Genomic DNA, 1,111,290 nt, shown 5'->3' on the forward strand with positions numbered 1-1,111,290 from the left:
AAAATGCTGGTTTATATTTGTTGCACTTTTTGCTTGGGCAGAGGATGTAGGAAAGAAATGGACCAACAGCTCTGTCAGGGAGTTGCAAGAGTATCCTACCTTGACCTATAATGAGTAACACTTCTTTGATGTGATTTTCCTTTATATTACTTGGTAGAAAAAGAGAAAAAGGCTTATGATTTCCCACTGGATGATGTTTTTCAGATTTTTGTGAATTCCATAGCAAAATATTGCTGCAATAAAATTAGCTTGAGGTTGACATGTTTGATAGCAAAGGCTGCAGAAATACAAGGTGTGTGCCATGCTATTGATCCAAAGGAATTCCTTTGGGGTGCAGAGCAGGATGTGGCCCTTCATCATCAGATGCTGGGGAAAGCTGTGTTTGAAATCATGCAGTTTACCTAAAGTTTGAGAATATAACCATATCTTACTCTCAGTGTTAAAAGCTGTATATTCTGCTGCTTAAGCTTTCAAAGAGTAAATGATCTGGAAAGATCTGGAGTTGAATTTCAATACTTAGAAGTGATACTTTTATGAAGTCTCCAGGTAATCCTGCAGTGTCCCCCATGCAGGTTTCTCCCTTTTAGTCACTTGCAATATTCCCAGAGCGAAATTCCTCTCCAGACAAACTCAACTACAAAACTCCATTGACTTTAATGAAGGCAGGATTTCACCCTTGATATGTTCTGGTAGCTGAGCAGTGGAGATAATTGATTCTTTGTCAGACTCACTCATTTGCTTAGCAGTGTTTTCATGTCCTTAAAATCTCAGTTTCTTTGTTTTTTCTTTTTTTATTACTGAAAGTAAACCAAAACAAAATCTACCTCCTTCAACATAAAGAACTCTGAGACAAAACCACTACTGGTATTATCAAAGTCAGAATTTATGGCTTATTGATAAACCAAGAATGAGAAAAGGAATAAGCAATACTGAGGAAGAAAATGATGCTGTGTCTGCAGAGAAAACGAGAATGATTTTCTGTGACATTACTGCAATAGTTAATTTGGGGGTTAAGGACAAAGGGGTGGCCGAACGATTCTTGTTCTGTTTCCAAGGCAGTTTGAAATAGCAATGCCAGAAATGTTTTTTTTTTTTTTTGGCCAGATAAGGAGTCTTGTAAAAAGGCCAGAATGCTGGTGACTTTAATTACTAGGTTATTGATTGGGATAACATTTATGCAAGTGCTAGGGGGAGCATATTCCTCAAGGAAGGTGCAGCAGCGCAGCATTGCTGTTATTTTACAATTTGCTGAATCGCTAATAGCGAGCCAGAATGGGGCTGCATGAATGCAAAGCAGAAGAGTGGGCAATATTTTATGTGCTGTGATAAGGTTTTGCCTGAAATTTGCCTTCGTGCTACACAGAGAAAGTTATCTGATATCCATTGTAAGGAAACCTTCAACAGTATTCAAAAGACTGGAAATATGAAGCATCTCACTGATTAGTTGCAGTCTCGTGGCTGGTATTTCTTTAATTTGCCTTTATTTTTTGAAGAACAGTGTTAATAGGAAATAAAAAAAAAAGAGAGAAGAATTTATAAGAAGGCAATTTGGAAAAGCTATACCTATGAAAAGAGCAAGTTATTTAGAGGATAACAAAAGAAACAAATCTAAATTAGCAGAGCAGAATGTTTCTGTTCACAGCCAAGAAACCTTCCAAATGTATTTCCATTAAATAGGAAGTATAACACAAAATTGTTCACTTGTTAAAAAAACCCCACCAAACATTTAGAGACGAAAACGCCTTTAAAAAGAAGTACTTGAATGTTTGTTGCCTCATTCTGCACCTGCAGGTCACATTGACTTCCGTGAGACACTCATTTATTCAAGAGCAGAAATATGGCATTACCTATGGACAATCTTTTTTTTTCCCCAATTGTTCATATTTCTCTGCCTCACACCATGGTGCTTCTTGCCACATGCCGAGTTTTTGGAAGGATTTTACTGTTTGTCTTCTCTGTCAAAGCAATTACACACACACATGTGTTTTTATTTCTGTATACAATATTGTTCACATGTATGAGAAGATGTGTCTGTGTTGCAGGCAGAAGCAGCACAGATCTCATACAGATATCCAAACCACTGTTATTAACTGTTTTATTAACCAGGATACTTCTACAGTGCTTACCTGATGAAGCAGATCCATGCTATATTTCAATCACATTTGACAGGTTCAATGGAGAGTCCAGCTCTAACAAAGAGAAACAAATACAGGATGTTGATGGCTGGAAATGTCCACAGAGCTGAAAATAATATATTTGACAAAATGTTATCCATTATGTGTCTGTCTCGGACTTTGGCTGGCTGTGACAACTACTTCTGTCCTTCATAAACCTGGGTGATGGAGTTGTCATTTTTATTGCAATTTTTAATAAATGTGACTGCCATAAAATACCTGTTGGTTGAAGAATCTTTCAAATGGTGTTTTATCCTATACAGGCTCCGTGAGAGAGAAAAGATTGAGGAGTAGTCAAAATACGGAATGGTACAAGAGAATTTTTTGGAGGAGGACTTACACAGAGCATGTTAAATGAGGAAAGGTTAATCTAGAGGTGGATTTAAGGCTTCATGTGTTAAAATGTGGTCAGGTGGGATGGTGAACCTTCCAGATTGTAATAAATATCCTGCACACATTTTGAACTCAGTCTGCTACTGCAGTGCAAGTTCCCAGGCAGGGGAGGAGCAGGAGCAGCTCTGCCCTGCACTGCTGGTAGTTGATTAATGTGGGATCTAACAAGTCCCTTCTTGATATTCCAGCCAGCCAGATTTAGCATGACACTTATCTCTTCACTTGCAATCTCTTCACTTACAATCTCTGTTCTTCATCTGAATTGATCTGTGCCATGATTCTCCGGTGTTTTAATGAGTTTTCTGTGTGGTGCAGTGCTTGAAGCATTGTTAAACTCCAGGGACATCCTGCCTACTGCATTTTATATATACACCCACTCTGTTACTCTTGACAAAAAGAAGCTGAGTTGTTTATCTATAAATTTTTGACAAAAAATTTGTCTTACAGTAATTTTCTCTCCTCTGGCTGCCCACAGAGGCAAATCCAAAAATATCATTCACCTGCTATTTCAAAACCATTTAAACTTGCCAAATCTAAGTGGTGTTTTACAGGATTCTGCTGATACTCTCAAAGTTGTTATTAACTGCCTCAGAAGTAATTTTTGATTTGGGTTGCATTCAGCAGAAAGATGACAAGGCATGTTCTTTTCACTGTCAGGCTGAAGCGATATAAGGACAATATGCCTGCCCTTGGAAACAAAATGTTTTGGAAGCAGTGTTTCTGCAGAGTCTGTTTTGTTCATTAAAGCTGCCAGAGTTCTCCCTTGCCTGCTGCCTTATTTCACTGCTTTTTAAATCCATCCTAACCGAGCTTGGTTGGTGTTTGGGAACATGTTGTCTAGAATATTGGGGGCTGAGATAATTCACAAATGCATTTGGAAATCCCTGTGTTGGTGGGAAACCAGAGCTCAGGTGAAAGCTGTGGTTGCTCATCCCTCTGTGTAGCTAGCTGGCTGGCTGGCTGGCTAGGAGGGACTCTCCTACTCTCCTGTCCTTTGCCACATGAATCCATGCCTCAAACATACACTGCAGAAGTGTGTTCAGCTGGGTTTTATAGGGAAAAGGGACTGGAAACACCATCCAACAAGGTGTCGTGCTCTTCAAACTCATCTCATGACAAAGCACCAGCAGCTTGTGCTCTCTGTCCACTTCCAGAAATTGTCTGTGATGGTTAGTCTGTGTGAAATCTTACTACCCCACATCCCATGGTTTTCCTTCTTCAGAGACTAGGGGTTGCTGGGTCTGTTTTGCAATATCTCATGATCCAGGCTTACCGGTTTGGATCACTGATGCAAATCCAGCTTTCTTGGAATTTTCTAGATCACTGAGAAGTAGAAGTGTAGAATGTATAGTGTTAAGTAGGCATTGAATTTTCACACAGACCTGTGTTTGGGTGTTTTTTTTCTCTTTTTTTAATAAAGGTGGAAGGGTGCTGTAGAAATGCAACTGAATTTTAGTTATAAAAAATGTACTGTAATACTGAAGTTACTGTAATAATGAAAAGGAACATGAGATTTAGAATCATCCACTTGTGTGGAACAACTATTGCAGACACTTCAAAATGCTTATTGCAATTTGATTTGTTCCATCTTCTCCTCCCAGTCATAGCTAGGTCTGCTGAAAAAAGCTTTCCCCCATACTTGTAGTTTTACAATATCCTTTCATGAAGAGCACTATACTACAAAAGATTTTGTGGGTACTTTAAAGAATGAATTTCCAACAATATCTTTAAAGAGCTTAGAGCTGACAAATTCAAAGATATCCCAAAGCCCATGGAAGAAATATAATTGACTGTATAATTGCCATAGCTTCTGCAATATCACTGCAGCTGAAGTTGTTTGTATGGTTTCTGTCTCTCTTCTCAGCTTCTAGAGTCTCCTCCTATGAAGATACTCAAAATCTGACATTCTTTAGGTACTTCACTTTGTTCTTAGTGCATCAATTCCACACGAGCATTTCTGTTAGCAAAGACATCTCTGATCATGGTTCCATAGTTCAAATAAAATTAAAGGACAGGTTAAATTTGAGTCACCCAGGTTCACATCAGAACTGACTCCATTGCCACCAGTTGAATTAATCTGTCCCTGCACCAGTATGGCTTGTGGCATAATCAGAACAATAATCAGTTTTAAGCTGCTGTTGGAAATACTATATTGATATCAGAGGCTGCATGAAGGTAAATTCCTTTATAGTCTCAATTTTTGCCAGAGAAGTTGAAGTGGGATATATGTATGTGTGTGTATATATAAAAAACACAAAGCTATTTCAGTTTCAGATGTGTGTTGTAAGGAAGACAGCCAGCTTTTCAGGGCCATGTGATCCTACAGTTTATAATAAAATTTTCTCATCCCTGACCTTTTGCTCATATTTGAGGCAGTGGGAGTACAAACTTTTATCTTCAGATAAGGATGTGGAAAGTTTTCTAAAAAGTTCCTTTAATTAATCACTAATTAAACCTGCAAGTTTTAATGTGATAATTTCACAAGTTGGAGTAAATAAAACCAAACCAATGATCTACTTAAAATAGAATTTACTCTAAAATACTGTAATTGGAAAGAATGCTTTGGAAACCTAAATCCGCAGCTGTTGGTGAAGATGTATTCAGTGGCTCTTTGGAGCTGAACTAATACAGTTTAATAAATAATAGGTGAATTATAACAAACAAACAGTTTACAGTCTGAAAGCTTAAAAGAGTATTCTGTAATGCCAAACAAACATGGAATGATGCCAGTATTATGCTTTTGGAATGAATTTCTAGCTCTATCAGAGTAGATAGTACCATGTAAAATAAGTCTGACTAAGCCGGTTAGATTAGGGATCTGTGCACACCATAACAATCTCATGTGCATTGCAAGTATAAGAATTAATTTTTTTTTTGTGATTTTATACCTATATAGAATCTTTTTATTGATTCTCTTATATTGTAAGTCTTTTACATATATTAAAGACTGCACACCAAAGATCAAACTCAGACACAGAAAACCCTCTACAAAGATTATTTGACCTTTCCTGGGGTGCCTATGGAGATACAACTTGGAAAAGATAAGAAATTCTCATTAAGATTCTGGTGGTCCTGCAGGACACAAGTGCAGGTCTCACATCCTGAGTCTTTAAAGATTATTCGGGTATGAAGTAGCTCATTGGTGCTCTGAATTAAACCAAACTCTTTGTTTGAGTTTCAACAAGAGCTGTTTGCCTTGTGTTTTCTGAATCTGCCCTGCTGCCTCCTTAAATGTGCACAGTTTTCTCTCGACCTTGCAGCACATTTTTGAGTCTGGTAGAACTCCTCTTTCGTGCTTCTCTTTATTTTCAAATGACCAAAGTTTCCAAGCTGTCTTGTGGGGTCCCATTAGGTCGGAACGGCTCATTGCCCACTGTCCAAACCAGTTCTCTTCCCTCACAGTGCTGCTGCTGAATCTTTCTCAGAGATATAAATCCTTTCCATGCTAAGAAATACTGATCAGTGTCACAGGTTGTCCTTTGTCACTTCAGACTGTTGCTAACTGCTCTCTGCCCAAGATTCCTGCTTCACTCTGGGCCAGCACACACTGCCAAGGTGTTTCAAACACTGACCCAGAACTACAGCTTGTGTGTGATCTCAGCTTTCATGGGAACAGTGAAAATGCAGATAATGTAGTAGTGAAGGACACTTGAATTCCTGAATTGAGTGTACCTGCTGGAGAGCTGCCTGGATTCACAAATGCACTGGCACCACACCTCTGTTATGTGCAAAGTAAGCCCTGCATCTTCATTAAAAGCTGTCTAGTTAAGTGATTAAAGTTATGGCTTTACTAAAGCTCTTCCTGAATGGAGATTTAAAATTTTTTAAATCCTTTTGAAATGAATGACATTTAAATTAATTTGTTGCTTTTGTCAATCCTATCGAAACCTCCACTGCAATCATTGGTGTTACTTACAGGGACACAGAACAGTAAGCCCAGTAAGCCAACATCTGTGTTTGTATGGGTAGAGTGTATAGAATTTCTTAGTGTGTCTACTGTCAGTTTTCATTTTTCCAGCTGTACTTGCCTGTTCTTTTGGACACTTTGCTCTCTGTAGTAACCCTCTGCCAAATCTTATAAAACAACATTTCCTTTTATATCAAGAATACTACCAGAACCCTGCAAAAAGGAATTCTGTTCTTGTGTCTTGCATTAAGGAAGTGTGGTTAAAAAAACTGCAGTTTGACATATCCATCAACTATACTGAAAATTATTTCATACAGGAAATAATGGCTTTCTGCTGAGATCATTAAAATGAAATTCTTGACTTGTCTTGGGATCTTTGAAGGTGTGGAGAGGCAGACTTGCACAGTTCTGTGCCTGTTAGGTATATCTGCATGCTGACCTGCCTTCCAGGCAGACCTGAATGAGTTGCTTGCCTGAAAGGTGCTGTACAAAGGCTCATAACTCACTTTGCAGGCAGACAAGAACAGGTACCTGTCTGGGAGACAGCCCTTTGTTGATAACCTGCCTCCAAGGCAGACCTGTCTAGTTATCTTTGCTGGCTTTGAAGCAGCTGCACACAGAGTTGTGTGTCCGTAGCAGGCTCACTGCTGCCTGCCTGGGAGGTACTCGGGCTGATCATCTTCCTTCTAGAAAATCCTGAGCAATTAGTTGCTCCAAACATCAGCTCTCCAAAAGGGACATTTAGAATATGAACTTGCAAATGTGTTCATTTCTGACTGATCATCATGTCTGGTATTTTCTATTAACCTCCTGTGTATAAGAACTGTAACAAACATCTCTCTGCCACATTTAGAAGAATAAAGAACTTGTCAAAAATTTCTGCTAATATAGCACAGAGCTTGCACATGCTTGTTTCTGTGGCAGTAATCAGGCTGCCAGACTTGCTGAAGGGAAGGAAGGGAGAAGGAAGGAAGTAGGGAGATTTTTTTTTTTAAAATTCAAAATTGCTATTCTGTGTTAAAGGGAAGGTGGGCACTGTATATTTCAATGCTCAGTCTTAAAAATGGCATCTAATTATTATGAGTCAGGGAACCAGTTCTCAGTCATTTATACAACATCATAAGTGGCACATACTCATTTTTAATCAAAGAAAATTTTACTTGAAAAAAAGAGTTACTAGTTAACAGTAAAATACAGTTTAGTTTCTTTTCCTTACTTAGAGAAATTGAGATTGCGAGTCAGATGTTAGACTTGAGAAAAAAGATTCATATACCTCAAGGCCATAAACCAGCAGCAGTTAAGTCACCTGATAAAGGATAGATCAGATATTAAGCATTTTTATGTTTGGTGCAATATTGTTGTGTAAGTATATCAGTGTAATTCTGCAGTAGATTGGATGCAGTCAGTTATAATCACTCTGGCAGGCCTAGAACGAGCCCAGAATTAGGCTCTTATTTTAGCTCTGCTTGTGTTTTGTGGAGGAAGCAGGAGCTTTGCTTTAGATATGTTAGTCCTCGACACAGTGTGACACATCCCATGTGTTTGGAAAACATTATGTTAACTCAGGAAGTGCAGCAGTTCACAGTAGGTACTGCAGTACCTGTTGGTCCTACTCTGTTTCTTCCTATAGTCTGACCCACTTCAGTTCTGGACTAATATCTGCTATCAGGGAGAATTGCTCCTCTTTCAGTGCCCCTAAATCTCTCAGCTGGGGCATTCTGCATGAAAAGCACTGAGGGGTGATGCCCTTTGTCCCTCAGCCAGAATGCAGGAGCACTTTGGGAGACACATGTCCACTGCAGGCTGTTCCCAGCTTGTGGCTGGCCCAGTGTGATTTGAATCATACCCTGGATGCATGGAATGTGTGATTTCTGCTGCACAATTCTGCCTGTGGGCTGGAGAATAAGGAGTATTTCCCCCCTCTTCTTACAGGCACTCTGGTGCCTCTGTATCATAGAAGAAACATGATTAAAAAGACAATCTTGTACTTGGAAAGGAAAGCAGGGAATTTTATATTGGTGCTTTAATTCTGATCTAGGCTAGTTTCCTAGCATGGAAAGGCTTTTTTCTGCCTCTTCTGCCCAAATTAATTTCATTCATTGAGCATGAGGAATAGAAATTAGGAGCCTGAAATCATGCTGTGATATCCAGAAATGCAGGTATGATCCCCTTTGTTTTTTTCCCTCATCTTTCTTTCCCTCAACCTCTTTCACCTCATCTTTATTCCAGCAGATTTTGACTAATGATTGTGGCTGAAGAAATTGAAATCTGCTCATGGGTATTTCTCAAGCAGACTAAGTTTGTCAGCTAAATTATTCATTGTGAAATAGCTCCTCAGAGGCAAGGACTATACTTAGTGTGATGGTGACCGGACTGGACCTTTGGGGACTGCCACGACAGTCAGATGCAGTGTTGACAACATTCACAGTTCCAAAGGAGCACAAATGACAACACAGATCTCTCCATCACACACGGGCGGTGCGGAGCTGAAAGGCAGGACCTGCTCAGGAGAGGAGAGTTGGGTGCTGACAGGGAGCAAATGCCCAGTTACAAATAAAAAGTTGCAAGTGCTAAAATGTAATGAAACTGGGTATAATATTCTGTTGTAGGGTATTTATTAAAATTGTGCCTTCGTGGGACATGGCTGTGTCCAATCATTTCCCCAATTAATCAGGGTTAATTTGTTGTTCATAAACCAGACCAAGATTCTTGCAAGTCACCAGATGTCCTGGTGCTATATGTCACTAACTGGGGTAGCTTTTGACCTGCAGGACTGAAACCATACTTACTTGAGTCCATGTTTTGCTTTCTGCAAGGCCTGGAAATGTTTATAATAAAATTATGTACTTTTACATATGTATCAGTTGATAACAGATGGCAAGTTACTGGTCCAAATATATTGAAATAATTTTTGCAGAAGAGATTTGAATAGTGCATATGAAAAATCAAAGTTTGATGGAAACCTCATGTTTTCATCAAAAACTTTGTAGGGATTTATAGGAAGAAATTACTTAGGAAGAAATTCTTCCCTGTGACAGTGGGCAGGCCCTGGCACAGGTTGCCCAGAGAAGCTGTGGAAGTGTCCAAGGCCAGATTGGATGGGGCTTGGAGCAGCCTGGGACAGTGGAAGTTGTCCCTGCCTATGGCAGGAGGTTGGAACTGGGTGATCTTTAAGGTCTTTTCTAACCCAAACCATTCTATGATTCCATGATTTTGTCCAGTGGTGCAGTGTCCTTTTCCAATCTCAGCATTGTGAAGTTTGCCAAATGTGCTGCAGAAAAATCCTCTGTTGCTCAATCCACGTGTATATTGAGAAACATCAAGCATTACAGAGAAGACTTTAGCTGATATGGACAGAAGAAAAGAAGTACTGAAATCCAGTGACTGTGTTAGAGAACTGAATCTACAGAAGACATGGCTAACCAAACCCTCTGAGCTTTAGTGAATTCAATAAAGGGTAACAGATCTGAGCTCTCCATAGATATTAGTTTGAGTTTTGTGATGCTGAAGTCCCTTAGCAGGCTTTTGCTGACACTGTCCATGTTCTTCATCTCTATCCTGCATAACAAAATATCTCCTCACACAGTGTGCCATGGTCTCCTATGTACAGTAAGAATGATGAGTGCAATTACCAGCTGGGAGTGAAGTGGAAAAACCTCAGCTTGTCCTCAGTTCATAACCCTTCACTGGATTGAATCAGACACTAAGGGCATTTTAGAAAATCATGCCAGCTTCTTATGCACAGCATTTTTTACACCTTGGTCAAGGTTACTTTGTGGGGTGTGAATACCCATTCTGATGCACTGGGTAGAGAGTAAATTGCCTGGAAGTGCTATTTTAGACATGAATGGAGAATATTTACTTCCACCCTTTACTTGGGCCAGACTTTTTCTCAGACATTATGTTTTCACGGTGAGCTATGACCTGTTTTTCATTTTCTCCTGGCTGTTTCTCTCAAAAAATGGGTCTATCTCTGTGCTCCTTTCCAGATGAAATCCCACTGCTCGTCCTGTTTTTAAATCAAATCAGCATTCCACCCCATCTCCTTTTTGCCACCTGAGATGTAATAATTTAAATGCTTAGGGAAGGAAAAACAGCCACTAAATTTAGTGATGGAGAGAAATGTGTTAGAGTAAGAGTTAGTCCTACAAAATGCAGAAATGGATTCTGGATTCTTAAGATTTTGTGCCTGTTTTGGATGTTGGGTTATGACTGAGGTCTGATTCATGCTCCAGATTTTTACTTGATGGGGGTGTGAAGTTAATTATTGCTGTCTATATAGTGTTGGTATTGACAAACTGTGGTAGGAATACAGAACCTTTGAGTCTGCTACTTCTCTGCTGAGTTTGGTTAAACTAGTCCAGAGATTTAAAAACCACTGAGTGCACTCCCAGACACAGGCACACAAGCAAGGTGCTTACAGTGTTTTTTTACCCCTGCAAATCCAAGCAAACAGCCTAATGCATCTCACCCTTCCCTGAACTGTACACTTTCCATAGGCTCTGTTTGTCCCCAACATCACTTTAAAGCTGGAGCTAAGCTTGCTCTGCCTTTGCTCCATCGATCTGACTGATATCAGACATCAGTCTGACTTTTATCTACACAGCCTTTGCCTGTTCTGGGGCCTTGAAACTGCTCCCAGCTGCTTTCCATACCTTCAGCAGGGCACTGGTTTTGGCCTTGCAGCACCTTCTCTCTGCTGCATCTTTTTCTTAAGAGTGAACCATCCTGGTACAATGTGTGGTTACATTCTTCCTATTCCTCTGCCTGTTGGCCTCTGCTGGATTTAAGTTCATCAGAAACACACAACACAATAGCAGGCAAACAAATAAGACGTATTTTTCTGCAAAATAATTAAAGTCTTTCCTGCTTCCAACACAGCATGTAAGAGACATATTTTCCACTTCCATGTGCTGAGTTTGTCTCTCATCATTACAGCATCTCCGAATTACAGGCTCTCTTCTCTTGGTGCACGTCCAGGAGTGCACCTTGCCCAAAGGCAAGATGGCAGCTTTTGCTCACTCTGAGTTTACTTGTAGATTGGAGAGCATGAAAAAAAATGTGCTACCGGCATGGCCAGCAGCTAAATGTCAAAATTTGGCTCTAAGACAATACTACTTAAACTATTTCTCTAAGTAAGTGCTCCTTACACAAGGAGGGATTGAAGGATCAGACTCATAGCATTGTAAAATCACTCTCTTAGGAATATTCAGAATTGCCTAGAACATTTTGAATCTAATTCTCCAAACCCTCAGGCAGCTTTGAATATCTCAGCTCTAATACATTGAAATAACAGACACTGATAAAAAAAAAATGAGAGGGTGATACTCTGTTCTACCCAGGCGATTTCCCGCAGGGATGGCCAGATAACTGCGGGCAGTGCTGCGGAGCTCTGCCAGCGCTTCTCCCCCGGGCAGGGCTGCACAGGGGTCACTCAGCGGGCATCCCTGTGCCCACAGGGCCACCCATCTGCCCCAAACCCGTGCTCTGCTGTTCCAAGGGGTTATTTGGTGGCAGCTGTTGCTGCCACATCAGCAGCCAGACCAGCTTTCCCTGCCCCAGCTGCCTCCATGCCGCCGCTGGTTTCTGCAGGGGGCTGGAAAACCTCCCAGTGCACAGGCAGCCTAGAGGCAGCGCAGCGCAGAATTTCACCCTGATCTCTGCATTTTTAAAGATCTTTTATCTTACTCGGTCAGTTGTATTTCTTTAGGGGAATTTAGATAGCTTCCAAAGCTGCAGGGAGTTTCTTTTCCCGCTGTCTGTGTGCAGAGGAAGACGATGGCCGGGATGCGCTTCATCCCCAGCTGCGGCTGCTCCCAGCCTGGGCACCACGAGATGGCACTGCGTTCCTGCTCTTCGCAGCAGCTTCAACTTCAGTTTAACCTTGCTCCAAGTTAAGTATTTCATCAGAAGGATTTCTTCTGAGCAAAGATTGTATTTTCCCTCAAAAAACGGAACGGTGAAGATTGTTTTTATTGTCTTTTTTTTTTTGAAAAATATAGAGGCTGTGAAAGAAGCTGGCGGAAACTTCAGGGTTTAAAGGGGCAACTTGAAGGGATGTTTTTCTTAGTGTGTCACCTAGTTCACCACCTCAGGTGACCCCGCAGCTGCAAATATTGCAGTTGTGCAAGGGGACTGCTGTGGAAATGTCACAGAAGCATCAGAATCTGGTCACCTGGTTGTATGCCAAATTCACATTCTTGTAATTGTGATGGGTTGTTTCCTTTTGAAGTAAAGTTTTTCACCTAATATCTTTTCCTGTTTCTTTTTTCTTACCTTTTTCTTTCTTTTTCTTTAATTCCAGAATCTCTGAGGGGTACAGTCAAGTCACTAACTGAGAACAGGGATGGGGTGGGTAGTGGGGACAGGATAAAGAGTCATTTTTGCTCTTGTGCTATTGACTGAAGAACACCTTGGAATGCTTGAAATCAGCTTATTTTATTATATTGTATTATAAGACTATAAACACTAAAAAAAAATCACTTTGTAAATACTTGTTTGTAAGAATCATGTGTTTAATTCCTTCATCTGAGTCTGAGGACAACACAGGAATAAAAATTCAGTGAAAGTAGGATAAATTACCTATGCCATCAGTTTTCTCCAGTAGTTAAACATTTAAACTGATAATGACAGAAATTACTTTTGAATAAAGTGCAATTTGAGATATTTATACTTTTAAAATTACATTTTAATGTGTTCTTGGCTGTCTTATGTGAGCTAACATTATGCGTGCTGTTGTAACAAGAAAAGTGAAAGAGGAGAAAAAACTCCTTGAAAACAATTTCTCTAAGGTCGACAGGTAGGAAAAAATCTTAATTTACATTGCAGACATTGCTTGGGACTCAGAAGGGAATAAATACATGGAGACAGCCCTTTCAGTGCTCCACAGTACAGTCGAGAGCTGCAACTCCTGGCCTTTCAGTCATCGCCGGTGTAGTTCTGTACACAGATGAGTAGGAAATGCTTCTTTATTTCCAAAATGAATTTCAGTCAGAGGTAGGCTAAAAGCACCATTCATTTAGATTAAAGATCCTGAAACTATCATGTTTGCAACCATTTGTCACAGTTTAAGTAGCAGTGCATAAATGTCGTGCTGTTGGTATACAATTTAATCTCTGCTGACAACAGCTCCATTTCTAAAGTTTCCTCAGCATCTTTTTTTAATGGCTTACATTTCTTATAAACAACCTCTGCTGCTTATGCAGAAATGGGACAGCTCTGTAGGTTGCCAGGCCTGAATCTCCTCCACATGGGGAAAAAATGGTGAAGCATCCAGGGCAGTGTATGTGGGAGCATCAGGCAAAAAGAATCTTTGGATCTGATGGCAGGTGCATCCAGCTCGGTGCCTGAGGTTCCATTCTGCAAGAGATTTTGATGGCTTTTGTTGTTTCAGGTCACAACATATGGGGTAGGGTTTTTTGTGCCTTTTCTTCACTGTCCAAACCTGGGGAAAGATAATTTACAGGATGAGAGTTTAATTTTTTCTCCATGATCTTTCCAGTACCTAAAGCAAGACTAAGAGAAACATGGAAAGAGTCAATTTGCAAGTGCATGTAGTGACAGGACAAGGGGTTGATGACTCCAAACTGAAAGAGAGTAGATTTAGATTAGCTATTAAAAGAATAATTCCTTACTGTGATGTTGGTGATATGGTGGATGGGTTGGCCAGAGAAGCTCCATCTCTGGAAATATTCAAGGCCAAGAGTTGGGGGCTTTCTGGGTGAACAGGTTTAGTGGAAGTCCCTGCCCACAGCAGGGGATTTGGAACCACATGATCTTTAAGGTCCCTTCCAAATCAGATCATTCTATTGTTCTGTGATATTTGGAATTATTCTGTTAAAATATACAAACAATGATTATTTTATCAAACACAAGTGCTTAACTACTAGTGGATGTCACTCTTATTGTACTGTTGGCAGAATGTTTATAGCTGTAAGCCTTTACTTGCATTAAAGCATTGGCCCAGAGAGAATAGGTTATAAATCCCAGTGTCTCTTTCAAGGGATAATGTCCTTTATAGACCTTCTATAGATCTTGTGATTCTGTCTGTGCTTGAGACTATGCCCAGCCTGGAGCAGGTGGAGGAAAAGGTTGTGAATTATGTGCCACTAAGAAACTTTGCTGAGCTGTGTCATTGCAACTCGCAGGAGTTTTATGGGAATATATCTTCAATAGAGAAAATTAAGGTGTTGGTACATGGAAGGCTACACTGATAGAAACATAAATTGCAGAAGTCTCATTGCTTCACACTTGCAAACAGAGATGCAAAAAAGTTATTTACAGTCTAAGCACGTTTTTACTAACCCAGAGTGATAAGAGGGTACAACTGAGTTGAGAATACCCTGAAGGAGCTGGAGGTCTGTTTTAGTGGGATACTTTTGATACTGCTGAAGGTGACTCCTAAAGATCAGGGTTAATATGCTTCTCACAAAGTCACTGATGAGAGTGGTTCATATCAGTAGCTCAGAAAAACTCTCCAGTTAGTGCTGCCAGGCTTTTGTAGTTATCATCCACAGCTTTTGAAAGGCTTGCAATTGTTCTGCATAGGAAAAGAGCAGAAATGCTTTAATATTAAAGTATAACCTTTATATCCACAGAACCATTATAACCATTATAACCAGAGGATCCATTATATCCACAGAAGAAGTTTCAAGCATATGGAAACAGAATCAGTCCCAGCTGACACATTTAAGCTGTGCCAGTGCTGAAAAACATTAGAGCCTCCTGAGCCTGCAGAAGAGCCATCTCTTGACCACAGGTCAGTTTAGCTGGAAGTGTCTGTGAATAAGTAGCAGCATCACATTCAGGTAAAGGAACAGGACTGACAGAAAGTATGGGTTGAGACTGGAGTTGGTAGTAGGAATTAGGAACCAGGAGCCAGGCAGCAATAAAGATCAAATAGATCAGCGGTTATTATATGGAAATACCTTATCCGAAATGCTATGAATTTTAATTTGCAGAGGCAAATACTACATGAAAGTCCAGAGGATGGAAAGACAGTGCTGCATCTGAGTTCAGTTTTCAGCCTGCTAAAACACACCTCATGGAAGGGAGTTGTCCATTTTGTGGGATCACAAGGAGCCCATGGCTCACAGTGGTGCTCTGCACCCTATCTGGCCCATTTGGCAGCTCAGTCACTTTGCAGCACTGGTTTTCATGGTGCTGCAATGCTTTTACTGCACCTTTTCTCACACATGACTACAAACGTTGGACCATCTCAACGCTGTTGCATAAAGAATGTTTTTCTGTTTTCCATTCTCCATTTCCATGATGGATCTTGTTTCCCTGGCACTACAGTAACTCCTCTTTGCCCTTTGCCCTTGTGCAGCTGGCAGCCACACTGGCCAATTTCCCCACCCTAGCCTTCTGGGGAAACTCTTACCACCTCCTGCTCAACCCCACCAATACTGGCATAAGTTCTCTTCCACATCTTTTTTTTCCCTCTCCAAAAACTTCCCTTTTTTGAATTTGAAACTTTTATTTCTTCAAGGTCACTTCAGATTTAATTTACCAATCTGATACATTCAAAGAGTTAATTTAATAATCTAATATGGCATTTTTAAAAATTGCTGTACAAATATATTGTAAGTATGATCACATCTCTCTGAAATGAAAATCAAGACCACTCAATGTCCTTTTGTCAAACTGATTGTATCTAATTAAAAAAGAAAGAAATCCCAGCGATGCAGCTTTTCTTCCCATTAACATGCACCTCACAGGTTACTACCTAATTTAATACAGAATGTTGTCTTGCTTTGCTCCATGCCTGATGAAACTGCTCTGTTTAGATGAAGTTAGGGGAAATTCTGAGTTAGCAAAAGAAACAGCAAACCCTAATACACAAAGATACATCATTTGACCATTTATTTCCTTTCCTTAGCAAGTGCATCCAAATATGGAAGCAGATGGACTCTGGCCCTTGGCCTCACACCACTGCTAGCCTGGCACTCTGATTTCTTGGTAAATAGATAAACATGCCTATAAGATTAAGTGACAAATTCACATCAGCGCCCAAAGCTTTGATCAATACCACTAATCCATTAAGGATTACAACAAAGCATCTTATGTTTCTCTCCCTTTATTCTGGAATTAAATGGGAACCAAAAAATAACAGAATAAAATATTTTTAAAATTAGACGAAAGAAGAAAATTGCCCTTTGCACATTTTAAAGATAAAGAACCCTCATTAGTGTATCTGCTGGCCTGGACAGACTGCCTTTGAAAGCAATTTAAGTATAACAAAGTAATTTGCAAATTAAAACAGGGGCGGCAGGTGTATAAAATGAAAATATAACAGGGGCAGCCACACAGCCAGATCCAAAATCCCATCTATCTCCTGAATCTGACTACAGTTAATTTGACCAAATGGCAACTGCACCTGAAGGAGAGGGGACAACAGCTGAAGTAAAGCCAAGGCAAACACCTGTTGAGAACTTCAGCAGAGGATTCAAAGTCCATTGAAGTAAGTGGGAATTTTTCTGTTGACTTCAATTGCCCAAATCAGGCCCTCATTGCTTTGAATAAATAAGAGTTTATGATTCAGTGTATCCTGTTTCCCAATGGAAAGAGCCACTGCAAGAAGCTTCACAAGACTGACCGAATTACAGGGCAACAGGACTTTGCTGTAATTTATTTAAAGTTATTTTCATGCCTGAGAGTGTGCTTGAGAGTCAGGTTTTGCAGTGATGGAATTGGATAGGATGCTTGCTAACACAGTGCTAAGGTGACCCAAGTAAGTGTCCCCTGCTATCTGTGACCTGTAAAATAGTTCTGAAAACACACCTGACTAAAGACAGAGGTTTGTTTATTGCTCGTGTTTCACTTGCTTCTGATTTCCTTCTGTGTTCTTGCGTCTATTTTCCCTCTGTCCTCTGCCATAGTCTTTCGCTTGTTATAATTAAAAACTGGTAAGAGAAATGTAACATTCTGTAAACATTCTCCATGATATAACATTTAAAAATGTAGTGCTCAATGAGCCATCTCCTGGGGTTGTTATATCAGGGTTGTAATGAGTTGGTGCGTTTGCTTACTACAATATATAGGAGCCTAATGGCAGCTGCAATCATTTACTTTCTCTCCCTGGCTCTTTGAGAGTTATTTGCTTGCTTACATGAGGTGTCAACATTAATGCAGATGGGGATGAAACCTGGAGAAATTAACATAAATTGTGTCAACGTGCTGTCTTCTGATGTAGTGCCACTTTCTTTGGAATTTCGTTTTATTGCTATCAATATTTTCCTCTGATCGTCACTGCGGCAACATAATTTCAACACTGAAATTTAATTTCATTCAAATGTGCTGTCCTGTTCAATCAGCGATGGAGGGCTCATCCAGTCACCCCCTCCTCCCCACTTTTTCCCACCTACTGTGCGATTTTGCTGTTTATGGCTCGTTCTCTGGACTTTCACACCCCCAGCATTTGAGAAAGACGGAAAAAATGCCATGGCATTTCATTTAGTCGGTGTTAACTCCACTCCCTTGGGTTGTGAGAAAGTGAAAATTACTTTGTAAGATAAGCCTTGGCTAGCATAGGAGCAAATATCACTAAATGCTGAATCTGAAAATCCAAGTGTAGACAAGGTGTAGGCATTAAAGTAATTCTGTTCATGATCTTTAGCCATGTCATTTCATGACCAGTAGCTCTTGAATGCTGCTGTGTGTCTTGGGCATCTGTTGCTTTCCTTTTCCACCCCTCTGTTGAATATTTACAACACAGTTACAGGTTTCCGTGGGAGAGAAAATGGCATTTCCATAGGGTTCCTAAGGAGGTTTGTGGTAGGGTGAACACCACAGAGGAAGGATAAGATTGATGTCTTTTCTTAAAGGGTACATTTAAATCTAGTTTCTGAGTGGAATTCTGTATCCTGGAGGAAGAGGGAGAAGAAGTGGGTAATTAGGTTCATAACTTCCAGCTCTGGGGTCAGGAGGGATGGAAATAACCCTGGGCTGAATGCAGGGGCTTTTCACTGGCAGGGATTTGCTTTTGACCCTTTTGTGGGAGGCAGGTATAAATTCAAGGTCTTCCCTTTCTCCTCAGTGCTTCCATTCCTCTATCTCAGAACTATGATTATCGGGTCTGTCAGGCTCTGAGGAGTGAGTTCCATCCTGTGAAGTGAAATATGTGAGGGAGATAGGGGAACAGAGAAGAAGAAAAAAAGCCAGGCAAGAAAAGCAAAATAAGGAGCTAAAAAAGAGCACTTCAGAAATACTTGAACGGAGTGGTCATATTTATATCCATGAGCTGCAGCTGCAGAGTTTGAATAGCAGCAGCAGGGCTGTCTTGCTGAGAAAGAGCAGAAGGAGGCAAGAAGACCCTGATGTGGAACAAGGCAGGAGTGTTGTAACCTGGTGGGGAGAGGAGCAGGCAGCTGCCACAGGCTGCTGGAGGTGATTGAGAGCCAAGGGCTGGGGCAGCTGTGACAAGGTACCTGAGGGAGCAGTGGACATCGAGGTTAAATCACATCTCCCCAGAGGCTGACGGTGATGCCAAGCAGTAACACTATTGCCTCGGGCTCTGCCATTTCAACTCCATTTGTCTGAGTGCTGAACACCTTTTGACAAAATAAATCATACTTTGTTTTGAAGAATTTGTTTTCTGCATCACAGCCTTTTGGTAGTGCTTCTTGTCTTCCACCAGAAAAAGCTCCATTGGAGGGAAGTCTGGCAGGCTGCAGCAGCAATTACCAGCCAAGGGGATGTGATTTAGAGACCAATATCAGAGAGGTCCTGGGAGCTGATATCAAACACAAACAACCTCAGGGAGGTGCCTGGGGGATGCACTCAAGGGTCTGCTGGAGAATCTGAAAAGGGGCAGATACCTGTTACTGCAAACACAGGAGTTTCCTTCTCCTCCTCTTGGCACCCAGCAGAACAGGGAAGATTCACCTGTGTTATCATTAGTCTGTATTATCATGAACAAACTGATTCCCTGAGCCACCCCAGAAAGATGATTTGGGCACCTAAAATGGGACATAGGGAGACTTGCAATTTTCTCTTCAAGAAATTAAATGCTCAGGTTTCTGTCTGAACAAACCCTGCAAGATGACTAAATCCATTTGGATTCCATGCTTTGAATGGCAGCTGCTGTCTGTTCTTCAGCTGGACATACTCTGCAGTCTCCCCTTGTGTATGGTAGGAGATGCTCAGAGAAATGTTACCCACCAAGGAAACAACACACTTTTGTACAGATTTTTCATCCTGAAAGATAGATTCTGAATTTTTGACTCTTTCCAGAAGTGGCAACATTCTTATTATTTCTGAGGGATAATGATACTTAGACCACTGTTTGCTGGTAGAACAGAGATCACCAAAAAATGGAGATATTAAATGCATATATGGTTGTCTTTCTTACTCTTTTGCCTACATGGGCAGGTGACTTTGACATTATGGGTCTGAGCATTTCTCTGCCAGGAATGACTCATTACCAGGGAGGTCATTATGCTCCCTACAGACAGATTTTCTTCTGTATCAATTTAGCTCACCTTTAATTACAACAAGGAACCCTTTAAATTTCATCTGTGTTGTAGAGGGTTTTCTACATTCTAGTCTGAATTCCACCCAGTATCATTAAATTAGTCCAATTTACATACAACTGACCTTGCCCAAACCAGTACTAATATTAAGGGGGGAAAAAAGGCTCAAAGTCAAGTAAGTCAAGTACTTAGAAGTCCCAGGATCAAAGTCACCTATGAAACTTTAAGTCACCCCTTTCCTAGTTCCAGATAAGCTTTACCTTGCTCAGCATACAGAGTTCCTACTGAATAAGTAGTGAGTCAGTATTTGTTCTAGTCTTTTTTCTTTGGTTATTTACTGAGTGCTACTGAAGCCTTGCATCAACAGATCAAATAGTCCTCTAGTGCTTTTGCATCGTGCTTTCAGTGTTGTAACTTGATGATTTGCAATTTTTTGTAAATTAATTAGCATGACACCCCTGCAAGGTGAGGCAGTGTTGGCCCCTGTGGGACTATGACTTAGAACACAGATTAAAAATGAGTGCTAATATTGTAAATCCAGTTTGAAATTACTCACACTCAGTTTTTGCAAAGTAATGTGTCTTCTGTAGCATGCTATATGTTCAAACTGCATTTTCTGCTGGTCTCAGTTACAGAGGTGAGTGTTTGCTTGTTTGCAAATCAAACCCCAGGTGTCTCTGCTTGAATTCACAGCCTTATCTTCTGAACGAGGTGGAGCTCCTCTTTAAAAATTAATACAGTCATGTACATAGGAGTTGTATCAGGAGCTCTATGTCTATGGGAGCTAAAGAAATGTCCAAGTGCAGTTCTCATTTTGACATTTTTATTTTTGGAGAAATCAATTTTTACAACCCTAATAATTTTTTTTGACACAGTGTCTTGTAATAGAGCTCTCAAAGGTATATATATATATATGTCTGTATAGTGTATGTTAAATGCATATATTAAAGATCATTTGTATACATACATTTAACACACAGACCTCTACAATTCCACTCTGCATCCCAGCCCAGATTGGCTTTGACCCTTTTCCCCTTGGACAGGGTGGAAGCACTAATTGTGGAGAAGAGGTGAACTGACTGCTTTCCATCCAGCTGTGCAATGGCTGTTGACAGGAGAATTTGTCTTCTCCAAGGCACAGCTGCATGGAAGAACACACTGAGGATTGCTCAGGGCTTGCTCAGGCGTGGGCAAGAGGCTCTGCAGGCAATGGCCACTCAGACTGAAGGAGCTGTGAGGTTATAGGGCACTGAGCTGAGAAATTAGCTATGAGATTCTAGTGGGTTTGTAATGGAGCAAATATTTTCAGACACTGAAAATATGGCCAGATTTGAATAGTTTAATGATATGGCAACAGGATTTTCCTTCTGTGCTGTTTGTCCCTCTGCTAAAAATTCAGTGTCTGCTTCTGAGCAGGAAAGTATTAGATAAGACTGTCCCAAATGTTAACATGCAGAAAGCATGGTTTCACCAGACCTCTTTCCAATAAGGCAGCTCAGCTGCTTTTCTTAAGATGGAATAAAAAAAATCAACCAAGATCCAAAACTAATGTCCCATTTGGAAATTTTCTGTTGTTACTCTGAGATAGAGTTAGGTGCAAGGGAAAACTGGATGTTTAATAGAAAGTGCTAAATATGCTTAACTCCAGACATCAATAATTATGAAGCCAATGTAAAGACCTTCCTCTGGGTAAGATACAAATTTTTAGGTCACATTTGAATACCCCAGTAACATGCAAAAATTGCAAATGGGCCAGATTTCCTCCTACATTTTTCAGCAAAAAGCCCTTCCAGTTATCTCCCCTGTAAGGCTTCTGAGAAATTCCATTTCTTCTTGAATTTAACTTGGATTAAAGCTTCGCAGCACAGTCATGGATCGTGCCAGGAGACAGCCTGGATTTCTTCCTGGTGTGCTGGACTTCTAGCAGCAAATCCAGAATTCTGCTGGCCTCAGGCTGCTCAGGCCACCATTTCCCACTTTAGCTTTTCCAAATGCTCTCTAAACATGGATGAATTGAAACATGATCTTTTCCTCACCTTTTTTTTCCTCTCATCTTCCACAGCTCTTCCCCAGCCAACCAAAATCTTCTTCCTTTGTAAGTGGTACTTAAGATGATTTGCTTTCATGGCATACCTACACCTCCAGAGAAAAATGTAAATTAACATTAATTAATTAATTGACTTCTCATTCTCCCCCTATGTTAATCTTTGGTATTTCCTCCCTTTTAACTGGGAATCAGGTATCAAGGACTAATCCTGAAAAATCTTGCATTTCCCAGTTCTCTTTTATTTCAGGGGTTGTATAACTCTTGCAGGACCTTGACTCAGTTCTGGATTCAGTCATTGGATTACTGAATATTCTTCAAAAGCTAACTGTGAAAATCTCATTACTTCAAACTCTTATGAATGAGACATTAGGAAATACACCACAAGAAGCAATTGCACATTATTATTTAAATGGCCTAGAGATAGATCCTCTTTTTCTTTAATAGCATCTTTGACCTCCCTTCTTCCTGTAGTCAAGCCACCCAAAAATTACATTTTGCAGCACACATTTGTACATGGAGCTGTCAATTGGTTATTTCTTTTCCAAGTGAAAACTACTTTCCTCCTCTTTTTTCCCCCCATCAGTGAATAGAAAATTGAGCTTCCAGGAACGTAATGTGCAAACTTCACTGTTACATCCTGCAAACTTGAGATTGCTTAATGGAACCAGTAAAGAAAGATTTTTTTATTATGATCAAACTTAAGCAATTTTAGATAGTCTTTTGTGGTCTAGTGAATGCAGGGAACTAAATCCAGAGTGAACGCCAGAAGCAACAATTACAGTTCTTTCTTTCCTAATTGAATTCTTTGATGATTTTCCCAATTGACTTCAGAAGCCCAAGTACTCAGTCTTCAAAATTCAGGTACTTGGGACATTAAAACTGTGAACTTGTAGGAATATTACAAGTATATTTATGATATTCATGGCAACTGAATAGTGTGACATGCCATGTAGTTGATTTTCTTCCCTTAGAAAAATAAGGAAATAATAGAGCAAGGATTTTAAATTTTATTCCTACTTTTTTTCACCCTCAAACTGGTAAATGGTAATCAAAATTATATACATTATCCTTACAGGAAAGAATGGCAAATTTCTGTAATTTTGGTGGATTTTTGAAAAATTATTTGTGAATGAAAAATTACCCACTTCATCGGAAAATATTTCTGCAAGCTTACCCATACTGGCTGTTTCCATCTGCACTCAGTACAAAATAATCAGTTCACAGACAAATTCAGCGGGAATTTTTTTTAAAAAACTAGATGATTGGTGTTTGGCACCAAACAGCAAATGAAACTTCAGTAGCTCATGGAAAGCTGCTGCTTGTGCTGCAGAGGTTTGAGGGAGCAGTGCTATGTGTGCAGCAGAACTGGATGGTGCTTTTCAGCTGATTTGTACCAGGAGACTGCAGGGTGCAAACACCCAGCTCAGATGGAAATGCACTCTGTGTTCCCAGAATAAAGAACGTTTTGAGTGAAGGCAAGCAACCTGCCTGCTGTACTGGATACAGGAACGTGGGGTGTCTGAGACCAGCATGAGCAAACAGCCCAGGCACTGCATTTGCTTGGTAGCTTTAATTAGCCATTCTCTTCTCTCTGTTCTCAGGCAGGATTCTCATCCTTCAAACACGTTTTAAAAATTCATAATGTTTACTGCTTGTTCTCATTGCCAGCCATTTGATTTTTTTTTTAGCTGAAATTTTTATAGTCTTGCTGGAAAAAAATTATGTTTTGTCTTAAATCCCCTTCTGCCTGGTGTTTCTTAGTCCAAGTTTCTTGGTCATTTGTTATATATGGCACAGAAAGTCACATATCCTTTGTAGCATTTTCCTTCTCTCCTTCCTTTAGAACATTTTTATGCCTCAAAGAGTTTGATTCTTTATTTCTTCCTAAAGAATCTCAACCTTATGTCTCTACTAAATCACTAGTGCACTCACTCTACTGAATAACTTGCTTTCCCTGTGTTATGCCTTCCTTATTTGTGTACATCATTTGTATAAAAATGTGGCAGTTCAGATTTGTTAACATGAAAAAATAAGGATTGTTCTGCTAAAATTATTTTAAGAAGGGAAATTGTGCCACATATCCTGAAATTTTTCTTTCACATTTGAAAGCTCTGTCTATACTCTTTATGAAATAGCACTGGGATTTGTGCTTTTAGCTTGTGTTCCCTGGAGATGAAGGGGTTTTAAAGTAGAATTTTATCTAATATTTTTTGTGAAGTTCCACATTTAATGAAATATTGTCCTTTTTTTTTTTTTTTTGGAATGAGAGGAACTGAAGCATTCAGACAAGTGGGTGACTTGCCCAAGGTCAGAACAGAAACTGGAGCTGCTGCCACTTCTCCCCAGCTGCAGTTTCAGTGACTTAAATGCTTGCTCATCCTTCATGTGAGTTCTCAAGCGTGGTTCTTTGGTGCTTCAGGCACTTTTCTTAAATAAGGAATTTTTTGGAATATTTAGTTTTTGGTTGGTTTTTTTCCCCCCCAGTTTGTTCTAGAGAAGTAAATAGACAGTAAAATTAAAGAAAGAGATGCAATGAAAATGATTTTCCATAAGATGAGAGTGTAGTAGAAGCAGATGGAAATATAAAAACATTCTGGCTTTGATTGCATGATAATCTATAACCTCTTCCTTTAAGAGTTTTGTGAGATTATGAAGCTGAAGCATAGAAAAAAGAATATCAAAATCTGCAGTTAGAAAGGAGTGATGTTTTAGCTAGTTTCAGAAGAACTTTCTAGGTGTAGACCCAGTTTTGCAAAAGAAGAATGTGTGAGTATATCTTTTCAAAGTGGACTTCTACTGCCCAAAACTTCTCTTTTCCTGATCATATGATACAGATGAGATAGCAAGGCCCCTGTCTGTTGTAACATTTCCATGCCAATGGATGGTGTGAATCCTTTTCTATCTTCCCTCACCCATTTTCTTACTTTTAAAAAATTTTTTTAGTATAGTAAAAGAACAACCTGTTGGAATTTTAAGTTTCAGACTATGATCTGCTATAATATAAATGTAAGCAATTATCCATACAACAGAGCTATCAGTAAATTAATCATCAAATAGGCTATTAACTAACTATATTTATTTTTCCAGATTAATGTTATTTATTTCCAAACCACAAGATCATAATGGGAACCATCAGTCCCTGTGGAAAGGCAGAGTAAGATCCAGCTGGTGTGATTACACTGCAGCTGATGTATTCCTGCAGCATGTGAGACACAGGACACTTCCTAACTAAGCTTCTTAATTGCTCCTGGAGGTTTATTAAATCTTGTAATTTTATTTGTTTGTGGAGGGGTGTCTGAAAAAGGAGGTGCTGGTGGTGCAGAATAAAAAATGCAGAACAGAATAAAGTGTGTGGAGGAGGATCATGGTGATTCCTTGTGTTTCACTGATGCCTGGGACTGAGCAAAGCAGGATAGCCAGGATAGCCTTGCTGATGGCCTGATCCCTGGGAATAATCTGTGCTGATTTCCAGCAGACTCCTCGAGTCCTGGGCCAGTAAAGAGCACTATTTCTTGCATTAAATCTCCTAATCACAAGCAAAACTCCAGCAAGCTGTGAAGTGCTCCCTGTGATCAAGGCCCTTTGCTCCCAGGAGCCCTGAGTTATCCTGTGGGATTGAGGTGTGTGTGGCCATGGCCAGGAGCCCTTTTTCCATCTGTGCCATGCTCCAGCTTCAGCCAGGATCCCTTGTTAGCAACAATTCAGTCTACAAACTGCTTCTTTTTATCTTGTTTATTTTTTCTCTGTCCCAATTAGTTTGTAAATTGAAGTCTCTTGTTGCTGCTAATGTGTCCATTTCAATGTTTTAATTTCTGTTCTCATTTCTACAGATTTTGAGGGAATCAGTCAGTTTATAGTATTTCCTGTTAGCAACATGGGCGACTTTCTCACCCCAAAAATTCAGCCTTAAAATAATTTACCTCTCTAAAAGTTATTTAAAAGTGTAGCTGAGCTAGGTGCTTAATTCTGATTCAGTTACATTCAATAAACAGCTACTTATGCAAATTCAGTCACCCTCAGAGTTCAAACATTCAATTAACCACGAGACTGATATGTGAAATATTCACTTGCATAATCACTGGATTTCAAAGCGCCTTACAGAGGGGGCTGTAACATATTTCCTGTTTATAGATGGGGAAGCAAGGGTTGCAGGAGTGAGGTGATTTACTGATTAAATCAACCTGTGAGCCACTGGCAGAACTGGGAGCAGACTGAGCCTTGCCAAGCCCCATCTGTTGCTCTGATAGTGACAAGGAGCTCATTTCAGCTGAAGCCTGACCTCAAATAATTACTTATGCAATGCGAGGAATACTGCAGGCAATTATATGTAATGAATATAATACATGTATAATATTTAAAGATATATGGATTTAATTATATATGTAATGATTATTTAAGAATTACTCATGCATATGCTATGAAATTTTATATATCACATGGGTTCTAAATAAGGGTATTTTTTGAAAATAGGATATGAGGATTTTTATGCATTTACTCTAATAATTTATCTAATTTGCTTTTATTTGTTTAAAATCTTTAAAATAGTTTCTTGAGGGTCTACGTCCCTTGTAGGAAAAATAATGTTTAAAACTAAGAGTTCTTTATCTCAAAACTCTTGGCAGAGTCAGGGGACTTCATTAGCTTGTGGAGCTCATTTTGGTGTCAGAGGAATGGTGTCAAACTGCAACTTCCATTGAATTATAGAGAACTTGTAAGTGTGGTATAAATGGAATTAGAACTGGGTGAGAAAATATGACTTCATCATAAATCAAGTGATATTTCAGGTGAAACAAAAAATACATGTACAGGCAGAATTATGTAACTGAGTCACATTCAGAAATATTAAAAAGCTTCAAAGTGAATAATTGTTTCCTCTGGTGAGCTCCTTTCCAGCTTTAAAGAATGTGTAATATTGATGTATTGCCCCAGTCACCTGGAAGATTCCTTATTGCTGGAGTAAACAAAGTCACTTTAATATTTTTGAAGGTTTCTTTACGTTATAAGGAGCATCATGGGAGCTTATTAAGTTCATTAGAATACTGAAGAAATGTTAACAGCCATTCTAAGGGCTTCTTTACTCCAAAACAAGTTTTTTTATTTATTTTGAGTGGAAAAATACAAGCAGTGAGCAGTGGAAAGAGACTCAAACTGGATGAAATGAGCAGAAAAAAATATAGCCACTGTTGCTGTTAGGAGTTGTGGAACCTTTTGGGAAGCTTTTGAGTTTAGGGAAACTGTGTTTTCACTCTTAAAGCTTCATTTCTTTTCTTTTTTGCATCATGTGAAGAAATATCTAGCAAGAGATAAAACACCAAAACAAAGTTTTGGTAACAACATGAAGCTTTGAAACATCTCAGCAGAGAGATCCTTGGGGTGTCTGGGGCATCTGTTGATCTGACAAGCTGTATTATATACAAACAAAATGTATACCTTAAAAGACTGTGCATCACTGCTCCACCAAGAGTAGTGCCTGCAGCTGATGCTTCAGACAATGAGACTGCAAAAAAGTTATACTGGTGCAGAGCCCCTTCTGATTTTGTTCTGCACTGGGATCCCAGATGAAAGCCTGAGCGTGTGGATGAACAAGAAAGGCTTCAGATAAGAGAAAGGACCTCCTGGAATCTGCCTGGATGTGAGAAGCAAGGGATGAGGTTTGAGTCAAAGATGATGCACGTGGGCTGTGCATGTGAGGGCACTGCTTGGATCTGTGTTGGATGTAAGGCTCCTCTGGGACTGAACTGAAAACTTCCTGGCCTTTGGATGACTTCTTGGCGTGTGCAGGATGCCAGAAAGAGAGTGCCTGGGTAGATCTGTCTGAGCTGAGAAGCAGTTCTGTGAAGCATTAGCCTGAAGGCAGTAACAGAGTTTGTGGTTTTGATGGCATTGTCCAAATAAATAGTGAGATAGGAGCAAAAAGGGTGAGAATGGATGCAGCTCCGTGGAACCACCTAGGAAGCTGGGAAAAGGGTAGAAATGTTCATTAAAAAAAGTAAAGAAGGAGAAGGGATGAGAAATAGGAAGTGACAGGGTCACAAGAGTCAAAGGAAGACGAGAATTCAAGTGAAAGGCTGGTTGCAGGATGGAGACATTCGCAAATGAAGAATGGAAGCTAATTCAGGTTTTTAGACTACATTAAGGCTAAGATAATGGCAGCTAAGAGCTAGATTGAACTGGGTCTGGTTTGAGACATGAAAATAACAACTCTAATAAACTGTTATTGTACGCAAGAAGTTCAACAAACTTAGAAAAATGATCAACTGAGAAGCAATGGGACTGAAAATGAAGTGAAAGTGAAAATCTCACAGGTTTTCACAGGGTGACACAACTGCTCCACAGCAATGGCCAGAGGAAGAGAGAGGGATGTGCTGACAGAGGGAGTGCAATAGCTGGGATGGGCAAGCAGATGGGTTAGAAGAGAAGATTAACAGAGTAACTCATGCACCTCTGGCATGGAAAAAGGAGAGGCTTGAGCCTGGCTCTGCAAAATGGAATATGGTGCCAGCAGAGCTGTAAGAATTCCTCCTTTGCCCAACTCCTTCTGTCTGCTAAAGGATATTTTGAAATATTTTAGTTTATAGGGAAGCCCAAAGGCGAGAACTTTGGTTTAAACAAAGAAGGGTCAGTGTAATGCACTGAATATAGAGTAATACAGTAGGAGAACACTCCAGCAGGAGCAGTATAAGAGCAGACCACAGTCAGGTGAGGCAGAGGTTGGTTGGTTCATGTAGAAACCTATGTATTGTGGTCACTTACAACAGCAGAGGGCAAGATTTGACATGGTGATATTTTCTTTAGTGCATCCTCAATTTCTGAACTGCTGGTGTGACTCTTAATGGTGGAACCCAGAAGTGGCTGGGCTCAGGATCCTCCTGAATCCTCATTTTCTCCTTGTGCACCCAGTATTTCCACTCCCTGCAGGGGATTTCAAGGTAGCTAATTACACCAGCTTTCTTTCTCTTCCTTTTATTTTGTTTGCTTGGATTTTTTTGGCTCTGTGCCTGTTGTGAGGAGATAGGAAGCAGACTAAGATCAGCCCTGTTGTGCCTAACTAGAAAGGAAATCTTTCTCATCCAGTCATCCTTATGTAAGTGTTTTGAGTCCTTGTCGAAATGATGTATTCCCAAATGGCACCGGTGCTAATGTGGATATTGAATTATGAATAGATTTTTATGACACATATATCAGAGCTTTGAAGATCACTAGGGAAAAAATTTCTACTGACTGCAATTTGATGAAAAGCACACAAAGCCCAAAATAGCTGTTGATTTCAGACGCTGTTGCAGTTACAGGTATTAGAAAAAACCAAAGAGGTAAAAGCAATATTTTTCCTTCATTTCATGTGTATATACTAGTTCCACTGTGAGATTCAAACAGCAGTGATAAACCCTCAAAATAAATAGTTTTCAAAATTAAAAAAACAATCAACAAATTCCTTTAGAAACCTGTAATAAGATAATTGATTTTGGCTGACCGTAGGAGAAATTTTGGACCAGTTCTGGCAGTAGATTTACAAGTCTGTGATGCAGAGTTTAAACAAAGCCCTATTGATGGTGCAGAGGCTTTTATTTCTTTGTCTGCAAAATGGCACAGAACAAATGGAAGGGTGCCTTCATAGTAAGACATTTTGCTCTTTGATTTCAGCTTTGATTCTCTTCAAACATGCAGCATTAGCACCTTTATTTAGATGCTCTCCGTATGAACAGAAAATAGGTGAATTCAGAGGGGTCCTATGAAAGAAGACAGTGCATATGGGAGAAGGATGTTTTCATTATTTATTCTCAGTTTGGCTTCCTGAACATTAAAATGCTAGTGTTCTTGAAAGACATGTTTTTCTAGCTCAAGCTAGTGTAAAAATGACATGATGTAGTAGTTTCTAATGGAACATGGTCTTGGGATGTATTAATGGAAGTTTCTGTTGGTAAAAGGCAGTAAGTTTTCTGGGTGCTCATCTTCTTTATTGTCTCCTTGCCTCAGTTTTCTTAGCTGTAAGATGGGGATCCCATACCTCAAATGTTTTTGGGATTCTTGAGTAATGCGCTATAAAAATGCATGTTTTTATATTTCTCTTTCAATTACAGGCTTAAATTTCCTTAAAACAGTCAGAAAGAGAACCATTTAAATTTCCCTTTGGCTTTTGATTAAAAGCAAAATAGTTGTTCAAAAGATGGTAGCATATGTGGTCAGCTAAGTTCCCTCTGCTCTGCATAATTCATTTCTAGAACAGCTGAATCAACCATTTATAACAGTCTTTAAAGTTCTTGGTAATAAGCCAGGAAGTCAGTCTTCAGAAAGGTCAAGAAGACCAAAACATGATCTTTCTCTGAGTAGTTGCAGCTCTTGATAAATCTCTTTTCATTTGCAATTTACTGTTTGCACTCTTTGTGCTTCTCCAATGCCAAGGCTTCTGTGTGGCTGGGATAAGTTGTTTTTTCTTAAGCTGAGGCTGCAAACTCAAGTGCCAGTGGTATGTTTGAGTAATAAAGGAATTGGGACAAGTTGGTTTGATCTCATGAATTCCCTGAATGTCTGCAGAACAAATCAACTGCCACCAGCAGATGTGTCTGTAGTGGGTGATAAATGGTGCAGAATCTCTTACCTGTGATTGCAGAAATGGTGCCTGCAATGGTTCACTCTCAAAGCTGACCTGTGCCCTGGGTTGCCATGCAGAGATTTCAGAAATCAGAACCTGTATGGTGCCTCAACACTCTACTGCATAAAATACTGCTGTCGATCTCCTGTCCTTGCAGCATTTTTATTTGATTTTATATTTCCTAACACACTGACAGCACATAACGAATAACAGCCAAGTAATACCTGTGGAGGTATTATTTCTTATTAGTATAAATACATACATTCAATCAGGTATAATAGTTTCATTTATTTGAGAGACGAAGATTTATTGCTTTATTTTTTGGTCATTTAAGTAAATGAATAATATTCTGTGTGGCTTATAATCTTCTATGAATCATTTCTTTATTTTGTTGCATTCTAGCAATTCATAAACACATTAAGTATAATTCCATATTTAAATAACATTAAAATGGTGGCACAAGCTAAAGCCACAACAGCGTAAAAGAAGCACAGGCTGCCAAGATAAATGTGAATGTCCTAATTCCGATTATTTATGTCGCAGTCTAAATGCTGAACATATTTTTGTAATGAATATGTTTGTAAATTTCCAGTGGGATTTAAATTTCTTCAAATACAAATTTACTGGGGAAAAGAAAATACGTGATGACTATAATTTGCTCGCTCCTCTGCTGACACAAACAGCTACACAAACTTTAAAAGCATGTTATTTTCTCAGGACACATTTAAGTAGTACAGCACAATGGGTGGTGTTGTTATGGTAAGATAATCACCCCCCGAGGTGTACTGAGGCACAGTGTGGCTGATTACCCCCAATCCTATTGGGATGTAATTATTTCATGGTAACGATATTCTTGGAAGTGCCTTATTGCTGTTATCAAATTTCTTTTAGCTTTGTATCTAAACACATTAAACAATGACTTTGTCAACTTGGAGGTCCGTTGAGATTAAATTGTCTTTTCACAACGTTTAATTGGCAGTTGAAATATTTTTTTCAAGTCTGGTTTCGATTTCCTTGCAAGACTCCAGCAGAATTGTAAGCAGAAGGGTAGAAGATTCTGATCCATCTGAATAGAGCTGCAAAGCACAAAGAGTTTTAGAAATTAGAAAAGCAGACCTGTTGACTAGCAGGGATTTCAAGAAACTTAAGAATTTTAAGAATTTAAATAATATCAAGTTATATTTGAATTATTTTAAAATTTTATTCCAATTTTATTTCAATAATGTAAAGTTAAGAAAGCACTGAAGTCACATCAGCTCTGCAAACCTATTTTCAGTGCAAGGGTAAGATATTTGAGTGAGTCTGAACTATGGGTGCTCCCCAGGAGGAGCAGCCTGGAGGTACATTCCTCTTTTTATCTTCAGTCTTCATCTATCATCAAATCAAGACATTATATATATATTATATATATTAAATATTCAAGGAATATTTGATGTTTTATCTGATTTATGTGTTCAGAGGTTATACTTAGACCACAGGGCAAAGGTTTCACAGCTGAGTTCTTTTGTTGGAATGATGCAAGAGTATTCCATGACTCTTCTCCAGCATCCTCCTGGATGCTGTCCTTCCAGAGATTCCAGAGAAATCAAGATATGAGAAGAGGAGACCTCCTAAGCCCAATGATGAACCAAAAAATTGGGTTGAGGAGTAAGAAATGTTCCGTCTTACATTTCAGCCAAAGACACTGCAACTCAGGAATCTCTCTTGGTAATTTGTAGAACTGAAAAGTGAATCTAGGAGTTAAAACGGATTTCAGCTGAATTCTCTGTTTCAGTGTAGGAGAAGAAGAAATGCAAGAAATTTGTCAGTGGATAAAGGTGTATTGTTAAGTCATCACATTTTGAAACTGTTGAGCCCTTCCTGGAGATGAAGAATTATTCTGCCAAATCCTCAGAGCCTTATTAACTTGAGCAAGGATAAAGAGTTGGAGGGTCCCTTTGGGGCAGGAGAGATTATAGAATGGAACAGGAAGATCCCAAAGCAAAAACCCCTAGAAACAGTTTGGGGGAAAGGCTTATAGTAAGATTCATGCCTTTTTGTTGCATAAATTTATGAAAGAAAGGCTCCAGAAAACTGCAGAAATTGGGCCACTGTTTATATGCTGTGTTCAAAACAGAGTTAGGATCTTTTTACAGCATGATAGCAAAGATTCCAGTGGCTTGTTTTTATTTATAATTAGTGTATATGTGGATGTTGGCTCTTGGGGATGATCTTATTATAAAGAAAAGAGGAAAGGACCAGCAAGATGTAATGTTTTCTGGACCTCTGCCCATTCCACAAATCACATTCTCCTCCAGGCTTTCTCAGCAGATCATCTTTGTTTTCTACTGAATGGAGTACTCAAAGATGAGTAACATTCATTTATTTTCTAAAGTAGGGCTTGTTTGCACTCTATTTGAAATAGATTTCTGTCTGATTACACTAATGCACGTTCAGCCTTAATCTAATAATCTGATCTAGATTACTGAGTGCTAACAGAGCTGTTATCTATCAGAGGTGAGTTTATCTCAGTGAAGGTGATGATTTCCAAAGGGAATAAACAAGACTTCAGAGTATGTGTGTGAATTATAAATGAAGATACAGGTAGCACTTTTTGGTAATGAGGAGGTAAAATGATAATTGAGTGGATCAAAACTGCTGTCATCTAAAGCAGATTTTAATTGATAGAGATTTGCAAGGTGTATGACCTTTGTGCAAGTTAATGATGTTGTCTTAAGAGGACAGATACTTGTAAAAATCTTTTTTTTACAACAGAGCTGGTTCCAGTTTAAATGAATTCAACTCAATGCCACCTGGTATGGTTACATTCTGCCTGTCTGAATTCTCTTTGGGGTGTGACTCTAATATTTTTTTTAATTCTTAAACACAATTTTTGCATAAAGTAATTGAATTTCTTGTCTGGTCGTAGCAAATGTTTCTTAGAGCATATTCTAACCTCAATAAAAGCAATTTTCATGATAAAGTCAATTACTAACTTTTCAAAGAAGCTTATATCAAGTCCAAAATCACAACTCTTGATGGCAATGGTATCACTTCTACAAAGTAAAATGTTAACCTTTTGTTTTGGGTACAGGATTTTTTTCTGTGTCACTAAGGTAGTGAGCCTTCTGTGACCTAAATTAGGAGTTCAGCTTTGATCTGTGAAAGTTTTTTTGAGATATGAGACCTTGATCTCATATTTGAGTTTTGCTTCAGTCAGTTTGCTCAGTTGCTGAAAGAAGACACTGATCATGTTTAAATGCTGCAACAACAAATATTTGAGTAATAAAAGTAAAGTAGTTAATAGGAATATTTCCACTAGGAGTTTAAGTTCCTGTAAGTGCATTTTTTGGTGTCAATGATAAGGAAGGAGAAAGAATGAACAGTTATTTTGGCCTCTACATGACATCTACTGCCTGTCTCGAAGGAAGAGAAGACTTTGTTTGCCTGAAATGTAAGTTTGTACTTCTGATGGAGAAGATGGCTTGTGATCCTGGCAAATAGGTGTCTCTGCTTGCAAGCACCAAGGCTATTGAGGATTTCTTGTATCCAAAGATGTCATCCATATAAAAGCAGGTCATACAGAAGAGGGTGGAGGAATGGAATCAAGGAGAGAAATAAATCAGGAGGGGAGAAAAGGAAATGTGACTACTAAAAATGTATCAGTTTCAGAAGTAGAACAATCTGGAGGCTGCCTTCAGAGCTGAAAATGTCACACTGCACCAGGGCTCAGAAAAGAGGGTGAGAGCTCTGCAGGCTGCAGAAAGTAAGCACATAAATTATGGGCAAGGAACGGGGTGAAGGACAAACAAATAAGACAAGGCGGCAGAAAACACTTTCAGTAGGGATTTCGCCTGTTGAAAATTGCACTTCACCAAACACACTTGCAGGGATCTGGGGAGAGAATAGAGGGAAACACCTGTCTGTTCTTAAACATTTTTATTTATTTTCAAATCCTTTCTGTCCCTTCAATAGAAGGGGAAAGACAGAAGAAACCACTGAAAGTGAATGATGCTGAACTGGGCCTGCTGCCTGTTTTGGTTGTGCTTTGGATCAGATCTTGTACAAGATTTCCGGGGTAAATTTTTGTCTTTTGATGTGACACACCAAGAAAACAAATTTCCTTATGAGGATGAATTGCAATAATAAAGAAACCCTTTGCAGACATTCTTCAACTCGAGTTTCAGTGTGGGGAAATTGTAGTGGTAAGGCAGCTTCTTGTCCTCCTTTGTAGTAAGTATGGAACATTTTTGTTGGGAGAACTCAGAATTCCAGCCCTCCCACTGTCTCTCTCTTGACCATGAACAGCAGTGCCACAGGGCTCAGAGGAATACTCACAATATCTATGAGTTTTAAAAAGCTGAAAAGTCTTAAAAAAATCTTTAAAGGTCTGTACCTCTTGCAAATAAAGAGAAAACAAAAGTGAGTTGTCAAACCCAATATCTCTGTTCTCCAGATATGGCTGCAGATGTTTAAAGGCACAAGATAGAGTTACTCTTCCCTTGGGTTTCCAGCACCAGAGTCTGGGATTTGGCTGGAGACTCTGACGATTGCTTTTTAGGCCAATACCTCACTTGACCTAACTGAAAAGCAAAAGCTTTTCATTTCTAACTGTTATTCATGATGGAGGTTCAAACTGAAGCCTCAGTCCAGGTAGGCTAAAATGCTTTTAATTTTCATTCAAAAATGCAATTTGTCTTACAAAATGGGCAAAATTTAAGGTCTGAATGATTTAGTATAGATTTTTAATAACTGTTTTCTTAGTACTGGATAATCTCTGGGATGTGCAGAGTATTATTCTTAATGCAGGAAGGCATAGTGCCTTCTTTGGAGAGCTTATTACCTTTGAGCAAGAAGTAATAATGGTTTAAATCCTATCAGGGCCTGGAGGAATCCCTCATCAAACCCTGCCTCTACCAACTTCCTATTAAACTTGTTCCTCAGAGCTGTTTCTTAAAAATAAAAAGAATTCTGTGTTTTACAAAGGAGTTGAGCAGGTGCATATTTATGAAGGACATTGGTGCTGCAGAGGCCCTGAAGAGCAATGGGTGTTTTGTTGTGGGAGCTGTGCTGGAGATGCCTGGGGAGGATGTTCCATGACAGCTGCAGGAAGGTGATGGTGTGGTGGCTCCTGGTCATCAGCTGAGGAAGGAGGAGTGCTGGCAGGAGCTGCTGGGCTTGGCATCCCTGGCTCCCTTGGACGAGTCTCCTTGTGGCCCAGCCAGCAGTGGAGTAATAGGTCTCTTGGAGAATTCTTGTCATCTCCTGTCTGCAGTTCATTAGCATTTCCTTTTTTCTCCCCTTTGGCATTCTGATCCCTGTGGCTGGCATGTTGTTCTCATTCTATGATAATTTCAGTGCTCCCAGGGAGATGAGTGCTCTTATTTTGAGAGTATGAGCTGGAGAGAAAGGGTGAGTTAGAAAGGCACAATTTTACCTGTGCCTTGCATACTTTTTCACCAAGTTACTGCAATTATTATTAGCCAGCCTGCAGTAACCTGTTTGACACAACTTCTGTGTGTGCAGTACCTCACATTCAGAACCTCAGCTCTGCAGTCTGGGCCTTTACATCTGTATCTCAACGAGCAGCTCTCAAATCATCAACCATCTTGCTGATGGTTAAACAGGGTACTGCTGGTGGTGGATGAAATGCCTGTGGACTATGTGCACTGCAGAGAGAAGGGAATCCTGCTGGCCTTAGCAGCAGCTGCTGGAGAGCCTGCAGGTGGAGGGCAGTGTAAGTGCTCATGTCAAGGTGGTCTGCTGCATAGATGGAGAGTCAAGGCAAGGGTAATAAAGAATTTGGTAACTGAAATATAAGTCCCAAATGTCCCTTACTCATTTTTACAGTAGCCTTGTAGAGGATCCCAACTGAATTCTGAGTTGTTTAGCTGGGTTTTGGATTGCCTTTAATTTATGAGTAAATTATATGTGGACTCATTATTTACCTCTTCTTACTCTTAATCTCTTTCTCTCTCTTCAAAATCAGACTCTCCCAAATTAAAGTGAGACTGCGAACTTTAAAAATGGGCTCCTTTTCCAATCTCTAATGCCCTTTAATTCTTTTCAAGGTAATTTTCATCCTCGTAGCTCACCTGACTCATCACTGTCTTTGCCCTTTTACATCTTTGCCTGCTATTTTCACACTTCATTTTCTATTCTTTCATTCCTTTTTTTTTCCCCTCAAGCTTCTGACATCTTTTGCCCAATTTCTCCCTTAAGTGTTTCTCATAAGACCAGCAGTCAGGATCCTTAATCAGCCCTGCTGCACGAGGCTGGCCCTGTGTCCTGCCTTGAGCTGCAGAGGTTCAGGAGGCTGCAGCACAGATCAACAGACCAAGCAGAGGATGCTCCTCTTTCCCCCCACGCTCTGTCCTTGGACTCAGTGGATATTTAGGAAACTCAATCTAGCAGCACAAACCAAATGAGATTGTTTTCATTAGCCCAAGCAGATCTCAGCAGTGAGACTTTTTATCAGATATGAACTGAGGACCAGAGTCAGGCAGAGTTGACCAAAATGCTGCTGTGATGGGAGGGAGTGAGATGGCTCTGATTCCCCACGGCAGCAGATGTGGAATGCCACAGTTCAGCTTTGGCTGTGTTCTTTCCAGGCACCTCACAATGCCAGTGTTTTATTATTTAAAGATAGAACACCAGCAAAGAATATAAAAAACCCTCTACCACCACACTGAATATTAAGCTTATGAGGCCAATATGAGGAAAAGAGTAGCAGAGCAAAAAGGGTGGCAAAAAGATATCCAATGACATTCCAAAGAGGAACCAAATCAAGAAACGAACATCTGTACCTCAAAAAGTAAATGCAAAAGCATTTTTGATCACTGACAATAGTTACAGCAAATTGCTACATTCCTGTAGCACATATAAGAGACAAAAATTATTTCATTTCTGTTCCATTTTGGATTGGGTAGAAACATAAACTGGAAATCTTGACCTGCTTTACATTCTTTAGAGACTAAGCTGACTGCTTGTTTCAGGCACTGTCTGGTTCTGTCCAAATGGTGGAAACAAAGAAAATATCTTTCTTTTATGTGTAATATTCGTAGCTGAATTCCTTGGATTTTTCCTTTGAAATCTTTATTCTTCTTCTACTGCAGTTATTTGAAAGTTATTTCTTCCTGAGGAAAATGTAATGGAGCAGCTGGCTAGGCTGTCTTTGGAGATTAACTCTTTGCAGGTCAGGTTCTGACTGCATCTCACCTTTTTTCTTTATATTACTTTGAATGACTTTCTCCTAGAGATAAAACAGTTGCAAAGGTATTGCAAGTAGTGGAATCTTCAATAATTAGGAACCCAAGGAAGGAAATGCCCATTTTGAATTGGTTTTTATGGGTGTGTGTGGGTTTGGGTGCTGGCAAGGGAGCAAAGCACCCTTTGCAGCCATGGTATTTTGCTGTGCTGGTGTATCCCTGAGAAGGTGGAGGTGGTAGAACAGACTGTGGATCTTCAGCCCCTGGAGTTGCCATTTCCTTGTTTCAGAGTATTATTGTGATCAAAACAGGACAAAGAGTTGACTGCCAGAAAGTCAGGATTCAAGTATGGCATCGAATTTTCTCAGGTAAAGGAAATTGTGCCCCAAATATCTGGGATGATTCTAAAAATGTCTTCTTTGAACAAATGCTCTGGGGTCACGAGCCGTCGCAGGTATGTTAGCTGGCAATATATATTTTGTTGCCTTTTACAATAATGATAACTGAAAATGTCACTGCCATTATACAGTACATTTTATGCTCTTTGTTGAATGCCCTTAAGCTTCCTGTCCAGCTAAACAAAACTGCAAATTACTGGTCCTGGGTAATCTTCCCTCAGTGGTTTGATATTTGTGTTTTTAATTGTCAAACCAATTACCGGGGCTTTCTGCTGGAGATGCTAATATTGCTTTGTGCTTAGCTAGGGGAAAAAATAATAACCATCTCCTAGGAAGTCATGTTTTGAAATATAGGAATCTAAAAATAAGTATTTAAAACTCAGGAAAAAAAAGTGGAAATATTGGTTTTATTTGGCAACTCTTGTGTACTTTAATCATAGCAGAATTAATATTGTTTTTCATTTCTGGGAATCTCAGTGCAGTAGTGGAATGTTCTGAAGGAACTTGTAAAAGCTTTGTAAATGTAACAGGCTGTGTTGAAAATCATTCTTGAGTTTCTTATGAACAGGGTCAGCGTAGGTTTACAATGTGTCAATGGGATCTATTTTGTGCTGGCTGTGAGGTCTGTTAGCAGACTTTCCCTTGCACTTAAACCCTGATTCTAAAGGCCATGGGCTGTTTTACAGACCCACAGTAAATGTGAGTATTTACACTGATTGCAAAGAAGTTCCTCTGATCACAAACCTCACCTCTGCAGATGAGGTTCCCCCCTCTCAGGGGCCTGGAAAGGCAGGAGCTTGAGGAATGTGAGCCAGTTCTTTAAATCAGAGCTACATGGTGTTGGGTTGGGGTTTTTTTGTGTGTTTTTTTGGTTTTGGTTGGTTGGTTGGTTTGATTTTTTGTTTTTCTTCTCTCATAAGGTTTACATGACATTAACGACCAGAAACTTCCCTGGGAAACTTGTATCTGAAAAGGAAATCTGTGTTCTTCATGCATTAGAGTGCTGCTTTTCTGTTAAAATATGCAGAAACATTTTCTTTATCACTCAGTGTTTTCAGTCAGGAGGTACGGAGGGGAAGTAATGGGCTTGGCTCACTTGGAATAAACTGCTTGGTGTGAATGAATAATTTCTGTCTAATCATGTGTATTCTGACCAGAGAATCAAAAATGATGTCTATAGTGACAAGAAGGATTCAAATGGAGCACAGTTAGGGGATTGTTTGTGGGTGAGCCACAATACTCTGTGGTACAGACATGTTCTCTCATTTTCTTACACATTTCACTCTCAACTTTTAAATAGAGTGACCTAGGCATAAAATAAATCTTTTTTAATGATTAATACTTACATGTCCTTTGTCTTCCAGCCCACTGAGGTCTTTCTCAGGGTGGCTCTCCCTTCTGAAATGTCCACTTCCCCACTCAGTTTGGTGTCCTCAGCAAACTCTGTCAGGCTACACTTGATCCCACCCTCCATATCACTTATGGAGATATTAAACCACATATTGTCTGTAAATAATGATAAAATGTTGACTATGTAGATACCTTACCCAAGTATTTCAAATGGACAATATCATTGTACATTTATTGATAAATCACTGTTTTCCTGCTGATAGCTCTCTCCTGAGCTGCTTTATCTGGAGGGCTCTTTATCAGCTCTTTGCCAGCTGAAATCTTGGCAGAGATACTGACTGACCACAGCACAGGTGACCTCAGGGCTGCAGTTCCCTCAGAGCCACTTGGGTTTGGAGCTGCTGTGGGCATCCAACCTGGCAGACTGGTCCCATTGCTCTTTCACAGAATCTGCTTCTTCAAGGGTTTTGCCATCTGGGAGCTGTGGCCTGCTGGAGAAACTGGTTCAAGTGCCACTGAGGGCGCTGGAGTGTTTTGTTTTTTTTAAATCAATGCTTTACCCATGACAAAGAGGAAATTCAGGTCTCTAAGCCTGGAAAAGATAGAGTTTGAATGAGATCAACCTCATGACTCTATTGCTGAAACAAACAAACAGAGTGTTTGTTCTGGGTGAGAGGTACCAGGAGACAGAGCCACATTTGGTTCTGTGTGAGCTCAGCAAACAGGGGGCACAAGCTCAAAGAAAGCACTGCAGGCAGGCAAAGCAGTGGAAATTTCAGGTTATTGCTCTGTTTGTATCCTGGTTTTTCTGAGAAAGAGAAGGATAACTGCCTTCTAACAGGAGATAGTTTTTCTCCTTTACAACAGAAAATGTAGGTTTTAATTTTTCTTATTTTTTTGTCTCTTTTCCAAAAAATGGATTTTTTTCTCAAGCCACAGCAATAATAATTGCAATTAGATGAAAACTTTCACCCCTCATTTGGTGCTTTTTTATTGGTAAATGTATTTTTTTTCCAAATACCTTTTTTTTCTTTTTTTAATTGGAAAAATCCAAAGACAGGGACTTGTTACAGTTTGATTTGGATCAGTTTTGTATAAACTCACCACATGGGAGAGGGAGAAGATCAAGTAATTGGTAGAATGCTCCTGGAAAGAAGCGTGGAGGAATTGTTCACACACTGGGCTGGCATGAATGCCCATGCAATTAAAAATAAACATCAGTACACAAGAAACTTTAATGCTAAGTGATTCTGAATATTGAGATGACAGTTTTGCCCACCTTTGGTGTGTTAAAGGAGGATGTCTTCCTCTTTTATGCCCTTGTGGTGAAATGTAATTAGAGAATGATATGATATAGATAGAGAATGTATGGCTGAACATTATTTTTAGACTCATAGTGCTGTAGATGTTTAAGGACAGCTTGCAAACTGATTAGTTTTAAATCCCATCGTGTGGATAGTTTCTGTATTAAAAAAGGAACCCACCAGGTGGAAAAGATATTGCTGGAGAAATCCGCCAGCAACAGAATATTGCTTCTCTATAGGAATGTTTTTGTGGTCAGATCATTTTTAATACTGTCCTGCAAAAGTATTTTGTAGTTTTAAGAAATAGTCAGCAAAAGTTTTCCTATTTTTTATTTGAAAAATTTAATTTATTATTTTTTTTTCATTGCATAGCCTACTAAGTGAAACTTTTGAAATTCAGTGCATGCATTGATTGAGCTGAGAGACGAGTTTCAGCCTGCCTGTGGCAACAAGGGGAAGATTCCTTCCTGGTCCCAGAAATTTCTGGAAAGACAGTGGTTCAAATTGATCCATGATGGAATTCTGCTGTCACTGGTGAATGTGCAGCAGGAACAGGTTTGGCTCGGTGTGTTAGAAACCATCACACCCCAAATCCCAGTGCCTTTGGCATGAGGAACAACATCCTGTTCTCACATGCAGCACCACAGCCCCTCCTGTGCTGCTGCTCCTCACCCAGTTGGTGACAAAGATTTGGCAAAACCAGTGCACTGCCCAGTCCTGTGTTGTTCCCTCTGCTTTTGTGTTCCAGGAATCCAGTATGAGGCTTTTGGGGACAACCCTGTCGGGACATTATCGCCAGTAAGAGTTTTTTATTTAGTACATCCCTGACTGAAAAGAATGTCCCTGTGGCTGTGTCTGTTCTTGCCCCTCTCTTTTCTTGCTCAGGCCATACTAATTTGCCCACAATGGTGGTGTGGGTAATGCTGTTTCTCTCACCTTCCTCCCCACATATATATTTTGACATTTTCTTATTTTCAAAATCTTAAGTGAGATTTTCACTTTTTTCATTACATTTCAGACATGAAAGGATTTGTTCATCTGGGGTCCCAGAAACTGATGCTCTGAAATCTGAGAGAACCAACAATCAATCTTCATCTTTTTACATTTTCTCCTTTATTCTTTTTTTCTCTCTCACCCCCTTTATTTCTTTTTTTTTTCCCCTGTTTTCCAGCCTTCTTCCTCCTCTGCTCACTCTGAATGCTAATATCTTGTTTCTTCTAACTAATGTCTTCTTTTCTGATAGTGGCACACAGTGTGTCAGGTCATCAACTTAGTCCATCAGAGAATGATAATTTATTTAACTATACATTACTAGGAAAAGCTTTTTTCCCTAGAATCTCTCCTGTGGAGAAAACTGCACAAGTGAAGATTATTTTAAGTGATGAACTATGTCCTCATATTTATTTTGGCAGATGCCTTAGAATTTATTTATCATCTTTTGAGCACAGGAGTCTAATGAAATGCCAAACCTCTCCAAATATTTATTCAAATTGTATTTGGCTCTTTATTTTTACGATTGTGTCCTTTCCATGAGCCAACTTCCTCAAGGTTCTGCACCCTTCCTGCATCAAAACACCTTTTAGTGAGTTATATCCCTCTTGTTGTTCACTGGCCAGTGGCAATATCTGCCCTTTGGTTCTTGCTCTCCCATTTTCACTTGCAAGGATCTACAGGGTGAGAAATCCTTGCTCCTCCATTCAAAGTTCTTTTTCACATATCATAAACAGTTTAAAGTTTGTCCATTCTTTTTCTCTCTGGATCACTCATGAAAATTATATCAAATTTTCATGGAATGCAAATATGCAATCCTACCTGTAAGCTTCAGTGAGGGTTAAACCATCACTTTGGGAGGTGGCAGGTGCTTGTGCTATATATAATCTGTCCCCCCAGAAATTCCTACACTTTCAGCTTTTTGCCATATCTACTACTCACCTTAATCCTAATGGTGCATGTGATAATAATAGCATGATCTTTATGGCTTTTCTCCATTTTCATTGCTATCAGGTGTCACGAGCTTGAAATTTATTCAACCACTTATAGAGCTGGAGCAAAAAGGGATCTTTCCTACTTTTTATTCCATTTTCCTTGTTCCTTGGCTGGAGCAAAGCCAGCTCATCTTACTGTGGCCCCTCAGCTTTACCTGTGTCGAAGGAGGGGGTTTAAATCTCATTACATATTTAATTTCCTTGCACAATACTAAAACACAAAAAAAAAAAAAAAACAAACCAAAAAAACCAAAACAAACCAGGAGTCAGGACAGACACCTGAACTTCACCTGTCACATACCACTGAGATTAAAGAAGCTCATGCCTTAAAATACCTATATAAAATACAGTCTTGCTTAGACATAGCAAGTGGGAGTTCTCCCATCCGTGTGAGAGATGTTTTAATGATGATTTTGATATAATTTAGGAATTACCACTCAAACAATAGGACAGAAGTGCATTGCTGTGACTGCCCAGGGAGGCTGGGGCTCAGAGCAGAGAACCAATGGCCTTGAAATGGCAGAGCAGTGTAACTCAGCCTCCAGCCCAAGCCCCGAAGGATGGATCTGTAAATCAACCCAGGAACATGATCAGCACAGGTTAATTAGACAAAAAGCCATTTTTTTACACAATGAACTTTATCTTGCCTGTGTAACCTGCCTCTAGATAATCCTCTTTGCTGAATAGTCATCTCCAGAGCAATTTAGCCACAACCCTGTTCACATTACTCACTGTCTTGAGGATCTCTGTGCACGGAGAGGGGAAGGATGGGGTTGGGATGTGTTGCTGCCTCTTGTCCTCCAGCCATGCCAGAGACAGAAAACAAATGCACAGCATTTTTTGTTCAGGGGATGCAGAAATAAAGTAAAAACAAAGGGATAAACTGCATTTCTACGTGTCTGAAAATCTATGTTTCTACCTGAAAATTTACATTTCTACATTCCTACCTGGAAATCTATGTGAATAATGCAAAATGTTCTTGAGAATCAAAACACACTTACATTTACAAATTTGATCAGAGGCATAAGGTAAGTATATCCACAGGCATGAAGAGCTGAAAAATTAGCTTTTCTCCCATATAATGTGCTTCCAATTATACTTTTGGCAAAATACTAGGAGACAATAATTCATATATAACATCTTGCAATATTTAACTCTCAGATATGTCTTTCTAATTAGGAATTCAGAAGGCATTAAAAATCATTAGAGGAATAGATAGGTGAATGTAAGTGACCTGTTGTAGTTCTTTTTTTTTTTTGCCATGGATGTCATCTTGAATTTGCAAATGAATTCACTTTGAAAATACTTCTACTTAGAGTTTTAAATGCTGGAAACATCTGAACAACTGGATTTTGGTATTATGATCAACAGTAGGAAATAAACCTCAGTGTTTAAACCAGCATGGATATATTTTGGGTAAAATATGACAGCTTGTTTGAGGACAGGGCGTAGAAACTCCATGTCCAGCATTCTGCCACAGACATTAAAATGAGCCAGATATGGATTTTGTCACATATGTTGCAACCTGTGCTTAAAATCAAATGAATATTGAGGAATAAATTCAAACTTGTGGCTACTGGATCTCATTTGGGATCTGAGCTTTGCAGGACATTGTTGCATATCTGCAAGTGTAATCCTCACTGCACATCCCAAAACCTGATTCCATATATGCAAGCGTAATCCTCACTGCACATCCCAAAACCATCTGATTCCCTGCAACACTCTTTCAGTGTATCAGAGCAGGTTTTGGGGATGCTGCTTCTCTCAAAGGGGAGCTTTAGTTAATAGGAGAAAAACTCACAGGATTTCAAGTCCCAGCATGATTCTGCTGTTCTAATACTTGGCAACCAAACTTTTGTCTCTGCTTGCAAATGTCTGAATGTCTCCAGGTCTGGTTTGGCTTCTTCTTCAAGAGGAACCTCACCTAATGCTCTGGTTACATTTTGGATTAATTGACCACCTGTCTTTGTGGCCTGAATTGCTGTTTCTGTTTGCAGAAGGCAATTTTCAAAATAAACAAGTAGTTTCCAGTTCCAATTTTATCGTAATGATATCTTGAGTTCAGGAGATAATTGTTGCCCTTCCTGCCATGTGGAAAAATACTGTGAATTCCAATAAATTAAATCTGTATTTTCCCTGCCTGGAGTTCAAATACTGGAAGTTCCTTTATTAGAGCCTAAGGGAAAAAGTGTATAATGAAAACAGAAAAAAAAAACTCCAACCCTAAAAATCTGCTCAAGCAGGTGACGCAGTAAAATTATAGCACCATTTACTTCTCCAGAATGTGACTCACCAGACTCTGTGTTTTTGCTTTATATCTTCACAAATCTCCTTTCTGCATTATCAGTGCTCCCAGATAGAGGTGTTTCCATCCTTCCAGCTAAGAGCTTAACCCTCTGTGTTTGCAGTGTGACATTTCTAAAGAAGGGAAAGCTGTCCCTGAAATCTTTTATTAATATGTAGTCGTGGTAACAGATCTCTGAGAAAACAGCATGTGTTGCATCCTCTTCTAATGTTGCAGGATATTGTGATGTAGAAAGAGAGTCATGTCAATAGGAAAGGGTTTTTTATCTGTACAGAAAAAGGGCATTTTGCTTGCAAGGTAAGATTAGAATGCTACATGCCTACAACTGCCAACACAGTTGTTAGCATTCAATGGAATCATAGTAATAAAAATGGAATTTAAATATGGACTTTTAAAGGAAAATTGAAACTGTTTGGGAAAAAGCCCCATGACTGCAGCTAGATAATCCCCTAGAAAAATCTCTGCTGTAAATTTAGAGCAATAAAAATTGTATAGAAACAGATTGAAAATTAAACTAATTGGAGATTTCTTACAGTGGTTGGCTCAAAGTAAAAATGAGTGGAAGAAATAGCACAAGATGTGCCCCAGTGCCAGCAGGGATGTCATTTATTCCCTGGTGGAGTGCAACATCTTGCTCCTGATATGGTCAAACTGCATCACTGTCCTGAGGGAATGGTTAATGATTTTTGAGAAAGGATCTTCTCCCTGGACATAACTGCTCTTCAGTCTGGTAGATTTTCGGCATTTCTGCAGAAGCTGAGAAGTTTGATCTTCAGTTAAATGTAGTTTGAATTTATGGATATGCTATAAGTGGATTTAATAGGTCTAACTTACATTGAACCTGAACACAGGCAAATGGGATCTCATGCTGGTTTTAGGACAGAGAATGATAGGAATTTCACAGGTTATGACACCTCTTTTCATCAACTGCTCTGCAGCTCTTGTCTTAAGGGCCAGCGGCCTGAAGTGAGCATGTGATGAATTGTTGGTGAAGATAGGTAGAGGAAGGACTGAAATTCATCTTCCCTGCCATAACTCAGACAGGTGGCATCATACAGGGTCCATCTAATTGCAATGATCCCTTCTGGAGACAGTGCTCAATCTCTATTTGAAGGGTTCCTACAGCTCTGCAGAGGTGTGTCTGTGCCTGATGCTTTTGTGTCTCTGAAGAACTCAAGCCACAAAGGTTTCCAGTGGATTGACTCAGACAAACGCAGCAAGCCTGAGGGCATCTGAGCACCTCAAACAGCAGGAACAAAGCTGCAGGGGTGGCAGAGAAGTGTGAAGGTTACAATCACAACGTGGATGCTCCTCAGGAGGATTTGGGATGGATAGCTCGTTGTGCTACTGCAGCCAATAAGTCATGTGAACATAACCAATTCCACCCTGAATTATTCCAGGCCTGACAAAGGGCAGTGCTTGTTCATTCAGTTTAAAAGTTCTAATGAGCTTTTTGTGCATCAATATTCTTGGAAAACACCCAAAACAGTCTTGTCAAAGTGAAAATGGTATTTTATCTTTGAAATTAGGGTTAGAGAATTTCGTTGCCATGAATATTCAGCACTTTTCTCATCCCAGCTCTGCTCATTGATCATGCATGTAAAACATTAGTGGCATGCTGGGTACTGAATTAAATTCACTCCTTGCCATTTGCATTTCTACTCACTTTGGAGGTCACTGAAAGTGGCAAGGCTGCCTTTTAGTTTTAAAAGCCGTGTAAACATCTCCCTAGCCTGCTGCTACCTATCAGCCCAGGGAGCACCGCTGGGTGTCCGCTAGGAATGACGTTCAGGCCACGGCAAATTAGCTGGCTTGAAAAAAACCTCTGTAAATCCTTTGAACTTGATGTGCCAGTTGGATTAGCAACAGGAAACTGCAGTATAAACTATCCAGGTGGCTGCCACAGGGACCAGGGCATGAGGAATAACAGGGCTTTCCAAAATGGGACCCTTCCCTTCCCTTCCCTTCCCTTCCCTTCCCTTCCCTTCCCTTCCCTTCCCTTCCCTTCCCTTCCCTTCCCTTCCCTTCCCTTCCCTTCCCTTCCCTTCCCTTCCCTTCCCATCTTTCTTGCTTCCAGATTTACCTCACCAGTGTTTTTCTTCTTTTTTCCCTTTCAACCCCAGTTCTACTTGTCTTTATTGTGGCAAAATTAACCAGCACAAAAGCATTTCCTGGAGATGATTATCTTATAGACTTTGAAAATGTTAAAGTCAATTTATGATTGTTATAAATAGCAATTGGTATTAATGAGTAGTTGCATACATATCTGAAATGTATACAGTATATATGTGTATACACATATAACATTGCAAGATAACAAAAGACTCAATTAAAACGATGAAGTTGGGATCTGTGAAGTTAAATATCCTCCCACTTAGCCTATGCTGGGTATACCTTTGCCTAAAGACATATTCTCTCCCGGTTATTTTTGGTTATTTCTTTGGATCTTCATGGAAAAAAAAAAGTGACAATGACAGCCAAACCCTTGCAATGTTTCTTAATGATTCAGTAAATGTCATAAATTCCCCATACTTCCATATTTGTATGACACTGCATTTCCTCTAAACTGTCTCAATCTTGGTGCCAACCACAAAAATCCTTTTTTTTCTAAGTAAAACCTTCCACTGAAGCTGAATAGAATACCATAAAATTAATTGGAGATCTTCCTAGGAAAAGGACTACAGGCCCAATGATCCAGACAAATCAGCCATGCAAGTACTGCAGTTTCAAATTGTATCAATATTTGTCCTGTTCACAATAAAGTAAAGCATAATTGCAGATAAAATTTTGGAAAGCAAAATTCCGTGGGCATGTGGCAATAGGCACAGACAATACATTTTATATGGTACCAACTGTGCATTTAATTGACAGCACAAGGTAATGCAGGCATGGAGTGACATGTTTCTTAGAGGATTTCAGCTTCCTCAGAATATTTCACAATGCTTTGCCACCATAGTATTTTACAGAACTATTATTTTTTCTTCTTCCCAGACCAAATATAAAATTAACCTCCTTGTGGCTCGAACCCCAAATCCCACAGCAGGTGAAATATATGCTTTGTTTTAATCAGATTTAAATCTCACTGAGGTCAAAGAGGGATTCTCAAGTGCTCAAAACTAAGCAGGAGTTAAGTGTTTTGCTGGAGTGAGTCAGATTGAGCAGCACTTAGCTGGATCATGGCCTTACAGATTCACAGTGGGATTAGTTGTCTGATTACAAGTAGCTCTTTGTGTTTTATTAAGTTAGAATCCAGGGAAAATGTTGCCGAAGCTCTCCAAAAAGAGCTTTGGATATTTCTCTCTACAGATTTATGATTTTCTTCTTATTTTACTTTTTTAAAATCGTTCTGAGGTTTATGTATTCCTTCCATGTAGGTTCTCATTGCGCTCTTTGCCCTTTGTGAGTGTTTATTGTTGCCTTTCTCCCTTTATGCATCCTAGAAAGTTAAATAGTAAAACAGGATAAACAAGCAGGAATTATGTGCTAATTGAACCCGTAATGTCAGTGTTATGATGCAAGTAATGCAACTCAAGGTCTCTTATCCTTCAGTAGCTAGGCTGTAATTGCCTGATGATAATCATGATAACTGCACTCCCTGGAGTTACTTTACTGCTGTAGTGAAATATCTTCTGGATCTCTTGCACGATCATGATGAAAACCCCCACATTCAATTATTCTACTGAAAGTTGAATGATTATGATGCATGTTCCCTGACACGGTGATTTACACAAATAGAAGTTTTACTCTACAAGGAGGGATAATATTTTAAAGTAGAAGTAATTAAATCCAATGTGGAAACTTCATTCACTGCTGAATGCAGGGACTGCTTGTTTGCAGAGCAAGCATTTTATTACCTGCACGTTACCCACATTACACCCCTCAGCAAGTGGGGATGGAGCAATGATTGATTACATCAAGTGGCTATTTTTGAAAAATATGGCTGTGAGGAATAATCAGTTCAGGTCTGGCACGAGGGATGAAGGGAGATTACATCCTGTTAATTGTTTTGGCAAGTTTGTCACGGAGTGAATGATGGTGCCTTGTTACCCAGCACAGCTACAGCCAGGGTATAGCTCACCCACACAGCCCAAGGGGTGCTGCATTTGTCCATCACAGCCCAGTTTCACCTAAACCAGGGACAGATATTGCTGTGTTCTGAATATGAGTTTACTATGAAAAATAACATTTTTGCAATGGATATCACAGTGGGCTGTGGATATTAAGATTTGGTTTCTTTTGCAAATGATCAGAAACCTCTAAATCTTGGAAATGGGCAGAAATATGCCAAAGTATTTTTTGTTGCTTCCTTGGGGAGGTGAGGAGTGTTGAAACACTGATGGTGGAACATGTGGATGTCTTTTGCAGGACCATGAGACTTTTGTGGCTCTTGCACATCTCTTAGTGTAATTTTTGGTGTGTTCTTTGGGGATGATGTGCTGGATGTGGTGATGGCAGTGGCTGAAGGCCACAGAGGTGATCAAGGACTACAGCACCTCTGCCATGGAGACAGGCTGAGAGACCTGGGGGTGCTCAGCCTGGGAAGACCTTGGAACACCTTCCAGTGGCTAAAGAGGCTACCTGAGAGCTGGAGAGGGGCTTTGAACAAGAGCCTGGAGTGACAGAACACGGGTTAATGGCTCAAACTGCTGACAACAGGTTTAAATTGGCTATTAGGAAGAAATCCTTCCCTGTGAATGTGATGCTCTGGCACAGGGTGCCCAGAGAAGCTGTGGCTGCCCCTGGATCCCTGGAAGTGTCCAAGGCCATGTTGGACAGGGCTTGGAGAAGACTGGTCTGGTGGAAAATGTCCCTGCTAGAAAAGAGTCCCTAGATGATCTTTAAGGTCCCTTCCATTCTATGAGTCCATGATTTTTTGATGTAGACCATGGGTTACTGAAGAATGCACAGCCAGCTCCTTGGGAAGGCCTCTTCTTCTCTGAAGATAGTGGTTCCAAGGACAATTGGTCAGACTCCCTTCTGAAAGGTTCACATTTTTGGAAATCTAAGCCAGCCTCAAAGATTTCAGACCACATATTTCTTATTCCATTTCTATAATGGAAAATGCATTTTTGAGGCATGACAATAAGTATGTCCTACAGCTGGATTTGAAAAATAACTCCTGCAAATCACCCTGTTTTCTCCTTCCCTCTGTTGCTTTTTTAAAACCATTCATATAGAACTATGCAAATTATTTTAAATAAACCCCAGGCTGATGCCACTGTTTTAAATGTGTAGCAACACCGTGAAAGATGTCAGCACGCTGATTAATTTATTTGCAACACAAGATCAGCATTTCTCATATTTTCTTCTATTTTTTTTTAAAAAAAAAGGAAAGATTGAATCCATGAGGGAGCAGCAGACCTTGCATTCTGCTCAAGGATCCATGTCCCCCTCCTGCGTGGGGAGCACTGGGAGGATGAGTGATACACTAATAATATTTTTCTACCGTAACCACCTCCATTTTCTTCTTCAGATGCTTTGTTTCCTGCACTAATATTCTAGTTCTCTCAACATAATGAATGAGCTTAGGGACTTGCAGGAGTTTCAGTACCATTTGTTTTTTATCCTAAAGGAAAATACAAACCCCTCTGTCAGATAGAACTCTGCATAAAAATAAGTGCTTTCTGTAATACAGAAGTTGAAGGTGACCTACGGTAATGACTGACACAAACTTTTTTAAGATGAAAGCATTCCTCCCTTGGTTTTATTTGTTCTAGATAACGTTTCCTCTCATGATTTAGGGACTGTGTAGTATTCAAAGCATACGCATTTAAACGGTAATAGATAATTGAGCATCTTAATGGACTGTCTTTTAGCTATCAAAATATTGTTTACTGATTTGCTTGGTGGGAAAATGAAATTGAACTTGGATAAAAATAGATTTCTTCATTTGACTTTTAAAATCTGAGAGTGAAAGCAAGTGCTTTTCCAAATCAAAAGCGGTTAAAATCTTTTCTCCAGTCAAAAAAGATGTTTACGTTTCCACCCTATTAAAGAAAAGCTCTGCAAAGGATCTATGAAAGGAATAATTTTAAATGAGAACAGAATCAAGAGATTCTATTTCAAAGGTAAGAAGCTTGTGTGTTTCTCCCATTTGTTGCTTTTTTTATCTTCTATTTCTTAATTCCATGTTATCAACAGTAATTTTTATTTAAAATTTGGGTGCAAATTTCTTTGTGTAGCTTTACCTCCCTATGAGAAAGAACATTTATTTTAATATTACTCAGTGCTATTGATCAATATTTATGCCATTAACCAAGCAGTTTTATAACAACCTGTCTGTTCCAATACTGAACTAAAATACTTCTTTCTCCTTTCTATAAATTGCTCCTTTGCATCTCCAGTTTATTGAGAGAATAAGTTGCTGTATTTCTTCAGCAATAAAAGTCAGCCTCCCACAACTGGAAATCTTTGGGGAGTCGATAGCAGTTGGGGCTTGGAAAAGTGACAGAAATGCCCTGAGCAAAGACAAGAAAGGAAGATATTATTCTCCTTCCTATCCAGAGATGTCACAGTTGGATTAAGAGCTGCCTGGTCCCTTGAATTGGAATTTTCCCTCAGTTTCTGTAAAGGCAGGACCGAGGCCAACAGAGGCACAAAGCTCTTAACAAGCTAATTAATATTCACAAAAGTGAGTCAGGAAGTTGAAAGATGAACTAATGAGAAATGATTAAGAGTTAAATATGCATGGCATGGCTTAACAACTACTAAAGCAAAGGACACAGTAGTTGCCTGCAAATACAGAATGTAAATAGAAGGGGCAGAGGAGTTAGTGAGGTTGGTTCTGGAACTAATGAAATAATATGCAGTAAAGTTGTTGTCTTTTTGCTTATTAAACTTTCCCTTAAGCTCTAGTGAAATAGGGGTTACTGCAAAGAAAAGTGAGAAGGAAATTTCAGAATATTAGCATAAGAAAAATATCAGAAAAATATTAGGTTTTAATGGCACTTTCTGCATCTGAAATAAAAAATGCAAGAAGGGGGACCTAGGGAGTCAGAGGGGTGCCTGAGGATCCCTCCTAGAGGGATCTGAACAGACTGGAAAGACTGGCCAGTGGAGTCTTTCACACAGAGCCGAGCCAAGGCCAGTCTGAAATTCAGACAGGAGCCCAGAGAGGCTGAGAAGGTTTTGTAAACTCAAGTGAATTCATCTCTGGGCACACTGACCTCACTGGGAAGCTGGCCCTGCTTCTAGCAGGAGGCTGGGTGGGTGAGTTCCAGCCTTTTCCTGATTTTTGCAGTGGCCTGAGGATGTGATTGCAGCTGGGCCTCTGCTGAAGGAGGGAGTTCAGAGAGACAGGGTGAGCAGGGAGAGGGGGAGCCATGCAATGGATTAATTCTATATAAGGAGGATTTCTGAGGGGAGTTGAGAAGCAGGTTGTGGTCAAGGACTGCATGTATTGTAGCCAAACTCCAGTGTAGCCCAGCAGAGGTTGGAGGGACTCCATGGAAAGCTGGCAGCTAACTGGGATGTCCCTGTGAGGAGCCCAGAGCTCTCTCTGGATGTGGAAGAGCCATATAATGCAACTCTGCATTGTCATGAGAAGCCATTTATGAGAGACTTTGTGCTGGTAATTGTTTTCCATATTGTTTTAACCAGATTAAAAAATGCAGGTCTTCAGCAAGATTTGTTTTATATTTATTGTTCTAGTTTAGTTGACAAATTGATGCTACTATAAAGTCAATGTTCTGTTAAATCTGGTTTGCTTGAAACAATACAGGTGAGACAGCAGAATAATTGAAGTGTGTTGCCTATTATGCTGTTTAAAGTGATTCACCTGCCTTTGCACGCATCCAGCAAGATTTACCTTAATACCCAGTGTCATAGAATAGAACAGAACATTTCAGAGCAACCCGCAGCTTTAAAATGCTGTGACTCTGTTTGGCAAGTCAAGCAAGCAAAGCTCAGGCTCACAGAGTGACAGGGGGTGTGCTCCCCGAGCCTGAATGATGTCTGTAAAACTGTTCTGGGGCTCAGTTGGTTGGTGGGGTGATGGCACAGCCAGGGCCTGGTGAGGTTCAGAGGTGCCAAGGTGAGCCCTGAAATTTGATTTCTGAAAGCATTTTAAAAAATATACCAAATTAGAAATATAATTAGATCTATACTAAAAAAACTGATTCAGGTTTGCTGACATAGTAGACTTCTGTCATCTCTAGAATATATTTTATTTAGAAATTGAACTGTGTATCCCAAATAGCTTCACTTGTGAGGATGTGAAAGAAACACAGGGTGAAAAATTGAAGGTTTCAGTCCAGCCATAAATTGAATATTGTTGATTTATATTGGCAGTGGTGATTTCAGTGCTTTGAAGTTCAACAGTTCCTTTAAATCTGTATCTTACTGTAACAATATTGGGTCAGAAAGCATCAACCTCATCTAGGATAAAAAAACACTCTTTGCCTTTCTTACAAGAAATAGTATTATTGCAAACTTGAGGTATGGAAAAAAAGCCATTATTGCCTCCAAGGTGGTATGCCATCTTAATAAGACTTATCTTCAAGACAGGAAAAAATGTACTTTTCAAATCCCACACGCATTATAAACCACCACTTACAAAACCTTTGTTCTAAAGTGCTGGCAATTTTACCTGGGGCAGACATTTTACTGCATATAAAAGGTCTCCACAGGATACTAGTAAATCTAAGGTGAACCATAAAGGCCTATGGATACAATGAAATTTAAAGTTTCTGTTTTTCCAAGTTTGTTGGTTTTATTTTTTACAAAAAAAAAAGTGACTTCCATCCTGCCAATATTATCTTAGTTTATATTTAGTGTCATATTTTAAGAGAGGAGTAGCTAGTGAAACGAATAAATTGATGCTTTTTCAAGAAATACCATTAGAAAACATAGCACTGTGGCAATTAAAGCAAACAGACATTTGAAGTAAACTAACAACATAACCAGCAATCTATCTGGGTCATGAGCCAGAAAAGGCCATCTGGCATTCCCAGGGATGGCATGAACAAGAGCTGCCACTTTTTATTGTGTATTGATAAGGTCTGGTAGCTACTGGATTGTTTCACCTGAATGCAAAATTACAGACATTGAGGGTAACATTACTGGGCACACTGCCTTTCCAGTTGGAATCTGCCTGCTTTGTTCCAAAGACCCAGAAATATAAATTCTCCAACCAAAATGCTTGTTTGAGATAAAAACCTCAAACAACTAAGGCACTGTTTATGCACAGATAGATCCAGTTCCTGGGGTGTCTGACTGTCAGACCTGGCCCAACACTGCAGCTCTGCAGCAGCGTGGCAAGGGTGGGGCATTGTCAGCAGCTCCACGGGTTTAATCATGGAATGGTTTGGGTTGGAAGGAACCTTAAAGATCATCTCATTCTGACTCATCTTCCATGGGCAGGGACACATTTCACTAGACCCCATCCAGCCTGGCCTTGGACACTTCCAGGGATGGGACATCCACAGCTTCTCTGGGTAACCTATGCCAGGGTCTCACCACCCTCAGAGGGAAGAATTTCTTCCTGATATCCAATCTAACCATCCCTCTGTCAAATTTAATCCATTCCTCCTTGTCCTGTCACTCCAGGCCCTTGAAAAAAGGCAGTCAAATGCTACTGGAAGCAGGATGAGATGGCAGACTGAGCACAAGTGGGTTTTCATTGCACCCCCAACAAATTCAGCCTGGGAGGAGTTTGCCAGCTGCATCCTACACCTCCAGCAACCTGGATTTTAAATAGCACAAAGCTTGAGTGAGAGGATTTTTTATGAACTTGTGGACAGGTGAAGATAATGCTTGGAGATGAAGTTTTATGATTAGATTCTTCTTGAACTGAGTCAAAAAACTCGTGTTAGGATGATGCTAATTTTGCTTTTACTAGAATTTTATATGTAATTGGAAAATACAAAAATGTTTTGCATGTGAAAACATGGCCTAACTCCTTAATTAAAATCCCACAATTAACGTTGCACTGGTCACTCTTTAAAACATTAGAAATATTCCTATAACTTTGTTATGGCTGAGAGCTTTCAGTGCAGCAACTGGAAGATCCATTTTTCATAGCAGCATTGAAAAAGAAGAAAATGATGGTGTTAGGAAGGTTTCCTATTCTTCCTTAGCAGTCATTTTCCTGGCATGTATTTGGATGTCTCTCAGCTTTTTATACCTGGGAGCAGAGGTTATAATAATGGCTTTAAATGTGTAATCATGTGCAATAAAACCCCTGCCATTAATGCAAGGTTAAGTACCTGATTTTTAAACCTATGAAGGTCAGGAAAGAAAGGGGATAAAATTACCAATGCAATTTAGCTTGGAAGCCTAATGTATTAAACAGAGTTTACAACTGCACACTGCAGTGGAGGAACATCTGTCCCAATAGAATGAAAAACATGTTTATAATGACTTAACTGCTTCTCTGACTGATCAGGAAGCACAGAAATCAATACCAAGCTGAGGCAGGACCACACAGCAGGGAAGCTGCTGTTCCTTGCGGCCAGGGAATCGTCAATCCTGCTCCCTCTCCACTCAACTTCCCAGGAGCAGGAGTTTATGAGGCTCCCCTGCACAATGGAATACATGGCTGGGCTGGCTCAATTATCTGGACAGAGAAGAAAGAGACCTCTTCCATCAATTAATCAGGTTTTAACCTTGGGCTTTAGATCACTGTTTTCTGGTGGGATCCTTGCACCGTCCTGGGCAGAAGTCTGAAATAGCAACTGGGGAATGGTTACACAATACAGACCAGTTGTTTTTGGAGGGTGACAGTCTGTTTTATCCAATTTCTTTACAGACTCTATAAAAACAGCAGGAAGAAAATTGCCTTCTTTTAACTTTCCTCGTTTGGACCTTTATGAAGCCCAGTTAAAACCTTCTGTCTCAAAATCCTCCCTGACAGTTTAGCCATATTGAATTTAATGTCTTTTTGAACTTGATCTTGGTCAGCAGCATGGTTCCTGCCTGATGCTCTTTACTTATGTGATGCATTTTGCCTGTTATTGGCTGTGAAATGTTATGCCAGAATTCCATACAAAGGAAGTTTCCAAAAAGTTTTATAGCTCCTTTGCTTGCAGTGTGTCCTGCTGCAACAGTATTTAAAACCAGAGAACTACATGAAAATCTCCCGAAGGATTTAGTGCAATGATTTCAGTTTGCTTTTAATTAAGTTTTCTTCTTTCTCCCTTGAAGCTGAGTCTCCTCTGAGGCTTAGCACATACTTTGGAAATAGTCACCACAATTCTCATCAGCCCAGTGAAAACTGCAGCAAGGCTCAAATCACAGCTGAGCTTTCAGAGACTCAGGACTCATCTCCAATGGAAGCCAACTGTTTGAAATGAATCAAAATGCAGCATGAATTTAGTCTCAATCAGACCGAATTTGAGTTCTGTGGACCTAATATCCCTAAAAAAGCATGGGTAATGATGTGCTAATTTGATGGGCATTGATTGGATGTGAGCTTTTGAGGAAACTCACCCAAGGACTCAGCTTAGCAGAGGAGAGAAGCTGCAATTAAATAGAAGTAATTTCACGTCCCTTGGGTCATCTTTGCAATTGCTACTTTCCCTTTATTTTTGTTTTTTCTTCTTCCTTTCCATCCTGTCATCACCAGAAACAACTTGTCCTTACCCATCTCCTTGCTCAGCCTCTTCACTTCCCTTCCCTTCTCACACCTCTGGTTTTGTGTGTTCACCTCCTCCATCCTCACCCCTGTGAATGATGGACAGGAAGGCTGAAGCAATAAGGAAGGATCTCTCCTTTTCTGGGTTCTTGCACACATTATATTCATGCCAGAGCATCTTTTTGCCAATTACCTCATGGCAGCTCACATATTGGTAAACAATAATTTGGACAATCTCACAAAAATTATTCCAGGCTACAGATGTTATTTGTTTTGCTGGACGACTATCAAAAATAAGAGGGAGGAGAGCTGTTGCCAGACTGGATTATCGTGTGCCAAGAATGAATCTCACCTCATGGCATAGCTCAATTTGAGCTCAAAATCAAGATTGTGCTACTTACAGGGTCTGAGGGCACAGGGGGTTCACAGGGGTTTCATTGGTGAGGTTTGAGACAGGATTGGTGGACCTTAAGGGATTTATTTCTGATTAATCCTTTTCGTGAAGTTATCCTTTTAAGGTGGAGATTTTCAAAACAAGGGGAGCTCTTTATACATCTTCATAATGGAAGTTACTGAAGTATAGAACATTTTAATGTCTTTGCTGAAGGTCTGTGGTAAATTTGTGGCAGACTTGGGATTAAAATTGATGTTTTCTCTCCTGCTAGTCCTAAATTCAGTCTCACATAGACCTAACAGTCGTTCTGACTCAGTCCTGTCTGGCAGGATCTTCTAAAAACTATGAACTGTTAACTGATTCCTATAATATATTCTGCTCTCTCCTGTGGTAAACAAAACCTAACCATAAATATTTGGGAATGGAAGAATGGATGATAATTGTAAAATAGCAAGAAAAACCTGGAGGAGATCCACCAATTACTTGCTGCCCCTTGGTGCAAGCAAGATGTTGTCAGAAGGTTACTACTTCATAAAAGTCTCTTACAGAAGGCCAAGTAGAAGTATGCTCCCACTTAAAGAGTATTTTCTGCTAGGTAGGTTCCTTCCTCTCAGCCTTGAGCCTGATCTCTCAAAAATATATAAATATTCCGCTACATGGACTATTACTTAGCTTATTGCATAAATAGGCTGAAAAGATATTATTGGTAAAGTTGGTGATGGCAGTAAGAAGGAAATCAGTATAATAGCTGGGAAGAGATGATAGTTTATGGAAAATCTGTTTATAACCTCAAGGGCCTTGTTCATAATTGTTACTGCTTTCCCCAGAATGGTTGGAGATAATGTCATAGCCTACATTTTTTTAAAGTGCAATAGCTAGAGCACATTTTCATGGTCTATTTATAAAAGCCTTAAGATTCATAGCAAAATAAACCAACCTTACTAAAGTTTAGTTACATTTGTTTATTTATTTATCTGAGGTCAGAGCATTTCTATTAAAATACAGGTATATGTAGGAAAGCATCTAATAGCTGTGATGTATGTTAATAACAGAAATGCCAGCAGATTTCAGAATGCTTTTAGCACATTTTTGCCTGAATTGTTTGTCATAAGCCTGTACCTGTGTTCAATGTGTGTCTCTTCTGTGTGTGCAACACGTAATTTGAGAATTGAGTGATAGATATTTAAGTCCATTATGGTAATGGACAGAGAGCTTCAGAAGGGGTGAAATTGAACATTATGCATTTTATTGGAGCTTTGTGAAGTTGCAGACTTCAATTTGCTGCAAACCAGTGGAGCTAAACCAATGTTCACAAAGATGAGAAATGTTAGAGGAATAAACCTATAGCTTTTTTTCTGTCTTAGAGGTTAAAATTCTCTAATACTTTGAGATAAGAGTAAGCTTCATTACATGTATTTTGTGATATTTCAGGCTATTGCTGCATTATAATATTTTATTTTAGTATTGATGCTAGATGCCAACTTCCATGTGAAAAAGTTCTGAAGGATTACTGAATTTTATACCTCAGTGGAATCTTCTCTTTCGGTTAATAGGTTGTATGAGACATAAAACCACACTAAGCTACAATGAACCCAAGGTTTATTGATACTTCTTTTCTTCAGCTCAGGTAGAAAGCAAGTGTGCATACCACTTGAGAAGTTAAAAGATGTGTGAACTCATTATCTATGTAAATGTCATCTAAAGTAGAATTAAAACTGTTTTTCCCGAATTTGAAACACAGTAGAATTAATGGGAGAAAAAATAAACAATAATACAGTTTGGTAAGCCACCACCAGAAATACAATTTATTTAAACCTCTCTCCCTAACATTAAATTCTTGCTTTTATTCTTAAAAGTATTAATTTGTTACAGATCAACTTTTCATTTATTAATGATAAAAATTGTGGAATAGATTGTTCAGCCTATAACAAATGATTGAGAAATAAAAGGAGGTATTTTAATGTGAATGTAATCAGTAAATTGAACAGCTGTTCATTATTGTGACATGCATATCCTCTGAGATGAACACTGAATTCTATTCTACCATGGTGACAGTGACAATAGTATTTACCTTCAACACAATCTTTTACTTTTAAAATAATGAGGTTGTCCAACTACTGGAAAATAATCAGATTCTAACCAGCATAGCTCTAGAACTTAAAATTGATGAGTTTTCTATCTGTCTATCTGTGTTTGACTGTTTTCTGTCACATAACATAATAGATGAAGTTCAGTTAATGAAAATGATGTACTAAACTGCTAAAGGGCCATCTTGCTTTTAAAGCTTTTCTTGCTTGTAAAATTGACTTTATTTTTAAGGGGAAAACCTTCCATCAAATATCCCAGCTAATTGGAAAACTTTACTTGTGATTTAATGGGATAGAAAGCAGTCAAGACAGCTGAAGGTCTCTAGGGGACGTTAAAAGGTAACAAGTCCTGCTTGTGTGGAGCCGACAGCTGCACTTAAAATTCAAAAGATTAGTAGATAACACTTTATTATTCCAGCCTGATTATCATAACTCTATATTTTATTTATATATTTCTAAGTGAAGCCTGAAGGCACCGAAGTTTGTAATGTTCCTCACCTCTCCCTTATTTGCTTTATCTACATCTCTCTCTCATCCTCCAGTATCTCCAGCAACAGAGGTTATTTCTGCAATCTTTTCTCATCTTGCTGATAGAGTTAGGGCCTATTTTTTTATTTATTTATCTGTATTTAATCAGGCAAGGGTCTGAGTAAAGAAAAGGAAATCTGCTCTGTGCTGAGAGGTAAGAAATGCCAGATTTGTGGCACTGTGTGCAATCTGAGTCTGACCCCTTCCTATGTCCTCATAGCACACTGGGTGAAGTAGGATCCTACAGAAAAGTGTGTTCTTGCAATTAAAGCCCATATCACTGCATTTATGAGGGTTTTTTCAAGGTTTATGGGATAAGGATCGCTTTGGCATTATCTGACAGCAACAGCCTGACACAGAGACTTTTAAAAGATAAATGGCCTATTTTTAAGAGAGAAACAACCTTTGAGCATGGTCACAGATGTTGGCAGAGAACGTTGTGCTTGCAATCCTGAATCTCCTGGTGCCACTGCAGAAGCAAGGACATTATCTGGCAGTCCCATGGCATGGGTGCCTGGGGTGGGGAATAAAGGGTTTATGGGACCTGCTGCCTGCAGGGCTCTTCCCTGGCATCCACAGTGGCTTTGCAGACAAAAAATTACTCTTGTGAGGTTTTTCCTGCCATGCAGCAGTGCTCCTGCATGATGCTACAGCCATCCCCTGTCCCAACCTTTGCCAGGCACGATTTGCCCTCATAGCTCCTGCAGCTGTGTTCCAGGACCTTGAGGGATTCCAGCTCCGGGAAGTTGGAGACAAACCTAAAGACATTTTGCTCCCTCAAGCTGTGGTCCTGGCAGCTTAGGGCTCACAGGGCACACTGAGGCACTTCTCCCTCTGCTCCCACTAAATGCATTAGACTTCTCTGATTAGACCTCCTGTAGAACTGTGTTAACACAAACCAGAGTTTCCATGGAAAATAATGTCCCACAGCCAAATTAAGTTGTGCTGCAATGACTTAATGAACCTGGGTTACTGAATGCTCCCTGCCTCTTTCTTTTTTCTCAGAATGCCTTCTGCTGTATGAAATCACCAGCCAAACAGGCTGCTTTGCTCAAAATAAGGCTTGGCAGGTTTAAGAATGTCAGTGTTATGGATAATGCGTGTAAGATAGCAAAAAATTCCCAATGCAGCTCATCAACAGCTGGGTTTTGTGTGAACGTTTCTGTCCACGGCGCTTGCTACCCATGAAAATGAGACTACTCAGTCTCTTCATAAATATCCAATGAGCTGTAATGTCATCAGTCTTCCTAAAAATAAAATATTAAACACTGTAAATGGTATTTGACCTCTATTACAGTGTCTGGAGGATTAAAAACGCTCCAATTTCAGGCTGTGTGTTTTCCCACATGCCTGCAGCCTGTGCTGTGTGTGTGCAGTGGCAGGGGATGTGGGGAAGGAGAGCAGCCTGAGCCAGCACTGCCTTTTCCCAGCTCTTTCTGTGCTCTCACTTGTGTTTTATACATTTTGTTAGAAATATGGGCAATGTGCTGCTGGGACAGCACAGCAGACCAGGCTGCTCACAGCACTGAGCTGTGTGGTGCAGGCAGCTGGCAGGAAGGCAGGGATGCCATCCAGAGGGACCTTGACAGGCTTGAGAGTGAGTCAGTGTCAGCATCATGAAGTGCAACGAGGCCAAGTTCAAGGTCCTGCACCTCTGTCAGGGCAATCCCAAGCACAAAGAATGGCTAGGAGGAGGATGGGTTGAGAGCAGCCCTGAGGAGAAGGGACAAGGCAGAATGGGTTTAAACTGAAACAGGGTGGGTTTGGATTAGACATCACAAAGAAATTCTCTGCTGTGAGCATGGTGAGGCCCTGGCACAGAGTGCCCAGAGAAGCTGTGGCTGCTCCTGGATCCCTGGAAGTGTCCAAGGCTGGGTTGGACAGGGTTTGGAGCAAGCTGGGATAGTGGAAGGTGCTTCTTCATTCACCAGTCTATGATGCTGTGATTCTATGACTCCCTGACTATCAATATGGGATCGAACTGAATTCCATCAGTTTTGCCTTCAATTTTTCAAAGGTAATGTCTTTGCTGGACTATTTTAAAACCTGTGCTTACAGCTCCCTTCTGAGCAGTGATAACGTATGTTTAAAAATGAGGATGAATTTGCCATCAAGAGCTACCATATTTTTCTTTAACAGCCAATAAATAATATTTTGTGTTGCTGAATGAGTGAAGCTGAACTAGTGCCTTAAGTTATTTGAGAACACAGGATTATTATGGCCTAATGTCTATTCTCATTTCTGTCAGAATATCCATCATACTTCCATTTTGAAACCAAAGATAAGGAGAAAAAAATATCATCTGACTGTAGGGCTTTGAGTTACAATGAGAACTGCTTAGAGAAAGGAAGGGAAAAGAGAGGAGCAGGTTGATGGTGAGGTTTTGTCTCTATATGTACAGAGGGCACTCTAACAAGAAAATGAATAATAGTCAAAATGAATTTATTAAGAAGAATTCATGTCAAACCAGTTGTTTCCTGTGGAAAGCTGTGTGTGCCTGAACTTCAATGCCTTTAGCAGCTGTGTCAGGATTTTTTACTTGAGTCAGCTGAGCAAACCTGGTCCAGGTCTGTTTGCTGTGGGGAGAGGAGGAGCAAATCTGAGGAACTTCTGGTGTTTCACAGCACCTATGTGGATCCATTCTGCCAGTGAGGCCCACTGCCCTGGGCCTGGTGACAACCTAAAAATTTTTTTGGGATATAATTCATCACGTGGTTATGAAATGCTGGTAAATTCAAATTTTAACTGTTAATTGTTTCTCCAGCTCAAAACTAGACTTTTAGCTATTTTCTACTTATATAAGCAGTTTATAAAAGGGTGGAGATAGCAACGGAGGTGCATTTAGTCATAATAAAAGTACAAAAATAGGAAAGGAGTCATTTCATCCATATATCAGGTAAGACTTTACATTTTGAGATCCCATATTGGCTGAAAAAATTAATTTTTTTTCCTCCTCATTTTGATGACAGATTATGCAATATTTTTTCCCTTTTTCATTATATATTTTGATCTATGTCCATTCAAATTTTTGGTGCTCTGAGCAGGAAATTTTCTTCACTAGAAATTGTTTACCTGATTAGAAAAATAAAATGTAAATATTTTCATTGTCTTGGTGGTAATTTTATAAAACAATGATAAGGCACAGGAATATTAAATTAATTTTTGGAAAATCTAACAGCCAAACTTGATCTGATTCTGTCTCTTTGAGTTATACATTATTTTACCTATAAACTACTAATTAAAAACTAAGTGCATTGTGCTCAATAAATGTCCACTTGGATTTGTGTTCCCTAGTAGTTCTATCAAAGAGAAGCAAACAATCACTTTATAATTTTTAATGGGAGTGTATTATTTAATAATGCTTCAGCTTTTGTCTTTGGTAACTCTTGCTGTAATTTTGTTAACATAAAGTAATCTCTGATTAGTTCGTATGGCTTGTTAAACAATGACAATATGCTTTTCAATAAAGACACACTGAGGACTGCATTCAAATCCCAGTGCCTACTAGACATCTTTTTAATTTGCAAATAATCTCAGGCTTTTTTGTTGTTACAGCCTAGAACTTAGTTACAAGCTCTTTTCTCCAAACTTCAGTTCAGTGGCTTTTGAATTCTTTGTATATAACCTTCTGAAATCAAAGTAATTCTCTTTTTTGCTTGTTAGTTCACTGCAGCTCTTGAGCTGAGACATGGGATAGCTCCTGTTCCGTACCTGCTTCTGAGGGAGCCTGAGGAGCAAACACAGATGGTTTTGGGGTAGGTCAGTGGATGCACAATGGATGTTTGCTTGATGTGATCCACCTTGGCTGAGGGAGAAAGAGAGAATCCCATAGATTCTTCCTGGGCCAAGAGAAGCTGTAGCTGGAAATCCAGCACAGGTAAAGTGGTGTTGGAAAGCATGTGGAGGGACCGTGGAAAGCTTTGTTTGTATAAGGGCTGTGAGCTTGACCTCAAAATTAACCAGAAAACTTTCTAAACCCCTGCCTAATTTGTTTTGCTGCTGTTTTAAATCCTCCCCTCCTCAATTCTGTTATTAATTTTGTACAAATTTTGATCAGATTAGAGCTACGTCAGCAGCACACCACAAATCCTTGAGCCCCTTGACTTGCATAAAATTGAATGTATTGCAGGTGCCCTCTCTCAACCTGGAAAATTTAAAGCTACTGACTACAAATCCAAGCATGAAATGATCCCAGTTGAACTCCATCTCATGTGGCCTTTTCTCCTTCATCTAAATTTAGCCCTCAAGTACACAGATGCATTTTGCTGTGCCCTTGCACCCAAGGACAGGACTTAGCCTAGAGCATCCAGGCAAAGCACTCTCCAGCGCTCAGGCAGTAACAGATTGCAGTACTCCACTGTCAGTACAGCATTAAAATTGCAGACTAAGAGCTCTTTTCATGGGCAAAAAGCACCACATAAGCTTTGGAAGCACTTTGTGGTGTCAGGCTTCTGGCACAAAAATTTTCTTTTGAAGCACAGGGACAATTTCTTCCCTGTCCATGGAATATTTATTAGTTGGCAGATTGCTAATCAACTGGGATGAGTGTACAAGTGCTTTTAAGTTCATACTATAATTTAGGTATTAAAATGTGTTTAAAATAGCTTGAAATTTTCTTTCTAAAGTTTTTTGCAGCTGAACTGTGAACTAAACTGTGGCAGCATGGCCTTGGAAACATTTGCCTTGATTTTGATTTGTCTGAGTTTTAGCTGATCTTCGTGGTGCTCTGTGACCTTAAACCAGTCATGGACTTTGAAAGAGTTATGACTTTTGAGTAGGGTTCCATATAATGTGAGGCACCATGTCCAGCTGAATCTCAAAATTGTCCAACATTAGGGAATCCACCACTTCCCTGGGGAGATTATTCAAACACCTGATTGTTTTCATTGTGAAAAATTTCCCTCTTGTCTCTAATCAGAATTCCCCAGGATTAACTTGTACCCATCACCTCCCATCTTTTCCACAGAACTCCTTGTATAAAGGGAGTCTCCATCTTCTTTATAAGCCACACTTTAAACACTCTTCACATGTAAATGTTCTTCTTGTTTAGACTATAATCCTGGAATATTTTCCTACTCTTTTATGTAAACATCCTTTAATTTTCTTTTCTAATCCAGGGACTCTCTAATGTAATCATTTCTAATTCAGATCCTATCTGCCCCTACCTCCAGCTTTTTTAAAATGCTGCTGTAACCTTTCTAATTTTCTTTTGTTTATTGGGGTTTTTTTTCTCCCCAGACCTTGTGATCTGAAAATTCACCTTCAATTTTTGCTACCTTGAGATTAAGCCTCAGTTTATTTTGGATTCTTTCCTCTATTCCTCTCCTTCTATTCCACTTGTTGGTTTGGTTTTTTTTTTTTTTTAGGAAAGGCTAAGCAGTATTCTAGGATTAATTTTTAATATCTGCGTATCCTTATGATATTGTTAATCCCTGTGCTTTTGCCTTGTTCAGATACCACTCTACTTATTTAATTGTTTTATTTTATAATGGTCTGAACCTTGCATAATTTAAATAACTGATGGTTTTCCTTCTTGATCTTCCCAGGCATTTTTTAAAACAATTTTGTTTAGCTCATTGCTTAAGTCTTGACTTGTATCTTTATTCTCAGATGTTTCCAAGTAGAAGTTGCATAAATAGTTTTTGTTCTGTATGGATAGAGCCAAGTTTTGATTTCTTCTTGTGTGTGAATAGAACTTTGGTCGTTTTTATCTCCTGAAGGCAATCTCTGCCACTTTCCTTCATGAACCTCCAATCTTCCTCAGCAATTTGGTCTGGTAAAGTGATGGCAGGGTGAGGCTGTCGAGGGGAAAATGATTGCTTGGTTTATAAGGGCATAAGCTTTTAAAAGTGTTTTAATAGCAGGAGAAAGATTTTGAAATGGTCTCTGTATTAAAGGGCAAATGAACGTATAAAGTTGATAGTGGCTCTTGTGGTATTAAACAGATAAGCTGCTTCATCTTGTGCACGTTGAAATTCCATTTCAGCACAGCAGACTTAGTTAAAATGTGAAATAAACAGGCTTGATAATCACAAAGGTTTGGATCTTCATTCTCTGAGACATCCACGTTGGTGACAAAGCCTTTGTTGACTCTCAGAAGCTTGACACAGAGTCTAGGGAAGGCAAGCAGCTTTTGAACAGAGTAATGTGGGTTTGCTGCACCCTTATGACAAATCTGTCGTACACCTGACATGGACTCTAACAGCACTGACAATCTAATAAATCAGTCATGGGTAATGCATGCTGAAAGCTGCTTCAGGGAAAAAATAGACAGGAAGAAGGCAGGGACTTGAGAGCAAATCAGGAGTAGGTTTCTTTCTTTCTTTCCATGGCTGTAAGGCAAACTGATTAAAGGTCTCTGTATTCTCTTGGTAAACTCATCGCAAGTTATTCTCATCTTCCTGATGTAGTACAAACAGCACCAAGTTACATTTCTAGATTGAAATTATTTCTAAAGAAAGGGAAAAAAAAATCATAGCCAGGTGCCAAAGAAATCATCTGGGAAATTGGCTGATTCCACCCAAAACACTGTCATGACAGAAGAATAAAATTTCAAGAGCAAAGTTAGTACAAAAGAAATTTGACCAAATTATGATCATCAGGATAACAAGTCTTTCTGGTTCAGACTGAGAATTTGTCCAAGTAGGGTTTTTCCTTGGAGTCACTTTCCAGTTTTAATAGAGACTTCTCTAAGCCAAGTTAGCTGCAGAGTTTGGGAAGGTGTGGAGTTACCTGTCAAATGGGAAGGTAATAACAGAACTGGATCTGACACAGAGGAGAGAGAGAAGGATGTAATTCTTTGAACTCTGAAGAGGTCAGCTAGGATGTCAATTTGGAACTGGGTTGCCTGAGACTGAGGCAGAGGCAGAAAAGAAAGGCACCAGTGTGCAATTTGTGTCTTAGTGTAGCAGCAGAGACAGAGCACATCCTCTTGGATATGGCAGCAGGCACAGAGAGAAGACAGGCACAGGCTCTGCCTCAGGAGCTGAACTTCACCTCTGCAGGAGGAGCTCCTGCTACAGGGCCTGGGGCTTCTATAAAAGAACTGCACAGAGCAGCTGTGTGTTCCTCTGCCTGGGAGAAACTGGCTGAAATCTCCCAAACCTCAGCAGGTAGAGATGAGAGGCAACATAGAGGACAGAGGAATGTCTGTGTCCTTCCTGTCCAAACCTGCCTCTGAGCTCCTGTTCTCAAGCACAGTGACAACCTGTTCTGAATAATGATTATCAATTTTGGATGTGGCAGCTCTTACCTAGAGCTCCTGAGCATGGATTAGTTTGCCCAAGTATAAACAGTAATCTTAGAAGTACATATTGTTATGCATATTTTGTATATTCTGGCATGTCCTGCTCCTTCCCCAAATGATATTAACATTAAAAAATTAATTGAGCAAAAACATATCATATAAGGTCCACAGAGCATATCATTAACTACAGCTTTCTAAGTTAAATAATTAAAAAGGAAAATAATTTTATGCATAGTCCCATGTTCCTTTATTTATGTGTATGGAGCATTGCAAAGTCTTTCTCATTTGGGATGTGATATATGAGTGGGCAGATCCTCTCAATTTGCCATCAGCTTGAAATGAGCCCCAGACTTTCCTCATTTCAATCCACCACTGGCAGTTTTATCTGTGATCCCTGTGGAACAGAGTTTTCTGGCAGGAAGTCTGAGTGTTTAACACACACAGATCATGCTTCTCTCCCTTATGGGTGGCCTCCCTAGGTCAAAATTAGTGGCTTCTGCTGTTGTACTTATTCATGGCCAAAGCAAGGAATGGCACCTGCAGGCCCTCAAAAGTGTGACATTTCTGGTGCAAATCTGCTCATTTTAAAAGGAGTTAAGATGTTCTATCTAACTGTCTATTCTACAGGGAGAACATGCACTTCTTTAAACTTAAATTGCACTTCATAACATGAGAGGAAAAAAAAACCTTTTAAAATTAAATTGTACTTTCCCTTATGGAATGCTGAATAACATGGCTATTTTTCCATTAAAAATTTTGGGTTTTTTTTTTGCTTCAAAGCAATTCCAACGAGGTCTTGAGCTAATGTATTCTGGTAATGCACATATGTACACACATACCTGTGTTCAATGGTGCTTGTAACCTGTCCCATCTTTCTGACAAAGGTCAATAGTGGTGGAGTAGGCACAAAAAATAAGTCCTTTTTACTTTGTGCTGTCTCCTGCTTTCTAGGCAGAAAAAGCGTAGGTGACACCTTTTTTCTTGAAAACAACACAAACCCTATGAAAATCCTGAAATAGAGACAGTGACTTAAAGTTTAAATGTCCACATGAATGAATATTATAAGCCAGGGATGAGTTAAATCTGCCAATTATTGTGCTCTTAAAAAGGTTTATATTAAGTGAAAACCCCAAAAGGTCCCTCTTCTGCCTAATGGTTCTCTTTGCTATTCCTGTAAGAAGAGCTCATGATTTATGGTACCCTATTTATTCTGGTTTTAATGGGATTTTGAAATAAGTCTTTAGCAAACAAAGAAAATTGGAAGTCATAATGACAATTAGAAGTTAGAACTAAGTAACTCATAACTTAAAGTAACTGTACTGAGCTGCTACAATTTTTTTGGTAGAATGCAGTTACTCAGACTTCTGCCTTAAGCTCCTTGCTGTATTTTTGACATAAAGCATAAGAAATGGCTTATAAAGTTTAGAAAAATAAGATTTTTTTTTTGTTTTGTTTTGGCAAGAAAATGTCTTAATTAGATAGTTTTCAACAAGGTGTAAAACACTTATGGAATGCTAAAGAATAATTTTTCTCTTACATTATCCTCTATCTTGTTTAAAAAGCAGCTGGGGAATAATTGCCACATTTAGTGAGTATTTAGCAAAGTATATTGAACAATCAAGGGAAGAAAATCAGTCAAGTGCTGAAGTGACTGTGAGAAAAGGCAGAGTGTCAAATTCATCCTTCAGGCAGAAGAGTTACACTGACATGGCCTGTGAGCCCAAGTAACCCTAAGTTATCCATAGTTTGGTATCAGACACTGAATCTTGAGTATTGCTATTTATTAGCAATTGTTTCTGGTTTATAACCACACATGAATAACCCTCAGTGATGTAAACCAGCTTTTGAATTGTCTAAAAATAGATGGGGATAAAGGTTGTCTCAAATAGTTCCTTCTAGAAATGCAGTGAGAAACTGCAAGGCTTGGAAAGCTGTTTTAGATTTTCAAATCCAATCTTGGCAAGTCGTTTTGATCATTAGCTTTGTCTCTGGTAGGCAGGGAGGCAAAGTAATAGAAATCTTTTTTATTGATTGGGACTGTACTTGAAGAAAGGTGTAATTGCCACCCTAAATTTCATCTTGTAGATACACATTGGGTGCCAATGTTCTGTTTTAGTATTAATGTCTTCCTGGAACTGATAAAAAACTTCACTTCTAATTAACATTGCTGACTGTGGTCTAGATCAGTGTGTATGAGTAAAACATAGGAAGGATTTTTGAAGGCTGATCCTTTGTCTAAGTGTTTGTAGGAAACTTTCAAGGACCATCCACGTAATTTGCTTTCTTAATATTTTGCATTTGAGACACTGTTTACACTGGAGCAGTTGGTAACATAAAATGAAACCCCAGAAATAAAGAACAGAGAATCATCTTTTAGAGAACGGAATAGATTTAAAAACAATTTGCTCTAATAGTTAAATGTGGGGAGAAAAAAATGCTACTATTAGGAGCAGGGTGAAAGGAAGGAGGAGGGTTTCAGTGAATTATAGTAGCCACAGTTTTTTCAAGTTTTTTTTTTTTTGAAGACCTAATTTTCTGTATTGAAGCATGTCACTGTCAGGTTTGTTTTATTCTTACAAACTGACAGCAAGAGTCAGACCAAATATTACACTTAGTTACTGTTACAGTCCCGAAGGTTCCATCAAAAAATCCTGGCTTGTATCATTGTTCTCCTGAATTTCTTCAGGAAGAATGAGGGAATATCAAAACTTCTGTATTCCTCAATCAAGACACCCAAGATTTCAGTCTATATTTGCTCTGGATCTTCCAGTGAGACAAATAAAAGGAAAGGGTGAATGCCCAGAGAGCCATTTAGGATTTTCCTCACCAAACCTTTAGTTGTCCAAGGTGACAATTGAGGACTCTTTTTTTCCAATTGAACTTATACTTGGTTTTTTTTATTCTCTTCTTCACACTCCTTTCTCCTCTCCCTCATTTTTCCACATCAGTACCTCTGCTTAAGATGAAACACATGGCCACTGGTAGGTGAGACAATGGCAGATTTCTGTAAATATGAATTTTGTAGATGAAGGTGCAAATTTCTGAGAGCATCTACATTTTCCAGTATTTCTCTAAGACCCCACAGTATGTTTAGAAATATGGTTTTCTAAAGTGCTTCCAGGGATTTAGGCTGTTTGGCCATGTGAGGCTTTGTGTGTCCTTAACATATCAATGGTTGACTGACCTGGGAAGAGCCTTAGTTTCACCAGGTAGCTCCCCAAATAAATGCTGACACATTAACAACTCGGAAAATGAAAGCATTTGGCTCTAGTAGTTATTTGCAGAAAGACACTGAGCTCGTGTTGGTTAAATGTGTTTGAGGTATTTCCATTGGTCGTCACTGAAATATCTCAGTAAAAATCAGGATCTTGTTTATTCATTTTTCTCTAGACTGTGGGCAAACATACATGTTTATTAAAAAATTCCCAAAAATGAGGAAATTCATCTGCACCATCAAATTTTAATGAAAGCAGAATAACATGGCGCTAAATTTTGATTATAAAATGGTCTGCACCATTGTAAAATCTTGTTGTCAAGAGCAGTTGTGATGGTGTCACTACAGCCATGGATCATAAATTTGAGTCTTGCCATAGAGAGATTTGAAAATAAATGTTGGTTTATTGACATATGAGAAAGAATTTTGGATCTTTTCTTTATTCTTCTGTGTGATTATATAAGGACAAAAGGGAGAGAACTAGCAATTTCTTCACACTGCACCTTCCCAAAAGAAAAACATGCTCAGTGCCAGATTATCAATACCCAAATGATTGTCTTCATTGTCCTGCTGTTCTCTTCATCCTATTGGGAGCTGCAAAGAAGAAATGAGAATTCAGCTCTTTATGGGACTGCAGAAGGAACAGCCTCATGCACGGCGTGTCACATAAGAAATATTACACACAAGCACTCCAATGATTTATTGCAGTTGCAGTATTTTCTTCGGAATTTATGTAATTCTGGCAAAATCACAATCCACTCCTTTTTCCCCCCCCCCACAATTCTGACTTAGGTAACCAAAGGTTTTATTAACCTGGGAACGAAGAACATGTTTTTGAGAGGGCTTAAGCAGTGGGATGATGAATGGAAGTGTTCCCAAGGCATGCACGTAAAGTGCTATCACCGAGCTGAGCCTGCTTTCTGCTCCATCGCCCCAACAGGAAAATAGCAATATTGCTGGAATGATTCCGCTTAGGCTCTATTATTTGCCGTGGCGCTTGACAGTTATGGAGTTGGAATTCAATTTCTTTCATCTAAAGCAGGTGTGCCTTTAAAAAAAAAAAAAATCACTCTGCCACTTCTGTATAACGCATGGAGATTGTTGGCTTCTTGCCTGAAAGCATTCTGGGGCACTTATCCCATTTTCATACAGCAGAAGTTGTCCATGAATATCATCCCAGTTTAAATACATGAGTGAATTTGCTCTATCCCAAAACAAGATAATAGATGATATGAAAAGCTTTATTTTATGCTAGCATATACATTTAAGAACCCGTTCTGAAGGGCATTTTTATAGAAATCTATATTACAAAGCACATAAAGTGGTTTATATTATTTTATTATTCAGGACAAGAAAAAAGGTGTTTCTGAATCTTGATATATCTGTATTTGATATGACAGGTTAACCTTGATATTAGCATCATGTACCCCAATTTTTCTTCCCAATTTGACTCGAAAATACCCTACCTTACTTTCAGCTAGTCAGGTATCCAGGCACTATTTGTGAATAGTGCATGGCACATTTATTTTATAGGAAAAGAGTCCTACAAGTGTCTGCTGGGATTTAGACAGGTTTAGTTAGAATAGGATTTGAGTTTACATGGAAAAAAGGGGTGTAATATCTGGAAGAGTGAGAGATGTTTAATGAGGTTAAATAAGAATATATGGGAATTTCTGTGTCATATTCCATATTTTCATGCATGTATATATACACATTTATACAGAAATATCTATCTGGATTTTAGATGTGCATATTTTTATATATAAATTTATATACGTGTATATGAATTTATGTATATATATAGCCCAAATAGTCTGACAGCAGACATGTACATCTCAATGCTGCCTGTATTTGACTTTCCCTTTCTAATCTCATATTACTTCTATTTACTTGTCAAATAATTTACAGAGAGACAAGCTGTATTTTCAGAAAACTCCACAGATGACTGACTTGTCCATTGACTGATGCTGAATGCAGCTTACATAACTTGAGCACCCTTGATTTGTAGTTTAATGTCTCTTAATGTATAAATGAACTAAGTAATGGTGATGTGAAGGTCACTAGCTGCAGCAAAGGATTGCCTAATATGAGGAATTGTTTCTTAAAGATGCTCTGTATTTTCAGGCTGTACAGAAATCAATAGGATGTTTAATCTTTGGGATTTAATCCCTGGGTTCATTCCTAGGGAATGGATGGCCAGTTACTGTTCCATTCAAGGGTAAATTCCAGAGCTAAAAATATTTATAGCTATAAGATTTACCTTTTCTTAATTATTGTTTTCTGCAACAGGCTACACTTCTCAGTGCCTTTATGCTTTAGAATAAATATTCAATGGACAGACAAGTTTAGGACATTAATATTTAAACTCTTCTTGGCAAAATACACCATCAGGATAGCTTGTAGTGTAATATGTACCATTTATATCTAACCAGATAACATTGTTTAGATTAAATTAATTCTGTTGGCTTAATTAATGCTATTACTTTAATCCATTTAGGAAGGCAAAAACAACAAGGAAAGCGTGATGGTATCAGTTAGGACAACAGATCCAATAGCAGTTTCAACTTCCCACAAAATTCCCTGTTGTACAAATGATGCAGGGATTGTCTCAGTCTCTGTTGGGATTAATGCCAAAGTTTTTAACTCTGCTTTCCATTGGAAAGGAGGTTTGTTTAGCCTGTTTTGTTTGGGTCACCCCTTGCAGCCCTGAACAAATGTGCTCTAATGGCAGGTTTGAATGTGAAAGTCAGCACCAGCATTTGTCTTCATGTCTGCCATGCAACTTGCTAAATTATCTGGATCTCTCAGAGTCAATACAAATTAAAAATACACACAAGGTTTCTAAGAGAGTGATTGCTATTCTAGCAAGTTCATTAGCCTTCTGAGGAATGCTGTTGGCAGGCTTTGTTTAGCAGAAGTCCAAAACAAAGTAAACCAAAAATGTCAGAAAATGAATTGCAAATCAATTGGCAATATAAATGTGAGAAATAGGATGTAGATGATGAATAATTTAGGGAAATGTATATTCTTCCTCCAGGAATCTTAACTGCACAAATGGGAGCAATGCTAAAGATTACAGCAGAGAAAGGGGAATAACTTGATTAAACAAATATGGGCCATCCAGCTTTTCCAAATACACTGGCAAAACCAGACTCCAGGCACTATTTAGTTTGTGGAGGAAAAAAAGTCCTTTAGTGAGGCCTTTGTTTTTTTTCTTCCCAGCTCTCTGCTTATATTCACATCAGGCAGTTTGACTGGATTTGTGACTTTTTCAGTATTTCCACAGTAAATAATTCTTGCCCTGCAGATGACTGGTTTAAAAAAAAACAGACAGAGATGGTACTAGAATATCTTTAAGGTGCCTTCCAATCCAAACCATTCTGCAAATCTATGATTCTATTTCCTTAGTGTTTTCAGTCTGAAAAAGAAAAAAGCTAAAAATTAATATTTCACTCCAATTTTATGAGAATAAGTTGAAGGCCAAAAATTAAATTTAAAGGAGGAAATCAGTCTCCTCAACTGGATAAGAGGCAATTACCTTGCATTCCTTCCCCAGGAAACTTCAGGTGCAGCCACCTAGAGCATCCCTTGTCAGCTGCTGCTGAAGGGAGGGAAGAGGCTGCTCCTCTCCAATTTCATCCAGATTTTTTGACAAATTTTACATGTCACTGCTGCTGTATTGTTCCCATTATTTGAAGATTTGAAACAAAACCAGAATGAAGCATGAGTTTTAACTCCCATAGCAAAATGTGGTGGTAAATCCAGCAGGGAGGAGAGAAGGTTGTGGATGACACAGGCAAGGCTGATGTGCTCAGTGCCTCTTCTTCACTCTTCACAGAAAGGTTAAATGTGACAAAAGGTTTGACATGATCAGAATTAGCAAGGGAACATGAATGCAATGGAGAATAGGGAAAGAAGTGAGTATTTAGATTCAGAAAACTCAGATTTGAGGTCTGTTTACAAGGTTAAATGGCTGGCCAATAAACTAGGATTTGCATTTATGGCACACTATCTGCTGTGTATTAACTCCCCATATGGAACATCTTAGCAAATAAGAAGGTCTTTACATGAAGCAGCTTTTCCAGGTCAAGAGATCCTCAGAGTTACCCCAGCATGTTTAAAGATGCAGTTTCTAAACCAGCAGTGATTTGCTTTGAGAACTCCCAAAGGATATAAATAGTCCCAATAAGCACAGTACATGTCTTTAGATGAGGAAAAAAAAAAAGGAAAAGCAAGGGAATGACAGCCAAAGATTCAGACTAAGTTGGTATCTGGGGAGATGCTAACATAAATTATTAAACAATCAATTTATAACCTCCTCAAGCTTGGTGAGGGAAGCAGTCACTCTGTCCACAAAGAACAGATGTTTTTCACTTTAGGGAGATTTCTGATACGACTCAGACAGTCATGCCAGTAAGTATGATTCATAATAAATCAGTAAGGAGCAAGGCCTGTTTCAGAAACCATTATCAAGGAATACTTTATCAATAGTCTGTAGGTCCTGATTTTTCTACTATTCCCCACTTTCCTTAATGTCTCAGGCAATGAGGTGTCACATTTTTGAGCAATGTAACACTTGGAGGCAGTGCAAGCAGGCTTAGAATTAAAAATCTTTTAGATAAATGGGTGAAACAGCTTAAAATCCATAAGATAAAATTAAGTAAAGACAATCAAGATGGTGCTTTCAGAGGAAAAGTCAACTGCAGCAATGCCAAATGGGAAATGAGAGATAAGGTGTCAGGACTGTGGGAAAGACAGAGCTTGTGCAGTGCTGTGGCAGAAAAATGTAAATCTCTTTCTTTAAATCTATTAATCAGAGACAAGAGCCACTCTGAGAGGGAGCTGCTGGGGGCTGGAGCTCAGTCACAGCATGCCAGGAAGGATGTGGGAAACTGGAGTTTAGGCTTGGAAAATGGGATAGAATCAGGCAGCAGAGACTCCAGTTTTCTCCAGACATGTAAATATTTCCACTGAGAGAACTGAGCTAACTTTTCCCTGAGCCCACCAAGGTTTCCCCAAGAGGTATCAATTTTACTCATATCAGATTGGGTTTACATTCAATGTTAGGGAAATCTAAGCTGCTCTAATAATGTAGTTAAATACTTCAACTTGAACTTTGATAAACTGAGATTTCCATGACTGATAGGCTTGGAGAAGAAGTTGATGAAAGCCTTTACAGATTGTTTACTTACACTCAATCCAGTCTGACAAATGAACTCTAGGGAGGTGTATCATCCCAAGTTTTTACAGAAATGTGGGTCTGTGTACAGTTTACTATAATCCATGCCAGTAAATTAGCTTTTTTTTTTTTTTTTTAATAGCTCTCATAATTTAGAGTTTTTTGAGAAGTAGCTCATTTGCTTTCATATAACATAAACCATGTAATTTATATTAGAAACCATGAAATCCATAATTTTAATTACTAACTGAATTTAGCTTTCAACAAGGCTCATGGATTGAAGGAAACCTAAGTCCCTTTTGTTCAGAACATTTCCTTCTTCACATCAAAGCAATGCACGTCCATATCAGTGTGGCTAATCAGGATTTCTGCAGAATAAGCCCTGAAATTGAAGAGTGCTTCAAGCAGTCTTAAAAACTGTGAGATGAATCATTGCTAGAGGGACACACGTGTCTGAATGTGTCATTGGTGACTTGGCATTTTGGACATACATAATTTGTGAAGTTTTTTTCTTCTTTCTTTTTCTGTCAGGACTGATTTAGTGTGTTATAGTTTATTCATGTGAAAAAGGAAGCCTGGTTTTTTTTTTTTAATTTTATTTAATATTTTCTGCTAAGTGCAATAGACTTCCACTTCATTTGTGAAATGAAAAATATCCTAATTTGCACATTCACAACTAGAATAATGGTTTAAAGCAAACTGGTAGTCTTGATCTGATAAATCCAAAAGGGCAACTCTTGACCTGCCAAGGGAAGTCTCCTGAATGGAAGCACCTGCAGAAAATAATTCCAATTGATCTTGTCACATCCCTGCTTCCATTTAGACTCCTTCTGTTAATTATTTGAGAAAATGTGCACCTCACTATCCTAGGCTATGGCCAACCTGGTTAATGGAATTTTCTTTGTATAGATTATATCACTTATCTTATCTACATCAGCTGATTTCAGTATTGATGTAGGAGTCATAGTTGAATATGAGAATGTATTTGTTAAAAAAATCTATACAGAACTTTAATTGTGATATTAAAATCTAATTATCATTAACAAAATTAAGTGACTATCTGAACAGAACTTCATGCCTTCTCTTAATATGTTATATAATTGAAATGAAAATACATTGATTTTTGCCCCTAGCCTTTCAGTACAGGCAGATGACAGGGCAACCTGCCTGTTTTGATAGCTGGACGTTGGGACTGCCAGGACATCTGACTGGAACAGTGTTTGTGGTATGGGCAGAGACTGTGGTTTAAAAAAACCTGAATAGTTTTGTCTTGGTGATGCAGGGGATGAGCTGGACTTGAAGACCTACACTGGTGTGATGGTGAGGTCAAGCCCAGCTGCCAGATGTGCTCTAGCTTAGCAAACCATTCTAGCAATCAGACATGTCATACTGAGGGTGAGGGAAAAAAAGGATGAAAAATTATCTAGAATTGGCTACAGGGCTAAGTAGCAGTTAAGCAGTCATTAAACATCCTTTAAAATATTTTGTAACTTTGTTTACATCTTCCATAAGGATAACAAGGCTTTACTCCATTTACCTGTAAACTATTTTAGTTACCTCTGGTTATTTTTGCCATTACCCTAATTATCAGTGGGTTTGGTCTTACCTTTTTTTCACATGCTGAACCAGTGTAGCCACTTCTGCAAGCACAGACATTTGGTCTGATGCATCTGCTTCCAAACAGACAGTTTTGCTCACAAAGCGCTACAAATGAAAGATAAAGCTCTTTAGAAATATATTTATTCTAAGTCTTGTGATTAGGAAGTTAATATTTAGAAATACTGAAAATTAGGAGTGGTTTGTCATAGGCTTCTTATGCCTCTGTTTCTGTATGTTTACAATTTTTATTTTTTCCTTTTTTTTCCGATGATAGAGAAAGAGAAGACTGTGACAAAGTAATCACCTTGGCTCAGCTGGAAATAGATCAGTACAAAGCCTACTTTTGAAAGCCAGGATACATTCTGGGCTTTGATGGTAGGGCAAGATTTGTGCCAAAATTGATTTTCTTTTGTTCCAATTAAAATAAATAACAGCTGCTAAAAGAGCTGACCTCAAGCTGAGATGAAAGGAAATGTTAAATATTTACTCCCAAAGCTGATGCTACCACAACAAACAAATAAATGGGAGAATTTGGTGAACTTCACACTTTACACCTCTGGCAACCAAATAAGAACATGTGAATTCATGGTCATAGAGAATCAGCAATGAGCTACTTATCCCAGGGAAAAAGAAATCAGAAAAACGTTTTTATCTTATCTAGAGTGCCACTGCATTTATAAAGGCAGGCCCATCAATTTGAAGATATTCTGTTAATAAAAGAATCAGTGTTCTATTATTTTTTAAGAGAATGAAAAGCAATTAGTTGAATTTCAGCCAGTCTCTCATCCTCATTAGCAGTTTCTATTGTTATGACATTGTTTTGGCATAAAGGAAAAAGAACAGCCAATTCATAGGGCACTAATTCAACAAGAACACACATGTCACAGTATTTTAATTAGATCTCCTGAGTTAAACCTCCTATAAATATTGCCAGAATATTGTATCCTAGTTACAGGCAGTCAAACTGAATGCCTTCAAAACTGGTCAGATGTGACTCAACAAGTGGTTTCTTATATTTTCTTGTGTGGCAGAGGCATATAGGAAGCTGCCAACCATGCACCATTAAGACAGAGCTGAAATAAAATAGACACATGTCTGTGACCAATCTCCTTCATGATGGAGCAGAATGTTCCATCAGACTGCAATCAAGTTGCTGTATTCCTATGAGGATTTTTTTTTTTTTCTAGAGAAAATCAACTTTAACAAATTCAAGGGTTGAAGGATCAAACTCCACAATTTCAGTTTGTTGCACTTAGATTCTGATTCTGACACAGATTTAAATTCATGCAAAATCTTTGTGTTGAGATCTGAAGCCTCAGAGACAGACCAGGTCAAACTTCTTTAGGAAACATTGTGGGATCCCAAACCATCCAAAATTGATTCTCAGAGTTATAATAATTGTTATAATGACCTTGGAAGGCCAATGGCATCATGTTTCACAACACCTGGAATTTTTGTTGGATTTATTCTATCAGGTTGTTATGCCAGTGAGGAGGCTGAGATTTTGACAGAGTAGGGAATATTAAAATCAAAATATCTATAACTAACTTCACAGCTATGAGGCAGAGGAGCAAAGAACCAGACTTACTGCCACTCTACACATCTTGAAGGGGAGAGGCTGTAACCAGATGCCAAAAGAGTATTCCTGTAGTCAGCTAGTGAGAGCTCCTGCTGCGTCCAAACCACTGACCCAGACCATGGCCAGAACAAGAACACACACAGACCTGCACGGGCTGGTGACCTTCAGGTGCTCCTTTTGGAAAAGCCAGCTGGCTATTTGCTGTAGGACTCCAGTGACCTGGAGCCAGGAACTTGCCTTCCTGGTGTATGAGCTTGTTGATGTACTCCTGTCACTTTGAAAAGGTAAAAATGTTGTTTTCTTGAAACAAATTTTAAAGAGGAAACTTGGTTTTCTTAGGTGTGTGCTGCAAAATTCTCCTTAAGATATAGAATCGTGAACTGCAAACTTCTGAATTTCTTCTTCTGAGAAGGCAACTTTGAATTCTAGGTGTGGATGAGGCAGAGGAGGAATGAAATTACACTCAAGCTGGAACAGGGAATTTATCATCTCTGGAGTGCTACTCCAGTTCCTCCATGAACCTTGAAAGGACAGATTTATAATTGGAAAATTCTTAGAGTTTCACTCACTGGAACAAAAACATTTCCCAACAGGGATTGCATTGTCAGCAGAAAAGGCTCCTTGTGCCCAAGCAAGTTTTGTTCCAGTGTATGGTAAGCAAGAAGAGAGAGAACTGTGTATGATAATATTATTAAAGAAAGAACTGTGTATATTTATCTCCTTTGTTTGATGTGAACACAGGCAGGGGAAAATGGAAGCTGATTTCTCTTTCAGCTTGGCAGTGGTTAAAATAGGATCAGGTAATGCAAAGAGAAGTGGATTTTTCTGCAGATCCCTATAACATCTGGGGGTGCTCTAGTACACATGGGCATTAGATAAAATACTAGGCTTTTTTTTCTCTCTGTGGTTTTCCTGATTCTTAGTGGATGCAAATAAATTAAAAAAAGGAAAATATTTCCTCCTTTTTTTTTTTCATCCTTTTCTTCCTGTCTGTCTCTCCCTGCTCACCCCCCAGCTTACTCCTGTAGTTCTCAGAAAAACAAGAGCTCAGTTAGGAGGAAAGTTGAAAACATTTTGGAGGAAAATTGGAATTGACATCACAGAGGATAATAACAGAGCTGAAGTTCAAATGAATATTTCATAAACGTATTTACAAGGGATGCTAAGCCACTAAACACTAAAAATGACACCAGCTATGTATGCATTATCCTGTACAGATTCAGCAAAGTCATTTAACAAGCTAAGCTTATGTTAAAATTATAATCAATAAATGCCAATTACAGAAAGAGTTTTATCCCTGCATGTTTAAAGAACAGAGCTATAATTTGCATGCGAACTACATTCTTTTAAAAATTATTTGCTTTTTTTTAAGGTTTGGAAGGGTTACAGAGGAAAGCTTGAAGAAATCCTGCCTAAGATGTTTTTCAAGGCAGAGAGAGAGAACAGGGAAGAATATTGAGGAAATTATAAGGCCATAAGCTTGACACTTATAACATGCAAATAAAGAGAAGTTATTCTGAAGGGCAATGAGGAGCCAGTATGGGTTCAATAATATTAGAACAGAAGACAGCAGCATGAATTTTAATGATGAACATCCTTCACAACTATAACCTTCTTATACTTTATAATTAATTGTTAGAATTATACCTCGATCCTGCATTCAGAGCCTTAAACAATAGACTTGTACCCTCAACCAGAAGCCTTCTGACTTTACTGGGTTGTGTTTTGGGTGTATCTGTCAGGGTGATCAGATTCTACTGCCAGGTGATCATTGCTTTGGCCTAATGTTTCTTTCTGAGCTCAAGAGAAAGAGAGATGTGAGTTACCACTGCGGGAGGCAAGGGGAAGCCACAGGCTGGGAGCTTTAGGCTGGGTGTCTAATATGGAATAGGAAGGAAATCACTGATGGGAAAACATGGAGACCCTGGGATTTTCGCAGTCATGAAAGCTAAAAACAGAGTCAGACAAAAAAGCTTCTAATGGAAGAGCCTTCATCTATAAATCTGCTGTTTTCTGTAGTTGAGACATGTAGAATATTTCAAATCACTTTTTTAAACCTGTTCTTCCAAATGGTTATTTCCCTACATTTGCAGTAAAGTCTGAAAATTGACCATTATTCCTTCAACTGTGCCCCTCAAAGTCATAGGTATTTATCAAGGATAACGTGTGTATTCCACCATACACCTTATTTGTTGGGACAAATGACCTATTTTATCGATTCTCTTTCAGAAGCCATTCTGTTCAGTTACAGATGAGTGGGGAAGAAAACTACTCTTTTGACTGACCTCTTTATTTACAGTCTGATAAAGGAGGACTATTGTGTTTTATCCATTATCAATGTCCACTGAAAGTCTCTTTTGCTCTTGCCAAGTTCTTTAGCTGCAGCCAGAGACCAGTGAAACTGTAAATAAACTTTCCTGCACAGATGTCTCTGCAATGTCATTGTGAGTTTGATTGCAGCATTAAGAAATCATAATTCACTGCGTGACATGGACATGCAATTCCATTGTGCATCACTGCAAAAGAGGCAGAGTTTTTGCTTGTATGATTGCATCTCCAAAATGTAGCAGTGCTGTTCCAAATTAGATATAAGCTCCCTAATGTACAGTGGATACCTCTGACATTACAGCCCATTCTAGCTCTCTGAGGCATTTTCAAAATATTTTAGAAATAAAATTGTTCTGACTTAGACACTGCCAATCTTCGTTGCAGTAGAATGGAAAATCTATTCTAGGATAGTGTCAATGGGTTTGTCTGCTGGAAGGTTGAAGCATTTTGGGTTATCACTTGCTGATAAAGATGTCCTTTGTTCCTGGTGCAAGGTGACAAGAAAATTTGAGACACGAGTATTTGCAGTTGTAAATATTTAAATTATTAGAGACCTAAAAGTAGAGGGCATTTTGCCTTTTCTGGCTTAGTAGAAGCCTGAAGAAAGAAAATATTTAGAGAGGAATTATTGTGGCAGCTGCTGCCTCCAAACATCTTCTTGAACTGTCCTTGCAGGCTCAGGCCTTTGTGAGGTAGAAACTGCACAGATGGAGGTGATCTGTGACATCTTATTAAAGAGAAATCAAAAAGCAAATGTCCAAGATGAATTATTGGTATTTGTCCATTGTTCCTTCCATTGGTTTAAGGACCTATTCTGGCTATCTCGGTATGAAGGACTGAAGAAATACATTCGACCTGAGAAATGTCCAGAAAATAGAAGCAGAAGTCTTTCTGTATCCTGTGGTTTAGTCATCCTCCTGAATGTGTTAGGAAATTAATGGGGAAAAAATGAGGTACAGGGTGCAGATGAAACCTGTATCTGCATTTCCATCCCCACCATCCCCATAAGGGGAGTCGAGTGAATTCACAGGCTGAAAACAAAGAATGAAGTTGGGATTGTCAAATCTTCTCCTACCTTTGAAAAAGCCCCTGAGAAACAATCCAGCCCTAATGGATTCTGGATTACAGAGAAGACACAGTGATTGTTAAAAAAACCTATCCTCTGGATTGTTACTTGTAGAGTGAGATGGAATATTTGCATTATGAAATGGAAACTATTGAGATTAATACTACAAAATATAGAATTAGTATATAATATGAATTAATATATTCAAATATAGTATGACAAACTATTTATTGTTTAATCTGTGATAGATCAAATGAATGTAAATATGAAATAATATTTTGATATAATGAAAAATATGTGGCTACTACTTTCTTACCTTACAATGTAAATATTTTGCTCTGTTGTTGAGTTTAATACCCAAAGTCTGTAGTTAAAGTGGTGCAAACCTAGGTTGAATTCAGCCTTGTTGATATTACAGTGGAGCACAGAATTTGGGAATACACATCCAAGCAAGACAGGGATGCTGAGCTCAGGGAAACCTCGGGAGCTGAGATGTCACAAAGCAGTTTTGCACAGGGGAGAGGAGGGAGGAACAAAAATTCTCCTTCCTGAAGCTCATGGGTGCTGTGCTGGCAGAGCCTGTGGGTTTGGCCACTGTCCCTGTGCTGCTGGGACATGGGACAGAGGCCAGAGCAAGGCAAGGGCAACAAAAGGAGTCACCTGGAGTTGGCTTCAGCCCTCTGTGCTGCTGCAGCCTGAGCAGCTCTGCTGGAGCTGAGCAGAAGGTGAGCAAGGGAAGCACCCAGGAGACTTCACGTTCAGACAGATAAATACATTTGTTTCACTGAGTTCTGGGTTTGAGGGAATAGCCTCCCATTAAAACGTGAAGCACGACTTCCTTTCAGGGTTACACTTCCACGCAAATCTTTATACCTAACATCTGTGAGGATGAAGGCTTTGCTCTTCCCCTGCTTCACCCTTGCCTCGCTGTGAATACCCTGGGGCAACATTGTGAGACCTCACCATCTGCTTCTTGACAATAGACTTCTCTTTTTCTCTTTAAAAAACCAGAAGTTTGGGGTTGCTCTGGGACCTGGGAGTTTCAGCCAGATCCTTTTGGACAAAAAAAAAAAAAAGTGATTTAACCTCCCACTATGGGGAGAAATAGTAAAACCAGAATGACTAGTAAATGAAGGGATTTGGAGCAAAGTTTCAAAGTTTAGATAAATCCATAAAAAATTACCTGGGCTTGTGTGCCTGCATAGGAACAGCAGAAATTGTTAATGTTAGTCTTACTTGCCTTTCACAGGAACAAGCACGATTTGTTTATTTATTTTATAAACTGAGTCAAGAATATGCCATCAATAACTTTAAACATTCCCATGTTTGAACTAGAAGACAGCTGGCACAAAGAAACAATTACACAGCCATTGGGAGTTAGCTGACAGAAGATTTCCATAAGTAATTATGCTCTGTGAGTGTGAGGGGAAAGGAAGATAAAGGAGATAATGCCCTTTAAAATCAAATGCCTTGATATTTCCCTTATACCCTTTTGCTGTAAAGCTAATAGCAGACACAAACTGAAGTGACCCTGCATGTAATTGGCAACAACAGGTCTCTTCTTGTTCCAGGTCTTCCAATCCCCCCAAATGCAAATATTTCCAGCCACCTTGGTGGTGAATCTGACCAAGCAGAATTTACAGGGTTAGGCTCTAAGGTTGGCAGACACACAGAATTTTTTCTGTGCTTAGTGCATCCTGGGTATGTGGAATGGGTACTGCATTTCCTTTTCTCCTTGATCTCTTTTTTTACCTTGTATGTCAAATTATTTAATTTAGGAAGTATTTATTTTGTCTGACTGGTTGATCTCAGCATCCATGTAAGGCAAAGATGAGTCAGGCCTCTTTCTTCTGTTGAGTCTAGAAATGTCTTTGAAAGTAACAGTTTTACTGGCAGCATAGAACAGTTCTGACAAATAAGAGGCAGAATTTAGGTGCTAATCATGTTATGGTTGACTTTTACACCTAATAGAATCATGGAATCTTTCAGGTTGGAAAAGACCTTTAAGATGATCGAGTGCAAGCATAAATCTAACACAATATACACACAGCAGAAAATTTAAGGCATAAAACTCTCTGGTGGTTACAAAGCTGCAGTAATTAAGGGAGCACTTACGGGTCTGGCACAGCATTCCTGCCCATCCTCCAGAGCACTCGCAGATGTTGGGAGCCACACACTCCCCACCATGGAGACATTTCTGCAGGCAAACAGCTGAACAGGTTGACAAGAAACAAGTGAGAAGATGTACGTGATGTATCTGTGTGCTCAAGAGCTGTCTGAGAGGTGACCTGCTAGGCTTTATTCCATATGGCTGACTTCCAAAGGAAGGGATGTGTTCTGGTAGTCACATCATCAGTATGCAGGATTCTTTGATATTTTCTTCTCGAGAAATTTATCTTTGATAACTGTCTACTGGGAGACTTGACATTTCTAATGCTTAGCTCATCATCAGCTAAAAATAATCTCTGTGTGATACATCCATGCGTGTTATATGCCTACCACATGTTCCATGTAAAAAACAAATATTTTTATAGTAAAGTTTGATATGTTTTATAGCATTTATTATTTGTTCAGAGATCCTGAAAGAGTGGGTGCATGATCTGGTGTATATGTATGAGAGACAATTCCTTCCTTCAGCATGTCTGAATAAATTATTAATATTATAAATTCAAACCACTGCTTCTGAAATCATATTTACTAGCAGGACCCAAAGGGTAAAAAGCCAATATTTTAATCTGGTTTACATACAGTATGTCATCTTGATTATAAATTTATTCAGTTTATCTGTCAACTTCATGGTAATATATAGCCATGTATGGAAAAATATTCCTTGAAAATATTTTAGGGTGAAAGGGTTTTTTTTTAATTACATTTTTATGTAACTGTAGTCAGTTACAGAGTAAGAACACGTCATTCTCCAAATTATGCATCGATGACCTTGAGAGTACATCAGTTTGGAAGGCTTTATAGCAGGCTTTAGATAGTTCTGTACTTTGAAATATATGACATTTCTCTGCGAAATATAACAAAATATGTGAAGCTGTTAAAACATAAAATCAATGCTTCAAGTTTAATACCATAAAAATGAATTTCCATAACAAGATGTATAACAGAGCTGCATGAAGCAGAACCAGGATTCCCCTGCACAGCTTTTTCTCCTTTGCAAGCACCAAGTGTTTATAGCATTTTGTATTACCTGTGCTTAAAACAGTTTTTCCTTCAAACTGCTGAAGTAGCAAAACAGATTCCATGTTGGTTTTTAGTATAATTGATGTCTACTGGACTAATTAATGTAATCTGTTTGATGAGAGTAGAGGTGCTTACGTTTGTTGCAGTGCTTTCCCCTCCAGCCAGACGGGCAGTCACAGACATTGGGGTGAACACATTTCCCCCCATTCATGCACGTGGGATCACAGAGACCTGCAGGAGCACAGCAAAGGGAGAACATGGCAGCTGGGAAATGAGGGAAGGCTTTACTAGAGGCTTCCTTGCTTAAGTTCAGTTTGCTTGTAATTAAAAACCAGAAAAGTAATTTGGATTTGAGAAAGTGAAACACAGAGGCTTTATAGTTCCCATAAATCCTTATGGGAAATGCTTTGCCTTGTGTGGGAACTCTTTGGGGGAAGCTCCAGTGAGAGCTGCCTCACCAGAAAGAGCAGAGAGGCATGGATTACAAAGATTCTCAGAAAAGAAAGGGGACAGGCAATAGATTGTTAGAGATTTCACTTCCCCATGGGAAAATTCCTCCTTCATGTTTTCAGATGTTCATTTGGATAAAAAAGACTTGAAGAGAATGGATTGTTTTCACACAGTTTTGGGTATGATTTTGCATTCAGCCAAACATAAATACTAAACATCTATTCCTCCATTGCCTTTTTGAACCATTATTTATCGAAGTACTTACCTTTTTACTTTATTCTTTTGTACAAATAAGACGTGAGAGCTGAGTTGTTCTTTCAAACACAAGAAGTCAGATGTTTGGGTTTTTTTGTTGACTTTGTTAAAAATCTAATAGCTAGTTCTTGTGTCTCAGATTAAGCTGTATTTATCAGCGTTGATTTAGAACACCCAGCATTAAAATCTCCCATTTCTGGCAAGTCAAATATCTGCAATCCCAACCTGCTCTGATGCAGGGAGATGCCATAGTCAGGTACCTGAATTCCTCCTGTCCTGTCTCTCCTTGCCTGTTAAGGTAAGTGTAGGAAGCACCCATCACAAGCAGGGTAATTCAGAAACATGGCAGTGCTGGCATGATGGGAGTGGGAATGATTTGCATTTTACATGGAAGGAGACATTGGATAATTGGGTGGAGTACAAAAAGCTGTGTAACACAGCAAGTGGCTGGGCTGGGGCAGGAGAGCCAAGTCAGGAGGAGTTTGGCACGGAAGGTGTGAGAACACATTTATGGCCAAAGGCTCATGCCATGTTCAGAGCTCTGTGTGCACACTGGAGCTGCCAATGACTGGTTTTCCCATCCCTGGTTGTCTGTGCCAATCCTCCCTGCCTGCAGGGATGGCTGGCTGAGGGACACCCAGCTCCTCCTCAGCAGGACTCGAGGGGTGACAGCTAAAAACACAGCAGTGCCTTCCTTAGCCTCGAGGCTGTGCTGCCTTTTAGTGCAGCAGCAGCAAGAACAGAACTGGAATGCTAATGCTGCTGCAATCCTGATTGTCGAGTTGGCACTGCATGCAGGACTGAATGACCACAGCCCTCCCTCAGACCTTGGCTGCAGCAGGTGAAATCCCGAAAAGAGCTGCAAAATGGGGATGATTACTGAAAGATAGCATGCAAAAATGCGGCAACTTTTATTTGATGGGAGAATAACCTTCTGTTCCTCTCTCAGGGATGATCAGGCATTTTTAGGTAGGTAGATTTAGGTTCCTAATTATTCCTCTGATGTAGTGAAATATTGCTTTGGTGGCACTTTGTGTGCTGATCTCTCCCTTCAGCCCAGATGCTGCTGCACTGACAGCTTTCAGAGCTGTGCTGCTGCTCTGGCTTGGCTGCTCCATTTGCATTTTGTTCTGTGCCAAGCCTCCTGGATCCCTTAGCATCCTGACCTGCCCTCAGGCAGAGCAGACATGGCCATGATTATCGGGGCCCCTTGGATTCCAGCCCTTAAGCTGTCATCCTCCATTTCCTTCTTTCTCCACCTCTCCTGATCCATGCTGTAATCTTGGCCTCTGCTTACCAAGGCTAACAGGGATCTACATTTCTTGCTGAGCTATTAAAAAAATGTTGCAACTACTGGTTAAAAGCTAGATGAGTTCAAAGAGTCGTGGCATCCGTAACTCTGAAATATATCTAATTTAATCTCTTGTTTTCCCTCTTCCTTTTTCTCTCCCCTTTGATCTCACTTCTCCCATAAGAAATTTTTGATCCACAATCTTATTTTGTGTTGTATTTGACTTCACATTTCCATTATAAAACAGCTTAAACTTTCAGAATTTAGAAAAGATGAATCCAAACCATGAAGTTTGGTTCTAGATTAAAATCACTTTATGCTTTTCAATATTCATGAACCATAGTGTCCCCAGTGCTAACCTGCTCTCCGAAAATCATTTGAAAATCTATAGATTTAGTTTTGAAATCATATGAAACTTGGACAATGTCTTCCCACCACCTCTTAAAAAGTAAAGTTGAGAAAAAGTAATGAGGACAGTAGCACTTTTCAAATGGATATTTCTCCTTTTTTCTTTCTTTTGTTCCTTATATTTTCTGTATATTTTAAATCTCATGCAAACAAACACATTCCTGGTTGGGTTTTCTTTTGTTTGATTGGTTTTTGGGTTTTTTTGTTTGTTTGTTTTTTGGTGGTTTTTTTTTGTTTTGTTTTTTGGGTTTTTTGTACTGACAGCAGACTCTTTCTTCAGCTTCAGGGAGTCAAATTAATAATTCAGCAAAGGTTTAAGCAACAGGTAAGGTCCAGTCTTGATCTGAATAAAACATAAGTTCAAACGGACTTTCAACTTTCTATTTCTCCCTTTCTTCGTTCAGCTGCCTTACAAATGACCAAATAGCTATGAAAATATAGTATGAACTGCCTTCACTACTTATGGCATCTCTGGCTTCAGTGAGAAATCCAAAGGAGTTCAATTCAAAGTGAACTAAGGGTTCAAGGAAGGCACTTCTGCTTGCCTGCCCTCTGGGGAAAAAACTCTCTTTTTTCCAAGGAATTCACAAGCACCTTTAGGTAAATGAATGCAGTGTTATCTCTCCCTTTTCCTGCCTGACATCTCCACCTTGTCCTCCCTTTCTTTAACTTTCTTAAATACAACTCCATCTCAATACCCATCAGGCAGACTTCAACATTTGTTAATGATAACTAGTTCGGATCCTTTCTAGTCCCAATCCTTGGCCTCTGTGGAGGAGTTCCAATTTCAAAATAGCAAACAAAAATGTTAGAGCCTCTCCCAGGAAAACTAAATAAATTATCAGACACTAGGAGAGCAAATCAAATTATTGCAATCCTCCCAGGCACTGGCATGACTTTGAAAAGACTCACTTTTTTTTTTTTTTTTGGCCTTCCTCTTAAAAAATACCTGGCATCTTGACCTAGAGAAGCAGTGGTTTGATAAGTTTTCCATAAGTTTGGGGACAAGTCCTAATGATAAGGATATAAACACATTTGTGTCTTCCCTTTGCTGCAGTTAGGTAGAATATACACATGGGAGTAGGGAGAGTCCTGTACTATCCACAAATCCTGGGGGCAAATTTTCTGGCAGGCAGGGAGTATCACTAAAGCCTTAATCATTCTCTTGCTGCTAATGTCGACATTTCCATGCTCTTCAGCAAGAACCAAATTACAGAATTTCACATGCAATGGTGTTTCTTGAGTCTGTAATGCACCAGAGCTCTGCAAGGCCACCACTTACAACAAGGAGCCACTTCCATGATCTTCTGTTTCCTGAGCTGGTGAGTTAGATAAGCTGAGCCTATGCTGAGGGTGATAATGCAGATTGAAGATGCAGCTCTGTGCTGTATTTCAGAGGAGGGGTGATTTTGATAAGGTAACAAGCAGCTGCAGGTGTGAAGATAAAACACAGGTGTTGCACAGAACATCACACAGAGCGAGCACAGCTCTCCCACGCGCTGAAAAGGCATTCACAGCTTGCTGAGTTTTCTGTTTTATGCAGCAGCTATTTCTCTTGGATGGCTTTAATGCATTTTGACCTTACAATCCCTTAAAATTTCCTGTGACCCTTTTCATAGCTTATCCCCTCTAGGCTCACTTGACCCAGTGAAGTGCTTCTTGCAACTCTTTTTATAACCTCCATGAAGCTCCATACTGAACTCTTCAGCCCTAACATCTTTAAGGCTGTCAAACCCTTTGCTTCGTCGGCCAAAGAGAAGAATTTTCCTGCAAAATAAATATTTCTGGAGATTACTAAAGCCACCCAACACCTGAAACGTTGTGTGTAAAATGAAGCCAGTCCTCCTGGTGTAAGTAGCACTAGCAATGGACACCCACAATTTCAGTGACTTCTGCTGCCTGCCTTTGTTCCCATTGATCCACAGTAACATTCCTACTGCAATATACAGTGTTAAGCAAAATATTCCTGTTATGCAAAGCCAGAAGGGACTGGGGGAAAGTTAAGCAGTGGACATGCTTTGCTGGACTGCAGATACTGGAACTGGCTCTGTCAAAGAGTCACACTGTTAGCCAGCAGTATCTGCTGACCAGATACAATGATTAGAAAAAGCCAGACACGTCCTCCAGACTTCCACTGCGTCTGTGGATTATCAGACAGAAACTTTTCTAGTTTAACCTAAGCCACCTTTAGACACAAGGACCTCATTATACCTTTTCTCACTAGAAGGAGATAATAATAAGTAGTGAAAGTCTTTTAATTGTGTTGAAATAAGACAGTCTTTTTCACCACCCTCATAAAGTTGAAAGAGGAGAATATTACACCAGGGCTCTGAAATTTTAGAAGAAAGAGATCCACTAGAATGTTTCAGGAGCTGAAACATCCATGTCCTTTCCTGGCCATGAGACTGCAGAGACTATTTCTTTCTGAATCAAAAATTACCTGTCATCACGTATCCTGAGCCATGGTTCTGATGAGGAGACAGTGCATCATGCTGCAGTGCTGATTAGAAGATGTAGTTTTCAAGACAGCTTGTCTTTTCCTTTCTTTCTTTTTTATTTTTTTTCAATTTGCCCTGTGGAAGTCGAGTAAATTGACCTGCTTCTGGGTGCATCCTGCCTTTGGATGGGAGAGAGAAAATAGCCTGGAGCAGTAACATCTGTGTGGGCCAGCTAAGGCAATGCATCAGGCTGTATCTTGCTGACAAAGAACACAGAAATGCAGCCAAAAGAGCACCTACTGCTAGATACATACTTCAACTTATCCCTTAAGTCATCATCCCTGTGCTGACATTTCTGGGTGATTCACAGGCACTGCTTTTATTTCTGCCTGGTGTTGGTTTTGAACTGATGACTTCTCTGTGGGTCTAGTGCATATTTCAAGTTGTTCTATTGCTCTTTTGAGGAGCAGGGGGCTTGATCAGCCTCACTTTTGGTTTTTCTATGGGTACATGTTGTTTTAGTGTTTGTTTCCTCCTGCTGCTTAGTGGTTACCTTGATTTGGTGTGGCATTCTCAAAAGCAAAGAGCTGTAGGTGGGGAGATACAACACAGTATGGACACAGAGCACGGGGCAGATTTAAAAATATCCCTGACTGGTCTTGTCAGGAAAATAAAGCTGAAAGAAGTCGAGCTGTGGACAAAAATGAAACCAGTAAATGCAAAAGCAGTGGCTTTTGTGTTAAAACTGGCACTTTTCTGGCCCTTTTCGGGTGTTTGTAAGTAAAATATATCACCTATTGATAAAACAAACAAATAAAAAAACCCTTGGAGAAGCTCCATGTCAGGAATGGCACAATGATGATACTGCAGCCTTAAGGTGTAGGGATGTTAGTTATGATTTTCACTGAACAAGAACTGGAAGGTCAGACTGGCAGTTTCACACAACAGCACAGCTCAATTGATCGACTGCAAGAAGGTTTCCCATCTCTGGGTGCATTATGCACCCAAGCAGCACTGCCCAGATGAAACATTATCCTGACTGCAGAAAGGAAACAATTGCTTGGATGCCTCTAGCCTAAAAATAAAAATTTGATCTTGCTGAATGATCTTCAATCCTTTAAAAAAATTTTAAAAATTAAAAAAAAAAAAAATTAAAAATCCCAAAATGGGTATGTTCTGGCCAAAAAAGATGTTTCTAACGAAGGGCACCATTGTTTGGATTCTACTGGCAGAAACTAGTGGAGGTAAAAAAATGTCATTCACCCCTACAGAGGGTACAAGGGATGCTCAACAGATCATTAGCGAGATGGATGTACCAATATATCTGCTGCTGTGAAGGTCCCAAATGCACACAGCTCTGAAAAACACGTTATGGATTCGGGACACTAGCAATTCCTAGTCCCCTTTCTTCTGCTTCCAAGGGCAGTGAGGAAATAGTTTTGCCCATGCTGAGCTTTAGGTGCATATGTTTTTCCGTAGTTTGATTTTATCTGAAATTCCTCGTCTGTGTTGGTTTGGGTTTGTAAATTAAGAAATAACTTTCTCTCCAAGCTCTATCAGAGTAACCTCAGATGTGTGATCCACTGAATGTCAGTAATTATAGCCACAGATTAAATTTTAGGGAGAAAGAATACTTGTCATGTAACAAAATTGCAAATTTTGTGCAATGGTCTAAAATTTGGATCCTTATCCATATCAAACTACCAATCATTCTGAGGTTTGCTCATCCCTATTTCTCGCTTCACGTACCTCTGACAGAGATGCAAAGCACTTCTTCAATAAATTACCTTTCTGAATAGTAAAAAATAATCTGGCAGAAACCTCTGAGGGATGCAGTGCGGGAGAACAAATTACTACAAGACACAGAGGGAGCTGTAAATGTAATTGTGATGGTTGTGGTGACAGTTTGCATTTCTAATATATTCACTTTACCACAGAGCTCTAGCAATAAGAGTTAGTTTGCATGACCTAGCACACATTTCAGAAGAAAAAAATGGTCAGAAGAATTGTAAACCATGTAGATAGCAGAGCAATGTCAGTGCTTTGCCTAATTATGTCTGGGTCTTCATTCTGATATGTACTCTGATATACTTATGGGACCTTTTAGAGATATTAAAGCAGAAAATAAATCTAATTTAGTTATTAGTTCAGTGAAAATGAGAAAAATAATTACTACTATATGGAAAAACTACTGAGCTGCTAGACTGCACTCCTAGAGTCAGTGTGTAATGCACTGCATTCCTGTTTGCTGTCGCATCCCTCACAGCAGCTGATAACATTTTCTATCAGCTAAGGAGGATTCTGATCTCTCCATCTGCACCTCCAAAAGATTCCCTGGCAGTGAGTGGTAGGCAAGACTACTAAACCTCAGGAAACCTCAGAAAGGGGGATTGTCATTCCAATACAGGCAGGGGACTCCCCACTCTCCTTGGACTGAAATGTCTCTCCCTCTTGGTGTCATGATCTTCATTTTGCCTCTTTTCTGTTGCCAGATGAAGTTCTTGGTATGCAATGGTGTGATTTTGAGATAGCTGCAAAATACTTCAGCATCTCTCAGAATGAAACCACTATAAGCAAAATAAGCACGTTGTAGGTGCACATTTGGATGTTTGGGGAATATTGTGTGAACTGTTAGATTTTGAGATCATTAGTAAATCCTTTTTCTCATTTACCAACTGGTTTTAGTCTGATTGCAACACTATTAATTTGAAAGAGAATATAGCTCTGCTTGATTCTCGTCTTTGCAACTGTTAGTGTATAATTAATGTGGGGAATTGCAAAGTAGACTCTGAGCACAGCTCATATTCCCAACTTGTTAGGGGCTTGAGTTTGGAAACAATTTCTCTCCATTGAAGAATGCTCTGTGTTTTATTAGGTCAGTGAACCATTCCAGCGTTTGTATAAATTGTTCTGTTGAGCTGCTTTCTTGTCATGCCTGAATGAGAAGTGGAGTCTCATACACACTTGTTGCCTTCTGTTGATTGTTTTTGCAGCTCTGTGCTTGAGGATGACCTGAAATTTAGGCCATTTGGGCACATTCTGCTTGCCCTGAGTGGGATAAGCCACTGCCTGTGCTTGGTACAATTCAGTTTATTTTTCATGAAATAAAAAGGGAGATTCAAGACAAGGAGAGCAGCCACAGGCAGCAGTGGGCTGGCTGATAACTCAGCCAAAAAGTAAGGACCTGGTCAGGAAGTTTGGAATAGAGCTGCTGCCTGCACTGGCACTGCACTAATCTGCTCCTCACCCTGGTATTATCTGCCTTAGAAAGTAAGCTTGAGCTTACATGGAAAGCAGTGCTGGAGAGGATTGTCTTGCCTGTGTCTTTTTGTGGATAAACAGACAACACTAATCTCCATGACCCTCTGTCCTCTGGGTTTTTTCAAGATACATTGCTCCTTTTCTTAAGAGATGTTTAAAAAATATTTTGGTCAGAAATAGATCCCCAAAATGTTGTTTCTTAAATCAATTAGTGGGCAAAAAGCACTTATTCTCACACAGAATCCCACTGCAAAGAGAGATGCAGTAATTCAGGAATCTCTGTTCTTTCCCTTTAGGCATGCTTTTACACACAGCAGCAGGTCTGGCACATTTCTTCAGTGCCTTTAAGATACAGGTAGAGAAATACTATATCAAAATTTAGATTTTCTACTCTAGTAAAGCTCATGCTGTAGTCTGGGAATGTTCTGCTTATGGAATGAATAAAAAATTTAATAAGGCTTTTGGGCTTATTTAGGAAATATATTCAGTTCTTACCCAGATGTATTCTTGTTCCCTTCCTGAAAAATAAATTTAGACAGATGCTTGTGCTCAAATCCTCTATTAAAATAAATGCATCAGCTGCATATATATGAAAAAGAATTTAGTTTTTAAGAAAGGCCAACTAATGGTTTTGTCACAAATCCTTAGTAAGAGTGAGCAGAGAGGAGCACTGCTCTGAGAACAGACAAAAAACCAGGTTGTGCTTTGAGTCTCTGTCTCCTGTTGGGCTCTGTCCCTTCCTCTGGGAAGTCAGAGCTCTCCCTGTTCCCCCCAGGCAAGATGCACGGATCATGTTTTGTTCAGCTCAGTGGGAAAGACAGCACTAGCCTGATTTTTTTTTTTGTTGTTCATCTTCTGTTGTATTTCCTGCCCGGGGAAGAAAGATGACATCTAATACGAACCTGTTCTGTGGCACAGACTGGAAAATCAAGGAAGGACTGAGACCAGTGTTTCCTTTTCCTGTGTCTCCACACTGGGCACCAACCAGTGGACAAGCCAGCCTGCAAATCTTTGTATTTTGTTGCATAGATAATGCTTTGAACACTCAGTAACAAGTCTCTCTGCTATAAGCAGCTGTTCATTTACTTCCAAACACCCACAGCTCAAGGATATTTGCCATCCAGGAATCTTAGACAAATACTTGTTGCTATTAAGCACATGCTTGCCATATGAAAAGCAAGTCTGATGAAACGATTCCACCATCCATTTGGGTGAGATATGTGGTTTGTTCCCTGCTGGGTTGTGTGGGAGGACTTGCTGGACCTCTGGCTTGCAAACTGGCTGATTTTAGATAGCTTAAGCCAATCTGGCTACTCAGTGAAGACATTCCAAAGAATATATCACACAGTGTCAAGCTGACAACTCGGTGGGAGTCTGATTTGTTGAGCAGTAAAACTTCCTGCTTATGCAGCTGGCAAGGCAGTAATGTACAGAAACATTACATGGGAAGGCTGGAATACGGGAAATCAGTGACTTTCACAATATGACATTGCTTAGCAAAAAGCTGCCTTTGAAACCCAGCGTTCACATTTCCAATTAGTTTGCCTCCAGCTCTCATGCAAGGAAAGTCCTCATGCTACTGGGAAGGGAAAAGAAAGGAGGAGGGAAGAGGAACAAGCAGAGCTGGAGAAATGAGCGTGAGTTATATTGCACGCTGTGAATTGGCTATAAATCCTGGCTGCAGGAATTACTGAAATGGAGAAATAGTTATCTCCTAACTTCGAGATCCAATCTGCAAAGTCCCAATGCCAGTGGGATGATTTATGTGATGCGAGGTTGTCAGGATTGAGCCTGACACGATAAAACAGATGCACACAGAAAAATGTTCATGGTTTAAGTAGTGAGTAAAGCCCAGGTCTCTGCTGTGCTGCATGGCCACGAGGCAGTGCTGAAAGAGGGTGAGGCCAGGCTCCAGGTGTGCTTGGTGCGCTGGAAAAGGGAGGAGGAGGATGCTCAGCACTGTTCTCCCGTGACCTCTGCTTGCTGATGAGCTCCAGAGGGAGCTGTGGCTCACCTTTTCTCGCTCAGAGAAGCACTCACAAGAAGCAGATAGCAGAGGAAAGGATAAACGTGTGGTCCTACTAATCCCTCTTTTTCTCCCCTTCTCTTCATCCCAACCTTTCCTAAGAAAACTCAGCTTTTAAGTGCTTTCATTTTTAAACGTTGTTCGCAGAGCAGTCCTATGAACATACATGTAGCAAATAAAGAAAACCCAGTCTGTTTATAATTTTTGTAAGGATGCAGTAGAAATCAGTCAGAACCCTGCTTTAAAGCCTCCTGAAAAGCTGTGACATCCCAGGATTGTTAAAGCTGTGTGTTTTTCAAAAGGGAATTCAAACCACTGCACAAACAGTTTTTCTTTAGTGTTAACGCCCGAGTGTGTTTGTTGGATGCAAAGTTGATCCAGAAATATATTTTATTTTGAGGTGCTGCCAGCATTTGACTCTCCCCACTCAACAAGACTGATTATCCTGGAAACAATCCTTCTCAAGTGAGGATACAAGGTTGTAGATTGCTGAGGCACAACACACATTTCCCTGTCAGCTCTGTGGTGTGGGTGTCTGCTTTGCATAATCACCGGGCTCTGCCTGCAGCTGGCAGCCAATCAGTGATTTACACTTTTTGGGGTTTTGAAGTGATGTTTATTTAGCTAGAAAACACAAACTTTCAGGCTGAGTGCTTTTCTCCACACACTCAGGATGCACAAGAGAGCAAGCCCGAATAAAGATGTGGTGCCACCACTGTCCTGTTTTTCGCTGTCATACAGGCAGTATTACAAATTCCAAACTACACAGGGATGAAACAAAAAATCCTAAGGCAGAAATTCCAAACTCTATGGGGATGAATGTGAAAATCCTAAGGCATCTTTCTGTGTACTTAAAATAAACCAATAACCTATTTGTGTTCAGTTAAAAAATAATCTGTCTTTGACAGGTTGCCTGGCTTTTAGTTTTAATTATCTCCTTCAGCTGAGAATCTGAAGCTGCCAAAATTAAATAGATGCTTTTCATTCTCTGTCCATGTAAGTGAGATATTACAAAGGAAAGAGAAATGTCTAAAAGCAGTGGAAACAATATCAAAGTATCCAAGAATGACAAAATTGAGTAAACTGCCAATTTGTCTGCCATAGTATTAAGTTTACGCACTCTATCTTGATAGGCTTTATTAGGCAGGTAATAAATCCACCCCAAATTTCTAAGATTATAGACTCAGTGTAAGTACATAGTACTGACAAACACCTCTGACTGAACAAACACCTCTGATTTGCTTTCAGAGGTGTTTGAAATGGTACTAGAAGTGTAAAAGTACATAAGGACGCTGCAATTTCATATTCCAAGTGCAAAGAGCAATTAAAGTAATGATAATTGCCACATTCCTCATGGTGGCTAAGCCACCTGTCCTTTTCTCATCTTGGGGTCACCTGGCAGCACCAGGGGACACCACTGAGCTGTGATTTGGGCCACAGGTTCACCTTCAGCAGTCTCTGACATTGTCCTGGTGATCTGGAAGTGGGAGCTGATGCAATGTTAAACTTCCTGTGAACTTGGTATCTGATCACAGCTTTGCTATCCTGATGTCTGCATTTATTTTCCTCACTCTGTGTGGATATTACAACTCTGAGCAAGCTGTAATATCATGTGCAACTCAGGGCTCAGCTACCTCACGTGGAGTCCAGACAGAAAAGATGCTCAAATAAATAAAAAAAACATTTCTGCAAAGTAGAAATCTATTGGTTTTTTGGTTTTTTTTCCTGGTTCCTTCTTGCTATACCCTTCCCCAGAATTTCAGCAGAAGCACAAATAGTCTCCCAACTGGATTTCTGAGCACTCAGGCACACAGCCCATAGGCTGTCTCACCTCTGCACAGTAAACTTCCCCAGAATTATCAAGATTAACTTGATAGATGTATAAATACAGATATGTTTACTGCTAGTGACACTGCAGAATGAACCAAACAATATATCAGCTCTTTCTAGAATGTCAAATGGACATTATGGTAGTCTATACATGTTTTATTTAAGAAAAAAGGGGTTGGGTAGTGGAACTTCTTCATGCTAGAGATTTATTCCTCACATTTTAATTTGTCTGTGTGTAAGTGAGTCAGGAACATGTGTCTGTGTTTACACTTTGAGCCTTTCAGTGTAAGCCACCCATGTCAGCTGATCCCCCAATCTGGTCTGTGCCCGATGGAAAATGAGATAAAATCATGCCTAAAAAAGGGCTGATGTGTTTTTCATTTGAACTCTGAGAGATGTATGGGGCACAGAGCAGTCTCCCACTGCTGGGAACACTGTTTTTTCTCCACTTTGTGTGTGGAGGAAAGTTTGCAGAGGTCAGCTGAGCCTGACTTCTGCTGTGCCCTGCAGTCCTCTGCTCCAGAGGAGCAGCAAAACCTGGAACCTCTGCCAGAGGAGAGAGAGGTAATTCTGTATAACAACAATAAGAAGACATACAACTCTAAGAGAAACTGCTTGTTGTAAAAAACTTGTGAATAAACTGCTTTTGATGGATCTTGATTACTTGTCCCATGTGCTGTTGATTTTAGACAAGAAAAAAGAAACATTATTCAACATTTTTCAATGATTAGCAGTGGCCAGTTAGAGCGAAAAATAGTATTTTTTTTTGTATTTAATTATGTGTCTCTTCATTCATCACATCCACAGGCCCTTTATTCAAGTTTTTGTAACACTAGGCTAAATAAACTAGACTAAATAGCAGTTATTGAAGTAGAGTGGAGGCTTGGATCAGACATAACAAAAACATTTTTGTCATCTCAAAAAACATTTTTGCAAAAGATTACACCAAGATGCACAACAAAACCTCACAAACTTTTGGAAAGTGGCAAGAAACCCTCTGTGAGTTTGGAGGATTCCAGGGAGTGCTTTGCTAGGCTGCAATCATCATCAGTGCTCTTCCCTTTGATCTGCCTGGAGATGTGGCAGGGTGTTTAAAGCTGGAAACAGCACTTTTCTAATGTTCTCTAACCTCAAAAACAAGATGCCAAACATAAGGTTTTTTCCTCCTTTTTTCTCCCTCCAGCACATTCCTGCCAGAACAGACTATTCAATTGTGCACTGTGCATCACGACTCTCCCTGCTGAAGGAGGGGAGAGCTGCAGTGTGGGCAATGAGAGGGCTTTTGTTGCTGCAGGGAATTTTTTACTGGCTTTTTTTCCTCTGTGTGTGAGAGACATAAAATGCTCTGGAAATGTACAGATTCTTCCTGCCAAGAATGGTTGTTTTCACAGCTCCCCTCTTGCCAATTTCAAACTGATTAAGAAATAATATAAAAAAGAAAAAAAAAAAAGTTTTCACATACATATCCTAAACTCCCTGGCTGACAGATATTGTTGAGCAATTGAGTCTGTAAAAGTGCCAAAATAACCTATTTCCCCAGAAGAATAGAAGAATCAAATATTAATACTGATGGTAACGTGAAAAGGGATTTTTCAGTGACAGGAACAAATTCAAGGCCGAAGTGCTATTAACCAATTACCTTAATTAAGCTGGAACTATGATGTTCTAATATTTTTAAGGATCTTAGTCAGCTTCTCAGCCTTTGGCTTTAATTTTATCCCCCAAAAATCTTTAATGCAGAATAATTATTTCATCTCCAAATACGAATGTTACTCATTTTGAACGCATGAAATATTTAGAGAGGATTCCAGCAAAATGTTCTCCTCCCAGCTTTGACTTGACTTTATGTTATTCTAATTAACAAGTTGGTTTGGGGTATAACCCCAATATGTTATATTTGGGTATAACTAATATATGGGTTCTGATAGAAATATAGGTGATCACAGCATAAATACAGGATAAACATTCACAAAATATGCACAAAAAGGAGAAAAGCTGCATAGGAGTCAGAGAACTGTTGGAAAAAAAAGGGAAATCTGTAACTCACTTTTCTGGCACCTTCCTCCAGTGTAGCCCTCTGCACAGGAGCACACATTGGTTCGGATGCAGTGACCTCCATTCTTACAGGGGGGAATGCAAACAGCTGGGGAGAGGAAAGGAAAAGTCCTGTGCACCACAATCACACAGGGGATCACCATCACCAAAACACAGCTCCTTGTTTAGGTGTCTGTGTTGGGAGAGCAGCTCACAGAGGGGATTTTGTAGCTGGGTAGGGAAGGTGCCTCCCCAGTGGGATATTTGAGCAGATGACTGGATAGAGGCTCCAGTTCTTTGGTGTTTGTGCAAAGAATGATTCCTAGCACTCAAAGGTCTCTTAGATACTTGCAGTGAAGTGGTTAAAATATTCCCAAGAGTCTCAGGTTTTTCAGTCTCTGTCAAAGGCCTTCCTCGAGGGCTTTTGCCCTTGAAATATAGCTCAGTGTTTGACATTTGCTAACTTGGCCTCGGTGCTGTTTCTTCCCCCTTTCTCAAAGAAGCAGAAGGGCTTTGCTGTTCTTCAGCATCCATCCACTATATCCTCATATCCATTCCAGATCCCACAAATTACTTACTTATTTTCAAGTTTTAGCTCTGTCTAAACCATAACACTCAAGGGCAAAGATTTCAAATCACCTAGATGTTGAAAATTGCCTTCTGCATTCAACTCAAAAGAAAGATCATCAAGTTACAGTCTGTATAATTTTCACTCTCTCCTTCACCCCCCAATGTCAGAGAAACAGTTTCCAGCAAGCTCCATTTGCAATTAGTTTTCTGTGTGTGAATCATTCACTTGCAAAAATATGCATCAGGACCACATTCATCTAGGAGCTCCAGGGAAACAAAAGAGAGAGTAAGAGCAAAGAACTTTTAATATTGAAGTAGCTTTGGCAATAAGGGTGCATTTATATTCCCAGATTCAGGAGAAGTTACTAGAGCCGTACTCAGAAAAAAAAGAAAAGTGAATGGTGTTAGCACAGGGGTCTTCCAGCTGCTTGAACCCTAAATTCTCTTTCCTGTATGTTCTGCCTGAGATTCTGGATCATTAAAGAATTCATTAATTTGACTTCTTCAGCACAGAGCGAGCAAGAAGCCCAGGATACTGTAAGCCTCAGTTTAGAGCTCTCAGCCTAGGACAGGGATTCAAAATCAGGTCCTGCTCAATCAGAGCCATATTTGATTAGATTTTTAAGCAGGGATCTGATGAAGTCCTACAGAAGTCTCCCATCCACACAGCCTTGCTTTAACATTTAATTGAATAGTTGCTAATTAGTGATATCACTGACTCAGATGGTTTTGGAGTAATTATTTAGTTACCATTAATGGCATCACAAATAAATGCCTACTCCTTCCCAAGACCATCAGGAACAATAAAATGTGGATTTATGACAGACTATAATAACAAAGGAGAACACGGAGTTATGACAAGGAGAGTCTCTGGATATATTTCATGTGGGGGCAGGCAATGTTGTAGGTGCTGTTTATATTTTCAGCCTGGGTCCTTTATCAAGATGATAAATAGAACTTTCTTACCTCTCTGGCACTGTGGCCCATAGAAACCAGAAGGACATGAGCACACATTTGGCCGTACACAAACTCCTCCATTCAGGCACACAGGATTGCACACAGCTGGATGGGAATACAAGGTAACTTTATGAATCTCTGATAAGGTTATTTTTTTTTTGAGTAGGCACTCTTTCCCTGCTGCACATGTCATTGGAATTAGTATTTCTAGTAACACTGTGAAAAGTTTCATGCAATCTTTGCTGGTCAGTTGTGCTGCAGCATTTATTCATGGTTGACACAGTGGGAGCTTTTCTGTGGTGTTTTAGCATAGCTTGGGGGATGAAATACACTATAATTTAATGTAATAATTTAATTTATTTCTGATGTATTCCTTTGATTCTCACAGTTCATCTATTTCCATTCCAGTATTCTCACCAAGCACGATCCCAAGGTAGTAAATGTAGCCAAATGAAATACACCCTGGATAACCTGGAGATGAGACATTAATTGTTTGCTGCTTTGCCTGCATTCAGCAGAGCATCGTGGCATTTCCACAGACTTGAATAGGTGTGCACCAAAAAACCTGTTTGTTCTGCCTCATTTAAATGCCAGTTCCCACAACACATTGGCTCATTCATCACCAACAAAGCCACTGGCTGAGCTCTCTTTGCCTCTTTATGTATCTGTTATTACTGTAGATGATACAACTGGCATTAGGAATTAAAAGCTGTCTTGCATATTTCTATGTGGCAAGTACTAGACTGTTAAAAAAAAGCTATTAGAATTGCAAATTGATTTAGATGGGAAGTCAGTATGTGAAGAATAAGGAATCTGATAAAGTTTTCATTGTAAAGCTGAGTGACACTTTAAACCAACCTTTTTCCTTCTATTCTCTTTGTCTTCCAGTATCTTACAGAGCAGCCCATTAAATAAATTAAATGCTGTTAAGCTTAAATAAATTAAGGGTCACTAAAATGTTTCAGATGAACTAAAGAAGAAATAAAACGTCAATTTGAAAAGAGAAAAAAAAAGTGGAATTGTGGTCTAGATGAGAAGCTTTTCTGCCTAAGGAGCAGTCACTTATGAAGTCAAAATGGAATTCATTCATTGCTCAAGGGGAATTTGGTTTAGTCACCTCATTGTCCTGGCTAGTTCAAGGATGTCCATATTCTTGTCACTCTGTCAGTGTTTACATTTCCAGTGGTAAAGTCCCCTTTTTTTCATTTTTATACCTGTATCCTTCTCAAGATTCCTATCATATCACTTGAGGTGGGAAACAGCAGCAGTGTCCAAAAAACGCTCTGTGAAGTGCACACAAAACAGTGCTGGAGAGCTGAGTCTGGTAGCCTTTCACCAAAGCTGTCAGCAGACAAAAAATCCTGCTGCTGTTATTCTGGTGTGGAAGTTACTGCTGCTGCTGCTTGTTTCCTGTCCTTCTCTTGGAATGATCCTGTTTAAAGCCTCGCCAAAATAAAACTGCAGAACTCCTTGAGAAGAAAAAGCAGAGGTAGTGGCAACCAGAATAGCAGTGACGATCCCAGTCATTTTCTGTGGCTCATAGCTGGGCTAATTTATGTGTCCTCAGTAGGTCTGTCATTTTAACACTTACAGGAAGAGCAATCTCCAGGAGATGGAGGTTAAAATGACATCTCTCACCTTCCAGGAAAGGTAATGTAGGCTGAAGGTGTCTCAGTCGTTTAATATTCACCGTGGCAGAGGCAGACTGCCTCTGGAGCCTTGAGGTCTGGCACTGATTAAGGTAGTGCTCATCTTTTAATATTTCACTATTTTGCATGCCTTGTCCCAGGTGAGTGCTGTAGTTCCTGTGCCTTTGGAGGAAAATATCTACTCCAGCTTTTAGGACTTTTGATCCTGAGGGTCTGAGTTGTGTCTGCTCAAAACTTTGAGTCCTGAGTAGAAATAGGTAGCTAGCTCCAGTCCTCACCTTGTCATTTGGTACTGATGAGTGGAGGTGGTTTTTCCCTGAGCTCCCACACTCCTGAGGATGCTTTTCCTAGGTGCTCTGCAAGGATGAGATGCAGGCAGGAGGAGCAGTGTGGATTCTGGCAGCAGTGCATGCTAAGAATCAACTCCAGAATCACACAAGCTTAAAAAGCTGCAGAAAGGTTTTGTTTGTGGGTTCCCTCTAGATAACCCTGAGATTTAGGTAAAACTCTAAACTTAGGAATACTTACATAAACATCTAAACTTATGAATAGTTACATAAACCCATTGCCTTCAGAGATTTTGTCATGTACTTGGTCTCCTCTTATGCTTTAATTCTTGAAGCAGCAATTCCCACTCTGAGCACTGAAATGTGGGAAAACCACAGGGATTTCAGGCAGCAAAGGGAATAATCAGTCATTTCCAACCACTCACCTGTCTCACAAGAGGGGCTGCTCCACCCATGCCTGCATTTGCACTCATCTGGTGACACACAGACCCCCCCGTTGTGACAGTGCCTGTTGCACACCACTGGAAAACACACAAAAAAGCAAAATCTTGTATCACCAACACCAGTGCAGATCCTCAAGTTGATCTATTATAGCCAATAATTAATAGTATTAGTCCAAGAGGTAAACTGAGGGTGGAATCTGTCCCTTTCCTTGGTTTTCTTTCTCTTTTAGAAGCCATACTCCTAGTGTTATTTGCTTTTTAACTATTCCAGCTACTTGGGTTCACAGATAAAGTTATATTCCTCTCAAGGGCAAGCTGATGTTTAAATAAGCAGCGAGGACTGTAATGATGGAAGTGCACATGTTTTGCTGATATAGAAGAGTTTGAAGGCTGATTTTTCAATAGTCTCTCTATTAAACCTCTTTTTAAACTTGTATTGCAGAGTAACATGACCCTTAACAGGTATGGCTGGTATTTTGTGTTCTCAAAATTAGCATTACTACATTCACTCACAATCTTAAATTTCATAAATATTACTATAAAGAACACGAGTGTATTTGCTTGTTTGTTTTTCCAGAAGCATTTTTAGGTAGAAAACGTTGATTTAGATGTGCATATTTTTACATAATACAGTGATGCTGCTGGTAAATAAATATGTGCTCTGAAATAGCTACTGTGTAACTTCAACATGTTATCCTCTGCATTCAATAATCATTTGAAGGGGAAATATAGGAGGGGAAAAAAAAAGAAAAAGTTGGTTTTTTTGTTTTTTTTTTTTTTTAATCTGGTGATTTTCTGCTAATTGAAACATGTAATGGAGAAAGGCTGGGCGAGTTCATACATACTTGTTTCACATCGAGGCCCCACGAATCCATAAGCACAAGAACAAGTGTTCTGAGGCAGGCAAGTTCCTCCATGCTCACAGGGTGGCTCACACTGCGCTGCAAGAGGGAGACAGGAGGGAAAAAACACACTTCAAATATTACATTCTCCGTGGTTATGAGAGCAGCGCAGGTTACTTCTTTCCCCATCCCATTTTATTAATCCAGCAAGTAATTTGGCTGAGGAAAACACTGCAGGATAGCAGTGGGTATCACATTAGCAATACAGCACTAATGAGCAGCTATATAAAGTCTGCAAGGGAATGGTTTTAACATAATCATATTTAACTTCTGAGCATGCACATTTTTAAGTACATATTTTTGAAGGCTAGGGCTGGATGAAGTAAAAATGCAGTTAATACTCAAGACTTTACCCATCCCTCTCGACAAATTTGCCTTGTGGATGGTCAGTAAACCTTAACAGGTGTCAGAACTTAAAAAGGGCAGAGATCATGTTTCTTCCTTATAGAAGAGAGTTGTATGTGAATTTTTCAGCAAAATGGCAAACATTTAAGCAAAAAATTTAATATTTAATGAGTAGTATGAGCTCTGCAGACAAAGCAGCAAATTAGATAAAGATTTCCTGACTTATTGCAGTATGCAATGTGATTCTGTGGAAGAAAGAGGATGTGCAGGTGTGTGGAAAGGACTGCAGCTCCTCAAACAGACCATTTGCTGAAGGCATGCTTGTTTTTTGAATGTTGATCATTATGAATCTAAAAGTTTTTTTGTACAGGCAACCTGGAAGTTTTGGCCCCTTAAAGCTAAGGCAGGTAGCTGACACTTCTATTTGTAACTCTCTAATAAGAGGTAATTTTGTATGGCAAACTCAAGAGAGGGGGAGGAAGATCACTGAAGGGACAAGAGGATCACTGAAGGGACAAGAAGATCACTGAAGGGACAAGGGGACCACTGAAGGGACAAGAAGATCACTGAAGAGACAAGAAGATCAGTAACACTCAAAGGAGAAGCTCTGCAGCAGGAGCCAAGCAAGAAGTGTGTCAGGGAGCTTTCAAGCCTCTGGAAAAAAAAAAAGGCACCTCACATACCAGAATGAAAAATATCTTCCCTTGTGTGTGGGACATGAATACAGAGAAAAATGTTGTACTTTGGCTCAGTTCACTGGCAGAGTTTTGTCTTTTATGAAGGATATGAAGCTGAGCAAGGTTATTCCAAGGAAAATGCGAAATGAAGCTAACGAGACCTGAAACAAAGCATCTTTCATTTTAAGTATTGTTACAAGGGAAGAGAGCCTTAATGCACCACATTTTGTTCTTAAAGCTGGAAAATGGGCTGTGTAAATGGAAAGCTAGATGAAGGACAAATTCTTGGGGAACCACATAATTTAAATGCAGTTATTTGTTGAAGATCTCCTCACCTCTAATGATTGTCACCAAGCCATGGAATATGAACTTTGCCACCCAAAAAAATAATGAAAGCCCAGTTGCAGTAAAAAAGAGAAGCTCCAAGAAGGTGCTTTTAAATATTGACAGAAATATCATTGAAGAAATATACTTTGTATTTAACTGTGAAATTTTCAATGCTGCATTATGTAACTTTAGGATTTGACCTGCCTGAGAACAGAAAAATTATGAGGTGTATTTTAGATCCATACTGTATATGCTGAGAATATTAGCTAAATTCAGTTTTGATTGGATGTGCTATAAGGTTCAGACATTTGCAAATCAACATGTGCTTAGCTGAAAATCCAAGTGTACATCTGTGGAAAATAAAAAAAAAAGGATAAACGCAAATTGCCTTTGTCTGGACAATTAAATAGATTTAGGTAAGTTTAGATTAGATATTAGGAAGAAATTATTGTGTGTGAAGATGGTGAGGCATTGGCACATGTTGCTGAGAGAAGCTGTAGCAGATCCATCCTTGGAAGTGTCCAAGGCCAGGCTGGATGGGGCTTGGAGCAACCTGGGATAGTGATTTCCTTGCAATTAGGAATTAAAAGCAGGCAGAATTGGCTAATAATGTCTGTGTGGAGATAAGGGGAGTACAAAACCTGGGGAAAAATGTGCCACTCTTTTTAAAGTACATTAAATGTGATTGCCTTTCCTGTAGGATGATGGTTGCATAAAGCCTCCAGGTGCCTGAGTGCTGTGCCAAGCACGGTGACATTCAAGCATATTATGCTTTATTTCAGCGTGGTTTGTGTGTAGCACTTAAAGCAAGTGTGTCCGTGTGAATAGAACACTTTCCATCTGGCCTTTGCACATTCCAAGATGCATCTGAACTGTCAGAAAAGAACATGGTATTTGGGATATTAAAACATTTAGCTCTTATGGTGACATTTAATAGTAAAATGTTTAAAACTCTTCTATTACCGGTGAATAGCAAAAGATAAAAACTGAACGCTGGCTGCTCTGTGAGAGTGAGAGTAATATTCACTTAAAAGACATTTCCCACTGTAACAGAAATATACTGCTTATGTCAAATTCTTTTCCCAAACTTCTATCTTTCATCTTCTGGAATGAATATTTTTTTTTTTCCATGAGCATTTGCTAAATTGTAGAAAGGTATTGCAGTGTTTTTATACGAAGCGGTTTTGGATAGGAAAAAAAAACCAGCAAAGAGAAAAAGGTTGCTGCCAATGGTCAATCTTGCTGTCAAGTGCACGTATGTTTATGTTTACAATTTAAAATCTGGAGGTGAAAATGGAGAAGTGCATTATTGTTTTCTTTGAAAAGGCTTTTTGGGAAATATCCCCAAACTTCTATTTTCCATTAAAATGAGATCATGCACTTTTTATAAGTTTCTCTGCAATAACTTTGGGGGCACTCAGGAATACCAGATGTTGTGTTCTCTCCCTCATTTCCCATAGCCTAATCAGCAAATGTCTTCCAGGACAGAGTTATTGCTTAGCCTCTCATCAGCCCTGGGTCTGTGCAAGTAAAGCCAGGCTTGGAGCTGTAAGAGCATTTCCTGCTTCAAAGTTTGAATAAGTGTCAGATCAGGACAGGCTTCACTGAAGGGAGAAAAGTCTACCTTGTTTCATTGTACATTATTTATTTCCTTTCAAAAGATACATTAACCTAACTTCCTAAATGTGCAGATGAAGTTTTAATATGCTCAGCACAAGGAGGGAGGGGGGATAGAAAAAGGGAAGAGAAAGATACTAGTTTATTGTTTTTCCTTTTGAAAAGTTGAGGACTGAAGCGTTTCTTTTGCATGTAAGATACACAATAAATGAAATGAAGCATAGTGTTACTGCAATTAAATTAAGTCATTTCATGTTTAAATAGTCCAGCAGTCTGGAGCCCAGTTGTGAGACAAATGTCCATCATAGCAACTAGAATATTAACAAGAGAAACTTGACTGATTAAATTGGGAATAGAGATGCAGACACCAGTGCTGGTTAGGTTGTGCTAATGGATTTTGTTTCGTGAAATGTCAGCTGAATGCTCATCTGCAGTCAAAAAACCCAAATAAAAAGTTAGGAATTGTTACGAAAGTGCAGAGCACAAAATGCCAGGCTTCATTATGGTCTGTATCCATGGTGAGAAACATCTCAAATATCATGGGTAAGTCTGATCCCCCAGCTCAGAAAAGTCCTCCTCTTCCCTTAGAAAACACTGTGCAAAGCCAATAAAATACACCAGACTTTTACTGACTTCACCCTTATAAGAATATTTTTGTAAAATAGTATAACTTTATCTTCAATAGGAATGCTGAGGTTCTTTTATGACTGCTAAAATACCAGAAAGATAGCAGTCCTTAACTGTCAACCTAATCCAAAATGGTTTTAAATAATTGTCTTTATTCTATGAAATGGAGACTGACTTTTTAATGGTACAGTTTTAGTGGCCAGACACTCCTTATCAAAGGAGCTTGGAGATAGGGAAACCAAAAAAAACTGAATAACCAGAAATTTGGCTTAGATTTTTATGTTTCATCAGTTTTCAGGTCTAGGTCTCTCAGAAAAAAGCACAACAATGATCCCCAAAGCAGAATTTTTCCTTCAGTTCAATCCTGTTATCAAATGGAAAGGAAGTGTTCCACCTCAGGGCACCCTAAGGAGCTCCAGGAGTACACCAGCTGCTCTCAGGCAGTGTTGGATGCACAGACCCTGGTGAATGAACTGAGCCCAGGGAAATGACAGAATTTTTTCCCTTCTCCTTGTCCAGTGGATGCAGCATCTTTGCAAGTGACAGCCTGTGCAGCTGTGGTGGAGTGGGGAATAGAGGCAGGATGATGAGGAACTACTCTGGGGTGACTAACAACACTAATGGACATTTCAGAGCATTAGCCCCAAATGTTACAAATCGCTGCAGAACATATTCTACTTGTAACACACCAGAAAAAAAGTCAGAAACGCTCTGTCTGGGCTTGTTCTGCATTATTACAGTGCTAGGTTTTTATTCCACTGGCACAGGGAGCTGAAATGGGTTCTGTTCTCAGTTTGTGCTCTGATGCTCCTGCAGTGCTCTTTGGCAGGTGATTCTTGCTGTCCTGAAAACTGCTAGAAGGAGACTATAACAATGCATTGGTTTTTACTGCATATATCCTTGGAAACGGCACTCAGAGCGGAAATTAGGTGTTTAGCAACCTCCCTCATCACCAGAGGAATGCTTGGCTGAGTTTACTCCAGAAATGCCAGGGAGCATCTTCTGCAAAAGAGAAAATGTGGGAGAATCTGATGGACTGCAGCAGACCTTATTTCCCTACTTATGTTTTATTTTTGTGTAGGTGATGCTGCCTGTCTCCAAAACACTGCTCTGAAATGAAGCTTTTAAAGCTGCTCTGTTTGGCTGTGAAGTCTGAGCATTAGGTCACTAATTAATGCTCATATTGCCTTTGTGCAGGAAGGGAAAGAGCTGTAGAGTCTTGAGGGACTGCTTCCTCCCCTCACCGGCAGAGACTGTAGCTGCTAACAGAATTAAAACTATTAATAATATGTAATTCTCACTAAACCAAATCAAGATCAAAATCAGGGTTCTACTTCTTACAGACAACACTGATGTCAATAGTGAAGGGAGTGATCCAAATGGAAATTGCTAAAATCATCTGAAAAGATCTGTTTAGATGCCTGAATATAAGCCAAACACACAGATATTTAGCTCTCTTCCAAAAAAAGGTAGGAGGTTCCACCTGATGGTCCCCAGGGGTCTCTTCTATCTGTGGTCCTGTGAGTCTGTGACCCCCAGTGCAGGATAACAAAGCTGAGGGAGAGAACTTCCAAATTAACCATGACAGGGAGACTGAGGGGCTTGTCCAAAGGGATAATACTATTAAAGATATAAAAAGTGTTATGATGTACTTTAGAAAATAAATTAATTCTCAGAATGCTGCTTGTGGTTTTTTTCCTACTAGTCCTTCAAGCCTGATTTTGTACCTGCACATTTGGAAAAAAACCTGCATTCTATCACAAAATAAATACCACTTGGTACAGCACTTCTTATTTTAGATTATTTTCAGACATTCTTATTAAACAAAGGTCACATCTCCTCAAGATCCAAAGGTATTAAAACTTGCCATCATTCGGCTGGTTCTTTTATCTTGTTGAATTTTGATATGAAATAAGATGGTGACGACTGTCAATAGTGTCTGAGTCTCTTGACATTTTTGCTCTCTTGCCAAGGATGTTGCGTTGAAGTCTGGAGATTTTGCAAATGTTGGTCTCATCCAAGCTTTGATTTTTTGCCCAATATTTCTGCCTCCTGTTCCTAGAGGGCCTTGAGGGGAGTTGGTGTAGCTGTGTGGGCATTGCGAGGCGCTGATAGCTGAGGTTATGACAGCCCTTAATCCAAGAAATTACACTCATTTTTCAACCTCATCTGTCACGAAGAATCAGCTGCATCTGGCAGGAGAAGAGACATCCATGGCTGGAGGTACAATGGGTGCTCTTCACAGCACTGGCTGTGCTCCAGGAGTGCAGGGGAGCTCGGGATGGAGCAGAGGAGGGAAGGGATTTTATTATTGGCTAATTATTGAGTCATGGCCAGTGACAAGAGACAAAAAAATGTGTTTGTGTATTGTGTCATCAAGCCCCAAGAATCAGAATAATGGTAATAAATTATTTCATCCTAAGGACTCTTCAGGGAGATTTTTAGTAATACCAGTAATGAAGAAAACATCTTGCAAGTAAAAGGAAGAGGTAGATTTATGTTTTAAGGTAGATTTATGTTGTAAGGACTATAGTGATGGCATATTAAACATACACACAGCAGCCTTATGTCCATATCTGTAAATAATCATATGCACTTGGGGCTGGTATTTGAGTGGAAGCCTTTTTGTGGTCAGATTTGCTTTGAGCTTCCCAGCAGCAGGAACTGTTTGGTACTTTTCCATCTCCAGGTACAAAACAGAGGTCAAAGACAGATTCCTTTGTGCCAAGTAACCTTAAATCCTCTAGGAGGGGCAATTCAGAAATGTGCAAATAGGCAAAAAATTATGGTGCCCAAGACTATAGTAACCTTTCCCTGTACTTTTTGTACTTTATCTCCAGCCCTGCTCTGAGCTCAGAGCTTCACACTCCCACAAATCCTGCCTTACAGCAGGGAATCCCTGCAAGGTCCTCCACAGCCTGGCTGAGACCCTCCTGCTCTGTGCATGAAGGATGAGAGACCAGATGAGAAAGAGAGGGAATAAATGACACAAATACTTTGTGGGGTGGAAGGCCAGTTAAGATATCAACTTATCAGAGGGATGTCAGCAAAAGGTGTGATTAATGATAGCAAAGTCAGGGAATTCATTGCTTCAACAAAGGGCATAATCCTATTGTTTTACAGAGGGATTCTCAGGTGCCTAATAAATAGCTCAATTTATTGTGAAAACCCTTCTGGTGTTACACATTTCAGATGACAAGTTCAGTTTCATATTTAAGGTATTAGATAGATACTTACAAGTAATTTTTAACGTATTAGAAAAATTAGGTTTTTTCCTAGAATATGTATTTTTAGAGAAGTAGAATCAATTTTACTCTTTGTCACAGAAGTTTTATATGGTTTTCAGTGTGATGACTTTAGTAGAATGAATCAGGCTTTTAGCAAGATCACAATCTGTCCCTGTTTTTAGTAGATTAGATGGTATCAAATAAATATGTCATTTTTGTAAGCAGAAAGAGCTGTTTCAAAGTTATAGATTTTATTTATTATTTTGAAATATAATTGGTTCTGAAAACAGAATGGTCCCAGCCACAAAAATCTCCAAATTTATAATAAAAATAATTTTTACTTCAGAGAATTATTAGACTTGGTGGTATAAGAGCACTTTAAAGAGTATTTTCTCCCTTACCTTCACACGTAATTCCATCACCGCTGTGCCCAGGGGGACAAGGACCACATTTAAACTCTCCATCTCCAGCTGGCTCACACTGCACTCCAGTGAAACACATCAGATCAGCACACAGCACTTGGTGATGCACCCCAGTGCTGCCTTTCAGCAGTTCCACACCATCCATCGCCCTGCTGAACAACTTCCTGGCTGCTGTGGTCAGGGCAGGAAGCCTTGCTCTGGGAGCAGAACCTGCTGGGATGCTCTGGAAAGCTCCATCCAGGGAAGAACCGAAGGCATGGTGAGGGGAGGGGAGGTGTGCTGGCAAAGGAGATGCTCTGGGCTGCTCTGTTGGGAAACCCTGGGGTGCTTTATTCCTCCAGACTGGGACTCTACCAGGCCATTTCCTGGGAGAATAACCATACCTGGGCCGAGTCTGCTGAGCAGTGTGTGACCTTGCAGAGAATGAGGCTGGATTTGTGTTGGGATGAGGAGGAACAGCCTGTGCCGGGGCTGGTTTGTGCTGCTGGAAATGCAGAGGGGTGTGGGAGGTCACACTGGCACCTGGGGCTCTGGACTCTGGCTCCTCGTGGAGAAAGGGGGTGTGTGTGTCACTTCTCTCAAGAAAAAATTGTTTCTCCAGTGCTGGGAACTCCAAATTGGGTTGTTCTGCTGGTGATGTCTGAGCTTGGGAAGTCTTCCTCTGCATTTTAAGGGATGGAGTGTGGATGACTGTGGGGTTTTTTTCCAAAAAGAATGTAATATCTTGTCTTGGAATTTGGGGTTGAGAAAGAAGGGAAAATACATTTCTTGATATCTTTGATACATCTTCCTGGTGAAAACCTCTAGCATCTTCAATATTTCTTCCAGGAAAATCCACATGGCTTTGAGAAGATCCTGAAATTAGGGCAGAAGGAAGACATTTATTAGTTAATTTGCTGAGAGTCTAGAGTTTAAAGAAACCACAGGGAATATATAGGTTTGGAGGAAACAACAGAACATCAATTCTAGAAGTAAAAGAGTTAATTATCAAATATGCCAAGGGCAGGTTTATACCAAGTGGCTTAGAAGTGACATGGGGAATCTGCTGTGGGTGACACCAGCACCCATGCATGGGGAACTGCAGGGAGCAAACTCCAAGGCTGGCTGTTCATGAGCCACATGAAATATGTTTTTGGAGGCTTAACACCTGAGGTAGGAAGTCTCAGGGAAGATCAAGCATTATTTGAGGTGCAGCACTGAGCTGACATGCAGGGATTAAATTGCAGCCAAGTAAAAACATTTGCCATGCTAGATTACTAATTTTGGCTTGTGCTAGTCCATGAGGTTTGGGTACTGTGCACTTTTTTTTGTGGTGAATCTTCCAGTTCCTGACCTCCTGAGCCAAGGTTTGCTTCTTATTACCTTATACTGCAGTGCTGTGCTGGGAAATGCTCTGCAGGACATAACTCAGAGAGTTTGCTTTCCAGCTCTTTAGGTCAAGGAGACAGGACATTGCAGTTTGGCACAGACGGATATTGGGGATGGAGAGACACACAGTGTTAACGTGGCCCTTGGCAAGATATGCCCTAGAGAGACTCCGGTGCCATCACACCAGTGACTCTGGAATGCTTCTGCAGCCCAAGGGAAGTTTTAGGGAAGCATCCAAAGGAGACAAATGGAAAAGCTCTGTAGGTGCTGTGTGTCTCCAGACGCGAGGGGCAGCGTGAGAGGGAGGTGGCAGCTTTGTTCCTGTCACCCACTCGGCCCACAGCCAGCCACCTTTTCAGCTGCATAAGGAGGGATGATAGATGGCCAGAGGGGACTCTGTGAAGGGCCTTGAAAGTGGAGACGAGTAGTTTGAATCAATACTTTCAGGAAGATTAATGGCCATCTGCTGACGCTAATGAATGGAAGAGGCTATTTTTATCCGGTTCTGGCATACTCACTCCATAGGATATGGAATATGTTGGATCCTGAACAAAAACCCTCACTCGGTTCTGGGGTTAACCCCATGCAGGATGCACCTCTTTCTTTGAAATATAAATAATAATCACTTTCTAAAAACTCCCATTGATGGAGATCTTAACCACAGTTAGCAAGGAAAGAGATTGGGATGCTTGGCAAGGGTCAAATGAAAGTTAGGGCATTGACTGGACCAAAACAAATCCTGGCAGCCAAAGCTGTGTTTATTTGGCTGATAAACAGTGTCGTTCTGCTGGCAGATGATGAGTTTCTTTTGCCCTGAAGCACAAAGTTTTGGAGATTTACAATGGTACTGGATCAAACCATGGCCATCAGTAGGTAAATAAATGGTATTTAGTGGAGCAGCAGGCAAATACATGGATTTCAGTGTCCAGGGTAAGGCTGGTGAATGATGAGCGACACAGACTGGGAGAAAAGGGATGATGAAGCAGGGAGGACACCAGCAAAAGGAGCATGTGAGGACAGGAGAAGTCAAAGGATTTTTAAAAGTGAATGAATGAGAGAAATATGTAAGAAATATCTCCACAGAAAATTATCAGTAATAGATGATCATTAAAGCCCTTAGAAAATTTGACTCAGGGACCAGAAATCAACAGGAATGACAGTGAAGGGCTGGATGACCTCTCTGACAAATTTCCAAAATGAGCCCAGATTATAGCTTTGAGCTCCTTCCTCTATGTCATAATTAAATGGGTTTTCCTCCTAATTAAATTTGAGTAACTAGTAAAGGGATCAGAGTGACTACCTGAGAAGGGGAAATCCTTTATTTCTTTAGCAGATGATAGAGGTGAGATACCCATCCTTCAAATAAGCTTCATCTTTCCATGTAAGGGGGAGCACATTCTTGGAGTGTTTCTGTGACAATGTAATTTTTACATCTCAAATAGTACCAATGAAGAGTAGGGATACATTTTTGTTGGTTATTCATTATGATAGATACTGATCACAGTCCCTCAGCCACTCTGCAGAGGTGACTAAGCTTCACAAGATGTTGGTGTCATTCAGTTGTGGTGACCAGAGTGTCCTCTCAGCTTTCACTGTTTCAGATTTTTGCTTATGATGATAGTGTGCAAATTTAGTTTGGATAAGGACACAATAGATTTTTTCTGGAATACATGAAAATTTCTTTCTGCAGTCTTCCAGATATCTAAATAAGCTAAAACAAAGAAAGCAAACCAAAAGAATGCAGAGCCAGTTGTCTGTCATGAGCAGCTTTCTCAAATCCTGCATTACTTCAATTTATTTTCCTTGCTGTTGATCAATATCTTCAAATGTACAACCCATTATCAATGCAAACTGTGAGTGTGTGAGTCTCTTTTTCCCTGCTATGCCAGCATATGATTACATATTGGACTGGATGAAATCACCAAAAAACCCAACAAGACAAAGGGCTCAAGGTTATATGATGGAACAAAACCTCATTTTCACTGCCTGTCAGTATTTCTGCCTCTACTAACAGGGAACTGTGCAGCAGTGGAATAACAGAGTTTATTTTTCACAGAGGTAAATGAGACCAAGGCCCTGGTGCTCTGCTCCAGCTGTGCATGGCAGAACCTCTGCTTGTGTTGATGGACTACCCCACTGTAAGCAGAGCATCATTCCCAGATGGATCAGTCCCAAGAAAATAGATTCTTCTGTCTTTCCTTATCTGGGCAAGATTAGAGCAAGGGTGACAGAGGGTAAATTGCTGAGACACAGGTTTGACATCCCTCATCCAACTCCACACCAGGACACTTTCCATCTCTGGGTGCAGGAATCCCCCAGCCTGTGATCCTCCAGCCTCTGCTTCTCCCAGGCTTTCACACTGAGCTCACAGATCAGAGCTGCCAGAACAGCCCCTGCTTCTCCAATGCCATCACAGCGTGGCTAAGGCACAGCAAATTCTGATTTCTTGTCTCACTTGAATTCCATTTTATTGTGAACTACTAAATATCTGGAATTGAAGAGGATTGTGTTCATTCCAAAGGAAATAAACTGACTACTTAAGCTGGTGAAAACAGCCATTCACAAACAGAGAAGGTACTCGACATCTCTTAAACCCAGGGTGAGATATCAACATTCAGAAACAGACAAGAAATCCCATATATTTTTTCTCTTCTGAGTTTGTGGTTTGTTTGTTTTGTTTTTGGGGGTTTTTTGTTGGTTTTTTTTTTTTTTTACATTTACATTCTTTCAGAAAAAGACCAGATCCAGACTTGAGTTAGGAAAAGTCAAGTCCCCTTCTGCCCTCAGCTATTTCTGTTCCCAGTAAAGCAGCACACATTTCCCACCCTGCCTAGAGCAGGGTGCACCAGGCTGGTTACCAAATTCCTTGGTGCCATTCCCCCACATCTTTGCTGGGCTTAGACTTACACAGCTTCACACTGTTCTTCTCAAGCCACATGCCTTGGAAACATCCTGACCAAAACTGGCAGCTGACACCTCAAACACCTGCTTAAGCTTCCTGCAGATATCAGGATTTATCACCTTTCCATTGCCACAGTTCTCTTTGCAGCTATTAGAGTAAGAAATTTACCTTTTGGGTTTTAAATGAGAGTGTAACTTTTTATTTATGTGATGACTTGAGAGAGACACTGCAAGCACCACCATGCAATCTCAAGTGCTTCTCTCTCTTTTAATTTGATAAATTGCCCTAAACCAGTCTAATCTTCAGGTGGAGGCTTGCTCCTTCTCCTTAACAAACTCCTCTGACTGTGGCCACTTCTGCCTGTCACTTCAGAGGATTATGGGCACCTTTAATTCTGCTCAAGTTACAACTCTTTCAGAATTCTGTGAGCAGTTTAAGAATTCATTATTAACACAATTCAATAAATTTACAATTTGTGTAGTTTTAGAGCTATTAACATTTAGTAGTACCTGCTGTCCAGCCCATTTCTCATTCAGAGGAGTGTTGGCAGAGAAATGCTCTTTTGACATATTACACTATGTGGGTCATCATTTAAAATTTGAAACATCTACCAGCACATAAATCTTATTTAAAATGTCAAGAGAGACCAGAAAAATTACACTGGTCTAAGAAGTCTTGTTACCAGAGTGCTGAGGATATTCCCATTTCCCTCTGTATGTTTTCATGTTAATATTTTCTTCCATATTTACTTGGTGAGAAAAGGGAAACAGGAGCAGCTGTCAACAGGATGCTCCAGGGAAATTCTGTTTTTTCATCAATTCTTAGTCTCCTCTTTTATATTATTATGTTCTGGCATTACTTTCTTTTCTAGTAAGAGCCTGTTTAATTCCTAAATCTCTTGTTTTGCCATCCAGGCATAGCCTAATGTCTTCCCTCTCCTAAATATTCAGTAATATAGTTTTGATTCTCCCTTCTTTCCTCTTAAGCATCCAGAAGTTCCCCACATTAGATGCTGGTTGGAATTCCCAATCAGTAAATCCCTTCTACAATCACAAACAGTAACTCCCAGAATAAATTCCTCACCACCTTTAAGTGAAATACAGCTTCAACTTCCCCAAGTTCACTTTACAAAGTATTTCCAGGATTATTTTTGTAGCAACAAAAGCATTTCAAAGGCTTGTTTGGATTGGGATATTAGTACAAATTTAGATAACAACTTAAGTTTGTGCCTACAGATCCTTTACCTATTTTTAGAGGCAAAAAAATTGAACAATCAAATGTGTTGTAAAGGAGTTTAGGGGCACACTGGAAGTAGACACAGGCAAAAGTTAATCCCCTCTTTAAAAGATGTGGAAATAGAGGATCTGAGCAATAAGATTCATGCAAGAGCTGCCCAAATCTGTAACTCACAAAACACAAAGCAATATGGAGCTGTGTGTGAGGCTCTGGCAGTGCCTGGGCTGACAGAATGGACCTGCCAGGAAATTCAGCTTGTGCTGGGCTGGCAGAGCAGAGCCCCTGGTGTGCCTCACAGCCACCCAGCTCAGCACACAGCAAAGCAGCCCCACGATTCTATCCATCTGTACCAGCTATTCAGTCCTTGTGCTCTCAAACCACCACTTCTGCAACGGGTAAATTTACTCACTTGATGCTTTAATGATGAAATTAAAAGGTGAACATCTAGTTCACTGTCCCTGAGCTCTTTCAGCCTGATAGAAAATGAGATTGTGTCACTGATGTTGCTATCTGAGCAATTTTCTTCCTCTTCACCTTCCAAAATCATGAGCAACAGGGAATAGTCTGTGGACTCTGCATCACTCATCCACTTCTGATTATAACAACTCCTCTGCTTCAGACTCTGTTTGTCAATGTGGCTGCAGCTGCACACACACAATTCTCTAACACCATTCATCATTTGCAAAGCAAATTTGTCTTTTGTCAATGAAATACAAAGTCATTCTGCTCTAACACAACACATCTGTGGAGGAGAAGCCTGGGATCTTCAGTCAGCTCACCCACTAAAGCTTGCTGATGAGGCTCTCTGTGTTCAGAGGAAATGATTCCCACAAATGGAATGGGCTCTAGACTTTGCCATCAAGGAAGTCTTTTTCCAGTTCTGGGATGTTGGAAACCCATATGAGTATACAAGAAAATATTACCTCAGTATGGGATGGTGAACTTGCTTATGTCACATTAAAGGTCATTTGTATTTTTTGCATCACTGTGCAGTTCATTTCCTTCAAGGTTTTCAGAACAATATAATTGACTTCTCAATTCATTAACTGAAGAATTTTAAAAAAATGTGGATTCTGAGGTGATAGGTCAGGAAAGAAACTCTTCATGAACATAAAAACGACATTATTGACTACATGACAAAGTTTTCAGTCTTATCTAAGCTATGTCAAGGAATACATAAGATCATCCCTTTCATACTGAACAAATACAAAACACTTATTAGAAAGATTTTGCTGAGGCATAGCTCTTTTTTTAGTAAATACTTTTCTATTTGAAAAACTTTTTCAAGAGAAAGTGTTATGACTTACAGTTTGAGAAAAAAAACCCTTTTGTGAAGTCTAAGAGATTGTGAAGATTAATTGATTATGAAGATTAATTGATTGTGAAGATTACAGGAAAGAAAAAGTTAAGAGGAACAAAGAGTTGGGGCACTAATACTGCCTTAGTTTATATTCACTTAAGCCAAATTTCTCATAGACTTTAAATGATCAGCTCCTTTTCAGGTGTCCTGAGTAGATAACAGTAACATTAGGCCATGAGCTGGAGTCCTAGAAGGACACTCAATTCTGAAACTAATAAAACAGCTTTAAATATGAAATTTACCCTAATATATGATATTTTCACCTACTATATGTGGATCTGCTTTCCAAGTAGGATTCTGGGGACAAGACAGCATATACAGGCAGAGTGCAGGACAGTGATGAACACAATGGCAGCTGTACAGAAAAATGGGCCTTGGAGGAAAATGTATTTTGTGCACTTTGTTTTCAGACTCTGTTTGCTGGGGGGTTTTCTTTATTCATTTTGTGACTTTTTTCTGTAAGTTTTTGATGGAAATTTTAACATCAGGGTCACCAGAGACAGTGCTTTTAAAAAGGCTCTAAAAATTACTGATTGCAAAGATATGAGCATGCTCCCCAAAGAGAGATTTTTTTTTCCTTCTCTATCAATAATTTTCTTTATCAGTATCTTTCTTTTGGATTGCATAGGGAGGTTGACAAACCTGCTATGTTTTTACAAACAAATAACATTTTCCCAAACACCTCTCCTACCTTCCCGTTTATTTCAAGGTTTAATTGAAAAGTTCCCTCCTGGGGGTTGGAAAAAACTCAAAATGTTTTATGTGCTCCTCTCACTGCTTTGTTGCCAGATGTCCTTCCGTGCTCCTTACATTCCTTGGGTCTAACCCCTTCTCTCTGCTGTTTTCAGAACTGTTCTTCCTGTGTTTTTCTCAGAATACTAAGTTAAGAAAGCAGGAAGCAAACGAGAAGTGTGGTTGTGCTTCAAAAAAACCTGGTTCACCCCCGTAATCCCCTGGTAACTGTTTTCTCACCCTTCCTTTCATTATCCCTTCTCCATCTTTCAGGGCTGAACTTTTACCTCTCCTCTTTTGTGCTCTGCCTCCTCCAATTATTGGAGCCTGAAACTGTATTATTTCAGCAGCTACAAAGGTGGTGTTAAGATAGAGTTCATGGAACTAAATTATATTTTCTATTCAAGAATTGACAGTATATTTTACTTCTCTGTACTGAGATAGATGGAAAAATTAATAGAAACGGTGTTCTTATCTGATGATGCCTCATGGGCCTTCAGACTCTCTCATGGCACAAAAAGGTTGATAGATATACACAAAATAGGCTAAATTAAGGCAGATGGTTTCTGAAGCATCCCTGTCTAATTCTCAGAAATATCTGTGTAGAATCCCTTAGAACAGTAATAATAGGTTATAAAGAAAGTTCATTTCTTCAAAAGAAAAGGCATAATATTTCTTCAAAGGAAAAAATAGCTTATATTTGAATATTTTACTGAAATTCATCTTTTATTCAATTCAGGAAATAATCGGTCTAAATAATTATGTTGTTTTGGGCTGTAAACACATAAAAATTGAATTATTTTACATATGAAAGCCCAAATGCAAAATGCACTCTGGCCTTACTGGGAACCAGTAATGAATCTATTTTGATATCATCTAAGCACATACAAATACTCTCAGTGAAATCGTGCTTTTATGGAATTCTCCACAATTTCAACCAATTAGGTTGACAACTACCTATAGTTCTTTCTAATTTAGAAAACAAAAGGCAAGGAATTTCAGTGATAGTATTTCAGATGGTGTGTCACAGAAGATTTAGCTAGTTCTCTTCGAGAAAAAAGTTGACCAGATATCTCTTGAGGTTTCTTCCAAAATTGTTATTCTGATTCTCTGAAATTCTAAACCTAACATGTTATCAGCATGGGCGATGATTTTCTGCTCCATCCCAGAGGATCAGTTGCCTTGTGTTAGCTATAGGCTGTTGCTGTATCCCTTCAGGAGTGAACCAACCCTATTTAAGTGTTGTGTAATATTTGGGGAAAAATTCCCATGATTTGGCAGTGAATATCCCCTGTGAAGTGGCTGCTACTATGCCTTTATGTGCCTGTTCAAAACCAGCAAGACATTACAGGCCTGGTCCTAAATTTGTCCTGAAAAAGTCCCTATTTGACACCTATTTTTACCCCCTTGCACTGTGCAGTGCTTTTGTTGCTTATGAGTCCTTTCTCTTCAAATCCTGCTTTGCTTTATCCCTTGGTGGCAAAGCTGTTGTGTTGCTTTAATGGGGCCAGGATATTGGTCCAGTCTGAGTTACTTCCAGTTCTAAAGGGACCTTTAAGTGCCTTTAACAAAACAGCAATCTTGTCAAATTTGTGCAAACAGGGTTGGCTCCCTTTAAAAGCTGTGTGCTATTATAGCTGGATGATTAAATGAGCCTGGAAATTCTAAGAGAAGACAATCTTGCTCTCTGCTCTGTCAATGTAAAAAAACTACTGAGCCTGTATCCTATGTAGATTATTTGTTGGAGACTGAGTTGTTATTATCACTTAAAAGTCATGATGGCCCAGTGATTGCTTAAGCAAAAGGTGGCACATTCTTGGTAGGAGAGAAATGTAATCTGTACTTGATATTCTGATTGAATGTAAATATTATTCATGGCATATAGCTGAGTCCTCTTCCCTAGTGGTTTTATGGCTTGGGCTTCATTGGTCTTCTATTGCTGAGCTACATCATTTCCTAAATATATCATCTGTATTGGAAGCACTTAACAAGTTCTGGATTGACAGAGTGTATGGATCAGTGAAGCTGGAGACCATTTATCTTTTAAATTATCTAAACATATTCTTCCCACTGTGCCTACTTTGGTTGTTATGTTTGGGTCATAGCATATACTGTACAGGTCTCTTGATATTTTTCTGAAAATACTTAATATTTTATGAGGAATCCTTAAGGAGGAGAAAGACATCAGAAAGACTCTCTGGTTGCCTTTCCGTCCTGACAAGCACAGGAGTGGATTTCCAGTGGCAATTACAGACTCAGAGGGCAGGGAAGGGTCAGAGCTTAAGTCCAAAATGCCAGGCTGATCCTGGCCTCATGTGAAGATTACTGGTATGCCATTTGCAAAACTGATTCTTTCATAACACCAAATTTATATGGAATGTCTTTGTGTGGCATTTCTAACCCCACTTCAGTTGCCATTTCATCACATATCCCTTGCAGGAGACATCATTGCATCACAGCTGCTCCATCCGAAAAAAATATACATTTAGTCCTGAAATACACGAGCTAGAAACACTGAAACACAGCTTATGAAAGGGATCAGAAACTTCCACCATGAATTCCAAAGATGAGCTGTGGACAGAGTTTCTGTGGCCTGAGTCAGAGGTAGGAGCTGGAAGTTACTGAGATGCAATGCTTCCCAGTTTTGGAGCCCACGAGCAGAGCTGAGAGCTATTACCACACAGAGGCAAATCAGAGCATCCTTTACTATTTGTTTAGCATTTCTGTTATGTCTTTGCAAGGATCTCAGGCAACTTCACAGCTAATGGCTGCAGCATCTACATGCCTGCCTTCATGTAAGCCTTGTAACTCGCTGCATAAACCATGTCAGGATGGGTTAGTTACTCTTTGCAAAGCACTCTTTGAATGCTGAACAGTGTTTGCCTTTTATCTACACCTGTTGGTATGCACAGATCTCGTATTTAAAACCCTGTGTGTGATGTGCCTGCCTAACCAGCTTTTAAGAGGTGTCTTCCAGGAACTGTGCTCAGCTCAGTCTATTAGGGTAATGCTACTCGTTCAGTGGAGTCACTGATGATTTACACTGGTGTAAGTGAGACTGGAATCTGAGCCTTGATCTTTTTAATGCAAATTCATCAATTCTGTTAGATAAAAGATGAAAAGAATCTATTACATTCTTCAGTCATCTCTTGAAGCAAAAATCGTTTTATTGGTTCCAGGCAGTAAGAGGTCCTTACTCCTGCAGTTAGCTCCAGACAAGTAACCTTGGGTTAGTGACCAAAGCTCTTACTGGAGTTAGTTATTTTTCATAGATAGTGACCAATGAGGAGTGCTAAAAATGACAGAAGTGATTTCCAAGCTAAAATTTAAGAATGCAAAACGTAAGGTTAATATGTTCCTCTGGTGTTTGACTGAGCAGCATGTGTTTAAAGACACACACGTTCTTTTACTTCAAAACATTTTATTCTCCTTTTAAATCCACACCTTGATGTTGATCTGACAGTGGTGCAAATGAGAAGGTGACAGAGGTCTCTCTGATGTAAAATCAAAGTGAATTCAGATGCAAGGTGCAGATACTGGAGAAGTGTGAAGCACAGAGCACGTAAACATAACAAATAGCTGCACATGCAAAAGTATAGCAAGTGCCAAATGTCTCCAATACTGCAAATTAACTGCTATGACAGGAGATCTTGCAGTGGTGTTCAGAATGGAAAAGCAGAACTCGATTACAGAGATCATAAAATCACCCTCTCCCTTGATCTTCAGCTCCCTAAAACAGGAGAAGAAGGAAGAGCTGGCTCTGAGCAATCTTTTATCCGTGATGGATGTGGCACTGCTTTGTCCAGTAAAATTGCTGATTTACTAACAGTTAAAAAATAAATCCTTTGTGATGACACCAACCTCTCTAACCTGCTAAAGAAAGTGCAAACAGATGGGTATCTGTGTGACTGTGAGTGATGAAACCAGTCTGCAGAAATACCCACAGCGCCTGACGAGAACTAATATTGCAGCGTGCAGGAGCATCACCAGCATCCCCCATTAGGATATATTCATTTTCTTTGTGCCAAGAATATGACCAATGATACTGGATGGTTTGATTTAATAGATCTGCCTCTTCTAGCAAAAAGGCAACAGATATTTTACACAAAAGTGAAATGTGCCCAGGGAAGCCTGGACAGATTTAAATTCCTTAGGCTTTCCTCTTTATTGCGATGCCAGCAGACTTAAGGGACTTTTGACCCTACTAGTAAATTTTTAAATAAATGTAGGATACTTGCTTTATGGGTCTGAAAGGGAAAGGAAGAGCTTTTTGTTTCTGATAGGCGAATCTGTTTAAAAAAAAAAAAAATCCCTTTATATGTGAAATTCCATGCTGGCTTTTCCTCAAGAATGTCCTGATATACTTAAAGAAAAATTGCTACCACGTCTGGTGGATTTAAAGTGGTACAAACTACAGATATAAGCCAGGTAAAATATGTAAGTGAGAACAGAATGAGGCCCTGCATTGTTGTTAGAGCAGATAAATGTAGCTCAGAAACTTATTTTTAGAATTTCATAGTTTGCAGTAAGTCAAGCACTTCAAGAGATGAATACCCACCACATATCAATGCTGAGGAAATGGTTCTTTGTTGATTATAAATCAAAATTGAAGGACTTTTTGGGTGCAGCTCATCAAACACTGACTTAGGAAACAATTTTCTTCTGGAATATTTTCCTCCTCAGCAGCCTACAAAGGCAGTTGGGTAATTTTTGTGGTTTCAGTATGAAGAAATATTTATCCTTTAATCCTTAAATCGCTGCAATTGAGTATAATTTCATGTCAAAAGCAGCCAATAAAAGTACAAAATAGGGATTAGCAGGAGTGTTTTTAGATTAAAATTACTAGAGTTGGAAAAAAGTGGCACATAATCTCAGTAACTTCACATGCACTGCAGCAAGCTGGAGAGCATTTCTTCTGTTTCATTTGAAGACTGATGACATAAGTTACAAGGGAGAGAAGCTATTATTCTAACAGGGAGGATTTCACAATAATCATAATCCACAACTGTACATAAATTTAATTGAAAGCTAATTCTTTTTTGTCTGATATCTTCTAATCATCAATGCTATACAACACTTCTGCTTCTCCTGGCAAAGGACATGGGAAAGAAAGTTAAACCCATAATTTTGACCATAAATTAGGACACTCATAGAGCTGCAACCACTGCTTTAATTTGTAAGTATTAAAACAAATGTCTACTCTCATTTAACCTTGAGGCACAAGATTCTCATTGTCTAGGTTGTGATATAACTTGCAGGAGGGAATGAAAGGTTCTATCCAAAAAGAAAAAAATAATTAAAATTAAAAATCCTCTTCGTTCCCTTCCCAAAGTGTTCAAGCTGGCATCATTTGCAGCATGAAGTTCTGACCCAGTTTACATATTGAAGAGAAAAACATAAGACAATCCCTCTGCCTCTGCTATACAGCTCACTTCTGAAAGCATCATGCACTTGTTTCAGATCCTGATACCTGGGATATTTCTTAAATCTTGCCTGGAGTTGTATATAACAGGTATGAATCACAGTAAATGGCAGCTCCTCTCTGCATTCCCCTTTCAAGAACACAGACAAATTTATTGGTTAGTGTTATATAAGCACAGTGTAAGTGTGGCTGATTTACTGTACCAATACCTACAGCTGTAGAATGTCTGTTCGACTCAACAGCATTTAAAGGACCTTTGGGGTGCACAATGTGTATCCCATTATCCCATTAATGACAAGGCTCAGCTTTAGGCAATAACAGGAAAGTTATTTATATGCACAATGATTTTTTTCTCTTCCTCAACCACTTTTACAGCTTCCCCAAGTTATAGAAGAGTCAATAGCTGGCTCAGTGATGCTGGCAGACAAAGTAATACTTTGTACATACTCATTGCTAGGGAGAGAAAAATGTTGAGTTTATTTTTGTGACCTTTAGATTCTGAGAACTGGCTAAAATCAATTTATAGTTCAAAGAGATGGGATGATACCTACACTAAGCAGTAAAATTGCTTCCACTTTGATAGAGTGTGTTAAAATATAACACCAAGGTAACAATCATTGATTTGGATACAGAGCAGGAAGTGAAGGTGGGTTAGTCAAGTGTAGGAGGTCAGGGAACATTCTGACAGGTTTCAAGCCACTCTGTCTTGAATACTTAGGAAAAAGATTTAGAATAAACCCAAGGAATCTGACTTAGCAACTAGTGTTATGAAGGAATAAACATGAGTACTCCTGGCAGATCACTCTGGGCAGTAAAAAGGGAACAATCATCCCCACTGTCCCTACAGAACCATACACTGAATTATGGGAATATCTTTGAGACAGAGCAGGATCAGATGGCAGTGGTTGCTATGCCATTGCCACTTTCTGCCTGAGGTCAGGATTCAGCTTTTCTTCCACCACAGCAGCAGAACTCTTCTAATGATCAGTCCTCAGAGATTAATGGGAGCAGCTGAGTTTAGGAGCTCCCTAAGGAAGATTATTGCTCAGGCTATCAAGAATACTATAGAAATTCTTTAATTATCTGTTGCCTTCAGTTGTCAGTACAGTTGTTCTTGCATGACACTTTGTTTATTATTGCCTTCACAGGTCACCTTGCAGAACAGATGCCTTGCAGCAGAAGGGTTAGGAGAGAAGGAAGGCTGAGTGATACTGGCATGTGTCATGTTCTGATCTTACTGAGGAGGAAACATGTTCTGCACCCCTGTGCCAGTGCTGTGGCAGAAATACAGATGTGGTGATTCATACCATTGAGCAAGGTCTGTCGTGAAGAATTCCCCCTAGCAGCAAATCAGGTGGTTAATCTATTGGATTTCAACTCATGGAGCCAGGTATTCCTGAAATAAATCCTGCCAGCTGCTCCTTAGGTGAGTGACAGACCACAGCCATCAGGATTTGATTACAGAGCCCAATGTGCTGGAATGCCAACCTAGCTCACACTTTCTCCCAGCCTTTCTATGCAAAACCTTTTTAAAATTCTAAAGAAACAGAAAGTACCTGGTCTGGGGACTTTGGTACAGGTTCGACCATTTCCAAAAAACCCTGCTGGGCACCTGCCACAGACATACCCAACGTAAGGAGGTTTCTTGTCAAAGCACAGCACTCCAGGGAAACATGGCCTGTTGGCACAGCTGGGGATGTGTGACACACCTGGGCATGGTCAGAGAAAAAGGAGTTTAACCATGTTATTCAGAATTACACCTATAAAATTCATATCTAAAATTTAGCAGTGACTGCCTGAGCCCAGCTAAAGCTTTGTAACTGCTTTTATTCTTTTAAAGTCTAATTAATGCAAAATGTTCCCAAACCTTGAGCCAAACATGGGAATGTCCTGTAGGCACAGTGTAACGGAACAGCTGTTTCTCATTAAAGCAAGATTTATTAGTCCTCTAATTGCATGTTTTCAAGTTTATTACTCAAAGTTGTTTGGCATTTATCATGCACAATATAGAAACTGTAATTTTCAGCATAAGTGAAAGATTAACGGAGTGAGAAAAGGTATTATTTGACATCTTTTTGGTCTTTTATAATTGGAAAGTCATTATCAAACCTTCCAGCACCTATACCCCACTTTTGAAATTATACTGAGAAGTACATATGTTTCTGATCTGGAAATCATCCTTAATATGTCAAACCTTGTATTACAGGAAAATGCTTTAATTATCTTAGGACTATGTGCAAAATTTAACACTCTGGTAGTATATAATATTTTATCACTTATGATGTCACTGAATAGCAAATGTATATGAACTGCCTGTGAAGTATTTAATCGTGTCAAGACAGAGAATAGATGACGAATACAATCTTTATCAAGGTTGTAGATCTTTTTTAATTGCCTCCAGTGAGGTCTCCATCATAATTCTCAAGTATTTTCTGCATTATTCTTGCACCTTACCTACAGCTTTATGATATAGGATAGCTGCAGGAGGCAAGTTCTGCTTAGAGGTTGGCTGGCCTTGTAGAGATATTTAAAAAAGAGGGTGAGGAAAAAAGACCCTTTTAATTGACATGTCTCTACACAATAGATATGACCAATCTCAATTTTTTTGCTGCCAGCTTTCACTAGAAAATCAATTAAACATGCAACATTCATTAGAGCAGGACCAACATAAGCATCATGCAGGTGCACACCACGTCAGAAAGTGCTGTAGTGCTGCACCTCTGGGGAAAGCTACTGCCACAGGCAAGTTCATTCCTCGAGTTGATCTTCACTTATGCTTAAAACTCAGTATTAATTCAGTGGCTGCCCATTAAATACTGCAATAAAACCCCAGCATCACTTGGCTATGGACAGCTGGCATAAGCTGCCACTCTGAACATCTTGCTTTCCATTGATCACTAAAACTTGGAGTGATTTTGTCCTGCCTCAGAAGTGATGTGGTTTCTAATTAAGCCTGACCACCCTGCTATGGCTGCAATGCCTCCCTTCCATCTCAAATTGTTTAGCAGCAATCCACAGTCTGATGTATCAAGAGGGTTTTTTATTTCTAACTCAAATTTTCTTGCATTATAAACAGTAAGTTCGTATTTACTGCTAAGATGTTAAAATTAATGATTTCTGAGTACATAAACTGCCCCAAATGAGAAAGATTTCATATCCATGTACACCTACCGTGTCTATCACTAATGTTAAAATTCTTGATTACAGGAGAATCCTTTGCCTCTAAGGATTGCAGTGGCTGCTTAACCTCAGTCCCGTTCAATTCACCTTTGCCATCGCTTAAAGCTTCTGTAACATCAGCAGCAAGCACAGCTGTGGAAAATATCACAGAGACAAGAAACAAGGGGTTAGAGCTTAGCAGTGATTGATGATGAAAAGCCACAGCAACAGCAAATCAGGTAACCTGGCACGAGTTTACTCTGGAAGCCAAAAAGGGACTAAAGGCAGATCAGGTGAGTCCAGCTGCTGACACACAGCAAAGCTTCAAACAAATGTAGGAAAGATTATTATGCCCAAGCTTTCTGAACTTTGCTTATCTGGGAGTCTTAATATGCACCATGGTCTTTCACTGGGCTCAGGGAACTTGGAAAGCCTCAGGTTTGACAGCAGAGCTCCTTGGATGGAGACGCTGCACCTCACCCTGGAGCTGTGCTCTGTCTGGGTCTTGCCTCTCCTTGAAAGCTTCTCTCTGAAACTGTGGTGAATGTGTTTGTTGGCATCAGTCAGCTCAGCTGCCAGCTTTGTATGTGTCAAAATAGCTGTACAGAGTGTATGTGGCTGCAGTGAGGAAAAATGATGGGTGGAGATGCTGAAAAATGTGATTTTCTGCATAATTTTGAGGTAATGAATTAAAAGATTATTTAAGGTAATGAATTAAGGACAATGCTGAAAGTTAAATTGTTGCCCTGGGTTTCTTGAATATTCTCTACTAAAGCCTCAGACTCTGTTTCTTTATATATATTAAACAATGCAATGAGCTGTTGCTCACTTTAGAAGCTGTAAAATTCCTTCCCTCCTTCTTTCCTTCCCTCCCTCCTTCCTTTCCTTTCTTTCCTTCCCTCCCTCCTTCCTTTCCTTCCTTTACTTCCCTCCCTCCCTCCCTCCCTCCCTGTGTATCCAAACTACAAACAATGATTTCTATCCTATTTTGGGTGGACAAGGAAGCCCTCAGGTATATTCCTTCTAATAAATGTGCATTTCAGAAATGGAAATTTTTTTCTGTAATTAAAAAAAAAAGAAAGAAAGAAATGCTGTTGCTTTCAAAAGCATGTTATTTGGTATATCCTTCCTTTGTGGGTCAAATTAACCAGTAAAATATGCATTAGTGAAACAGATGCAAAATCACTTTGAAATAACCAATGTGGCCAAATGATACAGCACAGAAAACTTCATATACAGGTGTTTGAAGGGATATTTGGTAAATCTGGCAAAGGTAGCCCTGCTGGTGCCAGGGTCCTGCAGTTACCACTCAGTGCATTTACAATGGATATTTTTTTCCTTTCTATAGTGAATATGAGGAAATATTAACATCCGTACAGTAAATATCTGTCTCTTTCACTTCTTGGATTTCTTTGGAAATACCAACAAATGAACAAATAAAAAAGTCTTCAAGTGGTGATTTATCTCCTTCTGGTCAAAGAAAAAATTGTTTTGGAGAAGGCTTGTGTCTATGTGACTGAAACAAGCAGAGTGGGTGTGAGTCACATCAAGTGCAGTGGGAAGATCTCAAAGTCACTGTAGGCTCCCCAGTAAAGAGTCTGTTGCTCCAAAAGCAAATACAGGGCAGATCTAAAACTGTTCATGGCCATTTTCTTCACTAGTTGTGATCTGTGGAATGACTTCATGCCAAACATCTGTGTCCTCTAAGGAAAACACCTTGGAAAGAGGTGAAAAGGTGGGAAGGATTGGCACAGGGAACTTCTGTCTCTAACTCTCCCTGCAGCACTCACCCAAAGCAAAATCAGGTTCTGATTTTGGGGGTTCTCTCCAGGGACTCTCTCATGGATGGTAACCTTAGGAGTGAAACAGTGGAGAATGTGCATAATGTCCTTGGCAAGTTATCTAGCTGGAAAGTACTTTTTTTTTTTTTTTGCATGCTGTGGTGTGCGTTCTGTACTGAAACGCAAAATAGCAGAGCAATTTGCAAATAGCCACATTAATATAACTTGGCAATAGCCTGATTTGTGCATTTAAGGGTTTCTACTTGAAATGAGTGGCAAAGTACTCGATTAAGGATAATAGTAGTAGAATTGAACCCATTTTTTTCCCCCCATCTATTTAAATAAATCATGTAAAACACTTACATTTGCAAGTTTTACCATTTCCCTCCATCCCACTGGGGCAAATTCCACATGCATAAGATCCAAAGGTATTCATACAAGACACTCCAGGAAAACAAAGACTCTCTTCGCATTCATTCTTGTCTTCCTGACAAGTAAGCCCTGTGGCAAAGCAAAGGGGAAGTTAATAATCAGGAAAGATTCCCTGTTTATACTTCAGCTCAAATGTTGAAGCAGACAAAGGCTCACTTCTCAGCTGCAGACTCATTACAAGGTATGTCACTCATGTTCCAGCCAAATTCCCCACTGTCTCACTTAAACCTGCTTTTATCACACCGTTTATTACTGTCGTTATTGGCACCAGAAGTGCTGGACTTGAGACTGCTGCTCATGGAAAGCTGGGCATGTTAAATAAAAATGCACATAAATGGAATTAATATTTCCCCTGCATTTCACATCTTTGCTGCTGCTTTTGTTGCCTTGTGAATGTGAGATCTTTGTTGTTTACTGAAGAAGCCAATGAATTTCAGTATTATGGCTACAGGATATGAGGAGCCATATACTGACCTATTGTGCTTTCCATTTCTGTGTGAACCTCACATAAATGTGAACCAGCCTGACAGAGTCTGGATGAAGGCAAACCTTACAAAATGATCAAATGGGAAAAAAAAAAAAAAAAGAAAAGCCCAACTTTTTCTATTTAAAATCAAAATTTGAAGACACTTTCTGAAAGTGTCACTGAGTCACAGTACTGGTGTTCAGAAGGTAGACTACTACAGGATCTGAGTGGAAAAACAATATCTCTTGACTATTGCTGATTTTGGAAAGAAGCTTTTAAAACTCCCTCGAAGCAACTGATATTCAAATTCACAACTTTGAGTGCTTTAGCAAATACCTCCAGGGGAGTGCGACCCAAAAGTTAAAATGACTGTCTGAACAGCTGTCTCTCTGCACTTGGGCAAACTTGCTTGGCTACTGCTGGTCACAGCCCTGAGGGCAGATCACAAACTGCCTCACATCATTTCTATTAAGGAGTCCCCTTTGTCCCTGTAGGACTATGCAAATAAATTGGGACAATTTCTGGAGGATCCAGGTAGCTGCCTCAAGACACCACCAGGTACAGAAGGGTTTGCTCCATATCAGATAGCCAGCTTTGTCATGAGAAAAGGCCTAAGGATAAAGGAATCTTTTTTTTCCTTCGAAAAAGGAATTTGTCACAGTGGAATGAATTGCAGGATAATAAAAACAGAGCATTATTATCCATCTCCTGTAACGTAATCTCTCATTGCTTCAGCATTGCAGACAGCTACCACTACTCCTTTCAGGTTAAAATAGCATCTCAATGTAGAAAACTCAAATTGAAGTCTCTTTATTGATTGAGCTACCTAAAAAGGCAGTGACATCACCTTCCCATGCCTGCTTCTTCTTGAGGAAAAAAAGAACAGCAGCACAAAAGCCACATCCCTTTCCCTGTGCCATCTCAAGCTAGTTTTTTCTGGTTTTCATGCTTCACTTATTGAAACTGGACAACACACAGTGTTGCAGGGCAAGGCTTACATTTTTCCTTCCCTTTCCCCCTGTTATGTTTTGGATGACTGTTTATATTTCATTGCTTAATTATCACTTTCCTGGCATCAGGCTGCTTTTCTCTGATGCTGATTTCTGGTGATGCATTGGGAAATTATTAGACATCATATTATGGAAGATATTGAATGAGTTACCCTCTGATTAGATTAGTAATTACTTTCTTTCTCTGAGTATCATATAAAGACTAAACATGATAACATAAACAATGAGAGTAGCAACAAAGTTCCCAGTTTCAGTAACAACAGACACTTCTCCCTTCATCCCTATCATTCTCTCCTTGCCTTTAAATATCCTAATTTCACTGCTAAGGGCTCTCTTTCAAACCTCAAAGATGAGGGAATTGCAAAAATCAAAGGACACATTTAAGTATCAAGATAAATTTTAAAATTCAGCCTTTTGGCTAATTTTTGTGGTGTAAAGGTGAAACTATGCAAGCACTGCTCTTCATACAGAGAGACTTGATTCTAAACAGTGTCTAACCAATTTGGGCATAATGATAATCCAGATGAGTTCAAGGACAAGTGTTTGCAAAGACTGAAACTTGGCTGAACGACATTGAAGAAGCAGCAGAAATGGACAGAAAACTATCTGCACCAAGAAGTGCCAATTATTCTGTTTGCATGACCTCCAGTGCTCTGTAGCTCAGGGGAGTCTCAACTGTCTTGGTACAGCTATAGTACAAATAAAAATAAGAGGAATAGAATTTCTTCAAGTTCCAAGGTTGAACCATCTGTTTGTATGCCAGCTATATTTCTCCATCCCTGCATGGGAAGTTGTCTGAGAAAATAAAGTCCTTTCATGCCTCGATAGGAGCTGACCACCTACAGATGCAAAGAAAGATTTTTTTGACTGTGTGTACATTAAGTTGATTCTAAAGGAACAAGAAATCTGCTTTAGGGGCTCTATGGTTATTAGAAACCATTAACAAATCCTGGGAGTTTCTTCAGATTCTTGAAATGTAAAATGAAATTTTTGTTCCATCTTGCTCCCCATCCCACCCCCAACCTTTGTACTCATCAATAGTATATGGGGAAAGAAATAATGATTTTGTTACTAGGATAGTTTTCAAGGATGAGCTCTGTTCTCAGGTGGGTGATGTTCTTGCTTTCTGTGGCCAAAAGGATAAACAGCAGGGATCCTTGTTATCTTGTTGACAATGCAGATGAAAAATGAATGAGCTTTGAACACTCAGAGATCCAGCAACAATTCTGGAGTCAGCCTGCTCTCAGATTTTCTGCTGGCTTTGCTCCCTGCCTTGTTCCTCACATTTTCCCCTCACACTGATGCACCTGAGTTGCTGCTTCCCTTGCAGGGGTGTTTGGGAAGCTCTCACAAGTTTGCTTCTTGTTTCTACTGCCTGTTTGCTGTCATTTGTAAAGATTTGATGGTGAAGTGGTGCTGTCACTTGAGCTGCATAGCATTGCCTTCTCATTAGATTATTGATGGTTTTCTGGGGAATTGAGGCATAAACACAGCATCAAGGATGAGCTTTTATTGTTGTCACAGAACCTGCCCTGAAGTAAAATCATCTGCTTCCCAGCTGGCTTTCAGCTCCACTTGCTGATAATTTTTCACCTGCTATTAAAACTTTGAGATGTATTCCTTTTTCACTCAATCATATCTTTTTTTTTTTTTTCTTTTGTTGTTTGTGTTTTAGCATTTTGGGAAAAACAGGGAAGAACAACAAAACCATTGCACTGTTATTTAAATTGAAAGAACTAAAGGTGCTGGAAAACCTGGTGTTTCTCTGGCCATCAAGGTGTCATGTGCCCTTGTCTCTCCAGTCAGCAGGTCCACTGAATTTATTAACTCATGGAATTATATTTTTTATTCATTTAATCCAACTCCTTATAGGCAATCCATACTTGTTCTCATTTTATATCTCCAGTGTTTAACCAAATACACTGTAAAAATTTTCCAATTTTCCCTGTGCTCATAGGAATGTTCTTTCCAGGGGATTCAAGACATTCTGCACAAGTTTGGTTGACTTAGGAATTTCTATATTTTGATCAAACTTCCATGTTACAACTTTATTCTCCATGCTTAGGCTGTGTGTTCTCGCCTCAGTAGAGTCTCTGGTGGTGTAAAGACTTTGGACAGCAGCAGGCTTTGGTCAGGCTTTGGAAGCATTACCTGGAGTCAGTATAGATTAGGTGTCACATCTTTTTCTGGACTTCGACTTCTGAATGATTTTTACTTTTCATTTCTGCTGGAATTTTATAAAAATGAAATCTGGGCTTGCAGTCCCACATGACCAAAACAGTGAAGGTTCACAAGCTGCTGACAGGCAGGAATGGTACCTTGCCCACTGGGTAAAATCTGTTCACAGCTTTTGTTTAAAAATGAGGTGTTTGCTGTATATAAGCACTGCAAGCAGTAATAACTATGTGCATTTGATGTAACTTCTACTTTATTTTTCAAACCTATAATACTGACAGCATCTCTCTTCCCTTCATGGCTTAAAATCACATTTTGGGCAGCTGTTCTGGTTTTGGCTGGGATAGAGTCCCAAAACCAGAGCACCAGCCCTGAAGAGTTTCAAGGGTTAGATTTTGTTTCAGCATCATGTCTGACAACTCAGTGGGCTTGTGATTTCCTAATGCTTAAATTTAATGAAGCTTCAAGCGGGACTAAAGGACAATTTATTTTTGCATGGTTTCCATATCTACGTCTCCTTCCTAGACCTAAAAAAACCCATTAAATCCTAGTTCCTTCCTCAGCTTAATTAAGTGAAATCCTGTCAAGTGCAAAAGCACCCTGAATCTTTGCCTTTTCTCTCTTTCACTCAGCCTTCTCCCAGCTCATCTCATGGATGGACAAATCCATGGGAAATGAGCAGGAAGCAACAGAGATCAGAGAGGTTCACAGCTTCCTTGAGTGATCCTTTCAGGATGACAGAGCTTTAGGTCATTTTCCTTATCATTAGATAGCAGCTTTTGCAGGTTTTTCTCTTTCTAAAGCTAAGGCATGGGAGCAGAAGAGCAGGATTCTGTATGAAGTCCATTTGGCAGCTGTTGTGGCCATGCTACACTCAAAAATCCCATATCAGTATATCTGTAGTGAAAGCAGAGATGCAAACAGTGAGGTGTTACCTCCCAAACCAGGGGGACATTTACAGAAGTAGCTGTCCACACTGTCCACACAGGTTCCACTGCCACAGGGGTTGGATTTGCAGTCCCTAATGTCTTCCTGGCAGAATTCTCCATCAAATCCATTTGGACACAAGCAGAGGTATTCACCGAGGCCTGGAGGGTATTTAATGTTGGTCACACATGTCCCACCATTGAGGCAGCTGCAGGGCTTTACTCCAACCTGGGAAGGCAAAGGGAATTGTGGTAATAATTCTCTGTATAATCACAGCTGGGAGGTGTATTGTTACCCTTTAGGAAGGGAGAGGTTTGCACTGCAAACATGTTATCCAGTATTATGAAAACTTATTTCTAACCAATTTCCTTTGTCTAGCTAGATGGTCTTATACTCAGAATACTTATTTATTTGACTGAGAGCTCAACTTCAAAGGGATTTCTTTTTTCCTCATTTAGGGGCACATTCTAACTTCTTATAAGGAAAAAAACCCCAACCTTATTTGCTGTAACAGCAGCTTTCACATCGTATCTGAGGGCAGAATTTGTTCCCTATTCTTCAAAGAAGAAAGGAAAAATCTTTTCTCTTTGCCTGCCTGCCCACCTTACTCTTTCACATTACAAATGGCTCCCAGGCAGGAACATGACTGTGGCATTCCTTATCTGGTCTCTCTCTTCAGGGAAGGGAGATCCATGGTTGTATTTTACGTATGTACAAGAACTGCATTTCAACAGACTCAAAGCTCTGCATTATCTCCCCGAGATAACACGGGTCTAGTTTGAAATATTTCCATTAAAACTATATCTAGGCTCCCATTTCCCCTCTGCTGTGTGGGTTCTGCAGATTGGTATTTTGTGGTTTGAATGAGTAAAAATAGGAATCTCTAAGAATAAAAATCTTTTCTTCACAAAACTGTTCTTATGTCAAGAGTCTGCATCCTGCTTTATTAGCTCATCCGATCAGAGGATTAATGTTAGCCTATACAATAAAGACAAAGCAATGCACAAGCTCTGCCAAGAAACTTAGAGTGTGGAGTAATGACATAAGAGCAAGACATCCTCTAAAAATATCATTGAGAATGAGTTATAATCTCCCTTTTATAGCTAAAGCCTGGTCTTTTATGTTATATGCTTTTTTTGTGCAATCCAGATGCAGAATGTGAATTTTAAAGCAGATTAATGAACCATTAAAAGGCTCTGCAAGAATGTTCTTTCAAACAGCAATCAATAGCACTCTTTCTTGTTCCCTGTATATATAGTTTCTATGTTCTCAGAGATATTTATTCCATTAATTGATCATTATTGCTGTGCTGGATATTATACCCTTATGAGGAAATAGCTGAAGCCTTGTTTTTCATGACAGAAACAAAGGATTAGCTCTGATGACAATTGCACAATAGCGTTGACATGACAAACAGGTTTGTTTTGTTTATCCTTTAAAGTGTTTTTTCCCTTACCTCAATAGAGTCTCTGCTCTGTGCATTGCATTCATCTGAGATGGTGAATTCAAAGGTTTGTGTTTCTTCTGAATCAACTTTCCAGATGAGAAGGCCAGCAGGAGAGAGCCTGGCATCCCGTGGCCCAGCCTCCAAGATGAATAGCACAGCTGACCCTTCTGGGTCCACTGCTATTAGCTGGTAAACAAAATTCTCACCAATAAATGTCAGCAGCTGGCTGGAGGGGGCCTGGAGCACAGGAGGCAGGTTGTCTAAACAGCAAAAACGAAACCATGATTACACAAACTCCAGTTTGTCCCACGTGAAGATTCTCAGAGTGAGTCTTTGAAGGAATGCTCTCAAAGAAAACCTACAGAACATACCCAGAGGCTGTGGAGGAAGTGATATGGGTGTTAGAGGCAGCAAATGGCTTTACCAAAAGGAACACCTTTTTCCTCCCCCTTTTTTTTGATGCCGTGTATGGAATTTTCCCATCCTGCACTTTGATTAATTTTGATGTGCTCTCTGGTATATGGAGTGAATAATATATAATGTCTATAGCCTCCCCCTGATCCCAGTTCTTGCTGAATGACAAATGAATGGGGCGGGCACATCAGAGGGAAAAATAAATTGTAACTCTTCTGTTGAGTAGACTCTCCTGCCTTTACCCATGAGGAGTAATTAAGCCCGAGCAGTCTGACTGAATCCAGTTGGACATTTCATCAGGAACAAAGGTCTTTTCAGTGCCAGCAGAGATCCATCAGTGATGCTGAGACTCTCTATCCCCAGTGACAGTGGTGTGTATCATGTCACCACTGGCACTGCTATTTGTGGTGTTGCTGTTGACATTCAGTATTTCCCTAATGAAGATAAAGCCCCCTCATTTTACCAGGCTATTTAACAGCAAAAGACAAATGCTACCTGAAGATACTTCCAATGTGCATAGGTAAGGAGGACAAGGTTGAGAAAATTATTACATTTTATCATTAGAAACCAAGGAAAAGTAAGATCAGATGAGTAGCCTGAGGTGACAGCAGCTCTTTTCGGGGCCAGGAATTTCATCTGCATGTCCTAAGCCTCCTCAGTCTCAAGGCATCTTCCCTCTTTAACCAGCAGTGCAAATTGACAGGTATTGATATTTAAAGGAATCTTCTCACAATGTAATTTGACCATAGTTATGTTTAACTTACAGCACATTTCTAATACTGAGGATTAATTTCAAGCCACTCTAAACTATACATGAACACTATGAACTAAATACATTTTCTCATAAGGACTCCTTGCATTATGCTCATGGGAAATCATCATTAGGGTTGTTTTTTTTTTTTGTGGTGCATATAATTTTTATCCAACTTTGCTTTCCATAGCACAGCTTATATTATGCAATTATTTAAATATGTGTCTCCTTTATTGCTGCTGTGCTATGAGAGCTTTCTAAAATGCTTGTCCAGCAGATTGTCCTGGCATAACTGTTGAAAGCTTCCATCTATTCATTTGCCTTTTATTTCCCAAACACTAAAGCCATGGAGCCCATAAAAGTTGTGCCCAAAGTAATCAATGAAATATTGATGCTGGGTATGCATTTATGGGTAAACACAAAGGTGTTAACTGAATGGATGGGAAGTGGAAATGGTAGGCACAAAATAACATAAAATCAGATGTTCTGAAAGGAGTTTGTGGAGGAGTGTTTCTAATTCTACAGAGATCTGCTTGCCATCCAGTAAATATATATACACACTCCCTATAACTGCAGAACTTTTAAAGAAGTTTTCACACTTTTGAAAACAGCTCTGACAAACCCTTTCTTCTAAATATTTTTAAATTTTGACATCATTAAAAAGTGAATCATAGTGTGTTTCAGAGTTCCCAAATCACTTCTGCTTACACAAATTTCCAAACAAATGCAGTTTTTACTTTTAAAACCATTTCCTGAATTTTAAAATCGAGATGTCTTGGTATTATTCATGAGTCTGTGTAACACTCAGGATCAGCTCATCCCAAGGGGTGCTGCTGTTCTGGCTAACACAAAGGAAGGCCAGGTGGGATCTTTAAGGTCCTTTTCAAACCCTTCAAACCTTTCTATCATTCTGTGATTCTATGACAGAAAGGAGGCAAGGTTTGTGAGTCACAGATAATATCCCTCATTGGACTTAAATATTTTCCTGGGGGAAAACACAACTTTCAAGTGTACAAGCTCTTCTTCAGGTCTGACTTACCCTTGGGCATTTTAACTACTCATCCAAGTGACATCCAGAGAGATTTTTAGTTGGCCAGCACTTGGGACATTGTAAAACTGCAAACAAACAAAGCAGACTGGTCCTGTGACTCACATACCTTCCTGTAATTTGTGTTTACAAAATCTAAAAGTGCAGAGAAACTCTTCCTAGAAGCACCATGTGGATCTACATAAAAGTAGTAATATCAGCTTTATATTGAGCAGATGCAAGTGTGCTCATGTGAGGGAGGAGCTGGGCAGTGAGGATAATGCTGCTGGAAACAGGAATTGTCTGTAAAGCTGGGGCAAGAGGTGATTGTTGTTTACACTGGGCATGAAGCCATGAAAAAACTATGATTAAGTCTTCAGCTTCAGGAGATGCTTCAAAAGGCAGTTTTCTCCACACCCCCTGCCTGGGGGGCTGCAGAATGAGCCTGTGGGTTCTGTGGCAGGGAGGTAATGAGTGGCTGATCCCTGTCACTTGGACTCCCTGCCAAGCCAGGCTCTGATATGTGGCATTTTGTAGGATTTGGCTCAGCGAAAGGAAGCAATTCTTCCAGACACCAAAAGTATACACTAGTGTTTTAAAAACAGTATTTTCTCCAAATTGCTTCTTTAAAGATTTGTACCTGTGAGATGCTGACTGAGATATTTAGGGTTCATCACCTTTAGCTGACAGGCATGGGGCACTGGCATATCAAAATTTAATTTTCAGGGATTTTTTTTCATTTATTAATTTGAGGTTTATCAAAGGTTTTTCAGACAGAACAAGATGCACAGTGAATGCAGTGGAGTCTGCATTTCTGGTGCACCCAATTATTTCCACTGCAAACAGTCCTTGTGCACTACACAGGATAGATTCAGGTTACATAAATGGAGGAATGATATATTTAATAAAATGAGTCATAAATTCCCAGATAAGTGCTTCTAAATTTTAGAAAAGAAACTCCTGTCTTACTTTCATTAACAGACCAGGTGAACTTGGAAATATCAGGTTCACAGAGAAGACAAGGACTGGTAGGGCTTGACTCTCCTCCTCCATAGCAAAGTCCATCTATATTGCAAGTATTTTCCTGCCAAAAAAAAAAAAAAAGGGGAAATAAAAATGGGTCAGAGGAGAAGGCAATGAAAAAAAAGGAATAGAAAAGATAAGAAATTAGCAATCAATAATTTCTGGATATAAGCACAAATCCACTTGTTTCTTGAAACAATGAAAAGGTAGCAATTTAAATGTTGGTGCTTTCTGCTTACAGTGAGGAAACAAGCCGTGGAAGTTTTCCAGTTTCAGCTTGAGATCCTTGTATCTTTAAATGTTTTAGCTTAGGCAATGTGGGGTTGCTTTGTCACAGATGGATGGTGGATGCAACAAAATGTGACTCTTTTCCCATTTCCACACTCATGAGGTGTTTGTGGTCATTATTCCCAGCTGTGACTGTTACTATGATATCAGGTATCTGTAGAAGTTGAGCTCCACGAGACTCACAAAAACCAAGACTAGACAAAAGCTCTATTTGAAATATTGGAACCCTGGAGTTCTTCATAAATATATGCAAAAGCAATGCTATAAAAGCAGAATAAAGGAGCACATTAGGGTTCAGTCTCCCATGAGACAGCTGTAGATAACAGCTAAGCCCATCCATGGTGCCTCAGAGGAGCAGAACATCCCAAAAGACATTTTGTGATGCTGCACTGTGGGCATAGCAGCCTCTGGCTGACCTGCTCCTCTCCCAGCTGGGGAGCTCACCAGGGCCAGAGAGGCTGTGTGGGTTCCACGTGGGCTGAAGACACTTGGGCTGTCTGAGCATGAGCACAGGGACAGAATTCACAGATGTAGTTAAAGATCCAACCCATGAGAAGGTCCTTGGGCAGAGTTCATCCTGGTAGGCAGTGTTGAGCTACAAGGGCAGGTGGGACTTTATCTGACCATGCATATTCCCAGAAAAACATGGAGTCCTTCTGGGAATGAGGAGGATGTCCTTGCCACAGGAGGGAGAAGCTACCAAGACCAAACACATTTTTCCTTTCCCTTCCTTTGCTTTCCTGAGACTGGCATGTGTCCTTTCACTGGCCTTGTGGTTTCTCTCTACTGCTTTACTGGTATCTCAAACTTCTTTGCAAACTGCATTGGTCAGTATTTTAAATAATGCCACTTTGAGAGTAATGGATGAGGTAGAGAAACAAAAAACATTCTCATGATGGCCCCAACATGATAGAACATGACAGATGTCCAACACTGAAACCTGGATGTTAATTAGATTTTATTACAGTGTTGCTTTCAAGGGCTTGATGCTCTGATGAAAAAAAGATGCTTTTTTTTTTTTTTTCTGATGTGATAGTGTGGTACAGAATGGGCTCCATAAAAAAACACAGAATGTGAAATGGCCTGATAGAAAATGTCCCCTAATTGAAACACCTTTTTCTGAAAGCAATTTAGGTGTTGCAGAGTAATGTAGAAGGGGTAATTAGACTGTGGTCTGATGCAATTGGAAGCCTGGTGCAAATATTCCCTTGAAGCCTCTTAGAACAGAAATTACTATAATCCCTAGGGAACACCATATTGAGAGACCATAGATATTTCTGAGTTTCAAAAACATAAGAATAAGAAAAACTTTTGACAAAACCCCCTCATATTAGTTTTAAAAGAAATGATTCTGACACAATTATTTTAATCTGAAACTAAAGTGGTTTTGCCCTCAGTTGGGCTGTATTGGGTTTCCCTGCCCTTATCTTTCCCCATGAGCCTTCCATTACATTCTGTCCTCTGCCCTACTGAGGAGGGCAGTGACAGAGGGACGTTGGGACATCCAGTCAGGGTCAAACTGCCACATTTATTATTATTTTATTATTATTTTGGTAACTGACATGCACTTGCAATCAGCGCAGGTTTTAAAATTGTATTTTCTCATTAGCATTAATGAGAACAGTGAGGCAAATGAGTTAAGATGTACCTGATTAATCTTCATTTTATAGAAACGCAGACTGGTGGCCTCCTATTAATTCAAACTTGCCTCAGGGCAGGAAAGCAGGATCAGCACGTTCAAATAGCCCACCTAATACCCTTCAAAAAACTTTTGAAGCCCCACTGCAAACCAGATAATTTGCTTAATGCTAGTCCCTGGAAAAAAGAGCAGGGAAGCTCTTTTTAAGGGATGTTACACCAATGAGTCCACAGGAAAACAGAAGGTTATAGTGCTCTTCAGGCAGTTTCTAACATGTTGGCAGTTTAAAACGTAGCTCTAGCCTTTTGATTACAGTTTTGAAACTGTCAAAATACTATATGTTTATACTTAGCAGTGTTTAATGCAAGCAAGAATGGTTTATGGTCTCTCAAGAGTGTTCTCACATGACAAAAGCTGTATAACATGGATCCTTGTGTGCCTCTTGCTAAGGCAGAAAATGGGAATAGAAATGATATACCCTCACCAAACAGGCTGGGAGAGGGAAAATAGCAGAGACACTTCAGAAGTGAAGTTAAGCCTTTCAGGGCAGGCTCCTCACTCTTATTTACTCCCCCTAACAGCTGCAAAGGATAAATATTGCCAGCCATGAGCTTTCCTGAGGTGTTTGTGTGAGGAAGGGCCATCGTAAAGCATGCTCTATCAGGTGTTCATACCCCACGTAAATGAAAGAAAGAAATAAACTATTGCAGACGTGAGACTGTGAAAGAGAAAAGCAAAGAGTTAGGCTGTGCAGCTGATCTGTGAAATGGGTTTTCCTCTTCCAGAGCAGTTATTACACACAGTACATCAGAGGGAGGGAGAGGGCTAAGGAAGAGATGAACGATCCGTATTAAACCTTTATGATCTTTAAATTACCTTTAATTCACAAAGTCCGGTCGGATGGAATTGGCAGAGCTGGCAGACCGCGTCGTACAGGGTCAGCACTCTGGAATTACTGTACTGGAAGCCATCGTTAGTGATCTAAACGATACAAAAATCATCTTTATAAGTAATAATGTTCCATATGGAGACTGTCTGCTCGTTGTGGAGCACATACCACTGCCCCTTGAACTGGATGGGTGCCAGCAAGATAAATTAAACCACTTGTGAGTGGCTCTGCGAGCTAACAAATTGCTTAATGCTCCAAACTGGAAACTCTTCATTAATAACCAAAAGATCTTTTGGCTCAGCTGGCATTCAGCTTTTCTGATTGCTGTTAGGTTTTATCCTGAGGGGTTTTTTCCAATACCCTTATGGAAGCTGTACTGAAGTACTACAAGGGGAATTTCAAGGAGCTGTGAAACACAATTAAGATTTTTGGCTGGAGCTCAGGACCACTTTCTTACTAATAGCAAATCAGTAAGTAAAATCCTTGGGCTGAAAGAGAAAAAAAAAAAGGAAAAGAATGTGTATCATATAGGTTTGTTTGAAATTAGCTTTATAAAATATGCAATGGTGGACCATATGAGAGAGCAACATTCTCATTTCTATAGGAAAGTACATTAGAGCAGTCATCTGTCCCACTCATAATGGGCACTTGTGGGTAATTCAGAACCCTTGAATATGGGCTTTTTAATGTAAGGATATAAAATCTTACACAATACAGAAGAGTTGATTAAATTTATATTTTAATTTTTCCACAATAGAAATGAAATTATACCAGGGAGGTGTGGAAAGGGTTAGCTTTGGAGAAAGCTTTGTGAGATCTCTTGAGAGGTGTGAACTTAAAGAGCGCTCCAAGACCCTGGGGAAAGCCAGGCTCTGGATGACAACCAGCAGGAAAGCAAAAGCCTTTTGCCAGGTATTTTTCAGGTTTTGTCTGCTCACAATCAAAATAAAGCTGCTGTTTAGCAGATCTAACAGGGTCTTTGCTTTGGATCCATCAGGTACCCCTGTGTCTTCTTGCTGAGAAAAAAACACCCAGCCCTCCTCCATCTCTCCTGTGACCCCAAAGTTGAAACATCCTAAATCCATTTACAAGGGATTTTTACAAGATCAAAGCCATAAAGTTTTTGCTCAATCAATAAACTCTTTCAGTTCACAGAAAGAACATTATGTTAAATTGAACAAAGATAAACAGAAGTATAGAGAGCAAAAAATACTTAGTAAGTTTCATAAAAAGTACCAATTATCATAAATTCACTAAGAATGATTGAAAGTTCATGAAAGATAATAGAGCAGATTCTCCCACAGTATCACATAGGATGGTTCTCAGCTCAAAATGCACTGTGAGCTAAGAGAAACCACCACAAGGAGAGGAACAGGCAGTATTTGTGTATATTCACAATTTTGAGTTGTGGAGGTGAAATAACTGCTTTGGACTGAAATGAATTGGTCCAAAAATTCAGTAAAATTCATTGGTCTAGTAAAATTCATTGGTTTAAGGAAAATATTAGATTATTGACATATTAGACTATAGTGTGTTGTACAACAGGTAGAAATGCTTTTGAAAGAAGTAAAGAGTTTCTCCTGCAGTTTGAGAAAAAAATGAAACAGGCAACCCCCCTCTAGACCTGCTCTTCACTGAAAGACTGTGGCAGCAAGAGTTCCATTAAGAATTTATTATTCCTAATGCAATTTACATTACATTTAATTTTATTCTTTTACCAGAATATCCAGTGTTGTCTCAATACCAGTGCACTAATGATGGGTGAAGAAATGGCTAAACAGGGAAAAATATAAAAACTGTAAAATTGCACTAATTGTTCTGTCTGAAGTGAGCATTGGGAATGAAATATAACAGCTGCAATTTGATTTTTTTAGTCTATATTTTTTTCCTACATTCTACTATAAACATCCATTTAGGTCCCTAGAATTGGGCTGGTTTATAGCTATTTTAATTGTTTTTCCATTAGTCACCTTAGTGATGTGGAACAAACGTTTCAATGAGAACTAAGCTGAGCAAACCTTTCCCTAAATTTTTTTGGTCCTTAAGAGCCAAAACCCCACTTAGATTTGGGCTTTGTTTGCTTGAGCACAGGTATCACCTGGAAAGGAGCTGCTTTTGGATAAATGGAAAGGATGATCAGGAATTCTATTGCTTCTGCCTCAGGAATTTCAACCATCATGAAATTACCTTGGCTATTGGCATCACTCTACATAGAATTTGTATGAAAGTTTCTAAAAGAAATATGAAAGCTATAGAATGTGCTGAAATCAAATTCAGTTTTTGCCTCAATGTCTTTTTATCAATTTTTTTTTTCTATTCTAGACAAATGAGTGCAACAACTTAATGAAAAGGAAGAGAGCTGCTTTCCAAATTAGAAAAGTGCTTGCCAAGCTCTTTCACCTCTTCACCCAGGCATCTGTCTGGACAGCTCAAGTCATCTGCTGCCCAAGCAGGGGTTTGTATGTTGATATCTCAATTAATTACGCCAAACATTCTGGTGTAGCCACATGTACTTTCTTATCTGCATTCGGCAGCATGTCATGGAAACAATGGGCAAATTCTGAGACATGAATACAAGAGGAGAGAAAATGAAAGAGAGCTGAGAAGAGCTCCTGTTCACCCAATGCTGGTAGTGAAAAAAGCTTTAGTGAAATTTTGCTGATTCCTTTGAAATTTGATTTGGGAGGGGGGAGAGATTCTGAAAATATTGAACAGTGACATTTCCAGAAAGAATTGTGTTGATTTTTGGTTCTGAAAAGTCTTTTAGCTACATTTTGAAAAGTAGATACATAGATACATAACCCAGATCACCAATGCTGCAATAAGTCTTGTGAGAAACTTTCTGGAGCACCAATTTTTGAACACCTGTGGAATTAATTGAAAGTAATTTTTTATCTTGAAAAGCTCCACGATTTTGCTCTCTGTGCTGCCGTGTAAGGCCAGCTGCCTTTGAAACTGAGCACTGGGCTCTGCCTTCCCAATTTGTTCATCAAAAGATCCACAGGAGTGCCAGGATTCACGTGCAGACCGAGATGATTTAATTGAGCATTCTCTGCATAGCTGTCAGCCTGGTTCCTCTGCAGGGTTTGAAGGAGAGGGAAAGGGCACAAGGCTTACAGGTGCAGAGGTTTTCTTCAGCTTTAGTGCATGGAAAGAGAGTTTTTGTATCTGTTTTTGTGGGGAAAAAATGAGAAAAATGGTATAGATCTCCTCAGGGCTGGAAGGCAGCAGTTGAACACAAACAGAATTGCAATAGCCCTGTGCTGTGAGGAAGCTGTCCTGGGAACACTGGAGAGGAATTCCTGTGTGCATACAAGGATGTTAGCTGTCCTCTTGGGCCAGGAATGCCCAGGGTGTCTCTCTCTCTCTCTCAGATCCTTCCACCATGAGGCAGCATTTTATCTCACAGCTGGCAGAGTTCAATACCTTTTTTGAGAAATTTTGGAGCCCTGAGCAGAGGAACTTCCCTCCTGGCTCAGGCTGGATGTGTGGCACAGGGAAGACCCAAGGCCCACTCCAGCAGCAAACAGCCAGGCTCTGCTCCCACAGAGGTTTCACCCTAATGTCCTAAACCCCCAAATCCCTATCTTTTTAAAACAAATGACTGACTAGAAGATGTGATCTCTCTGTTTCCCCCAGGCCATGTGGCAGCACATGTCCCCAGCTGGGGTGCAGGACAGGCAGGAATACCGTGGAGAAGGGAGTGTTTTACATGTTTCATTTTGCATGCTGCAATTTTCAGAGCACATCTGCCGTCTCACTTCAATGGCAATATATTCTTCTCAGCTATAGAGCCTTTAAAAGATCTCAGTCTTGTAAAAAAAAAAACTGATCTGCAGAGAAAAGCCATCCAGACTGAGAGTGAGACCAAGAGCAGCAGGAGTGTAGAGTCGGGAGGGAACTGGTTTCCTGAGGATATTTAGAAAGTAGGTACAATTTTGTGACCAAAAGGGGCTAAAACTGCAGCAGAGCACCCAGAACAAGCAGGTGCTGCAAATGCTTCTTCCTGCAGCCTTTCAGGCCATGGCTGTGACTGTGACATCCCAGCTCAAGCCTGCCCAGGAGCCAGCAGTGCCCTGCTCCTGCACTGCTCCTGCATCCAGGGATTCATAGCTCTCTGACACTTGCTGCCTAATCAGGAGTTTGAGCTGGGCTTTTCAGAAATGGAATCCTGGTGATTAACAATTGATTAGTACAACTGCATCAATCTCAGGTGATTACCTCTAGAAGTGGCTGTAATTTGCACTCTTGGATTGCCTAAAGAGACACCAGGGTTTAGCTCATTGTTTTGGTTGGTGGGGTGTTTTTTCTTTCCTCTGCATGACATTAGTGTGGGTATTTCTACAGGCATTTTCATTTCTGAAAGGAAGCAAATTGTGCTTTGCATTTTAATTTGCCATGACAACTGATATACTCCTTCTAAAATGTTTCTTAGAAACAATAAAATTCCTACTTTCACTTGCCATCTTGCGAACGGCTCATCACCAGCCACGAAGTGCACAGCCTCGGTGATGTTCAGGAGTGGGATCTGGCAGTCAACAGCCTCAGAGCTCAGAAAATCTGCTTTGGTGCTTTCTTGTTCTCTTGATATCCATTCACCATCAAGATGCTACAGTAAAAAGGAGGAAGAGTGCAGAAACTGAAGGCTCTTATAAAGAAATTCCAGCTGTCAATATGTGTTTATATTTCTAATCAATAACATCAGGCATTCCTAGGTGGTTTATTTAAAAGAAATCATGCTGTTACTATAGCTACAGTAAAGGGGAAGACATGCTTAGCCACACATGCAGGTGGTCTATTGATTTAGGAAGTGCTGTGGTCTGCACTTGGGATAAGCAGCTGGGATGAGATTGGGTGATAAAAGAGACAAACTTTGTGTTTGCTCCTGGAGCTCAGCAGCCAGCTCGTGGCTCCTTGAAGGTGGTGTCAGCTCCTCCTCTAGATCAGCTGCACAAAACATTCCAACTTGGTAAGAGCCTGCAGAGCCCTAAGCAGGCACAGCAAATCTCAGCTGTGCCTTGTGAGCATGCCAGCACTGCCTGGGAGTCAGGCTGAGTGTCTATTCTGAGGTGGATTTATGACTTTAATCAAACATTTCATATCTGAGGATGCTGATCCACCAAATAACTCAGTTGCAGCATTGCCTGTGTATAGATGTTTATGATAAAATTACAGTGCTAGCATAAGAGATGGGTTTGATGCTCATCAAAACTTCTGATTTGGTGTTGAACTATGACTAAGAAAATTCAAATTAGAGCCTCTGTAACTGTGTTGAGGAAACCTTATATTCAACCATAAAACTTAGCATTTAAATGTGTTTAGAAAAACAACCAAGTGTACTATTTCCAGATGTACAAAATGAGAAATAATATTGTGATTTCAAGCTTCAATGGACTACAGCGCAGCTGAACCAAACAGGAGTCAAACAAAACTCCACAGAGAAAACGAGCAAGAACTCATAGCTTTGCATTTCTGGGGAATCAGTCCTGGAAAGGTCTGAGCCTCTTCAGCTCCCCTCACTCACATCACACACACTGGAAATGAGCTTGGAAGGTGTTTGTAACCCACTGCGGCACTGAGAGAAGACAGCACTGATCAGAGTAAAAAAAAATTTACATAAACATGCCAAAGTTTGACTGTATCATCTATTTTAGGGGCTGACAGGAGGCTGCTTACAATTAGCCTGGTGACCTGGCAGTGCAGGTGGGGAGACTCTTGGAACCCAAGGCCAAACACACGGATCCTGGTGCAGTCCGAGGCTCGGACATCGCAGAGCCCACCGTTCTCCAAGGCTGTGATCTCCAAGGCTTGCTCTGCAAGGGTGAGATAGACACAAAGCTTTAGAGAGCAACACTTACATGCTGTTCTGCTCTGCTTTATCAGAGATTTTGTTGTAGTCCTTCCTGGTTGTTGTGGTTTCATCTTTTCCCTAAGGGTCTTCCTTGCCTCCCTGTGGATTTCTCTTGACCAGAGAAACAGGAGTTGTCAGAAGAGGAAGCAGCAAAGCTCCATTAAATATTGTCCTGTGCACCCAGTGCTGCAAGATGTATTAGTGAGTGTCAGGGCTCCTGAATCAATTCACTGAAGCTGGGGCTTTGGGTTTAAAGGTCTCTAGGGGTAAAACTTCTGCTCAGCCAGGCAGTGGGATGGGAACAATGCTGAGAGGACAAGACCTCATGCCATAGAGCAGAGAACCGTGGGAACAATAAGAGAAAATATCTGAAGATGACCATGCCACCAGGCTCCTTGTAGTTTTAAAAAGCAGGGTAAAAGGCAGCCCTATGGGGTTTTTTTTGTTTTTTGGATTTTTTTCAGAGCTTTGGAGACAGTAAAAAGAAGCTCAAAGGAAAGCTTGTAAGGGTTAAATCATTAATGGTAGCACTCAGCTCTGCACTCAGCACAAAGGTCATGCACCTGCTAAATTTCACTTAAATTTTTGAGGCCTTAAGTAGAGCTTAAGTGATGTACAGACTGTGCTGCCCCCCTTACAAGGCTGACTTTCACCCATTACTGTTTTTAAAATGTTTTATGATTCTCAGGCAAAGTTTCATTTGGGTTCTGTTGCACTTTAGGTATTCACTGTTTAAAATTGCTCATTGCTTTTACATTGGGGTTATTTCTACAGAGGAAAAATGCAAGTCCATTGGATGTCAGCATTCACATATTTAATTAAGAAAAAATATAATTTTATAGATATTTGCATTAGCTCTTGGGAAGCAGAACACTCAGAATGTCTCCAAAATCATACATCAATAATAGCAGCTGGTTAGGATCATGGCTACGTATTTTTGTTTATACTATTTGTAGTTCTAGTGGTCAGGAGAAGCCACTATGATAAGTAACACAAAGCAGAACATTTTCTTCTTGTCTCCTGAACAACATTTAATAGCAGGAGCATGACCAGGAGCCCTGGGAGGGATGTTCCTCACCATCAGAGTGGAGTTCCACCTGTTATCCCTGCTTAGCTTCCTCTCCCCTGCCCCATCCCTGCTGCTCTGGCAAAGCACTATTGCCCATCCATTTTCTCTGAGCTGCAGCTTAGCTGAAACAGGAGCTCTCTGTCGCCTAATATTTTAATGGTACATTAGTTCAGCTCTGATTTGAGGGGCAAAATGCCCTAAGATGAGTTGATACCTTCCCCAGCACCTCACTGTTGCTTTAGGGCTGTGCCATTTGGGCTGTAATTAGGAAAAATGCTGTTTAAACCCTGCCATCCCACCAGACTGCAGCCTGTGACAACAGAGCTGCATGGCTCTTGTTTTTTCGGAGAAAGGAAGGAAAGCAACATAAACATGAAAAATAGTGGAAAGACTTTTTTTGCCCCCTGTGCTTCTGAAATGCTTTTAGCTTTTCCCTCATTTTTTAAAAAATTGATTTTATTGCAGCAGTGTTACCAACACTGCTGGACACTTTGCAATATTTACAAGAAGAGAAATCGTTTACAGCTTATCAGCTTTCATCAGTTACTAGTGGATTCCTGTAATGTACAAAACTATTAGTCAGATGTGGTGACTGGTTTTGATAAATTGCCTTCTTCTGTGGTTAGTGCATAAAAATTAAAAAAAAAAAAAAGCTTCATTATGTTTTTCATGAGATTTTAATAGTTAGCCCCACCAGTACTGAGGTGGCTCAGATTACATCAATGTTTTCATTATTGCTGCAGATTTTCAGGCTTCTGTGGGTGAAGTAGAAGCTCAGAAACTGGGAAGGAGTGAGGCACAGGAATTTGCTCCTGCAGCATTTCCTGTTCCATGAAAGCATCTCAGGTCAGTTGCTTGTTGATAAGACCCTGCAGTTCCCAAGAGTTTCCTTACATCTTCATGGCCACACTTCTGTGTCAGGGTCAGGGCAACATTACCCAGCCTCACTGCTTTTCCCAGTGACTTACAGGATCAGCTCAGCATTTTGTATTTATTCCTCTCAAACCATTCTGCACACACTTGTCAGGGTTTAACCCCAGCCAGGAACTGAGTATCTCACAGGCACTTGCCCACTGCCCCTCCTGGCAGGATCAGGATGATAATCAAAAGGGAGAGAGAGAAAATGCATGAGCTGAGGTAAGGGCAATTTAATAGGCGAGAAAAGAAAGAAAATTACAATAATGGTAATAATAATAATGATAAAATATTTAGAATATACAAGTGATGTGCAATGCAAATGCTCACTGCTTGCCAACAGATGCCCAGCCAGTACCTGAGCAGTGGCCCCTGGCTGGTTTTTTCCCTAGTTTATATACTGAGAGTGATGCCATAAGGAATGGGATATCCCTTTGGTCCATGGGGGTCAGCTGGCTTGTCTGTGTCCCCTCCCAGCTCTCTGTGCACCCCCAGACTACTCACTGGCAGGGCATGAGAACCTGGAAAGTCCTTTCCTTAATATAAGCACTACCTGGTTACAACTAAAACCATCAATGTCTTATCAACTTTAAGTCTGATGGAAAATAACAGTAATTATAATGTATTTTTTTTTTTTAAGTAGGTACTAGAGTTCAGCCTTTAGGCCTCAGTACAGGCAGTACATAGATATGGCAATGGTTATTTTTATTTGTTTTTTAAAATGAGACACCACATGTAATGGGTGCAGGAATTTTAGGCATTTGGTTTTAATGGGGGTTTTTGTCTGTCTTCCCCTCTGCCTCCCATTGTTGGTGCATATTGCCAGTTTCAGCCAAACAAGGGAGGGGAATTCTCCACTGCATTGGCTTTGGAAAAGTCTCCTGTCAGTCATCAGCTGGGCACTCAACATGCAGATCCTGCTCTTGCTGGCGGTACCAGGATCAAGGTGTGGTTGTTCATTGCTCTGTGTTAGCGGAGGTGTAGTTGATAAGTTCAGAGAGGTGATGACAACAGAAGGAAATACTGGAGAGCCTAAAAAACCCCAGCAAAAGAGCTGCAAGTAGTTCAGTTGAAGACAGGAGCAATAAAATGAGCTGGGAAACATCACAAAGGTGAGAGTGAGGGCAAAAGTGCAGATATCCAGAGAAAGTGGAGGTTGTGGAGACCTGGGATGGATGTCTGATGTCTGCAGAAGGGCAAGTTAGAGGCAGGAGAGAAATCTGTATGTAATCAGGCAGATCCTGGAACAAGCTTGTAAAATGTATGATATATTTGAACATTAATAATTCATGTTTAGGGAGTGTGAATGTCAAAATACAACAAAATCCAGGGCAGAACATCCTCCTTCTTTTCTCTGTGTGCCTTACAGGCCAAAAATGTGCTTTGCCTTTTACTAGCAGATTAAAAACTGAAGCTCAGGGTGGCACCTGGGGCTCAGATGTGTGACAGGGTGCAGCAGTGGTGGAGGAGGATTTAAGGAGCTGTGTGTTCACATCTGCTGGCTCAGGCATGAGCATCCTGCTGCATTCCCAGTGCCTGGGCTGCACACACAGCAAGCAAACACACACCAAATGCATCTGTCACCTGGCAGAGCATCACACTGGGACACCGAAGAACAGCAGGAAATCTTGGGGGAAAAGTGAAAAAATATCCTGAGTTTTAATGAATCTGCCTTGAGATAAAAAGGAGAGAGGAGTCTCGAGTTGAAGGTGGAAATGTCAAGGGACTCCAGAGCTCAGGTGACAGAAAAAGGGATTTGTCCTGTTTGGTTTGCAATTCTTGTGCTGTGCCCCCATCATGGCACAACACCTTCCCTTCCTTCTCCTCCCATCTCCAGTAGGAATTCCCAGAAAAGAACAGTAATTTCAGAGTTGCTGACAGTGCGGTTTCATTCTGTAATCATTTAGATGAATCAAACCTGACAAGGAGCACAGGCTACATAATAGACTCACCCCCTTCAGCCCCCCAATAAATACGTGGTTGGTTTTATAGGTATTTTTTGGAGTGTGTTATGTAAATAATATGCACAAATATAGAAGTAAAATGAGGACAGTTGACACAAAATCAAGAATATTGCAAAAACTACACTTATTGAAGTCTTACTGATGGATAGATATGGTTCATGTTGGATTTACACTTTTGATTAGAAAAGGATCCCAGCACAAATAAACTTTCTTCTGCAATGTTTGAAAACTACACAGGAGGCTTTGGGCTGGAGCAGCAGGCCTGAAATTGAATCCACAAAGATTTTTGTTTGAGTAAAGAGAAGGAAAAGAACTGCCCAGCTTTTCTTAAAGGGGATGATAAATAAGCAATCTAACCACAAAGAGCAAATCAAGAGCCAGATCATAAGTGCTGGGTTGGGTCAAAGCTTTGCTGAAGTGCAAAACTAAATGGCCCATGATGCCCAGTTGCCCTTTCCTTGGAATCAGGTAGCTGATTGAGCAATTTGCCATGATTGAGCTTTCTGGTGTGGATGTGGACCTCCAGCTACCATAGCTATGAGGGTTCTGTAGCAGAGCAAATTGATGCTTAATTGTCTTACAGCTTGGATAGAGCAAGCCTGAGTCTGTCTCCATTCAAATGCTTGCACAAACACTGTATTTCTTTTGTGTATTGGGTTATTTCTGTAATCACAGGCACAACCATCAAATGCATTATCCTGGAACTTGTGCTATCCGTGACCCAAAGCTCATGTGATAATCCTCCCTAAAAAAATCCATATGCCATTTGCCAGGAGTTTTGCACATCAGTGACCTCTCTGGCTTCTTACACTGGAACTCGATGACCTTAGGGATTTTTTCCAACCAAAACAGCTCTGTTTCCATCCTACCAAACTCTAGACCTATAACCTTTTGCTGGCATGGAGTGAATTCTGCTTTGAGGTTCTCTGGTACCCAGTATGGATTGCAGAAATGAACCCTGGGGGAGTGTGGGGAAAAAGCATTTTGCAAGAGCTCCCTGCATGTGAGAAATGGCCTGGCTCAATTTCACACTGAAAGCATCCATGTGCTGCAACAATATGGCAGATTATTTTTTGCTTTAGAAATTTCACTATGACATTTCAGGTTTATTTAATCCTTCTATTTTTAAAAGCCTTGCTAGCAATGTACTTCAGCAATAGAAAGGAAGAGGATTGTGCTGTTGATGACAGAATATTTCTTCATTTCCAGATGGCCTGGAGAGGTGGCATCATGTAAGGTTCTTGTGAATTCATGGTGCTAACTGGCACACCAAAGCAGGTCTCAGTTTTGGTCCCTCAAAAACACTTCAGGGCAGAGCCCTTGGCAGCATCTTGAGGCTTCCAATGAGTGAGTGCAGTGATGCCACTCAAAGGGATTTGGGTCATGGTGGGTGTCATCTTGGTTCTTCCACTCTAGTAATTTTAGTTTTAGTAATTTTAGTTTTAGTAATTTTAGTTTTAGTAATTTTCCCATGTTTAAAGTTACTGAATTAGATTAAATCTGGTTATTACCTTCAGAGTTTTGTTCACAATTGGTTGAATGCTCTATATCTGGCAGACTGTGGGCTCTCTAAACCACATGACATCAAGGTGTTACAGGTTTGCTCTGACTTTTTGGCTTTGGTCAGTTAAAATCAGACCTTCAAATGGTTTGCAGGTTTGAATTCTATCTTAATAAGTGTTATGCATTCGTTATTTACCTTGTGTGTGTGTGAGTATTTGGAGAAGGAGGTTGTTTGTTCAGGGCTTTTTGTTTTCTTGTGGATTTAACAGGATTTCAGGCTGAAATTTCCCGTGGTACCTGTAAACAGCCTGATGTAAAGAAGTTACAGGCATGCTTCTGGGGTGTCTGGCTTTGGTCAGGTTGAATCAGACCTGTAATTTTCCAAGCTTTTCTAGCAATTTAATTCCATGTACTTCGGAAAATGGTTTTGTTTAGCTACATGTTCCACTGGACTGTTTTCAGTGCTTTGCATTAAAGCAAATAAACTATTCTCCAGAAAAGGCTAATCTCCCCGATCTGGTTTGCAGGGAATAGTATGGATCACTGAGCATGCAACCTTCCATGTCCCTTATCACCAGGATTTGCTATCCTTTTAAAATTCGGTCTCTATTGACTTTGTAACTACCAAGCTAATAGCCCTCTTCCTGCTCAGCCAGGTCTGTGCCTCGAATGGAAAGAACTGGGACTTAAAACAGTAGATTAAAGCTGCTATTGATGTTTGCCTTTTCAGATGCTTGTTTATTGCCTCTGCACCAGCAAAAACTAAAGTAAAACTGCAAGGAAAAGAAGAAAGGCTTGAAAACTAGCATGAAGTTTCCAAACCCTGAAAATTGCCCACAAATATATTTGATGTGACTGAGAAAAACGTGTCTCCAAGCAGAGTATGTGGTGTCAGTGGGGATGTATCAGTGGTAGGTTAAGTTCACAGTTTTCTTCTCTTTTTGATTCTAAACTATTTTTCTTTTGTAAATTTTGTAGTTCTTACTAAAACTTTTGTGGTTGGAGGTGTTCATTCCTCTAAAAGAAGAAGAGTTCTGTTTTCAAAAGTTCATAAGTCCTGTGTCCAAAAATTTATGTTTTGACAAGTAATCTCAAGGCTTGATATTTAATCATTATAACTTTTGTATGAATGCAAATACTGGCTCTGGTTTTAGCCTGACAAGAATGTATCTGTGTAAGATTTTATGGCCCAGACCTGAAGATACTATAGAAGAATAATTTTTTTTATATCAGATGCTCCAAGTGCCATCCAGCCAGGGCCTCAGTGATGATGAGGACCACTCCCCTGGACATGGCTGGGAGAAGGAAAATGTGTTTTGTAAATAAACATTTACAAAATGTTTGTTTCCAGTATTAAATCATAAATTGGTTTAACTAGGAAAAAGCTGAATAACTGAACCCAATGCAATCTTGAATTGTATAATATATATCTTCATATTTATTCTTTATCTACTTGCCAATATTATTCAGTAAGCTGAGGGGAAAAATTGATATTAGTGGAGATAGCAGGTCTCAAAAGAAAAGTTTTCATTTTCAAGTTATATAGAACCTCTTTTATGGAGTATTGATATCTTAGTGAGACTTCTTTAATATCAGCTTAAAGGAAATAAGAATATATCCTTAATATCTTAAAGCCCAGTGTAAAGAACTCAGTCCCAGTGGGATGGGAGTTGAGTATTAAAGTGTGGTTTATGCTGCAATGGTACATAGAGACCTGCCTGGAGTGTTCCCTGCTTTACAGAATCCTTTACTGAACAAAAATGTATTTGATAGAAAGAGAGCTCAAGCTTCTAAGCTTTAGCACAAGAACACTGCCTCACTGCCCATCAGCTGTCGAGTGCCCACACGAGAGGGGAAGTGGAGGCTACAGGCAGGGGGAAGTTTCAAACCTCCCTCAGCAGGATGGATAGGAAAAGTCAACATTGTGGAATGTAAAAGGCAAAAATTAGCATGAGAAATACAGGAAAAATGAAAGAACAGTTGTGGAAAAGAGACCTGATTTTTGTCTTGACACTGTGACTTCATCAAAGTGATAGTAACTGTGACTTTGTTAATATTATGTCTATCAAATTCAATGGAATTGTTATAATGAAGAGTAGAATTAAGCCCAATGACTTACTGTTTGAAAAGAAGGAGGGCTTTTTAAGGAATAATGTCATTCATTATTTTTTTTTATAGCAATAGCACTCTGCTTGGTGAAGAAAGTTTAAAAGCAGTAAGCATGGTGTTTGCTGTTCTCACAAGCACGTTTGATTCCTCTTATGAAATCCAATTTTGAAAAATCAATAGAATTGCTAAAGTGCTTCATCCTCACTGCCACAGAACATGTTTTGCCATATTAGCAAAAAGCTTGGTTGTTTTTTGTTTACTAACCCAAAAAGTTTGAAAAATGGATCAGTTCCTGTGGAGAGGGTCACAGTTTCTGGTAACTCTGTTTCTGGGGCCCTTGTGGTGCTAGAAAAGGGAATTCTCCCTTGAAGGTCTGGTCACAGCAGCACCTCAGGCTGTTCCCAGCCACAGAGGACACCAGCCTCACACACAGTGATTAATATTTTTCATTGGAAATATCCTGGGGATTTATTAAATTTATTGTATTTTCTTGGAAAAATCTAATATATATTTTAGTTTGTATAGTCTAATTTATGCAAGGAGAGCATCTATTGACCCAGTGCACCCTCATGGCTCCCTCTGCATCACATCAGCAAAACTCATATTGCAAATGCCAAAAAATATTCACTTTCTTGACATATTAACAGCCCTTAAATAATCATTATGATCTGGAATTTAAAGATCACTGAATTGATAGAAGTGGGAGAAAAGTATTTATTTCAGTCAGTATGCTCCCAGGCAAAGTCTCCAAAGCAGATTGGAGTTTGACGTAGACAACGGAAATACTCTGTCCCCTTTCACCTTGGGATCTTGAAAAAGTTTTTTTTCAACTGTCTTCCTGGTGTTTTGCCTGCAAAAATGAGAATTAAGCTCAAAAGTAAAGCACAATTACATAAACAGTAAGATTTCTATAATATGTACCTGACCTTGCATTTCTGGTCTGATCTAAGCTCTGAGCTTATTCCAAGCAGGAGAGACATTTTCCATTGGAAGACCCAGCCTGAGGAGCTGTAATAGCTGACCTCCTACTTTTGCTCATTATATATATATGTGTGTATATATATATATTCTTTTTTAATATTGTGTGCTTTAATTCATATCATTTAATTACAGCACATGAACAAGACCCAAAGCAGACTGTTAAACTCAGAAAGGTCTATATAACCACTCTAAAAATAACAGGGTGTAATTGAAGTAGCTGCTGTGGCAGATGGGTCTGAGGGACCTGTGTGGTTGTGGTTCACAGCTCTGAAAATGCAGTTGGGTTCACAGCCCCTCTTAATGACACCAATGAAATGTATTGATACAAAATTGGGATATCTATAAGGGTGGTAGGTGAGTGTTCACTTCTCACCATCTTTTTTTGCTTGCTTAGATTTCTTTGCTGGCTAAGTTTTTTTCTCCCCAGAACTTTCCACATAGAAATTTAAACTTCAAGTGTCATTACTTCACTGAAGCTAATTTGTCCTTATTATTCCTCATTACCTTTTATCTTCTAATTGCTCTTTAGAGCTTCATACAATCTGCATAGTACATTGCTCTATATGTGCTTTACTAGTCCTGATTTTTTTTTTATAAGCAGCATGGTCAATATATACAAATGGTAAGCACCAACCTGATTTGCTATCTGCTGTAATTGGATTCTGCCTTTAATTACAGGTGGTAATGACATTTTAAGCACCTCATACAGGTGTTGGGGGGGGCTGGGGGTTATGAAATGTTAAGCAACATTAAGAAATTCTAAGCTTCTGGAGTGCTGCCAAATTTCAGAGGTGCCTTTCAACTCCAAATAGTGATTTCCATGTGAGGATAATTATAGCTCTGGCCACCTGGACTGCTCCTGTTGGAGTCAGGCAGAGCAGAGTAAGCCTGTCTGCAAGCCACACTTCACATCTTCTCTCTTTATACGTGTTTTCATTTAAAATTACTCCAAATATATTATGGCCTGTGTTCCAAACCCTAAAAATACTACAGGGCCATTTTTTGTGTGTGTTTGCTGGCCAAAACCAGTGGCAGAATATACTGTTATGTATTGTCAGTGTAGCTGAGGTTGGGTGACCTTGGAAAAGATATTTGAATTATGTTGATGGCCTCCTTGATCTTGGGGGAGTTTTAATTCACATCTATAATTCCAGCCCGAGAAAATTAGACAGAGATTTGTTTTGGAACTGATGGGAAAATACATAGCCAGCAAAAAGGAGTTGCCTTCTCCTTCATTACTCATGTAGCTTCCCCTGGAAAATAACTTTTCCCTGGCAATGGCACTTAAATCTCAGCTTTTCTCAGATCAATGTGTATTCTCCTGTTTCTTCAGCCCTGACTTTTTGAAAAGAAAGTGGAAGAGGCAGCACTTTTATATGCCCTGCAGAAAAAACCTAATTCAAGTCTTAATTTCTCCTCCTTTCTTTCCCTTCCTACAGAGCCTCTGCTTATTAGTTACAAAGCCCAGGGGTTTATCCTGCCTGTTCTCTCACAGTGCTGCTTTCCTGTGCTCTGCCAGCTGGGCCAGCATTCCTGAACTCCCAGACAGGGCTCAAGCTGTTCTGGTCAGAGCACTCAGCTTTATTTCTGAGATTGATCTGAATTCTTCATCTCTAATAACCTTTTCTGCTGTGAAATCCTGGCCTTAGTGACGTCAGGAGGACTTTGTTTCTGAGCAATTCCAGTCCTTTGAACTCATATTTGAGAGGTTCATTGTTGCTGTGTGCTGCTGTGCTTTTCCCTGTGCTTTTCCCTGGAAAGAGGTGTCCCACCTCATGGGTACCTTGGGATATGTAGGGGAACAGCCCTAGGATTGTTTAACCTGGAGAAAAGGAGGCTCAGGAGGGATCTTGGTTTCTATCACTCCCTGAAAGATTGCATCCAGGTGGGGATTGGTCTCTTCTCTCCAGTAAAAAGTAATAGGACAAGAGGATCTTGTTGCTGTCATCACCAAGAGGTGTTTAAATTGGATATTAGGGAAAATTTCTTCACTGGAAGGATGTTCAGGCTTTGGAACAGGCAGCCCAGGGAAATGGTGGAGTCACCATCCCTGTAAGTGTTCAGAAAACCACCCAGATGTGGCACCTGGGGACATGGTTTAGTGGTGAGGATGGCAGAGCTGGGTTAAGGGTTGAACTCCATGATCTCCCATGTCTTTTCCAATCAAAATGATTCTGTGCTGTCAGTGTGGAACATTTCTGCCTATGAACTGTGAAAATGAGCAGATATCTTTGGATGTATTGTGAATGAAACTCAAAAATCAAGAACAGCTAAAGGTGAAGCTCACACGAAGGCTTATCTTGATTGACTGTACCAACCAAATTATCTAGATGACCTTTACTAAATATTATAAAGTCAGGGTGATTGGCATGCCAGAACTAAGATTTTATTTCTCCTTCTAGGGGATCTGACCTCTGGCTGTATGCATAGATCTGCTTTACATTGCGTTCACAAGATTAGGTTATATATATATATAATATATCTTCTCTATTTTTGTATATAAAGAAAAAATATTTTAATTCACTAACACATGAATTAATAAATAGTCTGTAATAAAGAAGTCCTTTGGAGTCCATACCATTGATTCACTCTAGAGTGTGGCAGTATTTTTCCCTCCCCATAGTTAATGCTGAAACAAGCTTCTTGTGTGAAGTTTTCTCTTAACTTCTCTGTATTAATACCAAAGGCATGGGAGAATATCCTGAAAATTAAGCATGCCAGTTGCTACCTTGGTTTTGTTTTAATTTTTCTGGGTTTTTTATTCTTAATTTTGCTCAAAGTCAGCTTGAGCTTCAGATGCTTTTCCATCTCTGTGCCAGTATTACAAGGATGGACTATTCCAGTGGCCAGATCCTGCTCTCTGCTGGGCTTTGGTCAGGAGCTGTCTGAGCTCTCACCCTCCCAGCATGTACTGGTGGTTCACCAGTCCAGTGTTTGTGTCAGGAGAACTGCTGAAGCTGTCAATGTTAATTTTTTCATGACACTGACATACTCACCCCCAGTAAACAAAACAGTATGAAGGCTATAAAGTACAAATTAAGGGAAATTTCTACTTCCCTAATTGCAGCAGTGTATCTCCTCTGCAGGTCCAACACCAAGCTCCCTTCCCCCAGGGACCAGACCAAGCAGGAGGATGCTCACAGTAAAAACAGCCCCTCTGAGCAGCTCTCCCCCAGTGGAGACCCTGTGGAAGCCCAGGAGCAGTGGAGCAAATTTCCACATCTGTGGCATTGGAAGGAGGAGGAAACTTGAGATGCTTGTGACTGGAAAACTGGAAGGATTAATTCCATATACTGGGAGCTCTAATAAACCAGACTGCCAAAAGAGAAATGTCTGAAGCAAAGACCAGCTACCACATTTGCCTCTACTGGAGAAAAGTGAATCACGGGATCATGGAGTGCCAGGTTGGAGGGAAGCCCAAGGCTCATCTGGTCCATCCCCTGTTGGAAAAAGCATTGTCCAGACAAGATGGCCCAGCAGCCTGTCCAGCTGAACCTCAAGTGTACAGAGTAAAGGCAGCAAGAGACAGACAAAGCAGGCAGGGCAGAGGAAGGTAATGACTTTGGGGATATTTGCCACAGCTGATGTGTGTTTGTTTTCCAGTTCTCACCTCCCTGTGCAATCTCAGGCTGTGCTCTGTTCTCTGTCCTTGTTTGTATTTGATGTCACAGCAAGAAGACAAGGTGCCATTAGCTTTTACTTGAAAGGTCATATTGAAGCTATTTTCCTGTAATCTGAGAGATTTCAGCCATAGCAAAGTAAAATTTTTAAATCTGGCCTGAGCAGACCCCCTAACCCCTCCATATCACAGAGAAATTAAGTTAAACGTTGACTTGTGTGTTGGACAATTGCTTCAATACTGCTCAAGTCACTTTTTAGTCCAGTCATACTCTGTCTGAAAGAGAAATAATTCCTTCATATTTAGGAAGTTATTCTGCAAATTTTAGCCTGCCATTAAAAAAACCAAAAAAACAAAAAAACAAATTTCAGGCTATATTTCAACTGCTTTAAACCCATGCCCTGAAGATGTGTTTCTTGTGAAGAATGTGGGTAATTCCATTCCTGATAGCAGTAGGGTATCCCTGTTAGCATTGGGGTATCAGATGTGCCACTGGGCTCCCAGGGCTGGCTGGAGATTGGGATGTCTCAACTAAGCCGTGGTGACTGACCCTGGGTGTGAGCTCTACCTGTCCTAAACACACACCAGTGTCCTACACATTGCAGAGAAAGGTTTTGCCCCACATTTGGGATGGGCTAAGAGAGCACACCTTATCATTTCAGTTCAGCTGAAACACTGTGTCTCCTAAAGCTGCAGAAACTCAGCTGTATGGCTGAGCCTGAAGTGCCTCTCTGACACTTCAAGCATGAGCTTATGTGGTTTGCTGAGGCAGAATTCACATTTTGAAATCACCGTTAACATTCCATGTGCTTAGTTTAAATCACTCTCAGCACTCATATCTGACATGGATTCAGCCTTTGAGAGGCTGAGCTGTAAAGAAGAAACACACCCAGTGGGACAGTCTTCTGTGTAAATGTAATTCATGAATATTTGCAGAATAAGGTCTGTAGGTTCGAGTATGTCCTGTAGCTATTTGATGGTTTTGGCAGGGTTACTTGCTCATTTTGTCACTTTTAATTTTGTTTTGTTACTAGTACACTATTTGAAATTAATGCTCAAACTTTATTCTCTGTTGACCAGGAAAAAAAAAGAAAGAAGTGTCTATATACTGTTTACATGAATATTGACCACAAGGTGAGCAGGACACTCTTCTTTTTTTGTGAGAAGCCTGCTTGTCAGCATGCCAGTGATAGATCAGATGTAAAGAAAATCACTTCTGCAAAACCAATTTGCTAAGGGGCTTGTAAAATCCATTTTTAAAAAGTTACTGAGGCAAAAAAGTGAAGGACCAGCCAACCAGATATTTTGATCGGCTCTTCAAGGTCAAACCCTGATTACTAATTCATCAAATACCTTACTGGTAGCACTGCTCGAAGAGCAAACAACTTGGTGCAGATGCTCTACCTAATAATTCCAATATGGAAAGAGTTCTTTACTTACTTTTGGCAATGCTGCAGTCGTAGGAGCTGTGGCCTGGGAAGCACTGGCAGCCCAGCTCTGTGCAGTGTCCGTGGGCATTGCAGAGCTCAGGACACCGCAGAGCAGTGAGGATTTGCTCCCGGGCAGCAGATGGATGCTTTCCAGCAGGGAACACTCCGTTTCTGTTCCCTAGCACTCTCCTTTCACATTCGTTTTCCAAAAGGGCTGTCAGTGCCCTCACCCAAGCCACGTTGTCTTTGAGCTGCAGGTCCAAAAGGCAAATATCGATTGCCTCGTCCAGGTGTTTTCCCAGGAGGCCTTTACACACCAAGCCAATGGTGGAATTTGCGAGAATTTGGTGGCAAATCTCCCGAGCTTTGGTGGCAGTCAGGCCATTGGGAGTGGGCCATGACAGTGGAATTTTTCTCCGAACCCCTTCAAAGTAGTCCTCAGGGAAAAAATAGGCAAAGCTCGCTGAGTCTCTCTGTGTTGGGCCATGCAGGGCGTGAAATGATGAATATTCATAGTACTTGTCTTGCCTTTTTGCTTTCCTTAGGTCTCCTGTTGGTTTGGTAGAGTCAACAGAGCTGTTGCTATTCATGGAAACATGGTGTGTGAGGGGCTTTAGCTGGACTTCGGAGCTGCCTCGCCTTTGGACTGACTTAGACAAATATCTTTGACCAAAAGACTTGGTCGGGGGTTTCTCACTTTTTCTTGAGGTCAGCTCTGTTTGTGAGTGAGTGACAAACTCAGCTGTGACATCCAGATATGGGATTGCAGAGCTGTGATCCACAGGGTCATGATGGCAACCAGAGGAGTCAGGGGAAGGAGTCTGAAAGGCATTTTTTGTGTTGAGCACAGGTGTAGGCTTGGTGTTCCCCTTCTGGCACCTGCAGAAACTCTGCCTTTGCTTCCTCTCAGAAGGTGCTGGAGTCTTGTCAAATAAACTCTTCCCTGGAGGTATTCTGATTTAAAAATAGGAAGAGATTAAGAGGGAGAAAACATTCAACAAATTAGTCTATCACAAAAATAAACTTTCTTTCCCTGAGGCTGGAGTAAGCATAAATTCCCAATCTACAAAAGTATTTAAGAAAATGCTTAAATTTAATCTCTGTTTTCTTCAGTCACTTTTGCACTGCCCTTCTTGAGTTGTCCTGTGTGTTTTCCAGCTCTACATGGGGATGCTTTAGTACCAAACATTTAAGTGCTTTGCTGGAGCATTGCCTAGCGGCTTGACTGCTCTTTGCACAACTTTCTCTGAGGTGCAGGTTACCCTTTGTGTATCACACATGAAAGAAGGCCTTGGATTTGTCCCTGGGTGACCCAGATAATTCTTGGAGAATGACAAAAAAAGTCATATTTGTTTCAAATTCTGTATTATGAAAATCATCTTTATCTGTGTGCCTGTTTTCTCCCTACCGTGTGTTTCCTCTAAGATGTGGATTGCTAACTTTTTTTTTTTATTAAGTACTTCATTTTATTCTTCACTTCTACTGGAGTTTTCTTTGATTCTTTTTCTTCCAATGCAAAGCAGTTTTCCATCGATCATAGGGCTAGGCTATCACATAAACAGATATGATTCTCTCCCCCCTTTAAAATTTAATCTTTAATATGGTTGAACTTCTAGAGAGTTCAGTTTGAATAATCAGCCTTGATTCAAGTTTCTTCAGAAATTTCATATCTCTTACTGATCTTATTTGTGTAGCCCAAGAAGAATGCTAGAGCTTCATAGAAAAGGATATGTTTCTTGTCCCAATATTTGGCAGCATGTCATTACCAGACAAATTTGAAATAGCACCAAAAATTTAAATTATTTTGGCATTAATTTTGTCTTGCAGCCAGAATGCTGAGGTTTCAGGAAAGCGAAAGCATTCGCCAACACATTGGAGCCAAACACTAGGTACTGTTGTTGGAAACTGTAATTGCCTTTATCCAGTTTTTAAAAAATATATTTTAAATGGCATATCTGATATTACTATTTTGATCATTGCCACAATCATAACTTCTAAATAGAACACTGGCAAAAGGAACCTTTTTCTCCTCCTGAAACATGGGCACAAACATTTATGAAACCGTTTTGCCCAAATGTGGGCTCAGCAGGATACACTATGAGACAAAAGGATGGTTTCCATGCTCATGGAAATGCACAAGCTGTTCTGCACTTTCCTGCAGTCTAGGAAAATTAAACATTTTTGATGATTGAGAGAGTTGTCCTTTGGACAACACATTTTGGTGTGTGAATGAGTGTCCTTCATGCACCATTCCCCTGGCTCTAACAGAGGGGATATCTGCCCCTGAAGCTTCCCTGACTCATCATCAATAAGATTAAACCTAGACTAAGGCAGCAGAAGTAGCTCCTCCTCTGATATAACACTACCTAAACAAGAGGCTAGTGTAAATATAATTTATTTATAAACAAATAACTGAACCACGTAAACTGGTCCAAAATCAGGACTGAAACTTAACACACCAGTGAAAATTTCAATAAAATGAAACTCTTTTGCCTTGATATTTTATTAAAACAAAATCCTCTGTTAATCCTACGTGAAACCATTACTTTCTTTTGGTCAGCCCCTGCCAAGAGAACAGGGATGGAAAGAATGGAAGCTCCATCCTTCCTCACAGCCATGCACATACCAACAGCTCCTCATTGAGCTCAGTTGTGTCCTCTGCCCCCTGCATGAGATGACCAGACTATCATTCCTCTGAGCTACCCATGATAATCCAGGAAGAATATGAAGAGTTTTTCAAACTGAGTTTGAAGCTATTATAGAGAAAGTGTCCAAAATTAACAGCCTTTCTGCTGGTTTCTTAATATATTTTTAAATGCTTTGAAAATTTTATTTTGCCTGCTTGAATCACATGTTTTAAAATTCATCCCCTCTCTGTTTGCTATTTAGTGGCTGGGCAGCTCTGATGTTGTTTTATTGTTGAAGAGTTGTGTTGGAAAGGCGATGTGTAAAACTGAGCTGTGCGTGCAGAGCCCTGCAGCTGCTTGAGAGAGGTGGGAGCCAGGGAAAGCTCAGAACTGCCAGATGGTGGGCACTCAGACTAGCTTCAGGTGCTGGAGAAAGGCTAGCAAGCTTTCAGGGTTATTTAAAATGAAATTAAAAAACAGCAGCAGAAAAATCACCCTCTAGCTTTTGGTTTTTACTGCGCTGTTTCTCCGTGAGTGGATCAGAGAAGGATCCAGTCTCCTCTGTAGGTTTGTTTTTCAAACCACATTCTGAAGGGTTCTTGAGAATCCATCCTTGGGAGTACTGCAAGATGAAACTCATCATCCCTCTTGCCCCTTTCACTTAACAGGAGCTTCTCCTGCCTTCCCTGAAGTTTCTCCATCATATGGAGCTGAGCCCTAGACAGCTCCTCAGTGTTTTATAAGTCAATTCCTTTGTACTGTGCTTTGGCTTCAGCTCTTTCAACAAACTTGCTTTGAACAGGTCTTGCTAAGGATCTTTTTAGCCCTTTTTTGGATAGTAAGCTCTTGGTTGGTTCTTGCAGCTAGCTATTTCTCTACCTGCCTTCCCAGAAGCAATCTCTGACTGATTGTCATATTATTAGGATGTTAATGATGACTGTTGAATTCTAAATAGTAAAATTTGTAATGACAGGTCAAAATAGATATCAGATAGCCATTAGTTAGGCCCATTGAATAGAACTAAAATATTATGGAGGTGTTTCTTTTATTTTCTGAAGTGCAAGAGGTCTAAAAATTCATTGTTCCTATAGGATTGTGCTGAGTTCCCACGTACAGATTAAGTGGCATGTTACGGTGTTTTACCTTCTTTTTCCTATTTGCAAAACAGACTTGGCAAACAAGACAACACAAACAAACCCATTTTGGTTTTAGGAACACCCATTAGTCATGTTTGAAATTCAGCAACAGGAACTGAAATGTGGGACAGGGATAGAGATAGGGACAGGGACATGTCAGAGAGCTCTGTTTCCAGGCCATCTGTCCCAGAAAGTACAAATTTGCAGAGCTCACTCTCGTCATTAGTGGAGTTGATATTAAATTTTAGCATGGTACATATATTACCACACTTTGTCAAAATGTAACATTTAATCTATACTCACATATTGTAATTAGTGTTCAGGAATAAAAGAACAAGGGAAATACAAAACCCTTAATTAATCCCTATTGTCAGCTATCTACATTTTCAAGTGTGGGTGAGAACTGCATTTTTTTTAACAGCTGAGAGGGATCTTAACACAGCTGTTAACGTGACATCACTTATGAGTATAAAACTCCTCTCTGGGTAGCTGCTGCTGTGTTTTGTGCTGACTGGAAATTAAGCCCCTGTGCTGCTGGGATGGAAACTGGTCTCCAGGCTTGCCCCTTAGGTTAAGCACATCTCTCTGCCAGGTCATTAGGGGAGCCTGTGCTGAAATAAACCCATCAAGAGCGTTTGAAACACTGCTAAGAGCATCTCCTGGGTGGGATGGCTCTGGCTTTGTACCTCCACTGCTCTATGAAGTCCTCCTGGGGCACGTTGCTGAGGTCGTTGTGAGGGATGCCATCAAAGAGGCCACACAAGCCCCGGGTGCTGTTGAAGTCCCTGCCCGGTGTCCTCACTGTCACACCCATTCCCCACTTGCTCACATCCACTCGAACAAATGCTCCTGAAGGGAACAGGATCTGGAGAGGCAGGGGAAAAAAAACAACCAAACAGTGAATCGAAGCTCTTACCAAGCTTTTGGTGCAATAAAAAATGTCTCTTTCCATAAATGAAAATATCAAAGCAGGATGTTAGTGATGGTGGAGGTAATTTAAGATCACTTAGAAACACTATAAATATTTATTTGTGCTATTATTTAGCTTGCTTTCAGATTCCATGGCATTAATATCTGATAGCATTACATAAATATGTAACTGCATGAGTACTTTCATTTTAAATTAATAATTGCATCCATTGAAGTTTTCCCAGTGGTAAGTTACCAGCTAATTTTTGAAGTGACTTCCATGACAATAAGGCCACCCGTGTGTCTTTGCCTGGGAAATAATTCCTTTTAGATAAACTGCCAAGTTTGAAAAACAGCTTTCTTCCTTCTGAGGAATCGTTTTCATTTTCCAAGGTTGGATTACCCAGAAAATGATTGTGTTTTAAAGTGGATTAAGCAATTTTCTCATTAAAGAACTAGTGGTAGGCTTACACTGACCTTTAAAAGAAAAAAAACTGGCAGGGTTCAAAACAAGAAGTAACTGTGTGGATAATGGATTTTTCAGATTGGTTTACTAACCAAATAATAAAACTAAAAAAACAAAAAAAAAGCAAAAAGAAAATATCTGTTCAACTGGATTGTATTTTTTGTTTTCTTTATTTTTACAGGTAAAAAGAAAATTATTTGAAAACTATCCAGGCCAGGAGAGGGAGCAGGAACATACTATCCTGATACATAACCTTAATATTTTCTTTCTATTCAAAATTAAACATTTTCAGTTAATCTTATAAAGTATATTAAAGAGTTGAAAACATCTCATTATAATAATTTCAAAATAATTATTTTCCTTTTTTAAGTGGCCCCTGCCTGAATATAATTTATTCATCCAAATGATGTCCTTAGCTTTCCTTTATTTTGGTGGGGATTTTTTGGTCCCTTTGAAGTTCCTCTCCATCAAATCTACTCATATCTGTGAAGGAGTAACACAGTTACTCCAAATATATAAATACTAAAAATTTGAGTAACCAGCTCATATTTTTATTCTTGTGCTGGAATCTAGAATTTGCATACTGGCCTCACTACATATTAAGCCTGCCCATTTTAGTTCCCCATTACTTCAGGCATGGGAATACTTTTGGAGGAGCCCTCCATGAGCACAGCAGCAAAATGCCACTGACTGCAGTGACAGCTGGGAACACTGTTTGGAACTCAGGCCCCCTCTGTTCTGATTTAAAGCATTGTTTCCCAGAAATAATTGGCCCTGGGGAATAATGAAAATTGTCATATATAAAACCAGAACTTTGAACACCTCGGAAGTTCTTGGCTGTCCTTCCACTTTGCTGCACCTACATTTCACTTGCCAAGGTGGGTTTAAAAAACCCCATGATTATCCAGTGTAAAGCTCAGCTGGCCTGATGAGGTGACTTTTCCTCGTGCTTTACTAGGAGCAGCAGGAGAACTGCAGTTGACAGCCCTGGGTAGGATTTGATCTCCTTCCTCACATAAGCAGCCCCTTCTAATCATATTATTTACTGCAGGGTGGAGCATTCAATGCAAGGCTGCATGCAAAGCCCTTGCAGTCAGAACTGCATGAGCTGTTCAGTCTGCTGTGCTGTCCAGAGGTGTGGATTTATTTCAGGAATTTGGAGGGCTCCAACCTTTTCCTTACCTGCTGCTCTGAGTAAAGCATCCCACCTGGATTTAATGCTGCTAATTGAGGTTTCAAAGAAGCTTTCTTGAGATCTCAGTTTGCAGAGATATTTAGTGACTGGCTGCTGGAATCTGCCACTTTGCATGACCTAATCCCATTCCAAATCCCCTTGAACACTGTGGGACCTGGGTGAACCAGGTCCTGAGCTGCATGAGGATAATGATGGACAACTGCTGGGAGAACTGGGATGAACCACACTCCACGGTGTGCTCAGGGATCCTGTTCACTGCTTCCCACTAATTCCCACTCAGATCAGAGCAGGAATCACATTTGTGTCCCCAGCCTGCCCTGATTTGTTTCCCCGAGTCTTACCTCAGGTGTAAATGAGAATAGGGATTCCTTGCTAAGATTATTCTAGTAATAAAACAGTAATTATATTGCATTCAGTTGCAAAATGAAATGACAGCTTGATTCCTTCTTTTTCTCTATTCTATAATTAACAGACTTTCAATTACTACCTTCCTGAGATCTATTCCAAGCGAGATCACAAGGAGAGCCAAGCCCAGGCTCTTCCTGCATCATTCTGGCTCTGCTGTGGACCGATCTTCATCCAAAAGCTTTCATGGCAATAAATCTTGATGATACAACTCTAGGATAAAATTATCTTCTTGGCCATAATTTGTGGCTCTTTTCCTTACCAAAACCCCTGGTGCAGCCTGCTCTTATTTTACCAGTGATTTCAGTGGATTAGTGTGGATAAGCAATACTTACACAAAATAAATTGTGGCCATATATTTTTTAGGCAAATGCTTTACGTTACACCAAATGCTGCACATTTACAGCCCATTTTCATAGCTTTTGGGGGCTTTCTGGATCTGACTAATAGTGTCTTACTGCTCCACTCTAAAACTCCATTACCCTGCTACCTGCAATCTTCCCTTGAATATTTATATCTTGAGCTCTGCAAAGAAATTTGCTTTATGGGATGTGGTTGGGTAGTGCCTGGCATAAGCAAGCAGGGAGTGGGGCTGCCGTGCTGCAGAGAGTAAATAGCACTATCAGAGCTCCTCTGCGTCGCCAAGAAATTTCCAGAGATATTTGTTTTGTTTTGTTTTACAGTTTGTTAAACCAACACTTATAACCAGCTACTTCCCTGCCTCGCGTTTTGCGGTACATTTGGCTGCAGGCGCTCTGATGGCTTCAGATATTTCTGTAGCAACTTCATTAATAATTCAGACATATTAAACGCGTGTTTTTAAAGCACAACCGCCACAAGAGTGCTCAACCGTCCGCGCACGTACTGTTATTTTCCTTCCTCCGTAGGAATTCAGGATTTTGACTCGTGGCGATGCCTCGGTGCTTTTGATGGTCAGCTGGGGTGTGCTGTCCCGAAAGTGGCCGTTGCAGGTGTCCAGCGCCACGATGTCACCCCCTTCTAGCGCAGCCACGCCGCAATTGCAGGCGGTGGCGGAGCGGTGACCGCCGCAGTCCCACTGCCGCACGTGCACCTCGAACGCCCGCGACTCGCTGCGGCACAGCAGGAACGTCCCGATTTTGTAGTTGTCATAGCGCCTAAACAGCCACAAAGGAACAAAACCACAGAGGTTTGGAGACCCTGAGCATCCACCTGTGCTGGTTGTTTGGTGGTACTTGTCCAGCAGTGCTCCTTAATTAGACCAGTGTGGTGGTTGGCCTTGAAGGAGGGAAAATCCACACATGGGGAGGTGTTTCTCTGTCTCTGCATCCAAGAGAAAGCCACCACAATTATTAGCTGGAAGTGCCTAAGAATTCCTGTGAAAAGTGGGCGTTATGTCCCAGCTGCTGCCATGGCAATGGGCATGGATAAAAAGGATAAACATTTGATAGAAAGCAAATGGGAAGAAGTTCCTGCCCCCGGGTCTTAATAAACATGCTTTGGTTCTAACCGGATGCTTTTAGAGTATGAAGTTCTTCAAAGGGAAATCAGTGCTCAAATAACCTCTTCTGTGACTAATCACCAAATTTTACGAGCCTGGCTGTGGCTAGGTAAAGGTTTCCTGTGAAAATCTGGGATTCTGCTGAGAGCCTGCTCAAACGAAGTTTGTTCCTCCCCCTCAACAACTTTCCTGTAAGCACAACTTTCATGCTCAATGGATTGGCAATCAGCACAATCCAGCATGGAAAACAATTTAGAACTTTCATTCTTTTCTGTGAGGAACATTCCTGCTCCATTTGAGTGAGGCCAGGAGCAGGACAACTTTAATAACTTTGTAAGTGTTTGTCCTCTGCATGAACCATCTGGAGCCTCTGGGGTTTCAACAACAGAAGCCTGTGAGAGGATCTTCTTCTGCCTGTTCTTTGTGCTCTCACTCCATAAACTTGTCTCATTCTCACTCTATTTTATTCTAATATCTTATATAAAAGAAAACAGTAGCCATATACTTTATATATGTTGTTGAAATTTTCTCCCTATAAGACAACAGCTCCCATCTTTAAAAACAATGGATTTTTCTGCTTTCTTTTAAGGCACTGTGATTACTTTCTAAACATGATTTTTATGAAATTAAGTAATATGGAAACTAAACTATAAGCTTATAATAATAAGCTTTATTATTCTCTACAACAATAAAAAGCATAAAAAGGAATGTATAAAATTCTTCTGCTAAATAACAGGATTATTTTTTAAATGGCACCACACAAACATCAATATTTTTTCAGGCCATTAATGTTTCTTATGCAGAGGAACAAATGGCTTGAGAACTGTGACTTTTTCACATGTATATTTCTACTTTTTATTTCTCTTCACAATAAAAGATATAGATAATTTTGTAGCTTGAAACACAGTAAAAATTTAAACTCCAGCTGCTTTTCTCTGACACAAAACACATCCCACTTTATCTTTCATCTTGAAAAACTTAGTCAGGTTTGCCATAAAGTGATAAGATTTTGAATGGTCCTGTCTCCTCATATTTTCTAATCAGGTACATAAATCCTGCAGTACACTGCTTGGATGGTGCTGCTAAGATTGATCAGAACTAAGGACAGCACTGAGAGATAGATAATCTCTTAAAACGTCAAGTGCTTTCTCCATTAGGACATCTTTGTGGGGGAGAAAGGGGAGTTTTCCTGTTTCCTTCTACAGCATCAGCCTAGAAGGAGAGGGGTTTAGGGAGGCTGATGGAAAACAAGGCATCAGATTGGCTGTACCCAGACTAATCACCTCCACCTGGTAAAGAAGGCTGTATTTGCATATGCATATAAATGCCATTGCAGTCAGGGGAGCTATTTATTGCTTAATAATCATTGACAGTGGACCCAATCCAACCCTCCTGGAAGTCGCTCCGAGTCCTTCAATTAAGTCATGGCATAGATTGCAGAGCACATAACGAACCTGCGCCGTGCCTAAATTAAAGCTTTCAGACGCCTTCGGATCCGTTGAATGGATAATTGAACACAGTCAGGTAAACTTTGGTGGTGTTTATACAGCTGTAATTGTGATAATGATTCTTTGGACAACACTGAAGAAGGTGCCTGTGGTGCTGAATAGTCACTCTATGCACTTCCTCTTCACCAAGCTACACTTCACCTGTGTGTTAATTTGGTGTTTATTGTGGCCATTCCTGAAGGTTTTCTACCACAGTTTTACCACCAAAAAATTTGATTTGTCCCTCTGGGCTCCTTCTTCCCTTGCTGCTGAGAGGTATTTCATGGCAGGTTTGATCATACAAAGGGCTGGGTGATGCTGAAGGACGTTCTCTGCTTTCTGAGCATTCATCACATCCTGTTGCTCTCAGAGCAGATGTTGGGTTACATTCAGCAGTCACTGCATGCCTGGGGACAGCTAAACTGCTGCAGACTATCAAAAACCAGCACCTGGCAGGGCTACTCATGGCCAGGACTGAGCTGTGGGCTCCTATGATAAAAGCCATTAAAGCCAACCAGCAAATGGTGCCATTGCCTTGGTGATAATATTGATGGGAAAATATGGATTAGCGTAAATGTTTGAGAAATCTGAAAAATCTTTTAACTTTTTTTTTCTTTTCCGGGTGAGGTAAAATGCAAAATAACATAAATGATGTATATAGTTCCCCAATCAAAAAATATTCCCCTTTTTACTTGCCCTAAAAGGATTTTCTGCATATTTAGTTTTAAGCAAGTACTTCATATTTAAGAATCTGCAATTTATGGCATGAAAAGCTTTTATATTTATAATGTGCCATAACCAGTAATGAGGGCTATACTTTTGCTTTACCAGGCTCTCACATTTGTTTAATTTAGAAGGTACTTTGCTATAAAAGGAAGTGCTCTCTCTGGATTTTAGCTGGTATAATTAACGTTATTTCACATCTACGCTCCAATATACACAAATTGATTGTGCTTACACTGTAAAATATGACACATTCTTCTTTGATTTTCAGTCACTGCCTTTGGTGAAAAGAATGAAAAGATTACAAGATAAATATTCCTAGAGACATATATTAGCAGGAGGCACAGCAAAGGGGAGTGTTATTAAGGAGTGGGAGTTGGGTATTTCAGTTGGCTAATGAAAAGCTAACAACCTCAGATGTAATGCAAGCTCACTATGTCAGATTAAAAACATTGGCAAATCACAATAGAAGTTAAAAAATACATAATAAAATGGAAATGGCCATTTCTGTAAGAAAATTTTACTGCCAAGAAGAAAAACCCTTTTGATTTTTATACCATTTTTCAATTTGCCAAATTTATTCAAATAAATCTGTTTATTTAGGTTAAATTCTAAATTTTTAATGATTTTAATTTAAATTTTGAAACCAAAAAAAAAAAAAAAGAGGTTTTCATTTCAAACACATGTTCCCACCACATTTCCTTCCTTGGAAAGAGGGGAATGCTTCACTTCCAGACCTCTGTGTCAGTCTTTGCCTTCAGATTATTGTTTTTTACCAGGACAGAAGCAGGAATTGAATTCCTCACTCCCTAAATACAGAGCTTTAAAATCATTTGTTAACATGTTAACATTTTTTTTGGATAGGCAGTCAGAGAAGTTGCTTAACTGATGTGTAATAACGTAGCACAATCATTATAATAATTGAAAGAGAAATTATTTACAATAATAAATGGGAATATAAGTAGGAGTAATGGGACTGGGAAATCATGGGTAAGAAACTTGGCTGAATATCAAGAAGTGATACATCTTAGTGAAATAACCTAGTTATTGAGATGGACAAAGTCCCATCAACGTGGCTCATTTAAAGCTGCACTGGACAGAGCAGTAATGAATGTCTGTCCAAAAGGAAAAACATGTGGTTTTTGAGGGGCAAAGCTAATTCTGAGATTTTTCTCTTTCGAGGCCGTGTGACTCTGAGGCAGGATGACACAGAAGGATAGTTTTTTCCAAAGTCCCTCTGCTAAAATAGAACATAAATTGCTTAGAAACATTTCTGTGTGCTATCAATAATAGGATTTAAAAATGAGTTATTCAAATAAAATTGCTTTATTTCATTTTAGGCCTTTTTTTTTCCATGGAAGCAATGTAGAAATGTGCTACATGGCTGGAAGGGTGTCTCCATTCCAAGAGGCACTTTTCAGCTATTTATTACTCCCTAAACACAACAATCTGATGGATTATTGTCCATTCTCAGCCCTAAATCAAAAGGGAATATTTTAGAATATAAATGCGTAGAGAGATTTGAAATAATACTCTGATCTAGTTTAATATCCCAGAGTTGAAATAATTGCAGCTATATGAGGCATGGGAATATCTTTGAAACTCTTGCAGCTCTAATGAAGCTTCCAAAGCAAGAAAAGCACTCAAACTTGTATGAAACCACTTCCTGACCACATTTAAATGCTGTTAGCAAAGCAGAACAGGGACTGGGAAGCTGTAGATGAGCAGAACTTATCTCCTATCTCAGACTACCCAATTTAGGTAACACCTTTGTTAGAGGCAGATGTGTAACCTTTAATGGGGTTGCTGCCTTTCTTACTCTCATTTCATCAGCAGATTTCTCCAGCTTTGACATAATTTCAGATGCCATCTCCAGAGCATGCTGGACTGGAATTGGGACATCAGGATGATATCAGGATATCAGAAATTCACACCTGCTGAGCCCCTGTGGATGCTGAGCACCCAAAGTCATTGTCTGTGCCATCAGGAGGGTAATGGCAGAATGAAAAACTTGAAATGTCATCTGAAGTATTTGCAACAGTGGATAAAACGTGACAGATGCAAATTTTAAAAACTGTGAGTGATGTCAATTAGCTGGGATAAATAGATTCATGAATGATTAGGGAAGTTAAATGAGGAAAAGTTCTGTACAGTTCAGGCAGTCAAACAAAAAGCTACCACCTTGGCTTGCTAAGTCTTTAAGCAGCTTATTGCTGGGTAATACAGAAGGACATTTGGACACTACAGGAGAACATGCAACTTTATTTTTGCACTCTTCTGATATTCAATACTTATACTTTCTGCACTTTTTCACCTGAGACATTTTAGCCATCTTCATAATTGTTTTTGGTTGTGGTTATGATTGTCAGCTCCAGCTGTGCATAAACCACCTCTGGAAGTAGAGGAAATCAAGAGCATCCCTCTGATGAGTGACTTTGTGTCAGGTGTTGCTAAACTGTCCCTGTGTGCTGTGCTGCTCTGGTGACATAATGTGTCACTTGGGTGGCACTGGTGTGTCACCAGCACAATGACACGTGGTGTAGACACCCCCTCAAAGCCACTACTGATGGTTTTCTTTGAAGAACATTTTGGAATCTGACCTCTACCTTGTAAAAATTATTCATACTCAAACCCACTGCTTCTTCCATTAGATTAATCCATTAGAATAATCCATTTCTAGTCCTTTTTTTTAAAGGGAGTACAAACAGCTGGAAGGAAACCACATGTGCTGTTGAAGCAATACTTTCCTTATTGTAAGGAAACTTGTTTAACCTTTTTTTGATATTCTAATGTAAACCCAAATGCATGCCACATCTAGAAACTGATAACTGCAGTAATTGAGCCAAATTATTTCAAAGTAAAATACTCACCATCCATCAAATGTGATAATGTGTGGATCAGTGAAAGAGTAGCAGTTCCCTGTTGGGAGGTCTCGCACTGTGACCTAGTTAAAATGAAATGTGTAATGAATACAGTCTACACAGCAGTTTTTCTTCATTACTGCTCCTCACAAAACATGAGGGGCAGGATTCAGGGGTTAAGTACAAACTACAATCTGACTTCTGAAATACGATTGTGGATGGGTAAAAAATGGGCTTTGCTTTCAAACAACAGAGTTTCATCATAGGCAATAGGGGAGTTCAAAGTGTTCCTGTTCATCTGATGTAATGTCTTCCTTTAGCTGGTAAAAGATGAAGTTTTAATAAAAAACTTTTTCCTAAGGAGTAGATCATTCATTGAAATTATCAGGAGGATAGAGTGCTCATTAAATTGTGCTAATTTTAATGCCTGAAGTATGGTAAAAAGGTATGCTGTAATTAAGTGGCATTAGCATGCTTTAGCAGTAGCTGCCTGTCCCCTAATTTGACCTCAGATTTCCTGTTACAGCATCTGAATGGCTGATTTATCTATTTGATGGGGATATTGATCAGATATTGATGATGAGGCTCCAAACCAGACTGCTTTAGGCACATGGATTAAAAGGAAAGGATCTGCTACAGCTAGAGAGGTCTTCATCTGCATCAGCTCCTGGTTCCTTGGGCACCAGCTGGGGCACAGAGGAGCTGTGGTGCCCTACAGGGAGCAGATGAGGAGGGCTCTGAACTGTCACATCTAGATCATGGGCAGTGCTGCACCCACATTGCCAGGGCTGCTCAGGAGGGTGTTTTTCATGGCTGAGAGCTCTGCTGTGCAGCTCCCAAAAATGTAGGATTGCGTTGTGTGGAGATTTGCGACGTGAAGAGCTCCCAGTCATACTGGGGGGAGTGATGGAGTGTTATGGCTTTCCATTATCTGTCCTGACAGACTGATATCTTGGCCAGGGCTGTTAATTCTTTGCTCCCTCCTTGCCCATGAGGAGTCCAGAGGTGCACTTGAGTTAGTTCTACCAGGATCCATGGAGCAGGGAAGAAGGATGGCTGCTATATCTCTGTGCAGCCATTCAGCAGCAAAGCAGAACTTGGCTTTTGGGAGCAGGGGGGAAATTAAATAAATGAGTTAGAGGGTGAAGATAGAACCTGAGTTCCTGACAGCATTCCTCACCTGCAGCAATACATCATCTGTATTTGAGAATGTCCCTTAACCATGGCAGAGACATTTCTTAGATGCCCACCAGTGTCTGTCACACCAAACTTTTAGAGTGATGTTCTTGAGGACTGAAAAAATGAACTCCTTGAACAACTTTTTGATCTGGGGTCAGTTGCATCCTTTGGATTTACAGTATGGTATGAAGTGTCTCAGAATTTTTCCATTTTTTCCACAGCCTCACACTTTCTAAGAAAAAATTTAGCACAAACAAATCCATGTAGCTTTTCCTGCTCTGCTCTTTCTTGCAGGATGCCAGCAGAAGACACAAGTCCTGGTTGCAGGCAGGAGTAGTTTGCTGAGGAAATCCTCTTTATTAGGTGTCTAGGTAAGTCAGGATATTCTGCCCACCATTTCTGTTCACTTTTCAGATAAATAAATGTTTGAACAAGTCAGAAGGATTAAAGTTTATGTGGATTTTAATACATGGACTTTTTCTTGCTATGTTGCAGGAACTCTGTTACAGTAAGGCCTCTAATTAACTGTAAATCAGCAATGGGAAAATGGGGGGAAGAGAAGGTAATGCCTATTATGTTTCCCTAGATCAAGTTTTAACTGAGATAAATGGAATTTATTATTGAAATTGATTAATCCAATTTCACACTTGATACATCTTCATATTTTAATGAAAGCATTTGTAATTTCAAGAAAAAATGAGTGTGTGAGTGCACTATGCTGAATTAGCTGTAATTTCTGGTTTAAATATCTTAAAAAGTTTAAAAGAAGCCAATTCTGGAGACAAAAGGTTATAGTCCCATGCTAGGCATTTTACCTTTGAAGACAAAAACTCTTTTGGTCCGGTTTAATCTCATTCTCTCGTGAGCAAATCCACAAAAATCGGGACAGGGAAATTGTGGATTTCATTGGGGAATTGTTTGCAGTTACTCAAGATATGCCAGCTTGGATGTGCCCCTGCTCTGAGAAATTTAGCTTAGTCATATCTGTGCTTGGGTGATTCTCTGGGGCAGTGGGATTTCAGCTCTCAGACCTCCCAGCTGAAGCCCTGAAACAACTTCACAGGCAAAGGGCTGCTCCCTGCTCACCACACTCCTTTGGCCAGGCTTTCTGCAGGGGAAGTGTGGCTTGCTTCCCTGATTGCTTCATATTATTTTTATTTTGGACATTTTGCACAGGGGCAAATGAAGAGCTGGAGGAGCCACGTGTGTTGTCGAAGTGTCCCAGTGATTCCTGGCACAGTCACAAATCAGACACAGCACTGCTGAGCCTTCTTCTCCTCTCTCATTCCTGAGGCACTGCCTTACCTCTGATTTTTCAGAAAGTGTTCTCCAAACCCTCGGTTTTCCCCCTCCTTGCTTCTCAAAAAGCTGCTCATTCCCTAACCCTTGTTCTCCCTCTCCCCTTTTCCAGAGTACTGAGGCACTCCTGGTTATCTCTGTATTCCACCTCTTGGCCTTATTGATGTGCTAACAATCAACCCTAAACCTGCCAAAGCACAAGGAACTACATGTTAATTTTCTTGGCGTATAAAGTGACTGTTTTGCTTTACTCTGCTGGCAGAGGGCAGGGTTAGATCAGATATTAGGAAGAAGTTCTTCATTGTGAGGGTGGGGAGGCCCTGGCACAGATTTTCCAGAGAAGCTGTGGCTGCCCCTGTATCCCTGGAAGTGTCCAAGGACAGGGCTTGGAACAACCTGGGATAGTGGAAGGTGTCCCTGTCCATGGCAGGGGGTGCAACTGGATGGGCTTTAAGGTCCCTTCCAACCCAAACCGTTCTGACAGCCATCCCAAAGAATTTATTTTTTGGGGGGAAAAAAAAGAAAAAATAAATAAAGAAAAGAAGGAAAAAAACAAGAAAAAAAGAAAAAAAAAAGAAAAAAAAAGAAAAAAAAAAAAAGAAAAGAGAAGGCTCTCATTTAAATGTGACGCATTTTGCAAGTTATTTTAGGAGCTAACCTTCACATCCCTGGGTGTGTAAGCCCTCCAGAGCCCATCCCTTGGCGCGGCTGGCTGGGCGCTGATGCGGCTGACGCGCCTCCCGTCCTGCACAAAGTCTGTCACGGCTGTCACTGTCACCGTGGCTGCTGCACAGCTGCTCCCCGAGCAGGGCTCCTGCAGCAGATGCACCTGGCAGGCTGAGAGGGCAATGTCTGGGGGCCCTGGAGCCTGGCTGTCTGGAGAGAACACCAGCACAGAGTCTGACAAGAGTTAGCCAAAATGTTTCCCATTCCCTGTTTGCTGTTCAACACAAACACTCCTCATTCCAGGACACACATGCCTTGAAACCAGATGGGCTTTGCATGAAGGCAGTTGTGACTGACTGAATCTGGCATCCCTCTGCACACTTCCCTGTGTTGGTTTTTTCCCCCCCAAAGTTTACTTGAAACTCAGTGGTGCCTATTTTTCCACAGGTGCTAATATTTCTGGAGTGACAGTGTTATCTTTATGGGTCCATGCCCAGCAAATGAAGACAAGTAGTTCTCATGACAAAGAAAGAGATGAATCTGTGTTTCTGGAAAACATTTCTCTTTCACTGTCTGGAGTGCAAGGAGGTACCTGCTGGGAGTTGTTTAATTTAAAACCAACAGATGTTTTGATGTGGAAACTGAGGGTTCTCGAGTCAGTTTTTGGTGAACTATGGATCCACAGCAGGAAGGCAAAGGCAGAAGGTCTGTATTTATATTTTTGGCTATTTAGGTTATGGTGTTTTGCTTCCTAAAAAGCAAAACAATGATAGTTTTATTCATATCCTTCACAGACGTATTGTGCAGATAAATTCACTAAAAAATTAGGAAAAATAATGAGCTATGGAGATACTGGCTATGTCAGCATCTGTGGTGGATAAGGAAATGATGGATGGTGACAAAATCGGTGTGACAATGACACTACACATCATACCTTTTCTAAAGGGACCTCTGCATGCAGCCAGAATGGCAGTGCCCACTTTTCTCGGGTCCCTGACCCCTCCTGCTGAGGTCTCAGGTAAAGGGCAAACCTGAATTTTTTATTTCTACAGATGTGTTTTCCCTTACATAGTCTGTATTTGCTCCTCAAGGAGCCACTCAATCTTTCCTGAATCCTTTGGTTGATAAAAAATGAAATTATGGTCCTGTTGGAGCTTCACTGCTGATTTCAGGACTTACAGCATTTCTTGAGGAACATTTAGTTTTCTGTCCCAGACCACTAATTATCATCTGATAAAAATAAAGGTCTAGAAATGGTGGGAATAAAACTAATCTGAGATGAAAATAAGTGATTTTCTGATAATAAAATAAGTGATTTTCATATCATTCCCATTTGTAGAATTGCTTAATAATTTATTGAGATGGCATTAAAGTATTTTCAAATGGCATTTTTAACACAATCAAATAATCAGTGTCTTATTCCTCGGGGAAAAATTCCATGAAATATAATTTAAATTAACCCTGTACAGTACTATGGGAACTGAACTAAAATCTATAGATATTAATGACATAATATATCTCATATCAAATCCTTAAAGGCTACCTCACCTCACATCTTCTAGAAAAGTCCTGGTTCATTTTTAAGGTTCTTGATTCAATTAAATTGGAGGTTTCCACTAGGAATAGTTATTGCCATTAGAGCCCCATGAGCTGTGCTTACAACCCAGAACAAAAGTTTAAAATCAAAGAAAATCGTTTTGTCAAAATAGTAACGATAAACTTAACAGAAGCCGAACTCTGGTGGCTCTGCTGTGCCTCGGCATTCATTATGATATTGTCTGAACTTGGAGAGATATTTCTGTGCTTGTAATTAGCTTTCTTATCACTTATTCCCTCCATAATTAGCACAACAGTGTACTTATATGGATTCAGTCAGACAAGGAGCTTGTCAGTTAATTTATTCGGTATAAACGAATCTCAGCTAAGATGGTTTTTATTTTTAATTTACAGCGCTGTGGCCAGCACACATTTTCCAGGAGTGTTCCTTCAGATAAACTAATGGACCCTAAAGACAATAAAGGCTCAGAGCAAACGTGGCTGTGCAGACACCCAGCAGCAGACACTCAGCCTTAAGTGTATATAGATAGCTCAGTTGATAACAGCCCGAGTGTCATCTGAGCAAATAGCCTCAGGATGGAGCAACCAGGGCCAGAGCTGGGTTTAGTTTGAGCTGCAGGAATGAGTTGATCGAAACTAACAGGAATTTTCCACTTCAGCGACAACTTCCTTCAAATATGAGTTAATTGGAGGAGTTGTGCTTTCCTCCTGGCACCTCTTGGAACCAACACATCAAGCCTATTGACAGCTCGGGAACAGAGCTGCTTCTGCAAGTCTTGCATCCTCTCTTTCTTCCACTCAAATGATCACTGTGGGACTGGAGAAGATCCTGATAAGGGGTCAGGCTGAGTCTGAAGTGCTGAGCTCAGCCTCCCCCACTTGAGAGCTCCCAGCTCTCCGTCAGAGATTCTGAAAGCCTTGATCGACCCTTAAGAAAATGTGAATTAAACAAATGACCTTGACTGGGGCTAATTCCTATCTGATCCTCAGAGCAGTCTGAGTTGCTGGGAGTCTGTGGGGATGTCCCACCACACAGCAGCCCCAACATCCTCCACCAGGAAGCCTCTTCTCTCCCTCACCATCCAAGGAACTCTGTTCCCATGAGCTCGGGGGATGTTTTCCTGATGGAGCAGCACAGACTCCAAGCCAAGAGCAAAGTGTAGAACAGAGCAGCACTGAGCCATGGAGAAATGCAAAGCACTCCACATACGAGAGCCAACACAGCTGCTGGAACCATAAGGTGCTGCTCAGTTTAAGATCATTGTGTTATGATACCATTTAATTTTTTTTTTTTCTTCTGCCTAAGCACTTGGCTGATGGTGAGGAGAGCAAGGAAAGGGATTTAAAAAGAGAAAAGGATCAGGAGCTATATGGGTTTGGCAACATTTTTTAGAGCTGGCTTTTTGTGGGTAGAGAAACCGCAGCTGTAATCCTATCTCTAAATGTTTCTCTCATTGAGTCACTTATGGAAGAGAAATAAGTGCCTTGTTAGGAAAAGTTTTATTTATTATTGGGTGTTTTATTTAGTGCAAATGGAAAGCAAATACATAAATGCCCCCTTTAAGCAGGAAGGCTATTCCACCTAATTGACCTGAAGACTGCATTTACTGAATAAAAGGGCAAGAGTTTTCTCAGTGACATTGTCAATGTTTTTAAAATAATAAAATTTTAAAGACCAAACAAGCTATAAACAGTTAGAAAGAAAATTATATATAAGCACAAGAATGATTTTTTCCTTCTGTATGAAGTTAGACAAAAACTATAAGCCAGCAAAAGGAAGAGAAAAGGCTTCACTATGCATTTACTGAGTAATAAATCTGCAGGGGAGCTCTTTATTGATAATTAATGAAATTATTCTACCTAAAAACATTCCCGCTACAAAAAACCTTAAAATAGAATTCTATACTCCTGGAATTTAAAATAAGTTCCTCTACTCACAGTTATTTCATCCATAAATCTTGACAGACTGCTGTTCAGGTTATTGCTAGTCAGATTTATGGGTTTGTGTTTGGTTGTTCTTCCTCAAAAACCTGTCTGACATTATCAGCTGTTTTATTTAGCAGATAAAAATATGGCCTAGTTTGCTGATTTTATGGCTTCTGCCCTTTGGCATTATTTATATATTATTTTTTCCCTTAGAATTCATTGCAACTTAAATACTGGAAAAAGCAATCACATTGGTTTGGTGTCAATATGTAAAACTCTTACCCAAGTCCTCAATACTTAGTTGCAAAGTAATTTTACAGGAATCATCCTGCCCAGGACAGGCAATGGGCACTGTGCTCAGGACAGTCAAAATGTGCTCTTTGCCATCCTCTGCAATTTCTAGTGACTCTGGTAAAAACTGGAAATAAGAAAACAATTTTTAGATGATTTTGACAAGCAAGACAGATGACAGATTAATCAAGCAACACTGACGTCTATGAAATTTTAAGTGGTGTTAATCAATTATGAAGACATATAATTACTTGCAAAATAATAATAATCTTTGTCATAATCTTCTTAATAACAATAAATTTTGCAATAATCTTCAGCTTTATAAGGTAAAATTGCTGTTAACATACTTTAACACTTCTGGCAATTAAGGAAATGTTTGCAGTTTCCATATATAGTGTGTAATTGCTTCTCATCTCCAAAGCTCAGAGCAGGCTTCTATTAAGCCTGAGAATAATACTGTAGAATTTATTAATTTTTAATATCCCTGGTTTAAAAAAGCTCCTATCCCAATGCAGTAGGAGAAATGCCATGGCATACAGTGTGGCATAACCTCATGGCTGTGGGCTCTATGTTTTTAGACTGCACAGATACAAAACAAGGGGAATTTTGGAGCAATTCCCCTTCCCCACTGTGCAGGAAGAAGGATTGCTCTGCAAATAAAATATTACAGCTTTGGGGTGCCCTGCCCCAGGAAAAGAGCTCAGGTTGTGCCTTTTCTGTGTCTGTTCTCCCAGGAAAAGAGCAGAAACAGCACTCAGGGCTAGGCAGAAATGGGAATTCCCATTCCCTGGAAAATTCTGACATTTCAAAAAAATTCCTGAGGAACTGTTCTTCCTTCAGATATCACACAGAACGGGCTGCCAGATTTTCAAACCCCATTTATGAAGGCATGAAACTTGGATACACAGAGCTCACAATCTCCTGTGAAATCTGTGGAGTGGAATCCTCGAGTGGAATTAGACCTGGTCCTTGTGCTCAGTGTGAATTTATCCTCAGCAACTTCTGGTTTCTAGTGCCTGACCAGGGGAGGATGATGGATAAAAATTCATATTTTGCCTTCACTTTGTTCTGGTTTAGTTACAACACCATTGTGCATCTTTGCAGTTTTGTAGGTGTGTCCTCCCTTCACACATAACCCACAGATCTCTTCAGGGCACATTTACTAGGACTTGCATTTTGCCCATAATTTGTGGTACATCAGAGCCCACAGTGGGTGTTTTAGGTGTTTTACAGACAAACTGAAAGATATTTCCCCTAAATGAACATCAAAGCAGCACTGCTTATGACAATCAGGACTTCTGTTTCTTCATCAGGATTTTCCAGTATTCCCTAATCAGTAAATCAGGGCCATGAGTGTTACCTTAATGCCAGCGTAGAAACCTTTGCTGTCCTCAGACAGTGCCTGCTGCTCAGTGTCCCTCCTGAAAGCTGTGACAGTGCAAAAAACCTGTAAGAAGTAAATAAAAACATGTGCTATAGCATTTTCTTGAATAGCAGTCATGTAATTATGCATCTTCCTGTTGCTCAGCGTTTTTGAAGCTTTCATTCTACTGTTGAAATATATTTTGGGTATTTAGGCTTTAAGAGTATTTATGCCTAAATTTTGAGATTTGGAAGAATTTTTGTTTGATTTAATAAGTAAAGAACCATGGCTCTTGTCTTGACAATAATAACACTGAATGCTTCTGATGAGCTTTCTTCTGCAGTTCTTCCAGCACTCTGGTTTGCGATTTTAACTCATTTTACTTAGGGAGAATTACATTGTTCATAGATATTACTGTCAGAATTCAGACATTTGCTCTCGGGATCCCAGACTCCAGTCTGTCCCCTGGATCAAGTATCCTCTCTCTGTATCACATTTGTAAGCAGTTTCTTTTAAAATTTAAATTAGTTTGACAGTCATCCAGTCTCAGAAACTGTGTCAGCAATATGAGAAACTCCTTTTTTTCCCTTATTGCGTTATAAAAGATGATGCAGATGTGCCTACAGGGTTTATATTGTATTGAAAAAAAAAATAAAAAGAAAAAAGAAAATTCACCCAAACAAAAAAGTCCCCCAAACACAATGTACCAGGACATTTCTGTTGTATTCCTAGCACAGCCACACAACCCTTATCTCTGCTGAGCCCGCACACCATCTGCCAACTTAATGTTTCATTGGTTTCAGAAAAACCAAATTGCTAAAATCATTTCTTGGATCATAAGATTAAAACACTGAAATTTTCCTTAAAGCAAATGACAATAGACTCTGGAGCTGTAGTTCTGAATATTTTTTTTTTAATCTTCTTGGAAATGGAGTAACAGATTGTGACATATTAAATCAGATTCCAAATACTCTGATGACGTATTTATAGCTGCTGCCTTTTTTAAGCCTCAATCAACCCACGAGGAAGAACTGGACCAATCCAATTTATTTTCCATTGTGACAAACACCTTTGGATGGATTTTTCAGCAGCACTCACCAGCCATGCTGATGCTGGTAGCTCTCACATGCTGGCTCAGGCATGACTCCCGTGACCACTGCCTGCAAAACCAGGTTCTAAACCTGATTCTAAACCAGGATATTCTCAGATTCTTGCGTTCCTATGAGAATGAGTTGCATAGCAGCCTGGAATATTTCTTTTACCATCCTGAAAATCCCTCTTTGTTACCCTCAAGTCATGAGTCTCCTCCAAACTGAAGGATCTTCTTTCGTATCTCATTTGTGCACAGTGGAAATTCCCCACCAGCAATACAGGGTCGTTTGTAGGGCTGTGGGGAAAAACAAGTGTTTTCTGTGCTCTACAAGTGGATTATTTCCAGTTCAGCTCAGTCCCAGGCTTATGTGTCTTTTGGGATGTTTTTACCTTCACAATTTTTCTCACTCTTTTGCAGACAGCTCCAGACAGTTTGGCCCAGTGAAAATGGTGCCATTTGTTACATTAACAAGATAGAAGCCTTGAGGTCATACTGGGTGTACTGGGGGAAAAACAGACACAGATCTCACCTCACAGAGACACTTCACAGTTAAAATTCCTCAGATATTTCATAGTTATCCAGTTTGCCTCCAAAGGAGAGCAAGCTGTTGTCTCCACAAGGTAATAAGCCCCTGTTAGCATCAGATATTTATTATCTCCAATCCTTCCCTAAAGGCTCGTGTTCAGTTTACAGACTTTTCAAAACAGTTCTTCTGCTGGGAAGGCAGAGTGCAAGTGCTGATCATCCTCCTGCAGCTCCTCCTGCAGCTGCCACAGGGAGAGTCTGCAAAATCAGGATCTGACAAGGCCGTGACAACAGAGTTCAGATAATGCACATTCCCCTACAAAAAACAAGTAGCACTGCCCCCTTGTAGAGCTCATGGAGCAGATCATGTGCACCTGCATTGCAGATGATGGATTTGCCCTACTGGGCTGTTTGCACTTTGGGCTTCAGTGCTTTTAGCCAAAACCATTCCCACTGAGATTCCCTGAGCACAGCATGAGGGGTGCCAGGGAGGAGCTGCAGGGAGAGACAGCAGGACATGCTCAGGGCTCTGGCAGAGGCACTGCTTGACCTTCCCCAGAGTGACATTCTGGGAGACAGCAGAGCCCAGCCTCCTTGTGTTTCCTCTCATTTATATTTTAGAGGTATATTTTATTTATAAAGCACCAAACACTCAAGAATTTACTCCCTAATGATACACTGAGATATCTGTAGCCTATCAGTCCACTCCTGCTCAATCTTCAGTGCTTTTGGAGATTAGCACAAACTTTATGAATTCAAAATGCACGGACAGCCACCACGATATACATTTTATTTCTGTCTTTTATATCATTCCTCCCCTTGAAATGCCTCTTCCTCATTAGGTGCACACTTCACAATCAGCAGATATGTTCGTGAGCTGCTGAGCTACAGGTTGACAGTTTGTCACATAATTATGATAGTCATTCCGAGGAGGTTTTTTTTTTTTTTGGTTTTTTTTTGCCTTCAGCTAAATACTAACTCTTTTTTCTCCACTTCAGTAATCAATTTTTTCTTTCTCTTTTTCTCTTTCCCCCCTACACCCATCTCAGGACGCAGTCTTTTTAAAGCAAAGAGATAAAAGCACCACTGACAGCAGTATGCTGATGGCCGTGACAAGTTAGGCAGTATTTTTCCACAGACTCATTGGATCTGTTAAAAAAAGTCAAATTATATTTTTCCCTCATCTCTGTTAAAGGGACAGGAATGCAAGGATGCCCTCAGACAGGATGACTGGATTGCTTCTCAACATGGGCTGCTCCCCTTTTCCAGCTAGTAAAACTTCCCATAGGGCAGAAAACTACTTCTAGGCACAAAACTTTTATCAAAAAAAAGCTCTTTTAGCTAAGAAGTGACTCCTTTCCTCTGTGTTGGAGCAGATTTCCCCCATTCCTTGGAATCCAACAGAGTTGTACCCATTTTGACATGAATCTCATGAGAAGCTTCTTTAGCTAAAAGCAGAATTCAGTCATCAGTTTGGTGAGGGTCAGATAGTTCTGGGAAACTATTTAGAAGAATATTTTAATCCTAGGACCTGTCACCATCCCCAGAAAATTTCTCCCCAGCGACTTGCACTTTAAAATGTTGGCATTTTTCCCCATAGCTTTCAGAATTCAAGTCTCCTCCAAACCAGTTGTTTGCACTTATTTTGATCATAAGAATGTCTTCAGTGTGGAAGGTGGGGAGGGAATCCTCTTCTCACCTCACCTCAGGGGAAAGGTGTCCCCTTTGGCTGTCAGGGCACCAGAGCTGCCATTGCCTGCTCCATTAACCACTAATGGGCTGGGGTTAGAAAATCCTGGAGTCACCACTCTGCTGGAGCTGGGAGGGTGTGTGGGAGGGAGCTGTGGTTTACAGCCTTGATGAAAAGAGCAAAGGATGAGCAGAACTGAAGGGTGACATTTCTAGGGAAGCCGGAAGAAAAGAAAAATAGTTCTCATTAGCTCGAGAAAATGATCCGGCTGTGGGTATTTGCAGAAAGGGGTCGGAACAAAGTCTCTGGGAAGGGTTAGCAGGAAGGGGAAAGTTGGGAGAATCTGACTTTGATTTAATTAATGAACTAGCCCTTAAAGCCCTGGAACACAAATCTCCAGCTGTGAGGGGCTGCTGGCTGTGGCAGGGAGGGAGCAGGGGCAGCAGTGTGACCTGGAACTGCGGGAATTCCAGCTCCACTCGCTCTGCTCCTCGCTGTACAGAAGGAAAGGAGCTCTTCCCAGCTGTCAGACAGCCAAGCAGTGTGTGGAAGCTGACTCCAGGTCATTATTCTGCCAAGGAAGGAAATTTTACAGGGTAGTAGTAAGGTGTTTTGTCATCTGCAGAGTTTTTGCTCATCAACTCTCTGACCCTTTCTGCTTTAAACTCTCTGTTGAGTTCACCCAGAGTTCTGTTTCTGTGGGGATGCTTCTCATTTTTTACCTGAAGGTTGAGAAAGAAGTTGTAAACTCAGGTGTGACCTACAAACAGGCAGGTCTTCCTATTCCTGCTGTTGATTTTGGCAAGTCCAGTGGCTGGGAGGGGATTAGCACTGAAGCAGGGGAAATTCCACTTTGTCACTTTGTCATCCAGATGCTGGAGCAGACCTCTGAACTGGGAAGTGACAGAGCCTGAGCCAGACAGAGCTGTGCTGAGGGCAGGAAGTGACCCCAAAGGGGAGATGCTGAGGGTCAGTGATGACTGAGGATCTGTAAGCTTAGACCTCACTGGTTTTGGAAGAGGAGGAGGAGCAAATCCTCAAGATGGCCTTCTAAGTGCTTGAGTACATACTCAAGGTACAGAGTTAATTTGGTTTAACATTTATGAGCCCATATGCCCTGGATTTTCCATCTAAGTGCAATAAATGTGCTGGATCCACCATCTGCTATGAGCTTCTCTCCCCTGAGCTGAACTGGGATATCTCTCAGAAGTGCTGGCAATAAGACAAAAATCCTATTTCCTTGAGAGATGAGGAGTAAGTGCTCTGCAAGGTCTGGTTTTCTTTAGCACCAAGAACAACAGAACAGTTAAGATATTATCCCTCATCACTGGAGGTGTTTAAGGCCAGCTTGGCTGGGGCTTGGAGCAACCTGGTCAAGTAGAAGGCATCCTTGCCCATGGAGAGGGGGTTGAAACTGGATGATTTTTGGTGTCTCTTCCATCCCAAACCACTCTATGAAATTTCACGCTTTTTCTCTTGCGATGGAAAAATAGTTATTTTATATATTGAGGCAATAATTTGCAATCTTTTTGGCTGGGGCACAATATTCTTCTGTTGCAGAGTGCCTTGCAAAGCAGCCACTTCCATCACAGCTCTCAGAGAGGCTGGTTTTGCTTGAACATTCTTATTTTACAACGAGCACCGTGGTTTATGTAGGGCGACAATTGCTCCTCGTCGTGTGAACTTTTGGATTGCTGTGCTGAGCAAAATCTGCACAGTTTTCTTCTAAACACCTTTCTTTCTTAGCATAACTCATTACTCACAGTGTGCTGCTATAATTTATAGATGGCTGTGCCTCGAGGAATGAAATGACCTCTGTCACTATCACATAAATAAGGCTTAGGAATGCCAGGATTTTCATATCTGATGGAGTAGGCTTCTTTCAGAGCTTATAGAGAAATAGTGTCATGTTATAGATTTATTTAAGACTGAAATAGTTTCATGAACATTATGCTGCCAGCATTACTGTCTGAAATAACAAAATTGGAGCCCAAAGATGGGGGGAAGAAAGGACACATGATGGCTATTAAAAAATAACTGGCTGTTTAGTCAATACAAGTTCAGGAATGTTGGCTGGAAAATCTCAACTCTTCTCTAAGGCTTGACTGCGTATTAAAATATATCAATAGCTATTCCATTATGTGACTGACCTATTACCTGGAGACTTTTTTACAGACAAAGAACAGCATCGACATCAACCACCCAAAAATTGATGTGAAAAAAAAATCTTCTTGCTTGGCTGTAGTTTTTGTTCAAGAAATGAACAGAGAAGATGCTGATTTCAGGCCATGAATGTGTCGAGACCAAATGTGGGTTATTGTGCAGGTAGAGATAATGAGTTTTAAAGGTTAAAAAGGCATGCAGTTTTCAAAATGCTGCAAATTCTGTGACCTGGGGGACAAATTCTGCCCCAAATGCATATTGTGCACCCAGGCAGTGCTCTGCATGGAGAAGGGGAAAAGTACTGGCTAGTGCTCCTGATTTATTTTCTCCTCTCTCATTTAACTTTTATCAGGGTGAATCTGGCCTCCCTTTAATGCTGCCTGAGAGAATTTTCTTCCACCTGCATCTTTCTTGGGTGGGTGAGAGTTACCCATCACTTGTGTGGCAGAGTTTGGTGTCCAGGGTTTGATTCTCCTTTCAGTGGCATCACCTTTCCCCTGGGGTAGCCCTAAAAATGCTAAATTTCTTCAGGTTTACACCACCGGAGGTGAGAGCCTTCTCCTCTTTGGCTCCTGTTAGACACCCAGACTGGGATGGCAAATGCAGTGAAGTGTCTTTTTTAATCTTTATTCTGTAAAACGGAATTCTCAGTTACAGCTGAAGCTTCATCGCTTGGTTTTCACCCGTGATGATTTATGGATAATTATAATTAGTCAAATAGGCCATGAAGACCTTTAAAGAAATATAACAAGGAAGAGAACATTTTTGTCTCACTAAACTCACTAAATTAAACACGTAGTTTCAGCAGAGGACAAAGAAGGGCTTACTGAAAACTTAATATAATAAAAATAGTCTTAGAAAGATTTGGGAATGCTGCTTGTTAACAGAACCATATTTCCTCTGAATCCCTCAGGATTGTTAAAACTACATTTGAAGTGATTGCAAGTGAAATTATTTTGATGAGACTATCTCTTCATAATGCAAGCTTGTCTCAGTATTATCTGCCTCGTTATGACATGTGAGGGCATCATCAGTCAGATTCTGAGCTCAGCTAGAGGAATTGCTGTCTCACTCAGCATTTCTCAGGCCACATCTGGAATACTGTGCTCAGTTTGGATCAGCACCACACAAAAAGATGTGGGCAGCTGGAGAGGGTCCTGAGAAGAGCCACAAAGGTGATCCAAGGCCTGGGAAGCTGCCACGTGAGGAAAGGCTGAGAGAACTGGGAGGAGACCTCACCATGTTCCAGATTTTAGAGTGGATACAAAGAAGATGGAGGTTCCCTTTATACAAAGAGTAACATGGAAAAGATGAGGGAAAATTCTGATTAGACAATTTTTTTTTTTCACAATGAAAACTGTCATCCATTGGAATAATCTCAGCAGTGGTGGGTTCCCCAACACTGGACACTTCAGGCTCAGCAGGAAAGGTTGCTGGGCTGTCTTGTCTACACTGTGCTTTTGCCAAGAAAGCTGAGACCAGATGAACCTTGAACCCTGTTTGGTCTGGTAGTCTATGATTCCATGATCTCAAAGAAGAGCTGCAAAATGCCAAGAGCATTTCCAATCTACTTTTAACACCAGGCTGCTATCCCTGTTTATTCTTTCAGCATCACTAATGGTCCTGTGCCTATAAAAGTGATGAACCTAATTTAACTTTAAAAGTCTTGTTTCTGTACCACAAAAGGCTGGGAATTCATACACAAGTCGATTTATTTCACATCTGTATTGGTTTCTGTTTTGTTGTTGTTGTTGAGAGTAGATCATTGTTGTTCTGTAAGCCATCAAATACACTTCTTAAAGATTGTTTTGTAATGAACTCTATCTTTCAGTATGCTATTGAACCAAGAATTTGGAATCAGAGAGGCAGAACAACGTGAAAAAAACCATAAAATAAATCTCATTCTGTTTTAAAATGTACTATTTTTTTCTGTGAAAAGGTGTTATTGTATCTCTGGTCCATGGATATAAAAATTACTGAGTGCATGCAGCCAAGCCTGCCTCTGCTGCAAAATCTCACTGACTCAAGATACAAACAGTACTGAGCAAAAATTGGCCCAGGCTCATGTACCCACCACTTATACAGACCTCACAGCATCCAAAGTGTAATGTAACTGCAAATATTCAATTTGCCTTCAGAATGGGGTAAAATACCTTCCAAGAACTTGCTGCAATTTAAAGAAATATTACAGGTCCTGAACTGGGTTAATGTTATTTAATAATCTTGTTGTGAAACAGCTTCAGTTCTTTTCTGGGCAGTAGCTCCAAGCAGAAGGAGTGCAGAGCAACACAAATAAAATAAATAAGTAAATATTTAGAAAAAGGGTTTTGTCCCCTCTGCTCTTTCCCTGTGTCACTGCAACGGGGTGGCATTACCGTGTCTCCCAGGCGGACATTGGCGCCATCCATCTCCAGGTGGGAAAACTCCTGCTGGGTGATCTCCTGGTGGATCTGCTCCCTCTTGCCAGGGCTGGAGAGGCGAGTCCAGAGCACCCTGTAGTGCCTGGGGGGCTCAGAGGGGCTGTAGCTGCACTTGAGGTGCACTCGGCCTTGAATGAGCTCTGCACTTACCACCGGGTGCAAAGCCAGCCGCAGCAGTTTGGCTGCAAGTGGAAAACAAAAGAGGGATGTAGCACAAAATGTTGTTTTGACATTACAGTTGTTCACCTGACAAGAAGATGTCAGTGTAATTAAGCATGGGAGATACACTGTGTTTTATGTTCCTGCGATTTAATTAGTAGCCATGCAAGCAGGGAAGTGTATTTGATATGAAATGGAAAAATTGCTAATTGTGTACTGACTACCTGTGCTGTTATACGATCTGACCTGCTTTTTTTTATGTGTGGTTTTTTTGGTTTTTTTATTTTGCAGTCAGAGAAACATTATTGAAATGAAGCACTCAGATTAATACAAATTAATTACTCTGGCAAAGGCCATCAGCTTTGCATTTCCCTGAAGCACAGCCTTTTGATCCAAGTTTTGCAATAAGCACAGGAGAGATATGAGAAATCATTATGTTGCAGAGGCAAACTGACTCTCAGAAAGCAGCCAGCTCCTATTGCCATACTGTGAAGATCCTTTCCAGGCTGTTTTGGGATGTATCTAGGCTAGGTCTGCTCAATATAGTCTCCCTCTGCCCGGAATAATGCCACTGCTCTAAAAATACAGCTTGCTTCCTGTAGGCTTCAACAAGCAATGGAGTCTGAAACCTCTCTTCCTGTTAAACTCACCTAGAAAATAGAAACAAAAAGGTGTAAAATAGTGTAGGGGAATGTTTTTCATCTCTAGAGACCCAGGCTCAAACAAAACATGAAGCTGGTGCAGATTCTCTGAAAGGATAAATTAAGTAACTTTTTTGGAGGAGTGTAGAAAATATAATACATGGGAGCCCAGGAGAATAAAGTATGAAGCTGTTCCAGCAGAACAGAGAACCAATGTGTTAACATCTGTCCAGGGCATATAGCAAGAGGTAAGGAAAAGAAACAAGTTACTTAAAATATGAATAAGCACCAGTTCTTTATTCCCTTTTTTATTTCGTTTCTGAGAGAAGCTGCCTCAAACTGTGGCTCACATCATGGCTGTGTGCAGGAAATTATCCCAGAAGGACAAAGTTAGGTGATCAGCTCACGGGAGGATGTGAGTGGAATTGCAAGCACGAATGCTGCTGTTCCCAGCTGTGTCCTTTCTGTCAAGTTATGGAGTTTTAAATTCATTTTGTTTTTGCAGCTCGGAAGTGCTGACCAGTGTCCTGCTCCTGAACCTCCAGCAGAAGGGGCTGGGGAATTGACCCCAACAAAAAGCCATGACCATGCCAGCTGGACACAGCTGAGCCTCCTGTGCTGCAATATTTACAGCTGAATTTAAGCCAGTGAGGTAAAAACCCCCAGTAAAAAAACCTTAAGCTTTGGGTGTTTTGCATCCAATACATGGCACTGCAAAAACATCCTAAAGACAAGAAGTTAAAGACTCGGGAGGACTGGACCTCACTGAAAATGAGCTTGGGATAGATGGGAAGGGATGAGCTTCCTTTTTTGAAAAATGCAGGCAGATTTGCATCACTAAACAGGTATGAATTATCAAATAGAACAACATTAATCACCCACAATGTATCGGCAAAAAAGTTCATTGAACAAGGCTAGTGGAAATATTATAGTTTATTAAAAAAGTCAAGCTTAAACTGAAAAGTTACCCTATTCAGTTAAAAAGTAATTTCTGAGAAAGAATCGGTTTCATTTATTTTAATGGATTTTTTTTTATTTCAAATAATGAATTAATCTCATGCTCTTTGAGCCTTCCTTCATCCCTCTTCTTCACGTGGGAATGTTAAAATATTGATAAAGATAAGAAAATAGTTATCTTTCTCTTTAAAATTTATGTAAGCTTGGATTTTGCCCGATTGAAAAGCTGATAACCCTAGTTCCTCAGTGTGCCATGTTTCTGTCTAAAAACACTGAAAGTATAAAGGTAATTTTTTTCATTTTAAAAAAGAAGCATGTTTTCTGATGAAATCTATATGCACCTGACCATGCTCTGGAGTTCAGGAGGTTTAACTGAATGAGCAATTGCTTTCTGCTTTCCCTTTGTTTCCTAGCTACCGAACAGGGGTTACATCTCTCGTAGTAGGCTGAAAATTATTTCTGACGAGAGCAATTATATAAATGTCATGAAAAAGATGTTATCAATTTAGTTTGGGTTTTCTTTCCGTGGAGAGTTTCAGAATTACCTTTTTTGAGGGGGGATACTGGATTGTTAAAGATAAGAAGAGGCCTTAGAGACAGTATCCAGGCTACGGCCAAGATGCCTCTGCTCACTGCCTCTGCAACTTCAAGCCAAAGTGGAGCCAAAGACAGAGGGAAAGGTTACATGTGAGCTGCAACCAAGCAAAGAACGCTTCAGTAATACACCCCAGATTACATTTTGCACTGGTAATAAGAGCTATTCTTCAGGAACACCTTGGACTGCCACTGATTTATTTTCTCCACACTCCGCGCCTTAGCGGGAGTGACGCTTGACTCGCAAGGTCACTGAGATGTACTTTGCAACACCAGGGCCTTTGAACACCCAGCCTGAGAGGCAAAAGTAATCTTATTGATAAATCCTTCACAGGTCCTCACCTTCTGCACAGTAGCCCATGCATCCTGGCGTGGGCTGCAGGAGATACACGAGGAAAGCACCGCAGTTCCTGACGGTGATGGGAATGCGGAACAGGCAGCAGTCCCTGGTGCCCCCAGAGCCCTGCCAGGTAGCACAGCCCGTGAGCCTCTTGCTCTCCCCTGGAGCTGGAAGGGATTCAGACTTCAGTGACAGCCACACTGGAGCTTGTGTCCCACATTTGTTCATCTGTGGGGAACACAAAAGGAAATGCTTACAGCAAGTGTGGTAAGACGTCATGGAGAATCACTAAAACCCAAGAACATGAGTGTGGTGAACCTGGAGGGTCAGGGAAAAGCTGTGTAGGTGGGGATGGAAATGTCTTGCTCAGTTTTGAGAGTTGGCTTTACACAGATAAAAGTCCTAAAGAACACAATAACAGGATTCCAAGGTATTTCCCTCTGGTTTTGGTTGGCTTGTGTGAAGAAGATGAAAGCATGTGAGCAGGCTGGATCATCCGCCTGCAGAGCAGCTACCCTGCTGCTGACACCTCCTGCCCTTCCTGCACACACTGGACATGTTTGTGGGGCCTGAACCTCTCCCTCATTCTTGAAAGAGACACATGTGAAGGATGTACAAAACATATGTGCAGGATGACTTAATCACATTTTGAATTTTTTGTTTGTTTGTTTATTTTTACTTTCAGGCTTTTATCTATTAACAAATACCCCGAATGCAGAAAATCCCAAAGCAGAAGGCATTGGTTCTCAGTGGTTTAAATGCCAGCATGTCGAGTCGTGGCCAGGAGAGACTGATTTCCATTTCCCAACTTTCAGGTGCATGTCAGTAGTCTCAGATCTGAGCTGTCCTCTGTACCTGTCAGGCTCTCTCCACTGACTAAAGGAACATGGTTCTTTAAAGCTGTCTTTAATTTAAGTACCTCGGCGAGGAGATTAGGTGTAATCAGGGCCTTATTAAATATACAAAGCCAATTACAGTGGTGACTCATTATTCTGCACCATTACCTAGCATTTGCCAATGTGCAAAGCACACAGATATTTGAGCTAAAGTTTGGAAATTATTACCAAATGCTGACAATAATTTGCTCCTAGGTATCAGTCATATTCAGCTGAGCGTGACTGCTGCTGTCGCTTTGCATTTCTTCAGCCAGTGATAGTGAACCATCTCTACTAGTCCAGCCTGGGGAACGTGATTCTTCCCACTGTGAGTGTTTGGCTATAAATCACGTTGGAAACAAACAAAAAAAAAACCTAAAAACCCCACCATTTTTTCCCATTGGCCAAGGTTTGCTCCTTCACTTTCAAGATCAAAAGTTGTTTGTGACAGCGGTGAAAGTCAAAGGATAAATTCATTAAGTCATGCACCAGTGCCCGCCTGCAGTTTGAGCTGTACCTGGGAGATATTCAAGCCAGAGAGCAAGGGCAGGGAGAAGGGGTGCACACCCAGGAAAAGGAGGGTATTTGAAAAAAAAAAAATCAAGAATATGACATGACAAAGTCTGATTTCCATTTGGAGATAGTTATTCTCAGGCTTCTGAAAACAAGAATTCCAGAGAGACACACCACTGAAATTGTCCAAGGGTTCTTTTTTTCCCTGCAATGTGGGAGCAGCTGAGCAGAGGCTAACCCTGCCCTTCTGTTTGGTATCCTGGTGGTCTTGCAGAAGGCACTGGAGCTCACACAGTGCAGCAGGTCCAGGTCCTGTTCCAGCTTTGTGCTGGCAAAGGGCAGGGCAAGAGGGGATCAGCATGAAAATGCCTCTAGGAGGAATTTCAGTCCCTTCCCTTCCTTTCTTTAAATGCCCCATTGTGTTTAACTTTTTCAAGAGGTTTGTTCTGTTTATATTTTTACAACTTTAAGGCATACAGGTGTTTTCTGTGATGGGAAAAGTACAGATGATGGGAATTTGTTGCCTCCTGATGAACTTCTGACCTAGAGAGCAAGATGTGGTGTGAAGTTGCATGTTTCCAAAGTGTCTTTTTGAGCATACACTTGTAATGACCCAGAAGAGTGGGAAAAACAACATCCAGACAAGCAGCATGGGAGAAGATAAAAGGATGGAAACTGGAGCTCAGTGGTCTCTGCTTCATACTCATCTTCTTGATGAGATACCTGCACCTTGAACTTCCTTCTGCTCAAGGAAACTGCAGACTTCAGTGTCTTTGCACATGTGGGCAAAGATTGCTGGACAGGAACATTATTTTTGAAATTACGCTAAAATGCAGGTATTAGTGAGTGCACCTTGGTGGTGTTTGGAACCACATGAGCTGGGGAGAACCACAGTTGTGGGGAGCAGAGCAGCAGGGATGAGTGAGCATTGGATATCAAAGGGTGTGCAACCTCACAGAGCCTGGAAGGAAATGCTTTGGTGAGGAAACAGAGCACAGCCTGCTCAGCCCAACTGAAAAAATACTCTTTCAATTTCCTGTAAAAGAACTTTTGCTGCTGAAAATGAGCTATTGCATCCATCAGATGCTGCCTTTATGAGTGTAGCTGGTGCCAACACGTCAGTGCTGCTCCATTGGGAGTGCAACTGCTGTGCTGCCTCTGGCCAGGCACATGCTGTGCCTCAGTTTCTCTGGCTGCTGCCTGACCTTGGGCAAAAAACAAATCCCTTACTCTGTGTGCACCTCACTTCCTTATCTCTCAACCAGAGGTGGAGGTGGCTGAGATGGTAACAGCACTTGGGTGCCTTGCAGCAGTGCTGGGAAGATAATTCATTAATGAGACAAACATCTCTCTGCTGTGCTGGGGACATGGAGATAAATGGACAGATGGGAGAGCATTCTGGCTGTGAAAAAAGACAGAGAGTGATCCATGCATAAAAGTGGGCCTGGATCCCTTGTTCACACAGAGATGAAAAGAATGAAATGCTGGAATAAGAGGAGAGTGATTTTCTGCCTCTGTATTTATCCTCAGCAGAAATCCGTGAGCCATTTCCGTGCTGGAGAAAGTGTGGATTAGCATCCCTGACGTCAGTGTGCAGCTTTTGATAACTCCCTGCTGGGATCTCCTGCTTTTCCTGGCCAATCTTGCACTGAAACCACTCGAGCCAGACAGTTTGTTATGTAATGTGCACAAATTACCAGCAATGACCAACCCTTATGAGGGGTTTTGCACCCAGGAAAACTCAGACTGGGAGACAGAAAGTTATCCTAACAAACTGTAATACAGGATTACAGGCTGGACAGGAAAGGATTTTGGTACAAATCAAGAGTTTTTGTTTTCCTGGCAGCTCTGTGACACACATGAGTTTAATTTCTGCTATGAGCTGCATGTCGTCCTTCTGAATCAGGCAGGTTGCCCCACACTAGCCAAAAGGATTTGCTGCATGAGGCCTCTGTGAATTAGAAGACAGACCTGGGAGGGCAAAGGCAAATGTATATTCATGTGTTCAACCAGCAGTAGAGATAAGAACAGAAAAAAACCCCAAAAAAACAAAACAAGAGCCCAAAGGAACTTGGACAAGAGACTTCAGAGAGCCAAAATTTTCAAGTCCCCACTGTGGCATAATTTGCATTGAATTTTGTAGCTGACATTGGGAGAGTAACGAGAACATTGAATACAGAGGTAGCAAATGATTGGCATTTTAGAGCATTTACCTGCAATACCTACAGTCACTGAGGGCATTGTAAAGACATGGGAATCTCACACTATCACTCAGCTGCATTTCCAAAAGGAAGAAGAGGAAAACTCCAACACCAAAGGGACACTTTAGGCTGTTGCCAGTCTTCTTTTGTATCCTTCCATACTCTAGCCAATCATAATTAAGTGGTGCTTTCAATCTTCAAAGCATTTTATAAACCTTACCTAATTAATCTTTTCAGCACCTCTATGTGGCAGGTAAGCATTCATTAAGAATTTTTGATTCCTAATTAGGCACTAGATAATCATTTAAATAACCCAATTTAGGAAACCCAAATTAAAAATCAAAACTGTTCCCCCTTTGCCAAAACAAGGGAACAGACCATAATTGTTTAATCCAATGATGTCTCCTTCCATTTGCTTGGGGTTTGTAGTAGCAACCAGTTTGATTGACTGAACGCTGTGGTTCTTCATAGCTGCACAAAGAAATCAAGCTCGATTGTTCCTGTCACTTGGGTATTGCTGAAATTATGCTGTTAAAAATAAGTAGCACCATATGTGAGGAATGCATTGTTTTAGCTGGATGGAGATGGAAGGCTTTTTGGTGTGCTGCTGGTTGGCAGTTAAAGCACTGTGATTTTGCATCTGTTATCCACTCAAAACTTTACTTTAGCTGATTTTTATTTTTTAATTTCTTTGTAGTTAGTTAAAGTAAATAAATTCGTTTTTTTCTTTTTATTTCAGTCTGGGGTCAAACTCCACAGAAATCAGTTTACTTCAGGAATATCTGTAGGAGCAATTAAACTGGTGCCTGTCTTGTTTTTCTCTTAAGCACACACCTCTGAACAATAGAGGCTGTAATTGTAATTTCTACAGAAGGGTTCCTGTCTGAAAAACAAACAAGAAAAACAAAAGCTCTTCATACCTACCATTATGATTTGGAATATTCATGTATGTGTGCGAGAAAGAATTACAGATGAAATAACACCTTGCTTTTACATTCATAGAACAATTGCAAATCAAAGTAGGGCTGGATTCAGAGCAAAATAAAAATTGAAGCAAAATAATAAATTAATAGTCTGCAGCTGAGGTAATGTGTTTTGATTGTGTGCATAAAATGATCTACAAGAGGTTAAAGAGGAGGGAATGAAGCCGAGTATGGAAAAAAGTAAATCTTCTTCGCCAGAGGCTGAAATATTAAGCATCATAGGCAGGTTAGGTTTGACACGCTTTTACATGACCTTGTTTTATACACCAAAGATTAGCATTTAAGCCTATCTTTGATCCTAGTATATATGTAAAAAAGTAAACTCATATTGCTAGAAATGAAACCACTGAGAAAACACCAGCCATTACTGCATTACTTGTCCTTCTGCCTGCACATTTACAGTTGTACATGAATTTAGAGCACACACAGATCTGGAGAGGGTTTTGCTCGTTTAGAGGATGAAATTTCTGAAGAAGGGTATTGGGGGTAATCTTGATACACAATCACAGGCAGGTATTGCTGGGCATTTCCCAAGCAGAGACTCATATCCATAACTAGCCTGTAGAAAAGCTTGCTACAGAATTGCATATGCCAAAAATATTGCAGTTACAGGGCTGGCTCATGGGAGAGAAACACATTTAAATCAGAGTCACAGAATATGTGGAGTTGGAAGGACCCACGAGGATCATCAAGTCCAAATCCTATCCCTGCACAGGACAACCCCAGAGTCACACCCTGGGCTGAGAGTTTTGTCCAAATCCTCCCTGAGCTCTGTCAGGTTTAGTGCTGTGACCATTCCTGGGGAGGCTGTTCAGTGCCCAACCACCCTCTGGGGGAAGAACCTTTTCCTGATATCCAACCTAAACCTCCCCTGACTTCAGGCCATTCCCTGGGGTCCTGTCACTGTCACCACAGAGCAGAGATCAGTGCCTGCCCCTCCTCTTGCCCTCACAAGGAAATTGTACAACCCTTGTCTGACCCCAGAAGTCCCTGAACCAGGGGTTGCCAGAGATTGTTAATGTGCAAAAATGAAATTATTCCCTTTCCTGACATTCCCTCCAGAAAAACACATTCGGCTGCTGGTGAGGACAAACCCCTGGGGCCAGTGGTGCTTCTCCATGGGAAGGAACACATTTTCAGCCCATTTCTGGCTTTGCTGCGAGCAATTTGAATTTGGTGTAGCATTAGAATTTGCATTACAGGCAGCAGCGTGCACTGCTCTGCTGTAATCCACAGATTGATCTTTTATCTCACTGTGGAGCAGATCTTCAATAACATTAGTGTGTGATGTTCCCTCACATTTCTTTTTAGTGTTTATGCCTCCCATGGGGCTTGCCCATATGTACATGGATCCAGATGTATGCCTATACCCTGTATTATTTTAATTCAGAAGGTTCTCTAATTGATGTATGTTTTCCCCATATTGGCTGTTAAGTACTTCTCTGTATTTTTAATAGATTTTCTGTTGAGCTTTAATTTTTCTCTCTTTTGCTCTTCCTCTGAAGGTCATTTTACTATGGTATGGCCATGTCTGGATTGTTCCTTGCTTCTTAGTACACTGCCTTAATCTTAGTAAAAGCTTCTTTCCTTTAGTGTTTTTGCCATTTACTGAAAATTTGGCAATTCTTGAAGAACAAAGCATGATCTGTAGCAGGACCCTCAGTACCTAAGGATCCGAAATTTACAGATCTGTGCTGCTTTTCGAATAGGATACATTTTTGGATGGGGGGGTGGTTGTGGCCAGGAGTGCATGTCCAGGATCTGGTAATTGCTGTGCATCCTGGGGGAGCACAGGGGGAAAGGCAAGGAAGAAATAGAGGGAGGAAGGTCAGGATCATTTGTTACCCACCCTGAGAAATGCAGCAGGCAAAGCCTAAATTGGAAAGCTGTTCAATCAAAAACATTTTGCCACATGGGGAATAAGTTTATGGACAGCAGTTGGATTCAAGGGATGGCAAATTCAGGAATGCAATTAATATTTTCACTTTCTTTGACATAAAAACTTTCAGGTTTTACTTCTGTCTTTTTTCCCCCTTTTTAACTTTTGGGTTTTTCTCCTGTCTTTTCTCCTTTTTTATTGAATTAGTGGATGAGAGGCAGCTCCTTAAGAGCTGTTCCTCATTTTTCATTGCAGTTTGCTGTGCCTCTCAGCTGAGGCATGGCTGCAGCCTGGGGCTCTCCCAGCCCTGGGTGTGACTTGGTTCTCCTCTCTGCTGAACACAAAACTCCCTGTGGTTATGAAACAATGTGCAGACAGGGCCATACTTTCACTGTGGAGGTTTTTTCTTTGACAAGGTTCAGAGCACAGGCATGCAGAGGCTGTCTGGAGGAGTCAGCCAGCCCTGCCAGGCTCTGCCAGCTCCCCTCCCTCATGTCACTTTGGGCCATTTGTCCTCCCACAGTTCTCCCCCACGCCGGGCAGGACCTCTAAATCTCCATTATGGCTTAAACCCCTCCTGAGCTCAATTGGGTGACAAGAATCCTGAGCTACCAGCGCTTTGAATTAAGCAGTTAATCTCATCCATCGATAAGCAGCTAATTGTATCTGGCCAGTATCAACACAGCGGATATTTTACAAGGTGCTGGAGTAATGTACTTTTTAATTCTGTAGCCGTATTGTTAGGCTTTATTTGGTCTCTTTTCTCTTCTATCTGTTCAGGGTTTTGTCTTTGACTTTTTTAATTAAAATCAGCTCGCTCCAGCCGGACTGGAATGTCCAATAATAACTGCTTATTAAGGAGTGGAAGCTGCGCAGTTATTAATTTAAATTATTTTGTTCCAGAGGTTTTGCTGAAATTAAATGGAAAACCAAATCAAACAATGATTTAATTAAGTGGAAGAGATAGAATGTAGAGGCAGATTCAGAAGGTGAAGATCTAAAAGAAGTGTATTCTTCCAGTTGTGACATCTAACAGATGTAATCCTTCATCAGCATGGCGAAGCAGAGATTTACTGTCATTCAGAGGATAATGAAGAAACCAATGGCAAGAATTATGTTACAAGATAAGAAACTAAATTAATGAATATACCTTCACAAACCTGAGTGAAAAACTCCAGAGAAGAGATTAAAAGAAACAAAGCATGTATTGTTAGAAAGCAATCTCGTAGAGCTGAGCATTGCTACACAGTCAAAATTGCTGAACTATAATGAGAAATTAAATAACATTATAGAATATATATACACACACATATAGAGAAACCTGTAAAACTTTATCATTAATTGGGATATTCAAGGATGACTTGCCATGAAATTAATATTTCAATAATAATCCTGCCAATTTATTCATGTTAATAAGATTTATAGTTTATATATGCAAAGTGTTAGAAATTCTACAGAAATAACAACTATCTCTTAACATTTCATGAAATGTTAGGTTATTAAGATATACTTCAGTTGTGATGAGTTCACAGGTCCAATTTGAATGGATATAAAATATTTTTGCTAATTTTGAGAAGGTTCTCCAGCTATGGCAGAATCACCTCATACCAAACATCATGGCACTCTAGGTTGAATATTTCATCTTTTAAGTAATTTATGGTAATTAGTTTCTTATTTTCTGAATAATTTTGTTTCACTTTATGTTTGAAATTATTCTAACCTCCTGCAGTTGGGATATTTGAGGTGGCAATGACTTTAGTTAGGGGCTCAAGTTGCTCTGGCAACAATGATTGCAAGTTAAACATTATTGTCATACATATTAAACACACATAAACCCAGATAATTATTGTTTTGTCTCTTTTATAGAGTAGTCTTATGTGGTGGAGGGTTTTTTGCTCCAGAAAGCCATTAGCATACTTATGATACTAAAGAATACAAGAAATTATAATAGCAGAAAAATATTCAGATTTAGCTTTTCCTTCAGTTTCCCCAAAGATTGCTTTAAATATTAATTTTTCTGATTTTTCCCTTCTGATTTCATGAGGAGAATATATCCCTAACTCATAATAATTTTTGTGGAAAAAGAATCACTTTGCAAAATCAGTTCTTAAAGTTGCTTGGAAAAAGTATAGCTTGAAGTGGCATATATGGATTGCTAGAGATCTCTTTGTAGAGTTGGCAAACACCTGGTTTTATTTTGGAATAATGGTTAGTCTGGCTATAATATTGGCTATTTGCTATAAGAATATAATATATATAATATAATTATATGGCTATAATAATAATATTATTGGGTATAATAACATAATATTGGCAATTCCATAGGGATCCTAATCTCTGACTAATCTGGATGTGACAGTTTTGTTGGTTTTGATATGTTTGTTGGTTTTTTGATATGTTGGTTTTGATGCTGGTGATTTTGTTGCTGTTGGTTTTGTCACTCTTGGTTTTGTTGTTGTTGCTGTTATTGTTGTAATTGTCATTATTATTATTATTATCATCTTTAAAGTGGTTTTCCCATGACCACCCACTTATCCCCACTGGAAACACAGCCTAGGGGAGCTCAGAGATGGATGGGGAGGAGAACTCCCCAAAAAGGTTCATCCCACCTCCCCAGGGCGAGCGCTCAGGCTCTGCTGACCTCCACACAGCGCGTGGGCATCTCGGCGGGTTGGTGTCCCAGCAGCAGGCGATACCATGCTGGGGACAAGGAGTGGTCACACACCAGGGCCTGGCTGTCCCCTCGCTGCAGCTGCAGGGAGTCAAAGCTGGTGCTCCTGCGGGGATCGTGGAGGATGCGATGTCCCCCTGGTCGGCATTCAGGAGCTGGGGAGGCTGGAAAAGGGTAATCATCAATCAGTTCATCAGTTTAATTAAACTGGACGCTGCTAATAGCTGCTTAAATCTGATATCCTTTTACGTTCCCAGTCATTTCATCATTGGGTTAATTTTCAATGTAAATCCAGAATTAAATATATAGAAGCGCAAGCTTAGTAACAAAAATATTTTAGTTATCTAGGTTTTCCTCATAGCTGAATCAGAACCAAAACCCTTCACCTTTTAACGTGGTTTCAGCCTAATTTTAGGGATTAACATCTGAGTCACTCCCCCTCAGAAATCAAGTAGTGTTTTGAGGTTCCAAAGCCTTGTGACCTTTGAAAATACGTGGGGTTTTAATTTAGTTTACGACATGCACAAGCATTTTAATCATGATATAAATTGATGCTAGAGTATAAAGTGCACTTCACATGCTTTTAAATATGTGCTGAGAAGAATTAGAACAAGAAATGTTAAAAGGACAAAAAAAAAAAAAAGAAATTATGTAAAAACAACAGTAGAGGGTTTTGAGAAATCATCTCAAGTTAGGCTTGCAAATATTCAAGCCACAGGTCAGACTCAGTGGAGGCATAAAGTCAAATAATCAGAGTTTCTGCATGTGCATCTCAAATTCTGAATCCAACCTGCTGCCCCTTGATGTGTGTTTGTTTGCTCGCCTGCCCTGTTTATATTCATACATCTCTTGACTTTTTTACAGAATATTCCATTCTTTTCTTCTCACCTAATAAAAGGAAGCCTCGTGGTGATTCTGTTAGAAGTTGTTTATCTCCAAAGAGCTGATCATGTAGGAAAAAACGGCCTTTTTTTGGTTATCTGAGGCATTTCTTGCTGAGGTCAAGTCCCTTTTCCCCACGTCAGCACTGCAGGTTGGTCACAGGAGGCACCAAGGTGGAGCTGCTCTGCTCTGTACCAGCAGCACAGAGCTCAGCTAATTCCTTGCTGCAGTAATCTTTAATTGCTAATGATGATGTAAGAGGCAGAGGCCACATCACAGGAATTGCACAACCTGGCAGTTAACAAAATCACCTCTTTTGCCACATAAATAGTCCTTATTTATGTGGCTCTGTTGAGAGACCCCTCCCCACAGAATAATTTTTCAAATGTCACTTTTCAGATCGTGACTCTGCTTTAATATTACGCCAGTGGCACTCTGAAGCACATTTATCATTTTTATTTTATTGACAAGATACTCAGAAGGTCAAAGTCAATCCATTTATGGCAATATTTTTAAAGATTATTTTGATTGTGCCAAAGGCAAGGCAATGGTATACAAGACAAATGGGGACAAAATGTAGCGTAACGAAGCCTTTATTGCAATTTTCAGGGAACTAAACTCTCAAAGCCATTGCAATTCCAATGGAAAATTCAGCTGAATTAATACAACTGCCTTTTTAAATAAAAAAGAAGTGCCCTAAGCTTTTCTTTTCTATAGGTAAGAGACATTTCAGAGAGGGAGCACTTGGAAATATTGCACCTCTAATTAAATCTGGGATGAAATCCCTTCCTTCAGAAATCCTTTCTGGAGACCACATGGAGACTGTCCTTTGCTAATTCCCAGCCCAAGGGAAGAAGTGACATTTCAGCAGACCAACTATTTTACACAAATGAAAAGTTTACCCTATATTTAAAACCTCCTAAAAAAATGCAGACCCTTGCTGACCCCTCCAGTACCACTCAGTGTGTTAATGGGAACAGAATCTTGGCTCCTGATGCTTTTTGCTTGCCTGGATTAGCTCCTTTAGGAACAAAAGAAAAAGGAATCTAAAAGCAAAAATGGTATTGCCACAGGAATCCTGCAAGCACCTTGTGATATAATTAATTGCACTCACTTCCTCCACAATAATAATATCAAATAGAGCCTTTAGATGTAACTAATAGCCTTCTGCTCGGTACGTATTAGTTATAATCCAAATTCACACCACATGTTGTGGTCTTACCAGTGATTAACTGCTCTGTCTAAACAATGCAAATACATTAGACACTGACACATGGCTAATTATTTTTCATCCCTTGCATGGCTTTGTTTGCAGCAGTTTAGAAAAGGCTTTCTCATGTGAACACCAGAGGAGCTGAATGCTGCAGATGGGCCTGGAAAAGGGCAGGGATTGGAAGAGGACATGGGGAGACATGCAAGGTCCCTAAGGAATGGTGTGTTCATCCAGTAAATTTAACAGCATTTGGGACAAAAGCCATGTGTTCAGTCCCAAAGGAGCCCTGGCTCAAACAGCCACCTCTGAAGGTGTATTTTACCCTGAATTCGCTGTCAGAGTCTGTTTATATACCTGTGCCTGGGTTTAAGTTGTGCTTGCAGGCTGTCACTGGGAGTCAGGATGGCAAATTGATCCTCTGTCAGCTCCCCTGGAGCCATCCTGACGGATTCTGTTCCCTCCTGACGCAGATCAGACCGAGGAGTCGATGGCACAGAACACCTCACCCAGGTTTTGCAGCAAGCCATGAGCAAAACAAGCCCTCAGTTACTGAGTTCCCTTCGTAAAATGATGCTTATTATGGCCCTGCGACAGGATGATTGTAAACTTTAACATGCAAATTGCAGGTTGTGGTGGAAGTTAATTACCACTGGCTTTCCCGCAGAAATAAATGAATAAAGGCATCACTGTAATCAGACTTTATTATAAAAATGTTATTTAAAAAAAAACCAAAACAACAAGAAGGCACAGCTGAGCCCTGCTGCTTCTCCATTTGAGAGATGCTCCCTTTTATCCTGTGGTGGCTGCAGCTACATTCAAATCAGATTAAACCTTCCTGTTTGTTTTTATTTCAGGTGCAGATGTCAAGGTTCTGGACAGTTATGAAGTGCCCAATATCCCAGTTGTCCCCTTCATGTCCCCATCCATGTCTAGTATGGAGCCACTGCTACTCTGGGCTAGGTTGCCTTTAAAAGGAAATACTTATTTTCTTACGTAAGATAAACTTACAAATGTAATTTAATACAGCCTTATTTCTATTATTTCATTAAAGGGGCTTATGAAAAAAAAAGCTTGCTTCTCGGGGAGCTGGTCATTATGAGCATCCAGGTTTCCTTCAGAAAGGAGTTAAACTGTGCAGTGAGATTTTGTGGATCTCAGTCCAGAGTTGTTGGAATTGAGTTCTGCATGTAGCTGGTGCTTTAGTCTCCTGCAAAGAGCTGCTTCTTGAACCACCACCAAACTCAATATAGGCAAGGAGCTGTTGCTAAGACTAAAAACTTTTTTTGTTTTATTTTAGATGCAACAATTTTTTGGCAGCAAGTTGTGGCAAAGAGACACTGAGAAGCTCCTTTTTGACACTATAAGCAAACAAATAATAATTCCTGCTGTATCTGCTAAGTGAAAATGACATCTGAGTAACTCTGGAGGCATGACAGAGCAAGTTCCTTGGGGAAAAGCCTGTTGGTGGAAAAAATGCTGCTTTGGGACCACCAGGCATTTGCTGAGGGTCTGTCTCTCCTGGTTGGTGCTCCTGGCCATGGGAAGAAGCTTCAGCCATATCAGGGAGAAAGCCAGGAAACTTAAGAGTGTCAGGCTGAAAAATCGTAAAGAAATAATTTGCTAAACCTTTCCTTTCATTTCTAAAGACAGGTGAGTAGCAGTGTAATAGAGCTTTACCTGTCCCTCCTGCTCCCAGTAAATATCAGTGGCTTACTCAGAGGAAGGTTTAAGAAGTTGTGAGATTTTGTTTGTTTGCTTTCAGTAGCGGCTGCAAATCAAATAATATCAATAGGTGATGGCAGCCAGGAAACCCTGAAAGAAATATAGTCCACAAGCCTGAGGTGCGTGTTTGCTTTTGGCAAAGCCACACAATATATCTAAAGGGCATTCTAAAGCCCTGGGAAATAGCTGGCAAATTGTAAAATAACTTTTGTGTGGAGGCAGAATGAAAACCCAGTGAGTGATGCAGGCAATGCTAACCACCAGCCTGGCTGGGATGGTTCTGGGATGAGGAAAGGTATTCCAACATGGAAATTTCCCTCTTGCCATCATCTCCCTCATTGTGGGAACACTTCTGGAGTTCTCCCCAGAGCTGCAGTGACTGCTGGGGCTGGAGAAGGAGGGTTGTGTGACACCTTTTGCTTGTCTTTGCCCTAAGGCCCAGAGAGGAGGTGCTGGGGAAGTTGTGAGGCTGATATTTGACAGCAAACACATGTAGGTATATGTATGTATGCATACATCTATATGAAAAAAAATACATATTTCAGATTATATATGACTACTCGTATTTTTGACACTTGTATGACATACAGTAACTTTTTGAAGTCACTTCCTCCCTGGCAGATTTTCATGTTTCCTTAGTGGAAACAACACCTTTTCTGGCATGTTTGACTCTCTCTTAGCAGAAAACTTATGAAAGACTTTCATTTGGAAAAATCAGTCCAAAATGCTGAAGGTAATAAACCATAACTCCAAATTAGTTGCAGGCAAAGGATGTGTTCCCTTTCTTCTCTTTCTGCTTTAGAAACAGAAGGAAATTTTTCAATCCCCAGCCACTTCCATGCTCAGGGACCACCTTTCAGTAATGTGGAAAAGCTCAGGTAAGAGTTTCTAAAGCCTTCAGTGTGTCAGTGCCATCACTTCCCCATATTATGATTTACCACACATTGAAAGAGAATTGATGTAGAGAAGGAAAGGCAGATGTTGGGAAAGGAAAATTCTTTCCAAGTTCTTAATGGATGTGTTCAAAATAACAGTAGAATCCAACTGATCTGGCAACATTTAAAAATTCCTTGTGGTAGATGCAGGTTCCAGGTCAACAAACATCTATTAATGGATAAGATATTTGTAGCTAAGGAGCATCTGACAGTTTACTAGAGATAAAAGTTGCTGCCTTATTTCACCAGTAATTACCAAGATTTTACTTCAAATATTCTTCCTTCTGATGACAAAAACATTCATTCTTAATAATATTCAGAGGCAGAAATTTGTTGTAAATATGACAGTGATCACTACATTAAAATTCTTGAACTCTGAGTGTTCTTCTGGTAGATAAGACATAATAATTGCATTAAAAAACCTTGATAGCTAATAAATAAAACTACTTTCAGAGATTTGAGAAGCAGAAGAACTTCCTACTGAAGTGAAATGATAGGGAAGTCCATTGTACAAACACCATGTACTCATAATGGCCAGGTCTTGAAGAAGTCACAAAGCATTCATAAAGCAAAATTGATAGGGATAAATGAACCATTGTGCAAAATGAATGTAATTATAGAAATTTTGTCCCAGGAAGAGGCAAGAGGCTGAGCACCTGCTGAAAAGAATATGACATTTAATACATGTTATTTGCACTGAATAACAGGCAGATTTGAGAATAAAACCCTCCCACAACCTGAAGGTGTTGTCTTTGTGATGCATCTGAATTCCATTTGTCTGGAAACAAGGTCACATATCATCCTGGTCTTCTGTGGAGTAAAGCAATAAACTATTGACAAACCAAGGGGCAACACTCAGTTCCAGAGCAAACAATTATTTATTCATGCTGGTATCTCTCATCTTGCCTTGCATTTCTATTTTTAACTCACGGTTTAGAAAGGAGGAATTGATTATGAGAGGCTTTTCTTCTATCTGTGTATCCCCTGAATAATCTGCAGAATAATGAGCTGCATGCATCTCACCCAGGAGGATGCAGAGACAGACAGAGAACCATTTCCTGTGGGGCCAGAAGAGGTGTCAGGAGGGGCTGACAAAACAGGTGACAACAAGGGGTCTCAGTCAGGAGTGTGAGCAAAGCCTGAGGAACTTGCTGGCAGCTTACAGTGGAGTTTGGAGAACTGTCACAGGAGATGGGATGAAAAGCACTATCTTCAGTGCTCCGTAAATCGAGAAGATGAAGGAAATTTTTATTTTCAGGGACAATGTAGCCAACTGTTTTGAATGAGCAAAGAAGTGTCCAGCAGTAGTGTGGTCCTTTAAAGTGTTTCAATCTCCAGGAATCCCTGTCTGGCATCTCTCATCAATGTGAAAATTCCTCATGGATAACGTGGTGGACATGAAAAGGATGAGACACATCACACAGATAAAAAGCAATGTGAAGTTGTGCAGGCAAGGTGAAGTCAGTAGATATCCTGCTTTGCAAAATGCAGCCTCCTCTACTGAATGGGCCAGTTAGCCAAAACAGCAAAGCCCAATCGTTTCAATAGCTCTATTATATTTTACCAAGTCTCCTCCTCACTCATTTGGCTGAGCCTTAGAGCCAGGCAGGCTGAGAATCTGAATATAGAAATCACTTACTATTGCTCTGTCACAACAGAATTCAAAACCTCATAAATTTCCTCAAGTTATCTCTAAGTTAATGATGAAGCCTTTAAGGGCTTCTGAGCAATCAATAAAAAGAAAATTATAATTATTGTTATTGATTGGTCTATTTTGCTCTCATCCCTCAGAATGAAAAAGTGAAATCAAATGAAAAGGTTCTTTCTTACCTCCTAATCTCAGCTGAACATACAGTCACAAATGTAGCTTTCCTAAACAGAAGCAGCAAAAACAAACTCACAGGTTTTGATTTTAGAACCCACTGGGCTCTATTCAGATGGAAATTTGATTTCCATGGTTTAGACCTCTGAGAGCTGGAGCTGTTTCTATGCCTCAGCCACAACACTGGCTAATTACCCTCTGCAAGCCACACGTTTTTCCAGAGTGCTCCCATGGATAATGCTGAATTCTGGCCACATTTTCCTGCACTTCCTCGATGCAGTGCTGTGTGTGGATGATATTGTGCTGGGGAAGGCATCACCCCTCTCTGGCTGTCAGTGCTTGCAGGCTGCAGCAGAGCCTGGTGAGCAGATAAGGGCACTGGGAGAGCAGGAGGCTCAGCGCTGCCAAATGCCAGCTCCGCGTGTGTCCTGGGTGTGATTTAGCTTCCAACACATGCAGGGTGACCAGGCAATTTTTCCTGCTATTGTTTTGCTATTATTCATTGCTGTTATTCATCCCATTCACTGGCACAACGGTGGCTTGGGCAGCCTCACACTCCTCACGTGTTTTTAATGGGCTTTTCTGTCAGGGCTCTGACATTTAGGATGAATGGCTGAGTTCCCTCTTGCCTTTGGAGCAAGGCTGTATTCCTTACAGTTCTGCAATAGCACACACAGACATGCACAAACCTCAGAGCTTCTCACCACCATCCTAGCAAAATCTGGGTTTTCTTTGACCCTGTCCTCCATCCCCTTGTGGGCTGTCCACTCTTTGGAACTCAGAGAGTTGGTATGAAACAGGCTCGAGCACATTGCAGCTCCTGCTGCGGATGCAAAAAGTTCTTCTCATGCATTATAGCACTCTGGATGGATTGAAAAAATATTGAAATAAAAGGTCATGAGCTAGAAATAGCCGGCAGCCTGCCTGGCCAGTGTGATAAGATAAAGCTGTGTACTCCCAACCGTGGAATTGCGACATTAAGCCTAATAGATTTCTAAAATCCAAATTTATCAGCAATCCTCACTGTTTGTTTCTTCAACTTTCGAAAGGCATGGCTTCTGTACATACAGTCATGGTATCTTCAAAACGAAAATAAATCATTGACTTCCTCCCATAGAAAGAGGATTGCTTCAGCTCCAGCTAGCAGTTTCCCTCAGCTGTGGTGGTTTTCCAGGGAACCTCACACACCTGGCTGTGTGTATTCTCGCACCTGACAGAGGTCTGGTGATGCTTTTCATGCCACAAAAGAGCAAGATTTTCACTTCCTATAAATAAAAACTCCAGATAAACTAATTTGCTATTTTTATTTAGCTGAATTCAGTTCCAAATTCCCAGTTCTAGCAGGCACTGATTTTCCTTTTTGTTCAGGGTCATCTCTGCTTTGGTTGCTCCACAGATATCTGCTTATTTACCAGGAGTAGTAGGAGAATCTATAACAATAGCAAGGTTTCAGGAACCTGTAAGGCCTTCAGCTATAAGCTGCTTTTTGATGTAAAAGAAAATGCAGCTCAGCTGGTATCAGCTGAGTCTTCTCCACATTCACAGCTGCTACCTGTGCAACCTTTTAGGATGTAATAAGAAAAAAACCCATCTCCATAATTATGTGTATGTAAAGGCAAAAGCCTTTCTGTGTCCATCCAGCCAGAGCTGCAGGTACAGATCTGCACGTTTGGGGGATTAGGGAGGCACAGGAACAAACAGGAGACAATTGCTGCCCCATATGGTGCACATCATAGGCAGATGTGCTTTGATCAGGATCAGCCGTGCAGAAGGCAAACCTACTGATTTCTTCTCATTTACACTGAATTAACTTTGATCACAGTGCAGGTTTGTGTGTTTTAAAGCTTCTGCTGGCTTAAAGATGTGCTGGGGAGATCTGTGTCCTCAGAAGGTGCTCTGAGGCAAAGATGAGCTCTGTCCCTTAGGGGCTGATGGGGCTGTGGGAGGGTTTTCCATACAGGGAGGGTTGGAATGGGATGGGGATTTCTTCACCATGGTCAATGTAGTGTCAGTGCTTTTTACAGCAGGTATAGCACTGGCACTTTCTAGCTCTTTAGAAAGAAAAGAAAAGAAAATCAGATTGCCATATGGAGTCTTCTCAATGGGAACCACTCTCCTCCTCAGACACTGACAATACAGTTCAGTTTCTTCTCACCAGATTAGATGAATCCTAGCAATTTCTTATTTCCATGGAGCCATTTCCATGCTGAGCTTTCATTTCTATTCCTCCACCTCCTTCTTGCCTGATAACAGCAAGAGTATACTTTTAGATTATAAAATAAAGTCATACCTTTTAGTGAAAAGCGTGGTTTAAAAAATAACATTGCTGAACTGAAGGAGGAAGCAACCAGATCTCAATTCTTTTGCTAGGGAATAATTCAACTGAAAATGTTATATGTGTATCTGCATCCATAGGTAAAACAAGGTGATTATAGGGAGACAAGCAGTATTTCAGCTTTTCTTCCATCTTTCTGCTATAAAACAAGACTCAGCTTTGCATTCTCAGTTGGTAATTGGCTAATAACTGTAATTTTCATCCAAAGAAGATAGGCCAGAAACCATTGTTCAGGAAAACCCTACAATATGACAATTGATCAATTCTTCATTAGACTTGATGCATTCAGTTTACCACAGTCATTTCATTTGCAATTTGAGCTAAAAATAAAAACAATCGGCAAAAATCTAGTCAAGCGATTTCAGATTGGAAAGCCATAACACAAATTAGTGCACAAAGAAACAGCAGGCAATCAATTTATCATTTGCTACTTTATTCTTTAGCAATTTGCAGTCATTGCTGAGTTGCTTTTGAAACTTGTAAAATTTGATTATGTGAAACCTGGTGAGTGTCAGACTTTGGTAATATCTGTGTTGTGTTTTATGAGTTGTTTTATGAGAAAAGGACATAACCTCGAGCTGTGCATGGGAGGTTCAGGCTGGACATCAGAAAATTTATTCACTGAAAGGGTTGTTAAGCACTGGGATGGACTTCCCAGGGAAGTGGTGGAGTCACCATCCCTGGAGGTGCTCAAGAATGGACTGGATGTGGCACTTGGTGCTCTGGTCTGGTGGAAGAGGTGGTGTTTGGCCAATGGTTGGACTCGATCGTCTTAGACCTTTTTTCCCAATCTAAATGATTCTGTGATTCTGTGATTCCATTCTAGGAGCTGGCTGGAGAACAGAGAGTTTATAGGTAGATCTGTCTGGCATCTGCTGACATCCTGCACAAGCATACACAACTAAAAGAGTGTGGAAGCCCTGGCAGCTCTATTTTTGTTGTTTCCACAGTTAACCCAGTTCAGAGAAGGTTTAGTTGCCTCTAAAACTTCAAATGTCATTTTTAAAAGCCACAGTGTGGACCCACAGCTCCAAAGAGTGCAGGTAGTAGTGAGATAGAAAATACCTACAGCTCTCTGTAATGATCTCTCAACCCTTCCTCAGTGATCCTTGTGGGTCCCTTCCAAATCAGGATCCTCTAGGATTCTGTTTTTAACCCACAAATACTTTACAATGTGGTGTGAAAGAAAAGCCAGGGTGCAAATCTACTGTGAAGATCTCTGCTAGATATTCCTCAGCCTCTCATTCCCCCTCTGTCCTGCCACTGTAGGCTAAAGTCAAGTTGTTTCATACTTTCTATTATTTGCTGCAATAAGTGTCTGGTGCAAAGCAAGGCACTCAAATCTAGGTTATTCCCTTGCAGAACATGTAGATTCAGCAGCATGGCTTGATATTAATAACATCTGAATGGCTAAATCCCTGCAAAGTGGGGTAAAAGTTTGCTCCTAGGGATCCAGCAAACACACTTAAACCACTGAATTTTCTTAATTCTAATATAGCCTTCCAGCAGCACCACAGGGCCAGGACACACTCATGGGTTATTTTGCTGTATCTGGAATTTTGAGGCTATTCCAGGGACACGAAGTCACAATGAAAAGCAGAGTTGGACAAACATATGAAGGCTTGAGGTACAAAAGGATTAACAGATGCTAATGTTCTGCATTTTTCTGCTGCAATAATGTGAGCACATACAGCACCCAGAGCAAAGCAGAAAGCGAAATACTGCGTGTAGGAGGGACAGAAAGATGTGGCTATCGTGGTGTGCTGCTGTAAATTTTGACAAAAGCCAACTGTTGAACAGATGTTACCAGCACATGGAAGATTTAGTGTGTAGATGATTTGCAATTCACTGGTCCGCTGAGGAAAAGTTATTTATTTCAATCTAGAGTAAAATCTTTCCATTTTCCTGGAGAAATAAAATCTTTAAAATCGCAAGGAATGATTGATAATATTGAAATTCAAGCTAAACTCCTCTTCAACATAAAATTAAATATCTCAGAAGCAGGAGGCATCGAGGCATTTCATTTGCAAAGACATTGAAAGGAAAAAAGAATTAAACTTTAAGAAAAATATGCCTCTTTTTCTCTGGGCTAAATAGCTTGTCCAATTCAAAATGAAATTATGGTAGATGTTGCTGACGTGGAGAAAAGTGTGGCCAATGCCATTTTAACCCCCTGTTAACCCAAAACCCTCCCAAGGGTGCTCACAACATTGGGTTTGCTCTAAGGAGCTCTGTTCCTATGCTTTTGTTTTCCTTATCTCCATTTCCTTCATTCACATCAACTGCTCTCTGGGGAGAGCTCTTTTTCTGTTTGCTTGGGTTTTGTGGGTTTGGTTTTGTTGGGTTTTTTTTCATTACTCTGGCTGTGGGACAGACAGGTCCAAAATGCAAACCACCCCAAACAAGGATGTCTAATTCTAATTTATCTCCCATACTGTAGTGCTTCACCCCATAAATGAATACCTCCCCTCGAAACTCCTGCAAGATTTTTACATATTTCTTCAGCAGCAAGGCATAGTCTTCATCCACCCTGAGAGAGCTGCCCTTACTACAGTTTTGCACCTTTTGGGTTGCAATTCTTCATGGTCACAGTGAGAATTTGTTCATTGCCAGCCAATCTGATTTGCCATCAGGGTCTCTGAGATGGATAATGCAGGTAGGTCTGGCTCTAGGTGGCCATGTGAGCCAGTTAATTTCTGTATTTCTCTCAAGCTCATTTCTTGGTATTTGTTGCTTTTTCATTATGACTCCTGACTGCAGAGAGCACATCAAAGTGGAATTTTTCTCTTTAATCAGGGACCAAAACCACTATCGCTCTGATCATAGGATTGCAGTTTTCATGTTTTCTTCTCTGACCTATTCTTGGAATGTGTCCCATCATTTAAAATCCTCTTCTAAGGTAGGAAAAATTACCTTTTCTCTTTCAAGGCAAACCTTTTCTTAGGATGCAAACTTAATGGGTATATGCCAAGAATGACACAGATTTTTGTACAGATTAAATCTTATTTGCAATAATAATTTGCAGTGTTTTCTCATCACCAAAGTCCTTTCCAAGATTTCTTACAACAGCAGTTATTTTGGCTGTGATTCCATGAGAAATGACAGTCCAGCTCGTTGCAAAAGCCTCTGCAAATAGTCATTAAGCTAAATCTCCTTTCCCCTCAGAGTGGGATGTAAAGAACTGACATGTGATCATGTGTGTGAATGGGAAATATGCAGAAGGGTCTGTTTTTCAGCCTTGTTGAAAGACAGGTGTATATATATATATAATAACTAAAATAAGAGTTGGTGTTTTTCTGCCAGATCAAGCAGAAGTTGGACCTGTTCACAAACAGTGTCAAGATTAAAGAGAATAAACAGACCAATTAATCACTTCTTGTGGCCCAAGTGAAATTAGCACTAGAGCTGAGTTAGCACCTTTTACACTGACAGGGGGGAAAATCCCTGTGTGGAAGGCAAAACCTTCAAGAAGGAGGAAGAGAGGGATGCCTTGGGGAAATCAGACTGCCTGTCCCTGCTGTCCTGAGATCTGAGCCAGGAGCAAGGGACTACAGGACTCTTGGGCAGTGCAATGAAAGTCAAAGCAAAGAGGAGAGGAAAGGACAGGGGAAGGTCATTTAATCCACCTGCATCCAACAACACACCCCACAGCTGCACAGTCCCATTTTTGTTATCCCATGGGATGACATTTGGGAAATTTAGGGATGCTAAATTTCCTGCACTGTGCTCTTAGCAGAGCGCCTTGCTTTGACACAGATCTCCCTGAGCAGCTCCCAGAAATTCCCTAAAAAACTTTGCAAATTCATTTGCTCCAGGCCTCCAGTGCTGCCCTGGGGAATTTCTGCAGGTCCCTCTGAGGAGAAGACCCCAAGCAGGCCCCTGATGATGCCCAACAGGGGGGGTTTGTTCAAACCCTTGTCTGTTCAGGGCTTGGCATGGATTTTCCATGCCGCTTTCACTCTCTTCCTGCTAACAACTTGCCCCTGAGTATTTGGATTCAGTGGAAAGTAAGTAGAGTGAGATACCATGTGTTAATTCCAGTATGCTTTTTGGCTGATAAAAGTGAAAAGTATAAGCTCTTTGGGAGATTATTGCATATAAATAGGCTAAGGCAATGGCATGGAGAACCTAGCCAGGCAGAAGCTTCACCATTAAGATTTTATCTACGTGATCCAATGTTATGAAGGAAGAAAAAAGCAGTAGAAGGCTGGGTACCAAGATCAAACATCCTCAAAATCTGATTTCTGGTCATGCAGAGGTTTTGAATGCTGAGCTTTTTATTATGTCTAAGAGATGCTCAGGCTGTGGTGGTGCAGCAGAACAGTTAATCTCTTGCTGGGGTGAATGTGTACATTTTGCTCAAGCAAACATATATAAGTGGCAGGGAAAAGGATGCTGTTCCTTGATGCAGTTGTTCTCCTGACACTTCACACTATGAAATACACTCCAATTTCCCCACAGAAAGAAACCGAAATTATGAAGAATCAGATCGACTGAAATGGATGACAGTGTTTAAAACAATGTTAGCTAGAATTGAGGTTTTGGAGGAAAAAAAGACTTCAGGACTGCTGCCCCGAGGAGGTGATGGATGGGGCTGCCAGGAGGGGCTTGTCATGCTGGATAAGTCACTCCAGCCATGTCAGAGGTGATCATCACTCCTGTGCTCCTTGTTTTCTGGGTGCCTGACTGACGACCCTGATATGCAGAAATATGAGGCACTTAAAGCTTAGCTGCCTCCAAAATCTTGATGGTGGAGCTGGCTGTGAGCTTTCTGATAATTTTTTTCTTTTTTTTCCTCTTGGAAAATGTTGACTCGCCACAGCTGAGATTTGCACAGAGGGTGTTTTTCCATTGAAGTTTTTGTTGTGTGATTTTTAATACAGAATTGCTGAAGGGGAAGAAAGGAGAAAAGAAAAGGGAGAAAGCTCTGCACTTTGCATAATCAAAGCACATGAGAAACCACAAAATGGGAGGCCTGGGCTCTGTTCTGGGTCTGGCTGAGCAAAACTTCCCAAATTAATGTCACTATCTCTGGGGCTGATAGTTTTGAGGGGAGTGTGGGAGTGGGGAAAGGGGAGGAGAACAGGATCCTACTCCCTTTCCCTCTCTTTCATGCTTTACTAAACATTTCAAAGGAATTTTGTTTCATTTCAGTGCGAAGGAGTGAAAAAAAGAAGTCTCTGTGTCTTCCATGAAGGGGAAGAGCAGCTCTGTGCCTGTCTCTGCTTTGGGCAGCTCTGGGTTCAGGGATGAGACATTCAGCAGATGGGACACATTCAGCCTCATTTCCCTGTCTCTGCAGCCACTAACTTCTTGTCCTGGAGATGCTGGTGAAGGCAGGACACCCCACACCTCATGTCCCACACCCCACACCTCACACCCCACACCTCATGTCCCACACCTCACACCTGCCTCTTACTACACCAGGAATGCTGTAAGAGAAGAGAATTGGCTCCTCTGGTGCAATTGGCTCTTAATGATCCACACCAGCTTTTCCCAACCACCTCATTTCCCTGTTTTCTGCAGGAGGATTTAACATTGCCAAGCCCTGCACCCCTGGGGTTTGCCTGTGCCCCTCTAGCTCCAGGTGAAGGGACTTCTGTGGCTGAGCATTGATCTCCCAGACAAGGTGCCTCACTGAAATCATTCCTCAGGCTGCTCCAGCCCTGCTCAGGCTGCTCTCCCTCTTTCTCCACCATCTGTAGAGATGAGGAATAGCCAACTGTTCCCTCTCTGCTTTGTATATTAGAGGAACAAACACAGCCCTTTTCAGTGCTCCCTTCTCACAGGTAAGCCTATTTCTTTTCCACTTTCTTTCCAGGTCACATTTCCAGGTCCCTTGTTAGCATTGCAGTTCCCTTTCAGAGTTGTCTCTAATTTGTCCATCTTTATTTCAGTAGGATGATCAGGGTTAGTCACAGTAGTCCAGCTGTGGCCTCTCAAATCCACGTGCAGAGGTCTAATGAGTTGCTGTGTTTTACGTTCATTAACAAATTCCACTCTTAATTTTTCCTAATAACCCTGCAAGTTGCAAGTCATTAGGAACCTGCATGGGAGACAGTCTGGCTGGTTTGTAGCTTCTCAAACCATCCTTTTTTTTTCACTTTTTGTCATTAAGCATTGAATTTTTGCCTCAGTTTTTGCCCTTTGGATATCAGAAGTTCTGAGTTCATTTTTGAAGGCAACTTTTGATTCAAATAATGAGTTGTTTTTTATTCAAGGTGGTATATCCATTTTTAGCTTTTTCTCTCTTTTTCCATGCCTTGTGTTCTTATTAACATCTTGAAATAAACTGCTTAATATCTTACTGAAATGAAATGTCTCTGGGAAAAATGAAGCAAAAAAGATTTTGAATGCATTTATATCCCCTGTGTTATCTTACCTGCTCTTCTTCCCTGTTAATGGATCTGCACTACTTTCTCTTAATAATATTAATACCTTTAGCATTAATATTATTTGGCCTTCAACCCACAAAGGCTATGAAAGTAAATTAATGGCTGCAAATTAAGCACCCATTTAGTACAATAAGGAAGGGGAAAGCCTCTCAGGTAGTGAATGGCATTTCCAAGATGGATTTTGCTACTTTGAGCAATCCATGCACTAAACCATGTGCTCACAAGTGGGAGTGCCATGAAATCCTGGCTGGCTGCTCTGCAGTGGAGTCTCTTCCATGCTGGGCACTGCAGGAATTACCAGCCCAGAGGAAATCAGGGTGTGGTGATGCCACAGAGCCTGGAGCACAATTTACAGGCACCAGAGCCAATAGCAGGGGTGCAAACAGCTGTAGCTTTGGGGTTTCCTGGTCTGTGGGTGATTCCCACCATGAATTTGTGTGTTGGTAGGTGGAAGGGGAAATATTTGCTCAACCCCAGTGCTGGGGAGTGTCCTGTCAGGCTCTTCAAGGCACAGAGTGCTTCCTTGCCTTGGAAGGAGTTGGGTCTTTCCCTCCTGCCTGGGATTGTAGCTTGCATCTGTTACTGTTCTGGGCTTTTGCAGTTCCTTACCCACTGAAAAAGGACAGAATAATACACTCTTAGTGAATACAGACAGTTCTAGAAATTCCCAGTGCTGCAGTGTCTGATGAGTGTGTGATTTACCAGGCAGTGCTGGTACCCTGCTTGGCCCATGACCATGGGAACCTCTGCTTTGTGATGTATCTACATCCTTCTTCTCAGGAAGAACAATTAAAGTAGTCTATATTGTCTCTGAAATGACCAAGATCTCCTGCAATGAGGCTATTCTTACCTGGTGACCTGCAGCCAAATTAAGACCTTATTTTCTGCTGGAGAGGTGTGAACAATCACCAGAGCGAGTCCAGACTTGACCTTGCTTTTCTCCCTATGACTTTTCTTTTTTTTTTTTTTCCCTTGTATTTTTTTTTTCTTCTCTTGTCCAATCTGGCTGCTGGTGATTTAACTCACAGGCTGTCATCTGACCTTTCTGCCCATGACTGTAAAATTAATTAGACATGCCTCTCTCCATGCATGTTCACTAAACAGACTGTCCATTCCAGCACTAGTTGGTACAGAGTTCCCATCAATATTAACAGGAAATATCTGAATACAGGGCATGACAATTTTGCACTCTGCCTGCTGTACAAATCAGCTCGCTGTACATCCTCTCCATGTCCTATATGTGTAGCCTTTTGTCTCCTGTGTCCTTTTGACTTAATTTTAGTTTGCCCTCTACTTTCCCCTCCATTACTGTGTTGTACATGGGCAGTTGGCTCTGTGACTTAATCATATTGGTCTCCTCCTGCTGTTTTACCTCAATCATCTCCAACCTTTCTCCACTGAACTGACAAAGGTACTTTCTCCTGTGCCACGGAAAACATGATCTAAAACAATATGACAGCATTGGAGTTCTGCATGCATAATTTCAATAACGTCCCATGTAACCAGTCCCAGGGCTGAGCTCTTTTTAATGAAATCACCCTTGTTATCAGCCTGTTTTCATTCAGCTCTCACAGAAGGATTGCTCACAGCATGAGTCATGCCAGACATTTCAGTGTCTCTCTCAGGAAAGCAGAAAAGATAATAAAGAGGGGTGAAGGCATAAAAACACTTGGAAATACAACACTTAGGAGCAGTGATGCTGTTGATAACTTTCAGCCATTTTGCAGAACATTGAGGGGAAAAAAAAACAATCAAGCACCAAAACTGACATTTTATTCATTCACACATTTGTATTTATTTCTGGGTTTACGCGCGTCATTGCGTAACTCTAAAGTTCCTTATTTTTTTTTCATTTTAAGGTCTTCTGCTCTCAGAACTTTCTCCTCCCAAGAATAACAGAAAGCTCAGCAGCGCAAGCAAAGCAAAGACACTGTTTAATCACTCAAGGCTGGGGCTGAGCCCCCTGCCATGGCTGCAGTGAGGTGGTGCTCAGGGGTGAGGAGAAATGTGTCCTCCTGCTGCCATCCTTGGGGACCAGGTGGGCTCTGTCCCTCTGTCTCAGGAGGTGCTTTCTGATCTCAGTCCCATCCCATCTGACCAGAGAGGGATGACCACACACACAAAGTGTACACTGAGATCATCTGTTGGGTTTCTGCATACGTTTCCCTCCTTAAAACTATATTTCTGGTTTTTTTGCAAAGTCAGTCGGCGATATCTACATCATTATGAAGCTTTCCTGGCACTGCATCTGCTGATTGATGGCTGTGAAAATGCAACATATTTCATTTTCTTTTCCTAGACGTGGAGCCAGCTGCTAATGGTTTTCCCAGGGTGAAGCTGGCAGCTGCAGGATCAGGTCTGGAGGCTCTGAAATGTACATTTGCAGGAGAGCCACCTGGGCTTCTGGCTGTTTCATTAGTGGTCATTACAGCTGGTAAAAAAGGATCTGAGCAAAGTGGGTGCTGAGCCTGGCTGTAAATTCTGGGTTTTGATTTGGGAAACCACAGTCATTAGTGTTGGATGGGAGTGATCCCAACGATCTCCAAATCTTTCTGTCTGCAATTAAAACTCCCATTGCCTGTTTCCAAAACCATATTGAGCCCCGTGGTCTAACAGTTCACATTTATCTAGTTTTATTCATCTGCTTCTTCGAGTCAAATACAGAAACTAATGCATAAGTAGCACCCTTTTTATGCTAATTGTGAGTTCTTGCTGAGGACTGAAGTGTGAATGCCAGAGCATCATTAAGATGAAACTGCAGCTCTCTGCAGACACCACACAGCAATAAGTAATCTTCTCCCGCAGGTCTTGGGTAAAATTATTATCTAATTCACTCTAGAAAAAGGTGCTTTTATTTCAACATGTCTATATTTTGTCTGACTTTCCTGTGTTTTATACACAGCAAGGGACAAGGGGCTGTGGTGGCCTCCAAGGCCATCCTGGCTATTATGGGATGGATTCCCCATCAGTTTTGGGAGCTGCTGTCAGGCAGGAAGCAGGAGGATCTGCATTTGCATTTACATTTTGTGGAGTGTTTCACAGCAACTTAAATGGGAAAGAACAAAGCAGGAATGATTGCTTGTGCTGCAGTTTCTGAGAGCAGCAAGAGGGTTTCATAATCACACAAAATCACAGGAGCACAAATTTTGCATTGTTGGCCCCTGACAGAAAATTGACCTTGATGTACACTTGAGCAATCTTAAAGGGGAGAAATACATTCTATAAGCAAAAATAATGTAAATCAGAACCTTCCCTCCAGGTAGCAAAGTCCTGTTTGCTTGATTTCTAATCTAAATGATCAACAAAAAGCATTCATAATTGTTAAGTGGTTGAAAAGTGGGCCCAGAGTGTACATCCCTGTCTCCTGTGTGCCCTGTGGGTTGAGTTCTCTCTCCTCAGTGAGTGCCAGAGAGGCTTCAGATAAGGAACCTGTGAAGAATAGCTGAACAGTGAAAGCTATTATCCCTAAAGACTGATATTTACTCGATTCCTGCTTTTTACCTTTCTAGCTGAGTCACAGAATTTCCTTTGTTGCTGCACATTCATTTTCCTCCTTCCCCTAGCAAACACCATTGAACTGAGCAGGCACATGGCTTATATATGGCTATCTAGAATCATCTCCAAAAACCCTTTTAAAATCCTGTTCACATACAAATGAGACTTGAGACTTCCAGGGCAGAGCAGTACATTAACAAGCCTGAGAATTAACAACAAAATCGGGTCAATAAAAGAAAGATCTACTATCTGATCACAAGGTGACTGTTTGCACTGCAATGGCAAAAGCTGCTTTCAGTGCTGGAAATACAGTAGAGCAACAGTTAAATTAGTGCCACTGTACAGAGCTCATTTGGATCTCTGCCTGCTTGTTCTGATTTGCACAAGCAGTGGGAAAGGCTATTAGGATAATCAGGAGGATGAAGAGCTTGCTTTGAAAGTATAGGTTGGAATTAATTTGCTTAGCCTAGCAAAAGGGAAAGTGAGGATGCATTTTGTGTTGCTGATGTGTGCATGGCAGGGAGGAGAACTCTGGGCTCAGGGAGAACCTGGTGAAAACATCTGCTTCGAGAGCAACATCTGTGAACATACCTGAGGTGGAAAATGGGGAATTTCTACCTTTTGGAAGGTAAAGATCAAGGTGATTGGAGCAAAATATCCTTTTTACAAGATGGATTTGTCCCTTCTGTCTATAGCAAGGAATGTGGACTGAGCAAGAGCAATGGCATGGTTTGTACAGGAGGGGCTTTTGTCACCTAGGGGGCTCTGTGTGGTGGCATTTGCCAAATCCTCTCTCCTCAGAGCATGAGTGTGACCAAAACAAGGCTCCTCTGTGTGGCAGGCAAAAACCAGAGATATCCCCAGCCCCCCTGACTGCACAGAGAGGTTTCTCCCAGCACCTCCTTTCTCTTGTGGATACAATGCCTGAAAAGCTTTCTGCAGACCAAAAATGAGCATGATGTGTAGAACCTCCCCACACCCCCTGCTTACTTGGGTATATTTGATGAAAAGGAAATGCATATTACTGCAGACACTGAAGCAGTGAAGCTGGGAGATTCTGGATCAGGGGATCAGAGAGCTCTGAAAGTTCTGAAATTGTATTCTTGCCCTCACCCACTGCAGATTTGATTGAATGCTTACAAGCCGTGTTATTGTTTATAATATTTCACTCTTCCGATGCAAGGATTTTGAAACCTGTTATCTATTTTGTTATTTTATCATCAATTATTGAATTATTGTTAGGGGAGGTTTATACAGTCACCATCTTATCATAAATATCCTGGAATATAAAAATATCTGATTTTTACACTCTTACTATGAATAAATTAGGTTGGATTTATGAGACTTTTGGCCTGTTCTGCCTCTGTTCTTTGGAGGGCTTTGTGAATGTGCAATGAGAGCTCTTATTTCTTATTATGGAATTTTATAGCCACCATGTAACTGGGTTAATATAGGAAGTATAAATAAGGATATGCATTTGCCTGTGAGATGTTTTAATATGGAGAAGAGCATCTGAAGTTCAAAAAATATGAACTGAAGCACAGACTGTATATCTTCCTCTGTAAATAGGAAGAGAAACTGTTTCAAGTGCTGAAAAAAGAATGCAGTGTGTGGGAATTGTCCCCCAGGAAAGGTAAAAAAGCCATTGGATTTATTTTTTTAAGCTATCGTGCTCTACTCTCCAACTACATTTTAGCAAACATCCTGAGATGCTGCAGTTGCTCCCTCTCACCTGCTGGTTTCCTGCACAGACTTTCACAAAGTGAAAGAAAAGGTACTGAAAGCAAGAGGTGCTGGAAAAGCCTAAAAACCACAACCTCATTGCCTTCGGATAGTTCCTCTTCTTTTTGGTCTACAGGAACTTGGGTGACATTAGTTCATGCAGGCTGAGACCCAGACAATGACTGCATCCTACTTTTAAAAGAAAAAAATAACTGGAGACACACAAAATACTCTTTATTAAGGAGTACAGGCTAAATCCTCTGATTCTCTCTCCTGTGCATGAGCAAAAATAATCCTCATTCATCCCTGTGCTGTGCTCTTATCCTCTCCCTAGTTAAATGCTACTTTAACAGCATCTTATAAATATCCTGGAATATAAAAATATCTGATTTTTACACTTGCAGGGGGGTGCAGGAGATGTCTGTGCACAAAGGGAGGGAAGGCAGGAGGCTGCTGCCAGCAGGAGGGGAAGGAGCCAGCACAGCTGTGCCCAAAGGGATAGCAGCTGGAAAGGACTGAGGTGGCCACCAAAAGGGAGAACAGCTGGAAAACCTAAAAAAAAATATTTTAAAGGAGGCACAGGCAAGCTGGCTTAACTGAGAGAAGCAGATGTTGGGTCTGGAGAGGAGAGATTGCCTCTCAGGCTGCTGGAATCCCTGACTGGGGGATCCTGGGAAAGGAGCAGCAGTGGGAGATGGGAAGGAGAAAAGAGAGTTTGTTCTTCACACAGGTTGGGGGAAAGGTCATTCTGGCAGCTCTGCAGTAAAAGGGCTTGGGGAAGGGGTTTGGCACAGGAGACTTTTTTTTGTTTCCTTTCAAAGCAGAAAGGCTGAAAACCAGCGTGAGGCTGCTGCTCCCAAAGGGCTGCTGCTGCTGCTCCAGCCCTCCTGGGCAGATTTCCCTCTGCTGCCAAAGGATTTTCTGTGGTTTTCTGCAGGAATGGGATGGTGATAGCTCATGGATAGGCTGACTAAATACTGTAGAGATCAGTATTTTGGGGTAGGGGTTCATGCTCTTTGTGCAGCACTGTTGATGAGAACCTTTTTTTCTATCTTTCACAGTTCAAAGACACATTTTCCTTTGGCCCTAAATGTAAGAGAGCAACAGCTATTCCAAACATGATGGGAATTTTATTTAAAAGGTTAAAAATCACTCCTCTTTAAAGCAAAATGGTGTTTTCCCTCTGTTCCTCATGGCTGTACCCATCTTAGCTGCTCTGGGCTATCAGAGGGAGAGCCACTCCATTGTGCTGAATTCTGCTTTGCTGTGAGATCCAGTTAGATTAATGAATTTGGGGTCCCTAGAGATTTACATAATTTATATCAATGACTTGCTGTTTAAAGTGTTTTACAAAATCAGGAAATAAATTGTAGGTTTTATGAAAATATCATAATTAAAAATTGACTTGTACTAACTGTTGGCTCCAGGAACGTGGATGAAGTTCAAGTATGATGGATTGTTTTGCTCACTGAAAACTATAAAAAACTAGGAGAGACTTATGATGATAAAAAGTACTTTTTTTTAGGTGGTTACATTATCAATCTTTATATTGAGCCAAATGCTGCTTGCATTTCTTCTGTGCATATTTTATTGACTTCATTGTGACCCATTGGGGAAGGACAGCAATATTTGTATTGCAGTCAAGAAATATTGTCATATTCGAAATCAAAACATGTTCTTTAACCAAATATAAAACTTCAGAAGACAGAAATGTCTTTAATATGACTTAATCACTCCAGATCCTAGCAAGCTGCAATAAATATTCTGCTATAAAAACAGAAGGGAAATTTTCTTGCCTTCCTTTGCGTTAGTAATACAAATATTAAGATGATGAATGTTATTTTTTCAAGAGTTTGATTTAGGAGAAAAAAATGTAGAACTATGCAAAGGGGGATCTGTGCCATGTAAGGCTGGTCTCAATGTTTTTTTAATGAAAATAAGTTTGAGGGCAGCTGTTACAATGCAGAAATGAGCCAAACTCTGCTCACTGCATGCCTGTTCTGTTCCCAGTGAAAATCAGGGCAGTTGGACCAACAGCCTGGAATTTAATGTGGATTTACAGGGTTCACAACAGGATTTAAAAATTAGCCACACTCTTCCATTTTATTTGGTACCAAACCAAGACTCACTTGTTTGAGCAGGATACTGAGACTTGTAAAAGAGCTGCTAAAAATATAAAGTTCTACCTTGTTGCTATGATTACAGCAAGAGAAATACTGTTGTGCTGCTTGGTGTTGTCCATCTCTGCCAGCTCACCTTTCCCCACAGCTTCACTTGGGTTTGCAATCAACAATCACTCTGATAAGTTTTCTGGGCCTTTATTTTCCAGTTCCCTGAATTATGGGCTAGTGGCAAAATCACACAGATAAAATCTTCCAGATCTTATCTGGGTTTCAAAAAAAACTTGTTGGGTTTGCTCTTGAACTCTCTCACAAAATGCATCACTAGGGGTCACCAGAAAGAAGCAAAACTTTGTTATTTAACCTGGGATGCTTATGAATTTATACAGTGTTTTTCAGCTAATCTTGTAGAGAGGGTAATTTAGTTTTCAAAAAGCAAGACAAATTATTTTTCTACAGACAACAGGTATTTCCTACTAATGAAAATGCCATTATAGAAGGCCTGTATTTAAAAAAAGAGGAGGGAAAGGGAAAAGAAATAAAAAGGCTTGTGTGCAATTCTTCACTCCCATAATTGCTTGCTGATACTGAATAGACACTGTGATTTGAAATTTTGCTCTAAGCTAAAATAAGATGCTTGCCTTTCTGGTTTGGTAACCTGTGTCAGAATATTGGCTAATATACCTTCTGAATTTTAATTTTTCAGCTGGGCTTTAACAAAGTAGCAATGATTTGGTTCTGATAAAAACTTACGGCAATATCTCTAAGTTCGTAATTGTAGAAATACAGATGACAGATTTTCAGAATTTGTTCCATCTCTTTGCTTGCAAATCTTAGAAAATATATCCTGTGAGGTGGTGAGGACTTTATCCAAAGATGTTTAAAAGGATGGTCTGCTAGGTAAGCAAAAAAATATTTTGGGAGAGAAGAGCAAAGATAGAGTAGGTGAAGTTCAGAGGGGCTTTGAGGAAGAATTTGTCCCAGCACTATTTTATTTTTCTTTTATTCATTCTCAGTGCTGAGTAAAGTCAAAGTCTACCTGTGAATATACCCAGCAGGGAACATTTATGCAACTTCTCCCATGCTTTGTCTTGTCCTCCTTCAGTTTGGGTAGAAATGACATTCTTTCCCCCTCCCTCCTGGAATGTATGTATTTTATAGCTAATGAAAAAGCTCAGGAAATATAACTGTCCCTCGTATTGATTTTGCTTTTATGTAGTGCCTTTTCCCCAAATGGATGCCAGAAGGCACTCTTAAAATCAAACTATATAGAACAATAATTCCTACCAGAATGGAAAAACATGGCAGCAGCTTAACAGAGCACTTTAGTGCTAGGCAACACTTTAGGAAATGAAGGTGGCTTTAAAGAGCAGGAATAAGCTCGTGGCCTTGAAGGAGTTATTGGATATGAATATAGAGCAAGATCAAGAGCAGCCTTTGTAATCCACAGCTGCCTGCCCTGGGTGCAGGAATATATTGCCAGTCCCTTGCTAGACCCTCTGATATTAGGGAATGGGTGTTCCCAAGCAGATCTTACAGGCTGAAATATTATTTAAGTGATGAGGGCTCTTAGGATGTCAGATTTCAGTTTATGTAACAAATTGCCCAAGAACCCCCAACCCTTCACCCAGCATTTACTCCAATCTATCCCTGCTGCCCCAGCTCCAGGGCCCTCACAGAACCTCCCAAATTAAATAGTCCTGTGCATTTAGCAAAATCATGCTCTTTGTAAGGCAGAAATTGAGTTCACTTCATCCCTTTTATTTCATGCAAAATATCTAGTTGCCTTATCCCTTAACCATAAAACAAGAGGGGATACAGGATACTCTGTGGCTTTCTTTTGGCAGAAAAGAACCTTTGATTTAAAAAAAAAAAAAGTTGAAAATTGGTGTGTTAAAGCATTGCTTCCCAAGCACAAATGAACATAAATCACTCCAGATTGCTGGGGACTCACAAACAGGTATCATTACTAACATTGAAATCTATTGCCCCTTTTATTCAGCTTGTTTGTTTTTCTTAAAAAAAAAAAAAAAAAAGTATTCCTGGGTTAGAGCTGGTCAGGAATTTTAAGTGTTGTTTATTTTATAAGATATTAATGAAACTTTTCATAGAAATTTGAATTCAAATTTGTTGGTGCAGGTTTTGAATCAGGAGGGGAGAAATTTGGAGGCTCATGCACTTTGTCACAAAGTTTTGACCAAAAGAACATGTATTGACCAATTGATGATTAGTCTAGCTACTCATCTAACTGTACAGGAGCTGCTTTATTATTATTTTTATAAATAGCATATATACATTACACCACAGAATGATTGAAGCTGCTGCCCATCACAGGTATTTTTACCTTCACTGAACACATGGGAGATGACACCAAAGCCCTCATTTCAGGATGTATTTAATTACTAATAGAAAGTGAAACAGTTCAGATAAGATATTCTGCCTGGCATAATCGATGGAGCAGTTCTGAGGTCACCTGGCTGTGACAGAAGAGATTGATCCAGTTCCTGTATCCTAAAACAAAGCATCCTTCCTGTCAGTGGTGATTAACAAAACTTTAGAACATCAGTTAACACTTTGGGATTTTCCTGGTTATGTCCCAGTGGAAAAGTAATTTTTAAATGTTTTCAGTTGTTAAAACAATCAGATGGAAGAAAATGTTTCTGTGTGGAGCAGCACCAGTTACTCAAGCTGAAGCTGGATATTTTTGGGGAAGTCATAGAGTCTGTAAGGTGTTATGCAGATAATCACAGTGAGGAGCTGGACTCTAACAGCAGTGATGGAACTCAGAGGCAAAAATTCCCCTTAATGTGTGGTGTATTTTTGGTGACCATCATCATTTTTCTCACTGCATTTCTGCAGCCCTAATGGCTGTGATAATTACATGAATCAGGGATAACTGTGGTGGCCAAAGTGATGTTTCCTGTGCTTCTGTCCCCACGTGGCCACCTGTGCTACCTTTCACAGGGTCACAGTGATTTCATTTTATACTCAGTTTAGCCCCATTGAAAACAACATTAAGTTGCCTGCTAAGGGTCTTAAAAAAATAAAACCTGATACTACCAGAAAACCCAGATTTCTTCTTTCCAGAACTGCTTGTTTTCCACCTAATCATTGTGTATACAAGTGGTATTTAGAGTCTCTGCCACCAGCTTTTCTGAGTGGTGAAGAAGCTTCTGCCTTTTTCCAGCACAGTTTTTTGTGAATTTTCTGTGCCAGGGTCCTTGGGAGCAGTGTGGGGCTGACCAAGGGCAGCTCTCCAGGTCCCCTCACATCTTTCCATCCCCTATTGGGCATTCTCAGGAGAATTCCCAATTCCTTGGTATTCTCAGGAGGAAAGCTGTGAGCTCAGATCCAAGCCAGAAGATGAAGATATTTGGAAACAGCAGATGAATAGCATTGTAAGAGGTGTATTAATGAGGGAAAGTGTCTCCACACCCATGCAGAGTAGAGGTAATAGCAAACAGAACAAGAAATCTGAGTGGATAACACACATCAGGAAGCAGCAGGAATAACTGTGGGGGATTTTTGTGATTAAGATATCAGTTATTGGGGAAACGTGAAGAAGCAGCGAAGGACTGGGGTGGGTGGTAGATTTATGATTTATGGCAGAGCTGTTTGTACTGCAAGGCAGCAATCATGTCAAGAGGAGCAGAGAGTTGTAAAATTCCTCTGGGAGGTGTCTGGGTTGTGCTGGGATTGTCTGCAACCCCAGCCCAGCTGTCCTGAAGTGCATCAGCACATCTCTGCTCCACACCGGGAATGCTGCGAGGCACTTCCCTGGGAATTTCTGTTCAATGACCAACTGGAACAGCTAAACCTGGCAAAAGGCTGAAAACTATCTGAGACTGGAGGGTTTGTGTATTTAACAGTTATGAGTGGGGCTGTTAAAGGACATTATAGGAGAAGAGAAGCCCAAATGCTTCAGGGAAGTTATGGGATGTGGGTGTCTCAGTCCACTGGCACTCACAAGACTCTGTTGAAAGCAAAACCTTCTGGGATGGCTCTGGGCTAGCTAAGGGAAAAAGATCCATTTCTTTGACCTTTATTTTTATTCTGCTTTATGCCCATCCAGAAAATCAAATGTCCATGTATTTTAGCTCTTGAAGAGTGAGTTGCAGGTACAGTGAGGTAGGAAATAGCCTCCTCTTCATTTCCCTTGTATTTCTTGTGAAAGAGAACCAAGGAATTAATTAGATTTCTCCCTGTTTATGCTTTTGTTGTTAGCTTTAATCTCAACATCTAATAGAAAATCAGAGCAAATGGCTCTGTGAATTTTCTTTTTTTTTTTTTTTTTCCATAGTCCATTAAGGATAGAACAGAGTTGATGATGAGGTAGCCTGAGTGAATCAAAGTATCTGTGCTGTACTGTTGAGGGAGGCTGAGTCACAGATTGCTAGTTTTATAGCATGCCCATGATTGATTATAGAACAAATAATTGGAGGAAAGGGACAAAGAAGATTAGAGTAACCTCTGAAACATGTTTGTGAATTGGTCAGCTCTAGTACCTGGACCAGATAAACAAATAATAATTTATCTAATGAATGCAGCAAACTCTAACAATGCTAATTATAAAGGAATTTTTAATTACTAAGTTATTAATAACAAAGTATTAGCTTAGGTGTTAAATAAGCCACTGACTGAATTTTACTTTCCTTGGCTCTTCATATAGAACTGTGGAAAATCAGTGAGATAAAATTCCATGAAAAGTTTCCATGAGGGTCAAACATCAGCAAAATACAATTTAAAATGGAGCTGAGCAGGAAGAAAGTGTTAGCATAAGACAGGCTCCTTTCTGTAAAGGAATTGTCTAGTTCAGATCCCAACTAATTTTTCACATTTACAGTTAAACTCATTACAGAGCTATTCAGGAACTTCTGAGAGCCCTCTTGTCTTTGCATCATCTTCTAGATTTATTTTTTTTCCAGAGACTTTTGCCTTCTGAGACCGACTGAACATGAGTTGATCAGCCATTTAAAAAATAGAGAGAAACTGAGGCTGGGGGATGTTATACCTTTTCCTATTAGCATAAGGAGGAGGAAAATTGGGGTATCCACTAGTCTGGGGGCAGTGCAGGAGGTACTGAAGGGATGAGGCTTTAGCAAATACTGCAGGAGGAGCATTGACTGAAACACTCAGCACACTGCCAAGGGACAGCTGAGTTGTAAAACACTTCATCTACCACAGGAGATGCATTACATTACTGTGGTATGCAGATAATTTGCTATCTAGCTCGTGGAAGCTGCTTTGTGGGGGAAAAAAAAAATTAAAAATAGGGGAATAAACAAGCTTGTTCTCAATCGATGAATTAATATAAAACCAGCAAAAGGAGCAGAGCAGACTACTACAATCCCTCAGCTATATTAGGCAATCAATTTTTTTTTCCCCCTTTCAATATGTAGAATATTCCCTGGTGGCTCCCCGTGGATGCCATGCAGTGTGAACACAGCAATCAAAGTAATAGACGTCAGAACAATCAAAATAAGATGTGTCAGAAAGAAGCAAATGAGTACATACTCTCATTAAGTAAATCTCCTAAGAGCTTAACGTGCAAAACTCTTCCCAGCAAAGCTGTACAAACAATTGCATGCACTAATACGTGGTTTTATTGGTGTTTCAAAGGCAGATAAAAATATTCTTCAGTCTAATCCACGTTTTTCAGATTTCACCATAAATAATCTCTACCTAAGGCGAAACACACAATGTAGCTGCCACAGTGACATTAATAAAGATCATAACTGAAGGTAAAATATACTACTTTAGAGAAAACTTAAAAATCATTAAACAAGAAATATATGCTGCAAATCATGTTAAAGACAATATCCATTTCGGCAGTGCACAGGCAATGTCCAACACTAAACTTCCCTCTGTTAGGTGACAAGACACTTCATCCAAGAAGAAAGTAGCAAAAAAATCAGTACAAATCTTCCAGAGAAATAAATTTGCAGACATAATCAGTAATCTGGCTGCCTTGAGGATTTTTCCCAGAAAACTATTCAAACAGGTGCTGTATGAACCCAATGAAAAATCAGCTAAATGGTACTTCCACTATATTCCCAGCATTTTGGGGCAGCAAGATTATGGGGCACAAAAAAAAGGAAGTAAATACAGAAAAGAAAGAGCCCTTCCCAAAGCCATAATTATTTTTTTAGGCTACAGAAGTGGTCTAGGAAGAAGGAAAAACAATCAGAAAAGAAGTGCTGTCTCTAATGAATCTAATTCAGGATTGACTTTCCTTCCATTCTTCTACTACATTGTTATGATAAAGCACTTATATAATTTTGGAAGGTGAATGGATCATTTCCCATTGAAAACAAAGGGAATTTGGGGGAAATTTCGAGTGTTGTCCACCTAAAACACATTAAGCAGCCTAACCCTACCAGAAATACTTTGTGTCCCCTTGAGCTTGCGTGTGACCATCGGAGTTTACGGGAGGCCAGCGAGAGGCTGAGCGTTTTTATTGCTCTCCAATTCACAATATTGCCTTTCGTGCCAGTTCTGAGCTGTCCAGAGCTAACAGGGCTGGGCTGTGACTCCCGAGCCTCGGCACAGATCTCAGCCTCAGCAGAGGATTTTCTTCATGACCTTGAGGCACTTCACGTCGCTGTCCCGTCGGGGAAGCAGAGTGATGATGCTCCCTCTCCTCAGCGATCTGTCTTGTCACTTTAGGAGCAAACACTGATTTGTCTTGACTCCTCGCAGCTCCTATCGATTGCCAGGGAAGTTGGATGTGCACAATACTTCTTCAGATTTGGCATTTGGAGACAAAATAACTTTGAGGAACTGGACCATTAGAGGAAACATTTTGGCCGTGAATGTCCTGTGCTGTTATGAGCGCCGGCTAATCAATTGATTCTCAATTTTAGCACGGTGCAGAGTGGTAAATAGCTCTTAAGAGGTTTAAACAGCTTACACATTTGGCAGGTTAGTGGGAAATAGGCAAAAGCTGGAGAGATGCAGCTGAAAGGCAGCCCTCTCACACCAAACATATATTTAAGCCTGTGTAACTTTGGAAAGAAATAATTAAATTTCATCAGAGGATTAAAAGGCAAATGTACGAGCAAAAAATTATTTTCCTGGAAATTCCAAAGTCCTAAAATCCAATAGTGACATACCAAGCTCAGGAGAGTCAAAAACTGAGGTGAAAGAGGTTCTCTCAGCCCTAGCCTTCAACAGTGCCTGATTTTGCCTTCCTTATGAATTAACTTTCCCTGCAGTGGCACAGGCCTTGTGTTTCAGGTAAAAAGTAATGGAACAAAGAAGTTATCAGGGAACAGAAATCATTGTACAACCTCTGTGTGGCTCTGACAGCACAAAATCAGATAAATTCAGATTTCAGACTATGTTTAAAAAATACAAACTGGCTTAATTGGGCCAGTTACCTGCTCTGGTGGATGACATCCCTGCCCATGGCAGGGGAGTTGGAACTAGGTGACCTTTAAAGTCCCTTCCAACCCAAACTCTTCTATGATTCTGTGATAATTCCAGACAGTGAGACTACTGGGGTACTTGATAATGACAAAACTTAATAAGAGGGAAGTAAAATACTAACCTGTAAATGACTTTTGATAATTAAAAATAATGCTGAGAGAGAAGCATGCTGTAAAGGTTGTTCCTCTCCCCTTAGGAGTTGTTACTATTTCTTTGCCACAGCCAGCAGCCTTGGCTTTGCTTCCACAGGAGAACATTCAGTGAGTTATTCTTTGTTTGCAAATGTCTGTTGTGCTTTCCACAGAGCAGAGACACAGAGCCAGACTAATCCCAGTGTTATCTCCAAAGGCATGGGAATGCTCTCACCAAACCCACTCATGAGCTGAGCCCTGCAAGCTGTTTCCAGCCTGGGATTCCAGATCCTGGGGATTCCCCAGGGTGGTCAAACCCCTCTTTGCTTGGGTGGAAGAAGCCCTGGGGCTCCTGGGGTTGTTGGGGACATGTGTGGAATGTTTGAGGTCTGACCAAGGGATGGGAGAGTTTGTCACCTGGGGCAGATTCTTGAAACAAACAGGAAAAGTCCTGAAGTTTGAATAACTCCTTTTGAAATACTCAGGGGAAATGTGTTCCCAGCCCCAGCAGATTGTTGCTTCTGTCATGGACACACCTCAGGACTCAGGTTTCACAGCAGAAGCTCACAGTGAGATCATGGGTTGCTTGTGGGTGGAACACAAAGCAAATCAGAGACTCTGATTTTAATTTAATTCTTCTGTGGAAAGCAATACCAGCATTCCTCATATAATTGCAAGATACACGGAGTGATTTTTGCCATGCTAGACTATTCCCATTTACTCTCTTAAATCAAATTACACCATTGGAGAACACACCATCTTTCCAGGCTGGCTGTAGGCACCTCACCTTCCCCTGACACCAACCTCTCTCCTCTCTTTCTGCACCTCTGGATATGCTCAAATTTCTTCTTATGTGTTTCAGAGATGAGGGAAACCCACAGGAGTGAACTTGCAAACAATTAATTGTATCTGAGTTTGCTACATGTGTAACACCTTGCAGTGAAGCCCCGGTGGATTTCCTGAGCTTCAAGGGTGCCTTTGCAGGAAACTCATAACCAGATTAAAAACTTTCCCAGCTGTACATCATGAAAAGGCTCCAGAGGGGATGGGGAGAAATTCCATCTTGTGATGTTACAAGCAACTATCTATTTTAAGGTGAATGTTTATCTGTAAAATACACTGTAAAAAATCTATTGTCTTGTTCTTTTGATTGGCTTTTTTACAGACTTTCTTCTGAGAAAAGTCTGACAAGCTCTGGGTTGTGTCAGCCCTCCCACACCTATGATTCAGTGAGTTGCTTTTGTCCTTGATGCTTTATTTAGTCTTGTACCAGAGAGCAGATACAAGTGTTGGTAGCCTTTTTGTGCTTCTCAGTCCTGGGAAATGATGTAAAAACCCCGAATATTGAGAACACCCTCAGTCACTGGGAGCTTCATTACCTAAAATGAGACTGCAGATGATTAAGCTCTTCCTTGGTCTTTAAAGGACTTTTTCATCTTCTCTCTTTAGCAAGGCATCTGCAAAGAGCTCTTTGGTCAGATCTTCCCTACTCACCATTAAATTCTTATGGGATTAGTAGGTTTGTTAGAGTATAAAAGTAAACAGCATATGGCTCTGTTAATATCCCTATACTGTCACAACACAATCTGTCAGAATGTAAACTTTTTTGAGCAGCTTCATTTACTTCAAGTTTGCTCTATGAAAAAAAACCCACAACAAGCCTTATGAATCCTTCTGCCTCACCTAAGAGACAGCACAGCACTTAATTCTTGTTTTGTGCTCCCAGTTTAATAAGGATGTCTATACATATTACCTTCAGTAAGAAAAACACAGTGGCAAATACAGTTACTTATTTACCAGGAGTTGAAAGGTTTCCCCCGATGAAAAGCTTGTTCTATCAGATAAGTAGCTGCTACACTCCATAAAACTGGCAACCCTTCAAAAGGTTTCAGAAATTAGAGGCATTGTTTGAAGGTAAAGGCGATAAGGTCCTTTGCTTTGTGTTTAGTCCTGCAAAACTTTCTGGGTGACCCTTTGATATTCAAGTGAATTGTTTTATCTTCATAGAACTACTGAATGCTGGCTGATAGTCACTGTTAAGACCAGTTGGAACCCCACTAGAATTAAATTTTGTAAAATATTACAAAATATTTCCTTTAAGGGGGGGGCCTCTGTGGAGTTTGCCAAAGCTGAATCCATAATCACTCACAGCACATGTCTGGCTGCTTTTCTCAGTTTCTTTTATTAACTCAGTTTTCACTAGCTGAATAATGCCTAACATGATTCTCAATGTATTTCTGTGTTCAATTAATAAAGCTGTATAAACAAGCCACATATGTAAAATCTATGTCCCCTTCGAACTCTCTGCTAGAGGGAAACAAGACTTACATTTAATGTGTACAGTAGTAGAGAAATTACTCAAGAACTTTTTATTGCCAGAGGCTGTATAGCTGTGTATGATTATTATATGTGTAATTAACTAATCTACAATGTTTCTCTGATATATGGTGTATATAATTCTTTCCTAGAGGAATAGAATGTTATTTTAAAGCCTTTTTTTTTCTTTTATGGTTAGTTTCATATATTCTGTTTACGGGAAAATGTTATGTGTATGCTTTAAATCATTTGATTTTTTCTAGTAGGAAGTAGGAATTTGAACAGGTTTTTAATTTCTTCATTTAAAAAAAATGTAAAAAAGGAATGTCCTGTAATGATCAATATACATCATGTCCTGTGAGTGTGCTTAGCTATCACTGTGACCTTCTTCATTACCTTAGTTGTTCATTTTAACCTTACTTCCATCCTATTTTGGAGCCTCTCTAATAATAGCCCTCTGCCACTCTAACCCACATTCATAACTAAACACAAACAAGATCATCTCAGTTTCAAACACACATGAACTCCATCCCCGAACGACCATCAAGTAATGAAAAAGCACAAAATCCTTACCTAGTGCCGCTGACTCAGCACTGATGGCCAGCAAGGGAATCCAGCAGAGGTAGGCAACAAGTTGGAGATGCTGCTGGGGAGGAAAGAGCTGCTGCATAGTGCACAGGACAGCTTTTATCCATGCATCTGCAGCTGCTTACAAGTTAACTTTTGAAGTCCTAAACTTTGCAGGGAAAGCCATCAGCCTGCCTGTTTGCTTTTTTTTTTTTCCCCTTTCTTTCATTCTTTTCAATCCACTCTCTCAGAGAGGGCTTGATGTGTCATTAATGCCAGAATTTCCAGGAGGGAAGCCCTGCAGCCACACACAGCCCACATTCCCCCTCCCACACACACACGGAGCTCACTCATCCCTGCAGCTACTGCAGCTGCTGGGATTTGCACCCCTGGTGACATCCCTGAGCCCAGGAGTGCCAGGACAGCCTGTGCCTCACTGCTGGGAGGGATCCTGCAGGAATTTGGGGCTGAGAACATCCCTGCCCATCGGGATTTGGAGCAGGCAGCACTCACTGCAGATCCTCACAGTCATATCTGGTGTTGTGGTTAGATCTGAGGGGTCTGAAGGGTGAGAGAGGCACTTTTCAGAGTGTTTTCTTACCAGCCAGAATAGCAGAATAGAACAGAAAAACAAGGAATTCCACCACTCAGGTTGCACACTCACATTTACTGAAGTTTGGTCTCTCAAAGCGCCCTGTTGCTCCCACAGGGTTCCTATTTTTACTCAGTGTGAACAGTTAATTGTATGACAGTGCATGCTGCCTGCATTTTGCATGCTGCTGAATGCAAAACAAGAAGAATTTGCTATTGAACCACATCTGATATTCTGATATTCATGGTGTTTTGTTTAGAAAATATTGCATCCCCACCCACAGCTCTGTGTTTTCCATACCTGCCAGCACTCCTTTTCTTTGACTTTTCAAGTTTGATTATCTTGTGTCTGCTTGTTTAAGTGAGTATAATGTGAATTATCTGATAAGAGAGTATTGTGCAAGACTGTAAACATTCCACACAAATCACTCTGAGGAACATTTCATGGAAAAGCATACACCCAGCCATTAAAAATATTTTGCAGTGTAGCTAAGGAGTTTCAAAAGTTGTTCATTTGGCTTAACTGTATCACTCAAGGAGTTTTACCACTGGATTCCTTGAGGGAAATTGAGGTTATTTAAGAAGAAATTTCTGAATCTTTGTTCTAAATTTGGATTTTGTATTTAGATGTTGCAAAATCACTTTTACCACTCTCATTGGATTAGCCATCTCATAGGCCTGACTTGTAGCCCTTTGGGAGACTTTAGAAGTCCTTCCACTAATTTCACTGATGTTTAAATTATATTCTTTAAAGATTATTATGACTCCAAGTCCAGTATTTCTGATATTTTTATATAAGAGATCTCTGTCCATTTCTTGAGTATAAAGATATTACAAATGAAAAAATCAATTTGTTTTTCAGAGTACACAATTTTTGTTTTTATATGTCTTTCTCAGCTACTGTTTGAATTTACTTGTGGCACTTCCTCTGCACTGGCAGGGGTCCAGTGTGGACTTTGGCCCTAAATTTTGGCCTAAAAGGCATAGTTGTGAAATCTGCTGAGGGTTCAGATTTCTCCTTGCCAAAATATTGGTAATCAAAACCAATTTCCAACAAAGCAAGAGAGTTTTCCACAATCAACCCAGCCTGTTTTAGTCTTCTGTTGACAGAAAACAAAAGTAACCAAGTTTAAAAAAATATAAGTGTAATATAAGTTATTCAGGGCAACAAGAGAAAAGGGAAATTTTTGGGGACTTGCTTATCCCCTTAGCTGTGTTCTCCCTAAGCAGTTTTTAGTCAAGGGGAGGCTTGGAGGGTGGTTAAGATGAAATGAAGCTCGAGTAGGAAGTTTTCCTATTTCTCCCTTCATTTTGGGAAGACAAAATACAGCAGGTCAGACATTGAGGGATTTCCCATTCTCCCACTGCAGGACAACACCTCACAGAATTAAGAAAAAAAGAATGACACTGCCTTCTCCCTCCCCCAAAAATGTCATTCTAAAAAAAATGTGAAACTAAAACCATGGAGAACCTACATAAAATTATTGGAAAACATTTTCACAGTTTCCACAGTTATTAACCTGAATAAGAGGAGAACATGAAACTCCACAGAAAGTTAGTGTAGTCAAGTGTGGTCAAGTGAATGCTTGAAAGAATTCTCTTCGCTGTGAACAACACAACACTGACTCCCTGACACCAGCCCTTCTAGTATTAAATTAATTTTCAATGGTAGGCTTGCATACAGGGAGATAAAACCAGCCAAAAGCCACAGCTGGAAGCTGGCAGCAGCATTTCAGGCTCGGCCAAAAATTGTCTGATGGATCTGCACGTTGGGCATTCAGATGTCTTCACTTCATGAGAAAGAGACAGTGTTTGCTGAGCACCCCCTGGGCTGTCAGAGCTGGGCAGAGGCTGCAGGAGAGGAGGGAGCAGCCCAGGGGGATCAGCAGAGGGAGGGGAATGCTGTAGGAAGAGTATTAGGGATAACAATCTTTGCCTTTTGCTTCAGATGCAGAGCTGAGGGTCAGGATGCAACTGAATGATAACATTATGGTGAAAATACAGATGGATAAATGCCTCTGAAGATGTGCCTTTTTGACACTTTGTTCCAAGTGTGAAATGCTCAGGCTCCAGAGTCAGTCAGAGGTTTGAGAGGTGCCTGCAGAAGGCCTGGGTTAGAGTGGAACTGGGAGGAATGAATCCCATCTCTAATGTGTTCTGAAGGTCAGGTAGGAGTGTCCTTCTGCTTGGGTACCCCAGGATGGAAGGAGAGAGCTGTTTCATGTTCTGCTCCTCAAAAATCGAGTGTGGCCTTTTGCAGTTTCCTTTTGCAGGTTTTCCTTTCCTTGAGCCAGCAGGGAGCTGTACAATCCTTTATTTCCTTCTGCTTCCTATGAGGAACACCTTGCCATGAGGCTGTCCCCTGGGGTGGCTTTCTAGGCAGAGAGGAGATTTGTTATCCACAGGTGACACAGAGAGCATGACCCTGCCTGTACACACCTTTCCTGGCAGGACAGTGTCCTTCAGAGGGAAAAGATGTCTTCACTACCAGGTTTTTTTTGCAAGTATGAATTTACACATTTTCACATGATAAAACACTCCTCTATCTATTTCTGTTTGCTTTTTTTTAATCTGACTGAAAATACCTGCCAAGTCCAGTGACAAGGAATAAACTCACTGTGCTCCCAGGGCAGTTCCCTCTGTTGGAATGGGCTGGCTGTGTCCTCTGACTCCTCCAGTCCTTCCTGCAGCTTCTGAGCAGCAGGAAAGTTTGGAAAAAAGGATTTTAACTGAGCCCCAGCAGTGTCCAGTAAGCAGTCCTCCCACCAAAGCATTTTTCTAAGAGGGATGAGAAGGGGTTCAGGTCTGGGATTCCCTCACCTTATTCCTCTCAGTCATCTCTGTACATATATTTTAGAGAGGAGCCAGAGAACAGTTAGTACAACCAAAGTAGAGTATTCACAGACATTGTTAGCCCAAACAACTGCTGCTTATCTCTTATTTCAAGACTGCACAGCTGACATTGAATGGGAAGAGCCTCACTTCAGCCTATGCCTGCTTTGGGGAAATAAAAAGTGAGTATAGAGTGCTCAGAGCTTGTGTTTTCCTGTTTTGTGCTCTTGTGTGCAGAACACAGCATTGCTGGTTCTTCAGAAAATAATACAACAAGTTCTAGGTGTAATTTACAGGACCAAGCTCTTAATTTAAGTGAGAACTAGTTGTAATTTTTATATTATGCATAAGCATATCCCCCTTTTCAGAGCTCTGGGATTATACAGAATGATTTCTACATTAGATCATTTGATGTGTTTATCTTCCACCTTCTAATTCCCTTTTGAGAGGGAGAACTCTGGTGCCTTTCAGAGCATCCCTCCTCATTAGCCAGTGAGCCAAAATATGTGACTTCAGACTCTAAAGCAGAGATAAAATGAAGAAATCTAATGATTATCTCCAGGTTTTTTAAGGTCAGCAAGAGCATGAGTGCCTGGTCTCTGAGACAGGGTAAGTGAACCTATTAGAGGCTATAAATCAGTTCCTTGTAGCTGCAGTGGCCCTTGGCATGGATCAAGGTGGGATGTGATCCCTGACCTGGCTGGGAGCTCTCACAGGGCAGGGCCAGGAACCTCTGCTTTGCTCTCTTCACTGCTTGCTCTGTGTCTCCCTCTGACCACCTGAACTCTGGCTGGGCACAGTGTGCCCTTATTAAATCTGCAGAGTGCACCCTCAGTGCCCCTCTGGGATGGAACCTCTGCCAGGTGCCAGGGCACAGTCTGACCGACCTGTGAATTATTCACATGAGCTCCTCGTTTAACTGAAAACCCCAAATTGTTGCAGGGATGTCAAAATAAATCACATTGCAATTCAACTCTGCTGCAGAGTGCCCCAAGACATGTCTGAGAATGGCTGCTGTTGCTCAGCAGCTCAAACCCAAAAATAATTATTCTATGTGAAGAGATGGGCAATTACCAAATATTCCTAAAAAGAGGACACTCCTGTATTAAGTGTGTGTATTGGAACTAGCTGGTGATTTCCCATCAGAATCCATTTTTGGAGAAGTATATGATTTTCACAAAATCAGTAAGAAAGAGATACATGTTTTATAAATCTTTTTTTTTTTTTCCTTCTTCCTAGATCAGCTCTGTATTTATTCCAATTTTGTGAGATTCCATGGCTGCCTGAATTCCTTCTACAAGGAATCCTTCCTTCAGCCTCTGCAAACACCATATATTGTGCAACTTAAGTGAAATGGATATATGATTAAAAAACCAAACAAACTGCATTTTGCTCTTTCTTCTGCAAAATTAATATTAAAAACTATGGAAATATTTTGGAAATACTTCTTTGGCTGTCCTCCCTAAGTCTTGACTTATTTGTCTTGATAGTAAGAGAAAGAGTAAGAGAAATGGTTACTCATAGCCTTCATGCAGTCACTATTACTCAGGAAATTTTCAGACTGAATTTTCCCATTGAGTGAACTTTCCATTTAGGAAAGAATTCCCTCTGCAAAGGCAGCAGAAAGGCATTCCACAGGAGGTTTTCATCAATACTAGCAGCAGAAAAGCATGAAGTGGAAAGGTGTTGCCCAGGCCTTGAACCATTTCATTCAGACTTTTCCTGGAACCATTTTTTCTGAAGAAATCAAGACTCTAAAGGCACCAGCACAGAGCCAATCCTCTCTGAGGTGTTCCAGCCAGGAGGAATAACAGATAGAGGCAGAGCAGAACCACCAGGCTGAGTAACCAAAGGTGGGAATTTGGCTTGGATTGAAAACAGACTACAACCAGCAGCTGTCCATATATCTGTCATCTCTTCTTTCATCCTCCTTGCCCATCCTGGCTGCTAAATTTTCATCTTGTGAGAGAGGCTGTGCAGGCAGATGTTGTGCTCAGAGAGAGCTCAATTCCTGCCCTGGCAGAGCTCCTCTCAGGCAAGCCTGGTGGTTGTTTCCACTTCTTCCACACACATGTTGGCTCTTCTAGGTTTTGTAAATGCCAAACAGGCCAGTGATGCTAAGAGTAAATAAAAAAAAAACATCCTAGCTGTACTGAAAATATTATATAAATGGTATGAGATGTAAAATATGGCAAAGCTATTGAGTGAATGAAAATAAGTGGCAGAGAAATGTGAGTATTGCAGTGTACTGCAATCCCCTAATTTGATTCAACTGCCTTTCTGCCTTCATTCAAGAAAGAAAAATGCTGCAAATATAATTTATTTTCAGAGATGATGGGTTAATACAAGTATTAATGGGAGTATTCATCACTCTCAGATTAACTCTAAAGCCCTAAGAGACAGGCATCCCAGCAGATTTAGGAGGACACTTAGATTCCTCCCTAGGATGCTCACCATAATATATTGTTTCAGGATCTCTGAGAAATCCCCTGGAGAATCCTCACTGCATCACTGTAGAGGCATCAAAGTGTGCTTTTAAAACTCCTCCTCTCCTTCCAGTCTGTGTCATACACAAACAGGAAATGAGGTTTAACAATCCTGTTAAAACATTTGCAATTACAAATATGAATTTTATGTCAAGCTCCCAGTGACATATGTTTCACTCTGTAACCTTATCACAGAGCAGATTGCTATGGGAAAGACAGAGATTTATTCTGGAACATTTTTCTTTCATCTCTTTATAGTTCTGTTGATGATTTTAAATGTTTGTGCTATTGGTACTTACATACAGTAAATGATAAATGATATATTATAACAACAACTCCATGAAGCTGAATTGCTTTTTTTACTGAATTTTGTGAATTTACTGCCTTGAAAGGTAGCAGATTGATAGCACTAGTGAATTAAATCCTCTCTTTATCCCCAGAACAAGTGTAATATGGGCATTGCAAATATTTTCCAGGCCTATAAATCAGCCATGGCACCTCAACTATCATCCACAAGGACCTGCTGCTCCCTGCTTTTCTCTTGTTTGTTTTTTTTCAAAAGCTTTTTTAGGGATTTTACAGAATACATCAATTTTAGGAAGAAAAAGGTGGTGGAATACCACATAAACCTCTGTTTTCTTTATTAAACAAAAATTATTAAATTATAAATTATGAGAATTATTAAGGAATATAAGAGTTGGTGGTTAATGTTGCCTTGGAAGGTGGAAGAGGAGTTGCTAAATAAACACCTAATCCAGCCATGGATGGGAGAGTCTCCTCCACCTCAGACACTTCAAATTGTCTTCTTTTTTACTGCTAATACTGTCATAAACCTCCAAGTGGCCACCTAGAACACACCAGAAACCAGAGAAATGCTGGATATACTGTGCTGTATTCTCTCAGATATATTTACTTCATTGCTCTCGCTGAAGTTAATCTGATTTATACACATCACCCCACAGGAAAAGCAAGTTTCCAACAGAGCTCAGAAAGACCTCATGGGAGCTAAGGGTCAATTTCTAACCAGCCCAATAATTTATTTTCCACCAGGCTTCCTCCATTCAGTATTCTCAGCCACACATTTCGCAAAATCCAGATTTTCATCTTTCGAGATGGGCAAAAATCAATTCATTACTGAATTTTTCTGAAGAAAATTGTGTGCAGGGAAAAGCAGGTGTTAAATAAAAACAGAAGCACTCCAAACACATTATTTCAGCTCTTATAAAAAAAACAGTTGTCTCTTAAATTCATCTCTTGTAAAGAGAACTCATCTAATTCACCTGCCCTTGAAAACCCAGTAATATAAAACTAATGGAATAATATTTATTGTTATAGACCAATAGCATTTTAAAGGGAATGAAGGCTCTAGAATAGGTTTTGCTTCATGAGGGTTTTTTTTCACCAAGGTAAAGCATTCACTCCAAATATCACATAAATTGGAATCATAACTCTGTGTTACAAACCTGGGTGGCTTTTTGGGCAGCAGATAATGGGCTGCTCTTAAATAATTGCCTTGCTGTCTCACACTCCCCACAGACCTCCCTCAGGCTAGTTTTGGGATGATTTCTTCCTTTCTGCCCAACTTTTTTGTTGTTGTCCATGTCACCATTTTCATGGCCTCATTTTGGGTTAGCTGTTTCAGCCACCTTTTTAAGGGACATTTCACCTCCAGTGCAATGGCCCTTGGCTTCTAATATTCATAAAATTCAAATTTGCCTGCGGCCAGCTATTCCTATTGTTCCCTTCTCCAGCTGCTTCCCTACCCTTTCAGTTTTACTGGCAACGTGAGATTTGCTATGAACCACCCAAAAATCCTGCAGTTGCTGCTTCTGAATGTTGATGAAAACAATACAAATGCAGCAGAGATAATGTTTATGTTTTCAGGCTTATTTTTTCATTGTGGCTCCAACCAATGCAATGCAGATACATGAACTGAATGGTGTATCACAGCAAATCTCGTGAAAGAATTCTGGTATTTATTTATATAAACCCAAGAAAAAAAACCCAAAATATTTTTACTTCATTAGGAACTTTAATAACATTTACCTGTTTGGATTTTACAGCCTCAGTGCCACATGATGGGTTTTACACAGCTGACTGCTTGTTAATTGAATACTCTAATTCAGCCTCTAATTCTGCCTTTTAATGGGTAAAAGGCCATTAAAGCAGCTATTTCTCTAATAGCTGTGTGGAAAAGGTGATGTTTGTTGTTTCATCCCACCCAACTCTTCCCCCCACCTTTGGCTCAGTGGTCTGCTGGGTCTGACCAAACACTTCTGGTTCAAGTTTGGTGCCAGAGCAGCTCAAAGCAGATTTTATTAATTACCTCACAATGCAAATAGGACAGACCTGCTCTGTGTGTTTTATCCACTCAGATCAGTGTTTGCTGTTAGCACATGTTATTAGACTAATATTATTTATTAGCCTAAATAATAATAACATTTATTAGCCTAAATTAATGGTCTGCAGATCTCTTTTAAGCATTCACAATGCTTTCAAAAATTTGGCCATACACTTTACCCATCCAGCTAGAAAACCTAAAAAAGTCCTCAGAAAATTGCACAGGAGGAAGGAAAACTTGGATTTTTCCCCCAGGATGCCTAGAGCCTTATAAAATTCTGGTCCAAGCTGAAGCACGCTGGCTGACAGGACACTTCTCTGCAGCTCTAAAAGAAGAAGCAGATGTTTGCACCTGCCAGATTTGCTTCTGACTTCCATGCTGTGAGCATGTAATCGCTGCAGGTAATGGCATCTTGCTGAAGAGTTAACTCAGTAAGTTGCATTAAGGGACATGGAGCTTGTGATTCATTTTGTTACAGCATTTTGTTACACACTTAGTAGAACCGACTCAATATCAATGGCTAAATTATGACTAAATACCAGCTTATCAAGGTATCTGATTTTGTAACTCTATCTAAATGTGCTTTGCTATTTTTTGGGCTTGCTAATGTATTGCAAATTGTCAATTTTTTAAATATTCTAGAAAATGTCAACTCACATCGGTGCTTGGCCTAAAGTCAAATGTAGCAAATGCTTTGTTAAATAATTGGTCTAAGACTAGAGAACAAAGTCATCCATCACCAAGTCACAGGTTTTGTTTGGTTTCCAATGAGTTCCTTCAGTGCAATTTCCTTTGGTAATAAATCTTAAATCTGTGATATTCAATAGCATTACACAGCACTGAATTTTCTGTGTGTGTTTAATGTAGGCTAAACACCACTGTGGAAACCAAGAGCTTCCACAGACCTTCTGCAGCATTTTTTAGTGTATAATGGACATAAAATATTTAAGAAATGAGCCAACTACTGCTCAGCTGAAGACAAAACTTCTGTTATTCCCCCAGTGCTCATTATCAAGTTTGCTGAACTTTCCTCAGGAGCAGCTGGTGCTGGGCAATGCCTGATAAAATGAGCAGTCTGCCTTGTCACATCACAAATACTCCTCGAGTTTGGGTTGGGTCACAGAGCAGAAATTGGCTGTTCCATGGAGAAGGAACTGTTGATCAGCCCCATTTTCAGCCTTTGGATAAACCCCACCTCATTGCCCCTGAGCAAGGATGCTCCTGGCCCTGGAGAAACTGGCATTGGGTGCTGGGATGGGAATTTGGGCAATAAGGCACATCAGTGATGCAAAGGAATGTCCACAGCCAGAGGGAAAGGGATGATCCCTTTTGCAGTGTGAATCCGTAAATCTAAGAATCTCATTCCCATTGTATTAACCTTCTCTATTCTTGTTGGTTTGGGGGTTTTTTTGTTTCCTTTTTTTGTTGTTTTGTTTTGTTTTTAAATTTATTTTTGCTGTTTGTTTTAATTAATTTAAATTATTTGGAGGGCAAATCAAATCAGTAAAAGATTCAGTTGCACAAACTTGCAGAGACATTAGGGTCTAAGTGGTTTGTTAAATCAAAGGATAAAGAGAAATATATTTGGGTAAGGTCTGGCTTCCTCTGTGTTTTAGAATCTTGGCCAGAATGGTACCAATAGAAAATATAATTTAGTCCTTTTTTTTTTTTTTTGGTTGAAATTATTGAGAATTTTACTGATTCTCTGAGATTTTCAGATGAATTATGAAGACCATTTTATCACAAGTTTTTCTGACATTGTCTTACCAAAACCAAGCCCAGGTTTAGCTGGAAAAAACCTGAGATTTTTTCCCCTAAAATAGCAGTATGGACCCATTTTCTGTTGCCAAGATTCCACTACCTGTTCCACCAGGCTGTGCTAAAGCAGACATTAAGCTCCAGAGAAATAAATACATGACCACCAGATCCACGGATGAGTACAGCCAGCTTCACATCTCTCATGAGATTTGCTATTCTTTTGTGAGGTGAACACAAGATTTAGGTGGAATTTGATACATTTGTACAATATCCAGCAGCACAATATCCATCCAAGGGCAGTGGATGAAAGCTTTGGCCTCTCAAAAAAGACTTGTGAGGAATTTCTGGAATACCTGCAGCATTTCAGCAGTGCTTACAAATTGCTAATGTCATCTTGTGGCAGACTGCAAATAATTAAAAATGGCTAAATATGCTGCTTGTAGATGGGCTTGTTGAAAACTTTGATCACAGACAGAAAGGAATTATTTTAAAAACCCACTGTTAACAGTAGGTAAAAAGTTAATGAGAAACATGTAAATAATTAATTCTTCCTCTAGAGCCAGAAAAGATTTGTTGTTGCTGTTAATGGACTCACAATATATGTTGTATTGTCTTTTCTGAAGTAAGCACTGAATTACTTGATCTCCATACAAAGGAAAATAATTTATTGCACCAATGGCTTTATTAGTGTTTGCATTCCCAGAAAACAGTGTTTTCCTGGGTTAACTAAAGCAGCGTGCCTTGATGATAATACAAAGCATGACACAGCTAAATTGACACTTCAAAATAAACAGGGTACTTTAAATCAAAAAACTGGAGAAGGAAAAGATGGAAAAAAAATTCTGGCATTTGATATTTGCAGGAGAGCTATTGCAAAGCACACAGAACTGTTTCAGGTGACCCAAGTGTAATACTGCATTTAAAAATATTTCCTTCCTCCACGTGGTGTTCTCTGAAGCAGTTGCACCAGGAGAAGCAACACCCTGACTTTAGTGGCAAATATAATATGCAGAGTCTGAAGGTCACAGCCTGAAGGTCATTCAGGTCCAAAATGCTCCCAGGATTGTTCAGATGAGGTCATTCCTCAGCTGAACTGGAAATATCCTCTCCCTACTTTATTTGCTAGATATTTTGTCAATGTTACAATAATCTCTCTCACAATTTGACATTACTATATTAAGTAATGCAATTGCTCTCAGTTGCCTTATTGAAAATAATTCCTTGATAGTGGTGATGAACTCTTAATTTTCATGCAACCTTTCTGACCTCATTATAATTAGAAACTGTGCTAAGCAGTTGAATACCTTGGCATGAGCCAGAGGATAGCTGGGGACAGGTACCAGGTTTAAAAAAAAATGCATAAAAAATTGTCAGCCAGGTCCTTTCTGGATAAGAGAGTCAGCTCCTGGTACAGCTTCATTCATGTGTGACAGACACCAGTGGTATTTAATCACTGTAAATGCACAGGACCTACTGATGCTCCTGCTACTGATGAAAAAGTTGCACCTTGGCTATCTGATGCTATTAATTCTCATTTATAAGTAAATATATGTGAATAAATCTATTAGAAAGAAGGAGGTTTTTTTAATTTTTTTTTATTTTTAATGAGAGGCAAAGTAAGCTCCTGAGGCTAGGGATTTACCAACAGCTGCAAAGATATACATGAGCACTAAACAGAATCTAATTTAAAAGCCACACAGAAAAAAAAAAAAAAGAAAAAAGAAAAAAAAAAGCAATTTAAATATCCTCAGGGAGTCTTTATTTTTTTCCTGATCATCACAGGAGGAAGCCCTGGCAAGGCCCTCATCAGGGCTGCTGCAGCCACACTACTGCAGGACCTGGCCTGAGCTTGTGCCTTCCCTCAGCCTTTGTAGCACCCCATATTCCATAACTCTCCATGTATTCCATAAAAAAAGGGCCAGGCTCTCCATCCAGCCTCCCCATCCTCACCCAGCAGTGTTTCATGGCATGTGGCACTGTCCTGCCTCCAGGCAAACCTCTGCAGCTCAGATTTGTGAGATTGTGTCACAGGCTGTGTGTCCTCTGGGCATCTCTTTCCAAAAAAAGGGAAACATTTTAAATTTCAGTCGCACCCAGCAGGAGTTTCAGGAGGTTGAATTACTTCATCCTATTTTTCTTTCCCCCCATGGGGCTTTGAAATAGCTGGAGGTGTCACAGCTTTTATAACTTGGTAAAAAATCAAAGGGCTGGTGGGTTGGGGACAGGACTTGGGTAACTCCAGCCATTCTTCCCCTGCAGAAGGAACAAATCTCACTGTCTTTTCACACCAGGGCTGTCACTCATCTCCATTCCAGGGACCCCAGCAGATTGTCTCCCCACACTGACACGTTTTAGCCTTTTTTCTGGCTCCTGTGAAAGCTTTTCTCCACTCATCCAACTGTTAGCAAGGCTTTGGTCATTTGGCTGGGAGGAGGGAAACATCATGCAGTCACAGCCACGTCGTCCTTGTTTGTGCCTCGGGCTACAGAAAATGATGTTCCTGTGCCACGTTAGCTGAGCTGGCAGGCTGGTGGCTCCTCAGCTCATTTCTGCAGAATGCCACCTATGGATCACAGGCACCTAAGGCATCACTGCAAAATCCTCGTGGCAGAAATGAGCCTGAGTGGAGGCTGCAGGGATTGTGATCCATCCCACAGCTAGTGATGCTGCAGCATTCATATTGCTGCAAGAATAATTCCTGCAAGGGTCTTTGTGACGTGCTGTTCCCCACATCTGGCCGTGGCAAGCACCTCAACTTGTCAGTGGATGTTGCTATTTCTGGGTTTCTGCTTCACAGGGCTGATGTGAGCAGCTGCATGTGACCTAGCAGCAGATCTGGGAGAGCAAATGATATCAGCCCTGATGGGAGTTAAATTAATATATATTTTGCAGGGCACAGCTGCTCTAGGGGTGTTGCTCCCCACACAAAAACACTATGAAAAATGTTCCCCAATTCCCTCCTTGTGCCATACAAGACAGACACGTTTTGTTATGGATCTATTTATCTGTGTCTGACGTAGCAAGCAGCCTGGAAAAGCATCAGTCAGCATTAATAACAGAAATAATTAAGAATTACGTGATCAGGGCTTAGCAGGCATGTTCTAGTGTGTACCAGAGGAGCAGTGGCTGGGAATCACACACTTTCGTCTCCAAAGGAGATCTCCACTCCCTGAACTATCCAGCTGCCCAGCAGATGGTGGTATTATTTCAACTACTTTGCTCTGAGCTCCCTGGGAAGCAGCCAGGCTGCACCGAGCAGCTACGGGAAAAGTTGCTTCAGGATTTCACAGCTCACAGTGTTGCGTTTCCAGGTTATTTCCTGCAGCATCCTGATATTCCTTCTTGTAGAAATAAATGTTACTGATATAGATCAGCCTGCTGGTACCCAAAGGGGACTCACAAGAAGGCTGGAGAGAGAGGGTTTTCAAGGGCAGGGAGTGACAGGACAAAGGGGAATGGCTTCAAACTCACAGAGGGCAGGGTTAGATTGGATATCAGGAAGAAATTCTTCCCTGTGAGGGTGGGGGGGGCACTGGCAGAGGTTTCTCAGAGAAGCAGTGGCTGCCCCATCACTGGAAGTGTTCAAGGCCAGGCTGGATGAGGTTTTCAGCAGCCTGAGATAGTAGAAGGTATCCCTGCCCGTGGCAGAGGGATTGGAACAAGATTCTATGATATATTAAATTAAGCATTCTTACAATTATCTTGAATAAAATACCAGTGACTGGGAGAAGATCCCCTTCTAACAATCAGGAAGAAATAGTTCTTTGAAAAATCTCTTTTCCAGAAATTTCAGTCAGCTACAAGCTGCATTCCAGCCATGGTCTCAAGGTGTCATTTCCTCCTGGGGTTTCCAGTCTTCTCCACAGCTTATGTGGGATAACCTGGTTACTCATCCTCTTTACCAGCAACAAGCTGTTCCTCTCTTTTGCAGTTCTTGTAACATTTTATTCTGCTCTGTTCCTGCTGCTCCTAAGCAGATACTTCATTAGATTTGCTGACTCTCTTCCATCTCTTTTTTTGCTATCTGTGTTGTGCCCTTTTCCCTCTTAAACTGCAAACCTCAGCTCACCTCCTGGCTGTTTGGCTGCCACGGAGTGACATCCTCCTCACAGATATTTTGGTGTTTGTGCCTTTGGATGGGAGCTAGAGAGGGGAAACAGCATTTTTAGGGTGGGGTTTCTCTCTACAAGCACTAGAACTTTAAAAACCGTTATAAGCCATTGAAGCATGGCAGGGTCAGTCACCAGCTGGGAAGGATCATCCAAAGGCAGTTGGAAAAATTTGTTTGCTGAATTGATCATATTCAGTCAGTTGTGGCCTGACACAATATCTGGAGGCTTTCCAGGTATGTTGGGAATGTTTCAGTGCAGACTTTTCTAAATAAGACTGCTGCACTTATTTAGTTAGCTGGCGTGTATCTTCATGAATACTTTATACAAACTCAAAGTCGTAAAAAACAAGATGCAGGTAATTTTTCTGGTGCCAGCAGGAGCAGAAATTTGTCATACCTGTTTAGGTCTCAGGGATTCTGTATTAGAGTGTTAAGAAAGCAATAACTGATCACAAATATTGAATCTGATGTACAAATGTTTAGGACCAAACCTGTTCCTTTGCAAGCTGCACAGAGCTGGCAGAACATTGTAGCCTCTGGGCATTCTGGCCATGGTGGAAACTCTCAGAAATATCAGGATTTTGGGGCACCCACAGTGCAGAGACAGCTGAAATTGGAGGGCAGGAGCCAAAATTCTGTTTCAAGTGTGTTTCCTCAAGCAGCACAGCCCGTGCCAGAGCAAGGCTGGTGCTGCAGAGCTGGAGCCTGGGTTATCCCAAGCCTGCAGTTATCCCAAGCACACAGAATTCCCACCCACTCAGCCATGCAGAGTAAGGTGTCAAAATGTAAGAGACGTGAGAATGAGACTGCTCATGAGAACTACAGAGTGTACTTTTTGTAATGGAAGGCAATTTATATGTAAAATATCTGCAATCAGAAAAAAAAAGTGCCTTAAATACAATATTCAAAATTCAGCAATAAAAGTCCTTCATCTGACAATGATAAATCAGCACATTAAAAACATGTCACTCAGAGAGGAGCTGCTCTTTATGGGGCAAACAAGGTTTGTAATGTGGAGTTAAAATAGTGGTGGCATGAGCAGGATCAGTCATGGCCAGCTGATCCCTGTCCCCAGCAGTGCCAGGATGAGAGATGGGGATGTGCAGAAATCCCTCACACTGCAGAGTGTTGCTGTGGGCAGCAGAACTCTTCCCTGGGGCTGCCAGGACTGTGGGTTTGTAGGGTTGGACCCCATACTGCCCCTATAGCAATAGGAACTACCTGCTGGTCAAGTGGGAAATTCTTCTCAATTGGTGCAAATGAGAATAGTCTAGCAATTTCTTTCTTCTTTGTGTTTCAGGACCCAAAACACCTAATTTTCAAATAGTCAAAAATTATTAATAAACTAATTATTAATAAAATAATTAATAAACTAAAAAAAATTTTACCTAACCATCCTTGCCTAACCACCAGTATGAAAATTACCTCTGAATCTTACATGTCCCTGGTCTTTTAGATGACCTTTCACTGCACTTGGTCTCTACAAAGATGATCAGAAGCAGCTTTTCTTGTAACCCAAGGAGAGATAAACTAAGGAGATCTTTCAAAGAAAAAAGTATAATCAGTTCCCTTGCTTAGAGAAAAAGCACCCAAAAAAATTCACCAAAGAGAGTGGAATAATGCATCCCCTACATCCCTGGAATAAACTTTAGACAGCTGCAGAGGAACTGGGACATTTCAGCTGTACAGTACCAAGAATGGGGTCACAAGCTAACTTCCACGGGAATTAGACCTTTATAAATCTTACCTGTGCTTGATTAGAGCAGTGTAAGGATGAAGTGCAAGGGTTTTTCTAATATTTTCTCTTCTCTCTCTCTCTTCTTTTCTTTTTTCCCTGTTAAATCTATTTCCAAAGCACTGAGATGTAAAGTTTAGGTGCTGGAAACCAACAATGCCATCAAGCAGTCTCAGCCACAGAAGACATAAATATGTAACACAGTGTGCAATTTAACAGGATTATCAGAAAGTAATACTCAAGGTTTTGTTCAACTAAATGTTCACCAATCCTTTGTCAAGTATTTCTAATAACCAGGATTTTTCCAGGATTTTAATGGTAATGTTTGACAGCCCCTGAACTCTTTTAATATCTGCCACAACTGGGTTTTCAATTATCATAATTCTGTCCTTAATTTCTGTCATCATCATTATCCTTCATTGCAGCAACATTCTTAAATCTGACTCATCAAAGCAAAAATTTTCCTTGTTTAACTTGCAACTCAAACTGGGATTTAACCTCTCAAACTGTCATTGCACTCTATAGTTTCAATAAATGGAAAAAAAAAAAACCAAAAAACCACTTTTCTGGTTTTCCACATGCAGCTGTTGTTGTGTCAAGTGTAGGGGACACACCATGCTTTTTGACAAAACTAAGAGTCAAGGGTTGAGTATTTATACAATTCTTATAATGATAACAGGGACAGCAAAAGATAGAACTCTCTGATATTTGCAACAGTCACTCACATCACAGCATGGCTGACCTTCAGAAAACCCAGCACGTAACAAAAAAGCATTTGTAGTAGATAACAGCCATCTCTCTGATCATTCACCTATCTTAGGAGAGCAATCTATTTGTTATGCTATTAATTACCTTTAAAAATGCTGGAATACCAGGAAGCTACTGATCTTAATTTATTTAAATTTCTCATATGCAATTCATTTCCAAAGTGCCTCAATGTTTGCATTTGAAAAATGTGATCAGCCTACAAAGGAATTGAGATTTTCTCAGTGTCAGATCTCCCAGCCTCCACCAGCTCTGTCTGACCTCAGTTTGATGGCAAAGCAGGATGGAGTTTGTCTGCCTCCAAAAGTGGCTTTCAAGCCCACAGAAACAGGTCACTGGAGCCAGTGGTGCACTGCTGCATCGAGTCATTCCCAACCTCACCCTGAGCCCATTGAAGTCAATTTTATTGCTGATTTTGTGGGAACAGACTCCAGCTCTCCATCTCTTTGTCAGTGTGCTTTCAAAATCCCTTCTGCAGTGCTTCATCCAGGAACTCAATTTCACTAATTCAGATCAGGAAGACTGCAAAACAAATGCAGCTGTGGCAAGCAGGTCATGATGAAGGGTTGGGTGCTGTTTATTGCTTTGAGTACTGCTGTGGTATTTCCTCTCTTAAGCCTGTGTAGCAGTCTCAGCTTAGAAGGTTTCTAAATTAAAACTAGAATATGAGGAATACTACATCACGGAGAGAAATAACTGGAATAATTATATTTGGTGGAGAAAAGAAACTGGCAATCTCATTATCCTCTTCTGCCATTGGCCTGTGGGATATTGTGTGGTGTAAGCAAGCCCTGGTACCCAGCTGAGCCTTGGAGTGCCTGTGGAATTCTGGATCAGTCACTTCACCTTCTTCTGTTTCATTCAGGCAAACTGGAAAATTAGAGGCAACACAGACCCAGAGTGAAAACTGGACATTGCTTGCAGCAGTATTTCCTGGAAGGGTGAATTGCAAAGCATAATTTTGTAACAGCAGTTTGGTTCAGCACTGTAATGTGTGTGGTACATGCAAGGAGCAATTCTGTATATACACAGAGAGCAATATAAATTTATGAGATTTATAGATGCATGTCTGCTTTTTGGCTGTGTGCTGTGCACTAAAGAGATCTCCTTGCAACTGCCTAAAATCTACAGATAATAAAAGTGTAGCCCATAGTCAATTGCTAATTAATCTAAGATCTTCTCTTTACATTTTTATTAATTTTAATGCAGCTGATTAGTGGGCAAAGGACATGATTTATATAAAGGCTGCACTTAGCTCATTGCAAGGAGCTTAAACTCCCAGCTGTAACATAACAGGGAAAGAGGCTGGAAACACTTTCTTTCTCTCTCTTCTGCATTCTTGATCCTGGCAATCCAGCACTGACTGCATAGTCTGACAGGACATAGAGACATTCCTGTTCTTGGCCATTCCTGATCTTGGTGGTCATCCTGGCCATTCCTGCCATTCCTGATCTTGGTGATCATCCTTCTCCTAGCAGGCTGGACTAGATGACCTCCAGATGTGCCTCCAACAGACTCCAATTTCTGGATTCCCCTGGTCCTGCTGCCCAGGGGTACAAAATCAGCTCAGGCACAATGGCCTCATCTCTGAGCAGGGGCAGCAGCAGGGCCTGAGGTGCCTTATTACACCTTTTAAGAGGTTATTTTGGGACTCTTGAAATCCTCAACGGTTCACTTTGGTTCACATTTGCCTGGAAACTCTTCTGAGGGTGCAAATCTACATCTGGGTTTCACTTATATCCCCCCTCTAAGGGCCTTTGATCCAAAACCTGCATGTGATGTAAATGGAAGATGGTAGAAGATGCTTATTAAAAAACAAACAAACAAACAAACAAAAACACTATAAAAAAATTTAAGATGATAGCTATCTTTTTAACAAAAATTTTCTTGAGTTTTGTTCTTCCTCTTTGGTAAAATTCTTTCAGTTGCTACAAATGCAGCAGTGAGATAATATTAGCACTGAACTCTGCCTGTGTCAGACCAACATGAGTTGATTTGTAGCCTATGTGTAGCTACTTAATTCATAGCTGTATAAATAAATATTTTTTTAAAAATCAAGTACAGCAAATAAATATGTCAGAGTGGGAGTAACTAAGGTAGTTTATGGAAATATCAATAATGCCACGTGTATGTGTGTGACACCAAAAAAAATAAACAATTACAAGGCATGGCTTAAATGCCACTACTGTAGTAGGAAAGCAGTCTGAAGAAAGGATGAGGATCTTTATTTCCTGATGATATTTTTAGAATCAGCCCCCACAAAAGCTGGTGATCCTTAATGCTGCTAGAAACTGTCAAGATTAAAGGAAATTTATGCACATGTGCTTGATCTTACCTGCTTGTTTTCATACAGTCCCAGTGTGATTCCTCCTTACACCCATGAAGTCAAGCAGATCAAGACTTGACTGTTGCCCATTTAAAATTTTCAGAAATTATTGGCTGGCTTAAATAATGGGAGGAGGAAATGTCATTTGCTACTGGCTGGTCTTTGGATCAGCTTTGTGCTGCAACACTTGCAATGTAGAGGAATTATAATAAAAAATTATTTACTGTGCTTTAAAAATATTTACTGAAAACACTTTTACAATGTTACCCATTCCTCTCCAATGTGGGTTTCTAGTGAAAACATGATGAACTTCAGGGGTGATCAAGAGAAGCAGCACTGTCCCAAGCTCGAGTAAATTCATAAACCACTTTTATCTGTCCTGGATGCATTTCCAGCTCTTGCTAAGCATTGCAACACACAGCTCTGGGCATGGAGCATCTGCCAGTTTAGCACATTCCACCCAACATCTTCTGCAGGATGGAAGCAAAAAAAATGTCATTATTTGCTCAACCTCTACTGGAAGCAGAATTTGTGTTTAATAAAACGTTGGGCTCTGTGTGGAGAAAGCATTGAGCTCCCACTCAGGCAGCTGTGCTGGGAGCTGGTTGCATTGCAGGATCCTTCCCAGCTGGAATTCCCATTTCATCTGCTGGGGCTGAATCAGTGCATTTCATCCAAGCAGTAATCCAAGCTCCCAGAGGAGGCAGGCAGGCAAATTCTACCAGAAAAATCAGAATTTGGCTGCATGTGGAGGGTTGACTCTGGCTTGAGTTACCTTGACGAACACAAGTGTGTATTTCAAACTCTGCAAGCACATATGGAATTGGTTGGCAATTAGGCATTGCCTGACAAGGTTATTTGTCTTCAAAGTCAACAAATTCAGTATGATCAACCTTTGTCTAGGTGAAAACCAAAAATATTAAAATTCCTTATTTTAAATATTTACATTGTTTATTATTCATAGAAGTCTAATCCCACCATCATTTAATAAAATAATATTGAAAGAGCCAGCAAAATCTCAACAAGAAATTTTATCTGTCCTTTGATTACCACAACTTACAGGCCAAGCAAAAAACCGCTAAGGAAAATGGAAAACATTAATTCTGTTCACTTTTCTATCAGCACAGGACTGGTTTGCCTTTTGTTTTGTCAGTGTCTTGTCTGGTCTAGTCTCCAGTGTTCCTGACTATGAGACTTCTGAAATAATTTAGCAATAAAACAGATCGTGCTGTTAAAATTTTCCCTTTAATGTATATTTGTGTTTTTCAGACATTTGACTCTTTTCTGATTAACAAGAAGTGAATAAATTCAAAGCTTAACCAATTTTTTTATCTTTTTGCAAGGCTTTCTTTATTAAATACAATGAAAACAAAGATTTTGGTTTATATACAGTCATACTAAAGGATTTGTTTATGATCACGATTGATAAAATTTAAGAAGTTGCATTTACAATCTTTGAGTTAATGTCCTGTCTAATGAGTCCTATTTTTGTGTCCTTTTTATCCCACTTTTGTCATTGATAAGAAGTAGATGCCCTATAGAGCTTGCAATCAAATCTGTTATTCATAGACATGTTTTCAGATGAAGCTGTAATAAAAAAATACTTTCAATGGAGATCTCTTTAACAAAATATTAAATGCATTTTTGCAAATTAAATGAAATATAAAGGAAATCATGATAAAGGCAAATATGTCAACACAGTCACAGGCTATCCAGTCCTGCCCTTGACTGACTGAGGGAAAGCTTTTCTGCTTTTGTAAATATTAAGAGTAGAATTTGAAAAACACTAATTAATGTGCACAAGCCCTTATTGACTCTCAGAAAGGCATGACTTTCAAGGTCACATCCATTTTCAATTATTCCATCTTTAGGCTTTAACAGGAGACTCACATCACCCTGGTGTTTAAGAAAAAATCATGTGTCATGTATTAGGAGCTACTCTGGGAGAAAAATCTAAATCCATTTCATTTAACTATTTAAAACCTTCCATGAGAGGAGACTTGCCTGGAGTTTGGACAGGGGGATCAAAAATTCCTTGGATGGTGTGGAGAAAAAAGTGTAGTAGCTCCCTCTGATAATGAATGCAGAACCACTAATATCCCTCTGAGTCCAAAATGCTTTTTCCTGGGCCCAAAGTGAACTGTCATTGGAAAAAAAAAATATCATAAATAAAATATTATTTTACTCTACACAGCAAATAACATATATAATGCCTTAGTAGCAAGAGCAGAGTGAATGCTCATGGAGGAGAAGTGCTATTGTTATGATCTACATCAGAGTGAAAATGAATGTTCCAGAATGGATTCCTTATTGGGTGTGAAAAACACTACCTGTCCTTGCCTGGGGAACAGCAGATGGTTTGTTTGTTTTCAAGGGAAAAAGCCAAAAGACAATAAGGGCAATAAAGAGGAATCATACAATCTGCCAGCAGGGCAAACAGAGAAACTGGACAAGTGCATCCCATAATGCCTCAGAGAGCTGATACTGAGAAATACCACCAGACTGTACCTCTGTCCTCCCCCTGCTCATCCTAATCTTGCCTTAAAAAAAAATATGGACTCTAGTCATAAGAATACAGGGATTCCTGTCCTGAAGCAGTGGGGAGTCAGCAATGGAGGGAAACACTGAGATAAACCTTGGATTTCATAAAGAAGGAATATTTCTATTGTAATTAGCATAAGAAAAACAGGCTGTGTGAGTAGCAGGAGGCATATTTTGTCCTGTGATATCCAAATTTCAATTCACCTCTGTGATAGACACTTACAAAATCCTGAGATGGAAATATCTGTTGAAACTAACAGGTCCTTTTCTGGCGCCACTGTGACACAGGATGAGCCACCCTCTCCTGCTCAGGCCCAGCTTCCTTTTTCCCTGAAAAACAAGTCAATAACACCTATCTCACAGAGAAGTCGTGAGCTTGCATTTTCCAGCCAGATTGGAGAAAACACGCTGAGGTAATTGACTGATAGTTGCAAACCACTTTGAATGCAAATATCCAGTAGCCTGACTTTAGTTGGGATTTCTTATCTTTAATTTCCCATTTACAAACATGTGGCAAGCTTTTTTAGTTGCAAAAGACATTTTTTAGGGGAGCTTACAAGTGGCAGCGTATCAGAAGATCTGAGCAGGGTGGATTTGTTGTGCTTCTTTCAGGTTAACTGTTTGCAGCTTTTCCAAGGAAGTTTTAAATGTGCAAGAGAACAAATAGAAACACCTACTTGGCTTTAAAAGCATTTGGAAGAGCAATAGCATGATTGTCTTCTTCCCAATATTTTGGGTTTTTTTTTTCTTTTTTCCATTTCTGTCTTAATCTTGTGCTTTTATACCTTTTAGGTTTTTTACCTCGTGTTTGATTTCTTCCAGGCACCTCCCAAGAGAGAGCCAAAGGGGTCCCAGAAAATCTGCAGGCACCAATGGTGGCTCCTCCACACTGAAATGCTCCCAGGGAACTTCTGCTCTTCCTCATAGATTTACATGAGTTCCTCCTCTTCTTCCTCCCCTTCCTTTAGTTGAATACTGATCCAGGTGCTGTTTTTCTTGGACAGACATCATAAAGTTGTGATTATACAAGACTAAGATGTGTGGATCAAGTCCATTTCCTTTCTAGAGGCTGATGTGTTTTTTGAAGGGTGAAACAGTTTCTTTGGATGATCCAGGACAAACTTTTAAGGGTTTAATGAAGAGGCCATGAAGGCTTTAACAGGATCAAGGACCATTTAAAATACCACACACTTTTGTGACCCTGATTCACACATGTGAGGAAAGACCAATCAGCTGTAATAATATGCTTTGCCACACTGAAGAGTATTGACTCTTCATCAAAGCTCCCATTTTCCACTGTAGTTCCAAGCTCCTGAAATCTGAAGTTCTGTCAATAGGCAGCACAAGTATTTAGCCTTTGATTCTAAACTGTGATGCTCCTTTTGCTAAATGGGAGTATTTTTGAGACAATTGGGTTCCTGCTCCAATAATCTCTGTAGCTGCTTGTTTCCATCAAGCCTTTCCTCTGTGCTGGAATGATTGCAGTTTCTTCCAGTCCAGGAGCACTGTTACAGGCAGACTGATCAGATCTAGCTCTGGCATGCAGGAAATTCTGACTCCTGCTTCTGCATGTCACTAATCATCTTATTTGGGCTGTAAGATGAGGGGTCATTGTGCAGTGTGGTTCCAGAAGGCTTCAAAGTCATTGATCGAGGAACACAAATCCATCACTGTGTGTAATTGGGTGTGAACTGTCATCATCCCACAACTGGCACTTTGGCAACATCAGAAGGGATGCACTTTCACTTAAACAGGCATCATAGCAGGAGTCTGTGTCTCCTCATGCAGCTTTTACTGACTGAGAATGCAGAAGAGGATTTGACATCACTGCTCAAAGCAGCTGGGAGCAACATTTGAGCCTTGCAGGGGCTCTCATGGTACTGCAAGTCTTCTCTGCCATTAAAATAAATGAATTTATGGTCCTAGTGCTGAGTAGCCAAGTCCTCCCCAATTCAAAATCACTGCACAGTGATATCCAGAGCTGTCAACAGGAGAGTTTTCAAAAGGGTCCCAGTGAAGCCCTGGATGTTTTTAGTCCCATCACAGTGGGTGAATAAATATTTGAGCTGACCAACTGCTGGGAGGAAGAGGGGTGTATTAGTTTGAAAACAAACCAGTGGGAGATCGCAATTCAGGATTATAATTTAATAGGAAAATTTAAAATAAGTGCTATAATACAAGAAAAAACACTGCCCGAGTTGGATACAACCTGACACCCTGTTGGTCAGGGTGGTGGCAGCAGTCCAAGTGCAGTAGTTAGGTTGAAGCAGTGATCCTGTAGAAGGTCTGGTCTCCACCTGAAGGTCCAGTGCTAGCTCTTGTCCTCTGGGAATCCAGCAGACAGGAGCTGCTTGTGCAGTTCAAAGCCAGGTTATATCCAGGTGGGAATGCTTGGCTCCTCCCTCCTGGGTGGAGCATCTCACAACAGGATGAGATAATTCCAGGAGTCATTAACAGTTATCAGGGGTGAGTCAGAGCAGGAGATAACAACCTGTGCCCCATAGCTGGTGGTAATAGGATACTAAATATATCTATTGCAACCCAGGGCTAGGGGCTGCTGTGGCAGGGACATTAGGTAGGAATTTGAAGTGGCTTCTCGAGCAGGAAATGTTCCTGGTTTTCTGAGAAATCCTGATACACTCTTTTTTCTGCTATACAGATTTTAATCTATTGTTTGACCTTCTTAGACACCCACTAGAAGTTCAGATGCTTGTCTCACACTCAACTCCCTCTCGTGTGCTCTATTCTGCTGTGCTGTCTGCAGAGAATGAAGGTAATCAGTGTATAAACTCATATTATTCCCACTCTTTATTCTCCTTCTTTATCCCTCTTTGCCTGTGAGAGTTGCAGAGGAGGGATTGTATTTCTGAAGTACGCAGAGATCTTCACACTCTTGGTAGTGCTACTAAAAAAAAATCAAAGAGAGTAAAAATGGAACAGAGAATGTTTTCAAGTCACCTCATTGTACTTTATTGGCTCCCATCAGTCAACAGATGTACATGAGGAAATCATGCCCACAGATGACATCAGAAACAGGAACATACTTTTGCTTTCAAGCCCAAGAGCTCTTATCAGTATTTGACATAACTTTCACCTGGCCCATGTCTTTTTAAATGTACCTTGAAATCTTTTGTAATGTGAATTCAGTCAAAGAAGTGTAGACACTGCTCCTTTCTCTGTATTTCTCGTTGCTTAGGACAAAATATTTCCAGAAAAGCTCTGGCAGTGCATGGCAGGCTTCATATAATAGAGGTTTGCAATGGATTTGCTGACAGGCTCTTAGTTGGTGCAGCACTAGCCACCAGAGCTGTGATAAAGAGCTTTATCTGGGATTAAAGCTTCTGGAATTACTCATTAATTGGATTAATGAACTGTAATTCATCATGCATGTCAATCCTACTTTACTCTAGTTTCTTCTTCCACCCTCCTTGTAACATTCATCCAAAGGAAGACCTCTGTTCTGGGAAAGTTCAAGAACAATGTTAAGACTTCCATGATTTATTTTAAATCCCTAATGTGATCAAAAATCCTTTTATTCCTTCCCTGAGCACCTCTATAACTTTTCATTATATAATACTTAGAGCATTCCTTTAAAACCCCTCATTTCAGAGCTTAGGTCTGTCTCAGACTTTTTTTTTTGCTTTCAAGGCTATAGAAGCATCTTCACTGCTTTTTAAATTTTTTTTATTTTTGGAAATTAAAATACTTCAAATACTTCACTTAGATTTGTGTGTGTGTATATGTGTGTGTTATAACGCATTCTATTAAAATATTTACTTAAGTAGAGTCAGAAAGAAACACAGCTTAAAACTTCCAGTCGATTGTGATTAAAAAATCTTTGGAAAAATGTGGTCCACCTTTCTTTCCTCACATTCTATTTTTTTATAAATTATCTCAAATATTAGCATGGGGATTTTTTTTAGCTTTTTGCCTCAGAAAAGCTATTTCATTTGCACCTTCAAAGGACACTTCATTGAATATACAGAACATACATTGCTTCAGAGATGACACTCTGAAACAGTAACATTAGCCCCGCTCAGCTGTCAAAAGCTGAAAAACAGATCCTGCAGATATCACTCCTCCAGAGCTGTTAATAAATTGCCTCGGAGTCTGCTTGCAGAAGAATGTGTGCATGGCAGGAAGTCAGAATTTGAAATGAAAATGTTTCTGAAGTTTGGGAGTTACCTAATCACACATCCTGCCGTTTGCTCTGTGTGTGTCAAAACCCCTTGGCCTGAACCTCAGACAGGTAAGGAGCTCTCTGCTTTCATACCTTGGTGGTGTTTCATCTGCATATCCCAGCAACTCTCAATTTTCTCCTGAGGGAAAGGAGCTATCTACTGCCATTTATTTGCAGAGTGAAAGTCAAGCATGGTCACAGGAATGGTTTAATGCACATGTACTTTCTGCACAGAGCGTTCGCAGTAAAGCGGCAGGACTCGCCCTGCCTGAAAGAAGTCAGAATAGACTGAGCAGTGGAGTAAAAGGAGATTCTGCTATTTCATATCAAGGAGCTTTTTCTCTGCTCCTGGCCCCTCTGTTTGGTGGAAGGATGCTTTGGTGGACACCTGCATCTCACTGAGGTTCAGAGTCAAGCCCTGGTGCAGCAGAGCAGAGATGAGCCAACTACAGAGAGATCTCCCCAGCTCCACCTCAGAATGTGAGCTGGATCAGGGATCTCCAGAGAGGGCCAGGCTTGGCAAGTGGAGCTGAAATCAGGTCAGGCTGATTGCACCCAAACTCTGATGGTAAAATATTCCCTGGCACCAAAGCAGGGACCTAGCTCAGCCAAGAGTGGGGGAAGTGATATTGAAATGACATTTTTCCACGTGCCCTTCTCTTAGTCTGGGGGAATTGAGCTAATGAAACACTGACAATGTTTGTGTGAGTGAAGGCATTACTTAATATTATAAGAGAAATATCTTTTATATGGGAAGGTAATATCCCTCATTAAACCAACTAATATAATTAGAAAACAGAGAGACTTTCAAGCCAGAGTCTCTTTGTCAGTCTGACGAGAAGAACAGAATTCAGCCTAATGTAGGCCAGACACAAGAGCTCCTAATTCAACCTAATTGTGTTAATCACTTTGTGGCAGAGAAGGGAGCTGGCACATCGGAGCAGGGAGGGCTGATAATGGGGGACAAGGGACCATGACCTTGGTTTTGGAGAAATATGAAAGTACTCAGCGTTGCAGAGTGGGTGAGAGGAAGATTGTAAGGTACTGTAAAACCAGAGCTTTTACAGATTTGCATTAACCAGTCACCTTCTAAGCTTTTAGTTCCTGACTTGTCTTTTGAAGGAATTTTTCTGGTATTTTCCTTTCCTGAGGATCAGCTCTGAGAAATTAAAGATGGAACACCTGCTTGGGGGAAATGCTCTTCCACTGGCAGAATAGAACTGTTATTCATATAGCATCTCTGTCTTCCTAACAGGACTGTTCACTCTCCTCCACCCCTAGAAGTTTCCCTTGTTTTGTTCACAGACTCAGGGTGGGATTTACATCCCTGAAATGTAGCTGTCTTGCACAGGAGAGCCATCACCCTGTCACTTAAGGAGAAAAACACTCCTCCAGAGAAAAATTCACATCACCCACCTTCAGGAGAGGCTGCTACTGGATTAACATAATGTATTTGACAGAAAACTCTGGTAAGCCAATAGCTGTCAACAGCATCCTACAAAGGGGCAGTGACTGAGGGAAACCCCAGTGGGAATGGAAACCATAGAGGTTTTCCATGCTAAAATATTCCTGATGTTTCAGATATATTTTTAAGATGGGCTGGATCAGCTTTTACAGGTGGTGAAACCGAGAACTCCAAGGTTAGAAGTTTTAACCATCTGCTTTAATCGTGTAGCCATCCCAAGTTTAGTGTGATTATTTCACTATTTTAAAACAGGGCTTGCCAAAATATTATTAGTCCCAGGAATTCACAGAGGCTGCACGAGACAGAAGCAGTTTTCTTTAAAGGGATCAGCTTGTTATTAGAATCTGGCCCTTGCTTCTGACAGTAGGATTTGAAAGACTAAATCTAAAGGTAAGTAGGCATGGAAGACGTTTGCAATAAAAATTATGGGTTTTTTATATATATAATTTGAATAATAAAAGAGAATTGGCTTGAGTGGCCAGCTGATCCTTCTGCTTTCAGGACACCTGGAAAACTTACCACTACTCTGAGGTTTCTCAACAAGACAGAAATTAACTCAGTGAGCCAGTAGGATCTCTTAAATATGAGAGACTGCTCCAATAGTTACAACCAGAGAGATTTTATCTTGTTTATTCCACTGCAGATATAAACTGGGTTGGCGACATGTAGACACTCCAGTGTCATGGACAATGAAGGCAAAAGAGAGAACCCAGGAAAATGGGAAAATCAACCTCATGCTATGAAGGTTCCATGAAGGTGACTCCTCCCATGCCAGCAGTGACTTTGAGTGTCTGTGGAGCTGCTGACTCGAGGCTTCAGTTGCTCAAGGCAAAACCTTCTCCCTTGACCTCCAAATTGGAGCAATTTGGCTGAAGTTTAACAGACAGAGTTCAGGCCCTGGAGGACAACGACAAGCAAGCACTGCAGAGATGCCACTGCTGAGATTAACATGCCAGGGGAGCGTGATGCTGAATGGAAATTGCATTTCTGGCTGTAATTTCCTTAGGTGAGAAACAGGGTTTTAAACTACATGTCTTGAACCACAATGCTGGCACATCTCCACTTGGGAGTGTCCTCACCACTGAAACCCTCATACAGCCTAAATGACACCCTGACTATATTGAAATAAATCTCCATAGATTGTCTTCTTTTTCTTTATCCAAGGCAGACTGTGGGGGTTTTTGCTGTTTTTTTTTTTTTTTTTCCCCTTAATACTAAATATACATGCAATATACTGTGCATCTATTGTGATCACTCTGAGTGGTTTTACCCTCCAAAGCAGTTAAACATTGATCTCCTCCTCCCCCTGGATCTACTCTGGGTTTTGTTCCATGCTTCACAGAGCCATGATTCCCATTCCCAGGCATTGCTCCAAGCAGATGATAACACTTTACTTGTATTTTAGGATGTAGATTGAGGCAAAAGACTGCTTTTCTGAAAAAAATCCCACATCTTGCACCATTATGGAGCTTTTCTTCAACAAAGCTGACACCACTTCAAATCGAACAGTTTTAGATAGCTGTCACAAAAAACATCAGACTCTTCTGTTGAGTGTAACAGTCAATGCCTGAACCCCAGGAAACATTGCTCAAATTATCATTTCAAATGTCAGCACTGGCTATAATGAAAACTGAATTCCTAACCACTCCAAGAACCTAACTTACAAAGTGATTTTTCTGGAGTTTTGAAAGTTCCGTGGTGTATGAGGGAGAAAACAATGTTATATGTATATAAATTAATTTCCAGAAGGACAGATTATGTTGCATTATTATTTTATTAGCACTTAATGACTGGATCACCCTGCCAGGAAGATGACAGTTTCAGCACAATTGCAAAAAATATGTGAGCCTAGCAAATAAAATCTAATACAGCACAAAATAAAGTATGATATGTACTTTTACCAAAACATGAATGCCACAATATTAAAGAAAAAGTTTATTACAGATAATTGCTTGCTCTGTTTATGCTGTTTCTGTAGAACTTGGATAAGCAATTTAAGTTACAGAGATTTATAACTCTTTCCCTGAAGATGTATGAAACTAAAAAAATCACAAGCCTTTTTAATCCACCTATAAATCATTTTATACATTTAATTTCTTCTGTATACATTTCATAGGTTCATATATAAAGTATAACTGAAAATTGCTACATGCTTTCAGATGAACCAGCTTTTGCATTTCTTTTCCCCTCTTTATCATTACCTTCTATATTCACTGAGAGTAGAATATATTAAAACTCCCACAGGTTACTTTAATATTAAATATTTAATGGCCATATAATTCCGCATTTAAAAATATTTTTCTAGGGCTGTCGGTGGTGAGTACTGCATATGTTTCTTCTCAACAGGACTAGGAATGTGCTGATTACTTTGGAAATCTGAGTATTGATGAGGAGCCCCAGGCTAGGCAAGGTTGGCTCTGAGGCAATCACCAAACACTGGAGAAGGAAAGGCTCTGGGGAGACCTAAGAGATTTTCCAGTGCCTAAAGAGGCTCCAAGTGAGCAGGAGAGGGACTTGGAACAAGGGATGGAGTGACAGGATGAGGGGGAATAGCCTTAAGCTGCCAGAGGGCAGGGTTGGATGGGATATTAGGAAGGAATTCTCCCCTGTGAGGATGGTGAGGTACTGGCACAGGTTTCCAGAGAAGCTGTGGCTGCCCCATCCCTGGAAGTGTCCAAGGCCAGGCTGGACATGACACCCTGGGATAGAGGAAGGTGTCCCTGCCCATGGCAGAGTGGCTGGAATTGGATGATCTATAAGAAGATCTCTTCTGACACAAAGCATTCCATGATTCCATGATCCAAGGGGAAGCCCCAGTGAGACCTGGCGCTCTTGGGTCCAGCCAAAGTCTTCTACATTGTCCCACATCTTATCCCTGCCCTGAAGGCAGCTCCTGGGCAGCTGGGGATGTTGGATGCACCACTCAAAGGCTCTCCTGTTCCAACCCATTTTCCCTCTGCTCAAGGTGCAGCAATTCCCTCGTTTGCTATCAAAGATCAATGGATTTAATTGAAAACAAGTGGCAGCACCAAGTCTCTGTCTCCTCCCCTCTCCTTGTCAGACCCACTCGGCAGATGGCATAAGGTTTTCTGCAAAGTTAACGTAGGTTTTGCTGTAATTTCAGTGGAAACAGGACCTTAAATTCTGAAATCCCCTGAAGAGTCTCCTGAAATGTGTTAGTCTGCAGTGTGACTCTGTCACTTCTAAAGTAACAACATGACATTGTTCACTCCTAATTGTTTTGACTGCTTATTCATAAGAGTGGATTATTGTGCACATTTGTGCTTTGTGAGAACTGATCTAAAAAAAAAACAAAACCCCAAACAAACAAAAAAAAAACCCCACCACTGAGAAAAATGGATTGAAAAGGTCCTTTTACCATTACATTCTGAAGAAAGGCCAAATGCTTATGGAAAAAATTTAGGTCTATTTTATTTGCATTTTATCTAATTACAGAAGAAGAATTCTGACTTCAGAAATGTGGAGATCTGATCATTAAGGTTCCTTAAGCATAATTAGAATTTGAAAAAGAATGAGAGACAGAGTAGAGACAAAGGAACAAAGTGTCCATTTTCCCTAAATCTTCCATAGAGGAAATTCAAAGAGAAAATAACAGCTAGGAAAACCTTAGCACAGCTTCTACATGAGAAAACAGGTAGGGACATCATTGCCTTTATTTATAAAGAACTCCTCTATTCATCCAACAAGGCAAAAATGAATCTTACTGTGAAAAGGCCTAGGATTGTGTCATGGCACTGAGGAAAAGAGCATGGCTTGTCCTCTGCCACTTGACTTGCAGTTCAAGTTCCATGGAGTGTCTGAGCACCTCTTTCACATTGTACCTTCTCTCACCATTGTCTTGCTCCTTTTGTAATTTTCCTTCTCTTTCCATTGTGTGTCTGCATGTGGTTTGGGTGGTGTGTGCAGCATTCAAGGCTAATAAAAAAAGATATTCTTAATTTCTGCCCACCAACTCCCCATAGTTTGCTCCAGCACACCATATTCCAACGGGTCCACCAGGATTTCCATTTTCTTCTACCCTCTGGTGAACTCAGAGTCTTTGCAGGCTGTTTAATGATTTTTCAGAAGGCTTAACAAAGTTGTTGCCACTAAAGTGCTTATATCCCACAGGACTGAGAAAAATAAATATGCAGTTTAAGCCATGGAACTTTACAAAATGGTTTTGGAGAAGAAGCTTCCAAATTTTGTATTTAGGTATCTGGGACATATACTTTGATGAAATGCAGCTACTCTCAGGGTGCTGCTACATATATTTCAAACACAACAGGGCTTCAGTTATAGATTACTTACTGGTGTTTTAAATGGTAGTTGAGAAGTTCAAAGCCATTTCTTTACTACTGAGAAATTTATCTGTAGGGACATTAGAATAAAAAGTTCTTATTTCTTTGTGACTAAAATTGCACTGTTGTGGGGTATCAGTTTCCATTTTAAAGCTGTAAATTCACAAAACCACATTATGTTTATAGTTTTCATCAAAATATGAAAAGGAACATTAATCTTTTCAAATTTAATTTTGTCTGGATTTTAATTTCTTTGCTCATTACCAGAGGGATTTATAGATTTTTTTTCTTAATATCTCTGACTTCACAAAGTTTATGTTTGGGGAAAAAAAAAAAAGCCACAGTACTAAAAAGATTTTCTAGTTGATTATTTTTCCATCTCTTTTCATAGGCAAATATTTTATTGAACAGATGGGACTCTGATAGCCCAGTATGAGAGAACATATGTAAAATATAATATCCCTGGCTGCCTTGTTCACAGTGGTATGAGAGAAGTCCATTTTTTCCTGCAGTTTTGAAGCCTGGATTGATATGCAAGATGAGAAATGTGTAACATGGTAGATGCAGATTTGTTTGTCTCATGGCTAAAGGTGGGAAGAACAGCTGAAGTAAGAAGATGCTGCAAGGAAAAGAACTTCTGCCTAGATCTCCAAATGATTTGTTTAACAGTTTAGGCTTGTTCTGTTTCTTAACAAAATGTAAAGAATAAGCTGAGAAATGGTGAAAAATTATCTCCACAGCTTGTTGCTTCTGTGTGTCACTGGGGGAGTCCCTGTGAGATCCACTGCACACTTAGGGTGAGTTTCTCATGGTGGAAATCACCACCCAGATCCAAGTTCAGGAAGAAATCTCTCTTTTCCCTCTAAATCAGGCACTTTTCATTCCTGCCTCCCCCATTCTTTTGTTGCCTGAATTTTTATGGGCTGTATTTTAGCTCTGTCAGGAGAACAGCAGCTCCTCCACCATGAAACATTTTCACACATGGCAGCTTAGCCCTTCGTGTATTTCCTCATGGATTTTACTTCTTTCCATTTGGTGGTACAAAAGCAGGCAGCAGACCCAGTTTCCCAAAGGAATGGTTTGTTGTGTTTACTAACCTTCAGAGAGTGAAACAGTTAATTTGGAAATGCTCATTTAGATGATCTTTTTACCAGTCCTTGTGGGAAGACAGAGAATTACTTGCAGATATTAAAATCTCAAAAATGCGACTGAGATGCTACCCCAATAGAAGTCAGACCTTATAAATATTCCATGTGCCTGAGATTGTATATTACATTTCTGCAATTTTCATTCTGCTATTATCTATTTTTATTATGAGCTTTATTCCATCAGCAGTTCTGATAACTTCAGTATAAAGTTTATTTAGGAAAACAAATCCAGAAAGGTTTTCATTGTAGACTGCTAGGGAATTTTTGGACTGCCAGTCATTCTTATTTCTAGTTGGGATTTACTGCCTGTTTGTCACTTGTACTCTACAGATTACACTTATCAGTAAACAAAGACCTGTTTTTTTTATTACAGCTTATGCATGTCAAGGATGATTTTTCACTCACCTGCATCATGAGACAAGTCAATTTCTGAATATCCAACACCTCTAGTTTGTCAGCTTGTGGGATGACATGACACCCCTGCTGCCATTCCTGAGGGGATTTTTATATTAAGTATTTTGTTGGTGTCTAACTCATGGATCTGTGACTGAAGGTACAAATGTGAACAAGCTGTGAAGGGTGGGTCTGCTCTCACAAGTTCCTTAGGATTAAGATGGCTTGGAGTCCAACTTAAAATGAAGAAAAATGTGGTTGATTTCGGAGCTTCAAGAGCTCTTTATCCATGGCCAATCTGCTAGACTCGGTTCCAGGGAGGGAAGCTAAACAGAGAAATAATTTACCTCTCTTGTAAAAGCTGCTGCAGGACCTTTCTGCTTACCTGCCTGCATGGGTTAGAGCAGTCACACAGCAAGGAGGAGGCATTTGCACAGGGCCACATCCTCCGTATGGGGTTCAGACACACTAAATAAATAATACATCCCTCACTAATGTCTCAGCAGGGTGATCTTTCACCCTCTGGCTCTGGTCTCCAGGAAGCCATTGCAGTTCCAGTTACAGTCATGCTCTTCTAATTTTTGAAAAGGTTAACAGAGTTTTATCTTTAATAGCTGCTTGATCATTGCAGAAGCTAACAAGTCATGTTGGAAGCATTAGTCAGGGAGACAGGGGAATATATCTGGATGTCTCACACAATTACAAGGAGAGTTATTCTCCTGCTGTTATCACTGCATTATTATGGCTGGTATTGAAATGACATATTTATTAGGGGAGAGTACATGAGGTTCAAGAAGCTTTGGGTGCTTGCCAGCAAGTGGAGTGTTTGCCTCTCCTCTCCTCCATCTGGTCATCTGCTTGTCCAAACCATCTTGTGAAAATGGTCAGGCTATTGCTGCTACTCTCATGTTCAAGGATTTCCTGCTGGCACTTCCACTGAAGGGCATCACCATGTTCTCTGCCACAGTAATTTGATTAAATGGCTGAGTGCTGGGCTGGGTAGAGAGTCAAATTAAACAGTTTCCTTTTTTTTAATGTTCTTAATTAAGCATATGCAGCTTTGTGTCAATTGTCTTTGAAAAATGAATTGTAATACAATTTTATTGTTAATTTAAAAACACAGTCTTGACATTCTCCCCATGTCTTCTCTCTGACCAGATCCAGCTGAGCTCCCTGTTTGACAGGAATAAGTAAAGTCCCTGAATATTTGGTGTTCCATCTTGGGAGAGACTGACATCAGGAGCAGGAGTCACACCAAAACTGGAGTCACACTAAAACTGGAGTCACATTAAAACTGGAGTCATAGGACAGGTCAAGAAAAATCAGTGGGCTCTCATGTGTTTTCAGCCACAAATCCACTCTCTTTCCAACAGTCTAGACTAAGAAATATTATAATTCTTTCTGTGTTTTAAGTAACTATGTGCTCTGGGAAAAGGTAGATGGTTGCAAATATGTTTAAGTTGCTTTTTCACTGGAAAATAAAAACTGTATTAACTTGGGGATCAGCACACAGATGTAATGTTATTTGGCAGTAGTCCATGACTATGGCATATTTCTAGCATTGTGATGTATTTCTTTGTTTATTTTTCATAAAATACTTTACAAAGAAATACTACAGAAAACACTATATTCCTTTTATTGCAAAATATGAGATTATTATACTTTTTGTATATTACATATGAATACATATATAATGATATCTGTTACTAATATATCTCCATCAGTATCTACATTTGTAGACAGAAATTGGTATGGACATTGATATAATTATAGATATAAATGGCCATATGGATATTCTTAAAAGCACTTTGTGTTTAAGAAATAAGTAGTCTAACTCAAATATAACTAGCAACAGCTGCAGCTCTTAACAAGGTGGCTCAGGTAATTTTTAATAAAAAAGTAGTGAAAAACTGTGAAATTCACTGGTTTAATGAAAGTATGTATTGCATGTAGGGCACAAAGAAATACTGTAAGAAGACTGACATTTACCCACACCTAACTATATTTTATCTGAATATAGGCTAATATTGCAGCACCTTTCATACCAAATTTTAACTAAATGTAATGTTTTAAGGCAATGTTTGTTGCTAATTTCACACTGAACTACTATCAGATTACATTTAAGCCTTTTTAAGTTTTAAAGTTGTGGCTGCCCCACCCCTGGCAGTGTCCAAGGCCAGGCTGGACAGGGCTTGGAGCAACCTGGGATAGTGGAAGGTGTCCCTTTGCAGGGAAGTTGGAATGAGATGAACTTTAAGTTCACTTCCACCCCAAACCATTCTATGATTCCATGGTTTTAATGGCTTAGTGTTACTACTGAATGCTAATTATTTGTTGTAATTGCCTACAGATTCCATATTACATTTAAGTGGGGAAAAGAAAAACTAATGAGGTTGTACAATTAGAGTAATCATAGCTAATAATTAAATAAGGCTTCTTATTTAATTGCATCTATGAAGCTGTTCTGAGTTTTTTGCTGTCCTAGTTTTAATGACTTTGCTAAATCTTAAGTGCAGGAGCTTAAGAGACATTGAATGTTCTCTATGTAGAGCTGATGAGCAGAGTGGGCAACAGCCTAAAAAATATTCTAACTGAAAGCCCAGCCCACATTCACCCTAATGCAATAACACTTTGATGCAGTTACTGCAATAACATTCTCATTTTTGCTGCATCATGTGAAAGTATTCTGGAATTAGAGAAATTTCTACAGAAGATGCAAAAGAGGCAGAAACAGAGTCTTTGGGCTTGCAGAGTTTCAGGAGAGGTTTCTCACCTGTGCTGTGGAGGTGCATTTGGGGCAAACCCTGACTCCTTTCTTGTGGTCACCTCCTGATGAGCAGAGAGGGCACTTGGGACATTGAGAGCATTGGAGAGAGAAGAAATGTCTTCACTAAAACTTGTCAGTTCAATGCCATGAGTTGGGAGGGAAATGCTTTGACTGATAACTGTGGGCAAGCCTGTAATGATTCTGGGCACTAGAACACCAGTCTGGCCACACCAGAGGGCAGAAAAAAGAAGATATAAGTGATTTTTTTAACCTTTTGAATTAAAGCTTATTTTTATGGGTTTGGGTTATTTCCTACCCAGAGCACTCTCTCAATTTTCTTTATTTAGACTGTTTGCACACACATATTTTCCAGTGTTGTATTTCTCTGCTGCTTAATGTAAACACTGGGCAACATCTCAGTTATTTTATCAAGAGTGTTGCACTAAGCATGAATGTGTCAACACATGAATAAACCTAGAAAAATTCAAAATAATTGGACAAGTAGCTTCTATTGCAGCCTCCAGTTGACTAAACTAATAGCAAATAATGCCATGATGGAAATATTGAGACATACAGTGCAGGAAACATATAAAATCCTAAACGAATCAAGGAAACCCTGACATCAAATTACAGCAGTGAGGCAAAACCTGACTCCAGGAGAAAGAAAATGGAATGATGCTGTCTGAAACTGCTGCTAAAATTGTGACAGGCTTTGGCCATAATGCACCATCTAAACCTGTGTGCATGTTCATTGAGTTTAACCTCAGTGTGACCAAAAAAAACCCAGCCTGCAGAATCCAGAACAGCTGGGGTAAGTTAAATAAAGTGTTCTGCTTCTGCCTTTTTCCCCCATGAAAGTGCAAAGTTCTAGAGTCACCTGGAACTTTTACCAAAGAACAAAACCAGTGTGGAACAGCTCACAGGCTGGGGAGAGCATCTCAAAAACTCTCTGAGTCTTGCAAGACTGTCATTAAAAAGGCTCCTTCAACCTGTCACATTTAAAAAAAAAACAACAACAACAAAAAAAAACCCAACAAAACCAACTAAACAGAAGATAGGAACAAACTTCCAACAGATGTAGCTGTCATTTAAGATTAAAGCAAAAAGCTGTGGTACGAAACTTTACGATGTGTGCAATCACCCTTGTTCCTAGCAAAGCAAAAGTAGCACCGTCTCCCAAAATATAGCAGTTAAAAATAAAACAAAGTGCACCAACAGTAATTAAATCAAGGCACTGAGTAGAAGAGCTCCACAATCTGTCCACGCTTTCATCCTGTAAGCACCTCAAAGCCCTGTCCTCAAGGACCAGTAATCCCTGCAAGAAATGATTTACTTTCCTTTCCACAGAGCACGCTGAAGCATGCAGCCATGAATCCTCCTGCTGAAAAGAGGAAAACATACCTGTGCTGGAAGTGAGAGGAATAGGGCAGAGGAATGGTTAACAAAACCCGTGGAATTGTGCCTTGCTGAGCCTGGGCAGGGGAACACTGCTGGCATCCTTGGCTTGGGATCAAGTGCTTAGGAAAGAAGCAGGGAAGCTGGTTGTTTCAGGAAAATAAGCCCATTTCAAATTAAGCAGCATCCTATCTAACACAAACTAGTAGTGCTTCCCAAAAAAAAGCCTCCTGCTAACCTGGAAATAAAGTAATCTTCCCATGCTCATCTGTGCCATGTCCAAACACCCCACATGTCCCCTGGGCTGAGGGAGTGAATGGGACAGAAAACACCTCATGTCTCCAGAGCCTTTTTCAGCTTGTGGGATCAGAGAGGATTGAGGGAAGAGGCTATTGCATACCCCAAGTGGGGATAATTGCATTCAGGTGAAAGAAGCTTACTGTCACAGCCCAAATCCACTTTTACTGAAGTAGCAGCAAGCTGTCTGTGTATACAGGTAAAAAAAGAAAAAAAAAAGCACCATGGAAATGTATCTAAACTCTTGTGTATTGAAAAAATGGCATCATGGAAATGTGTCTTAACACTTGTATATTTGTTTGACTAATAAAGCAAAAAATCACAAACTTTTGGTTGCATTTCTATTTCTGAAGTTGTCTCTTTCCTGGCTTTAAACCGTCCTTCTGTGTTGTTTCACCTAATACTTTAACACTTGCATACAAGCAAATGTCATTTTCAGATTACTGCCTCTGCCACACACATTAGAATTCCTTCCCAAGGGAGTGAAAGCCTAATTTTTAAGAGCCAATCCAATTATTTGCATTTTAAACATCGTCTTGATTAATCACTGACAAGCTGCACAGTACAAGACACCAGTAGAGCGAATATATTTTAAAAGTACTATATAATCAAGCCATTTAACCAAGCATTTTATATGTCTCAGGACAAAACAAACCTCTGTCAATAAAATTACAAGGCATATCACAATCTACAACAGATGCTTTATTGAATTCTTTAAATATATTACTCCATTAGCATCAGTTCATGTCAGTGTGGCACGTCAGGTGAAAGCTTCTTAAATGAGCAGCAGATAAAGGATGGACCTGTTGCAGAAATAGATTTACTGTTATGGATTTAAGAGGTCTCCACTGTATCCACATTACTTTATTACCATTTAGCACATTCTAATTAAAAATAAAAAGACTTCTTCCCTTCGCCTCCTTCCCTTGTGCATTGAGAAGTGATTTAATTCTACAGAGAAAGAGCAAACGACAGATCAAAAGAAAATGTTAGACTATAAATTACCTGCTTCTCTGGACATATGGACTATTCATTAAGTATGAGGTTGAATGCTGGTTAAATTGCTTGGCTGTCAGATATGCTAATTCACCCAAGGTGTTTTCTACATCGTGTACCACATTCCCGTGCTGTGATTTAGGGAATTGCTTCTCAACTGGAAGATCTGGTTCCCAGAGACTCTCCACACACCTCTTTGCTGGTGTGACAAGGACTGGCACTGCTCACAAGGCCAGGCAGGTGTCTGCTCCACCACCACCACCAAAAACCTGATATTCTCTTAATTAACATTGGGTCACACCCTGACAAGGTAAGCAATCTCAGCGGGTAAATAGCAAAACAACAAAAAAAACAAATTGCTGGGAATAGAAATGAGAGCAGTACAGATTGGTCCTTCTTGGAAAAGCTCAAGTTTGCCTTCATGGAAATGGAATGCTGGGCTCCCCATCTTTCAAAGTGTCCACATCCTTAAAGACAGCCTGTGACCAGCAGGGCAAGGCAGGCAAATTGCACTCAAACCAGAAATGGAGCTGCAGAAAAAAAATGCTTTGTTGACAGCCTAAAAGTGTGTTAATGGGAGAGTGGGTAGCTCGTGCCTTTTAAAATACCTACATTAGCACTAATTTTATTATTTAATTAAAAACCTCCATAGACTTTTTTTAATGCAAAATTTTCAGAGTGGTAAAATTGTTGTTATTATGAATGAAAGTCTTGAATTCTCACTGCTGTATTTTTATTTTAAATGTTGATGGATGTTAACATTCATAAAAATAATAAGATAGTTTGGACTGGACAGATCCTGGCAAAACCCTCCCAGAATCAGCTCAGCCTTTTCAGCAGAGCTGAGTGGATGCAATTTAGCATTCTCCAGCAACCCTCCTCTCTTCCCAGGCTTCTTTTCATCAGAGACTTACCAAAGTGTTTTGAACTGCTTAGTTATTTCTGACTTAGATAAACACCCTGTAGGAAATTAGATTAATACTGGTTCACAATGGGAAACCCTCCTGACCCTGTTTCATTATTACCACTCGTATCATCATTCACACCATGAATAAAGATGTGGGGCATTGCTCCTGGAAATACATTATGCTGCTAAAAGGCTGCATTTTTTTAAGTTACCTTTGCCTTGCTGGAAGGGAAGAGCTGATGTCAAGGCAGGCTGGCTGGAGGAGTTTCACATGTGCCAAGGTGAGCTGATAGAGTGACCCTCCAAAAAGCAAGGCTAAGAAATAGCAGATATTGCTTTAGACTAGAGATTTGTTTTCTTTAGGGTCATTTATAGCTTATCCAGTCTCAGGTTAATATTTTTCCCAGCCATTAGATAGGGACAGACTAAGGAAGCTGAAATTTTATCACAGGCTGATATTGCACTTCAACATGGGTTTTGCTGGATGGGTTTCCAACCCGAAGAGCACATGGTTAAAATTTATTTGGGACATTTCCCTACACAGTAAAATTACCAAAAGAAAATTCAGTTCTGTGAGAGGAGAGAAATCTGTGCCTGTCAAACTACTTCAGTCATTTGGGCTGTAATGAAGAACAGGTTATCCAGCTTTAACTGGATATTCATGTCAGGGAGAAGATTTCAACTACTTAGCAGGAATTTGGTTATAGAAATCAGGGTTCTCACTGTCATTTCTGTGAAAAAGCAGTGCTGATTAATCCTGTTGTGGCAGGAGTCACCAGGCAATTTTGTTAACAACAGCCTTGGAGTTATTTTATTCTGAGGGAAGGCAAAGCAGAATTTTTGTCTGGAAAAGCACAGTATTGTTCTCTGTTCTCCTAAAAATTGGTCCTTTGAGAGAAGTTGTCAGATAGTGGAGAACTTGTTTTTGCATTTTAATCTCCATCTTTCAAGGAAGTTTCCATGACAGAGTAGCTTTCTGGGAACTGAACTGTGGTTCATGGGCTAAAGTTTTTGGAAGACTGTACTATGGTTTGCCTGAATATGACCTTTTCCTCTGATGAGATTGGTGTGGATATGCACAAATTACATGAAACTCAGACTTTGGCCAGGCTCTGCTTCACTGATTTCTCCTCCCTGAGCTACTCTCTAAGGGCAATGCTGAGCACTCAAATGTACATAACTTACTAGAATGATGTTGAAAGTCTGGTCAGTTACAGAGAGCATAAATCTGAATTAAAATGTCCACTTTTGAAGAATTTTGCTTACTGACACTGATTGCAATGGCTTTGCAATCATAACCCAACAATGCAACTTTACAGGTGTTTGTATGATTTTATTTGTATTTATTTACAATATTTATTAATATTGTGTCTCACTGGCAGTGGGTGTTGGAGATTTGCAGAGGTTGGGAAGATGAGGGGAGGAGCTGGCAGTTCCCACTTCAGTACTCAGAGCTGCCAAACTTAAAATTCAACCTACATTTCCGTAAACATGAAATATGAGGATGAGAATTTATTTCAATTTATGAATGGGGAATTAAGTTCTCCTGCTCTAAAAGTCTCTTACCATTTCCTGTAGCTAATGATGGAATGGTTTGTGAATTTACTTTTTGACTAAACTGCAGATTGAGCCAATTCTGAGCTTTCAGAACACCAGAGTTAGATGACACACAGTGCTATGTAATTGTCAATGATCACAATATATCCATAAAGAAAAAGTCATTAAACGGCAGTGAAACTGAAGAGGATTTGAAAAGTATCTAAATGTTTCTAAATTCAGCCCAATTAAAATAATAGGCTAGTGTGAAAAATAGTGCTTAAGGAGTCTGAGGGGGGAAGAAATTAGATTAGTGATCTAGTAGTCTGTGCTCTGTATAAACAAAGCTCTAAAGATTCAGGGACAAGATACTGTAATTGAAGTCCATTAAAATCAATAGAGGAATAAAAAGCAGATGGAAATAGCACAGGAAGGAAAACATGCCAAGGGAGATTCAGGGCACTGATTGTACCAAGGGAGCTTCAAAATATCGAGTGCTCACCTGCAATTTCCACTGAATTAACGAAAGCTATTGATGATCAAGAGCTGAGGAAGCCTTGGAAATCTGTCTGCTGCCAAATTTTGGCGTGAGGCTCTAAGGACATTATCCTGCTGACCTCACTCAGCCTGTGATTCCACCCCTGTCCCTCTGTTCTTCCTTTTTACAAGGTGTGGGCTATAAATAAGTCATGATGCTGAATCACACTCTCTTTTGCAGTGCAACATTCTCTGAATTTCTGCATTTGCTTCCTCTGAAAGGGCAAAGAAAAGTATTTATGTCTATCCTTAGGCTTGCAACGAATTACTTAGTGAGGAACCAATATCTCTACAAATATATCTGTCATTCAGAGAATTCTTGTTCCCATCCCATCCTCTTCTCCCTCACAGCCATGAGGATCCTGAGGAGCCTCACCAGGTTTGGGGACTGTACACCAGCAGTGACAATTTCATGTTCTGAATTCATGAGCCTGGCTTCAGCAGCAAAAGGTTTTACTTCTATTTGTGTTTTCCATCTGCTTTTTCATCTTCAACTGTCATTTTCATGGTTTTCTTCGTGTCCCTGAAGAATGTCATTTTTCATATTCGGGGAAATACAGTTTTAAAGAATGTGATTGTCATTTTTCCCATTCAGGGAAATGCAGTTTTTAAAAAAGTGATTCTAAGTGTTGATGCCTTAGAAAAACATAAACTAGCATGAGATTTATAAGGTATAATTAAATGAGGTTTTATTGGTATACCTTAGAGGAAATTTCCCCTTATTTTCCTGACTCTTCTCTCTATTAAAACAACACAAAAGCTAGGAAAAATCTACAGCATCCCCATATAGTCATCATTTGAATTTACTGTGCTTGGGTACCCAGTAGACCCATCAGTGAGTATCATTACATACAGAGAGTGCTTATTTCAGGGAGAGCATCATATTTGATTATAAACTGTGGAACACATATAATTTTAATATGCTGTATTGGCCAGATTAATCGGTCCTTCCTCTTACATTCTAAGTGCTCTCATTTATTTCAGTGCAGCACAAAATTAAGTTAAGGAACAAATAAAAGCGACAATGGGTCAATTTAATAGTCAGGAGGTTGCACAGCCTGCACCACTTTTTCTGCTTCGACTCAAGACAGGCTGCTGTGATAATTTTAGCTCTGCCTGGTTAATGATGATGTGAAATGCAGGCCAAATATTGTACACCTTGCTCATGCCAGCAATCCCACAGAACCCTGGTGTTTATAGCAGTTTCTGTACTCCATCACCCGGGTGCCATGAAATGAAGTAGGATAGTCCATTAATTTCTTTTAGTGCACCAATTGATGTGCTGAATAGGGGGTTGGGAGGTTGGAAGTGTACCTGATACTGAATTTTTACACACAGCTCAAGTAAAAATAATCATTAATCAATAAACAGCAAAATGGATTTTTCAGAGGAATTTTTTTCCAATAAGAAATCAGCAGCTAAAATGGCTGCCATAGGAAACTTTTCCCCTTTCAAGAGAGATATTTGTGTAAACTAGCAAATAAACAGAAGAAACAATATTATTTGGCAGCCACCCTTAAAACTAATTTTAGGCCCATCAAGCAAAGAGATGATGTGTTACTGTGCCGATAAGTGCATCCTTGCCTCAGAATTTCCTTTGCCTTCATTTGGTGGGCTAATTAATTCCCATTTCTGTTTAAGTAAATGATTCTTCACAACATTCACTGACTTAGTCCTTATCGAATAAACATAAACAAAATTTATGGATAACTCTAAACTAAAGTCCTTGAACTGCTGAGAGGACTGTCTTGAGATTTCAGCCTTCAATTCCTAACTTCTTAAAAAGTCCACAGTAAGTAATGATGCTCAGTATATCAGCCTGATACTGCCTGGGCACATTAACATTGGTTGGATGGTGTCCATAACTCTCAGAATGCTGAAGCCCACAGTAAAAACAAGTGCCATCATGAGGCTTTTCTCCCTCAATAAAAATGCTTCCTTGCATGGGGACCGATAAGTCTGTACCAAACAACTTGTCTGACTAAATAGCCGTTTGCTCAACGGATTTGGGGAGCAGAAAGGAGCAGAAAAGTACATAACAGTTTCAGTGGGCTAAGCTAGTTGTCTGGCTTTATTTCCTCTGCCATCTAAAAAATCACAAGTCCAAAGGTGAGACACATTGGCTTAATTAACATGGGAAGCTCTTCCTCTTCCTCTTCCTCTTCCTCTTCCTCTTCCTCTTCCTCCGCTTCTTCTTCCTATTATTTTCTTCTCAGCTCTGGGGAGACCACATTGTGGCCTTTCAGTACTTAGAGAAGGCTTATAAAAAAGGACAAGGACATTAACAAATGGGGACTGGACAAGAAGGAATACTTTTAAACCAAAAGAGGAGAGATTTAGATTAGGTTAGGTATTAGGAAGAAATTCTTGGCTGTGGGGCTGGTGAGGCACAGGTTGCCCAGAGAAGCTGTGGCTGCCCCTGGATCTCTGGAAGTGTCCAAAACCAGGCTGGACAGGGTTTGGAGCAACCTGGGATAGTGGGAGGTGTCCCTGTCCATGGCAGGGGGTGAGACTGTGTGAGCTTTAAGGTCCCTTTCAACCCAAACTATTCTCCAATTCTCTGCCTATCGAGCAAAGCAATCTGGCATTTCAGAAATACCAACAGGAGTAAAATTTACTAACATCTCTCTAAGTCCTTCTTTTCAGATCTTTAGGCAGAAGCATAAAAACAGTATTTTTAAAATAAAAAAAATGACTGTTTAATTTTGCTTTGCTAGTATCTGCTAATCACATACTTCCCTCACCTTTGGTTAAAAATAGGCAAGAAAAGTGACTGTGGACTTGACTCATGGGCTCTTGCTGATGTAAGAAATCTGCGTAAGAAACAAAAGCAGGCAGGTCTTTAAAAGAAACAAGCAGACAAACAAAACTACATTTTCCCTTAGAAAAAGAATTTTAAAAAGAAAATGGGAAACAGACACTGTAAGAACATTTGTTCTTAGCAGATAGGCAGCATTTTTAGAGTGTATTCAGTCTACAAGGGCACTAAAATAAAAATGGAGCAACTCAATGAAAAGAACAAAAGATTCCAAGAGCACTGGAGTGCATGTTTTACATAATGGAGAATTCAAAGGAAAAGGAGGAAAATAATGAATTTTAAACACTGTTTTCAGTAGTACCTGTCTCTAAGTCTCTAATCAAAACCAGAAGTCTTTATACAGAACACAGCAATTACAGTTATCAAATACACTCTGCAGTTTATTTCTTTGGATTCTTTCTTGTTTCTTCTTTTTTTTTTTGTTCTTTCTTTATTACTCTGTTCTTTCTTTTTCTTCCCTCCTTTCTTCTCCCTCACATGTGCATTCTACCCCTTTTTCACAAATGTTTCAGTGCTTTTTCTTATTTTCATTAGGTTATTTCTAGAAAACCTGAAGATGACATACTGAAAATGTTTGGAATGCACTTGTTGATTTCCGTAATACAACCACTTTCTAAAAGTGATTCTGAGCTATGACTGTAAATATTTATATTTAGGTTCCAAGTAGGTAACATGACCCCAATGGAACAGCATGGCTTGTTGAATTGTATTTTATAAACACAAGGATGGCTCCCAGGGGGATTAGGCATCAAATTCATTTGGCATCAGAGTTCTGAGAACAAGATAAAGTCAGAAATCAGGCAGGTGAAAGTCAGTTATTTGTAGCTGGGTTCCATTTGCTGAGAGTGAAGACCCCTAAACAGAGTTTACATTGATGTCACCCTCAACACCAATGGCATCACACAGGAAATGTCTGATAATATGAACTAGACCATGCTCAGCCCCTTACCAGCTTTGATCACACCAATCATTTCAACATCAAACATACATCATACATCCCTACAGCAAAACTCTGGGTAGTTTTAAATAATTTTTTCTTTAGAGTACTTTAGCTAGTTTTTCTCTCACTGTCATTATATCTCTATTTTTTTTTTTCAGACTTACATAACATATCATCAGAAACAGTTGGGAATGAAATTACCTACAGTAAAAAAAATTGATAAAACAAGTAAGGCAAGTAAGGCAAGTAAAGCAGAAATAATTGGTTTATTTTATCCCCAGATCTTACCAAAACCATGAAAAGAAAAAGAACTTTAGAATCTGTATCACTGCCCAGTTTGGTTCAGCAAAACACAAGAAAACTGTGGATAGAAGCAGAAAAGCTGCTGTTGAATAATTTACAGTGTAAAGGAACACATGCACATCTCGCCTTTCTCACTTTTCCAACTGATACCAAGCTTTGCGAAATAACACGTCTTGCCAGACATATCTGAGTGTCATCCCAACCACAAGATTTGCTATAGAAGAAAACCTAGAATGCTACAGCAATCATACACAAAATAGCTTTTGTTTTCTGCCATTATCAGGGCAGAGGAGTTTTTTGATATGCACTGACTTGTTCCTCACAACATTGCTGATCTTGTTAACACAAAAAATGTCAGTATGGCAATATGAAGCTTCCAAAATTATTAATGTCCATGGACAAAATTTCCATTTCAAGTGAAACCTTAAAGGTATTTTAAGAGGCTGATACACAGAGCTTTTAAAAGCCACTGCTGAAGAGTAATTGTCCTCTATTGTGTCTGCTGCACCTAAGTCTTTTCAAGTTGTTCATTTTCAGGGAAATATAAATTAGAGAGAAAATCAAAGAGTTTACATTGAGCATGAAGATTGTTAGTTACAAATAATAAACCAAACGTGAGTGGCTGAATAAACAAAATTATTGAGATTTTCAGGCTCACCTACAAGACTGTTTCTTTTATTACTAGTTCCAGCACTCATAATTCAAGGTTTAACTGGAAAGAAAATAAATCCATTCCTTCAAAACAAACTTATTAAAGAATTAACATAAAATGGAGCCCAAATGTTTGTTTTTCAGCAAGATGTTACATTTTAACCAGAAAAGCATAACTCTGTATTTCCTCCACTAGGGAAAGACTTAGGAAAAAATTTAAGTTATATTGCTTTAGCATTTCCTCGGGAGGCCTCCTCTTTTCCACTTCTTTTATGATTTCTAAAGTCCCCAAAAGAGAATCACTTATGACAGAAAGGAAGAAAAGAAACAGAAACCATTTTCTTTCCACTTCTGCAGACTACATCATAAATAGCAGTTGCCTCTTTTTCACCCAGGAATCATTGTCACTCAGTTATCAATACTGACAATTTTACCTGTTTAGGAAAGACATGATTGGTTTTGACAGGTCATAGTGAAGGAGGCACCCAGTTGTGTGCAGCTCTCAGGCTCTCTGCTCTGATCCCTGTCCCAGAACATTAAATCTCTTTTTTCCACCAGGTTGGGCACTGTTGCCTTCTCCTGAGGAGATCAATTTCCTCGAGGCCAGCAAATGAACAGATGAAGATGCTGCTGCTTCAAAAATCGTTGTTGGGCACTGGTAGTTCACACTAACAAGGGAAAAAAGCCAGTGAGTGATTCCTACAGTTAACCTTCACACACACGGAAGGGCCTGAGCAAGAGAAAATGCCACGGAGAGCAGAGCAGTAAAGGCTCATCAGAAAGACAAACTCCTGATGGAAACCATCTTTCACCATCAGGTCGTTGGTTCAAACCCATTCAAAACCATGAGATCAGGCAAGGTTAAAGGATTGGAGTTACTGAGAGCCCAAGGCTTTAAGAGTTTCCTTGTCCTCTCTGTGTACTTAAAAGGAAAAGATGAATACATTGCAAAACAGGCTAAAAATCTCAATGAAACATGAATGTCCTTTGAAAACTACGGAAAAATAGCACTAATATATCTCAGGTATACTCCTACTTCCAGTGGTAAATAGGGCCACATTGTCACAGAAGCTAGGGGAGATAAAAGTTGAGTGGGAAAATGAACACTTCTCGTAATAACAAAATGTAGAAACTGGTGATATTGATAAATAAAAAAAAAAAAGCGATATTTATACATGTTTCTGAAGCTGATCTGAAAAGTGAATAGATAGCTAAATTTATATCAAATAAAAATTGGTGATATAAACAAAATACATACTGCAGGGTCATCTCCCAGATCACCAATTGTGCCTCACACTTATGCACACACTCACCAAAACTTTTGGACCCCATTGGCACTTAATATGAAGTAGGGATGACTAATAGATTTTCTATCAAAAATGCTAAGAAATATTAGCACCTTCCAGATATGCCACTGAGCATACAGATGAAAAACACATGTATAAGTACCCTCTTAAATTGTTTTCTTCACAGAAAATGCTAGGAAATTTAATTATGAGCTCTTTCTCTTCTATTCAGTCAAAGTTTACATTATCTGAAACTTTCAAAACACCTTTAGTTGTGGAGCAGGTAATAATATTGTCTTTTCAAGAGACTGGAATTGCTACATTTTCTGTATTGCTATGATTGACTTTTACTGAAATTATTACTGAAGAATCTTTGTTATCTCAGAGAAATTTTCAGTGTGTCCTTGACTTGCATCACCTGGATAATGTCTGTGAATCACCTCAGTGTGGGCAGTGCAGGTCATGGCACATTTCTTAAGAAAGAAACAAGGACCCTGGTTATAGTTAAATATCTGACTCTACATGACGTGGGAACAGGGATTGTACTGACCTCTATTTTGGTGCTTTTGGAAGTTCTGCCTCTTATGGCATTTATTATTGTTGCCACTTAATTCTTTGGGATAGGAATGAGAAAAAATAAAGTTCACATGTCAGAGGTTTGTTAATTGATTAATGCACTTCTGAAAGACATGGAGTTGATAGAAAATTGAGCTGATACAGGGACCTGTGCACAACAAGACTTCTGAAGCTCTTTTCTCTCCCTGAAGTGAAATAATATTCACTCCCCACATGCAACAATCAATTTCACAATCCACCATGTTGAAAAATATTTAATTTACAAATCTTTTTTTTTTTTCCCCCACTAGCGTGAGGTTTTAATGTTGAATCCCGAGTTTTGATGCATGGCTTATTGGATAGATGACAAAACCCAGCATGGCAATTAGCACAGGCAAGTATGAGGGAGCAGAATCAAGCTTTCTTGGCAGCACAGTGAGTGCTATGCCCCAATGGATCCATTTTCTCGTTTGCTTGCAAAAACAACTGCACCGTTTCCTCATGCTGAGTCTCAGTTAGAATTCGGGAGCAAATGGGGAGAAGTCATTGACAAGTTTTTTCCAGCACAGAAAGTTAACTTAATTTGCTAGGAGATTGGTTTTTTTGTGCAACGTGATATCTGACACAAGGCACTTTCTTCTGAAACCTAAATTGTTTTCACCAATTCTTACACCACCATTTGCTTCTCTCTCCTTAATGGTTCAGTTACCAAGTCAGATAGAGGAAAATACTCTCATATCCTTTAAAAATTCCGGGAATAATTAACCTCTAAAGCAAACTTTTGTTCTACTTTTGGAGGAATCATTAAGCAATAATGGAAACAATAGACTTTTTAATTAAACTTCACTGGAGAGGCAATTCTGGTATTTGCTGAGCTTGTCAGATGCTTTGATAGCATTTCCCAGTTTTGCTGGCATTTTGCTGCTTTTTCTCCCCGACCCTCCCTGAACTCTAGCTTTATTTTGGGAATCTTGATGTTGACAAAGAAGTTCCCAGCAAACTGAGTTTTCATCTTGCTTGCAGACATTTCCTGGCTGCCAGTGTCACCTTGTGCACTCCGAGTGTGTGCTGCAAGCTGCTTTTCCCAGCTCAGTGGAGGGTCAGGCTGCAGGGAAGGAAACATCCATCCTTTACTCTTGGTCATTCACTCTCTGCTCGTATTTTCTCATGAACCACCTGAAGTTCTGAGTTCTCCAGGAGCAAGCCAGATTTCTGAAGGTGTTTCCACTCTCTTTAAAAGGGATTGTCCCTTGCCATTTGAAGCACCATTGCTGACCCCTTAACCCCTGCTCAGGGACTTGTAGGTGCAAAACCTGCTTCGAGGGAATCAACCTGAGAATGATCTGCTGGGGAAAGGACAAGGAGAAGACACACCAATGTGAGAAACTCTAGATTTTATCTCCTTTTGAATACTCTGCACAAGAGCAAAGAGACAGCACAGAGGAAGAAGTGGGTGAAAGAGACAGAGCAGTAAATGAAGATGTCAGAAGCAGTGGAGTGTGATGAGTTTGGGAAGTCTGTGCTAGACATGTCATGCTTGAAATGTGTGAAAGAAAGTTGCCAGACAAGGACACCCTCAGCAGAGTGGCCAGAGATGGGCCAATATTTAGGTGGTTAGACATTAATGGGTTATCAAATCTCAGAGCAAAATGAGTATCAGGAGCAGAAACGAGAGCAGCTCATCCATCCTCTCCAGAGGGAAAATAAGAGAGCTCACCTTCCACAGTGCCTGGGGATGCAACAGAAACAAAACCTGCTGCAAACCATGTCGTGCTCCCAACATCTGCACACACACCATGATGAAGACACTAATACAAGTCTCTGTTAGAGGCACAGCTCTCCCATAAAAAAAGATCACAGGAAAATACTAAAAATTGTACTAGGAGATTATTGTGAAAAGGGAGTTATAAGTAATCAATAATTCTCTGGATGTGAAGAAAGCCTTGGCTATGAAAAATCATCCAAAGGAAAAAACTATTTACTGTATTATAAAAATGAGTCCTTTAAGATCAATGTCTATTTTAGCTCTCATAAATTCTGTGTGCAGTTGTCCAAAAATTTCAGTTACAACTTGTCTTTGCACCTATGGTAAAAATGAAAAATAAACTTTTTTTATCCTCTTCTACCACCTGTTTAAAGAATGGCATTCACTTATCATATAATAAATGCAAAATATATAAATAATATGTTTGGGGTTTTTTTTTTTTCACTAAAGAAAAAAATAATATGTTACTTGAAAATTACAGTTTTCAAGCAGCAGGAGCTTAAATTTCTGACCAGGTGGTTTTAATGGGAGTCACACTGGATTACTGCCAGGCATGGCATGAAAAATATCCTCTTAAGTGTCTTCATTATAATTATGAAAACAGTGCAGTTCAGCTAAATCTAAAAAACTTATCCCTAAGTACTCTTGCCATGACTTTTCATTATGGTGCATTAGTTTAAAGCACACATTGAACCCAGGCCAAATCAATACTTGATTTAAAGAGGAAGAATGGAAACTTTTGTAAAAGTCTAGAGGTGTCAGCATCTGTTACACGTCTTTTTTTTCCAATAAACACGCATTGCAATAACAGAATTTCTATCTGAGAAAACATTTCCTTGGCATGTTCTAAAGGCACAAAACCCAAACATGACACAGAATGCCTTATAGAAAGTCTGGGAATCCAGCTGAGCCCCACAGCTGCAGGAGGGACATTTGAATAACAGAATAAATAGGGGACCATTTTGTGACTGACCAGCTCATTTCTCAACTCGTGTAATTTGAGAAGTGCCAAGTTTTCCCTTCCAAATCTTCCATCACCCAGAGCACACCGAGCAGACTCTGATCTAATCCTTCCAGGAGTTAATTTCCTTTGAGTTCAGCAGAATCTCCAAGACTCCCTATTTAATCTTTTGTCTGTTCTATGAGCTTTTAGAATGGGTTCAGAGGGTATAGCAGAAGTTTTTACAATATGTGTTTTTACTGTTTATTCTGATCTATGTGAAATCTCCGTCAAATATTTTACTTTATTTTAAAATCCTATTTTTATGTCTTTTCCAGTAATGTTAACAAATATTAACTTTGTGTTAGTGCATAGCTAAAATATTGACATTAATACATGTTAAATACCTGAATGATTTCTAGTCTGATCTGCACCTTCAGCTGTTGCTGTTTAACAGTCATCAATCCCTGGGAACTGGAGGAGAGTTCTATTTTTCTTCCTAATTTCTCCCTTCCACATTTTCTGCTTTCAGACTCTGTGGCCTTTTGGGGGAATATTCTCCTTTCTGGACATGTCTGCTACAGTGCTGTGGCCATGGAAACTGCAGTCCCAAACAAGAAAGAAAAGCAGAACAGGAGTTTTTGCCTCCTCCAAGACCCAGCACTAAGTCCCAAATCATCTTCTGCACTTCCCTTCTCTTCCAGATAATTGTTTGCTTCAAACTATTTATTTTTCTCTTGGAATGGTTTAGTTTTCATCTCAGTTTTCAACTATTTTTAAAGGTATAAAGATTGATTACATTCTCTCTCTTTCTTTTTAGCTGCCATTTGTCACTGTTGTGAAAAACATCAGCATGAAGGCTACTTCTATTAAATGGGAAACACTATAATTCCCATGCAATTTGTCCTTGTATAAGGAATAAAAAAAAAAAGGAAAAAAAAAAGAAGAAATAGCCTTTCCTCCATGGCTAGATTTGATTTCTCCACATAAATCCACACCTTCACACATCCCACCCACACATCATTTCATACATGCTGCCGAGTTAGTGAAATGCCACCGACTGCAAGCAAATATTTTAGAAACAATTGCATTTATCTTGTGACTGGCACCCTCTGATTAGCTCCCTGATAATCAATCACACTGATATCTGATTCACAAAAGCCCAATTATGCCTCTGTAAGAGCAATTAGATGGAGACCTTAAAAGAACAGATTAAAAGGTTTGAATACTTGGAGAGAGTAATTTAAAAATATTAAAAGGAAATTACTTTTTAATTTTATGTATTCATCTATTTGTAAGTTAATGAAATTAATGAGGCAAGAAATGAAATGGAAATTCCACAACTTTGCATTTCTATAGTTAGTTTGTTTGCCACGAGCAAGCACAGAAAACCATATTTACTACCATTCTGCAGCTAAAAATAATAAACAGTCTAATTGAAAGAGTAAGTCTATTACAAATTTTACCTCTTTTCTCTCATATAATCTACAAATATCCTAAATATCTCCCTGGAGGAGTCTCTGCTGACCAGCACGAGGCTGAAACTCTACTGTAAATGTGTATAAAGTGACCCTGGAAAAATCAAGCGTTTCTATTAAGATTGGTTTTTTTCCCTTCTGCAAACAATATCTGCTCAGCTTTCCGTGTCAACCTCACTTTGAAATGAATCATTTGAGCAACTGAAAGCTGTGGCCTAAGAACTGTGAAAAAAGCAGTTTTCAGAAGATATGTGTGTACTTGAAGTGTTTTCTTCCTGCTACAGATGGGGAGAGATTTGCTCGTTTCTTCTGCCTTAGCTTGGAAAAATCAACACAATCCAAATAAATACAAGAAATGGGCTGAAACTCAGCCTGCAGTTCCTTTGCAATCACTGAACAGCTGTAAGTTTTGATCAAGCACCCGAGCTAAGGGTGAATTCCAGTGATTGATTAGCCCAGGTACTCTGAGGAAATAGCTGGGCAGCATCTCCTCCTGCTGACTTCTAGGGCTGGTTCTCGGTGGGCTGCCATCCTTAATCCTTTTCCTTATAAAAAAATCATAATTCACCATCTTTGGAACACATTAATACACACAAGGAATTAACATTTAGGGTCTTGGGTTGGATCTTGTTGTTTGGGGGTGGTTTTGCTGTGGGCAAGATCACACTTCTGGGTTAGGATGGGCTATGAGAGGAGATAGGAGACTCCAGACAGTGAATTACTTTTTTTTTGTTGTTTAGGCCTGAAAATCCATCAGCAGTGGGTGCAGACAGAGAACAAGGGAATAAAAACTGACTCTGCTGAAATGAGGCAGGAGCAGGAGCCACTGCTCCTGACAATTCTCCACAGAAATGTTAGGAAAGTCATTAAATAAAGCCTTACTCAAGCAGGTGCTAATATTTGATACAGATCTGAACCTCAGGATCTGCCATTATTGCTCATGGAACTGGTGGGAGTCACTTGGCTGGAACCCAAGCTCCTTTTGGGAATATCCTGAGAAGGATCAGCAAAGGGAACAAGCAGAACATCAACATCTGAATGATTACATCTAAATAAAAGGGAGTCACTACAAATATTGGCAGTAAGTGACATCAGTAGCCTTAAGGTCTTGTGAGGAACAAAATGATAACTTTTGAGAAAACTAGGAAAAAGTACATCGGCTGGGTGGATGTCCCAGGATAATATAACACCAACTTAGAACATATTTTACTTTTACTAGAAGCCATGAAACAATTAAAAAGATCATGTTGGCAAGAAGACTTTTTATTTGTTATATCTAATTACAAGAAATTGCTGTAGTATTAAACAGGTAATATACCAAAAATGTCATTTATTGTTATGAGATTCTGTGCAGTTTAAAGCTCTGTTTAGTAATAACAACAACACTGATGATTACATTAATTGGCAAAGCATTAGCAGGAAGCTTATGAGGTCACTGTCCCTCTTGTCCTGCCCAGCAGGAACTCTCCTGGCAATTTTTGGTCTCTGATTGGACCTATAGGACTCAAACAAATGGTCACTAAGTTGTAGCATTTGTGTCTCAGCCTATCAAATATGAATGTTTTAGATCTTCTCTGTATCTCTTCCTCTTGATCCCTCATCCTTGGAGACCAGGATGCAGCGTGGCACCATCTCTGGGATCCAAGCCTACTCTTTACATTGTATTATTTCCTTTAAGAGGATTGTTTAAACCAGATTTTTTAAAATAAAATAACTCCTCTAAAATTCATGGCTTGACACACAGCACTTCAAAAGCAGCAGACATCTGGCTTTAGATGCTCATCAGTTGTTCATTGCTTTGGCTGCAGTAATAGAGGCATCAATCTGGATTTGACAGGAAAATCCTGTGGGTGTTTATTTATTTTCCTAACTTCCCCATTACCTTTACACATAGACCTTGACCATAATTTCCCTCCTGTACCCCATTTCTCTCCCACCAAGCAGGGATCCACAATCTCACCTGAGTTTCCTTCTCCTTTCCCTGGTCTCATGTCCCACTGCAGTGCTGTCCAGAGTGGAGGTCCCCATGCCTGGATGGTCATCAAGCTTCAACAACTTCCCTTCATTTCTAGACAAAATTATGCTAATAGCAAACTGCACAGAACTCAGAGATGTCAAAGCATCAAATTAAGGAGCCATTTTAGATTTTTACCCAAAATTCATAAATTCTGCATAAACAGATTCCTGGAGCCTTCCCAGCTGAGTCAACTGTGACTATCTGTGGGTAAGTGTAATTGCTTATGTAAGGAAAACAAATTCTTCTACTCAAAGAAATCTATTCTTGTGTATTTGATTCTAGATTTGAAGGTAAAACCCTTTTAAAGTTTAAATCCAGTGAAATTTTTACTTTCTTCATGAACTTTATATTATTTTTACAGAGAGAGATTTTGATTTCTATGCCTGTATACCAATACAAGATCTTGATATTCTCACCTACCCAAATTGTTGTACATAAAGTCATGTTGTCTTCTTTGTTGCTTTCTCACTGAAAACATCAAGCATCATTTTAACATCTTTGATGTTAAATATATTGACATCTACATGATTTTAGGTGCATCAGTGCATCCTTAGGCATTTATTATTTTTGTATTTCTCATTGCTATGTTGTTTTTCTTGGCAGCAGCTTTCTCACCTCTGCTCACATCATTGTCTGATACAATTAATCAGCAGGAAGTGCTGGTCTCTACAGTCACTGAGTCACAAATATTATAAACACTGCTTCATTGCACCCAAAGAATGTAAAAATAACAATATCAAAGTGTATTTCTATGAGTCATGCAGTTACTTCTATGGAACCACAAATACATCCTTTTTTCATGGAAAAAAACTGGATCTTTTTGTCAGAATTTGATTTCCAGAGAAAGAATTCACTGCATCTCTGCAATCCTGCTTGTTCTTCATTTGCTTAATGGATGATTATATTCAGATTATGGATATTGTAATGACTGAATCTTTATTTCAATGACAGTTTGAGAATGAACTATCTGAATTTGCTCAACAGAAAATAAATTCACGGTAAATAACAAAGTGCCTTTGTCTTACGAAGCGAACTAAATAATGGATTCAAACTTCATTGAGAAGAAGTATGGAATGTTTTCAAAATGTTAATTTAGAGAATTGGATGCTCACATTTGTTTCCTGCCTTTCAGGCTGATCTGCAAGTGGAATCACTTCTCAACCAAAGCAGGAATGAGAAAGTATAAATTTTGCAGAAATACATACAGGAAACTTAAACAACAAATATTTCTTTTTCATTTTGAAAATAATTAATAATAGTGAGATAAACTATTGTGAGATATACAATAGTGAGATAAACCCATGTGAGTTCCTGCTTTTGTGTTTTCCAATATATTGGCATCTTTTGCAACGTGATCTTAGCCTCACTGAAACCGAATATTAAAAAATAAAAAACCCTCAGTGGATAAATTCCTGTACATTTTGAAAAATGAAGACCTTGAAAACACAACAAACTTTTTCTTTTGTCCTACTTTAGCATTTTTACCTTTGTGAGCACTCAGAAACCTTCAGCTTATTTTTCATGGAAATTATGAACACATTTCTGTCTCCTTTTAATAACTCACCAGTGCAGAAAACAACTCTTCCTATTTGAAAAACAGAGTTTTAGAGCTATTATTTCTACCCCCCAAAACCCCATAATATAGGCAGCAGCAGCCAATACCTGTCGTGATCTTCACATTTTGCTCCAAAACACTGCAATCTTTGAAATGAATGCTGGAGCTGGAGAAATCCTACATTCACAATCCCTTCAATAGGGCTAAGATTCCTTTATTGGTCCCTGCCAGTAAGACATGACATTTATTTTGGCCAGGATTCCTGTGTGTTGACAAGGGAATGAGCAAAGTCCTAACCCACTTTACACAGGCCATGAAATATTCCTATCAAAGGGCTGCACTGCTAAACTAAGACTGACTTGAAGAGGTGAAGAATGCTGTATAAGCATCATTCCTTGGAGCAATTATATCCTTCAAAAGGCAACCGTATAACAGGATTTCATCTAGAACAAGAAATAAAAGACCTACATTCTTGGGTCACATATGAGATAAAGCTCAAATGCTGCATTTTTAATTTTTCTCCCCAGAAATGATTTGAAGAATATCCACTTTATTCGACTGCCAGACCTAAAGCTTTCCAAGCTAATACACTGCTTCCTTTGATCCTGCTTTGGCGCAGGCACAATGTGCCTCATTGTAATCTGAATCCTCTCTTTTGTTTTCTGTTTAACATCAGACATTTTAAGAGAAGAATAAAAGTCCCTGTTCCATCCAGGTCCCAAAAACCACTACTCTGCATCTTTTGGCTTTACCTCTGAAGCTGGCAGATCTCACAAGTATAAGACTCCAACTACAATTTTCCTGAGGCTTTTTAAAGTTTCCCTGTCCCATAGCTCTTGTATTCACAAGCCTGCAGTTTGCACCCATAAAATACCATCTGTCCTTACCTTGTGGAAAACACTAAATATATGCAAGCATTAAATGCTTGCAGTTCTGCATCACATCAGGATGGTTGAGCTGAGGTTGCTGCCATGAACTCAGGCCCTGAGATTGTTCACCCTGCCTACCAAGAAGTCAAGATCCAGCTTTGAGTCTGAGCTTGCTGTCATTGACTACAGTTAGGATTTGTGGCTGTGCTTCTCCATATCAAGGAATGATTATTGCTTTTCTGAGACAAGCTGGGCTTTGCAAGATCACATTCACTTTCACATTTTCAAAATTTTTCATAGATTTCCTTCATAGTCATTAAATATTGCCCAGGGTCTTGACCCACAGATCAAGTTCTGCACACAGAGCAATGCCACAGTCCCAGGGAGGACTGTTTTCAGAAAACAAATCCCACAACAAACAAGTCCATCCCTACAAAATGACCACTTCAGTGGCACAAGAGGAGTTTTGTGATTCTGAATCCTTGAGACCATCTGTTGCTAGAGCAGAATCACAGAAGAGTTTGGGTTGCAAAGGACTTTAAAGGTCACCTGGTTCCAAGCCCTGCCATGGGCAGGAAGACCTTCCACTAGCCCAGGCTGCTCCAAGTGCCATTACATCCTTCATTGCATCTTGTCAGAAAATCTGCATCTTGCTCCTCACAAAGTTTTAATTACGCTTTTACATATGATGGACTCAGGTTTTCCTGACTACCTTGAAAGAAAACTCTGCAGTTTTTAATTTGTTCTTGTTTACATTTCCCTGTCACAATCTCAAGGAGGGTGGGCATGCCTGTATTGTGGAGGAATCCTTGCATGGCTGAGAATTTAACAGTTTGACTGTGCAAATCAAATATTTTCTGAGTGCAAAAGCACTGCTCATTCTTGCCTCACTCGTTCAGAGGAATATAAATGAGTGGGTCAGCTGGGAGTCTTTATTCTTTCGTTTTTAAATATCTACTAATGAAGCAATTGTCAGAAGGCTGAGTCATAATGTAAATGTGTTTCTGACCAAAGGTCTGACTACTGCAGCACACTTCAAAGTATCCGGAGGAGTACATCTAATCTGCCTCCACTCTAGTTATTCATCAGACTCCTGCAATTATCTCAAGAGTGTTGGAAGGAAACAAGCAGACATGGGGAAATTCTCGGAGTCAGTTTTGATCTCACTGAACTGAGGCTGCTGCTTCTACTACAAGGAGAAAGATTCTTTACAGAAGCCTAAAACAATTACAGTAAGATATGTTATAGTCTATCCTGGCATCAGAATCCTGGTACATGAATATTCATTTTCAACACGAAGACTGTCTTAGAATCACAGAATAGTTTGGCTTGGAAAGAACCTTTAAAGGTCACCTAGCCCTACCCCCTGCAATGAGCAGGGACATCTGCAATCAGATCTGGTTGCTCAGAGCCCTGTCTTCTGAAAATATACATAAATCCATCCCTTTTGATGAGCAGGAGAGGGAAAAGAGCCACTAAAGAGGGGAGGGGAAAAAAATGAAGGAGGGTATAATAGCATTAATACAAAGAGGAACCAGTGCATCTCGTTCAAATACTTCAATATGAAGTAAACTGAAATTGAGCTGCACATTATATTTGATATTAATACAAAGTGAAATCATAGCATATGGTGAGAAGATTTAGAATTGGTCGTATAAGAATACCTATACTGTCCTTTCCCCTCAAGATATGGATCATTCATAGCTCTTACTCTGATTTAAAGGCTTCTGAACACTTTTCAAACACCTTTTCTAGATGGTGGATGTAAGAAGGTCAGAGGTTTTGTAAGTATATAGGAAAAGAAGGGACAGTTAGCAAACAGAAGGAGCAGACAGTGAGAAAGAGATGCTAAACTGGTAAAGAGAGAGAGACTGAGATATTTGGTAGCTTTTCCTGCAAGTACTGGAATTGTTTCTGAAGAACATAAAGACCTTCTATAAAAGGCTTTTTCAGAGCAAAGATATATTTGCAGTTTGGTCAAATCCTAAAATCAACCTGTGCTTTCCTGTAAATCTACACATCTTCACCTCCTCCCTCCACAATTTCAAAAAATATATTACCAAAATACGTAACCTCTGTGTTCATTTTCTTGATGTTAATTGTTGTCAAAGGCCATGACCTGTTTTGACAGCCAGGCTACATTTCTATGTGACCTCTCAGCTGGAAAGGAGCTGAAGCAGAAGGAAGGATTTTTCTGGACTATCCTGCTAGGACACGAGTTTTTGGCTGTACAAACAGGCTCTGACTCTCAAGTAGGTATGTGCATGTGCTTGCTCAGTGTTTCAAATATTTTCAACATTGGATTGCCACCAACTAGTAAACTTTCTGTGTGCCTGTGCACATTAATTCTTTTCCTCACTCTAAACTTCCTGACCTTCAGGGGAAAAATGGCTTGAGATTATGTTAGGAAAATAAACACACTTGGCCCTAGGTCTAGGTCAGACATTGACTTGAAGAAACAATGATTGTGTCAGTAAATTATTTCTGGCACAATATCTGTCACCTGTTTCAAAAGAGTTGAAGGCAAACATGCCCATTCCTCAGCTTAAACAAATCTGGCCTCCATGCTGCTGAGCTGGCAAGAGATGCTTATGTTCCTTTTCTCCCTCTTTTTTTAATCAAGTTTTAAAAGGTCCTTGTTGCCAGGTTTCTAAACAAGCCATTTTAAGCCAACTTCTAATCTCTTCTTTGTTTTCTGAGGGGGAATTTGAGGGTGTCACAGTCATTTTCCTGTGCTTGTGTCTCACCTTCTGCTGGAGGGTAAATATCTGGGGAGGACAAAATTTGGGGAGTTGGTAGGGAGTAGCACTCAAAGTACTCAATGCAAGTATTTGTGTAAATATTAGGAAATCAAAATCCTACATAATGTTAACACTTATTGTATGGGAGAATAGTAATATTGAATAGATGGAGCCACACACCTGCTCTGGAGAGCTCCTTTTAAATAGACTGCTCAGGACCCACCAAATGCAGCAACTTCTCCTGTTGATGCTTGTCTTAGTTTGAAGCTGAAGTGCAATGTTATTATTAGTTGCTTCTCAGTTTGTTTCTCACTTTACCCGTTTCTGAAGGATTTTAGACCAATCTTGTTATTTTTCATACTAAATGAGGAAAACCAGATGGACAAGATGGATCACAGACAGCCTTGAAATTATGCTTGTTCTCCAAGGAAGGGATGAAATCCTGCAGTTATATCATTTATGAGTGGCTGTTTACTTTTACTGCCTCATAACTAGACCTTGGGATTCATTAATGACTAGAAATCACAGACCCTGTAGCAAGCATTTATGCCAACTTTAGTGAGCAAAAAAAAGAGTCATCCGTATCTTTCATGTTATGCTATAGGAGAATAATAATACCAAATAACCCAGAATATGCTGCAATGTAAAAGTATCAGCTGCAGGTCTGCATACAAAAAAGAAGACACATAAAACTTTATAGTCGATGTCTTTTTAATATTCTGAATTAACACATAAGTGTAAAAAACTACTTTGCCTGTGTCCCGTTAGCCAAGGAGGGCAGAGGTCTGATGTTTCATCCTATAAATTTATTTTAAGAAATAAAGAAACCTGTCTTTGAGAGGTATGCCAATGCAAAAATAATTATTCCATCCAAACCCCTCAGCATAAAATGAAATTAGACAAGAAATAAGGGAAATGAAACAATACTATCTGAATGATTAAATCAATTTTGGCTGGGGTCATGTTGCATTAAGGGAAGACATTATACAAGCAGGACTATATTTTCCCTTCCTGTCAGGAGGACTGCAGTTCATTTGACTCCAGCACCTCAGCAATGCACATGCCACAGAGAAATGTTATCTTTCACTGCCATTTTAGTAGGAAATGAAAGCTCTTCCTCTTCAGTGCAAACCTTGTCACTGTGACCCAGGTATTGTCGAGTTTGGATTGTTTGAAAAGGCTATACCAGTAATGACCTCAGCAAATTCAATTATCAAGGGCAATAATATCTCCCCCTCTCAATGTTTTACCAGGAAAAAGTCTGATTTTGTAAACAAGTTCTCGTCATCTGCTGATCCTTTATCCCTTCCTGTAGCTATTTTGGTGTGGATTCACCAAATCTGAAGGGGGATAACACTCAAGGTTCACGGCAATGCATTTCAGAGTCTTATTCATTAAGACACCTAAATATTTAATTATCTTAACTGGAAAGAGCCTGCAATTGCAGCCCTACAGAGCACTTTGTCAGCAATATGCAGCTGAATATTAGATGTTATATTTTCTCAGGTGTCCAACTGATGACTTCATCATCAGCTTCTCTACCTGAACAAATAATTTTCCATCTCACAACATCCCAGATGTGCTGCTGAAACTCAACTCCCAAAATATTAACTTACTTTTCATTTTCTTCGTTTTTTTCCCAGAAACTTATCATGTCTTTAAAAAATCACGACGATTTAGAGATAGTAAATTTATAGAGCATTTTGCTTTATTTCCTCATACACATTCTTTTCACTCTGAGTGCAGGTGGAGGTGAGCCCAGCAGATGTACAGCAGTACATCTTGCCTCAAACCTTGCCTCACATCTTGCCTCAAACCCTTTTTTTTTTCTCAAGGCTTCCTTCTAGGAGCCATAAAGGCTACAGCAAAACGTCTAGACAGTGTTTGTGTGAAGTCATGTGTCAATAGATTATTTAAGATCCTAAAGGCTCTAAGTTATTATTTGGTTACATCAAACAACTAGGCTAATGAGAGGCCTGGATTTTAGACCACACATTTGCAATTTGTTGAGCTGATTGCTGTCAGATGTAACCCAGGGAAGGAGTTTGGAAGGATTCAAATGAATGATCAGCCATTGGCGTGGATGGAGAGAACGTTGACTGAACATCAAATAAGGACATAATGAAGGGCTAAGAGCCCTTTGCTTCAGGCCATAACAACCAACTGCAGTGCTTAGGAGGAAAACAGTGCTATGACTGGGACTTTCCATCACCACCAGGATTATTGGATTTTCTTATTCTTATCAAGCAGTGCCTAAAGAGCAAAGGATGCTGCAGTAGATGGACCATAGGACAGTTGTGATATTCCAAGGAGCAAACTCGGAAGATCAACACTCATCAGTTTAAACCTCTTAATCTGTTCTATCATTTATTCTGCCTATTCTGTTTGTAAATGCCATTAAAGTGCATTAACAAACTATAATACTGAAGGCAGACAAGAAATCTAATTATCTTTTGTCGCAGAGCACCATATGCTTCTTTTAACTTCAAATAATAGGCTGAAAAACATTAGTATTTTAAATGAATCTTTGATGAAGTTGAACAAGAGACAGGGGGAAAAAAAAGAAAGTTAACCAATCTTTTCCAGTTATATTGTTTTTTGCTAGATGGGTTTACCTTTTTCACATGCTTATTTTACAGCATACCAAAGGGCAAATGAAAACAGGTGACAGGGTTAGTCCCTTTTATGTCAGACATCATTTTGCTTCCAGCTGTGGCCCTGAGGAAGGTTTTGTTCCTGGGATTTTTATTATTACTGTATTTTTGGCATGCTCGCCTAGTTGCAAAAGCACCAGATGTCTCCATTGACTTTTTGAATAAACAAGCAAACTAGAAAATTATAATAATTTTAAATCCCTTCATATGTTGCACACATAAAGGAGGGTCCTGTTCTTTGGGATTTTTTTTTTTTTTAACTCCAAAATGTTATACTGCAAAAAATAAAAAGCAAGCAACACCCCAGCCCACCAAAACAAAACAACCCCCTGAAGCAGTACCTTCTCAAGGCTGATGGCAAGTGTAGATCCACTCAGCTGGAGATCACTGAAAAGAAGGGAAAGCAAGGCATTGCCTCTCCATCCTGCTGAGTTTTTGTGAGCACTGAGGAAAGCAAAGCTGTGTGGGTGCAGAGCCACCCCAAGCCATGATCTTCACCCAGGAATTTTGGGAGTGTCAAAGGAGGTGTCCCACTCCCCAGGGGTGTCTGCAAGGAGGAGAAACATGTGGTCAAATGGCAACCCTTCTGGTGATTAGCAAGAAAAATACTTAAAAATATTTCTATTGCTTACCTCTGAATTTTTCTTTTCCCTCTTCCTTTTTAGCAGGTTTTTCATGAGTTTTTCTGAGGCAACAGTGTGTCTGTACAGCCCTTTCTATCAGCAGCAGCCACCAGAATTTTTTTAAATGCATTATTAATCTTTTATAGAATAATCCACAAATAAACTTAGGAGATATAAAAATCGCTCTTTACAATACTGAAGATAGAACAAAAAAAAATATTTTAGATACTTGGCAAGACTCCTTTTTGCTTTGTCTCTAGCTAGGGGGAAAACAGGAACCATTTGGTATGTGTGTGATGGAAATGAAGACATACACATGGACTACCACGAGCTCTGCTTCTTGAAGCCTTTCTGTGCTCTTCAGGTGATTAATAAAAGGTTTTATGGCTGAGATTTAAGGAAGAGAAGAGAAAGGTTTTCATACATTTGCTCTGGTTTTCTTTTAAAGGATTACTCACATTCTTTCCAAAAGAAGCTGGCAATACTTTTTCTCGGAAAGGAAATTAATTATAACAGCAACTTCTGGTTTCCTTAAATATATTAGTACTTTAATATTTCATATTTGGTTAAGATCTGAAAAGAGAAATAAAAGCCGTTAAATCTTTAGCACATCACTTCAATTTCCTCAGAAAGTCTGGGGAAGCAATTCCATCTACTCTATTCATTACATAAAGGAAAAGAGGATTATTTCAAATGTATTCAGAGACCCTAACTATGCAATACCCTGGTGAAATTTGCATGTAATGAAGATTTTAGACCAAAATTCTTCTTTCAGATAAAGTCACAGTAGGATCTTTGATTTCAGAACTCGTTCAAATGAAATCAGATCTTGCCCACATTGAGCTCTGGCAGTTTTTTGGGCAACGCTTCCTTCCCTGCTCAAAGAGCTGTTCCTGTGGGTCAATCCTGCTCTGAATGCAGTCTCAGGGACCATCAGCCACCTGCAATGTCCTCTAATTCTGAGTACAAAGTGAAAGGGTATGGAATCTAGACAAAGAAATGCAATATTGCTTAGCTAAAGACTTTTACTCAAAGCAATAATCCACAAATAAACGTGCCTTTAACGAGTCCTAAGAACGCCCTTTTCCAGTTTCCCCTGCAGGATAGGCACAACTGGCTAATACAAGTTCCAGACTGAAAAGAAATATTTTTCTTTCTAAGCATTTCATTTGGATCCTGACAGTTGTTTCAGTATCCTCTGGGTTTTCATCTCTCTGCTTCAAATATATTATTCCAGGTAATAACTACAGTATTTACCTTTTTTATCTCCTCCTCTCAGTGGTGCTATGACAGTACTTTTTGCAGGAATTGGTCTAAAGTGTTTCTTGCAGATCTCCTGAGTGCACTGAGGGGCACTCCAGCCCCTCTCAGCTGACTGAAGTGTATGTTTAAGACACTTCTGACCTTTTTACCCTTTTATCAGCGAGACTTTTATATATTCACTTTACAATTAGATCATCCATACCAGCCTTAGCTGTGTTTCTTTATAAAGTCTCTTTGCAGTGATTGCTTTGCAGCTGGCCTTGCTTTTTGGGCTGCATGCTCTATTTTCCTAGAATGAATCTTATATTACTTCTGAAATGTGCAATTCACTCAAAGGGAGGGATATTGACTGCATCCTCACCTAAAACTGCTGAGAAAGAGACACAAAATTGATCTCACCCCTGACTGGGGAGGCCTTTCAGCCCTGTTCCAAGACTGTGATACCAACCTCATTCTCCTAATAAACTGTACCAAAGTACCCACCTTTTAGGAGTACAAAACTACTCCTTTTAGGAGTTCTACTCCACTTTTAGCCAGGGAAGTTGTCCTTAAGTGAGCCTTCATCAGCTGCTCAAAAGCAAGCACTTTTCTTCATCCGGTCCTTTCAAGTGAGCTGCACGTGGATGATCCATGTCTACAAAACAGTGAGAAACCTGTGCTGCAGTGGGGACAGCATGTAAAGGACTTTCCTCTTTAATATCTCACACATACTTCTTTTAAGTGGATGTATCCTAAATTGCACAGTTAAGGACCCTAATTGTTGAGGGTGTCTACTCAATGCACAGTTTTGTGTTCCAGATATTTAGGAGAAAGGCTAGAATGCAAATAACTGAAATCTACTTTTTTAAAAAAAAAATAGTGCTTGGTGTTTATTTTCCTTTCAGTTGGACTACATTATCATTTTACATCTCTTTTAAGTGAAAATAATCTATTCTGTTCCTTTTAACGAGTTCAGCCTTAAGCAGCATTTGCACTAGCAGCCCCTCATCCTGTCTTTGGGTAACAGCCTGTCTTCACTGCAGAGGGATACTCTGACCAACAGGCAAGAACAGAGAAATGGACAGTTTCCCCTAAGCCATCATAAATATTTCCTGCCAGGACTCTCGTGATAAGATGGAGCTGCTGATTTCATATTGCAGCTGCATGCCAGAATGGCAAAAAGGAATTGCACGGTGCTGCTGCTTAGGGAGCTCATAAAGTCCTAGAGAGATCTCTGTCCCCACATGCCCACACTGAAGAAAGGATATGATAAAGCTTGGATGTCATCCAAACCCTGCTCTCTGTCTCCAGCTTTCTGTTTTCAGCAGCCGAGCCTTTCAAATTTATACGGGAATAATGTGACCTCGGGAGATCTTTATTTAAACAAATAGAATTAGGTTGTATAGCTATGTGCTTAATGACAGTTCCTGAAACACATTCTGCAGCTATTTGATGTTATTATTACAGCTAAGTAGTTTTCATAAGGTCTCAGTTAAATATTTCCCCACTAACTCATCAAGACAAAGAGTTGACCTCAGCTTTCTTTCGGAGTCCATCAATACAGCTCCTTGTGAAGCAGAGGGGCTGTTTAAAACAAAAATAAATCCAAGGACTTCCACCTCCTCCTGCTCTGTATTAGCTAAACACACTGAGTCGGCAGGGCTGCCCATCCCCTGATGGCTCATAAGAGCTGTTTTCATTCTGTTTTTAAGGGTAAAGTTCTTCGTAAAGGTGGGCTGCCTGCTGGGCTCCTGATGGATTTAAGGACTTGGTATTGAGATTAGGGCAGAAGTAGCTAAGAAGGAAGGAAAATATGTTCTTGTCTTGCTGTTGTGTTCAATGAAAGTCTTCTAACATTGGGTATTTTTTTTCAAATTAGCATTATTTGTGTTTAGCCTTCATTAGTGCAGTTTAGATGGAGCAGTTGGTTACAGTAAACCCTACAGAAACAGGGATGTGCTTAAGCTGCTCTGCAAAGGGACCTGGGGGTTTTATATTTATAGAGATCCATGGAAAAGATTACAAATAAAAAACACAGATGCTTTTGTGTGAATTTAATTCATATTAGTAATATAAAGCTGTTAACATTAAGGAAAAAGATTCTGATAATAAGGAAGCATCTCTGCATTTGTCAGCATGACAGAAAAGTTCTATAGATGGATATTTTCTTTCAAATGTGCATATTGTAAAGCTCACCACACCTGACATTGCCCCAGTCTGGGTTCAGTGGTTCTTCACATTCAGGGGCACATGTAGGACGGTTTGGGTGGAAAGAAACCTCTAAAGACATCTTTCCAACTCTCAGCCATGGGCAGGGACACCTTCCACTATCCCAGGTTGCTCCAAGCCCTGTCCAACCTGGCCTTGGACACCTCTAGGGATGGAGCAGCCATAACTTCTCTGGACAACCTGTGCCAGAGTCTCACCACCCTCACAGGGAAGAGCCAGAAACACAGATATTTGTTTCCCTCAAAGCACAGCTAAATGAGACCTGCATGGATTTTTGAGGGTGGCACGGTGATTATTTGCTGCCTGACCTCTCTGGCCTTTGAAAGCTCTCCTGGGCCCAGAGAAAGGTGTGGCTGCCAGGCAGATCTGGTGCCCCAGAGGTGCCCAGCACTCTCTCAGAAAAGTTACTTGAGAAAGAGTTTCCTGAGCTTTCTCTTCAGCCTGCAAAAGTTCTTATGTCAACCTGTGAAGTTGTCCTGTTATCCCAAATGTCCTTGTCCATGCCTTCTATTTGCCCTCTATACTTTTAAGCCTGAACTAATGTAAATCCACATTCTCCAAAACGTCAAGGCCCATTTCCTTCAATCTTCCTTTCATGAGCATTAACTCCTAAGCAGTGTGGGATACATGCAATTTCCTGACTGGCACACAGCTCTCTCCTCCAATTCCAGATAAATTAACAGCCTGAGCTGCTCTTCCCTCTATTCAAGGTTGTAGTTTTGCCCAGCCCCTTGAAATCTGGGGACTAAAAAGTCATCAGACACCTCTGGATGCAGAGCTTGGCTCCTGGAGGTCCAGAGACCATGCCAAAGTGCCACAGACCCGTGAGGATATGAGCATCCCTTGGAAAGCAGAGGTGATGGCACTGCAGGATGAGTTAGCCCAGCACTGGAGAGGCAGGACAGCTCTGTGGGATTCTCCACTTGTTCTCCATGATTTAAAAAACTAACTGCAGAAAAACAAACAACACTTTGCTGATGAACAGAAGGAGATTGAAACCCCTCTGTGGAGAGTTTTAAAGCAACCAAGGGAGCTCTCTCTGAGTTTGTAATCAGGCCATGCTGTACTGTCAGAGACTGAGTCCTTTCAGCAGCCGCGGCAACAACGTGCGCGTGTCGGAAAGTGACAAAACAACTTTATGTTTTTCCCTGTGGGGGAAAACACTGAAAGCCTTTTTTCCTTTTTAATACACTAAGAGGTGTAAAAGATTTCATGCTATCTTCAGATGTCAGCGTTAGATTAGGATGTGATGACAGAGGACATAAGGTATTGCTGGACAGTAAAATGCCTCTGGCCACAAGCAAGCCTGTCCTCGTTAATTTTGTCTCAACCTCATCTCTCTGATTTGTCACTGGCTCTGAATTCTTCAATCCCCTCTCTCCATAAAAATGTCTAGCTGTCTCTTAAATTCATTTGTGTCATTGCCTTTTATGACCTTTCTTGATAACTTACTCTTTGTATTTTCTATCCTGAGTAAAAAGCTCTGCCTGAATGAATTTTCTCATTGATCCTAATTTCCTAATTTTGAGGTTTTGTGGCTGTCTGTCTCAGTTATTCAATTTCTCACAAATATGAACATTGTATTTATGGATATTTCATTTCTTCACTAGGTAAAAAGCTTGGGATTTTTTTTTTTTTAATGGAAGTTCATTTACCAAAACACCCCTGGGCAGCCTTTTTGGTATTTTCTTCCACATGTAAGTTTGGAAAGAGTTTTAAAACTATAAATACATATATTATGCCTGCAGCAGGGACTTTTACCAGGGTGTGACCCAAATAAACACAGCTCTGAGTCAAGTTGCTGCTTTTGGCAAGTTTCTTCCCAACATACTGTTCTTGTCCCCTATTCTATGGACTGTATGTTTTAAACCATCATCCTCTACTATGCCAACTATCAATGCAGCTTCTGCAAAAATGTTCCTCTTCACTGTCTTGATAATTTTTGCAGTACTTGGAATATTAAAAAACTTTGAGAAACAGTAATAAGAATACAATGTTCACATGTATCTCTATTCATATGCAGCTCTATTCTTTACACCTCAGCTTGGGCTACCTATAAAAGTCTCTCATATGCATTTTCCATTTCAAGACTTTGTGCTCCAGACCAGCTCAAAAGGCTTTATTATTAAGACTTTGCCCATTTCATTTCTGTGCAGATTTCATTGTCTGTCATGGCCAATATATCTTCCCTTAATTTTCGCAAAGTCCAGCCAGGTAGGTCATGACCAGATTCTTCTATAATCTTTTTATATATTTAGACACTGTAATGAGATCATCATCCAGTGTGCTTTTTCTTTCAGGCTAAATATGCTACAATTCTTGAGTCCTTTTCTCATCCATGGCATGAATTTAACTCCTTACCTTTACCACACACTACTCTAAAAACTGACTGAAGTGTCAGAGCTGTAGGTGGCTTTTCAATTTTTTGAGTTGGTACATGATTTTAAAATTTGGTGCGTCCAGCTCTGGTGCAGTTCTTACCCTTTTTTTTTTTTTTTTCCTTTCTTTTGTTCCTTCCTTTATTCTTTCTTAGAAATAACTGCCTCTATGACACTGCTGAATGTTGAAGAAGCTGCCATTCAGGAGCACAAGTCAAAAAAACCCAAAAGGTGATTGCTATTTCCTAAATACTGGCTGTTCCATGAAGTTATTCTTACCAGCATCCTGCCCATGGCTTGGAAAGAAGGATGAAGGCTCAAGACTTTCTTGTGCCTTTATTATAAACCATAGAGGTCACAGGTAGGACATTGAGTAAATTCTGAGCAAAACAACTCAAGGTCTGCTCTGGAACATGCATAATGACCTCTCATGAAGGCAATTTTATCTTATGGACTTATTAATGAGAAGAAACTGTGAAATACTGAACCTGTGGATTGTGTTGCAGCATTAAATAATTACAGGCAGTTCTTCTAGTTCTGAATGTAATGACTATGTTCTTCCTCTCAGTGTTTAGCAATATTATTTCCTATGTCCCTGAGTTATTTGGCAAGAGTAAAGTGAGAATCCAGAGGAAATGCTGTGTTTATTTTTCAGTAGTCTTCAGTCTTGTGGGGCCAGCATGGTTTGTACCTAGGAAAAACGTGGTGGATGTACTGCAAACAGAACAGAAGAACTTGTTCAGCTTGCAAGGAAGGAAAAAAGGGATTGGGGGATTGAGTTTACCATTATTGTACAAACAAGAACATTTTGATGTTGAATCTGGAGGTAGGTGCGATAGGAATTGTCAGACACATAAAAGAGTGATGGAGCTGATGCTGAGCAGTCAGGACAGGGAGCATCAGGGACAAGGTTAGACATGTACAAGAAAGATGATGGGCTAATGCCTGCATTGCCATCATTCCTTGCAAGATTAGCTCATAGACATGCACTGTGTATCACTTTAAAACATTTGTTTCTAGCTGCAATTCCATGTATGAACTGCAGCTGCTTTGCTCAGCTGCTGTACATCCCACTTGGGTGTTTCTACAAAGATAGGAAAGTTTCTCAGCAGAAAAGGGCCATGTAACAGATAAAGCACCACAACAAAATTTTTGTCATCTTATCAGGCTGGAACTAGGTTGAATTATAATTATCAGGGGGGAAAAAAAATTCCTTCATCCCTTGATTTGCTTGAGTCTGGCTGATCATATGAGCACAGAGATGCACTTCCCTCCAAAGTACGCCTGAGTTCTATTCCTGAAACTGCATCCAAGTGATATTCATTAACAGCTCCACCATGCACATTTACTTTGCACTGCACATGATAATGTGTGAACAACAAAAGGGATAATGTCATTATGGAGGCACAAGTAGCAGCTCTGTAGGTCTATGTTCTTGTCCTCTCATTTTCTGCTCCAAAGATCTGTCTGCATGATGTGTTTGGTTAAAATAGCAGACCAAAAAAAAAAAAAGTTCCAGCGAGTTTAAATCCAGATTAAACACTTTTCTATGCTGATTATTAAAGCACCACTTGAGTATCATCTTGTGCTGTGCTTTTCACACAGATCTCCCACACCAATGGAAGTTGCCAGGGCAGAGATGGACTTCCAGCCTCTCCTTGCTTCAGGAACAAAAACGAGAGATGCAGTTTAGGCAGCCCACCCTGGAGATGGCAGCACTGGCCAGATTTCCTGAGATGATGTGTGTTTTGTCCTCTCATGCTTTTCTTGAGCAAAGCTTTGGCACAAACCCTGGTGCCAGGATTTATTTCCAGTGTGGAAAGCCTGCAGGGCTCTGAGGAGCTCCCTTCTGCAGCACAGGTCTGTCCATGAGCTCCACGGCTTTAGGAGCTCACAACTGCATGGAGACAGATGTGATTTTTGAAGGAAATAAAAGTCACACCCAGGAAAACAAGATTTAAAATAACTCTGAGGATAATGTAAGAATAAGAAGAAATGGGAAAATGTTAATATCTCAGCCCAGGATGGCTCTGAAACTGATGTTGAAGGAAACCAACAGCCAAAGAAAGTTACAGGGGAGTTTTATAAAGGTATTTCTGTGAAAAAGCAGGCTGTCCCTGTATTTGTGGCACATGAGAAGGATGCAGGAGCCTCGTGCATGCCCTTGGTCACAGCAGGGGCTGTGCTGTCCCTCCTGGAGCAGAGTGATTCTTGTCACCCAGCCCCGAGCAGACTGCACACACAAACAAACAAACAAACTGCTTGTACCCTCCACACAGGGAATTCTTCTGATGAATTGCCATCAGCGCAGAATAATTTATCATCGCTGAACCATTTTTGGTAGAAAACACTGTCTGGGTGATGAAATTTGTCAGGAAACACTTTTTAGCTGGAGGTTCTGTTCAGGATGAAAAATGCCTTCCCTGGAGTAACCAGCAGGCTGATACCCAGGACAGGAAACAGGGATGGACAAGGAAAAGTCCTTTTTCCCAGGAGAAAACTCTAAGGCTCAAACAATAGATCTTGTCTGCACAATGATCAAAACCCCATGCTGAAGGATGCTCTTGGAAGATGGAAGAATGGCAGCACAAGGACATGAGTGTCCTACACCTCCAAAGAGAAGACATCACCTCTGCCCAGGAAAATTATTCAAATCTCAATACTTCCTAGGAAGGGGAAATTCTTCTCATGAGGGAAATGCTTCTATTTTAGGAAGGATGTGCTTGTTCTGGAACAACAGCCAGACAGTACTGCATTTCCACCTTTCACCAGAGCCTGTTTTCAGGAGCCATTGACTCTAATTGCTAATTTCTAGTGCCATGTGCATTTGCAGACTTTCCTTACCCTGAAGTTAGTTTGTAGTGTCCTAGAAAACCTGGGCACCAAGAAAAATAAATGCCAGTTGTAATTTAAATTTTCTTCTTTTTAAATTTTTTTTTTTTTTTAGATTTAGGAAATATTGCCACCTTCCCTAGTGATATAATAAACAAAGCACCTATTGAAAAAAATTGATGGCTTTAATTTTTGTCTCCTCTTTTCAATAAATAGCAGCTTATTTGAAAGAAGCAGGAATTAGCTGGAACAAAGTGAAACAACTACCCATGATAAAGGCTTGTGACAATCAGGCAAGAAATAATTTTCTGGTCTCAGCCAAATTTTTTCAGTCTGGGACATTTGTGGCTGCCTGAAACGGGTGAGGGCTGAGATCTCAGCCTACATTGCAAAAGAGCTGTGAGGCTGATGGAGTTCTCATGGGTCCACCACAACTTTTTCTCAGGTTTCATCTCAGTTTTGATTTTCTTATGTTTACTCTGCAGTCAGGGAGAGCAAAGTATGAAAACAAAACTCATTTCCAGCCTTCAGAAAACGTGTAAGTGGCTTTAGAAAAGCTTGGAATGAAATACTTCAAATAACATGCGAGCCTTCCTCTCTGAAGAATTTCTCATCAATATCTTTGTGGAAACAAACATTTTCCTGATTTCAACAGGCCAGTGCTTCTCCTTAAAATACTTTTCAAGGCTCTCACCTAATTCAGACAATTACACAGACAGCACTCCAGAAATCCTATGACTTTCTTTAGGCTTTTTGAACTTTCCTAAAACAAAAGTACCAGTTTCTATTCAATTTCCTGACACAGAAAGAGCCATGGAAAATTGTAATTGTTTAACATTCACTGGGCTTTTGTAGCAGGGCATGAAAGACAAACATTTATTCTCAGGTTCTCCAAACCCCTACACTTTACAGAAGCCCAGAAGAGAGCATGAGGCATTTCCTCAGTGTCCCCACTGGTGATGGGCACAGGCAAAAAGCTCCATGAAACTGGAATCATGCTTTGAAAATCCTGACTCTTTCTGGGAAGATGAACATATGTTGCTCAAGCTTCACCAGCAGAAGGAGGGCAACCTGTGTGAGCCAACTGCCTCCTCATTTCCCTCCCAGTGCACTCCTGAGAACCCCAGTGGGTAATGGAAATCTTGTTTTATTATAACCCCTCTATGCATGGATTAATGCACTCACTGCAGCCTTCTAGCACTCCACTGCTCAAGTAATAGACTGTAATATCCCTGACATGCAGGATGAAAAAACCAGAATACAATTAAAAACAGAATACATAATATTCACTGAAATAAAACAGATTTTCAATCAATTAAAACAGACTCTCCTTCCACTAGCGCCAGACAAATAATACATTTACAAAACTAATCGGTTCTACACAAGCTGAGCTAATGAGTGTCATTTGGGTCACATCCTCAAATTGCAAATAAATGTTATCATTTATCAGCCTAACACATTACTCAATAAATCTTCTGCACCACTGTTCATACTTATCAGCTGTGTCATTTAATATTCCTTTCTGGTTTAGAAAACTATTTCCTCTGGTGCCTGACCCTTTGTAATGGAAAACTACTGAAAACAGACAGTAGCTAATTCGAGAATCATATAATTTGGAGCTAAACAGAGCTGTGGCTGGTCTTGAAATGCTCTAATATTAATTTTTCAATGGGTCTCCTCCCAGGTTGGAAATATTACAAGCTGTTGAAATGAAATTTTCATTTAAGGAAGGTCAGACTGCAGTCACTGCCATAAGAGGTTTTACAGTATATAAAAGCATTAAAATTATTACCTTCTGTCCAGACAAGGAGACCTGCTTGCTCGTTTATGCAAGAGCAATTTGGACACTCCCAGTTCCAGGCAGAAATGCTCCCCATCTCAGCCACCTGGAGCACAGCACACCTCCTCGTGTGCAGATTGGTGATCCTGGTGATTTCAGCATCTCCCAGACCCTGCAGGGATGGGAATGAGAGAGGGGGAAGCTTCCAAACACTGTTCACCAACACCCTGCTCCCTTTTCTGACAGCCAGGGGTGAAACAGGTCTTGTTTCCCCCCGGGTGACCCCTGGAGGGTCCTTCCCTGTGTCCCAGCCTGCTGTCCCTGCAGTACCATCCTGTCCAGGCTCACTGCAGCCTCAGCACAGCGAGGCTCCTCTTCCCCACACATCCATTCCAGAACGGAATTACTCACATTCATCTTCATTGCAAGCACATGAAAGCACAGCTCACAGCCTCTGGGACACATCTGAGAGGGACATCCTGTGACTGCCCTCCTCCAGGAGTGTGCCTGTGTGTCTCCAGAGTATGTTCAGAGTGACTGCTAACCACTGAAGGGGTTATGAACTGCAGTGTCCTCTTTGTGCACTTGCTTTACAACCACTGCACAGCTGGACACGATCTACAGGCACAGAGCCACATTTTACCAGAAGAGCCCTCATGTGCAGTGCCTGGAATAGTGAAAATGATCCTGGGTGTGCTGGTGGTCAGCTGGCTCAGGTTATTGTGTGCATCTAACTCACTCCTCATTTTCAGCTCTCTTTCCCCTAACTCCTCCCTGTTATTTTCTGTATCTCCTGCCCCACTGCTGCTCAGAGAAGTGCCCTTGCATTGATCCAAATCCCCCCTTAGCACCATCATTGCTCTGTCCCTTCATCTTTATGGATCCTAATATTCTCATCAGCCTCCTTACTTTTAATTTCAGCTCATATCCCACCCATTTCCTATCCCCTCATTTGGTCCTGCTCCTTCATTTCCCTCTTTTTCATCCTTCTCAGTCCTTACATTTCATCATTTAAGCCAGATATGTTTTCTGATCCCCTGCCTGCCTCTGGCACCAGCACAGCTTAAAAACAAGGATGAGACAGCATTTTGTTGTCAGCTTGAGCCTTGTTGTGACAGAAACCCCCAAATGCAAAGAGATATGACTGCTCCAGCAGCTGGAGACCCAAACAGAATCATTGAATGGTTTGGGTGGAAAGGACCTTAAAGATCATCTTGTTCCAAACCCTGCCAGGGGCAGTGACACCTTCCACCAGAAATCTGAGCAGTCTGTCACCCCTCAGCAGGGGCAGTGGAAGGATGGACCATGCATGCCTCATGCAAAGCTCTACAACAACTCTCTGCAAAGCTGGGGACACACACAGAGCTTTGCAAAGATTTCCCCCTTAGGGGAGTTTTGATTGCATAGTCAGAAAAAGCATCCCTGGTACAAGAGGATCTGTTGACAAATAACATGCTCTCGTAGCAAGAGATTAAATCAAAGTAATGTGGCTTAAATTATGTAGCCAGAAGCAAACATAAGTGTGGAGAGTTATAAGAAATTGAAAATTGTAGGTTGGTTATGGGAACTGTTAGACAACTTTAGCTTTAACATAGATTTCTTCCTATAGATGTGGCTCTCATATTGCTTATAAACAGTCTTAGATCTACTGAAATGCCCCAGAACAAGGAGTTTTTCATCCTTCAAAAACTGGCCTTAGCACATTGAAGTTCTACCTTATCTGATTTCACTGAGAATGTATGGAAACGAGCAAATCTGCCTTTCTGCATTTCCATATCCACAGAACTCAGATAAACATGCCAACACCTCAACTGCTCGTTTGAACTGTGGTTTTGATCTTTCTGCTTTCAGTGAGAGCCCTGGAAACTTTACAGCATCAGAATATCCAAACTGGGATCTTCTCTACAGATCTGAGAGAGAGCTTTACACTTGACTGTTGCGTTTATTCTAATGTTTGTTTATATAATTTAATAAACACAGCAGTACTATAGATGGAATGTAGCAATGTGTAAATACCTCAAAAATAGTATGCACAACATTTATGGCCCAACATAGTCATAAGACATCAACCACTATTAAAAACCCATTTACTTGAATTTTAGGGTTGCACTTCACACTGCTAAATGTCTTAGATAAGTTTATCCAGCCATTTCTAATGTAACATGCAACATTAAAGGGAATGCATTTGCAGTGCCTGTTGACCACTTTAACCAGTTTAATAAGCCATGAATAATAAGGTACATGCACAGAAGTGTCGAATAAGTATTGGGTAAATCTCCATTATTAAAATATTCACCTCCCCAACAAAAAGAAACACCTTTTCTTTGACTGACAATATGCTGAACTCATGGGAGTTACAGTGTCTCTGTGCTTTCAGTAAATATTTTCCTTTGTCAGCCTGGCCTGTGTGCATTGTGTGTGTGTGGGTGCTTCAGATGAGTGTTTTCTGGCAGTATTTACATTTCTATCTGCACATCACCTGGAGTGACAACGAGCAATAGTTAAGCATCTTGCAGAGCTTTGTCTTGCTCCAAACTACTTCTTTCCTCTTGCGCATAAAGAGACTGCTGATTCCACAACTCGCTGTGTTTCAGCATTTAGAGCAAACTTCAGCTTTATAATCTGGAAATATCTTGACTCAGCCACCTTTAGGTAGTGTCACATGGGGTGGGAATGCATTGTGTGAGGGCACAGAGGTGAGGCTTGAGAGCATTCACAAAGCACATTCTGCTCTCTGCTGTCTCACTCTAGCGCATATTGCTGCGCAGAAGTAACAAGTAGATGTTCCCAGGGATGTGAACTTTATGCAAATTCCTTGCCTGTTTGTTCTGGGAGGATACATTCTATGCCTTTATTCTTTCACTAAACATTCATTTAACTACCTCTTTGTGGCACATAATCATTACACCCATGCACAACCAAATTCCCGTCTCTGTGTTTTCTCTCTGTCCTTCTCCCACTCAGCAGTGTGCAAAGCCCCAGCCCTTCCCTGCACTTATCATTCTCCTCCCTGCTGCAGCTGCTGCAGAATCTGGCTTGCATGCTGAGGAACAGCCAGAAAAAACCACCACCCAACCATTTAACAAGCCTTTGAGCACCAGTCATCTGGATTTACTCTGTGGGTCTTGAAGCTGGTATTGATCACAAGGAATAACACTGAAATAGTACATTCTGGGAAAATAAATTGAATTAGCCACCAGGGTTTTTTTTACCCATGCTCCAAAGTATCGAATGTTCCATTATGAAAGCCATTCTGGTTATAATTCTTCCCTTATACCAACTTCTTTCTGCTGCTTGCTATTTTCAGTAAAACCTAATAAATAGTTTCTCTAGGGTTTTGTATTCAAGGATACAGCATAATGGTTGTAACTTGCCTCAGGTGCCTGTTCACCATGGTTACCACGTTGAGTTTCAGAGAGCTGCCCATCTGAGCCTTGGGCTGCAGGGAGATGGGCTGAGGTGTGAGCCCCTGGCAGGACAGGGAAGCAGCTTGGAGTCTCCTAAGGTGGCAGAATAAATTACAGATTAATTGCCACTGTCTAAGCCGTGACAATCATAATTTATTTTTCAACAAGATATGACATCAGAAGTCTTAAAAAACCCGGACCACCCTTTTAAAGCCAGGCAAATTAACACAGGTATATAATATGTCTCATCCTGTGGTTATTTGTTATTGCAAAACTTCCTTGATCTTCCCCTGAGATGTCAAATTTTTACTCTCAGATCTGTCATTCCTTAGTTTTGCCCTTCTTCAACAGTTTGCTAAGATTTTAAAAAGATTTGTCCATAGCACTAAGTAGAAATCAAAGGATGATGAATTTTAGACTTTGATTGCATGTAAAGTGGAGAGTCAAGAATGCATCAATATGCTACTGCTCTGAGAAACGACTGAAGCCTGTTCTCTCCCCAGCTTTATGGTTGTGGGAGTCTGACTAGTAGGAAGGTATTTTATTTAGTTGTATCACAGAGCAGGTTGTCCTCTATATAGTGCAATGTCTGCTGACTGAGTCTTCGAGACTAGGAATTATTCTCTAAAGCTGAGATTCTGAAGAACATCACCTAATCAGTGTGCTCTCTTCATTGCACACGTTAGTTGACATTAGCAGGCTGTTTTACTCCAGGCTCTGCAGCATTTTGGACATCTTTTTGCAGCTACTTCAATAAAGTTTTTGGTAGAGAGCTCAGGGTGTTAAGCACATGTTCACCATTAACAATAATGGCAGCCATGCACATATTGCTATCAGGACTTCATTTACTAATTACCTCCAAGGCTTTCTATTCTAAACCAAATACATTAAGTGTAGCATTTGCCAGAATGCACTCGAGTTTCTTTCATTCATACTTCTGTTCCAGGCTCCAGACAGACCAAATATTCTGATCGTGTCACTCTTTGATGCTAAATTGGATACAAATGTACTTGGATAATTAATCACTCTCAGTGTTTATTGTGCATCCTTCTTATTATTATGCAAGCAGATTTTTCACAGCTTGTAGTTCATTATCAGAGTGCATGAAAACAGCTGATTACCTTTCTTCTGATATAATTACATTAACAGCAAGGCCAACTTCCTTTTTTCCATGTATCTTTGACCATGTGAAGTATTTCAGGAAAGACTCGTTAGGGGAAAAAAGCAATATTTCACATTATCCAGGTTTCAATTACCACTGACAAACACTATGTCCAGAAATACCCAGTGTTCCCATCCCCACAGAAAGCAGATGTAAAAGAAAAAAGTGCCATCTGCTGTCCCTCAAGCCCAGTGGAGATAAACCCTCCGGTGAGCTGCACCTTTCTGCCTCTGGGCAGGATTATGCCCAAGGAAAGACTCAGCCATGGCAGTTACACACATGGAGTACCTTTTTCTGTTACAGCTACTATCATTCAGATTTTCTCCATTTAAAAGCAATCAATATTCTATATTCTCTGGGTGAACTTTTTAATAAGCTCATACCATCCTTTTTAAACAGAACTTTGCTGAAAGCTGGTTTAATGTGGTTTGGGAGCACCCAGAGAGAAAATATAGTAGAAAATATAGTACTGACATGGACAGAGAAACACACTGACCAACCTATTTATCCTTTATGCTGATGTCAATGAGTGTGCACAGGGTAAAACTTGCTGAGTGCCATCACCACCTTTCCCAGGATGAGTCACGCTCTGGAAAATGTCACTGGACAGTCTTCTTTCCTTGGCAGCAGCACTCCTGAAGTAAATGAAGGCTTAATATTAAAAGAGTGCTTTAACACCCTAACAGTCGCAGAAAAGAAAAAAGCACACACACAAAAAAATTGGAGTGCAGGAAAAAAAATAGACTGTAGAAGAAGTCTAGGTTTAGGTGAATTTGGCTGAAGAAACGTTTTCCATGGATCTGTATTTTCATTGTTAAATTATTAAAAACTTCAGAAATTGCCATGACCCAAGTTGCATCAATTCACTGACTTTTATTCATCAACCCTCTGGGTCACTGGAGTTGAGATTTTTTACTTTATCCAGGTTTTGCTTTACTCTGTGTCTCTAGCCCCAAAAAAAAGATGTTTTGGGACCCTTCTTTGGAAATGGGTGCTCACTTTCCAGCCACCCCTTTTACCATTCCCACCTCGGGATTTGGATTGAATTTCAGCCTTTTAATTATTGGTAGCACCTAAATAACTTCACCTCAGCTTATGCTGATGATGTATATTTTTAAAACAAAGTAAAACTGTTACTTGGCTAACATTATTTTTATTCCATCTTGACAGGATGTGCAAGTTTTTAGTTTCATTAAATTGCAAGAAAGTGCGTTATGAGATTTTCGCTTCCTTTTTGAGTTCCCATAGTAGATATTTTGCTTTGTATTGAATCTGCACTGTATTATTATTCATAATTGCCCCTTTTTGTCTGATAAATTACAGGGAAATGAAGAAGAGGGACTTAAAGTCTATAAGGAAATTAGGAAATTTGCTGTCAAAAGATTAACACTATATTGACTCACCTTAGTGTTTTTTTAAAGACTAATATTAGAGGAGAATTCATCATCTAAGTTTCCCCTAAAATATATCAATTATCAGCCCATCTCTGATACATAAAAATACTACTCTCATGAAAAGTTGTGGTAAACATAAACCAGAGAAACCATTTATTCCTGATGCTCTGATTGGCCTCATCCACTGAAAATAAACACAGAGCTGCTGTGTCCCAGAGCAGGGGATAAAACCAGCCTCGTTCTCCCTGTGCAGCTCTGGTGAGTTGTACAGACAGGTGAGAGATAGATTTTCCTCACTCAATACATCGATGGGAAGGGCTGCCAATCTAGCAGTGTTTCCAGGAGATGGATGAGTCCATCCTGGTGAGAGCTGTTTGCCATCCAGGGCTCCTTGTGCTTGTGAGGACACTCCTCAGCCCAGCTCTGTCCCTCAGTGCAATTACAATCCTCATTTCTTGCCATATTTCTTCTTTTGTGGGAAAAACAGAATGCTTGAGCAGTTACTGTGCTTATTTGCATAAGGGCATTTTGCAGCACTTTTCATCAGCCCAGCTTTTTCCTAGGGCTTTCTTCTCCTTCTCATTATGCCTTCACCAGCACCAAAGTTCTCTGTGCTTGCCTCTAAATTATCTTCTGGGCCAAATCAATGTTTAGAGCTTTAATCAAACTGGATTCAGACTCTGCATCCTTTCACATTAGTTTACAGTTAAAAAACTGGTTACAGTTAAAAAACTGTGGAGATAAGCAGCACTCATTTCTATTATGCTTTGGAATCACTTCTGGGATCAAATGATCTTTCAAATCTGGATGAAGCTATTGACTTCACTAGGATTACATCTGTAGATATGAAAACAAAGTACAACCAGACCAATGGGTGCTAAATTAATTAATGCTGTCAGAAAATTAGCTCTTCTCTCTGATGGGATAAAGCACACAGAAGTGGCACAAAATCAACTATAAACACATACTTACAACACAGAGTCCTCAATTATTTTCCTAAAGGTTAATTTTATTGTCTGTAAATTTACTAGGAGGGTAATTCCCTCTGGTAGACCTTATGAAATTTCATAAACCTGTTATTTTTTTTCATAATGACTTCCCTCTAGAATTAAAAAAATAAAAGGAAGGGTAGCTCATGCACTGTACTGCTCTGGTGTGTCATTTGCATGTTTAAACACTCACTACTTACACATGTGCATCTCTCTACAAGAGCAAGTAGGGGAGAGAAACTTTCAATCAGCTTCCACAGTTCCAGGTTTTCTCTCATCACTGCTTTTAGACTTTTATGTTAGAGGGACTAAAAATGATCTTCACTGTTAATTTCACATATTAAGCAGAGTAGCCTTTGAAATTTCTGTATGATTCTTGTACATATTTCCTATGAACTTGAATAAGTACCATATTTTCACTGCTAAAATATTGAAAATTTTTCAGATGACAAATTGTCCATGAGATTTATTCCTGCAAACAAGAGCACCATTAGTTTATTCTTTAATTTCTTTTCAAAAATTAGTATATGAAAACAAAGAGAACTCTGCCCTCAGATAATAACTCGAGTAAACTGGTTTCATCTTATATCAAAAACTATGGTGCAACAAAAGACATAAACTAGCATAAATAAAAGGGGGTTTAATTACTCCTATGATTACATGGGATGAAGGTAAAATCACAGGTCTCTGAGGTGCAAAAGCTATACTTCATCATTTGTGGAAATCCAGAATGTTTCTAGTCATGCTGTTGTGGGCCACTGAATCTAAAGATTTCAATTTTTCCCCCCTTTTGCCTCCTCCCATTTTTATTTCTATTTTACCAAGAGCCAGAATGTCATTTCTTTAGAAGGACAACTCAGAGCAGCTCACTCCTGTGTTTGAGTTCATTACTGTGGGGCACTTGGAAAACATGACATGAAATCCTACTGCTCTCTCCTGATATTCCCTGGGACTTGAACATGCTCTGACAAATACATTCTCAGTCCCAAATTATCCTGTTTGGATTAGCAGAGCTTGCTGATCCCAGGAGGAATGGAGGAAGCACAGACCTGCCCTCCTCTTCTTGCTGTGCAGGAATGAAACTCTGGATCAAACATCCTCAAAATCCCCACCCTTGTGAAGGAAGAACAGATGGACAACCACAATTTAGAGTCTCTCTGGAATTCCACTGGAATACTTAGCAGTTTTTCTTTTGTTGCTGTTGTTGTTGCTGTTGATTTATGGAACAGAGCAAGATTAAAAAGTATCATCTCGCTGAAGGAACTGGAAATTGTAATGAGTTTTGTGGTCAGCAGTGATCATATTAGCTTTCCCTAAAACAGGATATATCCAAATTCTCATCTAATTACATTTTCAAAATGAAGCAGGGAGAGAAAGGTCACAGCATTACAGCCAGCATATTTTGTTTTCCTCTGGAAAGAGTACAAGAATAGTTTCAATGGAAGCAGTTTGCGATTATGCTTGATAATTTGTAATTAACTCTCCAGGGTGCTGTGAGGCCTAATTAATTACTTATTGGAAAACATTTGGAGATCTTTGGATCAACACTGCTATAATAATGCCAAGAATTGTTGTTATTGTTATCATTAGGTATTTTCCATCCCCAAATGCAGTTAGGTGGAAAATGTACCTTTATTACCTTATGATGTCTTACAGGCAGGACTAATCTGCTGAAAAGCAGTATTTAAAAGCTGAGAATAATTTTCTCTGCAGTGGGGAGCCGGAGATGTTTATTCTAAACCTGTGAATATAATTTATGAGTAAAGCAAACACATAAATTGCATTCAGAAGTTTCACAGTAATAACACACTTTATATTCTCCATCTGCAGATAAGCAGGTGCATCTATTTGTAGAATTTAAGTTATGAAACTGTCTACAGTGCTGTGAAACTAGTGTATCACCAATGCCTCTGTGTGTTTAGCACCCAGCATTCATTCTCAGGCCTGTCAACAGGAACATGCCACCTGTGCAATTAACCCAAATTAATACAGAGATGGAGGGTCACGAGGAGATGAGGATCTCCAGTCAATATCCTTTGCTGCAAAACCAGTCCATCTAATACTTGTTTTTCAAAGCACCTGGGTTTGCAGGGTGGAACAGACTCACGTGTGAAAAGGAGGACAGATGTTAGCTTTTCTCCCAAAATTTGGAGCAGAAAAGGACAGCTTCAAAAAAACCAAACCATCAACTTGCAGGAGGGAGGAAGTGGCTTTTGCAATCTCTGCTGTTCAGAGGAGCTCTGAGCTGCGGAGGAGGAAAACTGTGAGCAATGGAGTGAAAGCTGTGTGTGAGGATTCAAGAGCCTTTCAGTGTCTCCAGACAGAACTGCAAAAATGTTCAGACTTCATACAGAAACTGAGAAATCTGTAGAGGATTTTCTCAGAATTATAGACATTTTTCTTCCCCCCAACTCTCCCCAGATCTTACTGTTTTATGGTAGGTAAATCTAAAATAAATGGTTAAATTATGCTCTGTAACTCCTAAGCATAGCTGCATATTTATCTTCAGTATCAAAGCCCCTTGAAAATACCCGCTGTGGAAAAAAAATATAATTGTGTTACACCGAAGAGTCCAAGAGATAGGAAATATTCCTGAGGTTTCCTCACTGTGCAGAGCTAACAACCTGGGAGTCTAAATCAGGATGCTTTGCTAAACACTGTTCAAACAAAGAAAGGCTGAAGTTTGAAGATAGTGAGTCTTTCAAGTACAGATTGACCCTGGAGGAACCCTGCCAGTGCTGTGAAAGTGTGGGCAAAAATAGACACAAATATGCATATGATCTATGGAACTCATAATAATTACCTAGAGAAATATGGTTTACTAGTAGAACCTACTTGTGCTTCTTTTGGAAGAAGAAAGATCTCAAAATGTATTGCTTTCAATATTGTTTCCTGTGTAGTAATACATTTATGAATAAATCTCAAGATAACTATATAACAGTCTTTTTTTAATTTATTTATTTTATGGTGTTGAATATGTAGTTCCCCCAAGCATTAGCTGTCTCTAACAAGCAGGTTGTGGTGGCTCTCTGTTTACCTTGTCAACAGTACTCATTTCTGTTATCACTCTTCTGGAAGAACAAAGTTTCTAGATATGCCTCAAAGGTGAACATAATTATGCTGTTTACATTGTTATTCCTACAGGGATCATAAAATAGTACTTAGAATGATGTTTACAGTCATCAGCGAGGCAGAAATCACTCTGTACATAGGAGAAAGGCAGGAAACAATACCCTGTCACTGCCTAATTACAAATGGGACTGTGCTGTGCAAAGATCCCTTGCCTCACACGTGGTCTAGGTGCTGAGTACATCAGTAGCCTGAAGCATTCAGCAATTACTCTGTCCATCAAAACAAAATTTCTCTGAGGTGTTTTCATTGGAGGCCTGCAGACAGCATGGCTTACCAGTTCCTAACTTGATATTTAAAGCAACAAAATAAATAAACTAAATATAATGATGTATGCTTTAATGTACCAAAAAAACCCATCCTTCCTCCATGCCAAACTTTCCTGTTTTTTTGCTAGGGTCAGCAGCAATGTAAAGTGAAGCCCACAGAGTAATTTCCTTTAACTTCAGAGTGGTTTGGGTCAGAAGTTTGCAGTGGGGCTCATGAAAAGCAGCAGTGAAGTGGAAATTCTGCTGCAGGGGTGTTCACACCAAGGGAGCACAGCTGCTCCTCCTGCCCTCCACCCCGTGAGCTGCCTGGGAGAACACAGACACAGCCACACTTTTCAAGTTAGTTCTCTAAAATATACAAGAAATACCTATTTAAGACAGCTTAGCAATGATAATTTGAGCTTTGCTTTAGATTACAACTTGGATTTTTGCACTAAACAAAGTGTTATCCTTATTTCCCGATTGCTAGTCACCAGTAAGCCTGTTCCATTCAGGATAAGGTAGCTGTGATGTGATCTTACACTCACAATCTTCCTGCTGGAATATGAAGTTTATCCTGGATGACACTTTCCTCTCCTCTTTTGGTGGCCTGCTAGTCAAACATGGTTGCTGTTTGTGGAGGAAGAGCAGGGGGAGGCATCAGCTCCATTGCACATCCATGGCAACATCAGCCACACGAGTTCAACCTAATCAGCCTGCATCATCAAATATGTATCACAAAACCCCAAAAGCTATCATTTCGGAGAGAAGGAAAATAATAAAAGTACTGCAGCATAGGAAATGCATCGAGGATACAGCAAAACCAATTTTTGTGGGAATCCTTGGACCTTGTCGACACAGAGCTGTTGTTTATGGAGGCAATTATGTTGGGGTGAACACACTGCTGAGAGAAAAGTGCAGCTCCTGGAGCTAAGCAGATGGAGGATGTACCTTTGCCCTGGTTAACCTGCACAGTGTGAAGGTCTGGGACAGTCATGTCCTGCTGCTGGTCACCTGTGGGTCACACCAGAACCTCAGCACTCGCCTGGGATGCAGTGCAAGAAGGACACTGGGGAATGTCTTAGAAACAGAAACTATAGAATCCTGGAATGGTTTGGGTTGGAAGAGACCTTTTGAAGGTCAGCCAGTCCAACCCCTGCCATGTGCAGGGACACCTCCCACTAGCCTGGGTTGCTCCCATCCAGCCTGTCCTTGAATCCAATAGAGCATTGGGAATTCAAGTCCAGAGACCACAAGGACTTTTGAGAGGTTTTCAGTAATTTACCTTATTTTTCTGTCTCAGAGTGAGAGCTGGTGAAGTCTCTGAGCACATAACTGTGGTTGACAGTGAGGTCAGGGCTTCCACCAAGCTGTGAAGCTTGTTCCTAGCACAGCACTTCCAGCTGCAAAACACAGGCCAAACTCAGGGTTATTGCTGTCACATATATTTAAGAGGTGACAGTCATGAAAGCAAGGGCACAGAGTGCACCAGAGGTACAGCTCATACATTACCAATTTCACAACACATCTGTTCAATTCTTATCTCTTTAGATTTATTTCCAGCTTGACAAAATAAAGCTCTAAGAAGACAGGCATCTTCTAATCACTCAGAAGGCTGAAATAAAACATATCCATGCCACGGTTTGCTGTATCTCTTTTGTCATTTGTACAGCAAGTTACAGCCTCAGTTACTCATTGAGTGTTTAAACTATTCAAAGTGAAAGTGGAAACAGCATTGTCTGCTTTTCTCTTACAGAGTTTCAAACTAGAGGTCTCAAATAATTCAATTTGAACTTGAGTTCACATTAGAACAAAGAAGAAGTTTTGGTGTTCTTGTCTTTCCAGAACACTGTTCATACTCTTCTCTGCAAATGGGGAAATTCAGAAGCCTGTATTACCTCTAAAGCATTAACAAGTTTTCTGAATTGGTTGACATGTATGTTTTTCTTAATTATTTCTTATTTCATCATGGACCAAACTCTGTGAGGTCAACAGCCATTCTTACATAAGGAGTCTCATTGATTGTGATGAAATTTTTTCTGCATTTCAGTAATGATGGATAAATGTTCCAATTAATTATATAATTAACTATCCTTAATATCATTACGTGCTTACTCTTTTTTAACCCTACACATTACCATGATTTAGCAATTACAATTTCTGTAATGAAAAAAGTATTAAAAAATTATAAAAAATGGACAGGATTTGCTCACAAACTCTCGGACACATGAAGAAAACAGCTAGAAGCTGGGATAGCACAGACAGAAGACTTTATCATGGTGCTTTCACAACTTGTCCCCCTCCTCTGGACAGACATTCTGTTTAGGAAAAACCCCTTTGTTATGGCCCCGACCATAAGTTAAAATAAAATTTGCTATTTTACATTGCTGATTGAAATCCTCACTACCTTAATTTTCTGACTAACACCCAAAATTTGTTTATTGCAATAATATTTTAATTTGTACGTGGATAAATTCATGCACAGTTTCTTAGGTGGACCAGGAGGATGAGAATACAGCCAAGAAATCTGTTTCTAGGAAGCTCTAAATTACATTAGCAATATATTTTAGCAATAACAATCAAGCCTGTCTCATTTCCTTGGGATTAATGATGAGCTGGGAGAGCTGATGGCCTCGAGTAGGAGTCATTATTTTATTAGAGGTAATTTTTTTTTGGTTTTGTTTTTAATTAGGCAACAATTAGAAAAAAACTCCTGCCTTCTCTGTGTGTAAAAGGAATGAAAGCATAACAAGAGAAAGAAATACAATCACTCACAGAAGGGAAAACGTCTCTTTAAAGAGTTTGATAACCTTTGGTAAGATAAGCAGGTAAATACTGCAACAGAACCAGTATTTTCTGTGGGTTTCATCTGCTCTCTCAAGTGTTTGTGTTTCTCTGCTCCCAGCGGAGTTTTATGTTGTTGTTTTGAAAAATGAAGCATGTAGATTTTGGGAAACATTTGTAAATCTATTGTGCGCGTTTGGAAAAGGTTTTACAACATAATCTTTTGTGATGGGTGGCTCTGTCTGACTTCACGTCTGCCAGCTAAAATGCATTGCAGATGGGTGAGGAAAAGGAAGACTGGAAAGTGTCAAAGATCCTTAAAACATAAAATCTCACAAATCCTTGGGGAGGTAAAAAAAACCCCAAACCAAACCAAAACACAAAAGAAGAGCCACAGGCTTACAACCCAGTCAATTTTACCTCTCTTACCAGAAAAATATTAGAAAAAATAGTTAAATTAACTCATTGCAAGCACCCAAACCACATTTTATTAGTGACCACTGAAGGTCAGAGCACAGACTTATAAAATTTACACCTAACATGAAGCAGAAGGGAACTGCAAACACGTTGGAATACACAAAGAAGTTGAAAAAAATCAAGATGACCTTGAGTAGTGGAGTTGATTTGAAAAGAAAAATAAAGTGGGAATAAATTTTGTGGTTAAACAGGAGCAATCAGCTGCAGAGGTACAGGGTGGTGGAAAGCACCCAGTTGTGAGTGCTGTAAACCAGAAAAAGTTGTGGAGCTCAACCCAAAGTGGCTGAGAAGTGCAGAAAGTGAGACCATAGGTTTGCATCTCATGCTAGGACTTCCATATGGCTACCACCTGATTTTGGGGAAAGAACAGGCATGGTCCTGTATGGCAAGGTGATACAGTCATCTCATAGATAAAGACAACAGCAAACATGCTTGAGATCAGACTGGTTCTGAGGATGAGTTTTTCTAACTCTACTTGACCAGGTTGCTCTTGGGTTTCTTGGCAGTTTTTGCACTTTGCAAGACTTGTTGTCAAGAGAAGGGAAGGGGAGAAGCCTTCTTGGTGTGTCTGAAAAGCAGGATCACACATCTTGAGTGAGAAAAACTTAACCCACTAGAAAAATTGGTGTGCAAAGTTCAGAGGCTTTTGTCTTCAATTCCCAAACAATTTATAAATTACCTTCATCTTGGAGGTTTTCGCTCTTCTTAAGTGTTGTTATTTATAACTCTAAGTGCTGTAGCTGAAGAGAACCAGCACCCATGACAATGCTGTTTTCAGTTCAAGCACACTCTTGATGACTTTGTCTTTGTTAACTTATTTGTCTTTGCTTTGTGAAATTATCTGCCATTTGCTCATCATGTTCTGCAAATCCTCTGCAGTAATAACCACATGCAACAGCCCTTCTGTCTAGTCAGTCGAGATTTGACAGCCTCTGTTTGTTAAACGAATCACTTCACTGAGACTTTGGAACACACTTTTCATCTCCCTCCATTCTCATTATCCAGCTAAGGTCCTTATAACATATGGTCCTATTTTCCTAATTGCATCCACCGTTCCACGTCAAACCAAGCTAATCTTTCAAACCGTCAGGCTAATCAGTACAAAATGCATGGCCACTGTTTGCACACATGCTGGGAACAAGAGGGAAACAGGACCTACACGAATCAGAAAATGCCACCGAGTCCCAGCTGCCTTGTTTATTCCTCCCTCATTTTCTGAGATTATCTGAAATGCATCTTCTCTCCCATTTACATTTTCGGAGTGATTTTCTCGGCAGAGAACTATTAGCGCTGGTGGCTGATGTCCTACCCTGCCAGACCTGCACCATAAAGTACAACTTTCACTGGTGATTCCCATGAGAAAGGTATTTAGGGAAGGGAATAATGCTGTACAGCATGTTCTTATTACCTACAAGAAAAGGCAGCATATTATTTAACCACCTTTAAGCCAGCAAACATGGAGTTGACGTGGCAATTACCATTCAGTTGCAGGTTTCTTATTTGGTAAAAATAAAAGTAGCATGTAGCTTGTAATTTACTTATCATAACTTTGACATAATCACAGCAAGCCTGATCATTCCTCTAAAGCAGGCTGGGGAGATGTTGGTTTGTACATTTAAGCACACATCTGTAGACTAAAAGAAACAAATCTAAAGAAAAACTCTACCCTTGTATTTTAAATATATTTTTGGTATCTCGGCCAGCTGATATATCACAGAATTCCATGAAAGCTGTAAGAATTCAGTAACCTGATTTAACCTCTAGTGCATCTTCAGGCTGAATTATCTTTACACCTGAATAAATGCACCAGGAACATGAAGCCTGAGCAAGCCCTGAGTTAGGATTTCCGTCAACTTTAGTTCCATCCCTCCACCTCCCACAGCACACCCTGTGCCATGGTGTCCTGGGCTGAACCTTTAACCACACACACGAACAAAACCCACCCAATTTCTGGGCTTAGTTTGCAAACACTCATTTCTTGTGGTGTTTCTCATCAAATGTAGCACAGCAACAGCCTGAGAGCATTTCCTCAGTGGGCAGCAAAAGAGGTATAAACCCTCATTAAATTAAAATATGGGTGCCAAGGGACAATTGGTTTATATGATCAGAATCTGAATTATCTTCTTGCGTAAGCAAATGTTTCAGATATAATTAGTACAAATCCTGGTAAGTTTACCTAGAAAATTAGTTCCTGTAAGATCAGTTTAGGTGTCATTCCCCATTCCTTCTCCATGGATAATCCTGTGACTCACTCCTGCTTACACAGATCCTGGTTCACCCGACCTTGCAACAGCAAGGTCTGTTCCTAATCCATGCTAACGAGCAGTGACTGAAGGAAAAGGCTGCATTTCCCCATAAAAAGAGAACCAATGCAGAATTCAAGGGTCCTGCTCTCGTTTCATTCACACCTCGTGTGTCTCGGCTTTATCTGAAGCGGGAATTGTGGAACTGTCTCTGTAAAAGACACCTAAGTACTGCTCCATGGAAATGTATGTATTCACACTGGGGCCCTATTTAGTGCCTCGGTTTGATCTCCAGTCTAAAGATACCTCTGAAGTAACATCAAAGCGTGATTTTAGAACAGTTTTTCTTACATGTTTTACACAGAGTTGACTTGATACAATTCAACTGATACGACTCAGACTAGAAACCAAGTGGGGAGGTATTAAATGTGAGACATAGCAGTGCTAGGAGAGGCATTTGGAGAGGAAAAGGCTGCTGTTTCTATATAGATTTAGGTACAGCCTTCGAGTAGGGAGAGATTAAATAGTCTGGAGTGCAATTTGTTTGGGAAAGAGATGGCTGAGGTGGGATGTCGCAGAGGAAAGTTATGAACAGCACAGAGAAAGTTAATATGGAGCAATTATCTGCTATTTCTCACCACAGAAGGGTTTGGGACAGTGCACTAAATTAATTTATGCAATTTAAGAAAAGGCAAAGGGCAGCATTTTTTTCCCCACATTCACGATTAAACTGTGGAGCTGATAATTATAGGGTGTTACAGGTGCAAAAATCATAAAGAGGTTCAAGAGCAATTAAACTAATAGAGGGAAGAAGCACTTCTGGGGCCAGTGATGTGGATGGTGTGTGGGTGAGAGCAGAAGAGGCAGGCTGCAGGTATTCTCCCCTTCCTCAGTCATCTGCTGACAGCCACAGCCAGGGATGAAACCCTGAACTGGATCACTCCACAGCCCAGTCCATCACAGCCTGGTTTATATTCTGCATTTTCCCTGTACACAGAGGTAGTTCCAGCCCTGGCCACTCCAGAGCCCCTGGTAGGAGAGGGCAGTCACATCCCACAGCAAAAAAAAAAAAACAAAAACAAAAACAAAAACAGCCCTGTGCCGGGCAAGCAGCAATGCTTGGCAGTAATTAATACAGGTCAGATAAATATAAAATCATTTGCTTCTAAACACATGACTAAAGTTCACCTAATGGCCAAGAGAAAACAAAATGTAATTAAGTAAATTATGTACTTCTCTGTATTTTTGAGGCTGCCTGAAGAAGAGGGGGGAAAGGATGCTTAGGAGCTTGGGTTTTCAGTTCCAGATAATTAAGTTCTGCATTTGAGGCTTATTAAAATATATTGCCCAAGAGACCAGACAGAATGAGAGATGGCTGGGTACAAAACTTTCAGAGATAAAGAGAACAAAGCTGCGAGGCCTAAATGACCTTTTATTATTCCTGAATACCTTATGATGTTGGGAAATGAAGACTGTGAAACAGATGGAGCTGTTAACGAGTTTAGGCAACAACAAGACATCTGCTCAGAAAAGCTGTAGAAAAAAAGCTTCAATTTCGTATTAAATACTGTGGGTCAGTTAAGATCAGTCAAACATAAAAGGGAAAAAGATAGCAAAGAGTCATAACTTTTTTTTATTGTTAAAAGCCGGAAGATATAAAGACTTCTCTCCATATGTGCTGCAACTTCTGCCCAGAAGATTCCCCAGTTGCCTCTGGTGGACAGAATAATCTGTGGATATCTCAGGGAAAGGGACCTGCAGTTGGTCTATACCAGAGCTACCTGCCATGGTTTATGCCTAAACAAGTGAATTCAATCAAATTCAACAGAAGTCCATGGATATGACACCTGCAGACACTTGTTGCTTGAGAAAACAGCACTAAAAGTAGAGAGTTTTGTTTGAAAACGAAGGGCCTGGTAAGAGCTGAGGCAGTTTAGGGTCCTGGGGCAGCCTGGCTCAGTGCTCCTTGCACATCTCAGCTGCTGAGCTCAGCCTGTCTTGCCAAACTGTACCTGACAGAGAGGTTAGATCAGCTTTCTGCTACATTTCGTACCTACCACACACAATATAGAAATGTTAATAATTTACTACCGTTTGTCATTAATATTGCAAAGTCAAGCATTCATAAGCTGGGTTGTCTGGGCAACCTTCTTTTTCTCTCTCTCTTGTGCACTGTATTGATGAGATCTGTAATTACAGCAAGACTTGCCATTACTTCCGTGGGACCCTCGACTCGTTTGGTGCACGGATCAACCTTTAATGAGCACAGCTCATCAATGTTTCATCTCAGCCCCACTGTTAATTGTGTGGCTGTATCACATTTACCAGCACTGTTTGAACATGGGGCTGAGGACTGACCTGACAGATTCCCTGCTGACTTTTAAATCATAATCATTATTTCCCTGGTTTTGTGCTCTTGATCTCTACTTTGACACCACAAGGACAGGGTAGGAACCTGCTAGTTTTATTGTGGGAAACTGAAGCACCAACAGATGGAGGTCAAAACAGTTTGCTGATTTTGAATGTCCAGCCTGGGGCCTCTGGGAGGTGAATTTTTGAGAGTGCTCAGCATTATGTGACATGAGGTACCTGCAGTGCAACCCCTCCGACTGCCATCAGCTGCATCTAAAAGCACTGGAAATTTCTACACATCACACAATCAAAAATAATGACCAAATGGTAAAAATATCATAACTTGAGAATGATGCAAGACTGACCACCTTAGGTTGAATTAAACAGCCTTTTTTGTCCAAATTATGGTGTTTCTATCTCGTAGGTATTTTAAATTGTTCTCACTTCCCTTCTCTCTCTCCCACGCAGTCCCACGGATTTGTGTCTTGGTACTGCTTTCATGGAAGTGGGCAGCAAACCTTTCAGTGGTTTTAACAGAGCCAGGCTCGGCCTGAAATGAACAATATCTAATGCTCTGCTCAATTTGGTCAATAATCTCTCCTCACAACACTGGAAACAAGGATGAGCTGACCCACGCAGTGACCTGTGTCCTCCTCTCATTCCCCTGCCTTCCACCACGCAGCTGAACAAATTAATACAACTTCAAGGCAACCAAGTTCAGGAAGAACAATAAATGGTGTGTTCTCTTCCAAACTCCCAAATCACCTACATTTGTTTTGGAACACTACCATGAATCACTTTAATCTTTTCTTTCTCGAGATTTTTCTCTTTTTTTAAATTTCTTTCTATGAATTCCATCCTTCGCCAGCCCAACATGTCTATTCTGGGTGCATTTGAGAACTCCTCAGATGAGGGTTTTAGTCATTTGCTTTTTGGTGAGTAATTGTGCTCATTTCCAGCCAGAAGGCAGTTAACCTTTTGAGACAGTCAATTGCCCTCTCTGTGTACCTACCGCTGCTCCTACGGGTGGTGGAAGGCTAAAACTTAATAACCTAGAAAAGATGAAGCATTAACTTTGCTCTGACAAAAACTCATTCTAACTTTTAAGTCCTGACATTTTAGACGGAACCTGAAAGATTTGGTTCTCACAGAACTGTAGTTTAGAAGAGCTGGAAAGCTGACTAACTTAGTACTTATTTAATCACAGCCTGTGTGACTCAGACAGCATCTGTGGCACTTTCTTATATTTGATTGTGATAACAACAGGAGTTTGAAGACTATTCTGAAAGATAATGTAAAATATAGGGAATACATGGATGTATATATGCTTTTTATCAATTAGAAAATCTTGTTTTTCTTCAGAAAAAGAACCCTATGCACTTAAATTAAATGATAGCAATCTTTAGCAAACATACCAGGAGACTGTGATTATCTATAAGCATATTAAACTCTGCATATCTCTGTAAAAATTCCATTAAAAAGGCATTATATGCATTACATATGCAAAACAAATATTGCAACATGACACTCTTGGAATACTACATGCGATAGCAGCCAAAAAAACTCCAAGTTATAAGAGACTGGGCAAACACAGCAAAGACAAAATTTTTTAACACTTTATACGTGAAATTCTACCCATTTCTGGAAAGGCTCACAATTATGTAGACAAGCCCCAGGTGGCCTTTAAAGGTGAGAACAAGGGGGTAAGCTCTTTTTCTGTGCCCTTGAAGGTGGGATTAAACACCAACATTTCCTCCTTACCCCTCCCTCTTCACCCTGGAGGTTCACCAGAACAATTCCGACAGAAAGAGACTGAGGGAGCTCAGAGGGGGATTAGAGCATCCAGCATTAGTGATAAAGTGAGGGAAAAGAGAGGACAAGAAAAAAATGAAGAGACAAAACCCTGGCTTGGGTAGCTACCCTCTGGAGGTGGGAGGAGATGAAGATGTTGCCTGTGAGAGCTGGCAGGAGACACGCAGGTAGAGCTCTTCATCTGGAAGTCAAAGGCAGAAAAATAACTAGTTATGGCTTTGGGGAATGTTTTTTTTTGTTTGTTTTGATTTTGTTTCTACTTGCTAAATGAAGAGGAAACAGGGCATTTCCATTGGGTTTGGATGCAAAATGGATCTGTAAAATCATTCTTCACTTGACAGGCTTGGTCTCCTGGGTGGGAAACTTTCAAGAAAACGGTTCAAAAAAAGAATAAAACAAACAACCCAACCCAAAACCTGCTTCATATCCTCATGAGTATAAAATCCAAATATCTCTGTGTGGGAGATGCTCCTACCCCTGGCTGAGTAAGCTAATGATGATGTTGCTGTCTCAGAGAAGAGCAGATGTAAAGTTGCAGGGTGGAGGGAGCCTCTGATTCACATACTTCATTATTTCCCTGTGCATCATGAAAAATCAGGCTCAATCCATGCCACACAAAGCAGGTGTTCTTTCCCAGCTCCTCATTTACCCTGCTCTTTTCTCAGTGTCTTCTCACCCCCCACAGCTTTGCCACCAGGTGCTTTTCCTGCTCCAGCAGCAGGAGAAGAGCAAACTTCCAAACTGGCACATCCACAGCTCTTTCCTTATCCCCATTTTCAGGAAAAAGTCTCATTTCTAGAATTTTTTGTGTGGGCTTGAATAACTTAAATACAAATTAATGCTTCTTTGAAACGTTCTAAATTCTTAATTCCTCAAATGCTAAGAACATTTACTACTGAGAGATGTTTTATAGAAAAATTTCTTACTGCAAATCCATCTGCCTGCTTAAAGGTGAAAACTTACATATATTTCTTAACAGACCCCAAATTATATTCTCTTCTGATGTCCTTATTTTCAGGTGTTTTTGTTTTGCTGCAATCAAAATTACAAAACTTTTTAAAATGATAGGTCTACAAATTATATTTTGTGTCTTTTTAATCTTCCTTCAACTGACTGCAGAGTCAAAATTCTTTATGCAGTCATTATCTGGCAATCCTTGAGCAATTTCCTTGCCAAAACTAGAAAGAAATATCCCTACAAAGATACTTAAAAAGAGACAATACCTGCTTTGGCGATCACTCCATGCAAAGCCTTTGTGAGAACTGAATTTAAGCAGAGATGCTTGGAGCTGGAAGTCTGTCTTTGTTCAAATAAGAATGAACTGACCTGAAACAGCATTTTGGCTCCTTTTCAACCCTTCAGAAACTTAAAGGTGTAGCTCAAGGAATGTCCTGCATAAAAGAATAAAACAGAAACTTTTACAATGCTCAGTAATTTCTGCCCACACAAAGGACACACAGCCATGGAGCTCAGGAAAAATTATAACCCAACCTGCACGTGTTGTAGCATATTAACTAGGGATGACCTGATCCTGCTGGCATGGCAATTCCATGGAAACACTGTGCAAATGAACAAAATTAAAGGAATGGGGATTTTTATCAGCCAGTGCCTGGCAGAGGTGGTGTCTCTTGGTGTGTGGTGCCAGGTGAGCAAAAATGCTTCCTCCAGCAGTCCTTGTTTTCATTATTTTCAATGATCTAACAAGATCTAATTGAAAATTCAGCTTTGACCAACTCTAAAATTTTTACTGAAAATGGTTTACTATGTAAAGCATAATTCCTGTACCTTTGCATGAAGTTATTCTGCACCTTTATAAACACATCCAGCTTTCTCTGTGACATCAGGTTAAGATGCTCAGGCACAAGAGATATTTTGGCCTCATGTCCCTAAGGACACACTCCTGGTCCAGTGCAGATCCCCAGTGGCTGCTCTGCTCTCACAACCTGGGCATGCAATTCTTGATGCCTTCATGTTCCAGCTGGAACATTTAGCTGCTATTTGACACATCACCTGTCTTTGCAAACCAATAAAAACTTTTTTCTAAACACTTTCTGCTTTCTTAGATACTAAGCCAGACTATGGCTTTCTGTACTGTTCTCTTATTGAGAGGCTTCAGTGTTGTCATATTTTTTATCATTATCTGTTGGGTTTTTCCAGCTCTTCCTCCTGACCCAATGCCTGGAAATTGAAAAAAACATGAAATATGCTGGTTTCTCCTAAGGAGCTTCAAGTATTTCTCCAAATCCCCAGCAAATCAGGCAATGATTATTAAACAGTTTTCACAAATCATAAACTATTCGAGAAAAGCTCCCTTTCTTAATATATCCATGATTTAAGAGAAGCAATTATCACTGCCAAGCCTTATTTTAGGGCTGCAGCTGTAACAGACTGAGAGCACTGTGATTTCATTAATAATCAATAAAAGAGGCAATAGAAGCCTTCCTTTTAAGCATCCTATTTATCGTGAAGGAATCTTCTAGTTTGAAGCAAAAATGTAATGCAGATGGATGATGACAACATCACTGGAAATATCTTCAGGCATTTACATATTTTTCTGATTCCAAAACCCATTAGAGGAGTCAGGCACATTTTGCACTCACTTTTGAGCACTGTGAACGCCATGAATTTAATAATAAAAAAGGTTCCAAGTCAGTGCTAGCATAGTGCTAAATGCAACCTGTATTTCTCCTAGGCTTTTTTCCTAAGTGACAATCTTGACGAGCCTAGACAGGCTTTTTCTCCCACATGTTCACTGAATTCCTCCCATTTTGCCACTGAAAAATTCCAGCAGCCTGTACAGTGCAACAGTGCAGCCAAAACCAAACATAAAGTGGTGTTACAAACCCTCGCTGGAGAGTGGTGGGGAGATAAATTTTTTGCCTCAAAACTGGTATTTATAACTTGAGCATCTTGTTTTTATATATCCAAGTAAAAAAAAAAAAATCATAGTCCCTGATGGTATCAGGGAATGGTGTGCAGATGTGTGGATATTTATCTTTTCCTGCTAATGTTATGACATTAGCATTGTAATACCTGGGATAGAAGAGAGATGAGGTTTTCAGGAAGGGAGGAAATATCTTCCATTAAAACATAGCTGGAAGAATGATGACTCTGTTTCTGTGGTAAAAGTTTTGCGCCTGAAAATATCTGTTGGGGTTTGGTGTTTTCCCCTCTACTGAGAGCAATTTTCTTCCTACAACCACTAATAACTCATTTACACCACAAGTGTGGGGGAATCCTCCAACCCTCATCGCCTCTGACATTGCCAAAGGGAAAAAATATTACTCTAAAGAGACACTCAGAGCTTCTCCATGGCCTTTGGGGTGAAAAATGCCCAAAAAGCGTGGGGAGAAAAACAGGACTGCAGTTCTCTGTCCTGGCTCACCTGCCTCTGGAAATAGGTGACACATAGAGAGAAATAAACATGGAATCATTGAACATTCTGTGTGGGAAGGAGCCCACAAGGATCCTTTGAGTCCAGCTCCTGGCCCTGAACAGGACAATCCCAAGAATCCCAGCATGTGCCTGCATGATCAGCAGAGAGGATAGCTAAAAACCCCCAAGATGATGCCCTGCCAGTCTCTGTGTCAATGTGCAGACCCAGCTGAGCTGAATGCAGTCAGGACTTTGCACAGAGGAGCCACCAGCATCTCCTGGAGCTTTCCACCAGCATCTCCTGGAGCTTTCCACCAGCATCTCCTGGAGCTTTCCACCATCACCTCCTGGAGCTTTCCACCAGCATCTCCTGGAGCTTTCCACCAGCATCTCCTGGAGCTTTCCACCAGCACCTCCTGGAGTTTTCCACCATCACCTCCTGGAGTTTTCCACCAGCAGCTCCTGGAGCTTTCCACCCGCCTTTTCCCAGCTGACAGCCAGGAGCAGGGCTGGCATGAGGCCACTCTCATCCTGGCTCAGCTCCTACAAAAAGCCAGGCAGGACAAAGAGGAGGTAACACCACTCAAACCAACACAGCCTTCCCTAGCAGGGAGGTCAATGCAGAAAAAGACTAAGGGATTGCTTTAGCTGTCAAAAGTGCCATATTTTAATGAAAATGGCAAGCACAAAGTCACTTATTTTCCGTGTATTACATGGCAACACTTGTCTTGCAGTCAAGTATCGCAGGCATGCTTTCAGCACTGGGCTTTTAATGAGGTGCTTGATCCTAATGTAAAATCAGCACCAGAGCCCTTATCCAGCAGGAACTAACAAGGAGCTATAAATGGCCCAATTACCAGACTGAAATGTCATTCACACATTTGTTATCTCCCACACCAACAAGGAAAAATAACAGAGACACAGTAGCTGAAGGCGAATTGAAATTACTGTCGATTGAACTAGAACTTGTGAGGCTCTTCATGCAATTCAAAGCTTTAAAATTTAATGTGAACTATATTTAGTTTCAGACATTAGTTGGGTTCATTGAAATTTTGTTTTAGGCTTGCCAAAAGTCACAATATCCTCATTAATAATATTAGCAGCTCTAAGTGTTGCCTACATGATGATGTACTGAGTTGTTAAGAGAAGCCCTTTAGAGAAGTTACTTTAGGAGCAGCAGCCCTCAGCATCAAAGATTTCTGGGACATGTAGTCTTGGAGGTCAGATGCTCTTCCTTCTTCAATTTATCATCACTGTAGTGTAAGGCATGATAGCTGAAGAAGGGATTTTGCATGTTTGTTTTTTTAACTGAAGTTTTCATCTCAAATCTTAATAATTCTGTTGCTAAATCATGTGCTGGTTAACTTTGAAAAACAGATGCTAATCCCATATTACTTTGAGCTTTATATTGCCAGTACTGTAATACTAGAGAATCTAAATCATAAAATTATAGAATGGTTTGTGTTGGAAGGGACCTTAAAGCTCATCTAGTTCCACCCCCTGCCATGGGCAGGGACACCTTCCACTATCCCAGGTTGCTCAGAGCCACATCTCACCTGGCCTTGGACACTTCCAGGGATCCAGGGGCAGCCACAGCTTCTCTGGGCACCCTGTGCCAGGGCCTCACCAACCTCCCAGTAAATAATAAATAAATAAATCAGTCCACCCTCCATGGAAAAAAAAAAAAAGAGAGAGCTACTCATATCATCCTACTCTTTTAATATCATAATATCATTTGAATGATATGAGCTCCGTCAGGCAGTGGGAGAGCCATGGCCATGTCACAGCAGCACTCAGCTCCTCCCAACTCCTCCTGTTTCACAGGCACATCATCTAACCCAAGCAGAGCTCTGAAATAAAGCTTTCCCACTCTGAGTTAGCACAGGCAGCTCCCAGCAAGCAGACACCATCTAACTCCCTCTCTGCTTTCACGAAAATAAAGTTGTTTTTCCTCCTTCCTTTCCTTTCCTGTGAGGTGTGTCACTGCTGTGGGATACCTGGATCCATGCCCATGGGGATGCCATGATCCCCTGTAAAGCAGTTTGGATGTAAAGTCAAAACAAAGCTTTGCTCTGAATGTCTCATTCCTGAGGTGCTCTGGGAAGATACAGGGCGTGTTTAGATCCCAGCACTGTCAAGTTTAAAAAGCCTGCTAAGAGAAAGGCAAGAGTGCTGTATTCCCCCCTTACCTCAAGCTGTCAGTATATTCATTAACTGGGGCTGTGAAATTGCTCATTGCTGGTGTTACCTGGGAGGCAAACAAGGGATCAGGAGCTGAAATGGAGGGTGCTGCTTTGAGATCCACTCAGGTCTAGATTCATCTTGCACAGGTGTATATCAAACGTTTGCAAGATATTTCTGTTGATTCCTGGCCAAGAATTTTCAAGCAGATTTTAATAAATGTGGTTAAATTTGCTTGCAGATGCATGCTTATATTGCACTTTATATATAAAAAAAATTATGGTAATGTGTGTTGCTGCATGCAGAGAGCTATAAGCACCGGGAAGAATAAATATGTCTTATCTTCTTGCCTTTGTAAGTGATAATATTGAGGCTTTTAATAGTGAAATAGCATTTTTTTACCTTTGGTACAGTATATTCATTCATTAGATCCCACTGAACTTTGGTGCAGTGGAGGCAGACAGGCTAATTTTCAGTGATTTTGGTAAATCTCACTTTACCACATTAAAGAAAATACTGTCGTCTTTTATAGACAAATCATGTTAGGGACTGATTTGACTCCAAAGTGCATTTTTTCCTAATTAATTTTTTTTTTAAAGGAAAGATATTAGGGGAAAAAAAAAAAAGCTGATTTTCATCAAGACCATATAAAACATGAGGATTTTTCATGAGAATATTGCTATAAAATATGAGCATCTTAACACAATTAAAAATAGCTTTTTTTTTTTGCTACTTCTGCAATTAATATTTAAAACACAAGGAACTACTTACTGCCATCGAGTAGGTCCTTCTTCCTTCTCTTACATTTTTACTTCTATTTTGTTCCCTTGGCTGGTCTTCTGGAAGCTTTCCAGGTGATGAGGGGGTGGCGTTGAGTTTGCCTTTTTTCTTCCCATTCCAGCTATTAGGATGGAAGAACAAGATAAATTACTTTTTCCACCCATCATTTTTCTCCTGGAGTATCCTTCGCATCAGCATTTCCCCCCAGCTAAACTCATGCTTCACCAGTTTTTTAAGCACAACAAACAATCCTGAGGTTGCCAGCTGGGAGCAGAGCCAGCCCAGCCAGCAGGAGAGGATATCCTGCTGTGCTCCCTGCCCTGCACACATCATTCCCTTGGAAGTTTGGGCTCCTTTTGCTGTTTAATGAGGGAAGATTTGCCCTTTGGACCAAATGTCACTTGCAGCACCCCCTGGAACAGTACTGTGTGTGGTGGGTTGGCTGCAATATCTTTAAATTTCTATATGATGGAAATTTTCCCTGGGAATAGAGTGGTCAGTGGTTCCAGAAAAACAAAAACAAAACAATTAATAAACCACAGATGGACACAGAGGAACCCATTAGACTGGACAAAGCTACTTTGCTATATCACTTTTTAGAGATCACCTGGTTGAAGGAGCCTGGGTTTGGCTGGGAGGGCTGAACGTTGCCATCAAGCCAGATCCTCCTTTCCTCAGTCTCTCCTCTGATTATTTATTTATTTATTTATTTATTTTTGGTTGACTGGTTTGTTGTGGTTGTTGTTTGTTTTTGTTTTAATATCATGGAATGGACAGGACCTTAAAGCTCATCTAGCTCCAACCCCCTGCCATGGACAGGGACACTTTCCACTCTCCCAGGTTGCTCAAATCCCCATCCAACCTGGCCTTAGACACTTCCAGGGATGAGGCATCCATAAGGACTGTCACCAGTTTTTCCTGTCAGTCTATGCTGTATAATCTAACAGAATTTTAGCTCTAAGGAAGCAAGCAGGAGTGTTTAAAGCTCATCCCTACTTGAGTCAAACAAGAACTTAATCCCTGTGCAGGAGCAGTCTCTACACTGCAGCCTGACTTGCAGATTAAATTTGCCACAGGACAAGAATTTTCAAAGGGAGTAGATAATCCTGTGCACAACCAAGATATCCAGAGACATAATTAGCAGCTCCCAAAGAACCTGGGAGGAAGTTCAAACATTTATATTTCAGATATTATTGGGCTGGATTGCGTTTTGTATCTTTGCATCCCGAGTTTAGGGAAAGAGATTAATTTCTTTTTTTTTTTTCAACCATCTCACCACTGACAGAGACAGATTACTGAAATGTGTGGTCTTTAGGTCTCATTCAGCTCCTAATCACTGAATCCTCAGATGCAGTCAGGTAGCATTTTTCTCTCTGACCACATTGCAATTTGTAAGTGAACTCAGGAACACTTTCTAAACTTGTTTAATATTTCTAGTGCAGTTGTCAGACGGCTTATGAAATGTTTACCTTTACAGTGGTTTTCGTGTTCCTCTAGCTGAGTTTCTTCTTTGGAAATTAAAGCTATCCATGATCTTGTGCAAGGATATTGCCAGTGCTGCTGACCAGAAGGAGCACTGAGTTTCCAGAGGCCACTTAATAATTGCATTTTGAAATACAAATGAGCTTACTCTCCAAAGAAGATATTTCATTTGAATTCTCCCCAACTTCTTTTCTTTTATAAACTCCGTCTTCCAGTGTTCATGCAGTCTCTCCACAAATTAAATAATATTTTGTGACTGTGCAAAGTAGCTCCTGAGTGGGATTCTGACACATGAGTTTGTCCCTGGTTTACAACCTGCTCTCTGTGAGGTTGAAATACAGATGAAGCAAAGTGGGCACAATCCAAAGCCTGCATGACATGCAGGCTGTCAATGATACTGAAATTGCAAATTCAGAGTCCCTGACTTGCACAGCTGTGAGTCAAATCAAAACAAAATAGGCGACAAATTGCAAGTGAACACTGTCTCAGACCACCCAGAGTCTCTGTGATGGAGTAATGCTGAAGTAATTCTGTCAGCTGGTGCCAACTGCTATTAGAGCTGCCCCACTGTGGGCATTTGGGTCAAAAGTCTCTGGAAATGCCAGAATGTTCCCTGTTTCATATTACTGTTTTCTGATTTCGAAAGCAGTGTGTCCTAAACCCCCCAGCAGCTCGGAAGGGAGACTTCTACAACTCGATAAATGTCCTGCCAGAAGAAATGTTGCCACAAATAAGTGGTGATTCTCTCCTCCTTGTATTCATTCCTTTTTTCTAGCTTTTTGGTGGCATTTTCCCCCCATTTAACAACTAAAACACACAATTGTGCACTAGGCAAGAGCTCCTGAGCTCCTCTGGGCTGCACTGTGGTGTCCTGAGCATCCCCAGCTGGCCACCATAAATATCTAAAAAGAGATTTTCTACGCTGTGCTCACATTACCTGTGTCAGTCCTTCATTAGAGTTTTAACACACTGAATTCTCCCACTATCCATTTTTACATCCTTTAAGAATTTCTAATCATGGTTTTCCAGCCAGTTTAGACATTGATAGCTCATTTTATCTTTCCACACAGTGCCTGCTTTGCCGACCTGCTAACCATTTTCAGAGCTTTTTGCTAAACTCCTTCCAAATTAGTCAACATCTCCCTGTTAATGATGCATTCAGAGCTAACAAAAAGGTGAAAAAGCATCACTAAATGAGCTCCTTTCCACGTTAGCAGTGACTTAAATGAAAGGAAGTTCAAGTGAAAAAGCTTATTTTAATGGTAGTGGTGTCTGAGTAAAGTCTGCCCAGAGGTGGAGCGCCAGGCAGATGAATGGCTGTGTGAATTTTAACAGGCAAATATGCTAATGTGGGAATGCCAATAAACAGAGCCATTGGGATGAATATTTGATGGATTCAGGAGAACTTCATAAGGATTTCAATTTCATTAGAAAGGTCTTGGAAATTAGAGAATGACAGAAATGTGTTCCCTTCCTGCTGCTTTAAGGGAATTGCTGTGGGGTTTTTCCATCCAAAAACATGAAAATTTTTAAGACAAGGAATAGTGAGCATGGAGTCTCTGTAGCTGTAGATCTGTCAGCCTTCAGGGAAGGTCTGAAATACTGATTCTGTCTGCAGCAGAAGGGGTATTTGGGGCAGGGGGCTTAAAGTAGAGAAGGAAATTTTCCAGAATATCAGGAGGGAAAGCAATGAGTTGGGATGAACCTCAACCACATGCTGTTCCTCTATATTCATGGGCTGCATTACAGATTCTTTGGTGTTACAAGTAAGCAGTAGAATGGACTTGTGTGGAATTGCTCAGCTTATAAAAACTTGGTTGTACAGAAAGATGACTTTTAAAGTTAAAATTGGATCTTGTTCTGTACATGCCTTGAATGTAGCATGGTGCAGAAACAGGAGAAATTAAGTATTAAAAACATCTGCTCATGAGAAACAGAAAAGTGAATACTAAAAGTTGGAAAACATTAAATGCCAGCAGCTAGACCCACAAATGATAAAGCAAACACTTAATCTTTTGCACCTTAATTACACGAGTACTAATTCCATGACAAAGAGTCTCTGGCTGAGGTAAAAAAAAAATGCAGCAAAGCAACTTAGATTCAACATCAAATCATGCAAAAACTTCTGATGCTTCCCACAGTTAAGCTCAAAACATTTATGGAAATTTGTGAGAAAATATAACTCTTAATGAAAAGGAAAAAGGTTATTGTAAATTTTTAATATGAACTATGCAGACAATTACATTAATAAGATTTAATTATACCATGAAATATTCAGTGTTTCTCTCTATGCTAAATATTATTTTGAGCATAGTTCTAGAAAGATTAGAAAGCTTAAGAGATACCAAGAAAGAAAACAAGAACAAGTATTTTAAAAAAATTAATTTTGAAAATGTATTAACTGTATAGACCAGTGATTCAGTCTTTACTTAAAATCAGGGAACATTTTGGTCAGCTATGGCATATTAATCTCTTTATAAATACAGATATAAGAACTACTTAGTGCTCTATGTTTAATTAATAGAAAAAACAGCTCATGTGTTGTAGGTCATATTTAACAAGTATCACCAACTCCACAATTAACATCCAAGTTTTGGCAGAAATGCATAACTATTTATTAGTGTCTACATTTACTTTTTATTATGCCAAAACTAACCAGCCATATATTTGCTCTCAACCACAACATGAACTGGCTAATTAACCAACTTGTGAAATACTATTTCCTAAACTGTGTGCAGCTGCTAGTTTTGTTATATGGTTTTTGGGTCTAGCACTACTTCATCATTAAGGGAAGCCAAGTTTCCTGCAGGAAGTGCAGTGGATTCTGTCCATCCTCATCCTCAGCACTGATTCTGCCTCGCTGTGGGCTGCATCCACACTGACCCACAGGCTGGGCTCCCAATCCCACCCAAACGCTTGCCCTGGTTGCCCACACACCTGCTGCTGGTGCTGGGACTTCAAATTGGGATTTAAACATATTGCCAAAAGCAGCAGAATACCCCTAGGACAGCTGTAATTGGATAAGTGAGTTATTATTCCTTAAAATGCACATTTCTAATGCCACAATAGCCTCCCCTGTAGTACCTCAAGCACTGTACAACTCATCTGTTCATCAGACCTACCAATTTCACCGAGGTTCCTAAAGAATTAGGTGCCAGAACACCATCAAGTGAGGTTTTTCACCCCAAAAATGACCAAAGTGCTTTATGCATCTAATAAGACCAATATTCAATAACCAGCAAGGGACTCCAAGGGTTTACCTGACTTCCAGGAGAGCACAGGACAATGTGCTGGAAGCCTGGGCAGCTCATAAAAACATGCAGGGTAAGTCCTTCCTGGGGTTCCTGTCTCCTCCTGAGTGGGAATGAGCACTGTGGGGGTGGCCCTGAAAATATAAGCAAGAATTTTTGTAAATGGGATGTTTGTCTACATTTCATAGAGTCATAGAATCACATGTTGGTTTGGGTTAGAAAAGGCCTTAAAGGTCAGCTAGTTCCAAACCACCTGCCACGGGCAAGGACACCATTTAATGCAGTTAATTCATGTACAGACTCCAATCTCTACCCGTTTTTTAAGAAGTACAACATACATATCTGCATATAGACATGGAGCTGTCTAGATGTACACACACACAGTCTCCAAAGAAGCAAAGCCTCCAACCTCTGCTCCCATTTATATCAATTGACACAGGGAGCAGGGAGGTGGCACTCTGTATGAGCAGCCCCAGCAACTCCTAATGTTTTATTTAATAATTCGCCGCAGGAGGAGGTGCTGTGATTAATTTGGGATGCAAAATGCACACGCCGCTTCAAGATGGTGATCTCTGTAAAGGATCTGCTCGCAGCAGACACCAGTGGTGATTTCCCATCCTGGCTGGTCTCACATCAGCTGGGGCACCTCAACTGCTCCTAAACTGGTCCTCGGTTGGTGGCATCTCTGCTCATGGCAGGGGGGTGGAACTAGGTGATTTTTAAGGTCCTTTCCAGCCCAAACTGTTCCATAATTCTATGATATCATTCTATTCTGTTTTGCATGTTTTCTCTGCCCTTTTCCACCACATTCTCTTTTTTTTTTTTTTTGGTACTTTTAATTCTCTCATTTTTATCTCCTTTGTCTACAACACCTCGTTACCTTTAACACACTATTTCACTCTGCCTACCCTGACAGGCAGCAGCTTGGATTTGTTTGTTTCCCATTTTATTTGGAAGGCCATAAAGGAGGGAGAGGAGCAAGTGGCCCCACGTGGGAGCCACCTGCCCCCTGTGCCACAGGGTGAGGGGTATGAAAGAGAAGAATTCCAAATGGGGAGCACAGAGCTCAAGGAGAGAGGCTGCAGGAAAGATGAGGAGCCAACGGGCTGAGCTCAGAGGGGATGAGCAAAGGAACCTGCCCAGAGATGAGAGAGCAGTGCACAGCTTGCTGCAGCTCAGAAAGAGAATTAACCAAAGCAAATCCCACTAGCCAGCACAGACCTGCAAGGGTGGCAGGGGAGACAGGAGGAGATGCACAGAAACACTTTTTTTGCTGTTGTTCTCTCACAGCTCAGCTCATGCCTTTGAAGGTTTCTGTTTGTTTGTTTTAGATGGCAAACACTAGGCAAACGTGAACTGAAAAAAATATTTCGTGGGTGTTTCTTGTGTCTTTTTTTTAATTTTTAATTTAAAACACTCTGCTCCTTCTTGAGATCTCAAAACCAGGAAGAGGCAACTGCAGACCATCTTTGACTGGGCTGCTTTGGGGTTCCATCACATCTGCCCTGGGAGAAAGTGACAGGAATAGGCAGGGCTGGCTTCCTGCACAGTGAGCCAGGCATGGGAAGACATTCAATCTTATAAGATCAGAAAATAATTTTAGATTTGTATTTGGTGGGTTTTTGTTGGGGTTTTTTGTGCCTATAAGGGTTAGGAATATAAATCTCTCAAACTTCTATATGTTTAGGTACCTGCAGGGGCACTGTGCTACACCTTGTATTTAGTGAAGAATAGGATTTGGCTATAAATCACTCTTATTTCCACTCTCCCAAGCAGTAAACTGGGCACAGCAGACCTCACCTTTTCTTTACATTGTACAGAACCATCATCCTTGCCCCTCTCCTCCCTGGCCTGCAGGAAGGTTACCCATGCTGGACTGGCAGCCTGTGGGTAGGAAAAGTGTTCATTTGCTGTTACCACAGAATTGGGATTTGCAACGAATATCACAATATTTGGCACTCCCAGACCTTGAATTTTCTCACCTCAGATGCACTGCCATGCACATGGGCAGGAGGAGGGAGGGAGAAGAAGTCTCTGCATTGGGCTATTCATAGAGAGCACTAGGTGAGAATTTACACTTTCAGAATATATTGATTTCCAAATAAGTATCAATTTGCCTTGCCACCTTACAAGCTTTTTCTAGGACACTAATTCATTATATAAATAAATCAATTAAATGTGTCTGTGTTAACTCTGCTGTTCATTAAAGGAATTTTCACAGCAGTCAGCATCCCTAACACTTTGGGAAATTATTCTCAGTGCAAATAGATCTCATTCTTACAATGGGAACTGTTCTCTCCCAGTGCCTGGACAGCCCTTTTAGAGGTGATCTCAGCACCCAAGTGCTGCCTCTAAATAGCAATACACATGGCTGTGGTTTTATTTCTTTCATATTCTATATTTAGAAGTCATCACTGCATCCCTGATGTCCCTTCACCTCAGCCAGAGAAGGTAATCCCATAGATCACCTCAGCCACCTCTTCTCTGGATACTCTTTGTCTTAATCCCAATTTTTCTACATGTAAAAATAAATAAATAAATAAATAACCAAAGGGTGTGCATTGGTGGGCCCAGGGTCTAAAGCAACCATAGCATATTTTATGGTCTGAAAGAATAGAAAATAAAAGTCAGTCAAGTGCAGGAAGAAGAGTTAAAAACAGGATAAATTTGCAACTTGCAGCAGAGAAATGAGAATAAGTTTTGGCTAGAGCTCAGCTTTAACTCAGAGGCATATCCAACAGGCTCTGGTGATAGCATTTAGCTGTTATCCCTACAGTGACAGAGAAAAACATCCAAATGGATCATTTCCTTTGTGCCTCAGGTGGGCCTTTGTCCTCCCCCCACACAGCCAGCCTGGGCTGGGTAACACCAGCAGCCTTATCTGACACCAGAGCTCTGACAGGGAGCCACGAGAGTACAGCAAGGGAAGGTTTATCACCACAGATCTGCTCACCAGCCCTAAGAAAACCTTCAATTTCAGTTTGGTCATTAAGATGGATTCACTTTGCAAGTCTTGCCTTAGCACCAGGCTGAAGATAAGCTCATGCTTTTGCTTCACCCACAGCATTTCTGGTCTTTGTTTACAATTTTCAATAGAAAAAATTGTTTGATGCACACACATATGTATTTGCAAAATGGCATTTTCACACACGAAAATTAAAGCTCTGTTCTTTACACACACAAAATAGTTGACAAGCCAGAGATGAGACATGTTGGTTGAATTTAAAATTATTTCTGCCATAACAAAAAAAAAAAACAAACCAACAAACCCTTTTCTGGGGACAGATTCTCAGATAAATCTTCACAGCTCCTCTGAAGTGAACTGACCCATGACTTTATGTTGTCCAGCTACAGTTTGTCCATATCACAGTGATCCTGATGGACACAAAGTCAGCCATCAAACCCCATGTATTTTCAGTAGGGAAGGATTGGTTCCATTGTATAAACATAGTTAAATTGCTGAAAAGATGAAGGAAGAAAAAGACATCGTAAAGTTCCTGGTTTCCTAAACAGATGGGAGAAAGAAGGCCAATTATAGTGTAAAGCATCATTTCACCAAGAGAAGTGTGAGTGCTGGAAGAGCTCTGAACAGAGAGGATTTTGCTTTGCCATGTGTGGTCTCTGGGAAACAAAAGGAAGGGTGTGACTGAAATGAAGACAGACAGAATGCAATATTTTCCTCTGATGTGTAAACAGATTTAATGCAACAAAAATCAATGAGGAAACTCTCCAAAGGAGAGCGTTTTAATGTGTTATCATATTTCACATAGATTTCATAAAAATTCAATTTCAATTATAGCACAGTTTACAAACAGAGGAAAAGCGCTGTGCCTCCCTGGAAAACATATGGCCATCAAAACTTCAAACAAACCACTGCCAAAGTCGCTCATAAAAAATAAATAGCCATAAGCCGGTGTGTTATTGTCCTTTTAATGCTTGTGGAATGCCTATAACTCTGCCATGTCCCCTTGGCTGTCAGCTCCCTGACACTCCAGCCTCCCATTCCCACACCTCCCCTTGCTGTGCTGCATTGTGAGCTGAGCTCCATCATTCTGGGTGTTATCTTACATCTCCAGCTGGGCTGCTGCAGAAAAAGATTGAATAAATGGTTATTTATTCAATAAGCATAACCAGCACCCCCAGCAGCAGGGAGAGGCTGAGCCCAGCCATGGCCAGGGCTGCTGTGGCTGCTGGAAAAAGGGGAATGGGATCCATCCCAGACAGCAGCAGTGCTTTCCAGGGAGCTGTTGGCTCCAGCCACCAGAGCTTTGCCAAGTTAAAAACCCACTTGGTTTGCCCAAAAGTCAGGGTAGGGCACCTCATGTCTGGCCTTGCTGCAGGTGTCAGGAGGAGCTGGCTCTGGTGCTGGGCAGGATCAAAAAGGGCATTGTGCACACAAGTGGGGACTTCTGCACTTTTGTCAAGGGGTTGGGATGGGAATGAGAGTAAAAGGCCAGGCTGGAAGGCAGATGTGCTTTGAAACACCATGCCCTTGGCAGATGTGCAGCTTTGCCATCAGCTCAGCCTGGACCCCAGTGCCACTGCTGGGGTGTGTTTGTGTGACAAACCCTTTTTCCTGCAGCTGGGATGGAGGTACAGTTTTATGGAAAAGCAGGAATGCTTTTTTCCCACCTTCAACTACAAGAAGGATCACCATGTCTGTCTCTGTGCCTTCCAACTGCTGGAGAGATGATCTTCTTCCATGAACAACCAAACTGTGCCTTTTTTTCAATGGAGACATTTCTGTTTTTTCCTTTCGGAGCTTCCTGCTGATGGATGGAGAGCAGCATGTGAAGGGATGTTTGGCTGGGGAGGAGAATGTGCCCCATCCCTCTCTGAGGTTTTGAGAGTAAAAAAGTACCCACACAGGGTGAAAGGAGGGGCTGGGAGGGTGGAACTGCTCTTGAAACAGGGCTGGGGAGCAGCAGGGCAAAGGCAGCTTTCAGGGAAGAGCCAAACTCCAGCACAACTCTCTCCAGCACAACTCTCTCCAGCCCCCTCACATCCCAGATTCATTTGGGAATATAATAGTGGGTGTGGAAGTGCTGCCTGGGCTGGAGAGAGGTGAACAATGAGAAAATGCTGATGAAATGTCAGGAAAGAAGCAGAAGAAATGAAAACCAGAAATACATGGAAGAAGGAGGATATTACTGACGGTATTAGTGAAGTGTGTGAGGGAAGGAAACGTGATGTATGCTGGCAAGGGAGGACAAGCTCACAAAGCTGATACATTTGAGCTGTGAGGGGAGAGAGGACAGGCTCAGAGCTGACCCTTTTCTCAGGACACACCTGTCTAGCACAGACTGGGGGATGTGATGGCAGCAATGGTTCCAGCTGCACCTCCAGCAGCTCTCACAGCTGGGACCTGCAAATTCTGCTCTGCTTCTACTGGAACACAGGACAGACACCCCACAGAAATAGAAAGAAGAAGAAAAATCATTTATCCTTTCTTAACAGCAGCCTGCACCTAGGCTAGAGAATTTTTTTCCAGGAAGGATATAAAATGTATCATCCCTACCCTCCCACTGGTATTAATGTGTGGTCTCCAAATACACCCAGTCTTAACTTTAGGATGTGTGCCCCTTGGAGCAATGCCAAACAGCCACACATCTGCCGTTAGGATTTTACAGGAAACCATTTAGTGGCAAGGATTTCCCACCAGCAGTTCATCTCCTCACTAAATGAGCCATTTTGACAGCTTCTGCACCATCTTTCTCTGTGAGCTCTTTGGGGCAGTTTGGTATTCAGGCTCCTGAGCATAAATAGCGAACAGCTCGCTGGGTTTGGTCACTTCTGGAACAATAAAGACAAAAAAGAAAGACTGATTTTTCGTTTGTTTGTTTTTCCTATTACAAGCAATAGTATCTAAGTTCACCGTGGGTATACTGGGAATATTAAAATAGATCATTCTCCAAAGGCCTGAGAAAATAGCAATAATTAAATGTGAAATATAAATGCATGATCCTTTCAAGGTAGTTCAAGCCAGGTCCATCAATAAATAGCATTACAGAGAAAGATGAGTCTCACAGCATCTCCCAAAAGAAAGTAAAAATGATGGGAAAACTTCAGGCACAATCACAACAGCAATAGCATCAGGGTGCATAGGAATGCACTTTCTGCACATCAAATATTCTCCTTACAAACTTCCATCTGGGTCTCTCCTGTGGGGGTAAATTTATTCCACCAATGTCCAATCCTCTGTTTAGAGATCTGTAATGCCAAGGCAGCTTGAAGCACAAATTCACACTGAGACAAAAGCCCTGGAGAACATTCATAGGTGTGTGTGCCTCGACTCAGCCTCACCACTGAACACAAAAGCCCAGAATCTGCAGCAGTTTTGGGTCAGATATAAAGTTTTTTCTTTTTTCTTTTTTTTTTTTTTGTTTGTTTGGTTTGTTTTTTTGGGGGTTTTTTTAGGGGTTTTTTTTTGTTTCGGTTTTTTGGGGTCTTCTTTTCAGGTTTTTTGTTGTTGTTGTTGTTGTTTTGGTTTTTTGTTTTGTTTTGTTTTGTTTGTTTGTTTTACTTTGGTTCCCTCTTACCCTGTTAGCTAGGTGTCCTTCTTGAGGGTGGGCAGTGCTAGGGTGGGATGCTCAGGTGGGAGAGGTTTGGCTCTGTGTGCTAAAGAAGACAACACATATTTGGAAGTGATCTACAGAAAAGCCTCAGCTTGATACCTAAACTCTGTTAAAGATTTAACTAATAGCCATGAGGAGCAAATTGGCCACCTTGTTTAACCTCTAAAGAGCTGGGCTGAATTAGCTGGCAAATAACAACATCTAATATCCCAACAAGGGGGAAATAAAGAAAAACAAACACGGGAGTAATGGAACCATAAAAGCACCTCTATCAGTGGGGTCAGGAGCCTTGGTTCCTGTGGGACTCGAGCCTTCCGGGGATCTTGCTGTGGATTTGAAGGGTGATGGTGTTTTGGGGATTCCTCAGGACAAGCCTGGAGGGGAGGAGAGCAGCTCAGATCTGTCACCTCCAGATTTCTAGCTGCTTCTGGCTAAAGCAACCGAGAAATATCTCCTCTTCCCTTCCAAAAACTCTCCAAGGATCCACAACAGTAAAATTAGAAAGCTCTAACCTAACATTTATAAAGAGGAATATAAAAGAGGAATGTGAAATATTGTGCTGGTGGGTAAGCAGTTGGTTAAATCAGGCTGGAAAGCCAGGGAAATGACATCCCGTGTGATGAAGTGCAGCCAGGAGGACACAGCAGTGGGAGGGAGGAGTGTGGAGCTCCAAAGGGGCTGTGAGGGAGCACAGGCTGCTTGCCTGGGATGCTGCAGGCTTGGGCAATGCACAGAGAGAGAGAAAGGAGTGAAGAACATGGTGATGGATCTTCAGGCAGGGCAAGGAGGAAAAAATCACAAGACCAAAACAGATTTGGAGAAATTTGCAGCATCTCAGGTGCACCAAGGGCTGACTATTCACTACCATTGTTGGAATCACTGCTGGAGCTCCCCAGCATGAGGGGACTTGCCTGAGCTGCAAGAACCCCAGGAGAAGGTTGGGCTGGTGAAGATCAGCCCTGGGAATGCTCTCCAGAAAAGCAAACAAATTCAGGCCACAGCTTCCCCACTCTGCCCAAGGAGGTGGGAGAACTCACAGCATAGGAAAGTTGTGCTGGACTTTAATGAAGCTGCCTGTGGGCGAATGTGAAACGAATAAAAGACAGCTGATGGAAACTAATCACTGCCTAAAAGAGCTCAGTACGGATGTGTTGGAGACACAGTTATGAAAGACAGGATTTAACATCTCTTCCAATAAAAGCTGTGCCGAATGACAGCCAAGGCCGAGGCAGTTAATTAAAGCACAGCGTTGAGACACTCATGTATAGAAAGCAATAAACAGCTTTTGCAGTTGATTAAACAGTGAGGACTGGGGGGTTTTAAATTGGCATGGGAGATATTTGCTGTTAGCACACCTCAGAGTCACAGGTATTATTGCTCCAAAAAGGACAGTTTGCTCATCTTACCTCCCCCAGGGCAGGAGCAGCAAGGGCATGGATGCAGGTGGATTTTCTCCTGAGCAAGGATGGCTGTGCTCATGAGGGAGGCTGGGAAGAGGCTGCTGTGTGGAGCAGAGATGAGCTGAGCCTCCAGAAGTGGGCAAAATGCTTGCTAAGAGGCACTCATTCTGTTGCTGTTTATCTTCTCCATTTCACAAATGCCCCTGTTGGTTTCTAGACATACAAAAGCTGTTCCAGAGCTAAAAATTGCTCTCGCTGTGAGAACACCTGGATTCCATAGCTTGTAGCTCCCACCTATCCCCTGGCAGCAGCCAGAGCTCCCTGTGACACTCAGGATACACACACACCTCAGCAAAGTGCCTCACCCCAAATTATTGCTGTAAACAGAGAAAGAGCAATAGCAAAGCCAGAGGCGCATTGTGAGTTTCACAATGCCCTGCCATTAGAAACAGCCTCCTGCAGCCTTTATTCCTGAGCAAAGAGTTCTGCAGAACAATTTACCAGGGCCGTGGAGAGTTAAAGCTGGGAGTGGGTGAATATTTTTCTTTCCACCTCACTGGGTTCATTAAGCACAATTAACCCTCTAGGTGAGAGTGCCACCAGCTGTGCCTTCCCAGTGCTCTATCTTCCCAGCGCTCTATCCTCTGCCAAGAGCAGCCCAGAATGTGTGAGCACAGTTCATATTGGTCAGTGAGAGTCCCCCACTTGCAGAATATTTGCATTATCAGGGCATGCACAGCCCCTATGGAAAAGGGTAAGGCAGTGAGGCAAAATATTAGTTGTGCATTTGTATTCTCTGTTAAGTGACAACACCATGTTTCCCAGCTGTATCTACATGATAAACAGTGTAGGGAATTAAATCAGAGGAATTCTACTTGAAATAGCAGCTGAGAACTGTAAATAATATAAATAATAAATACAAATAATATGAATAATATTAATAATATTAATAATATAAATAATATAAATAATACAATATAACTAATAGAATAGAATAGAATAGAATAGAATGATATAGTGCAATATAATACAATGCAAAGTGCATACAGGTGTCAGAGGGTTGACAGCAAAGACAAGAGAAGATTAGAAGGGCCTAACTGGCAATGCTAATTAACCCTCATGAATGGAAAACATATATAAAACATTATAATTTGTATAGGATCCTGGATGCTGAAGGGAGATAAAACCATCTGGTTATGCCATGAGGAGCAAAGGGACAGGATGGATTCAAAGGAAAGGACACAGATCAGGGACCTTGTCCTGCTTTCAGCCCAAGTTCTCTGGGTTCAGGAACAAAGCAGGGCTCCCTGTCCATTCTGTGCTGAACTTCAGAGTGGCAGGGAAAAGCAGGAGCTCAAAATGAGTTCCAGTAGTGAAGCTCCACTTTACTTTTCATAACAACAGATTTTTTAAAAGGTATGTCAAAGAGAATTGAATTTGGGTCCATGAAGAGAGCAGTAAGGGATGTAACTCAAGGTAATTACATTCTCTCTATCTCCCAAGAACTAGTTTTTTCCTTCTTCCAGCAGAGACACTCTATATATTGTGGTCTTGGTTAAAATATAAGCATTCACTTTAGATCAGTGTGTTTTCATAGTGAAATATTCCGAGTACACTTTAAATTTATGAAATACTCTCATGAGCAAAAACTATGGAGAATGAAGATGGGAAAGCAGAGACCATGTGAAACAGTTTGTAACTTTTTCTGTGAAATTGTGGTGTGTAGGAGTGTCCCTGTCCCAGACCAGCCTGTGCTCCAGGGAGTGGGGCATTGCCAGCCTCTTCCCTTTGAGAAATACTTTTTATATGACAGCAAATAAAGCTCCATCAATGCATGGAAGAGCCCATGGGACCAGGAAATGGCCAAAGTATTACTTGCAGCATTAAATCTTGGGATGTCCTGAGGTGTCCATTGGGAAAACAAGGTTTTCTCCAGGCTTGGAGAAGAAGATGGTGCTGCTCTGACAGACAGATAATTCTTATTTCTTTCTGGCCTTTGGCCTGTGACTATCATTTCACATCCAGCTGCCCATCAGCAGTGTCCAAACAATGTTCATTGCAGTGACATTGTTGTTATTGTTGTTGAAAAATGACAGTAAACAAGGGGCCTGGATGTGTCCATAGGGCAACAGGGTTTTACAAGCACTTTAAAATACGCAATTTTTCAAATTTTTCACTCGAGTACTCTCAACAGCAACACTGTGTGTTGTTACATGGGTTTCAGCCTGCAGATCTGTGCTCTAGTGTGAACTACATTGCTACCTGCAGCAGTAAACTTGGTTCAGAGAAAAAAACACAAACTCATTGCCCTGACTGCACAGTGAACCTAAAACAGAAAATCCTGTCATTAAGAAGCAGGTTTGCTACACAGAATTTTGAATAGTGTTTAATTTCCACTGTAAATTCCCATGCACACTGGATGAACTGCAACATTGCAGAGGAAATATCCAGAGAAGGGATTTTTAAATCCTACAGCATAAAGAAACTGATTTAATCAGCTTAAAGCATGTTGATAAAATAGTTAAGTAGATTAAATTGAAATTCTACACTTGCAGTGCTTCATGAGTAAAGCTGTTTAGACTCTATGAGTGGCATTTTTCTTTGCCATCATCTAAGGAAAGCAATGGACACTGAATACATGTCATTTATATCACAATAAACGCTCAGTTCCTGACAAACTTGAAATTCGGAGCACTCAGAAAGAGCAGGTTATGTAAATATCCATTTCCTATTAGAAATTTAATTATGTGAGCCCAGGCTATGAAAATCAGAAATTCTTTTCCTGCCCATGTACCTGGACTTTAGAAGACATTGATGTGTTTCTGTCACACAGTAATCCCAAATATTCTGAAATTCCTAAAAATTCCTGAAAAACAGTGTCACCACTGTTTGCTGACACAAGAAATACTTACAAAAGTGGTTTTGACATTCAAATATGAAGCCAAGCAGCACCACGAGCAGTATCAAGTAAAGCAGATCCATCTCTGTGGTGATTGCTGCCAAGTCTCCCCCAGCTTAGCAAGCAGAGCAGGTACAGAGAACTCTTAAAAGCAATCAAAACTGAAATTACAAGGGAAAAAAAAGTAGGATAATGGAGCACTTTGCTTTGCAAGGCTGCTCTAGGTTAAGTCAGGCAGAGTTTTCAATGGAAACAAAAAATTTCTATGCAGTGACAGCAATGAAAACTGAAGCAGGAGATGCCCTTATTACCATAAAAGTCCTTTTCCCTATGTATGCTTTAGAAATGTAACTTTTCCTGAACTTCAGGGCTCTGTAAGGTTATCATGAGCCCCGAGGGAAGTGAGCCAGCTGAGAGGTCCATCCTCTGGAGCTCGTGGGTCTGGTGCCCAGAGAGGTCAGCACAAAGTGGAGCTGAGAGAGAATTCAAGAGCCATCAGAGGAGAAATGGCAGAATTTCAATTCCTCAGGGCCAGAGAGTGGGGGGCAAAGGTGAAGAGTGAGAGGAGGGAACTGGAGTGCAAGTTAAGGGCTGCTGAAACCTGCTGGAGAGAAACCAGGTGTGATCATTGCACCTGCACAGAACAGACCCAGTGCCTTTCACAAAAAACCTTTACACAGCATATTTTTGCCCTTCATGAAGGAAATGGGCAGTCAGGGCCTTCCTAGGACTGCTCTCTGCTATTCATTTCTCTTGCCTTCTTTTCCGTTTTCCTGAAATCCTCTTTTTAGCAGATAATAATGCTGAAGGGGTAGGTAAGAGGAATCCCAAACAACAAAAAATTTCACCTCACTAGAGCACCTGGGAACATGACAAGACACCAGGTATTTGAAACATCATTTTGGAGAAAGTCTCTGCTTCATTCTACCAGCACAGGGCTTCCTTCAAACCAGCAAAGCTCAGAGGTTTCTCCATCAGAAATGATCCAGAATGTTTTGTAGGCAACAAGTCTTGCTCTTATAGATATAATGAAATTAGATCTATTGGCTGCATTATCATAGAATCAGAGAACATCCTGGCTTCAGAGTAACCCACAGGGATCGAGTCCAACTTCTTAAATACATTAAATACTGTCTTACATGGTCCTCTGATGTCCAGAATTCTGCAGAGGTATGGATACAGCCTTGTTTGTTTGGGGTTTTTTTCTGCTGAAATATGAAGATATCTGCTAACAGTGCCTATTCAATTTGAGGGTTAGTTTCTTCCAGATCATGCCTGGCATCAGCCAGGGATCAGTGCATGTCTTCACTTACAGAGCAAGGTTTACAAGCAATGAATTGGCAATTGGGCTGCAGTAAGAAGGAGACAGAAAGCAAAGAGTCTCCATGAGTCCATCCATCCTCAGGTATCACACACAGACCATGAGGGGCAGGGAAAGAGGACAACAAACACCTGTGGCCTTTGTGCTGCTTGGAGATGACATTCCAGCAGGATCCTCCAGGCTTGTGGGATGCAGAGTGGGACAAGGATGTGCACACCACAGTGGGGTCATCTCTGCTTCATTTCAATGCTTCACTCTCCTAAGGGCTGCAGAAAGAAGGATGGTTTGTCTGTGATGGATGGGACAGGCAGCTTTAAACTTCAGCAGTGGAAACTGAGATTTCAGCATCATCAAAGGAAAAAAACAAGTGACAGCAAGTGCTGAAATCATCTGTTTAAGGACATTGCTGTCACTCTTCAAGAATTCTGGAGAAATGCCTATGGAGGCTGGCTGAGATAAAGCTGAGGCTGTTAGGGAAATGTGGAGAGGGCAAGAAGACCCCCAAAGTACTGTCAAGCCCTATGATTCTGTATTTGCTATTCTTAATTAAGTAGTTCCCTCCCTCGGTGCTGTCCACAGGGTTTCTGTCATCTGTAATGAGTATGATTCCTTTTTTCTGTCATTCAGCTCTTCCAAAACACCACAAGTTTTTAAACTGCAATTCAAACTCTAAAATTGCAGGATGTATAAATAAAAGGAACAGCTCTGTACAAAGAACTCTTATTTCATATTATCTGTACCCATGGAAATCCAGTTAATTTCCCTGACTGTTTTCCACCTGCCAGAGAGTAGGAAGTAAAAATCCATAAGAAAACATTGAAGTAATAGTATTGCATCTGAGTTCTTTGGAATAGGAATAAAGAAGGGTTGAAAACAATTTAAGAAATAAAAGGCGTCCAGTAACTGATTCCTATAGACTTTGGGTATGCATAGTATCTATAGAGATAGATACTCTCTAAAATAGCTGAAAACAAAAATTTAAAGGATCCCATCTGACATATAAGGTGTCTTACTAGCTAGACTCCTTTTTCATAACTTCTTCTGTGGAGTTATTATCCTGGACTTTAACATCCCTCAAAGCTCAGCTAGCTAAGAGAAAATCTCAATGGAATTATTTCTTCCTAATATCCATATTTAAAATACACCATGTAGTACCAAAAGAACAACCCACAACAAATCTTAAGTCTCGTTCTTTCTCCTCTTTTTTTAATTTCAGGTAACTTACATGTAGCTTTCCATGTACTTCTTGATGGAGTCTCCATCCCTTTGCTGCACAGCTCTGGAGTGGCACCTCTGGATAGTTCCCTCTCAGAGCACAGCACTTGTTCAGGGAGCAGAGGAAATTTTGTGAGCTCCCTAAAGCCTCGTCCCAGATCTAATCTTCTTCTCTGAGACTTGCCTTGTGGGACCATGTGGGTGGTTTTCTTAATTAAGAAGGGCCTCTTTTCCCGTCCTCTGGGACACAACTGTTGCTTTATTGGGTCGAGAGGCATCTCCTCTCCTGATGGACTAATTGATGCTCCTCATCCCAGGGAAGGGAAACACTTCCTATCCCCTCCCTTTCAGAGTCAGCGCTCCTCTCAGGCTGAAGTCTCCCTTCCAGTGAACTCTCATATTTTACATCAAGCTGTACACATAAACACACTTGACCCAGCACTGCAATGGAGTTTCAATGCTCACTGGTTATTGCTGTTTCTGGCTGACATGGAAACAATTAACCACCCTGGGGTGGCCTCGGGGTGACTGACCTCAGCATTCTGCTCTTTGATGGACTGAAACCATTGTTCTGATAATAATGATGTCAATGAAGACAGGATGTGATACAGCAATATGTGACAAGATCCAGGTTGTCACTCTGTATTTATGGGATATGGCTGTTTAAACAGACAATATGATTGCTGCTTTTCAATTACATTTTCATGATGGTAAATGATTTGCTGTTTCATTTACTGCTGATGTGCTTGTTAACCTAAATTATCTTATTCCTTCATTAAAATATTCATTAAAAATATTTCTACAAGTCTACTTTTAAAAGATATGTGAGAAGAAAATTCCTTAAGTTATTTTCAAATAATGAAATTCATTTACATTTTAAAACACTCATAGCAGTAGACAAGTTGTAATGGATGCACGAACTTTTTAGTAGGAAGAAGGGGTTTTCCCTGCTGATCATAGACCCTTAAAAGTAATTTTTTTTTTTCAATTTAGATATCACTTAAAGAAGGACACTGTTGTCCAATCAGATGTGCTTAATTAGGACTTTTCAGCAACAAGAGATGCTGTTCAACCCTTTAAGAATTATTGATTTTGTAGTAAAATGCATGAGGGAAGACATAATTTGCCAGATACTCTTAAAACCAGTTAGATAATATTTTGATTAGGATTATGGACAACTGTGACTGTCCAGTTTGACTCAGCCTGGGAAATAACCAGTTAAGAATTCTGCTGGTCTGAAGAAGTGGGGCCAAACCCAGTGGTGGTGGTGGTGATGTCCTTCACCCCACGAGTCCTGCAGTGGGACACAGGGATGTGTAATCCCTATTTCCACCCAGTCCTTCCATCCCTGACATTGCTTTCCAGCTGCTGCCACCACACTCAGGGATTACTCTCAGCTCTTCCACTTGCTGTGTCCCCTTGCCCTTGCATATTTAATCATAATTGGAAGTCAAGTGACTTTTACGAGACATGAATGTTAATTACCTTTCAAATTGCTGGAGAGGGTACTTTGTCTGGAGTTCCTCTGATTGTGGTAATTAATTAGTTGTGCGAGGTCAGCCTCCTGTCTTGCACAGTTCATTGAGCAGCATCTTTTCAAATATTTATAAAGATGTTTTAGTACCTATCACTGAAAGCTACATTAATGTTTTAATTTAGGCAGAAAAAAGAAAAACTTAATCCTCTCAGACACAACTGTGTTAGTATACACATATATATATAAAATAGAAACCTCAAATTAGGCATTATGTTTTATTTGATTCATGTTCATTAAGAACAGGGGAGAAATATATCTGATTCTGCAATGTAGGAGACAAGCTAAAGAAAATGAACTAAAGCTCCAATTGTAGAAAAAATTACATTAAAATACTGTTCAGGGCAATAAACTACTAGAATTTCAGGAATTTCAATGTGATTAAAATAGCTGAACATATGCAGAAAATCATCACAGATCTTCCACAAAGGCTTAACATCCTCTGAAAAGTGTCAGATAAGACACATCAGGGCAGAACCCAAGCTCTGAACCCAATCATGCACAGGCAGACAAATCCCAGAGAAGGTCACTCCCTCTTGGTGAGAGACCAATTTTCAAACTGCCTATTGAACTACAAGGCCCTACAGGGTAGATAGGTTCTGTTTGCACCTCCACAGTTCACCACAGCCAGTGGAAAGGACAGCAAAGCCCATGGGATCTCCAGCCTGGGGGAGCAGGGGCTGCACAGCCTTGGGAGCTCCCACACAGCTTTTACTGCTCTGTGACTGCTTCTGCTGGACAAAGCACCCTGGGACACTCTTACTACCTGCAAGAAGTTCAAATGACTGCCAGGGAGCTGTAATTGGAATATTGGGAGTCCTGCAAAGAGGAAAGCATGCAGCATTGCTAGTCCAACAAATCTGCTCACTGGAGGATGCACTGGACACCTAAAAACCACCCAGTTTTACTCCCCAGTGCACTCCTCCTGCTCTGAAAAGGAGCAGGTAAGAGTAGAGTTTTTACATTGAACATCACAAGTGTACACAAAAACACAGGATATGCACTTACTCCATTTTGGTGTGAGGAGATGTGCAGAACTACAGACATACCTGGAGAAGGGCAACCTTAACCTGCCACATAACCCAGACCACTCATCCTATCTTGTGTTATTCTTCCTGAAGTTGGTTTGTCACAGAACTCACACACACGGGACACCAGATAGAAACACCAGCAGGTGGAAACCCTTTCCAAGTGCAATCCTTGCCAAGCCCTTGAGCTATTCAGGTGCCTGGACACTCACCTGTTGAGCAGCTCATCTCTTCAGCATTTTCATGGATCCACACAGACTTATTCTGTTTATGGCTAACAAATCATCAAACCAACTCATGACACCTTGTTGCTACCAGTGCATCACCAACACCAGAGAGAAACTGTTGGCTACACAGCTTGTTTCCTTATATCTTCTGAGGTGCTAACTCTTGTAACATTCAAAGCTGTTTATTTAAGAAATATTTTAAGAAAATGTCAGTGACCAGCTTCTACAATCTTTTTTTTTTCTCTATCTGGGATGAACAGATACTTTAAAAGAGCTTTAGCACTAATCCTAAATTAATATTTCCTTTGAGTTTCCATGGTAGCTTCAGACCTGCCTTTCTACTCACCTGTGAAAATAATTTTTTACTCAGAGCAACTAGACATGAGCTCTGATACTACACACTTTGTGTATATATATGCATCTTGGTATTTTAAAGTTACTTTATTTACAAAAAAATGGATCATTATTAGGTTTAGTAGCAGTAGTGGAGGTCAGCAATATCATTATCTTCTTTCCAGGGAAAACTCATTGAACATCCTTTGAGTTCCCTCTATATGAGTACGACTTTGAACATCACTGCCAGAGGTCATGAGAGGCACAACACGAGCTGAGTGATGTGCAGTTGGCATGGGGAAGCAAAAAGATTTCTTATGCTTCTTTCCTCCTTTTTGTCACCTTAAAATATGGGCACTAAATGAGAAACCCTTTCTTTCATGAGATCTGTATTTCCCACGTGGAAATGGTAAGCACAATAAATTAGTGACCTGGGATGATAAATTATCCTTCCTTCCTTCAGCCACCCTTCCGTCCATCTAAAACCTGAGAGATTCCAAATGCTTCAACACTTTTGCAGAGATGCCCAGGGCTACACAGACAAGATTCATTGTTGGTCTGCTTGTTCCACATGAAAAATGTCTTCACTTTTAAGGCCGACAGCCTTGAGGACCTTTTATCATCACTGACATTGCTTCCCTATATCATCTCATCCTCCAGAAAGGGATGCATGAGAAGGTACTTGGTTTATTCTGACACATTAGGCACTTTCACAGATTTTCTCAAATGTTTACACAAAATTCAATTAATGGATGTGACTGTACTGATTCTGATTTAAAAAAAAATAAAAACAATTGCTGCTGTATTAGGACTTTCTCAGCAATCTCACTGCCAGGTAATAGACTGAGGAAGAAATTTCAAAGGCATTCCACTACAGAGCTTTTCTTCTGCAAACATCAAACACCAGGACCATCTCAGAAATGAGAAAGAAACAATTAGAAAAAGCACAGCAAAATAAATAACCTCAAAACAAATATTCTCAAACATTCTTCCTAGTGTGTTTATCAACAGGACTGCATTCATGCTGGCAATCTCAGTTTTGTGCAGTGACTAATCCGAGTACCAAGAGCATCATCCATTTCAATTTGCCATTTAGAACTTTTGTTGTCATAATTCAGAGTTTATGCAAACTCTTGCATACACCAAGAGGGCAATCACAAGGCAGAGACTCCACTGCACGATGATGTGAATAAACTAGTATAACCTCTGTAGGGAAATAAAAAAATCCATTAGACAGAATTGTAAAATTTTGAACAAATCCTTTTTCTTTTTTCATGTTTTGCATAGAGACTCTCCATTCAGCAAAGAAGTTTAGCACCTGGTTTGTGATGATGTCCCCTTTCAAATTTACATTTCTTTTTTGTCATCTGTTGAATGAAAATGTGGGTATTCCTTAGCCTAAGAACACAAAGTCAATAAACAGGCTATTTCAGGGTTAGAGTAATCAGAAGTTCCATTTCCCTGGATAATTTTAATACCTCTTATTTCTGGAACCCACAAACTGCTTCAGAATGCTAAGAAAAAAATCATTAGTACTGTGGAAGAAAAACTCTGCCCTGATGAATTCTGTGGCATAGCACAGAACTGGCATTTCCCATGAATGTTCACTGAATGCCTTCACAGGAAAGCAAACAGAAAAAAAGCTTTGCAACTACACTCTGAAGAGACAGATGCTTTCATCAGTGATGAAGCCAATTTTTTTTTACTTCTAAGTTTGTGTGAACTTAAAACACACATGAATCTGTGCCATCAATAACAGCAAAAAGGCCGTGGGAATGTAAAAGTTTAACATTTTTTTCTCATCCCTTCCAAAATTTTCTAGAATTTCCTGCCCAAAAATATTTGACTGAACTTATGAGGATGCAGATATAAGTTATTAATTCCTCAATCTTTCACCCTTCAGCTCCTTGTGTGTTCTGCACACCTACAGAGCCTGGGGATATCAGGGCTGGTAAAGAATTGTGGAAACAGTTCCTGTGGAGAACCTTGGTAAAGCAAAACACAAACAAAACAAATCCATTGTGGATTATTACACCTATGTGCAATTTGAAGGTTTTTAAGTATGGCAGTGGTAGAATTCAGTATCTCCATCAAAATTTTACCTACATACCATGACCATATTCTGATCTAATATCCAGCATTTAATAGCTCCACTGACATCAACTGTGTATTTATATAAGGAAATAAATTTAGTTTTTATAAAGTAGTTAACTTTATAAGCAAGTAAATAAAGTAAATAAAATGTCTCACTGAAGGGGAACTGAGACATCCCAGTAAGTAAAATTGCTCAGGCCCATGTAAGAATTCATGATTTCAAACTCATGTTACTTTTATACCCACGAGTTAAAAATTAGCTCTACCTGAGTATTGAAGAGAAAACATTCTCTGCCAGAAAATGAATGTTTCTGAAATGTCTTATGCTTCATAACAACTGTAATTGTGAAAAAAAATGAGGGCCTAATCCATCTCTGGTGATGTCAGCAGAAAAAAAGGCAGAACCTGTGGAATCGTAGCTGTGTGGTATGAAACTATTTAATACAGTATTTTTATAGAAAAAAATAATAGCTTTAAAATTCTATTGACATTAATATACAGCTATACACCTAAGTTATCCAAACACGTGCAGAGCTGCAAAAACATTCAAATAGAATTGGTATAAAAAGCAAAAATTTTCATTAAGAAAAGGGATTTACCCATTTGTACAAAGTAATGTTCTTTCGCTTCAATTTGCTCTTTCTTTAGCTTTCATTTTGTAAGTTAAATTTAAAAATTAGTCAACACACTGAATTAAGTATGTAGATTTTCATTTAAATAAATCAGTCAACAATTTTTTTATAAAGTATTTAACACTTCATTGTAGAAACATAGGCAAAATGACTATTATAACCAAAATGAAAAATACTGTTCAATTTAAAAAAATGTACTTAAACAAGAACCTGAAAAAGTTTATGATATGCATAACATTGTTCAAGCAAAATTGCACTAGTATTACATAAATCAAGAGTTTTATAAAGGCCCCAATATGGCAAAGTTTAGAAATAGGTAGTATGCATGCACAATAGTACAACAAAAATCTCTTATAAAACAGCAGTTATTTTTGTAATGCTTGTACAAAGGGAATAAAGAGCAACCACAAACATATTTAATCTGTTAGGTTAATATATTATGATAGCTAAAAGTCAGTCATGTCTAGCAGAGGAATGAAGAGTCCTCCACAGTAGATCTGTGAATATGTCTTTTGTGCCTTCAAAGTTATGTATAAAAGATTTTGATTCAGTTCAAACCTGAAAGTAATTGTATCCTTTATTTCCATCAAAATTAAAAAAGGTGAGTCAGATTTTGCCTCTCAGCAACAACAGAAAACAGAGCAGGTCAGAGAAGTGCTGGAAACTGATACTGATGCTTTTCACTTTTGATACTTGCACTTTAATATTTAACCCAGACTACTGAAACTTGGGCTTTGCTAAGCTTTCACTAATAAGCAGTTTGGTTCATTTTGCCTCCACAACATAAATCCTAATTTAAAGAAAATGCTGTGTTTTGACTCCTTTACCATCACTAAACAGGTGTGGGGTTTTTTTGTGATTGTCAAAACCGAATGCTGTGATCCTCTGAGTGTGCTTAAGGTTTGGGGTTTGGCTTTTTCCCTACTGCTTGCTTTGTGTCGGGGAGTTATTAATCCATAAGTACTGCATGTGATTAGGTGAATAAACATGTAAAGCATGTGTAGGCAATGCCCTCTTGTGCTCTAGGGTGGCTACTGTCCTACAGGACTGTTGGATTCCAATGCTTTGTCCCACAGCAAGTAAGGTTTCAGCTTCCAAGATAGATCGTTACTATGTTCTATAAGGTTTTAATAAATACAAAGCTTGTTTACATGGTATATATGTTTAGTATATCATGTACAGTCACTGAATTTCGGAAACATAATCATTGTGTTCATGCAGATCATTAGATGTTTCACTTCTATAGTCTTGTTTACTTCTTGGCAACCTAAAGCTAATTTAAAAGCAAGTTCTGATTGTTTGTGAAAAGTTATCTAGCTTCATCAGGATCTGAAGAGAAGTTCTAATGGGCACAAAGAAGAGAGTAGACCATTCAATCATTCTTTCACCATTTAAAATAAACAAAATTACACACTGTACTACAGCTTTCAGACTACATAATGAAAAAGTGCAGATACCATCTTCATCGATTAAGTAGAACCAAAAAAGTTCATAGAAAATAGATTGCTCATTTTCACGCTACAAACGAATATGTTGTTTGCCATTTTAACAAATTTAAAGGTGTGTTATTTCAGCAGCATTGTTGTAAATTGTACCGTAGTGCAGTTTCTTTTTCATAAAAATACCTTACAAATGGTCAGTCAAAAGTCATCAGCAAAAGAAAAACCCAGAAAACAATCAACCGAACAAAAAACAGAGGTAATGCTGATGCCAAAACAATTATAATACTGTTGGTACATAGAAAAGTAATCCTTATATTTTATACATTTATACAGAGTATAAAAGGTAACAGCAGATTATGCCACAGTCTCCCTTATCCCAATATCTATTTTCTTTGGAAGAAGTTCTCTTCTTTCATCAACACTTGCTAAGGAGTTTCGACAGTTTTGTCCATCCACGTATAACTTTGCATATACTGGATTGGCGTAATTTGTTGGCTGCAGAGAAATTAAGCAAGCATTAGATCAGTCAGACTGAATCCAAATTGGCATTTATGGAAATGGAAATGACTTTGTTAAACCGAGAACAAGTACACACAAAATATAACAGGACGTATTTAATAGGTACCTGGACGTCTGCAGACCTGATGATGAGTTAATTATTTAGTTGAAAATTAAATTCACGATGAGACATGCTATTAAAAGTAACCAATGGCATGACATGCAGCATATTATGATATTAAAACCATAAAAACAATGACGAGAATTAAACGAAAAACCTTGAAAAAAAATGTCTCTGAGGTTGACTTGTCCACCTTATTACACTGGAATCAGAATATCAGAATAGATATGAAGGAGTTTATAGAGAAGGTGCACTGTGAGACCATGTGACAAGTTTAACAGTAGAAAACTGCAGCCAACAGTTTCCATGTATTACCTGTTCTAAGACATCAGCATCCCATCAATAGCTGACCATGTTTTCGAATTCTGTGGCCCAAATACACAACATGATTTGACCAAAAAATTCAATACTTTCGTAATGTAAATTAAACTTTAATAATAAACCAGCATAACTGTTAATATATAATAGTAGTTACAAATTGAGAAGTCTTGTCTCAACAATTTTGGTAGTTTGGACTGTAATGGAAAACATCTGTTGAAATGAGTGGCACTTCAGTACAGGACAAGTCCATTTTTGATGCTGCACATCACTTTATTGTGTGAGAAATCCCCTGATTCTCCACCACTTCCTTCATATTTTATGCCTTTATTGCCTCTAGAAGAACTTTGCTATCCAATTAGAGTTCAGCTTTTACTCATAATAACAAGAAAGGGCACCTTGTGGTCAAAATCCTCCACTTTCTTATAACTAATTTATCATCACTGCTCTGCTTACACAGATACTGAGTGAAACACCAGCAAGCTCTAAACAAGGGAAATTAATTTGTTTGGTTTAACAAGAAATGGCTAAACTTTGAATTGCCCAAACCAGAAGTGGGCAGGTTTTCCTGATGTGCAAATATCCTGAGCACACCCTGGGAAACAAGGAATGAAGGATGACTACAGTCTTAGTTCTTTCCTTTCCCTGTTGACCAACACTGTTTCTGAGCCAGGATTCAGATATTCCTCAGGATGGATAGCTACAGCAGCTACTTATTTAGTGAGTTAAAAGCTGCCCATTCCATCTATTACACATGGCAAAGTGATTGCCTCGTGGTCCAGACTTCCCTGGAATGGAGGCAGAACAAGGTGAGCCACACGTATTTAACTATTAAAAAAGAAAAAAAGGGAAAAAAATAAAAGATAAGAAAAAAAAAAAAACAATAAACCCTACTCTCAGTTCTACCTGTCTGTCCCCACTGGAGATCTTTACCTTGGTGGCCCTGATTCTAATTGGAAATTTAGGGAAACAGAACTTTAGTTCTGTTTCAATTGTCAGGACTTTTTTATTTCATTGACGACCATTATTAAGGATGATAACCACAACGAGAACAGAGACCCTTGGCATCTATTAAATGCCTTTTGGAGTTCTTAAAATTATATATAATAGCAGGCTCTGCCTCTTGATACCTCTTTGAGTGGTACTGATTGTGTAAAGCAGTACAGAAAGAAGCTGGAGTGACCAGAATTTACGAAAAAAAGTTGAAGATGGGCAAATATTCTGGCTTCCATCATCCATGGTTCTGTGCTCCATCAGAAAAATCCCACCCCATAAAAATCCATAAACTTCCAAATACAACATATTACAATCATGCAAGAACATGAATGGCACAAAAGATGAATATATATATTGAGGCACATGAAAATGAATGTCATATTGATGTCCCTTTTGTATTTCAAATTGTAATGTTTGCAAAAATCATACTAAATTGCAGTAAAAAATCTGATGTTTTGGAAGGAGCTATTTGCTGATACAAATCCACTGAAATCCGAAAAATTAAAATATGCTTTGCAAATATCAAAGGAAATTATTAATTTTTATGTGAAAATTCCTCTAAAATAAAAGCACTTGCTTCCATTATTTGGAACCATCTTTCAGTTTGATAAACTTCACTAAATGCCAGTAATTACATACAAATTGGAAATATATCAGAATACATGGCTGTGGATGCCATGCTAAACTTACATAATGTTATGGAAAAGCATCACATTGCTTACTGGGTTTTTTATTCCTTTGCAAAGACACATTTGCAGTTTTAGATCACGTTACAATGATGGGTACAGATGAAATTTTGTATGCAGAGGGGCACCCTTTATCTCAAATAGAAAATATATTATTTACTGTCATTCTTCTTTCCATTAAAAGAAGAAAAACAAAATTAAAAACGAACAGAAAACGCCTCCACTCAAAAATGACAGACAAACTTTCTTTAGAAAGGGGCTGTGGTGGAATGGAATGGACTTGGATCATCATTTCTCACCCCTGTTGATAGTGGTCCTTTCAAGTCAGAGTTTAGGTAGATTGATGGAGCTGTGTGGGGGAGCTTGAATGCAGTGGACCCTCCCCCTATGTATCTGGCCTGTGTAAACAGAAAATTTTAGTTTCTGTGCTAATAGAGCATTTTCCACTTGTACTTATCAACACCGTAAAGCAAACAGTGCACCTACTAGAAACATTCTTCTAGAGTGGTCTACATCTATAAAAATCTTCCTCCAGCTATTCCTCAGCACGAAAAATTCTCACATTAAATACAAGAACAAAATTCAGCATTTTCCAACCATTTTCCAGCAAGGATTAGAGCCAGGCTTCACAATGAGCACCACCTCAACCACTCTGCCTCCAGTGAGTAACTCCATTTTCAGCTTAGCTCCTGCGCTGAGCACTCTGCGGTGCAATTCCGCAATGGCATTCCTTGAGCCATCAGTAACCCTGTTACTGCTCTGTCACAAATGCCACAGTGCTGGGGTGTGTGTGACTGGGGAGCTCTGGGAAGATCCCATGATGGCATTCCTGGAGCCATCAGTAATCCCGTTACTGCTTTGTCACAAACGCCACAGTGCTGGCTGCCCTTTGGGGTGTGTCTCAGTGGGGAGCTCTGGGAAGATCCCATGATGGCATTCCTGGGGCCATCAGTAATCCTGTTACTGCTCTGTCACAAACACCACAGTGCTGGCTGCCCTTTGGGGTGTGTGTGACTGGGGAGCTCTGGGGAGATCCCGCGGCATCGCTGCGCTCATCCCGCATCACATCGCTCACGGAGCTGCAGTGGGGCTGCACGAGTGACAGCACCTCTCACATGGAAATGATAATGCTGATTGGCTTTGTGCAAACACTTAATCTATCTGCCTGCCAGGAATCACAATTTGTTATACCTCAGGATGTTTTCACACGTGAAATAAGTTAGTCTTGTATGCATGCATGCACTTTTTTGTCCTTCAAACAGAGGCTGGACAATACAAATTTCTAATTTTCAGTGTTTGCCACTAGGCTAAAAAGACAGGTTGTAGTTTGGCAACTTAAGGCAGATGTTGCCTTAACATTCAAACCCCCAATCATTCTGTAGTTCTAACTTGATTTTAATAAAACACAGGCACTGGGAAAAACGACCATCAGCCAGCATCAGCCTACAAAACAGCTGTTAATATATACATGACATTCATTCTAATGAAATCTAACTCGGTTTTATGTTCATTAACTAAATCTAAATGTCATTGTTCTACATTTCTATTCGTTACATTTAAAGACAAGACCTTTGTAAGACATAAAAAAAGTAGTGGCTTTGCCTCTAGAAAAAGAGAAGAAATTACCTTTTCTGCATTTAGAGTAAAATCTGAGGCTAAAAGACCACCTTCACTGTGGTCATGGCCCACCTCATACATGTTATATGATGGATTGCCAATTTCTACATTGATTCCTCCATTTATCATGGGTTGTCTTCTGATAGTTTTTGTCCTGTAATGCATAAACATACAAAAAAAAAGCAACTAGTGAACTTTCAAGTAAATAGTTGAATATTTTGTTTCTCTTTAATCTCCAAGACCAACAGGATGAAAAAGTGTTTCCTGCAGAGACAACCATAAAATCCTTCCATTTTCCAAGCAAAGTACCAATCTGAGTCTATGCGGAGATCTCACAGAGGCTAGAAGGAGAATTTTATTGTTTTTCTCAGTTTGGCTGTAGAGGTATGAATCCATACAAAGTGCTAACTCGCTGTCTGCAACCCTAATTTCCTCCAATTATTTCCAGATTTCCCTCACTTCCAAGGAAAAGCTTTGCAAACTCATTGCAGATTCCCTGCAGGAATGAAGACAGAGTGAACATGAGTCATGTCCCCTTGCTCATTCATTCCACTTCTATTTCCAACCAGTTGCCCAAAGTCAGTTGTAAACTGAGGACAAGCAAATGGTTTCATCACAGTGCATTAAAAATGTATGAACTTCTTGTAGTTCCAGTTTGTATTCCTGGCCAGTGGTTATTGGAACACTGAAGTTCAACTTGAATTTTTTTTTCAAGCTTTAATAAAAAGACAGAGCCTTATTTTTAACCTTGAATTAGGTATCAGTAAAGATAAGTGACTGAGTTGAATTGTTTCTGTTGCTGAATTCATTTCTTTCAGCTAAGGAGGTGATTTCAGCCCAAGCAATTGAAAAAACCTCAAGAGGGTAATTTTTTCCCAATGCAATATGTTCTCCAGAATTACAAGGGAATAATAGGGAGGTCACAGTCAGGATGATAACAGTCGAGTCCCCTTGTTGGCTGGGTAAGATGCAGTCAGTGGCTGAAATCCAATATACTAAATGATCTGTATTTTTCAGAAATGTCATTGAAAAAATATTTCCTAAAATAGGCACTTTACAGTAGCATGCAAGTATTGAACAACTACACCTAGCTTAATACTTGACAGTCTTCTCTGAAGAGATGAAATAACTCTAAAATACATTTTCAAATATAATTTTAAGAAGAAAGTTCTTTATTGAGGCTACTTCTATTTCTCTACTGAAAATCTATTATTTAACAAGTGATTCACAGGAAGCTAAATAATTTACAGAGCAGCAACTGGTTTTCAGGATTTGGCTATCACTAAACTTGGTGTTTTAGGTACAGCAGCCCATAATGACATCCACGGAGCCTGGCAGGGTCAGCATTACTAACAGCATGGTCAGGAAATGTATTTATCTTGTTGGCTTTACAAAAAGATTTTAAAAATTGATGCTCGCTAGTTTACACCAGAGTTTGCAGGGGAGATGCCGTGTATGATCTTAGCAACTTAAAAGGTTCTTTTAGCCTGGAGCACTGAAATAGTCTCATAAAAGGCCACATTTGCAGAAACAGCAGATTCATCATGTATTTCTAAAGGGCTTAACAAAAAGGCATTATCCTGGTTTCAGATGTGAGGTAACAAGCCCCAGGAGGAAGCAGACAGCTGCTCCAGGCCAGCAAGCAGGACAGCTATGGGTCTGAAGGAAATGGTTTGCTTGTCTGATTGCCACTCCAGCCCTTCCCTGGTGAGCCATGTCCTTGGTACCAGGAATCTTCCCTCCTTAAATCTGCATCACCATCACCATCCTGCTCTTTTCTCTGCACACCTGAAGGGCAGCAGCTCTCTCAAGTGTCTCATACAGCAGAAACACTCCTGCCTCCCCTGGCCACCAAACTCGGCCTTGGAAGGAATGTCCAAAGTCAAAAAGTCAAATGCAGGTCCTCAAGTCCATTGTTGGCTCTAAGGCAGACAAATTCATGAGAACAAAATGTTCCCTGCTCGGTGAGGGAATGTGGCTTCCTGAGCAATTAAAGGAATGCAGTAATGAGGAAAAGGGTTGGGACACTATGGTAAATATTTTGAGTAATGCTTACATCTTCACTATAACTTGAAGATGTAAACAATACTCAAATTTTGAGTATGTGGTTTCAGTGAAATACATTAATTCTGTTATGTTCTCTAAGTCTCTGGATAAAGTTATTAACACTTCTACATCCTTGGCAGGATTGAGCAAAGGGAGTAAGAACTACAAATTTTTATCTATTGTGTGGGACATAAGTATCAATAATAGACTTGGTTTTTCCAGCAAGAACCAAACTGTTTCACTAGATTCACTGCCTCCAGAACCAAGTTTTGGGTCATCTGTTGTGTTTTCATTTCTCATATAAAGTGATTTTTTTGTATATCAAAAAGATGAAAATACTTTAAAGACTTATTTTTTTAATTTCATAAATCAATATAAAACTACTTACCTTCGTTTTCTTTTGCAAAGAAATAGTCCAATTACCAGAGTAGTGATCAAAGTCACCAGCAGAACAAGCGGAACGATGATTGCTATGCTTCCTAAAACAGAAGGAAATATCATTTAATAATCATGGCTTCACAGCTGTAAAACAACTGAACTAATTAAAAGAGAATAATTTCCCACACCAACAAAAGCAATTTCACGTGATGAGCTTCACTCATCAATTTGAGATTTTAATGCTGATCAATAAAAAACCCAACTTTATTACAGATAACAGTGTACACAAGTACTTTTATAAACAAATCAGGAGTTTCCCCTTTCTGGATACTAATATACTTTGGACTAATTCCCTGCTTTCATTTGCGGCAATAGTCCAGGAGAGTGTGTGGAATTGCTGGACAATTTGGGCTGTAGTGGCACAGCCACTGACTGCCACCAGCAACTTCAGCAGTTTAGGCCATGCAATTATTAATTTAAAATATTCAGTAGGCTTGGCTCTGGTTGAACAATTAATTAGTATTTATATGTATCTATTATCTTTACTTGTGGTAAAATAAAAAGCAGTGAGCAATCTTCATTTCTCGATGGTTGGTGCATTCCTGCATTTTGCTGCATTTTACTGCATTGTACTCAAGAGCCAACAGTTTGGTTATGTTGATATAGGCAATCACAAAAACTACAATAATGCTTAATGCAGCAGAAAAACAGTGCACAGATCAGACAGTGAAGTTAAAGGACAGGAGGGAACAGGGGAGAAGAAAATGGGCTTCACATTATTTTGGCAGATAATTTCACTGAAATGAGACTATCTGCAAAAATAATGTCAGCAACTGTACCCTTATTTCTCAGCCTTACTTTAAGTACCTGCTAGTAAAGAAATACATGCAACAAATAATTCCATGTTACAAATACAGGATTTATAAAAACAGGACTCCAGCATCAAGGCAGTGTGGAGTGACATGTATTTTCTTCAATATCACAGTCCTTAGCAGGTGGAAAACAAAAGTATTGCTGGTAGTTTCATTGGCTACACTTATTGATTTATTTAAAAAATAATAATAAAAAAAAGCTGCTGGCAGTGTCTGCTCTACATTAAACACAGCCTAAATAAAGAATTGAAAAATGCTTTGAATTCTGCCTGAAGGCTTATTGAAAGCCAAGTCAGGTTGTCAGAGACATGAAATGAAGTACTGAAAAAAAAACTTGGAAGCATCTTGAGTTCACTCTAGCTTATGAAGATTTCAGCATGTAAAGGATATTACAATAAGGCTCTTTCAGGGAAAAAAAAAAAAAAAAGTTGATTTTGTCTTGGCATGTAAACATTTAGGGAAAAAACCCTGAAAAAAACATCCCACCAGGCATGAGCTGCCATTAGGTAGCCATGGTGCAGCCTAATTCCAGGAGAAGCTCAACACAAACACCCATTTCCCAAATTGTAGCTGTTATTCTCTCAAAATGAAGCAGTGATTGAGGTTTTTCCCTGCTCTTTTGCCTATTTCCAGCTTGTGAGTGCTCTTTCCCTCGTGGGAAGATTTCATCTAAGCACCAGGCTGACCTGAATCGTGGGCAGCTCATTTTGCTGCTCTGGTTGGGCTGAATGTGACCAAGGCAGGTACAGAACACTCAACACTCTGCAGGGAACCTTGTCCAGTTTAAGCAGCCAATAGTGCAGCAATGCCATCCTTTCACGCTTACAGACATGTTTAAAAAAATTCCACAGGAGCTATTCTTACTCTCAGGATGATTTTCACAGTAGGTAGAATTCAGCCCTCTGCAGACAGCCAATACAGAAGTTATGCACTACTTACAGCTCTATTTTTGACGCTTTCAGTAGGACTTAAATGGGCAGAGGTCTCACACTGGTTCTCTGCACAGGGCTGATATGCCCAAATGCTTGTCACTCGACACACTTTCCTTAAGGAAAGTGCAGCTAGCCCTTGGAGCAGGGAGTGTATGGCATAAGAACTGCATCCAAATCTCCAAAAAGCGTTCAAAAAATTGAGAAATATCTACATTTGGGGTTTTTTTTAAAGAAAAAGATAAGGTAATGAGCATTTTTCACGTCACAAACTCACATTCTGAAATATCACAAGGCTTGCATTTCCAAACTGAGCCAAATCTGACAAGTGATAGCAGCCATCTGAAGTACTTACTTGTACTGATGTTGTCAGACTTGCTGCTTTTGGGAGCTGGCCTCTCACACTGTGTGCCTGACCAGTTGGCTGAACATCTGAAAGGATCCAATTAAGACGGGAGAGTTAATAAATGTCAGCTATTAACTCTGTAACCCATGAAAGAGACCACCAGCATCTTCTCCAGAGCCACACACATGACAGCAGTGGTTGTACAAACCAACAAGAAGCCTCATGGAAGGAGTCAGCAGGACTCTGCCATGGCACTGACAACATTCAGAGCAGGGTTCTAGCTTAAAACTACACCTTTGTATATTTGATTCCTGTTGTTATCACTTCAACCTTCATTCCAACCTTCTTTTCTAATTTCTTGAATAATAAAACAAGTTTAATCAAAGCCATGTTAACACTTAATCTTTTTAAATGTTGAACTCTATAACCAGATATTTATTTGCAGAAATATATGCATGTGTGTGTGTGTAAGCAGGCATGAGAGTCAAAGAATAAAGAGTTATCCAAAAGAGACAGGAGCATCTCCTGGCTTCAGAGAGCCCTAAATACCATTTATATTCAGATTATGTGTTCCAGGGCCAGGTGCCTGGATTATACACAGCTATTCTGCTGTAATTTCCTTGTGTGAATATCAATATGCAAATATATCTTCAATTGGGATTCAGAGCACTCTCCCAGCATACAAGCAAACACGAGGAGTCCGTGGAAGCAAACTCGGCAAATCCATCAAAAACAGAAACAAACACCTGAATGAAATTCAATTGCTTATTCAACCTGCTGTAAATATGATTAAGTTTACTACAGAGCCTCAAACTCTCCTCGTGGAAACGGCAGGAAGTAGTCACTTTTCATCTGTCTCTGTTGCATATTGTGCAATGAATCATGTTTTTTCCAAGTATTTGTGAATTATTTATGAATTTCAGCATGAGTTATCTTTAGGGAGGTGCAGCAAAGCGTTGCCCTCACACAGTTCCAAGAACTGCTGCTATCTGATGCCTTCCTGAGGATTTAACAAATGGCAAAGTTTAGAGGTGGACATGCGTAACAACTGATATTGTTCTGTAACAAAAGAAGTTTTGGAAAGATTCAAAATACTCCAGACAAAAGCAGAGCCACCCTTACAGAAGAGCCCTGGGCAGCTTTGCTGGTGAAGCTTTGGGCTCTCTTTTGTCTCTGCAGATCACTGCAGAAAACAGGCTCACTTCTCTCTTTGCTCCTAAGCCTATGCCAGCATTCTAACATTCAGATAATTCTCTCTACTGGGTTTCATATTAATCTTGAACTTTTTTTTTTTTAAGTAATTTCATTTTTGGTGTGAAACATTATGAAGGTGCTTAACCTCCTCAGAGGGAAGTCACAGACAGTCTTTAAAAGCCTTATTGATTTATTTTTATATATTGATGATTACTGCTAGTTGATTCAAATTGTCACACACTAGCTAAATTGAATTATAATTTAGAAGTTCTTCATGTTTATTAAAATCAGTTTGTTTAGTTTTGTAAATATGGTAAATACACACTCAAGTTTCCCCATTGCAAAGAACCCCCAATTACTAATTACCCACATGCTTCACAATGATATATTTTATAACTGAACTCAAGTGACTTTTCCACCTGCTTACCATCAGTTCAGCACACTGTAAGTCACAGGGAACACGACTTTAATCTTTCAAAAGATGCACCTGTTCCTTTTCCTTCCCAGATCTCTTTTTAGCAATTATATGATAGAAATGCTTGCACTGTCAGCTTACCTTACTAAGATACTATTCAAGGAACTTGCTTTTTAAAAATATCAATTTTCGACAGGCAGCTGCAAAATAAGTGTATCCATTCTTGTAGAGAAACACTTTATATCTTTATACTTAGAATATTCTACTCAGCTCCAAGCTGTTGGCATGTGACAAACATGAAAAAAATGGTCTTTAGATTTCTTACTGCAATTTTTCATCATTCCTGCTCAGGACTCAGCTCATGTGATTAGAGCCTGTGATGACAGGCATTTTGCATTGAATACTACACTATTAAAAGGGAAAAATTTATTTTAGAGTTAGACGTAGCTAACTTTGCAACTAAATTCTTTTATTAAGTATTTCAAATGCTTCCACTGTATATAAGAATCATTGTGATAAATCTGTCCTAAAAACAGTTTAAAGAACATAAAACAGTGAGACTAGCAAAAGAATCACCGTGAAGCATTCAAGTACAAGTTCATGAGAAAATTGTGTATTAATATATAATTACATTCTTCAAAACTTTATTGCAGATATGATACAACAGCTGGTGCAGTATGCAGTAAACAGAGGAAAAAAATAGGGCAAAAATATTAAAAGTTCTTTACCTATTTTGGCATTCTAACTGCAAAAATCATCAATATTGAAACCTCTGAGGCATTTGATAGAAGTCTCATAAAGACATTTCTGGTTGCCACTACATTTTAATTTTTTTCCCAAATGTTTGCTTTCCCCAATAAACTTCAAAGAGACAGAGGCTGGCAGGTTGGCAGTCATTTCCTTCTGCACTTTGAGGTGAAATGATTGCCCTTTGATGGTCCAACAAGCTACTATAGACTTTTCTTGGGCAGACAGAGTAGAAAAAGAAATAAAGCCCAGGGGAAAAGTATGTTTTCTGTGAGGGAATTTGACACAGAAAATCAGCCATGAGCAGGCACATGAATCATGATGGGAATAAGGATGGGGTTGGGACACGGACAGCTGTTCATGCAGGAACATGGAAATGAGCAGATCTTAACCGGTTTTAATGGTCATCAGAGAGAAACTGTTCTCAGTAATAGCATTTTCTGGTATCAGGACACTTAAATTCAGACTGCTCAGTCCCTAGCACGGGAACTGACTCCTGGCTCAGTTTGATGCACAATTGTTTGGAGCTTTCCAAACTCTTTGGTACCAGGAGCTGTTTTTCTGTGCCATTTCATGGGCTCTGTGGTCAGACAGGACATTTGCAGTACACAAAAAGTGCATTAATGAAGCACAACCACATAAAGCCACTTTGCTTCATCAAAGATGTTCACATCATCACAAACTTGGGAGAAAGAACAGTGAAAAGGCCTAATGTGAACCACACACAGACAAAAAAAAAAGATGGAAACAGATGGAGTAGTTGACAGTGAAGGACAGGTTGGAGTCACATGGTGCAAGGTGCCACAGAGAACATCTCAAGGTGCCACAGAAAACATCTCAAGGTGCTACAGAGAACATCTCAAGGTGCAAATCTCCAGCTCCCAGAAGAACCCATGAGAGATCAAATGGCAGCAGCAACACAGGGGATGCCAATATGAAAACTAAGAGTGAATGTAATAAATGAAGGTTGCATACCTTCTGCTGCCAAGGTTGTTAATAAAACTTGCCACAGCTCTCTCTGTTACAATTTAGTTCTATGTTTATAAAGAGATGAGTGCTTGGGAAATGACTTCTGAGCTACAGAATGCCAAGCCATTGGAATTATCTATTTTGAGGAAATTGCGTTGAGAGATGTTTTAAAAAACTTTCAATTGAGATTATGAAGATGTTCCACTTGGACTGAGGAATGTTTAGAACGAAGATATTTACATTTCTGAGATGGATCATGCTGTTGTTACAGGATCTATTCAGGACAGAAAATGTTTCTCTCCTCTATTTCTGTACAACCCTTACAGGTCAGTGTGCTCGAACATTCTAAACCCAGTTACATAGGCACCTGACCATTTGACTATGAAATGTCTGAATAAATAGAAAAAAATAGTAAAAAAAGGGCTAATTTGGTGTCAGTGTGATTTTTTTTTTCTTTCTCTTTTTTTCTCCCTCTTTGTGCCACAGGCATTGTCATAAAAATACAATACAGCAGGCATAATATGCAGTTAAAAGAGCTTTTGTAGAAAACTGCTTTCCAGCTCAAGGTACCAGTGTAGATCCAAAAATGACAGCAGCACTGAAAGATTAGTCTGGAAGTATAACAGAATCTGTGGTACAGACCTTACAAAACAGAGGTGGAAGGGGAATTGAAAATGTTTCTTAGCTATAAATGATATTTCTTCATTATGCAAAGTAATTTGCTAACTTTGCTTTCCCTTTTAATCATGACATAGCAGTACATACCAAAACATCCTAATGAAAGTATCCAGCCTCATTTTCTTTCGAGCACTTACATTAAAATTTCACCAGAACTTCTCTTATTATTAATATTAAAATTGTTTGTAAGACAAGAGAACATCTGGATTACAGTTATTTAATATCTCTACTAAATTGTATTGAAAGAAAGAAATCAAAATCCTATTTTCCCCCAAAACTCTGTAGAATGTTATGGGATGAGAAGAACCTTGCACTAAAAAAAAATCATTAAACTATTCCTTATAATAAATTTAGGAATACTTCTATAGATATGCTTTGTTCATACAGGGAGCTGATATAATAGATAAACCACAGATAAACCCTCAAAAGTAAAGAACATTTATAATAAAGACTAAAAATTCCACCCCAGGACTGATAAATTATTGCAAATCCTGTACCACCCCCTGTATTGCAGGGTTTAATTATTTTCAAGTAGTAACTTTTCCACAATTATTTTATATATGAACAGGCCACATTTTAGTAGTTTTGTCTAATGAGCATCACTTGACATCATAAAAGGAAAATAATGTAGAAACTAAGGGGTAGAAAATTTATACTTGGTACCTGAAAATTAAATACAAATTACCTTGTAATCCAATGCATTCAGAATAGGATAATTACTTCATCCAAAAGCAGGCAAACCATGAAAAATTACTTTTGAGGAACACCAAAAACCACCTTAAATTTAGTCACAATAAACATGAAAAAAATAAAATGTGATTTAAAAATGAATTTTAATTTGTGCATGACATTACTATATACAAGTCATCATTCACAGTTGCTGTATGATCTTCAACTGCAAAAGAACAACTTCCAAGTGCAACTCAGCCTCATTCCTCCCAAGGTTAGAAAAAGAAGAAACTGAGGATCATTAAACACCCTGCTATCAGCAATATGGGTACAGTACAGAGGATGTACAAGTATTAAAAAAAAAATACAGAAAATATACAAAAATCATGTCTAGGTGACTACTACTGTAGCTGGAATTACACTGAGCAATAAAACAAAAGGAAAAGAGATTGAAATGGCAAAAAACCCCAAAAATGAATGGGTAAGTAGGTAGATAAAAACCCAGTGTTTTTCCCAAGCAGTGTTGTACAGCAGCAAATAGTATGCAAGTTTTATCTGAAAAACTTTAAACTCATGGAAAAAAGGGTATCTGCATTACAACCGAGTTAGTAAATGCTCAGTGAAAAATATACATATTCCTCTTTTCTAAGATCTTAAAATTTCCTCCTCTGACAAGCACTCTTCAAACACCTGTTTGCATTTAGTTCTTGAACTAATACTAGTTTGTGGTACAAAGTGGATAAAAGATCTTTTATAATCCAAAGGTAAAACCTGCGGATTTTGTCCAATTTCAAGATATTTATAACAAAGATATTTTTAGTTGAAAAAGAAAGCTCTCAAAGGACTGGCAGAATGCTGTGAAATTCCTGTTGTAATTGCAATTGGGGAGCTCATTAAATATACCCCAGGAAATCATATGGAAAGCATTTATTGCAAAATCCTTGATAAAATTTCTGCCTCTCAGAGCTACCAGTGCCTTCTCTTAGTCAGGCTTTTCAATCCTACAATTGTTCTACACCACAGTGGCTTTTTCTGCTCAGAAAATGCCAGTCAGGGCACTGCATGGTGTGGTCCTTTTCTTGTCCACAACTGGACTATGGATGTACCTGAACCCTTTTTTGAGCAGACCTTTGGCACAGTGATGAGTTGATTTAGTTACAGAGCTGCGTGTAAATGCAGCACTTGTTCAAGCTGCACATGAACTTACATAAAAACTATTCTTATTTGAAGATTTTTCAACAGGAAGGGAATGTCAGGAGGAAGGTGCAGCATCACTTGAGCTGCAGGGGAGTTTCTCCATAAAGAGGAATGTTCTTTTTAATTTCTGAATTCTGTGACCTCAACAAGCACACATGTGCACACACACGTGCAAACCCAACACCCTCCCCTTGCACAGTCTCTGTCCAACCTGCTGGATGCAAAGCTGGCCAGATCAAGTTGGCAACACTGGGCCAGGTTTCCCAAAAAAGCTGTGGATGCACCATCCCTGGAAGGGTGAAGGCCAGGCTGGGTGGGGCTCTGAGCTACCTGGTCTAGTGCAAGGTGTCCCTGCCCCTGGCAGGAGGTGGGAAATAGATGAGATTCAATGTCCCTTCCAACCACAACCATTCCAGGATTCTGTAAGAACAGCTCTCTTGCTTATTTCCCTCCTGCAGGAGCTATTTTTCCTAATTTTTCCATATCTACACTTCCAAGTTCAAACTTTGTTATCACTTCAAGCAACGCCACAACTTGTTCTCTCTGCAGTTGTCCACTGCCTTTAACCTGTTCCTTCACCAAAATTCTCCATCAAGAAATTAAGTAATTCATTCTTTCTCCACCCTTCCTGTTTCAGTTTCCTCTGTCACCAAACCCAGGCTTTGTTCCAAGCTCCTGCATGGTCTGTGCCTTCATTATAGAAGAACTGGTGTTTGTTCTAATATTGAAATACAGCACACACTTGAATCCCTGGGAGCAGGCAGCACATCCAGCCACAGGCAAATCATGTAATGCTGTACTCTGTCTTCTGATTTTTATGTTTCTATAATGTCTGGTGTAAGGAGGTTATGATTTGATCACATTTATTTGCAGATAATAATAATAGAACACATCCATGTGCAGATATAAATAACAATAATAATACAAATAAAAAGATGGAACTATAGCAACACATAGTTATGATGAAGATATAAATGAAACAAAGCTGAGAGAGAGCAATATTCTGTGCTAAAGGTTCTGTACTAAAAGCTCTGCATATGCAACAACCAGTGACACTCTTTTTAAAGTTTTAATTCTTTACATTTCTCTTCTCTGGGATCATACCAGGTATAATCTCTCTCTAAACCTTGCTCCTCTTGCAGGAATGTATGTGCAGATAGGTAATTAGTGAGAAGAAAACAGATAAATAGCAGTATTTATTAAAAGGCAGACTGATAGAATGGATGGAATGGACAATTTGTGAAATACATAGAAAAAGCATTCCATGATTATTTCCCATGTCAATCTGATCTCCTGATCATCATTTTTTTTCAACTGATTTGTGACCTTACTGGTGCAATTCAGACATATCTCACTCACATGCTTCTACTGTTATGCACATCACACACAGATCTCACCCACTGGTGAGCAGTACTAAAGAGATCCTTAAAAAATATAGTCTGTGAATACTAAAATGACAGTAAGAATATATAAGATTATGCTACTTTAAGACATCCTAAATTGTACATGTTTCAGAAAAGGTCATTACACCCAAATTTTAACATTCTGAAATTTTCTCACAACCTTTGTAATTGACTGAGAACAACAAAGAGGGGGGAAGGGAAATAATAAACCTCATAGATCTAAAAATAATACTAAGAATTAATAGTCTAGATTGCATAGGACCTTATACCCAAAGAGAAATCACAGCATATTCTGCATATATTAAACCCTGAGAGAGAATTCAATGAAACTGGCAATGGCCTTCATAAAAATTTCTTTTTTTTGGTGGCTTATTTGAAGCCACAGTAAGGCCTTACTTCATTCCTAAAATGGTTAGGTGAAAACCACAGCTTCTACTTCCAGACTGCAACTGATATTTAGGTAATTTAGTGCATTCAACATTAAAAGGACACCTTGAGACAGTAAGATAAAATAAAAATGTATGCTAGCAGTACAGGTGGGTGAAAGGAGTCTGTTCTTACAGGCTTAGAGTTACTCTGTATAATTATGGCTTTAGGATTGCCCTTTGGAACAGATAAATCTTATTCCCTATTGTCTTTACTGAATGATAATAAGGGCTTGATTATGTATAAAGTTTGCATTCTCCGCTGACGCTGGCTGTGAGAGAGAGCAGAGTTCCTGCTGAATGACAATAAACCAGGCATCTCCTATTTCTTCCAAAAAATCACCCACTCAGGAATGAGACTGGTTAAGGAGAACATTAGCCATTGGACAGGTGTGTCTTGGAGTATTTGAGAGAAAAAGCAGGAAAGGAACATCTAATATGGGACTTTATAGGCAGCAATATGTCGTTCTTAGGGCTGCATGACTCTGAAAACCCAATTATGATACCCAGAGGTACAAAAAGTTCCAAGTCCCCCACACTGCTGATCAGTAGAGCCACTCCATACTCTATCTTGTTCCCAATGGACTTATGGAACCTCAAGTCAGAGAGTTTCATTGCATGAGAACATTGACAAATGCATTGAGATCATATTAACAAATAAAATAGATTATTAAGTCTACACAGTCACTGTCTTTGCTGCCCACCAGGCACCTCCATCACATCCCCACAGCGTTTTTTGTTTTCATAAACCATGCATTGAGGTAAGTTTAAATCTGTGTGAGTTTGACATATCATCCCAAGTCTAGGACTTTGGTTCATGATTTCACTACTGCCTTTTGCATCACAACCACTGAACAAAGCTATGTTCATCTGACAGGTATTTCGTATCTCTCTGTACACCTGCCTTACAGGATTTTCAAAGAGTTAGGTTGTTCCTTTCCCTGCTGAAGATTAAAATTTTCTCTCTAAGAAATAGACCTAAAATTCTTTAGAAAAGTAGAGAATACAAATACAACTTTTTTTTTTTAAAAATCAGAGAAGTCAGTGTTCTGAAGTAGCTCACACAGTTTTCTTGAACAGTTTCTCATTTACAGAATTATTTATATAAAATTAACAAGAGTTATAAATACAAGCTTAATTCCTGAAGCTGTACTTAAAAAACTGTTCTTTTTTGTTCCCTGTTCAGTTAAAAAATAGGAAGTTAGGTTTGGACTATGGAACACGTGCAACATCATTGCTCACTAAACTTCATGCTTTGCAGGATTAACTTGGTACAATATCTCTGAACAACAACAGAAGCCAAGCAGCATTTTCTAGTTTTTGCTCAATTTATTTAGTTAAAATCAAAGCTTTTATTTCTTCCTCTAACGATACACACACTCCCAATGTATGTTTAAATACACTCATCAGTGCAGCTCTCAAAGGCTAAGTGTGTATTACAGAAATGGTCCCCCAGATTAGGTATATATTGTGAAATGTATGTGAATGTGCATGACTTGAACCAATGAACTGTGGCCTGGAATGATGTCACAGAATGTGCAGCATTAAGTGGAAGGTTAAACCTACTTGCATCTCGGTTCATTAAACGTGGTTAAAGTGCAAATTCCCTCATTCTGACAGTAGTAATCACAAGGGTTCACTTTCTGGTCACAGCGCTGACTTTTAAACCCCACAGAGCATCTGCAGAATTTCAGTAAAATAGACCTAAATAAATATTCTGCCTTTTGCTGAGCAGATTTTAAACGCATTATATTTAACGATGGCAAGACACACACACACACAGGCACACACAGAAAACAGAATAAATACTCTTTTTTTTTATAGAAGGTCCATCTGACAATACTGAAAAAGTTTGCTCACGAGTGTTGATCAGTTTTAAAACAAATACACTATACTGCCTGAAGGGTTCTCAAAGTATTATTGTCAGATGCCCTGTGGATTTCTATTGATTGATCAAAATTGCAATAGCCTTAAAAATGTTTATGACCATTTTCTCAGTGTTGTTAATGGTGTTGGTTTATGCTGCAGCATTTATGTATTATAAATCCACACACAAATTAAAGCAAAAAACTTTTTTCCCCTTGAGATGCTTTGGTGTTCCATGTGAATTGAAAAAGAGTGTAACAGTTTTATTAGGAAAAAATAAATGCAAAGTCACAAGCTTCCAAAATACCCGTTCTAGGTGTTTAAGCAAATGAATCACCAGAATTAGTCATTGTATTTGGGCCTTACACATCGTAGCTGTGATATTCTCCTTTTGCTAGGATTTATCAGCCTCTAGTCCTCAACTAAAGACATTTAGGGAGGTACAAATAATAGCCAAAGTGGTAAAAACAGGTTAAAACTAATACTGAAAAAGAAAAATAAGCACTTAAAGTCTTTTCAACTGAGTCAGGGCTACTACCATGCAGAACTCAGTTACACTGTCTTTAACCCCAAACCTGCAAACATATATTGACAATTTTTCAATGGCAGAGCCACTACAGCTGTGTCCTTTTCAGAGGTAGAAATGCTTTAGCGCTCAAGGGAGCTTTCCTCCTCAAGGGAGGAACCCTTGGCCCCTCTCTTACAATGGTCAGACTAACAAAGTCTAGGCATTTATGAAACTCCTCTGGTTGTCTGAATAAAACTCGCTTTGGGGATCACCTGCATCAACAAAATGAAGGAATGGCTGTATCTGTATTCAAAAATTGGTAGTGCCTATCCCTTTGGGCAATAATTTTGAGAAATGAGACCCTTAAGTCCAATTCTGTCTTCCAGCACTTCTCTCTTCAAACCTGTAGGATGCTCCAACCTCCAGGTAATTTGGAGAAGAGGAAGACCATTCAGAAATAAGTCTTTTAAATAAATATATAAATACTATCACTAGGTAGCTCAGTGTAACTGAGAGCAGGAAAGAAATTAATTTCTTGCTACAGTGACTACTCCAGCATTTTATACTGAGCAGCTGAAAAAGAAGATACACCATAGCTCTCAAGAAAGGAGTAGAATGTAAGCTTTTCTGCTTACAACAGAATTTCACTTCTAGGCTACAGAATCCAAATTGCTTTGGCATTTTATGTCTGAGCTGAAGAAAAGCCTCCTGAATTACTCTCTCGACCATGGAGAGGAGGGAGAGCACAGTGTCAGCCCAGAGCAGCCACACTGCTGTGGGCAGTGGGAAGGTTGGGGCAGAAATGAGAGTCACCATGAGCATATTGCCATAAGGGACATGAATTGACATTAATATTCCTACTCTCCAGCCATCAGGAGAAGGGTTTTGTCTGCACCTCTGGCCATCTCTGTAGGAAAAAAGACTTAATCCACCTTTGAGAAGCAAGGCAGGCAACCTCCAGATTCCATTCCAGGAAAAATGCCTGAACAGGCCTGAAATTGCTCTAAGCCTCCTAAGATATATCTTTGTATCTATATGCATTCACAATATAGTCCTTAGTCATAAATTTCAATACTCATTTTGCAAAAAGCTATGCAAAGTATGAGGTTACAGAAATGGCTAGAAAACATACACTTTAGGTTGAAACTGCAACCAGCACAATATACATCATAGAGATACCAAAAATATGGACATGTGCATAATAATTTTTTTATTTGTTGTCACCCAGGCATTTTAATGATCTACAGGATGCAGGATACTCACAGACAGACAGGGATGTTGGTCTCAGGGTCCAGCTGACAGGTACCACCATTGTAGCAGTAGCCATCACACAGCTGGCAGGTAGAGGCAATCTTTCCATTAGTGCAACTTCCATGGTAAAAAAAAAAATGCAAAAAGCAATCAGTATTTGAGTAAATCTGTGCATTTCCTTACAAAATCAGTATTTTAATAGATAAGATCTGTTTATTGAAAGAATTCTAAGTTTCCAATTTGAAAAGTTAGCATAGGCAGTGAGATTATCACACAAAATATCTTTAATCTTTCCTTTTACGAAAAGAAACAATTACAATAAAAATAATCACTCATCAGTAGAGCAGCATATGTTACTGCATATATCTCCAATAGTATTTAGTGTGTCTCTATCATTGTCACAGATAAAGTAGAATGAGGAAATTTCAACAGTAGGGTAAAACGCCACTGTTAACTTGATTAATTTAAATTTTTCCAAGTGAAAGCCCATTCAGTCTCCTGCTACATTGTGTTTCCTCCAGTGAGGAGTGCTCCACAAGTTGTTTTTAAAAGTCAGGAGTCAGTTGCTTTTGAATGGGCAGGAACAACACAAAGGAACTGATCTGACATGACCACCTCAGGGATAAACTATTGCGTGAGAGATTTAAAGGACAATGCAATGGAATTGCTGTTAAATGCATGATTTTGAACAAAATCTCCCCTCTGAACAGACTTACTTGCACAACACATCATTGCTGTCCTTGTTTATGATGCAGTGTCCCCCGTGGCACCTGATGCACTTGTCCACCTCACACTTTGGGCCTTCGAAGCGCCCTGGGCAGACACACTCCACACTGCCATCCTCAGAGATGGTGCACGACTCGGAATTCACACAGTAGTGGTGGCAAACATCTGAGAGCAACAGGAGAGCTAATTACTAAAAGGCATTAAGGAGTGTTATAGAAAAGAATAATACATTACTTTCACGCTTTAAAAGGTTCTATAATAAAAGCAAAATGAAAACTGAGGCTGGTGACTCACTGGCAGCCACAGGAATCAAGAATAACCCATAAACAGATATATTATATATTAAAGATGTAGTCTTGAGAAGTGAAATGGAAGTACAAACTCACAAGAGGTTTGTTTTTTTTTCTTTCCTTCGAGTTGTCTAACCCTTTATGGCATCATCCCACTTAATATAAAGACTGCTGATGAGAAAAGCAGAGCACTGCTGATGTATTTAATGGGACGTTGGCTGAATAAAAATCTTCTGATACACTCACATTACCATTAACAGCATTATGCTAAACTGAAATTGAAACGATATTTTGAAATAATTAAGTTTTATTTTCATTTATCCACATATTAAAATTTCATGAAGTCCTAATAATAATATATAAAGACCTAATCCATAAGTTTCACAAAGTACTACATACATGCTTGTCTTTATAGACTGTGCAAGACCTCATTAGAGTATTTAACTGTTTAAATGCCAGCAGGACTGAGATTTCAAGTAGTGAATTCTTTCACTCTTCAGAACCACCAGTAACTGCCTCATTTTCCTTACCTTAAAAAAAACCCCAAATTGCCTAAATGAAGAAACCTCCAGAACTCCCAAATGCTGGTATCCTAACATTTTGGTTAATTTTCACTCCTGTGGTAGTGACAACTTTATTTTGTGGCCTGTTTTTTTTTTCTTTAAAGTCATTGTTTAAGCTCCTTAATGGACAGGGACACCTTCCACTACCCCAGGTTGCTCCAAGCCCTGTCCAACCCGGCCTTGGACACTTCCAGGGATGGGACAGCCACAGCTTCTCTGAGCACCACTCATGAAGGTATCTCAAAGTCAGAAACACATTTTGCTTCTGCCACTCTGTGCTGGTTTTCCTCCTCTCCAAGGAGTGAGCACTGCTGGAAGAGTTCTGCTAAGGGACAGAGCATGGCTCTTGGAGGAGTTATTTCTGCTTGAATATTCATTGTATGTCTCTGGGCAGGCTGTAGGTTCAGCTGCTGAAGGAATCACTGCTCAGCAACCAGAGAGGATTAAAAGGCACTAAATGAAGTTGTGCATTGTTTCTCGTTCCCCAGTTCCAGGTATGGAATGGCAATTTGCAGCAGGGGGGCTGCTTTTGGAACAAAAAATGCTGCAGTTTGAAAGCTAATACTGAGAGTCATTTTATGTGAGAGCAGTGCAAGGGGCATATGTTTGCATGCACATTAGGACAAAAAAAGCCCTAAAAAACACAAACCCAAAACCTAGGAATAAGAAAGTCATGTGTCAAAACAATTATTAATTTTTAGTATTGATTGTAGTCATGAACAACTTTAGTCATCTGCTGTATCTAAAATGTGTATGCTTCATTTGGGCTGAAATGACACAGTTTTATTTTTTTCCTCCTAAAGAAAGAAATTTCAGTTGTAGAGAAAGTCACAGCTTGTGGGATCACTGTAACCACTTTGAATGATTGTAACTGCATGAAAATGTTTCCTATTTTTTAGGTAGTGTGGGCCTTAAATGATACAAGAAATGAACTTCAGCTACTCTGTGTGTCTTTTTTTCTGGAATTTAAAATAGGGAGCTACATTCAAATACATCATATTTATGTGTATTTAATAACATGCTCAGTGTTAGTAGAATTCTATGTAAATTCACTCACTTAAATTTATTTCAGCAGTGCCAGTGCCTTGACATGGAGCACACATTTTGGTTATTAGCCCTTATGTGAACTAATCACAGGAGAAAACTCTGCATTGGGTAATTGGGGACGATAAGTATGGGGAAAATAAGGTCTTTGCAAGCTGGTAATACTGCAAGCAAATGTCTTCTCCCTGCCATAAAACCCCACTCATAATATTTTAAGCTTGGGAGCAGGAGTAAAATACCTTTGCACATCCATGTGTCATCCTTTGCATGTGAACTAGCTTCAATCACAGCAAAGACAGACTGAAAAAGACATCTGGGAGGCAACCAGTCTTGGCAAAAATGCTGTATTAATGTATTCCACCTTGCATACAAAGTGAAGGTGATTAATAAAGCAGGAGATCAGACATATGTGTGAATAAGCAAAAAATTAATGGATTATATATACACATTATTAATGGTAAACCAGTATAATTTCACAAAACTCCTACTGGCCACTCTAAAACTACTCTAAAAGATTATATGAGTTTTTCTTCTCCTAGAAGACTTAAGTTTAAAATCAGCAAAAGCTTAATTTTGTTTTGTATTTTATAAGCTGTTTGAGTCTCTGTATTGTGGCAGTTTCACAGTGTCAGCAGACAAACCAAATCTGATAATAAGCACTGTTTAAAAAGTACCCCTAAATTTACATTTAAATTAATTCTCTAAAAAAAAAAAGGAGAGAAAAAAAGAAAAAAAGATGTTTGCAGAAGCATTCAACTAGAAACAATTTGTTGGTTTTGGGTAAGCCTCAAGTAAATATTTTTCCTTAATCTGTGTGTCTGTCTGTGCATGATTTATGTACTATACTATTTTCAAATACCCAATTGTGTTTGCAGATACTTATTTGTGGATTCATGCAGTTTGTTTAATACCAAGGGGGAGAGAATCACAATTACTGCTGGTTTTCCATTCAAAGGTTTCAATTTATTTCACAGTCTCCCAACTGGAAATATATTGAGTTTACTTCAGTACAAATCCTATTTGAGACACACACTATCCCTTTTCCTTGTTTGACAGACCTTTCTCTAAAACTAAGTACTTTTTGTTTCTTGTAGATACTTCTAAATCAGACCTTTATAACAGCTCATTTCCCTTCCCTCTCTCCTTAAATCAAGCCTTCTTCAGCAAACTCACTGGATATACAAAAGAAATTATGGCTTTCACATTTAATGTTCTATGACAAGCACTGTGACAGTCCAACAAGACTGTGACAGTCCTTTCCTTTAGGATGTTACAGTCAAGGCAAAGCAAGAGCAGAAGAAAGGAGGTGATTAAAAAACATCATTCAGATCTCAGTAAAATAATTTGTTCTAACTCAAGGTTGCTTGTGAATCATCATTTTTGAAGAGACATGGAGAAGACAAACTGTAATTTGTAAATGAGTGACCAAAAGAAGAAATTCAAGATTATTTTCAAATGTCTTGAGTTACAGAAGAGAAAATGGTGAAAGAAAGAGAAAGCATGGGGAGAAAAGAAATATAAATGGAGTATGAGCAGAATATTGGTTGATATTTACTTTCTTACTCCTCTGTAAAAGAAGTAAAAAATTAGAGAAAGTTGTAGAAAGTGAGAAGAGCCTTTCTAAAGGCATGGAAACCTTCAGAAAACTATCAGAATGAGAAGAGACTGATGGGTCAGTGGAATGAAAAATGAGGGAGAAATTCAGATGGGAAAGACAGAACCTAAGTCCTGAAAATTAAACGAGAGTAATGTTTGGAAATCCTTTGCAATTTCAATACCAGGATGGGGCAGAAATCATACTCAGGGTGATCTTTGAGCAAGCTGAAGGAACATAGCAATGCGAAACTCAAAGCAGTCCTCAATGTGCTGCTTGCTGGGGTTAGAAACAGAAAACAATGGTACAGGAGCAGTTTGAGATGTGTTGGTTTGCAAAGATAAGGGACACCAGAAGGTTCTTTAACCAACTATGTCAATTGATTACCAGCATAAAAAAACATATATGATAAGAGTTGGAGTAGAAAATTTTAACACAATTATCTCACGCCTACTGCCAAAGTCATCTGTCTTGTACTGCTCCACTCTACGGCTCATTCACGAAAATAATAATAAATCACTCCTTAAAAAGCTCTTTCTTCAGCCAGCTGTGTGGCATGAGAGAAATATGTTCAAAGATCACCTGAATACATCAGATGACATTGCCTCCCTCAGCAGCACAAATAATCTAGGGCTAAATTTAACAACGTGAAAAAAAAAATAAAAAAGACGCACGCGGGTTTTGAACTTCCACTGTGCAGAACTTTGGTTACAACCCAGCTGGAGGAGCTAGTGGAGGTTACTCACAGTACTGGCACCTGTCCCCAGTGTACTCGGGCAGGCAGGAGCAGAAGGGCTGGTTCCCCGCGGTGACACTGCACGTCCCCCCGTTGTGGCAGAAGCGCTCGCACACCGTCTGGTTGCAGCTCGGCCCCGTGAAGCCCAGAGCGCAGCTGCACGTCGGCCGACCTGCCCAGAACAAGGAAAGCTATTTTATGATAAAAATAGATGCAAATTCAAGCAATAACCAGCACTTCCTCAGCATAGGTTTATGGCAAGAGTAGGAGGATTCAGTGCTCAAGCCTGTGGCAAGCACAGACTCTTTCCCATGGGAATTTTACTCTTCTTCTTCCTGTGTTTTATAAACAAAGATAAAGTTTAGATGTTATTGAAACAGTCTCTGGAAAGATAGGTGATTCAAGTCTGGCCAATCGGCCTAGGGGGAGATTTTGAACTGACCCAATCTAGATGATCTTTGAAAGTCTATATAAGTTGGAATTAATTAATAAAATTAGAATTTTTCCACATTCGACAGCCTGATTCTTTCACTCTGCAAGTTGTTCAACAGCAACACAAGCCCAGCTATGTTTCTCTAGATGCTGACAGAACGTCCGTTTGTAAACATTGCTTGAATACAGAACTTTTAAAAAATAAAGTTACCTCAAAAACTGCATCTATGCATCTTTACACTCGTACACATATATTCATTGACTCTTCTATGAGAAAAAATACATTATTTAAAATATACAATCATTTACAAAGATGGTCCTAAGCAGGGATTTAAGACATGACTAAACTCTTCAAATCATCCTGCCACGCTGCGTTCCTCCAGCCGCAGAGGATAAATGTTTGTATAATCACCATTAGTGTCTCTTCAGAATGCACTCCATTATTCTCAAATCTACAAACCCTGATATATAATCACATGAATATACAAATATTTACCAGTGCTCTAATAGCTGCACTTTACATAGCAATTTTTGCTAAAGCACAAGTATCTGTGCCTGTTCTGTTCTGCCACCCCTCTCAGATAATGAAGACTGTTACATTACATAAGAATTGCTGTCTGGCAGCAGACCAAAGATGCCTGTAACATCAATATTCAATGTCTGAAAAGCAGTTAACACTTTGGGATGAACATCTGCACACAATGAACTCCTAGTCTACACCTTCTTTTCAAAGGATTTTAAAATAGTCTTTAAAACCCAATGCATTTTCTTCCTATGATTCTTCTCCATTGTAATTTTCCCATTTTTCCCCCTTATCTAAATCTCATGTCTAAAGGATTTATAGCTTTGTTACAACTCCACTGTTTTATTAAACCCTTCCACTTTCCCCTGTCTTATTAAGGCTTATCTTCTTTAAAACAAACTTCTAGATCCCATTAATGTGTTTCCATCTCCCGACTTTGCTTTTTTATCTCATTTATAGTCTTCAAGTAAATGACCTGATGTGTCCAACCAGCCATCTCCCTTTTCACTTCTTAATAAACTATTCTTATTCTTGATTATCTCTTGTGAGACGCTATTTTTCCTCCACCCTACTCTTCTTTGATTTCATTCAGCTTTAAGGATTTTCTTAAATTTATGGAGAATAGACAAAGTTTAACACTTTTATTTTTCCTGGCTTCCCAGGAAGTAAGGAGATGAAGATTAAGTGGGGACTGAGGATGTTTCTAAAATAAAAGGGTAGACAGGATAGGTTGGAATGAGATGAACATTAAGGTTCCTTCCAACCCAATAAATTTCATGATTCTATGTTTATCATGGTAACTACATAATGTACTGCATGTGTGATGCAGAATCCCTTTGGATTTACAGGCATAAACACAAAAAACAACCTCTCAGATTATTACTGACAGCCCAATCAAGATAATGATATGACTGTAGTGTCTAAAAGAGACCAGAGAAAGGGAGGAAATAAGTTATATATGAGACCACAGTTTGCCCTGGATTTATATTTGAAAAACTTCACACCATAAGGCAGGAACAAGGTTTTTAGATAGAAACAATCCTACCTCATGGAGGGATGGGCTGGTGAGTTCACAAAAAAGCTATGTTGGCCTGGGACTGCCCTGTTTTGAAATGCACTGAAGAGCCAAAATTCTCAGTAGTCAAATGAAATAACATTAAGGATCACTTTTCCCTAATAATTCTCCGATTTTCATGCTGAACTAACAAGAACTCTACAGCTGCCCGATTTACAGCTGCTGTAGGAATAGGTCCCATCTTTGCTGGTTTTTGTCTCATTAGTTGTTTCCTCAGTTTCACACCATGCCTGGTGCAGGTATCACACCTACTTGCCCGCTTGCCTCCTGATGTTGCCCACAGCTGCATCTGAAGCTCTGAGATGTGCAACCCTTGCTGTTCTATCTTCCCCACTTCGTTGGCTGTGCTACTGAGTAATTAAGATTAAACTGAGTATTCCACCAACCCCCCATTTCAGATTTTCTTCTGGTCTGCCTTTCTGTTATTACTGTGCAATCATTTAATACCAAATTCCCTGGAGAATTTCTCAATGCAAGTGAAGCACCCTCATTTTGTCTCCTCTCTCTGACTCATGCAGAAGGATTTATTCACTCTTTTTCCTTCGCTTCTTACACGACACACTTCACGTAATTCTTTTCTGTATTTTCTATTTTAAGCTATGCTAATTTAAAGTGTTTTGCAAATCATCCTAAGGGCCGTGAGATCAGTTAGTCTCTTTCTCTAATGAGTACAGCAGGAACAAAACCATTGACCTAAAAATAGCTCCAACTACTTTCATATGCATCAGGCTGGTTATTCATATCTGTCCCCTGTGATCTAAACATTAAATCAAGGATGTTGAACTCAGATGTTAGCACAGATTCCACTTGTTTTTCCCCATGTATACAGTTGTATTTAAATTTCTGCCCCCAAGACAGGGGGTTCCACATAATCCTTCATCTGAATCAGTGTTTCATTAAAATAAAAGATAAAATAAAATAGTGATTGAACATAGATCTGGAGGTCTGCAATCAGTTTTCATTACTAATACTCCTCTATTTGTTAAAATGATGAAACAATGATATTTTTCTAGTTTGCAGAAAAGATTATTCTATTCTTTACTAATGCAGACTTATAAATATGCCAAACTGCTGACAGCTACATGAAAATTTAATGCAGTATAGCCTAAACCCCATTTTTGTCACTCAATTTAACATGACTTTCAGTAATGTTAATAGCCCATTGCCTATTTATACACAGACTGTTGACATCTGAAATAATACTAATAATGACATTTTCATTTGCCTTATTCTCATAAATTATTTCTGATTAAAAAAAAAAAAAAAAAAGGTTCCAGGAACAGTTTAACAGAACTGCAGCATTAAACAATGACAAACAATGCCATAAGGTTTCGTATCACAGAATCAGAACACAGATTTATGTTTGCAGAAGAAATTCTGTAACCAAGATGTCACATAAGCTAGCTAACAGAAATTGCAAGATGAGCTCATGCACCTTCCCTGGTCAGGAAATCTCAGGATTAGAGCTCTACAGACACAGAATTAAAACTTCCTCATAATTCTTGACCTTCACCACCACAGATAGATTAACAACACATTAGCATGTAGAAAAATATTCATATGGAAAGTGGTTCATGGAATCTCAAACTGTGTCAAATTCAGGACAGAACTTAGCAGAATGAAGGAGAATATATTATGGTGACCCGAAGACATAAGTTATTTTCGGCAGTAGGACATGAAAAAAATAGATGAATTTTTTGTCACAGAAATTAAATGTAGTTTCCCCCTTTCTTACAAAAAATAAATCATTCAAATTAAAAAAAAAACAAACCAGGAATTAAAATCCTTCAGTGTTCAATTAGGTTTTGATAGAGAGGCTGTAGTTACTCCTGGTTTGTCCATTTAATTTGCTACATAACAACAACTGCCTATATTATAACTTTTCAACTCAACTTCAGAACTGAGTAATTGCTCATAAATTTCTTCTTTTGCTTTCTCTATAACACGTTGGTGACTCCTTTTGGGAATTCATTCATATATCTTAAGCTCCTATTTACATTTATTTTGCAAGGATCAGAATCCTAAGGAGATCCATTTTCATACATACTATTGCCTAAGCAACAGCGAAATACTGGACATTTTGCATAACCCCACAAAGTTAAAAAAATAATGAAAAAATAATTAAGAACTAGGTCAATGGCATTATTTTTGTAAGCTTTCTGCAAGTTTTGAAAAATGAGATCATCCAGATGAATGTCTTCATCATAACCTACACTAAATATTTCTTCCAGTCACTGGTAAATTCCCTACCAGCAATGTGTTTTTAAGTTGTTATGTGTGAATGTGCACATTTAATTTTAATATTTAAGTTGCTGTCAGTACAAAAGAAAACAAGGTGGCACTACATGAGCTTTCTGTAAGCAATATCTTGTCCTTTGGTGTTCTCATCAGCAGTTTGTGGGAATCACAATTCATTTCTGTGTGGCTGATGAACCATAATTAGCTTTACTGAAACAATAGGAGTGGAGAGAAGCTGCATTATTGAAGATAATTAGTAGGTGAGCTGATTGGGATCTATCCCAACAGAGTCTCTGTGTGTTGAAAAGACAAGGAGAAAAGAACAAATTCTAAATATCTGTCAGTATTCTCAGAGGCTGCTGGTGGTGGTGGTTCTGCTGGGATCTGAGCTCAGCCCCACCGAAATTCCAGCCTCATCCTCCCCACACAATGGGAAACTCCTGGGACTGATGTGGCTTTAGCAAAGCAAACAGTGTTTTCAGTATGCACCAAATCACATGGTTATGATTATAAAATAGAATACAAAAGAATATCTGCCTTACACACATTGATTTTTTTGAGACTATTTAATCAATTTTCATTTCAAGGAATGAAAGAAGAGGAAACACACAATATTATTTTTCTCTCTGATACAAACATCACAATTCTGTCTGATTTGACATACACTTCATATTGTTAGTATAGTACAAAGGGATTTAATTTTGTGTACCAGTTAGCTTAGTTAATGTGTTTGAGACATTAACGAACTAGTGCAGCAACATTTTTATTTTAAACTACATGGAGAAACAAAGTGTATTTTTATGGTTACATTGACGTTTTTCCAAATTCCCATTAATTTGGCTTACTGGAAAGTGTTCCTTATTACACCCAAACTTTTAATTACATGTCTCAGATGTGTACTTTTAATTAACTGATGACATTTTCTTTGTTCAATTATTGTAGTTCAATACAACTGTCGTAAACTTATAAATTTTAATTAAAGCTGCTCCAATCTCTGGCTATATAACGTTCACATAGGAATTTGCCAAAAGGCTTAGCAGTAAGTAAGCCAACAGTGAATAATCCCTGAATTGCCAGTGGGATTTGTTTAACAAATTAACATTTGTGTGCAGATAATGAGGTTCTACAACTTAGCACATCCAGCAAAGATTTAGCACAATCATGTTATAAAAAATTAGTAATACTCTGCAATTTACTTAATTAGTTATCACATTACTATTCTATATTAGGTGGGGAAAGAGAAGAGGATTTACACATTCACTAGAACACACACATTCACCAGAAGAATATTTTGTATGCTGCATCATTTTATTTGGATCAGAATATGAGGCAAGGTTCATTCCCAGGAAATCTCCTTGTTTTTTAAGTCAGAAGTGAACAGTAAGGAAATTCCCTGACTCCTGGAGAAGCTTCCAGCTGTGGAGATCCTTCAGAAGCATCATCCCATGAGGCTAAAATTGCTGGCAGTCCCTAAACTCTCCAGAGGCCATGTGTGTAAAACCACACTAGTGAGGTTGACTGCATCAAAGCTGTTTGAGTAGAAAATGTGAGAATTGACAAAGGGCAACCAAAGCCTCCAAGAAAGAGAGGGCCAAGCAAGCTGAAATGATCATAAGTCATTCATATTTTGCAGATGGGTTCAGTCTGGCACTTCCACACATACGGCTTCTGCAACTTCCAGAGGAAAAATCTTCATCATTTTGAACAAAAATACACTTTAAAAAAAGGAAAAACTGGGAAAATATGTGGAACTTGATTGCATGGGTTCAGCAGGTCAGTTTGGTGAGTCAGTTGTAGCATGGATGAGAAGTGTGACTGCTGCTTTTTGAGGAGGTGTTTGAGGGCACTGTGCTACAGCAGGAAAAGCACAGACAGCAACAGCACAGCAGATCAAAGTGAAATGATACTGAGCCAACTTAATTTCAAAGCAGTAATCTTATACTTTACAGAATTTGAGGGAATTGTTTACCAAAATGAATTTACTATAAACCAGTTGGAAGACAGAGACTCTTGTAGACCTGGTTTAGTGATGGACCTGGCAGAGCTGGGTTAAGGGCTGGGCTCAACCTTAGAGGTCTTTTCCAATTTTAATGATTCTATTGCTATCAGACAGACCAACCTGGTAGGACAAAGTGTAAATCTAGACAAAATATAATGGTGAAGTTCTAAAACCATTAAGGAAAAACAGAGCAGTTCCTGGTAATAAAGAGCCTTTTCACTCCTACATGTAGAAATGTGCAAGAATAAAGTAACTCACAGACTACCAACTCTGACATGAGCCTGACAGAGCAGGGCAGCCCTGCCTGGAAGGCTGAGACAAGGAGAAGGAATTGCTCTGGTCTGGATCTTATATCCTCAGTCCAACTGCAAATACGAATTCTCTGCCCAGTTCAAGGACTGAAGGACACACAGCGCTGTATTTGACTGGAAAGAGGAAATGGTTGTTGCAAAAACACTCAAGCAATTAAGTTTTCTTGACTTAATTACATTTTTCAATGCTTTTGGGGAGTCCAGTGTAACTCCTCTCTGTAAGATGCACAACAGCCTTACTATATCATGGATAAGATTAAACTGTGATAAGGGGCATCTCACTGGCATGCTAGTTTGTTTCAGTAACACACGATTTATGGGCTGATATAGATAAGAAATCCAGCCTGATAAGAAAGAGAGATTTCCTCTTAATAGGATATTTACAGGGTCCAGAGGCTAGGCATGCAACGAAGATGAGATGCACATCAACCTGAAAACTTTATCTGGAAATACTGGATGGAGTCACTGTGATTTAGAAAGATGTAAAGTCTTTTTTCCACATTTCCAGCACACAAAAGTTATGGTGTGGGCTTCAAGGCATGGCTACCCTCATGAATTGGAAATGGCAGATAGGACATCTGGTTAACTTGAAATATGATCCTTAAAAATGTGATGAAACCTAGGGGAGCCAGCACAGCAGAAGAATATTCCTATCAGCAGAATGCCCAGGAACAGCCATGAGAACCAGCTCTGTGCTGGTCTCACCTCTTAAAGGCACACTTTGGTCATGTGTGGTCATGATGCAATAAACCTTAGCTGCTTTTAAAGGTTCAGATTCCCCCAAATCAGGCAACTGAACAACGAAATGTGGTGACATCCATGCTGGCCCTCCTGATGCACCTTAGTGCTGACATGTCACTACATTTAGGACCTAGAATCAGGGTGATTCCTGCATCCCCAGAATGATTCCTGCCCTCCCAGAATGATTCCTGCCCTCCCCAGGCTGATTCCTGTCCTCCCAGAATGATTCCTGCATCCCCAGAGCCACTGCAGCAGCTGGGCTATGCTAAGAACTGAAACATATTGTAGACCCTGCTGATATCTCTCCTCTACCCACTGGTGACAAAACCTACTGCACTAATTGTTTCAGCAAGGCTGAGAGATTTCAGAGGCTGGATTTAGCAGGAAGATGTGAAATTAAAAATATCCATGCAATGGCATAGCTGTGTGAGCACAGCAAGTGGGAGCTGCCTGGGAGAGGGAAAACAAACTGCTGGAGGTGAGTGAGCCCTGTGGCTACTGCCAAAAGAAAGGGATTAAATAAAACCCTGGGGTCTCTGCAGGACTCACAACAGAGCTGAGTTCCAGGAGCCAAGTTATTAATTTTATTAAGCCTTTTAACCCCACAAAAGAATCAATTAGATGCCAGACATGTAAAAATGTGGGAATAAACATCCTCTTTTCAGATGATGTGGAAGTTCTGCTCACCACTTAAACCATCACTTCCATTCACTGGCACATCCTCACTTAGCATCTATTGATCTCACTGCATTGATAAAAATCACTGCTTATCATTTGTGTCAGCGGTTCCATCAGCTGCTAGGAGCAGTTTAAAGTACAATGAATCAACTTCCAGTACAAGTAATTCTCATTTTCTGATATTTAGTCATTATTATGAACAACATTATTAACCCTCAACTACTCAGAACTGAAAGAAAAAATTACTAGCCCTCCATTCACTTGGAATTTTGCCACCACATCTCAGCCAGCAAGAGGAGGCTGCAGAGGAGCCAAGTGGGGTGAAATTACCAAACTACAGAGGCTAAAGTTAATTAGTAAGGAGTGCTGAGGAAATCTTTACAATCCAAGCCCCTCTGCCACAGAGACTCAGATACATAATTCTGCATTACAGGGAAGAATCTCTGTGCTGAACAGTCACAAACTTCTCAAGGTCAGGTGCCTGGAGTTTTCTCTCAGAGATCAGCATGTTGGTCACTTCATCACACAGGAGAAAATGATTCACAACCTCTTAAGCAGCTGAAAGCTTCTGAGAAGAAGAGGCAGCAAACTCTTCTCCAGCTGTTCTACTTTGAATCAAATATTTAAATATTCCTTGAAGCAGAAAATAGAGTTCTACTTCTCCTTTCTCACAAAATTGCTGCATTTAGAACACTTCTTTTAACACTTTTCCTCTCTAGCCCAAACATTATGCAAGATACGAAAGCTTATGTGTGAGGGACAGAGATCAACTGTCAAATTCCCACTTTTTAACAGGATAATCCCCCCGAACCTAAGAAATGAATTTCAAATTCCTTCAGGAAAATGAAGGATGAAGTTCTCATCAACGAAGTCTTCTTGAGAATTAGATGAGTAAAATTCCTATTTGGTGAACTCCAGTGAGACAAAGGTAAACATATTTAAGAGGTGACATATTTAAGAAAATGTCTGTTTACACACATAAATTTAGGGGGGGAATTGATATAAATTGAGAGATAAAGATGTAAGGACTTGTTGCAGATGTAGTTGGAACAGACATTTTTCTTTACAATTCCCCTGGTACACCTCAACATGTGAGTCTTTACATTGAACATTTACTGATATGCTCCCTGGTATGCATTTAATTATTTAATATTAATTGTGCTGAAACACCAAGAGAAGTGAATGAAAAGCCCTATGGATTACAAAGAATATGTATGGAATATGCTGCCATTTTCCCACATTGTTTAAGTACAGGCGAAGCAAATAACAGAGAGAAAAAAAATTACAAAAATAAATAAATTCAAACATTTAATGCAGGTGTAACAGAAAGATAGAGCTGTTCAGAAATACTTACCAAGGAGAGAGGCCCCACAGGTTCCTCCATTCTGGCAGTAGTTGTAGCAATGGTTGGTTTCACACCTCTCACCAGAGTAGCTTGGCCAGCAGTGGCATCGAGGATCTCCTTTCTCATTTATGATGCACTTCCCTCCATTCTCACAGGTTAATTTACAGCTGTCATCTGCAGCAAGAGCACACACAGAGCAATTCAACAAGCCCAGCTTCATGGAAGTGGCAAAACAGAACCTTGCCGCTTAGAACAGCCACAGAACTCTATCAGTGTGGGGAAAATGCCACTTTTCAAAATGGAGAAAGTAAAGTATCCTTTCTGTTTCCATGAGGATAGAAATAAACCACATTTTGGGGACCATCAGCCCTGGAAAAGCTGTAGGGTTGGTGGGAGCTCTTGCATGGCACAGGGAAGTTGACCTCGCTAGGATCTAAGTTAGCAATGATAGGATCAATTCTTGTTCAAAACTATAATTCCTAGTTTGAGAATTGTACCTTTCTCAAGTTAAGCTGAAACTAGGCAGAAAATCTCAGTTACTGTGGTGGACTGACTGGCAAACCATTATTTAATGAGTTTTACAATAAAAATACGAAATCCTGCTTGCACTTAATTTTTTGGTATCCACCCTGGATATCTACAATTGCTGCAACAAAGCTACTTTGTGTTTGGGAGTTTGAGGATGCTTCAGTGTTTTATTTATTTGGGAGGTTCATTAAATCCTTTGATGTTCCATGAACCGTTCCTCGGTTCCTCATTACAGAAGTTGTTTGAATGGATAATGTAGCATATCTTATTGGAGACAAGGTCTATTTTTGTTTTGCTTATCTTATCTGTTTTACTTATCATTAGTCATGAGCTTATGGAGCAGAACTTGGTAAAAACAGAATAAATAACAGTGAAGTACAGACAACTGCTCATTTTTATGAACCTTTCTGATGGTGCATTAAAAACATGTTCTATTTCTTTTTCAGAGCGATTCCACAGAATTAAGACATAAAATTTGAAAGAAAAATATGGAAATTACTACTGATTTTGTTCTCTGTGAAACATTTTAAATTCAAGAGTTTCAATATGACTCTGATATGAAACAGAGAAATGGTAGTACAGCAATTTTGGACTTTCAATAAGCTAAGAAAGGGAATTGAAAGATGCAATGGATAAGCCAGCTTTCAAATAGTATATTAGGCTTGAACAATATAGGGAGTTTCATGCTGCTGCTTTGTTGTCTGGAGGTAAATACAAGAAATAAATTACATGGATTCACATCAACTGAGTACAAAAGGGGATCAGATGCCTTTGTGTGGGAGACATGAGCAGAACAGACCTACATGAGAACATAGGAAGGAAAGGAATACAGGAGAAAAACACAGAAGAATTAGTATAAAAAGCTGAATACAGTAAATTTGAATTACTGAATAAAGACTGAAAGAAGAGGTAAGAAGAGCTCTACCAAGTACCCACTCCTGGAACAAAGTTTTTAAAGAAACAAAATCAGAAAAGTTTCTAACTTCAGTCTTCAATGCTGCTCTGAGCTTGCTGAACTTGGACTTAAAGACCTCTCAGCTGCACTTTTCACTTTTGAGATGACAGAGGTGAATCATCTCACTTATCCTAACCCCAGCCTAGCTACCAAATCTCTCTAACATGAAAGAAAGAAAGAAAGGATTACAGATCATGCAATTTTACATATTCTCTCCTAATACGGATATTTAGTCTTCTACTGCCTTGATTTGCCCATTTCAATCTTAACATCTTTAATACTTAATCAGATAATTTTGGTTTGCCATTTCTTTTATGTTTTTCTTCCCAATGAAACTGTTTGACACAAACATTAATAGACTTTGGCTTATCAGCTTCATCTTTGACTCTGTCCTTTTACTGGAAGCAAAAGGAAAATCTTACAAAGAAGAAACACAGATAAAACAGCAAATCAAAGCTTTATGAACTCTACTGGTATTTTTTTTCTTTCACTTCAATTATTTTATATTCCATTCCTCTCTTTCCACTTACACATGACACACATCTTTTACTGGCATTTCTAGAACAACCCCAACTCTTTCTTGAGAAAAATGCATCTTTTTGCTATTTTCTCTCTTTTGAAGTATCCACCAGTTTCTGGACTAGACAAGCTAAATGGGGAGATGATGCTACAGAGCACAAAGTTCAGGACCTACATTCTTTTGGACAAGAACAGTTTCCCTCCCCACAGTGGAAAATATTCATCTCATGGGGCAGAAAGATATTTGCTCTTGGCTCTCCCCTGGTCAAAGGTGTAGCTCATTCTGTACTGAGCTGAATGCACCTCATAAAGACAGAGAGCAGAGTTCTAATGTTGAGGTGAACTTCTATAAATCTTCTGTCTTGGTAACTGCCAATTTTCCATACACTTAAAAGTGTCAGAACAAGTTGTTTTCCCCAAATTTTGTCTGAATGCTGTGAGACATTTGCTACTCTTTGTTTTCCCTGCACATTTTTTTTTTTTCACTTTAAAAAAAATCTGTTTGCTTTACAATATTAAAAGGAAGAGAATAGCTAAGAAAAGGATGCACAGTAGGAAAAAAACTGACACCTATTTTCTTCTGTACTGGGAAACACCAATCCCTACACTAACCCCTTTTCAATGCAGAAAAAATGCTGTAAACGGAAGATTTTTTTTTTTTTCAAACAAGAAGCAGATTTCTGTATGACCCTTTTTTAAAATTTTTTTTTGGTATCTAAGAAGGCTGAAAGGAGGACAGCCCCCAAGAAGATAGCATGGATCAAAGTGCTGAAGCTCTTCCTCCCTGAGGCAGACTTTGGGGTTGAAAAAGAAGGTACACAGGGATGAACCTCACCCTCCACAGCCAAAGCAATTCTCTGCCTGCACCTCTGCATGCAGTGGGCAACTCCCCACAGAAACATGCTGAGGGAAGCAACATGATAAATTAAATGTTCCATCTCTGTTCAGAAGCAACATCAGTTCTGAGTCTTTGTCATTTTTCCTCAGGCTTTCCATTCAAGCAAAAGAGCAGAAATATTCCCCTCTTAGGAGGGAAGTGCTGAATGTGAGGCTCCAGAGCAGGGAACTCTTGGAAATGTTCATTACTCCTGCTCATTCAGCTGTGGGACACAATGTCTTCCTCCACTGCAAGTCTCTCCATTTTCATCCTCTGGGCACATTTTTAGCTTCATTGTGCTACAGACAATTAGATACAAGAAATCTAGTGCATGCAAATCCAGGGGTCTCTTTTAGGAAAAAGAGGTGGTACTCTGCTCATTGGAAAACTAAAGGGTAGCTTCTAAATTGATAAAAAGTCCAGCCTGTTGTAGTCAATAAATAAACCCCAAAAGAACTCTGCTCTGTCAGTCCCAATCACCCAGGGAGAAATGAGATGGGAGCTCATCTAAGAACACACTGGAGCTTGTTTTCATTTTGTTATAAAAAACATTCTGAAGGATGCAACAGACCCATATGTTGTAATAACTCCAGCCTGGAACTCCAAATCAAAGCCAGACGTTTTTTCTCATCAGTTGCTCGGGGTGCTGGTGAAACAGCTGTCTGAGGCAATCTGCATTCAGCCTCACAGAAAGCCACCGAGGATGCAATATTTAAAATTCCTCACGTAGGACTCATGATGGAAAATCCACTCAATGGACCAAGCCAAGAGTGATATTACTCAGAATTGTAGGACTTAGCTAAATTTCTTCTTATTAAAAAACAAAAAGAAAAAAAAAGGAAAAAGCATAACAATCCAATGAATAAGAATCTGAGTTTTTGGGATACAGCACAAGGAACAGAGCAAGACTGAGATTACCTTCCAGTCATCAACCTTTATGGTAGACAGACCAAGGAGAAATTGAATTGAACTGGAGACAGCTGTCCCATTTGACTCTGCCAAGTCATGGGAATCTGTCCCTAGTTTCCTCACTACATTGTAAAAGACACAAAAAACACTCACTCAAAGACATTAAAAAATATCATGAATATTCAATATACTACTGTTTTCCATTGTAACTTGAATTATATATTATTCAAAAAGTACAGTTCAGCCCTATTAGTTCTTGATATCCACAATTACTACTAATTTCTGAAAGTAAAAGCCTTCTCAAATGACGTGAAATAGCCCAGAACACCTCCCTGCATGAGTGGCATCACTACAAGAGACTTAAAAATCTGAGTTTTCAGCTCCGTAAATTAGTGTCAGTATTTTGCTGAACATGTAAAATATAACATATATGAATTATTGCAGCATATCCACTACAGAGAGATTGCATTGTGATCAAACCAGCAAAAAAACCAAAAGAATGCATCAGTGAAAAAGTGTTGCACAGATTCTCATATCTCAAATTACAATCCTTCAGGTCTTTGTTCTTTCAGGAACAAACCAGAAGACCACCAAAATCAACAGGAATATTTTGACTGACTTTGAATCAGGATTTTATTGCATACCAACAAAAATATGGCTGCATAACCTCCCTTTGGATTGTTAGGTCATCCTTCAACAATACATGCTTGAGTAAGGCAGGAGTTTCTGTTCTGGGTCACTGACATCAATAACTGTGCCAAAAATGCTCTGAATAATTGCTTTAAACAAGGTGAATGTATGTAGTCTGGAATATTTCATACACATTTTCTAGATCTTCATCAGAGAAGGAATGGAAAACTGCAGCTACTAATTTTTATTCCCTAGTGTATAACCTCCTGAAGGAAAAGAACTTGATTTCTAAATTGACTTTTCTTTTGTTTGCAGGTTACTGGTGATCTATTATTGGCAAGTAGACTGTCAGTCAGCTTTTAGTTATGAACTGTATCAGTTCAAGATGCTGATTTGGGGTCAACTCTGATCTTTCCAGGAATCTCTGCTGGTCCTAGGAAGCTTAGGTGGAGTGTCAGCAAGAGACAAATGTTTAACATCCACTTACACAGTTTTAAAAGAAAAAAAAAATCACAACAGTGCGAAAGAATTATCAGAAAGTACTATGATACAGAAGTTTGCTTCGATTCATAATTTATAATCTGTGATACTACAAAACCTGCAATCTACTATTACAAAAATAATGTACATGGAAAAAAAAAATGGAAGAAAAAGCCTACACTAGACATAACTTGAAATATAATTGTAAACAAAAGGCTAAGAAACACTTATTCAGCAGCCCTTTAAAAAGTCATAATAGATATTGCAGCTGTGGGAAGGTACTGAAAATTATCAATATATTAAAAATGCTTCTCTAGGCATTTTCTGTCTATACATAAAAATTTATAACAAGTCATTTAAAAACCTCTTCATATCTTTAATAAAAATACATCTTCCTGAAAACATTACTGTGGCATAATCATTTTCCCACCAGCAAAAATGGAGCATTACTGAAATTATGAGCTCAAATTGGTGCAAGTCAGCAGTGAAAAACAAAATTCTTTTATTTGGCCATTCTTCAACACCTAAGTAGTTACTATGGGTAACCTGAAATAATTTTTAGGAGGTGTTGTAACAGCAGAAATTCTTGAGAAGTATCCACCTGAGATGGACAAAGAGCTGACACTTGGAGGGGTAGGGAGTGTGTTCAGACTGATTTGTGTCCAGTTGGACAGTTTTATTAATACCCCATCAAGAACCACTAAAACACAGCTCTGTTAATTTAATATTTAAAGCCTAGGCAGTATAGATCAGTGAGATTTTCTCCAGAGAATTATGACATTTCAGGTAAATTAATTTAATTGCTAAATTGAGCACTTTAAGCACTGAGGATCTCACCAAAATATCCATCACTTACCCTTCTGAGCCTGGAATTAAACATCAAAAAAACATCCTAATACATAGAATACACACAAGAAATGCTGTTCTGTGATTTCTAGAACATTTTAAAATTCAAGCTGGCTAAGAAGTCATTCCAGCAGTCTGAGCACCTTAGGTTTGGCCTAAATTAGAGTGAAGAAAGTTTTAAATTACTTAATAATCTCCTTTGAAAAAGATTCCTTCCCCATCCCTAAAATACAGCAAGATCTTAGAGGCTCTTTTCCCATGAAATCTGCTTTCCCATGTCTCAGTATTAGTCATTATAGATGCTACCAAAAGATAGAATTTTAGACAAAAATGCTGCAGGTTTTTTCATTTCTTTGTTGCTCCAAAGTCAATATTATTTGCTATATTGCTCTCTGCCTTTTCAGCATTGCTGCAGTGTTTTTTTCTCCTAAATGGCTCTTGTTTGATTTGGGATCCAAAACATTTCAGAGCTTTTCAAACTTCTTTTGGACAATATTTATAACCATTCACTTTTAAGTATCTTTTTGTATTAGTTAAACTGAAAGCTCATTTTTCATTTTGGTGAATATCAGCAGGAGGGTTATTTTTTGGAATCAGGGATTTTGTTTCTTCACATTTCCTTTGCATTTCAACAAAGTAATGTGTACATTGAACAACATCACAAAACTCTGGACTTGCAGCCAGCCTGGCCTTTTGCAATGACAAAAACTGACCAAATGTTTATTTTCTGCTTCTTCTGCACTTTTCCATACCTACCTAAGAGGCTCTGATCAATACATGTTCCATTCATCAATGATTTTCCTTCTGGACAAGCACATGTTGCACCAGAAGGGTTCAGTAAACAAATGAATTCACATGTCAGGTCCAAGCATGGATTAGGCACTGTTTAAAAAGAGAAAAATATTAGAAATTTTTATTTTTTTAATTCAAAGAATTGAGAACTATGTTCCAAAGCTGAGACAAATAATCAGAAATAAAAATTTTGGCACACTTCCAATTTCCAGGATACCAGCAGCCTGAAGTCCATGAACATTCCCTCAAACAGCAGTGCAAGAAGGACAGAATTTATTCCATTAACAAAAATGTATTGGTAATATGGTGTAAAAATTTGATCTGCTTCTGGCTAGAGGGATTTTTATTCATCTCTCTTCTAATTTTTTTCATATCTCATTTACAGTGCAGGTATAAAAGACATTTGTGTACAAATTTGTCCAGCGTCGTCTCAAATGAAGGAAAACACATCAAATAACCTAAATCAAAATTATACCATGAAATATGACTAAACCTATTTCCAGTTTGTGCAATCAGGCTCTGCTTTTATATTTACACAACTTGGTTACTTTTCCCCCCCTGAGGTGCAAGTGCTCAGTATTGAGTTTACAGTGATTATGCTTACTCACAGTCCATCTGTTTGTAGCGGTGAAAAACCAAGGCACTTTTTGCTTTATCAACATCCACACTCAGATATTCTACAAGGCTCCTGCCAAACTTGTGCACTCGAAAGGCACCATTTTTAGGGCCTGCTCCATAGATGTAATCCTCAAAAATGTCAATTCTGTGTGGATGCAGTAAACCTTGAATGAAAAATGGATAATAAATACAAATATACATCCGTAAACAAGTAACAAAAAACTCTGTTTTAATAAAAAACTTCAATTTAATTACTATGATTACCACCACATTATCATTCAGACAGCTTGTTTTGTCCCCACCAACACTGCCTTTAAAAAAAGCAATCTGCCTAAAAGGAACTCTTCCCAGACCACTTAAATTTCAAGCTTTTTATTAGCTTTCCACACACTTGAGCCTCAGAATTGGCTGATCATTGAAAACCAGGGAAATTCTGTAGCAACAACTCACTAATTAGAACATGCTTGTTCTACCTTAGGTACAACACTTTAACTAGATGTATGTGACAAGGAAGAAACAGCTAATTTTGCTTTACATCAAAGAAATTATTCTGACAAAACATTTCTTCAGCTCCTTCCTAACATATCTGAACTGCTATGTTTTGTACTACACTTATTTTAATTCATACTTAGTGCAAAATAAATTGTTAACTCTGCCAATTTGTCATTTTTTAAGAGCTCTGAGGGCCTATTAGACAACCAGTTGGATTTTCTGTGTATAAATGGCTGCAAAATTCCACATTTACCCCTCTAACAAGGCAATGGCTTCTAACTACAACTTCTTTGCCTGAGATGCAGCTCTTCTTGAAGCCATAAAAAACCAGAATCTACCATTCCTTGTGATACCTTGCTCCTACTATTTTCTCCATTTACTCTAAAAATGGGTTTGTATTTCCGTTGTATTTATTTAATTAAATTCATCTATCAGCCTTTATTTCTTCCTACTGGTATTCCATGCTATCAATAGTTGGTACTCAATATTTTATTTTCACAAAAATATGTATGAATTGTAATTAATTATTTTATGCTTGTTTAATTCAATAGGTTGGAGTTTTTAATCTTGTTGCAAAGCAATTTCTAAATTCCCCAATTTTCCTTTGGTTAAAGGGGTTAAAACACTTAATAATACCAAATATTACCCTGAGGATTCTCCAGAACCAACTGCCCACTAAGCAAGCCTCCCCAAAAGCTCCCTTTCAAATATTTTTAATGCATTCCTTCTTTTCTCCTCAAATTTCATAAAATTTACTTAACAAATAATTAAGTATTATTAACAAAAAAAAAAAGCCATTGTGCAACTCTATGAAAACAGTTTGCTTAATAAGAATCTCTTTTCTCACCAAAGGAACTTTCCTCATTCCCATTCTGTTAGCAGAATTCTGTGATTACTCACTGACCTGGAAGTCAAGCCCATTATTTCTCCCAGAACTGATTGAGATCAGCTGTTCTACAACCCCAAAAACCCCCATTCAGTGCAAGTCCAAGCCTAAATATTAACCACAATCTTACTCAATAATACCTAAACTTGGAGATCTGCACATATTGTTGAATCTTTTCTCCCTTAGGGTAGTTTCATTAGTTTATCTTAAAGGTAAAATTATCTTCCACATTTGTTTAGATAATATTTGAAGCATTGGCTAACAAAAGCACAAGATATTATGTAATAACCACTGATTTTTGCTTTCATAGTTTCCCTGGATAGTGAAACTTCAGCCAAATGAAATAAAATAGGAATAAAATAGTTCTCCATACCTTGTTTTGTGCTCACAGACACAACTGAACCAGAACCATCAAAAAGGACACTGCCAATGACAGATAATTCAAAATCAGCCCAGAACAAGCGCTGGCTGAACTGATCGACTACGAGACCTACAAAGGAGATAAAGTTCAAAGAGGTCTATGAAACCTGAAAAGAAATTAATATTTTTATGTAACTGTACACTTTTGTTTCATTTATTGTCTTATTTACATACAAAATATTGTGACAATGAAAAAACTTGACTGGAAACCAAGGAGCATAAAATATAACAACTCCCACTTACATCTTCCCCTTGGGACAACCATGGTTTTTTACTTTCCTTACTTTACTCTGCCAAGGTCAGCACCTTTTCTAACCCATTCTCCTCAGCAGGTAAGGATATTAATACCAGGTGGGAATTAAACATAGAATCCAATCCTCTAACCTGTTCTATACACAAAAATCTAGTCTGTCCATTGCACTTGTGTGCTCATGTGTTAAAACCAAGGCATTCAGAATTCCCAGTCTTTGTAACCTATCCTGTTTCCACACATATTTAATTCTGTTCTCTTTTTTATCACCAATACTTCACATGCAGAATTGAAATTAGATTATTTTAATTACATTACGCTGCAAGACTTAAAGAGCAATATTAGCAGATATATACACAGATTCATCTATATATGAAAAGAAAACAAAAGAGAATGAGAGACAGAATTATCACTACCCTGCCTCTAGGCAATAATTAAATAGTTAAATCTAGTAGTCCATGTTTCATAGAGGAAGATTAAATGGTTAATATGACATTTTAGACCATGCAAAAAACTTCAGCCTGAAGAAAATGTTGGAACCATAAAATAATTTCATTCTGAGCTTTTGAAGTTGCAGTGCATCTTTAATAAGAATGGGAAAAGATATTTCTTCTTCCTATTTATTTGAGTAGGTAAGTCAGAAAAAATACATCAAAAGAAATGATACATAACAGCAAAAATACTCCTCTTAAGGTCATAAATTAATCAGCTACAGATAGATGAGAGGAAATGGAGAAAGTCTGACTCACAGAGCAGTGAAATATGTTTACATTTGAAACTCCATTAAAAAGAAACCTCTTTAATAGAAACACTGGGGTATGGCTAAAGAGAATAATTTCTGGTAAAAGGCAATCACAATGTGTCACTTCTGTGTGATACATGGGACCTGTAAGGGGATGTTTCCAAAGCAGTCCCTACTCTCCACATTTAAATTATTCTTTGCATTTTAATGAGAATATTTAAGTAACAGATAATAAATAAATAACAGTCTCCATGTATCTTTCATGGTATCAGAGATAAAAAAAGGATTTATATTTATTTTACACATATAAGACTCCTGTGATAGTCATTTCTATGTAAATCCTATGAAGTCAAGCCCAAATGCTCAAACTCTCACTCCCTCTTATATAAAATAGGAAAGGCATATGTGGTAATAAATTCATGAGCAGTACAAACAATATTAGCAAAGTCCTATTTGGGAGGAAATATTAAAGGTTTGAACCTTTTCTTTGCATTCCCTCTACAAAGACACGGACCTGTGTTAAATCCCTGACCAAAAAAATTAAAATATTCCATAAACATCTACTTTCTACCGTGAAGTAAAGGAAGGAAAGCACAGAAGGATGTCACAGAAGTGTTTTCAGACAGTAAATGCAGGAAAATTAATTTTGTTGCTTTTGGTTTGTTGGGGTTTTTGGGGTTTTTTTTTTTGGAATGGCTCTTTCTGGAAACTGAGAAACTGAACTCCACAGTGAGTTAGCAAGTACCATGCATTCAGGAAAAATGATAATCTGTTTACCTGTAGGTCTCTGTAAGTTCTTCTGAACCAAAATCCTTCTAAGAGTGCCATCCATAGACGATTCCTCTATGTGAGACCGATCCCCAATAACTGTCCAGTACATCATCCTAAAAGAATTAACCACAAAAATCAGCCTGAATGCCTAAACAGAACCTCAAAACACTTCACTGATACCAAATTATTGTGAGCCTTTCAACACTGCTGGAAGATGAGAGATCTGGGTTTACATCTAGGTAAACTGAGCAGGGCAGTTAAGCAAATGACTTGGAAAAGTTTAGGTGCTTGCACACATAATTTCTTTCCCTTGCTCCATTTTGCAATTTTACCTGAATTACCAACCCAGAGTGATGCTGAAGGACACATACCCCTTTTTGGGATTGACAGCAATGGCATATGGCTCTCCTGCAATGCTGGTGAGCAGCCTGGTGCAGTTGGGTCCATTCAGCTGCCCCACGTTGATGGAGTACCTCAGGCTGGTCCAGTGGGTTGTGTAGTAGCTGAACCAATGCATTCTGGAGTGGTCAGTCCAGTAAATGTTCCCAGCCACCCAGTCCACAGCGATGCCCCTCGGCCTTTTGAACTCTGGGCACTGGAAAGAGCAGAGGTTGCAGTCAGGTTTGTGGGAATGATCTTGCACAGCCACAGATTTGGGTAGTTTTTTACAGTGAGACATTAGAAACACTGAAACATCATGTTGGAGAGGTGTAAACTGCACCTTGCAGCTCCAAGGGATCTGCTCACAGTTCTGCAGTGCAGAAGGACAACTCAGTAGTTCAATTTGTTTTTTCAAGCTTAAGGCTACCCAAATCAAGAAAAAGTCACTTTGGCATCAACTTCTCGAACTACTGATACAGAAGGAGATGAGTGTTATGGGCTGTAATTCAAAACCAAAGGAAAAGGAAGTATTAAAGGAGCATTTTGGGTGTTCCATCCCAAAGCCCTCTGTGAAAACAACCTGTGAGCTCAACCTGAGGTGTGGCTGCCAAGGGGAGAGAAAAATCACTGAATTTAGAAAATGGCACAAAATTCCCTCTGTGTTCATGAAAATTCAGCTTCACATGTAAAAGAGGCTTGACTGATTAGAACATCAAATTTATCAACTGTAGGATCTCCATCATGATTTTACAGTAATCATTAAGACCTAGACCTAAAAATATGGTCCTAAGGATAGATGTTCATATTGGAAGTAGGAGATCAATATGAACAAGTTGCTCTAAAATTTACTGGAATTCCTGCAGAAATGAGTAGCACCTGTAAAACAGGATAACCCAGCTATTTCTAACATTAATTCAGTTTATCAGTAAAAAATTGAAGACCAGAATGAGGTAAATACATATACAATTGTTTGCCTGTTTACCTGAAATGACATCAAGGTAAATTATGAACAAAAATCATATATTCCTCAACAAATGAAGCGATGGGATGCTACTAAGCTACATTACTGAAAACCAGGAAAGAAAATCCTAAAATAACTTGTTTTTCCTCAGGTGTCCCAGTTCCCTGATACCACAAGACATTTGTAGACTATTTTCATCATAAAATAAAGGTCACTTCATTCTCTAGGTGAAATAATAGGACCACAAGGGTGAATTTAGAGGGTTCATTGTTCACAAACTTTTAATTCTGAAAAAATGTCACAGAAGGTGTGTTTTATAGTTACACAGAACCTTGATTTTCTATTTAGATGAATAGCAAAGCAGCAAAATCAATCACTGCATTTACAAAACAGTATTTCTTTAAAAACAGGGTCACAGTTGGTTTCTAAAGTTAAACAAAATATTGTATCATAATTCGTTGGTATGAAATGTAGACAGTGACAGGATACGCTTCAAGAAACACCAGAATTGTGTTTCTTTTTGAGAAATGTAGCATTTGTATATGACAAACTTTTTTTCTTTGTTATTATTCAAGCAACATTCACAGAAAAGCCCAGATACAAAAAAAACCCAAAAATCAAAACGAAACAGAGCCTGGAAAGACCATGATGGGAGTTACGAAGCAGAATGAGAGATCTTTCCCAATTGAACTGTTCTAGAGCAGATGAGACATCCTGAAAGGAACATCCTAAACAGATTCTGGAACAAGGATGGAGTTACTGAGTAACACTGACCCTTTCCCTCAACCAGCCAGGAGAAGTGAAATTCCACTAATGCTGTGGAGAATATTAAAGATTAAATGAAGAATGAGACAAGCAGAAGAAATGGATAGGAACCATCTGGTGTATGTTAGAATTTTAAAATAAAAAGAGAAAGAAACTCACTTGCTGATGCTATGGCTGAGTAATTTCCAGTTGTGCTTGTTAAATTTCAGCTACATCATATTTCTGAGGTCTTATGCACCTTCTCATTCTGTCTGGTAAAATTACTTACTGTAAATGAGTTCCTACCTAATAGCTTATTTGGATTATGCTAATTTTGAAGAATAATTCTGCATACAAAATTAGGCTGAAAATACAGGAAGAAAATCACATTAATATTTTCTACAGTGACTTTAGCCCACTTTGATGCTAAATATAATGTACTACAACTTATTAGAAAAATTGGGGTTTAAAGCCTAATTGCCTTTTACAATTTGGTAGTCTCTGCACAGCTCCACACCATGTCAGCTCAATGACTTTTGATCAGAACTGCTGTCTTCTGTAAATTCTATTGCAAGGTAAAGAATTGATAACAAAAAAACCAACAAAAAAAGAAACAAACAAAAAAAGAAGCTGCAGGAACAACTTGGATCTGGAAAACATTTTCATATAATGGCAGATTACAGATTTTCAACCTCTAAAGTTCAGTTTGAGAGGAGAAAATATGTGGCACATGGAGCAGGAACACATCCCTAAATGACAACTCTAGTTTATATCATAAGCAATGATATATTGCAACTAGAGTTTATATCATAAGCAATATTTTCTCTTTTTTTATTTTGCAGATATTTTTGGTATGAACTTGCTTTGGAACAAAGTAAATGAATGTTTTATTTTGCTTAAGGTTTCTTCATTAAAAAATAATACATTGTCTAACGGTTTATTACTAGAACGGCAAAAAGAAATGAGAAACACCAAAACTTTTAGACTTTTGCCTGCTGAAGCACATTTTCCCTGACAGATGAGTATCCCAGCAGGTGCAGTGATTCACCAAACCACCATTTGTATCACATGGAGTAGATCATTTGTAAATCCCAACCAGCTGACTCCAGAAGAGTCTCCTAAGTACATCAACTTCATCCACAAGGAGTTGTCGCTCTAAGGTAAAACCATAACCTCATGCTATTTAGACAAAACAGCCCAGAATTAGTTGGCATTCCCAGGGATGCACTGCACTCCACTGGGCCCTGGGGGAACATGTGGGGATCTGTCACAAGAGTGGTTAAGGGTCCTTGTGAAGCTCTCAGAGCACTGGGGCTGGAGCAGCCTGCCAAGAAATGACTGAACACACTGCAAAACCTGTGCTCTCCTTCCTGGTAGATGGTATCATGGGTTTAATGCTCCTCTTTTGTCCTCTTCCATAAAATAAAGCACTTGAGCTGAAGTGTGAGGTCACTCTGGGTTGAGCATTCACCTCAGACAACTTCTCCATCTCTCTCCAAAGATTAAGCAGCAAAGAGCTGCTCCAGTTATCACCAACTCACTTGGACTGTCTGAACTCGATTGGGATGAAAATCCTCTTCTGCATCTGTCAATAAACTCTGAAGAGTTGGTATTTACTGTTTCCTTTAATGCTTGAATTTGTACCAGTCTTAAACCCCTTTTCACAGGAAAAATAGGAGAGCTACTTAAAGCTATTCTCTGAGGAAGGCTCTTGATATGCTAATTCCATGGAGCAATTTCAGTTGAGATGGATTTTTGCATTAATGTAATTACCTGAAAATGCAGGTGACTTTGTTCAAGTTTACTGTCCTGATTTACATATCAAAGTCTAGATATAAAAGTTATAATGTAACCTTTGAAAACTTATCCATTAAAAAAACTTGAGCTAAAATTAAGAAACTCTCAAGCTTTTTAAAACCAAATTTCAGGGACAATATTAAAGAAACACCATAAAACCAATTAACCTATTGATCAGCTGCAAATAAGACAACAATATTTGAGTACTAATGAGATAATGCTGGGAAAAAAACTGAATAGTCAGGCACAATGAGAAGCAAATGTTTCCCAAATATAAATGGGAAGTGCCCAAGATATATTCAAATACAGTCTGTGCATTTTCCACATTCAGGTTTGCAGAAAAGCTTTGTGTGGATCAAGCATTGTCACAAGGACCTGCCTGCACTGAAGGGACAGGGGAACATAAAGCACAAAGAAAACATCATTTTTTTCAATACCTTTGAATTTAAAAGGAAGTGACTAAAAAGGACTCTCAGATAGCAGTGAAATAGATATGAAAACCAAAAACTATTTCAGCATATTAGGAAAACAGTAATTCTAATAATATTTTATCTCTATTATTTTAAACAGAGAGACAATGACAAATCAGCTGTGAAAATTTCAACCCCTGGACTACGAAGAAGTCAGAAGGAAGCTTATGCTGAATTTTATGGATCTGTAAGAAAGATCCATTAGAGAGGCTGTGGGTCAGCAGACTGCTCTTATTGCATAAAGCATCTGCAAATTACCCCAAAAAAGAATGAAAATAAATAAATAACAGCACCACCTGCTACTGCAACACTTTGATTTCTCAAGGCTTTACAAGTTCATTACTTTCTAATCATTAACTCAATACAGAGACCTGTTTCTCAGGATTTTTTAAGCACAAATATACAGTGAGAAAAACACCACCAGCAAAATTACTCCAGATCTTCAATTCAAGTATCTTTCTGCAAAACTCAAATGACAGAGCTGACCTGCTAGGAGTGGTAGGAATTATTTTCTGCTTCAGATCTACTTTACATACACTTTCAACAAAAATCTAGACCCTTCTGCTGGGCAGGTGGAAGTGTTGGTATTAAATCACTCTTCCCATAAAGATGCCATAACAGACTCAAGGTATCTTCAGTGTCTATTGCTGTCTAAATTCTGGGGCTTTTTGCCCTGCTGGTTTCAAAGGTCAGGAATGTCATTCATTTGGAGAGGAAATATCCTCACATGGAATGTACTTAGAAGTGTTTCCAGATGTGTTTGAATTATAGATGAAAGATTGGGCTACTGTTGCTACTCCTGTTGATTCTGCTGGGTGTATAAAATCAGCCATGTGATGGAAGGTCATCACTGTTACCTTACCTCGAGGAAACCTGAAACAGCCAGACAGGTGTTTTTGTAACTGGATTTACTACTGGCCAAGAAAAAGCTAAAAACTCTACTCTGTTGTCAAATCAAATAAAGAATAAAAAGCCCAAATTCTAAATTTACAGTGTTATGGAAACATCAGTGTAAAGACCACATTGTTATCTTCAGTTCAGCACTATCACTTCCTAGAGAATTTTGTAGAAATATTTTAGGTAACATGAGTAACAACCTGCATTAATTTTATTTTCAATTAAAGACCAAGCTTATAAAAATCCACATTTCTGCTGTGAAGTCCAAACTTACATTGATGCTTATTCAAAATAAGATACTATACAGTTCAACAAATAAAGGAATAAATACAAATTATTATAATTTTTAAATGCATGTCATAACTTTGCCAATATTACTGTTTATATGATCACTAGAAGTTAGGCTTATGTTTAGCCTATCTCCATTTTCTGTCTTCCAAGGATTTGAAATTCATGGCTTTCTTCTTATATATATTATATTTTTCCCTTTTCTCTCTTGAAATAAAAAATCCTGATGGTATACAGACTTTCCAAGCTTCTAAAATACTGATTACTTCTCTGCAGGAATGTTTTTTAAGTCCTACAGTTGTGTTCTCTTCAGGTCTTTACCAAGTCTGTCAGAGTCCTGAACAGAAAGGTTTAGCAGCCATATAGTATCACTGAAACAAAATCATTCTCAGATAGACATTTTAATTTACTGAATCAGCCTGTGCTATTATAAAGGGTCAGAACAGGAAAATCAATGGAAAGAAATGTGTGTGATTTAATCTTTGATGTTGATCACTTACTATCAAGCCACTGTTACTCTGCCTTCTCTCTCTGTCGTGAAGTTTTCTGTAGAAAATCCCTCCTGGATTAAACTGAGTGCTCCAGACAATCATATCCCCTTGAAAATATGCATCCATTCCAGTTATCCTTGAATTGTGTTCAATGTGTGATATTTGCTGATGAGCATCACTGTAGTTGAATGGATATGCAAAACCCAGGATGTCAGTGTCATTAGCAACATAGAGAACTTGATCTTCAGAGCCTAGGGATTATTATAATGAAACAAAAATAAGGTAAATGTCAACTAATGCAAAAGCAGTGGCTTTAACTCAAGTAGCTTTTTGGTGTTTAGCTGATATAATTTCTTATGTCAAAATTATTTTCTGGTGGTTGAAGACTGCAAAACCACCTACACTCTGGGCAATAAATGCAACTCTTGATACTCTGATATCAACATAGCAACTTCAGTGCTCTCCAAGCTCTCAGTGTGACATGCAGGATTATATTTTAAAGAGTATGTAATGTAAGAATTTGAACACTTTTATTGTACAAAACCACAGGACATTATGCATCAAGCCCATATGAATCCCATATTTTTACATGCACACTATCTTTAGAGGGTCCTAAATGCATATATTAAAGGAACACAGACCTGTCAATAAACTTTTCTTTTTAATTGCTTAATTGAAAATTAAAAGTGGAATAGTTTTATCTTTAGTGAAGGCAGTGAAGTTCAGACATTGACTGCAACAGAACCTGTGCAGCTGTGCCCTATATTTCCCCATTTCAGATACCATCTTCATCCAGATGTTGTAAAGTGTATTATTCGAAACCAAATGCTCTATGGTAACAATTAAGTGAGTTTTGAGGAAGTTTAAAATCTGCTGGATATGTTGGAATGTATTTGTATAATTTTATTTCCCAATTCATATCACATTTATTCATAGAGAATCAACTTAAAATGTCTGCCCAACACATTTCCTCTTAGTGAGTATGAAATACCATTTGCTCCCTTCCTCCTGATAAATGTAAGAACAAAGAGGAGTTTGGTTAAAGCAAATATCAACGAGGGAAAGAGGGAAACATGGAGTATTACAATGGAAATGAAGCTTGTGAAAAATTCAGATTTGGGATCATTACTCCCAGATTTTTAAATTATAAGCCCTCAGAATTATGTCTGTGTTCCTATAATAACAAACCATTACCTTCAATTAGTAACTCAGTTTGTTCCCATGTCATAATCAGATTTCTTTAGTAACAGGCAATGATGCTAAACCCTGAGAGAGTCCACGTTATGTAGGAAATACTAATGACTCATTAATATGATTTTCCCATGGTAAATTTGCTTCAAAAAACATGGACCATGTGTACAACAACTGACAGTAATGCCTATTTTGATTTTTATAGCCTTACCTTTTGCTATGCAACTGTTATTCCTCTCCTTATAATTTTTCTCACATGCACACCTGTAAGACCCCTTTATATTATGGCAGAGTTGGGAGCAAGCACCAAATACCATGCACTCATTGATATCTAGGAAGAAAAAGATTGTTATTTATACACCTGTGGTTTAATACACTAGTATTTAACACATTCATAAAATCATGGAACAGAGCGGATGAACAAAAGGAACTCATAAGCAGTGGTAGATCTTGCAATAGCAAAAGGAAATCTTTCACGTTTACCATTAATGTTATTTCCACTGCAATCAATGTATCTCAGAGAATTTCTTATATTTTTTCTCTATCCTTTGTCAACCTCTCATCATTAAAATTTGAAATCAACTTGGAGAATGAAAGCATGTGCTACAGTTATGTCCAACATACCTTCCTCTGGTACAGTCAAAATTACAAGATTATCCTTATTGGAAAACCTCTTTACACTTTTTTTCTGAAGATCCAAATAACGAAGTATATATTCACTTCCTGTCAATTCCTGCTCATCAGTAATAAAATGAATTCCCATTCCATTCTTTGGGAAAGCAGATTTAGCTCATCTTTCCAAACAACCCTTTCATTACAACTGTGTCTTCCTGATGCCCAGAATGCCATCATATATATTGACTACATTTTCTAAGGAATTATATTTTCTGATTACTGTGATTTTGATTTTGTATTATGCATCTTCATTGTTTCAAGCATCTCAAAATGTTCTCATTTGCCAAACTCAACACCAGTTTTAAATAATCTACAAGACCTTAAAAAACTCATTTACCCCTTAAAATATTTAATAGCCTGACTTGAACCTTTTGACATTCTCAACTAATGTTAAATCTTTGATAACCTCTCCAAGTAAAATGGATGAATCCACATCTTGTAAATACTTTCTTTTTATTTTCCTTTTTTTTACTTTCTTAATCCCATAGTTATGAAACAGCTTTTACTCTGTGAGGAAAAAAAAAGGTGATATGCATCTCCTTCTCCAGCATAGAAAATTGACTACAGAGTTGACTTTTAATATTTTATAAAAAGGGAAGATGGAAAATATCTGTACCTTCACATTGTCTATTACTCCTGTTCCTCTGAAAGCCAGGTTTACACTGACACAAAAGGGATGATTTTGTTTGATTACAGAATGCATCATCTCCACAAGGATTCACATTATCTTCACATGTATATTCAGCGACACCTAAACATAAACAAAATGTCTAAAAAAATCCCTGATAGATTTGTTTAAACTGTTAAAAATGAGACCTAAAGTAACAACAACAAATAACAAATTTATCTTTCTGTTAAAAAAAGTATCAGGTAAATTTTTAATAAATAAAGGACATTACAGTGTTTATCTACATCTGCATAATTTAATGTATTACATTTGAAGTCACGACAGTATTTAATATACTACAGTTCACATCAAGAATTTAATACTAAGATTTTTCTTGTCGCAAACATGAAACAAAATACAATCAGCTTGGACTTAACTTTTCTAAAGACCTCATAATTGCTCCAAAAAACCTCTACAACATGAATTGCTATAAAATTTGCTTTGCTCTTGTGGTACCAAATTCCACCCATTTTTAACTAAAAGACAGAATTACATTAAACTGACTTCTGTACTGCTCAATAGGTTTTGCACAGATGAATGTCTCAGTTAATTGTTTCTTTTCTGCCACAATGAAGAAAGCAGATTTGGTCATCCCCACTCACTGATTTTGCAGTCCTGCTCATCTGAGCCATCGCCACAGTCATCGAACCAATCGCACTGCAGCTCCATCGGGATGCACTTCTTGTCACTGCAGGCAAACTCATCCTTTCTGCACGGTCTGGCTTTATATGTGACTTTATCTACATAATTACAGGTTCATCAGAGAAAAATGAATCAGCATTGAAGATGCTCGGATTATTTTAGACGCACACAAATGGGAATGACAACAAAGCATTAAGCAACTGGAAATTACTTCAAGCTTAATTCCTTTCAGTTTCAAATTCTGACCTACCAACCTCCAGTTAAGCTTTACTGAAGGACAAGCAGATCTCTGTAACAAAGTTTGCCTTCAAGGTTTTTTTTTCTGATCTGAATGCCTTGTAAGGTAAATCACCTACCACAGTGATCTTCATCCGAGTTATCACCGCAGTCATCGACCTCATTGCAGATCTGCTCAGGGCGCAGGCAAACCCTGTTGTTTCTACATCTGTATGGCCTCGTTGGAGGGCAGGGAAACTTCACTGCACAGGGAAGGAAAGAATCAGATGGTACCCAGACAGTATTGTTAGTTCTTCTTTAATGACACCTTATCAAAGCCAGGTACATGTTGGCAATGTAAGTTCTTAATTTAGAGAGTTTGGGTGATTAGGGTAATTGATACCTTTTTTTGAGAACACTAAATATGGCAGAATTAAAACAAAGGGAGTAGGAAGTGTAATGATGATCAATATTAAATCATACAAGTAGCTTTCTGCCCTCTGACAATTTCTCTGACAGTTTCCTACAGAAAAGATCAATTTCTCACAAGTATTTATATCTGAAATTACATGAAAAACAATAACAAAAGAGAACAACATGCCATATTTCAAGCTTATCTTCTAAAAGCAAACCAAACAAAACTTAAGATGGCTTTCTGTATTTATGTGTCTTACATGTCATTCATGCTCATTATACAAAAAACTCTGAAAAAGGTAATGTCATACCACACATTTCTGCAACTTCATCAGAGTTATCTCCACAGTCATCCTCACCATCACAAACCCAAAAATGTAGTTTGCAGAGCGAATTGTTGCACAAAAACTCATCAGCTCTACATATATTTCCCCCTGGGAAGATGAAAAGACGACAGAAAAAAAAAAAGGCAGGAAAACAAAAAGATGGAAGAATGTCAGTTTTTGATAAAACCAGTGCAACCACTTATCACATCCTATTTGCAGAGAATAACACAGGCAGCACAACTAAATTTACAGATTTTAAAGCTCAGGCTTTAAAAAAAATGTTCTAGGTGGATCCAGTTTTAATGTGTGTCGTGGTAAGAAAGAATTTGTTTCACAATTATAACTGAATTTTATCACTACCAATCAACAAAGTTATGGAAAGTTCTTGCTATTAATTTCCTATAAAACACATTTTTATAGCAACTGGATTTTCAGTTTCCTGAGAGGAGTGGAGCATAAAAGAAATAAAGCTGTGTACCTGCAGAGGAGGAAACGATGAAATTTCACATGATAATGCCAAAACTCTCACTGTGGCTTACCTCAGTGCATTACACCCACTCTGAGAGCTCCATCAGGCTTCAGTGGCTTTTTACTCATTTGTTCAGTGCCCTGCTCACACCTCATTAAAACCAACAGAAGGCTTTCTTTTGCTACAAAGGTTCAGAATGGCTGAACTTTTTTCCCCCAAAAAATTAATTTCCGTGAAATGCCCATTGCTTAAGAGGATGTTTGAACTCTCACACTGTGCTACCAGGTATAATTCACTCCCATGGCAAATGTAACTTATGATCATTAACAGAAATATCCTGTATCATTATCCAAGGAAAATATATAAAATTCAAGCACTCTCCATGATGAAAGTCATGAATCCAAATAATTGTGTGTGCAATCACAATATAACCATCATCCTACTTATTTAATAAGATTGAAGAGAGTTATTTTTATAAACATGCACAGTGGGCTACAGATAAATATTATGGATATTATTTCAGAATGCTGTGGAATAAAACTCCATTTGTGTTTGCTGTATTTCCAAAGATGAAAAACTTAGTTATCAGTGAGATAAACTGGCATTTGTTTCATGTGATTGCTCTGCCTGTCATAATTCCTTTATAAAATAGATTTCTGCAACAGAATCATAATTGTGACATAAATACAAAGTATTATAGCAATAACCAACTAGGAATAGGCCTCTTATTGCATTATAAGCAATTTGCAGTTCACAGAAGCTCCATTATCCTACCCAAAGAATAATGTGGGCATCAGATAAAATAAGTGCGTTACTATTTACTTATACTTCATTGGGTTTTAAAGAGATACAGTCCAGATATTTTGAAAGCAGTCTTAAAATGGACTAGAGGGGTTTTTTGGTTTGGTTTTTTTTTTTAAAGTTTGTTATCTGCTTTCTTGCATCTAAACATCTCTGGAACATCCTTCCCATTCTCTGATTCTCTGATTTTTTTCATTTTCTGGTCTCTCTTTCAAACTTAATGAACCCCATATGACATCTTTCCTTTTTTTCCCCTTAGTGTTAAATATTGCATAATAGACTTTAAATAAGGAAAGGATATTTTACTCTGTTTACTTCATATCTGATTATCACACAATATTGTGCTTCATTATGCTTTTAAATTTATACATGCAACGTGTGACTGTAGATGGCTAACACAGAGAACTACTCACTTTAAAGAAAAGATAAGAAGAAAAATCCAGGGGGAAAAAAAATCCCAAGAAGATACTAAAATTATTCTTTAGAAATAGAGTATTTCTAAAATATTTTGAGAAAAACTTCTTTAATTTGACTGAGAGGAGGGGCTGGTGTGGGATGTGAAGCTCAAGGGCAGCCTGGGCTGCAGTGACCATGGAATGGGGAATTCAGGACCCTTAGGGCTGCAAGGAGGGAGCACAGCAAGCTCCCTACACTGGGCTTCAGAAAAGCACACTTCAGTTCCTTCAGGGATCTGAGTGATCTTTAAGGTCTCTTCCATTCCAAAGTGTTTTATGATTCTATGGAATAAACAGAAACCCAGGCTCTTGAGATTACTTATTTAGCAACTGTTCATTATACTGCACAGCTGTGTAATTTATTGTGCATGGCTTGGTAATTTATTGTGGCCTATAAAAGTTGAAATTGACCAGATTTACTGCTGATTTCCTTGATGAAAAAAGAATATGCTTCCAGTAACAACATGACCTTTCCATCACTGGGGAGAGAAACACAAAGGAGGAGCAAGTCATAAACAATCTAAAAACTACCTTCGTCAAAAGAGGTCACAGAACTTTCCTTTCTCCACTCATAATATCCAGAATACCACTGACATGCAATTGTGTGTTCATAAAAAGCCCAATAATTTTTTTTAGAGAAGTGTCTCTTGCCTTGGTCACAGTTTTCTTCATCACTGCCATCCACACAGTCATGGATCCCATCACAAAGCCATCGCACAGGGATGCAGTAAGCCTTGTTTTTGCAGCGAAACTGACCTTCTTTACATTCTGTCACACAATCCATCTGTGAGAATACAGATAGCAACTATGTATTAATGAATGAGAGCAACAGCAGACCTGTCTGTGCTGCCCCTTGATGGAAACGGCCCCAGAACCATGCCTGAGGTTTGACTCAGAGAAAACAAATTTGTCTACTCCAAAACATGTCCACAGAGCTCAGAAATATAAAATCATGGGGCTAATTCATCTGACAGCACTCAATGGACGCAAGACAACTGTTATTTGCCCTTTCAGTTATTCTGAGGCCCAAAAAGTTTACCAAAAAATCACATCTGGGGAAAAAAATAAAAAAAAAATCAACAAATGTGTCAGGTACCTCATCAGATCCATCAGCACAGTCGAACTCCCCGTTGCACTTCAAGGATGCTGAAATGCAGCCTCCACTTGCACACACGTACTCACTTGAAGAGCAGGTTGGAGATGCTGGTTACAAACACATATTTTAGCATTAAGAAGAAGACAATTCATAAATAAGTTGATTTTCAATTGAAAGTTTTCTTCTGGTTAATATAGTGAGCAAACTTGTGTCTGAGCACTTTCATAAATGACAATAAAATGTTTGACAAATCTGAATTGTTGCATCCTAAGTAAATTGTATGATGATGGGGAAAAGGTATCTGTGTTTACCACTTAGAAATTTAATTTTGTTTTCTCCTCATGTTTAGTCACAAAAGCAACTGCACACATGCATATATTAATAGAATGAGTATATTTAAAAACTGCATTCCTTAAAATGGGCTTAGAGCTTGGCTGTTAGCTAATTTATAATTAAATAAGCTAAATTTATAGGAATCCATCCTTTTGGAAAGTACACATTATTAAAATTAAAATACATAAATATTAACTAGGATTTTTTAATATAAAGGTGGATATTTTTTCCCGCTGTAAATCAGGGGAGTTTTGTCATAGGCTTTCATTGGTTACATCAATCTACATGAAACCTACAAAAAAATTTAGGAGAGTTCCTGTAAAAATAAACAACTGCATTTTCCAAGACAGTAAAAAGAAAATAAAATCACAAGAATTTCCATAAGGACTAGTAAACTTTGAAGAACATGAAGCAAAACACTTCAGCACATGCCAAGATTTACTGACATTTTCAGAGCAGAATTTTATATGCTGAGTATTCATCATCAAATTACACTTCAAAATAATTAAATTGAATATCCATGCCCCAACAAGCTTCACATTGCAGAGTTGTACCTAAGTGGAGTTTTCAAAACAGGTAGTAAGACACAGTGATACACACTCAAAAAGTAAAGTATTTCAGATTTCTTTGCACTTCTTGCTACTTCCAGAGCCCACGAAATCTTGATTTGATGATATATGTTTTTCTTTCATTCTGATTTATTCCTTGCTTCACTTCATTTTTCAGCATTCTATAAAAAAAACTATACCTGGTTCACAATTTTTCTCGTCCTCCCCAAGCTTGCAGTCCTCATGACCATCACATTTCCATTTGGCAGAGATGCACTGCCCGTTGGAGCACTGGAACTGATCCCTGGAACAGCCTGTTTCACAATACCTCTGGTACAAAGGAAACAGCCAAAGCACAAGATCAAGGGGTTAATAATTGGGAAACATCAGCTGGTGGCAGAAGCTACAGCCTGTGTTTCTACATGTTATGAAATGTGAAGGAATTCATGTCTTGTGGAATGAAATATATTTGGGGATATGATTCAAAAAAGGTGCCTTGCACCCTCTAAATAGCTGGGAAACACCTGAGGTCTAGTATTGGCAGAAAAGGAGAAGGAAAAAAAAAGGGGGAGGAAAAACCCCAGAAAACCAGCAAAGTATTATCCAGTGAGCTTCTGGTATACAACAAACAGTCTACAACATTCTCTCAAAAAATCCTACAAACCAAACCACTGCTGTGTCTAAAAGAATGGGTTCCCAATCAGGACACAAAGTATTTCCAGCATGGGAAGAGGTCCAGATCATTGCTGGGACAAAGAGATGCAGAATACTGTTAAACATTACTTGATTTATGTGCATGTTCTCTTTTTAGAATAATTACTTCAAGAGGTTTGGTTTTAATTCAGTAAATATATTTGCATGTATAGATTCAAGTGTAGAATTCCCATTGCTGTCCTTTAAAATGTTCCCATGCAGGAATCCATTCTCCAACTAGATAAAACTACTAATTCTCTGAAGAAATAGTTTTTCTGGAAGATGCCTACCTCATCTGAGCCATCTGCACAGTCATAGTCTCCATCACACCAGAACCTTGCTGAAACACAGTCTCCATTTGCACAGAGGAAGTCTTTCAAAGTGCATGTTTGAGGTTCTGAATAAAGAAAAGAAACAACCCTAGGTTTATTAGCCTTTCCATTAAATATTTTATACATAATCCCCCTCCAATCAATCAATGAAGAAATATGAAAAATAAAACAATTAGCTTGCAAATTGACTCTTTACTTCATAAAAAGACTCAAAATTACTTTGAAATTTTTTTAAAGAGATATTTAATTTTTCAGGGAGGCACAAATTTTAATTTTGAAGCTGTAGGAAAGTAATATTAAAAACAACTCTACAGCAACTGCATCAATTCTCCAGAAATGTTATATTTAAGCAAATCGAAGGTTGGCATTTATGTGGACTCAGATTACCTCACATTACCTCAAATTTTTTTCAAAATGTGAGCTTTAGCAAATCCCTGACATTTGATTCTTTTTGTTGTCAACAGGCCAAGAGGGGGAATTTCATGATTTGATAACATATATAAAGGAAATAATTTGTGAGAAAAGTAATTCACAAGTGAAAAAAAACCAAACAAAAACATTTGTCACGTTTCTATATTGATTTGAAAAATACAAGCAAATACAATTGCTACACTGGTGATAAATTATTTACAAGCAGAGATTTGATTCTGGAAAAATGTACACAAAGAGCTAAGTACTCAATTCTCTGTTTGCAAGAAATATTTCTGCTGCTGCTGGAATCCATCTCTGTGATTTACATATGAACACAGCAAAGCACTTTTCCATCAGTGCTCAGATTGTCAGTGAAAAGAATAAGTATTAATACAAAACAGTATTAAAGGAAAAAGCATTAATTGACTTCTGTATAACCAATGAAAGACAGCATTCTTTAGCTTCTGCTTTATAAAATCACAGAAACTCCTTCCCAAGAAAAGCATTTGTGATACTAACTTATCCCAGGACAAAATCAACTAATTTGTTTTCTTGGCAACTTGTAGAAGCAACAAAGCAGCATTAGGGAGAACTTCTAGCAACATGAATATTTTTACACTGATTGAATTTGCGTCTTTCTACAACATTATTATGTTTGCTTTGCTTCAGTGTTTACAGTACGTGATATTTTCTTTAATCACATTAAATTAAAAAAAAAAAAATACTGGTGCTTTCTATTTAGAAGGAAAAAGATAGTCATTACTATGGAATTTTCCTTTTCTTGGAGTTTCCTGAAAGAGAAAATACTATTTTTGCTCTGTTTTTAAAAACCCAAATAAACCCTGAAAGCAAATTCTCCCCCCAAACAGATATCACCTCAGAAGAGTTAACAATGTATCTTGTATCTTTCACACCCATATATTATATTTTTTAATGTGTACTCTTTCACCTCTGATAACTTCACCAGAAGAGTGAATTTCTTGCATGTGAAGAAACTATAGAGAAAAGTGCAAATGCTTGAGCTGAATGTCTATAATTCAGTGAATTCATTCTGCATTCTTGAGAAACAACTCATTTTCTGATATAGTTGCCTGACAGCTCTTTGTATATTATATTCATGGATGCCATGAACAATTTATCTCACTGTGCAATGTAACATATTTTGTCAAATGGTTTTGAAGTTCTAATTCCATATATATTTGTTTCATTACACTTTATTCTGTAAGTGGCTTGATAGTCTATAAAAATTTTATACAACTATTTCAAACAGCTGAATAGCATTATGTACTGTCCCAGTGCTTCCAAGATTTTGAATTTTAAAACTGTGTCAGCCTACTGCATTTAATGTAAAGAACAGAATCTATAATTAGAATTTAAGTATGTATTTGACAAGCAAAAGTAAATTTAAAAAAACTAACACCCTTCAGTTTGATTCCTCTTCTGTGTCTCAACTCCCTAATTCCATCCATTACGACTGATTGCAAATTTCTTTATCTGCAAGGCTAGGGAACAACCAAGGACCAAATATATAATTTAGTTTTTGATATGAACATAAAGTTGGCAAACTTCATAAATATTAAAAAAACACCCCAAACCTTAAATAGACGATTGCTCTCGTTATTTGAACAGTTTTAGATCACTTTGTACTATAATGATCTGAACTTTAGGCAAGAAAATTATTACTGCTGGGTCATGCACATGGCTAACTCCACATATGATACTGAACACTTCTTTTGCAAGCAGCAATAATACTTTGTGGAAGTTTTTGTTTTGTTGTTACCTTGAAAATACTAAATCTACACTCATGATCTACAATCAGGAATGTGTACTCAAGATTTTGTGCAGGAACAAGATATTAACTTCTTGGATTTCTGAGTACCAAAGGAAAAAAAAAAACTCACAGAAATTGTCAAGACAAGGCACTTCAGAACTATTTAGGGAATGTCCCTCTTGAAATATTTTATAAAGACAATAATTATCAGATAAAACCATTACAAATTTTTCATTTCTTCCTGAGAACCAGATGGAAATTAACTCCCTGAAAGTGGCATTACAGAGATTTATTAGACCTGCAGGTTCCTCATGGGTAGGAGAGAACTGAGTAACTGAGCTACCTTGAATAACCACTATTCCTAATGCAATTAAGTACTACAGAAATTGACTTCTCAGTGTGAAATAAGGCAAATCATCTCAAGAATATAATGAATATAATGAGAAGGTAGTGCTTGATCAAAGCTCCTTGTTAGCTAATACTTACCACTTTACCTCTGAACAGTGTTTATGATTCTTATCCAGAGATAAGAAATGTGGTATGTAGCTAACTAACAGAGGTAAACAAATTGAAATATTTATTTTTAATTCAGCAGATTATTGAGCAGTTGCAAGTCAGGCATTTTGTCACAGCTGATGCAGAATTACAGCTCTTTATGAGAGTGAATCAAATTGGAGAATTACAGCAAGGGACATTTTCAGTTGTGGTCAAGTGATTTTCAGCAGATCTGAGAATGCTGAATGAAAAGATGCACATGTGTTTTATCAGAATTCAAAAGCTTCCTCTTCCACATTGCTAAAGTGACTCTGTTATAACATGGACTGAGGCAGAAGTTACTTACTACAGTTTTCTTCATCAGAATTATCTCCACAGTCATTCTGGCTGTCACATCTCCAGTGATCTGGAATGCAGTTGTTGTTTTTGCACTGGAACTCGTGAGGCCCACAGGTTTTTTTATCTGTAATTAAGAAGAATAATATTTACAGCATTGCAAACAAAGGGTGAAAATGGGAAAGATTTCCTCTAAAGACATGACAATGTTGCTGGATAACTTTTAAGAAGGAGCAGCCATAATACTTGAAATGCTACTTTCAGGAATAGTTTATTTCTCACAGCATTTCTTCAAGTTTCTATTTATACATTCATACCTTAATCTTAAAACTTGATAAAATTAAAATATGCACTTTATAAACTTTCATGTAAAATTAAAAATATGAAATTCAGAAGGAGTCACAAAGTTGTTCAAAGAGAGGGTATTAGTGCACTGATTCTCAAAAACTGCATTAGCTTCTCCTTGAATTATTCTGTAAGATTGCTTTACAAAAGATCACATCACAGTAAACCACAAGAATATTAATTTGAAAACTGTACAAAATATGCATTTCTCAAAAGCTATTTTTGCATGTAATAATTTAAGACCGAAAACTTTGCACTTTGATTTAAATTTTTACCTACTGATTGACTGGAAGTTACTCCTATGAGGTAAAACGTTATAAATCCTATAATGCTAAACTGAGGGAAATTTCCTTCATGTTGTATATTTTCAATGATTTTTTTCTATTTACAGAGGAACATTGGAAGCAAAGCCTCTTAGAGATACACAAACATCCTGAACTCCTCCAGCAGGAAGAAGTTCCCTCTGTGTTTTCTGTGAGCAATTCTTGAATAATTCATTCAGCTCCTAAGGACTGAGACGAAATGAAGTAAATTAAAAAGTTATCAGTGACATTTTCATTGGGGGGGGGAAAAAAAGAAGTTTGCTTTGTAAAAGCCTCAATGACATATTTAAAATTGCATGTCACTGTGGTATTTCAGTAGAATTTTTTTTTAATTTCCGCTAGGCAATGTCATAACATGTCAGAGCAGCTTCACTCAGGGCTGCTAATGACTGACAGACACAGCAGCTTCAATCAACCTCCTGAACCAATCCTCTGCTGCTGAACCACAAATTAGAGGTGCTAGATTTGATGCTATGGTCCAAACTGCTGATTTTTCTCAGTGGTTTTAATGGTAGTTCCAGAGCTAGACTGATAAAAAAAAGCTACACTTGAGTATCAAGAAGGTGGAAGTAAATGGTGCTGCAGCTCAGTTGTGCTGAGTGCACCCAAAAATCTGCTCATTGCAATACTGCCTTTGTGCTTGTTCCTTATTCTCTGCCCATATCATGACTGAAGGAAGATTTCTCCCAAGATATTTCTTTTTTCTATGATATTTTTCAGTATTACAGTCTATGATACTTTGAACATGATATTTCAAATACTTTGCACTGGCAAACAATTAAAAACATTTAACATTACAAAACATAAACATATTCCTCCCAAGCTTATGACACTTTTCATTCTGTAGATTTGAAAAAGATAAAGTTTCAAACCTGAAATCCATCCTATATTTATTAAAATACTTCTAGTAATGTTGGCAATTTCCCTGAAATTGAGGGAATAGAGTATTGAATAGAGTATTGAATAGAGTATTGAATAGAGTATTGAATAGAGTATTTGCCCACAAAATGAGTTGTAACACTAATGACAGATACCATCACAGCAACACAGAAACATTCTATTTATCCTTCCACACTCAACAGAAACACCAAGATCTAATCAGCAATACACAGAAGCCAGAGATGATACCCATTCATCTCAGCTACCTGAAAATGCAATATATCTTTTCTTACGCTCCATAAAGAGCCATTTAGTTCTCAAGCACACTAAATCCATTTCCTTGTGCACAGAAAGCATTGCCTTTCTACATGTGAAGGAAGTCGAGTTTGGGGTTTTTTTTTTAATTTATCCAACCTTAACCTCTGATTGCTACCTAAATATTAATCTTTTTCTTACTCTATTTCTACCAAGCATAAAGGATTTTTTTTTTATACAAAATATTTTGCATGTTTGTAAGGCTCTGTCTTCACAAATCTAAAAGCTTTATTTCTCCTCTGTTGAATGATCTCTTGTAGCAGCTTAGAGCTGACAGTGTCTTACAAATCAGATTTGCTTCTCTTGTATTTCTTCCTTCACATTAATGAGAACTTAGAAAACCCTGGGATACCAGAGATAGAATACAGCAAAGAGGAAAATTTGGAAAAGTTGTGTAACAATTACCTGATCCTTGAGAATGATGGATTCATTCACCTCCAAGGAAACAGTGCAAGACCTTATTTATTGGGAATTGTGGAACCATGAAAAGCACACATGGGCTCACAACACATTTTGTCATCTCTGCCTTCAACACTAAACTGCTTTCTCATTTTTCTTAAAATGAGCCAACCTTAAAAGTGTGAAAGTTCACATAGAAATGGTACAAAGGCAAAGAAGCAAGTACTGATAACTCCATTTTCATATTGCTCTCTTCAAATTATTATTAAGATTCACTGACCTACAGTGACAGGCAAAGCTCTCCCTTAGAAATTGTGTGATTGCCTGCAGTAGCTGCTGGTGGGCTGGGGTTCACTTTTTTGTGCATACTGAACTAGGACTTTACTTTAGAAATATTTCTAAATGACTGTGAGGAAAACAGGATGAAGCCTTCAATGGGGAAACAAAGAAAAACAAGGCAAAAACCCTGTATGCACCCCAAAACCATTTAGATTCAAATACCAATCCCTGCCAATGAAAATGCTATTTTGTCACTAATTGCACGATGTTGCTGTTTGGGGATTTTAATTCCAAATATTTTCATGTGTGCATGTCTGAAAGGGATAAAATCCAACAAGAAAAGGAATTTCCTTTTGATCCAGGATCAGCTGGCTGTCCCATAGCCCGGCAGGCTGCCACCAATGCTGGACACAGGAAATTATAAGCTGCTGAAGGAAGTTTATATAATGCATCCTTCAAATGCCTTGAAGAACATAGTCTTTATCAACAGCAAAAAATGCCTGCTTTATGACTTTCACAGCTAAAAATAAAATTAATATTAAAAAAGTGAGGAAGCAGAAAGCAGCCATGCCAATGTTGACACATTAAGATAATAAGACCTGAAATGCACATAACCTTTAAAGATTATTATAAATCACTTCCCAAGACCACACATGGCTTTCTAACTCAAACTGGCCCATTTTGATGTAAAGTATTAAAGTTGAGAGCAAGGATTAGAATAATCTAGTGTCTTTCTTTAATTGCCTGAACAGTTAGCATGAATTAACTCCACTGTTTTCTGAGGAACACCACACACTCCCTAATAAAAACACATTTCCTGATTCTACTTCAACCGTCTGAATTGGAAAGTAACCACAGAAGACTAAATATACATTTACACTACTTCCAGCAAATTTACTAAGTGTAATATCTCCAATAACACACAGCAGCAGATGTTGACTAAGCAAAATACATATGGCTGTGCAGCATTCAAGTAAAAACAGATCACCCATTGCACAAGTTTCACATTGCAGGCACTTCAGAAATGAACTCAAAACAATAACAAATTAGTATTGCATCAACATATGCAGATCTTTTTTATAGTCAGCTTCCAGCTTTGGAATTTAGTTCTTTCAAACTTTGTCCATAAAAATAACAATCTTTAACTTGGAATTAAAAAAATGCAGGAGACCAAACTGTGTTGAAACTACTGCCATAGTAAGGTCATTTAAACATATTTCAAATACTAAAAATATGGAAAACTTCAAAATGTGATTAAACACACCCTGTTCTTGTCAAGGCTTAGCTGTTCCATGTGTACACAAACTGTATTTGGCACAGAAATTGTGACTATGGATAAATTATTCTGTCTCCTCCAACGTGAAAACCAAGAGCAGTGTATGCAGCCAGGAGATTAAAAATAAAAATGTGTTTTTTCAGGTAGGTGTGTGATTAAACTGCAGAATGCCTCGCTCCAGCATGTTCTGAAAACTTTACAAAGGTAAAAAGAGAGTGAGATATATGATGAATTACTGTATTCAGAGACATACTTGACTCACAATATCTCTGATTCTCGAGTTGTTAGAGGCTGGAAGGATATCCCAGGGAAGCTGCAGTACAAGCCTGCTTTGCTCACATATTCTTCCCTAGATACTCACTTTCAGTCACTGCCAGAGACAGGATGAAAGCCAAGATGAGTCTCAGCTATGAAACAACACCTCCAGTTGTACACGTTGTGATTTAAAAAACCTGTTCAGCATGGGACTGCACACATTGCTCCTTTACACTTTTTAGTTGTTTGGGTAATTTTTATTCCTTCTATTGTAAGATGATGGCTCTGAGTGAAGTACTTATTATAAACACAATTTTTCCTATTCAGTGTCAGTTTTATTTTTTCCCTTTTCCTTAGGAAAGAACTTGTGACTTGAGGATATTACTGGATGAATTATTTTAAGACCATTTGTGCTGCATCAGTTGGGATCATCAAAATGAATCCACAGTCTGGAAGCTTGGAATGCTGTCCCAGCTGGAAAGCAACAGCACACTGGAGATCCAGGTCATGTGCAACAGCCCAGGAAAAAGCCCCTACAAAGTAGATCAGAACATAAGCAGTGCAGAGGTGCTTCAGTGACAGCCTAGAAGGAGATGTGAAGCCTTTCCATGGCAAAGCTTCATCTCCTTTTCATTCGCTGTTTCTTCAAGACAAATAGTTCCTTGGACTATAAACTTCTCCCCAGTTGACAGATTAATTATTTCCCCCATCTTGGCAATTCAAACGATGCTCTTGGATTTTCAGTGTTGAGAAAGAGTTCATTTCCCTAGGCATATCTGCCACCTTCAGCATCTTTATATATGCTCCTGTGTCAATTACTTGAAACACATCCATGGAGAAGCAGCTCAGTGCTTTGTCCTTGATTGTAACCTGTGGTTTTGTGACTCTGCTGTCCCAGAGATAAACCTATCCAGACACAGGTGTTTCATCAACCCATTTGCTGAGGCGTGGATGAGTAATGGGGAGAGCTTTAAATGTTCCACATTTGTCTTGTTCTCCTCCAGCTCAGAACATTTTTCTGTGTTTTCCTTTACAGACCAGCCTTGAAAGCTTCATGAGTGTTTGTGCACATGGTTAGAGGGTGTCTTGCATTGAAATCCATCTTCAGGGATTTTCCAGCAGTACTGATCCACTTATTCTGCCTCTGTAATCCATTTCCCAGGTAGAATATTTGTATTTATTATTTTCTCTAATTACCACAATAAGAGCTGACCCATAACTCCCCAGAGCTCTCAGAGAGAAGAAGTAGGCCATGTCAAGTTGGAATCTACTCTTGACCCTTCTACACAGCCAGTCTTAACCACCAGGACTTTCAAATTATTATATTTGCACTATTTATGAACTTCAGCAGCAATAATGTGCAGACTGAATTGACAGAAACTGGATAACACAGTGAGAAAAATAAAGAATGTCTCTGCACCCTATGACAATCACTACATTCTCTGTCACTTCTATGATTCCAAATGCCAAATGAGAGACTCATTTGCAGCTCCTGCCAATAAAGCAGTGGTACAACATGAATTTTATTAATTACTCATACAAAGACTGCCATTCAGTAAGAACTGGCTGAGCCAGAGAGGTTCCAGATAGGTATTATCAAACACTGAAAGAGGACATAAAAAGTGGCATGATTATTTCCTTTTGCTAAAACAATGTCAAGCTCCAGTAACAGATTCAGAACCAGTGGCATACTCACCACAGTTAGCTTCATCTGACCCATCAGCACAATCTGGGTCTTCATCACAAACCCACAGCTTGGAAATGCAGTGTTTGGTTGTTTTACACTGGAAGTGGTCTGGAGAACAACTGTTTTCAGCTTGAAATAAAAGAATTCCAGATCAAAATCAGAAATTTCTGCTAATATTTAAAATATGTGTTTTAAAGAAAAAGTAGTAAGGATTTAAAATTCAGAAATCTGGCATCTCTAGCATCAATTATGTAACAGATGTAAGGAAACAGCTGTTATATGTCTTATACCAGGAGCCCATGTCAATATCAACTTTGAGGTAAATTTACTTAAAAACTCTTTTGTTTTCTAATATCCCCAAAGGCAACTGAGTGGAAGAAAGAGCTACATTCCAAGGCAGCCCCATCATCTTCATTACAAAATGATTAAAGACACAAACTTATTCAGGAAATTTCCATTATAAACCTGAAAATCTTTTCTCCACTTATATCCAAGAAATATAAAATGAAAATGAATTTATGAAGAGTAAGTTGCATTAAAAGCTGAGCAAATCAAAGTCCAGTCACATAGGTAAATTAATGAAATCTCCAGAGAAAAGGGAACAGAAAAGGTAAAAAAAAAAAAAAAAAAAAAAATCAATGAAAGAAAAAGGGTGTAGAAGGAGCTTTGGATCTACAGCTTTTCCAACAAAAGATTCTGAAAAACATCTTTTTCCATTGAAACTCATTGCTGCAAGGCATGGCAGATGAAAGCCTCGAGAAGATGAGTCATTTGTGAGGTGGTGAAGAGTCAAATACATGTTTCAACCTCAGTCAAAAACCCAATTAAAGGCTTGAAATTGTTTATACCCCTCTCTTCTTTGCAATGACTTTCAAAATTGAAGTTAATTATTGACATTTTAGTTTGCTCTCCTATATAGAAGCACTGCACACCAATCCCATGAATTAACTGTTTTGCACGTTCTCTAATTATTTTAGATATAGGACATTTGCTGGATTTTACTCCAGTTTCTTGTTTAAAACCAGCTACAGAGCCAAATTCTCTCAGCATCACTTACGACAGTCTCTTTCATCCTCTTCATCCCCACAGTCATCCTGCCCATTGCACCTCAGGTTTATTGGGATACACTTCTGGTTCTTCGTGCACTTGAACTGCCCTGACAGACACACGTGTGTGTCTGGAAACAAAAACGAAATAAAAATAACGAGATTAAAAAGACAAAATGGAAAGATTAGAAGTTAAAAAATGAAAAGATTTAAAACTTCAAAGGCATATGAAGGAAAATACAGTTTGTTGACAGTGTGAAACATGGCACTGAAAGCATTTTGGGCTGTTTCTGAAGCCCACAGAGCATACAATCACCTACCACAGTTCAGTTCGTCAGAATTGTCCCCACAGTCGTTCTCTCCATCACAGATAAAGGCTGGCAGAGCACAAAGCCCAGTTCCACACTGGAAACGTCCTGGCTGACATCTGAATTCAGCTGAGAAAAGACAAAACTGCTCATGAATACTACCAGAGGAATGGTTAAAGTCTCACTAGTGCTGTTCTTACCTCGTGGACTAATCAAAAATACTTACAAACTTTCAAATTTGCCTTTATAATTTCCATCTGAGTATATATTAGTGACTAAAATCCACACATACTATTGCAAAGCTAATTTCAAAATCTGATATCTTTAATTTCTGCAACTCTAGCTACAGTACTAATGACACAGAGTGAAACCCCCTGCAGGTTGAAGCTCAGTAAAAGCTCAACAGAGACCTGCAATTTAGGATCTAAACATTTGAACTCAAGTCTGCTTTTAAGAAACTCCCTATCCCAGTATAATTCTGTTTCCCAAGGCCTAACATTGTTCCTTCTCCAGCCACTACCATTAGAATCAATGAAAAATTATTTATCTTTATATTAACATTATACACAAACAGCCTAGCTTAAAATGGAATCTTAATGATCAGAATGCTTAGAATTATTACAAATATTAAAATTTACTTCAAAAGCCTCTGCAGCAAGAAAAAAAACCCCTAATAATAAAATTGCAAAAATAGGGGTGAGGGATTTCAATACAAAAAATAAAACTAACTGTTAATTAACTGGAAGATTGTAGAACACATAGTAGAGCATTTTCTATATAAGCTTAAGGGAAGAAGGCAAGAATCACAGGAAGGATATTGTTGTTGCTCAGAAAACTGCAGTAAATAATAATGTGTATCTAAACTTCTATAACTGCAGTGAAAAACAAGCAAATGAGATTAGAATCCCATATTTTTATTACATAGAAAAACAAACCACAAACTTGTCAGGATTTTGTATTTATGTAAAGAATTCCACAACCTCAGAACACAGCTTTAAAATTAAAATCTTTATCAAAAACATAACTGGGATGAAGTAAAGGTTTAAAAGATGAAACTCATGTATGATTTTCTAAAGCCTTTTAAAGACTCCAGGTAGAGTTCATGAAAACCTTTTACAGGATGACAAAAAACCCCCCCGAAAACCCAATTAACCCGTACCCTTTGTCAACCTGACCGAGACCAAGGAACACAAAACAGTGCTGCAAAGAAAATAATCCTCTTCCTAAAATTGACAGAGTGTTCTGTTAGGTTCAGAGCCTGCTGCTGAGGGCAGCCCAGCTGCAGGAGCACTTACGGCACTCCAGGGGCTCATCGGAGCCGTCGCCGCAGTCATCCACCGTGTCACACTTCCACCAGAACGGGATGCACTTGTCCGTCTTGCAGCGGAACTGCCACAGGGAGGCAAGCAGGGAGACATGCTTGGATATCAGCATTTATTCATTTATTTATTTACTTGTAAGCAGTATTTGGTATCAGCATTTATTAATTTTTTATTTATTTACTTATAGGCAGTAATAGCGCGGTTTATGAAAATCGGATTCGCCGCTTGAGGCATCGATCTGTTAATAATTTCTGGCTGTTAATTTTACAAAACTTGGATTTTTTTAATACTTTCTTCTCTTGGAGAAAAAGATTCTCTTGCACTGAGATTGCCACTGATAAAAGTCAGTGTAATTTCAAGGGCTGGGCTATGCTGGCTTACAATGCTGCAACATAAACTCATTGCATTTTGCAGCATTCTGTTTCATTGTTGGAGATCTTATTCAAAACAAGCACTTCAATTCTCAGTTTTTGTGAACTGCTGAAGCAGACAACATCCAGATAAACCCAAACACCCACAGCTACAGAAAAGGCCCTTAATGTGTGTTGTTGTGTATGGTACTGCTTATATTGTTTGAATTACACGGACAGACCAAATGTAAAGGCTTCCAGACTTTCAAAAGGATAAAACATCTGCAGAAAAGAAACACAAAAATCCTTTGTAAGATCCTGGCTGTTGCCTTTACTCTCTACACAGGTGGCTCTGTATCTTTGTTCTCACTGAAAGAGGAATGCAAACAAAACAAACAGTACCAATTTATGTAATTTTCTGGGGCTAAACCTAAAACCTGAGTACATTATGTGGCTCATGTTAGGGAGAAAAATCTGGGTAGATTATCAAACAGCTTTTAAGAAATGCTGGTTTTCCTGCCTGGTGTCTCTATGAACACAGAGAGGAAGGAAACCAAAAGGTTTACAAGGGCAAAACATTTCATTTTCTGTGACTGGGCAGCTTTTCTTTTTAATTTTTTTAACTCATTGATTATTCAATAAAGCTGTGCTTAAAAGCTATATTAAATTTGGTGCAGTAGCTCAGTTTTATCTTTTCTGACAAGAAAAATTAGGGTTTCAAAGGCATTTATGCAATGAACTTATAGCTGGAGCTACATCATTCTTGTAGCACCTTGAGGGACATTCTGTGTGACAGGCTGGGGTGAAGGGCAGCTGTTCTAACTATCAAACTGCCCCACACAGACCTGCAGCTCACAGGGGCTCAGCAGGAGGCTGCCAAATGCAGGAGACAAACCAACTCAGACAATTGTCATTCTCAGTCTTTTCTGCTTGCTCAGCTCACCAGAGGGACTTCAGGCTGTTAATATGGCATTATGAAGTTATTGCCAGCAAAGAGGTACTAAATCTTTAAATGTCATTATGAAATAGTGCCTCATGTTCTTGAGATTGTGGGGATGTTTCGTCTTCTCCAAAGAATTCTGAACTAGGCTAGAGTACAAGGGTTATGGACATGTGGGCTGATACAGGGAGTGAAAAGTACAGGAATGGGAAAGGATAGAAAGTATACAAAAAGGGTATAAAAGTACAATGAAAAAGGACATAAAAACCCATCAGGCATCACAGGCAGAGCAGTTAACCCAGCAGGCTGCCATACCTGGCTGGCGGTGCAGTTGGACAGACACGTCTTGTTGTCGGCGGCCAGGTAGAAGTTGGTGGGGCAGGCGCAGGAGTGCAGCTTGCCAGGGGCCAGCAGGCACAGGTGGCTGCAGCCACCGTTGTCCAGGCTGCACACGTGCTTGGACACTGTGGGCACAATGGGAGTGCATCAGAGCAGGTGACAGCAGAGCAAGTAACAGCAGAGCAGGTAACAGCAGAGCCTGTTAGCTCAGCACACCGCGGGGATCTGCTGCACAGAGGCAGAAAGGTGTTCCGTGTTCTGCCTTTACAATGGAATGTCCCCAATCAAAAACCCATGGAGGCAACCTCTTCCTTCTGCCTTTAAGCTAGTCTCTGTTGTATGCAAAAATGAATTATTGCTGTGGCTGTACGTTCAATAGTGAAAGAGTGAGAGAAAGAAAAAAACCTCTTTTTTTCTTTTTTTTTTCTTTTTTTTTTAATAGCGAGAGAAAAAATTAGCTTATCTAGGTCAATTGCCAAATTGCATTCAGTTACAATTCAAATACAGGGATATCAGCAGATAAGACAATCGTACCACTCACGTTCTCTGACATTCCCTCAGTCCAATAAGTCTCTAAACAGCAGTATTCTTCTGCACTATTAGCACTTTTCAAAGAATAAGGTGAAAAGTTTTCGTAACACACAGTTCCCCCTTTTAAAAAATGGTAACTTTTACTGTGATGCAACTGAACATTTCTGTACTTCCCATCAGCATCTGGGTTAATTTTTAAGCATACAAATTATCTCTCTACTGAACAAGTTTTGTTACATGTGTTTAATACCAGATTTTCTTAAAACATTAATCACGGGTTAATGTTTAAAAACGCTAATTTGAAAATTCCTACAATTTGAAACAAAACAGAAGTAATCATGGCAGACAAACGAGCATGCAGTACCTCAGCACCTGGCAGTGAGTTAAACACATCAAGGTGCTGCCTGGAAAGCAGAGAGAGGATAATTACCATCAGGCTGCCTGTAGGAATGGTACACCTGGATGTCTGTGATGGTGTGCCACGAGTTAATCAGGGAGAGCCTGTCTGAGCCCGAGGTTTTGTGGGCACGGCTGAGCGATTTGGTTTTGCCGTCTGTCCAGTAGATGTAGTCTTCAAACAACGTCAGTGCAATCACCCCTGAGATGTCTTGGTTAGGCACTGGAAGGAGAGGTGCTCAGGTTAATGTTCACCCTTGGGAAACTGCCAGCTGGAATATTCCCCACTGCATGGGCTGACAAGTGCTCTGGAATGTCCTGAGAGTAAATAATTATGGTGACAATACAGCAGGAGTAGAGGGTTCTTTATCACCAGTTACAGTAAAGGGGGATGGAGCATGAGCCCTGCTTGCTCAGAATCAGTCAGCTCAATCAGTGTTAAGGAAAAGAAAGAATTTCTGTTAACAAAAACCATCTCCAGATTTTAAACTCAAGACAGGTCTCACTTTAAAGTACTAAACAACAAACATAACTTTCCCTACTCTTTGCATAAGCAACACAAGTTTGCTTTTTTTACTGGAATAAAAGTTATTAGAAAACATCCAAAACGTAACATATACATCTCCCAATATGCTCTGTTTAATACCCTTTCATACAATTAATAGCATTTTATTTCATGAAAATATACTGAGAAGAGAGGCAGAAAAATAAAAAATAGTGGCATTAAAATAAACATTGCAGTAAGAGGGCTTATTGCTTATTCCTAACATCGCAACCACACAATATAAAAAAAAAACAAAACAATGATGATAGTCCATTGTCACAATATCACAAAATTATGAGCCAACATCATTTGAAAAGGGATGGAAGGACAAAAGGGAGAGAAAGTTTTGGAGCATTATTTATCTGCTCTCTACTCCTTAATCTTGAAGTATTTGTTCTTGGTAAACAGTAACTGAACTCCACTTTTTTTTTTTCTTTTAACATGAATAAACATAAATGTCACAGGAAAATATCTGACCACAATAATTAATTTGTAAACAATAATCTTTTGTTGCTGAATCACTAATTACTGAGAGAGCTGAAAAGGCAGAGCAGGGCAGCTGACTGTCACTTTTAACCAGCATATCCTGAACACCATTACCGTGTTTTCTGCATCTTTTCACCTGGAAAGTTCTGACAGAGTTGGCAAATCTCAAATTCCTGTAGGAACATTTCTTAGCTCACTGAGATCTGATGGCTGATACTAAGTATATGGAACAACAACGTAACAAATTCAATTTTCTATCCAATAGTCCTCCCAGGACTGAACTCCAGGGTAGGAGATGTTGCCTTCTGGTCAAGGAGACCTTGCTTCTTACACCTGGAATTATTGTCCCTCCTTACATCTCCATGCATCATATCTATCCCACTGAAACAACAATGTGATATCCTTTGAAAGAGCTTAATAGCATTTCCAAGAAATCAAAGTCCGAAGAAATCTCAATTTTGGCACTCATTACAGAGGCAACTTTGCCAGTTTCATACACAGTACAGCACAAGAAAAGCTCTTATAACTTCTGTGATCTGTAGAATACCATTGTGAAATATTTCCTATGAGAAACACAAACCAGGCTGAGAGGAGAAGCAGGATGGAACATCAGAAAGAGAAAATGCTGCCCTGGATGAAGCCCAGAAGCTTTCCATAAAAACAACTACTTTATTTTGCTTCAGTTCTGAAACAATATTGGCTCATATCAATTATGACCCTTGCTGCTACTTTTGCCATCAAATTAAAGATGTCAACTGTCCCCATCCTCTGGAGACAAAAAATGCCATATTTTATTTGCCTGTTTTCTCTTTTTCACATCAAAGGTAAGATTAAAATTAGAATAAAAGGGCATATAAAAGCCTTAATGTAGAGGATTTACATTGAAAAATTATTTTGATTTCATCATCTTTATTATTGCCCACCAATGAAAAACACACCTAGGAGTCACCCATATTTTGGCTATCCAGGAAGCAAACACCAAATCCTAAGCATAGATATATCAACAAATGCCAACTTTTTGTTCCTGTACAGGTTTGTGTGTTGCCATACAATTTATCCTGGTTTCAGTGAATTGGACATACATCAGAATCCAGCTGAAACTCTGTATTCATGAACTGAAGAAGATTGAAGAGATTCACATATACTGCCTGAATTGTCCCATCACACTGCATTAAGAGGGAAGCCAAGTAAGTGTGTGGCATAAATATTAAATATTACAGTTAGAACACTGCACATAAGAAAACTGGTCATTGACTCAAGTACAATTTTCTTTTTTTTTTTTTTTTCACAAAGCTGTAAGCACCAGGTTTAAAAGCTTAACTCTTTCAACCATCTTAAAAATAAACACCTTATCAGAAACAATGCAAGAAATCTTACACTTTCTCCTTTTTATCTTCTTTAAAAGAAGGATGACAAAATATATTTGTTTTTAGAAAACTTGGGTCCCCATTATTACCACTTACAGGTGTAAATTTGAAACTGTGAATGCTTTAAACACTCACAGATTCAGGCTGCAGCTTGCCATGTCACTATTTTTTTATTTCTGAGCAACTTTGTAATTTTAATGGGTTTCTTCATTAACTTTTTATTAGGTCATGATCAACACAAACTGGCAGCATTTAAAGCTGTAAAAGCTACATGTGTTGTGAAACCCAGAGAAAGTTATTAAAAAATCAATTAAGAAAGCAACGAATAGTGTAAATATGTGCAAATAAAAATCCACTTGAAGTAAAACACAGAAAATAAGTACAGCATCACTGGACAAATATTTCTTGTAACAATTCTATGCTGACCATAAAAATATAAAAAATATGAAATAAGAATTAATAATAATTACATAACAAAAAAAATAAACTTATAAAATTTCTTCTAAGCTGTCCATAAAACTCAATGTATTTTCTTGTAGAAGATACAGCTGTAAAGCCTGAGAGAAATTTCTAAAAGCAGGCATTCAATAGCAACCAGTTCTGACTTACTTTACAGTTTAAGGAATACTTCTATTGCAGCTGAATACAGTTTTTCTTTGGATTTTAGTATTTTATAAGCAAGGGAACATCAGAACTGCTGACATGTTCTAGGTTACAGAACCTGCAGTTCCCATCAGCTCTGAATGACCAAACAGAAATGAACAGAAAGCTGAGGTGATTTTAACATCTGATTTTCTGATGGAACAGTAAAATAGTCTCCCATGCTCTTTATTCTTTGCCTTTGAGGACATCAGTGTTTCAGGCTTTGCAAAACTTCAGGCAGTGAATATTTATTTTTCATAAATGTATGGAGTAGAAGAAACACTTCCTTCAGTCTCTCCTGTAACTTCAAAAAAGCTTTGGCTGATCTACCTCCTCACAAATGACACACAGGAGTGGAACATTGCAATATTAATTACCAACCCTACAGCAAACTGTGCAGTGAATCAGTTTGAAACAGGAAAGCAAGACTCCCTGCTCCCCTTTCTTTAGCAAGAACTGCAAAACCAATCCACTTTGTGCAAATTTAAGGTGAAGACAGGTTTGTCACAACTAAGCACCTCTGTGTCCTCAGCATCACCTATTTGAAAACATTTAATCAAGATGTCGACTTGGCAACCATCAGTGAGAAAGAAGTATGTTGTGTTAAAGATAAAAAATTGACTTTTGTGATTCCTTTCCCTACCACAGCCTCCTCCTACCAGAGATGGGCAAGTTCAGTGCAATTCTTCCTTTTCTGAAAGTCTTTCACTGCCACCTCTAAATCTCTAGTGGTGTTTCATTTGATCCATAAATCATGGATCCTCTTCCACTGAATGCTAATCCCAAACAGTGCTTGACCAAATAACAAGTAGATGAGAAAAAGGGTGAGAGAGAGGAGGTAGAGAAGAGAAGGAATGCACAGGCTTTTCACAAAGCTGCAGAAAATAGGAAGAAGAAACACAGGCAGGTAATAAAAGGGGAAAAAAAAAAGAGGAGGCTTGCAACAGCTCAGAAGTGGTGGGAAATAAAAGTTATTAGATACTTGAAGACAAATAAAAATGACAATATATAACATAATAAAGGGAGATAAAGTGCTGCATGAACTTAAGAGAAAAGCCACAGGAGGGAACATGATTATGTAGACACGAGAAACATGACAGACTTAAAATTTATATCTCTCTCTCTCCTACATTTTGTATGAATTTTGATCCAAGAATATAAATTCATAGGCTGTAAGTCATATTTGTGATACAAATGTTTATTTTTCTCTTTTGTGAACTCTGCTTCCCTTATATTTTCTGAGCACATTTACTTAAGCATAAAAAAAATGTTCATTTGATTTCAGGGATGAAAAATTCCATTTACGATTTCTTAGCTAGAAAACATTGCTTTTGGAGAATCCATAGAGAAGAAGGGAAGTCCAGCATCCCTTGACTCTTATTGCAACACAAGTATTTCCAGAAGTAAAAGCAAATACTGTAATATGAAAAATAATAAAAAAAGTCTTATTGCCAGGTGGTAAAATCAATGCACCAAGAAAAAGTGTCCTTAAAAAGAACAAATGTTGACTCCTAACAGAAAAAAACCCCAAAACCAAGCAAAATTAACAGTGCCCTATCATGTCTAGAAGATCACTTCCAAGATGGAGATGCATCCTTTCCCTTTCCAAAAACAAGGGACTGAAACCCTTGTGGCAAAATCTACAAGAACAGAAGGGGTGAAAGATTGCTGCCATGCTCTTCCCAAAAATTCCTTCACCCAGCTAGAGTGCCAGGGCTGGGAAGCAATTTCTAAAGGTAATTAATTGTTGTTAAGCAACAATTTAAATGACTTTCTACCTCCCCCTGGCATTAGAGCAGATTCTGTTTAAGAATTTTGGCACCCAAACCCAGAAAATTTACATTGGTGATCAAACCTGAAAAACCAGGCGACATTTGGAAATCCACAGTCTGAAACTTGATTTTCTGAACTGCAACAGAATGGAAATAAAAAGCCTACTGACATCTTGATCTAAATGGCACCAGTGGTAATCTCCTGGGAAGGATTAAAAACCATCCAAAGACAAACTGCATCGAGGAAGAACAAAACACTTAATAAGAAAATAGCAATTAAACCTCCAAAATGAAATCAACTTGGAAATTGCTGATCTTTTCTTCTGCAGCAATTATTGGCCTCCACTGTCCTCTTTCCATGGGAACTCCCTGGTAGCTTTTTCTGTCTCATTTTACATTCAACTCGAGGCCTCTCTCATACAGTCAATACTTTTTTATATCCTATACTACTTACTCCTGATGCTTGTTCCCTTTGATAAAGAATTTGAAGTGCTTAGTCCATAAAATTAATAATGAATAATGACAATAAGATTATCTCTACTAAGCTTGTGACAAAGTATGTAGTTTTGACAGATAAAATTAAATTTAAGTATATTTCATTAAAATATTATTTTTTAAAGATGAGACATTTTATAATCATTATTACTTTTATGAAATTGACACTTTGTTTAAAAACTTAAACCTGTCAAACTCAATGAACAGAAAAAAAAAATCATGGACTATATAGATTAGGTGCAGTAATTGTAGCTATTTTACACATTAAAAAAAAATCAATTAAACATACAGTTTTAGGATGCTATTACTCATATCTTAAATAACAACATGTGCATGCATAAATACTTCTTTCTGCAAAATTAATATATGCATCACACATCCACATTGGGTAAAGAATGGAAGATACAAGTCCTAGCATTAATGGGTGGGATATTTTGCCAGTATAAAAATGTAATGAAACAGTGAAAACTAAGAATATTTCAGTACAATAAACTCACACAAAACTTGTTATACATCCCTGAACTGCTATCACTAAAGAAGCAGGAAATTTAAACTTAAATTGAAACATCTTAAGGCACTAATGTATTTGAGATATTAAAGCTGACTATTAGATATAACAACACCGTGAGAAGAGATGCATGGATTTTCCAAAATCTGCCTATAAATTCAGTTGATTAAAACTAGGAATGAAATATTTTATTGTCCCACTTTAAAATGCTTTATTACTTTTTAAAGTCACTTTGAGCAGTTGTTTATATGCCAGTTACTCCACGGCAGTACAGAGAAGTAATGATATTATTCTCAAATATATACAAGTCACTACTTGAGTAGAACAACTTATAGTGGGATAGTGAGTTTCAAAGGGTTTTTTAATTATTTTTCAGATTTACAGAGCCTCTCTACCTGCCTACCAAGCCCTCACCTTGGAGTCATGTCTAGCTGCTGGTTGCAATATTCATTTCCATGACCCCCAAGCTATTCCTTCCTTTATCTTTCCCTCTCCTGCCATCATCCAACTGTGAGGACATAAACTCCTGAGCCCCTTTGGTTTATCTCATTTATCTTCTACTGCAGCCATGGGAGCTGTTCAACACTGCAACTTTCTTCATCAGAATCCTCTCATTTTCCTTTGTGTTGATACCAACAGGGGAAAACAGAGTATCTGTGGTTTATGTTCTCTGTTGTGATTGCTCTGTGACAGGAACAACTGCAGGGAAGGTAATGTCCATCCCTTAAAATCTGTGATGGCACATGTCCAGCTCAGGTGGAAATTTAAAGTGAGAGTCCACTAAGTTTTTAATAAGCATGTAGAAAAACTATTTTCAGAAGTTTATTATTTAATTGAATTGAAGCATATTGTCAAAAATACAGAAACCAACCTGCTGGCAATCTTCATAAACTGGGCTCCATAAATTGGAGAACCTATGTTCTATGGAACCTTAGAGTAATGTAACTGTGGGAATTGCCTTTAATATAGGTGAATCAGAGTAATTTTTCCTAAATAGTATCCTTTAAAATCTCAGAGAAGTTTCTGTACTCCCTAAACTGGACTATCAGATGTCCCTCTAATAATTTCATTACATTGAAATCTTCAAAGTGAAATGGGGGAATGGTGGCACCTCTGGGTTTGAAGAGCTCTGAAGGATGGGAAAACCTGCATGAAGCAACCAGATAACCAGGGAATTGTGCAGCTTGCATCTCCCCTGGGCACTGGGAACCAAAAGCAGCTAAGTCTGACAAATTCTTACATTTTTTATTTTTAATTTTTTTTTAAAGCTCACTTAAGTAAACCAGCTTAGTGCTTAGCCAGATCAGTGCTTCAGTGCTTGCTCAATCATTTACAGGGTGTAACATTTGTGAATGCTGCAGTGCTGAACTGGCTAAGCTCTAAAGACAGTTTACATAACCAAGCATTAAACTTCAAATAGCTAAGCAAGGACATCACTGCCCCCAGTGTCAAGAGGAGCTCCCAAGGACTCTGAGATTTCTGGCCTAGTTAGCATGTTTTCAAAATTCTTACTAGGACTCTCCTGGCAATTATAAAAGCCCATTATAAAAGCCTCTATTGAAATGGAGAGGAGCTTTTGCAAGAGAAAAGCACCAGATCTTCTCTTCTCCTGAAAAACCTTTACGGCTTGTAAGAAAGGAAAAAACAACCTACAAACTTGTTGATGGAAGTGTTAACACTAAGATCTAAATACATGTAAACTCCCACTGCATCTAATAACCATTCCTTGATTCAACAGACAGCATGTCAGTAATTACCCTAAGATTGTTCTGTTTATCCTAAAGTCTCTGATGAGGAGCACAGAGCACTGCACTCTGTCTCAAACCATAACATCCCTTAATGATAGGAAATCCACTCATTCTGAGAAGTTACTTATTTGCTGGATCTTGTGAAATCTCAGTGGCATTTTCTGATACATTTTGTATCAGATAATTAAAGATAAAAAAAATTATTTTTATCAAAAAACTCACAGCAAGCTAGCCTTATTCTCAGAGGTCACAGACACAGGTGAGAAAATGCTTAGTTTGCCATAACCAGCACTTCAGATTGCATCACTCACAGCATTCCCATTCAGGCTTTTCTCTCTGCTCCATGAGTATGTAATTTGTGGTCACCATGTCTGTGCCTTTATCCTTCCCCATTTAAAAACACAAAATATAAGAGCAAACTCAACCATCTCCCCTCAGTTAACTTTGACAACACAAAATGTCCAAAATGACAAAGGAAAAGAGACCATGAAATCCCTGTGAAAAACATGCCTTCGAGGAACACACTTATCACAAGATATAAAACCTAATCTTTCTCATTTAAGTGCTTATCAACAGGGATTACAGATATCAGAAAGCCAGAGGGGATCACAATTCCAAACACTGAGCTTCCTTGAATTTCCCATGTTAAAATAATTATTTTACAATGGCTAAATTTCATCTTCCAAAATATTTCTAGTCTTGTGCTGAACTATGAAGAAATTAAAATTTTATTTGGTTGGTTGTTCCAGGAGAAAGTGAGAAGGCAAGGAAAATACTCTAACTGAAGCTTTTACATGTGAGCTTTTGCAAAACACTCAAAGCTCCCCTTGGAGCACCCATGGGAGTATTTCATCTGTTCCAGTCACCAAGAATGCTACCAATTATTTGTTAAATCCACAGAGACTTTTCTAACACTTGATTTTGATTTGAAAATGATGTTTTGAGTGAAACTCCTGACAACAGAAGGTGTCAAACAGCATTAGGTGTGGGCAGGAAGGAGAGGATCCAGAGAAGAGCCACAGAGATGATACAAGGCCTGGGAAGCTCCTGTGTGAGGAAAGGCTGAGAGAACTGGGTTTTTTCACTCCTGAGGAAAGAAGGCTGAGGGGAGACCTCACCATCACCTTCCAGCTTTTAAAGGAGGGCTGGAAAGAAGAGGAGACTCCCCTTTCACATGGAAAAGGTGAGGGGTAATGGAATCAAGTTACTCCTGGTAAGATTACAGCTGAAGACAAGAGGAAAACTTTTCACAATGAGAAGAATCAGCCATTGGAATAATATCCCCAGGGAAATGGTGGATTGGACACCTCTAAGCTGCAAATGGATAGAGTTCTGGGTCATCTAGACCCTGCTTTAGTTGGAAAGGTTGGACTAGGTGATCCATGAGGTCTCTTCCAGTCTCGTCCTCTATGATGTTTAGCTAAGGAGAAATTCTTGCTTTCACATCATCTCAATACCTCAGGATCTTTCTCCCAAAGCTCTTTTCTTATGGCTTGAATATTTACACACCATCTGGACTTGAGAGAGACACATCCTCAGAAGCAGCATGACAGCAGCTTTACACCAAGCCACTGCTGCTTTTGGAGCTTGCATCAGATACTTTGCTGGTATCAAATTTGGATAAATTTGCTGTGGCATTGTGACAAATTTCTTTCTTCTCCAGGATTATGTATCCTCAGGGGAAGACATTAACTCTGTGAATAGTTACTCAGCAGTTGAAGCTGATTTGATCCAATTGTGCAGGAGAACCCCACAGGCTGGAGACCAAGGGAATGGGCATGGAAGATGTTATGACTGGAATTTTGCAGATATCTCGTGAGTTTAGAGACAAGAGGACATTTTCTGGGAAAGAAAAATTCTGACACTCTCAGGCTGAAAGAGAAGACTGTGAAAGGTTTGACCAATGCAGTCAGTTTAGGGCTAAGAGAGGCACACTGGCTATTTAATTCTTTCCTTTGAATGATCCAGAAAGATGAGTAAGAGGACAATTTAATGAGAATGAAAATAACAGGATAGCAGCACGGGGAATGACATCAAGAGGAGTGGGGAGCTTTGTTCCATCTGTCAGAAGAACAGACTGCCAGCACGAATCCAGCTGGGGGGATGTCTGAGCGAGTGCTGCTGAGGTGAGCAGGTTAGGACTGACCAGTGTTCATCCCAAAAAACCATGGAACTTGGTTCTGGGATTAATGGGAATGTTTACAGCTCTCATTGCTACTGCTACAGTGTCTCCAATCTACCATCTCAAATAACTACCATTGAATAATTCATGATGTATTTATAACTTACAAGTCATGAATATAAGAGCTAGAAAACTTGTTGTTTTGCTTTTCTTTTTTTTTTTTTTTTCCCACAGCAAAGTTTCGATCTGAAAATAAAGTAGTTATTTAATGAACTGTGGTTTGGAGAAAACCTGGAGGCACCCAGTATGAGACAAAAGCCAAAAAAACCCCAAATCCATGAAGTTTTACCAGCATAGAAGCCATTCTGAGGTTTGGGTAAAGCTTGTGGAAGGAGGTCAGGTAACAATTTCATCTCAAATAAAACCCCAACAAAAACTCAGCAGACTGATACTCTTTCATATATTTGAATTAAAATGAAAGATCTTTAATTATAAGATTTGGAATATGAGAACTATTCATCATAGTGTAGAACTTTTTTTTTTTTTTTTAAATGCTTTATAGATAAATGACACAAGCTTTTTAATTACCTGTCAGGTGAGAAGCAAAACACAGGGATAAAGATTAGTTCATTACAGAAGTATTTCAGAAGTTATTATTTCAGCCATCTACCAGGAAAGCCCCAAATTACATTTGCAATACTGCTCTCATGCTAAGCAGATTAATGGACATTTCCAGCCTTTCTGAGGTGGGAGAAAAGCTGCTTTCAGCCCTGTTCTGACTCATGGCACACAGGATATATCCTTCCTACTTTTAACACCAAGTTTCACTCACTTTGGAACTTAATAAAGAACATGTCCATATATGCCTTTTACAAAATTGACAGGGTTGCCTCACATTGCTTAGTCTGTTTCAAGAGTTTCTGTTTCCACTTGACATTTTTTTCCACAAACACACCACTGCATATTTAAAAACTATTCATATCCATAACAGAGAAGAAAAATTAAAAGCAGCTTTTATAATACTGATAAAAGGAAAACATCACAAGAAAGGTTGCACAAATGTTTTAAAGGACAGTTTTTACATAATTACATGACACGGAAAGCACCTTTGATTTAAAAATGGTGAAAAAGAAAAACAAACTCAACAAAAAGTTGACCAACCTTTATGTCTGTGAGACCCATCCATGTCAGAGAACTCAATATGATTCTCATCAGCCCAGTACAGTCTGTGGTTGACATAGTCTATGGTAAGAGCCATAGGTCTGGAGATCTGTGTTTCTATAACCACAGTTTGCTTGGATCCATCCATCCCAACACGGCCAATGTGAGGAAACTCACAGCAATCAATCCAGTACAAGTATCTGGGAGACAAAACACAGCAGCTGAATTATATCAGTAATAGTTGGCCAGAGAAGCTGTGGCTGCTCCATCCCTGCAAGTGTCCAAGGCAAGTTGGACAGGGCTTGGAGTAGCCTTGTTCTAGTAAATGACATTCCTGCTCATGTTTGGTATCAAACTGGGTGATCTTTAAGGTTCCTTCCAACCCAAATCATTCTATGATTCAATGATTTATTTATTTAGTTGCTATCAAGAATAAATCAGAATAATTACTCTACAATGTTTCCACCTTCCAGACAAATCTTTGCATTTTTCAAGACCTGTCTGTAAATAAGTAATGTGCTGAATGTAAAGGGTTTGGAGTCCTCATGCTACTTGTGATTTTATTAAATTAATTATGGTCTAGTAAAAAGTGCATTTAAATTGCTTAGTTTTGATACCTTACAATTTGCAGTATTTTGAAAAAATTTTAAAAAAAACTGGACTCTGTGAATCTCACATCCTGAATAAATGGCATCACTACTAAATTTACCAGAAATATGGTATTACATCTACTTTTTTTTAAACACATATTACAAAACCTTATTTGCTGTTAACAACCACGATAATGCAAATTGAATTGCTTCAAGAAGTACAAGTTCCAAAACATTAGAACAGTTCCTCAAAAACAGAGTTTAAAAATGGGTGAAGAGCTGAGAAAGACTGTTGGAAAGCTGAGCAGCAATTTCTCCCTCAATATGCTATTTAACCACAACACAGAGCACAACACAGCAGCAGAGAAAGGGAACTTTCTCCACTGACTCCAACAGAAAACGTTTTCTTGGGAAACAAACTGCATGGAATCAGCAGTAGAATTCATTAAGCATTTCTCATCCATGAGAAATAAGCTAAAATACAAGTAATACCACTTGAAATTATAACACAGCATTTAAAATTCTGAAATTCAAATTTTGAAACACTGAAATTTTTTATTTCCAGGAACTTTATATACTAAAACAAATTTTAAAAATACATATGTTTATTAAAAAAATAAACAAAACACCAACCAAACAAAAGAAGAACCCAACCCCCCAAAAACCAACCACAAAACAACCCAAAAAAACTGCAGAACCTTGGAAAGCTGTCTCTACCCACTGAGCAGGAGCCCAGTAAGTTTATTACATATATTATATCTAAGCCTTCCTGAAAGACTGGGACTCTGTACTAACTTTTAGGGTGATTTTTGTATGCTCAGGGATGTCCAGGCAACCAAAGAGAGACCCCATGTATTGGTACCCTGAAGACATTTTACAACGGTCTTCATCATCCCTCCTAAATTTTATGAGGAAGAAAGGGTACAGGTAAAAGAAAATTAAATTCCCATTCCAAAAAGTGGTAGAAAATGGCTTTTATCTAAAAAATAGTTAACTAGATAGATTACATTTCTATACAATGGAATATACTGCTTTCCTTTGTTTAGGAAGAGTCCAGACCAACTTAATGATTTTCTCCTATCACTGAATATTAAATTAAAAAAGACAACAACAACAACAAAAAAAAAACCCAAAGTAGTTTTCCTATCTATTTTCTAAATAAAAAACATTTTAATATCAAATTAGGATTAAATAGGAATTACTGAAAATTGGCTGCTTCATACCCAGCTTGAGGATCTAAGGCCAGATCTCTGGGAAACTTCACTCTCTTGCTCACAAGGACAGTTGGGTACAAACCATTGAGTTTAGACACCTCAATAATTCTCTTTTCAGTATCAGACCAATAGAGATTCTTCCCAATCCAATCGACAGCCAGGGCATTGGGAACAGCTGTATTGTGGATTACCTGGAAAAGCAAAAATTACATAAATTATTCATCCAAATACTGGGAAAAAGGAACAACAATTCCAGAGGTACTGATACCACGATGTTGAGAGGCTGGATTTTGATACAATGACTAAAACATGTGAAAAATGGGTATTATTCACTGCTAAACACTGAGGTTTCTCAGATAATGACACTTCTTAAGTAGCTCTGATACTTTTCTCCTAGTAAGGGAGAATGGAGAATACCATGATATTGTAAATAGCAAATTCCCAACTCCTCTGCATTATGCACAAACTTTTAAAAACTTCCAATATTTCATTTTTCATCTTAAGTTTCTACTTTTCTCTTAATGTAAAAATAACAAAAAAAAAAAATCACACCAAACCAACCTTTTTCTCCTTTGCTATTCTATATTTTGTCTGACAGAACAGAGTGGAGATGATGTTTCTCTCCCCACAGCGTGCCCTTGAACACATCTGCTTCTCAGCTCCCCATTTCTCTCCCCAGTCCCCATCAGCATATCCTTCATTTTAATGTCACAGTAGTGCCATATGTCATCGTGACAGAGAGCCCATAAGAGCACTCAAAGAGTTATAGACCAAAATTCCTGGCTGGAAAGTAGATACTGTGCTCTTATTTCCAACATTCACATGGCAGAAGAAAGAGGAACTCCCCGAGAATTAGTTAAATTTCAAAAGGACTGCATTGCTCAGAGACAGAAGCAATTTAGTCACCTACTGATAGCCTACACACTACTGACAGGGATGTGTTATTCCCAGGGTTTTGGATGATTTGGATAATTCTGGAACTTGAACAAATTCCTCTAGAAAGAAGTGATTGCAAACCTCATCATGATTGCATGACTCAGTCTTGCTTGTCTGGGAGTACTTCACGCCAAGTGTTCAGTAATATTTGAATATTCACAATCACTGGAGTCCAATTTCTTCTAGGCTTGAAAATGCTCTTCCTGAGAAGGTCTATCCTGACCTATTCTATTCTTGATTAAATCCTGATTAGGTCTCTGCAACTAGAACGTCAGAAAAATCCCACAATACCTGAAAATTTATGAGATTTCTTAAGGACTAATAATGGGTTTATTACTGTGGTGTAGATTCTAATTTATTGTCATCTTCATCACCAGCAGCATGTGCGACAGAGTATAAACTTCACGTGTATTATGTATAACTGAATGTGCTAGTTCTAAATTTATTTACCATCTGAAGATACAGAAAAGCCTTTAAGATAAGAAGGGATATGGTGAGACACCTTAAATCAATTTTAGAGTTATGAATATGTAAAAGCACCTTCTCAGGTTGTTATGTAATTTATCACCTTATAAAATCTTTTCAAAAAGTTAAATTCAGGCACACACTGTTTTTCTAATGGCAATCAGATGCTTTATTTTCTAACAACACCTTCACACTAACACTTCTACCAGTTTATAAATGTGTCATTGCAGCAACTGCTGCACTGTGACAAGGGACATTTCATGTAGGAATGGATAACTCTGAAAATTCAGAGAGTGGCTTAGTTGTCTAAATACTACACTACAGCATAAACCAAAATAATTAGTCTTTCTTTCTGCTGATTTTTCCTTTGGAGAGTCACTTCAACTATTCCAGTCACTGAGATCACCAGGGTGGCACTCAGTGTGCCACAGCCCAGCTTTCCACAGCAGTTCCCACTAATATCTGAGCCTAAACACTACATAAAACACTGTGGGAATGCCTGAGCACATCCATGTGAAAAAGCTGTCATTTTAATTCTATAAATATCTCCTCCATGATCACATGCAGAAGAAAAATGAGATGCCACCAGGCTTCCCAGGGCAAGAAAGGCAGGGCTGGTGTGCTGAAGAAATGGCATTTCCTGCAAGGGGAATCCGAGGTAATAAATCAAATAACATCACTTACACTAATTGTGGATCTATTTAGAGCAAAGGGTAACACAACAAGTGTGAAGATATTAAAGTAAGGAATTTATACTTCAAGGGAAAAGCCTGTTAACTGCAAAAACTCTCTCATGACAAAAAAACCATTAAAATACATAAACAGGTTTTCTCAATAACAAATAACATCAGTATTTAAATAATTAAGTTAATAATTATAATAATTTCATTGAAAATAATTTCATTTTTAATAATGTCAGTTATTAAATATGTCCTATGGCAACCTTATAATAAGTCAAAGAGACATAAAAATTTGGCACTGGATAAAAGGTTACTGACAGACTATTAGACAGCTACAATATATAATTCTTGCTCATTTTTTTCCACGTGTTTTTAGCTTTCAGAGGCCAAATCTGGGAACAGGTTTTAGAGAAAAAAACCAGGTTTTTGTATGAAAATTAAATGGACATATTAAAATAATTTTTGCTTTGAATATGGCACCCTATTTGAGCAAAATTTTCATCAACATGACAGTGGTGCAAATTGCAAATTATTAATGATGGAAAAACAAAATACCCTCTATGTCCTCATCCTAATTTTCTTCTATTGGCTGTTCAACTATATGAAACCTTTTCTTAAAAAAAACGAAATTATTAACGAATCAGTAGAAAGCCATAGGAGTTTTTTGTATTCTTCCACCTGGTTATTACAACATTTTTGACTGGGAAAAGTTCTTTGTTCTTCTTGAAATACTGAAGATTAGAAACAAAGAGTCTGAGTAATCCCCAGCCCTAATATCATACTGATTCATCCAGAAGGGACAGAAGCTGAGGAGGATGCTTTGGAAACTGTTTAAAGGCAATAAACATGATTCAAGGATTTAAGGATTTTGAATCCCACACTTGCCTGCCTTCTCTTTTTTTTCCCTTCCCAGGGACTCAGTTAGAACTTTTGAGTGCATGCTGGGTTTTAGTTTTACCCCAATGGGACCAGAGTGACCCAAGTTGCTTATCCACTTTTATTTTTATTAAGAACAATTATTTTGGTGTGAAGGATGCAAAAAGGGTTCACTAAAGCCAGTGAGTTTCCAACCCTAATTTATAAAGACCAAAGCTGAGGATGTGTCAGTCCATGCACATAGCTGGGAATGAAAACCACAAATCTTTTCTCTCTGCATATTTATTGGTGTGCAATGAGGGAATAAAATTCACAGGCAATGTTTCTGCTCATTTAACTCCACGTTTCAGAAGGTCAGACATAATGGAATAAACAAAGAATTCCTTACTGCTTATCACCAGCTCTGGAAAAATGTTCACATAAGTCAACAAATGTGCTTAATAGTGGATTTGTGAACTTAATCCACTACAGAGGCAGAACAGACAGGCTGTGCAGAAAAGGGAGTGCACTTTTACCCTTCACAGCAAAGATATTGAGTTATTTTAGTTATCAGTGTAGTGGAGGTGATACAAAAAAACCCTGAAGATCAAAGGAAATTTTAGAGGAAGAAATAAGACATCAACATTTACACAGCTTACACCTAATTATAGCTCTTTTTTTCTCTGGCATCCTGTAAACCACATGGAATTGCCAATGCAGCAAACTGTGAGGTAAGTCATAAGGAATTTAGCTCCTAAATCCAGTTCTCCTAGTCCCTGCCTTCACTTCAATAACATACAAATGCAACTGAATTTTACTGGGGCTTGCTAGCCCATGCTGTGTTTCTATTCATACACCAAAGCCTCACAATCTGGGTTAAAAATATGAAGGAGCATTTCCCAAAACACTCAAAAACTTTATTTCTAGTGGTGACATTATTAATCCCCAATTACCTTGATGTCACTTCCATTTAAAGACATTCTGTTGATGCGACTGCCATTTGGTCTGCTGGAATCAATCCAATAAATGAACTCCTCTCTGTAGTCAAAGTCTATTGCAATCACATTGTTCAGCCCCTAAAAACAGGAAGAAAAAAGAAAAAAAAAAAAAGAGTCCATTCATTCAAATGTTTGCATACAAACTGCTGGAGAGCATTCAAAATGCAAAACACATTTAATATTCATAATGCCTTGTTTTACTGTCTGTATGTTTCTGAAGCACTTCCCTCTCTTTTGCACACATTACTTGTAAACAGTCAGAATGAGATAAAGATTGAAACAGAAATAAATAGGGTGACAAATTAACTGTCTCACTTCTAAAATGCAGATGATGTATGAAACTAAGTGAGGCTCCAGTGTTTTTCTATACTCTTATTTAAATGAACTTTGGCAGTAAACACGTTTAACTCTTGCTCACTTTCACTGTTGATTACTACCTTTGGCACACTAGACAGGAGAACCAGAAATAGTATATTTATGATATTTCAATAATTTTTAAAATTTCCTTAGTAAATAAAATTAATCAGGAATTCAAAATGGTTAGTGTGCAAAAAGGCATTAATATTAATTTCTGAATAAGGAGGTTTTGACTTCTTAGATGCTACATTATATATATATATCTATGTATATATATATTTATGTGTATATATATATATTTTTAATTTATATTTACATGTGTGTGAATACCTGAAGAGATAGTAGATACAAAAGGTGTGAAAGCTAAAAATCCAACAGGCATCTGGGAGCCTCCTAAGGCTCCAATTACAAAGCCAATCCATTTTAAGAGAGAGTGGTGATTATATCTGAGGTATTCCAACAGGTTGGGAGGAGCAGACATACAATGAGGGCTTTTCATCCCAAAAGGCAGATAAAGGAGAGGATTGCATTCACATGATGCCTTTATTTCCTTATCTGCCCCATAACCTGCTGGGCATCCTGATTTGTAGTGAAATCCCAGTGATTGTTAATATGCCAGGCTGTGGTTATCAATGAAATATGGAGCAGCAGTGGGAGAAGGGAAGGATGTGGTTTGCAGTCCTTCCACAAAGGCAAGGTCAGTTCATCAATTCCCTTATCAGCCCAATGACATTCTGCTCTCAGGCAGATCAGCAACCTCCCTGGTTAGGGTAATTCCCTGCTGCAAAGGGTGTGCTGGACCTGCCAGCTGGGAAATAAACAACTAAGAACAACAATATTTAATTGTACAGGAACTGATACTTGGCTTATCTGCCATCTACTGCTGTATAATTACTGTAAAGCTAGCTTTTGATCAGCATGTAGAGGCAAAGAGTAGTTAGGCTGCACAAATGGTCATTAAAGGAAGCCTGAAACAATTCTGTATAGGAGGATCCCTCTCATTTTTCAAAAATATTATATACATGCACACACTTTTCACAAAGCCAACTGCAGCTCTGTCAGTCATATCTGGGCTGTAAATTAATTTTTCTGTCTCTTTTTCTCCTATTAGTATAATTCCATCTACAGAGAAACTCCCAGTCCATTCTTAACCAAGGAGACAACATGCAAATGAATACAAAGAACTATTTAATACAACTTTGTAACATTCTATAAATCAAAGTCAACAATTTTTAAAAACATATTCCACAACACTGCAAAAGTTTCCTAAGGATCTCAACCAATAAAGAGAATTGACTGCCTGCACATCTTTGGTTTCAAGTGTTTTATTTTGGGTCAGCTTAATTTCAGTATTTATGAGAACATCAACTGCAGGTCAAATATTTCTGTACCTCTGTAACAGAGTTTTCTGTCCAGATTTCATCTTTATTATATATACATATATATATATCTATATTATATATATAGAACTATATCTAATACAGATATATATGTAGCTATATAGCTATATATATATACACACAAAGAGATATATAATCTATACATATATATATATATATATTAAGTCCTCCTAGTATAATTCTTTGTAATTTCATACATAATCTGCTTTTTAGAAGGAATAGGAAGATTTCAAAAGTATCAGCTGCCTTAGTCTCTCATCTTAACCCTGTGGGTTTGTTTCTCTTACACACAGCACACAATATATCCTTAGCTGTGATTTGTGTTCCCTTGGTGCCCCACTTTAAAAAAAAAAAACAGATAAAAATCACAAAAAATGAGGAGGAAGATTATCTACTCTGCCTATTGAAACCTTAAGGATTTTGATGACTAGGAGTGAAGGAAATGGAAAGCAAAGATACATGAGACACAATTCAAACAGTTGTACTGTTTTATGTGTATTTGGAAGAAAAAAAAAGAAAAAGAAAATAGAATAAAAAGCTGGCACATAACTCAGAGAAGACTGAATGAGCTCCTACTTTCAGCTCCTTTATTCTGAGTTTACATGAACAACTGTTAGAATGGCAATCACAGCTCAAATACACAGAGAGAAGGGTGGGTTTGCTCCTCTGCCAGAGCCACTCTGGTGTTTGCCATCACCTGGGAATGTCCAGGAGAGCCAAATCCATCAGGACACTGCCAGGACACAAGGATGTCCTTGCAAGGGAGATAACCCCCTGATCTGCTCCCTCTTTGGCTTTCAAATCAAACAGTGCCTTTGCAGGAGCAAAGACCAGCAGGTTCAATAGCAGAGGTGTTTATCAGACTGGTGAATTAATGGGATGTGGAAAAACACATATTTTGTTCCATGGCTGGAGCTGCAGGGTATCTAACACTCCAAAGAGGAGCCCATGGAATTCAGCACTGATGAAGCTCTGACAGTCTGTCAGCACCAGCCATGAAAATATCCTGTTCTCCCCTCTCTTCCCAGGTTTCTGTGAAAAAGTACACCAGGGAGAGAGGAGACAGGCAGGGAGATGTAAATGAGAGGAAGTCAGAAGGATTTCAGGACAACAGACAGACTTTCCTAATGCTTGCTAAGCTCAAATAAAGTCAATGTTTCATCCAATGGTTAATTTCATAATTATTGTTTGAAGACCTGAGCACCTCTCTTGTGACACGAAGGTGCACAGCCTTGGGACACAAGAGGTTACAAAATTATATTGATGTGCAATAAATAATTTCCTGTCTTACAATCCATTAGAATCAAGTAAATTTATATTTTTATTAAAATAGATTTTGGAAATCTAATCTGTGGTAAGTAACTACACTTAGGTGAAGCATAGAAGGAGAGCAGACACTGCTAAAAATGGCAGCTCTGTATTTACTGGGTGACTTTCTATTTTTGCAGTTTTTCACTTTTTTCCTCTGTTATAATAATTTAGAGTAATTACTTTAAAAATTAGATTTACACAAGGATAAAAGTACATCTTTTGTAATACAGTAAATATTGGGATTGTCTGTCTGAAAATAGATTTAGAGTATGACAGTAAATAGACCAAATAATACATGGCCAAATAGGTGAGGTTTTTTGGTTTGGTTTTTTAACTGAAATAGACAAATTGCACAAAACATATTGTGATGGAAGAGGATCACAAATAACACAATTTTTTAGTACATCAGAATGACTGACGAAACAACTGCCTGAGCTTTAATCATGTCAAATCCAGACCAAATAGTCAATTTATAATATTGCAATAACTCTGAAGGTACTGCAGTTGCTCTGTGGTGCACACAACGCCAATTGTAGGATGATGTTTCTGTCAGTTGCAAACTTTAGGAAAAAATAAAAAGAATTGAGTTAAACTTAGAGCATGGTACTATGGTTATACCTGTTTCAACAAAGTGTAGTTGGATCCATCAGTGCTAATTTTTCTTATTTCATGATGATCAGCCAGAATTAAGAAAGGTTCCTCATCTAAACCCCGGGAGAAAGAATATATTAGACTAGCTTTTACGTTAATTTATGGAAAATCAGGAATACAATGCTGAAATACACATGGTTTGAAAAATAAATGTTACATGCTCTGATCAATGTTATGGATGAAAGAAATATTTAAAACATTCAAATGCTCCAAGAAAGATCGATGGTGCAGTATATAAATGAACAAAGCAATCAATTAGTATATCTTTCAATGCAATTTCATTTTGCCTTTGTAATATGGGAACCATACTGTATTTTATCCTAATTAATATCAGAGATTAAATGGGAAATATATTTAATTCCATAGGTTTTAATGTCAACATTTCCTTTCAAATTAACACTGACTATTAACTGTTAAGGTTGCAAACTGAGCATGTTTTGACCATTGCTTTTTGAGATTTCATCACTCTGTACAGCAAGAAAGAAACAGCTATTCAGAAAAACCTTGATTCTCTGATTCTGAACTGAAAGCAGGTTTGACTTTCTTTAACCCTGGTCTTCTAGTTTATAAAAAACATTTACCTTCAGATAGTCATTCATGACACTACTGAAATATCTCTGACAGTGACATACATAATAGTAATTTTTTTAAAAGCTGCTTTATTTTAGCTCTGTTAAGAGTGACCTCAACTAAAATTAAAAAAAAAAATTACCAAGGATAATTAAAAATGTGTTAAAGGCTTTGTATCTACTGCTCATGCACTCTATCATGTAATGTGTTGTCCAGCCCACTCTGTTCTTATACGGAATTTGCATTTTTTGTTCAACTCTTCAGATGTTTTTCAGTTCAAAAATTACTTGAGGCATCATCCTCAGCCCTGACTTGCAGCCTGTGGAGAGTGGCTGCAATGCTCTGCTCTCTTCTAAAGGCCTCGAGGCAAATTATGCAAAAAAATCAGCATTTAGGCCAAACGTCCCTATGCTGGCAGCAGAGCTCTCCCTGTCACAGCAGCACAGCCTAGCCATGGTCACTTGTGAAGTTGGATGGATTACACTCCAAAAACCAGCTCTGCTGTGCTCCAGCTTCCCTCCTCCTCCTCTTCCTCTAGTGCAGCTTCTGGAAGAAGTGATGAACTAAGCAGAACTAAGTGATATATTTTAACTTTCCTGATACTTTTTCCAATAAAGTTACAAATTCAAACTTTCAAAAACCACTGCATCTATTTACTACAAATGAGCTGAGGACAATACATACTAAAAATATAATTTATTACATTCAGACCCAATCACATTTTTTCTATTTTTTATTGAAGAAATAGCAGATTCAAAATAATTCTGTTTTTCTCTAGCATAGAAAGGTAACGCAGCCCTTGGGGCTAAGGCTTTTTTTTCACATATGGATACAGCTGTGGATTATAAAAACATTAAATAGTAATACCTGAAAGGGATTTGCAGCCATTTGGTTTGTCAGGCTGTGTTTCATACCCTTCTGCACACAAGCATTTGTAGGTTCCATAGGTATTGATGCATTGCTGGCTACAGGGAAATCCAGATGAACATTCATCAATATCTACACATGTTTTGCCATCATCCTTCAGGAGGAATCCAGGCCAGCATTTGCACTGGGAAAGAAAACCAAAGACATTCATTTTTAATTCTGTTTATCACCTGTGTGTACTTTCTTCTGAATATGTTAGCATCATAAACTTTTTATGTATCTCATTTTTTCAAGTAACATCTTAATTACATTGCTGCTTGTATGGTTTACAGGGAGGCATATCTACTTTTGTTTTCAAATATTGCTGATGTGATTCTAAGCCTCATTCCCTCAAACATACAAACAAACAAACAAAAAACAAAACCAAAAACCAACCAACCAACCAACCAAACAATGCTGTAGAATGAGTAATTATTCTTTCTACTTTAACTGAAGAAAAAGTAAAGTACACCTTTTCAAAAATACAGAAATCAACTTCCTTGAAAATAATGATGGATGAACCCTTTGGAGTTCCTAATTTTTAATCATACATGTGTTTTTAGGTAAAGACAGACAGTTTTGAATTATTTTTCCTGGAGTCATTGATATCACCTAGTCATCTGTGTAACCAACACAGCAAAGTGAATGAGAACCCTTGAGGCTGACCAGGAGGTGGACAATTGGGCAGAAGGGTTTTGAAAGAGAGGCATAAATTTTATCTACAGAAAATTTTGTGTCAGGTTCTCTCCCATACTCTCTATTTCTCTCTTTCTCCACCACTTCAACAAGGTTTTTGCTGAACCCAGCAGCTCTTGAGTCTCTGTCTCAGCTCTCACAGTTCTAGAGGGTTGAATACCTGCAGATCTAAACCATGCTGGACAGATTTTATTTAGCTCTCAATGAGCTAATATTCAATTGAAAAGATGAAACTTCAGGAGTGCAGTTAGGGTTACTACAGAGTTAAAACCCTGAAAAAAAGTGTTCTATTTTTAGCTATTATTTACAGGTTCCTGCAGTCTGTTCCTCTCTACTTGTCAAGGGCAAAGAGCAGATTCAGGTGATTCAAAAAACATCCTCACATCCAGACAATGAACTGTTTTATTCTGCTACTAAGGTGATATTATTTTGTTTAAATTTTTCTCTATGAGTCTCTTAGGGGAAAAAAAATTGAGAAAACTGCTACTGATGCTGTTCATTCCTGTGTATTGTTTTTCACAATTGATTTTCAATGCTCTGTATACACAAATAAGATTTGTTGTATTTAAAGTATTGCATGATTTTTTCCATAGATTTAAAGTATTTCTTGTACCATTTTTTAATAAAATTGTCAATTGTTTGCCTACAGGAAATAAAAATTTCAATGTTCTTATTATGGCAGGTAAGCTACTTTACTACAAGGAGGTACCACACAGTGGAGCTTTATGATAATTATGCAGTAGTTAAACACTTAAGAACTAAAAACTTGCATTATTTTACACCACATTTTGCAGTTATTCACCTTATATCCAACAGGAAGGTCCTGACAATCTTGTGAACAACCACTGACTTTCTTACTGAGGCATTCATTAATGTGGCAGCTTTTCTCATCAGAGCCATCACTGCAATCTTCTTTGTTATCACAAACCTCACTCTGAGGAATGCACTTGCCATTTTTGCACATAAAAAAAGAACTGTTACATGACTGCTCTGGAAAACAAAAAAGAAAAGACAACTTGGTGTCATCTATTAATATTTGGAGTTAATTTTCTCATGGATCAGCTGCTGTGTGCACATGAAAGGAAACAATCGTGTAACAATTAAATATTCATTCCTTATTGATAACATAATAATAACTTTCCACTTTTCAGTGTCTTTAAAGGCTATTCTTCTTCTAGAAAAATGTGTGAAAACAACTCATAATTCTCTCCTATATATTTGGGTTTATATAATGGAGAATCCTTTACATCATCTCTGCACAGAACACTGTTCTACAGTTTCCAAAAGTTAAAAACCACTGATTTCTCCCCTCTAGGATGCTGAGATGTTGAGCACATGACTGACTGAGTTCCAGTGCATGGAATTAGACATTCCTTGTCTAAATACCTGCACATATGTTTTTCCCTGTTTGGCAAAACCTAATCCATCATTTCAGCTTCATGCAGCTCCTTCAAATAACAATTAGAACATTTAAATAAATTTAAGGTAGGCATGCTGCCTCCCCTCACAGCAGATGAGTGTTTTCCATCAAAATTGGTATCAAGGTCTTGGCTACAGTGCAATGAAATACTAAGGTCTAGACAGAAGAATTGGTCTTTCAAAAAGCCACAGAACAGAACACCATATGCAGAGCAGGACTAATTTCCCTCTCAAAAACCAATCAGACCTCAGCCAACTTATTAATGTAAGCAGAAAATAGCAACAAAACCAATAGCATTTGGTCAATAATTTGCTAATAAAATTAAACCAGTGTTTCTTATCTATAGCAAAAGCAACATTACATCCCCTTGTGCATGATCTCCTTCTGTGTGATAAATATCTTGAACCCCCAGCAAACATTTTAAGAGCAAGCAAGAACCTTTGGAAATGACTACATTTAATATCATCTTATTTTAGTATCAACTGCAGTTATGTTAAGGAAGAGTCTGCTATTTTATTCCAAAGGAACTGGTGGCTGGAACTTTGTGAACTGAGATTTTGGATGCTCACAACACCTTCTCCTTGGAAGACATGACCAATATCACCATGAGAGCACCAGAAATTCAAGCTCTGAGGTTTTACATTTGCTGACTCACAACCCTTAACCATCGCTCTCCAAAAATAAAAGCAACACGTGATCTTCAAACAATTCCATACAAACCTGAACTTTTGCACTTGGTGTTGATAGGAGCTTCGTCAGAGTGGTCTGGGCAGTCGAAATCCCCATCACACTGCCACTGGGAGTTCAGCAGGCACCTGCCATCAGCACAGGTGAACTCTCCAGGACGGCAGCGGCGATAGCCTGCGAATACACCAACCACTCACCTCAGCTTTTCTATCATCATTTCCAGAAAAAATGCTGCACATTTCAGGCAATGCAAAGAAAAGTATTCTTTGCTCCATAGAGTTGCAGAGTTATATGCTTTTGTGTGAGTGTCCACCAACAAAGAGAGAAATCAAAATTCTCCCATGCAGCCCCATAGAGGCACAATTCACACCGATGTGAAACATATCCATGCAGCTCTCAATCATAAATATATTTTCTTTTTGGTCTTGTTTCATTTATTCCTGTTGCTAGGAAATAGCTTAACAATACTCAAAAAAATCTTTTTGTGGTGTGCTTACAGATGTGTGCCTGACCTTTAAAACATGCAGGACAGATATCATTTTAACCACACTAAACACACATTTGCTAAGGTAGCCACAAAATTATTACATATTGAATGGATACATTTTCAAAGTAAAAGTGGATTTCTAACCAAAAAACCCAAAACAAAACAAGCCCATAATGAAGTAAAGAAACCACAGAAAGCCATTTGCTTCTTAGAACACAGCTGTTAAACTGAAAGTTTAAAAACCAACAAAGCAGAAGAAAAATTTAGAAAAGTCATTACAAATATAGTTTTTTTCTTCTCAGTTTTATGTAATTCATTATTTGGATTCCATTAAAAAGGCTTATACAATGGACCCAAAACTTGTATCAAATAAATTTTCAAGGATTAGAATGATTGTGAACTTTAAAAAAAAAGTTTGCTTCAACGGAAACTGGAAAAGGTGGAAAAGGTTTAGCTCTACAATCTAGCAGAGCTCTGCTCAGGCTCTCTAGTTTGGCAGTCAAATCAGAAACTACAAGTTTAAAATCTTGGGGAATGGTGTGGCTTAATTTTAAATCCCAGCAACACCTCGCAAAGTGTATTTTGGAATTCGACTCCTACTCTTTACAAGTAGTTCCCTTTCCCATGAAAGAATGGAACCCTTGGCTAAAATTGCAGTAAAACAAGTTTGCCATAGCAGCAACACTAAGGTGTGTATTTGATTAGCAGTTAACAGAAAATTGCATTGAAGCACAAACATTGCTGCAGATTTCAGTTTCCCCAGCAGAAATTCAATACAGCCAGGGCCTGAAGGCAAATCCATACTACAACTGGATTAGGAATTTGTACATCTCCTACTCCTTTTGCTGTCCCCTCCTTCTGTCTCTTTCCAAAAGTCTGACAAAGTAACACTATTTATTCGTCAGCATTTTAAGGGGCATGTGTACTTTTAGTGTGTGTGCATATGATGCTATAGAAAATAAATTAATTACACCAGCAGGAAATTATAAGCATGAAGAAAAAAAAGAAAAAAAGGGCACCTATTTCCAATGTTTGTGACTGTTTAGTTCTGAATAGTTGTTTAGGTACTGAAGACTGGGCTGGGCAGGAGCTGCACACAACTGCTCTCTGTCTGCTCAGAACCTTTTGGGACTAATTAAAAATGGTGTTTGAAAACCCCTAAGATCTATAAATTTTTCAGCTCTGATTTGCCCACTGTGTTGCTGCTAATTCTACTGAATGCGTAATTCCCTGATTTCCTGGTAATTATCTGTCATTAATAAATCAATAAGCACATTTTTTCTCACAATCTGTGGGTGTCTGCTCACATTCTTTATGCACATACTTCCTTCAGGTGGTTTCCACAATAGACATCTAAAGTATACAGCTGTGTTGCAGCTATTTTGTTGTAACTCTCATTTCTGAAGCAAATTGAAGAGTAAATAATCCATATAGATTGCAACAGCACAAAACCCAGGCATGATAAGCACCAATTTGTCCTTTTGCAGGGAATATTTGCTCTGTATTTTCCATAAATATTACTGATACAGATTAATGTTTTTGACTATGGCCCATATATACTGTACAGACATTCAGATAATATAAAACCCCCTAAATTCATGTCAATGGTGAAAATGAAACATTCACATATGGTTTTAGTTGGTATTATTTGACTGCAGTAATAATCATGACTGATACATTTCATTATTTGATAGGAAAAACACCACATAGAGAGACAAAGACAAAAATACATATAATAAAGATATACTTAATAAACAAGAAATTCTAGAACCTATATTTGTTATTTCTGTTAAATGTTATTAGCAATCAGCTGTAAGACACTATGGGAAATAATTCCTCATTGTAGCTCCAGATCCAAGCTCATTCCAAGCTGTATTAATTAATGCATCATTTCAGAGTGATAATTAAAACAACTTTAAAAAATGAAAGAGTTTTCTTTTTAAATAGTGCCTTAAAGTACTAAACCTTTAAAAATGCCTTACAGTTAAGAGTCTGAAATTGTTCAATTTGCTCTATTTTTGTTGTACTTGCCACATTCCAGAGATTCATCTGATCCATCTCCACAGTCATCATCATGGTCACAAACAAACTGTTTGGGAATGCAGACTTTGTTATGGCACAGGAAAGCATTCTCATCACAAGTGTTATTAGGAGCTAAAGGAAATACAGCAGATAAAAAAGAAAAAAAAAAGAATTTGAGAACAATCAGATATACAGCCAGTTTTCTTACACAAAGATGAAATGAGAAGTGAATTTGAGTGAATTCAATGGAAATAACCACAACTTTTAAGTCAGATAAAACACATCACACAATTCAACACCAGAAAAAACCTACTCATCACAAAGAAAGCTATAGATGTTAAGATAGCTAAAATCTCCTGTAATCCAAGACAGAAAAGCTTCAGTAGTTGAGGCTGTCTACAACTAATCTAATGTCTGGCTCTGAAGAGAAGAACGTTTGGCAAGTAGAGATGTCCTTCTTATATTACTCTGCTCCTGAACAAATGCTCTTTAAACACTCAAAATATACAGGATATATTCCTATACCATTTTTATACATTAATGAAACAATCCCCTCCAACGGAACTATTCCTGAACTCCTGACACTGTTAATAGAAATGCATCTCAGGAGACTGGAAGTAATATTTTATTGGGCAAGAGCTGTCAGGATCTGAACAATTAGCCAGAATAAAGTGAAGACAGAACTTGCATCTCCCTTCTTGACGCACAACCTCCCTGACATGAGCAGCAGCATTTTCTTCAGGAAGAGCAATAAAACTGCACAGCCAATAATGTGCTAACTTCCAGCAGTAAAAGCTGCATTATAACTGTGATGTGACACATCCTGATCCTCAGCTGGGCTATCCCAGTGTGTGTGAGCAGAGCTGGAGATCCCAGGCTGATGAAAACCGGGAAGGATCCTTCTCCGTGTTGTCGCTGTTGAGCCGCTAGCAGAGAAAAGGACCCAGGTTCTCAGAGGACTTTATGATTTTGATTTCAGCTTATATAGACTTTTCAGAGGTCACCCAGATTGGTCAGTCAGAAACCTCCCCCTAGACCTGATTGGCCAGGCCTGAACTGTCCAAATCTCGAGACACTGTTTTTAATAACATCCAAACTTTATCTTTGTTTATAAAACACAGAAGAAGTTCTCACGGGAAAGACCTGCGCTAGCCACACCGTGTGGTCACACTTGGGCCATCCGTGTCCAGCAGCAATCAGCAGGAGCAGGGTGTGACACCACAAACAGCAGCTGGACATTGCAGAGGCAAAAGGGGCATGAAAAGAACATTTTTGGACATGCAAACCTACCGCAGCCTGCCGTGGAGAGCTCGTCGCTGCCGTTGGGACAGTCGCGCTCGCCGTCACACAGCCAGTGCTGGGGGACACAGGCGTGGGAGCCCAGGCAGCTGAAGGTGTCTGCTGCACAGGTCACTGAGCCTGCAGAGACAGGGCATGGAGCCTTCAGCATCAAACCATCCCATGTCCTGAGCTGGGAGCTCCTGACTGGGGTTTTTATCATATGGGGTTTATTTGAAAATAAAACTCAGAGATGATTTTGGTCTGCACGTTATGGCAAACCTACTGGCTAGGATTGCTTTACAGTCAAAGTTTGACAATCTGTTTCTTCCATTCTTTTCATTTATTCATTCTCTTAAGTTTCCCACACTTCATGAAAACTATCTATCAGAACAATTTTTCAAAGCAGTTTTGGTCAGTAAGTTTGACTGCACATTTGGACTGACTGAATAAAGGAACTGATCTTGCAAACCACATATTCTCTGCATCAACAAACTCTACACCAGGAAGCCAAAGGCACTAAAAACTTTTGTGAGTTGGTCCCACATGGAAAAAAACAATGTGTACCAAGTACAACAGTAGTGGGAGTAAAAAATATCTGACAGTTCTGATCCAAGGAACTCAGCATATTGGTTACCTGACTAATTTTCTTTTTTGGCTATTCTTTTGTTGCTGTTGAGCAGCTAGCAGAGTAATGAATGCATTGGTTCTCGGTGGCAAGAAGGAATGACCTTTATTGTTTTGATTTCATCACATTTATAGAGTTCTCAAAAGTCACCCAGATTGGTCAGTCAGAAGCCTTCCCCCAGGCCTGATTGGCCAGGCTTGCACTGTCCAAGTTCTGGGACACTGTTCCAAAACATCCAAACTTTATCTTTATTTACAAAAACACAAGAAAACTTCCCATGAGAAAAACTGTGCTAGCCACATTCTTTAGATAATATTATAACCAATATCACTAAATATCACTAAATTGTGACAGCATGACTTGACACAATGTGATTTTCTTTTGAAAAAAAAATTCATTAACACATTTCCAGTCCACTGAGCCCCAGAATGAAAACAGTATTTTCAATTCCTTATGCACCTTGAAGGGTTTGGGAATTTGAGAGAAATATCATGCTTGTGGTATAAAATATATGCTTGCGGTATAAAAAATTTTAGCAGGAATGAAAGAAAGAGCTGGGGAAAAAAAACCCCAAAACTCAAATACAACAATTTTAGGGTCATTGAGCACCTGGCACAGAAATGCAAAACTCAAACAGGGGTTTTACCTCAAGGGTAGGAATTGGAGAAAAGGTTGGCTGTGCTTTTGCCCATGCTGGTTTGCCATTCACAGCTTTACTGATGAAATACACCCAAATCTCACAGTTCCCACAAAAATGAACCTATTTGCTGGTTGGAGGTGGCTGAGGGAGCAAATCCTCTCATGCCCCATCTTAAAGGACTTTTTCCCTTCCCAGTATCTCCTTGGATCACTTGGTCTCTTTTATCCAGAACTGAAGTGATCTCACTCACCACAGACAGCATCACTCTCATCCAAACCATCTCCACAGTCATCCTCCCCATCGCAGGTCCACTGCTTGGAGATGCACTTGTTTGCAGAGCAGGCAAATTGGTTCCACGAGCAGGAGGAGTCTGGGGATGACAGCAGGAGCTGCATTTGTTAGCCTCACACCATCACTGCATTCCCTGCATTTTCAAACCCAGTTTTGGAATTTTTGCCCTGCTCCTTTTTGTCCTCCCAATTTCCATGTGTTAAAACACTCCAATACAGTAAAATTTTAATCTTGTTGTTCAGCATGTTAGCAGTTTGTCTTAGAATTTGCATTCACCAACACATTTATAAAAATAAATAGTGAAACATTCCAAACACATTCCAATATTTTCAAATATTTTGTTAGTGGGAGGAGGATAAACAGTTTAAAAGCTGAAGTCTGGTTTGCATATTTAACATAGATGTTACAACTGCAGTGAGCTGCTTTACTTGGGTAGTAGGGCAGAGAGGGCACAGTCCAAATTTTCCAGCACAGCCTTCCTCCTGGCATTCTAGTGTTAACTCCACCTTTAATAGTTTTCACATTGTTTTCTCTCACAAGAAAAATTGCTATGTGCTTGCTTTCTGTTGTCCCATTTAATCTTTTCCATACATCGAAAATAAGAGGTTTGGCATTTCAAAATAAGATTGCACAATTGTCCTAAATCAATTCTATTCTTTTCTGAAAAATCCAAATCTTCCATGTTTCCCAGAATTCATTCTTTAAGAATAAAGTTTATTTTGTTGTAACTGATGAGAAGAAATTTCAATATTAACATTGAAAAGAATTTTAGATAATGCAATCTGCATTTAAAGGAGAGCATTGTTACAGGTATCTAAAATGGGTAAGAGCAATCAACGAGGAAAGTAGAATTGACTTAACCCTCTTCCCTTTCACCCTCAAAAATCAGCTAATACATTTTACAATATTGTACAAAGTGTATGAAACCTGGAAATGTAAAGACAGAGTTATAGTTGACAAATGTGGCCAACAGAAAAGATTCTGATCGTCACATTGCACAGCAGTTGCTGATTTTGAAGTTGTAAGATAAAAATATACAACATAAACTGCAACCCAAATATAGAAGCATGTTAATGGGAACTGGGTCATGAAGAGAATAATACATAATGTTTAGGCATGTTAAGAAGTAAGGAAAAAACCCACAAAAACTAAAAAAAAAACCAAAAAAAACCCCACCAAATTTCAGGTTTTATTTAAACAGGGAATAGGAAAATTTGATACTACTTTTTGCTGTTCTGGTACAATGTGATTACAAAAATAATCCATTCAGGTAATCCATACAAATTGAAGTGAAAAGATCAGGTCTCTGAGTAAAACCAACCTGTTTTGTGCCTCAGTTAGGTAGAATTAAGAATCTGAAAAGATCTCAGAGAGAACAGATTCATAACCCAGTGCACAGTTCATGCTGTATTGTATTTAAATCTTTAAATAATTGTATTTAATATTTAATACATTTATTAAATATTTAAATTAATATTTAAATACAATAATTTAAATATTGTATTTAAAACTTTAAATAATTACACCTGTATGGTGTCTGAAGCAAAGGACTGCCTACTCTGATGTTTGGGTATTTCCTGTAGGGGTCTAGATTCTGATTTAAATTCATTAGGTCTATAAAAGTCCTCTAATGAGGAGTTGTAAAGAATTAGTGCAATTATTAAATATTAAAGTAATAGGAAAGTCAGTGAAAAAAACTCTATCCTTAAGAGAAAAAAATATAGGGCTTTCTGGCATGACATAGAATTTAAGGTATTGACCGCATGAATTATGAGAGTTGAATTTGAAAGTACAGCATTCAAGACCTTTTTATATAATCCCTGAGATATAAATGCACATTTCTTTGTTTGCAAAGCACATTAGTGACTACAGAAATACAAGTAAGATAAAATGCTCACCACAGTGCAATTCATCTACTCCATCCTCACAGTCTTTCTGCCCATCACAAAGCCAGGTGGTCAGAATACATCTTCCACTAGGACAACCAAAATAATTTTCTTCACATGTGGGTTTGTTTTGAACTGTGATAAAATAAAGAATGTAATGTAAAATGGTCTCTACTAGTATGATTAGGAGCCTAATACATTTCTGCTAAATTTCTGAACACTAATGGACCAAGTGTTTATGTCTAAAAATGGGAAAAAGAAATTATGTTCATAAAAATTAAAAAATAGTGGTAGCTAAGTAGTTTAGGGGGATGAAATAGTTCTCATTTTTGTTGGGTTTTTTAGAGGAGAATCAGAACACAGTCAAACTCAGTCAAAAACCCTACAGAGGAAAGTAGTTCAGTTTACAGGTTGTGAGGTCAGGCAGGTCAGCATTGCTTGTTGTTTTACAGCAGCTGAAGAAATTGCCCTTCTGATCTTTCTGCTGTCATTTACAACATAATCTGATTGTGGCAGTATTTTTGTCACTGGGAGAAGCTACAAATCTGATGCATGAACTGACTAACAGGAGCTCCACCAGCAATGTTGGGGCTTCAGATTTTGTCAGAAATTAAAAAGTCCTCCCTTGTCTTTTTTTATTTTGTAGAGTCTGAAAGTAATTTAAAATTTTACTTTTAGCAATGCTTAGAGACCAGATGTGAGGAAAGAAAACATGCCACAATATCAAGTTTCATGATACAAGCACAAATATTAATTAGTCTAACAACAGTTTAATTTCAAATTCTTAAGCAAAGTCCTGGGAAAACCCAGGACAGAGTTCTAAGCACTGAAACTCTCTTGCCCTGGTTTTTATTATTCCCTCAGTGCACTGAATTTGTTTTCAGCCTCCTCTCTTTTAAAAGGAAAGGTAAAGTTAACATATTTATGGCTTCTACAGCTGTATGAATGAAAAAAAAGAAGAACAAAGAAAGAAGAGGGACATCTGTGATGACCTGGTAGAAATTAAAGATTGTCTAAGTATAGCTACCCTCCATGAGTATTTTTCTGTAATTTTCTGTAAGAACAATGACACTGAACGAAACTGCTAATGGGAATTGCAATATTCCTAATAGAAACAACAGTCAAAAACCTAATGTGCCAAAGTTGGTCAGTTTGGAGTGAAATGGCAAAGGAAATCACGTGTAGGGTGGGTGGGAATGGTGCTGCTTCCAAGCAAAGGGAAGAATGATCCAGGCAATTAGCCACACATTAAAATGATGGAACATTTTGGCACACACTGGAAATTCAGAGAGAAGTAATACAAATAAATGGACAATGGAATAAAATGCACATTAGTGTGCTTCTGCAACATTAGTTTGCTGAAGCTATAGCACACTGCCCTCAAAATTCTCCTTGGTATGGAAAAAGCCTTATTTGTACAGAAATACAGTAAATCTAAGCTATTTTGGGTTTAATGAAGGGTTGTATACAATGAATTCTACATAATTGAGAGACACTCTGAAGAGTGTAGAGATTAGAATGGAAACTATAACTTAATATACATCTATTCTAAAGGATTGCTCGAAGTTCTTCATGTCAGGTTGGCTGACAGTATTGCTTGAGTCCCAGGTTTCTCTGGATCTGGTAATATTTTCATTGTTAAATTTGGCCCAACATATATGAAAATTCTAATAGAAGCTTCTAGTGACACAACAGGATTATTACACACAAAAACAGAATATTAAATGGAAATAATCAGATTACGTCCACTGCTAGTCAAAAATTTGATGGCATTGAATAACATAAAATTAGAAGTTTTAATTTTACAAACTAATAAAAAGTATTCTTTAGTAAATATTTACTTTTATAAATGCTAACTCTTAGAGGAAAGAGAGTTACTGGTGAACAGGAGGTTAACTTCACTCTAGAATAAGTAAACTATAACAATAAATAGAAAAAAGTTTATATTTTGTACGTAATATTCTCAAACTCAAATGAGGGGATCTGGATAAAAATGAAAAACACATAAATGGCATCCTTCATTAGGTAAGAATTGAATATTGTGAATAATTCCCTGGCTAGCATTGAATATAGAGCAATAACCTCAGTCCTGTGTCTGGGGCTCAAGTTGTCATGATCCCTTTTCCCTGGCTGAAGGCCAGAACTATCACAAAAGCAATAACCCTGGATTCTACCCTGGCAGGCTATTCCAAGGACCTCGTCCAAATAAAAGAGAAAGTAAAAGAAGTCAGCAAGAAAAGAAATACCACCCACTAAAGCAGAAGCTAATAAAAATTCCTGAGTGATTATGCTGATGCTTGATGAGCTTGACATTTTAATGACTCATGTTTTACTTAAATAAAAATGATAAATGGCAGACCTAACCTGGAGGAAACAGAAAACTAGACATTCAGAAAAAAAACAGTATTCATTTGCAATAATTTGCATAATCCCATGAAACAAAAAATAAAGGTGAATAAAACTGCATTCAGCATTATATCAATCTCTATGTTAAATAAACCACTATTGACTGAGTAAGCATTTTGCAACACGATGAGATACTCTCTACCCCAAAAATAGGATTTTTTTTTAAAGAGTAAATTAATGTTTTGGGTTCTTTTAACTTTTTCACAGTTACCTGGGCATTTGAGCTCATCTGTGTAATCCCCGCAGTCATTAGATCCGTCACAAATCCATTCTGGCAGTATGCAAAGGGAGGTCGAATTGCAGCTGATAAACCCTGAAGATTTTATTCCAAGTTTATAGAAGTAAGAGCAGTTTGTATTATCTGGAAAGAGACAGCAAATTACCACACACCTCCCACCGACTGAGAGCCTCAGAGCTGAATTTCCCCATTGAGTCGTGCAGCCCATGCAGGTGTTGGTATCCCAGGCAGGAATGAGCAGCTCCATAACAAGGAATAATCATGGAGCAGCTGCTGGGAGGGAGCAAAACACCAACTTACTGCAGTTCTTTTCATCAGAGGCATCTGCACAATCAATGATCTGGTTGCACTGCGCTGATTTCCCCACGCAAAGCCCATCTGCACAGCGGAACTCTGTCGAGGCACACGGCGAGTCTGGAGCATATGGGGATAAAGGATGTAAATTTGTGTGCTAAACAGACTCTTCAGATGCACATTATGCATATGATGGTTAAGCCTTCTGCCTTTCAGAATGAGGCGTTTGGAACACACTGTACCTTCCAGCAGACATATGATTTTGAGCTTATTGCACCTCGTAAGTTTGTAATTTTTTAATTTATTTTTTTTAGCCTAGAAGTGTCTCTAGGTAATTCAACTCATTTGGAGATAATCAATACGTGAGGAAGGAAGATACATTTTCAGGACCATCCATGAATCTCTCAGATTTATTTCGTGTAAAATCAGCTTGGGGTTCTTGCCTAAATGTTTTTCTCTCTACTTGTATTTAGGCAAACTATTAAAAAGTCATTTAGTACCTTCAAAAAAATGCTTGTTACTACAGCCATATAGTTTTTTAGTTATATATCTTTTGGAATAATATCCCCTCCAATCTTTCTGAATTGTAACTAAGGATTTGTGTTCGCTAGATGGTCTTTACGCACTGGCTGATGCACAGATATAAATATTCATGTTGGAAGACATAAACCAAAAAACAATTCTCACATAATAAGGAGAACAATCCTAACAAGCTTTGCAAAGGACACAGACGTTGCCATGCATCTGAGAAGCAAAGAAATAGAGCATTTGCTGCTTCAAAGAAGAAGCAGATGCAGAGAAGAAATCACCCATCTTTCAACCTGTCTGCAGTAAAGTTACTCTCTCATTACTTTACAGAAGAAACAGAACCTGTATTTTGTGTTTTATATATATGAAGTATAAAAAATTATCTATAATGCAAATGCATATTTTATATTTAATTTTACAGCCAAACCCCCTCTCCTCCTAGTAGACTGTAGGTGCAAAACAAAATCAGTCTTCATATCAATCCCATCATATGATTAAATTACAGGTTATTTCCCAGCTACTCCTATTTGCATAATAAGTATTTACAAAGCAATATTCTGAAATCACCTTGGAAATAACTGCCATTTACCTCTACATTCCAATTCATCAGAGTTGTCACCACAGTCGTTTGCACCGTCGCAGACTTTATCGCTGGGAACACAGCGGCGATTGGAGCAGGGCTTGAAACCCTTCCTGCAGCCTCTGTTCTCTGGAAGGTTCAATACAAGCTCAGGATTGGATTGGAATCTAAGGAAAACAGCCTCACACCAAACCCAAACAGACACTGCAGAAAAATGTTTTAATTGATAAGGCATTTGAAGCTACGGGAATAAAAGATTCAGAAATGGTTCATCGATTATCCAGCATTATCCATATAAAGGGATAAAGAACAATAAATGAAAGCATTATTAGAAAGAATGAAAGAAAGACCAAAAAAATAAGAAAAAGGAAAGCCTATTTGCCAATTTTCATTATCTTGTGGTATAAAATGCCCATGTATTTTAAATGCATTTGTTTGAAACAACTTTTTGGGGAGGATGTTTGCATATGGCATCAATATCATGAGCATAGAGAATGAAGCATACCAAATTTGGCTTACACCAAAATAGGAATACATGGAGAATAAAATTAACAAAAAATATTAGCAGAGAGGTTTCTGGATTTCTGAACACTAATCCAACAGCATTATGCTCAAGAACACTACTGAAGAATGAACGAATTTTACATAATGATATGTTTACAAATTTAGGACTGATTACTATAGCCCTAATTATTGCAGAAGTCATGTCCCAATGATAATGTTCACTGCATTAGTTCATCAATAACGATGAGTCCAAACTCCTGTAATTATCAGAGTCAGAAAGCAACACCCTGTATATGACCTGGTGCATGACAGATCCCAATTTCTTCCAGCTTTTTTTCCCAATGTGTAGTGAAAAAATCTGTAGGGTTGATTTAAAGGAGGTAAAATGTACACTGACACACTGCAAATTAATATAATATCCTCCATTAAATTATGTGGCAAATTCATGGAAAGACCAATTGTTGGCTCTCAGAATCACAGAATCATGGAATGGGCTGGAAGGACCTTAAAGCTCATCTCATTCCACCCCCTGCCATGGCAGGGACACCTTCCACTATCCCAGGTTGCTCCAAGCCACATCCACCCTGGCCTTGGACACTTTCAGGGAATCAGGGGCAGTCACAGCTTCTCTGGGCAACAAATCTTGTATTTATAAATCCGTTTATAATTTTATAAACTAGCATTTATATATTTTTTCAGTATTTTATAGAATAAGTATCTTCCATCGTTAAAAAAGCAGCCGTGTTTTTCCTTATTTGTATTTTAGAGTTAGAGAACATTTGAGGTGCTTTTTAGTAAACATGTCAGTTAATACATGAAGTTTACAAGAAAAAACTATTTTCAGGTAATTCTCTCCATGTCGTGTCAGGGTTTTCTTAACGGGTGTTGGCATTTCCTTCCTGTGCATCTTGGCTGAGCAGTTGGTGTAAAAAAGTAGAAAAGCCACAGAGGAACCAATCTAAGCATGTGTAACACCAAAAGCACAACAGGAAGGTGAAAGATCCAGAAACACCTACCACAGTAGAAGAGTTTCTCATCAGACTTGTCCTTACAATGAGCGATGCCATCGCAAGTCAGCTGATAATCAATGCATTCACCATTCCCACATTCGAACTCTGAATAGATGTTGCAAGTGGAATTTTTACCTAAAAATAAAACATGTTCACAAGTAACTTTTAAAAGCTTTTACAAGTGGTGGAAATGAGAAAGAATGCTGGCTGCATTTAAAATGTGACTGACATGAATTTTGAAGACCTAAGTCCAAAACAATAAAACACAGCATGGCATCAGGATTTAAAAGCTTCTACAGAGAGAATCTGCAAAAGAAAATGCATTGACAGGTATCCATGAAGGAACATGCAATGAAACAATGGTGAGGCACTGATTCTGATAATAACTTTGCAACTGCTGTGCTCAGTTCTTTTCTACCCACCTGTGTCTTCCCAACCCCCAGCTGGAATGACACAGCCTAAACCCCAATGCACAAAACCTGCTGCTCTCATTTTATTTATTTCTTTTATTCACAAAAACCTCACCTCCTCATCTACTGGGTGTTTTATCTATTATTTTAGAAGAGAAGAAGGTGCACATTTTAAATTTTTACTCTTTTACTTAAGCAACTAAAAATGTGTCACGCATTGGAAAGAACAATTTGGTCACAAACTTCACAATAGGTCATACATCTGCTTTGTGAGCATGGTTCTAAACAAACTATCAAAGTGGAGAGAAAAGAGAAGTATTTAGGACAACTCAAGAAGAAGAATGGGGAAATGATACCCAGTTGTTATGCTTCTTTTTTGTTTCCATTGTAATCACTTCAGCACAAATGCAGGAAGAAACAATGTCTGCTATATGTGGTAGTTGAGACAATATAAATTGAAAGCATTTCTTGATTTGATTCACACATGAAGGAAAATATAGATTCTGGACAAGGTGATATCTGGTCTTGAATATGATTTATATAGTCCTTTAAATTTTAATTTAACTATTTTTATCTCTTTTCCCTCCATTTTCTAGCATTGTAAGAACTTAGATCTTAGAGGAAGTAATTCACAATTACTACAATTTGTAGTTCATCTAGTTCAGCATCTTAGACTGCAATCTTTAGAAAGAAAATGACAAGAAAAAAGTACGTATAGGATAATCTGCCCTCAGTTCAAGTCTAACTGGACACCCTTGTAGAGATTGCTTCAAACTCCATCCAGCAGAAACAAAGCATTTTAATGCCTTTCAAACAGTTTCTTTGATGACAACTAAGTAGTCAGAGCAGTCATTACCCATATCATCAACTCTCCCTCTCTGAATTTCACTGAAGCTTTGTCTCAAGACTCTTGACTGGCAGGAAGTTATATAGCCTAATTACACTGTGAAAGGACAGTTAATTCCTTTTCTCAGCTGGAATTGCTAACTTTCAATTTTATTGAGCATCCCTTTCAACTGCGTTACCAAGAAAGAAACTTTTGATCTCACAGCTAAACTGAAGTCTGTCTTGTTTCCATCTTTTCTGTGCTGCTCAACCCCAACATTTAATGTCTTTCTTCTTTTTTCTTTTTCCTAATAGCTCAGATCAACATTTCCTGCAAACATTCTACAGAATCATTTAGAAGATTAAATCTTACATCATGTTCTAGATGACAGTTTAAACATGGTTTCATCTAAGAGCAATTAATAAGAGTTGCAATGCATTTGGAAAATACAAATGCCCTATAATTATTATAAAATAAATTGTTGGGCATATGAATTTATCTTTTGAACCTCTATCACTTCAACTGCCAGTCACTGGTTTGACAACATAAAGAGGGAGGTGAGAAAAAGTGTTTTAATTAAGGTCCAGCTTCAGTAACTTATCCCAGAGAGATAACCCTAAAGAGACCTGAAGGATAAATAAAAATATTTCTATCTGTTTCAGCAGAAATTGTGATAGATATGTAAAAACCCTAACTATTAATAAAAACAGTATCCCACTACCATAACAGGATTTTAAGGAGAGTATTTATGCTTTTTAACCCCCCAAAAGACCTGCAAAGACTTACAAGAAAAAAGAGTTTTTAAAAACCTTGTTTTGTGCTGAATTGGCAGATCAATTTTTACAGTCTACAGAAGAAATAAAATTAATGGCTTGGGCCAACTGTCCTATGAAAGCCAAGTGCATCATAGCCCAGAAAAGCCTCGTGTCAGCTACCATTACTTACTCACACATCTGTTATCATCTATCAGCACTCTGTCCCCTCGACACGAGCAGTTCACTCGTCCATCAGGCGTCAGAAGGCATAAATCATGGCAGCCTCCATTCATCTGTGCACAGGGAGATAACTCACCTGGAAAACAAACGGCAAGAGATGAACTCTGGTTTTATTAAATTTGCTCCAATGGCCAATGTCTTGGAGAGAGCAAAGATCACCATATCTCAGATTCACGGGCAATTGATTTGGGTTTTATCAGTCGGATGGAAATGTCAGCATCCCTCAGATGCTGGCGTGCTAAACATAAACAAACACCTGGGAAGTAGTAATTTTAAAAACCTGCAACATTCAAAAGTGCTGAAATTTGACAGGAAATATTTAACTGCTATCCACTGAGCTGAACACCCATAGCAGAAAAATCTGAGTAATACTTATTTACTTGGGAAGAGGTTATATCCCACCTTTTCTTAACAAAAAGAATTTACAAAACACCGTATCATCTTTTAACTTGGTTAGAACTAAATAAAAATGCTGAAATAACTGACAAATGAAGAAAACTTCTGGGCAGCTTACAGCTGTTGGTATCATTTGCAACAGCAATGATTCCCATGGGCTGGTGAGGGATGTCAGAACGAAGCACTTTGGTGTCTCCTCCTGTGTATTTGCTGGAGCGCAGGATGGCTCTCCTCACTCCATCTGACCAGAAGATGTACTCATCATACACAGCCAGGCTGAGGAAGGTGCCTGGGCCAGACTTGACAATCACCTGAAAGGCAAAAGTGCAGAAGAGAAACAGGAGAAGAAATGCTGTCACTGAGAATGAAGTTTTTAAAGTGCAAACTGCGACTTTTAGACAAAACGCTTAATATTTTTATACCAACAGCACCTGGGAAAATGAGATAACAGAACTTAAAACGTGTTAAAAGGATGCTACAGGCATCCAAATTTCAGAAAACCAGGCATCTGTTCCTTAATTAAAAAAAATCACAGTTTATCTAAATGTGCCTGTAAAAATACCTACTCAACACACTACCTGCTTAATAGCTGCAACAGGAAAGAGAAGAGGTTCTTTCAGCATGGCTGAAAGTCAGAAAAATCAGTCTTTAGGACTCAAAGTGAGAAGACCATTTTAGAAATGAAGAGTGCTCACCATATCATCACATTAGAAACTTGAACACAAGATAATAAAAGGATTGTATTTTCTAATTTAGGAAAAAAAACAAACCTCACCCTAGTAATAATAAATTTAAAACCTAGAAAGAAAATTGAATTGCACTTCACTGTATAGTAAGATTTGAAAGAAAGTTCTAGAAATACTACGAAATTGATTCCAATCCAAATCACAGCTCCTGTAAAATATTTTCATATGTTCTTTCTTTCTTGTGTATCAGAATTAAAAAATTCACATTAACAGTCTCTTTCTGAAGAATCTGACAAATTTTTCATCAGTTGAAAGTTTAATTTTTTCTGAACAGAATTACTGGAAGGGGATTAATATTTCTCCATTAGAAAATGGAGATAAATAATACTCTTAATATTTTTATTGAATTTTACTCCTGGTTTCTTGGGAAAAAAGAAAAATAACTTATGTATGTTTATAAAGTGGGATCAGTTCTGACCCAGGTTAGGAAAAAAAGTAAAAATCCTGTGCCTATGTGCTACTTATCATAGGGAAACTGGGATAAAACCAGAAAAATAATAACCTTTAACTTATTTCTACTTTTCTACTTAGATCACCACAGTTTTCCATCTGCTTTGTGTGCTTTATCCCCTTTCCCAGAGGGAGTTAATAACAACAACGAGATTTCATGGAAATCTCCATGAGCCAGCACATCTGATGGATCTGAGCCCTTTGTGCTTACAAGTGGATGCTGTGTGGCAACTCTTTAAAACAGGCTGGAATGAGAAAGGAGTAAAAATAGTCAATGCCATATTTAATAATTAAATAATTCCTGGTGTGTGTGTGTAGGAAGTCTTTCTCGCCACATAATAATGCACCCAATATACAGGACATGCAGATTTCATTCTGTGAAGCAGAAGCCCCCAGTTTTGATACTAAAGCTATGCCTTGCAGACTAAGAAGTGTCCCAGCTCCACAGGATTCAGTCCCAAGGGATGCTCCAGGTTTGTTCCCAACTGTGCCCATTCCCTGCCCAGGGTATCTCAGCAATCTGTTAACATCAATAATTCCTGTCCTGTGCACAGGAGAATTCCTGTCCATGTTTAAATTCACTTATACGGACAGAATGTCAAAATTACTTACATTAATCAGGTAATTGTAAGAAATTCTGATTCACTATGCACATCATGTATTTCTGCATATTTTAAAGCAGGTTGGACAGCAAATCCTTTTTTCCAGGAAAGAATTTTCCCAGTGATAAATGTCCCAAGTGGACAACTTTTCTCTAACCAACCTTTTTCCAGAACTAAAAGTATTAAAAGATAAATGGGAATATATTAATGGCAAAAGAGTTCTTCTCTAATTGTGCACATTTACAGTAAGACATTTTTCATAACACACTCTTAAAAGCCTGCACTATTCATATTTAGACAATTCAGGAGAAGAAAAATAAAAACCATGTGTATTTCTGGAAGATCTGGATGAAATCTGGCCATGAGGACTTTACAGCCCCATACTTTTCTCCGTGACAGTGTGAAACTATCAAAGTTGGAAATATTTATTATTACAACCCATGCAAAAACAGGCACTGCCTGCTCTGCTTTCTCCCTTCGGCAGCACTGTCCTAACTTCTCTCAGATGGTAACAACAGCATGTAAATTCATTCCAGAACTGCTCATCGTTGTTCAGCCTTGGGAGAGCTGAGATGCAAATAAAGTGTGACAAAACCAAACACCCAAGCCATTTGTTCACTGATGCTCATTGTAGTTCATTTCCTGGAGTCTCTGTATTATGTCACAGCCCTATCCAAGGACACTGGTTTTATTCGAGCATCCAAAATAAAGAGTTCTTGTTTCTATCAGCTTTTGGCCAGCTTTGCAGCCCTTTTAACATTCTAATTTATGGAATAACATTGAAAGTTGTGACAATTTTTCATTTCTATTTTTTAAGCCTAAATTTACACCAAAAATTGCAGCAACCCAAGTACAGTTTTAAAACTTTAGTGAATCGTGAAGAGTTATCCCTACTATCCCTTCCACTTCAGAGAAGGGAACATCCAAAGATACATCCCATGTTTTAACACTAAATGATACCAACATGCAGTAACAGCAGATATTTCAGGCTCTGAGCAGCAGATGAAAAGTTTTCTCTGGTTCCTGCATAGAGATAAAGAGACTGGGGGATGTCAAAATTAAATTGTTCTGCAACTTAACTGTGATCCTTTCCTTTTTAAATTCTGCTTTTTAAGTTGTCCAGAAAGCTTTTGGTTTTGCATTCAGCTGCTCTAATTTGAGATCTGTGTCTCAGCTTCTCTAGAAAAACATGACTGAAAAAGGAAAGGAGGAAGCCAGGTAGACACTGCAGGTAGATGAGAATTTCTGACAGAATGCTATAATTTTGATGATTTGTATAAAACTCTGATTAGATTGTCAGTAAGCACTAGACTCAATGATTCTTATCATGGCAAGACTAAACTTTTATAGAAATACTGGGTTTTGTTTAAAAGAGGAGTGGATAAAGTTAATGCATCAGCTTAAAATATGGTTTACTTTTTAAAAATAAAATTATTTTAACTCTAATGAAGGGACTATTGATAATACTTCTCTTTCAAAATGCTTGATAGATGGGCAGAACTACCTAATAAAGCTTTTAAATGTTTTTTAAGAGCTCTTCATTTTTTAAAGATACTCAAAGGTGTTTAGAGATCTATAGTAGAATAACAATTCTAGTACAAAAAACTACCCTTTAAAAGGTTAAAAATACTGACAATTTAAATTCAATTGCATAATAAAATCATTATACAACTATAATATCAGTAATTTTAAAAAAATGTTTTAGATTAATATCAGAAAACTCTGACAGAACTGATTTACACAGAGCACCACATTAGTCAACGTTATTTATTTATTGTTTGAAATGAAAGACACAAAGTAATATCCCATATGTATTGTTAAGTTATGAATACTGATTTTAAAAGATTATAGAAGAGGAATGTATGGAAAAAAATCACGTGACACTGAAATACAGGGAAACCTGTTGCACAGATGTGGGAATATAAAATAATTTAAGTGATAACTTTTATGTATTTATTTACCAAAAAGGTACATTTAGATTAAACTCCTGACTGTGTTTGCTGTGATGCTGTTTGTTGATTGTTTTCAATGAAGATTATTTTCATCATTGCTTTAATGCATTGATTTCCTTTCATTTATCTTTCACTGTTACCTTCTAAATAACTTGAACTGCAGTCACACTGAAAAGGATAAATGGACACACTAGAAGACCATGCTTACCAAGAATAGCAAAATCACATTTCCATAGAATTTTCCAAGCACAATATAACAAAATCAGAAGAGCTTCCTCTTCCACAATTCATTTTTGTTTCTCCATGTTAGCAATGAACCTCTAAGACACTGAAAACCAATATTCAGTGCTGAATTTGCACTATTCCAGCTGCTCCTTAGCTTGCAGTTCAGCTGAATGACAGATGAAGCCATTGTTGATAAAAGCCATGGACATGGAAAGTACACAGCTCTGTAAACCACTGTTATACTAACCAGCTTCTTTGAAACTTCATGCTTATTAATCCCGTGATAATTATTTTCAGCTTCGGTAATGATAATGACAACTTCATCTAATGTTAGATTTACTTCAGTCTCCTAGAATTTTGTTGGATCCTGAGGTGTTATAAATAATCTTGTTCCTCATAGCCTTTGAGATTAATTTTATCTGTTCATTAATTCCTTCTTTGAGTTAATTTCTACCAGGCTACCAACACTGGACACCAAGACATTTCAGCAAAAAGTCCCAAACTAAAAGTGTTGGATCCATGTCAAACAGCTATCTACCTCACAGGGATTAGAAGGTTTTATTGCCTTTGCCTAGGGAATAACTTTCATTAGGTTCCCACTTGGCATTTCTTTACAGAACTACTGAAAGAAAGCAACTCATCAATGCCAGTGGAATGAACTCCTTAGAAATACAACAAATTAAGCAGGGGGTGGTAGTTTCTCTCTATCAGTTTTGGGCTTCTTTAGACAAATATTGAAGGGAAACATGGACATTTGAAAAGTTGAGAAGCAAAGACTTTTCTTTTTTTTATATTTGTGAGAGAAAGAATCAAGCATTGAACATTCCTGCTACAACTGCTATATTTATATTGCTGGACAGAGAAAATTAAAAAATCCATAACTTCACTGTCAGTACCATTAATTGCCAAGAACATCTATACTATTGCAGCTGCTTTTCAAACACAGAAAGAAGAACAGATTTAAAAGCCCAGAACTTAACTCTTGTTCCCTAACCATAATAGTAGGGGAAATTGGATAAGCAAACCAAAAGTTAACTTAAATGTCTAGGTGGTAAATTGTGCATATTGTGCTAATATCATCATTTTTTACTGCCTTTCTTGGTTTTCTGCTATTATTGTTTCCAGTGCCATTTACATTACAGAAAACTGTAGAAACCGATGAAGTAATTTTTTTATGAAAGTAGGCTCAATTTAATTTTTTTTAGACAACCATCAAAAATAATTAAAATATCTGCCTTCTAGTTGACATGGTTTTCCTTTGGGTAATTTTCTTTTCTGAATATTTACTTTTACATAGAAAATACAGGAGTGACATTGTTCAACAGAGTCACATTCAGGACTTGCATAATTTTTAACTGCTAATACTCAGATCTTGGTGAGAATCTCTTCTAATTCTTTTTAGCATATTCTTATTTTAATGGAGTTACATTCCACATTTCAAATTGTTAATATTTTTGCATAATTTCTCTGTTCTAGCTGCCCTGGCTGAGCTCACTTTTATCCTGCCTTAGTGAGTTATTTGGTCACCTCTCAAGGTAACATTGATGTCATCATGAACACCTTCCCAGAAACGGCCAAAATTAGTCTGCTGTCCTCAATGACACTTGGACTGCAAATAAATATAACAACATGCATGAAAAGTAATTTTAGAGGTCAATTATAAACCCAAGTTTTTCCTAAATGCACAGCCAAACCTAAAGCTTCCATTTCTGCATTTAATATTTTGAACAGATCTGATAAACTGTTATTTAATAAAACAGAACACCAACTATGGAACTTGTTTGATTGCCTTAATACAGAAATTCAGCAGAATAAAAACACATCCTATAAACTGAAAGTTACAATTACTGGCAGGCTGCAATTACATGAAGGTTATAATTACCAGAAACACCTCTAAACCCATACTGATTTTAACAATCACACCTATAGGTCTACAAAACCATAACTGAGACCAAAACATTCCAACCTGGATGTTAAAAAAAGTCACTGTTTACAGGAAGTAAAGACTATTTATAGTTTTTCACATTTAAAATGTTACAAACTACTTAACACTGAAGAAGAAAAGGAAAAAAGAAATCAAACTAGCTCATGATTTATTGGAAAAATAAGTCCAAAACATGAAATCAGCTTTATTTGCTGTTGGCTCCGTTTCTGTGTTCCTGGAAAGAAATGTTGTAATTAAAACACTAAGCAGCTAAAACCAGCTGTGGCCACAATATTAAATCCAAGTAAAGGCAGGAACAAAAATGGAAGAAAACAGGGAAGAGTTGTGAAAAAGATAATTGCCATTTCTGCTGTTTAAACGGGAAGATCTGACAAAACAGAACAAAAAACGCTAAAAAAAACAAAGCCCAACAAACTTAATATCTTCTAAGTAATAAAAAGGAACAAAAGTAACAAAAAAAATCTTCCAAAATTGAAAGAGTATTCCAGAAACCAAATACTGGTATTAAAATATCGGCTCAACACAAAATCAATAAACCCTTACAATCCACTTTAAAGAGTCAGTTCAATATTGCTAAATGACTTTCTACTAATTCATTGTACTAGCTTCTCGTGGTGAGTGGAATGAAGAAAGAAGCTGCTAGCTGGAAGAAAATTCATTACATTACCATTAGCCTCTCATGTTCCACCATCCAATTTCTACCCTTGTTAACCTAACTGAAGCTAGAGAGCAAGGGAGCAGAGATGGTGAGGAAAAGGGGAATCTGTTTAAACTGTTTTTGACAGGTGGTTGATGGCAGGAACTCACTGAAACACCCCAAAGAAGCTGAGATCACCAGAAGAATCACTGCTTGCATTAAAGCCACAGAAATCAGAGATCTCGTCCAGCTGGACAACTTATGAACAAAGTACAACAACTGCCCTGGAAATATTATTTCACTTGATCAATAATGCAGTTCCCAGGCTGGATTCTGGCATTGCTTGCAGCAGCAAAAATGCATCTGCAGGGTGTTCAGCCACTGTGCTGAAGTGCTGCTGGAGAGGCCAAGCAGCTGCTGGGCTTTTCCTTCTGGGATAACAATCCTCAGCTAAGGGATGCAGGAAGAGTGGGAACCCAGAGCAGTATTTTTGACAAGAGAATTAGGTGATTACCCCACAGCACGTATTGGTGTAACACACTGGAGCTCCCAAAAACCCTTCAGAAGAACATGCTGGATTTAGTTTATTGTGTTCAGGAGGTTTTTTGTTTACTGCAATGGGGAAGAAGAGTTCAAATGACAGAAAGCCAAACCAAGAGGTTAATATACTCAGAAAATTGGCTGGTTCAATATTCAATTGCTGAGAAATTTTTTCTTGCTAATGCAAGGTGAAAGCCAAAGGCCTGAAAAAAGAGTGTATTTTAGTAATGGTTTCTGTAACTAAGTAGCATCATGTCTTATTTCACGTCTGTGATGCTTTTTGTCTTATACCCTATGCAAAGATGAAGTTAAATTGTTTAATCACAACCTACTAATTATCTTGTACTTAATTAATTACCTTATACTTCTGGTTTACTAAGTATACAATCAGAAACTGAAAAGTTCAGAACCCATTTGGTTGGTTTTCCCAGTTTCTGTTACAGTTCCAGCATCTGAAAGCATTGGTGTGCTGTGTTTAATTTATACAAAAAGAAAACAAAAGGAAAAAAGAAAAAGCACATGCCCAGCAATGCTGATTGTACTTCAGTTCTGCTCTTACCACCTTGGCTCTCCTACTTTACTCTGATTATATTTTGTCTAAAAAAAGTGTGGGGGACTTCTGGATAAGATAACAGAAAAAACATGTAATTTTCATCAAAGATGAAAAAAATATTTCAAAGCTCTTATATTGTGTAAGAACTTTAAAAAAAGTTAATAGATATCACAGTGAAATTATGTGCACTAATCTTATATAGCTGGGAATTGAATACAAGCCAGAAAATGCCCTTCATTCATTTTATCCTGAACTTTGGGAGGTAGAAAATCCCTGAAATGAAGATTTCATGAAATATGAGCAATGTAGTGCTAAAGATGTAACAAAACCACAAGCTCAGATCAACTGCCTTCAGCATATTCCTGGTAAAAGATCTGCTTGAGCTGAAAGTGGAAGAGTGTTCAAGGACCAAAATATATTATGATGAAACAGTAATGGAGAGCAGTTCAATGGCTGAAAATGTAGAGTTATAAAAGATTAGAAAGAAGATTTGTCAAGCATTACACAAAAGAAATTCTGAGCAAACAGAGCATTATTTGTAGCTCAACAGAGTTTTAAGTTTTAAATCTAATATGCAACTAATACTAGGAGAAATTTGGGCAACAAATGATCTTCCTCTAACAATTTCACATTGAAGATGGTAATAAATGCAAACAAACATACAAAGAGTATATTGAGGATTTTTGCTTTACTTACATATCTTTGTGATCCATCGTATTCACACCTCTCAATTTTTCCCAAACTGCCATCTGAAAAGTAAAGTTTCTCTGCCCTGTGATCAATGGTGAGTCCATTTGGTGTCAGAATATCTGTACTAATGATAACCTGGGCATTTTTGCCTGAGAGGGTGGATCTCATGATGCTTGGGAGCTGCTCATTCCAGTTAGTCCAAAACATAAGGCTGTATTAAAATCAAAATAACAAACAAAACCATAAGATACATTTTATAATTTAATTCTATACGAAATGAGCAACAGAGGAAAAAAAAAACCCAAACAAATGCCTTAATAAACAATTCTGAGTAGCATCTATAAGTAATTGTGATCATCAGTGGTGAATAAGAAAATGTAATAGCCTATAAATAAATTATATATATAAATTATAGCAGTGCCCCAGTTCATTAATTTGTATAGGAGTACAGAATATTTCCTCTTACAGATCTGTTCAATCCTGATCTTGTCTCTATAGTAATATACCATTAGAGAGAGATACAAGCTGTGTAATGATATAAACTTAATTCTGCTAATGTGTATATTAGTACTCTTCAACAGTGAAATTAATCTGCAGCTTTTCCCATAATACAACTGGTGTGCAGAAAGTTGACAAAGGAGAGAAAGTGACCTTAATGTGCTCTACAGGAGGCTCAGTTACTGTTAACAGTGACAGAGAAATGTTATGGGCTGGGCTGTTGAGGTAATTCTAACTCATGGACTGATCAGAAACTGCCCATCCTCTCATTGTGATCTGCATCAGTGTTTACATGGTGTATTTATGATACCTTTGTAATTGTATTTGACAACACAGCAGAAATTCTTAATTTGCATTACCAGGACACAAAGTCACACATGGAAATATGCTCCACTACTCATGTGACTTTGTCCATTCAGCTACCAAAAATTGAAACCAGAATTTAATATGGAAGAAATGTTCCCCAACCTCCCCAAAGGAGAGAGAGCTACAAGAAGCAGAAAAAGCAGGCTGCCTTTCTTCCAGAACTAATAGAGAAAGGAAAAGTACTTCAAACGTGTAAGACACTGAAGTCAAAATATAAATCCTCTTACTGGGAAACACAGGATTTTTAGAGCGGCAGTAAGGGAACTAAATTAGACTTCTTTGCAGGATTTTGTCCATTGTTACATACTTTTATACAACACTGATACACACATTGGCCTCTACATTGCACACAGCAAACTCAGGCTTCTTATTTAAGTGCTTAAATTAATTCTGGGTTTTATTTAGTAATAAAAGTAACATATCTGACAAAATCACTAACCAGACACTCTTAGTAATTTGCATTTAGCTCGCTTTTAAGAAAAGCAGCTTGAACTTTTTAAAACTCAATGCAATGATTATTTGACCTGAAATGTAAACATAAAAAACACTGAATCTTTATTCTGCAACTCCTTTATAAAAGCGAGACAATAAAAGATATTAACGCAGAATATATTAACATTTGTCTCCTAAACGCAGAAATCTAATCAACCTCCACAGGGTTGAGCAGCACCAGGCGACTGAAATAAAGCAGTGCTGCTGGCCAGCAGCATGAGAAGGCTGCAGGAGAGATGTAAGACATACTTTTGGCATTCATCCAGGGCCAGGACATGGGGATGGTCATCCTCGGCCATGCTGATGACAGCCTCGCGGTTGAAGGCGCCGCGGCGCCGCTGGTCCACCGTGTGCCTGGTGATGGACGAGCTGGTGGAGCTGGTCCAGTACAGAGTGTCCCAAGCTCGGTGATAAGCCAGCCCCTCCACTGAGCCCACATCTGCAAGACACGGGGACAGAGCAAATCAAACTCCTGCCAACAGGACGCTTGTTTGGATTTTTCCTCGGAGTCGATCCCGCGGACTTGCAGAGTTCAGTTATTTCAGCCAACTTACTGTAGTTACTTTTATCATTTCTACTGCTTATTTTTATTGGAATCATACAGTTTTCATCATATCATCATATTTCATAGATTTAAATTAAAAAAACACAAAGGGCAGTATCGCTGTTAATAATCCTGTACTATACTGGTCAATTCTAACGATCATCATACTAATATTTCCACTACAGTGTCCCCAGATAACACATTAGAAACAACAAACATTTATTCAATACAGTGATTATTTAGTCATGCCTTCAAATATGATTTAAACCATCTCGGACATTTCTTCACTAGTTACTTGTGTTATTTAGCTCTGTCTCTCAATGTGTTTTGTAACACTAACTCATTACATTAAGAGGGATCAAAGTGTTGTTATGAACTGTATTGGCTTTTGCTCAACACCGGAAAAATACTGAAAAAATACCAACTCTGACGGTCTCAGCATCAATATGTAATTTTAATAACCCATGACACCACATGCTTTCATTCAACACAAAAAGCTGTGAGCTAGAAACAAAAGAAAATATTACTAAGCAACTAAAACATGTATTTAATTTCCTGAAAAGACAAATCGTATCTAATCCCAATACATAAAAGTGACAGACTGTGAGAAATAGGAATAATTATTCCCTACCATTATTTTTTAATTACTACAGAAATATATATGTTGATAACTTCACTTATTATGTTGCTAGAAACAAATATTTTTAGACCAGAAGGTTCATGCAGCTTATTAATGAGGTACAGAAGGCAAAAATTTAGAAATATAATTAGGATTACATTATTTTGGCTATTACAATTTCCACTCAGCTTGCTGAAAGATGTAATTTTTACATCTTTACAACAGAAAGTCCCAAAAAGAGATACATCACACTGAAAGAGCTAATACTAAATCATATCTTTGAGGCAAATAAATCAAAGCTATGAGACAAATAATTATTTATCAGTTTTTTGTATTTTTCTTGTTAAAGCATTTGGCCATCTGACTACATTTTGTAACGTATCTGTGCAGAAGTCTTCATGGAGAAAGAACAGAAAAAAATAAATCAGATGACACTCCTGACAGGGAGGTGAATATATGTAAAAATAGTTTGCCTACTTATGAAATAGAATTTATGAAAAAGAACCCATATATCTTCAGCTCACCTACAAGTACCTGAAAGCATTGAAATACAGTGAAGGTTTTAGACATCAACATCTGAAATTCAAAGATAATAAGTTCTTTCAAATATCATGGCAGAGACTTCCATTAAAATTATAAACTGAATCCAAATTTCCAACTACACACAATTCTCTAAACTGAAACAAATGTTCTTAGAAATGTGGCTTAACTATTAGGTTCCCCTGTGTGGAATCACCACGTGGTCTCAATGGTCCTCGTGGGTCCCATGGATATTCTGTGAGTCTATTAAAAAATGACAGATGTATTGACAGTTTTTGACCAATTCTACATTGTATGTGTAATGAACAAACCATCGGAGCATTTACTGCTCTTCGTTTGTAACATGACTAACAGAGAAAAAAATATCATTTCCCTCATGTAGCTTCTTGAATTTCTATCAGCTTTAGCTTTGCCTCCTGTCTGAATCTGCCAAGAAATCTGAGAGCAAACTGATTACACAACACAGCCCAAAATTCTTCCATAGCAGACAGAAGATAATGATGTTACTCCTGTCACGGGATTACGATCCACTAAAACACAACTACAAGATCAAAGTGCTCCTCAATACCAGATTTGCTCTTTTAGGAGTAATTTCTGTACTGCAGAGGAGAACTCAATTTTCCTACAGGTATCAGAAAGCAAAGTTTGCCTTTCTTACGTGGGACCAACACATCATACTGCACTTCCATGTTTAGGGATATAAATGGTGACACAAGAAGGTCTAAATTCAAGTTACCTTTCATAAAATGGCCATTTCTAAATTTTTTTGAAAACAGATAAATGGGAGGGTTTGGCATGTATGGAGACACGCAAATATTTAGCACACAGATGAAAAATGTTTTAATGAAATATCTAAAATATGCAGTTTTGCCAAAAAACTCTGCCATGTATGCATATGTTCTCAGTGGAGCAGAGCTAATAGAAAGCAATCTATAAAACACTGTTTCAAAGATAAGGTCCAGGTGACAAACCTGTGGGTGATAATTGTTTCATAAATGACTCAAAAAGAAAAACTCAGAGTAAAAAAATATGCTCTTAAAATAAATCAGAAGAATTCAATTGATTTAAGACAAGAAAAAAAAATTAATTAAATAGAAAACTGCCTGCTGCAAACACACACCAACTGCATTTTCTTAACTCCACCAAAAGTATTAATTCTGAAGGATTTACACCAGGCACACTCTTTTATTTGCTAATAAACTTTTAGTTTTATCATGTTCTGTACTTAAAGAATTGAGAACTCCACCAATATAGAAGTGACTCATTTAATAGCTTTAGAAATCTATAAATAAGGTGGTTTTAAAGTCAAGGACACAAGCTTAGAGAATGACACAAGTTTTAGACAAAATCTTCCTATGGATTGCACAAGTAACTTTGTTGTTAGCATGTGGTGTGAGCTGGATGTGCCATCAGGGCACTATTCAGGCAAATCTTCAGGATAATAATTTCCCTTTCTAATACAAATTTTGCTAGTTTATATGTTTCTGGTTGGTTTTTTTTGTTTGTTTGGTAGGGTTGGTTGGTTTTTTTGTTTGAGTTTTTTTGTTTGTTTGGGTTTTGGGGGATTTTTTTATTCCTGTAAACCTTTTTATCAGTGATAAATTAGTGACTAAGGACAGAATTGATCCTAGAAATGGCCCTCTAAACTTTTAGGCTGCTCCTTAAAAGTAACACTTCTAGCAACTTTACATTGCTTAAGACAGGAACTGGTGAAGATTCCTAAGAAACTGCATTTCAGTGCTGTATCATCACTGGTTTGTACAGATGCTATTTTGCATTTATTTATTTCATACTTCCTTAAAGAATATTCTAGAGCACTTTTTCTTTTAAAGTTAATTTTTCATTAGATATTCAGTTACTTTAAAATATATCAGAAAGATGTACTCATCCTCTCTGGTGCTACAGTTGGGGGATTTAGTCCCAAAAGCCACTGGCAGGTCGAAAATTAGCAATTTGTTTATTCTAAGCCTCATATTTTCGCAGCATCATGTAATATTCTGAATTGGTAAAGCATAAAGAAACTGGAAATGAAAAGAATCCCATTTGTTTCACTGACATATTGAATTAAAACACTGATGGCATTAGATGCCTACAGCACTGATTAAATTTATTCTAGCCATGAAGCAACAGTTTATGATTTTCACATGAATAGCATACTTAAATGAAAAGAACATTAATACAATATGATATTAATATACAAATACTCACATTATTCACCTGCCACTGACGTTCTGAATTAAATCAGTAATGGGGTGTATAACTGATTAAATATCTACACAAGAGAATGCAACAGCTGATGATTTACAAAGGCAATGTCAGAGTGATCACATCATTACGTTGCCAAATGCTATCTATCACTTTTACTGAAGTTAACGAAGATAGATTGCATCCCACAGATGAGATGCAGCCTATAAATATTGTCATGCTGATCTTCATCTGACTTTCTCGGGGAACAGACAAGCAACAAATCAATAACTGAAGAGCTCAGAATACGCGCCCTTACTATTGCAACCGGAAAATAAAAAATACTAAAGGGCGAAGTTTAAATTACCTAATAATAGTTGCCACTGATTTTGGTTATACTTGTATACACTAGTTCTCCATTTCCCAGATTTTTACCGCTTATGCAGTTTTTTTAAAATTATCTAGAAAGTTTACAGTCAAAACTTTTCCAGTTGTACCACTTCAATTACCTTTTTCCTTTCATTTCCTATTTTAACCAACCCCTTTTCTTTACCAATGTTGTAAAGCAAGAACAACTGCCAACATCATCATTTTTTTTAACACTGCAAAGCCATCAAAGTAATAAAATTGAGCATAAACAGCACTTTGCTATCAGAACATTGGCGATAGCTTTAATGATCAGTGGTGAAACACCTGCTTATCTCCATTCATTCTCCAGCTCAGCATTTCCCTCTCAGGGCTCAGCCTGTGGATTGTTCCAGCACAGTGGGCACAGGAGGGGATGCTGCTTTCTGTCACTCTGTTTGTGTAGGACTGTGTGCAAGGGAACAGGTGGTCACTGCTAGAGCTGAGCTGAAGCAATGCCTCACCAGCAGGAAAGCACCTGAAGAAAAGCGTTTATATTCGCATCTCTCACTGAATGCACAATCAGAACTTTAAATAATTCTCACTTGCTACTTTGCTCTTCCACTACCAGAAAGCCTTTTCCCAAACAAAACTTCTAAGACAATATTAAGTTTATTATAACAGCAAAAACCAATTTACCATCATTCTATCTAGCCTAAGAATATAATTTTATTTCATGGCAGTTTCATGGCAGATGTGAAGTTTGCTAAAATTATACCATGAATCAGCAAACATCTGTAGCATTTTTCTCTGTCTTGAAAAAATAAACCCATGCTATAGGCTATTCCACATTAAAGATTATTAAATGCAATAAGACAGCATAAACAAAGGCTTTGGGTTCTTCAAGGTAACAATTAGCTTGAGTCCAAGGCACTTTAAACACCTCCATGGATGTGACTTATTACTCCTTCAAACTTCCCAAGGCAATGCTAGAAATAATGAACATTTGTTGGGAATAACATAAAGAAAAATAAGATCATTCTAAAATCAGAAAAAAAAAACTTTTTTTTTTTTTTTTGTGGAAGGTGTAATACTGAAACCGCATATCTAGCAAAACATTTGGTGTCTTCCAAAATAATCAGCAGCTTTTTATGACAAAATCTATATCTACCTCAAATTATTTGTCTCCAGACAATGGATATAGCTCTTCCACTGATGTTTCCTGATTACTTACCAAGCAAAATCCCAACAGAGATGCAAACCAGCAATACTCTTATTATCTGAGCTATAACGTACACCTTTATTAAATAAAGGGATTGTTTTAGGGTCAGCAGGATTAATGTAGCAAAGGACTAATGATACATCATACACTTTAGGAGATGCAGGGAGCTCAGAAATTTAGAAAACCAACAGTATTTTGTATAACTGTAAACTGGAACCCTCCCAGGACGTTTCAAAAAATCATTACTAGTTAACAAGTGTTATAATGCCATAACTCCAATGTAGTCAAATGTATCCAATAAAAGAGGTTTTAAAAGCAGGAAGATACCTAGAATGGAAAGCTAACCTATAGAGATGGAAGTGGTTTCAAGATTGTTAAAAATCTCAACAGTTGTCACAGAATATTTTTTTTTCTAATTACAGGAGCTCACACTATCTTTTTATGTGTTACATGTGGACTCTAAAAACCCCCCAAAACTATTCACCCTTACAACCTTCAAAACAATATAATGACTATTCTAATGTGCCTTCTAATAAATATGTATAATCACACATTTTTATTGTTACTGTTGAAAAAAAGATATTTGAGGCATTAATGACAGAATAGCCTAACAAACTAACAGTATCTGGTGGATCACATTACTCTTTAGGAAAAAAAAAAAATGTTCCTCTTGTAGCTTTTCCCTGACAATTCACCAAACGCAGTTTCACATTTTATGCTACAAACTCACAGCTGCTGATGGAAAAATCAGCAAATATGTACATCAATATAAATTTAAGGGCTATGTTTAAAGTTGCATTAGTCACAAACATTATTAATTCTTTATGAACAATCTCAAGTGCAATAATTAGTCCTGTCATGAATACATTTCAGAGTTTCACACCAACACACAAAAAAAGCATGAAATGTGCAGAAATACATGTATCTAAAAAAACAAATAAAAAAAGCTTAAAATAAAATTAGTAAACTTTGTTTTCCTCTAACAAGGCTGGCATTGTAATAATAAATATTATGTTTTGCTATTTAAATATCCTGGACTTAACAACAGCCTCTCACTCTCCATCCTTCAAAAAGGGAAAACCCTTGGACCAATATTCCAACACATACAGTTTTATAATGAATCTGATTCATTTAAGACATGAAAAGCAGCAATATTCAAGTATTTATTTTTAACAGATTAAAAAAATCTTTCCTGGAGAAGAAAGCTCCAAAACCAAAGGGATTTCATACAATGTACCAAATGCAATGCTCTGTAAGAGAAATGGGAACATAAATGCCTTTTTGACAGTTAAATTGGACCCATTTAGTTAGGAAGAATAGTAGCACACATTGGAACACCTTTAAAAGATTCAGACTGTAAGAAAGCCTTACAATACATCACAGGATCTGACACTTTATGTTAGCAGTGAAAAGATTTTTTGTGTTCCATGGGCACGAGTGCCTCAGGTTCAAAACAGGAGTGGTTTTTTCACATAACATTTCCCTTTTGTGCTGCGAAAGGCACGACAGTGGCAAAATGTCTTAGAACCACTGTTTACACAGGCAGGAGAAAAAACCAGCTCACTGTGTATCTCATCTTAATACTTTTCCCTCTTTCTCGTTCTCTTTTGCTTGTTTTTGGTTTTGGTTGTTTTTCTGTGTTTTTTGGTGGTTTTTTTTGGTTTGGTTTGGATTTTGTTTGTTTTTTGTTTCTGTTTTTGTTTGTTTTGCCTTGCTTCCATCTTTTCTCTTTAAATTTTAACTTGTTCCTTGGTCTTCTGTCTACTGTTGTACCATAGAATTGAACCTATTTGAACACTGCACTGTTTTTCTACAGATACACTTTAATTAATGAATATATTACTTCAAACTTCTACCTATGACACATAAATGAAAAAGCACTAATAGCCTAGAAGTGGAAACTTAAGGGTTTTCTTTCTAAAAATGTTTCTTTTTATAAACATAAGCTTTGAAGCAACTTAGATCAACCAAAAAAAAAAAATGTTTGTGGGAAATCAGAGGCAAGAACAAATTTTTTAAAAGCGGGAATAAGAATAATTAACCTGATAAAGTCACTCAGAAAAATAAGAAAGAAAAAGTCGCTGCTGATTGACCAGAGGAGAGTACAGAGATATGAAAGAATCTCCAAAAAACGCTACACAGCACAAAGACTAAGGGTGTTAGGGCATGGCACTCTAAAATACATGGACTGGTTTATTGTTGTAGTTGCCATCGTTTCTTCCTGCTGAAGACAGGACCCCACCAGGTACAGGATTCTCAGTGAGTTTTGAATCTGTTTTTAGTGAACTGGAACAAGTTAGATAAAGTTGTTTATATGCCGTAAATCTACTTTCCTTGAGCCGAAAATGTGTTAGCTAATGGGTTGTTTATGAGTTGCAAATCTGTTCAGTGAGGTGAAAATTTGTCAGATAATGGGTTGTTTATGAATTCTAAATCAATATTCAGTGAGTCGGAACTCTGTTAGATAATAGCTTGCGTATGGGTTGTAAATCTGTTTTCAGTGAACTGGAAACATGTTAGATAATGGGTTGTTTCTGGGTAGTAAATCTGTTCTCAGTGAGCTAAAAACATGTTGGATAATGGGTTGCTCGTGAGCTGTAAATCTGTTTTTAGTGAACTGGAAACCTGTTTAACACAGAGGTCTATGTGTTTTAAGTGTTTTGTGTGCAGAAACATTCATGGATCTATTGGATTTCAGTGGAATGACTGATTTCAGGGAGGTAGGAATCCATCAGATCATAGATCCTTTATGAGCAGATTTACATTCAGAGAAATAGAAGTATCTTGTATGTAACATGCCATTTTCTCTATTAAAGGCAATCACTGAGTAAAGGTTTGCACTATTTGTAGTTTTAATGAGGTAGGAAAAGGCTGTAGAATGATACAACCATAGAAGGTATTTCCAATGTGGTTTTGAACGTCATCTTAATGAAGCAAAATTTACTACAGATGCATTCTAATGATTTTGGAGGAAAAAATAGCAAAATAATGTAAAAAATGTTATTTTTCAGTCCTGAAATTAAACTAATTGTTATTAAAACCTCCCAGCTGGATTCCATTCAGTAATTTCCATGTAATCACAGATTCATAACAGGGAAATGAGAAAAATTTAGAATTTTACATTTTCCAGTGAATGGAATTAATACTGTCAACCATCTCACCACTGCTTTTCTCTTTCTAGATGTAGGTTGATCAAATATTTCCATTATATCAAGCAGCCTTATGAAGTGTCTCTTGTTTACAGTGAGAAAAAAAATCACGTGCAGACTGTGGGATGGAAGGCTACAAAAACACCAACTGAGAAAGAATGACTCAGCATAAACTGAGATAGTTTAAAACATGTGACAAGAGAGCAATAAACATATTTTGGGATGTTATATCCCTTCTCCCTTGCCAAGGAGCATTTCTACAGAATAACACAGAAGTATTTCTACAAAACACCACCGTTCACATATGCATCCCAAGCATGTACAGTGAATGCTTTTGCAAGGATACAAAACTTCATCCGACATTCAATTATTCAGAGTGCTGACTCTGCTAATGAAAAATGAAATCTGGCATATTAAGTTAGAAGTAGAAACACTTCTTAACAATTTCTTAAAACTATAATTCCCAGCTACGCTTTATGGAATGTCTTTAGCTCTTGTAGAGCAACCTATTATGAAGTAATGAGGAATACTTTATTGTTCTTTTAAAAACCAATTTCTATCTGCATTAGTGCTTCACCAGTATTTATTCCTCCTCTTTGTCTGCTTTAAATGCTGAAAATTCCAAAGGCTTTTCATATAATACTTTTAATCTCTTCTCATAACACCACAGTTAAAATTGTGGTTCCATGTCACCACTGCACGTTTCTGTGAGCTGTGTCTCTGTGCAGCTAAACTCATCTCTGAATCCCTGGGTTTAATGCTTTTGTGGGAATAATGGGAACATCCTGACAACATTGCTTAGTTTATCTTTAACATATCTTATACAGATATCATGAATTCCTGTAAGACATGCACACATAGGAAAACAAAGGAAAAAAACAAAAAAAAAAAATACTCTTCATTTCATATATGATCACAATATGGTTTGGTTTGGAAGAGATCTTAAAAGTTCATCTCATTCCAGCCCCTGCCATGGGCAGGGACATCTTCCACTGTCCCAGGCTGCTCCAAGCCCATCCAACCTGGCCTTGGACACTTCCAGGGATCCAGGGGCAGCCACAGCTTCTCTGGGCACCCTGTGCTAGGGCCTCACCACCCTCACAGGGAAGAATTTCTTCCTTGTATCTTCTTATTTCTTCCTAAATCTAGCCTCCTTCAGTTTAAAAATATTTAAAATGTTTTTTCGCATGTTAGTGCTAACTGTTTTCATAAGCACAAACTTCACAGAACCCCACTGCAGAGGTAGAATATACAACAATTATCCAACGTCAGTTGGGCAATAATATTAGGTCACTTTGAAGCTGTTCAACTTTTTTTCTTTTGTGAAATATATTCCCATTAACATGGACAGCAAAAGGTGATACAACAAACAAATTGCCATTTTTCCTCATCACTCTTTGGTCTTGTTACTAAACTGACCCAAACAAATAGCTAAATTTAGCCAATATAGCATAAAACAACAGAAATTCATATGAGATTTATGCACAACTTAAGGAGCAAATACTATATGGCACTTCAGACATTTTGGAAAACAATTACTGAAATCGCAGCCTTCAAAAAACCCAGACAGTACTGAAGAAGGACAAGTAAGAGAAGGAATAAATTAGGTATCTGCATCTGATAACTGACTACAGATGAATGGGGCTTGTTGTATATTTTAGAACAATTAAAGTGTAATGGAAATGAAAGACAGCAGAAGTTTTTAGAATTAACAATTATTTCATACAGACTTATGGATGTTAAGCATTAAGGATATATTTCTTATGTAGTCACATTCAGATTTTCCTTGAATTCAAATTTTACTGTGACAAACCTGATAACTTTTTACATACACCTTGTATTAAAGTTATGTCAGACTTTGTTGATAAACATTTTCTTGCCAGATACTCAGATTTTATTGAGATCTCAGCTGGAAAATGATGGTATCCTGAAGACTTTGGTGAAGATGCTGGCAGCAATTTCTTGATGGTAGTGCCAAGCTACAAATATTCAAAGTCTAAAAAATCTCATGTTTCATACAATTCCTCCTACTACTGTGGTGAATGAAGGCACAGTAAAAATGAAAAGTAAGTATATTACTAAGTAATACCTCTATTAAAATCAAACAATTTTGTAGGTTGGACCTTTGGAACTTCCTTCTGGTTTTCCTTGAGCTCAAGTCCCTTTCTTGGGTTTCACTTCAAGAAGGGTGAATACACTGAACACACTGACCAGGGTCTTAATATTTTATACTGAGAAATGACTACAACAGAGACTTCATCATAACTAACCAGAAAAATAAACCACCAAATACACCAAATAAAAAAACATTTCCAAGCAACTCAAAATGAGATTTCGTTTCAACAGTAAAGGTCCTAAATAATCACAGTAATACAAATTAGGCATTGCCATTATCACTTCTGTTTTCTAGCAACATGCTCCAGGCCTCCTAAGCCTGCTTTAAGACAAATCATTTAGAAGTGGTTAATGTTTAAATGTATCTTACAGGGATAAAATATAACTAATGACAGTAAAATTTCACTGACTTTTTTACTCCATAAAGCAAATTGATCACCAGCTCTTCATTCAATGAACTTTACTAAAATAAAATACGCATTTTGGAAAAATATTTTATTTTATTTTTACTTACTTTCAATTAGCACTTTCCTGCCAGCCCAGTTGTCTTTAATAACCTGGATGTTTCCATAGTGTGCATCACTGAAGAATATCCGATTGGTGCCCTTTCCCTTCAGGCTGTAGTCAAAGGCCAGAGCTATCACATTTTTGAAGTACTCCGGGTTTTCATAGGGCCTCACAGGAGAATTCAAGTTGGTTTCATCTGACAGGTGTATGCTTTTGAGGATTGTCCTGCCAGAGTAGAGCAGGTATCCCTCGTGCCTGAGGCAGCTGCTGCCATCCTGGGCGAGGTAGCCGTGGGCGCAGGCGCACGCTCTCCGCGCGTTGCCGCGGTACAGGCACAGCTGGTGGCACCCGCCGTTGTTCTTGGCGCACACGTTGGTGCCTGGGAAAAAACATAATGGAATCTGTCTTTTGTAACCAAAAATATACTCGGCTGATGTAAATAGAAATGAAAGTTTGTGTGGTCTGAGAATTGTCCTCTGAGAAATTATTTGTAATGTGTTCACAAGGAGAACGAAGGGTGAAACGGTAAATAATGCAACTTTAACCACAACCTAAAGATTAGTTTGAAGAATACAATTAATGAGCCAATACAATTAATGTCCTTTTCAATTCACAAGAGTATGTATTTTAATCATAGAAAAAGATAAAATGGGTTATTCTTCCATAACCAGCTGAAGACTTAGAAAATGTTTCAAGTGCTTTGAACTTTAATATTTTTTTAAAACACCTGTAACTAGCAAAACCTCAAATTTAGATACCATCAGAATATAGTACTGCTTTTAGACATTTTCTACCAAATTAAATACGTATTTATTGACTGGTAAAAAACTCTGTGAATTCAGATCCCTGTTTTCAATGAAGACATAGCCTAACATTTTCTTCTAATTTAATTTAAAACCTGACTTCAGAAACTAACTCTCTGACAATTGCACACCATTAAGAAATCATTGTCAAATTAGTAACTACGTCTGTTGCAAGCAATATTTAAAATAACAGTAATCGTCAACAATTAGGAGCTATTTGTCTTTTTCTTTTTTATTTTGGACTATACGTGAATTACTATTGTAGTTAGTGAAGATAATTTAGTTTCTGTTCCTGACAGCACTTCCCATGTAACAACTCAGCTCTTTCAGTATAGTAATTTTCCCATTTCTGAAAGTTTTCCACATAATGAAAATGAATAAAACATTCTAATAGATTGTTTTCAGGAATAAAACTGTAATTATTGGGGAATATGTAGTGTCTGAAAGTCTGTTGATTGAATTTTTTAACTGCTACATTTCAAGCTGAAAATCTTTTTAAGAAAAAAAAAAGTCATGGGAAATGAGAGGTAACTTGCTCTTCAAAGCAGAAACATTGAATTTTGTGTTCCTAGGATAAGTGCCATGAGACATAATCCTCTGAAGTTATGTAAAACGTGGAGATTCAGCTCTACACATTTTTACAGTCAGTTTGCTCTAAGGATTCTGTAAAAGTTCCATTAGGCTAGAAAAGTTAATATCTGTTTGGAAGGATGAGAGGTTGAGAAGCGAAAAAGAAAATATATGGAAAAGATCCTCAAGCTTCTAAATTCTCTTGGAAAACTCCAATGCTTCCATGGTTCACCAGCTGTAAATATCTCTAAAAATGGCCAGTTCTGAAGCCAGTGGGGTCAGGGCATGTCCTTGCACACCTAAAATTGCACTGAAGGATGGGAATCTGTTTGCAAGTCCCACTGCAGGACTGGCTTATCAGAAAGGGTAAAATGTTGGGGAAAAAAACCATTAATCACAATTAACACAGCTCATTGGGGTGTTATTGTTTTGGGTTTTTTTTGCTTTTTTTTTGTTTTGGGGTTCTGTTCTGTTTAATTTGGGGGTTGTTTTTTAATAACAGAAGGTCAGGAAACTATCTAATTACATTGTTGGTTTTTTTTTAAACACTGTTAACTACTTCTCATTCAATTAACTTAAAAAATATATATAATAGTGTGATATAGAAAAACATTCCAAAAACATTTTTCACCTGTTTTTTCCCTTTTGTCCTTCTGGCTCACTGACATCCCCTCCCAATGACATTAACCATTTGTACCCTAGTAAAATTTGAAAAATGTATTAAAAAAATCATTCAGGCATGTTTTTCAAACTAACATCAGTAGATTTTTAGCCTCAGTAACCATTTATTGTATTCCCTATGTGATCAAGTCTACAAATCTGTCAATAAAAATTACACATAAAGAAGCATTGTTTTATCCCACTGTTCTAGTTTCCTAATTCTATAATATAAAGCCCTTCCACGCCAGCAGACATTAACAATTTCTAGCCTAGTTTAAAAAAAATTGGGTTTTGGTGTGGATTTTATTTTTATCAACAAAATACAGTACTCTGAAATTGCATGCAGAAATCCTTAGTAAAATTAATATGCACATATGCTTGCAAATTATTTTTTCTCAAAAATATTTAAAATTTTTAAAAAATAGTTTTTCTTACTCGTAAATATGTTTTCTTTCAAAATGCAGATTTATTTAAGATGTCATATTTAATGCAGTTATTTAGGAAAGATGTATGTAGAAGACACAGAATCTTTGAATATATAATGCAGTGATTAAAGATAATTCTGAGTGCTATCAACACCAGAAATACACTTGTATTACAAACTTTATAAAATATGGTGGCAAGTTGGTTTTTTCCCCTTTATTTTAGAATATATTTCTTGAAATTTTTTTCTGGATTACCCAGTAGCAGTTTTTTCTGAGAAAATCATCATCATTTTTGGTAGACATCTAACCAATTTTTCTCACTGAAACACACTTTCCAAGGTCTTGTCAAAACCAGAAACTTAGAAGTAAAAAGACATTTAAAGCAAGATTATTCTTAGTCAGATAGTGGGGAATGAAGTTTAACCATCAGTACCATAAATCACAGAGAGTCTATAGTAACTTTTGTCTCTTGAGTTTGCAAAGTAATTGAATATAAAGGAAATCTGATTATTTACAAGGTCTCTTCCCACAGAAGAAGAAAAAAAAAACCAAAATCAAAAACTAAAATCCAAGTAATTTCAGCAAATAAATATTAGAGACACAGAGGCTGGGAATTTCTAATAAGGAAAAATTCTGGTTTACTTTCCAGTAGAAATCAGAAAATGCCTGAGATTACTGCTCTGTAAAGCACAGGTCAAGGTCTCTCAATCCTAAGAGGTCAAGGTCTCTGAATCCTAAGATTGTTTTTTAAGAAAATCGAAACAAAAACCATCCAACCTGGAATGATAGGAAGTGTTTTTGGGAAGGTTTTCTCTTTAAAACACTCTGAAGAATTTTAGTAGTATTTGTACTATATGTTTTCTTTAGTACATTAATGTTAGTTTAAAAAAAAAGTACTTCAAGAGCAAAAAGTGGAGATAAAATCATCGATTACTTCATTTTTGGTGTGCTTTAATATACAGAAGAAGCAGCAGGTGATATGAAAACAATCAATAGCATCCTTAAGAACAGCCAACCTTTCTCTCGTGCTCTATTAAAGACTTTCACTTCCTTCAGGTTTATTCCAAGGCCAGTCCTCATGGTCACAGCATCCGTGGCCTCATTCTTGTGGCCTCTTCTAATAGAGCCATTTGCATGTGCTCTGCCAAAAAAGTTGAAGATGTCTCATCAACAATCCTCAACTAATTCACACGGAACAAATGACTGAAGAGCAGTGGAGAGTTCGCTTAATGGGAGGTGGAAATCCTGCTCTCATCTATGGCACTGAGGCACTTTTTAGCTTTCAGCATGGCAACGCCCTCTCCTTGGAAACTGCCCAGCTTTCTGTGACCTTGCTAAGGAATGGCTAATCCTACAAAGGTGAGGCACCTGGCACTGAAGTAACGTGTTGAGATTTAAAATACTTATGAAAAATAAATTACCTGTCAGACCAGTAGATGTAAGCTCCGAACACAGCAACTGAAAACATATCCACATTGCTCCCTGACAGCACAATCTCCCGACTCCCTCCACTCTCAAGGTCAATTCTTTCTATCTTGTCGGTACGAGCATCACACCAATACAATTTATTTTCCTAAAGATTAATTTCAAAGGAAACGTCAACAGGCTTGTCCAAGTATTTAATTAAGAGTTATTAAGATTACATCAAGGTGGAACACCAGCTGGCTTTAATGAAACATAACAAATAATGTACATTTTAAGGTATACTGGAAGACAGAGGAACCAACCTCATAATCGATGGAAATCCCGTTAGGCCATGCAATCCCCAGGCTCACAAGGACAACCTTCTCAGACCCATCCAAGTGTGCTCTGCCTATGCAAGGGGTCTGTCCCCACTCTGTCCAAAATAAATACCTAGAATGTTGTAGAAATCACTGATTAAAATTGCAAACAAAACGCACTCTTACCATTGAAAGGGTACTTAAAAAACATAAGGATCGTGTCTCTAAATAATCTTAAGAATTTAAATGTATCAGAATGCTTGTTTAATAGAACACTTTGCTGAGATATTGTTTTCCAATGATACATACAAAGAAATTCTTAAATCTGTATTCTATTAGTCAATATGCAATTCTATTCCTTAAAGAATTCAGCTTTGTGCTTGGAAAAATAAAAGCAAATTTAAAAATAAATTACCGGAACAGAAACTCTTCTCATAAATAACAAGTGTTTTGATAATATTAGAGATACCCAACTTAAAATGTTTTAGATATGAAGCAGTGAGTAGCACTGTGGGAAATGGTAGAGCAAAGGGACCTTATTTGAGAAGAAAATATTTTTCAAATTCTGCCAGATGCCTCATGGGAGCAATTTAAATCTCATCTATCTAATCTCATGTTCCTGCACACTTACTGCCTCAGTTACATCACTAATTTGGGATAAGATGCCGAGTCAAACTTCTGCCTTGAAAAACTTCTCCATCTGTTGCTTCAGGTGTAGCAAAATGAGGCCAAGCTGATCTACACAGAGCACTTCCTGTATGAACAGTGACCTATGGACCAGCTTTATGGGAATATGTGTGTGCCTACAAATATAAATGTGTGTATGTGTATCTGTGTTTAAATATATTATAAACACACAAAAAAAACATATTCTGAGGAAGAAATCTCATTCCAAGATAATACGATGGAAGTCTAGAATATTGTTAATTGCCTGAAGGATTTTCATAGCAAATATTCACAGAACACTAAAATTTTGTTTAATATTATGCTGTACACTAAGTGACTAGAACACACAAAACCATTCTCCATTGGCTTCTTCTATATGGAATGGATGTGTTGGTCAGTTTTGAAAAATTATAAAAATTTTTTGGGCCTTAATTATCAGTTCTACCCATGTGTCTGGTAACATCACTACACCAGTCTGTTGTTAATTAGCTGTATTTGACTAGATGACTGCAGATATGTGAAATAATGAGAGATAACAATGTGATAAGGATGAAAAAAATACGAATCCTATAACTTGCTCATCAAATTCAGCTTCTGAAACAATCCACTTTGGTTCTCATTGTAGAGCTTTCTGGCTTTCTGTTCTCATAGTTCTTGACATATCAAGCAATAATATTTATACCAATGATAAGACTCAGACAGACTTGGAAACTGAGCTGCAAAATTAGTTAAATTAAAAATATGTTGAGGAATGTTAAAGTAGGAAGTATTATTCAGCTGGATTTTAACAAGCACTACATAAGTTAAATGCAACTTAACCAGATCATTAATAGCACCTCTAAACAGAACTGCACTTGCTTTCAGGCATCTGGTCAGAGGTCAGACAGACTTCCTTAATACAGGATGTGAACTAAAGGTGGACTGCAGAAAAGGAGACATTCAACCCATTCAAATCTAACTTTCCTTAAACCACTTATTCTGATAAAAAAAATAAAACCATAATTAGAAAGTTAACTGAAGCTAAAATCCTCCAAAGAAAATCATCAATAGCTGCCAAAACATGTTATGTGAATAAGTACACCTGATGAGGGACAAAGACAGCCTTCTGTAGGGCTACACACTCGCAACTTTTTCCTCAGTGACAATAAATAATGTCACCAACCAGCTGAATGCTGTCTGCTTCTCATCTTGGCATAACTGGCAGATTCAATGAGCTCTAATAACTGCTATTTTCTTCTCTATTCTTAGAGCTGTCAACTCAAGCTCCCTGAGAAAGGCAGAATGTGAAGTCAGGGCAAGGGGAGGGAAGAATACCTTTGAAAGTTTTGCCTCGAAAAGGGGAAGAGATGTAACAATAATGCAAAGGGTAAAAAGGCCTTAATCTTCCCACAAAAAGGCAGACCTGTGCTTCACTAGAAAAACACTGCTATCCTTCTCCTGGAGCAGCTTTGATTGGAGATATCTCAAGATATCATTTTGTGGCATAATATTATAAAACAGAAGAAGTTTACCTTGCTTCACAGAATACACTAATTGTTTGGTGTGTCGGGTAGAACAGTGTAATCTGTGCTCTCATCCTCCTGAAGGGTTCTAAAGCATTCCCCTGCCCTGGCCAGGGACACCTCTCACTAGGCCAGGTTCCTCAAAGCCCTGTCCAGCCTGGTTTTGCACAGTTTCAGGGATGGGGATTCCACAAGCAGCTCTGCAGGTGGAAGGGGATGGTACCTTCCCTATTTCTGTGTCCCTGCCCTCAACAATCAGCTGGGTGAATGCAGATGTCAGTTTTGCCAACCCTTATTTTCCAGCCCACAACCCTCATCTCACATGACTTTCAGCTGCCCTGGGCTGTTTCCCTGGTTGTTGTACTGGGATTTTACACGATCCTGGACTTCATAACTACCAAGGATTACACTGTTCTGCCATTCCATCGTGAGGTCCTTCAGGAGCTAATGTGGCTTCCTTGGATTTGTTGCGAACTTCAGAACAGATTCAAGCATTCTTCCAAGAAACGTCTAAACTTCCGGTGAAACAGTTTCCTTAGAAAACTAAAACTATTTTGCAGGGAAATGACAGTTTGCCATGAACACAGAGGGCACAGAGGGCAAGGAGAAAGCTCTGTGTGTGTGTTAAGGAGAAGAGGTTACCCTTTCTCCGGGTGCACGGCGATGGAGCGCGGCTGGTCCAGCCCCTGCGAGATGATGACGTAGCGGAAGGAGCCGTTCAGCCGCGCGACCTCGATCAGGTTGAAGCCATGATCTGTCCAGTATATGTTCCCTAGGAAAAACACCCTGCAGTCACTGCATGAAGGAAAGGCTACTTGAAGAGTGTTTAGGCAGAAACTAATTGCTGTATTTTCAATTGCATGGGTCTTGTATTTGTAATTTATAGTTGTATTCAACCTTTTTAGAGCATGCACTTGTACTGAAACTGCTCATCTACAAAGTGCCATCCCAGATATATTAACAACTTCCCCACATTTCCAATACCAGAAATTGGAGCTGAAAGGAAACCAAGTTATTTAGTCTAGGGGCAAAAATGCAAGAGTGTACTCTCAGAAAGATGACAATTCCTGGAGCAGGCTCACACCTACCTGCTATCCAGTCCACTGCGATGCCTTCGACTCTCCCCAAACCATTTGTGATGATGTCTTCTTTCCAGGTTTGGTCTCGCTTAGCTCTGCTAATTTTGTTGAAACCCATGTCTGTCCAATAGATTGTATCATTTCCTATAAAACACGTGCCAATGATTCTAAGTTAATGCACTCACTTCAGTCCAAGTATCTGCATTCGGAACTGTAAAAATTGCCAGTTATTGCTTTATTAGTAATCATAATTATAGTAATAATAATAATGATGATAACGGTAATAAAATTTGCTAAAATAAGTATTAAATAAATATTTCTAAAATAAAATAGCAATACAGTAATAGTAGTAAAAATAATAGTATAGTAATATCAATTGCAAGAACAATATAGTAGTTCTAATATAGAAATAATTTTATTATTAGTCTTCGGAGACTATAACTGAACTATACCCATGATACAAGAAGAGCTCTGAACATCACCTGTCACTGATTTGAAAAAAAAATATATAAGTATGAGGGCACTGTAATTGTTGAGAGAACTTGAAATTTTGCTAGGCAGAGATGCAAGAGCATCAGTGAAGAAGCAGGTCAAAAACAGAGAAGACAATTAATTTAACTTCTAACTTGCTAACAAGAGATTAGTGATATTAGTGTGATGAACTAGTCCAACAGAACTAACAGAAATAGGTCTGATTTTATTACAAAGGCAAATATTAACATATACTTAAGCAAAAAAATTAGATCTCTCAATGCTGAATTCCCAGGCAGAATTTGTTTCAAAACAAAAACCGATGGAGTATGACAAAGTAATTGTATGTTTCAAGAAGGCAATGCCCGTGCTTATGTAACATCGGTAACTTAAGCTTTGATTTCTAGACCGCCTGTTTGTAAACTCAATGGGTAACAAAATGAGTCTCAAAGGAAAGCTGGCCAAAGAGCTGATGGGTTAAAAATATAGAGACACAGGATTTATGAGAAGAATTTACAATTTTTACAATATATTCAATAAACTATACATTATATTTACCTGCATGGAAATCTATGCCCACAGCAAAGGAAGCCCCAGATATGGGCATTAAAGCATCCATTTTATCATTTGGATCAAGAGGAATTCCTCTAATTCCCTCATGAACAGAATACATGAGAAATGATTCAATACCTGTGGAAAGATAAAGCAGCCAATGAGAGCAAAGTAGAAACTTTCTCAAGCACCAGGATGTGAGGAGCTAGCACACACTACACATAATTTTCCAACACTGCTCCACAGTTTTTCAGAATGATAACTCCACCTCTTTGAAAAAAACCCATGAGTTGACATGGTGTATTTCTAATTAAATTACAAATGTGGTCCTGTGAAGAGAAGGGAATCATTGTCCATTGAAAACACCGCCTTACAGTTAAGGAATTAGCAGGAATGAAAATTAAAGTTTAAGATATTTTGAATTACAAGCGATTTAAGAATATTTTTAGTGCACATCTGCACTTATGTGAACATATCCAGCAAGAAGTAATTCTTAAGAACTTGTGGAAAGCAGGACAGTAAATTGTCTTTTGAGGCATAGGGTTCATCCCACCTCAGTTATGCACATTTCCTTCACAGATGGGAGAGAGAAATGCACAGTTTTAGTGACCAATTCAGCTGATGCATTTTGAATGCCTACTTTTGTGTTAGATTAATCACACTCCGAATGCACCTATTTCTGTTAAGTAGGAATAAATTCAACAGTGGAGAGGTCTTCTTACATAGTAATTCTCAGGAATTACTTAGTCCTAATTAATAGTCATAAATAATATTAAATTTATAAAACTAGATGGCACCTTGACCATAAGGCTGTTATTTATTCAGGCAAGGAGTAAGACCTTGGCTGTAAGCTATGCTCTGACTTTTGCCAACTTTAATAAAAAAAGATTCAAGGAAAAAAATTGTTTTATTTTATATTAAGAGCAATACAATAGGATGAGAGACCAAACCATTCAGATACTTGAAGACTATAATTTATTTTAAAGATAAGGTATATGACCTTGAACAAATATTTACTGCTATTAAGGATGGTTCAGATGGTCTGCTTTTCTGCCTACATTAAAAAAAGAAGAAAAAAAAATATATATTTCTCAGAGAATTAATTCTGTCCTAACCACAGCAGACATTTCTGTGTTTCTGCTTCAATCAAGCATAATAAATATTACTATTTAAAATTACTAAAGTAAGTTTATTATTACCCATTGCAGTGCTCCCCTAGAACTTAAGTTGGTTAAAATAAACACTGAAAGCCACTTTACCTTTGCAGGCCATGCGGTTTTTCTGCAGGTTGTAGCCTACTGTGCACACACAAGTTCTGGTGGTTTCTGATGTTGGCAAACAAAGCTGGGAGCATCCCCCGTTGTTTAACTGGCAGGAATTGCTGCCTGTGCCAAGATGGGAGAAGAGACAAGAGAAAGCAAAACCTGAGCAGTGCAATCCTGGCTAAAAATGAGTGTTGTCATCAATACATTAAGAAATTCAAATTTTTTTCAGCTTACTTCTTCGAAAAATTGAGATATGCATATAGACGATAAAAAATTCCATTTTCTGAAAATCTGCCTATTTTAAAGTAAAAACATATGAAAAACTTGAAAATTCTAGGTTGAGTTAATGATGAGATCTCACTGTCATGAGTGTTATCTCACTGTCATGAGTGTATCTCATCTTATTCCAGACCACAAGTCACTGACTATATTATATTATATTCATTCATCAAATGTCATATTAACGTTGTTATCTTCATGAACCAGCCTTTTTTTACTACATTTAAGACACATTCCAAAGTGATCTCACAAATCCAGGCTCCTAACTACTTAATAATTACAATACTTACTTTTAAGTAGTAGATGAACATATTGTAATAAGATTTTTAATAAACATTATACACAGTAAACTAAACACATCTCAGAAATTCGAAGCGTCATGAAGAAACATTTAAATCCACTAAGATATTCAAGGAATTAGTTGATTACAAGTTACCAAGCCTCCAAAAATCAGAGCACTACTTGTCACATTTATTTTTGCACTCCTAATTTGAAGTAGAAAGCATTAATTCACCTATAATCATAGAAATTTTCTAATGATGCAGCAGACAGCAGATATTGCTGAAGTTTAGGCATTCAGGAGATCTTATGTCTCCAAGGTAGGGAGCTAAAGACTTTTAAAATGATTAAAACTTTACTGAATGCCTAAATTTGTGTCACTTTTTGTTCTACCACACCGAAAACTGAAGGCAAGGCTGGCAAAGCCCCTTTGGTGTTTCCTAGATTAGGTAAAATGGCAAAGAGTACCCAGAAATTCTCCATATGGAACTGAATTAATGTGCTCCATACAAAGACTGCTTATTGCAGAAACCATTCTGTGTTTTTTGGAAGCTTCTCCATAAAATCACAGCATGGTCTGGGTTGGAAGAGACTTCAAAGATCATCCAGGCCACCCCTCTGCCATGGGCAAGGACAACTTTCACCATCCCAGCTTTCTCCAAGCTCCATCCAACCTGCCCTTGGACATGGCCAGGGATGAGGAGTCCACCATGAAAAGAAATTCCACCATGAAAAGACATTCCACCATGAAAAGAAATTCCACCATGAAAAGAAATAATTTGTTTCCCATCCTCATCACTTTTCAACTGGAATCTGAATTAAACTCTTTCCAAAGAAATTCACAGATGTTTTCATCACCAATCTCCAAATTCATAAAACTCTGTGCATGACCCCAGATTACACCTTTTTTTATATTCTCTTAGCTCCCACTGTGCCAATTAAGTTTTGGTGGCATTAGCAATGTCCATCCATTTTCCTGCTGCCTCGATTTTGATTTATACTATTGCCACTTCTGTCAACTTAGATGAATTAAACTGTGTTTTTAAAATAGATAATGAAGAATATTAACGAATTATCTCATAATAATTCACTTAAAGTTTCAATAGTTTGACATGAGGTTCATGTGCTAAGTATTTTTTTTCCTAAGAATTTTACTCTCTAAAAAAAATTCAAACTACATCTCAATGTAAACATTTGATAAATAAATATTAAAATATATCAGGCAGATATGATAAATCAATTCTCCTATTAAATCACCAATTTATTAAAAAATAACAATTTTTTATCAACATAGATTTTATCAGTGAATTACAATAAAATACGTATTTTTTTCTTCACGTTTGGAGAATAACATGAGAAAAAATACTATGCACTCTAAAGGTTGGGTTAACTTACTTAAAATGCGCCTTACCTTGCTGTGCTGCTTTGTCATAAACTTTCATATGAACAACACCTGCAGTTTTGTTTCTCAATACAGTTGGGTTTCTTCCATCTTTTTTATTACAGGTGCCAATCTGAGCCAGGTTCTGGTCTGCCCACCAAAGCTTTTTATCTGTAAAATTTCCAAGTTTTAAAAATTTAGAGGATCACTATCCTCTATATGGTTGAAGCCTAAGGTGGGAAAAAGCTTTTGAGGTTAATTCTCAGATCAGTTTTAAGGCAAATTGCTTGAAGGTTATAGAGAAAATCTGAAGAAATTGTGTTATTAAGACTTTGCAGACATGAAAAGAGTTTTCACCAGTTTCACTTCTGCTGTGACAACTGCTGATTAAGGCTACCTCCATTAAAAAATTGCCTCATTTTACATATATTTATGGAAATTCTACTGTTACTAGGGAAGAAGTTAATTTTCACAAGCGAACAAAATTGCTTGTAATGCTAAACCACATCTTTCATTAGGAAAAATTACAATCAGTAACTAAGAAATCATGAAAAAAATGGAAAGTAGACACTGCCTCCCAAAAAAGGTAAAAAAATTAAACCAAAAAACCCCACCAATCTAAAATACAAACCAAAACACCTAAACAACCAACAAATTCTGAAATACAGACATCTTGAGGTCAAATCTCTCATGACTACCTGCAAAAGAACTTGCCAGTTATGTCCTAAAACCTAAAAATTAAATGTTTTAATTCTTCAGAAACTGCTAGGTGACCAACATAAAGCACCACAGTCACAAACAAACAAAAAAACCCCAAACCAAATCAACCAACCAAAAAAAAATCCTCCACCAATTACACAGCTATTTTTGACCATATATCTAAACAAAATTTGGACTGTTTCTCTCTGCATTACTGATACATTATCAGTAGATAGCCCATCTATGATCTCTAGTATTCAGGATGAACTAATTATTTCTATATTAATTTTAAAATATAGTAGATAATTTTACACAAAAAAACCACTTTAGCATAAAGACAACTTGCTTTCACACACAAGGGAAGAACAAATGCTATTCTGGAGCTTTAAACATCAAACTGAAGTGATTTATTTGCTTGATTATGCTAACAAGAGTGTTGCTCAATCACTAATTGCAATCTTGTTGCTGAAACTGGGTTATAATATATATTAAAATTGTTGTATTTATCCATTCTGTTGGGTAATTAGCATTAAGCGCAGCAACATATTGGGAACCAGCAATTCCAAATGCCAAAAATTGCTACCCTAGCATAGTGGACAGTCCTTTGGAGATTTCAAGTAGACCTCTGAATGCAAATTTGGATGGGCCATTAGTTTTCATTAATGGTGGTTTGAGTATTTATGGAAGACAACTATGTACTGCACTTAGAACCGGGCAGATTGCCTAGATATATTTCATATATTAATGCTAATGTAATGAATGGTGTTACGGCAATTAGAAGACTGATGACTTGGAAAATTAAGGTGTGTGTGTGTTTGAAGTTTCCTGGTCTGAGCAGCCCCTTTCACTTTGCAAACAGATCCAGCAAAGTCACAGCTCCTCACTGTTTGAGTCACCAGGAAAGCATTCTGGTGTTATTTTTGAGACTTTAGTTAGGATGAAACAAAAATCAAATAACCAATATATCATCTAACCGCACGATGAAAGTAAATGGGAGCATGAATATATTTTGGCAATATTAACCTACATTTTCTGTCTAAAATGAAATACTGTAATCGTTAGTTTCTGTTTTGATTGCTTGATAATACAACTTGATGGCTATATTTATATACAGTTTTTGTTCAAAAGACAATCTTCTAATATCTGCATGGCCATTGAAAAGCTATTATGTATATCTGATTTTGTTGTATTGCTGATTGAATTTTTTTTAATATGAATTTCAACAGAGATAACACTTACACACAAAATCATTCACTACATGACGTTACTCTATTTTATACTAAAAAAAAGACCAAATGCACAACAAATTATATCCTCATTATACAATCGACATTATATTCCTATTTTGCAGAGACATGATCTGAAATTTGTGGTTTTGTGTAAATTGTATTTCCGTGAGGACTGGTTACAAAATCCAATCAAATGCCTCCACCAAAACTGCTGACAGAAACCTTCAGCATCCTTTCCTTCTCAGCCACAGACTTACGGTAACTAATCAATACTTTTGTAGCAAAGCTCAGTTTCTCATCCAGAGCCATATATCATTCAAGAAAGAACACTCCAGTTTGGAAACACATCAGGTATTGCTGTGAGCTCCTGTGCAATTCAGATGGTGTGAAATAATGACTCTGCTCACCAATCCAGAATCACAGCTCTCACCACAAAGGTAAATTTCCAACCAATTCCATTTAGAGTCAAGGAACCATTTTCATTAAATAACTTGGAAGGCAGGAGATGAGGCTTTATGCAGAATTCCAAATGCATCTTTATCATTTTATCCCACTCAAGACACTGGCTACCAGGAAAACTGCTTAAATCAGACTTGAATGGTAGATTAAACTCAAACCTTAAGACAAGTATAGAAAGTATTTTCTCATTGATGACAAGAGTTTTGCTGTACCATATAAGAAATTCAGAGTTTCTCTCACATGGAACACCCTGAATCTCAGAACAGTGGATATATTTGGTATCAACTTGTAAATGGTGTCAGCAGCAGGTGTTGCAAATTATGCAGGGCATAGGGTGGTGTGAACCAGATAAACTCCTAAAACACAAAAATAAACTTCAGAGGTGTCTAAAGAAAAAAAAATGCAAAGTTACCATACTAACAGAAGAAAATTACTGTTGACCTATTGCAAGACCATAAACTATTGGAAGGCAATAGACAAAGCCTTCATGTGGTTTTGACTGATAGCTTAATTAAAAATGGCTGGTGTTGCATACACTGACCTCTCACATAGCGAATATGTATTTGAAGAAAAAGTGGCAAGAGCAGAAAAGCAAATATGACTTCATAGATTTACAGCACTTCTTTCTAATATGGAATGGCAACAGTAAAAATATATTTTTGTATGTTTAAAGGCATGGAAAGATAGCAATTTTGTATATATTCAAATGCTTGACTTTCAAATGGAATATAATTTTCATCCCACCTATATCATGCTCAAAAGATTTAGCAAAAGCAGGCACCAAAAGACTAGGAATTTTGCTCAGCATATTGAGAAAGAAAAATGACTGACACTGCTGAGTAGAAAACCAATAAATGAGAGAACCAAAACACAGAAAGATGTGAATTATATATTGTTTCCATTTCCCTCAAGGATAAACCTGACAGTTACTTCGGCACCAACTTGTTTGCTAACATTATTTTTTATGTGTTATCATTACCTTCTCTAAGCTCCCACTAAAGAATGCAATAGTAGGAAAATGTTAAACAGAGCCTGGGAAGGACTAAACAACAGCAAACATCTGAAACAGAAGTAACTTCCAAATGGTTTCCAACAGCTAAACTGCAATGCCAAAACAGAGGAATTGAAAGCAATAAAAACAAAGGGGAGATTGAGGGGTTGTGTTAAAGGAGAATTTGCATTGCTGGTGAAGCTCTGAATCACTCCATAAGTTATATTCCAAAGGAAACCAAAACCTTACTGACTCCACTAGCAGAACCTATTGAGTTCACATCACAGAACACAACCAAGCAGTGCCTAACTGCCTCTCTTTTCCAACTTTGAAACTAACAGAACCAAAGATCAAGAAACTCAGCACATCAGAACAGCAGAGATTACCAAGGCAAAGAGAAGTCTTGGTTGGGCCAAGCCTCTCCCAGTCATCACTTTTTTAATCATTCTGAAAAGTCTTCTGGAACATGAACTATAAAATACAGCAAAAGACACTGGAAACTGCCAGATCTGTGAGTTTTCTGTGCAAAAAGCTGTCCAGACAAGGGATGGAAGGCATTAGCTCTTGATAGACCATGGGATTCTCCTTGGGAGTCTCTGTGAGCTCATGTTTTCTGACAAGGACACTGATGGCTGGGGAAGATGCCTCACAAACAGCTAAAAATATTTTCAGAAGCAACAACTGACGTGCTAGAAGAGACATCACTTGTATAGTAAATTTATTAGAAATTCAGCAATTTTTCTGAAAATTCTTTCTCCTTCGGTGCAGCTACCCTGGCTGGCAAGAGGGGCATGGTTGACCAAAGCAATCTCAGCTAACATCACCCATCCCACCAATCCATTGAGGTTCCCTCCACTGTTTCCTTGATTTAGCTCTTCAATCCAATAAAGTTTCTGATGATCAACAAGTGACCAACTCTAAGACCTGGTGACACAACTGTACTGAGGGAGTCACAAAACACTGAACTCTCTCCTCTTCCTGCCTCAGCAGAAAAATAACCAAACAACATGACAAGATCATCTGCAAACAAAAACATTTAAACTGTCCAAAATACTGCTTTTAGCTGGGCAGACACTAAGTATAAAAGACAGAAAAATGCAAAAGAAAGCTGAAGATTACAGGACTCTCCAGCGCTGACTGCAACTTAAACCCCACAAAACAGTTAAAGGTTTGGGCACAGGTATAGTCTCCCTCTTATTTTCACTCACTGATGAATTCAAATGGTAAAAAAAAAGATAGCTTACTATATTCACAGTGGAGAAATATTCCATTCATGTTGTTTTACTGTGTTTACTGTGTTTTTAGATAAAAGGAGCCAAGAAAATTTAGGAAATGGAGCAAAAATGATGCAATAAACATTGCAATTACTGTGATTCACCTGCTAAAACCTATTAAACTTGTGGGCAAACAGATCAGCAGGGGTAGTAAATTTTCACGCACTATGGTGTGTAAATCTTACATTAGAATAAATGAGTAGCTTTTCTTTATTTATATATTATTAGTTATGACCATTCATCAATTAGAGATCTCTTATCTAGCTTCATATGGCACTGGATTTTCTGTTCTGACCCACTTTACATGCACAAAAGGCTGCTTACAAGAAGCTGATGTATGGCCAATCCCTCTTTAGGAAAAGAAATGGCATTTATTTTCCTAAAGAAAACACAGTATGTTCTGTATTCAGAAATGAACACACAAACTTTTCATGTTTTTCAATCAGCATATACAATATTGCTGATAAAACTGTGCTTGAGTTTTTCTCCAGCAGATTTATATAGGAAACCTCATTGCAATGTCGAGCTGCAGTTTAGTACAAACATAACTCCAAAACAGAGACAAAACCCCAAAGTAAAACCAACAGAAATCCCCAAATGCTTTGTAAGTTTTGTTCACCATTTTTGAGTAAGAAGAATTACCATCACACATAAAGGCAAAGCATCCCAAACTAGGAATATTAGAGGTACATATGTTTAAAAACTACACAGCAGAAATTCTTCCATCTCCAGATGTGGAAAAACTCAACTACTTTCACACACTCTTCTAGACATGACAGCTATAAACTCTTTATTCCCTGTCCCAGATGGATCATCACTGCTGTAGCTTCTGTGAATCACAGATGAAGACTTGACACCACCACCAACTCAGTGAAACCATGAACAAACACTCTTTACATCTCCTATTAAAGACTTCCAACAGCTCCCCAGAGTAAAGGCCATTTATTCAATCTATTTCTAGTCACAATCTAATCAATGAAAGACAATTTGTCCAAATTAACATTCATGACTTCTCCTGACACCAAAGCTGCTTGTGTTTATGAATGCACATATAAAAGCATTCTGTCTCCAGCAGACACTGACAGCATTTAGAATTCAGTACTGGCCAAATGTGTGTATAATAAATCTAATTTAATAATTACCGCTTTAAATGTGACAATTTACCTCATGTGCATAAAAATAATTGAATGCTATTTAATTTTCACTAGCACGCCATCTATGTGGACATGATTATTATATAATTAATCAGTCAAGCAAAATACTTCATAAAACGACTGGCAGTTGATAAGTCACTTATCCCAACAAAAATCGGTTTCTCAACTGAACTTTTTGTTTTAAAATATCCAAGATACATATGAGTAATTTTTAAGTGAACCAGAAGAGGGGTCAGCAAATTGTAGGAAACATGGAAAGCTCCAAAGTAATTGCTCAAATAACAGAAATGTGAACATAAATTCTGAGTCACACTGGAATTTCTTACTACACTCTGTCCGAGCTACAGCGAGGGCCAAGAGCTGAAGGTGCATATGAGAACTGAACTTTTGATAGATGTTTTTGAACATTCTAAACATTTCTCATTTGGAAAGTGTGACAAACTGAATATTTTCTGTCAACCAATTTACTACACATAGTAGCCATCTGAAAATCCAAATCCTCAATCACCAACTCATAACCCAAAGAAGTCTTCACAAAGTGCAGCCAATCCAACTAACTAGGAATATTCTGAACTAAGAGATAGGAAGAATTGAGCAGAGGAAACAAGTCATGCATAATTCTGTGTAATAAAGAGCATAACACAGCTCCTTCTACTTTCAACATTCTTTGCATGTGACTATGGTAAATATAAGCCATCAATTTCTTACCTACATCCCATTTATATATCTGCAAGGCTGTATTTAGAAATGTAATAGAGATTGCAAACTGTTCAATTAAATATAAAGTGCTTCTTTCACAGACAACCCAGACTCACTCGTGAATTTACTCTATGTATTATTTACACCAAAAAAATAGCTTCCTGAAGCTTTTTATATTTCATTACTAATTAGCTTTGAATAATTAAAAAAAAAAAATCACTGGACTTACCCATAATGGTCAAAGCTGTGGCTTTTGTTAAGTCTTCTTTCATTGATTCAATTATTTCAAGATTACCACCATCCAAATTGCATCTATTTATGGTTCCATTTCCTGAACTGATCCAGTAAAGCTTGTTCTCCCCATAATCTATTGATAAACCTGTAATTAATGCATACAACTTTAACTGTGGCTTTACTAGAGGTTATACATTTATTGTTAAGCTGTTTTTATAATGAAAGTGCAATTAAATACATACACACCCAATTACATTATCTATTCACTCACCTACTCGCACTTAAAAAAAAAAAATAATTGAGAAAACCAAACTTGGTCATTTACAATGAAAAAAATCATGCTTTTAGAAAGATTTGTGCCTTTTATTTCTTCCAGCATCTATAGAAATCAGTGACTGACTGATCAAAGAGCATTCTCTGGCAATGAAGAATTACTTGAATAAGCTGAGGTGTTAAACAAAGTCATTATTAACTTGTAAATGCAAACTAGAAGCCATCATTTATATTGTAAAATTATGAATACACAGAGACTTAGTAAACAAGGTACTTTTTGTGATTCAGAGCTATAAAAAAATCTGTTCTCTCCCTGCATGCACAGCCCTCTGCTTAGGATGCTGGAATACCAAAATCTAATCCAAATTCTTCATAAATTTATAGTATTACTTTTCATTTTGCTTCATAGTGAACTGACCTCATAATCAGTTCTTTGGAGTTACAAGCAAGAGAACTGTCAAAATAAAGACACTTGTAAAATAACCTACTAAAGGAACAAAATATAGAGTTTTCTGCAAGTAAGAGCAAAGAACTAGGAGATAATGTATTTCAGACTTCTCTAATCCTTTAAAAATGTTCAAGAAGTGGTAGCAGGAGATTTTCCACAGTGAAATATTCTTGGCATGGTCACAATACATGCCATAACAATTTGCTTTGGTGCTCCAGCTTTCCCAGAACTCATTTTAAGTATCCAGCAGCAAGTTGCCAAAAAATACTGTATTTCACTGCACAGGTCAACCTCTAGACATTGTGCTGCAGTCTTTTTCATCCTGTAAACTACTTCCCTGTGGAAAGCTATTTTGGAAACCCTGACAGGAGCAAGCAGTGCCATGAGCTGCAGCTTTTACAGCTGCCGTCATGTCACTACTTCTTAACGCACATTTGACACGCCAGGCCAAAAGGTGTCTGCTGTCTGAGCTTCTGAAAAACAGCTTTCCAGCCCTTTTACAGGTGCTGGCATTTCCCCCCTCCCTCTCTGCAGGTGTTTCACCAAGGAGGAAACAACTCTGGAGGGAGGATGAGGATAGGGAGCAGTGCCTTCTGGAGAGACTCATCTTGCAGCATCTTTGCATGCGCGTTTTCATGTTTGTAGAGCCAGCACTGCTCTGAGCACAGAGCGCCAGGATCCTGGAGATCAGCTCAGCCCAGCACTGCTCTGAGTACAGAGCACCAGGATCCTGGAGATCAGCTCAGCCCAGCACAGGGAGCTGCCCTGGGAAGGGCAGTGCCAGGCAGGCACGTGGCTGCGGCAAGCGGTGGAGCTGCTGGAGGCACGGCGATAAAAGAAGTGCAGGATCACCATCTGAGATTTCCAGGGAATTTATTAAAGTCCACAGTTGAGGGTCCAGGGATGGTGAAGAGGGATGGAGAGGCAGGGGAGGATGACGAGGTTGGAAACCCAAGATGGCAAACCCCGAGTGAGGCTCTCACAGAGGGTTATCAGGAGAGGGAAGAGGGGCGTAGTTAACTCAGAAAAGCCAACCAGGGAAACTCAGAAGAGGGGAGGAGCTAAGGAGGGGAAAACAATACACCAATAAGCTTACAGCATGAGAGGGTACAGGCTCCTGCTAGGGAGAGATTTCTGGAACATAATCAATATACAAAAATCCCATTAGCACACTGCAACTGGCAGTGTGGGTTCAAAGGGAACACAAGCAGGAAGGTTTCCCTGCCCTGGGATGGACAGCGTTTGGGATTCACAGCACCTCCCGAGCAGGAGCAGCTGCCCCCAGATTGCACCTGGATGGGATGTCCATGGGGTTGCTGCCATACAATTACAATTATATAGTATACAATTATATAGCAATTCCAGTCCTATCTTGTCAGGTTTTGTATTTCAGATATTCAGCTGGTGTTTCTACACGCCAATTACACAGCAGCAACTGACATGAAAAACACTATCTCCTCCTACACAACTCTACCACATTGTTCTTCCCCAAATACTTTCCACCTATTACCAAACTTGTGAAAACACATTATTTCTAATGTAGGCAGAGCATGTTTATTTAGATTTTTTTCAGGAATTGTCCTTTTTTACTCAGGAAAACAAGTGGTTTATTAGCCATAAGCAGCACAGATACTCATGATGCATTCTAGTGTGGGTGACTGGCTTAAACATTACAACCTACCTGCCAAAATGAATCTGAACATGAGGATTGTACAACATCCATCTCAGGAATTTCCAATGAGCCAATGATTTGCCCAACAGAGTATAAAATTAGGCACTAATTCTGAATTCGTAGGAATTCAGTGTAACGGTACTCCACTAACCAGTTCTTTTATCAGCCAATATGTGTGTTAGCATTGGAACCTTTGAGAACTGCAGAACGGACCAGTTAAAATAAAAATAAAAGACACCATCTGTCCTCCTGAGAGTATCAGTTCTTAAAATTTCCAAACGTCATCTGCGTTTGGTGATAATAGAAAATATATATTGTAATTCAAAAATTGTCTCCTCCTTTTAATAGAACTCAAAGACGAAAAACCCTTCTAAAGAGCCAGCATTCTTAAAACCTTAATTTAATATTACATTTCTAACTGACAAAACCGTCTTCCTCCATAAGTGAAACACTAGCTCATGCAGTGCTAATTTTAAGTGTTTGGAGGAGTTCTCAGGGTGATTGCTGAAAAAGAGAAATATCTGGCTCATTAAAGTTGGATAACCTGGTAATTGACGGGGTGTTTAGCTTTTTTGATATATTATTTCTGAATTAGAAAAACGAGGGAGTTTTCCAATCTGTGACCTGAAGTTCAGTGGTTTCACTGCCACTCAGAGCAAAATCCATACAGAAATCCTAAACACTGCAATGTCAGACCTTGTGATCTGTGATTACAAGATATTCAGTGCAAAATGCTGCACACCACCATCCTTCTTAATATTGTTCTAATGCTCCTTAAAGTGCTCATTCTTCACCTCAACATTAGTGAGTTTACTACTCTTTTTTCTCCAGATAAAAAGGTAATTGCCTCTTCAAGTGGATAGACAGATAATCATATCAATTGTAAAACAGTTATCAAGTAATTACTACAAAATTCATTGAATTTAGGGCGTAAAATGCATGTCATGTTGCTCTTATGTCAAATTTATTGAATTCTTTAATTCATTTTCACTTCTGCTTGCTTAATGTATTCATTTATTTTAAAAAAAATGCTTTAAAATGGAATCACTTTATTAATGGGCCATTAATAAGGCATCAACAGATGACTCAACCACTTTAGCTCTCTAAAAACTGAAATTATCTACCGAGAGAGACTTGAACAAAAACAAAAAATACCTGCAGAAAGAGTTTTCTTTTCTTTTTAAAGTGCCATAATTTATTGTCAACTATATGAATTTCCAAATACTAAAACTGAGGCTAAGTTATTATATGAAATATGTGCTTCAACTGTTGCCTTTTTCTCTGTGTGAAAAGTTAAGGGCCAATTAATCTTTTGATCCTGCAGCTGAGATTCTGGGGAGGAAGGATCTACATCAGCAGTCAAAGCATCCTCTTACATATATCCACAACTTACTAAAGCCTTGATCTCCACATTTTTTAACCATGACATCAAGATTGAGAAATATTGATAGATTCTTCTTCAGTCTACTGTAATCCTAGAAGTTAATAGTACTCCACTAAGGCTACAGTAGACTTTAGTTAGAATGGGCCAAAAATATATTAAATTGTGAAACACAGAAGGAACATGAGTGTTGTTCATTTCTTTATGCTTGTTCTTACTGCTGTTATACTGAAGATGAAAAATATCATTGTAAACTTAAATATCGGTTCAAGATAATGCTGGAAAAATAAATCACTGCCAGTTAAAAAAGAAATGGGAAAAAAGGTATTTACCAACGGGATCTTTTTGATTCTGAAAGAGTATTTTGCTGTTGCTGCCATCCATGTTTGCCATGTTGATTGTGTTCCCATCCGTCCAGTACAGCTTACTGAAAAGGAGAATTAACACATTCACAATATTGCTTTATGTACATGGTATTTTTAATGAGTCAGCAGTGAAAACATCCATCAGTTTAGGAGACAAAAGGCACAACTAATGATTACATGATTTAATCAGCAGCTTTCTACAGAAAGAAGTATTCAGTTAAGACATTTTCAGTGAAATTTTTCAAATTCGTGCTTTTTACTTTAAGTTTGAAAGAAAACAGAATGGCCAAACGTGAAATATGAATGAAGAACCATCTCCTGATAAACTCTACTGCAGTTTATTTTTTTCAAAGGACACCTTACCCTTTTACTGGGTGAACAGCAAGACACTGGGGTTTATCGATTCCATGGATGATGGAGGTTTTCAAGGAACCATCTAAATGTGCCACATTAATTTGTGTTTCATCAAATTCTGAGCTAATCCAATATAAGTTACGAGATATCCAATCCACTGCAAGACCTCTGATACTCTGAATATCTGCAAAAAGGGAAAGCAGTTCTTTTGATTTTCTTTCTGGATTATTGTCAGTCTTAGGGAAAAAATAATACTTTATTCTACTGTTTGTTAACATTACCATCCAATAGTTGAGTCAGATATATTTATTAACTAGCTGCCAAGAATTAATAATTTTTATTTTTGTTCCTGGGCTTGATACACTTACAATAAGAACATGAAAATCACACTGAATATTTACAGCATAAAACCTATTGTCCAAAAATAACAGTCAGAGATGCTGAACTTCTCTATCATATTTTTCTACTTTAGATAGCATTAATTGCTCAGTGGCTTTCTAAAACAATGCTGTGCTGAAATTTAAAAGCCTCCTTCCTCCTTCAGCACCAGGAAGGCTCAGTACAGAGGATCTGAATTAAACCACTTGTCTATAGTATAATTTTGTGGCTCATAAGTAGTTAAGTCACTGAAGCAATTTTCTTGTTTTATTTTTGAACACTTTGAAGATTCTAAGTTACTCCCCTGCTTTCCTGGATATGGCAAAAAACTCTGTCAGCCAATGGGAAGCAGTGAATGAATTCTTTATTTCGCTTTGCTGGTGCACATAGCTTTTACTTTCCCTAGTAAATTGTTTTTCTCAAACCCACGACTTTTCTCACTTTTACCCTTCTGATTCTCTTCCCCATCCCAAAGTGGGGAGTGAATGAGCAGCTGTGGGGGGCTGAGGGTTAACCTCAACACCATTATCACCTGAGGCAACAAAACAGGAGCATGATATGATTGATTTGGCAACTTTAGAGAGTCTTTCTATGTGATGGAGTTCCTCAGCAAGACATTACAAGAAATGCCAATCTGTGTGAATTTCAGCCTGAAATCCTGGGTGTAAAGTCCCTGCTCCAGCCTTAGAGACCAACAAGTCCCTCTGCCTTGAGACAGAACTGGTTCAAATTAGCTGCCATCTCTGTGGAGAAGGAAACAGGCCAAGGGAGATTGAACCATTTCATTATAGTTCATGGTTTGCACACATCTTCTGTCAGCTGAACATGGTAATTCCTGCTGACAGAATTGTTGTCCTTGACAAACTGACATGGATGTGGCTGCAGACTGGTTTGCATGTCTGTAAGGCTGAGCAGTGATTGGGCATTAGGAAGTTTGCCAGCTTCACAGAATGCAGCAAAGGACACCAAATACATAGTCCTTGACCCATTTTATATTGATCCCCTGCCCTTCTGGGTTTTTTTGGTTGGAGGAACTAGAAAATAAGCATTTCATACTCTTAAAGAGATTAAAGTACGACTTGGCATCTTTGTGATACTGGCATAAGACTTCACACAGTGAGAATCCCACCAGTACATGCTTACAAAGCTTCTTATGTTCTTATAAGAAGCATAAAAATATAACTGTAAGCAAATGAGATAGTTTACACATAATAAATAGTCTTTACAATGTTTTGATGTGCCAGAACATTGTAATTTTCTCAAACTTTTACATAATAAGTTACATCTGGAACAAAAAAAACCCAAAACCAAACAAATACAAAAAACTCCACCACAGAAGTTAGCATAATAAAAGGAATATTAAAGAATGCTGATAAGAACACATAGTATATTTCTTTGGGTTTCATTAAGTTCCCTGACAAGTTCAGTGATTTTTCTATAATAAACAGTATCTTTATTCTACTACTATTTGAAAAAAGTAAGGAACAAGTCCCTCTGTTGGGCACATGAATACCTGATATAAAGATCTCTAGGAGGCATTCTAAACTTTGTTCTCATTATTGAGACTGAAAAACATATTTAATTGTTAATAAAGTTGTCTCTGAGATAGCAGGGGGGAGAAAAAAGTAGGCACACAAATGAATTCAACAATCTACACAGCTTAATAGGGATATAGCCATATTTGTCCGAACATTTCCCAAAATGTGCTACACAAAACTAATTTCTTCTGAAGTTACACAAGGGGCAGACCTTTAATTAGTTATTTTCTCAACTCCCCAGATAATCAATATGGTTTATTTGTTCTCCAAGTCAGAAAAGGTCTGATCTTACACAAATGAGCTTTTTCTTTTCTTCCCCACCAAACATTCATTTAACAGCTGGGGAACCAGAGTTGGCAAAATTTGCTTTTGCAGTCAGTTTTTCCTATTTTCAAGCAGGTATGTACATTGCAAAGCAGAATAACCATATGTGCTGCCAGGAGAGGAACTGACCGAGGTTGGAAACAAAAAACAAATGTTACCAAGGACAACAAATGGTTTTCACTTCAATACCAGAGATATGAGATAGGGTTGAAGCAATAAGATATGGACTTTATATTCGTTAAGTTTCTGTACTTTTGTACATATTATGTACAGAAAAAAACCAGAAACGACAACACAATCACCAAAATTACAAAGCTGCCATGTTGTGTGTTTCACCAATGGTGCCAAAGCTGAAAGATCTACATGGACTAGAAAGACAAAAATGACCCTGAGGGAGGTAATTTCTTTCCCAGGTCAACACAGGCTGCCAAAGGACATAGGAAATTCTTCAATGCAAAGCTGTGTCAGGAGACTGTGCTCCTCCTGCTTTTTATCTTTATTCTTTCTTCCTTCCCCTGAAGACATTAGTTTCCTTTTCTTACTACACATTTCAATCTTGTATAAAATCGATGTGAAATTACATCCCAATTTGTTTACATAAAATTGAATTATGAATCAATAAAATGAACTGGAATCCTACAGAGAATTCTGCTTGTTTATTATTTAGATCAATTATCCAGTACCAGTGCAACATACACATATCAAGAACTTGCACACTCATATTTTATAGCATGGTCACAACACACATTTAGCTACAATGAATTATTTTTACTTCAATGCTATGCTATTTACCTCTTGAAATAATGGTTTCTAGGCCAGTGCCGTTGATGAAGGCACGTTTGATGGTCTGTGTTTTCACATCAGTCCAGTATAAACGTTCCTCAACAGCATCAAAATCTATGACTGTCACATCATCAATGTCAGGAACCGTGAAGGCTGTGATGAAGTTGAAATATGGGTTTTCTATGTCCACTCCTCTTATTTCTGAACGTCTTGCATAAAGAAGAAACTTCTTTCTTTCTGTTGGAAAGAGGGAAAACATCATTCCTCATCCTCTCCACAACATCTCCAACAGAAATCAAAGTCATTCATTCGAGATCACTTTACAAATGTGTAAATGACATTTATAGGAGTGATTGAACATCTCCAGGAAAACTGCAGCCTAGTGATGCTTGAGAAATAATGTTACAGGGCATAAAAATCACAGGATTTTTATGAATCTTACATTAAGAAATCTGCATGCTGTACATTGTTAGCACACTGCTAAATCAATATGGTCTTATGAATGTGTAAGGAAAAAAATGCTGAAAATGTTATTTTTAAATTTTTACCCTCCTCAGTCCACTCAAACAAATCCTGTTTCACCTGCACATCGTGACAGATATTAAAATTTGGTGTCACAGGGTGACAGAAATTCACTGTGACAGGGAAGTTTTGCAAACAGCAGTGTGTGTGTAAGCAGTGAAAAGCAAAGAGCTGCAACAAAAAGGGCAAATGGATTGTTCCAGATTACACCTCCACTAGTGAAAAAGGATGATACATTAAAGGCAGAGCTCTCTTTTTAATCTCAAAACTTTAAACTATTGGAACAAATACCTGCAAATGAACAGCAAAAGTAACTTTTCTTTCCTGGCAATATCCTTGACATGATAAAATAGTTTTTTTTATTCCCTGAACATTATTAATCAACACTGAAAAGAGTAATTTAGTACAAGGTTTTTTAGATAATACACACAATTATTTGACATTTCAAGGGCTTTTAGAGCTTAAAAGTGTGTATTACAGCTTTTTTCATAAAACTCCCCTGCAAGGATGCACTTCAAATATTTACTCTTTGTTTTTTAATCCTTGAAAATGAAACTAAGACAACTCTAGAACAGGTAGAGATTTAAGCTATTAAGCATCTTTTTGTTATTCAGCTTACCTGACTCAGGCTGTGGGGATGATGCACATTTCAGGATAAATCTTTCTATTTTGCAGAGGTAAATTTTATGAACATATCACACACAGCAGCAGCATTAAGAAAAGGCTGTGGCAGCAAATATCAAAGAACCACAGACCTCAATTATTAGAATAAGTCATTGATTCTCAAAAAGTAGATGCTCCTTTCAAATACATCATTAAAAAGCAGTGGAGAGTTTTGTTTTGTTTTTCTTTTAAGATTAATTTGTCCATCGATTCTAAAATCAATGCAATTGTCAGGCTGTGGGAGGAAAACTAAAACTTACCATAACATGTTTTTTTGTCTGAAGCCAATTTCATCAGGTGTGGACAGGCACAGGCAGCACTTCTGTTGTGATTGATCAGACACATGTGAGAACAGGGACCTCTGCCCTCGTTAGCAGCACACGGGTTGGGAGCTAAAGCAGGATAATTGAAACACACAAAATGTAAAAACACTTGTTAGAATTAAGGTTTGTCCAACTGGCATAAGCTATAGTGGTGAGAAGGTAAAAATTCTGTATGAAGACAAACCCAGGCTCAGTGATTACCAAGCTCTAATAATTTTTTCTAGGCTTATAGTCAAACCTAGTCCATGAATATATATTTTTAATTTTGTTGTTGTTTTTTGTTTTTGTTGTTGTTGTTGTTAATACAGCCATAATTTATAATTGTAGCTTCATGAAGCCATTAGATAAAATTTTCCCAGGGAGATATTAACTTTGCAGCCTATTCATAGTATTTAAAGGTTTAGAATTTCACACTCACAATCAAGACACATGTGATAAAAAATATGTCAATATGATGAGAACCTGTAAAACAGATTTAATTCTGAGAAAGCATAGTCAAAGCTTAGATTATGAGATGAACTTTGGCAAATTCAATGTTTCCTTTCAATTTGATCTGCCCACTAGAACATTAGTTGGAAACCTAACACACAGAGATAATTTGAAAGTAAAGGAAAAAAAAAAATCCAAACAAAAAAACCACAGCAAAGTATTTCTACTTTTCTTAAAGAAAAACCTCTCCTAAGTGTGGATTTTCACAAGTAGCTTCCTACAGCTCACTGATTGAATAAGATGTGCTAAAATTGCTTTAAAGAGCAGGAAGAAAGCTGACCAGACAAGACCTCCGAGTCTTACAAAAGCTGGAATCATTCTTATTGTCTTCATTCCTTATTATGAACCCCAAAGTTCCAGAGCAGTGCTGAAGAGACATTTCAAGCATAAACAGAAAGTAATGTTGACTCTTCCTTTTGTTAAAACAACCCTTTGAAAATTAACATCGATGAAAAGGGAAGTGGGAATGACTGACTCAAAGAGAAACTTATAATTAACAAAAGCAATTAGTGTAGAATATATTCCTCTAACATTGTGCTAGAGTGCAGTACAGGTAATTAGATAACTAGAGCAATCTGACGTATGTATTTCATTACAAAATATATTTAGTTCAAACTCAAGAACTAATATTTGAAGACAAACTCAAAGTTTGCTTCACTGAAACATTCTTTTTTCCAATAGTGAATGCTTCCTTAAATTTATCCAGCCATTCCTGAATCCTTTAACTACTTGGCTTTCCCTGCACTATGGGAAGAATGAAGCTTTCAAAACCTTGGACAATCAGGTTAATTACAATTGTAGCCATCATTCTATCAAAAAAAAAAAAAAATCACAGGCTTTTACTACTTTCTATAAAGTAATCCCACTTGACCCTTTTAAGCACTGGCAGCACTGGAGGCCACTCAGCCTTTCCCAAAAACCACAAGAAAGGAATGTTTATTTAACATCACTTTTTTTGTATCTGTAAGTTACAATGTGAGAAAATCTGGAGTGATCTCTTTGCAACTTCATGTGGAAGATGAAAAAAATGTGAAATTGAAGGAAAGGCATGGAAGTTAACAAGGCTCAGGAAGCCTTTCCAGACAATTATTAATGCACTATTAGTGAATATAAGTCATCTATCCCCATGTTTCCTTTCTGATATATAGTTCATAACTCAGAGTTTTGAAAACATTGTGAAGGAGATCACACAGTTGTCGATGTTTTAAGGGATCTCAAGAGACCACCTAATGACACAACCTCCTGCAATTTTTTGACATTTTTTCCACTGGCGATGAACACTGTAAAATTTTAGCCAGATTTTTTGTAGAACAGCATTTGCTTTCATTTATTTGTAAATACAAAGCAGTAGTTTCTATGGAATTTCCATCTCTCTATACACATACAACCATCTGTGACAAGGATCTACTTCAGATTAAGACTATTAATCCCTTATCCTGTTTTTCTGTGCAAGAAGTGAATTGAATTCTTCTCTGTCAAAGCTTCTGTTTGAGTATGGAATTCAGAAGAAAAAAGAATAAAAGGTTTGCTGGTTAACAATCATTTTAAAGAGAGTGTTGTGGTTCAAGAGACCTCCAAACTCCACCAAGAGGAGTCAGACCAAGCCTATTTCCAGTTTCATTCCAATTCCAATTCCTGTGCTGTTGACATCACAACTCCCTCCATACAGCAGAGCACAAAACTGGTGGAAAAAGAAGTGTTATAAAGCAGATGTGTTTGTTTCCACATGAATGAACAACTCCAGGAGCAAAGTACCATAATCTAAACATTACTTCTAGCAGCACGTTTATATATTCCTCTCATATTCATACTGCTTTCACTGAATAACAGCTAAGCCTCCCCTTTATTTCCTAATAAAAACTAGTTCTCCTGAAGGCACATTGTTATTGCTCCGACTCTCAAAAAATTTGGCTTTTTTATTTCCTTGTGCTCATTCTAACCCTTCTGTTTCTATTGTGAAGAACCTCATAAGCATTCCTTAGTCACCTTTTCCACGCCATTTATGATTTCACAGACTGAAGCCTGTCTATCAGTGGAATTTCAAGCAGCATCAGCCAACCTGTCCTCAGACCAAAACCTTTCCCACACTCTTGATCAGCCTGTCAAGCTTTCTGGATGTGTCACATAGGATCTGTGCACAGTGTTCAAGAGGTGGGAGTGATATGGATTTGTTCAGCATCACAGTTCACTACCTGTGCTGCTTTATTCCTTTCCTAATCATTTCCACCAATCTATTTTCCTTTTGATCACAGCAACCCCCAGAATGGGCATTTTCCCCAACTGGACAGCCTTTTTCATTATTTAACTGATTTCCCCTGCTGATTGCTTGTCAATCTATTTCTCTCCCAGTGCTGCACACAGACAACACACACATGTCACTGTCGTCACATTGTTTCTTGACTGCTCCCTAAAACTTTATTTAAACAAAATGTTTATTTTCCTTGACCAGTAACCCTTCAAAACAACCTCCTCAGACATTCCACCACCAGCTGACAAATGAACACTTACTATGAAAACTCTCAGTATGCATTTCATATGGCAAATTTATCCCCTGAATTAACTTGATATTGAGTTTGTCCCTTCATGGCCCCAGATTTTAGTGAGACAAAGTTTGACCTTAGACTTTAATGGTGCACAATGTGTTTAAATTCTGCCTATACCTTCAAATATCTGCACTAGTTACATCAAAGTTGCTTTCAAATTGCTGACAATCAATTCCCACTCATATTTAAAACCAGTTACAGATTTAATCCTCTGCTCACTGTCAATACTTTCAATAGAATTGCTTTTCCTAAGGCTAAAGTAGTCAGTCAAGTTAAATCTTTATGATCCCTGATTATATCTGATTATTTTAGCACCGATCTTTAGAATTTGAAGGTTAGGACGGATAAAATGTATAGGTTCTAAAGGAAATATTTATTTCCTCTAATCACTCTGTTTCAGTTTTTAATAATTCATTTCAAAAATTAGTCAGGATAAAAATTTACATATTCACCATGAAACTAAATAAACAAGAATATTCTTAGAACAAAGCTAGCACAACTCTAGATGAAGCTCACACAAATAGTAAACCTATTTTAAAATACATATGCCAAACTTTCTGCTAGTTGTGAAGTAAAAAGTAAATATGCAAGATTGAGATAAAATCTCAAAATAATGAAATTTTTTAATTCTCCCTCTCTTAAGCTGCATTTCTGTAAGAAGTTATTAAAGCTGGGAACCTGGGCCTCAACAGAATATTGCAACAAAACAGTGCTATGAAGTTAAATGTTTTTCATTTTTTAATTACAAACCAGGCCAGTGGTACTAATATACTTTATATTCAGCAGTTATTGTACTGTGTGTCCTCATTTTTAAATAAAAATTTCTTCTACAGAAAGAAATATAATGTCACAGCCACGTTTAGTTTTTAATTTTAATTCATATTAATACCCTGGAGAAATGCAAAAAAATAATGGGGAATATGTGAGACATTCACAGCTTTCTAAGTGTTTTCAAGCTGTGATCCTTCCAAGGCACTATATTTACCCCTCTTCTCACTCTCCTCACTAGAGCACAATCCTCCTGGTACAACTTCTGGTGACTCAAACAGATCTTGTTCTTTGCAGCAAGTGGATTGTTAAAATACAATGGTAGTTGGTGGGGGGAAAAAAAAAATCTTAATAGAAATGCTGTGTTTGCCATCTTAATTCCTGACACCCAGCTTTGATTCTGGGAAGGTGAGTGAGCCTCAAATGCTGTTCCTGAGAATATCCTGCATTAGGTGAGAAGCTTTCCACAATCCCCTGTGGTATGCTGACAGATGAACTCACCATCCACGGAAATATCTCACTCTAACTTCATTACCTTAAATTAGCATCTGTCCTAGATTGACTGAAACACTGTGGCTTTAGGCTAAAGGATTTATTTAGCTCTGCTCTACTTTATTTCAATCGAAATAACTTTCATGCTATGTATTAAAAGCTAATAAACTTTCCCCCACATGGATGACCCAGATGTGGATCTGTGGAGATGAAACCATTCAATGCTCATCCTTCAGTGCTCTATTCAAACTGACAATTTGCAGTGTAAATCTTCTGTTAATTTTATTTTGGGATTCTAACCTGCATGCTATCTTGTTCATTTATTGCAATATAGCTACAAATTCAAAAGAAAAAAATTAATAAGTAATCAGTCATCATCATCCTTTCTTTAGCTCAAATAAAAAGGTACTGGAGGTTTGGAGAAAGAAATTGCTTCCTCTGAAAGGCAATAATTTAGAGCAAACCCAGAAGGCCAATCATAAATCAGAACCTGGTCTTTTCTACATCATAAGAGCTGCAATTATACAACTTGATACTTAAACTTCCTGATTTTGGCAAAAAAACCAACTGAAAACTCTTCTACAGTTTTTCCTTGCCTGGAGGCCAAGAGATCTGTGACTGTGGAACTCTGACTGGTGTCTCCTTAGGCTATAGAATTCCTTCAAAGATGCTGTCTGGCCCCAGTCCAAACAGAAAATAGTTGTTCTTTTCCTGACAGCAAGAAAAGGCAAACAAGAACTCTACTGCTGCTCTAAAAACACAAATACGGGACACAGTTCCTCAAGTCCCAAAGTTCAGGAGCTGACCAATTAAAAGAAAATTGCCAAAAAATCCCCCTAAATGAACAAAAACAGCCCCAAAAACAACAACAAAAAGATCAAACAAACAAAACAAAATGAGACAAAATAACAAAAACCACAAAAAAACCCAAACCAAACCAACCAACCAAGGCCCATTATTTGAAAGGTGTGTGCGGAGATGCATATTTACTCCACCCATAGTTTAATTCCCTGGGCATACACAATATCTTAAGTAGAAGTCAGGCAGCTTTTTAGAACAGCACCCTGCCTTAAAAAGTAAATTCTGAAGAATAAGGGAAATGAGTGTCTTATTTCAGAAACTGATGCAGTCCAAGAGACTTGACATCCACTGCTAAGCAGTAACATTCTTCTTCAACATACTTCATTATTACTTTTGAAAATAATACCATCAGAAAAATGTATCCTGACAATATATGTCACATATTGTGAGGTAGATGAGAGGTCACAGTTGTCACCACGCTTGGACACTTTAACTAGCAGAGAGTTGTATTCATTGCTTTTCCTTTTTTCTGTGTGCTGTTAGAGAACATTCTTCAAACCTTTTTCCTTCTAGTGTGCACAGAGAATTTCACTTGCTGGTACTCATTTACATTGGAGCTACAGCCATAATTTTCTGTGTATAACTAATGCAGACCTGGCTGCCAATACATTTACAAAGTCATCCAAAACTGTCAGGATTTCATGTTTGCAAATCAAGGTTGCTCAGAACCGACTAACATAAAACTCTAAGTGGCTCACCGAGCACTACAAACCCTGGATGAGAAGAAAAACAAAATATTATCTCTCAGTATTAAAAAAACCCCAAACAACAGAAAGTATACATGAGATGAATTCCAAAGTAGTTTGTATTAACATCAACGTCTTGCCAGGAAAGTTGAAATCTATCCGGAGAACATGGAACATTCTGTAACTAATTGGTGGTCATCCTCCAGCAGTGTATTTTACTTTCCTATATTTATGTACAAAATAATCACTCTTTTGTTATATCTCACAATAAAAATACATATTGATTTTTCTTCAGCATTGCTATTTCACACATTGCATCCTAAGCTATACATAAATTATATACATATTTTTTATATATATGTGCACTCCATAAAAACTTCTGTCAGATGGGCTCTGTGCACCTGACTGCATCTAGTGCTGAATACAACAGCTCAAAGCAAATTCATATACAGATATTTATATATAAAAAGAATATGGATTCCCCTCCCCTCCTGCAGGGAGAAATAATTAATTATTATACAAATAATACAGATATTTCTATCTAAGAAGAATACTTATTTCCCCCCTTAGAGGAACAATAATAAATTATTCAGTAAATGTTCACCTTGTGGCTGCCGACTGGGATGATATATCTGGAGATCAAAAGGCTGAGCACTTGTTTTTTGTATTACACTGACATTTTGGCCAGTCCATTTGTTGGCTTTGGCGAGGGTGTTGGTCCTCCAATCTGTCCAATAAACTTCACTCCCATACAAAGAAACAGCAAAAGGGTGAGAAAGATACTCGTGACCCCGAATAATCTCTATCATGCTGGTTCCATCATACAATGCAGAATAAATGGCATCCGATCTACAAGACAACCCCAAATTTGAGATAATGTAAAAAATAAAATAAAAATCACACAACCATTTTATGACATTGGGCAAAATGTGTAAAAACCTTACTCTGTAAGAGTGGTATGACCAAAGAATTTTTGCAGGGCAATCATTAACTTCAGAGGTGTTTCAATTCACATTTTTAATTTAACTAGACCAATGAGATACTGGTTTTCTTGTATTATGTTCTTTTTTGTATAATGTTTTAATTTACCTCCGTAATACTATTGTGAATAATCCAATAGGAAAAGCAGTTTTACTTATATTTATATTAATATTTATATTTATTTCTATTTCATATTTATTTAATATTATAATTATATCAAATGTAATTATATAATAAATAATAAATAGTCTATATTTTTTATATATATATATTTCTATAGGATATTTATAATATCCACAACTACATTCCACTTGCACTGCAGTTCACATTTCTGCATGGAGGAATAGGGATTTCTCAGGGATAATAAGGATGTGTCCCCACTTTACCTGGCATCTGTCCACACAATTCTCTTCTCAAAGTGATCCACAGTCAGCCCGTTGGGCCAAGCTCCAGTGTCCATATCCTTGTAGATGATCTTCCTTTCTGCTCCACTCATGGAAGCAGATTCAATGCGAGGGAAATTTGCATCCCAGTCTGTCCAAAACAGAATGCTGGTGAGAGGAAAAGGAAAGGAAAATAGAAAAAAAAAAAAAAAAAAAAAAAAAAAAAAGAAAATATTAAAGCATGAAGGATATTCTGAAATGGTTTTATGAGACAATAGCTGGAAAAAAGTTTCAAAATTTTCATGCTTTAAATGAAAGCATTAAACATGGATCAGTTTGGGTAACTATAGAAATTCCCTGAAGTAATAGGGTAACATGGAGGTAATATTTAATTACTAGTGTTACAACCATCATGAAACAAAAGAAGTTTTTAAAAACTGGAGGTTTACTAGCATTTCCTTTTCTGTGCTCATTTATACAGTAGCAGCTTGTCTTGTCTTCCCTCTATAATTAGAAACCCAGCTCGTTAAAAGAAGTCATAATGAGAGCCTTTGAAAGCAATCCACAGATGAGAAGGATGGGGAGGAGAGAATGGGAAGAAAGGGGAATTGAGGCAGCAGGGATCAAGGAACAGGCAAAACCCCAGATTTTCATCTACTATTAAGAGTATTCCAATGAAGACCCCTGGATTTTGCTATGTCACCAACAAATTTTATACAGATTAGACTTGCTAAGAAAACTTCCAAGATGTGTTGTATTGTCATCTCTCTCAGTTTTGCAGCACCTCCACTGCTTTTTCCAATGAGAACTTTCATCTGCATAACCAAAGAAATACCTTGTTAACTAACAGAAGCAGCATCACCAAGAGGCCAAAAATACACTCTAACTATTCTTAGCTTACTGAATTTTCAACAACACACAAACTTTTCTTCCTTGTTAAAGGAAAACACCTTTGACAGGAAAACTTAGTGGCTAGTTGTACCAGTTAATTGCAACGAGCCAGACTGCAACAGAACTTTTGGAAAGTTTTCCCATTTCCCATGGAAAGGCATTCCATGTTAACAGAGCAGTTAACAGGATGAGCCCAGTGGTGCTGCTTGCTTGTCTCAGTGCTGAGTTTCTGTTGGTGCAGAACTGGCCAGCTGTGTGTTTATCTGCAGATGTTTATCTCACATACATCTATGTAAGTGTGGACTGAGAACAGCTGCTCAGCCCCACTGCAGGCTGGAATGCAGCTCTGACATGTTTTCCTCCATTGGGATACAGGAATTGTGCAAAACCACAACCCTTTTCCTAAATCACCGGTGTTTATTCATATTTATTTGTAGAATTGAGGAGCTATTCCTGTCTACATTTAAAGATTTTTTTCTTTCCTGACTTCGAACATAATGTAGCATCAATTGCTTCTAGCTCTTCAAAAGGCAGATTAAGCCTTCAGTTTCAGGAAAAGTGGGGATTTGATTTTTTTTTCCCCCTCCCAACCATTTAATTTGAACAACTTCTCTGCCAATTTTTCTGCCAACAGGATGCCTCTTTTTAAAGATCTTTATAGATAAGCGATGCACTCTGTAAATAAGCTTTCTAACATCTCAGTTGAGAGGGAAACAGCCTTAATCACTAAAGCATGTACATTCTAATTCACAATTTAGGTCCCAGAATTTGGGACTTTTATCTGTTTTTATTTTTATGCTCACAGCTTTGCTTCTGAAAGAAATATTCAGTGAAGACACGTGACACAGGGTAGCACGTTCCTAAAGAAAATTAAATATAACTTTGAAAACTCGTAATTTGAATTATTTTTTGCTTTATTTCAATTTGTGGTGGGTGGTTTATTGCTTTTCTTGGGGTTTTTTGTTTGGTTGGGTGCTTTGTTTTCCTCTCTGAAAGAACAATAATTATGGGAAGAGGATGTAGCTATTGACTATACCTAATATTCTGGTTTATAGAATATCCCTAATGAATAGGTAGAAAAAATACTGACAGAAGCTGGCAAGCATTATCTCCACCTTAGAGATGAAAACCAAGCAAAAAAGGTGGGATTTACCTCACTCAGCCATTAGGCTTTCAGTAACATTTAAGCTGCATTTTTATAGCCCCACCAAAATAAAACCATAAATAAAAATCAGCCTCTAAGTGAGAAGAATCACCTGGGCAACAACTTAATCTGTCCATGAACCACACAGAAAGGTTAGACCAAAGGCTCCAGTTACTCTCATCCACACTTTAAAAAAATAAATGAAACAACAACATGGCAAGGTAAGTAATTTGCCAACAAACAGATCCCTGCATCTCCTGATTTACCTTTATTTAACCCTTTTCACTTGGACAAAACACACCAAGAATGGATTGTTTATCACTCAAAAGATACTTTCAAGAACTATTAAAGATAACTTAGAAACGACAACTTACAGCAAAAAAGGAAATGAAACAAATATAACATTTAAACATGTTTAACATATTTTGCAAAGGGAAAAACCAATGTTTTTATAAATTATAATTACCCATATCTGGGATCCAAAGCAATAGCCCTTGGATGCTCCATAGCTCCAGCTATTAATGTTGTCCTCAAGGTGCCATCTAGTTTTGCTACTTCAATTTGGTCCAAATTGCTGTCTATCCAGTAAATGTTTCCTGCAATCCAATCTACAGTCAGACCTTCAGGTGTGGCCAGGCCATGTTGGACTACAACCTCAATGGCACTAACACCTGAAAGAAGAGAAAAAGAGAAAGAAAACAAACAAACAAACAAAAAAAAAAAAAAAAAAAAAAAAAAAAAAAGAGAGGGGAAAAAAAGATTCTTAAAAAACTAATGCAGAGACTGGTAAAGTGAAAATGGACATACAAGCTTATCAGAATTCTGAATTATTTGGGGTTTGCCTTTTAGATGAAAGCACTGGAACATACACTTCCATAAAGAACATTTGGTAGGAACTCCTTTGTATATATTATGAGATTATATTGAGTTATAGGCCATCACTACGTCACCAGAGCAAAGAAAAAGTCTTTCTGGATGCTCTAAAATTTTGAAGCAAAATCTTTCACGTAGTGAGAAGAGATAATTTATCAGACATCTAATAAATTCTTATACTTTTTTAATAAGGAGGAGAGAAACTGCAAAAAAAATAAAATAAATCAATAGTGCACTCATTGAACCAGGAAGAAATACCAGCCCTTTGCATTTGCCATTTTCTTCTGCCTAAAGCACATTGCAAAAGGCAACTTTGATAAGACAAGTCTTTTTGTGGCCAGACATCAAGTCCAACCCAGAGATACACCTTCTCAAAGGCAGAATGGCATCATAAATCCTGTTTCTGTGAATGGCAGCTCAGTTCTGACCGATCAGGCCCAACACCCTCTAACTGCAGCTGTTCTTACTGCTAAGAAAATAAAGATTTAATCCATACCTCCAGTATCAGACAGCTTGCCTCTGTAAATTTTGTCCTCCACCACGTCTGTCCAGTACAGCAAGCTCTGACTGAAATGAAAATCCAGGGCTATTGTATTTCTTAGCCCAGGAACTAAGAGGCTGTAGTCACGCTTGTGAAGATCAATTTTTCTGATCTCGTGTCGAATAGAAAAAATTATGAAAGCCTCAAATGGATCTGGAAGCAGAAGATTAAACATTTCAAAAGAATAATAAAAAAATATAATGTTACAAATTGATATAAATGACAAGTGGAAGGTGAACAACAGAATACTTTGTCAGGAGAAACAGATGATTAAAACAATTCATCTTTTGATAAGGAGTCTTTCAATTACTTTTTCAGTTCAACAGACTTCTTAATTCTCCCTTCCAGCATTATCTTTGATCCCAACTAGAGATATTAAACATTAAATTCGGGAATATCAGACTCAACTGTTCAACTGTATTTTGTAGCTGTAGTACAATGAGCCCACAATTAGAGCTTCAAAAAGTCACATTATCCAAATTAAAATCTGTTTCTCAAAAGTTTTTGGAAAAATTAAACCATTAAAATATACATTGTTTCAAAGGCAAATTAGCTGAAACAATTTACTAATATGTAATGTACCTTTTGAATATACAGTGTGCCTTGTGTTTTTAACTGAAGTACTTAAAAAAACCCCTCATGCCAAGCCAACAAGCAAGAAAATGAACATTTTATGTGCTTATTGGTACATGTCATCACAAATCCAGCTATCAAGGACTTTCTCCTTCCATTTTTAATCAATTAACGCTACATAATTTGTGGCAGTGAGTTTATACCAAAGTGAAAAAAAGTATCTGTGAACGTGCTCTGCATTGAAATTGATTTTTCTTTTTTATTAGGGTCCTTACATAGATTAGGAAAGGTTTTTCCAGCAAGTTAGCTGTGTTAATAAAACAAACAAGGAACACAACAATTGGATTCTATAAACTGTTGAATCAAATCAGTATATCCACTTCAATAAAGATATTTTTTCCACAGCAATCCTTTTTTTGTGGGGAAGCAGTCAGTTTTTCCTAGAGTGAAACACAGATTACACTGGGAGGTTTGCTTTGCACAGAATTAAACCTCTCCATTTGTATAAAATACAGATTATTGGCAGTTTAAGGCAATAGGCAATACTCCTGCTTCTCCACTAAAATGGAGGTTCAAGACCCCTGAGAGACCTGAAAATAATCACTTTATTTCTTGCTCATTCCCTCGAATATTAGAGAGCCTGTAGCTCCTTCAGCAGAAACTCAGCTCCTCTCTCCTGATCCCACAGGCTGAACTATCTGTGATGTTCTAAGCTCAGCAGAGCTCTTTCTGCTCCTGAAGCACTTTGTTCACAATCTGCCCCGAAATTTCCAAACGATCCTCCTATTTGCTAAAGCAATGAGTGACTTTGTGCAAAGCCCATTTTTCAAAGCTCTGCGCTGGTTAAATGATTTAATGCAGAACAGGATCACTGACATTAGCAGCTATTGCACAAGTACCAGTTATCTGAACTGGAGAAACTCTTTAATGGCACTTCCCAAATCCTGATAAACTGGCAGCTATTATGCAAGAGGCTACTGACCTATGGGGTTTTTGGCAATTCCAATGCAGAAGAGTACAAGTCATGGTCATCACCAGAAGATTTTTTAAAATTTATTTATTTTTCTTTTCAGTAATTAACAACACAACGGGAGAAAAATAAACCTAATACATATTTGCTACGTTGGATTGGTTTTGGTTTTGTTTTCATTCAAAGCAGAGGAACTACATCTTAAAATAAATAATCTACAGGGCGAATTATCCTTATGAAAGGATTAAAGTTCAATGGGATCTTGATAGGATTTACACTTGAAATAAAATGACAAAACCCTTCCCCTAAGCTTGGCTGACAACATCCTACAATACTGTGCCTTCCTCTGAATAGAGTGTGAATCAACCCAGAAATGCAAGAGGAATGAGCAGGTGTTACAAGAGGTCTAAAAACATGGTCTGCAAGGGAGGAATGAACAATCTGGAGCTGCTTAGTCTAAAAAAAAAAAATGGAATAAGATGCTGAGTGGAAGCACAAAATTCCCTTAAGACAGAAAAGGCTTCTGAATTGAAAATGGGGAAAATCCTGTTTTCTGTATAAATGACAAGTAGGCCAAGGATTAAAGGCTTAAACTGGACCAGGAAGACTCGGCCCAGAAAAACAAAAATCTTAAGGAGAGTGAGGCAACAAAACATCTCACCCCTGGGAAACCTGGAGTTTAGCACTGAAGGTGTCCTGAAGGTCTCAGAAAGCAGATAAGCAGCAGCATTAGCTGGGCTTTGATCTTCCTTCCAACCTGATCATTCAGTGGCTCTATAGAATGAGCTACATAACAGTAAATTGGAATTTTCAGGCTAAATCAAATATATATTTTTTTTTAATTATGCTTCCATCACCCGAAAAAACCAAAATTTGATGCTCTTTTCCCGATTCCTCTTCTAGAAATTGAGAGCAAATACCTTTTATTCTGCAACTTGATTATGAGCATTTTTGTAAAACCTCAAATCCATAAAATGGTTATTGATTACATTCTTTAGAACTTTAAGGAAAATTAACTGTTAGCAATTTATAAGGGAAAAAGTCATACATTCCTGCACATTCTGATTTCATAAATTTATCAAATTTTTTTACTATAAAGGCTAATGTATAAAATATATGATGCAAACAAAGTTTGAACCATAAAAAACTGTAAAAAGACCCCTCTGATAGAAGAAAACTGCCTAACCAATGCCATCAAAAGAGACTATATAAAAAGAATAATGCTTCACGTTTTCCAGAGGGTTAAATTTAAAATTTTTTCTTAGGAAAAATTCTAACTGAAGCTTATAGCTTGATTGAAGCTTACTGTAACAACAGCAGCACAGCAAGCAATCTACACTGTGTTTTTACGAAAATTACCTCAAAGAAAAACAATAACTTTATAAAGATTCTGAAAAAAACCTCCATTAAAAGTTTGGCACTGCTCAGGGGGGATTGGACTATTCCAATAGTATTGAAAGCTGTTTGGAAATTATGACAAAATTGAATTTTAAACCATCTAAGACAGATCAAACATACAGACCCATCATCCTCTTTTCCAAATATATACACACACATACATATATATATATATGTATGAAGTGATATAACAGAGTCCCCACTGCTTAGAAAAGGCTGACAGTCAATTTTAAACTAAGCTAAGTGTTTCTGAGTTCATCTAACATTTATTATACCCGAGTCTGAAAGGTTGAATGTAAACATGAAATTTAAATATCTTTCAAGAACAGTATTTTTTTTCCCTGAATGCTTATTATCATTTAAAAGAGCGAGTGCAATATATCAGCACAACTTATTTTGAAATGTTTTCCAAGAGAAACCAGGAACAAGAGTATGAAAACATATAATTTGTATTGACTTTCTATCTGAATAATGGAGCTCTGTAACTTATTCTTAGTGCAATCAATACAAATTTAAATGTAAAGGAAACATTCAGTGTCTGGGAAGTCAGTAATGTAACAATGCCAGAACAGCAAAAAGCAAACAAGATGAAAACAAGAGACGTGGAGAGTGAAGAAGCTCTGAAGGGGAAAAAAGGCAACATTTAAAACCCTCAAGAAATGAAAACAACATAAGTAGAAAAAAGGGAAACAGGAAACTAAGGCTTTGAAAGAGACATTGAAAGAGAATTTAGAAAGAGAAGAGCTGCTCAGTTCAAGCATTTTCGTTCTGTACACTTATTCTGTAACTCATTATATTTCTCTTGCAATTCATTAGAAACTTCTGACAAAAAAACTTTTTGATTCTGACGTGCAATCAGGAAAAAAGTCAGCATTACAGAATTATTGCATTTTCAGCACTCGTATTCCCATTTTAATGAGCTCACAAATAAGTGTTTTTACAATAATCTGAAAATGTTCTTCATACTAACTTCACATGTTATTTCTGTGTACTTGTGAAATGTTTGCCTGTGCACAGCAAAATGCTATTTCAGATAGCAAAAAAAAAACCAACCAAGGCTAAAGGGCAACATTATCATTTTCTTCGGAGTAATTTTTTTCTCTCCTGGAAAATAGATTATTAGTTTCTTTTCTAAGAGAATACCCACCTACTCCTGGTTCAAGGCATTTTAAATCATTATGACTGTTCTAAGAATTACTTCATAACAACTGGTATTATTGAAATAGTAGCTTGACATTTGGGGGACAGCTTATCTTCATAAGGTCACTTTGAACTTTACTTGCAATAGTATTATATATTTTTTTTTCCTTTATTCTAAGTTCATTCAAGATCTCATGGCCAGAGACTTAAATGATTGGGACATTTGGAGTCTCACAGATTCACAAATGGAACCAAAATTGTTCTCACTTTCCCAAAATGCCCTTCACACAGTCAACAACTGAAGTGGCAGAGGATTTGCCCTCCAGAGAACTTCCCATGCCTTTTGAATTAAATAAACTGGAAAGAGCCAAAATGATGAGTGACTCTAAAACCATTTGCCATCTTTAATATGGAATAATTTTGTCACAGCTTTGATGGCATTAGGGTAGTATCATTACAGTCTGTAAAGACAGGTATCATTTTTCTTTGTATCAGCTGACATCACAGGTCTCAGATCATATATTTAGTATTACATTCGTTGAAAAAATCTGGAAAAAATCAATTTGTAACTTCAGAGACTCACCAACATCAGTAAACATTAAGCAGAAATATCTCATGGGCTTCAGAAAAACTGAAAAACTCTAGTCTCATTTTTCTTGTTTTATAGCACAAGTGAGTATACTTCATTTTGGTTTTTTCCTGTTTGGTTTCCAAATATTGGTGGTTTCTACAAATTTAAAGTTTGTTTCAAGCTTTCCTCATATTAGTTACTAACACTGTCTTAAATGCTTTTAATCCTTTCATTTCTCTAACCCAGTAAGAATGCATTTTTCTAAATTACTGGAAATGTCCATAGTATAGCAAATCAGATTGATCAAAAATCATTGAGAACCAGTCCAAAGCACTGACAGAAAGCAAGAACTTTAACAGCAATCACTGCAGGGTAGGAATAAATAAAAAATATCTTCACCATATTTACTGAAATATGAAATATCCAAATAAGCAATAGACAATGTGGGAGATATTTCTCTTCAGAGTTGCTAAGACTCTATCCAAGAATAAAGGTAATACAGAATAAAATTATCAAAGAATCCTAAACTGAATTATGAAAATCTAGACAGCAAACTCTACCATTTTTAAGTCTCTACTGGGGAGGTAAAGGTGTGATGCCAGTTTATATTACACTTACATATTTCTATTTTACACACAACACTGCACTGGAGAAACACACCCCTAGCAGTTTCTGAATTATGCTTCAGTACTTATTAATAGTGAATAATGAAGGGAATACATTCCCCTCTCCTGTTCTGGCTCATGTTGGATTTCATCTTGATCAGTGAGCTGAGCAGGCTCTCAGTGCTGTCAAAAAACAAGTACCAGAATGCCTTAGGGGAAAAAGCAGCTTAAATCTTGAATGCTAACAGGCACCACATTATTTCACATTCAAAATTAACCTTCTGAACCCTCAACCAATACCAACCAATATCAGGATTGATCCATTTCTTAAAAAAATACATGGTAAATCCCCCAGACAGAATGTATAAATGTGGATATACATCTATTCCCATGCATAATTATTATACATGAAAAACTGTATAAAACTTCAAACAAATTTGGAATTATACTGCATTAACATTCCTAGAAACATCTGGTATTAATATTCTTAGCAACAACCTTGTATTTCAATATCCCTTTTATACATCAAGAATAGGGACAGTTTTAATGAGTCCTTAGATTGCCATCAACCCCACATTTGGATAATCCCATCCTGTATTTCTTAGTGAAATAAATTCTCAGTAAATGGCCATAACAGCTATTAACATCCTGAATTCTGACCATAAACCAAAATTTCAACTTACCAGTACTAACACAACTTTCTCCATCCTTACTGAGCTTCCAGCCTTCATAACATGAGCATTTGACAGTATTTTTATGCTGTTCACAGACTTGGCTACACTTCAGGTGCTTGGAACAGTAATCCATAATCTCACAGGTTTTGTTGTCTGCAGTGAGATTGAATCCTGCAGGGCAGGAGCACACAATTCTTCCTCCAGGAACCACAGAGCACTGATGGCTACATCCACCATTGTTAAGTGAACATTCATCTGAAATAACATGGAAAAAAAAAAATTAAGGGCTGCAAGGGCTCTCAGTTATGTTGCAGGTACTTAATGTCAACCAAAACTAAAAAAAAAGGTTTCCAAGACATGCAAACAAAATTTTATATTTCTAAAAGAGATTTCTATAATTATTTTTAAAATTATCTGATGTGCATCCATTCGTCTGGTAGTTTTACTGCAACTTTTTAAGGGTTATTCATAGCTCCATGTCCAAGTGGTGATCCTCAGGAGCCAGTGGTGGCATTGGCACTGTTTAACACCTTTATCAGTGACAAGGACAGTGGGACTGAGAGCACCCTCAGCAAGCTGGCTGATGAGACTGAGATGTGGGGTTGAGTCAGGAGGGAAAAGATGTCCTCCAGAGGGACCTTGACCGGCTTGAAAGGTGGGGCTGAGCAAAGCTCTGGAAGATCAAGGAGGCCAAAGAACTGCACTGAGTCAGGGCAATCCCAAATGCAAAGACAGGCTGGGAAAATAAGGGACTGAGAGCAGCCCTGAGGAGGAGGAAGTGGATGAGAAGCACAACATGACCTGGAAATGTGAGCTTGCAGCCCAGAAAGCCAGATGTGTCCTGGGCTGCATCAAAAAAAGCTGGATCTCAAAGGAAGGAGATTCTCCCCTCCTGTGAGACACCATCTGAAGGACTCCATCCAGCTCTGGGGTACACAGCATGAGGAGGATGAGGATTTTTTGGAGGAGGTGCAGAGAAAGCCATGAAAATACCTGAGGGCTGGAGCACCTTGGCTCTGGAAACAGCCTGAGAGCTGGGGCTGTTCAGCTTGGAGAAGGGAAGGCTCTGGGGAGACCTTAGAGTTCTTTCCAGAGTCTAAAGGGGCTCCAGGAGAGCTGAGCAGGGACTTTGGAGAAGGGATGGAGGGACAGGACAAGGGGGAATGGCTTCAAACTGATAGAGGACAGGCTGGATTTGATATTGGGAAGAAATTTTTGACTCTCAGGGTGGGCAGGCACTGGCACAGGGTGCCCAGAGAAGCTGTGGCTGCCTCTGGATCCCTGGAAGTGTCCAAGGTCAGGTTGGACAGGGCTTGGAGCAAGTTGGGATTGTGGAAGGTGTCCCTGCCCATGGCTGGGGTGGAATGAGATGATCTTTTGCCTTCCAACCAAACCATTCCATGGTATGAACTAAAGCTTCTGTAGCTGGAGAGAATTGCAAGTGAGTTTAAGTTCTTTCATACACACCAATGCCCTTTAAATCCTTTACCTCCAGGACTATTTTAAGGGGGCTGAAAATGAAAGACTTGACTAAGGAACAAGGCTGTCCCTTATTTGAAGAAAACTAATCCTTCAAGCATAAACTCAGTCTGATTTTAACTAAACAAAAACCCTCACATATTAGCTACAGTGATAAAATTTCAGTACAATTAACATGAGAACCTTTCTTTTTAAAGGACTCATTACAACAGACAGCGTCATGAACAATCAGAAGAATGGGTCTAAAAGAAGTACCACAAAGATCGCCTTCATCAGATCCATCAGGACAATCTCTTCTCCCATTGCAGAGCTTCTCAGGCTGTAGGCAGATGGAGGTATCATTAGCACAAGGGTATTTTGGTGGTCCACACAAATAGCCCTCGCAATTATCCTCATCAGACTGATCCTCACAATCAATATCGCCATCACATAGCCACGCTTTGCTAATGCATCTCCCTTGGGGAAAAGAGACAATAAACACAGCAAATCAGACTGGAAGCAATCTTTAGGAGGGAAAAAAAAAAGCCTTCAAAACAATATACAGTTTTTTTCGCTCTTTTTTTTTTATTATGCTTTGCTATTAATAGTGCTTTTCTCTGTGATGAGCAAAAAGAAACCAACTTGCACTTATACTCTGAAGCATCATCCACAGCACTGTTGACAATCTAATTTTCCAAACACCACCAGTCCTACTCATTTCTGTGCTGAGCAAAACTGCATACAAGCAGGACAAATCCTCATAATCTGTTAAGTACACAAAAGGATACTAAAAATTTTAAATTATTTTTAATTTTGGCTTTTTATCTCTCTTCCTTTACCTTCTATTCCAATCGCTCTCCATAGGAGCAATGTTTTAATATCTAACTTTTAATTAGCATGGGTCTCCAAAGCCAAAATCTTTCTAGGAAGTATACCCAACCCATTCCCCAGTGATGCCAGATAAACAATCAGCTTTTAGGCAAAATAACTACAGCAGATGAAATTTCATACATGGTTTCAGTTTTGTCAAGCCAGTGTTCAGATCACTTCTCAAAAAGGGAAAAAAAAAAAAAAACTTGTGCTGACCATCAATGTTTAGAAAAGCAAGACAACCTCTTGATTAAAAAAGGATTTTTAATCTTTAAAAACCATACAGGTATTAAACCAGGATCTACAAAGCCAGGGATATTAAGAGGTGAAGAAGAGCCAAGATTGTGAATGCTGACAGGTACAGGTGTGTGTGTGTTTGCTCCACTCCCAGCCTGTTTTCAACTCTGAGGAATAAACTTGCAACCTACAACCAGCAGGGGTTAGTTGTAAATTTTGGTAACAACTAGATTAAACAGAAATGTCTTTATTTTCCAATTAATAGGGAAACAACAGATAGAACCACAGGTTATGAAGCTGATCTAGAATATTTCTCACCCCCCTCCCCCTAATGAATTAATTATGCAGAGAAAGTCAATTGAAATGCGAAAGAAGATCCTGGGAATGTTTAGTTCCATTGATAGCAATTCTGGTGGATGCCCAGACCTGACTGGAAATGACCGAAACTCCTGAGTTCAAACTTGCTGAACTGACACGACTTTCTGCCCACCCTTCCCAGTTTATACAATAGCAGATTCCAATTTTCTCTGAAAGAAATATTTGTTGAAGATCAGTTTAATGCATTTGGTTTGACATTTTAGTTTCCTTTTGATGCAAAAGATGCTGATGTCCTCACAGAAAGTCAATGGGATAAAAGACAGTGAAACAAGAACACTGAAAAAAATATCATTCTTCAGCACACACAAGGCAAATGTGAGACTATTTTCACTTTTGGTGAAGAAAAGCAAGAAGTGAAACTTCAGGATCACACTACATTGAATGTGGGTTTGAACAGCAGAACATCATTTTATCAGTGCAAAATCAGCTTGAAAACAAACAATGAGGTGTGTCAATTAGAATGAAAAGCTTCCACCCTTTTCTTTAGAGGCCAAAGTCCCAAATATCCCACACTGAAAAGAAAGAATTGCACAGACACAAGAAAACCAAATGGTATGCATGATGTGTATGCAGTTTATCATTACATGCAATCACAAGTGTTTCAAAAAAGTGTCCTTATTCTTTATTATCTTGAATGATCATTGATTTTATATATTATTATATAACACAGCAGTAGAATGCAAGCTAATGGAAAATACCAACATCAACCAAGCCAACCATAACCCAAAGTAAATTGAAGCTGCTTCCAGTAGAGTTCCTAATCTGTTATTTTAATCTTTTATGCATTCAAATGTTTACAGAGAAAATCAGTTTCCCTGCCTTTCTTGTACCTTAGTGAAGATATGTTTTATAATGAAAGATTCATCTTTCATTATGATAGATGTGACATGTTCTTAAGTAGAATATACTTTCAAGGAATTAATCTCTGCCAAGGTTCTAAAGAGATGGACTTAATGAAATATTATGACTGTCTTGAATTCATTACTTAAAATTCACTGAAGTATTTTTCCTTTATTGCCCCTCAGTGAAACTCACACTTCTGGTTTCCAGGAACCTTTTTAGTAAAACTCCATCATAAATTAATTGCCTGAATAGATATATCTGCCCTTTTCCATAGCTCTTTTGAGTAACACAGTGAAACAGAAGATCTGAACAATAATTATGTGGGAAAGTCTGATCCAAATGCTTCTCCAATGCTTTATAATTTCCTACAAATATTATGAAGTACAACGGAATTAACTATTTATATAGCTATTCAGTCTTTATCAGGCTACTGAACCCAGAAAGTTTTTGTCTGATTACATATTCAACCATAGGAAAACTGCTTTGGTGGAGCATTAATTGCACTGTTTCCTTTTGCAGCTAATTCTTATTGCCCAAAGCTGTAATGCAATGCCTTCTAACCTATAGATGGACCAAATCTTGTTCCCATCAACATTACAGAATGTTCCAATCTGACACATGCAACAAAATATTGGGATGGCAAATGATCTCACTTGTCCTGTAGAACACACTTAGAGTAAATCACATTGTTTTAAAAATGTGGTGATTTCTTGTATTTAAAGCTTTTAGTAAAAAGCAGATATTTATAAATGAGTCCTGGATGAGACATGATTTTTAAAAATGGGCCTAAAGAAGACAGCTGTTACCACAGAAAACAATGGCACCAGGAACTGAGGATAAAAATACTATCAATTTCCTCATCATTTTTCTGGAAAACCTTTCCTTCCCAGCCTTGCTCAGCACCAGCTTCTTCCCACTTGTCACACATCTGGACTCTGACAATCCCCAGCCAGACAGTTCCAGTGCTGTTGTCATATTCTTCCAGTATCACTGTGATCACCCATTGACTTGATTTCCTCTGTGCACATTCTTTATTTTCCATTCCACAGAAATACTACTTCTTCCCTCACATTCTTCCCCACACCCAATATATAATTACATGTGAGATTAAAAAAAAAAAAACAACCAAATGAAAATATAATAGTCCACAGAGTAGCATCAAAAATGGTAGGATACCAGTAACTGCTGCTTGAACAAAAAAATAGTATGACAAACATTACAGTTTAGATGTACTGCTTACTAAACTGAAGTATTCATGGCTCTTTTGCATTTGTCTTCACAGAAGTACTTTATTATCATCATTTGAGTAATTAGATGACATTTTAAGTGAGATTTCACAGATTTTGCTCTTGGTCTAATAGTACTAACTGAAAAGTAGGGAGATGGAATAAAAAGGATAAATTTATGGAGTACATAAAACTGAGCTGAAGTGTGTGGCTGCAATAATTTTTGGAGGACAGAATCAGAATTTAAAATAGAAAGTTGGATCTTAGTACAATTTAAATTAGTCCGGTCTAATTTAAAAGAAGCCTAATCTAATTTAAAAACAGAAAATAATTGACTACTTTTGGGCTGCTTCTAGCCAATCTCAATCAGGTAATCACTGCTCCTCATATGCTACTGCTGTGCAACCTCTAGTAGATTTTTCATCACACATCACTGCAAGCAAACATGAGATGTTTTTGAAAAGAAATGAGAAAAGCAATTCTGAAATCTGGTGGCTCAAGTACCCTGCAGCATTTTGGCTGACTTTGGATACAGCAGCTCAAGGACTGCCCAGGTCAGACAGTTCAAGTGAGAGCAACAAACATGATAAAGGTGTAAAAACATAAAACAAAAAATGGAAGATAAGCAAGGAAAGAAGTATTTGTTCATTCAACAAATAATGTTTTTAGGGAGACATATGGCAGAAGCCATTCAATATCCAAAACAGTCAAATTACTTGTTGGGAATAAAATGTTCATCTACTAGAGATAAAGTCAAAAAAGCCACATCTATGTAGGTTATAGAATACCTTCTGTCATATGTTCTTAACTGAATATTGGAAAAGGAGCTGGGAATGATGGGTTCTTGAGATCACCATCCCTACAAGCAGAAAAATCCCTTTAGCTGAATGCTGACAAACTCTGGTTTTGTAGCTTGGCACTCATGCCTGTGGCATTGAGACACATTAACCAAAACCACAAAAGCCACAGCAAGGAAAGACCCTGCAGCTACTATTTACCAACACAAAATGAAAAGAAATAAGCAAAAAAACGGGCAGTAACATCTTACTAATGCTCTTCTCAGCAACTGCCATTGCCCTCCCAAAGTACTGGGGAGGGAAATGTTTCAGCTCCCTCCACTCCCATTCTATCAGATGTCATCACCCAGCAATCTCTAAGGGGAGAATTAGCCAATTCCTCCTCATCTGAACAGCTGTAATACATCTGGAAACCAGACAGCATTGTTTCTTTAGAAAAATGCACAGAGAAAATTACATTTCTTCTGAAACATTCCAGTGACTATTTCTCATAAACCCATTACTACTCTTTTGTCCAAACCACATGGATCAAACTGAAAAGTAGCTAAACAAAAATTTGCCTTTGCTGTTTTCTCCTACATGAATTACCAATGTGCCTCCTGCAGAACAGCAGTTTTGCTCTTTCCAGGACTGATGGAAGGAAAATTGTGAAGGAAAAAAAATGATGACTGTCACAACCGGTTGCTCAAATGGTATCTCCACACAACAAACAAGCAGGATTGCATTTTCCTCCAAATCAAAGCCATAAACCCTTGAATTTAGCAAATGTTGGATGGAATTTTTTTTTTTTTCTGTATTTCTCTGTGGCAGCCAGAGAAGTCACCTTTCATCCTGTAAATGGAGATAGTGCCCTCCTTTCACATGACTGCAAACATAGCAAAGTCTGTGATGAGGCAATGCAGTTTGGACTGTGACTTTGAAAGAAGGTTCTAGCTCTCTGTTGAAAAGACAACTCATTCAGAAAATTATGCTGAAATTAAATATTTTGTTAAATATTTCCTGTTATTACAGCAGCTGCATTTTAGTTTACCACCAGAAAGGGGTTTCCATTCTCAGTGTCTAAAATCATTCTGGATAAGTAAGAAACCTAAGCCCAGCAAGTCAGAAAACAGGGCACATAAATCAATATTATTTTCCTGGTAGGAATACAAGAAATAACCTCACCTCAACAGCATTAAACATTAAAAACATTAGTCAAAGAGTAGGTAGGTGAACACACTCATGGAGCAAGTGAGAGCAAAATGCATTTGCAAGAACCTACCTGTACTCTTGCAGGAGAACTTGGTTTTCTCATCACACACTCGCAGGGTTCCATTGCAGCCTTTCTCATCACTGCCATCCTCACAGTCCTTTTCTCCATCACAGCGCCACAGCTCAGGAACACAGTTCCCATCAGGACTGCACTGAAATTCCCTCCCACTGCACCTTCCAGGAGAGGGAGTTTCTTAGAAAAATAAGAATTACATTGAAGAATTTGCTGGTGTGAGTTTTTTTTCCATTCCAAGTCTACACTGACTAAGAATCCTCTTCCTAACCAAAGCCAAAACCAGAGTCCTATAACTCCATCCTATAACTCATCACTCCACCACAAGCTTCAGACAAACTCTTCCTTATCCTGCTCACTTCCTTCATTCCCCTCTCCACCACAGGCTCACAGTCAATAAAAACTTTTATTTCTTTTTTTCATGTCTAACAGACCGGAATGAGTTTGGAGCTGTAAGGAGGACCAAGGTGGAGGAAGTTTTCATGGTGTTTTGTAAGCCCTGTATTTAATCCTCAACCTGGTTTCTCTCCTCCTCCCTCCTCATTCTCCTCTTTCACCCCCCAAGGTCCATCTCCTCATTCCCAAAACTGAAAGGTCTCACCTGTGCTCCCACAAGGCTTCCCCCACCTGCCTGGTTCTGCTGTTACAGAGAGCTCCAGCTGTCCCAGATTCCACAGCCAGGAGCTTCACTCAGTGCAGCCCTGGAATCAGTGCTGACTGCTTCACAGAGTAATTACTGTGTGATTTTAATTATTCATCACACACATAATTCTCTGAGCCTTTTCTTGCTTATGGCCTTTTCAATTTTATTCTTGCTTCTCTTTTCCCAAACTACTACCACTGTATTTCTATTATTTAATAACATGCTAACAACAATAATATGAACTTTGAAGTAATGGCATACTTACACTTTCCTGCTTGCACCAAATATCATTATTTGAATAAATTCCTATAGCACTGTTTATAAATTTACATTTTATTTTATTTAACATTTTGGGGTTTTTTTGAACTTTGTTGTTTTTTTTCCCAGATATTCTACATTCTGGTATTCCATCATAAAAAGTTAGAGTGAGGCTTTAAGATTCAAAATGGAAATGAACAGGAGTAAAAGTGGGTTGTTCAGTTCTAGACTAATCATTTTGATAGAGATAAATAAAAATAATTCTGTGAATATATAAAAATTAAGGGCTTCACTTATGCTGACATTCTGATAGTTCATTTATTTGTATAAGGTCTGCAACTAGATTCAGAATACAAACTTATGAAAAGGGATGAATAACATTGTGTACAATTACTTTGTTGTAGAAAAAACATGAGAGAATTATGAAAGATATTCCTTCGTTCTGATCTGATTATTCTTTATTCTCTGCTACAGACATCCTTCCCTTCTCTCCCCACCCAAATAAATACAACATATGGTATTCAAATAGGAATGTAGTTTGTAAAAATATTTTTATGTTAAAAAACCCCACGAACTCAAGGACTTGGATCACACAGAAATGAGAGTATTACTGTTCCGCTGCATGAAAAAACACAGAAAATATCAATAATAACTTAAAGAATGCTTCTTACTCTCTCTTTACCTAGACAGCACACATCTCTGTCATTAGACAAACACCACATCCAGCATAATTCACTGAAGTAGAACTATAAAACTTAATCTCAGTGCAATACCCATTGTTTTAAAACACATTCCTCTTCCTTGATACACTTCTGTGTTATCACATTGCACATGTTTCCCCCTCCAACCTTTACCAGGGTTAAAAGCATTTTCTCTTTTTCCACTGGCTGAAGGTCAGATATTTACAACAATTTATTCACTGGGTTTATAAGTATTAAAACATGGGAAGAACAAAAAGCAAATCTAACCTTCCTTGCTGCAGTTTGTTCTGGTTTCATCACTGAAATCTCCACAGTCATTGTCCCCATCACATGCCCAGTGACTTGGGATACATCTGCCATTCTGACACCTGAACTGATCAGCAGAGCACGAGTGAACACAGCCCAGCTCGTCACTTCCATCACCACAGTCATCATCTGCAAATGGCAACATTTTAAAATATTTTAACATATCAAACACGTGAATGAAATACATAAGGAGGGAAAAATATATTTTGAAAAAATCAAGAAGAAAAAAAAAATGCAGTAAAGGAAGTAGTATGTTTACTGCCCACAGGCATATTGTTAAATTATTTCTAATGCAAGTAATACCTTAAATCTTATTTACTAACAGCATTCTGTCATTTTGGATAGACTAACCTCTTAGTTCAATCAGAGACACCAGCAAGGATGAGAAGGCTGGAGATTTTCCTAATTTCTTTAGCTGTGTGTGACTACAGAGGCTTCCAAAAACAGTGGGTTTACTTTATTTTCTGTGATATCCTAAGTCAATCACAGACCCAAAAAGCTTGATATAAACCAAAATGGAAACCTGATAAATTTCTCTTCAATAGCATTAAAGTTTGTTTCAAAGTGTTTACAACAGTGCAAAGTGGAGAAAGCACATAAATAATCATGGACTGCAGTTCCTCATTACTCTAATGTTGTAGTCATTACAAGAGTCTTAAGGCAATTCCCGTAATTTGATTGTGGCCATCAGGGGAGGAAGAAGATAAATCTGTTAGGTACACTCTAAAGGGTCTCCATGAACAGAACTGCAGTCAGCACGCTGTGAGAATTTCGGGAATTTGGCCATTTACAGCTACAAACTCCTGGAGGACAAATAAACTTACAGCAACACCAAATGCTTTGGACCAACCCAATGTTATTAGGACTGGTGTGACACAACTCCCACCCCACCAGCTCCGGGAGGAGATTCATTTTAACATTCAAATATGTGCTCTTTCAGCCAAAAGAACTAAATACATGGTAAAGTCTTTCTGGCCTTCACTCTTGAGGGATGCTATTTATTTAATTGAACTTGTCCCACAAACAAAAAATCAGATCTATTGGTTACCAAAATTATATTGTTTTCTAAAAACAGAAAATACTTGCATAAGCAAGAGCTTTACATTTCTTTTTTTTTTTTTTTAATGGATCATCATACTTCATTCTACACAATATAGTATTTGTGCCTCTTACCATATCCAGTGCCCCATTCCTTTTTATGAAGCTTCAATGACACTGATTTCTAGGTCAGGTAAGTAATCTAAAAATGCTTTACTTATTCTCTGACCACTTACAAGCCAAACTGACAATATGAGTCGCAGAAAAAAAAAGAGTATCAAAGCAATATTTATGTAATATCCATCAAATTTATTTCAGATACAGAGGACTTGATACTTGCCTGAATCACAGAGCCACTTGCTGCTAATGCATCTTCCATTTCTGCAGATAAATTGAGTCAGTGGCTCACATGTTGGGAATTCTGTGAAAATGTTCAAAAAGAAATAAGAACTATTTAATGTTCTGCCACCTTCTGACATGCATAAACTACACAAGTCTGTTGTAGCAAACATTTGCACTTTCCAGGCACTTAATCTGGAGAGGGGAAAAAGGTGGAACACCAAAAAGAAAAGATAAAAAAGGTTTGAAGTGTAAATACTGTCCAAACCCTGCCCTTCTTCAGCACAGCCCATGAAATTCATTACTCTGTGGCAAATGGCAAAGTCCAATATTCCCATCACACCAGGGCTGGTTTTCCCACTAACCATGCTAATATTTAGGACTAACTATGGCTTTATGACATAGTTAGTCCTAAACTAACTGTATTTTCCATGTGTTTATTTACATAAGAGTTCTCCAATTGCAACAGCACTGCCAGGAAGAGACAGGAAATCTAGCACTATAAAATGGGAAGGTTAACAACCAAGCTAAAGAACAGCCAAGAAATAAAGTTACTCTACCCTGGCATAATAAAATCCCAAATTAAAATGTCAGCCTTTACAAGCAATTCCTCCAAGCATTCCAGTAAAATAGCAGAAATCTGAGACAATATAATTCATAAAGGATCATCTGCATTGAAAACAGATTTTTTTTCTATAATTATCTAATATGTTTCTGCGTAGAGTAACAAAGATAGTCTGAATTTTTTCAGACTGCTTTTTTTTTCTAAAGCAAACCACATAGGTAGGTGCATACTTTTAATATTAATCTTCTAAACACTTTGGAAAATATTTATGAGTTTTTCTAAATTTTTAAAACATCACATAAATACAAAATTTTCCTAGCACAAAAAATAAAATCACTTTTTTTTTTTGTTTTTTTGGAAGCTTGGAAAGTTTTGGCTTAAAATGTGTCATGCATGAAGTGCTAAACCAAACTGCCTGCATCAAAAGGTAGATTTAAGATTAAAACAATTTTTATTTAAAAAATAAATAGAGATCACCAAAAATCTCATTGGACAGGTGACTGTCCTGCTTGAAAAGAGAAAAGGGTGTGAAGAAAAGCTACCATGGAAGACACTTGAAAACACTTTGTCAATTCTAGAAAGTTCTTGCTTTCATTTTTTGTTTGCTTGTTTTTATTTTGGGTTTGGGGTTTTTGTTTGTTTTTTGGGGGGTTGTTTGTTGGTTTTTTTTCAGCTTTATTTTTTAAAACAAAAAAAGCTATTTTCCTTTGGAAAATACAACAAAAATCTGTTCTGAGAAGAAAAATAGAAATGTGCAAATGCAATAGTGCTTAGCCACAATATATGCCTCATGTGCTTCAAGCAAAGCTGAAGGCAACTTTTAATTTTGTTTTTTCAAATAATTTTCCCACAGATTTAACTCGTAGTTTAAATGTCATTTTCCCCTTTTCCATGCATGAACGCCTCCATGACTTCATTTTCTTTCTGCTCATCTGTCCACCCAAGGCCTGTACAATGGGATAGAAATTAATTAAACTGAAATGTGATTATTCTCATCACCACCACCACCATCAGCCACCTTGTGATTCCCACCCACCACAACCTTTCCAAGAATATTTTCTAGTATCTCCAGAGTTTGTCTGAGCCTTGACCATTATCCACAGCTCTTGCTCACATCCTAGAGGACACATAACTCTTTCCCTCGTTTTCCCTATTTCACAGAAAAATAACAGATCATCCTGCAGCTGATCCCCATCCAGCCCTGTCCTGACTGCCCTGGAGACAGAGAAACCAAGAAAGGTGATTCCTGAGCTGCCAGTGAAGTCTCTCTACAGGACAGACACCAATCTCATTTCTCCCTGCTGTCCTCGTGGATACAAGAAAAATTTAAACTGTTTCATAGAAGGAAATATCTCCTACTAAGCAGGTAAATAAATGCCATTAGCATGCCCATTAGTGATAAAATATAAGGCAGGATGAAAAGTGAAATACTTGACACATTTGAACAGCCCCAGTGTTCGAGGATAATGAAACAGATTCTAAAAACTGAAATATATGTAAAGTTGGGCTAAACAGAAAAACAGCCAGTGAAATAAATCCTGATTAAAACACCTGAAGAAATATTCCAAATCAGCTGAGAAGGTACTGAGCAAAGCTCACAGGAAGGACTTACAAAGGTGTCAGTAACATCTGTGTGTTGCTAACCTGACTGAGAACACCAGGTACAGGCAGAGAGACTGTACTCTCAGAGAACTGAGAGCCAAGGTTGTGCTATTATACACAGAGTTAGAACTTCAGAGATTGCAAAATACAAGTCCACTGGTATCATTCATCCAACTTCTGTATGCAACTGAACTTATTTGATTTGAATAAGGCAATTAGCAGTCTACCTTAATAATATTATCATTTTAACTCATGGAATGACTTCATTTTCTGCCCCATCCCTGCAAGTATTCATTGCCAGTTTGGATGGAGCTCTGCTCTAGGGGAAGGTGTGGAAGGTGTTCCTGGCCATAGCAGGGGGTTGGAACAAAATGGTCTTTAAGGTGCTTTCCAACCCAAACCATTCCCTGATTCTACACTGAAACACATCATATTCAGTGACTCTGCATTTGCAGACAGCTCATTGGCCCCTGTGCTCTCAGACTCACAGCAGCTACCAGTGCCCTGCAAAACAAATGACTATTAAAATCCTTAATTGTTTGGAAGCAGCTGATTAGAGAGAGCACACCCCTCTCTGCAGTATCTCAGCAGAGCAGCAGTCAGCACAGCTGCTGATATTCTCTCATGATAGAACCAAGATTTTTTTTTTCTTGAAAAATACAACATCAAATATCCTTCTGTTGAGGCTTGAAACAGGCTGATTTTATTGACATGTAGAATATGCAGAGGGGGCCCATGTGGAGAGGTATGTGGCAGAGATAAAGAATAATTTTTGAGGGTGACAGCACTTGATAATGGGCTGTAAATTAAAAAAAGTGTTGATTGATCTGCATATTTGGTATTGTGGCTAAAAACTCATTAAATAGAAAATCCAGCATTTGCTTTGGGTTTATTTATTAATCAAATATATTCTATTTGCCATTTCAGAAATAGTATTATCAGTTCAGTTCACACGAAAAGAGATCTTTACACGTTTTGTTTTTCACAGAACAATTTTACTTTTCCCCCCCCTCCAAAAAGAAAAAGCCACTTACCACAGGATGTCATCTCATCAGTTCCATCTCCACAGTCATCCTCCCTGTCACACAGCCATGACGTTGGGATACAGCGGCCATTCCCACAAGAAAACTGATTAACCTGACAAGTTCTTGCTGTCAAGACAAAACACTCCAAAAATACCAGGGAAATGGACTAGATCCGTTAGGTCTCAGTGTGTGGATGAGTTTAGAAGCTGCAGGGCTGGAGGGCATCTCCTGGCCTGCTGCACCTTTCCTCTGCTCTGACTAACATCATTCACCTGCTTTGATTTCACAGCAAACTGAGGTCACCTGCAGGGATCAGTTCTACCTCTGTGATGTGGAAATCTTTGTGGTTTCTTCCTCATGAAAGAACATGAAGTTTTATATGTAATTATGGAAAACTAGGTGGTGACAAGAGCATGAATGTGGGGTAAAACAACACTAATGCCTGAAGTAAACAGACATCAGGGCATAAAAATGCCCAGTAATTGGAATTTTAACAAATTGTATTCCATAACATGACCAGTGATCTTGTGAAATCCGTGTTTACACATCCAAATGGGAATTAGCCTGTGTGTGACGTGCCTGGCCTCACTGTTCTCAGCATCCTTGTCCCTGCAAACACTTAACTGCAATCATCCATTAAAGGAATCAATGCCTGTCTTTCTCCTGAAGAAATCAGAGTGGCTAAAAGACTTCCTGCTATGTAACTGCAGAAATTACTTTCAAAGCTGATGAATAGTAAAATGCCACTAAAAAGCTAACATAGAAAACTGTCATTACTTATAATTTTATCTAAAATGTGAACCTATAACAATGCCAGTGATAGCAACACAGGTTTTGATTCTGAATTTAAGCTTTTAGAGTTCACCTGGGTGTTATTCTACCTTTAAAAAAATGGCTGATAGGTCAAAATTCCCAGAAACTGAATGAATATTTCTTCATTTGTTGTTTTTGACTACCATTTTCCTTTTTCTTCATAGAAATAGCCCAAAACACAAAAGAGGAATACAAGTTTGAAACATGTCAAAGAAGTAATTTTTTTAACAGTAATAGTGTTTGCCACTGCAGGAATAAATGGAAAAACAAGAATACAAAATTCAATCCATAGCAAACTGACACAAGGATTAAAAAAAAAAGGTCTTCAAATTAGACTCTCACCCTACGAGCAAACAGTTGGATATCAAAGAATATCAAGATAATAAGACATCAGGGAATATTTTAATACACAATGAGAGCTGCCTTTCACTGCTCTTCAGTTCAAAACAGTCATCAAGTTATTGATGGCTGGTATTTAGTATATTTGAGATTTAATGCTTGTTTAGTGTGCTCTGACAACAAACACTAAACATCACTTCCACACAAGCAAAGGGCAGATTGGGAATTCCATGATTTACTACAATGGAATCAGTAAACAATCTTCATCTTGTTATTTTCTTAAAAACCCACTCTGCAGTTAATAACTCAGAAATGAAAAAAAAAATTTGAAGGTACTGAGTGGAAACTGAATTACTAATTACGCATAAACTAAATCAGCGTAAAATAAAATTTACTGGTGACATGGCACCCATCACAGCACCTTAACAAACAAAATTCTAACTGCCAAAAAAGATCTGTCCCTCCAAGTTTGTACCTGAGCATTGCTTTGACAGTCAAACCATATGGAGAGATTAAGGGCTGAATTACTTTGGAAAGCACAGTCGAGCACATGGATTAAGTAAAATATAACTTCTATTTCAGCATTAGTGGCAACAAAATCTGAACTCACTTAAAACATCAATAATCAGATTACTAGTAGCAGAGTCCTTCAGTTCAGTTCAAACCAGTCCTGAACTATTTATGGAACTGAAGCTAGAGAATCTGTATGCACAACCAAGTAAAATTTTTACCTGCACAAGTTTTATTTGATTCATCTTCATTATTACCACAATCATTAGCTCCATCACAAAGCCACCTCTTGGGAATGCAGCGATTATTTTGGCACTTAAACTGATCATCAGGACAACTGTGATTGACTGTGGAGAAAAAAAAGAGAGGGTTGTTTTGTTTCTTTTCTCTAAGAAAATATTCTGAGAAAAAAAGGTTTGAAATCTTTGAAAACAACACATTAAATGGTATTCCCTGTCGATGCAGTTAGTGTGGTTATCCTGTATATATAACTGCCATGACACAAAAATGTTCAGCAAACCAGTCAATTACAAATACTGCAGTACTTCAATCATAAGCTAAATAATATGCAACCAAAATGCCAATATGGAGATACTCTCCTATTAAGTGATAAAATGCAGCAGCATTTTATAGTGTTGCTCTTTCCTTAAAGAAACATGTCCTTGATCACATTTGAGCAGTGTGATGAGGTTTGCAAACTAAAGCGCAGATAAACAAAGGAAAACACCGAAGGGAACAGATGCAAGCTGCTAAGTGCAGCCCCAAAATATTATCCCACAGTGAGCAGGGATTTGGGCAGGTCATAAAATGCTTCTAAAATGATGCACATTACTGTCAATGGCCACATATAGATCTGCTGTTTACTTACCATGAAATTGTAGGTGTCAAGAAGTGAAATATGCAACACAATGTAAAACTAACAGAAAAAAAATCTGGTATTCAGGAATGAACAAGGTATCTCTCAAACATGTTTTTGCTGGCTACGAATTCTCATAGAAAGGATGAAGCTGAATGCACAGAAATTATGTAAATACTATTGGCTTGCTCTTGCAACTGTAGTAAGTGTTTATGTTCTGCTTCTCTCTTGCTAATAACAACATATATTATTAGCAGATCTTGCTCCCCTTGATCTGGGCAAGAACAATAAAATGCAACAAGTTTGAAAAGCTAGGTTAAAAATAATCTCCAGCTATTTTTACCTACTCAGCCATCCACAGTCTCTTTTTTAAACTTCAACATACATCTGAAAACAAAGGGTATTTAAAATGAAAGGATGTCTTGCAGGCTTATCCTTGACATTTCAGCAGCTTTTATCTTTGACCTTTCTGCCTATTCTTCCAATTGAAGAGGACACAGAGCGAGGGTGATATCAATAGCACATGAACTCTCTGTGAGGGGTTTGTGTGCAGAAACACAGGAAGTGGAGATTAATTAATAATCTGAGCAGAAAGAAGTCCCAAATCTCAGACTTCCGAAGCAACCCAGTTTGCAATGTGATTGGAGAATAAAACTCAAAGCATCTGTGGAATGAAATTAAAAGTTGAAAACTCTTTTTTTTTTCAGTTTGCACTAAATACTTGACATAGATACTGCTTTAAATGGTAGCTAATCCTTTGTCCATATATATTTAACAGCATGTGTGTATTCTACTCATAATTGCAAATATTTCAAACTCATAAAGAACTATTGAAGTTACTATGGAAACTGCTGAGAAGAGATCAATGTTATCATAGTGGCCACGTAAACTATAGATCACATACAGGTTTAAGACCAGGTTATGATTTCATTTATATTTGTATAAATCCTCGGAGAATTACAGTATCTGATCAATGAATTAGTTTTCCTTACACTAATTTAAAAGACAATCAAGTCAAATCTGCTGAAAGATTTTCCTTCTCACTGTCTTTATTAGTTGAGCTCCTTAATTTAGGTTCAAGAAGCCCCAGCATCAAAAAAAGAGAAAAGGAGAGTAAGTATTACAGTTCAGAACTAGAAAAAATATTTTAAAAAATATTATTGAAATCAGTAATGGCTACTATGTGGAGCTATTAAAATACATAAATGCTGGGAAAACAAACAAAAAAAATATCAAAAAAACAACAAACAAACCCAAAACTGGCCATGTAAGAGCCACGTGGAAAAAGGTCCAGGCAGTACAGAGGATCACAAGCTCAGTTCTATCAGCAGTATCAGGAACATGTGAAGCTGGCAAGATTTACTGAAGGATGAATAAACAATCATCCTTCACAAACACATTCCCTCAGCCTAAGCAGCTTCACACAAACCTCAGCAGAAAGACATACATCAGTTTTGGACATCCAAGCCCTAGAATCACTTCAGAAAAGAGCAACAAAATCTCCAAAAACTCCCATAATCTACTAGTGACAAAAAAAACCCAACAAAATAAACAACAAAACAAACAACCCTAACAAAAACCCAGAACAGTTTAGAGTTGTTTGGTCTCAAAGAGATAAGAAAGAGAGACTATGATAAGAGTTTTCAGACAGATAGAACAATACTGCAGAGTAGAAGAGTGTTCATGACTACAATTGATTGGGAGAAATAATGTACTTTCATTTCAGTAAAGGAGATTTGGTTTAGAGAAATGATCTAAGGACAGAAATAGAAAGCATTGCAACAAACAGAGTAAGGAAAAGAATTCTCAGTGCTGCAACACTAATTTCATAGCAGGCTACTTAAGTACCTTCCAGAAATGACAGGCACACAATTGGTATGTTTGCTATTATTTTTAATTTCAACAGTAGAACTCCTTTACAGCAAAAAAACACATCTCTTGTAAAATTGTAACTGTAAAGACAAAGTACATCTAATTTAATACTGGAGGTGGTGTAGGGAATTTCGTTTTGGTTTTGCTGCTGGTTTGCTTCTATTGGTGGATTTTTTTGGGTGGGGATGTTGTTTGCTTTGTTGGTTGTTTGTGGAGTGTTCTGTGTGATTTTTTTTTTCCTTTTCCTCCCTGCATTATTTTTTGGTTTTGTTTGTTTGTTTGTTGTGTTTTGTTGTTGTTTGGTTTGGTTTGGGCTTCTTTTTTTTTTTTTTTCTTTTTCCTATTTTTTTGTTTGGTTTTTGGCTTTTGTTTTTGGTTTTTTTTTTTTTTAGAAATGTATGATACAATCTGAGATATTTTCATGGTTGGAAGGGACCTGCTGAGATCCCCTGGTGTAATCCCCTGCCTGAGCAGGGCCAGACACAGCAGGTTTCTCAGGACTCTGTCCACAGAAGTTTTGAGACAGAAACTCCCCAAAAACTTTGGGCAATCTATCCCAGTGTTTGACAGTAAAAAAGTGTAATCTTTCAGATGTCCAGATAAAATTAATACTTTTCAGTTTGTGTCCATTACCTCTTTTCCTGCCAGTGACACTGCCAAGAAGATCCTGGCTCCCTTTTTCCCATTCCCTCCCACTGGATGAAAGAAACACGCAAGAAATACTGCAATGGTGGGAAACAAAGCAACAAATACCAACATTTAAACAATCAGGCATGATGATGCCAAAACCAGAAGATGACTTTTCTTGCACCGTCCTATGAAATGAGTACACCACCATCATTTAAAATGACTACTATTGCACGCGGGAAAAGAATGAAATGAAAGCTTTGCATGGACAGCTTAAGGATTATTGTTTTGTCTGCAGCTCTTGGGCTCAAGCCTGGATGGAGGGTTGCAGGCACATGGATACATACAGCAGATCTCGGCGTGCTCATCGCTGCCATCCAGGCAGTCGTCGTCGCCGTCGCAGCGCCAGCGCTCCTGGATGCAGCGCTTGTTGCTGCACTGGAACTGCTCAGCCTGGCACAGCTGGGGCAGCACTTCTCCCTCTTTGACTGGGGAAAATAGCAAACACACACATCTCTTTATCTGCTTGATACACCCAGAATGCAACACTGCCCCTACAGAAATTTATATCAATTCTTGTTCTCGCTCTTCCGGACATTTTTGCATAAACTCAGCGTATCTGAGGTAATTCCACCTGAAGCCTGTAGTAGCACACATATCCAAGTGCATTGCTGAAGGAATGTATTCTAAATAAATGGAAAAACTTTGAAAAGAATGGCACTCAAACTGGTTTTTAAACTGGTGCTTAGATGGTAGTGTAAAAATATCAGTTTAAAATATTGCAGTACCTCATCAACAGCAAAAAGGGAATATTCTTACACTAAGGAATTACTGTAAAGGTATTATTGGCCAAATTCTGGTGCACATTTAGGGCTAGAAAGTGATTACTAAAAAGCTGATTCTTGTATCCAAGCAACAACTCAAGCACCTGCATTATGCACTGGTACAGAGTCGGCAAAGAAGAAAGGATAAAATTCTGCTGGGGTAGAGTTCAGTAGCAAGCTAGGAGCTTATTGATAAATCCAGGCAGATGTACTTCTCAACATAAGGTTCAGAATGCTTCATGTGTAAATGCCACACATCAGCCTGTGACCCTATGAGGAACAGCAGAGTCCTTGGAAAGAGCCAGGCAGTGAAGGGAACTGGGGAAAAAGCAGGAAACCTTCCTCATTCCGATCTGGGTCTCTAACCTCTCCTCCTAATGCTTACATTCCATCTTCCAGTAACTTCTGCTAGAAAGAAAAATAGGTTCTTTTTTAACAACAGTGATGGCTCTGCCAGCCACACATTTGGGTCAAATCCAAGGTCGTTGCAAGCTCCATAATGTTCATCATGTTACAAAATAATCCTTATACTTATCTCAACCAAGCTTATTGGTGGAGACTTATTTGAAACTTTACACACTTCACTTCAAGAAATAGATCAATGAGACTTGGAAAAACCAGAAAATTTTTAGAAAGTTACAAACACCAAGTCTAAACATTTAAAAAATATCTGTAGTAACTGCCAAGTTATTATTTTAATTGAAAACACCACCTTTTATTATAACTTTATTTTCATCAGTTTCAATGAAGATATATACAGAAAAGATTAAAAAAAAGACATCAGTAGTTGCACAGTCTGTGTCAGAACCTATTATATATAAATACATCTGCTTGACATGTTTCATGAACAGTTTCATCATGAACATTTCAATGCCAGATTTCTGTTTAAGATAGTAGAATAATCTGAAAGCTCTTCATATATATATTAAATTTTGTAATTATATGGATTAATTCTGATGTGTTTAAAAGAGTTTGGTGAACTATTTAAGTGCTTTGTCGTAACAGATATACTGAAATATTTCCCAAAGCATTTTACTCTTAAATATGGTGTATTTAATATTCTGTCTTCCTTAGAAAATCTTTTCTATTCTGTAAACTGTCTTTAACTAGAATCTCTATCCAAGTAATATTTCTTTGTCTTATAGAACTTCTAGGAGGCCACACTTTCTGGTTTTATTTTCAGCTCTGACTTGATCCCTTCACAGCAGCATCAACTCAGATATTCTGTAAGATTCTTACTCATGCAGGTTGTAGTGTTTTCCTCCAGAAGCTGATTATCAGCACAGGCACAAACTCTGCCTCCAGGAATGGCCAAGCAAAGAGTGCTGCAGCCTCCATTATTAACACGACAGGCATTATCACCTGGGAAAAGAAATAAAAAGCAACTTTAGAACTAACAGCCATGCTAGGACTAAACAATGTGGCTTCTGAGAGGGTTTTTTGTTGGTTTTTTTGGGTGTTTTTGAGAATATAAACAGACGATTTTTTTTGCAATTATTCTGTTAGGAACACATTCTTCTCCTAGTTTGGTTACTGTGGGTTATAATATTTATAAAACATATTATAAAATGTATTTAGTTACAGATTGCAATACTTTATAATAATAATAAAAGCCACAAAAAGCTGCACCATCAGCTCATAATGTTCTATCTCCCTGTTTTATGAGGAGAACAAATACTGCAAAATATTTGGCACAGCCACATGCACAGAGTGGTTTCAAGGAATCAAACAACAGATAAAGGAATGTTCTGAAGTTAATTGGCATCTGTACATCGTAAAACAAATGCAGATTGAGGAAAAAAGAGAGAGAAACAAATCAAAAGTACAAAGAGATCTATGGCAGATAGAAGAGAGGCAAACATTCCACCTCTGTTCTCTGAACACATCTGCCATCCTCTGCTGTGTTTTCTGTGCTGTTGTTCCTTCCCCAAAGCTGTTCCCATGCAGGTACTGACAGCTGTCAGGTGTTTTCAACATCCACCAAGGGCTGCTGCATCTCACCACCTCCTTCCTCAGGCAACCAGACTGAGAGCCACCGAGAGCCCAGAAATGTCCTGATTTCAGTTTGTGTCACTGTGCTCACAACCTCATTGCTTAGATCTCCTTCTGAGGACATCCAGCCACTCCTGAGCAAAGCTCTGCTGATTTCAGGTGTTGGTGAGAAGGGATTATGATCAAGGAAGCTATAAAACTTCATGTCTGCTGAACCTTTAAATTAAAACGACATTTTTTTCATCTTCCTGTCCTAGTAAAAAGCAGTTCATCCTTTTAAAGGTGTACAAAGCATTCATCAGCCTCCTGGGCTGAAACAGACTCCACACAATTCCCTCTCCTCAAAGCTCCTCACTTCACTTTTCATGCAAAATATAATACTGAGTTCTCACAGATGTAGCTATGAACATGGATATTAAACCATCCTGTCAGAGGCACTCCTGCATGTGCAGGGAGATCTCTTCAAATTATCATATGGACATCAGATAACCAGCAAATAATGTAAGGTTTTGAAAGTTTTAAGATGTACCTTGCTAAGTCTTACAATATTGAGCATTGCTTAAAAACCATTTTCCATACTTTTTCTGATTCATCATACACAACATTTCTTAGAAGAAAACGTGTCAACAGTCCATTAAAACCCCACTAAACTTTTAAATAAATTTGTGTAAAATTATTAATAGAGAATGATGTGAAAGGCCATTGTGGTACTTGTACTTTCACTGGACAGGGTGTGAGGGAAATGGGAAAAAACACATCAACAGGGAAAATGGGAATTCTTGGTAAAGTCTGAGGGCTTGATCACAATTTTAGATAGACTTTAGACTGGGAATTTGTACAGATTATTGGATCCTGACTTTAAGTCTGAGACTATGACCTAAACCACTGCAAAAACCAACTCTTTATTACATCTGTGCTCACCCAAACCAAAATAATATGAATAAAACATCAAAAGAGTGAGAAATGTATTTGAGTCTGAATTTTGGAAAACTTCAGTTAAGACACAGCCTCAGAAAAAGTAGCCTTGAAACTCTCTCCATCTTTCCAAGGCCATCATTGTACAAATCAAAGGATATCAGCAACACCAAGATTTAAGAAGTTATCAGAAGCTGCTGAAATAAACAAACCAAAACACAATCTTTAAAAGTAACTCCAAAATTATATAGCACAAGTCAAAACATTTGCAGTGATTTAATTAAAGAATCTACATGAGTTTGTCAGCTCACTAAAATAGAACAAGCCTATAGAATACAGTATTATTTCAGACAGATATAGAAAACACATTGAAAAGCCATGATGATTCTGAAGGCCCAGGCAAGCTTAAAATAAATAACATCAAAAATTTAATCACTAGATCAAAGTCAACTGGTCCATCTTGAAGATGAAAAGTCCCTACTTAACCTCATAATTGGGATGACAAACTACTGCACCAAAGGTTTGTGCTGAGTGAAGTGAGAAAAGAGGGGATGATGACAAGGCAAATAGAAGTACCAAGAGTTAACACAAAAATATCCTAGATGAAAAGGTTTATAAAGTGCAGTCTTCGACCTGAAGGTGCAATGAGCCCTTCAGTCCCATCAGTCTTGCTGAAGAGCCTCCTAGGCTGAAATGTCTCCCTAAACACAGTTCAAATAGGTTAAGCCTCTTTATTGAATAAGCTGTAGAGCCTGTAGAGCTATCAAGTATTTGAGAAATTAAATTTCCTCAACTACAGTTCATAACAGGTATTTTAGATGGGTGTTCTTAAAACAGACCCAATATTTAAAAATACTTCAACGCTATTATGGTATTTTTCATATTTTGTCAGCTTTTAAAACAGCTGCTGCCATTTAATCACTTCCATGGGATTAAATTAGGCCAATTCCATTTTTAATTAGCTAAAAAATTAGGCCAGAGCTAAAACAACACTGTAATTGCATCTCAGTCATCATTTTCAGAAAAAAAAATTATGACAACCATGCACATTTACATCATGTTCTCATTTAATAGATACACTGAAGTATTTATTGCATTTGTACCTTATAAACCCAGCCTCAAGGATTGTTCAATAGTGTAAGCCCACTCTTAGGATCATCTTCCACACATGAAGAGCAGCAGCCTGGTGCTCAAGGAGCTCTTTGAACTCGAGGAGTTAAAACACTAACTGGTTCTATAAGAGGCTACTTTAACTGCTGTAAATGCACTTATTGCACGGCAGAATTATTTACACATAAGTATCAATGCAGCCTTTCAGTGCAGTGGAAATACCTGCAGGCCTTGGCAGGGTCATGTTCTGACTGTAAATCCAACTCCTACAATTGCTATGCTTCACCTTCCCATTTTTTAGGGATTCCTGATACATAGAGACACAAAGAGCAAGCCTGAGGAAGTAAGGTGAATTCTAATCTCTGAAAGCAAGGAGAAAATCAGTTCCTTCATAAGGGGATTCAGTTCCTTCATGTGGCTCATGAGAGAAAGAGAAACAATGAAAAACACCTTTCCTTGAGGAGACACCAAAACCTGAATGTTGCTACCCAAAGCAAAGCAGGATTGGCCCAGGATCCAGGAAAAAACACCCGATAAAAATGCCAGTCTCAATTGTACTATGAAAAAAAGGAAATTAAACAGTTTCTGCTTGTGCAGACAGTGACAATACCTGCAGCATCAAAGCAGTCACCTCAACATATCACAAAAGTTTCTAAGGTATGTAATCTTTAACACATGTAATCTTTAATACACAACACATCTTTAAAATGGTTAGCTGTGATTTTTTCTGTGCCATGATTCAGCCTTGAGCTTGCTCTTTCAGAAGAAAAAACATGCACAAACAGCTGCAGTTTCTTTAAAATAAATTTTTATGCTCCTTTGGGAACAATGGCAAGATCAGCCTCACTGAGCATGACAAACAGGGAAGTTCCTAAAGGCTGCAGTTAGCTTACAAGATTCCAATTACAATTTCAAACAAAGAATATATTAATGAGCCAAATTCTCTCCCTTATGACTTCAGCTCATTCAGCAAAACTGTCTAAGAGGCAATACTTTCTCCCTCTGGTGAAAGCTTATTTGGAAGCTAACAGCAACTGCATTAAATGTCCCTTTTTTCTAAAAAATAAAGGAATTTTCTCAGTATTGAATAAAGCAGCAGAAGTACTGAAGCATTGAAAGCAAACACTGTGTCTTCTATTAGCAGACACAACATTCTGAAATTTGGCTACCTTGAGAGTAGATTTGGGACCAGATTTTGCCTTAAAAATACCAACCAAACAAAACCCACAACAAATCCAAGAAAAAAAAAACCCAAAAAACTATGCTTTTACATGTCTTTGAAAGCAAGAGGAAGTCCTTGGAAAGCACTTGTGATAAGGGGAATTCTTTTATTGACACAGCACAGTACTACACATATTAACTTGGTTTAGGTATTGGAAATTTAGATGCTACAGTACCACAAAAGAGACACTCTTAAATAGTAAAACAATAACCTTTTAAACAGTATTTTATTTATACTTATTCCTGATACTCACTTTTATGTTTGATAGCAGACATTAACCAGAAATATGTTTTCACTAAAGAGAGCAAATTTTCAACAACTCATAAGAACACTGTATAGAGTAAATGCAATGCAGTTTTCTCCAGTAAAACAGATTTTTGCCTTTACCTGTATAGTAGCAATTGCATTTTCTAAACTCCACTCATGCAAAGCTATGGCTTTTATCTCATTTCTCTGCCAAAACAAGTAGCTAAACTATGGATTTTTCCACTACTCTCAAAGAAGTGCTAACTCTTATTCTGTGCAACATACAGTGTTGATGCAGACCAAGATGAGGGAGAAAATTAAAAAAAGGAAAATACAGGCAGGATCTATGATCTCATTTAAGAAAAGTTAAATGCAATCATATATTTTATGTCTATATGAGGCAAAGCACATATGTTACCCTCCATAATTGGTACTTTCACACCATCTCTGGGTCACACAAAAAAAAGGCAATAAAGGCATTGTAAATGAACAGAAGAAATTCAGACAAGAATAATGCTATGATTCACTTTTCAGTATTTATGAGAGGATCAATTTCTACATCAATGGGTTGAAACACTGGAGAGTATCTTTCTCATGCCACAAGTCATTTTTGTTTTTCCATTTTTGTTCATCAAATCACCTCAAAACACTTGGAGACTATAAGGAAAAATAATCTTTTATAACAAACCACTGGAGAAACTCCATAATTACCTTGCTGTTTGCGTGGGTCATAAATCTGGAGCCCAAACAAAGGTGGCCTCTCACTTCTCAGCAGTGTCACATTCCTTGTAACCAAATCCAACTGGAAAATTGACCCGTTCATATAATCTGTCCAGTAGATGTAATTTCCATGATGTGACAGCCCGAAAGGATGATTCAAATCTTTTCCATTGTAGACTACCTGCAATTAATTAGTGGTAGGTGAGCAATAGCAAGGTAAAAAGAATTATTAATTTTCCAGAGATTTAATTCCAGTGGAATTAAGAACCTCCCCATCCCCCAAAATCTTCACTGTACTGAAGATGTGATTGAGCCAGTTAAATTTTGACCAAAATATCCTATTATTAAAAACAAATAATTAAGCATCAAAAGCAAGTATCTTCAAGTTATCTTTGGCGACATAAATTTTATTCAAGTAGTTATTAATTTCATTTATATAATAAGATTTAAAAAAATGAACCATTCTGTGACACAATTCAAAATAAAACCTGCAAAGACAGGTGCTTCTTATTATTCACCAGTCATTAATTTTACAAAGCAGCTGGTAAAACTTCCCCAAATATTCACTATAAATCTAAGCTTTAACCATTTTCAAAGTGTCTTGTTCTGTGCTTGTTGCTTCTACAAACCAACACAGAATATCTACACAGAGTTGTATCCAGCTAGTAAAGGCATTAGTAGCAACTAAAGCAATCTCTCCATCTTTGACAGCATCTGTTGAGTGCTGCCCCTCTGAATATCACCACAAATGCTCAAAAGGGGCACAGAGATTCATCCAAACAGCTTATCCAGTGAACTTCAAGGAAAAGCCTCTCTGGCAAAGCCAAAATAATGCTTTTTTCCTACTGAAAACCTCTTGGTCACTTCGTGGCTCAATCAAAATGGAACTCATTGCCACATGAGAAAAATAGACTAAAAAAAATAGAATAAAAATCAAGTTTGGTGTCGCTCAGCACAGATGAACATCCTCTCACTGCAGACTGCAAACACAATTCCAGCAGAGATGATGCTGGAATGCAGAGATGACACGCCGCAGACTTTAAAAACCTTGAGAAGGATTTCTAACACAACACAACCAAATCCGGAGAAAGAACACGCCTGTGGCAAACCAGCAGCATTTCTCTTTTACCTTTCTGTCAGTGCCATTCAAATAGATCCTCTCAATGTGATCATAGTAGGCATCACACCAGTAGAGCACGTTGGCTCGATAGTCCAGAGTTAAGCCGTTTGGCCAGAGCATCCTGGATGTCACAAAGACCTGCCGGCTGTCGCCATCCATCCAGGCTTTCTCGATCCTCCCCACGCTGTCGTCTATTTCATCCTCCTCCCAGTCTGTCCAATACATCCAGCTAGGGAATTACAGAAATTAGCATTCATACTCCATTTTAATCTGGTGAATTATGCTGTAGGCTCTTAGGAACAGCTCATCCAAGGCAGAGCAATTTTGACTTTTTCATGTTTCTTTCCATTGCTGTTTCGACAACTCTGTTTACTGTCCCTGTCTAGTGGATGCTGCTGAAGTCACACTTATGTTATTTTGCCCATATTGAGATGAATTACATGAATACCAGATGGGTCCAGAGACAAGAAAAGTGAAAAAATGAAGACCTTATTTAATCCCAGAATTATAGTTTTGGTTGGTTGTTTTGTTGCTATTTTTTAAACCACCATTTGTATTGACTTTGTCAAGAAGTTCAAATTTTTACAGTGAACTGGTTTTGGCCAGGTTAATTTGCCTTTATGATGTAAATCTCCTTTTTATTACACCCAATATTATCAAACAACTTGCAACACAGTAATTATTTGCACTCTGGTTTTAGAGCCAAAGGATAACCTTGATGTTCTGTGAACTTCAGGTCCTACATGAAAACAGCTAAATTACTGAGAAACTGTTATGACTATTTTGTCCATCATAAAAATGTTTCGAAATGGTTGCTGTAAAAATAGGTTGAAAAATAGCCAGTAGGCAATTTTAGCATAGTTTTACGGCTTATAGTGCAGCCATGTAGATTAAAAAGAAAAAAAACAAAAACAAAAACAGAAGTCTGAAAGGAAGGCACCAATGCTATTTTGGAAAAGGCAACAAAAATTGTGTTAACTCATCTAATGGTATTGGCTCAGAGGAATTCTATGAGCCATTCTCTACTGAGCCAAACAGAATAAAGCCTGTTTTTCCTTATTGAAATTACCTGATTATCATATTCTATTACCAAACTTGAACTTGTACAAAAGCAGAGGGCAGCAAATATGCTAAGAAACATCTCTCAAATCACCCACTAGAAGGTTGTTTTGGGTTCTATGAATGTTTCTGTAAATACAGGTTAAGAACATCAGTCAATTTTTGATCCATGAGCCTTACAACCCTCATTGCATGTTTGACTCAAACACCACTAGGTTTAATCACAGAATTACAAACCCTGCACACGCCCCGAGGCTCAGGCAGATGCAGGTCAATATTGCACTTATTTTATTGGGAGACAAAACATGTTTTACAAATATTTACATGACTGCTCAACAGCAATTACTGAGCTTTTTCCCCATTAAGTTTTTGTCTGTACTTATTCCAGTTATCCTGTCATAAGCTAAAACGTGATCACAGCGACAGACATTTACCTCAATGTGCTTTAATTTATTTCAAAATGCACTTAATGCTCCAACACTGGTTAAATCAAGACTAAAATTTTTGAAACACAATTAAAAAGCCATAAGAAATGCTATTCCTCAGGAAGAGCTTCCGTGAGAAGTATAATCATGAAGGACACACTATTTTATTAGAAAAGTGTTTTATATAATGGCTCTTTTCAGGCAATACATCTTCATACACTGTTTCCTGTGCCATGCATTTACTGAGCTGGAAAATTTAACAAAGTAATTGCAGGTGTGGTTATGGTTCGTGGTTGGATTTTATACCCTCTCTATCTGACCTTAATGAATTGCAGCCTTTTCACAGTCATTTCCCCTCCTCAAAGGCTCAGACAGGAAAACCTGAGAGTGTAAATATTTTCTATAAAAAGAAAATAGCAATCAATCCAGCCATACTAAAACTACCCACTTTCATCACTCTTCAGTGACAATTCCCTGAATAAACCTAAGTGAATTTTTAAGTAAACCACAATTGTACCACTGTGTAATAATGTGGTTTCTTTTTATTATACAGCCTATCAAAATTAATTAATGCTAATAGGTAATGAAGAGTACCTGTCTCAGTTTTGTAAAGCAATGTGTACAAGGATATGGTCATAATTATCTCCAGAAACTGAGACTCGCAGAGAGAGACATAAAGGAAAGCATCTTAAAATTCGCTTAATATTAAAAATTCATACAGGACTTACACCCTCAATTTGTTTGAGAAGAAGGTGACTCACATTCAGATTAACAGGACAGACATGCAACACTGACAGGAATACCAATTCTTCTGAAGGCTTCAGGCAAGAGAGCTGGACAGGAATTACAGATACTACAGACTCCTGGAGAATTGCAGATTGCTAAACGACTCTCCAAACCTCAACCTGAGCAAATTCAATCCTCTATTTATGCTACAAATACAATCATTACAGAAGAATCAGTTTGCTTCATACCCATTGACAGGATCGACAACAATTCCTCTAGGGTGGGACATGTCTCCCTCCAGCAAAGTCTTCCTACTCTGAGCAGCTTTTTCCAGTCTGGCAACAGCAATTGTTTTCCTGTGGCCATCATTGGTCCAGTAAAGATTATTTCCAATCCAGTCCACTGCTATGCCTTCCACATTATCAAGGTCTGTCGAGAGAGAGAGGACAGTAGTAAGAGATTATTACTATTTATGTTCTATATCTACTTACGTTCACTATTTATTATGTGATATGCATGTCATATATTTAAAATTGCTTTTTTTTCCCTTATCTACTGCAGGTCCAAAGCATATTACAGTACCCACCAAAGTATCAACTAAACCTTGTTCACTTAAGAAACAAGACTTAAATTCTGTAAATCAATCACAGGTGTAGAGATGACAACACATCCTGTGAGACACAATATGAGAAAGTTATTTGGGGAAAAAAAAAAAAGTGGCATATACTGAGGAGCCTTGCATGATGTGTTTTAACATTTTTATCCTTATTTCTGATACACCTGAACATCACTGCACTTCTGGGGAACTATTTTATCTTGTGCTCTAAGAAACTTGAGGGAAGCAGAGGTGTCAGACTGAGCTCTCCAGACATGAAACAACAGAATGATGACATTCCTAACCCAGCAAGCACCTGGTCTGACAAGAATCCCCCAAATACACAACACCTGTGGGTCAGGCAGTGTCTGAGAGCAATGCCAGCAGCTCACACAGGTTTCCCAGGCTGATGGACACTGCCAGTTTTATTTTTTATCTCTCAGTGCCTTTGCTACATTCTTTTGAAAAGACAGTGTCAGAGGCAGCTGAAAACTCCTGAAAGAAAAGAGTGGCCTTTGGTGTTGGAGTGGCAAATATGCTGAGAAAAGTACTAAGAATGGAAGGGAAAAGAAGAGAGGATTTCACCAAGGACCCAAGGAAAAAGTGCTGGACAGAACAGGCAACACAGACAAGCTTGAGCTGTGAAAGAAACTTCCTTTAGAGCTCTGAGAGGCCTCGGCAGACTTTGCTCAACTCAAGAAAACACTAACATGAGTAAAATCAAGCTTGAGGGACAAGGAGTTCAAATTTGCTCAAAACCCTTTTTATTTTTATCCTGTTTGATCAAGGCAATTTGGGCTAAACACAGATTTTATACTAATAAAATCAGAATTTTATATTAATTAGATCATTTTTTTAATGAAAATATTTTGCTGATTTTTTGCTTCTTTGGGAGTCAAACCAGTCCATTCTATTGAAACTAATCTATTCAGCTTCATATAATAGCTACTGTCTCTGAGCCACCTTGCCTTTTGCAGCAATTTTGAGGCATATGTGTCTCTAAACTAAATACCATCTAATTCAAAAAAGCTCATGGTAACTAAATACTAAATAGATCAGATTTTTTTTAAAACAGAGAATTCTACAGCACAAACCTATAATTTTCATTGTTTTTGTGGAGTTATAATTTAAAGTTCACTTTTATTTCACTACCTGAAAGTTTTAAATACACTCCTTACTTTTTAAATGGGTTTCACACCAAGGAGTAAACAGGAACAAAATAATGGTCATTCTGATTAAACAAACTCAATTTGATTTCAGCAAGCCAATCCTTCTGTAGTAAAGCCCTTTCAGCATAAAAGGGAGGAGATAATAAAATACCCTCGTGGTCATTCTTCACTTGCTAATTGACAAATTAACATTTGTAATTCTGGAATTGCTACCAGAATTTTACTACAAACAGTAATATGAGGGCTCCAAACATACTGAATGTCATACAAGGTTTTTAAAAAACTCATAGTTCTAGAGGCAGCAGTTTGCTATGCTGCTTTCCAATACTGAACAGATTACAGGCACAACATGTAATTTGGTACAGAATGGCCAGGCTCATCTATGTCAGTTAGGTCATGGATAATAACAGTGCCTCAAATACCAGGTCAATATAAAACAGATGAAAACATTATTTCTTCATATAGCAACCAGCTAAACAGCTTCCAAAGATCTTGCAGACTTTGGCCTTGTTCAAGCAGCAGGTTAGCCTTGACCATCTTTACTAATATTTACAAGTAAATAATGAAAAACTTTTAGGCTCACAGCAACCCCCAAAGAAACATTAGGGGTACAAAGACAAGTGAAAAACCCTGAGCTTGTGTTCATGTTACATCACCTGAACAATATTTAGAACCATTTAAAAATGTCTGGGTTTTTTTCCAGTTTTAATGTAAAAGACTTGATTTGACATGCAAGTTTGAAAGGTTAATTATAATTTCTGTTGCTGCTGGAAGTACAGTCCTCCTGCAGCTGTGCCACCAGCTCTAAGCTAGGCTGTGCTGGGGGCTGTCAAATGGTTATCAACACCACACAGCAGCTTGCTTCCCAAAGTGAGGAAGAAGAAATCACAGCTGAAACGATATGGGAAATCAGAATCCAGCAGTGTGAGGTGCTCAGTGATCTCAGTTCCCAGTCAACAGAGGGTAGGATCAGACTCTCATGTAGGCAAACTGTAATTATCTGAGTGGCAATGCTGTCTGAACGAGCGTTCACATTCTTCAAAAACCTGATAGTCACCAAAAAAGGCAACTTCTAATCTGAGAAGTGGCACCTACCACAGCTAGAAGCCCTTAGCAGCACGCTGTTCAGAGAAAATATTAATCCACCTCCTGACACTCCTGATTTTCTGTAGTAGCCTTCCACCAAGGAATGATTTAATCTGTCCCTGCTGAGTTCTTGAGAGTTGACAAGAATAAAAGCTGAGGTGTTATGGCTGGAGGCCATATTAATTTTTTAAATCATGAAAAATACATTAACAAATGTTCTTTAAATATACTTTAAAGTTATGAAACTGCACCAAGTTCAAACTAACAATGTACGCTCCTGGGGAAGAAGGAGGGGGAGAATGACAGTGACAGATTCTTGGTCTTTGCAAATAGTGGCATCACCAATAATAAATCATCAGATAATCCAACTCTTTCGGTGTTACATTGGTATTTTTGCTATGTTGTACTTATAAAGAGCAGACATAGCATTTAAACATTATTTAAAGGAGTATCACCGATTGGCCTGTTTGGCATAAAAAGTTTAGTCATATTTGCATGTTTAAATAGATTAATCCCAACCTGTCTGACCCCAACTTATCTGACACCTTTCATCCAGAATGCTCCCTGCTGCTCCCTTATAATGTTTAAATTTACACATTTCCTACTCCTTCCTCTACTCCACATTTGAGTTACATCATTGCAAAATGAAATGCACAGTTGGTAAAAGAAAGTCAGCAAGGAAGATGTGGGATGTACATTATCCATTTCCACGTTCGCAGTAAAATGAAGAATTACCAGACTGACAGCTGAGTATTTGTTATTTTCTGAGACAAATGCCCTTTATTAACCATTCACCAGAGCAGGGTAAAGAGCCTGTCACTATTGCTTGCAAGTGCTGCTGAAGGGATCTTCATGCAGACTCTGAGGAGAGACCTTACACTGAAAGAGCATCCTATCAGTGCACAGTGGAGATGGCTCCTCAGAAGGGGGGATTAAAACATGCATTATGAATGACAGGGAATGATAATCTCCCTCCTAAAACAACAGTATTTTAGTTACTTTCACTGTGCTGAGCTTCCATTCACAGGTAAAGATATTAAGCTCTTAAGGCTAAGATGAATATTTATGCTGCTTCTTAGATTGAGGACTAGAAAATAATTACTGTGGAATGAATTTCAGCTGAGGCAGGTGCTACCTGCTGCTGAAGCAGTATTTCAGAGAAGGAGCCATAAAAGAAAACAAAATATCCATTGATAAACTGGAAGCTTTTTTCACTGCAACAACATTTGGTATGAGGAGATATGATTCTGGACTAGGGAGATTCTGTGTAGTGGGAGATGTGGAAACTAAAGAACTGCTGGCATCTTCTTTCATTGCTATAATAAATGTTACAAGCATCTTCATTAAGGTATTAATAGATGTTTAGGTCTTCCTGTTGCTTCCACATATACAATGGAAAATGCTTCAGGAAAGACAATGCTTTTTTCCTAATGAGTTTTCAAGCACCACAGTCAGTCTCACTCTGCCAAACTGCTTGAATAAGCTCCAGAATCCACAGTGTGACACAGGTTGGAGTGAAGAAGTCTTATCAAGTCTGCAAGGATTTGGGATAGCTCAACAAATACCCTGATACTGGATGGATACAGTGGAGACAGAAATTGTTCACCAGGGGGTATGAGCTTAAATGGACAATATAAGAATTCACAACAGAGTGACTTAACCAAACTTTGCATTTTTACCCTCAGGAAAAATAAACAGGAAGTTGTAAAAAAGTATCTCCAACTCTGTTCAAGGTCAAACTCAGTCTGTTTTCCATGGGAGATTTAAATGTAACTTTAAATTATCTGCAACTGTCAGTTCAGCTTCTCCTTAGTGAGCATCTCTGAATGTCACCATCACTGAGCATCACCTACCATCTTTGAGGATTGTTTCTCGCTCTGTGCCATCAATTTTCTGTCGTCCAATGAGGAAACTGGTGGTATCAGCAAAGTAAATGTAATTGGTTTCAGCGTGGAAGTCCAGAGCACGAGGATTGACCAAGTTCTCTATGGGGATCATGTATTCATCAGACACTTTGGTATTCAGGTCCATCCCCCGGATTATTCCTGGCCGTCCCTTCCCATAAAAAAGAAACAATTCATTCTTTGGTCCTGCAAAAGAAAGATTACAAACATAAACAACTGATGCTGCCTAATCTTCTTCACAGTGCACAATGTCCTTGTTTAATTAACTGGCACAATTAGTGGGGAGCAGGAGCATTAGTCGATACCAAAAATTAAACTTTCATATATTCTGAAGGTATCTAGATAAAAAAAAATCTAGCTAATTACATTACGTTATTTAAAATACAAATTACTTCAGTGAGCTGCTTACATCTAATTATTTTGTTTGGTGTGAAAGTTCACACTAAAAAAGCAGTGGTAGATCACAGAATAACTTTGCATCTGCTGTGAAGTGGACAAATACAGCTCTGTAGACATTTAATTTGGCAATTTATTACGATCTATCAAGGCAATATAGATCATGACTGAAGTAATCATAAAACCTAACAATGCCCATAAGTCCCAACAGATGCAAAACACTTTTTTTCCACCTAAAGTTTCTCAGAAACAAAACCATGAAGGATTGCAGTAAATTTCTTTCAAATTGAAAGGAATAAAACAAATGGACACATTGCTCTTTTATACTGAGATAACAAACATGTATATCAATACTTTGTATTTCTAAGTTTTTTGCAATTTAATTAGGTTGATTACAAATAACTGAAGCTTAGTAAAGTGACTTTTTGTCCTTCAAGATACTTGTAAATATCCTTAGAGGCTTAATGCTATCAGTATACCTCTTAAAATTCTCTACATACTTTTCCTGCTGCCTCTCAGTATTTTTTGATGGAATTGTCAGAGAAAACTGCATCAGGTTTGACTGAGGTCAAATATATCCATCTACCAGCATCCATCAGAGTATCTAATTGCATGTTTTTCATCTTAACTAAATCAATGCCATTTGAGTGAAAAACCAGCCAAAACCAGGCATTCCCCAAAACTTTCAGTTGGCTGCAGGTGACCAACAGACTGTGTACGTATAATGTTAGGTATAACCACAGCTGCACAAATCACATTTGCTTTCACAGAATATTCTGAGAAAAACCATGACTTGTTCACATGAATGTCCTGCTTTTGTGTGATAAGTTGATTGTCTGGATGGGAAATTGGATGTGACAAACTATTAAGCAGAATTCCAGCACCTGTGAGCTGTGAAATGCATGGGATATAAAGAAAGAGTAAGGCTGCTTAATGTAAAACTTGTGATAATTTTTAGTATTCTTTGAACAGCATCCCAGGTTTAATCTGTCACTTCTATGAACTACCAAGCCAAATCAAGTCATTTTAAGGGAATGAAAGCAGCATGTGAACAAAGCACCAGGTACAAGTCACAAACAAACTTTCCGCCAAAGCAGCCCATGTGATTTCTAAAGAACACCCAACTATACCCTGGAATATTCCCAGCTGGCAGACTCTCTGATGGAAATAACATACTTTTGCATGACCTGCCGTCACTGCCCAGGATGAAGCCAGTCCTGCAGCGACACGTCCGTGCTTTGTAGCTGCTGCTGAGCAGGCAGATGTGGGAACATCCCCCTGGCATCCCATATGGATCCACTTCACACGCGTGGCTCCTGACTGTGGCGGGTGGAAAAGAGCACAGCTCAGAGCCATGAGAGCAAGGCAGTATTGTGCATCAGCATGTACAAAGGTTAGACAGGAAACAGGAAAAAAGGGCATTTGTGTCACAATCAATCTTTCCCCAGAATATAACTATTAAGGATGGTGTTTTTTAAAGGTGATACCCAAGCCAGACCAATGATGCCCAAGGCCTTTTGTGGCTATCAAACCATGCCAATTGCTGTGTGCAATCACCCCTCTGTGAGTAAGCTACTGCACAGCATTTGCCAGGCAGAGCTTCCCTCAGGGAGCTGACACTTCTCCCCTTCTTTTTGTGTTGCTTTGGTTCATTGGGTGGGTTGGGGTTTTTCAGGACAGAGTGCATCCCATGCCAGCACAGTTTGGTATTCATTCAACTCCATCAGACAGCACCTTTCTGGGCAGATACCTGTGCTGAAACTAAACAACAGAACAAGCCTTGTAGTGTTTTTCCATATTTTTAGAATCAAAGAATAGTTTGAATTAGAAAGGACTTTAGAGCCCATCTTATTCCAACCTCCTGCCATGGGCATGGACACCTTCTACTAAAACAAGCTGCTCAGAGCCCTATCCAACCTGGCCTTGAACATTTCCAGGGATGGTGTGCAGGTTTGCACAGTTGGGATATAAATCCAGCTGAAGAAGCCAAATAATTCCTTTCCCTTTATTTCGTATTTTCAAACACACAGTTCCATTTCAGCAGCCTAATATATATATACTTTTTTTTTAAACTGTTTAAGGCAATATGCTGAGAAAACAAAATCCACCATGCTACCTTACTGGCTTAAAACAGATAAGAGCATTTTAGCTCAAAAAATGTTTTTCTGTTCTTTCTACTTCACTTCAAGCTTTTCAGTTTGTTTTTTGTTGTTTTTTTTTAAGAAGCAATCAAGTGGTTTAGGGTCGATATGGTTAAAGGTAATACAGAAACTCCGCCAAGCTGAGACAGCCTTTACAGAGAATCTTGACAAGCAACAACCATGTCCATTCAAAACAATAGCAGCAGTGGAGTAATCACAGGATGTAATAAAAGATTACACTGTGCTCATGTCTCTCCTCTACTCAACCTCTCTGACTCCCTCAGGAGCATGAGAGGGATGATAATAGCAAAGAAAGAGTCTTTGCAACCTCCTTCAGACATTGACATCTGCAAATCAATGCCCCCAGCTCCAGGGTGAAAATTAGTTCACCTACTCTACTCCAATTTAGAGTTTGTTCCCACTTCAGAAACTTCTCCAGAAGCAGTCATTCTGTTTAGTAACATCGACACTGAGAATTGATGTGTTGGCTTTTCTGTCTAAGCAGTCATGGCAACGATTTATTGTTATCAGTCACATCAAAAAATCCTCATAATGCATCACTGCAGATGTTTTGGATCTTGTTACCTTTGAACAAAGTTCCCACAGGTCCAACTACTCTTCTCCATGCAGAGAGTATGTGAACAGATTACAGCTGTACAGGACTATAATCTCAGGAATTGCTGTTTTACCAAAACATTCTGAGATTATAGTTTTTCATTTTAGAGGAAAATGAAGATTTCTTTCACAGATGGCAAAGCTGATATTCACACAAAGCAAGGAAACCTTGTCAGCAGTTCCCTCTCTCCCCAGTGCTGTGCTGCCCACACCTCCTGCTTTTTTGGCAGCCCCAAGACAGGAGCTCACCTGAGCTGTGTGCTCTGTCTGAAAAGCAGACCTAGACTGACACACCAAGAATCTCTGAGGTCTGAGACCCAAAATGAGTGGACAGCACTGGACAACCAACAATTCTGAAGGTGTTCAGTTCTCTGAGTGTTGAGTGTCCCAACACCCAGAGCAGGGCTCTTTGGCAATTCTCCAAACCAAATTCTCCAGAAAGAGTTGAGTTGGGAGTTTGGAGACACAGGAAAAGTGGCAACAACCACACAGCAAACTTGGCAGATGAAGTAACACAGAGTTGTAACTCAATTATAAATTTTCACTCCATCTTCTGACACTTTTCTGGTAGGACCTCTTTAACCACACAACCACTCAATACCTGGTTTTACATTTTCTACAGAGAGGATTTTTGATCTCACCTGCTGATTGAGTTCTTTTCTGGTACACACGGATCTCTTTGGCATTGTCCAGCCTAGCAAGAGCTCGAACATCAGTGCCATTGTATCTGTTTATTCGTAAAATGCTGAGGTCATCTGAATTAATTGTATATAAATAGTTCTCAAATACTGCCAGACCACAAAGATGCCTAATCTGGAAAGGAAAAAAAATGGTATCATTATTGTAGGTCAGTATTTAGGCATATCCATGAGTTGTAGGCATCAAACACTACTGTGAATTTTATGTGATAAAATGTAAAAAGGGTTTTCTGAACACGTCAGCAAATATTTGTAAATAAAAAACACAAATTACACTATAAATACAGTTCACATTCTTGAAGTATGAAGTTTATAATTAGAAAAACTTTGCACAAGAAAGGCAGAAAAATTAAATCATTTAGCAATCCAAATTCATTTAATCTTCAAATTCCCCAGTTTCTCTGTTTTTCAAATTAAAAACTTCTGCATACTTTAAGTCCAACAGCTTATTTTAGTATTAACTAATGATCATTAACTAATAGTAACTAAGATAAATTACCTATAATTAACTAGCATTAACTAATAAATATAGTAAACTTAGAAATTTAAAACATAATTGAAAGGTGTAATTGATAAACTTTTAAAAATTATTTTATGATCAAATGAGGGCAAAGAGTGCAAAATACACCTGGTGAATATTTTCTTGAGCACACAAGAAATAAACAAATTCTGTCAGCTCTGCTGTGTTCCTTTTGTGTTGGTTTAATATGATGTTGGCCACATGGTACAGCTTGTTTCTCAGAAAGTGAATTCCAGAATTGTATGAATCTCTGATGTGTCTGGGCACATTGATTAAAAATTACCTAATAGCAGTTAGTTAGACAATTAAAGCTCAAACACGAAGTGTTCTATAATTTAGAGGCTGTGCTTGATTTATAGATTTAGAAAATGAAAAATATCTCACTAGCAATTTTGAAAGCTGAACAAATGAAAGAGAATTTTTTGGCAGATGTTCAGATATTCACAGACTGAATATCTTATTGCTTTAATCATTAAATTGCTCACCACAAAGTATTTACTTATCTCATTGACTCACAAATTCAGACATACGTCACCAAAAACCAACCCAAACAAAAAAACCTGTTGTGCATCAACTATTTCAGTCCATTCTGGAAATTCTACCACAGTTGCCATTTTTTTCTGTCCTCACCCAGAAACAGAAGTAATAATTGACATTGATGGAAAGTGTTTGATTAAAACTCAACAGAAATTCAATACGTTTTTGTAAGATGGAAAAAGAAAACAGCCTTGAAAATAAAGATGCATCTGTACCAAATTGTGGAATTCTCCCCTGAATTACAATCCTTTCTTCCCTATTTCCATTTGCACTCAGTTTAAATCTTTACAATTTAACTGTCATGAGAAGTTTTCTTTATTAAACCTATTAAAACTATGTGGCTCTTTTTGCAATGCATTTTATATTGACCTAATTATTTGCATTTAATTTATGACTTTGTTGGGGTTTTCACATCTCATGAAGGTTTCCAGCCATCTGTCATTTGAGTGGAAAGACAACCAATACCATTTGTGACAGCATTGACCAGCTAAGAGGACAAACTTTTTAATACCCTTCACTCATATTAAAAGACTCAGATCTTCTATTTTTAGCTAGTTTTGGTAAGAAAAGTCCCCCTGAATTTGATAAAGTACACTCTTTTGCATCTAAATTTCAGCAAGAGAAAGACCAAGCATCTTTCCTATGACACCAGTACAACTCAGTTACAGGACTGTAAAGGTATTTATTAATGGCTAAAATAATTATTTCAGCTTTTGAAGTGTTAATTCCAAAATGTTACTTAAAAAAAAAAAAAGAAAAAAAACAAACCCAAAAGTTTGCAAGAACTGTTGTTTCAGAACTGGTTAAAGACTGGGAATGGATGGGTAAAAAATAGTGTGGTGTTTGCCAAACCACCATTTACAGTGCTTTCTGTCACATTTTCTGCCTAGTTGTAGTTAACAGTTACTCTAACCAGTTGTGTCTCAGTAAACAGTGATTACTTGGAACCAAAGAATGACAACAGAACAGGTAAAAGGTTTATTCTGCTTGCACATTTTTGCACTCCCTGTTTAACCTCAGGCAGAAACAGATGCAAACTTGGTGCCCACACCAGCTGTGAGAGTCCAAGTAGTGAGCAGAACAGTTTGGTCTTTGCTGATTTTCCCCATATTTATGTAAGACTCACAATTGCCAAAGAACTCTTCCACTTTCCAAGCTAATGGATTGAAATGCTCCTGCTCAGACTCACAGTGTCAGAGTTTGTATTTATGACTGTGAACATCAGGATCAACTGTGAAAAGCATCACTGCCATCAACAAAAATAAGATTTAAGGGCATCCAGATTAGTCGCAATGGATGAACTTGCTATTGTTTCTTTCACATTATTGTGCCTGTTAGTTTCTCTGTCCTGAATGGGTAAGGACATCTTGCCATTAATGATTTATCTCCCAGCACCTTTCCACCCCATATTTTCTCTCCTGAAGTCTTTCATAATGTAGGGTAAATGGAGATTACACCACAGCTGGCCAAATCTTGCCATTTTACAAATGGGGAGTAAAACCACTTACCTGGTGGATCATTAATGAGACACTGCATGGAAACATTCATAGGTTGCAAAATGGGCTAAACTGCAGATAAACCAAAACATGCAGATGGGTATTTTAAACTATAACACATTTAAACTAAAAATGGGGAAAAGAAAAGGATGAAATTCCTGTAGCTGCCAGCAATATGTGCATTCATTCATTCATTTATATAATTGCTTTTTACTAATTTGCAAATAAATACCTACTTGTCTGCCTTTAGTTATTGTTTGCCTCCTTCTCCCCTGATAGTCAACAACTTCCACAGTCTCCAGATATATGTCAAGCCAGTACACATATTTATTGATGAGGTCTAGTGCCAGAGCAGTTGGCTGTTCAATTTTCGAGTCTACTATCCACGTCCTGTTCATTCCATCCATGTCACATCTCTCCACCTTGGCAGCGTTCCCGTAGTCTGTAAAGAAAAGCTTTCTGTTGAAAGAAAATAAGATGTTGTAAGTTTTCAAGGGTGTGAGCAGAGTGCAAAGCTCCTGCTGGCTCCGGGGAAAGGAAGTTTTTGTTCTTTGTCATTGCAATTTCCCATATACCCCATATTGATAATCATAAAATTATTTTTAAAGATTCGCCGTATCTTCTGACAAATTAACAATTACACTGAGCTGTCTTTCAAATGGAATGTACAGAAGTTCTAAATGCATTCTCTCACACACCAGATGCACCATGTAATACGCTAAAATTACAGTCTTAAATATATTTTAACCATTATTTGAAAAAAGAAAATGGCAAGATAGTTACAGATAACAGTGACAAAAGCACAAAGCACTCACGTTGTCTGGAGAGCACTTCATTGCACATAAAGCACAACACATCCAGTGATCCCCACTTTCAGGTGGTTTAAAATCTATTTCTACAGGAGCTGCTTTAGTCTGCAGTACATTTGTATCCAGCCTTGGGAAGGTGCTCAGGCTTTAAAACACTTCCACAAATCCAATGAGTCATTCCATCCAGCAATAATGGGAAACTATCAAAGACTTGAAATTGCTGCTAAAGCTTCCTAACCCAATACTTGATTAGCATTCACTGGGTTTAGTACACTCAAATCAATTTTGATTAACCTGACAATATTTTAACAAGATTACCTATTTGTGAGAACAAATTACACTTGCAAGCTGAAGAACACCTTGCCATGACTTTAACATGCTGTAAAGAATAATCTGATTCCAGGCTTCTGAATGTTGCTAAAACACTTTGAGAACCAGGATTTCATTATCCAAATGAAGTGAATTATCTCCTAGTTATTAACCCTAATGGAATACCTTTGGATCAATAGCATATAAACCTTCAGATATGTTTATATTAAAGAGCAGTAATTTATAGCCTTGTAACCTCTCATAGAAATCCAGTTTTAGGTTGGGAAGAACACATGTTTGCTGAACAGCCAAATGAAACCTCCATCCTTTATTTTTTCAAATAAAAAAGAATACATTTTAGATGTAGTTAAAATGTTTCAAGTGCAAAAATAGAGAATTAAATAAAAAAACCCAAACAAAACCAACAACTTTTTAAAAAAAGTAAAGGTGTTAGAATCACCTATAGTCTGTGTGCAGCAGCTGTCAAATGCCAAAATGAATTGATCTCAGAATCATAAAATAGGGCTGGGAGAGAATTTGAAAGGTCATGTAGTCCATCACCAGGCCATAAGGCAGAATAAACTTTACCTATAACATTCCTGAGGGATAACTCCATTCCGGACAGGGATTTAAATTTATCCAAAAAAATCTGAATTCCTGTCCAGTCCCTCATTGCCATTCTGTATCCCAGCTGTACTTAAAAACACACACTTAACATTCAGGTCTATATAAATCAAAAAGTCCATAGTACAGAATATGTGCAAAGTAGAAATCACGCCTGAAAAGCAAATGTAATTTGGAATGAAAACAGCCCAGAAAATGTATGTATATGGAAGTATATACACTTACATATGTATGTATTCATATAATCAGAAATAACAAGGCCAACACCTATATATATTTAAAATAACTCGTTAAAATGTGACATGTACTCTAGACTACATTCTGTACTTCTGGGGATTTGATTTATGTTGTTTAATGGAACTTTGTAACTCAAGATTCAATAATGCAAATAAAGCTGATTTTGCAATCATAGAACAGACTGGGTTTGCTGTGATCAGGCACACACACATATATATGCATATAAATATATAAATATGAACACACACATATAAATCTATAAATCTATAAATCTCTATATATAAATATATAAACATATAAATGCATATAAACATATAAACATATAAACATATAAACATATAAACATATAAACATATAAACATATAAATATACACACTCATGTGAATATAAATACACATCCACACACACAGCACTTAGAGACTCTACTGCATAGTGTTCAATCTTTCTTATAATTAATTTTGCATTTCTACAGAATAAAATACAGGTTAAAAATAATAATTATTAGCCTTTTTCAGTGAGAATCTTTTCAGATCAGACAAGAAACAGAATGTTTGCATGGCAATAACAAATAGATCCAGTAAGGAATATTTAAGAACCAAGAATAATGAAGAATTTTAGGTGATGCTCCAGCTTTCTGGAATGGGGGGGTCATTTCTTTTTTTTCCTCAATGTCTGTCTTATATTAACATCATTCATGCAAGTTATCATGACTTCACACGTAAATGACATTCCTTTTATTCTAAAAATCATTATCCTTCTCCTGGAGAGTGGCAACAATAAAACTTTATAAAGACAGAACAAGAAAATCATTGCCTAACTGCTGCTGCGTGATCAAAGCATTCTGAAAATTAAATTAAGAAAATTAAATGCTTTACTGTGTAATCTTGAAAGGCAATTCTGTATTTAAAGACTAACGCAGATTTTTAGAGTGAGGTTTAAACCAGAATCACATTTCTAACACAAGAAGTTGACCCACAATTACACTGCATTTCCTTTGCCTTGGGAGCTCTCAAGGATGCACTGACAAGTATTTATTTCAGCTCAAGGCTAATTTTTCTGCTCACAAACGGCGCTGGGTTTGCCTCTCCACTTTCAGCAGAGGGCAATGAAATCTTTTATCCATTCACAGAGCAATTTCAGGAGGAAAACTGGCCGTGTGCATGTTCTGCCCAGCCCAACCCAGGGCACTGGCACTGACCTGCAGGGGAGCCTCTGACAGGAGAGCTGAGTTCATTACAGCTTTATTTCCTGACACTGCCAGTGAGGATGCTAATTGAGGCTGCTGGGACTGTAAAAACGTTGGCAATAAACTGAATTTTGTTCAGGCATGTTATCTTTTGAAAGCTATAGAAATCATGTGTGGAAATTCTGAATTTTGCTTCAGAATCAAGAAGAAGCTTGCTTTTGTAATCAAGAACAAAAAGGGCCAACTTCTTCATCAAGTCCCAGTGCTTTGCAGGCATTTAAACTCATAAAAGTGTTTCATTGTTTTGACTCTTGCAGAAAGGTTTCACTGTGGTCCCAGCAGTTGGGAATCTACATCTAATAACTAACGGTGATATCTTCCAGGCTCAATTACCCCAGCTGATTTCTGCAGCAGCCTTTTTGGCTTAAACAGCTATTTTCAGCTGTCTTCCCCTCCAGAGATATTCCTAGATGGCAATCAAATCCTTTCACTCTACCTAGCAGCTAGAGATAAGCAGGGGAAGGCAGATTTTCTCATCTCACAAGGCAGGCTCTCTCTGTTGCCCTTCCGTGCAGTAATTTCAATTTTGGGTCAGAGATTGAACAAGCACAGTCAGCTCTGGGTGTTCTGCTCCAGAGCAGAGTTCCCCTGTGTCTGACAATGGCTCAGCAACCTCCCTGCCCCAGCTGCAGATTCAGCCCTCCCTGGATGGTATTTGCAATTTCCACTGCTCTATTACACTGCTGATTCACACTCATCCTCTCACCAGGTGTTACAGACACCCTCCTTAGTGTAACAACTCTTGGACTGACAATTTAGGCTTAAAAAGTTGTGGTTGGAGGTTTTCCAAAGAGTTTGGTTCCAACTAGGAGTATTCCCTCCACATCTGAGCAATGACAACTCTCTAACATTTTAAAATATCCTCACTGACAAACCCACCAATTAAAAGTAGCATTAAATGTTACCAAATAAAACTAATTCCAGAGGAGATGAATTCTGTCACAAGACAAAAGTGACAGTGAATTTCCCAGTCCCTGCTCTGACAACAGTGATTCACCTTTCCTTCATTATCAAGCCCCAAAAACATGGAAGGAGGCTTCAAAAGGACTGTTTTTCTTTCCTGACAGAAACATCTGCCCTCAATAGAAACTCAGAGAGATGCTGGCTTAGTTCATCAGCCAAACCCCTTATCACCATTGGTTTTGCCCAGCAACTTCTCTCTTGGCACTTTTGTTTTCCAAGCTTTCAGTCACCTCATTCATAATCCACCTATTTAATTAAAATAAAGAGATGTTTTCCCTGTAAAGCTACATTTGGGCACTTGCATGATTGAAAACTGCTAATTTTTAATACACCTAAGACACCAAACACTGTACAGAACAATCAGAGTTTGGGGGACAAAAATTCACAATCCTGCAGCTCTTTGACAAAAAAACCCAATGAAATATTATAGGAGGCAAATTAGTAAAGAATATACAGAAAAAAGAGGATGCTTTCTTAGGCAAAGTTACTGTTGTCGACAAGTCCTAACTAGAATAAAGTAAAATAATTCCTGGCACACCTCAACAGGAGCTACAAGAAGAAAGGGCAGGGTTTAATTTTCAGAAATGACACTGAGAGGATCATTTTCAGGACGGAAGGCTACTAAACACATTCAGTTGATCTTGGCAAAATGAACAAGTGACAAAAAGTTAGAGGCTTTTAGCTAATATAGGAGAGAGATTATAGTGTGGGGAAAAATTTGAATTGGAATTACCAGAAATGGAGTGCAATTTAATTGGTTTAAAACATAACAAGAACAGCAGTGGCATTGAGTGACACCAGCCAGATTTACTGTAGGACAAACAGGATAACTAAAACTATGGGGACTGTGGTGAACAAGGAACCCTCTTCAGAGCAGGTGATCAAAACCACCTTTTAATTAAAAGCACTGTGTGACAACACCCCGTGGGGTTCTCTTCCAGCCTGTGCTAGGAGGTGATCGATTTCCTGCATTCTCAGAAGGAGCTGCCAAGCACTCCTGTATCTGATTTCTTCTGCATTTAATCAAAATGAATGGGATTTGATTTAGTTTACATTGCATTTAATTAGTTATATGCTTTATGCATGGTCCAGGACCATTTTCCCCTCTGTTGATGTTTAGGTTGATTTCTGGGTTCAGCAGTTTTCTTTTTTCATCCAAATCTAAAGCAAAATAAATTAGCCACCCTCAGATTTAGCCCATTTTTGGTAATAAACGATCCATGGCCCTCAGATCTTAGGTAGCTGAAGAGCACTGCTTGCTAGAAGACACACATTGAAAGCAATTTTCAGGTTTGGGGCAATTTTTCCCTGGGGAGGAACTCGAACCATTGGATTTGTGCATTTGGATTCCTCCTTCCCATGCTTCTTTCCAGCACAACAGAACTCATCACCTTGAGGATAATTTCCCCTTGCAAACCCACACTCTCTTAGGGGAGTTAGAAACTATTTGGCTCTCCAGCAACGTGCCTTATTTTATTTATTTTTTTTTTAACTGATATTGGAAGGAAATATCGAGTGGATGTTTTTGTGCTACATGGGAGTGAAATTCTATTAAAGCTGCTCTGTGATTTCTGCAGCGTAAAGGAGGACATATGTTCCAAATGTTCCTGGCATTTTGGAAATCTAGCAATGAGTGCCTGTGAGTAAAATAATAATGGTTTCTTCTCCTGGAGAGCTGCAGATTTAGTGCCAAGCAGGAAGCAGCACAGGGTCGAGCTGCAGATAAAAGTAAAACCCAGGCAGACAACTCATTCTCACCACGCAGAGCTTAGCTCCACTCACTGCTTGCAGGCAAAAATCAGCAAAAAAACAACCCTTAGGGGGGACATTTGTAACGAAATACACTTCTCTTTACAGGGAAATCACCAATTCATACAAACGTTTTCTTATTTGCAGCAACAGGGGTGGCAAACAGAGCAGCAAACAGGGAAGTAGCTGTGGATTTGGGGATGGATTGAAAACAGAGCCAACCTGGTTCACTGCTAAAGGAGGTAAAAGTTGTCATAATCTTTTTGTTTGTTTGTTTCTATTAAAACTGTCCATCATCCATCTACAAATTTATGCCTGTTATAAAATAAATTGGTTGGCCATCAGCAGGCTTCCCTCCCCCTCTAAGCAGCTTCCTTACAGGCACAGAAATGTGAATTTTCAGGGGTATTATAAAGTGAATGTAATTTGGTAATTCAGGACTGTTGTTTATTACATTGTTATGACTGCACTGCACTATTGTTTTAGCTTTTCAAAACACAATCCTGCATATTATGTTTCAAGTTTGACCCTTTTCAATAGTGAGAGTATAAAAGCTTTCACTTCCTTTAGTCTTAGGGATGCCAAGCAAATATACACATTTAAAGTTCATATCATAATAATCCTTAAAATTGTTTGCCCCCTCTTCTTTCCACCCAAATTTGCTTTTCCTGCAGGCTGAGACTGCAGATGCCTCTCCAGTGCACTCATCTCCACCTGTGTGTCCTGCAGGAATGGTGTAGGACAGACAGATGGACAGCTGAGTTTCTGGCTCAGCATGGTTTGTCAAAATCTCAATTTTCTCACACAAACTGTACTTCTCCACACACAGAGTAAACATGGAGTGAACTCATTCCAACCTCTTCATGTTCTCTTTCTTGCTCCATTTATGAATGGCTGTGACTTTACATGATTAAAAAAATGCACATCTGGAACGTAACAGCAACAAATCAAACACACAGAGAAATGAAAAATCAATTCATAGGTTCTCCTTGTGGACCAGATTGTAAAGAAAGTTTCTCTTCCACACATTCTCATCACAGAAGTTGGAATTTTTCTCATATCAAGACTACAGCAATGAGATTTACTCTTGAAAAAGTGCATCCCTTAGAATATACTAAATTTATACCTGCTTAACTTGCTTTCTATAGATACAATCTTTTCATTAAAATAATTACCTTGAGTAATCCTGTGCACAAAGTAATTTTCTGAACAGAAAAGATGTTGCCTGAATTTTACAAATTTATTCCCAAAATAAAATTTTAGTAACTAAATCAAATTTTTTTTTTTTTTTTAATAAACACATGCAAAGTTTTAATAACTTTGAAAGGAAAGTTTGAGAGGAAATACACATTGCAAATGTATTCCTGGATTCATTAAGGGCCCCGAACATTAGTATTTATTTGTCAGATTATTGCCTTTCATCTGAAAATGTAAGGATTGAGATTTAAATCAGATGCAGAAATCTAGAATTAGAGTCCTTTCAGACTAAATGTATTTCCACATGTGTTACTACAAGCTCATCAATGAGAATAAGAAACATTGATTATTCCCATTTTATCACAAACCAGATGTGCCAAATCGATGTGCTGATCCACTAAAAAAATGCACTTTTATAAACAAAGTGCCATGTAACATAGCTTTATATCAACATTTAAATAGGCTTGTAATGTGACATCCAAGCAATACCATAAAGTCTCTGTAATATTTTAAAAATAGTAGATATAAACCGTCCCTAATGAAAAAAAAAAACCCAAAACAGATTTTATATAATTATAAAATATGTGTTTACATTCAAAGCATGCACATATTTATGTCAGAGATACTGAAATCTGTGCCATGATGATGAATAATTCTTGGATTATCATGAGTAATTCTTTTTGAGTGCAAGATGGTAAATTTCCACTGCTTTATCAGATGAACAAGACACAGAGAAGTAATTTTGCCACAGAAAATTTAAATTCTCTTTCTTCACTGGCAACTCAGGGTCTGATATATATATATGTTCTCCTTCAAACTCAATGAGAGATATGTATTTTAATGTGCTATTTTTGATTATTCTGCTTTGAATGATTTCTGGAGCAACAAAATGATGCCACTTGACTTTTTATACTCTTTACATGCACCCTTTTATGTACACAGCAGGACAAACATATTAATACATTTATTCTCAAAGATTTCCTTAGTATTGCACTGAAGCTCTTTCACAGAAAAAAAAAAATAAATTCAGCACTTTCCCTGAAGGTATTTAATTTTCACAAGATATTATTATGTGCAGTCAGACTCTATGGCTTCTTCCACTTAACAAATAACCTTTCCCCTCAGTTGAAAAGCGACAATATTAAAAATTTACTTTTTAAAATAGGAATTTTTAGTGGGGTGGGGGGATAAAAAATGGGAAGTTTTCATAAATTGTTCAGTGATTGTAGCGGAATAAAGTTAGAAAAAAAGAAGATCCCAAAGAAGATCCCAGAAATGGTGTTTGACTTGCAGCCTGAGGAGCTCCAGGCTGAAGCACTGTGGGGTTTGGAAAGTTTCACTTTTGTCCTAAAGCTCAGCTCAGCCTCAGAGCAAATCAGAGCAGCAGCAGCAGTGACTCCTCGCTTAAAAATGACTGTCTGGACACAGGAGGTCATCATTTCCCAAACACAGCCTCACTTCTCCAGGAGCTCCTCTTTCCCAGAATTTGAGTCCTGGCCTTTCCAACCAGCCTGAGCAATGAGGGTTGGACAATGAAATGTAGGAAATGGACTCACTCCCTTTGTCAGCAATTTAAAATCATGTTTTCTGCACCAGCAGCATCAATCACAACCCAGAATGCTCTGTCATCACATATGTGATTCCTGTCAACCAACTTTTTCCACTTAGTGACGAGGAATGTAAAAAAAAAGGAAAACATTTATGCAATATTAATTTCTTTTAAATGTATTATTAATGAGAAAAAAATAAATTAAAACAGTTCTTCCGCCTTGGTATTTGATGACCTATACCAGATTAAATGTCAGTAATGGCTGGCATTTGAGAACCTGTCTCATCCATCTTATGCAGAAAATGCTACAATAATCATCATTATATAGGATTACATGAAATTAATCAAAAATCCACAGTTTGCACGCTTTAGGAATCTCAGGGCTCCTTCCCAGGCAGATCTGCAGCAAGGCTAGGATTACAGTGAGACTCTTTAGACCCCAAAGGCTTCAGAACCTGAAAAGTGATGGTTTGATGTCATGATAAGTTAGCAGGCATCAGAAAAAGGATTTTTTTTTATTATTATTATTTTTATTTTCCAGCAAATTCAGGGAAGAATATATCAGTGGCTATTAAATGCAATGATGTTTCAAACTCTGGAAATCACAGCATTGCACACTGCTGGAAGCTGGCAGGTTTGCTGTGGGAGCTACTGCTGGGTGCTGGGTTATTCTTTCTTTCTCATCTAATTTTTTTTTTTTTTTAGTTTTTATTTTTATTTTTTTCTTCTGCACTTAGGAAAGCCCCAAAGGGAATGCTCTGGGAAGGAGCTGTGCTGGTAAATTCCTCAGTGCCCCTGCTATTAAAGCTCTTGGGTTTGATATAAGTCATTCAATACAATCAATGACATCAAAGCTGAAGATGATCTTGGATGAGGAAACAAGCGAGGCTGTAAAAAAACTACTTTTACAAAAATTACACATGGAATTTGTATTTCAAATACATGTATAAATTCTGATGTATATAAAAATTACTTGAAATTAAGTTTATGCGTGCTTCTGATCTCTCACCTTATACCAAAGAGGAGCAAAACCATTGAATATTTGATCTCCACAAGCAAACACTTCTAACACAATAAATCCTTCAGCTGGTTTAAAGTGTGCCAATGGTTATTTATCTCAGTGCAGGACAGAAAACAGAGAGCCTGTGGTTGGAGCAATGCACAGAACTGATCTGTATCCCAGCTCTCCTTTGGGATGAAGCAGGAAACTTTGCAGGTTAGGGAATTATTCCAACCTGACTGATGATTCCAGTTGTGGACAGTAATTATAAGGGACTTTAGGCTCACCAAGAAAAAAGATATCTACCCAAAATATAAAAACTGCACAAAATGAAATAAAAACAAGATTCTCATCCAGCACTTTAATGTTCCTGTTTTGAAATCTCTGTTCTTTAATACCTTGCAAAAAACCCACAGGTATTAAGTTCTGAAGTGAGTATTAGAACTTGTCCTACATCTTGAGTTTCTGATCAAGCATTTTCTGCTGGAGAAGTTGGTTTGGTGCTGCTGCTCCATGCCAGGCTCAGTAATGACCCATCTCTGGGCAGGACTCAGAGCTCATCTTCTCCTCCCTACAAATTCCTAAATGGAGCATCCTTTACTGTCAGCAACAAGTGAATTATTTGATTCAATGTCTCACTTTGGCATCTGACAGTAAGTAAGTAAAACCAGGCAGCTTTGTTTCCTCATTAACTGCTGACTAAACGAGTAATTTTCTCTCCAAAATTGTGCTTGCAAATTTAATTCATATAAAAACCTCAAAACCCAAACCAAAGACCAGATCTTTGTCTGAATCAAAGATCATAGACAAATTATTGAGTCACTGTAAAGAAAAAGCAAAGCAGGATTTATACAGAACTGTAATATTTGAAATTAGGTTGGAAGTATTGTATTTGCATTATTTTATCTCTTCAGAGATCACAGAGTCTTTAAATCTTCATGATATTTTTTCTGAAGGCACTACAAACCAGAACTCAATTTCAGTTAAGTGACAACAAAATTGGTTTTATTCCACCACGGAGAAGGCTCTAGTGTTTTTGCTGTTGTTCCTCTATTCTTGATCTCTTAACCTTTAATTTACAGCAGCTACACCTAGTGGGAAGGCAGAATTATTTATAATACCACCAGTAATTAGTGCCTAATTACTAGAACTAATATGAAGTGCAAGGAAACTCTGCATATATTCAGGATTTAAAGCAAATGAGAAATATATAAACAACAGAAGTATTTCCATTTTGACTTCCAAAGGTTCCTCAACTGAGAGTCCATTGATTGTCTGCTACATTACTTAATAAATTTCTATTGTGGAAGGGAACCCTTATAAATAATTTTCAAAAAGAGTTTCTGCTTTTGGCTCCAGTTAGTAAGTATTTTCATCGAATTTTCCTGAAAGATTTACTGAGTACCATGAAGAATACAAAGACAAAAAAGTTTCAATGTGTGTTGGTATGTAATAATAAGTGTGTACTGACTAGAGTGTAAGAGTAAATTGATGGAGGTTCTGTATTCTGATGTTCAAAGTGATAAATATACATTTATTTATTTATTTATTTATTTATTTATTTATTTCAGTCACTGGTTGGAAATTTGCCATTTCATTTGAGAGGATCATTCTAATAACCCTTATTTACTGAATTATCTGCTGCTGTTTCCCCCATGAAGTTTGTGTCGTTTCAAGAACAGTGAAAACCTGTGCTGGCATGACAAATTACTTTATGGCAGAACCATATCTGTAATACACTCCCTGTACTTGTTACACAGCTGTGAACATCAGTAATGAATTAAATAAGAGGCCACAGGAAGCAACGTGGGAATTGTGGGATTAAAGAGGCTGTCAGCTGATCTAGAGGTACAGCATCCACTTCTGCTCCAAGCACACCATTTACATCATTTTTTTAAAAAACAGAATGTGGTAGCACAAAACTATGCTCTGTTTACAGAAATGATGAAAGGATTAGCTGAAATCAAACAAAAAATTAAAATAAATTCTCTCTCTGCCCCCAAAGAACTCACAAAACCACGGGAAAATTTCACCAAGACATGCAACAACAAAATAAATATTATTTCAGGAGATTATTGGGTTATCCATCTATCTATTTATATCAATCAGACTATTTTAGTTATGAGACAGTGACTTCTGCTTGTTCTCTGGGGATAAAACCATGGTGCAACAGCACATCCAGCATGGAAAGAATTCCAGGAAGTCCCCAGCCATTAGTGAATAATAAAGCAGCAAAATAAAGGCCACTTTAGCACTTCCCTTCCCCTCCTGCCCTATTCCACTCAGGAATGTCCATGTCATAAATGGGACACACAGTGTCACTTCACCCCACATTCTCCCCTGTGATGTGCAGTGATCCTATTCCTGGATTTCCTTACCCAAGGAAGGAATTTCAGGAGCAATTTTGAAGCCAACAGACAAATCTACTTCCTGATTACTCTTCTGAAGCACCAGAAATACAGAGATGTATCAGCAGCCCTGACTCAGAGCAGAATGAGGAGAAAAAGAGGGAGGAATTCATACACCCCAGTGATGGCTGCACACACCAGCTCTGTAATCATGTTCCAAATACCAACCTGCCCCATGCAGAATTAAATAGGAAGACAATTTCTGAAAATTACTAAAATGGAAAAAAAAAAAAAAAAGATGAAGAAAGAATTGCAGGAAAAATAAAATAAAAATAGTTTTCTGGGCAAGTCTAGGATTATATTAATGTGTAAAGCAGTTAGGTTATGCCAGCATGAACTGAGAGCTGAGCCATCCACACTGCCTCACCAATTTTATTATCAATTCTAAGACAATTTTAGAACTCAAAAGAAATAAGTAATGGCTGATGCCATTAAAATTATATGAAAAATGGAATTCTAACATATTTATGATTCACACCACTCAGTCTCACAGACTCTGGGTCATGTAGGTGGTCACTAAATCACTTTTTCCTTGCCCAAGTAGCACTGCTCCCCAGGTCTCCAGGTCACACAGTAATGAATACAGCTGCATTTTGGAGCTTATTAACTTATAGTTTTATTATTTAACAATTATTTCATTTCATCAGAAGAAGACACAACATAAACCCCAATATAAATGCTGAGTACATCATATCTCATGTGCTGAGTGACAGCAGGAAAGGAGGTGAACCTCCACAGGGAAGGGAGCTGCACTGCCAGCCCAAGAGCTGTGGCTGGAGAAGGTTTTTATCAGAGCAGCTGATACAGGCTGAGGAGAAGATTCCCTTTTCAACAGACAGCCCTTCGTGTCTGAAAGCATATCATGGTGTGCCTACCTGTCAGCAAGGCTTAACTTCTTTATTTGAAGACAAAATTGATACCCACTGACATCAGTGCAGAGTGGATCAGCAAACAGCCCTGTGGGATTTGGTTACAGAATCAAAGCAGTAGTCTGCAGGCATCATTAACAAGACACTTTTTTTTACATTGTTTTTTTTTTCTGATGTCAGAAATAAAATTAATATCTGCTTTGCATATTACCTGCAACAGCAGTTAATTTACTCTAATCAGCCTGAGGTGATGGGAGCACAGATTAACTCGGGCCTTTCTTGCCCTCACTTTGTTTCACACTAATTGTCCTGGTCTGACACACCCCAGTGAATTACCTCACAACCTGCAGCACTTTGTCATCACTCACACTCTCCCTGCTCCCTGTGAGGAGCTAAGAGATGGCTGGGTTGGGACACAGAGGCACCACCTGCTGCACGACACTCATTCCCTTTCTTACCTTGCTGAAAGATCTGCTCTTTTCACTTTTGATTCCAAAAGACGGAAAATTGAAGAGTGGGAAAGCTACTACTTTATATTCCTTAAAAGCTGTTCCTGTGTTCAGCAAGCAGTAATTGCTTGATTTAACCTGCTTCTTGATGGTGCCTGGCAAAGGAGGTGCTTACTTGTCACAGCATAATGGGCAGACAGCAGCAGTGACAATCAGCACAGCAGATCAGGTGCTGCCCAAATCCCTGGGGAACCTGCAGCAACAGAAAGGATAAACCCCTGGGGTTCAGTTCCTTTTGGAAACCCTAAATGCTTCAAGGTCTCAACACTGCTGAGATCCAATCCTCATCCCTGTGAAGTCAGACAAGACCTCACCCCACAGGTGATGAACTCCAAGCACTCCATTATAATGCAAAACTCCAGCCTTTCTGCTATTATTTGGTTTCTTTTTGGTTTTTTTTTTCTTCTTTCCCCCTTTTTTAATTAAACTAGTAATTGAGGCTGTGCTATGAGGTGAACTCAATTAAATAAGTCAGGCTGTGTTCAACACATGCTCCCAAAACTCTGCCACTCACAGCCCAGGCTGGAACATCTAATCTGCAAGGATCAGACAGCTGTAAACAGGAAATAAATTGCCATTTGAGCATTGTGCTGTTGAACATGTCTAGGAAAAAGCAGCACTCACCTCAGTACCTAAACAAATGTTGGAAATCTAAGGATGGTTCTAAAGGTGAGGAAAAATGCAATCAAAAAGAAGTGTTTACTGGGAAGAGCTGGGCATTTCTTTTGGTTCTTGGTTAAATTACTGTGCATTAGGAGTTGTGGTTGATTGATTTATCAAACAGTGATTTCAGCATCACATGAAATTTTCTGGTAAGAGGACAGCAGAGTGTACAGGATACCCCAATGGCTGGGATAAACCTCTTCCTGACTAGATGAGCTCTTCTAATCTCCATGCACCTACTATTTCCACATCAGAAAATCTGGCAAAACATTTCCTTTTGAAGCTCTTCTGCTTTCTGTTGCTATTTAAAACAGAAGAGAGGACAAAAGCAATAAAAGCAGGCATGAGAGAGACAAATAGCATCTCTAATGAAAATTATTTATTTACAAATTGATAAAAAGATTCAATAAGATAATATTTGGTGGCTAAACACTTGTCTGGTGTGTTGGAGGAGTGCAGAAGCTCAAACTTGGAATTACCAGATGTTATAGGAGGATGTCCTGTGGCCATGGCTTTCCCAAGATGTTTTCCCTTCCATGGTAACTGAGAAATTTCCCAGGTTCACCTCAATATAGAACAGAAAATCTTTTGCAGGACAGAAAATGCTCTCCTTGTCAGCTCTACTTTTGAAACACTAAGACCTTAAAATGATCAAATGTTCTTTGCATACCAAAAAAAAAAAATCCCAACCCATTTTGATGCTAGAAATCCCAGATATCAGGTTATTCCTTATGGAAAATGCTCTCCTCACACTTAGGAATTGCCTAACTGAAGGAAGCAGCTCAGAAGGGCAGCAGCTCTACTGTTTGGCTTATTTTGTGTTTTCCTAATCTGTGAAGGATATCCATCTATTTCTACACTCAGAAACATAAGCTGTTTCAAATCAATGCCCAGTATGTTTTCAACTGCACAATGCCATCACACATTTATGAAAACACCAGCTATTTATAGAAATAAATAATTGGACACAAAGCCATTCCATGCTCATAACAGATCACTGGACACCAGTGAGATGTTCATTAATCTCAGTTTCAGTTTGAATGGGAACATATTCTGTTTGAAGTATGGAAATGGAAGCTGTAAGAGCAGAAATACACATGTGCTTTATTAGCAGCTGTTTTTCAAATGCATTCTCTAATGTCACATAACAAAGTCAGTGATCCAGCAAAGCTAAGAAAATCACAGGGTAAAAGGACTGAAAAGGATGATATTTATTAAGCCTCTTTGCAGCTTTTGCTAATAAAAATCCCGTCACTAATCAGTCATTTGTAACAAATCCTCATTAATTGTCATCCTTCTCAAAGCACTCAGCAACAGGATGATATTTTTAGGGGTGGGGAAGTAGAAGTGTAGAGCAGTGAGCTCACAAAACCGACAAGTATAAAAACAGGAAGAAAAATTAGTGTTTTTTAGCTCTTACACCTGTGTTTTATCCATCTGTTTCTAGCTGAGGCTTTACTAAAGACTGAGCAGGCAGAATGCCCAGAGCTGAAACACATCAGGCGACAGAGATGTATCGGCATTACCTCGTTTGCCAGGTACTGCAAATATTTGCTTTCATTTCCCAAGCCCTGCACTGACAGAAAATAATTTATAACTCTATTGAGTATAAAACCTCAAAATAACATCATTTGGCTCACGCAGAATTAAGCTGTTGTGCTACAGAAGACGAGGAGGACTCTGCATGGCCCTGACACACCCCAAAAATTTAAACACAAAGTGCCCAGTTCTGCCTTCTGCTGAACACATCTAGAAAACTTGATAACAACTCAGCTTTGGTGAGGTTCAGGAAAACCTCCTCTACATTTCTGGCCACTGTGTTAGGCTTCTGCTGCAGGCAACACCAGAGAGCCACAACAGCATCTGCAGTAATTAAGGCAAAATGCTTCATTTTATCAGCACAGTGATGAAGGTTCTTTGGTTTCACCTTTTCCCAGACATATTTCTGTACAAAGGATTTTCTCCAAGGCACTTAGATTTTGCAGCCAAACAGCATTGTGCTCATAGCTCCTTGTTTCCATTTTTGGTGAGATCTTGTTCTTTTTGCCTGCAGGATGCACACAGTTCAGTTTTCAAGGATGTGAATTTGCTATGAGAGAAGGATGCATGTGCTCTCCATGGGTTTTCCCACCAAACCACCTTCATACCACTGGTTACAATAAATATTCCAATCTAAACATTATTATTCCAATTTAAATACCAATAATAGATGTACCACAGCTACCCAAGAACATTGAACACTTGCAGGATTAAGCTGACTGAGATTGTTTCACTTACACAACGTTTCAATCTGAAATACTGAAATTTCTTTATATTCTTTCTCTATATCTATGACCAGGGTTAAAACAAGACCCTTTTTTTTTTTTTTTTTTTTGTCTTAAATTCCCACCTTTTCTCCAAGTCTCTATCCATCTATTTTATCACACCACCACTTAGTTCCTTAACTAGATTTCTATCCTCACCCCCTGTTCCTGTTTCAGAGCACTGCCCCTCGACTGGAAGCCATGAAGATTGAGCAGTCTCAGCTGTCTCCATTTGGGAAATAAAAGGCTTAATTCGCTCAGCTTGTTTTTGAGATCTGGAGTTTGGCATTCAATAAAGAGTAATTGCATATTCTTGAAAAGAGCTCATGTTGCACATAGATAAATTCACTGTATTTTAAACACACAATGAATTTTAAAGTGCATATAATGACTTGAAATATTTCTTCATTGCTGTCACAAAAGTGTTTGAATTTTTTTTTCTTTAATCTATCATGACTGTAGCTATAAATCCAGTGATGGAAAATAAGCATTTTCATTTGATTAAGCATTTTGAAGCAGCACTGAGTTTGGGGAACACTCGCTTGAAGCACAAAATGAGAAATAAAATGACACCATGAAAGGTAAATGTCACCAATCTTATGATTAAAAATACAATTAGGGATGACTTAAATCTTAAAACTAATTCTGTGCACGATGTTTTTGAGGGTTTTTCCCTTTAAATGTACCACATCTGCAAATATGCAACACAAATTCACCTGCAGAGGCCAAGGCATGGCCAGGCAGTGACCTTTGACAAGTGCCCAAAACACTCCTGGTGCCAACAGAGCTGAATTATGGCCTTTGCTTTATTGATTATGTGGGAGAATGGTGTTAGAAAATAGGAGTTAAAAATCACATAAATCAGAACTGGGAAAACCTTCTAAGCCATGCCTAAACCCAGCAGCAACACAAGAAGGGTTATCCACTGGGAATTTTCCAAGGGTTTTTAAGTCTTTCTTTCTTTTTCTTTTTTTTTTTTTCTTCTCTCTATTAAATGAGTGAAATAATTTACAGATGCCTAAATTTTCATGAGACCTTTTACTTAGGAAAAACATATATAGCCACAGACAAGATAAAATAAGTATCTGCAGGAAATCAGAATGGTTAGTCAGATTCACCTCCCAGATATAACTTCAGCATCTTTCCCCTTTTACAGCATTATTCCTGTCCAAGTATACATTCATATGTCTATATGTCCATGGATACAAAGCTCTTCAGAAAACCTGGAATTTGAAGAACAGTTTGCCTGACAATTAGATGAGCAAAATGGGGAAAGCAGAAAATACAAGCCATGGATTTCCCTCAAAGCTTGAGGGTGAGCTCAGCACCCACAGGGTGAGTCTGCTCAGCACTTCAGTGGCTTAGACCTGATGGTACTGAGTTTAAAATGATACTATTTACCTTCAGAGAGAGCTAAAAATATATGGAAACCACCAGGCTGAGCTCAGCACTACTCACCAAACTCCATTAGGGCTCAGCTAAGTGCCATCACTGCCCAGCTAAAGGGGCTGCTGAGCACCCTGAGAGCCAATTTCCCTTTCCTTCTCCTCCATAACTCACAGGGCTGGCACTTCCCTGCCTGCAGCTTCCCAGAAAAGAGCTGTTCCACGATGGTGCCTCTTTCAGGAGTCAGGATATTGATGGGAAAAGGGCTGGAGCAGCTCTCATTTCACTCATTTTGGTTGCAAACAAGCAGTGACTGAGGAGTGTTAAGTACAATTTCTTTTCTCCCCAATCTCTCCCAGGCCAAATCGAAACATTCTTCCCCAGAGGTTTGGCACTGACAGTGACAGTCATTACTCTTAATACTGAAAAACAGTATCATCTCCAAAACCTGTAAGATCTCTGCTTAGAAAAGAAAGATTCTGCAATCTTCATCTCAGGGTTTTCTTACCATTTGCAGAAATCCATACTACACTGCAGCGGCAAAAGCTTCCTATCAACACCTGTGGATTTCAAACTGCAAATTAGGAGCTCTATTTCTCTGCAGTATCACAACAGCAAAATAAAGCACCAGCAGGACACCAGATGTGAAAAGGTAGGATTTGTCTCGTCACGAAAAAATTGGGTCCCATCCAAGAGTAAGGGAAAATCGAAGCTTCTGCAATTTGTTTAATTCTGCTTTATGTGAAGCGGCCCATTCATGGCTCCCATTTTCTCTTTACCTAAACAAAAGTAGGTTGACTTAAATTGAAATGTAATTCCACCACAGACAGTTAACAAATGGAGATTTGTGTCACAGCACTGGAGCAGTTATTTTCCCACCACAGAAATATATTCCTTTCATTTTCCTTTGGGTGTTCAGAGAGGTGCACATTTAGGAACACATAATCTGTCTGTGTGACTGTGCCTAGGAAGACATTGAGTAAAAATGTCATTTAAGTAGGATCAGAGTTGCTTTCGAGCTGCTTGGAAGCCTGACAGTGTTAGCTAGGATTATTTAATACATTCACATTTTGTAACTGCACATAATTACTTACCTGACAGTAAGACAGAACCTACAACTTCATAAACATCGGAAAAGCTACTGTCATAGCTCTTCCATCCATACTATTTCTCCTTCAGCAGACAGAAAATGGCTAAATTATCTTTCTCATCCATGGCAAACCTAATACGAGCTCTCAAACCCACCACATGCTGAGGAGAAAATACAGCCCAGGTGCCCCTGGTTGTTATTACCTGCCATATTTTTTATTCTAAGAGGTCTGTAGGACTTCATTAGCTGGTTTTACAGTGGTGCTTTACTGGTAACGAGTGAAATGCAGGTAAAAAAGCACAAAGCAGTGGAATTGTGCACTCAGGGAGGTGCTGAGTGGCCATCCTGGGGAGGCTTCTCCAGAGCAGCCAGCCTGGGTTCAACCTGCAGCCAGCTCACCTGAACATCTGTAAATCAAGCTAAACCTGAGCCCTGGGAACCATCCAGAGACTGCAGGAATTCACAGGAATGTGCAGGATCACAGCTTTTCTCTTTTCTAATACCTCCCCGTGTCTGCAACAACTTAATGTTCTTCACACTGAAGCTTTCTTATCTGTGTTCCTCCTTTCCCTTTTCCATTCTTATTTTTTCCCCAAATAAGTTTGTCCACTCTTGGTATGCTTTCATCACCTCTCACCCAATTTGCTCCTTTAGCACTTTGAATTGTATCTGCTTGTCTGACCCCAGATTATTTTTAGTGCCCTTTCTACAACCTGGCACTTCACACTGTCTTTTCTACCTCTGTCCATATTCATTTTAAGCACTAAATTGTACTTTCTCTTCCACAGCTTTCCAATGTGATTCAAAATTGAAGAGAGAAGCAATGGCCTCAAGACATTAAAACCCAAACATTTAAACCTGATCACAGAGAAAGCTCTGCAATGGTGAAGTTCACATCCTTTTTTTATGGTCTCTTTGCCCCTGGAACACCTATACAGAGAAATACCATGGTAGAATAAAATACCCATCATTAAGCCCCAGTATGAGTGAATATGGAGGCAAGCCAAAACCTAAATAGATATTTGGCTTTTGGCAAGATGGTATTTGGCATTTAATGTATCAAGCAGTAATCTGCATTGTATTTATTCAACTGAGCATTTAAGGTGCATTTGAATGTGAGAGTGATAAATAGAAAGGAGTTACACAAACTGCAATCAAACTGTGTGACATTCTAGGCCTAGGAATTACTGAAATGAAAATACAAAGAGAACAGGGTGGGGGGTGTTTCTACAAAAGATACTTTTAGAAATACCTCAGGGGTTTATTTGCAGGTGCAATTCTTTTTCTCCCAGTGGAAAACTGCACCTCTGAGGCAGCTCTTACAAAATCTCTTCCCTGTGTGGTACAATAGTCTGTGTGTGAGATTACTTTTCCCATTCACCTTTTCCAAACCCTCAAATGCAATCCAAAAATTTCTGCAGCTGGCTGGTAACAAGCCAGTTCAACAAACACAGAGCCCACAGCTCAGGCACTGACTCAGGGAAAATTCTTGTGATTGGACCTCATTTATAATTTTGGAGTAGTTTTTTGAGTGTTATACTGTCATTTATCTGCCATCCAGCCCTAGTAACTTCCAGCTTTGTGTGAATTTCAGCTTTGTGTGTCACTCCCCATGATTCCAGGTGTATTAATTGCCAGATATTTACATGTTGTTTTTCGTGTGTTTATCTCTTTGCCTTCAGGGAACAGATGTTGAACAGCTGCAGAGGTGAACTATCTTTTGTATGTGTAAGCAAGTAGGTTTGCATTTCTGCCTGGGATTTCAATCCTTATCTTTCTGCAATATAACATTTGCCATTTAACATATTAGAGGATAATCCATGTTGTATTTGTTTAGTTTGTGCTACTTGGAACATTAAAATCCAGGAAGGTTTTTTTTCTGCAACATTCTCAATCAGCTGCAGGGGCTGACAGCAGAATTTCCTGGACATTTTTTGGAAGCAGCTGTTTTTCTGGTTTGCTTTCTGTAGCTTATTATGCATTGCAGTCACTCCTACAGCCCCTTTTCCATACCTTTCCTTGAATGAAAATGCCCAAACTTGTTTGTGTGCAGTTTTTAAACAGGTGGAGGTTGGAGCCACTGAGGCAAAAGGAAAGGAAGTGTCAATATACACATCAGCATTGGTTTTCTCTAACGGGAAAGAAAGGTAATTGTCAGCTGACTGAAATCCCAGGCTGTCCTTGCCGGATTTCTGGAATTCAGAGCTGTACTCTGCAGGAGCCTAAAGGTCAGAGCTGCTGCTGCTGAGTGCTCACTGAGGTGTGAGCCATGGGTGGATTCAGGCAGCCAAGGCACAGCATTGCCCACAAGACACTCCCATGGTCTCCATAAGTTTGCCCCACGAGCCAACTGTCCTGACATCAGAGACTTCAGTGCAGCTGAGGCACTTTAGGCTCTGACTTTTTACACCCTCCTGCAACCCTATTAGCTGATGAGTTTGTTAGGGCTGAGTAGTACATTTTAAACCAAACACCAAAACATTCATCCACTCCATATTTAAAATGTTGTAAAAACTGAGCACAGTTTTGCAATGAAGTGAAGAAAAGAGCAGCACATTGTGAGAGATGACTGGAGCTTGCCTGTGAGTGCCTGCAGTAAGGACATGATCACTGCTGTTGCCAGTTTTAATTGTATTCTTGCTATCCTGGAATGCAAGCAAAGCTTCACATTAAAATATTAACATTTCATCTGCAGCATCACCTGCTGCCTTCATCTGTTTAAGCCGATGCCTTCAAGGTGATATAGCTCATTGGTCTTTGGGCAATGAAAAACCCCAAAGCATTTAGCAGTAACGATCTCACAGAAGGCAAAAGCACCATGTGACAGAGCCCAGAAAGCCCCTGGGGCACAGGAGGCACCGAGAGTCCCATCTGGTGAAAGCTGCACTGTCAGCAGGCACAGAGCATCACTGGTGGATGTGTTGCTGCTCACGCCTTGAAACTGGTCAATGATCATAATTACAATTAGATCTTCACTGCAGAACTTTATGGCTTGTATGGGCAGATGAACAGAGGCTTGATTAACAAGCTAAAGACTGAATGGAAATATTTCTGAGGCTAATGCTTCTGAAAACTATTAATGGGGTTTAGTCAAGTAATATTTCCTGTTACTACTGCAAGAGGAAAGCAGATCATACACAGCCATATCTCCAAGGAGTACACGAGATGAAAGAGATGAATATCCTTATCCAGTGCTGTGGTCTGTGTGTGGGTATTTACAGCAATAAATCTCTTGTCAGAAAGCTTTTGCATTCGATCTCTCAGCAGCTGTACTCCTGCTAGAACAGTCTTATCCTGTATGTGGGTTTGGATTTCTTTTTTTTTCCTTTTTACAGAAGGGTCAAAAGCCAGCTCACACATTATTGTGCTGATAGGCAGCTGCTGCCAGCTTCCCCCTCCTCTGAGTCGTGTAACAGGGAGGTGATGACAGGCAGGAGTTCACACTCCTCGCTCTGGCAGCTGTGTCCCTCTGTGCCTCCCAGTGCCACTTTAAAAAATGGAACTGGAAACGCAGTAGAAATAATTTTCTGAAGTTCTGCTGGGCATCAGAAGACTGTCATTTAGAATAATGAGCAATGTGCAACAGAATATAGGACATACCATGCTTTGAAAAGCAGCACCAAAAAGTAAGGGATGACAAGGAATATGGGGAAGGGAATTAGCTATCCCAGTGTTCCAGCTGAAATAGGATGCAGTTGAGTAGGATGTACAGGAGAAGCTGTCTGTACAGTGTGATTTCAACAAAAGCTGAAGCAACCCAATGGCTTCCCCTGGGCAAAATCCCCCTTTTAATCCTCTCTTTATTAGTGAATCATCTACACAGGTACAAGATAAGGAGCACCTGGATCTGCAAGAGCACTTCAGGAAAGGATCTAAAAGGTGAGGCAGTGACAGCTGGAAGGGAATGACAGCTGGAAGGGCACAGAAAGAACAGGAGCAGAAAAAAATATAACAGGAAGAGGGAAATGAAAGTCATTAAATCACTTTACCCAAGGTAACAACTGACCCAGAATCTAGACCCAAGTCAGTTCTACCACAGTGCTGAGGAAAAACTCCAGAAAAATAGCAAGCATTACACTGAAGTGTTTGCAACAGGAAACAAACAAACTTTCTTACTTCCTTCAGATTTCCAGGAAAATGGAGACCAAACAGAGACTATGAGTGCAGCATCTAAATCATCAGAAGTTTGGATGAAGGAGGTATTGGTGGTGGGTAATGTATGAAAAAAATAAATTGCCAGAAGTCAGTTTTCTTAGTCTAGATTAAAAGAAGTATCTTTTAGTTGTCCTGAAGTAGCTAAAAAGTCACCACAAGAAGAGGGAAATAAACTGTTCTTTATGCCAGTTCACAGGCTAATGAAAGACAATAATCTTCAGTTGTCAGAGGCAAAGAATGTATAGTTCATGGAATCTCCTTTCTGAATATTATGGATTATGAAACTTAGACAAAACCTGCTTGTGGAATGCCACAAGCTCCTTTATTCTGCCTTCAAAGGATGTGATAAAATTGGCAACCCTTCAACCTCTATCCCTAAACTTTACTCTTTTTCCATAAAAACTGGAAAAGGTAGAGCAGGTGTGGATCTGTGTAACTTATCTCTAGGCTCTGAGATAAATAAGAAAGAAAAAAGCACATAAAAAATGTTATGAGTGCAAATCCAAGCCTTCCAACGCTAGCAAGTATTACCATTCCTGTGTTGTCTTAAATTATCCCATGATAGGAGCAATCAAAATTCTTTGATTACATCCATGCTGATTATTATTTCAAAACACCCTCCTTGTGCTCTGAAGAGTGACTGCTGCTTCCTTACATGATGTGATGCCTCACACCCTTCCACAGAGAGGCATTTTGCTCACATCCTGCTCAGAATGCAAAGCTGCTCATTCCCAAACAGGCACTTACCAGTGTTCACACCTCTGTCTCCAGCTGCTTCCCAGACATTAATGAATTCTTCTGCACAAAACTCTCCCAAGCTTAAATGAAGCGAATCTCCCACAGAATTCAAACCAGAATCTCAAGCCTACCCGGTAATTATGACTGCTCAACTTCAGTCTGATTTTGCAAAGCCTGATTCTGCCCATGACACCAAGGCATTATGTTTTCAAAAGCTCATCCCAAAGCACAGGCAGGTGAACACAGCCAAAACTTCTGCCTGGAGACACAGGTGGCTCATCAAATATTATTTTTTTATATATATATGTGTGTAATTATATTAAAAATACATAAGCTGTAGTGTCTTGTAGAACACTGGGCTGAAATAATTCACCAGCAAAAGACAAGAATCCTCTTTTGAACTCTTGGACATCACACACACATGTATTTTACAAGTAGCCTCACTTCAGCAACTGAACAGTCTCAGCTGTTCCTTGAATTGGGTATGACCTGTGGGCATTCAAACCTTTCAAAACAAAGCTGCCAGCATATTGAATTATTAAACTTGCATGTGAATTCCAATATTAAGATTTCAGTTTTGAAAATGTTAAAATATATATAAATATTTTTGAAGTGACAGCTGCATACACTGAAGTATTGTGATCTACTAAAATATTACTACGTTCAGAAAACTCCACGTGACAAGTAACAGAACAGTAGTTTAACAAGGAGATTCATACATAAAAAAACCCCAACCAAACAAATAAATCCTTGAACTTTCAGAAGACATAACATTTTCACATCAGCAAACCATGTCAGACACTCAGGAATCCAAACAAGAGCTTGGCTTGGTGTAGTCAACCGATTTCTGTTCCAATTTAAATATTTTGGTTAGAGGTCTGATTTTCTGTTGAAGGCTGTGTAATCCCTGTGGGGAATGCAATTTGCTTGTTCTCCTCTCCTTAGGCTGAGCCAGAGGAGCTGTGCCAGCAGAAAGCACAGAGCATTTCCATTCTGCTGGAGGAGAGCAGCCAAGAGGTGGTGCTGAGCAATTCCTGCCTCTGGAGAAGTCTGGGAGCAAAACTCTGTGCTTGTAAAACTTACAAAGCTCTAAGACTGTAGTGGAGGTTTCTCAGTGGGTAAAAAAGGCAGTGGGTTTCAAATATCCTACTATTAATACAGTGTGCTCATTTAAAATCTGTTAAATATAGACCAGAGTATTTAGGTTTGGGGTTTGTCGATTTGCTGTCAAATCCTAATGAGGAAAAATGATCTAAACCAAACTGAAGCAGAGTCAACGAGATTTATTTTTCTCCTTGATGGCCTTTTTCTAGACTTCTCTATGCTAAAAGTTTGCATTTTCAGTGAGCTAATTACCCACTGATTCAAGGTAAACATGTTTTCAAGTGCCAGTCTGGACTCTGCCCAAACTCCTAAATTCTGTTCCTTAGAAACACTGAGACTGAGGCCAACTGCAAATTTAGATCAAGTGTTTTGTGTTCACATGGAAGTATTTGTGTGTGAAAATGAACCAGCTAGCTCAAACTAACCAGTAATGAGCAAACTTCAAAAGATTTAAGTTTCTAGCATAGATCACATTTATTTCAAAAAGAAGAGGAAGTTCTCCCACACTTTGAGGACTTCTGCTTGAGTTTTCAGGATGGTAAAGCAGAAACTGATTCTCCTTGCACTGTGGGCTGACAGTTGTGTGTTTCAATAGCTAACTTTGGGCAGCTTATTTAACAGCTGTGTCATTGATCAAACAGAACAAAGAAATGTTATCAGCAAGTTGGGAAAACTCATCTCTATGAAAAGCTGCTCCTCACCCCAGGGTCCATAACCTCCCAGCCAAGGCAGCAATTCGCCCTCTCAACCACCACATATGAAAGCCACATGTTGCCTCAGGAACAGAAAACTAAACATGACTTTTAAACGTGCAGCTCAATCACTCAAATCAAGGCAATTCCTAAAAAGCAAGGATGCAGCCTGTGGATAGGAACTTTGCAGGTGTTACATGATAAATTTATGTCTAAATCCTTTCAAAACCCAGTTTTCAGTTTGATCTACAGGAAATTGCATCACCTCTAAAAGAAAAAACACAAACCCTCCTAAAATTTATATTTTGACCCATTTTCCTTAAAATCTCTCAAATTCCTTCAAATAGAGAAACAAAACAAAAGATTACTTTGGTAATGATTCAGCTATACTTTTTAAATAGTGGCACTAAAATGTTAGTAAATAGATTTATTGACAATTATTCTTCTAGTATATCATTATTTGATATCATGAGTTTATAAATCTGCACACATATACATCCTCTGTTATTGAATATCTGAAACCCAAGGCTAAACATCCCTGCCAGACAGACAGTCCTAAGTGTCCCTAATGACAGAGATTCCAGATTTTAAATCAGTTGTATGCTAAGGTTGCCTCAGACTTCAAAATTTTTCCTCTATTTACCAGTATCTGCTAATTAAAATTATTTTTCTTGGCCTTTCTTTAATAAGGGTTTTAATCTACCTTGGTATTTTACCAGTCATTTATAGGAAATAGTATGGATTTTCTCTTCCAGAATAGGTTACCATGGTTCCTGCATGTTTTACACATACCATGGGGTATTTACATCTTTTATTTCTTATTAATATCTCCAGATTTCCCCCAGCTTTTCACTATCTTCCACCAAAAGGGGTCACATTGCAGCTGAGCTCCAGCAAGGCATGTTCACACTACTGAGCTTACCAACCAGGGCACTGAAACCTCAGGAAAAAACTAAAATTGGAAAATCAATATATAAAAAAAATAACTATCCATGTAATCAGCTCTGAGAAAACAGCAGTTCCATCAGGATGATATCATCATACTGCTGATGAATTAACTGAATGGACTGAATTCATCATTTTTGTTACTCTGGGTGGTTCTGGTTAATCCAGAGCAAGAGTAATGGACTCAATGATCCTTTTGGGTCTCTTCCAACTTGGAATATTCTATGATTTAGTGTTTTTATACTTCAAATATGGCATGTTATTTATCTTGTGGGAAGAAGGAAAAGAATGGCATGACAAGAGCTTATTAGAAAATTCATGGTTTACACAATTTTGCACTACTGCAATACCAAGACTCAGTTAAAAAAACCACAAGAAATATGTGAGCTTCCCTAGAAAACAGATTTGTAAAACTTTATAACATCATATTACACTATCTGTGTTAAACACCAACCTTTTGTTCCTGTTTTCATTTTGTTCATTTGAGAGAAAAAAAATAAAAATCTCTCTCAATATCTATATACACAGATATTTTTAAGTCCAGAGCAGTATAAGTACATCTTAAAAAAAGATGCAGCTGTATTTTCAGTTCTGCTCTTCTGCTCATGCAGTGCTCTAATTCATATCAGAACTTGTCTTCAACATAAATGACCTTACAGAAACTGGTTAGATAATAAGACAATCAGGTAATAAAATTAAAAAAAAAAAAAAAAGGAGACTTTAAATGGACATGAACATAATGTCCATGCATTATGGAGCCTTAAACTCCCATTTACATTCTCATTCAGAAACAAAGTGGCCTCAATTCTCTGCAGCTTAATTGCTTTCAACTTGAAGAAAATCACTGATGGGGTGATTTAAATCATGTAGCTTTTGCCTGGACATCTCAGTTATTAAGGGGAAAAAAAAAATAGTACTTCAAGACTTCCATTCCAAGGAGAATAACATGTCCATTTCCTGAGTCTCCTTCACAAAAAACAACTTCTAATTCCTGGATCCACAAAAATTTCAGTGAAAGATGAGCATTTCCAGCAGAAGCTTAATTAGTGAAGGACTGAAGGAGCTAATTACCCACTGATTCAAGGTAACAACACTGCCTTCATGGTCCTCTGACCAAACTTTGGAGAAGTGAAGCTTTACTGACTCACAAGCTATTCATCTTTTTTTATTTATTTTTCATTTTACAAACCACAGCTATCTCGTGATTTCATCAATGTTTTTGCAATCCCACTGATTTTTTCCCATACTTATTGACACTACAAAAATATTGTTCCTCTTAGTAGCAATATATGAAATCCATTTCTGGGCACATGCTGCATAAGGAAAAAAAAAGGTTCACTTTAGTTCATGCTTCATCAGTATTGCTCTAGTTAGCTTTTTATTCTGCAGGCAATATTGGTCTAATAGCAAGTCTCAGAACATCAGTTCTGAACTATTCTAATAACACTGCCAGTGTTCACCAGCTCTCCCACAAAGGATTATTATCACTGGAGAAACACATCCTTTATCACTGCTATCAGGGACTGTTTTTTCTGTGAATGCAACCTGGTTTGGGCACCAAACACAGCCCACCTTCCAGTACATGCAGAAAACTGGGTATTAATTATAGTAATTGATTTTTAATTTCAGCAACATGTGATTAATGAAAAAGGTATGCACAACAGCAAACACACGTCGTTCTTGGAGAACATGCATGTCCAAAGACTGTTCAATTTTTATGGTTTTGATTCAAAGTTTTTACTTTGATCCAAACCAATACCCTGATGTTGTTAATGAGTTCCTTTTTAATGCAGTTATGTCACGTGCTTGGTATTTGTATTCCTTCAGTTTTATCAGTGACTCAGTCCTTTTCAACCAAATTTGCTGACTTTTCCATACAAACTCGTATCATTGCTTTTTTTTAGTTATTTATTTTAATTAATTAATTTGTTTTTTTAGTTTGCTGGAGAAAAGAACCATAATTCCCCTTATTTTCTGTTTGCACATGAATGCAGAATCATATCACCTTCTTTTGGGAGGGAGAGCAGAAGTGACATCACTCCTTGTTCCTTTTTCTTATCAAGGTTTCCCAGGGAGCAGATCTGAGCTGCTGCACTGGAACTGAAGCTTCAAGGGAGATAAGATCCAGGGGGGAATGGAAAGGTGACAAAGTTTTATGCCTCAGTTTAGTTACAACAATTAAAATTAAAAGATGAAATAGCACAGAACTGGAAGCAGTTTTCTGAAACCTGAGATCAGACAAAAAAATCTTTTTTTTTCATAATTTTCTAGCAAGTATTTGAGCTAAAGGCGTAATAACAAAGTGAAAATTATTTTTAAAGGGGTTTTTTTTGTCTGATTAAGTATCTTTTCTTCCGTGATCTTATTTTGGCTCCACTATTATTCCATCTCCAACTGTTCACAGCCTGAAAGAGGTTGTGGAGATGGAGGATGAGCAACAAAATCTGAATTCTTAATGAAAACTTTCATATTATGATTAGTTACTACAAAGTTTTTGGTGTTTTTTGGTTTGAGGGGTTGTGGGTTTTGTTTTTTTTTTCTTTTTTTTAATGAAGAAGATTCCTTTTCAGGTCATCTTTAAAACTTTCTTGAAGTGAGTGGGTCTTATATGTATCTTACAGCTCTTTGAAAATCTTTGTGACAAGAAAAGGAACAGAGCTCTTTTAATAATGGCATGTTATTAAACCACTAATGATTTTGCTGTTTAAAAGTGAGCTTTAATGATTATAACTCTCCTCTTTGATCAGCAGAAAATGGGGACTAATCTGAGAGGGGAAAAAAAGAAATAAAGTTTTAAGTCTCAGAGATCTATCCCAAGCCTGGTAGCTGCTATAAAAGCTGAGAGACAAGAGAGTAAAAAGGGAATAAAACAGGCAGCAGACAATAAGTGCAGATGTTTCATTTTTACCCTGAAATACTCTCCCTTCTAAATAACAATGAAGCAAATAAAGAAAAATATATGGTTTGACCTCCCTCGTTCCTTAAATTTCTAGTCTTCCTCCCCTGTAAAAATCATCATCTCCTCATTGATATCTCCAGGCAAATATAAGGTGAATGCAAACTCCATTCACTGGGCCTAATAAAAACTGCATTTATGATTTGAATTTTTTTTGTTTGTTTTGGAAGAGAAGAAAAATAAAATTACTTTCAATAAATCTGATTGGGAAAGGTCTCTCTCCACCCCTCACCAGCTGACTTGCTCTTTTCTGGCTACTGAGGATTTAGTAATATAGGATTTCTGGGTTGGCCTCGGGTTCTGTGCCACCAAACATGCACCAGAAACTTCACCCATCTTCTGTCTAAGGTCCCAGCAAGCAGGACAGCTCTTCCTGCCTCACATGTCTACCCAAACAGGTTGAATTGCCAGCCCCAAACCCTTTCTGTTTCTATCTTCAATCTCTGTGGCTCATGAAGGGCTCTTCTCCATCCTCTGGGATGGCTTTTCCCTACCCCAAGCACCATCTCCTCTGCCTGGCTCTCTAATAAGGAAAACTCTTCCCATTCCTTTGGCTTTGTAGTGCAAAGTGCTCAGTGGACCTTCCACTGCATTTTGATCTGACCAAGAGAAGCAAACATCCCGCGAGGATGATCACAACAGCTTGAGAAAGAATATTTGCAGCAGCATCTCATCACCCTGTGTGACAACAGGGCTCACGTGACCAACCTCCAGCCTCCTCCTCTCACCTCTACCCGTTTGATGAAGCAGAACAAACTTAAAACTAAAAAAAAAAAAGAAAACCAACCAAAAAAACCCAAAAACCCCCACCAAAACCCAAAAAGCGCCAAAATTTACTGTTTCTTATGGTTTTTCTTCTAGATCCCTCACATATGGTACTTTAAAGCTGCTGTTCAGCTCTGTTCTTAAACAGAAAGCTGAATTTCAAAATGTCTTCTTACCTCCCTTGCTTCCTCCTATCTTCTGGAATTTTAGACTGAGGCAAACTTCCCTACTGTGTTTCAGAAAATGACATGATGTATTTTTAATTATCGTTATTATTTTCATACTGTGGCTTTGATTCGATTCTAAGCACAGAAAAATCTGTGCTTGGAATCCTTGGAATCAAAGAAGAGCTCCACAGAATGATATTTTTGTATTTTCTCCTCAGAACAAGTTTCTGAGATGATTAAGTAGACAACTTCAGCTGTTCATTCCTCACTTGTTTCTCTTGTTCCCCTTTGTGAATCACAGAGGCATCAACTGATTGCTATTAAAGACTTAAAATGCAACAGAGTAATTTTTTTTTTGCTGTTGTGCATTTGTTTGTTTTTTTCCCTGACTTACTCACATTAGCAATAAATGGTACATAACACCACAACACATTAATAGCTGCTGTTCTTCAAACATCATCATAACACAACCTCTTCTTGTATGCATTTACAAATGTTGTGTGAAAGAAATAAGCAGAGCCTGTGGTGTTTTTTCTTTTTTTTTTGGTATTTCTACACCATAGCAGAAGGAAAAGCCGATTAAAAGATTTATTCAAATATTTACATGACACACACTGTTGCAGTATTAAAATGGGAGCTTGCTCCTTTTACAAATCTCTTTAGCAGCAAGTCTTTTCTCCTCTTTGTTCCTAATTCAACTTCTAAATGGCAGTCATGAGTTTCAATGACTTCAGCCTGTAATTGTGCATCCCCTCCGGTTCTTCTCTTCCTCCTCCTCCTCCTCATCTTCTCCCCCTCAATCCACCTTCGTTTTATTGTGGCCTCCAATGGGAACTGGCAGCCCAGGAAGCCACCCAGGTCCTGGCTGTGTCAAAAGAAGCTTCAGGGGAGAGGATTCTGTCCCTCCATGAGATCCCAGCAGCAGTGCTGCTCCACCCCTGGGATGCTCAACACAGGAAGGATGTGGAGCTGCTGGAGGTGTGCAGTCTGGAGAAGAAAAGGCTCTGGGGAGACCTCAGAGCCCCTTCAGTGCCTAAAGGGGCTCCAAGAGAGCTGAAGAGGGACTTTGGACAAGGGATGGAGGGACAGGACAAGGGGGATGGCTTCAAACTGGAGTAGGACAGATTTAGATGGGATATTGGGAAGAAATGCTTCCCTGTGAGGGTGGTGAGACTCTGGCACAGGATTCCCAGGGAAGCTGTGGATGTCTCATCCCTGGAAGTGTCCAAGGCCAGGTTGGACAGGGCTTGGAGCAACCTGGGATAGTGCAAGTAGTCCCTGGCCATGGCAGGGCGTGGAACAAAACAGGTTTTAAGATCCATTCCAACCCACACTATTCTGAATTCTATGGTGATTCTATGGAGGCTCATGCAGGAGGTGTCTAAGCCATTTCCTCACTCACAACACTGCTCCACATATCCTTGCACACTGCAGCTTTGCTCTGCACATCCTCCTTGCAATGTCACCCTGTGTAAGCTTTACCCACACATCTCCTGACGTTTGGAACAGTTTTGTCAGTGGATGCTATGTCAATACCCTCCACATTTCAAACCTTCTCCTTGGGGTTCATCTTTTTTCCATAAGCCTGGGAAATACAGTGGAAAGTTATGGCTGGCATCCCAAATACCCTCAGAGCCATCAGCACAAGCTGTGCATTTGTGGAACCAGAAGAACTCTGAGGCTGCAGCCTTATCTGCTATTCCTGCCTTTCCCCATCTCCTGGCATTCCCAAAGAAATCGGAAAAAGGATATGAGGAGAAGGTAAGACACCCTGGTATTTAAATTACTCCATGTATGTGGGATGTCTGAGCAGTATGGTCAGGGCTGAAGTGCTCCTGTTGGGAGGGAGCTGCAGCCCATCCTCCAAGGAATTTTTCCTTTGTAAAATGGTGCCACACATTCCCCATGGCCATTGTGGGACAGTGGAAGGCAACAATTCACCTTCAACACCAGAGGGAATTAAGTCAGCACATTTACAGTATAAACATGTAGATGTTCACAGTTAGCATTCCACAATATTAATTCCTAACGTTCCTGAATGCATACAAATATCACATAGCTTGAACAACATGCATTTTATGCTTCCTATTAAATACAAAGAGATGCAGAGCCATAAAAAAAATAAAATGCTCTGTGTATAGACATTTAGCAGGCTGTGGCAGAGCTGGGAGAGAACTTAAATCTGATCTATCCTCTTGAGAGTTTTAAATGTGTTACCTTCCCCATCACCAATGTCCAGTGATCAAAGTCTCATGAATATGCCAATGGAATACTAGCTGGAATACTTTAAACAACCATTCCCCACGAGTACAGCAGACCTGTGCTGAGGAACGTAGCTGGAGACAAACCCATTCTAACAGAGCTGATATTTGTTTCATGTTGACAGTCAGCAGCACCATCATCAATTTTACCCCAATTTCATGGACCAGCAAAAGTAATCACTTCTGTTCCTTGACCACTGAAGAAAAGAAGTTCTGTATTAAAATTTATCAAAGCCACGAACTGCAGACATATGGAGCCAAACATCTTAGTTTAAAGGCAAAGATAATATATTATTGTAAAACAATTTATTCTCCCTCTCTGTTTCCAATTGCCACTTTATTTCCTACTATCCTTGTCCCAGCTTTTCCTTCAATCCATGTTTCACTGCCAAGTCTGGGCTCTGAAGCACTCCCAATGATCAGTGGAGACACATCTTTTGCCCCTGTAATGCTCTCCTGAGCACAGCTCTGATACTTACACTGTGCTACTCCTAATTAGCTGATGTAACAGGTGAGTGTCAGCACTGCAAAACCCCTGCAAAACTGGGTAAGTTACCAGTTCATTGGTGGAAGGAGGAATTTTTCTGGTGGGTGTGCATGAGACCTACTCTGGAATAACCAAAACATCAAACAGTTCAGGTGGATAAAGTGCTGAAATCCTGCCAAAGTAACATGCTTAGATTAGAAACGTAACCAACTTGGCTCTTCAAGAGCTGTATGAATAACAGAAGCTTTCTTCTCTCAATTTCAAGTTCAGTTCTAGAAGAATAACAAAAGTTCTTTCACTTCTGAGTGTGATAAAACTCAGTTTCATGTCACTGTGTGATATGAAAGAAGCTCAGTAGCTCAAGTTCCATTGTAAGCTCATAGGAGAATATATCAAACCATCACCACTAAACATCTAACAGAACCTGCAGGCACAGAGATGTAAAATTAACCACACTCAGAAAATATATTCTTGAGTGCAGCGAGGGGAACCATTTGAAATGAGCGAATTTTCCGCCATGCCTTGGTTGTGTTATGGATAAAAGCAGAATTTCTGGTTCACGACACAACTAAGCTCAGAACACATGGATGTGAACATGCAAGAACAGCAGGGCTTGACCCTGTGCTGCAGCAGGAAGTTTGTCACAGATATAAAGGCTTGTGATCACACTCTGAATTTCTTAGCATAGGAAATGGTCTCCTCTGTGAACAGCAACTCGCTCATCCAGTGTTCAACTTGCAGTATGGTTTTAGTGTGGATGCTTTTGTGATTTTTTTAAATAAAATAAACCCATTGAGTTACTCAGACAGCAATGCCATGCTAATTCTTTGACACCAAAAGATGTCTCAAGTACTATCAGTTTAAAAGAGTTAAAAGACATAAAAAAGGACCAAAAAAAAAGCCCAAAAGAAAGGATAAGAAGATTTTTAAATAGCCAGAATGCTTTTTGACTATCAGTTTGCATTCTGGATCAAAACCCAGTCAAAAACTAACAGAAGTAATATATAAGTTGGGGTTTAGCAGTTAAATTATATTTTAGATATCCAATTAACAGAACAACATATGCCAGATAATGAATAAAACTGCAAACAAAAACAGTAATGAAATAGCTGCTGAACTGCAAAACACATATTCTGAGAAAATTTTCCACCCAGTGTTTTCACCATGAAATAAATAGACATTGATAAGATTAATAGATGAGAACCACACTATAAAATATCATAATCACTTCTGGCCTTTCCTACAAACCAGCACCTCCATCTCCCTAAAACAGCCACTCTTCACCTGGTACATGGCACTGAAAACTCATTCAACCTCTCATTTTTGAAAAATCATTCAAACTCTCTGAGCAAGAATGGTTTGTAGGCAGCAGATAACAACTGAAAGCAAACAGCCTCTCATTTTCTGTTCCACCTCTCCTCACACAACCCCAGGCTTGGGTACAATCCTTCTATCCCTGACAGATAAGATTAGCTAATGACAAGCTTTGGATTCATCCAGTAAATCCAGCAAAGAATATACAAGTAAAAGCACAGAAAAAAGGCTGCTGTCAGCAAATTTGAAAGCTTCAAGTTCTTTGAGATCAGAACTTGCAGAAAATCAATTTCTGCATGAATTTTGATTTTTCTTTTAAAACAACTCTGCAGTCAGATCGAGTCAAGCTTACCATCTGCTGCAGAGAGAAATACAGCTATACTCAGGATTACATGATCAAACTTCTTTGTAAAGTTTACACGCAAGCTGTTCCTGTCAGAATTTAAGTCATTGTGATAATGCATCTTAATATTCGGTCAGGCTTTAAATAAAGACTGACAAAAGTCCACATATGGATGACAAGCTGTTCTACAGTAAATATTTTTGTATTTATTGAGAAGGGGCTTATGGCAGTTTAGGACATATTCCATCAGGCATTTTGGTCTGAACTCCTTATTCACTAATAAAACCAAAATAAAATACCTGCTCAAAACTCCTCACCAAAATTTAGTTTTTAACTTAACTTGATCCTATTCCTATTTATTTAAGCTTTTACAGCATTATTGCTTGAAAACTTTTCCCAGCTGGTGGGAGTTACAGAACACAAGACATTAGTGCCCTGCATTTAAAGCAAGACTTAATTCCCAACTGGCACTGGATGTAGCTATCTATGGAACAGAAAAAGCAAATGCAATGTAATTTTACCATTATAGCTGACCATCTAAAACACAATAAAAATTAATCCACTTTTTTGTGTAAATAAACTTGTTAAAACTCATTTCCAATGTTCCTGGAAATGAGAGGATACGGCATAAAAATCCTTCAAAAATTCATTTTCCACATACTCCAGTACGAAACACAACTCAGAAAAGCAAACACAAAAGCAAACGTTCTGAATGTTGTGGCAAATAGGGATTAAATTGCTTTTCCCGTTTCTATTCCATTTTGAGAAGTTACAAGGCACATGCTGCAATTAATATTGCAATTAATACTGCAATTAACATAGTCAACTATTTGCTCCAAGTTCATTACACATTATTGCTTTATTACAGCAACTATGGAAGCACCTCAGTACGGCGAGGAATAAATAGTTTTTAAAACACCTGCACGAAACAGATACATCATGTGCAGTCATAACAAGTGTGCCTCATGAAATAAAATAAAATAAATCTTACTGGAAATAAATACCCTTACCCTGCTGCTGGATCAACAGCTATGGCCTTGGGGTTGGTGAGGTCCAGCTCGATGAGGGTCACACACACTGAGCCATCCTGGCTGCAAACGAAGATCCTGTCACTGACGTGATCCACAAAGTAAAAATTCCCCGTGATCCAGTCGATTGCTATTTGCTGTACATCTGCCAAAATAAAAAAGAAAAAAAAAGAAAAAAAAAGAAAGAGAAAGAAGCTCAGGAGTGCAGTTTCAATGCAGTGACTGCTGGCTGCTCTGCCAGCAGATGCTCCACTCACTTAAAGAGCTCCAGCTGCTTTACATCTATTAGATGGCGTCTAATAAGGAATCCAATTCTCAATACACAAATAGTGCTTGGAGAGAATTTTTCCTTCTTAAGCACAGACATCTGATTGCAACTTCAGTGGTGTGAAAGATACACATTTGTTTGGAGCTCTCTTAAATATTTTTAAGTCTGCCATTGTGATTTTTTTAATGGGATCCTCAGAAGTACCATCACTGAATGATGGTGCACCTGTGGAACAGGAGCTGAAACACTGATGGTCCCAGATTGCTGGGGGAAGGAAGCTCTGAAGCCACTGAAATTCTGAATTTAGTGTTCTGGGATGTCTGTTACACCGTGGGGATGAGACATTGGTAAAGGTTCAACGAGTTTGTTGGTTCTGTTTGAAGGGGACTAAAAGCAGCCCACAGAGACTCCACAGAAAAGAAATAAAATTATATGCATATCTAAAACCACTGCATCTATGCATTCATTTTAATTTAAAACACCTTTTTCTTGTGAGTTCTGAGGTATCTGGATGCTGCCAGATTTCTAACAATTGCCACAAGAAGTAGCATTGAAGCAAGTTTCTGTGTGATGCTTATATAGAGACATTTATTAACAACCAAGTTCTCCTTCTCAGGACACTGTGGCAGCTTCACAGCCCCCAAACACCACTGCTCAGTCAGTTCTGTTCCTTGGGGGATCCTGGAACCACTTCCTGTCAATGCATTAAAAATCCTGCATTTTTCTTATAAGTTAATTGACCTGTCCATACACAGTCTTACTGTTATAGTAAGCAAAAGTATAAAGAAATACAAAGAATATAATTTATCAATTTCATTTAACTAAGATTTCTTTCTTCCTCTTCTTGTTGACAGTATTGTATTGGTATCACTCTGGAAGACAGAATTAGTTATTCTTAAAGCAAGAATAACTCAATTAATAGAAAAATATTTCCAGGTAAATATTTTCAATGATATTAACATTAACATCAATATTAATGGTTTTTTATTAAAAAAAATCATATGCATTGATTCTATTACAGTGGTTTCAAAATAGTGCTAACATAAGCTGAGATTCTGCCATCATGAGAGAAGCCAGATGTGATAAAATACCATTTCACGTAGAAACTTTCTGGGGTTTTTTGTTACTTTCAGTTTTCTTTGTGTTTATCATCCATCAGATGTGGGATTTTCAGGATTGCTTTCCACAATCCAATACAAAAACTGTTGCCACTGTCACATCCACACTGCTCGGGAGGAAAAATAAGTCAACTTGACTGAGCAAAAATTGTAGTCATCGAGTTTTTGAGGATAACTCAAGGCTTATGAGCTTTGTACTTTCTTAAAACAGACATGGAGACCCATTTGTTGTCCTTCAAAGTGCAGGGAACTTCCACAAGATTTACTCAATGGAATTCCAGGAGCACCAACTGTGTCCCAGCTCAGCCACCCCATTACACAGCTCACTGCTGCCTTCTGTCTCTCCCATTCCTGCCCTTCCACCACTCATTTCCCTTTTAATTCAAAGGGAATATTGTGCCTGATAGCTCCTATTACAAAGATCTGCTGAGCCAGAATAAAGAAATGCTCCATTTAGCCCAATATCCAAACTCCAGAGGAGGCCAATGTCAGATGCACTGTGAGATATGTGAGCACTGATATATTTTAGACAATAGGGAGGAAAAAAAAATTTCCCTTTTCCCAAGCAAAATATAGGACATGCTTTTAAAAATACCTGAAGAAAATACCATTTTCTGAAGCTGGATTCATGGAATGAAAAATTGATGGGTTACTGATTCAGTGAGACTTTTGAAAATTGCAGATAGGCTTCCAGGTAATACAAGCATGTCAGAAAAAAATCATTTAGACAGGACAAAAGAGGTACAAAAGGGATCCAATTTCAAACATTTGTAGAAATAAAACTAGTAATTAAATTCCTGCAATGAGAGCTCTAGAAGATTGCTGTACATAGGGAAGTGGATGAAAAGGAACAAGGTTAAGTAGCAGCCTCTTAGAGGAGGGTACAATTTTCTTCTTATTGTGTGAAAAACATCCCTATTTTTAGCTCAATGTGATATATATGTGAAAGGCACATCACACACAGGTTACTGGATTTGTTAACATAACAGCACTTCCAGTTATAAAATGTTTGCTCTGCTCTTTCCTTAGGTTTTTGGTAAAATATCTGAAATTATACCAAACAGGTTTGTTGTTGTTTTTTTTTTTTTAATGGAAACCAAGAATAATTCATTCCAGGTCATATGAGGGATAACCATTTGCATTACCTATTTGAAACAGAGCTCAGCATTCCAGGAGAAGTGAGCCATCCAGAAGCAATACCACACCATCACCTTTGTGCCAAAAGCATTGGTAGCTCTTTTAAACTTATTTACCCAAGTTTCCTTCCCAAGCAGGATGCCTTGGGAGGGGCAGGGAGGTCCCAGCAGCACAGGCTGTTGGAGACACTTGGGCTCATTCCACCTGCACTCCTTGTAAAGCTGCTCCTTCCATGTCTCAAGACTTGCATCACTGAGTTTCCAGAAAACGCAATCCATTAATTCACAGTCATTTTCTTCAGAAGAAGAATAGACTTCCTCAGAGAGATGTCCAAACACTTCCCTCAAAAGCAGACCATCCCTGTCATTAGCAATTAACCTGGACAAGGAGCACACAGTGGCATTTCTGTATTGTAGACACCATTGATCCAGTTTGGGTTTTTCTCTGTTCCATGCCCTCTGCAGTCACTGGACACATCCACCTTCTCACAAGAGAAGTCTGTAAAGAATTGTCCAAGTCTACTCCACCACCAAATTTAATTCTACATCAGAAATCCCCTCAGTTAGCAGATAATGGGTTTTTGGAATCCCATTTCAATCTCTGTGGTTTGGTTTGGTTTGGTTTAAAGCTCTGCATTCAGCTGCTGTGAATGGCTCTCCAGTTATCACACGAGCTGCATGCACTGCAAACCACAGAGATAAGGCTGTGGTTGAACTGGGGACTTTGAAAATATATATATATATATATATATATATAAATTCTTGTACTCAAGAAGTTACTGAATTCATTTCATGCCTATTTCTGGATTCACAATAAACCCCACTATGTGCAGATGTCTAGTCCACTCACATCTTTAAAGTAATTAATCTTTTTTTCTTTCATTCACACATTTTCAGAAGTCACTAAAAAGAAATGTTTCCTCTTGAAAACACATATTTATTCCGAGCAATCTTCTATAAAGTTTTCAAGGCTTTTCCTATATTAATAACAGTTTCCTTGGAACATTTCTGCCAAATGTGATCATCCTTCCTTTATTACTTTCTAAAAACTAGGATTTCCTCTTAAGGACTTCATAAAGAACAGTTAAGACAGCATATAGGTTAAATTCTGCTCTACTTAATGACATTATGCAGACTGTGGGCACAGCAAAAGTGTGTCTGGAAGTGAACTTTTCCTATTTCTTTTAAACACACAGATTATTAGACCTTTAGAGAAAATAATAATTTCATATGAGGGTGGCTAAATCTTCAAAGGGTACTGGAAATATATGTCTTATGGCCAAACCATAGTTTATGGAAATCAGAGGAAAACAGAAGGGCTGTCTTCTTTCACTTTGATTTTCCAACATCTATCTTGTACTGTATGAATTACTACATTTATTTCCATTTCAAATCAAGGCTTGCACAAGACTTCAGATCTTCAGCAGCAGAGAGGGAAAAGCAGTGATATATTCTTGTATTTCTCTTACTGCTGCAATCAAGGATTCTGCCCGTGCACTATCTATTAAAATCAGTATTTTATTAACAGATTTCACTTTTCCCACATGGAGAAACAAAAATGAGCAAGCTTTTTCCTGTGAAACACATCAGTATAAAAATTCCTTATTTTCAGTGTGAGAACTGACCTAAGCAAACGACTCAGTGGAACTCATGAGCTGTTGGAGTGTTTTTGAGAAACTTCTGAGTGAACTGGGGAATGATTTTGGATGAAATATAATCAAAATTAAAAATGCTCATTGCTTCTTGTCAATAATAAAAGAGATAGACATTCTCTCACGATTTTAAGGGAAAGAGCTTAGTTTCTGCTGCCTCATATATTAATTTTTTCCTTATTGTGGACATTACTGCAATGAGCACTTCTTCATATATGCATTTGATTTATACAAGCAGCATTGATTTCATGTTAAGATTTTCCCCACATTAATGTATATTTGTAATATATATTTGAAAGTTCTTAAAATAATTTTATTTTTGATAAACATGCTGTTTGCATGCAAACAAAAACCCTGCTTTCTTTTCTTTTGCAAAAATTGATCTTAAGGGAAGAATTATTTTGATTTACTTATTTTTCTCCTATAACCCATGTATCTCCCTTCTGAATGCAATGTCCAAACTGGCATGGTCAGATTTAATTTATTTTATTATCTAGTTAGGAAAAAAAAGAGATAAAATTATGTATTTATAAAGGAAAAAGAAAAAAAAAACAAACAACAAATTTTATTGCAAAGAACAGCAGAAAGGAACTTGGGGATGGACTTTTTGCCTCTACTGAGTAGAACGCCAAGTTTGGAACAAGACAAGGAGCACCAATTCTTTTCTTTTTCTAGACTAGCCAGTGCTGGTGAGAGCAGGTAAATAGTGTTAAAACACAGAAATGACAAGCTGTGAAATCTTGCAGCAGCACTGCCTTTGCTGTGCCTCTCTGCTGAGAGGATTTTCCTAATTAGCAGCCCAGACAGCCTTATTCTGACACTGGGGCTTGAGAAAGTGAAGCTGGAAGGGATTTTTTTCTGTGTCCATTCTACTACCAGCAATTTGCCATAATTCTGTCTGCAATACCACTTAAAAAAGATGATTTTTTATTAAAGGTGTCACCACTGAATAAGTTAGACACACTGGTGTCTCAACTTTTAACAGCCACGTCCGGAGTGATTATTACATAAGCTGAAAAATGAAAAATCAAGTGAAAAATATCCATCTTTTTCAAATGAATCATTCTCAAATATCTGATTCCTCTGAATTAAATCAGCCTTTGCAGATACTCTTTTTTAGAAGCATAATGCAGGACCTAAAATATACTAAATTTAAATCAGCACTTTAAAGCATCCGGACTTCAAGTTCCTCAAAAGAAAAGAAAGCTCTTCCTTTTCTTTGCTGAGTAAAATCATTTAAATTTCAATCAATTTGGTTACTGACAAAAAGATCGTTGGCTTTCTTTCCACCCTGGAGCAGATTATAATATACTGCATTAAAGACCTATAAATGTGAACATTGAGACAATAGCAGTTTCCCCAAGCTAAAGAATTTTTAAAAATATAAGAATAATCTAAATATTATGAATATTTAATGAGAGCATCCTGATAGCTCAGAAAGACACAAAGTCTCTCAGAGATGTGGTCACTTCAGTCACTCTGAGATTTAGGCATTCCAGATTCCAACCAGGTACAGAGGAGAACAAATCTGGGCATTTGCTGAGACACAGGCTGTGGATGTTCAATCCCTGGAAGTGTCCAAGGCCAGGCTGGACAGAGCTTGGAGCAGCCTGGGATGGTGGAAGGTGTCCCTGCCCATGGCAGGGGTGAAATTAGATGATCTTTAAGGTCCTTTCCAACCCAAACCATTCTATGATTCCATGATTTTACACTGGCTGAGGTTGAATATTGAACAGATACTGAGAGAGAAATGTGAAAATGGGGATTAAAAAAACTTCTTCCTCCCATTGGGAATCCAATAAAACAATATTAACAACAATAATCATATATTCCTCTTCAAACAAATTCCTTTATGCAGCACTCAGGAAATATGATGATGCTCCAGGTAGGTTTGTGTCTTTCCCAGGAATTTCACAGCTGGGTAGCAGAATCTGGTCCTAAATTCTTAACCATATTTCTTCTTTTACTTTTGTCATAGAATGATTCCATCACAAAATGCTTCAAATTTCTGGAAGGAGTAAGATGAATGAAATTTCTGCTACTTGTGAGCTGTCTGTGATGGCACCAGGTTAAACAAGGCAGCAAAAGCTGGGAAACAATTAAATAAGGGCCCTGTGAGTAGCCTTGTCTTTTAATCCTGACTGCTAGGGTTTTTATAGAGAGTGAATTTTCCAGCATCAATCTCATGTCAGAAATAAGGAAGAATAGTTGAAAACCATAACATTCCTAATTTCTGCATTACTGAGTTCCTAACACATTGCCCAGTGATTGCAAACTCGTAATGGGGTCCCAGTGGCCCATGTACATGCTGAACAATAAAGACAGATTTATAGAGGTACATAGCTATAACAGCCCTTTTTTTTTCCAGCTGCACATTCAAAAGCTTCTTATAAATCTACTGAGACTGTAAATCAAACCCAGTTATTTACTTCAAAGCAGTTAAGTCGCCCACTGTTAAAATTAAAGCATAATTCAGCTGCAACAGGCATCCCATGGAGCACGTGGCTCAGGGAGCTGCTGTGGGGACAGAGTGGCTGCTCAGGCTGGGACATTCCCTTCCTTCAACCACCTAGCAAAGCCAGAAATCTACCCCCTTCCCACCTCCCTAGGACTGCCCCTGGATGGGTTCTGAACCCCAAAACCATCATCACAGAATTACAAAACCACCTCCTTTCCCCACAGACAGGCTAAGCAGGAGAGTATTGCAATGGAAAGAGATGCCAATAAATGTGTGGAGTTACTTTCACAATGCAAAGTATTTAAGGAAAATGACTTCCACAGAAATCTGAGCAGTTTAATAGCAGAGGTAAGCAATGGTGCTTTAAGGAATGCTTTTGGGGGGATAATTTAGAAGTGAATTATCTCTGACAACTCTTAAAGAATGGGTTAGGCAACAAAGGAAACTCACACTGCACATTTTTCATAGAAGGCAACATTTGTCAGAGAACACTCATTCACAGGATCCAGATATGCTGTAGGCTCTGGCAGGTACCATGCAGGTCTTAATTTTGTGGGATAATTTCATTTCTAGCCCACTCTAGTTGCTGTTAGCAATGTATGGTCTAGACAATCTGAATATACAGGGCATGACATGGCCCATGGCTAGAAATAAATCCCAAAGGACACTATTACATTCAATTTTAATCAGAATGTGATACTGACCATAGAGCAATTCATTCTGTTATACAGACATATTCACACTGGGCACAAAACTCTTTGTCTTCATCTCAAACATATGAGAGGAAAAGTAGAAGACATTGCACTTTCAAAAGCAAAAACAAAAACCATAACCAAAACCAAAAATAACCCAAAAAAACCCCCAAAAAACCAAAACCAAAACCACCACCACCAACACAAAAAAACCCCAAACCAACCACCAAAAAAAAAAACCAACAAAAACCAAAAACCAAACCAAACAAAAAAACCAAAAATCCCCCCACCTTGCTAAAGTAAATGCCCTTATAGAACTTGCTTTTATGATATAATTGAAATCTGCATACGGAGTTCATTTTAAATCCAGCTTGAGAATTACAATTCAAACAATACCAGAAAATCTAAAAATATTCTCAATAATAAAAAATACGAGCTGCACAGTTAGCAAACATCTACTTCATTTCTTCACATAATACTTAGGAAACAAAACCCTATCATGTACTTTGCCAGCTGAAATGGCCTCTTTTTTAGGGTTGCTAAGGAAAGAAAAAGGAAATTGTTTCATATATTAAGGACATTAGGCTTTCTCCTCCTTGTTTCCCTCTAGCAGAGGGATCATCACACCATGCCATCACCAGGCTGGTGCTTCTGCAAGATTCTGAATCCACTGCACAGCACCTCCAAAAGGCATTTACCTCCTTACAGTTTGAGTAAAACAAACAAATAAAACCCTTCCTGTCTACTAATGCTGCCAACTGACTGTAACAAACACATGCCATGTAAACATTACCTCATTGTCCCTTTCTCCCTCTCTGTCCTTCCCTTTCTTTCATCCATTCATTACATATTTGCAATAACAAAACTAAAAGGTTACTAAACCTTTGAGGAGAATACTCATTGCATGTGACCTGACCAACAAAGCAGACTTAAAATATCAACACTGTTGCTGAAAAAAAAAAAAAAAAAAAAAAATTGGTAATTATTTCCAGTAATGCAAGAAATAAAAATAAAATGTGGGTGGCTTTAGATTCATACAAACATTTTATTTTTCTATCCATTTTCAACCACACATCAGGACACTTCTTTTTTTGTTGTTGTTTATTTATTTCTCTCATCATCACAATAGTGCTGTTACTGGTCTGCCTGAGCATCATCTTAAACCAGAATGGCACCACAGATCCCATTAAAAGTCTCACAAATCACTCCAATAGGTGGTGCTTCTAGAAATATGGCTCCAACTCTGACCTGCTTCTATCTGCAAACCCTGACCTTTGCTTTCAGCAAACTTCCAGCCCTTTCCATCAGTGGCCACTCCAGGAAGATGTGAGCCCATCATCCTCCTCTTCACCACCACACGAGTCCCTGGCACTTGTGCCAACCATTCCTACCTTGTGTATCCCAAATAATCTCAGCATTTTGGGTTTTAAACCTCACAGCGTCTGTTATTCTCTGTTATTCTACATTTAGGGGCTGAAAAAACAAGATTACTTGCTAGATATCATCCTGGAAATCTAGGAACAACACTGCTATCCTGCCTTCCAGCATTTGCCTTCCTTCCTGGATCACCTCTCACATAAGCACTAATAAGAATTTGTCCCAACCCTTGCAAAGTCCAGAGGAAAGACACAAACATGCATTACACCTTCCTCCAGATCCCCTTGTCCTCCTCACAGCAATAATTCCTGACTATAAGATTTTGGCCTAAAGGATCAGTTTTGTGCTAAGTGATCCCCAAGGCAGCACAGGACAAGGTGTGACACTCCTGGGCACAGTGGGCAGAGCACAGCTCCAGGTCTGCTCACACCCATCCCTCCTGCCAGCAGCAGCTCTGCTCTACACAACATTGATCACAGTGCATTCAGACTGTCAGAAAATACATTTCCTCATTGCTTCATCTTCCTTGAGTTGCCTTTTCCCAGTGGGTTTGTTCCTGGAGGTAATGCAGTGGTTATGACTGTTTAAAACTAATCTGAATTGTGCAACCAGTTGTACAGACTCAGAGACTAAACAATATCATCTCTTTAAAGAGTCCTAAAAGGAAAATACATATTTTCAGTCTATGCACAACTAGAAAAGGCACTAACAGAAAAGGCACTGATCTTTTAAAACACATTATTCTTATCTTCTTATACATAAATATAAAAATACTCACCCACGATAAATTTGGGATAATATATTTAAGTAAAATAGCAATTAATGACATTCAAGACAAGTCCTTAAGTGCCAAAAAGAGTGAGGATGCCCTGAACTGCCCACCGTGGCACAGATCCCCACACACCCCTCAGTCAGCTCATTATTTTTGCTTACCCAGTGTGACAGAATGTTATGGAATTACACATGCCCAGAGTCCCCAGACTTAGTGCCCAGCTCAGAACTGTCACAGTGAATGCCTGACCCAGCACATCGAGTGGCAGCTGCTGGGTGACATGCTGATAAAACTCAGGACATCCATTTTATGCAGGCAAAGTGACCCTTTGCATATCCTGTCTGTCTCATTTAATTGCTTACAATGGTTCCAACACTTTTTTCCCAGAGCAAAAGCCTGACTTGAACTTGTGGTTGGAACATTTGTTGCATTTTTCAGTTTTAGAAAAGTGCTTCACTCAACTACTAAAAATTTGCAAGCAAACACAAGATTTTATTTTAATCCACTCAACTGACAAATAGTGAAAAGGACAAAATTTGTTCTTACATTTTATTTATTTCACGATGCTGTCACTATCCACAAAGTTTTCAGCATTTCAAGTTCTACTCCAAAGCTGAAGTCAAAAGAAAGTTCTAAACCTAATTTGCTTCATTCTAAGTAAAAATACACTGTTTTGTGTATTGAGAACAACAACAAAATTCCATGGACTGGAGACAGTATTTGTTGAGTCACTCATTGCTTCTGCCAGTCAAAGGAGTTAAAAACTGCAGAAAGCAATCCTATATTAAATCCCCAAATCAGATGGTGGTTTTAATTTGTCAAGTCCATCACAATCTAAATAATAATCACAACTTTGCAAAGCATGCAATTCATCCTTTTGTAAGGGCTCCTGATCAAGTGATAAGCAAAGAACAAACTCTTCATTTAATTCATTCCAACACACACAAACTTTTTGGTGCGTCTGCCATAGACTCCAGTCCAGCACAGAAATACCCAATTGTGAGTTCAGAAAGCAGATTAAGCAAGAGCCTCAGGTGTTACAGCAACTGCTTTTAATTTTTATTCACACATGTAGCTTTTGATTTCAGATTTACTTCCATTGATGCAATTTTTCATTATTATTCATTTCTGAAAAGCACGCTCTCTGTTTGCCCTTCTCCCAGCAGCAGAACAAAGCCTCAGATCAAAACATGAGCAGCAAAACACAGAGATTTCCAGAGGCCACAAGTTTGATCACCAGTCGCAATATTTGTAATTTTAGCCTATGACTCTTTTCACTGCATAAGACACGCAAACAGATCTTTTTTCCTTTCTTTTCCTGCTGCTTCCCCAAAATATTCCGCAGGTGGGATGTGTGGTTCAGCTGTGCCATTCCCTGCAGGCTCAGATCTCTGTGCAGCACAGGGAATTCCCAACACTGCTCAGCCCCATTGCTAACAACATGCTGTTCCCTCACGGATTTAGCTACTGAGAAATCTCAAGGATGGACTTTGGTCTGTAATTGCTCAAGTGCTTCTCTTTTTATATCTAAACATGGTTCCAGTTATGATGCTGGATGTAAATAAACCATATTTTGGAGTTTATAGTTTTTATGTCCCCTTCGTTCCTATAAAGACAAAAGTACTTCTGAAGAAACCACAGACTTTTTAAAGATTTCTGAAATGTGGATCTGTGACTCAGGAAAAATCTTTAGCAGCCAAAATAATTCATTGAACAACACAATCCAAAGTGCATTATGAAAAAAAAATACTTCCTCAGTTGACTTCAGTGGAGTGTTTAAGATTTTTAATGAAGTCTGCATTAAATATTTGCATTAAAAAATTCACATCTGGAAGAGTGTGGCAAATTTGCTGTCCATTAGTCTAAATGTGGCAAACTTGGTCAGCATCATGTGTGACATGCATTTAGAAAGATATTTTACCACTCAGGAAGACAAACACTGGCTAAAGCATAACAGATGTGAAATCTATAAACACAACAATAAAGTACCACTAGAAAGCTAAAACAAAAGGTCTTGCATATGTAATTTGCATATTGAAATACACTGAAATATTAATCAGATATTTTATTTATGTTGGAAAAGTTTTGAAGAGTGTGCACCTGAAGCCTCAAGTTCATAAACAACTTTACTGCAATGGGCAGGTTACAACTTTTTGCCTCCTAATTATCTTCAATAATTTTTCCTGTGTAGAAAGGCAGAAGACAAGCTCCTGTGAATACTGAGGACATGTGGAATAATTCCAAGAACAGTTCCAGTGGCTACCAAGTAAAAACCAAAATTAATGCAACATGGTCCATATGGATGGAAAAGTTTTACGGAAAAAAATGCGAGTCTAATGCCATAAAATGTGCAATTTAATTAATTCCAAATTTCGGGAAAAAAAATCTTTTTGAGTTTTGAGGATTTTTTAAACATATTTTCATCACAGTTGTATCTGAAGATCATTTTTTAATAAGCATTAAAAACCTGTGATTTCTAGTAGCAGAAACTTAGTTATCCATACATTACATCTTTATAGCCCCCACAATTATTTTATTCCATCTCCAAAACCTTTTCAACAAAATAAAAATGCTACTGTTTTACAAGCAGCATAATAATTCAATGTTATAGAAACAAAGATCCCCTCAGCATTCTGACTGATAAAGATAAATTTAGGGGGCTACTGATACCATGACCAAAAAAATCCTTTTTTTTATTTACAAAACCCTCCTGCTGCTGTGGGAGTTTGCTTGTTTGCTCTTGGATTTCCTCCCTGGTGCAACAGCTTTTCTACCCAGGATGGGTTGGGATGCAAAGAAGACATAAAAAGATGCAGTCATGTCCCACTTGAGGACAATAATGAGGCTAATTAAGATGGAAGTCTGAAAATGGTGAGCTAGGAAGTTGATAAAACAGGGAAAAGGGAAATATGACAATTGAACACTTATAATTTTTGTCTCTTTGCAGAGACAGCTTTCAGGAGACTCTCCCAGGCACAGCCTAGGAGTTTAGAGAAGGGAAAAAAAACCAAAAACAAAACTAAAGCAATCAAAAATTTGCATTCAGAAATGCCATTAAGATCAGGCTTTTTATTTCCTGTATTCAGTCTGAGATTAAACTGTCCAGGGCACAACTACTGAAAAGTAAATAAAAAAAGAACAGATAACATTCAGGCTTTGCTAAGAACAGAAGACAGACACAGGGTTTTGACCAATGTCAATGCAAGATCAATTGTGGAAACTGGATGAGTAGCAAAGCTTGAAAAATAATAGCATCACATCTTTGAACGACTAAAAAAATCCATTTGTGGCAATTAACAAGCAGCTAATAAGCAGCTCTTGTGTCAAAAAGGATTAAGTGCAGATAACCTGACTTCAGAGGGAAATGCCAACAATTCAAATTATCTGCCATGGAAGGTGCTTCCTACACTAAATCAAAGTCCACACTGCACTAGGAAAACACCTTTTTGAGGTGGATATATAAATATCTCAAATACTGGACTGAGAGTTCTGTAAGTTCAGGGACACCAGAATGAGGAATAAAAATATGGAAAGGTGCAAAGAAAGCATTTCCCCTATCATGGAGTATGAACATCCAACTAAAGATTTGGACTTGGGCCTAAAATAGCTAAAAGCACATGGAAATTAAAACAAAATGTAAACTGGGAAACATGAAAAATCCCAACAGACACTGAGGAGGACATGAGGGGAAACTCAGGAAAGATGTAGCCTGACATACAGGACAGGGATGGACCATGATGACCCAAGTGGATCAAACTTTCAAGGTCAGCCAGGGCTTGAGAAGTGCCAAGGAAATGCCAAATACAGGAAAAGAATTCTGTGATACTCCCTTAGGACACTTCTCACCTCCCATTCTGGCCCCCATTCATATATCAGGTGCCCTGAACATATTAAAGAACCATGTGAGGTATAAATGACCTTTGGCATGAAACCTGCTAATTTCTGTGCATCTTCAAGGCACATGGGCTGTCTGTCACAGGAGAAAACAGCAAACCCACTTTCTACAACTGTGTGACAGCTCTCAGTGCCTGTCTGCAGACAAGTTTGGGGCAGACTGTATGTAAGAATAAACACTTCCCCCCAGATCTTCACAGTTTTTCTCCTGCAGAGTAAGCCAAACTTTGATTTGCCATGAATATTCATGGCAATTTGCAGGAATTGCTGTCAGGAGCACCATCTCCAGTGCTTGGTGTTTCCTCAATGGCTGAGCCTCCTCAGTGCCAAGGGAAATGACTGCAGCTGCTCTGAACACAGCACTTGAATTGTGGATAATCCCTCCTGACAAGTGGTTCAGGTCAGGAGGTGGATGAGCTCAAAGGGAGCAGTAATGGAACCAAACAGGCACTCTTGGATCATGGTCAAATCCTCTGGGCTCTCTGATGTTCTTCACAGCAATCACATCCAAAAAGTGGCAGATCCAACAAGCCAGCCTGGCTGGTGCCCAGGAGGGCAAGTAGAAGGTGTTGGTCCCACAAGCAGGGAGGTAAAAAGCTCTCCCTCTGGAGCCTCCAGCCCCTCCATGGCCATGCCCTGCTCCCAACTTTGGCAGATAAAACTGAATTATTTCAGAAGAAACAAGATCCAGACCAGTCCTGTGCAAACAGAGCTGCAGAGAGAAAAGCCTGTGTGTTTTCCCAGGTGAGGTGTGCTCGAGTGTCTGTGGGCACAAAGCACAGGTGGCAAAGCTCAACACAGGCACTGCAGCTCTGCTTGTGGTGTGCTGAGATAACTGAGTGCCAAGGAAACCTGAAGCACAGCAGCCAGGCAGAAAATACCATGCTCTGAATGAAGCAGCATCCCAGAAGAGAGTTTGCTATATTCTGCAGAAGAGCAGCAGCTAAAGGCCAGGCTGTGCTGCCTGGTGCTTGTTTGTAGAGCATGCAAAGTGCCTGGTGCTTGTCAGGATGGAGACACCAAATGCCTGTGAAAATGAGGAGAAAAACGAGATTCTTGCAGCCAGAAGCTGCTGCTCTTCCCACACAGAAAAGCATTAATGTAAGATTGCACATCGTGTCTTCGAAAGGGCAGCAAATCGAGAGATTTTCCACATTAATGCCATTAGGAAGAATTTTTGTTAGTTTGGGCCTAGAGATATCAGTTTAGAGCCATGATTCTTCCTGAAAGCTCGTTGTGCTCACTGAAGTAGGCTGTGAGCTCCTTGTGAGGTGTCAGGAAGCATCTTTGTTACTCTGGGCAGAGGCTGCACAAGCCTCCCTTACAGGACAATCATCCCTGAAAGCCTATTTGGCTCCAGCACTGTCTGCATAAATCTTTCCAAAAGGAACATTTCCAGCTTCTCTTCCAAAAACTTCTAGGTCTCAAAAAACCAAAGATGAAACAACATGACAATGTCTGGCCTTGGCTGAGAAAACAACGCCATTGCTGCTAGTACTGTGCCTGCAGAAACCTATCCTTTGGTGAAAGGACAAATCTACCAAGCAAACCTGAGATAATAAATATCGTAAGAGGGGAAATTAGCCTAATTACCAAGTACAAGGGAGCACATCTAGAGCTGCACCTTGTTCTCCCAGAGCAAAAAACCACCTGGGTGCAGGATCAGCCTCTCCTCAGCCTCCTCACCTTTGTTTTTGCAGAAAAAACAGACACAGAGCAAGTGACACTGTGCTTCAAGGATGTGATTCCATCCATCTGAGACACATCCACAGCACACTGAAGTCAGACTGGGCTGTCTTTCGAGGGAGAATTACAGAAACTAAAGGACTGTAATTTCCTTTCTTTTGTGAATCCAAAGCTTACATTCACTACCTGGAGCTGATGCTGTGTGACCCATCATGAAAACGAAGTCATTTTCATAGTCCCTGCTTTCCTGGACGGAGACTTTCATCTTAAAAGATGATTTATACTCTTTGTTCCTAACTACAAGACTTACTTGCCTTCACTGAAGCAAACACTTTGAATAAATCCACTTCAAGCAGTCCCAATCACTTGTATAACTGACTTCTCTAGCACTTTCTGTGTCATATGCAGATTTATTCTTTTTTTCCACTAACAAAAAGAATCAATTAGAAGTTGAGGATTTAAAAAAAAATATTCCACAAACACTGCTAAGAAAACCTTTCTTTCCTACTTTTTTTCCCCTAGAACTTTCGGGAATATCCATTTTCACACAAACACCAAAAAAAAAGGTTCCTCTGAAGAACAGAATGTACAATTTTATGTGAATTACCCTATGGCCATGATAATTTATTTGTCTTGATCTGCCAGAGAGCATAATTACACTTTAAAACATTTTCCTTGTCGAAGAGTTGCAATGAATTAATTTGCCTCATCAGGTGTATTGCTGTATGAAGAAGAAAAACAGCAGAAATTACCTGATGGGTAACAGAAGGTGGAGGGAAGATGGAGGGAAGAACAGGAAGAACTGAAAATTAAAAGTCAATTTTGCAGTAGCCACAGAATGACCTAAAACATGTGTGCAGGAAAATATAGCAGGCAGAGCAACATGAGATTCCTGCCATGTCCTGGCAGGAATTAACTCCAGGGGTGTCTAGAAAATCCTAATTAGGTGGGCAAAATCAAGTTTCATGCTGCCTTTCCCTCTGTGGAGACATGCCCAGACCGTGGGGATTGATGCTGAAAAGTGTCTGTGGATGAGTGTGCTTGGCAAAAACACCCCCACAGCTAAATCTGAGAGGTTCTGTCAGCCAGAGCTGCAAGAAAAGGGTTTTTTTTAACTCCCAAAGCACTATTTCCCAAATCAAAATCAAAGAAGTCAGAGAGAGTCTCTGCAGTCAGTTCATGTCCATGGGAATTACTGTTCTTCATCTAAATAAGATTGAATGATTACCATGAAGTTGGGGAAGAATATCAGAGACCACAGGCTGGTGTGTGCTGGCACCATGAACAATGAGCACCTCATTAATTCCAGGCACTGTATTCATTGCAAACCCATCACAGGGCCTGGAGTTTGCAAACAGATGCACTAATGCAGATCTGGACAGCACAGGGATTAACAATTCTCTGCCCATGCAGGGAACAGAGGGAGAGGAAGGCAGGAAGAGTGGTGGAAGAGCACAAACCAACCTGCTCAGGTCCACTCTGATGGTGGAGATAAGAACAGACACACACAGTGCAATACAAAACACATTTTGCCCAGGACTGTGGTTAATGGGATTGTTCTTACTAAAGGGAAAACAAAATATCAATATCTGAGTGAACTGAAAATGCACAATGAAATGCTACCACCATGATCTTTAGGGTGCTTTGATGTCTGAAGTATAAAAAGCCCTTTAAAACACAATTAAAACCCCTCCAAAAACCCCAACACTGAATAGAGGAAACAGGAAGAAAGTAAAAAAAAAAAAAATGCAAACAAAGATATTTATGCCTAGGATAAGAGTGTTCTCTAAAAGCAGAATACTCACAATGACTGGTGAATTTAAAAAAAAAAAAAAAAAAAAAATCCCAAAAACCCACAACCCTCATCCCCCCAAAAAACCCCTCAAAACTCAAACCCTAACTTTTGAGAGTTTCTTTTAAAATTTAATTTACTATTCTACTACCCATAAAACTGGGAAAATAGTTTAAAAAACCCCTTACTCTGCATCAATGAGCACATCATACAACAGTTATCTTGATAGTCCAAAGCACAATTGCCATGAAGAGTTTTTCACTTTGACTTGCACCTCTTAAGAGTTATAATCAAATTTGTGATTTGCATATTCCTGAACTGGATGGTCAGAGGGTTTGAGATCCTTCAGAGATACTCTTTGATGCATATCTCTCCTTAAAAGGATTTTTCAAAAGCTTAGGTCCAGTATTAGATTCCAGCCTTGAGTTTTTAGAAGGTTTTATTAACACCACCATTGCACTCCTCAGTGCTCTGGTTTGTTAGCTGATCTGGGGACAACCTCTGTGAAAGATGAACAAAATTGGTTTGTTTTTTCTTTTTCCCTGAATTATATTTTGCAGTCTGTTCACATGCTGATGTGTCTGTGGATGAACAACTTCTTCAGGGAACAGCAGAGTACCAAAAATTGAAAAGCTGACTGAAAAATAATTCTGAAATGCAAAGTCTAATTCAATGTGATGACTTCAGGTATTTTTAAATGTGTTTTCTTAATTAAAAAAATAAGGGTGGCAGTTTGTTTCCAGTAAGTCAGGAAGTATTTTGGTATTTTCAAGAACTCACATACCTATGATGTGCTAAGGATGATTCCATCTCATTGTTAATACTGTCCCAGTAGCAAGGAATGGCTCTCAAGCTTTATGTAGCACTATTTTATCAGAGAAAAAGAAACCTTCTACATTTCTTCTTCCATTGCACTGCTCGTTTTGTATCTTCCACACATTACAGTTAGTTTATAAAAGTGCACACCTTAAAAAACCCCATGCATAGATACAAACACTGCAACTCAGACTGAATGTATGAGCGAAAAAACATCAAACTGCTTCAGTGTGAGCTGCAATATTCAATGCCTCAAGCCTGTTTTCAACTGCAAGCCCAAAACCCCTTCTGCAAGCTGCTGTTTGCCACGACAGACATCCCTGCTCTGCTAAAGCTGTCAGATACTTACTGTGAAGGTACTGAGCAATGTTTATTGTCCACTCCTCGGGTAACTTGCCAGCTGGGGTGATCTTGGAGCACCTGAGCTGGCTGGAGAGCTCTCTGGACTCAATCCAGCACAGGCAGTCCTCTCTGTAGCTGAAATCCAGAGTCACCACTGCAGATCCTTTCCCAGGGCTCCGGGCAGACATCTGGCTGCCATTGAGGAACAAAACCTCAATGCTCTCAGAGCTTGCAATCAGCAGGAGAGGAGGTCTGTCAGCAGGCTCTGAAAACAAAGTGAGGAGAGTTTAAAGGATTCGCAGGCTGGGTGTATCATATTTATCTTTTCGGTTTTAATGGAGTTGTTAGTGTTCTTACCTGCTTGTTTTAAGATATATAATAAATTGGTTTTATTTTTATTTTTGTAACTATCATATATTTGAAATTGTTCGTATTTTATCCTGCTGTTCTAACGGTTCACATCATTAAAGAAAATTAATTACCCTAGCCCCACAGCCACTGTTTAATTCCAAGTATCACTGTTGCAACATTTTTCATGCCTAAGTCATGAAATTAAATACAACTTATGCAGATTATCCAGATTTTTGGCCTTTCCAAAAGAAGGAAGGCCAGGAAAACATGCAGAACTCCTAAGGACACATGAAATGGTAAGGTGCTTCTCATATTAGAGTCTGTAAAATATGAAAAAACTGAGGAGTGGTGCTGCTAAAAGAAGTTAAAACCAACCTAACAAGAAATCCAATGCAGTGAAACCCTAAAACATAGCAACACTGCAGTTTCAGGCATATGTGAAAAATATTTGTGTTGCCAAGGCAGGAACTCTCACCCCAGTGTAATCTGCTTGTTTCCAAAGGAGTGCATCAATGTTTGAATGCAGCATTGACATGCAGCACTTTCAATCAACATTCCACCTACTGGAGTCCTCAAAATTTCCCTAAGCAATTCTAGATGTCTAAATGGTGAAAAAAAAAAAGCATAAATACAAGGATTTGACAAAAAGTACTTCATCAGCAGGTCTGATTAAATAAAAATAATACTTCAGAGAGAACAGTGCTCAGTGGTTTTGCTCAAACCCACTGCAGTAGGTGTTCTGTTCTTTGGTAATATCTGCTTCTATTTAAACACCTTGTTTGCTCAATATTTAAATTATTATTATTTTGTCACATAAAAAACTTAATTTCCATAAAGAGTCAGTGTGTCATTCTGTCATTCCGTAATCTATATTCTACCTTGTAAGACACCTTTTCCACACTCTCCAGTGAATCCCACATGTACATTTGCAAACCCTCATTTCTGCAGTGTTCCTTTTGGAACTTCCTGCCTGTCCTCACCATCCCCACATTCACTTCAACTCATCCATCAGCCACATCTATGCACAAGCTTTAATTTTCTCTCAATTTCAGACGATAGCTAAGAGCTGCAGGGATTGAATTTCTTTGTAAAACAATCCCTTGTGGTATCAGCCATGAGTGAAGCTCTCTAGTCCTGTTTGTTTTCCCCTTGCCAAAAGATAAGGTAGTGGGGGGTTCTTGCTAAGCAATTTTTGTTTGAAATCTGCCAGGTAGGTCCCTGTGCAGTCAGTGTCTGTAAATCTCTCTTCCCCCCTGTTCTTAGCAACTTCTGAGAAGAAAGCCAGACTTAACTCCTGTCCCTATCTCCCCTCACCCCAGCCTTTGCAGACTGGTACAAAAGGAGTGTTTCCATCTGCATCCTGCTGAGTCTGGGGATTTAGTTTCACATCCAACAGCTCTGTGCTCGGCTTCTCTCTCCCCCCAAAATAATACTGCTGCCTACTTCTGGATTAAATCCCTCTTTTCCCAACTACCAGCAGTGTGAAAAGACCTTTATTATTATTTTTGCTCTCCTACTTTGTGTTAAGCCGGATATTTCTGCTGTCTGCAATACATAAAACCTCAAAGAGAAGGCAACTCCCAGGAGCTGTTTGCAGTTTTAAAGCCAAAGGTGCTTTAGAGAGAACCATATCTTCCCTTGCTGCTTTGAACTGACCCATTGAAAACTGAAACGAGGGTTTAATCCCTCACTAAACTCCAGAGAAAGGTTGTATTTTGGTATTAAGGTCTAAGACATAAGGGAATCCTTAAAAAGAATTAGCTTCAAACCTCTTGAGTAACAATTTTAGTCAAACCTGGCTGCAAAGGTATGGTAAGGACTCGTGGCACTGCCATGAGTTCTGCTCAGCAGGCACTGTTATACACATTAAAAACACACAAAATAGATTGCTGAGCTTGAAATGATGTTTTTAAATGCATATTTTTACATGCAATAGTATTTTTAAATTTTTAAAGCGTAAACGCAATAAATAATTCAATGGATTAAATCAGTTAATCACGGTTTTTCACAGTAGGGTAGGTTACCTGCTCCCTTCAGTGTTGCTCAGATAAAGGCTGATTTTTAATTTGAAAAACATAATTTATTACTGATAAAACTATGCAAAAAAATTAAGAGTTCCTAGAAAAATACATGAATCAACTCACTGTATAGCATAATGCAGATGAAAAACAGGAGATATTAAAAAATTCATGTCTTCACCCTCACAAAAATTGCTTGTCTGTTCCTCGAGAACAGAATTTGCAAAGCTTAGAAGTGTAGTGGACAGATCTAGGGTAAGTTACAGTGAGCTGACAGTAGCTTTTCAAACAAGTGGACCTCGTGTGTGTTATTTTTTCACAAGTTTTTCCTTTTTTTTTCTTTTTTTTTTTCTTTTTTTCGTTTTATAGGAAAGATAAGAAGTGAATACCTCTTTAATCCAGGGAAGTTTTATGATTCATCCTTCTAGACTGAAATGAAAGCATCTTCCTTTGAATTATGCTTAAGATAGAGTAGTGGAAAAGATGAAAGACTTGCATTTCCCTCCTACCTGATCTTGTCTAAAATACAGATCAATAAGTGATGCCACAACAAATCAGAAACGAAGGTGCTTTGCACTGCCAACAGATTTACTTCTCATCTGGAAGAAAAACCTTAGAAATGCCAGCATTTTCTATTTTTTCCACCACAATGATATGAAAAGCATAAACCCCAGAATTCAGTGTTTACAAGCAGCTTACACCCTCTTTTCCTGGGCTATGCATTGTAAATCATAAGGACTTTGCTGTAAACAATATACGTATTTTATAGAAATCTGAAAAAAACACTGAGCAGTCCAATTTTATTTTGATGTTATTTTTGATCTTTAACCATAATGTACCTCACAAATGGGTTGTTTTATTTCTGAAGTCTCAAAACTTAGTTCTTTGAGATTTTACAAGAAAATTGTGTTGTCAAATCACTTTAACAGGGCTGATTCTTTTTCTAAATGCAAGATTTTTTTTTTTTTGTTTAGTCATTATCAGTTCATCCCACTTTATCTACATGACAAACGTTTCTTACCACACAGAATTTCTCCCAAGATTGGCTTTGAAGATATAAACATACCAGGAACTTCTGTAAAACAGATAAATTTCTTTTCCTCAGCTAGATATTCCCAATTCTGTAATTGCCTTTCCTTAAATACTTTCCTCATCACATGCAGATCTTGCAATATCGACACAAAAAACTTGACAAACACAGAAGTTCTGAAACTCTGCTCAGCAAAGCTGAGTTTTGTTTCATTTTCACCTCAGAAGAAATCATTAACTGCTTCTTTATTCATAAAAGAAAATATGGTGAAAAAGCCTGGAACAAACCCACAGTGAGCCTCCAGCTGTTTTGCTACCTATTTTATCATCCTTCCCGAAGGGACTGTGCGGCTAAAAGCTTTCAGCTCCCGAGTTATTTAATTGTGCTGAGGAAGAAAATGCAGAATTTAATGAGGGAGAGACCTCAGCACCTTCCCTTCTGAGGGTTTGGCTGCCTGAAGGGCAGCAAGGAGCAACTCCTGGGGAGCTGATTGTGCAGAGCTGCTGGAGTGGGACACAGTGAGGCCACCCAGGAGCCAGGGAGCTGCAGGGTCACCTCGCTGTCCCCAGGGCTCCACATACACAAACAAGAGGCTCCAGAACCTCCTCTGTTCCTCAGTGCTCAGGAAACTCCCAGCTCATTTCCAGAGCCAGCTGGAATGGGGTGGTTTGGAGTTTGGGAGTGTGAAGGATCCAGGGTCTCAGCGTGGATGGTAATTCACATCTGCAGCAGATCTGCTGTGATTAACATTGAAGAGCTGCAGGAAGCCCAAACTACATCTCTAGTGCTGCTTCTTATCTCTCACAGCTTTTAAATACAGAGCAGAATGTTCCTTGGCTCATTTTCTTTATCTGTTTGACAACCACTTTTGTCAAGTGCAGACAAAGGAGAGGTTGCTCTTTTTCCATCCTTATTTGCTCTAGGATCTTTAGGGAAAAAAAGTTGATAATTTTCCCAAGTGATGGGTTTCTTTTCTCCTTTGACACCTTTTTTTTTTCCCTTGGATTCTGTTCTTCTGATCCATAGCTGCCTTGTATTTACACAAAAAGCCCAAAGTAATGAGCAACACTTATTTCAGTGCAGCACCATCATCCTGCCTTGTATTGTCCTACAGGGGGTTTTCTGATTAATGAGTAGTGATTCCCTTCTAAAAATAACAGCAAACTGTCAAAAAAAACCATGATACAGTAGTAAAAAATACAGAGAAGTCCCTGAATAATGTGATGTGTTTCATCATGACATCAACAGCTCACTACAGTGCTCAGTTGTTACCCAGTTTTCTCTGTGTAAAAAGGGAAATTAAAAGGGTCATCTCAAGCCCAGCATTGGCACCATGAGGATTTCCTGATCTCAAATTGCATTATTGATTTTCATGAAGGGTAGAAAGAATATTAAAATATTCCTATTTTGCAAGGACTTTCTTATCTCACAATACTTCACTGAGGATTTTTTTTAAAAGTGCTCATGTATGGATCAAGAAAAAAAAGAACACAAGCAGGAACACACTCTGTAACCCTTCCTGGTGATCAAGTCAGAACACATTTAGCAATGTTCTTGAGGTGAGGAAGCCTCAAAACAATCAGCAGACTTTCCTATTTTCTAATGGCAAAATAGTTACAAAATGGAAGACTTAAAAATACATATCCAACAAACATGGCTTCACACTTGGCTGCATATGCTTCAGCATTGTGGATGTTGAAGAATTCCTTAAGGAACTTTTTTGGGTTTTTAATATAAAAGTATTGTTAATTCATTATGCTGCATAAGAAAACACCGTGTACAATATTGCTTCATTAAACACAATTGACTAATTTCCCCAAATACCCAATCCACTATAAGTAATGAAAACATGCACTAAGCAACAAAAAGCCTCGTGTGAATATGTATATCAGGAAATTCACCTCTTGGGATAATGCAAGGACAAAGCAATCTCATGTCTTTTTTCATCCTAAGGGTACAATTACCTCATGATCATTTCCCCTGTCTCCATTGTCTTCCCAGAGTAAACAGCCTTTTTTGTTTGTGTGAGGGAAAATCTTTGATTTATTTATGAACAGGGAAACTGGGAACTCTTCTAATCTTGGCTGAATTGAGTATTTTGCTTTAATTAATAATAACCCGATAATAACTTTTAATATTTCCCTTTGAGTATTGTCTTAATAAGTGAAAAGTATTTTCTAAGGTTTTGTGGCTTTTTGTAGCAGAGTGAAGGAAAGTTCATCTCACCTGTGTTCATCTCTGTCTTTTCACATCAATCCTCTAGGACCAAACCACAAAATATTTTCAGGAAGGTAAAAAGATGTCAAAACTTACTATTTTTGGCCTTGCAGGACTTGTTGTCAGGCTGCAGCACATAGCCCTCCACACAGCTGCAGGTGTAGGATCCATCTGTATTCACACACATTTGGCTGCAGCTCCCATACATGTCACATTCGTTCACATCTAAAGGGACATTAACAACATCTAGTTTCAGGATTAAGGGGAAAAAAAAATGAAATTCAATAAAATTCAGAATTCTAAGAGAGATGCTTAAGTCATTAAGTCTTTTTGGTGTGAGGCTTGATTTTAAACCATGAATCTGTTATGGATGTTGGCTGTTGAAATCACTTCAGTAGCCAAAAAGGAGAGGAGTTTTCAAGTTCAATAGCTCTTAATTTTGAAAGATAAAACCTTCATTATTTCAAGTAATCTCCAATGTCTACATCAGTCTAGGGAGACGTTTGGGTCCTTGTTAGTACTAGAGACCACTAGTTATCAGGCTTGATGAATGGAGCAGCATTTCAGGAGAGGAAATAATTGATTATCCTTCTCAACCTATTTATGCTGGCAATGTCTTACAGCTCCCTAAATGAGCTGTCACCACGTCTCCATTAAACCACCATCCAGCATCCAAAACTACAGACTCTTCTAATAAATATAAAGAACAATTTTCTCAACTAGGGTGTATAAGGATAATACCATAAAATCAAGATATGCTATTTAACAGAGGTTGAGGGTTTAAGTAATAAATCGATGTTTTAAAGAAACTGCTCTTTAAATTACTTCCTGAGATATATTTTTAATCACGAAACATGACAAGCATAGGGAGAAAGAACTTATAATAAATTACATTTATGAAGAATCTGGCTGAGTACTTGTAGTTGGAGAGAGAAGTGATTGGTAGTGAGCACATCTATGCAGCAATAGAACTCCAATATGATCATTAAAAGAGAAAAAACAAACCAAGAAACAAACACCTGGATGGAGAATTAAGAAGTCATATACTTCAAAAATGGAAGAGAACAGTCTACACTTTAAGTCTACAGTTTCAGTCTACAATTAATTACTCCAAAGTAACGTTCCCAGCTAAGCTGTCTGACCTTGGGAGGGATCATTCATCAAATTCTAATCTAGGTGTGACTTTATGGCTGTGAGGTGAAACACTGCAAGTTTTACAGGCTCTCCTGGTGGGAGGTGTGCAGACAGAGCAGCTCATGAGACTGAGCTGTAGCTCCATAACTCCTCCAGTCTGGCTGGTCCTTCAGGAATTCAGGAGAGTCAAAGAGTCAGGAGAAGGTCCTGACTCTCATTTTAGAGGCTCTTTTCACATTCCCTGCTCCAAAAGCCCATGCTTGTCCCTGACCATCACCTTTGAAGAGGGTGAGGAAGTGACAGTGCTGTCCTGATTGTCCACCAGGGAACCCTCAGGATAGCTGGGTGACAATGTCACAGTGAATTTCTGGTTTACCTGTGCAGCTTCTCCCATCACTGCTCGTTTCATAGCCATCCCTGCAGTAACACCTGGTGCTGTTCCTGGTGATGGCACATCTGTGCTGGCAATTCATCTGCTGGCACTTGGGGAGCAATTCTGCAAATGGGAACACAGCAAAATGTTATTAAATATTTGTAGTATTCTGAAATTGCAAACTTTAGAGACTTTGATATGTACTTAAGTGCATGTCTCAAGAAGGAAACACCACCACCATTAATGGTAGCTGGAAATATATCACAGACACCCTGTAAAAAGCTTGTTATGCAAATTGGCTTTCATTGAGTTAAAAATTAGAAATCAACATTTTATTTTGATCAAGAATTGCTCACACATTTATTATTGAGATATACTGTTGCTTTGCTTAAACATCCATTTTTTGCACATTAGTCATAACAATGATTTGGAAAAAAAACCCCACAAACCAAAACAAACCTGAAGTGGTTAGATGATAGTTATAAAAAACAACCGAGATTATGAGAAATGTTTCAACATCTATGTCTTTATTATTCCTCATACCAATTGATTTTCTAACTTTTTAGAGCTTGTTTTGATTTAGTGATACACACAAAACCTTCCCACCAAACAATGGGAATACATTCTGCCTCAATACTTTAATGTTGGATGGATAATGGTGGATAAACAGTTATAAATGTCTTTACTGCTGACATCCTTCACAGAATCTACTGCTTAAATACACACCATCAGCACAAGGCAGGATGCTAACAGACAAGAAAAATTGCAGAAATATTAACTGCAATGTTTTCCAGCATGGTACAGCACAAAACCAAACAAAAACCTCTCCAACACTTCCCAGCCTCGAGCTGTGTGCCGTGTTTCAATAATTTTGCTGATCAAAAAAAACCCAGTATTTTAATGAACAGCATTTTTTTCCCCTCCAGGAAAATGAAAAAAGGATTGAGAAATGCAGCTTAAGGAGTTGCTGTGAGGGTATTTTTCAAACCTATGCAGATGGATCAGAAAATAACCTGCAAATGGACAGAGAAATTTCTGCTACAGGGCTGGCTTTAAGAAACTGGGTATGACCTAAGGAAAAAGAGAAATCTGTATTTTAATATGTGAACAGTTTTAATCCGTTTGATCATTATTCATCGAGTTCTACTTGGGAGTAGAATGAACATGCATATGAAGAAGAGTCTCTATCAGCATCTGAGCCCTGGAGCTTCCATTCCGGAACAACTTCCCCTGCCAAAATAAAGCTGAATTTTTTGGGGAAAAGAGGATGTGGCTGGCACACAAAGTTACTACTTATTCTAATGCAACTATTCTAAAATGAAAGTGGTTTCACACAATTATCTCAGGGCATTCCCTGGAATTTTGTGTGCCACACAATCTACAGACTGCCTAGAGGCTGATAAACCACACACTGTCTAAATCTGCCTATTTGTCCCAGTGATTTCTGCTGTTTCTCTGCCTTTTGGGCCCCTGAGCATAGAAAGATGATGTATTTTTTGGCTGTAGCTGGCTTGGTTGGTTTCTTGTCCCTAGTCCAGTCCTTAAATCTCCCACACCTTTCCAAGAACAAGTCCCACACAGAGGGTGAATGAGGAACTTCCCTAAAGGCTCAAAAATGGTTCTGCACACCAAGAAGTGGAGCTGGAACCAGGCCAGGTGGTACCTCTTTATTTAATACATCTATCTGCACAAAATCAACACATCCACTTCATTTCGTAAGCAAACATGGATCAACCATCCTTTACCACCTATAATTTTCTTCCTCAAATATTTGTCAGGTGCTGTACAGCCAGGAGCTCCTCCCGGATGAGAACTGTTTGACTCCCAAACAGGACTTGGTTTGTTTGCCCTCTTTCCATACAGGATGCAGATAGCTTGAAGCAGATCAGTGGGATCTGCACAGAGCCAGCACAGCTGGAGAACAGTGACAATAAATGAGCAAGTGAGGTCCATTATGGGAAAATTAATAAAAAAAACAATGTGCTCATTTTTTGGACACGTAACTGTTCATTTAATTGATTTGAAGTTATTGTGGTATCATGTGAGTGGCTTTTAACAGCAAAATGGTTGCATTTTCCTTACACAAAGTATTAAAAGATACTTTGATAAGGGTGTGTACTGAGGCAAGAAGGAGGAATGGCTTTAACTGAAAGGGGATAGGCTTGGATTAGGTATTAGGAACAAATTGCTCCCTGTGAGGGTGGTGAGACCCTGGCACAGGGTGCCCAGAGATGCTGTGGCTGCCCCTGGATCCCTGGCAGTGTCCAAGGCCAGGCTGGACAGGGCTTGGAGCAACCTGGGACAGTGGAAGGTGTCCCTGCCATGGAGGGGATGGGAATGAGATGATGTCTGAGATTCCTTCCAATCCAAACCATTCCAGGATTCAATGATAGCTCAAGTGCTGTGGATAGAAAAGGGATTCTCTGAGATCTTCTACTCACACTTCCCTACATTAACTTTTTTGCAAATACTGTCTGATCCTATTGATCAGTGAATGAAATCATTACAAATTTGTTCTCTAAAGACATGTTTTGCAGCTCCCCATCAACACCAGGGAAAAACAAAATATTTTCTCTCATTTTAGCCAGCTAGGAAAAGCACCAAACTATCACTTGCCTCAAGTTTCACACTGAAACTGCTCCTAACTGCATGGCAACAGCAGCCAGGCAGGAATTGTTCAAATCCACCAGACATCCCCACAAAACCATTAAAGGACTAGTGTTGGCTGCCATCTGCTTTTGACTTCAGACTAACATTTCCCCTCCTTCCCTAAATTATTCATCAGATCATTTCAAATGTATTTTGTTTTCTTATTGTGACAGACATTTTCTGGCCCCAGAACATTTTTTTCTCTATTGCTGATCTGCTAACCCTGCCAGGGGAACCCGTAAGTGAAAAAGCAAAAAAGTACAGTAACGATGTAGAGGGTAAGAATATATACAATATAACAAAACAAAATAAAATAGAATAGATTAGGAAGGAATATTTCATTTGGAAGGGACCTACAATGACCATCTAGTCCAACTGCCTGAGCCCTTCAGGACTGACCAAAACTTAGGGCTTGTTATTAAGGCCTCTGCCAGATGCCTTTAATAAATAAAACATCACACAGTAAAATAGGAAATGTATTTCCTACTTTACTAGTTGTTTTGTAATAGCTGTAATACTGATCTTGCAGACTTTTGGAAGAAAACAGAGTTTGACTGCCTCTGGCAATGTTTGAAATATTGAAGGACAAGCTATGGAAGACAGTGTATACACTTATGGCTTGGTTAGATTTGTAACAGGTTTCTTGGGAAGTGAGGAGGCAAAGAAAAATCATGAAGCAGAACACTGATATTTTTAATGCTCCAGATAGGACATTTAAAGAGATAAAAGCCAGGGACTGTCATTTCTTGTCTCTTCTAAAATTCTGCACCCACTTTGATCTCCCTTTCTCGGCGAGAACTGGTTTACAAAGTACACAGGCAGTGAAGAATGAGCATCACTGAGCTTTCCACTTTTATCACAGCTACAGAAACCTCTGAATTTGTCAAAGCATGGTATTTCTGCTGCAAGATTTAAAGGAAGGAGCTGCACTGAAGGAAACAACAGGAGAGAGCTTTATAGCTCTCTGGCAGACCCACAGTTCAAGAAAAGGAGCTGCAGAGCAAGCGAGGATTTGCAGAAATACAGGCTAGCAGAAGCAGCTGTGAGCGTCTTTAGGATGATCTATTTCCCCCAAGCCCAGGGAGCAGTGACAATTCATCCAGCTCTGATTTAGGTCATTTTGTTCAGTGTTTTCTTTCTTCCACAGGAGACATGAAGGGCAGCGTTTTTTACTTCCCTACATCTCCATGAAGGAGCCTCTCTGAAGCTGTGATCCAGATCTACCACAAAAGCCACCCTGCTTTCTCAAAGACACCCATGTCAGCCTTGTGCCTCCTGCCTTTCATGTTCTCCTCTTCCCAGGCACCAGGTCCCACAGGAGAGCAGTCAATCAGGCAAAGAGGCTGCTGATCTCATCTCCCCTAAAGTGAAACACCTTTGACAATGACTCAGAGGAGCTGTAAGCTTCCCGGACAAACTGCACCCACAGGAATTCACTGTAATAAAATCCTGCCTTCCTGTATTCCTTCTGTGCTCAGTGAAATACACTGCTTATCGTACCTCGTTCACGATGAATGATATAAGGAACTAACTTCTCTTGAATGGCTTTTTAATGAAAGGTTTAAGCAATTGATCTGACTATCCTTTTTGTCAGTTCCTCCTGAGCAGACATGAGGTTCACAAAGGGTTCACACCAGGTTCTCATGCTCAGATGTTTTGGCTGTTTCTATGAACAGGAAAAGCAGTTCAGCTTGGAGTTTCTTAGCGCTGAATTTATTTCTTTGGGTCTATTGGGGATAGTCAAAAAAAGTAGAATGGATTTACCAATATACCTCTTAGCTTTGTCCTACCTGAGAGGAAAAACAACCAAGGCCAGGTTGGATGAGCTCTGAGCAACCTTACCCACTGGAAAGTGTCTCAAGCCTTGGCAGGGAGTGTGGGCTGGAATGAGATGGTCTTTAAGGACCCTTCCAACCCAAACCCTGCTGTAACTCTGTATGAGCCTACGAAAACAGACTTGATGCACACACAGCAAAATGCATTTAGCTGCCATTATCTCTGAACCACTCACATGGTAATAAAGCCTTTTGGCTGCAGTGGCTTCCCAGTTGTGTTTCATAAATACATCTGTAATATATAAACCCAGACCTGCTCTTTTTTTAATGACAATATATGCTGAAGAGTACTTCCAACCTTTCAATACTCTGTGAATTAAAGTTTACTGATGATGGAATGTTGCTAATCATCAATAATACAAAGCTGGTCCAAATAAAATAAACTGGCTGAAGTTTATGTGTTGGAAGTGCAAGACAATACACCATGGGAATAAAAGCAGAGCTTCTGTAGCCAGTTCAGGGCTTCCCAATTTGAATCAACAAAGGATCCTTGTCACACAGCTCATCAGAGAGTGACCATGAGCAATGCTGCCTGGGAAAAGGGGAAACGCATCACTGAGAGCATTGGGATAAGTGTTTCCCAGAGAGAAAGTGTTGATGTCAAGCCCCAGGATGCTCCTGAGTGCTTTCCTCCTGAGTGCTGTGCACACCTCGATGGAGAATAATCTCAGCTTTAAGCAGAATCAGAGCCTCAGGGATTAGCAGGGGAATGGAGAGCTGCAATCTGAGGGGAAACTGCAAATTTTCTGCTGCTTTGTGCCAGGAGATGAAAATTAAGAGGAATTATGACTGCTGTCTATGAATATATCAGAGGATCAACAGCGGGGAAAGAGACAATTTAAACTAAAGGGCTATTGGCAGAAGTACAAATGAGTATAAATTGCCCATTAATAAATTCTGGCTGAAAATGAGAAGGTTCTTAGCTATTACCATAATCAGGTTCTGGAACTCCTCTTTGAGTGGGAACAGCAGGGACAGAAAATAAGTGCTTGCTTTTGACATGGATCATGACAGACCAACAAAAACCAGCATATGGAAAGGACCCTGAAACACCAGAAACCATTTAGGAGACCCAGGAGATTCCCTCACTGTATTCCTCAAGCAAAACACTACCTGGTGCTAAACCACAATTTTTCTTTAGGGACCTAAGATTAATCCTTTTTTTCCTTGTCTCTGAAATATACCCAAAGGAAAACTTAGAGGAGCTTTACTGGACTATTCTAATTGAACTCCAAGCATAATCTTTTTTTCTCTTAAATATTCATATTCTTTTCGGCACCTTTCTATTTCATAAATTTACTTGATCTTATCTCTGTGTTATTCAGTTTTTGTGATTCAATATTCATACACTGATGTCTAGACTATTCTTATCACACCTACTCTGTAAGCCTTATTCTTCTTTTCTGGTTTATGTTTTGAGTTTTTGAAGTACAATCCTTTCACAAATTAGACTTTGTTGTAATCTACCCTATGATTTTTGTTTGTTTGTTATTGTTGATGTTAGAGACACAAAATAAAGCTCCATGGTTTGCTTGTCTGGCAGAAAAGGGTGGCTTGATTGATAGAATTCAATTGCTAAATTGAAATAATGCAACATGCTTTTATCTTACATTTGTTGGCCATTTTATCAGTTTTTAATATCTTACCATTAAAAAAATGACACAACTGTAATGAACTTTGTCAGACACCTCAGCCCACAACTCTTTCATGGCAGATGCACCACTGGAAAAGAGACATGGAAATCAGAGATAAGGTTCAAGACCTTACAGCCCTGCTGTGGGTGACCTTAGCCAAATTCAGCAGAGAAGCACCAAGAGTAAAATTTAAAAACACTATTTTTTATTAGCTGCTAGAACAAACCACCCATTCAGTAAAATAAACTGGGCTATATTAAAGCCTCAGCCATTTACAGCTCAGGTCAGCAGGCAGCCCCAGGATCTGCCAGGCAGTGCAGGATTTCTGTGCCATTCACTGACAGGGTCATCAGACTCCAGAATGACAACTTCAAAACTGCATCCTGAACTCTGAGAGCAAGCTAAAGCAAATTTTCAGTGCTGGGTATAACTGCCAGGCTTTTCCTTCACAGAGCTGAGATGACATGAGTCCTGCTGTTAGGTAACTCCATTTGCCTAAACTCCTGAGTGAATCTCCTTCTAAGATTGGAGTTTACAGCAGTATTTCTAGGACTGAAGCAGAGCAATGATCCCTGAGAATGATGCTTTGTCCTGAGTACCAGGCTGCTCCTAAATTTTCCATAAAACAGTTACTGGATAAGATGTATTAACAGATTGCTGTATTTCCACCCTTTTTCATTGCTATGATCACCAGGCACCTGAGCCTTTTTCCCAGCAGAATTGACCAAGGACTGGTGCATGCTGTGGAGGAAAGGTTGAAGGGCTGTGATGTGTGAACACCCCTGAGGCTCAAGAAACATCTAGGCAGTCCTGGTTTGTCCCTCCTAAACACTGCTGTGAGGACGACACTGCCATGCAAAGGCTGAGCACCAGATTTTTGTCTTATTAATTAAAATATAGAAGAAAAAATGGCCTTAATACAGTGTCAGAGTTCAGCCCCATCAGTAGTTGTGTCCACAGTGGAGATTCTCAGTCTGCAGCACCAAACTATACAGGAAATTGTATTTGGAATAGAGCAGCTCAAGTGGAGAACTCCTGAGCGTGGTGACACAGGAATTGTACTTCACAAATTCTACCTGATGCATCCCAACCCTTCTCTTGTATCTTCCCACACATCACTGCCTATGGGTTGGCAATCAGTCGCTGAACAACTCAATTTGTTATTTCAAATAGACATTACAATGTGTTTGTCTGGTTTATGATTACAGGAAAATTACGTATCTTGTTTAATCTGCTTGGCAGGCTGCACAGAACCAGAAATGCCTCACTGTGATTATTGTTCACTGAAAATGGGAATGTCCTGCTGAGTAAGTTCGGGCTGCTTCTGAGTAACAAGGTATTACCTAGAAAAGACAGATTTTATTTTTCCCTTTTGCTTTTTTTTCCTGTCATTTCCAACATACTGAAGTCAGTGAGAAGAAGGAATGTTGCAGGGGGAAAAAAAAACCCCAAACCTCAAAACAACAAAAAACCCCCCAACCCAAACAACAACCACCAAAAAAACAACCCCCAAAAAAACAAAAACAGCAAACAAAGAAACAAACAAAAAACAAAAACACAGCTTAAATAACCAAAGTAAAACTTCCTAAACACAGCCCATTCAGCTTTTCCTTCCAGACGTGAGTATAACCATCTCCAAAACATTCCTTACCAGCACCTCCCTCCCCAGTTCATGGATCAATTTATTTTCCAAGGATGCACTATTGTAATTTCTCCCTGCCTAAATCTTGACCTACAATATTTGGCTCAGCTTCAAAACTATTTGTTTGATGTGGTGTTCTTCAACCACAGCATCACACAACACTTGAAAAGGTGAGATCAGCAGGTAGGAAGCATGTAGAGAAATATTAGCTTCACCCATGGAAATGGCTCATTATCCTGACCTTTTGCTGTTTTAGTGATACCTTGGCTGCCATACACAAGCATAAGCTACAGAAAAGTTCACATGGGAAATAACAAACTGGGTACATGATTTCATGATTCATGAGAGTAATTTATCTGTTTGTTAACCTGGATATAAGATATAAATTCAGAAGTGCAGCTATGAGAAGAATACACATTTATTGAGGTTTATATAAACCAGTTTATAGTTTTAGGCATTTCCATTGTATTAAATACATGCTCACTGTGGTACAGATAACAATCATTAAATTAGGTGTGTCTAATGAGAAATGAAGCCTGACAATACTGCACATGTTAACAGGCCAAAATGAAAGTAGGGAGTAATAAATTTGGTGAATGGTGATAATGCCTGGCAGGGTGGATAAACCACAGAGAGATCCAGAAGTCAGCAGAAGCAGATCACCTGGGCTTCTTAGCAGTCTGGACCAAGATGTATAAAATGTATTTCCAGAATTAGCTCACATTTCTCAGCCTTGTGAGTAAATTGCAGTTCAGTGCCTGAGGAATGCTTGGAGAGCAAAGCAGTAATTTGGTGGCAGGAGCAGAGCAGGCTCTGGTGGGAAAAATGCTCAGTAATGTTTTGTGGAGGTAAAGGATGTTAGGAATCCTCTCAGGGGAGCTCTGGAAATGTAAGTCATGTTGAGGAGTGTGTCCCTGTTGAGGAAGGTTCCCTCTCCTGGGCTGTCCCCTCACCCAGGCACACAGTTCCACCCAGCTCATCTGGTCACTGCAAAACCAGGACTTCAAGGCAGAAAAAGTGTGACTTACTGTGGTTTTATACATGTTTTCCAGCTTTATTTATGGGCAGCCAGCTCACAAGAGCTCCCTGAACAGCATCAGCACTGTTCAGGGTCTCTCTTAAAACAGCCTTTTGCAGAGGACTGAACCATCTCACTCCCTCATGAGGATCATCTCCCTCAAAACCCACAGTGTGTTTCCATACATGGATTTATGGGAATAGCCCAGTCCAGTGGCCCAGGGAGCTCAGCTGAAAATCTCCATTGTGCCTCAAGCAGACACAGCCCAGCAGAGGCAATGCCAGGGTCCCTTCAGGGGAACAACAAGATGTTTTGGTCCTCTTCTGGAATCCCAGTTTGCAGAGGGAAATACCAACTTTAGATTCTCTATTCTCCTGCCTCAACTAGTGCTGTAGATATAATGGTGTAACAGAGCTGGGAAATGTGTGGAACTTGAAAATCTTTGCAGAGAGGCCAAAAGATTATTAATTTTATTTTACTGATACTTGGGGGGTGAGGGGGGTTTGAAGGAAAAAAAAAAGCTGGCATCTTTATTTACTTTGCTTGGTTCTCAGTTAGGTGGAAAAACATAATTAAATCATTCTGAAATCACAAAAGACACCAATAATAGCTTTTCCCAATGCCCAATTTCATGCCTCTTCATGGAAGTAGTACCTCAGAAATTGCTTCTCTTCGTGAATACAACTACACTTGACAGATAAAATCCTCAAAAAATTGCCAAGCAGAAACCTCAGGCTCATGAAGCAGAGCTTCCCTGGAAACTCAGCCAAGGACTTGGAATCAATTACAAAACTAGCAGCAGATCCCAGAGAACCAAACATGCCATTCAGTAAGTGAATTTTGCTTATGTGCAAGCTAAACCCAGTGAAGGATAACAGAAAGGATTTTAAGTTGGAAGCAAATTAAGAACTGGTTGCAAGGAAAAATTATACTGGGGAAATAAAATTCTTATTCAATTGTTGACTGTGGTTTTTTGGTTTGTTTTTTTTTTTTCCTGGGAGACATATGTACTTCTGGACTGTGGCAGAGGCTAGGATAAGTGATACACTTCCTCACAGGCAGATGTTCAGTCAGTTAAAGAGGCTGAACATTTAAATTTTTCCCTGCAGCAAGCAGAGTGGGATTCAAGTTGACTTCTGGAGCAAGTTTGCCCCATTGGAAGTGCACAATTCATGACAAATTCGCCTTAAAGTTGTATATTGCTGGTGATGCCTGGAAAGACCCAAAATTGCCACTTCTCAAGGTCCTGATGCAAGTATTTTCCTGAGCATCCCTCACTCATGGGGTGCTAGCAACACCCATCACACATGGATGTCAGTGTGCTCAAGTGCAGATGTCCAGGGGAGCTGGAAAATGAGAAACATCAAGTCCCAAAGCCTGGAAAATCCCTGGGATTCAAACCTGCTCTCCTGAAGCCTGGGAAGACACACACAGTTTCATGTTTGGTGATTTGATGTCATCTCACCTGGCAGCCAGCTAGGATTGCTCAGCAACAGCTTCACTGGAAGCACCAAAATTAGAGCAGCAGCTGAAAACAATACAAACTGTGGCAATATTTGCTGCCATTTCACCATGACTCATCTTTCCTCAGTGAACTTCTTATATTTTAGCCAACTGATGAGCTCTTAGCATTTGGCAATGTATCCCTGATTCAGTGGCTCTGAGTTTGAAAGCAACAGACGGCCAAGGACAGCTTTTCATTCATTTCTTCATTCAAGTCACAGACCTACCCAGTTACTGCCCAAACATGCTACTGCCATAGCCAAACAGAATATATTGATATATGTAGGAAAGCTTAATTTTACTGGACATTTTACATAAAATAATGTCATTTGTTTCTTGTTTGTCTTTTTGGGTTTGTTTTTTTTTTTCACTGTAAGTTCCCCAGCTGTTGTTTCAGGATTTTTTTTGCAAAGCATTTCAAGTCTCTACAGCCCAGAATAAAACCTTTCCCTTCACCCATCCAGTGATGAATTATTTCAGCCACCTGTAGCTATTATGGTCAGGTACAGTTATATTTTTATGTAGCTGCACATACCTTTGCATGTGCAGGAAAGGCAAAATGCAGTTTTTCACAGGAGATGTCATTGACACATTTTATTAGTGGCTATAATGTAAATAAATGTCATGCCTGAATCCTGCCCCTTGCTTCATTCTCCAGGGCACAAGCAGAAAAGGCTGGGAAACAAGTTAATAAACCATGATGATTCTCAGTGCCAATTCCAGCATTCCACAGCCCCAGATTATTGGAGGCACAGCTGCAGAGGATAACACTGAAAATGAGAGACTCAGGGATGTGCTGCAGGGGCTGAAGGGCACCACAAAGATCAGCCCTATTTCTAGCTCCTGAGAATAAATGTGGAATTGCCATGGTATTTACACAAGGGCTTCATGTATTACTTCAACATTCAGCTACTACATTCTGGCCTGTTAGAAGTTAACCTGGCTCCTCCCTGGCTTCTCATGGGAGGAAAAAAAGCATCTGTTTGTGTTTTTCTCCAGAATCCTTTTGTAAATCTGATTATTTTAGAGAACAGTCCAACTGTGCCAAGGGCTTGGCTCAAGACAATGAGGACAGGTTTGGGGAGGATCACTGCTGCTCTCAAATGAAATTTTGAGATATTTTCTTCACAAAGTACAGCAAACTTCTAGCATAGTGTAGCTTTTCTTCATGTCTTCAACAAGAAACTCCAGTTATTTTTGGCTCATTCAAAGTTTGGCAGAGAACTTCATTATTTCTACTTCAAAGAAATCTTAAGCTCTACTTATGTAGGGCTCAGTAGGCAAAGCCACCTTCATCCAAATGATGAAGGTAATCAACAAATGCATCACCTTCAGTCATATTTGTAGCTACTTTTTACATCTCAGTATTAATTTTTGCAGGCTTAAGACTACTAAGAAATAAAATTATTCGGTATAACAGTGTACCATTACCATTATTTCAATGATGTATTTGTGTATTGTATAAAAATAAAATTTTGATTTAGAGCTAGCAGTTCTAAATAACTATTTGCAACAAAATTTTCAGCAAAAAAGAAGTTAAAATGCCTTTGATACTAAAATAAAAACAGGGTACAAGCATCTTGTCTACAATATATTTGTATTATTACTACTGGACTTGCGCCTGGAAAATAATAAAGTTTACATAGTTTTGATAGTTATGTCCTTATGTGTGAAGAGAAACACTCAAATACGTTTATGAAACATCACTGAAACAAACTTAGGTCTTAATTATCTTCTTGCTATTTCATTGTTACCAGGAAACTAAGCTTTTCAAACCAAAGCTTTTTATACCCAAAGTTAAAGATGAAATTGGAGTAGCCAAAAAGAAAGGGGCAAAAAAAAGTAATTTATTTCTTTACTGTCTTTTAATAAAAGCCATTAAGTACATGAATACTGGAAGGATCTGCAAAGTAAAAAATCTGAATAGATGATTACTGGGAAAATAAAGAGGCAGTTAAAGAGGGAATGAGTTAGAATAGTTAAAGGATAATTAAATTCTTGGTGAAGAAAACAAATTGAAAATTAGATTGGGAGAGCATTTGCAGCAACAGCTAAATTTAAATGTGTACCCTTTACCTTCACTTTTTCTGACACTCAAAATATAATAATTGTACTCAAATTTAAAAAAAAAAAAAAGCCTTGCTTTATTTTGCAAAGTCTATTAGCACTAACTATTTTTTTAAATATATTTTTTGCCCTGTTTTGGTACATCTTTTTGATATCTCCCAAGTCTTTAATTTTGCTCCTCACTGCTCCTCCCTCCAGCACGCTACCAAGAGTTCTCCATTCTGCACACATTCAATTATTCTCCCAAACCCACCATTTCCTACTTCTCCCAAACTTTTTCCCTGCTCTCAGGCCAGCATACAGAATAAAGAACACGAGAAACAAAAGGTTTTTCTTTCAACTCTGAAAGACATGGCATCTCCAACTAAGAGAAAATTACACAGTACTTGCATAACTGTGAAAAACCATTTCACTACCACATTTAAAAGAGGAGAGCTTTCAGAAGGCAAAACTGTGTTATTTTGCAGCATTTTCCCTTTCTTGTTTCTGCTGTAGGACAAGGCAGATTAGAAAATTCATTATTGAAAACTCCTCACTGCTACCTGACTACACCATTCCAATTAATTGAAACTATTCAATATGCATTAAATATACAGTTTGGGGTTTTTTTTAATTTTGTTTTGTTTCATGCTTTAATGACTTCTCTGAGTGAATTCCAGCCCCACCTGCTGCTGTCCTCCCTCTGGCAGCTGTGGGACCACATCCCCTCAAGGCAAGTTACCACCAAATGGTTCCATCATCTGAAGCTTTGCAAATGCCAGAGTTTTCATGAATTTAATCAGATTTTTTTTCTCTGTGGATGTGCCAGTGGCATTTCAGAGCGATGAGGAGACAGCAACTCCCATCTCCTGCAGCAGCTCTTTCACAGTCCTTCCACACTTCCCTCCCCAGACACAGAAGGACAAATCCAGCAGCATTCAGTGGTTAAACTTCAAGTTCACAAGTTGCTTATTTCTTCTGTGTAGTGTTAGTGGTTGTTGTACATGCATTTCTTTTAATGTGAGAAAGAAAACTGGTTCTGTGGATGGCAAGAAAAAGTTGCTGGTTTGCTACTGCAGTTTTGGTGTTAATTTGCCTTTTCAGTGCTAACATGTTTCCCTTTTCTAACTGATCCATTTTCAGAAACAACAGGAATCACCAGATAAAAACCCCACAGTTTAAGAGAATACAGTAGAGCACAAGAGGAATCTGCATTGGGCAAACATCCACAGAGGGTTGTTTTCTTCTTTCCACAATTAACCTCATTGTGGCACAGCATGGCTTTTGTATTTGTAATAGTACAACTTAGAGTAATACTTAAAATATCTGGAGAAAATCCTTCATTTCTGTCCCCCACAAAGCCATCCTCTATTGACCTGGTACAAAGTGATGCCATTCCTTAGCCCTTCTCTGCACCACACAGGTAACTCCAGATCTCTGGCACACCATATGGTGTGGCTGCACCCTGTGGAAGCAGCAGGTTCAGCTTTAATGAGATGAATGTTTGAATTTACATAAATTCATCCATACATATTTAACACACTGCTCCAGAACTCCTTCCCAAGCCTTCCTGTCTCATGCAAAGTCAGCCTTACACTTTGCCTGGTGTAGCCTGCAACATCCAAGGAATCCTAAACCAGAACACAACCCAGAAAATCATCTGTATCCTCACAGTCACATCCAGTTCCAAGTGATGTCCTTTAAGTGGCTGATGAATGGACATTATTATAAAGATGTCTACAAGACAAGTCTATCAGAGGATCCTGAATAAAATAAAGACTTCAAATACCATTAAAGTTAATGAATTAGGTCAAGTCAGGTAATTTATCACCTGTCTGAACTGGAATCCAATCTGCAGCATCCTTTAAAAAAAGACACATTCAAATGAGGTAGTGTTCTCAGGGAAGTTCATAGTGAAGATAATCATAATTTAAATGAGAAAATGCCTGCACGGTTTTTTGCAAAGTCTGACAAGGGATTGTGTGCAAAAGCAGCATGGTAAGCAAAAGCAGATTTCCACAAATTAATTTGACCTTGATGAAAGGCACATATTTTTATCAATCAGACTTAACAAATATTGACTTTAGGCATTAACCGAAGACATACATAAACATCCAGGTTGTTGAAACAGTTGTCAAGTTCGTTTTCCTTCTGAAATCACAGTTTGCTGATGAAGATCAAACTGAACTTAACCTCTTAAAAAAACCTGTGGTGCCTCATGAAGCAAGAGTCGGATGGATTGGTCTTCCCTGCCTATCAACTGCTAAAAAAAGATGTGTCACACAGGCAGAGTGGAACCTGGAGCCAGAGTGCTGACTAGGATCCACACAGAAATGGAACTTGGTGGGACTGTAGGCACACTGGGCATTGTGCCATGGCCAATCCTCCTAGAGCAGCACCAGCTGGAGGCTGGGAGGGCACTCTGCCTGGGAGTCCCCTTCACCAGGGAGGTTTTATTCCATGGGAAGGCAGTTGCTTCAAGGAGCATCTTGTGGCTCACCAAGCAAAGGACTTGCCTAAGAAAAGACTAACGCACAGTCACTGTTGAGTGTTCAAAAATCTGAAAGATAAAGGAAACATTTTAATGGTACTTCGTATTCTTCACTCTTAGCAGAGGAGGGAGGGGAGGAGAGCAGCTCGAGTACAATGGTGCTGCCTTCTTTCAAGTCACTCTAACAGTATTTGAATAAAAAAATCAACTCTCACCCTGAGAGAAACAAGATTCCCAACACATCTCCTGGGTGGGGTGTGCCTTGCTGAGCAGCTACAAGGTCTGTAGCTCCAAGCTTGGGCTGGGTATTCCTGCAGGAAACTCCCTGCTTGAGAGCACCAGCAGCTCCTCTGAGCCCAAAACCCTCTCTAGGCTGTCAGATTCCCTGAGAGGAGGCAAGAGCAGGAACCACAGCTGCAGCCAAGCATTTGCAAACATTGGGTAAGGTGAGCGCGAGACTGGATTTGAGTACAAAAAGGCTTTTTCTGTACCACAGCATTCAGGCATCTATTTTGTGTCACATGCAGCCTTCACCAGAGAAACACCTTGAGGCATTTCACGGCTATGTTGACATTTCAATTATGCTGCATTTAAATAGATTTCGTTGTGCTGAGTCTTATGTCTTGCTAAAACACTTCCCCTTTCTAAATATAGAGTTATAGAGTTATTTACTAAGGTAAATTCTGACAGGGAATGTACCAAGGAAGCAGCAAAGCAGAAAGTCACAGTATTTGCCTCCCCTTTTTAAAAATTCTTTCTGTCTCCATTTTTCATCTGCTCCATGGCTGGAGGCTGTGCACAGAGAGCACTGCAAAAACAGAAGCAGAGCTCCATAAGGAATCCTCAGAATGGATTTCACGTGAGGAATGGCAAAGGAAGGTTTCTTTTCTCCTGGAACTGGCTGTAAAATGAGCTGGAGATCAGCCTACCTGCTGGAGTGGCCAGAAAGGGTCTAGGCCAACATAAGAAATCCGTGAACAGCCTGGGAATGAATGCTGCAAGGAACTCAGGGAGCCACTCAACCAAGTACGCCAATGCCTTTTCCTCAAATATTCTTGAAGCTTATAGGAAGCAATAGAAGCAAAGAACTGGCAGATCAAAATTGCCTCCATAATTTAGCAGCCTGTCTGTAATGACTGACTTCTCCACAAGGCATGGGAACGTCAAAGGCTCTGCTAGCAGAGTTTGCAGAGCTCCCTTGAACGGCTTGTGCGCAGCAAGCCCTCAGCAACCCGCGGCTTCCCGAAACACGCAGCAGCTTCACACTCTTTGAAGAAAGAAGAAAAACTAAGAGTCAGTTAAGTTTTAGAACTGTCTCCTCTTCCACCTATTCCTGGCTAAGGAAAGTGACAGTTGGTTAATTCCAGACTATCTAGGTATAAGGTTCTTTTTTTCCTTCCTAGCACAGGCTGTGCCTCTCTGCTGCTTTAGCTCTTCTGCAAGTGACAAATGTTACAGAGCCTGAGTATTTCCCTACATGTATATATAAGATTTCTACTAACTGCTGTTTATCCAGAGAAAGTAATGGCTTTGAATCCTGATGGAAATTATAGCATGATACAGGCCAAGTTTTTACTGAATCCGGTTTTATGAGAAAGAATAAAACAAGTGTGCAGAGCTCTTCAGCAAGTTATACTGCTCCCTTTTTTAATACGCCCAGAAATATCTGAGGCAGTGTGAAGGTGATCTCTGGAGGATATATCCAATACCCACTGTTACCCTCACAATCCCATGCTGAAACATCATTGCCAAAAATAGCCTCCTAAAGGTGACACTTCTATAAAAGATGTCACAACTTGCAGCAAGAGCCTCAGGAGTATATAAGCCATCTTTACAGTGCTACTGAACGTGCATTCCATGCATTTTCCTTTTCCTATTTGACCTTCCTTTTCCTAATCTATAGGACATTTTTAGGTTTGGAGGTTATTTTTCATACATGCAGTTATGTGTGGGGCTTGCTTGAAAAACTTCATTATTACATAAATGTGAATATATCTACAGAACAGTGGGTTTGAGCTAAAAAAGGAATCTGGAAGCCAAAGAGCAAGTGACCACTTTGTACATTTACAAGGCAAAGCAAGCAGATATTCCAACCAAAACCCCATAATTTAATAAAAGAAGCAAAAATACAACCATTCCCCTCAGCTTCATATGGAACAGGTAATGAACAGACGTTAGCACAGGTACTTTTGCAAAGGTTTTCATCTGTGAGTTCATTTTTAGAGGTCAACAAACAACATGTAAAACGATTTACACACATGGCTTTGGGTGATCAGTGCAGAAATGCTTTCCACCTTTCCCCAAACCATTCATGCACTGAGTGAAACAGAGCAGACAGTGAAAGAAGACTTGAAGAAATCCTTTGGAAAATCACCTGGAGGCTGGCTGTGCTCAGCCCAGGCTGGGTAGTTCTGCACAGGCAATTCCCATCTCTAACCTGCTCAGACAGAGCAGCTCCTGACAGCCCCAAATCTGCCCAAAACACACAGCAGGGACAACTCCCAGCCTCCTGACACCTCCTCCTGGCCCAGCACAGACACATCAGCAGAGCAGTGAGCTGGTTTGAAGCCACATTTGGCACATTTTTGAAGCATCAACACCATCATATTATTTTTTTTGCAGCATCTCCCAAAAACTGGCTTTTCACTACAGTGACCTTTCATTTCCTCACTGACTTGTCCTTCTCAGCACAGCTGAAGCTCCAGAACTGATTCAGATTTTGAGGAATAATAATCTGTCCACCAGTAAAATCCTACGGAATATTTATATAGAAAATGCTTATTATTATTCAGGTGACATAAAAGCTGTTGTGGGACCTAGAAGTGATGCTAATTTTGGGTCATATTTCCAACTGCAGTGAGCAGCTTCTTTTATTTTATATTTTATTTCACTTTCTCTTGCTCTGCTTGTCACTGCAGTAGGTGATTCAGGTACAGGATGCAGATGAGCTGCAGGATATTAGCTACTGCTATAAGAAATATTTCCACAGTTTTACTACAATGCTTCAGACTCATTTTGCATGCACAACCATTACAATAAAACATGAAGGGAAAAACAACCCTGAATGGTTAAATTAATAAAAAAGGAATAGTGTAAATTAAGTAGTATCAGAATATCCCACCTCCTACCCTTTTTGCAGGGAGGGAAATACAATTTTTTAATAGCTTTTACAAATAAGGAAAATTAACATCTTTTTAAAAAAGCTTGAGGAAAATAGTCAAGGAACAGAAATTCTAGCTTTCCTTCAAACACAAGTTTCTTCATTAACAAAACAAAACTATGATCTTAGTGGAAGTCCTTCTCCCCAGTCATAGTTGTTGGGTTTTTGTTTTTTCTATTGAGATAATGGAAACATTTATTAAAAACAAACAAAGTAACAGACAACTTAAACCAAACAAAACAAAAACTCCACATAACCTCGCAGGTTTTTTGTTTTACATTGATTTAAGTAAGGGCAGATAATAGTGGCTACCTTGGGGGGGAAGAAATCTCAGCCTAAGACTGAAGAAGGATTTACACACATTCTCTTGATTCTGATGTTAAAAATGATTAAATTTAAATATGATCAAGTTCTTTGTTTCTGACATGGCTGGTTTGCAAACAAAATGTACAGATTGTTCTGAGGAGATCCAAGCATTGCAGTGACAAAGGGAAAAAACATCCTCCTGATTGTGCAAGTGGATATATCCTGATACTCTGCTGAAATGCTATGGTATTGAAATTATGTCTGTTCAACCTAAAGTCAGACTGCCAAAATTCATATGGCAATCCTGGGGATGTGATGTTATTAGTTATTTTCTGTCCCAAATGAATACAGGAGAAGTCCACCACATCCTCTTCACCAGGTTACTAAAGGACACACATGGTTTGGGCTCCACAACTTGTTAGTGAAAAGCCACACATTCCTACAGTGCTTTTCTCTTAGTGGAGCAATTCTTGTCTTTAATAAGCATAGCAAATCTCATTATGGCCACACAGGCATGGAAATAGATTGTAAAGAGTTACATCTGCTTTACTACTCCATGTACAACTCCCAATACATCTACATTACATTGCAAATACCACCTGTGACTGCACTATTCTGATCCACCCAGTTGTAAGGAAGGAGAACTTGGTTGACTTCTGGGTTTCATCCTAAAATATTTAAAGAAATTGCTAATCATCATTGCAATTTTGGCTCCCAGGAATAAGGACAAAATGAAAAGGAAAGTCGAGTTCCTTGTAAGAATGAGGTACAGTGTCAAGCAGAGATGTACCAATATTCAGGCTTCACCTTTTAAAAGCAAACTCAGGTCTTTATTTCAATATAAATGAGAACAAAACTGGGATTATGCTTGGATGAAAGGACTGCTAACAAGACTCCCAATTAAAATTGTAGCAGCAAAATGCAGCAATGTGTCAACCAGTAAGAAATCCAATTGTTCTCCAGCCCCTGGCTTCCTACTAGGCTTAGCTATGAGAAAAATACAACTATATCCAAAACTATTTCCGAAAATTCGTATGGAGAACTTCTAAGGGACCCGTATCACTTTTCCCAACTTTTTACAATGTGTAATGTTCTCTGAAGTGCCTTTATTAGTGCATCCAGGGTTTTAATAAATTGAGAGACCATCCAAGATCAGAGATTTACTTTCTTTCAAGCAGCACCTCCAAAAACCCTTCCAACATTCAGAAGTTCAAACCAAAAACTGACTATCACAGTGTGCTTTTCCTGACCTGAATATTTCAAATTCGGTTTTCTAATGAAAAACTCCCATCAAACACCTTTTTTTTTTTTTTTTTTAATTGACAATGGCACTCTCCTCGGAACAAAGAGAACGACACCTCGAGAATAAGAAATGTGCATCTGCAACCCCTCCATATTTTACTGGTGACAAAAGTTCTCTGACTTCATGCTTCCTCCATACAAAAAAAACCCGACAGGGAAAGCTGTGCCATTAAAATCATAGGAGAATCAAGAGTGCACTAAGAGCCCATTATTGCTGCTAATGAGGCTGATACCGCTGCGTCGAGTTGCTCTTTGGCGGCTGCTGCTCCACAATTGAGGCAGCCTGGTGGACTCAGATGCGATTGTCAAACCCCCAGAAGGAGCTCAGGGAGGTCACAGGTCTGTGCAGCATCAGACACGTGGGGAATGCCGGGAGGAGAAAGATTGTTTGGAAAATAGGGAGTATGCAAATGCCTTGGCTTTATCTCAGCAAAGTGTCTGGCAGAGGCAAGCTCTGCTGTTAAACCCCAGGATCGCTCCTGTGCTCCACCCAGGGCTCTGCATTCTATTCCAACCTCCTCAGGCAGTGCCATGGAGCAGGAGGATGACTTACAGGAGCTTTCAGAGCAAAGAGTCACCACTCCCCATGCCCACCGTGAGATATGGCACAGGCACATCCACATCCACCCACCCTGTGCAGCTCCCAGCCCGGCGTGAAACCAGTTTAAAATACGACAATCATAACTTCCCGTTTTCAGATGGCACCGTTTGTTACAGGATGGGTTTCTGCCTCGTGGTTTATCTTCTGCAGATGAGAAATTTATAGCTGCTCTTGAAAACGTTGCTGAGAAATTCTAGGAAGGTACTCCCAACTTGCAGGGTGAAGCAGCAGCTGTAAATCCCTGCTGGTGACACAAACACCCTGTGCTCGGTGGGGACAGCAGAGCTCCCACCAGCTGCAGATGACTGACTGTTCTCATAAACTGCACACACAAAGTAAATTAACCAACAGAGCCATAAGCATGTGGGGAAAGCTGCACTGAACTCAATATTCTTGTTTTCAGTGGAAGAAGAAGAACCTGTGTCAGGCAGGTCAATGAAGGAATATGATGGATTATTGGACCATACTTACTATAAAAATATTGCTATTTATACCCAAAAAATGATGCAAAACTGGAGAAAATAATCCATAAATGTCAAAGTCTATATTAAAGGTACTCATGTCTCCCAGAATTCCAGAAATCACTTCACCTTTGGTTTTATTTTCCACAATTAATGGACATATATACGTTGATATGCAAGTATTTATTAGCCAAACTTACAATTTAATTCCATATTTAAAGGAATTATGTTCAGATTAAATTACGTAGTTTCATTCTCTGAAGATAGAGACAGCAAATATAAAAGGTGGGTATTGATAAAAATCTGTGGAAAAGCAACTGAAAACTGGGAAAAAACAACTAGTAGAACACCAAAAAGCCCAAGTTAAGAGACCTGGTAAGATGACAATTACAGCTGAAAAATAAAAAAGCTAATGTATTTCCCTGATCTCCCATCTCTTGCAAGAATTACTATATCCCTAGATACAATCTCTTTTTTTCTTCCTTTAATGAAACGACATTCAAAAGCTCTTCAAGAAGAACAACTGGCAGCAGCTGCAATATTCTTTAGATTTTTAAAAAGAGATGAGATGACCTGATTGAAAAATGCTGGTCACTAACAATAGCTTTGTCCCTTTTTCCTCCTTTTTTTTTTTCCTCCCCCCACTTTTTTTTTCCCCAAAGGAGAAAAGTGCTCCCTGACTGAGAACAGAGTGGGCACAAAGTGTGTTCTCCTAATCACTCCGAGGTAACAGGTCCCAGCTGAGCTCTACCAGGCAACCAGCCTTCTATTTTCTTTCAAAGAAAGGGAGGTAAGCCTCATTTAGAGAATTTAGAAGTTGGATGATTTTTTTATTCCCCCTTGTGAATAGAAATGGCTGCAAAATAGGCTGGCTAAATGCTGCAGGAGCTCTTCAGAGCCATATTGGGTTTATTTTGTAAGAAAAGAAGAATTTTGGTGCTTCCTCTGCAGGAAACAAACACCTGTGGACATGCAGGGGCTCTTCTGAAACAGGCCAGCACTCCTAATTCTACAGCAAGTAGTCATAAAACTAAATTTTGATCTGTTAAAAGTTGTTTCTAATGAACTATCAAAATATTTCAGAGCAGCTGAGAGATATAGTTCTATCCCTGTTTCAAATATTATAGTTGGCAAGGAAAAGGAAAAAAAAAAAAGATAATTTGGGCTGGTTTCCCTTGACCCTGACAAGGAATGGCACACAACACAGAGCCTGGGGTTAATTTGGATTTCATAATTTAATGACTGGAGCCTGTCAGTCAGAGAGGAAATGTGTTAATAAAATCAACTCAGGTGCAAGAGAGGGATTAGGACTCCTGGCTCTGTGTGGGACTGCAGTGGCCAAAGGTTATCGTTCAGAATATTAAAACTAAAAGATGCTGATAAAACAGCTTAGCATGTTGAGTAGCTGCAGCACAAACACAATAATCATTTCCAGCCTGAGTACAGAATCAATACAGAGAATTACTTGCAAATGCCTCCCAGGGTGTTCTCAATGTCACCAGGGAAGGTCTCTACTGAATCCCAGAGCCATCATCCCAGCATCTCTCCCACTGACTTCCCTCAATGACACTTTTTTCTGTATCTGAAAACTGTTTGACATCCTCCTCTTTTTCCCCTGCTCATCTTCATCTGCTCAGTTCTGTCCTCTCCATCCCATAGCTTAAACACAAGGGGAACCAGCAGAATTGCTTAGTTCTTTGGCTGCTTCACAAAAAAATAAACAAAGGAAAAAAAAAAAGAAAGACAAGTTTTGTCCAGAAGACTTTCAATCGTCTGTAAGTCTTTTATTTCTGGATCTCTGTGGCTACCATATCTTCTCAGCCTTTAAAGAATTTCTTGTATGCATTTTAATAATTTTTTTTTAAATGAACACGCTGCACTTCACAAATCTGCAGCTCAGTGTTCTGTGCATCCCAAAGCAAAGCACCGAGAGCCAACAAGTCAAGCAAATAAGAACTGTAATTAAAGAATTAATCTACTTTTACTTTTGATTTGAACTAAACTAAAGCAAAATTAATGTGGTAAAAAATTCCACAGTAATTGTTGCATGAGCAAATTCCACTTAAGGAAGTTAAAGAAAGAAGAAGATGAGATATTAAAACAGAATGAGTAATTGAGTGGAAAACACCAATGGATATCTACAAAAAGAAAAGGAAATGGAGATGGTTAGAGTACCTGGGCAGGGATAATGTGCAGACACTTGTCACTGACATCTTACACTTTGGTAGCAGAACTACTGTAATCTATATTTCATTCTGGAGGAAAAAATAAAATAAAACCCCTCACCTTTTCCATGCTATGCTGCAATATTTCACTGCCAACTCCAAACTGTTTGCAACAACTTATCCCTTATGTACAGAGGTAAAAAAAAAAAAAAAGAAGATTAAACAAAAACTCCATGTATATCAGGTAGAATGATAAAAAAATAATATTTTTAAAAATTAGTTATAAGCTCTGGTAAAAATCTTTAAGACTCCTGAAGAACTTTAAGTAAGTATCTTCATATAATTCTATCTTTTAGCTTTTTATAGATTTTTGCTCCCCTACATCTGAATCATGCTGCAAACAACACCTGTGCAGTAAAGAAAGTCAGGAAAATGCTCAACAGAAATCCAATGTGAAGAACTACAGCAGCTGCAGAAATAATATAAGTTCTGATGGTTAAGTTTCAATATCCTTTTAAAATATGAAGAGTAAGTTCACTTGCTTGAACATCATTTATTGACCTGTAAGATCACATTCTAAGAGCTATTGAATACCACAGGACAGTAATTATTGTTGAAGATCCAACAGTGATCCTGGGATAGGAGGAAAGCTAGGGAAAGAGAGAAATTGCTTTCTCTGGGAAGATCTAGTACACAATTTGAGTTCTAGAGTGAAAACTACTGTTTTGGTGACTCATCAGGCCAATCCCATGCAAAACTATTGTTAAAACAAAGTTTATTGTTGGTACAAATCTGCTTTTCTACACCTCTATACAACTGAGTTTCTAATTCAGAGGTATTAAAAGTACAATTTCACAGCCAGCAGCTTCCCTCTGTTAAGAAGTGTGCAAGATCCTGAACTTTTACTGTCACAGAGAATTTGAAAGCTCTGCATGGTACAGACTCAGGAGTCAAGGCAGACAGCCTGGATTTTCCAAAACAGCTACCATTTCAATGTTATTTTAGGAAGTTAACATTAGGATTGAAATGGTTTTGTTTTTTGGGTTTTTTTTTTCTCTCACAGAACACCCTCTCCTTCATGGCTGGAATGGAAAAATGACATCCACCATCCATGAGCAAGTGGCAGCTGGAATATTGTTAAAATGCTAAAAAAGGGAAGTTGGACAAGCCTATGGAAAATGCATGGATGTAGGAAGCTGAGATAGAGATGGATTAAGAGTAGGATGAAAAGAGATTTAGAGGATAAAAAGGACAACTTGAACAGTCAGAGAAAGCTGCAGCTGGCAAAGGATGCAGTTTGCACACACACATGCACTGTCTGTGTACCCTAAGGTGTGCTAATACCTGCCCTGAAATATGCTTTAAAACACTACTAAATACTTCAAAAGGTTGAACTCGATGGTCTTAGAAGTCTTTTCCAACCTTAGTGATTCTATGATTCTATATCACATCCTGTTAAGCTCTTTTAACTCTATAATATTTTGCTTATCTTTTTCCTTGTGGTAAAATACTTTCCCAGCTGGTGTCACTAGAATAATTATATTGTACTAAGACAACTGTCCTTTGTTATGAGCTGATATTTTGGTGTGAGTTTCAATAATTATTCTGGTCACACAGTTGAGGTCCTTGCAGTAAGGTGTCAGGTACTGTGGTGATTTATGCAAGAACCTCACCAGCACAAAATACATTTTCCTATATAGGAATATTATAACTCATTACCTGCATTTCTCTGAATTTTAGTTTCTCTTTGGGCGATGAACACTTTGAAAAAAAATTAATTCTGTGGAGTAAATATTTTAAAATGTGTAATGTGTGCTTCCCTGTGGCCACTCAACATAGATATAAGCTTATTATACAAATTATTATTTTTTTGCCAGGGACTCAGGGCAGAATTCCCTTTAACTGTAATTTATCCATTTTCTTGTTGATGCATGAATAACTCAATTCCTCTAATGCAGAAAATATAGTTGAAATTCACCTCTATAAAAAAAAGCAGCAGGTATTTCTTCTTGACTGTATTGAATGCAGGTAGGGGGCAGATTTAATATGTAATCAGAATCTTCTTTTACAGACTTGGATTTTATAACAGACTCCCTTTTTTAAGTTGGTACTCTGATGGGGCATATTGGATCTACCAAAAACTGAAGTATGAAGTGTTAATTAACAGAGGTGATGCTAATGAAATATAAATATTCTAGCAGCTTAATGATAAAGAGAATGACTTTCAGATAATTTCTGGCTCATGCCTGACAGTAAATTAAATTGTGCTATACTTTAAAATTGCCCTTTTGCTTGCCTAGATGTCTGATAGCAGCTTAATTAGTAGCTTACATCCAGGGAGAAAACAGAATTTCTTATCCTTTTCTTACTTACATTTTTTGAAATGTTACTTGCATGAAAAGTTCCTCTCTAGTTTGGTGTTTGCAGCCTGGAAACTCAGAAGTTTGGCCCAAGCTCCACATGGTTGGGACTGAAGATGAATGAATAAAAGAGGAAGAAGGACAACCAGAAGAAAAACTAGCAGCAAAGGAACCAAGGTGCACATTTTCCCTCTCCTTTCTTCCCATTCACACAAAAACCTGGTCTGACATTCAAAGAAATCATTGCAACAAAGCCAAGGCTCCTCGTTACTTCTGAGGAATGAGTCTGTCTACATTTCAGACAAATGAGCGAATCTAAGCCATTGCAGTTTCATTTCAAAAGGACTAAAGACACTCTTTAGAAAGGTCTTCTATTGTACCTGAAAAGTCCCCAAACCTTCCTAAAAAATATAAAAAATTATATATAATCTTGTTTTCTTCTCTGGTCCATAAGAAGCGGTGAAAAGTGAAACCATTTCAGCAAGTTCACTTTTCCAACCACGACAATTTATACCCATATTTTACAATCTAAGGGAATTTTTTAATATATACTGTTAATGACTATTTAATTTTCAAAGGGAAATGGTGAAAGCTCATCAAACTTATACTCCTGGGAGCAATCCAGAACTAAAACTGGGATGATCAGAAGATACAACATAAGTATTTCATCTCTAATTTCTTAGATTAATTGATAAATATCTCTATGAGTTGATCACAGTAATTCTTAAGAGTGCTTTATAAATAAGAAATAGACTGTTCAGCTGCATATTGCCCATAGTATTCCAGTAAAAAAAAATTTCTACCCTTAGACTGAAACCCAAAAATTTAGAGTTATGCTTAATAGTAATTACTGGGAAACTACAGGATTTCATCCTTCTTATTCAAAAATGGTCGCTATCACTTTGAGTGAAAAAAATATTTACCTCTGTACTGGTTCCAGTAGATTATTGAATGAAAAAAAAAAAAGAATATTTTATAATTTTCAAGTTTTAATTGAATATTCATTTTGCATTTTGTCCAACTCTTTGGCAGATATACTAAATCAAAATTCCTGCTGGAGTTCTACTGAGTGTGCTTAATTGATAACACCAGCTAATTAAATTTACAACTTCTATGCATATTAATTCTCCATTTTTATTTTGGCACTCTGAAATTCCATCAAGCTCCTATTAATAAAGGATGCAAACATGGCTATGTAGCCATTTCTGTTGCTTAGTATACATGTGGAGTTTCAAAGCACAGAACATAGAACTTGTAATAAAATGTACATTTTTGAACTCAGTGGAATATAAAAGACAACCTCAAAAAGATAGACTTTCCTGAACCTGTAGCAATTGATGCTGTGGTTTACTTGGGAAAAACAGTTATTTGAATTTTTTAAGATCAAGAGACATATTATCATACATTAAAAGCCTTAGAGATATGTTTTAATGTGCAATATCCTCCTTACAGTTCTCTTCCCCTGCAAAAAAATGTAATGCAAAGTTTCCACTGGCAGTGAATGAAGGATGCTCTCTAGATTGACCCACCTAAAACCAAAACATTTGGGGAATTTGCCCCCAGAAGTTCTTCCCCATGTGATTTTTGATCTAACTTTGTATATGATGAGATTCAGAAAAAACTTCCCAATCTGTGGGTTTGTCCTTAGAATGCATTCACAGGTGGCAGAATTATTTTTTCCTTATTGATCCGAGGCTTCTTACTCACAGAAGAATTCAATGAAGAGAACCACATCTGTATGGCTATAATTGTCACAATCACTCTCATTCTGCAGCCACAGCTCTGATTGCACAAGTTTCCATTGGATAAAAATAAAACTTTTTTTTTTTTTTCTTTCAAAAGCTCATGCTTAGTTCCTACCAGCATCATCTCACATCATCTTAAGGGAAGCAAAATTACAAAGAGCAGAAGGGACAAGTGAACTGCTGGGTTCAGAGCAGTAGCTGGACTCCCTCCCACTGGTGCTATTTATTTGGCCACCCACCAGAATAGTCCAAATATGGAATTCTATTACACAAGTGGCTGGAATATTTGAAAGCAGTTGAGGGGGAAAAAAAAAAAAAAAAAAGTTGTAGGGTGAGTGGGAAATTCAATTTCCCTTAGAATATTTTGCTCTTTGATTTATCTTCCTATTTCAAAAGGTATTTCCTGTGCATTAAAAAAAAAAAAAAAGTAAATACTACAGCACCCCAAAGCAAAGAGATGTTTTCAAAACTGATTTAGACCACTTAATTCAATAAAGTACTTTATCTGAAGTCAGAGAAAAGTGACTTTGACAACAAATAATAAAACTTGGATCTTTCAGAATGTTGTGCTAATAAGACTTGAATTTGATGGATGAATTTCGCTGACCTCACCAGAAACCTTTTACATTATGGAGATGTCATCAACAGCACTCAGCAAATGTGCTTGTTGAAGAGAGAAATGAATGTGGATGCATTGGCTCTTATTGGCACATCAGTGCTTTGTTAGATTTCACTTTTATTTCTGAAATCCTGGGACAATTCAGGTCACTGATAATAACCAGCAGTCATCCCCAGAGGGTTTCTCACAGTGTAACCCCAGTGAACTCACTCTGCTGTCTATTATCCACTCCAGATGTGTGCCACTAAATAAACAGAGATTTACAGCCTTTGGGAGGAGTTATTAAGCCAAAAATAAAAACAAATAAATTGCGTATTTTTCCACATGATAAACTATAGCTAATTGCAGAAAGAGTTTCATTACGATTCTCAAAGAATGTGGCAAAATGTATGACTGTTTGTCCAAACAGTTGTTTCCTTTCTTGGGAAGGATGAGATCCACCCTGAGTCAACCCCTGAATTAGGCAGCAGTGATAAGTTCTAGTAGAGATCCTTCTGAAGAATGCTAAAATTCACTCCTTCTCAAGGGAAACCAAGTAAGGACATGGAAAACAGACAAGGAGGAGAAGGAGGAGGAGGAAGATTTTCCCTCAGGCTCACAGTGAGCTGCTTCCAGCTCCTCTGGGACTTCCCACAAATCCTCCCTGAAGGATGACACCAGTGCAGAGCACAAGGCTTGACCTCCCTCATCCAACTCACCTGCCAGGCTGAGCACTCTCAAGTTTTAACACACAAACTCTGACCAAGGCTGGGGATCCTTCAGCTGTGATGAAGTGTAGGAAAACATTTAGTGTGGATCTCTTCTGTGCCTGGTTATAATTACTGATCACATTACTAGGAGCTAATGGATAACAAATATCATGGCCATGCTGTGGCCATGGAGGAAAAAGCATAAAATTTCTCAAAATGGATGGAAGAAGTTCACAAAATTAGGCAGAAAAAAGGAGATCCAGATGCAACACTGTGGGAGATGCTTATCTTCCCAAAACAAAGGGCACACACTCCTTGTCTCCCCACGCGCCCTTTCTCTAATATTTTCCCCAAACAATGATTCCTGGCTCCTGGCAGAGATAGGATCCTTGGCCAGATGGACCTTTGCAAAGAAGTTATTTTGGGGTCAGAATTAAAAGGAAAAGTTTCTCCCATTACTTTCTAATCCTCCTTACATTTACCTTTCTCGGTTACAGTACATAAAGCTATTGAATTAGCCAATAAAGGCCAAGTATTAAAGCTATTATTTCTGCACTTCTGAAGTTACACTTGAGAATAGAAGGCTTGGAAGAAGTTCTGCTTGATCCTTAGGGGGAGAAAAGGCTTATTTATAAAAAGTAACAGATGTAGCTAGATGAAAAGAAGCCAACCATACCACTTCAAAAAAAAAAAAAAAAAGAAAAGAAAAAAGAGAGTAATCCTTCACTCAGCAAAAAATGGATACTTGCAATCTCTGAAGATGCTATTAAAATGCTTCTGAAATATTCAATTTTAAAAAATGCTTTTGCTCATAAGAAGGTTGAATTATTTGGGAAAAAAAAATCCTAAAGTCACTGAATCATTTTGGCAGGATTTTTCAGAGACTCATGAATGTGGATGGCTTCTGTAGTTTTATCAATAAATGTGTCTTTGTCTCATTATCCTATTCTAATTCTTATATGCATTAAATGAGCTTCGAATGCCTCAGTTTATATTCGAAAATGTTTATTCTGCACCAGATAATTTGCACTAGCAGGCCAAGGTAGTTCATACAATTCCCTGTTGTGCCTTTCCAATGTAAGCCCAAGAAGAACTGAGGCAGAATTCAAACACTGGGGAAGACAAGACAATGACATGTGGGTGACAAATGGTTGTCCCTCCTGCTCCCTGGGCAAGTTTACAGCCTGGTTTGGAAATACATTTCTTTTTTCACAGGGCTGTACAACTACCATGGCATGGCAGCACATTTTCTAACAAGAGCCTTGTGGCTTATAAACCTTAACATATGAGGTTATTTTAATTCCTTCATCTAAAAGCAATTCTCCCAGGTGGCTTCTAAAGACCGAGATAACTTATATTTGTGTGACAGAGAAGCAGAGAGGAAGCACAATATTTTATTGATGATTTGAAAAAGTCATCAGCGAGCTGCAATTTGTATCCTAACGAACGAGAACTGTGTTGTTACCACCCCTTAAAATAACTTATCAACCAGCCAAAATTATCCTAACTTTGGGCTCTTAAATTCCACCACACATCCATACTAAGTGGAGCTCAATGGGCCTAATCTAACACTATTTTTGCTGACAATTTGGTGAGCAATACAGAATTAATTCACAGCAGTATCACCACAGACTGTGCTGGAGGAAATTCATGGTGCTGAGGATTAAAACCGAATGACAATGATTACCATAGGTATAGGGTTAGGACTTGCAAACTGCTTTTTATATTTATCTCCTTACAGGAATAATTAAGCTTGTTCTTGGAAAGACTCAATAAAAGCCAGAAAGGACATAATCAATACAAAAATAGCTGTGGGTTGACATTAGTAGGAACATAACAGCTATGCCACTTGATTTTTAATAAACAAAGCATGTTGTGTAGCAATGGAAGAAATAAAGAAAATTGAACAGCACGACCAAGGGGCTGAGAAAAAAGCCTCTTCCATTGTTATTCCAGGATGCTCAACTGCAGCAAATGCTACTTATACTCCACTCAGTGAAAGTAAAAATCCATTTCCCTACATTTAACACCAATATGCCCTTCAGAACTTGGGGTTTGATTCTTTTTTTTGTTTTGTTTTTTCTGGTAGTGAAACAGAAGAACATTTAGGACGCTTGAAATACAGAAGTAATGTCACTGTAAGTCTCCAGTTTCCCACTCAGTTTTTGGTCCTGTGTGAGCACTAATGATAATTCTCTTCAAAATTTAAGAAACAACCAAAACCTCAGAGCTGAAGCCATCACCACTCTGAGTCTTTTTGATCAGAAGGCTCCAAAGGATATTATTAGCACAAGCTTTACATGTTTTTGTACAACAATTATGCAGAATTTAGCATTTTTCTTCTGCATATTTACAATTTAGAATTGATCTAGGTGCTGGAGGCTATTTTCCTCTCATACAAATAACAAGTACAGTATCAACAGCTACACCCAAGGGAATAATACCTTCAGTAGGGAAGCCAAGGCCCATCCATTTTCTCTAAGAGCTGAATGGGAATGACTACTCAAAATAATAGGTTTTAAAATGTTTTCTGAGATAAAGCAGCAGTACTCCAGATTTTTTTTTGCTTTTTTTTTTTTTTCGTCGTTGTGATTCTGTTAGGAAACAGGTAGGCAGCAATAATTCAGGACGTAATTCCATTTACACACAGATCTGAATGTAGACTTGAGACTCCTTTGTGTAATGCAGGGCTCTGGAATTGTCACACTCAGTGTATCTCGCCAAAACCTTGTATTATAGATTGCAAATGCAGAGCAGTTGTTAAGTTTCCCATCCCTGGGGAAAGTGCAGGCGCTGCAGATTTGGAGAGCTCTGTCTGCAGGCAAGAGGGAGTCAGCCAGAAGCTCTGTGCATCAGCTTTTCTCCTGGCCAAGGAAAAACTGACCTTGTTCCTGTCCTTCTTAGCAGGTTTGAGAGACAGGAAGAAACTGCATGAGAAACAGCAGCAAAGGAGAAGTGAATATCTCACCCCTCGGGGCTGCAGCGCAAATAAGCTCTGTAAGACTGTAAATATATGCATGTCTACCTTTCTCTATGCTTTTTTTCCCCGTATTTTTTCCTATTCACCTTCCTCTCCTGCCTTTCCTAGCAGGCAGGCTGTTCCTGTCTGTCACCTCGCCATGGGACCAGGTGGCACTGACACCTAGGAGAAAGCAGCAGCAGCAGCAGCACTGATAAAGGAGGCAGGAGCCACAGGGATGATTCTGAGTAGTGCTGGAAGGAGGAGCAGCAAAACAAGTGGCACCCAGCTCATCATGAAACTAAACAGCACCCTGGGAATACAGGGGCTGGTTTAAAAATAAGCTGTCAATGGGCAGAAAGCCTGGGCAGACTTCAATCTGCCTCTCTGCTCTGGCTGTGCTGTTCAGCTGGGCAAACTCCTGTGGGACTAAGCTGATGCATATTCATATACACATCTCAGTGCCCAGAGGTGTATGATGAGGTTATGCAATAAATCTTGCACTGATCTCGTCTGGGTGTTAGTAAAGTCAGCTTTGACTGCACCAACATGTTCAGCTCACACTCCTGTTCCCAAGTCCTGCAGAGATTCTCTTGTCCTCTCTAATAACACCTCTCACAGCCAATGTTGTGTGTCTCCTGAGCTCCAAAATCAGAAGGCATATAGAAAAATATGCAAGGGAAATGCTGGGGATTTGACATGATAATCTTTTCATGGCAAAGCCATTGGAGATTCATTTTTGTTCATGTATAATTCAGAGTGGGAATTCAACCTGAAAGGAACACATTGTGTGTGCAGTTAGGCACTCACAATGATGAAGAATTTAGGAATAACCTTAAAAACCAGAAGAGCATTGCTCTTCAGAACAAAGCTACACTTCTCAAGTGTGTTTTTCCACTTGAACAGACAGTTTACAGTTCTTGAAGCTGTTGGATTATTTCAACCAAGCCATAGGCTGGGAGTTTCAAAAATTTGGGCAGATCAAGAGCTTGCCATGTGAGAAACTTACATTCTGCCTCCATTGACAGGAAAGCTGTAAAAAAACCTCTTTCCCTGGATTGTCCCAGTGAGTTTGGCAAGTGGCTGCCCACTGGGGTGAGGGGTGGGGAACAAGGGAGGCAGTCAGGAGTCAGGGAGTTGGAGGGCAGGGATGGGGAAAGGCAGACTGTGGAGGGAAGGAAGGCAGCAGACTCAGACCTGGAAGGAATTTCTGAGTTATCTTAGGAAGGGGAAAGGTACACTCATGGTTTTACAGCAACTTGGCTTTTCTGAGGGATGGATGAAGATGCAAGATACTATCCCTTTTTTTAATATAATTTATGATCATGAAACAATTCTTTTTTTTCTTTTTTCCTCCTGGCTCTTGCTCATTAAGGATCTTTTCACTTTCTGACTCACTCCTTCCTTGGTCTTTGCTCTGTTTCCAGTTGAAAGTTGAATTCTAGCTGAATCTTTCATCCCCCCTTTCCAGGAAGCTGCTGCATTCTTGCCTGGGAGAACAGCAGCATCTCTTCTGGCCAACTCCTGCCTTTAATCCTTCCACCCCTCCTACAGTGCCTTGATTCACATCTTACATTCCTCTCTCTGGTTTCAGAGCTCTAGCCCCACATTCTCCTTCAGTTCCTATCCCAGGTGTTTTCCTATCTTGTGCAAAGACCAGACATATAATTTCCCTGCCTCTTCCACTCTGTCTTGTTCTTATTTCTGTCCTCTGCTCTGCAGCATGAAAGGCAGAGTGCCCCTGCTCTCTCTGTGTAACAGCAGTTTACAGCCACCTCCAGGACTTTGCCTGCCATCAAACTTCTTCAATGGCCTGCAGCCCTTTTTCAACTGATTTTACAAACGTCTTGAGGTGTTAAAGTGAATACAATTCCCTTCAGCCTGAATGGCTTAGAATCAGATATTTCTCCTCCATACCAAAAGGCAAATGTGTATTTGATGTCCCTGACAGCTGCCTTTGTTCAGGGATCTATATGTCTGTTGTGGCATGATAAAAAACCTGAGAAGCAGTAAAAATATTACCCGTGTTTCAGCTGACAGCACATATATCTCAGTATTAACCAGGAAAATACAAAGAATATCAGCTTGTTTTATGAACAGGCTCTGCTGCAATTGTAGTAATAGAGCTGGTGCTATTAAGGAGTGACAGTTTGTTGTGTTTGCATTACAACTGTCAGGTTCCAGGCTTGTTCAGACCTCACTCGATTGCCTCTGCAACGATGAGCATGAGAAGCAGAGCGGAAAGATTAACTGCAAATCAAACTGGAGGAGCTGCACAGGTGAGGCAGAGTTTGCAGAAGGGTAATGGCTCTGTGCTTCTCAGGAGGAGACAAGCTGTGAAGGGGAAAGTCTTGTTTCCAAGCCCAAGATGAGATCAGGAATGTCAGAGATTTAACACAGAAGCTATTAACTTGCAGGTGCTCCAGCAGGATGTTGTGAAGCTCAATTAATAGTGGCAAAATGTTTGAAAATGAAATGCTAAGAATTAACCTTGCTATCATGAAAATCGGTGACAATTATGGCAAAATCCTGTTTCTCAGCTGTTGATAATTTTTCCCATAGATTCTCTTTTATAAAAGAGATATAATCATGTCTTGCTTGTGATAGTCCATTATCCAGCTACCAGCTCCCTTTTAGCAAAATCTTCTTAGTAAATGGTTCTGGCTTTCCCTATTTAAAAACATTAATTCTTATTTATCTCTTACACGTTGTATTGCACAACTCCAAACCCCAATTAAAAGAAAAAAAATGTAATTGTGTTAATAGATTATTATCAGTATTTTCCAAGGGAAAAAAGTCCTTACAAATGACTAAGAAGTGCAAATATTGTTTACAATTAAAATGCAAATTCTAAGCCTTTAAGCTGAAACTCAGAACATAAATTCTGTACAACAGAAGCTGGTCAAAACAATATTACATTTTGTTTATCACTTAACATAAACAGACAAGAAGGAATCTGGTAGTCAAGTCTTTCCCTCTCAGATGTATGAAGCTTTCTGCTGAGATCTGACACCCATCAGGACACCCCACAAAAACTCATTGCAGTGCTAGGAATGATTTACAGTGTGTTGTGAACATCATTCTCTCGTGTGGTGAGGTCTTGTTAGAATGGTGATGAATTAAAGAAAAACTCTCATCACCTCCTAAACTCACTGTGAAAATGCATAAAACCTGTCCTGTTGGCCACCCAGCCTCAGCACTGCCAGCTGTAAGAACCAGCAGCTTTCCCCTCTGAGAAGCTTTGAAAATGCAGCTCTTCCCTCAAGCTGGCAGATTCTGATCATTCCTGAGCATCGAAAACTACAGTAGAGAAAGACTTCTCATACTTCCATCACCAAACAGAATAATCCCTTTGCTACTTACACCAGTTTGCTTCTTGTTGGGCCAATTCCTGTATAAACATTTCTTCCTTTACATTTGTCAGTATTTTAAGGCCTTATACAATGAAGAATACATAGTTTAGGTGTTGTCATTCCGCACTGTTTTCTGACTTGATAATTAATGTTTTAATTTACTCCCAGAGCCCTAAATGTAGGGGATATTTATTGTCATGGCAGCTAAAACTACAAAATCTAGCATTTTGGTCAACCTGTATTTCCATGATGGTTTAAACACCATGTAGTAAGAAGATGTAACAGAGTAACAAATTACAACAAAATATTCCAGATACGCTGATGCCACTGCCCAACCAAATTTCCCTTCCCCAATTAAACGCATCTCTGATATTTCATAAACAACCACAAACCAACATAAATCTCCCTCTGATGCATACAGGACAATTACAGATTTGAGCCTCACTGCACAGCAGATATCAGAATGCAGATCAGCAGAAAGCTGCTGAACTGGAGCAAGGCAGAGTTTTATTCCCCAGAGAGATGTTATGTAGATGCTGAACATGGGCCTGGATCTGTGTCTAACTGCACAGGCTTACATCCAGCCACTGAAACTGCCTGAAAAGGCCTGTAGCAAAGAGAGGAAACTCTCTGCAAAAGCCTATAGCAAAGAGAGAAATAGGAAAGCAGTCAAGGTTCTGCTCACTTCCATTAGTATGTTAATCAAGGAATGGGGTAAGGAGCTTTTTGTTTTGTTTGAATTTAGCAATCAGACGTCTCCAGCTTACGTATGAGCATATATTTAGCAAAATTACAAACAGAGTTGGCAATCAAGGAGCTGAGAGAGATCCTCACCTGCATCCAAGGAGGCACAGAGGTTTCCACCTGAGGAATATCACAACAGGCTCTGTGAGTTTGCCTGCACTGCAGGGAGAGATAAAATGATCACCTGTGCCTGCAGGGCCAGCTGATCAAAGGAAGGGCTAATTGGTGGGAAGCCATTTGGCTAATTATGGTTTGGTTGCTCAGACCTTATACATTCTTACTTAAATAAGCTTCTGCCTTGACAGATGGACAGTAGCCTGGTGTGTCTCGAAGCTCAAAGGGTTGTATCTGAACTTCTGATGGGGGTTAGAGGAGTGAGGAAATAATGTTCCCATCTGCAGCATTAAGTATCCAGGATCTGATACAGAGCAGGGTCGAGAATAATTTTTCATATGGATGAACTATTATTGGATGAACTATTGAGCAACATTTCCAAAAATTCTGTTATTTGATGAAAATGAGTTTGACTCTACTGTTAAAGCAGCTGATGAAAATGCCTTTGTGCCAAAGTAAGGGAGGGGATAAAGATATCAAAATGAGATTGGTTGGAACAAAGAAGAAAGAGGTTACAGGCAGTGGGTTTTGCAGGGTAAAATCACTCATAGCTGACTATTTTTACTACTACTTTAAAACCTGGTCTCTTACACACTGACTGTTGAAACTGTACCATTATTAAAAAAAAAGGAAAAAATCAGAGTAAGGTAAAGTTTTACAGAGGTAAAAAGAAGTTCTGAGTAAGAGGGATCTTCCGTCTGAATTTTACTAGATTGTTAGCAGCTAAAGATGGAAAGTACAGAGTGATATTTTTTTCTGCACTGGTTGGTAGAATGAAGGGATTTCCCTTGAACATAGAGGGAAAAAGTGGACCTTTCACCGACTTCACCAGATGAGAAAGAGCTGTGTGGTAACCATTTCCCTTTCTTGTTCGAGATCATCTCATCCAGGCAGCTTCAGTCCATCAGAGCTCCTTTGAAAGGCCGTGGCAGCACACCCCCAAAATTCACCAAAGGTCCCTTTGCCCTTCCAGGTGCTTTCAGTGGAAGTTACAGCTCCTGTGGTGCAGGATTTGACCCACTCTGACATGCAGTTCTGGGGGAAGTTACCATACATTCCTCCCTAAGAGCATCTGAAGCCTCAATTTCCACCCTTTTTGAAACTACAGTAAATAATACAACAACAGACAACATTAGGAAAAGATGCTATGAAACAGGAAGTTGAATGTGGATTTCAATCCATAAGTATCCAGATTTTAATTGAACATGTTAACAAACTCCCAGGTATAACTTATTTTCCTAGCCAAGGGCAGAGTCAGCCAAATTACAGAAAGCTGAAGGAACTGTTGTAACTCTTATGTTCAACAAACAAGTAAGAAAAGGACTCTGCTCTAGGAGAAGCTACAGAAAGGAACATGATAATTTGCTCTCTATTCTTACCTTCAGCAGAGAACTATTTGTATTAAAGAATAAAATTTAATGACAAGTGCTCAACACATACATATCCAATTATTTTGTTCTCTGATGACTGTTTTTATGTATTTGTTAGAAGAAATGTGTGAGGTGAACCCTGATCTTTCTCAGATGCAGCAGGTGTGATTGCAGTGTTTCTACAAGGTATGGCCAATACAGCTTTCATTTAAGCTCACAGCAAACTAAATAAATCTTATTACTGTCAGTCAACTACAATCTTTTATTTACTTGGTCTTGACACTAATTATAGTAGAGCTTTCATAGTAAGAAATGTCTTCTGATACATTTATCAAGGACAAAATAACAAATACTGTAATAAGTGAGTGACTTTGGGTCAAACTATATTAATTTGCATTGATATAAATCTAGATTCTTTGGATTTCTACCATAATAATGAAAAAAACCCACTTTTTTCTGCTTTGTATTTTGATGTTGTGCTACCCGAATGAAGCTGTACATATCAAAGTCTTTCATGTTCCAGTTATATTTTTAAACACAATACTAACCATTTCCACATACACCTTGAAAAAAGAATCCTGACCAAAAACATTTCCATGAAACAATAAGGACAAATCAAAGTCCTCATTGTTTGTTGTCAATGCTTGAGAATGTCTTTTGAGAATGGACTTTTAAAGTACAGCTTTTAGACATGTAACAAAAATAGCTTCTGCAATTGTGTGCAGCACTCGGTGTTTTAGCTGAGTGTGCTCTCTACAATCTGCTGTGGCTCAACCTTGGCAGGTGTTCACCAGGTGTGCTGAGATACAGAATTTGGGGCAGATGCCTTCCACAGTGAAGAATCTGATTCTTGACAGTGGCATAAGAGGCCTTTTATTTTCTTACATCTGGCAGCTCTTGGTGCAAACAACATGGAAACCTCTGAAGTGACATTTGAAAGCACCCCTGAAACACTGTCTGGGTGTTCACACTAAAGAATCTGAGCTAGCACATGCTGTTTGCACTAAAATCTAAATAACCATGTTGCAAATACAGAGATTTGGTTATTATTGCCATCAGTATTTTCATATTTTGCTGAAGACAGCAATAGAGGGGGGAAAGGAGAGGAGATCTGCTGTCCTGTTGACTCTACTTTTGATGCAGCTCAAAGGGCAGGAGGGCACTGCTCCCAGTTCCAAAGCAAGGACTTTTGAAAAGCTGGCAGAGTCTGATGAGCCCCTGAGGAGCATTTCCAGCAGTGCAGAGGACAGCTGATGGCAGGCAGCAGCCACCAGGCAGCAGATGGGCAGGTCAGGGGGAGCTGACCCCAGGCTATGAGCAGAGAGCAGGACATGGAGAGCATCACTGTGTGATCAGCAAAAGCACCAAACTGCAGGAGGTTTGTCTCTCTGCTCAACACGAGCCATTTATCACACCTGTTGGGCTCTGGGAATGGCTAAGATATTTTCAGGGCATGGTCAGCCCTTTCCACATCACTTCAGTCTGTGGGATTGAAATGACACAGCACAACCCAAACACTGTGCATTTCAGCAGTGCCTTTTTGGAAATATCTATCTTCTCTGAATCCCTGTTTGAAATGAAATGTGTTTATTGTACAAACTTGAAATTGCAAAGTATTGTTAAAGATTTTGGAATCACTGTGGCTGTAATTACCATTGAATCTCAAACTATAAAAGCTAAAGACAAAGAAAGCAATGAAAGAAGGTAAATGAAACACACAGATAATATTCCCCTATAGACCAACACTTGTGAGGCATATAGTGCACAATACAAAAGACATGAGGCCCCTAAAGTTTAGGTTTTTAAAATTAATTAAAGCAGCACTATTTTGTTACAATGAAAATCATAATAATGCAATAGAAAAGCAAATTTATCTGAGGCACTTCAAATCCTAGTTGTTGGTCATTCTGGGATTCTTTACTATAGCACATCATGCAGAAAACTGGTACTGGCTCAAAGCACCTAAGGGAAAGGATGCCCCAAAATAAACTGAATTCTTATGCATGACTTCGGACTAGTGCTCCTATCTCACGTTGCACTTTACTTTTCTGTAGAAGTACTCTTTTGTATTCCCTTTTCCTCAAAATATTTAATCTAATTTTGTTTGGGTTTCCTTTCTTGGTGTTACTTTGGAAAGCTGGATGGCCTCAGATCAGTGTCACTCTGACTGTTTGGAGAGCAGACAGTAATTCAGACAACAAGTGTCCAATTTGCATTTCAATCAAAACAGAAAACGAGAAGATCATTGCCACCAATTTAGTGCCTCCTTCTGCTCCCAACCTTCCTTTCCTCTCCCTCTGCCCTTCCAGACCTTTCCCAGCACCACTGGAATTAGCTCATCTGCATACACACCTTTGAAAAACATACTCAGAGGTTCTTCTAATTTGATTTTTATCAACTCAACAGGAAAAATGTGAATCCTCACCAAATCTCATTAGGGACCAACCAATTACACTCATTTGAACTTCCAAGCAGGGATGGATAAATAATTAACAATTTACTAGATGATTTAAGATCTAATTTTTTCTCATAACAAGATTGCTGTTTTGGTTTTTAATATTTTTATTATTGCCTTTGGAAACACCCTGTGAATTATTTCTGTAAATAATTCTTAGCATGTAGTTTCTAGTTGTGTTAGAGTGTCTCTGGGGGATTTGTTACTCAGCACTTACAGGCTGAGATAATTGTCTGAAACCACAGATCCCATATTAGGTTTCTGTCATGGATTTGGATGGCTGCAGTAACTAAATTATTTTCTGATGTGAATATTAAATTGGTGCATCTGAAGCTAAAAATGTTCTGCGTAATTATTTTAAGAACTGAGTTTCTATAAGTGTTTTGTCACTAAAACCACAAGATGGTCTGACTATCCCAACACCCACGTTCATCTGAACTGCTGGAATTATGTGAGTGGTTTGCAATATTTCTGCAAAGTCATTGGAGAGCAAGATATGAAACAGATATATCATTGCATTCACTGAGGGTTCCTTCTATTCTGGTACTCTTCAGCCTCAGGGGCAAGAGAGTCAAACACCAGGCTCAGATCTGGAGTGTGAATGAAAGAAAAAAGGGAAAAATCTCAATAGGCAAGTAACCAGAGCTGGGATGGGTAGGGAGGAACAAGGAGCTGCGTTAAGAACAGAAAAAGATATGGAACTGACAAGGAATGAAAGTGAGCATCCTCTGATAACAATGTATGGGATATTTAATGTTTTTTTTTCCAGGACCTAAACAGCTCTGTCTATGAATAAAACATGCCCCTCTCTGGTTCAGACATTATTCTTCCTGGTTTTCATATTTTTCACAAGTCTTTAGTCCGTCCAGAAACCACGGAAAACAAGAGAGAAATAAAGATATGGTTATTCAGGTGTATGTAGGTTAGAAGAAATGCACATATTCAGAGAGATCACCACTTGTAAAGCATGAACTTTCAATGAATGGATTTAACCCATACTTCATTAACTCTATTTTTAATTATTAAATCACCACAACTATGACAGTAAAAAAAAAAAAATCTGCCTGGAAACCATCCTTCTTTCCAAACTATGTAATTACAAATTCCACAATATTGAACTCATCATAAAACTACTAAAAAATATATTTATCTACTAACAAAACATGGAATGAGTATTTCTAGATAACTGAAATTGTGAAAAACTATTCACTTATCAAAAGAATTAGGAAGATATTCACGTACATAACTCCTGCTAAAGAAATGTGGAGGCACACATTTTTTTTCACAGGGGAAAAATACCAAGAAATAAAAAGATGTACTAACACATCAAAGAAAAAAACAGTGAAATCCTTCTGGAGAATAAACAGTGTTAAAAAAGAAAACCTCAGCAAAATTTTTGTTTGTGTGTTTTTTTTAAGGCAAGGTTTGTTTTTTTTCCCTTTAGCTAAAATTAGAGGGGGAGAAAAATCATTGTGTATGAAACTCATGGAATGAAACTCATTCCAACACTCCAAAATAAACTTCTTGTGTTTTCAATCTTTCTCTAATTTCTTTGAAGAATTCCTTGTCTGCAGCCTATTTATTTATAGTGGAGTTAAATGCCCAATAATCCAAAAGTGAACACCTTTGCTTATAAGCTTTCTGTGCTTGGCTCCTTGAGTGCATGATAGGTCTAAGAATTAGCTGTGAGTTCATTAAAGGTTCTGGTAAGAAGTGGAAAGTTCCTTTATGGAACCAGGTAGCTGAAAAAAAAAAAAATTGAAACTTCCTTAAAACTCTTGTAGTTGTTACTATTCAGCCTGATAGAACATTGACAGGACATTTGGGAACAGGGGCTTCACTGAGCATTATTTTGTGACTGTTGTTCTATTAATGAAAAAGAAGTAGAAAGACTGGTGAAGCAGAGAAAAAAAAAAAAAAAAAGTTGCAAATAAGCCTGGAGCACAGCCAAGGAGGTTCTGGAAGCTCTGCCCTTAAAAACAAAAAAAACCAAAACAAAGTGAAGAAGAAATCTGCTGGGCTGAATGCTGGAGAGCTTTGGACATCATCTGGGGTGCAATTCCTGGCTGAGGGAAAAGAGCTTTGGATGTTCTCTGTCACTAAATAGGATGGTGTAAAAACAAAATACAAACAAACAAACAAAACCACCCAACAAGTTCAAAACACACATATCCACACACACAAATAAAGCTGACAGCATCATTTTCTTAATTCCTGCTGGAAAAAAAAAAACTCTCAAAGATCCAGAATCCAGTTAACAGCTTTAAAAAAAAATGTGTAATGTAAATGTTGCAAGGGCATTCAGTTTCCAGGGGAAGTAGCTAGGAATTGCTCCTCCTGATGATCCATGATGGAACAAACAGGGCAGGTACTTTCATAGCTCGCAGACGTCTCAGAAAAATGAAAAATATGATTTAAAACAAAGGCTGGACACATAAAAATGAATTAAAGCTGTGTCTGAAAGGTTTCTAGAAAACAGCAGAGGGATGTCTTGCTTTTGGAGATCAAACATCTGTTAAAGTAACAACCAGACTGTCTACACAGATTATGAAGTCCATTTGTCTCGCAATGGTAAGACAAATCAGGACAAAGTGACTAGTAATGCAATTACTACTGACAAAAATATTTTTCATTGTAAAAAGGTAGAGAAGTTAGAGGATATTCTTAATAGAAAAGAACTGCAGCAAGGACTTCAGCACCTGGGAGAGAGCTGAAAACACTGCAGAGCGACTGTTTGGTAATATTTGGGATATTAACAGAAAAAAAGTAAAGCCAAACCCTAGTTCCAGCAGCCAACCAAAAGTGCTAAGAACTTAAAAGTTCCTCAGTAATATTACTGGGTTATCCCAGTTTATTTCCTGGTCTTTTTACAAGGTTTCATTGCAGTCATTTGCCAGGGACAGGTAAGGCACAGTTGGAAGCTAAAGAGAGATATAAAGAAAAAACTCTATCCAGGCTGATAGAGGACCTTGGGAGAGTTGCCTTTGTGGCATAACAGATTAATTGTTTCTAGGATAAACCAGAAATGACCCTGTTTATGGTTCCTATTAAATTTGTCATGGAACTTGCAGTGATAACCAGGAGAAGCAGAATCTGCCAGGGCAGGGAAGGAAAGCAGTTTGCAATCCATCCTGATGTCCAAGATGTCCATGGGATGGAGGGTTCTCATCTGCTCCATGACATTCCTGAACAAATATCACCAATTTGTAAACTAAGAAACACAAAAAGGAGTGAAAAAAAGGAGGAAAGTATCTGGGGGAGATGTATGTAGTCCCATATTGGCACAGTCACAAAATCTATCAGGGCTGTGTCCTCTTTCTGAAAATTGCCAGGAGCAAATGCTTAGGAAAATATACTACCAACATGACATGTGCAGAGTCATCTTTCCTCTGGTTTATCTTCCCAGGAACTGACAGCCAGAGGCCAGTGAACATCTCGAGCTGATGGTTATGCCAGATGTACTACCTACAGATCAATGGTACTACCAGCAATGTGACTAATCCTCTTTTTTATGGTTTCTTCTTTTTTTTTTTTTCCCAATTGTAAGGACAATTTAGCTATGTCCTGAGCAAAAAAAAAAAAAGTGTGAAGGGAACAGTCACAAAACCCAATGCTTCACAACTATTGCCAAGTCCAGTCACACTGCAGATCCAGCACCAAATATAAAGCAAACATTAGCTGAAAGTCACTTTCCTGCCATGAGAAAAGGAGGCAGCACGACTTGGAGGCAGGCAGTCTGCAAGTGCTGTTTACCTCTGCACCTCTGTTTTCTTTGCTTACTGCAAAGTAATAATAATGTTAGTAATGCAATTATGTACAGGAATGGTAGATATTTGCTGAAACATAATAGTTATCAGATCCGACATGCTGAGACAGCCCAGGGGAGTATTAGCTGCTAAAGCTCCTGTGGATCTGGAGGAGAAATGTTGTACCTACCTATCACTGCCTGCTGAACATTCTAACTGGCAGAAAATGGTACAGAAGGAAATAATGGAGCAAATCTGAAGCAGAAGCCTTTGAGGTAAAATAAACGACAAGAAGTTGGCATTTCTCTTCAAATTACTGAGTCTATCTTTCCAGTCTGGGACAGCCTTTGCACTCTACAAAACCCAAAACTTAACTGCTCCAGCCAAAAACTGAAATGGGAAAAAACAATAAATATTTCTGTGAGGCTCTACTTGAGCATCTAGTAAAGACAGAAGCAATTTCCCAGGCTGTACACTCATGTAATGAAGGTGTACTTACACAGCACAGCCTTGCTCTTTTTAAGTTTTCACCCAGTTCCAAAAAAACCCAAAAAAAAGACCCCAGACTTCACTCAAGATAAACTCCAAGGGAGCAGGCATTGCATGTTGATCTTAGTAATTTTATGTATCTGATACTTCCTACCTATAATCACTGATGTACAATGGTGTCTGATTTTTATCTGGCATATGAGTGATTCATTTCTATATATGCCACTCAGTATCAATGCTGCCTGCATTTCCAACTTGCATAATTTCTTCCCCTTGTTTTATTCCCTGATCAACAATTTAAATAACCTTTGTGGGTTATGCAGTAACTTGTTTATATCAGCATTCCCACAGTTCAATCCACTTAGGTCAGGCAGGAAAAACTTCTAATTACCTACATTCCTCAAGCATCTAAATTGCTCCGCTTGAATTTGTGCAAAGTTAAAAATCTCAATAGGGTCAACAGCCTGTTAAAGGATTCTGAAGTCACTAACATGGTGGATGCAACAGAAGTTCAATCGTTTATTCCTCACCACATTAAAGGATGTATTGGCAACTGGAAGTGGATGTGAAGGAGAGGCAAGGATTGCTCTCAGAGCAAGCCAAGGCTTTGTGATTTAGAGTTGTGGCTTTTGAACCTCTGGCCACACTTAGCAGGCTAATGGTGGTGACAGTGCCTGACCTGCTCATCTCTTTGTTTGTTATATTAGCCTGTAGATGATTTTGCTACTGCCTGCTAAAACCTTTGGAATGCCTGAAAGATGTGTGAATAATTTTGAATAACCCTAAGCTACACTGTGAGCTGAAGCTGGGAGTGAGAATTCCCGCTCAATAAATGAAAATACAGATGCTGTACAACTGTCTGTGGCCAGACACCAGCAGCAGAGGTTAACTCTGCTCTTAACAACAACAGAAAGTTGCTAATTTATTGCTCTCATTTCAGATAAAATATTTATTATGTACACTGACAATAACTGTATTTTAAAGTGTGCAAAGCTTTGGTATTGTGACAAAATCTCCCACAAAAACATATAAAGCTATTTTCAAAACCAGAACTGCCAGTGGAGCAAAGCAAAACAGAAGTACAAATTTTTAAAACTCCACATTTAACAGATTCTCTAGGTGTTCATGAGTGAAAGATGAAGTCAACTGAGTTCTTTTAGCTGAGGTCTGGCTGTCATCTCCTAAATCTCATCAAATTTGAGTATCTGTTGCAGGCTTGCATTGGGAAATGATGCTGCTGTGTGAGTTGGTTAGTGGCACAGGTTCTGTACAGGGCAGAACCAATGTACAAAATATTACCAATATACCAAATATAACCAATATACAAAAATCCTATTAGCACACTGCAACAGGCAGGGAGCTCTGCTGGACCCTGGGTGACATCCAACCACCTCCCATGGGGACAACTGAGAAAGTCAGCAGAGATACATAGATTCCAACTGCTAGAAAATCGTATCTTCACATGTTTGACATGCCCTTAGTAAATTATTTATTTTAACTATTTTCATGAGTTGTTCAGCAAGGTGATGAATTCCCAACCTTTTCTTCCATAAAGGCCATATTTGATAATTTTAAGGAGTACACAGCAATGGCTGAATGCACTGAAATTCCCAGCACAGCTAGAAGCGTGAGCAGTAAAAACCTGCCAAATCCAAACATGGTGAAAAGGTCAATTAAGAAAGGCTGGAATCTTAAACAAAAAAAGGCAAAGGTGTTGTGTATGTGAAATACAAATAAAAGGAGAAATGAAAAATTAATAAAAATAGTGCAGAGGAAGATTTCTCACTGGTAAACACAGTATTTATTTTTTCTCTTGGAGGACACAGTGGACCCTGTTAGAAGTGGAAGGCAGTGAGCACTTGCAATGCATGTATAATTCAGCAGGTAAAGTGCAAACTGTTGAAAGCATTAAAATCTGATGTGGATGTTCCGCTGGAATAAAGGAAACAAAAATTCTTCACCTCATACCCATCCACTCGCAGAGTTTAACTGTATTTGCCCTATAACATGTTTTTAATACAGCAAAGCTCTCAAGAGAGTTCTGGCAACTAAATACTACTTTGTAAAGAAGATCACATTTCATTTATATTGTGCACTCCTGAAAAATTATGGGCTTCTCTTACACAGCATAAAGGTCAAATCATTAGCCTGGAAAATTTCTGCATTCAGGGGTAGAGAGAAGAGCTGTCTGAGGCTTTCTTATTCTCTGCTGAAAGGTCTGGCTGGGTATTTCATTGACTACCTCAGAAATCTTCAGGCTGGCAATATGTTCTCTTCATCTTCATCACACAATGCTCTCTAGAATACAATATATTTGATTCTCATTTTGTTTGCCCTGAGAAGTTTCAGGTTAAGCGCAGTTTCTCTGTTCCAGCACTGTGAACATGTCTTTCTGTATTGCTTCTATTGACAGATTATCTACATACAATGATTTTGATGTCAAGGTGAATTATGTGCAGATCCATTGATGTCTCGCACCCTTTTCTCGCCTTAAAAACTATACAATTTTGACCTACCAACAAACTTTCCACTCTTACTTTCACTGAATCGCCTCAGCAACACAAAAGAAATAAACAATTCTGGATGAAGTCGTTCTGTCAGTTCTTTAAAATATTTTATCACTATCTGAGGAGATTTATGTGGCTCAGCAGATGGATGGGGACATACATCACTTGGGTGATCTACGATGCATGTGTGCCATTTATTGTGATAAAAAAAAGATGGGACAATAAAATAATAATGGGTGTGGTCACCACAAAGCAAGATTTTTTGTTAAATGTTTTAAGGAACACCACAGAGGAAAAGAATTAATCTTCACTCTTTATTTGCCAAAATCAGAAGCCAGCCAAGGCATGTATGTTCAAGTCATTCAAAAGGCTGGTGCCAGCACCTGGCATTCAGTTTTTTTAAAGTTCATTCCTTCATAGGAAAAGAAATTACATGTATATATTTAAATAAAACCAAATAAAACTAACTTAGTAGAGCTCTCTTTAACTCCCTCTGTAGTACAGACTGTGCATTCATTGCCATTTTTCCTAATGCTTAAAAAATCCCAGTCTATATTTCCTGCAGTCATCCATAGTGATAAATAAATAGCTTACAGGGGGGAAAATTGTCTGTGATCTCCATTCCTCCCTAGTCTGTGTTTCAACACAGAGTTTTTATTTTTATTTAGTTTCCTTAGCACTGATGACTCAGCTCCTGCAGTGTCATTTCCATTCAATACCTGAGCTGAGGCTGATCTTCAGCCTGGCTTGATTCTCAAACTGGAGCTGAATCACTTCAGCAGTAGCTGAAAAGCATGAAGAAGTCAACACTCTTGGATCAAAATATCTTTTAGAGCAAATCTCTCAGAGCTGCAGAAGCAATGCAAAGGTCTCAGTCTTTGGCCTCTCTGTGTTTTAAATATCTGAGATAGTTGTGTTTCTAAAGGAGTGTGGGGAAGAAGAGAGAAGCATCAAACCACTCAGGTTCACCAATCCAGTGCTACAGAATGCAGATATTTACAGGATGACTTTATAGCCTTGCTGTAGTTTGATTCCTGTCTTGTTTCCAGAATTAATTTGTCCTGTATCTTGATTACATCTCTGTGTATTCCCTTAATCTCGCTGTGTAATTTGGAACATTATAATTTCCCTTGAACTGGCTTCTCCCAACTGCTCAATGTCATTAGCAAACTTCAGCAGCTCACTGCATTGTTCTCCTTAGAAATAAAATGCAGAAAAGAAAACCCCATTGGCTGAAGACACTCTTCTAGTCACTGACTTGCCTCAAAAAACCATCTGTCATCAATATCTTTATCCACTGAAATCCCTCCTGGTTCCACCCTTGATGCATTCACCAATTAGTGTTTTGCATTATACTGTATCAAAGCTTTCCCAGGCTGGTTTTTGGTTTTGTTTTTTTTTTTTACATTTACATAAATGTTCCTTCCTGGAAAAGACACTTTCTGGCGACCAGCTCACAGACCTCTGGAAGATGTGCTGTTTTCTAATTTGTTAACAAGAGTCCCAAGTAATCCACCCAGTAATTAGCATGGCTACACACTCAGCAGAGATGGGCTCCTGCTTCAGTGAGCAAGAAGGTACAATGTGTAATTGCTAAAATTACGGTCCCAGTGCTCCAGGTGGGGATAACAATATTATAATGAGAAAATATGAAACAACTAGCAGGTTAAGCACTGATTTTGTTAAGAACACTGCAGTTGCAGGAAATACAGGAAAAAAAAAAAAGACAGTAAGACATAAATTGATATACAAACTACTACTGAGTATCATGTTGGAGTCATGTGGAGGAGTTTCCCTAATATCAGAACGTTGGGACAGCCAGTGGGAGCTGTGGGATGGCACTGGGCATTGCACAGAGACATGAGCCCACCTGAGCTGGTTCTACACCACATCTCCTGAGCATGCTGAGATCACAGCTGTGTGTAAATAACTCCATCCTGGAGGAAATAACTCACCCTGGGAGCAGAGTGACCCTTGAGAGGCACACAGGGAGAATCTTCCCCTTCACCCTTTCCCTCACACCCTTGCAGAAAAACTCCATTTAAAATCACTGATCAGGTGGCCTAGCACATTTAAAATTTGTCATTATCTCATTTAAAAGGAAGCTTGGATGAAGCATTCTATTGTAATAGATTAATTTTTTTTTTCATTTTCTGTATTATTTAATGAGCTAGCAAACACTGTGTTTCATCTACTGGAATCTTTAACAGCTCAGATTTTAAATGCCAAGCTTGTATGTATAATGGAAATGCTTACACATATCTAATTGTTGCCTTGTTAGCTGAGCTGGTATGATAAAAGCAACTCCATATATCCTGTGATTTTGACCTGATTGTTTGTGTCAGGGAGCCTTGTAAGAGCAGGGGGAGCACAGCGTGCTCTCCTGGTCTCTAAATGGCAGCATGAATTGTGGTCATTAGAGCCTCCCTGACCTGTGTGCAAAATGAGGCATCAGAGTTAGCACAGCCTCAAGGATCCTGGGGGACCCAGGGAATTGCTCCTCCCAATATGGATCAAACCCTTTTTAAAATTTAAAAAAAAAAAATCTTTAAAAATTAAAAATTTTCAAAAAAAAAAAAAAAAAGAAAAAATAAAAGAAAAAATAAAATCCCCAAAAGCAAGAATTACAGTAGTTTAGGTAAGGCCTAGATCCAACCACTCTTAAAAGGAAACACATCTCAAATGATGTATCTTTCTTTCATATGTAACCAATATGCCTTATTTATTCATGAATACACATCTGCATGTGAAACCCATAAGCCTGTATATACATTTAAATTAGGCAACTGTGACTATATAACATTAATTTTATCGTATTCACCAAATCGCCTGAGCAAACTGAAAACAAAGGAACTACAAAAATGTCAGGGTCAGCCAAAAATGTGTATTCTTAGTATTGATTTATTTATTTTTGGCAAAACCACCTTTTCTCCAGCTGTTTTCTGGTTCAGAATGAATGAGGCATTTGGCCCATGGTGGATCCAGCTCTATTGCTGACAGTGACCCTGTCTGATGTCCATGGGACACTAATAACAGGACATGTGAGTGGCACTGTCCCTTAGCAGCCTCTCAGACTCTAAATGTACTAATATCAGTGATTTTTCTATATTTGCTGTATATCACATAATCCTCAGAGAATCCAATCCTCCCCCCATTCTTATTACCCAGTTTGCCTTGCACCCATTTAAACTCCACATTTCCAACAATCCCTGGTGAGGAATTCTGTAGGCTCCTCATCCAGTGTGTTGAAGAAATACTTGTACTGACGGTTCTGAAACTTGTCACCCATCAGGTTTGACTGATGCCCTGGGAATTTTGTCAGAGGAAAGGCACAGAGCAGCAATCCCTATCCCTCTCACTCCTGCTTTTACAGACTCCTAAAACATTCAACATGCACAGTAATTTCTGAGGATGAAGAGTATTAGCTTGCTCCACTATTCTTAAAATCACAAAACTCCATCATTCTTGTTCAATAAAACTTGTTGCACTTCACTCATTTCTCCTCAGTTCTAAAGAGTATTTTATTTGCGTGGTGGGAATTTTTAATAAATTTAGTCAATAACATTTTAGGACAAATTTAAACATTTATTATCAAAACAGACAGGGAAAAGCAATTTTTCATTCCCCAACTAGTTTGATTGATACCTACTTTGTGGGAGATGAAAACAGAGATCCCACTTGCCTGACTTGGAATTGCATCTCTACAAGCCTTGGCTCAAATATACATCTTACCCAGAAGATAAAAAGATAATTACTCTAGAACTCAGTAGTCATCCTCCAGAGATACAAACTTAGGCTCCAGTTTGTCACTCAAGGATATCTCAGTATTTCAAGGAGAAATCAATGCCAATGGAGGTTGAGAGCTGCCCACTCAAAATACCTCCCAGAATGATGGGCTAGTAAACTGTGGGAAGAAATTCAGGGAGAAGTTCACACTGACCCAAGCAGACAGAGTTTGAAACAGTGTCTCATGCTTCCTGATTAAATGATTTAAACACAGACATTTTAGTTAAAGAATCTTACCCCAAATTTCTGTGCATCTCAGGATCATGTGTTCTGAAAACGTGATTAAAATTCACCATCACTTTCATATTGTTCAGTAAAACCTGAAATTTTAATTAAAAACCACCAAAACCATTCATCGAGTCCTAGTCTGCTACCAACCTCAGTTTTCCAGGGAGAAAAAAAAAAGTACTTCATTTTTTTTTTTTTAAATTCAGATCAACACAGCAGATGTATTCCTACAATGCTCCAGAGCTTTACAAACCTCAGGCACACCCAGCACTTCTCTTCATGCACAAGAACACAATGTTTTCACACAAAGCACTTTGCAAGGCAGCAGCCAAGAGCAGATGCAAACAAACACTGCCACCATCTCTGAACAGCATCACAGCTGATGCTCAGAAAAGGAATGGCTTGCCAAAGTTGAGTTTGGAACAATGTGTGACAAAGAAAGGAGTGATCAGGGTTTGCAGTCATTACTTAGGATGAGTCAATTGACATAAGAAAATGGAGAAATGTTATCACCAGAAGAGATGTGATAATTTTGGTTTGCATGGACACAAACATCTCCCGTTGCTTGGGTCTGGTTTTCCATTTTTCACTTTTCTCCTAATTAGGTTAACAGCCCAGAACAAGTGCAGCTTTATGAGGGAGAGGAGATGTGTAGCAGTTTTAAGCTGTTGGTGGGTTTTCTATTTCTGTTGATTTCCCTGTATCTATTCCATGTGTGCAAATGGATTCTGGGTGTCTCAGAGCTCAGCAGGTGCTCCATGTTTGCCTGAGGAAGGTATTCCCACATTCCCTGCTGTCAGTGAACAGCTCCCTTACAGCATGCTTAGAAGATGTTTTTTAACAAACATCCAAACTACATAAACTACTTCATTTTCTTCCTCCCTGTTCTTGAACTAATTTTGTAGCCATGAAAAAACCCCAACATTCAATCACATTTTAAATAACTGCTCTTCCTAAAACCTTTTCAAAATTTAAATTTGAATGCAAATTTATTTCCAAATAGAATAATAATAATAATAAAAGAATAGTCCTAACAATAGTCCTTTTACTGCAAGTAGTCTCCAGAGACCAATAGTGAGATCCCCACAACTTATTCTTAGAGAGTCTCTGTCCTGAAATGTTTCAAATCTCAATGCACAAAACATTGAAAGATTAAGAACATACATGGCCTTTCTGATCACTGAGTTGAGCTGGCATTGCAAATTTAAGAGTTTTCCTGTAACCAATAATATTAAATATAAATTTGGATAAGAAGGGAAACTGTCACAGTTAAGGTCCATCACTGTAAATGGGGTCCTCAGCAGTGCTTTAAGGGGTTTCTCTTTAAATGCTGCCTGCAAGTTCATAAGAATCTTTCAATACAGGACTATTAAATGTGTCAATGTGTGGTTATCCAGACATAATCACATGTGCCTTCCTACAGGGAGATTTATAACCATAAAACATCACATGGATATTACTCCAATGTGTTATTATTGCGACATAATAAAGTGTAAATCAGCTTCTCTCAGTTTTGGAAGCTGCAGAGTAAAGGAAGACCAAGAGAAATACCAAGTATCTCAGGCTGTCCCTCAGCAGAGTTTGGAACCCCCAGGTGTTCGTTCAGCCCCTCCAGAGCAGGATGCTCCAAGCACAGCGCTGTCGTTATGGCAAAGGTCACCAGATGGCACTGTTAAACATTCCAAGATTTAACTGATAAAGATTTGGGTTGTTTTTTTTCTTTTTCCCCATGAGCAACGTTTAGTCTTACAGAAAATGCTATTGTGTTGCATTTTGGAAATTCGAGGCAAATCTCTGACAATTAAGTAGAAAGCTTTCTGTTCACCTTGATTTGTCTAACTAGATCAATAACAGAGAATGAGTGATCTCCTGAGACCTCTGGATTAACTTCTCCAGTGAGAGGCAACTGCCCATGTGGGATGCTCTTGGCTTCTTTGTTTCCAAGACCAATAAATGTAGTGTAAAATATACTAATTACACGAAGAGCATAAAGGTCTGGATATGCAAGCTTTTTTTTTTTTTTTTTTTTTTACTTTGGAAACAATTCACGAAGTTCTGATATTCGGTACCATGTGTCAAGAAGGGGAAAATGACTATTGACCATGGAAAGGGGAGACAGGGAGAGTTCTCCTATTCCTTAACAAAGATTTCCTTCTATTTTTCTCCATACTTAAAAGTCCAAATAATTTTTCTAGAGTGTTCCTGGAACATTTTGTAATAAAAGGAGACAGTTTTGACAAAAGCTTTTTGGCAATATTTTGTATTAATTGATACTTTATCCAGCAGGGCAAACCATACTGATAATCCTGAACATTACTCCATTCTCATGGGAAATTCACAATCTAACCAACAACGAAGATTCCTTCTTCCCAAAGACCAGCGGAATTCCATCAACTTGTTAACCTGCAATCTTTATTTCCAAGCCAGGGAAGATCTATTGATCAGCACTCTTGCACAGGACCCATCGATCATACTTGTCTCCTTAGATCTAGCAGCAGTGGGGAGGAGTGGCACTGTGTACAAACTTGCACATGAAATGATAAACAGCGCCGGCGTGGCTGACACAAATTTTATCACCTGGCTGGATGCTGAGGAGATTTATGGAGACAAGTCGTCTAACTGGCTGAAATGACACATCAAATCTCACTAGCTGGTCACTTAGGAGGGGAAGCTCGGAGGGATTTTGGCCCAAGCTGTTATATTTAGTGAATTTTCTTGTCGCTTAACACGTTCGTATAAATAATATTGCATTTTTCAAATTTCGACCTCAGGAGTATAAAACTGTCAGCCTGTATGAATTGCTGTAATAATATATGACAGCACAGTTTGGGCGAGTCAGCAAAACTGGGTTCAGAATTAACCCAGTGATTAATTTCATTGGCACAATTGAACAGAAAGTCAGCAAATACACCACTTTTACAGTGCCATAAGAATACAGGGAGGACCTGTAACTACATGCTTGAGGTGCTTTGAAATTTCAGTTTATTTCCTGGTGAAGCAGCAGACATCATGAAAAATCACTTAAACTCTATTGGGTTTCCTCCTTATCTGTAAATTGGAAATAAAAATATTGTCTGACACCCTTTCAGCTGTCACTTGAAACTATGGTCTGGCTGTCCTCTCATTCCACCGAGTAATGGCATCAGTGAGAATGATCCATTCAGCTTTGGGAGTTTTAGGGTGTCTCTACTTTTAGGGTATCTTCTATTTTCAGGTGTTTTGTTGAGAGGAAAAATGGAGAGTCATTCTAACATAAAGCAGAAACCCTTTTTGAGATCTTAAAGAGCACCATCAGAATATTAACATGACCTGGCGCACTGTGGATGTCTCTAGACTCTACAATTAGTAATTAAATAACATTATCTTAATACCTTCCTTATTGTGGAACCTGCTGTCCCTTTTCATATTAAATGCAGACCTGCTTTAGGGGAAAAAAAGTGTATTTCCTGCATCATAAACTTAAATTTGCTTCAATGATTAGTCTACCTACATTTGGAATTCTGTAAAGAATCTAAAGGGAAGTGGCAATCCAATCAACTGAATATTACAGCAATAAATACAGACCATGTAATAAATCTCCAGCTATCATAATTTCACTGAAATCCACTGATTGACAGTGATTTCCAAGAATCTTAATTTAAATTCTGAAATAACTTAAGAATAATTGAGATCATTACAGATTTCATTTTTATCCCGTGGAGTCTTCCTGTGCATAATTTCTTTTAATCAATGCATGGCTAAGCTATAAAGCCTGAGGAAAGAAAAGAAGACAGAATGTTATTTTAATCTATTAATTCAAAGGTGATGTCTATATCATTTTCCTTTGCATCCTTAATAAGTTAAATGACATTAAAATAACTGAAATGCACAAACTTTTGACCAGGGAATACTTGTCAAAAGTGTAACAGCTGTTAAAGCTGGGGAAATTAAGTGAATTTTGTTTATTTACCTGTAAATGTCATTTAGGGAAAAAAAAAATAAATTCACACACAAAACAGGAACAACAAAACCCAAAAATATCCTAATCCAAAACCTGAGAAGCTAAAATGGAACATTTTGAGTAGGATTTTTTTTTCTTGCTTACTCTCCTGTGTAGTATTTATTAACACAGACCAACAGGAATGAAGATGGAATTTAAATTAAGACTTTGGTAGGTGTCTCAGCCTTTGACCCACGACCAAAGTGTATAAACTCAGTCTGATTTTTAATATGAAATCTTTGTGAAATACATATTTGCTGCCTCCCTTACAATAACTTACTGCTATTGCTGGCTCTTGGCAGCTTCCATTGTCAGAAATTGATTATCATGGCCACAATACATGTCTAAGTGGTGGTATGGAAAAAACCTAAAACATCCTCTTAAGTAAATCCATGTATTGGATTTACCTCTGGACTTTCACAAACACTGCTAAAGAACCACAGATCCAAGGGATGGTCAGGAGACAGACTGGCCTTTGCTTGTGATCTAAGTAGTGCAACCAACTGGAAAACATAAACCATGATGTACCACAAGGTATTTTTCCTTGTGAAGAAACATTATTCACCATGGTTTGGCAGGTTGGCCAAGAAACCCCACATCAGAATGTCTGGACAGTTGGCACCCAGTAGGCACTGCCTGAAGTGTGGAGGAAATACCTGGATCATGTCCAGCTCAAGACTAGAGGTCATGGACTGGGAAAACCTCCTCTTTTTATAAAACAAACCCAGCACAGACACTCTAATAAAAGAATAGTTCTCTGTTCAAGAGCACAGGAATGTTCCAAGGAGTCCTCTTGATAATGCACTTCAATCCTGAGCCCTTGCTCCCAGGAGTTTCCCCCAGCACGAGTGGCAGATTGCAATTTTTTCCACACAGAAGGAAAATCAGCACTGAAACAGGTTTGATTTCCCTTCTAGAATCCCAGCTTTGTAGTAAAAATTGTCAGAACTTGTAAGAGAAAAGACCCTGCAGCTCAGCCTTAAAGAAAGTACATCTGATCCGATGACTAAGTGCTGGGGTGGACACAAGAAAAATGGAACATCATTAAAATAGATTCTAATTTTGTGCAGTATGGAATATTAGAGCAGCACATCCTCCATTTGCTCTCTCCTCCGTGCTGGAGGTCACCCCCAAGGTCACCCCTCCTGCTCAGGACAGACGGCACTGCCTGCTGGTTCCAATAGCAAAACTGGGCTGGTCATTCAGGGGCAAAGAGTGTGAAAGATGGAATTGTGGAGTTCTTTTTATATAGAAGCAAATGGTGAGGAAGATGGACAAAATCAGCATTAAGATTCTCAGTTGTTTAACTGCTTTTCTGATGGTGCATAAGTGTCTCTGGGGGGCTGAAAAGCTTTTATAGGTTGTCATGTCACCTTAAATTTTGGTGTCTCAAGCATCCCAAATGACTTCCCTAAAGTACATAAAAAACCCAGCAGGAAGAGCTGAAGAAGCTACTGAATATCTCTGAAAATTCAGCACCATTTAGGCTCCATGAAATATAGATTTTTCAGCACAATTTATCCACAGCAATAATACGCCGATTTTCACAACAAACACATTTGATAATTTGTGAGCATCACTGTAAAAAAAAGGAATAAAAAAGTCAGGAAATCTGACAGCAGAGTGGATAGTGGTGGGTTTAATGCCTTGGCTGCTCTCCACCACCTTTATTATGGATCTCAGTGGGGTGCAAAATCAAGAAGGACTGTTTCCAGCTCTAGGCTGGTGTGGTTGGACTCTAGAAGGGTGCAGCTTCATTAGGCAAGCATGTCAATTGTTATCTACAAATCCCTCCTTTGTAGAATATTATTATTATTATTATTCCCCAAATCAATACCAAATACTAGTTAGAGAATGCAGAAGATGGGACAAAAGCACAGACAGAGCAGTAATGAATAACAATTTTGTTTAAAAACTGTGCAAAAACAGCCTACTTTCATTTATTGTCTTCTTAATATGCACAGTTGGGATTCTCTCGTATTTATGCACTTTTGCTGATATCAACTTCTTTCCACTGAAACTGTACATACCTTTGTTGTACTGCTACTAATGTGTAATTTATTTTGGCTAGAATAATCCTGAGCATTAGACTAAGTCAGAAAACAAATAAAACCAACATAATGAATGTAATTTCTTTTCTATTTGATTTCCATGCCAAAGATTTAAATGTGTTTTGGGAAAAAAGCACGAGGACTGAAGAGACTGCTCAGAAACCATCCAAGAGAAGGTGCAGCAGCCTAAAAGTCCTCCGTGCTGAGCCTTCCTCCCTGCTGTGTGTGCCAAGGGCTCCAGGAAGAGAACAGCAGCTGCCATGCCACACAAATCCTATGGCTGAGCTCAGCAGTGATGTATCAACCTCCCAAACATCAAAAGTTCTGAGCAGGACATTAGGATTTCACAACTGTTTCTTAAAACCACTTCATACTACAGCTCCTTGCTGTGGGAGGTTATGCTTTTATTCCTCAATTTTGCTTCAAAGTGCCAAGCAGTTGTATTAACACATAAGAAAAATATTCAGGTCAGTGCTGAACAGTAATAATCTTCCATGCAAAAGGATCATAAAGCAATTGAGAGCTATCCAAGAATCATCCTCAAACTGAAATGCATCCATGCCCAGGATGGAAGGCAGGGAATTTGTTACAGCAGCCCTGGTGCTCCTAACAGTGGTGACTCAGGATAAAGTAAAATAGGGCAGCTAATGGAAGTTCAGTCTGTATGGACCTTGAAGAAAAACTGTAGACAAGATAATGAAAACAACACACCTGGACTTTGGAGGAATAAAATGCCACAGTAAACAAGTGCTTCCCTGACCTCAGCGAGCTCTAGCTCTGTTTTGGACACTGCAGAGCCTTTCTGAGGGAGGCAGAGCAGCGCCAGGACACTTGCTACGCCAAGGCTTCACATTTACCATCTCACCCTTTCACCCACTGCCAGCTAGGAACAGGAATCTTCTGGTGCCTTTTCTGCAACCAAGGCCATTGATGTAGGGTACCAAACTGCCCTCCATGCTGCACAGAACACCCTGGGTACAGCTTTTAGGAACCAAATTGTGTCAAATGCACTCAATCAGACTCAAGCTGCCACTGCATGAATAAGTAAAGTGTTCCTAGACTACCTACTTTGGGATCTGCATTGGCACATCAGCATTCATACTTCTGCCATACCATGAATGAGATAAAGCAAAAACAAGCCCTGGAAAGAAGATAAAAGAAGAGCTGTTAAAAGCAAACATTTCTCGTTCATTGTGCTGTTAATTTTGTCTCTAACAGATCACATTCCCAATCCACCCCAGCCAGGAGAAGGTCTCAGTGGTGGTGTATTTTGCAGAGCACTCAGCAGCAGCACACATAAACCCCACCTATATAGGACACAGCTGCCTGAAATTTCCATGCAGCAGCCAGATTTGTTTTTGTTCAGGAGGATCTCCCTGCAGTTGATGCACAGATGGAGAAAGCAGTTAACTAACAACGATAATAATCATCCTCCATGCCTGACCTGGAGCTGAATCCAAATGTAAGGTGAGATTTCAAGGCATGGAGTCAGTGCCCTGGCTGTTAGTGAGAACACAGAGAGGCACAAACTCTCTGTTCCTGTTGGGGATGGAGGCTCTGTTCAAGCCTTCAAGCTCAGACAGAGCTATCAGGCAGAACCATTTATTAACAGGTTATTATCCTGCTGCAGTACAGGATACACACCAAAGAGAAGCCACTGTTTAAAACCATTATTAACCTTGGTGAACAGGTGAGCTTTGTAATCATAAAACCCTGTTATCTTGGAGGCTATCAGAGCAGGGAAGGACAGTCTCTCATCTCCTCATCTCTCCTGTGATTCCAGGATAAATGATAAAAAGTCCCTCAGAGGTGAAAGGTTTTGATATTTCTTTTTTTTCTTTTCCCAGTCCCATTTTCCTAAAGAAAAGTTTATCACACAAGTGTTATATCCGTTATCTTGTTAGTTATCATTATCATAGATTATTAGCTGTGGGTAGAAAGATTGACCAGTTTGGTCTGGGTTTAGTTACACATGATAATATAAGAATGCTCAGGATATTTAATTTGCAGCTGAAGTAGAAGCCCTCTGAGGCAGACTTTGCAGTATGTCTGGCTTCACAGTAGTGTAAAATATGAATAGGGGGTGAAAATTATATCAGTGCACCAGAGTAACCAGGAACTATTCAGAATGCTGGAATTCAAATACTTTGAAGTGCATTAAATCCCTGTTTTTAAAACGTTACATCAGCTTATCCCTATGTAGTGGGAACTAGGGCATAAAAAGTTCTCCCTCCCCCCATGAATAACTACTCTATAATATTAGTTTTGAAGAGCTCTAAAATGAAAGTAATCTTGAATTTTCAATCTATAGCACCAAATTAGAAGAGGAAAGGTGTTGCAGCTATTTTTGCAGTTAAACAGAAGCCAATTCATTTTGCTGTGAATAACTTCTGAAGCAATAATAGAAATATAAAAATATGCATATATACAACATATCTGGCTTATCAGTTTTAAAACAATCCAAACTACAATTTCAACAGTCCCCAAACTGCAGTTTGGGTGAATTTATGATGGAGGAGATGTCTAGCTCACCAGGCTCCTTGCCTACCCAGGCACCCTCCAGGTTGGATTGTCTCATTGGGTTTGGTCCTTTGCCAGCAGTCACGGCTGCAAGCACAGCAGAAAATCAGCTGAACCTAACTGGGATTTATGCTCCATGCAGCTTCATTGCAAAACAAAAGTTGTGATTGTTTTTTATTTTATCCAAACGGCATCAACCACCCTCACCCTGCAATTGCACGAGCAAAGGACAAAGAAGGTCAGAGAATAATGAAATTATAACTCAGTGGCAAAATAACAAGCAACAAATGAATGCATTGGCAAATCAAGCCCAACGACAGAACATTAGTCAAACAACAACAAAATGATTAATAGATTTAAGTATTCCTGGTGATGATTAAAATACCTAAATCCTGTACTTATGGACTTGATAATTTCCTGGCTGTGAGGAACAAGAGCCAGGGGGTAATTGCCACCTCCTTAAAGCCACTGGTGCAGATTTAATGTGCTTAGTTGCTTTAATTCCATGAGGAATGACTGCAACCTTTTCTGGCACCTATCAATAAAAAATGGGTTTGTAGTGATATTAAAAGATGAAAATCACTTTCTTCGACTCACTGACATCTCCTTTTTGAAGTTAACTTTATGATTAAACCGAGAACAGCCGCTTTTTGTCACCGCTGAAAGATGGATGGATTAAAAGCACATCTCACCACTGCAAACAGGCTGCAGATCTTCATCAATATAAATCCACAAAGCATTTGACTGGGCCAGGGAAACATATTCTCAAATTTTCATTCCACGAAGAGATTACAGGGACTTAAAAGGCAAATAGCCATAGATTCTTATTACACAAACTGCTAAAGCAAGGAGAAAAAGCAAACACTTCAACCATTCTTTTAAAATCTCTGCCTTAACTTGTGACTCCTCCTACTGAAGTGCTGAGCACTGTTAAAAATTTTGCTCAGTCTGTGCTGTGTTTTCCCCCTTGAACTTGCTTTCATTTTGCAGATCAATCAAACTTCATAGGAACTATTTTGTTTTTCACTGAGGAACAGGAGGCAGCATTTTCCTTACTCTTGTCAGTGTGTTTTGTCACGGAAGGGCTGTTGAGTGTTTTGAACAGCCAGGCTGTTTGTATTCCATCCTAAGGTATCTCACAGGCTCATTGATCCTGGCTCCATGCAATAACCACAGGTTTTCCCTCCTGCACACACTTAAGTGGGGGATAATTGTCTCTGGAGTGATTAGCCGTAATTATTATAAGATAATCATTATTACCTTAGTACCCAGGAGTTCAACCTACAGCTCAGATCCCCTCTATCAAATCAGATATTTCTCTGACACAGAAAACTTCCAACCCTTGAGCAGCCAGCTATACAGGGAAATAGGAAGGGAAATAATGAAATTACAGTGAATAGCATGGCCAGGACAAGAGACTCCATTGCACACAGGGCAGTTAGGCCAGAGCATCAGTACATCTCTTTTTCAGAACATCAACACATCTCCTGAGTTTCTTAAAGGTATCAGGTACCCACAACTTTTAACACAAACATATTTTTAAACCATTTTTTGAGAAGTATGAGGTAATGTTATGAATTCTAATTAACTTCAAACAATTATAAAAGCTTTATCCTGCAGTGTTTTGGATTATCATCTTTTCTTTTTCCTTGAAAACATCCATATTTAGATGGCTCTCTGAGGAGAGTAGAGAAGTTTTAGCTCAATGTTCTAAAAGTAAATTACACTGCAGCTGGTGACACACATCTTTTTTTAAAAAAGCATAGATGGGTTGAGGTAAAAACAATTTTCATGCTGCTTTACAATGGCATGGCTGTTTATTCCAGGTAACATTAGATGTGCTTTCAAAGGTTCTGACCAGCCACACTCAGCCATCAGCTCCAGGTTATTTCCTGCCCACTGGAAAATCCGTCCAAAGCAAACAAGAGGAGAACACCCAGGAAGAATAATGATGCACCAGGAAGGAAATGTCCTGTTTGAACTCTCTGATGTCAGGAAGCTAGGTGCTCTCCTCCTGCCCTGGGCACTGTCCTGCCTGGATCCACAGCTCTCCTGCATCTCAGCACCACCTTCACCTCCTCCACATCCAGAAGGTTCCTGATCACTGTTATGTTTTCCTAATTTCATCAATTATCTGTGCTATGCAGGTAGCACAGAAGAGTCTCATGATAATATCACAGGGACAAGACACCTGTCATCCAAATGCAAGGATTCTTCAAATTTTATTTTTTTTTTAATAATGTATTCTTTGTTCTTAATTTCCAGTGATTATTCTTAAATCATTATCAAAATGGATAAAATATTTTTTTAAAAATCTAAAATATATTATCTGACATTTCTCTGAAGGAAATACCTCTATGTAAAGCATAGATTTAGTAGAGGTTTCTGCACCTCTCTTCTTTAAATACATCAGCATGGGGAACCCAACAAACCATATATTCATATTTAAAACAGCAGAGTCTGTGATGTTTTGCTAAAGAACTATTATCAAGTTGTTTTTAAAATTCCACTTGGACTTTTTAATTTACAAATGATCTATCCTTCTCTATAAAGCAATACTTAAAACAATCTAGATTAGTTTTTTTATTAAAATCTCACCAACTTGTTGGCTAATGCCAATTAAGACCAAAATCAATTACATTTTCCACACACACATTTTTTCCCCCAAAAAATGTCTTTTTTAACATCCAGATCCAAGTACCAAGTAATGTTTAGCACTATAATCAACATTTCCAAGCTACCTGCCAGCAGAACTCAGAGTGCTGAACATCAGCCTTGTCAGCTCCTTGGAAACCTGGGATGTATTTTACATAGTCCAAACAGATTATTGTCTCCATTTGTAATCCTTCCATGCAAGAAGACAAGCTCCTGCACAGAAATTCAGGATAGAACATGTATTACAGCTAAAGGAGATCACTGCCCAGCAGGTTCTGTGCCCAAAATCAGTATGGAATGGCTGAGCTGAGTCACCTCTCCTTGAGGCAAACACAACTAGCAGGGCTGAGACAAAAAATGGCAAAAAAAAAACTCCAACCAAAACCAAAGAAACTCCCAGTAATTTCTCTATTTGAACTAATGTTTTCAGATTTTACAGAGTCTGCCTTAGTCATCCAGATCCCAAAATCAAAGGAAGCACCACAGAAATTCTGGACAATGCAAAGGTTAACTGAAGTGCCACTGCTTTTCTGTGCTTCTACCACCAAAGATGCCCTCAGCACAAGACAATAACAAACCTCACCAAGAATTAGTCGCTAACAACGACTCTTTTTGAAGGCAGATAAATGATTTTGGAAGTCTAGAATTCCTAATCACACTCTTTGTCAAGCCCTAAACACACAGCTGTGCCTCCATGAGGGGAACCAGACCCATGTGAGCAGCACTTTCCCAGCTGAAGGCAGAGCAAAGGCCTGCAGATGTACCCTTTAACTGGAATTGTATTTCACTCACATTACTTTTAGTGGGGGAATGATTCTAACTCCTGCTAACATAAGCCAACAGCAATTTCTACTTTTATTTTCAGTCCATAGATTGAAAAGAGATTCCTGGGCCTTTGGTGAGCGCTGACAGTGGTGCTGTAAGAGCAACAGACTGAGTTTCCATGTGCAATACTGCAGGGATAAATCCTTTCAAAGTCCCTGTTTTCAGGATGTACAAGGATGTCTTCAGATGATGGCCAAAACCACACAATTCTGGACAGCTCTGTGTGACTTTCCAGCCTCTCTCTCCAGCTGCATGCTGGGAATTTTCATATGATTTCTGTACATCTTTAGGGATTTATCATATGGAACGCAGGTATCCTTTGGTATCCAGCAAGGGCTCTTTCTGACTTGGGGATGAGTCTTAGAAAAAACTGAGGCATTTTCCAAATGGCTCCTCTCAGCTCTAGGCACCTTTGGCATCAGAAAAGGAAAATTTCCTGCACTGGCAGAACAAATTTTTATTACAAGTAATGAATGGACTTTTAAAGAGATATAAATCACGAGGTTGCAAATTTCTGCATTCAATGTGAAGTTTGTACTCCAAATATTTAATAATTTTAGCAGTGGAACAATTCAAGCCTTTGCTGCGGTTTCAAGACAACATCAAGAAATCTGGTACATACTGGTGGACTTCAAAATAAAAAGTTTTCAAACAGGAGAAAGGCTGATTCTTCATGGGGATCATATAATGGCATCTTTTTTGCCTTTCATCTCATTCTCCCTTGTACACCGAAGAGGACACATGTGTAGGACCCAGGAACCTCCTCAGCCAGAGAGGGACCATTCATGATCCCCATTTCCCTTCAGCTGAACTGACCCATGCTGTGGCACTAAAAGCCATGCTGCTATTTAAAGCATTTTTTTTTCCATTAAGCTCAAGAGAGAGAAATTACAGTTTGAAGGGCACAGTGCTTTATCCTTTAATAACAGACATTGTGAACAACAGCAGATTTGGGTTGGATTTGGAGTTGGTTTTTTCTTCACTAGAAATCAAAATATCCATTGCCCATGGGAAGGGCAGGAAGCCCATCCAGGTTTTTCCTCAAAGGTTCACTTCACATTTTTTTTGCACATAGGACATTAAAGTTTACCAAAAAACAAAAGTATGGGCCCAAAACTGTGTCCACTTCAATTTATGGATAATTTACTGATTATTTTTTAACATAAATTTTAAGTGTCAGCTCATGGCAGAGAGCAGAACAGAGCAGAACAGAACAGAACAGAACAGAGTTGTGCCTCACAGAAGTATTTTTAGTTACCATGTACCTTGAATGTGAGTCCTCAAGATGTCTGAACAGTTTTGTTTTAATGTAACTGAGTTCATTTTATGTAACATTTTGCAGAACAGAACTTATTCCCATTCTTTTTTATCCTCCTGATGCCACTGAGTACCATTAGTTGGAGAATGTAAAAACTATACTCCTGTCTTTCCTGTAGAAACCTAAAAGTTACCTGCACATCAATGTTTCATGAATTTCTACTTCATGGTCTTTCAGTAGATTAAAAAAGCTCAATTTCCTAAAAGACAATGAAATGTTCTGCTACTTCAGAATTGTGAACTTCCTTTTTTTTTTTTTTTTTCCATTTGTAAGCTGGACTCATCTCTGCTAAAATTCCAGGAGATGCACATCATTAAGAGAGGGGAAAAAGTCAATTAAACAAGTAGCAGGTCCTCCATCTGATGCATGGTTTTGAAAGAGGCTATGAAATATGCAAGATCATTAGAAAATAAAAAGTACCTTAGACAGCAACTAATTGTGCTGAATTGCCTGCTGGCAATTAAACAGGACATTTGTTTAAAACACCATATTTAGTTCTTAATGAGAGAGGATTTTGACCTTCTGCATGGTGGGGCTGAGATGTGTTTGGGGTTTAAACTACTGTGAAAGATTCTTTTTATTTCAAAACACAGACATTTTCTCCCTTATTGATCTTTGGGAATGTGACATCAGCTGTTATGGAATATACAGGAGTGTGAAAAGCAAGCTGAAAAGTGTCACTGTGCACGGGAGAAACCTTTTTTTGGATTTACAATCTGTTTGGATGCTAATTCCTCTTTTTTTTTAATCTCAGTGGCCAACACTTCCTTTGAAAAGATGGGAAGGCTGGAAAAGTGCTCCTTAATTCCAGTAATCCATCCCACATCCAAGGTATCTTCCAAACAGTGTTTTTGAAGCTTTCCTACATAAAAAATGGATTTTGAGAAGGACTAGACAGACAAAAAATATTTTAGAAAGATGCTAAATGGAGTCTCTAAAAGTTTGATTTCACAGGATTTGTTCCACCAGGATATCCCACCCCTAGAAAGAGACACCCTGAGAGCAGCCAATGCAACTACAGCAGCATTTTCCAAAAGCTAAGTGCCAGAAAATGTTATTGATTTGCAGAGAGCAGGACATGGTGATGTCCTGAGCTTTAAATATGGCTCATTCTTCCCAGATGGAGCATTTTCCTGGAGTTTCTTAAAAAAAGACCAAAAAAAAATTTTTTTTCCCATATGTGAACGTTTAAAGCACCTGAATACAAGGGATAAGGGAATAAAAAAAAAACTACTTTTTTTTTTTTTATAGGCCCAGTGTAGAAGCCTTAAACCAAAGAAATGTTGCCATTCATTCCAGAAGGATTCAGTTCTCATCCTAATTTTTTCTTCCTCTTGCACACTGCTTATATTCTGTTGACTATGCAGAGCAACAATGTTTTCAAGGCATCCATTTTCACAAAAGACAGAGTATTTTTAGGTTATGGAGTCTCCTGGAAAACTCTTATTTTCTTATCTGAGTCAATGCACTGGGAACACGTTCCTGTTCTTTGATGCACATAGATCCAGAGAAAACTGATTTAAAGTAGCTCTGCTTGACAATCCCTCATAAAGGATTCTACAGAACCTTGCTATTGACTGGTCTACGTGCTTTCCCAGTTTCTGTTTCTACTTGATTGCCTCCAGGTATTCTTTTTTCCCCTTTTCCCCACAACTTGTAACTTCTTCCCTATTATCTATTAGTATTTTAATCTGTACATTTGACATATAACTCAAATTACGGGCATTACTCCAGTGAGATAAAGATTAAGTTACACTTCCTTAGATTTTTGTGGAGAAAAAGATGACTGGAATCTGAGAGGGTATAATGAATTCTGAAAATCAGTTTCTGTACGCTCTGTGCATGTTCTTGCTTCCGAGTGGAAGAGCAAGAGTAATTTCTCAATGTGTCAAAGCAAACTTCTTCCCACCACTGAGTAGGATCAATCTCACTTAAAACCGCTGGTGACATCTTGGCTTGTTTATCATAGTCTCAGAAATGATGGCCAATTTTAATTTTTAAACTATATTACACAGTTTGAGAATGACTTCGACTTTTTGATTATACAGTTCCACGAGCTTAAAACTGAAAAACGCAAGGAGTGGGAAGTGGGAAGCAGTAAGGAAGTAAAGCCCTTGCCTGGAAGAAAAAAATTCTGAGTTCTCCTCATTTCAGCTGTGAATTGCATTGTGTGAAAAGGCAGAAGATGCTGTGCTGTGAGTCCAGGTGGTCAGGCAGGTGGATGTTGTGCAGAGGCATATGCATTCCAGGTGGGAATGCTCCTTCCTACCCCAGCTCCCAGGATTTACCACTTTGGATAACAACACACAACTAATTGCTGAGGTGGGAACAAGGAAGAGGCTGGAATTGACTCTTTGCCATGAGAATGCAAATAAACACTCTTGGAGCTTCGACTGTTTGCTGCAATAAACATTTAACTGTTTATGGCTCAGGGAAAAGAGCCCCGAGGAGCAGAAGCAGCCCTCACATAGAAGAGATGTAGTTTCCTTATTTGTTTATTCACCTTGAAAAGGTAAGGAGCTGGGAAGTCAAATCCCCTCAGGCAAGGAGGGGAAGAACTTGAAACCAAGTCTCATAATGTAGCTTGGCTGAAGCCTCCCAGGGCAGAAAACTGACAACTGCACTTCTGACAAATTATGTGATGCTAGCCCCAGAATTTGCTCTTTTCTTTCTTCTTCTCTGTCTTCAATTTGATACCATTCTGTAAATTTAGGTTGACATTATAAATTGCTCTAGGAGGACCAAAATCACGTTTTTCAGCACACATGCCTGTCACTTTTTTTTTTTTTCCTCACTTCAAACACCAGGTTGCCCAATTATTTTAAAACTGTTGAATGAAGCAATGAATAGGCAAATAATGTCACTGGAAAAAAAAAGTACATGGAAATTTAATGACATGTTTTAACGATGGGCAGATGCCTCAGATGTGTTTTTCTTCAGCAGATATAATTTTACTATTAGTTAATGTAAGAAATAGTAATTAAATTCACACATTATGGGTCTAAATGTAATAGTTTCTTTACATCCTGGGAAAAAAAGGGGGAAAATGCCCAAAAGGAAACTGAAAAACAGCATTATTCCTTCTAAATAAGATTTCAGGATGTCTAAGCTATCCCAGCTCCCCGAATATTGGTGGTGATAGCTGAAGAAAAACCCTGTGCTGTGGTTCTCCTCATGCCTCAAGGTTACCAGTGCTTCACAAGAATTTGGTGTCTGTCCCAGTCTCTCCTGGGTGAAAAGCTGGCTTTGATGCCCATATATTGAAAATGCAGTTTAGATTTTATCCTGTGATGTGAACTAATGGGAGCCAAGCAGCAGCTACAATTCCTGCTGGCAGGCTGAGTGTGGGAGTGTCAGGGTTTTTGCCATGTGAATTTGTCTGGAACTCCTGATACAGAGATTATGCCCAGAATATGTATCCTCATGAAAGTCCTTTGAGATTTATTCATACAAAATGCTTGTTGCATTTCTTATATAATAAAAGCTCCCTAAAGAATTTTATGAGCTAATTAGTTTATTAAAAGGGAAAAATTAACAGGTAACTCTACAGAGTAGTCAACGGAAAGGTAATAAAATCACTCAATAAAACTGAAAAGGGGATGCTCATAGTATGAGTTTAAATGTTTGTTTTCTCAACAGAGGGCAGCCTCCAAACAGTAACAGCAGGAAACAACAACAGCAGGCAACAATAAATAGCATTTAACCCAAATCCCTGGGAAGTAGAACAAACATTTCTCAGATCACTCCATCCCATCCCCTGTGTCACTGACTGAAGCTGCTTTCATCAGCTTTCTGCAGCTCTGTACATGAACCAGTTAACTACCACTGATTGCCCCCAAACAGGAAAGATTAACATCTCTGCTAGATGATGTGCATTAATTTGTGCATTTTACTGGGCAAAAGGATGATTAAAAACCTGAAATGTTTGAGTTCCAACCTTTACTCCTCTCTCCTGTAAGGAAGAACTCCATGGATTAAGCATCCAACACTGCATTTCCTATTGCAAGCATGGTTTCTGTGACCTGAAAAAAGTCTGTGTATTTAAACACATGTGCTAATAATTTAACTAGAATTTGTATCCAGGGAGGCCACAGCTGACCAACACTTGACTTTACCAGTATCCAACATTTTCTCTCAGGAAAATGGGAATACTGACTGGGAGCAGACAGGACATTGCTCTTCCAATGGACAAGATCCCAACCCTCCCTACAAACCATGCAGCACCTAATGATCTGCTGTCATAGATTATCATCATATAAGGTCAAACACTTAAATCCTACACTTAATTTGCCACAGAGGCAATGCTGATAGCCTCACAACAGTGTTCATTTGGGAATTCTAGCCTAAAAAATCTCTTCAGCAACAGCCCATCAAGGTAGGATGAAATCACATCACTCAAATGTCTTCCACTGCTCATTCCCCCATCAGCCTCCTCTAATTTGATTTGCTGCAATAGGATTTTGGGATGGAAAGTTATTAAATCACCAAGCCCATGGCTTCTTTGTCTTGACAGTAGAATAGTCTAAATGACCTTAGCTAATTTCAAAGAGCTGCATCATGCACTATATTAAGGCAAAAAGGTAGGAAAGACAGTAACAGACAAGAAATTGGATGTTTGGAGTGAAATGAGAAAATATCACAATACAAAACAATGCAAACGAAGCCTTCACCCAGGCAAATAAAGTTCTTTACTAGCAGCTCTGTTCCAAAGCAAAAACACCTGATTGCCTAATTTTAATGCCCATAGTTTCTTCTCTTTTCTGCCTCATAACCCAAGTGAACACCTTGGTGCACAATGCAGAGTGGGAATCATTCCAAATGCTACCTGATGGTTTCTGCAGCCTCATGGGACATCAGGAGCTCTGGGAGATTTCCTGGGGGTTCAAGGATTCAGGAACCTCATGGGACACTTGGTACATCACAGTCTTAAAGGATGAGTGATTTAAAGCTTGTCAGAATAAATCAAATGAGTTCACAGAAAATTCTCTTGCAGGTGTGCATAACTTCCAGAAAGTCTCATGAGAAAATGGAGGGACATTTATAATTCTTGACTATTTTAGGGGGTTTGTTACCTTGTTACACTACTTCATGAGAAATTAAAAATAAAGTAAGACTAGGATCTAAATGTAGGTCCATATCTTTCAGTTTTATAATTTTGCCTCATCCTTGAAAGGCCTGAATTTTCCTAAAATAATCTGAAATTTTTATTTTCCCCTCTGGTAAACAGTACTTGAAATTTCTCAGGGTTCAATCTGTAGAAGGACTAGAACACAACATGATTCAGTAATAACATTTATCTTCATCTTATGACAACAATTCATTCAAAAAACCTAAACAGAAAAATAATGCTCTGATTATAGGCTCTAAAAGAGAACCATTTTTAACCAAAAGTACTCTATGTGTGTTCTGCAGTTTTTATATACTAAATGATCCAGGGTTTGCCTTTGAATATTTTATTGATTAGAGACTTTAGAGATTATGGTTCAGATCTCAGGCTATAAAGATCCAAATAATCTGAAGACTTGGAAGGACTCTATTTGCACTGGTATTTTTTTCAGTATTCTTTTAGCATTTTCTGCATGGAGTATCTGAAATTTTAGCACAGCTCTTCCAGGAGATACTAAATAACAACTTATCCCTTAAGTTAGTTAATTAGAAAAGGACATCTCCATATTCTGCACAAGTTTGAGTTTCCTATAGCTCTAACTCGGAGACAGACCAAACTCCAATTTTGACACACCAGTTTTAAATTTTTCTGCCATATACATCGATATAAAACACTGATTTAGAAAACTGTACAGCTCACCTCTGCACCCCAATAAAAAAACCCCTTTATTAAGATTCATGGGAATGTGATTTAAATTCTCTAGAAATTATCTTAGTACTTATATCTAATCCTTCACCTTCTCAAGGCCAGGTTACTCAAACTAACCCACGATGGATATTTGCCTGAGCCATTCCTAAAACTTTCAGGAACAAAAAAAGTATTTTACTTTCAAAAGACCTCAGAATCAGAGAGTGGCACAAGCTGCAGCCACACAAGCCCAGCTTTAACTGACCAGAGCCAACCCCAGCCCCACACTGGGATGAACTTGGGAAGGAAAGAGCTAAACAGTTCAGTTTGCAATAATTTGGCAGCTCCCCTGGGCAGGAGTTCTCGGCTCATTGCACGGCTGAGCTGTAAAAGTGGCTGCAAGTGCAGCTGGAATGAAGGCCTGGCTCTCAAAAGAAGCCCAAAGAAGTGTGTCAGAGAAAGAAGTTTAATTGCCAGGAGCAGATCTGGAGCAAACTTTTATTAGAGCTACTCGAGCTTGGCTCTGGCTTTGGCATTGGGAAGTTTTATCTGAACCTTACCAACTCTCTGAGGAGCTGATGGGAGTGAATTCCTCCACTCAGCAGGGCTGGAATGTGGTGGAATTATTGGAATTATTGGAAAGCTGAACAGCCCCAGTATCAGCTTTAAAGGAAGGGTTAATATATTTTTTGATTTCTCCCTTATTCAGCCTCTCTAAAGCATTCTTCAATTAGATAAAAAATAAAAAGGAATCCAAAATGACCAAATACAGAAGGCTTATCACTATTATATACTCTGAGGCTCAAATTCAGTGAATTACACACCCCTTTCTCCTCTGAAGGACGTTGGAAAACATAATGTGATACAACCCCACATAATAAAACATTTTTTATTTCATATTGCCACAACCTCTCCTGAATTTATGCATTACATTCACCAGCAAAAATGCATATGTGCCTGAAATAAAAAATGATAATACAGGAATGTCATTGTATTTACTACTATTTCCTTGAAATTTCCCATCAATTACCATTTCACACTGGAAATAGGACCATATTTTCCCTTGCCAGGGAAAAGTGCAGGCCTGAATACATCTCTAAAAGATCGTTAATATTGAATTACCATGAGAATGTTAAATTTAGAGAAAGAAATTAGAATAATCCTGGTCACTGGATGCTTCTACTCCATTAGTTCTTAAGGTTTCACCCCTTTGGAGGTACCTGTGCACTGAAATGGGCTTTGCCCTGGTGACACCCCCATATTTCATACCATAACTTCTTTTCCTGCTGCTTGGACTGTGACTTATTTACACAGCACTGGCAGATGGATTATTTTTAACCTTGTCAGCTCTGTGACCAACTGGGCTGTTTGCAATTGAATATTGAAAATTGAAAATTGCTCTTCCCTTCCTCAATCACAAATTTCATATGACCACTGTTAATTGGAGCAGAATTAATAATGCTCTTGATATGAGCATGATATTACTCTTGTGAGTAATATAAAGGAAAAGCTACTCATTTAGCTAGATTTCTGAAGTAACTTTGCAATTTTTGGCCACATAAATGAGTTCAAGGTATGATTTGTGTCTTCAAGACTCGGAATGTATAGCAGAATTACTCAAATATATATATAGATACACACAATAATTACAACTATAAAGCATTCATACCAAATATTTAGTACATAAGAATGTAACATAATGACACTTTAGTGGCAGTTGTTTGTAACAAACTACACAAGCATATTGTTAAAATTATTGTTTTCTATACTCTTTGGGTCTGTTGACAGAAATGTGTCCACTGATAATTTCAAGTACTGCCTCTAATAAGCAAGTAAAAATAAGCAATTGCCACAAAAATCAATATTAAGGAGTAGTTAACCATTTAGTAGACAAAGAGTACTGTGAGATTTCATTACACAGCTGTTCTGTGTGGTCAAGAAAAATGTTTGTTTAGAATTTACTAAATTCTTTGCTGATTTATTAAAGAAGACATTAATTTCTCCATTCTCTTTTCGGATTTTACTTTTAGTCTATTTTTTTTTTCTGATTCCATTATTCTTGTGGTTTAAAGACTTAAAATACAATAAAAATACAAGACAGATATAATATGATAATTATTCAGCACTCAAAGTTTTTAATCCTCCGTCATTTAATCCAAAGTAATTTATAGAAAAACATGAAATATTGAGGAACATGCATTTAAACAGAATTTAAAGGATCAATACTGTTCTCCCAAAAACACTCACCTGCAACATCAGAAAAGTGTCAGCATAGGCCAAATACTGCTTTGGCCAGTTTAACTTCTGGGGATTTTTGGATGCTGGGACCAGTGCTAAAAGCAATATGCTGACCCAAATTTTGATTTTGTGTAATGCTCATTGAACAAGGACCATAAAACAGTTGAGCCTTCAAGAAAAGAAATGATTCCCATCACTGTGAATGAGAATTTTCATATATTTTATGACAGCCTCTGTCCTCATCTGGTTATATAAAAATAACTATTTGTAGTTTTGGGAAGTCAGCAGTATTACACTGATTAATTCCAGATGGCTTTTTTTTTTCCCCCCCATGTGGCTTATTTTTGGTGTGGGCTTAGATTTTACTCTGACAGCTCTGAAAATACGTCCGCATGAAATTTTAAATTCTAATTTAACTTTCTGAACTCTACCATTAATTGTATCTTTCCCTGTAGATTGTCATATTGGATTGCAGCACAAGTCCCAGGACCTGTCCCTGAGTTCTGGGTTTGAACACGAGATCTGTTGAGCATCATCAACAACCATTCATCTGGAAATCTACTGATTAAAAATAACTGACTGGAGGTATCCAAGATTTGGCTCTATAACTATCCCCAAGGCAGAACTCAACAAGTCATCTGAGTAGTAGAGCTGAGGTGTTAAAGGAGTTGACCTTCACCCATTTCTATTTCAAATTTCTCATTGTCAGAATTTGGTGTCTGCACTATTAAACAGGAGTTTATTTGCATCAAATCCTCCCGAAACAAAATCCTCCACGCAAAGTAATGCTCACAGCAAAGTTGATACATCGTTCAGTGTTTTCTTTGGCTATTTTTTTTTTTAACTAAAATTATAAGAAAAAAGAAAAATCAACCTGGCAAACAGTCTGCTGCCCAACTTTCGCTCACTAAAGAAGAGTTTCCTCATCCTTCTTTTCTTATACGAGTTTCCATCCTATAAGCTTAGTAACTAATAAAGGAAAAATCTGAAAATCTCTATGGGCTTTTCACTTGAATTTCGCTCACACAATTTTTTTTTTAATTAACTTGAAATATATATTAAAAGAAGCCTTTATCAGTTTGCTTTTGGTTGCCATATATATATATATATATATACACACACACTCACATATGTACCTATATGTGTTCCCAGGAGTAAGTTCTGGCTCTCTTTGAACTCAAAGAAGAGAATACAGTAGAAGATTTGCTGTTGAAGCAATTTTCACTCACCCCTGCAATGAACTCCTTCATCATAGCCATCGGAGCAGTCGTAGATCCCATTGCAGAGCTGGGACAGGTGGATGCATTTGTTGGTACCAATGCAGCTGATGAAATTTGGGGTGCACTTGAAATCTGCTTCCTCAGGACCTAAAGAACAGGTGGAAAATTTCTTTTATGTATTTTTATGTATTTTTTACATCCACAGCAAGGCAAAGAAACTTCTGCACTTTGTTTTGTTTTTAAAGCTAAGGATGACACTCTATGTATGACTCCATTTTGCAGATTTTAGGGCATTGTCATCACTGCATTTATGAGAATTCAAGTCATCAAGAAATGATTAGTGCAATTACAAGGAGATCACTGGCTCAGAGGGTTATTTCCTAAAATACAGGTGTTTTACAGTTGGTAAAATAAGCTTTGCAGACACTAAAACGTATCATAAGATTTTCAATTGTCCTGTGAATATTCTATCAAGACTCCTATCAAGAGTAACAGGTACCAGCATTTACTTTCACTGTTGTGCTATGCAGATAATTGTAGATATTTATGAAAATACATATAAATGTCACATATTTGTGGCTGCATTAGATCAGAGAAACTGTTATTCCAGCCCAGGAGACTCAGACTCAGAAACTGCAGAGTCCAGGATGGAAAGGGGAGGATAAGGATGCTGTGATTGCTCCCTTTGGGATATCACCCCAGCTGCAGCCACTTATCTCTGTCCCCTTTTCCCTGAAGTGTTTGCTTCAGGGAGTTTTGAGGGAGTTTAGGGACTCTTGAGAATCTCTTTTGTTTATCTCTTAGAAAGGGTTCTGATTGATTAAAAAAAACCCAAAAAACATAATTCCACATTATGAAGATTTTGAGATTTTTAATACTGCAAAGAACATTCAGAGGTCTGAAGGGTTCAGCTCATTTACAGATTGAACCATAATTTATACATTGTATATCACTAGCTACACAGAGACCAAAGGGGAGGAAATTTTTTAGGGAAACAACTTGAACCTCCTTGATTGCTCATGCTGGAGCTTTGGGTCTCTGCTGAACTCTGACAGCTTGTAAGATTCCTTTAGGGAAACCTATCCTGTGCTCAAGTGCAAAATGCTTTCACCTCCTTCGAGGCACTAACTCCAAAGGGAAGGACAGAAATCACTGGTAGTAGCTGAAAGCTCCCTAATAAATTGGCAAATCTTAGCTTTGTCAGATCTTGTCTCTTGAAGTCAGCAGGACAAACCATTTGAGGGGAATTTACAACTTTCATAACAGATACAGATGTCTCTTAGCACAGACCATCAAGTAAAAATCCTAACACACAAAACTGGTCCCAACTAGAAAACTCCCACAAGCACAGAGCAGTGCTCCCCAAACCCAAGCAAAACTCGATCCCCTATGTCCTAGGTTACAATATAGATGTATTTAGTATTCTATTACCACCAGCTGTGGGGCACAGGTTGTTATCTCCTGCTCTGACTCACCCCTGATAACAGTCAATGACTCCTGGAATTATCTCATCCTACTGTGAGATGCTCCACGCAGGAGGGAGGAGCCAAGCATTCCCACCTGGATATAACCTGGCTTTGAACTGCACAAGCAGCTCCTGTCTGCTGGATTCCCAGAGGACAAGAGCTACCACTGGACCTTCAGGTGGAGACCAGACCTTCTACAGGATCACTGCTTCAACCTAACTACTGCACTTGGACTGCTGCCACCACCCTGACTAACAGGGTGTCAGGTTGTATCTGACTCTGGCAGTAGGGTTTTTTTGTATTATTGCGCTTATTTTAAATTTGCCTATTAAATTGTAATCCTGACTTGTGATCTCCCAGTGGTTTGTTTTCAAGCTAACACACCCTACCAGGGCACCTCCTGTGTCCAGGAAAGCAGGATGGAGTGTTCTGCTCCCTCCTGTGACCTTCCCAGCTGTACATCTTGCACCCATGGAGGAGCACCAATGACATCCTTGAGGAATTCCTGATGAACAGGGACAGAGCACACTGGCTCTAGGGACAAAAAGGCAGTGCTTGTGGGGATGGATGTACCCTGTCTTAAAGGATTTGTGTGCTTCCAGGATGAAACACAAACTGTTCCCACCATGCTCTGGGTTAATTACATGCAAATCAAATGTAGAGGGATTAAAATGTTTCACAAAGAAATGCATTCAGTGTATTTTCCAGTAAAATATAAGAAGAAATTAACACCAGAACATTGAAAGTTGATCAAAATTTATCCTAGATGTTAGAATTTGAAAACTATGGAAATAAGAAACAGAGAATTACAGAATTTGGGTTTATGGGTGTTTTGCTCCTCACTTTCTGCCCTGCAGGTAGGACACTCCATGCCATGAAGCATTCCATGCACATGGAGCTTCCTGCAGCACCTGCAGCCCCTGGCAGTGCCAGGCTCTCCTCCAGGACAGCTTTGACTCTGCAGACCTTTCCAGGGAGAACATAAATAAAGCAGCCCAATGCTCAGGGTCAGGTAGGTCGTGTAAATATTATAATTTGATTCCTATTTCATCTGCATAAGAATTTGAAGGCATCTCACATTTAACAAAACCAAACTAACTTTGTGATTTGCCAGTAATAACTTGCTCATTCTTTGTGTTAGACCATCTTTGATAGAGTGTGAGGAGTGAAAAAGGACTTTACTTCTAAAACAGAGAACATTGACTTAAAAAAAAAAAATAGATCTGTGAAACATGTGAATCATGGTAAAAACCCTAGATTGCTAGAGGGCTTTCATAAGTTATCAAACAGAAAACTTGAGAACTGTGACCAAAACTGTATAAACATTTATATATATCTCCTAAATTTAATGAGTGAAAAGAAGGAATCTCTTAATTAACATTTTAAACCTTGACAGACTACACTGATATGCTCCTGTCTGTAAAATTTTGGGGAATTTAATTTTATGCTACATGCTTTTAAAATATGAGATTCCTTCAGGACACAAACATCCTGCAATTCCAAACATATTCTCTAATTCAAAATATCAGTAGGGGAGCTTCCTAATTAGATTTCTTTGATTGGAAACATAGGATGGGACACTGAAATATGCTCCAGGAAGTATTACTTTAATTGTTTTGTTTTCAAGAGGAATTTTCTGCACTACTTGTGAAAGTAGGAGATTAGAAGTGATCCCTTTATTCATGTGATTAAAATTAATTTGTATGTACTTTTGCTTGTTACAAACATGATGCTTTGAAAAGCAACATAACTTAAAAATGAAGATGAGCTTCAGTTCCTAAAAGTCCTATTTTATAGAAGCTTTGTGACCTATTTTGTCTGCAAAATAACTCTAAATGGCAGTAAGTCTCAATCATCAACACCAGTGGAATAAGACAGCAGGTTCCAAGGCCTCCCTGCCCACAGTTTCTACAACCTCCATTGGATTTAGGAAAAAAATAAATAAAATAGCCAAATCAAGCTGCATGTTGTGATGCTTTTGAAGCAGCACTTGCTTTTCCCACTGAATCCTTCCCAGCTGCTGCACTTTCTGAAATGTCTAATGCAAATAAAGAAGAGTAGCTTTTTATCTTGTTTATTCCTCTTCACTCTCCCTTTAACAGAGAGCCACTTCTGGCAGTGTTATCAAGTGAACTTCGGGAAAAAGGAATTTAAAAGTGTTCTTCTTCAAAATAATCTCAGTGTATTTTACATCAGTGCAAGAATGCTCAGAATATAAAAGATGGATGGTGTCTTTTCTTCCTTTCAAAAGACATAATAATTCCTAGCCTTGCCAGTTGGTAGGGAAAAATAGTCAAAACTACTGGCTGCAATTATGGTAATACAACATCTCGATGTTTCAAACATTCATCCTGGGATGCTGCTTGGAGGGCAAAGAGGATGCAAGCAGCTCAGAAGAGTGAGCTCAGGCAGCAGAATATCCAACTGTCTCTGTGAGTAATTGTCTCCTAACAGATGGCTGAGGATGGGAGAAGAGCTGAGCTGCAGGAGCTGAGCCAGGGCCATGGGGAGCCCCCAGGGCTGCAGGCAGGGCTGTCCCAGCACTGCTGGAGGGTGCTGGGCACTGGGCACTGCCCTGGGGATGGTGAGGTACCAAGGTGGGGCACACAGCATGGCCAGGGGGACAGACTACTGCTGCTCCCCCTGAATCTCCTAAAACCAGCCCGTGCCCAGGGGCAGACAGGCTGAAAACGGGAGAAAGTAATTTCAGATCCAGATTTCTTAGGCTGTCTGATCACCTGGGAAAGCCATTTCTGAGCTGGTCACACCAAGCCACACTGCCTGCAAGGAAACTGGCAGTGCTTTGGCAGTAGCTGTGCAGCTCCCAGGGAATCCAGCTCAGTTCCTGCAGGGAAGGTGCCCTGAGGCCAGGAGGGTTGGGAAGAGGGAAAAGAATCCTTGTGATGTCCCCAAGCAGGAGACAATGGGATCAATCAGTCACAAGCTCTGTGTTCACACTAAAGAAGTATCAAGGAAAGTATTGAAGGTCAGAACCAGCAGAAACACTTCACCAATTACTTCTGACATGGCATTTGGGACTTTGTGCTTAATGAAAACTCTGCCTGCCTCACTTCAGGCTCCTGCTCTACTGAATTTGAAACTAGAGAATGCGACCAAGAATCTACAAACTGGTTATTTCCACTATTTTTATTATCGTGGCCAATATACAAGGGTTAGTTGAGGAGGAGGTATTAAGTCATAGGTTGGACTTAAAGGTCTTTTCAAACCTAGTTCATTCTGGGATTCTGTTTATCAGCAAAAATTATGAATGAACATTATTTCATTGTGTACATTTTCTTCTAGAAACATTCTCTCCGATTAATGATTTTGCATACTAAATTTAGGGAGGGTTACAAACTATGAACAAAGCATATCTCCAAATGTAGACATACTTGGGTGCACAACTCAAATTCAAGGTCTTCAGAAAGTTATTAAATTGCAGTAAAACATACACACCCATTTATTAGAAATTCAATCAGTAACACTCCTATTTGTCAACTGTTACCAAAAAAGCACCAAAGCTGTGGGTTTTTTTTTTCCCCTGTGTTTATTTCTTCACCCTCATTCTCTCAACTAACTTTTTACAAAGTGCTTTTTCTTTGAACAACTTGGGCAAGTAGTTTGAATTTTATCTAAGAGAAAAGGCAGCCAAATGTGGTACATCCCTTTTACATCACTGCATCCAATTTACTTCAAGAGCAGCATTTTTTGAGCAGCTTTAATCCTGGGCTGTCCTCAGGATTAAAGTATTAATATTATTTAATTTAATACCTTAATATTAATATTAAGGTATTAAATTATACCTGACTGTAGGACATCTTCAAAATTCCCACTTCAGTTGTACATCAGTGACTTGCAGATCCTTCCTGCTCTCCTAAGTTGTCTTTTTGGAGTGGATCTTCTCCACACTGAGCAGTTATCCTGAACAAAGCCTTATTCCACTGCCTTTGGATTCAATTCTGTTCTTGAGAAGAAAAATGGACACAAATTTGGGGATCTCTCTGGATAAATATGGGCTTAAATGAAAACATGACAACGTGGCTTGTCAAACACACATATAAAATTGTGAGGATTTTTCTCTCTGTTAACTTTTCTCCAACATACTGCTGGTACCCCATTTCTACTGTGGACTTAGGGTATGCAATACAACATATAAGATTGCAGAATTGATTTTAAAACTTCATATTTATTCTTTATTATTGCTCTTGGCAACAAGAAACAACCTGCCACATGCAGCCAAAGTAACATCAAATATCTGATTTTAGTTGTGAGCATTCATCTCACAGGTGTGGAGTCCTAAATTTATTTTCTGCCCAGTTCATTATTGATAACCAGGGATTTCAAATGTGCTTATCTTTTATAAAACCTGTAGTCACAACAGCTTAAAGTAATGTCTCTGCCCTGCAAGAGAAGACCTTAGAGATATTGAAGGTTTAGGGCTAAATTATAGCCATTAGAAGATGTCGCTTTTATAGGAAAATTAGAGTTTTTAATTGGGTTTTTTGGAGGTTTTTAAGTCAAATATTTGAACTCTTGCAAGCGGTTGAATTCTATGTATTATTATCTGTAGTTATGAGTTAATGTGTAAAGTGTAAACTAAACACACAGGGTATCTCATGGTATCACAGCTGCTCCACAAAGTCAATTCTACACAGACTAGAGGCACATTTCTAATGCCAAGACTTTGCAACACTGGAATAAATGTATGGAAATTACTTACAATCTTTACTTTTTGCTACCTCATATATATGCAAAGAAAGAATTTAATATTTAATGTGGATTTATGTAGCATAAGTAACCCCTTACTCATAGTTACTTCTATCCATATGCTTGATTCAACCATGCAGACTGATAATTAATAAAAATTGGAAGTCACCTTCAATTAGCTCAGGTATTCAGCTGCCTATGCAAGAAGAAGAATAATAAACATTTACAGTAGGATGTGGATGACTAAAAAGAAGAGGAAAGTACGAGGAAAGAAGAAGTTAACTGTAAATTCTGACCTCACAGACGCAGAATATTGTCTCCAAAATAATACTTCACATGAGAGAATAAAACCAGTTGCAGCCAGTAGTTGGCAAATAACAAATAAAGCCACAGCACATGCAAGTCACGGCTTATGAGTAAAGGTAAGAGAGGAGTTAAGACTGTGGAAACCAACACTGAAACAAACAGAAACAAGATGAAGAACTTGAGAAATCCAAAGATGGTCTGAGTCATGCCAGGCTGACAGGCACTCATTGCTCTGACTCACAGCCCTTGTGCATCTGCTGATGAGAGCCTCAGCTCTGCCCTCACCCTTCTGAGGGAACAACACCAGCTCCTGCTGCTCCCTACAGCTAGGAGAACAACAGCTAGCCAAGCCAGAGATTCCCAAATCCAACCCAGCATTCCATCATCATGGCCTGCTTAGCCACATCTTGAATGCTGGGCTCAGTTTTGTGTCCCTCACAAAACCAGGCAGACATTGAGGGGCTGGAGTGAGGCCAGGGAAGGGAATGGAGCTCAAATCTCAAAGAGGGAGCTGGAGGAGCTCAGCCTGGAGAGCAGGAGGCTCAGGGAGGAACTTCTCACTCTCTCCAGCTCCCTGACAGGAGGGGCACTGAGGTGGTCCTTCTCCAAAGTGATAGGGCAATAGGAAATAGCCTCAAAGTGCACCAGGGGAGGTTTAGATTGGATATGGGGAAAAAATTCCACCTCAAAAGGGTGATCAGGCACTGGAACAGGCTGCCCAGGGCAGTGATGGGCTCAATGTCCTTGAGGTATTTAAAAGACATCTAGATATGGAGCTTGGGGATATGGGTTAATGGTGAACACAATGGTGCTGGACTCAATAATCTTAGCAGGCTTTTCAAACCTAAATGATTATGTGATGTATATAATTCAGTCAGTCAAAAACAGAAATTTAAAAAGAAAAGGAAAAATCCACATTAAAATTCAGTTCCAAAGGATGGTTCCCAACTCTGCATTACAGCAGACAAACTAGTTCAAGAGGTTATCTGTCTGTAAAGCTTAACAAGCCTCACAGTGGCTCCCAAAACTGCATTTTGAACTGTTCCTGTTCTCCTGTGCCACTCTGAGCATTGTGTACAAATGAACTCACAGGTGCAACACAGCATATGGAATTGGCTTTATGATGCTCTACACATTAGCCTTTTCCTCTGTGTGCTTCTGTACACACCAGACAAAAGCAAACAGCAGAGAGTCTAAATTTAATGTTGCACAGCAATTTAAATGTTTTAAACACTCTGTTTCAAACTCTGTTTGGCCAGTGCCATGATAAGGGCTGAGTCAGAAGCTCTGTTTCAGATGGATCTCCAGCAAACACTTCCCCTCTGGCTCAGTTTCCTGCTCACTGCTTTCTGTGTGTCAGACACTTGCTCATCTTCACTGCACAGATGTAAATAATTAACAGAGCCATAGGACTCATCCTTTCTCCTGTAATGGAGCTGATGGCCACTGGAGACAGGGGGAAAGCTGTGCTGAGGGTTGTACAAAGACTGATGGAGAGGAAAAAGAGGCAGAAGGAATCTTTCTAAAACAGCTCAGCGCTGGGTCATTATCCAGAAATCCTCCTGGGAAAACACATTCTGACTGCTGGAGTCAGAATACAGCTCTTGGGGTGGTCAGGCCAAGAGCAGCCACCAGAACAAGGACCTGAATTAAAGGTGGTTTTCACCTAACATTAATGTTGCCACTAAAGCTAGAAAAGCCATGCAGGCATTCAGATTGAGAAAATTAGCTTGTAACAGCAAAGTCCATCTATATTCTTAAATGAAGTTGGAAATCTTGGATCCCTAAATTATCTCAAACTAGAAAATCCACCCAGCAAAGGGAGAAAAGACCCCTCAGCCAACCTCCACCTGATATAACAGTTCCACAAGACTGGAGTGATTTTTCACTGAATAGCTCTAAATGTAACCATTTCTGGATTTTTTTTTCTTTTAAATTTATTCTTCTGAAACAACATGAAGGGTGATCAGAAAAATCCATGGCCACAGCACCAAACCTTCCCTCACACCCACTGTTCTGCAGCCTGTCTGGTTACAGAAAAAGCAAAGAACAAATGATGGCAAAGACAAGAGGAAAGAAACTGAGACTGGTGTAGCCTGGGGAGTTCCAATATTCATTCCCTCTGTGTCAGGAGATAAATGGAATAAATAAATCAATAAATATAAGTTCTCTAAGCCTACCACACTGTGCCAGAATGAAAATTAAGTTTAGGGGAAAGGGCAATGCAAACACCTAATTTTATCGAGGAACTGACAAAGACCTGAAGTCCAAAAGAGAAATATGGTTGTGCTTGCATTATTTTCTGATGTCAGTGAGAATCACACATTCATAGAATTGATAAGGTTGGGGTGTCTATTGGTATTGCCAGCAGGGTTGCACCTTTATGTGAAAAGACATTTCCATTCCTATGGACCAAGTTATAAAAATCCAGCCTTTGCTAAAATCAAGGTAAATATCCTAATTTTTACCATTTTGCTTAAACCAAAACCTTCAATTCTCTCTACTGCTTCCTGTGCACCTATGACTTACTACCAAGTTAATATGGTTCATCACCATTCCCATTCCCCATCCTATAATAACCTGGGATTGTGAATATAAATGTTAGAAATGTGTCTTGCATGGTTTTTAAGCCTCTTACATTGCTTAAATATTTCTTAATTTCACCTTTCACCTTAAAATTTTCATTTAAAATTGCCATAAATGGAAAAACGTAGCCTTGCAATATTATAAAGTATGGAAGATAAAGCATTATCTCACACAAGCTATCAAAAAACCCCTCAGGCTCTTTGCAGTCAGAAAACACTAATTAAGATATTTTTTTGTAGGGAAAACAGGTTAGTGCTTGGAAGCAAGAAGAACGAGGAGAACACATCTAGCATGAATTTTCCTTAAAAATCAAATCTCTGTATTCTTTTTCAAGCTCAGTGTGACAGTAGCTTTTTTATTAAAAACAAGAAAAACAGCTCTCACCATTATCAGCTTCCATCATAAATGCCCAACAAAATACATTTATGCATCAATGAGTTTTAATATTTTTATATGCCTGTTCAATGACCACAGCTTCAGCTTGAGCAATAAAATTTCCCATAGAGATGAGAGAATTTGTGCTCTTTGCCGCAGTCCCTAAAAATTAAAAACCTAAACCATGCTTTGACTAAGCTCTTGCATGTAGGATAAATCAGAATATAAAGGGAGGTCCTCATATGTACCAACATAACCAAAGCCATTGCAAATTTCTATTCCCTGGTTATTTTTGGAGAATGGCTTTGCAAACATTTGCCAATGAAGAGGAGAGAAAAAAAAAAGTTCGTTCTCAGGAAGGAAAAATAATTAATACTCTTTGTACTTGCAGGGACCAAAAAGCTTTGCTAATGGATTTTTTGGTGATTTACTACAACACACTACAGCAGTAATTTATGATCAATGAAGTAAAAAATGAATATTGTCTCGTGTAGATGGTCACTCCTCATTAGTTACAAGGAAGCTATTTTTAATGTGGAGGTTTGGATTTAATTAGTGTCACCCATCTCAAGGCTGCCTTGTGTCAACTGCTGTGATGAGCTGATGGTTTTGTGGCACACAAGTGGCTGCTGCTGAGGTCTCACCCTGAGAAAAATGGCATGAGGTGAACTAAAGAAGTGTTAATTACCTAAACAATTAAAGCACCCAATACCAGCAATATTGTAACACATCAACACTCACGTTATAGATGTTTACAGAGCCAAAGAGTATAAATGTCAGTGGAAAAATGCTTGTAAATGTTCTTTATAAAGCAATAGAATTGTGCAGTAGAAGAGTTGGATGCAACAGCACATGGCACCCAGAGCTCTGCAGCACTCCAGGTCTGTTTGACATTGTAAAAGTGTGGAAATGTGGAAATGTGACCATTTTTATACACATCATCCATCTCTACACAGGCCATTCCATCCTGTTCCAGCTCAGCTCTTCATTAAACACAGAAATTGTATTCAAATAAGGGGCTATAAGGAGATTTTTACTGGATCATAGCAACAAACTCTGGAAATCCTGATGGACATACAAAGCCTACAATTTATGAAGATTCCCCCAAACTCAGAAGTGTCTGTGATTGAGAAAGAATTTACCAAGCTCATGTTTGAATCAGCAGAACTGGAATTCAAACACAGAAATAGTTCTCAAGTGCTAAATAACACAAAAATTCACAGGATTGGATGAGATTTATAACATTAAGACAGTTTTAAAACCAAGAAAGTACTAAAACATGCATTGATACTTTAACTCCTCATTTTAAACAGCAAAATATGAAGTTTTCAACTCATTTGCAATACCTTAAGACTTTTCAGCAGATGATGTTAGTATCAACATGCATGTTTTATTTATGATTTTGGGGTAAATTTTTACCCCACTTAGGAAATTTAGGAACATTTTCTAAGCAGTGAGCTTTTTTTTTTTAAAGTTATTAAATCTGTATTACTTATTCAGTTTAAAGATTATCTTATATGTTTGATTCAGCTTTAACACAGAAACTTAGAAATAGTTCTCATCCATCTTTAAACCTAACTAGGCAGCTTGAAATCATAAATTTACTCATTTTTATTTTGAAATATAAATTGCAGACATATAAATTACATCTGATTAAAATAAATTGTGTAACTTCTTTCTTCTTATTCAGTCATGCACTGAAAGGATGAGAACCCATTTTAATTGCTCTAAGTACAAAATGTAACACTATAAAAGATTTAATCAGGTTTGTTGGAGTGTGTCAAAAAGATAAAACTTTACAGTGTGTCAAACAGATAAAAATTACAGGGCTTTGTGTTGTGTTGACACTGAAGGATCCTGTTTGATTGAGTATTGGCCATAACTGTAAAGTGACCTGGAATTTCTTTTGTTTGGAACAAAAAAATAACATAAATTGTTGTGTAAATCACAGTAAAGTTTCCATCTCTCACAACATATGTGTCTTGCCTTCTTTAGTCATGAAAATAGGTGAACAAAACCTCAAGTGGGAAAAAAGAATAGAGCAACTGGTGAAAAAAATCCTGCATTACTTACAGGAAGTGTTAAATTAGTAGTTCTCAGAGACTTCTAAAAGGCTTTGTAGTGTTACAGGCACTACAATTCAGAGAGAAAATTAGTTTCACATGTTTACCAGCTAAAAAACACCAAACAGCCTTCCCTCCTCATTTTTGTACTCTCAGACTAATTCTGAAGATATTATTTCAGGTGATTCAGTGCTGGCTGAGCTGTTTCCCTACACAAACCCAAAGCACCTCCTGGTAACACTGGGGTGGAGGCAGACAAAGTCCATGTCAGACACAACCACAGTGTCTCAGCCCTTTCAGGGCAGATTTTCCCCATTCTTGCACAAGTACTAATGAAATTCATGGGAATCTCCCAGCTCATTCAGCTCCATTCCCTCTCTAACGAGATTTTGCTGAACTCAAGGCCAGGCTTTGAGACATGATCCTTATCCACCTGCCCTGAAACTCCTGGAGCTTTCTGCAGTGCAAATTGCAAAGAGCTGCAGTGCTCAAGGTGTGCCTGAAGTAATGCTTTTAAATGACATTTTTGGTTTAATTCTGTACGATAATGAAATTGGAAACAAAAATGGTTCTTTCATCAGTAATAGAACAGCCGAAAACACTAGAATTTTCAGGAAGCCATGCCTGGCTTGTAGCAGAATCCTCCCCAAGTGAAGGGGACAGGGGCAGTAAGTCTGATCAGCCTGAAGAGGTAAGAACAATTCCATGTGAAATACAGAGAAAATACCCTGGGCTTAAAAGAATTATTTGCCTGCTGAGTTCTGCTCACCGAGGAGAGCCACAGAGACATTTTCTCCCTCATCACAGTGTCTCAGAGCTGAGCATTTAGATTTTCATTGCTCACAGAGTGTTTTAAGCTTTCCACCATGTCCTAGAAGAGCTGAACACCTCAGAGTACTCAAGAGTAAGAGAAGTCCAGAAGTGTTGGGACTTTGGTAGAGACTGAAGGACATGAATAAAAACACCCAAATGCTGGAAGACAATAACCAAAACCATATTCAGCTTTCCATCCTTCAACACATCTGGTGGCATTTCTTCTACAACTAATAATGCCAAAAAACCATTCTATGATCTCAATCTTCTGTCTCTCCTCTCTCCAATAAAACAGTGCTGCTAAGTATGAGATTCATCATTTCTGACTAAGGAAATCACTTCCATCATGGGGAGCTTCAGAGAGAGTTTACCAAGTAATCCAACATTTACTAGAACTCATCATGGTCTAGATAAGAGGTGTGTGTCATGGAACAATCTTTAAAAATTATACTAAAGATGAGAAAATACCCGTTTGGTTTATAGAAAAAGATTTAAAATAATCCAAGCCCTTATTAAAATCCTGTGTATAACTAAATCAGCATGAAAAACACCCAAAAAACAACTGAAACTTGTTATGAAATTAGGAAATAAAATCAAATCTCTTCCATATAAATCTCTATGAAATGGTAAAACATTTACCAAGTAAAATGGACATAGTACACAATGAATGTGTACACTAGTTTTATAAAGTTTTTTTGTATCTGTACTAGAAGGTTTTGGTAATAAACTAATTAGGTAAAATTAACATGTTGAAGATATAAATGAAGATATATTTTTAACAGGCATAAAACAGTTTATGGAAAGTATTTCTTCTCTTTCACAACAGGACTAGTGCTGGAAATATTTCCAGATAATTGCAATAGATTGCACTGAGCTGGACTGATGATTGCTGTTAAGACTATTTCCTGCAATAGTGGGGTTGAACTGTCAAGAATTGAGATTTAAAACTGTATTCAGGTGAATAGTTGTAATGTTTTCAAATATCAAACCCAAGAAAGTGTCAAAATAGTTTATAAAGAAGATATATATTATGCTGGTTTTAGATATAATATTCTAAGCCTTAGAACATGCTACTTTGTCAAAATAAAAGTGGAGTTGCTGTCTAAAACTTTTTTTTACTGTCTTGTGATAACACACTGTGAGTCAACAGAAAAGCTCAAGATAGAAAAAAAAATATTTAATCATGGGTCTATATTTAGCAAATATGCTAAAGCTCTTATATAGATTTGTTAAAAATAAATGTATATATTCAGATTTAGACAGGAAAAGCATACAATCATCCTTGTAATTGCATGATGATTAAAAATATATAATCCTTTATATTTTTGTTGAATATGTAAGTGTTGAATAGAGAAATTATATCCTTCCCACTGATTTACCTGTAGCAAACAGACCTGGAGACCATGTTGGTATGGAAATTTCTGAATGAACTTGATATTTTCAACTCCAACTTTATAATGTTCTTTACATGTATGAGCACAGAGTCCTCCTCTTTCCATTAAACTGATTATTCTTCTATCTTTGCTATATAAAAAAACCCTGCAAAAAATTAAAGCATGGTTCCAAAATGTGACCAATGACTCAGTACTCAGCAGTTCTTGCTGAGAATGAGCAGTGCCTAACAAACGGAGAGGCTCACTGCAGCTGGGAATAAGTGCTGCAATTTAAGTATATTCAGAGTAAGGACATTTATTGTTCACTTGAAATAGAAAGCAGACATTTTCCAGGAAACTGACAGAACATAACAGATATTGGTGGGGTACTGATAGGTTGATTTTTTTAAAAAAGTCTACAATGGTTGACTAAATAATGACAGAAAGTCTATATTTGATAACTGCAAAAGACACATGGATGAGTTTGAGTGCTGTCAGAATTATTTACACCCTTCACAGACAGGTTCTAGGAGAAGTAGTTCATTTACTTGAATATAATTTCAAGAAATTCCTTTTGTGGTTAGTGAAGCTAACTGCTGTGCTCTGGCATTTGGTGAAGCACGAAAGTCACTTTATTCTGATGAAAGCAGCTCAGAAAGAAAAGACTGTAATATTCATATTTTACCTGACTACATTCCTAAGGACTTTTAGGACACATATATTTAAAGGACTCAATTTAGAGCCTGTTACATTGACAATGTTATCCTGTTAATCTCCATAGTTTGCCTTTCTGCTGTATATTTCTGGGTTAGAACACAAAAAGTAACATAACTGTGTTCCTTTTCTTAGCACTGATAGTTTTCATCCATGCTCAACTCCTATTAACCTTAAGAGCTTCCACAAGAGCAGGATGTGATTTATCACAAATCCACATTTTTTCAAACATTCAGCTTCTCAAGCTAAACGTCTTTTATCTCTTTCCTGAGCAAAGCAGTCCATGGTGCCCACGGATATTTTGCTTTAAACACATTTTGCAAATATTTAATGTTGTGTCTGTTCACTAATTCTTGCACCTTAGGAATGTTCTGGGTGTAGATCCAGGGCACTCGAGGCACGTGGAATGAAATTAGCTGAAATTTGGACAACTCAATTCAATGCTAAGAATGAAAAGGTCTCCTAAACTCAGTGAGTGAAATTAATTTCCAGTTCAAAGCACTGCTATGTAGGAACACCTGAAAGAGCTGGAAAGGGAGCTGTTTGCACAGCACACAGGAGCATCATGGAGGAGATGAGAACTCAGCTGCCACAACCTAACTTGGAAATAATTAATTTCCCTTCATCATTAACTCCAGCTGGGACCAGCCTGGCTTCTCAGGGCTGCATCTCCACAAACTCTGCCTCTTATTGCTCTGACAACAAGAGGAGACTGAATATTGTTTCTCATTTCCCCCTAAAGGACTGAATTGCAGGTTAAGAAGGTTGGAATAGTGAAGAATTTGTGCTCCCCTTTTGTATTTGATGGGAAGGAGATGGAGGGAGCTACATTATCAGTCTCCTTTTTGAGACCTCTCCGTTTGCTACACAAATACACCGCGGCGCTCTGCTCTGTGAAAATGCATATTTTTAAGAACAAAGCCTGGAGGGATCCAGTGTTGAGTCCAAATATCCATTTTTACCTTGTTAGTCTTGCTTAGAAAAAGGAAAAATGTCAGAGCCTCTCCACAGTGAAACTTGCATTTGTCCTCTGACTAAAAACAGCTCCCAAAATCAATTGTGTTGGTTTTGCTGTCCATTAGAGATGGTTGAGTCGCCCATTTTGTCTGAGATTTTTTTTATGTCCTTCTAAGTCCAAGAAGATCAGTAGCTGGGATAACTTTTTATCCCCATTTTGCTGGTTCAAAAATGATGTTTCATTTTTTTCTGCCATTGAAATTTGTTTCAGTTTTAAAAGAATGTAGGAAATTTCTTTTTTTTTTTCTTTTCCCCTGATCTTTGACCTGCACATCTCAATTATAAAGAGTATAAGTAAACAATGGAGTTGGAGGGAAGTATTTTAAATGTGTCTTTTATTCATGCCCTTTCCCACAGAAGCTTTTTTCCTTTTTCCCATGCTAGAGATGATTAAAAAGGAGAAGTCTACACCATGAAGAATGGCCTCTGTCTCGGGACCTCTTAACTACAACAAATATTTGAAAGGTGATGTTTCCCTTTCTCTCTGCTATTGTCCCTCAGATGCTTTTATGGGGAAAAAAAATATATATTTTCAATGTGCTGTTTGGGGGACCTTTCTCACATTTTTGTTATCTCTGCCTCCTGGTGGTCTTTGTTTTTTGAGTTTTTATTTTTAAAAAATCCACTTTTAAACACCTCTTTAGTCCTGTCTCATTTTCTGCTATTCACATGCCTTTGCCTGACAGTCATCGGCTTTACCCTGGTGCATTTATTTTGTACAATAAAAGAAAGGTATTGAAGCTGAGATCACAATATAAAAAAAATTGGCCCCATTTTTCCTAGCAAATACACTGTCTAGTTTTCAGATCTGTTCCTTGGAATCTTATTCCTCGACTTTGCTTGTCTCAGGTTTGCTTCAAGGTAATACTCTCTTATCAGAGGAACAATAACTAGCAAACCTCCCAGCCTAGTAACCAGGATCCTAATAAATTTCAAGGCCTTTATTTTACAGTTAAACAGAAGTGCTTTTCCTATTTCCTTTCATAAAACAACAGTTGTGATGCTCCTTGGTCCAGGCAGTGGCTCATGTGAATATTAGTTTATAAAGTTTCTCCCCCTCACACTTCCTGCAGAGAAGCTACAGAATCCATCAATAAGTACAGACATCAAGGATAAAAGAAAATGAAAAACAATATTAGTACAAACATATCTGCATAGTCAATGTAATACTGGAAGCATAACCCTAAATCAGAGACAGAGATAAATTATGGAATGTTTTGGGTGTGAAGGGACCTTAAAGATCATCAAATTAGGCAACAGACACATGCAGCAAATGGGGGAAGAAAAAAAACAAAACAACAAAGCCAACCCTCTCAAGATCTACATCTGCTGTAGCATTTTGGTGCAATTTTTTTAAAGACCTGCAGTGCTTGCTGAAAGGCTTTGATTGATGAGTAGGAAAAATGCTTCTTTCTTAATTTAAATGCATTGGAAAAATAAGGTCTGACATATCTATATATTCAATGAATGTATTTGTATGTCTACAAATAGATAAATGGATCGTTTATTCACTTCCATGAAGGAACCTTTATATGTTGAAAGATAAACAAGAGGGAGATTTGTAGAGCTCCATAAAAGTTCCAAAACCTTGTCAGAGCCACATTGTTTCTCTGTATTTAGTGGTGTGCAGTGACAACCAGCTATTACCCAAAAGATTTTCACTCAGAGGTCTGAGTGAACTTCTTTAGTTCCCAGTTGAGCTTTTAGAGAAACTGCCATGATTTCTGAGAAAAAAGGTCTGGACTTAGGTTGCTCTAAAACAGAATCCTATTTTTCAGTTACTTAAAGTCTGAGACATTATGAGTTTCCAAAAATCCTTTGTTCTATCCAAATAATACAAAGTTTAAGTTTTACATCTTCAAATTCAGTTTATCAAATTACTGAAATTCTGCACATCCACTGCCAGGATTTTAACTGGTTTAACAAGTGGGTTTCAAGACAGGCACAGTGTTTTATTCATCCCTGGGCTCCTTTTTGGGGGTTATGTTACTTGATGACTAATTGCTGTACTGAACATCCTCCTCCCTGTTCCACAGTTTGACTTTTACATGGTTTTGGGCAGTGTACAGCCAGCTTTGCTTTCTGTGCCACAGGGATAATGGAATTCATGCTTGGCCTATTGTGCAGAACTGCCAATTTCGCTCCTGCCCGGCTGTTTCATAGCATGACTTTTAATTCAGAGCAAATCTCTTCCTTTTCTGAACATGAACTGTGAATTATACAATTAGTGTCCTTTTATATCTGAAGAAAGAAATCTAAATGTTAACTAAATACAATTTTCCTCTTGATGTGTATTCACAATGGTGGCTCAGTCTTCTTAGTCCATCGACTACACACTATTAATAGTTCCTTTTTTTTCCCTCAGACCTCCTACTTCATCTCACTTCTAAAACTCTATTTACCACTAAGATTTCATTTTTTCTGAACACTTTTGCATCTTTGTTTTCATCAGCTTCAGTTCATCCCTGTACCACAGCAATGCCAGGGAGACTCTCATTTTACCATCTCTTTCTCATCTTCTAGAAAAGCAGATTTCCCAACGGAGCTCAGTAAAAGCAAAGGAGATTTCTGGAACAAAAGGCAGGCAGACTTTGGAATGACCCCTTTTGTGGAATTGTATGGCTTTTTTAATTTGTCCTTTTTTATTGAGAATTTTCCTAGGTTTTCTATTGCTAATATTCATTAGTTGTTTGGCTGTAACTTTTTTGTTTCCAAGTACAAATGCAATAGGAAGAAGAGATTTTTTGTTTGTTTGTTTTGTGAACACTTTCCACAGAGTGCTGTAATCTAATTGAGCTATCTCAGCTAGAGCTAAAGAAACACGACAACTTGAATTTTCCACATTTTTGATGAACAGTCACTGGATTATTCCATGCTTTCTGATTCCATAATTTTCTCAGTAACATTTAATTAAAACTGATATTGTCCATGCACAGTGTTAATTCAATATTCACCAGCTCCTGGTCACCAAAGTCCACATATTCCAACATATCCACATAGCTCCTAACATACCAATGAAAGTGACTTCACTGCTCATTACTGCAGCTCTAGGACAACACTGGTAAGATCAGTAAGTCAAATAATTTTGTTTTGCTTTGTTTTTAATGGGCAAGCTGAGACTCCTTCCACCCGTAGCTTAAATTGTTCAGCATTTCAGATACCATCTGGTTCGTGCTGGACACATGCCCCAGCCAGATAAATTCTCTTAGAAAGAGATGTGGTTGTTTTTGCTTAATTCATCCTTTGGCTCTGGTTTATTTACACTGCAACTCTTTCCTGGCTTATAACCATATTTAGCATCACTTGCAGGAAATCATCCTCTTTTAATAAAGTTGGTTTGTTTGGATTTTTTTTTAATACAATCAACTTTAAAAAAAACCTAAATAATGAATTTTCCTAAGGGCTCTGAACCTTCCACCTCCCATTGTCTCTGATATGAACTGGTGATAATCAGGCAACTTTTAGACCAAGAACAAGTGATGCTCCAAGAATTATTCCAGCCTTGACAGACAACTCCAGCTCCCAACCCCTCACAGACATGTTACAACTCAGTGAAATGAAAAGCAGTTTTCAATGGGGAAAAATTGATTTTATGCCTGTGCTGAACTTGGCAAAACTGCCTAATAATGAATGTAGTTCTGCTTTTTCTTCCAAGTTTTCAAAATGACTTAAAACAAAAGGAAATTTTTCTGCCCTCTCTCTGTTTCTTTTATGGAAGGGTATTCTGATCACAGCCTGTGTGAAAGCCAGAGCACAGTCAGGTTTATGCACTCACAGAGATGGCAGTCAAAAACCCCAATTCTCATTATGTCTTTAGGAATTTCCCAGTACAAAGCTGTAGGTAATTAAACCCCTTCTGCCTCCCCTATTCAATTTTGCATGCACCATGCCTCCTGTTTTTCACAGGAAATTGTAGGAGCAAAATCCTACCAAGCAGTGTGGGGATGGTGGGAAGTCAGGGCAAGCTCAGCCATCCCTGGAGCATGGCAAGGTTTGATCATGGTCATCCTGGGAATGTTACAGAAATGGATTATCACTTGGGATTGGTGTCAGTGTCTGCAGTTCAGCCAAGCACACCATCCTTCAAACCCACAGCATTTTTTTGGTGGCAATGCTGTAATCACCAGTTCCATCCCTTAGCTAAAAATTTCTAAAGCCAGACTACTTGTTTGAGGGCTGCATTGTCACAACAAGCTGCATCCATTAAGGTAGGAAACACTAATTTCTTTAGAGTTATTGATGCTGTGAAGGAATTGAACTGTTTAGAAGCAGCTTTTCCAGCTCCTATCTCACCTTTTCACCTAGCTCTCCCTGTGCCTTCTCAAAAGTGGTTTGTTTGTTTTCTTTTCAGGACCTGAAGAGATTTACAACTTATCTATGTTCAACAACTGGGCAGACTGCTTGAGTGACTTGACATCTGTTTGCATACAGCTAGAGATCTCTCTGTCACCCCTGATCTGGGGACAGTTGTTGACAGGCACAGAGATTCAAATGATTGTCAGATCTGACTGTAATCAGTCTTTGGTAGAGTTCAGTGAGCTGCTGAGCACACACAATCTCAGGAGAACAAGTCCCTCAGTGCTCATGAACTCAATGACATTTATTCCTTAGGCCAGCATAACAATGTGGCTTTGACCCTGTTTTGGAGCTTGATAAAAAACAACCTTGGAAAAAAAAAAAAGCAAAGAGGAAAAAACCTTGCCCTTCCATCATCTAAAACCTACATCTTCACCAACAAAGGAAAGATAAATAAAAGTAAACTAAAAAACTCACAAAATCTGAACAAACTCTACAGATGAGTTGCATTTGATCAAACTTCCTAGCAAGTCAAAATTATTCCAAATTCTGACAGGACTATGAGATTTGATTCTTGGTGAGTTCATTAACCTAATTTTCTCAAAACCCATCTACATCTGATACAAAACAAGCAAGACAAATGGCAATCCTTGCAAACCACAAAGTGTCAGTGCAGAGTCAGATGTCACAGTGGTCTTGGGGACATGGAAAGAATTCTGTCCCCACTGGTTAAGTGGGGAGCAGACTGGGAGGCAGGCAGGTCCAGGTGGGATATTTGGTTTTTTGTCCCATGGCTGAGTTTATGTCAGAAGAAAAATCTTTATAAAAGGAAAGGAAAGCACAGGGTGGATAAAGAAGCACACCCACCATTGATTTTTCTTTCTCTGCATTACATAAGGCATGTGAAAAGCATGTGAAAACACCATTTTCCACTGACAGAGACTTAAAAAAGAAAAAAGGCAAATGTCAGCAAAAAGATACAAAATAATGTATGTGAAATCATTTTAAGAAGACAGAAAGAACAGGAAGGTTGAAGAACAGTAATTACATTTAGAACAGAAAATAGCTTTGAGAGCACTGGGTTTGATAAGTATTTCAGTGGATACATCTTCAAGAGCAACAGCTGCTTTTATGCTGCTGACCCTTTAATGAAATGCTATCAACTTTTAGCGAGAGAAATCTTTTCTGTTACTAAGTCACTCCTTTCGTATTTATAACTGGGTTTTGGTTGGGTTTTTTTTATCCTTTTTTAGAGATACACCTGGTCTGGGTATTGAGTAGAAAGCAAAACCTTTAATCTGAGCAAACAATATAATCAAAAGACAAAAGTCACAAGCTTGGAGATAAACAATAATAGAAATACCATCAGACACCCAACAAAGCCAGAGTGAATTAGCAAGTAGAAGGCACAGCAACAAAATACTTCCATGGTAGCCTGATTAAGTATTCTATTTATTCAGAACTATTTTAAAAATGTTAAAAATGAAAAAATTCTGAGTTTGAAGCAACATACAAAATGAATGGAGAAATCATTCACATAGATGGGGAACACACAGATTAGAGCTGAACACCTGCAGAACCACAGCTTGCTTGCCTTTAAATTAAATTGCTACTAAAGGTGCATTATGTAAGGTACAACTAACTTTGCTTGTTATGGAACAAAACCCCTCTGACATCCCACATGAAATGACAACATGGTTTAATACACTAATGGTCTTCAGAGTCACCACATGCATCAAATAAAAAGTTTACTGTACTATGGTGCCCTGCAATTCCCTCCAGTAATGAATATATTTACACAAAGCATCCAGAAATGTTAATAGAAAAATGGGAAAGTTTGACTTTGATAAAATCTTCCAACAAGTTTCAGATGGAGATTTCAACATGATTTTTATTCTGGTCCCTGAATTCCAGGAGGAGTTGTCAATATTGGTAGGTCCTTCTCATTTTTCTGAATTATATATTTAGCTTCATTTAACATAACCAATGAGGCTTTAATTTGGGAAACATCAGATGAGGGTTCCCAAGGGTGTGTTGATGGAGAGGATGTAAATTATTAAATTCAAGTAATCGAATATAGCGGAAAAGCAAAAAAAAAAAAAGCCTTCTAAGTTATGCATAATTGACTACAGACTAAAAGCACACACAATACATCTCTGAGTAATTTGTTTATTAGACTCATAATTGAATTTTTTCTTCTGTTAGGAGCTATTAATATTCTCTAACCTTTCTGTAAAACACCTGATGTTCTTTACTCCAGACTTTCAAGTGTGGATGCTGAGAGGCTAATCCAGCTACCATCTATATAATTACATGAAGATTGTGTGGCTGCATTAGTTAATATTTGTTCTTTATTTATTTATAGCAATATAAATCAAGAAGAAGTTCCCAGAAATCAAGGCAATTATAGGGCTATCAAATAGATGCAGGTAAAGATGACCTACACCATTAAAACTGAGGCTCATTATGGCTGCTTTTCAAGCAGGAAAAATTGATTGATGATGGGAGATTATTTCCCAGGAGCAAAGTATCCAAGAAATATAGAACCTTTTCCCTGGTTGTAATGATCATATTCAAGCATTACTGAAAATCAGATTAATCAGTAATGCAATGCACTTGCCAGCACACAGCTCTTACTAGCCATTGGACTATTTATGCATCCCATGGTGCTACACCATTATCCTGAATTCCAGTGGCATTCCTTCCCTGATCTGATCTCTCCTCAATGGAACAGCCATGAACATCAGCTGACAGAGGTATTAGTATCTTTGAATAATTTTGTGAATAAAAGCAGGATTTTATTAGTGTGCCAAGGAGAAAATAGAAGGCAGAAGGAGAAAATAAATGAAAAATTCAATTTTCTTGCAACTTGGACCAGCAACAAACTTTTGGCAATATTTGCTTTGCTCTAATTGCTGGTATATCATGACATTTTCACTTAAGTTTAAGATCAAATCAAGGTTATTTGCAGTAATTAAATCTGTAGTCTCCAAGTACCAAATGGGTGGGGAAAAAAAATAAAAAAAGATTGTACTGCTGGAGGAATTGCCTTCCAAACTTCCCTTGGCTCATTCTGTAGCTCACAGCTGGATTCAGCAGCCCAACATCAACCCCAGCTTTGAGACTGGAGCAAAATTCTGTACACTATTATCCAAGATTAACAAGAGGAGATGTAAAATTACCCAAAAATCTCCTTTCACCACAACTTCCAATCCTTCCTCCAAAATATTGTAAAACCTCTTCTATATAACACAAAATATCAGTAAGTTAAGAAACTATGTAAATTTGAACCATTTCAGCAAGATCTCTCTGTTACAATGAATGCACCAGGGAAGGATACAAAATTGAAGAATAGAAAGAACTAGTTTGGAAGAATTGCTAATACTTAATCAGTGAACTTCCAGGGGACTGGAATATCTCTTTTATTTACCTAAGAGGTGCACCATAAACCTTTTTTATTTTATTTTTTTCATTTAGTAAAGTTTTAACCTAATTTTTTTAATGAGACACTAAGTAAAAGTAGCAAGGTGATGCTTATTAATGGTATTCTCAACTGCATGTGATTATAAGTCTGTACTTCCTCACACAATTTTTTAAATGACTTTAAATATAGTTCATGCCATTGACATCTAAGAAACTTCTCTGCAGAGTATCCACAAAGTAATAGATAACTCAAATTTATATCCATGTACACAGTGACACACGATTCATCAAAGTCTTACTTCTCGCTTATTTTTCTTAATTCAAGCTAGAGACAGTAAGATAGGAAGCTTTTTCTGACATTGCTAGCTGTCAAAAAGCCTTCCTAAAAAAAGAACCTGGGAGACAGTGCTGCATTTTAATTTCCATCTGATTTCAAAACAAGATATTTTTCTGTCCTACAGGCAAATTACTTCAGAGCACAATGGTGTGGATGTGCCATTGTTTCAGCCTGATAAATGCTTTGCTTCCAGCTACTTTTTCCACTCCTGTACTTGAAATACTTCAGTGTTTAGTTCCTGTTGCTTTTCCCAAGACTCCTTCACCTTCCTTCAGTATTTTTCAGATATTCCTGGTTTGGTCCTCTACTCTTAGATTTGATGTGGGTTTTTTGGGGTTTTTTTTTTGCTTGTTTGTTTTTCCCACCTGCATTATTAGCTATCTATTGTTTAATATATGACCAAGCAGGTTTTCTCCCTATAGCCCTGGTTGCTTCTTAATTTTTTTCCTCTTAGTTTCCACAAGAGAATTTTCAATCCAAGCCATTGCTGTAGCTGGACCATTCAGTTAATATGTCATTAAGCAATATATTTTAAGTATGAACTATTCCTTCCCAGTTACAAAGTCCATATTTAATGTAGCTAAAATATAGTAAGGGCTAAATGGAAAATTCTTCATAGGTAGCCCCTTGACTTCTGTAGATAATCATCCACTATATGATTCTGTGTGAATAAACTCAAAAAGGATGCCAAAACCTTGTCTTGAAGAAACTTTCAAAATTTGATCTGTCAGTATTCATCGCTCATTTGCAGCTTTTTTTTCTCTCAAGCATCAAGCTGAATAGCATTTGGTTTCCACAAGTGTTTGCAGAAAGAAAAACTTTTGCATCTTTTCAGTGTTTTCTAAAGAAATTATTTTTTCAACAACGTTAAGATGCTCTTTATCTTCCCTCCATTGGTAAAAGTGTGGGATTTCACAGGAATTAAATCTCTATTCACAGTTCATTACTTTGCCAACTAACAGCGTTAATTGGTCAAATAATTATTTGCTAAGAACGTTTCAGCCAATTATCTTGAAGTATGCTGCTGGGGGAGAGGGAGGCTTATTTGTCAAGAGGATGCAGCTGCCAAACACATTCCATCTTATCATCAAATAATCTGACTCTGGCTGGATAGGCTGAGGAACTTTTTTTTTTATTATTATGCTTTTTTCTTAAAGGGATCTAAAGGAATCTCTATGACAGCTTTTCCTTTCATCCAAATGTCTCAATAACTTTTAATCTTAAAGAACAAACAAACAAACAAAAAAACCCAAAAAACCTTTACATGAGAGGGAGTTGCTTAGGAAAGGTGAGAGAAAAGCTCTAGTTGACCTGTGTCCTGCAGTAATTGCACCACAACTCCATCCCTGCCCACAAGAGAACACAGAAATTCTCAGCAGTTGGTTACAACCAGCATTAAATTTCTTTAGAATAGGATCCTTCTATGCTGAGAACACAACCTTATCTCTGCAGCTTTACTTCTCCCATTGATTTAGCTCCAGAAGACAGGACTTATTTCAGTGATAAACTTCTGAACAATGCAGGTGCAGTTTGTAACCTCTTTGGTGTCAGCTTTTAAAAAACTCATAAAGCTTTTTATTACAAACACGCCTTCCAAATGTTCCTGATTTCCTGAGATGTGCCCCTCAGTAAATGTGTCACATTTCATGAGACAGGCAGAACAGGAAAGTTCAGACAAAATACTCAAGTTCTCAACTTTGAAAATATTAAGATCTTGTCAAGGAATAATGGGGGAAAACCAATCAGAAGAGTATCTACCAATTTCAAAAGACAATTTGCCAATCATTTGCTCTGCTCTGAGCTTCTGTGGGGAAGTTCTCCTAAATAACAATAATTTGACTGGCAAATTGTAGAGCTGCAAAAGCTCATCTTTGGCATCTCCATTAAAAGGCTTTCAGCTACTCCTTAGCTCTCTGAATGTGGTTTTATTTTGTTTACTTGTTTGGCTGTAATTGCATGCAATTTGTAATTGTGCCTTCCCTATAATTACACATTCCACTTTTCCTAGTGAAAAAATGATGCAGCAATGTGGCAGCCTAAAGATATATGTGGGGAAAATTGATAGATTTTACCTACTATATGTTTTTGGTGTGTAGAGATATCATGGAAAGGATGAAGACCCAGCAGTGCACACAGATCAAAGCTGCACAGATTTGCAGAGGAAATCTAAACATGCATTAAAATTCTTTTCATCTTAATGATCACAGTGTCATAAATACTTTGCTAAACTAAAACCCTTTCATTGTTTCAAATCTTTTCCTTCAGATAACTATGTAGACTCACACTGTAATTAGCTGAAACAGAGATATTTCACAAACTTCTATAAGGTGTCCAGTGATCTGAGTGTTATACAGTGCAGCATTTCACAGGCTGTATTTCAAATATTTCTAAAAATAGGGCTAAAATTTTCAAGTCCTTCTGTCACCAAATGGATGCTTTTGATAATCTTTTCAGATAAAAAAAAATGAAGAACACTTTTTATACAGAAATGGGGACAAGTTATATGGCAAAACTGTACAGTAATGGAAACAGATGTTAATGCAAATGAATTAATGAATGGAATGAAAACATAATTTTGGAGAAATGCAACTTTTCTCCTAGTACTTCAAATACACGTTACCCAAACTTCTGGCCATGAATTTACTGTCCAAAAGTATAGAAAAATACACAGGTAAAAAAATTAACTCTGGTGAAAAATAGCAGTTAACAAAAGTATTTCTGTAGGACAGACAAAATGCTGGCAAACTATTTGGATTCCTCTAGGATCACCATTAACCAAAGCAAAGTGAAGAAATAATGCATCTCAAGCAAGTGGCCACACTGACAACATTTCAGTCAGATAAAAAGCTGCATTTTAACAGCAGCATTACTAACACTGCATAAAAATGCATGTGCATAAAACCTGTTCTCCTGTGGCACAGGAACATCCATACACACCTGGATATTTGGGAAACATGGATTACAAAGCTGGTTCTGTGCACGAGTCACTGGTCACATTGATGTGATGACAGTTAAATTACAGTTTATCTGTCACTCCACAGTCACTCACTGTGTGTGTTTGGATAGCTGGGTTCATGCAAAACACACTTCATTGCCCAAGCATAATGCACACGGGTTAAGCTTTCTCATTTTACTCTCAAAAATGATGGAATATTCACAGATTTTGCTGCTCCCTTGACAAGCAGCAACTGCCTGAACTCTTGCAGTTTGTGCACATGGCCATGTTCTGACCAAACCATCCAAGAGACTTCCTACTGTCCTCATTTGACAGACAAAACAACTGATAAAGTTCTGAATCTTCATCCCAAATCTGCCCTTGCTGTTTCCCCACTGTCTCCAATTTACAGCCAGTCTTCAGTAGTCTTCCATACTCTGCCTTTTTTAAACTATTTTTATGATCTTTTTAGTAGTGCAATAATTGTAATATATGTATGTGTAGATCGTGGTGGGAAGTAAAACTATTAAGAAATTTTACTAAAATAAAGCATGTCAGGTATTAGAGAAGCTTCACTGAAGTAACTTTTATTGTTTTCCAATTTTATTCATCTATTTTATCTCTTCCAACCCCAATTATTATTCAGAACAAATTTTTGTAATACTGTGCACCACCTTTTACAGTCTTCATCAGTAGCTGGAAACACTCAGAATGGGGAAACAGAAAAATGCAGATGAATTTCTAGGTGGTGCAAGTCCATCAGCCTCTGTAATTTCCATTGGCCAGTTATTCCTTGTGACTGGGGAGGTGGAGGGAAAGAATGAAAAATCCAAGCCTTATTCAAATGCCTGAGAATATTCCCTCCAAAACACAATCTCAATTTATTTCTCCATCAGCATTTCAACTGACCTCATCAAACAAACCTATTTCTGATTCCTCTGTCATCAAATGAGAATGAGAACAACAGATGTGATGGACAATGACCATTTCTGAGGCAGGCAGGAGAAGAGGCCAGGAGTTTCCTGATCACCTGCTGTGCTCCATCCCCACTTCCCACCCTGTCCCTCTGCTCACCTGGTTGGGAGCTGGGCACAGTTACAGCTCCAATACTCCTGCTCTGATTCAGTAATTAATTTACTGATGAGCTGCTATGAGGTTTCCCCTAGTTTGATACCCTTTTCACCTGCTCAACCTCCCTACCAAGCACCACTCCTAGTGCTCTTACTGCCAGCTGGAGAGTGTTTGATCCCAGGCAGTAATCAGGGACTAAACCCTTGTGCACATATATTAATTGTGGCTGCTATCTCTGCAAAGTTGTGCTTTCCACTCATGAAAAGCATTTCCTCTGTGCAACTACTCACTTATGTTCTATAAACTGACATTATAACAAAAAAAAAGAAAAAATTATGAAGCTAGTGTTTTAATATATCCAAGTTTTTATCCCATGTACTAGAAGAAAATCTGGTGAATCTATAAGCAAGAAACTTTTTATACATCAAATCATGGGTATTTGGCATTCTAACCCTATCCACCTTTGGTGCCTTTCTCAGACCATTCTTGGGTAATTGAGGGTTTGCAGCCATCAGATTCTGTAGCCAAGAGGATGGTTTGGGTTGGAAGGGACCTTAAAGATCATTTTGTTCCACCCTCTGCCATGGCCAGGGACACTTTCCACCTTTCCAGGTTGCTCCAAGCCCCATCCAATCTGGCCTTGGACACTTTCAAAGTCACAATTTCACTGAGCCACCAGGGCCTTGCCACCCTCAAAGTAAAGAATTTCTTCCTGACATCTGCTCTGGAAGATTTGAAATCTGGATAATTGAGACAGTATTTGTGTGTCACTTCTCTTCCACACCAACAAACCCACTATGGAATGAACTAACTCTTCTACAACATGTTCCACTGCTGCTGATTGCCACAATCTATTGAAGATGCCCATTAAAAAATCAGTTTCCAACAACAATATCACATATTTAATCCCTGAGTTTCCTCCAGGTACAGATATATGCAGCTATGGCTGTGGGAGTAACAGTGGAAAACAGGAGTTGCTGGTACTGTATGTATTTTTCATTTAAACTCAGTAATCCTTTAGAAGGCTTATTATGTCAAAATAAAAGTGTTAGTATCATTTATATCCTTCTGAGAAATATATTACCTTATATATCAAGAAAACTAATTAGAGCCAAGAACATTGGTTTCTGGTCCTTTCTAAATGGTACACAACCTTTTTATTGGCACAGTGAATTGTCCCTGGTTGAAAGTGATGATTCCTTCAGAGCCAAACACTTAAATCTTTATTTAATAGTGGAGCAAGCCCTGAAGAAACAATATTCCCATGTGTCAAAGTAGTGTATTTTTGAAAATACAGCCTTCTGCAGAAACAGATTTCAATAGCACTTCTTTAATGCTTAAAATACAGTTACCTCATTGACTGATCTTCCATCTAGCATATAGCTATGGAAAGTATAAACATTTCAATAGAAATGTAGCTGGCCATGAAAAGAAACCAAAAAAAACCTTGAGAAATAAAACATTACATTGCAAATCATTGCTTAATTGACTCACAAATGTCACTAGCTCCAACCATGTCACAGCAATGACAAGTTACTATGGAAACTAATGTATAAATTATGTTTGAGAATAATTAAAGTGTGCATTTACTTCAGCACAACAGCATTTATTAGAGCTATGTAGAAAACAAACCATCTTGCACAGAGGCATCCACCACCCCAGAAGTGACTCCTGAACCCCAAGGAAATGAGAAAGGCTTCATTTTCCTGTCAATGAAACACTTGAGAGCTGAGCTAGCTACACTTGTACTCTTTGAGAGAAGCCATCATCTGTGTTTCGTATCTCCAGCAGGCACCAACCTAAATGTAGAATTCACAGGCTGTGTACTCAGCTGCTATTTCCCAGGGAGACAAGGGCAAAGCAGACTGCAAGGAAGAAGAGACAATCGGGTTGGATGCTCTGAACATTAGTGATGGAAAAAATTTCTGAAGTGGATGGAGATGTAAATGCATCCTTCCTGATCTGTGTCTTCACAGACAGCAGCAAGGTAACTCATTGTTTTCCCTCAAATGTTAACACAGTGATAAGCAAATGAGCAAAATACCATCCAGCAAATTCTTTTCCCCAGAGATCAAATCCTTTGTTCTGCAGAGCATGTCAGTGCATCTGCAGAGGGATCTGTGACAGGGAGGGAGTTAATTGCCTTGTGAGTCCAGTGCACTGTTAATTGAAATTTCTTCTGAATAAATAATGTGGAAATAAGAATATTAAATAGTTCATGATTTTCTAATTTACCTTAATTTGCACTCATTTGGAATTGCCAGAGCTGAATGTGCTCTGCTCCTCAGCTGACTAAGGAGTGCAGAAAAACTTGCCTTGCCCTGGAGGTGAGGATCAGGAGAGGAGAGGTGTGGAACTGATGCCTTAAATCAGTAGTAAAAGTAAAATAAAGTAAAATAAAGAAGGACAAAAACCCATCAGGCATCAGAACCCCCTGAGCCCCATGGATCCCCAGATCCCTGCAGGACTGAGGGGCACTGCCAGCTCTCACCTCACACCTTGTGCAAATGGAAAATGGTAAAAGATGGCATTTGGTGGTATTGGCTGTGATAAAGAAAAAAAAACTTTAGAAGAGCTTAATTCTTCATCCTTTTAGGCAGTGCCTAAAGTGATCTTCTTCTAAGTGGCAAATATCCTCTGTGCCTGCCTCTTCCCTCCACAGCTACTAAAATAACTAAACTAATTTAAAAAACGTTCATAACTCAGATTATTTTTGCTTTTGGGAAGGACCATGCAGGCCATGACGTGTACATCTATATCTTTTTTTCTATTTTGACTATTAAAAATCTTACTCACCAATAAAGTTCTGAAGAAATCAGAATAAAGTAATGCTATTTGAGAGGTAACTTCACCTCCTGTTGGCACTAAAATGTGTTGTTCTGCTAGTTCAGTTTGTGTTCATCACACACACCACAGAACTGTGCTGCTAAAGTGACATTTGGATAAAAAAAATCTGCCTCCCCCAAAGTTTTGCTCATATTTACTCACTTTGAAGTTAACAGGAGAGGAATTTGAGTGCAGAGGAACTTACTTCTCTTTTTCTACTGTGGTGTAGCTTGGTTATAATAAATTATTTGTGCCCAGTGATTCAGACAGGGACTGAGAATCAGAATTTCTTGGCTCTACTAACAGGCAGAACTCAGGGAAAAAATACTGGTTTTGCACACTTTTGCTTTTCCTTAATATTACTTCAATGGTGCTAATAGTTGTCTCCTACATCCCAATTAATTATGTGTATATAACATCTGAACTCCCCCACTGAAAGGTGCTATATAAGTGTTATTTATCCTTGAATTCGTTATTAAGTCTCATAATCAGAAGAACTGACTAATCTTATTCATACTAAGTCATCACCAAAATATTAATCATTCAGAAGGTTAGAAACATTAATTATACTAAATCTCTCTTTTTTTTTTTTTCTTTTTTTCCCAGCTTTATGGCAGAACTTACAATGGGAAAAAAAATGAGGGAGGAAGAAAAGAGAAAAATGAGAGCTTTTGAAGAAAGGTGCAGGTTATTAATTCTCACACCTGCCCAGGAACAACTCAACAAAACCCACTGGAGCTACACACCACCACTGCAGACAGCTCTGTGCTGGGAGAGCTGCTGGTTCAGAACATATTCCAGTGACAGAGAATCATTATTTGACACTCATTTGCAATTCCTCACTGCTGGGAATTTATGTGAGAAAGACAATGTATCAAAACAGCTTTTTTTAGCTTAAACTGAGTAAGTTTCCTAAGAAAACATCAAATTTTGCTATTCAAAAGACAGTGCTACTTCATTGGTGAAAAGAAGTTTGGAAAATTGGCTTCTGGACAGCAATGGGAAATATTCTTTCAAGGAATGCTTAGCAGGACTTTCTTCTTCCTGGTGTCTTGGGGTCTGCACAATGTCACATTTTAACGGTTAAATATTGAATTTTCTCAAATTTCTTTCCCCCCATATAAGTTGATTATGGAAAACTTCATTTAGAGATGGATTGAGAGTTTCTAAATGAGTTAAAATTCTGTTTCACTATATTCTAAATTTAATCACGAAAGCTAAATTTACATGGAACAATTCTTCAGAGGCAAGTCATTTTCATAATGTGAGCTCAGGAAAAATCCAGATTAAAAAATATTGCTAACAGAACCTGGTTTTTTTTTTCCTCTTCATGTAAACAAATAACTACAATCCAAACATCCCCTAAAGTAAAACCAATGCAATGCACTGCAAAAATTTAAAGTATTTCTCTCCATTTCTTTTATTTTCCCTTTGAGGACTAATGAACAACCTACATGTGACATATCATTCTCACATCCCTTAGCAGTAGGAGCAGCATTACAGCAATTTGTGTTTTATTAGTGTCTATGTACAGAAGTTGGTATAGAGACAAAATGAGACTTCCAAGCTTAGAAAACATGTGGAAATTGAATTTAAAAAAAAAATTAAGAGATGTATTAAGTAAGTTCATTGATAACATACACAGAGAAATAATTAAAAAAGCATTTAGGTGTCTCTCAAGTTTATGTAAGTCTATTAAGAAGGCAAGAAACTTCTAGAAAAGAATAATTAATATAGGGTATATCTACATGAGAACCTTTTTTACTAGTGTCCCTTCCCTAAATATCTTAAAATAACCATAACATCATGAGACAAAAGAGAAGGTCATCTTGGGAATTAAAGAGTCTCTGAAAGATTAAAAAGATATGGCAGAATTCCTTTTTTCCCCTACAATAGATGTAGGTTATTTCAAGGATCAGAGCTGTAATATTCAACACTGAAGTAAATGACGTGGGAAGTTGGAAGGTTTGCACACAAGTTGGATTGAAAAGGCACAGACAACACAGACTGCCTGGTGATGGAATGGCAGCTCCATCTCAACGGCAGCACAAAGCAAAACTAACCCAACCTGGAGCAATAATAAACCCTAGCTAAACACTGCCACGCACACCAGACAGCTGGTGTCACCTCAGACAGTTCCCTGCAAGTGTCAGCTTCATGCTCACCAGCTCTCAGAGAGGCAGAAAGAAAACTATTAAGAATATCTCCAAACCATCATCATGCCATTGTGTAAATTCAGAGTGCATGGCTGGAATTTTCCCTGCAATCTCAGGCATCAAACCTCAAGAAAGCCATAAGGCAGAAGTATGGGAATATAAAATAAATAAATATATAAATAAAAAGATACACTTTACAAAAGTCTTTAAATAGGCAAAAAAAAATAAGTGTAATGAAAAGAAAAAAAAAAAAACCCAACCCACAATTAGAGCAAAGTTTTTCAGACCAATAAAGAAACAGAAACGAAACCAGATTGTAGAAAATAATGAATCATGTGATGATGGTAAAAGAAAAAACCTTTCACACAAGAGAGGATAAATTTAAACATAAAGAATCTTGTAAAACTACCATTTAAAATCATGGTTTTTTTCAACAGTGTTGAGGATTTAATGGAAGTCAACAGGTTGAGAAACAGGTCAGGGCTAAGTCTGTCATTGCCAACCAGTTCTGATGGTGAAGATACAAATCCCAGCCAAGAAGTGCTTTTCCTTTGTCCTTAACTCACCAGTCAAAACTTGTGAAGTATCCCAAGGTTGGAGAAGTCTCCCTGTGCCCTTGATGCTTTATGTTTCCCTACTGGCCACTTTCCAAAAGACTTTATTGAATTGGTTGGGCTCTTGGATTCTCTATCTTAGAAGTTTTTATGATTCTGAATCTTTAAGCTTATTTATTGTCAATGTAGACCTGATCCAATTAAACTTTGATTTCACTAGTATTTTATTTACGATTGGCTAAGAGTTATCTATTTGAAATATCTCATTATAAGAGTTCATTACATATTTCCTAACATTCAACATTTTTTCCCCTTCCTTATTTTTCCATTTATTTTTGGGTAGTTACATTCTCACAGCTTTCCAAAAAAAAAAAAAAAAGGTTATTTAAACAGTGAGACAGCATTTAAAGCAGTGTGAACCTCCTCACACAGAACTATTAGCTAGCCCAGAGGTGAAAATTGGTTGGAAATTTGCTGTACTGCAGAAAGTGAAAGACAACTCCATGGCAAAGGTCAAGGACTGAAATAAACAGGCAGAGATTCTGCCTGAGTCACTGGACAGTATTATCCACTGTTTTTCTCTAAAACAACAACTTACCCAGCAAATTGCTAAATTGCTGCCATTCAAGGCACGCAGGACTCAGAAAATACACTGAGATTGCAGTTTAAACTCTCTGCTCCTGCTCTGCCTCTGTGACCCAGGCTGGGCTGTTCTCCTCCTCTGTGCCAGTGCTGCCTCTTGAGGGGTCCCAGACTGACAGAAAGCTGGAGCATGCCAAAATTATCCCCACTGATGGAGAAGCACAGGCTGCACACAGAGCAGCTCCCAATATCCAGAATTATCCACACTGATGGAGAAGCACAGGCTGCACACAGAGCAGCTCCCAGTATCCAGAATTATCCCTACCGGTAGAAAAGCACAGGCTGCACACAGATCAGCTCCCAGTATCCAGAATTATCCCCAGTGATGGAAAAGCACAGTCTGCAGACAGATCAACTCCCAATATCCAGAATTATCCCTACTGGTGGAAATGCACAGTCTGCAGACAGATCAGCTCCCAATATCCAGAATTATCCCCACTGATGGGAAAGCACAGTCTGCAGACAGATCAGCTCCCAGCACAGCTCACTCTGGGATACATTCTAAGTGACAGCAATGAAGGAAACAACAGGAACTGCTGCTGGAGGAACCATATGCAAATAGTCTGATTTGATCTATTTTTATCATGATCATCATTATTATTCAGCATAAAACAAGAGCCAATACCTTCATAACATCTTATTTCCATTAAAAAGTCCTTACTGAAGAGGAAAAAGCAGTTTTTCTCATCTTTTCAAAGGACTATTCACTTCTTTCTAGAAAGATACTTTTCCAGAGAGATTTAAAACACTTTCAGTCCATGGATAAATAAAGACCTGCCAGCAGTACAAGGAGATCCTAATGGATTAGCATTAGCAACACATCCAGCTACAGAAAAATAATTGGATTGGTCAGTGAGCAATTCTGCTTCCTGTGTGGTGGCATTAAGAAGGCACAGAGAACCTGGAGAATGTGCTGTTGTTAAAGAACCTTGTGGGGTTTTGTACTCTCAGCATTGTTCCCAGAGCAGATCTGGTAAAATCCCAGCTGTTGGGCAGTTAAATGGGATGTACCACTGGTGCTCCCCATGCATGGCATCTCTGGAATGTTTCTGTGGGATGGGATGCAGACTCAGCTGGTTGGGTTTGAGCTCCAGAGCTCCATCCTGAAATGGAGAAGTGACTCTTCCATCATGATAAGCCATGGGATACACAGTTAGCAACAACCTCCTCCATGTATTATTTAATAGTTATTGCTAGACAGAAACCATAAACACAGGCAGGTGATTAAACCCTTCCAAGGCTGTGCCAATACTTTCTTGTAGCATTTTAGTATTTCAAAACCTATGGTTGGTCTAAATTGAGAAAAACTAAGTGTCTTGAATGGCTACCCAGCACTGGCAGGTTGAAATATTATTTTCCAAGTTATACTCGCACTCCTTACTATCAACACTGGTATTTAGGATGGTATTTGAGAGGAGTACAAAGCCCATCCCAGCCCCTGCCCTAGGTTCAGCCCTCCATCTCTCCCTGCAGCTCACTCAGAACATTCAAACACTCATTTTTGATGATTTCAGCACAGTGCTTACACAGTATTTTGTGAAGTCCTTCCTCCCCTTCCCCTCTTCACCCCAAACATCAAACTGACAGATCCCTGCAAAATATTTCGGCTGTACAAAGCCAACAAGCACTACAATGTAATATTTGCTGTTCACCAGCCCCTTGTCATGTCAGAGAAACAGATGTTTCCCTGCTTCCCTTCTGACAAGTTTGCACAATGTGCAGCAAACCTACATCTCCCCTCTTTGGCACCAACCAAGCTGCCAGTCATAAGCACAAAGTATTTAATCAAATCCAAACAAACCTCCCAGACACCAGCGAGGTCGAGAAAAAACAAGAGTGCCTCAAAAGGGGATGCAATTCTTTCAAAAATAATCATCTCTCAACCCATCATTTTTCAATAGCTTAGATTTGGGATTTCTCTGCCAGTTCATGGGGCTTCCAGATTTCCTTTCACATCTGCTCAGAGCTGGAAATCCTACACGTAGTGAATTTTATTCAGCTTCTCCAAAGGGAATTTATGTAATTATTTAATTAAGGTTTTCTTTTGTTCAGCTAGCCAGCCTGGGTCAGGGGGCTGCAGGGATCCCAAGCAGGATGAGTGTGAATTCCTGCTGGAGTCATACTGATGGGGAATTACACCAGACTTGTTTATGTCACTTTAAGGAAAACTGTCCAACAATTGAAAAATGCTTTTGCATTCAATGAAATATTTGTTCAGTACCAGTTGGAGACAAAGTTAATTGAGCCTGAGGCTCATTTATGACGAGGTCCTTCGTGTTGCTGATGTTCAAAAGAATCTCCTATTAAAACAGAAGATTTGGAAACACAGAAATCTGCTCCCAATGAAAGATTTAAAGCTAAATTCCTCCTAACTTCTAGCATAGCACAAATGACAACTTGCCTTAGATTATATTCAGATTTCTCCCTCACCCCAAAACCAGGTCATTAATAAAATTACATAGTTCTGTGAAAATAAAATATACTATCACTATGTAAAGCATATGGGTATTTAGGAACATTGAACTGTATTTGCTTGAGGTATACCAGAAATTTTAGTCTGGGGTTTACTCATGTTTTATTATCCTGAGTACCCTGAAGCTCGAGTAATGCACACTAAACAATAAGGTAATTAAAAATATATATAATAATAGCATGACTACCTTGAGGATGAGCTCTGCACACAGAGGCACACACACCTGAGCACCAATTTATACCTCTTATTATTGAACCATATGAACAGTGAGGGAATTCTCCTCATTTTTATGTTCTCACAAAGGCAGCAGCAGAGAAGGAAGCAATATTAGGTGTGTTGAAAATCTAGACTTAGACTATTGTCTAGGATTCTTTCAGAGACATATTTTAGTAAATGTAGCCCTTGAAACAAAAATGAATTTAGCAGAAAATTCTAAGTCAACTCTACATCCTAATGCCAGTTTCTCCATTGGCACTATACTCCATTCTTGTCCCTGTATCTGCTGCTTTTTCCCTTTACCAAAAATAACTTCTATTAATTCTACACCAAAGTTTAAGTCAAGATAATAGTAATAATTGAAAACAAAACTGAGAATAAATCTTCATTTCATCTCTCCTAGTAGTCTCAATGTAGTTTTACCAAGATACATATAAAAAACTTAAACAGAAAATTCAGATTTTTAAAATTTTTCTTTTTTTTTTTTTTTACTGAGGCATTTAATCTCCTTTTTGATTTAACAAATGAATATACGTAGACCACTTCCTCAAGAAAGATCAACTGTAATGGCTTTTATTCATTTGCATTATGGAATGCTGACACAATTTCAGCTTTCTCTGTCCTATTTCATTATCCTTCCTCAGATTTTAACAACATATGCTTTGTCAGCAGTCTTCATTTATAGCATATTGCTCTGTTCTCTACGACTGCTTTATCTTACTAAAAATAAAATTGGGAATTTGTCTTGCTTAACTTGGCTATGGGGCTTGTTCTGTCTATCTTCCTTTCTTTCTCACCCTCCAAAAATCCACTTACTGTCATTTCTGTCTTGAGGCTTCTCAAATAATATCTATACCAGTAAGGTATATATTGCTCTTTCTTGACAGTCAGTGATTCCTTAGTTTGATAAAGATTTTCCCAATCTTACAGACAGCACTACCAGAGCCAAAATTTACTCACCTATCAGTTTATGGATGGAATTTTATAACATGTCTTTAAGCTAGAAATTCCCACTTCATTGCTATTAAGACAGAAAAGTGACAAGAGTTGCATATTTTTCCATATTCCAGTGAGTGGAAAATTTTGCTGAAAGAAGTTGTGATGGCCTCACTCGTAAAGCTCCAGGATCCACAATTCTTGGATGTTCAGGTGGACAGTGGCTCTCCTGAGCTCACAAATACACCACTGCCAGCAGCCTGGTGAGAATCCTTCCATGGAAAATGGGGAAGTTCACTGCAGTGAGATTGTTCAGTCAGCTCTGTAATTAACGCTAAATAAGCTCTGAATTTGCTACTCTGTGGTGCCAAAATTGTTTAAAGCAGAATTGGTTTAAAATAGACCATTTCCTTATTTTTCATCCACAGCCCTGTGTTGGTTTGCTGCTGTTCTTGAGGTATCTCATGCTACAGATATTTTTTTCCAGATATTTTTTTAACCAACGTCAACATCTTTGTTTTATCAATCAACTTGTAATCTCATCAAAACCAATACCAAGGTAGCTTGGTTGGATCTATTTTCCCTCAGCCAATGCTGTTAGGCATTAATTACATTACATTCCTTACATTTTTATTAAGCAAGCCTTGCATTAACCACTGCATTATTTTGCTCTGGATCAATACCAGGCTAATAGGCCAGCAATCACCAGGACCAGCAGTTACTCTTTTTAAATATCAGCACAACATTAGCCTTCTGTCTGGTATCTGTGCCTTCCCAAGATGAGTTATTACAAAGAACATTTCTACACAAACAACAAAAGTGCCATTGCTGAAGTAACTTTAATTTGGTATTTTTGGTATAAAATTCTAGAATACATTTTCAAGCACCCTTAGGCATCTAAATATATAAACATTAAGAGCTTACATCCAACATCCTTGAGCTTCTGAGTACCCAGAGCTCCTCTTAAAGAGTAGGCAAAAAAAAAAGAGGTCCAATGATGTTCAGGTTAATGGTCAAGACCCATCAGAGCAAGAAGACATTCCGCCTTTCACTTGTCAGGCTCATCATGTAGATGAGCTCTGTTTATTTCAGGAAAATGAGAAACAAAGGTGTCCCTTTGCCTGCTGCTGCCTACCCTGCTGAGCAAACATTCCCCATGGGAGATCCTGCTCCAGATCCTCTGCAGCTCAAGAGACTTCAGTCCCTATTTCACACCTCCCTGGAGAGTTTCCCCACAGTTCTGCTGTCAGGTGGTGTGAAACTCCATCTGTTTCTGCCATTGGACTTTCTGTGGACTATGTAGGTAGAAATTATTGGTTAAAAACAGGGTGTTGAAGGTATTGATTAAGAACATCCAAAAGGAAATTGCTCCTCAAATTTCTTAAACTAAGTTTGCATAGCTACATTTATTTATTTATTTATATTCGTACACAATCACACTTTAAAAATAAATTTGTATATTTAAAGACCACGCTGAAATAAAAATTGACATCCCTATAAAACATGAAGAGTTTTGGAAGTTCTGAAACAAATGAAATGTCATTTCAATTTTCCTTCTACTTCTGGATATTGGCTCGCATAATAAGCACCCATTTACTGTCTCAAAAAATGGATGTTTTTACAGTACAGATATAACATAGTTTATTCATCTCGATAAAGAGTCAAAATTATGAAGCAAAAATGAAAAGTTGTGGATGTCAAGATGAGAAGTTTGGACACTATCAAAACAAAATGAGGAGTTTGTATAAACTGACTGAAGTGAAGGCAGCAGGGATACAGCTGGGAGCTAATAAAAGATTCAGGTCTTGTAAAAGTTCATACTCTGGTCAGAAACACTGGAGAGAAAATTGGTGTAATTGTATTCATATCCCTTTTAATTTTTTTCTAAGGATAATTTCTGAGAAATAAACTGTCTTCTACAAACTATAGAGTATTTTTAACCAATATAAACTATTTAATTGGTTGTCCCAAGTTGTTCCTATCAGTGACATAATTGCAATAGTTCTTTAATCAGAAATTTTTCAGAATCTGGAATATTTCGCTTATGACATTCAACTCTATAGTGCTCAGCAGATTTCCTTTTTCTCTTTACGAAGCCTTTGAAGCAGTAATACTGGAAAACCAAAGTACACAGTACCCAGAGGAGCAGTTTCTGTTCACTATCTTTCTACTTCACCACTGAAAGTAACCATATTCTTAGGCTAATCTGTGCCTAAATATTTTATTATTTCTTTTATTCATTGAAAAGAGCAGCAGAAGTGCATAATAACTCTAAACCACATCAAATAACGTTCTGCCCTGACACAAAGAACACAGCATCTTTGAAACTTGTTTCCCAGCTCAGCCTCAGAAAATCTGAAAGAAACATGAGGGGATGTGGAAGTCTCCCTGACGTGTCTCCCAAAGTAAGAGAACTGTTCATTTTCTAAGAAATGCCCTGTGGTCTATCAAAAAGGGAAATTTTGTATTGTTTCCAAAGCCTTTCATCCACACAATATAAAAATGACAACAAGCTGTTTGCATTAAAGTGAGTAAGTGGCACAGGAGTAATTTCAATACATGTAAATCCTCTTCTACATGACTGTGCTCAATTCAGTGTTAAAACGCTAAATGCTTTTCCATTTCATTCACCACCTTAGCAAACAGCCATAAATAATGCACAACAAAAGATCACAACTAAAGATTCTCCATGGAAACACTATGTTTAATAGTTTGGGGTTTTTTCCTATTAATTCTTAATGCATAATGAAACTGCTGGTTTCTCACAGAGCACTTTGCTGGGGCACAGCAGCTCATCTAAAGAAGAGGAAGTCACAATCTGTACAGAATGCTGGAATGGTTTGGGCTGAAAAGGACTTTAAAGATCATCTTGTTCCACACCTGCCATGGCAGGGACAATTCCACTGTCCCAGGTTGCTCCAAGCCCTGTCTAGCCTGGCCTTGGACACTTCCAGGGATCCAGGGGCATCACAGCTTCTCTGGGCAACATGCGCTGCTGTCCCACCACCCTCACAGGGAAGAAAGAACAATTTTCTCAAGCCAACTGAAGAATGACTGGATATTTTTAATTATACAAAACCAAAGAAAATAGTTACCAATTTTTAAAGAAGTTTTTCAAGAAAATTTTCCATCCTTCCTTCAAACCAAAGCACCAGTGAAACCATGTTTAGACCACACCACTCTAATACTATTTTTAAATTGTAGATAACTAGAGGTGTAGAAAGTAGGGCTGGGTTGCATAAAAGCAAACCTCAACAACAAAAAATAAAACAAAAAAAGTCTTCTAGTCAACTCATCTTTAGTCACAAATAAATCCAGAGCATGAATAGAGAGAAAAAAACAAGAGGAAAACTACTTATTCCACAAAATCTTAGGAATCTCTTCTCAAATCCACACCAAGCCAAAAAAAGGTATATACATTTCTTACAAGCATTGGTGTAGCTAAACTTAGTCAAGCCTACTCATTCCAATTCTATGTATAATTTATATACAAAGTCTTGTAGCCTCTAAACAGAAACTACTCCATTACTACAACAATAGCATAGGAGCTTTCTGCCAATTATCATCAGTTACAACTTTAACGAGCTTGGGAATCGATATGGCTTAAGACAAAAGCTCAAACACAGATTAGATATGCTGCAAAACTGTCAGGCTGGCTGTGTTTTGGTAGAGCCATTCTGTACCCTGTTCAGATGGATCATTCATGTTGCCAAGCATTGCTACCCTACTGTGTCCAAAACACCCAAATTTGAACATTTTGTGTCTACTCAGGAAACTGCTGGATTCCATTATGGTCCAAAGCAAACAGTAACTTGTGGGGTCATCACTGCCTGGTTTTTACCAGCCTAATGAGTTTTTAGCAGATTTTCAGAGCAGCAGCTATTAAAAGCAAGTTCTGTGTGCCAGAAGCAAGGTTTGAAGTTCCTGCTGTGAATATCAGATCTCCTTTTGCCCTCATCTTCATTTTCAAATGCTGGCTCACCTACACTCACCTTCTGGAGGTGAGGTCCTTCACTGCCCCACATGCAGGTAACATGCAGGAGCAGTTAATTGCAGTCTTTGCCTGATCAATCCTCTCCCCTTTCTAAAATCCACGTCCTGTCTTCGTCAAATTCCATTTGGGTAACTAAAATAACCACTTTAAATGCTCCTTCACTGCCAGTTAACAAAAACAAATATCCTCATATTGCAGCAATACTCATGGCCTGTCCCAGGTACATCCCACACCTTGGGAAGAGCCACACTTGGGTTGTTCTCCCTTTTCTGGTGACCTCCTTGTAAAAAGAGCAAGACAAAACCAAACCTAAGGATGGTGCTCTGAGAGGAAGAACCTGAGAGAAATACTTTCTTACTCACTGTAAATTTTGGGAGCATAAAAATGGTAAGAGGGTAGAATTGAAGAAAAAAGTTTTCCTTTTACCTCCCTTGTGAGAAGGTGCTTTAGGAAATATATTCTCACTGCAAACAAGACAAGTCTCCAAGGATTACTGTCATTTCCTATCTCCAAGGTGACCCTGACCACTCAAGCACTTGATGAAAGCCACGACCTGTATTGAATCATGGAATGGTTGGGTTGGAAAGGACCTTGAAGATCATCTCACACCAATCCCCTGTCACTGGCAAGGACAATTTCCACCACACCAGTGATGTCAATCAGCTGCTTCATTTTTACACAAATATTCTCACCATATTCTGAATAATTCAAAATTTGGGTTTACGAAACCATTCAATATTAACAACATTCTCCTTTTGAATATCCTGACCTGCCTTCCTGGAAGAGGCTGGGAGGAGGCAGAGATTTAAAGAACTTCTCTGGAGGCAAACCTTGTCTTTGTGCTTCATACAAACACATCAACAGTGACAATATTCCATCTGGGTATTCTGTTTTCTCAGTCTTGCCATTAAAGCCTCTATTTCTTCAAAAATATTTCCATTTGCCTACTGTCAAATAAATTTCTACTGAGCTATGGGGATTCCAGGTATTTGTAGCTTCCCAAACTGATTCATTAGTTCTCAGAATAGTGTGGTAGACAGCTCTAAAAATCACATTTTCATCAGATGAAGGACGCCTGAGCTTCAGGGGGTAGTTCTATATCTGAAGTAAAATGTATTCTGAGCAACAGTTCCAGAAACTAGAGTAGAGAATTAGTTGAAAATTGCTGAAACGTAGAAATTAAATGGCACTTTTGGTAACATGATTCTAGAAATTAGTTTGAATTATAGGAAACTTGTCACAGCTTGATTTTGGGTGGTTTTGATAACTCAAGAAAAAAGTTTTTAAAAGCTTAAATTTCTTAAATACTGCTTCTCAAATCAGATACTTTTTTTTTTGTTTTTTTAATAGATATATATTTAAAACCCACATGGACTTTGTATATGTTCTGTATTTTAGAGAATTCAGAGCTGGAGGGAAGAGGCCAAAGAGGAGACAGAGATAGCAAAAAACCCGAATCATGTAAAACAGTAAGTACACTTCACTGGCAGAAAAACATAGAAAATTATTATGTCTTTTTTCTGAATAAGTTTTGTATAGAGGAAAAGGCTGTAATTTAAATTCCTTGCCTAATAATTACATGTGATTATAACCAGAAACAGGAAACAAGATTGAGATCAAGTTTTGGGTTTTTTTTTTTTCCTTGTCTCAGCCACCCTTTCCTTCCAAGAGACAAAATTTGGAGAGTTTGCAGGCTTGGTGGCATCTCCACGTGCTGCCATGTCCCCAACAATGGAGCACTAAACAATCCAAAGGAAAAGTACATGCAAATTTTTGCCAGCAATTAGCAGGGTTTATGAGCTCGCTCCGAATGTTATTCTGTGAATTGATGGAAAAAAACTGTTATTTCTTTCACGAGCAGTTGACATTTGTGAACAACAAGGCACCAGACCATCAGGTGGCTAATTTAAGCATTAACAGTCCTTGGCAGGAAAGACAGCCAGACTGCATGCAGGCATTTATGACAGCATTTCTAAATGTAGGTTTTGGTCTGTAATCCTATAAATGAACATTCTTTTGTGCAATATTTTGACAAATCAAGGGAAAAAATGCCAGGAAAAATCCAGCAGATAGCATGAGTCACACCTTTCCTAAGCCGTTTCAGGCATCTGTTACTATGGGACCATATGGATAAAACAGAACATGCAGGTACCTTTTCCAGTCACAAGGATTCTAAAGATAAGCATATGGGTAGAAAAATGCTAAAAAAAAAAGACACTGGTTTAATTGTTTGTTAATACTATGTACTATGCTGGCAGCAGCTTTTTTTTCTTATTGCTGTTAAAGTTAATTGTGATTCACTGTTGTTCTTGACACTCTGACATCCAAGTGGCAAAACCAAAAGTGAACCATTTTAACTTTTAAAGTTGTGGGTTTTTTTGGTTTTCAGGGTTTTGGGATTTTTTTAATTGGGAGTGGGTGTGTTTCTGTGTCAACACTAAGCCCATTCCTCACCAATATTTTAAAATTTGATCATTCTACTACAAGCTTATTACACAGTTAGAAAATTCCAGCTGAACAGAACAGGCTGGAATTGTATTTATTTTCCCCATATCAGAAGGTCGCTGAATGATGATTGTGCAAATAGCTTTGACACCAGAGGTTAATGGATCATTACCTGCATTTGCATAAAAAAGACTCAATCATGGCTTGTTCTTTTGTTTTATAGGAGAAGATGATTCCAAGAGCTATCAGCACGAAAAAAAAAAGTAATAAAAATCCCTCACAGGCATTAAATGCTATAAATAACATTTGCTTACCTCATGTGTTTCTATATCTGGGGCTCCAAAGGGCTGGTAGACATAGAAAGAATCAAAGCCTGGAGGCAGAACAGCCCCTGCTGGCACTGCATATGCCCAGCTGAACTCCAGAGAGAGGAGCCACAACCAAAATCCCAACTTTTGGGACAGATAGGTGAATCAAGGCACAAATCTTGTGAGGGTTGTTAATCTTCCTCATACTGATCAAAACATTGACACTGCATGAATTGCTTAATATTATGATTTTTGCACTAAGTTCATAGTATGATATATCAGTTTAGTATTTGTAAAAGTACAGGTTAGTTTTACTGTATTTTCCCTTTTTTTTTTTCTCAGAAACATTTCAGGAACAGACTGGTAAATATTTTTCAAGCTGTTTCCAAGGTGTGAGTGAACTTGAGCAATTTCCAAAACCATGAGAATTAAAAAAAAAAAAAAAATAGAGAAAAGTGCAATTTTCAGAACTACAAAAACTAGAAAAGAGCTAAAGAGCTACAAGTCAGAAAGCAAAGTCAAAAAAATTATGCCTTTTCCAATGAAAGACCACATTCAAATACACACACATATATAAATACACATACACACATATATACATATCATAGAATGGTTTGGGTTGAAAAGGACCTTAAAGATCCTCTACTTCCAACCTCACTGCCATGGCCAGGGATATTTCCCACTAGACCAGGTTGCTCAGAGTTCCATAGATAGAGATGTACATATAGATAAAATTCTGTATGTCAGAATTTCATTTCAGCTGGGCTAAACTGACTGCAGCAGGTAAATTGTACAGCAACATTTCTAGATTTTATCACAATATTTTGAGGGAGAGCCAAGTCTTAGAATAATTTACCACTATATTGTGGGGTTTATATGCATTTTTTTCTTAAATAAGGGTTGCTTTGTTCTGGGTTGCAGCTCTTCAAATTGCATCCGTACTTTCAGCCCTGATGCAGGACTGGTTTGGACACAGCAGAAATGTTAACACAGTCAGAGCTTTCACCTTCCTTCCCTCTTCTCTTCCTTCCATCCTGAAGGTTTTTTTATTAAAATATCGTATTTCCTCTCCAACTTCCTTATCAGCAAACCATATGCAGAGCTAATCATGAAAGCTGTGTTATCACCTCCCCTCTTGCAATGACAGCTCTAACAGGAATCAGCTTTAAATCAATTACAGCATCAATCAACCTCCCTGCACTCCAAATTCAACAGGACCTTGCGTTTGAAAATACCCACTCCAAAGGAGCCTCTGACATGTGCACAGCTGAATCTCCTCTTTCTCTCGGTGGCAATGTCTTTTTATCATAATGATAAGCAATGACACTTGAAATAGAAGTGCTGGAAATCTGAATATCACAGCCTGAACAATGTTAGTGTCTCAGGACATTTAAAATGAAAAAAGCTCGAATCAAAGCCTAATGCTGCCTGTTTTATCTTCTGTGCTTCTTCCTGTCAGGTGAAATAAAAGCACAAATCCATAGAATACACAAAGATTATGAAATGCTCCTGCTTTCCCTGAACACCCCTTGCTGCCCTGCACCGAAGGTAATTGCTGTTGAGTCAGAAATTGCTGAAAAATAAGAGAAGAAGCTGCAAAAGGCAAGTGCAATTGTAGGCATAACACAGAGGTGATAGGGTCTGCCTCAGAATGTGCTCTGCTGCAAGCCAGCTTCCTCTCATTTGTCCTTTCAACTCTGCCTAGAAAAAAGGATTTATTTGCTGTTAGAAGTTTTTTTTCCAGATCCAACACACAAATAACGCTTCCCTATATGAAAAAATATATTTATTGTCTTTCTCTCAAGTTCATATTTCTCTGACGTTCTAGCTCTGTATGATTTCATTAGTAAAATGTATATATCAACAAATAATTCTGACTTGCACACCTCTCAGTGTCCCACCATTCCAGTGCTTGCACAATTCTGGCTTCAATTACAATCAATTCAATCACTGCTGAGAATATTCTTTGGGCTGATCATACTTTACATGACCCCAGAGATCTTTCAGTCAACCTTCACAAACTGCTTTAGTGATATTCTGTTTTGTGATTTCCATGTGTGTAGCCCAACACTAAATCCTAAGCACATTTGAAAACAAATACTGTTTTGAAAGATATCCTAGCATACGTATGGAGGACTGTTTTAAGTTACTTTGCTTAAAGGTGGACTCAGATGTAAATGAATATAAATGCAAATGGCTTGGCTTTTAAAATCAAAATAAATCAAGAAAGATTGTTTTTTCCTCTTTTTGTTTATTCCAGAGGAAGTAATCAAGTTGTATTTTAAAAACTAAAGCATATTATAGGAAAATTGTTTTACTAGGTACAATTAGAAAATAATCTTATTTCCAATGGTCAGTGAGAAATATGTGTTCTTACTAAAACATTAATTACAGGTAATCTAATTATTACTTAGAATGAGTTATTTAATTTCTTTTAATATGTTTGTTTCTATTTAAGGCAGCTCACAAACCTCACTCTTACAGAGATTAGAAACTTTCCTTTTAGAAATAAGCAAATAATTGTATGGAAACAGCATTCAGGGAGAGCCTTTGACCAAATCCAATTCCCAACCTGAACTGAAGGCTTTGCAAATGTTCTCCAACTTTTCATTAGAACTATTTACATATCTTTGATCTTCTTGTTTCTTTCTGGGCTGAGTTTGAAGCGTCAAAGTAGAAAGAATAGAATAAAATACAGTCAAGTCCAAAGGTGGAAGGGATCTAGAATGTCTATAAAGTTCAACTGCCTGACCACTTCAGAGATGACCAAAAAGTAAAGCCTATTATAAAGGAAATAGTCCAAATGTCTCTTGAACATGGACAGGAATGCAGCAAACTCTCAGCTAATATTGCCAAGATGCTTCCAGGGAACGAGGACCTTCTTCTAACAGGAATATCCAATTGAAATAATTTTCTTCTTCTGGAGATATAACAAAGGAAGAGTCAGTTTTCTTGTTAAACCTGCTAAGTGCATAATTAGTGTGAAAAAGGGGAAAAAATCCACTTCTTGGGATCCGAAATCAAACTCTGTATCATGGAATTTTATTCCCAATTAGCTAAATTTTATTTTTTTGTTTGTTTGTTTTTAAACTTGATATGCTCCTCTTTACAGACCACAAACTTGAGCAGTCATTTCTTGTTCTTTTAACAATCTACAATATTTCTTAAAAGGACCTTCTCCTTTATTTTATCTCTGTGTTCATACACTGCCTCTACAGGCACAAGTTCTGCCCAAGTCAGAGGCAGAGGTGAGCATCCTGTAAGAAGCAAAAAGCCATGGATCTTAACAGAGATGCATTAGCAGATCTCACAAAGGCCATTATCCCCTTGGGAAAGGCACCATTTACTGTTCATTATCCTAGCAATCTTCCCTCAGGATTATATTTAGCCATGGATTTAGGGCAAATCAGCAAAGCACAGAACTGTGTGCTTACACTTAAGGATGTGTCCAAGTCTTTCTCTGCTCAGCACAGGGCACTGACCCTCATCCAGAAAAGCACTCAGACATTTCTGCAGAAACCTGAAAGCACACAGGCACTGAGAACTGCAATGTGTATTACCACCCGTTTTGCTTAAAAGCAAGTAAATTACTTACAAAATGCTTAAATCATTGCCATGCATGTAAAATGTTCTTCTTCCTGTTCAGTGTGATAAACTCCTCTCCCAGGAGTTAATAGTTTTGCTATATCCAGAGCTCTACCGATAGGGAAGTGCACAGAAGAAAGTAAAGTGTGAGTTATTCTGCGCTGATAGCAAACGTTGCAATTTTCCTCAATTTCTACAGTCCATTCCACAATGCCATCCTCACTGGAATATGGTTAAACATTTAGCTGTTAAATGGGTTTGTCACTCACCCTCTTGGCTCTGCAAAACCCCAAGAGAAATAGATATTCTACCTGTGGGATTCTTTTTACTTTGTGTGTGTGTTGGAGAGATAATTAGTTTGAACACGAAGGAGAGATGTGCTCCCTGCACCAAAGACACTGATGTGATGTTATCCTATTAGTCCTAATCCTCTCAGTAAGCACCAAGCTTTAGGAAAAAATACACAGATGGGACTCTGAGCAATCTGGTCTGGTGGAAGGTGCTCCTGCCCATGGCAGGGGTTGGAATGGGATGAGCTTTAGGGTCCTTTCCAGACCATTCCATGATTTGAGGATCCAGCTCAGAGTTTTGAATGATATCACATAAATAACAGAATGACAGTTTTGACCTTTTAGAATCTGCTGAGAGACAAAGATCTTGGAGCAGTCTGTAGGTTTGGGGTTTTTCAAAGAATTTTCTAGCAAAAGAATCAGAAACAGATTGTATACACATAAATTAGATTATACTGGGCTCAAAGTTCCTAAATTCGCAAGTGTTACTGCAATTCAAAGTACATCTACAAGACACTTCCTTTCATCCACACCCAGTTTTTTTAGTACTTTGGACCACTTGTTTGGACTTCCCTCCCAACTTGTTTCTTGGTAAACCAACAGAGCTTAAAAATAAAAAGTCTAAGGAATTTGCTTTGAAAAACTACATCAGTAAGTTATGAAACACGAATAAAACTGACTTCAAGCACAGAATTTCCCAAAGACTCTACTGGGAAGACAAAACTGCATTTAGTATCTGAGGTTATTGTATAGAAAGCCCTGGAGAACTCCGTATTTGCAGATCAGACAACATTTGAATGCCACTTTATGAAGGTGGTTCCTGAGAGGCAGTTGTCGCCCAGAGGCTCTCTGATGTTAACAGCAAATCACTCCTGATAGTGTGTTTTGAATCAGAAACAAGAACATGGTGATGGCATTTTGATCTTCTGTTAAATATTCATGTAATAGCCACGAGGGTGAATAGTAACTATTCTCCAATGAAATCACTTCTTGTATTTAGGTGTCAATATGAAAGGAGCCAAAGATTAATCTTTCCTTTTGGTTGCATGGACAGGATGGAGGAGCTCTTCAAACCCCAACCCAGAGTCCCAGGTTGGTTTGTGTTCTCCTGCCATGAACCAGAGCTAAGGTCTCAGTGTTTCTGAGTGTTAAAATCCTGCTTTTGTATTCCACTTCTGCCTGTTTCAGCAACTACAGTGATCTAACACCATGTACTTTTGGAACCCTTTAGGGTTTTCTTTTTTAATATTGAATTAACACAGTGTTAGGTAGAAGACAGAGAGTTAAGAAGCTATGCAAAGTGGTTCCATCATGATATAGCTGGGTTTTTTTCCCCTCCCCTTCATCTTGTTTCATGTTATATTTAAACCAAATAGATCCTTCCTTTGCTACTTAACCAGAAGAACCAAACTGCCTTCACCCTTTTATCTAATATGGCTTCTCAATGAGATAAACACTGCTACAAAGGAAATTATGACACTACATTTATTCTGATTTTCGATCTAGATATCTTACGTATGAAATTATTACAAAACATAATGATCTGAATGATAACTTAACCCAATATTGAAGGTGTTGTGCAATAATGAATGACTAATGATGACCCTGCTACCACCAGAGAGAAAGCAGACTGCAACCAAAGCTCCTCATCTCCCTGTAAAGGGAACATTTCCTTTCCCTTGATGCCCTGCTGAGGTGTGGCCTTTTTGAGTCAAAAAGTTTGAGTCAAAACCCCATGCAAAGGCTAAAGAGAAGAGCTGATCTATCTCCTATCTATCTCGAGCTATTCTCCTTCTGTTTGTTCTCCTTGGTAAGTATTTCGACCTCGACTGATGTCACTGCAACACATCAATGGAGCTGAGGAGAGAGAAAAGGTGAATAACAGGCTGGTGTGTGGATTAAGGCGTGTGAATTAAACTTCATCTTATCCTGAGGCTTCTGGCAGGCCCTGGCAGCACAGAGTAGTGAGCAGAGATCAAGAATCACTGCCCAAAGCACAGAGCAGGCTGGAAACACTCAGTGTGTGCAGCAGAACAGGGACATCAGCAGCAGGGCTGATCCTCCAGCTGTCACCTACCGACTTGTGAAGAGAACAACAGCCACGGTCCTTAAAAATACCTCAGCAAGACTAAAAGGAATCTTTAAATATCTTCTAAGGTGGTTTTAAAGAGAATTAAATACAAGGCTCTGCTCTTGGAACAGCTCATACCCCAAAGCTAACTTGCTTCTATTTCATGCCAAATAAAAGCTTTATGAATCACATAATAAAATATTATGGCTGCTGGCACAATTAATTAGAGATGGAGGACGGCACAACTTTCACCTCAAACAGAAGTGTCAAATTAAAAGAAAAAAAGCTGTTAAAATACTGTGACCACGACCATTTCAAACTGATTCAGCACAGAAATTAAGATATGTTAAGAAAATATTAATTACAGAGATAAGGACAGTCTGTATCACTGTAATGTTTGTAAAACCTGGAGATCATACTGAGAGGAGGGTGGATCAACAGATCAACACTTCAGATAGCAAATCTCTAATTTCTATACTGCTACTTATGGCAACAATAAAAGTGTATCAGCATTGGTACATGGGCCAGTGAAGTCTGAATACACTTTTGGGGAAAAGAAACTTCCACAATTAATTCAGTGATGTCCAACTTCATACTCAGTTGTAAATCTTCCTTCCACACTTAGACAATTATACTCCTCCTAACATTACAGAAACAGAAGTGAATTCAAGAATTGTTCAGGATTGCTCAAAACTGATTACCTTATTGAAGAATGGCATGACTGTTCATGGAATGGAAACCCTAGTGTGAATTTTATTTGTGGCTGGGTTCATGGAGCACCATCTTTATGTAATTTAACACATGAAGTTCACACACTACATGCTATGCTGACCTGCATTGCCCAAAAAGCCAGGAAACACCCTAAAACCACAGCAAAGTAACAGTTTTGAATCAACAAGAATAACTGTAACATTTTTCAGAGGATATTTCTAATTCAAGCAAAGGTAACATTTTAAGTGTCTACTAAATTAAATAAACCTTCACTTCCATTCACAATGACAGAGTTTCAGGTGTGACTGCTTAACCTGAACAGAAAACTTGCAATCCTCACTCACAGTTCTATTTCTCTGGTGAGGATGGTTTGTTTAGGAGAAATCTAAAAATTCTAAATCTAATCTATAACAGTGCTCAGGCACCAAAAAAACCTCAACAGTGGTCTAAATATTCTTTCTGTTCACCAAATATACTCCACTGCTCTCAGAAGAGATGTGGAGTTAGAACCCAAGTTTTGGCAAGTGAGGATTACTCTCTCCACATCCCACTGCTTTCACCCAAAATGAGCAGTCACCCTTTGCAGGAAATCATTGTGTGACTGCACAGTGACAGCTGAGGTGTCACTTGGAACCTCTGATGCCTGATTATGTCACTTAACAGAAATACTATTTTAGAAGTGCTTATACACACAGAGTTTGGGGATCCAGTTTTGACAGAAGTAGGCAATGATGACACAAAGGTTCATTTATACTCTGCCTGCACGTGTCAGTTCTAATTTCTAAAAATGTCCATTTAGAAGAGCTAGAGATTATATGTAAGTTTTTTGATTATATGTAATTATTAAAAATGTCTGCAAAGTTTATTCTGGCCTCTTTAAGCTTTCTCCAAAGCCAGAGGTGCTCTTTGCTATAGAATTCAGGAAACTTTCTGCAAAGCAAGTTGTTTGTAAATAGGACTTTTCTCAGCCTTTTTTTTTTTTGTTGTTTTTTGTTATGATGGTTTGTATGGTTTGTTAGGCAGGAGTTCTGCTTGAGTGGCTCGATGCAAATTGCACCACTCTGCAGATCCAGAGCGACACGTTTCTGTCTCCAGCAAAGCTGATTAACAACAGGAGCTCTGCGGCTCAGAAATAAACTTAACTAGGTTGCCTTCTGTGATGTTTACCCACAGGGAACGAGGAAAAATTTGTATTCCTAGTTAGAATTTTTCCTCCTTGCACGTAAGAGGAAGCAAGTTTCCCCTAGGTATACATCCTCCTATGTTTCTGAACAGATGTAGGAAGGAAGCATAGTTTAGAGTATACTACTTTTAAATTGACTCATTTGTGATTGCATTAAAATGCAGAATAAATTCGATATCCCCAGGCAATATTTCCACAGAATTCTTTAGGTTAAGATTTTCTATTTCTCCAAAAAGCAAAAGAGATTTTCTAAAGGCTTGATGATTTTATATATCATTAAAAGTGCTGTTCAAAGAGGAAAGGAGAAAAGAACAAATTTTATTCCTCAATATTCTTCATTACTTCTTAAAACAGCATACATTTCATGAACATCAGAAACCTAATCAGAAAGTTAGAGAACCTCCACTAGTGGAGCACCTATGAAAAATCCACACAGAATAAATGTCTTTGCATATGTTACACTTTTAAGTTCTCTTTTTCTACCTTTCTGTTAAATAAATTTATTCTGGATTAGATTAACATGATTTTTAGGCACTACAAAATGAAAGAGAACTGTTGGTGTAAAGTTATAAAGAGCAAGAAACTACAATATTGCTCCCTTCATCTCAGTAGTCCGTAAAATATACATGAATGTTTCCTAAATTCTATGATCAATTTAAAAAAAGGTTTTATATTTTAGCATTCTACATTCTATATAAAATTTAATCTTACAAACTCCTTTGATGATAAACAACCAAATTTTGAACAATAAAAAAATATTAATGTATTTTGCATTAAATATGCATCAGGCCCAGAAAAATTTTATCTTTAATGATATGTCTAAAAATGCCATTAGTGACCCCTCTATGCCATCCTCAAACAGTTTTTGAACTGAGGCTTGGAAATTTGGCACACACCGTGTGCATCTGAAACGCCGAGATGAAAAATCATTTCAAAATTTTGTCATGGGAGATTTAGTCACAACCAATTATAGTGAGGTTTAACACAGGCAGTAAAAGATAACCCCAGACCTGTGCAGCAGGTGATCAAGGGATATTATTCTTTGAAAAATCTCCGTTTCTGCAGTTGCAGCCACAGTAATTAGCTGAGAAAGTGACAGGCAGATACTTTTATAGAGCAAGCCAGTCTCCCAGCAGAGGGTTTGGAGTCCTTCAGCTGCCAGCTCATGTTGGCCTCCTGGAATTACCTTTTTCTGCCTTAACTCCTCCTGACTGTAGTGTTCCTTCCACTACAAAGTACTGAACTGTGGGATAAATGGATTTTAGTGGACATTGTGCAGTCTTTTAAATCTGACTTGTCTTATTAACAGCTGGACTTTTAGTTCAGTACCAGGAATGGCTTAACAAATGTACGAATTGCTCCTTAGGCAGCATTGTATAGAGTTATCTGAAATATTTTTCTGGTCAGTAAAGCCACAGGGCAAACAATGCAAAACAGTGTTTATTACACTATGCTTATGGTGAAGATGTAATAGAAATGTTAGGGGAAATAATTAAGAGAAAAGCACCTTTAGTTTTCCATGTTTCCACCTTACAGATCCATCATTACAGCTATTATTCTGTGAACAAAGAATGCAATCGAGTTTTGAAAGCTTAATTGAAGTTTTTTTGGTTTTGTGACAGAACCAGTTCAGATCTGTTTGCTTCAAATAATCTCACTGTACCTTCAGCAGTTCTCACACTTGAACTACAGCAGCAACCTAAGAGATGTAACAGATTCTACCACTAAAACCCTCTCTGAAATTAAGAGATTTTACCATGAATGCCACATTTCTTGGTCTCACATAATACTACTTCAAAAAAGTGAAATGATTTTTGAGCAGCATTTTTTTTTTAGCATATGGTGCTTATTTAGAAATGGCTATTTGAAAATCCTGACACTTGAGCAAACTGTTCAAGGAGAACAAGAGAAACAAAGAGTTAGGGATAAGGAAGATCATGAATCTGGGTCAGAGTTTACTCCCCAATTAACGTGATCTGCTGGGAGTCTGGAACTTTCCTAAAAATTCCTGGAATTCAGGAGGAAACAAGCAGCATAACCTAAGTATCTGTGACTGGCCTGAATTAGACTGCCAAAGCTGTGGGGACAGCCAGACAAATACTTTTCTCTCCTACATAATACAGGCAAAAAGTGATGTAAAGGAAGCCAGCATTTCCCAAGCGGCCACCAGAAGGTAAGTGTTGCAACCGAGGCTTTTATTAATTCTGTCTGAACTGCTTATCTTCTGAAAAGCCATTTCTCTTAGAAAGAGATGAACATTTCATTGCAAAGTTAGCTGGAGAGGCAAATGTGGGACCCACTGGGAACTCGAGGTTGGAAATAGAAGGCATTGTCACTAAGTAATAAGTGCTATTTACCACATTAGGGGATTTTCTTTCATTTTGGTTTTGTGCTAAACAACTGTAAGCGAGGGAAAAAGCCAGTCTCCAAAAACCTTGATTTACAAACAGCCTTGTGCTCGAGACAGGGTGGGGGAAATAGATGTATTCCACTTGATTAGGTTACAACTGCTCTGAGAACAATATAAATTGAGGAGAAAACAACTATAGGGTACAGAGTGACGCAGGGAATATCACTCCTCTGATGTGAGCTTCCAGTTTCAGCTCAAGTCCATATATTTCTTCTCATTAACAAGTGCATATCTTTACTATGTGTCTACTTAACTGAATAAATTTAATTCTTCTGCAAATGGATGTTATACTAGGTATTTCAAGAGTTTGGAAGACTTAATTTGGCCAAACACACACTCTGGAGCACATCCACAGATCTCAGTTCCTCTCTGCATTTAAAAACACTGAAATTCTTGTGCAAAACAAAAAAGCCTTTTTATATATCACGGATTGCTCATTTCCAGATCGCAGAGAGCTAATTAAAGGTTTGTTACTTCTGCAAGGTTTCAGCTCTGACTAGTTGCAATGAAAGTATGTGCAGATTAAACATCTACAGGCCAAATCTGCCTGTCTAATAAGCAGATTAATGCATCTCAATTTTGGTGAAGAATCCTATTTTCAAAAGCAGGGGACCTTCCCTGGGATACCACCTGAGACTGTTTTATAGAAAGAAAGGCTTTAGGGGAGGGAAGATATGGAAGAATCTGTCATGTGCTTGGGAAAGAATGGGCAACAAAAACCAAGGAGAGGGGAAAATAACACTACACCATTTTCATGGGTGCATGGAAGATGCCCTGTGGAAAAAGCAAAGGAACAATAAAGAAAGCAAATGCAAAAATGCAGGAAAATATCTAGCAAATGTGCATGAATTTTTAGATGTTTATACCTTGGCTAAATATGGATATGAAGACTAAAGATGTAGGTGTATATCATGGGCAGGAGCAAGAATAGAATATGTGTACTCTCAACAACATTTTTTAATGTTTGAATGAAGAAGCTCATGGGTTACTTAAGGGATGGAGGGAAAAAGGAATTAGGGAAATTCTTCCTTGCTTCAAGGAACCTTTACAACACATCCCATGAAAGGCTGCACCATTTGTATGTAATAACCAGGCAAAGAATATGTTTTCCTTAATCTTTCTCTCTCTTAAACACTGGACATATTTCATAGACTGAAATATCCTAGTATTTAGATTAACTCATATAACTGACACTAAGATTTCTGCAGTCTATTTAAAGCTCAGCAGAAGAGAAAGCACTGAGAGCAGGGTTTGGTCTGGGAAGGCAGCAAACAATCTGCACAGTAACCCCTGCTGCGAGTCCTTCCAGGAACAGATACAAGGCAGAGCTTTTCCCATAACCCTCCAAAGACATTATATTGGATTCTTTTCAACCACTGAATTATGAAGCTGTCTGTGACTGAACTTATCTGCCACTTGCCACATCTCATGTGGTAGAGGAGACATTTCCTTCAAGAGCACCTGCAGGAGCTGTGACTTCTGACATCTCTAATGCTTGCGTGGAAGAGTAACAGGAAAATTGGGCTGTCTGAACAGGATTCAATTCAAAAAGCAATTTACATAGCAAAACAACACACGACAGGAAAAACACCTTTAAAAGAGAAAGGGCTCATAAAAACAAACTATTCAACAGAATTTCTATTTTAATTGTAACTGTACACACAAAACACACACCGTAGGCATAGTGAGTGGCAATTCTCAGCCGTTTTCCATCCTTGACCTAATTTCAAAACTTCAGATAAGATGTCAGGAAACCATTTTGAGGGATGGTGAACATTTGCACCTCAGGACTTATATAATACTATTTTCTTCAATATTTCATCTGCCTGTCTTATGCCTTCTTAGTTGGAATGTTCTTTATTAGCCTTCACATAACACGACTGAGTGCCAAAAATACAAGCACTCTAAATGCTCAGGATATTTCTCTCTTGAAAATGGTAAGGATAATTGAATACTACTTGCCTGAGGAGATTAGAGTTGCAATATGTCTTATATATCCTAGTTGATTGGATAATATACTTAATGGAACATACCTGGGAAGATGAACTGCTTATCTGGCCATAGCATATGTCTCCAGGAAAGATAAGACACTTGACTTTTTTTTTTTTTCCTCCTGAACCAATAGTTCTTGATAAATCACCTGTTTGCTCATTTGCATATGCAAAATGTTTTATGAAGCCTTTTACACCCACTCATCAAGAGGAAAACGTGGAGAGCAGCAGCAAGCAAACTCTGCTTTGCCTGTCTCAGGAAGAACTTTGACAAAGAGCACCAGGCGTGAGCACTTTGTTTACGATCTTTCTTTTCAGAAAACCCTGTTTTTAACTGAACAGAGATGAGAGCTATTTTTCTGTGAAAGGGTGCAGCCAGCCTCCCCTGACTTTGAGTTTTTGCAACCCAGAGCTTTCCTGAAAAAGTAGGAACAAACACAGCATTAGGAACAGCAGAGAAGTGGAAATGGTCCTTGGTAGGTCAATCTTTGCTGTGAAAAGAGATTTTAGTCACAAATGGTCAGTGAAGGTCCAGCTTGGAATTCAGACTTCAGTCTGGTGGATTTCTGTGGAGCTCATGGAGCTGCAAAGTGAAGGCAGCATTTGTGGTGAACTGAGGTAGGAAACCATCACAATAAACACCATTTCTGAAGTGATTTGGCTGAGTCATGGCCAAACTCAAGAAAACAGTCATACAAACAAAAAGGTCTACCAAACTTCAAAAAAACTGAGGATTCTTGGTGCATTTTGCTGTCCCACATGTAAATCCTAAACTTCCTATGCCTCTAAGGGTCAGAGGGAAGGAAAGAATTCCAACCTCTGACTTTCAGTACTCCACAGAAATATCTATTTTGGAAAGGCAAGAAAGCTCTGGAGAAAGGTGTTGACGAAGGATAGAGAAAGAAAATGGCTTTTGGCAAATTCCTTTTTACTTTCATTACTAAAGCAAAGGAATAGACACCTTTGACTGCCAACAACCCTGCTAGCCAGTGGCTCACAACGAAATGACTTCATAGATTTAAGAAGTGAATCATTTCCTGTATTAAGTTACCAATAACTATAAATATAGTTATGACAGCTGAAGTTCCACAGTCTTGGAAGCAGGTCACCCTGGGGCCACGTTTTCTCACCGTAGCTGGTTCCTGATTTAAAGGTCAGTTTTAAGATCTAAACTTTAAAAACTCACCGATTCACCATCACAATTGGAAAAGGAACAACTAGTTCTTGGTTCATGGGCATTACACATCACTTAAAACAGCTGATACTGCTCACAACTGGAAAGTAAACAAAGAAACAACAAATCCAGGCAAAAATAAGTGATATAGGCTTACCTGCAGCCCTTTCTTTAGTCAGAGCAGATGTTACTGAAGGCTGAACACCTACTGTAGTAAAATGTTGGTGTAAATTGCCATAATCCCACAGTAAATTCAAGTGTATTCCCATTAGATTTGGTGGGAACAGTGAATTGGATTGAATTTATCATGAAAACATTCACAGACTGACAACATTCTTAGAATCACAGAATGGTTTGGGTTGGAAGGGACTTTAAAGATAATCTCATTTCCCACCCCTGCCCTGGGCAGGGACACCTTCCACTAGACCTGATTGCTCCAAGTCCCCTACATGATCAGGGAATGTCCTCCTGACACCTGAAGTACTCTCACTTTTAAACATTGCAAAATATTTTCTTCCTATTTGTTGCAAGCTATCAAATGTTGTGAACAAAATAATTCTGAAAAGCTGAGTACAAGATCTAAAATGTCTTTCTGCTTTTAATACAGGTCAGTCTTTAGAACAAGGTAGAGTTTATGAAAAAAATCCTCTTTTCCTCTGCTCCTTTTCTTACTCCCTGTTGTTGTTTTTCCTTTTCTTTGTGGAGGTTTTCCACATCAATTTCTATCAAAAGAATTGTTAAGTTTTAGTGTCTACATCTAAAAATGCCTTTCAATAAAATGAACCCGCAGGTGCAGTGCTTTGAAGGGAATAACTATTCCAGCTTGGACAAAATGATACCATTTTATTGACAATAAAGAACAAAAGCAAAAAGGATGGTGAAGAGAAATAAAAACACACCTATAGCCATACCTTAAATCAGATAATTGTGGCACTAAAGATGGGATGGTAAAAGAGAGCAAAAACAGTATTTGAGGAAGGGGAAAATCTATACTACAGTGATATACCTCATTTGGGCTGATATTTGAGGAATTATTCCAGATATTTTGAAAATGGAGAATTTGACTGGACTTCTTTCCTGGAAGACTGCTTTTAAAAACATGTAATGCATTTCTATTTATTTTATTTACTGTCTAGTAACAGTATGAAAAATGGAAGAACTGATTCGCTAATTCACATAAACATATTAGTCAGAGTCTGACAGAAGGTAATAAGCAGTTCAACATTAATTGCATTTGTGAAAATGAAAATGCCTCAAAACCAGTCAAACTGATACACAGCCCTGATACTCCTAAACACTTAATGCTGGCATAAAATGGACATCTCCACACCAATCCATTTTCAAACCTACAATTCAAAGTTCAAATTTCACCCTGCCAGTGTGGCCTCTCCTCCAAATATATCCAAATATAAAGCCTAATTGAACCATAAATTGTAAATGAAACATCCATGTGGCACAATAAATAATAAAATAATTATAAAGTGGTTAGGAGTCGTTTTGATCTGTGTGTTTACTGAGAATGGTCAACTGCAGAAGCAGCACAAGTCAATGCCAACCAATAAAACATTTCAAATAGAAAATGCAATACACCCTTCAATGCTTTCAGTCTTGATGTATATATTTCCACAAGACTAAACTGCATAACAGCTTTATACTTTCATTCCTTTGTTTTCCACAATAAATCCTCAAAAATGTCTAAAGAACAAAAGTTCAAGGTCCAGCTGCTCTCACAATCAACTTTATCTTTCAAAACAGTTGAAACAAATTAGGGTAAATTGATTATCTTGAATTTCACTGTGATTGGGGAACATGCTGTTTCCAAGCATTTGGATTAACTGTATCCCTTTGAACCCTCCAAGGCCCTGCTGTGGTACAAGGAAACTGTTAAATTCTAACTAAGTTTATTTTTATAAGGTGAAATATGCCAAGCTGGGGGAAGAAAATTACAACTGGAAGGGTGAAAGCAAAAGAAAAGTAAGTAAATATAACCGAAAAGCTTCTGTTCCTTTGACTGTGAAGCATGTTAGCTGTCTGGCTTCATATCATTCAGCAACCACAGAGAGAAACTCAGATTTCTGTTCTGTTCTTTAAGAGAAGGATTAGCCAGGCTTTGGAGTTGCAGTTTTTATGTTAGTCTAGATTCTCTGCTCCTGGTTAAAAACAGTGAGATCACGTGGATTCCTGTGCCTTGACAGAGCTTTTCAAGTAAATGAAACTAATTTGGATGAGCTTACTTGATTAATAAAATCCTCAAACCCCCGAATGCTTTATTTTGATGGACAGGAAAGAAAACACACAAAGCTGTGTGGGAGGAGAAATGTGAGCACATTGTTGAGCTGGCAAGAAGCTTTGCATTGCAACTCTCTTTTGCTAACCACGCTCAGGATGTAACCTCTGGGTTTGCCTGGCTCTGCTACATCCCTCCCCTCCCTAACTCAGTGGTGTGTAATAGAATTAGAACACTTTCCAAAGAGTTGCCATCAACTCCTGTTGCAATGGTCTACCTTTAGCTCCAAAGGAAACTCTAAGGATGTTTTATAAATCTAACTGAGCTCAACAAGACAATTTATTGACAACTCCAGATGAAAGAGAAGAAGGCCAGACTTTGAAATCCCATCTTAGGATATGGTAATGACAGCTCCCATATACTGACAGTGAACAAAAACATATCTTAATGACAATATTTTTAAATTGGTTTCGAAGTAGTACTGTGACTCCCTAATGTTAAACTCAAAAATTGAGAATTGGGTAAAGTTATATGCTAACATGTCGCATATTTCAAATCTTCCATCAGTTTAGTGTGCACATCATACATCCCTAACATTCATTTATAATTCATGGAACATTCCTCCACATTATCAGACTCAAAAACCTGTTTCTGCTTTTGTTTTGAAAATGCTACTATGAGAAACATGGAAGGATTTAAGACACTGCAAAGGGGAAATCGCAGAACAAAATTTGCTGCAATAACCAAATCCTCCCTGCAAAATCTGTCTGACTGAACAGATAATTTGGTCTTTTGCTGATCCCTTGCAAGATAAACCACATGGAAATAGCCCAGGACTCCAGAAACTCTCATCACTTGTCACCTGTGTGCTGGGATCAAAGCTTCACAGCCACACACAGACTTGAGGGAAACGAGAAGAGGCTATCTGAAGTTACAGCAGCTTCTGCAGCAAAGCCCACCAGAGCAGCAGAATGATTTAGGTGCTACACCTTCACACTTGAGTGATGGAAGTGGTTCAGTGCTGAGGTGCTTTGGGGACACCTTATTAGCACTGTGCACTCACAGTCTTGTGGCTGTGCTATAATATGCTTAAATAATATGTACTTCTTTCTCACAGCCTGACTCAAAGCCCATTTTGGCACATGACAAACTCAAAGCACATCTGTGTTCCCTAAGTCACTTCCAAGGGATTCACTCTTATGGTATCAACCATCATTTGTAGTAGCAGAGATGGAAAGGGGCAGGTGAAAACTAGGTACCTTCACATCATCCTTGGCAAAGACCTCTGCAGTTTAAAACCAGAGTATTTGAAGTTTTGCCTTTTCAAGGAAATCTAGTATATTTGCTATAATTTTAGCTGTAAGAGTTACTAAGGTTACTCTTTGTCTTGTTTGTTAGCAAAGCACAAGAACAAACAGAATATTTGCAGAAATAGGTTCATTAGGACAAAGTCATGGTTCCTTGCAAATTTTCATCTTTCTGTGTAATAATTAAACCCTGACCCCAAGGTTAACCTGAGTAAACACAGTACAACAAACACAACACTTTAAGGATCAGCACCACATATCTCCCAGTGAGCAGCTCCCCACAGAGTATGGATCAAGATAAGACAATCCAGAGCAAAGAAAGGAGGAAATGTAAAATAAAAGCAACATGTGAACTAAAGCTAGTGAAACACAGGGAATGATGTTTTCTTGCAAAGCATCTTATCTGGCCTCTTATTGCTCTAAGAGACACCTGCAGACAAACCTCATCAATAGAGTCACACACTGCTGTTATTTCTGCTTTGAATTTTACACAGCAAATTACTCATGTAAGATGTAAACTGTTTTCGCAGTAATGTGATTTTAACCTGTCTGTTGAGGTTTTTTTTTCCTTGATTAATGGTAAATTACTGTGACTATTCAATGCCTTTCAGTAGTCTACTTCTACATATTAACAACAAGATAATTATGGGTAATTCATTTTAACAAAATTAAAAGCTTTCATATGTGCAACTTTCAGCCCAAAGATGATTTGCATTTATTCCAATAAGACTACAGAACATGGAAAGGTGCCAGCACTTTTCTGATTGCCAGTTTACTCCTGGAGTTTAAACTCTCAAGTCCTTTTATTCAACTTCCACACCAGAACAACTTCTCGAGCTTTTGAAATGAAGCCCAACATCATCAGAATCAAGGCAAATAACTTCAGTTCCAGCGAGGCAGCCTGCACCTGGCATTCAGCAAATACCCTGGGAAGGCCTGGGAGGGGGTGGAGTGGCTTTTTAATTGCTCCAACCTGTCCTGCTGCCTGGCACCTGAGCTGGCACCAGCTAAAGTGACTGTTCAGCCTCCTGTAGGATGTACTCTGCAAGAAAGCCACATTCAGGGTTTCTGCCTCTTTTAAGCTTTTCTCAGTCCCCATTCAGTGTGAGGACCAAAGCTTGCCATTAATTTTTGCACAGCACTTCCCCATTGATCCCAGGTGGATCAATACTGCAGGAACGTGGGGCTGACTGCAGAGCCAGCTGGGCCAGCAGAGCTCAGGGAACCTTCTGCCCCTCTGGGAGGCATCCAGGATTTCAGAGCACTCACAGAGTCACCCCTATTTCCCTCAGCATTTTCACTGACCTGCCAAGAGTCTCCACCACCCTCAGCTTCTCTCTGTGGAAGAAATACACCACAGAAATCAGACATATAAATCATGGGCTGAATAGAAGTTGCTTTGAGGACAGGCTTGGCAGAAAATCATCCTTTAATGCCCCCAGCTATTTTTCATTTTCACTGTGTCATTAAAGCTCACATGTTCCTATCCAGGATTACCTAACAGAAATGCACACACACCTGCATATCCCATAATCAGTGTCTCCTGCTTGTTTGGGTTTACTGTGGAGAACAAGTGCTGATCTGTTGTCCCACTGTGGCTCAAGAGCAGACCTGGATTTTTCCAGTCTAACCAAAGCACTGGCTATGGCAACACTACAGGATGTCTGTGCTGAAATGTTCCAGTTCAGCCAGAAAAGATATTCATCAGGAAAGCAAACACATCCAGGAAATACAGACACACAGCAGTCCTATTGTCCCCACTTCTGCCTAACTAATATGCAGGGGGGAAAAAAAATTGCCTCCAAACATACTTCTGAAGGGCAATGTCAAATTGTGCTACAGAATGTCCAGGGAGAAAACCAAATAATTTAAACTGTAACCAAGATTCAGAAAGACCTGAAGAGTATGAAATAGAAGAGATTTGAACACAAGGAATCGAAAAAAAAAACTTATGCATATAATTCTTTGCCACAAAATATAATTGAGACAGGCTGCTCAGTAACATTTAGTATACGTTTTGGCATCTATATGAATGCCTTAAAGATTTCAAAGTTGTCATCACTAAGAGTGGTAAATTTGACAGAACAATATAAAAAAAATCTACAATCAGAAATAACTTTAGTAATTTGTACATAATGGTAGAAGAGAAATAGCTGAAACTTCATTACGATGTTCCTGAACTATCAATTAGAAAATCCCTTATTTCATCAACAAACAGTTGTCAAGAGATGACACTTTCTTATAAGTCTCCAACTCAGATGGGCTGAATTCTGTGTCAGTCACTTGCTTTTCCACACATTTTCTGTGTAATGGATATTTTAGCTGTCTCCAGATGCAGCAATTATTTTTAATTCTCATAGAATAATTGAGGTCGGAAAAATCTCCTAAGACCATTAAATCCAAGCAGTAACCCTGCAGTGGCAATGCCAGCACTACAACCATGCTCTACGAGTCCATCCTGTACATTCATGCCATGACCACCTCTGCTTACCAACCTTTCTGCTGCAAGACCAAGTTTGACCTTCCCAATCGATCCTAATTGATGCCATTGATTCATCTGGAAGGAGAACACACAAGGAAAATCCAAACCTTGCTAAATAGACCATTTGTGAGAGAATATCCTAAGGAAATACAAGGTGAAAACCCATTGTTTGGGAGCATTAAAACACAATGTGACAAAATCCATTGTAAGTATATCACCTGGAACATTATTGCCCTGGAGGGGAGATTAACTCCTCTGCCTTCTCTCCACTGAGCCTGAGCTTATTTGCTCTGTATTGAGCTCTGCTATTCAAAGCAACTTTGAGGCAAATCACTTATCACTAATTGCTATCTGTTCACCATGCTACGAAAATGTACACATCAGTTTTTAGGGCACTTCTCCTGTATTTCATTTGTAATTTAAATTAACTCTCAAGTCAATATGAAACGTCCCTCTTTAGCTCGGTGAAATGCTCTTAATTATTTTTGTAGTTATAGGAGCTATAAAAATCAATGTCATTATAAAGACAAATACATTTTATGTAAGTCACAGAAAATACTGTTACAGGCAAGCCTCCTTTTCAACATCTATTTTGTTTCCTTTGTAAGAAAAAAGTCCTTCTATTAAAAGCACAATTCTGTCCATTCATAAATCACAAGCTACCTAGAAAGTTTTCTAAGTGAATTAACCAGACCTTGAGAAACTCCACAGATTTAGGCAGTGGAAAAAATGATTTTCCAAGTGGAGAAAGGCCATGCTTTTATGCTAAAGCAGAATTTAACTGCACAGGTTTGACTAATACCCAAGTTGTTTATGAATCAAGAGAAAGCTCATCCTCACAAAGCACTTCTGAGTCAAACTCATCGAGTAACTGTCAAAAAAAAGCTCCACTGATACTTTTGAATATTTATTCTATGTCACACTGCTGGGACTGCAGAAAAATCACTATTAGTTGAGTTGATCTACTGTGGGTTTATGGCCCAAAGGAAAAGACAGATATATTCTACCCCATATTCTTAAAAACCAGTTGTTTCCATATATGCACCAACTGTCTCAAGGAGCTAGGCTGATATTAGATTATTCATTTGATTTGAAAAATCAAATTTTTCATAATTTTAAATAATTAAATAAATTTTAAATAATTAAATTTTGAATAATCAAATTTTATTTGAAGACATAAAATCCAGGGAGGGAAAACAACAGAGAGAGATTGTGTGAAGGCCATGTATGGGGGGAAAAAAAAAAGGAAGAGAAGATAAACTGTATCACTATAGACTAAACATAAAAAAAAAGGCAAAAATTTTCAATTTACTAATAGAAAAACTACAAAAAGTGAAGATTCTGAACCATGTGGAGAAAAAGAGACTAAGGAGGAGCTTTGGGAGACAGGAGCTGTCCAAACCCCTCACCCTGCTCCATGCCATCACTGAAGAGGGTTTCTCCATGAGGCTGAAGAGCTTCAGAGGAACAATTTCATGTATTTATTTCTTGGCAAGAAGTGACTCAAAATTGAAAAGTTCCTCACTTCCACACCAACTGGAGAGTGAAATAAGGAGCTGACATATATTGGGATTTGCTTTCCCATTTTGTTGCCTCGTTGCGACATTATCTCCCTCGTTCCGTTACAATTTAAATGTAAATCTATTTGGTGTGGTTTATGGTAGTAACTCTGCAATTTGGTATTGTAATACAGAGAGTCCATTTAAAGCTCTAAGTGCTCCCAAAAGGTATCTGTCATACTGCCACGTTTTATTATTCTCAAACATCGTTGAGAGCAGCGAGAGGACCAATGCTCACACATTATTCTGCTTTACACCCATTTTTTTCCCCTGGTTCTGCAGGAAAGTGCAGATCCGTGCACTTTTGGATATGCTCTCAATTGTATTGGTGCTCATAAAAAATTTTTTTAAAAGGCAATTTTACTTTTAGGGTCATTAATAGTGAAATGTAAGGAATTTGATTCAAACTACTTCCTATTCTAGAAACCCAGGTTATTTAAATCAATCTCTTTAAGCACCCCTTTTGTCTCACAAAAATTTCCCCAACGAAACACCCAACTCCATCATTCTACATCCAGCTGGTGCACAGAGGCAGCACAGCCTGCCTTAAAAGGGTCAGGTAACTCCCCATCAGCCAGGAGCTCCCATCATCACATCCAGCCTTTCATTAGTGACTTTAAAACTTCCTCAGCCGTCAGGGGCAGCAGATAATGCTCAGAGCATTCATTTCAATGACAGCATGCACAGCAGGATTTCAGCATCTCCTCTGACTAAGGTCCAAGGCTTCTTTGGGCAGAGATGACTTCCCTGCTCCTCACAGCATCACTGTGATCGCTGGCTAATCAAAAATAACAGTTATAATTACATGATCAGCAACATCATTGTGACAGAATTGGGAAGATGCAGCTTTTTTTGATTTAACACCAAGTATTGCAGAAGTATTAGCATGCAAATAGCAGAGCATTTATCCCACTTGGTACAAACATCATCTTGGGAATAAAAGATTCTGGGTAGAAGTTTATAGTTAACAGAAAGCAGAGTTTGAAATTTCTCCCTATGACTGAAAATTCAACTGTTATTTTCTTTACTCCACATTAAGCAGTTGTGGGAAAAAATGTTTCTGTAATCAATACACGAAGCGAGTTCTCAAGAAAAGCTTTTGAGAGCATCCATCACAAATTGGTAGCTAGTAGGGAATGCTGGGATGTCTGTGCATCTCCTTTAAAAATACATTAATTTGGAACACAAGAACAATTCACTATATGATCCTATCAGTTCCTTACACAGTATGTTAGTCCTGCATACAAGTTATAAACCCATAAAGCCAAGTTTATTACAGAATATAAAATGCCTGTGGCCACATGTTGTAATTGTGGGATGCCCAAAACCTGCAGCACCTCCACTGCAAATCAGTTCAGTTTGCACTTTCTTTGCCATCTAGAGCAGCTGATATTTTTCTCCCATACAAATATTGTCAATGAGATTCTTATTAAAATTAATTTTATCTTGAATTCTTTCCCTCCAACCCAGAGCTTTGTGATTTCAATACATACTCACAAAAACATCAACAGATTTTGCAGCCCCAAAGTCCATGTTTCATAGGCTGGGCTGAGTTTCCAGCTCACTTTTGTTTAAGTTGGATTTAGGTGTTTCAGTGCTCATGCAATTCTAAGCAATATCTTCTCATTTGTATGTGTCTGACCTAATTGGATTCCATTTTTTTTGCAAACCTCAGAGGTAAGATACAAATGTCAATACAAATTAAACTCTGGCCAATGGAAATCTCTTCAGTCTTTCATTTCTTTTTAAAAGCAAACAATATGCAAGAAGAGAAAGAAACAAAGAGAGAAGCAGGCTGCAATCTCCTGTGACTTCAGTTTGAAAATAACCATTCAACTAAAAATAAGCATTATCCTGAGTTTAAACAGCCATACTGTGTTCCACTAACTGCTAAATGTGAAAATTATCATTAATGGTTGAATGTGTACAACTGAAATTTCCCTGTCTTATGAAAATTCTACCTATGCCTTATAAACATTCAGTACAACTTCCCATCTAATGTCTTTAGATGCAGTGACTCTTTTGATGGCATTTGTAAAATTGAAATTTTACAGTAAACATAGATTCAGATTCTTTAATTTTATTGGTAATTATTTTTTAAAAGGACATAGATTTTTTATGTACCTAAAAGAGAAACCTGTGCCATTATCTGCTGAGCCTGTGTAGCAGTTCAGCCTTTTCACTGTTTAATGAAATAAGAACAATTAGGTATAAACAGAAACAGACTTCCTAATTTTGAGCAACAAAAATCCCACCCACACCTTTTTTACCACAGTACTCAGTGTCTCTAGCTCATAAAAACGTGGGATGTATTTAATGCACATTGGGACAGGGAGGATTTGATATCACTTCTTCAAATTTTTGTTCAACTTCCAAAAAACCTTTGCAGAACAACCAGAGCATGACATGGGAAAGCTGGGAGCAGCATTATTCTCCTTTTCATCCTCCCTCTTCTTCTCAGCTCTGCTGTGCTTCCTCCCACCAGCCTCTTGTGCCCACAACATGAACCAGACACATCCAGTCTCCTGGAGTTACTTCTCAAGATTTTTAGCAGCTCCTTGCAGTAACTTTCCTCCTTTTTTTTTCTTTTCCCAAGGATTTAATCACACTTCAGCAGACATTCAGCAAGTGTCAGCTGCTGTACTCCAAGTGAAGGATATATTATAGGGTTTTTATCTTTGTAAAGTTTTATAAAAGCTCCATGCAAGATTGCTGTCTGCCTTTTCCATCAGTGCTGATAAATAAAAGAGGTACAAAGCAACAGCTTTCTGCTGTAGAGTTTACAGCTGGAACTCCCTAATGAATGAAAATGAAATGGCTGTGCTGGCAAAGGACAAGACCTTCACTTCTGATTCCTCTGAGGTTCAACTTGGAGCTGAAATCTCTTCAAACTCAGCCCAGCAGAGCACAGCCTGCTCCAAAGCACAGGAATCCCCACTGCTGACAGCTCCTAAGCCTCCTGCTTCCCCTCTCCTCCCAGCTACCTCTCCACATGCTGTTATTTTCATAAATAATCCGATTTTAACAATAACAACCACTGCACAGCCAGAATCCCACTCAGTTAAATGCTGGCGCTGTTCTTAGTTCCAGATTAAATCATAATTTTGATTTTTATTTCTTGGCATTGGGGGAAGAAGAAATAAAAGAATGGGATGGAAATATATTTCTAGCAGCAGACTTTTCAAAAATACATAACATTCGTTGCTCAGAAAACATGAAATAAATTATATTCTACAGCAAACTGTTAGCAGGAGCTTGAAACAAATTCTGCTAATTGTACTTTACAGAAAAAAACCCTGTGGTTAAGATAACTAATCAGCTGGGAATATTGTAATCTGGCAAAGAAAGCTGTCAGTTGAGGGAGGAATTTTTAGCATTGCTTATGAGCCAGAATTAGGGCAGCTACAAATGGTTCATAGTATTTGGAAATATTTGAGGGAAGTTTAAGTAGGTTAAAAAAAAATTTAAATTATGACCAACAAAACAAGACAGTTGGGGAAAAAGAATACATATTTTTAGCACTGCACATATATATATAAGCAGTATATATATATATATGCATACACACTATATATATATTTTATGCTAAAACACTGGTTTCTAGTATTTCATTACTCTCATTTTCACTGGAGAAAACCACATTACTCCTTTGTGCCTCAGTGTAAAAGCAAAGAAAAGAGCAAGCAAAATAATTGTTTCTAAAACTTTGAAGTATGCTTAGAGACTTCACTGTCTGGAAATTCTCAGGACACTGCCTGATTGACAGTTAAAATAACCAGCTCAAGAATCTGCACTGATGTTACACTCAAACCTTTTCATAAAATCCCTACTGCTACTTTCTTCTCTCAGGTCTCAGCTCCTTCCTTCTGTCCCATGTTCCATGAGGAGAATGGTTCCAATTGGTCATTGGGATTTTTCTGATCCGTTATGGAGCAATAATAAAACTGAAAATAATGCTAACCCTGAAAATGAAAACAAAACCAACCAACCAACCAACCAACCAAAAATCAACTAAAACCCACAAGCCTGTTAAGGAAAACTCCCTGTCCCACCATCCAGGAGCCACATCACTAAAGAGGATTAAACCATTCTCACATATAGGTTACACAAAAGAGACTCCAGTGATGAACTCTGAGGAGCAAAAAGAAAAATATAGAGAAGTGTTAGCAAAGCTTCAGAGAGTCACCTCGGTTTTCAGAAGAAAGTAGGATTACAAAAAAACCCCCTGCATGTTCTAATTTATCATTTTTACATCTTACATAGGTATGTATTATTATGTGTCATCATAGATTGATAAAGAAAAAGTGTCCTTGGACTACATTCAGCCCTTGCTAAAAAAGCTCTGAATAAAATACAGTACATGCTACAGTGTAAAGAATTGAAATAGATGGAAGTTGTACAGAAATGTGGTGTCTTTTGCTGGACAAGTTAATATAATTTTGTAGTAAAATTCCACAACAAACAGATAAAATATAGAGCTTTCTTCAGAGAGCTTGCATTTTCCATCTATATTAAACAACAGATATTTGCCATCCCTATAAAATATGAGAGTTTTCAGCCTTAAAACAGTAAAATTAGTGAAAATTCTGTTATATAAGGACAGTGTCACTTCATTTTACTTCCTGTGAAGAAAAAAAAACAAAAAAGAAACCCCAAAAACCCTAAAACATCTTTAGATATCCATGCATATTTAAGGAATTCCTCAGACTTTTAGTTCTTCAGTGGGGTAGATAAAGTATTTGTACTCAAGGCTAATAAGCTCATCAGGGGAATAACCACTAATGATTAAAAGTCAGAAAACAAAATTTGCAACACTGAATGGCACTCAGGCTGAAGTGATCCGGCACATTTAGGAAAGATCACATCCCAATTAACTAGAATATTTAAGGCATTTATGGAAATGTGTAGTGCTGTTTCACAAAAGTTAATAAATATATTTCGTATTATTAACAACTGGAGTATTTGCCTGTGCACATGTTATATGATCCCTTTAATTTAAAAAAAAGAATTATTATAGGATCTATACTAAAACTGAAAGACTATTGAAGCAAATCTAGAGCTTCTAAATTAGAAGTAATAAAATAATGGCTAATAGATGAGAGAGAAAAAAAACTAATGGGTTGCATTAAGTAAAAGATGTGCGCTGGTCCAGGCATAAAGCAAAGAAAGAAATTTACTTCAATTGACTTTACTCCAATCTAAAAGCAGTAATGGAGATCTATAAGAAAAAAAAAATTCCTCAGACTGGAGCTAGGACAGCGCCAAGCAGCACTGATGGAACAGGGAAATGCTGATTAGAGAAAGAGTATGAAGGTCATGTTCTAATTGAAGACTAACTGATCCCAGCCCACTGCAATCAATGTACACTTCACCAATGACTTCTGTGGCAGCAAATGCCCAAGGAATCCACTGCAGCCTCTGCCCAGAGCTGGCAGTGGTGCTCCTCCCAGGGAGTGGGGCAGGGGTACAAGGCCAAGCACAGACCACTCATCCATCATGGAGCACACCAGGTGGCCTTTTTCTGAATCACATGGATCACAGACCTGGGAACTTCCAGTAAAAGTCAGGATATGCAATTCATGTTGGAGATTTAAATGAAGAATCTGCAGAATATCAAAAGAAAAGGTCTGTATGCACAACCATCAACAAACAGCAGATGAGGTGACTCAGTAAACAAGGTGTGATGCACACAATGATTCACAAGTCACCTCTGATGAAAGATGGCCAATTTCAAGTAGTGTCTGTCTTTTAAGTGGTGTGTTCTGCATCTCCCAGATCATACACTGGCAGAGTCATTAAAGTCCTAGAATGCGACTGCTTATAAAAAAATTAGTCACTTCTAGTCCTACTACCAGAAGTGTTACACCTTTCCCCCCCTGTAATTGCTATTTAATCCACCTCCTGCTTCTCCAGCCATGCCTTGATTTGACTGTGACTCAAATGGTATTTGAGTGACTCGAGTTGATTTGACTGTGACTCGAGCTCAGGTATTTTCTGAACACACTGAAATGAAGTGCCATTGTGGGGATGAGTTTGTTGCTTTTGTTGCCTCTCTCAGTGAGTCCCCTTTAATCTCTTACTCCATTGCTGGTGACAATTTGTGCTGCAGCTGGAGGTGTATTGAGCCATCACCACAGGACTGTCAGTCACTGCACTTCCAAAGAACACTTCCAGCTTCCACACTCTGAAGGGAAATACACTGAGCACAGACTTCAGGAACTGCCCACTGCCAATAGCTGACACTGCACTGGACAAGAAATGTACTTCACATTGCATAGAGTGACACTGGAAGCACTTTGGTCATTAAAGGAGGCTTCTATGTCCATTAATGCCCATTGATGGGGATTATTTTTACTGTATCATTGTGTTTTATCTGTTTCTGATTTTCTGTCACAGCAGAAAGAAGTTGCAATAAAGGCTATTTCAGACCCAAACTCAGAACAGGGAAAAGTGCAAGGTCGAAAGAAAAACCAAACGAAGAATTAAATTCCAGCACTGCACAACAGTCAGCCCAAGCTGAACCATCCCCACCCATACAGTCTGCAGCTTTTTATTTCTGTGTTTACTTATTTTTTTCTGTTTCTGGTGGAACAATTACAATTATTTCTACTCCCATTTTCCAGTTAGTACCCTTAATGGTGACACTCTGCTAATTAAATCGCCTCCAAAATGCATTCAGATTTTACTACTAATTCAACATGAGCACAGGAATGTATATCCTGAGTCTTTTTGACAGAAATCTCTCTGTTCCACCAGAATCAGTAGGTTTGGAGCTCAGTATATACACTGCAAACTCCCACATCCACGTTGCAGGTCAGCCCTATAAAGCAGAGCCCTTGGCATCTCAGGATTGCAGGGAGAAGGTCCCAGAGCCCCATGTTCTGAAGGAGCAGAACTGGCTGAAAAAAACAGCAAGAAACTTATGAAGGAGTTGGAAAGAAACAAGAACAAAACAACCAAACTCAGGGACAAGAAATTGAGAGATTTCCAGCAAACTCTTAAAATTAGCATGCTCCTAAGTGATTTCAAAATATCTGTTCTAAGCTGCTAAGCAGCAATCAAAAGAAGCAATGTTACAAAGCACGGATACAGTGTTTATACAGAGGCCACTGTTCACCCTCCAAGAGGGAAATCATTTCTGGAGGGACCAGGGCATGCAAATGTATGAGCTCTGAGTCCAAAGCCACAGCCAGATGTTGCAGACTCGTCATTAAAATCACATGAAGAGTCACTGTTTGCAAAACAGTTTCATCCCAGAATCTCTTGACTGATGCTTGAACGGCAGCCCAGTTTGCCAACTGGCAGCAGGTTAGGAAAGCCCCTGAGCAAATTGTCATTTGCTGGTTCTTAGGGATGCAGCACACTCCACTTCCCCTTCCCCACCCCCACAGCAAAGGCATAAATACAAGTTGTTTTCTGGAAACAACAGAATCACTTTAGATTTCTCCTTCTCCGTATTTCCACTGTCCCCCAGGCCTCCCTCCCCAGCGAATCCCAAGGGCTGAATGCTTTCCAACAGGAGGAATGCTGTTCCTAACATGCACTGTACCAAATCTCCAGGCTTGAAAGCAGCCTCAGCCTTCCTGCTGCTCTTCCCTTCCACAGCTTTCCTGGTTTGCTTTGCCTTTCAGGAGCCAAGCTTTTCGAGGAGCATTAAAGCTCTCACAGGCCTCTGCAGACAGCAGCTAAGATCTGCTGTACTTTATCTCCACCCTGTTCTCCTTCAGAGGGTGAACTTTTACCATTTTATACACAAGATGGACTCTTGAAACTCGTTTCTGCTGGAGTTCATAATTTATTTTACACAACAGCGTCTGTGTTCAAGTCCCAGAGGTGAAAGGAAATTATTGTGTGCCCTTTCTAGTTTAGTGGGAACTTTAAAACTACTTCTCCTTTGTTCTTCACAACCTTCAAGCAATAGTAATACATAAATAGGGCCAGTTTGTTTTGGAAAAGCCACTACCTTGAATAAAGTCACTAGACTTTACTGCCAGGATTTTCTTTTTTTGAATCAATGTTCTTTTTTTTTTTTCTCTTTTTTTACTAAATGACATCTGTAGGTGACATCAGTATGGCAAAGCTACCAAGAGTATAGTTATGCCACAGATAAAACACTCAAACTATGACTTTAAAAATGAAAGACATTAGTTACACTGGAATAATAAGTTTTCTCTGAATCTAATACAATTCCCACTGAAACAGATTTCTTGAACTGAAAAATATGTAGTTGAACACTATTCCACTTGAAAAATTTTTGAAAGCAATTCTGTAAAAGGAATTCCTCCATAAACCACATTCCTGCTTCATTAACCCTCATATAGTTTCAAAAAATTGTAATGTAATTATTAACCTTAACAAAGACTAAAGGGTCTCTACAGAGACCCTACGGTATTAAGAAGTGTAGTACAACTCTGAATACATTATTTCATTTAGTAGGTTCAATTCCTTCTCAAAGAATTAATATCTGTGATGCAGACACCACATTACAGGAAACAAATACACTAAAGGCATGTATGAAAGGAAAAGCCAGAGGATGAAAACACTGCAGTTAACCTTGCAGTTTACAAATGAACTTTTCTCGTTTCTATATTACACTGAGAAAAGCTGTTTGTTACTGAACCCCCAACCCTTCTTTTCCCCCAAACATCCCAAAGGCAGATTGGATCACCCACAGCCATTGGAGGGGCATGACTTGGGCTTTCAGTCTCAGAGGGAACCAGAACCACAGGGAAATTGTGCTCTCAGTAATTGCCCCAGCAGAACTGTTCTCACAGCAGCCTCACCTGCCTAAAGAGAGGCTTGGCTAGCCAAGATCCTCTGCAGAAACTGAATTTCAAACCTCCCTTTGGCCCATTCCCATCCCTTTACCCTGGCAGGGCAGGATGAAGGAGAAGGCAGGATCAAGAGATTCCTTAGTTAAAGTTAAAAGATTCTAAGTCTATCATAACCTAAAAGGAGTAGCAGAAAGTGAACTGAAATGTTGAAGTAGGTGAAAAGCCATTTATGATTAATGAGATTTTTATTTTTCATCTTTCCATAACTTAAATTAAAACACAAAAAGGCAGATATGGAATGCAGCCCTTTACTTTGTGGCATTAAGATGAAAGCATGCTGCTGCTTTCATTCCCATCCCAGTGCCCCAACACCACACCTCTGCAGTAAGTTTGTCTTTAAAAACTGTGCTGGACCACATCAGCAAGGTCTGAGTGTGCATCTCCTGTTCCTTCCACTCCTCAGGCTGCCCTGTGCTGCATCTCTAGGCCAGGCAATCTCTTCTTGCTCGCTGGCACTGCTGCATGTCACAGAGATAATATTCACTGGGTCGGCATCAAAAGAGCATTTTGAGTCAAAACCTGTGTTTGAGAGCCAGCCAGGCAGGGCAGTGAGCTAATGACGACTGCCTCACTTGGAGTCCTGCTCCAGTGAATGCCAAATACCTAATCTCCTGCTGCCACCAGTATTTCCTACATAACCCAATCCGTCACGCAGCCTCCGCATAGCTGAGCACGATGCCTGGGAAAGCAGCAGAGGCTGGGGGAAGCTGCCAGTTTGAGTGGCAGCTGAGCTGCCTGTTGAAGATCTAAAGCCTGGACTTACACTTCTCCAGTGACAGGCATGTGTCTTAACTCGGTGGATGTAGCCTTTAATTGTCGTGGAGCCTGGCAGACAGGAAAATGGCTGTGTAAATGTCCCTCTGCAGCAGGATGTGTCCCCCTGAACATGGAGCCCTACACAGGGAGATGGAGCAGGGAGGCACAGCATGCCAAGCATTTAATAGTCAGGGAATTTCTCTGCCAGTCTGAGCTGCTAACCTGCACACAACAGAGAAAGGGAGTCCTTGCTCCAGGAGGGAGGATCAACTCTGCTGGAAGCAGAGGAACAGCTCCACTGAAGATTCCGGAGGGAGAAAAGGCGAGCAGGGATTCTCTGGAGGTGATGCTCTCCCCACTGCTCCCCTGTTCTGTACCTAGAGAGATGAAGAACTTACTAACTCAGAGTAAGAGATGTGCTAAAAAAGGGAAGGGGAAATTGCAGGAGGCAAACCTGCAAACCACTCAGATCCTGTGGCCCATTAGGACCTAGGGCTGCAAGCTAAACTTCGCTTTTCCCAATCCAATCTGTTACATCTGGAGCAGGGACACTGCATTGACTGGGAGAGAAAGTTATTTTTGCAATAGTTTTCTTTTCAATTACATTTCCCCTCACTTTTCTTCAACAGAGAAAGAAGGAGCACCTTGCTGATATAGGATAATTCCTTTTGTGAACCCAAGGTTTTGGCATTGTACTTTGAACAGCAACACCTGGGAGATCTGCATTAAAAAATGCAGGGAAAACACAGCTCCTCCAGGGAGTTTGCACTGCAAATTACTGATGTGCTAATAAGATTCTTTATGTACAAACAGGAATAAAGAAATGAAGAATACAGGCAATTTCAGTAGGATACACACAGACAAAATTAAATAACGCTGTGGGAGTAATCCTCTGTAAAAGACATACTTTTGGGGCATTTTATTTCTCTCTGCTTAGTTAAAAAAATGAATTGCCTAATAGAAAGTCAGAATTATGGTCTTTTTTTTTTAATTTAACTAATGCTTCATTTTTTTAATTGCTTAAAGAGTCTAATTTTTCCAAAAGTACCTATGCAATCAAATATGCTAGAGCTACAAAAAATTATCCTCATATATTATTTTAGAAAGTTCTCCAGATATGAGCTAAAATTTGAAAGCTAAAAATATTAAAAATTAGGCAGGAAATGCTGCTTTTAATTCCACCGAAACATGATATATGTGTAGAATTATTCAACGTACCTAAAACCTCCAAAAAAAGAATCCAAAGGCCCATTCATGTCTTTTTTTACTCTGATTTCTCAGCTCTGATTTTCCATTTCAGTTACTCAAACCTGCTCATAATTAATTTTGGCTTTTTATTAAGAACACCTACTCTTCTAAGAGCACATGGACTCAGGATGCTGATCCTATAAACCCATTTTTAGTTTTAGTGGCACAGGGCAGGAACCTATTTCCAATCTTAAGCAGCACAAGCTCTAAAAATACTTATTTTTACATCTGAGGAGTGTATTTCTCATGTAGAAATAATGATGAGAAAAAGTTCTCTATTGATAACTAGGAGGAAATTCAGACCAAAAAAGAAGAAAAAATATTTGGAGAAAAAGAACAAAGAAAAGTCCCAGTCTGGGGTTAACACCAGCTGGAATCTGATGCACAAGTTCAAGGGGGCAGCTCCACCCAAAACTCTGAAAACCTGAGATGTTTCATCTTGCCTTATCCAAAGTGTTCTCTCTTTCTACTTTTAAGTAACATCAATCATTTCCCTGCATTAAACATCAAAAAAGTATAAAAAATAAAAGACTGATTATGTTGTGGGTTTTTAATCAATGCAAGTGATTTAGGTCATCCATTGGCATCAGAGAGAAAAGTAAAAGTAACATTATTTACAGTACCCTTCTTGTGATTTTTTTTTTCATTTCTCTCTGGAATCACAAGAAGACTAAAACAGGAGTGATTGGGAAGTTGATGATACATTTCAAAACTACAGAGGAGTTTTAATTTCTGAACTGATGTTTCAGTCAGGCTGCGACATCAAATCCAACATGTCAACTCGAAGAGCAGCAAGAAGTCTCTCTTTTAAAAAAGGTTTTCTTCTTTTCCATATAATTTCAATTTTTTCCTCTTTGGAACAGTGTAACAATGAGTGAGTATCTCTTCTTTAATTGGAAGTTTAAAAAGAATGGATACATTTTATACATTACATAAATCAGAGCAAGAGATTAGAATTCCTCTCTACAAGAATTTTTCCAATTTCCAAGGGCTTGAAAAGCTGGAGTTTTCTAATATATAAAGTTCTCAGAAACTATCTGACTTTGACAAAAGATTTTTTTTTAACCCTGGGATATTTTAGAAGACAAATAACTTTTAATATTGTAGGAATTCAGTAGAACTCAGCACACTAACCCATGGGCATATGGTCTTTCATAGCATGCTGCACTTTCCTGGTCTTTATATACTTAAAATTGATGTCTGAGCGTCCTCCTCCAATTTATTGGGAAAAAAAAAGATTTTTTTTCCTCTTTTAAAAACAAACCCACGAATGTAAAAATCCTATTAATTACATTTAATTACCTGGTATTATTACCCTAATAATTTTCCACAAGTTTTCAGCCATTTGTAGATTGATACCATTGCTATTAATGAGCTATAATACCAGCTTAAAAACAATGGGAAAAGTGATTTCCTTTAGATACCAGAGCTTCTATCCATGTGGATGGTTATTTATCCTGTGTGGAGTATTTCCTGCAAAAATATATTTTGGGTCCCTCAGCTAAATACTGTAAATCCTGCTTGTGCTTTTTCTCCCTTACGAAGAGCAATTAAGTTGGTAGAAGGAAGGCATCTTTGGCAGGAAACAGACTGAAAAGGCTTGGAAATATCACTTTTCTGAATTCACAGCCTTGACTTAATGCTGGACTGAAGATTTTTTTTTTCCTTTCAACTCCCTCCCACAGCCAGGTTCCTTTTTTCCCTTTTCTCATCTCGGGAGTATCCTCCCATTTCAGCATCCTGTTTCTTTTACACCTCCCTTTTATTTTTTGGAGAAAAAATAAAAGAATGGGAAAAAAACAACACACCTTTGTTAATGCAATCAAACTTCCTCTTCACTTGCTCTGACTTTTCTTGGGATGGACAGGGGCTTTATACATTATTTATTAGAATGAAACAGTAACTCTCCAAGGCCTCTCCAAAAATACAGGAGATTAAGGAAACAGGAGATGAAAGCTGGAGGTGCTAAAAGTGCCCTTCAGGAAAACCAGCAGGATCTGTGCTTGTCTGCAGTTGTTCAGAGGGACAGAACTCCTGATGCATTTCCCATTCTATTAAATAGCTTTGGGATGCAATTTTCTGTATAATTAAGAGATCCAAAAGTACCACGTCAGTGGTTTCAACAGAATTTAGTTCAAAACTGTTCTTGAACAAAATACTCATCACACCAACTAGCAATACTCTGCCTCCTAGGCTACAACGCAGTGTAAACAACGAGTAGCTAAAATTAACAGCAGAATATCTATATATGAGTTCAAATTAATGTTTGGTTAACATGGCACTGTAGCTGTAGATGATGTATTATAAAGGGTATTGTTACAAAAATTCGGTACCAATCAGTTTAGAATAACCTTGTAAAGCTTAATTGCTATCTTAACATGAGTAATGAATTGAACAAATGTCAGATCCCAGTAAAAGTGCCTTTTATCATAAATCAGTATTTCACATACAATAATTATCCCATTAATGCTGAATGAAACGCTTATTGAGTTTGTTTAGCATGCACTGTGAGTGGTTGAAGTGACCAGGAATATGTAATAATTTCCTGACAGACAGATTTAAAAAAAATACTTTGAAAGAGAAATTATAATTTATAGGAAGGTACTCTACAGAAGATAATTTTTAATAGAAGTGAAAGTAGAGTGTCCTAAATTCTCTTTAACAGTTTGAGTTTACTAAATAAAAAATACACCAGCATCTTCCTAAAGCAAGAAGGCTCCATGTTTCATTTTGGTTTAGTTCTGTCTTATGAGATAAAAAATGGAGCAGTTGCCAATTTATCTAACTTAAAAAGTCCCAGACTTGCCAAGTATGCTGTGATAAATAGCTTTAACTACCTTCTCCTCATATTTTGTTTAGAACATGACAAAGGGATTTGTAGATTAAGTCTTCAACTTTATTTGTGATACTTCACAGAAGATAGATAAGAAGGGCACTTAAGAGGTTTAGGGTGAAAAATACAGTTAAAAAGCTAAACAAACCGCAAAACTGTATTTTACATTGGAAGTATCTATGGGTTCAGAAAAGCCTTTAAAGAAAGCTCAGTGTTGTAAGCACTGAGCAATGCCCTAAACAACTGTGATCTTCTTGCTTTCTGAAATACATTTTCATAGATTCTGTCTACCTGCAGAACCAACATGTAAGTACAGCACTGTCTCAGCCTGGGACACTGAGGAAAGAAATCCTTTGCTGTGATATGTGATAGGAAATTGGGACAAACACCCAAATGTCCCAATTAGCCAATCCATGTGCTCAGCACAGCACTGCTGTGACACTCCTCAAGCCCAAACAGCCTCCCAGTGCCACATCAAGGGACACCATCAAAGCTGCCATCTCCCCTCTCCCTTCACAAGCTCAAATCCATCACACACTCTTCTGTGTAGGATACAAAGTGAGAACTCCTTTTCACATTTCTCTCTCTTTGAAAGTCACTGTGGCACAAGTCTTGCCTGTCTCTGAACCAGTTTGCCTGCAGGGCACCACAAACACTGCAGCAGCCTCTTCTAACAGCTTCACGCTGCTCTGACCAGGGAAAGAAATCCATGCATCTGCACTGGCTACCCTGGAAATTAAAGACTTTCTATAAAGCTTAGGAAAGCTTACAAGGGTGCCTCCTGGTTCATTAGCAATTTATGTGCACCAGTAATAATCATTATCATTAAATCATTACCATAAATCATTACCATTAAATGGTCCTTGCCCTCATCCCCTAGAGCATGCTAACTGATCCTGCATCATTACAGAAAGTTTTTGGAACTCTTTGACTGTATTTTGCACAATGTATCAGGTTGGCACTTCATGTTGTGAGGCACCTTTTGCCTGATATGTCAGTTATTAATCCAAGTTATTATGCAGATTAATTTACTCTTTACCTGTTTAAAACTCTAACTGTTCTCCCACCAGCCCAAGCAGTGGTTCTTACCTGCCAGTTTGAACAACCCCATGGCCCAGAATGATGAGTCTGGAAGTACATAATGATTGCAAGACAGGAAGAACAATCAATAGTTTAATTATCAGATTATCCTGTCATCCTCATGACAGCAGCCTGGCAGTTGTTACAAAACCATCATCCTAACAAACTGCTGTTCCTAAATCAACCCAGATTTGAAATACAGTGAAAAAAACCCTCAAGGTGTTTATGTAAACATGGAAGGAAATGGAGATGAGAGAGAAACTTGCCAAATATGAAGTCACCACAGGTTCTACTTCTAGCTACTATTTCTAGCACTCAACGTACTTTGCTCTTCCCTTATATATGTTTAGATCATTTTGAAGCCTGTTTTATTTTACAAGGTAAGTATTGCTGTACTCTTATGAAGTATGAAATAAAAATACTTACTGCAAAAAAGCATTGGCCAAGTGTGCTACTGATTCAGTTTATTGAATTTTCAGAAAAACAAACAGAAAACTGCCTTAAAGAACAGCCCTGTAACAGCCCCTCTGTCTTGCCAGGGCACATTTCCATTGATGCTGTTCCCTGTCTTGTTTCACAGATCTCAGTGCTCTCCTGACAGTTAACTGATGACTCAGGCTATGGGTACAGACAATCAAATATTATTATTCTTAAAACCCCCAAATATTGAATTTTTTCAGACAATTAAGTGATTGTGACCTATTTGCAAAATAAGTCATCACCAAGAGAGAGAGATATTCTGAAAGCTTTTAGTCTGCTGATTCAGGCTCAGAAAAGTGTGTACATGTCGATTTTCACCTGAATTATCATCTTTAAAACAAACTAAAATGCTTTATATCCTTTAGCTACATCTCCCATGTGATATCTGTGACACCTACTGACAGAACTCCACAGAGGTTACATAGCTGTGCTTTTTCTTGAATATGAGATTCTTTTCATCCAGGTTGATCTTCTCCAATAGGTCTTTATCACATGCTGACAACACTGATAAACTGATTATACCACTGCTCACAACAAAAGCTGATGATATTCTTTGTTTCACCTCACTGCCAAAAAAAAAAAAAATAAAGAAAACACCACCATTTTTCCTCCTACAGACCACCTGGAAATAATAAAATATCAAACTTTTTTCTTTTATAAATTTCCTTTCTAGATATATCAATATTCTTTATGTGCCTCTTTGCTTTTTAAAAATAAAGCAAGTTATTTACGTTTCTGGATTTCTACTCATGTTTCCACACACTTCACAGATAAAAATCCTTAATAAATGCAGGGCTAACATGTTTCTTATCCTCCTACAACTTGTGGAACTTCTCAGAGCAGCCTTAATTTGGGAGAATCTGTAAAAAGTCCCTGGGAAGAGTGTGAAAGTGCTGGTTATGTTATGCAAAAGCTAATATTGCGATACAGTTACGTATTTATATGGGTATATATATTTATATATACATATATATGTATTTATACAGCCATATCTAACCAACCTTTCCTTCAGGCCCTTCCTGGCTGAGTGATTAAAGAATAACATTTGTAACTCTAGAACATTTTTAAAGACATGACTGAAATCGAGCCCATCACATGCTATGCTGTCCCTCAACATATGGGGTGAAAATTCTGTTAAAACTGCAAAAATTTTCCAGTTGACTCACATAAGAAAAACAAACTGTGAAACTCAAAACCACAGAATTGCACAAAATCAATAAGGTTGGAAAAGGCATCTGAGATCATCGAGTCCAACTTCTGACCAAACACCACCTTGTCAATCAGACCATAGCATTGAGTGCCACATCCAGGCTTTCTTTAAACACCAAGGACTCCACAGCCCCCCTTGGCAGCCCTTCCAATGTCCAAACACCCTTTCTCTGATGAAATTTTTCCTAATGTCCAACCTAAACCCTCCCACTGAAATCCACTTCAATATGGAAAAATAGTGACCTGTTCCTCTCCTGTGGTGTATGTTACACAAAAATAAAGTAAAACATAGAAGACATTCAAGGTAATGCAAGACTGAATGCAAGACTGAAATGAGAGAGTGCACTACTCATGACTGAATCAGCCCTAAAAAATAATATAAAAATAAAAACACCAGGAAAAGGTGTCAGATTTAAGGACCAGAATTCACACGGATAGACAATGTTTATAAAAATGTTGGAGGTAATACAACATCAAGTCAAGCTCTGCCTAGAGTAAGGCAAAGGCTGAGCACCCCAGGGATATCCTCAGGCTCTGGTCAAGGACACAGCTGCCCTTCACCTCCAAAAAACCTCCCTCTGAGTGAGGTCCAGGCAGCATCAGCATCACCTCTTCCAGGGCTGAAGGTTTTACCATGTTTCCACCTCACCCTGGGGTGAGTGGCTGTCCTGACATGCAAAGGCACTCTGGCCACCAGACTAAACCCACAAAAAGACAGACAGCAGAGGCTGTGTCTGGAATTTGCAAAGAAACCCCAGAACTCTGAAAGAACCAAAACTGCATTGCTTGTGAGCAAAGCTCACAAAACCACCTCCTTAGAGGACAAATCCTTCACAGAAGTAACTGGTGATGTTGCAGCACAAAATGAATTGACTATTAGCCTTCAGCAAATGGGGTATTTATTGTTTGCAAATTGTGCATTAGTGCTCAAGCAACAATGGTATTTATACTGCACATCAGACTGCAAGAGTAGGAAAGTGGTGAACTAAAACTGAGGGCTTAGATTAGTGATCTTGTATGGCCTGAGGGAGCATGAGACCTAAACAGATGCACACATAAAGGAAATAGGATGCAGTGATACTGTGGAAATAATGCCAACTGAGTCAGCAATATGAAAAAGCTACTGTACAGAAATCCAATGGATAGCAGACTCCAATCTGAAAAGACAGCTTGGGAACTGGAGGGATGTTATTGAATGAGGGAAAAATTCCTGAAAAATTCCTGAAACAGGAACTAAGAACACCTCCAGGAAAAGCACTGGCTAGTTCTTTCGCAGTGAATGTCTGGAAAGCAGCACATAAAGCTGCATGCAGAGCACTCAACACGAGCTGGCACACACCAGAACGCTATACCATCATGTTATATTTTTGTCTTCGGAAGTTCTCCTCAGAGAGCAAGCCGAAACATCAACATATCACTATTAAAAATTCCTGTTATCCTCCTACAGCTTTTAAGTTGTAGATATTAACAAAGATGAAATGCTTATCTGTTCAAATAGCAAGGCAATTTTGACCTCAGTGCATTAATGTCAAAACAAAATGTGTTGTTTTGATATTTACAAGATGCCAGAATTAGCTGCAGTTCATAATCAGCCTCATGGCATCCATGCTAAAACAGCCTTCCAAAAGTCCCTCTGGAGGAGGAGAGAAGGGAAAAGGCAACAAGAAAAAAGCAGTTACCAGCAGAGGATTTACAAACCAGACTTTCAAAAGACTGAACTGAGCTCTTGAGCTCTGTAGACAAAGAATTCATGAAGCCCAAAGTAAGAGCAGACTTTGCATTTATATCAAATCTTTCCCAAGACCAGCTAAAAGCCCATGATTGCCAGAGCTGCTGGGGAGGATGAATCCTTCCATCCAGGGGGCACTGGAGATGCCACATAATTGGGGAGAAAGAGCTGGTTTGCACAAGCCACATTCCTCCTGATTTGTCTGTACAGCCTCACATTTCTGTGGCAAAACACGAGTCAGGACTGTTATTTGGAGATGATTTGGCCATGCAGCAGTGCAGTCTTCAGTGAGCCACCCTGAGCATGCAGAGCTCTGAGCAAAGCAGACATGCAGAAAACAGTAGTTTTACTCAGCTCTGAGTGCTCAAAACCAAGCAGCAGCAACACAGTGATCACTGCAGTGGCACCAGTGCTGGCTGTGCTGTGGGTGGCTGGAGGAGACCCTAACACCTACCAGGGAAACCAGTCACACTGGTGCCAAGCATTCTATTAAACATCTCCCAGCAATACACCTGCTACAACTCTCAGAGATTTCTAATTTTTATTTTATTCACTCCTTATTTCAACAGCAAAGATCCTGCGTGCCTTTAGAGGAATATTAATGATGCAGAAGACCCAACCCTGAACCCTGTGAAAGCTATTACTGTTCGCTCAGAGTAACTGGGCTGATGCCAGCTCAGTTTATTATATCGCCTTTGTTTGTTTCCCTGAAAACACGATGCTACAGTGAACCAGGGGATGTTAATGCATTTCCATGCCATGCTGCATTTGTTTTTATTGCCAGGACTCCGTACTTAATATAGCTGATACCTTCTTCGAGGCTGAGACATCTTAATGAGCTCAGCACAACCATGCACAGAGGCTACACCAAAGATCACTGCCTCACGAGCAGTTTGCTGGGGAGGGCATGGATCACTTTCCAAACGCTACTGCTGGCTGCAGACTAACTAATGCAGCTTTAACAAGCTAAAAACATCCTGCTAAAACGAATCTGTCATTACAAATAAGTAACAATAAAGTGGGCACACGGGGCAGTGCGTGTACCGAGGCCAGTGCGCGGCGATGGGAATTAGCTTTGCTACTTGGCACAGAGGGTTTTGCATACACTCTTTTATTCTGGTAATTTCAGTTGCAAAAGAGATCTTACTGTCAGCTTGATGCATATATTTGGTGTAAGGCAAAATCCCTTCAGCAGCCCAGGTTCATTAAACTGTAGCACTAATAAGGCAGTGCCTGAGAAGGAGCCCTGCCCTGCCCTGTGCAGTGGAACACCAGTGGAGCACCCCAGGCAAAGCCTCTGATCTCAGCTTTTAAAAGATCACAGTGCCATGCTGGAGTGATGCCAGGTTAGCCTGCTCTGCTGACCTGCAGAAGGACCAGGGACATCTCTCTGATCAAGAGAGCAAGATGCTCTCCCTGAGGGATGATGGGCTCAGTCCCAACCCAGCCCAGCCCAGCAGCACAAGATCTCCTTCAGGCTTGAACTGAGCCCAGCATTCTGCAGGTACAGGAGTGGAGCTCCTTGCATAGGTAGAGGTAGGATTGTTACAGAAACATGCACACATACATTAATGAGAAGGCTCTTTTGCACTCCTCTGAGGATAGAAAGAAATCTTGGAATTTAAGCACAACTAAAAGTACATCAGATGCAGCACTGTTCTGCACAGCCAGAAAAACAAACAGAGCTCCAAATCAAGAGAGATCCCAACAGACACCCATATTAAAACCATCTTACATCCAAAAACCTTCTCCTGCTCTAACTTTTCACATCGATTTTCCAAGCATTAGGAGTTTTTTTAGTAAAAAACCCTTTCAATGAGGATCATACACGAAAGGAGTCCAAATCTGCTGATGTTCAAGACCAGCTTGGGCAGGGCTTTGGGCAGCCTGGTCCAGTGGAAAGTGTCCCTGCCCATGGCAGGAGGTTGGAATTAGATGATGTTTAAGATCCCTTCCAACACCATTCTATGCCACTATGAAATCTGGATTTTTCTTTTTTTAAAAGAAAGTTTGAGGTAATTATGGGTGCTGCATCACTGCCTTTTCCTCCAACTGATTCCCCAGGTGCAATTTTATGTGTTTCTTAGCTTTCTTCTCCACAATGGAAAAGGAGTATTTCCCTTGACTGTGCATGAAGTTTGTCAGCTATTTACTGTCATACAAAAATCAAACTGAAAACAGTAAAATCTCCCTAAAGAATCTTACAGTATTTTTTATACTCTCAAAATTATAAGCCTGCTGGCAGCTAAAATGGAGCCACAAATATAGCTGAGTCACAGAAAAACAGAATAAACACACCATGATTTATGGCTTTATGATTTACCCCAGAAAAGCCACTGAGCTGTCTGGATGACTGCAATTTTCTCGACTTGGATTGCTCCCAATTAGAGCAAACTATTTTAAGGCCTTTGAAAACTAATTCCTAAAAAAAGAAAAAAAGGAAAGAAAGGAAAAAAAAAAGAAACAAAGAAAAAAAAAAAAAAGAAAGGAGGAAAGAAAAAAAGGCAACCTGTAGGATGCAGACAGGACAAGATAAAGCTGTTTGAGTGTAAGAAAAGGAACTGCAAAGTGCTCAGCATCCCTCAGTGCTAGGGACAGTGACTCAGGAGCACCAGGCTCGGTGAGCTGTCCCTGCCTGGCAGCAGCACTTCATAATCCAGGCTCAGGTGGGAAAGCTGCACCATTTGCATTGACCTGTGGAGGCTGTGAGAAGATTTGAAGACTCATTAGATGCTGCTGCTCCTCCATCTAGAGCTTTCCCCTGTGAGGCCAAGGGCTCTGCCTCAGCCATCAGTCCTGCACAGCCTGCAGAGGGTTTTGCAAGGGGCAGCAGCAGCAGATCTCTGCAGCAGCATCAGCACAGCTCCTTTGGCTGCATTATGGATGCTGGCTGTGTACCTACAGTGTGCTCTCATCTTTCTGGGTGCAGTTCTGACAGCAGCGTGCCAAAAAACAGAGAGACCAGGCCTTAAAGGTCAAGGCATATTATATGCATCATTTCAACCTATCATCAGCTCAAAAGGAAAAAAAAAAACACCAACCAGCAAACCTCTTTTTTCTTTAAGCTTGGCTTAGTCAAGGTGGACCTTCTTCTAGCTTATTAAGGAACATTTATCTAGTTCACGTTTCCAGTTCTTGTAGGGAAATATGAAATGTTAAATAAAATGTTTAAATCCATATATGTACTTGAAGCAATACCACCACACTTCACAGGAACATTAAATTAGCCAAGTCCTTCTTCCAGCACCCTTTTCTGTGGCAAACTAAAGAACAGTGCTATGAAATTGCTTCTTTAATTATTATTGCTCGTCTGCACATCACTGTGAGCAACGCTGGTAAACAAGGAAAGAACATTTGGAAGGCAGTCCTGTGCCCAAGCCCAGCACCAGGACTGTGCTCTCTCTCCTTCACAAGAAGAATGGACATTAAAAATGGCCCTTGTACCCATCTTCCACACAGCTCTGCACCCTACCTTGCATATATATTAATTCATTATTCCTCTGAGATAGCTCCCATTTTTCCTGCTTTGGTGACTTGACCCTGACAACCCAAGCTGAAAACCGGAGGAGAAATTTCCTTTCATCTAAAACACCAAAAAAGTATCAGTGAGATTTCTCCAATTTGAGGCTCAATATTCAGCAGTGTGTACTGCATGATACTTCCTGTCAACAACACCAGATGTGTTTCTAGTAGAAATAACTGGCTGGATATTTATTTATTGACATTTCAGATGACCGAACGCTGTTATCTCTTGATCTTAATCATCATTTGTACAATTTGCTATCTGAGCAAAGATCAAGGACCATACCTGACCCTTTTTAGAGCTGTCAGCAGTGTTTATTCATACCTTGGAATCCTGATGTGGAATATTAAACTTAAGCTGAATTAAGATGGCACAACTGCAGCTAAACAGTAGCAAAAGATTCTGGTTTAGGTCACTATAAAACACTTGCAGAAAGAAAATATAAGCACGTAGCTAAATCTGTATCAAATTATCAATTTATAACAACCCAACACATCAGTTAATCCTGCAGTATATATCCCTAAATTTCTGCTCCAGTCTCTATAAAATGCTTCCAGTGCATGCAGGACTTTGTCACACAACCTTGGGCCAGTTCTGGACAGGTAATTCACTACAGCCTGTTTCTCTGGCCTGGACACAGGAAGCACAGCTGAAAGGCCAGAGAAAATAAACTTCAAGGACCAAAATTTAATGCACATGGACAGAGAGGGAACCGTTCATCACCTAAATGGTTTCAAAGCCCATCCTGTTCCTTAGGCAGGAGACAATGGCTTGCTCATATAGAGCAAATTTCAAGATCAGGGTTCTTGCCATGGTAGATTAGGCTCTTCTTCCATGCATTTTGCTTGCTGTGTAATTTGATCATTAACAATCTTTGTGCCATTTCCAGATAAGAAGGTCCTTAATGTCTTTTAGAGGCAGCATTTTTTTCCCCCTCCTGAAATAAAAGCCTTTTCAAGGTATTTTTTTAAATACAAAAATGTTTCTGCTGCCAGTATTAGTAATATATCAATTATTTAACTGAAATAAATGCATCTGTTAATGTGTTTAATTAAGCATACAAAACTCTTTATTTGATGTTATTTGTATTTAAGATTTCCTGTTTTCCCTGAAGTATTTATTATCCAAGGCATGATTCTTCTAATCTTAGACATACTCTGGGACTGAAGTACTATTTTATATCAGCATTTCTCAGCTGCTTTTATCATGAATAAATATATTACAAACCATGTTAATGAGCTGTTTAGTATTCATATATTAGACTTTTCCTCATTTTATATGGAAATACTACTATAAAAATTCTAAGAATACTAGTTTTATGTGCACGATAATGATGAGATTCAAAGCAAATAAGGAGGAGAAAATCTGTGGTGGCAGTGAATATGAAATGGATTAGTGCATCGTCAATGTGCTTTACATTGGTATAAAATTATTAAGCATGTAATTAAGTAGGATCAATGGCACTGTTTGTTTTGGGGGTAATGTTTCAGCTGTTTTAGATGTGTCATCTTTAAGAATTTAATTTCACACTTTAATGATCTTCTTGTAATTTCCTCCTCCTGCCATGAAGTCACCCAGTCAGGATATGCATGACATGCACTACATATCAAGGCTGACTCAGGTGGAAGGCCAGGCCAAAGTCACCGTGAAGGGAGAGGAGAACAAGGCAAATTAAATAATTTTGTAAATACAAAGGTAGTTCATTTCAGCTGACCTTATTCATCAGGCACATTCAAATCCCCAGGATTGTTAGCAGGAAAGAAGTTCTACAGCTACTTGCAGTGACTGCAGCTCTGACCTGGCTGACCTCAGAGACATCTCCAGTACAGCCAAAGGGAAATGAGGTTTGGTGTTAGAGGAGCCTAATGAGTAAAACCTTCAGTACATTTCTATCTGCAAGCAGAAATTCAAAAAATACAAAACCCCAGCTTTGGGTACAGAGGGAAGAGAGAGAGAAGATTATTCTCTGTCTTGGATAGAGAACTTAGTACTGGTAACTGAATAAAAACCCAGCTGTGAAAATCAGTTTGCTACTAAACTAAATTGTCTCATTTCAAACTCATTTTGAATTACGAATCAGTGGAACAAAGCCTTTGTTATTATGGAAAACCCAGTGTCTGAGCAGGTTCCCTTATTAATTTTATATGCTGGACTAAGCAATGCTGACACTGTGGTCCCAATTCACTGCATGGGACTTCCCAGGGACTGAAGGCAGAGCCATGGACCCCAGCAAGAGTCTGCATTGAAAAGGGTTAGGAAGGTGGAGACAAATTCATTGAAAGGCAAAGCAACAATAGGTGATATTTTTTCTATGAAAATACAGTCAGAACAGAGAGATTTTGGTCGAGAATAAAGTATTTTTTTACTTTGTTATTGGACCAAACAGGTTTTATACCATATAACTGCTCACTTAATAGTAGAGCAGATATCCATTATTTATACTATTCATTATTTGTACCTCTTTTTTGTACTTGAGCTCATTTGCTTTAGCTCATGCAGCACACTTGTAAATGAAGCTACCTCTTGGAAAATGAAAAGAACTACTTTAGACAACTTTAGTCTAAATAGTTTAAAAAATTGCCTCAAAGATCAATGGTCTGGTATAGAAGTAGAGTAGAGAAAATGAGTTAGAAAATGCCATCCCAATATTCTCCAAAGCCTGAGCACAAAGGCAGCAAGAGACACTCCTTGTAGCCCTGGACTATTCATGAATGCTTAACAAGTGAAGGAAGAAGAAGAAACACCTGAGAGGTAATTTTATTATAATATGAAAAAATAGATATCTTTCCCCCTCCAGATTTGGTTACAACACCTAAATGATGAAAAATAAGTTTGCCACATCTTTACTCTGAAGCAACTCATGTTATTGCAAATCCACCATTAACAGCTCTACCTGTGCCTTTAACGAGGTTATAAATGGCAGATGGTAAAAATTAATTGAGCATTCTCTGTGAGGAAGTATAAACACAAACTTGGGTCCAATCCTGCAAGTGACTGCTCTCAGGAGGAAAACTAACGGAAATTACCTCATGTTGGGCACATCCCAAGTTTTACATACAATTTAAGACCCATTTCTGAGGGCACAGCTCACAGTCCTCTGAAGTGGCTGCACATGCATGTTGATGCATTTTTGAATATTATCACATGAAGGTGTTTAGCAAAGCAGGCTTGAAAATGTTTCATTTGGCACAGTTAAGTTTCCCCCAGAACTACCTGGGCATGAGTAAGAGTTGCTAAAACATGGACTCTCTGGATTACATCTGTACATCTGTAAGTTACCAGAGGAATTAAATCCTTATTAAATCTCAATTCATTTGAAATTATTTTTAATCTCTTCCTTTTCTGCTTTATTAAGTTCCACTCCTTGGTCATAACTAGGCACTGACTACTCTTTGTGAGTAGAGGTTTTGCTCTTGCACTGTTTCTTCACCCAATGCAAAGTGCCCTCTTTGCTAAAAGTACTGTGCATGTCATTGCTAAAAATATATAAACTCTTATTCTACATCACTGCCCTATTTTCAAAAAGAGGAATCCTACTTTTCTTGCAGAAATTTATCTGCTTGCTAACGAGAGTTGTGTTCACCCATAATTTTGAAAGAGAACAAAAATGATTATTACTCTGGCAATTCTAAGTGACAAATAAAGAATTCTATCCAGCCCTCCACTTAAATACATGACATTTCTCCCAGTGTAGGATCTAGAGGCCAGATGTGTCATTATAATTACAAACATTTCCAATGAGCCTCAGTGCAATTGGGTCCCACAGTGAAGTAGCATCACCTCAGATAAAGATCTCTCAACAAGCCATTTCATACCCAAGATTGCTGTAATTTATAAATCCCTGCATTATCAAAAATTACCTTTTGATGCCAGCAGAGTCTAGAAGGGTTTTGATGACGCTATAGACTTACAGTTTTTTTCCTAAATGTGTTTCTACATTTTATCAATGCCTAATCAATACAAAATGCTGTGATATAGCAATTTCTCTACTTCCCTAGTACCAAAGCTATTCCTGGCAGGGGAAGCAATGACAGCCTAAAAATCAACACACTCACAATCAGCTTTGGCATTTGGTTGAATTATCCTGTAAAAGGTGCATTCCTCATCTCCCAAAATATTCTCTTTGCCTGATGCTGACTACTGAACAGCAGCATGACAAGACAGCAAACACAAAGGACTGTTAATGGGAAGATAAAAACTGAGACAGAAAAGGAAGGAGTCAGAGGTTGGGTATCAGCAAAATAGATGAGACCTGTGAGAGGGCAAAGGGAACCTGTTGAGGATAATGAGAGAGGAAAAATAAAGCAACATGGAGAATGAAAAATTGTTTTCATAGCAGTTTTGGTAGTTTGTCAGCAGAACTAAGAAAAAAAGAAAGAAAAGTGTGAAAGTAATGAATAAAGCAGTGGCAAGGATTAGGCAGAAACAAAATATTGTGTGGAAATGCAGTGCTAGAGTGAAAGAGCTTAACTGATGTACAGAAGGCCCTGAGAGATTTGCAAGGACATAAATATGAAAGGAAAGAGGAGAAAAGAAAATAAGGTATAAAACTGTTGATAAAGAGAATACAAATTAAACTGATTGTAAATAAATGTGCATGGAAATAAGGACCAAAATATCATGGAAAGTCTCTAAAAAAATCCAAACAAACTTCCCACACTTTAACCACACATCTCTGCTCCCTCAGGTGCCTAAAGATCAGTTCTTGCCCCTTTTTTGGGCAGACAGGCATTTTCTGTCACTTCTCTCCACATGTGGATTCTTTTTTTTTTGGTGTAATTTATAGCTTAGCTATGAAAATACAATTGCTTTGGGTTAGAAACATAAAAACAAAATCTTTTGCAAAGTATGAATTACTTTTAAAGGTTTTTCAAAAGATTGATCTTTTCATTTTCTCGTCTTATGAGTATATATCCCATTAGATCTGCTTCTGTGTAGGAACTGCAATTTTAGCAAGCAATTAATCCACAAATGAGCTATTTCAGAGTTTTAGGTATTGGGCATCACCCTTCAAAGGCTCTGTGCTGGCCCTGGATTACACCTCCATGTATCCACAGACCTCAAAAGAAGCTCATTTTGCCAGCAATCATTTAATTGAATTCCCTGTGAATCACTTTGGAAAATCATGCTCAGGATAATCAGGCATAGGCAAAGAAAGAAGGTAGTATTTCTAATAACCATGCCACTGAGAGATGCAGTGACCTTTACATCCTTCAGCAATGAACTTCTTGTTGCTTACTTTATTCCAAAGAAAAATATGCAACAGGAGAGCCACTGAAATTATACTTATTTGATCCTGGACCTCTTGCCATGTGAGAACCCATGTGGTTCTCATCTTTGACATGGACCAGAAACTTTGTGGGTTTGACATCATCAACACCCCAAACATAATTACAGATTTTTAATATTTTGCGTCATGTGCAAAGGGAAAATTAAATCAAATTTTATGCATTATGCAGCATTTTGTGTACTCAGATGTTGCCATGAACTCTGTCACTCTACTGACTGCAAGGGAAAATCTTGTATAAAGCTATTCTCATATTTTGAGCTGAAAGCATTTAAAAAACAAAGGAATTCTTCTTTCTTAAACTTTTTGTGCATATGTGACACTCTAACTTCAGAATGGTACCAAAAGTCAAAGTCTTCAACTGCTTTTTAAGGTAATTCTGTTTGGCTGGAACTGGTTTGGGTGTCTAGACTATGTAAGGGACAATATGAAAGAACATTCAGACTGGAAACCAGAGTGAAATGAACATACAGAATAGAGAATAAAGTAGGAAGAAAAAAATAAACAACAGATCATAAAATGTAACTATTTTGAGTCTTTAAAATGCTTTAAGGAAAATTAACAAAACCAAGTAATTCTATTCCCGGACAAATTCCAATGTTTATTTGACTGTAGCAGGGCACTTTCAAAATAATTATTTAAGAAAAAATACTTTTTATTCACAAAGCTGAAATTGCAGCCCCCTAGCTAATGAAGCTGCTGGGGGCCAAGCCCCTGCTAACAGCCCTTTTCAGCTCAGGCAGCAGTGCCTGCCTCACCAGGAATGAGACTCTCTACACCCCTGATTCCAGCTGGACAGACTCACACCTTGTTCTGCAAAAATCCTTACATCCAGTCTGGTGTAAAGTTTAGCTCCCACAGTGCTACCTGACACTGTCTAATCACACCAATATTTAAAGCATCTACCCCTCACAAAAAGTGAACAAATTAGTTTTTTTGCAGAGAAGGCAAACAGCTGTAACCCAGTGATGGAACAACATGCTTATGCCTCAGAATAACGTTACAGTCCATTGGGAAATTATAAAAAGGAATTGCCTCTAAATGTCCTCTGAAACCTCAGCAGCATTGCCTATATGCTGGCTGTGGCAGAAAGCAAATGCAGAAGCATCAAAGTTATCCCCTGGGCCAAGGCAAGTGCTCCCCAGCACCCAAAGCTGAGAGCCCAGAGGGAAAAGGAGCAGAATTAGTGGTGTGAAAGGCAGGAACATCTTCAAAGAATGATCCCCCTCAGGATGCCAACTGGGCATCATAAAGAGCAGCCCCAACCAGCACAGCAGAACAAGCTGAGCTCCTCCACACTGCTGGCAGTGCAGGATTTGTCTCAATGGGATGCTTCTCCGTAATCTTTCCAAAAGGCTCAGAGGGTATGAGCACCATCGACATCCATCCTTTCCAGCCTGTTTGCTCTAACACCCCCTTAGCTATCACAACATCAGCCATCCCATCACACCAGCAAAACAACCTTTCCTGCAGGGGCTGAGCTCTGTGCTTTCCCAAATGATGGGGTAAGGAGAAACCAGAGGTCCAGAGCTGAAGCCCAGGTCAGTCACCGAGATGCTTGCCACAGGGGAAGGGGCAGAAAACAGCAAACTACCTGGATGGGATGAAGCACAGGAGCCCTGAGAGGCTACATGCCATTAAATAGCATGGCAAAGGCTCCAGCAGTAATAAATACACCTTTATTAGTCTTTTCTTTACCAGTGCTCACCAACCACAGCAGCTTTGCCAGGCTAAACTGCAACAAGAGCCTCAGTGGGAAGTGTGTTTGTTTCAGGTCTGTAAAAATAGTATCAGGAAAGATAATATTCCTTCAAAACATTCATCTTGATCTGTCAGAAACACTTCTTCTCACCAGCTAACATAAAAGCTGGCAATATTGTATTGCTGCATTAAGCATTTAACTTAATTTTATGAAAACTAGCAGCATTTTCATAAAATTTGTTGACATTTGTCATTTCGTTGTGGTTCATTTCCTACAAGAGCTTTAGAAGTTTTACACTACTGATAGGAACAACTCTGATGCACAGAGAAAAAAGTGAGTACACATTCATCATCTCAAAGCAGATTAAATTAATATCTGGCAAGTAGTAAGTTCAAATATCTTGCTGAAAAATAGGTGTAAGCAGCTATTTTATGTAGCAGGTTCCTTGTTCAACAGTAACTACACTCACCAAAATCATCAAGAGTGAAAACACAAGACCACATTCCCCCCTCATGTCCAGCATTTCCTTCATTTACCTTCAGCAGCTTCATGGCAGTGAGTCTTCAATGTATGCACATTATTTATTGATTTGGGATTTTCCAAAGCTACTAAAGAGTGGTTTGGGATCCCAGCTTCTATTGAATTTCAATGAATCTACTCATAAAAGAATTAGGAGCTTTAGGAAATTTTATCTTTATTGTTTCATACCACAAAGGCAACATTGAATCCAATTATCTCATCCTTTGCTGGTAGAAGAACTACAACAGAGGTACCCAATTAACAATTTTTAAGCTTCTGAAAGTAGTCTCCCATAATTAGCATCCAGAGAATGAAAGACACTATTTTAGCAAACAAAGTGAGACTCAAGCTTTTAAACGAGCTACTTCTGGTTGCTGCATTTCTTTTGCTCCTCCAACTTCAGTTTAATCATGATTATAGAAGATGACATTCCCTCAAAATCCCAGAGAAAGGTAATTATCAGAAATAATTTCAACATGTTACCACAAGCCTACATTTAGTCAGCCTTCTAGAGACAGGGACCATTCAAGTTTGATGATTTATTAATGGCAGCTGGAGCTGTTTCAACTCAGGACGAGTCAGCCACAAATAAATTGCGTGGGGTGAAGGTAAGCAAATAGTATTTGGATAACATTTAGGAAAGCTCAAATACCAGAACAACAGTGTCAGGATCACAAACAAAGGGCAGTTGAGGACAACAGGAAGGACAAGAGTTGCAGCCTGGCTGTGCAGAGCGAAATGTTTTCAGGATTTTGTTGCTGCTAAAATAAATGAGTGTCAGGCACTTTTGGACTTAGTAATACCTTTGAGAGCTCCACTCTGTTAGTGGGACATCTCATATTGTAGGGTTTTTCCCCCTCTCATAGGTTATTCATGACATTCAAGCCATCTTTGGGGTTTTAGATGGTTCTAATGTGTAGCTGGGCTGGTGCAAAGCTCTGCTGCCTGCAATCTGCCACAGATGGACACGAAAGGAGCTCAGGGGAACCTCATGCCAGACCTCGAGTCTCTCTCCACAGGACAACTGGCAGGTAGTGCTGCAGCACCTTCCTGTACTCCATGGCTGAGAAACACCAAATCAGCTTTGCTGGAACTGCTGCACCCAGAATTACAATGCCAAAACATAACCAGTATGCACAGTTTCAAAAGGAAGCTGTAGAAAATAAGCAATTTCTCTCCCTGCTCCTTTGTTTCACCTTGCCCTGGCACAATACATTCTGACAGAGAGGGGTTGGTGAGCTGAGATTTGAAAACAACCCGCAAGCCAGACTAGTTCTGAAGCTAAAAACACACAGAAAAAGCCTTAAGTACTAAATGGAAGGAGTAATTTGCCAATGCCCCCTTTAGATCTCAGCTCTGTTAGGAACAGTCTGAAGAGAAAAACAGGTAATAGCATCACATCAAATATTTGTCTGGTTTCAGAAACCATGGTACTCCTTGGGCATGGCTTACTTAGGATGAATATGTTATTTTGAGCTACAACTGTGGAATACAAAACACACAGGTACCCAGAAATAACAATGTTGAAAATTGGATCTTTAAGATTTAATAAATTAGTGAAGTTCTCTACTTATGCCACTATAGTAGTTGCTGAGATAGGCAAATACTTGCATTTTAAGACCAATTCTAGTGGCAAGAATGGTAAAATAAGCAAAAAAATCCAATCAAAACACCAAAAAGAAAACAAATAGAAAACCCCAAACCCCCAAAAGACAACAGCATTAAAACCACCTCCAAGAAAATGAGTATTACACTGATGTTTCTAAGTGGTAATTACCTACAGCAGGCAGTAGTGAGGCCAATAGGTGATACAAATGGCTGTCACTATTTATGTTTTTTAACTCTGTGTTAACAGTAGATTTGAGTTTTGTAATTGTTCCACCAAAAACACAGGTGAGTCTGCAGACAGACATTTTATTTTTTCTTTTTACAGAAAGGCCCTCTAAACACTTTTATCAACCTCCAGACTCACAGCTATCTGTAAAATCCAAACTGTCTGGCCAGATTCTGGGCTGTCTGATAGAGTTCTATTGATTTCAAGCGAGCTTGCTGATTTAGCCTACTGAAGAACCCAGCATCATCTGATTAGGTTGAGTAAATTGATTTCTGAATCCTGACTATTTGCAAAAGCCCTACGAACAACCGAGAGACCACCCAAAAAAGAGTAAAAATTACTTGGTCAGGAGTTTTATTAATAAACCTTTTATTTTTAAAAAAATCAATTTTCTCATGACCAACTCAGGAACAGAAAAGAACAAGATTTGTTCAGTAAATTATTCATTACGAGTTGCTGAGCCAGGTTCCTTGGCACTGTAAAAACCAGCAGCTTCAGAGAGCAGACAGAACTACAGCAGCTAAGCAACAGAACAGAACCCAAGTGTAGGTGCTGCAGGAATTCACTCCTGCTTTAACCAAGTTGTCTGTGAGACCATTCAGAGGAAGATGAGAAGTAGGAGGGCAACAGAGTGGTGCTGGAAGCTGTGTGCTGACTGAAAAAGCCACAAGCAGAGCCAGGACAGCTCTGTCACAGCCCCAAAATGTCAGGGAAGCTGTGCCTGCACAGAGCTCTGCCCATACCTTTGCCAGCACAGACACTGAACTCAACAATACCTAAGGATGTCACCCTTTTCCACCTTCTGTCCCATCCTAGATCTCTTTACAAACACTAATAAAGGAGCTAGATTGTGGGATTTCAGGTGGATTCCTGAGGTGATTAGTTCATACAGGCAAATCATGGGTGTTTGTACAGCCTAATAACTTTCAGGTTGTATTGCAGAACTTGGTTAAAATGCCACCAGGAGAGAGCTCATGAAGGTATTTAGATCCTGGAAGTTTTCTGCAAATAGATGGTTGAGTGATGAGATTAATAAGACTTCTCATATTCTCACCATGGGAAAAGCTGCAGCTTGAGAATTTCTCTCCTTTTCTACACTTTGAAATCCCCACAGGAGAGAAGTTAAGAACTTTCACTTGCAGGAAAAGCTTTGATCAATGCTTGCACGTTATTAGAACCCAGAAAACCCTATTACTAGGCACAAATCCACAGAAAATCAATCAAAATCCATTTGTTTACGGCTAAAGGAACAACTAGCAATATCTGTCAGGCTACACCAAATAATTCATCATATGTAAGTCAAAAAAGAGCTGACAAATAGGGGCTGCATTCATCTATAAACAAACAGACACATGACTCAGTGCACAAAAACTGAATGTGCTGCGTCCCTGGCATTAGCACCAGGGATCAAATATATCACAAGAATATTTTTAATGTAATTTATAATTTCCTACAGACACCGTGGTGCGAAGTATCAGCAGAAAAATTCAGGAGCATTAAATCCATCTTTAATGAGAAACAACTTACCTGATGAAGCCAGAGTAGGCACACATATTTCAGCAATTTGACAGCAAATTATGCTGACTCAAAAAACACAGAACCGCCCAGTGCAAAACAAAATTGTGAGCAATTATGTAACAAAGTTTCACCCCAAGCCCCAGAGCTGTGCCTTGGTTCTCACTCAGAGTCCTGGGCTCTGAAAGAGGGTGAGAGAGGGCAGCAGACCTAAGGTGATTATTATCTCAGTTCACACAGTCAGCTGCTGCCCAGGCACCTCATTAACCAGCAGCTCCTCAGCAAAGGTCCATGGAAGCTGGGAAAGAGTAAGGATTCAAACACCTCCTTTCTCTACAACCAGAAAAAAAAACAGTGCTGAGCCCTACCTTTGACTTGGGACAGCCTAAGTCAAGTATGTGACAGAAACTGTTCACATTTGCAAAGGGGAAGGTGTTTCTGAGAGGACAATGCTGGCTGATGTCAGGAAAAGTTCTTCTTCTCTTTCCCACCCCATTCCCTTTCCTTCAAGCCACCAATAATCTTCTAACACCACATTTTTAATATGGCACAACTTTCAATGGCATTGCTGTACACAGCTCTTACAAACCAGTACAATGCAAAGTTCTCAAGAGGGAAATAGCTGGGCATCCAGCAAACTGTTGGATTTGGTACTACGTGGTGAATATGATGAGGCAAGTTAAAAACTGTGTATGGGGCCATTTCTGTGCTCTTATCTCAATATCCATCAGTCAGAAAAACTTTAACTGTGCATATTAACACAGTGCTTGAAAACACCTTAGAGAAGGGGGTAATCAATCACCAGTGCAGTAACAAAATCCCAGCTGTACCCAGAGCTTCCCAGTGCAGGATGTTGGTGCTGAGAACCCCAAAGTGTGTGAAGGTGGTTAATCAGAGCACCCTCAGCACAGCCCTGGAGGCAATTTGCTGATCAGTTCCAGAGAACAAGCACTGGAGCAGGAAGGCTGCAATCAGCACCACAGTGTTTGCCCAGACTGAAATGGCTCCCAGACATCTTGAGCTTCTGTCCCTCATTTTAAAGATTAGGCTCCTAAATACTGTCTGATGTTTGCTATTTTCTTTTCTTTGAGCAGCAAACCCCATTTCCAGCCTTCCTGATTGTCAGTATTGCTTTGATACCAAATACATGGTTCTTCTCTTACATTAAGTGATTATCCTGGGGATAAAATCAGGAAATTCCCTCATTTTCCTCAGAACACAGGAAACAAGGGAACATTAAGATTTAATAACACCTCATCAGGAGTCTATAAGGCTGATAAGAAAAAAAGTCTGTAAGGTTGCTACTCCGGTGTTCAGAAGCTCTTAGCCACATTAAAAAAACCAACAAGTTCTTCACTATAATTAAATATGTTTTATTAAAGCTTTCCATCATTTTCCTTTCTTTGCTTCCTACCCCCTCATAGCTCTCACATCTTTCATTCTTCCCTTTGATGTCTGTATGCTTTTCATATTTGTATTGAAAATATTTTGCACTCTTCTCTGCCACCCCTTTACATCCCCTAAATGTATTTAGAGGAACACATTTTCCTGCGTCTGACTTTGCCCTCTCAGCCCATCGACACTCAGTGAGAGCAGAGGGGACATTTGCTCCAGTGGCAATGCTCATTACAGAGTGCCACAAGAACAAAACACCTTCCACATCTTCCATTTCTTCTGTCTCTCACCTACACCGAGAATGTAAACTGTTCCCCTCGACAAGAAGATTCATACAGGATTTATAGAGCAAAATGGCATCTGCCCTTTCAGTTGTGTAGTTAGTGTGACTGAAAATAAGACATGTAAAAGGGAGGTAAATGAAAGAGTGGCTCCTTCTTTACTTACAGGTGTCTAAGGACTCATCAGAATCATCAGGACAATCGGGCTCCCCGTCACACAGCCAGTGCCAGGACACACAAGTGACACCATCGTGGCACAGGAACTCCCCTACGTCACACAAGGGATGCTCTGCTGGAAATGAGAATGGGTTAGAATGCAATGGTTAAAGGTGAAGAGAAAAAAAATGGCACAATGAAAATGAAAAGGGGAAATGAAATGATTCAGAATGCAAATATCAAAGCAAACGATAGGAAGAATATGAAGCAATAATGTAATGGTATCTGATGGCCTCACTCAGGGTTCAGTGGGAGCTGCCCATCCAACCAGACAGGAACAACATCAGCATGAACTACTTATGTGAAATAAAACCTTAAGAAATTCTGGGTTTTTCCTAAATATTTCACCATGAAGTAAATTTGTTCACTAGATAGAAATCAACAAGCTTTAATTTCGTGTTACCAGCAGGAAGGTCTCCCATTCACCTCTCCTGCCACAGAAAATATTTTTTCAAGTAATCAAATTTTCAAGGATGTAGTTTCGTAAGCAGTCAAAAGTTCTACTTAAACATATATATTTTCAACTCTTTCCTTAGGTATGTATTTTAATGACCAAATCCCACCTCAGTTTTATATAAAATTATTTTATAATTCATGTGACACATTTGCCAACAAAGAATTTAGTTATTTAAAGTCAACATTGGGACACCTTGAAAACAATGGCTTTTAAAAGAGGGCAATTCTGGAAGTTTGGCACACCCACACTATCTGCTGCATTCAACCACCACAGGCTGATGTCCTTGAGATCCAGACTTAATTAACTCAAGACTATTCCATCATTATTCAATGTAAAACTATTCTAATATTAATTAAAGCTCACAAAACCTCTGTGCAATATATTATATTCATTTTATCAATATATAAATTACAGTAGTGTCTTCCACAAGGTTACATTGCAGATTGCTGGGAAAAGGTTTCCTCATTATTCTTACACTGGCACAAGAGAGAAATAACTTCACTGGAGTCAATAGTGTCACAAAGCCATAAAACCAAGAACAAAGGAGGAGACAATTAAAAGCAAATCCACTTGTAGATCTGCCCATTGGTTTAGTTCACTCCAAAAGCCATGGGATGTGTTGTTACTAAAGGAAACAACAACAAGAGCACTTTAATAAAGTTATCATTCCATCATTTCCTCTGGACAAGCCTCATTTCCGAGGTCAGGTTCTCCACTGCTGATGGCAATCACTTTCAAATGAGCCAAATTTACAACTACTACATAGATATAGTTCATATTTCCTAAACTAACTACATCACAGCTTCTATAAGCCTGCAAGAATGAAAGGATTTTTCTTATATCTTAATTCCTTCCCCTCAAAGACGAGTGACTGTATAATTAGAGTGTAAGTTTACATGGCAGTGGTTTTGCTGAAAGCTTTTGGGAAGATGATTGAAGACCCTGCTTTGACAGCACATCTTGAAAAACCATCCTGGAAGTCAGAGGGAGGGAGAGAGTTTGGGAAGTTTTAGCATTTCAAAGATGTACAGTAGTATGAAAAACACAGAACTCTGAAATGTTTTTAGAGTATTCTTGAAATCTGAGATAAATTTCTGGTTGTACTATGGGATGAACTGTAATTTTCTGTGTATTGCACATTTGCTTATAACAGATGTGGGAATATTAAAACTAGCATTGTCAAACATGTCCACTTATTTACACCACTCTGGAATGATTATTCCTCAGAGAAAAAAAAAATAGTTCAAAAGTCTTTCATTAATCAAGATTAACAGAATCAAATTCTTTGGTTTTATTATTTTCAAAGGTTTCTGAACTGGCAGCTATGTGGAGAAGTATTACTGAATAAATATAGAAATGCAAAGTTGTGAAAACACTTGGGCAGTCAAGGTCACACAAGTGGTTTTACATGAACCTCCTCAAACAACTCCATGTACAATACCTATAGAATAGAAATCTTGTCTGAAACAAAACCTAGCAGGGTGATTATCCCTTCCCTAGTGCAGCAGCTTCTTTCAAATCTGCAGATGGTCACACATGTCTACAGAAAAAAAACCCAACCAAAAACCTTGCGTTTGTTCCTCTTTTGGGCAAAGATTATGAAAATAGCCTAGGTAACTGGATATAAAGAAGTTCTAAAAAGCAGTTTCATACATAGCTCAGAGTTGAGTATGTGTGCTTGAAAAGAGGCTTATTTGCAACTTTTTCTTTTTTTAATAGAAATAATTTAGCTATTTCCATACTATTAAATTCTTGGTTTGCATTTTATGCAACAATACAGAAATTATGGAGATCTAAGCTTTTTATATTCTCTATCTCAGGAAAAACTTAGCAGAGTGAAAAAAGACACTGCCTTATAAAACACTTTGAAAAATAGATTTTGTTTAGAATAAAGCACTTTAATATTACCTCAGGGTTTTATTGGCTCTGAAAGTGCTTTCTCTAATGTTTTTTCTTTTGCATAACTATAGAATTATTTTTATTTTCAGCTGTTATCCTTACAGAATGAATTTGACCACTTAATCACAAACATGCACTAATTAGTGGGCTTTAAAAAGGTAAAACAAAAACCACAACAACCCTCTCGCTAAAAAATAGTCATCTAAGATGGCCCAGAAGTGAGTAAAAAAGTTCTTTTCAGTGACATCTTTTACCTTCTGTAATATGTGAGCTGCACAGGAAAGCTCCCAGCGGATGGGAAAATTCACGTTTTTAACATCCCAATTCTTTGAGATACAGAGCAGATGGTGAGAAATCATCTCTCTATGGGTAAATGAAAGCTTTGCCTCCCTAAGGATAATACTGCTGTACTCCTATCCTAGGCTGCAAACACCTGGCAGTGCCTCTTAGACGGAAAGTTTTAAAAAAAGGAAAATAAAAGCTGGTGCCTGTTTTAAAGTCAGTGTTCCCACAGCCAAAAATGTGGGGTTTTTTGTTGTTGTTGGGTGTTTTTTTGTTGAGTTTTGGCTGATTTGTTGTTGTTGGGTTTTTTTGTTGTTGTTTTTTTGGGTTTTGGTTGGTTTTGTTGTTGTTGTTGGCTTGGTTTTTTTTTTTGTTTTTGTTTTTGTTGTTGTATTTTGGGATTTTTTTTAAGATGAGCATATTGTTAAGAGGACAAAGCTCAAAATCTCCATTAGGAAAGTAATTACAATTAAAATGTCTGAAATTACACTGAACTTGAAAAACCAAAATTCCATCATGATAATAAAAAGGAGTAAAAAATGCAAACCAACCAAGTAGCCAGCACACCAGGCAGTGTCTGATGTCTCTGCCTAGACCAGGAAAGCTCCCGGATTGAAAAGGTAGCTGCATCTGTAAACTTGCATTCAGCTCCTAAAAAAGGGATAAAGATCACTGCCTGTGATCACATGGACTGTTAGAGGTCAAAGGGATCTCAATCCTTCTGATTTGAAGGAATACAATAAAGAAAAGCAGCTCAACAGGGCTCTTGAAAGTAACTATACAGGAGATAACATTTATGTAACTCAGTACTCTCCAGCTCTGCCACAAGACTGTCAGTGATTTGCTGAGGATCTAATTAAAAACTGCCTTTGTGAAGGAAGCTGTTGATTTCCAGGATTGTTCTTCCCACTTGGAGCATCCCTTGCTTGGGTGCTCTGTGGATCTGCCAGCTCCTGCTGTGCTCTCAGTGACCTCCCAGCCGCTCGGATGGGAATTGTTTGGTGCTCTGTGTTCCGAGCACTTCCATCTCCATCTGCCAACAGCACCTGAGAGAGCCTGAAAAAAACAAACCTCCCATATGGCCACACTTCTTCAAAGTGAGCAAAACTTAGCCTGATAAAGTCTCGATCTGTTCGAGCAGGGAGCTGCTCATTAGGCTTGCACTAAATAGTCACAAAAGCTGCATGTGCACACTAACCCAAAAGCACATTCCAACAGAAGCTTTGGAAGGATATGATACAGCATGATGGGAGTGGATGTTGAAGGATAAAAGAACATCACAACATTATTTTTAAAAGCTTTTATAGCAATAGCTTAAGATCAATGTGAAGTAAGAATGCCTCATGAATTTGATTTCATTAAATTTTGCACTTAAAAAAATATTTTCACTGTGTTTCAAGTGAAACAAAAAATACTGACATTTTCAATTTCTTCTCCATTTTCAAGGAAGGAATAGGGCAAGAAAAAGTGCACATAGACTAGGAGGATGTGTGTGTGAACATGGTTTGGTTTTTTCCACCCGAGAATGGCAAGATCTAGGAATGAGCCATGAAATCCATGAATTAAAACGATAAACTTACAGAAGTTTTGAGCTGCTTTGTCCCCAGCTGCATACCCAGACCAAACACATAGAACAGAAGAGGAATTGCCTGCTAAAATAGCTTATTGTTTTTCAGAAGCAAAAGAGCAGGAAGACTAAGAAAGAGCAGAAAGGCTAAGAGAAGTGGTCAGAGAACTGCAATCCAGCTGTACATTTCCATTCAGAGCTACTGGTGGATCACATCACCTGTCTGCACGACCAGCAACTTCTGCCAAGGATAAGAAACCCATTCTGCCATGTTTCAGGGATATTATGCAACCAGAAACTTGCGCTTTTAAGTTCTTAATTAGTTTTGCTTTGATTTTAATTAAGTTATCTTCATTACAAGAGCTTGAGAACTCAGAACTTTTTCCCCCCTCTCAAAAGCATGTTTTCCATTTGGGATTTTCTTTGATCTCTCACTGAAACATGGGAGGGTTTCCAGATTAATTTCAGCAAAATTTACTCCGAAGTTGAAAAGTGTATTCCAGTAGTAATTTATGACAGAATTCATCACATGCTAAAACCTAAATTACTGTAACTGAAAGGGAGATGTGAAGAAAGAGCATGCACAGCACTTCCTACTTAAGACTTTCAGACTTTGTATAATACTTTTCAAACCTTTTATACCTTGATCGTTAAATCTACATTTTGAGAGCCCAGCATAGAGTAAAACATTTACATTCTGGCCGCACTAAACTATAGATAAAATCCTTGGGATGTGTCTTGCAAAACAGTAAACAGAGTTTTAGATTCAGGGTATAAAAATATGATTATGGCATCATTTATTTCTGTCCTACCCAGTTCAGGATAATGCTGTGTTCAAAGTCGTGAAATTTTACTTACAGAAGACAAAAACCTCTTTCAAGATCTACCAAACCCTGACTTGTGCTTCCACAGTGCAAAAGTGTAAAGAGCTGTGGCTATGTTCATAGGAAGCACTCCAAACAGGAATATGGATGTTTTTTGTGTATTTATTTGTTTATTCAGCTCCTAGCATATTAGTTATCACTTACTCAGCATTTACTAATCAGCTAATTGCTTCATCCATAGGCGAGGCAAACATGCAGGTACCAGTCAGTAAAAGCACCATATGCTCAGTTTAAACCACATATGTTCCAATTCCATGTGCAAGCTTTCCTCAGTCTGCACATCTTCCTCCCAGCAAGGTCACAGGCACAGTGTTTGGAGTCTGGGCAGTCTTTGGAGTGACATCAGACATGCTAGCTCACAGCCCATAATATTCAGGCTCAAATTCCTTATTTACATGACACAGTTATGAGAATTCCTCATAAATTTTGGACTTGCTCTGTGCTACTCTAATTTATGCATCAGACTAAGCAAATATTGATAGAGGTCAGTGCTAACAAGAAGACAAGAAACATCCACTGTTTCATGCAAATCCTGGAGTATTTTTAGAAGTGGGCAGGTGATAAATTTAGGGGCCATCTTGTTTCTTTTTCTTTTTCACTCTTTCTTTGCTAAAAACATATTTCCATGGGGGAGAGAGCAAGTCCCTTCCTGTGGAGTTGAACCAAAGAAAGTTACTCAGACTCAACTTGGCACAATCTATGGACAGAGAAATTTAGGAAATACTCACATAATGAGAAACACCCAAACAGTCTGGAGCCAATTTTTACCTAATCAGCAAAGAGTCACACAATAATACCTATCACAGCAAACTACGAAATGACATGATAGCTATGTCCTCTAATGGTTCAAAAATACCACAGAATAGCCAGGTGCCTTCTCTAACACAACAGAGAGACACTAATAAAAACACATTACCTGCAATCCTGCCATTTGCCAATCCCTGCTCCAAGCAGCTCTATCCAGAAAGGAGGCTGAAGGCCCAACAAGCTCCCTCTGAACCATTTCTTCACAATTCTCCTTCACCTCCCTGAAAACCGGAGGAAACATGCAAACACATTCCCCAGAATGAAAGAAGTGGTCCTTCTTTCCAAACAGCCTGAATGTAAATGTCAGGATGAAGGGTCAAAGTGACCATCACTTCCCTCTCTGTGTGTGAAGTGACAAGCCCTGTACCAGAGCCAACAAGGTGCCCTTTCAGCTGTTGACAGCAAGTGCCAATGTGAACATGAGCAAAAATGTTCTCATTTCTGGAAAGCCTTCACAGATTTCCACTGAAACAACCCTTCTCTATTTCCCATGTCAAAGAACAAAATGCCTTTGGAAAAAAACATTTCTATGGCATGTGAAAACCTCTGAGCCTCTCCACCACCTGAGCCTGTATTATCATACTGTGTCCATAATATTATAATTTAATTTCCTCCTTGAAAGGAAGAAACAGTTGCGACAGAAGACTTTAAAAAGCTAATAAATTTACCAAAATAAAAAATAAGTTTTTATAAGGAACTGCAAGCATCTTGGCAAAAATCTTCACAGGAGCTCATACATAAGGACACTTTTAGTCCAAGAAAATACACCTGGATAAGCAACACAAACTTGCACAGGCAATTCTATGAGTGATGACTTGAATAATACATTTCTTGTACACAGACATGTTTGCTGCTTCATCAGGAAGCTCAATGGAGAAAAGACTCAGGCTTTCAGCTGCTCCCAGGATCAAATCTCCAGAAGGTCTGACAGACAAACTCCTGAAGAGCAGAAGCAATGAGCAGACGGGTGGGGACTGAGAACAAGTCACCCAGAGCCCATTTCAAACCCGCCTCGCCGCAGAGCGCCGCTCACTGTGCCTCCAAGCAGGACTTCAAATGAAGCTTTTTCATCTCCTACCTGTGTTAGCTCTTGGAACTCAGACATTGCCAAGTTCTGCATTTTCCTTCACTAAGTTGTAAAGCTTGCAAGTTCAATTATAATGTTTTCATGGAAAAATTGCTTCTTTTTCCTGAAGTGGGATGGAAATCTCGACTTGAGACGAATTATTTAAATAAATGCCACACAAAATATTTTCTCTTTTGAAAGCTGAAAGATTCATTACATAGCTTATTACAATACCTTTGATAAGCCCTCTGCTGAGCAGATGTTCTATCATTGTGAATTTTCACATATGAACGTTTTTAGCAAATACTGAAAGATAATTAATTTAGATAAATTTCATCTATCAAAGGGTAATCAATGATGTCATTGTTTTAATTTGGTTGTTTTCTTACCATGTGAAACATAACAAAGGCATTTAATTTGAATTTTTCAGACTCTAATAGAAGGACATCTGTCCAGAGAAGGAAGGAAAAGCATATAAACTGTTGTGATATTTTAAGATATTGGGAATATTATCGGAATAACAAGGAAAAAAATACTCTGCTTATCATTGCTTTGAATTAAAGTTTTCCGTTTTCTTTTGAAGTGCACATAACTTTATGAAGGAAAGATATAGATAGGTAAGATCTAGGTAACTCAGATGACTGCATAATGGGAAAACAAAGAAAAAATAAGTTATCATAAAGGATTGAAAAATCTGAAGCAGTTTGGAAGGAACTATAAAGTATCTGGAATGAATTGAACCATCTTCTTCCTCTTTTATTTCCCTGGAGAAGGATGTTGAAGCTGTGCTATCCATGGTGCTTGATTTGCTTGTTTGCTTTGCTTTAGGAGTCAAGCACAAATTTTATTCCTTCTGCCACACTTCAAAATTACATCTTAGATACAATGCCGAAAAGGTTACTCCTGAAATCATAGATTCTTCTATCAACTAAACGGTTTATTCTCCCCAAGTGCAGCTCCTCCACAGGTTGCCAATGCAGTTTTTAAATGCAGAATTCCTGTTTTCTGTGGCTGATCCATTCCAGCAGAGCCCACACGTGGCCCAGGGGCTGTCCCTGCAGGGATCAAATCCCATTTCCGCGGCTCCAGCGCAGCCACCCAGGGCTATCCATCTTCCCTGCCCACTCCTCACTGCTCCATTGCCAATCATTTAATGCTAACTGCTCTGCTAACCACCATCAGTGTCACCCACAGTGGCCGAGCTTGATGGATGGCAGTGCTGCATTTATCCCAAGGCGATTAACACAACGGGCTGGGGAGATGCTGGGAGGAGCTTACAACTCACAAACAGTTTAACTGCACGAATAAAACGGGGAATTTTGCAGAAGATGGCAAGGCTGGAGAAGTGAGAGCCAAACTCTTGGAGAGAACCTTCTCAGAAGACAATAAACATATTTTTGCAGCTAGGAAGGAAGGAAGGCCTGTCCCACCCCTGCTCTCACAGCCGGAGAGCCAAGCCTGCTGTCACTAAGCATTTCTCAGAATGCTGCCACTTAAAATGACACAAAATAATGATGAACAGGTTTCAATAGCAGATGGAAGCCTATTGCATAATTCAATTTTAATGACCAGAGAAATCTTAAATATGACGGGTTTGTTTTGTGCAACGAGAGACTTATATTAAATGAAACAGCCAAATCTGCTTCTGTAAGCAGCTGCATGTATTTAATACATATTTGTTTTACATAGGGATAATTAATCTACAGGGAAATGGGGTTAAATACTGAGATAACTTTACACGATACTCAGTTATTGAAAGGATGACAGAACTAGGGGAAAACAAAGCTAAAATTCCTTTCTAAATACTGTCTATATAAAGAGCTAAAAGGAGAATCTCATTACCAGGATTAACTATTTTACTCAAGTTGGATACCACTGAACATTAAAAATGTGGTAGTAATATTAGAAACTTGCAACCAAAATAATCTAATTTTCACATACACCTTTATAAAATTTACTCTGATCCTACAAATGGCTCGATATTTATGCTGGGCCCTACTGAAATCATATCCATGATTTTAAATAACTACAAGCACCAGTTCTAAGTTAAATTGTAGGAATTAAGTAACAGGCACACCAAAGGGCTTGCCTAATATAGGCTTAATTGCAATTTAACAGTTGGAAAAGTAGTTAAATTGTGATCTTCTGCAGTTCAAGTCTGACTTTTTTGATAGCATGATCCAAGATGGATAATTTAAGGTGTAATTTGGAAATGCATACTTTGAATAATAATTTTCACACCACCAGAGAGCAATGCATTGTGATTTTAGCTGCTGCTGTCAGTAGGTCTTCCATGGGATTTTCTGAGTAGGCAAAAGTATTATTCACAGGGAGCAAGACACAATACGTAGCAAAAACTTGCTGCTGGAAAATATGAAATAGTGTTTAAGAGGGCAGCTTGCATCCTGCCCAAAAAGGCCATGTTACAAAGCAGGATCAAAGTAAAGGATGGATTTGGTATCAGACACCAGCTACCCACCAACAATGAAACCCTCTCAGCTTGGATTTATTCCCCATGCCCAGGACAGCAGGAATGGCCCTGGGTGAGCTGTGTGAGCCCTGAGTGACCACAGGCAGGATTAATGAGCCCATTGGCTCCTTGGAAACAAGGGGGAAATGGTCAAAGCCCTGACACTCAGGAGTAGAGCTGGATTGATTAAAGGATGACAAGACTATTACAGGCTTCAAGTTGGGACTGATAACAAAACTTTTTTTTTTTAAAGGGAGCTAAGAGTCACCCTTCTCTGACAAGAGCTTTATTGCAGGAGCAAGCTCTTGTCTTAGGCTGCATCCTACAGTCACCACTGGTTCATCATGCAAGGAAAACCAAGTACCATCACTCAGAAATATTTAATGGTATTTAAAAAATTGTAAAACATTTATATCTTGAATGTCTTGAAACATTAACATCTTTTTTTAAAAACAATTCTATATAAATTAAGCACTGAATTATTCAAAAGCAAACCAAATCAAAGGAACTATCAGTTTAGATAATTATTTTTTGACTTATTAAGGTGACAATTCTTGTATAATTCATAAGTGTTGACTACTATTTTAAAAAATACTGTAAAAAGACAGCTATCAAAACAGATAGAAGGGAAAATAAAGACAACTTTAGATATGTTATCGAAGAACTTGGTAGAAATCATTTTGAAAGTTTCTTGCCAAGACATTTGGACACTTGACAAAAACCAAAAGAGTTCCACATATCCTTATGGAGGAAACATTTAATTCAAAGGCAGCATTCCTGTGGGAAGGCTTTCCTCAGCTATTGCTTTTTCAAATCCCTGCTGTCCCTGAGGCTATTTGTGTCACACAGGATGGTCAAGAGAAACAGGCAATTAGGAAACTAAAGACAGCATCAGGACAAGGATCAATAGAGTGGTACACAGGATTACACACATACGGTAAAGGTTTTAGTTGCACAAAAACCAAGGAAGGAATAATTTAATTTTTAACATAACTGCTTTCTTCAATCTGTCCTGGAGTCTGGGGAGTGAAGGGTGGCCAAGACAATCCTACATTTAAGAAATTCCACTGCAGTCATGGAAATGAGGCTCATAACCCTATGTGCTGAACAAGGAGCGAGTGGACACCTGAATAAATATGACATACCCAGGTTTCACGGGGGAAGGTCTCACCACAGAACAGGCTGGAGGAAATCCATCACAAATACAGACTCAGGCTCCTCTTTGTCCTCTCTTCTCTACAAAAATCTTTTTAAGTTACTTTTGAGACTTTCCATATGTGAGGAAAAGATAATTACAATTCAAATGATGGCTGAGGAGGCAGGAGAGGAAATCAAGAACTTCATACTCAGGAAAAAATTGCCATTTTTAAATAGGAACCAAAAGGCATCAGACAGGTGGTAAACTCAGGATCAAACCTGCAGACATCATCATTTTAGCAGGTCAAAAGGATGATGGATGTTTAACCTTTGTTAGCAATAGCAGATCTCACTTCATCAGCAGGGTTGCTGAGGATTTTATTACCAGCTTTGCGAGCTGCTGAGATTGTGCAAAGAAAATTATGCCCTGGTTTTACCACACAAAAAGGGAACAAAGACTCTCTTTGCATTGAGCTGCTTTGCTTCTAAATGCTGATTCCAGCTCACCTTTAAGTGATTTCATGCATATCAAAGGTGAGCCAATGCTTTATACTGTAGAACAGGTAAAATCTTGCCAACTGTCACTTCCATGACAGTGGTGCCAGTCGTTCCCAGCTACATTCAGGTGATGCAAAAACATATGTTCAGACTATGTCTGCTGGGATTATTAAACAGAGTGCTCTGTAGACTAAACCATAATTAGGTACAATGTCAGTATTGTAAAAGCACAGTAATTATGGCCCTGCTTGTTCTACTAATTTTCTTAGCACTAGGAATGCAAATTCTCACATGTTAGGATGAAAGTGGTAGTTTTCAGTTGAGAAATCTCCTCTCTCTTCTGATGGGAAAAAAATACTTCTGTAAAGCTAACAAATCCATCAGACTCTTCTGTATATATAGATATATAGATTTTATTTAAATACTTCATGGAACTTTGGATCAGGCCACAAATAAGGAGCTTTTATATCCCTATTCAATATGGACCACTTAATAGAGTTAAGTGACATTCATCTTTATACCATCTCCTCTCCTGAGAACAGAGTAACAGCAGACGCCTACACAGAAAAAACAATATTAGAAAGCATGTATTTTTAGCAACTTTAATTATATTCTAGCAGCAGGAAAGAAAGAGCTGCAGAACCATACAAGCAGGCAATTCTGCCCAGAAGACAGACACGGCTTGGGAGCTGTGCAGCAGAATGATTTCACTGGTGAGTGGGTTCAAGGCAGAGGATTATTGAGCAGACTGCTCTGCCAGTGCTGCGCTGGTTCTCCTTGCAGCTGCTCCACACAGCCTCAGTAACTGAGCTAAATCACTGGAGCACATGCAATCCTTAACAATTCCTGTAAAATGTATGTGCACACACTCCAGAAAGAGATGGTTTGGCCTGATCTATGACCACAGTAATAACAATACTTCTAAGGTGGTTGGTTTTTTTTCAGTGGCATCACATTTCTAAGTTTCCCCCAGCTGGGGATTTGTTAAGAGCAGTTCTCTGTACTTTAGGGCACAGGGAAAAGCAGTTTTACCTCTCAAATCCACTGTTGATGACAAGCTGTGGACCTGAATGCCAGCCTAGACTGTACAACATTTTAAATATTTTAATATTTTTAATACACATCCGAAGTAACTCATATTCCAGCCGTATAATGGTAAAAATAACCAATGGAGATGCACAGAAATGGGGTTCTGAACTAACTCAGTTGATGAACTCAAGTAACTTCTTTCAATACACTAAAGTAGGTTTTCCCAGCAGTAGGTTGGGGGAAGATACAACACAAAACATTCAAATCACTACTACTGCTGATTCCATGTAATCAGACTTTCATCACAGCTATTACTTTTGCTGTGTGCAGGGCATGATGGATCATTTAGAGTGCATTTAAGATGCAAGTGAAGAAAAGAGCTTCATCCCATTCATAACATATTTTCCTGCTGCAAAGTCCGTGCCTCTCGCCCAGCAGCACAAATAACTGCAGGATTTGATAGAAGCTGAGCTTAGGAAATATTTACATCACAAAGGTAAATGTTTAGTTTGGTGGTTTAGTGCCACGTTAGTTTGGGGAAATAAAGCCTCATTTCTTGACTGGGAAGGGAGGCATTTGTGGAGGTGCTGAAGGACACCTGCTTTGCTCAGTGCTGCTGCCTCTGTCCAGCCCAACCCTAGGCAGCTTCACATTTTTAGATTCTCAGAGATTTAAAACCTGTAATAGGAAATTACTGTTGTAGCAAGCAACAGAGCATCCCATGCATGTTATGTTTCCGGGGTGGATGTTATCAGTGTGACAAAATTATACCCATGCCAGAGACCTTCTATTGTAGAAATAAATAACTGGTGAAAGGAACCCTTGCTCAAAACACCATCGCTTTAAAGAACTGCATTTAAATGCATGAGTTTTACAACCCCTATTAAAATAAGTGTTAATAAAAACCACACACTTAGAGCAGATGAATATACATTCTTGTGGGGGTGTCTATTAGAGCTTCAAGAACCAGCAGCAGAAGTAAATACTCCCCAGGTGCTCAGCCCACTTGCAACCGAGAAAGAGGAAGTATCTGTGAAGATTCCTTCCCACTCTTTTTTTTAAGCAAAATAGAAAGAATTTAAAGCCTGGCAATCAATAACCCAGACAGAGGCCTCCTGCATGATGGGGAGTAAAATGTATAAACATTTTACAGTGCCATTAGACATCCCTGTGCACTGCAAAACTGAACCTTGATGTATTCTTTCATAATCCAGGAGGATTATAATGCTGACTTACTGGGTCTTAGCAAAAGAAGTTGCACTCACTCAGGAATACATTTTGTCTAAAACTCTGCCAGGAACACATGCTCTGCAATATTCAGTGTGATCCCCTTTGCACATTACTGCTGGGGCCAGGGCAAGTACCAACCAGCTCCTATAAATCAACCAAAAAAAAAAGTTAAAATATCAAATTATTAGGCATTTTATGCTAATAAAATCACGCACAACATCAACTGCTTAAGTCATCACTGGAAGACTTGTGTAATAAATATTTTAAATTCTTTATTTCTCAAAAATAATTGCAATAGCTCATATTATGGTGTGACAGTCAAAAAATATTAACTTTAGTTTCCCTTCCTGTATTTGCAGAACAAATAAAAGCCTGAATTAGGGCTCAGGGAATGGAATATTTAGTTTGTACAATTTAAATATATCTCCAAGGGAAAAAACAATTAATTATCTTTGTTACTGCCACTACAGCAGAGAACAGCTGCAATTTCTGGCTTGCCAAGTTCACGTCATTGAGGGTTATTCCTATTAATATCAATTAAGATCTAAACTGTTTGAGTCTCCTCAATAACGACACTCAAGTAGATTTAAAGTGCCATCTCACAGAAAGCACACCTGAGGCAGAACAGTGGCACCTATTCCTTCTCTATCTAAAACAAAAACATAGGAAATAAAAAATAAATAAGCAAACAAGTCCATGTATCAGAAGACTAACATTGACTGAACCAAGTCTAACCAAACAGTGGTCTAGGAGTTAATAAACTAATAATTTTTTCATCCTTTACCTTTACATGACTGATAAAAATACACTTCTTTTTTATTTTCACCATCCAATCCTACTCTGTATTTCAAGGACACATTCTTAAACAATGTTTCCTTAGATTCATTTTCTGCAGTGTGTTGGAGGGGGCAAAAACCAAACCAAACAAACCCCCAAAAACCACAGCAATGGTTTTGATTATATCTCCAAAGATTGCACTTTCAAACGGAATTTATGGCAGCTTGGGAGGACAGTTAAGTTAAGATCCAGCAACATACCAAGGATGCTTGAAAGCTGCTTTGTGTATCTGCACAAATAATATATATTTTTTCTGTTATTTGCTTCTCAGGAATGAACATTATCATAAATATTGAGAGCGTTTAAGCAAAAATAAGTCTTCTAACCCTGGCAGATACGAATGCCAGAAAAAAATCCAAGAGATTTTTAGGGCAATTTGACAAGAAAAATACACCATATGCTTCATTTTGAAGAAAATCACATGTTATTACTGAGGACAAAACCAGTATTCCAGGTAGAAGACATGAATATTGAAGATGACCTAAGGTGATGAATGCAGATGGATACACAGGGGAAGACTTTTTTAAACTCACACCACCTGTTTAAAGATATTTCAATGATCCCTTGAGGTATTCATTAAAATAGCTGGATATTTGAAAGCATTTTGGAAACATGCCTTTTGAGGAAATGGAAAGATGACATTGTAGTATTGTAAACAGGCTTCAAAATTGTGAAAGTTTTGATCAATGAAAATCAGAATAAAAATAGGGTAAGATGCTCTAGTCAAACAGTGTTTTACTAATTGCTTGGCTAGATGGAGTGAGGAATGTTTTTATCATTATTGTTACCATAATTTGACAGAAAAAATGGTAAATCAAATAAAGGTGATGATGACTTTCCCAAAACCTGCAGCTGGGAACACTGCTGTGTTTCAATCAGCCCCTGGAAGGGCAGAGGGAGGACAACCCCAGGTGAGCTGTGCCTCAGAGTCCCAGCAGGACTGCAGAGATCTCTGCTCCCCATTCCCATCACACCATGCACTGAGCACCAACAGCCAAACTAGCACACTGGGCTTCACAAAAGAACGAATCTTTCAACTGTCTTGGCCACTGGCTCACTTCTTCTCTTCCCATCTCCTGCTGTGCTGATGGAGATCCACGGCAAGAGTGTTTTACTGCAACCCAGACCTTGCAGCACTTTCCCTCACTTTTGTTCAGTCAGAAACATCCCCCTGGGAATGATGTTAGCTTCAAAGGGACAGGACACAAGTGCAAGGAGGTGGAGCTGGGTGCATAATTTCCCTCTTTTGGTGGACATGTGACCAGTTTAACCTCCCACAGAGATTAATCTGCCAGGCCAAATGAACTTTACCTTCTGTAACAGAAAGCTTTGTGGATTTGTGAGCGCTAAGGAGGAACTGTACAAGCTCTCACGAAGATGAATGAGTTACAATCCACATTTCCAGAGCTCCTCTAGCCCCATTGGTAAGAAAAACAAGATCTCTAAGATTTTCATTGGACTCTTGCATGCAAACCACTTTTCATCATTCTACTCCCTGACTGTTCCTGGCCTCAGGACACTGTTTGGTCCTCATGGTTTTCTGCGCTGGCCCAAACCTCACTGGACACCATCTCCCTTCTCATTCCTACCAATTAGTTGTGATTCATGGGTGGTCCAGAGGAGACCACAGAGGTGATCAGTCACTGCAGCACCTCTCCTAGGCAGAAAGGCTTGAGGGAGTTGGGAATTGTTCAGCCTGGAGAAGACAGCTACAGTAGAGGGATTTCTGACAAAGGCCTGGAGTGACAGAACAAGGTGAAATGGCTTCACAGTGACACAGGGCAGGGTTAGATGGGATTTTAGGAAGGAATTTTTCCCTGTGAGGATAGTGAGGCTCTGGCACAGGGTGCCCAGAGAAGCTGTGGATGCTCCATCCCTGGAAACTTTCAAGGCCAGGTTGGAAAGGGAGCTGAGCAATGTCCCTGCTCATGGCAGAGGAGTGAGACTAGATGGCCTTTGAAGGTCCCTTCCTCAAACTATTCTGTGATTCAAGAATTTAACAATGCCCCAGAAAAACTGATGGGAAGAAAGAGGCCTACCTCATCTGAAAAGGGAAAAGGACAGGGCTGATGTTAAGGAAGCAAAAACTAGATGAAATTATGTTATGACAGGCAAGAAAGAGATGAAAATAGAGCCAACTAAAAATATTAAAAATTATCAGGATGAAAGCAAACCAAAAAGCAGCTCAAGGAGTGATTACCTTGTGAGAAACAGCTTTTATACACTTAGAAACTGGACCTCTGCACAACCAAATCTATAGAGGGACCAGGTGAGTCAGAAGGAACCTTTTATCAGTGGTACACTGAGTTTGCATCAAGTAGACAGAGAAAATAACCTCTGAAACTGAAGGTCTATTCATCATTCAAACCCAAATGCAGGATTGCTCCTGTTTAACTCAATGCTGCTTCTAATAAAGTGGGGGAAAACTCACTTTATTGGTTTGCAAGTTCATTTTTATTCTGATCAGATTCACTGATAGACACTGTTGTGCTTCCTCATCTTGTCAAAAGAACACAGGACCAAGACAATCTCAAGGCTAACATCTTAGTACACAACAGCACATTTATCATTCAAAAGCAAACATTTTATTTAAAAAATATCCCAAATGTATCATGTGGCATGTAACAACCCTGCTAAGTTTTTCTAGTCATGGTCTGGTTGAACAACACGAACATTAAAGAGACCACTTCATAAAAAATTCTGGTTTTCCCTCCAGCCCTGAAGGTAACTCCCTTAAGCACTGCATAAATTAAAATTCAACAACACCAAATTTCACATAGATATTCTACATAACTTAAAAGGGATGAATAACAGAAACCTGCAGAACTACATGAACTATAGGAAAATCATTTATGAGTTACATAGAAGTAGTGATTTCTTTGAAAACTTGTATTTTTTTCTTTACCAAACCCAAACTAAAATTTCCCATTTGCTCTATATTCTGTTATGTTTCAAACAGCTCATGAGAAATTGTTACCATTTTTTATAATTCCTGGCCAGACTTTTTGTGCCCTAGGCATGGAAATATATCATTAAGCAGGCAGGCTGCCTTCCCTGAGTTTTCTGATGTGCTTCCCAGAGACGGAATTCTATTTCTACTCCACCTCCATTTCTGCTTGCAGTAATGCTACACTGGTATCACACAACTGCATTTGTATAAACAAAATTAATCCTCACACCAATACGAAGCAAAACTTTTTTCCTTGAGTATTATCACACCCATAGAAATAATTTAGAATTCCAGCTTGCTGAAATATCAACTGAGGAATAAAGACCACCAAGAGAAGAGATCAAGTCTTTGCTAAATACATTTATATATTTAGCAAAATGAAACAGAGATTGATGGGAAGATCTTCACCAGCTCAGAAGAAGTTGAAAAAGAGTCAAGAAAAAGAAGTGTTTATACAGGTGTCTTTGTCCTTAATATCTAGACTGGCCATGATTTAATGAATAGAAGGTTAGAAAACCTAAATTTTAAGAAGTTTTCCCTAATGACCAATGAAGGCATAAAATAATAACAGAAAAATACATTAGAGCTTAAAGACTGTGTTGATTAGGATATAAAACTCTTGTCTATAATACACTCCCAACATTCTTCACCCATAAAGCACAGACAGTATGACCAAAAGACCATGTTTATACTCTATTTTCCTGTGTTTACTCAGACCTATGATCAAAAGCATTTTTTCACTGCAGTGCCAAGACCAGGAGCTGGCACCTGCCAACTTGTATTTAAAGCCTGGAGCCCAAAGGGAAGTGTAATGGTACCCCTTGAAAAATCTCTGTCCTCCACTTGATTGCAATGACCCCAAGGTAATGAGCATTTCCTGGAACATACAAAGTATTCTTTTCTGATGAGGACAGAATATATTTGTTTCCCAAATTAGGTAGAACCCTACAGATGTTGGCATTAAGTGTACTGATGGGAATCATGATCATCTGTCAGAAAAATGTATAAATCCTCTGGGCTCTGTAACGAGTTGATGGCGTTCCTGTGAAATATTAACTAGGCACGATGCAGACATTGACATTTAACTCTGTATTTCCACTGGATTTTTTTCCTGACTGATCATTGCTCTCTCCAGTTTTCTCAGGCTCTGTATTTTAGACAAATGGCCATATGTTTAGATTTGTATTTGATGGCACAATTGCAAAACTGCAGCAAGCAAGCAGCTCGAGCCCTGCAAGGGAGCTGCAAGCTGCAGAAACCTTCTGCAGTGGGATGAAAACCACATTAACAACTTCCAAATCTCAGCAATGAAATGGATATTTATACTGTCAGCTACACCAGAAGCAGGAAACCAGACAGCCCTTAATATACACTAGGTTACATTTACAGAAGTTATAGAGGAAATGGTAAATTTGAAACTGTCTAGGTGTTTGGGTTCTGTGGAAAAGAGGAGTCAGCCTTTCTGCAGATCCATCATCATTTACAAACCAGCAATATGGTAAGACAGAAACTTCATGAATGTTTTATGAAACTGTAGGTGGTAGAAAACAGCTTCTTGCTCAAAAGAGCAAAACTGGAGTTACTCTTTCTCCTCAAGAATTCCTTCATGAACCTAAGGACTCTCCTTCAGTAAAAACTTTCAGTGGAAGGAGTATGACTTTCCAGTTTTTTTCCTGATAATTACACTTAATCAAAAAAAATTCCTATCACCAATTTCTCAAACAGCTGATTGTCTTTTTCTGTATTTTTAGTTTCTAAAATGGAGATTACAAGCCAAAGTACTGAAACTTAGCACTGTGCTAGGAAATGCCTTATTTTCTTTGAATGCTACAGAAAGCTAAACTCCAAAATAATACATGGAGCAAAAGTTCTGTCCGTCACTTCATTCTTCTAATCAGAGTATTGAAGTAAATAAAACTCATGCAATGCAGCTAATTATCATTTCAACAGAAGCAGAGCCAAGATTCAAAAAGGGAAATGCTATTAAAAAAAAATACAATCAACAAAATCTTGTACTCTCTAGAAAAACATAATTGGTCTAACTTGATATAGATGTACATTATTTCATGGATGCAAAAAGCAAAGCCTGATTACAGCAGTAGAGAAAGCTACCGTGATTATCCTAATTAAAAATTGGCCAAGTTATTTATAGTATAATACAAGGAAATGACATTCATTATCCTATAAAGTATTCAACAAACCATTAAGCACTGTAATAAAATCAATTGGCAAAAAGAGGTGCAATTATATATATACTCATGTAAACTCCTTAGCGAACTAAAACCAAATCATCCCTCAGTCTCAGCATTCCTTCTGCAAGAATTGCAAAGGTGTTTGAGAGATTTGGAAATACAAAAGTAACTCTTGATTAGTATGTGAACTGTTTAGCTTCTCATTTGGTAGCCAGCTGCAATTACACAACAGGTTTGCAGAGCACAGAGCTCAGAAGAAGAAAAAGAAATTTCAAAAAGCAGGTACAGCTCAAGAAAACATAAATAAAAGTCTAAAACTATTTCACCACCTTTTAAAATGTGTTGATTTACTCTTAATTAACTGATGAAGCAGCATTCTGAAGTCTTTCTTTCACTACACACACAATTAACTCATAAGCAATCAAGGAAATTAGAGGAAAATTAGAAACAGGATTGTCATAAACCGTTGATCATCTACACCTGCCATACACACCTGCTGGAATTTAACTTGCATCATGAAACAACTGGTTTGTAAAAAACCACTTTATTTATGTTCCTATTTTAATATATTTTAAGCACCACATTGTCCAGAAGCTGGAGTGTTTAAATAAAGAAAACAATTGCCCTATAGGCCAACCCTTCTGATTCATGGTAACAGTAAGAATCAAGCGCAATGAACATTTCACAAAGGTAGAAGTAAATACGCCATAATTTGCCAACACCTCTCCAGTGCCAATCCTATTTAAGTCCATTTAGAACGGCATTACACTACATTTCTATCAGCTCTGCTGCCCCACCAATTCCTCAAGCTAGCAAACACAAGTTCATCACCCTTATCTCTATCAGCATGTCCTACATCAGCTCTGACACCCAGCCCGGGACTGACCTCTGGCAGTGCTCACAGAGCTGCTACCTGCCAGGCTTTGCTTTCATGCCAGCTGAGCTGCAGACTAATCCCTCATCGATTCATTTGGTATAAAGTGCAATAAAATAAATCATATTTTTTTTTCAAGCTCAAAGGTTGGTTAAGCACCTGCAATAACACAAGGAAGTTCTGTGGCTTTGCCAACATATGTATATATATTTCTTGGAGAAGCAATTAATGCCTCTGAGGGAGTGGGTTAGTGGAAGGGGAACTCGGTGCTTTGATCTCATTAGTGAGAATGAATCATGACTGGAATTCACCAGGGTGAATAAAACCAGGAGACTAAACTCACATCCACCTCTCCTGCTGCAGAAAAACATGAGACTGTAACTAGAACTTCCTCACAATAGTGCAGATTATTCTGCAGAGTCATCCTTTCATCTCTTAAAAGCACAAATAAAATAGGAGCTTAGCCATAGGCTACTTAAAAATAATAATAATAATAAAAACTATCTTTTCTTCCTTTGATCTAAGAGCTGTTTGACAACTTCCACGTATAGGAAATGTTTGTACCACATCTCACACATGCTCAGTCCTCCGAATAAGAGTACCCCCAACCCTGTTACACATATTTACTAAAGACTTTGAAATGAGAACTACCTGCAGTGTAACTTCCATTTTCAAAAGCCATTAGTTACACAAATAAATGCAGTACCCCACACTGAAGGTATAATTTACCCACAAAGGCCAGCTCTCCCCACCCTCTGCAGGAACCACATATTGTACAAACTGCTGGTGTTTGCAGGCAGCAAGGAGCTCCAATGCAGAGCTAAGCAGAAAGATGACTGGAAATGTGGAGTTGAAGCTCATGGAAACAGATGTTTTCTCTCTGGTAATGTACAAACTGAGTTTCACATCACTCCCTCTCTCACGAGAAATACAAGCAATGAAAAATCCAGTTTGTCCCTCTGCAAAAGTCGGACTCTGGTTGAGAACAGGAACATCTGTTTGGGCTAAGCAACCCCAGCCAGCTGACAACCTGAACTGAAAAACACTCCAAGGACCAAACACCAAATAGCAAAATTTAATGTTTCTTTTCTCTGCCATTAATATTTCTTCCCTTACAATAAGGCTTTTGTTTGGGTTTTTTTTAATACTCCGCATAAGCTGAAGAGTCAACATGAAGAATATTGGAGGGAAAAAAAGTGCCAAAATCTAAGAGCAGCAGAGCTGCTTATTTGTGATGCTCTTCAGGTTTATAACATAAGCACTGATGCATATTCATACTAGCAGAACAATAATTAGAGGGGAACCATTCAGCATAAGAAATTGAGGCATCACATTTAGAAGCTGGGCTACCAGTTAATCGAGGAGAGTTTGAAGCCCCTGACACATCCTCAGTAACGTAGCTACTACTCAGTTCCAACAGCAGCTCCCTCCTTCATGCCCTGGCACCCGATTCAGGCACAGAGATTCAGTAATAAATGTTTTGCTCCCACGAAAGTTATGGATTTTCCAGTAGGAATTAGTGAGCAAGTTGCTGTATTTATGTACACACACAGGTTTATGCTGCAGCTGGGGGCAGGTGACACAGAACAGTTGAGCTGGAAGGACCTACAGCCCTCCTTTAGTCCACCTGCAGCACAACACAGCCATGCCCAGCTGGCCTTAAATCCCCACAGTGCACAGCACTCAGAGGAGCAGGATTTGGCCCTTCAGAGCCACCAGTAAGGTTTGTATTTTTGTCATGCATCTTCCTGGGTGTATTTCAGCTTCATGCCGTCTCCAGCACTGACAGCACTATTAATCTCCTGGAGAAATATAAGGCAATTAAAATATTGCCTTCTTCCTTAAGCCTTCTGGGACTTCTGAACAGTGCCATTTCAGAAAGGAGGGGAGAAAAGTTCAAGCTCTCTTGTTTTTCCTCTCACCAGCTTCAAACGTACATGTTTAATATCCACAGTGAATATGAGGGAATTTAATGGCTCTATTGGACTACACTTTACAGCACAGATACAAAGCAATGTGGGAAAGTAGCAGAGACACAAAGGAAACTCACACAAGCAATTACATCTGTTTATGAATCGTCTTTTCTGAATTTGTACAGCCTGGGACTTGCAGATGCATCCAACTGATGCCCTGGCTGGAGGGCATCTAGGGTTTGCAGCACCAAGGGATGCCATGAGCACAAATCTGGGAAAGCTGAGAGAAGAGGAGGAATTTGGGGCTATGAGAAGCCATGCTGCCTTAATTTTTATTAGGTTTTTGATAATACAGGAATATTGAAGGAGTCATAAGCAAGGAAACAAGCCACCCCACCTATGGAATCGAAACCCATTCCTGGTTTAAGTAAAATGCTAGAATGGCAGCAAACACTTTCATTCTAAGAAATGTTGATTCTGCTTATTTAGTATCATTTAAAGATGAAGGGGAGGATGAAGGACAAATGTAGTATGTGATAAATTCATTATAGGAACACAGTGGGGTAAAAACCTTACTTTCCTCCAAATTCAGCTTTCACAATCCTGCAGATCCCCACTATCTTTGCTGCACACAAACTTGCTGTCTTGTTTCTGGACAACTGATGATCTGGTTGTAATTGTAGCTGATTGTCATAATAATTTCTGAAACTAGACTCTGGAAAGGACTTCCATGAACTCTAAAAGCAGGATTGAGCTCATATACACACATAGTGCTGCAAGCACACACTCCTGCTTTCAAACCCAAGCCTGCCACCTCTTTTTAATTACTCTTGCGGACAAACACAAAGCCAAGCAAAAATATGTTTTCCTCTCTTGTATAATCCTAACAGAGCAGCTACTTCCTTTTCATATATATTCACTGTTTGCTGAATGTTATTACCTTTTTGCTTTTTGTCTTTTTAGTTATTTCAGTTTTTATTTAAATAGAAGATAAAGATGAACAGCTTTCTTTCCTCAGAAGAAGGTAGTTCTTGTCATTCATCCTTATGAGGTGACCACGTTTTTCTGATGGCTTGGTGTGGTAATAGGAACAGCTAGAGACTGATGTTCTTCCAAAATGCAGACCCCAAATTACCTGCTGCTGTCTCTAAGCCTTCTAAAGAGATAAAGAAAATGAAGACAGGGAAAATATTTGATCTTTCATGCTATCTCCTGGTAGAAATTCCTTCCTATCTTTTAAACACGTTTAAGGCAAGTCCTGGCAGTAAAAGCATATAAGCAGTTGAAAGTAATTGTATGATACTGCAGAAGATCTGGCTTTGAAGAAAATTGGAGTTCTTCAATGTATAAATAGTACATGTGCTGCATTTTGCTCGGTTTTAATGTTCTGCAAAACTTGCATGTGTGTGCTGAGGTTTAGTCAAAGTCACAGAAAAAGTTTATGCACTTGCATGGCCTGGTTGATACACAGCAGGTTAAAGGCTGAACGACTCAATGGCATTTTGCTACCAACTTCAAAAGGGTAGCAAACTTCATCTTCCCCTTAGCAAAATTACACTCAGAAGAGCCTCAGAGCTGTTACTTTTATAAAACTTTCATAAAATTAGCATAAAATAAGCAAAGAGCTTTGCTCAAAATGACATTAACCTTTGCCAGATTTGAGCGCAAGAGCAGCCGTGTCCTGTTTCCAGGGGAAAAAAATAAAATAAAAAAAAATCTGGTCACTTAGACTGCTTGTTACAAGCTTTATGAAAGCAAGGATGTGAGCAGGGCACACACACTCATATTCAGTCAAGTGTAGCAGCTTCTGAGTCACACTGGCAGCCCTGCTGATGCTCTTGTAGAGAAACAAAGCCCTGCTGAACCTCTAACACTGCTGTGCCCAGAGCCAGCAAATACTGCATCATGCTGAGTCACTGCTGCTGAGAGCAGGGATGTCACAGCAAGGCTGCAGGAAGAGGAGACTGAAATCAGGGAGCAGCTCTCTGTTCAGGGACAGCTGGACAACCCCAGCACTGGTGCTCCAAAAGCACACACACTGGAGGAACACTGGGCTAGGATTAAATTTGATGGAATGCTGCCTTTTTGGGTTTGAAGTGCTGCTCCTTGCAGAGCAGATACCTCTGATTGAATCCAGTGGTTATCCTCCATCACCACCACCAAAAACTGCAGACCAGAGCCTTCTCCTCAGGCTGGTATCAACATCCACTAGACAAACAACAAGAATTATCTCACTGTTTCCCTTTCAAACCACCATTTTGTTAGGAGCCCAATGGGTAAGACCAGGTTTGTCAAAGCACTTGGCCAACTCCGCCAACTCCTCAAAGGCAGACAGTTCACCCAACATTTCCATCTCCCAGGGGAACAATCAAATGAGAGCTTTTGCCTACAGACTCCATACTCCTCCTCTGACACCACAACCCCAATCAGCTGTGAACACCTCTTTCTCCAGATGGGAGAGCATTTGCACCAAGGGCTCCATCAGACAGGTCAGGATGGGCTATGGCCTCTGTTTCTAGCAGGGCTCTGACAGCTTTGCACTGAACAACAATAAAAACATCCCAACAGTCACCTTGAAAAATCTAACTTCTTTTTCCAATTACACCTCTTCATCATCTCTCCAGGAAGATGCTAAAACTTCCCTGAAAAAAGTTAATGGAGAAGTTTAATAAACCTGTGAAATCTATCTTGAGAAATCAACCAGAATTAATTGCCAACAAAAATCATCTTCTGTTCAAGATGGAAGGGAACGAACCACTTGGGCACAGCATTTATGGACTGCTTGCAATGAAAGATTCCTGATTAATCCTTTCAGAAATTCAAATGAGTGAAACACTAGCAATAGCTGATAGTAAACAGCTGAAGGAAAACTCAACAAATACAGCACACCTGCTTGGGGTTTTTTGATGGGATTTTGATTGTTTTCTTTTCAAATCTTTCAACCATATCATGACCTTCTTAAGAAAACCCAAGTTTAAGTTTTCTTCTGAATTTTACAATACAAACAATTTATGTAAAAAACTTGATATTTCTCAATTGTGAATAAGCTCTTCCCCATCTCAAATGAGAACTATGTGCAAGGCAGAAACAGCTCCAGGTGAAGCAAAGACCAAGGCAAACTACACTATCATGTTATCATCTTGTTTGGAATTGGCACTGGATACAGGCCAGATATCAAGGTTTTAATTAACGGCTAATTAGAGACACAGCCTTATCTTGGAGGCTCCTGATAATCTCTAGATCTCTCAGTGGTGGTTATCACATCCTTTACAATTGTTTAGGACAAATTGGAGGGATCCTTTGTCACATTTAATGTTCCACCTTGGCTTTTGTGAGCACACCAGTGGCATTAATGCCAACAGGTAAGTATGGTCAAAAATGGCATAAGAAAACAAAAACATGAAATCAATTTACTTCAATTTAAAACATAATAAAAAGGTAACTTTTCCCTTAAAATTAATTAGTATTTATGCTTCCACTTACTGAAACAGGGGGTTTGAAATTTTAATAAGCTTCCATTTTTCAAATAAATAAAGATACAACTACATTTGAAGAATGTACCTTTGTCAACAGTGCACAAAACAGGAACTTCTTACAAATTTCAGGTATTTCAGTGGAGGAATGCTCCCATTGCTATTTATATAAAATTTTAAACAGAAGCAATCAGTCAAACTCCTTTAAAAGGAAGGAAGTACTTAATACAAAACTCACCCTCTCCCTTGGGCAGACACTTTTTCCATTAGCCCTGGCCTACAAAGCTCAGCTCTGAATAGCACAGGTAGGAAAAGAGAAGAGCAATTTAGATTGTTCTGGGACTTGAGGGAACACTGCAACATCCCGAGATGTAACCCTGGCATTTGAAATTGCACAGCAGCTCTGGGGCTGCCAGTCAGCCTCCAGCACCTGATAGTGCTGCTCAGTTCAGATTAAGGAGGGATCCACGGTGTGATGCTGATTAGACAAATGCATTTTGCTGACATTGCCAGGAATATTCATTTTAATACAATGGAGGAAGTGGCTGAGGCAAGTTTAAGTTTGACCTTGAAAATAAGATATTATGCAACAGAGAGAATGCTGAGTCTATGATATGCAGAGAAGGACAGGAAACTGGAGCAGTTCAGTGGTAAATCAAAGTATTCAGCTATGGAAATCAACATGATTTATCTTATGTAACCAAATTCAGGGTCAGGCCCCATCTATGCTCCAGATTGACTAAATTATGCCATTTCAGCAGCCTCTTTGTTTCTTCTCCAAAATTAAGGGAAAAAACGAGTGTGATCTTTGCTGAACATTGCAAAGAACCCCAGAATATCCTGAATTGGAAAAGCTGTACAGTTATTATCTAGGCATGTGGATACAGCACACTGTGCCTGAAGCGAGAAAATACTCTTTCTTTGCTTTCCAAAGTGGCTGCATCAAGCTTCAGGAAACAGAACTGATAAAACCCAGACACACAAATCACTTTCAAATAGGCAGTCAAAGCCATTTCTCTATCCATTTATATCCAAGAAGCTCAATGATTCTCCCGTTTTCACCAGGGATAGAGTCTGGCTTAGCAAAAGCTCTTTGACACGGCAGAACAATGTATGCAGATATTTTTCAATCCAAGTTGCTCCAAGAGTTATGTATGTTGGATATGGTTTATTCCAGCTGATAGAAGAGCAGCACTGTTTATCATAAGGAGCTTTATCAATCCACAAGTAAATCTCTGAGTTGGTTCATGCCATGCAAAACCCTCTGTGCTTTCAGTTGACTAAAAAGAAACTATGAAGAAGCATTTCTGAGGTTGCAAAACCTCGTCAGCTCTGCCAGGGTCAACACCAGCCCCAGGTTTCCCCAGTGGCACCAGAGCAAGTTTTTCTTTTTCCTTTTGCCCTCCTGTGCCTGCCAGCCATTGCAACACTGTTGTGCCTCCCATTTCTATACAGCAATTAGCAGACCCAGCTCAACCACGGCTAATAATACAACATTTGGGTGTTTCTCTGTTTGGTATTTAAACTTGTTTGAATGGATCTTCCATCAAAATAAACCAGCTCCTTTCAACCCCCACATTGACCCTCCCCCAGACCCCAAGCAAGCAAACAGCACATTTCTCTTACCAATAGACCTGAAAAGCTCTTTACTGTTTCTGAACACGGAAAATAATCTTTGCTCTTCCCCCCAAGTGCAACCTGAGACCTAGTTGCAAGAATAATTTTTAATATGGGCAGAATCAGTGCATTAAATTCTCAGCAGAACAGCTCTGACTCCTGAGATCCCTGGAGCCCCAAAGGTTTTTGGGCTTAGGGCAGGAATGCTGAGAAACACCCCAGAGACAACATCCCCTGCCTCACCTTCCTTGTCTTCACACAGTTTGCTATTCTTTCAGCATAATCACTGCCTCAAGGTTTCTGAAGTGTCCTTTTCCCATTCCACTTCCATGTCCCTTACCAACTGCAGCCTCATAAGGCATAAAAACAGATCCTTTTCTCAGAATCAAAGCTCCCCCCTTAATTAAGATCACTTCCCCTTTCTCCCCCAAACTGTATATTTTATCTAAATATCATTATCACTCACCCTGTTCATTCTGCACAGCTCCATATTCCTGATTATTCCTTCTTCCCAGATTAAATCCCAGAAGTTGCTTTCTCTCAGAGCACCATAAATCTGCTGCTTTTCTTTGTCCACCCTTGCCTCCTGAATCCTTGCTGGGCTCAGGTGTTTTCCACCAAGTCCAACCAGGAGGCAAATGATTAATCACAGCTGACCTCAATTCTCCTTAATCACACCTGACCTGAACTTTTATCATCTGAAAAAATGTCTGAAATCCTGCAGGATGAGCTGTAGTTTTATCTATGGTTTAGGAAAAATATATGATAGAACATAAAAACCATAAAAAATATGTAACTAGCGTGCTCTGTTGCAATGGTCTAGATATGGGAGTCTTAAGGGAAATCACTACTTTTTATAGTGTTTTGCTCAGAATATGCAGTGTTCCCTCACTCCAGCACCAGAGCCAGGTCTTGGGGCTTTCTGGCAGCAAACAGGGAAAATAAACCAGTTTCTGGCATGTTCCCAGTCTGTTCTATAATGGTGTGGTCCCAGCACCTGCACACTTTATAAAGCTGGGGGAGGCTTACATCCCCCTCAGAGCCTGGTACCTCCTTCAAAAATAACAAGGGGTTTCTGGAGAATTTAGAGGTCTGGGTAACCTTTAGCCAAAAAATCAGCAGCTGCAAGGTGGTTGTTGGATCTCAGTTCTAGAGCAAGTACTTAAATACTTCATAAATCTCCCATTAGTGTCTAGGTCTCTCAGGGAGGATCCAGTGATGGAGTTTATAAAGTTATAATCACTGCCATCAGACGATGCTTAGAAGGAAATGATAGATATATTCAGGCTCACCTGCCAGGGGAGCTATTAAAGAACAAACCAAAACAGGACTGGAAATTATATTAATATATGGTGTTAAAATAAAATTGCTTCTAAATTCACCCAACTTTCCAGTAATATTACGTAATGCACTGCCTTTCTTGTGTTGTTTTTCTTGCCCACCTGCCCCCCCAAAAAATAAAAAGAAACATCTTTTAAGTAACATGTCAAAGTCCCACATCATCAGGATGGGGTTTCATGGCTCTGCACAAAAGCAGCAGGTTGCCAGAACCCTGGTTAATGGCTGGTTTTCCACTCTTGTTTTTGACATCACTCCTTATAACTGCCTATTGATATTTCCAACAAATTACTTTTACACCACAGCCTGTGGATTCATAAAAACCAGGGATGGACAACTCAAATTAGAAGTTGAAAACAGTTTTCTTCTTCTCGGACTTCTGGGTTTTTTTTTTTTTACACAAGTTAACTCTGCCATCTGCATTCATTCTGTGCATAAACCCTGTCCAGTTTGCTTGAAATTTCTTCTCACTGATTAAAGATAGATGCTAAATTAGCATTTATCTGAATACTTTAAAAGTGTCATACATACGAAGAAGTTAGGATTTACAAATAAATACAAGAATCATAACAGACTGTGTTACAGCCCCAGTCAAACGGGAGTATTATTTTAAAAACAATTATAGTTACATATATTGCAAAACAGTCCAGAGAAAATGAGATAAAATCACAAATCTGAGGGTCAATATGATCTTCTGATTCAATAGAAACCAAATACATGAAAAACTATTGCTGCCCAGGGATCTTATTGATACATTTTGGCTGTCTAAAAAGGACACCTGCCAGTAGCTGACCCAACAGACTAATTCTTTTTCATTCCAATATTCATTTTTACTTTTCTCCTGTCTTTTGTCATTCTTTTGGTGAACAACAATTAGGCTCATAATTTCTTTTTCCATATATTTTGCATTTTTCTAGAATAATAGCAAATATCATATACAAAGTAGAATATACTGATTAGGTCTATAATTTGACATCATAATTTTGTATTGAATTTGCATATTAATGGTGCTGGTGGGAAGAACAAATTGAAAGCACTTATTAGAACATGTAAGGAGAATTTTCATGCATAAGCCATTTTCATATCATGTCGCCATTAAAAAAAAAAAATTGTGATGAATGTTCCCCCTGAAGCTGACAAGTTACAAGGGCTTGTACTAAGGGAATAATAACTCCAAGATTCATAAAAACGGTAATTACTTTATCAACCTTCTAGTCACATTGCAGACACACACATTGAATCACTCCAAAATAACACTGACATAAAAAAAATTAGACTTTATGTTGATATTACACTTCTTACCTGAGGTTTCCTTCTAAAGACATACAGGCCCAATATATTGCTAATTACCCTGACACCAAGAAAATCAGGTTTATGCCATGCATCTTTAAACACTAAGGTAAAGCTGGATGGGACAGGGAGAAGAAGAGGAGATATCAGGAGAAAAGAAGAATTCAAGTTCAAGGATGACAGTGCCAATGTGTAAGTTACTATAAATTTCCTCTAGGAATAGCAAGGCTTAGGCTGACAGCTCCTTGTAAGACACCACCTTGTTGGACAGTGTCCCAGGAAGGGCAGCAGAGAGGAAAGTACACCATAAACCAAAGCAGCTTCAAATGGAGTTTAATTAATTAATGAAAGAGATTATGTGGTCATGCCACTACCAAGGCACACCCACATCCCTCTTGGCTGTGTTCATTACCAGTCCAGCTGTGAACGAGATCCAAAAATGAGTCCAAAAAATCCTAACCCTACATTTTACTTCTCCTATGAAACTGCTCAAAATATCTACAGCTGTGCAGGTCCAGCAACAAGGAATAGCTCCATGGATTCAGGTGGACATTCTTGTCTCCAGAGGCACAACTGACAAGCCTTTTCCCAGCACAGCTGGATCCCCCAGAGCAGAGAGCTGAGAGAAGCACTGCTCTCTGCAATAAAGAAGACCAAATGCTAACTGTGATCCCAGAGTGAGATGAGGATCCCTGTGCACCATTCCTGAGCTGGTTTTGTGTGTAAAAGTAGCAGAGTCCTACTGACCCTTTGCCTTCACATCCCAATTTACTCCTTGGCCATGGAGCAGTGCACCCCTGCTGACTCCATTTCCAGCTCCTATGTCTCCTCAGGCAATCCATAAGGACAGGGAGCATTTCCCTGGGGCTGTGGATGCTAAAGGATGGAGGGGTGCTGAGCTGGGCAGCACTCAGGTCCTTCCCAAAGACCTAAACAAACAGTTAATCCTTTGTATTGCTCAATGTCTGTATCGGCATCCTTGTGAGATAAATAATATTACCATTCAGGTTTCAAGGTGGAAGCATTTAATTTAGTTCTCAGGGTTGAGCAGATAAGAAACATTTGTTCTGTGTTCCAGTAAAAGGGTGCAACTGGAAAAATAAATGTTCATTATTTCTTACTTAACTCATTAATCACTATGTGCTCCTGGAGCAACCTGAAGGGACGATAACATCATTAGGCTGGAAATTAGAGGGATGGTGTTCCCTTCAATTTTTTAATTTTAACACACAATTTATCTCATCCAGCAAATCAGAGTTTAGAGACTGGAAGATTCATGGTGGTTCTCACTTTAAAAGGTGTCAGTCAGTTCTCCATCAAGGAATCACTGGGTCCTGAAGCAGAGATTCTGTTTGAGGAGGAGAGAACGAGATTAAATGTATTTCAGTGCCTAATGGCCAAGAAAATGCATGGGATTAGAAATGTATGGGATTAGAAATGTATAAAATTAGAAATTTAAATACAATTATTATTTTTTAAAGACCGCTTTCAGACTGAGGCAGAAAACCATGCTCAAAATAATGCTGCAGTTTTTCTCTTAGGTATACACTGCTTGCTCTCTCTGTAAGAGCCTGAACAACTCATTTTTAAACCCTTAATCACATTATTTTAATTTCTAATGAGTTCTTATGTGCGGCTGGACATTTGAGCCCTTCAAGAAGAGAGTCTTGCAGATGGAAATCTCTCTACAGAGAGATCCTGTATCCTCCCTGTGAGCTCCCAGGCTCAGCTTAGCCTGAAAGGAGGCAATAGCTCAGCCTTTGTTCCAGCTGGGTCCTTGACCTCCTTGTTTACAGTGCTAATGGGGACAGCAGTTAGTCAGAGTCAAGATGGCATTTCTGAGAAGTGAATAATCCCACAAGAAAACAGGCTGGAACAGTCGGCACATTCACAGCGCCAGCCTAACCCAGCCTGGCTCCTTGTGATGTTCAGCCACCACCACTGCTCCGAGCAGGAACAGAGACAGTGACCTATGGGAAATATAATCTGTGTCCCATTACCAACTCCCTGAGACATTTTCCTCCTTCTAAAACCCCAAATTCTCAATGCCATCCCTCTCAAAAGACCCTCTTTCATGTCGCTTTTATCATCCTGACCTCGTTCTAGCGGGAATTTCCATTCTGTCCTCTGAGACATGCAAATGATGCAAAATTTCACTTCTCTCTTGCTGCACAAAGATCCAAAGAGTAAAACACCAGCTTGGGCAGTGGCCTGTGTCCCCCAGGCTGTGTGACCAGCACAGAGTGTGTGCTCTGCTCACGATGCACAGGCTGCCTGTTCCCACCACAGTCACAGCTGGCTTGTCCCTGGAGCAGCAGCTGTGCTGCCAAGAACATGCAGCATAGGAAGATTTGATAGATTAAATAGTTATTACATACAAACTCCATTTACAGAACTTGTTTTTTGCAGAAGAGTGAATTATCCTGTTTGACAATACCATCTTTACAAGTGGAAAAATGTGACATTCAAGACGTCAAATATCCGTCTCAGTATTTTGCTTGGCAATCAAAGTCCCAGATTACAATCCTCGTGAATTTAATACACCTCTTCAGCAATTCCCTGTAATGCTACTTGAGTGAGCATAAAACACTCTGTGTTGAACCACTGTGGCCTGGATTTCCTTAATTCTGTTGGAATAAGATGAAGATTTCCCCAAAGCACAGCTATGACTCAAATGCACTCGGTTCTGGCCAGCTAATGGGGTCAAACCCTGTGCAGATCCCAGGTTCACAGGTAGCATGGCTCAAGAGCTGTGGCCTTAAGCCCAATGCACTCAGCAGAGTTGTAATTATAACACTTTAAACTATTCCAAAGACTGAACCCACACGTTAAGTAAAAATGGTAAATATGAAATCCTGTACAGAGAGTATTGTTTGCAAGGGCTCAGGATCTTCCCAATTCAAACCCTTCAGCTCTTATCACTTTGCATCTGAGTTTGATAAAAAAGCTGTGTTTCTCTGAATCTTGAGGCTAGTAACACACAGGAAAAAAGAGAAGAGTGTCTGAGGAGATGATCAAGGCTGTGTTAATCAGAATTTTTGATGCCAACTCCTCACTATTCTTTAATATGGCTTTGAAAAAGAAGGCTCTGGGAAGAACTTAAAAAACCCTTCCAGCATCTAAAGAGGCTCCAAGAGAGCTGGAGAGGGACTTTGGACAAGGGCTTGGAGGGACAGGAAGACAGGAATGGCTTAACACCAAGCAAGAGCAGGGTGAAATTAGTTTAGGATTCTTCCCTGTGGGGGTGGTGATCCCTGGCAGTGTCCAAGACCAGGTTGGACAGGGCTTGGAGCAACCTGGGATAGTGGAAGGTGTCCCTGCCCATGGCAGAGGGTGGAATTAGATGATCTTCAAGGTCCCTTCCAACCCAAAATATTCTGTGATTCTGGGATCCTTGATAAGTGTAGGACTTTAACCACCAGTGTTGGTGTTCTACACAATGACAAGAAAAATATTTTTAGAATTAAGAGTCACAACCATTGCATAAAACAAGAGATTATTTTTTCTACTTTATTTTTGGAACTTTGATCAACAAGACACAATCTCATCTAGAAACCTCAGAAAGCACTTCTCTGTATGTTGGTGGAATCACAGCCCCTTCTAACTTGATTCACAGCCTTAATAAGTTCTGTCATCTGCTCTTTTGAGTCTCACTCCAATGTGCAGAAGAGCCTTATTTTGATTTATCTGTGTAGGAAATGCCAGAGTGTAACTTGTACAGTTCGTACAGCAATCGATTCCCTACAACAGCACTAAGGTTACACAAATAAGAGCTATCATTTCCTGAATTTCACAGATGAAGAGAGGAGCATCATTCTGTCTACTGCACCTTTTAACTTGTGAGATGTATAGAAAAATCATAAATCATTTCCATTGGAAAAAAGAGCCATTGCTTCACCCTCAATTTTCCTGTAACTTCAATGCATTCAATTTTCAGATTAGTTTGATATAAAGAAAAGGGACGTCAATGAAATGCTATTATCCATCTGACTTTCTAAGTACAGATGCAGCCATGAAAGATTACTGGAAATGATGTGGTTAAAGCACTGCAGTACATGTACAAAATGTAGCAAGTAAGGTCAAACTTGCAAGCAAACTCACATGATAAGAAAGAATTGCTTTGATGATTTTTAAAACATCATAGTCATACTATATTGGGTCATCCACACTAGCTTGAATCTTTTTTAAAGTTATAATAAATTGAAAAATCCAATTTCTTGGATGAAATATTTTTATTTTTAAGTCAAATTCAAGCTTGATTGAAATGTACTTGCAGGATTTGCAAAGTAAGCCAAGTCTGTAAAGCAATCAAAAAATTTTGATGTAGGTAGCTGGAATAGTGTCATCCGTGATCTCCAAGTTCCCAACACAAAGTTTCTCAGCAGTGGATGAGGGAGGGAAGCTCCAGGGCTCAGAGTGTCTGGTAGATATATTCTGTTCTGGTGGAACTAATGCATTTAGTTGCTAAAACTAAATAGGAAAGTTTTAAAGGTGTGTTTGAAAATGCATTAATAAATCCTCTAGAAGCTGTTTCTGATCAGAGGAAGTTGAAGTAAAATAACATTACAAATTTTCAAGTAATTTCTGGTGTTTCACCTACCTCTCCCAAATAATAATGGTATGTTTGCTGCTATGGAAACTCTTGTTTAAGCAGAGAACAATGATTACACCAGTAATTTGGATGGGTCTGACCAAACAAAATTCTTGCACTATTTTTCTGAGCCAGGTCCAGGAGTGGATGTGCATTCATGATCCCACACAGTGTTCTGTCTATAACACAGAGATAACACAAAGTATTTTCTGCAGAATACACCTTGAGAGGCCTGTCAGTACATTGCACTGTGCATATAATTTCATACCACTATTTGTTTTAAATCCAGCTATCTGTAAACTAAATGGGCAATCCCACATTTTGCCCTCTAGTGTCTGCTGGCTGCTCCTTGAGGATTTCTGCATGTCAGCATATAACCAGCACACTCAGACTTTTCTTCCTGGGAAATAAAAGTTTGTGTTTTCTCTGTTACCTTCTGCCTGAAATGTTATTATCAGGCCAGGGATTCATTGTTATTTTATTGTCTGACAGCTTCAGAATAAAATTGAGACATTACATATCTGTTGCCCTGAAAGCCTTTGTGAGATTCTGTCTTTGAGAGTGTGTGAAGCTGCATTTCCCTTGGATCTGTGGCCACAGAGTGCTCTGACCTCTCTCTGCAGCAGCCTCTGTGCCCTGTGCCTTGAAAGGAGCTTTCACAGCATCCTGCAGCCCAACCTGCAGGGTGCTCCAGGCCAGGCCTGCAGCAAAAAAATGCCTGGCAGATTTAGGATCTTCCCCACAGAACTGGGGTGGGATGTTAAAATAGAGAGTGGAGAGCTGGCCTAGGAAGGACTTTAGACAGCAGGTTATTTCTGGCTGAAGTGAACTGGAAAGAGCTTTTGTTTCTCCAACAGTTGGTAGAGTCGCAGCTCGCTGGCAGAGAAACCCCAGAGCAGGAGAGGAGATTCTGGACAGAGACAAAGCTCAGGAAAATGCCTGCTTTCCACAATGTTCTAGAGAGGGGTAAAGGGAATCATTCTCCAAGGAGACCCCAGCCCACTCATGGCAGACTTGCCATTTGCTGTTAAATAATATTTAATATTAAATAATAGTGCCCTGTTTTCTGTATAGTTTTAGGAAGGTGTAAAAGAGCCAAGAACTTTGTCAGCTTCACTCACACACTCTTCAATGGCACTTCAAGAGGCAAAACCCCCCAGCTTCAAATGCAATCCACAAATACCAGTATTGTTTTCCTTGGATGGGCTACCAAAGCATAAAGCAGTATTAAATAAATCTTTCATGTCATCAAAGAAATCCTTATAACATTAGGCATTTGCTGGGATAAAAATATCTATATATTGCTGGAGGGGAACTTTTCTGCTCTTTCTGTAAAAAAAAATTATTGCCAGAAGTTCAGAGAAATGAAAACTTGGTGGAGCTCATAGCAGGTATGAAATACACACCTTTTACAACAGAACACAGGCTCTTCACTGCTTTTTACTCTAAAAACTATTTTAAATTGTCTTGGGTCTAAACTGATTTTCCTCAAACCATGTCTCCAGTTCTGCCATAGCTTTGAAAATGAGACATTTAGCAAACACTAGGAAAATACCTGCTGAGTCCAAGGCTTTCTGGAAGGCTGGGAGCCAGCTCCACTGCCAGAAACCCACCTCAAAAAGGTGGCAGAAAATATGTAGGTTTAGAGTGCATTTTAGGAAGAAACTCTTAAGGGTGGTGAGGCACTGAAATGGGTTATCCAGAGAAGCTGTGGCTGCCCCTGGATCCCTGGCAGTGTCCAAGGCCAGGTTGGACAGGGCTTGGAGCAACCTGGGATAGTAGAAGGTGTCCCTGCCCATGGCAGGAGGGTTGTAATGAGATTATATTTAAGGTCTTCCAACCCAAACCATTATATAATATCTAAGGAGCTACAGAACCAAGACATATGAGATCAGTTAGAGTGGAAAAAGTAGATAAAGGTGATTTTTTTTTGTTGTTCTATAAAACAACAAAACAGAGTTTAGTATTGAACACCCTACTAAAAACATCAAAGTGAATAACTGAATGTGAGATTCCAGGGAGCATTTATTCTGCCCTTAGATATTGCACATAAGGAAGAAAAGGCTACTGAAAGAGGTCACTGGTGTCTGTAACCCTGAAAAAACTTAGTAACAAGTAGAAGTGATAGAAATCAGATGCTGGATCTGTCTTTTCAGTTTTGGCTTAAGGTGCAAAAACTTAAATCTCATATACATAGTTAAACAAAAAGGTGAAACTTCTTTAACATACAGACTTTTAAAGATATGACCTCAATACACTTTATTATACTGGCAGTAACCAATTACAATGTACAATGCTTTCTAAACATAAACCCCCATCAGTAATATGAGAAAGGCTTAAGGAAAATTTCTGATTTAGGTGTTCTGTTTGTTTTTATTTCCAAGTATGACCATTGGAACATGTGAGAAATGGACCCTTGGTGGAAGCACAGAGCACCTAAACAAATCCTCCCAATTCAGGGGTGGACCCTGAAAAAAGAAACTTACTTTTTGTATCTTTTCATTATTGGAATCTTCCACCACAATCCCACCTAGCACTGAGATATCTTGTAATGAGGGACTAGACAGCTTCTACACTTAACAAGAGGTAACACTTTTAGACACTTTTTGTAAAAATTTGGTGAAATGAAAGCTCCATTATCACCTGTAGTGCAAAACTCTATCCTACGATTACATGATCTCTGTCTAGACAAAGACTAAGTGAGCTATGATTCATCACAGCAGTAAAAGACACTTCAGCTGTTGATTCCTCAAGCAAACTCAAGTAAAAATGGTGGGGAGACATTTCAGGTAGAGGGACTCCACATGAGAAAGCTGCTCTGGTATTTTGTGGAACCAAATGCGTCTGACTTTGGGATGCAGGGCAGGTCCATTTGTTCTGGCAGCCTTTTAATTGAATCTCTTCTCTGGCAGAGAGGCAGTTCCTGTGTGCGACAGTAATGTAGATTTATGGAAAATAATAAGGTGATCAGCTGCCCTGCAGTGTTATTATTTTGTTTCATTCAAAAAAAAAAAAAAAAAGACATTAAGCCTAAACTGATGGGTTGATGTATGCAGTGACATGCGGTGCCTGTTTCATAGTTCAGTGGAGTTAATGGAAAAACTCCCATTGCCTTCACTTAGGAATCAACCAGCAAGTTTATAAACAAGGCAAAACTGAGAGAGAAAAAACCCTCATGTTAGGTAAGTGCCAGAGCAGGAACAGTTTTATAAATATCCAGATAGCTGAAAGAATTTCTTTTGACTCCATTCTTGTCCCTTTGTGTTCCCTGGGTTTCATATGTTGGCAGATTTATTTAAGGCAAGATTAATCACCAAAGCAGTGAATTTAAAATTAATATCCCAGAATATGAAAAGAATATAATTAGAACATTAATTTTAAATTTATAATCATGTTTATGCATAAATAATTATTAATTTTTTCACTCATCTACCTCCAGATAATAACCTCATCCTAATAATAACTCTGTCAGATCCATGGCAGTTCTTTTTTTTTTTCACTTTGCTGGGCATGGAAACACACTCCTAACCAGAGATAAAACACCCTACATGATCCAGTGCATCCAAGTAAAGCTGCTTGTGTTTCAAATATCAATCTACAAAACCACTTGACACTTGTATTTTGTCCTCTGCAAAAAAATCCAAGGGAAAACACTTCAGAACAATGAATACTAACAAGAAATTGCCCAGGGCAGAAATTAGTTACACATATATACCCCCATCTTTTCTGTTCAAATTACAACTAGACACAGCACTTTGTGTCCTTCCTCTTTTGGGTCTATCAGACCAGAGACATTTTCAGGAAAGCAGACATTTTCAATTTTTCAATTAATATTCCCAAAACCTCTTTTCATGGGCACAAAATTATGCTGAAGCAGCTGGGAGTACCAGAAGAATCCAGCTGGCTTCACAAAAATGAAACTGTGGTTTTCACCACATAGAGGTATCAGCTAAAAAACATCCTTTGTTTAACCACAAGGAAAACATTGTGGTTGCAGATAGGTCAAGTTGAGAAGGATGCACTTTTTCACCAGGGTACAGAAAACAAGATGTATTCCAGCGTTAACTACCACCCAGCAAACCCTCTCAGCTGAGCCTTTCTCCACCCAGGGGAAGCATTTCCATTGCTCCTTTTCAAATGCAGCAGCATTTGAAATGTTGATACTATGTCTTCTTAACTCAAAAAGTATAAACTGTGCCCATCCTATCAGCCTTTTCATCTGTAAGAAAGTTTCTAACTGAGGAAAGAGCAATCTTAGTGGTTTGGTTCTCTATCTGTTATACTTCAGCTTGCTTGCAAAGGTTTTTCTCTTTTTCCCCTTCTTAGAACACCGAGAGAACATTTACTGAGAGTTCCAATGCTGGATTTGGTTAATCTTTGTATACTTAATTGGGGTAGATAAGACCATAAGTAAAGAGAGCAAAGTAAATGAGGCAGGAGAGCAGTGGGAAGACTAATGGTGCTCATGATACCAATTTATCTCTTGGCATTTTATCCCAGGCCTCACCCAACAGCCCTGTTTGAGGAGCAGGGAGGGGAACACCAGGCCAGGGCACAACTGCAGCACTGTATGACAGCTCTAGGATGGAAGAGCCATCCTTTTTTTTTATCCACCCTTCCCCTCAACACCAGTGCATAGCTTTTGCATGGGAAAATCCACTTAGGAACATCCAAAATTACTCCCTGCTCCTTTTTAAGTGATTGTGCTGCTGAAACCTCTCTGATGGAGAAAGCCACGGATGAGCAGCTCCCTGGAGTGCCACTGGGACATGAAATATTTTTCCCCTTTTCTTTGCCTGTGTAAATGGCAATCCCAATGTACCAATTTGGGATTGACTCAGGCCACCTTAACTTACTCCCTGTAACTTTCACACAGTCAAGCACCAGCAAAACTTGGAGGCTGACACTTAAACACCTTGCTGGGTGCAGCAAGTCCTACTCCACAATAAAGTTTCTCATATTCCTCGTGGCAGTGCTGCTTGTGGGAAAGGAGTAATTTCTCTCTCTTTTCGTTCAGCTTTTGAGTCCAACCCTGCCATTGATCAGCTCACCAAACTCCAAGCGACTCCAATGCGAGTTCATATATAGCTCCCTGGAAAAGTGGGATTTATTAACACTCTGCTGGAGCTCCCAGGCTGCTGCTGCTCAGCCTTATTGATCGGATCCTGTGAAATGGCATCTCTACCCACGGAGATTAGGGATATAATCAACTAAGGGCCATCAGGCTGACTGATATTTTTACAAATTTCATATTGCTTGTTATTTTCCCGGTGCTGTGTGGGGGGAAACAAAGGTGATAACAACGTAGGAGGGAATAATCTCTAAAAAGGCAACAGCAAATGAACTTACAAAATTAAGTGGCATTTACTCTAGGCAAGAAAAGATTTTATCTGTGTCTTATCAGCAGTGCTTTTTAAGGTAGGAAGTCCTACAACGTATATTCCTTGGTTTGGGTTTTTTTCCTCCCCAAGTTTTAACCTTTCCAGCCAATTTAGCTCTAATTTTTTTTTTCCCCAAAAAAATCCCAGCTCACCCATGCCCAGGTTCTAAGTAAGTCTTCTGGGATTTAGAAACCATGCTTGCTTTCCCATTCAATACTCCCAGGCTCAAGACTTTGGGTGGACTTTAATCAAATGCACATTGCCCTTTGCTTGATCTGAACAATCAGCTCAGAAAATTTCTCATTATGGCTTTTGTAAGAAGAAATAATAGCCTGTCTTCTCGCAAGCAAACACAATTTGAATGAGCAAAATTAATGGCTGCTTCTCTTAATTTTTTCCTCCTACTGATGTGATAGGTTATATATGAGGTGTAATTACAATAATGTCAAAGTGTCTGCTGAAAGAGTTAATCTGCAAGGAAAAATTCCCACCAGGAAAAAAAAAAAATAATCTCTGCTATGCAGATGAACTGTTTACTTGGTAGCTCTTGTGTGATCAAAATGAAACTAAGCTGAACTGCTGAAACAATAAAAGTAAATTGTTGCTGGGGCTTTGCAAACCTCAATTAAATAAATATTATGCAGTAAACAACATTCTGGATTTTAATTAGGATAAAACAACTGAAAAAGGAGTTACCAACCAATTGCGTTATCTCACAGTAACCTTCAAACACTTCTTACAGGAGACTTTCAAATAAAGAGGTTTAGCTTAAAACAACTACAAAAAAACCCACTCCAGTTTTACTTTTATCAGCATCAAAAGTCATCTTATTATATATTTCCCTCGTAAAAAAGTTTCTATAAAACTTTAAATTAGATAAATATGGGTATTGATGGTGGTTTTTCTGGTCCCAGCTTTTCAATTACTTTTAAGAAAGCAAAGCATTTTGAAAATAATGTGATCAATTTGTTGCACTTACTCTAACAAAACGAAATCACCATCTAATTATCCAGTCAAACAAAAAACCAGTGCTAACTGGGGGGTAACTAATTTTAAATGGCAGGTACCAGAATGGAAATCATGCCTCGTTTTGCATTTTTTCTGGTAGGTATAATGCAGTGCAATACAGTGTTTTCATTATTCATTTGCTTTTTTAGTAATGCTGTGCACTGTGTAACAGAGCTGAATTCCTCGCTCAGCTACCAGATCCCAGGATGCCTTTGGCCATGGTAAAGCAGATTTCTACAGAAAATGAAGCACAATCCACACTCTCCCTCCTCACCAGTCTGTCCCAGCCCTGAAACAGAGTTCCTACAGCAAACCAGGAGTTTTTCACCCCAGCACAGAGCAGAGAAGCTCAAACCATGACACACATCACTATGGCTTCAAGGGGAATAAAATGTCTAGTTACTTCTTCAGAAACAAACCTCACCCCTCTCTCCAGCTGCCTAGAAAACACCACCTTCACAAAAAATATGTATGTAGACTGCTGAAGTGTCAATAAATGTCAATTAAGCTGTCTCCAAAATCATGGAATTCCAGCCTTATTAAAAAGATATTGTTACATTTATCAGCCCGTGCTCATTGGAGACAAAATTACTGGTCTAAAAATAAAAAGTTGAGCTTGTAAAGAAATAGCAATGACATTTGTGGGGCTGACATTTCTGCACAACGTGGTGAGCTATTAATTTGCTAATTACTCTTGTAACACTATTTCAGTGCACACTTTAAGCAACAGTCTAAATTGAACCTGAAGATTAAAAATCTCACCCTAAAGGCTTGGATTCGTTTTACACTGCAATCTCTGGAGCAAATGAACAGGCTGCATTTTTGTGTGGCTCTCTCAGGAGGGGAAGTGAGAAGCTGGAGGGTCAGACCCTGCACTGCCCTGGGGCAGCACTCACCACTGCCCTGGGGTCTCCTCTGCACCAGCAGAATTTGTATATTAGATTAACCTTCATGCTCCTGAGAATTCCAGCAGTGTCCAGAAACACAGCTGGGCTTTGCCATTTCTCTCTCTCTCACCATGCTGCTGGCACAGCTGCATTCACACCTGGAGTCAGGCAATTGCTCAGGTGCTCTCAGACCTCCTCTGGGGCAGGAGCTTGGGAAGGCATTGCACGTGGAGTTGTCAATACCTGCTGCTGCTGCTGCTTCTCCAGGCGATGATTCCCTTAATCAGCTTTTAATTCCACTTTATTAAAGAGCCAATGCCTTACAAAATGTCATTACCCCAGACCTTTTCACCCACCCAACATCCTGATAGGGAGTGTTCATGCAGAAAGAAAAACTTTTGTGGTTTTTTTTTTTCACTAGCAGTTAGTTGGGAAGCAAAGGATTTTCTTTCCCAAGAAAATGACAGAATGGCCTGTACACAGCAGGCCAAAGCATCATTCACATTTCCAGTGCCATGTCCAGCTGTTCCTCAGCCAAAACTCAGAGGCCATCTGTGCCAAGCTGAGTCAAGTCTCACCTGACAACAATCCACTTGGCTCTCCTTCACTTCCTTATGTCTTATTTGCTCCCCTTAACCTCCCAGTCTCCTTGCTAGTTTTTTGCCCCTGATTAGAGAAACACAGTTTCCTTAAACAGGGTTTTTGTCCCTGTTTTACAGATCTCAGCAGAGACCTTGGTCACTCACAAACCTGAGCGGTTTTGTTCTGTTTTACTCAAAGGACAACTGCTGAAGGTCAAAATGAAAATTTTCCACCACCCTCACACACATATGGCCTTCACTTCCATATGACCGACAGCTTCCAGGTTCACAGAAGAAAGACTGACAGTTCTGTGATGTGGAACATCAAGCAAAATCCAACCTAATTCATTTAAAAGAAAATCCATCTTTCAGCGCTTCAGTTGGTTGATTTTTCTACCAGCATAACACAATGCTCAGATCTTAGTCAAATTCACAAGTGACATTGGGCCTGTTCCTTTCTCTCTTTGTCCCCAGCTTCTTAATATCCAAACAAGGATGAAGTGTGTAAGAAAGAACTGAAAAAGCATTGAGGGGCAGTCAGGCAACTCCAAGTTACCTGGCAGTATGGTACATGGCACTCTCTGGAAATCACCTCTTCCTAAGTTCTCTCATGACAAAAAGCATTAGAAGAAGAAAACCTGAGTTTGGAGGATTTAGAGCGCTTCAATTATTCCTTTTTTTAATTTCTGTCTCTCCTTTGAGGAGTGCTGTTTCCTGTGTAAATTATTTTCTCCCCCAGCAGCCACCTCCCCAGCTGAGGGAGCCCCAGCCCAGTGCTCAAGCAGCCACTGAGAACAGGCATTGGTGTCCCTGTGAGACACACAGGCTGAAATCAATCATTTATCTACAAAGGGGGGATTTATAGAGCCTGATTTGACCAATCTCCTCAGCTACATTCCAAAATGGAAAGCTGATCCAAGAGCATATAGATGTATAGATGTGTGAGTGTATCCTCTGCTTACAGAACATCCACATGCAGAACTTTCAAAAGTTTCCATCCTCATCCCCAGCCTCACCACCTGTGTTTTCTCTCTGCAGATACATGTTTGAGTTCCATTAGAAAATGGGATGAGTCTGACCAAAACCTCCTCCATCCAATATATTCAGCTGGTTTAGGACATCTCCACTGCTGTAAATTCTACTCTAAAGAGAGTTTTTTCATAATGTACCAGAAAGCTGGGACGTAACCAAGTTCTGACCAGCTGGCTGATGTCTTTTCCCCACATTCCTTGTAGCCAAGCAAAAGCTCAACCAAGAACTCCCTGTAGAGAGTCCTGAAATGCTGAGAGTAACAGCCTGTGCAGAGCACACTTGTTTATAGAGACAAAGAGGAAAGTAGGTGAGTTTCACATCAAGTGTGTATAAACAGCCTGGTAGGGGGAAAAAGAAAAAAAGCATTTATGAATTCTAACCTATGGAAAATAATGTTTAAGACAAACACAGTGACCTGCCTTGTGAAACTGGAAGGCTGGGTGCCTATGGGTGTGGGTAACCAGAAAAGACAAGATTTTCAATGAGGGGCATTTATGGGAAATCACTGGAAGCTTATGAAGCTGCACTTAAAAGTTGACTTTCCTCTTCAGTCTCTCAGCAGACATTGCTGTGACATCTTGCTGCTAAGTGAACAAGGAAGCCCTGAATATATGGTTAAATCACACACCACAGCAACCATTAATTAATTGATATTTGAATAGCATATGGAGAGCTTAAGAGTTGTACAACTGGGACATGGGAAGCACTCACTCAAATTTGACATCTCTGGTATTCTCAGCTCTCTCTGCAGCTCCCTGGTATGCCAAGAGCTGTGATTTTAGTGAGACACAATGCCTGCTGTACTCGTTCACCTGACTGGGAGGTTACGGTGGGATTGCTGTGGCTTTGTTTTCATGTCACTGCTAGAGGTACTCATGCTCTCTGTGCACAATGAGAGGATGCAGGTGATCTTTTAGTTTTGAAAGTCTCAAAGCATATATATTTTTATTCAATTTTTCTGAAAGGTCAATGTACTACAGATCACTTATCAGTGATCCTTCCTTGCCTAGGCACCATTTGTACACTGTGGCATCAGTTTTCCTGGTTCAACAGTCAGCTCCTAATAAAAGAGGATGACATGTATTAGAAGTAAAGAAAAATAGCTGTAATAATAGCACTCCAATCCTACTTACTTGTCTCTTAACCTCTTTCTTTCAAAGGCTCCCACGCTGCAGTGCTCAGAAGAAAGTTGCCATTGAATTATCCACCGGAAATCTATTGGCATCTATTGCTGCTCTGGTGCAGCAGCGTACAGGGCAACAATAACTGATAACTCTTCTCACATCCCTGCCCCTCCTCTAGCTCTAGAAATAAAGTATAGCTCTAGAAATAAAATCCGGTGCAGACACCGAGTATTTTTTAAATTAAGCTCACAGCTGCAGACAGAAATCAGCTCCATCTGACAGCTCAGCCCCCCAGGACCCCAGCGCTCACCCAGTGCCCCCCTGCTCCTCACAGCATTGTTCTGGGGCAGCACTTCTGCAAAATTCTCACTGATCATGAAAGGCAAATAAACCAAGTCCCAGAAGCAAAGGCAAAAAGCATCAACAGAGTTTTCTCCAGCAGCCGAATGCTATTTATACAGGTGACTGTGAACATTCGCACATCAAAAAAAGTGGTATTTTGGCATATCTTCCAGGAGCAATCATCTCTCTAATGGATAGCACAGTAAATACACTGTCCCTGATGAGGAGAAGATACTTGAATCATTACAGCAGCACTGGGTAATGAAAAGGATGCAGATTCAGCTCCCTGTCACATTTCCTGATATGAGATTTTTTTAGAAATCTCACAGGTGCCTTTGGATTTCAGTACAAGGATCTAGGTGGCTTTTAATGCCACAATTAAAATTTCTGTGCTTTTCCTAACTTCACAGAGGAATTATCAAGATTGATACATTAAAGAACAAGGGATTCATTAGGGAGCTGGAAGCACACAGCTTTGGTATCTAAAGCGGATGGAAATTTGGACTGGGTGAACAAACCCTCCAGCTTAAAACTACTGGTTTTACAGATGATTGGTTCAAGGGGCCAGAGGAACAGCCATGGTCTGCTCCCTTTTTAGGGCACAATAGCCACATAATTGCTGAGTTATACCTCTGTCCCCCAAATATCCTCTGAGAGGGGCCAAGAAAACTTCCCAGCAGAGGAGGATTTGGTCTCTCTGCAGGGCACAATCTCAGAGTGGTTTGGGGTGGAAGGGACCTTAAACATCATCTTGTTCCATCCTCTGCCATGGGCAGAGACACCTTCCACTAGCCCAGGCTGCTCCAAGGCCTGTCCAACCTGACTTCAGACACTTCCAGGGACAGGGCAGCCTTGCTGCCTTCACTGTAGAATTGGGACAAATACATTCTTTCAGTGTCTTTCATGGACAGGCAAGACAATTTCACACACATATTTTTTTTAAGTACAACTTATGCTGATCTTGCAGCCCAGGCATTCACACTGCGATCTGTGTGATCTCATTTCTAAGATTAAACATTTAAATAGTCTTGGCCTGGATCTTCTCAATCACACTAATACCACTTTTACAATGATCTGGGCTGAAAGGTTTAGTATGAAGGACAATCGCCCTCCTTTATTACCAGCCAATGCTGAGCCAGTGCATTTAATAGGAAAGTCATTGTGGGCTTCAGAACAAGTAAGATCAGAGTTAGACTCCTGTTGACATGGAAATACTCTGAAAAGTCTGTTAAAAAGTGTCCCAAGCACTGAAGTTCTCTGTATTCCTTATTCATGCCCTAATGAAGTTGCTGCCACAAGTCTGAATTTGGAGCTTTTCTTCCTGTTGAATGTTAGTGTAAAGAATAAATAAGATCGATTAGAGTCATTCTGGCACTAAAAAAAGCCAGTGTACTCCATGTCCTTGCCAGTGCTCCCCTGTGTATCTGACAGGAATAGCTGCAAGGACTGGAGAAGCAGTAACTTTTGGAAAGGACTGTATCTGCTACAGAAGCACCACATTAAGTAGACCATTTCCAATGAATCCCAAATGCTCATGTTCATTAGCTTTTTGTGAAAGCAGAATACCATGTAAAATGTGTATTGCACAGCATGACTTGTACTGGTGCCCTAAACAGAGAGAGAAGTCAAATGATGTTCCCAGATTAAACATTTACAGGGAAAGAAATTATCTGAGCAGAAGAAACATTGTTCTATAGAACTGCAATCAAATAGAACTGGGAAGAATACGATTTCTTTACACCAGAGTATGAAGTATATGTATCTCAAAATCAGCTAATATCTACTTACTAGACCTTTAAACCAGAAAAAAAATGTATTTTGCTATTTAGATAAGCAGCACAATATGAGTTTGGGGACTCCATTCAGCATGGAATGAGATATTAAACATCAATTGAGTCAGTTATATTATTAAACCAAAGATCTCAAGGTTTATATATTAGCTTTTTTATTCTTTTTTTTTTTTTTTTAACCTGAGAGGCAGTGCCTTAGATAAACAGATTTCTCCATGAGTAAGGGACTAGGGGAGCTCTAAGGCTTTGCTCAGACATGGACCTGGTGGCAGTTCCCAGTTCCAGAAATGGATGTGGCAGGATGAGACCTCCCCTATCCCCCTCCATGCATCCCCTGTGCTGCAGCTAAAGAAACTCTCACCATGTGGCCCTTAAGGACCTGCAGCTTGTACACCTGCTGGGAGACTTTGTTCTGTGGCAAGTGTCAGGTATTTCTGCTTTTTACACAGACAAATCAATGTGTCAGACATCAAGGATTTCACAAACACCACTGTGAACAAGTAAAGAGATTGAGTTCACTAAATGGGATATGACAAATGTCATCGTTGACTGGAACAATTACTGGTTTTCCTCATATCTTTATAAAAGGTGACATCTATCTCATAGCTAGCAGAAATATTGTTTGCCATGTAGGTGAGCCAGATCAAAGTAAAGAGTGGATTTAAACTGGAATATTCCCTTGTTTTTACTACTGCAATCACTGTATAAATTTTGCACGTGAGGCGCATCAGGATGCTCTCGCCTACCGTGTGCTTATTGCCAGTTCTTTTTGTTCATTTATATAAAAGTAAAAAATGAACAAAAGTATTATCTAACTCGCTGGGGAGTTATGAACTGTCACGGTTATTGATAACAACAGGAAATGAGATCTGTGCCTGTTTCCCTTGCTCAGCATCAACATGGTAAAATCATAAAACAGCTGAAAAACCTGTTTGCCTTTGTTTGCAACGCAAGATGAGTGACCAGCTTCAGCAGCTGCCACCCCACTGTGACATCTCTGTGGCTCCAGTCACTCCAGCTGATTCATAGTGGAGCAGTCAATCAGACCCCTGTGGCAACTCCTGCTCCTTCTTCATTTTCCAGCTCAACAAAGGACTTTGTCTGAGGCAGTCCAGCAATACATTTTTACATGTCCTGACTCCAATAAAACACCTCACTGTCTGCTGAGCTGATGTCCAGATCAGAGTATCAGAGTAAAGAAGATGTAAGTCATCAACTTAATCAAATCCTAGGCTGCAGCCAGGATTCTCCATTGGATGGACCATGGCCAAGGAAAAATGCTTCAGACAAAGGCAGACTTTGAAAAAGCACATTTAGATGTGATTATAGATAAGAAGTCATGCTTTAAGCATGGCAAATTTACCTACAGTAATATTTTTATTAGTACTTTTGAAGGGGTTATGAATCTTTCCTAGCAGAAGTCCAGCAGTGGGGTTCTGATAGTTCTGGCTACCAGCATTGCCCTCTAAATTCCAGAGGGCACACATCAGGGACACAGCAAGGCAGAACACAGGCAAAGGACAGTGGGAAGGAGAGGTGTGATTTGGAGAACACGAGGAAGCCAGCACAGATGGAGAAAATCCCTCTTGAGTCATCAGGTGACACAACTGCTAACATGAAGTGCAAAAATCAGTGGCTGCTGCCCAGGACTAAAGTCTCCACCCCCACAGGGTACTGGTCAAAGAAAAGTCCTCAAAACAACCTTTAAAAGCAGCCATTCCAGGGCCTTGATGTTCTCTTGTTCTCCAGCAGTTACAGAAAACAAAGAGCTGAAGTAACTGTTTTAACTTGCCCTGGACTACTGAAAATACCTGACAAGTGATACAAACCTAAGACAGAATTTATTGGTCGTTTTAAGTCATCCATGCTCTTGCAGCAAATCCTCTTCCCCCTAAAAAGATCAGAGAAAGGCACCTTGCCTTGGTTCTGAGGGGCTGATCACCTAAACAGATTTATGTCAGGCTATGGAGTCAGAGTGACAGAATTATCCTGTTCTGGAAGGAAATGCTACAGGACAACCTGTGGCTAGGTCTAAAGATAAAGAGGTGCACAAACCTTCCCTAAAATGTCAGTCCTTTCCCTCATTATTTCTGTGACTCCCTTTCCTCATGATCCTCCATCAAGCTGAAAGCCCACAATGGGAAGAGGATGCTTTGCTTCCAGAGCTACAACTGTTCCCATCAAGCTTACATCTTGCTCAGAGAAAAAATATCGCATTTATCCCAAATCCTGCCAGAAGGCTCCAGCATCCAGCTTCCATTTGAGAGGTTCCTTGTGGATCTCTCAAACTGTTCCAATGCTCACTGCCTGGATACCTCTACAAGGCTGATACAGGAATGGCACGAGTCCAGGTGTGTGCAGACGCTGCCATTCTGCTCCAGAGGCATCAGCACAGCAGAAAGGGAAGCACTTTGCTTCAAGTAACATTAAAAAAACCCCAAGCTTGGAAAGCTGTGCTGCCAGACAGCGCTAAGAAAACAGCTTTTACCCTTGTGTAAGTACAGCTGAAGAAAGGAATCAAGACACACAGATAAAGTGGAACAAGCACTAGAGCCTGAAGATGTTCTCAGCTGCTGCCTGGCTCCCAAGCACAGCCACTCCAGCAGGCACACAGGTACTGAGCTGGGCTGCTTCCAATTTGCAGGGTCTTCAATGCAAAACTACCAGTGTCAGCTTGAACTAACTGCTGGAAACGAGTGAGGTGGACTAAATGCAACAATTTCACCCTCTCAAAAACCATCCAGCACCCGCAAGTTACTTTGGATTCACATGAGTGAGGGGAAAGCTGCAGATGCAGCAGTGCTGGTGCTGCCCTGATGACGGACTTGCAGCACATCCTCTGCCACATCCCTGGCAGCCTCAGCCTCACTGCAGTGTCCTCCGACAGCTCCAGCAGCATGAGGCTCTTGGAGGATGAGGTGCTGGTACTTAGCAGCTTGTTCGGCTGTTGGGCAGGGAAGAAAAGCTTTGGTGTTGCTTCTGTCTGTACTTCAGCCTTTTGAAATCAAATATTGCCTTTTTTCCTTTCAAATCCAAGTCCCCTCAAAGAGCCCTCAGTTTTCCATTTCTCATCAAAACCACAAGGAGTCCAGCGACTCATGCATAAAAATTGGTTACAAACTCATGCAGTGTTTGTGTAGCTACACTTGATGAATGAGGCTGAAGATTTCTAATTTGTAAAGTTATTATTCCATAAGAACAGTATGACTGGTAGCAACTGGTAGCAAAATTCAGAAATATTTATTCAGATCAGATCTGATATTGATCCTCATTGTATTTCCACTCTCACAGGGATTTCTAAGGACCATACCAGCTATCTTCTCCCACTGACAGCACCAGGGCTCCACCTATAATGAAGCAAATCCCTACCATCTTTGCAAAAGCAAACGAGAATGTGAATTCCACAACAATCCTTGAAAAATGAATTTAGTATATGCAGTGCTAATAAGGCAATTAGCATGCAAGTGGCATATTTTTTTCTGTGATTTCCTAATTAACATGATTATCAACTGCTCGTTATTAAAGCAGTTTCCTATGCTTTGACTTACAGCATATTGTAAACAAATTTAAGATGTCATTTCCTGCTCCATCGTTTACATCACACTGTTCATTCACACTTGCATTTGTTTTTCCTATCTGTTAGTGCGTTTCAGAGAAAACCCTGAATTGTGATGGGGAAGAAAAGCAGTATTAGAAACAAAGCCACAAAAAGCAGATTGGTGGATTACTTCCAAACAAATCATGTGCCCAGGGAATTTTTTTTCATAAATTTGTGAAACTACGTATCAATAATCTGGAAAAACTACCTCCTTCTGCATCCGTATTTTATTTGCTTTTTCTCCAACAGATGCCACTGACAGTTTACTAAATGGTGCACTGCTTAATAAATTTAGTTGAGGAAAAAGAACACTTATTTTCATACAAATTAAATCCTGCATGAAGTTAACTGCAGCATCAGGGGAAAAAAGGCTTCAGTCCAGTAAATGAGTGGGGAAACAGAATTCCTACTCTTTCTGATGTGAACACCAAGCAATTTCCAACACGACACATTCTTCTGGTTTGCTGTTTCCTGTAAATGCCATCCTGTGGCTAAATTTTTCCAGAACCAGCAATTTAAATATCCAGCTCTTTGAAATGACATCTCTGTGGTGGTGCAGCTGTCTGCGACCAAGCACAGTGTGACTTTGATATACGCAGTGTTCCACGGAGCAGTGTCTTTGAAAGGAAAACAACACACCTTTGCACATTCCTTCCTGGTTGACTGTTTAATGGGAGAAAACATCTCTGCCTGAACTCATGTTGAGGGCTGTGTGAGCATTTACAGGCTGAGGAAATGGTTTCCTGTAGTATATAACCTGCCCCACCACAGGCTGACTAATGAGACAGAGAGTGCTGAAACCCTCAGGTCCCATAAACATCCACTAATGAGATGAAACAAGATCTAAAGTGCTCAAATGTTGATAAGTACAGAATGTAGCTCACGATGTACTCTTCACAAATTAGTGAGGGGTTGCTATGACTCCTTAATGAAATGTTATTATGTTTTAAAACTGAAACCAGACATCTGGGGACGGGGGGGAGGAAATGGGAGCGAGTGTTTGAACACCGTTGTCTAGGCTTCCTTTCATCAGCCAGCTGAATTTGCTTACTTGTCCTGAATGAGTGGATCCATTTCTTCAGCTGGTGCAATGCCTTGCAATAAAGCCGAGCAGTGTGTGCTGTCTTCCGCTCCCTGGGAAGTAGAAATCCCTGCTATGGGAGAGGAGGCTTCTGTAGGAAAGGCTACACGAGCTGCTTTTTCCCGGCTGTAAAAGTCTCCTGTCCTCCTGCAGCATCCGAAGGATTTGACAAATGCAAACATGTCAATGTATTCAGCACGTCCTCAAAACGACCAGTCACATCTTCCAAAAAATTAAGCACTAAAATGGTGAGAACTGCTTGTTTCATGCTAAACTCAGATGGAAAAATATTTACTTTCAAGATTGTTATACAAGGCTATTAGAATTTCTTTCCTTATTAACCTTGATGCACATGCAGAGTGAGAGAGAGAGGACAGAGAGAGTGAGAGGAATACATACATATATATATATATGTATGTATATGTATATGTATATACACATACCTGAACACAAAGGTATATATACAAAATTTGAGTGACAAACAAGGATGGATCTGGCTCAAGCTACAGTAAGCCCCAGGATTTCTGGCCTCATGGTAAACACTGACTTTTTAAGCAGCACCCAGCACTCACAAAGCTATTTCCCTCCTGAATTACAGAGCAATCACTGTATTACCAGCCACAATAAGAACTAAATGCTCCATCCCTGGCGCTGGAAGTGACTCCAAAATCACCTACCCAGAGAGTCACAGGTTAAACTAGAGCTGGGAAATACCCAGGAACATGCTTTCTCCAGTGAATCTTGAAAACATTTCTTTAAATGCATCCTTAAAACTTTCTTTTCAGCGGATGCAGTGCGGGAGGACCACGCTGACAGAGATTAAACGAGCTGACATTCACTCCCCAGCACTCCGGGCCGCTCAGCCTGCTGCTGGCACTGCATATCAACACGGCGTGGGCAGCTGGCGCAGCACCCTGGGTGGCTCTGGCAACTGATCCCACCTTTTCTAGCAAACAAGCACACAAATATATATCCATTTAAAATCAGATTCAGCTTAAATCTGATCCACTGAACCAACTCAACTCTCCTGGCTTGTCTTGTCTACCTTATTTGTGGCAACACCTCTGGATTGAGGCTCACTCGCACCACTGTGGGGATGTGGCTTGAGATCCTGCATTACTGCTGCCTCCCCAGGGTCCTTTTTTCCAAACTAAGGATAGCTTTAATATTGGCAATTCTGGTAATAGCTCTTGAGGGGAAAATTTTAATGATGGAGACTAGAGCTATGCAGTTCAGACACCTGACAGCTACTCCTGGCCTTGGCAGGCCTACAAATGTCACCAGAGCCTGCATTGCAGCCAACAGCATCAGCCCAACCTGCAGGGATGAGTTCAAACACCTCCTTATCCATCACTCTGGCTGCTGGATCAATTGAACTCATACATCAGAGCAGAGACCCAACCCGCTTCTTAGTACAGTCAGAGAGATATTTCTTACATTAATTGCTGAACACAGAATCATACAATCGTTTAGGCTGGAAAAGCCAGCTAAGATTGAGTCCAACCATTCCTCCAGCCCTGCCAAGCCCAGCACCAAACCATGCTCCCCAGGTGCCACATCTGCACATCTTTGATATACCTCCAGGGAAGGTGACTCTGACACTCCCCTGGAGTGTCTGAAAACCTTTCAGAGAAGAGATTTTCTCTAAGATCCAACCTGAACCTCCCCGAGCACAATTTGAGGTCATTTCCTCTTGTCCTAGTGCTTGTTATCTGGGAGAAAAGACTGACCCCACCTCACTACAATATCATTTTTGGGAGCTGTAGAGAGCAATAAGGGTGCCCTGAGCTTCCTTTTCTCCAGGCTGAGCAATCCCCAGCTCCATCAGCTGCTCCTGGTGCTCCAAACCCTTCACCAGCTCCATTCCCTTCTCTGGACACATTCTGGCCCTTCAGTGTTTTTGTTGCAGTGAGAGCCCAAAACTGACCCCAGGACTTGAGGTGTGGCCTCACCAGTGCCCAGCACAGGGGGACAATCACTATCCTGGCCACACTGTGGCTGATACAAGCCATGTGCCATCGACCCTTCTGGCCACAGCTGGCTCATGTTCAGCCTCTGCTGACAACAACTTGCCCAACAAATACTTGAGCTGGATGTAAAACAAGCAGGTGACTTTTGCTGGACCCTGAAAACTTGAGTATGACTTTGTCATTTGAATATAAATGTGAAATTGTAAAACACCACTCAGCCTGCTCAACAGGAGCCAGCTCTCAGTGCCTGGGCAGGATCCCTCACCCCAGCATCCCTGACAACACAACATTTGCAGGAGGAATAACACATCAGCATCACAGTGGCAGTTCATCTGATGAGACTCGAACATAGATCTTCCTGGGGGAAAAGCTCTACGTGAAGACAACCACTTGAGTATGCAGACGGAGGAATAAATCTTGCCACTTAAAACTCATGGTAAAAATAATAGAGTGGAATAAAATCAGCTTTACTCCTTATTAATTATACTGTTTCCTTCCTCTAATTGCAGTGTTCACATCATACAGTGCCATGCACGCATTTTGAGCATTTGAAAAGAAGGATAAAGTTATGTATGTACACATAGAGATGTATTTATACATAGCCTAATTACCTTCAAGTCATTCAAATACTGATTTCAACAGCCTAGTACTGGAAATCCCAGGCTGGTACTACAGTTCTGTAATCAATAGTCCCAGAGTAAGTACTTTACATTTCCACAAAGAAAAAATAAAAATTAAAAGACTCAAAGTGATTTAAAGGGAGTGATTCAGATGATATATTACATGATTTCTGTTTATTACTACCTACTCTTTCTGATTTTTAATACCAACATCGAGGTTTAAGGACAAGATTTCCAACCAATTTGGTCTTCTTCCATTTGGCAAACACTGTGTCTAATGGAGCTTGAAATTAAACCAGCTTTTTTTGGTAATTCCCTCTTTGCAAAATCCCAGCAGTGATGAGGGACTCTCCTGTTCACAGGCTGCAGCAGAGGATGCTCGAAAGAGAAGAGCATCTCTCACACAAACAGCTGAACTGCTCTGTGATGCTCCAGTCCACGAACAAGGTCAGCAGGAGCTAACACCTGAAAAATGGATAAAATGTAATAGTACAAAGTATTTTGATTTTTGCTGCAAGTAGAAATGATAGTGATTTATGTCTTTGACCGCCTGTGCTGGGACAAGTGCAAGTGACAAACAGCCACTATAAATGACAAAGCAGTGGATGTTGTTACCACCTCACTCAGAATCTGGCAATATCCCCTTGGAAATCCCTGTCTCACTAGATTAGGAGTGCATGCAACTTAATTAAAGAGACTTCTTCAACTGTTATTGAACATTTCAGTGAGTCAAATAAATGCACTCACAGGTCTGTTTAAGTTTGTCTTTTTGTTCTTAAGGGTACTTGATCTTTTCCAGCATCTCAGAATCCATTTGGACAATCTAATCTGCTCAAAGAGATGAGTAGTTATGAAAGCCACGTTTTGAAATGTCTAAGAAATACCTGACAGCCACAACCTGGACTTTTTCTTGTCCGTTTGGGAAATTAAATATATGTTTAAGTTGTGAAATTCTCATGCTGAGCCTTTAACAGATTACTCTCCACCTAGACTTTTAGTTTCCACCTCTAAAGTAACAATAATATCTCTACATCCATACAAGCTACAGCTACACAGGGTATTTCAATTCGATTTAAAGTCTGGCACTAGAAAAAGTATTTTGCTAATTTTTCCATTTGTTTACTCTGTTCCATCTGTTAATGCTTCATGAATACTTCACTCCACTGCTTCCTACACTGCAAATGTCTCCCCCTTTTTCCAGCGTATTCTGTGTGTCAGTGGTGAAAAGGGGCTGAGTTTTTCCAGAGCCACCTCTCCTGGAACACAATCAGTGTCCTGAAATGCTCAGCTGTGCTCTTTCAAACCATACAAATCTGCTGTAGGGAAGTGACAGATTGACACTGTCCAAGATTTATGCTCTGTTTTCCAGACATTTCCTGGGAGATCATGACCTTGTTGTGGATTTTCTTTGAAGAAAACCTGAAAATTAGTAACTTCCCATGATAGGTAAATACATGGATCAATGCTCCTCTCAGCAGGCGATTGCTGGAGTATTCAATGACTGCTTTTTTTGGTACAAAAGACAACCTCAACTCTCTCCTTCCCTGAAAATCTCCTCGTAAATGTCTCTGATGGCAGATCGTTAAATGCTGAGCTGTGGCATTTCCCTGAAGATATAATTATAAAGCTGTGGGAGGAAAAGAGACAACTCTTTAGACCACACTCTTCATTCTTTTATGGCTGTGTAGTTCAGTGGCTAATGTGTATATTGAATTTAATTTAATCACTTCTGTTATTTCTACCAGTTAGATAGCAGCCATTTCATCCAGACATATTATTAAATTATTTATATGGGACTTTCTACTAGCTCAACTTCATTAAGATGGAGTTAAAAGTTTATAAGCTCCAAAATAGCATGGCTGGCTGAGGTCATGGCTAGAAAGCCACAGTACAAGATGATTACATTTCCATGTTGGAATGCATAGGCTTGTCTATGAGCCAGATGCCTAAAATCCCTTGCCACTGGAGATCCAGCATGTAGAGACACAGGAATTTGCAGAGTAACACGATGGGGAGCCACAGCCCAGCCACTCTCCAGGGCTCTATGGCTTCATTGATCAAGTCTCTCCCAGCACAGCAGATGAGACACACTGCAGATGTTGATATTGAGGTTAGTCTCATATTCAATCCCACCCAGACAGCCTTGAGTTGGAGCATCACTTAAAAAGCTTTGAAAAGTTTGTTAGTGTTGTTGTTTTGGGGTTTTTTTCCTGGAAAAGAGTTACATTTTTCATAGAATTTTTCTGAACTTCTTTTTCCACAGTATTTGCTTGAATAGTGTGTGACTCCTTGGGTCAAACTTGAGTCAATATTGTTTGACTCCTTAGTTTCATTTTTTCTAAGGGCATCACAGCCTGGTTTTAGAAGCTCGAAAAGGAGACAGGGATGCTAATCCAGGGATGCTACTCCACCCTACTCACTGGTACCACACAATTCATTTAATGCCAGATTCACAATCTTACCTATTCAGCCTTCCCATTTGCCCTACATAATCCTTGCTATTGCCTACTTTCAATCCCTCTTTCCTGTGTACTGTACAGTACCTGCCTCAAACCACAAAGCATCCCTCAGGTATTCCCTGCAAGGTGAACCCACTGGTGGGATTTAAGAGAAGAGCCACTCCTCAGCACTTTTGGCTGAGCTAAATTAAAGCCTTTTCTGAGCATTTTTGAATCCAAAGATGCCTTTTATATATCATGTGATGCCACTCCTGGCCTTCTGCACCTTGTTCTCCAGAGGTGGGACAGCAGCAGGATGAAGGCCCAGGCCAAAGAAGCAGGGTGTGAACAGAACAGGCAGGAAGCTGCTGCAATCAGCTCTCTTCAGCATTGATATCTCTATATACAACTACCTGAAGTTAAGGTTTCTTCCATAATTACCGCTTTTTTATGCTCAACTACAAATTGGCTACGTTCACCTGACAGTGATTTCGTAGCCCTCTCTTTCTTTCCACTGCAGAAGCAATTCAATAATTAATTATTCCATTTAATTCAATAATTACCTGTCCCACAACCACATCCTTCCCATCACACATGCACCAACTACAATGCAAACTATGTGTGCAAATATCTCCCAAAAGTGTGAACTTTGTATGCCAAGTTTCCACCCACAGATCACGGGAGCTGTGCAGCAGTATTATGGAGCCAACCTATTTTCCTTCCCAAATATTGTATTGCTGAAGTCAATCAGGTTTAAGCCAGTTATCAAAACAGGAACATAAATTAAATCACTGTGTTTTGGATTTCAAAGACTGAGACATTTCCTAGACATTTAGCTGACTGGGCATGTGGGCACTTTCCATCAGCTTTAGGTACTATAAGAAGCACTATTTTTAAAACACCGAGTTGCAACTATCTTCTTTCAAAAATCTGGCCATCTCCTGCAGCTTCCAGGGGAAAAGCTCCAAAGTTCTTGTTGTTAAATTACACCAAAATATGTCATACAATATACATAGTCACAAGAGATTATAAGAACAAGGAACATGTGAAAGAGAAAGATAGGGGAAGACTAAGGCCTTATCTACCCCAAGTTGTTATTTGACTTAGCATGATTTTAAATTAATCTAGTGAAACTAGTGGAAAGACACTGTAAACCTCATAAATCATTTTTCCCATGGTTTAAATCCATTTTTTAAAAAACAGATTAAAGCTGTGGACACAGGAACTCGTAACTACGAGTAACAGATTTGTGCACCACAGGCAATGTCACATGAACTGAAATAACACTGTCTATAGAGATGCTTGTTTTAATTTATCTGAATCACCTAAGCCTGTAGGAAATGGAGACCTCCTGTAAAACACACCAAGAGCATGAGAGGCAAAGCAACAATTTTGTGAGAAAAGAGCATGGATTGTGTTTCAAATTATACACTACATGCGTAGAGGTCTGGAGATAAACATTCGTGTAACACAAATTTATAGCTCTGCTGAGGGCTCTCCATAACATCATAACACCAAGGAACAAAGCTGGAGTGTTTTCTTGCCAAAATGGGATTTTCTAGCACTTTGCTGATTGCTTGTTTTTATAGAACAATCCGTTTATTTGACTTGTTTCAGTCTTTCTGCCTTGCAGCTTCTGAGTCTGACCTGAAGGAACAACAGAATTTGAAAACTTGGTTAAATATTGCCAAGCACACCAAAGATCACTGAAGTCCGCTGAAAAATTACTGTTGACCTCCATGATCTTTGGTGTATGTGCTTACCAGGCTCTGGTGTGTGGCATGGAAAGATGCTGCTCTATGGAACATTTTGGAAGTTTGGGAAAAAGAGGAGTGAATGTTGAGCTGCTCTCCATCCCAAAGACAGCATCATCACATTAAAGATAATCACATTTACCATTAGAAATGTACAAAAGTAATCAAAGTGAGTTACTTATTTAAGGATCAGAGGTTTTCTGTAATTCTGTGTCACTAAGATTGTGTTGAAATCACATTACTAACAGTCTTAAGAACTGAGCAGTTCAATTCAGAGGTAACAACATGCACAAGTATCTTAGACTGCTGGGTACTTGCCATTCATTTCCTCTGCTATTTATACTCCTATTTTATAAATAATAGTGATTTACAAATTATTTTAGCACAGGTAGCTAGTGTTCTTCCTGCTTTCCAATTGCACTACACTTTGGAAGAATTAGATACAATTTCCATGACAGAGCATGGAAGTGTCAGCATGTGTGAGGTTTTCTAAGCAACCTCTTCCCCCTTTTGCCACAAAACTGCATTAAAAACAGTAATTACTAGGAATCTAATCAGATTAGGTTTTGTCATTAAAAAAAAGTTTGCAAGTATTTTTTCTAGCATCCCCCAAACCACAGCTCCAGCCTGATTCCCACTCTCCAGGGAGTTTGACTGGACTACTTTGAGAAAAGCAGTGAATGTAAGTTTTTTTGAAATACAAGTGAAATGTTATGGTCTGGCTCCCTGCCACAAAAGCAGGGACATTGAAAATTAAAAATGACATTCCTGGCTTTTATTCACACTACCAGTTTCTTTCTTGATCTTACGCAGCAGACTTTTTTTTTTTTTCCACTGACCTTTGTGGTGCTGTAAGAAAGAAATGGTTTGACACAATAAATCATAATGTCACTTTTGCTGTAATTGTATAATACCTGACTGGATTTTTTTTTTCTTTAATCAAGGTGAAATATAGGGCTACCCTCTCTTTAGTGGGCTCAAATCAACTCTAAATCCCAGTAACAATTAATTTTCTTGTCCTAAACAAATCCCCAGTTGATCTTGGCTTGTTCACAGACAAATTTAGTTTAGCGTGATAATACTTGTAAAACTGGGTATTGGGTACATTAGAAAACAAGCTAAAACTTTGCATTGCTCAAGTCAAGCCTGTCATGTTTATGTGCAGTTATTTTTAAGGAAAGCAATTTATGTAGGGTTTTACCCCTTAGGGCTAAACTAGGAGCAACAATATTGAAGCTTATTACCTTATTTCTGACTCATAACTCTATGGTAACTCCCAGGAGAATTCCACCCTTATTGGGTTAAATGGAGTTGGAAAGGTTTGGACCAGGAGTCAATGTTCTGTGGCCTTTAACATCTTTGTAAGTGTTTTATTCTATGAATATTTCATAGTGAAGAAAAGCCTTGTTTGTGCATGCCAGATAAGAAAGATTTCAAGGATCTGCCATCTAGCCAAGAAAATAAGAAAATCCATCAGAAATCCTTGCCAGGGAGAAAAGAGGAAAATGCAGCTCCAGGAGCAAGAGTCAGACACTTGAAAATGTTACATCCTCCCAAATTTACATCCTTACCCAGCAGAAGAATCTGCTGCTGCTGCACACCACCGAAGCCTGAGATCAATAGTAAGTGGGTAATTAAAAACCTAGTTGTGTTTAAGGGACTTCTGTTTCTTGCTTGATAGGATCAAAAATGTGTCTCTGTGTTTAAATCTCATGTGTTTATTTAATTATGAAAAAATGAGCAGTAAAAGGTAAACTCCTTTCAGCTGCCCAGGGAATTCCTAGAGATACTGGGATCCAGGCCTTGGAAAAAAGGGGAAGAAGACAATCCTAGAAAAACCAGGGGCAGCTAGAGAAAAGGAGCAAGGCTAACAGCTGACTTGCACCACAGGCACAATGAGGTTTTTAAAAAGTCACTCCAAGGGGTCAGATGATAACCCATTTTACACAGATTATTCCTGCCTTTACTTTCTCAAATTCATTGCAGTGAGTTGGTTTATTTTCCAGCCTGTGAACAGACCAAGGATAGCATGAAGTCCAAACTGGCTTGTGTGGGGAAGTAATTAACAGTGAAAAGACAGAGATGCCAGATTGCCTTGGTCCTAGGTTAGAAATGATAATTTAATGCAAGTTCCTTCACACAGGACTGAAATCAGCTGTGTCCATGGGAAAGGCTGTTCAGTACTGAACACTAATTCCAGGTCTCATTAACTTGATCCTACTGCGACACTTAAATACTGCTGCAGCATTCTCACATCCCCTTCCTAATAAACACAAAATAAATATATTTGTACTTATTAGAAAGGGGAGGTGAAGATTTATGGCACATTTTTTTGAAAGCTATTTATATATTTGTTAAACCAACAACCCTCGTCATTTTTTTTAATTAATAATGTGTGTCACGGCCTTGATATTTATAGGTGCAGGTTTTTCGCAAGAAAATGTTAATTATATTCACCAGCCATGAGCAGAATATATAAGAAGCAATTTATAAATTAAACACAGTAGTTTGGGGTTTCAGGAAATCAGAAGTAAACTGAAATTATATTTAGATTTAAGGATCAGAAATAGGTACTGATTCACTACAGCACAGCAAAACATAATCAACAGATGGCAGAACAGTACTGGACTTGGGGTTTTTTTGTGTTTTTTTTCCTTAGCACATTTATCTACATTAGGTTTGTAAGACAACAGTGTCAGTGCTAAACAAGGATTTGAGAATAAATTTGTGGTTTTGAAATGTGGCAATTAGAACCCCTAAGAAAGAAGAAAGAGGTGAACCCGTGCAGCTGGTGATTGGAAAGAGAACGTTGTGACTTAGATCTTGGGGGAACAGCTCTAAAAGGCAGAGAGATTCAGAAGAGGGTAAATTGCAATGTGAGATTGACTTTTAAATTAAACCACAGAGAAAAAAAAAACAGAGGACAAGCCTAAATATTTATAGCTTGAGCTTCTCCCAGAACTGAAGCAAACCTGAGGTCATGAACACAAGAAGCATCATGAACTCAGGGAAAACAAACAGTGGCACCTGAGAAAGCACCAGCAGAGCTAAATCCCTGATAGTATTAACTGGAAAACACATACCAAAACAATAACAGCAACAACAAAACCCAAAAACAAACAAACAAAACAAAACCAAAACAAACAAACAAACAAAAAAACCCAGAAAAACCCAAAAACAGGAAAAAACCCATCACCACCACCAAAAAATTTATACCCATCTACTTTGAACAAATTTACTACCAGAGAAGGAACTGCAGATAAACTGACCTTCCCAGCAGGAACAAACCAGGTTAACGAAGAAAACCACTTTTTGTCTCCACCTATTGGTCAACAGTCCATTTAGCTGCTGCCTGGGTATGTACTTTGCAATACTATTCCAGAAAGGACATCTGTGTAGCAAATACCCCAATATCCCTATCTTTTCTATCCTGTGATGAGCGTTTTTGATGCTCAGGAGCACATTCTCCATCTGCCTGATCAAAGCCTTTTTGTACAGAATGCAGGTGTCCAACTTCATTATTTGCTCGTAAGGCTGCAATAATGCAGCAGCCTCTGACAAACCACTTTCCTCCCGGAGAAATAAAGTATCTGCCTTCACAAAAGGAGAGTGTTACAGACAGCACTATAAACCAAAGAGATAATTTGGGGTTTTAACTAAGCACAGCAGTTAGAATAGCATATTGACAGTATCATTTTGATTTCTGGTGACCTGGAAATCAGAGTGCTTTGGGTTTGTTTTTTGGGTTTGGGTTTTTTTTGTATAATAAACATAAATGTAAAGGTTTGAAGTGAAAAGAATTAATGCTTTAGGAATTCTTCAGTCAGAGAAGTGCATTAGCACTTCAGGAGAGAAGGTGCAAAGGGAGTAAGTAGCTATTTAAATGTGAGCTGCATCCCTTGATTTTTTTTATTCCTAATTTTTTAACATTAGCTCCCACAATAAAACAACCTGTATATAAGTTAATATTGGCATACTGTCCCTGCTCAGAAAGCATTCCTGCTGCATTACAGAAGGCAGCTGGGCGGCACAGTAAATGTGTCATTTGCTATTTAACATCTCTGTGACCTGGATTTAAATTCAGAGTCACACAAAATGAGACTTCAGTTCCCTCAGAGGACTATTAAGGCACACACAGAAAGACTTGTGAAGCATCCAAAGGCAGCGGGAACGCGCTCCCCGCGCTCGCCCTGCGGACACACACCCCCAGAGCCCACGGGGGAAGAAGGAACTGGATAATTTTTATTAAAAGGATGCCTTCAGTTTGGAAGAAAAGCACCCCAACTACTGTGAATAAATCTTTTGTTTATTTAAAAGTTTACCCACAAGGCTTCAACCTCCCTGGGAGAAAAGGCATTGGATATGTCGCTTTATTCTAGAGCCTCACCACAGAGCTTTGCAGGTCTAATTGTTTTGCTGTCCACAAAGAACAAAAAGGAGAGCTGTGAAAAATTCAAAAATGTTATATTCACTTCCTTAAAGCATCATTACCCACCATCTATTGCATAATACTCCCAGCCTGGCTGCTGCAGCTGTGTATAGAATGAGCTGCCTGCCTTACCTTTACAATGTAGACAAGTGCTTATGAAGAGGCTTGTCTTTAAATTAGGCTCAAAATTCACCTTCTTTATTAGTTTTACATTTGCCACCTAAAAAATATTAAAACTGCAGCTTTGGCATGAGTCCATTTTTTAGGTCCAGTTATGATATTTTTGGGAAGTGGCCCAGCAAGACCTGGAGCTCAGCACCCAGGTGAGCTGACATCTCTGTCCATCACACATCACAGGCAATGTGAACCCAGCACCTCTCACTCACTGCTGTGCCTTCCTTCCCTGACCTCACACCAGCCCAGATCCCTGCAGTGATCCTGCTGTGCTGCTGCCTCCAGCTCAACTCCTGTCCTCTGCAACCAGCTACATCCAGCAGCTCTCCCAGCTGAAACATTCTCTTTATTTTTTCTTTCTTTTTTTTTTGGATGGGCTTAAACAGATCAATTCCTTGGTTGCCCGAATACCATCCAGGAGCCCATGGCGATACTGGTTCAGATAATAAAGGTATCATCCATGTACAGACTTAAATTAAATCTGATCCCCTAGACATGAACCCCAGAAACTCAGCTGAAAGAAGAAATACTTGTAAAGTTTCCAGGTAAATAGTTTACACAGTTTGATTTTTGCCACAGTTTCCTTGAAAAATGGAAACAAATATATATTTTTTTAAGACAGCTGAAGTTTAACTGAAGCATCTCAAACTGTCAATCTAAATCAAATCACTCAATATTAATGTACACCTGTCTGAACCTCAATAGGGTCTTTTCACTTTCCTTAAAAAACAAAATATTGTGAAGTCTTTCTGAATAATGATGAGGATGAACTGAGTCGTAAGTAATGCTGAAAGGTTCTTGAGAAGGGGCAATCAAAAACACAGCTCTATCTTTCTGCACACTTTTATTGGTCCTTTTACTCTTCTATGCAGAAGACAGATTCAAAGGAGAAATTTAAGCAGGATTTGGATACCTGTCTGATGTGTGACAAGCCAAAATTACCTCTTCAAAACCCCCAGCCCACTGATGGCTGTGTCTTGCAAAGTACCAATGGCCTTGTCTGTCATCATTCCCCCTCACTGCTGTCCTGCCCTGCTGCAGGGACAGGACATTGTCCATTTTTAGCATGAACCTCTTTCCCCAAAGCATCTTTTTCTTTTTTTTTTTAATAATAAGAAGTGTCTTCTACAACTCAGGCAGGTTGTAGACCAATCTGAGGTCTGAGAGCACCAGACCAGGCTGTGCCCCAGCTGTCCTTGTTCCCCACTTCAGGTATGAAGGTGCCACCTCCATCACCCATCTCACTCCTGCTTTCCATAAGTATTCTCCTATTTTATTGTACTAACTATTGCAGAAGGAGACCCTGTCTCCAACCTTTGGCATTTTCTGCTGGCAGCAGCAGGACATCCCACACCCATGGGCTTCATGTGGACCCAGCTGAGGCTTCTGAATCTCTCCACAGTCTGAGTTCACACACACACACAGAGTTAAACCCACATACTTTCCTATTTACATACTCAGTTTTATCTGTATTTTGTCACTGTCACCAAGAGTTACATGTGCTAAAACACCTGCAAGCCCCAGGATTCATCAAGGACCTCTTTTTTTGGCAGAGTTTCCTTTATTTATCTTATTTCCCCGCAGAAAACTCTAATTGGGATGTTATCCACTGCTTTATTCAATTCCAACAGGACTCTTCGGGGCTCGGGATAACTATAAATCAAATGCTTCAGAATAAATCAAAGCATAAAATTACATTGTCTCTGGCAAGAAAAAGATTTGATTATCTGCATTTCCGTACAAAGAAATTACAGAAGAACTTGCATTGCGGTTTAAAGGCCTGACTTGTTCTCAATTGAAATGTAGTGAGCAAACAGGTTTGTCCCTCCAATCTTCTCCTGACAGGAATCAGTTTGAAGTGATTTGTCCCCTCCCTGGTGACAGGGAGGGAATGCCGAGTGCTTGGCATTGCAGATGGAGCTATTGCAGTCCATGCAAACCGGCAGGGATTTTATGTGTAGCAGGAATTGAATTGTGTATCTCTCCCAAATGATGGGAAAATCACTCCCCATGAAGGTGAGGCTGTGGAAGGAATCAAAGAACAGCACAAAGCACGCTACAAATAAAGGTCAGCTTCTTGCTGTATTTTCTCCAGTGAAAGACTAAACGTGGGGACATGTTGAAAACAGGTAATTGCAGTATCTGATGAATATCTGTGGTCTATACAATCTCGTATCTCAAAAATACCATCAAAGGTAAAATTGGGCTATGTAAGGATTAGCTATAGAAGTCAGTAGTTAATGATTCACCGAAATACATGATTTAGCTGTAAGTTAGGGGAAAAAACCCATAAAAATAGCTCAAGAAACTAATTTCTTATGCTGTTTCAGGCACACAGATGATTTAAACTCAGGCATTTCCATATTCTTCAGATCCCTGAGCAATGGCATTTGATGAGAAACCAATCTGTTTAGACATTCTCTTTTAGGGTAAATAACGACACTTTATGGCATCCTAGAAAAGATTGTGTAGTTCCATAATTGGTAATTTTGTACAGCTTGCATGAGGTCCCTGTCATTTCACAAATTTCCCAAAGCAACTGCTGTGACTGGGGTGCTTTAATTGATTACACAGAATTGCTGGGAGAGAGAAACGAGCACCCAATCAATTACATTGATAGAAAATTGGTGGGGCTGGAGTGATTTATGGCGACCACAGCGGAACTCCTAATGGCAGAAGAGGTGCCATGCTCACATCGTGGGCTCGCTGTTGGATTGCAGAGCACGGAAGGAGTGACTGTGGATCAGCCTGGGGTGATTTCCAGGATAGCCCAGCTTTCCAGTAAGAGAAAAAGCAGAGCTCAGCATTTAAATGCCTGTGTTTCACTCCATGAAGCTGAACCCTGAGTTGTGTCCTTGGCTCTCTACAGGTGATGCCAACCTGATACCAGCTTTGCTACTGGTGTCTTTACTCTCCTGTTCCTTTTGTCTGGGGACACAGCCTTCAGTCACCAGAAAAACTTCTGGAAACACCAAGTCTGCTTTCATATTTCTTAACACTTCTCTTTGAGTTTCTCAACATTTCTCAAAGTTGAGTTTTAGCCATCGAGTTTGGCTTGTGTCAGATTTATCTCTATGTGAGCAGAGTGATTTCATGGCCTCAGCTGATGAGGCTCAAGTGAACTCAAGTGATTTTCCATGTGCTACAGTGAGAGAGGTTCTATCCTGCCCTTGCTTCCCCCCAGCAGCTCAAATCCTGTCATTCTGGAAGTCATTCTGCTTCCCACCTACAGCAAAGGGAACACAGATGATGTAACAACAAACTCTCAGTCCTTCTCATGTATTTTGGTCTAGTCCCAGATCCAGCATTTTCCTGGGTTTTATCCTGGTTTCTGAAATTCCACCACCTACCATTAGTGATATAAGAACAAAAGATCTCCTATGTAAATAATAATGTTCAGCTGAATTCATGTCTGAGCCTTCAGGCAGAAACATTACTGCAAGTGCCAGAGCACAACCCCAGACTCCTTCCCTTGCCATTGCTGGGAGCCTCATGTGTTAATTGAAGCAGCCAGAAGACAATTAATGAGCAGAACTAATGAAGAAAAATCCTAATGAAGAAAATTCTTACACTTTTTTTAATAAAGAAAGTGTTTATATTATTTTATTTATACATATATACATATACTTCATATACATGTATATGTGTGTACTTTATACTGGTGTCTCTCAGACTGATGTCAGCAGTAGATGTGCCAGTTCTTGAACTCAGAGCCCAGTGTTTTTGTAAACACCACAAAAAACAATCTGAAAGTGCTTGTAATATCAAATTCCTACACTGAAACCTTTCAAGTCACTTCAGAGCCTCCCATAAAGACATTAGGCACAGTTATGAAAAACAACAGTCTTCCAGGAACCACACAATGACTCATTTCTGACACCAGGCATCAGAAAATCTCTTTAAGATGTTCGATGTGGCAAAATATGTAAATGACATACAGTTGCTAGGAGATAAAAAACTACATGAACTTGTGAAAACATTGCAATCTGCTGCCTTTGAATCTGCAAGGTCAGCTGTATTTTTCATGATATCTTACTTATATTGTTTCTTTGCTAAAAATGAGTTTCTATGCAGGTTATCTCTTTACTTAATACCAGCTGACCCCCTGTACCTATAAATTGGTATTTATTACAAGACTGGTTAACTTCCTCATGGAGTTTACAGCTCTTTAATTACATTTTGCCAGACTAATTAAGAAATACACCATACACTACTCCTGAAACAAGCAAAAGGTTTATATTCAACACTTCTATATGCATTTATTCATTTAAGCATTTCATTAAATGTTAGATACGTCTCTTTTTAATGAAAAACACTGGAAGAGGAGAATGAAAGTGTGGTTTATTGTCCAATTAACAAATCTAGTAGCTTACTCTGTCACTCAATGAATGATAATGCCTGGCTCATAAATCAGGAAGAGAACTACTTAGGCATAGACCTTGTAATCAATGCTACAAGTATTGGCTGCTCTCCACATAATCCAGCCCTAGATGTGCAGCATGATTTTATTCCAGTAACACATTAACAGAATGTACAACCATTTTGACTTTTGAAAATGGGCTAACAGTGTCACGGCAAAAAGCATTTGTCCATTTTTTAAAATAAATGGGTCCCATTGATGAATGTGTTTAGCAATGCTAGCCATGAAGCAGCAACATGAACTAACTGTGGTCTCACAGTGGAGGCTCTTTCATCCACATGTTGCAGATGGGATCTCCACCAGCCAAGGTGTGCTGGCTGGGATTCAATTTTCATGTGGACCTTGATTGTTCTGTGTTTCCATGCATATTCCTGGGATTCCCATATTTCTGTATCTGCACAGGAAGGCACTGCTCCAGTGGGCAGCATCAGCTGCTCTGTTTGAACACACAAGTGCCAAAATACTGCAGGTTGTTGGGGCAGTGGCCAGAGGCTTTGTAATATCATTGTGCCAGAAAGCTCTGAATAAAACCAGCAGCTTTCCCACTTCCATCCCCACTAATGACTCCCACGCATTGTCCTGGTCCAAGGACTTGCCACTCTGCTGGGGCAAGATGGCAACGTGTCACTGCTTGTGCTTGTTAATAAACCTCTCCTGATGCAAAGCTGCTGTCTTTTGAATGCTCCGAGGGTATTAAACAGGGTGAGTGCTAAAAGCATCTCACAAGAAATGTAACAAAACCCCACTAAAAGACTTCACAAATGCATTGGTTGAAAGCAAAGGGCAAGATCCATGGCTTGTGCCACTTTTTGGTTGACAACCCGTTTTTGCTGATGCAGACACTGCAGGGAAGCCAAGGAACTGGAGACCCCAGCAGAATGACATGTGGCACTGATGTGTCAAACACAAAAGCCTGGTGAAGCCAGCAACTTTTTTATTTTTTTTTCGCTGAAGTGAGCTCAGTTATTTGCTAAGCAGCTTTGCCTGAGATTTCACAGCTAGAGCTGTGGAGCAACAGTAACAGAATTATGAAAGATCCCCCTGGGATATTTGAAAGGGTGAGAAGGTCCCAGAGTAGCTGAAGAATAAATCCTAATTCTCATCCAAAAGAGAGAGAATGGGATAATCATGAAAATATTAGCAGAATAAGCATGTTGAGTAACAGCCAGAGGATCTTTTACCAAAGTCACCCTAAGCAGGATTGAGGAAACACTTAAATTAATAATATGTGGATTAGTACAGTTTTAGGACGAAATGGCATTTTTGTACCAAATCTTTCTGATTGCACAGGCTGGAGAAATAGAAGGATTCTGTGTGATGCTTTTTTGCAGAAGTTTCTTCACTTAAAGAAATGATCAAGATGTGCAATAATGGAAAATCTGTGGAACAAGAGAAAACAGGTCTGACTCTATTTGGCTGTACTGTCTACACATGTACTGAAGCAGATAATTTAGATTGTTTTAGAAATATAATGGAAATGTATCCTTTTTTTCCTATCTTCTCTTCCTGGAAGAAGCAATGCCTTTCCTAAGGGAAATAGTTGATGTACTGCCATGGTGATCCTGGCACTACCAGAACAGAGCAATCAATGCATGTTATTGTGAGAATTAATGGGAAATAGGAGGGCAGGGGAAAGAGATGGATCTGAAATATATCTGAAAAAAATACTGACAAAGAGAGTAGATATTCTGCTAAGAAAAAAAACCAAATTATTTTTGAGACAATGTGAAACAGAATCAGAGAAAATTCTCAACAGACAAAGCCTCTGCCATGGGTGAAGGACTGAGCCTTCCTTCTGCAGCAGAGAAGCTGTCATGCAGACAGAAAAACTTACCCACAGTTCAGCCAAGTAGGAGAACTAAGACTTATCATCAGTGGCCAAACACGTATGAGATGAAACACAACCTTTCTGCAGTGTTTTAACAGCTCCAGCACTGTTTGAGTGTTGAGCAATGACCCTGTGCAGGTGTCTGACCTTTCCAGTCTCAGGCCCCATTACAAAGCTCTGGTTCACAAGGCACCATCATGGATTGCCCTGGAACAGCCCAACCAGTGCATTATTTCAGGGAGCTAAAGAGTTCTCAGGAATGAGATGAGCCTACATTTGCCTTCTCCAACTGACTTTGCCACTCCCTTCTCTGAACCCTGCAAAGGTATCATCCTGCTGCCTTGTAAAGCATCTCCACTCTCCAGTCACCAGATGCTGTGAACATGGATATAGGATCAAGGTGTGGTGTTGCCTCTCTTCCTCAGACTATTTATTAATGGACTGTTTATGTATTAAAATTTATAAATTTATTAATGGTAAATATTATAATCCATAAGGGTAGGTGGTTCATTCAGGCATAGGTGTTAATCACCTGCAGTTTTCAGTCTTTTGACTGGATGGCTGGGAGAGGAATATGCTGGAGCTGAACACATTTGGAATTAGACTGCTTGTTTTAATGGGACAGCCAAGATAAAACATAACTCAGCAGAATGGTAAAACCAGAACAAACCAAATCTGCCAAATCCATTCTAATGCATCCCATCATGAATATCACGAGCAATCAAAACCAGTGGTCTTGCACAGGTCACCTCTGTGTCAAAGGCTTTCAACAAGTTCTAGCTGAAGTGTCTTTTCCAGCACACCATCACAGGAATCCAATTCACCAAGGTCATGGTGTGCAATGCTCATAACTGAGCACTGAGGGCACAGATGCAACTTAAACCCATAACCAAGAAAGGACTCCTTAGATTTTCCAATTTTGTCTACCTCAGTGATGGCTAAACTGGCAGTAAAATTCATGACTTCACCTGATTTCACAAAACCATCCTTGCCTTAGTCTGCAAAAGTCTGCAAAATATTAAGATATCATTTTTGTTTGCCCCCATTTTTTCCACTTAATAATTTAACTTCTGAGATCGAAATTGTCAGTATGTTTAGAACTACAAAGCCTTGCAAAGTTTTATATAATTACTGTACTTTTGTAATCAGGTCATTCACACCAATGGAGTTTTTTCCTTCCTGCACGTACCTTCCAGAGCAGGTCTGTTTTTCTTTTTCCTATTTTTAAACAAAAGGCAGATTTAATACTTTACCTAAACACACTAATTAGTTGGTTAGATGTTTGTAGGCTGACTGCTGAAGGAATAAGTAGATTGCATTTCATTAATCAAAATCAGCTTTAAAACCCTATTACTCATAAAACATTTACATTTTACAAATCAGCTGATACATTCACAGACTATCCATTAGAGATTTGCTTGTGCTTATCTAGAATTCTACTTCTTCCCAAGGTTGCTGTGTATCTAATGAGTACAATGTGTTCCACTGACCTCCACAGTGTAAAAAATGCTGCCCTTGTTTAGACACAAATTGTTTTCTCCTACTTTACTTGGTGAACATGAAAGTGGTTAGTGTGCTATTATGCCATACATAATTTAATGTTATATTTATTATTCTTCTGTTCTGCTTATATGGACTTGGGGTTGAAAACTTCAATATTTATGCACTGAACTCGAAGATTACACTAAAAAAACCCCAAATTGTAACACAAGCATATGAAGTAAGGGAAGGTTGTCTTTGAATAGTCGTTATTGACTAACATATGGAACTTTGCAAACATGGGAAAAAAGTTTGTCAAGGCACTTAAACAAATTTTTCATTAATGGAACTGTAACACCAAATATATCCAAAAGCAAAGGTGGAAAAGGCATGACTTAAACTGGCAGAGTAGTTCAAATGCAGTCAACAAAGTATCAACTGGATTTCCTCTTTGCTTACTAACAGCAGTGCAATGCTCTGCCTCAGACTTCCCAGGAGCTACTTCCCAAATTGCTGAATCTCTCTAAATCTCTAAAATGAGAGTAATAATAATTCTTATCTCCTGCTCTAAAATGCTGCAAAGGTCTCTTGTCAGGTGTTTGTGCAAAGACTTCCACAGTGGCTCTGAGCTCAACTGAAGTCTCTGGGCACTGCTGAAATTTAAATAAAATTATTACTAGCGACTATTACCAGTGATCACCATCTCGCAAAACTTAACCATCAGCTGCCATCTGAATGGTTGGTCTGAACACAGCAATTGTAATCCACCCTATTCCAGAAGTGATTTCCATCTATAATTTATATGGCTATAAAATTTTATATTGGCTCAGCCTCTCTTCTGAGTTTGTGATTCACCTGATCGACATGACACAGTGTGCCCAACAGCGAATGGATTCTGTTTCACCTCCATGATGGACTTCTTTCCTCCTTCCCTTCTTTCCAGGGCACAGTTCTACCAGGATTTGATCCCACTCCTGAGGAGCTGTGCTGCTGCTTTCAAAGGGTGAAGGAGGAAGCAGCGTGGGCTTTATCCACAATAGCAGAGAGCAGAATAAGCAGTTGAATGTTATATCCTACTGCTACCTGATATATGCACAGTTTCTCCCTCAAAGCCAAGCAAACCCTGAATTCATTACAATATCATGAGCTTTAAATAAATTAACACCCAGCTTGTGTCAGGACTCTTTGCGTGCTGAGCAATTTGCATTCCGTGCTTCCACGGATGTTTCTTCTCCTTTGCAACTCTCCTGTTGGCAGAAATCAAATGAGGACACAAAAGATTGCACCTAATTCTAATTCTTTACATCTTTTCCTTGAAGTGTACTTAAAACTAACATAAAAATTGTGAACTGAAGTTTTAACAGAAGTTTATATTAGGGCAGAAATGAAATTAAGCAAGTGTGACAGAACACCTGTCAGACTGGACAGAACGTGGCCATGCTAATGGCCTGGGTTAATGATCAGTCCCCTTCCCTGGGCAGGCTGGGTCATGCTGAGAATCACACAGACTTGGTGACTCTCCAGCAGCATAGGAACCACAAAATTTCAGCTCAGGGGTGGATGCTGGAGAATCAGTGCCACTGCAGATGCTGGGATCATTTGCAGCACACTTTGGTGCAGCCTCAGTGTGAGAAGTACATCTCCCTCTTTCCACCAGCAGTATTTCCTCACAAAGCAGCCCTGAAATACTAAAGATGTGATTTAGAACTGAACACACCTTGCTACAGAATATTTGTATTTATCACACTCAGGTTTTCCCCACTTCAATTGTTTTTTACTTGCTGCATTAACTCAGTGCAGTCTTGCACAGAGGAAGGAAAAAATGTATGAAGGGTTTTTCCCTGCAGGTGCCTTTATGTATCCCACACGTTGCACACATGCACAAGCACGTTGCTCCTGTCTCCCTTTTGTTTCTTAAAAAGAGAACATGACTGCTCCTATGAACTTTCTGAGTAATGTTACTGAAGGAAAATATTTCCTAATCATGAAGAAAAATAACAAGGGAATAAAATAATGTTTAATCTTTCTGTTAATTTAGGACCTAGCCTGCATTTTTGTAAGAATATCTCAAATAAAATAATTCTTTCTTAATTTTAAAACCAAATACAACTCTCCTTGCAGACAACCAAATGACCAAAGTACAAAATCATGCAGGTGAGTCTCAGCGTTCCTCTGATGACTCATCAGGGACACCATGGCCAGGACTCTACTGGAAGAAAGAACCACAGAACTATGGATCTCCAAAAAAGAAAGAGATGCCCCCAATTATTCCTAATTTTAGGGATAAAACCTATACAAACCTTCCTTGCACATTAAAATAACACAGATATTTAGTGTGAAGACTTGTGTCACAGCCAGCCCTGTTTCTTATTGCATTGCAATTCCTGTGTGTTGTGTGCTCCTCCTGCCCCTCCACCTTCCACCTGCCAGTGGTAAATTCAGAAAGAAAGGTGCTTTTTAATGCCCTACTGCCCTCCCTTTAATAGTTACAGAAGCACAGAATATCCTGAGTTGGAAGGACCCACAAGGATCATGAGTCCAACTCCTGAAAGGCCACTGAACAACTGCTGATTTTTGGTAAAATGCTGCTACTATCAACTAAGTTCTCCCATAGCACGAAAATGCCTCCTTGATCGTTAAGTCTGGAGGTTTTGGAGAAACATTTTCTGATTTATCTTAGTTTGAATTTAATTGAATCCAGTTATTTATAAACTCTGTTACCTTCTACCCTCCTCACACTACTGTACCACGGTCTGTTGATTAAAGATCCATCTACTGCATAGCAAGGTCATCTCACCCATGAAAGCTGTTTATGTATGGGATGCAAGCTCAGGGCATATTGATCTGTAGGATGAAAAGAGATCATAGGGCAAAATGCCCTGACTATTTTTAGTTGGGGTAATTTTTTTCCCTGCTATCAGATAAGAGGAGATGACTGCTTTAATGCATTGGGCTGGCTGCCTTACTTTTCAAAGGAAAAGCCATATATGCCTGTATGTGCTGCAGTTTCTCTGTCACTTTTATTGTACTTCAGTTTGCATTAGTGACACCAAGCGAGGATCTCAGTGCTGGCCATCAGGTCTGCTTGATGGCCCATGAGCAGGAGCTCACTGGTAAAACAACAGCAAGCATTTCTAACCCCTAACTCATTCAGTCCTGGACAGTCAGGGATGGCTTGGCTCATGATGTTTAAATTGTATCTAAAAACTATTTGCAGAAGCTACTCAACCATAGGGTGAAGCCGTCTAATAGAACAAAATATATTTAGAAGAAAAAGCTTCAGTTGTCCCATTTACCTTCTGTTTGCAAATAAAACAACACTTCAATTTATTTGCTGAAGCATTTCCATAAAATATTAAAAGAACCACTGGCATCAATTTTTCTCCTATTGCATAAAAAAATTTTGCAACTTTATACAACTCCAGTTAGAAAGCTTTTATTGCATTTATTTCCATAAGATAAAATCAGAATCTGCTCTCTTTTACAAATCTGATTGCTTTTGCCTTCTGGTCTGCTTTATCTCTTTAATGTTTATTCTTCCAGTCAGCACTTTGCAGTGCTGATTGCTTCAGCTTTTTTCCCTCCCATTAGACAAAACTTTTCCCAAGTCACAAGCTCTGAGCTGGGCTTGGCTCTAGTACCAGCTCTCACCTGCATCTGCAGGGCTGCACTGCCTCCTGCTCACAAGGAATCTGTTTCTGAAATACAACAGCATCACCACTTTTCTCTCTCGTGTGTTTGAACATCCCTTAGTTTTGATGGGCGGCAGAGAGAACAATTCCAGCCATGCTCAGGGCAGGAGTGGAGGGCTCTGCAAGCCCCATTTGCCACAACAAAAGATGCTGGGTTTGGGACAGGGGGATTTATGAAAATGATTTTCAGACACACAGTAACTGCACAGTTTGGATGAGGAATATCATCCATGCCATCATCTCCTGGTTTTCAGACTGCAGTTACCTGCCTGCTCGGGGTTCAGTCTTTGCCCCCTCAAGGCCTGTCCTGCTTCATTTGAAGCTGCCAGCTGACATGGGTCAAAAAACAGCCTGAAAAACCAATCGTTGGGAGCAACTCTGCCATGAATCAGTCAGAAGGAAGAGACACAGAGAAACTTCCAGGTGGAGGAACACAGAGAGATTGTCATGTCAGCCCTGGGGCTGACTTGTTTCCAGGCTTTCAGGTGGGTAATGCTGAAGAAGTTTGTTGCAGATATTGTTTTATGCTCTGCAGAAAACCCAGCAGAGGTTTAGATTTTCTATGTGCACCTTGGTTTAGAGAAGCAGTAAATACTGTTTGAACTTGCACAAAGAAAGAAGTAAAAGAGAAATAACTTATCAACAATGCTGAATACCTCAGTATTTCAGTCTGGGAATGGGTGATATGGAGCTGAAGATGACATTGCCTACCTATTAGAGTCTGCTTGCAAATGCTCTGTGCCTTGGAAAAAGGAAAACCTCACCACTTTCCCACAACCTGTGCCTATCTAGAGGCCTGAACACGTGAAAAAACACTGAAATTGTGTTCAGCACAATTTCATGTATGAAATATATGTACATTTTCTGGTCTGAAAGATGTGAAGCAGAATTCCTCTTCCTATTTGTACTGAACTTTATCCATTGCAGCTATTTAGAGAAAAGTCTTTCCAGGACGAAAGGTTAATTGTCTTTTCTGTTATTAGCCCAAATGATATTACAAAAGTTCTCAAGATGTTAAGAATTAAACCATCTGTGCTCTTCAGGCTTATGGCAACCCCCTGCTCCCTGTGCTTGTGGGGGAGGATTTGGGAGCTGCTGGTCTTTATAAAGCTTGTAGGAGAAAGGATGGAGATGGATGAAGTGGCTGGTGCTCACTCAGCATACACAGAGGGGACTGGTGGTACTCCATGGAAATCAGAGAGGTCCCTAAGTTGTGATAACTGCTCTAAGAAGGGGCTAAGAAAAAAGTAAGGAATAGGAAACCTTCTGTCATGCTGCAAGTCTCTAAAAGAACATGGCAAGAGGCACTGCAGAGGAGCTCACTTTGTTTTGAGTATAAAAATACCTGACATTAGGCAGCTGAGCATCCACAAAGGGAAAGTCAAAGAGCATTTCAAATGCTCTGCTAAGTTATGCACAGCAGAGCCTTCCACATTCATTACAGGACACCTTTTCCCATGCATCTGCTTTACTTATTAGTATAATGAAGCCTTAATTTATTAAAAACCCCCACAGAACAATCCAAGTACATGACTCCCCTTGCACCTGCAGTGTTAAAATCACGTAGCTCGTGTATATTCAGTATCAAAGCTCTCTCTGCTCTCTGTGAATAAACCTCAGATATCATCCCTTGCATCACACAGCCAGTGATCCTGATGCAGAAGAAACACAGTCTCTGAAGGATGTTTGCATTTGTTTCCATTTTCTCCTTTGTTTGTGTCAGAGCTGCTGCTTCCAGATGGAACACTCCGAGTCGTGTTTGACTTTCTGTGAGCTCCACTTTGAAGCTCCCATTCATGCAGCAGCCTTACAGAGGGGGGAAAAAAAATCACTTTGACAAGATTATGCATAAGCGAATTGAAACAAATACAGGAACGTTGTGAAATGTACCCTGACAGCCCACAACTCTTTGCCAGAATCAAATTTACGTATGTCCTTTGTTAAGAAGAAACTCCATTGCCATTATTCTCTGTATTTCTGCCTTCCAGCCCGATTTTGAGGAAGGGATGAGATGATTGTGTAAGTCTCACTCTACAGTGTTTCAGTGTGCAGCTGGATTAGGCTGCAGCACATCTAGGAGGCAGATGAATTGATGCTAGAGGCAGAGAAAGGTCCAGGACTTGTGTAGGAATTTGGGGTGAGCCATGGAAATGCTCTGAGCTACACTCTGCTGGTCCTTCTTAGTGGGGAAGGTGCTCCTGTCATGGTGAATTCGGGTGAGGCTGCTCCCTGAGCAAAGGGCTGTCACCACTGGATGTGCTCATATGCATGAGATTTATAAAAACGCTCAGGGATCAGCTTCTGAGCAATTTAGCCGAATTCCCACAGCAAAAATCTGCAAAAGTAGGAGCCTGTGATCCTTCTGATAATTGCAAAATGAAAAATAGATATGTTTTCTGCTGCAGATTGTGCCAGAACTTGCAATCTGTTCATAAGCAGCATAAAGTCATAGGATGGAAAGTTCTTCTGTTATTGTCTCTGCATTGCCCTCTTTCTGTCATAACATTTCCGAACCACTGTGAATTTACTAAACTCTAAATTCTTGCTCCTCTATTACCAGCCATAAAGAGCTCAGCTTCATTATGCAACTGTAATTTTGTTTAATTTTTTGAGACTTCAACATAATTTTCTTCACGCAGAATATGAAAAGTTATTGAAAATGACAACATTTTAGTTAGGTTGAATGAGCTTATCTCACTCACTCTGCTAGGATTATAATTTTTGTTGCCTAATGTGAAAACCTACCTAGTTTCTGTCTAAATGCAAAAAGGAAGGAACATTTACTCTTGGTTTCACGTACAGATTTTAGGTAAAACACCAAAACATTCTAGACATGCTCAGATCTTTTCACATTTAATCTGTGTATGTGGAGTATAGCGTAAGCAGAAATGACTTCATGCACATTTTCTAGCAACTTCTAAGAAAACTTGAAAGGGTTTTTGGAGAAAAAAAACAAATTTCCAGTTTTTAAAAAAAGAATTATTGTAGTCAGCTTCTGTTATTTATGGGGACATTTACATTTCACGGAAGCCTGGGGCCAACCCAGCCTGTTTAAGGGCAATGGTCTGGGGACACAGGGCATGGTGACAAAGGCCAACAGTGTCTCGATCCATCTTTTGGCCACTTCTGCAGGAGCCACAATTCAGTCTGCCTTGGTCTGCAGGATGCTGTTATGGTCTTTTATGAATGCTCCATGCCACAGGTACTGACAGCTCCTCTGTCACAGCACAGGGTGTGGACTGGCCACAAAAATGACCCTGGTCTAGGTTTTGATTGAAACCTTGCCTTGAATCCTGAGCCTGCAGCTATATCAAGCTTTGTTCATAAAAACAAAGATGAGCTGATTAATACAAATGCCTTTCAGTGCCAATGGAGTGATGTTTAGGGGAGAGAGCCTGCCACAATCAGTGCTGCATGAGCACCCTGCAAGCCTGTCCATCTTCCCAAAATCCTGGTGCAGTGTTATTAAACACTTGCCTTCCCCAGAGCAATCTGGCAGCAGAGGGCATTTGTCAAAGGGGGATCGGTTTCAGCCAAACAAGTCACCTCTCCAACTGGAAAACTTCCCCTCAGTTCTGCTGGGGACACCAAAGTCAATCCCTGCAGTGGTGACCTGCAGTGGTGACCACCTCACCTCCCACTGCTGGAACCCAAAACAGCGAGTCATTTTGGTAACTAACCCACCCAGTTACAGGGAGCTGACATCTAAGGGAGAAGCAAGGTTTTAATGTAATTTAGTGTAATGATAAATTCCTCCTTTATTATCCATCGTGAACAACAATTTCAGGAAAATGGAATTTTGATTCTTAAAACCACACTGTTCCTGGTACTCTCCCAAGTATTTTTATTTGAAGCTACGATTGCTTATTCATTATCATCCCCACAGCTACAAGTAAATACCAGCTTTTTGGAACACCACATGTGTAAAGTCCCAACAATTCCCAGTGAATAAAGGGAAATGCTGAAAACGTGTTTCATAAATGGGATATTCCCCAAAGTCTTAATGGTTGTTGTTTTAGTTTTAACTTGTCCATTAGCAGCTCTTAAAAACTCCCGTGGCTTCATATGCAAAAACCCTGGCAATGTGTCTCTACAGACAAAATGCTAAAGCATTGTGAGCTGGGAAAAAGTCAGGAAGACTTTTAAAAGAGTCGCATTCTAAAGTGCCAGCCTTTTGCTTTCTGCATGTTCACTTTGCTGGTAGGAGAACATGAGTTTCAGGGTAAAAGGAAAGAGAAAGAAAGGCTAAAAGTAGGCCGAGATGTACAAAGCAAGATAAACCACTTCAGTCTAATGATGCCAGTGGAAAACTTGGAAGCTGTCTCACAAAAAGGAGTCAAATGAAGCCAAACTGTTGCTCTCAGGCTCGCTGTGCTTGGCATGCCTTTCCTGCCTCATCTCCCAATGGTTTTTAATCTATCAGACTAGATAAGCAATGCTTCCCTGTCTTTAATATATCTTTATTTTTTACTCCTGAAAACGACAGACAATATATTGTGAGTAAGTAAAGTCTAGAATTTTAACTCCATTCGTCTGCCCTGGTTTTTGAACTAATGTATTTTGTGTGAGCATCATCTATGACTACGCTGGCAAATTGAGACAAATGACTCTCAGAGCCAACAAAAGGACTGGAATATTGGACCTTCTTTTTCTGTATTTTGCAGCTCTTCAGAGTTCACCTGAAAATGCAGTAAAAGCTGATTTAAGTGTATGTAACACACAAAGTTATGTACGAGGCTATTCTCCTGCAGACCTCCCAAACCTCACTGGATGAGCACAGACACTTTCATGTCCTCTGCAGTTATTTTGACTGCCTTATAAAAAACTGCTACATTGCAGGAATGCAAGTTTGGCCTCTCAAGTCCATTATGCTTTGACTGTGGAACAGTTGCCAGCAGTCAGCATTTGCAAGCAATTAATATAAAGCACTGCGAGGTTTGAGATCCCATTACTCTTCCTTCATTAGCCTTAAAAACTTGCCTTTGACAAGTCTGTGGTTGGCAAAATCTGACTTTTAAGAGCTTCTGTAGTCCGCAATTTTCCCTTCTAGCATGTTGAAATCTCCAAAGTGCATATTGAAAAGACAATAAATCAGTGACAAGGAGCATCCTAGGATACTGAAAGGGTTACTGAGTGAGCATGGAGGGAGCTTACAGGCTGCATGGCAAAACCTGACACATGTAATTAGGACAATCCTGGAATACTGTGCTGGTAGGACATACAAATCTGCCATCTCAGAGAGATGGATGGCTCTGAAGAGAGTAGATGAAAACCTTTGGAGGTAAAAGCTTAAATAAAGATGCCTCTACTATTATTTCCCATATATATATATGTATTCCTATATAGAGAGTAGAGTTCCTCTTACATGAGTCCATCATTAGTGACATAAAATATGTCATGGAAGAAAAGCAGGAAAAGCAAGGAAGCACAGAGAACAAACACTTGTCCATTACTCATCCCCATCCCAAGCAGTAGCAAGAACAGATAAAAGCAGCAAAGGATGCCAACATTTCAAGCTTGTAATTCTGGGAGTATTATACTTGCTATGTTCTTGTTAACCTCCTAGAACCAGTGTGTCATGATTAATTATTAATGAAAATTGGTCGAAATATGTCCTTTGGGGAGCACAAATACTCTAAAACTCCGTTCCAATCAGCACACTCCTACTTTGAAGTACATGGTTATTTATGGTAAGAATTTATGGTACAATTTATAGGTCACCTTGAAAATGCAAATATGAGATTTCATTAGTTTATTTTTATTAAATAATGAAGGAATATGTTTCAACAGATAACACAAGTGGCACTGTAGCAGTGGTCAGTCATTATTTCTGTGTCAATATTTGTCAGGTCTCATGTCTCACAGAAAGGTGCTGCAGACCCAGAAGGAAAACAGAGATCAGTAACAGCTAGTTTAGAAATCTGCATTTATTCCCCAGCTGTTTACTTAAAGGAAACTCTTTCTCAAAAGGAAAACACAATACTCAAAGATTTGCAAATCGGAAAAATTCAAAGTCTTATTTATTTTTTTGAACCACCAAGTAAAAGGCACCAAGGCTGCAAAGGCTGGCTGTGTGCACAGAGATGCAAAAAAAGGGTATCAGGCAGAAAGAATGAGGAGGAATGAGCAAAATGCTGATTATTTGACTGACGAGAGGGGTGACACTGATGTGTGACCTTGAAATTATGTCCAGAAAGCTCAAATTGCTGAAAGAGCAGAGCAGAGCCTCTGAATGTTACAGTGAGTCTCTGTGCTGCTTCAGAACAGAGTTATTGACAGGTAAGAGCATTTTTACATGCAAAATTACTCTCTGTTCTTCCTAAAAGACTTGATGAAAATCTGTGCTACTGCTTGAAACTTACCTGCATCCATCCTGCTACTTCCTGACTCCACAGCTGATTCTGTCCCATGTTTTTCTTTGCAACAATATTTTGCCTGTAAACACAGCTTTATTTACTTCTTTTAAATTAACCCAGTGATGGTCTAGCAGTGTTTATCATCACCAAGTGACAAGGTTCATCCTAATTCTTCATTTCTTTTCTAAAAGATGCTGAGGTGCTTTGCAAACTTTGCAAACAGGCAATGGGACACAGTGCCCATTGGGAGCTACCTGGCAGCCTCCAAATTGGCTCAGTAACAGCACACAATGCTGATAACAACAGCCTGAGCACATTTCTGATGGCTCTATGCAGGCAGAACAACAGGAGGAGTTCTTTTTGGATTACCTCTGCAAATATGTTTGTGTTATTATGCTCTCCTTTGAGGCGCAGATAGATTATGATCAAAGATGGTGTCGGGTGATTTCTGCCTTTATCCAGGTTTCCATTTCATCACTTATAATAGAGATGTCCATTTGTCCACAGTTGAACAGGGTTTTGTTGAATCACACTAAGGCTGATCAAACCTAGTCTGTAGAGGAGTATTACAGATAATAGATCACTGCCTCCTTCCCCATCCCTGAAGAACTTGATGTTTGAGATAAGGGATTGTCCTCATCTCATCTTAATAATACTTAGCACTTTACAAGCTCTGCTTCAAAGTGTTATACAGACATGAATTGTCACAAAGCCCCAGTGAGATAGCAAGGTATTATCTTCATGTAAAAGATTTAAGAATAAAAATATAGCCCAAACCCAGCGAGCTTTAGTGACATCTCATGATGGACAGAAACTCTGGGTCAGGGCTGGAATTAGATTGCAGCAGTTCTTTACTTTATCTTTAATCTCTAAATATAATTTTATCCCATCTGCCTCCTCTGGATATTAAGTATTTATAGAAGTATTGTCTCCTCCTCCCTCTACCCAGATTCTTCATTTTCAACATTACTAGCACGATAATTACACAAAATTGAACTATTAGCACCAATTTCTATACAAATCTATAAACTGTGAAGCACAGCCTCAGTGTCACATTGCCTAGAAGAGGAAAAGGGCACGATTTAATTGAATATGACTTTTCTTCTTTAATTCATTTTGTAACAGCCTCATGGCACTCGTAATATTTCTTCTCTCTAACAGGTGGATAAAGTGCTAATTCCTCTGCTCCCACCCCTGTTTCACTCTCCTCCTGCAGCTGTACCTTCATATAGGATTGAGGCTGCCCAGCCAAAGGTGACAGGCCCTCCTTAGGGACTGAAGTGATCGGAGGAGATCCAGGCTCTCATTGCCACAGCTGGCCCATTTGGCAGCATCTTGCATCTGGTGCCCTGCCTTGGCCACCAAATTTATTGGCAGTAGGGAAGAGAGCAACAGGATGATACAATTCCCCAGCCATCTGGCTGTGGTGCTGATTTTCTTAACCTTGTACATGCTAAATAGCATAATAAATTTTGAAATAAGACTTTGAGAAGGCTCAAGGGATCCTTTATGATGACAGGAGGAGTCTGTTCTAAACAAACACGACCAGCCATGTCTCACACATCTCCATGTACCTGCACCCTGTTATTTTAGCTGTAGGTTTACTAGCGAAGTATCTTCTTGTGTAAACTTTTGTTGTTGCTGTTGTGTAACCCTGCTCTGTGCCCTGCTCAGAGCTGTGCCTGTAAAATAAACAGATCAGTCTGGGAGTTGTAACCACATCATATACAGAGAGCAGCCTTCTCAGGGAGTCAGGAAACTTGAAAGTAATTTCTGCTTTCCCCACTGATCTGACCCTATTACTTCAGCAGATGAGAAAGCAAGTGAAATGAATTCTCATGCACGGTGAGACTCTTGTTTTGGGCCATGGTAAGGGGGGAGGCTGTGCCCTGAATTCCTTCAACTCATCAGCAGCAGAGCCTGCTCACCCCAGGCTCTGCAGCATCCCCAGAGGTGTCACTGCTCCGTGGTGCTCCTGGCCAGGCATTTGCAGGCTGCCAGGGGGATGCTTTCAGCACCACCAGCTCAGACTTTGAGATCCTGCTAGGCAAGAGGCAAAGAGAGATGAGAGAGGGAACAGCACACCAGGACAGAGGGGGATGGTTCTGGGCTTGTTTTTAACTGTGCCACAGACTTTGGCCTTGAAGAAATCAATCTTCAATTGACTCCATCTCCTACCTCATACACTTGTGAGCAGTCTGGGCTAGAAACTCACCTCACCTCTAACATTTGCCCACAACACTTTAGGTTGGTGCTTCTTAGCATTACCTCAGTACTAATAAACAACTTGCACTGAACTGGAAAAAGAAGGACATGGAAGAAATGCTCCCAGTCCCTCCCAGTGACTCTCAGTCCTGTTCCTGCACTACACAACACAGAGCCCTCTGAGAAACCACCCAAACCAGACAGGTCTCTTTCTGATTAATTCCCAATTGCAATTGTATTTGTAAATTCTCTGAGTTAAGTTTGCAAACTGAACCTACTGAGAGGGGCAGAAAAAAAACCACATCTGCAAGCCCAGGACTGTTCCATATGGGTTTTTCCTTGTTTCTTTCTTAGTTTTTTTTTTCTTTTCTGGTTTTCATTATCAAATTCAAAGCTACTGTTCAATGCTGCAGCACTTCACAATTAATTGCAATTAATTAACCTTTGGGAAAACTTGTAAGTGTCTGCTGTACGTTCCTTTTTTCCTGGTCTGCTTTTTTTATAAGGCTGTTTTGGGGAGATGTTAGGCTAAGGAAGGATTAAGAAATCGCAAATACTAAGGCAGAATACTAATTCATTTAATGTTTCATCTGAATTTCCCAGCTCTTTCTGAAAGCATTTTACCCTCAGAAAGCACAATCGTGAAGAAAAATAAAAGACGCAATTTCTATTTGTTGCTTTCTTTATCTTTCCATAAGTAACACACCTTATGGGCTCACGCTATTTCTGTAACTGCTCTTTCCTAGTGAAAGAGCCTAATCAACAAATACAGACTTGATGGAAACCTGGCCAGGAGCAGAGATTTGAGAGAATTGGTGCCATTTCCAGATAACAGCGTCCATGGGGAGAAATCCTGCTCAACACAGAGCCTAAGAGCCCCTAGGAAAGTGGGACATGACGACCCTTCCCCGCATCATCCTGCCGCGTGCTGTGCTGCCTTTCAGCAGCACTGCCTGCAGATCCTCACAACCAGCGCCTCCCTGAAAATCTCCTGTGCTGCTGAGCTCCCCAGAGCTCACTGTGTGCACAGCCCCAGCACAGGGCTCACCCTGAGCACACCCTGAGTGAGAACACAGCAAGTGTGAGGCAGCAGTCTTGCATGGCACGGAGGAGAAGCGTGATTAATCCCGTAACTGGTGTCTCCCACAAACCCTAATCATGACTGGCATTAGCTGGCATCATTACTTACTTCTGCTGTCTATGATATTCCTGCAGGGAAAAAAAGTTTCCTGTTCTTTACTCTAAAGGCTCAAACCTGTGTGTGTGGTCCCTGTCAGTGTCCACACATGTCCCAAGGTGCACGGGATTTTCTACAGTACTGGAGGGAAGTGTACAGCATTCCAAGACTCCAATATTCCCAAACTTCCTCTGTACTGGCCCATCAACAGACTAAGCTTAGGAAAACAATTTCATTGGAACAAGGGACTGAAGAGGGGACACTTCTCATTTGTCTTTCTGAAGGAGATCTTGGCTTGCAGCAGGACAACGTGGACTTAAGAGCTCCCAGACATGTTTTTATGTAAATCAGACTTCGTGCTTTATGTGAAGACACATTTTGGAATGTAATTTATCAGTGGGTCATTTTTTCCCTTAAAGTTGAGATTCTATTTCATGGAAGACTGGCTTTTGTCAAAGCCTTTCTGTGTATCTCAACTTCCACTACTGTTTTACCTCCCTAATATGAACAGAAGGAGATGAAGGCTCATTAACAAGCATAAAGAAATTACAAGAGACAATGCTATCGGTTTTAAATTCACCAGCCATTCCACCTGACCTTTTCAATTATGGTAGCCTGCAGAGGATGCTTCAAAACCCAGGGGAAAACAGTTGCTATGCATTTACAGGTGCATGAAGGGAAAGGAATCCTCTACCCATAATTGCTGGCATGAGGATTACCCATCATCACAGCTCTGCCTGTCCATGGTGTCTCCATGGGGCTTGCCAAAGGTGTGGAACTGTCAGGACAAGGACCCCAAAATGGAACCCAAAAAATCTTCTGAGCCACATCTCAGCCATGTTCTCTGCCTTAGAGACATCATTGCACAACACAGAGCACCAGGAATAAAGTACAGAACAACCTAAATGGGAGAGAAGTTGCTAAAAGCCTACAGAGCTGAAGCACTGGGGATAGAAAAAAATCATAAAATAATCTGGGATCCAGGGGCAGCCACAGCTTCTCTGGGCAATCTGTGCCAGGGCCTCATCACCCTCACAGGGAAGACTTATTTTCCAATTGAGGGCACATAAACAGCATTTCTCTCTGTAAGTGAAGGGCACTGTCATCGAGGGAGACAGGCAAAAGGTGGCTTTAATTTTCATAACATCTGGCCTGACCTTGTCAATAATTTTGCACTGCAGCACAATTAAAAGCTCTGGTTTGGGATTAGGAGTGGAGGAGGCTAAAAGTGCTGTACAAACAGCGATCCAGGGCAGATGATCCCCACAACAACCATTTCATAACCACAGCATAAGGTGAGGCAGAGACAACAGATGGGTATAACAAAAGGTTAAAAGCTGCACACCATGAGAGCAAAATGATGATGCTCAGTGCCTCAGTCAGCATCCATAGCATGCAAATACAGGTTTGTTATTCAAGATGCTGCAAATACCCTGCTGGAGGCAAGTGTAACGAAAGAACATGAGTGTGAATCTCTAATTGTGGCCAGAGCTCTAGAGAGCAGCCTTGGAAAAAACAGATAATTGCTTTAAGAAAAATTGAGTACGATGTAAGGGCAATTATATATAACTAAAGACATAGGAGGTGGCAAAAGGGAGACAATGACAGCACATGGGGAGTAAGAAAACCCCCTAAAGATGAATAGCTGGTATTTCATGACCCCATTTCCCTCTGCTGTCAGTGTTTCTTCTTCCAGGAACACCAGCCCCTGCTATCTGATGTCTTTTATCCAGGAGTTTTTCAGTGGAAAATACACCATTCTTCCAATATTCAAGAGAAAGTTACCACTAATAATAGAAAAGAAAACCTAACTGCTCTAGTATATTGGTTGTCATTCTTTGAGACTCACATAGCACCTGACCAAAAATCCATCTAATAGCGGTGTATTTTAGTCTAAAGGAGACTACAGTGCCATATAATCAGTGTAACCATGCTTAGAACTCACTCTGTCAATATGGGCTTTCAAAATAGTATTTCCAAGGGCTGCTTTCAGCCTGAAGGCTTTGGCACTTAAAGCATAGATGCTTTTCTGTAGAATTTTTTTCAACTGTAGCTCGACAAAGCAGCCTTCAGATGCATAAAGCACACGATCATCCTCATGCATCTCTGGGGAGCTGATTCCAGGGACTGCAGTTAGGATCTGGGGGGTGAAATCCACATTTTACTGTTTTTAAAATAAATGACATCATCTTTACCTATAATAGCCATTCCTTGTCCTGCACACATCAAAATGTCAGGTATACAGGAGACAACAGAACCAGCCATCAAGTGCATCATGTTTATTTCCATCTCTGATACATCTCACCTTCAGATATGTGTTTACAGGGAACCTTGTAACTGCCTTTCCTCAAACAACACCTACTGCCCTGCATGTTTCAAAACACCCTTCTAGTCTGAATTTATAGCAAATGGGATGACATCAAATGCCTTCAAATATCACGTTTTCTGCATATCTTGGAAAAGTAGGTATTACTGTACAGGTAACTCTTCACAAACCCTGGAAAGAAACGAAGCATGGACTTTGCTGAGAGGCAGGAAAATCATATTTCTATCCACAGATATCTGCAGCCTTTCCAGCAGCACAACATTAAAAGCACAAGGCACATCCCAAAAGAAGAAAGGCTTTGTTGATACTCAGGTGATGGCAGAGAAAATGTTATTTCCTCTCTTAAAAATCCACCAGGTCTTTCCAGATGTGATTCCACTGTTCTGTCCCAAGCTAGTTAGATTTTCCTGGATCAAAAAATTCACATTTCTTAAATGTCTGGTTTGGGGATTTCTGAGGCATGTACTACATGATTAACTTTATCAAAACCGAAATCTGCTGCTGTAGAAAGCACCTTCACTTGTATCTGCTATTCACCTAATGAATTGTGAATAAGGGAGGAATTTCCTAATCAAGAGTGGTTCCACTTTCTTCATAACACCTACTACAAATTACAGTCAAGTGGCTGCTTTCAGAACATTTAAGACAAGAGCTGGTGACTGCTAAGAATTCGTGAGCATCCTTGAAATGTCTCTGGGTACAGCAGAGAGGACAGGCAAAGGCAGACAAGTAGCCACTTGCCACAGTGGTGGTGGTCCAAGCCAGGTAGAGGGAACCCTGGCTTCAAGTTGAAAAAGTCACTGCTCCCAGCAGCTCTCCTGTGGCCTCTGACTGTCTCACTACAGTATTAATTGGGATGTATTGGCTCAATCTGAAATGCTAAGGAGTAGTTTATTTCCAGCAAAGCAGCATTCAGCTTTTGAAAACACAGATATAATTCCATGCACCTTTTCTATGTGTAAGGCTGTGAACACAAAGGAGAGCTTCACTTAGTGCCCATCTCTAACAGAGAAAAAGAAGAACAATCTTAGGTCATTCAGCAGGAAAATGCTGTTTCTGTAGCACTTTATTAGCTTGTATCTGTTCCTCTCTGTACTCAGCCACCTACGATGAGCAGCCTGTGGGTGACCTTGTGGCTGTCCACAGCCAGCTTCCCTCCCCTCCCACGGTCCCACGTGTCCCCAGCACAGCACACAGGGGCAGGCAGTCCATCACACCTCCCTGCCTCAGGGCCTGACCTGCCCCAGAGGATCCAACACTTCCTGTTCATCCCAGAGGTCACTCCTTCAAATCCTCCTCTCAGCCAGAACGGAGCCCTGAGAAGATGCACAGCCAGAGGTTAAAGCACAGGGCTGGGAGTCTGAAGACACTTTTATATAAAGACCTGCCTCATGGCTTGGGGCAGTGTCATGAATTTGGCACCTCTGCAATGTGCTTCTGCAGAAACTGATAAAATGCCCCATATTCGCTCCGAAAGCCACTCGCCACAATAAACTTGACTTCAGCACAAAGAGCATTGGGGTCCAGGTGAAGAGACTGTGAGTTATCATCTCAGCTCTCCCACTGCCTGCCTGCACTATTTCTGTGCTCTTTCTAATTCTTAATAACCAAGGTCCCTCGCCCTGCCAGAGCCCAGATAACTGTAATTTACCAAAAGTGCAGCTGCGGTGACGGAGGGGTTGGGCAGGTCATGGCAGGCAGACCTGGAACAGAGTTCTCACTGCTGCCACACAGACTCGCCTCATGCCCGTTTGCTCTTTCAGGAGCTGACAGAAAATGATAAGATCACTGAAGGGCCATCAAGCTGGCTGGCAGGTCACCTCATCATCACCAAATGAGGGCACGGAAGGAGATTCATCAGTGCCTTTTCTTGCACTGTACTTGACATCTGAGATTTTAGTACTCATTCACAAATATTTATGCAATCTGGGACAATGTAAATGATGTTTATGTTATGAACTGGGTGAAAATCCCAGAGGGCAGAAGGAGGACTACAGTGAATTCTGTCTAATCACCCAATTAGTGCAAAATTGTATTTAAATTAATTTGATGTACCAGGTGAGGTGTCAAAAGGAGCATAAGCTGCAAAATGAGCAACAAGGAGGTGAAACTGTGAATTTATGGATCTTCTCACACACTGAAGGACTTGTCCTGTGCCACGGCTGATGAAATTAAGGAGGACAGCACAGGAGTTGTTATTCTGTTTATAGCAAGTGTAAGCCTGCTTAGGATGGCTTTAGACCAGCCACGATTCAACCTAAAAATTGCATCCCTACAGTGAAGATGCCTCTTTTTGAACAGGAAGCAATAAAGCTAATTAGAGAAATCAGGGGCTCTCAGAAGCTTTTGCTTGCTTGAATGCAAAGGCTCGAGTCCAACCCCAGCAATTAGGCAGAAACAGGCACTGCCATCAAATGGGTAACTCCTGACTCCAACAAGAAATAAGTTTTTTTAAAATTAACTTGAGAATACTTTCTCTTATTTGCAGAATTTAGCAACAGATAACTCATGAAGGTAAGTTTTAAGCAGAGACTAGACTGACACTCACAGCATTAGCAGGATGCAACATGAACCATTCCACATACCTTGGTTTGCAAAAGTACAGCCAAGTCCTGCAGTATGATTAAGGAGCAGGAAATTAAAAAGAGCTTGGTCTGTTCAGCCTAGGAAAATGAAGTCTGAGAGGGGATACAATTATTCTTTATGGGTACATTTGGAAGTAAACAGCAGAGAGGAAGAAGAATTATTTAACTTTGAAGGCTGATACTTGTACAAAACCGAGGGGCTATAAATTGTTCATGAATAAATTTAGACTAGAATTTAGGAGATTTCTGACAATTTGCAGACTTCCCAAAGAAGGTGATGTAGGCAAATTGATTTGAAAGGAAGCTTGATACATTTCTCGAAAAAAAATAAGAGCAGAAAGGATCTTGGAGGCAGAAATTAAAGTTTGCAACAGAGGATTCAGGAGTTTGATTTGTTGTCATTGCTCAGATTTGTCTAAAACAAACTTGAAAGCCTTGTGTGACCCTTTACAAGGAAGTCCCTGAGAGTCTGATTTTCTTGACCACAGAAGACAGCTGCTCCAAGTATCAAATGCTCAAGATCAAGAAATAGTTTTCAAGGTGAAATGCTGTTTCTGGGATGAAAGTGGCAGGTTAGTTTTGGAAGTCATGTTCCCTGGGATTTAGTAACCCTACTTTCTGTCTTTGCAAAGATGTGTTTTCCTTTACTGTGTAAGAAATTTTCCTGCTTTCAGTGATAAATAAAAGCAGACTGGACAGTTGTGTGTAGGCCATTTGTGGAACAAATACAGATTTTATTTTTTTTATGGTTACATACACGTTTTCCACACACTCTAATTAATATATTGAGCTGAATAATAGTGGCCAATGCTACATTTGCCAACAACGAATTTTATGATCTAAAAGCTCATTTACTATAATCCTGTGTCTTATTCCTCTCTAATTATTAGATTTGAATTATGTATGAAAACTAATTTTTCTTCTACAAAAATGTTTGCATGTAGGTTGTTCACTCTTAAGTACTAAACAACCCCACATTTTAAATTTATTGGCAAGCCCCTTTTACCTCCTGTAATGACTTTTGTGTGTCACACAACTATTAAGGTTTTTCCAAAGAGTGTCCACAATACAGTATATTTTTGATTACAAAATACAAAAATTAAATTATAAAGGGATACATTTGCAAAGCTGCTTTTTTTTTTTTTTTTGCAAGCTCAGTACAGGTTTTGATCTCACGACGCACACATTTATTCAAACATATGTTTTTTCCTAATATTCCCTCATCCCATCTAAACCCAGCACGTTTCACCACAACATCTTTAAATATTCTTGCATACCCCTGCACTAAACCTGTTTTCTCCTCCAGCGCGTTTCAAAACGCGTCATTGCCACAGTGAGGATTTTAGTGCAATCCATCAATCTCCCCACATTATGAACATCAGTAACGACAGAAAAACCTTCCTGGAATTTTTCTTGCTTATTTGGAGAGGGGAATTGATGAATACCATGATATGTTTGAGCACAGTGTTCAGGAATTGATTAAGGCAGGCAGACAGAGGAGGCTGACTCAGGTATGCAAGCCTCTGGAAGGGCTCGAGGATTCTTCCTCAGCTAGTGGAAATTCTGGTACCACAACTGAAATTGATGAGTTAACTCTAATTTATATGACGTGAGATCCCTCTGTAATTAAACCTGAATGGGAAAAAAAAAATTTAAAAAAGGGAAACATAGGAAGAGGGAAGGTGACATTGACTGTGTGCCGTTCTCTCCTCTGGAAGCAACGTGGGTCACACTGGGCTGAAGGAGCCTCCGACGCCAGCGTGTGTTGGGTGTAACACCCATCAGTCTTCCCAGGTTTGCACACCATGCTCAGGAAACCTTGCTCCTGCCTTTCTCCCCTCTTCCAGTGCTTCAGCTCATTTCAGGAGCGCAAAGGCACATAATGATGGAGATCACTCTCCTGTACCCAGCGCGGCACGTTTGGCAGACGTCAATGTCAGCCTGTGTGCTCAAGGACTGCCGCTCAGCCACTGAAGAATGTGTCTCGTGGCAGGATCTAAATATAAAATTATCCATCTACCTCAAAAGTGTTAGCACGTCGATAGCAGAATCTGACTTTTGCACCTATTAATATATGATAAGATTAAACGATGCGAGTTTAGAATGCAGGCATGCCTGCAAGTTTTATTTACAGATGACTGGTAAGTACACAGACTTCTATTATTTTTAGCAGTGTAGCCGAGAAATTCAGAATAGAGTAGAAGAACAGAGGGGGAAAAAGTTGTGGTTCTAAGTTTTGTTTCAAATGAGGTATAAATGGATGCCAGTCTCTCATCTGGGATACAAACGAAAATAAATCCAACTTCATTTACTACTCCACTGGAGAAGGAGAAGCAAAGTAAATGCAGCAGTAACCACACTAAAACTACAACATTTTCCAAGGCCTTATCATTACAGAAAGTGCATCCCTTTCAAGTGTCAGCCCTCCAGCACTCTAGGTCCTTATATCACATTGTTATTACTAACCTCTGATCCTCACGGATTCAGCAGCACGATAAAGAGACCTAATTAAGTAACAACAGATCCATAGATTTTTCCTGCCATCGTGTTAAAGACATGACATCATACCATCACTGTCTGCACATGCACAGGAAAGAGCCTCATCTCCCCAGCTCTGTGCACTTAGCAGAGAGCAGAGACCCCAAATTCTCTAGGGACAACAACAGGGAGGTGGAAAATACGAGTGTTATTCTGCCTGCCTGAATAAGAGCAGACACACCAGGCTTTATTTTTTTACCCAACTCTATTGCACCTTCTTAGTCCCATTAATATTAAATACCTAATAAGCCGAAAAATAGTAGTTGAGACTCATTTACCTTAAAATAAGCACTTAAGTAGGTTTTCTCATTCTACTTAATTATAAATTACTCTTATAGAGCTGTATTTGAAGCTGTTGTGTGATTATCAAGCTTAAAGAGAGCCCTACACATGCAATGATACAATCACAGACTGATTTGAATTGGGAGAGACTTTTAATATCATCTTGTTCCACCCCTGCCACGGCAGGGACACCTTCCACTATCCCAGGTTGCTTCAAGCCCTGTCCAGCCTGGCCTTGGGCACTTCCAGGGCTCCAGGGGCAGCCACAGCTTCTCTGGGCACCCTGTGCCAGGGACTTCCCACCCTCACAGGGAAAAGTCTCCCCAGTCTCTCATCTAAACCTACCCTCTGTCATTTTAAATCCTTTCTCCCTTGTCCTCTCACTCCTTGACCTGGTTCAAAGTCCCTCTCCAGCTCTCCTGGAGCCCCTTTTGGCTCTTAGGTTTCCCCAAAGCCTTTTCTTTTCCAGGCTGGACACCCCCAGCTGTCCCAGCCTGACTCCAGAACAGAAGGGCTCCAGCCCTCAGAACATCTCCATGGCCTCCTCTGGACTCATTTCAGCAGCTCCACATCCTTCTCATGCTGACACCCCCAGAGCTGGACACAGCACTGCAGGTGGAGTCTATTCAGAGCAGAATAGTTACCATCCAAACAGAACTACACAGTAGCAGGCAATCCATGCTCAGTATTTGGATTTTCTCACAGGACACTAGCTCTCAGGAGACAGTCTCCTGAAAAATCTGCCAGCTATCCAAATCCCAGCAATCCATCAGTTATTCCAATACTACAAACTCCCTTCCATCACTGAAATGTTGCTGTGACACACCGCTAGAAACTGCATGCTTTCCAGTTGGCTATTAATATCATATCACAGACAAAAAAGCATTAATCTAGAAATGGTTTCAAACGGGTAGGACTATAGGATCTGAACTAATGATTCATAAAATCATTTGCAGCTATTAGTCTACAAGGATAAGTGCAGCTACTGCTTTTATTTCAGTGCTTGGTGTGGTACCATCAATTTAAAATCTATCTCGTCTGCTGTGATGGATTTATGTATGCAGTGGAACCCAGAGCAGCCTTGTCAGGATTTTAAAATCTAGATTGCTATATACAATTACAGGTGTCACAATACGAAATAACAATAGAAGGCACCGAGAGGAAAACTCCAAAAATTCCCGTGCACACCACACGGGAAGGCAATTGTTTAATATTCTTGTATCATACTGTGATTATTTCACTTGATGGAAGTGATGTATTTTTACATAACTTGATCTAAGGTTACATCTCTCATGAAAATGATTTGCAGTCTTGAAATCCCTGAGGATAAGGAAAAGTAAGAGGGATATTTTTAATGGGCAGATGTCATTTCTGTGAGTGTTGCGCCAGCTGTCAATACAAAATGTGTCGGCTGGACTCTATCTTGGAAAAACAGTTGAAAAGACCTTAGCTGGCAGATATTTTTGTTCTTAACCTTTTTCTTGAGTAGCAGAAAGGCAGAAATATGCAGTGCTAGGCATAACTAGCAGCGATCGTATTATGGAAGTGAAAACAGTCACCGAGCTGAAAGGAATGAGCAGGTTTGAGGACAAACCTCTCAGAGGACACACCATGGTCCCTCTGGGTGGAGGTTGGGTCTCTGAGAGCTCACAGCACTTTGCTCCCTCTCCCCGGTGCAGCAGTGACAGCAGCACTTCATTTCTATCTGCATAATAAATTAGATTAAATGGCTGGGGTGTTGGGAGACCCGTGAGCCCGAGGGACTGCCAACTTGATGAAGACTTTATTTTTAAGTCACAAAAAAATATCCAATCACAGGAAGAGTAATGAAGAAATCATAATTGTCTGGAGAGCACATGGGGCTGACAGACAGGTTCAATCCATTTTCTGTAGACACACCTGTGAAACACAAAGCAATGATACAATACACACAGTTATTTGGGGCAAGGGCAGCCTGGCCAGGACAGGATTGAAGGGGCAGAGAGTGACATGAATCATTTCAGCCTTTTCAAAATAATATCTATCCAACTTTATAGGGAATCACTTGTCTTACAGGAGAGCACTTGACCCCCTTCTTACACATGCAAGGGGCCCTTACCAGGGTTTGGGTTTTTTGGGGGCTGTTCACGTTCTCTGGCACTTCTTTGCACTGAGTATGCTGAAAAAAATAATCTCCAGTGAAGACAGAGCGTATGTCTGGCAGTATGAAAACATCAAACGTGCTTTCTGAGGACTTCAATTCAGCAATGTTTAAACTTAATTAAATTATTTGTATTGTGCGATTAATTATGCTAAACTGCCTAAGCCTTGGATGAATGTACTTTGTGTTTTAATCTAAATAAAACACATGCATAGAAAACCAGCAGCAGCAGAGAAGTCCACAGCTGCTGCCAAGACCAGAAGAATTTGAGACTCACGTAGCCTTTCAGGAGCACTGCTGAAAAACCAAACAAACCCAGGGAAAAAACTTGAACTGCTAAGAAAGGAGAAAGTGAATATGACATTTTGTCAGGATTTAAAACACCTTTTTATTCAGTCATCAGGAGAAACTAAATGGGTTTTACCAAATCCTTTGAGCTGCCCAGAAAGTTCTTGCCACTGTCAGTCAAAGAAGTAGTAAGAAAACAAAAGCTCTTTTTGAGGTTCATCATCTTTTTCCCTTGCAACTTGCCCAGTGAGGAAAAAACAAAAGGTCAGAGCCACTGAGCTGCCTGCTTTAACCAGCTGGTTTGCTGGGGAGCCACCAGTGATTCAGAGTTCATCTGGATCATAACAAAGGACTCAGGGCTTTCTTTGGGGAAAAGGAAAGATTTGGGAAGTCTCTTTTTTTTTGAGTGGGAGGAATGAATCAGTGTATGCAGGTCTGTATCTGACTTGAAATTACAGAAGAGCTTTATACACACACAACCTCATTAGCCTTTTACAAGAGTAACTGTCATTTTTATTCTAATATTATGACTGTAATGCTGAGGCTGGTTAATGCTTGTGATATTTAATCACAGAGTACAAACCGTAATTGTTCTATTTCTAATATGTCTCTGACCTCTATCCTCCGATGATAAACTGTGTCTGGTTTTCAAAATACATAAATGTGCATAATTTTCACAGACATTTACTTAAAAATAGATATGTGAAAATATTTTAAGGACTTACATTAAGCATTTCTAATAAGACAAAATTGCAGAATTTTCAGCTATATATGAGGATATTTTTTCAATATTTTTAAGACTATTGGTGAAGAAACAGAAGTGACATTTGCATATTGAACCAGCCATTTCTACATAGGCAGTGAGGGGATGATATTAAAATGCCTTCTGATAGCTCTAAAAGAGACAGCAATGTTAAGATCCAGTAAAGTCTTTCTTTTCTTAGGCACACTTGGACCTCGCAACCAGTACTGAATCAATGTTTGTGTAAAAAGCCTCTGTAACATCTCATTCACTTGATAGGTCCTTTGGGGCACAATATTGTTCCTTCTGCTATAATGGACCATTGCCTTCAAACACTGGAACATCTGTGGTACATGATTACCAACTTCCTGGGCCAAATCAGTCCCTGGTGGAAATTCCTCGAATCTGATCAAATCATGCCAGGGTGAGTCTGACTCTTTGCCTTTCCACATTTCTTCTCAAAACTAAGTGTGCAAATGGTGCAATCCTTCACCTACTTTTTTGTTTGTTTGTTTGGGTTTTTTTTTTTTTTGGTTGGTTGGGTTTTTTTGTTTCCTAAATAAATAAGCCAAGAAAATTTTAGAGGCATGGAAAGGATAATTCAAGTAAAACCTAAATTATTGTTATTATTTTGTATTTAATTCCCAGTTTTCTACATGGATGCAATCATTATTTATTTTCTCTATATCAGAATGCAAAGCAGAAAAAAAACCCAAGATGTTTCAGACTAATTGGAGCTTGATATTTCTTTAACTTTTTGGGAAAGAAGCCTAATACCCCAACTGTGCTATAAAGTGAGGATTCATTGGGAGGCAAAACGAAATGCTGAAATCCAGATGGGAAAGAAGAGGAGCTGCACCACACATCCTTAGGGAGTCTTACACATCTCTTGAAAGAATACTTTGGAAAGACGGCTATATTTGGAGCCACACAATAATTGAGGTTGTAAGGACCTCAGGAGATCCAACCCCCTGCCCCTCCAAGGGCTGACTTCACCTTAGATCAGGTTGTAGAACTTTGTCCTCATGTTCAATCCCACCCTGGAGGTAGAGAGAGCCAACCTGCAGGAGGAACCCTAAATAGGGCCATAATTATCATTAATTGCAATGGCTGGCTCATCACAAGGGGTATTTTCCACAGTTGGAAAAGCAGCAGAAAGCAGGGATTTATCACAAAGCTTTGCCCTGGCTGCAATGGGAACAGACCACAGTGAAGGGCAGGATGAAAGAAATACTGCCCGGGGCAGAGCACAGCCTTGAGCAGTTCACAGCTGGAGAAAATATGAGTGGCTAAAGAAAGCAGCATTCATCCAGAGGAGGAAGGAAAAATGAGAGAAATAAAGCAGAGCAGAGTGGAGAAATTTGTCAGAAATGGCAAAGAAGAATCACAGAGGAAGAAGAAAAACCTGGATGTAATGGTAGAAAACAGATTCTCTGCCACACTGCATCTGCTGACTGCAAGTGTCTCATCAGTCCTGATTTCTACCAATTTACAACATCAGAGAAGACAAGAGAAAGGGGAAAACCCAGAACATAATTCATATGATTAATCGAAATCCATGCATGTGTAGAGCAGAACATGCCACTGATAGCACAGGCAATCATAAACCTACCCAGGTCAAAGAGATCCAACTGGGGCTTTTGAAGATGTCCTTTGTGCAGACATGTAGAACCCAACAGACAGCAAAAGGAAAATCAAATCCTTTGGATAGGAAGAGTGTGAAGGTGAGTAAACAGCAGGGAGGGAACAGGACTGAGATGGGCCTGGACTGCACAGAAAGTATTGAGCTGCTGCCACTGGAGCACTGCAACTCTGAGAGATTTCTGTCTGGAGATAAATTGTCTTGATTGCCTCAGGCTCTGAGAAACTGTACCTTCCCCTGCTACCAAATGAATATGAATGGAGTTACAAATGAGCAGCACTGATGAAAAAAAGCCAGACTGATAATCGATAAGACTCTCCTGTAGTGGGCACACAAGGAAGCCTTACAAAAGTCACCCATACTGCAGTTTATTGCTCCTTAAATTGCTATAATGATTCTTCTTTTTTTTTTCCCCAAATAAATACATACTCAACATTGTAAATCATGTCATATTTGAGAAATTCATTTTTCCAGCAAGTATCTCCTACCTGATTTCCAGTAGATCCAGTTTGTAGTCCCCATTAGTGCTGTAAGATTCAGGGGTCTCTCTTCCAGCTACTGTGGTATTTTAAGAGTTATTAACATAAATTATGGTTTCTCACAATCACTGACAAGACAGCAGTTCCTTGTTGTTTCATGAGAGAGCCTATATTATTCTATAAATTATTTAACACTGTCAGATACTCTCATGGAGGACTAACAATTATTACACCCTTGTAATGATGGATAAAAGTAAGCTATGATTGATTAGGAATTACAGAGTTATTGATTAAATCAGGCTACTGAAATCCCATGACTCATTTTCTTTTCATGGTATGCAGAAAATAATTTATCAGTGGCCCAATCTTGTCTTTTTAATACCTGTAGCGTAATTTAACTTTCACTGTTAGCAGGAATCTTCAAGAGCAGTTTATGACCTTGGCTAGCTATAGCTAGAAATAAAACCACTTAATAAATTGTTAGAATTTACATATTTTTTTCTAAAAATAGGTTATATGCTATATAATATGCAGATAATATATGCTGAAAAAGATTAACTAATTTACGAAGAAGAAAAGAGGGGAAAAAAAGAGAAGAGACTTTTTTAAAAAAGATAAAATGGGAAAAATTAGCTTCTTAAATATATGGGACGTAGAACAGAGGTTCATAACTTCCTCATGGCTTTTTTTTAACTGATGCTTCCATTAATAAGTTATATGGAAAAGCACAAGGACACAGAGGAAATGAGACAGAACTGCTCTGCTGAAAATTCAAAACTCTTCCAAACAGCAACAACATTTCCACTCGATTCAGTGGCTGCTGTTGATTTTTCTTGACTACTCTGAAATTATCATATGCCTTTTAATAACGTTTTTAAACATTACTTCACTGGTACCAAGTAAGAGTTAAAGTAATCTTTACAAAAACATTATGCATTTGCTTAAAATACAAAACTTCCTCATGACAAGCAGTTCGTCATACTTCTGGCAAGGTTATCCATGCTTGCCTTTTTATTTTTTGGCCATTACAGAGGCTAATGGCATACTAAAAATCTTCTTTCATGTACAAATTAATTGTGTCCTTTTGCAATTCATATTAGCCTGCCTTACTTTTCGTTCCGAGGCTTTTAAAAGGTTTATATGGAACCAATGGATGTTCTCCTTTGTTGTGCACACCACTTCAATTAGCCACTTTGCACGAGTTGAAAGCAGAAAGACTGTAAATGCTGGATACAGACCATTGTCAACATGCGGTAATTTGGCAGAAAAATTAAAAAAAAAAAAAAAAAAAAAAAGAAGAAGAAGTACTCTTCAAAGAAAAAAAAAGTAAATTTAAACTCTCAGCTTTGGAGATTGCTGGCAAATTATTTTTATATTTAGCAACTACAAAGAAGCGTGTGCTCCTTAATGATGGAACAGGGTGTTAGCAATTTACAAAGGTCTGAGTTTCACTTCTCCTGTTCCTGAGAAAAATATTTTTTTTTATATATGCACTCTTCCCCTTGCCATTAAATGAAGTTCAGCCTTCTCCTTTCTGCCAGCTCTTTGCAAAAGTGAAAAGGTGATGTTTTTTTCTTTTTCTTTCTTTTGCTTGTTGAAAATATTGTTGGGCACAGAGTGAGCACAGTCACTCCTGATGCAGAACTCGGGGGTCTGAGGGACACACTCAGTTCATCTCACCCCATTTGGGCTTGGGAAACAGACATTAGGTCTGAACTTGAGATTTCTGCAAGAGCTGATAGCATTTCAGCAAGCAGGTAGCAAACAGAAGGGAAAGAAAAAGAGCAAAACAGCAAAGTAGGAAACAGGACAAGGAACAAGTTTGCCACCACAAACAATTTTGAAATTGTGAAATTTAAACGATGCACCTCGAGTTAGCCTCTATAAAACACCTGCAGGAACACAGACTCAGTGTCTTTGCAGGTTCACCTCCAGCACTGTAATCAGAGTGAAATCACCCCTTATTTTATGCTGGTCACTGAGATACTGCATCTTGTAAACACTGCTAGAGAAGCTAACAAGAAAAAGGTCTGTGCTCAAAAGGCATTTCTTCTCCTTGAATGCAAACCACCCATTCTTCAGGCATATACTGACTACAGTATAAGCAGTAAAAACAAAATAGAGTAAAATAGAGTAAAAAGAAAACTCAAGTAGGGTTTTTTTCCCATTTCCTTTATTCCTAAATAATACTTTTTATGTTCTATTGGATATTATTACTTTTTCAGCAACTGGCTAAAATTCTTTCATGTGCCTCACATTACCAAGCAGATAGAGATGAAGAAAGTTTCCTTCCATGCAGCCACTAGTGCTGCAAATGCATCAGCAGGAGATTTGGTAAACTAGATTTATTTGGGTAGAAGGAGGCATTGCATATCAACCCTGGCAATTATGTGTCAGGGTATGAGATCCTGAGTAATAGATATGTGTGATTCAAGCACTGTTACACTATTATCAGCTAGCACTGGGTTGTCTCATTTCCTATGCTCTGGAATTTTTTATTTTTTTAAAGTAATCAAAATGTATATACATATACATATAGCCTCAGTTTCTTGTTTTTATCTCCACCAAAAAATGTAGGGTTTTTTGTATGAGAATGTTGACAATTTTAAGGAAGGAAAAAATAATTTTCTGTTTCTTTCCCTCTTAGCATTTCATGCTTTGTGTCAGTTGATAATATACATGACTAGGTTTAATACTCAATCGTTTCCCAAATCCAATTTGACTACCTAACAGGGTTTAATTTACATGATGATACAATTTCTCACACCAGAAAGCATAGTAACCCTTCTTCTTTGGAGGTTAATGGTGATCTAGCTTAAAGCCCAAAAGATAATTACAAGGAATGTGCTTCAGGTGACAAAGTATTTTTGACAACCCCAGACTGTTGATAGCTTTTTAATTATACTTCTTCCCACCATAGGAAACAGTATGCTTTTTCTGAAATAGTTTGCAGGCATTTGGGCTTTATTTATTTATTTTTCAGCAAATTGCTATGCACTGTAATCAATATTTTAACTGACTGCTACCCCAGGCTCTGCTCTCTTTCTTTCTTCTATTTAGAGCAGAAATTAAACTTTGGGTTGTTTGCGGTTTTTTTTCATAGAAAAGGAAATACAAAAGAGCATCAAAAGAAGAATACAAACATTTATTGACTTCCTTCTTATCTTCTGCACCCATTTGATATTTTGTGACATTTAGAAATTGAAACTTTGCAGGATCTCTAGGTGAGAGCTTTGCTAACAGAGAAGGTCAGGCTCTTAAGCTACAGGGAAGTTTGTGATTATTAAATAGGACCAACTAAAAAAGGGGGGAAAAAAAAGGAAAATCCTGTGGCCGTTAGCATTTTCTGAGTATTTTCTGCCCCTGCCTTAGTCTGTGGGTAATAAAAAGGGCTGGTTTGGTCAAGAGCAGAAAGTAATTGTTGTAAATGACTGTGATACACGGCAGGAGCAATAATGTGCAGGGGAGCCTGTTTTCCATTTACTTTATATGCAAGTGTTGATTGTTTTTTATGCCACTGAAATTAGTTTCCCACTAGTATTTATGTGTCTTACAACAAATTGTTTGTCACTTTCCCTGATTAAATGTGCTCTTTATAACACCCAGCTTTAAAAGTCTTTTCAGTTTGGAGCCCACAGTTCAATCATGATGCCTGCCCCTCCCAGCACCTCTCACTTGTCCTTAAATAAACACCTCTATAACTTAAACAGAATGGCAGAAAGGTAAAAAATGAGACCTGGGTGTAAGTGCTCCAAAAAAAAAAAAAAAACAAAAAAAAAAACAAAAAACCCCAGGTCTTGGAATAGAATCAAAATAGCAGAAAAACAATAATTGCTGTAAAAATTAATTAAAAGTGTAACACTACCTGTTCCCCCAAACATTTCCTGCATCTTATTAGTCTCCCTGCAGGTTCTCATTAACATGCACAGACAAGACAAAGTTCTCTGTTGAGGCAGATAGGAAATGAATGAAATCCAGCACAAAATAAATCCTCGGACAGCCAAAGATTTTCTTGCTTTTGATTTATGCTTTTCTTAGTCCCATCTCTTATGTAGCTCAGATTCAGACCCATTTCCAAGCCTTTGAGGAGTCTCAGTTGGATGGAGCTCCAAGCAACCTGTTCTAGTGGAAGGTATCCCTGCCCATGGAATGACATGAGCTTTGAGATCCCTTCCAAGCCAAACCATTCCATGATTCCATGATCCCATATAATACATGATTTTTAAGTAATGCAAGAAATTCTGGAAGCTGGACTAGCACAGATCAATCTAGTTTGGTTGTATTAATTGGCAGTCCACGTAATTAATCCCTGAGGTACCTGAGACCAGCAGGAGGCCTGTCAGGCCAGGTTTTGGGGCTTTCCAGGACGCTGTGCAGCTCCAGTGCTCTCATTCCTGTGCTGGAGCAGCTTTACACTGCCCAGTCTTGTCAGTAGCAATTACAGTGCTGCAGCTCTGCTGGCAAAGCCTCTGAACATCGCTTTAACTTAACTGAGTTCTGTTAGTCTTAACTGTTCTACTTTTCTTTCCCCCATAAATATACCTCGTTTTGCCTCACTGAGTGAAATAAGTGCTCCTGATAAAAAAGTTAAAAAATTTAAGAAGATCAGCCTCCCCCAAAAAACCCAATATCCATCTAGGCCAGCTCCCCCTATGCTGAGATTGCACAGGATCAGTTTAAAGAAGCCACAGACAGTGTCTGCTTCTGCAGACAAAGGAACGGGAGAAAGACTTCAGCACAGTATGAAATTTATGAAGAGTAATATTTGTTGATAAACAAATCTTTTAAGCTACTCTCCCTCACAAAAACTAGACTGGAATGAACTCCCCCAACTAACTCCAAGGCATATTTTTTGCCATGGATTTACTATATATTTACATTCTTGTCATAAATGACCTTTTATTTTTTTGTGTGATGTTTGCTCTTATTAAAGCCTAGTAACGGTGCAGGGCAGATCATAAAAGCATGTCACAGAGAATATTCAGCATTTCTATTTCTAAAAAAAAAAAGAAGCTTTGCATACAGCATTGATCACACTTCAAAAGATGTGTTATTGCCTAGAGTGTGGTTACAAGGGAGTACATTATCACTGATGCTACATTTTAATCTGAAAATAATAAAAAAACCCTTTCTAAACACATTGCAGCTATTCTGAGTGACTGCAGTGAAAGCCCTGCTCCTTACTCCCTGTGAAACCCAACTATGTGTGCTGCTAGTGGAAATCAGAGTGGTCTTATTCTGTCTGATTTATTTGAAATTTCAAGGGCACACAGAAATAGCAAATGGCAGATTTGCACTCTTTTCCCCAGTACAGACATATGTAGGTTAATAGATAGATAGAGCAATTGGGACTGAAACATATTATGTAAGTTAAAAAAGTACTGAGTGTGGAGTTTTTTCAGGGCCACAACAAAAAGCTCTGTAGAGAGGGCTGATATTGGAGTTCACACTCCCCTCCTGACTGCAGATGAGAGCAGCACCTCTGAAGTAAGTAACACTTCAATTAGTCTCCACTAAATTGCAGTAAGTAGAGCAAATGAGATCCAGTTTAGGGCAGAACACTGAAATCCTTTTTTTTGTTTTTTTTGTTTTTTTTAACTTCTCATGTAGTCTATGGTTTCTCCAGAAAGCTTTTTATCACTACTGAATCTCAAACAGTTTAAGTGCATTATGAGAACTGCAGGAGTGAGTTTGGATGTGTTGTCTTTCCCCAATCAGTCTAATCTAAAAGCAGAAAGTCAGAATTAAAGTATTTCCTAAAATCATTCCAGTTCTTCCTTTCCTCTACCCCTCCTCTAGATATCATTTTCTCTTCATATACCACATTGTCAAACACTTTCCTGTGGTCATCACAAGAATAACATCTGATTTACTTCCCTTCAGCAGTTGATTTTCTACACAGGTCAACATTTTCACATTTATTTTTTCTGTCACATTATCATCATGTTTTCAAATAACTTAATGACAGTATACTCAATGTATGATCTTGCTGAACAAAACTCCCTTCTAAACCAGACTTCAAATATAATGGCTTTCAATGTCACTTCTCCCGACACCAGGCAGCTGTGAAATCTGCACAGGATGTTTTCGCTCTCTCCAGACAGCTGTACAGTTACAGAGCTCCATAAATCAAAGCACAACACAGTGAATTGTAAGACTAATACAGATTTCTAACCACAACAGGGATTTTAATATCAGGTGTTTGTGTAGCTGCTTTGTCTTACTTACACGGAAAATAAAATTTGCATTATCTGAGCTCTGCTTATTGAAAGGTTCTCACAATTCATCCATTTACCTAAGGTCCTTCCACAAGCCCTACATTCAGCTCCAGCACAGCCTCCTCCTTTGAGACCAACTCTTCCTCAACCATTGCTGACCTAAAGATTTGCTTTCCAAAGGTGCAGACAGCCAAAAACCTACCGAGCAAAGTCCTTCTAGATATTCTTCCTCCTTTAATTTGGGAGGCTTAGGAGTAGGAGCTGAATCTGTTAAAACAAACACTGCAAGACATAACAGCACTCTTACTAAAAGAGCTTTGGTTTATGTGTGACTATATTGTGAATGGCAGCAGCAGCACACGTTCCGTGCAGGAAAGCTGCAGGAACAGAACCCCTCACACCCAACAGGACTCATACAAGGCAGCTGGGCAAACTGCAGTGATGCCTGATTCCTGTTTGAATCCATATTTCAAACGTAGGGATCACACCTGTTGAGCCACAATCCTCATGCCGGCACAAATCTGTGTTTCAATCAAATCGCGTCTTTTCTGTTTCTTTTGCTTTCTCTCTGCCATATGCATAACGATGGGGTGACAGCTGAGAAGAGAATAGGCTGACATGTTCATCACTGTGAAGGATGGCCTCCTGTCACCTCAGCTGTGACAGAACGGTCACAGCCTGAAAGGGCCTAATGAATAAGGAAGGCTGGATTTTGTCCTTCCTCTCAGAAAAGTTGCAACAGTGCCTTTTTCCCACCTCATGCAGCACCACAATGTCACAACAAGCAACCCTGCTTGGATATGTTTCAGCACGACACTCAGTGTCTTTTTACAAAATTGAAGATTTTAGTAAAACGAAAGGAGCACATTTCAGGCTGCCCCTCAGCAGAAGAGAAACAAACGTACAGGATGAGTATGTCAAAAGGCACTTTTCACCCACACCACCCAAAGAGGCCAGGAGAAAGGTGCAGTGCTTCCCCATTCAAATGACAACTGTAAACACCCACTCACTTTCAAGGATACCCTTCCTGGAGCTATTAGAGCCTGGAAAAGGTCATTTGTCAGGCTATGATCCAGCAGTACATCTTGTCCTTCTACTAAGAAGGATTTCTTTCCTCCCATAGCAGTGAAAGAGAAAAGAGTACTGAGCTAAAATTCCTCACGCTGGCAGTAACTAGGATGTTTATGGGTGCTCTAAGAATATGATCTGTACGCTGTTAGTAGCTAGAAAAGATTTTGCAATGCATTTGGTAGTGCAGAAGGTCACCCCTTTGCAGATGGAGTGCATTTGGTGAGTCCTTATGCAGGCAGGGTTGTAACTGTGCATTTGTTTGCTTATGTATGCATTCGGATTTATCTGGTTTATATGTATTGTTTGCACATATTATCCAGAATTGGGTGCAGTGCCACTGTTAATGACTCATCATGTGCAGTTCTACGTATAAATCACAATTAATTCGTGACAGAAGGATGGTAGGAAAGAAAACCCTATAGTGCCTGATAAAGCAGACAACTGATTCTCCCTTCAAATACAGGAAGTTTCTGAAATGTTTTTAGATGTGCAGTATCTAGTACTTCTGCTTTTTCAATTAAGTAGCAATTTCATCTCAATGCCACAATGAGTCTAGACACAAGTCAGACATAACCAATGAGTTTTCCTCTTCTTGATTAAAAACATTCAATTTACATATATAGCATATCGAGTAAAATGTTACAAATATATAAGGCTCAGACTGTTTTATTAACTTGCTTGGTTGGGGGGGGGCACGGAATAATCTGGACTCAGCATAGTAAATTTTATTCAAATCAGATATGAAGCCCAGAACTAATACCCTATATAACATAGGTAATTGAACTCTTCTTTTTCCCAGTTATGAACAAGCCCTAAATCTACAAAATGTGCCTAAATGAATATTAAAAAAAAAAAAAAAAAAGAAAGTGATTCCAAATAATTTCTTTTAAATCAAGCCTGTCCTTGTGTTACATCATCTTGCAAATGCAAAATAAACCACTTAGCAAGTATAATTTCCAATAGAGAACCAGAATCAGGTTTGGTTTTGTTTTTTTTAATTATCAATTGAGATATTTCAGCATTGCTTCATAGGAAAAACTTTCCAGGATTTCCCTCAGAAATACATGGGATAAATCCACACAGCCCAACTGAGCAAGTATCCATAAAAACTGCTTTTGGAGTAGCTTTCAGCAGTAGCTTGAAACAAAATAGAATTAATGTAACAGTTGTTTGGAGTTCTTATCCTTACCAGTTTTTCTCACCTAACACAGTCCACTGCATTTCATGTGGAAGATAAGTTCTTCACAATGCAAACTGCACTATAAATGTACATTGTGCTCTAAACCACAAACCAGGACCTGATAAAGATCTGAAATTCCAGCCCCATCTTGCAAAGTTTGCACCAAATGCAGGGAATTTCAGTAAGAAAATGAGCAGGGTGGATCACTGTGAAACACCAGTGTACATCACAGCTTTGAGAGCATGAAAAGGTGGTAACCAACTGAAAAGATAAAATAAAAGAGCCACATTTTATTTTGCAACAAATCATGGAAAATATACGGATTTTGCCTATAAAAAAATTCCTCACAGATGTTGTTTTTAGGAAGGGAATTAAAAAGCAGAGAGGATGAGGGCAATATACTGCTCAATGTGTGAATTACATATAATTTAGTAACTTGCTATTACATAAAATGTGTAATTAAAGAGTTAAATTGCTTCCAAACTTATAGAATGGAGTCTAAATAGCCCATATATCTACTGTGCTGAAAATGCCAGGGAGCACACAATATAGAAATGTGTTAATCTTGATTTTTATCTGCACACTTATTCTACAGAGAAGTGCTGTATGGAGCGGCTGGATGCTGCTACAGCCTTTGGTTATTAGACTTGAAAGGGGCAGTTTTGCAAACCTTTAGTGTGGCAATTACACAGGAGTTTTAGGAAAACTCCCAGACAGATCAGCAAGTCATTAAATTTTGCTGGAAGACAAAATTATGATATTTAATCGCTCTGTTGTCTAAATGCAGAATTACTCCCTTCCCTGAGCAGCTCCATGAGAAGCTGGCTGTCACAGAAAGTGATGCTGAGGGATTTCCAGGCTCCCAGTAGCCAGCAGCTCTTCTGCTGCTCTGCAAGGAAATTTGGGAGACACTGTCAGAAAGCAATTGCTCTTGTCTCAATCCCACCTCCATTTTCTTGTAATCAAATTATTGCCGTTAAATGTTTTCATTCTGACACTTCAGTCACCTTTGGCTCTCATAAAACACGTGAATTGAATAAAATCCCAGCTGCATTTTGTCAGGACTTGAAAACCTGGATGATTTGGAAGTTACCCCTTGGGATTACACTGCTGTTGGTTTAGTAAGATGATTAGTTTAAAGCAAGGAATGTGTTTTGAAAAGGCTGTTTCACATCAGGAATAACCACTGCTGGACACTGGGCCTGTGAGAGCAGAGATTTTTTCATTTTCTTTAAGAGTTAATCCTTCATTAGGGGGAATATTTTGAATTATATGGGATAGATTTCTGAAGGTGAAACACTCTGAATTTATTGCAATATGGAATTTGTCCATGGATGTTAACATATTGATATATCAGTCAATTGTTCTGGGGTTCTTGGGGCCAACAAGCTGACCAGAGTCCAGAACACAGTTTACATTGTAAGTTCTTCTTTAAAGAACATAACTTTTTCTCTGCCATTGTTATTATTTACCTTCCCTAATCCTTCTTAATGGATGGAAATTTTTCTTCCTCATTGCTTGCAAAATGTTGGTAAGCAACCTAACCTCCAAATTAGAACATTCCTATTGTATTTGTGTACAACAGAAATTATTCTTATGATGTTTCACCCTTATCTTGAACACGGTTCTAAAAATTAATGAAGGCAATAGATGACCATAATCTCCAGTGTACCTGAATTTTAGAAAATGTTGAAAAACATGGTTTTCATGAGATTATATCCCAAATGATGATAATAAGACATTGTATAAACATCTAGTATGTACCCGACAGAAGTTTTGAGGTTTGAAAATCACACGTTCAGCAACACCCAGAAGTGGTGTTGTTACCCACACTTCTGCAGGTGTGTGAGGTGGTGAGGCAGGTGAGACAGGGGCTTTTTAAAAACTTGATTAAGAGCAAAAGGAGCTCAATCCAGCAGCAGATGTAATAAAAACAGTGGCACGAAAGCAGCAACAGCCATTTCTGCTATGGCCATGGTAGGAGCAACATGAAACTGTCCTCTCTTCCCATACTCCAAACAAAGGCTTGCAAAGAACCTTTGGCACAGCATTGCAAATTAAGCCTGTTAACAAGTATGTATCTTAGCTTTTGTGGCTAATTAAATGGAAAAAGATTTCCTCAGGAAGCAAAGAGCACAGAAATGCAAATGGAATGAACAGACAAATAAAGCTAATGCGCTGTTTCCACAAACATCAAAGAGTTTCCTAAGTGACATTTTGTACGCCATTGAGATTTTGTGCTGGTAATATCAGACTTTACTACTGTTTTTTTGCTCTGTTTTAGGTACAAATCTGACACTACCTATAATGAAGAGCAAAAAGTCAACAGACCTAATTTGTAGCCAACACAGCTCAGCCATTTATCAGATCCCTGATAAAGCAAGTACATGTTTTCACCTAGTAGAAAAATCTTGGGCTTTTCTAGAGAGCAAATTTTTGCAGTAATACTCATTTTACAGGTATTTAATTGTTTTTTTTTTTCACCACTGAACAATAATTCTGTTCATTTCAGATTTGAACTTTTAATTTGGCAACTTCTGGTCTGTATCTGAAAGAAAAAAAAAAACCAAAACCTTGAATTGTGAGTGCCCATCCCTGAAAGTGTCCAAGGCCAGGCTGGATGGGGCTTGGACCAACCTGGGATAGTGGAAGGTGCCTCTGCCCATGGCAGGGGGTTGGAATAAGCTGATCTTTAAGGCCCAATCCAAACCACTCTGATTTTATGAAAAGCTGGTGACATCATGTCAGTGCTATCTAGTCTTTAAAGAGCACTTTTATTTAATGGTTGAACATTAAATAATGGAAATTTTAAAACTCCAGCTTCAAAGTTCTGTTTAAAAGACACTGTCAGCTTTGAGAAACTCTTCATCAGCTTGTGCCAGATTTGTTCTGCATCCTGTACACAGGGAAATGGACTAAAGCATTTGGCCTACAATTAATTCTGTGTACCACCATCCTGCATGCTGATAACCAGCTCTGATTGACAGTTCTTTAAAGTAATGGCATTTGCACAACAGTAGTGAAGACAATCCAGTTTCAAAACAACATAAAAATTAACTGGCAGGAAGTCCAGGCTGCTGTAAAAGCCCCCAGGTGCCCCACAATGGCCAATATGGGCATCATTGCTTCTGCTGGTGTTTGAGTTCACTCGCCTGTTATTTTACAGACTGTTCTGCAGTGCTATTTTGGCCAAGATCTCTCTTTAGGGCTTTCATTACATAGCATCTCTTATTTACCACCTAATAAAGCCTCTGTAACATCTGACAACCAGAAGCCACTGGGAACTTTGCTGCTGCCACCAAAAACTTCCTCGGGAGCATCACCTTTGACACACGAGTAGAGAAGAAAGAGCAGAGCAAGACCTTTCTCAGCACAGCCGAGCACCCCCAGCCGAGATAAGACAACAGCCCCATTACTGCTGGCAGTGCAGGGCCTGCAGCAGGCAGGAGAGCAGGTGTTGAACATCACCTCAGCTCTGCTGGGGAGCCCAGCATGCAGCAGGTGGCATTCAGCATCCCCCCTCTTATCTACACAGGAATTCTGCATGGAAAACGCCTCAACCCCAACGAGCTCCTACACCAGCACCTCTGCAGTGCCCAACAGCATGGATCCCCTCTGTAACTCAGGTTCCACCTGTGCTTTGCAAGGAATGCTTCTGTTGGACAAGCACTGTTTGACTTTCCTCTTTTCCCCCTGGCACCTGCTGCTCCGTCCCGCTGGCAGCATCGATCGCAGCTGCCGGGGACAGTTCATGACTCCGAGCAGAGCACTGCTCCAGTCATTAGCTAGAGCTGCTGGGGTCTGATCATAAACACCATAAGAAGCAAACTGGAGGAAACAGCAAACACTGGGCAGTTCAGCCAGAAGTCAGGCTTTTCTCCCAGCCCTTTGGACAGAAGGGGAAGAACAGCTTGTACTGATTTTTTAAACTTATTTTTTATCTAGTTCATCACTTTTCCTAACTAATTCAGCCTTCAGAATTTTATAAGCAATTTAAGCTCGGCAAGGTCACTACTTCCTAAAGGGATTTTAATTTTTAAAATTTACAGATGGTTATTCAGTTCAGACCTGTGAGTTCATAAACAATTTTTTAACTGCATGGTTTATGGTTCTATTCTAATTGTAGCAAGATGAAAAAAGGTCTGACTTCTTTCTTTCCTAGCTTCAGGCAGAATATTTTACCTTTGAGCTATACATTTCAGCCTTTGTAAAAGCATCTGAAAGGTAAGAGAGCTAATATAAAAAAGATTTTCCTCCCACAACTAAAGTAGCAAGTCTTTCTACCTGCTGCGAGATGTGTCACATTGGAGTTTACAGATATTTTGAAAATATAACATCACTCTCTCTATTTTCCTTGACACCAGCAGGCACCCGGATTCATGGTTTAATTGCAAGTGCTTTCACTTAACGTCAGTGTGTAGGTGTGAGTGGGGATCAAGAGCTTTAGCACTAGGAAAAGTTCACAGCCATCCTTATTCCAGTTACAGCCCCTGTCTCTCCCATTTTTGTAGTATTTCAAAGACATGCTGACCAGGAGACAAATATCAAAAAATCCATTAAAACATGCTACTTGTATCTACATTTATTGCACTTTTAAATGTTTTTATTATGTTTGCTGAACTGGTAATATTTTAATTAACTAGGAACACTTACAAAATTCTCCTTGGGTTCAATTTGCCCGAGTGGGAATGCCACTACTCAGTTACTGCTCAACAGAGATTATATCCAACTAGCTGAGGCACCCCAAAAAGATCCAACCACAGTGATTTACGGCTTTAATGATATACAATCCTTTACTTCTATTTTTCCTGACCAACTGCACCCAAGTTCTTACATGTGACACCATTTAGTTTCCACTGACTGGAAAAGTGTGATCCTTTTGCCAGCATGCCTTGCAGGGCTATGATCTGCTTGGCAGAAAGGCTGGGAACACAAAATTGGGTATTTTCATATGAAACATACTCTCTTAACTCCACTAAAGAGTCAAACTCCACTCTTTACTTCCAAAAGAATACTTAAAATAGGGCTTCCCCCCAAATGATTATCCTTTACCCTGATTTCCCTTGACCTTGTATTCAAAATGACCAATCCACTCTCATTCTCAGTACTTACTCCAATCTCTCCCTCAAATGCACATCAAAAATTTCTCACTTTTTCACATTTTTGCAGACATTTCCAAACCCATGGTCTCCACACCATGAACTAGAATTAGTGACGTAACCTATTTAATTTATCTTCTGATACCTCGAAGAACCTGAATTTTTCCTAAAGAAGTTCTGTGCTCCATAATTACAGCACTTTTCATTTTAATGGTAATTAAATACTCTTTATTTTTAACTGTATTTTATACATGTATTACTGTGTATGTTAAAAATACATGCAGAGCAGGATACTGTCAGCATTTTTGCAGTGAGTCACCAGCTTCACAGCTGCTGTTCTGAAATAACATATTTAATCTCCAGTTTTTCCAGCTGTGTCCAAACAGACCACTGCTCCTGTGCTGAAATCCCTTCACTTTAATGGGTACTATGCACATATTCCCATCAAGAGCAGACTGCAGAGTTTAGTCTCAGTCTGGCTGCTTTTTGCACATGTTGGGCTCTCATGGAGCTGTAGAGATGCAAATTGAGAGAAGGTGAAAAAATTACATTGTTGACATCCTGGGTACAGTTGTAACAGCTGAAAGTATGTGCGGAGTATTGGGAAAATATAATTAATTCATTTAATTTCAGGTGGATGATGTCTTCTAAACTAGAGCAAAGAATCACAGAATCATGAAATCACAGAAAGGTTTGGTCTGCAAGTGGCCTTAAAGACCATCTCATTCCAACCCCCTGCCATGGGCAGGGACACCTTCCACCACACCAGGCTGCTCAGAGCTCCATCCACCCTGGCCTTGGACACCTCCAGGGATGGGGCAGCCACAGCTTCTCTGGGCAAAAAAAAAAAACCTCTTCCCAATATCTAATCTTATCCTACTCTCTGTCCCTTTGAATCCATTCTCCGTTGTTCTGCTCTTGTAAAAAGCCCATTTCCTCCTCAGCCAAGAGCAAGGGGCTGTCCTGATCCCATCTCCAACAAACTCCTTCCCTTGCCCTGCAGAACAAGCTGCATGCACAGCCTGTTTCCTTCCTGCAGAGGATGAAATACATCCCCCAATAAAAGGCAATGAGGCTGTGCAGCACAAGGCCAGTCCTGGCACTGTCCCTGGGGGAGGTTGTGATTGACAGAGGCAATCGGAGACACTGATGGCAAAGGCTTCTACAGTCCACTAGGAATATTTACTCTGCATTTCATATCTGCCACACAAGCCTTAAAACCTGTTTGCTGAATGTCACTGTTTCAGTCCATCAACACCCAACACAACAATCAAACTCTCTCCAGTGGGGATTTGGTGTTTCCTCTGCCTTTTCTCCGCTGAGCTGCACAGGTTAATAAACTGGGAAACGACTCATGGAATCTTTTCTATGAATAATAATAATAATAATTGTCTCATTGCCTTTTTAAATTCTGAGTTTTAAAATTGGGCACAATTTTTTAAATAAATCAATATTCACCTGGAGGAGTAGTATTTCCAAACAGTTTTAAATACTCCTTATTTTCTTGGTTTCCTTGTAAGTCATCAGAGTTCTTAGAAGCTGTCTACAGGAGACTGGTTCAATAGTTGCCACCTGAAAAATAAGCACTCTCTCTTCATTTCAATGATAAAAAAATTAAATACTTAGACTCCAAATAAGCTAAACAGAACTGTCAAAATATCTGCTGCTCTTTAGGAAGTTCGACAATACCAAGATTAAAAACAAAAATAATTTAGAAGATCAGTGATTGCTGTTTTATTTACAGTTTCCCTTCTTATTTACAGTGATTGCTTAGGGAAATCTGAAATTGAAAATCAAGTGTTTTTGAATGTCTACTGAAGACAGTGACATGGTCAAGCAGGCTGGGTTTTATTCACCCAGCCTCAGTGTCACTCCTTCCCGTGTTGTACAGAATAATGTTGTTACCAGCACATCTCACCTGTGCTGTCACTGCCATTTGTTTTTAATGTGGGATTTGGTTGGTGCCAACAGCCCCAAGCTCCAGTGGGATCTTGGTTTGTACTGCTACCAATCCAGTGTCCAAATGCCAAGAGAAATGTGTGGGGTTCACTGCCCAGCAACAGCTTTTGCTTTGTTCTTTTTTGAACTAGAAGAATTCCTGTTAATAAGCATCTATAGGCAGATAAATGGGAATATAATTGACTTTCCAAAAAAAAAAAAACCCACCTGATTTATCTCAGTGTGGCAAGCATATACAGACCACTTTGTGAACCTGGGCCAATCCAGGCAAAAATGCTGGAGGCTTCAAGAAAGAAGAGAAGATGTACAGCTGCTTCAAAGCAAGGACAGAAAAGCCCAGCACACAGCTTGGAGACACTGGGCTCTCCTGCTCTGAGAGCAACAGTCCTGGAGCCACCAGGGCCCAGAACCAGCTGAACTGGCAGCAAACGAGAGAGATGTGCCCAGCACCTCTCACCTCTACCCCTCACACACACAGAGCTATTCCAGCACATTCCTCCCTGGTACATACAAAACATGTCCTAAAGAACATCCACCTCTTAAAAAAAGAAGGAAAAAATAGAAAAAAAAACCCAAACCAAACCCTGTTGCAAGTGCTCTTACAGGACAGGCTGGAACAAAGCCTTTTGGAGCCACTAATTATTGAAATAAAGCAATGATGCTTTCCTTTCCATTAGCATTGTCTTCCCCATCAATAGCAAGGCTGGTATTTCTTAATGCTGGCTGTAAGAGCAAGTTCAAAGGCTCTGAAATCTCACTGCCCAGCTCTTCCCCTGCTCTGGTGCACTGACTTGGCAGGTTCCTGCACCTCCTGTGAACCGAGGGACTTGGTGGATGCCAAAAGCTCGCTGTGCCAATACTGCTCCTGGGGAGAATCCTTGAAGGGAAAAGGTAAAGAAACCCCAGGAGCTGTGCTAATTGATTTTCCATATAAACAAATAAGTCATTAAATAAGCAACTCAATGGCTTTACTCCCATGAAGTTAATAGCTTCATGCTCAAAAGGAATTACACTTAAGTCCTGGTTAACTCTTAAATCTATATATGCTGCTTATGCTGCAAACACAGCATATGCTAGCAAGGAATAACCACAGCAAAAGAAAATATTAATTTCCGGTATTTATGCGAAGCAAAACCAAATGGAGCTATCTGTCCTAACAAAACTGCATGTTTCAGAATTAAAAAAAAAGCCAAGTGTTTATATTTTACGTTTATTGGGGGAGGTATTTCAATAAAAGACACTCTGCTTTTCAATACATTATGTATGAAAAAAATTATTAATGAAGTTTAATATTGTCTACCAAAAAGGAGCTCAATGGCAGCCTGAGCCAGAGGTCTCTAATGCCCATGAGATCTCTGGAGCACAGAGATATGCTGCATTTAGTCCCCCAGGCAAACCTCCAGCACTGGGGATTCTACACAAAAGCATTGGCTCGATCAACTCACTGCAGACACAGTCACACTAAAGCGCTTTTCCTCCCAACCCCTCCTTTCAGTCTTTTTCATCTCCATAATTTTCCAGACTCCCAATATCCATAATTCTAATTTTCTATTCTCTGAGCATCCAGGATTCTGTTGGCCAAAGCACAAAATTCCCAGCTACTAACCCAGCTTAGCACAGTGTTTCCCTACTAAATGCTGCTCTTCTCCAGTTCCTTGGCTTGCCTCCAGTTGCCAACCTACATTTGCAATGCCACCTATCTTGGTTTCCATTTGCCCTCTCTATCTCCCAGCCAGTCCCTTCCTGCAGCTCCAGCTCCTGCTCTCATCACTGTGAGCTTCAGCAGCCATGACCAGCTTTCCCACATCACTTCCCCAGCAGTATTTTCTTTAACTCCCAACATTTCATCTCTGCCAAGATCTCAGTAATGACTCCCTGGAACGAGCAACTGTTTTGCTCTTTATTGTAGGTTATGGTAGCCAATGTTGTATGTAATTTTGGGAGTCAGTCTTACCAACAAGACAGGAGACAAACCTCAGAAGCACAGCAGCTCATAGATACATATATATATATATATTTAATACATACATAATTTTAAGGAATAGCTACAACCTCCTGATATCTGTTATAGTTTCAAGCTCAGTCTGTGCTGCCCCTGGGCAATAATGTGATGCCACAAGGGGCAAATACTGCTGCTCTGAGCTAAAACCTACCTCAGGCACAGCCCAAGTGAGGGTCAGTCCTGTCCTCAAACCCTGCAAAAATCACGTCTTTTCCACTTAAGAAGCTACAAAGGAACAAACAGAAGGCAAAATATGTGAATATGAATAATTCACATAAATCACACTTGTCTGAGATCCCATATTTCATCAGCACTAAACTTCCACCACTATTGTTCCTGCACGGTCACACTTTGTAAAGCCAACATATTTCAAAATTGCAAAAGACATGCACAAAAAAATGAATAGAAAAAGCAAAATGTTTCTTCATTTTAATATTAATAATGTTTCTAATAACTGTTTTCATACTAAGCATCTCAAGATAGTAACTTTTATATAAAACTCATTAATTTTATGAATTTTAAATTAATGCAATAACTTCCAAATATCTACCTTTGCTAATTTCTACTGTATTACCAGTTCTTCATTACTTGAACATATTTTTTCATTGACTGCATCAGCAACAGGCTAGGATTATAAATCTTTTAAATACTAGCGTATTGGATTTTGAAGAATTAAAACCAAATGAAGAATCTTGGGAATGCTGATGAGATTGCTGCTTGGGCACTTCCTACAGATATTCTGTTCCAACAGTAGGCTGTGGGAGGATTCTTTTCAATCCATTCAAGTTAGTAAAGGTGGAATAAGATACAATATGTTTGGCTTCAAAACTCAATGTAAATTCCTGCAGCTCCAAAAGAAAGAGGGGAACATGGAAATTCCAACTCTTTTTCAGTCGTTAGTGCAAAAATGGGGGAAATACATATTTTCTGTTTGAAAACTTGTATTACAGCACCAACACTAATGCAAAAATGGTGATAAATATGTCAAGTTTAGTCTGTCAACAATAAAACCCAAGTTCTGTTCTCCTTTGAAATTCTCCAGTGCCTAATTGACTGGAATGGAAGAATAATATCCATGAAGAGAAGCATAAAAAATAGAGGTTTAAATTACAGTTTAATTTGTTACAAATTTTGTTTTATTTAACAGTCTGTAAACTCAGGCAAAAATTCTACAACTTTGGTTCTGTACATTTTTTAAAATTAGTTTCCAGAAAGATTGTGTTACACAGAAATTCTAATGAATTATTTTTTGGTTGAGCTCCTCCTCTGTTACCTTTCTCAGATTATCTGATCATTAGGTATTTCTCATGCATGTCGGACCTTTCAGTTTTAATGCTCAGAATGATCAAGGAGCCTGATGTTTTGTCATTTATTTTAAAATTAAGATGACCCTGAAAACTAGCTCAGTCAGTCATTTCTGTACAGCAGTCCCTTATCATTAAAGCAGCAACATTTCCCCAACCTCCATAATTAACCTTTTTGTACAAGCGAAAGCAATAGCAATCTATCCTTTGAAAGCCCTTCTGGGTCTATTTAGCACACTTCTCTCACAACTGAACAGAAATAAGCCAGCAAAGATGAAAAAAAAAAAATAAAAAACAAACCCTGAACCACCCTGCTTGGAATAAAATTAGATACTTTGTTCTACATCAGTCATAAAAATATCGCAAATCAGAATTAAAACCTCATTTAACTTCTTTTTTTCTGCCCCCAGGTCATAAATGTCCTGCTTTATTTTTCATCTCTACGCACTCATCGGTTCCTGGTAAAATGTGTATTATCCAATTGCTTTCAGTGTAAGATTATTTCCCCTTTTATGCAATTGTTTGCTTCTACTCCCTATTCAAAAATCAATTTTTATTGATCCAGTCAGTGGCACATTGTTTCCCACAAAAAAGGAAAACTATGTCATGCTAATTCATACAAAGAACCAAGTTCCATGGCTGTATCTGCCCTTTTTCAGAAAGGATGTATTGGGTTTTTCTGTTTGAAACAGGGAGAGGAGACGATAAACACAGGCTAACTCCATAAAACTGGATGCAATACTAAGGGAAAAATTACAGCAAGAGAACTTGGCTGATTTACCCCAAGAGCTTGGCTCTCCTGGAGAAAGGCAGGATTGTAATGCTGGCAAAGTTTTATGTATCACTGTAGAGCTATTGGTGCCTGGGATTGCAGAGGAGCTCAGATGAGCTATCTGAGATTGACTCTGGGCAGCCCAGAGCACGGCCAGGAGACACTCCAGCCTCTTTCCACAAACTGCAATCTTGTTCGAATTACCAGGAGAATTTTAAATTTTCCTCTTGGAAACATGCCACAAGCACAGGAATTTATACCTACTCCCTATATTTTCAAGTTAGCATTTGAAGACCTATCCGTTTCTTACAGTTTGGTTGCAAGTTTTGTTATATTTCTGTTGCTGCAGGGAATGGAAATACCCAATGTATAAATTTGCCACAGTGGCAGAGATGAAACTTGTGTTTGCAGGAAGAAAAGGAATCAAGGTCTTGGCAGAAGGGTTTTTATTTGTTTGTTGTTTGTTGTTTTCATTTTTCTGGCAGCCACATGAATCAGTTCAAGAGTTTTGAGCGCCGGAATAAATCTCAGCAGAGATACACTGAACAAGAGCAGGTGAAGTGAACAAAGCTGAAATTTAATCACATTTCTATTATAATCAAATATGCATTCACAGTTGTGTACAACATATTATAAAAACACACAATGAGCTAAACTGTGATTTCAGCAGTGTAAATAGCAGAGAAAATGCATTGATCTCAGGAGAGTACTTCTGGCTTCTCACTGTTATAGCCGAGAAGAATTCTGAACAACAAATGCTAATTATATACAATATAATCTGGCAATCTGTACAGCCATCACTGAAATTCAGCTCTCATCATCCTGCCAGGAGGCTCATTGGTCTGAAACTTTGGTGCAGAAAGAAATATAACCCTCTGATTTTTGTCAGGCAGCAAGTCAAACTCTGAGTCCCATTAAAATAAAAAAACGTCAATAAACATGTAACAAAATATCTACATTCTAGTTTGCCTTCCCAACTCAGTTAGTGGATAAAGTATGATTTCATAACATAACTCAACAAAACCACAAAGAAAAATATCCTGCAAATTTATTTTTCCATCCTCAATTTTACATGACTTGCTGTTCGATTAGTAGAAGCATACAATTAAAAACAAAGCCCATGTAATTAAATTAGGAGCTGATTTATTTCCAAATTGTATTCCTCATGGTTAGAAAGCTGGCAACAAAACTCAGCTGACATATACAGATAATACCCATAAGAAAAAACACCCGTAAGAACATCCATTAAAAGAACATAAGAATAAGTGGGCCAGTGAAGGCAGGCAGTACACCCAGCTTTTGGGATTTTTCCTTTTCCTTTATCTGAGCTATAATATGCATTTATCCGCAGTTTATCAAGTGCTGAACAGGAAAAACAGCCTAAAAGATTAAGACTGAACCAGCCGTCTTTATCTCCTCAGTCCCCAACTGGCTTTTAACACACTTAGTAAAAACGAGTGCCTTGTCTCATTTTCATCAAGTCCAACTGGAATCACTGTGCTTTCACTGATATATGAACTACTTTACAACCTAATTCCTCTTACCTTTAGTAAGGAGAAGGGATGCCCTATGGAGACTGCTGCTCAGTCCTGTGGAAAGTCTCTCACTGCCCCATGGGTGCAAGGTCAGCACCTGGCTGAGAGCTCAGAAAACTTGGAAAACAGCTTTTTGAGCATGCTGGACTGGGGTTTTCAGGTTTAACTGAAATCTGAAAATCAGTTCTAATATTCATACTCCCAGATGCTATCCAAGAGAAGTGTGGAACACCATCCTGCAAACATTTTGATTCAACACCTGCTGAATTTGAAGAGCAGAGTCTCAGTATTACCCCTACAGTTGCTATGCAGAAGTACCTCCTTCCCTAATGCATTTTAACATCTACCCAATGAACTCTTCCTCAAAATCATCTGGTTGGACCCTGAGGTTACAAGTAAACCATAGTACATGTGATCATTTGTTGCTCCTGACACCTTCCCTTTTTTCCTCACTTGAAAAATTGATCATCTTAATACCAAAGAAAGCTTGTATTAACATAAATCTATTCTACTTAAGCACTGGCTTGGACAACGAATTATTAAATCTTGACAAAAAGAATATTTATGAGATACAGAAGAGCCTTTTGACACAGAGAAATCAATTTTTTTTTCCTCAGAATTCTCGGAATCATCAAAAAGATAATATTTACAGAGAAAAAAATCCCAAGGCAATGACAAGCGTGGTATTGCATATTTCTGAAGTCAGTGCAATAAAATAAACAAGAAAAGAAATTAACTCTAATAAAAGAGCCAATATTATGTCACAAGAACATATTATTTTATGTGCTAGGGAAAAAGGGAAGGAGATGCTGATATAGACACATGGAGTCAGACTCACACAGCTTCAAAAACCATATTATAATGGGGCACACAAAGCATCTCTTCTGGGATTTGTACCACCAGGTTTTCACACTAGACATCAGCACAAATCCATACTGTTAACATATGTACAAAATGGCCTAAAATCTCTCTCATTAACATCCAAACCTCCCATAAAACCCACTGCCTCACATACAGACTCTCTCTGAGATCCTGTCTTGCACCATACCCACGACAGCCACATGCCGGTTCTGTGCTCATCCACAGCTTGGGAAGCTGGATGTCTTTAGAGATTTGGTTTTCTAGGACATCTTACACACAAAACTGCACCCCAAGATCTGAGGACTTGCCCATCCTTCATCTTCAAGTGAACCCTTGCAATTTTTTAAAAACCCAGGCAAGCTCATCTCCCCATATTCCAGTTACCACAAGCTCAGAAACAGGAACTGTATTACTTTCCTCATACTTATTTTTAAAGGTTAATTAATGTTCATACAACATCCTTCGGCGACTAAATTCCATTATTATAGATTTGCTCATAGATCAGTGCACAAGACAGCAGATTGGCATTCTTTGCTTCAAGCTGATGCACTACAGGAGTCACAGAGTATTGATGGTCATGGCTGAGATGCTGTAGAAGACGACGTTGAGAACTGCATATATTACCTTTTTAAAGTAAAGCTGACCCTTGCCAGCTCTATTGATCCTCCATTAAATTCACCGCTTAAAAATCCGAGGTGAAAAAACCACCTAGTTTCCTCACTTCTAATTCATTTTGCTCTTATTTCCTTTTGCCTAATATATAGTTTAATGATTTTCAAAGGTACCAGGTACCCAGATTATGGCCATTTCTCAAACTTATTGATTTATACTCAGGTGAAAATTTGTGTGCAACTTCTCTTTGGGAGATTTCGGCTTCTGCGAACTGCAGGACCACTCCCAAAATGGAAAGGACAGAGGAGCAGCTCACTGCAAGCACTCGCCTACCAGGAAGGGAAACAGCCCTTTTGGGAAATGACAAAGATAAATCTTAAATCAGACAGGCTGTGACATTTGTAGTGTTTGAACTTGAAGGGAAAGAAAATTAATTTCTCCCGTTTTCACACTCCAGAGTGACTGACGACACCTTGACTTTATTTCTAGATTTACCATTTGCCTCATTTCGAAACTGAGATAAGAAAATAAAAAAAAAAATCAGCCATGTCTCTAGAACTTATAAAAGGACAAAATCAAGTCACCCTCAAAGGGATATTAAAATTAGTCGCAATGCTTAAATATTATTTAAAGAAAAACACTTGGAGATCTTCCAGTGAAAGGCATTAAATACCAGAGAGCATTATTATTTTTACAGTATTTGAGTGCATTCATCTGCCACTGCCTTTCCTTTTAGCCAAGAAAGGCTCAGAGGAGCTCAGCTGACCTAAGTGTTCTGCATTTTCCTCATATGCTCTGTGGTTCTGTTCAGGTCCATTATGTAATTTAAATGCTAGTTTTCATTGTTCAAACAAAACTGTACTTCTGAGATGCTTCGGATAGGAGATTATTTTCATTTCATTCTGTGGTAGTTTGAATTCTGGTCAATCTTTTGTGTCCTTTCTGTTCGGTGCCAGCTGCTTTGTGCCTTAGCTGGCAGTGAGTTTTACATTCCAGTGTTATGGGAAGGGACTGTAGGAAAAAGCTCATGGTCCTTTTGTACTGCAAAAGGAACAGTATTGCAACTGAGACAAAAAGAGCACACTTTAAAGACAAATATCAGTTGATACTGTAGCAGATTGAATTTTTTTTAGACATGGACAAACCGAGCCCCTGGGAACATGAAGTACTTTGCATAAGAGGACAGTAAATAATTTGGCACTGATTTATTCTAGGCCAACTTAATGCCACACTATTAATATAAATGATATCGCTACAGCATTCACCAAGATTGATGGAGTAACAGAAGTAAACATGGGTCTAAAAGCCATTATAAAAAGAATTTATAAAATTAAGAATAAAAGATAAAGAAACACTCAAAATAGATTCCTTTTAACTCGATGTGGAGCTGGATGAAGAACAGCACCATGACATTGCACCTGTAAGAGATGTCAGAGGAAAGAAGGGTTATTGGTTTTTTTTAGCTCTCTCTTTGAAAAAGATGGATTTTTCTTTCTTTCACACAAGCAAATGTTTACAGTGATTCTATTGCTTTTAATTTCAAATATGCTCAAAGCAGGGTGTCGCTAACTTCAAAAGCATCATTCTGACCATGACATTAACAAACACATTAGGTACCTACCCAGGCACCTCCCCAGGGCAGCAGGTTACCTCAGCACTCATTCCCATTCAGTTAATGAACTTTCCCAAAGTTGCCAAAGGGTACAGCTGCTCGGTGCCCCTATGGGCTATTAAAAAGCCTTCCCCCTGAGATCACTCGCTGTTGCTATGCTCTAAACTGTTTTCAAACTCCAGCCATCGTTCTTTGAATCAAAAACCCATACACACAGAAGAGGTCCGTGGAGAGAGCAGTCTGTGAAATCTTGACCTTCTGATTTCCTCTTCAAAGAAAAACTTGGATGATGGCAACAACTCCAAAATAAGCATTTGATTGATAATATCATGAAAGCCAAGTTTATGTTCTTCAAATACTTTGATGGAGCCACGAAACAATCCCCTTTGCTTCCTTTGACAGAATTTCATACAATACCTCTTAAAGAAATTCTGGGTTATCATAATTGCATGTGAAGAGAGGGGAAAAAAAACCACGAACACAATTGGGTGCGTGATTCTGAGTCTCTGATTAAACACTAAGATGTATCTTCTTGAGTTTGTAAAATGCTTCCTTTCATACATCACTGCTCTCACTCTTTCGATGTCAATGTTTTCAAAGATTATTCACACAAAGCTTGACAGTGAAGCAAACATGGCTCAGAGGAAGAAGCAAAAGGGCCTCTGTGGCCCTGGCAAATCAAAAAATGTTTCATGTCATCTGAACCAGCCATGACCCCTTTCTCTGCCCACTGTCCCATGGGTGTGAGTCAGCTTCCTTGGAAAATCCATTTTGATCAGTTTACCAAACTCCAGGTGCATGAGGGTTTAAAAAACTACCACTTAGAGATCTCCTTTTCCTATCTAATTTGTTTTGCCTTAAAAGGCACTGTTGGTTTGGTAATAGGGTTTAACCACACTGCCCTCAAAACTACATATGTGGGAGAACAGCATTGGGATGTTGAGATGGTTTTACTGTCACACATTTTTTGCTTGGCCTATAGATGCTGTGGGTGAAGCAAATACCCAAAGAATCAAACCCCACCATTCACCTGCATAGGCTAAACCAGAGCTGTCTTATTTAGGCTAAAAGCAAAATAGATGTAGGGATGAAAGGAGAAAGCTCTGCGACTCTTTTTTCTGAGTTTGCTTTACTTTGCATTAGCAATTGTGTCTCTCCAGCAGACACTGTGGCTGGCAGGGTGGAGATCTGCACACTGCACATACAGAAGCCTTCCAGATGTTCAGAGGGTGCAGCCACTCTTGGTATCACCCAGCCCCCCTTCTTGGATCCATCCGATACTGAACAATGAGATTGCAGTGCAGGCACTTGAAAGAGCGCAGCTTTCTTGAAAGAATGTGTGAAAACTGTGAGAAAAAAATGTTTTTCTCTTCTCTAATGAAATGCATCCTTTCTATGGTGATTAACATAACCATGTTAACATAACACTGAGCATGGGGAGCAGAGCTGGTCTGAGGGCACCAGCCTGTGATCATTTCTATTTCAGGAATCTGAAGAGGAATGCATACATGGAAAACTTTACTGAAGTTGTGAACTCTGAAGCTATCAGGGAAAGAAGCACTCCGTTTGCATCAGTGAAACCCTGCAGCTTCCTTGAGCTACCCCTAATTCACACACAGGGAATGGGAGGAAGAAGCAGGATTCACTCTGTGGAAGTTAATATAAGAGATCTGTTCTACCTCAGCACTGACACTCCACCCTACAAAACAGCACAGGGCAAACCCTGCACCCTCTAGTTACCTGATCCTACTTTCCAGACCAAGACAGAGCTTGCATCTTTATTCAGTGCCTGGGAATAACATTTAAAGGAGAACTTTAATTTAGATTAATCCCACACAACACAACTGCCTTAATCTCTTATGCTGGTCACAAAGCACTGACAGATTTTGTACCCAAATGTGACCTTCGCTGTTAAATATGATCATCACATTTCTTCATGCAATTTTGTAATTCATATGCTAATAGGCAGATGTACACATGGTGTGTCTGTTTTGATGGTAAAAAAACAAACATTCCCATAATGGGAAAAAAACATCCTATATTCATACAAAGTGGCCTGCAGAAAAGATTTAATTCTTCCTAACAATAAGCCACTCTTCTTCAGGAATGCTTTTAAAGGACCAGCATAATGATAACGAAATAAGAAATAAAAATATTTCTCATTCATTCCACAGCAAGCCTGCAGATGTGGCAGCTTCTGATCTTCTTTCTAGTTATGACACATCACACGAATCTTCTGTCTTTAGTTGTTTTATTACAATTCCGAGTACAGTTGCCACACCACAGAATCCCATTTTCTCCCACTCCCCTCTGAATGCTGATGGCAAGGCTGTATTGTATAAACACTTCCCAATTATTTCCCTTGGGCTGGATGAGACATACACCAGTGAGCACTTAAAAGTTCAGCGTTTTCTCCAAGATCTGCAGCAAGTGCCTACATGAAAGCTCTCTCTGCAGGGCACAGGGTATTTGAAACATAGATTTTTCTCAGCTCCCCGCAGGATCTCACAAATAGATCTGGCCAAGGAGCTCGGCTCTCCACAAACTGACAAGGTTTACATGTGCCTGCGAGGTTACCCAAGTGCCCCAGCTCTGGTGGCAGCTCACGTAAGGAAGAAACCCCCAACCACCTAATTACAATGCTGAAGCATTTGTGTGCCTAAAGGCTCTGTGTTCCTCGAAAATTTTAATAACATCATCATCTGGTGCAATGAATAGTAACATCATGTTATGCTTAAATAGTCATTTCAATCTGCATGACCCCGTGTGTTCGCTTCACACCAGACAAGGAAAGCACATCCCACTCATGTATTTCTTCTGTGCCACAGCAGCTGAGCTTGGGAGGCCTAAAAGAAAAGCGGGATCTGGAGAAACACTGCATATCAGAGGAAAAAAAAATGCTGACAGGAGTCTCAATTTGTGCCTCTAATTTACGTTCTGATTTTGCACTGCAAGGTGATTTGAAGAGCCAAAATGAAGTATTTTAGTAAGTTGCATCATGAAAGTTAAACTGGTGAAATCCATTTCTTTATTTCACAACTCAAGTACTCCAAGAGCAGCCACAGACACACCTGAGAGCTAAGTGTCCTTGATGTTCCATTCAGACATCTCTGATTAACTGCAATAAGTGCTGAAACCCATATATCAATAAAAGAAAATGTCTGGGAATGTTAGGAAATGCTTAAAAACACCCAGTCGTCTACTCCCACTGTTCTGAAAGGTAACATACATCTTGCAAAAATAAGTGATCTGCAACAAAAGAAACCTTTTTTTCTTTTTTTTAGAAAAAAAATAAGACAAATCTTTGAAAAATACCACCAGATTGTAATGTGTATCCTTATCTCCAGAAAAATCATATGCCAGATGAAAAAAGTGTGTCTAAATGTGGAGATCTCTGTTAGAGCACCTGAGCTTGCTGCAACAAAGAGATAAATGGTATTACTAAATCCCATTTTGGGATTCAGTTTTTGGGCTTGCAAATTATCCTGGAGCATTCAGTAGCCAGAGTTCAGAGCTCGCCTTTGATTCTCGCGGAAATGAGCAGCAATTGTACATTCAGAACAAGTACAGCATATGCACAAATTTATCTTCATTATCAGTCTCTTTTCAATGACTCCAACAGTTGAAACATGCCAGATTTTGGGCTTATTTATGATACTCATGAGAGTGCAGATATGCAACTAAATATTCACATCCACATCACTGAGACATCGCTAACTGCATTTCTTCAATTGTAAAATGGGAATAATAATGCTTAGCAGTCCACATTGCTCATTTAATGAAATAATTAACTAGAGACAATTTATGTTCCAATTTAGATACTCCTTATAACTACAGCAGAAATAAGAGACATAAGTCATGGCATGGTGTCTCCAAGGTGATTAAGTGCCACTGGCACCTGCTGAGGCAGTGCCACAACAGAGGGGCCACTGCTTAGGTTGTGACTTTGTGACTTGGAATCTGAGAAGAAAAGGAAAAAAATAGCAAGGCCATTTGAGTTAGCACAGAAGCTTTTTCATCTACGTGAACATTTCAATGTGTTAAATCAGCAGAGGCTAAAATTATTGACTGGTTGACCTTTATGCAGATTAGAAAGTTTCATGCAGACTCAACTCATTAGGCTACAAAGCTCATCCTTTACAAGTTATTGGACACCAGAATGTTTCACATTAATCAAAAAGTTATCTGTAATCAATAATATATCCAAAAGCCTTTAGGGAGTTGCACACCTCTGCAGAGCCATGGCTGCCCCATCCCTGGCAGTGTCCAAGGCCAGGTTGAAAAGGATTTGGAGCAACCTGAGATAGTGGAAGTTGTCCTCATCCACAGCAGGGGATTACAACAAAATCACCTTTAAGGTCCCTTCTAACCCAAACCATTCTACGGAAACGTAGCTTTTGCTGTGACTTTAGCTGGTTGTTTTTAATGTTTAGTTTGGCAATGAAAGGAGAGTCAGCAGCAGGAGAGGCTGCAGAGCCCTCACAGGTACACACAAGGAGCATTAGGGCACATGACCCTCACAGAACCTATGGAAATACTGCACTTGCTGGATAAAGGTCATTCAGTGTCACTTCAGCTTTGGCTTCCAAAATCACCAGGACACACATTAAAGGACATGTCCATGTGCATTTTCTTTGTCCTAACCATCAGGACAGCCCTTTGACGAGGCTAACCTGGAACTCATCAACAAACAATCTCTGCTTCAGATTCTTTGTGAGCCATTTACAGATCTGAACTTTAACACAGGAGTTTAGGGACATTTCTGCATCCATTAGCATAACATCCTTGTTAGGACCCTCAAATACCAGAATTCTCAAACAGCCTTTTTCAATTGTAAGGTCAGAACAAACATGCAATCAAATTGCTAAATCTGTCATGCACAGGAGCCACACATCTGTGTTCCTATGGAAACCACTTTGGGTATGCTTGGGTTTGACATTTATTCATTTTTCTGTTGTTTTACAAGCTCTCAAAACTCACCTGTTCATCAAAAAATTTCAACTTCAAAGGCTGATCTCAGTACTGGTAACAATTTCTTTTAAGCACACAATTAAAAAATGGCTTTTCTTTCAAGAATATTGAATGCATAGTTGTTTGGTTGGGGTTAGTGGTTGTTTGAATCTGAGAAGAAACTGAATGCCTTAAGTTTGCAATTTATAAAATCTTTCCTGAGTCACTCTTGTCCTCACACTTCCTGTCTGCAACTTCAAAAAGGACACTGTGCTGCTTCAGCAATTAATTTACACAGACTTAACTTCTCTTATTTTATTGCAAGCTGGCTGCTTAGCCAGGATTTTTCCCCTTGATGTACCCATCTCATCTGATTTTCCTGGCTACATTTACAGAAAAGTCCATAGACATGTTATGCTTCACAACGCTTTTTCATACATGCAGGAATTCATATTAGTGTAGCTTGGGAAGACTGAACAAATTTAGCTAAATCCAGGAACTGACCCAAAGGTGCTGTCAGAAACTTAAAACCTGAACTTCTTTCATCTTCTAGATGAACATACCAATGTAATGATAAGTGGCATTCTTCTGAACTTCAATACTGCCAAAAAGGAAATAAAATCTGTTCATAGGAGAGTACAGGTCCAAAATGAGGATACAGTCATTTCCATATGGGTGGATGAAGGCCATCACTCATTAAACAGCATTATTTTATACCATTATTTTTGATTATTGGAAAAGTATTTCTGATATTTGTATTACCAAGAAGTATTCATTAAATATTTAAGTATTTTCCCATGACTATTAGAATAATAAATTAAGATAGGGATGTCTAAACAAGGCAACAAACACTTTCAAACAGATAAATTCTGTAATTAGACATTAGTCATGAGATAAATTAATTTCCAACTTTTTAACTTAAAGTAAGAAGAAAGTAAGAAGTCAAAGCAAGTTTGCTGTTATTCCAGGCTATAAATATTATATACTACATACACACTGTTCCAGAAGAACATAAAGCTGATATTTCTTAACCTCCACAGGCTTTCAGAGAAACTCATTAAAATATGCTGCTCTCGCTAGCTCTCTTGCCCTGAGAGCAACGTTATGATTTACAGACATTTTCCCACATTCCTGTCCCATCCCAGAGAAGCATTTCCTCCTCCTAAACACTGAGGTCCTTAAGCAGCACCTGCAACTAAGCAGAATTGTGCCTCATCAGCTTATTGGCATCTCACAGCCATTTGCTGACCCTGCCAAGCACTGACTGGACCTCTGGTTTAACTAGTAAGTCGGAGACACCTTTTACTTTTTGTTGTTGAAGTGCAAGAGGATAAACATTGCTATGCAGCCTTTAATACAGATCCAGGTACACCATGTCCTCTGCATCCATTCTGAGTATTAAGTGAAATTCAAGGCTCCCTGTGCCTGAGGGTCAACACCACTTCTGACAAGCCCAGGCTGAACCTACATTTCTGAATCTGAACTTTTCCTGACAGCTGTTTTTGTGTTGGTAAGGCTCAGAAGCTTTTGTGAAATTTCCTGCAAGCATCAATGTCATTGTGCAAAGCAAAACTTTTGTCCACATTATCAAGCCTCTCATCATATCTATCCTAACCAGTTTTGCAACCTTAAAATTGGGTTTTAGTGAAAACCCATGTCTGAGGTTGACATTATAATGCCATCACTGTATTATCACCTACCCTATATGTGTCTTGTATCAATTACTGCACTGGTTAGAAACACTTTAACAGGCAAAACAGCTTTTCTAAAGTAAAGCCTTTTTTATTCTGAAAATTTCCTTTGCAAATTTACATCGTGGCTCTTTCTTGAACTTTTGATATTTTGTGCAATTTAACAATAATGGCTTGCTCAGACACCATAGCTTTCACAAATCTTTCTCAAATAGACCATGATTTAGGCTAAATGTATATATGTGTCTATCTGGCCTCAACTATGGGACTCCTTTTTCAAGGAGCCCAGTATTTTGATGCAATTTTAGGCCAATTTTAAAGGCTTCTTTCACAGCTCCTGCATTTCTCAGTGGCTGACTAATGCACCTTTTATCTTTTGAGTATGTAACAGGGAATGTGGTTCAAAATCTTCCAAGACTATTGTACTACTTGGACCCTCCTGTTCTAGAAATTGTACACTACTGTAAGTTGAGACAGATACAAAGGTCCTGGTCCAACTCCCTTGATCAAAACAGAATTAAACTCAAAGTTCAATCTGTTATCCCTGGAGCAGGGCAAATTTACTGCTGGACATTGCTAAGGATGGAAATATCACAGCTCCTCTGGGCACCAGTACTACCACTGAATATTCTCATGGTGAAACCTTGTTTTTCTAGTTGGAGTTTCCCTTGCTGCAATTCTTGACCACTTCTTAATGTCACCAAAACCAGAGAAAGTCTTCTCCCACACAGGCATGGAAAAACTACTCCTCTCTGTCCAGCCCCTCATTGCCCAGGAGCAGCATTCAAACCACTGCACCTCATTTTGCATTTTAACATGCACATTACATATTGGGGCATTAACACAGTTTTATTGTCTTTTGTTGGTGTTTTGGGAGGATTTTTCATTTGTTTGTTTTATGAGACCAGGCACAGGTTACCAACCACCACGGTGATACTGCTTTGAGCCAAACCATCTCCACTCTGTTTCTATCTCTGAGGCAGACGGGGAAAACCCTTAGTTCGATTTTATTTTTTTTAATGAGCTTTTTACTAATTATTACACTGATGATTCAGAACTTTTGAGATAATTTGAGGAGTGTTGACAAGCAGTGGTAGAGTAACTGTTACTACTGCCAACGTAAAGTAAAAACAGACTGCAGGATTTTTAGGACACAGTGCCAGCAGCTGGTTCCACAAGACACTGAAATTTTGTCATCAAACACCAAAACATCATCTGATACTACAGGTACCTTTTGATACACAACAACAGACAGACAGCCTAAATCTACTGACCTGGCAAAAATAAGGACCTGGAACGAGGTTTTTAAAATCAGAACCCAGCCACCCCACCCCACAAACTCAATGCACAGCTCTTGTCTGACTTTGCAGGAAGTGCAGAGAACTTTGCAATATTGGGGATTAATCAAATTACTTATTCTAGTACCTATGCATGAATTTATATGCTAAGCCTTACAGTAGATTTTCAAAAATCCGTGTACAAGATCAAGTGATCCAGGTTAATTGCAGGAAAAGTCAGCTGGCCTGGAGAGTAAAGGTAGAGCACTGTGATGTGTAGGGGGGGAATGAGAAGAAAGAAGAAAAAGGTTGAAATGTAAAACTTCATGAGCTATACTGCAGAGCAGCAGAGGGATTCGTTTGTAAGTAGCATGAAAGATAACAATGGCTCTGAAATCCATTTGACAGGAAAACAGAAGCAGAAACAACATTAAAAATATGTGTTGATATGCTCAAAGCAACATAACAACTTTCCAGAGTAACATACATATGGATATGTGTTTCCTTAGGATTTAAAATTAACTACTTGATAGATTGAGGGGAATAACAATCTGTCATAAAGAGATCTTTTAAACAAGGCACATATGCACTGTAATAATTTAATTGTACATCTCTGCATTTTAGAAACACATCTGACCTTCTGCACACTAAGAATTTATTGATTTTCAATAATTCTTAATGCTCAGCAGGATCTTTGATTCTCAGAGCAAGCCAACAGCAAGTGTTTGTAAATCTGTCTCCTAAACTGTAAGTGCCTTAACAAAAGGTGTCTCAGCTCTTTTTTAGTGAATTTATCATTTGAAAATTTAGCGAAGTTACGTGTGCATCTGTTACTGTTGTGCTCCATCCTTGTGATTACAGTTTTATGAAAATAGCAGCCAGGCAGCCACCCAATGTCTTCCACAAGTATGGAGGCAGGGGTGATGTTCTGTGTAATAGAGGGGCTGGAATGTGTGCAGCCTGCAGGTGGTAAAGGTGGTAAAGGCATCGTTGAGTGTCTCTGGTAAGGATTAACTTCATGTGCAGGAACTGAGGGAATCAGCCAGGAAAGAAAATGCCTTCCTTGATTTGCTGCCTGTTAGCAGAGAGGGTCATGTGAGTGAAGTGGTGACTTGTGGCCATCTTAGGCACAAAATAATGGAGTTTAAAACCTGGTGACAGCCGGGAAAGTGCCAATAAAATTTGGACACGAGGAGAGCAGACTTCAGGCTGCTCAGGGAATGAGTAAAGGCTCCTGGGAAACCACTTTTACTGTGGTCCATCAGTACTGGTCGCTTTCTAAGCAACACCTCCCAATGGCTCAGGCAATTCCAGACTGCTGGAAGACAAACAGACAAGGAAGAATTTAAATCCTCAGGCTGGCTTGGCTGACCAGGATTAATCTTCTGGAGCTAAGGCAAAAAAAAAGAGGAAGTGAATAACCAGTAAAAGCAAGGTCAGGTGACATGGGAGGAATGCAGAGATAACACTAAATTATTTTCTTTACATCATTTTAGGACCAAGAAGTGACTTAAACCCATGTGTTATTCATAATGAAGCAATGACGGAGTCAATAAATTAAATAAAATCAGCACCATGCATGGGTTTCTTGAATTATACTGAAATACTCCTCTGTCTTTGGACTGGGCATCCCATTACCTTGCACATGGCAAAGCAAAAATGACATCTCCAAGGGTTCCCCTTTTTGTCCTTGACAGAAATGATGAGGCTAGAGGAGATGTGTAACAGCAGGATCAGCTCTTGCCTTCAAATTCAAGGCACTAGGATGACTGAGAAGAGGTTTCCTTAAGATCAAGATGTCAAAATACTCCCCTTGCTTTTCTAATTTTGCTTAGACTGTTCCTTTGATTGCTTTTGTCAATCTATTGTTTGTCTTCCCCTTGGTTTGATTCACCTCCCACTATGAATCCCCTTATATCTGAGTCTTCTAAAGAGAGTATTTTGCACCAGAGGGAACATCTTTTCAGAAAAATGTTATTGGATTTAAAAAAGCATGCCTATTTTGATTTTTGACTGAGGCTCAGATCTTGCTTTACATATTCTCTTTGAACAGTTACATTGTTTTGTTCATTTTTTCCCTATTTTCATTTTAATCTCCAGGTATTTGAAGGTACCTAGAAGTCTCTTTCTGTAATCATACATTCCGAGTGGTGGAGCAAATACTCCACGGTGAACATCACAGTTTACTTTCCCATCCAAAATGAAATGTCAGGGCTGGGTTGAAAGCCAAAGGACAGGTACATGCTTGAACATGTAATTTCCCAGAGGACCACAGCACATGCTGCTGGCTCATCAGTAAACACATCCTGGCAGACACTTTTCCTTCATTAGTATAATATCACATTTTCCCACCAATTAAGAACATTGCTACCACTTCTTTTTTAAACACTATTTACCTACTGAATGACGCATGAATATTCTGACACTGAAAAAACATAATTCTCAAAAAATTGTAACACTAATGAAAATCTTTTTTTTTCCCCTCCTCTTTCTCACCTTAACAGCAGCATAAATTACTCTTCAGCAAATAACATCAATTAGCAACAGATGTAAGATGTGCTTCTATAAAAGGACATTATCTCCCCTTGGCTAATATGACCTTTTTAAAACCAAGGTAAAACTTTTAATTAAAATCTGAGTTGCTTCTAGGACTGTCTTAAAACTAGGAACTTTTCATTAAATTGAGGTAATTATGAAGTACCAAACATGCCAGATTTAAAAGTAGTTTATATATATCACATATTGATTCATATAGGCTACATAAATTTGTATAACAAGCAGATTGATGTAAACATATTTTATTTAAAAAGTGAGACATTAAATCTATGTCCATTTGCTTTGCTGCATATTGGTTTATGAATAAAATATGTTGTTGCATGGCTGTTTTATTTGCTTGTATATAAAAGAGGGGTTCATTTATGACAAATTGATTAATGCATATAGTAAGTTGACTTGCAGTTGCAGAATATTAAATGTGGCAGGATTGCTTTTGGTTTTGTAAGTCATTAATTTTCTGATAGCCATACTAGTAGGATTTAAAACACATAAAAGTCTATTTGCCTTTCTTTAACTGCAAGTAACAACCATTAGAGTTGATAGGACTTCTGTATCTAGCTAGCGTCTTAAAAAGAGTCTTACACTTAGATGAATTAAAGGGAGAATAAATAGAATTGGACTCTTGCATGAGATTTAGAGGTAGTTTGACAGCCAAATGTGGAAAAATATCCAAGTTCATAAGACAGACATACATGTGTAATATTGCATTTCCAGAACAGGCACATGTTGCACATCTTATCCAGGTATTCCCTCTCAATACTAGGCACAAATGTTGTGTCTGGCTAAATTACGCATATTTTAAGCAAACTTTGAATCTCATCATTCTCCTCATGCTCGGGGCACAGACAGATCAGGATGAAGGGTATTTGGCAGGAGGAAGGGAACAAGAGGAAGGCTTCTCCTCTCTCCCCAGCGTGGCCAAACAGCAGTCAGTTTATACCCACCTCACAGGTACAGCTCTTTCACAGAAATATTGACTTTATAAGCCATTTCCACCATAGCCTGCTTGCTCCATCTGTGGTAGAGCTGCTCCCATCCAGTGTGGAAAAGAACAACACAAAGAACACAAATAATGCATTTAATTTATGAACCCAGCAGCAGAGTGCCAGGCATTGAGCTCTGCCCAGCCAGCGAGGCAATTGCAGTGCTGGCAATGGAGCCGAGGTCCATCAGAGCTCCATCTGCTGACACGGACAGCAAGCTCAGCCAAAGCTCATCCTGAATTATCACATCCATGATTTCTACAGATATTTCAATCCTGTCAAAACTCTGAGCTAGGGACAAGTCACAAAGAAGGGAGCAAGACCAAGTTTCTCGATGGGAGGTAACCAGAGGAGAATTAAATGGTTGGGCCAAAAAATGGGGAAGAGACACTCCCCAAAAATCAACTGCAGATTTCCTCTTTGACAGCCTTTTCCATGGATTTCAGCATGGGAAGGGAATAGTATCTGAGTCTATGTATGTGTTTATTCACTAATATAAATACATACTTTAGTAAGGTGAACACAGCACTACCCAGGAGATTTATAATTACATACATTAAGAAATGTTGACCAGAGAGAATTCTTTCAAGCGTCATAACATTTCACGACAGAAAGAATGGCAGGTTTGAAAATGCAACTCCTGACCAATTAATGTCCATTTAATCTTTTCAAATGTTTCATTTACTTTTAAATAAAAGTGTATTTGCTGAAACACAAGAGCTCTACTGACTCCAGTGCACTGCTAACCAGAACAAATGTATCTACCCTGAAGCCCAAATATTTCAGCCAAAAAATCAATGCATTTTAACACAAGCCAATAAAATTACATCTGAGACAAAGTATTCTTATTATAACCAATACATTTCCCCTGGAATGTATGTAACACTACTGAAACCAACCTGGAGTCAATGAAACTGAGTTAAAACTGGTTAAAATGCTAAAGAGGGGCAAAACACAGAAAAAAGAACTTGAGTGCTCCAAACCTTACTACGTATCAGAAAACTTGGGAATATTTCTATTGCTTTTACCATTACTCTAACCATGTTCATTTTGAACCATTTCATGCACTGTCAGCAACTCCATATCCCTGACCAAATAATATTTTAGATTATAGCAATCTCATTTTAATCAGGCAACACACATTCTTAATAATACAGAAAGCAGGATGACATACAGAGGGCATCATGCTGCTACTTTTTTTTTTTTCCTAATTTCACTTTTTATTTACCTGCGGATTTTAGAAATTTCACGAAGAACAATCCTCCAATTTGTATCTCTGTTTCCTGTGATGGGGCAAGGAAAACACAGAGCCCAGTGGGAAACAACACCTGGGCAGCAGAGCAGGCAGATTATGTTGGTAAAACTCCCTTTCAAGTTCAGCAGTAGTGACTAAAACCAGCCTGATATCTGTCTACACTGCCTGGCCCCTTTGTGCCTGATTTCTAATTTAAACTCTGCTGGAGAACACAAGGTGCCACTTCTGCATCATAGAAAATATGACTTTTTTATTTAATAGGTTTTTTCCAAAAAACTTGACCTTTGTCTTTGTGTTTTCTCCTTATAAATGACCCAAGATATAAAAACTTGACTACTAACATCAGATCTAGCTCTATACTGCCTGATTAGATCATCCTGGTTTGAACGAAAACTTCCTGAAACAATATGTACTCCCTCTAGTGTCCACAAAAATCCACTCCAAATGGTGACTAAAATGCATGAAACCAGTTTTAAAATAAAAGCAGAAGGAATTAATGCATTTTAAGAATTAATAGACAATGAATTAAATTTCACCCATTCACTTTTCAAACAGGAGCTGCAAATTGATAAAGAGTTAAGGCTGAATACAGATCTGGTCTGGAAAAGATCCACATGAACTGGGAAGAGAGGAGTGTTTCACTGTTTGGCCAAAAAAAGTATCTGCTAAATTTCTCTTTGGTCACAAATCAGTGCATTTACCCTGATACACCAGTCAAGTAATTTGCCTCTGAGAAAACCACTAACACTATAAATTCACAATTAGATTAAAATCAATTATTTAAATCAAAGTTTTCTGCTTGTTGGTTTAAATCAGAGTTAAATCACTTTGATTTATGTCAATTCACCTTACTGAACCCTTTAATCTTTAAGTCGATGACAAAGCTGCCATTGACTTGGAGAGGATGGTTCAGGAGGATTCCCTTAGGCTGCACAAACCAAACTCCTGCCTGCTCTGCCAGAATCACGTTCTAACAATTATCAGCCCCATCTGATAAATTAGTTTTATAGGCTGACACAGACCAGTGTCAAGAATTACACCACCTCATGCTGTAATGCTAAATTAACATGCAGGCAGAATCTTTCCCCATGTCATCCCCTGCATGTTCATCTCTTCACAAGCCCTGGTTCAAAGCTAACTTGTTTTTTTTCTTGGCATGGACACCCAGATCCAGCTCCATGTACATCACACTGGTCGAACCAGTGCAAAACTCTTTACATCAGATCAGACCTCATCTGTCCACTCAAGGAACACTGGCAGGTCAGGGTCTAAAAGCCTCCTGCATTTGATTTGTTTATTTTTAGGGTGTAATTAAAAATGCAGCACTTTTAATAAAAAGCTGGATACTATTGTAACGCCATTGCAGTGGAAGGGAAAGATGCTGCATCCATTATTCACAACTCTCTCTGAACTCATGGCTGGATTTTGCCAACATATTAATTTTCACTATTTTTTTTACCAAGGGAAAAAGAAAAGATCTTTGGAAGAGAATCAAAGTAGTGAGCGTACACAACAAGCAGACATGCAAATCCAAATCAGAAAATGTTTTCAGCTAAAAAAAGGCTGCAAATAAAAACAGAAAGGCAATTTAAACAATCAAATTAAATAATCCAATTAAAACAAACTAATTCATATATTCCCATGGGTGTCTTGATGAGCTCTAAATGGAGGCCCGAGTTAACTGAAATAGTACCATTAATTTAACAAAATAAAATTATTCTAGTTCCCCCCCTTCCCCAAAATGGCTGTTTTGCTAGAAATCCCATCTTTATATATTTTAACTATTTAATTTTTAACAGCCATTTCTGAGCATCCAAAGGGCTTTTGTGACTGGTTACATCTTTTTGGGAACTGCATGTAGCTCTGATTAACACTGATAAAATAAAATCAGAATCTACCACCCATAATGAGGCAATTATCTTGCATGCTAAAAATAAAAATGAAAAATCCAATTAAATGACTTCATTCTCACTAATACTGACCGGCTGTTTTTCCCTGCACTTTTGTCTCAGAAAACATGCACAAGTGCTCATGTAATTTGCACCCAGAAACATGCTTATGCTGCTGTATATATACATATTTGGAATCTAATTTCACACTTTATGGATAGACATTTAAGAAAAATGGAGCACTATTTAAATAAATATTGGAGGTTTTACATTTTCTTTAGCTCTTCTGGGAAGCACCAGCAACTACAGCATTACCATATGGCCAAGGTGGTCAGGAAATCAGTAGCTTATTAGCCATGATCACACCAAATGGCAGATGAATTACAAATAGCTTGTCTTTACAGGTCACATTATGGTGACCACACTGGCATTGTCCCCATGGTTACACCTTGATTAATTCCTGAATGATGTGCAGAACTTCAGCATAAGCAGCTGCTGGGCAGGAACCCAATGTAAACATGGTACCCTGCTTAACTGGGATATCCTATTGAATTATCCTGTATTATACCACCAGAAGGCTATTAACAGTGACACTTTCAGTAAGCTGCATTTTTGAAAGTGAACTGGAAATCACCACAGTGGTAAAGCACTTAGAAGTTATTGCTGTACCTCTGAAGAAACAAACACAGTTATTAGATGTATTTTTAAAGGAAGATTTTTTTTCACCCCATATGATTTACTGCACTCACACATTTAAGGTGTTGCCTGAGCAATACAAAGGTTGTGCTTACTTGGCAAGGAAATTCCAAATTGCTGACGCCAAGCATAGCACACTAAAGACAAAGCTATTAGGATTTTAAAGAGTACAGTGGGAAATAAACTGCTAACCACAAAGAGAACAGTGTGGGATGGAAGAGGTTCATCAACCCAGACTGAAGGCAGGCTGGCCCAGGAGCAACTGCACAACAGCAAAAAAGGAATGAGGGTTTGTTAACAGAGCTTTCCACCAGAAAATCATGGGTGCTGGGATAGAAAGGAATCCTTTTCAAATCTGCTTTAAAACATAAATCAAGAAGATGTGAAGATAAGGCTCACACAGACACACCAAGACCATCTCAGAAACTTCTGCTGCACCAAAAGCATACAAAGGGTTGGGGAAATAGGGCCAGGCAGAAGAAAAAGCAAGCAAGAAAGCAAGGACAAAGTTCAGCTGGTGGATGCTCTCCTTGTCTTCCAGTAGGTTTTGCTCTGCATCTGTGCAGAATCAGATACATGGATTTGGGCCAAGAAATACACAGTTATGATTTTATTGAACAATCTTTATTGGTGGAGAGGGGTTGTTAAATTTTCACTTAGAGCTTTTTTCAAAATGTATTTTAGTAAAAAGGCTGAAGCTCAAGGGATGGTTATTCCAGGATAACTGCAGGAGCGTTACAGAGTCAGACTGAAGTTGCTAATGTATAACATTAGGAAAGAAAGGAAAGAAAAAGAAAATATTCTCAAGAAGCTAGGATCATCTCCCACCTTTCATTCATCCTTTTCTTCCCTAAAACTAGCTATCTCACCCTAATATTTTTTGATTCAAGACTTAAGGACTCTTCTGGCCTCTTTTCCCACTAAAAGTTGAATCAGACTTCCCACTCCTCCCTGTTATGCTAACAGAAACCTACCTTTTTTATTATTTTAAACACCTACTCAGTTTTTCAGTCTGTTCACCTTTGGACCCCCCTTCATCACCAGTTAAGAGGTGGCATTTGAAGTCTGGCAGCTCCTCACGTTCACTGAGTGGGTGTCCTATCTCATCTGAAGACAAATTTTCATTTATCTGCATGCTTTCTTCCTAAAAGCATCATTTCTCCTACACCAGATAACCCCTGACTCAACATACACCCAATATACATCTCATAATCTTTCGGTAACTGATCCTCCACTTAGGAAGGAATTCAATTTTGCAGGTTCAAGAAAAATCAGCCTGCAAAGGCAAATTAAGTGAAAAATGTATTATACTTGAGAATGCAATTGTTGAGCAACCCCCTCATTTATAAGATTATTCACTGAATAATGACTTTGGGAATATCTTGTGAAGATGAGTTTTACGTGTCTATCAGTTGCCAATCCTGAACCTTTTCCCTCACCCCATTCCCTCACAGGCAAGACAGCAGTAGCAGATTTGTCTTTCATTTTTGGTAGTCCTGGCTTACCATGCAAGGGGAAGAGAAAGCAATTCTTAATCTTAGCTAGGTAAGAACAAAAGGAAATAATACAAGTGAGAGAGCTCTGGAGCCCCAGCGATCTGCCTGTGCTCAGCAGACCAGACATAAGGAGACCATGGGGAAGAAAATCCATTTCCAAGCAGGCTGCAGGAATAAGGATGCCAGGTGGAAGGACGGCATGTTTTCACCGTATTTGTTCTCACGTTTGTAACTAAAGATGGTTTAAGGACTTGGCATGGCAAGGACAAGAGCTCCCCCAGGAGCCTGGCTTCAGGCTCACCTGGGCACAGGCTGTTCAGAGAGGGCTCTGCCTGGCCAAGGAACAGCTCACAACCACCACCTCACCTTGAGGAGGGGTAGAGTTTGGACTTTTTTTAGCAAGGAACTGAAACAATTGCAATTTCCATGCACGAAGACTGCCTTTCCTCGTGGCCAGGGCCAGGAGAGGCCTCTCCTCCCTGAAAACAAGTTATAAATAGCAGTATTATTCAAGCACCAATAGCAGATACTACAACACATCTCAAAGACAGTGTGACTGCAAACCTAGCCAAAGTGATACACACAAATCCATACCATTCCTAAAATAACCTCTCTTTTGTAGCTCTTGGACAAGGAGAGGCTGCATCCTCCTGGTACAGCAGAAATGTCAAAGGCATCCTCCTCTTTATCCATGTGGATGAACTCACTAAGAGAAGCCGTGCTGCTGGAGCAAATCAGGTACAGTTTCAAACAGAGATTAAGTGACTTTCACAAGCTGCAAAGAACACTGGAATATGGAGAATGAAAGGGAGGAAAGATTAAAAGAAAGGTGAAGAGGTGACCTCCTTTGATGAAAAAATGAACAGGTTAAAAAATATGAAGAAAGCACATCCAAAACCCAAAAGCTCAAACCTTTCCAATAGTATTCAGACAAATCCCAAATAGGAACAGATTGTTAAGGCTCCTGGAATCAAGAGATGTGATTTTTGTGAAATACTATTTAGTGATAGTTAATATTCTAGACTTATTTGGCAAAAATGTTTTTCCTCTCATACTTTAAAAAAAATGTATTTTTAAAAACCTATTAGAACACACTTTGTATAAGTGAGACAGACTTATGAAAATTAGTTTCTAATTAAATAAAAATCAACAGATGGCACTCTATAGGCAAGTATTTATTTTCCTTATTTAATATATGGCTTTGCCTGAAAATTCTTGTGTGATTTAAAGAGTTCGCAATTTGAACTTAAAGTTGAAAAAGTTGTATGAAACACATTTAAATCGGATTTTCCCTAACAATGTCATTAATGACAGATGAAAATATATATACAAGGCAAAAAATCCAAACAACTTGTATTTCTTAATTGTTACATGAGTAACAATTTTTTCAGCCGTTGAGATTGTAATTCTCTTCTGTTAACAAGGTATTTTAATTCTAACACACACACACACACACACACAAGACTTGCTGGTCACAGTTACATGTCCAACTCTGCATAGGGCATCACAGGATGACAACTTGCTAAGTGTGAAATGCTAGAACTCTGTATGGAGTACCAAAAATTGTAAAATATCAGTAAACTGAGCTGCACACAGACTAGACTGGACCTTAGTGAGGAAAAGCACTCAAGTGAGCACGAGTTAGGAGCTCGAATGCACTTTAGACAAGACAAGCACAATTTCCATCCAACTAACATTACCTTCCGTAACCCCTGGCTAGAAAACAGGATGGTCTGGGCCTGACTTCTGGAATACAGAGCTCGAACACAGAGGGAGTTTTGTTCTGGGCTATGCAGGACAGATGATTTCAGCAGTGTTTTCTATCCCAGGAACTGTCAGAGGCAACTTCAGCCGCAGCAACACTGGCAGAACCCTTTCTGGGCAAAAAAAAAAAAAAAATCCCACTAAAGGGTACTTCAGGCCCTACTTTGGGAATTTTTAACTAGCACTAAATTAACTCCACAGTCCTCCCAGCCATATTTGGGGGCAAACAATGAGTACAACATGTTTTTAGTTGGCTATCACAGATGAAAGGTGATGACACAGCAACTCCAAGGAGAAGACTGACATGTAACTGTGTGGGGTTTGCCCTTGTGCAAATAAGGCACAGTTTACTGTAGGCTGATTTTTTCTATGTGTTATATCTGGATTAGCAATTAACATTTTAATTAAAGATGGATTAACAAATATTAGGAAAATTATGTCTGGAACTGTTCAATTTAAAATCCACCATACATACACAGATAAACATATCATTAAGTGCAAGTCATTTTCTGGTCTGTGTAAAAATGATACTATTTATGTCTGAGAGACAGCATAATAATTTGATATTATTATACATGGAGATAACTACTGAACAAATATAAAGCATGGGAATTTTTTTTAAAAAAAGATGTATAATTACCATTAAGTTTTAGATGTTCATTTCGTGAAAGTTCTCACTGCAGTTCGAGCTATAGACTGGTTGAACTTAGCTATGTTTAAACAGAGCATGATGGTGAAGGAGGACACACTGTTCTAAATGTAAATTGTATTAGCAACAACATATTGAGATTTCTGTACTCCTTGTTCCATTTGCGGGTTTTTGCCACGAGAATAAATCACAGCGTGCTTTCTGTTCTTGTAGCAATCTTTGCAGGGAGAAGCCACAATCTGCACCATGTGCCTCTCACTCTGCATCTGGTCTCCTTTTGCCGAGGCATCCTGGGTGCTAGGTTGGCTTTTTCTGCTATGTTTTTTCTGCAAGGGTAAAACCTCCGAATCTCCATCTCACCTTCTTACCAGAGAGGACAAAATTATGATCAGAGAATAAGTGGCACTAATGGCAAAGCAAGCTAAATAGAGAATAGGAAAAAGAGCATAATGTGTGGAATATTTGGACCTATTTACTGGTCATTAAAATTACAGATAAATTGCACTTTCTGCTTGGTCATAGAAGGGAACTGGGACAAGCACACTTATGGCAAACAGTATTATCAGAACCTGCAAAAAACTTAAATGTTCTCATCAGCATCTTTTGAACCAATTTGGATACAGCTGAATGATTTTGCACTTGTAAAAATTTACTATACTTGGATGAGTAGTAAATAGCCTAATAAATACAATGAAGCATTGATTTATAAAGCCAGCCATTTTACTCTTTAGTCCCAAGGTGTTTTAGCTTTCAATAAAACACTCAAAAAAAAAAACCCAAAAACCACAGTTCTTTGTAATGCACTGTTTCTAAAGCAGCAGCAAACAAAACAAAAAAAACTTTTAAGTCAAGTGACTTCAGAATGGCACAGCTTTCCAGTTATACAGTTGCTGAGCATCTCCCTGGGTTTAACTTCACTGACATAAGTAGTGATAAAGAAGTTTATTTCCAACAGGTACTGAGGTGGCAGAGCACCCATTGGTGGGTAGAGACATGTTTGATGAGAAACAACTGCAGCAATTCACAGCTAAACAAACAAAAAAACTGAATACCTTTGGAAAGGGAAAATAAAAGCCTTTTCATCCAGGCCAACGTTTAAGGCAATATTTATATAGGTCATGTCAGATTTGACTATGACTCCTTTCCGTATGTCAAAGTCGTATCATCTAAAAACTCACATTCAGAGCTTGGAAGGAAGAGGAGACTCAACAATAAAGTCTCTCGTATCTCCAAAGCCACTAGAAAACACTGAGGCAGCAGAAATGCATCTTAGAGCTGCTTATTTAACAAGACATTTTGCTATTTCATAGGCAAGCAACAACAAAGCAATACTCACAATACTGAGTGAGTGCTTACTGCAACACCAACCTCCCTAAAGGCTGTTGCAACATTTTAATGGAATAACATTGTTAAACTGTAGTTAGGACTTTCACTACTTTTTTTTTTTTTTTTAACACTAGTGTCAGTCTTAGTCTGGACCACACTGAGGTTTAAAGCCTTGGGCTTAGAACTACCTTACCCACATTTAACTGTGCAAAAGTTGGTATTGGGTAGGTCGGTGGGGATGCAGTGAATTGGTTTATGAGAGGAAAGGCTTTCTCACCTTCCCAGAGAGCCTCATGACTTGAGCAGGCAGCAAAGCAAATACAACCTCAGAATCTTTGGGAAAAATACAACTGCATGATTTAGTATCTTTGAGGTACTGAGAGCCATTACACCCAGCCTGGCCACAGGCCACAGCCAGCTCCTCTGCAGAGGCAAATCCTTTCACCCACCTACAGGGCTGCACCCCAGTAGGAATGGCTGCATTCCTACCAGGTGTCTGAGCATGCAATAAACAATTTCCATCCCTTGTGAAGTCCTCTGATGGGAATTTCAGAAGCACAGACCCCATACATTTCCACTGTAAACACTGTCGTGTTTGCACCTGTTCTTTCTGTAAGTCTTTTGATTCGGTCCTCAGAGCACCCTTTGAAATTGCCAAAGAACCAACACTTCGTTGTTTCTTTAACTTGTCAAGTCATGCACTGCTATTAACATTGCATGAATAAAAGCAGAAACAAACGCAAAACCTCAGCTGCAGTATTGGGAGAATAAAAGTACAAAGTGGTGGTCATAAATTACCCTGAAAGGGAAGTTCTAAAATGCGCTCACAGAAGTTGCTGCAATGTTTGAGGGGAGAGAGGGTATTCTGAAGTGGCACATGTGGCTGCCTGAAGCTGAGCTGTCATAGCAACAACCTCATTAAAGCACCCCTCTTGGGAGTGCTAACCTGTATTCCTACTGTTGGAAAGATGTCATTTATAATGTGACTTAATTCAGTTAAGAGTCAAAGTACAGTAGACAGCAGAAGAGTGAAACTCCTAATTTAAGGAATTCATAAAAGAACACGAATACCATATCAAGCAGTTGTGAAAAAATCTGGCTTTTGCCCTCATCATCTTCCATTCCCTAAAATCACCACAACTATTTCAATCTAAGCCTGTGATTTACAAGTTATTGGCAATTCCCCTTTCCTCATCACCATCCCTCTAAGCAGAGCTCAGGATGTGGCTCGTCTTTTCATATATTTTTAGAATCCTTACATAGAAGGCATTGCCATCCCAACTGCTCACCCTATTTGCCTCTCACTCTCACACCAAGCTCTTGCCCCAGCAACTCACACACCACAGACAATCCCACAGCAGCATCTGCTCTGCTCCTCTACCACACCATCCTCAAGGCTCTTCCTTCAGTGTCTCTCTTTCCCCTAGAATTCCCACAAAATGGCAATTCAAATGAACATTATGATCCTTAGAAAGAAACATCTGCCAATATCCAGAGCTGCCTGGATATGATACTCATCGCTTCTCTAATGGAGTGACTGTGCAGCAGCTGAATAAATTCATGCATATTTGGATTTCACTTTTAAAGATCTATGATTTAATAACTAATTGACAGCAATAACGCATCAGTACAATACGTTTTGGAAGGACCTTTCAGTTTTTAGAGGAGTAGAGATAATTGTAGATGAAAAATGAAAGAAAATGGCACTGCTAAGTAAATGAGTCGTTAACCTTTCAACCCGAGAGCTCCCGCTGGAAGCCTGACCAGAGGGACTGCAAGAGCTCCAGCAGCTGCAAGAGAGAGAATAAAGTTAATTCGATAGCTTTGGATTTCTTTTAGTTCTTTTTAATGATTCCAAACTTGGTCCCCATCTCCTGAAAACAGTTGCTTGCCACAGCATTTTATGCATCACGAGGCAGGCTCAGATATTCCCCCTTTGGTAGCTCTCACAGGGAAGGTGAGCTTTACATATTCCATGCCCATAATGTGCTGTCTGCAGCATTTTAAGCTAAAACATGAACCAGTCATTTGGTGTCAGTGCTTTGACCTTGAGTGACAAAAATCACAATTTTCCCTTTATGCTTGCAGCTCCCCAAACAGCAGGAACAATCTCCTCAAAGGTCAGGGAGCTGCAGCCTGCAGGGTGAGGAGCAGCTCTTCCCATGGGAAGCTGGGAGAGGAACAGCTACCAGCAAAGCACAGACTCCCAGTTCTAACTTCTGTGAATCCCAGAGTCAGAACTCACAACCCATACTATTCTCTCACACTCAATTGCTTGGACAAATTATATGAATGTTTACATAAATCAGCTCTCCAAAAAACCCTTTTTTTTAACCTCATTAAATCTTGTAAGGCCTTAATCCACAAACTTGATTCAAACATTTGTAGAAATTTTAAGACTTGCAGCTCTGCATTTGGATCACAGCTTTTAGTGTCGCTTAGAATAACATAATACGGAGACTAAGCAATAAAAGCACCTGTGACTTGCATAAAATAGGTTATTTACATCGGACTCCTGGTATGACTTCAGTTAAAAAGAAAATACTGCTCACATTTGCACTGATCTCAATTATCCTGCACAGCCACACTTACCAAGAGACACACAAAATACAATTATTATCTTCTGGTTTGCTGGTTTGTTAAAACAAGCCATCTCTGCATTTCAAGGTATGGTTTTATATAGTACACGTGGATCTGTAGAAGGCTTTCTGTATTTTAATGAGTTTATTTGTTAACTGTTGGCAGAGTTGTACAAGAATATGCTTGAAGCCAGTTGCAACTTACAGATTTTACAATAAAAAGGAAGAAATATTGGCCAGATAGTTAATTAAATGGCACCGAAACAGATTTTTTCCCTTTCAGAAATTCCAGTTAGTATTCCAAACCTGTCTTAGGTGCCCCAATGACACAAAAAGCGATAAATCTTCATTTATTGTCAGTAGATTTCTAACCTGGCTGTTTTAAACAGCATGATGAACACATTTTAGCAGAATATATTAGCTGTGCCAGTTTAATAAGAGGGAGATTGATGAAGCCTTTCTTTTCTTCCTCTGTACGAAGCACAGCACTCAGGGAAGAAAATCCTTTGGATTTTCCTTCTTTAGCATCCTTTCTTGGGATACCATCTCTCCTCCTTGGACTATTACTAGCCAGTCTACTCCAAAAGAAATTTCCACTGATATTCAAGAGGCATCTCAAGCTTTATCACACCCACCCAACAAGATCACAGAAGGAAGAACAACCTCAGCCTCAAAGGCTGTATTGCCATGCCCAAGCTCTGCACAGGTTTTCTTTTCCCGTTTGCCTCCTTGTTTGGTTCAAAGCCAACACAAACTGGATATGGCCACCTGGCCCTGCCAGGGAATGAGGTCTGAGGAGGTGACACTCTCCCCTGAGGAGGAGCTAGGGTACAGCACCGGCAGGCCAGTGTCAGAGCTCCATCCCTGAACCTTCACTGCAGGAACAGCATCAGCAGCACCACCAGCACAGAAGGGATTTCTGTCCCTCAGATTCTCTGGCAATCAAAGGGTTACTAAAGACAAAGGAGAGATTTTCTTCCCCACTCTGTAACTGTTAAGACTACCCAGAAAAGCCCAAGTTTCTCCTTTATTTTTTTTTTCTTAAGGAGAATATATTTAAAAATATCGTTAACTCACATTAAAATTGTTCCAAGAACTACTCCAATTCTTGATGCCTGCATCATTCACATGAAGGACACCACACCATGAGCAATCCTTTTCCAGCACCAGTACGGCAGAAGCAGGAGCCCAACCCCAATCCTTCCAGAAGTGCTTTACCTAGTCCCAACTGTTCAGGTATTTTCCTTTCAAATTAAACACAATTTACCAGTTTTTCAAAAACTTTCCCCAGCCCCTTCTGCTGAAAAGCCTGCAAAGGGAGGCAGAGGGTGTGACCTTGGCAAGTGTATGAGCCCCAGAGGTGCAGCTGAAAGGACATGTTTTGAGAGGTGTTTTTCCCCCACGTATGGGTATGCATTTTGTTACTGGCTAATGAAATTCCTACTCATACCTCCGACTTACTCCTTCTGATGGATATCCTTTTGGATGCTTTGTGGCCCAACAGACTTTGACATCTAAGAACCTGTTAGTCTGCTTTTTATTCCTCTTGTAATTAGAACAAATGTTCAGGTTATTGAGAGAATTAAGAAAATCAATATTAATGAGCTTTTGGACTATGTTACTAGACAGTTTCAGCCCACAACTGCAAAGCACTCTAGCTTACTTTGCCAGAGTTTTAGGTTTGTCTCTTGGTTCTAAAAACTAACGGATCTCTCAGGGAAAGAAAAAATAGTAAGTCTTTGCACCCAAACTGGCCAAATTGTAAAAACTCGGTTTATACCAATAATTACACAACTCTGCCCCTAAAGAGAAAAAAAAAAAGCTCTAAAGAACAGCGCACTCTACCAAATACAGTTTTGAGGTATGTAGTTACATTAAATATAACCAATTGCTTTAAAGGGCAACCATTCCCACAGCACAAAGTTCACATAAATTTTCCCACAAGTCCCAAATGCAAACACTATCTGCAAAGTCCACACGCTTTGTATTTCACCAAAGCTTTGCAGAATACATTTAGCATAAGAGAAAACAGAGTTAGGTTTTACTCTTCACTTCATCTTTCTTGACAGAAAGGTGTCAATAGAAAGGTGCTGACAGGAGAGCTGACTGCAGCCCATGCAACTTTATTACTGAAGTATGGGGGGATTACTTGGTGTTATTGAAACATCACTGCACTACTGCTGAATTTTTTTCCCCTCCTTACAGTGGTAGTGATTTCTATTGGGATGAGTTACTTTTAACCTTCAGTTATTTATCAGTGGGGTAAAGGAAAAAAAAAAAAGAATTCTTTAAGTCTAGAATAAGGCAGGTGAATGTAAAATACACCCCGTGCAGACTTGAAGTCCCACAGTGGGTTACCATTCATTTCTATAAAAATTAGATCCGGATCATCCATGAACTCTTCACTAATACACTCATTCCCAAAAGCAAGTGCTTCAAGAAGCCTCCTGTATTTTCAGGAAAGAAAGAAGAGATGTTGATTTCCCCATGGCTTATCAAAGACAATACTTGCACATACCAAATGTTGCCGGTTAACTCTTCATGTATTCAGCAACACAAGCTCTTTTTGGTTCTGAAGCACTGTGGAGACTGTTAGGGGTTTTTTTGTACTGGACATAGCCTCTCTTGCTTCCTTTCAAATAAAATAATGCTGTAATTTAACAAGCAACCCTCCACCATTCCCTTCTAGTTTGTTTGTTTCCCTGTGGCTGCAAACCCCAAATGAAAGCAGCGTTTAACAGGCACCTGTACCACCAACAGCTGTGACTCTCTGATGAGCTCTGCAGCACCTGGGCTCCTGAAGCTGAAAGAGAATTTCCCAGGCACGAGATTTTGTAAATTTGATGGGAAAAAAAAAAAAGGAAAAAAGAGAGAAATAGCCTACTTGAGGTGAAAGCAGAATTCACAATGTGAAATCAGCTGCAAGCCAGCAGTCACTGTTCTGCTTGCCCACAAACACAAAGCCAACAGTCAGCTTATGCTTCTCAGGTGTCTCATGAAATATAATCAAGGATTTCCACTCAGGCAGGGCAACCTTGCCACTCAACATAAAACAGGACAGCAAATGTCATGAAACAAAGAGATTTTTTTTTTCTTTAACTAGTGAGGAGAAATTATTTGGGTGCATGCACAACCAGGCAGTGGTAACCACTTCAAGATGACCACCCTAAACAGACAGACAGGTCTTTCCTCCCCAAAAATCAGCAGAGGAGTCATCAGCTGGCTTCAAGAACAAGCACTCTACTGTGTTAATTTACTCCTAGTACTACACCAAGGACATGCTGTGCTATCTTTAGAAAAAACTGGCTACTGTGGGGCGAAGCAGACTGTTGATATATTACGCACTGACATTTTTCATTAAGATATATAAACTTGTGGAAGACGTGCTCTTGAATTTGCATATTTGCATCATGCTTTTCATGGAAACGTAAACAGCCTTTAATGTACTTAAATTACTTTGAGCTTCTGGATTAGCAAAGGGGATGCAGTGGCAGGATCCGAGTTGTGCCACACCTACCAAGCTCTCAGCACTTATTTTATGCAAATGCTTTTAGTTACGCTCCTAAGGCTCACAGCCACTTATTAAATTCTCCTGAATTTTGAAATCTTTTGCTGGTAAGTCTTCAGAGCAGCAGTCAACAGCAGACTGGCAATCATGGGCAATCATTGAGAGTTTAGTTATGTTACAACTTTCTGTGAGACACTTCTGACACAGTGTGATGCCACCGTGGGAAGACAGGCCACCAATTAATGTAAATCAGCGTGGTTTCATCAAGGAGCATTTAACAATTCTAACTGACATAAAATCATAACATGGTTCATATACTCATTACTGAACACCACTAATTGGTGTGGGGAGTTCTGCTGTTTCCAGAATTAAGTATGGAACTTATGAATTGTTCTCAGAATATTCCACAGCAAAGGTAGCAATAGCATTAGAAATACAAGCAGGCTTTATACACTTGAATGTGCTTTAAATACTCAGCCTCACAGTTTGTATCAGAGCCGTATTTCAGAATTTTGTCATCATCTGTTGACAACCATCTGCTTCAAACTTCTTACCGCCCTAAGAGTGGCCAAAATTGGATATTGACAGAGAGAATTTCTGCACAGAAAGCAAACTATTCACAGGACAAAATAAGTGTCAAAGGCTGGAGACCTGGACATACAGGCCTAGGAATCGGAGGTAAATAAGAAAATTACAGAAATTTAGATCTGACACTCTCCTGCAATACTACTGGAGCTGCAGTTCACAGGTCTCTGAAAATACAGAAATAGCAGATTAGCTGACATCAGTTCTCCAGAGGAGTATAATCTACAGAGTAAATAGGTAATATTGTGTACTGTCAACTCTGTTCAACTCACAGCCACTGGAAAGCCGTAGAAAGAAATGTAACACAGCAAGTGCAAGCTGAGGAATCCATTCAGATGGGTCTGTACACACACTGACCTGAATAGCTTGCTCCAATTTGAAGAAATGTGATAATGGGCCACTTGGGTCAGGGCGTGAGATTCTGCCTGTTGAAAAAAGCCCTGCTACTCCTGGTTTTGCTGGACTTAGCACAGCACCTTTCATGGCTCCCCCTGTATAGCCAAAGCTTCATATACATATAAATACTGGCAACATATTCTCACAGAAGTGGTTTATAGCAGCCCTACAGCATCACCTGCTCAGGTGAGCCTCCAAAGCCCTGCCTGCAGAACACCTTTTCACTCCAACACAGCTTTGCTTTGTTTCTATCAAAGGCATACCAGCAATTCAGCCCAACAAGCTGCAGGCCTGGGACAGCGCTTGGGTTTTCACACTTCTATAATCTTGATTTGCTTCATCTCCCTTGCACAGGATTTAATGTTGCAGCCTCAAGTGTTCTGCCTAAGACTCCTTACTTTAAGATACCACAATGAAGAAACCATTTGCTGCTCACCATTCTGTAATCTAAATATAAAAATAAAAACACTTGGCTTAGGACGTGGGCCCAAGGGGAACAAATTCCATTTTACAGCCTTCCTCCACTCCTTGCACTCCTTAACTCCCACTGCCTGCAAATATCCCTCAGAAAAAAACAACTTCAATAGTTGCACAAAATAAACCTATTTTAAACCAAGTGTTTCTGATGAATTTGGAAGCCAGGCCAGTTTTCCTCCAGGAGATGTATGTCTATAAGCACTGGAAAATGCACAGGCTTGACCTACCCTTCGTTATACTTTCTTAAATACTGCTGGAAAAACAGCTGCTTTAGGATGGGTTCCAAAAGAAAGTCAAGCATGCTCATCCTTGGATAAATCTGCAAAGATTCATAAGGAACTGATATGCTAAATGAGAAGGTACCACCTTTACAATCCTTCCACATCTCCCTAACCAATATATATTTTTCACAAAGAAAAGTGTAGTCCATCATCTAGAAGACTAGCAGATTATTCTGTATTGATAAATTACAATTAGTATTTAACCAAGCTAATGACTTCCTAGTAGTAGACCAACCACATCTTAGCATATTGAGCTGTCTGGAATTTTCTGGTTTTCTGACCTCACAGGAAGGCAGTCTGCTTGCAAAAATCAATATTTTTACATGAGAAATTATCAATTTAACTTTATTAAAAATAACTTGTGTAATAACTCCTCTCCTAGAGGATTATTACAAACTCAGAAACGAGAAGTAATCACGCATTTGATGCATATAATTTAAAATTAGATACGAGAAATATAGAAGAGGGTTCAGTTTAAGAAACCCAGACAAAGTGGAACCAAATATTGGAATAGAAATATTGCATGAAATAGATATTTTTTGCATAAGAGTCATAGGACAATACAGACAATGTAATTCGAGGTCCTGTAATTAAGAGTTTCCAGTGATATTTTAATAAAATGGTCAAAAGTTCCTTTACACTTACATGCAACCTGATTTTATTGCATCAAGGACAAAACAAAGAATCCATTGACTTCAGTGGTCTTGATGAAGGACTGAAATCTATTTGTTTATAAAACATAAAAACTGTTTTGCTCCAGAGAAGAAAAAGTCTCATTGGCAAATGACACACTTTGATTTCATAAGCACACAGCTTTGCACAAATACCAATATACTTTGGGTAAATCAGTGTGTGTTTGCATATGCAAAAGAGCATCCAACTAGCAGTGAACTTACTTTGCTCTCTCCTCTTTCATCTTCACAGTATTTACAAGCAAGGGTGGCAGGTGTTTTCTGGAAACCTACCTATCATGCAGAAAATTGCAGTGATTTCTCGTGATCTTCTTGCCTTAGCGTAACTTTTTCAAAGTTGTATTTTTATGACTACATAACACTACAGCATTTCTCAAAAAAAAAAAAAAAAAAAAAAAGATGCACTGAAGAGGGATGTATCAGAAATGGTAGTTTTTTGGTACTTCCAGTGCCTTAGAATTATACAGAAGTACTTTGAGGAAAAATACTTTCCTGCATGTTAAGGTACGTGGAAACCCAAGTGTTCTACATCTTAGCACAGCCTATGAGAACATTTTAAGCAGCAGCAGCCCAAACTGTTTGACAATATCAAAATTGAATTTTAAAAAACATCACCGACAAGATATTTTTGTTAGTTTGCAGGTAGGTTAATTACAATCATAAAGCTTTATAGAAAAGCCACATGGGAATTTTTGTGGGAGTATGACCATGTGTTCACAGAAAAATCTTCTAGACAGAGCACCTCACATAGAAACACTGCATTTGCAGAGCATTGCATCAGCACTTGTCTTGCACTCGGTCCATCCCCATCCCAAAATACCACTGTGAAAACCAAAACTGCACCTTTTCATTCTCTCTGCTCATTTGAGGAAACACAATAGAGAATCTTATGAACTGCTGTTAAAAACCGAGCTCTACATTGGTGAAAAACTTTGAGGAATTATAGATATTATCCTGAAGGCTTAGATTTTAGCTTCTAGCATTTGAAGTGTAAGTCATTCAAGAGTGCCATGCCCAAAAGTTACCAAGGGGTTTCCTACTGACAGTCAGGCAATAGATAGCCCAAAATGCATGGAGATTACCAAGGAAAGGAAATAGGTACATCCTTGTTTCTGAAGTGAAGCTGAGTTTCAACTGCCTGGCTCCTCTGGAAGGCCTCATCACTCAGCAGGAAACAGCAGGAGAGGTGTTTAGGAGCATCAGGCGGGTTGGGAAGCGCATTTCAGGATGCAACGTACCATATCTAGAACTCGTAAGGCTGTAATCTGTTTTTCCGCCTCAGAGCATTAGGCTGTATTTCTAACTGCATGGAAATAAAAATCTCCAGGCGTACCTCACTTCCAGACTGGCATTACATCATCTTTAAAAAGCCCTATTACTTAGCAGCACACTCTGCATATTGCAGTGTTTTGTTATTAATACACCATTGCAATTTATGGCAAAATGGTCAATAAAAATGTGGTTTCTAAAGAGACAAACAACCTTCTCTCCAGCATCCAGCTCTGCCCTCAGATTAGGAGGGTTCATAACCACCACACATGAAGTCCAACCTCAATTCTGTACTTACCTACTGCTTGGGAAGCAATGACATATACAACAACAAAATATAATAGGCTCATATAACACTTCCCAGGTACAGAGAAAAATCTTACTCCTGCTATGTGAATCTTGCAAATTAAATCAGATTAATAATATAGTGAACATATTACTGGCAAAAGCATGTGTTTATCTCTAATGATCCTTCCCAGTTCCCATTAAATCTAATTAAAAGGCACTGACTGAGTTTTATTGGAATTCCATTACTGAGGTCCAATCCTGCTCTCACATCGCCCAGAACCCACAGGAAACAGCTCTTCCCTCCTGCAAAGGCAGCAGAGTAACCTCCCCAAAGAATCCTGTCAGCAGGACCATGGCTGGGCTGGGCAGCTGATTCTACAGCAACAAGTCCTGGTGATTTCACTTTACCTACTGCTTAAAAAGGAAGATTTTTATCACTTTACAGCACTATGTTTTGATACATCTTGGGAATTCGTCCCGTTATGGTCAACAACTGGCTAGCTAGCTGGAATACGTTTACAAATATTTTCATCTCTTCGACAGATATAATTTAAGGGGGAAAAAATTAAACTTGTTCAATTAAAAAACAAACTAGTGGGTTGGACAGAAGGTGCAAAGTCATTATTTGAGTAATTATATTTAAAAAAAAAAAACCAATTAGTTCCTAATTGCACTTACAAATTTAAGACCTAGTTCTGCAATGTCTACACTTAGCCCAAACTGACATTAAATACAGACTCAATAGTCTGTATGACTTGCAGAAAAGTAGCCAAGTTCTGCTATTTTCATCTTCACTGTTCATCATTAAGACTGTTTTGAGGAAGTGCAATTAAAATGAGTTCTCTAAGCAAATTTTTTTTAATTGCATTTGAAGAACAAGACTATTAAGCGACAGATTAATACATAAAAACTAGGAAAAAGCAACAACATGCTGAGATTCCAAATATGCTACTGTAACAACAACAATGTTCTATTATTTAAATCACCAGCCGTTCTAGAGAAAGGCATAATTCTAAATTCACGAGTTACAATTACGTAAGCCCTTAGAGCCAATGCAATAAGGACAAACCCATTTTCTTCAACTGCAAATACCAGGTAAAAAAGGACCTGCAGGAAGGTGCTGGAGGAACCTGCATTCCCAACCTGCTGACTGAAGTCAAAGTGAGTTTTGCCACTCTAAATGCAGAAAGATTGGGGTCCATATGAACCTCAAAGGTATGGCATATGCTCAAATTTACATAGCAGCCGTCACGTAGCTCTTCAAAGGAAGCACTGTGTGAAGTGAGAGCTTCTCTCCAAGCCTTTGGAGGACAGCTCCTTCAACCTGCCACAGCTCCAGCAGAACTGCTGTGATAAATTAGTAAAAGGCTTGCTGCAGAACAAGTTTACACATAGTCTTTTCACATCAAACACCTAGTTTTGAACTTTGAAATGCAGCTTACCCTTTAAATAGATTGTGTGTTTCTACCACTTTCTTTTTTATTAAACTACAGCTCTCCGAAACCACTGAACTTAAAAGAACCCAGGTAAGAGAGAACGTGCACATCAATTCACAGAAGCCACACACAGAGCCCGCTCAGGCTCCAGCAGTGCCAGGGGTTTGTGGGCACTCACACACTCAGCTGAGGGCATACATCCATCACTGAGTGCCTCCAAAACCAACCACACACTGAAACTGCACCTGTGGACATCTCCCACAATTTTCATCTTTAATTAACCCTTATAACATGTCCTGCCAAGTACTATCTCAAATTCCTTAATATATTTTCACCCTCTGTTATTTTGCCTCTCCAATGATAGGCAAGTTCTTAGGTAATATTATTCGTTAGGGTAAATAAATAAACAGCAAAGTCACTGTGACCTTGGAAGCATCTCTTTTGCACATAAGATACTAATACTCAAACATAACAAAGTTAACTATAGGAACATACACCTCTGTAGTACAGCACAAAAACAGTTTAGTTTTTTTTCAAAAACACTTTCCAACAGATGGCCAAGCTGGAGCTCAGTCTGGTGAAGTACAGCAGTGCTGGTACACCCAGTTTCCAGCATTAAGCTACTAATAACAACATAGCTGTATTGGAAAGCCTCCCTGTGCAGCCAGTGTCACCTGCTGTGGCCCCTTACCAGCGAATGAAGGCCATCAGCAGTCTCCCAAGGAGACAAATTTATCTCACCTGGTTTGTGTTTCTGCTACAGGGGTGAGTAATCCAAACTCCCATCAGCCTAACCTTAAGCCTGAAAATTACATTTCAAAGTGATTTGCTTCCAGCTTTCACTTAAATACGGTCAAAGGACACAGCAAAACAATAAATTCCCTGCTAAGTGGGATGAAGACAGAAGTTTTGGAAGTGTTTTTGTGATTCCAGAGAGGAATAATATTCATGCCTTTGTAAAAACAGTTTTAAAATTAGGAAAAAAAAAATTACGGGTGATATGCCATCAGTCATGAACTTGAGTTTTAAGTCATGTGACAATATTTTCCGATCCCATATAGTCTCCCTTTACAGGAGCATCTCTTGTCTGCAAGACTGCTGAGAAACTGTTTCACCATGCCAGCACCTGCCTGAGAGCTCCAAAATGCTAAAACCACACTGCAAGAGTTGGAACAAGACAGTGGCTCAGCGCTGCTGACAGCAGTGATGTGCCACCAAAACCCAACACAAACAAGCCTCAGCACAGACAGCAAGTCGATTAATAACGAGCAATGCAACTCATTAATAGTGGTGTGGATACACATCTCACTGACAACACCGAGATTACCCAGTCAAGCGCCCATTATCCAGGGCATCTGCAGGTAATCACGCCAATTAGTGCAGTGGATCCATATAAGGATGTTCACAGCAGCAGGGACAAAAGCCGAGGATGACAAAAAGGGGTGTAGGAGCCCAGGCAGGGAGCAGGCGAGGCTGGGAAGAGCTGTTGGAAGGAAACGCCCACCACAACCACAGAGCACCGACGGGACCTGTGAAGTTCCCCCGAGCGTCTGTAGGCAGAGCAGGTAACAAATGTTGTCTTCTCAGCTTCCTAAGCTGTTTGCAAGGATTTTCTCAGGCTCCTGAAAATAATTTGTTGCAGCTATACTGTGAAGGAGTTGCAAGGAATCTGGGTCCATCCGCTTCCTCAGGAAGAACTGACTGAAGCAGAAGGAAAGGAAATCACTTCTTTGTGGCTTCACCTCAGCTGCAGGAGGACTTATCCCTTATCCTACCACACTCTCCTGGCTGGATTGCCTTCTGCTCACTTCCCTTTTTCATCTCATTTCCAGCTCCCCCTCTCCATTTCATTTTTCTCTTCACAATTTTTTTTATATACATGAAATTAGAAGAGCTGTAACCTGACTCAGGACAGACCTAATAAGACTGGAAGAATTTGACTGTATTTCAAACCAAGAGAAAACGGTTGAGATAATTCAAACTTTGGTGGGATTCTCCCCTTACTTCTTTCCCCCCTTAATGTTGCCCACTGGTCTAACAGAAAGTGTTACCTCTCCCTACAGCACCTCACTAATATTTTATATTACCATGGCTACCACAACACTGCTATTAACACAACCATGACATTTTCCCAATTCTCTTATTACCTATGGTGAGCCTCAGTGCATTCCAAATTTCAGTGCCTTTCACATACATTAAGCTTAGCATGCTCTAGTGACTCAGAATTTCCTCCTGTAAAGGAAAATCAGCTTGGTATGGTCAATAATTTTTGCACTGTATCATAAAGTTTATCTGATGTGCAAATGTAATTCCCTCTCTGGATGCCTCATCCTGAATCCCTTTTAGGTTGAGACCACTTGACATTTTTTTTAAACAAAATGCCTTTTAAGTCCTAATTTGTGCAGTGCTCGGTTTTGATAAGACATGACATTATGATATGATGAGTTAGTTGATTCTAAGTAAATTTGATTTATCCCACTTTTGGGGCTGGTATGATTTACAAGGATGCTGCCTTTTAAGAAGGGATTGATTTTAATATAAGCTGACAGCACTTTTTTTTTTTGTGAAATACTATATCAGAGCAAGGTAACTATAAAAAAAAACCCCAAAGGTAAAATTTAAACACCAGAAATTAATATTCATGAATAATTGGCACTTGCTTACTGCTATGAAGGAATACAGATCAACAAATCAGTTTCCAGAACAATTCCACAAAATGTTTGGAAGTTTGATTTTTATTCATAAGATCAGATGCAAGCTACAGCTGCTGAAATCTAATCTGACCATTCTGTGAATACCATGGAAAGTTCTTGAAATATTTTCCATCAAAGAAGCACTACCAAGACCGCGAATCTTTGTGATCCAAAGCAAAAGCATATGTACCCTTTATAAAACTGTGAAGATTTCCTAGGAGCCTTTCCTCTCTGCCTGCTCAAGTGCCATTCTATGGAATACTATCCTCATTTCCTTGCAGTATCTCTGCACCTTGTGATGCAGTCTTTTAAACATGCAAGTTTGTGATGCTGTAGCAACACTTTTCTCGTTGATAGGTAGTTATTTCTCATTTTTGCAGCATGAATCCTGTATGTAATTCTTATAGCTACGTGGGAAAGGGACGGGAGAGGTTTGGTAGTTCGACTGAAGCAGAAATCTATACCCCAGACCGACTGTGTACAGGCATCCGCACTCACCCAAACGAGTTGTAAGCACTTAGTAAACAATTTAGTAGGTAGTGTGTACGTGATGAAGAGAAGCTGGATGTCTAACAGTAAGATTTCAAGGCTTTACAGAGTTACGTTTCTACTGAGATCTAACTAAACCCTCGCAGCCTGCGTACACCACTACCCAGGGCATCTCATTCATGGGAGCACGCAGTTTGGAAGCCGAAGGGCTTCAACAAGCCGACAGACAATTTTCCGGTGAGCAGGCTTTTCTACAGCGGTACGAAAACCTGAGTCAGAGCAGCACATCGCCGTTCCCGCACCTGAGCCACACAGAAGGCGGACTCGAGCTATACTTAGAAAATATCCAATTCAAACATCTCCCAGGAAAATGAGAGGTGTCTGGTGACTGTACAATAAGCGACACGAAACCCCGAGCCCCGCTCCGGCGGGGAAACAGCCACCCTCTCGGATCAGGGACTTCTCCGAGCAAGGGAACAGAGTTGGAAGTTCTGCGATCACCCACCCCGGGGCTGCGGGACCCCGAGCCCCCGTGCCCAAACCCAAGCTCAGGCACCGAGCGAGCGGCAACTCGGGGACATTGAGGAGGGAACTTTTGGAAGGCTGGGGGAACCGGAGGGCGCTCGCCGTGCCTGCGGCACATCGCCGCCAGCCCCGGGGCTGGCTCGGGGAGCCCTGGCCGGGACCGAGGGTGGCGGGCAGCAGCGGCTGATCCCCCGCCCGCGGCGGATCGCACCCCGCGGGTCGTGCCCGGTGAGGCCATCGGGATCATAGGGGACATCATCTCTCTCCTGGTCCCCGTGTATTTGCCGCCGCCGAAGGTTCGCCCGCAGCCCAGCGCGGCGCGCCCGCAGCCCAGGCGTGCGGAGCGCGGTGATGGAGCGCGGTGATGGAGCGCCGCGAGTGGAGCGGTCCGCGGCCGCGCCCGTCCGCGCAGGGCGCCAGGGAGCAAAACTTCCCGAGCAGAAGCGGCGGGACGTTCCGCAGCTCCGCACCCATCCACGAACGCGCCTTACCTCCGCGGGCTGCGGCTGCCAGCGCCTCGGCGACGGGCGGTAATCCCCAGAGCGTCGCCAGGGCCAGGAGGAGCGCGGACATCGCGGCGGGCGGGCGGGAGAAGAGGCAGGAGCCGAGCCTTTCGGCCGCGGGCGCGGAGCGGCGGAGCCTGTGCGGGCGGAGGCGCGGCGGCACCGCCGGCACTTTCCAGAGCGCGGAGCGCGGCTGGGCTCGCCGCACGCAGCGAGCGGGCAGCGCGGGGCGCCGGCGGCCGGCAGCGCCGCGCTCCGCCCCGCACCGCCCCGCGCACCGCCCCGCACCGCCCCTCACGGCTCCGCACCGCCCCGCAGAGCTCCGCGCGCCTCCCCTCGCAGCCCCTCGCGGCTCCGCGCGCCAGCCCGCGCGCAGCCCCGCACAGCCGCGCGCCGCCCCCCGCACGCGCGCGGCAGAGGCGCGAAGCCGCCTGGGGGGATGGAGCCCTTAGCGCCTCGCCGGGGAGAGCGCTTTTTTTTTTTTTTTTTGTTAGTTCGTAAAAGCGAGTGACGCTGAGAGAAGGCGAGTGAGTTAGCAAAAAGAGAGAAAAAAAAAGTTATATATATATATGTATATATATACATATATATGTATATATAAAATTTCGAGACCGCACATAACCTGTTGCCGTGCGAAGCTGCGGCGATGGCGGTGCTGTTGCTGAGGGAAGGCCAGGCGCGGCCTCACGCTGTGGATACGAAGTCCAAAGTTGCCCAGGTAAACTTGGCTTCGGTTAATGGTGCTGCACAGAATCACAGGATGATCTGGAAAGGTTGGAAAGGACTTCAGAGCCCATCCAGGTCCAGCCCTCTGCCATCAGTAGGGACACCTTTCAGTAAACCCGGTGGCTCCAAGCTTCGGCCAAACTGTCTTTGAACAGGGCTTTGTTTTTAAGCAATTCACTGACAATCAGAGCGGATCACTCTACTTTAACGACACAGTGCCATCTCAAAACACCAATGACTGCTCAATCTTAAGTGTTCTTTGTCTCGAGGTGGGTCTGAGCTCACAGCCAGGATTACCGTTTTTTCTTTGTGTGACTTTACATAAGAGTGTTACCTTGAAAATGCCGTATTCCAAAACCACAGTTTATCACATCTTCACGCATTTATTATTTTCTTTAAAAACTGTTAGAAATGTCCTCTAACTTATTAAATTTTGAAAGAACTTACTCATTTTCATAGTACAAACAACGATAGGAGGCTTTAAATGGCTGTTTGCCGTTATACAAAGGGAAGTTTTTATAACCCCTAACCCAGCCTCCTTCAGGTGCTCCGATTGGCTTTTTGTCTTCAGTCCTCCTTGACTCATCCTTTCTAGGGTCTTCTGATCGCTTAGCTGCTTGCCCAGCTCTCCCCTTTCTTAACCGTAACATCTAAGTTAGCCACCACAAATTAACAATTAGACATAACAAACCTATAGCGATAACCATAACATTTATCAGTTGGTCATAACATTTATTAGGTAGTCCCAACAAATCTATGGAGGTAGCCATAACGGTATCAGTTAGCCCCAATAAATCTATGGACGTAGCCATAACGTATACACAACCATTAACAAATAACCATAACAAATACCTCATAACCCTTTACGAAAGCCGACTCCATGACTTCATTTATAACAGAAACCCAAACCCTTTAATAGGTGAAAGGTGATAAAGCTTCTACATCATCCTCAGATATCAGTTTAATCCAAAGACAGCCAGCTGTGAATACTGATGGCTGAGACCTTCACATTCCAAGGGTAAAGCCTCAGCTCTTTCACCTTCACGTTTACATCCGGAGCACAGAACCAAAATACCTTTTATACGAAGCACTACGGCCAAGAGGCTTCCAGGACCAGAAAGACCAGGCAACACTGAAGGACAGAAAAGTACACACATAGTATGCCAAATATTTCATTATATCCATTGAACTGGGGGAAGGACCCTGTTACCCAAAAACTCAAGAGCCCAGTCTGGGCCCCAGAGTCACCTCTGAGCTCAGGGACTGGCAGGACTCACAGAGGGGTGCAGATTTGCTTGATGACAGCTAATAATTTCCAGCCAAAGGGGAAAATCCAGTTGGATCAAATTCTCCATTCATCTACTGCCTTTAAGCCTGTGTAATTCCCCTACAGTCAATTAGTATTTATACAGCCATAACTGAGCAGAATTATGGATCCCAGAGTAGAAAACCTTTGCTAAAACAGAAACAGGTCTGAATTAAGAAGAAAAAAATCTGGCAGTGTCCATGGTCTTGGAAATCAGCTGCTTTTATAACCAAAATGAAGTCATGCTGAATGTCACACTGGAACATCATTCCACCCGGTTTATGGAGGAGATTGCTCTGTGTCCTGCTTCAAACCCCCCTGAGCCACCTATATGGCTCTTAGGTGTTAATTGTGGCTTTATTTGAGCGACCTTTTGCATTTCAAATACGAAAATGTGTAGACGCTAGAGCAAAGTGAGAAAAATGTGTGCGGGAAAACAAGGGAATTCCAAGTTTTAAGGAACTCCTCTTGAAATCGGTGACGTTTCCCACGTGCCAGGACTGTCACATGGTATAAAGACACATATTCGCAGTGAACACTCTGCCCCAGAATTCTCAGGATATGGAACTGTCTTTGCGGAATAGTCTTCTTTCATCTTGACTTCTTGCATCTTCTGCAAAACTTTCAAGGTCTGCAGGGTGACAAGTGGTCATGCTTTTCCCCCAAACATTATCTATTAATTGGCGTGCTGCCCTTTCGTGCCTCCTCACAAGAGCACCTCAGCTAAAACCCTGCTTTTCAACCATCTAATTTGCTCCTTTTCATTCTTATTCCATACTTATTTAACAACAGTCCTCACCACTCTCCGTGAATAATTTGCTTTAATGATACGGTGCCATTTAGTGCCCATTTTAAACATTAACATTTATGAGAGGCTTTGAAGAACTGATTGATCTTGCTTTCAATACTGCCGATCACATATGCACATAAACTTATTAAAATATTTAAATTATATTTATAATAAAAGCCAATGGCCTCCTTGTTTACAGGACATAAAGTGTCGATATGGAGTATGCAGCAAGAATTACAACTAAAAATGCATTTACTGATAAGTAATTATTTTTCAAATTGCCTAAAAATGTAACTTGCATTAAAATAACACTATGAGGCTAGAATTCTCATAGAAGCCTGGTTTTAAAATACAGGCTGTTGAACAAATAAAAGTTGACCTTTGATAAATCATTCCTCTCAGCCTCATTTCCATTAAACATCAATTTCTATGAAGTGATGGAAGGAGGTACATCTCTATATGATGGAATGGGATGACTTCAACAAGAGAGTAAAAATACATAGAAGTAACTGCCACTCTCGTATCTCCTTTCCACATCCAAAAAAAGGCTACACCAAGAACTGTATGAAAGTTTTGATGTATATTTTCTATGAATAAACCCAAAAATATTTGCTGAAGTGACCATAATCCAACCCTGTATCTATACATATATCATAATTCAGATGCTTCAAGCAATCACCTGCTGTATGACAGACTTTACCTTAACCTCAGACTTGAGGAAAAAAAGGGCAAGGTGATTTTAGCTGGAAGCAGTTTCTGCATTTCCAGCCTCCCTGTTGCTGTTTGAATGCACTCGACTGTGTTCAGATTTCTGTGTGGTGTCTGAATGTCAAGACGTGCAGGACTAGTGGCAGATACACAGATCAGGAATCAGACTGTCTTGTCAAATATTTATTGAAGCCTTCACTCAGTTCCATTTGAAAAAACCAAACCAGAAGCACCAGGGAGTCAAACAGATAGCAGATCCAGAGGAGAGAGGCAGAAAAGAATTGAAGGAATCTCTTTTCCTTGCTCCAGCCAAAAAAGAAAGTTAATTGCATAGAAGACTAGAGTGAAGTACTCGTCAGAAGTAAATTCAAAGTTAAAACTGCTGTTAGAGATCTGTTTGCACCTACAGTACTTTGTAACTTCTTTTTCCTAATCAGAGTTATTAACACTGACAAGTTAAATAAATTAATTCATCAAGGTATAGAATATTATGAAATCTCTTATTGAGATAAATTAAACAAAGTAGAACCAATCATTCATACTTACCAGCATAACACAACACAGGAATATTAATTATCACCAAAAGGTAATTCTGGCATTAGTCACTATGAAATTGCCTCAACTGCATCACTGAAACTTGGGTTGTGTTGTTACTGTGTATCAGCCATGGCCTTCGAGGCAGGGATGGTGGCATCAGTGACTCTCCCTGTGCCCAGTGTGACAGGGGCAATGGGGACAAAGGTTGCTGGCTGATGTGCAGCCCTCTGCAGAGCATCACAGTGCCTGGCCTGGTTGCTAGGTGATGGTGCTGGCAGCCAGTCCAAAGGCAGTCGGGTGCCCTGCCCTGTCCCACCACACAGAGAAAAGTTGCCAGGCAGCAGCTGACACAAGAGCAGAAAGAAGGGGGAAAGTATTTGAGAGGATCGAGAAGGGAAGAAAGACCAAAGATTAAAATAAGAACAAAAAAAAAAACCAAAAAAACCATCGTGTCTGAATTCAGGGGTTTGAACTCTGTCCCTGCTGGAGAAAACATCCCTAAAGGAATTTTTCATTACTGCAGTGCAAGGCTGGTTTCATTATTAAAGACTTTCCGAATGTGCATCTCCAACAGCTGCAGGAAAAGTTCTCCAAGTGTGAGCTGTAATGTGGATATTTGCATACCAAGTGTCACGGATGGAAATTGCTGCCTGGCATTCCAGATGATTTGGCGTGGCTTTAATACATAAATTGGGAGGTATTAAAACTCACATAAAAACGGATCAGTGTGAAGACCCTGCCTCACAAGTGCAACAATAAATGGGACGAGCAAAACGCAAACTCCTAAACCTGGAAACCATGACCTTGATCTGCAGTACTCTCCATCTTCCAGCTATTGTAAAGAAATTCTGATGTATTTTTTTTCCTTGCAAAGCGCTTGAGAGGTGGTGCTGGCCTACACCAGGTGAAATGCAATGAACTGATGCAACTCTGCTAAAGGGCAGCTCAACGCCAGCTTGTGGTACCCAGACATCTGCTCAGGACAAATGACATTTTGCAGTTAACTGGACATGCTTTAGCGAAGGCATAAATGGGAAATCTTAATGCTGATTGCAAGGTTTGCTTCTCATAAAAATAGGCTCATAAAAGTTATTAGAACAGAAAAGAACTCATCACCTTTCAAAGTCTGTTTAAAGGACAATTTTGAGGGAAAAAAAAGAGCATTTCTTTCAAAAGAAACTTTAAAATTATTCTATTACGGAGTAAATTAAAGTGTTTACATAAAACAGGCCAACTTCTTTACCTGCTATCTTGCTGTATTCAGATGTGCTGCACCCACATGCAGGGACAGATCAAATTTATTTCCAATAAGGAGTAGAGTAGAAATTCCTTGTCCAAAAAAAAAAAAAAAAAAAAGTTCATTAGCCAGTTCAAAGTACTTCCTTCACCAGTTCATCCCAAAATAAATATACTCCATAGCTTCAAGTAACATAATAAAATTAGCTTTGCTTAATAAATGTGATTTTCTGAGACAGTGGATAACATGAGTTCATCTCCAAAATACCCATGAGCATATGCTTAATCGTGAATTTATTTTACATCTTTAGTCCTGGAGGTCCACTTGCTGAAACTGTTGAGATTTGGACAACTGAGTGCCTCTCCAGTACGATCAAGGGGTGACAGAGAGAACCAGTCCTACTGTTAGTAACTTTGGATTAGTTCCATAGTTTATGGTGTTCACACAGCACCTATTTAAAAACCTACATGAAAACTGCCAAAGGAAAGGACTTAACTTTTTTTTTTTTTTTTAATTAGATCTCAATGCAACTTATTTATGACATTTTCAATTTCATCGTATAAATGTTGTGAAGTAAAGTATACAACTTTATCTACCTCTTTTATTTCCTAAACACGACATCAGGAATAACCTAGTGGGATCTATCCCAGTGATAGCAAATTATTAAAATAATAATAATGCATAATGTATATTGTCATTTGACAGAAGTCATTATCCATTTCCACAGTCTCCTATTAGGTTTCCGTATTTTGCTGCTCTCGAGGAGCATGTATTTGTCATTTGCCAGAAGCACAGAAGGAATATCTAAAAAACAAGGTTTTTTTTAACACTTACACCTGGTGGTGCTGAAATTGGAGCTACTGAATAAGTGTTGTAAATGGATGCTGTTATGACAAATAGCAGTTGTGTATTCACAGTCATGCAGCATAAGAAGAAAAGATGATACACCACACAAATAGGGGTGCCTCTCATGGCAAACCTGGGGAGCTCATGGTTGTTTGGCATGTCCTGGAAGTACATAAATCATTTCTCCTTATGACAATAAAATCAACTGTAGTAAATTTATTTATTGTTTAAAAATAATGTGACAGTTGCCACTCTCTGTTTTACATCAGCTCCTCACGCCAAAAATATCTCAGCTTAGAGTAAACAGTGATGACGCTTCACGTTTGTATTTTAGGTGATTTTCCTGAGGGAAAAGCGCTCCCTTTTCACTCCAAACATACCTCCACAATGCTTGATTCAGCAGCCTCATAAATTCATAACATTTCTCTTTCTTGATAAATGTTAGCCACTTGCATTTCTGAAGGAGCCTGTATGAAGGCTTTCCTTCTGGCACAATATTTTTCCACAGAGAAGTGGAATTTTACTGCTTGGATGAGGTTTAGCCCCACGGCTGGTGGTGCATCATCCCAGGCTCTGTCCCACCCCTACTGCAGCAGCATCAGCACTGCCTGGCCAGGCACGAGAGCTTCTGTGCAGAACTGTTTACTATCCAAACTTCCTTTCACTTTTCCTTTAGGAGAAATTAGTGGTATTTACCAGTCTGAGATGTTTGGAAAAATTATCCTGCTGACAGCTATTATATTCACTTTTTACTCCCTTCCTCCAAAATGTATCAGAATGAAAACTTACGAGTCTGCACCACAGCGTTTCAAAGACTAAACGAGCCTTCCCCCCCACTACAAAGCAAATTATTGTGCGCTGGCAGCCAGGTGCCATAGCAGGGTTTTCATTCTGGTTTTGGGCTAAATCTGATTAATCATAAAACAGATCAAATAAAAGAACATCTGGTACAAGATTTTTGCCATCAGATAAAGGCTTTATGGTGACGGTCCAAATGACTGCTGTGGCAAACAGCCACCACTACAACAGTAGGCAGAATTTTCCTTCATGGCAAAAAAAAAAAAAAAAAAATCAAAACAATTTGCATAAATAATTGTTTCACCCCATAAAGCCAAGAACAGAGCATGTGAATGTCATTAAAGTTTAAAACAATCCCAGAAACTCGGTAGGCGAATAATAATTGTCTCTACCATTGAAACATCATGTACGATGTACCTTGTTTAGAATTTAAAAATGCAGAGAAGCTCCACAGTCTGCACGGTGCTTTTACGCTTTTAGCATAATCAGGCTCTGAATGTCATTTAAATGCACCTTTTAATATCACTTTGCCTTTCATCGGGGAATAGTAAGGCTGTGACAAAAAATGGTTTAGTTTATTTTCCTCACTTTTGTTCTTTTTATAAAAGGTAATGTGAAGATGTGCCCCAGGGTCTGCCCCATCCCGGCGCAGACGAGCCGAGAAGTTTGGGAGGAGCGGGATCTGTTTGCAGTCCTTGAGTGCCCCCCATAGGCTGCTGCTCAAATCCTCATTTTAAACTAGACACAAACCCAAAAATCTTTCAATTTTGGGGAAAAGGAGCCGAAAATCTTATAATCGAGGTCCCCCCCCCCCTCCAATCAAATTATAGATCACAAAAGATCATTACAGTGGTTGACATAACTGTAATGCCAGCCGTTATTTACATTGAATTTTGTTTTTTGAAAGCTGTCTGGGTTTAGTAGGGTTAAGGCTTCAGAGAATTCTAAATATACCTTATTTCAATGTGGCCATTTAAATTGAAAATATTGAAAGATATATTTTAAGAAGCATATTAGTTACTTTACCAACAGAATTAACAAAGAATTAAAATTTTGATAGGAATAGAAACTGCAAAAACATATTGTAACTTGATATAATTCTCAAAATAAGAGAAGTGATATAAATTAATAAATTCTATTAGAAAATTTTAAAAAATGAGTTAATTATTAGAATACTTAAAGACTAGGGTTTTTAAACTTAGATTAATATTTCCTCTCTTTGTAGTTGACACTGAAATATATTGTCCTTTTATCTGCTGGTTGATGTTTTAGCTACAAACCTCATGCTTTGTAGCTAAAGAAACTTCACACATACGACCTTGGCAGGGTCAGATACTTCGTTGTCACATACCCACCCACCTTTGGAGCCTCTTCTGTCTGCATAAATGCACTTAAGGAGCATGAAGAAGGAAGGTGGCAGAAGGGGCAAAGGAAAGTATTGAGAAAAAAACCCTGAGATATAAAAAAAGAAAAATTTCAATAGGTGAAAAGACTGAAAAACATGTTAGAAGGGGCTTCACACTGGAACAGAACCCTCTGAGGGGTTAATTCCCCCAGGCCTATTTGGCTAATGCTGTTAGGGAATCACAGCATTTACTCTCATGTCAGTAGATGGAATAACCATGAAACTCAGAAATTGCTACATGGAGGAGAGAGAGAGCTGGAAATGAGAAAACACAGCGAATGGTGCAGAGGGAAAATCCAAATTCAACTTCTAAACACAGCTCATGTTCATCTTTGTATATCTCTTCCTTAGAAGCAGGCAGATCTGCGATCAGTGCAACTGCACAAATCAGAATAACACGGCTTTGTACATTGAATTTAATCCCTGACCTAAAGCTGCAGAGTAATTGTTCCTGTGGAATGACTTTGACTCTCCTCAGTGTGAAGTCCAGCTCATTTGCTGTTACCCTCCTCTCCCAGGAGAGACTTTTACTCACTTAGAAGTAGCTGATATAGTGGGGTGCTCAGAAGCTTATTTCTCCTCCCAAGCTCTGCAGTGCACACTTAGTAAGTCCAGAAGAAGTTTCCTTAAATGAGTTTCTGGATAGATCTTCACTGATAATAATTTTACAGTCCCTGCTTGGGATTTTAGATAGATTCCTCTTGAAAAATATTACTCTGATTCAAAACACTGATTTTCTCCCTTTCACCTCTCTCTCACTCTAGAGAGATGAGCATCCCCCTCCTCTGGATAGGACAAATTCTGCCACGTTCTTTACCTGGGATAAGGATACAGGTGGTGCTAGTGGGGAGAAAGGAGCAGAGTAGAGAGACAAAAGACCTTTAATGTTAAACAGATCCCTTGTTTTGGTGATCCTGGTTGAGGTGGGAACTCACTTCAATAACCTGAGCAGCTCTTTCATGGCTGTGTGCTATGTGCCCATCTAAAGGGGGAGCAGCAGCAAGCTGTGCACTCATGCAGAAATGAAAGGGCACTGGATATTAGGTAATATCCAGTGACAGGTACATGTGCAAAAGAACTTCAAGGGCTTCAACATTTTTGCTCAATAGAGGAACAGCAGCAAAAGAGAGCAGATGATGTCAAAACACACGTGTGTGCCTGTGACTGTGAGGGACCTGGCCTGAGGGACTGAGGCTTCACTTTCAGCTCTAACTATGGGGATGTGAACATGGACCTGTTCTTCTCAAGTCCTTTTTCCTTGATGGCAACATACAGTTCTCTGCACATGTAGAAAAATGGGGCTCCACTCTTCTTCTCCATGCAAGAGGGGACACAGTTTAGCCTGTTGCTCTTCAAAGGGCTTTCAAGAATTCTGCCATACAAGTCTGAAAATAAAATTGCAGCAGGAATTTTAGGAGAGAAGAAAATTCCTTCATAGATAGATAGCTACGTGATTAGAAATAAAGGGTAGCAGTAAATGATGATTATTTTCTCAGTGGGGAAAGTGGAATTCACTCCAGGAGTCCCCAAGGATATCCCTGCAGCATCGCCTGCAAGCCAAGAAGACATCACTTCCAGTGTGGTTTACACTTTGTCTCTCCTAATACATGCAGAAGCCTTGTGTAAACTAGTAACCTGGTGCCCTTCCTCTGAATGAGAATGCGTGGGACTGAAGAGTGAGGAAATGATACAGGGAGCAAGGAAACACGGAAAGGGAAACCCAAGAAATGAGCAGAAGAGAACATCATTGGCAGCTAGGCCAGTTGGGAATACTGGTCCTGAGGGAAACCTTCTCCAGCTGATCTTAAAAGCTTATTCAAATCAACAACAACTACAACAACAACAAACAGCAACAAAGAGAGGCAGGATCATCATCTGATGGAAAGAGGAGTTAAATAGCCATTGGTCCACAGGAGGATCATTGAATGAAGGGGTCCTGAAGCTTTCAAAATCAGACCTTATTTTCCACTTTATCACTCTGGCTTTTTTTTTTGTAGCAGCATAAATCCTGAAACTGGCACTTGGCCAATACTTTCAGATGATGAAAATAAAATTAAACTGGCCAATTCCCCCCATTAACTTGTTCTGAACACTGTTTTTAAGGGGTACAAGTGTCTGAAAAAAAACCCCAACCTTAAAACCAAACAAAAAACCCAGACACCAGGGATGGTGTTTATGTCTTTTCTCAAAGTAAAAAAAAGTATCTCTGCAAACACATAAACTAGGAAGGAGACAAAACCATTTAACAAGTTCTCATATTAAACACACTTTGATAGAAAGCTTAATTCCTTCTTCCTGAAAAAAAAAAAAATCTACAAGGATAATGCTACAGCAGGACAAGTGGCTGGGATTATTTGAAATGAAGGCAGGAAGATCTTGTAGTGCCCTGTGGCAATCCATCTGGGGAAGATTTCAAAAATATTCAACACTTACTTTAATATAGTCTGTCCCAAAGGCAAAACTATTTGCTTTTCACAAGGATTTTTATGAGCTACATCTTAAAAGTAATCACTGGCAGAGATAATTTATTGTTAGCCAGGGAGGATATTGAAAGGCAGGGGAGCTATTAATCATCTATGCAGATATGGGTGAGATGCTGGTCCTGTGGAAGTCAATAGTAAAATTCCCATTGACATCTGTGAAGCTGGGCTATTACTCTCTGTGCTGGAGGTTTAAGTGTTTGCTCTGTCTATTAGGTCAAGTTTCTCGTTCGCATAATTTTCTGATTTACACAGAGTTGTACCACGGTTTGACCGAGGGAATATCTCCAGTTTGCTGAAATGAATGCTTTTCTGCAGAAGGACTGCTTTAATATTTATAATAGGAATTGTTTTTGTATTACAGGGTGCAGGCATGCTGTAAAGTCTGGGTATAGAGGTACAGTCAGTCTTTGTAAGGAATTGTGAGGAAGCTGTGGTTGAGATCTTGTTCAGTGAGACAATGTCATGCTCTCTTCCTGGCAAGTCCATCTATGTTTAATTCTGCTTTCCTTGCTGGAAGTTCACAATAGAGCTGTCAAGTACCACAAGCCAACAGTAAGTCCAATAAACAATCCCAGAAATATCCACACTCGGAATGCTTTCACAGAATTACCAATGTCCTTCAGCATAATCAGGGAAAGTCGGGACATGAGCCACACGATTTAACTGCAGAAAAAGGAAAAAAAGCTGGAAAAAATATACAGCTTTAAGCAAAGCTATTCCCTTTTCTGTTAGAGAGGATGATATGTTTCATAGCAGGACATTTGGTGATGTTATGCCACTTAGATGTCATGATCAACACACTCTCACTCCTGCTCAATATTTAGATTCTTTGTGAAATGTGTCGCCAATACTTGATACAGCTCCATCTCCTCTGCAGCCATAAAGGATGTGATCAAATTATTTCTACCTGCTAGTACACAAAGTGCTCTGGAGGCATCATTTTTAGTCTGAGCCCATGGGAACTGAAGTGATTAAACAATTGCTGTTTAAAAATAGCATCACACATCACCAGCAGTCCATCGCAGAGCCAGCTGTAAACCAGCAGTAGCAAAGATGTTTGTTTTTACCCTCTTCTGGGCTGTCATGGCAGACAAAATATTCCCTTTCTCCGAATTGATTTGTTCTGAAAGCCCAAGTATATTTGTTTTCCTGAGCAAATCCTTATGATTAATAATAGTAGGTGAGAGTTATTCTGTGTGCTTTATTTTAATGAATAAAACCCGGAGCACGGGGAGGTTTGTGTTCAAACAAGGCTGGAACAAAATTCAGTGAGAGATTTTTGCTTTTCATGTGTCTTTTGTTTAGTGTTCAGGATTCAAATCTGTAGCACCACGCTCTAAATCCCTATATGGGAAAAGCAGGGTCAGGCCCCAGTGATGGATTAAATCTTGCTATCCAGAATATTTGAAATTGCTGTTTTGTTCAGAAGCACGGGGCTGATAAAAGGAACGATAGCCTTATCTATATATTTGTTTTCATGTATATTCAAAACAGGCTGAAAAGCCTGGTCTCTCTTAATTAAATCATGAATAAATATGAGATTTCCTGCCTTTAAAGCCCAGCCTGCTGCCTGAGCTCAGACTTTCCACACCAGGCGGAGTTTGATCGCGCAGGTTCAGCTTGCTGAACCCTGTTGTCAGCAGCTTGAGTGATGCGTTCAGAGTGCACGATCTGGTCTGGTGCATAGAGAATGAGACCTATTGAACACGATCCTGGCGCCCCAGAGCCTGAAATTCAGATTCAAGAGATGCACTGGCCTCCTTCCCAGGACTGTGGGATGTCAGTCCTGGCATTCAGCACCATGATCCCACTTCCTGGGACCCACATTCATTATTGCCACCCCAGGGAGAAGTGTAAGCTCCTTTCCAAGGAGTTGAGCAGCACAAGGTAAAACTCCCAGTTTGGGGGCTCATCTGAGCTTCCTAAAAATACAGCCTCATCCCATTATTCCCTGGGGGACTGAGCACATGGAGCAGCCAGGAAGCTGGGGCAGCAGATCTGGACCAGCAACCAAACCCACCAGGAGCACACTCAGATCTCAGAGGTTTTGGCAGGCACTGCTCTCCCTACCCTTAGGTCCCACACGAGCCGCTTTCTGCCTGTCATCTGTCATCCTGCCAACCATCGGGAAAACCCATCCAGCCCCAGTTTGGGAGGGGAGATGCTCCAGATTATGGAGCACATGCTGCCCTTCCCTGTGCAGGGCAGAAGGCAGCCAGCACCAGCAGAGGTGGGTGGAGGGTGGCACAGGAAGAAGCAGAAGAACAGTCCAGGACATGTGATCAGTGTTCGGCACGCAGAGAGGCATCAGATGCAAAAAGCATCTTAATTATGGCAATTCAAGGCAGAAGTGAAATTGCCTTCCTAATTTTGGAGAGTGCTGATAGGAAACACCCACCCTGCTAAGGCTGGAGCACAGATGGAGCTGGACTGCCAGTGATAAGGTCATTCAAGGGGGAATGTGGAAAGGGCAATGCCTTGGGGGCAAGGTCCTGCTCTTTTGCTGGATGCTGGCTTTCTGCTGAAACTCTCAGGCGTTGGCTTTTTTTGCCCCAATTTACCAATTCCTTCAGGAAAAGAGCTAGTGAAAATCATGCTTTTCTGGATCAAATATTCCCCATTTGTCCAAGCTTTTCCAAAAAGCAGCTGATTTCAGTGCTTGTGTGACTCTGTGAAAAGGCTGTGACAGTTTGTTCCTCTGGCTTTTCCGTGCAATGCGCAAAAGCCTTTCCCACTTCACCAAATATCCATATCCCCAGAAGTGCATCACAAGCCAATATTCATGTAGACTTCCAGAGCACTGCAATATCCTTGGAGGTGAGGGGTGTTCCCAAGGGAGATGACTAACCCTGAGTTTTTAATCAAACAGCAGAGGGTTGTAATGCAAACAGAGATTCAGATGCCATTTGCACATCCCATTCCTCAGTGTGTTAACCCTCAGTAACATCTGATCTGCCCACAGGCTGTGGAAGGAAGGGCTGTGCTGTGTCCTGCCTCCACTGCCCTCATCTGTTGAAGACAGAGGTCATCAAAGAGGAGTCTGAGCCTGCCAGGAGCCTATAAAGGCCAGCAAGGGACTAGGACAGACTGAAGAAGACATGAAGGCAGCCTGAGGAAAAGGACTGAATCAGGGTAGGAGCTCCCTTTTTTGATGTGGGGGAACACACAGTGCATAAGGAATAGTTATAATTCTGAAGCCAGACTGTAAAAACCATTCTCTACCACTTGCTATACCAATTTTGGTCACCTTAAAACTTGCTGGAGAACCAGTGTGCTTATGGTGAAATGTGAGCATGCATCTGTACAGGTGCAGTGTTTGGTAGAAATGGAGGCAGGTAGTGGGGAGCCAGGTAAACATGATTTTATACTACACTGAAATAGCCAACACAGGAAAATCAAGGTAATATTTTTTTGTGTGTATGTGTCAAGTCAAGGCCACATTTAATGGCTGAATTTTGAGTTACTTTCTTCCTTGCTATTCCTGTGCAAGAAATCTCACATGCATGTTGTAGCAGGTTATGTAATGGCTTTATTTTCATGTGGACAGAATCACTTTGGTGCTTTGAATGCCACTCCCACTCCCATCTCCTTAGCAGGTGAATCTACACTCTCTCATGGTGCTTCTACATTAAGTTGCATCTCTTGGGCCAACTCAGGACACTCACTGTCGGCAGCACAGTACACAAATTCTGAATTAGCTTTCAAAGTAATCAACATTTTATCATTTATTTATGCGTCCTTTTTATATCTAGCTTAACATTTAAGCATTAAGATAAAAAAAAAGTCTTTGAGTTTACTATTGCATTTCACTCTGCATAATTGGAAGTATGAATCCTTTTTTGTTTGGTGTACAAAACTCTTGTGATGAAATGTAATTCAGCTAACGTTTCTGCTTTTAGTACATCTTTCTTCCCCCATTTCACTAAAAGGAGTGAAAAAAAAGTAGATATGTGTCATACAGTGCTTTTTACATTGTGGAATTCATAACCCTCATAGGACAATAACATAAATGATGCATCATCAAGTTCTGCATTGTCTGAAGCCTGTACCTGACACTGACAGAGAAGGAGCTTTTCTGAGTAATCCTTCACACCATCAGCCTTGGAGGGGCTCTGCTGCCCTGGGCAAAGCTCCACCATCCCCAGCCACCCGTACAAAGGGGTCCTGAATGTTTTGCAAGAGTCACTCTCAAGACTTGAGAGTTCAGCCTTTTTCTGTCACCTGTGTTACATCTGCTTTTCAGAAGCAAGGCTGCTGCTGCAGCTGTTTTTTCTGAAAATGGAAAAAAGCTTTAGTTCTGTGCTTTGTCACTTTGTTGTTCTTTTTTTTTAAATAAAATTCCTCTCGTTTTCCATTCCTGTTCCTATCCTGGCTCCCCCTAGCCCAACAGAGCCTGACAGAGCCCCTGGTACTATGGAAGGGAGAGGCAAAGACTTGCCACCCTGCAGAAATCAGTCCACCTGAAAATGTCAGGCCGCCAAAATTAGCCCTTGTCAGTTGCAGCAGGAACCATGAACTGTTCAGCTTCACACTAGAGCAAAAGTGAAACAAAGAAGAACAAAGAAGAGTGGTTTGTTGTGTATCTTGAGTGGCTGTTGCTTGACAATGGAGGAATTATATTAAATTCAGAAACTTTGAAGTTAGAAGGTATCTGGAGAGAAAATAAAACCTTTACCCTTTTACAGGTTAAAAAAAAAAAAAAGAAAAAGGAGATCATGGAGAACAATATCTAAAACAAACAGCTTGGAATACTGGGTATTAGGGACTTATTTGGTGATGGAGAGGAAAACTTATAAGATATGAGTTCCAGTAATAGCTTTCTATAGCAACCACAGAAATATGAGATCTGAGCAAAAGCAGAGAGAGAGATTTCTTTTGCCTCTGTTTAATTCTGAGGCAGAATTGATGAAGACAACAATTTTTCCTTGAACATGTCTGGAGAAATATATCAAAAGCCTTTATTCACAACATGCTGAACACGGGAATATGGAAATACCTTATAATGTGATGTGCAAGTGTCTTATTCTTGGCCAAGATTCTTACCTGTCCTACCCAATGATAGTGAGAAAAAGGCTGTTTTAATTTCAAGTTTTACTTCTCTGGATAAAAATTTGCTTTCTGAGATGGATTTGCATTTTGTGATGAGGGCCCACCTGTACTATCATATACTGAAGGTCTTAGATGAGAAGATTAAAATGTTCCATAATTTAAAGATGGAAATTGCATATTCTGATCCTTAAATTGCAAAGATACAGGCATAGCTGTGGCAGTTATATGCTTCTTATTTACCAAACTGAAAAATTAAGGATGCAAAAATGTCAATATAAATGAGCAAAAATGGATCTCAAACCTTACCCAAATTAAACAGGAAAAGTGTTTCTGCTTTAAATCTAAAGTTGTTTAAATTATAGCTGTTTTTTGAAATTCCCTTTATAGTCAGAGACAAACTGATTTATTTTTGAGTTACTGACAGACAAAACATATTTAATTTGGCACTAATAATTATTTGTTAACTTCAACCACATTTTAAATTTCAGTGAAATTAATGTAAGTTATGAACAGAAAAACGAGAAAAGGAAATCCTGAGTCCCAAACTTGAGTCTGACTCTTGCTAAATGCTTTGCACTGGTTGTTTATTGCTCAGACACACAAAATTTCTGTTGATCCTCTGCTGCTATGGAAGGATCCTGCCTGGTTCTGTTGGCCTCTTCACCTTAGCACCTATATCTGTCCTTCCCTGTTGCTGTCCCAACCTGTCCCTCTTACTCCTTTAGACCAATCCTTGCTCAAGAAGAAAAAGGGTTTGCTGCCACCTTACCCAGTCCTGTCTGGCACAACCTTGTGTAAATTCTTTTATCCATATTTATGCCGTGGTTCCCTTCTTCCTCAGGACTCGAGATGCTGCTAGGAATAGATGTGAATCCTGACAGTAAAAATGAACAACATGAAAGAACAATACTTGCTCTCTTTCCCCCTCCATCTGAATCTCTGTTCTAGCCAGAAGCACTGAGGGCTTTGGTTTCCCGTTGCAAATGTACCTGTCTAGGCTGAAAGGCAGCTTTATGTAAGATTTATGTGTTGCAATTATGAAGTATTATTTTTAGATGTTTCTCCAGCGTTACAGCATTTCAGCCAAAAATCTGAAGTTGCATAAAAGAGCACTTAAAGTGTAAACCTTGAAATGCAGTTTTAATGGGGTCCTCAGCTTGGAAGCAACCCAGTATTGCTCCAGTCCTGTACCAGTAAGAGCAATAAACTCCCTAAAGACTCAGGGTGGGGAACACAGTCAGGAAGCACCTAAATAATGCTGATTTCCACTCAGAAAAGCCAAGAACATCCCATTCACGACTTCTATAGCCAAAGCTTCAATCCTGCAAAAAAGGCTTTAACCCACACCCCAGTGTTGGGGTGCCTCAGGATATATGTCCAAACTGGCTTGGTAGGTTTCTTTGGACCTCATGAGCCGAGAATTATTAGGTGTAACACTGCTTGTGGTCAGTGTAAACATAATCAATTAGGAACATAATGATATAAGCAGCTTTATTTGCAGAATAATGGCAGCCTTGGTGCCCTATATCACTTCTTCCCTAAATGTTCCCTGTTCCTACAAAAAAGTTATTGAGAAAGAGGAAAGAAAAAAAAATCACTGTAAGTCCAAACCTGAATTCCTCAGACTTTTATCCAGTCTGTTCTGTGCTGCAGAATGTTCTCAGGTATCAGTGATCCCATTCGAGCAGAAGTAATAGACTTACCTTGCAGTACCCATATCTTTGTGAACAAAACAAGCCTCTCAGACATCTCAAAATGCTGTCTTTTTTTTTTTCCCTGTAATGATTGTGTCCCTCTGTAATGTCTGATAATGCTCTATTAATCAAAGTTATCTCCATGTATCTGATAACTATTTATAGTATAAAGAATAAAATGTAAGGGAGCAACCCATGGAGCCAGAGCTCTTTTCTACCAACCAAGAACCATAAATGTTGAACCCACAAAATCCTATTCCTCCCCACTTCTGATCCTCTGTCAGGTAGAAATGGGAAAACTGGAAGGCTTCCTTCCAGCCAGGCACAAGCATAGAGGAGTTCACATCTCCTTAGGGTGCTTCATCTTCTGAGGCATTCAAATTCTAGTCCAAATTCCTAATGCCTGCCCATATTTTATCCCTGGCCATATTTTAAATCTAGACTGAGGTGATCTGTGGCTGTTTGGTGAGGCATATTTGCATTTCCACAGACTGTGGGGTGTTGTATTGCTGAGCCATCCTCCCTCACCAGCTCAGGCTTTGGCACCATAGCAGCACTCAAGCACTCCCAGGTCTCGAGTGTTTGCATGTGAAACCAACTCCTCTGAATTTCATCCCGCTCCTCCTTTCATCCTGCTCTGCCTACTGCAGTATAAAATTAACTTCAAGGTGAGAGATTAAACCCTGTGCACCGTCACAAAAAGAACTCACCCCGAAGTTGCCAGCAGGAATGTACTGCAAGAGATCATGCTGCAGGAAAATAGCTGCTGCTGCTCCCTCCAGCCCCTCTCTCATCCAGTCTTGTGTTGACTCATGTAGCTCAAATTTGTTTAAAGGAATAAGATAATATTGTAGCAGTGATATGCAGTCATGATTCAGCTTACACCTCTGTCTTCTGCTCATTACAAGAACCTAAAAATGTTAGCAAATTATTTCTTCATTAGCATGGATTCAATTTTATTGACATATTTTAAATTGATGCAAGGTCTTGCTACCATGGACCTCACAGATGTTGTCCATTCATAGGAACACTAAATTCATGTAAGTCTGAATTTCAGGGCAGGACCAAAACTGTGGGCTATTATTGCTAGAACAATGTCCAATTTAGAAGTAGGAAAGAGGGACCCACAATCATTGCACATAGTTTTCTGGACACTTTCCTGGCCAGGATGAGTATGTGGAAATAAAGAAAAAAGGTTTGGTACTGATGATTTTGAAAAGACACAGCTTTAGTTTTAAAGAATTATGAGACTCTACTGAGTGGTATCAAATATAACTACCTACATAAAATGTTAGTTTGCCTTGTCAGTCTGCTGATACTCCTGAGCTGCTGAGTTTGGCATGGAGGGGAGCTGTGGGTGTCTTGCTGGAGTAGCAGAGCCACAAGTGAATATGCTCACAGTTTTTAAATCATCATTTTCATTCCCTTAATGCTTTAAAGCTCTCACTCGAAAGGCTTTATGTTTCTTTGAACGTTTTCAAAGTTGACTGTTAGGACAATAGGGGGTTTTAATCTACCATCAACTCCATCCTTCTCTCACTTCCCTTTCCTCTCTTGTTCATCCTGTCTGTTAAGCAAAGATTTCAGGATATTTTCTTTTACCTCTCGTTCTATTTTTAGTGATTTTAGAAGAAATTCCAACTCTGAATTGCCTTACTAAATGAGTTAATAACTATATAGTAATTAATAACTAATTTAATCCACACTAGATTTACATCAAATTTATTCATGATAACCAGTGATCTCCTGTAAAGCTCACCAGATTTGAAATGGAACACTGGGTTATTTTACTTATTTTTTCTTACAAAATTTTAACAGTAATAAAAACCCAAACTCAAGACAATTATTTGGTTTAAGAGCCATTATGAATACACAGAGATGGTTTCCTTAGTTTGAATTTAAAAGCCTTTCTATTTTTACCCCAAAATATAATTCACATAATTTAGGAATTACTATAAAATCAGTGGTTAGTAGATTTTTATTTTCCTGTCATTTAGTGTGAAATAGAGAGCTGTGGGCTAAGCCCATTAATCCATGATAGCTGCTACATGAAATCTACAAATATCCTGAAGTTTCCAAAACAAACAAACCCAAACTTAAAAATTAACTTAAAAACTCAGAAATCAGCCTGAGGGAAGCTCAAGGAAATGAATAAAAATATCCAGAAAGAATTAGAATCAACACTGGAGAGACAGTAATTGGGTTGACTTCAGGTTAACTAATTCACACGCTGAAAGTGAATGATTTTGGGAGTTGAGGTTTGGGGATTTTTTAAGAGTTGTCTTCATCCTCATTCTTAGCCTTACTAGAGGGATCCATAAATGTTTGTATTCACTTGTGTATTTCCCACCTGCTTTTCCTCATTGCCAGAATATACACACATGCATATATATGTGTATACGTAGCATGCATTTCCAAATTTATATGGAAAAGACCTTCTTTTAAATGAAATACATCACAAGTAAACTACTGCCAGCCAGGAAAGTAATTACTGCCCGAGGTAGGCAGGCTGCAGTGCTCATATGTGATATTTCCCTGGCAATTGTGTGACAGGAGCTAAAACTTCCACTTCAAATGCAGTGCTAATGCCTCCTTCTTCACCATTCAAAAGTATGTTGTGATATTTTCCCTTTTTAGTGGGGAAAAATTCATAATGGCACAGTGTGGCTGAATTCTGAGCATTTAGCCCAAGGTAACACAAAAATAATTTCACTTAGTTCAATGAAATAATTTCAGATCTAAACTGGAGTAACTGCAAATAGGTATTTTTCATTTCAACTCCAAATTCTTTCCTAACTCAGTTGTTCAAAGAGAGCCCATATTTTCACCCAGTCCCACGCAGAGAAAGCTTTTTTCCTTCACTTTGAAAAAATAAAACTTTCCCCTGCTGTATTAACTACCTAGTTATTCATATGGTCAGCACAAATTACAGGGATGACTCTGCCAAAGAGAGATATATTTGCAGTCAGCAATCTCTTCTCCTCAGATGTCAGTGGACATATCAAGAAAGTAAACAAAATTAGAAATTAGGCTGAGGAGGAAAATAGCAGCAAACAACTCTAGTTTGGTGCTTCCAGTAAACTAAGAAGTCACCTTCCTGTGAAACTTTCTGGGCTATTTGTGCAGTTTCTTTGTGACCAGAGGACCTGACATAATATATCTAGATAGATAGATAGATAGATATGCACAGATATAGTTATATGTATGTATGTACAGCTCATGGTCCTCAGGCAGCCAGTGCTCTGCAGAAAAACACTCCAGCACAGCCTTAAATAAGAAATGAGATCCAAATTTGGGACCAACTTGGCCCAAGGAACGTGAGAAGTTGGATAGACAAGTGAGACTTGTGTACTGATTTTGTTAGTGCTGCACTGCTCTTCCAGAAAGAAATGAGGGTGCATTCTGCAGGACTTCTGTGAAGCTGTAAGGAGGAAGGGAAAAGGCAATGTTAAGAAAACTGAGCTGAAAGTTATCCTTTGCTGTTAAACAGGACGTTTCTTTCCCAGACTGGCTCATGGAGTCACAAGTTATGGTTTGCACTCCTGGATTTTCTGGATAAAATAGGTTCAGTGGAAGCCTCCATGTGAACTCCCATCCATTCAAATTACTGCATTCTTCCAGGTTCTGTGCTGCAATATCCTCCCCATGCAGGCTAATACAGCTTGGCCTCTGCATTGCTGCAGGAGCTCTCAGAGTGATTATCAGCCACTATTTCCACTCCTAGGGTCTGTGAGAGTCAGGCTACTTATCAGCTTAGGTGATGCTAGATTGCAAAAGAACAAAAGGAACCACCCAGTCTGCACCTTTTAACCAGAAATACCTCTTAAAAACGTTACAGTTGCTGGTAAAAGCAGATATATCTGCTTTAATACATTCCTGCAGATGTTTGGAGCTGTGTAGTGGAATATATAATACTAACTCTGGGCATAATAGTGGAATGAAAGGCAAACAAAATACTTGACTATTTTTCTGCTGCATTTTTTTACTACTGGAGAGGCTATAATATCAGCAAATCATCTCAGTGTTATAGTCTCACCTGCAATTATGTCTTCAATTTTGGTTATTTCTTAGAATGTGTAACACTAATAAAGGGACATACAGAGCAAAAATGTAAACTGTAGGAAAAAAAAATAGAGAAACCTCGAGATAATTTTGGTTTTATATTACAGGCAGTAATAATGGTTTAACTTGTGCAGAAATGATAAAAAATGAAGCAGTAAATAAAATCCTAAGTGCTGTATATTACTTACCAGGAGGTAAACTCTGAGATATCAACTTTCCTAAATGAAAGAGGGATAAAACATCCAATAAAGCTGAAAACTCTCTCCTTTCAAACATGTAAGAAAATGTAAAATTTTATATCTTCTCTCCCACCTTCTTCTCCCACTATTAACCTCTGGAACTCGAGGTTAGTCACTGTTGGGGTTCTAAAGAGTAGAATATGGGATTATTTGGATGGTAAGAACATCCACCATCAAATGTGCAGTGCTTCCTAAAATGCTCATACTTCATGGAATTAGCCAGCCACATACTGGAGTTAGGGAAACACACTCTGTCCATTCTGAGGTGTTATTGTGTCATTCTTTCAAGTGCTTGAGAGAAAAAAGCTCCTGTGATTTGGCCATGCCAAGGTCCAGGAGTGAAATTACGTCTCCTGAAACATGACAAAACTGATTTGGATTTTTTCTCTTCCAAACTAATTAGCAACATTGCAGAGGGTCCCTTAGCCCCTATGAATAATTTCATATTTCATAGAATTCAGGTCTTCTGTTAAAAAAATAATTCCCTCCCAGCTTTTTTCTCTAGCCCTGTTTCTCACTGGAGGTAGCCAGGATGTTATCTCTGCAGATGGGAGGAAAACCATAAACACAGAGGAGGTGAGATGTGGTGTTTGAGTGAGTGAGCTCTGGGCACTGCACTGATCCAGGCTCTGGCTTACACATGGGTAGATGGATCACTTGTTACTCTTCAGAACACATCATGCTCTATTCCCTGCAAGTAATCCCATGTGAAATCATGCCCAGGTGAAATAATTCTCCATCTGCCTGCTGGTTTTGCTGTCAAACCTCATGTGTGCTGCAAGCGGGGGCCTGGGGAATGAACATCCTACAAATGCTTCAGAAGGGCATGGAAGGGAGGAAGATGATAGTGTTGTGTTAGTAAAACGGAAGTTGCTGTTGGATCATTTAATGATTTTCCAGTTTTCTGAAGCTGCTGGACCCACTGACATGGGTCAGTGTGACATGATACAGACACTGGGGTGCACCAGGTCACAGCAGCCTCAGAAATGTCATGTCAGTATTCACCACACCTGAGCAGAGAATAATTTGCTGGTGTCATGTGCTGAGGTGTTGGGTGTCTGGTGCCATGATGACACTGGCATTGTGTTTTCCTGACATAGAGGGAACAAGAGCAAAGGCAGCTGTTGGGTTACAGCTTTCCCCTCCATCCTCCTGCCACTCGTGCAGCTTCAGGAATGTCTTCAGGAATTCATAAATCTCCCCGAGTGAGCACCCAGGGGCAGTCCTCTTTGCTGGAGAGGGCTGCACATAATTTATTTTCATTCACGCTCTTTTCCTTTCATGCTTGCAGATAAGTAATCTTCCTCTTCTCAACTACATCCTTAATTATAGCAGACAGAAGATTATTTACCACATTGAAATTTCTTTCAGATCCATTAGTTTGCTCAATGTACAGCTAACCATGGCATTATTTTCTTTTGACAATGTTTGCTAATACACAAAAGCTCAAAACGCAGCATCCATGCTGGCCATATTTTAAAGGGTTAGGAAGGCACAGTAACAATATTCCTTGGATTTGTACAATCCAACCCCCAGGACCATCAGAAAGCTTTAATAAGAGTAATTGATACAATAATCTTGGAAAGCACTTTTGAAATGGGAGTATATTAACTTTATTAGCATATAACAGAACTATATAATAGATCAAGTCATTAACTGGAATATTGTTATAGACTGAAGAGAGAATATGACTTAAATTAAAAAAAAATTCCATTATTTTTACTTTTACTATTATTTTAATAGTCAAATGCCGGTTATTAAATGTGCCTTGAAATGTGCCTTGAAATATTTGAAGATGGATTTGACAATCCATCCAAAGTAGACACCTTCAGCAGCCATCAGCTGGTTACTTTCATGTATTTCCTTGTTCTTATTCATAGCCTTGATGGTTACCAAAAAAAAAAGAAGAATTCCATTGGCTCTTTTCATTTTAAAATAAATGCTTTTCACATGATTCCCCAAAGTGGGGCTTTTAAGTCAGGGACAGAGAGAGTTCACATCACTCCATATGAAGCAACAAAAGGTGGATAGAGTGGACAAGCAGTGCCCAGGCAGTGCTCAGAGGCAAATGGACTATTTCAAAGGGCTGGAGCAGTGCAGAGGGAGAAGAGGAGGAGTGGGAGAGGAGTGTCAGCACTTGGCCTTTGCTAGGTCATGTCATGAGGTGAATAAAGAGGTGACAAGGATGGCAGCTCCTTAGGGTCTGTGCCACACTGGCAACAGCCATTCCCAGTCAGACCTGGCAATCAGATTGCTGAGCTTTTTAATCCTGTTTATATTTTCAAGACAGTGTCTTTGAGGGGGACCTCATTCCTATCTACAACTACCTGAAATGAGATTGTGGTGAGATAGGGGTCAGTCCCCTCTGCATTGTCTAAAGAAAAATGATGAGAAAAAATGGCCTTAAGATGTGCCAGCAGAGGTTCAGATTAGATGCTACAAATAAAAATTTCACTGAAAGAGAGTTCAGGCCTTGAAATAAGTTGCCCAGGGAGGTGGTGGAGTCTCTGTCTCTGGAATTGTTCAAGAGGTATCTGGATGTGGCATTTGGGAATATGGTTTGGGGGTGATTATGGTGGAGCTGGGATGATGGTGGCACTGGATGACCTTGGAGAGCTCTTCAAACCTTGATGATTCCGTGACTGTGTATGTGTTAAAATCTGAAAACTGTTACATTTTTTTTTAATCCTATTAAAAACTCAGAAAAAAAATCCCTGAGCACAGCAATAAGAGCCTCTCAGGTGATACCCTTTAAATTGACAAAGAGAAAGCTGCAACAACTTTTGCCACCCTGAGAGCTTGTTCTCCAAGCAGGGCTCCTTTCTGGTGCCCGCAGACATCTTGCAAAATTATTCCCAGGCCTCAGAAAATTGTTCAGTTCTTTTTGCAGAACCCCTCACGAGTGCTGAGCTGCTCCCTGAGGAGAAGCCGTACAAGTGGTTTATCAGTTTCCCCTCCCAGCTGGGCTGTAGGATCACTCCCCTGCATTTCTCCCAGCAATCCCTTCCATCCCATATCCTTGCTATCAGCAGAAGTTGTGCTGCCTGGGAAAGGAGGATTATTCTCTCCGGGAAGCACCCGCTGGCATCCTCAGGAGCAGAGCACATCCCTGACGGTGTGTGATGATGTGCTGCAATGCAAGGCACATCCTCAGGCTTTTCTCACTTCAGCACTGACTCTCCCTCATTACTGCTTGTTTTGTTTTTTTTTGTTTCCTTTCCAATGCTGGATTTGCTTCAAAAAATTAGAATTTTTTTTTTTTTTTTAAAAACCTGGTAACCAGAACATATTTTTCAACACCACTTTTGATCTTGTATGTGACAGTAGTTCAGGTGATAGATTAGCTACTGGGGCAGTGGAATTAATGAAATCTCTGCTGTTTAGTCTCATGATAACAGGGATATGGCCAAAGGGAAGTGGAGTCTGAATGGAAAAACAGAACATTCAGTTACAGTAACAATTGTGTTATATATTGATTTGGAATTCACTGTTTCTTTAGGTTCCCACACATCGAATTCTCTGCCAGCTCTTACTCCAGGGTCTGGGCTTTAACAAGCCTCTCAGATGAATGCTGCATTCCTGCTTCTCACAAACACTATTTTAGGCTTTGAAAACTCAGGGATATGTTTTTGCAGTGTCTTACCCTCAGCTAAGTTTTTCAAGCTCTTCTTTGTAGCCATCATGACTAGCGGCAGAACATTTAAAAACCACAACCTAAGACTCCAGAAGATGGTTTCAGAGTGAAGAACAGTTTCCCATACAAATTCTGGTGCAGGGCACAGTCAGGCTTTGCAATATTCTATTCAATAGTTTTATTTGCAGCTTCTTGAAGTTACTGGGGAGACATCAGGTGACTTCTGTAGATTGTGTCTCAAGCCCATAGATATTAGCTACCTGTGTGAGTGGCCAAACTCATGTTAATACTAGATACCTTCATCATTTGCAGTACTTTATAATTATTGATTCATAAGTTAAACTAAGTCTAAACTTACTTCTTCTAACATCTTAATTGGAGAATTAGAAAAAGAGGAAAATCTGTTTGAAGCATCAGCTGCTGTTAAAGCTCAAGGATAATCTTCAGGAAGGGTTTTCAAAAAAATATATACTCATGTTATATCTGACTTCTGATTTTTCTTTCTTTTTCAAAATAGAGCTTCCTTTTCAAACTCATCTTTCTTTGATAAGCCTCAGAGCACTACTGTTAACAGACGTTCTGAATCAACATATCTGTCACTGATTTTTTTTTCCTGGAGCAAATAAATTAAAGATCAAAACGAGTATTAGAATAATACAACACCTTTCTTTCACATGAGGGAGTGACCTCGCTTGCCACTCTGCTTTGCAGGAGCGATGTGCCAGCAATGCTAATAAAGTGCTATCAATTCATGTGCTTTCTTGGTTAAATAATGGTGACTTTGAGAATTGACACATCTGAAATTGTCTGGTCCTGTGTGGTGCATGACACACAGACACACAAACCCCATGTAATGCAGAGCTTTGCCTGCTCCATGCAGGATTGACCCAGGAGAGGGCTGGAGGTGGAGCTGGGGCCGTGGCTCTGCACTGAGTGATGCTCCAGCTTTCTCCAGGACTTGGTTCCTGTTGCAGAAAAGGACTGAAATACTGAATTATGATTCATGGCAAGACAGCTCCTGCCCATCATCACTCAGGCAAAATAACATGTGGCTGCAAAATGTGCACAGACATGAGCTCAGCTAATAAACCCCTTGCAGGGGAGCAGGGGCAGCAGCCAGGGTGGGTTTCAGTGGGAGCTGGAGGATTTGGGCTCCCAGCTCCTAGTCCACACTAGGTTGTCTTTGCTCAATGGCTGCTAAATTAGAGTTAACCTGCATACATCATCTTTGCTGAAATTCTAATTTAGCTTTTCTATGTAAACACCCATTTAGTATCTATATCTCGCTCCCACCTTTGTAAAGTAAAATAATAATATTCTCCTGCCTCATATGGTGTAATGAAGTTTAATACATTAAAGACAGTGAGGCACTAGTTGCTATAGTAATGTACTATTTAAATAACTAAGGGGAAAAAAACCCCTCAGAAGTGTTTCAACAGATGCAGTTTATTGAGGGCTACTTGTTTTGCACAAAACATCTTTGGGATGGTGAACACACCATGGGGAAAGTCTCCACAAGGCTGTTCAGCAAAGGAGCTGGTAAGGGCAGTGTGGTCACCAATGCTGAGCATGAAGAAGGCTTTCCCATCCTGCCACATCCAGGCTTAGCTGTCTGCTGGCAGGGTGGTGGCTGAGGTGGGGGAATGGTTCAGTGACCCCTCAGCCTGGGAGAGGTGCCCCTGACCATCCCTTGACATGCTGATAGGGCTTTGTTTTTGAAAGGACCAGCAGCAGGCCTGATGCCTGTGAAGCTGCCAACTGTTTGATCATTTGTACAGACACAGCAGCCTGGAGTGCAGCTCCCTTCCCTGCCGGAAGCAATTAAACTCTCTGCTGCTAGATTAAACTGTCTTTGGAAAATACCTCTGGTCCCAACATCAGAGACCCACCAGCAGCTTGCAGTGCACTGGTTAAGGAGCTGCACTGTGAGGCTGGGAATGTGGGCTTGCTCTTTCCCTGGCAGAAGGTGAAGTCAAATATATATTCTCCATTTCTTGGGCAAACACTGTAAGAAATAGCGTATATAACACATGAGCACTACTACCAATCATTCTCTCGAGGGCCAAGTTTTAAAAATAAAGTCACTTCATCTGTATTCTTCACATGTTTGTTGGCTGTGATCTCTGAGCAGCTATTAGATCAAATTCCTCAAGAGATTTAAGGGAAAAAAATCCTGATTTCCGAGTTCTGATCAGCTTGATGGGTGCAGAAGAGAAGCTGAGGGTAGCAGAGGAGGTCAACCCCAAAGTGCCCAGGGAGGTACCTCGCAGCCAGAAGGACATTTTGAGCAAAATCTTTAACTCAGATTCTTCAGTTTCACCTGAGTCACCCTTTAGGCACCTGCATAATTTTTAGATCTTGTCCACAATCACACTGAATAATTTCCTAAGTCAGGGAGACAAAGATTATAAGCCCGGCCCATTCTGTAAAGATGCTCCTAAGTTACGAATTTAAGGATAATTATTTCAATTTTATTTCTTATCATGATACAGAAAAGATCAATATTATAAGGGAAATGATGGGTCTTTATGAACAGCTTACAATTGCTTATTTTCTGATTTAACTTTGAAAAAGAATGATTTTTAAAATGTATATATGTAATTAGATGCTCTATTCCTTTGTAAAATAAAAACGTATCTTGATAATAGGTCAAATGCAAAATGTATAACTTGCAAATCAAACCTTAAAGCAAGTGAATCTCTATTGGAATCAATAGGAGCTGAGATGGCTGACTGAGCAGAAGGTGGGAAAAATAATAGTTTGTTGCCTCTCTGCAGCAAATATAAGTCAAGTCAGTCCACCATGACCTCAGTGTGTAGCATGCTTTATGCTTAAATGGTTTATTTTACATATGGACAATGGGCTGCTAAACTTCACCTCAGCATGCAACAAATTCCACTAACAGCTTTACTGGTGAAAAAAAATGCAGTATAGTCAGCAGGGAGGTTTTTATTTTTTAAGAAGAATGTTTAATTAGATAATTCTTACTTGCTGTAATAAAGAAAAGTGTTTTATGGGAAAGTAACAGTTTTGGGAAAAGTTTTGCCTCAAATGTTATACAAATTGGGGGTGAAAATTCTAATTCCAGTAATAGAGAGAGAAAACTATCTCTGGTTTTGTCTGATGCAAACTAAATGAACACAACCTTCCTCAAATATATGGGCATGTATCCCCACTGGGGTATAGAACCATAGAATCATTAATGTTGGAAAAGACCCCCAAAATTCCTTTTCCAAAATAGCTTCTATGCTAAGAGGAACAACAGTGATAAAGACTTTCTGAGTGCCATGGTCCCCACCTGGAAACAGGATCATGCCATTCTTTTGAGTCAAGTACTTCTTCAGCCTCCTTTCCTCACCCTTATACCTCCATTTGTTCACAAACTATTTATCTGTGAAAGGCAGCTCCATCCAGCAGAAGATCAGCAAAGGAATATATAATAGGCTGGCAAGCACTGGTATTCAGGAGGCTGAAAACCCTAAACCAGACAGGGGGAGAGCCAAGCTTGGCTCAGACACACCTTGTGTGAACACCTCCAACAGTGAGTTTTTATAATTTTACTTTATGGTGAAAATTTCTGAACTCTCTTGGTTCTCCCTCACCCCAGAATGGGACTTTTGTAATCAGAAAATGTTTTATGGGATGAAGAAATTGCATCCTGTCTTGGGCTACTTTTCAAATTGGACCCAAACTGCCATTATTGAATAGTTTTCAGGTTGTCCTGGCTGGTAACTGCAGTGACTCCATCATGATGAAGCTTTCAGACCTTTTAAAAAAATTTTTGGCAGTAATTGCCTGAATTAACTGAAGGGAGTTTCAGGCCTTGTGTACTTCTGTATTCAGTGAACTGTATGACTTTTTTTTTTTTTTTCCAGTGTTCTGCAGGTATTAATTAGGTAGGAAAAAGCATTAACACTTTGCTCACATTCTCAAATATCTGCTCATGCAAACCAGTATCTGCTCACACAAATCAACATATTGATCTCCTTTCAGCATTTCAAATAAACAGTTAACAAAACATCTTTAATTATTTCATGGTCCTTCAAGTCAAGCAACTGCTCTCCCTTTTTTAGAGGAAAGTGTTTGAAACATCATGGGGTAAGATTAAATGATTTGACTGAGACCACAGAAAGGCACTTTCAAAGCCCAAATCATAAAGCAGCAGACCTTACTTAAATCACCTCCACAGAGGTTTAAGCTAAAGTGTTGTGCTTGTCATTGTAAAAAAAAAAAAAAAAGCCCAACCTGTGTACAAAGTCAACTGCAGTCACTTGGCTAATAAGTATAATCTGTTCAACTGCTCTGACTCTGCCTGGTTCGATTATGTGCCCAGCAGTGGTGGCTCTAATGCTTTTTCACTGGGGGGGCTTCAGCAAAAAAATATTCAGGGGCTGTGTGTGTGTGCATGGAGGAGAGGTTTGAGAGAACAGGACTGTGCAAACAAAGCCACCGTGAATGAGCAATTTTCAAGATATTTTTAACAAGAGAATATTTAGTTATATTTGGGAAAACAGAAAGTATTTATCTGCAAATATCCTTGCAATCTGCTTCTCTGCAGCACGTTTTGGAGGTAGCTGGAGTTCTCTCATGCCCATCTTTGCCAGGTTGGGGCAGCCCATGAAATCCCCTCTGAGAGTGATTGCATGAAGGCACCAGGATCCACTAAAGCATTTACAGATCTTGTTTTCCACCACAAAACATCTTAATAAATAGGATTCAAGTGCACAAGTGCACAGTGAATTTGCACAAGTGGCCACACAAATAAAGGAGGGGTGTGGAGGGAGTCCTGCTCTCTCCAGGGAGGAGCTCAGGCTTGTGCACAGCCCCTGAGTTCAACACCCACCTCACTAACTCATGCTTAAGAAATCCCACCAAGCTCTGCTTTTTGGGAAGTAAGGAAGGAGGAGTGGGACAACAGGAGACAAGGGGACTGCTCATGCCTGCCCCACTTTTACCAGGGATAAAATGATTTGTTGCTGACGAACTCACAGAAAATTAAGGTGTGTAAGGTTGTATTTTTCCAAATTTCAGAAAGGTTTGAGACATAATTTTAGGTAAAATATGGAACTTTGACCTAGATAAATCACTATATCTAGAACAAGAGGGAAACTTTTTAAAAATTGGATTTATAATAGGTCTTTATGGATCCATGTGTCAAAGGCAGGAAATTGCAGCTACTGGGTCTTGGGCTTAGTGGGCAGTGCTGTGAATGGGTGTTTGTCTAGCTATAAACTGAGAAAAACCCTAAAGATCTTCAGAATTTAATTATATATAATTATTATTCAAAATGTGTAAGCATTGAGAATATGTGAAATTCATTATTATTTTTATAATGCATGTATGATTTTGAAAGGTGCTCAGGAAGACCTGGGAAATACATATCTAGTGTCATCCCTCAAACCTCTCAGCTGCCAGGAGAGGAAGATGACACAAAGGAGACTAGTCTGGGTACTTCTATGATCAAATTGGAATCTTTTTTCCTTCTGGAATAGTGTGGATCAATTTCATGCTGAATTTAAATATCTGCAGAATCATAGATTTAATCTAGATAATGTATTTTGTAAGTTTTCCTGATTTAATTTCCTGGCATTCTTTCTCTGTTATGCACGGTAGGCTTTGTTATATAGAGCCTCTAGATGACTGATAAAAATAATTTTTTAATGAAATGTGAATTAACACTAATTCAATTTGGTGGGTTTTGGAGATGACAACAATTGATATATGGATTTCCTTGTTTCTCAGGAATATACAGTCAATAGCACTGAAATTGGGATTGATCAAATGAATTGTCTTACTCGTGTATGTAACTCCTTTCCCAACTCATAATTTTCCAAAATATTCATAACTTTTAAGGATAACGGTTGTCATAATGACTTAGGATCAGTCCATAGGTTGTCCAGAGAAGCTGTGGCTGCCCCATCCCTGGAGTGTCCAAGGCCAGTGCTTGCAGCAACCTGGGACAGTGGAAGGTGTCCCTGTCCATGGCAGAGGGTGGAATGGGATAAGCTGCAGGATTTTTCTGACCCAAACTATTCTTTGATTTTATAATTCCATAATTCTACTTCATTTGACTGTAGTTACAGTCAGATATTTAGCTCAGGACTTATCATAGTTTCCAGTGAGTACTGGGAATCATCCAAGGAAATGCAAGAAAAACATAGAACAGCAAATTTTGGTAGCTGATTTTGTGAATAGCTTTATAACTTTTGGTATCATTAACACTGCAAAGTAAATGTAATTCTCAGGGAAGTGTGCATATGAAAGCAAAATTTGGAAAAGGAAAAAAAAGAAAATGGGTCTAATGAACCAGTTGTCCCAACATATTGTATGGTATATTCATACTTTAAAAGGGTTCAAAGCCATTTAAAGGACGCATTTATCCATGAAGAAAAAACAGATTTAAATCCAACTGCATCAGCTGCAACATTCAATTATGAATAAAAGATCATCTACTTCTACAGGAAGTACAAAAATATGTTTCTAGGATGGCATAACAAGGTGTTTCAAAGTCAGGAACCTATCTAAGGTCCTCTACAGTCAGATTTAAAATAACTCCTGTAGAATCTGACTTTCTCAAGTCACTGAGGTAAAAAACAATATAAGGTAAATTTATTAGCACTTAATGGTCTAGTTAAGAACAACAACAAGCAACAAAGCACAACAAACATGTTATGGACAAAGGAATTGAAATATTCCAATAAGGAGATGATGCATCCACCATCTCCTGAGATGGAAAATGAAGGAGGAGGAAGAAGACAAAATCCCACCTGGTTTAGTTGATTTGTTTTCAGTGGAACCCAAATAACTTGTCCAGCACAGTATGACAACAAAAATCTTTCATCTTCGGAGCTCCATATGGTGAGAGACTCCAGGAAAGGAGAAGCTTTCCACCCCCACCAGTAATCCATGTGCACCGAGTTATTTACCTGAACCTTCATCCTCAGATAACTTTGGCAATGACTTGGAAGTCATTAAAAACACAAGCAAACCCTAAACTGATTGAATGATGGCATTAAAGGCATCTGTGAAAGGATGAATTGGGTCCAGTCAATGCCCCATGCCACATTCTGCTCCCCAGGTTCAGTGATGTGGTGCTGTCACTGGTGGTGCTGGCCTGGCTCAGGGCTCTTGGGTTTGCCCTTTTGGGCTGATGGGAGTCAGGGTGTGGCTACTTAGCCATTTCTTCCCTTTTTCCCCAAAGAACAGGGCCAGAGAGCAAACTGATTTCTGAAAAGGAGGCTATTCTCTAAGACTGGAAAAGAGGAAGAACATGGGGCTTACATACACTTGTTCTCTTTAAAGATACACTTTCTTGTGCCTCTCCTCATCCAGATAATTTTCCATTCTTTTGGATGATTTCCCAAAGTTGTCACGACAGAGGAAAAGCCTGAAGGGGATTTAAATTAGGAGATTTTTTATTGCTAGATCAATACAGGGTTGTCATTCAGTATGTAAGAGGAAAAGTGCAAGTATGAGACACTTTGAGGGAACTGGGCAGGCAGAAAATATTTGAGGGGATAGGTAACAGGATAAGAAGGATTTAATCTTGTAACAGATGTCCCCATCTTTTTATTTGCAAAGGGCTAAAACCTGAAATGTAAGAAATCTGACAAATTTATGGCTAAGAAAAAGGCTTTAGGTAATTTTATCTTAAATGACGAGGAGGAAGGTGAAACTGGTCAGTCCAACACTTGTCTTTTTTTTTTCTTTTTTTTTTCATCCCTTAATGTAAATTAATAGCAGCCCAGAATGGATATCCATGTTCAATCCTATAGAAGTGCAATTCACTTGAGGTCTTGCTTCAATCTGGTCATCTGTGTTGCTGAGAGGAGGCTGTTATTACCCCATCTCAGGTGATCCTCTGTGCTTGCTGCTGATGTTCACAGCCTGTGTTATGATGGAGAGGTGTTTACACCATATAATCACCAGTGGCCAGCCTTGCAGAAAAAGGAAAAGGCAAGAATTTCATAGCTAAAATTACCTTCTCTCTCTCTTTGAGATGGATCCCATCAAATCAATGTTGTGAGAGGTAAAAGAGCGTGGGTGGCCTTTCAGTGTCACTGAGCAAATTGTTGCTATTCTTTGTGTTAAAGTGACAATGCCATTTCCAGAGCTCTCAGTCAAGGCAACATCGTTCCCAGACACTGAATCCTAATTGTTAGATTTCTTTGTTTTATTTTGAGCTGAGTTGATGACAGTGAATAGACAAGAGACATAATATGGTAATTTCATTAGTAAAAAATGCCCATTAAAACTGTAACATTTCCACAAGAGGGGGAAAAAATGATATCAGGCACTTGTCAGACCACCATGATCTCATGATTTGACCATAGGGAAGGACCATGTAGTTCATCCTACTCTCACTGGATAGAAGGAATGGGCCACAGAGCTGGTGCTGAGCCTAGAACACAGTTCTAAACACAACCCCCCAGGTCCGTGCACTCACTGAGTGGCTGTATCTGCATCAGCCTGCCCTGGCAGCCAGGAGCAGATCCCATAGCAATAAATTGATCTCAGCTGAGGGAGAGGATTTGCTGGGGGGTGAGGCTGGAGCAGCGCAGGTTGATTCCCCGTGCTGCTGGAGCCTCCCTGGCCGGGCAGTGAACCCAGAGTCCCAAGGGCACTCCCTCGTTTCGGGTGCCACTTCAACGTGCGGCTGGAGACACTCTTGAGATCAATTTTTAGATTAGCTGAATACTTACTCACTGAAGCTGATTATGAGTGGAAGCTGATTATAGTAATTTTGCCATTTCTGAACAAGTTTTAGATGCCTCTGATGAGTGCACATCCCTTCCTCCCCAAAATGGAGGCACTAGAAATCAGTGAGCACTCAGCAGTGTGAAAGATTTTCCCTTTTGTAGTTTGTTTTTAGACAGAGGTTTTAATGCACTTTCATGTCACACAGATGTTGGAAGGATTAAACACAAACAAGGCCCAGACCAAAGTAACCATTTTAGGCTGCAGAGAAACCTCTGATGTGACCCTATATCATATTATTCTTATGTGGGTTGAAATCAAGTACAGCCACTGAGATTTTAGAAGGATATTCATGATTCAGAAGATCTTCAGCGTCCTAAATAGCTGTACTCTCTGACTCCCAGAAAAATTTCCTTCCTAAGTATTGACATTCTGTTACAGAAAACAAAATATTTGACAAAAAAAACCCAAAAAACACAAGCAAATGAAAAACCTCAACAAAACACTTTCGAAAGCCCTGATATAGGTCATCACAATCCTGAATCTGCCAAAATAATAATGTGCCACTAGAAGACTAATTGACATTACTTCCTTATAGATTTTTGTCTACGAGACTTTGAGCAGGCAGATAAATCATAGTATCCTTTTACACTGTGCAAAAATATTCTGTCACAAAATAAATAATATATTCTCATCCCCAAAACATCATTCCAAGTTGCTCTACATCAAAAACTAGTTGTCAGTCAAGCTCACCTTACCTCTTACCTCCTCACAGGCACAGAAGGTTCTCCAAAGCCTTCCTGTTTGCAACTGGTTATGCAAGTTGGGGGAAAATATAAACAGTTTCTCAGCTTGAGAATAAGGTGTGAATCCACTACTTAAATCAAGGGTTTGCTAAATAAATTTAGAAAATTGCACAGAAGTTCAAGATTTAGAATCGCTTTAAAATTTTGAACTGGTTCATTTTCTTTGTGCTGGATTATTGAAGCAAGTTGTAGTGCAGCATGACAGGTTTTAGAAAGGAGAGAGATAACCTGGTTATTCATCCAGGTCTCCCTAAGTCCAAATAATGACTGCTGGTTTGCCATGCTCCCTGAAAAAAGCTCTAGAGACTGAAAATATAAGGATGGAGCACAAAATTTGTAATCTTCTAGGATTGGATTTATCCCTGATTAATGAGAAGACAACATGATGACTCCGAAGCACAAGAAATCAATGTTTTATATTTCCCATCTCCCCTGCCCCAAAAGGAAAGAAAAGTTATGTAGATGACAATACTCAACTTTAACAGGTTTTGGAGACATGTAATATATGCACCATGGAAATAAATGTCGAGAGATCCCAAATATATCCACCTGTAAACTTGGTCAGCTGCACCAAACAAACAGAAAGAGTTTCCACACACAGTTTGGAATTTGTTTCATGCACCGTTTTTTGTGTGTGGTTTTGGTTTTTTTTAAATTTTGTTTCTGTCTAACTCAGAAATGATCCTAAGTGATTTCTACTATGTACTTTATTGCCCTTATATTTAGACCAGACATAATATTAGACATCATATGTGGTGATTAAATTTACTCTTTTAATATTTTGGGCATAGGAAGTGAACAATTATTTCGGGAATACAAAACTAACCTTTTTTTGCTTTATATTGCTGTGTTCCTTTTGGGTCCTTTCATGACATCTACAGAATTATTGAAAGCAACCTCTTTACTTTTCCTTTTCCAACATTTGTTCATATGGAATTGTGAACCACATTTTGCAGAAATGCTCAAAAGATTTCAAATAGTTGATTTTGCTTTTTCCACTTTAAATTAAATTTTTAGGATTTTTATATATATTCTTTTTCTTTTACTATTCTTGTACTGTGCTCTGCTCCAGAGATTATTACAGTTTATCTTGCTTATCAATAGCTCACTGACATTTATTGAGCTGGAAATATTGTTTGCTCTCCACTGTCAATCAAAACCTTGACTCCTACATCTAGCTATCCATTCTGCTTTATGATTCTGATTGATACTGAGAAAAAATCATTAGTGGATATAATTTAACACAGAAATAACTGGCAGTATGGTGGTATGTTGAAGAGATAGCACATGTAGCAACTACTGTCAGAGATTGAAGAAGTCACCCAAAAGCGAACAGGCTGTGTTACTTAAACTCAGCTGCTTTCAATTAAAATGAAAAATTAATGCTGGGAGAGAGTCAAGGCAAAAAATATCTACAAATAATTGGCCCAGTTCATTTGCATCTTATTTTTATGGTGTCAGCGAGGCATGCTTTGGCTTCAGTGTGAAGAGCATCAGACTTTCTGTTTGTTAACATTTCAGATTTGAGAATAACAGAACACATAAGGAATGGTTCAGAATTGTTGGAAAGAGACAACAGGGGCAAAGCTAGGGGGAAGGCAAAGCTCTTCCCAAAGCTAGAGAAATTGGGTGGAATGAGTAGCCTACACAATTAATAACCTAAAAGATCTAATAGGATATGTCATATGAATGCTGGCCAACATGTGCTGTTCCTCAGGGAAGATAAATTTATCCCTATGAAAATGTTTTAATGCTTTAAGGTGGCCAAGGAATGCACCAAGTAAAGCAACTTCAGAGAGTGAAGGTGTTGCAAACGTGGTGGAGTGAGAGCTGAGAGTGCCCACATCTGCAGGGAACCAGGAATCACCATCCCAGCTCCCCATTCCTTACTTAGGTTCTCTGAACTCTCCCTTTACTGGAGGATCATCCCATGGAGACTCCCTAAGCTCCTGAGCTGAGCTCAGTGTGTTTTCTCACTCCCATGCCCAGCATTGCTGAGCGACTTTCACGCTGGCAGACAACTACAGGAACAAGAAGGAAAGGGTTTAAGCTAAAAGAGGAGAGATCAGATTAGATGTCAGGAAGAAATCCTTGCCTGGGAGGATGGTGAGGCCCTGGCACAGGGTGCCCAGAGAAGCTGTGGCTGTCCCTGGATCCCTGGAAGTGTCCAAGACCAGGCTGGAGAGGGCTTGGAGCACCCTGGGATAGTGGAAGGTATCCCTGCCCATGGAATGAGATCGAGTTTAAGGTCCCTTCCAACCTAACCTGTTCCATGATTCTATGATTATGTGTATAAAAAGCAGTTAATTTTCCTTTTAGTTGTTGTATGTACAGTGTGCTTGACTGGAATCCTCCCAACGCCTCCTTTAAGGCTCATGGACAGAGGGAATAGGAGCAGCCCTGAGCTGGCTGGCTGGGAGGATAAGCAGAAGTGGTGAAGTTAGAAAACAGATATTAAGTTAACTAAACATGGCAGATCAAGACATATTTCTCTCTTCTATACCCACTCATCAAGAAAACGGTAGTGCTTTTTGTAATAAAGGCATCTATTCTGTTGGAGATGGTCAATTTAAAAACAAATTGTCAGTCTGTGAAGGGCTCCTTACCTATGAAAAACTGGGACCTTAATTTTTTCTTCAAATCAGACAGCTTTTTTATGCAGCTCAATTTCATTACCACAGAGGTGACTTTCAGGGTCACTCAGAAAAAAACCTAGCAATTATATTAAATAGGAGAAGAAAATAAAAAACCCTGACTGTTCTGTTTACTTGAATCCTGCCATTCTGTCATTCCAACATGAAAACTGTCCTTGAAGTCTAGTACAACCTACAAAGACAAACAGTGGAGGGAGTTTATATAAATCAAATTGGTGTCATATGATCCCCAAGCTCTGATGTGTTTCTATAAAGTTAGAAGCAAACTCTATTTTAAGCACCAAAGGGCTCTGTGGCATCTCTTCTTTTGTTTTTTTTTTTCACTGCCAGGGGCATGTCTCTAAATAAAGAATATCTTTATCAATAAAGGCATTCACACGTGGTGAGGCACAGCCCAGGCTGAACTCTAATAATGAGCTGCTTGTGAGTTGTGAGTGCAAAGCCTGAGCTGTGCACTTGTCACACTTGGATCCTGTACTCAGAGGAAAATACTCATCCATTCAGTCTTGCAAAACACAAATCCTAAAATCTCATCAGCAAAACTCACAGGGAATAGGCTTGGACCACTGATTTTATTATTCCTGTTTTTATGCAGAAAAAACTCTCAACAAACAACCAAAAATGGGTACTTTTTTTTTTTAAATCCACAGTGATAAGGTGGCAGCAGAGGGTTCTTTTAAAAGTGAGAGACATTTATTCAGAGGTGAATATTTCTTTCAGTACTTCTGGGACCTAAGTTTCGGGTGGAAGAATTAATAATAATGTCAATAAAAGAAAAAGAAAAATTATTGTCAGCTCCAGTTTGTTCTCATTCTCTTTTGTGCTGCCTTTCATTCTTCTCCCTCCCCTCTCAACCCTTTTTTAGACAAAAAAATATTATTTTTAAAGTTTCCAAATTCAAAGGAGAAAAAAAGCACTAAGAAGCCAAAGTCACTATTGCTTCTGAATCAAGGTATGCCCTTAGATATGGATTGGAAGAGAGTCTTCCTATGGAAAAATGAAAAAAGCCAAACAAAACAGAACAAACAACAGCAGCTACAAAAACCAGGAAAAAAGCCTTTTTCTCTCAAAATTTTTAAAATAAAATATCCAGTTTCCTGGCAGGAGAAGTGGAGCCACCACACTTGCTTTTTTTAATGAAAAACAAATATTCTAAGCACAGCAGCCTATTATCTGCTTGGCACTGGTTTCATTGTCTACAAAATTATGTGACCTTGGCTATAAACCCCCTATAAGCTGGACTGCATATAAAAATCCCCTTCCCTTAAAAAGGATTTGTGTGTTGTTCTTGCAGCAAGTGCATTTGTACTTTCTGCTTCAGCATCTGTCCAAGAACTCCTTGGAAATTACTCTCTTGTACACTGAGTGCACTAGTTAAAATTCACATTTGTTGCAGAAGGACTTAAAATTAAAATACGCAGGTATAGTTTGTTGTTTTTTTTTTTTTAATTTTACCTGCAGGTAGCATCAAATTCTTTCCCAGCTTTAGTATAAATAGTCTTTGCTGGTAACCTTTCAGTTAGAAAGAATTCAGCATTCAGACCTATCAATCTTTCGCCACAGAGCTGCCAAGTCTCGTAACAAAGGAGTATTTTGTTTGAAGGGCAAACCAAATTGACTTGTGTTTCCAATAACTGTAATGTCCGGCTTCTTATCAGTATTAATAAGAAAATGCAAATTGCATTCCTGTCAAAAAAAAAAAAAAAAAGAAAGAAAATGAAAAAAAAAGAGTTGAAACGAGCAGTACAAGCAGTAAATTGCTTGCAATATGCTATTATATTCAGATTCTCATTTTCAGCTATATAGTAGTTTACTTACGGTGAGCAAAAAGAGCAATCAATGCAAAAATGGACTGAAATGTTCCAAGTCTGACTTTTAAGTATGAGCAAACAGAAGAACATAATGGATAATCATACCAGAAATAATAGCACATACTGATGTAAATCATCAGCGGGTTAACCATTAATCTCATTATTCAGATTTTTATTTAAAATAAAAACAAAATTCTTATTAGATATGCAGGAGTTTAGAAATTGTGAACTACCCTTGGACAATGATCAACACTTAATTAATCAATTTTCTTTCTGAGTTGTGAAAACAACTTCTGCTTTATTGCTTTTTGGAAACAAAATTAAAGTGAAGCCATATAAAAACTGTTATAAAGGAGAACTTGTGTCTTGCAAAGTGTTCCCCTCTCTGACTAGATTGTATCATTTCTGTTTCTCATTTGATTACCTAATGTTAGTGAGAAAGCAATGGGCTTACTCTTTTTTTTTTTGTTGTTCGAAGTCCAGTATCTGGTAGATTAAAATTCAGCTTTTTCTCTCACATATTTGAAATTACACAAAATCTCAGTGCACCAGTATTCGGTTAAAGGGTCACACATATCCCAAATGGAGCTCTCACTACTGTGTGACAGGAACCTGGGGATGTGGAATCCAAGGATGGGTTAGAGGTTATCTCTAAAAACTACTAGAATACAGGATGTTAAGTAAAATGTTCATTCTATTAGCTGTTTGCTTTTTTTTCAGGGTAACCTGTAATTTAATTTGCATTAGGCACAACTATCCTGGCTTGCAGAGTAAATGTGGAATGAAACATCACTGAAATATCTCTCTGATCTCAGCATTACTTACTCTGGCAAATATGAACCATCAAGGGGACCAACATTAAACCTGCTTTCTGTTAGGAATAATATGTAGGTGTATAATTGTTCTTAAACATGGAAATTGTTAGAAAGTCCTGGTATGAATATGAGCACTGAAAATGGCTTTTAAAGGGGTAACTCTCCTGTAGGAGATCCTGCTCAGGAGGACCTGCAGTCTTTCCTATAGGCAGATCATTTGGCACTCAGGAATTAATAGATGCAAAAATTCCACCCAAGATCCAAGCCAGAAACCATTAAAAAAACTTGTACAAGACTCATATCACTCAGAAGCAATCCCATCACTTATCCAGGAGACTGAAGGAGCATTTGCATGGGGAGACCTTGTGGGAATCTAATCTAAAGTAGCCAAGGCAGAGAAGTTGGAAACCTGCATGTACTGTGTACTGGTGAGATGCAGATGTGAAAAAAACCACATAAATTCAAAACACCGAGGCCACTTCATAATGTAAAATCTCTTTAAATTCTGCTCAAGCTGTGGTATGAACAGTTCAAAATTCACTTGTATCACCTCTGATTTTTATTTCATCTATGGTTTGGCATCAAGCAAACAACTAGTTATTAACTCACAGTGCCAGCACTCCAAATGAGACTGGCCACATGCTGCCAGCCTTTGCCATGAGTAGGAGAACAGATTAAAAGTCTTTTTTTGGCCAAACCACAGGTTTTGTTGATCCTCACACAGAAGCCATCCCATTATTAAATCTGCAGTCACTTTCTCCAAACTTTTCCATTCCAAGATACCTTTCCAGTATTTGTTCAGGATGTGAGTCCTGTGGGTGTGTGCAGTGACACAGCCCTGCATGACTTTGCTTTTTCACTTTCTGTGCCTTCACTAGCACATCCTGGGATTTCGTTGGCTTTCCTGACTCTGAGTGAATGCTGACTTCCCACACCACCTCTACACCTCTAGTTACTTTAGCTATTTTATTGCCCAGCTACTGAGCTCTGTGAAATCCTTTCCCTGCTCCTTGCAGAAGGCATTCACATGGCACAGGTCTGCCTGACTGTGCTTTCTCATTTAAATTGACAGAGCTCATACTGTTTTCTATTATTTCCATTATTTGGATTTGATATTTTTAAGGGTGTCTTATTCTTTCTAATTATCTCCTGTCTAGTTTTCTTTAACTAAGCCCCATGATTATTTCTTTTCTTGACCTTTTCTGAAGATGTTTTCGCTGAGGGTTTGCCTAAAGTCAAAACCAAGTTTTGAAGTTTTTTTTTAAAAAACATTAAAAAATTGTGAGCCTACTGCAAATATTTCACTCTTTTTTCTTCCACTTGCAGTAACTTTTTGAAATAGTTTCTTCACTTTCTACGGTTTTCCCTATGTCCTATATTAATTTGAGAATGACTGTAAAAAATTTAATTAATTCAATTAATTTGCTAGTACAGATAGACATCCTATTACACAGTGGACTTTAGAACCATCAGAAGTTGCAGTTCCTTAAATATCCAATCTATTACATTTTATTTTTGTCTTTGTTTTGAAGAAATGTCCATTACTTTTCATTCTTTACTTTCCAGTTGATATATTTAATGTCCATTTTTTGTGTGTTTTGTCTCAGGAAGGGCTGATCCCTCCATCTCAAATATCTGACATTTATTTGAACTCATGAGGCCAAAAGGACCATGACTTTGTATGAATAAATTATAAGTGTTAATAACAAATCTGAATTTTCCTTAATTGAATGAAATGCTATGTGTTGTCAAAATTACTACTCCTAAAATTAATTTCCTAACTTGTTTGAATTATATTCTGGATAAACCTGAGGTCACTCTTTTGTTTGTCTGGGTTTTTTTCTGAAATAAATTAATGAGGAATAAGCTTCTAGAAATTCACAGTGATCCAAGTTAACAACAAAAAAATTTGTTCTTGCCTTAATTCCAGGTGAGAGCAGGTAAAAAACACTGTCAGACTTTTACAAACATGTGAGCCCCAACACCTGGCCAGTTTTTATACACCTTGTCTGATTCACCTAAGTTAGAGACCTCTAAAATCCACTTTGATATAGCCCAGTAAAATGAAAGCGAATTTCACCTCAGAAAATGAATCCAGATGGAAAACTTGGGAAACTGAAACCAAGTGAGTTTTAATGTAGTTGAATAGCTAAACTTGAATTAATCAATTTATCCTTCAGTCAATTTTATTCCTTAAAAATATCAGAGTGTAATTGATACCGTGATGCTTTTGAAGTCAGTGAATTTAAGTGTGTTGAGGGTTTTATTTTATGTCTCTTTCAAAATAGCCTAATGTTAGCTAAAGTGATTGAAAGAGTATCAGGTAGTTATAAATAGTTTAGCTAGACTGGCTTTTTAATTCCCTATGTCCTGTGCCTTAAAGCCGATTTTAATGAAGAAGGTATTGTCACATTTCCTCATCTCTTCTATATTCATGACTCTAGAATGTTCAGATAATTCATTTCTCACTAATCAAAAAGCCCATGAAAATATCAATAGAATTATTCAAATCCGCAAAATTTCAGAAGTATTTCCATAGTAAATGCCAAAATTAGTGGCAGCACTTCACAAGCAGAGGTTAATCACCGTTCATTGTTTAGCTGCTCCCTGCAACGACAACGCTCATTACGAATGCATTTGGTACATCTGGAGGTGGAATGTGGAATTTTCATGGATCCACTGCTCAGGTATTGCAGCAAGAGGTTTGCAATTCTTTCTGTTGACTTCTGTTTGCAGAGGAACCAGTTAAAGTATCAAATGCTAGAAACCATAGCTACACTGGATCTCTGCACCCACTGAAATAATTTTTGAAGGCTAATTCCTGCAAAGCCAGGCAGGGTGGGGTATTAAGCATGATTCAGAAGGAGACAAAACCTTGGAATTTTGTTTGAAAATTGAACTTTGTTCATTGAAGCACGAGAGATGGAATTGGGAACTATACAGCCCAATGTGGCATTGTGAACTTGTCAAAATACCGAGTACTTTGGATGCTTGAACTTAGCTTCATGTCTGCCATTAAAAGGGAATTTATCTTATTCTTTAAAGGTAAAATTCTCTCTACTATGGCCCACACAAAATATTTGCATTAATTTACATCACTTACCATAAGTGAGTAATAAGCCCTGTGCTTCTCTCAACATCGCAAAAAAAGTTCTCCTTGGAAAACCTAAAAGAATTTGTTGCTCTCTGAATTTGTTTAACACACAAACTCCCTCACCCCACAATGATTAACTCTGCCCACAGCACATTGCAGAGCCCAGTCCATCGGGGCTATTTGCTGTGCTTGTTCACACATCAGAAAGCCTCATTCTCTACAGCCTCAGAGTAAACTGAATTTTAATTTCACTTTTGATGTTTGGTCCCTTACTTCTTGTTTTAGATGAATCGTAGATTATACTGGTCAAAATATTTCCTTCATCCCGTTAAATCCACTGATGGGATCTCATGATATACACTGCTTCCAAAAAGAAAGGTGAAAATACTGATTTTCTTAAAAGAAGCTGTGTCTTCATGTGAAATTTTCTAGTGAGACTTATTTTCATGGGGCATATAAACTTAGCCCAAGCTGGTGAGTCAGGCTGTGTGAGAGCACTGCACATCACAGCTAAAGAGATGCTTTTATACATTTTGCTTTATAAAAATTGTGGATATGCTACAGCTGAGCACTGCTTTGAGCACTGGGGATCCTTGTGAAGGAGACCCATGGTCTTACAGGCAAGCAGTGCTGATGCTGGTTAAGAAAACCCTAAATAATTCCAAGCAATCTCTCCGTTCAGCTCATGCTCTGTGCAGTGCTAAAGGACACCTCACCTTCTTTAGTGTCCCTCCAGCTTCTGCCAAAATGCCCCAGTCAGCACAAATGGCAGCGGGCAACCTGCCCTGACTATCCTGGTGACCAAGGGGAAGTGATTGATTACCCAGAGAGAGCTCAACATTCTGCACTGGCCACAAATATTCATGTCCCTACACACTGACTGCTACAGGGGACAGAAGGTGCTCTTGCCAGAAGGGAGCTCCTCAGAAAAAAAGAAAAAAAAAAAGAAAACCAGAAGAAATAATGCTCCTTGGTACTGCTAAATTTTTTATGCAGTTGTCTTCCAGAATAAGTCTCAGATGTCCTCAAATATTAATACTTGTAATGAAATGCCCAGATTAGCAATTGCATAAATCCTTGCCGCGGACGGAAGTTGCAGCCTGTGGGATCGCAGCCGATTAAAAAGATTGTTCCAGCCACAGTCACCTTTGCCTTAGGCTGGTGCCAGGTGCTATCAGCTAAGTTAGAAGTCAACACCGTTTGCAAAATATCATCCTCTGGGGGGGCAAAACCTGCCTCATCTCGCTCTCAGTGCCCCAGCATGGTGGATGTGAATGAGGCACTGCGGGACGGGAGAATGAGGGCAGATTGCGGCAGGGAGGATAAAACTGCTCCGTGAAACCTTTTAATACATTTTAACTAAGAGACTTGGGGCTGTATCTTGTTCTCAATTTTGTATTGACCTTTATGGGGTTTTAAAAGAGAGCCGATTTTCCCTGTTCTTAATTTATGCCACTTACCAAAGATCCCTGGAGTCAGATCTGAGCTAATTTACACAATGTGCAGATCCTCTAAAGGCAATGGGTTGCAGTGTAAATTAGAGCATAAATCAGGTCAGAATTTGGCCCCTGATGAAGAGCCAATGGAAAGATGTCTTAAATGATTCAAAAGAAGCAGCTAAGCCTATTGATTTTTATTTAAATGAATCACGCTTGGAATAGATCTCAAAATGTTATTAAAAATTGAAACAGAATGCTCTTTATTCTACAAGATGGAAATATTTAGCATATCTGCTCTCTTGTGACCTGAAGGGAGAAGCTGTAGCGACAGCAAGAACCAATTCCTAAACAGCCCCTGAAAATTAATATATTCCATGAATAACAGAATCAAAATTTGGTGCTAAAATACCTAGATAGCTGGGGAAAAGCTAAGTAAAAGGGGCGTAGAGAGCACCTGTATTTTCTTGTTTGTTTTTTTTCTTTAATGCTAGGGTCTTCGTGATTTACTGCAGTATTTCTTCCAAGGCCCTGGGTATCTTTGCTATCTCCAGATATTCATAATATATCATTTTGGATCAAATTCATGGCTCGTTTTCACAGGTGCAGTCACATTAATTTCACACCTCTGAATTTAGCTCTTTGCTGTGTATCTGGAGACCATTCATCAATATTCTCTGGAAACTAGCTTGCTCCCTTCTCAACAAATAACCATATCAGCCTCTGATATTTTCAGCCAGAACAAATTCCACTTGGTGGCTTTCATTTATATGTGTATATTATTCTAAATATAGGAAATATTCTAGCAGATGGAAGGCAGGGTATATAGGAGCTTCTATGGCAAACTTTAAATAAATTGGTTTTGTGAGGAGACCTTCTCAGCTGGTTATTACATCAATAAATCAAGAAGTATCGAATGTGGAAACATTAATCAGATTTTGATAACGTCTTCTGGAGTAATTCAGAACAGCTGACATAAAATAGCTGTAATTACATATTGTGGTATTGTATCATGTGTTTCATATTTCATAACATTTATTCTTAGGGAATGTCTCAACAGTCTCCTATTAGTAGAAGACCATTATCCTTTGACAATGGCCTATTTTTCTATTCTACTGACATTAACTCTTAATTATCCTTTTTTTTTTTTTTTAAACAACAATAAATTAAAGTAAATGAGGATTATGGAAATCTCTCTGACTAATACCCTGTGACTGTTACCTTAAATGCTTAGGGCTAGAGAATGAAATTTAGTGTGTATGAGCTCAAAGACGCTATTTACTACTTTAACATTTTACAAGTCATACATTAACATTTAGCAAGTCATAAAAAATTTACATCTTTAAGCGATTTGTACTTAATAGGTTAGTGATATGCATTTCATTCAGGATGCCGCAGAAAGAATCTATAAAATAAAGGCATTTTGCATTGTCTGCAAATAGTTTATGCTGCTGGTGGATGTACCATCAAACCTAAGGGAAGAGTCTGGTGTGCTGTTCCTCTTTAGGTGGGAGATATTCAAATGGGAATAACATGGGAAAAACAACATGCCTGTGGTGGCAGAGTGGTGCAAACTCACTTAAAGTTACTCACCTTCTATTAAAGTGGTTGTAATTTAAGTGGAAAGACTTCAAATCGTATAGCAACCAAGAGAACAAAATGATGGATCTGCATTATTGTGATTCCATTGGAATAAATATTGCTGTATGATGTCTGTGAATATTTGCCCTGTTTCTTTTCAGGAGGTTCCTGCAGTTATTTTTGGTCACATTTGATTTGCTCTGATTGATCATTAATTGAGGACACAAACTTCACATCAGGATCCCAATAACCAAACCCTGGCTCTGTGAATCACTCACATCCATCCTTAACCAAGTTGGTGCCACTAGGTGGTACCCAAGAATGTGAACCATAGACAGCAACTTTCCCAGGATTTCCCTGCTTTTGCAAGGGAAGGAGCTTCCTCTGGGTTTCAGGATAAAACTGTCACATTCTCCTCATCTTTCAGGGGATGTCAGAGGCACAGAGGAATTAAGGCCAAATCCCTGCCAGATGTGATCCCGATCCCCCAGTTCCCAGGCAGCAGCACTGAGGGCTGCACAGCCTTTCCCTCAAACACAAACTATTAAAACCTAATGAAGAGGTATTCAAGACAAGACTGCAAACTGAAAATTCTCCACACAAAACCAGAATGTGAATTAATTTGTGTAAAGTCTGAACTTCTTTCAAGTGTATTCTGAATAGGAAAAACACTGAGATAGGTTTTCCAGATACATAGTTCCTGTTAAATTATTTACTCTGCTCTGTTCATGATTATATAAGCTAATTTGGATATGCTGCTGTTTCACTATTTGCATGTCTCTGGCACTGACAGCTGAAAAATGAACATGATGACAGTACAGAATAGAATGTTTAGACAGCAAAATACGGCAACAATAACTGGTGAAATGTTTCCTTCAAAATATTCCCTATTAAATATTGCATTTTTTTTAAAGAATCAATTTCAAACATGGCCTCTACTTCTCTAAAGTTTCCTTCTTTTATGATAAAACTGTGCATAACTTATCCTTTAAATAAAACACGTCTTAAGCTCATGGAAAGCCTGGAATTGGGCTCTGCAGGATCGTCTGGCTTTTCCTTTGGGAGATCTCCTGGGAAGCAGGTTGGTGTTACAAAAGCTCTTCAGCATTTACCCTGTGGAGTGTCTGTCACGTTGCACTGCTGTGGAGGGATCTGCACAGTGTAAGTGGCATAGGGAGGGAGCAGGCAAAAGTGTAAAATTGCTGTGAAATCAGGGATATGTGCTCCAATCCTGCTGCTGTCTCAGGAGGGGCATTAAAAAGAGGTTCATGGAAGAAATATTAATATCAAACTTTAAGAAATGTTTTGCTGTTTGCTAAGTAATATTAATCCTTTGGAAAACTAATTTTTTCAGTCAAGCTTTGAAACAGAAGTATCGGTCAGATCATTCCACACCTCCTCCAAAATGAGACACTTTATAAGGCACTTGGATCAAATCTGATCTTGTCCCCTTGTTTTTTATATGAGTTGCTCTCCTCTGTCTAGTTCATCTTCGGAGAGGAGAGGAAAGGATTTTATAAACACTGTAAATTTTTTCCTGTATCTCTGCCACCTTCTAGATTAAAAAGTGCTCTGTGCCATGAATAGACAAACACAGAAGTGCTTCTAAGGTTTTGAATGCAGACAGTGCTGTTGATGCTTTTGCATAAACTTTGTCAAAAAGTGTGGAGTCCCTCCTACGTCCTCTCCAATCCTCTCCATCTTTGATAGAGCAGAATAATCAAATCATGGAGTTTGGAAGGGACCTTTAAGATTATAAAGTCCAAAAATTCCCCCAGAGCTTCCAAGGCCACCACAAAACCATGTCCCCAAGTGCCACATCCACACATCTTTTAAGTCCCTCCAGGGATGGTTAATCCACCACTGCCTTGGGCAGCTTGTGCCAGGGCTTGACAGCCCTTTCAGTAAAGAAGTTTTCTGAATACCCAATCTAAATCTCCCCTGCTGCAACTTGAGGCCATTTTTTCTTGTCCTGCTGGTTGTGACTTCAGAGGAGAGACTGACCCCCACCTGGCTGTACCCTTCATCCAGAAAATTGTAGAGAGAGAAGGTCCCCCCTCTACCTCCTTTTCTCCAGGCTGAGCCCCCCAGACCCGTCAAACCTGTGCTCCAGACCCTTTGTCAGGTCCATTTTCCTTCTTTGGACAGGCATGCAAGGGAGCATGAATTCCAGCTTTTTAAAACTATTGCTTTCATTAGAGGGCTAGTAGTGCTATTTCAATACTCCAAATCCTTGAAACAAATACTGTTCTAAAATGCTTGTAAATAACTTCTTTTTCCACACTACAAGTTAGAGAGCACATACACATTTGGATGTTTTGGTCCTGATCTAGCTTTCCAAATGCTACATATATGTGTGTATTCATATATATATATATGAATGAATAACTGCAATTTCCTCGGGGCTTAGAAAAACTTTTTTGCTCAGCTGATCCTTTTGAGCATGGCCTGAAGCACAGGCAAACCCAGGACACAAAAATCCTGCCACATCCCGTGGAGAGCAGCACACGGTGCCATCTGCAGAGCCGCAGTTCTCCAGGTTGCTCTTTTCCCTGGGGTACCATCCCCTGCCTCTTGAGTGGATGGCAGAGTTCAGACCTGTCACTCTTTCATCCCTCACGGGTAATTCAGCACCTGTAACTCCCACTTTAAAGGACTGTGGGGACTCTGAGCAGCCCGCAGAGGCAGGAGAAGTATCGCAGTTAATGTTCCAGCTGATATCAAAGCTCGTGAGGTTAAACCTGCTCATTTGAAATGTTGGAGTAGCAGCTCTGGCTCTGGGTGCTAGCGATGTTTTTTATGTCTTTGTGCAAAATGGTGGGGGGGAAAAGGGCACGGGAATATTATATTTTGCTTATTTTTAGCAAGGGGTTTTAGGATATCCTGATTGTACTGTCTGAAAAGGTCTGAGTTGGTGGGAGGTTCTGTGGAAAATCAGGCCTGAGGAAATAGATGTAGCTACCCTGCATATCTATCTTGATTTACTGTCTGTGGTGTTAGAGAGAGGAAAGAAACAGAATTATTTTCAATAAATTTTACACATAACTTGACATCCAATCAAGCGCATCAACATTAGCAATCAATTAGGAGCTCAATGCATGGTTCTGAGTAGCTGTAAATTACTGCACACTAATGGCTCTTAAGCAAACCTCCAGAGCAGGTTCAGGTTTTTTTTCACCAATAAAGCAGTGAACATCATAAAGCCACAACAGGGAAAAATGTTTGAATTAACTTAATCTATTTTAATTTTCAAATAAACAAATCTTACTTACAGCGCAAATAGCAGCAACAAAAGCAACATGAGATTTTCCAAATCCCTCTGGACAATTTAGAATACTTCTCATTCATATTATAGCACAGGAAATACTTTTCTCCATCCCTTTCTCTCTCTTTCATCTGAAAAAGCTGTCACTCCCGTTGTGCTTGGAGACTTCTGTGGATTTTTTTCTGTTTGATTCTGTTTTTCCTTTGCACCAGAACGATACCATATTTAAGGAATAACAAGTCTTTTACTTTCCCATCCCAGTAAACTTGTCTCATTCTCACTGAAGTCACTAGGAAAATATATCATGAAGAAATGATACTAAGCATTTTAATTTATCTATTGCCTTTCTGCAGCTCTGAGACACATATGTTTTGGAGTCAAGCATATCTCTGACAGACTCTCTGAGATCATCAGGATCAGATCTGCTAAGTAAGAAAATGCCATTTTTAAGCCTTTTCTCTAAGCTTTATCATCATTAATGGTACATTCTTCACTGAAAGTTTCTTCAGAAGTATTATGTCAAATTCTGACTTCATTGCACATATGTCACACACTGATATCATTATTATTACTCAAGTCTTACTGGAAAGAAGTTGGGGCCAAAGTGCTTAATTTGCTTAATTAATTGTTAACTGTTTGACCAAGTATGTCTTCCACAGAGAAGATGGGAGTACAATGAAGTGAGAAAAAATTCACAGGGCTTTAGATCAGGCATTAAGTAAAGCAGTTATATCTTTTGGAAAAATGAGTGTCAGCTAATACAGAACTTCTTTCCTTTATTCAGAAGATTCATTAGTATTCCTGCTCATGCTGGAATATGTGCAAAAGTCATTCACATAGACACTCAGCCTTCCTTTCCCCTGAATTTCCAGTATGCATAATTCACCTTTAAAACCAGGTCTTTCAAAAAAACATCATGATATTGATAAAAATTCTCCTGTCTTGTGCACTGGGATAGTGAAATCTGAATGAGTGTCCCTCGCACTGGTCCTGAAGAGAAATATCAGGTGGCTGATAACTCTATTCTGCAGTTATTTACAGAGAAAGTAATTCTGCTCAGAAGAGGATTAAATGTTTGCATTTATTCAGGCAGTTTTACTGATGTATAATGAGTTGTGATAGTGAATAGAGCCTTAGCACATTTACATGTTTATGTCTATTCCTTTCTCTTGGCTCCCTAAATAGGCATTAATCCACCTGTCTATCCCACTCAATATTAGTTTACTCATATATTCTTCAGTTAATTTTAGGAGGTGGAAGAGGACATGAGTCTTTATTATTAGAATTTATAATGCTTTAAAATATAAAAATATAGAAAGATAAAATCAAAGGGTTGGTTTGGGTTGGAAGGGACCTTAAAGATCATCCCATTCCAATCTCCTGCCCTAGGCTGGGACATCTTTCACTATCCCAGGTTGCTCCAAGCCCTGGCCTTGAACATTTCCAGAGTGAGGCAGCCGCAGCTTCCCTGGACAAAGAGTTCCAAGTCTTATCACCCTCACAGTCAAAAATTTCTTCCCAATATCCCATCTAACCCTGCCCTTGCTCAGTTTGAAGCCATTCCCCCTTTTCCTGTCACTTCATGCCCTTGTGCAAAATCTTTCTACAGCTTAAGGCACTGAAGGGGCTCTGAGATCTCCCTGGAGCCTTCTCATCTCCAGGCTGAACACCTCCAGCTCTCCCAGCCAGGCTCCAGGGCAGAGATGCTTCAGCCCTCAGAGAATCTTCGTGGTCTCCTCTGGACTCATTCCAGCAGCTCCAAATCCTTCCCTTCTGGGTAGGGAGCCCAGAGCTGGATGCACATGGGGTCTCACAGGAGCAGAACACAGGGACAGAATCACCTCCCTCACCCTGCTAGCATTCAGAACATCCTAGAAAGACAAGAAAGTAACCAAAGTCTCCCTTTTCCTCTTTTTGAATACACATCCTGCCTTCTTTTACAGCTTAGGAGCACAACGATTCCAAAAATGCAACGCCTGAGACACATTGCTTTGCTTATTTAGAACCTGCAAAGGATCACATGGGGACAGCAGGGCTTTATGTAGGTAATTTACACAACATCTAAAATGCATTGGGAGCCAGCTCTGCTCCTCAAGGCAGCAACTTTGTGCTGTCTTGAGAAGTATGTGTGCCCTTTAGCACACATCAGTATGCAAAAATATGGAGATGAGCCACTGAGTGAATTCATCCTGGGAGTTTCTTTTGGCTTCTCCAGTGGCTGCTTCTGTCTGTGCTGCCTGGGAAGCTCGAGGCATTGGGGGTGTGAGGTGCTCCTCAACTGCCTGCCAGTGTCCACTCAGCATTTCTTACCCCTTCTTGCCAGTTATTCCACCAGAGATAAAGCTGTGTGAAAGCTAACTTAGCCAAAATCTCCCATGGCTTTGCAGTTAAAGGAGAGGAAGTTCACTTGTATCATGCTGCTCCATTTAAGTCCTCTAATCTGAACTATGAAGAGGAAATCGAATTAAAGGTTGAGTCAGTCAGAATTATGCATTACATTCGCAAAAAATAAAACATCCCAAATCTCTATATTACATTAAAAAATGCACTCAAAGAAGGTTAAGTTAGCAAAATCAAACACTTAGAAGCATGGAAATACCATAAAAACCATTGCTACCTTATGCCACTTCAAACTAAGCCTCCCTCTGCATATAAAATGTAATACTGTCTTTAACAGCAGCTTTTCATGCCTTTTTCCACAAAACTTCTCCCTCGCTGCTTCACAGTATTAGTCACCCTTTGCTTTATCTCACATGTCCTTAAATCTTCTTACTTCTTCATTCACTCCTACTTTTCTCTCTTTATTTTTCTCGTGTCCCTGAATGCACTGAAATCTGCTCTCCCAGTGCTGGTCAGTCCTTGGAAGAATTAATTTTTGGTAAGAATTAATAGATGTGGAGTTGTTCATGTAAGGTTCAAACCCTGTGGTGTCCCGTGAGGGGTTAGGCTGACAGTGTGGAAAGTTTGCTTGATGGTTTATCCTGTATTTGAACTTACAAAAGAGCATCACCTGACCAGGCAGTCACTCAGGTTAAAAAATCTGTTTTGAGCTTGAGAAGTTACACTGCAGCTTGAGTCCCCCATGGGGAGATCAGTGCATGTCATTGGCCTGGGCAAATAAGGGAGAAAAACAATGAAAAAAAACCCCAAAATACCCCAAGGAAATATTTTCTCTCTAATGCCTTTCAAGTATCCAACCTTAGGGATCAATCCTAACAACAGAAGGTAAAACATTTTTAAACAGATGAGCAGTTTTGAAATTGTCAATGTCCCTTTAGCAACTTCAACAGTTGGAGAGTTTTATGTAGGTGGGTGAATCTGATGCTAAATAGTTAAACCTGTTTTAACTAAGAACTTGTGACTTCCAAAATAAAATCTTGCTTGTAGAAGAAAGTAACAGCAATTGGGAACAAAGCACAGAGGAATGGGCCAGCTCTGATTTATTCAGATTCAAGGAGGCTCATCTATGTGCTTGAATTTTGTTTTTTTTAATTTGAACAATTCGGTCAAGTTTCTGCCAACTGTAGCTGTTGGAACAAAAGGTTTTCACTACTGTTGCACTGCAAGTTCAGCCTCTCATGGGTCAAAGATGTTGGGAAACATCTCCTGAGCACATTGTAGGGCCTCCAGCCCTGGGTATCTGCCACATTCTGCACTGACCAGCGTGTTCTGTGCTGCACCAGCACATCTGTGTGCATCCTGGAAAACCACTGTGGGCTGCTTCTTGGCTTGCAAAAGCTGCTAGATCTGCAAATGCAAATGTATTCACATTAATTAGAATAAATGATCACGTGGTTGCATGGTTAACTAAGTTCCCAAACTCCCAGGGAAGGAAGCTTCTGCAGTCAAACACTGCAGAATTTGCATCTGAGGGAAGCATTTTAGGTTTCTGTATATTTTACCAACAATTAAAGAACTGAGCTGGCACTTTCCCTGCACATTTGCAATTTAAATCTAAAATTTTGGGCCACCCCAACATGTTTTAGTTCCCATCTTGTTGGTCAATTCACAGGGATGGAGAGGGTGACCTTGTGTGTGATGATGGTAGAATTTAGAACAAGAATTAGCTACATTGCCTCACAGAAATTGTTTGGCTGGCAAGGATAGTTTTTTGGGCAGCCTCTGCCACTGTACTGCATAAGGTGGTATTTGATATATCTCTGTGAGTAACCAGAGAGGGGAGGGCAGCAAAGGAGCCAGGCCAGCAAAACAGGGTGAGGAAGCCACGGGGCTTGGATTCAACAGTCCACAATCATCTCCTGCAAAGGAGAGAGCAATTAAAACCTGGCCTGCATTTTTGCATATCACCCTGCAGCAGATCAGCCAAGGAAGGCTGGAGACACAAACAGCAGCACTGCCAGGGACACTCTGCTCCTTCTGGGTCAACAACAAACCACTGCCTAAAATGTCAAAAATATTTTCAGCAATCACCACAATCCAAAATTACAACAGGCAATTCCACTCCTTGTGTCAAAAAAAGCGCCCAAATCTCTGTTCATCCTTATTATGTGTACTTGGGGAATTACCACTGGCCACTGGGGAAAGCCAAGGGAATAAACAGGCACTGAGTGCAGGCAGCTCCTACAACAGAAAAATGATCATCCTCAGAAAGGGAATTGAAAAAACCTTAATAAATGGAAATTCTCTAAGCCACACTTCCCTTGGAGGCCAGTGCTGCAGGAGGGTTGGTCTCCTGTGTAAGGCTGCCATGTGCTCCCCTAGCAGGGATGTTCCTGTGCACAGCATTGAGCCTTTTAAAATTAACTGTCCTTCATACATTTATCAGAGGAACTATGTATTTATATCCAACTTTTTAATCTGCTTCACCTCTATGAGAGTACTGTATCCAGAGCCCTCAGGTTGGTGCTGTTACTGCTATACCCTTATTGCATAATTTCAACACTTTTGACCAGACTACATAGTAGAATATGTGTTAGAAACAGTTTACACTTGAGAAAAGATAATCATAATTTCTGTGTTTCAAGATTATTGGTTGTATAGACTTGTGCTGTGTCTTGATAAAGCCCATGAACAGTTTGTGGCAGATCTGTGGAGGTAATTTATTAGGAAGGAAATAAATTATATAAATTTGAACACAATAGGTTTCTGCTTGTAATCTATAACGTACCAGTGATTTTAATATAACTGAAATGATATGATTTTTAACTTTCCACTTAGAACAAATTTAATTTCTCTTTCTCAAGCTTCTTTCAGATCAGGCTGGCTACCAAATCCTTCCCCTTTCTTGGAAGTCTCCTAAACAACAAAAGTTAATACTACACTTTTAACCAACCAGACATGTAGAATTACGAACTTCTTGTAAGGTGTGGCAAAAGCTATTTTTCTTGTTAGTAACATGTTGGAATATTGCAAATAAAGAAACCTTACTGAGTTGTCTTCTATATAACATTTTGGCGAGAAGTGACAGGAGGTATCTGAAGAAGGGGAGTGCTGCTGTTGGTTTAGATTTGTCCCTATTAGAATAATTTAATACCAATATCAGGATATACCCCACCCCCCCCATAGTGGGGATCCTTGTGAGTAGGCATCAAAACAATAATCCTCCCCCAAAGAAGGAAATCTTGCAGCCCTAATCCTGCCTTCTCCCTCAGAGGGACAGGAGCTGTGCTGCCCCAAGCCCATGCACACATTCCACTCCAGCCCTGGATGAATCTGCACAGAGCAGCTTGGCAGGAGCGACTTCAAGTTTCAAAAAACACGACTGCATGACAGTTAATAGAAAACTCAATTATAAGTCACATCACATTGAAAAATATGACAAGAGGAGAAAACAACTCATGAGACAACTATTATCCAAAGATGTTTCCAATTACAAATCGCAGCACAGCTTGAGCACCTGGGCTATTCATCCCAAGAGCTGATTACAACATCATGATATGAGTGATACAATGACTAATACAATATCAGGACCAGCATCTCCCACTCTATTTTTTCAGTATCATGTAAGTGGAAAGTGTTTAATTAGAAAGCTTTCAGTATTCATTTTCTAACTTAATAGGCTTTTCTGGTTGATAACAACCTTATTATGTGTTGGGAATAGATGCTTAGCCAACCCAAAAATATCTTTTTCCCCCCTTCTTGTCTTGTAAGAAAAACAAGCAGATATCTTTCCCATCCATTGAAATGCTGTTATTAGATTTGACTCATTTTAATAGAGCTGTGTCAGTTCAATTAGTGTAAGGGCAAGAAATGACAAATTATATTCTAGTTTTTGTGAGAGTAGTATCATGGCTAAAACAGCATAATTCCAGTCTATAGATGTAATTTTGCTGGTGCTTTATGGTAAATCTGGGCAAATCTATCTCTAAAATTCCATCTTGTATACAGCAGTGCTTGACCAAAATATTAACATTTCATCCAAATGCAGCTATCTCACTGCTATTAAATATATGTACTAATTCCTTCCAGTTTCAGCAAAGTCACTGGTTCCCTACCAGATACCTCTTGAACAAGTTACTAGTGTTGCAGTAAATTATTGGAGAATTTTATGCCAAAATTCCTCCTTTTCGTTTGTTTGTCATAAGACTTTAATTACACCACATAGAAATTGAAGGTTCTGGTGCTCATCAAACATAATGCTTTCATTTTCCCTCCAAGGAAACTTGTAGTGAAAGTGATGGGGTTTGCATCCTTTTTGTTCCAAGAGCTTTCCTTTGCCTTTCTTAATAGCTACTGGGAAGAAAGAGAATTTATGTAAAAGGAACTCCTTGTCCTCTTAAGTGTTAATTAACATTTTCCTTAGAGTTTTCGTTGAAGATATGATAATTTTATTTTCAAAAGTGAAAACCTGGGGCTTGCTTTGGGTTGTTCTTGTAAGTAAAGTCAGAGAAAAAATATTATCTCCCTTGTTCTAGAGGAAAATTGACATAGTACATTTTTTAGCAGTTTAGGAGGGCTTTAGTATTTCGGAGGATTTTTACATAATACCTGAATCAATTTAGTTAGATTTTGTTTTATGTGGTTCTACCAAGCTCTGGAATGTGTAACTTCAACTGAAAATCTAATCCCTGCCAAATATCATCACTGAACATTTAATGTGTAAAGTACTTTCAGGTGGCCACACATCAGCTGTGATCCCACAGTCGACACCTAGGAGTAAAATCTTAAAACATGAGAACAGATTTGAATTTCACCTCTCTTTTATCTGAGGGCAATTAGCCTCAAATTTTGCACTGAAATGGTAAAAATGAAAAAAGCAAACAAACAAACAAAGCCCCAACAAACAAATAAGAAGAAACAAGTAAAAACCTTTCATTTTGTCAAAGCAAGATAGGGTCTTAAAAATGTTGTGAACAGATGGGTGCAGTCACACCTTTGGCTATTATAGCTGGAAGAAGTGGAGCCAGGGAGCAAGTGAGGCAGATTCCTTCCTGACACCAGAAATGGGGAAGAAGTGCCTTTTTAAGGATGAGACTGGTTTTCAGTTAATGACTGAGATGTACTTCAGACATTGTTTTGTTGGTTATAGTTTCAAACTTCACATTTTTCTCCAAACATAGTCATGATTCTGACATTTTTTCTATTTGGGAAGCTAAATCATACTAAGTTTCACAGGGATCTCAAATTTTCTTAGTGTGCATACGTGGAATTTTGGCAGCAATTTCCTTAAACCAAAATTATTATCTTTTTGTCCATAGGGTCCTGGAGGAGCATTCATATTGGAGCAGGGTTTTCTATTTGCAGACCTGCATCACCTCCTCCTTCCTCATCCTCATCCTCAGCCTTTCCTCCCTCTCCAGTTCTGCTTGGCACTGTGAGTAACACCTGCACCTTTGCAACTTCTCTTCCAGCACTGTTAGTGCCTAAAACATTGAATTATCTGTGTTATCAGCTACCACTCTGTGTTTTCCAGGGAAGTTTTGTGAGTCAGAAAAAGGCGTAGTTTGGTTTAAATAGTAAACCATAACTTGATGTCTGTACGGTAAAAAATTCCTTGACAAAACCTGAGAGCAGTGAAAGTGAGCACAGTCGTTGGGTTTTTGTTGGCAGTTTAATGCATAACAGTGCTTTGCATATAAGAAATCAAGGACAGTGATGGTGAAATGTTCAATGCCTAATCTACAGTAAAAATAAAATGCATAAGGATATTTCTCAAGTTTTTTTTTTTTCCTGGAACTATTTTAGTGTCCTGTTTTCATCATCGTTATAAGGAAGGTAAAAATATAAATTATAGACAGAACTTTTTATGTTGCTGTTACCTTGGTGTGAGGAAAACTGGTCTTTGAATGCTTAGAGAGCTGTTTGATCCTTTATTTTCAGTGCAAACTCCCAGTAGGTCAAAGTCTTAATGCTTTTCCTAATAATCATATATATGTTTTTATACCCTCTGAAGCAGGCAGCAATAAATGTAATTAACTGTGGTTTTAGGTGTTCTGTTTATGATGCACACTGAAGTGCTGTGCACATGAAAGGACTGAAACCATCTCCATTCTGCTGCTTTGCTTGTCAAGTGCACGTTCTTTGTGATCAGGACATAATGTAACTAGATAATGTAACATAATGTCAGGTTTCTCGAGCTCCAAATTCACTTTGCACTAATATGAAAAGATAAAATATTGTCATTTGTGTGGTACTGCACAGTTTGTACCTCCTTAAGGCAGCACTCGATAAACAAAGAGGTCGTATGAAAACTCCATGTTGATGATTCTTGCCTGTTTATTGTAACACTTATCTCAGTTAATATTGCCCTTAAACCTCCTGTATGAGCTGTGGTTGCTGATGGAAACTAAGCTTTCCAAAAGAGAAAAGAATGAGAAAGGAAAAGGAAAAAAAAAAAAAGCTGATTTTAAGTTTTGGTGGAGAAGATCTTGAGAAAATTGATCCGAAAGGTTTAACATCAGACGTCAGTTCTGAGAACTCACATTTTTAAGTCACTGTTTTCAGGCTAATGTAATGATCAGGCCTGGCTTAGCATTTTAACAGCTGCATCTTTCCTGACACAGTGGAATTATTCATAAGGCTGACGTCAGACTATGCCAAGGTAAGGAACATCAGTGGGATTAGGCCATTATGAGCCAATCTTATGCCTACTGGAAGCATAATTTTGCTATTAGTATGAAAGGTGTACAGACAGGCCTTTTGATTGCATGGAAGACATTCTGGTTTGTATTTATCATTTGGTGTGTATGTGTTCTACTTTGTGTAAATCAGACCGTTTTGTAGTGTCTATCCCTGTGACTGTGCCATGTGCCTTTAGAAATGAAACATAATATGTTGTTTTGAATGCATAATGGCATTTTGCATATTGATCTATAAGTCTGAGATTTTTACAAGTCAACATTGACTTTTCTTGTGAATTCTTTTGAATATATTAAAACACATAATTTTGTATAAGAATCCTCCTTATTTCCACATGATTAAAAAAAAAAATCTTAATTTCTTATGCATTGCTCCCCATTTTTTCTCTGCTTTTTGCCTGCCCTCTGCATGCAGGTTCTCTCTGAACAAAAAAGGGCCAACCTGGAAGGTTTCATAGGAATACCAGGAGACATATATAAGGCATGGGTAGCATTACAATAGAGAAAAAACCCGTGATGCATTATTATTGCCTGCATGACCTCCCTCTGAAGCAAAGCTCAGCCCCAACTTTGATATGATTATTGCTGAATGTGCCAAAGCAGTACTTTCTGAAATAGCCCTGGTGTCAAAGATGATGAATGGCCAATTCTGTAATGTCAGTCCCAGTGGTAACTCCAGCAGTGACACAGTCCTGGGCTGTCTGGAAACCTCGATGGGGAGAGGGACTGGGAGGGACTGCAGGAATCAGCTCCTCCTGTCTGCATGGCACAGGATGTCAAACTTCCTCAGCCTCAGTCCTGCTTCAGTCCAAAGTTGGAGCAAGTCATCCATGTAGAGTTGCTTTTACACCTGTTGTCAGGTGATGTATGTGTTTGTCAGACTCATTAGAGGCCAAATAAGTAATCAATAAAGTAGCTTTACATATATATGAAGTAGCTTTACATATGTATGTAAATCTAATAACTATAAAATAAATGTTAAAAATATATATATGTGTATGTGTATGTGTGTATGTATGTGTCTATGTGTCTGTATATATATATATGTATATATATAAAATAAGCACCAAAATATGACCAGGCTTGAACAACTGCAAAAAATTCCATTTCTGTTACTTACGTCTCTTCACGGTATTTTTAAAAAGTGTCTATGAATATTTTAAAGGAGGTTCATTTTTTTATGAATGAGTTTACATAAAGTTTAAAATCCTGCATGTCTGAGGGTAGTGTTCAGTCGTTTATCTGGGCTGTAAAGCCATGTTTTCCTTATTCAGTGGCAGCTTGTTCTCCTGCCACTGAACACTTATTTCTGCAGGGTCCCACCAGCAGCCTTGCTGCATGCCAGGAGCTAAATCCCACCAGATCATCTCTGTGCTGTGGTGGGAATTTCTGACAGAGTGAATTAGTGCTGTGCAGCACTTTGCCTGTCACAATGCACCTACCTGCAGTGCCTGTGCTGCTGCTGCTCATCAAAGGCAACTCCCATAGGGTTTAAAAGATAAGGTATTCATCTCATGGTGATGACTCACCTTCATCTTTTAAATGTGTATGTTGTCACGAAATTTCTTTTTTTAATCTACTCCGAGCTCCTGTTTACAGTTTTCTGTTCCGACGATGTCCCATTTCTTTTTTACTTCATCTAAAAAAACTCTTGTATTTCCAGAAAAACACATAGGATATGTGAAATGTATAGCACCTAGCAGGCTTCTTTTTTTAAAAAAAACCTACTTTCTCAATCTTGGCTTGATATTTACTTTGAAAATTGTTCTCTTCTGTTGTGCTTTTAAAAGAAAAAAATCAAGCCCAGTCATAAAAATCATTCATCTTTACATGCTGAATTATTTTAGCTTCAGATTTCATATGAATTGCCACATAAAACATACAATCAATTAAACATTAAATGCTTAATACAGACACATTTTCAGAAAGTTGTTTTTCTTTCACTAATTAAATCTTCCAAAGCCTCAACTTAAAATATGTACAGAAAGAGATTACATTAGCATTGGAGAACAAATACTATAATAAAGCTTTGTTTGGAGTTTAAAACCTAAAACTTTTCTGTTCCTAGGATGTTAATGAAAAGTTGCTTCTTTTCTTTTGCTTATATGTCATGTTTGCAAATCTCAGTCTGAAAAATGCCTGTTCCCTCTGCAGTTCTCCTCCCACTCTTAACCAATGCTTGAAGACCATTTTTAAACTTGTACATTCTGACTTAGAGGTTTTATTTAAAGAGTGAAAGGCTTTCAAGGATTACTTTCTCTGTAGCCAGTGGTAAATATCACATTTGAAGCCTGCCAGTCAGATATAACTTTTAATATAATATTTCAATCTTAAGCCATCATTGTTTCAAAGAACAATGTAATTTATTAGAGTAACAAACCAGGCTATAATGGCCTCAAATCAATATAATACAATTAAAGCACATAAAATATGCAGAGCACAGTGGCATTTTGGCTCTTCTAACTACTTTATTCTCGTGCTCATATGCACTGCTGTCTCAAAGCAGGGGCCCATGGGGACCATCTCGTGCTCCCCTAATTTGAAAGGGATCCTGCAAGCAGAGCACAATATTTAATGTACATGCATCAGTGTCCATCTCAGTTCCCCTGGTGGTGAATATGATGTGGAGCCTCTGCAGAACTCAAAATGCTTGAGAGAGCCATGCTTGGTCATATAAACAGAAGAAGATATTGCTATACAGTTCTTTAGAATAAATGGATTAAAAGTGGTTTGGTAGATGGGTGGGAGGAGAAATACTAAAAACAAGACAAAACCCTTTGCAAGCAATACAAAAGCAGTTTTAAGGGCTTAAAAATAAGGATAATTATTTAAAATAATGCATAACACTTCCCACTATCAAAATCCTTTGCATAAAGCAAAAGGTTCATGCACAATAGTGAAATACAGAATACCCTTATCTGATTTCAAAAGGCACTTGTAGCACCTCATGCTTTTAGACTCTGGTCTGGAGAGGTGCACAGGACCCACATTTGCTAATAAAATGCCAGCACTGAGGATCAGCCCTTTAATGAGTTTTTCCTCAGCCTTTTTTCTTTAATTCCCTCCCGATCATAAGACTTCTTTCGTTTATGCATATTATTCCTGGAGTCTGATAACTGCACTGTGGGATTTTCCAGCATGAATTGCTTTAATTCTGTCAGTTTAGCTTTGTACATATGAGATGCTAAAGCCAAAGATACAGTATTCTGTTATAAACCTACTTAAAATATCTGACAGATTTCAACTTTTGGCAATTCTTTAAAGTTTCTGGATATAAAAGAGCCTTCCATTACTTAATTTCGCCACAGATGTTTGTAATCGATGGCAAAACACTTCACAAATATATTTCTTTTTCTTTTGATACAAAGTGCATTTGAACATTTTAAAAGGAGAAGCTTCTGCCTGAGTTTCTTCTGGGAATCAAGATTGGCATATAAATTGTTCATGGCAGCTTCTAGTGGTAATCCAAAGGTTGGAGGGCAGTGTTGTATTTAATGAAAACCATACAATGGAGGCATTATGGCCATTAAATATGAAGGACCAGAGAGTACATGCTACCCAAATAACTTCTGCAGATTTGAAAAGCAAGAGCTGTTTCTCGAGATGAGTGTCTCGATTCAAGTATCTTGTTCTCACAGGTTTCTAAAGGAAAACATAAACCTCTCTTGAACTGAGCCTTATCTTGAGCTGGCCCAAAGGCTCACTCAATTGGTACAGCACGGCTGAGTCACTGTGCCTGAACTTACAGACACAAATACAATTTCCTGATGTCCCTAATGCCACAATGCAGCAGGGGACAAGGGCCCCAAAACATTACATTTTCTTTTTTTTTTTACCGAGTTAGAAATGTTTTTCGAAAGTTGTAATCTTTTGTAAAATAGGTGTTTTTCTCAGAACTGTTAGGAATGACTTCATCTAGCTTGGGTTCAGATTGGTTTACTTGCAGGAGAGGTTTTTCATTTAGTTTACTGGAGATAGAGCTTTCTCATTTCACCTTTTTCGTTAATTTGAGGCTGTGTATGTGGTCTGGCTTTGGTTCAGAGCTGCCTGACAGCTTCAGACGCTGGAAAAATTAGGAAATATGCTGCTGATGAGAAATCTTTAAAACCAAATTAAAAACTGAAAAATCATGAGCTGAAATGAATACCTATCATTTTCCTCACTGCCTAATACATTAGAGCCTCGCTGTGATAACCCAAACCTGACGTTTCAGACGCTCAAAATAAGCTCTTACCTGAAATGCTGACACTTTTCTCTCAGCAGTGGTGGGGATTTGGTGCTCAGAAGTTTGGAGCCTTTATACCAGCACACCTTATTTTGATATTTGCTGCTCTGTGAGGTTTGCTGGAGGGCAGCTTTGAACAGGATGGGTCTATATTGCATAAAGCCCAATACCACAGTGTTTGGGCCAGGGAAGGGACTTCAGGAGATCAGATTAAGCTCAGATCTCATTAAGCTCAGACCTAACGTGATCCAATAAATCAGTGATCTGACTGACACCCACCTAAAGCCACACTGATGCATCGTTTGACAGCCTCATTCAAGCCATGCTGCACACGTGTGGCTCAGCAGCAGCAGGAGAGGTGATTTGGCTCTGGGTCTGCCCTGCTCTCCACATGTTTTTGCAAACACAAATTGCTTCAGAGCTTCTGCAGAGCTGAGAGCTTTTGCAGTGTTTAGATGCAATTTGTTTATTCATTGTGTTTCTTGTCACACATGTATGCAAAGTCTCTTTTTCCACAGGCTCAAATACTTGATCCCTTCCTGTGATTGCTTTTGTGGAGTCTCTCATTACTCTGAGACCTCTGCCTGGAGTGCCTTTGCCTTGGATGGAGCTCACTAAGCCCTCCCTGCTACCTCCCTTTTGTTGCTGAGCTGAAACATGGAGTTTGTGCTTTGCTCTAACTATATAAGATAAATTTCAATCCCTCAAGTTATTTTTTTTATCTGTTCTATTCAGTTTTGTGGTTTGTTTTATTTTTGGATGTACACAGGTCTTTTTTTCAGCTTTCCTGAGGGAAGGGAGAACAAACATAGGGGCTAAGAAAATAGAAATTATTTAGGGAGTTTCCAAGCTATTTGAAGGGCAAGACCTTTCCCCGAAGTTATAGATTTTTTTAAGTCTTATTTTTGTGGCACTAAGTGTAGGGGTGCACGATTTTTAATCTTCTCACATACTTAATTGCTTATTTGCATCAGTTTATCATTGTATCACAGGGTTTATATGGACTGTCAAGTACCTTTGCATCTTGCTGGCACTTCTCTGCCTTAATGCAAACTGCATCTGACAGTCCCAGTGTGGGGAAAACCCCAATTGTTGATTAGCCAGTTATTCATGATCCCATTAATGTTACTGGATTTGCCCAATTTTATATTGTACCTTGTTTTGTAAGGGGGAAAAAAAACCCAAACAACCAAACGAAGCCCATAAAAATATCTTTTACTTTAGTAAGTTCACAATTAGAATGCCACTCTGCTTATGCTAAAATGTTAACATCTGATGGCTAAAATGTGAAAATTAATGTTTTCCCTAGCTGTGGTCTGGTTGTCAGATGTCTTTTAAAGTAGCAGAGGGTTTTCATACCCTTTATTTTGCTAGGAAAGTTCAATTTTCAGAGACAAAGTGTTGCTGAACTGTACTGCCTTTGTTTTAAGCACTGGTAAGCACAGTTTACTCCAGGGTGATGGAACAATAATTGTTCTCACTTCTCTTACTTCAATAAAATAATGACAAAAGATTATCAAGGAAACTTTAAAAAATAATTATTTCTATTTGTCTTCTTCCAGTTTGCAATATTGCAGGGCATTTCCTCTCTGAGTACGGAATTTCAAACCTCTCTTTTCTTTCCCTAAAGAAAACTAAATGCTGTCAAGGCAGCAGCATTGAGGGCAACATCATCATTTCCTATTGTGCTGCAGCCAGGTAGCACTCAGACTTCATTAAACAGCCTCTCCCAGCTTTCACCTGTAACTTTTGGCCAAATCAGAAACCTGCCTGATCTGTCCCACTGCTCATTATCTGATTTGGAGATATGGAATGCTTGAAAAGAGATTTCCCCTCTTTCTTTCTCTGTTCCCTATATTGAAATGGCTTGCTGAAATACAGGATCTGCTGGACTTGAGCCAAAAGCACTTTGAGGCCATATATTTATAATGGTTTTGTTATGAAGAATGGCATCTGGCTAATGGACCTGTACAACTGCTAGAAAAATATTGATATACATTCAAATCACAGGTCATATACAAGGGAATAAAGCCGTGAAGAATCCTGCAGAGGTTAGATTGTTGTGTTTAGGCATTTTCTTGCCATTTGTCTGTTTATTCTGTTTGCTATTTTGAAGTCTGTTTGGTAGCAGAGCAGATATGTACTATATTTTTCTGAGATCTTTTCTGTTCTCTCTTTTGCTACAAAATAAACTTCTTGCAGCTCTGTCATCCAATCCAGGCTTTCGTTAAAATGTTTTAAACCTTTTCACTTGAATTCACGTCTTCTGCCAAGGATGCTTCTGTGAAGTACATTTTTCACACTTTTTCCACTATGGCTCTTCGCAAAGATTGGGTCATTTGTGTCAACTTGTAAACAGTCTTTTGGCTTACGATTCTTTTCTGTTATTATTATGGATTAAAGTGGGTTTGGTAGCACAAGACTGTAATGTTGAAAGATAATTAGAATGTCCCAGTTTCAGGAGCATAGAAATTCTCATGTTAAGCCAGAGTGATGCTTAAAGTAGGGTTTTGACAATAACCCATACCAGATGCTTCGGAGAAAAACCCTATACAGCACAACAATATAATAGCAAAATGGGACGTTTCTCGTTATACCTATTGGCTGGGAGCTTGAATGCCTTCGAGCATAATACAGGAAATGTTTGAATTCTTATTCTACCGGCAGTTGTTCTTACATATATTTGAAAACAGGTATTAATCTTTATCCTGCCTTAGCATTACAGTATGCCAGTTTTTCTTGAGGGGCTCTTAGTGCTTTCCCCAAGTTAGAAACAATTCCGAAATAATAAGTAGGCACAAATCTCCTTTGATGATTCAAGAGATTCTTCCTTCTCTCTCATTAGGAACTATTACCTGCTTTTGGCTTCTTCACAGAGGGGCTATGGGACATCCTACTAATGCTTTTTATTTTGGAAAAGTGTCCTACAATGCAGGTTTGGTGTTGTTAGAGATGAAACTTTAATGTTATATTCTAAATTCTCGATGTGTGCTATGCATCTGTTTGCAAAATCACCTTGTTTATGTACATGAAAGTGCTGTTCATCATTAGTACATAACAAGTGCCACATAACTCATTGTACCTGCCAATAAAAATTGTAACCTGAAGGAACTAATTCAAAATCACACTGCTTTATCTGCTTTATTTGGGCATGTACTCTGCCTGGGCACATAACTAAAGCCCCAGTAGTCTGATAGAAATATCCCCAAACACAAATCTTTTTCCTTCAACTGCATTTGTTCCATTTTCCTGATAGATTGCTTTCAGTTCCTTCTAATTTTCTTTTTGTAAGTGGTACTCCAATAGCAAACCAGAAGGAGAATGTTTGGAAAATATGTCAACAAGTTGTTTTCTGTGCTCATGGCTAGGGCATTTGCTGAAGAGCCAGACACACTGATGGATCTCATCTCAAGTATATATATTCCATAATATAATATGAATAGTCACTCTGGGCTCACAAAGTGTGCAGCTACCTCAGGGATTCCTGGAGACCAAACAAGACCCAGAAACTACAATCTTCCCTCACCAGTGCCTCCCAAGAGCCACTTGGAATACAACTGAAATAGAGGCTTCTACCAATTCTATTAAAATCCAGCAGGAGGGGAGCTGGAATTCTGCAAGGAGAGGAAAAATATGTCTGCTGAAGGTATGCAAAGCAGATAGTTTTGTGGGTAGGCTGGTTGCCAGTTCAACCACTCTCACTGGACAGAGAGCAAACAAAAATGGCTATTTGTTATCAGTTTTAGTGCACAGACTGTCTGACCTATGCAGAACAAGTGTATTTGCTCTCTGTGACTTCTGACATATGGATTTTCTGATTTTCTGGAGTTTTGGAGCCACTGGACAGGATTTTTCAGGATGCCTCTCTTCCTGCCTGCCTAGGGGGTTCAGGAGCCCTTCAGAAAGTTCTGTGCTTGGAGATTCTACTCCCCTTATAGTTCAAGCTGCAGTTACTGTTGTCCTGACTGTGAGGAGAACAGAATATAATATAAGAATCTAAAACAAACTCATTGATTCCTAAAGAGATCTCCTGTGAAGGATATCTGTGATGTCTGGAGAGCTGTGCTGAGAGTCCAGAAAATACAACAAAAGCATGGAAAGAGTCCTGTTCCTTCCTACTCTGCAGATGGATTTGGCAAACACACAATTGTATGCCCACAAGGATGCAACCTGAAAAAGTTTAGAGATACAAAAAGGAATTTTCAAGGATGGAGAAAACAATTATTTTAGACACAAGTATCCCTTCTGTCACTTGGGAGATCAGTGGCTTTAGAAAACTAATCTTCATTGAGTTATAGAGCTTTTGTCCCCAGCAGATATTTGTGTCAAATGCAATCAACAAACATTAAACAGGAATTTGTATCAGTCAACAAAGAGCTCAGAGAAGAGCATAGGTTAGCAGAGAAATGAGATTCAGGGCAATGAGAACATCAGTGCATTGTATGAGGAGTGCACAGCTCCCTGTAAATAGCTATTGGAAAAGTAAAAATTGTTTAGTTTTAGAAACATGGAGTCAATTCAGGATGTTATTAAATGTAGTATGTGGAAGAGAACCTTCAGAGGGAATTACAGCATAATGTTTGAGTTTGGGTTTGAAATGCCATTCATGTGGAGATATTCTTGCCTTCAAAACTCTATGAATCTGTCTAACTCATCTAAAATGTGACATTTTCTTGTTCCTGTTCAGATACGGAAACATGCTAAAAAAAAAGGGAAAAAAGATTGAAATGCTTTTTAAAAAACATTTATTTCTATATATGGCTTTTGCAAGAAAACAAACTATAAATAATAAAAAATCCCTCAGCAGTGGTATAAATCTAGGTTTGCTGTGAGACTTAAGCTAAAAATTCATTGGTGGGCTTGAAAAGATAATAGAATGATTTCTAAATAGGAAAGTGTGTTTATTCCATTTCCAGCAAGTTTCTGATTCATAATCCTTTCTTTTTGATTCTGTTTCTTTTTTCCAAAGCTTTAAGAACACAAGAAAATCTATTGGTAGTTGAATTTTGTAATTGTCATGTCCCCTGACTAATTAGGCATGCAATATAAATGAGTACAACACAAAAGTAAATGTGTGGGAGGCTGATGAGATCATAGTTCTACTGCAGTTAGTTTGTTTAATTCTCAGTGAGTCTGAAGTTTGTGGAGCTGTCAAATAATTCTTTTATCAGGTCAAGGAGAAAAAATAAATAGCTGGGATTCATACAGAAGAAACTACATAAACAAAGTCTATCCCTGAAATTTTATGCTTCTCTTATCCACTATTTATAATTTCCAAGCTGATATTAAAGCCGGATGACTGTTGGGGAATTGGATGCTCATATTCCAGAGAAGAAATGGATCATGGCCACTGGCTGTAAGCACTTGCTCTGCTCTTCAGGCTGTCTCCAGAGAGGAAGGAAAAAATGACTGTTCGGGATGCTCAGCACTACCAAATCCAACCTCTCTGATATCCCTACAGAATAAGCACTGTTGGCCCAGGGTAAGGGATGGAGTCCATCAGCCTGAGCAAGATGGAAGTACCCTGAGAAGGAAACATTGGTGACCTGTTTCAGTGCTCAGGTGAAGTTCTGCTCTGTCCTTTGCTTGTCTGGCACCTGATGGAAACCTCAACAGTAATCTCAGCCAAATCAATGGACAGATTGCAGAGAATGGTGTTACTTACAGGGATTAATGATTAGCAGAATTTTGCCCTTAGAATTCAATTAAAGTTATTTACCAGATTGCTGTTTTCACCATCTTTCTTCACAACTAATTTCAACAAACAATGGCAATTACTTATCTGTCAAAAAGTGTGATTTTCAGAGCAGTAAATAGCAACAGTTCATGAGCCTTCCTTTGCACACCCTTAGGAATTTGTTCAGTGATGTACACGGGGAGGATGTGATCCAACCAACAGCCCTGCCGTGACTGCTGGAAGTGTGTAATGTTCACCCGTATGCTCAGGAATAATTAGTGAAATCCTGATAATTTGTGACCTACCTTGTAAAAGTGTTTTTCCTTGCCTCAGCTGAATAAGGCCTGCCTTGGTACCAAAAGCCTCTCCTAGCTAATTAAACTTGGGAAAAATCTCCTGGCCATTTAGTCACATCCACTTGATATGACACACAAGTGTAAAACTCATTTCAGTCAGCCGGGATCATGGAATCTGGGGGAAATCTTTTAAAATGAATATGTGTTTAAAGAAGTGATTAAACACTGAAATTATTCAATGAAAATTCCATATGCCAAATGGTGAGATATAATAGATATCTGATCTGTTAAAAGGAAAAACCTTTTAAACTGATCGATCTTCTGCGCAACAATTTATGTCAGTGCCTTTTAAGATGATCCCGTCTTAAATGGGTGGCTGACAAAGAAATATGTCTGATACAACTGCTACATGAATAGATTTGCAAAGTGCTAAGGCAATACATTTAAGAGGCCTCTCATGCATTTTCAGATGAGGTTAAAAATCCTGGCATCTCCTAAAAAGTGGATTCTTAAGGGTTATATTTTCTGTGCCATAATATTATGTGTCAATAGCATAGCGGCATTACAGCAAAACATAGGTTTTCCCATTCTTTTTCTCAAGACTTTGTTTCCCAATGAACTAGGCAAAAAAATATAATTAGGTTATGTTTTCAGTCTCAAAGAAAAAAAAAAAGGATATTTCAAAAAGGGACAGACTGTCTACAGCCCTTTTACAAAGCCTGGAAGCAGTACCTCGTTCTCACTCTTTCATCCAGCCCATCGTGGTCTTGTCCAAATTATCTAGTCCCTGGCTGGCCTCCAGGACTGACTGATGAAGGTTTTGTTTGCATGATTTTCTTTGGCATTCCATCATCTCTACTTGTAAAGAAGTATTAAAAGAAAAAAAAATCAGAGCTTCCCACTTTTTTGTACTTATGATAAAAAGGAGGTGGTATCATTGCCAGTTTAACAGGGGCATTTTAGTCAATAACACAGTGCAAAGTTTTGTCTCTAAAATGTATTACAGTGATGCATCCTGTGTCTCCTGCCATGCCTATCCTGTATTAGTTATTATGCAGAGCAATGTAAGATGGGAAAACAACTACAATTTTTCATCCTAATGGTTGCAGACAGTGACTGGTAAAAGGTGGGGAGCCTTGTATTACTTACTCTTCCATATTCAAGTACATATGCTACATTATATGTAGTATTCAACCAGGAAACATTTGTCCTGAAGAGGAGAGAAGAAAAGCATTTTGGGAATTTGCTTCCTTGTCTGTTTCCAGGAATAAGCACTAAAGTATGACCCTTTGTTGGGAGAAATGTTGGGCTCACAGAGACAGGAATATTTACCTAGAGATGGATCCTATGGAGGGTCTATACTTTTCCCCTATAAAACATGAGTCAAGTCAATGCTATAACTCAAAGTATATCTCTCTACTTAATGAAAAACCACATGCTGCTCACCAGTACATCTCCATCCGAGTCTGGGTGCATCATCTTTTTAAAATCAGAGAACAGTTGAGATTTAATGTGCACCAGTAAATTTCCACTCTGCTCCCTTTAGGAGAGTGCTTCTGATTCGCAGACGTCTTTATAAGCCTATAACTCTTTATTTTTAGTGTCACTATATTGCCTGTGAGACCTCATCATAGGGGTGGGCAGCTATCTAAATAAGGTGAACATGCAGGACATAAAGATGATTTTCTAATCTCAAAGTAAGACAGGCAAGAATGCAGAAATAAATAAAAACGAATGGTGAATACGAGGAAGCAATGAGGTAATATTGATTAACACAGGGTGTAGTACATCTCAGCGTGGCCACAGCCAATGAAAAACAGTCACTTCACAAAAAGAGAGGTTTGAGGGACATTCTGGAGGAGGAGTAGTTATTTTTTCTCATGTTTATCGGAAGCTCCTGCAAAGAGGGAGTGATAGTATGGGAGAAAGCATCAAAGTGCCAGCTTGACAAATGAATCCTTTAAAAATGGAGTTCAGCTGCATGATCTGGTTGGAGGTGGGGATGCAACATGGCTTTGGAGGAAGAAACAAAAAGTTTATGTTTGACATAGCAGAGAAAGCAGGAGGAGTAATGTGAGCAGGACAGGGCATTAAGAAGAGTATTCTGCTCAAGACAGGCATGTACTCATAATGCCAAAGAGGAGAGGGCTGCACAAGCTGAAAATCATGATGAAAAAAGTTTAATTTCTAGCTATTTTGATATTTATAAAACCTAGGCATAGTATGGGTGGAAAATATCTGCAAGATTTTATCAGAAAAGCTAGAAACTGATTAACTGATGGTGTCACCCACAGTGCTTGAGAGAAGAAAACTTCCCACTCAAATGAAGAGTGTATCCAGGTTAGGTATTCTGAGGCCAGAAAGTGTTATGAGTTAATAGAAAATTAGAGATGGAACATAATGTGTGGCTAATGTGGTTAATGCCAAAGGAAATCATCAGCAGCCAAAAGGAGAAGAGCCTGATTTTCCCCAGGCACACCCTAATGAATGGAAGTTGCAGTTGTCAGCTGCTGAGTGGGTTAGCACATAAAGTGATATTTAAAAGCCCAGTTTTTGCTGTTTACCACCTCGTTTGTTGTCAGATCTCTGCAGAGCTTACAGCTTTGCCCAAGCTCAGTCCCAGTGTCATGGGAAGAGGCACCAACAGTCAGAGGGGCTGAACCTGAGGGCAGGGGCTCATCGCTGTTCCCTGACCAGCTGTGGTCCCCAGGAGTCTGGAGGTGACCTTGGCTCAGCATCACTGCCCTCAGGCCACATCCTTGGCGCTGTCACATCTTGGCCAAGAATAGCAATGCAGATGGTTCAATTTAAATCCGTGGATAGGACAGATGATGCAGCACTTTGAAGTGCTAGAAACACCTTGCCAAGGTTATGAGGACTTACAGGCTGAGGGACAAGTGCCTAGATATTCCACATAGTATGGATCATGCGTGAAATTCAGATAACCTGATGGACACAGCTGTGGGAAGAGGACATTGCTCAGGAGCAAATTAATATAGAGGTTAAAGATGGCTTCTCTGATTACTAAATATACTGCCAAACGTTAGAGAGAGGCATTATAGAAATTGACATGGAAGATATTCAGTGCTGCAGAATGAAGTTAAAAATAAAGTAAAAACAATAACATTTCTCACTTTACATTAAAAAAATTATAAAGTAGGCCACCAATTTCTTCACTTTAATGAGCTCAGTTCATATTAGCCCAGAAATGGCAATGCTTTGTAGTGAGGTTATGTGAGAGAGAGGAAGCAATGCATATTTCTAGTGGTTTAACCTTGATATTTGTCTTGAAAGGAAAATGAAATACATTGCTAACTCAGGAGTATCTGTTTTAAATACAATTGAATGGCTTGGGTTGGAAGGGACCTTAAAGACCACCTAGTTCCAACCCCCAATGCCAAGTGGAGAGGTAGGACATCCTTGTTCTGAAATTCTTGTCTTGCACTTTCTTTTTCCAATACTGTATTACTTTAGACAGATGAAATATGGAAACAAAGCAGTGTCTAGATTATATCTTTTACTTTCTACATTTTTCCAAACCCCAAATTCTATTGTAGATGTGTGCTTCCATTACATGCAGATTTTTCCATCAAGAGAAGAATGCCTGATCCCACATTTAACATATTATTACACAGGCAGGCTCACTATGCAAGCTAACAGTTATATTCATGCCAATGAAAATTGATGAAAACCACAATTATTTCTATGGGAATGTTTCCACCTTGCCTTCACATGGAGATGTTACTTTGGTGCTGCACTGGGCAAGGGAAGATCTCTACCCCCAATCCCACAGCATTCCACCACTGGAACTCATCCTCTGCTCGCTGCCTTTGGAAGCTGTAATACAGAAATGTGGTTAGAAATATGGGAAAGGAATGGTTCCCAGAGTTTGGTTTGGCAATTTTAGCAGAGACCAGGCTTCTGAGTAGCCTGTGGGTCCACATGTGTGTGGTAGGTGTGCTCAGCAGGCCCCAGGATGCCAGGGAGGGAGGACAGCACATCCCCCTGTGTCTGTCCCCCTGTTGTACTGTGGATCACATCTCAGAGCTGCTTCAGCAGGAGCTCTCAGGCTCTGTCTCTCTTCAGAGGCTCAAAACCCCATGTATGAATATTTAAACAAAAGGCATTAGCAAACCTGCCTGGGAAATGTAATAAGAATCTCTTTTTTAAGAAAATACACTACCAAAATGACAGATAGCCACATTTTTCACCTCTTCCATTCTAAGTGCTCTTAGTGCTAATTTGTGAATTAAGGTTCCTAATGAAAATAGTACTTTGTGCACTAAGGATGGTATTATATTTTCTTAATCTATTTTACAGAAGCCCTTTCGTTGTTCAGGCTGTTCTCATTTAAAAGCTAAGGCTTGTTTTGTATTTCACTGCCTGTCGCCAGCTTGCTGACAAAACGAAAGGCTATGAATTTGTTAGACCCTACTTTATAATATATTCTGTTTATCATAATTCCTTTTTCATTATGGTGGTGTTATTTTCACTGCTGCACTGAAGGTGCTGTCAAAATTTCCATTATAAATACTGTTTCTGAGGGTTTGTGAGTCTAAGAGTTCTATATTAAAATCCTTTCTGGCTGAAATTTGGCATGCAAGTCTCGGCAAAGAACTGTTTTCTTTACATTCAGTTCAAATTGGCTTAGTCATCTTTTTAAAAGAAATTTGCATGTAAGTATCAAGAGCCACACATATAGTACAATCTCATATATTTAAATAACAGCAAGATAAACATATATTTACAGAAAATGTTTCTGAATTTCAATAGGTATCAGTCAACAGCACTAAATGGTGTGGAAGAAAAAAAGCCCTGATAAAATAGACCTGTTCCATAAATACACATTGACAATTTCATGACTCGTAGGTTACTACAGCAGATTTATGAGGTAATGAGTAAAGATTCTGTGTTCAATGTTTGACAGAGATGCAAAGCAGAAGTGTAGAAGTTGTAATGGAGGAATAGATATATCATCCCACCAGCACAAGGCAGCTGTTTGTGTTTGAAAGGATCCTACTGAGACAAGCAAGAACAATCTTTCAGTGACCTCTTATTTCATGAGACGTTCAAGATGCTTAGTAAGAGTTTCTCTACATTTTAATTTATAGAACCTAATTTGTCCTGTCACTTCTCTGCTTTCACTGACTTCTCGGGGATGATACACCTGTCTGATGCTTCTGCCTGCTCTAATACCTTGTTACAGGTTCTTTTTGTGGTTTAGTTCATCCACTCACCTCAACATCTCATGGTTCCTGCTTTTCCTCCTCCAAACTTCAATAATCTTACAACTGCAGAAAAAGTAAGCAGCACTTGAAAATTATAGAAGAAATATCTTTTAATTAAAAAGGTGCAAATTAAGTATATATATATAAAAAAAAAGAAAGCGTGGGATGTGCATCAGACAGCACTCAAAGAATAACAGTTCTACAAAAACGAGAAAACACAGATGTTTCTCATGCTTTGATTTCTGGCAGTGTGCACTTTTCTTAAAAGAAAATAAGGATTGAAAAGGGGTGATTTTTTCCCCCCTGTTTTGTTCTATGCCTCCCCTGCCCCAAACTGAGCCCCAAAATGTGGCACTGGGGGCACTGCAGAGCACAGCTCTGCCTTCTTTCAGTCTTTGATACCAAAAAACACCTAGAGAGGATCCTTCCGGAGCTGCGTTGGGCTAAAACCATCTGACAAAAGACTACGGAAAAGATTCCTAAATGTATGTTTGCAGCTTTTGTTTCAAAGCAGAACAGCAGTTGAAATTCCATGGAATACTGGTTTATGCAGCCTCAGTACCACTCAGTGCCACATCATGGGTTTCCTCTGAGGAGCACCTTGCGGAAGCTGTGCTCCCCACTGCCTCTCAGGGACCTCCAGAAATCTGCAGAAACCTCTTTCTGAAGCTTTGACAGTTTGAGGTTCTTGTTTTCTTTTTTCTTTCTTTTGCTTTAATAATGATCACAACTTCTGTAACTGTCTTTGGAGACTAAGGAGTTTCCATGGCTCGGAGCATATGCAATATCTTGCCTGATTAATAGCAGTAGATATCTCTGTCCATGTGTGTGAGTGTGATTTTTTTTTTTTTTTTTAAATATGGCTCATTAAAGAAAACATCCCCTGTGATTTAAGTATGCAAAAGATATTATGTTTGTTGACAGAGACAGAGGGGAATATTGTGGCAATATCTGTTAGGGCTGAGACTACTACCCATCCCTGTGGTCCAGCCCCCTCATATTCCTGTAGCCCCAGAGATGCCCAGCAGGTAGAGGGGTACAGCCCTAAGGAATGCAATAGCAGACCCTCTTTTTTGCTTGTGTGCTCACTGGAAAAGATCCAGAAACCACGGCATGACACCTTTTCAGTATTCCCAGCTGAAATACCCACAGGACCTCCTTCAGTCAAGTGATAATTCACTGGGTATGAAAAAGAGTAACTAAAACAGTCCTTCAAGCAAAAAAAAAAAAAGCAAAACAGCAAAGGTGCAAAATTGCCCATTTGCTGAGTGTTTATTTAGTGGGAAACAGTTCTATATAATGACCCAATATTGTGGAGGTGTATTTTGCTTCATGTATATACACAAATGACTGTGCTTCAGGGAAGCTCACAGGTGAAGCTTAATCTTTCCTCACAACCATTTTGTGGAATGTCTGATAGTGTAATTCATTTTTCCCTATATGTCCTAAAGTAAAAAAAAAAAAAAAAAGTAGTCAATTGCACTGTCAGCAAGGTATGCTGCTGTGGTACTCTTTTTATGGACTAGATAATAATAGAGCATTACAGAGTCTTTCAAGCTCCTTCTCCTTCAAAAGCCTTTCTTATATTAACATATTTTAGAAAAAAAAAGCAAATTCTTTCACTTTTAAAGACTACATTGTAGTATTGAGTTTTAGTGAAGAACCTGGGAGTATAAATTGAATTGTAGTGTTGCCTTTTGAATAGCAATTTATTTAATCTTTGAAAGACATTGCATGCAGGAATATAAGTAAAGGGAAAAAAAGGAGAGAGAACAAATGTGCAAATCTAAGAGTAACATTGAGGTGGATAAGTGTGGAGCAATAGTTTTTTCTCAGCAGAATATGGCAAACTTGTGGGACTGACACCATGTCAATAGAGCATTTCTATGAGTCCTTTTTTCATTTGAAAGAAAGAAATGAAAGAACTCAGATAAACACAGCGGGGACATCTCTAGGAATGAGATTCTACTGACATGTGGACTTAAATCTAAACATGTTATCATAACTTTACTCCCGTAATTGTTAAAACCCTTCCAATTTTCAGTTCCATTTATTAATGAACATTTACCCTGTTTGTTTTACTCTTGGGCCAATATTGTGATCAAGTTAAGCAGCTCTTTCTCATTCCTAGGGTTCAGTCCATGCAGCATTCAGGGAGGAGATGCTGTCCCCTCTCAGCCTTCCAGCAGTGGGGAATTGTTCCATTCCCTCACCCATGGGCATGCTTTGAACAGGACTACAATGAGCTCGTCCCTTCTTTCCAAGCACACCCTGAAAAGTTGGCTTCCTGCCACTTGTCACTCGAGAAGCAAAGGCAAGAGTGGTTGAAATTGCACAAACATCTCTATTATTGTTCAGCTTGTTTTGCCTATCCCTCTGGTGACCAGAGCTGAACAGGAACTCTTGACACAGCTGACAAAAAGCTGCAGTACACAGGAAAAATTTTTCCAAAGTTACCATTCAGGTACACTTGTGCCAACCTTAGCAACCCTGTGGACTATTATAAAAAAATATTTTCACTATTTCTGCTATTAATCATAGCAGAATGGTACCCAAAGACTAATCTGTTTTTTATTACCTATGGTTCCTTGTAGGAGGCCAGGATTTCCATTTGGATGTTCCTACAGGGAAATATCTGAGTGATGTCCAGCAGAGTGGAGAACCCAGTGGAGGGTGCAGAGGGTATCATTTCCTCTACTACAGGACAGACTTCAATAACTCTGTCCCTCTCTCCAGGCTGCCCTTTCCTTCATGGAGGTTGTTCTGCTCATCCCCATGAAGGCACAGGGCAGTGGGTTCAATGCCAGGGAGTTTAATATGGTGCAGTAAAGTCAGGGCAAAGCAAATAACCAATTTTGGATGAAAGACACAAAACCCCTCCAAGAAAAATAAACCCCAGGCTTCATTTACTCAGTCCTCATCTCCATCAATTATATATATAGCATGTTTAATATTAATTGCTGCTGTGAAAATACTAGGCTTCTCTTTCTTTATGAATCATAGAATCATAGAATCTTAGAATCATAGAATTATAGAATGGCCGGAGTTGGAAGGGACCTTAAAGATCATCTCATTCCAATCCCTCTGTCATGGACAGAGACATCTTTGACTAGGCAAGGTTTTTCAGAACCCCATCCAGTCTGATCTTGAAAACAAGACCAAAAAAATGAGCATTAAACAATCTATGCATTAAACAACCTGTGCATTGAACAACCTATTCACATATCAAAGAGGCGCAAACAAAAATTGTTCTGTATACAGATACCGTGCATCTTTAGTGGATCAAAAATCAAGGATCCAGATCTTTCTGATGGAAATTTGAAATTCAAATCAAAAAGGAACATTTCCTATGTTCCACTGCCCTTGCCTGTTAGAGCAAACTTTGATAGCACCAAACCTGAATTCAAAGCCTGAGCTCACATCCAGGCTTTTTGGCTTGAGACCATCTTTTAAAAGTAAAAATGAAGCTCCCCCCCAAAATATACAACCTCTGTTTCTGCCACATGAGTTACAGCAGGAGAGAATCCTTCCCTAATGATCCTGACCCAGAATAAGTACAAGCCTGCTTAAAACACTGCTTTCCCATTTAGGAAAATTTATGGCACCCTAAGTACTGAACATTTGGTCACAGCACTTTCACTACAGGTTGGCCTAATGAGTCTGTAATCATCATCTTTTTGTTGAGGGTTTTCATCCTGTCAGGGTTGGTCTGACATTCACCAAGGTTCTCACATTTGTTAGGGGGAGGAACCACCACAGCCAGGAGGTGCTGGAAGCAGCCATTTGGGAATGCTGGCAGGAGGGTAGGAGAAGGGACGCAGCTGGGGCTCAGCACAGCAATGGGACCCTCTGGAAGGGAGGGGTGGGCTGGTGGGAAATGTCCTTATGCCACAACAACTCATATTGCTCACACTGTCATGTGAAACTGGGTCTAATGTCTAATTTTGAAAAATACTGAAATTGAGTGAAAATTATATTGCATTTAAAGTGCAGGAAGATACGCAACTGCGTAGGAGAAAAGATATTTAAACCATTATATTCCAAGATGGTTTTCTCACAGTCCTGACTCCCCTGTACTGCTGCAAATATATTCCAAATATTTGGAAAACAGTACAGAGCTGTTGAAAGTACGTTTTGTAGAAAGGTGACCTCAAAAGTAAACCATTGCCAGAGGCAAAATCATGTTACCAGGAGCTCCTCAGGGATAGAGGTTGAATCCTTCCCTTCCTGAGTCTGGTTTTACAGCAAAGCATCTCTGTGTTTCCTACAGGAGCTGTGATTTAGACCAATGCAGGATGGCACAGTTAGTGTCCCTTGATAAGCAGGATCTCTATAAAATAGGAAATCTGTATCTCTACCCTCATGCACTGGGTGCCATTTCCAGTGGGGAGCAGAGAGCACAGACAGGGAAGGGAGTGCTCCTGCCCTGCCCTGGAAAAGCTCCAATGTGATTGTCAGATAGGGAAAAAAGACACTACTTAGTTTTAAAGACAATTGTCTCCAACCTAAATGCAGTTCACTCCAGTCCGCCATGGTGGAGAATAATCCAACAGTAAAATATTGTTAGGAAAACATTGTTTGTTGAGAAGAGTGCTTTAATAGACAGGGTGTCTTTTAAATCTAGGTTTAGTGTCTTTAAAACATTTTCTTCTTAAATATCTTTTGCCCTTATATATTTCCATTACACACCAGTAATGCTCACTAAGATGTCATGAAGTTATTTTAATGTTGTAAAGTCAACACAAATCAAACTGCTTCTTATGAAATTTGTTCAGCACAAGATCCTCAGAGAAACCGAAGTAAATTTGTTAAATGTTTCATGTCACCGAATATGATTCCTCTTTTCCCCCCACAGAAACCCCTCCTGTCAAGGAAATATCACCCAGCTGTCAACAGATGTCACATTTCATGTTGGAAAGAAAGAATGCAACCTGCAAAAAAAAAAAAAATTATCCAAATTCACACCAGCTTGAAGGAAGTAGAAGTAAAAAAATTCTGTTTCAAATAATTTCCATAAAGTTTCATGGAGGGTGGCCAGTTTCTGAATTCAGTATGCAGAGAGCACAGGACACAGGGAATCAGCTGGGTGTGGGGCTGAAGGAGCATGGTGTGAACATCCTCTCCTTTGGGCAGCCCTGGGATTTTACCAAGCAGCACCCAAAGGCTGCATGGTGACTATAATCAGGGAATTATTTAGGTTGGAAAAGATGTCTAAGATCATCAAGACCAGCCATTAACCCTGCCAAGCCCACCACTGAACCATGTCCCCAAGTGCCACATTGATGTGTCTTTTAAAATTTTTATTTTCTTCTGAAGCCTGAGTGAGACTAAAACTCAAGATATACAGGATTAGAGACTAGAAATTTGGAGGATAAATAGGAGCTTTAGGCTACCAGCTTTAAAAGAACTCAAGGCATCTAAGAAGTTGCTGGGGATCAGCTCCTGTGTGAACATGTGGGGAGGGAACTGAGGGCTGAGCAAGCCACAGTGAGAGATAGGAGATACCTGAGAGAGTGCCAAACCCTTAACTGGGATGTACAACACCCCTGGGAAGGAGATGATAATATTCCCATTTTTACAGATGGACAAATATTTTAGGTGTGACTTTTTTCATTTGCTCACAATATTAATTTTAAGAAGAAGAAAAGCAGAATGAACTGCTGTGGCTGCCCTGCTAGAACAGAAAACAAATAAATACCTCTGTGAAAACAACTTGCAAAGAGAGCACAGCATTTGCCATTTCTGGGTTTTGGTTCCAGAGGTGACTTCCTCAATGGCAGCAATATATCCTGGGAGCTCCAGTGCTGAAGGTAAGGAAGGTAGTCAGCATGTTAGGAATTTACAGCTTCTTGTTTCCATTTATGTCCTGTAATATCCTGCTCCAGCCTGGTCTGTGGCCCCAGTGGTTTACCTTTTGGGGTCATTTGTCATATGGTGTTGGAGGATTTTAAAGAAAAAAAAAAGAAAGAAAACAATAATTGAAAATCCAGATCCTATGTGAAGAATAATCCAGCAGGTATACTGGGCTGATCAAAGTTGAAAATTGGGTTAATCCACTTTCCACAAAATTATAGGGCTTGGATTAGTTGTTAATAAACAACTAAGCTGATCGTTAGTTATGAATTTTGGAGACCACCCCATCTAACAGGAATTTGACATTACCATAGTGGTGTCCTGACCCCCTGCCAGGGCCAGAACAAACTTCAATATTAACATGTGAACTCATGTAATAAGATCAGATTTGAGTCCAAAATCATTCCAACTAGGCTTTCACAGCTTTTCTTCCCATTCCAGTGGATCTCCACTTACAAAAACCTCAAATGGAGCCAACCACATCAGCTACAGGCAACCTCATGGTTTCTGTAGAGCAAGAAATCTACTGTTTTTCTATACCTAACCAGATTTTCTTTATTTTACCTTTGTTTATTCTTTTATTTTCATCAAAAATGCTTTCTGATCCTACCAATCTTGCTAAGGAGAAATATTTTCCCACAATTCTTCTTTGTTATTTAAGATCACACTAGAAAATCCAACATTTATCTCTGTTCATTATTCCATTTTTTCTCTTTCCCAATATCTGCTGGACAGATGCTGTGACTGTCAATACATGTCAGTGTTTTCAATGTTTGCTTTTTTCCCTCTTCAATACAATTATCAGTGTCAACTTCTTTCTGTTTCCAAACTTTGACTGCAGGATTGCCAGTTTTACCACATTTGTGCCCTCACAGTGAGTGGTGCAAAATATTTCCAGATAGCTGGGGAGCTACTACATGATCAATCGCTCTGTGTCCTTTCCCTCAAAGTCTAATTGCATCCTACCAGCAAAATCCTCCTTCCTCATTGATTACCTCTCTTGCTTTATTTCTCACTGATTCGTTCCTCCCATTCCCAGCTTTAATTAACAGGGCTTACTCATCTTTTCCCAGACATTCAGAAACTCCTCGACCAGCAATGAGACAAGTGCAACACGTCCCTGGTCACATGAAGGGATCACAGCTCTGCTGATATAAATTCTTGCTACTGAACTTTTTTTAGCTTTCTGTCACCTCTGTGTGTGGGGATATCTTTAAAGCACTTCCAGAGAAAGCCCTTTATCTTTTCAAACCAATAACAGGTCAATGAAATTCTCCTACATTCTGCAGCTGCAATCTTCCTATCTCTCATGGAGAGGCATTGCTCTCGTGATTGACTCATTTTCTTTAGTTTGTTGGAAAAAAATATACTAACAGCTTTGCTCTTTTTCTTTTGTTTTGGCTATTGGCAGTGGGATGGTGGCAACTGATGTGCTCTGTCTGAGTGCATTTACTGACACAGGAGCTTGTTGGAGTGTAAATATGCTGCAAGGAGAATGATATTACCAGCTCTCACAGATTATATAAATGTTACCTCACAAATAGCATGGGGAAAAAAATAAATCTAATTAAAGACTTTTATCTGACAAGAGTTTTGATTGTGCTCAGCTAAACCTGAAATCAAGTACTTGTGTTCGACACAGACTTAAATCTTCCTGAGTGCATGCATAAACCTATTGACTTTGAGCCAGTATTTCTTTTCATATTGGTGTGTGAGTCTGGAAAAATCAAGGCTGGATAAGTTGGCTTCAAGGCTGGATGACTTGGCTCTGTTATTTAGGCACCTTGGGGATGTCACAGAAAAGTTAAAAGGTTCCTTTAAAGCAAAATATCCTTTCTTTTGGGTGTGTGGAAGAAGGTCATGGTGCTCTGTATCACACAAAGCCAGAGTTGGAGACAGATGGTACCTGCAGAAGTTGTTTTTGCTGCATTTCTGAATAGAGCTCAGCTCTTATTTTGCTGGTTTAGAAGCTTCTTCTTTAAATGCCTAAGAACTATGCTGGACTTGACAAAATTCACAGCTGTGCAGACAGCAAACATGAGAGATACTTAAATTCTACTTAAGACCTACTTGAAATTACAGGAATAGAAATAAACCTTACAGTGCTGGTAACAACATTGCCTATCTAGATTGTCAGCTGGTAAAAAACCCCTATGTCTTACGCTTTTTAGGATTATATAATCTCCCAGGTTCAATATAACTTTCAGGAATTTATGCCCAATTATTCACCTTTCCTGTTCATCCTCTCATTTTCTGTTTACCTGTCGGGTTAAACACCAGGGAACAAAAGCTGAGTGTACTGGAAAATATCACACCCACCTGAAGGCATTCTGAAAGCAGATTTAGGAACCCCATTCTACTTTGTCATAAAAGCAGTGCTGTTGGTGTGGCTACTAATATTTGGATAATAATTAGGTGCATTTTTTTCTGACTACATTGGCAATGAAATTCTGTGTCTTCATTAGCAACTTTATCCTTGGCAGGGCTGCCAAGCCTGTGAGAGAAAAGCCAGACAAGGTAAATAAGAAGGTTCAGAAAATGGCAGATCCATCTAAAAATGAGAGAAGGAACAGGAAGGAGAGTTTAGCAGCTCAGAAATGAGTAGTCATGACAAAGAGCTTGTGGAGTTTGCAGTGTGTGCATAATGCACAGGCAGACAGCTGGGTTAGACTGCATTTGTTTCCAAGCTCAAGCATAATTTCCCAGTGCAACCACATTGTGCAGATCATTGAGCAAAAACTGCAGCAGAGCATCATTTCATCCCTAGCTTTTCAAGCCCTTGCTGGGCTAATTAACGGCACCAAAGGCAAATTCTTTGGACAGCTCCTACCCCACAAATATGTCAGTGTGTTCAGGTGCACTGTTCCTGGGGTTGCTCATATGATGCCTCATTTTACAAATTTTTCATTCTTGTGTGGAAGACCTCCTGAGACAACAGATCCCACAATCAGTCACCATCCCATTAACACCCAAAAAGATCAAAACCATAGTTTCAAATCTGTCCTTGTTGCTTAGGTAATGTCATCAAAGCAAAAAACAAACAATGATTCCTGGCCTTATTTCACCAAAATGTTTTCCAGAGGTACCTTTGCTGGCTTACTATGACATGTCACATCATCTGTGTGTGCTTTTTGTCCTCTGGGCAACACTCTCTGCCTTGGTGGTTCAGAAATGTGGGTACAACATACCTTCTTGTATGAATGACAATGGTAATGGTAATTCTTTTACACTGAGTCCCTCAGTGTGCATTCAGATCTGAAACAACACCCAGTTGTCCCCTGTGTAGTCTGAAAGGACTTATTTCATGATTTACAAACACTCACTAAGAAGCCAAACAGAAAAGCAAGGACTGAGCTCAGTCTCACAGTGTCAGAGGAAGCCTGAGAAGCAAAAGTGCCCTTGCTGATTTCAGAGACAGCCTTCAGCTGATAAAGATCTTGCCAATATGGATCTTCCTTTTCAATTTGGAGAAGTCAGGCAGGCAAAATCCTTTCTTGTTGATAAACCTTTCTCTTTATCTGCTTTGCGAGTCGATGAGTATGCACATTATCTATGATTTGACAGCTTTACAGGTGTAAGATTCTAAGTATTGCTGTGTGCTGCCAATCTTTTTATGATCTGGCACGGTGGACTCCCAAATGTCGTCAGTGACAACAGTCCCTGCAGCTGATCTACCAGTACCAAATTAACTGCTCAACATCAGCAATCAGAAGTGATGCACTTTAATTAAAGGTCTGGTAGTGATTGCTGGTTGGTGACTGGCCATGGGCTTCTCCAAGGTTTGGCCAGGTAGGTGGCTTGTCCACAAAACAACTGGGCAATGTTCTACTGAGCTCTTGCCCTGCTCCATGTGCTGCTGCCACTGGCACAGCTGCACTTCCCCCCACTCTGCCATCAGCTTTGCCTTTGCAAGCCCCGACTGCAATCCAAATATTTCCTTTTTGCAGGATACAGAGCTGCTGTAAACCACAGGTTCCAGGTGCTGAGCGCAGTGTGCACGAGGTGTTTGGCAGGGGAGGCTGACGATCTGAAATGTTCAGTCAGTGAGCAGAGCAATACACGGGTACTTCTGACTAAAGACATTTTAATTACGAAACAAAAGTTGAGATAATAGGCAGCCTGGCACTATCAGGCCATGGTAAAAACCCACAGCCAGCTCACTGGGCAACCAAAGTTCCCACAGTGTTGCACATCTGATATCGATTCTGTCTTCTCTTTCTTGTCACTATCTTCCCCCTGCTGAAGAAAAAGGGGGAAAAGAAGTGCAGCGTTTTTACAATTCTGCCTCTTTGTGCCTCCGTGTATGACAGGAAATGGATTCTAAAAAGCTGCCAATAAAACTGTAAAAATGACATTCAGAAGTACTTCTGAAAAATTCTGATTACTCTTTACATCTGGTGAAAAGACATGAAGGCTTCACTGATATCAGAACAATCCATCAGCTTTCACTCTGCATAATTATTCCTTGCCAAAGTGGTGCTCAGGGAAGAGGCTGGAAAATGCCCTTAAGTTCTCATGACCTCCAGCTGTGGCAAGTGTTACTATCTGTGCTAATATTGCCAGCAACAATTTGCATGAAATCCCAATTACAATTAGATTAATTGCAAGAACTAATGGACTTAATTAAGGAAAAGAACATATATTTGTTTTTAAATGAGATTTTTAGATTACACTTTCTCCTACTCTTCCAATGTGCTGTTTGCTAAAGATGATGTCAGGCACCACAAATAAATTTTTGGTTTGCAACTCTTGTAACATTCACATCCATGTTCCAATTCACCATTATTTGTTAGGATTCACTGTCAGAGGGAATATTAGATCTTTCCAGAAACTGCATATTCAGGATGAGGTAATTGCTCACCTGGTTACCATCAGCTCATGTTCTGGACATCTCAATAGCTGCTGAGGTGTGAAACCTGTATATTCCATATCTGCTCTGGGAAGAGAAGGAAACTGTAAAAACAGCAAGGTAGCATTCCATGCTCATTGTCAGAGGCTGGTTTGGGCCATGCACCATCTCCTTCTGCTTTTGTCCCCCTCTGGAAAGCTGTAAATCAGCCCAAATCAAAGCACAGGTTTATGAGGTGCATCTCAGCTCAGCATGGGGGCAAGAACAGTTCCCATCCCTGGGGTGGGAGCAGAACCTGGTGGCATCCCTGTGCCACCTGCCTGAACATTAAATGACTATTGTATATTGAATACACCTGAATGCAAGGATGCTCATTCTAAATTTCAGGTCAGTCAACTCAACTGCAGGAAAGATGTTTGGTTTTTAATAACATTCCTCAGTGTTTTCAGACCAGCATGGTCTTCATTTTGTGTTCTACAAGTCTTGATTTTATCTCAGTGTGATCAGGAGGCATTTAATGCATCATCCCACTAAGGGGCCTGTTCCACTGTGTAGCTGCTCCTTTCCCCTGCTCTGATTGGGGAGTTTCTGCTAAATAGGAAAACTCCCTGCAGTTGTAATTTTGAAGCCTACTTGCCCATTTTATAGAGAGAAGTGGTGAGAAAGAAGTTTCCTTTCAGAGCAGAGTTTCCATGTTCAAGCTGTATTCACTCACATATATTTTATACACAGACACAGATTTAAGTGTTTATATACATTAAGTGTAACTACAGCACGTGGCTCCCCTCACTGACCATCAACTGACACAGCACAGTTACATCACTCTACAAATTAAACATAATGCATTATATCATTCTCTCACAAACAGATAATGAGAAAACACCAAACCCTTAGCAAGTTAATCCTACACATTTGCTTGTTTAAATATGCAACCTTACAAGTATGCTTAAGATCCTATTACAGTGTTTATTTGATGTGAGGAAATTGTGCTCTGTGCAGAAGCTCCTGCCAGAGAACCATCACATCCCAGGCTCTGGCACTCCCCACAGTGCTCTCTGAACTCAATCACCGTGTCCATGCCCTGCTGGAAACACAAACTTGTACACTGAGTATCTCTTTGAAAGGTGTTTTGAAGCTCAGTACATTGTCTAAGAAAGCACAGGTTCCACAAGCCAGAGATCTTTCTTCATTTTATTTTTTCCACTTTATTTATTCCTATCTGGTTCTTTCGGCCATGAATGTGTTTCTGTTAAGTACAAAGAAAGTTACATCATTGCCCTTACATCACGATTTTTTCCTTTCCAAGACATCTCAGATGCTTTGTAGGGATTCCCAGCATCTGATCTGGGATCCATTCACATTGTTTTATCATTATTATTTGTTTTTTGTTGGTTTTTTTTTCCCTGTGGGAGTACAGACAGCTATTTACAAATGCCACACCGACACATTATGCAATGTACAGAACAGGGAAGGGAGCCATGCAGTTTAGACCAAACTACAATGTTTTTGATGATTCTAAATCTGCACAGTTGCTGAAACTGTTGCTATGTTACATGAAGACATTTTGTGGCACCAGAAATTATTGAAAAGATTGAAGAGCTTTGCCAGATGAAACACAGTGTGTTGCAATTCTAGTACATCCTCTTCTGGTTTTGCAAAATTTGAAAGGTTACTACAGAAGTTTCCTTCAAAGTAGAGAGAAATCCCTTGCTTGGAGCTTAGTTGTGAGAAATGTAAGTGCCAGGATATTCTCTGAGTGTTATTTTTCAGTTGTTTGTGTTTGGTGTTTTTTTTAAACCCTCAAACACTTTTCATTGAAATGCTTCTCTTTAAGACCCATGCTAGCACAATTTATTGTGTATGTAAGAATGCTATAAGGAGTGATTTCTCTATAGATTTATCAGAGTGGACTCCAGTGAGCTTGTCAAAAATCTATTGTATTATAGCTCTCATGCTTTGCATGAGACTGAAGCATTCCTGGTATAACAGACTATTTATCAGACAATTTTAGTAGCAATTTGGATTAGGCTGTTATTTGTAAGCCACACTAAGTAGAGAGTAGCACACAGCACATGATTTGAAAACAGTTTAGAAATCAGAATGAAAAATGAGGAAAATCACAGTTCCTGCTTTATCCTGTTGGGATGTACCTGTTCACGAGGTCATGTAATCTCACTGTGGTGGCTGCCTGGGTTTGGATAATAGTTCTGAACAGTTACCTTGAACCTTCTACTCTCATCCTCCTCCCTCTGCTTTGCTCTCTCTGTCTTTCCTCTCTCTCACTCGTCCTACCTAAGCAGTGTCCTGAAGGTAAGAGCTTAAATAAAAGCTGTGACAGTGACTAGCAGAAACTGCTCAGCAATTAAAAGGAAGAGGATATACATCACAGGACCTGATTTAAAGCTGCTATCACAGGATTAATAATTTGGTGCTATGCCAGTCACCCAATGCTCCAGGCACCAGACACATTAAGCTTCTCCTTGTTTGCCTGTGAGATTTCTGCACTCTCCTGCAGCAAATTGGCCTCAGGTAAATACAGCAGGGGGTTAAAAATGCTAAACCCGAGGAAACTCGGCTTTTGCCAAACTCCCAGGAGAAATTTAAAACCATCTTACAGTGCATTTCAATTTTCATATGAATTTCCAATGACACAAGGAAGGGATGAAATTTGAACAATGCAGATTGTCAAATAATTGGGGCAGATCTACATAAAATGTTCTCATCTCCAGAAGATATCCATAAATTATATATCTTAATCTAGAAGGAACACGTGAGTGTCCCAGCAGTGCTGATGAACGCCTATGAGCCTCATACTGATGTCAGTAAATTTTGGAGGTGCCCAAGAAAGCAAAGGATTTACCCATGGCTTTGTGGGCTTGAGAGAATGGCATGGAACCAAACAGGACCAGCTGTGGGATTTTTTGAGGAGCTCCAGGAGAGCTGGAGAGGGTTTGGACAAGGGTGGAGGGATAGAACAAGGCAGAATGGCTTCACACAAAAATTGGGCTGGGTTAGATTGGATATTATGAAGAAAGTCTTCCCTGTGAGGGTGATGCTCTGGCACAGGGTGCCCAGAGAAGCTGTGGCTGCCCTGGATCCCTGTAAGTGTCCAAGGTCAGGCTGGACAGGGCTTGGAGCAAACAGGGATAGAGGAAGGTGTTCCTGCCCATGGCAGGAGGTTGGATGAGTCTTAAAGTCAAACCGTTTCATGATTCTATGACTCAATGAATTGTAAGCAAGGGCCTGAAATGCTTTTCTCCTCTATTGCCGTCACCAATGATTGACTGTTTCCAAATACAGAGTAAACTTCTTCCTTTTTTTTTGCAGCTGCATAGCAATATAAAGAATTCAATTCATTTTCTTATGTTAGCAGTAATAAAGGCTTTTCCCCTCACAGAAAACAAATAGCTGCAATTCAAGGGCAACAGAGATAGGGTGAGAAGAAGAGTGATATTGGTCTGTATAGATTCCTATATTACCCCTCCGTGCAGAAAGTGTAAAACAAAAGTTTTATGAATGCATTAAAATACCCTTTGTGGTCCAGAAATTTTGGGTTTGATGTACTTTAGATTTACAGTGCTTCTTGCAAGTTTTGTTTGTTGTGTTGTATTTCTTAATGATCCACTTGCTGCAGTAAATAATTCAGGAAATCATCCTGTACTCTATTGTTCTTCGGGCATATGGATTTTTTTTCCTCTTCAAAGCTCGAATTTCTACTGTATGTTGAAATTTCAAAGCTCTCTGAGGAACTGAATACAGGTTTTGTAATTATAACAATTTCTAGCCTGGTACCTGTACATCTGCTGTACCCTTTGGGGAATAGAGCACAACAAAATGTATCAATTCCCTCTGGAGAAAATGTGACAGCATTCCTATTTTCTAGCTTTCCAGACCACCTAGGCTTATTATTTTTAGAACATTATGGATTGTTATTAAGCAATAGTGGATTGTTGTGCAAACACAGGCAGACAAGATGCACAGCACTGCCCTTCTGAAGGAAACCAAGCCCAGGAGCACAGCTCCTCCTTCTGCAGCGCTGCAGCTGCATTTCCACACTCTGTACCAGAGACAGATATAAGGACTTTACAGCCTCAGTCTTTTACAGAAAGATAGCTGGAGGTCTCCAGCAAAAAACTGCTATTAACAGCTTTTGGTCACATAGAAACATCTTTCAAGAGAAACCATTCAAAGGTGTTCAAGTCTGATAAGTGTAACAAATACTGCAAATTTCCACTTTTTTTTTTCCTTCCCCTGAAATAAACCTTCCCTGTGCAGTCACATATGCATAGGCAATATAAGCCATTATGTGCAATTGAACTTTGGGAAATGTTTTTTTTATCACACTGTTCTGTATCACTCTGCTGCATACATATTATTTCATGTAAAAGGAAAGGCTGAAACGGTGCTCTGAGCTATCAAATAAATATTATGCTCTAAAATGAAAATATTATTTTTCCAGGGGACAACTTTATAGCTCTTTTTTGAAAGTATCACACAATGACAATGATCTAATTGATTTTTAACTGTAGAGCTCCTATTAAATAAAAAAATTAGGACACCTAGGAAGATGTTAAATTTGTAGGGAAAACCCAGCTTTAGGAAAGTTAATGGCAAAAATCCCATTTCACCTTGGTGCTTTCTCACATCACCTTTGAAGACTGGTTGCCTTTCTTCCTCCGTTATCATTTTAATTATGCTGCTACTTTTTTTAATTATATCCACACATTGGGTTGTGTCTCCTGTGCTGCTTCTGCAAATTCTCCCATTCAGGATTTGAAAGCTGGAGAGGAGCACATGATTAAAAAAGGATATCTGAGTGCTGCCTTCACTGATCCCACTCTGATTTCTTCAACATTTCTGTGTGAGGGTGCAACGGGAGCATCACGTTTTACTCTAATTTGTCCTGTGCTGTTGCTTAAGCAGCAGCAGGAAGAACATAGGAACCACAGCAGCCCTTCTGCCCTGTTACACCTGGGCCAAACCTGCTCTCTTTCACCCAGGAGAGCCCAAGATAAGACCAAATCAAACTCAGTGCATTCATGATATTGTGTGGGGGCAGAATTATGTTGGTTTATTCTTTCTTTTTTTTTTCAATTACATCTTATTATCGCAGACTAAATGAGTAGGTCACCCAGGTGGTGAATTACACCCAGGTGTGGGGTGTGACCAGCAAAACAGGGAGCACCAGCCTGACCCACTGACAGGAGCACACTCCAAATCTAAAAACACAAATCTGAAATTTGGGGCAGAATATACGCAAAATATTATTATTTCTATTTCAGACTGACCCCCAATGTTGTAGATGTTTGTTGAAGATGATTGTGTGATGTTTAATTTATATAAACACTGAGTGGACAGCCAAAAGGACAAATGTTAATCTAGTTCTTACTGTCATTTCCAAGAGCTGGTGATAATTTTCACCCTGACACCAAATTCTTCAGAGCTGCTACCCCTCTCCAGGAGCTTCTCTGTCTGTCTTTGACCAAACAGTTGGCATTTTTCAACCCTCTTTGACCAAACAGTTGGCATTTTCCAGCCCTGACTCAGGCTCAGAGCTCACCCACGTGGAGGAGGAGGAAGAGCAGCTGCAGTCACATCCAGCTGTGCCACCACTCCTTCAAGGTCCTGCTCCTCCCTTGCTGCCAAGTCCCCTGGTCAAACCCTCAGACTTTCTCTGTTCTTTAGACATCATATTTTTTCCTGAAAACCAGGGAATTGGCCTGAGTTGTTCCTGAGCAAGATGCAGCTTGGATGGTGGATTGAATGACAGAGCCATAAAGAAACAAGGAGATAAGAATAACTAAAAGCTAAGAGGTGTCAAGGACAGTTCTAAAAGCTCTCCTCGGCTGCAGCTGGTATGACTGTAAACTTGTATGACCTAATTCACTCCACTTGGGTTTAAATGACTGCTGAAGAGTGGTTTAAACTGCTCTGCTCACCTTTGCACTGAGCTGGACTCATATCACTTACCCAGTCAGTCATTGCACTGCAGCCAGCAGTGTGAGGGGCTCAGGGCACATCCCAAACCCAGACAGCTCTCAGAGCTGCCATTGATGTCTCCCTGCAGAGCAGCTGTGTTACCCACAGCCTGATAATCCAATCCAGAGTCCTCATTTTCACAAGGTATAGCTTAGAAGTTGTTTGCTTGCATTGATGCTTTGACATGATGACCTTAATGATTCTGTGATTCTGTGAAGCCCTGGGATTCCCTTGGGATTCCCAGCCTGCATGTATGCTTCCCTGCTCTGATGATCTCTTCTGAAGCTTAGGTTGTTTCTTGAACTGTGTGGCTGTGCCCACAGTGAGGTCAGGCACTGCCTAGAACACGATAAAACCTGTAACATGTTGTATGGACCTGCCCTGGCTAAACTCACCATATGAATGCAACATCTTTCATTATTTTGATCATTCCCTGCAGGAAAAAAGGATCAAAGTTGCCCAGTTCTCCTGTAGCACATGACATAACTTCCTTTTAAAGCTCAATGAAAGCTATTTGTAAAAAAATTTGCCAAGCAATACCTCTAAAAAGGAAGAAATCAGTATTGTTTGGTTTTCCCAAGTGAGTAGGAATATGCTGGTAATTTTGCTACAAAATCTAGTACTGAGACAGTAAAAACTGGTTGTGCTGGTTTTTATACATTCAAAACATGCCACTAAGCTATGCAAAGTACCATTTTTAATGCTTTCACAAAAATCCCACCAATTTGTAGAAGCTTTTGACTTATGAAAATGTTAATTTGCTCCAGTCTGCTCCAAGGAGCAGCAACTCTGCAAACTCTGGGAGTGAGGTCACCCACCCACATGGGTCTGAAAGGTAAGGGTCTCTCATTGGCATGGTCAGCCAAGACAGGCAGAAGGAATTTTCCTTTTCCTCCACTGAGGGGAACTCCAGGAACAGGCACAGCTGGCATGGTATAGAGAGCAATTGCTGATTAGCACAAGTAGGGTAGAGAGATCCTGGGTTTTAGCAGTTGTAGTCTACTGGCTTGAAATGTGGAGAATGAAAGCACTATCATGTTCCCTGTGTCCAAGGCTTCATAAAGAAACTCTCCTCTCTGCCTCAGAGGACATTGCACTTGAGCAATTGCTTTCTAATCTATGTTTTTCATATCGTTCCTGTCACTTTGACATTTGGAATAAAACCCCAGGACAGTGTAAACAAACCTTTTAGCTAAAAGAAGATGGCTAAATGGGATTGATAGCATCAAAAATGGGTCTTACAGTGATGCTCTTTATCTTTTCCCTTCCTCTGCCTCGTAGCCCTTTATCTCTTCTCGACTTAGAGCGCAGAACTTCTTAGTTCCTGCTATCTAAATTGCAGGTCTTTCAGCCGTTTGTTAAATGTGGGGAAACATGGATCTTTTGTGTGGTGCAGTAAAGCTCTCGTTTTGTTAGTTACTAAGTCAGCACTCACAATGCACTGTGATTTAGGGTTTTCTTATGGTCTTGCAATGTTTAAAGGCACAGCAACCACAGCACCGGTGTGAGAATGAAAAACGTGACTACAGAGAGACAGATGGGGAGCAGGAGGCTTGAGAATGTGCAGAATGTTTGTACACAAACTCAGAGAAGGTGTTTTTAACCTTATCACTCATTTTGAAGTGTTTCTTTTTCAGGTACGTGGTCCCTGACAACAAACAGAAAGGTGATGCTTTGGAGAAATGCATCAGATCAAGAGTACAGCATTGACAAGTTAGTGATGAAAGCTTGTGTTCTTTTCAGAAATGAGAGATGCCTTAGACATCCTTTGTCATGTTCTACTAATTGAAAGTATTTCAGAAACTGAATGCCTTCTAAAAATCAAAATGGAAAATAACACTGTTGTCTCCAGCCTTAAGAGTTCAGACAGAAAACTTTGTTTGGAGGGAGGAAGGGTGAAGATGGACCTTTAACTCAAGGTTAGAGAGGGCCAGCAGAAATGGAATTTAATGTAGGATATCAGGGGTTAGATAGCAGCACTCCAAGCAGAAATGATCTGCAGATTAAGTGTTGACATAATTTTAAAGTTTTGTTAATTTGTATTCCTCCTCCTGTCTCATCAGCGGGCACAAAATAATTGTAGGTAACACAGCTCTGAGGCCTCTGCAGTCAGAAGGATGTGGAGCCAGGACGGGAGAGCTGGGGTTTGCTGGCCTGGAGAAGCTCCAGGGAGACCTTAGAGCCTTTTCCAGTGCCTAAGGGGGCTGCAGGAGAGCTGGAGAGGGACTTGGGACAAGGGATGGAGTGACAGGACACAGGGAATGGATTCACACTGACAGAGAGCAGGGGATTAAGTATTATGAAGGAATTCTTCCCTGTGAGGGTGGGGAGGCCCTGGCATGGGTTATCCATTATCCAGAGAAGCTGTGGATGTTCCAAGCCTGAAAGTGTCCAAGGCCAGATTGGATAGGGCTTGGAGCAACCTGGGACAGTGCAAGGTGTCCCTGCATGGCACAGGATGGAACAAGATGATTTTTATGATCCCTTCCAACCTAAACCATTCTATGATTTGATGAAAACAGCCTCAGGTGCTTCACCCAGAAACAAATTAAAATTTCATGCCATTTCTCTGTATATAGAGTAGAAAGGGCAAAGAATTCCTTCCCTGGATTGTATTGGCAGCAAGCGGATGGCAATTGCTCTCCCTTTCTGCAGAGGATGATGGAAGTTAATCTGCAGTTCAGAAGTTCTTGGATAGTTTTAAACTGATTATCTCATTCTGAATGCACACAATGCTCTGAGTACAAAGCACATCTCACCCAGACCGGCTTAGTGGCTGAGCACATTCACTAATGTTCAGTCAGTGCTGTGCTCCATTTTTTATTAATCATTTTCCTTGTGTATTTGCAAAATGGTATCCTTTGCAAAAAATAGAAAAGTCTGTAATTCTCCTATTGGGGTTTTAAAATAAAAATGACTGCCCAGTGTTTTTAACCAGTAATAGAGAAAAGGAAAAAAAGCCATGTTTTATGATGAATTCCTTCTCTTTCTTTAACAGAAAAAATATCACATCCAGGAAAGAGTAGGAAAAATCTCTGTTTTAGTATTACCTAAAACAGAACCCCCCCCCTCCCCAAAAACATGTCTGCTGTATAACAATCTCATTTAATTTTAGTTTGATCGTGGTAAATGTGATTCCAATTAATTTTACTTAGCAAGTGCAGATGGAGCCAAAATCAGACTGATACATCTGAAGATAAAACTCAAATTTTGTGTTAGGAGAAATAATAAAGAAATTGTCTTGGCATGTTTGATGAAGTCTTAGTGAATAGTCTAGAGTACAAAAATAACTTCAGACTGCTTGGATTTAAATGATCAACAGATACATCTGATGACAGCAAAGAACATTTAACATTGTTTTTCTTACACACCAGATTATGAAGATGAGCTCTTAATGAATAAATTCTCAGCATTTCCAATTCCTTTTCAAAGCCCAGTGGAATATATTAATTGAAATTTTTAACAGAAGTCAAGTAACTGAATATGTTAAGCAATTATGTAGGTCCCATTAGTACTTGTGTATATATTTTAGGCTGTTGAATAACTTCACAAATCTGACCCCAGGTCATTTCAAAATTTTGAACTGGGGCCAAGGGTGTGTGGAAATATCCAGGTGCTTTTAAAAGTCTGCATTGATCCTTTTGTACGTGTTTAGTCACTTAAATAAATTCATACATTTGATCACCAGGCACTTTTGCAGAACTTAGAGTTTTTTTCCCATGTATCAAATTATTTGTCTCAACCCCATTAACTATCTAACATTACCTACCCATTTAATCATACCCGGGTTTAAGATTATCAGGCTCATTTCTTGGGATCACCCTCAAAATTTGTTGTGCTTTCCATTTCCCCCTGGTGTTCATTGGCTGTTTGCTGACCTTTGTTAATGTTTCTTCTCTAGCAATGAATACTTATTTTTCATTGGCTTCTTTGAGCAAAAACTCCCATGTTTTGTTATCTTTTTTTCTGCTCCCTGCTCTTAAGATTTTTTTTCTGCATAAACAGCCTGTATTGCTCTGAACCCTTTGACCTGGAGATAAAAACCCTGAAACAAATGATTCTTCTGATTTCCCTTCTGATTTTCAGGGGTAAACTTCTTCCCTCAGTCATGGAAGTTGTAAAGGATTTTTTTTTTCCTCCGTCTGTGGTTCCTGCCTCTGTGATCCAGAACTTTACAGGCAGCAGCAGGGCTAACTCCTCTCGTCTGTAAAGGACCTGCCAAGTCTCACTCATTTCAAATGAGAGATGTCCTCAATTTGATTTTTAAATTGCCTTAAAATTAAATCACTCCACTTTTGCGGCAGATGATTGTGTAGTGTGTTTCAATAAGACATCCAGAATAATGTTCCTAATACTCTGAAATGTCATATATTTCAACTGTCACATTTTGAGTCATGTGTCAGGCTTCCCAGATTTGGAGCTCTTGCCAGTAATAAACCAACGTCCCCTCATTTCTCCATCTTCCTCTGTGTTTGCTGTTGTTTGTGAAGAAGAGCTGTGAAAAAAACTATCCTGGCACTGTCTCCTTTTTGCTGCAGCATGGAGAATTCTTGGTATTCCATGCCTTATCCTTCATGGTTTAAGGTGTACTCAGAATTACACGGTAAAATCTGAAGTGAAAACCATGGGCTTTTTGTTATCTTCCTTAATATGAGAAAAATAATAAAAGAAAAAAAAAAGAAAAAAGGAAGAAAATAGACACCTTGGAGCCTTGGAGTAGAAGTTTGCTCTAATTTTTCTTCCTTTTTATGCAGCACTTACTGTGTGACTCTGTTGTTATAATCTACCAAATGAATAATGTTTTCCATGGAATCCTAACAATGTCATTGAATTTATGATCTGGTATGTTACTGTTAGTACATACTCTTCTCTTCCCATGCTCTAGTGCATCCCCTGAAGATGAAGCTCCACTCTTTTGCCAAGATCTGAAAAAGATTAAGCAGGATCCAGAAAAATTCAAACCTCATATATTGACCCCCAAAAGCGTTGTCATAATGAGAGTCTTTCAAACTTCAGCTGACTCCCATCATTCAGCAGCACATTAAAAATCCCAGGTGCAGCAATATGCAGCTTTGCACTCCAGAGCTGATCTAAAAATAAAGGAAATTGATGGCACAGAAGGCACAAGATCAGCAGAATGTTTAAGGTTTCATGTCTTTCTTGTGACACACCAATGATGACACTCAGCCAAGTCAACTCTTTGATGTTACCAGTCTCTGTACTTCTATTTTTCAAAGTATAAACTATGAAAAGCTTCCATAAGACTCCAGTTCAGAGGGCAATATTAGGGCAATGGATGCTTTCTTTTCTTGTCCCTTTATCCTAAAGAGAAGCAATATTGAGACAGGAAAAAATAATCCAGTGCCTTTCAGCTTTGTGGTAACAAACCTCATGATTTCAAGGAGTTGGAGAGAAACATTTTCTAATTCTTGTGACTCTATTAGTAAAAAAATTGGCTAATCCAGTGACCTCTAAGCCTTCCCAGGATGGGAATGGCTGAGAATATTGCAGATAGGAGCAGCAGTTGTTCAAGGACTCTCCTTTTTTTGGATCACAGTAGCCCTTCCTCCATCAAGAGGCCCACAAGTTTCCCAGACCCAGAGCACTTTTCCTGTGGTTTTGTACAGAGAAATATGGGAATGGCCAGGGGATTGTCTCAGAACCACTGGAAAATAACATTTTTGTCATCAAACTCACTGCATGAGGACACAAGACAGCTGTGAGATTCCTGACTTATATTTAAATAATAAATTATTATTATTATTATTACTATTATTACTATTATTATTATTATTATTTTGAGATAGTTCAAATCAGGAGAGACTAAGAGTTCTAATTTGGGTAGCAAAGCTGATAACTGTCACTATCTCGTGCCACCAGGATAAGCCACTGCAATGCTAATTACAGGATTAAAAAATATACATTATAAACCCAGGGAGATACTGCTCTCGCTTTTTTGTATATCCTTTTCCCCCCAAGGAAACTAATTACATTAGGTGTCAACTTCTCCAGAATATTGTTGTTGGGGGCAACTGACAGTGACCTGCAGAGTTCCTGCTGCTTATCCATGGACTTAAGTTATTCCAGCTCTTGGATTGCATTAAAAATCCAAATGCCCAGTAGCTTCCTTAGGTAGTTGTTATATGAATGAGATTAGTGTTCATATTGGTGATAACAGTTCTCACATAACAAAAAAAAAAAAAAAGAAAAAAAAAAGAAAAGAAAAAGTGTATTATGACTAAATGACATTGTGAAAAGCTTTCCATTAGTTTTAAAAGTAGCTTTTCAGTGAAGGTTTAAAAAAAAATCAGGTACAAGTGCATAACAACAGCAAATACGGAGACATATGGATCTTGGATGAGTTTTGTTCATGTCTGAAAGATCATGAAGGATACAAAAGAGAATTGTGACATATGGAGGAAGCAGATTAATTAATTTGAAAACAACCTTTGTACAAGGAACAGTTTCAGCTCAAGTAATTAAATGTAAAATGTTGTATAGTTGTCAAGGTTTGTGTAAGGAGAGGCAGTCAGAGCTGTTATCAGGTTCTGAGAGAGCATTGTAAAACCTTGTAATCTAATAAGGTAAAAAACACTGATGTGCAATATTTAACAGCCCATTTTGCTTGCAGAATGATTCCACACAGCCAAGAACAAACACATCATCCTGCCTGTAACACATGCACTGATTATTTACTCTTCCCTCTCTCTGCCCTGCTCCAAGTTCACTTTTCGGGAAACTTTCATCACTTTCTCTACCACCAGAATGATTTTCCCTGTTCATCTCTGACAGCACATTTAAAATCTTGTTTTCCATTGCTGGTAGACTCAAACTGTGTTTTCTCTATTCGCTGCCACATCTGTCACAGCTGGGGATGCAGTTGCCCAGCTACGTCCTGTCAGACACTTTGCTGGACACTGACAATGTTATAATCACCTCTTTGCGTATTCTGCAGTTTCATGACTTAATCATAGGACTGTAAATAACTGCAGAATGAAAAGCTATTATTTTAGATCTTCTTGACCATTATTTATTTTGAGGGAAATATCCTCAAGCTGTCTGGCGAGGAGATAGTCCAATAAAATATTAAGAACAATTTTGTCAATGTAAACTCTGAAATATTGAAAGGGTTATGGTGTCGGGTTATTTTTTTCCTTTATAAATCTCAGATGCCAAGTAACCCTGGATTGGAGCAACGAAAAATTGTTGTCTGAGCAGAATGGTAGCTAGGGCACAACTCTCACTGCATTAATAGTGCTTCAACTGTATCTCAGCAAAGTGAGATTTGGGTTTTTTCCTAGGATTTCAGGGAAAAAACAACGCCCCATTGAGCAAATATTGATGGGTCCTCCTTGAACACATCTTGGAAAGAATTTAGTCTGCCTGTGAGGGAAGCTAAAGAGAGAGCAATTTGTAGCACCTACCATGCTCAGCAAAAGCAATGGTTAAGACAGAAGGCTTACAAACCTCTTGGGTTTCGTTTGGCATGTAGTTGGGACTTCTTGAAACTAGTCAACCAACCCAAATGAAAAAAAGAAAAATTCCAAAGTCCCAGTATCTGAATACATAAATTCTATTTCCTCTGGATTCCCTGCCAAAGTCACTTCAGTCATCAAGTCACACACAAATTATATACATGCATTCTTGCAAGCAACTGCTTTTTCCTTTCAAATATTCCTAAAGAAAAAAAGTAAACTTTAATTATGAAGAGATAACCAGAGGTGTTACCCTCAGAATTTAATTATTATTTGATTAAATTAAAAAAAACCCACAACTAAGCTATGGCAGGGGCAGAAAGTATAGTAAAATGGTAATTATGAAACAAGAGATATGAATTAAGATAAGTTAGAAAACATTTTTGCAAGTGTATGCTTGTGGGAAGAGGAATAGAATAAGTGACTGTTCTGTCAGTGTTATAAAATATTAACATTTGGAGTTGAAGGTGGGTTAATTGATGCCATCTGGTGAAAGGACATGGAAACCAGGCTACACTTTACCTTCTAAAACACCTTTCTGTGAGAGAAGTGGGGTGCTGCTGTTGTAAGCTGGGCTGTGTTTTGAACGGCACAAAATCTGAGAATAAAAACCAAATAAATATGAGTGGGATGCACCAATGATAAAAGATGGAGACCCAACTTGTCAGCACAGAAGGAGCAGATGTATAAATCCACGTGGCTTCCCAAATTCCCTCTCAGGGCCCTGCAGTTGCAGCCACCACTGACATATTTGGAGCAGCTGGAATCTTGGGCTGCCGGTTTCCCGAAGACAGCGAAATTAAACATACTTTCAACTCTTCATATTCATGATGGATGGTCTGTGCACTTCTTTAAATTGTCAAGCTGTTCCTCAGCACAGAGAGCTGCCTGCTTGCAGCGTGAGGAATGGAGAGCTGAGAATGGGGGAGCTGAGGGTTTGTGCTTTTGAGGGCATCTTCCCTGGGAGGCGGAAAAGTGGAGGATGAGCTGAGCTGGATGGATTGCTGAGCTCTGGGTGCAGGATGGAGGGATTGCAGGGATGGCAGGGATTGCAGTCCTCACCATCTCCCCACCACTCCCCAGCACAGGGCAACCCAAACCTCTGCCCATCTGCCCATGCCTCCTTCTGACTTTTGCAAATACTCACTGTGGGTTCCTCAGAAATCCCGGAAATTCAATATTTAACTTTCAAGACTTGATTTAAAGGCAATGACCTGGGAATGTGTGCTGAGAGCTCAATCTTGCAAATCTTTACCCAAGCAATAATCCACACACACAGAATATTCACTCTAAAGTTGGGATTAATTACACATAAAGTCCTGCTTTCCTAGTTATAATTCATAGAAAAACAAACCTCTTTTGTTAGATTTTACTTCCTAAAGAAGAGTAGCCCCTCAGCTAAGCACTTATCCTTGTTTCTCAGTTTTTTAGTGCTTCAACTTCTTTTTTGTTTTGGAAACTCCATTCTGCTGTGGTGCTAATTTTATTCCCGGATCATGAAGACACATCTAAGGGAAGCATCTAATCCTGAAGTCAATTCATAAATCCATCTAAACAACAATTTTATTAGAACTGAGGAGAGGACAAATACCTTGTGTGTGTGTCTGCCGAGATACCTTTGTACTGTCCTTTAATTAAGGATTTAACAGTTTACAATTATCCAGCTGAATTTTTCTTGGATTAACTAGTTGGTTCACTACCCTTAGGAAAATAACAACTTTTTCCTCCTAGCACTCCCACTGGGAAGTTTCCATGAGTGCAAAGACAAACCTGCCATGGAGGTTCCACCTTTATTTTTCCAGAAGTATGCACGAGTGCTGGAGTCTTCTGGAACAATTTTAATTCCTATCACAGATGAGTTCTACTGATACTTTATGTTTCAGTGGAAACATGGAGCTTTTTTGCTAATGACCTTTTTTTTTTTTTTTTGTAGGCACTGTGCCTAATTTTTAAAGGAATAGGCTTTTATGGGCTGAAAGGTAGAGGGAAATAATGGAAATGTTGCATTTATTCTATTTTGTCTTATTTCAGTTTCCCATTAAAAATGTATAAGGGTCACATTCTAAAATCAAATTTTCTGGTCATATCAGACAGGAGCTCAAATACATATTTACAGGTAGTTTCTATAACATTAGAAATTAATTGTAAATGCAACTGTTCTGTGTCCAGGAATATAAAATTAAAAGTCCTGCTTTGCTTTTCTCACTCTTTTCCTTTGAGATTTGCCTGGAAGCTTACAGAATATATCCGATAAATCACTAAAATTGGACCTGGCATCCTTTGAGAAGTATTCTAACCAAGTAATCCCTGTGAGTTTCAAATCCAGTTGCTAGAATTTTAAGAAATTACTTATTTCCCTTACTTCTGTCATGCCACAGAAGCTTCCCTAACCCAGTTACTTATGTCAGGAATGTATATGCAGAGAAGCAGAGAAGTGACTTCCTGCCAGAGACCTCTGTGCACACTTACAAATGGGAAAGTAAAAATCCTAATCCCTGACACCACACGACAACACAAAGAAGTTTCTCCTATGGCAAAGTGCTTGTGGTCTCCCTTCGTCTGTTGCTAGGAAACCTTTTTGAGAATTAATCAGGGAAACATCACAAATGCTGCTAAATCATGCACCACACTACAGACTGAGCTGCTCCAGAGATGAGAAATCTTGCTTTTCCTGTTAACCCGGCACAGGCTGGTGTGCAGCAGCTTTTCCTGCAGTGAGCACACTGCTGTACAAGTGCAAAATATTTACACTGTGTCTCCAGCAAAGCCGACAGTCATGTCTCACCAGAAACCACTCATACTACAAGAACAAACACAGGAGTGCTGGAAACTGAGGATGGAAGATGCTCAGCCAGCTTCAGGGCATGCTGGAACTTCGAGGTTGGACTTAATATGGATTTAATTTCTTTGAAAGAGATTTATGGAGATTATAATACAGGATTGATGGGCTCTGTCCACCCTGGAGTGGGGATGGGAGATGCTAAAGGTTGAGCATCAAAGAGCTCTCATGGCAAGGAGTGATTCGGCAAACTGGAGAAAAGCACTTCAAGCACCAGGAGGTTGCACCATCTTACCTGTATTGGCACAGAACAGTATAAATGTGCCTTTTATGAGCATTCCAGTCCCTGTGAGGAAGGGCAAATAAGTGATTCCTGTATCAGACGCTTCCAAATCAGTCTGGCATGTTCCTGTAAAGGAATCGCGGAGAAAAAGCGTTCTGGTTAAAACACACACAGACTTCAACCAAACGCCTCAAACACTGCCAAGCCCATATTTAGAACAGAGATGAGATTGGGGCTGGCATGGAAAGGAGGGAAAAGCTGGCTCTTTGTGCACAAACTGGGACCCGAGGGCTCAGGGAAGGATGCCGGCGAGCAGGAGGCTGCGAAATGCTGGAATGGAGGGTCAGAAACTCCGTTCTGCATTTCACAACATATGCTCCATAGCTGCTCAGCCTCCAATTGCAGAGATTAGATCTCAGATGCTGCCATCAAAAGCCAAAGTCTTACGAAAATAGCTTTTCTCGTGTGAATTCAATCACTCCTTACATGAGGAATACATCCATTGTGCGTTTGGGCTTAGAGGGGGGTGTGTGTTCCGATGCAAGAGATTAACACTTCAGCCCTAGGTTCCAGTTTCAGGAATAATTAGCTGGGATTTTATTTTATTCGGATAAATTTAAATTTTAATTTTACTCAGGCTGTGACTATTACAGAGACAGAAATTTGTCCCAAAAACTCTTTTGGGACAAGGCCTTGGAGAAAAGCCTGTGTGTAGGCTCGGTGGCAAGAAGAACAGGCTATTTTGCTTTTAAAGCTTTGTGCTGCATTCTGGGGCATTTCTTCTGCCAAGTGTGAGAGAAAGAGCATTTTTTAGAAACAGGAAATTTCAGACCAGTGTGAACAGAACCGAGAAAATCTCAACTTCTCCTTTAGTCCATGGCAGCCACCAGCTTGATGTTGGCATGTGGGACTGTGATTCTGCTCTGCTGTTGGTCTTGGTCAAGTTGCCATCAGACAGATGTCTCTCCTGCAAAGCCACCACAGTACCTGGCAACCTGGCTGGAGATTGTTTGCTGCTGTTCATAAAGCTGGTTTTGTTTTGCTAGTTGGAGGTGCTGTTAAATACAAAGGGGAAGAATTAATCTTAGGGAAGAAGCCAAAAAATGAATTGGTGTGGAAAGAGAATTACTTTCAGCTCTCAGTAGGTGGCCTGTCCTCATCAGGACAGGGACACATTGGCAGAATGAGCAAGCAGAGCCTGCTGCAGCAGCTCATACTCTCGATCTGCAGAAAGAATTGTTTTCTGGGGCTTGCAGCCCGATCTCTAAAGTCACTAAGTACATTTTCAACCAAACAGAAAAAAAAGCCATCCCAGCACAATCTCTCTCCCAGCCCCCCAGTGCAGCACACCATATGTCAGCAGGTGCCTTCTGTCAGATCGTGCTTTTGGGGGTGTTTGGTGAATGGAATGAAATGGAAAAGAATAGAAAGAGTAAAATATTTTCAGTTGGAAGAGACCTCCAGCAATAATCTAGTTCATCTTTCTAACATTTATCCTGGCTTCATGACACTCTGCAGGAATCTCCACATGGATAAAGTCAGCAGAGAACAAGAAAAGAAAAGTTCCCTTTTCTCTCCATGTGCTTGGGGAAGTTTTCCTCTTCAGGCAGAGCAGGGAGCCTCTGGGTCCTTCAGTTTGCTTTACCCAGCAGGTCAGCGGGAAGATGAGCTGGCAGGAGAAGCAGGTAGCTCTTTAGAGGAAATTTGGAGCTACTGCAAGGCCTCATCTGTGCCTGTAGCGTGGCAGCTCTGTGTCTCCGGGGCTGAGCAGACACCCAGCTCTCAGTGCCACACCTCACACTCCACGGCTTTGATCACGACTTCCTCGCACCTCGCCCGGAGCTGTTAAAATCCACACCCTCAGGATCTCCTCTCCTTCCCACGCCCAGCATCGGCAGCAGTCCCCTGATGGTGATGGGAGCAGGAGCAGATGTCTATGCTCCGGATTTGCAGAGCAGCTTGTCTGGCTTTGGAAGCGTCGCTTTTAATGAACCCTTTAGGTAAATAAGTGGAGCTGCAGTCACAGCAGCTCAGCCTTACAGCTCGTCGCTGGGAAGGTCAGTAAGACTCAAAGATGATCAGAAATTATATTTGAAAATAAAAGAAAAATACCCTAATAAAGTATCTGCAGTTACACTGAGAGGATGGAAATATATATGAGCGTCATAAATCCCTGCACATTGGAGAGAAGTTTTCTGGCTGCCCAGGGTCAGGATGAGCAGTTGTTATAGACACAGCCAAGAAGTGTTTGACAGCATCAGACATCGATATTGGCCACTGTTGATAGACAGATCCTGTGCTGGATTAAGCTGATCTGCTGAGGTGAATCCCATATTCCCGAAACACCCAAAATGTGTATCGGCTTTTCATGTAAAAATCCCCAAAACTAAAGCTAATGCCCTTGGGATTCAGTGTGAAATCTCTTCATTTCCATTGGTTAAACCCTGAACCATTTTTGAAAACAGAGTGCTAAAAAACTTGGGAAAAAAAGGAAAAAAAAAAAAACCTGCAAAAATGGCTCTGGCCCCATGCAGGTGAGGAAATCCTCTTTCTTCCATCAGGAAATCCAATCACTGCTCCATCAGCATCCCATCCCTCTCCAGCACAGGCTCCATTTCCTGGGGTGGCTTTTTCTGTGTGCCTTTGAGGAGGATCACCTTCTAGTTTTTGGTTGAATTTCTCAGTCAGTCTTTTTCTCTTGCAGGCTGGTCCAGGCAAACAGATGTCTCGAACACCTTGGAGCGCCCATTCTCACTCCCCATCCTCCTTCTTTCCAAGCAGTAATTGTTGCAGCATCCAAAGAGATAAAAAGGCATTAAAGGTAATGACCCTTGTTCTGATTTCACATACGGCTGGGCCTTACCCAACAAAATCCTAATCCCTGTTTTACAGATAATTACGTATCAAAAGTGATAAATGTTCTGTGACAATATATTACCCAAAAAACACTAAAAGGCTGCTGTAGCTGGGAGTAGCCAGACATGTGTTCTGAATGTGATGTTGTGACAAACACACACCTAAGGCAATGTTTGGAGAAGTATTCCTGTTTTTGGAAACTGGATAATAATTCTGTGTAAATCTCACCTGAAATTTTGAGGCAGTTCTGTGTGTACTGCATTTCCATAGTTAAATTTTTGTTATGACACCTTACCCTTCGATATCTATTAAAAAGAATTTGTAATTGGGTTGATGAGAGATGCCCACAAAGATGGTGCAATGCTGCTTCAAAATTATCAATTAAATCAGTAAAAAGACATTAAAAGTAATCGTGAATAGTGAGCTTATTAAATGGTATTGCCACTTCTCCTGAAATAACTTTTAAGCAATGTAAAATGCATTAACACAATATGAATTTAAAAAAAGAGAAGAGAGCACGCTTTCAATTCAGAATGAAAGCTGATCAAAATTAACAGGCTCTGGGGGTCAGGAACCAAAGGATTCCAAATGTGAAAGCAGAGTAAGACAGGAAAAATAATGGCAGTTATTTCATTATTTTAGCTTTTAAAGTCCTTTAACAAAGCAGAGTTCAATCTGAGAAATTATTATTGTTCCAGAAAAAATAATTGACAACTATAACTTCAGCATATTTAAAACAGTTTGAAACCAATTAGCTTCTCACCTAGACTTGAAGGAAGGCCAGTGCTACTTCTGTAACATAATGTAATCAAAATCATATTGAAGTATAACAGGAACTATCCTGGTACAAGTTAGGTTTTTTTTTCACATTTAAGAACAAAATTAATTGGACAACTGCAGAGAAAGAATCACCATCCTCTAGGTTCATCAGTGGAAAAATCCTTTGTACAGGAGTTCAAACTCAGGCACACAAAGCAACTTTTTAAAAAGATTTAACTTATTATTACTAATGCACTGATATGGGAAGAGAATGGCAAGTACCCAAAGAAACCCTAAGGGCTGGATTAAAACACAGTAAAAAATTACTAAGATTTTATATGAAATTCTATATGTGGGCATGTGACTGTTTGGCTCTGGGAAAAGTTTTGCTCTCAAATTCTTTGACTGTGTGTGCAGACAATGTTCTCACCTCCACATCAGACACACACTTATACCTTTATGCTTTGGTCGTCACAGGATCTGTGCTTTTAAAAATCATTTCAACCCCTCTTATTTGTGGGGTTTGGCCATTTGATCTCCACTGTGCTTGGGCTTGCAAGATCCAGGGAGTGTATTATCCTAGTGCTTTCCATTCTGACAAGAGCAGGAGTGATGTTTGGCAGTCCAGGAGCAGTCTGAGACCACAGATATGGCAGAGCATGGTCTATGCAAGATCCTCACTCAGTAATCATCTAGCAGGGCTTCTGCTATGCCATTAGTACCCCTGTGGCCACCTGATACAGAGCCTGGTCTGAACCCATGCACCTGATTCTGGAGGTTTTTGATGGGTTAAATTTATTTGAGGAGGTGCTGTGCTCATCATTATCACTGGATGCTGAGATTTCCAGTCTTTGTCTTCCTTCAATGACACAAAATCCATGTTGTGTGTCCTGATGACTGAGAGAAATGGAGACACCAGGTCCAATCCTGGTGAAGATCTGGCATTGACAGCCATGATCTGTGTCTGACAGCACCCAGAGTCCATCACCAGCTGAGAGATTCCTCTGGCAGCACCCAGAGTCCATCACCAGCTGAGGGATTCCTCTGGCCCTCTCCACCCAGTGTCAAAGCCCTAGAACCATCTCAGGCAACAAGATTCCCCCAGGCCCTGCACAGGCTGCAGTATTTAACACTGATTTCTTTTCTGAAACATTTGCAGCTCTTTCCCATGCGGTACAAGCTTGGCTCGTTCCCTCTGCGCCTCCGCCGAGCTCCGACCACCTTTCCTGCACAATGACAGATGCCTTGAGACCGTCGATGGCAGCGGGGCTGGGAGGGAACACCTGCTTCCCACAGGCCAGACCCCAGTCCTACAGGCATTTCGTGTCTTCCCCACAGCCACGAAAACCAGCTTAAAGAAAGTTATTCTTATGAAAAATTAACTTTTTTTTTCCCCAAGTGAGTCCATCGAAGAGCAGTTCTTTGCATAGAGCTCATGCTGGAACTCCTGGAACATTTATGAATATATTTTACCCAAAAATACTGGGGACATGGTGGATTTGGGAGTGCTGGTGCAGCCAGGCAGGTGTCTTCTGTCCACATCACAGCAGCTTTAATCAGTTCCCCCCGATCTTGTGCCAGTGGATATGAGGACAGGGGGTGATCCCACTGTGCTGTGCAACATTGCTGCTGCTGGAGACTTGGATATTTACAGCCATTTGTGCAGGCAGGGAGGTGAAGCAGAGCTAAATCTGGTCTAAAAACAATCCAGAAGAAGATAATTTATAGAGAAAGAGCAGCTGCAATGCTTCCTAGGTGGTGGAGATGCACACAAGAGATGCATGGGGCAATTCCAGCCTGGGGCTGGCATGTCCTCTGCCCTGGGAGATATACAGCTGAGAAAGATTTTACCAACAGGAATAAGGATGGTGGGGATGGACCTCACTATCCCAGGGAAGAGCTGCCTCTGCTACAGTCCATATTTAATTTAAATGCTGTTAGTAATGTGTATATTACATTTGTATACTATGTCATAGCTTGGTGCTATGAATAAATATGAAGACATAAACAAGGTCATTTATGGGAAGCCAGCAGCAATATTACTGCTGGAGAAAGGCACACACAAAAATAGAAAACAGAACTTTTAAGTGGCTAGAGGATGTTGCTAATGAAGAAATGAAACATATTTTCTTTTCCAGTATTTTCAGTGATGCTTTAACTTCTGATATCTTAAACATATCTTCCCTTGAATAATATTCTCACTTCCTGAAAACAATTTGTTATCCAGAAAACATTAAACACCAGCAAAACCAGGCAGTACTGACTTTGATGCATTATCTTCAGTGTTACAAGAAGCATGGATACTCAAGATGTCAGTAAACAAAAAGATGAACCTTCAAAAGAATACAGATATTAAAAAAAAAAAGTGACATTGGATAGATAAAAATAAAAACGCAAAGAAAACCAACCCGAATGAGACGCGGAGCTTCCTGCTAGGAGTTGTGTGCCAGTTTGACAATTAATTGATTCAGACTGATTGGTGACTTGGCAGGTACCATCAACACAGTTTCCAGCAATCTGCCAGTCCAACCATCCAAACGCTGTTACTGGATTCTGCCCCGCTCTGTTCCCTCTCCCATCTGCTGTGTTATGCAAGATGAGATACAGCAGTCCTAGAGAATTCAGAAAGTATTGCAGAGGAGAGAAAAATTGTCTTCCTTACACCTTACACTCAACATAACATTGCAGGATCAGAATACATTGGAAATGGAGACACAGTAAGGGAAATTCCTCTGGATATTTTGAAAACCTTAGGAGCTTTTATTACATAGAAGTTGGAGGGGAACAGCTGCACTTTTTCAATTCAATAATCAGGAGGAAATGCAATAATCAATTGTATCAGAATCCCTACAAATTACTTGTGGCTTCTTGGTGGAAACAGTGCTCTAAATTTTTGAGACTACATTAACATACTGTTTTTCCTAAGGCAAATAAATATCCTCTACCATTCCCAAACAACCACAGATTTTAACACCCTTAAGACAAGGTGCATGTTTAGGTCTCAAGATCTCCATGTTTCTGAGAGGTCCTGGGCAGCAGAAAAGCAGAAAGACCAATCTGGTCTGATACCTGGAGCATCCCACAGTGTCTCAGGGCAGTGCAGAGGGAGACAGGACACTCCAGAAGTGACCTCAGCCCCGATGTGTGGGGTGTCTGATGCTGCAGCCTGTCCTGCTGGATGCTGGAGAGCACTTGGGGGGCTGCTAGGGAGGGAGCAGAGTCACCTTAGTCACGAAGACTTTCCATCAACTTTTATAGATTGGTGCTGTTCAAACATTATTAATATTTACATTGGAAGATTTCCTAACAGTCTAGAAAAAAAAGACAGCCATCATCAGCTGCAGACTGATATTCCAGTTGTACAGAGAGTGGAGTTGAGGAAGGAAGAAATGAATTTGGCATTTGATTTTGCCTAAAGTTTTATTCAGCATAGAACAAAGATCCATTGAGAGAAAAATTCATCCCACTGACTTTTATTATTTCTTTCCTGTCCATGTTGGTATCTGTCTGGAAAGTATTTTCCATGGACAATACATCTAAATCTTTTTTTTTCAAAGATTGAGATACAGATGTCTAAAATCATTTGTGAAACAGCTGAAAACACAGAATGGGAGAAATTTTTATTGGTGCAAGGGAAGGGTGGGTGGGCAGCCCTTGCATCGCTGGTGGAAGACAGAGCAGAGATCTCGGATCACTTCCACTGAAGGGAGAAGGCATGGCTCCTTTTAGAAGTCCTTTTCTTATCCACTCATTCCCTGTTTTCAGTAGATTTTTTTAGCATCTTCAAGAAGTTACTGAAGCGCAAAGGAAGCACTGAGGTGCCACCCTTGCAGCCCTGGGCTGAAGCAGCTGCTCAGCCTCACAAGAGGTGCAACACTCGAGGCACAAATTTATATTGCAGAGCAAGCTTAAGATCTGGGCAACTCTTGCCATAATTACTCAAGCAATTACCCTGCTAATGAGCAACTCAGATGGCTGCTGTGTCTGCATGATCAAGGATCAGGCTGCCCCTGGGTCCCTGGAAGTGTCCAAGGCCAGGTTGGACAGGGCTTGGAGCAGCCTGGGACAGTGGAAGGTGTCCCTGCCCACGGCAGGAGGTTGGAACGAGATGATCTTTAAGGTCCCTTCCAGTCTAAACCATTCCATGATTCTATGATCATAGACAACCTTTAGAGAGCTTTCTTCCTGTAAAGATGTTTAGCTTGCAATTCTGTCCTTCTGCCTCCTCCTGTAGAGTTTCACACATGTGTGATCCTCTTCAGCTATTCAGTTGCTGGATTGTTTGCTGATTTTGCTAAATACATAATGAGGTGTAATAAGCTGCAGCAATCTTCCTGCTGAAAAAAAATGGGATACGGAATTAAAACTTGCTGTTTTACATTGCACATCCTAATGGACTAACCCAGTATTTAAATGCCTCCCTGCTTTTTGGTTTTTATGATTTTTTTCCAGAATTTGCAATGTCCCTACAGACAAAAGACAAACATTTCAGCCTCTTTAGCCATGTAAGGCCAAGGCTTGATTTAATACTTTAGTAGATAACTGGGCAACTTTTGGGCTCATCCATGTAGCGGTGGCTATGGCTCACCTGGGTGCCCCAACTCCCTGGGAGAGGGATGGGGATGAATCCTGGGCTTGGTACACTCCCAGGACCCCCTGCTCTCCAAGCCAGTTGGAAGGCACCCAGGCTTGACAAGGTGACAGCCACTCCTCTCCCCCGCCCCTGGTTCCCTATATGGTTATGATTCTAGAATGTTCTTCCTTGTTCATGTTTAAGCAGTTATTTGGTTGGTTCTCTTTTTATGATCTTGTTATTTGTTTGGTTATACAATTTGTCGCTCAAAAATCCCCCTTTCCCCATTTGCTCCCCAAATCTCCTCCTCCCCTTTCCCCTCCCCCTATAAAAACTGTTGTGCAGCAGGGCTCGGGGCCATTTTGTCGCTGCCCTGAAACCCCTGCAAGTCCCCTCACCCCTTACCCTAATAAACCCTTCTTGGAGCACCGACAATCTGGACTGCATCTCCTGCTTTGCTTCGCCGACCTGCTGACAGCACCTGAGCTCCCTCGGCGCCCCGCCCGATCCCGCAGCCTCTCCCTTCCCGAACTCCGGGGTGGTTGGGGCGCCCGCGGACGGAACCCCCAAAAACAACCATCTATCCAAAGAGCTTCTGTGCCAACAGCAAAGATGAAAGGCAAGTATTTCTTCAGTTACGAAACTTTTATACATGTGGGATAAGCTAAAAGCTTCTGTCTAATTGAAAGTTTTTAAAGTATTTCTTCCCTGCTCTGTGCGTGGACCGGTCTGGTGATGTTAATATGTTCTCACTAAAATGTTTTATTTCCCAGTGAAATTTAACACCAGACTTAAATGCCATTGAATAGTTATTTTAATTTTTTTTTTACTTATTATTTCTATGGTGCTCATTCATTCTGTCTGGAATTAGATGGAATTGCCATTTTGCTTCATTGAGGAAGATTTTCTCACGGAGATCAAATCCATCATCTTTCTACTTCCTGAGCAGCTAAAAATCTACCAAGGGAGAGAAATCATCATGCCAGAAAATTAAATCAAGCAACACATTGCATAAAAAAATCCAATGCCAATTCCAAAAAGCCAAGAGAATTGGTCCTGGAGAAGTAATTCACCCTGTTAGAGACAGGTGCTTCTTTAACTTGCCTAACAAGATCAGAGATTGATTCAATAGGACATATGGAAAATTTAACTACTTTTCCATTATCTTTCACATTTTGCAATATTAGATAATTAATTTTAAAATGTACTTTCCTAATGAGGGTCTGGTGCTTTCCCATCCATGTTCAGTGTGTTGAAATCAGTGCCTCTGGCTTGTGCAGCTCCAAGAACTGTCACAAGAATTGCAGCACACAGTAGAGGTACATTTTCTACTGGAAAAATCTCTGTCATTGATAACAAAAATTACCTCAAGAATAGTTGTTCTCGCACAGTTTTATGTAGCTGTTTGCTCACAATTTTGTCTTGCTACCACCAGAAATTTGCCTTAAAATGGTCTGAATTTTAGGTGCTGCCTAAGGAACCCAAGGAAAAAAATGACCTGCACTGATATCCAATAAAAATCCCAGTTCTTCAAAGATGTTTTTATCCCTAGCCTGTCACTCAATAGGAAACAAAATTGCTATGAATATGTGAAATTGAACCTTACTAAAAATTTCAAAAGATAGCTGAAAACAAGCTCCCAGCCAAACCTTCCGTTTTGTGACAAATCTGCAGTGATGCACATCTGAGTTTTGAAACTCTTCCCTTTCAAGGGACACAGCAAGTGCCACATAGTTAAATAAGATATCCTAAAGTAAAAATAACAAAAAAAAAGGGGGGGGGAACCCTGAAATCCATGCTTTTATATCACTTACAGATCAAAATACCTCTCTCAGCCCTCTTCCTTCTCCTTGTAGAATGAAACAAGTAATGCACAAACTCCTGCCTAAGGATGGACTTCAGCACAGGTTTCCTCTTGCTTGATGGGCAAACTCTCTGCTCCAGCTTGTTTTCTGTCCCACCTTGCTAATTCTGACTCCTGACCTCCTGCATCCTGTGACCCCACAGCTGTGCAGGAGCTACATCTGTGTGATGTTTTCTGAGGTGAAAAATGCACATTCTGTCTGCTCACCCAGAGCAGGGAGTTGAGTCATGGTGCTTCTGCTCGGTTTTGCTACTGAAGTTGGGATTTGTGCAGAGTTAAACTTTTTGAACTTTTGATTTAAACCCTCGAGAATATACTGCAGACTGGGGAGCCTGGAGGGAATGGGAATGCCTTTTTTCCAACTTGATTCAGCCTGGCATTTAATCTCCAGAGAGAACTGAGGCTTCCAACACAGTTATGTGTTTAGCATTTCCTAATAGCTAGTTGCTAGTAATGGCCCCACAATGTGAAAGTTTTCTGGATTACTGTTACAGCCTTTGTCTATCTAAACTCTTAGTTTTGATTCTTAGTTTTAAATTCTGTTCTCAGGTGTGGTTTATTTTTTTTTGTTTCTTTAGGTGTTACAGTATCTAATTTAGACCTGAATGTTTGTTTGGAAACAGAGCCTGGTCTGCTATAAGAAGAAGTCAACTCTCAAACTAAAATAATGCTTTTTCAGAAAAGATAACCTATTGCTTAGTCGAGGCCAATCTTATTGACTGATTACTCTTCCTATTTCTAAATGTACACAAACCCAGCATTTTTGATTATTTCTGGGTAAAATCAGCAGTCCAGTTCACCTAGCTTCCACTGATACTGCTTGTGCTCTTGGAAAAAAAGTATTTAGGTAAAAGCTGTTTGGATTTCAGGCTATAAGGCTTCTTGTAAACATATTATTCCCCATGTGCACTTCTGGAATTCTGAGTCTAATGTCTGCATTAAAAAAAAAAAAATCAGTTCCTTCCCCACAATCTCCGTGGAGATAGTTAAAGAGATGTTATGTGGTATAGGAAAGATACTCTTCCTGTCTCAAAGGATCAGATATTACTGACAGTAATATACTCTTAATTCCTTAACGATCACTTCATTTTTAGGAGCTTAAGCAGAGATTTACGGCTCCAAATTACCGAGCAGAAAACATATCAAGCAATCAAAGCTGGAGTTGTTAATAAAGCATCCGAATGCAGTAACTCTAATTCAACAGGTTCCAGATATTGCTGCAGCCATTTCAGCAAGATATCTGTCCCTGAACATGCAGCAGTGTGACTTTACAACCTTTTCCCTTTCTCCCTTTGCACCAGGACGGCTGCAAAAGTCAGACTGGATGGTCTTAGAGGTCTTTTCCAACCAAAATTACTCTGTGATTCTTTAATCTCAGTTGAGCTGAACGTCCTTCGTGCCCATCACAACCTCATTTTGCCAGCAATGCTCCCTGGAAAAGTCAGCCTCATACAGAATAAAAATACAACTACATTCTGTTTGCTTTCAGAGAAGGTGATATTACATCCCTTTTTTTTCATAGCTTATGGAGAGCACACGCCTGAGATGAAAGCAACATGCTGAATTCCCAACTTTGCTGGTAAGAGCTGGAGCTGCCTCTTCATGCAGCACAAACCAGCCACCAGCACACAGGCTGTGCAGGCTGAAGGCACCTCTCACTTTCTCAAGCTGCCTCACTCAGCATCAAGTACTCAGAATGTATAGGGAGAAACATAAAAAATGTGAAAGAAGCTTTTGTTGGCCTGTGATTAGGATGCTAAGGAGGGATGGACCTTGGAGTGCAGTCCTTGCCTCAAAGACAAGCTATTTATGCTGAGGAGTTTCGTGTAAACTCTACAATCATCCTCCTGAAGCAGAGATTCATGTCCAAGACTAAAACAGGGCACAGAGCTGTAAGAGCCAAGTGGAGGCAAAGCTATCTGCTGTTGTGCAGGTATTAAAATGATGGAACAGCATCAGGACTGGGATGTGCTCTCTTCATTTTGGGGAAGAGCCATGACCACAACTCTCAGTAGGGAAATGTATCATTCTAGCCTCAATCGGTGGTTTTAACAAAAATAATTACAATAATGTGAGCTTCTGCTGCATTCCTCAAGCAATCCAGCTGAGGTACCTGCAGAGTAGTGTGTGACATTAATGACACTAAAGGGGAGGCCCTGGCTGAAGGCAGCTCTGAGCAGCTCCACTCAGGACATGCTGTGTCTCCCTCTTGGCAGCTTTAGACTAAGCACATCAATTTTAGGCTGCTTTTTTGTGCAGGTTGTTTCCGACCCTAACATAGCACAGCTTCAGAGAGGAGCAGACTGAAAGATACTGCAGCACCCAGCATACCTGTGGGCTGACAGAAGAGCTTATTGCTGCTGTAAAGGGGAGCCCCTGATCTTCCCATCCTCTGCTCCCAGTCACATCCTCCATCTGTGTATTTTATACCAGCTTTGCTGCCCATCAGACACCTCCACGGGGTAATTCTACAATTCTAATCCAATTACACATGGTGGTAGAAAATGCATCCAGCACAAAGAGCTGTTCCTGCAAGGTGATGCAGAAAAAGCTCCCAGAGAGGCCCAGAAGGAGCAGAGCTGGCAGGAGGGATGAGGGATCACAGTGATGGGAAAAGCAGAGACCAGACCTCCCACCTGGGAGCAGCAAAACATCACAGCCAGCAGTTTGTGTACAGCCACAGCCCTTAGTTTTTAAAATAACTCAGGAGCCCATAAGCAGTGATTCAAAGCCCTGAGCTGAAACACTGCTAAGTAGGAGAGCGAAAATCCCAAGATCCCAGCACCAGACTGGTGGTGATGAGCACAGAGCTGCACAGAGGCAGCCACAGAAAGGGAGTGATAAAGCCACTGCCAGGAATCAAAGAGCCACTGCAGCTCCTTTTGTTAGAAACCTGATTGGGTTCCACTGAAATGGTTTGGAAGGGGTCAGCTCAGGTTCGGGCAGACTGGACTTGCCTGATTGTATGAAAGCAGCACTTCAGAGCTTACAGGAATGTGAGTATTAGCAAGGATTTTGTTAAGAAAGTGAATTACAAAGTCATTATCTCCTTTGGATGTTCAGGACACTACTTCCTTTCATTTCAAAGTTTCTTTATTTTCATCAGTTATTGCCCTGAAGCTGCATGGTTTATCCCGTATTGCAATATGACAAACTAAAACTTTGTAAACTAAAAAATAAACTTATAAACTAAAAATTCCCTCTGTGGGAAGAGGAAATCTTGTGCAACTACCCCAAAATTAGAAGACCTATTCTTGACAGTTTTTATTTAAGGATGATCTTATCCCATAGGAGTCTCTCAAGGCAAGCCATTAGCTCAGTTTTACCTCATTTTAACAGTAAGCAAACCAATGTATGATTTCTCTCGTATCACTTTCTGACTCTTACTAAACATTTCCTTAAGTCTGTTGTAGTGAATAGGAAGATGAACTCAAGCAGTTGCTGGATCAGGCTTTACAACAAAACTGTTGTGACTTTCCAAAGTATTCCAGGGAGCTAAACTCTGGTTCTGCAGTTCATTAACTATGCTATTGCTAAACAAGCATCAGGACAAATCCAGATCCTTTCAGGATATCAGGTTGACTGGAGTGAGACTGAAAAATTTGACCTCACAAGTTGTAATTCCTTCCTTCAAATATACCTCTAAGTATAACCCAGAGGCAGGTGATTGCAAACAACTTCACCATTTAGCAAATAGAAAAGGTAAATTTAGGTGGATTACAAACAATTTGTCATTGCATTATGTTAAACTCTACTCATTTTCATACTTGAGAATTTTAAAATTCCTATTTTCTCTGCATTTGAGCTCAGTTCCAGGTTTTTCATGTGGTATTTATGGAGTGGCAAAAGAGGAAATACTGACTTCTGTAAAATCGGCCATAGAAGCTGAATCTCCTGAATGGGAGTCACACCAATGCAATGGGGTGCAGGGAGCATGACATTTGTTTTTACTCCAAAGAGGATTCAAGACGCCAGAAGGTCCTTCTCAGAAACTCTTCTTTCTCACTATATTCATTCCTTCTTTTCTGGAAGTAGTGCTAAAAGGTAGATTAGAGGGAAACAGTTTGGAACTCCAATTAGGGATAATGCTGGGTCCTGAAGGCACTGAAACACTGAGGTGTCATGTTTTATTTGCTGATTGCAGGGGTGTTATTAATGCTTTAGTGTGCACTGACAATTGCCAACAGCAGAGATAACAAAACCTTATTTGTGAGCTCATGTTAATATAAAGCTCATCTGGGTTAGTACCTCAACAGAAATGCTGCTCTCAGAGATACCACTGGCATATCAGCACACGCTGTAATCACAGAACTTGATAATATTTCTGCAGCCTTTTCAGAGGGCAGGAGGGGATAAAAAGACTCTTAATGAACATATATGAAACCACACTCATACATCACCTACAAAACATTTTAAATAGCACCTTTGGAGTTTGATCCTCTACCACTAAAGTCAATGGAATTTTTTCCTGTTCATTTAGGTAGGATCAAATTCAAAGCCTTAATGTCCCACTGTGTCACTTTGGGGAAAATCTCTCCTTATTATAAGAGAGTCTTGTAATTTGGTTTCCAGCTGTAGGAGATTACTTCTTTCCTTTTCCCTTTGTATGCACTTTATGACAGAAATAAACCACTGCACAATCACAGTGCAAAACAGAAGCCCCAAGGGCATCATACAGACACTTGTGGCTCCTTAGGAAATCTTTAAAATCTCCAAAGCCACCGTGATTGCTTTGTACTGCTTACTAAAGAGCACTTTTCCACAACTGGTAAATAATGTGATATTTTGAAGGGTATTGAAAATGCTTATGGAAGGTCAGCTGCGTAAGCTCACCCAGAGTCTGTTGTTATACTGCAACTGAGATATAGTGGAAATATTACATCTTTAATAGCCAGTGCTTCATGGAGGGATGACAAATGTATGTGCTGTCCCACTGTCTGGCTCAAAATCCTCTTTTCATATGTGTTTTCCTTGGTTTACTTGTAATCTTTAGTAGGAGCCCATCTGGAGGATAAAAAAGAAAATGGAAAAAAAAATAAAATTCAGCAAACATTCAGAGCTATACAGAAAAGCTCAGGAAAGAGAAAGCAAGGTAAAACAAAGCAGACCAAAATCCTGGAGGCCTTCTCCTGCCTTTTCTGGGGCAGCAGAGGGCAGGCTGGATGCTCTGTGCAGCCCTGGCAGCACAGGGGCTGTGGGCACCGTGGCTTTCCAACCCGGGAGTTGGCAGCACTGGAGGAGGAGCTGCACCAAGCCAGGTAAATCATGCAGAAAACTGGCATCTGCAGGAACAGATTGGCTAAATCCTGTGGATATCACAGAGCCTGCACAGAGCCACTGTGTCCCGACAATGGTTCCTCCCTCCTCTTAGTGCTGGCACTGGGGCTGGCACTGCTGCCCTGTATTTTCCCTCCCCTCCACACAGGTTATTATGAAAAAAGAACAAGCCTAAAATTGTACAGACAAACTTGGCAGTCTCCACTGCTCACTTTCCCTCAGACCCTTCCTGTTACCCATGTTTAGTCCTGATAACAGAATACACTCTGTAGTACTCCCATTTTTCTTCTTACACATGAAGATTTCGCATGCAAAACTCATTTTCGGCATATTTTCCAGCCTTTGAAAAGGGAATGTTTGTTGAACATTGTTCTAACAAGCAGTGTACATAAAGCATATGTATTTGACAGGAAAAATAATCTCTTCTTTCCAATCAGAGACAGTTTGCATATCTTATGTTACATGACATCTCAGAAAAAAGCATTCTGCTCTTTTACTGCATTCGCTTTGATGAGATGGAAGGCATGGATTGCATGTGATACTAGCAAGTCAAGATGGGCCCAAATTGAGGTATATGCTTATGCTGAGGTTTGAAAGGTATATAAAAAGCAAGGCTGGGGACATACAGAAAGAGAAATAAGAGAGAAAAAAATAAAAGGAAAAGAAATGATGCAAGGGATTCATTTCTCATTCAGACAATTCTGGGGTAATCTTCATTTTGTAGCAAGAAAATGCAGAACTAAGGGGCTCAAGCTGCTTCCAGTAAGGGCACAATTCAAGTTCAGTCTCTAAACTTTGTACAAATTTTAATGGGAGCAGTAAAACATAAGCAAATGGAACTGTGAATATCGTGTCCCTGGATAACACCTGCAATAACTTGGGAGTTTTACTGAAGGGAGGAGAATAAAAAGGAGGATTAACTGATCAGTCAGTGGCCAAGAAATATGTTCCTGGAAGGAAATAGGTTATATTGATATTTAGGTCCAACCTCTCTGGTGTTCACACTCAGCTTAATCACATAAACCCTTTCCCTTTCTGCTCTTGCCTCTGCTTTTTGTCAAACCCAAGCTGTGCAGTTGTGCTTTGCAGAGTCAGGTGTCCAGAACCTGAGTTTGTGGAACAATTCATTAATTTAAACTGCACTTATTATGTTAATCCACCTAAAGCTAGTTTGATAACAAACAAGCAGCCACAGCCATTTTCCAGTATCCAGCCCCTCTGCAGAGGATTGGGCTCCTGTCACTGCTGGCACTGACCAGCCCTGGGGACTCCCTGTGACTGTGACCTGCAGGATGCTCTCACAGGTGACTGACTAAAATTGCCCTGCATGAGCAGGGAGGTGATTGCCCTGAGCACCTTCCCTGTTAGAAGCCCCAATTCCTTGCAGTGCTGAGGTTTCCCTCACGAGGTGGATGCTGTTTCTGAAACCACACAAACTCAGGTGTTGCACAGTCAGGCAGCAGGGAAATGTGTGGTTTGGATGAATTCTCTCAGTGTGCTGGATGGACACCACAATGTGGCTGCTGGGATAAACCCAGTTAATCCAGATAATCCAGTTATTGCTCTCTGGTAACTAAGTCTCCTCCACTTACGAGGTGCTGGAGTCTGCATACCTCCCCTGGCACCAAAAAAGTCCAAGGTACAAAACTCATCTCCTTCACCTAGATGGATTTACACAGCTTATGTAACACTGCTGTTTTCTCTTCGCATGAGCTTTATTCTTAGAGGAGATCTAAGATTCTATCCATTACTTGACGCTCATGAAAGAAAATATTTAGGGCTTTTATCTGGTCTGTCTCATCATCCCAGCCCATACTCGGTGCTCAGGCAGTGGCAGCCTGAGAATCCATGCTGCTGTGGCACAACATTTATTTATGCTATGGGCCTTTGGAGATGAGGGTGACAGGCTGCCCTGTGGGACAGGTGGCAGGAATTGCATCTCTATTCGCAGCAAAGCATTTAAAAGCAAAGGAGAGGAAAAAAAGCCTGGCAGTGAGGCAGGTGGGTGAGTGGCTGGAGATCCCCTGGAAAAACTGCACAATTTTGGTCTTAGCTGAGGAAAAGCGGCAGTACAGATCTCCCAGTGGGTTTTGCCCCCCTCCAAATTGTGATTGCCAAAGGACAATTCAGCCAAGGTTGTGTTCACCTTCATCCTGCCCTTGGCTCCTGGGGGTATAACAAGCATCAGCTGCAGGTGCACCCTGGGTTACTTGGCTCTGCTGTGCCTTTATCCTCTGCTTTTTGCCAGAGGTGCTTTTAAGAAAGAGACACTTAGGAAAAAAACTGCATCAACTAAGTGTGTTTAAATCAAAAACTCCAAAGGACAAAATATTTCCTGAGGAAAGTGCTCAGTTTGCCAAGCAATAATGAATTCACCCAAGCAAACCTCTGCAGATACTGTCTCACTGGTGCTCTGCGTTGCCTCCCACTGATCCTGATGTTACTAGTAAAGATGCTTTTTAAAAAAAAAAAAAAACTTTCAAAATGTATAAACCCACATATTCTGTTTCGGTTTATTTAGGAGGGAAAATGGCTGTGGCTTTGTTATCAAACACGTTTTAGGTGGATTAACATAATAAGGGCAGTTTAAATGAATGAATTGTTCCACACAGAACCCGATGTTAGGAATTACTTAGTTGATCTGTATAACTCACAGTTAATTGCCCCCAAAGGAGTGCCTATACCTCTCTTAACATTAGCAAAGTCCACAGCCACCTGCAGCCTGCCTGGCTGAGCTTGGCTCGCAGGGATGAGGATAAACTTTGTGGAGGCAGGGATATAGAATATACTTCATTATTCTCCAGTGCTCAAAAGTACAGGTTGGCTGAGAAAAGCTAATTACTGCTTTCCCCGCGGTGCTGGAAGAATGCTTAAACCCTTTAAGAGTCCTTTGAAATTCCCAATTAATCCTTAAAAAAGGCATTTTTATCCTTTAAGGAGCTCCAAAATGATTTCTTAGCGTACGGATGAGAACTTGCCAAGTGAAATGTGAATATTTCTAGTTTTCTTTTTTGATGGTCCACTCGGTTACAGGCTCCTCACTTAGAAAGACCTGCTGCATCTTAGAGCATTTGGCACAGGATTTCTTCCAAGCTCTCTGCCTACTTCTTGTAATCTGTGACTTTCCAGCTGGAGTAGGGGGAAGAAGAAATGAAAACTCCCTAGGACCAGTGTGACCTTCCTGGCAATACTGGCAGGTCTTTTGCAGGTGTTGCTAGTTTGTCTGCATATATTATTTGCATTAGTTTCTTTTTAAATGCAACGATGGTTAAATCAGGAGACAGAGGAGACTATTTCTTCAGAGATGCTAATGCTTTCATCAAGTGAGGCTGTGAGGTATTAAGTGCTTTTGAGGATCTGTTCCCTTCATGGAGACACCTGGCTCAGACAAAGGAGGCTGAGCAACAGAGAAAATATGCAACAGCACAAGCATAATTACTGAGTGATGTTTTCCAAGGGCACGCTATTAAAAAAAAGACAAAGATATTATATGCTTTTCCTCTTTTTCAGAAAGTTGTATTTTTCTGTGGCTGTTACTGGCAGAACCAATGCCTCATTGCTTTAAAAAAAAAAAAAGTCAGCTAAAAGTACAGAACTTTATGCTGTGAAGTTAAAAATGGTATTCTGAGGGGTTTGGTGTCTTTTTAGGTTAGTTGCCGCTATTTTTCACCCTCTCCCTGGTATGTTATTCTTGATTTTATTTTTGTTGTTGTTGTTTTAAATATAATGAGGGGTAACTCCCATTGCCAAACACTCTATTGGCAGATTTGGAGTTTGGAGTCTTGTTGTACACTTAATTTAGAGCTGCAGAATGGCTGCTGGGTCTGGGATATGTGTGAGGGGAGTGAGCTCCCCAAAAGCACAAGGGGGAACAGAGGCTGCTCCAGATCATACAGATTTTTGGGACAGAGCCAGAGCTACAAGCCGCTTTTTCCCAGTCCAACATGTTCATATTTTCCTTATCACTTGCCAAATGAGTCAGAACTGAGCTTTTCTTTTCTTTTTTGTAAAGTAGAAAACCTCGAATAAGACAAAGGTGAAATAATCTAATTCAAGAGTGAGGAGAACTTCTTCTATGCAATTCTGCCTCTATTATCACAGTTCAGTGTTGGCCACTGACAGCTGAATCACAACCCTGACACCTGGTACTCTGTTTATGAACAGGCAGAAACTCTTTCCTCCAACGTTAATGGCTTAGTAGGGTGAAGATCTCACCTAAATACACACATGAATACAGAATAATCAATACAGAATAATCTGAATAAATGGGAAACTAGGCTGGTTAGACTTGGGAAGAGTGAGCATCATCTCCTCCAGTGTGGGGAGGAACTTCTCCAGCTTTGATTAAGAGAGGTGATGTGTCTCTCTGGTAGCATCATTGCAATGCCTGCTTTAGACTAGAATTAAATCAATTAATTCCAGCTCTTCTGACTCTTCAATACCTTGCCAGATGCTGGGCACCTTAGGACAAAACCAGCCACTGAAATTCTACCTCTCTTCACACAGCCTAGCTTTCCTGAACAGTAACTCCTTGCATTGTTTTTCTTAAATTCTCATTGATGTTTTTTCCTCTCTAATTTCCTTTCTCTGCCTTGACATGCTCAAAGTAGAGCTGCTCCTCCTCCATCTGCCTGCTTTGCTTTCCCCATTTGTGAGGTTCTTGTGCTTTTGACCCCTCTTGCTGTGTTTCTGAGGTCATAGCATAGCATGACAGTGCATTACTTCTTTTTATTACATTTATTGGAGGCACTGTGCACACAGCACAGTATTAGAGATGCACAACAGCAACTTGATATTAAAGCTAAGGATTTTTCCCAGGTGTGAACACCTTTTGTTGTGAGAAGGAATCAACTCCAGGCTTAAACAGAACATCCAAGGTCTCTTCCCATGGCAGTGGTGAGCCTGGTGAGTTTTGTGAGGTACTTTCTCTGTTTCTTTAGGGTTTTTCTTTTCAACCATCTCTTAAAATGCTGTGCAGACTCTCTTTTAGACAAAGGAATTCTAAACTCAAGGAATTTTGAGCAACATGTTAACCTGGGATGTTTTTTCAGGAATGCACAAAAGGGGTGATGTTTTAATGAGTGAGGTTCCTGCTAATGTGATGACAGAACAGTTGCTGATACAAGGTCAATTGTGCAGAGTGTCAAAATAGGAATTATTCAGTGTTGGTTTCAAAACATCATAAATGTCAACTTGCAGGTTGCAAGAGGTGATTCTTTGATTCTTGCTCTCTTGATTTTCAGTGGGCTGACAACAAAAAATGTCTCTTTGCTCATGAGCACTTTGCACAATGGTTTTGGCCATTTTCCCCAGGATGTGGTTTCTTGGGGAGCTGGGGTTAACCTCAGTCAGTGCATCCTCTGAAAGGGTCAGGAATTCACTGCACTCCTGCTCCATCCCTTTTCCATTTTCTTTTCTTGTACCTGCTCTAGGCTAACTTGGGTCACTATACAAAGAAATATTACCTGGCTTTTGTGGGATTGGATTTTGACTTATTTATCTTGTCTGTCTTGCTGACTGTGTAGCAGCCCAGAATCAGGAAAGCTCAGAGTGTATCTGGTGGGAAGAATTGGACAAGAATGCACAGCCATGAAATGGAATGGTTAAAAATGAATTCTTTTCCCTGTGTCTGAGTTTCTTCCTAGACTTAATTACTCTAATTATCCACATTGGCCTAAACTTGAAAGATTCATATGCTAGTCCTGCTGAAAACAAACTCAGCTCTGAGATAAATTTTAACTCCTTGATCTGTTTTGTTTCTTTCATTAGTGCATTTGGGGTAATTACCAGGCTTCCTGCTTCTCTTAGATTGGCCTCTTTCTTAAAAAAAACCAACCATCCATAAAGGATGAGTCTTCCTTGGTAATGTTTAATATGGACAATTCCTAATGCCATCAGAAAATTTCGTTGCAGCTGTCACATTTTTAGAAGTGTAAGAAATGTAAGAAAAAGGTAAAAATATTATATGTGGTTTAGAGTTGCTCCTTATATTTTACGAGCTGCAGTATAAAAGTGTATACTGCAGCTTTTTTCTAAAAGCAGTGTTTAGCAGGGATGCTCTTTTGTTCCACAGTAAATGTGAGTGAAGGTCCTGAACCCTTAATGTTAGCCCCAGTTTCTTCATGGGATTTTAAATTTAAAGGAGTTATTTTGAACAAGAAACTATCCAATATCTGTCAAAGTATTGCGCATTTCTTGCAGATAAAAGTGAGGAGGGGGTGGCAAAACATCTGAGAGTTCCTACTCAGTATCACTAAAATGTTAGAAAAGATTGGTTTCCTAGAAATAGTCACAAGAGGAGGGCTGATACCTCTGAAGGGTCAAACATCCATCAGGAATGGTGTTGTCTAGTTTGACTCTAAGAAAATAAAATCAAGGTGAATTGGCAGATGTAGGGACAACCTAAGGGAGTACCTGTGAAACCATGCAGGGAAAACCATTCCTTGACTTTATAATCAGCCTCTGAGTATTCCAAGCATCAGCAAAAGTCGTGCTGGTAACAGGAGCTGCTGGGTAAGGCTTTATTTGCCTCCTTTTAGCATAACTTCAGGGGCAAAGTGTAAAGTGTAAAGGGCACTTGTATAAAGTGTACAGCACAGCAATTGGAAAAGCAAACGTGGGGCTGACTTGGTGACACAGATGTTTATTTCCAATACTCTACTCGTTCTTTGTGGAGAACAGTTTATTGATTGTGTCAAGATGGACTTGAAATGGCCCTGCAAGGCTCCAATTGCACTCCACTGGTGTGCTCAGTGAACCAAGCCTGGATGTTTGACCAGAAACTTGGACATGAGCATTAAGTGTTTGACTTGGGAAAGTTTTGATAATCAGACCAACTCTTTATGGTCCAGAAAATGCTGACTTGGAATGAGTCTGTTTGCATGCATCTAATTTGTGTATTGTAATAACCACAAAGCAGAAAGAGTGAGTTAATTAGGTCAGCCAGTTGATAAACTAAATTTTCTAGCAGAAACTCGTGTGTCTAGAAAAGTGTGGATCAGCTCACAATAGCTGGCTGTCAGCCAGTGGAAATGCACCCACTTCCCTTGACTTCATAATGCAAATATTTCATGTTAGAGCTCTTTGGTGAAATGGCTTGTTTGAAATCTGAGTCACCTATTCTGATTTTGATCACTAGAATCTTTGGAAAGGAGCTCAATTTTCTACATAAATCCATTATGCATCAAGGAGGATCACTTGTGCTCCTGTTTGAAGGAACTGCATGGTGCCTCTATGACCATGAATAGACAAATGCACAAAGGGTTTTTTGGTTTGGATAAAATACCCAAATAACACTCCAGAGTTTGCTTAAGGATTTCTTGTTTTTCTCCTCTGTAATTTTATTCAGGATGCGTTTACTACAGTTACTGGATTATGACCCATATGTATATGTTTATTTGGAACTGCATTTCAGTCTACTCCAGATCCCATTAGCATAAAAAGATCCCCAGAGCTTGCTAGTGTAGTTCATGGTATGTAAATTAGCAAACACTGCAATTCTGTCAAAACTCCTAATATCTTACCACTAGGAACTTTATTACACATGCCATGGTTCTTTCAGCATTCAAATTCTTTGATTTGCTTATGTCCAAGGCAAGGATTATGCATCAGCCATTTTTCCCAAAGTCATTAATCAAGGATCATTAACTATATTAATGGGTCTGAAGTTCAGAGATTTGTAAACTATGATTTTCTGTTTGCCTATAAAAGTGTTCTGTGTCTGTGACTGACTGGACCCATTCATCATTTAAGTTTGTGCATAGCTTTAACAGGTGAGAAAGGGCCTTTTATAGCTCAATGGATTTCTGGTTTTCCAGCTATTTAAAAATAAAAAGACGAACTCCCAAAGTGAAATATGTGTTTTCAAATAGCTGAAGCTTTGAAGGAAAAATAACTTTCTGAACAAGTCTAAGACAGATGAGATGTGAGTGAAACCCCAAGAAAACAGCAAATCTGTCTGCAGTAGATATCCCCCTCAACCCAAAATTTGTGCCTCTGAAAACAATCCTGATGATACGGATATGGATTAAAATTAGGCTTCTGCCTACTTTAGATTAAATAGGAGTGTAAAGATTTGCTACTCAATTCAGAACAGAAAAGGGGTTTTATGCTTACATGGGACTAAGAATATTACATAATACTGGTTGTATTTCCCATTTGAATCCTCCTAAACTTTTGATTTTATTTGGACTTTGAAGTGTGACTTCACTTAACCCAGCCTTGTTAAGGTAGAAACAAATACATATCGGAGTGTTCAGGTATTTTGATACTAAGAAAGAAAATATTTGAGGCTATGGGATTTGTAGGAGATCCTCCTTGCTGTGAGGATGCTTCAGGAGCTGTTACCACAAACATGGAAGAAGTGCTCTCCAGTGCCTGATGTGAAACCATCTACACCCAACAGCACCAGGGCAGCAGGGAAGCTGGTTGAGCTCTGAGATTCCTGAAGGACATCAGAAAACCTTCAATCCCTGAACTAATTTCTGGCAAACTTGCCACACAGCCACTCCTCTACAGCCATAAATAATTTACATAATCTGCTTAGAAAAGGCATTTTGAGGAATTTGTCAGGGTTGACTGTAGAGCTTTGTTTTCAACTATAAGATTCTCAGCTGCTGCAGGCATTTCTGCTTGCTGCAAAGCTTTTAGATTAAATGATTTTTGTGTCTGTTCTGGCTCAGGTAACACAGCCAAGGTGCAACTCTAAGGCTGGACTTGTCATCTCCTGAGCTGCCTGAGAGATGGTTATGCTGGAGTCTAGCAATATATTTAATTACTGTAAAATACAGTGTGTGTTGGCTGGTGTTAGCCTGGGTTTTCAGCATCTCATGGACAAGAGTAAGAACACAGAATGCTTAGGAGGGAAGAATTTTTGTTGTATTAACAAAATATATTGGGGGACTGTAAGGAATAGTATACATAACTTGGGCTTGAATCATGAAATGGCAGCTTTCACTATATATCTGTAGTATGGATGAAGCACATGACTCTCTCCCTATTCAGTCTGAAATTTGCTTTATTTCTCAGTGTTTTGTTGTTCGACACTCAAAATTGAGTTGATGTAACAGCAAACAATATCTGTGTATTTTATATATTGCATTTCAGGCAAGAGGAGAGGAAAACAACACTGGGCAGAGTATGAAACAGGCAAATAGAACAGAAGAAATATGAAATAGCTTTGATAGCTGCTCGCCCAACAGATGTAAACCATCATGCACTGAGGGCTGCTGTCTGAACAATTGTATGATTTATGCATTGTGGAATGGTTCATGATTTAAAGTTTTCACAAGCCTGTCTTAAAATCTTTTCAATCTTTCTGTCCCTTGGTGTAACTTTAAAAAAAACTTCCTGACAGCACACGGTACCTTTTGACATATGGCCAGCTAAACAATCCAGCTCTCAAAGAAAGAGATGTTAAATGAACAATGTGAAAAATGGTTCTGGAGGCTTGCAGTGTGCTGGTCTAAATTGGGTCAGCCCATTAGGACTTGTAAATTCAAAGCAGCCCACAAGGTTTGACTTCTTAGGAAACAAGAACTTGAACTGAAATAAATTATTCAGGATGCATCCCATGCTTATCTTTATGTACATAATTTTCCCTGTCCAAATAATTTAACAATTTAAAGGCCACGCTTGTATTGCTGTTTTTAGGGCATCATCAGATTTTTTTCCCCCTTGGTGTACCAGTTAACCTGCTGTGCTTTTGATGAGTTTATCCCAATAATTTATATACATGTCTATAAAAATGGATTTAGCCGTGTTTACTGCTGTGTGCTTCCCACTCAGGTAGCTGTCATAAAATTGGAGGCAGTTCAGTATTTTTGTGAACCTACTGAATATTACCATTATTATCAACTTGTCTGCATCTTCTATGACCTTACAGCGAGAATTATTTAAACACAGGGCAGCTCCCCTCGAAAATCTAGTTACTATTCCAAGGTGCTTCACGGCAGGTGAATTGTGATGAGTTTGGAAGGGGAATGAAGTACTTTTCCAGGTATTTCTAAAGTGTTAGTCCCAAGAGTAAAATGTGGTGTGAAGGTTGGAAAACCCAAGTGTTTGAAACCAGTATTGTGGAGTGGATGGAGAAAGGCTGAGCTCTTGGCATGGCAGGAAGGATACTAGAGTAGATGTTATTTTCCCAAGGGCTTGTTTGATGTTTTTAGGAAAGGATGCTTAGAGGGGAGCAGTGTACTGAGCATAATGGGGTAAATAAATAAAATGACTTTACACCAACACTGTGGCTGTAGATCAGTGGAGCAGGAGTGGTTTGGGGAATGCTTTAAGGGGTGCAGGAGAGCTGTGCTGTACCAAGAGCTGAGAGCATGGCCTGAGGGCAAGACAAAAAGTCACATCCCCAAAACATCCTGTGGGTTAGTTCTGCAGAACTTAAAATTATTTATATCTGCTTGTCTATAGCTGGTGCCTAAGCACCGTGTGAGCTTGAATAGCAGTGTATATTTGTCCCAGATTATTTTTAGGAAATACTAGGCATTATCATCCCAAACATCTTTTGAGAATAAAACTTTTTTCAGACTCTGTCTAAGATTCAGAGTGGGCTCTCTGCCTTGGTTCAAATCAACTACCATGCTGTTACTGAGCAGTTCCCATTTCTGCCAGACATCCTTTCTATCTGTAATGGGCACAAAAATAACTGGTCATAATTGTAAATCACTTTTTTTACTCTTTAAAACTGTTTTTAATCATTTGTCTGATACTCTCAGTGAGGAAAGTCAGCAAAGTAAATCAAAGTGGTACCTTGATAGTCTCCCTACTTTCTATAGAGAATGCTATAAAGTCACTTTTTTGTGCATGATAGATGATAAATCTGAATATCTGTATTCCCATCTATCTTCAGTGTTTACAATAATTGTACCATTATTAATAAGTAACAGCTTATATTATGTGTACTCAGGATTTCTTAAAAATTGGAAAACTGATGCAAGTAAAAGATGTGCTAAAAATGAGAAGTTGGAAATAGCCCTGGTAGCTGGGATGGGAGAAGGGACAGTGGCCATAGGCCAATTTGGAATAGCAAATAGTGTTTTTTAAAAGGACTTTCTAAATCCAAATGCAAATATCTCAGCAAGGGATAGAGTTGTTGGGGAAATCCAATACCAGTGTAGTTAAATAGTTGAGAGAAACTTCAGAAAATACTCAGTGCTGGCTCTGAATAGGAAGAAAGGATATTTGTCCTACCACTAAAATACCAATTTTTCCCCTGTACTTTCCTTATAGTTTTCCTTGTATTTTGTAAATATGGTATCATTCCACAAATAATATGGCTGTAGCGATCAAAGGATGGCTCTTTCCTTGTGGAATAGGATGGCTTAATATCTCAGCTAATTCTAGATGTTTGCAGCCAATATTTAACATCTAGTTATCTAAGCCTGCTGCAGTAGATCAAAGGGAAACACTTAACATCTAAACGAAATGCTTACAAAACAACAGCAAAACCAAATCCAGCAGCAAACGAGTCTAAGATGGCATCTTTCTACTTTAGAAAGGAATCAGGAAAATTTCAGTTTAGTGAACTACCACGACTAGAGAGCTGAAAAGCACCCTCCCTTGGAATCAGAGTTGTCTGTCTGTAACCCCCACTGACACTTCTTCAGCTGCAAACATTTTCCAGAGTGGCTAAGGAGCTGATTAACAGTGCAGGTTTATAGAGACAAGCTCATGTCAATTAAGCCCCAGGAGGGACCATCAATTAGTGTCAGTCAGGAAACCCTTTTACCACGTAAATTAACATAATGAGAAATGGTGCTCAGTCATTCAAGGTTCAACAAACTTTTGCCATCCCAAAAGACATTATTTTTCAATAAAAATCTTGCAGCCAAAAAACCCACAAAACTTATTCTGGCAAAATAGTAATATGAAGAGTTGTCTTTCATTATTTTTCTGTTGAACTATTGTTTTTCCCAAATTATTTTTCATTTTTTTATGACTTAAGAGGGTTTTCAAGAAACCTTGGCCAAGTTCTTTTAGTTTTCATCTTGATTCCACAAGGTATAATGAGGTGGGGGAAGTCACTGTGGTGACAGCATTAAAGCAAATAACCTGACAAGATGAAAAAAAGGAGCAATTAGAACAAGCCCTCAGCACCTGCATTTAACTAAACTAAAATTCAATGTTTCATAAACAAAAATTAAACAACCAAAAACTCCAGTGATTCTTATTTCATCATTCTCCCAGTTCCTGGGCCTTTGCCAATGAACTGGAATAATGATGAAGATCAGTTTTAAGTAGGAAGATACTTGATAAAGAGTTACTGGACTTGTTGCTTCAGCACAAACTAAGTGTTTCAAGATTTTGCTTGAGAAGTCCATGATGTATTTTTAATTTATGTGCAATATTGAGAGATGTGGTTGTCAAACTCACATCCTCCCCTACAAATCACATGCACCGGGGGATTGCTTTAAAAATCAGATGATCCTCAAACAGACAGTGAGGATGGATGTGTGTTTTCTTTCCATGCAGCAATTGGGTAAAAACCTTGGCAATGTTGTGTGAAATTAGTCCCAAGGTGACAGTGAGGAGAGGTGAGAAGTGCAGGAGGAAGGAGGCCCTTTGAAAGTTCTTCGAAACGGAAATTGTACTTTTTAAAGTGTTAATTTTGGCTTTACACTCCCGTTGTTTACTCTTGGAAGATGCTGTGCTGTGAGGAAGGCTTTATTCCACTTTGCAAGCTCCTTGCCCCAGTTAGGGAGCCTGTAGGGCTCTGTTTGGATCTCCCATCACCTCCCCATGGTTCATGGCTTTGGGAGCCTCTGGAGCTTCCCAGCTCCCCCAGCCCTGGATGTCCTTTCCAGAAGTTCATCCCCGTGTCAGCCCTGCTGAGCACTTCTAGTGAGCACCCTGAACTGCCTGGCCTTTCTGCAATAGCAGAAACTTTCCTTTTTTTTTCTCTCCCAAAAGGCTTTTTTATTCCAAAGCTAGCCTTGAAGGCATATATTATTGTATACTCACTGCTGAGGCTACATGGATTTTTCTTTCTTTTTTGGGGCAGATATTATGTTTTCTGTTTCTTTGGGGACACTTTATTTTTAGAATATCTATCATTTTATTGAACTGCGTTGCATTGAAGATGTTTACCTTATGTATATTGCATCCCATGCTGCAGCCTGTGGCTAAGGCACATATTAGTAAGCATATTGCTATTGATTTTTCTTTGTCCCCGTTTTTCTGTGTGCATAAGAAGTTGAAATATATGTTTGGAATCTGTCCCTTGCAGTGAGCTGTTTGTGGCTTCTGTGGTTTGTGAAAACTGATTGTGCTGTTAAGGCATGGAGAAAGTGATTTTTTTTTTTTTTCATGAGTTCAGTGAGATGCAGAGTCCCAGGAAGTGGTGGGAGGTGAGGATTTGGTGCAAGAGAAAATGTCTGAATCTTGGGAATGGGAACTAGTTAAAAAATGGTGCCTATTTGTAGTGTTGTGTCCTCTGCCTCTTAGCTCACAGAATCACAGAGTGGTTTGGGTTGAAATGGACCTCAAAGAACATCCTATTCCAAACCCCCTGCCATGAGCAGGGACATCTTCCCTAGGCCAGGCTGCTCAGAGCTGACAGCAGAGTGGAATCCAAATATTCCTAACATTGCATTGAAGTTCCCTACAGAGCAAAGAGGAGAGGGCGTGTGTGTGTCTGTGTATATAAATATATATGTCTGTGCAGCCAAAATGCTTCTGCATGAAAGGGAAGCTCCTCACCAGCAGGTGATAATCAGATTTTTGCCTGGATATGCTTGTGTGCTACTTTTGCACCCAAAAGATCTTTTCATCCAAATCCTCCAAGCCTGAGTTTACCATTAGGTCATACAGACATTTAAAATAGTCCCTGCACCTACAGAAGGTAGTGATGCAGAGCAGGGTTCCCTTGGGGACAGGTAAAGTGACTCCTTGTCCTTCTGAACAACCCAAAAGCCACCCAAGCTACTGCCTGTCTCCCCTGCTCCTCAGTGCCTGCAGTCATGTCAACACAGCATTGATGCAACACTCCTAAAAACGATCACAAATTTAGAATTTTCTGCACAGCTGTTCCACTACGAAGGTTATTAAGCATTACACAGCTATCATCAAAACATTTTTTTAATTAGCTTCTTCAGCACTGTGTTTAATTACAAGCACTTAGCCACAGGGAATGTTTGTGCCTCCTAACCTCTGGCTGAGGGAATACACAAAGCTCTAACAGGACACAGCAACCTACACGTGTGAAATGCCAGTGAGGGTGATGAGTTTGCTCCCTTTGAGAGCTCTGTTGATGTTGAACATCACAGGGCAAGACCTGAAGAAACACCCCTGAAGAACTTCCAGACTGAGGTGCCCAAGCTCCTCAGGTGATTGAGCTGCAGTGGATATTTGTCTCAGGAAATCCTAGGCAGCAGCAGACGAAACCAAATATTCCTATTTATTGCTTGGTAAAAATGATACTCGTGTTAAAGTGCAAAATTAATGTGTCTTGTTTCTTTAGGCACTTTTTTGTCCCAGGATTGTGGGGTGGAGGATGAGCCTTTAACTTGAGTAGTACAAAAAATAAACAGTTCTTTGAGAGCCTCTGGAGGCTTCAATGGAAAGCTAACATCAAAATTTGGCAGGCATTTTCTCAAATAGAGGAGATCTTCACTCTATGGCACCAACCATACAGTAGAAATGAAGGTTTTTTTTTCCTTCCAAGCTATGTGGCAGAATATGTTGTGTTTTAGAAGGTGTGAGTGACTCTCCAGTGTGGTTTTGAGGTCTGTGAGTAAGAGAGAGAATTAAGTATAGAGATTCCAATGCATAAGGTCTATAATACTTCCCCCCCGCCAAGTGAGGGAAAATGTAAAAATGACTTCTTACCTTTTCTCCTTTTGCCAAGTGTTTCTCCCCTTGACTTTTGCAAGACTCCTGAAAGCTTAAGAGCAGTGTTGGCCATAATTTGAGTCTTTTTTTAACAAGGTATTATCTGTTTAATGGCGGGAAGTAAATATGCTTTAGAAAAAAAAATCATAAAAACCTGCACTGACTATTTCTCAGTTTGAAACTTCCCTTTTTAACTGGTGCTTGTGGAGGAGATTTGGGAAATGTATGGTTTTTCTGAGGGCTCCTGGGCAACAGCCAGGTAGAGCACTGATTATGGACGAATCTAAAATATATTGGCTGGGCAAGTCAAGTGAGGCTTTTCTCATTTTGTTCAGGGCTTAGGATCTGCAGTCATTGCATTGTTGTATTGCAGTTGTTGTATTGCAGTCATTAGTCACAATTTAGTGAGCTCAGGTGAAACCTGAATGTGGGAAGTGTTCGCTCCAGGTTCTGTTTCCCAGATCCAGCATTCTGGGAATGCATGTCCTGCATGGGTGTGGCAGGAAAAGCCCCTGAACAGGAGTGATTTCTCATCCCCAGAGAGCATTTCCACCTGCACTGGCAGCTGGGAGGAAAGGTCTCTCTGAAGCTGCAGAAACAGGTCTGAAAGTTGTGTTATGGTGGACAAGTTATCCTTGTTCCTCTAGACTCTGTTTTGATTTTTGGGGGATTTTTTTCTTTGTTTGGTTGTGGGTTTTTTTTGGTTTTTATTGTTTTGTTTTGTTGGTTTTGTTTGTTTTGGTTTTGGGGTTTTTTTTTGTTTTTATGGTTGGTTTTGGGGTTTTTTGTTGTTTTTTGGTTGTTTTGTTTGTGTTTTTTGGTTGTTGTGGTTTTGGGGTTTTTTTGTTTTCGTTTTTCTCTGTTGTGGTTTCTCTTAAATATAATAGTAGAGTTCACGACACCTTAATTTTGAGATGACCATTTAAAAAAAAAAACAAAAACAAACCCACAACCAACCCCCACAAAAAACCGCCAACTGATTTTTGGAGGCCCTTGGAAAAATGTTTTACCAGAACTCCTGAAGTGCCTTGTTGACACTTGCTCCTGAATTCCCCCAGATAAAGCACTTAGATTTCCTCTCCTCTTTTGCTCACTTTCCTGCCATGATCAGTGTATATGTCCCAGTCTTGTCTCCTGTTTTCCTCTTTCCCTCTTAAGAGAATTTTGGAGACTTTAGCAGCTGGTAGTTTGCAGAGTTCCTTTAATTTCCCTTTCCTTGTGTTCCCTAGTGAAAAATACACTTATATTTCTGCAGTATGTGCTAATTCTCAGAAGTTACTGGTGGGCACAGTTGCTTATCTGTCTTCCATTGAGATAATTGTTTTAATGACAATATTAGTGTGCCAAACCACTGTCAGACTGAGGCTGTATTTTGCATGACATTGTTAGCCTCTGCTACCTGTAAAAAAAACCCACATGGAACTCCTGGCTTTTGGATGAGGAAGTTTCCTCACTCTGTTGCTTATTTCCTCCTCTCTTCCAGAGTGTGAATGTTCTTGCATACATGTTTCTTTATTATTTCATGGTCTCTTTAAACAAAAGCATTGAAATTTGCCCATCTTGAGCTCGATTGTCCCCTCTGCACTGGACAATATAAATCTCTGTATTTGTTACTGCCCTATGTGTTGTTTGCACATTGGGATAGTTGGTATATTTAGGTTTATTAAATAACAGCTTGTCAGATATTCAGTCTTGTCCATTTTACAGATTATATCCAGCAACATTTGTTCTAATTTTTATTTCCCCTGTTTTTTGCTTTCCCTGTACATTCTCAATCAGTCTACTTTGTCTTTTAGCTCCCCTGCAGAACCTTCTGAATTACATGATGTTGAGTGGGCAGCACTGGCTCTGCTGGCTGATTACACGTGGGCAAAGCAAATCCTCAGTAGGTGTAGACTTTTTCTCTTCTGAGATGGCAGATTTTTTGTATTTCACTGGTGGAGGTGGTGAGGTGAGGCATAAGGTGGATGAAAACAGTTCTTTTTCTGAGCCATTAAGTGCAGTGGGTTTTGCACCTGACACCAGGCTAAGTTTCCTGTGCATCCCTGATTCCCCCCAACCCGCTGAGAAGTCTGTCAAAACAGTATTTCAATGAAGCTGGAATTAATTTTTTTTTTCAACATTGACCTTTTATGTGAAATCAGAACTTAGAATTTGCAATGACTAATCATTTTTCCTTGCTAAAGAGCCATTTAATATCCATACTATTTCAGTTCTGCACCAAACTTTGCTGTGTAATCAATTTTCTATTCAAGGAATCACCTGCTTAGCCCATTACCACGGATTAAGCATTTAGAACAAAGTTCAGCCTTAAACCATCAGGAATAATCCAAAAGTTGAACTGAGAGTTGTCAGGGAAGCTATGTCCTGTTCTCTTCTGGTGTTATGCACAGACTTTTGAGGTTCATCAACCCAAGCAGAACAACGAACAGGATAATTTTCAGTCTGCTGCTGTTCCTAGGAATTGTTTCAGTAAGCTCTGTTCCTGCTTTGATTCCCTGAGGCTCCAGCAAGCTTCACCCCTTCCCACTGTGCCCTAAAAAAGCCATTTGTGATGCTGTGAGGCAGCAAATACACCATGAGCCTTGTGGGCTCTGACAGACACAGCTGTGGGCAGATGTGGCTCAGCCTGCTCCAGAGGAGCCACAGGGCAGGGACTCCTCAGGGTGAGGGAAAAGGCAAAGATCTCTGAGGAAAAAGGGAATGTGAATCAAGCACAGTGTTTAAAACTCCTTGCTTTGCTTCTTTCTTCACCGAGGCTGCCTTTCCTGTGTGGTGTTTGTTCACCCTAGAGGTGTCAGCGTTGTGTTGAATTCTGATGAGAAAGCCTGAAACCCCAGCACAGCCTTTCTGGGTTTGAAGAATTTTCTTCAGTGGAAAAGAACACCTGTCTACATTCAGCTTGCTGTGTCTAGTCACCTGTGACAGCACTTCTTCCTTTAGCTAGTGAGTGCAGAGGGCTAATTTAGGATGAAATGTGAATCCATCACCAAACCAGCACTGCTGCATCCGTTGGTGGCAAAAGCAAGGCAGAATCACCAGAAGCATCTGCTGGGATGTGTGGTGAATGTTGGCAGTTTGTCCAATGCATCTGTGGTGCTACGGTGCCATACATTCTGTACTGGTGGGGCTTTTAAATTTTCCAAGATGTAAAAATCAATTCTGAAGCAGGCAAGCAGGAGGTTGGACACTCCTCAGTGGCAGCAAGCAGGTGCTGAGGGGTTGATTTGTGTACAGTGGAGAATAAGAAGGATTTCTGGGCACTCCTGTCCAGGCATCTCAGAGGAATCTAAAGAATCTATTTTTCAAAAGGACAGACACAGCCACAAGCCATCCATGGCAGCTGAGCAACAAAGAGCTCCCTGGGGTCACTTGACTGATACAAACCTCTCTGATTCCTGCAAGAGCTCCATCATCACCTAGTGTGTATTAAATCATTTTCTACCTGTAAGAAAACACGCTTTATGCAATGGGCTAATTGCACAAGTTATCTGTAAACGACAGTGAAGTGTTGAAAATTAAAGGAGTTGCTCTGTGTTGGGAATTTTAGAGGTTAGCTGTTAGTCCAGATTGTAGTGGTTCCGTGGGAAGCCTCACTGATGGGCAATAGGAAATTGTCTTTAGCATTTTGAAAATTCTTATCAAATTATGTGTGTACAGTTGTCTTTAAGGCAAGTTGATCTGGAAATACTCAAATTGGAAATTCTTACCCTCTTCTTACCAATAAAGAAATAAGATATCAAAGCAAAACATCAGGAACTGCTCAGTCAGTGGGTAAGTGACACAGGTGGAAAAGAGCTTGGGTTTCTCTACACCTAGTCCAGGAAATGATGTTTTCCTTAAGTAAGGCCATTTACAATTAATTATTATTTTGCTACAATTTATGCTTGTTCCAGTCTATGCAATGAAATCATGCAGGAGAGAATTTGTAGTATTTAGTTCATTACATCCTTAGAGACAAATAGGGAGCTGTTTTGTTTTTTGAGGTTTTTTTTTCATAAATTAGTTTTGCACACATATAAACTCAAAGCAATTCTGGACATCTGTACCAGATGTCCCAGAAATGGGGGTGTGTTTCCATGTCACCTGTGAGGGACAAATTGCCAATCCTGCTGAGTGCCAACACTTGTGCTTCTGCAGGAGTTTGGCCTCACTGGACTGTAAAGGTTTGTTTGAGTAAACAAACCTGGCCTTGGTGAGAGATCTGTAGTTTTGGAGGTGAGAAAGGCCACTAAAAAGTGCTTTCAAGAACAGCTTTCTGTCTATGAAAAGTGAGAGCTCCTGTCTGCCTCCAGGGCAGGCGAATGAGGGACAAAATCCACGGATTTTTATTTTTCTGTTTTCCAAAGTATGTTTTGTTATGAATGTTGTTTATAATGGAAAACAGGAAAACACTTTTTGGAAATGAATACCAAAATAGCCTGGAAACCTGCTGAAGAGCTCTGCTCCTTGAATATATATCTACATTTTTCTACAGAAAAATAAATGAGTATTGCAGACAGATTTATTTTTTTTTCAGCCAAGTAAACAAGATATGCCAAGATGCAGATACGGAGGGAGATGCAGAAAGGGCTGACTTGGAAATGGATTTTAAATATTGTTAGCATTTCTTAACTTTGACCATAGAAAGTACATCTGCATGATGATGGCAGCAGAGGTGAGCACAGCACGCTGTACTGTGGCACTGCTGGAGTGAGAGGAGAAGATGCATCTCTTCTAGAAATACAGATTTTCAAGGTTTACTTTTAGGTGTCAGACCTCTGTAGCTGCTCTTGGTTTGTAATTCAAGGCTGTGCTCAGGAGGGAAGTATATTCATCTCTTTCTTAATGGGTTTGCACAGCTCCCCTAAGTGTTGGTGGGAATTATAAATGGACTTTGAAGGAAAAATATACCTTTTAATGCTGGATTGCAGTTTGAAGGCTCGGTGCACAGTGGGCTCTGTGCATGTGTGGCTGTGTGTACAATGCCTGGGGGACGTGCCTTTGAAACACTTTATTACTTGGACAAAAAGCAATGGTGACCTGTCTTGATGCTTCCTGTTAGGGTTGCAATATCTGTGCAGGACTGGGGGAGAACTCTGCTCCTGTCTTACATTAGAAGTCTGGTTACAATTAAAGCTGAACTACCCTGTAGTGACCCAATAGTTGCTGCAGGGAGTAACGCTGATGACAAAAATAGAGCATTTTAGGTAATAACTTAATGACTTTTTTCAGCAGAGTCAGAGGTTCAATGAGTTTGTAGAAAATACATCTTGCTAAAGTGTAACCTCTCAACCTGCCAATCTTTTTAAGACAAGAGCATTCCTGCTAAACATCTTTGTTAGTCAGGCAGACTTTGGAAGACTAGTCTTAATTCCACACAAAAAGAATGTTCAGAAAATACTTTCAGAGAAGAAAAGAAATACAAGCCATTTTTCCCTTTGCTGTTTTATTTCCAAATATCATGTGTATGTACCCATACTGGCTTGCTGAGATGTCTGCAGGGAGAAAAGCAGTAGCCTTAATCTTATCCATTCTTCTCCTTTTTTTTTTTTCAGTTGGTTGTGCTGCTGCTTCACTCCTGGTCCTCAGGCTTAGAGCTGAAGCAAGTGGAAAAGCTTTGGTAAGGAAGAACTCCTTTCATACTGTTCTCTGTGTCCCTCTATGTGAATCCAATTTAGCTCAATATGGAAGCCTCAGCAACTCTTTGGTTTGATGAATATGCAGCTATCACATCAACAATTTAAATTTGCTGTATTGTCCTTAGTTTTATTTTCAATTCTGCTGTCAAGGTATCCCTTGAATTAATATTCTTCTGGGTCAAACCATATTATGCATGAAAATATCTGTGAGGTATACAGCTTGGTTTAAACACTAGAAAATGCTAGACGTGCAAGGAAAACTGTCAGGAACTGTAGTGAGAGGACAAGGAGCAGTGGATACAAACTGAAAGAGGGGAAAGTTAGGTTAGATATCAGGAAGAAATTCTTCCCTGTGAGGGTTATGAGGCCCTGGCACAGGTTGCCCAGAGAAGCTGTGGCTGCCCCTGGATCCCTGGAAGTGTCCAAGGCCAGGTTGGACAGGCCTTGGAGCAACCTGGTACAGTGGAAGGTGTTCCTGCCCATGGCAGAGGGTGGGACTGATGAGCTTTAAGGTCACTTCCAGCCCTTTATCTTTCTATAATTCTAAAATATCTAATACTGGGCCCTTTAAGGTCCATCAGTGTGTTTCCTTTTACAAAAGGGGCAATCTCAAGGTTGTTTTTCCCCCAGGAAAAGACAGTTGTAGAGTTTGTCTCCTGTGCTGTATTCTGTTACTGTGACCAGTTGGTCTTGTGTTACTTCTTGTGACTTTCAAACTTGTTTAAGATTTTGAGGAGGCACCTTCAAGAGGTATTTTGATTTCATGAGGGAAACTCTGTTCTTTACTTGTTTCTGCAGGAGACTGTGAAGGAAACCTTACAAAAGGATAAAATATTTTCTGATTCCATAGTCTTGAGCAAGATGTGCTTTGAGTACCAAGAGCAATCTTGCTGTACTAGATGAGAACACCCCCTGCCTGGGCTGCCTTGTCCTTGTGCTTGGCTGATTCTCAAGAAAAGAATTTCTGCATGGATAGTGTTTTTCTGTGATGGTGGGGACTCTAAGCTTCTTGCATTCCCAGAGTCTGAAACAGGATGCCATCAGGCTGCATCAAAATGGCTGTTTCTTTGTTATGGCTATTAATATTTTCATTTTTTCCCCCTCCCGAATGAGTTATAAATACAACTGCATTGCTAGTGCTTAGCTTGGGAGTGAATTGGAGCTGATGATAAATGCAGCATTCCCAGCAATTTGTAGCTTGCTTTGTCCCCCCTGGTGTGGAGGAGGAGGAGGCAGTGCAGTTGCTCAGCCACAGTGACTGTAACAAACGAGGAAGCCAAAGCCCCTTATCTCAGCTGGTAAATCCTCATCTCCTCCTATCTGTCTCCAGCACTGTCACTCCAGTGCCTGGCTCTGCTGCAGGATTCCTTGCAGAGGCAGGAGGGAACCTCAGACTTGATGAGCACAGGAACTACATACAGCATTTCATGCAAGACAACCTTTCCAGAAATGTCTCCAACTTAACTGTTCCCAGTCCTCCAGCAAAATGCTGCTCTATGATCTGTTTGCTGCTTTGGGACCACACAAACAGCTGTATTTGTCAAAACATGCATCTCTTGCTAAAGAAGCACTGTGGCTTAGCCCCAGCTGGCAGCTAAGCTCTGCACAGCCACTCTTTATCCCCACAGTGGGATGGGCAAGGAATTGGAGAACCTTGTGGGTTGAGATAAAGACATTTTAATAGGTAAAGCAAAAGCTGTTCATGCAAGCAAAGCAAATCAGGGAATTCCTTCACCACTCCTCGTGGGCAGGCAGGTGTTCAGGCATCCCCAGGAAAGCAGGGCTCCATCCCAGGAAATGCCACCTTGGGAAGACATATGGCATCACTCAGAATGTCCCCAGGTCCCTCTATTCCCCCCTAGGTTACATGCTGACCATGATGCCATAGATCCCAGGATATCTCTTGGGTCTGTTGGGGTTTTTGCTGTCCCAGATGAGTCCGTTCCCAGCTCCTGGTGCACTTCCAGCCTCCTTGCTGCTGGGGTGAGGGGCAGAAAATCCTTGGCTCTGTGCAATCACTGCTCAGCAAGAACAGAAACCTCCCTGGGTCATGCACAGTTTCCAGCACCCCATGCAGCATCTGTGCAGAGAATCACCCCTACTCCAGCCAAAACCAGCCCAAGAATGCAGAACAAAGCCCAGGACAGACCTCCCCTGGAAGGTCCCTGGCAGCATCTTTCCATTCTAGTGAATGCTCAAAGGAAATAGCTTTGAGTGCCATTTTTAATCCAACTCTCTGTATGCTTCACAATAACTTCACTTGGGCCTTCTTTCCTGAGTTTACTTATGAAACTTATGAGAGTTAATCCTTCTATCAATAGCCTTACCAGATTGCATTTGCAGCTTCCCACGTGCTCATCAGTGTCAGGAATGCCTCTTCTTGGTGGCAGGGTTAATCTTCTCTCGAGACATTCACACACTGCACGCTCACATTTTTGTCTCCTCATTTTAAGCACAGTTCTAATACACTCCCGAGTACAAAAGCAAGGTTGACTGATCTTTAAATCCTTGGACCTTCCTTCTGTCTTCTCTTCACAGAGCTGGTGCTCTCTCTGCCCTTCCCCAGTCTCCCTGGACTTCCCTGCCCTCTGAATTCTCAAAGATAATTACTAATTGTTCTTAGATGGCTCAAGTTAATTCCTTGAGTACTTTACAGCTCATTTCATTTGTCTTTAGAACTCGAATGTGTCTAACTTAAATATTCTTCAACCTTTCCTTTTCATTTCCTGTCCTATGCTTTTGGCTCCCAGTTAAAATTAATTGTTTTAGTATCTGGCTGTAATTACTCTTACTGAAAACTGAAGAAAGGCAGGTTTTGGCTACTTAAGTTTTCCTGCATTTGCTATTATTATGACAAATAAGGGAACTTGTTGGTTCTTTATCTGCTGTTATGGATGCTGCATTTCTAGAACTGTTTTCCTGCTTTCATTTACATTAATATCTGGTCATAACTTGCTTTGTGCCTCTGTCTTTTCAATTCTGTGCCTACATACTTGTACTGTTCATTTACACTTGTCCTTAATTATATTTCCACTTTTAGCACCATTTCACTTTAAATACAATTCCTTTCTGATTATCTGGGTTGATAAAGAGGTCCTGGGTCTCTATTTCTTACATTTTCCCTGCATCAGGATTATTTGATATTGTGCCTTTAATAAGATGTCATTTAACAGCAGCTATCCTGGATATTTAGAATTTTGTTTTGCTTTGTTTTAACGCCAGGGACTGTCTTGTCTATTTCTCCATATTTGCTGACATTTCCTTTCAATGTTGATTTTCCTTTTTCTGTTCCTTTGGAATGGTGAACAGAATTGTTCAGTGAATCTTTACATTTTCTGCCTTCATGTTTTTGAACTAACAATTCTCATTCCTTCGTTTTCCTGATTGTGAGAAAAAAATAAAGCCAGAAGACCCAGATGTGCTAATTCCAGCTGTGGGAGCTGAGAGTTCTTGTGGTGACCTCAAGATCTGTTTTGAAGGGCAACTTCATCTACAGCCTGTTCATACTTATCCATTGATATATGCAAAGAATCATCATTTTAAATACTTAAATGGTAGGAAAAACATGAGTGCCAGCAGGGTGAGCATTCACAGGGTAGGAAAGGCTGTCCCATGGGTTCAGCAAGGGTGGCACCTCCTCAGCGTGATGCTCACCTTTATGATTGCTCTGTGCAGTGAGGAGATGGCTTGGTTTTGCTTCTGTTTTGTCCTCAAGCTGTTGGCTGTGTGTAATAATACACAGCACATTTCAGGAGGACCATGGAAAGGTCAGAGAGCAGGATGGAACAGGGGGGTGAACTCTCAGCCTTGGCCCTGATTAGAACAAGATTTGTTAACTCATTAAAATATGAAATAGGAACACAATGAAATCAAGTCTGTGCTGATGTGCATCAGCTCGACTTCTGGATGCTTCTCCTGATGTGAAACCTCCTTGTCCTTCCCTGCCTTTTTTGGGTCCCCAACCAGCTCCTGTGTGCTGCAGCTGCTCCTCTCCCCTTCCTTCTCCACCTCACAGCCCTCAGCCAGCAGAGCCAGAGCTATTTCAATAAGTGCAGCTGTGCCGCTAAATTGCAACTTTCCTATTTTTATTGGAAAACTAAATTGAGATATTTGTAATGATCCCAGGAGAAGGCTGGCCCAGCACAGCATAACCTAACACAGAAACTCAGAGTGGCAATCTAATGGGGGCAGCAAATGGAGCAGTGCTGGGAATCCACAGTCACAACAGCTCAGTTTAAAACATTTCTGGCTCCCTGCATCTGCATTTCACACAGCTATCAGTATTGGCTTGTTGTGTAAGCTTAGCTGGCTCTCCTTTATCTTTAAAATCCCTCCTGGAAGCTTCTTGATGCAGCCCTGCTTCCCAATTAGCCTCCTGTTCCTGTGGGTGGTAACATCATTTTAGGAAAACTCAATACTTGCCCAGGCAGGGTCTCTAGCTGCTAGGACCTTGGTTCTGCTACTTCCCACCCACATTTGCAATGTGGCAGCTTGACAGATCCATTTCATCGTGGGTCAGTCAATCCTTCCTGACATCCCACCAAATCAGGACTGCTCTGCCCCGAGTGTCTGGGACAGATGTGGACACAGCTGCATCCAGATGT

At 39.2% G+C, this 1,111,290-nt stretch overlaps 2 protein-coding genes and 4 long non-coding RNA genes across 7 annotated transcripts in view; 3 read left to right on the forward strand and 3 right to left on the reverse strand.

Annotated features, from left to right (window-relative positions):
* Nucleotides 1–70,537: 70,537 nt before the first annotated feature.
* LOC146434925 (von Willebrand factor D and EGF domain-containing protein-like) lies at nucleotides 70,538–235,689 on the reverse strand. Its single transcript, XM_085066542.1, has 29 exons — nucleotides 235,389–235,689; nucleotides 202,270–202,463; nucleotides 193,180–193,405; nucleotides 190,442–190,668; nucleotides 182,593–182,679; nucleotides 181,224–181,359; nucleotides 177,451–177,668; nucleotides 174,324–174,397; nucleotides 168,629–168,899; nucleotides 165,475–165,653; nucleotides 161,036–161,979; nucleotides 147,261–147,397; nucleotides 146,038–146,193; nucleotides 141,572–141,676; nucleotides 138,715–138,829; nucleotides 135,563–135,813; nucleotides 134,115–134,334; nucleotides 129,460–129,597; nucleotides 127,328–127,468; nucleotides 125,713–125,865; nucleotides 111,116–111,991; nucleotides 103,838–103,933; nucleotides 102,975–103,070; nucleotides 100,623–100,718; nucleotides 99,100–99,195; nucleotides 85,229–85,324; nucleotides 84,020–84,115; nucleotides 76,939–77,036; nucleotides 70,538–70,747 (listed from the first exon to the last, which is right to left on the reverse strand). Exons 1-29 carry the CDS (start codon nucleotides 235,483–235,485, stop codon nucleotides 70,733–70,735), a joined length of 5,634 nt encoding a protein of 1,877 aa, XP_084922668.1. The 5' UTR covers nucleotides 235,486–235,689; the 3' UTR covers nucleotides 70,538–70,732.
* LOC146434926 (uncharacterized) lies at nucleotides 216,789–222,373 on the forward strand. Its single transcript, XR_014853311.1, has 3 exons — nucleotides 216,789–216,997; nucleotides 219,463–219,641; nucleotides 219,809–222,373. It is a non-coding gene; the product is annotated as an uncharacterized LOC146434926 (long non-coding RNA).
* Nucleotides 235,690–328,229: 92,540 nt separating the features above from the next.
* On the reverse strand, nucleotides 328,230–329,874 carry LOC146434927 (uncharacterized). The gene is made up of 2 exons (XR_014853312.1): nucleotides 329,667–329,874; nucleotides 328,230–328,624 (listed from the first exon to the last, which is right to left on the reverse strand). It is a non-coding gene; the product is annotated as an uncharacterized LOC146434927 (long non-coding RNA).
* Nucleotides 329,875–355,936: 26,062 nt separating this feature from the next.
* Nucleotides 355,937–969,917, reverse strand: LRP1B (LDL receptor related protein 1B). Its single transcript, XM_085067137.1, has 92 exons — nucleotides 969,532–969,917; nucleotides 812,227–812,352; nucleotides 712,823–712,960; nucleotides 640,240–640,359; nucleotides 638,826–638,954; nucleotides 633,121–633,378; nucleotides 615,093–615,255; nucleotides 579,481–579,703; nucleotides 576,635–576,806; nucleotides 574,414–574,557; nucleotides 572,791–573,027; nucleotides 568,336–568,516; nucleotides 565,887–566,106; nucleotides 564,749–564,938; nucleotides 559,792–559,914; nucleotides 558,076–558,216; nucleotides 554,595–554,720; nucleotides 552,721–552,837; nucleotides 549,521–549,601; nucleotides 548,104–548,271; nucleotides 546,232–546,414; nucleotides 540,896–541,096; nucleotides 539,171–539,416; nucleotides 533,186–533,383; nucleotides 532,283–532,487; nucleotides 529,785–529,949; nucleotides 529,022–529,266; nucleotides 522,516–522,647; nucleotides 521,080–521,307; nucleotides 518,057–518,231; nucleotides 517,661–517,755; nucleotides 513,550–513,699; nucleotides 506,846–506,986; nucleotides 504,871–504,996; nucleotides 503,618–503,749; nucleotides 502,598–502,732; nucleotides 502,152–502,281; nucleotides 499,348–499,474; nucleotides 499,042–499,193; nucleotides 498,637–498,761; nucleotides 495,170–495,541; nucleotides 484,187–484,376; nucleotides 482,588–482,792; nucleotides 474,360–474,552; nucleotides 473,796–473,921; nucleotides 471,621–471,749; nucleotides 470,110–470,229; nucleotides 468,999–469,112; nucleotides 468,672–468,821; nucleotides 466,067–466,189; nucleotides 464,128–464,247; nucleotides 462,622–462,750; nucleotides 461,341–461,463; nucleotides 458,856–458,996; nucleotides 457,518–457,705; nucleotides 455,981–456,164; nucleotides 454,511–454,596; nucleotides 450,780–450,902; nucleotides 446,900–447,081; nucleotides 445,087–445,286; nucleotides 434,276–434,464; nucleotides 433,291–433,439; nucleotides 431,659–431,752; nucleotides 430,376–430,492; nucleotides 430,067–430,186; nucleotides 429,019–429,138; nucleotides 423,262–423,378; nucleotides 420,197–420,303; nucleotides 419,414–419,543; nucleotides 418,333–418,439; nucleotides 417,888–418,020; nucleotides 415,497–415,619; nucleotides 414,912–415,034; nucleotides 414,516–414,653; nucleotides 413,863–413,997; nucleotides 412,783–412,902; nucleotides 411,390–411,631; nucleotides 405,723–405,946; nucleotides 405,358–405,464; nucleotides 403,542–403,658; nucleotides 401,781–401,954; nucleotides 401,137–401,262; nucleotides 394,646–394,810; nucleotides 385,305–385,466; nucleotides 381,058–381,232; nucleotides 380,354–380,458; nucleotides 378,283–378,396; nucleotides 369,029–369,105; nucleotides 366,883–366,973; nucleotides 364,458–364,602; nucleotides 363,131–363,229; nucleotides 355,937–360,707 (listed from the first exon to the last, which is right to left on the reverse strand). Exons 1-92 carry the CDS (start codon nucleotides 969,611–969,613, stop codon nucleotides 360,567–360,569), a joined length of 13,914 nt encoding a protein of 4,637 aa, XP_084923263.1. The 5' UTR covers nucleotides 969,614–969,917; the 3' UTR covers nucleotides 355,937–360,566.
* LOC146434929 (uncharacterized) lies at nucleotides 665,400–672,179 on the forward strand. The gene is made up of 3 exons (XR_014853543.1): nucleotides 665,400–665,586; nucleotides 671,370–671,459; nucleotides 671,554–672,179. It is a non-coding gene; the product is annotated as an uncharacterized LOC146434929 (long non-coding RNA).
* A 13,427-nt stretch (nucleotides 969,918–983,344) lies between the features above and the next one.
* LOC146434930 (uncharacterized) overlaps nucleotides 983,345–1,111,290 on the forward strand; it is a 164,493-nt gene continuing 36,547 nt past the window's right edge. Inside the window, exons 1-3 of one of the 2 annotated variants that reach the window (XR_014853313.1) lie at nucleotides 983,345–983,511; nucleotides 1,026,875–1,026,990; nucleotides 1,073,603–1,073,719. This is a non-coding gene — a long non-coding RNA (uncharacterized LOC146434930). The remainder of the gene's footprint in view (nucleotides 983,512–1,026,874; nucleotides 1,026,991–1,073,602; nucleotides 1,073,720–1,111,290) is intronic. The other variant, XR_014853314.1, reaches the window with a different exon arrangement.

The sequence above is a fragment of the Lichenostomus cassidix genome, chromosome 7 (assembly GCF_008360975.1).
Source record: "Lichenostomus cassidix isolate B80296 chromosome 7, HeHo_3.0, whole genome shotgun sequence".
NCBI classification, from domain to species: Eukaryota; Metazoa; Chordata; class Aves; order Passeriformes; family Meliphagidae; genus Lichenostomus; species Lichenostomus cassidix.

Bases quoted from the DNA above. Each gene is read 5' to 3' on its own strand.
- LOC146434925 (XM_085066542.1), bottom strand. From the start codon at position 235,485: ATGCAGCAGCTCTTTCCTCCCCAGCAGCATCTCCAACTTGTTGCCTAC. The intron at 182,680-190,441 runs GTAATGCCACCC...TACTTCTTACAG, and splicing joins ATGTCCGCCTGGGAGACACG to GTTTTTTGCACTGTCACAGC. The intron at 125,866-127,327 runs GTAGGTGTACAT...GACCATGCCCAG, and splicing joins TAACATTAGTGATAGACACG to GTGTGTCACACATCCCCAGC.
- LRP1B (XM_085067137.1), bottom strand. From the start codon at position 969,613: ATGTCCGCGCTCCTCCTGGCCCTGGCGACGCTCTGGGGATTACCGCCC. The intron at 461,464-462,621 runs GTAGGTTTGCAT...TATTTCCTTTAG, and splicing joins GCTCTCCACGGCAGGCTGCG to CTCCTAATAACACTTGTGAT. The intron at 456,165-457,517 runs GTGAATAACTGC...TTTCTTTCCCAG, and splicing joins ACCTTCCTGTTGGATATAAG to TGCAAATGCTGGCCTGGATT.